The sequence below is a fragment of the Ceratotherium simum genome, chromosome 1 (genome assembly GCF_057802395.1).
Source record: "Ceratotherium simum simum isolate JZ-2026a chromosome 1, ASM5780239v1, whole genome shotgun sequence".
NCBI classification, from domain to species: Eukaryota; Metazoa; Chordata; class Mammalia; order Perissodactyla; family Rhinocerotidae; genus Ceratotherium; species Ceratotherium simum.
In genome coordinates, this window is record NC_141900.1 from 35,267,434 (window position 1) to 36,420,866 (window position 1,153,433).

At 38.5% G+C, this 1,153,433-nt stretch overlaps 8 protein-coding genes and 2 pseudogenes across 20 annotated transcripts; 8 read left to right on the forward strand and 2 right to left on the reverse strand.

Annotated features, from left to right (window-relative positions):
• The first annotated feature begins 56,773 nt into the window (after nt 1-56,773).
• On the forward strand, nt 56,774-67,200 carry STEAP1 (STEAP family member 1). Its single transcript, XM_004431322.3, has 5 exons — nt 56,774-56,880; nt 60,742-60,856; nt 63,312-63,824; nt 64,420-64,584; nt 66,839-67,200. The coding sequence occupies exons 2-5, from the start codon at nt 60,773-60,775 to the stop codon at nt 67,094-67,096; spliced, it is 1,020 nt and encodes a 339-aa protein (XP_004431379.1). The 5' UTR covers nt 56,774-56,880; nt 60,742-60,772; the 3' UTR covers nt 67,097-67,200.
• A 30,391-nt stretch (nt 67,201-97,591) lies between these two features.
• STEAP2 (STEAP2 metalloreductase) lies at nt 97,592-123,590 on the forward strand. 2 transcript variants are annotated; one of them, XM_004431324.3, is made up of 6 exons: nt 97,592-97,805; nt 109,430-109,553; nt 109,793-110,317; nt 112,829-113,356; nt 116,143-116,307; nt 118,535-123,590. In XM_004431324.3, exons 3-6 carry the CDS (start codon nt 109,826-109,828, stop codon nt 118,820-118,822), a joined length of 1,473 nt encoding a protein of 490 aa, XP_004431381.1. In that variant the 5' UTR covers nt 97,592-97,805; nt 109,430-109,553; nt 109,793-109,825; the 3' UTR covers nt 118,823-123,590. The 2 variants fall into 2 exon arrangements, with proteins under 2 accessions (XP_004431381.1, XP_087273105.1); XM_087416979.1 differs by lacking the exon at nt 97,592-97,805 and adding an exon at nt 97,838-98,212.
• Nucleotides 123,591-130,087: 6,497 nt separating this feature from the next.
• CFAP69 (cilia and flagella associated protein 69) lies at nt 130,088-181,637 on the forward strand. Of its 5 annotated transcripts, XM_087417120.1 has the most exons (24): nt 130,347-130,416; nt 131,432-131,556; nt 136,159-136,218; nt 137,815-137,880; nt 140,651-140,760; nt 143,515-143,591; nt 146,514-146,612; nt 148,755-148,904; nt 149,005-149,182; nt 150,961-151,084; nt 153,786-153,834; nt 153,932-154,053; nt 156,352-156,568; nt 158,990-159,154; nt 161,673-161,791; nt 163,387-163,505; nt 169,373-169,454; nt 172,635-172,827; nt 173,878-174,015; nt 174,614-174,690; nt 176,155-176,352; nt 178,357-178,443; nt 180,028-180,132; nt 180,681-181,637. In XM_087417120.1, exons 3-24 carry the CDS (start codon nt 136,174-136,176, stop codon nt 180,846-180,848), a joined length of 2,688 nt encoding a protein of 895 aa, XP_087273246.1. In that variant the 5' UTR covers nt 130,347-130,416; nt 131,432-131,556; nt 136,159-136,173; the 3' UTR covers nt 180,849-181,637. The 5 variants fall into 5 exon arrangements, with proteins under 5 accessions (XP_004431383.1, XP_087273246.1, XP_087273432.1 ...); XM_004431326.3 differs by lacking the exon at nt 131,432-131,556 and having other exon boundaries at nt 130,088-130,416; XM_087417258.1 differs by lacking the exons at nt 130,347-130,416; nt 131,432-131,556; nt 136,159-136,218; nt 137,815-137,880 and adding exons at nt 137,925-138,364; nt 138,486-138,532 and having other exon boundaries at nt 140,700-140,760; nt 180,681-181,636.
• A 5,706-nt stretch (nt 181,638-187,343) lies between these two features.
• On the reverse strand, nt 187,344-189,751 carry FAM237B (family with sequence similarity 237 member B). The gene is made up of 2 exons (XM_087434943.1): nt 188,125-189,751; nt 187,344-187,666 (listed from the first exon to the last, which is right to left on the reverse strand). The coding sequence occupies exons 1-2, from the start codon at nt 188,513-188,515 to the stop codon at nt 187,632-187,634; spliced, it is 426 nt and encodes a 141-aa protein (XP_087291069.1). The 5' UTR covers nt 188,516-189,751; the 3' UTR covers nt 187,344-187,631.
• A 21,239-nt stretch (nt 189,752-210,990) lies between these two features.
• GTPBP10 (GTP binding protein 10) lies at nt 210,991-233,386 on the forward strand. 3 transcript variants are annotated; one of them, XM_087417438.1, is made up of 11 exons: nt 210,991-211,116; nt 213,760-213,953; nt 217,503-217,594; nt 218,017-218,161; nt 222,665-222,738; nt 224,243-224,295; nt 225,811-225,918; nt 226,482-226,559; nt 228,596-228,719; nt 230,745-231,052; nt 232,760-233,386. In XM_087417438.1, the coding sequence occupies exons 1-10, from the start codon at nt 211,084-211,086 to the stop codon at nt 231,002-231,004; spliced, it is 1,161 nt and encodes a 386-aa protein (XP_087273564.1). In that variant the 5' UTR covers nt 210,991-211,083; the 3' UTR covers nt 231,005-231,052; nt 232,760-233,386. The 3 variants fall into 3 exon arrangements, with proteins under 3 accessions (XP_087273564.1, XP_004431478.1, XP_087273628.1); XM_004431421.3 differs by having other exon boundaries at nt 230,745-233,386; XM_087417502.1 differs by having other exon boundaries at nt 218,020-218,161; nt 230,745-233,386.
• A 6,531-nt stretch (nt 233,387-239,917) lies between these two features.
• Nucleotides 239,918-250,311, forward strand: CLDN12 (claudin 12). 3 transcript variants are annotated; one of them, XM_087417635.1, is made up of 4 exons: nt 239,924-240,012; nt 240,464-240,652; nt 241,704-241,793; nt 246,984-250,311. In XM_087417635.1, the coding sequence occupies exon 4, from the start codon at nt 247,017-247,019 to the stop codon at nt 247,749-247,751; it is 735 nt and encodes a 244-aa protein (XP_087273761.1). In that variant the 5' UTR covers nt 239,924-240,012; nt 240,464-240,652; nt 241,704-241,793; nt 246,984-247,016; the 3' UTR covers nt 247,752-250,311. The 3 variants fall into 3 exon arrangements, with proteins under 3 accessions (XP_004431385.1, XP_087273761.1, XP_087273810.1); XM_004431328.3 differs by lacking the exon at nt 240,464-240,652 and having other exon boundaries at nt 239,918-240,012; XM_087417684.1 differs by lacking the exons at nt 239,924-240,012; nt 240,464-240,652 and adding an exon at nt 240,039-240,154.
• A 142,482-nt stretch (nt 250,312-392,793) lies between these two features.
• Nucleotides 392,794-943,197, forward strand: CDK14 (cyclin dependent kinase 14). Of its 4 annotated transcripts, XM_014788156.2 has the most exons (15): nt 392,796-393,339; nt 400,263-400,294; nt 518,492-518,737; nt 532,689-532,783; nt 565,470-565,549; nt 626,086-626,180; nt 657,236-657,298; nt 672,605-672,728; nt 709,741-709,861; nt 734,694-734,787; nt 794,798-794,861; nt 826,903-826,951; nt 855,754-855,893; nt 861,333-861,476; nt 941,056-943,197. In XM_014788156.2, the coding sequence occupies exons 1-14, from the start codon at nt 393,249-393,251 to the stop codon at nt 861,446-861,448; spliced, it is 1,410 nt and encodes a 469-aa protein (XP_014643642.1). In that variant the 5' UTR covers nt 392,796-393,248; the 3' UTR covers nt 861,449-861,476; nt 941,056-943,197. The 4 variants fall into 4 exon arrangements, with proteins under 4 accessions (XP_087273989.1, XP_014643642.1, XP_087273938.1 ...); XM_087417812.1 differs by lacking the exon at nt 400,263-400,294 and having other exon boundaries at nt 392,797-393,339; XM_087417842.1 differs by lacking the exons at nt 392,796-393,339; nt 400,263-400,294 and adding an exon at nt 511,786-511,843.
• Nucleotides 846,064-851,443, forward strand: LOC147918176 (protein tyrosine phosphatase type IVA 1-like; annotated as a pseudogene).
• A 41,204-nt stretch (nt 943,198-984,401) lies between the features above and the next one.
• Nucleotides 984,402-989,382, forward strand: FZD1 (frizzled class receptor 1). The gene has a single exon (XM_004431331.3). The coding sequence runs from the start codon at nt 984,876-984,878 to the stop codon at nt 986,811-986,813; it is 1,938 nt and encodes a 645-aa protein (XP_004431388.1). The 5' UTR covers nt 984,402-984,875; the 3' UTR covers nt 986,814-989,382.
• Nucleotides 989,383-1,043,076: 53,694 nt separating this feature from the next.
• LOC101397932 (magnesium transporter NIPA2-like) lies at nt 1,043,077-1,044,138 on the reverse strand (annotated as a pseudogene).
• Between the last annotated feature and the right edge of the window lie 109,295 nt (nt 1,044,139-1,153,433).

Consider the following 1,153,433-nt stretch of genomic DNA (forward strand, 5'->3'; position numbering starts at 1 on the left):
GTATATCAAGATACTTATTATAAAGAATCAGCTTACAAAGTTATAGAGGCTGAGAAGTCCCATGATCTGCCAGTCGCAAGATGGAGACCCAGGAAAGCCGGTGATATAATTCCAGTCCAAGTTCAAAGGACTGACACCAAGAGCACTGGTGATAGAAGTCCCACTCCAAGGGCAGGAGAAGACCAGTGTTCCAGTTCAACAGTCAGCAGAGAGAGCAAATTCTCCCTCCCTCTGACTTTTTGTTCTATTCAGGCCTTCAACAGATTGGATGATGCTCACCTACACTGGGGAAGGCAATCTCCTTTATTCAGTCTACTGATTCCAATGCTAAGTTCATCTGGAAAGACCCTCACAGACACATCCAGAAATAAAGTTTAGCAAAGTATCTGTGCGCCGCATGACACAGTCAGGTTGACACATAAAGTTATCACACTAGTTTCTTCTGAGCAAGTTATTTTATGTATCTTTGGGACTACTAACCTTTGTAAAATTAGGGAGTGAGGGATAGATGATATTTGATAGACATAAAAACCAATTTCAAAGCTCTGTGTTTCTATGGTCATTTGCTCTGCTCCTGCCGAACATTAAGTCAAGTCAACAGAACACATATCTCTATACTTGAGAATCAAGCTCAGAAAATAAGCAATCTAGGCAACATAAAAAGCAAATAGAGAATAGAAATATTATGAAGAATCAGTCACCAAAACATGCCTGTACTTAGCAGTCTCCACGCTCCAAATGGAGAGCAGGACCTAAACCTGAAAGAAACTGTAGAGTTATTCTAAGTGTAGATCAAAGACTACTGACATGCATTATAAGATCAAACTAACATTCACTATGCAGTATCACACATTACAAATTTTGATCTACAACGGTTCTGTATATCCAAAGTGCAACTAAAAAGCAAGACTTTTGAATGTCAATGTCAATACAAAGCTTTTCTGTTTCAAGAGCAACACTTTAAATTCCACAGTCTCTGAACCTAGACAATATCTTATACTTCCCTAAAGTCAGGAGTTCTGAGAACTAAATGGCATTGCATTGGATTTAAAACTATAGTCAGCCCTCCGTATCCACAGGTTCTGTATCCTCGGATTCAACTAACCTCAGATAGAAAGACCTAGAATGGTTGAGTCTCCACTGAACACGTATAGATTTTTTTTTTCTTGTTATTATTGCCTAAACAATAAGTATAACAATTATTTACATAGCATTTACATTGTATTAGGTGTTATAAGTAATCTAGAGATGATTTAAAGTATACGGGATGGGGCCGGCCCTGTGGGTTGGTGGTTAAGTGCGCGCGCTGCTATGCTGGCGGCCCGGGTTCGGATCCCGGGTGCGCATCGAGGCACCACTTCTCCGTTCATCCTGAGGCCGAGTCCCACATACAGCAACTAGAAGGATGTGCAGCTACGACACACAACTATCCACTGGGGCTTTGGGGGGAAAAAAAAAAATAAAATAAAATAAAATAAAATAAATAAAATCTTTAAAGTATACGGGATGATGTGCATAGGTTATGTGCAAATACCATGCCATTTTAAATACAAGACTTGAGCATCAGTGGATTTTGGTATCCACAGGGGTCCTGGAATCAATCCCCCACAGATACTGAGGGACGACTATATCGAATTCCTGGTCTAGCTATTTACTCTGAGGAAGGAAGAATTGCATTACAGGTCTAACTAGCAGAGGGACCACGAGACAATTCTAACTAGAAAGTTGTATCTGAATACCCCAACTCCACCACTAAAAATGGGAAATTTTTATATTAAAAATTGAACCAATTTTCTACAATTTAGGTCATTTAGGCTATGTGTATACATACAAGCAAGTTTGCTTGAATTTATATTTTTTAAGCTGACATCAGCAAATAGCAAGAATGTTTCATGTCTCCCTAATATCAATAATTTGTTTAACTGAATTTTCATCCTTTTTAACCAGTTGTTTTGTCACTAGGCAGACACAATCAGGCAGAAGTTCAATTTTTGCTTGACATATTTCTTGTTGTATTTGGTTGCAGTGTTATATAAATGTTAGACTTGCCGTCAAATGACATTTATGTTACGTTGTTGTTAGGTCATTTACGTCTACCATAAGGCACCAGGAGTGGTCTCTATTGAAGATCTTCAAGGATACTTTGCAAGGAAATTTTTCTTTCCAATTTCATGGTTTAATATTTTATGAACTGAAGTCTGATCTTATGACCTAAAGCATAAAACTCTTAAGTCACTCACTTTACTACGTAACGTTATTGGTTATAAAAGTCTCCCAACCTCATTTTGAATCCAGCTGTTATAACTGACTTGATGACCTCCTGTGGTAATAAATTCCACAGACTGAATAAATGCAATCTGGGAAGTGCTTCAGTCTGCTCTACTACTTTTACTTACTAAGGCTGATGTGAGCAAAGGAGAGGATAATAGGGGCTCAAGTTTTCTAGAAAAGAAAATTGGACTACTTACTTCCCAGTGACTATAGCTAATAGATGTAGAACATCATATAAAGCATCACTCTTCTCTCTGTTTTTTTAATTGAGAAAATTCATTATTTATAAAAGGAGGCTATCCGTTCCTATTGTATGTTAATTACTTCCTTTCAAAAACACATCCTACAATTTATCAAGTGCACTTTAGTTTGCATTTTTACCTTGGAATATAATTTAGGTTGGGCATTGGTTTAGCATGCACTTATCTTTCAACTTGTCCAACTGTTTTGGCTTTTACCCTGGCAACACAAGCATCAGATGTGTAGCTCACAAAATTTTTTATTTTGTTCTTTACTATGAAATAGAGTTTTTTCCAGTGTTGTTTGCCCAAAATATTTAATCTTACACCTAAAAAGGGACCAAGGATTTGCTCTTGATTTAAAAAAAAAAAGTAAAATTGGGGGTGGAAAAGAGACATCATAAGAATAATTTAGATCCAAAATCCTTCTACTTAAGAACAAAACAATACTAGTCGGCCTCAGTTAATTTAATTTCCTGTCTGTATTGATAAAATTCACTAAAAAAATGATTGATTTCTGTTCTAATTGGCCTATGTAGACACAATTAAAAGCAGCTTTATTGTAAATCTCCCTCTTTTTACTCTCCTCTTTGATCTCCAGTGGGAAAAATTAAAATACCTTACATTTCTGCTGAATTTCTCTGCCATGTAACATAAGACATTTTGCAGTATCACCTCATTAATGCTAACCATATTACTTCAGGTAAATAATGGGAAAATATCACTATGTGCATTCATGGTCATGAGTTAAAGCACAGGAAAGTTAATTAACTTGCTGGAAGTCAGACGACTAGTCAGCCTGAACCACCTCCGTAGTCTTCTGTCTCCTAAGGCCTCGCTTTCCACCTTCTCTGCTTGGCCTCACCGCTCCCTGCCTCCACCTGCGGAACCAAAACCTGAGCAATTTTGTGGTTCAACTTTGCTTTTCATTTTATCATTGTGCTTTTTCTCTTAAGATTTATACTGCTAGGTGTTTGGGTTGGAGGTGATTTTTTTTAACTTTGAGCTGTGAGTTTTTTCACATCTAAACAAAGGTTTGCAACAGTACTTTCTCAATCCATCCATAAATGAAAAAGGTGTTTTGTTTTCTTCTATGTGTAGTTAAATCAATGCAAAACAGTATGGAATCCAGCCATCGGTTTAGAATGTCTCTTATAACTCCGAGATTCTGTTATCCTGTGGCTATTTCTTGAATAGGTACTACTTGCCTAGAATTACAGCAGGCATCAAATTTTGGAATATAATGAAGGAAGAAATTTCCTCTGACTCTTATTTTAGGCTCTAACTATATTAGGTGAGGGAATCAGAGGAGGCTATCTGGGAAGTACTGGGAAAGAGGTTTGAATAAATGGCAGAGGAGGGACAGGTTATGAAAGACCCTGACAATGAGTCAAAAAGTTTTAACTTGATTGGCAACTGAGGGCAAAAAGTTAACAAAATCCTTTTTCTTTCTGCATGAGATGGTAACCCTCAGTTACCTTCCTATTGCAATTCTCCTGATAACCTAATAAGGGTAGAATATTCACTGTATTGCTGCATAACATTGCTTATAGTAAAAGTGACCCCCAGACCAGGAAGGACTGTAAATGAACTATAATGAACAGATGTGGATGCCATACTTTGGGGTCCCTGAATGTGGTGACTCTTGTAACTGTTACATCCTTGCAAGGACCCTAGAAGCCATGTCTGTGCGGTTGTTACCAGAGCAATTTGCACCTGTAAGACATAAGACATCTAAACCAGACAGTCCCATTGCTCCTGAGCTGTTAGATTGCTACAGCTGCCTCTGAAGTGGGAGACCTGACGCTGCCCTGTGGCAATCTGTGTGTCTTGCTCCTTTTGAGTAGCCTGGTGTGAAGGCAGACTTTGATAGTCAAAGAGAGTGTGAATGTCTAGTTGAGCCTAAGAAGACCATGTAGGGTGTATTGTAATAACCAGTGCAGATGAACCATAGTTTCTTGTGTGGGAGGGTAACATGAAAGCACTTCAGCATGAGGTGGGTGTTGGAGGTGAAAGTGGTAGTAAGATTCATGAGAGATTAGAGAGAAGAGCATTAGGACCCATGGTTGATTAAAGATAAGAAATACTGGAGGCAGAAAATAAATTTAGGTGACTCCTAATATAATGAGGACCTAGATTAGGGTGATGGTTACACAAAAAGAACAAAAATGACAAATTTAAGAGACAACTTGAAGAAAAACTAATTTGATAACAGGTAAAATAAAAAGATAAGACCAGAAAGTATGAAAAAAGATTCCAACATTTCTAATCTGATAAATGAGCATAATGAAGAGGTTACTGACAGAGAAAGACAAGTAAGAAGGGAGAGTTACTTACGAAGAATCAATTGACTGAAGTTTCTGTGTTTGGTGAAGATAATGGCAGAGGCTTCAACTATAGCTACTGTATGGACAGCACTATGGTAGGTCTTGGCTACAGACATAGACATCTTTGTAAATGGTGCTAAAACCATAATAGTGGATGGGTGCTTCAAGACACTGACTGCATTAGAGAGAATAACCAAGGCTTAAGCATTTAATATTGGGGGAATACCCAGAATTAAGGGATGGAAAGAGAAAGCACTAGAAAAAAAATACAAGTATGAAAAGAGCAGAAATATACATGGAAACTAAAGGAGGGAAAGATTGGAGTTGTAGTGGTCAAAGTTATCAGAGAGGTCAAAAAAGATAGACAAAAAGAGATCAATAGGGGCATTTGAAAAAGAAAAGCCAATACTATAGGATAGAGGTAGCACATCAAGGAGTTAAGAGGTCATGGGAAGAAGAAAATCATTGAAACTACATATGCAGATCACGCACTCCTCAAGTTATTTGGCAGGGAAAGGGAGAGAGAAATAGGATGGTAGCTAGGAGAGGCAGCAGGACAAGACAAAGTTCAGTTAAGTATATGACAGAATCATGTTTGAAGGCTGATCCACGGAAATAAATGAACTATTCGTGAAGGATTGGGCAATCACCAATCAATTCAGCAATCAGAAAAAATATTTATTGGGGAATACTGTGAATCAAGCAATGTACTGGATGCTGGAGGTACACAAATATGGCATTATTACCTCCCCAAGTAGCTCACAGCTGGGTGAGAAGATAGACAATATATATAAATTAGACACAACGTGGCAAGTGCTATCCATGAAAGGGGAACCTAGACTAGAGGGCTGAGGCAAGGCTTTGCATAGCAAATGACATTAAAAGTGAGTTCATAAGGATAGGTAGGAGCTGGACAGACAAATAAGTGAAAGTGGGCTATGTAGGCAGAGAACACAGTGTGTACAAAAGAACAGGGGCATGGGAAAGCCGTAATTTTTAAAAACAGCAATAGTTTTTGTATGTGTGGCACATAGGATGGAAACTAGGAAGTCAAAAGAGATAAGATCCTGAATTAACAATTAAAGTCAAACGACAAAAGCCTTACAGTCAGATTACAGAGCCTGATTTTGTTCTGAAAGCACTGGGGATTCATTGGAGGATGCAGAGCAGAGAAATAATATGGCCTTTAAAAGAGGCTTTCAATGAATGAAAGCTGAAATGAAATGAAAACTGAAATGTATCAGTTTCCTGTGGCTGATGTGACAAATTACCTCAAACTTAATGGTTTACAGCAACACAAATCTATTATCTTCTAATTCTGGAGGTGAGATGTCCAAAATGGGCTAAAATCAAGGTGACAGCAGGGCTGTGTTCCTTTCTGAAGGCCTCGAGGGAGCATCTGTTTTTCTTGCCTTCCCCTAGAAAAGGGGTCTCCCACAGTCCTTGGCTTGTGGTCCCCTTCCATTTTCAAAGCCATCAATGTCCTGTTGAGTCTTTCTTGCATCTCATTACTCTGACACACTTCTATCTCCCTCCTTCACATTTAAAGACCCTTGGGATTATACTGGGCCCACCCCAGATAATCCATGATAATCGCCCATCTCAAAAATCCTTAATTTAATCACGTCTGCAAAGTCCTTTTTGCCTCATAAGGTAACATAGGATCAGGATGTGGACATCTTCGAGAGACCATTTTTTGGCCTATCACAAATGGCTTTGTTTTATATTTTTTATTCTCTTTAATATCAGGTTTAGCCAAAGGCAACTGGATTCTCATATCTGTTTCTGCATTCACTCTGCTGCAATATCCTACATCAAGCAGTCTCTGGAAAACTCCACTGTACTCCACTGAGAGAATAGGAGTGAAAAAGGTAAATAATATTTAAGTATTATAATAAAAATAATTTTGATCCCATCAACCACCTGAAAGGGTCTCAAGAACCCAGGGACCCCAAGCCACACTTTGGAAACTAGCTGTGCTAGCATTTTACAGGCTACGAGAATCTGAATATTACGTAAGTTAGCTGAGTAATTCACAGGATTGTCGCAGACGGGTGAAAGATCCTATTATTATCTCTTCTGAGAATGAGCTCTTTTCACTTTGAATATAAAGTTAAAATTACAAATATTTAACTGCCCATCATCATTGGCTGTTTATACTAAAAAATATATATATTCTTATGAAGTCTATTACAGGAATGTTTCATTTGTACCAATCAGGAAATACCTCCCTCCTAAATCCTGTATGTATTTCCTCAAGTCTTTTCAAAGCAATTTATGGAGAAAGGCTTTTGAGAAATGTACAGTTTGAAAACTAGGTTAAATGAGTGCACCATTGTATCAGAAAACAACTGAAATCTCGGCTATTCTTAAGGATTTCCTTGAATTACTTAATCCTGAAAATATGAGGGAAGCTCAGAAGGCAGAGTTCTGGATGAAGGAGAGAATGTAATAGAAGGCAGGGTGTCTCGATGGAATATGCATTTGCCAGTGATAATGGAAAAACAAAGGCCGTTATCATTTTTCCCAAATCTAATTTAAAGGACTAGCAAAAGAGAAAACAACAATTCCCAATCTCTCACAGTCCCAAAGACCTCTCTGCCCTAATGTATGAAATGATACAAGGATAGGATTCCCAAGAGACTATATATTAGCCAAAACATCACATTTGGAAAATAATTAAAGCATTATTTGCAAAAATAACTACTGGTGGTTCTAATTAAAATGGCACCTGGCTTTCATTCCATAATGCAATCTGTCCTCTTTTCTGACTATCTATTAGAAATACAAAACAAAAAAAAGATGAAAACCAACAAAAATTAAGACTGATAGTCAACTATTGCCAGAAACCAGGAGAACTTTTCCATAACTTTACCTTACCAATATCACTGATCAAACTTATTGAGAAACACAATTTATGACTCATGAATACTTTGCCAACTAGAAACAATAAACTGCTGTGGGCCCAGGGCAGGCCACCCCTAAATAACCCACAATAGGTTATTTTGAGTTAAAGTTACTAGAGAAGCAAAAAAGGGCATTCTGACCCTCCTGTCTCTGTTTCCCCTGAAAGCAGGACATAAATCTCCCCTGTGAAAGGTGCTCTCCCTGCATCCTTATCACCAGAGCTGGGGAATTCAGGGCTGAGAAGACTGCATAAACAAACCTGGCTAATTTACCACCTCTAGCCTAAACTTTGTTTAAAGTCTTCACTATTTATGTACCCCAAACCTAAGTTTCTTTGTCCTAACAATTCTTTACAAGTGTATTATTTCTTTGTGTAAAAGATATATACACTGCCTGCTTTGTTCACTCTCCAAGCACCATTTTCATGACTCTCTCCTGCACACGTAATTAAATTGGGTCTTTCCGCTGTGGGTCTGGTCTTGTGTCAATTTTATTATTAGCCCAGCCATAAGAACACAAGAAGGGTAGAAAGGGGATTTTCCCCCTCCCGATCAATGCCCATCGTATAGGGATTTAGGGAAGATACACCATCAGTCACTCACTCAAAAATGCAGGAGCTGTGCAAGCTAAGTAAAATGAACAGTCACCCCATAGTGAGTGGATATTGTATTTTGAAGCAGCCAGAGTTGTGTACCTTAGCTCTCCCTTCAGTTTATCTTTCTGTAGACAGAGACCAGATTCCAGTTCCAATTGCAATAAACAACAGCTCAGAAACAGAGAAGGAAGCCCCATCTTGTCAGATGCCGCTGGGGTAGTATAGACCCCACAGTAAAGTACTTTAGGCAGAAACAAATAAAGATAGAGCCCAGGTAGCTGTCCAGGTCTTCTACTGCTTCCTAGTGCTAAATTTTTTTAAGCAGAAATGGTAAGAGGGCCGGCCCGGTGGCTTAGCGGTTAAGTGCATGCGCTCTGCTACTGGCAGCCCGGGTTCAGATCCCAGGCGCGAACCGACGCACCGCTTCTCTGGCCATCCTGAGGCCGCGTCCCACATACAGCACCTAGAAGGATGTGCAACTATGACATACAACTATCTACTGGGGCTTTGGGGAAGAAAAAAGAAAAAGGAGGAGGATTGGCAATAGATGTTAGCTCAGAGCTGGTCTTCCTCAGCAAAAAGAGAAGGCTTAGCACGGATATTAGCTCAGGGCTGATCTCCCTCACAAAAAAAAAAAAGAAATGGTAAGAGAATAACCCACACTTCACTCAGTCCAGCAAAGATAGATGACTGCTGGATACTGGGAATTAGATTCATCACTACACAGCCATCTTGTTTCAGTGGGGAATTTATGTGGAATTCAACCAGCATCAAGTTGTCTAATTGTAATCCAAACACTTTGACTACTTATAAAAGAGCTTTCTTCATTCCAGAGATCATGGAGAAAACATGGTTTTTCAACCCACATGGACATGCGTTTTAATCCCAGTTTCTGTACCTAAGCCTCAGCTTCTTCATCTATTAAATGGAAATAATAATCATTAACGTATGGAAATACCCAACACAGTGTCTAAACTGGAGTCAGCACTCAATAAATGACAGCTATTATTACAAGAAAGAATAAAGGGAGGAAAATTAGAATGAGCTTAAGCAAAAATTCTGATGATCAAGTAAAAGAGTACAACATATTACAAGGAAAGCATACCTTTAAAAATGATTCACTACAGGAATTGGAGGAAAACGTTTAAATAAAATTTCACTTTCTCGAAAAAATTAAAAAGTCAAAACCTCTATCACAAAAAACAGAAATCCAAGGGGGCAACAAAATGAAGTTAAAAATAAAGATGGCCAAAAGGGATCTAAAGGATAAAATTAAAATGTGACTTTTTTAAAGGAATACTAAGAAAAAAAAAATAGAAATTATTCTTCAGGTTAGTTTATAGTCAAAAGCTCAGAGATTCAGAGATTATGGTTACAAAACAACCACCAAGAAAATGTCAAATAAGCCCCCTGTCTCCAGAGAGGTTTCTTCCAAGATTATATTTATCATAATGTTCCAGCATTACAGGCATTTTTAAGTTATATTTCCTTACCGCTCAAACAAATAAAGGAAATGGTTTAACATATTAGGCATAGTCAGATTTCCTGAGATGTTCTATCAGAGGTAAGATAAGTCTGTAAAAATCTAATTGCTTCTTTAAAAGCATTATAGTAAAATCACGATATATATGTTTTATAAGCAACATTTAAAGAAGTAAGCTACTTTATAGTATGACAGATGTAGTACAAAAATCCTTAAGACTTCATATAAAGCCATTTATTTTCCACTTACAATGTCCTATTTCCTTGCATCATCAGATATAAGCATTTATCACTAAAAGCAGTTTTAAGTCATTTTATGGTCAATTTATCCAAAGTATAAAGCAATATAATCATCTTTTAGGTGCATTTTGCAATAAAGTGAACCCTTTTTATGGTCTCCTAGAGATAAAAAGAAAACATTCACATTAAAACATTTTACCTGATTTATTATAATGGAAGATTATATAAACCAAAAAGCTAATTCGATAAATCAAATCCAGTTATGAAATTCTATAGAAATATGACACTATAGAGGAAAACCATTCATGCTGCTTCATGTGTTTTGAAGAACTACATTTCATCGCTTTGGGGGAAAAATACCTTTTGAGTTGTTAAATACTTGCCCAAAAAATGCAGTTGTTCATTTGCCTGTTCCTACCTACAACCTGGGTTTCTCTCTTTGGCAACTGAAATGATGTCACAGCAAAGAGAACAGCAGAGGTAGAGAATGTTAAGAAAAATTTCAATTGCACTGTAGTCCACCACTGGCACAGACCTTCCAACCCACTTACACACAAATATTTATAAGCAAATCTAAAGAAATGTTCTGTCCCCAGAATGCATCCCCATGGCATTCTCCGCTATAGCTACCAGTGCAATAGCAGAGAATTTCTCTAAGAACAATTAAAGAGGAGAAAAACATTCTAAAATCCGCTAATGATATACAATATCGTTTAACATACATTATAGCACAGTAGAAATAGCTGAGATGCTTTTAAAAAATACAGATTCCTAAACCCTATCCTAGACCTACCAAAAGAAAATTTCTGATATGGTTTCCATGTATTCGTATTCTTTAAAAAAGTTTTTTCACTTGTTCTGATGTGCAGCAGGTCTGGGAACCACTGGTATACAAGATCACTCCACACAAATCAACTCTCAAGAAACCCATCAAAGTATCAACTGACATTTACTTACAGTGTTCATTTTTTGTCATTTCATGGCTACTGTATATTTTAACTTGTGTAAAAACATTCCTATCTCCTTGACAGAGGCTGAAAAGTTAAAATCAAAATTTTTTGCTTCATTCTAATTCATTAGGTAAGCATTACTTCACAGCCAAAAATAAAAAGCAACAAAACCAAATTCAAAATGGAGTATTTGTATGTCTTTTTTGTATATTTTGAATTTGAAATATCACTTTAAAATAACATAAAGAGTCATTCACTTTGAATATGGTGGCATATTGTCAGAATTTTCCTTTCCCCCTCTTGGAAATCCCAAAATTAACAAGGAAATCAAGAATAAAAATGGAAATTCTTTCTTTAGCTATATCTAAAATACAATTAAAAAGAACTCAGATAAACGTAAATAAAATTCCCTTAAAGCAGATCAGAATAATGGAACATTTCCATTGTTAAACACATAATGCAAGAAAAAAAATGCAACAGTTCTGAATCCACACATCAAATGGCAGGCCATTCTCCAAGAAAATAAAAAAATAGACTCAAAACAATCAACATCAATTCATAGCTTTGTAAAGCTGTAAAAAATCAAAAATAAGGAAGGAATATATTGGGAACACAGAGGAGGAAAAGATCAAGTCATTCACTTGGAAAAAAGAAAATCAGTCTCAAATTTTTTTGAGATGGGCTCAAACATCTCCATAGTAACATTCAACATTTAACAAGGCAGTGGAACAATTACAAAAATTGTAACACAAGACATAAACACAGCCAAATGTTTGTCTGAACATAAAGGCAACATTCAACCAATTTGTAACATGGAGAGAAATTTCATTCCCCATCCCCAAATTCCTCCTATGTGGAGGGAGCTCCACTAGCATAACATTCCCCCGCAATCTCTCTGCCTCCTCTTTCTCTCCTAAGAAATGCCTTAGCTTATTATTAACGTGATGGAATTAGGATCTCAGCATCACACCCCAGCTCCTTCCTCTCTACCATTACTCTTGATAACTGCTTGAGTACAGAGAACATAAGATCTCAGTTACTCTAAGCATTCCTTAATGGGAGCATTTTTGACATTTTGAGAGGGATAATTCTACACGCATTACAGGACTTTAAACCCTGCTCCCCACCCACTAATTGCCAGAAGTACTTCCTAGCTCTTGGGACAACCAAAACTGCCTATTCGAACACAACTTATAGGGAGGAATACCTCCTCCCTCAGTTATTGGCTAGAAGAAAAGGCTCTTCCACAGAAAAGTTGTGTGACTCTCCAGCCTGCACTTGACCAGGAGTGATATATCTGCTAATTCTTGGGTTCAGTCTTAGTAAGCCCACCTCCTTCTGGATAATAATAAATAATAGCTAGCATGTGTTGAGTGTATACTACCCCAGACACAATCCCAAGCATTTTAAATGTCTATTAACATTGAATCCTCAAAAGTGATCTTGAAATTAAACACTACTATCTTCCCTATTGCATAGAAGAGGCACATAATGATCATGATCCTATCATCTAGTACATGGGCATGGAACGTTGAAGAAAAGAATCAGACTTGGGGAAGTCAAATATTACATGCACATTATGTCTTCTGATACAGCCAGGAAGTGGCTTTAAACCCAGGTAGTAGTGTACAAAGTACAGACCCAGAGAGTTTTTGACCTCTGCAAAACTAGTGCTATGGACTGAATGTTTGTGTCCCCACAAATTTCATGCGTTGAAGCCCTAAGCCCTAATGTGATGATATTAAGGGGTGGCGCCTTTGGGAGATAATTACAGTAGTCCCCCTTTCTCTGCGGTTTCACTTTCTGCTGCTTCAGTTACCTTTGGTCAACCACAGTTCAAAAATATTAAATGGAAAATTCCAGAAATAAACAACTCATAAATTTTAAACTGAATGCCATTCTAAGTAGCATGATGAAATCTCGAGCCATCCCGCTCTGTCCCACCCAAGACGTGAATCATCCCTTTGTTCAGTGTATCCTCAATGTATATGCTACTTGGCCGTTAGTCACTTAGCAGCCATCTTAGTTATCAGATCAACCGTCATGGTATTGCAGTGCTTGTGTTCAAACAACCCTTATTTTACTTAATATGGGCCCCAAAGCACAAGACTAGCAATGCTGGCAATTTGGAAACGCCAAAGAGAAGCTGTAAAGTGCTTCTTTAAGTGAAAAGGTGAAAGTTCTCTACTTAATAAGATAAAAAATTGTATGCTGAGGTTGCTAAGATCTACAGTAACTTTTATTACAGTTGTTACTTTTATTATAATTGTTCTATTTTATTATTAGTTATTGTTTTTAATCTCTTACTGTGCCTAATTTATAAATTAAACTTTATCAAAGGTATGAATGTATAGGAAAAAACATAGTATATATAAAGTTTGGTACTCTCCAAGGTTTCAGGCATCCACTGGGCATCTTGGAATGTATCCCCCATGGATAAGAAGGAGCCTACTCTATGTTAGGATGAGGTCATGATGGTGGACTCCTCATAATGGGATTAGTGCCCTTATATTTATGGGATATAGAGCCCCTCCCCCTCTCTCCTTCTCTCTCTCTCTTTCTCTCTCTGCCACGTGAGGATACTCAGCAAGAAGGCAGCTGCCTACAAATCAGGAAAAGGGCTCTCACCAGACACGAATCTATAGGCGTCTTGATCTTGGACTGACCAGCCTCCAGAACTATGAGAAATAAATGTTTGTTGTTTAAGCCACTTGTGTCTGTGGTATTTTGCTGTAGCAGCCAGAACTGACAAAGAAAACTAGCAAAGGAGCACAAGAAAGAAAAAATATGGAAGTCCTGGAGAGTATGGTGCCCTGGAGGCCACGTGAAGAAAGTTTTTTAAGGATGAGAGAAAAATCAACCATGTCAAAAGCTGCTTCTAAGTCAAGTAAAATGGAGACTGAGAATTAATGACCGGTGATATGGAGGTTACCTTCTCAATGACCTTGAGAAGACAGTTTCAGTGGAATGGCACGTGTGTGTGAAGGGGGCAAAAGTATGATTGCAGCGGGCTCATAAGACTATTGGGGAGAGTACAAACAACTTTTTTTCAGGAATTTTGCTGTAACAAAGAGCAGAAAAATGGGGCAGTAGTTGACAGCAGGAGTAGGGGCCAAGTGAGTTTTTTTTGAAGATGGAAGAAATAATAACATGGGTTTTTAATAGCATATTTTTATGCTGATGGTGGTGATCTGGTTGAGACAGAAAAAAATGATTATGGAGGAGAGAAAGGGAGGATAGCTGGAGACAAGTCCTTAAACAAGCAAGAGGTTCATAAAGGGAGCGGTTGGACTTAGATTGGAACACGGATTGTTCACCTGAAGGGAAAACAAAGTATACAAAACCAATGCTTGTAGGTAGGTAAGTCAGATAGGAGAGGCTAGCGAAAATTCTCCTCTGATTGCTTTTCTTTTCCCAGTGAAATATGAAGCAATTTATAACTAGAAGTGAGGCTAGGGAAAGAGGTAATCTAAGTTCAAAATGTCCAAAATTGAACTCCTCATTTTCCACCACTGTATTAGTTAGAGTTTGCCATATAACAAACTAAGCCAAAACACGCTGGCATAAGCACAATTTTTGTGCATTAAATTGTGTCCCTCAAAAAGATAAAGTTGAAGTCCTAACATCCAGTACCTATGAATGTGACTTTATTTGAAAATAAATCTCTGCAAATGATTTAGTGAAAATAAGATCAAATGTATTAGGATGGGCTCTAAATCCAACAACTGGTGTCCTTATCAGAAGGTCATGTGCAGAGAAGACACAGAGAGATATCCAAGGAAGAAGGCCATGTGATGATGGAGGCAGGTTTAGAGTGATGTTAGGACACGTCAAGGAATGACAAGAATTGCCAGCAGCCACCAGAAGCTAGGAAGAGTCAAGGAAGGATTCTTCCCTAGAGCCTTCAGAGGGAGCATAACCCTGCCTACTCCTGGATTTTGGACTTCTAGCCTTTAGAACTGTGACGGAATAAATTTCTGTTGTTTTAAGTCACCCAGTGACTTAAACTTATGAGTTAACTCATGATTCTGTGTGTCAGCTGTGTAGTTTTTCTAGTCTAGGCCAGCTTGCCTGATCTCTACTGAGCTTTCTCAGGCACCTGTCTGGATATCTGGCAGCTGGATGATCTCACGCATCTGTGGTCAGTTGGCCTCTCCCACATGTCTGGAGGTTGGCAGGCTGTCAGCCAGGAGGCCTCAGATCTCAAGGAAATTATCTAGAGGAAAGAGACTCTACCTGTTGATGCAATGTCATGTTGCAAAGGAGGTCATGCAAGGGGGAAAAGAACTTGTGACCATTTTTACAATCTATCATAACACCTAAATCTGATCTATCTGCAGCCTTCTTCCATCTCAATGAATGGCAACTCTATCCTTCTATGTATTCAGCCCAAAACCTTTTAGTCATCTTTGACTACTTTCTTTCTCTCACATGCAAAATTTAAACTATCAGCAAATCCTGTAGGCTCTACCTTTAAAATATATCCAGAATCTAGCATTTCTCATAACCTTCACCGCTAGCCTCTTAGTCTAAGCCAGCATCATCTCTCACCTGGATTACCAAAACAACTTCCCAGCAGGTCTCTCTGCTTCTACTTTCACCTTCCTACCATCTATTATTCTCAACACAGCATCCATAGTGATCATTTTAAAACATAAGTCAGATCACATCACCCTTCTGATTAAAACCCTGAAAGTTCCCCATTTTACTCAGAATAAAAGGCTACATTCTTGAGATGGTTCATGAGGCCTCACACAATCTGGCTGCTCTTTTCCTCTATGACCTTATCACCTCCTGTCTTAGTCTATTTGGGCTACCATAACAAAAATGCCATAGACTGGGTGGCTTATAAACAACATAAATGTGTTTCTCATCATTCTGAAGGCTGGAAAGCCCAAGATCAAGGTCCCAGAAGATTAAGTGTCTAGTGAGGGCCCAATTCCTGGTTCATAGATGGCCATCTTCTTACTATAACCTCACATGGTGGAAGTGGGAGAGGGATCTCTCTGAGGTCTCTTTTATAGGGGCTCTAATCCTATTCATGAGGACTCCATCTTCATGATCTAATTACCTCCCAAAGGCCCCACCTCCTAATACCATCACATTGGCTGTTAAGATTTAACATGAATTTTGGGGCAACACAAATACTCAGTCTATAGCATTCCAACCCCGGCCACCCAAAATTCAGGTCATTTTTACATGCAAATGTATTCATTCCATTCCAACAGCCCCAAAAGTCTTAACTCATTCTAGCATCAACTCAAAAGTCTAAAGTCCAAAGTTGCATCTAGATAGATATCATCTAAATCAGATGTGAGTGAGACTAAATCTATGATTCATCCTGAGACAAATTGCTCTCCAGTTGTGTACCTGTAAAATCAAACAAGTTACATACTTCTAAAATACAATGGTGAGAAAGGCATAAGATAGACATTCTCATTCCAAAAGGGAGGAATCAGAAGAAAGGAAAGACAGGTCCCAAGCAAGTCCAAAACCCATGAAGGCAAATCCCATTAGACTTTAAGGCTCAAGAATAATCTTTTTTGGTTCAATGATTTGCCTTCCAGGTCCACTGGGGTAGAGGTCCTGCCTTTCAGACACATTGAGCAGAAGGTCTTGCCTTCTGGACCCACTAGGGCGTTGGTCCTGATCCTACATCTTTGGATGGTCCTGCCCCTAGGCATTTCTCTGCCTGGGCTCCCCAGCTCTCAGGGGCTCTGCCAGGAGGCCCTGTCGTTTTAAATCTAAGTAGAGGCAGCCATGCCCCCATGGAGCCTGCCAGAGCAGCACTTGGAGCAGACAAGGAATCATAGCACCAAAGTGCAGGGAGTGGAGGCCTGAGATGTGAGGTGGTGCCAGGCCACATGCACCAAGGTTGGGCCCTTTAAACACAAGCACATCTTTTCTTGGCTTCTGTAGAGAATCTCGAGGGGCAACAGAAGCTTAACTTGGCTGATGGTTTCTCTAGGATTTTTGTTTCCTCTCTGCTGAATTTGTTTTGTTTTTGTTTCTACTTTGTACACAGTCAAGTTATTTCCCATTGGTGGCATCGATGATTGGGAATTTGGTTTATAGTCTAACCATTTTGTGAATTCTCTCAGTGGATGATGATGGTCTATTTTCTGTTTGGTGAGGGATAAGAGAGAATCTGATTTGTTGGTCTTTTTTGTTTACTTGTCTGTTTGTCTATTTGTGAGCACAAATCAATTAGGAATTCATACTCATTGAGAAAAAGAAAGCTCTTTGAGATCTGAACCAGAGAGTTTTAGTTTTCTTTGTTTATTTTTGATCAGTGGTTGAAGTTGTACAACTTAGGCTATGAACTATCCTTGTCTCTGAGTGTCTATACGTCTATAATTGAGAAAGGTCTTGACTTCTTGTTGTGTAAGTACAAAATGTTTTCCTATCTCCAAATAGCATTAATAATTTAGACGATAATGTCTCTTAAATTAAAGGAGTTTCATTCTAATTAGCTTACAGGATAGCTATCAAGATGGTCTAAGCAACCATCATCTCTAATATTCCCACAATTCACAAAACAATAAGGAAATTGAACTTCTAATAATTTAAATGTGCTGGACATTTAAGAAAAAAATTCCTGTTATGGAAACTGTTAGCTCAGAAGTCTTTTAAGAATCAAAGATCACATACTAAGGTTTAATTATATGGGTTTAAGGATTTGTTTTTTTAAAAAACAAGCTATGTCTTTTCTCTAATTTATCAGAGTTAAGTATAATACAAATGTACATTTTATTTTTTATAAGACTCAGGTTTTTCCTCATGAACAAACTTGTTAATATGAACTTCCTAACATTACTTCTATAAACTAATTTGAAATATTCTGACAAACTTTCTATATCAACAGTAACTATGATTTATAATGTTGTCAGCTTAAACGTGATTTCTAAGATCTTTAGGTAACTTAAACCCTTGAGTCAATATTAAATTGAGTTAATTAACAGACAATTCCCGGATACCTACATAATTTCTAAGTAAGATAAAATACTGAAACATTGGTTACTAACCATAATTTTAAGTTTACATACTATCAATTTTTATTTTTATATGCTATAGAGTGATTGTATCTTTATACCAGACTAATGAACGTGTTCACTGCGGGTACTTTAGCTTGTAAAGTTATGGTGTATGGCTAAAGCAAGTTGTGTTATGTGTGTTCATAGTCACAGTCTGCTAAAATGCTTGTATGTCACAGTTCTTAGTTACCTATCTCTCACCATTCTCTGTTCAAAAGAAGTAAAATACTTTGATTAAAAGTTAAAATAATATGAGTGGTTGAGACTATACTAGTCAATAGTGATAGAGAACTACAACTGAGTGTGTATTTCTATTTTTCAAGAGAAAAAAAAAAAAGAACAGTTTTGTCCTAAAGTAGAACATGAGTTTGTCCCAGAATATGAAAAAGGACAAGAGTTGAAGCAACTGAATTTTCTTTGCTTGGTTTATAACATCTGAGTTTGGAGGGAAAAAAATCTATAAAATGTATTAACTTTTAGCAAATTTTGCTCAGTTTTGATGAGTTTGTTTCATAGCACCTTCATCTATAATTTGAAAGATGATTCTTTATCTTTTATACATCTGTCTAGATAGCAGAGATTCTGTTTTTTATCAGAATAATTTTCTGTGCTTTATGTTGACACATATACTTGATTGATTAGAAAAAAACACTCAGAACAAAAGTTTTCTCACTTGAGAAAGAGCTAAGCTTCCTTACACTTGAGTTACTTTCTTTTATGTTTATATATTTTGTTTTCACTTTGATTAAACAGAAAATCAAGTATTGTTTCTCAGGAACCCTTTAAAAATGACAAAATTTCCTCTGACAACTCTTCAATTTGTGTTCCCAATATCATATCCTACATTTAGAAAAAAATAAATGAAATAAAACTTTCAGGATATCTTTTACAATTAAAGCTATCTTTGACATTTCCCAGAAGGCCCCTGGAAAATCACAAAGATTTTGTGATCTAATAAAAAGAGGGATGCTATTGACCAAGATGGCCTTAATGCTCCCCTCAGCTTAATTAAGCTTTAGATGGGCTTCTTCCTGACTTTCGGCCCCTAACCTGCATTTCGTAGAGCATTTACTTTAGAAAATTTGTAATTTTAAATTCTTTCTCTCCCTCTTTGAGATATAAATCTTTTTAAAAGACTCTTGCCACTTTTACAGCCCAGCACTGTCTTTTGCAAAGACGTAGCAGCCATCCCTTTGAAATGTGAAACCATCAAGAAAGATACCGCTCCTCTCTCTCATTCTCTATGGGAGAGCAGGAGCCTAACTTTGGTGCGTGCCTTGCTCCAAGCTGTAAAACTATCTCCTGTCATGAAGGTATGAGAAAGCTTACCTTTCCTCTGGGTAAGACCAATTAGCAAATACAGGTGGCCTACAATCCACCCATCCCCACTTTTAAAACTCTCCCATCCTTTCTTCCAACAGAGGTAAGACTTTAGTTCTGGCCTCTCTTCCCTATTGCAATAGCCTGGAATAAAGTCTTTCTTGCCTGTTTAACTTTGTCATGTGCAATTTTTGCTTTGATGCTATAAATACTTAGGTTTGTTTGATGTGTCCCATATGGAATTAGATCCAATAGAGGAAGAGCTTCATAGGAAGGACTGTCAAATCAAAGAGACACTCAACTTTCCTTAGATTAAGATAAAAATGCTACCAATATAAATATTTCAGAAATTTTACATTTTATGGAAAGGACTTGTAGATTTGTCAGTGCCCCCACTGTCCATAACTTGTTTCTAACCTCAGGATAAACATGAATCAAACTCTTATGAAATAATATGTACCACACCCCAATAAAGAATTTTATTCTCCTCCATTCCAGTATTATTGGTTATACTGGAATAAATTAATCACAGCTATTCAGTTTTTGGCATCTACAGATAGTTTGTTTTACTTTGGTGCTTGCCTGAAATCTTTGCTGTTAGGTCCTGGTCCGAGTTTGTGTCTTCAACAATGGACATTCTCATAAAGGGCTATACAAGGTTCTTTAAACTAGTGATACTTCAGAAAACAGGTTCTTGGGCACAGAATTCCAAAATGATATCACTTAGACAACTTTGAGAAAGTGCCAGTAGACTGAGTCAGGGTTTCCAGGACTCTTTTAGTCCGAAAGCAGGTGGTTTCATGAAAACATCTACTGACCCAAGTTCCAGAAGAATAAGAATTAATTACATAGGACTGAATGAACTAATGAGGGAAATTAATTATGGCTACTTATTTGGAATATTGTTAATATTATTTGGATTTTCTATATATGTACGAGGTAGCCTTTTCTCTTTTTCTTAAGCTATCTCTAACCCTCAATTTAGTAAATTCTGCTTTTGAAAACTGATACGAAGTATTTTTAAATGGAATCTCATTTTTACTGTACTCCCTTCCCCCAAATTTGCAATTACTTTAACTGAGCCTTCTTACTTTTTTTTTTTTTTTGGTGAGGAAGATTGGCCCTGAGCTAACATCTGCTGCCAATCCTCCCTTTTGTTTTTGCTTGAGGAAGATAGTCCCTGAGCCAACATCCATGCCAACCCTCCTCTACTCTGTATGTGGGACACTGCCACAGCATGGCTTGACCAGAGGTGTATAGGTCCACACCCAGGATCAGAACCCACGCATCTCCAGCCTCCAAAGTGGAGCATGCAAACTCAACCACCACGCAACTGGGCTGGCCCCTTACTTTTTATGGCAGCATAGTTATTTGCATAAGTTCAATAAAAATTTCTCCTCCTTTTTACCACAACGTAATTGGACAAATCAATGTTTTATCTGGAGTATCATATCTGAGAATGAGTCTCATTTAATCAGGCATGACAAGCCACTATTGAGAAACAAGTTTGACTTTATACATGGATCCAATGCCTACAAAGTCCTCCCAGGAAAACTAGCCACAGAGGGGGAAAGGAAGGTCACTTGCTGGCAGGCCAGGAACCTTAGCAAATTTTGGAGACCTCAGGAAGGAATTCACCCAAATTTATAGGTACTACAGGTGAAGTCTGATGGAGGGAGTTTCTTAGATTTAGTTTCCTTATCTTGGAAGTGAAGAACAAAGAGGCTTTTAAAAGTCCAATCCAAGATTTCCTATAAAAACTTCAAAATCAAAGTTAATTCTATGGCCTTTGCAGTTTCATATTATTGGCTGGCTCTGGATTTGCAAAGCAAACTCAAGGAGGCCTATATGGATAAGTAAGTGTCTTCCAGCACCCTTTGTTAATAATGAGGCAAAACCTAATGAGACTAGCCTTTTTTTGATTAAAGTAATATGGAGATTATTAACACCACAAGTAGGGCAGGGTGAGACTGTCAGAAAAATTGCCAAAGAATGGGGAAAATAGCAAAAGAGATTACTGGGTGTCCTTCCCGTGGAATGTTGGTCATCTGTCTGGAAGATTCTCCAGGGATATCAGATTCCATGGGGATGTGAACCTTTGATTGTCTTTGATTAACTAGACTATTTAACAAACTCTTTAGGGATGAAATTAACTTGTAGAAAACTGCATAGTAATACAAATGTTTTTAGCCTGCAGCAATTCAAATCATCCTTTTTCACAGAGACGCAAATAAATTTTGTCTGATAGAGAATATAAATCTCTGTAAATCAAATTCTTTTAAATCAGTTTTAACATCTCACGGGTTCTCATTAATTAAAGAGTTAATTTATCTTTGGCAGGTGTTTATTTTATATTTCTATGAGTCATGATTTCTTGATTTCAAAAAAGTAGCTTTTTGAAACTTATTTTGAAAATTATACTTTATCACCTGAACTTGGAATTTATGTGAATACAGGACAATAAGTGAGAAATATATTTTAATTGAACTGAATCATGTGCTAGAAATCATAATGATAGCTATTATTCATTAAAAGCCTAATGTGTGCCAAATGCTACGCTAATATCAATACTTTAGTTATCTTTCCACTGCATTATTACCATTCCCACTTTTCAGATGAGGAAACACGTTCAAAACAATTAAGTGAGTTGCCCGAGATCACAGAACTGGTAATTAAAATCCAGGACTCAAACCCAGGTCTGGATGATTTCAAATCTGTTTCCACTAGTAGTGCTACCAACCAATCTCTTCATTTCTCTGGATGTTAGTCTTTCACCTATTATCGAATGGCAACCTTTTAAGGTCCTGCATGTTTTTAAGTATAGTACATTTCCCATATACAAGCCTTAACCCACTCAAGTGATATCTTTTTCTGCACATGTATTCAGTATATCAAAAGGTACTTTTAATTTGAGGAGTCAAGAGATAAAAATAATACAACACAGCACTAATTAAAGTAATTGAGGAAAATCAGCTGAAGTAATTAATAAAGCATCCAGTTAAAACACCGATTTAGGCATCTCATTGTAAATGGGGCACATTTCAAATAGGAATTAAGTGTGAAGAGAGCCACAATAAAGGAAATTAATGAGCTCTTTTAACATTATAAGTGATAAACTGAAGCTCAAGAAAAATAGAAATGCAAATTAAATGTAAAGAGTGTTATGAGTTAGAAATTAAGGTGGTAAACAAAGTAAGCAAGAATGAACAGGTGGAAGAATCTGGAACCCAGAGAAGGCTGGCTGCAGGGGCAATGAGAGATGGCTTCTAGACGAAGGTCCCTAGACTGAATCTCCACAAAGTGATATGGAAGACAGAGGAAAACTACCCCAAAACCTTGGGTCCTCCAACCTGCTATCATATAACTGCCCAATTCATCACTTCATTGTGCCTACATAACACAGCCAGACATTATGACACACTGTTACTGTACCAAAGTGGGTCTGTGTCTTGGTGAGTTGAAATCAGAGCCTTCATCCAGAAGTAGTTGTCACACAAAGTAAAATTTCTTTGGGGCAAATAAGGAGACCATGGGGAACTCTTTCCAAAGCTGTGGCTCTCCAAGCAAGGGAAAGCAGATGTCTTTTATTTCAGGTGGGGAATGAATATTTAAAAGGGAAGTTTCATTATCACATGAAGAGGTGGGTATAAGCTCACATAGGTGCAGTTTGAAAACATGCTCTCACATTACACTGCATGTTATGCTACTAAGGCTTAGGCTCCTCCTGGGGCAGAGATTTTATATTAAAATGAAGCAAAGGGCAACTTCAGGTCACCTGGGCGTCTGCTCAGGAGCTGCCCTTGCAGTGGGGCTTGGTCTGGTTCAGGCCAGTTGACAATGGTATCTCTTCTTAACATAGCTCTGAAAAACAACCTTGAGGAAGTGTTAAGCACTTTTAAAACTTTCTTTGAACTGGTTAGGGCATACCCTGGTGACAACACTACAAGTGTCAGCTGCAGCTAAAAACATCAGAAGAGAAATACACAAGAAAAGGCATGGTACTCACATGCTTGATAGCTAGAAAATCCCCTGCAAACCTAAATTATCTAAGCTAGGTAAGCCAATAAAGCAAAAAGCAATACTTTCCTCAGTTGCTTTTTCTTTGGAAATATAGATATAACCTCAATCTGACTTGACTTTTTTTTTTTTTTTTTTGGTGAGGAAGATTGGCCCTGAGCTAACATCTGTGCAATCTTCCTCTATTTTGTATGTGGTATAACACCACAACACGGCTTAATGAACGCTGTGTAAGTCCACACTTGGGATCTGAACCTGTGAACCTGGGCCCCCAAAGTGGAGCACACAGAACTTAACCACTACGCCACGGGGCCAGCCCCCTGACTTTACTTTTTCTGAAGCTGATCCAATTTCAGATGATGTAAAGAAAGGGCTCCTCCATTTGCTTTACCCCTGAGGCCATGTGATAGAGCTTGGAACTTAAGTCAGAGATAACTGGGTTTAACTTGGTGTCACTTACCAGCTCTGTGACCTTGGACAAATTACTTAGGTACTCTAAATCCCAGTTAGGTGAAGTAAGAGCAAAATAATACCTATCTCATTAGGTTGTGGTGAGAACTAAACAACGTAATAACACATTGAGTATGTGGCATGTGCCTACCACGAAGCACTTGCTCTGCAAGTATTCTCATTCCTTTCTCTTCTCTTGTGAAGTGTCACTGTTTGGGGAATGATATTGGGATCCCTTGCCTCACTTGAAATATTCTACTCTAAAGACAAGTTATGCCTACTGAATTTTTTCCCAATAGAATTAAATCACTGAAAACCTTAAAGTTCTGTAGAATTGAGTGCACCCCCAACTTTTTCATGCCATGGCATATTTTGAAAGTAATAATATTTATATGGCACACTGAGATAAACAGACAAGACTGATGGCAGCCAGAGGCAACAGGCCTATGGCTCTGGCCTTTCTACAACCCACCTGCTACCCTAAAGATGAGGCAGTCCATATTTCAGCTCATGTGAAACCCATCTGAGGTGTACACACGAGTCACAGCCCACCTATTAGAACTCTAAAGTGGTTCTCCAAGTGTGGTCCCCAGACCAGCAGCAGGAGCCACCTGGGAACCTGTTAGAAATGCAGACTCTTCTCCATCGCACTCCTACTGAATCAGAAATTCTGGGATTGGAATTCAGCAATCTGTTTTAACAAACCCTGTAAGTGATTCTGATGCACACTTGAGTTTGGGAACTATTGCTCTGTATGGATCTCTGAAGTTCTCCAATAACAAAGAACCCTTTCCATTCTATCGAATGTACTGATTTTTTTTAAATATTGCCATTTTAGTGATACATGTGGCCCTGAGATAGGACCCACTCTCTGATGACCTTGAAAGGGAGCAGATTTTGTCACCCTAAAATATGCCACTTTGGCATAAGGATTATTTTAGGCTACTTATTTTTAACAAATAACAGACAAGAGAGAAGCTCTGAAAACCAAGCAGAAGTTACCCTTTTGTAAGAGCAAGTTACATTTATAAGGGAAATCGCCATTTGTAAGAGTGTCTCATTCTCTGGCCCAGGAAGACGAGGGTGACCAAATCTGTAGAAACCCTTATCGGTGGAGAAGGCAAAGACCTAAATCTGCATAATTAACAACGTTACCCTTGATTACTGTGTTTTTCCTGAAAACCTCACTCTCCTCTGCCCAACATCTTTGTTTTTGGCTGGAGATGGTATTTAAGGTGATAGCTTGGGCCATTTCCAGGAGTTACTCAGTTTCCCTGGGTATCTCCCATGTATACAGGAAGTGTATGTGTTATTAAACTTCTGTTTGTTTTTTTCCTGTTAATCTGTCTTTTATTATGGAGAGGGAGGGGGGTCTCAGCCAAGAACATAGAAGAGTAAAGGCAAAATTATTTCTCCTCCGCTACAACCTCTCCCCACAAATGCACGGTATGCTTCAAGACCAAATGGTAGAGTTCTGTCACCCCTACAGCCCAGCAGCAAAAGTGTCCCCTCATGGGCTGGAGGGTTAATATGTGCCAGGGAGAGGGATAAGAGAAATAAAAAAGAGAGTCAGAGTGGAAAATATTTAATTCTTGGAAAACCTTTCCAAAGGGCCTTAGGTCCTTTGCTGCCTCCTAGAACCTATTTCCTTGAGCACCTAGGTAACTTGATCTTTTGTTAAAGCCACTCTTGCCTAGAAGATGAATGAAATTTTCTACTTGGGTTTTAGGAGGTGAGCCCTTGACCTTTCCTACTCCATTTCATTATGAAAATTAAAGTTAAATAGCCTAATGGAGAAGAGGGGAATTTATTTCATATTTAATAAAGTCATCAAGATGATCAATTGAAACCATACAGTGTATTAGGGAGCAAATATGAAAAAGAATTGTTCTCCAGATTAAAGTGCCATCTTTATTATAAAGTAAGCATTGAAAAAAGGACTTTTACAATTCAAGTAGCATCTCTCTTATCCCCTTATGGCCACAAAAATAATAGACTTGTCCTTTTGTGGTGAATAATTTCCAAGTGAAAGAGTCACAGTAGGGGTGAGAATAGTACAGCTCCAAGAGATCTTAAAAGAGAAGATTGATTCGTCTTTTGACATTTTGGTTTCTTGTGTATTTATTAAAAATTATACCATTTTAGCAGAATACGTTTTAACAAATGTCAACCTCAAGCATTTTCACATCTTTAAAAAACCAATTCCACACGTCAGTTGGTTCCTTATTCACACCTCCAGGCCTGGTACAGCCTGAGGGAGTGAGCACTTAGGAGTCACTGGTCTCCACTGAACTTTCCTCACAGAGGATTTAATGTCTCCCAGCACTCCAGTTAGAGAGTTCTCTGCCTCCTTACACTACTTTATATCTTGTATGTTCTTTTGCTCTCACAAATGAATGTTACTCATTTCTATTTTTAATTTTGCTATTTTATACTTAATTAGATTTCTATAATATTCATTTCTGAAAAATGTCTTCTACATTTCATAATGTTCTCTAGCAATAGTCTTTAAATTAGCCACAATCACTAAACAATTTATTCTCCTAAATTTTTTGCAGGGTGTATTAAACTAAAAAGGGCTTTATTTAATCCAAATGTGAAACTGAGATTTTATGGTGTTTATATCTCTGTCATTCATACACAAAATGATATCAGTATTAATGGATCACAAAAGATATAATTTATTTATTTACGATTTTTAAAGCTACGTTTTTCCATTAGTTTCTTTTGTTTCTGTGTTTTCTGTTTGCTTGATTGATTGTTGTCCGCACATTAATTGCCATCTCTACCAAAAAAATGATTTTAAAATGCTGGATAGGAGTCTGCCATCCAGTTCATGGATTTTGTAGTTTATCAGAATAAACATAAAGAATGGTAGCCTTCCTTTGGTGATTTTACTGAGAAGTTCTAATTTGCATAGTAGCAAGCAATAAAATGTAGTGGTTTTGAAATCAGAGATCCCTGGGTTCTAATTCTAGCTCACCTCTTACACATGTTGAATGACAATGAGAAAAATGCTTAATTTCCAGTTCATGGCATGTAGCCAGTCTGATAGCCACTAAAAAACAGTGTGAGGCTGTTTGGCTGAGACATATCACCCATTGACCTGCAGAGTGATTCTGTTGCTCTGGCTGGTAGACGACTGTCCCATTTTTTCCTCACCACTCAGAAGCTGCATTCTAGGTTAAAACTGGAAAAATATATATATATTCTTCCCTGATTAGAAAGAATTATTTTTAAATCAAGAATATGAGTAGCCATGTTCCATTGTCAGAAGGATGGTAGTGTAAGAACTGAGATAATATAATTTCAACAATGGGGAATACTTTTTTCATCAGTATTTTTAGAATCAATGTCTTAAAGAGGTGCACAAAAGACTTGGTTTTTAAATTAACACAGAACTATGGTCACAATTTTAAAATCATAATTTAACTACAAATTTCTTGAAATGGAAAAAATTAAGAGGAAAAATTAAGAAAAGGGGAAAGGACTAAGGAAGAGAGGGAAGGAGCAAAAAGAAAGAAGGAAGGAACAAAGAGTTAGATGTCATTGATTAAAAGGAACCCAGATTAAAATTGGATATTTAAAACAAACTAAATCAATGTTTCCAAACACCTAAAACACCATAGCCAAGAACTCACATTGGAAGATTAACTCTGTATACTAGCATAGCAAAGGCATTGAAAAGGCTTGCAATAATGAACATTGTCGAGATTGTTTTAGCCCAGGATTTCCAAAACTTCTTATATCATGGAACCCTTTTTTCCTCAGAATACCTCTAAACACTATGCTGGAGTAGCTTTCTAAATAAGATAATTTGGAACTGCTGATCTAAGATAATCATTGGGTGTACCTGAAAACCTAGGGCCAAGTCTTTAAATATCTGAGTTCCCCAAGATCTATCACACTTGGGGCCTCATTATGCATCTTCATATGTTGTAACCCAAACAGACTATGCCCCTGACTGATTATGTTAGATATTTGCACATTCTTGTTTACATGGTTCCTATTCTATTCATCAAAATGCTAATCACCCTTGGGACCCAGCTAAAATACCTTACTTAATCCTCCTGGGTAAAATTAATTCCATTCTCTAGGGTCCCATAATACTGTCGAGTATTAACTCTATTACAGACTTATTTGACACCTGAAATTCTCTTTTCAGAATTAGATCATAAATATATATATTAAATAAAATAATATACCTCTTATGTCATACATCCTTGAATCATAATTACATATAATTTGCCTCTAAAACCAGGTTTAAAGTTCTCTTGAATCTTTAAGTATTCCATTTAATTCTACAGAATGCTTTACATAGAATAGATGCTCAAATATATTTCCCATTTGAATTAAATGATGACGCAGAATTGCAGCGGATTGTTTGAAGCTAGTTTAGAAAAGAGGAAATTGAGCTCATTTCCAATATTCCCTTCATCTCCCATCTAGACTCACATTTACTAGACTACACTTCTTAAGACAAGAAGATAAAACAACATATTTTACCCTCTGACATTAAAATATCATGGAGAAAGATCCATCTATAGTTAAATGATTTTGGAGAACTAGGTCACATGCATCTTACTACCACATAATGTGGGCATTTCAATACAGCCAGAGTGAATATTGTAGCGCAGCTAACAAACGCATTCTAATAAATGTAAAAAGTCAGTGTGCATAATTCAAATCCAAAATACATTAAGAGTGGGTTTTATTGGCCTGTATCATCAGGAGAATTTCCTCTCACTTAGTTTACTTGCATTGGCTCTGCTTTATGGTAATGAATGCACAGATAATGCTTTACTTTAAATCAAGTCATGGAGGGAATCCTATATTTCTCATTTACTTCCTTTATTATCTTAAGTTCCATTTCATAAGAAAAATATTTCCCAATAAACCGGAGTTAAAACTTTGCTGAGATGGGATCTAACCAAAGAGCTACTTAACCTCTACAGCCATCCAACAGGCACATAAATTCCAGGAACTGCAGAGCTCTCCTAACTTCTTGAAGAGCTTCAGTTTTTGACTCCCTTCCACTGTTGGCCACACTCCAGTCCATGGGGATTCCCTAATTTCCTTCTGTAGCTCCTAAAATTGTGGCACCTTCTTGCTTTAGTCTAAACATTTATTAGATATACCAGAATGAAGCCATATTTTACTCTCTTTTAGGTGCCAATTTTGCACTTTATACTTAAAGAATAACATAAACCTCAAAATTTCTTATGTGGGAGATTTTATCCCTACTTCCTTAAGCCTATATATTGGGTTCATTAACAAATAATTTATTAAGAATGAAGAGAAGTGTATATCCATATTGCCATCCTTAGTATCTTTTTCTACAGGCTCAGGGAAAATAATTTGAACAATACATTTATTGCTAACGGTAGTTAACATTTATTAAGCACTGTTCTAAGTACTTTATATGAATTAGTTCGTTTAATGCTCACAACAATATTATCAGGAGGGTACTATTATGATCCCCATTTTATAGATGAGGAAATTGAGGCACATAAGGTTTGTTAACTTGCCCCAGATTAATTAGTTAGTGAGTAACAGACATGGTATTTGAACCCAAGTAGTCTGGCTCCAGAATCCCTGTTTTTCAATTACTACAGTATACCACCTTTTTGAAAGCACGAGCAAGAAAGTAAATCATCCACAATGCTAGCATTGAGAGATGATACAACTAATATTTTAAGCATCCTTTCAAGTATGTCTTTAGAAATATTTTCACTTCCAAGATGGCTTCTTCACCCACACGGCTGGCACCTTGACCTCTCTCCACATGTCACCTAAATCCTTTAGGGCCTCAAGGCTGTCAGACTTCTTACATGGTGGCTCAGGGCTCCAAAAGGAAGTATTCCAAAAGCAGGAAGTAGAAGCTGCCACTCTCTTTAGGCCTAATCCTGGAAAGTGGTGGGGCTTCAATTCTGCTATATTCTGCTGGTCAAAGCAGTCAGAGCCTGTCCAGATCCAAGGGGAGGGTTCAGAGATGTCTACGGCGGATAGGAGGGGTGTCAAGAAATTCTTGGCCATTTTTATCTGCCACACCACAATTAATATATTTTAAGCATCCTTTCAAGCATGTCTTTAGACATATAGCATATATACATATATAGTAAATTTTAAATAAGTGGAATTATGTGACAAATGTTATTTTTGTGGACTCCTTTCTTTAAATGGTTTACTTTTATTTTACTTGCCTCCTCCCTCCACTCTACTCCTTCTCCTCCCAAATACATGTCTCCTTTCCAGCCAGGTAACCAATGTTAACAAACTCTTTCCAGCCAGGTAACCAATTTTAAAACCCTTTTCTGCAGTCATATAATATGTTTTACACATACACACACACACACACACACACCTTTATAGGCATTTAACAGTTGACAAAGACCCTTTCCTTGACCAAACTTTAGTTAGGCTGCTCTCAGCCCTCTTCTCAACTAGGCTTCAACATTAGGTTTCAGTGTCCGTCCTGTCAGACCTGCATCACCCAGTTCTAGCAAGAATCCTGCTAAGTCAGTTTAGACCAAATTCACACCCTTGTATCTAATCCCTGTAATATATGATCAAATTCCTCAATATCTGATCACCCCAGCCTGCCTTCAGCAAGAATCCTGTCAAGTCAGTTTAGTCAAAATACTACCGTTACCAGTAATGTTTCCTCTTAGTAATTTCCCATCAACTGACTCCCACTCTGCTCCTTGGCTATAAATTCCCACTTGTTCATGCTGTACTCGGAATTGAGCCTAGTTCTATACTGAGGTCTCTTTTCCCCTATTGCAATATTTCCTGAATAAAATCTGTCTTTACTGCTCTAATTGCTTTCCAGCTCTGGTTTTTCTTTAAAACCATACATTGGAAATCTCTCCAAGTTGCATGGAAAGGAGTTAACATTCTTTTTATTGGATTCATATCTATGCTATTAATATATCAAAATGTATTCAACCAACCCCTCTAAAGATGGAAAGTGATATCCAAGAAAATTATGAAAAAGAAAGTACTGATGGGAAAAAAGATGATGGATTAAACACGTGCATTTATTCCTACTCTTTCCTAAAGGCTTACTAAAATGAATTCACAGGGAATTTATTGTAAGTTACAAATCCACAGTGACAGAGAGAATGGACAAATGCATAATAGCAACAAAATTTTGGAAGCTAGAAAGCGGATTAATGGTTTGTAAATCATATATCAGACCTGAAAAAATGGAAATCCTGCCAATGTTGAGGAAAGCCAAGAACAAATCAATTTACACAGTAAAATCTCCAAAAGGATCAGAATCGGTGATAACACATATCTCTAGAAGAAGAGTTGAGTGGGAAACAAGAGTAAAGTGGATTGGTTGAGTCTATTTAAGAAACAGGGGAGGTGAAATCATCAAGATGGCAACATAGGTCGTTCCCAACTTCAGTCCCTCTCATGAGAAGACCCACTGCCAACTATCCATAGACAAGATTCCACTGTGAAAATCCCAGAACTGGGGTGAGGCTGAAGCATCCCCCTGGCCTCGGAGATCCAGAAGGACCACATTAGAAGGGTAAGAGGAGTGGTTTCTCTTCGACCACCTTGCCTCTACCCCAGGCCAGCACAGCACCACACCGCGAGGGCCTCTCTGGACCTACAATTTCTCCAGTGGGAAAGAGCCCAAGGTGGACAACCAGCTGCCCCAGCATTACAGGAGGTTCTCAGGAGGTCCACTGGGGTCTGCCTCACAGAGATCACTGGGAGAATCTGCAGGACTAGACCACTGGGATCAGATAAAGACAGAAGTGGGGCAGAGCTTACGGCAGCAGTGCTCAGATCTTAGAGGACTACATTCCTTCTTGCAGCTGCACCTGAGCAGAGATCCCAGCCAGCAGCCCTGCCCATCTTCAGACCCAAGCCAGTGGCCCTGTCTGGCCAGGGAGCTTGGTTGGCAATTCTGCCTCATTTGGAACCCCAGCCAGTGGGCAATACCTGCCATGGAGCACATTCCATGGCCCTGCCCAGGTAGGGAAGCAAATTCACAGCCCCGCCTAACTGCTAAGCAGCCGCCAGGCCCACCTGACCATGAAGCTTAGCCAGAGAACCTGGGCAGCCACAGAGCCAATCCTGCAGCCCCACTCAGGCAGGGAGCCAAGCCAGCAGCCCTGTCCAAATGTTGAGCATAGCCTCTGGTCCTGCATAAGCAGGGAGCCTGAACAGTGACACTGGGCAGCCTCAAAGCCCCACCTACAATGCCGCTTAGCAGTGGAGCCCAGCCTACAGCCCTGCCTGATTGCTGAACACAGCCTGCAGCCTCACCAGGCAGGGAGCACAAGCAGTGACCCCACCCAACCACAGAGAATAGTCTGCTGCCTCACCGACTGAACCGGACAGCAGCCCTACCCAACCAACACAGACCACAGTCTCCACCCCCACCCAACTGCAGGATACAGCTGGCGGCCCTGCCTGACCAGAGAGCCCAGCCAGTGAACTCATCCAACAACCGAGCACAGCTAGCAGCCTACTTGATCGCAAAGCCCAGCCTGCCATAACCAGCAATTCCACTTCTGTGTGTATATCTGAAGGAAATGAAATCACTATCTCGAAGAGACATCTGCACTCCCATGTACATTGCATCATTACTTACAATAGCCAAGACATGGAAACAACCTAAGTGTTCATGGATGGATGAGTGGATAAAGAAAATGTGGTGTATATATTACAATGGACTATTATTCAGCCATAAAAAAGAAGGAAATCCTGCCATTTGCAACAACATAGATGGACCTTGAGGGCATTATGCTAAGTGAGATAAGTCAGACAGAGAAAGACAAATACCGCATGACCTCACTTATACATGGACTCTAAAAAAACTAAATTCACAGAAACAGAGAATAGATTGTTGGTTCCCAGAGGCAGGGAGGGGTGGGAGAAATGGGTGAAGGTGATCACAGGGTACAAATTTCCAGTTATAAGAAGAACATGTTCTGGGGATATAATGGACAGCATGGTGACTATAGTTAACAATAATGTATTGGTTATTTGAAAGAAGCTAAGAAAGTAGATCTTAAAAGTTCTCATCACAAAAAAGTAACTATGTGAGGTGAGGGACATGCTAATTAACCTTATTGTGGTAATCATTTCATAATACATTCATATATCAAATCATCATCTTGTACACCTTAAACTTATAATAGACATATAACATCTCAATAAAGTTGGGGGGGAGGGCAGGGTAAGAAACAGATCTCTCCTCCAATCAGAACAGGCAGGAAACTGCCCTTCGTCCACCCGAGCAGAAGACCGGAGGTTTAGTCTCTAAAGAAAGTGAAAAGTGCCACATATTTTGTCACACAAAAAATGTGGCAGTTACCACTATGTGTTTACCAAAACCAGTTTCCTTTTCCTTCCAGGAACACAGCTAGACTACATTTGCCAGCCTCGCTCCCAATGAGGTGCGGCCATGTAACTGAATTCCAGCCGTTAGAATGCGGATGGGAGTGATGTGTTTCTCTCATCAAAACCTCCCACACATTTTTCCCCTTTTGGCCAACCAGATGCAATGGATCCAGCATAAATTTTGAGGCCATAAGATTGAAATAACCTGGCTCCCTAAAGTGAAATAAGTCAGACCAGAGAAAGACAAATACTCTATGATGGAATCTAAAAAAGCTGAACTCATAGATATAGACACTAGAGTGGTAGCTATCAGGGCTGGGGGGTGGGGTGGGGGTGGAGGAAATGGTGATAAGTTAATCAAAGAGGACAAACTTCCAGTTAAAAGATGAATAAGTTCTGGGGATCTAATGTACAGCATGGTGATTATAGTTAATGCTGTACTATATACTTGAAAGTTGCTAAGAGAGTAACTCTTATATGTTCTCACCATGAAAATGAAACGGTAATTATGTGACTTGATGGAGGTGTTAGCTAATCCTATGGTGGTAATCATTATGCAATATATAAGTGTATCAAATCAACACATTGTACACCTTACACTTATACAATGTTACATGTCAATTATATCTCAATAAAGCTGGGAAAAAAGAAATCTATAAAAGCTTCTTAAGTTCAAAAGGATCTTCATTAACTTCCCAGAACAAGTTTACCTGTCCAATAGAGCAGGTAGAACTGGTTTCAAATTATAAAAGAACCTATCATTAACTGTGCTATGTCCTCATGACAACATCACTCCATCACACAACTCCAGGGGACACTATTAGCTTGGATAATTGTGAATGACATCCTCTGGACTTGTGCAATGTGGCAGCCTGGATTCCTGCTGATCTACCTCTGTTTTTGAACAGCAATAATTTGCCTTAGACTTTTCTGCATTTAAAGTAAATGCAAGAGTTCTGAGAGGACAGTGCCATTTGGGCAGAGTTAGTGCTCCCACTTCGGCTCCTCCATGCTTTGTTCCCATCACTTTTATTGTCCTCACCACATGGTACTGCCATTTCTCTGTTTATAGGCCAGTTTCCCCCAACTCGACTCCTCAAAGGTAAGGAAGAGAAGATGACGATGTAGAAGGATGTCCCTTTGTTTTTCCACTTTAGGACACAGGCTGAATGGAAGAGTAGGGGGAAAGGTCAGGTTTTTCTCAAGTGGTTTTGTCTGAAGCACAAAGCTGTATCCATGTAGCTGTGTTAAATAGATAAATTTTGGCATAAATAAATAAATAACATGCTCCCTAAAGAATCATATAGAAAGCTACCTGCTGAACACCACATTAGACTTTGAGTGAGCAAGGTATAAACTTTCACTGTGTTAAGCCATTAGGATTTGGGAATTTGTTTATTACAACAGCCAATATTCTTTATCCTAACTTACGTAGAATCTATTACCCTGAAGTGGGGAGCTTTTACAACAAAACAAAACCACAAAAATTCCTAAAATATGGAGGGTTGACATGAGATTCAAGTATACAAACATAAGAGTCTAGAAGGCTAGAGACCCCTGTAATGCCAGGCAAAACATTTGATAAAACTCTTGTCTGTGATAAAGACAGGCCACTGCCTACGAGTCTGTAGCTCTAGGGGAAGTGATTGGAAAATGTTAGAGAATCATGTCTACTGGCTCCTACTGCCTGCCTTCAGCAAGGTATTACACGAAAGAAATGAACTCACACAAGAATTTGTCTGGTTTTCAAGCATTAAAGAAGGGAATAGAGTCCAAAGTTAAAATGCTTTATAGGGTTGGAAAATCTGTCTCTTCTTTCCCCAATATTAAGAGATAAGATTAGAAAACACCTTAAACAACCAAGTCCAATGAGACTTTTCAAAAAGTTAAGCAAAGAGACTCAGACATCCGCCACCCTTGTGGCAGACATCAGAATAAGGGTGCCACCTTCCCAACCAAGCCACAACTCCAAGTAGCCACTCTTAAGTTGAGAGATATGAGAGTGAAGAAATAAACAGGGAAAGTTTAAGAAAAAATCCATGTGAGTGGTAACCAGCATGCAGAACTTATTGAAGGTAAATAGATTGAAAACTATCGAAATTTTAGTGGAATTGCCAAAGAAATCATGAGGCTGGTTTAAAGAACCTAGTTTGGAAAAGTCTAATACAACTCTCAGGAAAGAAGGGACAATGGAAGCTACATACACTCCCAAAGAAGGCATACCCACCCAACTCTATGTCTGTTGTGAGCATAAAGAAAGAACCTCCCAGAAGGAGAGCCAGTGGCCATGAGGAACAACAATCAAAGTTCCTCCCCAAGAGCAGAATCAGGGCCAGGCAACGAATTTCTTCCACTCCCAGGTTAGGAAGCCTTTATAATGCTTGCTTAACAGAAGTTCAGACTCTATGGATCAGAAATTGCTGGATGTCTCTCATCCTTTTCTTTTCTGAGTAGGAGTTTTCTTTGCGTGTATCCTGTCCCTACTCCACCAACACTAAGGGGGTAGGGAGGTAGAAAACTTTTCTTCCTTGTTCACATGTCAATGTTTCACAAGTAGTCACATCCAGCTCTCATAGAAGGACTGCATATCACCCAGAAACCTCAAACTTGGAACTGGATACAGTGACCAGATGGGTTGTCTGCCTTGGGGAGTAATGGCAGTGGGGGCGTGGGGAGGGGATATGTTTTATGTGTAGGAGGAATGTGAGACCGATCCTAAGTGGCCAGCAGGGAAAACAGTCACAGAATTCTCTTTATGTTCACAAAACCCTCTTTTACTCCTCCTGGGCATATGCCAGACTACAATTTCCCAGTTTGCCTTACATTTAGGTGTAACTGTATATAACCGAGTTTGGCCAATAGGATGTGAATGTAATGATGTATACCAGTTTTAGGCCTGGCCCTTAAAAACCTCCCAAGGTGATCCACCCTCTCTTTTCCTATCTGCTGGACAGATTCAGAGATCCAGAGGAGGATTCCAAGGCCCTCAGAGACAGCAGAGCCACCAGATAAGACAAAAAAACAAACAAGAAAAAGCCTGAGTCCCTGTAGGACCATGAAAGGAGAGCAAGAAAAACAACAAAGATGATTAGAAAATTTTCCAGAATGAAAGGATATAAACTCTACCCAAGAAAAAAATGTACTGGATAAAGTTAAACAGGCAAGAAAGGCATTATTGAAGGCTATCACAATAGGGAAGAGAGGCCAGAACTAAGTCTAGCTCAATCCACTGAAACAATGGATGGGAGAGTGATATTGAACCTCTTAATCTCAAATTCATGTGCCTGATGTGCAATAAGCCAGTCATTGAGACACCAGTGCTTGGAGATGGAGAAAAGTTTATTCAAATTGGCCAAAATGACAAGGTGGGATGATAGGTTCTCTCAAATCCGCTGTAATGAAGGAAGAAAGCACGGGGTTTTATAGAGCTAAGGGGCTTGGGAGGAGGTGTTTTGGAGAAACAAAGGAGAAATCCATGTTCCTTTCATTCCAGATATGCCCTTGGGCAATCTGACTTCTGGGCGGCAACAGCGGCTGGGGAGTGGTTATCTGGTAATGGTAACTTCCTTGAAGGCATTCTATTTCTTCAGCAAAACAAGCTCATAAATCCTTGGGACCCTTGAGTCACCCCTCAGGTTAAATAAGAAAACAGCAAATTCACTTCTTTTTTTTTTTAACAGTTTTATTTATGTATTTTTTTGTGAGGAAGATCAGCCCGGAGCTAACATTCATGCTAATCCTCCTCTTTTTGCTGAGGAAGACCGGCTCTGAGCTAATATCTCTTGCCAATCCTCCTCCTTTTTCTCCCCAAAGCCCCAGTAGATAGTTGTATGTCATAGTTGCACATCCTTCTAGTTGCTGTATTGTGGGATGCGGCCTCAGCATGGCCGGAGAAGCAGTGCGTCGTGTGCGCCCGGGATCCAAAACCCGGGCCGCCAGTAGTGGAGCACGCGCACTTAACTGCTAAGCCACGGGGCCAGCCTGCAAATTAACTTCTTTTCATCTGTGTCTGTGTTGGGAACAAGGTTGAAGGGTAATCATGTTCTTATTGAATATTTACAGTAACCCTCAGGTACCCAGCTTCAAGAGGTTTTAAGGGCTAGGGTAGGGAGATCATAGGTCACTGTGTGTGCTACTTGGCCTTACCCAAGGGAAAAGTATATTTTCTTATATCTTTATTACAGGAGGTAGTTTTACAACTTAGAGCAAGCTGCCTATCAAAGTTAGGCTCCTATTCTCCCACAGAGAATGGGAGATAGGGGTAAGATCTTCCTTGGTGATTACATTTCAAAGGGATGGTTCCCAGGTCCTTGAGAAAGACAATCCTGGGGTATAAAACTGGCAAGAGGCTTTTTAAAAGATGTACATCTCAAAGGAGCAGTGAAATAATTTACAATTCTATTTTGTAAGTTGAATTCAATTTACATTCTACAGTAAATGTTCTAAGAAAAGGGAGATCAAAGGCCTGGAGTTAGAAAGAAGCCTGTCTAACTAAAGTTTGGTCAAGCTGAGGGGGGCAGTAAGGCCTTATTGGTCAGCTTCCATATTGCAAACATCTAACAACTTCTTAAGACACTGGATGAAAATAGGCCGACAAGAAGGCACATGGTAGAAGTAATCAAAGATCAAGACGTGTCTACAGAGAAAAAGCAGGTCACATACAAAATATAAGTAATTTGGATGACTTTGGACTTCTCAAAGCAACACTGGAAGCCAGAATACAATAGAGCAATGCCTTCAAAATTCAGAAGGAAAATAGTATCCAACCTAGAATTCTATGTACAGCCAAACTGTCAGTCAGGCACGAGGGTAAAATTAAGATTTTCGTACAATCAAAGTGTCAATTTGTTTCTCATGCCCTGTTTCTCAGGAATCTATTGAAGGGTATGTTTGACCTCAATGAAGTAGTTAACCAAGAAAGAAGAAACCTTGGGATGCAGGAAAGAGGAGATTAAACACAGGAGAGAGAAAGAAAACAAGAATCTCCAGGTGACGGTGAAAGGAGATCTCAGGAAAACACTATGCATCAGGCATAGGGCAACCAGGCCAGACTAGAGCAGTCAGAAATCATTTAGCTTCCTCCAAGATTAATAGAACAGCTGATGCATCAGAACGTTTTGGAAGGAGATTTAGACAATTGGTGCCAAGTTTGGAAGTGAATTAATGGTAAGTATATTAAGAACAGAGCTAGTAACAAAAATCAGATCACTATTAATCCCTGGGAAAATCAAAAGTTGTATAAGAAAGGAAAAATAATTATAGTATATTGAATACCTCAGCTGTGACTACAGTTATAGAGTTATAATAATATGATTAGTGAACATTTATCTAATCAAACTACAGTATACATCTACATTGAGGGGATGAGGGATAAGCAGGGTTCATGTCTGGTGGGGGTGGGGGACAAAAGAGAGCTAAATCCTCTTCTGCCATAATGGGATATCAATGTAAAATTCAACGTAAAATTGGAATCTATAGGTTATTTAATTATTGCCTCTGAAAGGAGCCAGAGGAGCCATAAGTACAGCTGGTTTTTGAAGAGGGAAAAAAAGCCTTATAAAATTATTTTACCTTTAAACTGTGTATATGTGTAGTTTGATAAAATCAAAATGAAAATAAATAAATAAAATAGAATAAAAGGAAAGTGAGAGAGGATTTTCCTTACCAGATATGAAAGCATGCAATTAAGCCATTGTACTCAAATCAATTTGTCATTGACATGGTAAAAGACAAATAGTGAAACAAAAAAACTAAACCAAATAGATCTCACTGTATATGGGGATTTAATTATGAAAAAGGTAATATTTAAGTTCTGTAGGGAAAGAATAGGCTGGGACAAATGATCACGCATCTAAAAGAAAATAAAATTATACCCCTATCTCCCACAATATATAAAAATAAATTCAAGATAGATTAAAGACTTAAATATACAAATAAGTGATTTAAAAAAACTTAGGAAAAATCTAAAAGACTATCTATACAACTATAAATAAGCTTTTTTAAAAAGGTAGATTTATTTGACTTGATGAAAACAAATTGTTACATGGTAAAATATACCCTAACAAAATCAGTAAAGAAACAATAAATAATCTATGAAGATATGCTCAAACTTTAGAGTAGTTAGAGAAAAAAAATTAAAGTAGTCATATTATCAGTTTATATATGTGTATATATAAATATCAGATTATGTATGATATGATGTATTATATATATATCAGATTAGCAATTTTCTTGTTTAGTAAAGCCTACTATTGGTGGGGCTGCCAGAAGAAGTCATTGCTAGCAGAAATGTATGTTATTAAGAGTGTTTTCAAGAAGCAATCTGCCATTATCAATTAAATTTAAAATTCATACAGCCTCAGACCCAGAAATCTCATGCTTAGAAATCACATAGTAATAAAAGAGCCAGTGAGTAAGAACGTCGGTGCAAGGATGTTTATTGTGGCATTGTTTGAAGAGGCAAAAACTGGCAACCTAGAGGGTTTTCTTAATGGCACCACCAATAAAAACAGCTGTTTCAGTAGGTTAAACCATAAAAACTGAACCAACACACTCAGTTCCATTTAAACATTATCCTTGACTTATCAAGAAAGCTAGTATTTTCCTTCCTCTTCCTTCTTTACCCCCTGTCTCTTGGGTTCACCCATCCGTACACTTGCAAATCTCTGAACCCCATGTCATCAAAATCCCTGGAACCCACTGAGACATTCATGTGGCCAAAGCTTTTCATCAGAAAGAAATTGCTCTATTTCTGATTTCTACAATCACCACTGTTTCCCATTAGTCCACATCTCTTTTTAATAAGATATTGCTTTGAGATTCTAGGAAATTGAATAATGATTATATGGCTAAAAACTAGCAGTATCTAGTGTAATCCTACTCACATGTAACAATATCTCATTCTCTGGAAAGGTATGTACCAAATTCTCCCAGGTTAACTCCCTTTGGTTGATGAAATTACCATTCATTCTTATTTTCTCTTTCTGTCTACAATTTCCACATTTCATTCAATAAACATGTACTTTTGTCATTGGAAGCCACAACAAATATAATGTTTCAAAATAGCATTATCACAGTTCCAATTTTTGTCTTCGCACATCTGATGTGTGTATATGAGAGTCGAAAGGAAGGAATAATCTTTTTTAAAAGATACTTATTTGAATAGTGAAATGAACAATCTCACTAGCAACATATAAAAATGAACCAAGAAAATGGTAGAGCTACTCTATGCCTGGGACTACAAACAAAATTTTTCAATGTAATTTTAAAGAAAATGATCCTTCCATTTTGTAGTCTCTAAAACTTGAGAAACCATTCCACGGACTACTCTTCACTTCCTTTTGTCCAGTAGCCATATATACAAAAGATAGATGCTAATATACCCACATAAGTAAGATTTTTCTCTAAGGAAGGCTCAGACAGCACAACTCTATTGAAAATATATTAGCCCATAAAATCAAATTACTGCTATTCATATTTGGGAGCTTACTGAGAAGTAAGTCTCTGTAAGGTTATATCATAAGTAAAGATAATAGAAAGCATCTTGAAGAGGTCACACACAAAAGAAGCCATAGTTCTCCCAAATGGGGAAAAATCACATTATATGTAGCCTTTCTAGGAAGAGATGTATTGAATTCACCATGAACTTGAGGATACCATGCCAAGGAGAACTAAGTCTCCATGGAAGTCGTCCTTTTGATTTAAAGTTATAACACCTTGCCTTCCCTCAATTCCCTATGGCATTATATTTCAGCAACTCAAGGCTCTAAAGTGAGTTGCTCATATAATACAGACAAGAACTATCTCAGTCCCAGGTTTGCAAATATCCTGATTAACATACAGCAATGTGAATAGAAGTAAAACAACACCAGAACAGTCAGGGATCCCGATTCTAGCCCTGAAGCTGCCACTAGCTGACCTTGAGTAAGTCCCACAACTCATTTTTGTTTCCTGTAACGTGGTTAAATTAGATGATCTCTAAGTCTCCTGCCAGAAATTCTATGATTCTGTGGCTGGTTGTAATCAGGACTGAGGAGCTAACAACTTCTCACCCTCTGGATGCAACTAAGGGCCTCCCCTCCTCTGGCCCTCAGTCCCTCAGTCAATCTGGTCTTCCTTCTTTTTCATTGCCCTTTCCTTTCTCCTTCTGCCAATTCCCTGCCTTCATTTAACACTACCATCCGTTATTCTACAGTAATAATAGTCACATTCACTGGATGCTTTCTATGTGCCATACACTCTACATTCATTATCTCATTTAATCCTGACAACTACCTTATGAAATAGGTTAAATTATTTTCTCATTTTATAGATCATGAGCCTGGGTCTTAGAAAGACATTTCTCCTTCACTCCACCTATGACTGCTATATTCCAGTGTATACAATAGAATAATCACTAAACACCTTGAATGAAGTCCTTGGCCGTGGTGACAAGAATACAAGGATCACATGAGTGATCTCACAATGTCTCAGCTCACTGCTGCTGTTCATGACTCTTAAGCAAATCCCTTAAGTAATGCCTGAGGTTTAAGTGGAGCTGTTAAAGCACTTGGAGAAGGGAGTGGTTTCTCCAGCTGCCTTCCGACGGTAACCTGCACAGGTCACAGTGGCGCTTCAGCAATAGTGGGAGTTAGGGTGTGATGTGTCCACTTTGACCAAGGACAAGATTCCCACACTCACGAAAACTAATCAGGTCAGGAACCAGAGACAAACATTTTGGTCACAGGGACTTTATTCCCTTCTAACCAAGTGACCATAAACTGCTCTTATTTGTCTCTTTTTAAACTCGCAAAGATGCTGTGCAAGTTGAAGGAACTATGAGAAGCATTATGTGTGGTTATAAAGAATAAAATGGCATTGTTTCCTTGAGCAGGTTATGTGTCCTCTCTAAGCCTCAATTCCCTTATCTGTAAAATGATAAAAGTACCTATTTTCAAGGGTTTCTATAAGGATTAAATAGGATAATTTATATCACATTACACCTGTTAGAATGGCTATTATCAAAAAGACAAGAAATAACAAGTGTTGGTAAGGATGTGGAGAAAAGTGAACCCTTGTGCACTGTTGGTGGGCTTGTAAATTGGCGCAGCCACTATGGAAAACAGTATGGAGGTTCCTCAAAAAATTAAAAATAGAACTATCATATGATTTAGCAATTCCACTTCTGGGTATTTATCTGAAGAAAACGAAAACACTAATTTGAAAAGATATATGCACTCCCACGTTCAATACAGCATTATTTACAATAGCCAAGATACGGAAACAACCTGAGTGTCCATCGATGGATGAATGGATAAACAAACTGTGGAATATATAGACAATGGAATATTATGTAGTTATAAAAAAGAATGAAACCTTGCCATTTTGCAACAATATGGATAGACCTTGAGGGCATTTTGCTAAGTGAAATAAGTCAGACAGAGAAAGACAAACATTGAATGATCTCATTTATATGTGGAATCTAAAAAACAAAACAAGTTCATAGATACAGAGAACAGATTGGTGGTTGCTAGAGGCAGGGGGGTAGGTGGTGGGCAAAATGGATGAAGGGAATCATAAGGTACAAACTTCCAGTTATAAAACAAATAAGCCATGGGGATGTAATGTATAGCATGGTGACTATAGATAATAATACTGTATTATATATTTAAAAGTTGCTAAGAGAGTAGATCTTAAAAGTTTCTCATCACAAGAAAAAAAATTTTTGTAACTATGCATGGTGACAGACATTACCTAGACTTATTGTGGTGATCATTTCACAATATATACAAACATCAAACCATTATGTTGTATACCTAAAACTAATATAATGTCGTATGTCAATTATACCTTAATAAAACAAGTAAGATAGGGGCCAGCCTGGTGGTGTAGTGGTTAAGGTCTTGGGCTCCACTTCAGCGACTCGGCATTCATGGGTCCGGATCCCAGGCGCAGACCTACACACCACTCATCAAGCCATGCTGTGGCAGCGTCCCAGATACGGAATAGGGGAAGATTGGCATGGATGTTAGCTCAGGGCTAATCTTCCTCACCAAAAAAAGAAAAAAAAAAGATAATTTATGTGAAATGGTAAGCCCTCAATAAATATTAGACACAGACATAAATATAGATAATAAAGGATATTATATAAAGATACACACACATATATACACATAAGCAAATGTAGATGATAGATGAACACACACAGAGTAGTGAGTCTGAATGTACAGAATCTTTCTCTCTTTCCATTGAGCTTGAGAAAGTCTGATAGAACAATACAAGCAGAAAGCAGCAGTGCCAGCAGCCCTTGAGATGATCATTTTTACTGCACAGGACTCTGGAGCCACCTCGTGGCCACAGAGCACAGCAGCCCGTCACTGAATCGAGCTCCACAGAAGCTGTGAAGTCTGAGCTTTCTAAAGGCCCCCTTCAATACTGAGAACATGAACAGTTTCCTTGATTGGAAGAACCTTACCCCTTCTCAGATGGAAACAGTGCATAAAACTCACTCTATTGTCCACAAACCTATCTCTGTGTTTTTTATTGAATTATCCCAACTAACCACTCTCTCTGTGAAGCTCGTGGTGGGTCCTTTAGGATTCTGCAGCCGCCAATGAATAGGAGAGATAGATATTTTATACAAGTGAGTAGAACATGATCAGAAAGAGCTATAATAGGGGTGTGTACAAATGAAGTAGACAGAAATGAGGGCTTTGGGGGAAGCTAACCTGAATACAAAAGCAGAACTAAGGACAGGCCTGCAGCAAGGGCTGAGTGGGAGAATTCAATTCACTTCATTTTTTTGAGCTTCAGCTACTATGAGTCATGCTTTCTGCTAAGGCCTAGAGATATGAAGAAGGCTAGCACCTTAGGAAGGTCACGTAGGAGGAATCTTTAGAAAATACTAAGGAATCACACCCAATATGCTGTGTTAGAAATTCTCTAGTTAGCCCACAAAAGCAGTAGGTCAGGGGAGGAACACTACCAAATTATAAAGCTAATTCCTGGACACAAACATGTGGCCAGAGCAAAGGAAAATTTAATCCATATATACCGCTTCTGGTTGGGGATAGAAAACAAAACCCTTCCCTTTCTTTCCCCAGTGAAAAATCTTTCACTCTTCTGAGGCCAAGTTATAAACAGCCACTCTTGCATTATATCTTCCCTAATTAACTAAATCCCAAATCATTGCCCCATCGCTTCTATGAATTTCAGGCACCCAGTCCTTATTTTTACCCAATACTTGGTTCTAAGTGACTTTGCATTTTTTTCCCCAACTAACTCAATTATTCATATATCTTGTCTCCACATTTCACCCAAATAAATGTTCTACACTTTGAAGGCAGGGAACAAGTCCTCAATTTTTGCAGTTTCAAAGTCCCTACCCTCCACCCACTTCAGCTGGTCTTGACACCCATCAAGCATGAGCTCACTCATTGTCCTTCACCTCTCCCCACAAGGCTGTATACATCTAAACTCACATTTCTCTTCTTTCTTCAAATCCCTGAGGAGGTGTCTCTGCTTCTGCTGAAAGATAATCTTCCCACAAGGTTCTGGTTTTCACCCCATTCACCTTGCTTCAGCACCTAACTCCATCAATTAGTCTCTCTGTTTCATATATCTTCAATCTCTCTCTTTACACAATTCCCCTCTTCTCAGCCTGTAAGAAGTATCTAATCTCTCTTACCCTTAAAAGGATGTTCTCCAGCTGCTGCCCCAACTCGCTCCTTCCTTTCTTATCCAACCTTATTGGAAGTCTATAGTCATTGTCTTTGCTCTCTCCTTCCCCAGTTCTTCCTTGATGCACTCAGTCTGGCTTCCACCCTCAATAATTGTTCTCATACAGTTAGCAAAGTCGTCTCAAATGTTGAATCCAATACTCTTTTTTCATTTCCTGTCTTATTTGACCTTTTTATAACACTTGACACTGTTGACCACTTGCTTTTCCTTAAATTCTCCTCAAGGTACTCTTCATTTAATAAGCACTGATCAGTTCCTCACTATATACTATGCTTCTTACTAAGCCTGAGGAGTCAAATGGAAAGAAATGGTCCCTGTCCCCCAACAGCTTACAGTCTATCAGAGAAGGTTGAGTACAAGGTGAGGAGAGTGCAGAGGAAGAAGTACCTGAGTCTCCTCATTCTCCTACTGAACCTTTCCATGTTCCCCTTTCTCTACAACAAAGGTCTCTCCAATTTTTGATCACACGTGGTATCCATGAATACATCCCCAATATACTTATAAATATATGCATCATCAGCTAATATCTCAAGATAATAAAGTGAGATTTGTTATGAGCTATGCTGGATATAAATCCACATTTCAAATAGTCTTCTGGATGGCTTTCAAAAAATTACGTCATAATGAAACTGATAAAGAGATTAAACTTGGAGTAAAAAAAAATTCCAGCTCGCGAGGATGTGAAGGAAAGGGAAAATTTAAACACTGTCGGTGGGAATGTAAATTGATACAGCAATTATGGAGAACAGTACGGAGATTCCTCAAAAAATTCAAAATAGAACTACCATATGATTCAGCAATGCCACTTCTGGCTATTTATCCAAAGGAAATGAAATCACCATCTCAAAGAGATATCTGCACTCCCATATTCACCACAGCATTATTCACAATAGCCAAGATATGGAAACAACCTAAGTGTCCCTTGATGGATGAATGGATAAAGAAAATGTGATGTAAAGAAAATGTGTGTATATACACAATGGAATATAATTCTGTCATAATAAAGGAGGAAATCCTGCCATTTGTGACAACGTGGATGAAACTTGAGGGCATTATGCTAAGTGAAATAAGTCAGAGAAAGAAAGACAAATACCATATTATCTCACTTATATGTGGAATCTAAAAAAGCTGAACTCATAGAAATAGAGAACAGAATGGTGGTTGCCAAGAGCCAGGGCAAGGTGGTGGTATGTGTTGAATACGTGAAGGGAGTCAAAGGGTACAAACTTCCAGTGAAAATATGAATAAGTCCTGGGGATATAACGGACAGCACAGTGACTATAGTTAACAACACTATATTGTAGATTTGAAAGTTGCTAAGAAAGTAAATCTAAAAGTTCTCACCACAAAAAAAGATTGTTAATGATGTGAGGTGATGGATTTGTTAACTAACCTTACTGTGGTAATCATTTTGCTATATACACATATACCAAATCATTACGCTGTACACCTTAAACTTACATGATGTTGTATGTCAATTTTATCTCAATAAAGCTGGAGAAAATAAAACAAAAACAGAAGTGCCAGCCCTTTCGCCATCTTTTTGTTTGCTTAGGCTTTCATTATGGATATTTATCTTCAAACTGCAATTTCTTTGCAAGAATCTTTTAACTGACTGTTTAAGTTGAACTTATCTTGGGGCCGGCCTGTGGCGTAGTGGTTAAGTGCGCGCGCTCGGCTGATGGCGGCCAGAGTTAGGACCCCGGACACGCACCGACGCACTGCTTGTCAGGCTATGCTGTGGCGGCGTCCCGTATAAAGTAGAGGAAGATGGGCATGGATGTTAGCTCAGGGCCCGTCTTCCTCAGAAAAAGAGGAGGATTGGCATGGATGTTAGCTCGGGGCTGATCTTCCTCAAAAAAAAAAAAAGTTGAACTTATAGGAGTCAGCACAATGCTATATATATACATATATAGCATACATATATATGTATATATATAGTGCACTTAATGAGTATTTATTAACAGATTGAAGTAATACACATTAGGGCTTTGGTATTTTCTGTGCTAAGAAAAGATGAAACATGTTTCAGGTCCTTAGGAATACTTTAGAAATCCAAGGTGCTGTGAGAAACTGGAAAAGCTGCTAAGAAGTGGTTCTGGATCACTGTGCACAAACGCTCCACTCTCAGGAATATAAATAACCCTGGACAGGCAGATGCATGGAACTGGACAGTTGCCACCTAAAGTAGAATAGATCCTGAAAGAGTAGGATTATCATGGGTAATTGGTCAAAAATAAGAGAAAACAAATATCGATTTGCTATCTTAATGTCCCTAGTATTGGTTTTCAGTTATGGCACCTGTCTATTTCTTTTTAATTTAAAAAAAAGAGTCAATTCTATGGTAGCAAGGAAATCCCCTGGTGGAACCAAGAGGTGTTCCCACTGAGTATTCCTCATGGCCAGGCATACCTGGAGGGCCAAAAGGAGGATCATATGAGAGAACCTCTACACAAGGATGCTCATGGTCAGGATACATAAGAGGATGCTTTGGTACTAATAGTCAGCCTCCAGTATAAGACTAAGCTGTGAGTAACAAGTTTACCCTGAACCTTCAGACAGGCTTCTGAATGAGGAAGGTATTCAGCCCGATGAAGGAAGAAATTGAAGTTCCCAAGTTTGGTATAAACATAAAGATCAGAGTTGGGGGTGAGAATGTGGTGGAGACTTTTAGTTGTTCACCAAAATTGCTATCCCTTCTTCCACGGTAACAGACCTTAAAAACTGGCCACCCAGCTAGAGACTACATTTCCTTACCTGCCTTGCTATATGAGTAAATTATTATCAATGGGATGTAAGAGGAAGTGACTGTGCAACTTCTGCCTCAATTCTTATAAGAAAGTAAATTGCTTTGGACTTGGACTCTTTCCCTTTCCTGTAAGCTAGATCACAGACGTACCCATGCTGCACTGTAATCAGGATGCCAAGGACAGTGCCCTAGGAGACAGTCGAGCAACAAGATGGAAGTAGCTGGGGTCTCTGAATGACCTCATGGAGCAGAACAACCCCACTAACTTGTAATACTCACTCAGGACTATTGCATGAGAGTGAAACTATCTATTTGAAACACCCTATTTTGGTCATCTTTGTTACGGTAGCTTAGCCAATACTGTAACTGATACTGAGGGAAAACTGAATGGATTATAAGATGGTTTTTATTAACTGTTACCCTCTTGAATCCCCCCAAACTGGTGTAGCCTGAGGAAATTTTGGCTGATTTTACATGGTCATAGAAGCAGTGTAGTAAAGTGGAAAAAGAATTGACATCAAGTAGACTTTGCTTGAAGTCCCAGCTTGACTTCTAAAAGCTATACAACTTTGATCTAGTTACTTAAATTTTCTAAGTTTCAGTTCACCTTTAAACAGAGGGTAATAACAAAATAGCAGGAATATTGAGAGAATTAAACACAGTCCTGGAAAAAAAGTAGACATTTCAGAAATGATAGTATCCTTCCTTTCATCCTTTCTTCTGGAAGCTCAAATCTAGGAATTGGTAGGCATGGTTCTTGATGCCGAGGATTTTATGAGGCAGAGCCCATTACTAAAAATTTTAGGTCCAATTCTACCAATCAGCCTTCTTGGACTATCTATTGAACTGGCTCTCTCTATCCAACACTCTCCAGTTTCCTATCCCCTACAACTCAAGACATCTAAGGCCTATAGCTTCTATGACAATGGCAACTCTGGACCCACATGTTCCTGGAGCAGAAAACAAGAAGGATACAGACTAAGGAAGGTGGGTAAGAGTGTGTGCCCTATAAAATGGATAACAAATGGATATGCACCCACAGTTTTGGTCTAAAGATCTAGACATTCACGGACTCCATATTTATGTGCCCTATACAACTTTACTGAGACCCAGGGCTAAAGTCACATTCCACAAACATTTACAACAAGTCTGTTCCATTAATTTCTAAGTTACAAAAGATACAAAGATAATAATGGCAAGCTCTCTGCTTTCTTAAAGCTTATAATTTAGTGAGGGTAACAGAAACACATATACAAATCTCCAATACAGGCAAACTCTAAAAAGTGATGTAATATAATAGGAAACAAGCTAGGGTATGGGTTAAGCTACTATAACAAAGAGGACCAAGAAAAGAGTGGTTTAAAAAGACAGGTTAAGAAATGAGCAATCTATCTGACAAAGAGTTCAAATAAAGAGTCATAAGGATGCTCACTGATCTTGGGAGAAGAATGGATGAACTCAGTGAGAATTTCAACTAAGAAATGGAAAATATAAAAAAGAACCAATCAGAAATGAAGAATACAATACTGGAAATGAAAAATTCACTAGAGGGACTCAAAAGCAGAGTAGATAACACAGAAGAATGGATCAGCGAGCTGGACAAAAGACTAGAGGAAATCACACAAGCTGAACAGATAAAAGAAAAGAGAATTAAAAAGAGTGAGGACAGTCTAAGAGACCTCTGGGACAGCATCAAGCACACTAACATTCATGTTATGGGTGTCCCAGAAGGAGAAGAGAGAGACAAGGGGGCAGAGAATCTATTTGAAGAAATAGTAGCTGAAAACTTCTCTAACCTAAGGGAGGAAACAGACATCCAGGTATAGGAAGCACAGAGAGCACCAAAAAAAAATAAACCCAAAGAGGCCCACACCAAGACATCATAACTAAAATGTCCAGAATTAAAGATAAAGAGAGAATCCTAAAAGCCACAAGAGAAAGGCAACAAGTTACATACAAAGGAAACCCCATAAGGCTATCAGCTGATTTCTCAGCAGAAACCTTTCAGGCTAGAAGAGAGTGACACAATATATTTAAAGTGCTAAAAGGAAAAAAATCTACAGCCAAGAATACTCTACCTGGCAAGCTTGTCATTCAGAATGGAAGGAGAGATAAAGAGTTTCACAGACAAACAAAAATAAAAGGAGTTTGTCACCCAGAAACCAGTACTACAAGAAATGCTAAAGGGACTTATTTAAGGGGGAAAGAGAAGACCACAAATAGGAAAAGATTATTGATTTCTATGATAAGAGGATAACGCATATGAACACACAAAAAAGAGGTTAGATATTATATCAAAAACATAAAGTGTAGGAGAAGGGAAGTAAAAAAGTAGAGCTTTTAGAAAGAGGTCAAACTAAAAAGACCATCAACTCAATACAGATTGCTATATATGTAGGTTATTATTCATGAACCTCACAGTAATCACAAACCAGAAACCTATAACAAATACACAAAAACTAAGAGAAAGGAACCCAAACATAATACTAAAGAAAGCCATCAAACCACAAAGGAAGTGAGTAAGAGAAGAAGAAAGGAACAGAGAAGAACTACTAAAACACCTAGAAAAAAAGTTAAAAAAAAGGCACTAAGTAGTTACTTATCAATAGCTACTTTAAATGTCAATGGACTAAACGCTCCAATCAAAAGGCACAGGGTAGCTGATTGGATAAAAAAACAAGACCCATATATATGCTGTATACAAGAGACACACCTCAGACCTAAAGACACTCACAAACTGAAAGTGAAGGGATGGAAAAAGATACTCCATGCAAATGGCAATGAAAATAAAGCTGGGGTAGCAATACTTATATCAGACAAAACAGACTTTAAAACAATAGCCATAACAAGAGAAAAAGTAAGGTACTACTTAATGATCAAGGGAACAAACCAACAAGAGGATATAACACTCGTAAATATCTCTGCACCCAAGATAGGAGCACCTAAACATATAAAGCAATTATTAACAGACGTAAAAGGAAAAATAGACAGTAACAGTAATAGTAGGGGACTTTAAAACTCCAGTTACACCAACGGATAATCATCCAAACAGAACATCAGTAAGGAAACACTGGCCTTAAACGACACACTAGACCAGACGGACTTAGTAGATATATTCAGAACATTCCATCCAAAAACCGAAGAATACACATTCTTTTCAAATGCACATGGGGGCTGGCCCCGTGGCTTGGCGGTTGGGTGCACGCACTCCACTGCTGGCTGCCCAGGTTCGGATCCCGGGAGCGCATGGACGCGCCGCTTCTCCGGCCATGCTGAGGCCGCGTCCCACGTGCAGCAACTAGAAGGATGTGCAGCTATGACAGACAACTATCTACTGGGGCTTTGGGGGAAAAATAAATAAATAAAATGTTTAAAAAAAAAATGCACATGGAACATTCTCCAGGATTGATCACATTTTAGGCCACAAAAAAAGTCTCAATAAATTTAACAAGATTGAAATAATAGCAAGCATCTTTTATGACTACAATGGTATGAAACTAGAAATCAACTATAGGAAGAAAATCAGAAAAGCCACAAATATGTGGAGATTAAACAAAATGCTACTAAACAATGATTGGGTCCATGAAGACATCAAAAAATACCTGGAGACAAATGAAAATGAACATATGACATGCCAGAATTTATGGGATACAGCAAAAGGGGTTCTAAGAGGGAAATTTATAGCAATACAGGCCTATCTCAACAAACAAGAAAAATCTCAAATAAACAATCTAACACTGCACCTAAAGGAACTGGAAGAAGAAGAACAAACAAAGCCCAAAATCAGTAGAAGAAGGGAAATAATAAAAATCAGAGCAGAAATAAATGAAATAGAGACTAAAACAATAATAGAAAAATCAATGAAACCAAGAGCTGGTTCTTTGAAAAGATAAACAAAATTGACAAACCTTTAGCTAAACTCACAAAGGAAAAAAGAGCAAAGGCTCAAATAAATAAAATCAGAAATGAAAGAGGAGAAATTACAACGGACAACTCAGAAATACAAAAGATTATAAGAGAATACTACGAAAAGCTATATGCCAACAAATTGGATAATCTAGAAGAAATGGATAAATTCTTAGAATCATACAACCTTCCAAAACTGAATCAAGAAGAAATAGAGAATTTGAATAGACCAATCACCAGTAAGGAGATAGAAACAGTAATCAAAAACCTCCCCAAAAATAAAAGTCCAGGACCAGATGGCTTCCCTGGTGAATTCTACCAAACACTCAAAGAAGATTTAATACCTACCTTTCTCAAACTCTTCCTAAAAATTGAAGAGGTGGGGAAGCTTCCTAACTCATTCTATGAAGCCAACATTACCCTGATAACAAAACCAGACAAGGACAATGCAAAAAAAGAAAATTATAGGCTAATATCACTGATAAACATCCATGCAAAAATCTTCAACAAAATACTAGCAAATCGAATATTTTCAAGTCCCCTGTCTGACCAGACAAGGGAAGCAATAGAAAAAAAAATAAACAAATGGGACTACATCAAACTAAAAAGCTTCTGCACAGCAAAGGAAACCATCAACAAAACGAAAAGACAACCTAACAATTGGGAGAAGATATTTGCAAACCATACATCTGATAAGGGGTTAACATCCAAAACATATAAAGAACTCATACATCTCAACAACAAAAAAGCTAACAACCCAATTAAAAAATGGGCAAAAGACCCGAATAGACATTTCTCCAAAGATATACAGATGGCCAACAGGCACATGAAAAGATGTTCAACATCATTAACTATCAGGGAAATGCAAATCAAAACTACAATGAGATATCACCTCACTTCCATCAGAATGGCTATAATTAATAAGACAGGAAACAACAAGTTTTGGAGAAGTTGTGGAGAGAAGGGAACTCTCATACACTGCTGGTGGGAGTGCAAACTGGTGCAGCCACTATGGAAAATAGTATGGAGATTCCTCAAAAAATTAAGAATAGAACTACCATACGATCCAGCTATTCCACTGTTGGGTATTTATCAAAAGAACATGAAAACACAAATGTGTAAAGATACATGCACCCCTATGTTCATTGCAGCATTATTCACAATAACCAAGGCTTGGAAGCAACTTAAGTGCCCATCAAGGGACGAATGGATAAAGAAGATGTGGGATATATACACAATGGAATACTACTCTGCCATAAGAAACGATGAAATTCAGCCATTTGTGACAACATGGATGGACCTTGAGGGCATTTTGCTAAGTGAAATAAGTCAGAGGGAGAAAGTCAAATATGGTATGATCTCACTCATAAGCAGAAGATAAAAACAACAACAAACAATCACATAGAAACAGAGATTGGATTGGTGGTTACCAGAGGGGAAGAGGGGTGGGGAACAAAAGGGACGACTAGGCACATGTGTGTGGTGATGGATTGTAATTAGTCTTTGGGAGGTGAACATGATGTAATCTATACAGAAATCGAAATATAATGATGTACACCTGAAATTTATATAATGTTATAACCCACTGTTACTGCAATAAAAAAGGAAAAAAATCAGCGCTAAAAAAATAAAAAGACAGTTTATTTCACTATCACGTACTGTTTGATATGGAGATATGGGAAAAGGAGATATTGCCTAGTTTAAGTAATATTTGAAGGTGGTGAAATCTGTCCTCTTTTTTTTAACCCCTTCACAACCTCCAAGTATAAGTCTTCAAAATCCTTATATTTCACTCTCTATGCCAGAAGATACTTTCAAAAAACTACTGAATTGTTCACTCATACTAGGATGTAAACAACTGGTGAGGCTTAATGTGGTACCATTTCCAGGCACTTTAGCCTTTTGACAGATCACAACAGATTTAAAGACGATAGAATATATTTTTTCATGGAATCTTGAGCATCATTAAGCAGTTTTGGGCAGAGATGGATCTGTGAGCCTCGAAATAAAACACCTATTCTTAAAACCCACGTAGAACAAATATTGACTGTTAACTGTGTTGGTGAACGAGCAATAAAGAGGTTGGGTTGGGGGAAAATATATGGAAGAATTTTTAAAACCTTCAATCTTAAGGTCCATCTTCTCCCTACCTCCAACCACTTTCACACACAGACACCAGGGACAAACTGACCACATACCGTGAGCATTCTCTACCAGTAGATCTTGAACTAGTGAAGAGAATTTATCATATGAGGCTAGTAGAATCAGAAAATTAGGCCAGGAGAGCTTTGCCAGGTCTAGGCTAAAGCAATCATTTTGACAAAATATTTCTCATGAACTTTAGGTAATTTTTGCCTTAAAATAAGTCTGATCAGGGCCGGCTCCGTGGCTTAGCGGTTAAGTGTGCGCGCTCTGATGCTGGCGGCCCGGGTTCGGATCCCGGGAGCGCCCCGAGGCACCACTTCTCCATCCAACGTGAGGCCGAGTCCCACGTACAGCAACTAGAAGGATGTGAACCTATGACATACAACTATCTACTGGGGCTTTGGGGGGAAAAAACTGAATAAATAAAATCTTTAAAAAAAAAAAAAAAAAAAAAGTCTGATCATTCTTACACCATAAGAGGTAGACTTGGAAATAGCGTTGATCATTATTTGAATTACTGTGCCGTTAGGAGTTAGTTTGATTTCCAAAGGAGAAAAACTAAATACAGTTCTTGTCATCCACTTACAATGTACTGTCTACTGCTCATTATCGTGGTTATCTTTAATAGTATGATCATTTTTATTTTATCTTTCACAACATTGTACTCCATTTACACCTTAAATGGCAGTCCCATTAAGTTCTAAGATTAGGTTGCTTATTGGTCAGGTAAAAGTACTCACAGACTCTAAATTATTATATTTTTCCTATGACATGTTAATGTGAAATCACTAGTTTTGTATCCGACTCCAAGTAACATTGGACTGTTTCGTTAATATGCTCCCTTACTATAGTTTAAGTTTATAACAAAATATTCTGAATGATCCAAATTCGATGATAACTCACAGTCGAATTCCTATTTTAAAATCCTTTAGTTCTTATGAGTCATAGCAAAACTAGCAATCTGCTTTTCAACATTTGTAATTATAACACTGTTTTCCACAAGCCATACTGGTTTTGAAAACCATGTGCTATAGAGGCTGACTCAGAACAGTTTCAGATGCTTTAGCTTTGTATTTCTCAAAAAACATCTTTTTCTTCATCTCATACCCCAATCACAGGTCATTTGTATGCAAAAATTTCATCTGTAATATTAACACCTGACGACTCAGTAAAAGTTCTTTAATACTATGTTTTTTAATCCAATATTGTGTTGCTTTTATAACATCTGCAAGTTAGCAAACAACCTCACTTGTTCATCATTTTATTTTGAAACATACTGTATTCATTTGCCACACAAATACTGAATAAAAAATCTTTAAGAACAACTGCAGAAATGAAATTGTTAGTCTAAATACAAAACAAAAAAACACGAGGCTTGATTTTAAATGTTTTAACTAGAAGAGGAAAAACAGTTTTAAGTGGAGCTTGCTATTATAATTAGCCAATTTATATTAGTATAATAATAACTTCCTTACCCTCTACATATGGAAAATAAATTATGAAAAAGAGAATGACCTTTGTTCTTCCTAATCTTAAAGAACAAAAGCATATTGCTTTGTTTGACCCTTTAACACTCATGATCATTTTAGAAATTCAACAATGCTTAGACACATTTAACAAATTGTCTTACGTCTTTGTAGTCTGTACTATAAACACACACACACAGATTTTTGTTGTTTTTTTTTTTTTGAGGAAGATCAACCCTGAGCTAACATCTGCTGCCAATTCTCCTCTTTTTTGCTAAGGAAGACTGGCCCTGGCTAACCTCCGTGCCCATCTTCCTCTCCGTTATATGGGACACCGCCACAGCATGGCTTGACAAGTGGTGTGCAGGTCTACACCAGGATTCCAACCCTGGGCCACGGAAGCAGAGCACGCAAACTCAACCACTACGTCACCAGGCCGGCCCCCTCACACCCAGATTTTTTTCTAAAACTTTTTTAAATGATTATTTTCTAGTTTCAATAGAAATAAGAAGTGTAAGATTCTATTTCTACCACAAGGCGTCAGTCCACAGTAATTTAATCTTCAAAGGGCTTTAAGATTACCCTGTGGAAAGTCAATGACGACAAAAAAAATACCATTAAAGCACAAACAGTCCTAAGCTCCCTAGCTCTGAGTAAAGGACAATCACTCATGGAAAATGTGGTTGAGCATTCATTTTCCTTTGCATTTTCTAATCAGACTAGTTCTGAGAATGTTGCACACCAAATTCCCAGATGTCGCAGTTCAGGTCTAGACTCCTACCCTGAAGCTGGTTTCAACTCAAAGGAGTAAATGTCCTGCTCACATTCTCACTTTCTCCATATTTTAAAAACAACCTAAAACTTTAAATATTGACGGTAACTTTGCTTTAGGTTTGGCGTCGATTGGGCTGGTGTATGGGAAGTTGCCATTAACATCTGAAGTGAGAAAGAAAAGGAGTAAAGTGGGGTGTAAGGGCTTATTCATAGTTGGAGGAGATGGTGTGTGTGGTTTAGGACACAAGATTTGGACAATTTAGGAGGCAAGTCACTCTCAGAGATTCAGATTCAGATTCCTCAGCTGTAAATAACAGCCACTTCACAGAGTTGCTGTGAAGTTTTCAATGAGCTAGTTAAACTTTAAAGCAGCCCATCTCAAAGTGTGATCTGAGACTGCTTCAGCATCATCTGGGAACTTGATAGAAACGCAGAAACTTAGGCCCCATCCCAGACGTGCTGAACCGGAAACTGTGTCAGCGGGCCCGAAATCGGTGTTTCAACAAGCTCTACAAGGTGATACACGTTGAAGTTTGAGAACCACTGCTCTAAAGAATTGCGCGAATGTTCCTTACCTGGGAGATTAAAGAAAGGGGAGGAGAGGGAGGGCGCGGCGCAGACCTCAGGCAGAGGACAGGACTATTTGAAGGGAACCCGGGAGCGGCCAGGTTGCAACGTGGGGAAATCCTTGGCTCGGCCGCTGGGACCTCCGGGGCTGTCCGTCCGAGGCAGGACCCGTGCGGACAGCAAGCACCGGCAGGTGGCGCTGGGCGGGGGGGGGGGGGGGGCGGTGATTGACAAGAAGGCGGGGTCTGCAGCGGGAGAGCGGGCTCAGCGCTCCGGAGGCCCGGGCGCCGCGTGGGACGGGCACCTCAGGGCAGACGCTGCGACCGCAACTAGCGGCCAGATCACACCGGGGACCAGGTGAGTTCCTTGAGTCGTTCCGGCTTGCCGCTTGCTCCCCGCCTCCACTTGTCCCTGCGAGGCTGGGCGCCGGCTCCCAGCCTCCGGGGGTGGGAAGGGGAGGGAAGTTGTAGCGGCTCGCGGGCCGGCCGGCTCCTGGGGCGGCGGCGCTCCGGAGCGAGCGCGGCTCAATTCGCCTCTTATGCGCGGCTCCAGGGCGCGCTGCCTTCCAGCCGAGCTCTCCGCAGAGCACACCGCTCCGTTGTGGCCTGGCCAGGGGCTGGGAGCCGGGGACGCACAAGGAAGCCTTTCCGCTGAGGGCTCAGGGGATATGATGGGTTATTAAGTTTGTCCTTAGGTTGGGTTCTGATGGCAAGTTTTCAACTTGTTTGCATCGCATTGATGAATGATTGGTACATAGTTCTTAAAATCGTACAACTTGTCTTTAGATTTCCTAGTAACAGGAGGTTTTCATTTTAAGTCCTTGGAACATTAGTCCTACTCTTTCAGGATCTGGGTTGGGGTTCAAGTTCCCTCCAAACAGTCAATCAAAGCTTTACATATGTCATGGGTAAAATCCACTGGAAGGAGTTTGTAGACACAAAATTTACGTAGGCTTCCAAATTCCTTACTCTGTTCTTTTTGTACAAAAAAAAATATTTCCCTCAACATCCTGACGTTTAATAAAAGGTCATTCATTTAGCACAGAATGTTAAGCACAGGGAGAAAGCAATGCTTAAAAAAACAGCCCAGTGAAGAAAAACATCTCCCCTTCACATCGTTAAAAATGGTAAAGCGAGTGTGCGCTTGAAAGTATAGAACGTTTGTAAATGCAGTGCAACCCACAATGTATCCTGGCCATTGAGTTTCTTCATATTCTAAACTCTTCAACATAAACATGAGCCGGTTAGGCTGTGTCAATATTTAGCAGGAACATCAGGTCAGCCATCCTGGTATGGCAAAACAGAACAGTCACATCAGAAATATGCTTTGCTTTATAATGAGGATGAAAGTTAGAGAACTTTGGGTCAAATTCTGGAGTTTCTAACATCTGAACACTGTGCTCTTTCCTGTTATTTATTTATTTTTTCATGAAAAGAATTTACCGTAGAACTTAAATTATATATTTGGTTAATGTCTGATGGAAACCAACATATTTTATTTGACTGATATTTTGTTTTCTTGGCTTGTGGGCACAAAGTTGACTGTGGGCCTCACAGTCAACAAGCTCCTTCACTGCCCTGGGCTTTTCCTTGGCATTGCTCCTCAGCATGGTCTCCCTACCATGCAGATGGATGGCTGGATACCTCTCCAGAGCCTTTCTGGCATTTCACCCAGATTCTGTACAAAGCGGCCCTCAATCAGCAAACACTGCCAACTTGTTAGATGCCCCAGGACCAGGTATAGAAGAGAGCCTTCACTCTTCCCGTGCCACCATCTGTCTATAAAACTTTGTCTTCTTTAGGATTCATTGCACTATCATGCAGTTAATTGTTGAAATGTCTACCTTCTTTCCTAGACTTTGAGGTTTTGGGGAGTGGAGGCTCCATCTCATTTAACTTTGTGTTCCAGACGTTGTTCACTGCCAGACATTGTTGTTCACAATACAGTTAATGAGTTAATATTGAATAAATGCAGATTTACATGTTAACATCTTTGCCATACCTGCAACTCACAGAGTTAAAACAGCTGCTAAACGTAGGGAATTATTTCTTCTGTTTGATTGCAGTAGATGAAATTTCTATTCCTAGACACACATGCACCACAAATTACTCTATTTATAATGTTGGTTAAATCATCATATGACTTGGAATAATGCTTCTTAGGGAAATAGACTATAAGCTCCTCCTTTGAACAGGGACAAATCTCATTTCTCTTTTTCCTCCTCAGTGCCCTCTCAACTCATCAGAGTTCAGTTCATAAATACTTTAGTGGCGTATGCTTTACTCAGAATTCTTTCAAATACCAATGATGAACACCAACTCAAACTAGTGTGAGCAAAAAAGGAATATGTTGGCTTATGTACCTGAGAAATTCAGGATGTGGTCTCAGGGATTCTAAATACTTAAAATATGCCACCAAGACTCTTCTGTGTCTTTCTCCATTTCTTGGTTGTGTTCTGTGTGTTGGCTTTCTTCTGTTCTATTTGTGTGTGTGTGTGTGTGTGTGTGTGAGGAAGATTGGCCCTGGGCTAACATCCGTGCCATCTTCCTCTACTTTATATGCGGGACACCTGCCACAGCATGGCTGGATAAGCAAGGCGTAGGTACGCGCGCATGTTCCAAACCCACGAACCCCAGGCTGCAGAAGCGGAGCGTGCGAATTTAACCACTATGCCACAGGGCGGGCCCCCTCTTCTATTCTGTTGAAGACATCTTCGTCTTTACAGCATGTAGAAAAATGCATGGTGGGCTTTTATCATTCCAACTTAAAATGTTAAAGACATCTCTGTATCTTCCACTTCTGTATATAAATATCAGAGAAGGATTGTAACTGGTTCAACCAAGGTAGTGTGCCATCCCTAAGCAAATCAATGTGATCAAGGGAATAGAGAACTGTAATTAGCCAAGACTGAGTCATATGCCCACTTCCATGGCCAAAGGAAGGGCATTTCTCCAAATAAAGGAAATGTTTTAGATCATAAAAAAACAAGAAAAGAATGTGGGCAGACCAAAACAACAAATATCCTCAGCATGAATATTGTGAAATTTTGAAATAGATAATATCTGGAAAATGTTCTCAGAGCACTTCAACAAAGGCAAATGTTGGCATTATGTAAAGACGGCTCCTCTTTATTCTTTGTGAAGATCAAACCTTTAGAAGTTGGAGAATGTATTAAATATTTTAAACTACTCCTGGACACAACTTTCCACTTAATAAAATAGTACAGGTGATCTAAAACTCAGAAACACTTGGAATGTTTTTTGAAAATCAAATTGTTGTATATCTCGTCTGTTTTTCTCACTGCATTTCAGAAAGTACAAATTGGTGATGTACTCCTCTGGAAATAAATTTAGAACTAATGAAAACAATGAATAATATTGTGACACCATATGTTTCTCTTCCCTAAAAAATGTTACACCAAGCCTGAATAAGGATCTGTGAAGGAGATTAAGGGAAAAATTCCTTTATCTGGTAGGAAGTTTGACAATATTAATTTCCACATGGTTGACCAGGAGAGTGGTCATATCAGTGATTGAGCACAGCTCAACAACCCCACTGGAAATACACTAGCAATGTATGTCTTACCAACAAAGACCAGCCCATTACTCTGATGGGAAAATGGCACTCTGAAAAATACAACCTTTTGGTCCTTTATGCCACTATCTGTTCACCTCACCAACAGTGTCTATTCTGTTCATTGTCTGAAACGCAGAGTACATTTCCCCATAAAATCATTTAATTATTATTTCAGATTCCAGTGTCAACCCCAAAAGTCTATTAAACACAACTTCTTGAAAAATAATCTTATATCAGCTAACTCTAACCTCCGTTGATAACATTGTGACTCTAAAAAAAATGCATTCCTAATTCTATTTACCTTTGAGGGGAGTTGGCTTTCATCTAAATGAGCATCTGGAGTTAAATTCTTCTAAAATAAAAGGCAACATCCATCCCTTTGAATTCCACAGACACCTAGGTCATTCATTGCACTGATAGTTGGACAAAGAAGAGCAGTTACACTGACACGGGGCACTGGTTTGAGATTCTTACAGATTGTAATGTGAAGTTAAATGTGTAAGTCAGTCACAATCTGCATTTTCATTGTACTTTATCTGCCACTCTAATCCTTGTATGAGTAAATTTTTCATACTGTCCCATCAAACATTAATATCATAAATAGCATTGACTTGAAGAAGATAATTATTTTTATTTTCCTAGGTAGCTGAAGCCATTCTATTTTATAGAATTAATGGAGAGCAGACAAGACATCACAAACCAAGAAGAACTTTGGAAAATGAAGCCCAGGAGGAATCTAGAAGAAGATGACTATTTGGTAAAATAATAATTAATTAATTAAAATCTATAAACATAATTCAAATGCTGTTCTATATTTCCTAGTGTTGTAAAGGTGATTTGCACCCTGGTCGGCTGATATCTTCACTCTGATTCCTGTCACTGAAATTGTGATGAGTGAAGGGCAGTGTGGTATATGAGAGAAATAGTACTTTGACTGACTGTCAAGGACTAGCTGAATAACCTAGAATAAGTCACTGAAAATCCTGGGTCTTGGTTTATCCATAAAGTTAGACAGTTGGGCCAGATCGTCTCCAAGGCCCTTCCAGTTTTTTCTAACATTCTATGGGTTTGTTTTTAAAAGAGTCATCAATGCCCATATAACAGGAGTTTGGGAAACACGGATTTTTTACAGGCAACATGGCAGCTTACCAGGAGATCAGTAAGCTGGTTTAACCAAATACATTCAATTTCAGAATAAGAATCACTTGTCCCACTTTTGCCCCACCTCAAGATTAAGTGTTTCTTTCTATATTATTTTATTTAGTTATTTATTTTTTGTGAGGAAGATCAGCCCTGAGCTAACATCCATGCTAATCCTCCTCTTTTTGCTGAGGAAGACCGGCTCTGAGCTAACATCTATTGCCAATCCTCCTCCTTTTTTTTCCCCAAAGCCCCAGTAGATAGTTGTATGTCATAGTTGCACATCCTTCTAGTTGCTGTATGTGGGACGCAGCCTCAGCATGGCCGGAGAAGCGGTGCATCAGTGTGCGCCCGGGATCCGAACCTGGGCTGCCAGTAGCGGAGCGCACGCACTTAACCGCTAAGCGATGGGGCCAGCCCTCTTTCTATATTATTTGACTGAAAAAGTAGTAGAAAATTTTGGTTCCAAACTCTTTTTACCTTTCTAAATGATCTCAACTGCAGTTTTAACAGAAATTATTTATTTTATCTTAATTATTTAATAGGAAAAATAAGATATTATAAGCACATAACTCTGTAAAATAACAGTATGCATAAAATAAAACTATTTTCATTTTCAATTTAGCTGTCTTACTTGCTGTTCCCTAATTCTTTACCCATAAACAGAACATTGATCTCAGTTGATTGTTTTAACACGCAGTGATGACAGAAGCTATATCATGCTCATCAACTCCCTTCTAAATGGAATAATTGGAAAAAACATCGGATGTAACAGTGATTTATTACTGAAAGTAAAAGTCAAATGGCAAGAGGTCATTTTTATTTATTTATTTATTTATTTATTTTTGGTGAGGAGATCAGCCCTGTGCTAACATCTGCCAATCCTCCTCTTTTTTTGCTGAGGAAGACTGGCCCTGGGCTAACATCTGTGCCCATCTTCCTCCACTTTATATGGGATGCCGCCACAGCATGGCTTGCCAAGCTGTGCATCAGTGCGCACCCGGGATCCAAACCGGCGAACCCTGGGCTGCCGCAGCGGAGCACGTGCATTTAACCGCTTGCGCCATTGGGCCGGCCCCAAGAGGTCATTTTTAAACACTAAAGTTATACAGAACCATGTGAATTAAAGTTACTCTGTATAAAATGAGTAAATAAACAAGATAATCATTAACATCATTTCAAGCATTAAAATGTGGTTCTACAGATAGAGCTATAAGAAATGAGGAATAACATATTGGATGAGAAAGTAAATTTGTTCATAAAGTAACACAATATGAAACACTCTGATATAATTTCTTATTTTGAGTTTTGGTTTTTTTCATTTGCTAGTATATCAGTCACTTGGGGAAATGACAAAATATTCAATGCAAACTTCTTTTGATGTTGGCTACTTAGAAATGCAACTGGATAAAGAAGTATAATTTTCTCAGGAAATAGATCATCCCTATGGGATTTAACTACTTATATAGCCTTTGTTCCTTTAATAGACTATTTGTCTATCAGTACTTACACAAATGAGATATTTTAGAAATAGACTACATGATAGAAATTACATATTTTTATCTAATAGTAATGACTATGTTATTCCTAATCCTTTGTACTTGAATTAATGAAGAATTCACTCTTCCGTTCTTTGCAGAGAGTTGTCCAGTAACCAAAAAAAATCATAAACAAGCACAACTTTTACAACTTACAAGTTTTATTATTGTTACCAAAGATTATTGGATTTTTTTTTAAGTTTTCCAATTTTAGTTTCCCAGTTGCATTATTCCATTCTTTCATGCCTTCAAGATAGAAATTCAATGGCCTAAGCTTTAGTGGAGATATCTGAAGCATGTATTTCTTTTGTCTTAAAGAAAAATGAATAACAGAATTAATGGAGACCCCCAACATATCTAAGTGCACCTTTGATCAGTGCTACACAGAGTATGCCATCTTCAGCTAAGCAGTATCCAAAAGCAAGGTTCTAAATGTTCTTTTCTACTGATAAGCACAATGAACAATAAATAATTAGATTGAGATATCCCATTGTTTTGTTGAATTTTAAGATGTTTGTTTTCTTTCCTTTATAGAATAAGGACTCAGGAGAGAACAGCGTACTGAAAAGATCTGTGCTTTTGCACTTGAACCAAACAACTCGTTTTGATGACTTTGATTGCCCCCCAGGGCTTCAGCACAAACTGGAACTCTTTCCAGAGTGGCGCTTGCCAATGAAAATTGCTGCAATCATATCATCTCTGACTTTTCTTTACACTCTTCTGAGGGAAATAATTCACCCTTTTGTAACTTCCCATCAACAGTATTTTTATAAAATTCCAATCCTGGTCATCAACAAAGTCTTGCCAATGGTTTCCATCACCCTCTTGACCCTGGTTTATTTGCCAGGTGTGATAGCAGCAGTGGTACAGCTTCGTAATGGAACCAAGTATAAGAAATTTCCACCTTGGTTGGATAGGTGGATGTTAGCAAGAAAGCAACTTGGGCTTCTCAGTTTCTTTTTTGCTGTACTGCATGCAATTTACAGTTTATCCTATCCAATGAGGCGGTCTTACAGATACAAGTTGCTAAACTGGGCATATCAACAGGTAGGATGATAATATTGACACTATCACTATAAACTAAAAAGTCTGAGTCACGTAACAAACTAACTCCTTATTTTAATATCAGTACTCCAAACCTCTATTGAAACCCTGTGTTGAAAAGTAACCTGCATTTTTAATGTTTTTATTATAATTCTTCATTGGGGCTTGGTTGTATAGTTTTACATTAAGGAATGTTTCTTTTTAAGCTGAAAATAGTAAACTACAATTTTAACAACACAACCAAGTATTTTGTTCATTGACAGGGCCACATTTCAATCTTCTGACACCCTCACAAGATTACTTTTTAATGTCAGTTGTTCTTCTTTTCTGCTTATTTACCACATGTGCATGCACATTGCAATTCTAACCTTCAAATAACTATATATAAATTAATAAAACAGATTATATAAGTGTTGCATTCAAGGAAAGAGATTGAAAGCTCTTATGTCATTTCTCTTAGAGGAATGCAAAAACAAAATTATAAATTAGTGGAGGCCTCTAGTTATCAGGCCCTCCCTAGTGGGAGGGTAGAAGGAGGTTCCTATGCCAGAAACAAGTGTTGTTTGCATTCCTTCCTCCCTCTTTCCACCCTCTGTAGGTCCAACAAAATAAAGAAGATGCCTGGATTGAGCATGATGTTTGGAGAATGGAAATTTATGTGTCTCTGGGAATTGTGGCACTTGCAATACTGGCTCTGTTGGCTGTGACATCTATTCCATCTGTGAGCGACTCGTTGACATGGAGAGAATTTCACTATATTCAGGTAAAGTATGTATAAAATAACTCTCGTCTCTCAGAGAGGTAAATCTTCTTTTTGTGCTTATAATATCATCAAGTATACTGACTTTACCCCATTAAAAATAACAAATGGTTTTCCAATAGCAAAGATCCCACACTTGTTCCAGTTAATAATGTGCTGTCCTATCACTTTTCTCTATTGCTGCTAAATAGAAGTGTTTTCTAGACATAAGTAAAAGGCATTACTCAAAGAAAAATATTATTTCTAACTTTTGAAACAGACAATTTGCTGTCCATCTAATAACTATAAATGTGATATTTTAGGAATTCAATATCCGTAGTTTGTTAGTTTCCCAAAAATAAAAATATTCTTTTGCCTATCCTCTGATTTTATTCATGCCTTTTAAGTTACACAGCTTTGTACTATCCATAAAAAAGCATTTGTCCTTGAAATGTGGAGTTTTATCTACCACAAGTATTCTAATATCTCATTTTAAAGGCTTCTTTTTCCAAGTTACATTTTATGTAGCTTATTCATTTGAAATTTCTCGATATTCTTGGAATTCAAAACTATTTCAGATTTACCGAGGTTAATCGCCTAGTGGTAGATTACACCCTAAAATGAGCAATGTGCCAGAATTCACAAGGGGGTCCACGTCTGACAAGATTCAAAGGACTAAATTTAATTCAGTCATAAGCACTGCCAAGATTTTTTAAATTATAGCTGTTACAGGTGGACGTCTTTAGAAAGTCCCACAAAGTCAAACATTCCCCACTATCCTTTCTACATGTCCATACGTATACTCTAACAGACATATTATCCGGGCATCTGATTAGGCTGCAAAGGATGTCTCCATCTGAATTATTCCAATGTGGCTTAGAGATTGTGCCGTATTTTTTAAGTGCAGTATTTGCTGATTTTATAGGTTCAACCTGAGAGCTATTGGAGTTTTCTGTTCCCCATTAGATTTAGATAAGTTTTTTTTATTGAGATCACGTTGGTTTATAAAATTATATAAATTTCAGGTGTACATCATTATATTTCGACTTCTGTATAGACTGCATTGTGTTCACCACCACAAGTCTAGTTGCCGTCTGTCACCGTACACATGTGCCACTTTATCCCTAAATAACTTTCTTCTTACATTGCTCTGCCTGTCACACTTATGCTGAGCAGCACTTTTCAGATTTAATGAGGAATTCAAGCGCTGCATTTTGACAACTGAGCACATTCCACTATGTGCACAACACCTAGCCCATAATAAGTATACAGTACACATTGGTGAAATTAATCTTCAACCAATCACATGTATTTTTCAATTAATAACCTAGAAACTTTTCATTTATAATCCAAGAACTGGTTACTCTACAATTTATCTTGGAGATTTATATCTGAAAATATAAACTTAGCTATCTGGTTGTATTCATTGGGACTGCAGAGTACTTACTGCTGAATAATTGTGAGTTGGATTTATTCTGGCAAGCTAATGACCATTTCCAGTAAAGTAAATAGAAGTCAAAAGTTATCTAGAAAGCTATTGTTAGAATGCCATAAAATTACATTGTTGAACAACTATTTTTGAGCAACTTTATCTGGATGGTACCAAGTATCCCAATGCAAGCTGAAATTTTTCTTCACATTTCCATATCTCTGTGTTTTGTTCAAACATTGAATAATTGTTGACATTTTCCATTTTATCAGAATGTTTGATTTTTTTTAGCATAGGCCAAGTTCATTCCCTCTGGTATCCATGTACCAAAATCAGAGTCGGTCACTTTAGTTGCTTTCACCACTAATAAAGATCACTGAAGTCAAATTGATTTTTGCACTAATCTTCAGTCAACCCAGCAATATTTATTGAGCACCTAAAATACGCAAATCATTCTGTTGATTCTGCAGGGATCCTGTGATGAGTAAGACAGAGTCCCTGGTTTCAGATGTCTCTTGATAGGCAGAATTAAGGCAAATGCACAAGAGACAAAGCACCATAAAATAAACTTCATAAGAGAGATGAACAAAGTGTGGAGAAAGGGAAGACGGTGTTATTGATTAGCTGAGACTGAAAGGAGAATGATTGTGAATTTTCTCAACTTAGCCTGGAGACAAAGACATTACCCAAAAGTAAGGGGGTGAGGTGGGGACATGTAAAAATGTAATAGGGAAACAATCACAGGTGAAGGAAAGAATTTCCAAGCAACAGAACATATCCAGATGAGGTAGGATGGAATAAACTCGTATTGAACCAATCTTCACCAAGATAATTTTTTTTCTTTTGCAGAGCAAGCTAGGAATTGTTTCTCTTCTACTGGGCACAGTACATGCATTGATTTTTGCCTGGAATAAATGGGTAGATATAAAACAATTTGTATGGTATACACCTCCAACTTTTATGATAGCTGTTTTACTTCCGATTGTTGTCCTGATATGCAAAGCCATTCTGTTCCTGCCATGCTTGAGGAAGAAGATACTGAAGATTAGACATGGTTGGGAAGATGTCAACAAAATTAATAAAACTGAGATGTCTTCCCAGTTGTAGAATTACTCTTTACACATATTTTTGTTCAATATTGGTATATTTTATCAGAAACATTTCAAATTTGTATTTGTTTAATAAAATGACCACTTGAAGATCTTAACGTATCTCTTTGTTTATGGGTGATGAGTTTGAAATATGTGTATTTCTTTGTACATTTAATTCAGAGAAAGAAAGAAAATGATCTTTAGCACATTCTCTATGTTCACTAAAGCTAAGCATAACAAAACAATCTTATCTGATTTGTCAGACTGCATAGCATTATAAATAATAAAAAGCCTTGAAGTACCAGTCCTTGATACTCATTAAAAGGTACCATGAGCCATGAAAAAATATACTATCTGAATCTACCACACAAGTATATCCAGTGTTTATGATTATTGTTAAAGAACTTTCATTTTCCTATAACTGGGTGCTATTCATGAAACACCTATCTCAAGAAACACATAGATTGTGTCTAAAGTAGTAAAGCAACAGACTAATATCAGATACACATCCAGGCAAAACAAAACACAGGCAATCTAGGAGAAAAAGTAGATTCCATTTTCTCCATCTGAATTATGTACAACTCAGTTGAACTTACCGTTAACACATTGATGAAAGCATACCATGAACCAGTTCCCCAAAGAGCAAACTATACATCTGCTATTGGGACTTGCTAACCCAACTGACTATACTTCAGAGGTTTTTCATAATTAGCAAAAGTAACTACAAACCTTATCGCTTATACAGGTAAACAATTTATTACAATTAAAAACAATAGAGATGGGCTGGCCCCGTGGCTTAGCGGTTAAGTCCGCGCGCTCCGCTGCTGGCAGCCCGGGTTTGGATCCCGGGCGCGTACCAACGCACCGTTTCTCCGGCCATGCTCAGGCCGTGTCCCACATACAGCAACTAGAAGGATGTGCAACTATGATGTACAACTATCTACTGGGGCTTTGGGGGAAAAAAATAAATAAATAAAAATAAATAAAATGATTTTTTAAAAAAACAATAGAGATAATGCTAATGGTACAAATTAGGAAAAACACTTAGCACACTGAGTGGAGTTCAGTTGTTTTCTTTTTTGTTCTATTACAAAAGATGATTATTCATTATTACAGGGGGGGTTAGGGGCCTTCTGGAGTATAAATTTGAATTCTCTGCACTACTGGAATTCAGACATATAGAGATGTGCCTGTAGATAGTGAAGAAAGGAGTTGAGAGTAGCACAATTGGAAACAGAGCAACAATAGTGACCTTGAGAAATAATTCACCATAAGAGAAAAAGGAATCTAGGGCTCTAGAATTGCAAACCAGATTCAGTGAGGTGACATAACTATGGGACCACTTTGCTAAGCATTGCACATGCCATACCGTAATCAACCAGCCCTGAGATGCAGCAGTCAAGTACCTGCACTCAACTGCATTGCAAGATGGTAAAGTGTTAGCATCTCTAGTACTGAGAGGGAGAAATCAAGTGTCAACTTTTCTGGTACCAAGACATCAGAGAAGCTGCAGCTTGAGAACAGGATTCCAACGTGAAGTGGCACTTAATGAAGCTGTCAAGGACAACAGCTGAGTTCTGTCTTGGTTATTGGATTCCTGTCTTGGTTAGCCATGAGCTAGATAATAACAATAAGCAAGAACAGGCCTATTCTGAAACACAGAACCTACCCTTTGGAGAATTCCCAGTGATAGGAGGAACGGAGTCTACAAGGGCCTTAGAAGTAACGCACAAAGACATCTAGATTCAATTCGTACTCATAGGCTGTTGAAAACTAGATGATTCACTCTTTGTATCTTTTCTAAATTTTTTACAATTGTTGAGTAGTACTGTTATAAACAGAAGAAAACAATAAAAGTTGTCTTAAAAAGAACAAATATTGTGTTCTTGTATAAGCTTGGATTTCCTTTTATTCACTCAATGAATATTTAAAGACCACCTCCCATATACCAGGCCCAGTTCTAGACAGAGGTTGTATCAAGATAGAAATGACCTAGTCTCTACTCACGGTCCCATAGGGAAGACAGATTTTAGTTCAGCAATGGATTCTAGGCTAACAGGTATCACTAAGGAGGATATGACCAATTCTCTTTAGAAGAGCAAAGTCAGGACAGTGTGAAGTTGATCCAAAAAAGAGGAACTATTTGAGCTGGGTATTAAAGTATAAGTAGGAGTCCTTCAGATAGAATGAGAAGATAGGTAGCATAGTGAGCATCATGGAGGTGTAAAATGATGGTATGGGAGGTGTTGGAAGGACTCAAGTCCTGGAATAGAGTATGAAGGAAATACCAGATTGGGTCAGGGCCCAGGCCAGATAGATCAACAATGTCATTGTATGACATGAAACTATGTTTGGACTTTGTCCTTCAGGGAGTGGGGAAGCCATTGAAAAAACTAAACAGGAGCTTAACATGATCAGATTTGCATTTTAGAAAGATCTATCTGTAGACTATCTAGGAGATGGATTTGATGGTGGGGGCCAAAGGGTGAAGGCAAATTGGAAGGCTGGAAGAATATCTAAGGAGACAACTGTAATGTCCCAGGACAGAAACAATGCATTCTATGAGGGAAGGTCATTACAGAGGGGGTGATAAAAGAGGGGAGCTAATGAAATATGATAGGAAGACAGACTTTCCAGGAATTCATGACCAAAAGAATCTAAAGAGTAAGGGAGAGGAAGACATTTAGGACGGGACTTCCGGGATTCTGTTAGCTTGGATGACTTAAAGAGTGACGTGATTAAACAGGATGGGGAATTCTACAGCAGAAGCAGATTTTTTTAACCAAAACAAAAACAGAGTGTGTGTTCTGTACATTGTATGCTGTTTACAATAATCTCAGTTGCTAAGGGATCCAGCGTAGTTTTTTAGTTTCAGCATACACAGTTGTAACTATGAAAGGCATACAGCTTGGAGCAGTGGGAAGAAAAAGGAAAGCATTTCCCTGCTCCTTTGATAAGGTGATTTTTTAATGAAACTTCTGATACAATTAACACCCTCATGGAGAATAGTCACTCAAGGTCTCCCTGGAGCACAAAGAACAGACCTAGAAAATCTGCTGGCTAGGAGCCCAGTGCCTTCCTTCTCCACACAGAGCTTCCTTTTCTACTCAAAATGAAGTCTGCCTAGGGTTTATTTTCTTTAAGCGTTTGTTCTATAGCGATTTTATAATTTTTGATTTTTTAAAAATACTGTTTAAATGATGTGTTTTACTATTTTAATAATGAGCTACATTTAATTTTGTTTAAAAACAATAAAAAAGAAATTTATGGTTCTGATCTGATTTTCAGACCATAGACCAAATGTCTGAGGAAGCCTGTGAGAAATTATGGCCTATTAAGCATGGGATCCATAAAATTAAACATACAACTTAACAACAAAAATGTGTAATTTTCATTGGTAACATTAACTCTAGAATTTTCTTCCAAGAAAATGAACAAGATGTAGTAGCCCTTTTTCTAACCTGTCTTCAAAGTAAGTGTTAGAAATTTTCCAGTTTGGATTTAATGTTAAGTTTTACTCAGTTAATTAGATGTCTTCTTTCTTCATGCCAATTTTTCTAGGTGTTCTCAAGTGGCTCCTTGAAGAGGTAATAAATTATTTGCTCTTTTATTTGTTGAAAATTATCCCAAGCATGAATAAATTAATAAATGACTGGCTAGTGACCATTACACATGACCTGAGGCTAACGTCCAGTACCTTCTTTTTCTCAGCTAATTCTACTTCTTCAGCTGGTCAGGGGTCCTTACATTAGTTGCTAATGAGTATGTGACATTCTCAGATTTATTAATGGATGCCCATTTGAACAGTGCCAAGAACAAGTTGCCAGTTCATGCAGCTGTAAAATTATTGAACTGGAAGAGACTGAGGAAATCACTTGAGTTCGCTAATCCCTTGCCCAGAGGCATTACCCCACTGAAGTGAGGCTCCCTCAGCAAAACGTTTGTATTTCTGAACAAAATTGAAGAGAGAGAAGAAAGGAAAGGAACATAGGTGCCAAAATCGTAATGGTGAGGAAGCTGTTGATCTTCTTAGAACCAATACTCCATCCTGCTCCTCAGCTGGACGGGGCGGTGACTGACTTTACAACATCTTCTAAGAGTCAGAGAACCAGGAAGCTAAGCTCAGGGGTTGTGATGACCATGCCATAATGATCGGCACGTGCTGGGAAATGATTTCAGACCCACCCTTGTCTTGTAACTTGAAGTTGTACTATCACAAAAGATCAATATGTATGGGTTTACATGGCGGAATTATACAGTGTAAGAGCTGGGAAAGTAGATTTTATCTTCATTTTTTTTAACAGAACCTTTTTAGAGCAAAATGCCTAACAAAAGCCCAGTATGTAATAGGGGTCAGAGTTGAAGTGGGCTGCGGGCCTCAGAGCCGTGCCTTTTTATTACTTCTTCCATCCTGCTCACAAGTCCCTGTGACAACATGGGATCCACGGTGCACAGTTTGAAAACCCCTCTTCATTTATACAGAGGAGGAAACTGATCTTTTTGTCAAGAATTGCTCTTTTGCAAAGCACAGAAACCTACTCAAAGTCCCTCAAGTAAAGGGGGAGATATACATAAAGGGGGATGCTGATATAACCCACAGGTAAGGTAGGTGACCTATCCTCCCAGTCCCTAGAGCTGGGATCCCACGAAACAGAACCTAAGTGCATCTGCTTGTTCTGTCTCTGCAGACAGATGTAACGATGCTATGAAGTTCAAAGTGAGTTCTTTCCTATTCTCTCAAATTTGGCAACCAGGCCCACAGCTGAGAACCAGAAGTGCTAAATAGTCCGCATGCTAATTTCAGAGCTTCAAAGCCCCAACCAGCTGTGGAGTCAGACAGGGTTTGCTGAGAGGTGCTTTTCAGCAGAACCAGCACTACAGTCACTCACCACCTCACTACCCATGCATGTAAAAGAGGACAGAGGGAGGGACAAAGGTCTCCTTTAGTCTGGGAAGTGTAGCATTTATAAAGAGAAATTGTGCCCACATCTTACCTCACTTCACCTGAGCACCGATTAAACTCTTCACCTACTCTACATCCTCGCTGAAGAAGATGGACTTGGCTGGGAAAAAACATGCAACTACCACACTGACTAGCCTCACTTTAAACTTATGATCCAAATACGTGAACCCTCAACACTGCCTAATCTTTGTATATTTCCATAGCCTTTTTTTTTCCTCTTGTTAAAACTGCTATTTCACACCTTCCCTCTGCTCAAACCAATAATAACCTCTCCTCCTACACTCAACTGGTACATTTTCCTTAGGAAATAGATGTAATCAGAAGAGACTTGTCTCATCCTCTCATCAACAAATCTATCTCCCAAGGTACATGCATCTGGACTCTTACTCTCTGCTTATTAAAACAAAAAAATTGTTCCTGTCCCTGAGGCCAACTCCTGTTTCAGCACTGAATCCCATCCCCTTTTCTACTCAAAGAGCTTTGCTCTTAAATTATACACATCTTTCCTGTGTCATCAATTTACTCATCTCTGCTGTATTATTCCCATTAGTACACAAGTATTAAATAAATAGTTTGAACCAACGTTTCCCTCTAGTTTTTGACCCATTTCTCTGCAAACCTATAAAACAAAATTCCTCAAAACATTTGTCTACATTGATATTAACGTATCTATTCAGCTTTCTTTTGGTTAGTATTTGCATGGCATATATTTTCCTATCCTATCACTTTCAATCTTTCTGTTTTCCTGTATTTTTAGGTATATCTTTTGAGAGCGACATGTAGTTGTTTTTTTAATTCCCTTTGGCAACCTTTGCCTTTAATGACAACATTTAGGCCTATTAAATGTAATTATTGACATATTTGGACTTTATTCTATTATTTTACTGTTTGCTTCCTATTTTCCCATAGTTCTACATTTTTTGTTTCTTTATTATATTGCCTTTTTCAAATTGATTGAGATTATTTATATAATAAATAATGTAATTTTCCCCCCATAACAGTTATACATTTTTTTATTATTTTTATAAGTTACTCTAGAGATTACATCATCATTGACATAGCAAAATCTAATATTAACTGGCACTTTTACCTCTCCTAGTACAATGTAAGAAACTTAGACCATTTTAACTTCATTTAACTCCCCCTTGACATTGTTTTCGTATATTTTATTACTGAATATATTTAGACCCAAGAGGAATTATAACTACTGTTTTATACAGTCATTTAGATTTATACACATTTACCATTTTAGTTGCTGTTTATTCTTTCCTTCATCTCCTAGCTTCCATCTGGTTTCATTTTCCCACTCCCTGGAAAAAAATCTTTAGTATTCTTTTCAGTGCATAATGCATGCCTGCTAGAAAAAAAATTTTTTTCACAAGTTTTTGGTCTGAAAATGTCTTTATTTCATCTTCATTATTGAAGGATACATTTTTAGATGTTTAGAAATCTTTATTGGCAGTTATTTACTTTCAGAACTTTTGGAAAGTTCCATTATTTCTGATGAAAGAAGAGAAATCTCATTCTAACTGTTGCTTTGTGAGGTTCCTATGGCTACTTTATGATTTTTTCTTTTCATCTTAGTTTTCAGCACTTTTGCTATAATTAGGCTAAGTGTGGTTGTCCTTTTAGCTATCTTAGTTGGGGTTTGCACTGCTTCTTGAATCTGTGGTTTGATATTCATCAACAGATTTGGAAAATTCTCATCCATTATCTTTTCGAATATTGCTTATGTCCCATTTTCTGTCTCCTCTTCTTCTTCCAGGGCTCCAATTACTCACACTAGATGTTCTCACTCTATCTCCTATTTTATAACCCTCTCTTTGTATTTTCCATTCCTTTTTTTCTCTATACTTCATTCTGGTAATTACTTTTACCTATCTCCTAGTTCATTAATTCTCTCTTCAACTGTGTCTAATTAGTTATTAAATCCATCCATTGGTTTTTACTTTCAGTTATCACGTAAATTCAGTTTTAGAATTTTAATTTTGTTTGTTTTCATAGCTTCCAATTTTTTGTCAAATTTCTTAATCTGTCCTTAATTTCCTTGAGCAGAGTAAGAATCTTAAAGCTAAGTCCATTACCTGATACTCCTGTCTGTTTCTATTGTTAGAGTTTTTTTCTTTTTCCCCTTGGTTTTCAGTCACGTCATTTATCTCCTAGTATGACTGGTTATTTTATTGAGTGCTGGACATTGTATACTAAGACATTGTAGAAATAATTTGAGGCCTTAAATAATGTTATTTTACTCTAGAGAGAATTTGGGTTTTCTTCTGGCAGGTGGTTAGGAACACTAGCAATGTGAGATTTTGTTAATTCAATTTTAAGGATTGAGTTTATTTGAAGCTAGGCTTTAGTCTCTGCCAGACTTGAACTACTTCTGGTTCACACTTATTCCTAGGAGTTAGTTTTTTGGGATTCTAACTCAAAGCCTGGTGGAGGGTGACTACATGGCTATTTCCTTTGGCATACTCTGCCTTACATACAGGCATACCTCATTTTATTGCACTTTGCTTTCTTACACTTTGCCAATTTTATGTTTTTTACAAACTGAAGGTTTGTGGCAACACTGCATCGAGCAAGTCTATCAATGCCATTTTTCCAATAGCAATTGCTCACTTTGTGTCTCTGTGTCACACTTTAGTAATTCTGACAATACTTCAAGCTTTTTTATTATTATTATATCTGCTATGGTGATCTATGATCAGCTATCTTTGATGCTACTATTATTGTTCTGCGGTGTCACAAACCACTCCCATATAAGACAGCAAACTTAATTGATAAATGTTGTGTGTGTTCTGACTGCTCCACCAACAGGCCATTCGTCCATCTCTCTCCCTCTCCTTGGGCCTCCCTATTCCCTGAGACACAACAATATTGAAATTAGGCCAATTAATAACCCTACAATGGCCCCTAAGTGTTCAAGTAAAAGAAAGAGTTGCACATCTCTCACTTTAAATCAAAAGCTAGATATAACTAAGTTTAGTGAGGAAAGCGTGTCGAAAGCCAAGGTAGGCCGAAAGTAGGACTTTTGCGTAAAAGAGCTAGCCAAGTTGTGACTGCAAAGGAAAAGTTCTTGAAGGAAATTAAAAATGCTACTCCAGTGAACACATGGAATGATAAGAAAGCAAAACAGCCTTATTGCTGATATGGAGAGTTTTAGTGGTCTGCATAGAAGATCAAACCAACCACAACATTCCCTTAAGCCAAAGCCTAGTTCAGAGCAAGGCCCTAACTCTCTTCAATTCTGTGAAGGCTGAGAGAGGTGAGGAAGCTGCAGAAGAAAAGTTTGAAGCTAGCAGAGGTTGGCTCATGAGGTTTAAGGAAAGAAGCCATCTCCGTAACATAAAAGTACAAGGGGAAGCAGCAAGTGCTGATGTAGAAGCTGCAGCAAATCCTCCAGAAGATCTAGCTAAGATAATTAATGAAGGCGGCTACACTAAACAACATATTTTTAATGTAGATGAAACAGCCTTCTACTGGGGGAAGATGCCATCTAGGACTTTCATAGCTGGAAAGAAGTCAATGCCTGGCTTCAAAGGACTGGCTGACTCTCTTGTTAGGGGCTAATGCAGCTGGGGACTTTAAGTTGAAGCCAATGTTCATTTGCCATTTTGAAAATCCTAGGGTCCTTAAGAATTATGCTAAATCTACTCTGCCTGTGCTCTATAAATGGAACAACAAAGCCTGAATGACAGCACATCTGTTTACAACACGGTTTACAGAATATTTTCAGCCCACTGTTGAGAACTACTGCTCAGAAAAAAAAAAGATTCCTTTCAAAATATTACTGCTCATTGACCTGGTCAATGCACTTGGTCACCCAAGGGCTCTGATGGAGATGTACAAGGAGATTAATGTTGTTTTCATGCCTGCTAACACAGCATCCATTCTGTAGCCCATGGATCAAGAAGTAATTTTAACTTTCAAGTCTTATTATTTAAGAAATACATTTCTTAAGCTTAGAGCTGCCATAGATAGTGATTCCTCTGATGGATCTGTGCAAAGTAAATGGAAAACTTTCTGGAGAGGATTCACCATTCTAGATGCTATTAAGAACATTCGTGATTCATGGGGAAAGGTCAAAATATCAACATTAACAGGAGTTTGGAAGAAGTTGATTCCAAACTTCATGGTTGACTTTGAGCGGTTTGAGATTTCAGGGGAGGAAGCATCTGTAGATGTGGTGGAAATAGCAACAGAACTAGAATTAGAAGTGGAGCCTAAAGATGGGACTGAATTGCTGCAATCTCATGATAAAACTTAGATGAGAAATTGCTTCTTCTTGATGAACAAAGAGAGTGGTTTCTTGAGGTGGAATCTACTCCTGGTGAAGATACTGTGAAGATTGTTGAAATGACAACAAAAGATTTAGAATATTACATAAATTTAGTTGATAAAGCAGCGGCAGAGTTTGAGAAGACTGACTACAATTGTGAAAGAAGTTCTACTGTGGGTAAAATGTTATCAAACAACATTACATGATACAGAGACATCGTTTGTGAAAGGAAGAGTCAATCAATGCAGCAAACTTCACTGTTGTCTTATTTTAAGAAATTGCCACAGCCACCCCAACCTTCAGCAACCACCACCCTGTCAGGCAGCGGCCATCAACATAGAGGCAGGAGCCTCCACCAGCAAAAAGATTAGGATTCACTGAAGGCTTAGATCATGCTTAGCATTTTTTAGCAATGAAGTATTTTTTAATTAAGGTATATACACTGTTATTTTAAACATAATGTTATTGCACACTTAATAGACTACGGTATAGTATAAACATAACTTTTATATGCACTGGGAAACCAAAAAATTTATATGATTCACTTTATTGTGATATTTGCTTTATTGCAGCGGTCTGGAACCAAACCAGCAATTTTTCCAAAATATCCTGTATTTTGTCCTATTAGTCTCTTGAGGTTGTTAAAAGTGCTGTTCAGTTTCTCAGTCTCTCAGCTAGTTTTCCTCCTAACGGAAAAGTAGACCACAGTGCTGGGTTTACCTTTCTGGGTTTCTATCTTCTTCCAAAACTTATTATTCTTCACAATTTTGTGAGCTATCCAATACCTTCAGGCAGAGAGTTTTTATGATCAGTCTTGTTTTTCTAGCTGTTCTCAGGATTGGTACATATAACTTATGCAAGCATTACCAGAAGCAGAAATCCCTAGAGAGAGTTGGCTATGTTCACTATTTCTATGGCCTCTTCTTCTCTTCTATTCTGAATAGCTTTATCCCTCACTGTTCCACTGCATCTTCTCTTGTCAAGATCACCAAGTGATCAATTCTCAGTTCTCATCTTTCTTGATAACCCAGTAACATTTGACAAGTTTGATAACTTTTTCTTTCTTGAAACATTTTATTTACTTGCCTTCTGGGAAACCATACTCTCCAACACGCATTCTCTGTTTCCTTTGCTGGATCCTCTTCCTTTTCCCATCATCTCAATGTCGGCAAGGTTAACTCCTTGGCCCCCTTCTCTTCTCTATCTACACTCACAATGTAGGTGATCTCCTTCAGTCTTATGGCCTTAGATATAAAACATCAAAAGTGTGTTGATGAGTCCCAAATTTATATTTTATCCCTAGTCTTGACCTTTCACCTGATCTCCAGCCTATAACATCTAACTGCCTTCTTGACAACTTCATTTGAATGTCTAAAAAGCATCTCAAACATAAAATTCTAAAGGTAAAATCATAATTTCCTTCCTATCTCCACCCAGTTGCTCAGGACAGACAAAGATAACTCAGGAGTTATCTTTGGTACTGCTCTTTACCTCACACTCCTCAACCAATTTATCAGCAAATTTTGTTGGTTCAACCATCAGAATATATTCTGTATCCCACTGTGTCTCATCACTAAAATCATCTTGGTCCAAGACCCTATAGTCTTTCTCCTAGAATTCTTGAAACTCCTCAACTGGTCTTTCTGCTCTCACTCTCATCCTCATCCCCTGCCACCACCACTCCCACAGAGTATATTCCACCCAGCAACCAATGTGACACTTCAAAACTGTAAATGCTATCATGTCACTCCTCTGCACAAAAACCTCCAATGTCTTCTCATGAAACTTAAAATAAAATGCAAACTCTTTCTCGTGGGCTACAAATCTCTAAAACATCTTCACCCTGCCTGCTTTTTCTGAACTCAACTCTTGCCACTTTTTACCTCACTCAAAGCATTCCCATTACACTGATCTCTTTGCTTTTCCTCAAATATAAACTCAGTCCTACCTTAGGGCCTTCCTACTTGCTATTTCCTCTGCCTGGAATGCTCAATCTTTCCCATAATTAGCTCTTTTACATCATTACATCTATGTTGAGATGTCCTCTATTCAAAGTGACCTTCTCTGACTATCCTGTCTAAAATAGTTCTCTTCCTATACGAGTCTCTACTTCTCCTTGGCTTTATTTATGTAGTTTGTATTACTATCCAATATTATATCTTTTATAGGTATACTTGTGTTTCTCTGGTTGTCTGGTTACCCCATTCATTAGAACAGAGAATTTATTCTTGTGACCTAGAACAAAGCCTGGCACACAGTAGAAGCTCAGTAAATAATTGTTGAAGGGTTGAACAAATGAACAAGGAACACAGTTGTATCATCAATGAATGATTGAGACAGTGGTGTTTAGGAAACAAAAATTATTTAGATGAGTGGTTCTCAAAGTATGGTGCACAGACCAGTAGTATCAGCATTATCTGGGAGCTTATTAAAAACCCAAATTCTGGGACCCACACCCCAGACCTACTGAGACAGATACTGGAGGTAAGGAGAGCAATCTGTCTTTTATCAAGCCCTTCCAGAGCTTCTGATGCAGGATAAGTTTGAGAACCGCTGGTTTCAAGGACAGACCAAACCTGGCCCACTGCCTGTTTTTGTAAGTAAAGTTTTATTGAAACACAGCCACTTCCATTCATTTGCATTTTATCTAGGCTGCTTTTGCACTAAAATGGCAGTGTTGGTTAGTTGCAACAGAGACCGTATAGCCCACAAAGCCTATAATATTTACTATCTGGCCCTTTGCAGAAAAAAATTTGATGACTCCTAGTTGAAATCAATACTTCACACTGTATAATTATGGCAGAATAAACACATATATCTATCTCCTTCCCACCCAAATGCCACTGAAATTAAAGAGAAGCTGTGGTTAAAGAAGGATCCATAACAGACTGAAAAACAGGAGAGGGTAGCATCTGTGGACCAGAAAATTTGAGGAATTTCCAGTACACAAAGAGCAGTTTGTGGGGGGAGCAGATGAGATCAGATTAACGGAGAAACAAGTTGGAGAACCTGTAACACGAGATCCAAATAGAAGCTATTGCAAAAGGAAGCAAAAGTTCCTAAGAAAACCCCGGATGAGTTTTATGCTCCAAGCTAACCAAAGCAAATTAGTCCTGGAGAAATCAAGTTATTGAAGGATCAGTCAGAAGATCTGGCCGGTGACTCTTTCACCCAAAGATCTAAACAGCTGGCTGCAGACTTCACTTACAAACAAAGCTAAAAGGCTTTAGGAAAGGCTCCTTGCTTCAGTTTTGGGGCCTGAGAAGCAGAGTCCAGCAAGACTTCTTCCGTGACAGCAGGGGACAGAAAGAAAAGGGCATTTTGACTTGAGCACTGGCCGCCAGGATAAACTGTCATGTCCAGGTCTCCAAAGTGGGAGTTCTGGAATCAGAGACTCCCAGAGTAGCTTCTGGGACCGCAGAAGCAGGACAATGTACAAGATAAGGATGGGAAGCCCATCTTTGCTTGGTCGGTGGACAAGTTACTCACCCATTGTTATACGTTAAATTGATATGTTAAAATCCTAACCCCCAGGATCTCAGAAAGTGACCTTATTTGGAAATAGGTCATTGCAGATGTAATTAGTTAAGATGAGGTTCTAATGGAGGATGGTAGGCCCTTAATCCAATATGACTGGTGTCCTTATAAGAGGAGGAGAGAGACATAGAGAGGAAAACACCATGTGAAAACACACAGACACAGAGAGATGACAACCACATGAAGCTAGAGCGAGAGGTTGGAGTTCAGCTGTCACAAGCCAAACAATGCCTGGGGCTACCAGAAGCCAGAAGAAACAAAGAAGGATCTTCCCCTAAGAGCTTCAAAGATTGAGTGGCCTTGCCCACACCTGAATTTTGGACTTTCAGCTGTGAGAGAATAAATTTCCATTGTTCAAAGTCACCCAGTTTGGGGTGCTTTGTTAGGTCAGCCTGAGGAAACTAATATCCAGCCCTCTGGGCAACACATTCCACCATGCTTCTCCTTTATCATCAAAAGTGGAACATGCAATTACAGACAAGTAAACAAGGCTTCTCATTTAGCTGAAGAAATAGACCTCACCAACAATAAGAACAGTCAATCATCACCAAATATTTGAAGAACATTAACACCAGTAGAAAGGATCATCTGATTCAAATAACAGAACAACTAAAATCTATAGAAAATTAATGGAGGCAACAGAAAAAGACCCTAAAATAAGTATAACTAATGTATCTGGAGACATTTGAGAAGATATTACCTTCATTAGCAAAAATATGACAGCTACAAAAAAGAAACAATTAAGAGTTTTTGAGAATTAAAATTATTATTACCAAAATTTTAAAAAACTATGCTGCATAGCATAATGTTGTATATTTATTAGGTTAGAAAGAAAGCATATACAGAAGACAACAAAATATCCTTTGGCGTGCAAAAATATATGCATATTTAACAACATACATCTAGTATCTTAAGTAGAAACAGTGGTGGGTAGAACAGGAATGCAAATCACGGACAAAGTTAGAAAACTGAGTGAATGAAACAAGACTCTTTAATGGACAAATGACAACATTGTGCTATGAACTAAGGTGTTATAATTAAGTCAACCCTTTACACTCAGGATTCAAAAAGGAAAAAAAAATTTAAATACTCAATGGAGGAACTGAATTCCAGAATGGATATAGCTGAAGATTGACTTAACAGAACTAAAAGAATAAACTGAGGAATTCTCACAGAATGCAGTGCAAAAGAAAAAATTTGTAAAATGAAAAATGTTAAAGAAAAGTTAAAGGACATGGAAAAGAGATTCAGATGATTTCAAATAACTCTCATGTAAGTTTCAGAAGGATGGAACAGAAGCAATCAAATGAGAAAAAAATAATAAAAGAAAATTCCCTGGAGCTAGAAAAAGACACTAGACTTCAGATCAAAGGGCTCTCTAAGATGAATTACGGTGTGGGAGAATATGAAAATCCACACCTATACAGTCTTGGTAAAATTTCCGGCCACCAAGCATAAGGGGGAAAATCCCAAAAACTTCCATAGAGAAAAAACAGACTATCTACTTTAGGGGAAAAAAGTATCTAGATTCCAAGCATTTGAGGAGAGAGTGGGTGGTTATGCACGTTTCTGAAATTTGGCTCTAGAAAAAAGCTAGGCAGTAGTTGGTATTGTTAGAAGGCATGTCATTAATAAAATCATCACTTGCCTCATAAAGTCTCATGTTCTGACAGGAATGAGGCAATTAAAATTCCCGTCCCTCCTATAAATGAACTGGTGCCAAAACGTCAACGCACCATCACCCAACTTTTCATGTAAAATCAGTCTAACATCCATTTTTCATAAGAAGCAGAGTTTATAAGGTCACATTCTTTTTTTTTTTTTTTTTTGTGAGGAAGATCAGCCCTGAGCTAACATCCATGCCAATCCCCTCTTTTTGCTGAGGATGACCGGCTCTGAGCTAACATCTATTGCCAATCCTCCTCCTTTCCCCCCACCCCAAAGCCCCAGTATATAGTTGTATGTCATAGTTGCACATCCTTCTAGTTGCTGTATGTGGGACACCACCCCAGCATGGCCGGACAAGTGGTGGGTCAGTGCGCGTCTGGGATCCGAACCTGGGCCGCCAGCAGCGGAGTGCGAGCACTTAATCGCTATGCATGGATCCAGCCCCTATAAGGTCACATTCTAATGTCTACATATCCATAATTCAAAATAATTTCTGTAAATCTAATTATGTAGCATAATTTCATATCTTAAATCCCCCCATGAAGTCTCATTTTACAGACAACACTGAGGCCAGGAAGAGGAGATTGTTCCAGAGTTACACTCTGTAGCTGGCAGAACAAGGTCTGAGACCCAAGGCTCATGACTTTGTAGGCACTGTGTCATGCTGAGAGCTCACCACTGATCCTTCTACACTCTTGTGTTTGGTCTCCTTTGTGATGAAAAATGTGCATTTGTGCCATTGGAAGGGTTGGTGAAGAGTTCAGAGACTCAAAACAGAGCAAATCTCCCAGTCCTTTGCAGAAATCCTCACTCCTGGCTTAACAAGCTCACCAGTCAGAGGCAGTAACTCTGAGGTTGCTTCAGGTTACTAGAGGGTGAGGGGCATAATAGTGCTGGGAAAACAGTCACTTGAAAACCCATGTTGAGACATTGTTCAATGACTACTAATAAATATTTTGCAGCAAAATTCTTCCATTTATTGAGACAGAAAGCCATGAATAGTCTGACACTCCCATTAGTCACCACCTAGATTTCCTGACCCATCTCAGTTGTCAGATCCCTGGATCTTGTAGACAAAATTTAAGCAATAACTCTAGCAATAGTTCCTCTTCAAAAGCAACCCCAGAATAATCATTGAAATCCCATGGACTAGCCAAGATAGTGAGGTAAGCTTTCAAATTAAGAGCCACACCATTTCTTCCTTTTAAAAAATTATTTTTAATCTACCAAAAAGCAAATCTAATTTGAAATTTATTGAATATTGTTTTAAAAGCTTGAAATTCAAATACAAAATAGCCTATTAATGCCTAAGCTTTCAATATCTGCTCGAGTTTCCTAAATCTATATTACACATGCTGTGGAACAAAATGTTGTCTTTATCTATGCAAGGCAAATCTAGTCTCTCTGAGTTATCTTTAAGGCCCGTTGTTTCAACAGAGAGAAGTATTTTACCTTCTTTTCATATCTCTATTAGTCACTCCCAAACCATGTTTCCTTCTTCATAATAGTCCTTTGACAAAAATCTATCTTTTTGTTCTTTTCAGAGAATAAGACAGAAACTGTGACTAATTCATTAAGAGAGATCAGTGAAAACGAAAATTATTTTAGGCTTTTATTACAATTATGCAATATCACTAATAGAGGAGGAATGGCTTTCTAGACAACTTTCTGGAAGGAAAATATGAGTGGGAAATACACCAAGCCTCTATAGTTAAACAATTCCAAAATAGAATTCTCTTTTCTCCTTGACAACTAAATGCTTGATTTTCATAATTCAACACAGTTTTAAACTAAGGCAACCAGATTTGCAACATGAAAACTGGAATTTTATTATTAAATTACTACACAAATCATACCAAAAGAAAGAGCAAAGTATTCTTATAACAATTTTGTTCATGATGGATGGCAATGAGACTTTGGGTGGTGAACAGGATGTAGTCTTCACAAAAACTGAAATATAATGATGTACACCTGAAATTTATATAATTTTATAAACCAGTGTTACCTCAATTAAAAGAAAATTTGTACAAAGAACGCTCAGAAATCTTCTCACTGAAGTAACTATAGAAAAAAGAACACTTTGTCCTCTGAGGGCTGAGCTAAATTTGTTCCATAAAAGCTGGTGAGATTTATTTCTCACTTCTAAGTGGATAAAGGAAGAAGAATGCACACTGTCTTTAAGCGAATCCAGAATGCTGCCAAAATTCTGCCTCCCACTTTGGCATTCTGCCTTTATCCTGAAAGATAATATCTTCTATATTATAGTAGCTCATAAGATGAACTGTCAACAAGAAGAGGGAGGCTGGAGTGAGGAGAGAGAAAAAGAACAGCACCATGAAAGGAAAATTATGAAGCCAACTGACCCGTGATACTCTCTTGGTTTGTATTTAGTTATGCAAACAGAATTAAAAAGTCAAATAACCCCTTTAGCCAGGTGCAGTGTAGTTAAAAGTGGCTGACTGGGAATTCCCCTGCTTTCATCAAACAATTGATGAGTGAACACTGCAGCAGCTTTTGGTCTTTTTGACGTTCCTAGATGGCGTAAGAATACCTTAATACATTAAGTGTATTTCCAATGATAAAAAACTCTGTTGTAGAAAATCACTAAAATTATCAATGCTTTTGCTAATCCTTTCACACTTGCCAAAAATAATATTTTCAAAGAAAGGTTCTATTTTTCATTAAAATATTTAACTGGATGCAGGGAAAGTAAATAGTAAATCTCCAGGGTAGGCATCTACCAAATCACGCAAACAGAAGAGATTTTTCTAGATTTAAAAGAAAAAAGTACTCAACGAATCCAAGTTGTGGGCAAAGGGAGGCAGGAGAATGAGGCAAGAATCCGGTGGACCTGTTTTCTTCACGTTGTCTCACTTCCTTGTTTGCTGTGTTACACAAACACTATTGAATATCAAGATTTGGCTTCTGATGAATAAGATACTTAATAGAGAAGCATCTCAGCTTTTTCAAACCCATAAATGTCTTTTAAATATTCACAGAATTTTACAACAATTTGATGAAAAAGCATTAAAGATCATAGTTTGTATAATTGTCTCATTAAAAATATTTTTAACTGTTACTAAAGGAGTTCAGTGATGCTGAATACAAAACACTTAGGATTTGCTATTTAAGTTTATGAGCTAAAAAGAATCTTAACAATTGTCTAGTCTAACTTCCTCCTTCTACATTTCTCTTTTATTTTTTTAAAGCAATACATTTTGTTTGTTTCAGGATTATGTTAAAGAAAAGGAGAAATTTTTTTGAAAACAAGGAATAGATGATAACTTTTTTAAAAAAGAAAAGAAAATTAAGGAAAAAGGGAATTTACGTGTATGGGGCAATATAGGAAAGATATTTACAGGGCATAAAATCATTTCTAAAAGAAAGAAGACGTGGATTTGTCAATTTGCTAGAGTACCTTTCGGTTTTCTCTGTTTTTCTAAGGGTTTTGTGAGATGGCCAGTTTTATACTGCATAGGATCAAGTGAGAGTGGAGCTGAAGTAATTTGCAAAGTTGAGAGACGGGTGTGACCACAAGATCCCTGATCCGGGTTCCAGCCTGTTTACTAAACTGAGTCTGCTCCAACAGAGATCATAATTCACCTGAGGCAATGTGTGAGAAACAAGGAGAAAACTGCTAAGAGCTCTATGGTAGGAGAAATTATGGCTATTGCCTCCATTTACTTTTAGTTTTCCATCTTTTGAGTGTGTGTGTGTGTGTGTGTGTGTGTGTGTGTGTAACAACCATTAGAAATCAAATCACTTACTTGGAAGCGATTTTAGATGCTTTATTATTATGATAAGTCCAGTCTCCAACCTCCTCAATAAGGAATCATACAGTGACAGGGAACTCACTGTTTTGTGAGACAGTCTACTTCGTTTTTGTAAACACCAGCCATTGTTCCTAATATTGCTATCCAGAGTCTCAGTCCGAAAATAAATTTCGTGTTCTCCTATGCATCTCCCTCAGCAGCAACAATAAATCCCATTTCCAGGCATCGTTACATCTGGTTAATGATATAACCATTTGGTCAAACTCAAAAATTTTGTGTTCTTTTACATCTAAAAATCCAACCAATCACCAAGTCTCATTGATTCCATTTTGGAATCTGTAGTTTCTCTCCCTACCCAGTTTCATTTATAACATACCATCATTTCTGCTATATACTCACTCATCATTTAAACTAACCCTAATACAATATGGAAGGAGATTATACAAGATCATGAATATCAGAAGGGAACATTGAGGACCCTCTTGGAGGATGGCTACCACACAATGTGACAGGAAAGATGACCACTGACAATTTTAGGATCCTTGAAAAAGAAGGTATCTTTCTGGATAGGTCTAGCAGAAAAAGTTCTCGAGATGACACTAATTGGCTCAGTTTAGATCATGTGCACAGCCGTGAACCCATACTTATGACTGGAGGAATGGACTCCCTTAGTTGAGCAAATCAGGGTCATGTGCCTACCTGTGGCTCTTGAGGGGGAATTGTGTCGTCTCCACCTGAACCACTGGTCAGAAAGGAGGGAATGCTGAACAGACGAATTACGTATGTCCTCTGTTCTACCCTGCACTTCAACTGCTTCATTAGTCTTCTAAACATCCTTCTATTACCCCGTCTCTTTGCCTTCCTTTTCAAATGGCACAGGGCTGACAAATTAATCTTCTTAAAACTCAAGTTGGATCAAGCTTTTTCTTTTATCAAAATCTTCCCCAAATAGCTCCTCACTCTTTACAAGATAAGTCCTTATGTCACTGACTAGTGCCCCGAGGAACTCAAGGGTGGGTCTGGAAACTTTTAACTGTTTTTCCAAGTTGTTTTTTCATGTTAAGGAGACACAACCAGCAACGACCTGAAGCTAACCAAGCCTCCCTACAAGAGCTACACCCATGACCTTGCCTTATTTTTAGTGCGAAAATCTCTTCGGGAGGAGATTAAGCCTTATGACCATAATCTGCAGTGTACCTGCCTCTCCCTTTTGAATATTCATTCCCCACCCAAAATAAAAGTTCCTGCTTCCCTTTGTTCAAGGATGCCACGGCTTTGGAAATGATAACTCGTGGCCTCCTGTTTGCTGCAAATACAGTTTACTTTGTGAGACAACTTCCACTGGTGTAGAGTCTCATTTAACTCACCAGGAGGCGAGCCAACTTGGTTCAGTATCACTTAGTCCTTAACCTGGTATTCACACTCTTCCACAGTCTGACCCCAAACTGCTTTTCTAGACTAATCTACAAATTTTCACCTCTCTGAAAAATCCATTTACTCACTCTCCTCCCAAAATGGCTTTGACTCCATGGCCTTGTTCATATTGTCCACACTCCTTACTCTCCAAGAATACATTTTTGTCTCTTCTTCTTTTATTCAAAGTCCGCCCACTCTTCAAGTATAACTCAGAGTTTACTTTCATGTGGCTTTCTGTAGTCATCCTAGCCCAAAGGAACTCCTCTCTCCTTCTCGCTCATGATACTATTTTTGTCGTATCATGCTTTGACAAATGTGATGTACTGCTTTATTCTATCATGATTTCATACTTCAATAAATAACACATATTATCTGCCTATATCTATCTATCCAGATTGCAAATTCCTTAAAGGCGAGGATTATGGCTTATTTTTTTTTCATCCCATGTAAGGCTTAGCTTGCAATAAATAAACATTTGTTTATTTGATTTTGATTGTACACCTCTAGGTATTTATAGATATGAGTATCTTTAATTCAGTTTAGGAATTCGACTTTCTGGTCAATGTACACATTAAGGAAAAATGTCAAGTTTCCACTGACTCTTTAGTCATTATACAATGACACATATATATTTTTTAATCCCTTCAACACACTAACCAAAATCCACACCAGAGGAAGGGCTGTTCAGTAATTAGAAAGGTACTCCAGTTCTAAAAAGATGTAGACTTTCTACTACGTATCTGCAGAAAATGAATTGTGACTTTCCAAAATGAATTGAATTGCTGAAGAAATAATCTAGATGATTTTAGCCAACAGTTAAATGCTACTACTCCAAGCTAGCTATCTAAAATGACTAGATTTACCACATACTGCTATATCACTTTTAAAGGAGGCTATTTGGATGGAAGCACAGTCAATGCAAATTGCTTCTAGGAAACCATTTCTGAAAGAATCTGGCAGTCTATATCTTTGGCCAGAATTGCTTGAATTTTGGCTTGTAGTCTCTATTTTGCTTTCCTGGTAGAAATGTGTACTTAATAGTACCCTGCCATCAAGAATGCCTCGCCAAAAGGAAACCCACACTACATGCTCATGAAAGGACAGGAACTCTCCCAAGTAGACTCATTGGCATGTGCTCTAAATGAAATGAACCCACCTATCATTACATCCTTACTAAGGATCTTCCAAGACACTGTTCTAGGTATTGGGGATAAACACTGTGCTAGGTGTTGCAGCTATACAGAATCATCCAAAGGTTACCCTAGAAAAGTTACCCTATTGTATTTTGTATTGCCTTCTCACTGAATGGCAAGTCCATTGCTCCTCTTGGTCACACCTAAAACCTTGGCATTATTCTTGACCCTCCTTTTTCAGACCCCACATCCAATCTGCCATTAAGTTCTGTTGGCTCTGTCTTTAGAATATACCAAGAATCCTACATTCCTCCCAACTAAACCCCTACCACCTTTGTCTATGCCACCATCCTCTCTCACCTGGAATATTACAACAGACCCAACTGGTTTTCCTGTGACAGTCATTGTGTCCCTTCAGTCTATTTTCAACACTATAGCCACAGCTAGTCTGTTAAAATGTAAATCTGATGCAGTCACTCCTATTTAAAATCTTCCAAGGTTTCTCATCTCACTCTTCATAATAACTCAATTTCTTACATTAGCCTATAAAGACCTAAACAATCTACGCCCACCCACATCCCCACATCCCCACATCCCAGCCTTTATTAGAAATCTCTGGGGCTGGCCTGGTGGCGCAAGCGGTTAAGGGCGTGCGCTCTGCTGCGGCAGCCCAGGGTTCGCCGCCGGTTCAGGTGCCGGGCGCGCACCGACGCACCACTTGTCAAAGCCATGCTGTGGCGGTGTCCCATATAAAGTAGAGGAAGATGGGCACGGAAGTTAGCCCACCGCCAGTCTTCCTCAGCAAAAAGAGGAGGATTGGCAGATGTTAGCTCAGGGCAGATCTTCCTCACGAAAGAAAAAAAGAGAGAGAAATCTCTGGCCTCACCTCCCACTGCTGGTCTCATTCGATCTACTCCAGCGGAGCTGCCCTGCTCTCTGGACGTGGCTCCTGTCAGGTCTCAGGATCTTTCCACTTGATTTCCTGCCTACCGGGACGCTTTTCCCTGGCTGTCTGCAAGGCTCACTGACTCATCTCTTTCACTTCTAAAATGTCACCTTGGAGGCCTTTCCAACCATACTCCTTATTTCCCTTTCTTACTTTATTTTTCCTATAGCACTTATTATCATCAGACATACTCTATATTTTTATTTATGTAGCTTGTTTATTGTCTATCTTCCCCCAGTGGAATTAGGGCCTCATCTTTGGCACTTTGGTGCAAATTAGAAAAAGACTCAGGCATGTGCGTATTTGCCTACACACACACACACACACACACACACACACACACACACACCCCCATCCTATCCCATGCACAGGGTTTGATTAGTAACCACCTTTGTGCAAAGAAAAAGGCATGGGTGCAAGCAGAGTGTTGGATGAATTTTACTCACCCCCGCCCCTCCAGGTTCCCTCCCCCATTCAATTCCTCAGCCAGGTGTCTTTGGGCAGTCTATTGTCATCACAGGATTGACAGCCCCAAGTAGAATGCATGCTTCCTGAAGGCAGGGATCTGTTTTACTTGGTGTTGTCCCCAGCCCCTTGGAGAGTGGCACACAAAGAACACTCAATAAATATTTGTAGAATAAATAGTTCGAAAAAACACAAAAAATAAAAGTTAGTTATTGTTTTAAACTAAAACATGGACCTTCTTAACTAAATGACATAATCCTGGAAAATATGGCTTCAAAACATTAATGATACTCATGAAATGGGTAAGTTTACTGCTGTAAAATAATCTATGAATTAATATAATAAGACCTAGAATATACATTGAATATTGCAAAGTCTGGGAATTACTTTATCACGTAATGGCATAATAAAAATAAGAACAAAAGAAATATAGTCCTTGGCAATTTAAGCCAATGGCTTACCTCCTAGTTTTTGACTTGACAAAGATGCATTGCAAATTTTAAAGAGGTCCTTTAAAATTTTGGTGATTTGCTTAGAGAGGCAAATACTCGATTGCTCAAAATTAATGAACAGGAAAAGAATAGAAAGATTATAGAAAACCTGTAGAGTATTTTTCCCTGTGTATCTGTTTATTAAACAGTTTTATTTTCTCTTTATTAAAATATTCATTCAATTCTTTTGCCCACTTATTGAAGCCTAAACTTTTGCTTCTCGTCTGAATTTGTGTGATCTATTTTAAATACTTAAAACTTAATCCTTTGTTAATGTTTGTTTGTTGACAGCAAACATTTTCCCTCAGTTTATGTTTTATAAAAAACATGTAGAACTTTAAACTTTATCTAGTCAAAATTATAAATCTTTATCTTTGGAATTGCTTCCACCTATTCAAACTTAAAAAGTCCTTTACCCACTAGAAATATGACAAATACTCATTTCTGTTTTTTCTAATTATCTTTATCATGTGACTTTTAAATTTTAACACTTTGATCTAAATAGAATTTTTTTTGGCATGCTGTAAATTAAGTATTATAAAGCACTTTGTTATTTATAAACACTGATCAATTCTTATAACTTTGCATAAAAATAAATGGCAATCTCTTTTCAGAGACAGTTGGATTTACAGTCATAAAATTCCAACATTTTAAAGGACATTTCAATTTTACTTAAATGTGTTTTAAAGTAAATGAACCGTTATATATAATTTTAAAAATAATAAAACAGATTAAAATAGACTCATTTAATATCTCTTCCATTTCTAATCTTCTCTGATCCTTTTACAGACATGAGGGTTAAACATTTATGTTTACAGAAATAGCAGTTGGGTTTTGTTTCATAAAGTTGGTTTCTTTTGTCGGGCATTAACAACAGGATTTATACTGCTGGAGATGACTCAATTATTCCTGGAAACTACATCTTAAACCAGGCATCCAAAAGATGATGAAATGGTATGAAACCATGAAATAATGTCTTTGTGATTTTTTTTAATTAACGAAACAAAGAAGGAAATAATCTTCTGGAAAAAAAATGTTTATGGCTGTACTTTTTTCTAAGCAGTTCATATGAGAGAGGTATAGGATATTGATCAAAAGAGAAAATGAATATTTTCCAGTCCTGTTTATCCATCACTACACAACAAATTGCCCCAATATTGACAGCTTATAACAACATCTTATTATCTTTCACAGTTCTATGAGTTGACTGACCTCTGCTTGGTGATTCTCACTTGGAGTCTTGCATGCTTTTGCCATCAGATGATAGCTGGGGCTGAAGTCATATGAAGGCTCATGTTGGACATCCAAGATGGCTTTTTCACTCACATGATTTACACCTCAACCAGGTAGGCTGGTCAGGCATCTATCTCTTCACATGGCCTCTCTATGAGGCTAGGTTTGGCTTCCTCACAGCATGGTGGTCTCAAGGTAAATTTCAAATGGCTATTTGCTTCCCTCAAATTAAGAGTTCCAAGAAATCAAGGATCTTGTGATCTGCAGACTTCTTATGATCTATCCTTAGAAGTCACAAGACATCACCACTACTACACTCTATTTGTTATATGGGGCCGGCCCAGATTCACTGTGGAGGGAGACTACACAAGGACATGAATACTGGAAAGTGTAATTCACCGGGAGACCATCTTTGGAGACCAGCTACAAGTGCTTTCTATAACATTTTATGTAGAGGCTGGTAAAGATGGTGCCCAAAATGACATCAAAAGAAAATGATGGGTTTGGGCCGGCCCCGTGGCTTAGTGGTTAAGTGAGCGCGCTCCACTGCTGGCGACCCGGGTTCGGATCCCGGGCTCGCACCGATGCGCTGCTTCTCTGGCCATGCTGAGGCCGCGTCCCACATACAGCAACTGGAGGGATGTGCAGCTATGACACACAACTATCTACTGGGGCTTTGGGGGAGAAATAAATAAATAAAATCTTTAAAAAAAAAAAAAAAAGAAAATGATGGGCTAAAAAAATGTGGGGAAAAATCAGGAATGATTAATACCATGCAGCCATGTGTGAATTTTCCAGTTAGTTTTTCAATCTTTTTTTTTTTTTTTTTTTTTAAAGATTTTATTTATTTATTTTTCCCCCAAAGCCCCAGTACATAGTTGTCTGTCATAACTGCACATCCTTCTAGTTGCTGTATGTGGGACGCGGCCTCAGCATGGCTGGAGGAGTGGTGCCTCGGTGCTCACCCGGGATCCGAACCCGGGCCGCCGGCAGCGGAGCGCATGCACTTAACCGCTAAGCCACGGGGCCGGCCCAATCTTTTAGATGATCCCTACATCTCCTACTTCTGACCACATTCCCTTCTGCCACTTTGGGGAATTTAACTGTGTATTCAAACTATACCAAAGAATGAAAAAAGGGCAGAACAAACACCCAGCAACTCTCAGGTGGATGATACCACATGAAAGTTTGGCCTTGAAAGGCACATTTCTCTATTAAGTACTAGGAGTGCATGACAACTTATCATAGTATTACAGTGGGTATACTAGAAATGTCACAGAATTTTAGACCCCGAAGAGTCTTGAAGATCAACTTTCATTTTAAGACACTATAAGGCCCAGTGGTTAAGCAACTTGCTAAAGGTTCACATAAGTCATTGAAGACATTCTAACTCCTGGTCCACAAATTTGTACTGCCTCACGCTGCCTTTTTCATTTACTCAGTAGTATTTCAACTAAAACTCTAAATTACTAACGAGGCAACCGGAGTCGAGTATGGTTGATCCTTATTAATTTTTAAGACTCAAAAGTGACAGCTCTGAGGTAGTGGAGAGTGTAGAATAGAGTACGGAGAGACAAAAAAGCCCAAGTTTGTTCCAGACCAGTGTTGCCCAAATTTGAGTAAAGTATGAACTCCTTTTAAAGAAAAAAGAAGAGGGAAAAAACCCTCAGTGGCCACATTGTTGACTTAAATTTTTTTATTAAAAATTGCATGTTCAAATATAAAACTTGCTATAAATTTCTTATGATTAAAGCATGTATACAATTATAAAACCAAAACAAATTTGTGAGTTTGTTAAATAACATCTAACATATATACTACTTAATAAGTCCTAGGCACTTTACATATATCACTTCATTTAATACTCACGACAACCCTATTAGGTGGACACTATTATTATATCCATTGAATAGATGAGGAAATCAAGACTGAGGAAAACTTGTCCAATGTCACATAACCAGTAAGGGGGAGAGCTGGGTTTCACAAAAATGTTGAAAGACAATTCAGCGAATGTAAAGAACGATATCGTTTGACAGAAATTAAATCGCTCCTTGTAATATGAGTATGGTACTGACTATAACTGTGTAGATCTTCTGGGTTTAACACATCTAAATTACAGTGAGCTAGGGCCGGCCCCGTGGCTTAGCGGTTGAGTGCGTGCGCTGCGATGCAGGCTGCCCGGGTTCGGATCCCGGGCGCACACAGACGCACTGCTTCTCCGGCCATGCTGAGGCCGCGTCCCACATACAACAACTAGAAGAATGTGCAACTATGACTTACAACTATCGCTTGGGGCTTTAGGGGAAAAATAAATAAATTAAAAAAAAAAAAAAAAAAAATTACAGTGAGCTGGACAGTAACTAATCTCTCCCATCACTTTTTTCTCTTCTGTCAATTGCTAAATATACATTGCTAGAGCACAAATTAATATCGTTTGGTCTTCAACTAAAGGGAATGCCTTGTTACAAATTAAGTCTACATCTGTTTACTCTTTGTTGTTTTTTTTCTTCAGACAATTCCTGATTACTATTTTTTCTTTATTATTGAGATATAGTTCACATACTATAAAGTTCACTCTTTTAAAGTGTACAATTCAGTGGTTTTTAGTATATTCACAAAGTTGTGCAACAATCACCACTATCTGACTCCAGAATATTTTCATCACACCAAAAAGAAACTTCTTACCTATTAGGCAGCCATTCCCCCATTCCCTTCCCTACCAGCCAGTAGGTTAGCGACTACTAATTTATTTTCTGTCTGTATGGATTTGCCTATTCTGGACATTTTACATAATGGAAGCATAACCTCTAGGGGCTTTTGTGTCTGGCACCTTCCACTTAGCATAATTTTTCAAGATTCATACATGTTGTAGTTTGTATCAGTACTCCATTCCTTTTTATAATAATATCTGAATAATATCCCATTGTATGGATATACTACATTTCATTTATACATTCATCAATTGATAGACATTTGGGTTGTTTCCACTTTTCAGCTATTATAAATAATACTTCAATGAACATTTGAATGTAAGTTTTTCCGCAGACACGTTTTCAATTCTCTTGGGTATATACCCAGGAATGCAATTATCAAACTGTTTTCCAAAGTAGCTGCGCCATTTCACATTCCCACCAGCAATGTATGAGAGTTCTAATTGCTCCACTTCCTCACCAACACTTGGTGTTGTGAAACCGACTTTCTGATTATAGCCATTCTGGTGGGTGTGAAGTTATATCTCGTGTGGTTTCGATTTGCATTTCTTTAAGGACTAATAGTCTCAAGCATCTTTCCATGTGCTTATGGGCTATTTGCATATCTTCTTTGGAGAAATGTGTATTCAAATCTTTTGACTATTTTATAATTGGATTGTCTTTTTATTATTCAACTGTAAAGAGTTCTCTCATTAAGGCTTAACAGGATGATACCGTGAGGCACCAACGCAATGATAAATGCAAAAAACATGGGCTCTGAAATTGCACGGTTGTACTCAGTTATAAGGTGGTCACCCATGAGAGCCAGAATCAAACCTGCTTATACTGAAATTTTTAAGATAATCATTTTTTTAAAAATACACATAAGTGTTTGATAGAGAACTGATATCAGAGTTTATTACCCCAAAGCGGTTAAAGCAGTGCTAATTATAATAGTATAAGAATCAGAAAATGTATTCTCCTAAAGCTTAGGGTTAAGAAAATTATTCTGTACCAATATTATGGACTAAATATCAATTAAGAATTATGAGTATCTGGACCATGTTGATATATGGAAATTTTCATGAAACAATGTTAACTACAAAATATGTTTTATACAAATGTACATTCATATACTCAAATAGATTTATAAATGTTTCTATGTCATTTGTCTTCAGACAAAATCTATAAAAATATATTTATTCTTATAAATCTATTAAAATATATGAATGTATTTACAAATATTTCTATATCATTTTCTCTTCAAACAAAATCTATTTCAAACAGATTATATGTATATTTATAAAACTATTAAAATACATGAATGTACATTGACAAATAAATGGAAGGTAACATTAATAGAATTTTATGTTTATTGGAGTCTTTGATTTCAAAAAAGCAGTGTTTCACAAAAAACGGTTCTATTTTATTAATAAGTATTGCTCACAAAGTTTCAGTGTTCAAAACAAATTTGGGAGTTTATCAGGAATAGGCTAAGTAAATATCTTTACTGTAGATATTTTCAAAGCCTTTAATCCATTAATATACATTGTGAATCTCTAAAATGAAGAGGTTCTTATTATTACTTATCTCTCTGTTATTTTCATCATGATTTACACTTATTTTACTTATATATACAAATTTGTGTAAATCTTATTTGTATTTGTTTACTAATTTATCTTCCCAACCAAATTATACATTCTATCAGGACTGGTAGCTATATCTGTGTTCTTCACTATTGTTCCTAGTGCCTCAGCAGGGGTATATAGCAGGAGCTCAATAAATATTTTTGCAGTACATGAATTACTGAAGGAGCATCTGGAGGGACCAGTGCTTGAAGTTACACACTTGGGGAACTACCACTCTAAAGTTATTCAATTGTATAATAACTTCAAAGAAAAAGTTGTGTTAAGGCGATCCATTTAATAAATTATTGTCGTGCTTCAGTGGAATCAATTACTACTTCAGGAAACCGAAGACATTTCTCAGAGAGCACGTCATGACCTGGAAAAATCTTGCGAAATCACTTTTACACTCTGAAACTCCAACTGAAAAACAGTAGTAAAATTTACAGTAACCATGGGATAATCTGTGAGGAATCATACTTTGCATGAACACCAACAATCTTTTGTAACACATTTGGCAACATGAGATTTTCCATCAAGGATGTTTGCTTATTTTAATAGTTCATGTATGAAAAGCAAATATTCCTTCTGGAAATTGCAAATTATTGACTCATTGATTCTCTTTTCAGATAAGTGATTTTACATATTATTTGTTTGGTTGGTTTTTCTTTTGGATTGTCAGAGCCTATATCTATATTAAGATAGCTTTTAAAAATGTTTAAAATATACGATTTACCTACATGTTTTATACAATAATTTATGGTGTTAGAATAGTTAGATAATGCCATATCTTTTAATAACCCTTTGCGAAAGTTATATAATGCTATTTTTCTTTTAAAGCTACATACTTTTCATTAACTGCTATGGTTCATGAATTTCCTCCACTTGTCCTCGAGTAGAAGTGCTAGAAAAAAACGTCAATTTCATTATTTGAGAGTAGTGAAGTCAAATAGTAAAAATTGATATAACATTTGATTCACATTTTTCCTGTTACCAAAATGGAAAGAATTTTACCAGCTTCCAATGCCCCCACCGCCTGACACATCACTAAAAGCTTAGTCTACGCCTAAACTTTAAACCTTAATAATATTAGCGGTGGGGGAAGGGGCACATGTCAAGTCAAACAAAGGATGTATTTCGAAAGCAGCATTTGCAAAGGTTAATCTGTGCATGGACTGCCGAGGGGAAAGTGCAGCGTCTAATGATCGACCCCAGACCCCCTTCTCGGTTTTCTTCCTGGTTAATAAACCACCGGGAGAGAGAATTTTTAAACTTAATTTGCTGAAATGGGAATTTAATAACGTATGAAAAAAAATTTTTCCCTGAATTTGAGAATTTTCAGTAAATTGATTTTACATCTGAGAATAAAGATTTCTTGCTGCTTCTACTGATACCTTCTACACAAAAGATAAAGGATACCTGACTACTTGGTAATCTGCAGGGAGAAAATTACAGAATCCCAGAGCCAAAGGTGCCCTTACAGCTCAGAGATCCCCTGAATACTCAAGGCCATTGCGGCCCCGGGAGTTACATGGCTTTCGCAGGAACACAGGTCTGCCTGACTCTCGGCCTACCTCTCTTTTCCCCAACGCCACGGCTTGCGCTGCACCAGCGAAGCAGTGAAGGTCAAAGTCAACAGACTGATCAACAGTCCGCCGGCTGAGAGGATCCTCCCATCCGAGGGAGTTTTAAAATGTGGTTCCTGAAAAGGGCATTTCTGAACATTTTACTCCAAGGACCAGTCCAGCCAAAAGATGGTTTGGGTGGGTAGAGGTGAGAGAAAGAACACGTACAGGAGAAAAACAGCAGTTTCTTGGAGACTTGTCAGGAGAGAAGGGACGAGGCAACAGTGGTAGGGGGGAGGGGGGGCTTAGAGTCTAGAGTGGAAAGACGACTACACAGCACAAAGGCAGTGGAGTAGAAAAGTGGGCTTGATTTTTCCAGAGCTGCTTCAAAAGGAATCCTGGGGGAGCCCTGCAGGTGGGCGCAGGCGAGGGGCGAATACTCAGCTGCTCCCAGTTGGGGCGGGGGGGCTCAAAACTGTGGAGCCGCGCAGCCGGGTCTCCCCGCTGCACTACTCGACCCCCTCGGCGCTCTTCGTCCTCCCCAAGTCTCCCCCACGCCCTCCCCTAAACCCCTCCGATCTCCCCAACTCCTCCCTGCGCCCCACTGCTCTCCCCGCTCGCCCGCCAGGCTCTCCAGCCGGCGTTCCCGGGGCCGGCTCGGCGCCCGGCGCGCTCCCTGCGCGCAGCCCCAAGCGGCGCGTGACGGCGAGGCCGGGCCCCGCGCGCGTCTCTCCCTCCTCCTCCTCCTCCTCTCCGCTCGACGCGATCCCGCTTGGGGAGGCGGGGAAGCCGCCAGAGCGCGACCGCCGCGGCAGCCACCTTGCAGCCGCGAGTCGGAGGCACAATCCCTAGGCCCTGGAGCCCGGGCGGGCCCCTGGGGAGTCGGCGCCCCACCCGGAGAGCTGCCAGGCCCGCCCCTGCCCGGCGCGGAGGGCGCGGAGGTGAGCGGGTCGGGGAAGAGCGCGAGAGGAGGTGGCAGCGGCGGAGTTGAGGGTCGCGATGCACGCGCCGCATCCGTCCTCCCCGGGTTCCGCGCCCTCTGCGGGCGTCCGCGCTGAGCTGGCGGGGTTCCTGCTCTCCTGGCGCCTCGAGCGGGGAGTGGGAAGGGTGGGTAGGTGTCTGTTCCACCGATTCCGCTCCCTACCGCTCTTGGTCTTCCCCGAGCTCCCAGAAAGTCCTGAGGTCGGGCCCGGGAGAAAGGAGGCCCGGAGAGACATCGTCCCAGGTAGAATGTGCCCCGAGGGGAATGGACGGGCAAGTTACCCTAGCCTCCCTGATAGTTTACCTACCAGTTTGGGTTCCTGCAGCGCGTTTCACTGAAGATCATGCAGCGCTGCTTTGCGAACAGGTAAGTCTTTCTGGTAGTAATTTTTTTATTACCCAATTATGTGACCGTAGTGTGTTTAGGCCATTATGTGTTAGGAAGTAATTGGCCTCTTCACTGAGTGTCCTGAACTATCTTTGAGCCCTGTGTTCAGTCTCAGCCAAAACTTGTTGAAAATTATGCCCTAAAAATCTTGCTCTTAAAATAGAGCAGAGAGATAAAGAGACTTTTTGTGGAGAGATTTCCATTTATTATCTTCCCCACCCCTTGGAGAAGGATTGGTGTCAGTTTTTAGTCCTCAGGCAGTTCATTTTTTAGATGGAAAAACTTGTTCCAGGCCGTGGTTAATTGTCATTCATCACTATGGGTGAAATTGGGAGAAACAGAATTCGAACTCCAGCTCCTATCCCTACCCTATGACTGATTAAATTCTAGTCCTGTTAACGGCCCCTCTTCTGGGAACCTTTTTAGTTCTATCCAAACCATCTCCCCCACCCGACCCCACACACACGTTCTACCTTTTATCATTTCTTGGTTGTGTAGATCTTTTCCGTTTATTTTTTCCTTCTCTAAGCCTATTTTTTTTTACTCTGCATCTCTCCCTCTGTTGTTTCAAAGCTTAAAAGCTATTTACAGAAGAAAAATACCCATCCTAGATATTTTGCAGGATATTTAGAGACATAATTGGAATGGCTGCAATTTCTTTCTCTTAGCTAGTCAGTCTTTTGAGGGGTAGGGAAATGAGACAATATCAATCATGATAAATTGAGCTAATTGTGTAGAAAGGAAATGAAAAGCTTTATCCAAGTCACTTTTAATTGTACTGGTAACATGGAAAATGTATTTGTAGTGAATGAGCTTAATTACATTTTAATATGGAAAAAGTAGCACAGATAAAGGCAAACAGATTTTTAAAGAAAGGATCATAAATGAGTTAGAAAGGTTAGAAAGAGGGTACACAAAAAGTTTGGAAAGACTAGGACTGCAATTTCGATAAAGGACGCAATCAGGACATCAGGAGATGCATTTATTCTGTGCTCAGCCAGTAACAGTGACATTGACATAACCATGACATTGACATATCACTCACCCCCTTTGGGCCCACATGTCTCCATCAGAAAGAAGAGGGGTCTTACCTAGAGACCTATTACATCTCTTTTGGTTCTGACTTTTTTGATGCATTCAATAACAAAGAATATTTATTGCATTCCTATTTACTATGTGCCAGGCATAGTGGAGGCAGTGATGGACAAGACAAACACGGTTCTGCCCTCAAGGAGCTTATTGTCTGGCGGGGGAAATAGTAATGAGTAAAGAAACAATTACATAAAATAATTAGAGAGGAAACTTAAGGGCTCAAAACAAAACAAAACTGGAGTGAATCATTCTACTGAAGAGACATAACAGCATGTGCAAAGTTCCAAGAGGGGGAAGTTACTGGTCTTTTCCACTTCTAGAAAAGAATGTTCTGGCTGGAAAGGATACTGTGGCTGGACCACAGGGAGTAACACTCATACAGGATGAGGTTGGAGAGGTGAGCAGGGGCTAGCTCATTCAGGGCCTTTAGTTCACGGTCAGGAAGGTGGCTGTGGTTCTAAGTGCAACAGGAAGCCATTGATTTTTTTTTTTTTTTTGTGAGGAAGATCAGCCCTGAGCTAACATCTATTGCCAATCCTCCTCCTTTTTTTTTTTTCCCCAAAGCCCCAGTAGATAGTTGTATGTCATAGCTGCACATCCTTCTAGTTGCTGTATGTGGGACGCCGCCTCAGCATAGCCAGAGAAGCGGTGCATCGGTGTGCGCCCGGGATCCGAACCCGGGCTGCCAGTAGCGGAGCGCATGCACTTAACCGCTAAGCCACGGAGCTGGCCCAGATTCCTAGATTTCTGACTTGAGCAACAGGTGGGTAATGGTACCCACCTGAGATGGGGAAATTAGGGTGAATGGGGCAGGTCACGGTAAAAAAAGAATTCTGTTTTGAACCTATTAAGTTTGAGATGTCGCTGGGGAGATCATAACCACATCCCCTTGGGAGGACAAAAGGGGTGGTCTCCAGGACAGAAGTGGACAGACTGGCCTTTGAGAGGTGAAGTTGGTGCTCATGAATTTAAGATGAAACTAATGAGCTCAGTCGTCTGATTTTTCTTCAGCGACCTTCACCAACTTGGATACAGATACAGTGAAAATGGATAGCAGGGTTCTTCTAGGACTAGAGTTTTGCCAGGTAAAAATGTTGGAGAGTAAGAGAGTTGCCCTAGTCCGTTCAAGCTGCTATAACAGAATACCCTAGACTGGGTGACTTAAACAGCAAATATTTATTTCTCTGGAGGCTAGGAAGTCCAAGATCAAGGCCCTGGAAGATTCAGTGTCTGGTGGGGACCCACTTCCTGGTTCATAAATGGCTATCTTCTTGCTGTGTCCTCACATGGTGGGAGGGGAGAGAGAGCTCTCTAGTGTCTATTTTATAAGGGCACTAATCCCATTCATGAGGGTTCTACCCTCATGACCTAATCACCTCCCAAAGGCAGAACATCCTAATACCTTCACATTGGGGGTTAGGATTTCAATATATGAATTTGGGGGAGACACAAACATTCAGTTCATAACAAGAGTCGAGGACCTTTTTGAGTGAGTGACCATAAATTTACACTATGGCATCTAGGATGGGTAAAGAGAAACAAGGAGGAGGTCGATGGAGAGAAAGTCATAGGGTCAGTGGATCAGATTTATTCTGCTATCTAGAATTATCAGTGTGAATGTTCGACTAAGATTATTGGAAGGCTAGGAGATAGTGCTTGGACATATCAGGAAGTGAGTCACCACTCCACAGGGGTGGAGGCAAAGATTCATTGCCTTTGATGAATAAGTTAAGGAAACAAGAGACCATGAGGTTCATCCACTTGAATGGTGAGGTACTGGAGAAGGATGACAGCTGTTGGGTTAGAGAGGAAGACTGTATGTACTGGGGGCCAAAGTCTCCAGTGATAGAGAATAAGCTAGAAATCAGTAGATGACAGCAGTGCGCATGGGGAGAGGGTATTATGAGGTACCATGAGCCTCAAAGGAGCTGAGTGTTTGCAGGAGAGAAGAAGAAGGATTCAGACTGGCCTTGCAAAGTCAAAAATATACCTACCTCACCTCATGGCCCTGGAAAATTACATTTTCTTGATAACCTATCCAACTCAGCAAGTTGTGAATGTCATCAAAACCCCTGAGGACAGCCCTTTCAGAGTTACTGTCATCCAATAACTAATGCCCTAGATGTTTATATGTGAAACAAATTAGGTTCTATTTTTCAAAATTAATATAGCACAATAGCTGCCATTCAGCCAGAGGAATGTCAAGGAAATCCTTCTAAACTGAAAAATCTTAGGAGGCCTGTAGCTGAGTATAATCAAATTCTCTTACTTTGATAATAATACATTAAATATTAGATGCATGCATCAAGTCAAATGTCCACTCAAGAAAACTGTGACTTTGAAATTTCAAGAAGCCCATGTGCTACTTAAGTCACACTTTTAGACTAAGCTCGTAAAGTTGAAGTATCACACTGTTAAAGATAAGGCACTGATATTACTATTATTATATAGCTTTAAGGCTTGGAAACAAACCAATTTTACTGTTGGAAAGGACCACAGGAGTCAAGTACAACCTCTTTGTTTTCCATTTAACAAAGGAAACAGACTCAGAACACATAGTGATTTCAGAAGCCTAGGCCTGTCCTTTCTCCTCAATACCACATCAACAAAATGTTCTATGAATGTCATTGTCGTCGCAATTATTTAGTCTGTATTACCTGTGAATAAAACCAAATGAAAAGATAGAGAGACTTTAGGACCTTGCTAGTCAAAGTGTGGCCCATGAACCAGGACCATGGGCATCACCTGGGAGCTTGGGAGAAATGCAGACTCGAGAGCCCCACTCCGGACCTAGAGAATTAGAATGTGCCTTTTAACAAGATCCCCAGGTGATCCTATTTGCGTTAAAGCTGGATAGATGCTATTCTAGAGCCAGTCAGTCCACTTGGAAGCTCTCGTCTGCTCAGGTCAGCAGAACCTGTGATTCCTGGAGAGGAGAGGAGCCCCTTGTCAGACAGAAAGAAGAGATACCATTGCTGGAACATTCTAATTTTGAATGTTATCAAACAGCAGGAACAAAGTGTGCTGTGTGGTGGGATGACACATTTTAAGGAATGACACTGCCCTTTCCAGAAAATGAAGAGAGGAAATTGCAAAATAGTGAGTGGACCTTCTGATCCTGCTCCTGCCTGAAGGGGAGAGGGGAGAGGACTGCATGCATATCCTTTCACTGCCTGCATTCAAGGGCAGCTGTTATTCTCTCACTAGTGTTATTTTTCATTATTACAAACAACAGTGTAAAAATGAGCATAATTGAGGATCAAAAATCCACATCGGTTATCTCCATATACCAAAATAAGTATTGGGTTGAAGCCTGAATCTTTTAGAGCTGTTTTAAATCTTGGCTGCATTTTAAGACACTTGCTGATCTCTAAAAGAAGTCCTGAGGCCCAGGCTGAACCCCAGACCAATTAAGTAAAAGTCTAGGTGGAGGGTGGTGGTGACTAGGCATCACTGTGTTTGAAAGCTCCTCAGGTCATTCTATGTGCAGCTCCAGTTGAGAACCACTTTTTTGTGTGTGTGTGTGAGAAAGATCAGCCCTGAGCTAACATCTGCCGGTCGTCCTCTTTTTGCTGAGGAAGCCTGGCCCTGGGCTAACATCCATGCCCATCTTCCTCCACTTTATATGGGGCGCCGCCACAGCATGGCTTGCCAAGTGGTGCGTCGGTGTGCGCCCGGGATCCGAACCGGCGAACCCTGGGCCGCCGCAGCAGAGCGCAATCACTTAACCGCTTGCGCCACCGGGCCGGCCCCTGAGAACACTTCTTTAGTAGGTCATTCCTCCTCATGAGAAGAGACAGCTCTGAGATTGCAATTCTGCCTGTCCACTTACCCTCGATGACTCCTGTCGCGCCAAGAAGAGTCAGCAAGACTCAGGTCACACTCTGCTGTATGCATGAAAGCCAGGCCAGTGGGGCTCTCAGAACATTGAGGGAGGTAGGAGTTTTTTACAGAGGCGTTTACTCTCAGCAGTTTTGTTAAAATTTGAATAATAACAGTTACTGCTGATAGAAATGTTCTAAAATTGGATTGTGGCGATGGTTGCGTAACTGTAAATTTCCTGAGAGTCATTATTCACTTAAAATGGGTAAATTTTATGATATGTAAATTCTACCTCAATAAAGCTTTTATTTTTTTAGTTGCTGTGTATACTTCAACATTCATAATTACATCATATTGATTAGATAACCAGGAAGCCAGTGCCTGTTTTGTGTTGTTGGAGTGTCAGCACATAGCTTAATGCCTGGTGGGTGGGGTTCAATAAGATATTGGATGGGGATGGATGGGTGGATGGATGGATGAGTATCATTATGATCTTGGGTTGTGGAATGGTTTCAAAATTGATGTCAATCACCAGAGATCTGTAAAGTTCATAGCACCCAGTGGGCATTGGTGCCGTTTGTAACCTAGTATATGGTATGGCATTGAAATTAGGGAAATGGGTTTGTGTAGAGGCTAGAATGCCAGGCTTTCGTAGAAGATTGTTTATTTACAAGTGAGTTACTGCAACACAGAAAAACTTGTATTTGCTAGCCAATAAATATAGGTATCCTTATCTCAAAGTACCATCTGAGGTCATCAGATGAGGAAATTATTTCAGCCATGCTATGACCTACTGCCAGCTTCGTTTTAGACATACCCGTGGTCATGTTAACTTATGAAAGTTCTGAAAGCCCAGGTATGCACAGGGCACATGGCTCTCTTGACATAGGCTACACTTATGAGGTGGATGGAGGGATGTGTATAGCATTCTTCTTTGTCCTATACACGGAAGAAAAATGGGTGGGGAAGTGTTGAGGGGTGTTGTTGCTTTAATTTATCGAAGAGGACCCTAAAATTTTATTAACTGAAGTCCTTGAGAAATAGATTTTTTTGATTGAATTTCTAGACTAACCTAAATTTAACCAGAAACCTTTCTTGTTGAAAATCTTGCTAACGTGAATTAGACTGCTTTCCTGCCCTAGTAATTGCACCATAATAAACATATGAAGTTTTATTTTGGTGACTTAGGACCTAGAGATTTCATAAAATCATGCCGATATAAAAGTATTTATTGAATACATACTGAGCCTAGGAAAAATCTTGGAAATTACTTGTTATTTTGAATTTGTCTTATTAAAATTCCGGTTATTTGAAGACTCTGGAAGGCTTGGAGTTGGTTGATTTAACTGTAATGCTATTATATTTCTTTTCTGCAAATTCTTTGGTTCGTTCTATAAAACAACACAAAAAGACACTCAGATCTGAGTATGAAATATTAATAAATCATTTGCAATTGCAGTAGTTTATAGACAGAATTTCAAAGAATAAATCTACATAGTTTTAATAAAATTGCTATTTCATACTTTTTGAAAAATGATTTTCAAATGAGGATGCATACCAATTACCCAAGAATTTCAATTGAGGGAAAGAATTTAATAATCTGACGTAAGTGGATGTTAATATTCAAACAGCAAATAGTGGTTGGACTGCATTATATTAGGGCAGTTATTCTCAAATTTTAATATGCATCAGAATCACCTGAGGGCTTTCTAAAACACAGATTGCTGGGGTCCACCCCCAGGAGTTCTGATTTAGGAGGTCTGGGGTAGGGCCTGAGAAGTTATCGTTCTAACAAGTTCCCAGGTGATGCTAATGCTGGGGGTGCAAGGACCACACTTGGACAACTGGTGCATTAAGAAATCGCATTCTATTTTTCAAGCAGAATCGCAGCTTTGCGTCTGGGGTTTTGTGAAGGGCTTAAGAACTTCTGAAAAATAAAAACCTAAAAATAGCCAACTCTTCCCTCAAAGAAATTTCTTATTGTCATAGATATAAATAAACAGTTGGGTTTTATTTGTTTGTCTAAATACCGAAAGAATTTAGGGATTATCTTTGTGCAATCCAAGGTCGTGATAGTAAAAATCACCATTTAATTACAGAAATTAGATTGGGATATTTGATATTTCATCTCCAGAATGTCTTCATCTGAGTATTAAGCAACCATTTCCAGCTGCAGGAAGCTTTGCTCCAGGATACTTTTCTCCCCTCTCCAGAAAGGTTTTCTCTCCAACAGGCTTAAGGAGCATTTTCATATAGAGAGCTTCCAAATGTCTGCTAACTCAGTGGGCGCCAGACTCGTAGATTTTACGGACCAGTAACATAAAAAGGAAGGAGGGGATCTATACAGGACAGCCAACTCAAACAACTGTTACCACTATTTTATGAAAGATGGACATTTTGACCCAGAAAAGTAGGAAAGACATACTCTCAGAATAAAGGACAATTTAAGTTGAATAATTTTATGAAAAACTCCCTGCTGTCTCTGTATACTTTTTAATTGCTGTAGACCAGTGACAACTTCCTGTTTGGGAACCAGTGCCCTCACACTCTGAAGGTAAGGTCACAGAAAGCCAAATTTAAATTTGGGTCCTAGAATGAACCTGTAGTGCACTGTCAACCTGGCTTGAAGAAGTTCTGTATAATTTAGAGATTATTTTGTAAGTACAATTTTATTTATTTGTTTATATGTATATATATATGAAAGAATGACTTGAGTTAAGAGAAAACCATGTGATATTTCCTCTCCCTAATTTTCTAGGGTAACTATGCTCTAATCATACAATCGCGTTCTTAATTATATGCTGATGTGAGGGTTTTTTCTGCTTTTTTTCCCAAGTACATCCTGTCTCTTCCTAACCAGAGTGTAAATTCCCTGAGTGTAAGTGTCATGCTTCTCTTGTTCTTTATCTCATGTGCAAAGCACACAGTGGCCTGGATAAATCCAGGCTGGGTCACAGCAGGGTAGATCTGCGTTTAGATTATAGTTGCATCATTCCTTGTCAATGGAAATGTACAATGTAAGGTGTTTAGTATATTTTTTTGTAAATAGGTAAACCTTCTTCAGATATTGACATTATTCACTTTTTATAGCCCCATTTTCTATGGATATCACAAGTGTTAGCTTCAGCTCAGCTATTAACCAAGTGATCCAAAATGGTAGCTTAGCAAATTATAAATTGATTGATGCGATTTTGCTCCAGTGTCTCAGCACCAGATAATAGTTACCCATAGCTTGTGGAGATGAGTTGCGCTTATGTCTGTGTATGGGAGAGTTCCATAGGATACAGACACACTTCTTGGCTTTTTCTTCTTCCTTCCCCCCTAAAAGCAATACACACCTTCATGGTGTCTGCAGAGTCCCCAAAAAACAAATGAGTTGCTATCTGGGGTTCTTCAAGAGTTACACAGCAACCAATCACGTTTTGTTTTGTAGTATTGATAAATTTAGGTCTTTGGTTGGTTTTAATCCAAAAATTGGAATTATTTCAATATTTTATCTGTTTTGTAGCTAGAATTCCTAAGCTTATAGCTTTGGATTTACCTAAAACTATCCTAAACTGAGATTCATATTTTAACCATTTAAAGTTAGTATTGCTTTTAGAGAATATAGTTACAGATGACATTTGGAGATCTAAACAGTTTTAAGATCCCCCATATAATGTTTACACTGCAGTTTTAGAATGAGCAGAGGTCAGAAGACTCTTACTTGGTTTTGTCACTACAAACTGCACTGTCTTAGGCAGATCACTAAAGTTCTCTGAGCCAGTGTTTCCTCATCTTAGAGATGGGCATAATGTGTACCCCACAGCCACTTGAGAATTAAATAATATATATGAAAACACTGTGAACTATGAAATAGCACATAAGCATATGGTATTATTATATGCTTTCAGCAATATGCAAATAATCCATTTCTCAGATCTATTTTTTTTCTGTCTCATGAATACTTTTATATTCCTTAAAACTATAATGAAAAGAGTCTCATTTATTAGGCCAGCTTATTTATTTATTTATTTATTTATTTATTTATTTTTGGTGCGGGAGATTAGTCCTGAGCCAACATCTGTTGCCAATCCTCCTCTTTTTGCTGAGGAAGATTGACCCTGGGCCAACATCCATGCCCATCTTCCTCTACCTTACATGTGGGACGCCTGCCACAGGATGGCTCGATGAGCGGTGTGTAGGTCTGCATCCAGGATCTGAACCTGTGAACCCTGGGCCACCAAAGCGGAGCACGAGAACTTGACCCCTATGCCACCAGGCCAGCCCCTAGGCCAGCTTCTATTTGTAGCCACAGTCATATGATTAAAGGGTTCGGTTAGAACTTGCCATTAGAAATGCAGTGTGATTAAGGCCCAAACATGTTACAGCAGAGTCACCCGTTAAAATGTATAAATTACATGGTATAATGAGGGGCCCATAGGTGATGTTATTAGGTCCTAATGTATTTTTATGTGTTCACATTCTGATTTACAAAAGAGATTTAAACTTGTTTTGTAAAATACAGATAACTGATAGTGTTTTGCCTTTGTTTCGTTTTTAGTTTGAAAGGGTATTGATCCTCCTGATTCTTAAAGATTTTGTAATTCTTATATTTTGAGAGATGCTACAGTCTCTACTCAGAAGAACTGGGTCTGGGATATAGAGACCTTGGGCTCCTGGGTGTGAGTCTAGTAACCCTTTTCACCCTTAGATAACATACACGGTTAGGGGTAAATTGGTCAGTTCACCTTGAATTGTTGAATGAAATGAGTGTTGATTTAAATGATTAAATCAATTACTTCTGGTTCCTTTTACTGCTCCTGATTCCCAAGACATTGATGGCTTTGTTCTACCCTGCTGCCTCTAACCCCGACCTGGCCTTCTGGGTGCATAGGATCACTCCAAGGGAAAGCACATATTACCACCACTTCTGTCTTGAAAAGTGTGAAATGAAACACGTGTAATAGATTCAAAAATAGTTTTCTCCTTTCCCAAGATCTAAGTTAGACATTAAGATCACTAGGTAATGCTGAAAAGCAATGATGTGGCCAAAGAAGAAGGAAGAATGTACTAATATGTGCACAACCATAACTCTTCTAACTTGCCCCCCCCCCTTCCCAAGAAAAAGCTCTTTCTTAAGTTTCTTACATGCACCCAAATGACACATGCCTTAACTAGACTGCCTGGGTTCTAATCCTGGCTCCCCCACTTTCTCTCTTACAACCTTGGACAAATTAATTATCTTCCTTATGTGTCAGTCTCCTCATCTGCAAAATGGGCCTGATAAAATTAGCACCTATCTCACTGGGTGGTTGTGGGGATTCAATCAGTTACTATGTAAAGCGCAGAGTTGGCATACAGTATGTGCTATATGAGTATTAGGTAGTATTATTATTGCCTTTCTAAAGATAGAAATCGAATGTTCTCCATTTCTAGGGTAATAAGTTGAATTTTCCTGACTCCAGTAATTTCAAATTTCCTTTAGTAAAAACCCCAAAAACATGTTTTTTGAAACATTCCACCTGCTCCTGTAAAATCTGTTAAATCCTCTGAGGTGATCGACATCTGCTGTCAGCATAAAAGAAATTGTGCAGTGGGGATGGGATGGAAGAGTGTTTTTCATTCAGATCTAACAGCGACACTGATTCACGGCAATCTGATTGGTGTTCTTGAACAAGTTATTACAAATATGAACATTTCAGACGTTAATCATTTAAATAAAAAATAATTTGACAATTTTTTCCAGGGAGAATAACTTCATTATATTCTCTGCAGCCAACGAATAACAGGGGAAGAAAAAGATTTCATAAGGATTGTGTAATTTAAGGCCATAAGCACATTACTAACTCCCTTTTCATAGGGAAGCTATCTTTCTCAATGATAAGGTACAGGATAGAGGGTGAATGATAGAAGTTAATGGTATTTAATTCATCCTTTGCTATATTTTGGTACTTATTTTTCTTAAAGTATTCTTTACTTTAAGGTTCATTCTTTATTAGCTGGTTTACCTTACTCTCATTTAATCAAGTCCCTCGCTAGTTGCTGAGGTGTACAGGATAGTTTGTAGATTCCACCCCAAATGATTCTAGACAGTTTTCGTTTAAACTGCTGTCTTTTATGATTTTTCTATCTTCTGTTGTCTTGTGTGCTCTCACGTCCTCACGGTCCTCTCTACCTCCAGCAGCACTTCTGACTTGCTGCCTCTGATCTGCTGAGAAAGTGGGTAGTCAGACTTGTTAGAACTGTCTTTTTAAAAAAGTTCTAGGTCAAAACGTCAATCTCTTTCCTTTTGTGCTGTAGTGCCTTGCTGCTCAAAGAAGGGTCTGCAGACCAGGAGCATCAGCCTCACTTATTAGAAATGCAGAATCTCGGGCCTCACTCCAGACCTGCTGAATCAGAATCTGCGTTTTAACGAGATTCTCAGGTGATTCATGTGCATATTCAAATTTGAGAAGCCCCACTTTAGCACATCAACTTTGTGACAGTTCATTTTCTATTTTGAGATCCTTTTATAGCTTACAAATTGTGTCTTGCTGCGTTCTGGGTTATAAAGCTTGCCAAAATGTTTTACCTCTAGAAATGAGGGACATTATTATGATGTCTAGAAGTGTATTAATGTTTGGTAATAGATCATTGATGAACATTTTATTTTCTGTCCCTTAGGATATCCCTGGTGATCTTGGAGGAGTCCGTATCATGGAATCGATCTCTATGATGGGAAGCCCTAAGAGCCTTAGCGAAACTTTTTTGCCTAATGGCATAAATGGTATCAAAGATGCAAGGAAGGTCACTGTAGGTGTAATTGGAAGTGGGGATTTTGCTAAATCTCTGACCATTCGACTTATTAGATGTGGCTATCATGTGGTCATAGGAAGTAGGAATCCTAAGTTTGCTTCTGAATTTTTTCCTCATGTGGTAGATGTCACTCATCATGAAGATGCTCTAACAAAAACAAATATAATATTTGTTGCTATACATAGAGAACATTACACCTCCCTGTGGGACCTAAGACATCTGCTTGTGGGTAAAATCCTGATTGATGTGAGCAATAACATGAGGATAAACCAATACCCAGAATCCAATGCTGAATATCTGGCTTCATTATTCCCGGATTCCTTGGTTGTCAAAGGCTTTAATGTTGTCTCAGCTTGGGCACTTCAGTTAGGACCTAAGGATGCCAGCCGGCAGGTATGTATTTTTAAATATTTTTCTTATTTATCTGGTATTTTGTACTTAATTAAACAAATGTCATATATTTAAAAACCAAATTCTGGCACTCTCCAATGATTATAATTTTAAAAACTATGTCTGAGCACCTGAAAATTCATGTTCTGACCTTGTAAGGGCATATTTCTATTCCCAAAATAATGTGGAAAGCTGAGAAAATAACTTGGACTTTCCTGTCATAACCAGCTAACTCAGAAAAAGACAAGGTTGGCTGATGAATAATGGGACACATTGCTTGAGTCTCTCCTTGCTTCCTCAAAAATAGAACACGTCTTTTTTCTTTCCCTCCCAACCTTCCTTCCTTTCTCCCTCCTTTTCTTCCTCCCTCGCAACTATTTAGTAACACAATGTTCCATCTCTGTATGAATACTATTTAGTATGATCCTCAAGAAGAATGCTTTAGAAGTACCTTTTTATTTTATGTAGATTATTCATAGAATTTAAAATAGTACAGTTTGTTTCATTTTAAGTGTAGATTTTAATCTGTGTGGGGAAGGTAGAGGCAGATTGGATTTCTTAGGTTCTCTTTTAGTCTACAAGTCTGTAGGTTCTATCTAGTTCAACTTGAGAATAAAGCAGATGGGGAGCCCCGTCAATGCCTTTGTGGAATGAGAGTTTTGTAAGTAAAGATATAAAATAGTGCATCTTAAAATCTTTTAAAGGTGTGGTTATGCGTTATAATTAAACATGATAATAAAATACTTTTGTTATTTTTGTCCATAGAGACACTTGATTAGATGCCTTAGAGAATAAATTTAAGTGTTGTATCACTGTATACTGCATATCAGAGTCATGATAACCATTCACTTTCAAGTCTTTAATTTAGAAGACTGGTAAAAGAATATATACTTTCCAACTTTCCTAGAGGCCATTTCTGAATCTTTTTTTTTTTTCTTTCGCATATCCACCAAAGTTTAGCAATGGATACAGACCAAACAGATTAGGATAAACCTGAATTTAATCCTTTGCCCATATTTGTGATAATTTTAATTCTTTAACAAAAAAAAATTGTAGAACAGTGATTACATTCAAAGTGAGCTACAGAAATAGTTTCATTTGTATTTCATAGTCTTCATGCCCTTATTATGAATATTTGATTTATACTCTTAGGTTTATTTTAAAATTTTTTAGTGTATAGAGTTTTTTTCCAATGAATAAAAAAAAGTTTAACTCACCATTGTCACAACTGTAATAAATTAACTTAGAATGCATTTCCTTATTTCTTTGGTACATAGGTATTCTTCCCCACTCCATTTTAGAAGTTAATGAACATTTGTATAATAGCATACACTTTGTCATTCATCTGGCTAATGTTAGGTAAAATCAATAATCCAGAGAGCCCTACCTTGTCAGCATAATGTAAATAGGTTTGGCATGCAAATATTTCAGTGTGGTCTGTTCCAGAGTCCTTATATAAACATCTTCAGGGATATATTTAGGAATTTGTTTTCCCCAAACATTACTCAGAGACTTATAGCAATATTTTCCTAGCCCTAAATGAGATGACCACCCGTAAATAACAGTGGCTCACTCCAGCAGTGAATTTGGTGCTCAACAAATATTTGTTGAATTCTCAACTACAGTACTGTAACTAAGAGGTTTTGGTAGTTTGAAAGCCCACCCTTACCCCCACCCATCACATCATTAGAGTTCCTGTAGAAGTAGCACCTTAGTCTTAGAAAATGGTAGTTGCTTTACTATTTAAATTAACTAACCCTCATAATACCATTTTTTCCCCCACCAGGTATATTATCATCATTTAAAGATGAAAGAATTTTATATTCTGACCACCTAAATAATATACTTGAGAATATCTATGGTTTTTCAGAGATACTTGCTGAATTGGTTTCTAAGCCAAAAGATAAATTTGATAAATAGTATAGCATCATGATATAATTTAGAAGTTTTAATTGCAAATTCAACTATCCAGAGTCCATGCCCATCATCTCTCTTGCTGCATATCTGTGAAGGGCACTGCTTGCAATCACTCTACTAGGCAGAATCACTATAGTCCCAGAACTAAATATTGTCCATAAAGCCTGGAGAGCCAGCCCCACCCTGTTCCTGCGGGAGTGAGAGAGCTGGAGTGGGGAGGGGCATGGCCAGCAGCTCAAACTCCACCTAGACCACTGGAGGGGAGGCCGGACCTTGCCACTGCTACTGAACTATGTGGTCGAGAAATCTCTTTCCTCCTGCTTTCCTTCCCCTGAGGACATCCCCATCCCAGGTTCTAGCTAGATTTTTTTGCATTTTATTTATGTCATCACAAGTAGCAAGGACTTTGTTGTTTCTATGACACTATTTTAACTGATTAGTAAATAGATTAATAAATTAATAAATTCTTTATCTCCTTAACTTTTTGCATCACTCAGGGTCATCACATGTGATGCTCCATAGATTAAATGGAGCCTGCTATCCGTACCATTTTTGTAAACAACAATAGTAACGATGAGTCTTTTGTTTTTGCCGCAGGTTTATATATGCAGCAACAACATTCAAGCTCGGCAACAGGTTATTGAACTTGCCCGTCAGTTGAATTTTGTTCCCGTTGACTTGGGATCATTATCATCAGCAAAGGAGATTGAAAATTTACCCTTGCGACTCTTTACTCTCTGGAGAGGGCCAGTGGTGGTCGCCATAAGCCTGGCCACGTTCTTTTTTCTTTATTCCTTTGTCAGAGATGTGATCCATCCGTATGCTAGAAACCAGCAGAGTGACTTTTACAAGATTCCTATTGAGATTGTGAATAAAACCTTGCCCATAGTTGCCATTACTTTGCTGTCCCTGGTATACCTAGCAGGTCTCCTGGCAGCTGCCTATCAGCTTTATTACAGCACCAAGTATAGGAGATTTCCACCTTGGCTGGAGACCTGGTTACAGTGTAGAAAACAGCTTGGATTACTAAGTTTTTTCTTCGCTTCGGTCCATGTTGCCTACAGCCTCTGCTTACCAATGAGAAGGTCAGAGAGATACTTGATTCTCAACATGGCTTATCAGCAGGTATGGAACGTGCTTGTTTATCTGATGCTAGTAAAATACTTTATTAGTATAATTTGTAAAACATCAGGTTTAAAATAGTGTAAAATTTTTGATACCTTGTAATAGAAATTGTGGTATACTTAGGGAGGGGAAAGAATTGTTCTTTAAACAATGTTTCTGCATAAGAATTATGTGGCTAATTCAAAATAATTTAGGGTAAAAGCTGCTACCATCCCTTTCTTTGCAGAATAATAGCAGAGAAATAAAGGATTGGGTTTTTTCTTTTTTTTTTCCTTTTCATATTACTATTACAGCGATTGCTCTCAGCATTGAACAGTTAATTCTTTTAATGTTTTATAATTGGCCATGTTCCACAAAGTGATAAGGCAACTCTCAGTAAACATATACAATAAAATTAGAACTAGTGAAAATATGAAACAGAATAGGAAGTCAAGATCAGGAGACATATGCTTATGAGGTTTTGTTGTCAGAAAGCAGGAAATACTAGTTCCTCAGGTGAAGCTTTTCTAGCACTTCGTTCTTCAAGAAAATCTCAGGGAGAGGTTCATGGAAGGAGCTTGATGATGGAGTAGACTGATTTTCCTCAGTGATTCCCATTCAGCAAATGTAATACAAAGGGTTTCATTGAAGCTATTTGATGTAGCATTTCTCAGTGAAAGCCAAGGACACTGCACCAAAACAAATGTGTAAAAGCTTTTGTATTTTATAAGTAACCAAGGCATCATGATCCAAGTATGTAGCATCTAGTACTTATGCCTGTTTCAACCATTTCACCCTAAAATAATTTGAAAAAAATTAATACACTGATGTTCTTTAAGCCATTCTCTTTCTAAAAACACCACTTCTCTTAACCGAATACTAAGGCTCTGATATCTGCTCAACTCACTCCCTCGCTGGTCGTTCAAGTCAATTGCTCAGATCTCACCTCTTCAATGAGGCCTACATTGGAAACTATTTTAAGTTCTGCTACCTGCTTCCGACTCAACCTTTGTACTCCCAGTCCCTCTTCCTCTGCTCTACCGCTTTCTCTGTTCAATAGCGTTTACCACCTTCTAACACACTTGATGTTTTCCTTGTTTATTATATTTACTGTTGTCTGCCTTCTCTCGTCAGAATGTAGGTTCATGAAAGGAGGGATCTTTGTCCGTATCGTTCACTGATACATGCCTAATGCCTAGAACTGTGCCTGGCACATAGTAGACACTCGAAAAGCATATTTGTGGGATGGGCAGGTAGACCCAGTTTGTAATCTCTGGGTATACTGAAGTATGTTGTTATTCTGTATTGTTGTATAGGCATCAAACAAGATAATAAGAGTCTTTTTCCACAGAGGAGCTTCGTGGATTTTTTCAGGATGTTGGTATGATTGCTCCAGAGACCGAATGGCTAAGAACTAGCTTTCCCTTTTTTTAATTTCAAGTATATTTGGTAAAATGGAACTGGACAAAGTTAAGCTGGTGTTAAGTTAGAACCTGTTTTCCATGAATAGATACTTATTTAAAATCAAAACTTTAGCCCAAGGAATCCAACCCTTGATTTATACTCTAATTATATTGTTTGCATGTAAATAGACAATTCTAAAAGTAGACCCTACTCAGAATACCACACATTCAGAGTTAATCACATCTGCCTTGATTATATATGCATTATCAATGTAAGGGAAAGGCATTTGGAAAAGAACTGTACTGGGATGAGCCAATTGGACAGTCAGCAAAGTATATTAATGAGGCAATTCAAGTGGATAAATATCTGTATTCGGTAGGGCTTTATCTTCAGGGAAATCTCAGTGTCCTGGGGAAAAGAAGATAAGAAGAAATAAATCAACATATAAATATTCCTCATGTGAGAGAAGATACAGATGTAGATTAGAAATTCCCTTCCTGCATTCTAAGTTGAACTAAGGTCAGAATGTACCCAAAATAGTCAACCAAGTATTAACAAAAAATATCTGGAATACAAGCATTTAGTTAGGAAGGCTTTATTGCTCACACAGTTGGAAACTGGGGAGACGTGGCCTTCAGCGGCAAACCAGAAGTACTCATGGGGAGAACAAAGAAAGGGGGCTGCCTTTATAGAAAAAGTTTCCACCCAGGTTCCCACTCAGGTCTGCTCTGCCAATAAAGGAGGCAAGCCAGGTTCGTCCTGATTGGTTGGTGCAAGTCCGGTGTTATTGGTAGGTCCAGGTGGCTGTTAGGGCCTTTTGTAAAATCAGGAACTTTGGTAGAGTCAAAGTTTAAGCGTGCTTTGGGTTTTTTGTGTGTGTGAGAACAGAGTATGCGACTGCATCCTGGTCCTGTCACGGCTGCTTGACTCTATTTTGTTTTTAGGTCCTGGTTAGCCACACAGAGTCCGTCTAGTTCTCAGGGGTCTTTTTGATTTCATTTTATTCCACACAAGTTTAAACCAACTTGTAAAAGTACCTCAAAAGTAAGTCTAACTGCCAACATTTCTTTGGTATTGTCCTGGAAGCAACCACTGGGCATTTCATGAGTTCCTGTAACCGTGATGTATTACAAATGTGGTGAGAAGTTCACCCACTCTTCTCACATGTATGCAAGAAAGGAGAAAAATCTGAGAAAAATTTTTTTGTTTAACTCTCCCTTTTCTTTCCGCCACAATGGAACAATACCATCCAGTAATATGTTCTCCATAACAGTTTGTTAAATTCAATTAATACAACTTAAATATGTCCACATATGACGTATTCTTAGTCTAACAGTGAACTCTTTGCTGAATCAGTTAATGTTCTACCAAACAAAGGAAATTCATATTTGCTTTCTTATTAGGTTCATGCGAATATTGAAAACTCTTGGAACGAAGAAGAAGTTTGGAGAATTGAAATGTACATCTCCTTTGGCATAATGAGTCTTGGCTTACTTTCCCTCCTGGCAGTCACCTCCATCCCTTCAGTGAGCAATGCTTTAAACTGGAGGGAATTCAGTTTTATTCAGGTATGTGGGGTTTTGTTTGGTGAGGGATTGGGCAGCATAGAATTTAAGTGTTAAGTACAGTTGAATTTTAAATATGCTTCTTATAAAAGAGTTCCTTTGGGGCTGTGTTAGGCATCTAGCTCAGTGAACACATATTGCTGGAGGCCACCTTGGACTGACCATTCTGGTTTAGTAAGTGAAAGACCAATACAGGATCCTACTGGAAGGCTTTGATAACACTGCCTACTATGTTATCAATAAAAGTTATTTTTTTCCCCAGTAATTTTATTGAGATCATAATGGTTTATAACATTGTGTAATTTGGGGTGTACATTATTATTTATCAATTCGTAGACTTCCTCGTGCTCACCACCAGAAGTCTAATTTTTTGTCCGTCACTGTACATATGTGCCCCTTTACCCTTTCACCCACCCCCCTACCCATTCCCCTCTGGTAACCACTAATCTGTTCTCTTTGGATAAAAGTTATTTTAAAAAGAAAAAGAATGAAAGCAGGGGATGAGTAAGCTTAGATCAAGTTTAACGCCAAAAGTCAATTTATTATTAGCCAAATGAATGAAGAATTATTTTATATTTAGAGTCATCTTGATTTCTCCAGAAAAATCTCATTAATTTAAATTTAAGTAGGGAGGTCAGTCTGAATATTTTAAAAGAAATGTGTGTGTATACACACACAAACACAAGCAGTGGCAAACTAGGTAATTATGTTAATGGATTATGACAAGCAACTAGCCTTATGAATCTTGTAAGTATATGTATTTAGTATATCAGTTGTATATATATGTATATGAGTGTCTATAAAGGAGTTTCAGAACAGCATGTGCTCTTTAATAAGTTAATTATCTTCTCTGTTAATAGCTATATTATATATATGTATATATAAAATAAATTTGCATATTTAAAAAATATATAACTCAAACATAGACCCTACCTATATTATTACAAAATCAGTATTGGTTATATCCAAGTGGTTTATAGCACAATAGGCAGATGAGTGTCGTTTGGTGGTACACTAAATTTTGGGGGGTTTTTTTGCCTATTGCTTGGGTTTTTTAGGTTTTTTTGTTTTTTTTTTAAGTCATCTAAAAGTCTCATTCAAATTAAGGACATATCCCTTGTCTAAATTCATTTTTCCCTTTGCAGGAAAAAAAATGTGAATACTTCCCCAACTGCTAGTTTAATCACACCTGAAAAGAAATAGAAAGCCCTCTGATAAAAGGTGCTAGACAGGTGCAATTTATCATTATAAATTTAGATGAGTAACTGCAAACAAAACAATTTTCTGCTAGAGAGTTGAGCCTTTCCCAATGAAGTTAGACATACATCATCATACTGGTAATATTATGTTTTGTGTAACATAGACCATTTCTCAAAGCAATCGAACATAATAATTTAGGGAACCTAGAATGCTGACCTTTTCAATTTTAACCTATAAACTACTTAACTGAAGTACTCTTAATAATCTCATTTAATATGGTCAATAAAGCCACATTTGAAATGCTACTTATATTACATATTAACACTATAAAATTTTTCATATTTACCTTCAACTAGTATATGTGTGTGTGTGTGTGTACCCATGAGAATGCTCTTCAGCATTTAATTTTATTATATATGTACATATATATATATGTGTGTGTACACACACATACATATTTTTTTTTTTACTATACACAACTGGTGGAAATGTGGATAACCTTTATAAAGGAGTTGTGCGGTTTTTATCAAACCCTTAAGGAAAAGCCAAATGTTTTGAGCCATAATCCCACTATTAGAAATCAGTTCTAAGGAAATAAACCAAAATATAGGCAAGGGCTTAAAGTGATATTATTTATGGTTGAGGAAAGTTGGAAACAAAGTAAATGATCAACAAAAAAGAATGGTTAAGTAAATTATAGCACATCCATTTAATAGAATATTATACATCATTAAAGTCATGTATTCATATTTAATGACATGAGGAAAAGGTTCTTGATCTAATAAATAAAATAATGAGAATATTAAACTGTATGTAATATGGCCTTATTTGTATAAAATAAAATGTGCATATAAATATATATGAAATATTAAAATTTTCTAGTTCGGTAGAGAACAAAAAGTAGCTCAATAATTTAAGACAAAATAGTTTCATCAAAATATAAACATGGTATAGCTGGATGGGTTAATTTATGAGTTTGAATAATTTGTTTCTTATTCTTTCTTTCTTTTTCTTCCACCCCTACCCCAAGTCTACACTAGGATATGTCGCTCTACTCATAAGTACTTTCCATGTTTTAATTTATGGATGGAAACGAGCTTTTGAAGAAGAGTACTACAGGTTTTATACACCACCAAACTTTGTTCTTGCTCTTGTGTTGCCCTCAATTGTAATTCTGGGTAAGATCATTTTACTCCTTCCATGTATAAGCCGGAAGCTAAAGAGAATTAAAAAAGGCTGGGAAAAGAGCCAATTTCTAGAAGAAGGTATTGGAGGAGGAGTTCCTCATCTCTCACCAGAGAGGGTTACAGTAATGTGATGATAAATGGTGCTCACTGATGCCATATGGAGTTCTACTCACACCATTATTTTTTTGAATTCCTTTATATTCAGTTGCAAGTGCAGTGTCAAATTGCTGTGGGCTGAAACCTGTTCACTGAGATCTCAACCGAATGAGTGGTAGAATTTTCTTCAAATTAATTTTCACAAATGTCATATATTTTGTCGATATAATTTTTGTAGTCAACTTGTTGAAATTTAGGTATGTTTTGTTTTGTACAACTGTAACACTATTGTTATTTTAACAAACTATATTCCATAATCAGGCAAAAATATTATAGTTAATAATATAGATAGAACATAATGTTAAAAAAACTTGGCAAACCAGCAGAATTTTAAGTTTTAATATAATTCAATGGATATATGTTTTTTCTGAAGCTTAAATAAGGTTTTAATATTTATCCAGCTTAAGAAATAGAAATGTATAATCATGCATTAGTTTTAAGAAAGGACACATTACATTAGCATCTAGGTAAGGGTGCATGGTAACATTCCTACATTTCTCTCATGATATAGGGTTTGAAGAGTGTAATTAATTGTATGAACCAGTGTGATCTGTGAACAAATGCAAATTAAAAAGACAAATTGAACCTGAAATTATACTTAGAATGCACTGGAGACATGAAATACAAACTGATGATGCGTACCTCATGAAAGATTTTATTCTTTATCTTGTTACAGAGCAGTTTCACTTGCTTATTTATATGTTGATCAGGGAGAAGACAGTAATATTTGGCCTCTAAAACTGATTTTTCTAATATAGTACCAATCCTGGGAATCTTATAATTGTTTCTAGTTAGAGGGGAAGTGTTAAGTTTACACACAAGTAGTTGTTTTTCAACTGCTCTTGTTGCACCTTCACCAGTTACCACTCTGTATGGTATAGGATTTTACTGCTGTTCATTGAGGGATTACAACATGCCAGGCACTGTTCTAAGCACTTTACTTATATTATCCCATTTCATACGTACTTACAACAGCCCCATGCCAAGGTGGTTATTATCCTCACTTTACATATGAGAAAACTGAAGGATAGAAGGACAGAAAAGTTAAGTAATTTGCCCAAGGTCACGCAGTTGGTAAGTGGCCAAGCCAGCATTCAAGTCCAGGCAGTCATATTTCAGAGGCTGTGGTTTTAACCACTAGGCTGTATGGCACATGCTCCATCCCCATGCATTACATTCATGATGCCAATCTAGATGCTTCCTCCTTTGCATAAAGGCTTTGACATTCTTTAGAGTGGCTTGTGGGTGTCAAAAGATGTATGAAAATATTACAATCATAAATTTATTATTGCTTGTGGGATAATTCACAGTTACTTTCCCTGGAGTAACTGGGACATGACCCTGGAGACCCACGACAGTCCATATGCCTCTCTTTGCAGTGAGGGACTCCAGCAGAGATAGCACCATAGCAGTTTTAATGAATGCTGAGGTCCTACAGAATGTTAAGAAGTCCCTGTAGAGTTGGTCATCTCTTTTTCTCTTCCTGAGAAGGCCTCCTGCCTGCTCAGTCATTCATTAGGGAGCAGTTTGCAATCTTGAAGGATTGTAGGATAAGTGGTTAGTTATAAATCAACTCTAAGACATATAATCATACAAATTATTCATAAAATTTTTCAGTGCTGACAGTCTGCATTAAAATTGCATTTTGTTCAACCTTTGGTTAGAATGCCCTACATTTTTTTTTCCATGTGCTCTTTCCTTATTAAAATAGGAAGTTGCAGACAAGATACAATTATGTGCATTCCTCTTCCAGAAATTATAACTTTTCTAAACTTACTGTTGTAAGGTACTACAATACCTTAGGTACTATTGAATCCAGCTGCCAAAAATGAAAGGAGTTGTACTTAGTGGAGGCTGCCTTTCCCACCAATGGCTCCTTTCCTACTCCATCATGTCAGTTTGGTAAATCACCCATGATTCTCTCATGTTCTATTCTTGGTGAATTTTAATATCTTGTACTTTTTAGTTGAGTTCTCCATTTTCTTTATTTTAATTATATTTTTCCCCTCTTGATAATTACTTACTTGTTAGTTCTTCATAGGAATTCATTGGGTGATAACTTTGAAAGGTACCTATAAACTATTGTAGTGGACTCATGAAATTAACAGCATATTTTCAATACTTTCTTGTTCCTTAAGTCTCACTCTCTTAAGACCATGCTTTCTACATTTAATGTGAAAATACAATGAAATATTTTTAAAACTAGATGACTACTGAAGTATATTGTTGCGTGTATAATATTAAGTAGCTGATAATATAAACAGAATTATCACTACAGATAAATGGGGCCTTTGAAAATATGAAAAACAAAGTTTATGAAAATGTATATAAAATGTAACTGCTGTTTCAAATGGTAATATCTCCTTTTTTCAGTACTACAAAGATGAAATAATTTTGAAGGTTTAGAATAAGTGTAATATATTCATTATAATTCTAAATGTTTAAAAGCCATTCTAAAAATGCAAAAATATTAATTGACTTTTAATTGCTTTATTTTACTGTTTCCTACCTGATTATTTTTCTTAAGCATTATTTCTCACAATTATTTTTTTTAAATCATTACTCTGGCCTCAAAAGTAGGACTGAGTTCTGCTCTTGGTAGATGTGAGAAAGTAGTGGGAAATTTAACGTAGCAAGGATTTGCTTCCTAATCTGTATTTAGAGAAGTGCCCCTGAGAAAATTACAAGAATGTAGAAAATATACCCAGTGTTAATCCTATGCAAAAAAGAAAAATCAAGTAATTCTCTCCTAAGAGGAAAATAATCATGGACTGAATCATGCTATTTAGCTTTTGCATGCAGATTTCATATGTCTCCTCTATTAAGAATATTTAAAACCATGTTTAAATACGAATATATTCATGCTAACCTATATTTTTCAAAGCATATATGGAAATTTAGCCCAGAATGTCTACATATAGAGATTTTTATTTAAATTTTAAAATATTTTAAAGTATGAATAAATTATATTTATAGGTATTTATCAGAGATAATTATTTTATGCTACATATGGGATTGGCTAATGAGCTCCATTATTAAACTACCTGATTAATTTCTTATAAATTAGCATAATCTTGACGTGATTAAGGAATTTTACTTTCAAAATTAATTTGATAATAGTAACTTCAGTATAGTTACTTATACTTACAGTCCAATTATGAAAATTATTTGTGTAAAAGGGCTTCAAGAATATATCTTATCCAACTTTTGTATTGTTTATCTCATGTAATCTGATAAAACCTTAATTCTTTTTAATTGCCTTTTGCCATTAAACTATTTCCTAAGAAATTCTATACAGAGTTTTCCCCCAAAAAAGAGGTTTATTTGTGAAATTTAACGTTTCTTCTGTGATATTTTAAATATGCTACCATAAATGTCATTCCTAAGTATGTCTTTAGGAATACAATAAATGCTGAATCTGTGTCAGTCTATAAAATCTCTGTTTTGAAATAAGTATTTAAACAGCCTGAAATGTCATTTTGAAATTATTCTGTAAATTCATGACTTAAAGCAGTGCTACAAATATTTGTGATGTGTCGTCATGAAAATGAGATGCTCCATCCTCAATTGTTCATAAGTCAGTAAAACAAATTCTGGTATATATTCAGTATACGTAATTGCTCTAAAGGAAACTGTAATAATTTTAGTAGAAATACAATCTGTTCATACCTTTGAACAGTGAATCTTACAGGAATGAATAAGTTCTTCAATTTTTTTTTAATGCAAGAAAATTATAAAGTGCTAATATTCAGAGATCCTGTCCATATGATAGCAAAAAATGTTTAGTTCAGTCTAACACACGTACATACTGAGATTTTTTTTTAACTTTCCAAATGATTGGATTTCCATTGTGCAATCATCCATAATTAGGGCAGACTGTATGGATTCTCCCAGTAGCTAGATGGGCTAAATTAAGTCACCAAAGCAGGTGCTTTTGCATGATTTACAACTTGCCAACTTCAAGGAAGTATTCTCTTAAGATTTTCCTGAAAGGTCTTTTCATAACTTTGCAGATATCCAGCCTGAACGGGACTGGAAGTTGTCTCCCTATGTCTAATTACCCTCCTTCTTTAAAAGCTGCTGCCCATCACGTTACTCAACTGCCCTTGCAGCTGAGTGTTCCTATGTGACTGAGGGTTGGCCAATGAGAGGTGGGAGCACAGATGAGTGACTTCCAGGAAGTCTCTTCAAAGAAAAGTAGCATGTGTTCTTTATCTTATCCCTCCATCCTGCTGCTGGAATTGTAGATATAACAGGAGCCCTGGCAAATATCCAAGAGGACCAAGGCCACATCGTAAGGAAGGCATGGTAGAGACTAAAAAGATCTTGACTACTTCACTACTTCGACTGCCTTTTCCTTTATTTAAGCCATTGTAAATTTGGGTTTCTTTATGAAGTGAAAACTAATCCATTCTGGCCTTCTGTTCTTTGTCATGGTATTGTTTAACACTGTTTGAATAAACTAGTTTGCAATAATCCTTACCTTTAAAAGTTTTTAAAGGATAATGTGCAATTCACATTAGAATTGATTTTCCATTGTTAATTGATTATACTCATTTTCTTGCCTTGGTCTTTCATTGGATATTTTGTATCTGCTTGGAAAATATTGTCTTCTTTGTAACGCTGTAATAGATATTTGCTAAAACTCTGTAGTCGCCTACTAAATATTGCTATCAAATTACCTGCCATGTTTTTATATCATTCTCATAGATCTGCCTTATAAACATCTAAATAAAAAGTACTATTTAATGTGTTTTAACTTCTTTTTTGAAATGTCATATACAAACAGATTTTTCTTACTGAATAATAATTCCCATATTTGATGAAGACCATCTAATATTTTTCTGACTTTCTTTTTAGAAACATCCAGAAAGCAATACATGTAATAGTTTTGGAGTTTTGTTTGTTTTTGCCAAAGTAGTCATTTAGAAAAACATCCATTTAATGAGGTGTGGTATTCTTAAAATTATTCCATTTCAATAGCATTCATTAAATATCTTTAAACCAGGACTCAACAGAATATTCAAGCTATATTCTATAAGCTCCCTGATAGCAGGAATGCTGTCTATTTATTACTACATTCCCAGTGTCTCGTGCAGTATGGTCCTACAGATCCTAAGGAGATTTTGTCATGAATGTTGACTCATTTTAATAGAAAATTATGTTATTGATCACCCCCCCCCATCCCTGCAGCCATGCCTGCATCCTCCTGCCCACATCCCTCTCCACCTCTCACCTTGCCTCTTGGCCAGTGGCCTGGAGGAGCTGCCCTGTGGTCCCAGAGTGGAGTTGCTGCTACTGCTGCCACTGCCACCATCACCACCACCACACTGCTGCGTTGAGGAGGAGAAACTGACATCGGTGCCTGTGCACAGGATCTGTGGAGGCTCTGGCTTCCCTCGAAGCCTGGAAATACATGGATGTTAATGTTCTGAGAGTAGGTTGCCAGGTAAAATACAGGACACTCAGTTAAATTTGAATTGCAGACAAACAACGAATAACTTTTTAGTGTAATTCTCTTACAAATATTGCATGGGACTTTTTTTTTTTTTTGCTAAATCTGGCAACCCTAGTTGAGGGGTGAACTTGGACCAAAGAGATGCAGCACAAGAGGGAGCTGGTGGATAAATTCTTCTGCCTTCATTTCCCCCAGATGGGCTGTTCCAAAGTGCAATAATTCATAAGGCCTTCATGAAGATATCCTAAAAGCCCAAGCAAATAACTGTACTTGTTCCACAGCTATGGCCAGCTCAGTAACACATGTTTTTGTGCTCCCTCCTCCACTGCCTGCCTCACTTCCATCTTTTCCTCACTTCTGCTTCCCAGAGATAGTGCCCCCCAATAAAGTGGCAGTAGGTGAGTGTTTGTTGTTTGTTTATGGCAGGCTCTAGGGAATGTAGGCTAGCTAGCACAGTAATTTTGGTAGTGGATTCTTCAAATGGAAAATGAGGGCCGGCCCCGTGGCTTAGCGGTTAAGTGCACGCGCTCCGCTACTGGTGGCCCGGGTTCGGATCCTGGGCGCACACCGACGCACCGCTTCTCCGGCCATGCTGAGGCCGCGTCCCACATACAGCAACTAGAAGGATGCACAACTATGACATACAACTATCTACTGGGGCTTTGGGGGAAAAAAAAGGAGGAGGATTGGCAATAGAGGTTAGCTCAGAGCCAGTCTTCCTCAGCAAAAAAGAGGAGGATTAGCATGGATGTTAGCTCAGGGCTGATCTTCACACACACACACAAAAAGAAACATGAAATAAATGATGATTTTGACAAAGTCAAGAACAGGGTCCTGCAGGCTCAAAATCCAGATTGGTTGAGAGCCCTGAAAGTGGATCCATCTCCCAGGAACAGATTCACATTGATCAAATGTAGTGATAGATTGTTAAATCAGAATAGTGATTTCTCACTACTGTGAGAAATATCAATGTCCTATGGGCAAGAATACCAATATTGCCTTAACTAAGCATATTCTTCTTGAATCTATTCTTTATAAGAATTCAAATTATAACCCAAAGGATGTTGGGATCTGTTATGTGCTGAATTGTATCCCCCTAAAATTCATATGTTGAAGTCCTAACTCCCAGCATCTCAGAATGACTATATTTGGAGATAGGGCCTTTAAAGAGGTAATTAAGGTAAGATCTTAAGGTCATATGGGTGGGCCCTAATCCAATATGACTGGGTGTCCTAATAAGAAGAGGAGATTAAAACGCAGAGGGAAGACCACATGATGACCAAGGGAGAAGACGGCCATCTATAAGACAAGGAGAGAGGCCTCAGAATGAAACCAATCTTAGATATCTTGATTTCGGACTTCTACCCTCCAGCCTATGAGGAAATAAAATTTCTGTTGCATAAGCTACCCAGACCGTGGTATTTGTTCCAGCTGTCCTAGCAAACTAATACATGGTCCATGGAGTCAGAATAAGTCAAGTTAGTTATAGAACTTGAATAATTAATGTCATTGGAATAAACTTGTCTGATTATATCCTGGGGTTACTTCACTATAACCTCCCACCATGTAAACACAATAGTTTTTAGTTCTAAAAGCTCAAGAACATTTTCATTTCATAGAAATATTCCTGTGTCTTGGAACTGAAGCTTTGATCAGGTAAAAGTCACTCTTTATAAATTTATTTCATTTATTATCCTTTAGTTTCTCCACTAAATATGAATAGCTCCTCCAGCTTCCTATTTAAAAATCACTTGCAATTTGAATTATTAGTACACCTTTTATTAGAATGGTTGACTTCAGGGGTGGGTGTTTTTTACTTTTGTTATCTGTTCCATGTACTTATTACTCCCTAATTTGCATTAATGATTCTGTTGGAAAGAGGTAATTACTTTTGTTTCCTTTTTAGGCTTTATTTCTGTAAAAATCAACCTGAAAGATTTTTTAAAACATTATAGTAGATTAAATTTCAGCTTTATATGTATTTCTTCTGTTACATAATTCCCCTACTAAAGCTAACCTAAGACTATACTCTAATTACATTTCATATGTGCTATGAAAATTCTCTGTTTAAAATAAATTATTCTGACTCGGAAAGGAATAACATTTGCTTGAACATTTAGAACATGGCATTAGTTTAGAGACCACCAAATTCAGATGTAATCTAAAATACTTATTAGAAACGTTCTTAGTTAATGCTAATGAATAATTATAATTTTACTAAACATTGCTAATTACGCAGTGTGCAAACAAATATCAGAAAAAAGTCAGAACAGTATTATTTTTTAATATTACATTTATTTATGTTAAAAATATATTTAGCTTTCTTTGTTAATTTTAAAAGTAAAAATTGTGCATAGGTCAACATATTATTAAAACTCATAGTTAATTTAAGTCTACAGCTGCTTTCAAGAAATTGCAATTTGTAACTTAACAGAGATGTTAAATTCTGCAGAACTCTTATCAGATTGAAGCATTTCTATTCTCTGTATAATTCATTTCTCTTATGTTTCTCTACTATTAATTTATCTTTTTGCTGAAATAATTTACAATTTCAATAGTTAGTCATTTTACCTTACATCCTTCTGTGTTTTTGGTGACATAAAAATGCCTCCTGTGCTCTTAACTTACAGTCTTCAAAAATCTATATTCAAGAAGGATCAGTGAATAATGATTAAACATAAATCCACTACCAAACTTAAACAGTTAAAGCTTTTAAAAAGCTTAAGCTTGGTACACTTAACAAGAAGAAAAACAAATAAATACAGCCAATACTATCATCAGGAAGAAAGCAAAGGATACGGAAAATTCACAAATGGAATACTTAGTGAAAGCCAGTTTTACGGAGACGGTTAAAACTACTCCAAAACAATACTAATGAAAATATACACACTAGAGCAGTGCTTCTCAAATTTTATGCATACTAATCACCTGAGACTCTTAAAACGGAGATACTGATTCAGTAGGTCCACTGTGGGGTCAGAACTCCTGCATTCCTAACAAGCCCCTAGGTAATGCCTATGTAGCTAGTTCAAGGACCCCATTTTGAGTAGCAAGGACTTAGTATTTACTTCACTCTGGGTAACTTATGAAGTGCTTTAATTTGGCTTCAAATCAAATAAAAAAGTAATTTATAATCCTTTAAATCTTTAATGAACATTTATTGAGTACCTAGTATGATCTAGACCAGGAGGTCCCAAAGTATGGTCACCAGACCAGAAGCATCATCATCTGAGAACTTGTTGTACATGCAAACCCTTAGACCCCACCCAGATTTACTGAAGCCGACTCCGGCGATGAGGCTCAGGAGTCTGTTTTAACTAGCTGTTCGGATGCTTCTGATGCTCACCAAGTTTTGAGAAACACTGCTCTAGATACTACGCTGAGCATGGAGTGCAAACCTGGGAAAGTGACTCTCCTTGCTTTCAAAAATCTCAGTCTAGTAGGAAGACTGGGCTGCTGAGCCAGTAAATACCATTAAGTATGTGGTGAGTACAAAAACAGAATGACAGACCAAGTGGCATCTAACACAGCAAAGGATGGCAAAAAGGTTTCCTAGAAAAATTCACATGAACTAAGTTTCATAGGGAGTTAGACATCTGAAGACAGTCGTATGTACAACATATGCAAAGGTAACACAGGAGGAAGCTTGGCACCTTCATAAAACTACAAGTAATTCACTCAAGATGGCTTGAGTGTGGGGTGTTTGAGGACTTCCATCCTGACTGCTTCTCACCTGTCAAAGAATAAAACAAATACCATTGGAGATTTTTAAAAAATTGCAAAGTTGGATCTATTAACTTCCCAGGTAAGGGAACCTATTCCATGAAGAAGTTCACTGACCGGGGAAAGTCAAGGGTTTTTAAGTACTAGAAAGGGGGAGTTCATGGGAGTTATGCTAACTAAGCACTGGAAACTGGTACTCTGGGTATAGAACAGAATGAACATATAGGTCTGTACACAATTGGTCAAAATAAAATAAAAATCCTGTTGTTCATTCATCAAGAAAATGTCTTTTGTTAAGTCCAGTGAGGAGAGTCTGACTTTCCAGGGTCACTGAGGTTTATGGACCCTTATCAGCTTCAGCCTGTTGTGCTGAAACACAATACTGTAGCCACTTGACATCTCCTAGGCAAGCTCTGCTTTAAGTGGAAAATTTTCCTTTGCAATCCCTCTTCGTCTCTCCTGATCCTGAGATGCCAGGATGAGCACACAGAGGATAAGCAAATCATCCCACTGTCAGCTCTCCACCACCATCCAGGTTTTGGGTTCCATTCTCACAGGAGTCCATTGTGTTTACCCAAGTGGTTTCAGTCTCCTTTTGATGTGGTGCACTTGGAATGTGCAATTAACGTCATGTTAATAATATACTTGACACACCCTTTGCACTGTCCTGGAGCGATAGCAACCTTAGAAGTAGTGAACCCACTTCTAGGTGAAAGGCCTGAGCGTCGCTCTAAAAATACCAATGAGTAGCTGTAAGGATAAAAGAAAAACAAGAAGGCGGCTGAAGCCCAGGCAAGAGAGTTTCAAGAAAGGGAGCGGGGTCAACAATGTAAAATACTACAGACAAGTACAGCAAGATGAAGACAGGAAACTGTCCACAGACTTTGACCACGAGTGTTGGTGAGCTCAGTCAGAGCAGTTTCAGAGGACTGGGGATGAAGAAAGTGGAAGAATGGATAGAAGTGAGGACATAGGGACTGCAAGTTCTCAGTACTCTTCCAAAGAAGCTTGGTTTCTTTGTCTGTGATTTACCTCCAGTGCTGCCAGGCCCAATCTAGTTTTTCATTTCTTTTTATTTGTAGGGCCAGAAATGTCATTCAGTGTTTAAACTGGTTAAGAAACCTTAGAAATCGTTGAGCAACCTACCTACAAATGAGAAGAGAAATCTTGAGATGTGAAGTGACATTTATTTTTCATGGAGTTTGTTATGTGTAATTTTTAAGTCCATAAATTTTATACAAGACATAAAAACTCACAGGTAAATCTTGAAGAATTTCTGGAGGTTAAAAGAAAAGATTAAAAGGTTTAAAGAATTTTTAATAAGTTTTCACAGCCATAGTGTTTGGAGTGATTAAGTTATACTAATGATTTTTCGGGAGAAGCTTCCCATTAAAGTCTTGACCCTTCTTGTATTATTACTCAGGATACAATGGATAGATAACACAGTAATAGTAAAGATAAAGATAATCTTGACCATCTACTGGGTGCTTACGTGCCAAGCACCACTTTACAAAATTATCATCTCACTCAATCCTCTTCCAGCAATCCTATTTTACAGATAAGAAAAGTGGGGCTTCCAGGGGTTAATTTGCTCTAGATTCAAGGATTTGACTCAAAAGCTTTCCAATGTTGTGCACAATGCCTTGTTCGTTTATTTAAATGTCCAGTAGGGCCACTAAAGTACAGAAAAGGTAAAAGGCTGGGGAATGTAGGTGACACTGGTCTCTTCTCTGAGATAAACTGCTCCGCTTCCAACACTATCCGTCCATCATCCATCCCCTCGTACCTCCACCCACTCATGCCTGTTTTAAGAAGGCCCAGCACAAACTACCAGGACTGAGACACATACGGCGCCAACGTAGCACTCCACTGCTACGAACCGAGTTCTTCTCCAGCCTCCCTCTGGCGAGCAAGCAAAGCCACCCACTTTGAGCGCGGAGGTGGAGATTAGGTTTGGGGTAGTTTGGCTTCCCGGGCTTCCGTAGGAGCCCGCACTTCTGTGGCCTCTGGCCCCGCCCCTAGCAACGCGCTGGCTTGTGTTAACAACCGGCCGGCAGGCAGGCGCCAAGGTCCGCGGGTGGGCTGTGGCGGCGAGATGAGGGTGGCGTCGTGGTGGCCGAGGCTACGGCCGGACCCCCGGGGCCTTTCGCGATTCTAGCGGCTCTCAGGCGGCCTTCACTTCTCGGTGGGGGGCCTCTTTGGGTCCCGCGGCTGTGGGCACAGTGTAGGACTGGAGGACCTCCCATCCCTCACTCCGCCGCCGCAGCTATGTCAACAGGGGAGGCCGCAGGCACGACCGAGGCCCAGGAACCAGGCAGCAGGATCAAATCCAGCAGCCCTCGCGTAATCCCGGTGGTCGGAGTGGTGACTGAGGACGAGGAGGCGCAAGTATGGGCCGCCTTCTGTGCTTTGGGGAGGGGGGAGGAGGCCTGGGGGCAGCAAGGGCGGAAATGGGGGCCCGAGTGGAAACGAGGGGAACCCACGGGACCGAGGTTCCAAGCGCAAAGCTCATCCCCCCGAGAACTGCGCCGCGTGGGAGGGGGATTGGCTGTCGTCATCCAGCCTGTCTGGAGACTCACGCCACGTGGTCCTCCCGGATCGTCCACTAAACTGAGTAGATGAGGCTTTGCTGCTCCTCTTCGAAAACGCGGACCACGACCGGCCTGGGAGGGAAGGAATTCTTAGGGAAAACATGTGTGTGATGACTACTTTGCGCTGAGCTTTTGTATGTAGATCCCCGTTATCAAGTGATGTTTTTTATGTAGGCGTAAATTCTCCCATGTTTAAATTTGCTGCTAAACTCTGCACCCAGAGGGAAGAAAAACGTTGAAATTAGAAATTAAGCATCGTTTGTATATGAAATTGGAAGCTGGTTTATGGGGTGGGTGGGAAAGAATTGGGAGAGAATGGAATTGGTTTATTTTATTGTCCTTTATTTTGGTTTACTTTTGTCATGAATACAAAGTTAATTCTTTCAAGTCAATCTGTTGAGAAATTTCAGTTCGGAACCCTCACTTGGATCTCCTTTCGTGGCAGGGGGTTTTAGAAACTCCAAGTCAGTTGTTTCATACTAGGCTTCCATCGCTCCTCTCCAGAGAGCCATGATCGTGCCCCAAAACGTGAATTCTCAGCTCTGCCTCCTCACACTAATGGTGTGGGGCCACTGTGGGAATTCCTCTTGAGGCTTCGCAAGTCTCAGGCTGCGTCAGGAGTCCTGTCTCCTGCGTCCACATCCTGGAGCCTTGGAGAGGTTCTTGGGAGTGACCAGTTGACTGGAGACCTCTTCTGCGGTGGGAATAGGGTTGAGCTCTCTGAGGACAGTCAGACATTTACACAGTAACCAGCAGAGCAACAGCACTTGTGCATGAGGAGGAGCAGGTGTTAGGGGAATTTACCTAATCAGTTTTGTGGAAGTGTTCCAACCCAGGCTGGGAGAAGAACTCTGAGGAACAGCAGCTCTCCACTCCCAAGGCTGCCAGCGCTCTCAACACTACCGCTCTTCTCCCAGCCACCGGGCAAAACTGAGAAGTAGGTGAATTTGGTATCTCATGGCTCTGGTTCTTCCTTTAGTTCATGTAAAAAAAAGGGAGGGGGGGGCAGGGTTAAATATGAATCAGGCAAGCATGGGTTAAAAAGAAAAAGAAAAAAGGGAGAACGCTTTTAACAGTTCATTGCCAAAATAGTCCACAACATATCAAGTAAAGCAAAACAATAATTACAGTTTATATATGTATGTATTTTCTCTTTTCCCTTTCTTTCTTTTCTTTCATTACTACCTCTCCTTCCAGGGCCTAGAATTCTCTTCCAGTTTGTATTAATTAAATAACTACTTCTAGGAGTGTTAACATTTTTTGAAGTACTGAAGAAAAAAGGCAGTTTCTACCAAATGAAATGAAATAGAATAGCAACTTTTTAGAGCTGGGAGAAATCTTAGTGATTGGTGAGCCTTCTTGTTTTGTTTGTCTTTACTCTTACAAATGAGGACCCTAAGGCCATAAAAAGTTGACTTACAGTTACTCAGTTTCTTTACTCACAGAGTGGGGACTGGTGCTCTTTGCTATAATTAAAGTGACAACCTTTTAGACCTCTATCTTAGGCCAGTAGATGAGAGACCCTTAGAACTCTAAATGTTTCCAATCCTTTCAAACTAGTCCATATTTGCAACCTCCTCCTCTGCCTACACTTGAGAGACAGTATATCCTAATGGCTATCAGTGAGAGTGTGGAGTCGACCTCAGTTCATTAAGCCAGCTCCATCATATGCTTGAAATCCCCAAGTACATTGTGTTGTCTTTATTTACTTCCTATTTATTTTAATGTTGTTCGTATCGTTCTAAAGAATGCGCAAGCCCTCTAGAGCAGTGCTTCTCAACTTTGATGTGCTTTTGGAGTACCTGGGGATCTTATTAAAATGCAGATTCTGCTTCTCTAGGTCTGGGGTGGAGCCCGGGACTCTGCTTTTCCAACAGGTTTCCAGGTGATGCCATTGCTACTGGTTAGAGGACCCCATTTCCCACTCTCAATAGCAGTGCTTAGTGTATTACAGCTGCAGTATGGTAGGAACAGTGCTACAGAGCAACTAACTCCTGGAAAGCTGTAGGAGGTAGTTTCATGTGGATTCAGATTATAAAACAAAATCAACAACAACAACTATAAAATTCCAACCCTCCCCCCACCAGGCCAGATGATGTGGTAAAAAAACAAGGGGCACCAAATGGGGCTTTAAAAGAACTGCTTGCTCTCATTTCCTGTCACCACAATGCCTCAGTTAGTCCTGGATTATTGTCACACCTTTCTAATCAGTCCTTCGGTTCACACTTCTCTTCCCAGTCTGTTTTCCGTAAACATCACTTTATCATCCTTCTTCCCCCTGGGACTCACCCCCTCTTTCTTTCAGGATTCCACTGCAGTTTCTTATTGCTTACTTCATCTAATATAATTACATTGACCAAATCACGTAACATTTCTAGGCCTGTTCTCTCATCTGCCACAGGCTTGTTTTATAGAAAACTGTTCCCCAAACCTAGGTGACTATCACACTCATCTGAGGAGCTTTTTAAAAAACTGTACATAGCTGGGCCCTACCCCAGATCTGCTCAATTGTAATCCCTGGTGTGGAGCCTAGGACTCTTAAGACGCTCCCTCAACTGATCTTTAGCCTCAGAATCATTGAACTAGATGATGTCCAAGGTCTCTGCCATCCCTAAATGGTCTCAGCTCCACTTCTCTGTCCTGTTTTCAAGGTTTTCTAATGCATAATCTGTACTTTATCCGTACCATCTGCTCTGCTTAGTGTTGCCTCCATGAGGGCAGAAACCTTATCTGTTGTTTTTCTGTAGCGTCCCCCCAGTAGCACCCAGCATAATACCTGGTACACAGGAGGTAATGTTATATATTTATTGAATGAGTGCCTTCCCCTCTTTTCTGAATTTAAATCTTACTCTACCTTCAGATCTTACCTCTCCAACGTAAGTACTCCCCCAATAGGAGACACTTCCCCTTCATTTTCACTCTCACAGATCTTCTCATGAATGGGTATAGTCCTAGGCTGAGTCACACCATTTCTCACCTAATTATCACTTGTTTTATGTTGGTCACTGTTACTTGTCTAAGTCTTGTCTCTTCCACTAGAATATGGATTCCTTAACTCTAGGAGATATATCTTAATACTTATGTGTCCTTCCCCTCCTCTACTCTGAGCTCAGAGTGTTACCAAACCCGAAGTGGGTTCGCTCACCCATTGCACAGCAAGCCAATCTCTGATACTGGGTGTAGTGGAAGAAAGTAGGAATTTTATTGCAAAGCACTGAGCAAGGAGAACAGGCAGCTAAGGAGTAATCCCGAACTCCCCAAAAAGCTACAAGCAAGGGTTTTAATTGGGAGTTTTAGGGGAAGGGGGAGCATGTGGCCTTGGAGGCTGAAGTTTTAAGAGTCCTCTGCACAGACGTGACTTTCATATTTCTTCATGGGTTGCACGTGCAAATTCGGGGGGGGTTCTATGTGTTGCATGCGGTGGACTTTGAGTCTGTGACGTCTAAAGCTTACAGTCGGTCATTTTAGCTTCTGAATGCTCCTGCGCGATGCTTAGTCAGGTGGGGGCCTGTCAGCAAGCTACTCTCTTCTCAGTGGTCCTCCTGCTATTCTGCAAAGCAAGCTCAGAAACTTTGGTTACTTTGTTTCCCATGTTAACCTTGTGGGTACAAGGCATGGTTTCACTCGAATACAGGAAAATTTTAACTCCTTGGTCCTTGGTTTCAAGAGTAGAAATTGGGGCCGGCCTGGTGGTGTAGTGGTTAAGTTTGTGCGCTCCACTTCAGCGGCCCGGGGTTCACAGGTTCGGATCCCTGGCGCAGACCTACACACCACTCCTCAAAGCCAGCTGTGGCGGCGTCCCACATACAAAATAGAGAAAGATTGGCAGAGATGTTAGCTCAGAGCTACTCTTCCTCAAGCAGAAAAGAGGAGAATTGGCGACAGGTGTTAGCTCAGGGCCAATCTTCCTCACACACAAAAAAACAGAGCAGAAATTTAGGTCCTTATACCTAGCTTACAAAGACATCTGTTTTTCAGCCATGCTGGCCTCCTGGCTTCTCCTCAACCATGCCAGGTGTACCCCTGCCCAGGGCCTTTCCCATTGTGTGAAAGTTTTCCGCTTGATATCCGTAGCGTGTTCCTTTACCTCCTTCAAGACTTTGCTGCAATGTTACCCTCTCTGTGAGTCTTTTGCTAACCACTAGTTGAGCATCCTAGCACTTCCTACTCCCTTTTCTCTAGAGCATTATCATCTTGTAGTATGCTATATTCCTTATGGATTTTATCTCCTCCAAGGCATACTAATTCTTCATGAAAACAGGAGATTTTGTGTGTTTTATTCAATACCATAACTTGGGCACCTAAAACAATGCCTGACACAGTGTGGGTACCCTGTAAATATTTGTAGAATAAATATATAATTGTGATTAGTTCACTTGCATAGGTATCATGGTCGAGCTTCCTTGCCCAAATTTGCTCTGCCTCTGAGAGCCTCTGAGAACCTCCACAATCTAGTTGATATCATATCCTGCCATTGTCTGTAATACTGCCATGGACTGTGTCCTTAAAATTGCCTACCCCTGTTTTGGAGTAATTACTAGAAATAAGCTCTGTGGTCAATTGAGGAGTCAGGCAGAGAACTAAGGTGCAAAGAACCAGCATTCCTGCATCAGACAGACCAACTAGCCCATTTACTAGCTATGTGACCTTAATAAGTTAGGTCTCGGGGCCCAGTGTCATCAACAGGGATAATAATGCTACCTTTATATGGTAGACTTGAGGATTAATTAGATATAAAGTGCCAGACACATAAAAGGACCACAATAAATGTTAGTTCCTTTCCCTATAACTAAGTATCAAATAAGCAGGATTTCTCCCCTCTGAAATGTCCCTTGGTAAGGTGGGAAAATAAGTTCATCCTATAACTTGAAGTAAGTGGAGGTCTAATTTTCTTCAAAGCAGTTTATTAAATTTTTTTATCTTAAAAGGTTTTGTTAAATGTTTTTATAATTTCTGCATAAACATCCTATGATGATAATAACAGCAATTATTTGATATTTACATGTGTATGTTCTCTTTTGCTCTATAGCTCTGCTTGTGTGATCTCATTTACCCAAACTCTTCCAATTATTATGTTAAGCCTATGATTTAGAAATCTTTGCCCCTAATTTAACTTATCTCCACCCTCAACACAAGCCTCTTCCTCCAGCATTCTCTGTCTCAGCAAATGGTGCCACTATGTGTATAATTCCTCAGGCTGAGGAGTCATCCTCACCTTGTTCCTCTTTTTCCCAGCCAATCAAATCACTCATTAGTTCCTGCTGATTCTACCTGCTTGATGTTTTTCATTCCATTCACTGTTGTCTATCTCAGTTGCCACTACCTTAGTCAAAGTCTGAAGTTACAGAATTGGTTTTTTTTTTTACTCCAAAATTTATTTACTCCTGTAAGTTCTCATCTGCTCTTCATTCTCCCCTCACTATCTTTTTGTCATAAGATATTTTTAAGTTCCAAGAAATAATATCATATAAAAATAGTGTATTTGATGTGATTTCTTGATTCTCATGATATAGAATACTAAGAGTTGTATGTTTTTTAGTGTACTTTCAAGCTTATGGACCTAAATCTTGTCATCAAACTGCTTGAAGAGACTGATAAAGTAAGTAAGCTTTGAAAGAAAATTTCTCTGCTATATCACTTATAACCTATTATTTCCCTGAAATTTGGGGTAACATGTGTTAGCCCAAATTAAGTCTCATTTCTCTCCTTTCATTGAAAACATTTCAAATAGTATATGTCTTATATTTGATGACTGTTTAAATTTGGTATGAATATATTTAACCTCATAGGGAGTTTGGAAGAGAAGAATAGATTTGGCTTTGTGGGATGGACAAATCCGTGGTGGATATAAACAGAAGGAATCCTAAGAGAAGAGAAAGAGTCATCTAGCCTCTGTTAATTGCTTGTTACCACATAGGATGTGGGGAGCAAGGGTAGAAAAAGTGTATCATGATGTACTACTTAAAATTTTCTGATATGAAATCAAGATATATATACACATTCATACATTCTCATAAGTAATTTATTTTGAGAGACATCTTATACAGAAAGTAATGAAAATAAAATTATTTCAGACACAAAACTCAAAATTGAGAGTTTAAGCATTGGGAAAAAGGATAATAAATGCATATGTACGCATGCCCACACACCACACTCTCTTAATGTTATCCAAGAATTGCCTGAATGTCTAAAAGCCCACACACACTGTAGAAGTATGTAGAATGAAGAAGAGTGTTTATTTTTAGTAAAGGGAAAATGGGTTGACCGTGGTAAAGCAATCAAAACAAACCAATGTCCTGTGATTAGTAAGCACAAAAATTTAGTCATTGTTTTAACACTTTTTTTAGTCTCTACGTTTTTACATAGAACAAAGAAAAAAACACAATAAAAATAAGGTCTCTATAAGAATAATTTATCTTTTGCTGGCTGTGTTTGTTGTGAAAGTTATTTTTTAATTGTGACTGTATCTGCATTTTTAAAAAAAGAGAACCCAACTACATAGAGCTCCTACTAGCTGGTAAATAAGTGTAGCCAAAAAAAAAAAAGTATAGAAAATGCCACAGTTTATCATGAACCATTTAAGAAGATGAAAAGAACAGAAGTGATTCAGTCATGAAAACACATCACTGTATGGAGTTCTGTTTTAATTGGCTGAAGATAGTTGGTTTGTACCAGTGTACTGTGCATATATTTAGAGCTTAAAAATACAATTTCTGGAGTCAGATTGCCAAATTTGACTCCTAACACCACCACTCATTAGCTGTGTGATTTTGGACAAATTATATAGTGTTTTGGCTTGAGTTTCCTATTCTGAAAAAGAGGGATAATAATAGTACCTTCCTAACAAGGTTGTTTTGAAGATTCATGAAATAATATGCATATATAGTACCTAAACGGTACATGGCATACAAAAATGCTCAACATATTTCAAGTATTGTTAATATTATTTCTGGAAACAGTAACTGCTTTTATATTAACCTAGTTTTGATTCTTAATTTCCTAATCAAATTTAAATAGTAGTTTATTTTTATCTTCACTGTTTTAGGAAACATTTTATAATACTTATTATAATATGGTAATTTAAGAATTACTTGATAATCTTAATGTCTCTACTTTCTTTTTATATTAAAGAAAATTTTAAAAATCTCGACAGATTTAATAGCACAAAAGAACTAAAATAGATCATTTGTTTTAGGATGATTTAGAAGAAAAACAAATTAACTCTGTCAAGAAGCTTGTGCAGTGTTATCAGAATGGACTTGTATCCTTTACATGTATATGTATGTTTGTTTCATTTATACTAAAATGGGAGAATTTTTATTAGAAAATGTATTAGTTTCCTATTGCTGCTGTAACAAATTACTACAAACTTAGTGCCTTAAAACAATATACATTTTTTGTCTTACAGTGGAGGTCAGAAGTCTAAAGTCAATTTCACTGGGCTAAAGGCAAGGTTTGGGCAGGGGTGGTTCCTTCTGAAGGCTCTAGGGGAGAATCTGTTTCCTTGCCTTTCTCAGCCTCTAGAGGCAGCCTGCATTCCTTGGCTCATGGCCACTTCCTTGACGTAGCATCACTCTCACCTCTGCTTCTGTCGTCACATTTCCTTCTCTGATCCTCTCCTTCCTCTCTCTTTCCCTTTTAAGGGCCCTGTGATTACACTGAGTCTGTCTGGATAATCTAGGATAACTGTCCAATCTCAAGAGTTTTAACTTAATCACATCTGAAAAGTCCCTTTGCTATGTAAGGTAACATATTTACAAATTCCGGGGATTAGGATGTGGACATCTTTGGGCAGGCCATTGTTCTGTCTACCAGAAAATATCTAACATTTTGTTTTTTTATAAAATTATATTTTTTGTTTATCAGAGATTATAAAATTGAAGAAACAGTATAATGCAATTCACTCTGTGCAGGTAATGTCATTTTCTATAGACTCAGAGAGACAGTAGATGTAGTTAGGAGGGCCAAGTCAAAGTCTCGTTTCTACCAATGTACTTGAGTATTTGCACTGTTGATAAGCTTTTTAACTTCTCCACCCTTATAAAATAGGGATAACAGCACCTCATGAGGTTGTTAGGGAGACTAGATGAGATAATGTACATGCAAGTATGTGATAATCTGCAAAATATTATATAAATATAAGATATTGTCCGCACTGAATATATCACCCTGATCAGAATATATGGAAACCAGTGTGTCTCAAAACTATCCATGCTTAAGAACCAGTTTGTTGTTGGGTTGTTGTTATTGTTTTTTTAACCTTTGCATATATATGCTATTGTAAAATGCAATAAAACTGTCACAGGAAACTGTCACTTTCTGTTAGTCATCTTGCCATACACAGACTAGTAACATACAATTCCAGAACTGGCAGTTGTGCATAGACCACACTTTCAGCAGTATTGATCTAAACTCTCTCCAACAGTTGTTCAGCCTGGTCTAAAGATGATATCATCTCTAGTATTAGCTTGTTCCAGTATTTCAAAACGTCTTAGGTCTCCCATTCAGGGAAATGTGTCTTATAATTTTATCTAACTCTTTTCTTACCTTATTTTAGCCTTGTTTTATATGGATTTGTTGGGTCAGTCAGTCACCTGAGGCTTGTGGATATCAAGCACTATTTACTGGTAGCCAAGAAAGTCTACTAGTAGCAAGTGATTCTTTTCCTATGTCAACCTGATACCTCAACACCTCCATCATTTTTTCTTCTTCAGGTTGGAGAGTTGGTGGCAAATGGCTCTATTTCTGAATGCCTTTAGTAGGCTGGCGGCTATAGAGGTTATAAAACGTAAAGCAAAGATAAGTTAAAGTATCATGGTCACTTCTCTAGGAAGTTAACAGAAGTTTGTACTTCTAATATATCTAGCTTACCTATCTTTTCATAAGAAGCTCCTAGAAAAAGACTAGAAGTGATCAGATTCAACCAAGAAGTGCAAGTCACAACTACCATGTTCCCTTAGCTGTAAAACAAAATCTGAAATTTGTTTATGTACCAATTTGGTTTTTTTAAATAGGTAAAATAAAAGGTGCTTTTACCTGAAGATCTAGAGAGGGTACATTTTGCCTTCATAACAGTTTTAAATGAAATAAAGTCTCAACCAATTTAAAACTTAAAAACAAGAAAATGCATCTGAGTAATGTTAATAAAGTAATTCAGAAAAGTAGGGTAGGTTTGGGTTGCTTATTACGAAGCAATGTACTTTTTCTGGGAGGGTGGGGGAGATGAAGGATATAGTTGAGCCATTAAGTTAATTTTTTTTTTCCCCTGAGGAAGAGTCTCCATGAGCTAACAACATTTTTCCCCTGAGGAAGAGTCTCCATGAGCTAACAACTGTTGCCAATCTTCCTCTATTTTGTATATGAGCAGCCACCGTAGCATGGCCACTGACAAGTGGTGTAGGGCCACGCATGGGAACCGAACCTGGGCCACTGAAATGGAGCGCACCAAACTTAACCACTAGGCCACCAGGGCTGGCCCTTAGTTTTTTTCAATGTGATATTGCTCATTCCCAATAATAAGTTATTGATCCACTGAATCTGTGGTGTAGTAGTTGGTAATCAGATTCTAAAGGTGTGAGGAGAGGAGAAAAAAATATTTTGAGTAAGAGATTACTAAGACAAAAATCAAATAATATTCCTAAAAAAATGTGGTTCTAAGTTTTCTTCTTTAGACTTCAAAATTAGTATAGTTAAAACAGTGTTGACCGCATTTAACAAAATAGATAGAATTCTATAGACTTTCTTGACAGAAGTGCTGTAAAGAATGTGTTAATAAAATATTAATCTTAGGGCTGGCCTGGTGGCATAGTGGTTAAGTTCATGCACTCCGCTTCAGCAGCCCGGGGTTCACGGGTTCCGATCTTGGACGCAGACCTACACACCGCTCATCGAGCCATGCCGTGGCAGCATCCCATATACAAAATAGGGGAAGATTGACATGGATATTAGCTCAGGGGCAATTTTCCTCACAAAAATAAATAAATAAATAAAATATTAATCTTAATTTTATTTCTTAACTAAAAATATTAAAGCCCCTAAGAGATTTAGCACAGATATTTAAAATTCTGAATTTGTGTGCAGGAAAAATTGAAAACCAGCCTCGTTTTATAGAATCTGCATATAATATCCTAAAATTATGTGGGTAAGTTATTTTTTTTAACTTTATTTTACATTAGCATGCAGTATTTTATTATGTTTTGTTTTGTGTTACAAAGATATTATGCATTATGGTGTAGCAAAGTGATAACAAAACTCAGAAAACTTTACTTGATCACTTGATTCCAGCAGTTGGTATTTCAAAGGTAGTCAGTTTTATTGTGGTCTGAGATTGCTGCTACAAGAGATTAGACTGTAAATATATTTAAATGTTTTCTCATAATAAGTTGCTCTCAAGTGAATGATAAATGTGAGATGAAACCAAGAAATCATAATATTTTAAGAGAATTCTTGAGAAAATTTATGGACGATACTTAATAGTTTCAGTCTAGTTTTTTTCTCTCTCTTTAGAAAATTTGACTCTCAAAGATATATTAGGTTCTATGTCATATTTTATTTTCCAAATTTGAATGAAGAATAAAATGTCACCAATTATTTTTGGTATGTATTTTCAGAAATGTAAATTAGAGGTCAGAACTATAAAATTGGTGTGTACCATCCTCTGTACTATTGTTTCTCCAGTCATTTTGGGGAACTGGGAATATCTTCTGCTTCCTTGCTGCCACATAGTGGCTAATCAGGATATATATTAAAATATCTGTTTTTAGTTTTTAATATAACATAGTAGAGGAGACTTCTTAAAGTAGGAATAAACATTTCCGACAATTTAACCTTCTAAACCTTTCTACCAATTAAACTTTTAAATAGTGTGTTTCTTTTAACGTACATAATAAGATTAGTAAGACTATGTATACATGGTATGTTTTAACTCTCACTTTTAGATTTAGCAGCAATAATAATTAATGTTTTATAATACATTTAATTTTTTGATATCTGAACAAAATAGTCAAAAATAATTTATTGAATATCTTTACCATGCCTTTTTAATACAGACATGAAAAATAAAGAAATAAATTGTTGCTCTGATGCTTTCAAGGAACTTTAATATACTAATTAGAAGTTATTATTAGATAGATGTGATATTACATTACATAGAACACTTTTAAGTTTTGAGGCTGTGCAAGTCCTAGAACACCTTGTTCATAAGCATTTCTTTCAACATCAGTGCTCCTACAGAGCTCCACCAAGAGCTGGTTCTCTATGAGAGCTGTGACTGAACGTTTCATTGTATAATATGACAAATCTTTTGAATTATACTCCTCACTTTCCCTCATATTTTATAATTATTCACATTATTTAATTCTTTTCTACTTTCCTAATTTCTGCTTTTGTCCTGCATTTCTCCACACCTCCCCCTCACTTGATTCCCTTTTCAAGACATTTTTGGGAGATAAAAACATTGAAAATAAAATCAAGCCTTTCTCTTTTGGCCTTTAAGTGTAGTATGTTTTTCTCATTGCATGAGAAGTATAATGCTTATTTTTTTTTTTTGTGAGGAAGATCGGCCCTGAGCTAACATCTGCCAATCCTCCTCTTTTTTTGCTGAGGAAGACTGGTCCTGGGCTAACATCCATGCCCATCTTCCTCTACTTTATATGAGACACCGCCACAGCATGGCTTGACAAGCAGTGTGTCCCTGCGCACCCAGGATCCGAACCGGCGAACCCCCGGCCGCCGCAGTGGAGCGCACACACTTAACCGCTTGCACCACCGGGCCAGCCCAATATAATGCTTATTTTTTCCATAAACTTTTTGGTGGAAAACTCTTCTGATGATTTACCTTTAGGTTGTTTCCTTTGGTAGAAAAGGAAAAAGTTTGAGGACAAGCAGTAGTTTTAGAGTTCTTCACTTTAGAGATGCAACAATGAGCTGCATAACAAGTAATAAGTTATTTGTTTCAAATGAAAAATTCTAACAAACACTAGAAGTAAACCTTTTCATAGCCTACCCTTGATATATCTTTCAATTCCTATTGACTTATATATACACTACATCCACTTGCAATAGTTCTAACTGCCATTTTTCAACCAGTTGGTTAATTTTTCTTGAAAAACATGAATTAACAGTCCTATATATAGCACAGGAAGTTCAAATTTTGAACTCATGAAATGCCAAAATAGTTTATATTTTGCATTTAAGAAATTACTTTCTCTCTCCTTTGACATTTAGACTAATGATCCTGGTTCAAGTGCCCTATCTTTTATGATTTGTAAATAAATTATTTTCAAATAACTTTGCTTATAGTAGCTGTGAAATACGACTCCAATATAATTAATATTTGTTAGCTTGAATTCATTGGTGTCTCAAAAAGTATATCTGTTATTTTGTGGATGGTAACTGATCCAGTTAATAAGGAGAAGGTGACTGACCTTTAAGAACAAACAGGCCATTGATCTATTAACTGAAATTTCAAAAACTTCAGAAAAAGCTCTTAAACAGCTTTTAAGTTATAGGTAAGCCTAGATCTCTGATTTTTATCAGATTATCCGATGTCTTCCTAATTTTGATAGAAGTACAGCTATGATCCATTATTATTTTGCCCTCAGAGAGAAAAAGGATTCTTAAGTTTCTTTATTTATTCAGTGTTGCAAGATGGCTTTCTTAACTCTTGCCTTTTATGTCTGTCTCTTCATTTTTATAAACCTATTTTATTTTCTTTTTGGTCAGTTAGTTAGAAACAGAAAATTTTTTTGGATAGTTGTAAATTCCCCAGGGCTGAAAAATAGGATATTATCCTCATTTTATTCTTTGGAAAGGAAATTTTCCCCTACTTTGCAAATGATGCTTCAATTAAGGACTTCATTAAGCATAACTCGTACATTCTTCATTCTTATTGAAGGTTGCCATTTTTGAAAAAGAAAGCATCGGATGAAATAACATATGCTGAAGATACTGCTAATTCAATTGCACTTCTGGGTAAGTTAAGATTTCCTTAGGATAGAGGGGTGTAACATATAACAGGCCCTTCTGCTAAAAAAGAAATATCTCCTTCACTAAGTTTCACTAAGGGTAGTGTTCCAAATCTAGGCTCTTTTCTTGTTTTCTGGTTAGAAATTAATCCTAGTATGCTTGGTGATAATTTTTGTATTGTTTTCCACTCAGGTGTCTCATGGTACCAACAAGATTCTGTGTTCCTTAAGTATAAGGACTGGCAGATACTTCTTTATACTTATTTGTCTTGTTGTTACTTAGTTTGATGAATTGTTTGTTAACTTTTTTGTAAATGAGAAGTGTGTGTCCCTCTCTTTCAGTAATCACAAAAATGTTTTCAACTTTGAACTCTAATAATTGCTAGAATCTAATTAATAGCTAGAATCATTGAGAGCCAAATTGTTGATTAAATAAAATCTAAAACTTTAAGTAAAATCATAAAATGGTGGAACATTAAAAACTTTAGCATAATATGCATAAAGATACAGGTGCCTGTATTTCATATACACAAATATGAAAAAGATATCAGAAAAGAGCAGATGTTTGTATTTGGGTTATTGCTCAATTTTCTAGAGAAAGAAAACAATCATTTCCTAGGAAATGAGATCAGTCAAACACTAGCTTCTTTAATAAGCCCTTGAGACATGACAGCGTGTTCCCAAAATAAATCCTAAATTAAACTTATTAATTTAGGTCTTTGTACAGGAGAAATAAAAGATACACAATTGGCCCAACAAGTAAAAATAAGTATTTACTGAATAGTTATGTTCCCACTGTTATACTCTATACTGAAAGATGTTAGAGACTCAATTGGTATAAATAAAAAGCATTTTAATTTTTAACATAGACACTAACTCTTTTATATCTAAATAAGTTTCATAGTCTTCAATTGTAGATACTTTGGGAGAAATTATTATGGCCTAGAGTAAGTGAAGGTATCAAGGAAATTAGAATAAACATGGGGAGTTAGATAAGATGACCTTAAGGTTAGAAACTAACAGGAAACTTTAATTCTGTGAGTCTCTGTCATCAGTGGAAATTTACAACGGGAAGCCAACCCAAAAGAGGACATGATAGTATTAAACAGATTAATTTAAACAGATTAAAAAGTGTAGGTTTGGTTGATAACATTAAAAAAATGCCTCTGTTGCCCTTATTATTTTTAAATGTTGCCTCCAAGAATATGGGCCGACGTTTGTGTGATAAATACACGGCCCACTTCTTACTGTGTCAGTCTGCTCTATGCTGCATGACTGCCGGTGTCCAGAACACACTGCTGTCGCACTTGAGGGCGATATGAACTCTTAGCTTTAAATGAGCTCCGTTCACTGATTGTTGACTGCAAGTACTGCTGCTCTGTCCCCTTTTTTTTTAATTGCTGGAAACATGAGTTTAAATTAAAATAATTGTATATAGTATAAAGTGTTGAACAAAGGCTATTCATTTTTACTAATAACTTCCAGTTTCTACTATATACTGGTAAATTATATTATTTTATAATATATTTCTAAATTATATTATTTAGAAAAAAATTATATTTTTATTCTAAATGATAGATATTTCTGACTAAGAACAGTATTCTAGAAACATGTGAAAGAAAAATTTGGTACTTTGCCTTGAGATTATAAATCGGGAAACTATGTGAAATGATCTAAATTTACAAGAACTAAAAGGGGGGAGAAGCAGATGAGAAGCCTTAGAATTTCCCATAAACTTGAAATCTTCAGTCAGTTTATTGGAAAAGTTGTTGGTCCTGTTGCCTAAATTTTTTCAAAACATGGTGAGTTTTCAACTTTAAAGGACGGGTCCAAAAAATTAAATTAAGAGAATAATCTTGAAACTGTCTTTTTTTTTTTAAGTGCTGTCTTTTGCAGATTCTCCCAAAGCAAGGATGAGGCTTTCCTATGTGCTCCCTCCTGCTATCCACTTGCGTCCCCACTCACTGACCACCCCTAGAGATGAACATTATACAAGGCCTAGTGCAAAACACTAGTCTTCAAGGAACACCTAATTACCTCTTTCCCTCAGGGAATCCACCCAGATCTGGTTCAGCCCTGAAGCTGATACTCCTGACTTCAGTTGTCCTCAGGCACCTAGAAGGCATGGATCATTTCCAGAATCCCACAGATCATTTTCAGATTCTCTTGAGGATCGTACTTGTAGGACTTCACCAGAGCAAATGCAATACAGTTTGAAGTATAGGCTGAAGCCAATTCAGAATAGTTTAAATAGGACTGAAAAGGAACCCTCCCTGTCATGCAGCCCCCAAGATAACTTGAACATAAAACTATTACCCGTAGGGCAAAGGCTGCCTAGAAACTCACTGCCTTCCAGTCTGTCAGCAAATTGAAGAGCAGAGCTCACTTGGAACTTCTCTGAGCAAAGGATGCATTGATAGAGGCAACAAATTATTGACTGTGTATTTAGGGAGGAAAATGCTAACCCATATCTTGCCAAAATAATAACAGTAACTGACTACATGCCAGACACTGTTCTCAGCCCTTTCCTCATATTAATTCATTTAATCCTCACAACAATCTTTAAGGGAGTAACTATTGTTATACCCATTTTATAGATGAGAAAACTAAGACACAAGTTTACACAGGTAGTAAGTGGGAGAGCCAAGATTTAATCTTGGGCAGTCTAGTTCCAGCATTTATGCTGTTAATCGCTGTTCTTTCCTTCTTGGAAAGGAGAGGCTGAGTTGATTGAGGGGCCAGACGTTATAAGGATAGGTCCAGGGTGTTTCCTGTGTGAGTATGTTTGTGTGTGTATAAAATTACATGATCCAATTTTAATCTCTGATGAGGATATTTTTAATAATCATATTACTAACACTTTATGCTTAAATTTTCAAATAAACTTATGACAGTATTATTAAATAACATTCGTTTATCTTTCTGGCAGGTGACTTAATGAAAATACCAAGTTCTGAATTGAGGATACAAATTTGTAAATGTATTGTTGACTTTTATCATGCAGAACCACCAAAGAAGCATATTACAGGTAAAGTTTTCAATAGTCTTTCAATAATAACTTATGTCTTTATAAAATAGAATATTCTGTCTTATTTCTCTTTGAACTTGGAAAGACATAGTGGGATCCATAAATGCAACACATCAAAAACAAAGCTTTTTTTTGTAGTCTAGAGCTCTTCAGTCATTTTAAACAAAAAATTTTATATATATTTTTTCAACTTTGTATTTACATATTTTTATTCTGATGCTAAATATTTGTGACACAAATTTTAAAGTCATACCCAAATTAGTTTAATTATAATTATTACTATTAGTTAATGTTATTTAATATTGTTGATAATATTATTTATTATTTTTCTAACATTTTATAATTATTCATAATATCTATCCCACGCAGTTAGATGTTAAATTCCTAATGCTAATAATATTCTCCATCATGTTTGGGAGAAAAGTTCTGCATGTTACAGCTAAGAGATCTCAGTATGCAATGATAAAATGAATCACACTGAAATGGGTGCTAGCAAAGCAGAGGGCACTTGCACTGTGGAGGATATAATGTTGTTTAGGACATACTTCCTACCTTCATAGTTTCTGTAATTTATAATCAATCTAGGAAGGGAGAGAAGATATAAGTAATATTTTTTAAAGTTATTTGTTCCTTGAGATAGGTGGAAATAAGACTCTGTGGTAGAAAAGAAAGATTAATTATGACTATGGAAAAATGGGAAGACATCTGAAGTAAAGAAATGAGTAAAGAGATTACTAAATGCCAAATTTGAGCTATTGATGAGATAGACAGGTGGAAGTGTTTAGTAGATAATGTTGGATACTATAAGCAGAGACCAGAAATACGGGTTTGGAATTCATCTAAATACAGATGAAAATTGAAGCCATCAGAATGGTTGAGTTTGCCAGGAGATAAAGCTTATAAACAGCAAGAGACCAAGAATGGCAACATGGAGAGTACGTGTATTGAGATCTGGAAAAAATGATCCAAAGAAATTGGCAGGGAACAGAGGTTCAAAGAGGAGGAAGAAAACCTAAAGACTGCCATGTCTGTGCACCAATGAGTGAAATGTTTGATGAAGGAAAAAGTGGTCTCAGTGTCAAGTACTGTAGAGGATTCTGTAATTGAGAAATCAAAAGGCCAAGTTAATGTGATATCTCTTTGGCAGATCTACTGCCATAAAGCAGTCAGGGCAGATAAAGGACTAAAGAATGAGAGGATTGTGAGAGTAGAGGCAGTAGGAGTGCGGGAGTAGAGGCAATGAATGCAGACATATTTTAAGATCAGATGGTGAAGAAAAGGAAGATGGAGAACAGCTCGGCGGGTAGCAAGATCAAAGAAAGATATTTAGGTTTTTTTGTTGTTTATTTGTTTTTAGGGTAGGGAAAAATGAAGTTTGTAGGTAGAGGAACAAGAAACTAGTAAGTGGAAAATGGGAGGGTGAAATTTCCAAAGAAAGCTTGAGAGGATGGAATTAAGAGCACAAGCTTAAGGTTAACCTCGGCAAGATACAGGCACCCTTCTTTAAGATAGAAAGAAAAGGAGACAAATGATGTATGAGATAAGACAGAGAAGTTAAGGTGCAGAGAAGTGAGGTTGACCTTAATTTGATCAGGCTTAATCTGAAAATTAAGAACCTTAGGCAGTGCTCTCACTAAATGTCACAATTGGTTTCAAGTGATGGGCACGGCTGGACATGTGAGACCACAGCTGAAAAGTCTTCAGTAGAGCAATTGTAAGAGACATAGCTCTAGAGACAGGAATCGCAATTTCGTCATTGTGCAAACATCATAGAGTGCACTTACACAAACCTAGATGGTATAGCCTACTACACCCAGAGGCTATATGGTACTAATCTTATGGGACCACCATCATATATATCGTCTGTCATTGACCAAAACATTGTTATGCGACGCATGACTGTATTTGAAACAGAAACCTTATAAGCTGCAAAGCCTAAAATACTTACTATCTGGCCCTTTATAGGAAAAGTTTGCCAATCCCTGTGGTATACCATTTTAAAATGCCATACATTTTTTTAAAGTTTTTGTTGTTGTTGATGTTGTTTAATGATAAATTATTCATTCCTTTGTCTTAACATAGATGACATAGATGATTACTATGTGAAATAACTGTACATATTTATTAAATAATTGTTGTTAGGTTATCAACAAGCTAGTTCTTCATACAAGATTCAAATGGCTGAAGTTGGAGGATTGGCAAAAAGGATGGTCCAGTCACTGGCCTTGCTGGAAAATCAACTAGTTGAGAAACTTTGGGTACTTAAAGTTCTGCAACATCTCTCAACTTCTGGTTTGTATATTATTAAATTTGAACACGTCAATCTCAGCTATTTTTGTTTCTATCTAACAATGTCAAGACTGTACAACATAATTTTAAAATTTATTTGCAGAGGTTAATTGTACTTTAATGATGAAAGCACAAGCAGCCAGTGGAATCTGTGCTCACCTCAATCACCCGGATCCCTCTGGACAGCTTCTATTTCGTTCCTCAGAAATACTTTGGAACTTATTGGAAAAAACTTCAAAAGAAGAAATCATACAACAGCTTAGTAACTTAGAATGTTTGCTGTAAGTACATGTGGTTAGATAGGAATGTTTTTTAACCTTAAAATGATAGGCAGTGACATAACTAACATCTTTGTTTGAATTTGTGTTCCTTTAGGCTTTTGGTGATGTAATGGCTATGTTTCAGGACATCTTTTTTGTGTCATGGTATAAAGGCATCTGCACAAGAACAAGCCATTTTTTCCTCTGTGCAAGGGTTTTTAAAGTAGCTTGTTAGCAAAACTAAATTATGTCTTTGAATATATTTAAAGTTAGACATGTAAAAGAACCATTTCATTTGTTCATTCCGTAAATCCATTTTTGAGTGCTTACTGTCTTCCAGATACTGCAGTAAGCATCAGCAATAAAATATGAGTAAGCCTTTAAGTTACTTTTATTCATCAAATAATTATTGTCTGCTCTGTGCCAAGTTCAGTACTAAGCCATAGCAATACAATTGAAAACAATACAGACATGGTCTCTGCTTTCATGGAATTTGCATTATGTTAGGAGAGATGGACAAGTAAATAAGCAACTAAAAGAGAGTGTACTAAATGTTATGAAAGAGATTTTCACAAGGTGCATTGTATTCTCCAGAAGAGGGTGAATCATATATATATGGTCTCTTTGCAAGTGACTGAACACCCAACCCGACTGATTTAAAGATTTTATTTATTTATTTCCCCCCGCCAAAGCCCCAGTAGATAGTTGTATGTCACAGCTGCACATCCTTCTAGTTGCTGTATGTGGGACGCGGCCTCAGCATGGCCGGAGAAGCGGTGCGTCGGTGCCCGCCCGGGATCTGAACCCGGGCCGCCAGCAGTGGAGCGCGCGCACTTAACCGCTAAGCCACGGGGCCGGCCCTGATTTAAACCTTATAGGAAATTTATGGGCTCATGTAACCAGAAAGTCAAGGATAAAACTGGTTTTATGTACAGCTGTAGTCAAGGCTTAGTAAATATCAGGACCTGGGCCCTCTTCATCTCTCTGTGCTTTCTTCCACTGTGTTGTCTTTATTCACTAGCTCCACATGGTGAGACCTAAGAAGGCTAGATTCACGTCATGACAACCCCGAATCAAGCAGAAGAGAAGACTTGCTATTCTGCAACCTCAAAGAAAATTCTTCGAATTGAGTCCCCAGTGGCCCTGAGTGGTCTGGGGTTTGCCATATGCCCATTCCAGAGTGAATTGCTAGTGACAGAGAGAAGGAATGCTCTGACTGGCTAAAAGGAAGCTGAAGGCAGCTTCACAAGAGCAAAAGTGGGGAAAGAGTGAATGCCTAAATAAAAATAAGGGTGCTGTTATTATAAGAAGGGAAGGTGGGTCCTAGGAGGCAAAGCGACCAATCCGCATTGTACAGGGAACCTGACCCAGACTTGGAGAGTTAATAAATGCTTCCTAAGGAACCCTAATCTGGTATCTGAATGATAAATACAAATTGGCAACACAGAAGAGTTTTGCATGCAGAGAGCATCCTAGACAGGGGAACAGAAGTGAAAATAGAATCGAGCAAAATCAAAAAACTGAAAGAAATTCTATATGGTAAGAGCAGGAAGTACAGGGTAGAATAGTGAGAGATGAAGCTAACAATGTTTGCAGGGACCATAACATGAAAGGCCTGTTAAGCTTTTCTAATGAGGTATATTCTTATCTGGTATACAGTGAATTAGAGGCAGATTTGGAAATGTAGAAAAGATTAGAAATACTTTGAATAGTATAATATAAAAAGGGAGATTTTGTTGATAGGCAAAAGTAGTATTTCCATAGAAATATAGTTTTAAAGATATGATTTTACTTTCTAGGGCTTTGAAGGAAGTATTTAAAAATTTGTTTATGAGAAGTTTTAGTCATTACGATCGTCAGCTTAGAAACGATATATTAGTGATCACTACCATTATAGCTCAAAATCCTGGAGCACCAATGATTGTAAGTATGAATCAAATTGTACTAACTTTAATTGTGCAAGTGGTGGGTGTTGGGGGAGGGATTCCTACACTATGTTATAATATTTATGTACATTGTTATAATGCCAAGTTATGTTGTAATGTCATGATGGTCCACCAGTATACTTGCACTCTGCCAAGTCTTCTTTGCATCCTTTTGGAAACTTGAGATCCTCCTCATATTTTTTAATTTACTCACATATTTACCATTTATGATGCGTTTCTTTCCTTCCTGGTGATATGAGTTTCTTTCTGATATCATTTCTCTTTTACCTGAAGAACTTCTTTTACCATTTCTTAAGATGCAGATCTGCTGGTTGCTGGCAACAAATTCTCTTAGTTTATTTTATCTGAAAATATCTTTAATTCACCTTAATTCCTAAAGTCTGTGTTCAGAGGATATAGACTTCTAGGTTGAAAGTTGTTCTCTTTTAGCCCTTGAAATACGTTGTTCACTGTCTTCTGGCCTCCATCGTTTCTGATAAGAAGTATTCATTTTTTTCAAATTGTTGTTTCCCTAGGTACAACGTATCATTTTGTTTTCTGGCTGTTTTTCAAGATTTTCACTATCTTTGGTTTTTCGTAGTTTTACTATGGTGTGCCAAGATGTGATTTTTTTGTATTTATCTTGCTTGAGGTTCATAGAGCTTCCTGAATATGTAAATTTAAGTCTTTCACTAAATTTGGAGAATTTGGGGCCTTCAAGTATTTTTTCAAGAAATTCTTCAAGTGTTTTTTCAGCCTCATTCTCTCTCTCCTCTCCTTCTGGAATTCTGATTACGTGCATATTTGACTTTTAAATATTGTCCCACAGGTTTGTGAGGCTCTGTCGCTTTTTCCAATCGTTTTTCTCTCTATTCTTCAGATTGGATAATTTGTATTGGTCTATATATTTAAATTCACTGACTCTTTTTTATGTTCCTATCATTTCCATTCTCCTATTAATCCTATCCAGTACATTTTTATTTCAGATGTTACATTTTTCAGTTTTAGAATTTCCCTTTGGTTCCTGTTGAGAGTTCCTGTCTTTCCATTCATTATGAGCATCTTTACTGTGGATTCTGGTGTACTCCTCTGAAAAGTATTTTTGTCTGTGTTAATAGGCATTTAGTTTGGCTAGACTCATCCCTATGGTAGATGGCAGCTCAAATCTCAGTTCATTTCTTTTAGGCTTACATGGGTTACTTGAGTATTCCCTGCCTTTGCGTGGTTTAGGCATCAGCCAGAGATTTGGGGAGTTCCCTTTCTCTGACTCTCTCCTTTATGGGATTTCTCCCTTCACTTTCCAGTAGCAGTGGCTGCCCTGTGATTGCCTCTGTCCTCTGATTCTTCAAACCACTAAGATTACAGGGTTACCCTGAGTTTTAGCATCCCCACAAGGTGCAGACTAGGGCCTGTCCTGTCTAAAAGCCATTAAAAAAAAGGGAAACTGATGCAGTGCCATTTCTTTCTTCCAAGTCCTGACTCCCCTCCAGTATACGCTTGGTTTTGGTCACAAGATAGTTGTTTTTATGTTTTGTTCAGAGTTTATAATTGTTACCTACAGGAGGGTTTCTTATAGGATCTCCTCAGCCATACCAGAAGCTGAGCTTCTCTATATTTTATAACGTAAAAATCATTGGATGATTGACATTCTAGAGTAGATATCTTTGGCAACAAAATTCACGTATCAGCTACGTACTTTCTAAGTTGTACTTAAAGGAAATTTGGCAGTGAAGGCCTCAACCCCATGTCAGTGGACATCAAGTGATCCCCACATAAGAGAACAGTCATGGAATTCATACTGTACAAATGGGGAAACAATCCTACTTAGCTTCCTAGTCATGGCTGCATTGTGTGAGTGGATCAATATATTTCTCTGGAAGCCCCTGATCAGTCAGTAAGTTCTCATTAGCATCCCTGCGAAGAGTCAGGTAAATTTCATGAATGTGAGTCAAAGGAATAACATGCTCACATTTTAAAGAAACCTTATGGGTCCTAAAGTAGTGGGAATATAAAGTTGCAAACTCAAAAGCCCAAGATTTGCCCCTGTAAATTCTCCCTAGTGTACAAAGTCCAACTAGGGTATCTCTGTCAGGAATGAGTTCACTCATGCTGAAATGTTTGCAGTTCTGGTCATTCTTCAGGGTTTTTCATGTTAAGTAGGAATAGTTTGGTTATCTCTTGACCAAACCTTTGACATAATGAGAGTGGTTGGGAGCAGGGTGGGGAGTGGGGGTGTTTAAGTAGGAATGGTTTGGTTATCTCTTGACCAAACCTTTGACATAATGAGAGTGGTTGGGAGCAGGGTGGGGAGTGGGGGTGTTTAAGAAGAAAAGCTGTTGAAAATATCTGTATTTTCCTCTCTTATTTTGTCACCTGAAAGTATAGATAATGAATTACATAAGTAACTTGTGGTCTTAATACATTTTGGATTCTTACCAAATTTCGAACAGCATCTTGTAAAATATTGATACAATAATGTAAAACATTTCTTAGAACCTACAGAAGTAAGTTTAATATTAAATAAATTACAAGTTAATCTGGCTATGTGCTTTTATTTCTTGCTTTCATCCCTTCCTATTATTATTATTGAATGACAAGGGGAATCTGATAAAGCTATTTAAATATTAGGTAAATATGGGCATCTGTAACTTAATGGCCATCTAATTAATTCATCCTTTTGTTTTGTGTATTTATATTAGGAATGTGGCTTTACCAGGGATTTGATACTATTTGCAACCTTTAGTGAAGGTAAAAACTATGAAACTTTCAACCTGTAGTTATCTTCTTGAGTCTTATACATCATTTTAGCTTTTATTTTACTTTTTCTTTTGTTTTCCCCTCACAGTTAAAAGTCAAAATCCTGTGGTAAAAGGTCTTAAGCTTTCTAATTCTTATGAAGATTTTGAGTTGAAGAAATTGCTATTCAATATAATCGTGATCTTAAGTAAAGATTTTCCTACTGTACAGGTAATGAGTAATCAAAACAAAAATTAAAATGGTCTTTGTAGTATAACTTTTCTAAAGTCATGACTGCAAATCTTTCATTCACCCATATGTCTACCATAGAAAGTAACAAGCTCTTATTGGCCAGAATTTCACCTTTTCAAAATTTCCTTTGCTTATCTGTTAATAAACAGTGCACTTACCTAAATTTAAACCACATAAACCAAAGAAAAGCAGGAGAACCTTAGAGATATATTTATATATTTAGATCTCCTAAATAAGAGAACGTAAAATGAAAGAAGATCCAAATAGGCCCATCCAGCCTAACAGTCTGTCTCTTAATGGTAGTAACCAGGGATGATTTAATGCTGGAGAAAATAGCTAACCTCTGTGCTGCCAGTCTCAAACCTTTATGAACCTGCTTTTTCTCCACACAAACCTAACATCTTTACATTTTGTTGTTGTTATCTGTGAATTTTTCTTAATACTTTATATCCTTATAACAGTATGATGTAACTTGAAGAACAGTGTAAGTGAATTTCACTTCTGTCTTATCACCTACTGGCTATATGGCCTTGGCAAAGTCACCTACACTTTCTGAGGCTCAGTTCCTCCTTCTGTACAAGGAGGGTTATAATACCTCTGCCCTCTCACAGGGCTGTTGTGGGATTGAGATGAAGGCTTTGTAAACTATAAAGTGATAGAAAAAATCTACTAACAATTCCATTAGTTTAGTTATTTGCTGATTTAAGGGAAATTTCATTTTAGTCCTAAAACTCTTTCACGCTCCAAGGGTTACCTTAGAAAAGAAGTGGGAATTCATTCTGTCAATATTGTTAACGCTAAAATAAAGGTGGTATAGTATAGTGGTGAAGGCTTTGGTCAGGTGGAATCCAGTGCTGTCTATGTGATCCAGTGCTTTCTAGCTATGTGATCTTGAATAGATTGTTTAGTTTCTCTAAATCCCAGGTATCTCAACTTCAAAATGGGGATAACGTCTGCCTCATGGAATTATTATGAGGATTAAAAGATCTCAGAATTTTCTTGGTACTGCTGCTTTGAGGAATATATATACTAAAAAATTCTCAGAAAAGAAAAATTGTCTTTACAGTTATAACATTATTTATATCAAAAATAGGTATTCTATAGAATCTAAATGTATTTTCTGAAATGGCAAATATAAAAATCGTTTAATAAAATGTAGTTTATTACTATAGTGGAGTATTATCTAACTATTAAAATGATAGATATAAAGATAAATAAAATTTAAACTATAGTTTATAAACCAGCTTTAGTTGACAACAGAGTCAAATGGTACAAAGACTATGATGAGCTTCTTAAAGCACTGTGTAGTGGAGTCAACTAAGTTTTTTTATGTCATATATTTGTGACCCAGGAATAGTAGTGATAGTGAATATGTGTACTATCGTTTGCAGTTCACAAGAGTATTTCAAAAACGTTATCCATGTAATCCTAACAGTAATGCTAGAATTAGTTGTTATTCCTATTCCTGTTTTCCAATTCTAAATCTTATGTTTTTTCCATGTGGCCTAGTAGAAAATTTAGAAAAATTCATAGATGTTATTGGGAAAAAGTCTTTATAGAAGAATGCCAAATGTAGAGAAAATTGAATAGGATATAGCACATAGTGTATTACTATCTGGTAAACCATAAATACCTGTATGTATCAATCAGCATCAGCTATAACATTGACTTGATTGTCAGATTATAATAGCTATGCATTTTTGTTTTGTTTTTATTGAAATCATGGATTCAATACAATTTTAAAATTCTAGGCATGTAGTTAAATATGGCTTGTGACCTGACTGGCATTCATCGGATAGAATATTTGTCTAAGTTCTGTTGTGTGTGCTTAAAACTTAGCCATAGTCATTACTTCACACAAAATTGATTTTTTGTAGTATACAATTAAGTCTGTGAAATGTTTCCTTTAAAACAAAAGGAAGGAAGAGAGAAATGCCAGCAGTTTATTTGCTCCAAATTTTCTACTCCAGTGGTTTTATCATAGGCAAGAACTAAAACAGCATAGACAAAAAAATTAATACTTATTTTGCATTATTGTCAGCTAGAGAGTACATATCCCAGAAAAGGGGATCATAGTCAGCTGTTGTTATTGAGTTTAGTATTTTTGTCGTTTTTTTTTATTTTTCTTGGTGTTTAACATAGGTTGAGATCTTTAGGAAAGAAATATTTTGACATGATCAATAAAACATCAAATTGGAAATCTTAATAATTTTCTTAGAGTAAATAAAATTATTTTAATTATGTTTCTAACAATGTACTTTTTTCCTTTTCTCATAGCTATTAATTGAAGGCAAAGTTGTTTTGGCTTTGTTTACTTTCGTTAAAAAGCCTGAGAAACACAAAATGATTGAATGGTCTGCAGCACAATATGAAGAATTACAACTGCATGCCATTGCCACTTTGTCATCAGTGGCTCCTTTATTAATAGAAGAGTATATGTCGTACCAGGGGAATGCTAGAGTCCTCGCATTTCTCGAATGGTGTGAGAGTGAAGGTGAGTGGCCCTTCAAGATCACTGTCAAAATTCTAATCTACATGTTTCAACTGAACTCTCAATATATGTATACTAAAAGAAATAAAATTAATTAAGCAAAGAGAAATAAAAATATAGATCTGGCTTCCGTGATTTTAATGTATTTACTTGTTTTAAGAAAAACACCTGAGATTTCATTTAAAGTCAGACATTGGTAAATGTCATAACTGTAGTTGATGCATACCACTCAGTTAAAGAAATCATTCGTGTAGGCTGATTTAAAGTTTTGTATTATTAGGCATATCCAACAATTATACTAAGTCCTGGAAATATTTTAATTATTCATTCAACAAATATTTATTGAATGCCTACTGGGTACCGGATATTGTTTTAGTTGCTAAAGATACATTTATGTTCAAAATTAAATAAAATCTCTACCTTCATGGAGCTTAAAAATCTAGACCTCTAGCCGGAAGTAATGACTCCACATGTAGTCTACCAAATTAGCAGAGCCTCAATTTGTACAAATATTTTATTTCAATTCTCATAATTCTTAGAAAGAAAATAAGAAATACATTCTTTTTAAAAAAAAAATTATAAGGAAGATACTGCATTCTTTTCTGGTGGTAATTTTACTTTGGAAATAATTTTGTATGGTGCATTTTCATTAGATCAAGAATATCACTCATTTATCCGTGAGAGAGGAAAAAATTATAGCTTTTTCGTTTTATTCTCTAGTTTCTAATATGCTGAGTTACTAATTTAGTCTTGTTAAATTATTGCACATTAAATAAAAGAATTCTTCTGTGTATTCATCATATCATTTATGTTTACAGACGACTATAAAGCAAAAGAGGAAATACTGCCTAGTGGGAGGAAGACTGATAGCTAATAGTTATCGAGTACCTACTAGGTGGTAGGCCTAAACACGTTACAAGTAATAACTCCTTAGTGCTCATAACAAATCTAGGAGTTATAGGTACTGTCATTATCCCTATTGGTCAGATGGGTAGAACTCAATCAGGGAAGTTAAATAACTTATTCCTGGCCACAGTAAGTGGCAGAGCCAGGATTTAATGCAGGCAGTGTAGCTCCAGAACTCACGTTTTTAACGTATACACAATACTCAGAACAGTATTTTGAACTTTTTTTAAGCTTTAAACATAAAGGTACTTCTAAAAGAATCTTTTAAAGAATGCGTATTGTAAAGAACAAAGGAGGACTTGCCTTGCTATTTATCAAGACTTACCATAAAGCTATGGTAATTAAAATTATATGGTACTAGACCAGAAATAGATGAATGGAATGGAATAAATGGGAAGCTGGCATTATCAGAGATGATATTGCCAATCCACGAGAGAAGGATGGTGCTATAGCAGTTGGCCCTCCATGTGAAAAAATAAAAATTATGTTCTTTCACCTTGTTAAAAACAATTGCAAAATGAATTAAAGCCCTGAATGTGAAAAGTTAAACTGTAAAAATCATAGAAGAAAACATGGAAAAATATCTTTATGATAACAGGGTAGGAAAAGATTTTTAAAAACCAAAAGAGCTTAAACAATACAGGAGAAAATTAATGCATTTAACTAGTGTAAAACTTAAAAATGTCTGTAAGACAAAATCTGAATAAAATAATCTACAAACTGAGAAGACATTTACTATCCCTGTGACTGATAAAGGATTAGAATTCAGGTTCACAAAGAACTCCTACATATCAAAAAAGAAAATAATTCAGTAGAGAAATAGACAAAGAATAGGGACTACCAAGTCACAAAATTTGAGAGAAAATCTCAGATTTTCAAAAAACATTAAAAGATGCTTAAATTAACCCCATTGGTAATCAGAGAAATGCAAATTAAGATAACAGTGAACTACCATTTCACATTTAACAGATTGGCAAAAATCTGTTCGTCTTATACATTGTATCCGTAAAACCACTTTGGGAAACAATTTGGCAACTTTAGTAAAATTCAGTGTGGGTATACCCTATATGATTCTGATGTCACATAAGGAAACTCTTCTCAGTGGGAATAAGAGGACAGGGATCAGAATGTTCATTGTAGCAATTTGTACTAGTGAATGGACAAAGTGTGATTTATTTATAAAATGAATACTGAAAGCAATTAAAATGAATGATCTACATCTACTTGTGACAATGTGTATAATTTTTAAAACATAATGTTGAGTAACAGAAGCAAGTCACAAAAGATATATACAATATGATATATTTGAGTAAAATTTTAAAGCACATATTTTTATTCTGCGAATAGAAGGAGAAGGGGGAGGGGGTAATATTTATTTTAAAGAAAACTAAAGCAAGAGTGACAAAATTTCAACATCTGTTTAAACTCAGATGTCTGATATATTTTGTTTTGTTTATTTGAAATGTTTTGTGTTTTAAATTTCTTGATGTAAAATAAATTATTAATATTTCTCCACAGATTCCTTCTTCAGTCATGGTAACAGTTTTCATGGTACAGGTGGCCGTGGCAATAAGTTTGCCCAGATGCGTTACAGTTTAAGACTCTTGAGAGCCGTGGTCTACCTTGAAGATGAGACTATAAACAAGGATCTTTGTGAAAAGGGAACGATTCAGCAACTGATAGGTAAGACACAGCATGTTTGTGTGCTGATGAAAGTAGGATATTTATAAATTAGAGGTATTATTTGAAATGTTTTTTTACTAATTTATTTTGTCTTTATAGCTGACAAACTCCTAAATATTTCCGTGATTTTTGTTTCATATTGTTGCTATAAATCAGTTTGTCTTTACTGAAACATCATGATCACTTATCCTTTAAACATTTATTTGCTCAATTCAGATACCATTACATTTAGGATTATCTTTGTCTTTTGTTTTTAATGGGCTATTGTCATGTTTCATTCTTCTAATAATATGATTATCACTTTTTGGCCAGACCTTCTGGAGTCATCTTAAAAGAGGATAACATTGTATTTTCCAGTGCATCTGATGTACCAGAACACTGGTACACTGGTATAACAGAAATGTACACAGGAGATTCTTTTCTGATATAAAATATCAGGATATCCTTCATTTTCAACTTAGAATTGACTACACTAAATCACCTTATCCCCAAAATACATATATGTGAGCTCAGTGTAAAATTTAGAACCCCTAAACCTGAAAGCAGATTTTATCACTTCTGTGCACATTCCATTGTACAGAACCCAGTCTCAAGGCCCCAGCCTAACTGAATAGAGTCTAGGAAACAGAATTTTCCATATGTCCAAGAAGAAGTCTTAATCTTACCTGGGGAGTAAGAGGGGTAGGGAAAAGGTAAAACAAATAGCAAGTGTTCTTTTCTTCTTAAGACCTTTCCCCTTTAACTTGAAAAGCACTGATCTTGATCACGTGAGTTCTTAGAGGCAGGGAGCTTCCTTACTGAATCTAACAGAGGGTTCTGTAGTAGTAATGTGCTCAACAAATAGTAATCTCATTGTAAATGTAAATGTTTATACACCTTTTGTGTAGGCACTGGGATCACAAATATGTACAGAGCAGGACACTGGGGCCCTTGCCCTTAATGAGAACAAAAGAAAAGACGAATATCATAGAAAGATAGCATGTGTTACCCTGCACCATCAGTAAGGCACCTAATGAGTAATACAGAGAATAGATAGCACAGAAACTAAGAGGTTTGGGTAGTTTTCAAGGCTGGGCAATCTTAAAGGAACATTTATTGAGTTGGGGTGTGAAGTAAGGCTAGTTTCAAGAGGAAAAAAAAAAAGAGATGGTCTTTCAAGCAAGGGGACAGCATGAGCAGAGACATGGTGCTACAATATGCATGATGGTGTGTTCAGAGTTAGCTTAAGTGAACTCAGAGTTATGAAGAGAAGTAATATAAGATAAGGTTAGTTGTCTAGTCAGAGCCCAAGCTAGAAAGAGTTTTGAAAGGTAGATAATAGAGTTTGCACTTTATCTTCTTCAGGCATGAAGAGCCATTAGTGGTTCTGATGAGGGAAATTATACGTATAATGCTATTTTAGGAAGAGGAAACTGGAAGAACTATATGGGATGATTTAGAATGGAACAAGGAGAAGGTAAAAGCAGAGAGTTAAAGGACACTCAAATATGATAGTTCAGTATTAACATAACATGTGTTACAGACAACAGGGAAAGTGACATTCCTGCACCTAGGTAGGAAGGGGAGTGAGATGAGAGAGGAAAAGCAGACCTGTGGATTGGATTCTTAGAAGATGCTCTGATAACGGAGCATAAGCCCCTCTGTCCCTGGCATGTCCCTGCGCTGGGCCTCCAGCATGCTCAACTAGCCCCCCTAGAGTCTGATCCCCCACCTGTAATTCATCCTAACAGGACCAAGAATCGTCTCCTCAGGGCCAGCTATGGAGATAGGCTGTGATTTTTATGGCCCTCTTACTTTGAAACGTAGCTCCACACCTTTCTGCTAATGCCAGTGACCCTTTTAACAGAGGAAAAATGACTTTTATTCCTCATTTAAAGCTTAAAGGAAAATTACTTTCTAATGCAAAATTTTATTGTGAATGTCATTCCATCAGTGTAAGTGGCTGTTTTCAAGTCTTTTCTAATTTTGATTAGAAGTGAGGGAGAGATTTTTAAAGGACATAAGAATACTGCTGCCCAAAGTTGTTGAAGATGCCTTCAAGTAGACATTAGGAAAGGATGCAGAAAGAAGTAACAGAAAACGTAGGGAGGTCTTCCACCTTTGCCTAAAATTGAGACTGTTAATTATGAGGAGAAGAAGAGATGAGGCAAGCTGTGAGCAGACATTTTGGTTGTATAGTTGCAAAGGCACTCATCTCTGCCTTATGTAACTCGGTATATTTTTAAACAGTTTTGTTTGCTGGGCAAGTTAGCAGGTTCTTAGGGCATCTTTTAATGATACTCCATTAATTCTGTACTAGAAATTCTATATAGATGTGGCTATTGATTGTATTGAAAACTCAAAGAATCAATTTATCATCTTCTGTCTACAGCTTCTAGGTAACTATGCAATGAACGTAGCCCCTTTAAAAATGTTTTCTCTAGCTGAAATTTTATAAGAAGGGATTTCAAACAGTAATTGATCAAAATAAAAATGCAGTGTCCAATAACTTTATATTCTTTAAATTTTTTCATACAAGGAATCTTTACAAATACAATAAGCAAGTCTAATGACAAGGAAGAAGCCATTGTTTTGGAAATTCAGTCTGATATATTACTTATATTATCTGGTCTTTGTGAACATGATATTCCTAGGAAGGTATGTATGCCTGTGAATCAAACCTTTGTTCAGATCTCCCAGTCACCTAACACTATGAACTTTTTCTTAGTAAGTATCCATAAATGTTGGTGTTTTTTAATCTTGTGAAGATTTAATTTAATATTCTTTTTTTATAATTACAGTATCATTATATATAGTAAATTGTATAGATCTTAAGTATATAATTCAGAAGGTTTTGATGAATGTATGTGCCCATTTAACTAATACCTCAATTAAAATATAGAATATTGTTATCTCTCTATAAAATTCTTTCAGGCCCCTTAGCAGGCCCCATCCCCCTACTTGCCTCTAGGCAACCACTACCATGACTTCTATCCCCATAAATTAGTTTTGCCAATTCTTTAACTTTATATGAATGGAATCACATAGTATTTACTCTCTTATATCTGGTTTCTGTCATCCAGAATTATATTTCTGAAATATATGCATGTTGTTATATATATCAGTAGTTCATTCCTTTTTATTGTGAATAGTATTTCATTATATGAATATACCAAAATTTATTTCTCCATTCTTCTATTGATAAACACTTAGGTTGTTTCCATTTGGGACTATTATGTATAAAGCTTCAATGAACATTCTTGTACTAGTCTTTTTGTGGACATAATGCTTTCATTTCTCTTGAATAAATACCCAGGAGTGCAATTGATGGATCGTAAAGTAGATGTATGTTTTTAAGAAACTGGCAGTTTTCCAAAGTGGGCTGTACCATTATAGATGCTATTTTGGGTTTGAATTGGGTTCATACTTAAAATTAAAAGTTAGAAAAGGAGCTTAATTCCATTTGATCTTTTTTAACTCTGTAGCACACTCTCAGTCTCAGAAATTGATAACTTAAATAGCAAGAGACAGAATTGGAAAGGTAAAAATAAAAAATTGTGAAGGTTTCAGTAGAGGGATTTTAGGGAGAGGCAACAGGAACAGTAAATGCATACTTCGCTCTAAGCTTTGATGCAACTTCTCCTTATATTCTACCACCCTGTGCCTGTGCTCTTCTGGAAAAATACTCATAATCTTGCTTACTGGGAACCAGAACTGAGCAACAAGGCAATGAGAAAGGTAATTGGTGAGGGACAAATATTAACTGGTAATAACTTCATATAAATTATTAAGGGCTTTATCTACCATTTATATATTTATTTCTCCTTGGGAACATTAGAAAATCTTCCATGATAGAATTTTAGCCTCTTAAATTATTTGTTGCTAGCTAGTATTCATCTGACATGATGTTAGACTATATTCATTATAACGTGGAAGAAAATCATGGGACAAGTCTTATGCTTTATTTTTTTTAAAGAGAGATAAAGGGAAAAAAAACAAAACATATGAAAGGACGTTAAGCTGGCGTATTGATTGATACCCTCTCTTAAAATGATTAGCTTTACAATAATTTGTCTTAAATTCCTAAGAACAAGTGAGTACAAATTTGAAAACAAAAAAAAATTGTATTAAAAGTACTGTTTTCCTAACAATGTTGTTGTATTTTTCTGGTAGAAAAAGTTTTAGGGGACAGGATGAAATGAGAAAGGAAGGGATTATTAATTTCAAGAAATAATTTTAAACAAATCTCTTAGGAAATTTTTGGAACTGAAGGAGTGGATATAATTCTTCATGTAATGAAAACAGACCCCAAGAAGTTACAGAGTGGATTAGGCTATAATGTACTTCTTTTTAGTACATTGGACAGCATTTGGTAAGTATTACTGTACCCGAGTTAGATAGAATCACAGTACAAGAAAATTACCTCTATAGCTATGTATGCCAATTTTCTTCCCTCAAAACCACACCAGAAAGGTAACTCTCTCAATGCCGTTTTCTTTTCAGTAGTCCAGAAATGACACTTACCAATGTCCTTGGAAATGTGATCTTGTCCATCACTCAAACATAAAACCATTCTTGTATCTAAACTGAAGTCCTTGTTTTTGTGACTTGAACCCATTCCATTTTGACCTGGTTGGGAAAACGTAAGCATCTAGTATACCTCATACAGTATTCTTATATTTGAAGACTGTTGAATTCCTCATTCATCTTCTCTTCAAGGAGTTGAAAACCAGTTCCCAAACTTTTTAGCATTCCTAACGGCAAAAAATATTGCTTTTCTGAACACTAATTTACGAAATTTTGTCTTAGAGAAAATTATTCGAGTTTCACATATCATTAACCCTTAATGCATTTCTTTTGTTCTGTTTGGGTAGAATTCATGAGAGCCACACTGGAACACATTTGTAAGAAAACTCTGATGACTATAGACCAAATGGACCTAACAGACATATACAGGACATTCCAACCAATAGCAGCAGAATACACATTCTTTTCAAGCACTGTGATAATGTGATTTATAATAAGAAATATGTATTTGGTCCATTCCTAGAACAGAGCTCCTAACACTCTTATAATTTCCTAATCAGTAAGAGCAATGGGAACATCTATATTTGGTCTTTTATTCTCAGTTCCTATAATAGTTCCAGAGTAATAAAGATGAAAGTAGTGTCTTTTGTTATTCATAACAAGCCTCTTTCAACCACATTTGAGTTTATGTTAATGAGGTGATTTCTGGAAAGTCCTTAGCCAACAACAGTATGGGGGGCTGGTTGCCAGGGGAACCAACCGTAAGATGGATTAGAGAGTTGGAGCTTTCACCCCCACCCTCAACCTCCAGGGAAGGGAAAGAGCCTGGAGATGGAGTTTAATCACCAATGGCCAGTGATTTAATCAATCACGCCTACATAATGAAGCCTCTATAAAAATCCTAATGTAGGAGATGGAGAGAGCTTCCAGGGTGGTGAACACATGGAGATGCTGAGAGAGGGTGTGGAAGCTCCATGCCCTGTCCCCTGTACCTTGCCCTGTGCATCTCTTCCACCTGGCTGTTCTCAAGCTGTATGCTTTTTATAATAAACCAGTAATCTAGTAAATAAACTATTTTCCTGAGTTCTCTGAGCTGCTCTAACAAATTTTCCATCCCAAGGAGGGGTGGAACCTCTGATTTATAGCTGGTTGGTCAGAAGCACAGGTGACAACCTGGACTGGAGTCTAAGGTGAGGGGAGGGAGGCAGCGCGTTCTTGTGGGACTGAGCCCTTCACCTGTGAGATCTGATGCTAACTTCAGATAGATGGTGTCAGAATTGAATTGTAGGACACCTAGTTGGCGTCCTCAGAGAACTGGAGAATTGGTTGGTGTGGGGAAAAAAACTAGACGTTTGGTGGCTAGAAGTGAAGTGTTGAGAGTAGAGTGTTGAGAGGAAACAATTTTTTTTACAAGCGCACATGGAACGTTCTCTAGAATAGATCACATGTAAGGTCACAAATTTAATAAATTTAAGAAGATGGAAGGGCCAGCCTGGTGGCACAGCAGTTAAGTGCGTGTGCTCCGCTTCGGCAGCCCGGGGTTCACAGGTTTGGATCCCAGGCGCGCACTGACGCACCGCTTGTCAAGCCATGCTGTGGCAGCATTCCATATAAAGTAGGGAAGATGGACACGGATGTTAGCCCAGGGCCAATCTTCCTCGGCAAAAAGAGGAGGATTGGCATCAGATGTTAGCTCAGGGCTGATCTTCCTTACCAAAAAACAAAAAGAAGGAAATCATTCCAAATATCTTTTCTGACCACAATGGAATAAAACTAGAAATCAATAACAAAAGGAAATCAGGAAAACTCACAAATCCATGGAAATTAAGTAACACTCTTGAACAACCATTGGATCAAAGACAAAAACACAGGGAAATTAGAAAATTTCTCAAGACAAACTAAAATGAAAACACAACATACCAAAACTTATGTGATATACCAAAAGTACTAAGAGGGAAGTTTATAGTGATAAATGCCTGCATTAAAAAAGAAGAAAGACTCAAATAAACAACCTAACTTTACACCCCCGAGGAACTAGAAAATGAAGAACAAACTAAGCCCAAAGTTAGCAGAAGAAAAGAAATAATAAAGATTAGAGCAGATAAATGAATTAGAGAATAGAAAAATATCAACAAAACTAAGAGTTGGTTTTTTGAAAAGATAAAATCGACAACCTTTAGCTAGACTAAGAACAAAGGGGAGAAGAATCAAATAAAATCATAAAGAGAAGACATCACAACAGATGCCACAGAAATAAAAAAAGATTATAAGGGATTTATGAACAACTATATGCCAACAAACTGGACAACATAGAAGAAAGGGATAAATTCCTAGAAACATACAACCTACCAAGACTGAATCAAGAAGAAATAGGAAGCCTGAACAGACCAATAACAATGAGATTGAATCAGTAATAAAAAAAACCTCCCAACAAAAAAAGTCCAGGACCAGGTAGCTTCACAGGTGAATTTTACCAAACAGTTAAAGAAGAATTAATACTAATCCTTCTTAAACTCTTCCAAAAAATAGAAGAGGGAACACTTCCAAATTCGTTTTATGACAACAGCATCACCATGATACCAAAGCCAGACAAAGACACCATAAGAAAATTACAGACCAATATCCCTGATGAACATGGATGCAAAAATCCTCTAGAAAATATTAACAAGCCAAATTCAACGGCACATTAAAAGGTTCATACACCATAACCAAATGGGATTTATCCCTGGGGATGCAAGAATGTTTCCGTATATACAAATCAGTCAGTGCGATACACCACGTTAATGGAATGAAGGACAAAAATCACATAATCATCTCAATAGAAGCATTTGACAAAATTCAACATCTTTTCATGATAAAAACTCTCAGCAAATTAGATAGAGAAGGAACTTACTTCAACACAATAAAGGCCATATATGAAAAGGCCACAGCTAACATCACACTCGATGGCGAAAAACTGAAAGCTTTTCCTCTAAGATCTGTAACAAGGCAAGGATGCCCACTCTCACCACTTCTATTCAACATAATACTACAAGTCCTAGCATAAAAGGCATCCATGAGAAAAGAAGAAGTAAAATTATCTCTGTTTGCAGATGACATGATCTTATATGTAGAAAACCCTAAAGACTCCACCAAAAAAAACTTCTAGAACTAATAAATGAATTCAGTAAAGTTGTGGGATACAAAGTCACCATACAAAAATCAGTTGCATTTCTGTACACCAATAATGAACTATCCAAAAAGGAAATCAAGAAAACAGTCACATTTGCAATAGCACCAAAAAGAATAAAATACTAAAGAATAAACATAACCAAGGAAGTGAAAGACTTATACTCTGAAAAAGTAAAACACTGATGAAAGAAATTAAAGCAGACACAAATAAATGGAAAGACTTCCCATGTTCGTGTATTGGAAGAATTAATATTGTTTAAATGTCAGTGCTACCTAAAGTGACCTACAGATTCAATGTAATCCCTATAAAAATCCTAAAGATATTTTTTGCAGAAATAGAAAACACAATCCTGAAACTTATGTGGAAACTTATATGGATACACATAGGCAGCAGGGCTAATCAGATCTCTAGTTTGTTTTTTACTGTAGAGAAGAGAGGGATGTAGTGATAACATGATAACCTGATCATAAGTTTCAACAGCAAATTCTTATTGACCAAAGCACTGTATTAAGCAAAGTAAAAAATTCAGAGATGAGTATTGATGAATACCACTCTTACTATCTACTGGTATATTGGGATTCAGAGGTTACTGCAGCAAATGTCTTGATGTTTTACCCTTCTTTGTTTAATGTATCACAATTACGCTAAGATAAAAATTAACAGGTAAATGGTTTTATTTATCTGTATCATTTATTATAACACAACTTCAAATCCTTTTGGATAAGAGATAAGGCAGAGATAATAGTAATGAATAAGTTCAGTGTGTAATTGGTGATGCCAGGCGTCTATTCTTTTTCCTTTTTTCAAGAACTTAAACTGGGGGAAGTTCTAGTATCTAGTTTATGTTGACCTCATAAAACAAATTAGGAAGTATTCCTTCTTTTTATCTTCTCTGGAAAGAATTTGTGTAAGATTGTTATCTTTCTTAAATAATTAGTGGAATTCACCAATTAAGTCATCTGTGCCTGGAGTTTACTTTGTAGAAAGCTTCTGAAATATAGATTTCATTTCTTTAATATATATACATGTCTATTAAGATTTTCTGTTTCTTCTTGTTCAGGTTCTGATAAGATGTATTTTTCTAGGAATTCGTTTGTTTTGTCTAACTTCAAATTTACTGTCATGCAGTTGTTTGAATCTTTAATGTCTGTAGGATATAAAGTGATGCCTTCTTTTTCTTTCCTGTTATTACTCATTCCTGCCTTCTCTCTTTTTTTTCCTTAATGGTTTTCACAAGGAATTAATCCATATTATTAGTCTTTTCAAAGAATCAATTTGTGTGCTTTATTGATTCTATTTTATTTTATTTTATATTTCATTAATTTCTTTCTTTTCTTTCATTCAATTTTACCTTTTCTATTTCTTGAGATGGGTGCCAGGATCATAGATTTTCAACCTTTCTTCTGCTCTAACGTATTTATCTAAGGCTGTAAATTCTCCTCTAATCATGGTTTCAGCTCCAGCTCATGAGTTTCAATATGTTCTATTTTTGTTATCATTAAATTCAAATTATTTTCTAATCTTCATTGTGATTTTCTTTTTGACCTTTGGGAGATTTAGAAGTATATTGTTTAATTTCTGAACAAATAAGGATGTTCTGTTTTTTCTATTACTGAAATTGCTATGAATTAAAGAGGTAAAAGGCAGCCCATGATAGGCATCAGAGAGTACTACCTCAAAAGTGGGAATAGAATAAACGTAATTCATACCCAGAGGTGGTAAAAACTGGAACCAGCTGAGTGGGAGGGGCCAAGCTGATGGCCTGTATGCACCAACCACCACCACCACCACTACACACAACCACCATCACAAAACAGGCAGCAGAAACAAGAGGAAGCCACATTAAATAATTACCATATTGTTACTGAACCATAATTAAGTAATAGCCGTGCTAAATGAGAAAGGGACGTAGGAAGTTGACTTCTGCAGGGTTGCAGTGCCTGGAAGAAATAGAGGAGATTAGCCTCTGTTACTATTTAGCACCACCGCCACCAGCAGCAGCAACAGCTTGTTCAGCCCATATCTATCCGCTGCCCAGGGAAACAGTGAAAGTAGCCCTGGCACCAACTTCAATCCCGCACTCCGTGTGGGCTGCATAGTCCTAAACAGCAGGCAGTTTAGCAAATAATCTCAACTGCAAAGATAAGATGTAATTAAACATCAAATGTTTGAGGCACGCCAGCACTGTCAAAGAGAGACAATAAATGGATAAACCTTGAAAAAACAGTTATTAGAGCAACCAGAGGAAAGATCTTCTCTACAAATAATATCATGAAAGCAAAGGAAGATATTGCATCTATAGAAAAGAAATAGGCAGTAATGAAGAAGAATTAATTGATGTTGGTTTAAAAATAGTTGAAATTAAACTACACTGGCAAAGTCTCTTCAAAGTTCAATGTTTTAAGTAAAAAAATTTAACTATTTGATTTAGAGGAATGAAGAAAAAATATTCTTTGAAAAATTTTTTTGATAGAAATAAACTCACAAATTGAATTTAACAATAAATCCTTGTTAAATGAATAACTTCCTTTATATTTAAGGTGCTGCATTTTGGGATGTTATCCCTCAGAGGATTACTTTCTTGAAAAGGAAGGCATTTTTCTCCTTTTGGATTTATTAGCAGTAAGTATGATTTTAACAATTGTAAAACAAAAAATAAATATGTCTTTATTAACCCTTTCCAGACTGAGTACCACAGAACACTATTCTGTGATTAAATGTGCCCCCAAATCACGTTCAAATATTTGTTTTACACAAAATCCCTCCTAGAGATTCATAATATGCATTGGCATATTAAAGACTCTGAAAATTCCTCCAGTGAAGAAATCGGTTTACGTAGGTCAGTGGTCCCAAACACGTGACAGCAGAGAATTTGTTTTATGGGATCTTTTCCACCAACTTTTAAAGGAACAGTTTGTGAAGTGCTAGACTATATCAAAACCCACAATCACTTATGAATAACTTCTAGCTGCTTCTCTTAGTATTAAAAGATAAGGGCCACATTAGACAGGAGTGAAGATCAGCAATTTAAGAACTGTGTATAGTTTGAGGTAAAGTGAGGAATCTAGTGTGTCATCGACAGTTTTACAGAATGAGCAAGAGTGAGCATACTAAGCCTTCCAGGAAAGACAGTTGCCATCTAGCAGCTGTGAAGAATGGCAAAGACTCTCGTTTATCCTCAAAGTAACCCCCTACTAGCCTCAATCCTAAGTGGGGCCATAGTCAAGTAACCCCCTACTAGCCTCAATCCTAAGTGGGGCCATAGTCAAGATGATGTGCAAGGAAAAATGTAATTTTGTTTCAATAAAACTTTGGGAGATATTCTCACACAAAGTTCTAGCTATGTCACTGCTTGTGATTGCCACCATTCTTGATTTTATTAACAGAATAACAAACCTAGTTTTATCAAGGGTACTAAAGTTATTTGTGTCTTTTCATCTCTTTGAAAGAAAATTAGTTGATAATAGAGATGAGAGCAAACTCATTAGATATAAAACACTACCAACAAAAAAATAAGTAAATAATGATAATGATAATAAAAATAACCCAGGGGGCCGGCCCCGTGGCTTAGCGGTTAAGTGCGTGCGCTCCGCTGCCGGCGGCCCGGGTTCGGATCCCGGGTGCGCACCGAGGCACCACTCCTCCAGCCATGCTGAGGCCGCATCCCACATACAGCAACTAGAAGGATGTGCAGCTATGACAGACAACTATGTACTGGGGCTTTGGGGGAAAAATAAATAAATAAAAATTTAAAAAAAAAAATAAAAAAATAAAAATAACCCACCTTGATAAACAGGAATGAGTCGTAACCAGAAACCCTTGGAAAGTTCAGAAAATTGAACATGATACAGAAGTATGTAAGTGTAGCTCTATTAATGTAGTCCTAAATGATGTACAGCTCACTGTTTCTCTGAGTAGAGTCCAAGTATGTCCAGAGGCATGATGTGTGAGGGATTCTCAAAGTCACAAAATCAATTTGGCCCATCTTCCTGGAATCTTGGTTTTCCTTAGAGATTTGGAAGTAAGGAGTTATATTAAACATGTATATATTAAATAATTAAATTTTATATTAATATTTAAGATTATATAGAAGACTTCAAAGACATTTCTCACTTGTGTTCACTCTCCTTCTCCATTAGGGTTTCTTTGATGGAAAGGCATGAAGACTGGTAGGAGAAGCCATATAGCGTAGTGGTTATGAGCATAGGCTGGAATCAGTCTGACTGAGGCCTCCAGTTCTTGTTAGCTGTGTAACTTGGACAAGTTATTTAACATCTCTGTTATCAATTTCTTCATCTGTAAAAAAGAGATAACAACAGTATCTACCTTATGCACTGTTGAGAGGATCATATGAGTGATTGTGTGTGCGCACACATCTGCACATGTATATATATATGAATATGTACACACATACACTTACATGCATTAGTTAGAATAGTTTCTGACGTTTTTGCTGTTTTCTATTATTATGAATATAATTATTAGATTGTGCTTAATGTGGATTGAACCAATCAAGTTAATTACAAATTACAAGTATTCTTTAATGAAGTTTTTATATCAACTTTGACGCTTGACGTTTTCCTCTGTCTCTTGAAAGTGAACTATAGGAATAAAAAACTCATTTGACTGAGAGTTCTGCTTAATACAATCTGCTAAAATATTTATTCAGTGCACAATGATAATAATTCCTAATAATGGTTAAATATTATTGAGAGCTTACTATCTGACAGGCAGTCTCATAGAACTCATCATAATAACTCTCTAAAGCAGGTAAGATTATCCTTCATTTAATAAAAGAGGAAACTGTTAATGTTTGCAATTCAAACAACAGATTACCTGTTTCCTTTGCTATCTTCTGTTAGCAGTATACTCTAAGTGATAATCAACAAAAAATATTTCACACAGAAACCGTTAGTATGTGGAGGCCATTGCTCTGGATGGGCTTTTCTATACCTAAATTTTGGTTTGCTGAAAATTAGTTGTAGCAAAACAAAGGAAATATGCTTGGTAAGATAATTTTTCTTAAATGCTTAAATACTCTTGTGGATGCTGATTTTTTTTTTAATTTTATTTATTTATTTTTCCCCCAAAGCCCCAGTAGATAGTTGTATGTCATAGTTGCACATCCTTCTAGTTGCTGCATGTGGGATGCGGCCTCAGCATGGCCAGACAAGCGGTGTGTCGGTGCGCACCCGGGATCCAAACCTGGGCCACCAGCAGCGGAGCGCGCGCACTTAACCGCTAAGCCATGGGGCCGGCCCGGATGCTGATTTTTGAAATACAAAATTACGCCTCATTTTGATTTATTTTCAAATATGACTGCCACTTGCAGTTAATATCAGTTATTCTCTTAATAACAATGAGGTTATGGGTAGTTTAAGTCTTTGTAAACCTTAATAAAGCATGTAAATTGGAAAGATCCTATCATTGCAGTGACCATGTATAGCACTATTGACCTTGCTCCACTCAAAATGAACATCGTCATTGATTTTTACAATCTCCCTTTTTCCTACTCAACCAAATCAACTACGTTTTTGGTCATGATATATATTTATGACTACATCAGAATTTTATTGAATCTTTTTCTTTTTATCCTTTTCAATTCCTAATGTTTGAAAATGTACTCATTACAATGGGTATCTTTTAACAGGAGATTGTCACAAGTCATACTTAGAGTCTGAATTTTATAAGACTGTCATTTAGAAGAAACCTGCTGATTAGTACAAATGTTTCTCCTTTTTTTTAGGCAATAAGTCTTAATATTTATTGCAACTTTTTTCTTTTTCTGTTTTCTTGCATAAGTTGAACCAAAAAAAATTCTATAATCTAATACTTGGAATAATGGTTGAATTTTGTGATAATCCCAAAACTACGGCTCATGTTAATGCTTGGCGAGGGAAGAAAGACCAGACAGCTGCTAGTCTTTTAATTAAATTGTGGAGAAAGGAAGAAAAAGAACTAGGAGTAAAACGTGATAAACATGGGAAGATCATTGGTAAGTGTATTTAGTAGAAGCAATTAGATGCATATTTTTAAAAAGAGATCTTCAAAAGATATTAGGAAGGTATGAGCACTTTCACCCCTTTGTTTGAAGTTCTTTTCATGGAGTTTTCAGAACTTGCTATCGTAAATTCTGAATGATTGGAAGAAAGCTAAGTAAATTAGTAGCAGGTTTATATTTTTATAGGCTATTTTCAGGAAATGGTATTTGATTATATTCTTTAACTTGAAACAAACCAACAGTACTTCCTAAAGAAGTACTTCTTTGGGTTACCTGCTTTTACAAATAGATTCAGTAATATTTCATTTACCAATAAAATTTGAGATTTAAACAGAATGCTTGAAAACAATTTTAATAGTATTTTGTACAGTTCTGTTGATTCATATTTGTACAATTTACTTTTTATATGAAAGAAGAAACTTCTAAATAAAAAATCAAATATTCGTACATTTTAATTACTAGATTCTAAATTAAGGACGTTTACAGTATAGAATTTATAGTTCATTTATCTATTCTACAATGCTACATTACATTTTCTAAACCCCCTAAGATTCTTCTTATGGTTTCATCTAAACTGTTAGTATTGTTTATTTTTGAATGAAAATACTTCTTTAACTTCTGACAATTTCTATCTTCAGTCTGTTTTTATTATTTGAGTTTTGATCTGTAACATCATAAAATAGCTTTTATATTTATAGCATAATATGCAGAAACCAAAAGCAAAGATTACATCATTGTTAAACTGACATTGTTCAATTTCTGGATCTCAAAATTACAAAAGTTATTTATATAAAAATTTCACTTTTAAAAAATTCTCACATTTTACATAAATAATAAAAATGAAAGCTTTAAGTTTTGCCTCAGAATGGGGAAGAAATTACTGATTACTTATGCTTACAAAAGAGTAACTAGGTACAAGGCAGTATTTTACTCTGTTACAATATTTTTATATATTTTATGATGTCTAAAATCTCAAAATGAAGTATTGATTTACTGTGCTTTTTATCTGTCCCTTCTTGTGTTTTCATGATCTCCAATGATTAGATACAAAGAAACCTCTATTTACTAGTTTTCAAGAAGAGCAAAAAGTCATGCCACTGCCTGCTAACTGCCCAACCATTGCAGTTATGGATGTTGCCGAGAATATCAGAGCAAAAATTTATGCTGTGTTGGGCAAACTAGGTAAGAAGCTACTCATCAGATTCGCAAGAGCCTCTCTATTTTTCTGAGTGTGCAAGTTGATTTTGCTCTGGAGTCCACTTTTCAAACATGATGAACAAAAGTCCCTTTATACAGATAAATGCATGTTCCATTATTATTCCAAATGCCCAGGCTACAGCCCTGATCAATTAAATCAGAATCTTTGGGTGTGGGGTCCAGGCATCAGTATTTTTTAAAGCTCCAGTGTACAATTCCAGTGTGCAGCCAGGATTAAAGGCAGTGTATTTTGGAGGATTAGGTTTACACACTACAATTCTGAATAACCTGAGTTTTTTTAAATACTTGCTTTTTATTAAGGAAAAAGTCCTCCTCTTCCAATTCTGAAAGTACAATATCATGGTCTGACCATAGTACGAAAGTGTTCCTCTCCTGGTGACTAGACAAGGATGACCTGGCAGAGGTTTGCTATAGGAGGAAGCCAGAAGCTCACAGAAGTAACTTTTTCATAAATCAAGATGAAATCAAAAGTAACTGTTTGCATTTGTTTTTATGATAGATGTATGCCTTTTGGAATCACTTGCTCTGTTAAAGTAATTCTCTCTTTATAAACTTTGTTTAGATTTTGAAAATTTACCTGGCCTATCTGCTGAAGATTTTGTCACCCTTTGTATCATACATAGATATCTTGATTTTAAAGTGAGTATACCTTCTTAACCTTTTTATAAAATCTAGTATGGCAAAAAATCAATTGCGAAATACAAGGTCTATTTGCCGTTGTGAGCAGTCATCCACTTACTGTGTAGGTTTTTGAGGGGTTTTTTTTTGGTGAGGAAGATTGGCCCTGAGCTAACATCTGTTTCCAATCTTCCTCTTTTTGCTTGAGGAAGATTGTCCCTGAGCCAACATCTGTGCCAATCTTTGTTATTTTGTATGTGGGACACCACTACAGTTTAGCTTGATGAGCAGTGTGTAGGTCTGTGCCTGGGATCTGAACCCACAAGCCCCAGGCCATCAAAGCAGAATGCACGAACTTAACTACTACGCCACCAGGCTGGCCCCCATATGTGTAGTTTTTATCTTCCATTTTGCATCTGATACTGATCCATAAACATATAATTAATTGACTGGGTATTTTCCATGGGGTAAGATTTCATCCAACTATTAGTTTATAAAAGAAAATGGATGTTACTGTCGTAGAGCTGTTTAGAAGTCTAACAGAATTTTTAAAATATAATTTCTTCTCTTTAGGGAGCATTAGGTGCTAGAATTAAATGAATTATTACTTATTAAAATAAATTATTAATACTTATTAAAGTATTATTTTATCATTACTTTATATGATGATCAAGTATCAATTAAAGGATATTATGTTGCTTGCCTTGCTGGTTATATTTTTGTTGGTAAATAAATGCTTTTGAAGTTTCAGGAAAGTCTTTGCAAGTAAACATTCTCTTCTGCTAATATTAGTACTATGTATTTGAATGTTGTAAATGAATAAACATCTATTTTCAAATGAAAACAAGACTGAATTTTATCCCTATTCTGGATTTATAAACTTTTGTCTAAATTTAGACATACTCAAGCACGTTAATTTCCAGACAACCCAGAATGTGAGATGGAGCTATCAGTATGATGGAACCATGGAGTTAAGAGCTTGAGATTCAATCATTGCCTTAGCTAGAAGGTGAGGGACAGGACCTTACTTCTCACGGTGCCTGGGTTCTAGGGTTCCAGGAATCAACGTGTTCATTGTCCTCCAAATTCAGCTTGACCCAGCCTTCAGTACAGGGCTTTAAGATAGAAAGCATCAGTAGTTTAGGAGGATGAGACTAAAGCAGCAGTTTCTGCAGCTGTGAAAACAGAGTGACTTAAACCAGAGGGCAGTGGTGATGGCAATGAATTAGACTTAGGTAGTGGAGCCGCATCCATGAATACGTTATCATAGAAAAACATTTGGTAAATTACTTCTGAATACTCATATTGTAACTGGTGCCCTAAATCATTCCCAACGCACTTAACTTGTTCCCAAGGAGTAAGTTAGGAAAAGCTGGTTAAGTAAGTGTTAACTTTGGAATGATCACCAAATAAAGGATTATCTAAAATTATATCATTTATTTTTGGTTAAGTTAACTTTTTTGAACTTAAACTTTTTTATAACAGATTGGAGAAATATGGAATGAAATATATGAAGAAATAAAATTAGAAAAGTTAAGACCAGTCTCTACAGATAAAAAAGTTTTGGAAACTATTACAGCGGCATCAGAAAACATTGGAAAGATGGTTGCTTCTCTACAAAGTGAGATGATTGAAAGCCAAGCACGCCAAGATGTGCAAAATGAACAAAAATTTTATGCAAAAGTAAGCCACAGACACCGTTGAGGCACAAGATAATAATTTCAATGTATAAACTAGTTGAAGTTATCAATAGGATATATTTCCCTTACTTGTGAATGTTTCATCACTTAGAGTTTGTTTTCTCTATAGTTACTTTCAGTGTCTTTGTACAGTTTTTAAAGAAACCATGGAGTTAAGAGCTCGAGATTCAATTACTATATTCAATGCTGTTTTGTGGCATTATAATTTGATTTCTGCAGGCTTACAGTTTAAAAGGTAGACAGCTGAGATACTTCCATTTTTGAAATGTCATACAGAGTTCCAAAAATTGTGGTCTACTTAAATGTATACAATTAGCAAATTCTGACAAACAGTGTATCTCTGTGACTATATGTATAACTTCATCGAGAAAGTTGGCCCTCATCCCCTCCCCTTGTGCCAGGCTCTTCCTGATTCGCCAACCATAGGCATATTGATAAGCTTCATCCTCATCTCAGTGCCAAAACACTTACTATGAGCATTCTATAAATCCAGAGATAAACTGGTCTGTAACTTGAGCTAATCAGAAAAAGCCTGTCGAGAAAATATAAGCCATTTTCCTAAAGCTTTACACAGGTTGGAAATTGAACACATCAGAAGTTTTTGAGCAAATAGGTTAATATTTAAATTAACTTGTCCACAGTTACATGTAGATTTGTAAATGTAGATTTCCCACTTCTGCTTGGTGATCCTTTATGGCTACGGTTAAATATTTAAAATTCTTTAAGGTGATTTCCAAAGTGTTTTCTATTGCCTGTTCTTTTCACATGGACTATTAAACATTTATGTCTTCAGCCTAGTGGGACTCTGCGTCTGCCTATGAATTCTGCTCCATCTTAGACACCTCCTTGCTTGAAAGTTTGTTAAGAGTTTTTATTGCATGGATGCTGCCTTTTAACCCACTTATTTGCTGTTAAGTGGGGTAGCCCTATTGGAAGTTCTGCTGCCTCAGGAGCTCTGTTAAATGGCAGAGTGTCTGCTGGGTGCACAAGCTGTTGTTGATTTGTTGGTTACTGTTGAGTTGTTATGATGTCTCTGAGCCCACTTATTTTTTAGCAGTTTAATTAAATACTCTTAGGTTCATAATTTAAACTTAATAGTATATTCTACGCCAATCCAGGGCATGGGTCCTCTGATGATATAATTAGTGGATAGCCTGGGGCAAACTGTAGTCCCTGCAGTTTGCTAGTAGTTACCTCCCTAGACTGCATCAACACCACAAACTCAGCACTCACAAAATTGCCTGTCTTGCTGCAGCCATAAATCAGAAGTAGGTTTACCAATATAATCTTGCCTAAACTATTATCAATGGCAGCAGGAATCTCTTTCTTTTCTCCTGTGAATTTGCTGTTGGGTCATTTATATAGCTTGTTCTGGATTATAATCTGTCTTCACAAGTGATAATCATGTAAAACAATCAGTCTTGCTGAGAATGATTATTGTTATTTTTATATTTTTACTTTATTTATTTATTTATTTATTTTGTGAGGAAGATCAGCCCTGAGCTAACATCCAATGCCAATCCTCCTCTTTTTGCTGAGGAAGATTTGCCCTGAGCTAACATTGTGCCCATCTTCCTCTACTTTATATGGGGCGCTGCCACAGCATGGCTTGACAAGCGGTGAGTCTGTGCACGCCTGGGATCCGAACCTGCGAACCCCTGGCCACCGCAGCGGAGCTCGGGCACTTAACCCCTTGCGCCACTGGGTGGGCCCCGTATTTTACATTTTTATAACAACAGTTTTGTATTGCATTTCATGGAAAGCAGTTCAAACCTTAGCCACATAATGAGGGAAGGATTTTTTTTTTTTCCCATTTTAAGATTTTTGTTTTTTAAATTGTTGAACTCTATGAATACTCTAATCGTTTTGCTAGTTGGCTTTAAAACTTACCTTTGCAAAACCAGTTCTTCCTTCAAAATGAGAGCTTTCAAGCCCTTTGGTATCCTTTCATAGAAACTAAAACTCTTAATTATCTTTCTCATTTCAGATACAAGCCACACACAAGCAAAGAGAATTGGCTAATAAATCATGGGAAAATTTCTTGGCTAGAACATCAAATGCTAAAACTTTAAAGGTAGGACTTTTAAAATACTGTCATACCCACAACAAATAGCCAACTCGGACACAGACTTTTTCAGGAATAAATATTCATTCAGTTTTTTTTTCTGTTGATCTTTATGTAGAATGCCAACACTCTTAGATCCTCATATGCAATTTAGGATGATAACTGAAACTATGCATTTTCTTAGTTACGGAAGATGCCACTCTGAGTTTCATTTGGTTTAGCAGTGAGAAGCAAGGGTGGTGTTCCTGGCTTGCATAAAGAAGATAACAGTTAGCCAGGAATAAACAGGAGAAATATGCTCCTACTTTCCATTCTGAGCCTTCTTATTCATTGATCTTTTCTGTAAGAAGCAGAGTGAAGGACAGAAAAAACAACTGTCTGTATTACCCTTTCCTCAAGGTTGTTTCCCCTCCATCGCCACCAAAAGAAACATTATATTAAAGCTTAAATGGGAATTTGGGATAAACACCCCTTTGGAAAAATGTGATAAGCTGCTGTATCTGTAAGCTATATCTAACAAGTTTATAATGCTAATTGTTCGCTTGAAATATGTAAGAAACACCATGGATTTCCAAAATCTCATTACTTTTTTCCAACTTTTCTATTAATACTTTGAATACACTTTTACATAATGTTACAATTCTTCCTCTAAATATGAAATTGTTAAATTTTATGTTAGTCCATAAAAATAGTGGAACCATATTAATATAGCAAAACCAAAGTTAAGAACAAGCTTATTCAAGATACTGTGTCTCCCCTTTCTCACTAAAAGTTCTTCCCAACTTTACCTACAACATATCCTCATAAATACGTGTACTTTTAAGGAATAGTTAATGAAAATCATTTGTTACCTCAAATTTCACCTGTTCTAGTGCCGCAACTATTTTTTGTTTGTGTGTGTGTGAGGAAGATCAGCCCTGAGGTAGCACCCATGCCACTCCTCCTCTTTCTGAGGAAGACTGGCCCTGGGCTAACATCTGTGCCCATCTTCCTCCACTTTATGTGGGATGCCACCACAGCATGGCTTGACAAGCGGTGCATCGGTGCGCGCCCGGGGTCCAAACCCGGGCCACCAACAGCGGAGCGCGCACACTTAACTGCTACACCACGGGGCCAGTCCCCACTGTGCCTCAACTATTGAGCTTGATATAACTGCAACAAGTTATATAATTTATATTATTCTGAATGTTTGAAACATTTAAGTGTACTGAATTAGTATTTAATTTATGCAAAATATTTTGAAAACATGCATGACCTGATGTAGATTTAGTAGTTTACTAAATTATGTGCTAAAAATTGAACCTGATCTCCTTAGGATCTGCTTTATTCCTCAGTCATATATGACCCGTACCTCTGGAAATCTCAGTAACATTTTCCAATGACTGGTGTCTTCTGCAATGTACAAAAGATATAACTTGCTAATAACTATCTTCTTACCCTAAATGAGTATGTAAATGCAGGTTGCAGGCTACCTAATAAACAAAGTATAAGCCAGAAACAATTAAATGTACTTTGTATACTGCATTTTAAGTACCATAGTTAATGCTTTAATAGCAGTTAATATTATTCTCTTTTTAATTTAAAAATCTTCAGAAAGCAAAAAGACTTCAGGAAAAAGCTGTAGAATCCTCTAGATACCCTGAGCGACCACCAAATGCAATATTTCACCGGACAGATATTAAAGGCCTTAACACAACGGTAAGATTTTTTTCTTCATAACTCTTCTCAGTAGGCGTTGAATTTAGTCCCCAAAGAATGTTATTTCCATGGAGTTTTGTCTCATATTTTTTCTTTTCACTACTGAAATTTCACATAGTTAAGACATATTTATTGCCACGGTACCTTCACCCTTGCCCAGTGCTGGTTTGGACCAGACCCCGCCCTCCAAGATTCCCAAGAAGCTGCTACAAACACTAGTCAGCATATATCTCTACATCTCTTTGACAGAAAATGTGCAGTGCCTCCTTCGCCTGGCAAATAGAACCGTGCCACATTCCAGTGTTCCTGGTGTCCTCTTCTGGACATAATTTGCCCCTGGTTGCAAAACTGATAAGCAGTAGAAGATGAATTCAAACCCACTTTTCCTGATTCCAAAGCCCTTATCTATCCATTATGCCATGCTGCCTCCTAATTACTTATATGTACGTTTTGTGTCTTTCCAAAGTAAGCTGAAGGATGGATGGGTTTTTCTCTTACTGAAAAATTTTGTAAGTGGACTCTTGGATGTTTACCTTTTTCTTTTTCAGGTGCCCTCTGGTCGAGTAGTAACAGTGGAAAGCACTCCTGCCCGATTAGTGGGGGGACCCCTGGCTGATACAGATATTGCTCTTAAAAAATTGCCTATTCGAGGAGGAGCCTTACAGAGGGTGAAAGCAGTAAAGACTGTGAATGAGCCAAAGAGTATTCCTACATAAAATACTCGAGACTATCTGAAATAAATTCTGCTTATAATTTTTTAGTTAAATATATCTTTATATACAAATGTAAAGCAAATATTTTAGAATAAATATTTTAGTAAAGTACTATAAAAAATAAAAGTAAGCACATATAATTTATTTTTATTGAAAATGTCAACATATAGCATCAGAAGAATTGTCATCAATTTCTTTGGAAAGATTACTAATTCTCTTCAGTGAAATTGTAAAACATATTGTATCAGTTAAGACTCTTTTGGTTGCTTGTGAACTACTCCAACTGGTTTAAACCAAAAAAAAAGAAAAAACTTTTACAGGCTTGGTAGCTATCAAATCTAGGAATAATTAAGACTACAGGCATTGTTGGATGTAGGGACTGAAACTCTGTGATAGGATCTTCTCCTTTCCCAGCAGCTTCTGGATTATGTTCTCCCAGGTTGATATTCAGTAGAGAAGAGTGCACACCTATCTCTCAACAGTCTCCGCAACTGCCTCTGCATCTTGGGACTCCTGATTGGCCACATGCCACTCCTGAGCCATTCACCATGACTTTGGCCAGATCTGAGTACTGCCTCCTCCTGGAGCCAGAAGCAGGCCAACCCCCTCCAAAGCATATGAATGAAGTGGGGAATCAGGATGTTGTTATCATAAGTATATATAAATACTGGGCAGCGAAAACATTGGCAAGAAATATGTTGGTCAAAGCAAAGTAAGTTATCTCTGTAATAAAAAACAAATGTTAGTCATGAGCTTAACAATAAAAATTAAAAAAATACCCATGGTTTTACTCTTAATATCTAAATATGCAAAGCAAACTCTTATGCTACTTCCCTTCTTTAATGAGAAAGGGAAAAGAGAGTGGGGAAAGTGTTTTCCCTCCTTTGGTGGTGGAGGTATCTTGCCAAAGAATAAGAGGTAGATGCCTTAATGCTGGATGTAGAGCAAAGTGTCTGTGTCCCTGTGTGCCGTTATGAGGTTTCCATAGCCTGTCTCCATCCCCATCAACCCCTTCCTCCACCCAGGAAGCCGCAAAGTTGAGTTCATGTCCAGGGCTGGTGGAGACAAAAATCTGTTTTCTTAGACAGGAAAATATACTGGAATTTGAGTCTAGATCCTAGGCCTATAGGGTGCACTCAGCAGTGTACTGGTAAATGTACAACAACTGGCTCTTCAAGGGGAAAAAGCCCTCATTTGTAGTGTTTGCCAATTTGCGTGGTGTAAATACTCCCACTATGACCAGTTTCAAGCTACCAACATGATGCTGCTGAATGCAGCATTGGGAAGAGATGCATAGAATCCACTTTCATTATCAAACAAGAGAGGGTTCCATCACTCCACTGGGCCCACCTTCTTCTCCTTCCTCTTCTTCCTCCTCCTCCCCCAACTCACATTCCTCCAGGAATTTTCCGTTATCCCATCTGTGAGGATGTAGCATCTGCAATGAGGGAAGTAATTGCAGCTGTTGTTATTGTTCTAATTAGAATGAATTGCCTTTTCACTTCTGGCCAGCGGCCTCTCACCCTGGCCCAGTTGCCCATTCTCCTTGTGGCCCACAGTAGATAATATGCATCAGTTTATCAGTGAGCTTTGTTCTCTCCTGCATCCCTTTCTCTATTACTACCACCCCCAACGTGATATTAGAAGACATAATTTGTTCCTCTTCTTCACAGCCCTAAGCACAAAGATTCCATGTAAAGGGGAGTTACTGAGACACAAGAATGGATGTGGGTAGGAACATGCAACAATGAGATGCCTATACAAAAAGTACCAGATACACCTCAGGTATTTCTCAGATACACGTGGAATGAAGATGAAGTGTCTGTGGCTAAGAACAATGAATCTTTGCCCCGTTTTGTAGACTATAAGATCCTTCCTCAGACTCTAGCTCCCTAAGGACAAGGTAGAAACCATATCTCATTATTGTAACCAACACCTTAGTAAATAAATTATTGAATAAGTATGATGGTGGCCTCAGCTCCTGGCAGCCTTTCCCTTGAGCTCTGCAAATGCAGCAAAGTCCTGAGCTCAAAGGGAAGATTCAGCCAACAAAATACTATAGAGGTAATGTTCAACACGGACATGGTAACGTAGTTCAAATGTATTTACTTCATAACAGTGATAGACTCTCCAAAAAGCTGAGGCATAAACATGATTATATTAATATAACCAATGTGTAGAAATAGAATTGATGTTACTTGGTGGAATATCATTTTTTGTATGTAGTACAACCTGATATCTCCAGACTGATTAGGACTGACCACAATCAAAATAATATGTGATGTCTGTGGACCTCGCCCCTGCCATGTAAATCTTACCCGAGGAAAGGTAAAATAGGGCAGCTTATTACCTAGCAGCCATTTAATAGCCAAAGAAATGTAGGTGGATGGAAGGTAGTCATGTTGCTTAATCCAGACACTTGTGCTTGGTAGACAGACTGCACCCAAGTTTGCATTACAATTCCAGCCACCCCGCACTGAGCAAGTGAATGAGTCTACCTGTCTAACAATGTCACTAACTCTAATAAATCTCTCTGTCTCTCCTTACATCCTGTGCTCCCACACCACCCCTGAGGGCCCAAGGGGATGTACTGCCTAGCCTATATAGCCTGACTGAAAGGTGGACACTATATTTCCTTCCATGAGTCAGTTGAGACAAAATTCCAAGCTCTCAAACTGAAACTTTTGCTAATAAACTAAATGAAAAGGAAGTCAAAAGAATAAAAATGGTAGAGTTGAGTGAGCACAGGTGCAAGTGGCTTCAACACTCTTCAATAATGAGATTTTTACCACATGAAGGAGCTCATTCCATGGTTAAACTCTTGTTACCCAGGGCTTATATTGGATGAAAAACAGTGAATAATTAGGTGAATAACTTTCATTTATCTGGTCCTCGGTCTGCCTTCTGAAGCACAAGGTACATTTCACATCACAGGAGAAAGCTATGATGTTCACTCTAAGTCTTTTCAGGTCAAATATCCAGTTTCCTTAATCATTTTTATTTAACTATTGCAGACTTTATGAATCTGGCCAGCGCCTTCTGAAGTGCTTGTTATTTGTTAATATTCCTGTATACTGTGACCAGCCAAACTGAAAAAAGATTTCCTGGTGTAGTTTTATACCCTTCTTCTCATTTTTACATACTTTCTGCCAACACAGCCTAAGCTTACATTAGTGTCATGAGCAAGCGTGTTTCATAATTGCTTGTATTTAGTTTACAGTCAAGGATGCTTTCTGAGAAAGAGAAACTGGCTTGGTACTCTCAGGTCAAAAGTCTATAGACACCCCCAGTGCCCAGATCTTGGTTTCTAATAACATTCTCCAATAAAAGCAACCAGGGCTCCTTGGAGAAATGGCTGGTTCTACAGATAGGGCAGAAATATACAAGATGAGTCTAGAGCATCCTATAGAGCTCCCAATGGCCAACGCTGGAACAATTTGTGCAACAAAATAAATAATGTAGTATTGGATTATAACCCAAAGTGTAAATAAATGTCCGTAAGTCCATATTGATATAAATGATAAAAGAAAAGGAAGGGAGGGAGGAAGGGGAGACAAATTTCCCATACAAAGAATTCCAGATAATTTATGTAGACATTCCTTCCTCAAGGAGATGGAACATAACTCTGCATTCCCTTAAGTGTGGGTTATGCTCAGTGACTTGCTTCCAAAAAAAACAGTATAGAAAGAGAGGGAGAAACAGTGGAGAAACCTGGCAAACACTACCTTAGTCAAGGTTAAACATCATCAGTGATGTCATGTTGATAGCATTACACTTGATAGGAAGCGTTGAGAATTATAATTCACTTCTGTGGTCTTCATCCAAAAAACCTATTATCCTAGTCTAACCATGAGAAAAACATCAGGCAAACCCAAATCAAGGCACACTCTGTGATATAACTGACCAGTACTCAAAGTTGTCAAGGTCATCAAAAACCTCTTAGAGCCTAAGGAGATACAATAACTCAGTGTAATGTGTCCTGGATGGGACCCTGGAACAGAAAAAGGACATTAGGGGAAAACTAGTGAAATCCAAATAAAATATGAAATTTAGTTAACAATGTGTCACTACTGGTGCATTAGTTATGACAAATGTACCATACATGTTATTGTTAACATCTTACATGTTAACAATAGGAAAAAATGGGTGAAGAGTATACAAGAACTCTCTGCACTATCCTTGCAACTTTTCTGCAAACCTAAAACTACTTTAAGGTTTATTTAGACTAAAAAAAAAAAAAATTCTATAGGAAGAGCAGAGAAATTTGAGGCATAGATACTCTAATTATTGTCCCTTGTATCACCTTATGAAGAAATATTTTGGGAGGAATATTAGATGCTTTTTCCGCCTTTTTCCCTCCTCAGCCTTAAGCTCTCAGGAAAATAACTGGTTATGAGTTAAGCTATATGATCTCAGCATAAACCCAAAGCTGTGAAACTGATTTGAGTCTTTACCATAATACCACTGCAAGAATTGGTAGGTTGTTTTTTTTTAATGATCTCTTGCATGATCTAGTCAAATGATTTTGAATAGGGCAAAAGAGAAATACATACTGTCTCCCCACGGTTTTGGCCATCATTTTTTTTTAAACATATTTTGATATCATAAAACTGCTTTTGAATTAGTTATATTTCCTACTGCATCTTCATCCCACAGCAATGACAGCTCTGTGAGTCAAGGATTGTGTCTGGATTGTTCAGCAATGTACCTCCAAGCTCAACGAATTTTTGTTGAATGAATAAATGATGGAAAAAAAAGAATAAATTTTCGTATATACAGATGACATGATTTGTGCCAAAAACTGGGGAAATTTTAACAGGACATGATATCTAAGTACCACCAAAAAGGCTTAAGATGAACTGCTCTAAAACCAGAATGCCACTTTGGCAAATGTCTTTAATATTTTTAATAATCCACGGTAGCATGTAAATTCAATTAGGAGAACTAGGAAATCATTTGCAATTAACCAATTTTGGAAGGCTAAAAATTAGTTTTATTCATTAACACTAAAAAGTTCATCATTCCTGCAATAACATTTTTATGACAACTCTGATGACAACTGGTTGAACCATTTTTTAGGCTAAAATTACTTGGTCTTGCTTTATGGCATTGAACTTTTGAGCTTCAATCATTTGCCCACAGTTGTAAAAAAGCTGTTTTCTAAGGAAAATCACGACCCTGTGCCTCTACCTGCAGGAAATGAATTAGGCATCTTCTTGAGTATCTGGTCATTTTTATAAGAGAACATAAGCCCTACCCTCCAGCCAGTTGATTTTCTGAACTTAGAGATCCATCCTTAATTAGCAAGATAAAATATTTTCAACCTAGAAATTTATTAGACTTATAATCTCATGCTATCTGCAACTGGTTATTATACAAAACTCGGTTATATGAAATAATATGTATAAAAGAACACCTGAGAGCTCTGCAGTCCATTCATTCCTTAATATTGGAGATTCTTAACCTGGGGTTCAGGGACCCCCTGAAATTATACACAAAATAATGAGTGTGTGTATATAAAGCCCCTAGTAAAAGGTCTATAGCTTCATCAGAATTTCAGTGTTCCATAAACTCAAAGAATGTCAGGGCCTCCTCTAATTCAAAGTTTATTCTCAGATCAAGTCAAACCATCAGACAGTTGCATACTTGTTTAGTATTACTTTTGCTGCTTTTAAAACTGTTTATATTTAGTTGAGTTTGGGTGTACTGGCATCAGCTTGCCTTGAAGGAAATCTGTCATTGTCGGGACACTTGAAAACACAGTGCTGTACACCATGGTAACCATTATGAAAACCTATGGGACAGATTTCTATTGGTTTAGTCCTAGGAAAGGCTGGGCTTCTCCCAAACATGTTTGGTTTTTCTTATCAGCATTGTGAATCTTGAAATTGCCCATGAGTCCCTCTTCACCTTGAAAAGTAAAACTCAGACCAAATTTACAGCTACCCTTTATCAAAGGTATAGTCTTCTATGACACACATTTAAAAGTATTAATCTAAACTATAACTGCATATTATTAGTTTCCTGTCTTCATTTCCCATCATCCCAATTTCCTCATCTACTTCATATTATCCTTTATTTGGTATATTTCTTTTAAAGCTTCATATCCTTTTTGGAATAAGATGAGAGATCTAAATAGGAAATGTGTATAAAAAACAACTGAGCTAACACCTAAAGACAACAATTCTACCAAAGTGCACTTTTACTACAATGAAGTTTCTTACTGCCTTTCTCTTTGTTATTCCTTTTTTAAAATGAAGACAATAAAAACAACATAAAAAAATGCATAGAAAAATACTTTAATATTTAAGATGACTCAGCGATGAAATGCACATTTCAGAAGCCACACAGTACACTACATCAAGATTAAATATTACTTTTTAGGACAATACTGGTATTAGTTTTGGCACAGTTTTAAAGTCAATGTTATGTATAAGATACCTTATAAATTGCTTATAATTTTACTCCATTGACTGTTGTATTAAAAAATATATTGCATTTGCATTTGCAGTGTTTTCTTTAAAATAAAGATGCTTTACAAAGATCCCTTCTAAATAAATATTATTGACAAATTACCTGAAAAGATGCATATGATAATTCAATAGCCATAAAACAATTACACATTAACAAAAATACAACCTTCAGCAATATTAAAGAATTAGAAATCACAATTTTGATAAATACTACAGAAAATATTTGGCTGAAAATATTTGCTCATATATACTGATAGAATTTAACTTTCAGGTTGGTGTCATCTTGCTTGAGGTATTTTCTGTGTTCTCTCTCTTAAATGTAAAACTCACGTTTTGTAAAATCCAGTCCTGTAAAGTTAGAGAGGAGAAATTAATATTTATTCTAATATGACTCTTAAGAGTCCCTCCTTTTAAACAACCCTGTTGAAAAAATTAATTTCAAAAGCCTAAATACATGTCCAATGTTTAAAAATTTCTGCAACAAATGTAATAATGCAATAAATGACTAATTACAGTGTTAAATTCCTTTCTTATGAACTATTCATGGGGAAAAAGTAACATGATAATTTTAATGATCTACCAAAGCGTATTTTATATTCCAAGATCATTTAGAATCAAGTGTTTGTACACCAGAGCTCCTGTGGTTTCTAAATAATATAAAATCAGCGAAAATGAACATCAAAGCTGATCATATTAGGGAAAAATATGGCAAATTTGCTAACTTGTTGGATAAACTTGAAAAATCAGAAAGATTAAATATTGAATTTTTAAGAAAACTAAACTGCTATTAAGCACATTTAAATTACCTCCTGTTATCTTCTGTGGAAAATTATACTTGGGAGGCATCACCTGTCTTCTGCCCATTCCATGAGATCTTGAAAGCAAGCAGTCTACATACATGTTCCAGAAATCCTGAGCTATGCTTAAGAAGACATTATAACGTCTAGGCCGCTGGGATTTTTGCAAGAACAACATGAAATTCCAGAAAGCATCCACATTGTGCTCTATCTTGAGTTCCTTGAGATTTATCAATGTCAAAGAGCAAGCGTTCCAGCACTGGAGATCAACGTCTTCCACGATCCCTGTGCTGACACTGGCAAGTACCCCCTTTTGAAATTCAAAATCAGCATTAATCAGATTGATCAGCATCATGCAGCCCAGTGATAGGTAGAACCATCTTCTTGTGGCAAAACCCATATCCTATACAGAAGAAAAATGAGGGCATGTATTTTTAACTTAAAAATAAAATTATTCAATTACTCAATGATCTGTTTAAGCCTAAAAAATTAGAAATACATATGTATTTATTTTTGATCAAGCCAAATTTGCCTACTGTGTATTTGTTGGTTTTCCTCTAAGTTGCCTCGACCTTCCTTTGAAAGGCTATTACAATTACAACTCATTTTTCCAACATTCTGATAAAGTCTTCCGAAGCCATTGAAATGCAACACACGTTATGAAGATGCGATAGACTCATTTCATTATAGACCTTTAGAGCTGGAAGTGTCCTTAAAAAGCATGTACTCCAACCTTCTCCCTTCACAGATTAGAAAAATTCTCAGTGATATGGCTCAGCAAGTTCTCAGGTTCCAGTCTCCCTATCCAATACTCCTATCACAATACATTCAACCACCGGGATCAAAATGCAGGCCATTCTACGTTTAACCACGAGAAAAAGGTTTTTGTTTTTTGTTTTTATTGAGATGGTACCAATCTATTAACCCAAATGGTATTGGACGCTCAAGCACCGTTTTAAGTTTCAAAGTTGGGCTTCCATTTTTATTCACTGAAAAAGATCTGTTATGCACTGCTGTCTGGTGGATCCCCGGCTTCTCTCAGGTTGCTCAGGAGCTGGTTGGAGAAGATTAACATACATACATGAGGAGCACGAAGACAATAAACATGACATAAGCTAACATGACATGCGCAGGGCCAATGGCATTCAGCAAAATCTTGGCTATTTCTAACGGTTCTTTAAACAAGTTTCCCTGCCAGGTGATCACTCAGTAAATCGGCCTAAAGCACATAGGTAGAAGTCAAGGACTAAATTGGCTTTGAATTGCCACAGAGCTACTATTCCAGGCTGGCATTGGAAATGTTCCTGACACAAGCTTGACAGCCAGGGCGGAGGAGTGGAGTGGGGAGGACAGATCCGGAAGAGAGGACTCATCTCCTTCCCCATATACAGCCACCTCCCCCAAATAGGCTAGGATAAAGAGACAAATCAAACGAAACAAATTTAAACTTAGGATATTCAGGTCGTTTCACATTGGCCAAAATTGTGCGGATTCCCCTAACTGAGCTGACAGCGGCCAGTTTTTGATACGAGTTCTGAAAAAGAGGGTCTGGGTGGGACCGAAGAATTTTCTTTCCCAAGAATTTCAGGTTAGTTCCCAGACTAGTGCCCTCCTTCCGGGCGGATCACCTGGACGCAGAGTACCTCTCTGCGGAGTGGAGTACCTCTCGTCGGCGGCCGAGGCGCGCGTCCCGGCGCGGGGTCCTGCGTGCGCCGCGCTCGCTCGGGGGACGCGGGCGGCTCCTGCCTGGGAGGGACAAAAGGAGTCAACCCCGGCTTGGGACGACCCCCGGCCTCTGCAGTTCCCACTCGCTGCCCAGCCGAACCCACTCCTGGAGGAAGACGAAATGCGGGAAGCAGCGCTCTGCGACCCGCCGCGAGCGCTCACCGGGCGCCCTGATCGCGCTGCTGCACGGTCTCCGCCGCCCCGCGCTCCGGGGCTGCGGGGCTCTGGCTCGCCGAGGGCGGCGCCGACGGCTCTGCTGCGGCCGCGGGGGGCTCCGGAGTCAGCCCGGCAGCCGGAGCTCCGCTCCTTGTCTAGAGGCAGAGTGAGGGGGCGCAGAGTGGGTGGCCGCGCTCCCGAGGCCCCGCCCTCACCTTGCCCACCTTCCGAGCCCCGAGACCCGCGGGGCCCGCTGCGCCCTGCACTCCTGCCTCGGCCGCTGCTCCCGCCTCTCTTGCCCTCCTCCGAGTTTCTTGAAACTACAGCGGCTTGGGGTCTTCCTTGCTCTCCCTCTCTTCTTACTTTCTTCTTGCCTTCTCTACTTGAGATCTATCATGGTAGTTGTCAGTCTACATACCACCTCCTATCATGATAGGATGAAGAATGTATTGCTGCTGGTGAAGATGATTTTAATAAAAATAATGCATGGCACGGAAAACATATTTGCTTATTAGGATAGGGTTTGTTTTGGATATAATGATAAATTAGATGGATTAGATAACTTGGTTTTACAAATAACCAGCTGTTAAATCTAAACTTCTACATGACTTTGTCATGGCTATTTTAAAATATATTGTGTGCTTTTAAGTTTCACCACTGCGCCTTCTTTTTGCCAAATGAAAAATCTTATTTCAAGAGCAATTCTCCTCACCCTTTCTAAAGTGTCTGACCTACAGCAGTCTTCTGATTCTTCAACTATATCCTCTGTCTTAGTCTGTTCCTGCTGAACCATCCTATAATGATCATCCTGTTCTCAGCATATTCCCATTGTCCCCAGACTGAATCTCTGAGTTATATATGGTAGAGCATCTCTCCCTTCCTCTCTGTCACTTTAGGCCCTGACCCCATTTCAAAGTGCCTTCCACTAAATTCAGCCTTACTTGTGCAATTAGGTGTTCACTTTTACTACATTACTTGGCATCTGTTTGTATTTGTATTTGGCGTCTATTACTACATGTTTGTCTTTTTTCCTTGAGAACATGTAATCTTCCCTAGTAGTTTATAAAAATACCACATTTCAGATTTTTCTAGTGATTGGCATATAATACAATGGCCATGCAATACATATTTTTAGCTGATTTCTACTTCTTATCTCCAATATTCTCTTCACTTAGGAATTTTTGTCAGCTTTCCACAAGGCACACCCAAGTCCTTCAGAACTTGTTGATCTGAAGATTTCATGGTTTAGTCAGGCCAGTAGCCTATTCATTTGCCCCGGTGCTTCCTACCTTCCAATCACTTAGCTGCAGTTCTGTCACACTTGTGTTTATGCTGTTTGTCTTTGTACAGCATGCTTCTCCAGGAAATACTGCCATCACACCCCACGGAATTCAAAAGAGTACTCCACACAGCAGGGACATATTGACTGACTAATGCTGAATACCTACAAATAGAATAATTTTTCAGTTCATTGACTTCCTGACTCATTATAATGAAAGACATTAATTTGAAACATCTACGATTGTGATTGCCTCTAGTAAACCTTAATAACAATGTATTTATCAAAGTATGATTCAATGACCTTGGGGAGAAAGAGAGCAGGAAATGAAGTTGAAACAAATAAGTACCCTGCAGAGAAAACAAGCACTGTTGACTACTGACTAATTGAGGGGAAAGAAGGCATTATTTTTTTTCAGGAACACAGGAGACAAAGATGAACAAAATACTGTCTCTGAGACAGGAGAAAAAGAAAAAGTTCAGAAGAGAAGTTGAAAAAAGATTATTAATCCTTACCCCTGCCAAAAAAGACCATTAGTAGAAAATATTTTGTTGTCATTGTTTAAGAACAAAAATAAAAGCTTATCTTATGTTTAGTTTACCTTTGGTTTACTGAGACATAGAAAGTATGTAAATATCATGTATTCTAAAAGCCTCATTTTACCTCTTTGCATTATTTTTTAGTGGTTGCTTTAAGAATCACAATATATATCCTTACCTTTTCATTCACTACTTAGGGTTAATATTGAATCAATTCATGTACAATGTAGAAATCTTGCAAGGTATGTGTCCGTTAATTCACCCTTGCATCCTTTTTGCTAAAGTTGTCAAATGTATTTCATCTACATACATTGTAAACCCCATGATACAATGTTATAATTTCTAATACTCTTCATCCTCCCCTCCCCCCCTTCAGGATCACCCTCCAGGATCTGAATTTCCATCTGTTTTCATTTCTCTTGAGCCTAAAGAACTTCTTAGTATTTCTTGTAGTGCATGCCCACTGTAAACACATTTGTTTATTCTTCTTTATCTGCAAATGTATTTTATTTCACCTTCATTCTTGGAAGCTCATTTTCACTGGAGTAAAATTCTGAGATGATATGGTTTTGATGCCCCTTCCCCTCCCACACTTTAAAGATGTTCCTCTGTCTTCTGGTCTCCATTATTTCTCTGATGAGGAGCCGTCCACCATTCAAATAGTTTGCTTGTACACAACATGTCATTGTTCTCTGCTTTCAAAATATCTATAGTTTTCTGAAATTTGATGGTAATGTGCCTAGCTGTGTGCAATGCAATTCTGATGCTAACCACCCAGAATTAGTTCAAATTTCACAAGTTACGGGCGCAATCCTCCCCTCAATTCAGAAACCAGCTGCAAGCTCCAGCATTCCCAGGCAACCCCTGCTTCTGATCAACTGGCTACAAATTCAGGGGTTCCTACTACCCCTAAGGTTATATAATTAGCTAGAATGACTCACAGAACTCAGGAAAGCACTATATTTATAATTATAGTTTTATTATAAAGGATGTAAATCAGGAGTAGCCAAGTGAAGAGACCTATAGAGTGAGGTCTGGGAGGGTCCCAAACGTAAAGCTTTTGTGTCCTCAGAACACCTCACCTGCCAGGCACACTGATGTGTAATTACCAATCAGGGAAGCTCTCCTCAGTGCCCAGACTTTTTACTGGAGTTTTATTACATAGACATGTTTGATTGACTCATTGGCCACATTTTTTAACTCAATCTCCAGCCCATCTCGCCCTTTTCAGAGGTTGGGCTCATATCACCTAACTCGAAGCCCCACCCCTGTGATTGTACGGTTGGTCTTTCTAGTGTGGCCAGTCCCCATCCTGAGTTATCTCATTAGCATAAACTCAGGTATGGCAGGGGTCCAACATGAATAACAAAGACATTCCTATTACACCAAGAAATTCCAAAGATTTAGAGATTATCTCCTAGGAACTAGGGACAAAGGCCAGCCAAATTCTTTATTATACAATAGTGTGGTTTTCTTTGTATTTATCCCATTTATGGTTTGCTGAGCTTCTTGAATGTGTAAATGTATATCTTTTACCAAATTTGGAAAATGTCCATCCATGTTTTCCTTAGTGTTTCTGCCCATTCTTCCTGTGTCTCATCTCCTTCTGTGACTCTAATTACACATATCTTAGCCCTTTCGATATGCTCCCTGAGGCTTTCTTCATTTTTATTTTGATATTCTGTCTCTGTTTTCCTCAGGTTAGATCATTTCTATTGATTTATCTTCAAGTTTGCTGACTCTTTTGTTATCTGCATTCTGCTGTTAAGTCCATCTGGTGAATTTTTATTTCAGGTATTACATTTTTAGTTCTGGAATTCCCATTTGTTTCTTTTTTATAATTTCTATTTCTCTGTTAGATTTCCTGTATTTCATTCATGATGCACATATTTTCTTTTATGTCCTTGAATATTTTTACAGTAACTGCTTTAAATCTTGGTCTGCTAATTCCAATATCTGGGGCATCTCCAGGTTGATCTCCATTGATTGTCTTTTCTCTCAAAATGAGTCACATTTTCATGTTTCTTGGTTATTAAGTAATTTTAGGTTGTATGCTTGATATTATAAATGTTATTTTCCAAAGACCCTGGATTCTATAATACTCTCCCAAAGAATGTTAGGATTTTTGTTTGTTGGTTTGGTTTGGTTTAGCATGCAACTGACTCGATTGGGCTATGTCTTTTGGGCAGCAGCTCAAATAACAGGTCAGTTCTTTTAGACTGGACTTGGCTGCTTGAAGTTTGTCCTGTGCAGGCACAGTTCTGGGGTCAACAAGAGATTTATAAAAATTTGAGGATTCCCTTCTCTGGGTCCCTCCTTCCTTGGATTTTTCCCTTACTTTCCAGCAACTGTACTTATCCCAAACTCAGTCCTCTCACTCTTCAAGCCAGAAAACCTGGTGTTTTGTATCAGAATTTTAGCCAACCTGGAGGAAGCAGACTGAGGCCTGCCCTTATGCTAGAAACTGTGAAAATGGGAGCCCGAGTGCCTCCCTTCTGACAAATGTCAACTGCCCTCCAGAATCTGCTTACTTTTGGTCATTCTCCAATGCCTTCAGGTATTTGTTCTTTATCTTTCACTTAGAATTTATCCTTGTTATATGTAGGAGGCAAAAGCAACTCAGCCAGACTTCCTCTATGGCCCTTATTTTGTAGGTTAAGAAAACTGAGGCCTACAGAGGTGTTTCCTTGTTCATGAAGAATTTATTGGAATTGGGGTTTGCCATCATCAGAGTTGAGTTGTGGTAGTAAGATAGAGGTTATTGGGCAATTTCCTTAAATGTAGTAAACGTCACTAGTCTGAATTTATTGGAGTGACATCCAATCAGTGTTAGTCAAATTCTATATTATAAATATTATAAAAGAAATGTTATGACTTTTCATTACTTTTTAAGGACTGTATTAGTAAAGTGCTGAAAATAGGAGTTCCTAGGAGATATGTTTTATTGAGTATCTAAAAATTGTTTGAAATTAGCATACACACATATGAAAACAGATAATCTAACATGAACGTTTATTTCAAAAGTTAAAATAATATACACAAAAACAAACAATAATTACTTCTCTGGATGATAGAATTTAGGGTTTTTATTTTCTTTTGTTTGTAATATTTTGAGCCTGTGTTGCTTTACAATAAGAAAAAGAGTGACTTAAAAATAAAATAAATTCTCAAAACATTTCATTTCATTTTAAAATTTTTTCCATGCTTTTCTGATATCTTGTGTATTTAATGCTCCATCCAAATCACTAGAAATTCTAAATTATTATGAGCTCCACTGAAAATACTGCTAAAATAAAAGCAAACATCTGAGCTATTTACGATTAATTTTCTTTTAAGCTTATGTCCTTATACTATAAAGTCTTTAAACAGTGAAAGGATTAAAATGCTTAATTTTTTAAGGAAAAAAGGTTATATATATATAAAAAAATTCAGAATAATGTAAAAGTAAATAAGCAGATATTTTGAAAGCAAAGATCTACATTAGTAAACTTTTAACCTTCTAATTCTACTCAGAAGTTAGCAATAATTTCTAGACTTTGAAGAAAAATTTAGCCTTTACATTTATTTCCAACTAGTAGAACAGTTTTTGAGCTTTAAGGATCCTTGTCACAGGTTGGGTTCTCCAGGAAGCAGGTACTGGGATAGCATTTTGGGACAGGATGTTTATTAGGGAATGCTCTTGGGATCAATACATGCAGAATGGAGGGAGAGGAAGCAGGATTGTACAGAGGGAGAAGTTGAACTGTGATGCATTCCCAATGAAGTCCTCAGTGAACCCCATGGGGAGGGCTGAAGCTGAAATGGTCATCAGAGTTGCCCACATTGGGTCAAACTGATCAGCCCTTATATCCTCTCCTCTGTTAGTCATTGGAAGACCACTCTCGGATGGTTGCGACTGTGGGCAAAATGGCTTCTTAGAACTGAAACAATCCTTCTACAGGCCTATAGCTAAAGTCTGTTTGTTAACATCACTCCCAGCAGGTGAGCCAACAAGTCCTTCTCGAACGGGGGGTCTTGGTGCTCCATCTCCACATTTACCATAATCACGAAATTTGCTTTCTACTGGAAAATTCAACTCAGTGCAAAGATCAGTATGAAACAAGTAAATCTTTATGCCCATTTTTAAGGAAGATTGGAAATTTGGATTCTCTACCGGCATGAAGGAGTATAGAATTCAGGGTAGTAAAGGGCCCATTTATGAAATGTAGTTGAAACATAATTATTTTAATTAAAAAGGAGAAAGCTAACAAGAAGTAGATAGGATTATCTGGGAAAATGTCTAAGAAAGTACAAATATTGTATGAGAATAAAATAATATTCTAGAGCCACACTTTGCTGCTAAATCTCTTTAGAACTGTAAGGGTTGAGAATAGAATGCACCAACAAGTACTCTGGGAAGTGAAGCCTCTGTACTCTGAGGGATGCGGCTCCCTTTGTGCACCCTCTGTGTAGGTCCACGGTGCAGGAGCAAGAAACGGCTGTTCACCAGGAATCACAGAGAGAAGGAAGAAGAATACAAAATACTAAAGAACAAAGTCCAGCAACAGAAAAATACGCCAGGCATAATGAAGGACTGTTCTGCAAAGTCAAAAGGCAAACTAGCATAACACGAATACAACCTTTATCATGGCTGGATTAGGTCATCCGGTATACCGCATGACCCAGACTGGAGACACATTCAATGACCAAAAAGTAATTAGAAGTATTCTAGATCTTCTCTCTGACAAGAAATGCCAAATGGAGAGGGGAGAGTGCTTTCTTAATAAACAGCGAATCTTTCAAATCTTCTCAGCCCATCATAATTCCTCTTAATATTCTGAAACACCATAGCTATTCCCAGAAACTCTTCTCCACTCTGAGCTCCCTGCCTCCCAAAACTTCTCTGACAGCTTGCCCATATGCCTTTTCTCTCTACCTTCTCTCCTTCTTTTGTAGCTTCTTACGTAGCTCCACATCACCCTTCTGGTTTCATTTGTTTTTGTTTATTTGTTTAGACCTATACTTGAATTTTGGAGACCAGATGATAGCCTCAAGGGGCCAAAAAGAAAGAATTCTTTCTCCTAAGTATAGGCGGATGTTCAAAAAGAAAGAATTCTTGGGCCGGCCCCGTGGCTTGGTGGTTGAGTGCGCGCGCTCTGATGCTGGTGGCCCGGGTTCGGATCCCGGGCGCGCGCCGAGGCATCGCTTCTCCGTCCATCCTGAGGCCGAGTCCCACATACAGCAACTAGAAGGATGTGCAGCTATGACATACAACTATCTACTGGGGCTTTGGGGGGAAAAAATAAATAAATAAAATCTTTAAAAAACAAAAAAGAAAGAATTCTTTCTCCTAAGTGTAGGTAGAAGAGAGAAGCTATGAATGTTCATGAAAGTATGACTTTCTTACACAATTAATTCATAATTTTATCTCTATTACACTAATAGTAATAGTGTGCTTTATCTTGTAGTTTCCTTATTAGATGTAAGGGATTTGTTAGGGGTGATTGGGCTCTAGATCCACCTGCGAATTCTGAAATAATAGATATAGAGAAGCTTTCTGGAACTGTCTTGTAGACTATAATTATTGGATTCCTCTAAACTCTGCTGGGTACAGAGATAGAGGACAAGTTGATGTTTAGTCCTTTTGAGATTAGAGGGAATATGCTTTTAAACCTATATCTTATTGTTAATTTTTAGCTAGAATCACAGGGTAACAGAGCACATTCGGCCTCCTACATCTAGTTTTGGCGGGAGGGGTTACCTATACCACTTAGGAGACCCAAGGTGGGCTGGGCATCATCAAAAACACGGCCAGTAAAAATAAAGTATGACTAGTTGGAGATTACTGTGGGCCAAGCAACATCATGGTGAATTTAAGGATAGAGAAGCCAAAGGAAAGTTTTAGGGTCCAGGGATTTAGATGTTTACCATACTGATGGACCAGCTTCCTGAAGGGGATGATCATGGAAAGAATGGTATGCTGATACAGCAGGCATTTAGAGAGCAACTGGAAGAGAATTATGGATTATTGTTATTTCTAAACACTGTGATCCTAAACAATCCCAATTCACACTAAAATCCAGGCAGGCAATATAAGTCTTCACAGTAAATGTTTCTATAAGCATATAATATGTTATAAAAATTTGAAATATAATTGTGTTGACAACGTCAACTAATTTCATAATTTTTTATAAAGGAAAACCATCATATATTTCATTCAACAAATATTTGATGAACACTTACTTCTTTGACAGGTGCTGAGCTAGGTTTTGGAGTTGTAGTGGTAAACAAGCAGACAAGGCCCTAGAGGAGGGAGACAGACAATAAACAAGTAAACAAATATATAAATAAAAGGGATTGTTGGGGCCGGCCCCGTGGCGTAGCGGTTAAATGTGCACGCTCTGCTGCTGGTGGCCCAGGTTCAGATCCCGGGCGCGCACCCACGCACCGCTTGTCAGGCCAAGCTGTGGCCGCGTCCCGTATAAAGTGGAAGAAGATTGGCACAGATGCTAGCTCAGGGCCAGTCTTCTTCAGCAAAAAAAAAGAGGAGGATTGGCATGGATGCTAGCTCAGGGCTGATCTTTCTCACCAAAAAAAAAAAAGGGATTGTTGCAGATAGTGGCAAGTGTTATGAAGATAATAAAATAGAAGGTGATTGGGAAGTGGATGCTATTTTAGACATGGTGGTTCTGCAAGTAGACGCGGTGGTTCCAGAAGATATCTCTGAAGAGACGACATTTTAGTTGGGACTAAAACGATAAGAAAGAGCTGGCCAAGAAGATAAGAAGAGCTGGATGTGTTAGAACATGCCAACCAGAGGTAACAGCTAGCAAAACGGCCTTAATTGGGGTACATGTTTAGTGTGTTTTAGAGAGCATCATAAACAAACTGTCAGGGGTCAAGTTACATGGGACCTTAAAACTTTGGATTTTATTCTAATTGCAATAGGCAGATATTGGAGAATTTTAAGCTAGAAAAGAAATTGATCTGATTTATGTTTTTGAGGGATCCCATAGGCTACTCTATGGAGAATGGACCAAAAGGGTCTAGGGTGGAAGCTGGGATATCAATTAGGAGGCTTTTGCTACAGTCCAGACAGAAGATAAATAAGGGTATGAGTGAAGATGGTGAGAGGGTATTGGAATCGGGAAATATTTGGGAGGTTTGGTCAACTGGATTCACTGAGGGTTTGATTTGAGCAGCCAGGAAGAATGGAATCAAGGTTGATTCTGAGGTTTTTGGCATTATCAGTTAGTTATGTGAGTGATGATGCTAATAAATAAGATGGGGATGACTGGGGAAAAACGATGTTATGGAAGTGGTGGGAAGGGAGTCCATAAACTCCCTATGCTTACATGATGGGCTTTGCAGGATCCTTGAATGCCCTTAAAGAGAATGAAAATTTTGTGTATATATTCACATGGACTTTGAGTGGGGAGTATGTACAAGTTTCACCAAATTCTTAAGAGATTTTGAAAAGTTAATTCTGGAAAGTAAAGTTGGCGCTTCCTAACATCTTGCCTTCTGGTTTTTCTTTTTCTTTTCTTTTGTGTTTACAATTATGTAAAAGCAGAGAAGAGAGTAGAGATTGAATTGTTATTAAAGAATTTAAAATACATGTTAAAAAAAGGACAGATTTTAAGAGTTATTGCTCTTTTTAATTTTACTTCATTGGGAATATAAATGTATACTGGGTAGACTTGAAAAGACTTCTGGATTCCTTTTTAACTTCCTTGCTATATTCAAGATCCTTTGGCATTCCTTGGTATAGACTATCCTGCAGTCTTCCTGGCCTCTCCTGGCAGGCTAAACACACATCTTCTCCTTCTTTGCCATATCCAAGGGACATCTTTTACCTTGGGTCTTTTGAGCTCTCCCACTGAGATGTAACTAAGGGTAACCCTTGTAATCCTTTATATAAATAGGCTTTATATCAGATAGGGTTCAATCAGTGAAACAGAATATTATGAATAGTTTGGAATAAGGGTTTTATTATAGGTATTAGAACTTACTTACAAAATTGTGAGAGAAGCTGAGGAAATACAAGTCTGAATGTGAATAGTTGGAGGATTAGAGCAAAGTCACGAACAAGGGACCACAAATGGAGCTGTCCGTAGCAGAAGAAGTCCGTAGCAGACTGTTGCCTTTGTGTCTGGTGGTGGGCCTCAAGTCATTGCAAGTCAGCAGGTCAGAGAGTCAGGAAGAAAAGCTGGACAGATAGTGGGGTAAAGCAAGGAAACGTTTTTATTCCATAAGGACAACCTGGAACCTATGTTGGTCACTCATTATGTCAAACTCCAAGGATGCAGGCCACCTGCAGAAAAAGTTGGTGCCTTCGACCATCTTGCTACACATGCTACTGGCCCAAGAACTGGAAAAATTGAAGAAGGAGATCTCACGAGAGCTAGAGAGCTGTGGGCCTGGGTGCTGCTCCATGTGAACAAGGTAAGCTAGAATGTCAGAAACCACACACACACACACACACACACACACACAGACGTGCACTCATGTATGAGAGTGACACGAGCATGTTTTGAGCAATGCCTGGAGCCCTGCATCAACCTTTAGAGCATAATGGTGGCTGCTTCTCCCTTCCAAATCTCACACAAACTTCTCTAATGACCAACTCTAAATTGAAACTACTAAAGGGAAGGAAATTCTGGGAACCACAGTTACAGCTGTATTGACACAGTACAAAATTACCACAGTCATGCTTTTCACCAAACACACCATGAGAAAGAAGACCATGAATCACCTCGACCTCAATCATGGCCCTATTTAAAAAGACGTGAAGTGAGGTTGGATGTATTTAAACCAACAGAATGTGATGGGACAAAATAACTCAATGAATTCAACTTTCTGGTTCCAACCTCCCAACAATTTCACCTGAAATTCTCAGACATTATGACTAGCACTAGCACAGCAGTTTTATGAATTTGGATTACTGTTGTTAGTAAAATGTGGGGCTGGCTAGATCATAGCTTTGACTCAGCGGTAATTCCTACATGCCTATATAAATAAAATGGGTCAAGATTACTCAATTTTATATCCTATCTAATTCTGCTACAGTTTTTTATATCTAGTCTCACAGTAATGTTTTTTAAGTAATCTTTGTTTGCTTTCTTGTTGCAACACTTTAATACCTTAGAAGGAAGTAATATGAAATTGATGTAGTTATTGGTCTTTCTCTTCTGTGAACTGTAAGTAATTTCCATACATCAGAGATCTCCTCTTTCTTTTAACAAAAAAAGTGTCCACCAGCTAATTAGACACCATTTTTCCTTGATAAAAAGAAAGAAAATACTTTTCATTTATAAGAGAATTTTCTGTCAGAAGCCTTATATGGCAAGATTGACAATAATGACATTTTTCCTAAGATAACATTTCATGTGAGAGATGATTTCCTTAATGAAGAGATGCAATCATTCCTACCTGTTGGAGAGACAATTTACACAGTATGTAAAGAGAAATCCAAATTTGAAATTAATGGCATACAGAGAGCATTCTCACAGTCCAAGATCAGCCAATTGAGGTTTAGATTATTATTTCCTTTACATTTCAGAACAGAGAAAAGAGGATAAAAGAGGTGGGAAATATCATCCCCCAAATGAAAATGTTATTATAATAGAAAAGTTATAAAAGAAAAAATTCATATTCACACCTTCTCCAGCTCCCCATAACTAAATTATTAATTAGCTAAGAAGAGAAATGGCAAGAGTTTTGGATCATGCAGAGAAGGAAGAAAGAATAGAAAACAATGTGTTCGTGTTTTAGTCAAATTCAATTCCAGCCCCAAATTTCATATTTCCCAAAAAGGGAATATCTCAGGACATCAAATGACAAGTTATAGCTGACACATCAAGATGAAGTAGATACTTCATATCAAAGTAAGGTGCCAGACCCAAATTCAGATTTTTAAAGGAAATGATCACAAAATTCTTGGACCTCACAGGTCCTCCATCCCCAATGGGCAGGGAGTAGGGGATGCCTGATTCCTCTCCTCACATTCATGTAAATGTTCAGGAGCCTCCAAGAAGCCTACCAAGAGGGCCTACTCTCTTACCTCTGCAGTGGTGAGGCATAATGACTGTAGTTTGACTCCTGTCCAGAGAAATTAAGAAGTCAAGAGATTGGCCTACCAATTGCTTTGATGGTAAAGGAAGAGCATTTCCACATTTGAAGACAGGCCTGCACTCTCAAATTTGCCCAGGTAAAGTCTACAAGAGGGTTTCCCATGGCTTGGAGGTAGGTCATGCATGAAGAAGAGCTCACCTTGGGTTCAGTCCAATAGGGCTACCAAAAGGGATCAAGAGGCCCGAACCACAGGGATAGGATCTAGGTGGACCACAGATTTCTAGCGGTAGCAAGGGAGAGTCTAAAGCCAGCAGTCAAACAGAGATTTATCTACTAGGGAATCAGAAGTGAGTGGCCCCACTGATAGGACTTTTCCAAGCACCCACAAAAGCAGCCTTCAGAGAGTCAGTCCTAAATATCTGCCAATCCCAGGAACCCAAATCTAGCCCACCAAAGACAAGTTCAAGTAAGAATATTCTTATTATCTTTTTCTTCCTTCCTCCCATGCTCCAGATCTAGAAGCTTACCCTGAAGCCAGGGTAAGCAAGATGGCACCTAAAATCAGCACTAGCTGAGAGAGGGAAAAAGATGTAACTTTAAGTTAAATGAAGAGTTTTTATTATTATACAGGAACCAATACTCAAATTTCTGAATCCAGACAGTGTTCTGGGCCTTAAAATGTCTTTAAGGAATGCTTCATCTAAGAGTGAGTAGAAAATCTTGGAACTCTAATTTAATAGTGGGGGAAAGCTTCCACCATGGAAAAGATGTAAAGAGATAATGGGAAGCCCAAAAAACACGTGTTTTATTAGCTCTTATGCTCAGGGCTTGTTCAACATAAAAGTAATAAAAAAAAATCACTCACACATAAACCTTATACCAACTCCACCCCATATGGCTCCCTAGAGTTAAACAACTTATTCTTTACTCTCTGTAGATATAGACTCATTCTCTCCTTTGTTCAATTACTGCCACCTCCTTTTGACTCATCAGAAACTTTCTTAGAATTCTGTTAGGTCGGGGGGGGTGATGCTTAGGTATAATTGCAAAACTTTGTGGGTTTTTTTGTCTCTCAGTTTTGTTACACACTGGGGTTTGAGCCTAATTTTTCTTACTAAGAATTATACAAAATCAAAAAGTGTGAGGATTATATTAACTTTTTTTTAAACATTTTTTTTCTTTGATGAAGAAGATTGTCCATGAGCTAACATCTATGCCAATCTTTTTCTATTTTTTGTATGTGGGATGCCACCACAGCATGGCCCGATGAGCAGCGTGCATGTCACCACCCAGGATCCGAACCCGAGAACCCTAGGCCGCCCAACGGGAGTGCGCGAACTCAACCACTACGCCACCAGGCAGCCCCTGGATTATATTACCTTTAGATATCTTCAGTTTTTTCTCTTCTGTCTGTTAGCATTCAGTTTGGTCAACAAAAATGGGGGCATATCCCATAACTCTAATTGCCTCACTAATAGATATTTCAGGTCAAATAAAATATGGATTGAGAAAAGAACTTAGCGAGTGCAATTTTAGTGTAATAGTAAGAACAGAAATAAAGCTCTAGCAGGTTGAAGAGTGAATGGGAGATAACGAAATAGATACAAGAAATGAATACCAAAATTTCTGGGAGTTCTGCAGTAGCCAAATGAGATATTTAGTGATGTTGCAAGGGTTAGACTGAATCAATAAATGAATTTAAAGGCCAAATAGAGTTACTATGGATCTAATTTTGAAAAATTATATCTCTTAAGTGCATATGACCCTTAAGAAATATTTAAAAAACTATACATTTTTTATTTTCTATATAACTCGTGAACAAAATAAGTTCTCGATGAACTTCATTTCTGTTCACACAACCATGTTCTCTAATAAGTTATGTGTTCTGCACCCTTTCAGAGTATACTCTCTGCCATGTGTCCTATCTAGCTATATAACGGGTCCAATTTGCATAAATGCTATTCTATTCCAAAGCCATAGCTTACCATGAATGAAGTGATAGTCTAATGAACATGCATAGGACAATGACGTACCTATTCTTACAATACTTCCTTCTAGAGGAGAATATTCTAGCTGACTAATTTATGACATGGTAGTAATAAAGACAATACATGAATATGCTAGTGTAAACATTCATTTCCTTATTTTGAATTACTATTCAAATTATCTAAGAATTCTATTTTACTGTAAGTGGTTATTGCTTTATGAAATATCAGTAACAAGCAGCAAAGAAAAATGGGTTAGGTAAATGAAAATCCTGAATACATTACGGACTTCCCTGTTGTATGAGTACTCTTGCTTTGAACAAGCAGGAAGCGTCTTACCAAAGGCCCTTCGATAATTCCACTGCCATTCTTATATCTGCAGACGATTAAAAGAAAGTATAAAAAAAGAGAGCAGTCAATGACTCATAGTATAGTAGAAGCCCCTTAAAATATATTTATTCCTATAGTATAAGTGGTTGACAATGGGGGGGTCTTAAAAACATGATTCAACTAATTCTTAGGATTTCTATAAATATTTTTTTTTCCTATAATTATTTCTAAGAAAAAAATCTTTTGATGATATCCTTCAAATTAAAAACGGGTGCACTAAGAGCAAAGCAAAATCATGTTCAATAGGAATGAGTTTTCTCAGCTCACTACGAATTCAGGTATCAGAAATATTAAAATTTACCTCTTTCTTTCAGTAACACAACTACTCTGCTTAATTATTTTTGCTTAGTTATTCCAGTAACCATGGCAGTGTCCCAGCACATAGCTGAGTGTGTGGGACAAATTAGGAACTCACTAATTGTTATGCAGATGAAGGAATGAACAAACTGTAAATCCTCAGAAAGAAAGGCAGTAGGATAAATCTACCTTTTTTTTTTCTTCACGTAGGTTTGTTTCAGGACAATAATTACATGGTCTGTGGTCCTCACTTTGACATGCTACATTTTAATTTAGAGAGATGAAGAGTTTAGCTGATATGTGGCTCTCATTGTTCAATCCATTTACCATTATCATCTAGGAAAACTTGATTTAATCATAGAGTGTTAAGACCCCAACTTACAATGGTTCTCAGAAAAACAGCATTTTTTTTTTTTTTTTGGAGAGGAAGATTTGCCCTGAGCTAACATCTGTTGCTAATCTTCTTCTATTTTTTTTTGCTTGAGGAAGACTAGCCCTGAGCTAACACCTATGCCAGTCTTCCTCTGTTTTGTATGTGGGTCGCCGCCACAGCATGGCTGACAAGTGGCGTAGGTCTGCACCCAGGATCCAAACCCACGAACTTGGGCCACCAAAGCAGAGCACACTGAACTTAACCACTACCCCAGGGGGCCAGCCCCAGAATGACAGTATTTTGAATAGCATGAAACTAAAAGAATATTTGATGTTACTTTAGGGGATTATAAGGCTAACAACTGAGAATAACTCTATGCCCCACTTCGGGTGATTCATATGTTATAGGAGTTAGCAATCTAGCCATTGAGTTTTTTAAGAATAAATTAATTGGGCCGGCCCTGTGGCTTGGTGGTTAAGTGCGCGCGCTGCGATGCTGGTGGCCCGGGTTCGGATCCCGGGTGCGCATCGAGGCACCACTTCTCCGTTCATCCTGAGGCCGAGTCCCGCATACAGCAACTAGAAGGATGTGCAGCTACGACATACAAATATCCACTGGGGCTTTGGGGGGAAAAAATAAAATAAATAAAATCTTTAAAAAAAAAAAAAAAAAAAAAGAATAAATTAATTAACTAACAAATGTTCAGAGAGTATATACTGGAGGCCAAGGCCTGACCCAGATGGACCCTGTTAGTAAACATAAAAAAGGATAAGATGTAGACATTTAAATAGTTGGAGATGGCAATGTATCCAGCTTTAAAAATGAAAAAAAGATCTTTTCAAGATCGAGGTGGCATGGCAATGAGATATAAGGATGCAACTTCCAAGAAAGCAACTTTATAAACATTCCCACCTGGGATATGGGTATGATGGCTAGAACTACAGCTGTCATGCTGAGACCATAGGGGATCTGAAATACAGTGGTATGATCAGATGTGTATGTTTAAGAAGGAAAAAAACACCTCTGGAAATCATATGGATAAAGGATTACAGTGAACAAGACCTGTGGGCTATATTATTTTCTTTGTATATGAAAACTGCTGAAGCCTGATAACAATTGGGTTATAGAATCAATAAAATAGTTAAGGTTAGAATGCATTTTATAGAAGCAATGTTAGCTTCCACCTTCTGTTATACTAAGGACACCAAGAAGCCTCTTCTGCTTCCAAATATTTCCCCCACTGGAGGATCTCCCACACTAAAGCATGAAATTCTTCTTAGTAGAAGCTAGGGCCTTTTATTCATTCCACGATTAGAGACAAGAACTAAAAGTAAATGCCCTGAGAGAATTAACACACTGACTTAAAATCGTGTCAGGTTGTAAAATGCAGGTATCATGTCCATGCCTGAGATCCAGTTCTGATGGGCACTGTGAGAGGAAGGCAGAAGGGTACTTAGTACCTGTAGCAAGAAGAATTATAAGAGAGGGGGTTTGGGGAATGCACAAATGGGAGGTTAAGAACACCAAAAACAAACTATTATTCCAAAGTTTTGCCTTTAGGGTGGCTCTGGAAGAGGAAATGCAGAGATGAAACATTTGTTAATAAGTACTAGTAAATTCAATTTAATGATTAAACTTCTTGCTAACCTATGATGCTCATAACAAAAATTGTAGATGCTGAAGAGTATCAGAAAGTTAATCTCATAGCAAATGCTGAGATAAACTATTTTCCTCCTGAGTATATTAATAGAGAGAAGTGGGATGAATAGCAAAACAATAAAAACATGTTTATGGTTCTAAATGTAGTGCTGTACTTTCAATTATATGTTGTTTATGAAACTTCCTGGGAATTTGAGTATAGTTATTATCTCGTAAAAAGAAACAGACACTCATGTATACAGCCTTATTTATTTACACACTTAACCTCCTTCTTTCCCACCTGGTTCCAACTCCATCCTGGTTTAGGCCTATGGTCAATATCACAGGAAATATCTGCCCTAAGCAGATGTGAAACACCTGCCTATCCACCAAAAATCTCTTCCACTCACTTGCCATGGTACCTGAAAAGTCCTGCAATAGAGGTATTTCTCCTCAATGAAGCAACCAAAAGCCATTTAGTAGGCAATTATTTTCACTAGAAGTAGCTTTATGCCGATTCCACCTAGGACCATCTTGACACAATTAATTTGTCAGAATGGCTGGCCTGTCCTTGGTAATGTCCTCCGGAAATAAGGTACGAGCTGGGTAAGTTTTGACACAAAAGAAAAGAAAAAGGGAACTAAAGATGTCTGCTGAGGGAGAAAAGGCCACATTAGGCATTCCTTTATGGGTCCTGGGAAATTAGTTTTTGGTGTGAAGGAGAAGGAGGTGGCACTTCCAGGAAGTTAGTGAATACCAGAGGGAGTGGTGTGAAATTGATGACAGGCTCTACCTTTGCAGTTTCACATACGGGCCCTCTAACCCGGTTATGTTGACTCCTCCTGGACGGCAGAACCAAAAGCATGATAGACAAAAGGTAGGAATCTAATTAAGAGAAGATGAGAAGATAAAAGATCAATTCAGATAATCTACAAAGCAGAGAACCAAGTTAGACAATTTTCATTTTAGTCTGCTGACAAAATTAAACAGTACAACATCATAAAATGTTAGATTTGTTAATTATATATTTGTTCATTTTATGCTTAAAATAATAGCTACACTAAAATGTTTATTAGATTAAATGTAATATGGTGTCCAGGATTGGATCCTGGAACAGAAAAAGGTTGTAGTTGAAAGACTAGTGAGATCAAATAAAGTCTGCAGTGTAGTTAATAGCATTACACCAACATTAATCTCATAGTCTGACAAATGGTTACATAAAACGTTAACATTAGAGCAAGCTGAGTAAAGGGTATATGGGAACTCTTTGGGCTCTCTTTGTAACTTTTCTATAAATTTAAATTTATCCCAAAATAAAATGCTTATTAAAATTTTTTTTGATTAGAATAATTCTAGTTTATATTAAAATTTTTTTGAAATCAAATTGTGAGTTATGCCAATGGCTCATTTGGGACTTTCATGCCTATTATGCAAAATTCTCTAGTGCCTCTGAACTTAATGCTTTGCCTATACTTTAATCTTCTGAGCAGCCATGGGTAAGACATTCTGTCCTCTCAGTGGCAGAAGTAGTGATATTTTCTTCCAATAAAGACTTCTACATCAGGTCTGGATAATACCTTGGGTCATTTCACCTCATGTTCATTTTAGCTGTGTTACCAATTTCACCTCACTCTGGTGAGACTCTGACCCACACTTGGAGGAGCTCTGAGGAGGGGCCCACAGGTGGGCTTCATACCCACAATCCATCCCTTCCTCGGAGTGTTCTTTCCTGTTTGGTGTCACAGATTTGAATTGAAACCAAAGCTGAGCGTTCAACAGCACAAGCTTTATTCAATGGCCAAAGAATGGAGAAGTGGGAACTAAGTTCACAAATCAACTTCTCAGCTCTTGGGGCAATCAAGCAGTTGTTATAAGGAGTCTAGGTAATGAAGGGGAGGAATATTTGGGGAAATGGGCAGGCTTTTCTGGAAAACAAGGGTGCCACCTCTTCTCTTTTCTTATTTGGTTATCCTACCATTGCCATGGCAGTTGTAAATCGGTGGGTGTGTTCAATAAAATGGTAATATATTACAATGAGTGTATAATGAGCTTCGGGGTCTATGTCAGGTCAAATTGGACCACCATGTTACCTTCAACCAGTTTAGGCTGATCTTGACCACATGTCTCAGCCATTTGCTCCTTCGTCTCACTGTGGTTTCCTGTAAACTGCAGATAACATATTAGGCTTATTCTGAGCAGGGTTGTGGTTAATGTCTTATGGGGTCGGTGGGCCAGGTAACAAATCCCCCCTTTCCTAGGTACTGCTCCTCATTCTTAAGGGGCACTGAGGGACAGAGGTCAGATTTCCGTAAATGCTTCCTGCTGAAAGCAAGCATCGTCTTGGGGGCCCAGGAGAAGAGCAGTATATATAGGTTCCCAGAACCTTACCCTAACTAGTCATAAGCATGTCTGGTTGTCACCAGGCTTTAGGCCCAGTTGTTCACACCCTTGCAATATAACCTTTTGTGGTTTAATAGCCTCTGGCTGTTTGCTGATGGAAGAGGTTATTAGATTGAGATGCAGGAACCGAATAGCAGGAGGAGGAAAACAGCTACAAGAGGGCCAAGGAGTGCAAGAAACCAAGCCACTCCAGGGAGGAGCTTCAGAACTCCTTCCCAGATCTGTTCTGTCCATTTACGTTGGGTTAGGTCCTCCAAATCATTAGTTGCCAACCTCACCCTTTCTAAGCTCAGATTGAGATATCTAGAGTTGTTAATGTAGAAGCAGCAGGAGGTATTCGTTAGGTCACAAATTCCCCCTTCTTTAGCTAGGAGGTAGTCCAGGGCTACGTGATGACCTAAACCCTTTTCGGCCAAGGAGTAGTAAGTGGTTGTACTCACACAGGTTAGGACAAGGTAGACTCTTAACACTGGAATAGGCTTGGGAGACAGCAGGGTTAGGCTTACAGTGAGCATATCTAGTTGAGGGGACTATGTCAGGTCCAAGTGGACCACCATGTTGCCTTCAACTGGTTTAGGCTGGTCTCAACTGCATGTCTCAGCTCTCTGCTCCTTCTTCTCGCTGTGGTTTCCCATAAACTGAAGATAACATGTTAGGCTTGTTCTGAGCAGGGTTGTGGCTAATGTCTTATTAAGGGGGTCTGTGGGCCAGGTAACAGCTGCACATTTTAAAGGGGACAATTTCCAGTTTCATGTTTCTTTTACTATCTGGTAACCAGAGCTGTAATCAATACCTTAGGCTCTGACCACATTTTGTTCAAGGAAAAGTATATTCTCCTTTGTTTATAGTACATAATGTGCCTCAGTATTTTGGGATGTTTTTATATCAATTTTTCATTTATTTTTTATTTGCTATCATTTTCCCATGTATATAGCACGCGAAAGAAAACAGTTTGGGCTTGTGTTCACTAATAGAAAATAAACCTTAGAAAATAAATAAATAGATGGGTCTCAACATCATTCTGACATAATAGAAAGATCTAGTAAAGACAGTAATCCAAATGGCAGCAAATATTATTAAGGTTAAACTAAATATCTACACAGTAACAACCTAATCATCACAAGTTAAATGACAATTACAGCTTTATCGATTGGTGGGGAAGAGAGAGGTTCAGTAGCAGCAAAGGAATCAAGACAAAGAGGGACAGTTTTCACATCTTGTTATTTCCAAATAATCATTGTCATTAAGCGAGGGGTAGAAATGTGAAAGGGATTCTAGAAACTAACAGTCTTAGTGGTTAAGAAAGAATCTAAGACTGGCAGTGTAGTGCAGGGCCGCCTAGTAGGGCTGCGGGCATTTTTTCACTGCATGAGGGCCTGAGAAGGGGAGTGGGGCGGGCTGAGATCCAGCCACCCTCTGCTGGTCCTGCCCAGGCTGAGGAAAGGTAATCTCTTTCTCATCCTCACAAAGGCGCGTCTCAACGAGAGGTGCATAGACTCTTGCCTACCCGACTCCAAGAAGCTACTCGCTGACAAACAGTTGAAGACAATTTTCCTTCCCCACCGAACAAAACGAGCGTCTTACAGACCTCAGGTCCTGACATTTGTGTCACAAGTTTTAAATTCATTGGCTCCTGGGAGCTTTTACTAGAGACTAGTCAACTGTCCATGAATGAACAGCTTTTTGGGGTCTTCTTTCCCAGTTGAATTTCCGTGTTTTTTGCGCCTTTGGTTTTATTGTCTGTTGGAGGTTTTTTTTTTTTTACTCCTCAATTAGCGTTAAAAATTCCTACAAGGCAGGTCAGTCGCCAGTGCCATCCTATTCAAAATGTTATTTCCTGATGTACCCACTCTGCACCCGACTGTCCCCTGCCACAGCGCCTCTCAACATTTTCTCAGTGTTTTACGCAGCTGTGCCCCTCAACAGTGACCACCTTGCTCCACCTCCGCGTAGGGCGCGCCGCACAGCGCCTGCGCCTGTCCCCGTGGGCGTGCACCATACGGCGCATGCGGCTGTCTCCACTGGAGCGTGCAGAGGGAAAAGAGCGAGCGCGACCCGCGGTGACGTGGAAGTGCAGCGCGGCTCTTCAGTCCCTACACCTTGCGCGGGAGTGGATGCCGGCCCGTCGCAATCATGGTGCACTGCAGTTGTGTGTTGTTCAGAAAGGTCCGTGACTGGTGCCCCTCAGCCTGAGCCCGGGAGTCTGGTGCTTCTAGCCCCATCTGAGGCTCTGCTTCTGCTTCGCTTCCCTTCCTCCTCTTTTTCTTTCTGGGGCCTCTTTCCTCCTTGGTTCTACTATAGTCCTCTCCACTCCAACCCTTCGGGAGTCAGGCTCGGCCGGGGAGGGGTGAGAAGCGTGTGTCTCTCTGGCGCGGTGAGGACAGTTTGGGGAGGGCAGGGTTTGAGGTTCTTCAGGGGAATTGTGTGACTTGGGATGAGGACCTGGGGACCTGCCTGCCATTTAGATACACAATATGGCATATGTGGACTGCAGGGTTGACTTTGTCTTTTGGCTCAAATAGTTTTTTTTTCTTCTTCTTTTAAGTAATATCGATAGCCTGTTTAAGAGCTTTCTAAAGACGACTTTTCATCAGTAAACGAAAATATGTAATTGGCTTGCCTTGTTGCAAGAAATTTAGGCCACTTTTTGTGCAGTGCTGGTTTTAGAATCGTTTCTGTGAAAATTTACAGTTGCTTCAAATTTAAAAACCTCTTTAAGAGCCTTACTAGTAACGTTTCTTTGAAACCTGCCGACATCATAGTTTGGCCATTACCTTATTGCAGACGAGGAGAGTGAGATATTCCTTTTAAGTTTGGTTTCTAAACCTCTGAATCTGACGAATGTAGAGCGGTAAAAAATGTGTCAAACTTTGAACAGAACTTTAAAAACAGGAGTTTTCTTCTTCTTGGAGGAAGAGGCGCGGTCAGTAGTATTTCCAAGTGAAATTGTACTTTATCTAACCTTCTATTTTCCAGAAAATAGCTAGTCAAAAGAGACTCGTGAAGGGTTGTACTTGTATGAGATAACTAATTCTTCAACTAAAAAAGAAACTACTACATTTTTTTGTCGGTAGGTTATTAAGGGCTGCTTGTGTAGCCTTATTGCCAAGAACAGTTACTTCCTATTGATGTCATTTTGCGGGAGGAATCAGCTCACTTGTATGTGATGCGTTTCTGATCTAGCCTCGCAGGTTCAAAGCATAAGTTCTTCACCCTCAGAGAAAAATACTCTGGCTAGTCCTCAAGTTCATCTTTTCCCTTACAACATTCTATTTCGTGGCTATATTTGCATACTCAACTGAAAACCTACACTTTGAATCTTCGCTGTGCTCCCATCCACCACAATCTCAGATCTAGACTGTGTCAGAATCAGTAGGGGAACTTGGACTAAATATGCTGGTTCAAAACCAACCCTCATCCCCTCCTCTAGAGCGTATCAGAATGGTCAGTGGACTATATGTATTTTGAAAAAAGTTCCCAGATGTTTTTGATACTTAGAACTATCTTAAATGACTAAAGATGAGAAGATTATGAATTTAAGAAATTAGTCTGTAAGGAATTTTGATAGTCTGGGAGGTTAATACATAGGATCTTTACCTGCAAGAAGTTCTTGATTTAGTGAGGGAAACAGAAGTAAACACTAAATGCAGTATAAGATTCCAAAAGTGTAATAGTGGAGGTATAATACAGTTGCTTTGAGAGCCCAGCAAAGATAGTGGTAAGTGTTGATTAGAGAAATTAAGACATCAGAAAATGTGACATTCAGGTGGGTTTGTGACAGAATAGAACAAATGACATTGTGAGTAGAGGAAAAGCACAAGCTGAGTGGCATGGAGACATGACAGTCTATCATGTAGTAAAAACAGGAAGGGGAGATGGGAGGGATTGAATGAATGAAAATGAAACGAAGGGTAGGTTAAGAGCTTTGAATATAGTACTGAGAAACTTAGACTTTATTTCATAAAAAGCAAAAAACAATGAATATTTTTTGAGTAGGGAGAAACATGATTAGAGATCAGATCCATTTTCAGAAAAATAGCTCTGAAAATATTTCAGAAAAATAGACCGCGAGATGAAGGATGTGTTGAGGAGGGAATGACTAGACACTGAAAGACCAGTTAGGAGCTAATGTTATGGTCAAGATACTAGGGCAGTTGTACCAGAAAGGAGAGATATACAGTCAGTAGGGCTTTGGGAAAAGAAGCAGGTATAGTCAAAGATTCCCATACAGTCTCAATGAGTAGATAAACTGTGGTTCCGTTATTTGAGAGAACATCGGAGTAACAGAATTTACCTGGGGAAAAGTTTGGTTTTGTCGTGTTAACATGTTGTATTTGAGGGGACTTATCCTTTTAACTAATACCTAAGAACAAATTACATATTTGAGAAATTTCAGGTATAAATTAAATAGAGATCTTGCTCTCAGTTGCTTTAGACTATTAAGCTTACATCCTGGTGGAGATGTTCAACAGACTGGACATAGAGAATATCTCACCTACGTGATAGTTACTGGTACAGGGTGGGATCACCCAGGGGAGAAGGTTTAGACTGAAAAGTGGGCTAATGTCAGAGACCTTGAGGGTAGGTGGGACAACAGTGGGTAATTGAAGGATCTTAAGAGAGTTAATCAAATGGGAAAGGGAGGTCAGGCAGGAGGTGAGCTGAGAAAAGACTATGGATTTGGCATATAGAAAGCCATTATTGATTTTTTTATTTTAGGAGTTTTAGTGGCAACAAAGTACTAGAAAGGAGTTCTAAGTTGCTAAGTACATTTGGTATACAAATGTTCTCTTTCTCTCTTTCTCCAAGTATGGAAACTTCATCGATAACCTCAGACTCTTCACCAAAGGAGGAAGTGGTGGAATGGGTTACCCTCGTTTAGGTGGAGAAGGTGGAAAAGGTGGTGACGTTTGGGTTGTAGCCCGTAACAGAATGACTTTAAAACAACTTAAAGACAAATATCCTCAGAAACGGTTCGTTGCTGGAGAAGGAGCAAATAGTCGGTAAGTATTTACTGAATGACTGATTTTATAAAATTAACCCCTCCTGGAAGGAAAAAAAAATTGAGCTAAATATTTAATTAGTAATTTGAAGGAAATTATATCCTTGTATTTGTAACTGAGCAAAAGTTGACAATATTTGTCTCAATTCTAGTAAAGATAAAAGGTACTAAGGAATGTTTTGGAGCATTTAAATGTTGTATCCTTTTCTTCTCCCAATGTCTGTTTTATATTCTTTTGCACTTCCTCTGTAGAAACAGAAAATGGTCTGAATCCCCACTGTTTTCTTCTTAAATTATCTTTGACAATCTTTAGTAATCCTTTCTCAAATCTCAACTGTGCTACTCCACCCCACCACCACCAATAGTTTTGCCAGCGTCTCATAGGCAGTGCTTAAAATTTAGAGCCTGTTTCACGGGTACATCTCTTGTATGTTTTCCTTTTGTTTCTGTTTCGGTCTTCTCTCTATGACGGAAAAACCTTCCCTTTATTTTATGTTAATGTTTGTTGTTTTCTGTGGAACATATTATGTTGGCCTCAAAAGATGAGATGAATTTTTTCTTTCTTTATAAAGAAAATGAAAAAATTCTTAAAGCTTCCATCAAAATGCAGGCTATAATTCCTCAGGCCTCTCTCATTCTACTGTTATTTCTTAGGAGGTGTTGGTATAAAGTTTAGACATTATGTCCCTTTTTTCTTTCCCCTTCCCAAGAAGGTGTCTAGGTATATTTATTTGTCACAATACAAGAGGGTGGAATGTGGCACTTACTTAGGGGATGGGTGTGAGCAAAGGATAGGGGCTGGGATGCTAAACACTCTGTAATGCAGAGTGAGGAATACTCCCAACAACAACAAATTATCCTGCCCAAAATATCCAGTAGCATCCCCTGCTGGTAAAGGAATCCTTGGAGAAACCCCTTAAATTTCTTTTGAGCATTTTTGTTTTATGAATAGTCTAACTGGAACTGTTTTATAGGGCAAAGTTTGAGAGCCCTATATTTGTTAGAATTACCATTTTATAATTTCTTTTGAAAAGTCAGGTTGCTCTAATTCTAACTTTATTCTGTGTTCAGATCAGTGGTATACTAAAGATGCTATATAATGTTTAAATGTTAAGAAAGATTTAAATAGAACATTTCTCTCACTGGGATTGTGTGTTGCAATTTTTAGAATGTAGAGACTTAAATGTAAAGGATTAAAAGAAGCGAGCTGGGTGAAGGGGAGGAAAAAGCATTATAGGAAAGATAACGACATGAACAATGAAGGCCCAGTGATAGAAGACAAATACCAGTATATAAGACACTAAAAGAAGGCCAGTGTGGCTGGAATGCAGAAAACATAGAATGTAGAGGAACGTGAGACTAGAAAGATAGGTACAGGCTAGGGTTTCATTCAGACCTTCATTGTTTCTGAAATATTGCAGTGTTCTCCAAATTGGTCTCCTGTCTCCAGTCTCAGTCATTGCCTCCAATCCATTCTTTATCCAATTATCCCTAGAGTGATTTTTCTAAAACACCAGTTTATTAATGTCACTTGCCTATTTAAAATCCTTAAATGTTCCTCATCACTCTAAGATAATATTCAAACTCTTTAATATAGCGTATCAGGCTCTTCGTGATCTGGACTGCAGTGTCTTTATCTCACAGCACACCACCCCACTTGTACCAGGATTATGCTAGAAATAACTGTTTATTATTTCACCACACAGCTTGTTTCTTCCTAATCCAGTGCATGTATGTGTGTATATATATTCACTTTGCCAACACATCCTTTCCTGCCTTGATTGTCTGGCAAAGTCCTATTCCCCTTTCAAGACTTGGTTCAAGCACCACTTCCAAAATATAGGTAACTGAGTAAAATTTTAATTTCAGGTAATTTAATAATGTCTGCTAAAAATTAGACTGCTTTTGTTCATCATGATATCATCTCCCAGTAAATTGGTTTATGCTTAGTTAACTATGAAAATTATCAGATACCATTTCAATTATTTAAAAAGCTGTTTTCAAAGTTCTTTTGAAATTTGTGATAAATTTTTAATAAAATAATATTTTAATAGAAAGTTCACTAGCAATAACAAATAAGAATGAAATTAAGTCTTACCTCTACATTCTAAAAATTGCAACACACAATCCCAGTAAGAGAAGTGTTTTATCTAAATTTTCTTTAATATATTTTGAGTTCATCCATTTCTGTCAATCCAGTTCATTCATTCAACTAATGTTAATTGGGTATCTACTATATGCCAATCACTGTACAAGATGTCTGAGATAAAATGATGATCTAAACTGATATATTCCCTGCCTTCGTGGAACTTACAGTTGTCTAGCAGGAGAGCAGACATTAATCAAATATGTGAAAAATGGAAAATTATAACTGTGAAAAATCTTATGAATGAGATCTGACGTGTGGGTGGGTATGGGAATTTTAACCTAATCAGGGAGAAGAGGAATAAAAGGATTAAAGAAAAGGTCAACCACCTATAATTCTACTTGGAGATAACCGCTATTAACCTTTTCTTGACTTTTCTAAGACTTTTCTGTATGTTAATGCAAATGTAACTATGTGTATGTATATAAAATTTGGGGATACAAAAACGAGAGCACCATATTTTGCAACCTCCTCTTTTCACTTAACTTTTTTTTCCATGCCAGAAAATTGTTCAGAATGGCTGCATAGTTTTGTAATGTTGGAAATAACATAAGTTATTTTGTCATTCATCTATTTAGATAATTATTGATTTTTTTTTTTTTTTTTACTGTTGAGGTCACAATGCAACACACATCCTTGTGTGTATAGTAGATTACATGGTTGGTCAATTTTTTTTTTTTTAGGATAAATTCCCAGAAGTGGAATTACTAGTTAAAAGTTTATATCAATTTATTCTCTCATGAGCAGTTTGAGAGTAGCCAGATGAGCCTCATATAATTAAAGTACTTTCCTTTGAGGTCAGTTTTTTTTTTTTTTTAATTTTTTTTTATTTGTTTATTTATTTTCCCCCCAAAGCCCCAGTAGATAGTTGTAGGTCATAGCTGCACATCTTTCTAGTTGCTGTATGTGGGACGCGGCCTCAGCATGGCCGGAGAAGCAGTGCGTTGGTGCGCGCCCGGGATCCGAACCCGGGCCGCCAGTAATGGAGCGCCTGCACTTAACCGCTAAGCCACGGGGCCGGCCCCTGAGGTCAGTTTTTTAAGAGCTTTGTTATTCAATGGATTTTCCTTTTTTTCTAGTTTATTTGTGTTGCAGCAATGATCTCTTCATTTCAGGTGTACAATATCTTAGTTCATTATGAGTTGAAATGACTTTTGGTGGCTAGCTTGGTAACTTAAATCATTACTTAATATTATTTTTGTTGGGATATGGTAGTCTAAAATGCAAATAAATAATTAGGGATAATTTTATTTTTTTCCTCTAATATTTGGCCATTTAACATCTGCATTAGAAGAGTTGGTTGCTAGTCTTCTTGGTAAACTATTATATTTGCTTGAAGCATAAACCATTTAATTTAGTGGGTTTTCCTTATTTTAACTTAGGTTTTTTTTTTTTTTCTTGTAGAGTTAGTGCACTGAAAGGCTCCAAAGGAAAGGACTGTGAAATTCCTGTACCTGTGGGTATTTCAGTAACTGATGAAAATGGTAAAATCATAGGTAAGTGTACGTAGATTCCTAGGTTTTGAAAAATGTGCACATTTTCTAAAATTGTTTGGGAGCTGTGGGAAATAGCTCAATACCTCTTGAGGTTCAGAATTTTTTTTAAACATTATTTCAGCTGCTGATTTATAAAAGAGCTTTTTAAAACTTAAAAGTTGTTCAAAATTAACTGCTAGATTTAATATTATTTTGAAGATATGAGTATTTACTTGCTTTTAAAACATGTAATTGGTCTCTTCAACTGCTTACAAAAATGTTTTTCCAGGGCCAAAATTTTAATAGAAACTTAATCCTATTGTTTAGCCCTTTAGATTTTTAAATTGGAATTTCCTGGCATCTGTTTATGAAAGAAAAATGTCATTAGTGATTAGCTCCACTTACTAATTTTTGCTCTAAGTATCTTTATCTCTTTTTCTAAGGAGAACTCAATAACGAGAAAGACAGAATTTTGGTAGCTGAAGGAGGTCTTGGTGGTAAATTACTTACAAATTTCTTACCATTGAAAGGCCAGAAACGAGTTATTCACCTTGATCTAAAACTTATAGCTGATATAGGCCTAGTGGGGTAAGTATCATTCATATTTTTATCTTTATACTTTTTTAAATACTTTCAGAGAGATAGTTCATGAATAGGAGATAAATATAAATGGTAATTTGGGGCCAGCATTATTTCTAGTTTATGGAATTTGTGAACTTTGAGAATATGCTGCTAAATGTAATTATTTTCATATTGCCAGCCTAGAGTTGCATAGTTACTATTCATTTGTCAAAGCTCATAGCAATTGAGTAGGCCAGTGGAAATGTTAGAAAATGAATAAAGAAAGAAAAATCAATCAAACGCAGTAGTATAAGAAGGTAAAAGAATGTTACCAGATATTAAGGAATAAAATTACAAATCCAAACAAACCACATTTTGAAAAGTGTATAGAATAAAACAAAAAGAAGTGGAAAAAGTGATTACAATATTCTTACAAATCTTAATAGAGGTATTGAGGGTATCATTAATGAGATGGCTAAAGGCCAGTACAGACAATCTCAGTCATCAGACTTACCTGCTATTGGCACCAAGTTGGATCTTGCTATGACTGTTTCCCTTTCCTTCATACTCTGCTAAGAAGTGTCCGTTTTCAGTACTGTAGACCTTACAATTTTGTCCTCTTCCACCAGCCTCCATTCTTTCTTCAAACAATGCTGTTTAGCTGTAGGGTTTGCAGTGCTGGTTCCTGACTGGAGGGAGGGAGATAGCAAGATAGAGAGTAAATAAAGGAAGGGAAAACTTCAGCTTTGCATTTCTCCCCTTCTTCTCTCTCTTCCTCTCCCTGGCCCCACTACAGCGTTACACAGTGGTCAGATGAAGGCCTAAGGAAAAGGTAGAGAAAACTGCTGCCCTACTCCAAACTGCCAGTTCCATTCCTTTCCTTCCCATAGTTTCTAAGCTCTTTCATCTTCCTCTCCACTTCTCTCACTGCTTCTCTACCAGACTCTTCAGTCCAAATCCCTCACCTCTCTCTATGCCTGTCTAGGTCTTACCAGTAGTGGCTTACGGTTCACAGAGGCCCCTTTCTTGCTGAAGTTGTAACAGGGAAAGATGTGATCATGGCATTCACGCTTGCCATTCGCATTTATTTTTTTTCAATAAAACATAGTTATGAGGGTTATGCATCATAGGTTTTGTAACACTATGTATTTTTCAGGAATATTATGGGTTTAATAGGGTTTTAGATAAGACTGAGAATCCAGCCATTCACTTTCTTATCTGGTAGAAAAATGTGTTTCAGGTTCCACAGAGACAACTTTACAGACTAAGAAGAGCCTAGCAAGTCTGAGTAGTAAAGGTGGGATGGGGATGGGGGACTCAAGTGAGACTGTTTGGGTTAGAATCTCAAATCCTCTGGAGGCTGGCTGGCTGGTCTTAGACAACTTGTACAGTCTCTCTAAACCTTTGTTTTCTCATCTTCAATAGTGAATGGAGATAATTCTCACCTTAAAATGTTGTTGATGAGTAAGATATTGCATTTGCAGCACAACACATGCTCTGGATTTGTGAATGCTCAATGAATGAATGGTAGCTGCTGTCGTCATCATCGTTGTATTGCCAATTTATTGGAGACTATGTATAGTGAAATACTAAGCTTTACAGAAGTGGACTTGAAATTACAGTCAATAATTAAAGCATCACGATTCTTAAGCACAATGTTTAACATGTATTCTATTGCTTTTAAATTAGGCAGCTGTTCTTAAAAAGTTACTAATGGGAGTACCAGCATAAGTGGATATCCTTTTAGCTGGTTTAAGGAATGAACTGAACCTTAGAAGAAAGGTATCACATAAGTAATACACTTGTACTGCTGTTGTCACATCTGATCTTTGTGTCGGTTGGATTTCAGCCTCTAAAATTTTCATTAGGTACTTTTCAAGAAAAATTTCAAGTATCTGTTCTTCATCCATTAGCACCCTTTTTCTTCTTGTACTTTGATCTCTTTGGAAATAGTTGCTTGCATTTTTCTGTGCTTATTCACTGTTCTGAACATATGAGGATATTGGAAAGAAATAAGCAAGTCCAACTAGTGATAATCATGGACAAAAGTGGCTACAATTTGCTTTTGAAAAAGTTACAAGAGCTTGGGTATAACAGGATGTAAGAAAATACTGTACTTCGAGGGGAAACGAGTAATTAAGGAATCTCACATAATTTTATTCTAAATTCATTATAGAAACATTTTTTAATGAGAAAACTTGTTAAAAGAGCTCTATTAAGAGCTTATAAATTTGTATAGAATTCTAAACTAATATTTTTGAAATATTACACCATTATTCCAAATGAAAGTTTGGCAGAGTTTTGAAAGAAGAGCTTTCTCAAATTTCAATGAAACATCTGAAGGCAGGGATCACATTTGTCTCATTGGTTGCTATATTTCTGGTGCCTAGAATATTGACTGATATACATCTATGCTCAGTAAATATTTGTTGGGTAAATTTTTTTTCTTGAGATATAATTGACATATATTAATTTCAAGTGTTTAGCATAATTATTCAATATTTGTATATATTGTGAAATGATTACCATAATAAGTCTAGTTAACATCCATCACACATACTTACAATCTGTTTTTTTGTGTGATGAGAACTTTAATTTACTCTGTTAGCAGCTTTCAAATATACAGTACAATATTATTAACTATAACCACCATGCTATATATTATACCCCCATGACTTACTTATTTTATAACTGGAAGTTTGTACATTTTGACCCCCTTCACCCATTTCACCCACCCACCCACCCCCAGCTCCCACCTCTGGCAACCACCAATCGTTCTCTATATCTATGAGTTCGATTTTTTGTTTTTTTGATTTTTTTTAGATTCCACATGTAAGTGAGATCGTACTCATTTGTCTTTCATTGTCTGACTTATTTCACTTAGGACAGTGCCCTCAGGGTCTGTCCATATTGTCGCAAGTGGCAAGACTTCCTTCTTTTTTATGGCTGAATAGTATTCCATTGTGTATATATATGCTACATTTTCTTTATCCATTCATCCATCGATGGACACTTAGGTTGCTTCCATGTCTTGGCTATTGTAAATAATGCCACAGTGCATATTGCATATGCATGAGGGTTCGTATATTTTTTTGAGTTAGTGTTTTTATTTTCTTCATTTATATACCCAGAAATGGAATTGCTGGATCATATGGTATTTTTATTTTTAATTTTTTGAGGAAGCTCCATACTGTTTTCGATAGTGGCTGCACCAGTTTACATTCCCATTTGTTGGATAAATTTAATGAAACTATCTGCATGAAATTTAGGAAATCATCTCTTAAGTGACCCCCATTCCTAGTACTTTCTTTCATGCGTGATAGGCCTTTCTTGAGGGAAATTTACCAATAAAATCAAAGCCTTTAAAATGAGCATGTATTTTAATCCAGTATTTCCTCATCTAGAAATTTATATCGAGAAAGAGATTAAAGATCTATGTAAAGGTTCAAGGAGAGAGTCATTTCAGTGTTTAAAGTTTTTAGAAAAAAAAGTTAGACAAATAATAAATGCTCATTTGTAGAAAGAAAAAAATAGTTATCTTTTAATCCCGCCACTCAGAGATGACTGTTAGCGTTGGTGTATGTCTTTCTAGCTGTACGCATATTTTTTACAATATTATTTATAATATTAAAAAATTGGGGACAACCTAAATGCCTAACAATAGGAAATTAGTTAAGTGAATTACAAAGCACCTTTGAAAGGTATTCACCTTATATAATTCAGCTTAAAAAGGAGGCCAATCAACTATGAATAGTCTTTCAGAAAAAATAAAATAAAAACTGCATCTTATCTAGGCTTTATATCTAATTACCAGTTTATGGAAAATCCAGGGCAAAGGAGCGTGTTAAATGATATCATGGGGGACTGTCAGCATAAAAATCCAGACTGTGGGAAAGAAACGCGCTAGAACAAATGACCCAGTTTCTTTAAAAATAAAATTGCAAAGGGGAAACAAGATGGAAGGGGAAGCCTTTACCAAAAGAAATTTAAGAGACGTATCAACCAATGGTAACATACGGACTTTATTTGGGTCCTATTCAAACAAACCAGCTTTAAAAAAAGTATCTTGAGAGTATATTGGGATTTGTTGAAGCTAGGTGATGGCTAAATGGGATTCATAACTCCTCTCTACTTTTGTATATATTTGAAAATGTCCGTATAAAATTTAAAAAATCAATAAAACAATAAGTAATATTTTGTTAGTGTTTGGCTAGGGATAGTGGATTGCAGATGTTTTTATTTCTTTTTATTTTTCTATGATGTACAAGTTTTGTTGTTGTTGTTGTTTTCGTAATTTGAATTATCCACTCTCAATACTGAAACATCTTCGGTGTCCAGCATGGATTTATCTTTACCTTTTTCATAAGTATATTTTGTTCCTCAAGTTTTTCAAGATTATTTTAAATTATATTCTGTTCTTAATTCAGAAATATTCAAGAAATCTGCTTCCTGAAATGTTAGTAATTCAGAGATAAGCAAGTATAAATACTGATATTTGTTGTAGTGTATAACTTCATTTTCTCATTTCAGATTCCCAAATGCTGGAAAATCTTCTTTGTTAAGTCAGATATCTCACGCAAAGCCTGCAATTGCAGATTATGCATGTAAGTATAATTTGTATGTATTTTAATGTGTAGAGGTAAATTTGCAAAGAGTGATCTTTCTTTGAGTAATTATGAATAAAATGACAACTCTGAGGGTAGCCTTAGTTGGAAAACTCTTGGCAGATAGAATACGGGCATTTCCCATTGATCTTTGAAACCTTTATAGCCCTCCGCAAAGTTCCTAGTACTTGTTAGACGCTTTGTTACATTTGTTTCTCTGTTATATAATCATTTATTTGGTTTAGTTATGATTTTGTGAGCACCTACCCTTTGTCAAGAACTGTGATAAATATTAAGGAGGGAAAGATGAATTCTGTCATTCATTTAGCAAGTATTTATTTCTGGGAACTGCAGTAGGTTCTGGGGTTACAACGAATGGTAAGCAGAAACGGATACTGTTCTGACTTTTATTGAGCTTACAGACTATTACATATCTCAGTAATGAATATAAGGAAATATGATATGGTTCTATGAAAGAGTTAGGTGACTGCTTTATTCTTTGAGGAAGTGTGATGCTGGGGCTGAGATACGAAGAATAAATATGAGTTAATCAGTGACAGACAGTGAAGGTGAAGGGTCTTTCATTCAGAGGAAATAGCATGTACAGAAAGGCTCTGTGGTGGCAGGGAGTAAATTTGTGTGTCTAGAGAACATGTGGAAGGGAAAGAGGGAATCATGAGGCTGGAGATGTGGGTGGAGACTATATCATATAGATCACATAGGCTGTATTTGATCTTTATATCTTAAGAGCAGTTGATAGCCTTTTAAGCAAGGGATAAAATGATTAGATTTGCTTTTCAGAAGATCTTTCTCCATCTAATACAGAAAATGGATTGGTGTGGGACATAAATGGATCTAGGAAGAACACTTAGTAGGCTTTTGCAGTAGCTAGATGAGACATGGAAGCTAAAACTAAGAGTAGTGAATGAATATGATAGGATCTCTGCCATTGTTGAACACAAAGGCACAGAATGACATTAACCTGGAAAATAAAGTTAAGCCTTTCTAAAATTAATGTCTGAAAAAAGTAGAGTTAATTTTGCACTAACTGCTATAAATTACATGGCCAATATTGTTGTAATACGGGGGACTCTTGAGAAGGAAAGAGGAAGAAAAGCAAAAAGTCATAGGAAAGAGGCTAGTGCGGGATTGATGAGACTTGGGGATAACTGAATGAGAAAGGACTAGACAAATTTTACCCACAGACCTAAATTCTGTCCCCTACCCCAACACCTTTACTGTGCTCTTTAGAGTGTGACAGAGGAACTTTGAGGCCCACTAATTAGATTAGATTTATGCTTATGCAGATTATAAAAATCTATATTTGTCCTCTTCCAGGTATATCATAAATAACAGAGATAATTGTACCGTCCATTTCAACAGATGAGAACATAATCTGAATTAAATTGTTCACAGAAAAGAAGTCTTTTATACATAAAGCTAAGACAATTTTGAGAGTACCAGCCTTTATCTAGCTTTAATTTATTGTTGTTTTTTCTTTTAGTTACAACATTAAAGCCTGAACTTGGAAAGATTATGTATAATGATTTCAAACAGGTGGGTGTTTTTAAAGTAAAACACTTGGTTAGAAGTGAAAGTACTTGTTTTTGGTACTTGGACTTTATAATATTTGACCCTTTCTGTGGTGTTATGGGAAAAAAAAGTAGCAGGATTTTGTTTTTGATCATTGAAGCCATGATCAAATCAATTCTGCTGAGCACTATCAGTAAAATACTGTATAAGAATTTAACTTCTTATTCTTTCAAAGTTTAGGTCCAGTTTGTCAAAAAGATCAGTGGTTGCCAAGGATTAGGGGGAAGGAAGCGATGAGTAGGCAGAGCACAGAGGATTTTTAGGGCAATCAAAATATTCTATACGATACTATAATGGTGATACATTTGTCATATATATTTGTCAAATATATATATTTGTCAAAACCCATAGACTGTACAACACCAACAGTGAACTCTAATGTAACTTAAGGTGATGCTGTATCAATGTTGTTTTATATAATCCACTGATATAATTCAAAAGACATAGAAGATTTATATTCATTTATAATAGTGATATAACAGTAAAAAATTTTAAAAACTTCAGCAATTATATAGAATATTAAACAATAAGTAAAATTATAAATACAAGATAAAAAGAATATAGCAAACAGTGTTTAGAGGAAAAGAGAACATTGTTTGTAATTTTTAAGGGAAATCAGTAGAGAACTTCCAAAAAAAATTTCAGGACATGAGATCTCTGTTGTGTACACTGCTTTGTGGCACAGCCACAACTTCCTTTAAAACCCTGAAATCCTTATCCACACTGGCTGTGTGTGTAGAGCAGTTCTTCTCATTCCTCACTGCACATCAGAATTATCTAGATGGCTTAAGAACACGATGATAAATGAAGCCTGGGACCCAGAGATTTGAAACCGTATCCCTTGGAGGTAGGGCCTGGACATCTGTAGTTTATAAAAGTTCATAGATGATTATGATACGCAGTAAGGTTTGAAAACCAAAAGTGTAGAATAATGGTTAATAACTCTTATTACCTCCAAAAAGAGTTTAGGAACACTATATCCTTTACTTTTTAAGAATGGTTAATAGTCCTCCTGGTAGAGTGTGAACAGAAAAGGAACAGGGGTGCCAAGTAATGAATTACATATAGAATTTAAAACTTAAAACTACAGAACTATACTAAGTAAATGTCTGCTGAATTAATATCCTTGTATACTTTTAAGAATTCAGAAAGTTGAAATTCTGTGAAAAGTTCATATTGAACAATATAATTTATGGAATTCTAAAGAGAATTTATGAGATTAATAAATGTTAAACTAATCCCTAAAATTCCTAGATTGTTAGATTAATAAGTAAAAATGGGACTCTAATTTCTGATAACAAAGGATTTGATTTGTAATACGTTTATTTTGTTATAAAGATATCTTGGCTTTATAAAGATGCAGTGGTAATCACAAATTAGGAACTGTCTATAATTGAAATATGAAAATTTTTTAATGTAATAGTATGTGTGGTTTTCATGTATTTTTCTTTTTTATCAAACCGTTTAACTTTGTATTAGATATCAGTAGCTGATCTTCCTGGTTTAATAGAAGGAGCTCATATGAACAAAGGAATGGGCCACAAATTCCTCAAGCATGTAGAAAGAACTAAACAACTACTTTTTATTGTAAGTCAAATGCATATCAGTGTAATGTTCAAATGAATGTGAAAATTAATGAATTTAGTTTTCCTAGAAATTTTTTATATTAATAAGATTTAAAGATGAAGTAGTAGCATATGTTACTCCACTAAGTCTGTGTAGATGGGGTTCAAATACAGTAAGTAGTCTGTTTATAATATGGGGATGGAAATGGCATTGTTTACTATATCACATGTAAATTTGGCCATATTTATCAAGGTTTAATTCCTTAAGATTTTCCGCATACTTCTATATTACATAGTATCTCTTTGCTACTTCTTTGATGGTGCTAGAGTTATATATGAGATTGCCTATATTAGTATAAATTGTCTTATCTATACTAGTTTCTTATTTTAATACTGTCATTTTATCAGAATAATTATAGTTATCTTAACACCTCAATTTCTCTTACTTATTTTGAATTACTAAATTATCAATAGAGTATAGCTTAAGAAATTATTTTTAGCTTGAGAGAGTAAAACACTTCAAAACATAAAATGTATAGCTGTTGTTCTTATGTTCAAGGCCGTCTCTTTCCCTTTTTTTTTAAGGTTGATATTTCTGGATTTCAGCTTTCTTCCCAAACTCAATACAGAACTGCCTTTGAAACCATAATACTGCTTACAAAAGTAGGTCTTCTGTTTCACTGTGTTTTGTATCTGGTTTAGCATGTAGGCACATAGGACTGTACGAAATAACGTGTAATAATTAGAATAAATATATACTCTGCCTGTACTTTTTAAAACTTTGATGTCAGTGTCTAAACTGCTATCTCCAGTTCCTCAATATTCACCTGCTCCTCAAACTATCATAATTGATAAAACCTTCCTTGATTCCAAATTCCTCTTACATATTTCTCAGATTATCTCTTGCTTGAACTTTTATTCTTAGTTCTTAGACTACTTGTCAGTCTACCTTTTAGGCTCTTTTCTGTTCGTTCTTTAAGTAGCATTCATTTATCGTTAATATACTGATGACTGCCAAATCTGTATCTGTACCCAGATCTTTTGGTTGTGCTTCAGACCAGCTGCCTATTGGACATGTTTGATCGGATGTCCCATTAACTTCTCAAACTTAATATGTATAAAACTGAACTTTTTTTTTTTTTAAACTCTCCAGCCTCCCCCAGAACTTTACTTAGAGTACATAAGCCAGAAACCTGGGTGGTGGTCTTGATTCTATCTTTCTCACAGCCTACATCAAGCTCTGTCAGTTTTATATCCTAAATCTCTCTGAAATTCATCTACTTGTCTTCATCCACGCTGTGTAATCATCAGCCCCTCTCACTTAAATGTTCTAAGTCTCTCCTATCTGGTCTCCGTGGTTCCAATCTCACTTCTCTCCAGTCCATTTTTTTTATGGCAGCTAGAGTGATCTTTGTAAAAGAGCCAAGCTGATGTTTGTTCCCTGCTTAAAACCCTTTGATGGTCCCTCATTGCTGTTAGGCTAAAGGCTAACCTGAACATGGTTTATGAGGTCTGGCAAGGTTTATGAGGTCTGGATTCCTACCTAGCAGTCTGTCTCTGTCTCCCGCCACCCCTTACATTCTGTATCCAGCCATATGCTCTCTCTAACACAGCATGATGTTGTTTACCTCCAGGACTTTGTTTTTATCCTATTTCTTTTGCCCCTTTTTGCCTATTATAATAATGCTGCTGTGAACGTTTGTGTACAGGTTTTTATGTGGACATGTGTTCATTTCTTTTGGGTATATACCTAGGAGTGGAATTGCTGGATAATGTAGTAACTCTGTGTTTAACATTTTGAGGAACTGCCAAACTGTTTTCCAGAGTGGCTGCAGCATTGCACCATTTTACAATCCCATTAGCATTGTGTGAGGGTTCCAATTTTTCCACACTAATGTCAACACTTGTTATTGCCTGTCTTTTTTATTTTAGCCATCCTAGTAGGGGTGAAGTGGTACTTCATAATAGTTTTGATTTGTATTTCTCTAGTGACTAATGATGTTGAGCATCTTTTCATGTGCTTATTAGCCATTTGTATGTCTTTGGGGAAATGTCTATTCAGATTCTTTACCCATTTTTAAATTGGGTTGTCTTTTTATTATTGAGTTGTAAGAGTTCTTTACGTTTTGGATATAAGTCCCTTATCAGATAATATGATTTGCAAATTTTTTCTCTCATTCTATCAGTTGTCTTTTCACTTTCTTTAGGATATCTTTTGAAGCATAGAATTTTAAATTTTAACGAAGTCTCCTTTTCCTGTTTTTTCTTTTGCTTGTGCTTTTGCTGTCGTACCTAAGAAACCATTGTCTAATCTGTGGTCACAAAGATTTACTCCTAAGCACACTTACTTTTTCTGGGAATAATACAGGCATAGCATTAAATTGTCATTACTTACTTCTGAATTTTATCTGTGTACTTAATAGAAGTCCAAATATCTGGACTCTAGGCACAAAATCACAACTGTCTGTAGGATGTCATGTGAGCTAGAATATATTAACACATGACCTAACCAGTAAGCATTTTTTGAATTTCTTTTGTTAATTAGTTGGGACTGTGGTTGTTGGGATTTACTGCATTTCAGAGATGTGAATGGGCTCTAGATTACCCAGGCCCTATAAAGTAAAGAAAGACATTATTAAATAGGTAATTTATATAGATATTTTAATAAAATTACTTGGTTTTTCTCTTTTGATTTAAAGGAGTTGGAGTTGTACAAAGAGGAACTTCAGACAAAACCTGCACTCCTGGCAGTTAATAAAATGGACTTGCCAAATGCCCAAGATAAATTCCGTGTACTGATGAACCAACTCCAGAATCCTAAAGGTAAACCCATTCATTCATTTAATGCCAATTTAATGAATACCTAGTATGTGCAGAGAGTGCTAAGAGCTATAATCAGTGGAAAAGAAAACTGACAGTTGCTACTCTTAAAAAAAGTATGTTTGGGCCGGCCCCGTGGCTTAGTGGTTAAGTGCGTGTGCTCCGCTGCTGGCGGCCCGGGTTCGGATCCCGGGCGCGCACCGACGCACCGCTTGTCGGGCCATGCTGAGGCCGCGTCCCACATACAGCAACTAGAAGGATGTGCAACTATGACATACAACTATCCACTGGGGCTTTGGGGGAAAAAATAAATAAATAAAATTAAAAAAAAAAAAGTATGTTTGGAGAAAGAACACACACCATATGACACATTTAAATAGCATTGTAAGAAAATTATTATCAAGTTTCAGAATATGTGATATGGACAGTAAGTAGAGACGAAAGAAGAGAAAGATTAATTTGAGCTGAACAAGTAAAACTTAAACTGGGCCAACTCTTAAAGAGTTCGTGGGATTTAGATCAGAAGAGGAAAATGTCAGCATCTACCTGTAAAGTCTTTCATTTTAGTAACATATTTAACAAGTTCTAGAACTTCCTTTCCCTAGTACACCATGAATTTAAAAACAGAGCTGATAGTTCTAAAGATATGTGTATCTTTGCACTGCCAGCTCTGTAGGTCTCTGAAGAATACTAATCTTCTAAAAAGAAGCTGAGTACCTATGTATGTGTGACACAGAATAATAGATGCTGTTATTCCAAAAGGATTTATTTGTTTGAAATTTGTTCCTAAATGGACCACTTTGTGTAAAGGAACTGTAAGGGACTCTCCATAGTTCTGAATATTGACCTTTGCGGAACACTCTATCCTACAGTGATGATGCCTTCATTTTTCTGAATTTAGTAGAGAACCTCTTGCACAAATGAGGAAAAAGTATGGAGGATGGCAAATAGCTAATATGTTTTCAAATATTACTAATTTCTCTGTTTTTACCTTTGGGATAAAAATTGAGGAAAATAAATTATAGTGTACTAAGACTAGCAGATAGCATCAAAAGATCCTTTCTCCCCTCTAAAAATCTCTCCCCTGTGTAATTTACATATCGGAGCTGTGCCTGAATTAGTAAGTTACTTTTGGGATATAAATATTCCCTGGAATTAGTAAAGTGAATAGTCTTTATTCTTTAATGTCATTTGCTTTATGAGGTCATTAGATCTGTTTGCTAGTTGGCCTTGCAGGAAAGAGAATTTTCAGAGGAGGCACCAGGATGGAGAGTAACTCAAGAGTTTGTGGCTATTTTGGACCATTGTAAAACAAAATAGAGACTGAGGGCAGTGATAATTCCTGAGTTAGCTTCTCTGGACTTCCTTGGAGGCATATGAATCTCAGAAACTAAGCTCCATGTTGGCTTGTCCAGTCTCTTTCAGTCCAGCCTTTCCAGTTCGTATCAGTGTTAACCCATTCCATGAGTATGCTATCCTCTCTCCCATTGCCTTGGTGGCAGGGAAGAGGCAAAAGTAATGTTACAGCTGTTGGCCCCTGTGGGGTGATAGTTTGGATGCATCTGAAATGATCTCCTCTTGAGCTCTGCCTGCACCTTTTCAATTTTAGCATGGCTCCTAGCATCAGTGACGATAAGCCTACACTTTAGGGCAGTTAAAGGCCACCTGTGTGCTGAGGCAAGCTAGAATATCCCAAATCAGGAATCACTTTATTGAACCCCCCCAAAACAAAATTTATTGCTTCTTTAAGTAAATCATCTTTTGTCATTCATCTTTTTTTGTGCTTAATTTGGTTTAAAATATATTAATCTGACAAATATTTACTAAGTACCTATTACATGCCAAGAATCTTACCATTGTCACTAGTAAAAACCAAAGGTTCTGAGAGCTTATTAGAGAAAGAAGGAAAAAAGGAATTAAAAATGCTAAGTTTTGGGTTCCTTGGTTCACAAATTAAACCTCTAACATAGTTTTGATTTACTTTCAAAGACAATGAAAATCAGCTTAGTTTTGTGTTCTTTGTTTCAGATTTTCTGCATTTATTTGAAAAGAACATGATTCCAGAGAGGACTATAGAGTTCCAACACATCATCCCCATCTCTGCATTTACCGGAGAAGGAATTGACGAACTAAAGAACTGTATAAGAAAATCTCTAGATGAACATGCCAACCGGGAAAATGATGCATATCATAAGAAACAGTTGCTTAATTTACAGATTTCCAATACAATATCTTATAGTGAGCCACCATCAAAGAATGCTGGTACAAGTCCCAGAATGGATAATTGAAATTCTGTTCATTTGAAAGCTTTTCCACAGACACGTATTTTTTAGAAGGTCAGTTATTATTAACTTTCTGGTATATACACCATCATTCAAGAATCATACCTTTTTTTTGTGAGGAAGATTGGACCTGAGCTAACATCTGCCAATCCTCCCCTTTTTGCTGAGGAAGACTGGCCCTGGGCTATCATCCATGCCCATCTTCCTCTACTCTATGTGGGATGCCGCCACAGCATGTCTTGACAAGCGGTGCGTCAGTGCGCGCCTGGGATCCGAACCGGCGAACCCCGGGCCGCTGCAATGGAGCGTGCGCACTTAACCGCTTGTGCCACCTGGCCGGCCCCAGAATCATACCTTTTAAATTGTTGTTTTGTAATTGTGTATCACCAGTAAAAACAGTAACTGAGAGCTAAAAATGACAATTTATAATTTTATGGACAGTCCACCTATAATAAAATCTTCTGATATTCTTATATTTATATCTCTACTGAGATCATTTTTTTTATTGATGTTTTAATAGTTTATAACATTGTGAAATTTTGGCTTGTACATTTTTGTTTGTCCATCACCATATATATGTCTCCCTTCACCCCTTGTGCCCACCACCCCTGCCCCCATTGCCCCTGGTAACCACAATACAGTTTTCTCTGTCCATGTGTTGGTTTATATTCCACATATGAGAGAGGTCATACAGTGTTTGTCTTTCTCTTTCTGGCTTATTTCACTTAACATAATACCCTCCAGGCCCATCCATGTTGTTGCAAATGGGACAATTTTGTCTTTTTTTATGGCTGAGTAGTAGTCCATTGTATATATATACCACATCTTCTTGATGAGATCATTTTTTTTTTAATTATATAAAGGGTTGCCTATAGTATTATTAGAATGAGCAACTAGGTTTTGTTTGTTTATTTGCTTTTGAGTCTGTCATGTACCTGGTTCCACTAAATATATAATAGTTCCCTTTTTTGGAAAACCTGAAAACCCTAAATGTAAACATATTCAGTGATAATAAAGATCACTGATAATATTTAACAGAAATCAACAGATAAATGTTTGTGATTTCAGCTTTTGGAAATTTTCTTTCTTAAGTATATTTTTTTGTGCTTTGGTAAGTAAAGATGGAATAAGTAGGAAGTGCAAACTTTAACCGGTATTATCAATCATCAATATATTCTTAAGATTATAATTTCTAAATTTCTGCCTGAATTTCAAAAATACTTAGAAATTAGACATTTTCTCCTAATGAGTTTTATTATAAAATATACTTGTCCCTTGAAAAACAAAGTTTTAAACAGTGCAAAAGCATATAAAGTGAAAAAGAAAAGTTCCCGTCTTTCTGCATTAGGCCCTCCAGTCCTTCCCAGAGAAAACCGCTGTTAATAGTTTCTTATGTTCTTGCAGAAGATTTTATGCATATATCTTTTTACCCAAATGAGTTCATTATACAAACCTTTTCCAAGTTTTTTTTACAAAATAGCAAGTTAATAAGCCTTTTAAAAATTATTCTTCAATGCTGCTTTTAAATTATTAGGAACTGTTTTGGAATTTAAGGCTTAGTGAAGCCCTTATATGTGGCTGTAAGTATTAAAGAAAAATGATGTCAGTATTGTTCTACTTAAATTTCTTTCAATATGGCAATGTGAGTGACTTCTTACAACCGTTATTTCACTTTCACTTGTTCTGTTTTCTGTTCCCCACTCCCATCCTAGTCCCCAGATCACTGGCTTTTCTTGTATTTCTTTTTTCTTCATTGCACAGGTCTTTATTGAGTGTCACCCCTGTGCCAGGCACTGTGCAGGGTGCTGCATGTACAGTGCTGAAGAAAACAGACGGGACCTGCTGCCCTCATGCATCTCACATTTGATAGCAGAAACTGCAAGGGGTTAGAATAGCCTGGTTCCACTTTAAAGCAAAGGAATGAGAGTGAGGAAGGCATTTGGAATTTGAACATCTGTATTGATGATAATGACCATGTTTCATATTGGGTATGTTTTACATTTATGACTTGAGTGTCATTTCTTTTCTCTTTTTTACTTCTGTTACTTCCTGAATATAAACAAGTAGCAATGTGAGGACAGTTTCATCAGGTGAATTTCTGAAACTCTGACATCATAATCTTATTTTCTGCTGTGGCAAAGGATAGTAGATGTGTGTTGAAGATTAAGAGGAATTGTGTCTTACTTGCTCTGTCGGTAATGCCCAGGTTACTACTCCACGACTGAAACATTTTATGTAACTCACTAAAATGTTCAATTATATGTATTTTCTAGTTACTAAAAGTGTACTCTATGTCCCTCTTTCTGATGATTAATTTTTATTCTAAACAAAAGGAGAAAATCTGGATTCCTTTTTTATTTTATGAAAAATAAATTTTAAGAACTTAAAGATTTATTTTGAAATAAATCTTTTAACATCATCTCAGATACCATTTATTTTGTCCTTAAGCAAGACTTTTTTATTTCTACCTTTCAAAATATATGCTTTTTGGAATACTTAATTGTTATATTACTGAATAGCCAAGATATCAGTACACTATGTGTACATATTTTTACTGAGTCCCAGTAGTTCTTACAGAGCTGGTATCTTGATTCATTTACCATCGTGAACTGCAAGTTTATACTGCCAGACACTGTCAAGTATTAAGTATATCCTACTATGAAGTTGGACCCGTGCTCTGAAGATTTCACATGAATAAAAAAATTCCAGAAATTACTATATTGTTCTTTTTGTGATATATATCCATATTGTTCTTATTTATCACAGTAAGATGAACTTTATGTAAATTTAATGTTTTCTTTTAAGTGGTAAATGTATTATTTATATAATTGGGAAAAAGTCTACTTTCGTAATGGGAAAAAGCAGGTTGAGAGTATTTTGTATCAGGTTTTATCCAATTAGTTTCCTTGTAAAGTTATGTGTTTTCTTTTAGCTCAGTGCTCATTTGCTTTGGGAGGGTGGAGGTCAGAGATTCCTTTGAGAAAGTTAATGAAGGCTACAGATTTTTTTCTTGTCAGAAATGCATATAAACACATGGAGCATTTTCCAAGCAATTTCATAGGGTTTGCAAAGTTCAGATAAAAAACTCAGTTAACAAAGGTAGGTTCCATCTAGAAATTAGTAATATCATTAAGGTACATTAAAAATGTTTCAAAGCAACAGCATAAGTATAGTTACAAACTATAGCTTAAAAAATGAGATGAAAATTAACAATAATATAAATTGTAAACTTTACACAAAAGACACCTTATTTTAAAAATATGACAAATATTTTGTTTGAGGACCAAATTGTGAGCTGAGTTTAATGTATATTTATTTTTATTTTCTTTGCTGAGGAAGATTCGCCATCAGCTAATATCTGTGCCAGTCTTCCTCTATTTTGTATGTGGGTCACTGCCACAGTGTGGCTGCCCACAAGTGGTGTAGGTGCGTGCCTGGGAACCAAACCCGGGCCACTGAAGCGGAGCGTGCCAAACTTAACCACTAGGCCATGGGACCGGCCCCTTAATGTGTATTTTTAAACCCTTGAGAGTATCTCAAATTTGGTTTAAATCTCCCTCTCCTTATCAAATAGATAAGTGAAACAAAGCCAGAAAATGTGTTTGAGTACATGGTCTGTGCTGATAATCATAATATCCAACCTGGTAATGTTTCCATATGCTGGGCACTGTGCTGAGTGTTTCACATATATCTCTTTTAAACACTACACTATATTGCCTCCTGGTCATTTATTATTTTTTAAGTTGGATGGTAGGTATGTGAGTGTTTTGAGTTTTTTTTAACCTTTTGAGAGTCTCAAATATTTTACAATTTAAAACAAAAGGCTTTGCCTAACAAAAGTTTATACCTTGGAAATTAAGCCATTTATTTAGATAGACATAGTTGACAAATGTTGGCAGACAACATGCTATAATTTTTACTGCAAAGTTAAAAATAAACATCTATTTTTTTTCTTAAAGAGATATTTCAGAGAAGCATTTTGTTTTCTGTTTTGAGATTGGAGCTTGGCAAGTAGAGGGGAAGTATCAGAGAAATCTCTTTAGCATTGAGTGGGTGTCACAAGCCAGCTGAAGGAAAAGAAAAATTAAATAGGTAATAGAAATGAGAAAAGGAGAGAGAAGAGAAAAGAAAGAAAAGTTTGTGTGTTGGAAAGTTGCAGGATTTCCCTGTGGATAACTCAGGAGTAACAGGTGGGGTTATTGCCTCAGTTGGCTATCACAAGGATGAAAAAGCCAGGAGCAGTTTCAACTACCATTTCTGACCGTAACCAACCACTAACTTTAGGCAGTTAAAATTTTTATGTTTCTCATTATATGATAGTTGCTTAATTAATAGTTGTTGGGTACTTGGAAGACTTCAGAGGAAGTAATCAGCTTTGTATATATTATTAATGTGTTCATAATAGAAATTAAATCCAGGTACGAAGCTATGTGAAGCATTGCTATTATCTGAATCAAATCCTTTGAAATACTTGGAATTTGAAGAACAGGATATGCAGTTTATATTATAACTAATTTTGGAGCAATTTATGGAAAGATAGTTTTTTTTCCTATTTATTTTGTAAACTCTGAGTGCACTGAAAGTTGAAAGCGAAGGACAAAAGCTTCCTTGTTCACGGCATGTATTTCAATTTAGTTTTCTGAAATTGTCAGTATCTTCTGACCAGTGCCTTCATGTTCTTATTTGTTATCAAACATTATGGTTGGTATTATTTCTATATAAAAGGTTTTAAGAAGACCATGTTTAATTTTCTTACATTAAGAAAAAGAATATGATTATAGAGCTAAAATATACCTTCAGTTTTGTTTGTATTTGTTTGCTACAAATTGAGGGAGATTGAAAATATTTTAAATCAAGAGCAGACATTGAATAAAGCTTATGGATTTGAAACATGATTAAATGGCAGAGTAAATAAAAGCCCCTGGTCAACTGAATCCTGATGGAGGGAAATAAGTATTATATAATAATTGAGCCTCGGTTTCAAAAACAAATCTTTCCATGAACTAGTACTACTTCAGGGTCAAGAGAAACTGTAAGAACAATATAATGAGCATACATGGCCTTCCCTATAAAAATATGAAGCAGAAAAACTCACCTGCTTTAAAGAACCATTCATGTCATAATGCCAAATTTTTAACATTCATCAAAAGTTTAATTTACAGGTTTCTCTTTAAAAACTGTCTTAAAAATAGTGGTGGGGGGTGCAGGGGGTAATAGGCATGGTGAAAGACAAAGATTTAAAACGCCTGAATGTGATTCAGGAAAAAACCTTCAATTATCCTACTTTAAGCCAATTGTTTTGTACAATCTTCCTTCCCTCCTTTCTTGGCTAGTAACTTGATTAAAGAAGATTAGAAAACATGTGCTGTCATCCTGCCTATTTTATAGTAGACTACAACTTCCTAACAGTTTCTTGAGATATAATTGACATATAACATTAATTTCAGGTGTACAACATAATGATTCGATATTTGTATACTTTGCTAAATGATCATCACAATAAGTCTAGTTAATATCTGTCACCATATATAGTTAAAAACTTTTCTTCTTGTGTTGAAGACTTTAAAGATCTACTCTCAGCAACTTTCCAACATGCAATACAGTATTATTAACTATAGTCGCATTACATCCTCATGACTTACTTATTTTGTGACTGGAAGTTTGTACCTTTTGACCCCGTTCACCCATTTTGCCACCCCACCCCCACCTCTGGCAACCAGCAATTTGTTCTATGTATCTATGAGCTTGGTTGTTTTGTTTTTTTAGATTCCACATATAAGTGAGATCATATGGTATTTGTCTTTCTCGTCTGACTTATTTCACTTAGCGTAATGCCCTCAAGGACCATCCATGTTATCGCAAATGGTGGGATTGCCTAACAGTTTTTAAAGTGACATCTCACTGCTTGATTTATCCAGAACCTTCTTCCCTTATTTCCCATATTAGTTTGCTAAGGCTACTATAACAAAGTACCACAAACTGACTTAAACAACAGAAATTTATTGTCTCACAGTTCTGGAAGCTGGAAGTTGGAGATCAAGGTGCCAACAGGGTTGATTCCTTCTCAGGGCTATGAGAGAGAATCTGTTCCATGCCACTTGCCTAGCTTCTAGTGGTTTGCTGGCAATCTTTGGCATTCCTTGGCTTATAGAAGCATCACCCCAATTTCTATCTTTGTCATCATATGGCATTCTCTGTGTGTGTGTGATTGTCTCCAAATTTCCCCTTTTTATAAGGAAACCAGTCATATTGGATTAAGGCTTACCCTAATGACCTCTTTTTAACTTGATAACCTCTGCAAAGACCCTATTTCCAAATAAGGTTACATCCTAAGGTCTGTTGAGGGGGTTAGGACTTCAACATATGAATTTTTGAGGGACACATTCAACCCATAACTCTTCCCTACTTTTCTCTCTACACTTCCCAACTAATAGTAATAATACACTTCCCAACTTCCCAATTAATAGATAAATTATTATTTTTTATTTTATAGGCTCCTCTAAAAAATGGTATATGGGGAGTTATTTTATTAATCTGTATTTGTTGAATTTCAGTCTTGGACTTGGAAATACTATGGTGAGATAAGACTAACACATAACAAGAAACAATATGTGCAAGTTAGTTTATAATTTGGGGTTGATGTCTGTAGTTGAGAGAAGATTCAGAGCACAAGCCACTGAGTTTGTGGTAATCTGTTACAGCAGTAATAGGAAGCTAATATAGTAACCAAATGGGAATCTTTGTAGAATTTTGGTGCTGGTATATTGCAGTGAGTTTATTTTAAGATTGGACTTAGCCCTTAAAGAGTCTTTGTTGAGAAAAACTGGAAAGCCAGGATTGTTCATTGCTCATCTCAGGTCTTACCTAAAGTACTTCTGAGGATGATAATCCAATATTCTAGTCTCACTAGGGCACATAAGTATTTTGCTCCATCTTTGATATGACAAAGGCAGGCTAACTATAGACCTGAATTTGATCAATAAGTCTAGAAATAGAGTTGTCTTCCCTTCCTTTTGGGACTGTCATTTTTTTATTATAATCAACTACATATAGATCTGTGATTGAGAAATAAGTTATAAAATGATTTTGTACACAGTTATTTGATTCAATTCAGTTTTATAGATGAGAGAATGGAAGATCAGAGCAAAGAAGTGAGTTAAACTGTGTCATATTGTCATCATCCATCTGCCATTGCCAGAGCTGGTCTGAAGCCCAGAGCTCGTCTGTGCCTGGAGATCCTTTTACCACCCTGTGCTATCTCTCTTTCTCATTATTACATTTCTAGGTCTGGCTTTGGGATCAGATTGCTTCTGGCCTTAAATAATCTTATCCATCCTCTGAAGCAATATGGCAGGTGAGAAGGTGGTAGCAGTGGACAGCTGATAGGCGTTTCCCCTTTTTCCATCACTAACAAATAGTCCCATTGTTACTAGAGCAACGCAAAATGGAAGATGATAATAGCAAACATGTATAGTCCTTGTGTGTCAGACATTTGTAAACTTATCTATGAATAGTAACTTGTTAAATCCTCATCATAATTTTTTTTTTTTTGGTGAGGAAGATTAGCCCTGAGCTAACATCCGTTGCCAATCCTCCCCTTTTTGCTGAGGAAGATGGGCACTGGGCTAACATCTGTGCCCATCTTCCTCTACTTTATATGGGACACTACCACAGCATGGCTTGACAAGTGGTGTGCTGGTCCATGCCCAGGATCCCAGTCTGTGAACCCCGGGCCACCGAATTGGAGCAGGCGAACTTAACCGCTAAGCCACGGGGCTGGCCCCTCACCATAATTTTTTTATGTAGTTACATTATTACAGATGAGATCCTGAGGCATATAGAGGTTACTTAACTTGCCCAGAGTCATACAGGGGAGAGTGGGATAGGGATGGATGCCATCCTTTACTTTTGTTTAAAACTATGATGCTTTGTCTCAAATTTTTTATTTTGAAAAATTTCAGAGTTACAGAGAATTTGAATGTACGGTACAATGAACACCAATATATTTATTCCCTCTAGAGTCAACAGTTATCAACAATTGCTACATCTGTTTTATCTCCCTTTATGTGTGTGTGTGTGTGATCATTTGAAAGTAGTACGCATCATGACACTTCAGCATCCTTTATTAAAAAAAATTTTTTTATGTGTTTTACTGCCTAAGGGACTTAACAGAGGCAGTGCCGAGCACATAACTAGCTATTAGATATTTGAACTAATTTTACTCTCCTGCACAATTTCAACTATCCTGTCTCTTTCTTTGTGGCTTCTCCTAAATGTGAAGCCCTGTATTAGTGAATATCTGAATTAAAATAAGAATTCAGAAGTCTTACTGATCTGATATATTTTTTAAATAAAGGATGCTGAAGTGTCATGATGCGTACTACTTTCAAATGATCACACACACATAAATGGAGATAAAGTAGATGTAGCAAATGTTGATCATTGTTGACTCGAGAGAGAATAAGTATATGGGTGTACATTGTACTATTCAAATTCTCTGTACCTTTGAAAATTTTCAAAATAAATTCTAGAGTTTGAGTTTTTTCCCTTTTGTGCCTCAATAAGTACTTTGTGGAGAAAAAGTATTTAAGGATTTTTGCTAACAAACCTTATTAGGGGCAAATCACATTTAGTAGGGAATATTTACTTGGTTACCCAACTCCAAACTATTTTTAATTTGGTTTCGTTTAACTTTTTATTTTTTTTTTTTGGACCTATAACCCAAACCTTGACGGAACTGAAGGTGCAAGAGAAATGGGGGAGGTAGGGGGCGGGGAGAAAGGTGGGAGGTGGTCACAGGATGTTGCCTACGACGGCGGCCCGGTGGAGTCTGGGAATTGTAGTCTCCCGGTCATCCGGGGCATTCCTGTTTAGAGCCTTGGGAGAACCTGATGATACTCCCAGAAGCCTCCGGTGCGGCTCGCTGGGAACGCACTTCCTGGAACGCTGAGAGGGAGACGCTCCAAGAGGCTCGTCAGTGTGGGCGAGTAAAATGACTTGCATGTGAGAAACAGGTAGGTGTGGTCAAGGATATTCTGATTTCTGGGTCTTTTGCGTAAGTAGTTGAGGATTTTGTGTAAAATAGGTATATCGAGGGGAATCAGGGACATTCAAAAATGCTGACCACGTCGGTGGACGTGAAAATTGAGTGAAGAGGTATATTTTATAAAGCTTTAAAAAACTATTTTGTACACAGGAGTATGGAAATGTCGAGGTGTCTTGCCGGAGCAGCCAGGGGCTGGGGGCTTGACCGGCCTGGTGTGCGGTGTGGAGCTGCGAGTTGCTATTTTTGAATCACCAGCTGCTGCTGGTTGTGTAATGACGACCTGCTCGCGGTTCGAACCCACTTAGTGTTGCAGGGATGGGCTTGTTCTGAGGGCGTTAACAGTTACTGTTGCGGTCTCTTCCCATTGGCTCTAACCAGGAGAGCCTTTTTCTTTTTTCTCTGTTTTTTCTCTCTGCCAGCTCTGGTGCTCCTGAGGACGCAGCTCGAAGGGAGAGGAGAGGAGGGGGATTGCGGGTTGCTCTGGAACCTTGGTTTGCTTTCCTCTGAAGCCCAAGTTTTGTGCTACAGACCTTGGAAGGGGTACATCACCACGTTAGAGAAAGGCCACACTTGGTGACTCCACGTCAGATGATTGCTTAGGGATCCTGGTGTGTGTTTTTGATTGTAAAACGATTGCCCTTAACTTGGGAGTGAGCAGTTATGCTGGTTACCGACTCAAGAAACGTACATTTAGAAAAGAACCATTTGAAATCTCTTCTGTGCAGACTGCTGCGGACATCATTCTACATAATGACCATAATAGGGCTAGTGATAAATGCCTTTATCCAGGAAGTTCTCAGGCGTTTACAAGTTTTCATCCTACCTATTGAGATAAATAGTATTTGGAGAGGAAGTTGCTGATGCTTAAAAAAGATATTTGGAAACATTTAAATGGCAGGTTGAGCCATTGGTGGAATTGTAAACTCAGAAAAGCATTCTAGTTGCAAATTTTAGGATGCACAGTGAAGATCAACTTTGCCTAGTTTTGTTGTCAGTATTCTTTTAAAAAGTATAAAAGAAACATCATGAATTTCTTTTACTTGCAAGACAACTAACTACACAATTGTTTCCTCCGCCCTCCTTATTCTTTCACTATTGTCATGAAAAGGATCTAAAAAATTCATTAAATATTGATAATTTATTTCCAAGACATTAAAGTGATTTTTACCCTTATTTCCTATCTTCTCAAATCATAAAATGAGTTTTTTCTTCTGTATCTTACATATAAATCATGTGTGAATTTAAGAATAAACTACCTTTTTTGTTTTGGTTTTGGTGAGGAAGATTGGCCCTGAGCTAACATCTGTTGCCAATCTTCCTCTTTTTGCTGAGGAAAATTGTCCCTGAGCTAACACCTGTGCCAATCTTTCTCTATTTTGTATGTGGGAGGCCGCCACAGCATGGCTTGATGAGCGGTGTGTAACTCTGTGCTTGGGATCTGAACCCTTGAACCCTGGGCCGCTGCACAAACTTAACCACTACACCACCGGCCGGGCCCTAAACTGCCATTTTTTTTTTAAAAACTTGCCTATCTTGTTTGGTATAACATTTCTTTGGATTTAGATAATTGCTAACTATTTTTCCTAATTCCGTGCGAATTCAAATTGCATTTTTAAAGAAGTATTATATTAATTTGGGGTATTTTTCCTATTTCTTTAGGCCCAGATTATCTCTCCTGTCTGTTGAGATGTGCACATATTTCTTTTAAGTTGATTAAAGTTCTTTTAGAACCATCAGGTACCTCAAAGAGTAAGTACATCCTTTGATTATATCTTATTTCTCTTCCCTTTGCTACCATATATCAGATGACACATTTTTCTCCTGTTCAGCAAAATAAAGTTATAGGACAGACCTCCCTTGTAAGTTCAATGAGCGATGACCTGCAATTTCTAAGAAAACCCAAATTACAGATAGAAGGGACTGCTGGTGTTCCATCAAGAATTAATAGCTGTTACACATGTGTTTTCATTTAACTGTTCCTCAGAATTGTCCCTGAAAAAATAGATAGTGATGGGTCTGTGAATTCCTAAAGCCCTTAGCCACTATTCCTACTCCAGACTTCTTTGAACTCTGTTCAAAACCACAGAACAGATATCCTTTTGAAAATATTTTTATTTGAAATGATATCTTGGATAACCTTTGATAAAAATTGTGTACCAAATTTTATCCATCTACTTCTCTGAAAGTCACAGTGGAACAGATAGTCAAATGACAAATGTGAATTGGTTGTTTTGAAACAGAGTTCTTATTTGATTTGGTCATAACTACTCCAAAAAGAATGCTCTACCATTATTATATGGCTGTAATCATCTGTGGTTGTTTGCTGAGAGTCCAGAGGAAAGATGTTCCTAGCTAAAGAAAGTAAAAAAGCCTACTCATAGTCATTACAGACTAAAATTTCTGACTATATTCTGTTTTACAAAGGGCATTACTATTCATGATCTCACAGCTATCTTGGAGGACGTTTTACAAATGAGATAGTTGAGGTTCAGAGGACATAGGTGACTTGTCCAGTTTGTAAATGGTAGGTTATGTCTGGCATTTGGGTATTCGGTCACCTGGACTACAATACCAAGCTGCCTCTCAGATGGAAACAACAAGCACACACATCTGTATGTATGACCCAGCTCAAGGCTGTTGCCCAGCTAGTGTTCATGTGTGCTTCTCAGATTTAACATGTTAAAGTATGTTCTTAGCCTTGCATATTTTCCACAGTCCCTAATAAGGGGTTTTCATATGGTAAAAAGATGTTTATTTTTTTCCCCCATTGCTATTTTAAAAAGAAAATATAAATACAAATATAATAAATTGTTTAGCTTTGATAAGCAAACATTAATTTGATATATGAACCACTCTTAATGAAGAGGAGTATATCCAATATGTAACATACCTATTAAGTTGAAAACACAAGTATCAACACAGTCATAATTGATTGACTCCCTACCCACTGTGAAAGTTAACCAGTGTTGCCAAACTTACATATGTATTTGTAGAAGCATAGTCTGTATGTAAATGCCTGGGAATGGCCTCATCTTTCTTGGGAGGTTCCTGGGGGAAGAAAATGAACTTTGTTTTGAAAAATGGGAGTGACTTTGGCCAATAAAGAGTGGAAAAGGGGCACAGTCTAGAAGCAGCTTGGAGGCTTCAGAACACAGGATATGAATGAATGAAATGAATGCAACTGATACTAGAGCAAATGTGTAACTCTCTCCCTGTATCCTGACCATACTCATATGGACCTTTTGTTTTGTTTGTTCATTCATTTAACAAATAATCAAGTGCCTTCTATGTGCCAGTGTTGGACACAGTGAATAAAACAGAGGGCTCTCTGTCCTCCAGGAATTCACAGGCTGGTGGGAAAGATAAACACTGAACAAGGAATTATAAGCATAATCACTGCTACTGGAGGACAAGTACAGAGGTGCTACCAGAGCAGATAACCAGAAAGATGAATACTTGTTGGCTTAGCAAAGAATAGGATGGGATTAAGATAGTTCTCAGAGGAAGAATAGCATAAGGAAAAGCCCTTAGCCAAAATAAAAAGTGGAAAATTTGAGAAGTTAAAAGCAGTATGGCTGCATAGGCTGTAGTGTGTAAGATGGGAGAGTGACACATAAGGAGATTGAGAATTTGGCAGGAAGCAGTTGGTGAGATTTTAAACTTTGGAGACCCTGAGAAGGATTTGAAACTTTAGAAACTTTATTCTGAAGGAAATGAGAAGCCGTTGAATGTTAAGAAATGTAGTGAAATGATCAGATTTGCATTTGAAAAAAATTATTCTCGCTTCAAAATTAATTTGCATAGCATGAAAGTAGAGGTCTTTGCCCTCTCAGTATGGACAGATCCTAACCCGAGAGTCAGCATTATCTTTCAGTTTTAAATCACTCAACATATTACTTCTCCCAGCTATCCCTATAAAATGTTGCTTCGTCCCTCTAGTGGGATATATGACTTATTATCAAATCATAGGTATGTGGAGTTAAGAAGACATAAAAAGTAAAGCAGCTGAAGAAAGTTACAAAGAGCAAGGATGTTAATTCCAGCACCGAGGTTGAAATTTAGCTGAAGAATTGAGGCTGCTATAGTATTTCTCTTCTGAAAAATGCCGTGGTGTCCTTGTTGGCTCTGTAAATAGGACTTTTAGTCAATCTCGGGAATCTGAGCTAAGAACGCTTCAGCAAAAGCAAGTTCGGGGGACTGATACAACACTTGCATTGATTTAATTGAACACACTTGATACTTAAATATTGACCCACCTCTGTTCATTAGTGTTGTTTGATAGTCTATAGGCTAAGAACTAGAGGAATTAATTAATTAATTATTATTTATTAATATTAAAGTTGTTTATCCTGATCTTGTTGGTTCTCTTTGCATAATTCTAACAACAATCACTTGATATGTAGTAGTCATGCAACTGACTTGCTGTCAGCATTATGAGTTCTCATAAAACAGCATATACTTTCCCCCAGTATGACTGTTAACACATTGGGACAAGGTCCAGATCTTAGTGGCCTCAGTATCCCTCTAGGGCCTAACAAGAGTGTTTTGCATGTGCTCGATACTCAGTAAATACCTATTGAATGAATGATTTCTTAGTAATGGCTACTGCCTTCTCCACTTGTACATTATCAATAGCCTGCCTTTGTGAGTTACTTTGGTCTTGGAACAGGGCCCAGTACTCATTTATTCAAATATTCTTAGAATGACTTGTGTGCCAGGCACTGTGCAAGTTGCTCACAGTGTGTGAGGGAGAGAGATGAATGAGCAAAAACCAACAGGAAGCTGAATTCTGGAGATTGACATCGTTAGTAGCCTTTTTCAGTATCAACACCCTCAAACCTGCACCAGAATTTTCATTGCTGGACCAAGGTGATTGGTTGCTAAAATTAAGCAAGACGGTTTTTTCCCCCAATTTGCACAAAAAAATAAATTAGGACTATAATTCCTTTGTTTTGTTTTCATCCATAACATTTTCTTAAACAATTGCTACTTCTGGTAATACTGACAGAAGACAATATGATAAACAAATAGTAAACTTATGTTAATGGAGAAACTTAGAACCAATTATGCTTAACCCAAAGACTTTAAAAAATAGTCACTTGTGCTTAAACTCTGATTTTATATTATACTGTATATATGTGTGTATTATATTGTACCGTATATATATATACTGCTAGTATATATTTACTAGGTATATACTATACAATATACTAAATATACTAATATAGTGTATTACTATACTACACGTATATCTATGTGTGTGTATATTTTCTGCTAGTAAATATATACTAGCAGTATATATATTCTGCTAGTAAAATTTTTCCTACTTCATATCATTAGATTAAATATACAAATACATTGTTTTCTAAAGAACATTGTACCCTCCTATTTGAACACATTAGATCAAGTCCTAACCCAGTTTTCCAGCATTTTGGCATTCTTTCTGACCCCTGAACTCCTGGGAATGCTACTCCACCATCCCAGCAGATAATATTTGACTCTGCAAAGGAAGGTGGATTCTCCAAACAGGTACTCTATCCAGAAATAAGAATATTCTCAACCATACCCCTTCGTCGTGATCTGACTAAAAGAAGTAAATGTGCTACCTTATTAGTTCTTTCTGTTGCCTCATAGAGGGCATGATAGAAGGCAGAGAAGATACATTTGAGTGGTGTTTGAAAAGTGAGTTTCAAACTCTTGAAGAAATTAAAGCTGAATAAAATACTGATTTTTATAGTTTGTCATCTACAGAAAAAGAACACAGCCTTTTAATGGGATGAGAGAAAGGCCTGGCTACTTGTTTGTTTTCCTTTTAATAGCATTGATAGAGATAGGTTGCCATTACTTCAGAAATCTTTGCATTCATCTTATATGATCAGTAATAGTATAATAACCTGAAAAGCACACAAGTTATATTGAATAAGCCAGGAAGCAGTTGAGCAGAATGATTTCAGGGACCTTTGTTCCCTTTTTTTCATTTGACTAACTCATTGGAGAGGAGTCTATTTATGTTTTGTAATTTTCCAGTGTGCCTAGTATATAGGAATGAGATGTTTGCTTTTCTTATTTAACATTTCTTCAGCAAATGCTCTTTGAAGTGCTCCAGTATGCCAAGGACTGAGCTGATCACTGAGTGCTAAGATGTCATTAACACTTGCATTGCACTTAGAACGTGCCAGACGTGTTGTAAGCACTTCACATTATATTAACTCATTGAATACCTAGAACAACCCTGTGAGGTAGGCACTGTTATTTTTGCCATTTTACAGATGGGAAAATGAGAGACAGAGAAGTTCTGTCACTGACCCAGAGTCACTCAGCTAGCAAGTGAGGAGATGGGCATTAGAACCCAAGCAGTCTGGCTAAGTCTGCCCTCAACCACTCCGCTGTCCTATAGTGCTGCTTTCCCTACACCTTTGTCTTTGATGAGCTGCCTTCCCATCTGCTGTGTGCTAGTCTCATTTTACATTTGCATGAGCATTTGAGGCTGAACTGGTGTTGTTTATAGTTGATAGTTGATGAGTGCTCTGACCCTATTTATTTTGAGTGCCTGACACATGAAAGTGCTTGATATATGTGCATTGAAAGAGTGATTATTGACAACTGAGAGAATTTCAAATGTGATATTAAGAGAATTTGAAATTATTATCATTGTTCCTCTGATTCACTGTGAAGAAAAATACTCAAGTCTAAAGACTTTAGTTGCTACCTGGCCCAGTCGGTAGTAAACTAACCTGTGTGTGTGCATCTCTGCTCTGAGGTCATGTGCATATGTGTTTATATACATTGATATTGTACATAGAGAGGAAACAAGGGACAGAATTTCCCTCTTCCTCTTTGCATTGACATCATTAGTTGTGTTGCCAATCAGCACCACCCTTCCTGCTCTGCTCTCCTATTGTCCCCTCATGATTTGTCCTCTTGTGTGTCACCCCTTAGTCTGGCTGACAGTACTGCGCAAGCCTGCCTGCCATGGGCTGTCGGGATGTCCATGCAGCCACAGTCCTCTCCGTCCTGTGTGGAATTGCCTCGGTAGCAGGCCTGTTTGCAGGGACTCTGCTTCCCAACTGGAGAAAATTACGATTGATCACGTTCAACAGAAATGAGAAGAACCTGACCGTTTACACAGGCCTGTGGGTGAAGTGTGCCCGATACGACGGTAGCAGTGACTGCCTCATGTACGACGCTACTTGGTACTCATCAGTTGACCAGCTGGACCTGCGGGTCCTCCAGTTTGCCCTGCCCCTCAGCATCCTGATCGCAATGGGTGGCCTGCTGCTCTGCCTGATTGGAATGTGTAACACGGCCTTCAGGTCTTCAGTGCCCAACATCAAACTGGCCAAGTGTCTGGTCAATAGTGCAGGCTGCCACTTGGTGGCCGGGCTGCTGTTTTTCCTGGCAGGAACTGTGAGCCTCTCCCCATCCATCTGGGTCATCTTTTATAACATCCATCTGAACAAGAAGTTCGAGCCAGTCTTCACGTTTGACTATGCAGTTTATGTCACTATCGCTAGTGCTGGGGGTCTGTTTATGACTTCCCTTCTGCTCTTTATTTGGTATTGTGCATGCAAGTCTTTGCCTTCTCCTTTCTGGCAACCACTGTACTCCCATCCTCCCAGTATGCATACTTACTCACAGCCCTATTCAGCACGCTCCCGCCTTTCTGCCATTGAAATTGACATTCCAGTAGTTTCACACACCACCTAATGAGGAGGTAGTTAGTTGTTAAGAAAACTTGTAACCTCACATTTCCCTTGTGCAAGGAGCTGTTTTGGACCTGTATACATTTTCCTTTGTTTCTGGCCAGTCAACGAAGCCAAATTTGTATATCCTAGTAGAATGAAGTGCTGCTAGTTTTTACGAAAAGTACATTATTTTAAATGTGAATCATTCCTTTTATCTTGCTTCTTATGCTAGAAGGATTTTTAACCTCCATATTGATATTGATCACTTATTCAAGTGCAAATGACCTGTATCTCAATCGAGGTGATTTAGGGCAACATGGTAAAGTAAAAAATGATGGCTAAGAGAAGCTGTTGTATATGATCTTTATGAATATTTTAGAATGTTTATTGTCCTTTTTCCATAATACCTTAAACTGGGAAAAGGGGGCAATTTCAAATATAAGAAATTTCTTTCAGGTAAGGGTAATATTTTAACAGTAGTCAGTCTACCAGCTTAAGGCTGTAACTTTTCCTACTTCTCTCTCGGGGTTGATTGTATTGAATAGAGTTTGGTATTTTGAAGATTACTTTCTTTTGTGAGTTCCTTATCTTCTACCTCATGCCAGTGTTTAAAAATAAAATGCATTATAAGTGATGTCAGAGAGAATAAGCCTAACATTTTAAATGTCTGTTAGTATGGATAACATTTAACATAATTTTAAAAGTTAATGATTCTATAAATTGTATTATTGGAGTTGAAAATGTGCCATGTGATGGATTGGTGCTTCCTCTGAGGCAGAAAAACCTTTATTCCAGATGTCATCCACCAAGTGGTACTCATGCCCATATATAATCTCTTAGTAACTAAGAGAAAGAAAGAAAGAGGCCCAAGTGGTTTGTTCTCCTTTAGACAGTGGTAGGGAACAAACGTGTTCTTTGTTGACAGTGTCAGAGATTCACTCTGGTGACTGCCTTTTGAGTGATGGCTTCCCCATGACCACATTCACCCTTGATTCAGTTCCTGCCCCCATCACTGATTATTTCCTTGAGCATGTGTCTTTGCCCAACACTTTAGTAGGTGCTATAGAGGATATGTGCAAAATATGAGATCTGGTCCCATCCACTAAGAAATTTTAATTTATAGAGAAAGTCAAACTGTTATCTGACAATTAGGGAACCGTCTGACTTCATTGGCAGCTAGTCTTAACTTCTCAATCATTGATCCAGGAATATATTTCAGCCAGAGATACTGCCTTCTGGCAGACAGGCTTATTATACAATACCAGTGATATTCGGGCACCTAGAAATTCAATTCATTGGATCCTTTAGAGCACCTGTGTTAGCCTAGACACTGTAATAACACTATATCAGATTCATGAGAATGGGTGAAAGTGGTAGAGAAATTGAATTGTTCCCTTTTCACCTCTGAAAGTATGATGTGTTGAAGAGGGAGGAGTATTTAAAATCTCTCTTCTAATGGGGTAGCATTTAGATGAAACTGTGTTAACAATGATATGAATGCTTAGAAATTCAGGGATATTGGGTCTTTACCCTTATGAATTTGAGCTGCTTACTTAATTGTTGTCAGTTGCTACACATTACTACTATGTTCATAAGGATTTTGTTCTATTAACCAGTGTAAATTTCACAAACAGCTAGTTGCATGATAAACAGATTATTATGCCTCTTTACAGATCTGAGTATGATTCTGATACTTCTGTGGATATAAGTGGTACTTTTTTTTAATAATTCTAACACTAGTTTATATATATAGCAAATAAATCCAGTTATGTAATTTTTAAATGCCATGAGTAGAAAGCATGCAAGACTATGGTTTTTTAGTTATAGCTTCTAATTTCCTTCAGTTCCATTCTTTTTAACTCTTCTTGGATGTAGCTGAATCCTGATCATTCCAAAACAGTGGCAGGTAGAAATTTCAGATTAATGTTAATTTCCCCCTTTGTCAATTAATTTCATTTCCCTCTCTCACTAAATTTGTCCAGAAGTGTCAAGAATTCCACCATCGCCTTGTTCTTTATATAAAAAATGTTGAAGAAAAGTAGACTCAGCCATTAATATACCAGACAGTTTTTAGTCCATGAGATCATAAATACAAATGTTAAGCTTTTCCTACCAGAATCTTTTGGGTTTTTTTCATAATTTGTAGCCTCAAATTAGTATTTATTATGGATTCACTAGACAAGAGAAACAGCTGTTTCCATTATTGTCTTTAATATTTCATATTTGCTCTCAGTAGCTATTCTTCAAAAGCATCAAAGGAAACCAAGTATTTACATATCTTTTTAGTAACTTTCTGAGTGCTCATCAGGCTCATTGTGATGGGGGATATCTTTTTTTGTTGTTATGAGCTGTTAATGTTAAGGGCCCTTTATAGAGCCAGCTTGGAAAACAAGCCTAAATGTGGTATGACGCACCAGATATGGTTTATCCAGCCATGGGAGAAAAAAAACCCTGAGTTTACTTGTAAATATACACTATAATAGATAATATGTTTGCTGTAAACTGCAATGTAAAACCTCGATAAAAGTGCACTGTATTTCTTGATGTTTATTAAAAGATGTATTTTTACAAGTTTGTTTCTATCATCGTTTTCCTTAATGTTTTAGGGTGAAATATTTTGCAAAATGTTTCCCAAATATATGTAAATTGGAAAAGACACAGCCCCATTTAAAACCTTATAGAATAGCAATTAGAAAGGAATTGGAAAATGTGTAGTATTCCAGAAGCATCAAGACTCTTCATGCATTTCTAAGAGTGGTCCTTGGAGTTCACTGGACTGTTTTAACATCCGCAAACAAGCTCTGAATGAAGTCAGTGTGCCAGATTTGCCTCATCAATGGAGTTTTCTGATGGTCTGTAGTCTTTGGAGATTGCGAGTTCTCAAATGGTTAGGTAGGAGGACTTTTCCTTACTCTTCAGAACTTGAATTGCCAGGAGCAGTTGTCCTGACAGGTAAGTCACCTTAAAATTTCTGAAACCTGGGATGAGCTGTTAGTTTTTTGGATTAAGTCCTCCTGGGGATAGTTCTAACGTGCACTCCTCACTGAATCCATGGCTCTATGATGGTACCTTAGAGGGAAGAGCCATGTGTTGCACTGGAAATCCAGAGCTGCTTCAGGCTGGGCATCCCCATCTGATTACACTAAAGCACCACAATCCAGAGTCTGCCCCTCAGTTGGGCAGCTTCACTGAGGGTGACTAAATGCAAGGGAATCCCTTTGGGCTAACCAAATTCATGAGACTAAATTACCAAGCAGAAATGGGAAATACAGATTATTTGCAACCATTATCGAAGACTAGTTCTAAAAATACACACTACACAGAGCTCCTTGGAGAAAAGACTGATTCCTGTGCTGGGGTAGAGAAGTACAAGATGAGCCCAGCACTTCTTGCTCTTTAAGAAGGTAAGGAAATGCTCAAAGAAGGAGGGAGGCTTATCAAATTACACAGGAGCCAGCTTGAAGAGGTTCCCACTGGCCAGATCTGGGACAATCTGAGCATCAAAGTAAATAATAGTAGTGGGTTATAACCCATTGAATAAAGCAAAAATCTGGGTGTCCATACTGATATAAATAAGTGGGGGGGGGGCTATTTCTTACAGTAAAAACCAAGTAATAATAGAAAAAAAGATGGAATTAGCAAAACATCAATGGAATTAAAGCTAGTTGGTGAAAGTTTAATGAGAAACAGGATGTTTACTTAGTCTGAAAGTACTACTCCACAAATTATTTACTAATCTCACAGGGACAAGTAGTAACTTGAGTGGATAAACTTGTCAGAGCTTAACTGAGTGATCAAATTTATCACCAATAATGAGACACACCAGCAGCATGCACCTCCTGATATGATGCAATGAGGAGGCCACACACCATTGCTTTTGTGGTATTTCCATTAAAAATACATAGCTTGAGTCTAATCTTGAGGAAACATGTAGCTTGTCAATTCTGTTTTTGCTTTTTTTTTGCATGAGGAAGATTGGCCCTGAGCTAACGTCCCTGCCCACCTTCCTCTATTTTGTATGTGGAATGCTGCCACAGCATGGCTTGATGAGTGGTGTGTAGGTCCACTCCCAGGATCTGAACCTGTGTGCCCTGGGCCGCCAAAGTGGAGCGCGCGAACTCAACCACTATGCCACCGGGCCAGCCCCTGTTTTTGCTTTTTGCTTCCTTGTTTATTTCTCCTGATCTCATGTCTCTTCATTTTTATAAAACATAAACACAGTCTAAGTTGTCTCCAAAGTATTTTATAAAATAGCTCTTTTAGGAGGGGTTTTGAAGAGCTTGTGTCAGGTCTTCTGTCTTGAAAAACAAAAGGAAAGGTCCCTGCGGAAGAGATGTAAATCAAAGTCACAGAACCACAGGACTGATGGGATGTTAACTAGCTGTCCCGTTTCCATTGACTAGCAATATCTTCAATCTTAAAGTGTACTGACAGGTTAGCCTAGGGGCTCTCTCTCCCCTTGCTTCTCCTCCCCCTCATTGGAGGAACCTTTTGAGGAGAAGGTCATTTTCCATGTACCTGCGGGGTGTCTCACCACCCTCCAGCCCAGGAAGAATCTGTGTCAGTGCCATAGTATGCCAGAGCCCGTTAAACCTCGCTGCAGGACTGGAGACCTTGGGGAGAAAAACAACTATAGCCTGCCTAGTATTCATATCTAAATCTGCTATTAATGGGGGATTTGAGTTTGTTGTATTTTGTTTGGAAATACGTCAACTGTCCTGACTCTTCTATAAAACAAATTCTTCAGCAAATTTTGAGGAAGAAAGTGAGATGGTGGATGAGGAGGAAAGGAGAGAAAATTTTCCTTATTTCGTATGAAAAACCCAGTGTGACTGGGTCTTGTTAGCAGGAGACTAGTGATCATGATTTTGCGTGGTCCCTGTTGACTGAAATCATCTGTAGAAAGAAAGAATATGTATTCCTGTCTCCAGGTTTTGCTTTTTAGAAAAAGGCAACAGCTTCTCATTAAGAGAAAAGACGTTATTGATACTTTAACTGGATTATGTCTAGTGGCCTCACTCCAAGATTCACTCTCAACAGTTTGAACGGATACTTTTAGTAAATAAATCAAGACTTAGATTTTTAAATAATTTTTGCCTCTCTCCCCATGTCCCTTTTCTTGCCCTCACTCTTAGAGGCTAATCCTTTGGTCTGGAAGGTCCAAGTGGAGATTTTGAGCACCAAGAGGCCGCTGTAGGTAGTGGGGACCCTCAGGTCCTAACATCTCCCCTCTGGGGTGAGCAGGTTCCTAGAGAGCCATCTTCCCCCTTGCTGGCCATGTGCACAAGGGCTTTGGCTCAGCTGGGGGTGCCTCGTTTCCTGACCTGCTAACCTGCTCCTGGCTGCTTCTGTTTTAAGAGCTCAAAGGTAGTGGAGGACGCTGGAGCTAGGTGGCACTGGCCAATTGTGCACATCCCTTCTCATTTCCCCATCCAGTGACAGCATATTGGTAGCTTGAAATTGGCTATGGTGAAAGTATTTATGCCACAGAAATTGGCAAATGGTACAAGTCAGGGTTTCTCTCTCTCTTTCTCCTTTTATTTTTTTATTTTTTTTTTAATTTTATTTATTTTTCCCCCCCCCAAAGCCCCAGTAGATAGTTGTATGTTATAGCTGCACATCCTTCTAGTTGGTGTACGTGGGACCCGGCCTCAGCATGGCTGGAGAAGCGATGTGTCGGTGCGCGCCCGGGATCCAAACCCGGGCCGCCAGTAGCGGAGCGCGCACACTTAACCGCTAAGCCACGGGGCCGGCCCATCTTTCTCCTTTTTTAAATTGTTTGTTAAACATTTACCACCATTGCTCGAGCAAGATTAATTTGCTGAGCTTCAGGTTTGCTGATGAGGAAATCAGGAATCATAGCGAGTGCTGAGAGCTGTAAAACATTTATCTGTGATAAAGGTACTCTCTATCTCCAGTATTGCTCTATGTGCCTCCCTACCACCAATCCATCCTGTACACAGGCAACAGAATGAACCTAATAAAATGCAAATATGACCTAGTTTCTCCCTACTTAAAATAATTCAGCAACTTCCTCTCAGAACAGAGTCTAAGCTCTTGCTTTAAGTCTTACTGGAAGGTCTTATGCAGTAGTACACACAGGCGTACATCAGAGAATATAGAGCCAGGAAAAGCAAACTGCCTGGCATAGCACAGCAGCACAGAGTTATCTAGAAGGAGATTTTTTTTTCTCACTGCCTGTAGCTGATCAGACTTCTAGCAATTATTGGCACTAACAATATTTCACAAGTCTAATGTGTAACAAAGAATGCAAATTCAATAATAATAAGGAATATCCCTTTTCACGGACCACTAGATTGGTCACATTCATTATTCAAAGAATTTCTATTTCCTGTATGATGGAAAGTGTGGCATGATGAATGTGATAGCTAGCCTTTAAGATGGCCCCTAAGGCCAGCCTGGTGGCATAGTGGTTAAGTTCACACGCTCTGCTTTGGCGGCCCGGCGTTTGCAGGTTCGAATCCAAGACGTGGACCTATGCACCACTCCTCAAGCCATGCTGTGGCGGCATCCCATATATACAAAATAGAGGAAGATGGGCATGGATGTTAGCTTGGGCTAATCTTCCTCACCAAAAAAAAAAAAAAAAAAAGATGGCCCCCAATGATCCTTGCCTCTTGGTATTCATACCCTTGTGTGGTCCCATCCCACAATGAGCAGGGCTGACTTAAGTGTTACCAATAAGATTTTGCAGATGTGATAGTGTGTGACTTCTAAGGTTATAGGTTATAAAAGACATCATAGCTTCTGCCTGTCTCTCTTGGATCACTTGCTCTGGGGGAAGACAGCTGCTATGTTGTGAAGACATGCACAGCCCTATGGTAAATATAGGAGGAACTGAGGCCTCCTGCCAATAGCCAGTATCAACTTGCCAGCCATATAAGAGGAACATGTCGGAAGCAGATTTCCTCAACCCCAGTCAAGCCTTCAGATGACTGCAGCCCTGGCCAACATCTTGACTGTAACCTAATTGAGAGACCCCTAAGCCAGAATCATCCAGCTAAGCTGCCCCCAACTTCTTGACCCACACAGACTGTGTGAAATAATGCTTATTGTTGTTTTAAGATGCTAAGTTTGGGAGTGGTCTGTTATACAGCAATAGATGACTAATACAAAGAGCATAAAGCAAATGCAGGGGACTAATCTTGAGGAATATTTATTTTTATGCTATAAAGAGGTGTTGTGAGCTTTCCTTTTTCCATATCAGAAAAAATCTCTCTCATGATCTCAGGTTCCCTTGGAAAGTGCTGAATATTTATTGCTGAAATGTGGTAAAACAGCCTAATCTGAAGTGTGTATGTTGGGAGTGGGAGGTGAGAAAGATCTGAGCTTAGACTGGGAGCAGAGTTCTCTCTAATTTTTGTTAGGTTGTGAGTGACTGCTTTTGTTACCAGAGAAATAAACTGAAGAATAAACATACATGGAGTTTGGAATAGAAGTTAAATACATTTACATTCAAATTAATCTGATACACATAGTGGTTATGTTGTTATATGGTTATCAGGAACAAATAAACCGAACCTATAAAAAAAATACATTATTTGTTTTTATCTAACCATCCGATTATTTCTGGGGTCAGCCCTTCAGGAAGAAAATAAAACTGATGGTTTCCAAGGTAGGAGAGGAAATAGTTGATTCTAAGATGCGTTAGGCAGTTGAGTTGACAAGCAATACCTCCCTTTAGTAGAACAAATAGCAGGATAAAAGCCTCTGGCAGCAGTTGTGAGATAAGGGTTGGGAGAAGGAAGCTGGATTGTATTGACGTTTTAGTACAGTGAATTTAATCTGATTGTTTTCCTAACACTTGGCCTGGAAAGGGGACAAACTAGGTGGCTTAGGACTTCCAGAGGGGAGCAGCCTAAATACACTGAGCTCCTTGGTTGGGGAATAAAAGAGATTCATAGAAGAAAATGTGACCCAAGTGGAGGATGGCTCAGCAATGAAAAGCATCAAAAGCCAAGTTTCCTACTCTTTTTAGGCTGCTTTTCTCCCCACCCAGCCTGTACAGCTTGTCAGGCACTAAGATGCAGAAAGTCATAAATGCTAAAGTGGAATAGAGAGAGACTAGTAAATTTTCCCCAGGTCAGTGGGGGAATGCTAGTGGAATTAAGCTACCTTTGACAGGGAACAGAGCAGGAATTAAGGAAGTCCTAACACCTTGTGGTGAATGAGAATGATCTATCGTTCAGCTCCAGTCAAGTGAAATTCTGTGCCCTTAGAAGAGATATGATGAAAGAATGATGAGCAAAAATTCAGTTTATTCAGAGAACAAAAATATGTGTGTTAAGGTAGTAAAGGAATCAAACTTTTAAGATGCTCCAAAGAGAAAAATGGCAAAGAAGAAAGAAAATCATCTTACTCTTATGTTTTACTTAAAAACCCTGCTATTGTCAGTCATATAACAAGAGACTGGCAGCCTGTCTTTCTGTATTTATATATTTGTTTTTGTTTCTGCAGATGCCTCTGAATTTTTGTTAGAAGCAAAGTCACTCAGACTGCCAAGAGAAATTAGCAGTGCTTCAACAGTGGCACAGACATGAATCATACTGAGGACAGATAAGAAGCACCCCCATCCCCTCCCCCAGCTCCCGCTGGATCTGTGCTTTTGGAAAGCATCGTTGACATGAGGGCAGGACTGGCTTCATGGGCATGAGACCTGTGCAGTCACACAAGGCCCCGTGCTCAGAAGGGCCCTGCCCTTGGTTTAATATTCTGTGGTCACTGGCTTGAAATTCTTAATTTTTGAACAAGGGGCCCTGTGTTTTCATTTTGCAATGGGACCCATGAATTATGTAGTTGGTTCTGCATGAGGGCACTCTGGGAAATGCAATATCCCAGCTTTGGAGGCAGGCAGACTTGGGATTCTATCCAAATTTCCTCTTACTTGCTATGCAGTGGGAAGATTACTTATCCTCTGAACCTCAGATTTCCATCAGCAACAAGGACAGAGCCATCTACCCGCTCAGGCTGTTACCGTGAGGATTAGACATTGTTGTGAAGGAATGCAGATAAAGCTCCTGGTACAGTATGCCTGGCTTCCCTACAACTATTATTCATAAAAGCCAAGTCCAGATATCAGATCCCAAGTGATGTTAGTGCTTGTCGTAAAAATAAGTTTCTTCATACAAACAGAGCTCTGCTTTTGCTTTACATTTTACAGACAGCTATGGATTGACATCGCCACTGCCGTCACTTTTGCCAGGATCCTCATGACTTCTTATTACTTCAGTTGGAGCCATTAGCAGAGACTAAGAAAATTAACAATCCTCTTAAGTATTAGCTACTTCATGTAGAGGAGCTATGTTCTTCATGATTCCACTCCAGAAACAAGGAAATCAGGGAGTTTCCCTGATTTTTCAACAAGATATGAAGGTGACTAGAATATACAATTAAAAAATACATATTATGGTGCCCTTTCTGATAGCCTGGGACAAAGGATTTTTCCACTGTTCTCGCTATCAAAGCAGCAGTCCCCTTCTCTGGTTGGAGGGAATATAAATTTGAAACTTTATGAAGTGACCAAACAAATTGCTTCATCTTTTAAGCCAGCCCCAAAATAACGGCAGACAGGGAAACATACTTCCTTGTTCATTACTTTGAAAGAAAGAATGATATTGGAGCACCAATTGACCAAACCCAAACCAAACCTTAAGTACTACCTTGATGAGCTCAAGTGGTCCCCACTGTGGGGAGAGAACAGGGAGCCAAGACATGTCCTGACATTACACAGGATTGAGATGATGTACTTCAAACCAACACATGTGAGATTGTGCCTAAATACAGTTGATTCTCCTTATTCACAGTGGTTAGGTTCTACAAGGTCACTGTGAACACTGAATTAGTGAATACTGAACCATTGCTCCTGGGAGAAATACAGACGTAGGTTCCTGGAAACCTCTGGGCACAACATTTTCATCAATTGATCAATACATAACCTTATTTTATGTGTGTTTCTGTTTAAGGATACCTTATTTGATATCTATTGTTAATTCATTAACATTGAACTCATAGCCAACAGCACTATAACTCATGCCTGAACAAACTTATCTCACACACGTGTTTTCTCCATAAGGCACATCACAGCTTTCTTGCACTTAGGAACACTAGACAGCATTTCAGGACTACACTTGAAGGCCCTTTTAAACAGAGCAATTACCAACAAAAAGTTAAAAATGTAAAAAACGTGGCGCTAAATAGATCATGAAAAGGACTCTTGTTTACAGTATGAGAGCTGAAACAAGAAGGCAGACTATTGCCTTGTTTGACTTCAGCTGGGAACAGGCAAGTCAAACCATTCAAATTTTTTGCTGCTTTGCGCCCATGTGTCCGTGAGTGACCACAAAAGCCCATGAGTACTGATTTTGGATTTACAAATAAATTTTAGTGAGCAGGCAAATTTACAGATACTGAATCCACCAATAATGAGAATCAATTGTATAGAAGTTGAGAGGGAGCAATTCCACTACCATAGTGGACTTGAAGAGAAAACAAATCCAGAGAGTTGGTGGAGAGATGCACACAGATGTGAGATCCAGCCATCTCTCTCATCCCCTTTTGGAGCAGGACACAGCAGAGAGCACACTGGACATGGAATTGGGAGAACTGAAATTTGTATAGTTCCAGGTCTTGTTTTACTAGCTGGGCAAGCTTGGGTAGACATCTGAAACTCCCTGTTCCTGTTGCTCAGTTTCCACATCTGTACATTGAGACCAATACCATCTGCTTTATTTCTTTTAAAGGGTGGTTGTGAGGGCCGGCCCCGTGGCTTGGCGGTTAAGTGCGCGCACTGTGCTGCCGGCGGCCCGGGTTCGGATCCCGGGTGCGCACCGACGCACTGCTCCTCTGGCCATGCTGAGGCCGCGTCCCACATACGGCAACTAGAAGGATGTGCAGCTATGACAGACAACTATCTGCTGGGGCTTTGGGGGAAAAATAAATAAATAAAGTCTTTAAAAAAAAAATAAAGGGTGGTTGTGAGGGTGCAATGGATTTTTCTTTAAGTTCTGCTTACTGTTACCCAATGTTGGGTCTGAGATTGAAGAAGGTGAAACAGGTGTCACATTGTGTATCAGAATCTTCCTTTGGAGAAGATTTGTCTCCCCAGAAAAAAACAAAAGCCAAGTCCATGCTAATTTTTGGATTTGGATAATAAGTATATTTCCATTCAAAAAGCATTACAAATCCAAGGGAACACAATATAACTATAAACATTTTCTGGTTAAACTAGCCTTCCTAGATAGGATAAAGTAATTGAGCCAATAGTTTTAAGACCTACCCCTCACTTCTACTAGGATTTTAGTGGGAAATATGGGAATGAGAAATAACACTAAACTTCTGATGTTACAGCATTGGGGGAGGGGACCCAGTGAAAAGTTGGCTTCACTCTGATGGACAGGAATTGGGGTAGGTAGAGGAGGCATCACCCAGTCCTTGGTGATGGTTGCACAACATTAGGAATGTATTCAATACCACTGAACCGTACACTTAAAAATGGTTAAGATGGTAAATTTTATGTTATACGTATTTTACCACAATAAAAACAATTAGAAAAAACAAAAAATGAAAAACAAGTGGTGAGCTGGACTTGGCTTGGCTGGAGTTTGCTGACCCCTGCCTTAGTGGATCATCATATGTGCATCCCACTAGGAGACACGTGGTCTGTAAGAGAGAAGGGTCTGTATTTGCACAGTTCTCCAATGATATGACATAGCAGAAAAATTAAAAATTAAAAAAAAAAAAAAAAAGAAGGACCCAGCCCTTGCCCAATTTAGAGCCACTACATTGTTGTTCCATCATGTTAGGATAAAGACCCAGCCCCAGCCCTTTATTTCTAGGGCAGGAAATATGGGACATGCCATCATGGTCCAGGTAGAGGCATTCCTATTTCATTAGTTATAAGACATGTCCATCCGAAGGAGACGTGTGCCAGAACTGTGAGTGGGTTCTGCTCTGAGGCCAGGCTGGGAAGGGGGCGAGGGACAGCACTGGGCACTAATGTCATTTCTAGCTTTTTAAAATTTACCCAAACTCAATAGGTGAACTTTCTTCTTTTTGAAGTACCTAAGGGTAAAGATATTTAATTTAGTTGAACCTATAGATAGGCTAGAGAAAATTGATAATAGGCTGTTAGTATTTTTTATATGGATGCAAAAAAAGTAATTCTTCAGGAGAAAATAAAATAAAATAAGGTACGTAAACCTGCTTTGAAAATTGTAGAAGGCCCCATGAACAGAAAGTATTAGGAATTGACTGGTATCTATAGCTAAATATACTCACAAATATCATTTTGTGAACATAATTCCTTTCAAATAAAAGATATGTAAGAAGCAGCTGTGTCTTCAGGTTTGGTATTCCACGTTTTGTTTTGTCAAGATGAGATCTTCTCAGCCCTTTTCATTATTATTTTATTTTATACTTGATAGAAAACTAAATTAATGAGCAGATATATCTAAAAATTATCACCTAACAGTATTGATTCACTTTCCTGTTTAATTTGCATCTCCTGCTGCTTTCTTTGGTGAAGAAATTCTTATTTTAAGACTAAACATTGAGTTAGCCCTATGTCTACGTGAAATTCTTATATTTGCAAATCTTTAGTCAGAAATTAAACATGGATTTGGTTTCAATATTTGCCTTAACAATTAGTTTATAGTATAGAAACAAACGAGTGATATCTGTTTCCTAATGTATTTGTGCTTGTTTATTTTAGATCAACATAAAGTGTGCAGCTTGATATAAGAGCTCTAGGAAATACCTGTGACAATATGGATTTTGGTAAGCTGAATGTTGTCTGAGGTCTTAGGTCTCCCCATGTATTCACATTTCTCAGTAGTAAGATCACACAGAATTGTGACGTATTTAGCTTAAAGGACAATAGAGTGGGCGTGGGGAGCCCAGGCTAAGAGCCACTCTTTCTAGAGTGCTATCACCCCCACCCCATCTCTTTTCCGAGGCAAAACCCAATGAATCTTTAAAACTACTCAGCATTAGCGCTTGAAGGGTCATTCCATCAAGGGGTATTTTACTGCTAATATGCCACTCCTAAAGACTGGAAACTCTTCAATTCCTCAAAATTAATCTTCAATGGTGGAATTTTAGGTATTATGCATATTGGAGGTGAGATTCTTTGAAGCCTGAGTTCCTCCTGAAAACTCCCAAATCATAACATATAAGCCTCCCCAATTTTAGTGCATTTTAGGCTAAAGCCTTGTAAAAGCAGATGAATACCCGTTGAGACTTCTTTATAAGAATATTTTTTAAAAGATAATTTGCAGATCACTTTGTGAAATGCTGTTTTGCAAAGTACTTTGTGATATGGAAAATTGTCCTTGTTTTAGAGTTGCACTGGGTGTCATGTATAAGTACCAATTATTTTAAAGTGAAAGACTGTATATGGAAAGTTCTTTCTAACCTTCAAATTCGATTATCTACCTGGCTATGGCTTTATTTTTGTGGAACAATTGTGGCATCTAGTGGTTAACATAAGTAATTCCAAGGAATGATTTCACATGCTATATTCCTTCCTTAAATTTATTTAAATATGAGAACTTACTATTCAAATGATACTGTAACAAATATCCTTGTACATATCTCTTTACATACTTAATTATATGAAATAAAGACCAAGTAGTGGAATTCCTGAGTGAAAGGATATGTGTATTTAGAATGTTGATATTGCCAATTCACCCTCCGAAGAAGGTTGCACCAATTTGTACTTCCACTGTGATTGAGAACAGTTCTTCACATCATCCCAATAATGAATATTACCAAACACATTCATTTTTGTTTTAATTTTAATTTCCTTATGAATGAGGCAGTTCATCTTCTTATGGCTTTTTTTCCTTTCTTTTGTTTCTTATTTTGTTTGGCCACTTGTATTTCTTTATCGGTGAGATCTTTATCCCATTTAAAAATATTTACTTGTTCTTGAGCATCTTTTTTTATTTGTAAAAGATTTTTGCATATTGAGGAAATTAGACATTTTCTGTCATTTGCATTGAAAATATCTTTCCCAGTTTGTCATTTATTGTTTATACTTTGTGATTGCTTTTTGCTTTGCAAAGATTTAATTTTTTTGTAGTCAGGTATATCAGATTTTCCTTTATAATTTTAGTTTTATGTCTTATTTAAAATGGCCATCTCCTCTCCCAGAGGATAAAAATTAAAAATCGTGTATGCTTATTTATGTAGCATAATCATGTATGTTATTTGTAGTTTTATTTTTTGTATTTAAGTGTTTGATCAATCTGGTATTTTAGTACAGTGGGTAAGGTAGGGATCCAGCTTTATTTTCACCCTAACAATGTAAATAAGATTGGTAAATCTAAGTATATCCATTAAAAAGAAGGAGGTAAGTATTTATACTGGTAAGAAAAGATGTCAAAAATATGCAAAGAGTAGAACAATATTGATAATATGATTCCATTTATATTGAAAAATTATTTCCCTGCAAAGGCACAGAAAATATCTGAAAGGATACACACACACGTGTACACACACAACTGTTAACTGTGGACACTTCTAGGAGTGCATATGGGATATTGGTGAGATAAGCGGGATTTGACTTTTGTCTCTATACAATTCTCTATTATTTGAATGTATTACTATGAATATGTATTACTTATGTTATAAAAATTATTTTAAAGGAATATTTAATAACATGGGAAGATATTTAGGATCTATAATTAACTGAAAAAGCAAGTTATAAAACAATGAGTAAAATATGATCTCACTTTAGAAAATAAAAGAATTATCTATGCAGAGAAAAAAAGACTTGATAGATATACACCAAAATGTTCACAATGATCTCAGAGTTGAAGGATTTGGGTAATTTTTATTGTTTTCTTTTGTATTAATCTTTATTTTCTAAACACTTTACAATGGACATATATTACTTTTGTGATTATAAAAAGTAAAAAAAAATTACATCAGAATTAATTAATTTCTGTGTATAGATCTCTGTAAGATACTCTAACTGTAATTTCAAGTAGCTTATGTTTTACTTACCCAAAGGCCAGCACAACCCTTTTCTCTCTTCTCCACTCCAAGGACCTATTTCATTCTTAAAAGTTTGATTCATCAGGCATTTCTTATAAATTAAGATGATATACTTCATTAATACTGTTAAAAGGAGAAATTTCTGGTTCATGGAGCCAGAAGATAATTGGATATAAAAATATCTGACATGAAGGTTATTTCTTCCAACAAATTTCAGTCACGCAAGACCTCTTAATCCTTGGATTTCTCCTCCATACTTGACTGATTTCATCTATATTTTATGTGGAATAAGTAGCAAATACTTCTGACGTTCTTTGAATTCTTTTAAAATTATTTATGTAATTTACTCAGCCTTGTTCCAGAAAGGATTTAAAGTATTTAGTTAAAACATACAAAGTTCAAAAATAAATAAGCCAGATAAAGTAAAATGTAAAATAAGTCAGTGAAGAAATTAGGATAAAGAAAATGTGAGAGAAGGAGAGAGAAAATGAAATAAGAAGATGAAATCTATCCCCTAGGGGCAGCACTCTTCTTGCGGGAGATCTAACTCTTCTAAGCAGCCCCCTCACCCCTCAAGACGGAGACCAGAGTTGAGGAGGGTCAAACCGTCCTGAGCTTGAGGCCGGAGGGAAATTACTCCAGTGTGTGAGGTTTCTGTGTGACAGTGACAAGGAGAGCAGCGTCCACTGAGGCTTCCAATGGGTCAGGAACAAGGCTAAGCTCTTTAAGTCACTGTTTTATATAACTTCACAATAACCCCATTGTTAGTGGGGAACATTTATTCCTGTCTCCCATGTTTCCGCTTGACTGCTTACGAGGGAAACATGGGAGTAACACTTTGGGTGTCTCAAACCTGCCTCTTTGCGCAACTTGTTCCTCCTCAGGACGAGTTTGGGAGGATTGGTGAGATTGAGAGAAGAGCGGCTGGAGCTCCTTCCCCCAGGAGGCTTGTTCCCCAACCCCGGGGGATTCTCTGCCCCTCCGTGCACTGAGCTTGCTCTGGAAAGCTCTGCCCCTGCACTTCTGGGATTCTAATGTATTCCTCAGTTCAGCTTCATCAGCAATAAACCTAACACTGTCCACAATCCCTTACCTGAAACTCCTGAGACAGGTGGGGTTCAATCTTCAGAAGTTTTCAGACTTTAGGAAGGTTATATGGTTCATTTACAGGTTCTGGGACAACTCTCCATCATCAAACACATTGTTACTTCTGCAATAAAAGGTATAAATATTCACACTGAGTGGGATAAATTAAGACTATATCACATAGGGGCCGGCCCTGTGGCTTAGCGGTTAAGTGTGCACGCTCCGCTGCTGGCAGCCTGGGTTCGGATCCCGGGCGCACACCGACGCACTGCTTCTCCGGCCATGCTGAGGCCGCGTCCCACATACAGCAACTAGAAGGACGTGCAGCTGTGACATACAACTATCTACTGGGGCTTTGGGGAAAAAATAAATAAATAAAATTAAAAAAAAAAAAGACTATCACATCAATTCAGATCAGATTTTACTGTCAAATGAGTTCAGATGATATTGAATTTTGCTGCCAAATGAGTTACAGAAACAATTTAGGTTTTTAGAACTTTTCAGATTTTGAATTGTAGATAAGGGATTGTTTAGCTACATTTTGATCTCCAACCGTGTGACTCCTGTGTCTGCTTTCTCTGTGTCTCTCTCTTTCTGGCTTGGATTGTAGAGGAAGGCAGCAGTAGATGTACCATGAAGGTAGTAAAGCTGAAGCTTCAGGGCCCCTTCTATGGCCTTATAACTTATTTTGTATTTATAATTTTATATTCTTTCTCTTCAAGAGACCCCTCAAAAATATAAGCTTCAGGCCCCACAAAACCTAGGTCAACTCCTGGAGAGAGGTATGATTGCCTTCCCTGAAACTCCGGTAGCCTAAAGGTGGGTACCGTTATCATCCGCATCTTACTTAGGAAGAGACTGAGGCAAAGAGAGGTTAAGGAACGGTATCAGTTACAAGTGGCCAAGTCTGGGTTCAAACCTAGACAGTGGAACTACTGAGTTTGTGCTTTTAACCACTGCATTCCTACATCAGTGGATAAAAATAAGAACATAGTTGACATTCTCTTTCCAGTTAAAGTAAATCCCAGAGGATAGCCATTATCCCAACAAAAATAACCTAAGGCATCTTAGTTTCTATCAAACATCTCAGTCTGATAAGAGAAGAATGAAATTCTTCAAATGACGTCCTCTAGTAACTCAGGAAAAAAGCACTAAAATAACACCTCTGTACACTTTCTTCTAAAGGGAATCCTTGGGATTAAATCCTGTTTACACATTAGCATTCTCCTGATATCGAGCCTAATAAAGTTTACTCTTTTTCACCAAAAAGTGATTGTCTTTGCACTCCCTGACATCTTAACTATGTTTGGCTTTTCATGAAACTCAATCTGAAAATCAGTGAAAACTCTGTACACAGAATCCTCTAACATTTCTGTAATAGTAAACAGTCTCGCATTTATATTACCTCGTTTACTCTGTACAACAAACCCATGAGAAAGGGAAACAGTGAACACCCACATTTTACAAGTAAAGAAACTGAGGACAAGAGAAAGTAACTTCTCCAAGGTCACCAAGTAGAGGTAAAATTGGCACCAAGACTCAGGACACTTTTCCCCTTAGTCCAAGGCCACTGTAACCACCTCTGATATATAAAAGCTTGAGGGATAAGTTTCTCCATAAGGAGCAACGTAGAAGGTTGTTTATCTAAAGAGCATCAACTCTGGTCATGTAGGTTCCAGCTTGTTTCATGCATAACTTCACCTGCTGGCTAAACTGCTGGTATAGTTTCCCAAGCAAAAAAAACATTCACATATTCAGACTGATTCTTATTACATTCTCAGATTCTCCACTTGGCATAAGAGAACAATAAGGCAAATTTTTGTCTTATTCCTCACAATTACAACAGTATTTTAAAACATTTTATTATGAAATATAAATAAAGTTGTAGAGAATAATGATGATCCCTTGAAGAAAATAATAATAATATTCACCACCCAGCTATCTTAATGTTTTGCCATATGTTTTCTTCAGAATTTTTATTAATGTTTCCCCAGTCAATGTTTCCCCAATCCCATTCTTTTCTTGCACTGCCCAGAGGTAACCAGCAATCTAAATTTTATGTGTTAATCCATAAATGTTTAAATAGTACTTTAGCATTTAAAAAATTTTAAATATAAGATGTTTTAGTATTTATATAAAAGATAAATTTATCATGTATATAAATATCTTGTATCTACCATTGTGCAATTTGTTTTTTACACTCAATGTTATTTTGGAATTTATGTTGATATTTAAAGCTAATAGACCTATACCTTTAGCTTTTGTTATATTGTGGATGAAATCTTCATTTCAATTACATTTTCCGATTGGTTATGACTAGTATATTAGAATACGATAGATTTGGAATCAAGAAAACTTTTTGAACTCACTTATTAGTTCTAATAGCTTGGATTTTCCATGTGGGCAATCATCTGAAAATAAGAACAGGCGAGCGTTTTTAGAATGATCATATTTCTCAGTGTGACCTGTTTTACAGAATAAAAAGCTCCCAGGATATCTGATTTCTAAAAGAAAATCACTCTCCAATATCTACAAGCATATATTCCAATGCAGATATTCATGAAGTGCCTTCTAGTCCCCATCCTGAATGTTTTTCAAGAGGTATAGTTACGGCCATGTTTTTTGTTGCTCTGTCACCCAAAGACTTTATTACTTGGTGTGACTTCAAATGGAGCACCAAAGTACTGGAAGCAAATGGGTGACTTCTACTTCAAGAAGGGCATAGTATCCCTCTTAAGAATACCTGTGATTTTATACAATGGTGGACTTTTTGGAGACATAGTCTTTAGATTTAGGAAGCTCCTAATCACACTTCTCTGTAAATAGAATGAAACAAAGGTGTTCTATTTTTGTTTGTCAATAAAAACAAGTTGGAGAAGAGCTGAGAATTCAACATCATCTGTTCCCATTGAGAAGAAAAGTGAAGAGTCACATAATGAAAATCAAGGTCAAAGACCTATTATCTTTGCGGCCATTTATTCTGACCACCTATCAGTGCTGGGCAAAAAGACCACATGTCTTAATAAGGGAAGAGTCTCCTGGGAGAGCATAGTCTGGTTGCCATGTGAACTGGAAGTGAGAGCTTTAACTAGATGTCCTTTCTCATTATTGTGAACTGACATCGTTAAAGGACATTTTCCCCAAACTCTGCTCAATAGAAGACATTATCAAATAAACTCTGTGTGTCAATTAGCGTTCTTTGAATACAAATGATAGGAACTGACTAACTGACTTAAGCAAAACATTTACTGGAAATATTCTCGGTAGCTCAGAGAGTCAAAGGAAATGTTGAACAATTAGGCCTCCGGAAGGAAAGAGATGAAGGCAGCTCTGGGGATCTAGGTAACAGGAATGCATGGATAGTCTCTGCCGAGAACTGCCACGTGTCAGCTCTACACATATTCGTATCTGTGTCACTCCACTCAAGATCCAGACTCCTGGAAGAGAGACTGATCTGCCTGACTGGTGCCAGGTTGCCCTCCTTGGTATTTGTGTTGGTGGGCTGAAGGAAGGCAGCAGAGAGGGCACCTTCATTTCCATGTCCTTCCAGGACTATATGTGCTAGGGAAGGGGAAGTTCCCAAGGGAAACCAGGGTTTTCTTACCCAAGAAAGGGGAGGAATTGCTGTATAGGAGGACACAACAGATATTTCATTCCTCCTTAGTCTGCTTTTTACCAAAGCTTAATACAGCAGTCTCCTGGCAGAACGTCCTGGAAGTAGCACCAAAGGGATCTAGGACCCCAGAATAAGATGATTCCTATGAAAGTGGGAATTCTGGGAAGGGGGCCTCCATCAAGTCCACTGGGGACATCAGGCTGCCAGCATGGCCTGAGTCCTCTTGAAGAAAGTAGCCTTATCACACACGTGAATAGTGGGTCTGAGCCTTTTAAACCTGAGAAGAGTCTGTTTGGTGGGCTCTTCTGGGTAGGCTGACCTAGAAGGCTTCTAGGAAAGAAGAAAGGTCCCCTAAAGGGACTTTTTTTTTTTTTTTTAACTTCAGACTGTTGTTAGAGCAGTTAGCTCCCCCAGGGGTCTTCTGCTGTGCCCATCTCCTGTTTTGACACCTCGGCTTGACTACGTAGCCAAGGTTTCTTTGTACTACATAGCCAGGATGTTCTAAAACATCTCTCCCACCCTCCTTCTGCTGCTGCTCCTGTTGCTTTTGCCTGTAGAGCAGGTGAATGTGCAGACTCCAGAGTGGACTGCTTGGGTTCAAATCCTGACTCTCCTGTCTACTTTCTGGGTGACCCTCTATGCCCCTATCCGGCTACTAATATGAGTGACTGATGCTGCTTTACCACTTACAGTTCTCTAATCTTCCCTCCTTCTGTATAAGATTTATTGTTACCCAATCATACAATTACCCTCATTCCCTGATAGCATCCAATCTAGAGAAAAGTCCTGCTTCCTTAAGCCCTTCCCAAAATCACCTAACATAAGACCAAATTCTTTCAGAAGTCCTTTCAAACATCGTCTTACTGAGACACGCCACATTTCCCCATGCTGCACATCCTCTTTCGCTGTCATGAGAAATAAACCCAACTTGTTCAACTAGAGGTGTGTTCCTGGTGGTCTTTACCTGGAGAGTATTGACACAATTATGGGTTTTGAAATTTCAGTGACCTGGTTTGGCATCCTGGCTCCACCACTTACCGGCTATATAACCTCACAAGTATCTTAACCTCTCTATGCCTCAGTTTCCTCATTTGTAAAATGAACATAATTATAGCACCTTTTCATGAAACTGTTATGAGTATTAACATATAAAGAGCTTAGCACAGTGCCTAACACATAATAAGATATCAATAAATATTTGCTGTTATTATCGGCTCAGTAATAGTATCATTTTCTTCATCTAACGGACGTACTAATTCTAAGATTTGCATTTGATTTTGCCTTTAAAGATTGGAATTATCCTTGATTTTATTCCATGGTTCTTGCCAAATTACATAAACTGGAATTCCAATGTATATGTGCAAATGTGCACATGCACACATTGATGAGAGGATAAGAGGAGGACCTAACATTTATAAACATTACATACCAGACACTTTGCTGGGGTTGTTTATTTTGTAATGAACAAAAGCTAAGGAGATTTTTCTGAAAAATTTTTTGAGGCTAGATGCAAAATTTTCCAGCATAACTGCAAACAATTCTGCTGAAAAAAGGGGCCCTTCAGCCACCCTCCTGAGAAATTTGAGCCGGATTTAAGTCTGAAGCAAGGATTTAGATTTAATTTTCTTGCTAAGGGTAAGTAAATTCTCTGCCAAAGACATGACCTTCAAATTTTTATTTTCCAAGAAATGTCTTTTAGAGCCTGCAAAAAAAAATTCAATTCACATGAGAATGTAAATCAAGTTAGGATATGAAAGCACATATGCTACTTACTGGCTCCATAGAAGTTTGACAGCAGAGTTTAGGTTACAATGAGCTTCAAGCTACTAGACAAGACCTTTCATTTCAGCATCTGAAATGATTAAATGATTAAAATTGCTCCTTAATAATTAAACGTGCCATCTGTATAAGGCAGAGTGTGACCTTTCACCCAGGGTCTCTCAGGCTGTTCTAGAATTTCTGCAGTTGGCACATATGGTATCAGAAATCCATTGCTGTTCTTCCTTTGAAATATTAGAGGAGCAGACTTAGAGCAGCTGTTTTTGTGCTGCCAGATTTCATTGAAATGTGGGTTTTAAAAGCCCTTGGCTTGTCATTTTGAGTTAGCTTACCTTCATCACAAATTTCACCATAATATAATTCAACTGATGCCTGAAACTCAATATAGCAGAACATTTGCTGAACAATGCACTTAACAGCAATAACCAACCAGAATGTACATTTTTCATTGAAATGTCCTTTTCATGATATATGTGCCCTCAAAAATGTCTAATAGATTATAAACATTCCTTTTTCTATAACAACAAAATACCAAGAAAACAATCTCCACCATGCTGTCTTTCCCCTGGTTGGGCACGTGAAAGGGAATATGACATTTGGAGAACTATCTGCTCCACTACTGTAGTCCTACTGAAAAATTGATGCATCTCTGTCATTAAGCCAACTGTAGTAATTAGACAGCAGGTGAAGAGTACACTTGCATGTTTGTCTTAAATGTCATATCAGACACTTCCATAGCTCAGAGATCGACAGGTACAATGGTCAGAAAAAAGGAATATCAGTCACCATAAACATAATTTCTCTGTGTGTTTGGGGAAAGGGGGCAGAGACCCTGGCTTTAACAGTACTCAGTAATTAATCTGTACTATCCTGGAGACCTTTCATCTGCTTGCCTTCAACAGGCTGTTAAGATATTAAAATTCAGCTGTTAGACTATATTCGAATGCTCTAAATGTTGACTTTAGTGCTTCTTTTGGAGATAAACTTGATTCTTCACTTCCACATAAAAGTGTGGACTTTTAAAGCCAGCAGCAAAGATAAGTGAGCTAGTTTTATTTTTTAAATATACTGCAAATTTTATTTTTAAAAGTCTAACCATGGGGGAAACTCTGTTAGGATCTGCTATTTGAATTTGTTTCTCATATAAACTTATAACCAAAAATCAGGAAAAATTATCCCATTGGCTTTATTGATGTCTTTGTTGTATTCAGAAGCCAGATGGAATTCACCCGGCATTAAGACATATCGTAAAATAGGGCACATTTGCCCTTTTTTCCCCCAGCAAGATGTTAAGTCATGAGGACAAATAATGAGTATTCACTCATTCATGTATTTATTCAAAAACTATTTATTTATGAGTTTCTTCTATAATGGGTACTGGAATACTTACCACCATGAATGAGACATGTAAGAACTCAATCTTGGATTAATATAGGGAGCCAAACACATAAAATAAATATCCACAATACAAGGTGATTATTCATATATATAGGTATATTTATACATATATACATACAAATTTTTAAATCAGGAGAGGGCAATTCATTTTGTGAAGGAATGGTATCCTGGTTATTCACCAGCTAACCCTCAACATCCATTCTTCACCCTTCTCTGCCCTGCTCTGACCTCTACAGATTGTATTACCTGAGTTCCTTTGCCCCTCTGGCTTTGGGCGGATAGATAGTAGAAGAGAGAAGTCAGGGTATTTATTCTCCCGACTCCCTCAACCAAACTATATTTCCTCTACCTTATGACCACAGCTCTTCTCAGGCAGCCCCTCTCCATTCTCTCTGGATTTCAGCCTCTCTGCTCCCACTTTGCCCCTTTAGTTCCTGGGCTGGTAATAGCTTCCCTCGGTTCTTAGTTCCTGGGTGCTTTACCATCCTTTGTTCTTATTTCTCCTGTCCACACCTCTGTATTTAGTCTCTTCACTGAATTCTCTTCACTTAACCCTCCTGTTGGGCCCTTGACTGACACAAAGAGGAACATGCAGGTCAAGAAAGATAATATGAAGCTTCCTTTATCTTCAAATGTTCATCATATACACTTTGATAGGTCTGAGCAAAGCTACGATTCAGACTAAGAACATGTCATTTCTGTTGCCACCAACAAAGGGCATTAGCAGTCATGTCATAATTTAGGGCTGTTTCTTGTTATTTTCTTGAGTCCGTTGGCTATTGTGATATTGTGATTTATAATAAGAAATATATGTTTGATCCAAAAACCGAAGAATACACGTTCTTTTCAAATGCACATGGAACATTCTCCAGGATTGATCACATATGAGGCCACAAAACAAGTTTCCATAAATTTAAGAAGATTGAAATAATGCCAATCATCTTTTCTGACCACAACGGTATGAAACAAGAAATCAACTATAGGAAGAAAATCAGAAAAGCCACAAATACGTGGAGATTAAACAAAATGCTACTGAACAACGATTGGGTCATCGAAGAAATCAAAGAAGAAATCAAAAAATACCTGGAGACAAATGAAAATGAAAATATGACATGCCAGAATTTATGGGATACAGCAAAAGCGGTTCTAAGAGGGAAGTTTATAGCAATACAGGCCTATCTCAACAAACAAGAAAAATTTCAAATAAACAATCTAACAATGCACCTAAAGGAACTGGAAAAAGAAGAACAAACAAAGCCCAAAATCAGTAGAATGAGGGAAATAATAAAAATGAGAGCAGAAATAAATGAAATAGAGACTAAAAAAACAATAGAAAAAATTAATAAAACCAAGAGCTGGTTCTTTGAAAAGATAAACAAAATTGACAAACTTTTAGCTAGACTCACCAAGAAAAAAACAGAGAAGGCACAAATAAGTAAAATCAGAAATGAAAGAGGAGAAATTACAACAGACACCTCAGAAATACAAAAGATTATAAGAGAATACTATGAAAAGCTATATGCCAACAAATTCGACAATCTGGAAGAAATGGATAAATTCTTAGAATCATACAACCTTCCAAAACTGGATCAAGAAGAAATAGAGAATTTGAAAAGACCAATCACCAGTAAGGAGATCGAAACAGTAATCAAAAACCTCCCCAAAAATAAAAGTCCAGGACCAGACGGCTTCCCTGGTGAATTCTACCAAACATTCAAAGAAGACTTAATACCTATCCTTCTCAAACTCTTCCAAAAAATTGAGGAGGGGGGGAAGCTCCCTAACTCATTCTACGAAGCTGACATTACCCTGATACCAAAACCAGACAAGGACGACACAAAAAAAGAAAATTGCAGGCCAATATCACTGATGAACATCGATGCAAAAATTCTCAACAAAATACAAGCAAATCGCATACAACAATACATTAGAAAGATTATACACCATGATCAAGTGGGATTTATTCCAGGTATGCAGGGATGGTTCAACATTTGCAAATCAATCAATGTAATACACCACATTAATAAAATGAAGAATAAAAATCACATAATCATCTCAATATATGCAGAGAAAGCATTTGACAAGATACAGCATCCATTTATGATAAAAACTCTGAATAAAATGGGTATAGAAGGAAAGTACCTCAACATAATAAAGGCCATATATGACAAACCCACAGCTAATATCATCCTCAATGGTGAAAAACTGAAAGCTATCCCTCTAAGAACAGGAGCCAGACAAGGATACCCACTCTCACCACTCCTATTTAACATAGTACTGGAAGTCCTAGCCAGAGCAATCAGGCAAGAGAAAGAAATAAAAGGGATCCAAATTGGAAAGGAAGAAGTGAAACTCTCCCTATGTGCAGATGACATGATTTTATATATAGAAAACCCTAAAGAATCCACTAAAAAACTTTTAGAAGTAATAAACTAATACAGTAAAGTTGCAGGATACAAAATCAACATACAAAAATCATTTGCATTTCTATACACTAACAATGAAGTATCAGGAAGACAAATTAAGAATACAATCCCATTTACAATTGCAACAAAAAGAATAAAATACCTAGGAATAAACTTAACCAAAGAGGTGAAAGATCTGTACACCGAAAACTGTAAAACATTGCTGAAAGAAATAGAAGAGGACACACAGAAATGGAAAGATATTCCATGCTCTTGGATTGGAAGAACTAACATAGTTAAGATGTCCATACTTCCTAAAGCAATCTATAGATTCAGTGTAATCCCTATCAAAGTTCCAACAACATTTTTCACAGAAATAGAACAAAGAATCCTAAAATTTATATGGAACAACAAAAGACCCCAAATAGGTAAAGGAATCCTGAGAAAAAGGAACAAAGATGGAGGTATCACTCTCCCTGATTTCAAAATATACTACAAAGCTATAGTAACCAAAACAGCATGGTACTGGCACAAAAACAGACACACAGATCAATGGAATGGAATCGAAAGCCCAGAAATAAAACCACACATCTATGGACAGCTAATCTTTGACAAAGGAGCCAAGAATATACAATGGAGAAAAGAAAGTCTCTTCACAAATGGTGTTGGGAAAACTGGATAGCCACATGCAAAAAAATGAAAGTAGACCCTTACCTTACACCATACGCAAAAATTAACTCCAAATGGATTAAAGACTTGAATGTAAGACCTGAAACTTCTAGAAGAAAACATAGGCAGTACGCTCTTTGACATTGGTCTTAGCAACATATTTTCAAGCACCATGTCTGACTGGGCAAGAGAAACAATATAAAAAATAAACAAATGAGACTACATCAAACTAAAAAGCTTCTGCACAGCAAAGGAAACCATCAACAAAACGAAAAGATAACCTAACAATTGGGAGAAGATATTTGCAAACCATACATCTGATAAGGGGTTAATCTCCAAAATATATAAAGAACACATGCATCTCAACAACAAAAAAACTAACAACCCAATAAAAAAATGGGCAAAGGACCTGAACAGACATTTCTCCAAAGAAGATGTACAGATGGCCAACAGACACATGAAAAGATGTTCAAAATCATTAACTATCAGGGAAATGCAAATCAAAACTATAACGAGATATCACCTCACGCCCGTCAGAATGGCTAAATAACAAGACAGGAAACAACAAGTGTTGGAGAGAATGTGGAGAGAAGGGAACTCTCATACACTGCTGGTGGGAGTGCAAACTGGTGCAGTCACTATGGAAAACAGAATGGAGATTCCTCAAAAAATTAAGGATAGAACTACCATACGATCCAGCTATTCCACTGCTTGGTATTTATCCAAAGAACTTGAAAACACCAATGTGTAAAGATACATGCACCCCTGTGTTCATTGCAGTGTTATTCACAATAGCCAAGACTTGGAAGCAACCTAAGTGCCCATCAAGGGACGAATGGATAAAGAAGATGTGGTATATACACACAATGGAATACTACTCAGCCATAAGAAATGATGAAATCCAGCCATTTGTGACAACATGGATGGACATTGAGGGTATTAAGCAAAGTGAAATAAGTCAGAGGGAGAAGGTCAAATACCATATGATTTCCTTCATTAAGTAGTAGATAATAACAGCAAACACATAGAGACAGAGATTGGATTGGTGGTTACCAGAGGGGAAGGGGGGAGGGAGGAGGGCTAAAGGGATAATTAGGCACATGTGTGTGGTGATGGTTGTAATTAGTATTTGGGTGGTGAACATGATGTAATCTATGCGGAAATGGAAGTATAATGATGTACACCTGAAATTTATACAATGTTACAAACCAATGTTACCGCAATAAACAAAAAATTAAAAACAAACAAACAAAAATTTCAGAAACAAACAAAAAAAGAAATATATGTTTGGTCTTCATCCTCATTTCTGGCACAGAGCTCCTAAAAGGAATTTCCTAAGTGAGGAGAGCTGTAAAGGTGTCTTTTGTTATGTTAATGAGGTGACTTACCCCTTAAGAATGGGGACCGTTTGCTGGGAGAACCAACCAGGTGATTAGAAGGTTGGAACTTTTAGTCCCACCCCTCGACCTTCAGGGAGGGAAGAGGGGCTGAAAATCAAATCAATTGCCTATGGCCAATGATTTAATCAAGCATGCCTATGTAATAAAGCCTCCATAAAAACCCAAAAGGACTGGGTTCAGAGAGCTTCTGGGTTGGTGAACACATGGAGATTCATGAAGAGTGGTGCACCTGGAGAGGGCATGGAAGCTCCGCCCTTTCCCCTGTACCTTGCCCTATGCATCTCTTCCATCTGGCTGTTCCTGAGTTATATCCTTTTATAATAAACTAGTGACCTAGTAAGTAAAATATTTTTCTGAGTTCTGTGAGCTGCTCTAGCAAATTAATTGAACCCCAGGAGGGGGTCTTGGAAACCTCTAATTTATAGCCAGTTGGTCAGAAGCACAGATGATAACCTGGGCTTCTGACTGGTGTCTGAAGTAGGGTGGAGGGCAGTCTCGTAGGGACTGAACCCTTAACCTATGGGATCTGATGCTATCTCTGGGTAGGTAGTGTCGGAATTGAGTTGAATTATCGGACCATTGTTTGTTATGTGGGGGAGAATCCCCCCACACATGTTGAAATTGGTGACCAAAATCTAAAAGAGCTACTTTTTTTCTGTATTTTAAAGGTTTCACAAACATTAACTCTATTCACCTGATAAACACAAAAGCAGTGAAAGTGTTGAAAACACTATTTTAACAGGCACACATTTTCTTTTGATGGAGGCAAGAGTAAAGATGATTTGGAAAAAATGCAAAATAGAGAAGAACAAAGTTTCCATGTGTGACAAGGAATGAATTTTTTTTAAACAATTTATTTTATTTTTTTATTTATTTGTTTTTTCCCCCAAAGCCCCAGTAGATAGTTGTATGTCATAGTTGCACATCCTTCTAGTTGCTGGTATGTGGGACGTGGCCTCAGCATGGCCGGAGAAGTGGTGCGTCGCTATGCACCCGGGATCCAAACCCGGGCCACCAGCAGCGGAGCGCGTGCACTTAACCACTAAGTCACGGGGCCAGCCCCAATGAATTTTTTTAAATAGGAATAATTCTGAAGGACAAAGAGTGAATCACGCAATAAGGGAAAAGCACTGTGCCTGACTATTAGGAACTGAATTGTGTCCTCCCAAATTCATATATTGTAGCTCTAAACCTAATGTGACTGTATATGGAGATAGGGCCTTTGAGGGAGTAATTTAGGTTAAATGAGGTCATAAGAGTGGGGCCCTAATCCATTAGGACTCATGTCCTTATGGGAAGAGGAAGAGACACCAGGAGTGTGCACACACAGAGGACAGGCCATGTGAGGACACAGCAAGAAGGTGGCTGTCTACAAGCCAAGGAGAGGAGCCTCAGGAGAAACCAACCCTTGAGCTTGGACTTCTAGCCTCCAGAACAGTAAGAAATAAACTTCTGTTAAGGCAACAGTCCGTGGTATTTTGTTATGGCAGCCCAAGCAGACTTATGCACTAACCAATGGACAATAATCCACAAGAGACTAGGGCAAGTGACTGAGGCAATGAAAACAATGTGTGTGTGTGTGGCTAAAGGATCGTAATTAATATAATTAATGCCTGTTAGCATTAGGAAAAGGGTAGGGATTTTTTCCAAAACTTAAAATGAGGAATGTCTCTGAGGCTTCTCTTTTAGGTGACTTGATGGATATTGGTGCTATGAATCAAATTAGGAAAACAGGAGGAAGAACGAATTTGATGGGGAAGATAAGTCTCATTTGGGCCATACTGAGTTTGAGGTGTCTGAAGGACATTCAAGTAGAGATTCCTAGAAAGAACTCGGAATATAAGACCAGAACTAAGGAGATAAATGATTTGGGGAATATAGATTCAATTAAAATATATATATTTATTGAGCATCTACTGTTTGCTAGGCACTGTTCTTTTTTTTTTTTTTTTGTGAGGAGATCAGCCCTGTGCTAACATCTGCCAATCCTCCTCTTTTTTGCTGAGGAAGACTGGCCCTGGGCTAACATCCATGCCCATCTTCCTCCACTTTATATGGGAGGCCGCCACAGCATGGCCTGCCAAGCGGTGGGTCAGTCCACACCCGGGATCCAGGCCGACGAACCCTGGGCTGCTGCAGCGGAGCCTGAGCACCTAACCGCTTGCGCCACCGGACCGGCCCCAGGTAGGCACTGTTCTAATGCTTGGGTTACATCAGTAAACGAAAGAGACAAAAATCTCTACTATGTGAGCTTATATTCTAGTGGACAGGAGAAAGGAAAAAAGCAACAACATAACAAGTAAATTATACAGTACTTTAGAAGGCAATACAATGCCTAGGAAGAACAGAGCTCCCAAGGGGATTGAGAGTGCTGATATGAGGGGGTGCGGGTTGCAATATTCTCTGAGGTGGTTCAGGTTAAGCCTCATTGAGAAGATACCATTTAAGCCAAGACTTGAAGGAGCTGAGGGAGTTAACCAAGGGGCAATCTGAAGGAAGTATGTTCCAGGTAAAGGAAACAGCCACTGTAAAGGCCCTGAGGTGACAGCATGCCCGGTGCATTTGAGAAACAGCAAAGATGCCAGCATGGCTGTAGCCTAATCACACAAGAGGAACGTAATAGCTGATGATGCCAGAGAGGCAAGGTGGGGAAGTGTCAGATCACATAGGCGTCAGCTTTTTGTAAAGGGCTTGGGTTATTACTCTGAGAGAGATGCAAGGCTCTGAGTAGAGGTGTTACCTGGTCTGACTTTTATTTTAAAAGAATTACTAGCTGCAGGGCAGGGCAAGGGTGGGAGCAGAGAGACCAGTTGGGGGACTATTGCAGTTACAAAAGAGGAGGTAGAGGTTTGCTAACTTGAAGGTAGAGGTGATTTGCTAATGAATCGGATGTGGAGTTTCAGAGGACAAAAGGAGTCAATGATGACTCTAAGTTTTGAGGACTGAAAAACTAGAAGAATAGGAAAATGGTTGGAAGATAAGTTTTGAACATGTAGAGGTGAGATGTTTGTTTGCCATCATTTGAAGATATTGAGCCGGCATTTTGCTATACTTGACTAGAATTTAGGAGAGAAGTCGAAGCTGGAGATATAGATTTAGGAGTCACAAACACATGGATGATATTTAAAGCTGTATCACTGGATGATGTTACCAACAGAATAAATGTACCTAGAAAAGAAAACCAAGGACTCAGTCTGGACCACTCCAACATTAACAGATCTTGGAGAAAAGTAGCATTCAAAAAAGAAGACTCAGCAGGAACAACCTGAGAGGTAGGAGGACGTTCAAGATGTGATGCACGGTGCACGGTGAATGCATCCTGAACTGGAAGCCAAGCAAAAAAAGGATATCAAGGGACATGGCGTGATCATCAGTGCCAAATGTTGGTAATAAGTCAAGGAAGATGAGAGCTGAGATTTGATCATTGAATTTAGCACATGGAGGTCATTAGTATCCTTGACAAGAGCCATTTTGGTGGAGTAGGGGTCGAGGAGTCTGATTAGAGAGAGTTTGAGACAATTGGGTGAAAATTGAAGTCAATCAGTATAGACTACTCTTGGGAAATTTTCTGCTGAGGGGACACTGAGGTGATAGCTAGTTAAGGAAGTGGGGTTAGAACAAGTTTTGTATGTGTTTTTAAAGACAGGATCAATAACAGCATGTTGATATACTATTGAGAATGATCCAATAAAGACTGAAAAACAAATGAAGATGAAGAAGAACAAGAGGAAAGTTACTGGAGCAATGTTGTTGGAGAGATGAGGAGGGTGAGATCTAGTGTCCTTGGGGCAGGTTTGGCTTTGAATAGGGGCACGAATAATTCCTCTGTAGTAACAGGCAGGAAAGTAGAGGATGTGTGTGAGGCTCTGAGGTAAGTGTGGAGGTAGAAGCTAGGTAAATTTCCCTCTGACTGGTACCATTTTCTCTGTAAGGTAGTAAACAAGGTCATCAGCTAAGAGTGGTTTGGGAGGGTGATGAATAAGTTGCAAATGTTATTCTGGAGTGTATGAGATTGCTCGTTCCAAGTCAGCCAGAGTTGGGGCTACCTCTCTGGGCAGGATGTTACATTTGATGAGGCAATGAAACTTCACTCATAAAGCACCAAGAGACTGAGGTCAGTCCAAGAGTTTTGGGCATCCTGGATGGTAACATCACTTTCTCAACCCTCTACTTGAGGTGGGATGTTGCAATTATCTGAACAGGTTCAGGGACTCAGAGCTGGTGAGGTACACATTTGGGCCAGGGGAGGCATCGGTGGTCACAGCAGAGTGATGCTCTGAGGGAGCATCCTGACTAACCTCTTGTACTCTTCTGCCCTGATATTAAGGGTCTCCTGTAACAGACCACAGTCACAATCTTCTGTTCTTAATTTGGGACAATATCAAAAAAATTTTCCCTTTATCTTATATTTGGATAGATAGATAATTTTTGTTTATTTTGTGTATGTGCGTGTGTATATGTATACACATAAGTATACGGAAATGTATGTATAGATAGAAAGAGCAAGAAAGCAAGCTTGATTTATGAACAAAAGGAGGTTTATACATGGGATTTGTAAACTTACGTATTCCCCTTCCTCATTGCAGGTATTCAGATCAGCTCTAGGAAGGAACACAGGGACCTTGCTTAACAATAATTACAAATCTGTTATCACCATTTTTCCTTCCTATGAGGAGTCTTGATATGTTGCTGTCAAGAAATAGAAAACATAACTCAAACTGGCTTAAGCAAACGGGGAATTATTGACTCAGATAATAAAACAATTTGACTCCAGGGACTGTCTGATCCAGTGTTCAGATGGATCAGCAGGAACCTGTGTCTTCTTCTGAAATGACTCCATTCTCATGCTGGCTGTTCCCTAATGAGGTGGAGTCCTCTGAGAAGCAGATGCCAGGACAGGATTAGACAGGGTGGTGATTTGGTTCTCCATGTATCCATGTCAACTCAGGCCCTGTGTCCAAAAGTCCTCAAAATGTCTGGTATTCCTCTTTTCCCAGTGTACAATCACCCTAGTAAATGGTTGTATGTCCCTTTGGGGAAGGACCAGGAGAATCATTACAGTATATTTTTGATGCAGTGTTGTGTAGTCCCTTCTAGAACGTGGACACCTCTTTAGTCAATGGGTTGTGGATCTGAAAATGGCTCAAGTTTGGGAACTGAGCAAAGGATCATGACTCTTTATTGGAGCTGTTGCTCTCAGCCTCCTGCTCCTCCATTCTTGCCCTTTTCTGGTTGTGGATGTTAAGCAGCGTCCTTGCTGACTGCCCCTCTAGGGAGTCATGCCCCTAAGGATGCCATGCTCTATTAACCATCTCCATAACCCCCTATAGATCAACCCCCATTGGCTGCCCCTCTGACTTCGGCAGGTGTTGTGGTAATTGTTGCCTTCTGGCTTCTTGCATTTAAGCACTACCACTTCACCATAATTACTTCAGGGGCTCCATCATTCCCATTGGCTATTAGCAAGCACAGCTCCGCGACTGCTTCTACCGTCAGTTTTGGCTGAGCCATCACTGAACTTCTTAGTGGCGCTGGTGCCCTTCTTACCAGCATATTCCTGTTGGCCTTGGTGAACGGCATTTTCTCTGGACCCTCTCCTGGATCATAATCATCTGGTGGTTTTTTCTGGCCTCACATAGTCTATCTACTTCAGTAAGCCTAATTCTCTCAGCCTTTTTATTTCTTCCTCTTCTTCCTGCCAGGGCAACTCAGGCATTTCCACTTTCCTCAGTGTCGGCCATCACTTTCTTCAGGCTTCTAACAGCCACCCTAACAATGAGTTTGCCCATCCCCTGGAGTCTTGCCAGGGTATTAAATCTCATGTCTTATGAAGGTACCCCCAAGTCAATGAAATCTTGCTTATCCAGTTTAACATTCCAGTCCCTTGATGAAGCACCCTTAACATTCACTATCAGTGGTACTCATTGGCTCCTGCCAATACAAGCTAATTATGCTTTGGAACATAATTTCTTTCCTCTCTTATCAGGCTCAGCATGTCCCCAGCTGAATTCTATTGGGATTTAACTTTAGTTATTGGCTCATCATCTAGGAAAAGAGGAAGTGGGGAGCTCCTGTGGGGGCACCTATTGGGACACCCTTATTTTCTAGCACATGCGGAGGCCACCTCTGTAAGCTCTGAGATTTCAGGGGGACCTGCAGAGTCAACATCACATTCTTAGGAGCATCCTTCCATACACCAAGGCCATCAAGAATGTGCTGGTAAAAGGGCACCAGCATCACTAAGAAGTTAATTATCTCTCCTCCACAGGCCAAAACTGACAGTAGAGGCAGTCACAGAGCAGGGCTCATTAATACCCATGGGGATAATGGGGTTCCCAAAGTAATAGAGGCCAGGTGGCAGCACTTAAACACAGAAGCCATGTTTCAGGGTCCCAAGTTTTCCCAGCCAGAGCTCTGGCCTTAGCATGAGACCTGCCTGGCTGGGCCCGTAAATGTCTCTGTAGCTCTGTAAGTATCAGGTCCTCAGTCTGCTGCTTAGATGTGTCCACTCTTCTACTACAGTGGATAAGGGCTACCAAAGGGGTCCTCTGGCTTTCACACTTAGTCTTTAACTGCTAGTCAGTGGCCCTTTGTTTCTCATTATCCCTCTGCAGGGCATCAGTACAACTCTATAACCAACCAATTCTGCTATCCTTGTAGGCACTCCTCTCCTATATCTTGTAAATGATTGAATTATTACACCTACCAGAGCATTCTCCTCCACCAGTTCATTTTCCTAGGTGGAAAACATTTCACTACCAGTGAAATTGTTAGCAATTCAGCTGTCATCTCTTTCAGGGACTATCCATATGCCACATACTGCTGAGGGTGGCATCTTCTTTACTCATTGGATAGTAAGTGAACCAGTCTCAAAGCTTTATCTTACCACTTGTTTTCTCAGAACACTTCCAGTAGCATTTATGTTAGTTTGTGTCTTTCAAGAATCAGCTGCCAAGATGGGATTAGAAGTGCAAGAAGTTTATTAGGGAAACAGTTGGGAAAGATAAAGGGGAGGGAGCTAGTGAAGATGAGGAAAACCTTCCAACAGCGATACAGGTATGACACCTATAAAGGAGAGAGGAAGGAAGGAAGATTTATTTGGTAGAGTTTCAGAGTACCGCCTAGTTTTAAGACAGTTTCAACCAGATTGATGGGGAGTCCTCAAGCCAAAATCTTCCACTGGAGGCATTCTGCATTAGTACTCACACCATGTTTAGTCTTGGCCAGGAGCAGCCTGTCAGAAGCACGATCTTGGCACAAATATGATGAGGGAACCTGAGGGGCGACAACTGAGGACATCAGTCAATTATGCTCTGAGTGCGGCATTTTCATGGCCATACTCTGCACAGTTTTAATATGGCTTTTAGCAGCTATGGGGATTAAATCCTTCCAAGTTTGAATGCAGAGAAAGATAAGCATCTTTGTCCCAGCATTCCTAACAAAAGCCCTGAGATTGACTTGGATTGGACCAGCTTAGGTCATGTGCCCACCCCTGAGCCAGAGAAATGCCATGTTCTGATTTGTTCAGATCTAGTTTTCATGCTCTACTTCCAGGGTTCTCTACCATGAGAACTGAGAAACAGTGAGGGGCAGATTTCCAAACAAGAACATGCACATAAAGAACATATGTATTTTCAATTTTAATGACTATTGCCAGGTTGCTTTCCAAAGACACTATAACAATTCACAGTTCCACCAAAAGGTATAATAGTACTTTTCGCCACATCTTTGCTAGTAATATATCTTAGCTTTTTTTTAAATTTTTTGCCAACTTGATAGATACAAAGAGCTAGCTCATTATTACTTTAATTTACTATTTCCTAGTACTAGCATATTTTAAAATATTTTTCTTCACACATTCATTGGCTACTTGGATTTGCTTTTCTATAGATGGACTCTTCATATCCCTTGTCCATTTTCCTTTTGTTTTGTCCTTGTCAGTCTACAAGAGCACTTTTCATATTATAGCTAATAACCCTTGGTCTGTCCTCTGCATTGCAAATAGGCATGGAAAGAGCAGTCTGGAACTCTGCACGTGTCTGCCCCCACTTCATCTTTATAAACCGCACTAGATCCATAGTCCTCAGGATGCAGTCTACACTAACATGCCAGGAATGCCGTGGCACAACTCCATCATTCATTTTTGAAAAATGAAACAAGATAGGCCCTGGTCAAGGTCAAATTTCCATGCCTGGTCCCTAAGCCCTCCCTGCCACACACATTGGGGCAATATTGCTCAAATGTCAGTCATCTGGAACCACCTTCACAATTTTGCCATATCCTTTAAATTGTGTACTACTATTTATATTTTTGAAACTTAACATTTTTACATAGATTTATCTTAAAAGAAAGTTTATATTGTTGCCATTATATCATTATAACTACCAGTTATATTTTTCTGATACACATTAAAAATAAATTCATAACTATGGAAATAAAATATGTTCATTTGCATACCACTTAAAATATACCACACTATGGGAAACTACATTATAGCATGCTAAAGAGCCACAGACTAGTCAAGGACAAGATCGAGGATTTACAGGGCTGTGAGTTCCAAGACTTCACCACTCAATCGCACAACAGCCCTCATGGGTGGGATGAATGGTGGGTTCATTCAGACCTGAGGAAAGCAGCACAGAAAGGTGCAACTGCGTTACATGTACTGAGTGGTGGAAATTAGAATGCAGGCCTTTCTCCAAAAACAACAGCATAGCAGGGACCTATCAAGTCCAGGGGAAGGACTGTACCCAGTAATCAGGATCCTAGGAAGCCCTAGCCCAGGGAGAACCAGGATTGCATCACGAACATTCTGCATTCTGGCCAGAACATTAGGAGTTCTAAGGTTCTGTGAATTATGCTGGGGTCCAGGGCTGGAAAGGGGCTGTGACTAGCACAGGTCACAGTCCCTGAGTGGGGTCTGCCAGTCCAACCCTGTACCTGGTGCCCGCCACGGTCCCACTGGCCTGGAACCAGTGGAACCCAGGCCCGAGGAGCGATGTGTTGGCTGCGGGCGTGGGGCCAAATCCTCCTGCCGGTTTTCCTCTCCCTCTTTCTCATCCAACTGCTTCTCAGCTTCTCAGAGAATGGTTTTTCCCAAATCTCCAGCTACAGGGCCCAGGAGAGAACAAAATCTGCAGATGATGGTGAGCCATCCTGAGCCCAGAGGCTGGGGCCCGACACGCGCCACCACTGGCCATGTTCCCTTTTGCTTGTGCCTCCCCAGCAGGCTGAGATTTTCATCTCTAAAGTTGATGTTTGGTGTTGGCAGGAAGACATTTTTAAGGCTCTTGAAATTTTTGGTGAAATCCATTTAAATTGGACTCGAATTAATTTGCTTTATCTGGTATGTGAAAAGTGGATTAAAACAGTTCTAAATTTGGGAAAGCATGTTCCGCCCCTGACTTTTTGCATGACCTATAGCATAAAAGCTTTATGCTGTGAATAAGCTGTTGGGTTTGTTCCAACCAGACTCCACCAAATGGCCAGAGCTAGCCTTTTTAGTGTTTTAAGGTCTTAGTTAATAAATTGCTTAATTTGGGTCTTAAGAAATAATTACTTTGGTTTGGAGACTTCCTTTGGTTCCCCTCCCCAACTGAAGAAATTTTGAAACATTAAAATTCATGTACCTACAAATAAGATTTTTAGTATCATAAATTGGAATTGTATAGATAGAATAAGGACAGGATTTGAATTACTTGGAAAATGCCCTGTAAAGCCAAGATATCCATTTTTATGAAGACTATAAGACAGAATAATGACTGCTGTCTGGTTTCCAGAGTCTAAAAGAATGTTAATATCTGTAAGTGAATCAATCTTCCTTTCTAAAACCAAGCCCAAATCTCTCAGCTTTGCCCTGAAATGAGACTCTCCTTTGAGAGGGTGGGGGTGGGAAAAGGCTGAATCAAAAGGCCCAGCTTATTTCCTTTGGTTTCATCTTTCCCATAGATTTCTCTCTCTCTTAACCTCTTGGTCATTCCCATACATAATCCAAGAGGAACAGTCTTCTAGTACCATCCCCACCCTGTTCTCCCCACAAACGGTGCCTAAAAACAGGCCAGGCATAGAAACAAATCCTTCTCTTTGTTCCCTAGCAAATTGGAGTCATACTGGAATTTTTCAAAAGACTTCATTAAAGTGCTGAGGAAGAACAAAAAGGGGGTAAACAAAAACAAATTAAGAATCATGGATAACATACTCTGGTCTCCAAAGACTGAAGTTTCTGATTCTAGCCCGCTCAGTTCTAGGGCTGACCAACCCTAGTCAGTATTTCAGAGGAAACAGCTTCCGTTTGTAAGGTAAAGCCTGGTGCAGCCTGTCCTGGGCCTCCCCTGAGTGTTTGCTTGCTAGCCTGGGGCAGTTTCCCCTTTGTGCTTGTATTTAGTCTTCCCATCAAACAAGGATACAGTTTCTTTCTTTTTTTAAATTATTTCATTGAGGTCACATTGGTTTATAACGTTGTGTAAATTTAAGGTGTACATTATTGTATTTCAGCTTTTGTATGGACTGTATCACGTTCACCACCAAAAGTCTGGTTTCCATCTGTCACTGCACATGTGCTCCTTTACTCCTTTCGCCCTCCCTCCTCCTCCTCCCCCTCTGAGAACGACCAATCTCTTCTCCTTATCTATGTGTTTGTTTATTTATCTTCCACATATGAGTGAAATCATACAGTATTTGTCTTTCTCTGTCTGACTTATCTCCCTTAACGTAATACCCTCAAGGTCCATACATGTTGTCACAAATGGCAAGATTTTGTCTTTTTTATGGCTGAGTAATATTCCATTGTATATATATACCACATCTTCTTTAGCCATTCATCTGTTGACGGGCACTTGGGTTGCTTCCTAGTCTTGGCTATTGTGAATAATGCTGCAATGAACAGATGGTGCATATATCCTTTTGAATTAGTGTTTTCATGTTGTTTGGATGAATACCCAGAAGTGGAATAGCTGGATCATATGGTATTTCTATTTTACTTTTTTGAGGAATCTCCATACTGTTTTCCATAGTGGCTGCACCAGTTTGTATTCCTACCAGCAGTGTATGGGGGTTCCCTTTTCTCCACACCCTCTCCAACACTTGTTATTTCTTGTCTTTTTAATAATAGCCATTTTGATGAGCATGAGGTGATAGCTCATTGTAGTTTTGATTTGCATTTCCCTAATAATTAGTGATGTTGAACATATTTTCATGTGTCTGTTGGCCATGTGTATATGATCTTTGGAATCCTGAGAAAAAAGAACAAAGCTGGAGGTATCACACTCCCTGATTTCAAAATATACTACCAAGTTATAATAATCAAAACAGCATGATACTGCCACAAAAGCAGACACACAGACCAGTGAAACAGACTTGAGAGTACAGAAATAAACCCATACATCTATGGACAGCTAATCTTTGAGAAAGAAGCCAAGAACATGCAATGGAGAAAGGAATGTCTCTTCAGTAAATGGTATTGGGAAAACTGGACAGCTACATGCAAAAGAATGAAAGTAGACCATTATCTTACACCATACTCAAAAATTAACTCAAAATGGATTAAATACTTTAATGTAAGACCTGAAACCATAAGACTCCTGGAAGAAAACACAGGTAGTAAATTCTGTGACATTAGTCTTAGCAATATCTTTTTGAATACCAGGTCTCTTTAGGCAAGGGAAACAAAGGAAAAAATAAACAAATGGGACTATATCAAACTAAAAAGCTTCTGCATGGCAAGGAAACCATCAACAAAGTGAAAAGACAACCCACCAACTGGAAGAAGATATTTGCAAATCATATATCCGACAAGGGGTTAATTTCCAAAATCTATAAAGAACTCATACAACTCAACAACAAAAAAACGAATAACTGGATCAAAAAATGGGCAAAAGATATGAACAGGATATGATTTCTTAAATATCATGATTCCTTCACTTCCAAAACTGAGAGAGGGATTCTAACCCCTCTCTGAGATCACACCTACATTCCTGCTAGGGTTCTGAGTGATAGGCCTTTCCCACAGGCAACCCACAGGACTTTGTGAATATTCCCATATCAAGTGCGACCTCCCCCAAAGCAGGTTGCTTTGATCTCCAGGGCTTTTAATCCTGATGTTCATTTACATTTGAGAGTTTAGTAAGCAATATCCCAAGAAGTTACAGTTTGCACTTGGAACTTTGGGTTGAGAAACTTCTTCCCCAAGATCTAATGAATGAATTAAAAAACATACTAAAATATAGAGAATTTCTTTCACCAGGAGCAACCACACAACAATGGGTTGTAATCTCTAAAATGCAAGTGGCAACCAGGGAAAGAAATTGAAGATTCTGGAACAGAATAGAATAGCACAGCATGGCAAGGCTCAAAATGCTACCATTACCCCTCAGAAATAACTAGTGAGTCACTAAATTCCAAGAATTTTCATTAATACTCCCAGATCTAGAGAGATGCAAATTGAGCTGGTGGCCTATTCTTTACCCTGTTCTGAAGATCAACCAAGGAAATGGTTACAGAGGAGAAACGAGAGAAACTGAACAGTGGGCCTGACTCTGATGGAAACACAATTTCCTGGGCTACAAACTGGAGTTGGGGGCAGAGCTACAATCCAAAGATAGCCCATTTATGGAAATGGAAAACACCTTCAATTAGCTAGAGTGAACCCTGGCAGTGGAAAATGACAAAACCTCAGAAGATAGTGTAGGGCCCAGATATTCTAACAAAGTCTGGCACAGCCTCCTCGGAGTTTTATGCTTTTGTCAAATGCTGAGAGCAATCAAGTGAATAGAACATAAAATACCGTAAAACTGTAATTTCTCAGAAAAAATATCTCAAGGACAGTGGTAAGGTGGTCAAGATGTCACCTACACTATGTCAGCACAAATAGAAGGTCTGAACAGAGCTATCCAAGCACTAGTAAGATGAAAATAGACAATATAGCAACTGTGCAAGCACTGCATAGTCAACAAAATAAATAATGAAATTAAGGAGTATATTATAGCATGCAGAAAACAAATAATCTACCCTAGAAGAAAACATAACTCAAGGAACAGATGAAAATTTCCCCACAAGTGCTTTGAGCTAGAGAACTACTAAATAAGAAACAGATTCAGTGAAACAAGTCTCAAAGTCAAGATAAGATATCATAAGGGGATGAAAAGGCAGATTTCTCCAGGGAAATAAATTGAAGGCTAAATAATTTGAATATGATGCAAGGCTTCCAGCTTTTTCTTTATTTCTATAAGTACCCATTTGTTTATTTCCGCTAATGGTGAACACACCAAGAGTATTTGTCATGCATACTCTAAGTATACTTATTGTATTGGGCTCTGGTAGCTGCCTCCTTCCTCTGTCCTCTAGCTTAGGGAGTGCTGCTATCTGGGAGGAGGTGGAGTTTTACTGTCTTTCTCCTGGTAGACTTATCAGTCTTCCATCACCTGCATACCCAATTCCCAGTACTAAGTTCCCTGTGTTATATATACAGACAGTCCCCAACTTATGATTTTTCAACTTTACAGTGGTGCAAAAGAGATACGCATTCAGTAGAAACCATACTTTGAATTTTGAATTTTGATCTTTTCACGGGGTAGCAATATGCAGCATGATACTCTCTCTTGATACTGGGCAGCGGCAGCGAGCCACAGCTCCCAGCCAGCCATGTGATCACAAAGGTGAACAGTTGACACACTTACAACATTCTATACTCAGACAACCCCTCTGTCTTTCATTTTCAGTACAGTATTCAATAAATTACTTGAGATATTCAACACTTACTATAAAATAGGCTTTGTGTTAGATGATTTTGCCCAACTGTAGGCTAATGTAAGTGTTCTGAGCATGTTTAAAGCAGGCTAGGATAAGCTATGCTGTTTGGTAGGTTAGATGTATTAAATGCATTTTTGATTGATATTTTCAACTTACAGTGGGTTTGTTGGGACGTAACTCCACCTAAATTGAGGAATATCCGTATTCAAAGTGATTGCTATCTTTCACAGATAGGATCTTATATATATATAAATTCAGCAAAATGAAAGTGAACTAAGGGGAAAAAACTCAAAGATGTTTTTAAAGTATGATGTTTTAAGTATAAGTGATATTTCCTATTCGCTTTTCCCTACTATTTTTTGGAAGTTATTTTTTAGAACTTACTTGGCTAATGAAAGTTGGATGATGCCATTTCATTTTTTTAGAGTAAAAGGAGAAAATAAGAGTTAGGATTCAAATAGTACCAACGGGGAAAGTGTATAGATATATGAAAATAATGAAATAAAGCACTGGGGTTTGGATGAATATGCCATGAAACAGAAATGACTAAATGAAATGCACTTTTATATAAAATTGAGCAATAAATGGACTTTGTATTTACATTTTTATGTTTTAATTTTCTTTCTTGTAGCATGTACTGTAAGGAAAAATTGTCAAAAGTGCACAGAAGATAAGAAAGTAAGTTAACTTTCATATGAGGAAATTGTCTTAGGAATGTTATAAAGGGACACAATCTATAGTTTTCATCTAAAAAAAATGCTAAACTTTGTTTTATGCAATTTTTTTTACAACAGGAATGACTAATGTAGTTATTTCTGCATTTCAAACCATTCTTTGAGGATCTAGAAATAAACAATGGAATAATTTAGTACAAACACATAGTTCCTTCTAGAAAATTATACTTCAAAAACAAAACAATTTTTTGCTTGAAAAAAATTATACTGACTTTTGGAAGAATTTTTTGTAAGTCAAGGAAAAGGTAAGCCCTTTGAGATGCAGTGAAAATTTCCTTGCTACTCTATTCCTTAAAGACTAGAAAGGACGACACACTGCTTCTTAACCACAATGTAGCTCAGGTCCCCTTGTATGCTGATTAGACGTCTGACATCATTATTCTTCACTTCAGATTTGGAAGAAAGCAGAAATGCCACAATTAATGAGGGAAGTAGTAATACAGAGAGCTTTTCAGCAACCCTCCCAAAACCATTCTACTCTAACCAGTTTTGGAGAACTGACAACACCAAACACAGAGACAGGAAATCACTAATTAGAAAAAGGGACACTCTAGTAATTGGTCTCCGCCATAGTGAGTGATCTGGATGTACCACGCTGTGCCCCTTCTTATCTTCATCTAGGCCACTCCTCCACTTTAATGAGGCCCTGGGCTCCTGGCTCATGGACTTCTCCACCCAATTCCTACCATCGCCTTATGTGATTTCCATCCTGGGTGATGGCGCAGACACACTTGGTCTGCAGTGTCTTGACTTCCTCAACTCTGTGCATTAAAAAGTCACTTCCGGAGCCAGCCCAGGATTCGCTGGTTCGGATCGTGGGTGAGGACCTAGGCACCACTCATCAAGCCATTCTGAGGCGATGTCCCGCATAGAGCAGCTAGAAGGATGTACAACTATGACATACAACTATCTACTGGGGCTTTGGGGAGGAAAAAGGAAAAAACAAAAGTCACTTCCATGGCCACATTCTGAACCCTGCACGATCTACAATGGCTTTTACATTCTCATTCCCTTACACTGTACCTACTTTTTGGCCTCAACAAAACAAGAGCGTCCTCTAGTCCTTTAATCTCTAGTTTTTCCCTCAGCTTATTGGCCCCCTCCTATGGATTCCCTTCCTTTCTGTGAATTCTCATGGCTGTTCACTTGAATGGAATATTCTTCCACCTTTCTTTGTTTGTTACAATGGAAATTTTCAAACATGAGAAAACAGAACAATAACTTTGTACCCCTAGATCCATCTTTGCCAATCTTATTTCATATATGACCTTTCCCTCCAAAATGGATTATTTTGAAGCAAATAATGATATGGATACCACATTGTTTTATTTATAAATATTTATGTGTGTATATACATGTATATATAAAACACTTTGCTTTAAAATATTGAAAGTCCATTATCATACCTAAAAATTTACAATAACTTCTTAATAACATCAGGCATCCAGGAAATAATCACATATCTCTTGTTGTTTCATAATTTTTTAAGTTAATTTGAATCAAGTCCATACATTGAAATTGGCTGATATGTCCCTTAAGTCTCTTCTTACCTATATGTTCCTTCTCCCTTTCCTTTCTTCTTTATTGCAACTTATTTGTTGCAGAAACTGAATTGTTTGTCTTATTGGGTTTCCCACAGTCTGGATTTTGCTGTCACATCCCCATGATGTGCCTTATCACGTTCCTCTTTTCCCTGTTCTTCTATTTCTGTAAACTGGTAATTAGATATGGAGGCTTGATCAGATTCAGTTTAATTTTTTTGACAGGAATTCTTCATGCTAAGACTTTCATTAGGAGGCACATAAGGTCTGTTGTCTAGCATTTTGTGATGTTAGCAGCCTTGATGATCTTTGCCTAGACCCATTATTTTGTTGAAGGTTGAAAAAACCACCACTACTTTAATGCTCTTGCCCTCTTATCTTCAACTGTGCTAGATCTACATTCCTTGATTCCTTTGGTCTATCTTTTCATTTGCTATGTATTATTAGCCTATTGCATCCAAGTCTGCATAGTGCAACTACAAATTCACAATTTCTTTGGTTAGCGACATTTCCTCAAATTCCCCACAGCAGTAATTCTAAAACTTTGCTACCATCCTTAAAGTTCCAATATTATCCTGCACTCACTCATTCTCAACAGATGACTTTGTCTCTGATTTTATAGATAAAAATAGAGAGTCTAGGTGTAAACTTCATTCCTCAAACTGACAAAATTTCTGTCATTCTTACTCATCCTTATCCGTTCTTACCCTTCCTCCTAAAGAAAGAAGAGTACTTCCTCCAATTCCCCTATATCTCTGTTTTGAATCTTGAACATGTACATTTTTGAATTGTAACTCATATAAATTGTTTGCATGTTCATTCTCCCCCCATTCTCAGTTCTCTGAGGACAGAGTGCATGTTTTATTCATCTTTGCATCTCTAACACCTGGCACATTTCCCAGCACATGACAGTGTTCAATGACTATTGAATTGAATTAACACTTGAGCCATTAGAAGGTTAAATTACATTTAATATACCTATAATGTAACAAGGTAGAAAATTTTATCTCAGAAAATTTATAAACACAAGCCATTATGGCAATTCTGGGGATATGTATATTTGAGTGTAATTTTTAATATATTCCCAGTACCACATAGAAATGAACTAAGGGATAATTCCACATAGTCAACACAGAATTAGGGTATCATCTTTTGGAAAAAGTTACCCTCCTCTCCCAGGAATTGGAAGGACACCAGGCTTTCAGTAACAGTGTCTGCCACCTCCCATACTCCCAGAGAGAGTGCCAGAATTTAGAGATGGCAATTCACGAAGCAACCAAGAACATTTGAGTTCTTGGACGATAAGAAAGATGAATAGATGTCCTGGTATGTCTAGGACTGTCCTACTTTGTGGTGGTGTTCACCACCATTGACTTGATGATATTATTATACTGACTCCTTTTCATTCCCCCAAATATTTCACTTTGAATAATAAATTATATGCTTATCCTTCCTAACTTTAAGAGAATCTTCATCAGATTCTGTCTGAAACATTTTCCTTGTGACTCAATAGTGTATGACTAACCTTCCTAGAGTTAGAAAACATTCTTACCAAAAACAAATCCATAAAAAGCAACTTATTTATAATACTACCCCTCAACACACAACTCATAAACACAGCATATGAAAAACATCATATTTTTGTTGATATCTTCTCTTCCACTAGGCATAAAATTTCAAAAACCATGCTAACTAAAAAACTAAGTGCAAACTTGCACTGCTGTTCAGAATCGTGATGTTTCATTGTTGAATCCTTGGCATGATAGTTTTCAATCATGGTGTCACAATGATGAGACTTGTGATAAATAAATTTTTTTTGCTAATTACAGTTAAAAGAAGACTGAGTTTTGCAATGGACTTAAAAATAAATCTGAGTAGATTCTAAGTTTTTTCCATAATCACATCTTTCTCATTCATTGCATCTTGATATGGATTATTGGTTGAGACAGAAAGGAAAGAAGTTACAGCAAGTCCAATGGGCTTTTTTGAATCTCCCACAGCCTACCTCATCTATTGTACAATTCACAGGAAATGACCATTACTCACATGCTTGTAAAATGCATTTAGAAACACCATACCCCACACCCCATGAAGATGCCCACTTTGATATTTATTTTTCTGAAAAATTGTATCGGAGAGTGTGTGTGTGTATTAGGGTATGGAGTTAGCAGGGGTGCACAGGGTCATGGATCCAAATCTGTATATGCTTGTGAACATGTAGATATCACCTGTCAAGAATCTCTTAGCTGAAAAAAAAATGTGGAGAACACAGTTTCATGGATTACTCTCCAGGGCAGCTATTTCAACACCTTACCTGCTCTTGGCATAACCATCCTTCTGGAGCTTGATTTCCTTGAGAAGTTTAAGACCATCTGTCAGGTTCAAGTTTCCTCATTTTTTTCCTGAACCACTTCAGTGTCTTTTCTCTTACACTCTTTTTCCCCTTAAGAATTCAATTCTCAGTTCCAAGGCTAATCCCTTAGTCTTTGCCTCAATGCGTGCATCATACTCAGAAACACATGCACATTCACAAACTCAGAACCTTTCTCATTTCCGTGTTCTCTCATGACAAATTCATTCTATTTCTCTGCATTGGCTCCTTCCTTTCTGAGTTCAGACAAAATAGAAAAAACAAAACCAAACCTTCTTGTTGTTTCTAGCAGCTAGAGTCTTTATTATTCTACCTTTGCTTCCTTATCACGCTGTCTAATTTAATCCTTAGCAAACCGATTTAGAGGCCACAAAAGACTCTCCATAACCAAATGCAGTGACTTTTCAAATTAGTAACTCGGTTTGGAAACTTGCTCCTTCTGTGGTGATCAGGATTTTTGACTTTACTCTGCCCTGCTTCTTCCCGCACCTCTGTTTCCTTTACCAAGTCCTCTTCCTCGTCCTTCCTCATACTCCTAAGCATTTTTTAGTACTGTGTTCTCACCTTGTGCTACCTCACCTACTGCCATGGCCTCTGCTAGTACTTGTGCATAAAGAAATCCCAGATTCATTTCCTTAGACCTAATAGCCCCCTGGGCCTCGGGATCACACTCACAGTTGCTTGACTGACATTTCTTCCTGGAGTTTTTCATCACTTCAAACTCAAATTTATCATTTCCCTTCCCCAGAGAAGCTCATTTTATTTACTTCTTTTTGTGTGTGTGTGTGAGGAAGATCAGCCCTGAGCTAACATACATGCCAATCCTCCTCTTTTTGCTGAGGGAGACTGGCCCTGAGCTAACATCCGTGCCCATCTTCCTCCACTTTATGTGGGACGCCGCCACAGCATGGTCTGACAATCCAGGCCGCCAGCAGCGGAGCGTGCGCACTTAACCGTTATGCCACGGGGCCAGACCCTTATTTACTTCTTTATTTATTTCTGGTAACATTCTCCCAGACCCATAATTTTAGAAATCTTTGGCTTCTTTCTTTTCTTTTTTCTCTATCTGCAGTTCACAAAGTCCTATAAATCTTTCCATTCCTTTCTTTCAACTGGAACAATCCTAGACCTCCAACTCCTTGGTCCCTCCAGTCCCTCCTGATGCCTTATTTATTACCGTAAATTAGCACTTTCATCACATCACCTTTTAGCGCAAAAATAATTCCGTTGAATCCCTATTGTTAAAATAAACACAAACTCCTTAGTCTGGCATTCAAAACCTATCACAATCTAAAAGAAGTTTACCTTTCCAAATTAGTCCACAAACTTCCACCTCGACAGATTTTCACTCCTGCCACAGTGGATACCTATCTTTTCATTCTGCCCTAGCTTCTATGTCTAAGGTCCTACTCTTTCTTGTACAGATTTTACCTATTCCTCAAGGTTCAGACCAGATTCTGCCTATTCCCTGAAAGAAATCTTATCTAGTCATTCCAATCAGAAATGAGTACTTTCTCTTCTGAAGGCCTATTACATTTTAAATCTGTTTCACTCCTTTTGAAATTATAATATTCTTCTATTTAGAGATTTTGTTTTTTGCAAAGTGTACATAATGTACCTGCCAATTAAATTGTCACTCTCTAGAAAGCAAAACAGTGCTTTATATATCTGTGTAACCTCGGCTGCATTTGCCTATAAATAACTAGTAAATGCTCTTTTGATCCTGTCAGCATCTATTACTTTAAAATCCTCCTTTGCACAATAACATTTATTATTTTTTGCCTGTGTAATATTAAACCATTTGCTTGGTACAATGTTAACAAACCACTAAACATTATTATGTACCTTCCCACTTTCTGCATTTTTTCATTTTAATGATAGTTGCTTATAAAAATATCAATTTTGTTGTCCATATAAGCTTATTAAAACAGAGTTCTACCCTAAAATGAATACTCTAGTTTTCCCATGGAGCAATATTAACCATCATTCTAAAATCTTTTAGCTGACATCTCAGTTGTCATTCTCTTAAGAGTCTGAGGTTGGCGTGGCTTCACATTTATATGGGTCATCTTTGTTAGCTATAAGAAAAAAATCCATGTAATTTGCTTAAATTATGCATTACCAATTTAGGGATGTTGAATGTATTATATTCTTCCTCTGGGTAATGTGAAGTTCTTCTCTTTGAAACCTTTTTAGACTTAGCTAAGGTATTAGTCAAATCTTTTTTTAGGAAGTTACAGAAACTCAACTCAAACTAATTTAATAAAAAGGAGAACTTATTGACTCACAAAATTGGGAAGTCTAGAGGTGGCCTTGGTTTCATCCACAGCTGAATTTTAAAGGATGTTATTTTCATTTCCTCTCTTTTCATCTCCCAGCTCTGCCTCCCTCTGTGTATTGACCTCATTTTCTCCTGTGGCAAATGGACATTCTCCATAAAGCTGAGGAAGAGGCTTGCGCCGAGCAGATCTCTCCCAATGTCTGTATGCATCTCCAAAGAAGATTCCGATTGGCCCTATGTGGGTCTTATGTCCAGTCCAGCACTAGTTACTGGGCCAGAGGGATGGACTACCCTGAGTGCCACTGCCTGGGTCAGACGATTCCAGTAGTAGGAAAGTGGCAGGGCAATGCTGATTGACAACTGCAGAACCACATAGAGGTGGAAGAGTAGGTCCACAAGGAAAGAGGGTGTGGTTACCAGAAGAAGAAGGATGGTGACATAACCTGGGAAAAAGAGTTAATAAAATAAACTACCTTAGTCTACTGTATTCTACCTTTTGACCTTTCAGGATGTGCACATTCTATTTTCTCCATCCCTACATTTTAAAAAATGCTCCTGGCAAAATAATGCAACTAACTCTCAACTAAAGTTGTACTTACCCAAAGCCATTGTCAGCTATTGCCCTCCAGCTCTAAGTCTGGAATCTCAGAGAGACGTGCATGATGTGCAGATGTTCTGTTGAGTTTCCCTGGCCAAGCGGTGAGTTATTGGTCACCAGTCTGGCTGCCGCAGGCTCAACCTTGAGCTCATTGAGCTCAAGAGCTCAATGAAGGAGCTCCTTTTCCATTGTTCTCTGAGCCCGCATCAGAGAGAGGCATGGGGAGAATGTCTCTTCTGGGGACTGTACTGCTGTAGGAGCTCATCTACTGTGGACTTGGTTACTGGGGCCTGGGAATCAGCTTAGTGCTGAGTAACCACAAGCTCCTCTCTGACAGGTTCAGGTTTTTTTCTGGCAATTCATCTCCCTTAAAACCCTGCTAGATGACATGACTTGATTCCTAGAAATTCTGAGAACTAAAAAGCAAGGCCAGAATTCTCTGGGTTGTAATCCTTGAATCTAGTCTTGACTTTGCAGTTCTAGCCTTTAAGCAACAGTCCAAGAGGACAGGACTCATTCAGCCAAAGTGGCTTCAATCTTAGATTTGCCTAAATGACTTCATTTGACCTTTGGCCTTGGTTAATGTGAAACAAAAGCTGGCCTGTGATATACCTCCTGCCCTCAGGCAGTGTCTAAGAGGTGGTTCTCTACATTGGAATGAATCATTACCTCTGCCTGTCTCAGGATGCACAGCAAGATATGATTGGGAAGGATCTAGGATCAGTCTTATAGGATTGGTTACCAGCACAGAACCAGACTGATTAGGTTAGTCAAGCTTCTCTATTTACTAGGGCATGACCTCATGTAAGTCATTTGACTGCTCTGTGCCTTATTGTCCTCATTTATAAAGTGGACATAATATTACTTAGCTCACAGGATGGTCATGAGGATGAAATTAGTTAATATAAATGAAGGGCTTAGAATGGTGCCTGTCACATGGTGGGCTCTATGTAAGTGACAGCCATTTTTACCACTCTGTCCTCCTTTTTATCTATAAAATCAGAGACAAAGTCGTCTGTTGAGAATGAGTGAGTGCAGGATAATATTGGAACTTTAAGGATGGTAGCAATGAGGTCCCTATCCTTTTCCAGGTTCTAGTCCTATCTCCCACGGTTGTTTCCCTATTTATACCTTGTTTTTGCTTACTTTAACAAGAGACTTATAATTCAGCTTTCCTATTCTGCATGATTATCTGACCACCAATGAGCAGAGAGGGGGGTGAGGTGAGGCTGGTTGACAACACCACCAGGCCCACATGTAACAGAGGAGGAATCGCTAGAGGAAAGAGAGTGCTGCAGACAAGGGGAACAGGAAAGAGTATTGGAGATAAAAGAACAAAAAACAAAACCTATCTACTGAAGCCCTTATTACTACTTTGTGAGATAATGTCTCAGGTTTACTTCCCTAAACATAGAACCTGAGAAAGGGATTCAGGTACATGTGATTTCTTGAGTGACTGCTCTTCAGCAAAATTCTATGAAGGAGTAAGGGACTCAGGGCAAGTGAGGGACAAGAGCCAAGCAAAGATGTGGTCTCAGCTAAGGTCTAGACTTGACCTGAACCCTGAGTAGCCCTGGGGCAAAACATCACACAGCAGAGATATCCTTGCCTTGAGGAAAGGACGCCCACTGTTTGGAACCCCAAATATCAGTCAATTACTGGCAGAGGGGAAAGTAACCTTAAGGAAGGGTGGTCCCTATCCACCAAGGACAATTCAAGAAGCACAGCTTGAGCCATTGGCAGCCAACACTCACTGAAGCTGGGGTTGGGTGCATGGGTCTGGTAAAGGGGGTCTGGGCAGACCACCAACTGTATCTACTACAAATAATAATAATAAAATAATGATGATGATTATAATGGCTGTTATTTATTGAATACTTATTGAAATAGTACTAAAAACTTACTGGGATTGTAGTTGTTATACTTGGACACTGATTTTAGTTTTTTCTTTCCAAATATAGTGTTTTTGGTGCAATGAAGATAAGGCTTGTAAAAAATTTTGTTTTCCATATTTCGGGTGTCGACTCACTTCTGCATATTGGTTAAACTGTAGAGGTGAGTTGTCCTTATTTGAATTTTTATTTACTTTAAAAAATATATTTTATTGATGTCATAATGTTTTATAACATTATGAAATTTCAGGTGTACATTATTATTTATCAGGTTCTGTATAGACTGCATCATGCTCACCACCAATAGTCTAATTTTTATCTGTCACCTTTATATATGTGCCCTTTTACCCCTTTCACCCACCCCCCAACCTCCTTCCCTTCTGGTAACCGCTAATCTGTTCTCTTTGTCTGTGTGTTTGCTCATCTTCCACACATGAGTGAAATCATTTGGTTTTTGTCTTTCTCTGTCTGGCTTATTTCACTTAACATAATACCCTCAAGGTTCATCCATGTTGTTGCAAATGGGACCATCATATCTTTTTTTATGGCTGAGTAGTATTCCATTGTATATATATACCACATCTTCTTTATCCATGCATCAGTTGATGGGCACTTGGGTTGCTTCCACATCTTGGCTATTGTGAATGATGCTGCAATGAGCAGAGGAGTGCATAAGTCTCTTTGAATTGTTGATTTCAAGTTCTTTGGATAAATACCCAGTAGTGGGAGAGCTGGATTGTATGGATTTTCTATTTTTAATTTTTTGAGAAATCTCCATACTGTTTTCCATAGTGGTTGCACCAGTTTGCATTCCCACCAGCAGTGTAAGAGGGTCCCCTTTTCTTCACATCCTCTCCAACATTTGTTATTTTTTGTGTTGGTAATTATAGCCATTCTAACAGGTGTAAGGTGACATCATATTATAGTTTTGATTAGTATTTCTCTAATTATTAGTGATGTTGTATATCTTTTCATGTGTCTGTTGGCCATCCATATAACTTCTGGGGAAAAATGTCTGTTCATATCCTCTGCCCTTTTTTTTTTTTTTTTTTGGTGAGGAAGATTAGCCCTGAGCTAACATCTGTTGCCAATCCTCCTCTTTTTGCTGAGGAAGATTGGCCCTGGCTAACATCCGTGCCTATCTTCCTCTACTTTATATGTGGGATGCCTGCCACAACATGGCTTGATAAGCGGTGCGTAGGTCCGCGCCCACGATCTGAACCTGGGAAACCCTGAGCCACCAAAGCAGAGCACACGAACTTAACCACTATGCCACCAGGCTGGCCCTGGGTTGTTTGTGTTTTTGATGTTGAGTTGTATGAGTTCTTCATATATTTTGAAGATTAACCCCTTTTCAGATATATGATTTGCAAATATTTTCTCCCAGTGAGGGGGTTGTCTTTTCATTTTGTTCCTGGTTTCCTTTGCCTTGCAGAAGCTCTTTAGTCTGATGTACTCCCATTTGTTAAGTTTTTCTTTTGTTTCCCATGCCTGCATAGACATGGTGTTCGAAAAGATGCTGCTAAGACTGATGTCAAAGAATGTATTGCCTATGTTTTCTTCTAGGAGTTTTATGGTTTCAGGTCTTATCTTCAAGTCTTTAATGCATTTTGAGTTAATTTTTGTGTATGGTGTAAGATAATGGTCTACTTTCATTTTTTTGCAAGTGGCTGTCTAGTTTTCCCAACACCGTTTATTGAGGAGACTTTCCTTTCCTTTCTCCATTGAATGTTCTTGGCTCCTTTGTTGAAGATTAGCTGTCTGTAGATGTGTGGTTTTATTTCTGGGCTTTCAATTCTGTTCCATTGATCTGTGTGTCTGTTTTTGTGCCAGTACCATGCTATTTTGATTACTATAGATTTGTAGTATATTTGAAGTCAGGGATTGTGATGTCTCCAGCTTTGTTCTTTTTTCTCAGGATCGCTTTGGCTATTTGAGGTCTTTTGTTGTTCCATATAAATTTTAAGATTCTTTGTTCTATTTCCATGAAGAATGTCATTGGGATTCTGATTGGCATTGCATTGGATCTGTAAATTGCTTTAGGTAATATGGACATTTTAACTATGTTTATTCTTATAATCCATGTGCATGGAATGTCTTTCCATTTCTTTCTGTCATCTTTGATTTCTTTCAATAATATCTTATAATTTTCAGTGTATAGGTCTTTCACCTCTTTCGTTAAATTTATTCCTAGATATTTTATTGTTGTTGTTGCGATTGTAAATGGGATAGTATTCTTGAGTTTTCTTCCTGCTAATTTTTATTAGAGTCTAGAAATGCAACTGATTTTTGTAAGTTGATTTTGTACCCTGCAACTTTGCTGTAGTTGTTGATTATTTCTGATAGTCTTCTGTTGGGTTCTTTAGCGTTTTCTGTATATAGAATCGTGTCATCTGCAAACAGCAAGAGTTTCACTTCTTCCTTTCCAATTTGGATCCCTTTTATTTCTTTCTCTTGACTAATTAGTCTGGCCAAAACCTCCAGTATAGTTAAACAAGAGTGATGAGAGTGGGCACCCTTGTCTTGTTCCTGTTCTCAAAGGGATGGTTTTCAGTTTTTCTCTGTTGAGTATGATGTTGGCTGGGGGTTTGTCATACATGGCCTTTACTATGTTGAGGTACTTTCCTTCTATACCCATTTTATTGAGAATTTTTTATCATAAATGGATGTTGGATCTTGTCAAATGCTTTCTCTGCATCTATGGAGATGATCATGTGATTTTTATTCATCATTTTGTTAATGTGGTGTCTCTCATTGATTGTCTTGCAGATGTTGAACCATCTCTGCGTCCCTGGTATAAATCCCACTTGATCATGTTGTATGATCCTTTTGATGTATTGCTGTACTTGGTTTGCCAATATTTTGTTGATGACTTTTGCATCTATGTTCATCAGTGATATTGGCCTGTAATTTTCCTTCTTTGTGTTGTCCTTGTCTGGTTTTGGGATTGGGGTGATGTTGGCCTCATAGAATGAGTTAGGAAGCACTCCATCTTCTTCAGTTTTTTGGAATAGTTTGAGAATGATAGCTATTGTGTCTTCTTTGAATGTTTGGTAGAATTCTCCAGAGAAGCCATCTGGTCCTGGACTTTTGTTTTTTGGAAGGTTTTTGATTACTGTTTCAATCTCTTTACTTGTGATTGGTCTATTTGAATTCTCTATTTCTTCTTGATTCAGTTTTGGGAAGTTGTGTGAGCCTAAGAATTTATCCATTTCTTCTAGGTTATCCAATTTGTTGGCATATAGTTTTTCATAGTATTCTCTTATAATCCTTTGTATTTCTGTGGTATCCATTGTAATTTCTCCTCTTTCTTTTCTAATTTTATTTATTTGAGACTTCTCTCTTTTTTTCTTAGTGAGTCTGGCTAAAGGATTGTCAATTTTGTTTATCTTCTCAAAGAACCAGCTCTTAGTTTCATTGATCCTTTCTACTATTTTTTTTGTTTCTATTTCATTTATTTCTGCTCTGATTTTTATTATTTCCCTCCTTCTGCTGACTTTGGGCTTTGTCTGTTCTTCTTTTTTCTAACTCTGTTAGGTATAGTTTAAGATTACTTATTTGAAATTTTTCTTGTTTCTTAAGGCAGACCTGGATTGCTATGAATTTCCCTCTTAGCACTGTTTTTGCTGCATGCCATAAGAGTTGGTATGATGTATTTTCATTTTCATTTCTCCCCAGATATTTTTTGATTTCTCCTTTGATTTCTTCATTGATCCAATGGTTGCTCAGTAGCAAGTTTTGTCTCCACATATTTGTGACTTTCCCAGATTTTTTTCTTGTAGTTGATTTCTAGTTTCATATGGTCAGAAAAGATGCTTGATATGATTTAAATTTTCTTAAATTTATTGAGGCTTGCCTTATTTCCCAACATATAGTCTATCTTTGAGAATGTTCCACTTGAGAAGAATGTGTATTCTCCTGTTTTTGGATGGAATGTTGTATATATATCTATTAAGTCCATCTGGTCTAGTTTTTCATTAATTCCACTATTTCCTTGTTGACTTTCTGTCTGGATTATCTATCCATTGATGTAAGTGGGGTGTTAAGGTCCCCTACTATTATTGTGTTGCTATTTATTTCTTCCTTTAGGTCTGTTAATAGTTACTTTAGGTACTTTGGTGCTCCTGTGTTAGGTGCATATATATTCATAAGTGTTATGTCCTCTTGGTGGAATGTCCCCTTTATCATTATATAGTGCCCCTCTTTGTGTCTCCGTGCCTTTTTTATCTTGAAGTCTGCTTTGTCTGACATAAGTATAGCAACATCTGCTTTCTTTTGCTTACCATTAGCTTGGAGTATCATATTCCATCCCTTCACTCTGAGCCTGTGTTTGTCTTTAGAGCTGAGATGTGTTTCCTGGAGGAAGCATATTGTTGGGTCTTGATTTTTACCCCATCCAGCCATTCTGTGTCTTTCAATTGGAGAATTCAATCCGTTTACATTTAGAATGATTATTGATATGTGAGGGCTTAATACTGCCATTTTATCTCTTGTTTTCCAATTGTTCTATATTTCCCTTGTTTCTCTTCCCACGTATTTCTGACTGCCATTTCAGTTTGGTGATATTCTCTGATTGTTTTCTCGGTTTTCTCTTTATTTATCATTTGTTTCTCTGTTCTGATTTTTTTGTTTAGTGGTTACCGTGAGGTTTATATAAAAGATCTCATACATGATAGTCCATTCTCTGATAGTCTCTTATCTCCATTAGCCTAATCAGGTTCCATCCCTTTCCTCTTCCCCCTCTAAGTTATTTTTGTCACAAATTATTCCATTTTGTGTTGTGAGTTTGTGATTAAAATGAAGTGCTGATAGTTGTTTTTGATGCTTTCCTTCCCTATATGTTTAATGTTATATTTAAGTGTTTGCTAACCTGTTCAGAGAGAAAGCTGCAGTTTTCTGATTTTGTCTGGTTATTTTTCTCCTTGCTCAAGGCTTTGTAAACCTTTTCCTTTTTGTTTCAGGTGTGAGGGCATTCTTGATCATTTCTTGTAGGGAGGTCTTGTGGCATTGAACTCCCTCAGCTGTTGTTTATCTGGGAAAGTTTTTATTTCTCTGTTGTACCTGAAGGATAGTTTTGCTGGATAGAGTATTTTTGGCTGAAAGTTTTTGTTTTTCAGTATTTTGAATATATTATTCCACTCTCTCCTAGCCTGTAAATGAGAAGTCCGCTGAAAGCCTGATAGGGATTCCTTTGTAAGTTATTTTCTTCTGCCTTGTTGCCTTTAATATTTTTTCTTCATCATTGATTTTTGCCAGTTTTACTAATATATGCCTTGGAGAAGGTCTTTTTGCATTGATGTAATTAGGAGTTGCATTGGCTTCATGTACTAGTAAGTCCAGTTCCTTCCCCATGTTTGGGAAGTTCTCAACTAGTATTTCTTTGAACAAGCTCTCTGCTCCTTTCTCCCTCTGGAATACCTATAATCATTATGTTGCATTTCTTAATTGAGTTGGATATTTCTCAGAGAACTTCTTCATTTTTTTTTAAGTCTCAGTTCTCTCCCCTTCTCCATTTGAAGCATTTCTGTATTTCTGTCCTCTAAATTACTAATTCTGTCCTCCATAATATCAACTCTGTTTTTCTAAGTTTTCTAGATCCCTTTTTGTCTCATTCATTGTGTTCTTCATCTCCAGCATTTCTTTTTTGCATTTATTTGATGAAGGTTTTTTTTTTTAGAGTTTCAATCTGTTTTGTGAAGAATTCCTTCTGCTCATTGATTTTATTCTGAGTTCATTCAACTATCTTTCTGAGTTTTCTTGTAACTTGTTGAGTTTCTTTATGATAACTATTTTGAATTCTCTGTCATTTACATTGCAAATTTCTATGACTTCCGGATTGGTGTCTGTTCTGGAGTGTTAATGTATTTCTTCATGGTATTTGATGAAGTGGACATTTGCCAGCACATAGTGGTAATATCTGGTTGCAGATTCCACCTGCTACCACCATCAGGGCAGGAGCTGTGTTTTCTGAATCTGCTGCATCCACTGGAAGTTGTGCCTGCCTGCTGGAAGTTGTGCCAATAGAGCTTGTCTGCATCTGCCCGCTGGCCACTGCTGTTTGGTGGGTCACACCTGTAGGCTCAGGTGCTGTTGTGTGGATCAACTGCCCTGGCCAACTGGCTGAGCTGGTGTGCTGGGTGGGAGGGGAGGGGTGCTTTCTTTCATGCATGCAAGCCTGCTCTGCACTCATTGGTGGCCCGCCTGGGATGCTGGGCTTTGTTAGGGTGCCCACGTGGTGGCTGAGCTGCCTCAGTGTTCCTGCAGGCTGGGATGCAACTCTGAAAGTGAAAGCATTCATGCAGAGGCCTGCCTGTTCCCCCACCTCCTCTTAGAGTCACGGACTGGCCGCTGCATGTGTACCTGTTACCTAGATCACTGCCACTGGGGAAGGGGAGGAGATCCATTCACCTCCTTCCACTGCTTCCAGGGGATCCAGTACCCCCACCTTCAGATGTTTGGCTGCATGGGTCTCTCAGACGTCCTCTTCTGCTATATGGGTGTCCTCTCTTAACGAATCCTCTGGGTTAATGAATGTCCTTTTGGTTATATCTTAGAGGGGAGAGACTAAGGGAACAGCTCACTCTACCGTGATGCTGACATCACTTTCTTATGTACTTTTTTATCATTGACTTGCAAATACTAGTTATTTGCCACATTTGAATGTTATAAATTATTATACTTGCTTTATTAAAATGTAGGAAGTCTGTTTATTGGTATTTCTCTTTGATACAGGCTTACTGGTTATTTCCAGCCAGTGTTGGTTGAAACTAGGTCAACATTCATTCTGATTGGTGGTGGGTGCCTTACCATATCAGTTGTTAAATACTTTAAATTTTATCTCTAAAATTCTCTGATGTACAATAACCATAACCCAGTGAAGGCAGGTTTGTGTTCTCATGTTGTTTTAGGAACTCCAGAAGTTTCTTATAAGCTAGTCATGGGACAGGGACATAATGAGCCCAGTAGCAGTACTGTAACTTGTATCTCCTTGGCTAATGTGTTCTATACTCAGAATTGCCATTCAGAAGTATGACTCCCTAGGACTGAACACATCTCAATCATCAAAGAATCTTTAAATTATATCTGTAATGCTGTATTTTTGGTTTGTTACATGATGTTTACCAAGGCAGGGAACTGCGCTAGAACGTTTTAAGAAGTTTTAAAAAAAACGTTGAAACAAAAGGTTTTCCAGGTGAACCCTAACTATATGAGAAAATCCTATCTAGAATGACCAGTTGCCTATGGTTTTTTCCTTAATTGAAGTGAAAAAACATGAATTTTAGTCTCAAGCCCCTGTTTTCTTCAGGTATTATCAGGTATATTTACATCATAATTGTTTGTAGCAAAGAGCTTATGAACAAGTAACGTTTCATATATTTAGTATAAACAGGAACCCTAGTGCCCTATTTCATGTTCTGCCCGTCTAGTTTCATTTTAAGGTACATCAGACTGACAAGTTACATAGTGCTGAGGGGGCAAATTTTACAAGTGCTAGAAATCTTCTTTCCCAGCAAGCATTGGTTATCTCTTTGATAAGGACCTGCTAAAACTCAAACAACAAGTGATCCCTGCTATCTATGTGTATTTTCATAGAAACAGCAACCTGAGGGATCTGCTATTTTATCTGTTGAGATATTTCCTGGAATGAGTTTAGAGATAAAGAAAAAATAAGTCAGTGGCCTAATAGTTTACCAATTTGGAGATAAAAGACATTAAATACTACCTCCTTTTAGCAACCCAGATTATTTTCAAATGTTAGTGATAGTTGTGTTGATGGTAGTTTTATTGGAGTATGTGATGTATGTTATTAAATCATTTTCAATAACAACTTGTGAATTTGTAGTATTTAAGAATCAGACTGCATGATACTAGAAAAGGTGAAAATATAAGAAATTATTAATCTTCTGCTAACTTAAAATATATTTCTTTTCATATATTTCAGTTGACCTGTTTGGATTCCTGATGCTTCTACTCATTGCAATATTAATTATAGCACTCATTTGGAGTTGCTGCATCTATCACTATTACCTGCAGGAGTATGTTCATTTTATCCTTAGTACGAATGCACTTTGGGATAATATCACTGAAGAACATGCTAAGCTTGTCATCAGGAAATATTTTGCCTTTTTTTATGTAACAAAAATAATATATCCATATGATAAGGAAAAAAAGTTCAAAAATATATAAAATTGTAAAATGAAAAGATTAAATTTCACACCCTTCCCTCCACCTCTGACACCTCCTCCCCAGAAGTAATCCTTTTAGTATGATTCTATTTGTAGTTCTTCTTTTGGTTACCTTCATATATTTGAACAATATGGTTATATCTCCTTTTCATGATTTATTAACTTCAGGTGTTATCCACTGACTCCCTATCACAAAAGCTGAAAACTTATCTTACACTATCCATTTTTTTTTGTTATTTTGTTGTTAGTGGATATTATCATCTTGTTATTTTTTAATTATAACTATGATTTTTCATTATTGGTTCTTAAGATTATTAATACTTCTTCTGTTGGTTAACTTTTTGGCTTTGAGTAATCTATTTAGTCTTCTGTTTCTATATCCATCAATACTTCTCTGATTATTTAAGATAAGAAAATTTGGAACCCGATACTTCCTTTTATCTATCCTCTCCTCCCTCTGTCTCCTAAACGCTATAAGCTTTCTCACTCATTTGACCTTGTCAAGTGTATAATATTTATATTCTGTATTTATATTTAACTATATTTATATCTTGAAAGGCTTACTCTATAGTTTGAATCTAAAATTTTTAAACTAATAAAAATAATAAGACATATTATGGTTAGATAAAGGAACTAAAGCAGATATAGGAAATGTAATTCTATGTCACTAACTTATATTGCTTGAAAGAGAATTATCTGGTGGCAAGATCAAATAGATTCTCTTTCCTTACTCTCCCTTTCTCAAAATTGTACTACATTTCAGCTTGTTTTATGTTTACATTGTGACTTTTCTGTGCAGCTTTTGTATTTTCTAGTTTTTAATTACCTTCATTATTTCATCACTGTGATCATTCATCTTGGTATTTGGTAAAATATCTTCATTTTCTTCCTATAGACATTTTTCTAAAAGTCCTCTGACTTCCTGTTCTAATTTACAAAGACATTTCTTTTCACTGCTCTACTGAGTTAGAAGAATTTTTTGGATTTCATATCTTCCTTTTTTTAGGATTCCCTTTTTTTATTTTTTCCTTTTGCTGGAGTATATCCTCAAGTAACTTTTTTAAAAGGAGTTCACAGAAAGTACGGAAAGTGTTTCCATAGTCTACACATGTCAAGAAATTTATTTTTCTCCATTCTCCTTTATCCCAGCATGGTATTATTTTCTTTCTTCAGATTGTACACCTTTCCAAGAAGGACACATAGACAAGGTAGGCAGACCCATAGATAAGATAGGTGCACACTAGTGAGCCCATCTGTAAGCAAAATGTGCCTATCAAAAGATAAGCATTGGCCAAATGTTCTGTTTGCTTACTTAAGACCTCTACTTTATCTAAGACTTTGTGTTTTTCTGGCTTCAAGACTATATATCCCTTCCTTATTAACACACAAGGATAAAATGGAGGGTAAGATGGAGGATAATTCCTTATTCTTTGCCTCTAGAACAAAAATATGTCCAAAAAAAAAAGAACCAATAGAGTACACTACATGTGTAGCAAGAGGTTGTGGCAAACATGTTATTTTTTCTTTTTTATGTTTTCTTCCCAGGATCCTGGTGTCCTATAAGTATCATCACTTTTTTGTATAGTGCTTATGATTAATGTGGCAAATTATACCCATAAGAAAGTAGGGGCCTGAGCAAATATTCATCACTGAAGCTTCTTTTATCTGCAGTTTAAAAGGAAAACTCTGAAGTCTCTCTGCAAATATGTTCCAACGATTGTACTCAGTTCTGGTTTAGCTCTGCTATTCATCCACCTTCTCTTCTTTTGCAATTTCTGCTAGAGATCTCCTAGACCTTGTTAATTCAATGAGCACTGTATTCTGTTAGAGGAATTTGTCTTATTAAGGACTTATTCTCTTCATAATCCAAAGATCCTGGTTGGGTTCCAGAAACATCAGTCTTTCATTTAAAAAATACCCTTGAATGACTAATAAGCATCAAAATGTTGATTACTACATCTGATCTAATATTCTTGTTGTTCAGCGGATATGATTTAAAAGTTAAAGCACTTTTGAGGGCCGGCCCTGTGGCTTGGTGGTTAAGTGCACGTGCTGCAATGCTGGTGGCCCGGGTTCGGATCCCGGGTGCGCATCGAGGCACCACTTCTCCGGCCATCCTGAGGCCGAGTCCCACATACAGCAACTAGAAGGATGTGCAGCTATGACATACAACTATCTACTGGGGCTTTGGGGGGAAAAAATAAAATAAATAAAATCTTTAAAAAAAAAAAAAAAAAGCACTTTTGAAAGTTCCAAATGTTAGAGAATATAAATGCTTACCTGCTTACATATTCAGTGCCTCATTGACTCTCATCTATTTCAGCAAATATTTATTGAGTATTTATTATGCCTTCGGCAGTGTTGTTTTCACTAAGGATATAATCACAAACAACAAAGATCAAATCCTTGCCTTCATGGAGCTTACATCCTACTAAGAGCACACAGACACGTAAACAAGCAATTGTTAGTTTTACTGCTAACTTATTGATATTTTAAATGATATTCCATTTATTTTAATTATGTTGTTCTTAATCAAACACTTTAATTCTCCTGGTGGATAAATAAAAGAAGAATTTAAAGTAATAAAGCAATAGCAATAAAAACTTGCATAAATGTGGTCTATCTAATGAAATAAAATAATTCAATTATAACCTTGACTATTCTGAAAATAAACCTAACTGATTCTAAATTTACTATCATTTTGAACAGAGCTCGAGTCTGTATTGCTGAAAGAACACGTATAATTTGTGTTCACCGTGGGAATACTCCTGGCAAGTGTTTTAATTTATTTAACCGGATTTCCTGGGCTCTTTCAGAAACTCACAGCTGGAAGTCTTTTCCCTTACTTATTCCAGGCATCTAAATTAGAGTATGAGTAGGAAACATGACAGCATATTTCATTGTTCTCATTTCTCAGACACACTCCTGTAACCTCAACAGCTGGTCTAGGATGGGTAAAACCACAATATTGATAGAGAAAAGTTAAACATTTCCAACCTAAATTGGATATCAATCGCTTTCCCAGTTCCCCCAACTCCTGGTCCACAAAAGCAACTCAACAAAAAATGACCTTTGCCTTAAGGAATCCTTACAGGCTTTTCCCAAATTAATTCACTTCATCTTACCTAGTTGGCTGACCCTCTATCCACTCTTCTCAACTTGATTCTTTAAACTTTCCCTTACTTACAAGACTCCCCCTTACTCAGGACTCAAATCTTGGCTTCCTTCAGCTCATCATGCATAGCTCCTGGGCAAGTCTTCCAACTCCTCACCCAGGCCTGGATCCTGGAACCCCAACTGAAGTCAGAACCATGGTCTCTCTGTTCCCCTGGGTAGTTGGACCATAAAAAATTTTAGATCAGAATATGACTGAGGAAAGGGTTCTGAAAAGTCCTTTATCATTAGCATTAACAACAACTTTGGCGGACACACAGACTATTGTGCTGTGGCCTCTGGAACATAATACTAAATCTGAATGAGAAGTAGGGTGAACCTCATCGGGGCAAGGATGAAACGTTAAGCACATACGCACTTCATTGCCAACTCCTAGATCTTGTTATGTAGAAATTGTTTTGGTGGCAACAGGATCATGAACTGTTCCGAAAAGCTATTGGAGGAGGGCAGCTGAAGTGCGAGGTGATTGCTGCATCCTGGGGTTGAAATCAAACTGGAGGACTGCAGAGAACGATTCTGGGTTTCAGTTTTCCTCCCTCCATTTTAAATTCCACAGCAAACTGGGCCAGGAGAAATGCTTTGAAAAAAGCACAAGGTTGGGTATTTATTTATTTTATGTAGAAACAGTTATCTCTTCATAGATTGAGAACAATTAGTTACACTAGATTCATTGTAGGGAATAAAATATAATCAAATTCACAAGGCGAGATTATTTTCCGTCAGGAGAATAATCTCCAAGCTCAAGGGGAATGTCTATATTAAAGGGTTGAGTAAAGGAAACAGGATTCTTTGAAAGGAATTAAGAAGATGGAAAAGTGGGAGACAGTGGTGTTATAGAGATCAAGAAAGGAGGGTCTGAATATGGAGGGAAAGAGATTCATAAATGTTCTTTGAACTTAGAGGTTGGGAGGTTACTGGTAACCTATTTGCATTTGGTAGTCTTATGAATATTTATTCGAGACAGAACCAACAGACTTCCGACTTGTGAGATAGGAAAATATGGAACCTGAAAAATGGTACATACTGTGTATTTGCCCACAATGCTGTTCACTCACAGATTTATTTTCCGGGAGTGGTGGTAATATCACCCTCTTGGTCTTTGGTCCAAACTTCTCTAGAAAATGAATTCAGAAGATGATTTGCTGGGATTACAGTTTCATTGAGCATTCACAGGTTTTCTGTCACTGCAGACAACTAGTCTTGTGGTCACCAGCAAATATTTGACCTTTCCCTCTTTGTCAAATTCGTACTCAAGTTTGTAATACCTTAAGTAACTTGAGCCCTAAATATTAAAATAGCAGTAATATTAAAATCTCAGAATAGAAGTCATATAATTATTGATAAATATTTTGTGTTTAGCATTTTAAAACAGTAAGTCATCATTGACTTTTCTTAGAAAGACTGTGAAAAGGTAAACTGATTTTCTTTTCTCATAGCATATGATGAATAGATAACTGAAAAGATAAATTTTCCAGAGAGAGAAGAGGGAAGTTTCTTCAATGGTAAGGTTTCAAATTATATTGCATGAATTTTCTGCATGCCTTTCCCCCACTCCTATTAAGCAACTTTTCCAGAAATGTAATCAGAATTATTAAAAAAGTAAATGGAAATCAAATCTGTAAAATGTAAACAGATTTTCAATGCCTGAAAACATGTAATAGAAGGCAGCAGAAAATGGAGATATAACAGCTCCTCAGTCAGGCTGCCTTACTGGGCTTGAAATCTGGGCTTCATTTACTAAGTGTGTCATATTAGACAACTGACAACGTGTCTGTGCCTTAGTTTACTCAGTTGTTAATATTATCTAATAATAATGCTGAATCATTGGGTAGGTTTGAGAACAAAATGAGATTTTACAGGTAAAATTTTTAGAATTGTCCCTGACAGTAAATCCTCAATAAGTGTCCATTGTTACTACCATAGTCACAGAATCTCAGCCCAACCCCTCATCCAGTGCTAGCACCCTCTTAACATCTCCAGCATCTTGGGTGATAAATAGCTAGAGACTGTCACTTGGATTAAAAGTTACTAATTTGGCTTGGTGTTTATGTGGGTGCAGTTGCCTGTGCTTGACTTTCAACAAGGTAAACACACAGGCATCCTTTTGTTACCACCTCCTAAGTCCACCTGCACAGAAAGCAAGTCCCTAGCTACAGGCAGCTCTATAATTCTATGGCTCCTGAAGTGGTCAGTGCAAGTTAATAGGGAGGGAGGGGACGGAGAAAGCAGGTACCTCCCAGAAGCTTACAGGCCCCCAGAGGCTAGAATTATCTCCAGGGAAGAGATAATAACACAAATCAGTTTAACAGATCATTGACACTAGGGTGGCCATATATCATCCAAACTGGGACCATTTTGAGAGAGAAAGGGGATACTGTTAATAACTACGCTGGGAGAACAGGTGTAGACCAGGACCACCTTGGGCAGACAAGAATGTATAGTCGTGCTGGTTAACACCCACTGTTGTGAGGGAAATGAGCACATTTATTTGTTGTTGGAGGGATTGGGTACCTATACAAACTTTTTAGAAGGCAATCTGACAGTATCTATTAAAATTTTATTTTGGGGGTGCTTTTTGACTTGGTAGTTCTGTTATCAGAGATTTTTTTCCCCCTATAGAAATACTTTGTGAGTCACCAAAATTATGTGTATTAGTTGAACCGTGTGCAATTTCTGGATTTGTCCACTTGTAACAGTCTAAAAGGGCATTTCATATGGTTCAAACTAATGAAATAGTCAGGAATTGACCTAGGTTTTATGGGTCCTGAAGCTTATGGAATTTTGGGACCCTCTTAAAAATTTTTTTTTAATCTTCCTTTTGTTAATTTTGCAAAAATATTTGACTCTGATAACACATATTCCCAGGGCCTTGAAAGGGCTAGGGCAAGTGAGGGGTCCTAAAGCTTAAGTTATACCACACACGGATATACTCTTAAATAATTTTAGAATGAGAACACACACATTCTTGACTAGACTTGAATAAGAATGGAACTGTCATGTACTACATTTGGAGATGTAAATTAGAACAAGAATTCTAAAAATCAATTTGCCAATAGGAGTCAAGAGCCTTAACTTGTTTTCACTCTTTATCCCAATGATGTCACTCTTGGAATTTTATCCTATGGAAATAATCTGAAATAGTTTCATTTTTTAACATTTAGCTCTTTGATCAATTTGGAATTAATTATGGTATATGGTGTGAGAGTCAGTTCCAATTTTATCTTTTTCCAAATGGCTATACAGATGTCCCAACACAATTTATTTTAAAAGCCCATCTTTATGCCAGTGATGTGAGATGGAATCTTTTTTTTTGTTATTGAGGTAACATTGGTTTATCACATTATATAAATTTCAGGTGTACATCATTATATTTTGACTTCTGTATGGACTACATCGTGTTCACCATCAAGTCTAGTTTCCATCCATCACTGTACAAATGTCCCCCTTTACCCATTTTGCCCTCCTTTCACCCTCATTCCCCTCTGGTAACCACCACTCTATCTTCTGTATCTATGTGTTTGTTTATCTTCCACATATGAGTGAAATCATACAGTATTTGCCTTTCTCCATCTGACTTATTTTGCTTAGCATGGTACCCATAACGTCCATCCATATTGTCACAAATGGCAAGATTTCATCTTTTTTATGGCTGAGTGGTATTCCATTGTGTATATATGCCACATCTTCTTTAGCCATTCATCCATCGATGGCCACCTAGGTTGTTTCCAAGACTTGGCTATTGTGAATAATGCTATTTCTTAGATTAAATTTCCATACTCATTTGACTATATTTTTGTATATTCTATTCACTACCATTGGTTTGTCTGGCTAATCATTCCCTAGGACCATGATTGTTTAATTATGGAGGATATATAAATCATTTTAAAATCTGGAAGTGATATTAAACTCCTCCCCACCTCACATTACTCTTTTTGTTTTCATTTTTTCTTAATTTTAAGTTCAAGCAGACTAAAGATGAGTTGTTTATTCTAACGTGTGCCAATGCTGGAAATGTCACAAAATTAAACATTCGGTCTCTGGAAAAAATAATCATTCTAGAACTTCAGAGGTACTATATGCAAAATAATACATGAAGTTACAATGATTTCCTCTTGATCTGTTTCAACTTGGTTTTCTCCTCCTCTCCTCCCCTCCCTCCCCTCCCTTTCCCTCTTCTGGCTTTCTTCAGCTTCTCTCTCTCCTTTTGTCTTCCTTCTCTTTTTCTTCTTTCCCCTTCCTTCCTGCCTTCCTGCCTTCCTGCCTTCTTTCCTTTCAGAAGCAGACTTACCAAAGAAGAACTTGGTGATATTAGGAATTTAGAAAAATTGTTTTTATGTCTTCTCGTGCTGCCTTCTTGTCCAACTTTTGTCCCAGAGCACTTCATGTTGAATCAAAATGCTATTGCGGGGGAAAATGCTATTGCAGAAGAGTTTTCACTATAAGTTCCCCATATAATAATCATATAAAGACTTTTAAATGCATAAAGTAAAAGACAATTTTAAATGCTTTTTGGTTACATATTCTGTTAAAAATAAAACAGTGAAACATTTAAACAATTAGACCTGATATTCCAGTCCAAAACTGTCTTCCTAAGGCAGTATTTTGAAATCTTAGAATAAGACATTAAAACATATTAGCACAAATTATAGAACTAGTTATGGATTCCTTTTCATATCGAATTAGTAAACTTAAAGAAAAGATTGTGAACTCTATTAAGAGGAAAGAAATTGACCCAGGATTGTGAGGAAACAGGACTGTGAGGAAAAATAAAGAGCTAGAAAGACTGAGATTAGGAGAAGCTTCTGTTCGAGTGATGAGAATGGGATGAGAGAAAGAAGTTTGAAGAGAGCCGTGGTCTTAAATTGGGTTCCCTGGAAAATAGGCTCCAAGGAAGAGATTTGCCTGCAGGAGTTTATTGGGGAAGTTCTTAGGAATAATGCAGGTAAGGGAGAGAGAGAAGCAGACTTGGGCTGGGGGAATAGTTGAATTGTCATATAGTCATGACAGAGGCCTCAGCCAATGTTATGGGGAGCTCTGGAACCTGGATGGCCTCCTTAATTGAGGCAAAGGGGCCCCAACTCCCATATCAACCAGCATTAGATGTGGGATGCTCTCCAAAAGGATGCTTAATTTTGAGTGAGGCGGCTCCCTTTGGCTGAGGGCTGTTCCCAAAGACAGCCTAGCAGCTGGAGGAATGAGTGCCTTGTTCCTGAAAGGGAGGTCCGGGCAGTACACCATGGCATCTACCATAGCAGATATTTTTGATTTGGGGGAATATTGAGAATAGTGATGCTGGGAAGATAGGATTTTGAAATGTTCTACTACTCATTAAGAGCACACCTCTACATAAGCCTACTTCTACTTTATAGCCTAAGTAAATGTTTAAATTTCTTTCAATTATATCTTTCTATTGTTATTAAATTGATTTTTTTTTAATTGACCCAATGCAGAGATTGGAACACATATGACCAGCCTTATTTTCAGGTTAAATAAATTTTGGAGTGGAATTAATTGTGATGGTGACTAAGAAGGGAAAGATATATAACAGAAGAGGGTAGATTTGTTACCAGTGCCCTGGGTTCTTGTCGCCCAGGATAGAAATCAAGAGAGACAACAAGCAGGAGTGAGCAGTTAGAAAATTTATTAGCTTGTACACAAGGGAGCCAATCACGAAAAAGGGAAGAAAGGAGAGAGAGAGGCGCGAGTGGCTCCCCGAATAGCCACACTGTGGGGGGTTTTATCAGACTGGGGCAGGGGAAGTGTCTTCCATCATGGTGTGTAGAGGTGGGGTTGTGTTTTCGCCTGCGCTGTCTCGCAGGATGTTACTACCTGTGGCGCATGTATCACTAGCTTGCTAGCTCTCCACCTTGGGTGTGATTTTTACTGTGGTAATGAGGCAAAAGGTCACTTTCAGCCAACTCCTGGGTGCTAGGGGCATACTTTAGCCCAGGAAAGTCCTGAGGCTGGGAATGTGGATCTTGGTGGTCTCTATCTGATTTTTGCAGCTTGCCAATTGGTTAGGGGCCTTATCTTGTTAGACCAGGGGCCTTGCAGCTACAACGGCGGACAACCCAATCTCGTTAGGCTGGTCCCTGTCTCAGATTTACTAGAAAAAGAAGGTAAATGAAAAATGGGATGTCTTGGAGGAGTAGAAAAAACCAGATCTATTGGGACAGAGAGGGAGAGAGTAGAAGGTTGTGGCCAGAGAGTATAATTTCCACCTAGAATACTAAAAGATGGAACAGTTTAGATTGGGGATTGACAAACTTTTTCTATAAAGGGCCAGATAGTAAATATTTTAGGCTTTTAAGTCCTTATGGTCTACTCAACTTTGCTGTTGTTGTGCAAAATCAGCCATAGACAATACATAAATGAATGTAGATGGCTGTGTTCTAACAAAATTTTATTTACAAAAACATGCAGAGAGCCAGATTTGATCTTTGAGCTACAGTTTGTGGACCTCTGGTTTAGATGATGAAAAAGACCACTGAATGGCTAACCAGTGTTTGCCTAACTCCTTACACTGACTTGTAGCAAATTTTTAAAGATATCAAATAAAATAGCCAAGAGAAGATACAAAGGGAAAGCTAGAATGAAGTAGCCATTATGTAACTCATCTCATCACTTTTGTCACTTTATTGATCATGTATCATAGCGTTTTGTTTCATGATTTATTGATTTTTTTCATGCTTCGCATTTATATTCTTACTTCAGAAATACTCAGTTTTTTGAGATAGAAGCAATGTTTAATCCAATCAAGGTATGCCACCCTGATAAATCCAAATGGGTTTTGACAAACACGTCATAAGAAGCAGCTAATCTCATGATAAGAAATGTAACAGTATCCCAAAAGGAATAAATTAGACTTTTGAAATACTCATTTGACAGGGAAAGGGGTCTTTCCAGTTAATTTGTCTGATTCTTGACAAATCTTTTAACCTCTATACTTCATTATGCAGCTATCTAATAAAAGCACATTTAATACTTTTCCAGAGTTTTGAAATCTACATAACAAATTTTAAACTCATTTGAAAAGGATGTTCAATGCTTCTTTTGGAATAAGGTAATATTTTCCACATCCAAGCTGCTGCCTGGCCAAATCCGTGAACAGGAATGTTATTAAGGAAAGCCTTCATTGGACTGTAGGTGAGATGAGATGACTGTAACCATCATGCTTGTACAACCAATAGAAATTTACTCCAAAATTTCATTTACTCTTATAATTTGGGTGCCCAAATAATTAAAAAGGGAGAATTGGGCTGGCCTAGTGGCGTAGCGGTTAAGAGCGCGTGCTCTGCTGCAGTGCCCCGGGTTCAGATCCTGGGCGCACACCAACGCACCGCTTATCAAGCCATGCTGTGGCGGTGTCCCATATGAAGTAGTAGGGCTAACACATGTTAGCCCAGAGCCAGTCTTCCTCAGCAAAAAGGGAAGGATTGGCGACAGATGTTAGCTCAGGGCTAATCTGCCTCACCAAAAAAATAAAAATAAAATAAATAAATTAAAAAGGAAGAATTAACAGAAGCCTTTATGTGTCTTAACTATCTTTTGGTAAACATATGCTGTTGACTTATATGGTGAGCATGCCAGAGCCTAATGAGCAAATTGTGACTGAAAATTGTGAAGAAAGACTTAAACTTCTGTTTTCTTCTGGTAGAGGACAGCTGATAGTTAAAAGGCCGAGGGTGTGTGGCAGAATGACAATAGCTTTGTTAACCTGATGCTGTGGGTTAGATAATCATTGCCCGAAATGCCAGCTTCTGGTTGGCTGTAAGAAAATGCCTTTTTCTCATTTCACCCACCAGCTTTTCTCTCTCCATTTAAATGGTAATTACACATTTATAATGCATTGCAAGTGTGTCTAGTTTTACTCAGAATCCTCTCGGAGCTCTAGGAACTAGTATTTTCATAATGAGGATTACTCTTTTGGAGTTATTTTTTTGCTTGGGAAGATTTTGGTTCTGTTAATTTTTTTCTACTTTAACTTCCACTTTTTTCTTTCTCAAAATCAATAGGATTTTTCTAATCACATAGTGAGCATTGGCAAAATTGAATAATGATATTCAAGTCATATAACTTTAAATAATATCTGTATTTTAAGTATCTTTTAATTACCTTCGTAGTTGCTGCATATGTATTAATTTGGTATTGAGTATTGTTTTCTCATAATAAGTCAGACTAATTTCCAGGAAAATCTCCCCCCAATTTTTCCCTTTTCAAAATTATATTCTTATATTCTTTTAAAATCTAATGGTTGATTCTGATCCCACATTTTCCCTTTTGGCCCTCTTCTCTCTGTGTGTGGCATTTAGTTCAAGATGCATCTGGTATTCGTATCAGTGCCTACTTGTTTCTTTGGGTGTAGTATTTTATCTTGACCTTCCAAATAACTTGAATGCAATAGAAGTACCATGCAAACCTAATGATCTGGTGAAATTAATAATGACGAGTACTAAATATGAATCCCTCAACCTATTCCTGACCTAGTGATTAATAAGCAATCATTTTATATCACTAACTTTTATCTTTCTGATATCAAGATCATTTTTATGTAAAACTCCATCGGATTTTTGGGAGAACAACCATTTTTTGGGGGTCAAGTTATTGATAATAAGTAGGATTTAGTCAATATATAAAGACAAAAGTTGACAAAATGTAATGCAATAAATACATTTTTTCTTCCTGTCAACAGGGTATCTAAATGAAATAGAATCACATAAATGAGACCCTGTGAGTAATAGTAATATAATAATAATAATAGTAAAAGCAATCACATTTTTCTCAAAAGACTCCTCCTAAAATGTGAGAAAGTGCTTTTTTAGGGGGGCTGGAGGAGTTCTGTGGTCAGGTTTAAAAGTTGCATCTAGAATTTATAGCTGTGAGATCTAAGGTAAATTGCTTAACATCTCTGAGCCTTGATTTCCTCATGCATACAGGAATAAAAATAACCATTTTGCAAAGAAGCTTAGAAATAATGTAGGGAAAGCTCCTGGAATATAATATATAATCAATAAATGGTAGCTCCTGGGCAGAGGAGGAGCCAGGCAAGATACTACCATGAAGTAGAAAGAGCCCAGTCGCTGAACCAGTAAGATCCTGAGTTCTAATCTCTGCCCACCAGTTTTTAGCTGTTTAATACTATGCAAATTATTTAAATACGAAGTCTCCCTATATAAAAAGGAAATAATAATACTCTAAAAGTTGTGTGAGAAGTAATTTAAATACTGTGTGTAAAACACTTTTTATAGTACCTGGCACACAGTAGGTACTCAATAGATGGTTCTATTATTGCCTATTATGTCACTGGAGGTCTGTGGCACTGTGGGAACATATAGAGGAACCTTACAGGGTACCTTAAGACACTTAAAATCTTTCAAAGAGGATAAGGCCTTGAGATAAGTTTAAGTTTAGACAGTACAAAATATACTATAGTAAATTCTACAATAGGGGTCCACAGGGGCCTGAGAGTTGAGTCAAAGTCTAGAGAGCTCATGATCATGGAGATCAAGTAAGACTTCTTGCAGAGGATCATGGCAGCTCAGCTGAGTTTGAAGAGTGGGTGGGATATCAACAGGCAGAGATTGAAGCTGCTAGAGGAGGGAATTGGGAGAGGAAGCAGAATGAGCAATGAAAGCCAGGAAGGTGAAAAAGCACAGATTACACGTAAGTAAAATAGTAAATATATTCTACTATTTATTTAAAGTATAAAGAACAAGGAGGTATGCGATTAACAGCTAACATTTTCTGGGCACTTATTATGTGCCTGACACTGTTCTAAGGGCTTTACCCATATTAATTTATTGAATCCTCACAACATCCCCTTGAGATAAGTCTTAGTATTAGCCCCACTTCTTAAATAAGGAAACAGAGCCCTTATATTGCCTATATGTGAAATAGAAAATGGTGCCACTTCCTCTGCGCCTGTAGCAGCCCTGTGCTGAGACAGCTGGGTGAGCGGTGCGTGGAACTCTTCTACTCCCCTCACTTCACCCCTCACCCCTCAGCCAGATGCCTCACTCAGGACCCCTCAGCCTACACTAGTGTGTGCAGCAGTCCTGCTTAATGTCACAGAGCTGGGCAATCTGGCTCCAGAGTCGGAGCTTTTAATCACGACACCATGTGATGAGAAAGGCACCTGGTCCTTATTTGTGGAGAACCTTGAAAGCCACACTTAGGAATTTAAACTTTATTTTAAAGGTAATGGGAGACATTGACTTTATTCTGAAGGAATGTAGAGGCACTTTTTAGCAGAGGTGGGGAATAATATCACATTTGTAAGGAAACATACTTTGATGCTTTTATTGGGGGGCAGGGATATGAGAGGGGTGGGTGGTTTAGAGAGGAGATTCAGGCAGGAAGACCAGTTAGGAGGAGAGTGCCAGGCACTAAAGTGGGCACAGGTGAAAGCCTAAACCAGGGCAGAGGCACTGGAAATTGGGAGGAGGGGATAGACTTGAATGACATTTCAGGTTAGAATTGGCAAGCCAGTTAACAGTAGAGAGTGAAAGATCATTTAGAAGTAGAGAGTGAAAAAGAGGAGCTAAAGGAGACCCCTAAGGCTTCCAGCTTGGGCGATTGGAAGATAATGATGCTGTTAATATAAAGAAGGAGAACAGGAGGAAGGGCAAGGAGGTTTTGGTGAGAAGGATGAAGTTTTCATGTTGAATTTATGGTAGTAGCAAGACATGCATGTAGAAACTCCAACCAAGAGTTGGGATTGTGGGTCTGGAGCTGGGGAAATTTGAGCTGGAGACCTAAATGAGGAAACGGTCTACCTGAAGCTGTGGGCATGGGTGAGAGTGATTGTGGAATGTGTTGAGAGAAGAACAGAAGGGCAAGAGTGGATCCTTCAGGACGGTCTTAATCTAGGGTGTGGAAAGAAGTCATGGTTTCCCCCAAGAAGATGGAGGAGCGACTCACAGAGTAATGGAGCCAGGACACAGCGTGCTGAGGTGTAGGATAAGGGTGGTTAGTAGCATCAAAGGCAGGGCACAGGCAAAAGGTGCTCATACACGTGGTCTACTTTGTAAACTACAGTAATGCTTTGAAACTGTTAGTGTGTTTCAGGATGCTAAGGAGCACTTTGCTAAATATTAGATACTATGGTAGCTGAAAATAGATTGTAGCTTTCCAAAGTGCCTTGAATCGCAGGATACGTTTTCCGTCCTCTGAGAAGGGTCATGTTTTATCTTACAGAATAGAGGTTGCCTGGAGCATCATGTAGAGAAGGAATCTGAGCAATGCCCAGGCTCAGTGGGAAAGGGCACTGGGATCTATTAGCAATATCTGCCCTCTGTGGAGGGAGTGGGGAATGCTGTGTCTAAGTTGGTCTTCCCTTGATTAGATGCTTTCTAAGGTATTGTTCAAACCCTGAATTTCTATAATCATCAGAATCTAGTTTATCATACACATCAACTTAAAAAAAAAAAAAAAAAAGAGCCTAATGACTACTCATGATTTTGTAGTAGTTTTCCAGTGCAGGACTTATAAAATGAAGCTGAGGGCCCGGCCCAGTGGTGTAGCAGTTAAGTTCGCGTGCTCTGCTTCGGGGGTCCGGGGTTCACGGGTTTGGATCCCAGGCGTAGATCTACACACTGCTCATTAAGCCATGCTATGGTGGCGTCCCATGTACAAAATAGAGGAATATTGGCACAGATGTTAGCTCAGAGACAATCTTCCTCAAGCAAAAAGAGGAAGATTGGCAACGACTGTTATCTCAGGACCAATCTTCCTCACCAAAAAAAAAAAAAGAAGAAGAAGCAGCAGCTAAATGTCAGGTTCTCCAGAGTGAATGAATGAAAAAAAATTATGTGTATTCAATAGGATAAATAAAGGAGAATCACCATGCACCTTCAAGTCACCTGTTTCCTAATACAAGTGTCAGTTGTGTGTGTGTGTGGTGCGTGTGTGTATTCAGTTGTTTGGGTCGTTAGATAAATGTTCTAATGAGAGTATGGTGGGAATATGTGAAGGGAGTTGAAAGTAATTGCTTTTTGGTGAAAGAAGAAAAAAAATTAGTTAAATTTCTCCAGTCAAGAACTTTGATCATATTGGGCCGGCCCTGTGGCTTAGCAGTTAAGTGCGCGCTCTCCGCTGCCGGCGGCCCGGGTTCCAATCCTGGGCGGGCACCAACGCACTGCTTCTCCGGCCATGCTGAGGCCATGTCCCACATACAGCAACTAGAAGGATGTGCAACTATGACATACAACTATCTACTGGGGCTTTGGGGGAAAAATAAATAAATAAAAATTAAAAAAAAAAAAGAACTTTGATTATAGAAAGCCAAAGTCAGGGCCCATAAAAAGCAAATGCTAAGTTGTATTCACTGAAGAGAGTTCATGGCAACCACATTAATAAGTTTTTAGATGAGACTCTCACTGTTCTATGTAAATAACTGTTGCAGAGAAGCTTTTATTTTATAAGTACTCATTATCAAAGAAATTTACTGTTCTTAGTCTTGACAAAGTTGTGCATAAACACTTTTGTAAAATGCCATTATAACTTAAATACCTATTGGAATTACTTTTATTTATTTATTTATTTTAATTTACCATCTTAACCATTTCTTTTTTTTTTTCCAATAATTTTATTTATTTATTTTTCCCCCAAAGCCCCAGTAGATAGATGTCTGTCATAGCTGCACATCCTTCCGGCTGCTGCATGTGGGTCGCGGCCCCAGCATGGCCGGAGAAGCGGTGTGTCGGTGCGTGCCCGGGATCCGAACCCCGGCCGCCAGCAGCGGAGCGCGAGCACTTAACCGCTAAGCCACGGGGCCGGCCCCTGGAATCACTTTTAAAGTAATTTTGCTTTGCAGAATTCTAGAGCTGTAGGTCTTTGTATTTCTTCTAACATATTTATTGTATCGTAAGAATTTACGCTGATTGTTTCGTATCTGTGTCAGAATATAAGCCCCTTGAGGGCAGGGCAGAATTTCATCACTGAACCATTACCATTGCTATGTGTAGGGCCTCTCCTCTCTCTAGTCTCCTCTGACTTTTTTTCTTCTTGTCCACTGACATTTTCAAGAGTCAGCTTTCATAACTCCTCTGCTGAAAGTGTAAGACATGGTGTCTGTTATTAAAAATCTTAAAAATCCCGTTGCTGAGAGAATAGCCATCAGAAATAGATAACAAACAAGGGAGGTTACTAGTAACTTAGAGAATAGATCCACAATGATTACTATTTTAAAACCTTGATTGTGTTTACAATTCCTTTCTCAGCCACAGATAAATTCTCAGTGATATAAGCAAGGACTTTCACTATTTGGGCTCTAGAGGTGGGACAACAAGTAATAACTCTACTATGGCTATTTCCTATTCACACTTAGTATCTCTTTTCCCTGTATTTTTGTTCTCACTATTTTCTTTCTGATAAGGGCCTCTTACACCAATTCCTGGTATTCATTTCTCAAGACCCTAACTTTCTTTCAAATCTCATCTTAAAAGCCACTTTCAAATAAATTGGTTCAGTCTCTCATAAGCAAACCAATAATTCAAATTCCCTTTGAATTTCCAGCTCGCTTTCCTTTCCCCTCTCTCCTGGTACTTAGCGTAAGGTGGAAATTGTGTTTTATTCAATAGAGTGCAGAATCTCAGCTCTACTATTTACTGTTTGTGATATCTTGGGCACGTTATTAACCTCTCTCTGTCTCAGTTTCCTCATCTTTAAAATAGTGATGAAAATAGCTGCTCATTTACATGGTTGTGGTGATACAATGAAATAACATATGTGAAGTACTTATAACAGTGCCTAGGGCATAATAAACATTCATTAAATGATAGCTGTTATAGCAGCACTTCACAGTTCCTGGCATATGCTAAGTATATTTGTTGACTTGAATAATAATGATAAAATTAAGTAAATGATGAGTTCATTTTGCTCTGATTCCAATAAGAACAAAGGGAATTAGAAAAAGATATATCAGGGTAGGATGGATTCGATTGAATAAGCATTTATTGCACTTTTGCTTTGTACCAGGCATTGGGGATACAATGTGAACAAGACAGACAATAACAGGGGAAAATGGGAGATGTTGGTCAAAAGGTACAAACTTCCAGTTACAAGGTGAATAAGTTCTGAGGATCTAATGTACACCATGGTGATTATAGCTAATAATACTGTATTAGATACTTGAAAATTGCTAAGAGAGTAGATCTGATATGTTCTTACCACAAAAAGAAATGGTAATTATGTGATGTATTGGAGGTGTTAGCTAATGCTACAATGGTAATCATTTTGCAATATATAAGTGCATCAGATCAACACATTGTACACAATGTGCACAATTAAACTTACACAATATGTCAATTATGTCTCAGTAAAGCTGGGGGAAAAAAGACAAAAAAAAAGCCAGGCAGTGATCCCAGAGTGGATACAAAAAAAGTGAGAAGCAAAGGAAAATAATTAAAAATTGTGACACTGCTGGGAAGAAAAGAAGGGACTGAAATTGGGGAAAATAAAGGTGAATCTAGTTCAGATAAATAGGAAAGGACTCCTTGAGGGAGTGAGGTTTAAGCAAAGACCAAAATATGATAAGGAGTCAGTGAGGTGTGGAGTGAGAGGCAGGAACATACTGGGTGGAGCCTCCAAAGTGATACAGAGCTTAGGGTGTTGGAGAAACTGAAGTTCATTGTGGTTGGAGTGAGCAAGGGGATGAGCTGGAGACATCGGCACGGGTCAGATTATCTAGGGATTTATAGGCCGTTAGAAGGAGTTTGGGTTCCACTAGACTTGACTGAGATGGTATGATTTTCAGGTGGGCTTATGTAAAATGTAGAGAAATATGTGGGAATAGGCATCTGAGATGGGAAGGCAAAGCTATGGAGTTGTGACTAAGAATGGTGTCTGAGGAGACAAGAAATGGTCTGTGAAGTGGAGGAGTTGCATTGGGCCATATGAGAAACTGTTCTCTTTTGGAGGCTTTCATTCTACAGACCAGCTGCTGCCTTACAGTAATGGGCTTTGACAGGATTTTTCTCATAGCAGACGAAAAGTCAAGCCGATGTGGTGACCTTTTGGAATAGATGGTTTCTTTTCTGCCACGTTGAACCTTTTCTGGGAAAATTTGTGCTTAGTGAGCTCTCTGACCTTAGTTCAGGGCGGGTAAATGCTATCCTTCACAAACATTCAACTCTTCCTTTCATGTCAGCAGAAGGAAATAAATCATTTATGTTAGTTTGGGTAATTGAAGAAGCTTTTCATTCTCTATTTATCCCGATGTGTGTGACTAATTGAAGTTGATAAGTATTATTACCCACGTACAGCTTTTCAAGGGATGAACCATGAGTTGGAAAACATTACATTTCTATAAAAATTGGTGTAATGCCCTTGAACTTAAGCTTTCTAGTCTAAACATGAAACCTGAGAGTTAACATTGTATTACATTTCCAATAATGACCGTGTCCTTTTCCTTTCAGGCTTCCTTCAGGATTTTAATCATCCTTACAGCCTCTTTCAGAATGATTGAACTTCCAAATTCCCTTAAGTTAAAATTTTAAATTCTATTGAACATCTTTGTAGAGTATTTCATTACTTTTACATTATGACTTGTGCAGTAATTTGAGATCATAAGGGTCAAAAAAGCTCTTGAAACAAGATTTTATGGTTACTTTAACAAAAATTTTTAATTTTTGAACAGTCTCCTTCCTAGCTAGTTTTACAATCTTAATATTCTTCCCTTTGAACATAAAGTGGTATAAATATAGAATGTTCAAGGACCTGACATGTAAATTTATATATGGCATAAGGATTAGAGGCTATACCCTATGATTATGTCTGACGTTGCTATTTTCTCATCAGTGTTACCAGACAATAAATAAATACTCTAATCCTAATCTTGTTTGCATTTATTATTACAAAAAAATGCTCCACTATTCAAAATCTTCCCCATAATAGTAAATTTGAGATAATGATCGATATTATTGGAATCTGTGTTGATGAAATTTTGAGTGGATCAATGATAATACATTTTTAATGCTGTAGCTACTTTCAAATGAAAGAGGTGAAGACTCTTAACAATTTAAGAAAAATACTAGAGGATTTTTTAATAGAACAAAATTATGCCAGGCTTGTTTCAATACCAAATAGTTTCTTCATTAAAATTCAGTAATCTTCTGATACATTCATTAATAAGTGTGTTTCACCAAGTTTTTTTAAAAACTTCTATCTGTTATGCAAAATTTGGAAAAAGAAGGCATAAACATATTTGATATTTTTGCTACTTGCAGTACTTTGATATAAAACTAATATGGCTTTAGTTGAACTTGGGAGGGGCATGTGATACCAAAAATGGTGAAGAAAATGATCCATTGTCATAAGGGGGGTGAATAAAGCTTGATTCTATGTATATTTAAAAGTTTTCTCCCCAAGATATTGAGGCTGGAATTACTTGACTAGGAAAAACAAATTTGTTTAGGTTGAAGTGGCTGTAACTCCAGCAAGACAGATCTTGCCCCAGATCAAAGATTGATTTCTATGCTAGGCAGAAAATTTGACTTTGGTCAAAGAATTGAAGCAGCAGTGCAGAAATAAGTCATCTCTTTTGTTCCACCCAAATCCAAGAACTTCCTCTGCCTTTTTCCTCACGAAACAACAGAGTCAAGGGAGGCTCTCTCATCTCTGTCTCAAGCTATCTCCACTTCAGCTCATTTCCTGGAGCTTATCCTTACTTTATTTTCCCCCCAGGGTTACTGAGGTATAATTGACAAATAAAATTGTGTATATTTAAAGCGTACAACATGATGATTTGCTATATGTATACATTGTGAAATCATTACCACAATCAGGTTAATGAATACATCCATCACCTCTCATAGTTACCTTCATGTGTGTGGTGAGAATGCTTAAGACTACTCTCAGCAAATTTCAAGTCTAAAATACAGTAGTATTAACTATAGTCACTGTGCTGTACATTATATCCCAAAAAATCATTCTTTAATTACACAATCTGAGTCTGGCTCTTGATTTATAATCATCTGAAAAAGAGCTTCTATAAATAAACATCAAAAGAAATAAAATATTTAGCCATATTTTATTTATTTTATTGTAATTACGATATAATTTTTTCCATTAATTTCCTCATTACTGACCCTAATTAATTCATTTTAGAATCTACCATAGTTCTATATTGACAAAAATCATTTACTGACTGTTTTTTTTTTCAATTTTTGTCTCAATCACTTATTTTAGATAGCCAGATTGAATCATTACCAATATGTCATAATTCCAAAATGCACAATACTATATTCAAAGGAGTAGTGATTTTGGAGTTGTTTGGTGTTAAATGAAATTATGAATAACCTTGTCCTCTATTCTCTGTTTGACTTTTTTCTTTCATCACCTATCATGGAATCTAAAAAGGTAAAGTGCAACTCAGCTGGCTGTCTTTGAAGAATAACAATTTGAAATGAGAGTAAGTTGATAGTGTAGTAATAAGGTCTGGTGATAGCTTTCCCAGGAGATATTTTATGCAAAAATGATGGAGGTCTGCCCATCATTGCACACAGAATGCTGACATTCTTGACTTTAATAGGAAAGCATTTATCTTTTGCACCTGCTCCAGTATATGAATAGCTGTCATGTACTCCAACAAAAGAGAGGAAAAACTGTCACTATGATTTAAGAAATATGCATTGGCATAAGGAAAAGCAAAATATTTGAGCACTTAGAATTTATTTTTCTTGCTCTATTATGCCTGGTTTGTACAGTGAATTATTTAAGTTATGTTTAATGGTATTAGAATTTTCCTATTGAGTTCATCAGTATGACTTCATCATTATAGAAAGCTCTTTGAATTATTAAAGATAGCCTATGTGCATGCTTTAGGAGTAAGAGGTTGTGCATTTATGATTACTGAATTTTCAATGGTCTTTAACAAAATGAAACACCTAGATAAAATGTAAATGCAGTCTTTACAAGTATATCAATGAGACATAAAATTTAAAGTTGATGAAGTTAAAACTTATTCCTAAAATTCCACTAATTAAAACAAAACAAGTAAAATAATGGAATAAAATGCATATTGAAGATGATTATTAGAGAAACAAAAGGTTCTCATAGGTTTTTAGATTTCCGACAGTTTGACTATGAAGCCATAGCCTTTAAATGTGTTAAAAAATATTGAAATTTTATTGCTTTTTCACAACATTTTTATTCTTAACTCTTACTACTTTCCCAGGTAAAATGATGAAGTGAGCCTGTCAGATCTCTTTTGCGTTTATGTTCTCTCAGCAGCCATTTTCTCTCATGGCCTTTTACATGCTGATTTTTCTTCTGCTGCTGTCTTTCAATTTTAACTTTCCATTTAAAAATATGCAAGAGATTTTAAGATTATACACACATGTGCCCATAGTGTGTATACACATATAATAAGTATAGCAAAAAAATTAATCAGACTCATCTTTTAACAAACACTAAAATTAAGTACCGAAATTAATTTTCTTGCTTAAGAGTATTCACTGTTAGAAATTATTCACTTATTTCAGTGCTGCTGCTATTACTTAAAATGCCTTGGACTCTTCATTTGAAATGTCCTTAAAAACCTGCAAAACATTTGAAACACTTCTCCAATGGTGGCAGGTCATCATTCTTTGTGGAAGGTTGAGATATGGGAACAAAGAATTTGTTTTTGAAATAGCAGAGAGACATTCAGAGCCATAAGTGATGAGAGGTAGCTTTAGATGATCCATTTTTGGTCAAAGTCAGGGATAGGCTATAAAGAACTTGTCTGCATGGGAGAGGAAAAATGAAAAAGCAGGGAGGAAAAGAAGGGGCCCAAACTGACTATAACACTTTGAAAAGAAAAATCTAAAATGGTTTCAACAGTTTGAGTTTTCCATGGTGACTATTTTGAAAGAATGCAATCATGTGGAAGTACTGGCAGCCCATGAAGCACTGAGATTTTATATGATTTTTATTTATACTTCTGAGCTCATTATATCCATATTGGGATTTAAAGTGAACAGCGTATAAATTAAAACTGAATCTGATTAAATCTTCCTAAAGCTCTTACGCACCTAGCGCCAGTCTGGCCAAAACCTTACTCTCCACCTTATGCCATCCTGTTTGATTCTTATTGGGGAGACATTGTCTGAGCTTTGTTGAGGTTCTGAAAACTCTTGAGTTGCACAGATATTGCTGAATCAAGATGGCTCCAGGAAATGTAGGCTTTGGACAGAGGGAGCAAAGTTAATTTAGAAAAGAGGGACAGGTGCCTAGATTCAGAGAGAGCCACCATTCTAACTGGAACTTTGGGTGGTTTCCACATTAGGAAGCTACAATCTGGAGAGACAGAAAAAATCACCAATTTAATACTGGCTGCTAGCTGAAATTTCATACTAACTATCCAAGCTTCTTTATGTCTTACCTCGTGAGATTGAGTGGTATGTTTAGAAGAGGAGATCAAGTTTTAGACTTAGGAGACCTAGTCCTAACTCACCTCTGACCCTAAATTATTTGTGATTGTGACAAATTACTTCAAGAAAATGGTGGTTTTCTCATTTTCTAAATGAATCATTTGAGATAATCAGGTTCTAGTGCCTTATTGTGTAGATAAGGAATTTGAAAAACAAGCTAGCCATGGTAAAATGAATTGCCCAAGATCATCTGGTTTTAAGAAATTGAGCTAGGCTTGGAAGGACACAGCTTTGTCTTATAGGAAGATGCTTCACTGTAATATTACAGCTTAAAATTTTCCTTTAAATTTGTCTAAAATCATGCAAAAAAGAGATCATAGTGCTAGAAAAAAAATCTTCCCTGTCAGTGAAACTGAACAATTCTGGCAGAAAATGCTTTCTCAACTGTACAACAGTAAACCAGAAAAATCCATGCTTGGTTATAAAGTTAAGGATAGGTTTACTTTGTATTACCCTTTTATTTGGTTCAAACACTTCCAGTGATTTCCAGCTCAGATGTTTACTTTGTTCATCACTCTGTGAAAATCCCAGAGCACATAAGATTATGTTAAAGGCAGTCTTCTAGTCATCTGGAAATCAAATACTTAAACTATAGGGAATCAGGTTGCATATTTAGGAATGGTTTTGTGTCTAATGTTTAATCCTAACTAACAATATTTGAGACCCTACTGTGTACAAAGCATTCTAGGTTGTTCAGAATAATTGCCATTACAACACTGCGTGTAAAGATGTGACATAATGCCCCTGGACATCATGCACCGTAGATACAGATTCTAACTAATGGGATATTTTCATCTCCTCTTGCATAAACTTACTGCTCTAGCCTATAGACAGATGTTATTTCATTTGAAAAAAATTACAACAGAAAAAAATCAATGGAGTCTTCGTAAACATCTGCAATTGCCAGTATGTTTTGTTTTGTTTTGTTTTTGTATTTTAGAAGAGGGCAGAAGAACAAAACATCCGTGGTTCAAAGTGCTGGATCAAATGTCTCTCATTCTGTCTAATTGTCTCCTTGAAGATGCCTGGCAAAATTTCTGCAAAAGATCCCACAGCATTCTATAATCATATATATTCTGATTTGTTGCACTAAGGGAAAAAGAAAGGCTAGAATTGCTTTAGGAGAAAGAACCATTTACCATGTTCTATAAAATTGGGCCATATTAAGTAGAATATTCTGAGACAGTTACTATATTGTACTACTTAGTATATACCTTTTGACATGTTATAATATATACCATTTGATATACATGTATAAATTTTAAACATAGCATTTTTCTAACTTTTGTAAAAATATTGACCCTTAGATTCATTAAACAAGAATGTAACTTTGCCATATTTTTCCTTTGGGAAAAAAATAATCAATTTGAATTATTATTGTTAGCTTACATAATAACAAGAATAATTTTATGTAACTTTAAGTTAACAAAGCACTGTCACAACCTTCTAACCCAATGAGAGGCTTTTTTCTTCTTTCCCCATATCCCTCTCCCTTTACGTTCTTCATTATTCTTTTTTTCTCCCAGTTTTGTAGAGATATAATTGATATAAAACATTGTACATTTAGTATCAGTATTAGTGTATAATATAATAATTTGATATATATATTTGTGAAATGACAACAATAAGTTAATATCCATCACCGTGCATAGTTACAAAAGTTTTTTTCTTGTGATGAGGACTTTTAAGATCTACGCTCTTAGCAACTTTCAAATATACAATATAGTATTGCTAACTATAGTCACCAGGCTGTACATCACATCCCCAGAACTTACTTATTTTATAACTGGAAGTTTGTACCTTTTGACCCCCTTCACCCATTTCACCCACTTCCCACCCCCCACCTCTGGCAACCACCAATCTGTTCTCTGTATCTGTGAGTTTGTTTTTTCTTAGATTCCACATATAAGTGAGATCATAAAGTATTTGTTTTTCTCTGACTTATTTCACTTAACATGATGCCCTCAAGGACCATCCATGTTGTTGCATGACAAGATTTCCTTCTTTTTTTGTGGCTAATATTCCATCGTGTATATATACCACATTTTCTTTACCTAATCGTCTGTCCATGGACACTTAGGTTGCTTCCATATGTCTTAGCTATTGTAAATAATGCTGCAATGAACATGGAGGGGCAGATATATATTTTGAGAGAGTGAATAAATACCCAGGAGTAGACTTGCTGGATTATATGGTAATTCTATTTTGATTTTTTGAGGAATCTCCATACTGTTTTCCATAGTGGCTGCGCCAATTTACATTCCCACCAACAGTGCACAAGTGTTCCCTTTTCTCCACATCCTTGCCAACACTGGTTATCTCTTATCTTTTTTGTGTGTGTGTGAGGAAGATTGGTCCTAAGCTAACATCTGTTGCGTGTCTTCCTCTTTTTGCTTGAGGAAGATTATCCCTGAGCTAACATCTGTGCCAATCTTCCTCTATTTTATGCGTGGGATGCTGCCATAGCATGGCTTGATGAGCGATATGTAGGGATGAGCAGTGTGAAGGTCCACGCCCAGGATCCAATCCTGCAGACCCTGGGCGGTCAAAGTGTAGTGCATGAACCTAACCACTGTGCCACTGTGCCAGGCCCTCTCTTATCTTTTTGATAATAGCCATTGTAACAGGTGTGAGGTGATATCTCATTGTGGTTTTGATTTGTATTTCCCTGATGATTAATGATGTTGAGCACCTTTCCATGTACGTGTTGGCCATCTGTATGTCTTCTTTGGAAAAATGTCTATTCAGTTCCTCTGCCCATTTTTAATCAGATTGTTTGTATTTTGCTATTAAGTTGTATGTGTTCTTTATATATTTTAGACATTAACCTCTTATCAGATATACGATTTGCAAATACTTTCTCCCATTCAGTAGGTTGCCTTCATTTTGTTAATGGTTTCCTTTTCTATGCAGAAGATTTTTAGTTTGATGTGGTCCCACATGTTTATTTTTGCTTTTGTTGCCTTTGCTTTTGGTTTCAAATCCAAAAAATCATCACCAAAATCAACGTCAAGGACCTTACCCTCTATGTTTACTTCTAGGAGTTTTATGGTTTCAGATCTTACGTGCTAATCTTTAATCCATTTTGAGTTGATTTTTGTGTACGATAGGGGTCCAGTTTCATTCTTTTGCATGTGGCTGTCAGTTTTTCCCTACATCTTTTATTGAAGAAACTATCGTCTCCATTGTATATTCCTGGCTCCTTGGTCATAAATTAATCGACCATATATGTGTGGATTTATTTCTGGGCTCTCTATTCTGTTCCATTGATCTATGTGTCTGTTTTTATGCCAATACCATAGTGTTTTGATTACTATAGCTTTGTAATACAGTTTGAAATCAGGAAGCATGATGCCTCCAGCTTCCTTCATTCTCAAGATTGCTTTGGCTATTCAGAGTCTTCTGTGGTTCCATACAAGTTTTAGGATTGTTTGTTCTATTTCTGTGAAAAATGCCATTGGAATTTTGACAGGGATTGCATTGCATCTGAAGGTTGCTTGGGTAGTATGAACATTTTAACAACGTTAATTCTTCCAATCCATGAATACTGAGTATCTTTTCATTTATTTGTGATGCCTTCAATTTCTTTCATCAATATCTTATAGTTTTCAGTGTACAGCTTTTTCACCTTGTTGGTTAAATTCATTCTTAAATATTTCATTCTTTTCAGTGCAGTTGTAAATAGGATTGTTTTCTTAATTTCTCTTTTTGATAGTTTGTTATTAGCGTATAAAAACACAACTGATTTTTGTATATAGATTTTGTATCCTGCAATCTTACCTTGAACTCATTTACTAGTTCTAACAGTATTTGGTGGAGGCTTTAGGGTTTCTATATATAATATCATGTCACCTGCAAATAGAAACAGTTTACTTTTTCCTTTTCAGTTTGGATGACTTTTATCTCTTTTTCTTGCCTGATTGCTCTGGCTAAGACTTCCAGTTCTGTATTGAATAAAAGTGGTGAGAGTAGGTATCCCTTTCTTGCTCTTGATCTTAGAGGAAAAGCTTCCAGCTTTTCACCATGGAACACGATGTTAGCTGTGGGTTTGTCATATATGGCCTTTATTATGTTGAAGTACATTCCCTCTATACCCAGTTTGTTGAGAATTTTTATCATAAATGGATGTCGAATTTTGTCAAATGCTTTTTCTACCTCTATTGAGATGATCATATGATTTTTATCCTTCATTTTTTGTTAATGTGCTGTGTATCCCATACACTATGATCAAGTGGGATTTATTCCATGGATGCAAAGATGTTTCATCCACAAACCAACCCTTCATTTATCTTTGTTTAGGTCACCACATATCCCTATTTGCCCAAGACATTCCTACTTTATGCCTGTTGTCTTGGTGCAATTAAAAATAGAGCCCCTTCAAATAAGCACATGAAAACATGTTCACCATCATTAGTCATTAGGAAAATGCAAATTAAAACCAAAATGAGATACCACTACACACTCACTAGAATAGCTAAAATTATCAACAACTGACCATACCAATTGTTGGTGAGGATGTAGAGAAACTATACTTCTAAAACATTTCTATAAAGAATGTAAAATGGTGCAACCACTTTGGAAAATTATTTGACAATTTCTTAAAAATGTAATTGCACCTACCACACCACCCAACCATTCTACACCTAGATGTTTACATAAAAAAAAAATGAATACATATGTCTATACCAAAACTTTTAGAGGAATGTGATAGAAGCTTTATTTGTAATAACTCCAAACTGGAAACCCAAGTGTTCAATAGGAGAATGGAGAAACAAATTATGGTGTAGCCATACAATGCAATACTACTCAGAAATAAACAGGAAGAAAGTATTGATACACACAACATGAAAGAATCTCTACGCGAAAGAAGTCAAACAAAAAAGGACATAGTATATGAGTCTCTTTATATAAAATTCTATAAGAGCAAACTTAAGACAGAAACCAGATGAGTGGTTGCCTGGGGAGAGGAAAGTGAGATGAAAGGAGAGATTACAAAGAAACAAAAGGAAGCTTTTCGGATGGTGCATATGTTTATTATCTTGACTGTGGCAATAGTTTCACAGGTATATGTCAAAACTCATTAAACTGTAAATTTAAATATGCATAGTTTATTATATATCAAACCTCAACTGGCTGTTAAAAAATAATGCTACCTTTCGCTCTCAGAATCAAACATTTCAGTTTGAATGTTGGTAATATTCTATTTCTTAATCTGGGTGCTGATTTCATGGATTTTTAATTTGGGTGTTGGTTTAGTAGATTTATTCAGTTAGTGAAAATCTACTTACAATATGTGCACTTTTTTGTTTATGTTATACTTCAACCAAAATTTTCCCCCCAAAAAGCCTGAAAGAATCCCTGAGGGAAACATGCAGAAAGTGTCCCAGTTGGACAATAAATTATAGGATGATATAATTATAACTTATAAAATTTTTTTTAGAGAAAAGAAAGCTAAGATTTAGAAACAACTTGCAAAAAAACCCACAAAAATAGTAAATATTTCAGTGGAGACTTCAGCTAGCTTTTTCTTTCCTGAAAAAATCTATGTGCTTTCCTGTGCTTTTCAGGCCAGTGAAAGAACTGAGCTGCGTTTAATGAAGATTTGCTCTGTTAAAAAATAATCAGCCTTATTTATGGTCGTCCCTTATACATTCATATCATAATTCATGATGATTCACATTAGATTCCTTCAGAGCTGAAGAATAATACTCATTTCAATATTCATAGCAAGTTTTGGGACACAAAGCAACTGACCCTTGTCAAATTGGTGCAATGGTACCAGCATGGTCTTTGGGACAAGGAACTGTAATACAAAAGGATTTTAAGGAAACAAAGACCTCCCACTGGTGGAGAATATAATTCTGATCATAGAATTAAATGACCAGTAGAAGAAAATAATATGTTCATCAGCATTTTGAGATACAATGAACACTTAGGAAGAAAAAATGCATACATTGATGTGGACTTTTATGTATTTTGGTGGCAACACCTCAGTGGAAATCTTTTCTATATGGAAGATTTTTGATTACCAGAGTAAAAAGAAAAAAAACAGACAAATCTTTGATATTAAATAGCAATTTAGTTTAGAAACTGATTAACATTATAAAATAATAAACTGACTTGTAAGTAATACAGCTTATAGCATTTTAATAAACACTCCCCAAAGGTTAAGTTATATTAATATGATCTTTTGCATATAGTAGGCCCTCAAAGTGGTGTAGACTAATTTGAGTTCATAGCCAGTTTAGGGGAAAGAGAGGGAGGAAGAAGATGGTAAGGCAGACAGGGAAGAAGAAGAAAAAGATAGGCACAGTAGAGCAAGAGACAGCAGAGAAATGCGCTGTATGTTTCTAAAATAAATCATTTCCACTGATCTTCAGCTGTTACTTGAGGCTTTGGGCTCCTTATAGAGTGTAGAAGATTCTATTGGTTACCTACTCAATATCTATTTCCATACACACATGTGCTGAAATGACTCTGATTTTGTTCAAACAGCCACCCTTCTCCATGTGGCCATGTACTAGAGAGAGGCAACCCGATTCCCAGCCCCAGAGGGTAGATCCTAATTGGTCTACGCCATTCTCATTTTACTTGCCAGTAATTGTTTTAGAAAGGACACATGACCCAATTCTGACCAATCATCAATGAGAAATCTGCTGGAAGCTCCTCGGAAAGGCTTTCTCACGCTTAAATAAGACATAAGAAGGACACCTTCTTCTTTTTCAGTTGGTTAATATTCTATCTAGATGTGGATTCTCAGAGCTACTTTAGCTCTGAGAATAGCTGACATTAGCAGCTGTCATAAGATTAGCAAGTTTGTGAAAAAAGTTGATGCCTTGAGAGGGCAGAACGGAAAATTGAAAAGAACTGAGGTCCTCGATGGTGACAATGAGCCACTAAATTATCCAACATTGAGGTTGCTACTAACACATCAAGTAATCTTGAAGATTTACCTGGGCCTTAGTTTCCTCAACTATAAAATGAGGAAGATGAATTTTTGACTTGATCCATCTGGACGCTTCAGCTCTATCATCATTCTGTGATTCTCACAATCCATAAACAATTTCACTGAAGATACTGAACACTTCTTGCTGGTGAAAATATATAACCCATAGAATGTAAACATCAGTGAGCTCTAACATGATTTTTCAGTGTAATTTCTAGGAATGTGAGTTTTAAAAGTTGCCTAGGGCCAAGCTATTAAAAGGCTTTCAGGCATTCCAAATATCAAAAGCTGATATGTGCCCAGGGTTGATATAATGTGAGAAATAATTGGAAGGAAGCTCTAGTGAGTGCCACGTAGCAGAATCTAGGCTGGAACTCCCAACATCCCTGTTGTTATATTGATCACAATATGAAAGAAGAGATAGGATATGCCAGGCAATCTCACCTCACCGATTTTTCCTTGGAACATTATACCTTCATATTAAGGTATTTTGTAATTTGGTGATTTTCACACTACTCTGACTTTACAGTTTTGAAATTTCAGCTTAAATGAGATGAAATGGAATTGTGTTTTGCGCCAGGAGGTCACAGGGACTATTCTATCTCTTTTGCTTTCTGTGATGTTGCTGCCACTACCTAACAATTAACTTACGTCCAATGTTTCAAAGCCACTTTCTCTTGGTATGGGTTTGTCAATGATGTTTCAGAATTGCTTGGCCTTTTAATAACTTACTGTTATTTTCAAGGCAAGAGAAGAAAAAAGGGTTCTTGCATCAAATGGGGTTTTAAGCTAAAGGATCTCCAAGGCCTTATCCCACTCTTGAGAATCCCTGAGAAGTAAACATTTTCCCACATGGAATTTTTTCTATTTTCAAAAACAGCTATTAATATTTCCAAGTTGTTGCTAGAAAAAGAAGTTGTTTAGTCTTGATCCATCTACAGCCAGCCTCGTGTGTAGGCAAAGCAGCAGTGATTTTCAGGTGTCCTGGGATGTTCCCATTAGCCCAGCACCTGTGTTTGAAATGCCTGCATAAGGCAGTTAACTGTGGTCTGAGAATTCTCTTCTGTCAAGAAGAGAAAAGATGGACAATAATGTTCTATGAATATTTTTTCGGGTTCAAATTTCTATGAATCAATATGATATGAATTAGGAAATTAGTTAAGGCTATTTTACTTTCTTCTATAGAAATCAAATATTTGATGAGTCCCTATAATATACAAGGTACTCTGCTTTTATTTCATGCAAAAACTAAAGTGTTATAGCCAGAAAATTAAGCCAATAAAAATGTAAACATCACCTTTGAAACCCTGGACAAAGAAAGCAAGTGATAGAGATAGGGGAGGGAAGGGGTGGGAAGTAAATCCTGCAGTTCGTGGCTAAAATTAAGTCGTACCTCAGTTCTTCATCTATAGAATGATAGTAAATTGAATGCTTTTGACTATTAATAAAAGCCACCTGTTTTTAAAGGGCTTAGAATTTTATGAATTATAGCAGAGCAAATATAAACATGATATGGGGATCTTAAAACTAACAATATTCTCACCTAATGCTTTTTAAAAAGTGTACAAACTCTCTTTTGGTCTTAATGGTTCTAACATTGCAAATATCACAGTCAAGAGACCAGCTTTTTGGGGCCAGCCTGGTGGCGCATCGGTTGGGTTCACGCACTCCACTTCCGTGGCCCAGTGTTTGCCAGTTGGGATCCCGGGCGCGGACCTATTCACTGCTCTTGAAGCCATGCTGAAGCGGCGTCCCACATAGAAGAACTAGAAGGACCTACAACTAGGATATACAACTATGTACTGGGGCTTTGGGGAGAAAAAAGAAAAAAAAAAGAGTAAGATGGGCAACAGATGTTAACTCAGAGCCAATCTTCCTCAAAAAAAAAAAAAGAGAGAGACCAGCTTTTCTCCGAACAGAGAGTCTTCTCTTTAGAAGTAATGTTAGGGAAAGCCAGCAGGAAAGCCATCCCCCTGCCTCACCGCCTCTCCTTTGTCTTTTGCGTGGATGCCCTCTACTCACATGCACAGTTCCACCTTCATTTCTGTCCTATTGTATGTTCCTCAGACTATTTGCAAGCTTTTCAGAATGAACTCATCATACCAGACCTGGATCCCTGGGCTGTTTCCTCAAGCTTCTGTTTCTGACAAGGCTGGAATCTCTGATACGCCTCGGAGGCCTCTGCACTCCCGAGCTAGAGCATTCTTTCTCCTTTCCCCCTTCCCCCCGATGGGCTTGTCCATGGATACAGCATCTGCCTCAGTTGTCCTGTCTACCTTCTCACCTTCCTTGCCTAATAGTGATGCCCCTCCTCCTGGGATCAACCAGGTCTTGCCAGGCCATCCTGTAAAACAAGCCGTCAATATCTTAGATGTGAGAGCCAGATAAAATGTCCCAGTATTAGAGCTGGCCTCCCAGCCTAAGCACCCATTCCTCCTTTCTAGCAACAGTTCCAACTTTCGCTTAGGATCCAGAATTCCCCGATTTAGTCTGAGTAGACTAGGTGGGCCTCTGTTCTAAGCACTTGGGATGGAGTTTGGGACCCAAGATATCCTATTCCCACAGTAATTGCTTCAGAGGTGGGAATGTGACCTAAAATGACCCAAGCAGAGAAAATGTCAGGACTTCCCCTGGAAGTTGTAGGATAGTTGCTCCCTCTTCTTTGGTTAAATTTAAACCTGAAAGGTTATAACTTAAGCAGGTTTAACTCTAATATGCACAGGTCACAGAGCAAGAGAACAAATGGAGGCCTATGTTCTAAACATAGAACCATATGCTTAAATACGTAAAAAATTATAAAACCAAGCACAATGTTAAATACAAATTGTTCTTTTCTCCTACCTGGACAAATATACTTTCATAATGACCTAGAAGTTCAGGTTTAAATTCTCAGACTCCTCAGATTTCTGCTGTAGAACATGGCTGGATGCAAAGATCACACACACTTTCGCCCAACTCCTTCTCTTCTCCCTCCTCCTCAATTCTGTACCAGAAGAGGACTCATAAGCCATGTGTGAACAACCCCGCCTGCTCATCCAAATTCCATACACATCATCTGCAAACAACTAACTCTTGGACCCAAAGGTATGCGAATGGGCAGTTTAGTCCACCCACAGGGGGTTGGACTCAAAGAAGAGGTCCACTCAGGGGAGATTTTTGGCAGGGAATCCTTGCATCTGTGGTACCCAGAGTGTGATCTAGAGGGAGTGAGAAAGTTCCAGGGGAGTATGTGCCTCTGGCTCCAGAGGCTCTTTGCCCCATGGGGAGGGGCATGGCTGGAGGAGAGCCAGAGAAGAGCTCTGTATGGTATAGGGTCCAGGGAAGGGGCCCTTTCACGTGGATCTAAGGATGACACAGCTACAGGCAACTATCTCACAACCATGAGGGTAGGACCTGTCTTAGAACAAATCCAACACACCGGAGAGGAACTGAGCCAAACCAAGAGGTGGAGAGAACAGGGTTATGATTACATCATGTAAGTCTCCACACAAGCCACCTCTAAAACCAACCCTCTCCTGGGACTGTCCAGTTTTATGAGCTAATTTATTTGGTTTTTGTTCAAGCCAATTTGGGGTAAGGTTTCCGTCACTTGCCGACTGGAAGTAAATCATGTCTGATAGGCTTCTTGATGGTGTTGTGTGAATGACTCATGTCTGGACTGCTCTGCTTCCTAAGACTGTGGATTAACCTTGATCTAACCAATCTCTGCAAATGAGAGAGCTCCCCCATCCCCCTTCCCTGCACCCTGGTGAGGATGGGGTTCTCTATTTAGCCCCATTTTGCCTAGGTCCTAGCCTGCCTCATATCTACACCCTCTTTGTTTATAAGGAGAAGGAGCTATAAACTGCCAAACGATAATCCGCTCATGAAGGTATTGCTATATTTATAACATTCAAAAGTTGGGCCAGGGCCGGCCCTGTGGCTTAGCGGTTAAATGCGCGCGTTCCACTGCCGGCGGCCCAGGTTCGGATCCCGGGCACGCACCAACTCACCGCTTCTCTGGCCATGCTGAGGCCGCGTCCCACATACAGCAACTAGAGGGATGTGCAGCTATGACATACAACTATCCACTGGGGCTTTGGGGGAAAAAATAAATAAATAAAAATTAAAAAAAAAAAAAAGTTGGGCCAATTGAAAATATGCTACGATGTGATAAGCATCAAAGAAAAGACTCAAACAACTTAATGAACTTTACAGTCTTAAAAGCATCAATTCTTCATCATCAGCTTCTTCAGTGAGGGCAGTCCAAATATGTGGGAAGGAACTAAATACTGCTATTTCGAAAACTGGTTCTTCTATTTATTGACAGCTTGTGTTCCAAATTTAAGAAGTATATATGTGTACAAACAGCTTTGTTTCTTATTCCCCATCCCCAATGGCCTGTCTGATTTTAGTACCAGTTAATAAAGGTTCAGCTAAGAATTCTGGTGCCCAAGCAGAGACTCTAAACCCCAGAAATTAACTTCTGGAGGTCAAATGGACTACTATATGATGATAAAGGGAAAATCATATAATACTTTATCAATTTTAATTGACGTATCACTATGTTCCCTATGAAATTATGCCCTAATGAATTGTGTGATTTTTTTAAATCAAGAAAAACATTGAGGATGAGAAATCACACACATGGATTCTTTTTTTTTTTTTAAAGATTTTATTTATTTTATTTTTCCCCCCAAAGCCCCAGTGGATAGTTGTATGTCGTAGCTGCACATCCCTCCAGTTGCTGTATGCGGGACTCGGCCTCAGGATGAACGGAGAAGTGGTGCCTTGATGCGCACCCGGGATCCGAACCTGGGCCACCAGCATCGCAGCGCGCGCACTTAACCACCAAGCCACAGGGCCGGCCCCCACACATGGATTTTTTAAAGTGAATATCATAACATAAACCTTTCAGGGTATTAGCCCAATCACAATTCATCCCCAGTTCTCTAAGAAACAGCTTCCCCTGCTCCTGTAGATGGAGGGTCAGTCTGCTCTATTTATACAACAAGCCTCCCCACCTTGCCTTTCACCTTTGACCACAGAGAGGAAGAGAAAAGGAAGGAGGAGGGAGTAGGAATAAAGCTGAATAAAACAGAGTTGAGAGACCAGGAGGGCCGAGAGAGAGACTCACACACACAAAGTAAGAGTGATGGCCGGGATCTTGACAGCCTTCCAGTTCCTGGTTCCACTCTTACCTGAGGCCACCTTGAGTTTCTACCTGTTGGTTCTAAGAAACTCCCATAGCTTTCCAATAATATGTTTTTTATTTCTCTTTAGGCTAGCTCAAATAGGTTTTTGCTACTTTAAATGGAAATTCTTAAACATATTCTTTATAAAAGTTTGTCTTCTAACTTGTGTACAGTCATGGATTTTCAGCTCATTAAACTTTAAAGAAAATCTTAAGAGTGCCATTTTTGGTCTGAGCATATCCTGAAATTCTGCAATTACTGTCACTTGAACAAGAATTTGCTCTTATGCTACATAAGCAAGTTCTATTTAAAGCAGTCATCTTTACTGTGGATAATGTGAGTGGTGCAATTTGCAATGTTCTTGGGATTTTAAAACAAAGAAAGAGCTTTCCCCTGAATTTCTCAGCAATAATTAGATTTTTAATCAATTCCTAAAGTCCGTAGTGAGTCAAATCACCAGCAAACTCGAAAATATGGAACTTTATCTCTTGGTTTTAATGGTTTCTATTTACTCTATATTTAAGTGATTCTAACACACATTAAAGTTGTCATTGAGTAAAAGAAAAGAAACATTTTCTATCTGCTTATTTTTTTCTAACCTTGATTAATCTCCCAGCCCTTCTTTTATTGAAAACAAAACAAGGGGCCGGCCCGGTGGCTTAGCGGTTAAGTGCATGCGCTCCACTGCTGGCGGCTTGGGTTCGGATCCCTGGCGCGCACCGACGCACCGCTTCTCCAGCCATGCTGAGGCCATGTCCCACATACAGCAACTAGAAGGATGTGCAACTATGACATACAACTATCTACTGGGGCTTTGGGGAGAAAATAAATAAATAAATAAATAAAAATTAAAAAAAAAGAAAACAAAACAAAACTTCCATAAAAACATCCCTATCATTTAAACGTTTGTATTAGTTTGCTAGGGCTGCCATAACAAAGTACCACAGACTGTGTAGCTTAAACAATGGAAATTTATTTTCTCACAATTCTGGAGGCTGGAAGTCTGAAATCAAGGTGTCGACAAGGTTGGTTTCTTCTGAGGCCTCTCTCCTTGACTTGCAGATGGCTGTGTTCTCCCTATGTCTTCACGTGTTGTTTCCTTTGTGTGTGTCAGTGTCCAGATTTCCTCTTCTTATAAGGACTCCAGTCATATTGGATTAGGGCCCACCCTAATGACATCATTTGACCTTAATTACCTTTTAAAGACCCTATCTTCCAACAGCTACATTCTGAGGTACTTGAGGGTTAGGACTTCAACATACTAATTTTAGGGGGACACAGTTCAGCCCATAACATTTAACCACTATTTTTTGAGTGCCTAATATGAGCTGTTCTAAAGATTGGGGACAACTATGAAAAAGAAAAGTCCTCTTACCCACCGTTAGAAGGTTTCCTTTTTTTTTTTTTTTGAGTATCAAATAAGAACTTTTTTTTTAAATTTTTTTGTTTATTGCAGTAACATTGGTATATAACATTGTATAAATTTCAGGTGTACATCATTATACTTCTATTTCAGCATAGATTACATCATGTTCACCACCCAAATACTAATTACAACCCATCACCATACACATGTGCCGAATTATCCCTTTTGCCCTCCTCCCTCCCCCCTTCCCCTCTGGTAACCACCAATCCAATCTCTGTCTCTGTGTTTGTTTATTGTTGTTATTATCTACTACTTAATGAAGGAAATCATACGGTATTTGACCTTCTCCCTCTGACTTATTTCACTTTGCATAATACCCTCAATGTCCATCCATGTTGTCACAAATGGCTGGATTTCATCGTTTCTTATAGCTGAGTAGTATTCCATTGTGTTTATATACCACATCTTCTTTATCCATTCGTCCCTTGATGGGCACTTAGGTTGCTTCCAAGTCTTGGCTATTGTGAATAACGCTGCAATGAACACAGGGGTGCATGTATCTTTATGCATTGGTGTTTTCAAGTTCTTTGGATAAATACCAAGCAGTGGAATAGCTGGATCATACGGTGGTTCTATCCTTGATTTTTTGAGGAATCTCCATACTGTTTTCCATAGTGGCTGCATCAGTTTGTACTCCCACCAGCAGTGTATGAGAGTTCCCTTCTCTCCACATCCTCTCCAACACATGTTGTTTCCTGTCTTGTTAATTATAGCCATTCTGACGGGCGTGAGGTGATATCCCGTTATAGTTTTGATTTGCATTTCCCTGATAGTTAATGATTTTGAACATCTTTTCATGTGTCTGTTGGCCATCTGTATATCTTCTTTGGAGAAATGTCTGTTCAGGTCTTTTGCCCATTTTTTAATTGGGTTGTTGGTTTTTTTGTTGTTGAGATGCATGAGTTCTTTATATATTTTTGAGATTAACCCCTTATCAGATGGATGGTTTGCAAATATATTCTCCCAATTGTTAGGTTGTCTTTTCGTTTTGTTGATGGTTTCCTTTGCTGTGCAGAAGCTTTTTAGTTTGATGTAGTCCCATTTGTTTATTTTTTCTATTGTTTCTCTTGCCGGGTCAGACATGGTGCTTGAAAATATGTTGCTAAGACCGATGTCGAAGAGCGTACTGCCTATGTTTTCTTCTAGAAGTTTCATAGTTTCAGGTCTCACATTCAAGTCTTTAATCCATTTGGAGTTAATTTTTGTGTATGGTGTAAGGCAAGGGTCTACTTTCATTTTTTTTGCATGTGGCTATCCAGTTTTCCCAACACCATTTGTTGAAGAGACTTTCTTTTCTCCATTGTATGTTCTTGGCTCCTTTGTCAAAGATTAGCTGTCCATAGATGTGTGGGTTTATTTCTGGGCTTTCGATTCCATTCCACTGATCTGTGTGTCTGTTTTTGTGCCAGTACCATGCTGTTTTGGTTACTATAGCTTTGTAGTATATTTTGAAATCAGGGAGTGTGATACCTCCAGCTTTGCTCCTTTTTCTCAGGATTCCTTTAGCTATTTGGGGTCTTTTGTTCCATATAAATTTTAGGATTCTTTGTTCTATTTCTGTGAAAAATGTTGTTGGAACTTTGATAAGGATTGCATTGAATCTATAGATTGCTTTAGGAAGTATGGACATCTTAACAATGTTAATTCTTCCAATCCAAGAGCATGGAATATCTTTCCATTTCTTTGTGTCTTCTTCAATTTCTTTCAGCAATGTTTTATAGTTTTCGGTGTACAGATCTTTCACCTCTTTGGTTAAGTTTATTCCTAGGTATTTTATTCTTTTTGTTGCAATTGTAAACGGGATTGTATTCTTAATTTCTCTTTCTGCTACTTCATTGTTAGTGTATAGAAATGCAACTGATTTTTGTATGTTGTAAAATCCTGCAACTTTACCATATTCTTTTATTACTTCTAAAAGTTTTCTGGTGGATTCTTTAGGGTTTTCTATATATAAAATCATGTCGTCTGCAAATAGTGAGAGTTTCACTTCTTCCTTTCCCATTTGGATCCCTTTTATTTCTTTCTCTTGCCTGATTGCTCTGGCTGGGACTTCCAGTACTATGTTAAATAGGAGTGGTGAGAGTGGGCATCCTTGTCTGCTTCCTGTTCTTAGAGAGATAGCTTTCAGTTTTTCACCATTGAGGATGATATTAGCTGTGGGTTTGTCATATATGGCCTTTATTATGTTGAGGTACTTTCCTTCTATACCTATTTTATTCAGAGTTTTTATCATAAATGGATGCTGTATCTTGTCAAATGTTTTCTCTGCATCTATTGAGATGATCATGTGATTTTTATTCTTCATTTTATTAATGTGGTATATTACGTTGATTGATTTGCAAATGATGAACCATCCCTGCATACCTGGAATAAATTCCACTTGATCATGGTGTATAATCTTTTTAATGTATTGTTGTATGCAATTTGCTAGTATTTTGTTGAGGATTTTTGCATCGATGTTCATCAGTGATATTGGCCTGTAATTTTCTTTTTTTTGTGTTGTCCTTGTCTGGTTTTGGTATCAGGGTAATGTCAGCTTCATAGAATGAGTTAGGGAGCTTCCCCCCCTCCTCAATTTTTTGGAAGAGTTTGAGAAGGATAAGTATTAAGTCTTCTTTGAATGTTTGGTAGAATTCACCAGGGAAGCCCTCTGGTCCTGGACTTTTATTTTTGGGGAGGTTTTTGATTACTGTTTCAATTTCCTTACTGGTGATTGGTCTACTCAAATTCTCTATTTCTTCTTGATCCAGTTTTGGAAGGTTGTATGATTCTAAGAATTTACCCTTTTCTTCCAGATTGTCAAATTGGTTGGCATATAGCCTTTCATAGTATTCTCTTATAGTCTTTTGTATTTCTGAGGTGTCTGTTGTAACCTCTCCTCTTTCATTTCTGATTTTACTTATTTGAGCCTTCTCTCTTTTTTTCTTGGTAAGTCTAGCTAAAGGTTTGTCAATTTTGTTGATCTTTTCAAAGAACCAGCTCTTGGTTTTATTAATTTTTTCTATTTTTTTTTAGTCTCTATTTCATTTATTTCTGCTCTGATTTTTATTATTTCCCTTCTTCTACTGATTTTGGGCTTTGTTTGTTCTTCTTTTTCTGGTTCCTTTAGGTACGTTGTTAGATTGTTTATTTGAGATCTTTCTTGTTTGTTGAGATAGGCCTGTATTGCTATAAACTTCCCTCTTAGAACCGCTTTTGCTGTATCCCATAAATTCTGGCATGTCGTATTTTCATTTTCATTTGTCTCCAGGTATTTTTTGATTTCTTCTTTGATTTCTTCATTGACCCAGTCATTGTTCAGTAGCATTTTGTTTAATCTCCACATATTTGTGGCTTTTCTGATTTTCTTCCTATAGTTGATTTCTAGTTTCATACCGTTGTAGTCAGAAAAGATGCTTGGTATTATTTCAATCTTCTTAAATTTATGGAGACTTGTTTTGTGGCCTAATATGTGATTAATCCTGGAGAATGTTCCATGTGCATTTGAAAAGAACGTGTATTCTTCGGTTTTTGGATGGAATGCTCTGTATATATCTACTAGGTCCATCTGTTCTAGTGTGTCAATTAAGGCCAATGTTTCCTTATTGATCTTCTGTTTGGATGATCTATCCGATGGTGTAAGTGGAGTGTTAAAGTCCCCTACTATTGTTGTGTTACTGTCTATTTCTCTTTTTATGTCTGTTAATAATTGCTTTATATATTTAGGTGCACCTACATTGGGTGCGTAGATATTTACAAGTGTTATATCCTCTTGTTGTTCCCTTGATCATTATGTAATGCCCTTCTTTGTCTCTTAGTTTTTGTTTTAAAGTCTATTTTGTCTGATATGAGTACTGCTACTCCAGCTTTCTTTTCATTGCCATTTGTGTGGAGTATCTTTTTCCATCCCTTCACTTTCAGTTTGTGAGTGTCTTTAGGTCTGAAGTGTGTCTCTTGTATGCAGCCTATATATGGGTCTTGTTTTATCCAATCAGCCACCCTATGCCTTTTAATTGGAGCATTTAGTCCATTGACGTTTAAAGTAACTATTGATAAGTATGTACTTACTGCCATTTTTTAACTTTTTTTTTTTCTCAGTGTTTTAGTAGTCCTTCTCTGTTCCTTTCTCCTTCTATACAGAATTGATGGTCTCTTTAGTTTGACCTCTGTCTGAAAGCTCTACTCTTTAACTCCCCTCCTCCCTCATTTTATGTTTTTGATATCATATCTAACCTCTTTTTTGTGCATTTGTATCCATTACCCTATTATCATGGAAATAGATAATTTTTCCTATTTGTGGTCTTCTCTTTTCCCCTTAAATCAGTCCCTTTAGCATTTCTTGTAGCACTGGTTTCTTGGTGACAAACCTCTTTAATTTTTGCTTATCTGGGAAATTTTTGATCTCTCCTTCCATTTTGAATGATAACCTTGCTGGGTAGAGTATTCTTGGCTGTAAGTTTTTTCCTTTTAGCACTTTAAATATATCATGCCACTCTCTTCTAGCCTGTAAGGTTTCTGCTGAGAAGTCAGCTGATAGCCTTATGGGGTTTCCTTTGTATGTAACTTGACTTTCTCTTGCAGCTTTTAGGATTCTCTCTTTATCTTTAATTCTGGACATGTTTATTATGATGTGTCTTGGTGTGGGCCTCTTTGGGTTTATCTTGTTTGGGGCTCTGTGCTTCCTGTAAGTGGATGTCTGTTTCTTTCCTTAGGTTAGGGAAGTTTTCATCTATTATTTCTTGAAATAGATTCTCTGCCCCTTTGTCTCGCTCTTCTCCTTCCGGGACACCTGTAACACGGATGTTAGTGCGCTTGATGTTGTCCCAGAGGTCTAAGGTTTCAAATCTTGAAGGACGTATTTTATTTAGAATGCTGTTTATGCCTCTATGACAAAGAGACCCCAGAGTAGAATAGATGGAAATTTCTCTCCCACATTAGAGCCTGAGGTGTCAGCCCAGGCCCACAGCATGGTTGTGCCGTCTTAGCTCCTGCTTCCTCTCTGGGCACAGGGTAACTTCTCTGGCTCTCAACATCTCCTCCACATCACAACCAGCAGGAAGGTGGAAAGGGAAATGCACACTCCTTTTAAGGGCATGACCTGGAATTTTCACTTATTATTTCTGTTGGAAAGAGAGTCATAAATCCACAGGTGGCTGCAAGGAAGGTTGAAAAATGTGGTGTATATCTAAGTAGTCATGGGCCTATCTAAAACACGATTTACCATGGATAAAAGGGCAAATGGATATTAGGGGACAATTAATGGGAACAGAGAGCCCATAAACAGGCAGTGACTTTAGATAGTGTAGTAAGTGAGAAAGGGGTGCTACGTATAGAAGCAGCAAAGGCTGGCATAAAGAAAGAGATGAAAAAAACATGGGGAAGCCCAGAAAAGTGGGAACCAGAGGCCAAAGACCAGAGAGAGGGCAAATGAGAAAGAAGTAGCCTGGGTTCCCAGAGCTTTTTAGGTCCTGATTCTAATTCTTCGTGTTATGGGAGCACTTTCTTGTTCCTTCTTTTTTTAGTTGTAAATTGCTTATAAATTCAGGTTTTAGTTTCTTTTCAAAGTCACTTTCTTACTTACAATGCCCACTTACCTGCTGAACAAGTACTCGCTTTCAACCAACAATTCAGAAAACTGGTCTTATTACTTATTCTTACTGGAAAGTAATTGCCATTATAGCAAGTGGGAAAGCAGTCAGCTTGACGGTTGCTTGCTAATATACACTGATATTTTAACTATGTAATCTCAAAATTTTTTATTTTATGTATAAGAAAAAAGGAGGTACATATAAAAGATGCTGAAAGTTATTGGTGGGGCTTGCTGTTAACCTGTTAAACCCTTCTATTTTTTAGTAAAACATCTTTTTAAAGAAATAGTTCTCATTGAAAAGTTTTCACACATATTAGAAATTGCTACGATTGTATAGTTATTTAGCAAAAAGGCTTTCCTATGTAGTATGATAAATACATGCAAAATATCTCAATCAAAATTCTACTAGTGGTTGTTGAAAGCCATAGAACTACTAGTGGTTGTTGAAAGCCAGAGAACTCAGCTAATCTTTTAAAAGTTTAAAAGGGAAATTCACTTATTTCATATATTTCCTAGATAGATTTATAAATGATGGTTTATAAAATACTTGTAGTTAAAAAGAAATATGAGATTCCAAAATGTGTTCACTCTGTAATCAATGTCAATGAAAAGTCACCTGAGACTGTTAGATTTTGCTTATGGATATTTGGACTTTGGCCACGCAACATTGCAGAAGAACTGGGGTGCTTCCTAACAGCACTACAGTTTCCCTTGGGATATTACTCCTGTTTTGGAAATACTTTTGGTAAAATGGTAAATTCAGGTGGCTTCCCACCCACTATGGATGAGAAAAGGGCCTTTGGAGGCTCTTTCCACCAGATCCTTTCGTTCAACGACCAGATGAAGCTGGGGGCAAGCACTTGTTGTAAGCTAGGTCAATTTAAAGCTCACTCCTGGGAATTTAAATATTGAACAGAGTGAAAATGAAACTGACATTGGTAGGATTTGCTCACTTCTGCACTGGCACTCTGCTTATTGAACCTAGGCCTAGCTCTCCAAAGATTTGCATAAATTTCGTGAGTTCCCATATCATTCCATTTTCCTTAAATTCAGCAGATTTGATTTCCATTGTTTTCAATCCAAAAGCCCTGATTCATGTTCTATCTACTGATTTATAAGTTGACCATGTTGAACTGTGATATCAAGACTAAAAAACGCACACAAACACAATAACAACCTTACAACCTATGAAGTAACTTAGGCAGGAACTGCCAACAAATGAAAAGACGGACAAAAAGGGAGAAGTGTGAATAAAGTTGCTACACAGTTTTCTTGAATTTTAAAAAAATCTTTACAAACAGAGTAATTGTCCCCAATAACAAAGAAAAGGGAAAGTATCAAACTATCACAGAAAAAAAAAGTTCAACTTCATCAGTAATCAAAGAAAAATAAATTAAAACTAGATACAAACTTTTTCCCATAAAATTGAAAGTGATTTAAAACATCAATACTGTTGAGAAGGTGGTGAGATAAGCATTTTCATAAACTTCTGGTGGGTGTGTATAAAGGGTTAGGAGTTTTCAGAAAAACAATCTGGTAATGTTACAAGAACCATCAAAATACTCACGTATTGTACTAGTCAGGCAAGCAGAACCACTATGAGTGTTACGGAGTGCGGGATTTATTACATAAATAGATCTTACACAATTGTGGGTAAAGCTGGGGAAGTGAAAGCCCAGATGGGATTTGAGAATCAGAGAAAGAGTCACTAACCAGTCCTGAAGCACTGAGGCGGGTGGACAAGGCAGAGCAAATCTGAGACACTCATGTGAATAAGCAAAGGAGGACTCAGATTCATGAGAAGGTCTCTGGGAGGCCATTGCCTCTGGGGATCCACAGCCAGGCAGCTGGTGGCCCATCTAGGGCCACTGTCCATCAGCATGGCCCGCAGTCAAGAAGAGCTGGGTGCCAAGAGAAGAGTGAGGACACCCTGGAACCCACGAGGCAGCTCAGCTTCCGACAACAAAGGCCTTCATAGAGTAAGGGAAGCTGCTGCCTCGCTTCTGCTGCCCAAACTTCACAGGAGTTTCTCTTTTGGCCAGCTCTACCTCTAAGCGTGCAGGGAAAGGAATTCTGGGCAACATAGTTCCCAGCTTAACCAAGTTGATAACAGAACGATCCAGCACCCATATCTTTTGATTCTGTGGTCCCATTCCACGTATAGAAATGGATCCTAATGAGGTAGAAATGTGGCCAAAGATTAAATAAAAATAAAACTATAGCTGCTATAGCTAAACAGGCAAAATCAGAAATAAGTTAATTGCCCAACAATAGGGGAATGTGAAATGGATTAAGGCAAGATACAGCCAAGACTTTCACGCATTCATTTAAAAAATTATTTCAAATGACTTTTAATGACATGGTTATGTTCATGATAGAGAATGAAAAAAGTAGAGCCAAAGCTGTACTTGCATTACAATTACGATTTTGGAAACATATTCATGGATTTGATTTTCTTTTTATACTTGCTTTTACCTTTCCCTCTTTATTCTTCACAAAGCAGCCAAAGTCATCTTTTTAAAATGTGGACCAAATCATGGGTCTCCCTTGCCTAAAATCCCAACACAGCTTTCCATTGCACCTAGAACAAAATGCAAACCATTCCCACCGTCTTGCAAGGTCCTTCATGGTCCTGTCTTTGCCAGCTGCTCTAACTGCATCTCCAGCAGCTCTTTGGTTGCCTCCAACTCCCGTCCCACTGGGCTTTGGTCAGTTCCTAGCCTACGCTAACATCTCTCCCACCCTAAGTGCTTGACAATTACTACTTTCACTTTACATGCCCTTCCAGATCCTGACTGACCCCTTCTCATCATTCAGATCTCAACTCAACTTCACCTCCTCTAAGAGGCCTTCCTCTGAGCACCCCATCTACTGTGTCTCCATTCCCCACCACACTCAGCAGTCATTCTCCATCTCATTACCCTGCTGATTTTTTTCTTAACTAAAGTATTATAATTTTTACTTAGCAGTCTCCCTCACTAGAAATCAGGGCCCATGAATGGCAGGGACCTTATCTGTCATATTCATTATATCCCTGTGACTCCAACAAAGCCACTAAAGGCTCTCTATATGTTCACTGAATGAATGGGTAAATGGATGGATCAATTTTCTGAGTTTTCTAGAGTGAGCGTTTTCCCTTTTACAGTAAAGAAAAGATATTTGGAAGGCATATGTTGTTCGAAGGGCAATCTTGTATTGGGAAGGATTTTCACCTGTTATATAAATTAAGCTCTCTCAATTGTCATACCTATCGATTATCCAGGCCTATTTTGGTGGCTCACTTCCTCTTACATGATCCAGGTAGGAGTCTCCACTCTATAGAGGGTGAATTAAATGTCTATAAAAGCACAGGGATCTGGAAAGCATTCTCCCATATAATCATGTCATGCATAGCGGTTAGTGGACAAAACCCATTTTACCATAACAGTCTGTAAACCTCCCAGAGATCATGAATTCAAAGCCCATTTTAGGGTTTCAACTGCCTCCTCTTCTAGCTCAGTGGTTCAGTCATTCTCAGCACCTCTGATTTGCCTTATCAATACCACCCACCCAGCGACAATTCTACTCTTCTCATCTCTCAGCCTCTCCTGCCTCCATGTCCTACCTATCAAAACCAGTGTGTCAACCATTCTTACTGGTTAATCCTAAACTTCCTTGTTTCTCTGTCCTTCAGACTCTCCTATCTGAGAAAATCTCAACTATAGAGAAATCCAACTACCTATCTTCTCCACGTTTGTGTCTTGGCTTTAAGCTGTCTGTAGAGTAGCCAAATTTTATCTCCTTTTGCCTTAGATTGCCTTTTTACATTCCAATCTTTGGATGTCCCCTATTTACTAGGTACTTGAATATAAAGATAGAAGTGAGGCAAGGCTGAGTGAAGTCAGACAATGGAGGCTGAATATTTTCACCTTCTCGATCCAATAACACATACACACGAGGGTGGGAGACAGTACTCTATATGTTAGTTTTTGTCAGAGCCTTCCCTCCGCTGTAATGACCAAGTAGCTCTGAGCAGTAGAGTAAGATCCAGGCAACTGACACAGGATTAGCTCACTTGGCAGAGAGCCAAGAGGAAAAGGGTGATACCTACTCTCTGTAACTAGTCAGGCTTCCAGTCTGGGGAAGTTGTCTCGTTCTTCTTGGGATAAGCCTAAGTTTTATATATAAAGAACTAAAAGCATCAGAGTAGAGCTTTAATTAGGTTTTATTCAGAAGGTGGAGTAAACAGGTGAACATATTTCTCAAAAATCCATTTTGGGGATTTTTCATAAGACAATCTTTTCCAAAATACTCAATGAAAAACTTCTAATGCTCTCCTGTGGTTGATGGGTTTAACTATCTTTAGCAAGCATGAATTCCAGTAAAGGCAGATAAATAGACAACTTTATGGCATGTAACTTAGCAGCTGGCCTATTTTGTGCTAACCTGACTCTCTGTGGATTTTGTGGCAAATGAAACTCCGTGTGACAGGTTCCTTTTTTAGACTCTGAAACGGGCAGCTATTTTGTTCAATTTTATGGTTATATAAATTTTAGTATCAGCCATAGCAATTTTTCATGTTTTCCATGTCTCCCTCAGGGAAAGTGGGCAATCATCAGAAAGTAGCTATGGAGAACTTCCTCTTGCCTACTAGGAAGTGCCGCTGGAGAAAAATCACCCTATTGGGAAGATTGATTTCACTATAAATTTATGGATACCCACTTCAGTGGGCCCGCAACATTCCCAGTCAATTCTCTGTCTCCCAATTCATTTCTTTCTCTTATTCTCAACAATGATTATTTCAAAACTTCTCTGCTATCAAAATTCCAATTCTCTCTTCACTGTCAGAAAAAGACTGTATGTCTTACTTGGCATAGAAAATAGAAGCCATCTGAAAAGGCCTCTCTCCATTCCTACTCCAATTATACCAACTAATCTAGGTCTGACTCTTCCCCCCTCCTTTCTATTACCATAGGAGAAGTCTCATTCTGTTTAAAGTTTATCACTCTGTGGCAGGCAGTCTGCAAGATGGCTCCCAAGGATCATCACTTATTGATATTCATATTCACACCCTCACGTGATCCCCTCCCCTTGAATGAAGGTTGGACATAGGTGCCTTGCCCCCAACATATAGAATACAGCAAAAGTGATAGAATGTCACTTCTGTGGTTAGGTTAACAAAAAGATTATACTTCTGTCTTGGGTACTTTCTAGCTCTCTCTGCCTCTCTCACTTACTGACCCTGAAGGAAGCCAGCTGCTGTGTTGTGAGCTGCCCTATGGAGAGGTTCACATGCCAAGGGAGGCCTCTGGCTGACAGCTAGCAGGGAACTGAGGCTCTTAGTCCAACAGCTTATGAGGAGCTAAATGCTGACAATAACCATGTAAGTTTAGAAGCAGATCCTTTCCCTTCTCCCCACTGTTGAGTCATCAGATGAGACCATAACCCAAGCAAATAGCCTGACAGCAAGTTCACGAGAGACCTTGAACCAGATGCACCCAGTTAAGCTGTGCCCTGGTTTCTGACCCACAGAAGCAGTGGGATAATAAATATTTACTGTTTTGTGCTACCAAATTTTGGGGTAACTTATGGAATAGATAACTAATACAACCTTCATCTGTACTCTGAATCCTTCTTACCTGCTTCTCTTTTCCACGTATTCAAATCTTCTCTCTCTACCCACTCCTTCTAATTAGCAATTACACACGGAAAAAAATTATTTAAGAGAAAGAAAACTCAATTCCAATTTCCTTTTCAGTTACAGGTACATTTCTCGCCTCCTCTTTAGAGCCAAATTTCTCCAGTTATCTATACTTACTCAATTTCCCTTCCCTTCATTTCCCTTCCATTCCGGTCACCTCCTATTCATTCCACTGCAGTGTAGTCTTTAGCCCCATGAACTCCACAGAAACTTCTCTCACCAATGAATCCAATGGGAATTTTCAGACCTTATTTTACTTGACATTTTTGTATCATTCAGTACACCTCTCAAAGATGTTTTCCTTTCTTCATATAAATTATACTGGATTCCTTGGTTTTCCTCCTGTTTTTTGGAACATTCCAGTTCAGCCTCTTTTGCAGGCTCTTTCTTTTGTTTGTTTTTAGAGGGTTTTTTTTTTTGTGAGAAAGATCAGCCCTGAGATAACATCCATGCGAATCCTCCTCTTTTTGCTGAGGAGGGCTTACGTCTGTGCCCATCTTCCTCCACTTTATATGGGACACCTCCACAGCATGGCCTGACAAGCGGTGCCTTGGTGCCCACCCAGGATCCGAACCCCGGGCCGCCAGCAGCGAAGCGCGCACACTTAACCACTACGCCATGGGGCCGGCCCCTGCAGTCTCTTTTTACTCCGCCCTAAAAGCCTGTATTCCTCAGGGCTCAGCCCCAAGTTGTCTGCACTTCTCACTCCATACACTCTACCTGGGCGATCTCACTTCCTAATGGATCTCAAGTTGATTTCCCCAGCTCCTTTCTGAACTCCAGACACATATCCAGCAGTTCCTTTCAGCAAATATAGAACTAAACTTATTAACTACTACCCACCCATTCTCCTTTTCTTCCTGTCATAGCAAATGACATTACTACCTGGCCATTTTTGCCCAAGCTAGAAAAGTAGTCAACTTGATTTCCATCTGTTCTCTTTTCTTAATAGTTTACAATTCTGTCCACTTCTCTCCATTCACAATGCCACAACTATGGCCCAGAACACCATCATCTCTTGCCTGGATAACTGTAACAGCCTTCTAACTGGTCTTCAATTCATTGTTCTCTCTGAAACCTAAGAGATTATTTCAAAACACTTTAAAAATGTCAATTCCCTGTTTAAAATTCTTGAATATCTTCCCATTGCCCTTAAGATGAAGTCGAAATTTTATGTCAGAGCGTATAGGTAATGTGACCATTTAATTTACCGTCCAATGGGGCACTTTGGAGAGTGACAGGGAGTGCTGTTAATAAGTAAGAAACAGACGTGTAAAATGAGGCTGTCTGGGAAAATGAGATATAAGGTCACCTTGTTTATAAAGCCCTGTGAGATCTGGTCCCTGACAACCTCTGCAGCCCATCCCCTGTGCTACCATACACTCCAGCCATTCTGAACTTCATTCAAATCCTTGAACTTAACATAATCTTTCTTACTTTTGAGCTTTTGGACATATTGTTCCATTAGCCTAGGAAACTTCCCACCCCTCCTATATTTCTGAAAAATTCCTCTTTGTCCTTCTGGTCTCAACTTAAGTGTCTCTTTCCCGGGGAGATCTTTCCTGACCACTGGATTCCTCTGCTGTGGGTTCCTAAAGCACATAGCACACCTCACACCATACCTCTTGCTTCTCTGTATTATTGATAATTACTTATTTGAGAACTGACTTCCCAGCTGGACTATAAACTCCTCGAAGGAAGATACTGTCTCTGTTTTGTTCATCCCTGTATCACAGGAAGGAAGTAGTTTATGTATTCTAATGGGAAGCCAAGATGGAAAGTAGTACTGCAGAGGAGCACGGTCCAACAGAATTTCTTGCGATGATGGAAATGTTCTGTGTCCTCTCTGTCCAATAGGGTAGCCATTAACCCCATGTGGCTATTGAGTATTTGAAATGTGGCTAATGCTACTCAAGAAGTGAATTTTTACTTTTATTTAATTTTATACATTTTAAAGTTGTACATGTGACTAGTGGACATCCACAGTGCAGCTCTAGCATAGTGGCTGTTAAACTTGAGTGTGTGTCAAACTCACCTGGAGGGCTTGTTATGTCATAGACGGCTGGGCCCACCTCTAGAGTTTGCAATACAGTAGGTCTGCAGTGGGGTCAGAGAATTTTCATTCTAACCAGTTCCCAAGCAGTACTGATGCTGCTGGTCTGGGGACCACAATTTGAGAACCACTGCCTTAGACTTGTTAAAGATACAGACTCTTAGGTCCCATCCTACTTCTACTGAATCAGAATCTAGATTTTAACAAAATCCTCAGACTATTTGTATTAAAGTTTTTTTTATTGAGGTATAATTGACGTATTGCATTATATTAGTTTCACTATGAACATTCAAGTTTGAGAAACCCTCATTTAGATGATCTTGTGTAAGTCAGACAATTCCAAGTTCACCCCATGAATATGGCTTTTTGTTGCAGAATTACTGTCATACCTTTCTTGAGCTTTCACCTTTCAAACTGGTCTTTAAAAAAAAGACTCAAGTCATGTTATAACCCCACTCTTTACATTACTAATTAATCCTTCTCTAGATCTGAATTTCCTTCTTGAAAACAGAAATCCTAACAATAAATACAGAGCACTTGACATAAGTTGGAAAATGTTACATCTAAACCAAACTCTTGGTATTCTCTCTGTGGTTTGTATTCCCCTTGCAAAGTTTTTCAGTGTATTCTTTAGGCTTTTCACAGGTTGTCTTTTTAAGGCTGCTGCCCCTTACCCGTTCAATTTCACTACAAGCTGAAACATAGCCCCTCTCTTAACATCCCAAAGGAAGACCCAGCTATAATTTTACCAAAGACTGGGGAGTCTATGGAAGGGAGGCACATGCAGAGAACCAGCCACTGGGAACGAGTGCTTCAGGTGTTCATAGCTACACCTTTCCCGAGGGGTATTTATTCCCTGACGTATTGCTAAGATGGAGTTCACCTGCCCCACCCTAAACCCCTGCCTTCTACCCCAAGTTTATGCCTTCTCCAAGTTACTGCCTACCCAGAACACAAACCCCCATCTCATCCGAAGATCAAAGACACACAAAAATCTCGTTTTCCTCTCTTGTCCTAGTGTAAAGCCTGCCCCAGCCCCGTGTGTGCCATCATTTGGCAAGTCCAGCTCCTTGGAGCCCTTAAAACTCTCCCATCCAGAAGAGATTTTGGCTTTATCTTTCATCTAGTCAAAAGGCTTTATCTCTTATCTAGTTAAAAGGTCCACTGAAGGTTTCCAATCACCAAGCCCCCCAAAAAATATTTAGCTGCCTTCAGAGTCACTAAGTGGAATAGAAAAATGCTGCAAGGCGTCAAACAGTTAGAATTCTGCGGCAGATAGAGCACCCTTTCTATATAAAGGAGTTTTGTTAGTTCATCCAGGTAAGAAATGTAGCTGTCAGGAGCTCATATGTTTGATGTCTGTACTTTTTTAAAATATTAAGGGTCATTTGTGCATGCTTGCTGTGTGAGTCAAACAATGACTCAAGTATGAGTCAAGGGCCCCTTTTTACTCCTAATTTCCTTTTATCAGTAATCTTTCAAAAGTTTCCTGTTTCTTGACATAATTTCAGTGAAATTAAACTTGAACAAAGTCATTTCATCAGGTAGTGCTAGAACAGCTAGATATTCATGTGGGGAAAAATGAACTCAACTCACCATACACAAAAATTAACTCCAGATGGATTATAGACCTAAACATAAAATCTAAAACTATGAAGCTTCTAGAAAAAAAAAATACAAAAATATCTTTGCAATCTTGGGGTAGGCAAAGATTTCTTGAGGAAAACACAGAAAGCACTAACCACAAAAGGAAAAAAAAATAGTAAATTGGACTTCATCAAAATTAAACACTTTCAAAAGACACCTTAAGGGAATGAATAGACAAGCCACAGACTGGGAGAATATGTTTGCAACACATGTATCTGACCAAAGACTGGCACTCAAAATATATAAAGAATACCTACAACTTAATAAGAATTTTGAAAACCCAATCTTAAAAATAGGCGAAAAGACTTTAACAGACACTTCACAAAAAAGTACATAAATGGCTAATAGACATTTGAAAAATGCTCAACGTCATTAAGTTCTCATAAAAATATAATTTTAAACCACAATGAGATACTACATACTCACTAAAATGACTAAAATTAAAGAAGATAGAAACTCCAAACTCTCACGTATTGCTAGTGGAAGTAAAAAATGATATAACCTCTTTGGGAAATTGTTTGGCCGTTTCTTATAAAGCTAAAATACACTTACCATACAATTCAGCAATCCCACTTCTAAATATATACCCAAGTGAAATGAAAAGATGACTACGTAAAGACCTATATGCAAATGTTTATAGCAGCTTTATTCCTAGTAGCCCTGAATTGGAACCAGCCTAGGTATCCATAAACAGAACAGGTAAACAAACTGTGTTATATTCATACCGTGGAATGAATGTTCAACTCAGCAATAAAAAGTAACTAACTACTAATACAGCAACAAGGATAATCTCACAAACATTCCGCTTCAGTAAAAGAAGCCAGACTCAAAAGATACATACATACTGTATGATTTCACTAACAATGATGTTCAAGAACAGGCAAAACTAATCTGTGGTTGCAGAAATCAGAACGCTTGTTGCTTGAGGGTGGAGGTGGTGAGGAATGACTGGGAATGGGCTCAGAGAACTTGCTGCCATGGTAGAACATTCTATATCTTGATAAGAGTGCGAATTTCACAGGTGTCAGAACTGAAACCTGGGTGTCAGTTTTGTCAAAATTGATTAAATTGTACACATAAGATCTGTGCATTTTCCTCTATTTAAATGATATCTCAATTTTTTAAAACTTGAACAGCTTAAAATAATATAATAATTGCATTTAGCTCTGTTATAACCATTGATCCTACTAAATCTACTAAAATGATTAATTAATTACTCAATTGTGGTGATGAACAGCAATTTATATGTGTTTTCTAATTAGGTAAAACTATTGTTGCTGTGAATCTTCTGAATTTTGCTAAACATAGCTGCAGATTTATGTTAACTTCTGTATTCAACTATAATGCTGTAGATTTATTTTAGAAAATGACTGGTTTTTAACTCAATTCCCTCCTGCAGTGCTTTTCACCAGCATATGATCCTGCTATATGTTTTTGTTTATCTTTATTTTCTGATCTGGAAAGTTTTCAACATTATATTCCTTGCCACCAAAATCTCATCAATCCATCACAACCCACTTCAAGTGCCATTTTCTCTGTGAAGCTTTTATTCCCCCTTGCAGCTAACATAGCTCAATTCTTTCCTGACCTATTGAAGCGCTTTTTCTCTCAAGTACTAACTCCCACAATGATGCAACAGCTTAAAATATATTTGGAACTTCTTTTCTGGAATGACCTTCTTTTCTAGAATGCAGGCCACACAGGGTTAGGCACATGGAAGGTACTCAAATTCTTAAATAAATATTTGAACTCAAAAAATATGTTTTTTTATTGTTGTTGTGAGGAAGATCAGCCCTGAGCTAACATCCATGCCAATCCTCCTCTTTTTTTTTTTTTTTTTTTTTTTACTGAGGAAGACTGGCCTTGGGCTAACATCCGTGCCCCTCTTCCTCCACTTTATATGGGACACTGCCACAGCATGGCCTGACAAGCGGTGTATTGGTGCATGCCCGGGACCCGAACCTGGGCCGCCAGCAGCGGAGCATGTGCACTTAACCGCTACGCCACGGGGCCGGCTCTCAAAAAATGTTTAATCTCCTACAGTGTGGATCTTCCTCTGAACTCAGAGCACCCATGTAAGAAGATAAATAATTTAAATGTGTCCAAATAGATCTTGCCTTATCTAAAAAGAATAATGATAAGAAAATTTGAATGATACACTAACTTTTAAACTCTTATGGTTAAAATATATTGTTGTTATAACCACAGCCATTTTATACATTGCAATCATCATAATGGAGAAAGCTTAACAAAAGAAAACAAAAGTGATTGACAATTTCCATCTTATTATCAAAAGACAAGAGACTGGTTTGATTAGAAGTATCTGTTTTAGATAAGGACAGAGATTGGATTGGTGGTTGCCGGGGGGTGGGGGGGTGGGGGGGTGGCGGGGGTGAAGGGGATGGTTCAGTACATGTGTGTGGTGATGGGTTGTAGTTGGTGTTTTGGTGGTGAACGTGATGTAATCTGTGCAGAAGTGGAGGTGTAGTGATGTACACCTTAAATTTTTACAATGTTGTAAACCAATTTTACTGCAATAAACAAAAAATTAAAAAAAAAAAAGAAGTATCTGTTTTCAGCAGGCATACCATAGCTGTCTTTGGCAGGAAGTTAAAAGACAGTTCTATATTTCAAATTATGTGGGGCAATGCAAACATTTAGCCAATTCATTAATGAGAATACTTTGGATTTCATTGCAAAGGTTAATTGTATTGTGTGATGTGAGAGCCTTTAATATGAATTAGGGATCATAAGTAAATAAATACATTTTAGTTTTGGAGTGGTTTTGGTTGTTATATTCTATACTTTATGACTGAGGCTCATATCAGTCAATCCTGTATTATAATGACAATAAAAAATTGCTAATAAGTGATAATTCATTATACTGGACATACAAACTCTGCTTCATGAATTTGCTTATTGTTTTTCCCTGTTCTGGACATTAGCCAGCATCCATTCTTATTAAATGAATATTCAAAGGCCCTTCCAAATAAGTACATATAGAAAGCAGGAATTAATATGATATTAAACAACAAACATGATATTAAACAATTAATATGATATTAAACAATTAATATGCTATTAAACAATATATTAAACATAATATGCTATTAAACAATATGATATTAAATTAATATGATATTAAACTACAATACTATAAATATACTACACATCAGATACTAAGGTAGGTAGTTAAAGATATTTGCTAAATTAAAAGCCACCAGAGGGCAGCTTAATACAAGAGTGATGGAATGCTTAAAGGAGTATGGTAGTATTTTAGAAGTAATTCCAATAAGCTAGATATTATAGTTATAGAGGCAAGAGAATGAAAAGAGACACATTTAATAAAATATTTTAAAATTTCAATCATAGTAAGTGTTTCTGAGTTTGGCATATTTACATTATATTTCATATTCAGTGCGCTTTTTTAGTTAATCTTCAAATACAAGTGTGAATTAAAATTATCACCCCACCCATGCTTTTTTTTTGGTAGCAGCAAAATTGGACAGGAGGTCAAGACACTTGGCCAATATTAAAATTTTAACAATGTGATCTTAGGTTTCCCCATCTCTGTGGTGGCCACTGCTCCTCCTATAAGAAGGAATTGGCGCCATAACTTGCTTCTTCCTAATTTAATGGAATTAAAAATGAAAATTAAGGTGATAATGATAATTCTCTTTAAAACCACTTTTCGTAATTTTAATAATTGATGTATTAATTTGTTTGCTCTTTGTCTTTTCCTCCAGTTTGAATGCTCCATGAGGTCAAGGACATGTACTTCAGGGATCTTGCCAAACACAGTGGCTAGCAGTTGGATTTCAGTAATTATCTCTTGACTCAGTTAAGTAATAAACTATAAATTCTTAAGGGACTAACATTTCTAGACTAGTCCATGTTTTCATGTAGTCAACAGCAATGCCTTTTGTCCACCCATCCAGCCACCTATCCACCCATCCATCCGTCCGTGCATCCATCTGTCCATCTGTCCATCCATCCATCTGCCCAGCCAGCTAGCCAGCCATCCCCACAGGCATCTAACCCTCAAAGATAATCTTCAGAAAGGGTTCCTGTCTCTTTGGTAATTGAAAAAGTTTCTTTTTCAGTGATGACTTCCCAATTCCAAGACCTTCCTTCTAGAATACATCAAGTTGCTTGAGTAGTCTTTACAATAGGGGCAGCCTCATTTTAAAAAGAGTGGTGGCCTTCTTCAACTCGTCCTGTTGGCCAATGCCGTGGTGAAAGAGTACAGAAAGGGCTCATTGTGCTCTGTTTCCCTCTCTAAAGCCCTGCCTGCTTGCTGGTTAGGAACTACTTTTTGCTAAAGTGAAAGGTGAAGCCTTTCCTCTTTCACAGGATTTATGTTATTTATCTGGTAATACGCCACCAGAGTTTTTGAAGAAAATTCATTGCCACTCTTGTCGCTTTTTAATAATAAAATACGAGCCCTAGGACTCTGCCTTTGACCAGGATCTCTTCTCATTCATAAGCCCCTCGGCTTTAACCATCACCTCTATGCTGATGCCTCCCAAATTGGTACCTTGAGCCCTGACTGCTTCCCAAAACTTCATACTTTTGTACCCACCTGGATGACCCAGAGCCACCTCCTATCCATAGTGGGAAGAGAAGGAAAGGAAAGAAAAAAGAAAGAAAAGGAGAAAAGAGGAGAGAGAATACAAAGATTTGGTGTTTTTGTAGAGTTTACTTTCCACCTCTCCTCCTCCTTAAAAACTGTGAGGAGAATAAAGACTTCTAGAAAATTTTTGGCATCCATGAGTGGCAGAAGCTTGTCCTCCTTCCATCAAGAATTCTGGAGGAAGATGCCATTCAGAGAGCCTGAAGAGAGCATGAGGCTGCCTAGGTGGAGTAAAACTGTCAGTGTCTCGTTTTTAGGCAGAAGAGAGGCTGGAGAAGATACTCCACCCCCAAGTTCCTCAAAACCTACATGAGGCAGAGAGACAATACAAAGGTTCCATATCCTGAGGTTTGGGAATGCTGAGGATTGAGCCAGCAGTTTGCCAGGAGTCACTGAGAGGGGATCACCTAGAACTGGGAGCTAGGTGGCAGAGGGACATCAACCTCCCCAAGAAGGCTGAGGTAAGGCAAGTCAAGGGCATGGTGGAGTGAGGGGGTAGGGAAGGAGGGTCAGGGATTGGGGATAGAAAGGACAACCATGTGCCCTTAACAGTGTTTGCGAAGAGAAGAGACCGGAAGTCACACTACCTAGGCACTCGAAGAGCACATGCGGTGAAGATGGGCCAACAAGACACTCCTCACCTATGGTCAGGGGGAGTCAGCGAGGAAGCACCAGGAGCCAGAGTCCTATCCCCAGTGCCATTATGTTCCGAAAATTACCCTGTTCCCCAGAGATCCTGAGAAGGGAGGGAATGGAAGAAAGAAAACTTGTGTAATGAGGACAGAGTTCAAACTTGGAAATGATAGAATAGTAAGCCGACTCTAACTGTATATTTGCTAAATGGGACTCAATTTTATGCTGAAAGTAACTAGGCTACCTATAATTGGCAAGATAAAGCGTTTTCACTGTCATTGGAAATGGGATCTCACAGCAAGCTGAGCTCAGTTGAGAGTAATAAAGTAACATTTTTATATAACAGAGTTGTGATTGAATTTTGTAGCACCTACACGAAATTTATCTCAAGTTCTCTCACCTACAGATGAATTTTATAAGTTTTTTGACTATCTTTTCTGCCACTTTTCTATGCATAACACCAAATTTTTATAATGTTGGGTTAATATTTAATATTTTCTAACCATTTATTTCCACTTAGCCTAGAATCACGAACATTTTCCTAAGTACTAAATATTTTCTCTCAATACAATTTTTTTAAAGACAATTTTTTTATAGTAATTTTAGGTTCACAGCAAAACTGAGAGGAAGGTGCAGAGATTTCCCATATCCTCCCCTGCCCCCACACATGCATAGCCTAACCCATTATCAACATCCCCTACCAGAGTGGTACATTTGTTGTAATTGATGAACCTCTGTTGATGCCTCATAATCACCAAAGTCACTCTTGGTGTTGTGCGTTCTGTGGGTTTGGACAAGTGTATAATGGCATGTATCCATCGTTATAGTGTTGTACAGAATATTTTCACTGCCTTGAAAATCCTCTGTGCTCCACCTATCCATCCCTGCCCCCATCCCAACCCCTGATCTTTTTACTGTCTCTATAGTTTTGCCTTTTCCAGAATGTCATGTAATTGGAATTATACAGTATGTAGCCTTTTCAGATTGGCTTCTATAACTTGGTAATATGCATTTAAGGTTCTTCCATGTCTTTTCACAGCTTGATAACTCAATTCTTTTTAGCACTGGATAATATTCCATTGTCTGGATGTACCACAGTTCATTTATCCATTCACCTACTAAAAGACATCTTGGTTGCTTCCAAATTTGGGCAATTATGAATAAAGCTGCAATAAACATTCATAAACAGATTTTTGTATGGACATATGTTTTCAACTCCTTTGCGTAAGTACCAAGATGCTGGATGGTATGGTAAGAATAGGTTTAGTTTTCTAAGAAACCGCTCAACTATCTTCAAAAGTGGCTGTACCATTTTGCATTCCCACCAGCAATGAATGAGAGTTCCTGTTGCTCCACATCCTTGCCAGCATTTGGTGGCTTTGGTGTTCTAGATTGTGGCCATTCTAATAGATGTGCAGTGGTATCTTATTGTTGTTTTAATTTTCGTTTCCCTGATGACATATGATGTGAAGCATCTTTTCATATGCTTATTTGCCACCCGTATGTCTTTCTTTGGTGAGATGTCTGTTAAATTCTTTGGCCTATTTTTCAATTGGGTTATGTGTTTTCTTATTATTGTGTTTTAAGAGTTCTTTGTGGGGTCCGGCCTGGTGGCATAGTGGTTAAGTTCCCGTGCTCTGCTTTGGCGGCCCAGGGTTCATAGGTTTGGATCCTGGGCACGGACCTATGCCCCACTTATCAAGCTATGCTGTGGCAGGCATCCCACATATAAAGTGGAGGAGGATGGGCATGGATGTTAGCCCAGGGCCAATCTTCCTCAGCAAAAAGAGGAGGATTGGCAACGGATGTTAGCTCAGGGCTAATCTTCCTCAGCAAAAAAAAAAAAAAAAAAGAGTTCTTTGTATATTTTGGATAACAGTCCTTTATCAGATGTGTCTTTTGTAAATATTTTCTCCCTGTCTGTGGCTTGTTTTCTCATTCTCTCTTTTTTTTTTTTTTCTTTTGTGAGGAAGATCAGCCCTGAGCTAACATCCGTGCTAATCCTCCTCTTTTTGCTTAGGAAGACCGGCTCTGAGCTAACATCTATTGCCAATCCTCCTCCCTTTTTTTTTTTCCCATAGCCCTAGTAGATAGTTGTATGTCATAGTTGCACATCCTTCTAGTTGCTGTATGTGGGATGTGGCCTCAACATGGCCGGACAAGCGGTGCGTCGGTTCACGCCCGGGATCCGAACCCGGGCCGCCAGTAGCGGAGCACGTGCACTTAACCGCTAAGCCACGGGGCCGGCCGGCCCTATCTTCTCATTCTCTTGACATCATTTTTCACAGAGCAGAAGTTTTTAATTTTAATGAAATCAAGCTTACCAGTTATTTCATTCATGGATTTGCCTTTGGTGTTGCATCTAAAAAGTTATTACCATACCCAAGGTCATCTAGGTTTTCTCCAATGTTATCTTCTATGAGTTTTATAATTTTGCATTTTACATTTAGGTCTATGATCCATTTTGAGCTAATTTTTGTGAAGAGCGTAAAGTCTGTGTCTTGATTTTTTGCATATGGACGTCTAGTTGTTTCAGCACGATTTGCTGAAGAGACTGTCTTTGCTCTATTGTATTGCCTTTGCTCCTTTGTCAAAGATTAGTTGACTATATTTATGTGGGTCTATTTCTGGACTCTCTATTCTGTTCCATTGATCTATTTACCTATTCTTTTGCCAATTTCACACTGTCTTAATTACTGTAGCTTTATAGTAAGTCTTGAAGTTGGGTAGTGTTAGTCCTCCAACTTTGTTCTCCTTCAATATTGTGTTGGCTATTCTGGGTCTTTTCCCTCTGCATATAAACTTTAGAATCGGTTTGTCAGTATCCACAAAATAACCTGTTGGGATTTTGATTGGGACTGCATTGAACCTATAAATCAAGTTAGGAAAAACTGACATCTTGACAATATTGAGTCTTCCATCCATGAACACGAAATATCTCTCCATTTATTTAGTTCTTCTTTGATTTCATTTATCAGAATTTTATAATTTTCCTCATATAGATCTTGTACATATTTTCTTAGATTTATGCCTAAGTATTCAATTTTTAGAGGTGCTAATATAAGTGGTACTATGTTTTTAACTTCAAATTCCACTGTTCATTGCTGGTCCTCAGTATAATTTTTAACAGAAGCATGGTAATTGATCATATGGCTGTTTGGTAAGTCAATTAACCTCTTTCTTTGAAACAATATTTAGATTGTTCCCTGTTTTCTGCTATTTTAAATACCCAACAGATAATGAACAACCCTATACACATATCTTTAAGGGTTCCTAAGATAATTTCTTTAGAATAAGTTCCTTAAAGTGGAATTTCTGGATCAAAAAGTACACATTTTAAATGTTTTTGATACATCTGGCCAAATTGGCCTTGAGACATGTTATACCCCTTTAAATTCTTTTTTTTATTTTATTTTTTATTTTTTATTTATTTATTTTTTTGTGAGGAAGATCAGCCCTGAGCTAACATCCATGCTAATCCTCCTCTTTTTGCTGAGGAAGACCGGCTCTGAGCTAACATCTATTGCCAATCCTCCTCCGTTTTTTTTTCCCCAAAGCCCCAGTAGATAGTTGTATGTCATAGTTGCACATCCTTCTAGTTGCTGTATGTGGGACGTGGCCTCAGCATGGCCGGAGAAGTGGTGCGTCGGTGCGCACCCGGGATCCGATCCCCGGCCGCCAGTAGCAGAGCACGCGCACTTAACCACTAAGCCACGGAGCCGGTCTCAACCCCTTTAAATTCTGACAGTGTATGAGAGTGCCTCTTTCCTTACATCCTCAGCAATACTGGGTATTACAGTGTTTAAATTCTCTTTTGAAAAAAATATTTTTGATTGAAAAAAATGGTCTTGTTTTAGTTTGTAATTATATGATCACTAGGGAGATGGTACAGTTCTTATTGATGAGTAAATCTCTCTACTGAGGATACTAGTAATTTGCCATATGCTGCTAGTGTTTTCCCCACTTTGCTATTTTAACAGGTAAAGAGCGCATCTGTGAGTCTGGGAAAGTGGCTTGGAGGTGTGAAAATGTCAGTGATGACAAGAGCAATAGGTGTGTGCGGGTGTGTGGGCATGCGCATGTGTCACCAAATGATTTACACTTCAAAGAAGTGGTTAATGGACAATGGTATAAGAATCTTCTTTTACTTAACCTCAAAAAGTTAAACATAGTCCAGGACAGAAAAATCCACAGGGACAGAGAGTACATTAGTAGTTGCCAGAGGCTAGGAGGAGGGGAGAATGGGGAGTGACTGCTAATGGGTACAGGCTTTCTTTCTGGCATGATGAAAATGTTCTGGAATTAGACGGTGGTGATGATTGCACAACTTTGTGAATGTACTAAAAACCACTAAGTTGTACACTTTAAATGGATGAATTTTACGGTAGGTGAACTATATCTCAATAAACCCATTATTTTAAAAAGTCAATGTACTTATCTTTCAAATACACAGATGACATTTCAATTTGAATAAAAAGGGCAATGTGTTTTAAATCATTTTCCCAAGGCAAAAGGAAGAGCAGAGGATCCCAGGCTCACTGATCCAACATTAATCCAGGGATAATGGTGACAGGGTTTCTATTTGCGGTGCTGAAATTTTCTAGAATTAAATGTTGATGATGGTTGCATACCCTTGCGAATATACTAAAACCCAGTAAAATGTACACTTTAAAATGGTGAATTTTATGGTATGTGAATTATATCTCACTTTTCAAAAAGTTTTTTAAAAAGTTGGCAGAGTTACCATATGACCCAACCATTCCATTCCTAGGTATATACCCAACAGAAATAGAAACATATGTCCACACAAAAACTTGTGCACAAATGTTCATAGTGGCATGATTCACAACAGCCCCAAGGTGAAAACAACCCAAATGTCTATCAGCTGATGAAACGATAAATAAAATGGGGTATATCCATGCAAGGGAACGTTACTCAGCAATAAAAAGAAATGAAATACTGATACATGCTGCAATAGGATGAACCTTGAAAATATTATGCCAAGTGAAAGAAGCCAGTCACTGAGACCACATATTGTGTGGTGAAATTTATGTGAAATGATCAGAATAGGCAAACTTATAGAGGTAAGAAGGTAAATTAATGGTTGTCCTGGGGGAGGAGGAGAATGGGGAGTGACTGCTAATAGGTAGGGGATTCTTTTAGGGGTGATGAAAATGTTCTGGAGTTAAATGGTGGTAATGGTTGCACAATCTTGTGAATATGCTAAAAACCACTTGTACACTTTAAATGGATGAATTATGTGGTATGTGGTATGAATTGTATCTCAATAGAGCTGTTTAAAAAAAGAAAAAAATGCTAACAAGTAGTTACAAAATGTTGAGACCAATGTTAAAGAAAGACAGATGGTAGAAGATAGTCTCTGCTAATATGATGTAAAAAAAAAAAACAGCCCAAAGAATTCTCTTTTCCTTTCCCAACCTTCTTCATGAATTATAGCCAGCGTTTGCCAATATCTTGACTCTATAATGACTCCTTTAACCCCTATCTAGGTCTTGAGTGTATAAGTTAAGATTATTTCTACGTTCTTCCCCTCAGGGATTCACTGTTCTATGCTTGTGCACATTGCAAATGTCCTACTTACTCACCAAGTTTATGAAGTCCACGTGCATTTTTTTGCACAGTGTTATGCTGTAACATATTACAATGAAGAGTTTAGTGCCATCTTCAAACTTTTACTTTTACTTTGCACTCTTTTCTTAATAGAAATGCTAAAGAATGTTGGTTACGCATTCATACCAGACAGTCATCACAATGGTCGATTTTGCCAGGAGAAGAGCATTTACCACTAGGCTCTGGTTCTTGTCATTATTCAATTCTCTTCCCATGAAAATTATGTCTCCCTAGTAACTAGGTTGTTTTAGCCATTGTTTTGACTTTTAACAGCCTTGGGAGTGGAATCTTGTAAAATGTTTTGCATTATAACACTTCCGAAATCATTCAAAAAACATTTATTGAGTACCTGTTATTGGACAGGCACGATTTATTTCTAACGAACATTAAAGAGCTCCAGTTGATTAATCGAGTGTGATTTTTCTCTTACAATACTGGTAAGAGGACTCCAAAGATGTGAATGGGATTATTCAGGGCTATCGCTCCTGATAGGTAAGCCAGTCTACCTGCTGTTGAGTGACATGCAAAAAAGAAATTTGGTAAGGAGAAGGTTATTTGGGTAAATTCTTTTTGCATTTGTAGAGTGCTTTTGTTTTTCAGATTTTTTTTTTTTTAATTTTTTTATTAATCCTCACAAGAACCTTGAGAATGAGGCTGGGCAACGTTTTCCCTGTGATTCCTCTGTGGATGAGGATGTGGAGGTCAGGGAGGTTTTGTGATATGCTTGCTCAGAGATGCACAGAAATCTGACTCTTACTATTTTATTTCAATTTGACCGCTAGAAGCAAACAAGACTGATGACCAAGCCTCCCTAACATTTTCTAAACTATTTTACTCAAACTTGATTCTAGTCTAAAGTTGCCTTTAATTAGGAAAGAGCCCCATCCATCTATTTGCTCAATGGGGTCTGGTATTTCATCTAATCTCCATATATAAGTATGTAAATTGACCAAAGTTAAAAAGAAAACAAAATCTTTCCTCAATATTCAGGGATGGCAGAGTAGGACAATTTATCTGCAAGGTACAAAAGGGTAAAGTATACCTCCGCTTTTTGGTGAGAAAAGTTTAGAAATGACTGTGTTTTATTAATGAAAACTTCAGAATACTTATCTGGCTAGAAATTAAACATGAAAAAATTCATCCATTCAAAATGATAATTTTTGTAAAGTTATACATAGTAAAAACAAATGGATGAGATTCTTCATCTGTTGCAGAAATTTTGCAGCTTAAAATATTGTCCAAATATGATCAAATGCTATATTTGGAGCCATTTTCATAATAATACTATCTCACTTTTATCGAGCACCAATTGTATACCATGTAGGAAAACCTACACTATTCCTCCTGTGTAACTGTCTTACTCTCACACTACTACCATGCTCACAACACTTCTGACACCAGATTTGTGGGGGTTTTTCCCACAGCAAGCAATTCTGTGACACCAGGTAGGTGTCCTACAATTTAACTCAATTCTGACACTATCTACCTGGTTAGGGCTCCAGGTTAAGGGCTCAGCCCCACAAGACTGCCCTCCCCAGCTTCAGATGCCAATAGCAAGTAGTAGGTTCCTAGGTTACCCACAACTTCTGTCTGACTTGGCTACAAATTGGAGGTTCCCATGACCTCCTCTCCCTTGCATTCGATTATTTGCTGGAACAGCTCACAGAACTCAGGGAAACACTTACATTAACCAGTTTACTCAAGGATATGATAAAGGATACAGACGAACATTCAAATGGAAGAGATACTTAGGACAAGGTATGTGGGAAGGAGTGAAGAACTTCCATGCTTTCTCCCAGGGCTCTACTCTCCCAGTACCTCCATGTGTGCACTAACCTAGAAGCTCTCTGAACCCCATACTTTTGGGATTTTTATGGAAGCTTCATCATGTAGGTCTGATGGATCATTTCTCCATTTCTAGCCCCTCTCCCCTCTCTAGAGAATGGGAGGTAGGCTGAAAATTCCAAGCTTCTAATCATGGCTTGGTCTTTCTGGTGACCAGCCCTCATCCAGGATCTCACTAAGAGTCACCTCATTAGAACAAAAGGCACTGCTATCACCCAAGAAATTCCAAGGGATTTAGGAGCCCTCTGTCAGGAACTGGGGTCAAATACCAAATATTAGAACAAAAGATGTTCCTAGTGCTCTTATCCCTTAGGAAATTCCAAGGGTTTTAGGAGCTCTGTGCCAGGAACCAGAGGCAGAGACAAATATATGTTTTTTCTATTATTTGATATGTACTAAGAACTATTATAAGTGGTTTATAAGTACTAACATCTAATTCTCACACAACACTATGAAGTGAGCTCCATATAACATAACGTGATGTGATGTGACATAACATAATGTAATGTGATATAATATGCCCTCATCTTATAGGTGAGGGAACTGAGGCACAGAGAGAATGAATTTCTTTACCAAAATCACATAGCTTTTAAGGAATAAGGTTATGATTTGAACCTAGGCACTTAACCATTAGCCTCTTCTATCTTATTTAGATCAAAAGCTCTCGTGTTAAGTACAAGTTCTCAGTTCAGATATCAGCAGCTTCCCCCATACTTATCAAAAGCAGAGTGAGTTCACCAATGCCAGGGCCTTAGCGAAGTTTGCAATCTTTCTTCAGCATTTTCCATTTCCCTACATATACCTGTGATCCCCTTCTGTGGTCCTCCTCTGCCCTTTTCCCTCTTCCCATGGGCTCCTGCTCAGCCTCCAGGGCCCCTAAGCCCGGACCCTGGAACCCCATCCTGGGCAGCCCTTCCATGTAACTCAACTGTTTCTTCTTTTTTCTGAATCTAAATGGCCCCCAGTGCTGCCTCAGCTATGATGAGGAAAGCCCAGTAGTATTTTATGCCCACAGAAGAACCTGTTAATTAGGCCAGAGCACAAAGTCTGGTCAGAATTTGAAGGTGATTGGGAACAATGTTGTTTTCCCATTGGCTTATTCCAACTCAGCCAAGAAGGAGCTCAAGGGATAGACAAGAAAGCAGAGATGCAAAGGAGTGGACGTGACTACTCACTACCTCCTCAGTTCCCTACATAGGGTACCTGAAATGCAGTGGAATTTCCTGACTACAGTGAAAAAGCAGTAGGTCAGAGGAACCCAACATGCCTTTGGCATAATGTCCGGAGGGGGTCACATCATGGCGCAGGGGCCTACCATACTCCCCTGCTAGGAAATGCTCGCTGCTCCACAGTCACTTAATTCTATGTTCTAAGTGCTGGGGCCTACAGAGGAATTTACCATAAAGCTAATGAAGTTTAAGCTCCAGGACTCGTCACTCCCCCAGGCCCCTGCGAGTAGTGGGAGGTACTTGGAGTTGTAGAGTGTGCTAGGTGTGGGGGTGAAGCCAGGGTGAGATCAGGAAGCACGTCTGTGGAGGCTTTTCTGGTGTATTTCCTAGAGACCTCAGAGGAAAGGGACCTGAATCTCCCAAGCTCCATTTACTGTGATTTCTTTTCTCATTCAAAATAAATAGCCAGAGCCGGCCCTGTGGCTTAGCGGTTAAGTGCGTGCGCTCCGCTGCTGGCGGCCCCGGTTCAGATCCCGGGCGCGCACGGATGCACTGCTTCTCCGGCCATGCTGAGGCTGCGTCCCACATACAGCAACTAGAAGGATATGCAGCTATGACATACAACTATCTACTGGGGCTTTGGGGGAAAAAAAGGGGGAGGATTGGCAATAGATGTTAGCGCAGAGCAGGTCTTCCTCGGCATAAAGAGGAGGATTAGCATGGATGTTAGCTCAGGGCTGATCTTCCTCACAAAAAAAATAAATAAAACATTAAAAAAATATATTTATACAAAATAAATAGCCGATTTTGTACTTAATTTATATTTGTAATTTTGTTTGATTGATTGATTTTTGTAGAGGGCTCACAAAATTGCATCAGCATCAGGCCCCACAAAAATCTGGAGCCACGCCTGGGGCCTGTCTGGTCCTTGTTATATTAGCTGAATAAGGAACTGAATTTGTTGGAAAGAGATTTGGGAGCTAACAGCCTGTGCTGGATATTCTGTTTGCCCTTCCAGACCCACTCTCCACCCTTCTCTCCCCTAGTGTGCAGCTCGGGAGACTACTCTCTTTGAATGTGTTTCTGGCTCCTTTGCCATCTAGGCAGGTCCACCATTTGGGGCACCTGCAGGAGATGGAAAGACTGTGGGGAAGAGCATTGATTCCCCTGGCTCCTTCCTTGCCTGGTCATGGGTTGGCAGCAGGGCAGGTTTCATGGGGGTGTGACCTGTGCGGTCCACAGGGCCCCATGCTCAGAAGGGCCCGTTGGTTTAACGCTTTGCTGTCACCATCTTGAAATTCTTAATTTTATCTTTGAACATGTGTTTTGTTAGTGAGGTCTGAGATGTGAACGGAGGAAATACACACAATATGTGTCTGCCATTTCTGGTTGCCCCATTTACGTATAGCATTTCCAATGCCTCATGATCACAGAATTTCTGTGCATCCATGATGCTTGTGAGTTCAGTGAGACTCAAAGCAAGTATAGGATAAGCCTGTCACATCTTTGACAAATGCCTTTCTTTCCATTCGAACCAAAACTTGCTTCAAATTCAGGAGAAAAGGCAATGGTATTTTAAGAAACATGAACAACCGAGGAACTGGATCATATCCTTTCTTATTCATGTTACATCCCTACATTAGCCAGCTACTTACACTAAAAGGGATGCCACAGAAGGGAAGGGAAAGGTAGGGCAATCCACAGTTCCTTTTCCTTTCAGTCTTCCTTACTCATCAGTGAGCCAAAGGTAGAGAGGGTTGGTGCAATGCGTGTGTAGAAAGAAATGAAATAAAGCAGCTAAGTTAGTTTTGTGCAGTGTTTTCCCTGTTCTGGTAAGAAAAAAATGCATATGTATGTACAAACTATGAAATACGAATTGTATAATTTTGGTTATTTTGCATATGTGTTAAATGCTCTTATATTGCATTTAAAACTGACATTGCACAATGTAAAAGGTAAAATTCATCCTAATAATTTAAACTTTTGATTTTTTCTTTATTTATAATGGTGTTAAATAGAAAAATTTAAAAACATGACCAGTCGAGAGAGAGAGAGAGAGAGAGAGAGAGAGACTGTGGAAGAAAGCTAAAGCTTTATATTTAAGGACCTTTAACCCTATTTTTTTCTTGCCTTTCTCCATTTGCTCTGGGCTTCACAAACAATGCAGTGGCTGCCTTCCTCCACTCAAGGTCACAATTCTCGATGGGGGGCCTTTCCTACCCAGCTCCAGGTCTCCCTGGGTCCTAGGAGTTGGTCACTGTCCCTCGTGCCTTCAAGCCTGCTGCTGGCAGCACTTCCTGCTGTCGCCAGTCCAGGGTGGGTGGGGGTGTGGAGGGGAAAGAGGGCGACTTCACCTTCCCTTGTGTTCCTTTACCCTGCCCACACCTTTGTTAGTCACTTTATTATTCTCTCTTTTATGCTCCTCTGTTTGTTTTTATATATTTTACTACAGACAATTTCAAATACAGACAGAGAGAGACTAGTATAATGGACGCCCACGTACCCATTCTGCAGCGTCAACAATACTTCTTTCACTCCTTTGGTGTGCCATTTGTTTCCTGCTGGGATCCTGGCTGACAGAGGGCCTTCCTGTGACTCTTCATGGTCACTACACCCCTCTCCTGACCAGAGAACAGCAACAGGGCAGCCTATTTCTGAAAAGAAGCGAATGGACATTATCCCACAGATTAAAATGAAGGAAGTGGCTTTAGACACATTTCCTGCCTGTTGAGTGAAACTTAGTTCCCTAACTCCCTCCCGGGCATCCTAGCTCATCTTGAACTAGGCTTTGTTTTGCACACAAAGCTGCAAAGAGAGGGCATACTTGGTGCCACAGTCTAAAATAAATGAATCATGTTAACAAGAGCATTTATTCCCACAGATTAATAAGTGCTTTATCTTTCACTCATAAGAGAAAAGGGAACACTTGGGAAGAATTTTTTCTTTGTAGGGAGGTCCTCTTTGTGAGAGGATTGACTACATGGTCATAGATCAGCAACGTATTTGTCTTCCACAATTTCGTGAAAATAATTTTGTCATTAATGAGATTTGCTAGGAAAGCAGAAAGGTCATATCCACAGGGATAGAGTCCTTTATAATATGAGACCCTGATCTCTTTTCTCAGCAAGAAAAATAATCATTTCTGATTTAGTCTTTTTATTAGTGGATACAATAAAAGTAATATACTATTCTATAAATAGGTATTTAGAATTAGACTCATTTTCATCATGTCCCATCAGGGGTACCATAGAATTGTCTAAATCAATAGGAAAGGAGAGAAGGAAGGGGTGGAGAAAGAACTAATATTTACTGAATATCTTCTTTGTGGTATAAGTGCTCTCAAGTTTATTATCAATTTAATCCTCATAGTAATCTTAGGAGCTGGTTGTCATTATTCCTGTGTTATAGAGGAGGAAAGTGAAGCTGAAGGAGGATAAATTGCTCCAAGGCCCACAGCTACATAATTACAATAGCCACTATATGTATTGCCACGCTTGACTCTGTGCAAAGCACTTTATATGCACTGTGAAATTTAACCCAGTGCAGTAAATCACATTACGCCCATAATACAGATGAGGTGGGTTAAATATCCTGCCCATGGTCACACAGATAAAAACTGGCAGAGTCAGAAATCTAAATCAATCCTGGCTGATTCAAATCCTTGCTATTCTCACTACCCTCTGTTGGTTCTCAAGGGAGATGGGTACACTGTTGCAATTTCTTTTTCCATCTTAAGCTTCTCTTCCCCTTTACCACTGTCCATTCAATCCTTCTTAGTTAGATCTTTCTCTTTGATAAAGGACACAAGAGCAAATGTGGGTAGACAGGTCCTTTGTCATCATATTTCATTGCTCAATCAGTCTCAACAGTAGGTCTGTTCTTTCCTTGATCATTTTCTTGTCTAACATAATTTTCTCCTTTCATTGTCTCCAGGCATTTTCACTCGAGTACTCCTAAAATATTTTAAGAAGCAATACATTCCTTACCACATTTTTAAGTTAATGCCTAAAATGTTTTATCATGTTAAGAGTTGCAAATATATATATGAATTCCAACACATTATAAATAACGACATTTAAAAATAAACTTTCACAGGCCGGCCCGTGGCTTAGCGGTTAATGGCGTGCGCTCTGCTACTGGTGGCCCGGGTTTGGATCCCGGGCGCACACTGATGCACCGCTTCTCTGGCCATGCTGAGGCGGCGTCCCACATACAGCAACTAGAAGGATGTGCAACTGTGACATACAACTATCTACTGGGGCTTTGGGGCAAAAAGAGGAGAAGGATTGGCAATAGATGTTAGCTCAGAGCAGGTCTTCCTCAGCAAAAAGAGGAGGATTGGCATGGATGTTAGCTCAGGGCTGATCTTCCTCACCAAAAATATAAATAAATAAAATAAAAATAAAAATAAACTGTCACATCACAATTTGATATCTATCCAGTAGAATCTAAATAATATAGCAACTCGTTCCCCCATCATGCTTTTTAAGTATACATAAATAAATTCTTCTTTACCTGTAGGAAATTTTCTTTTGTTCATCTTTCTTCTTGAACTTATATTTTAATTCCACTTCCTATTTTTATACTTTAAAGTATTTCATGAATACCACATTTCTATGCAACAAAAATATGGAAATAATTTTAAATTTTCTGTGACCATAAGATTCTAAATGTTAGAAAAGTCTACATAATTTCTCAAAACAGCATAAATATATTACAAATATTAATGAATAATTACTAAACATGAAATGTAAAAATATATTAGAATTGCAGTTCTTAATGAGATGGGTAAAGCCTTTCTCCCCCATGTATCCAGGGATAAATATAATAGGGTTCAGCATCAATGTTGTATGTGTGATTTGGTAGATACAGGCGCTAAGAAACTCTTCACCTAAATAAGTAAATAGGCATGATGGAGTTTTGTTAGAGCAATGGGGCTCAATTCTTTGAATTCTTCTCAGTTTTATACCATAGATTACATGGTAATCTATCGTCAAGATTATTTTTAGTGATCTCTCATCTCTCATCATGGCTTAATTAGATGTCCTTCCCTTTTGTGGAAAGCAGAGAATTGGAGTTCATCTGACTTGCAGAAGGATTAATCATCCTATCCTTAGAGTCGTTCATTTCTCCTTTCTTGAGCACTCTCAAAGTTTTTATACCCCAGGCAGTGCCTTACTTAGTAGGTTTGGGATAAGTGTGAGGTATGCCTTTCTACTATCAAGTGATAAAGGAAAGGTGATTGCACAGAGGAGATAGGAAAGGAGAAACAGCCTGGTGCCTTGACCACAGGGAGCTTTCTTGGGTTGATCCATTTTAGGAAAGCTTATCTGAAAACAGGTTCCCTTGAAATAATCCACGCCCACTTACTGCTTGGTAAGACTTCACATACCTCTCCTCCCCTACTGAATACCCTGGTCTCTAGCATTTGTTTTTCCAAGACTTAGCTCATAAGGAGTTAGCACCCTGGCACTGCTGATAAACACTGTGGCTAGTCTTTCATATTTGTCCTGTGAAATGGGCCTTTTTTCTCCCCATCTTTAGTACCTATTTTCTTAAACTTTAAGCTCCTCTGAAAGCTCCCTTATGGCCTTGTAAATAAAACAACTATATGGACACAGATGTTTAACTATCCTGGCCAATCCAATTGAAAGAAAGAGAAAAAGAGAGGAGGGAGGGAAGGAAGGAGAGGGAAAAGGAGAGAGGGAGGAAGATCATAAATACTCTAGAAGATAGGGAGGGCATTTTAAATTATAAGAGGTTGCTTCTGTATAGAGGGGCTATGCATTAGGCTGCAGTTATTCAGGCCTTTTAGGCTTACAGAGACATTAATGGGTTGCCTCCATTCAACATCTATGCCTGGCTTCCCCCAGCAAGGGTACTCCCAGCTCATTCTCAATCTTGTGTCTTTGATACAGGCCTAAAGCAAGATTGACATGAGTGAAGTCATATTGTAACTTAGAATAACCTCTAACCAACCCACCCAGCTGTATATGCTTCACTTACAAGTAGCCTAGGCGATATATAGCTACCCTCCAGGAGATATGCACCTCTGTAGATTCATAATCCAGGCTGATGCATGGTGATAGAAGGCAACTTTGTTCTGTTGAGTTTCTTAGGAATATGACGACCTCCTCAGAGAAGAACATCTATGCTGGCATCCATCACTGATGACAACTGAAAGGCCTGCTGTGGCACCTCCAGTCACGGATGCCAGATAGTCAACATACCTGAACCCCTCCTTCATAGCCGGCTAGTCCTATATAACTGCTTGAACTTTTGTGCTTGTTGAAGATGGTCTTTGGGACATGAGTCCACTATTGTATGATTTTGCTGGCTAATTGAATAAACTCCTTTCTTAACCACCAACTCATCTTGTAATCGATTGGCTTCAGGGTTGCCTCGAGCAGAACGAGCTCTTTCTTGGTTACAGCTTTGGTGATTGATCCCATCTCAGCTCTACAGGTAAGACCTGGTTGTTGGCCTAGGCCAGTATATCCCATATTCCTGGCTATAGGAATTGACTGGTTCAAGATAGCACATAATTCAATCCAAGAGATTTTGCCATGCTTCTAGGGAGAAAGAAAGCATATAAAAAATTTAAATATATGTTTCAGCAGATGCTGCTGGCAGAGATGCTTTCTTTGCTGCTGGACATGAGTGAAGAGAACTAGTCTTAGGAGTCTCTGTAGCCATCTTGCAACCATGAGGGCAGAGGTCTCTTAAAAAGAGATCTAACACTATTTATTTGGAGTACAATTTCTTTTTCTATCTTGAGCTTCTCAGAGCTCTTTTCAGAGCCAAGAAATGGAAAGACAGAAACTGGGAACTGGTCATAGTCATTTGATCTAGGATCAGCCTCTCCCTGATGCGGATAAGTTCCCAAATATTCTGTTATGTGAACCAATGAATTTTTCTTATCGTTTGTTAATTTGATTTCAGTTTCCTGTTGCTTGCTACATAAAAAGTAGTAATTAATATAATCACTACTGTAATCAGAACATCTCTGTATTTATTTTGTTAGTTTTTTTTTTTTTTTTTCAGATATTGGGACTAATATATACATGGTTTAAAGAAAGGATACCATTGCTTAAGAAGATTGAAAAGCCACAGACCTAGATTTTCATTAATTTCAGGAAAGAGATATTGGTGTTTATAGGGGTCAATATATAGCACCTCTCTTTTCTCTATCTGATCTCCAAATGCATTGAGATGCAAATCAAAATGTCAGCATTCTTACCGATGGAGCTGCTGTGGTCATGGTTTAGCTGTATCATCGCAGTGGGCTTCCTAATACTTCAGGCCTGACCTGGCGTTCACAGGCAGCCACAGGCAGTGCTGAACCAGCACAGGCCTGTTTTTGTGAAACTCCTGACAAGGGCATGCAGACATACACAGTCAGTAGACAAGCTGGCTTCCAAGAGAAGAGAGAAAGGAGGGCCATAGTTTCAGCACCCAGCGTCTAATCTCAACTGGTATGTCAATCCTCTTACCTGGAATGAGATAAGTGAGGGGCAAGGGCTGAGAGTTAAGAAAGCAGATATACAAAAATACGTAATTAGAATTGTGGCAAATACTAGGAAGGAAACAAATAAAGCCTTGTGAAAAAAAATAAATGGGTGAAGTTGCTTTAAAAGGGGTAAACTGGCAAGGCTCTATGAGATGACATTTAAATTGAGACTTGAAGGATGAAAATAAGCCTGTCATTCAAATGAGGGGAGGAGGTTGGAATCAGGGAGCATTCCAGGTAGGTAGAAAGATCAGCAAGCACAAAGGCCCCAAGGTGGGGAAGAGTGGGGATGATGGGGAGGGGTGGCACAGGATGAAGCTGGAGATTTAGGCAAGGGCCAAACCATGAGGAGCGGTAAGTGATGGTCAGTAGTCTGGATTTTACTCCAAGTGCAATGGGATGTTGTCAAACCATTGAACAGTTTAAACAGGAGAGTGACATCAACTGCTTTATGGTTTAAAAAGATCCCTTTGGCTGTTCTGGAAATGAACTGGGCAGGTACAAGGGCAGAGACAGGGAGGTCATTTGGAAGGATATAGCAGTAGTCTAGGTGAGAGATGATGAGGCCCTGATCTAGAGTAGTAGCAATGGAAATTAATAGACGATGAAGAGTTTGAGGCGTATTTTGGAGCTAGGCTAGACACTTTGCTGATGGATTAAATATGATTAAATATGGGAAGTAAGGGACAACTTGATTTTTGCTTAGAGCAAAAACTTTCTTTCTTCCTTCCTTCTTTCCCCTTTCCTTCTCCTTCTTCTCTTCTTCTTTGTCTTCTTCTTCTTATTATTATTCCTTTTAGTATGGGAAGAATACATCAATATTTCATTTGTAGACATGTTAATTTGAGATACCTAGTTGAGATTCAACTACATGGATATATGAATCTGGAATTTACATTTGGCATATCCATTTGGGAATTATCAGCAATTAGATGGAATTTAAAGCCATGGGAATGATTGAGAGCACCTGGGGAGAGAGTAGATGAAGAGAAAAGGCCAAGGAATCAGAGGGTCCCCAACATTTAGAGGTCTGATAAAAACAAAGGAGCTAGAGGGGAGATTGAGAATGAGTAGCCAATTGGATAGGTGGAAAATTGGAGTATAGCATCATGGAAGTCAAGAGAAGAATATTTCAAGGAAGCAGTGGCCAACTGCAAGAGCAGTGTTAAGATGAGGATGGAGAGGTCTTCTGCATTTGGTCCCGTGGAGGTCTCACCTTGCCCTTGACAAGAGCAATTTTACTGGGGGAGGAAAATCCAATTGTAGTGTGTTGAAGAATGAATTGGGGGTGAAGAAATGGAAACAGAGTTATAGGCAACCCTTTTGAAAGATTTTGCTGTGAAGGGGAGTAGAAAAGCTATAACGGGAAGGAAATGTGGGGCCAAGGGAGATTTTCTGTGTGTGTGTGTGTGTGTTTAAAGATGGGAGATTTTAAAGCTGTTTGCTGATAGAGATGACCCAGTACGGTAGGAGATGGTGACATGCAGGAGGGAAGGGTTAAGGAAAGCAAGGAGTTCCTTGAGAAGGAAACCTAATCCAGAGCTCAAGGGTAGAGACTGAAAATTGAGAGTAAAGGTCTGTCATGTACCTAACAGAAGAGAAAAAGGAGGTGGGAGCAGAGGTGAGCAGGCAAAGATGAGAGGGGTTCCATCTCACGCTTCTGTTTTCTTACTGATATTCAAGGCCTAGGATAGAGTAATATAGTTATATAATCCCCAATAATTCCCATGTCTCATAACAATACTTTTCATGCCATTATATGTAAATCAAAATATGACTTAATTTATAACATTGTGAAACTTTCCATAGATATAAATCCACAAAGAAAAACAAATTTCATGGTCAAAGCATGTGTGCAAATGTTTTCACTACAAGTATATTCTAATCGACCATATTTAGAATTAAATATAAAAGAACCAAAAGGATTCTATAATTATGATTGTAGATATAATTACTAACATTTGGGATCTGCTTGCTTGAGTAGACCAGATAATTAGAACGTCCTGTTAAATAAGCTGGGGTTTAAACCTATACAGGACCGAATGCTTTGCACAGAGAAAAATTTCCATAGCCAGAGAACTGCATTCTTAACCTGGCCAGGTATTTCAAAAACATGCTGTTTTGGTCATAAGGGAACACAGGGAGTGGGTGGAACGGGTGTGGAGAGAAACATTATGGATGACTTTGTGCAAACTCATCACCACTGTTAGACAAACAACACAAAACCACGGCCACGTCAGTAACATTACCTTTGGCCTATAAAGAACAGTACATTTTTTGCCTATCATCCTCAATAATTTATCTTATTGTTACATAATGTGTTTCCTTAAGAAAACTCAAAGAGCCCTACTCAAGTTATTTCATTTGTCTTCATAGCATTCTGAAGCCAAGAGTAGAAGGGAAGTTGTCTAGACCAGTACTGTCCAATAGGAATATAACACGAGCCACATATGTAATTTAAAATTTTTTCTAGCAGCTACATTTCTTAAAAAAGTAAAAAGAAATAGGTAAAGTTAATTTGAATACTATGTTTTATTTAACCCAATATATCTAAAATATTATCATTTCAACCTGTAATGAATATAAAAAAATTGTTCATGACATCTTTTCTGTTCTTTTGTTGGTACTATGTCTTTGAAATCTGGTGTGCATTTAACACTTAGAGCACATCTCAGTTTGGACTGGCCACATTTCAAGTGCTCACAGTAGCCACATGGCATCTCAGTTCTAGAGAATAGTGGAAAGGGCGATGGTCACAGAATCCAAAGTCCAGGCTCTGTTTCAAGCAAATATAATGTGAGTCAGAGTTTGTCATTGTCCTGTTCAAAATCCTCCCAAGACTTCTCATCACTCCTAGAACAGCTAAACTCTTACCTATAATGCTGAACATGATGCAGCCCTGCTTCCCTTACCAACCTTATGGCCTACCAATTTCCCTTTCGCTCATTCTGCACCCACCCCTGCCCCCGCCCTACCTCCAGACTGTGGCCCTTTCTCTTCCTTCTGCCTGGAATGCATCTTCTCGTGACCAGTCCCTAAATTCACTCAGGTTTTTGCTGAAATGTCATCTCAGGAAGGCCTATGATCTAAAATAGCTCTCCTCTCTAGTCACTCTCCAGCTACTTATCCTGCTTTCTTAGTGCTCATTACACTAAGTACTGAAAGCGTATGTGCACTTTTAAATTTGTTTACTGTCTATCTCCCCCACTGGAAAGTAAGTTCCATGAGGTCAAGGGCGTTGCTTTGTGCACTGGTGGATCACCAGCACCTGGAATAATGCCTGGCACACAGCAGGTTTTTTAAATGGATGTGTGAATAGCGTTATTTTTGGCAGATCATTTAGAGGGTATAGTGCGGTGTTTAAAAGTGTACACTCTGGAGTCAGACTACTTGAGATCAAATTCCAACCTGTCTGCTTACTATCTCTAGTCCTTTGAATAATTGCTTAACTTCTTTAAACTTCAGTTTCCTCATCTGAGAAAGGTGGATGTTAACAATAGCGTCTATTTCATGGAGATGATGTTTTGAGGATTAAGTGAGACAAAGAAGGTAAGGTACCTAATTTAGTATCTGGCCCATAATAAGCATTCAAGAAAATTTCCTACTGCTATCTGTTAAACAGAGATTAAAATGAGTGCCTTGGCTCACATATACTCCTCAAACTACCTCATCGCTCCACAAACACGGCTCTTGTCGAGGTTACTAACACCCCCTCCTCTTTGCCTCTCCAGTGCACATGCTCCCACCCTATCTCAGTCACCCTTTCAGCTCCATTGGATTAAGTTGGCCATTCTCTTCACTGACTTTCATGTACGCAGGCGCTCCTACTGCCTCTCTGCCTGCTCCCTCTCACTCCTTTGCTGACTCCTCTTCCTCCTCCTTTGTTTATATTGCTTCAGGCTCTGCCTTTGATGTTGGTTACTCTATGCTCACTCCTTGAGCAATCTCACCCACTCCTAGGACTTCAATTGCCATTTTTATGCTGCTAATTCCAAATCTACGTCTCCAGCCTGACTTTCTCTCCTGAGCTCCATGTCCCTATCTGCAATCGCCTTAGAGTCATTCCCCTTGGATATCCGATACTGAAATCATTCCACTTCCTCCAAACCTACTCCTCTTCTGGATTTCCCATCTTAATGAATGGCACCCCACCCACCCATTGTCCAAACCGGAAAATGAAGTATCAGTTTTGAGTCCTTCCTCTTCCATCCCACAATCCAATCAATCACAATGTACTCACAAATCTGTTTTCTTCTAACCTTCCTCTGTCACCAGACCTGAGTCCAGGCTGACACCACTTCCTGTCTAGATTCCAGGCCAGACTAACTAAGCTTCCTAATAGACACCTTCGTATCCATTCTTTCCTCCCTCTAATTCTTCTCCACTAATTAACTACAGTAATCTTCTTAAAACGCAAATCTGATCTCACTAGCATGCTCAGAGCCTCACTGCATAGAGCTCCAAGGTGATGGGTAGCTCGCCATTGCCTTTAGGAGAAAGTCAAATTTTGGGGGTAATTTAATTATATATGTTTGAAAAGTTATACATGCACACTTGTTACACATAAACAAAACAGCAGTCCTTCGACACACCCTCTCCCACATCACTGTCCATCACTGCTTATGCTTCAGCTCCTGCTCCCCAGCGGCAACCGCCATCAACTATTTAACTTGATTCCTTTGAAATTATCTCCATATCTCTGAAAAACATGTTTACATTGCTATTTAAAAAAAAATTTCAGTGATTTCCAGTTCTAGAAGATGAAGATTTAGCTTATTTTCACCAAACCCTATGACAGCCATCACATGAACACTTCCCATTCCTCATCTCAACATGGCCACAGCGGGATCCTATTGCATTCAGTACTTGCACTTGTATTACTTTGTAAACGTTATTCACATCTGAGCCACAGAATGCTATGAATACTTTTCCTTTCCTGTACAACTTTTTGTTTTTTCTTGAGTTAATAACTGTCTTTTCCCCCTTGTACTTGGTTTTTGGAATAAAAAGGCTTGACCCCATTTTTGATGTTCGTTGACAGCTTTCAATCTCCACCCCTCTCTCCTATCTCCCTCACATCTGGGCAACCAAGAGAAGAAGACCCGTGTAGGGCCGGCCCCGTGGCTTAGTGGTTAAGTGCACGCAATCCACTATTGGCAGGCTGGGTTTGGATCCCAGGCGAGCACCAACGCACCACTTCTCCGGCCATGCTGAGGCCGCGTCCCACATACAGCAACTAGGAGGATGTGCAACTATAACATACAACTATCTACTGGGGCTTTGGGGGGAAAAAAAAAGGAGGAGGATTGGCAATAGATGTTAGCTCAGAGCCGGTCTTCCTCAGCAAAAAGAGGAAGATTAGCATGGATGTTAGCTCAGGGTTGATCTTCCTCACAAAAAGAAAAAAAAAAAAAAAAAGACCTGTGTAGGCCTTTACGTCTAAGAGCTGATGGGAATTTCAAATAGCACAGACTCTAGCCCATGCTAGGGGAATTCCCCACTGTGCTGACTATCCTTTAACCACAGTAAAAGCCCCAAACCACCCCTAGCCTTTATTCATTTTCTCATCAGACCCCTGCACGAGCCCTTTCCCTGCTGGGAACCCCCAGCTTAGTGTTAGTACTAAATATACCTTATTTATATTCACTCGTGGGTGCATTGTGTCATGTGTCTGGACATCCAAATAAATTCCTGAGTGGGCAATCATACTCACCTTTGGGCAGACTGATCTATATACTTTTTATATACTTATCATTAATACATCCCCAAACTGCCAAGACCCCCAGTTTTGTAATCTTCCCTCAACGTGCTTTAAATGCCATTCTTTTATCCATGCCATTTTCTTGATGCTCTTTCTCCCAGGGCCAGTCCACCAGGTTGGTTGATCTTTAAGCTTCCTTCAGAGCTATGGTCCCCAATTTTCCCTTCACCATCATCCTGCCTTCTCATGTATCTGAACATCATTTCTTGGATTCCATTTTCTCTTTTCTTATTTTTGTTGAACAAATCCTCTGATAGCTTCCTGAAAAATGGAAGTACCTTGCCTCTCAGAAACATTACTGTGAAGTAATGTTTTTGACTTTTCACGTCTAAAAAATCTACATTCTATCTTCCCCCTGAGTTAATAATTTGGCCAAGGAACTCTACATTAGAAATCCTTTTCTTCTACCATTTTCTAGCGTCCAGTGTGGCTGTTCAGAGGTTTGAACTATTCTGATACTTGATTCTTTTTAGAAGCCTGTTTTTCTTTTCTGAACGTCATTAGAATATTCTCTTTGTCCACAGGGTTCTGCAGTTTCATAATGGTGTGTCTCAGTGTAGGTTTATTTTCATCTACTGTCTTGGGAGCTCAATAGGCTCTTACAGTTTGGAAAGTCATGTCTTTTCATTCCAGGAAATTTTCTTGAATTGTTTCTTTGATAATTCCCCCCTCTCCATTTCCTCTGTTCTCTCTTTCTGGAACTCTCGTTATTCAAATATTGAACTTCCTGGACTAGTCTGTACTTTTATCCTCTTTTTATCTCTTCTTCTCTTTCCTTCCTTTTGTTTTTCTTCCTGGAAGATTTCCTCAACTTTATATTTTAAACTTTCACTTGAAGTTTGCTTTTATACCATGACACTTTTAATATCCAAGAGTTCATTTTTGTACTATGGCTGCTACTTTGAAGAACATTTATAGCATCCAGTTCTTGTTTAATGACTGCAACGTCTTATACTATTTCACAATTCTGTGAAGATATTAATAATAGTTTTTTTTTTCCTGCATAGTCTTTATTTATTCCTAGTTGCTTTTCTATGTTAGTTTGTTTTGGCCTCTATCTTTCTTATTAGAGTATTCCATCACCTGTCTGGAGGTGCTTGGCTGTCTGTCCATATCTAGGAGAGAGGCACTGAAATGTTTCGGGCAAAGCTCAGTTGACATGGTTGGGCCTGTCAACTGTGTTTCACTGTCAGGCAACCTGTTGGTCAAAACCATGGGAGGAAAGTGGGGAAAGAAGGCTAGGTATTTTGACATTCAGTTTTACACTTGCAGTAGGTTGCTTCTCAACCTTACCAACTGCTGGCTTAGGATTCAGCTTTCTTGGGACTGACAAGTCAGTTACTACTCAACTATAGTTTTTCCAGCTTCCAAAATTGTGTTGGTGCTGTTTCTTCTTTCATTAACTATGTGCTTTTGGACTTGTGCTTTTGGACTTATGCTTTTAAAAAATCTGATCACTATAGTTTTCGTGGGTTTTCAGGAGGAACAGAAACTACCAGTAGTGTTGTCTGACTTTTCGAATAGGAATTAAAGCATACACAGCCCTTACTGTGTGATTATTAAAGCGTCCAGCTTTTGGCCCTTGATGAATTCACCAGTCTTATCTCATGTCCATTCTATACTCAGACCACCTTTCAGTTTCTTTTTCTTTTTTTTTTCTGGTGAGGAAGATTAGCCCTGAGCTAACATCTGTTGCCAGTCCTCTTCTTTTTGCTGAAGAAGATTGGCCCTGGGCTAACATCTGTGCCCATCTTCCTCTACTTTATATGTGGGATGCCTGCCACAGCATGGCTTGATAAGCAGTGCATAGGTCTGCGCCTGGGATCCGAACCTGCGAACACTGGGCCGCCAAAGCTAAGTGTGTGAACTTAACCGCTGGATTGGTGATACTATACAGGTCATGAGAGAAGATTCTAGAACTGAGAATTAATGTCTTGTGACTCCTAACCCTGTTTTCTTTTTTACTGTTTGAAACACGCCTAGGATGTACCCTCTTCAACCCTACAATCTTTTATACTCCCTGAGTATTGCTACATTGTCCTCTGTATCTGACTTTCATCAAATAACTACCATCATGTTGCTGTTTAAGGGACTAAATCAGTGATTCTCATGTGGTGGGCGTTGTACAGGAATCATCTTGGAGGCTTTTTCAATCTATATGTGCCCCTTCCTCCTCCTGCCCCTCTAGTCCCTGCCTAGGATGGTCTAGAGTAGCCCTTTGAAGATGTTCCCCAAGTGCTATAGACAGAGTATTTGTGCCCCCCCACCCCAAAATCTGTACATTGAAACCTAATCCCCAATGTGATGGTATTTGGAAGGTCTTTCGGAGATGATTAGGTTATCAGCGTGAAGGTCTCACGAATGGGATTAGTGCCCTTATAAAAGATGCTCCAGGGAGCTCCCTTACTCCTTCTGCCATGTGAGGACAGGGAGAAAAGTGGACAATCTCCAACCCAGAAGAGGATTCTCACCAGAACTCACCCACCCTGGCACCCTGATCTCGAACTTTCAGCTTCCAGAACTGTAAGAAATAAATTTCTGTTATTTACAAGCCACCCAGTCTATGGTATTCTGTTATAGCAGCCCAAACAGACTAATCCACCAAGTAATGTTGATATGACTCATCCTCATAGGTAAGGAATATTGGATTAAATATTAGTTATGACAAAACTGCATTTTATTAATCCCTTACTGATGCATGCTGCAATGGTTCAACAATTGATAGTTTTAGAATGTTCAGTTCATTTACAAACACCAATTAAAGTAAAAAAGAGCCTCTTTTTCAAAGTCAACTGTACACCTTTCAATACCACACTTTTAATTTCTTCCCATAAGGTAGGAAACAGCAAAATACAGCATTGGAATTTAGGAGTTTTGATTAATCCATTAACCTCTTTGGGTTTGGCCAGTTCCTTGAACTCTCTCTGCTTCAGAATAGTTCCTTTCCATACAATAAGGACAATGATAATTATACCCAAAGTATATCAAAAGAAAAAGAAAATGTCACACTTTATGCTACAAAAATGCTTTATAAAAGAAAAGATTTTGGTAACAAAAGTGTGTCTCGATCTAAAACTGGAACCTGTGTGATGATCTTGGAGTCTCTTGGCATCTCTAGGCCTATTTCCTTGTGTAACCTTGTGATAATGATAATGTCTCTCGGAGTAGTATGGGTTAAAATAAGATGAGCTCATCAATATATAGCCTATTATAAAACCATAAGTTATTTTAGTTACATTTTAAAATTATAAATAGTAAGTCATTTTAGCTAAGGAATGTGATATGTCTGATGACACCATCAGTATAATTATCCTATGGATACTTTTTCAGCTTATAAGCACTTGATTAAAATAGGCATATGAATGCAGATGAACTGTCAAGAGCCTTGGGAAGAAAGACTAGGATGTTTTTGATAGACGAGCTGCATTCCTGAAGTTAATTGCTCCTAACAGGACTTGTATGGACTGACCAGAAGGCATAAGGTTTTAGTTCACTAAAGTATTAGCTTCTGACCACCTTCACAACCACACTCGGAGTTCAATTATAAGATTGGCCCTTGAAGTTTAATACAATGCATTGAAATTGATGACAATCATTAATGAGGACCCTTTCTTAATGACACATCTGTACCACACACACAATTAACACCAAAGGGTATAATTAAGTGAATTGTATCTTAGTTAGAAATGGTAGTAGATATTTTCTTATATAAACTTCTATTGTACAAATTATATAAAAACGAAAAACAGGAATGAGATGCTATTATAATATTTAAGCATGGTTTAATAGGAGAGGAGAATTTACCAGTATTTCAATGCAAACTTTGACCCTGGTAGTTTATTTTCTTCAAAACTATTCTGAGCTCATTTATGCTGGACATCATTTGGATGTTTTCACAACTTCTTTGTTCTTCCTACAGTCATTTGCAAGTAGATCAATTTACTTAGGTCTCTTGAAATATATGTTGAAAACATAAGAAATTACCTATAAAACAATCAGAAAAATATAGGTCTTTTTCCTGAACAAGACCTGGAGGTTTATATCAGTGGGGAGTGATTTCTGTAAATGTGAAAAGGATTTGAATTAGGAGTGACTAGGCAATGGACGGCTGATAGAACAGGGAGGGGAGAGATGGGGGAGCCTCCATTCACCTGAGTTTATTTATTTATTTATTTATTTAATTTTATTTTTTTTACCCCCAAAGCCCCAGTAGATAGTTGTATGTCATAGCTGCACGTCCTTCTAGTTGCTGTATGTGGGACACGGCCTCAGCATGGCCGGAGAAGCAGTGAACCGGTGCGCGCCCGGGATCCAAACCTGGGCTGCCAGCAGCGGAGCGCGTGCACTTAACCGCTAAGCCATGGGGCCGGCCCTCACCTGAGTTTAAATACACTGGTTTTTGCAACCTTTCATTTCCCTTTCCTTTTTAATTTTAATTTGCTCTTTGTGAAAAAAAAAAAAAAGACAAAAAAAGGAACTCTTAAGACTAGACATTATCCAACAGTTGAAACCTAAAAGGTCGGTGACAAGAGTTTTGGATTCCAAGTACCAGTTTCACTGATGACTCACAGGGAACTTGGTATAAGTCACTTAACCTTGTGCTACTTCAGTTCCTGGATGTGTTCAAAAAAGGAGGATAATGTTTGATCCTAAAAATAATTAACTAGGGTGCTGTTTAGAGTTCTAAGAGGATACTTAATTATGTAAGTTTCCACCACTTTAATAATTACACACTGACTATATGTCTCAATCTTCATCGACACTGTGGCTAAATTCTAAAATTTTACATTAATGAGAATGTATTTTCTCTCTTTAACTTCACTTTCCAACTCTATTCTCCACATCCTTGGCATCCTGGGTTCATGGATTTCTTTTCTCTGATAATATCTTTTCCTACGTTTTCAGGTCAGCAAATCTGCTTCTGCTTTTGCTGGTACTCCAGATTCTAATCAAATCCTCTATACTTCATCTTATTTGGATTAGGATCCATCTCCTTAAAATTTACTGCCAGCATATGAGCCTGCTGTTTTTCTTATATGGACAAGATCCATTTATAATAAAAGCATAATTTATGTATAACATGACTAGAAATTATGTGTCTTAAATTTCACATAATTTTTGTCACTTTATCTATCTTATTTGTATGTTAATTACTCTTTTTAAATGTATCTACCTTTTAGTATATAAGGTAGGAGAGGAGAAATTTCACCATTCAACTTAGAATCAGAATTTTGCGGCTATGAATGACACAGAGGTCACCTAGTTCAAGCCCCTTATTTTATGAATAAGGAAATGAGTATGTCACTTACTTCTCTTAAGGCCACACAACACTTAGTGATAGAATAGGGACTAGAACCCATGAGTCCTGGGTATCCAGCCACTGCTGCTACCACTTCAGGTCTAATTAATACACATGCATGCTTTAATTAATGAATTTGATTAAGGTCAACCCATGCTGGGTGCAGCCCCTGGGTAAGCTTATCTCTTTGTAGTCAGATGTTGCACCTTTAATTCAGGCCAGCCAAAACTATAACCTTATGAACCAGAATTTCAGATGGAGAACTGGCACAGATCCATCCTCCACTGAAAATACACATGCCTCACTGATGCTGGATAGTCATCTTTGTTTCTGAGGACAACACATCTCTTCTCAGTAGCAGCAGTACATTCTACACTCCTTTTGACAAACATTTAATTTCCGTCCACAATGAAACAGGCATTGTACTTTTTATATTGTAGGGTCCTTGCCCTCAGGGAACTTATAATCTAAGATGAAGGCAAACATGAAACAAATAACTGTATAAAGAGTTGAATCCTATAAGTGTACATATCTTTAAACCATCCAGTTAAAAATTTCCTTCTTTGTATCACAGTTTCTTTCAAAATTAGCTGTTTTAATATACAACCAACAAAGGAAGCATATAATGGAAAATAGGTTATTCATAATTGCCAAGGTTTATTTGGTCCACTACCAACAACTGTTTCTCCTGCCAGGTATACTATTGTAATTAGGTGAAGTTTTTTGGAGGTGGGAGAGCTGAAGTTATGAAGTGGAGTAAGTTAAATGAAATAAATATTTTTTTTATATTTTAAATTAGTATTTTTATGATAAAAGTAGTGCATTCTTTGAGTAAAACTTAAAGGTATAAAGTGCGAAAGAAATGTTTTCTCTATTCTGAGTACACACTTTAATAGTTTTTTGTTCTTTTTCCCAGAAATTTTCTATGCATATAGAAATATATTTTCCCACAAATGGGTTAATGGTAAATATGTTTTTTTCACTTACCCTAGACATATTTATACATCAATAAATATTGATATATCTCATTTTTAAATATATTTACCTACTATACCTTTGTATGCTTATACCATAATTTATTCAAGCAGAAGCTGACCTTTTAAAAAGCCAGAAATACTAAATACTAGGGAGGTAAAACAGAGATTTTATATATATATATAAAATATAAATATATTTGAAACAGCCATTGTCAGAGTGAATAAGAGGACGGCCACAGACATATAAGAGTCAAAGTTTATTAAATTAATGACTACTTATTTCTTCATCATGGTGACCAGTAGATAGAACCCATCAGTATTTTGATTGGTTGCTTTTGTCTTTTTATTCATAGCTGCTGATAACTTTCTCCCTAACTAACCTGAGGAAGTGGTAAAAGTCAAACTCTTTCCTGTCTGAGGCCACACTTGTTGCTGTCTGTAATAACTAGATATGGACCCCACATCTGTGCATTTTAACTCATACCGACTTTCTCAACGAATTCTCCACCCTCCTCTGCTCCCCACTTGGCTGCAATTCCTGTCTTTTCTCAGCTGCAATCTATCAAGACCCTATCATGTGCTCAGCGCAGAGCAGAACAAATCCAAGCGTTCTACCTCACAATCTAAGGAAGGCAGGGGGCTAGTTTTTGTTTTAAGATAAAAATCTTTTAACAAAACACAAACTCCCCAAAACTTCCTTTAAACTAAAGAGCATTGTCACACGCTCACAAGCTCTTATTACTTACACAGCCAGATGACTCAAGATTACTAAATTTCTATTCATAAGGAGTTTTCTGGCCTCAAATCAACTCATTCAGGCCCTCCCCCATCTTCCTTCTTTCTCCCCTGGGAGAGTGACGTTCGGAGCGTTCGCTGTACCAAGTTTTAGTAGAATGAAGACGATGTATCTTTGCTTCCTGAACTGTTTGTTCTGGGATTTTATAAAGCCACTCCCACCCCCCCCTCCTCTTAAAGTTCATTTTTTGCGGTGGGGGAAAGAGGAGGTCAGAATCTTTTTGGCCTCTAAGTCTTCCAATTTAGAAATATATTCTAAAATTGAGAAATAGACTAAGCACTTCTGTTTGCTATTTACTATAGAACTGGGTATTCATATCAGAAATCAGCTCATCTACATTCCCATCTGTCACTTGGTGTCAGACATAGGGATGAAGGAAATAGAGCATTAGCCCTGCCTTGGGGAAGGGGGGTTACAGTTGAAGCTTCTGCTTTTGCACTTGACTCTCCTAAAAAACGGGCCCACCTTTCCCTTTGGATCGTTCACTTCACAGCTTCCTTGGCAAAACTGGAAAAAAAACACAAAAGTCACGGTCAAACCTGAGTGCATCCTCGAGGCCTTCCCACTCCCCCGACCCGGAGGCAGTGGTGGCGGCCTCCTCCCAGCCCCCAGCTCCGCGCTCTTGTCCCACACGTTCGCGGCAGGGAGAAAACCACTCAGATAAACGATCTAGACTCAGCCCCTTTCCTTTCGGCGGCCTCGCCACAGCCCGAGACGGGGTCCCCCAGCCGCGGCCCGCTCCCAGCTCCGCCGGTTCGCGGCCCTCCGCGGGCCCGGGTCCTCGCGCGCGGGCGGGGCGGGGCGGGGAGGGCACGGCCGGGGGAGGAGCGCGGGGGCGGCCGGGAGGGGGCGCCGCGGGGAGGGCCGCCGAGGACGCGGGCTCCGAGCGGGGGGCCGAGGTCGCGCCGGGGTCCCGCGCCCGGGGGCCTTCGCCGAGGGGGAGGCGGGGCGGCGGCGGCGGGAGGGGCGGTGAGGGCGGGGCGGGTGGCGGTTCCGCGCCGCTGCTCTTTCTTCCGAGCGTCCGAAAGTCGGGGCTGACAACTCCCCGCCGCGCCCCGCGCGCTCGGAGACCCCCGGCTCCCGCACCTTGTCCCCGGCCCGCCCCCGCCCCGCCCCCGGCCGCGCCGCCCCCACTGCCGGCCGCCGGCCGCGCTCCTCTCGGTTACAAAGGAGGGAAAATGAGCCGGGCGGCGGCGGTGCAGCGCGGGGCCCCCACGGCAGCGGCGATCGCGGCCGCCCCCGGCACCACGTAGAACGCCCCCGCCCGCCCAGCCGCGGCCCAGGCCCGCGCGCAGCCTGCCGCTCGCCGCTCGCCTCCCGAGCCCTGCGCGTCGCCTCCCGGCCGGAGGAGGAGGTGGAGGAGGAGGAGGCGGCGCCGCCTTCCCCGCGCCGCGCGCCCTCGCCGTTGTCTTCTCTCCGCTCTGGACCAGTTTGGGGAAGTTGCCGGGGCCCCGTGTCGCCCAGATGTGCGACCTCATTGAGCCCCAGCCGGCCGAGAAGATCGGCAAGATGAAGAAGTTGCGGAGAACTTTGTCGGAGAGTTTCAGCCGCATTGGTGAGTGGCGCGCTGCCCCGGGCACCCGGCCCGGCGCCCCGGCGCCCGCTCCCTCGCCCCGCGCTTCTGGCGCTAGCCAGGCGGCGGCCACCCGGGGCTGGCGTGGGGGGCGCGGCGCGGCGCTGCGCGCGGAGGGTGGAGGGAACAGTGCCGGGACCTGGGGGAGGGCGGCGACGGAAACGAGAGACACCCCTCTCCCTCAGATTCGGGAGATTCATTTATGGATGATCTTAAGCCAACAGTTTGGGTCCCCTTGCCTCGCCACTAGCGCTCGGGCTCTCGCGCCCGCGGGGGACAGGCGAGGGAACGCCCCGGCCCCCGCTGCGCGCGGGGCTGCGCGGCCGCCTGGGTCACTTGTTATTTTTTGCGCGCAGGCTTTGGTATTGGGTGTGTAGTCAATAATTTAGCGTTTGAAATTGGTGAAACGTTGAGTTGTGCCTTGGTATTGTTTAACACATCCAACCTAAGGAGAAGTGGGACAGATACCATGGGACCTTTTGTTCGGTACTTCGAGTCCTCGAAAGCGAGCTTTGGGTGTTCTGCCCCGAGGTCTCTGAATCTTTCCATTGCTGCAGAGAAATGCGCGCTGTGAACTTGGAACATTTAGGAATGTCTTCCGAACTTCTTCCATTTACTAGAGCTCCTGCTATTGTCTTCAAACCGACCAACCGACCAACAAATAAAAACCGACCGAGAAATGTTTTTAGGACATTTAAGAATAAATTCATGTCACAGACTATAACAGGGTGACAACAGTATCACATGGAATGGGTTTGTTAGATTTCTAGGGTTGGCCATAGAAAAACCTCTTTGAACCTTACTTAAGACGGTAGCAGCCTCCTCTAACATCATAATTTTCATTTATACCGGTAACTGCTTTCAGCAAGAAAATCGCACAAGCGCTAAGAATAACCCCTCAGAGTCCCTAAGAAGCCTTCTAGCCTTTGTTTCCCTTGTTTAACGTGTCATCCACGTTAATGAAGGTGTTAAGGGAAATTAAGCATAAGGTGCTTAATTCCTTAAAATAAACCCCTGGAGCGCATATGAGTATTGTAGCCATCCTTCCATCCATTTATTTAAAAATCATTATATAAGTGCATTGTAAAGTATGTAAACTTTCTTCAAGTAAGAGAAAATATGGATCAAAATTTAGCCTAGCTTTCTTTGTTGTCTTTTAACTTAAAATTTCATAGAGGTATCCAAAAGCTTTCCCAAGGTGACTGTCAAGTTATGGTGTGAATCCAATATGTGTTCCTGGTTTTATTTATTAAATGTATTGGATATTTGAATTTCACTCTGACAAGTTAGAGTTGCATACGAAGAGTCCCTACATTCAAATGAAGTTTGAAGCCAAGAAGAGTGCGAGACAGCAAGGTGTTGAGTCCTGTTCCTTGTTAAGGAGGATGTTTCAGCCCCCCACCCGGGCCATCACACAGGCGGATTCTGGAGTCCATTAAGCCCTGTTCTAAAACACATTAACTGTATATTTACTAATGCTAATGACTCTGTTGGAGCCCTTCCAGTTTTATGTTAAATAATTCATTGCAATTGAGTCTCAGTAAGAAACCAAGGAAATTAATATAAAAAATTCCTTATGTTTAAATAATTTCAAGGTTTTGATCGACAATCAGTGAGATTTGGATTAACTACAGTCCTGGCAAATGGGGTATTATAGTTAATTGGATTTTCTAGCTTACTGAGATTTAGTGATGTGAAACTCCTTTTGATTCCAACTCTTGTTAAAATGTCTTCTAAGATCTAGTAGATTTTATTCCCCCCCTTTCAGAAACAGTACAGTGCAGTGAACATAACTGATTATTTCTTGTATTGATGGAGGATCGTGATTCTGAATGGCAAATCTCATTCTGGAATACTGTAAAAGGAGATAAGGAGGTTTTAAGTGGTTATGATTGTATACCAAGCCCGAGACATTCATTAGAAGTAACATTACAGAAAAATAAATCTTTCTTATCTATGTATTTTCTTGATATTTTATTTGCAAAATCAAAAAGCAAGGAGATCAATCTGATTATTTAAGGATTTTTAAGGTACTGGAGGATGTTGAATTGAGGCTTTACTATGGGATTATATAGTGCATACATTAAGGATGTGGGCTGTGTGTCAGATTGACTGGGGATTTCTGGTGTTGCCACTTGTAGCTGAGTGACCTTGGACAGGTCCTTCAACTTCTGAGCTTCAGTTTTTCATGTACAACTCAGTTTTGTTATTAGCACTTAATGAAATAATGCATATGGTGACCTGTGTGGTGAGTAATAAAGACTCGGTAGCTGCTTGTGATATGTTATCATTATTAATGATTGTATCATGCTGACATAATTGATCTTCTAGTGGAAAGCAAGAGAAGTAAGGGAAGAAGTGGCCACTGACTTTACAGTTTAGCTAACCTGGAAACAGGATAGGGTTTGGAGTTAGGCTGGTCTGGGTTCGAACCCCATTTTCCCTGCTTGCTGTGTGTCTTGGTCAGCTAGCAGAATTTCCCTAAACCCCAGAGTCCTCATCTGTAAATTTTCTTAAGGTTGTTGTGAAGATTAAATCGGATAAAATACATAAAATATCTAGTGCAATATCTGTCACATGGTGAAGATCAATACTGGAGGCTGTTATTATTCCTTCTGATTTCTCTGTTTATCCCCTGTCTTCCTCCTTTCTCCATTGGTACTTCAGGAGGGGATCAAAGAGTGAATGGTTTATTCCTATTGAATAACCCAACATCTCACTATATTCACTCCCTTTAACCATTCTATGATGGCTTTTGATACAAACATACTGACTTTATTTTGCTTTTTTAGTATAATTCAGAAGTGTAGCTTGTTCTATGGTAAAATATGCAGTATCATTGTTTAGCCATAAGAAATTAGTGATCATTTGTAGAAAATGAGGACAATTTTTGAAAGCATGTGATATCCAATCATGTTTATTAGTAATAATTCTGACTATATAAAACTGAATAAAAGCAGCAATGCTAATGTTTAATTTATTCACACGTGAAAAATCATGCCAACTTTGTTACTGCCTACGCCAAAATACAGCTGATCTGAGATTACTGTATTATAAAAGGTCTAATAAAACACATTGGCTTTCAAGCCATAGCACTCTAATTTGTGACATCTGCCAGGGAGTGACTATAATACAGTTATGGTTCTTTTATAAGATGGATGCAATTGAATTTCAAAGTCATCCATTGATTTTAGTAGTGAGTATTTAGAGTTTTCTGCTAAATAGTGTCAGTGTGTTCGATTACTTAGGAATTACTTTGGTTGTCTCCTGTTTTTTGTTTTTTTTTTTTAATTTAGGTTAGTATAAACAGAGACAAATTGGAACTTTATGGTTAAAAAGTTTACATTAAAATCCATTTTCTCTTTTCTTTCCTTGTTTCTTTTTTATTGTGAGTGACAGCCTAGGAGGAGAAAGGCTTTCTGTAATATCTGGTGTAAGATTAGGTCAAGCTGACATTTGTTCATAATCATTTGAATGCATTTCTTCACACTTATTTGGATTATCTCTTAGAGAAAGGAAGTTTATACTCTGCGATATTTGAGATGAACCCCATGTATACTATTTCTTTAAAAGATGTAGTTTGTGAGAGAACTGAATAGAAGGAAGAGGCTGTGGTTACACTGCATTTTTGGGTTTGTTACCTTGTGCTGTAAGTGTGTAATTGTAGAGTCCAGCTGTCATTTGATGAATCCGTTCTGTCAGAAAAGAGAAATGTGAGGTTAAAGGTTCAGACACAAATTTTAACTATTGTACCGTATCCTCTCCCAATGTAGTTTCAAAAGATGTTAATTTGAAAACTGTGAAATGGAGTTTATATCTATAATCCTTTCATGAGAGAGAATAGTGTATGGTTTTCATATGCCAAAACTTTAGTGTGTCTCAAAATATAAGATGGTATCCTTTTACCATTGAGGTAGAACTCATTAATTCAACAGATAATTATCAGGTACCTCCTGTGTGCTAGATATTGTGCTGGCATTCAGATTTGGTGACCGTTGTTACTAGTCCTGGTCCTTAAGGACTTTAAGAGAGACAGGCCAATGAATGGGCGTTGACAATACAGAGTGACAAATTCTACCATAAAGATGAGCATAATTTGCTATTGGAGCGCATAGGAGGGCCACCACTTTAGTCTTGGTGAGATCATGGAAAACTTTCTCGAGGAAGCAATGTCTGAGCAGAGGAGTGAATAGAATATGCGATTATCTTAAATTGGTTAATATATGCCCCTTTGTTAACCAAGAAAAGTGTAATATGCCTGTTATCCCATGATATCCTTGACAACAGTTCTGGGTTTACATTTACATGAATAATTAATAACAATCAGGGAATGTAATCAATAACGAGATGTTGTGTGCTTGTTTAGGTCAGAGCTTATTCATCAATGACCTGATAAATATTTGGCATAGACACCTTTCATTGGCCTTTGTTGTTACTTTTAACTGCTGTTCAGGGCAAGGATTCAATATTTAGAAGAAACTGGTAAGGTGTTGTTCTAGCAATGAAGGGTTTCAGTTAAGACTTCTTGGTCTTAAGATGTTTTCCCATATGGTATCCTGGGCTTGAGAGTAGTGTGCAGGGCGGAGAATCTGGCTTCCTGCTCCTTATATCTTAGAAAATACACCTGCAATTCCCTCTTCTATTTCCTCCTTTTCTTTCTACCTACAGACCCCACCCCTTTATCCAGAATTGTAGGGGAATTGAGAGGACTTGGGGGCAGCAAGAAAATAGTTTAGTCTGGGTGTCAAAGACATTCTAGTTTTCTGTTTTCTTCAACTCTCAACTTGAGAGTCTTCATTTCATGTTTGCAATTCCCTAAGGGATTGTATCAACTGTAGTTCTTATTGGCTGCTTTGCTTAAGAAAACCCATGGCTAAGTTTCCAGAACTTTTGTCATGTCCAAAGTAAATATATTTAAAAGTTTGTACTGTGAATTATAAGCTAGCTGCTGTAGCTTTGCATCTTGCATGGCAGCCACATAATGTGTTTTCCATTAATCTTTGTTAAATGAGCTAGTATGAGGCTGTACGATAATTGACTTTGTATTTGAAATCAATGAGCTAATCATTTCTTATTCCAAAAAAATTATTTATTTAGATGGAGCAATTTGTCTGTATTTACATAGGTCACTAATATTTTGAAAAGGAATCACTAGTCAAGTATGTTAATTAAAGGACGTGCCTTGGGTTGAAGGAGTGAGGGGTATAGTCTAGGAACATTGTTGACTGATATTTAAAGAAAGACTTCTAGATTAGAAGTTTTACATTCCAAGTTAAAAGGTAGCCATTAAGAATCATGTAGGATCTTATATCTTTCTATCAAAATAGGTTATTTTAGATTTAATGTAACAAGTCAAATACATAATAAAATATGTGTGAGAAATTGAATGCGAGATAAGCCTTTTGAGACTGGGACAAAGCCTGTCTTTTTGTTTTCCATTCAGAAGAAATTGTTCTCTAATAAAGGAAGTAGAGAAATCTATTACAGATCAGTTTCTTTTTTTTTTTTTTTTAAAGATTTTATTTATTTATTTTTTCCCCCAAAGCCCCAGCAGATAGTTGTATGTCATAGCTGCACATCCTTCTAGTTGCTGTATGTGGGACACGGCCTCAGCATGGCCGGAGAAGCGGTGCGTCGGTGCACGCCCAGGATCCGAACCCGGGCCGCCAGCAGCGGAGCGCGTGCACTTAACCGCTAAGCCACCGGGCCGGCCCGCAGATCAGTTTCTTAGGCAAAAGGGGAAGACTAAGAATTAAACTTTCAGAAACATTTTATCTCCCTCAACCTACCCTCATCCCCCTTAACTCACCACCACAACTACATAGTTGTTGATGTTTTAAAAAGACAAATTTGTAGTATGAAACAGAGAAAACCTTTTCAAGATTGCTAGACTGTATAATATAAGCTTTGATATGATAGCTTCATTTTAGGCACACGACCTCTCTGAGCTTAATTGCCAAAATAATTTGCTTTTCATTGCTTCTATCAGAACATAGCTTTCCAAGTAAGAGCTACCAAATGCTTCTATCCAGAATAGAACTATCCAGTATAGACAGTAAACACCTATGCACAATTCTATAAATTTGAAACACTTCTCCAGCTAGTGGTTTCAGCTAAATTAGCTACTATGTTTCAGCTAAATTAGCTACTTTGTGCATTTACCTTAATATGAAACAATCTAAGTAATTTTAGAATTTAAGGAATTAGGTGTTTTCCAACTATGCATGAAATACTTCTCTTTCTCTTTAGAGGGATAAAATTCCAGTTCTGAAGCCACGTATACTTAAAATAAATTTTGAGTATTTTCTAGTTCTTATAAAATATTCTGAATGTATCATTTCCTTTGGTGATACCTTGTTATAAAATTTATCATGTGGAAATGTTTGGATGTCTCTGTAGTGCTTATTTTACATGCTTGGTTTTTTTCGTCACGGTACTTAAACTTCTCTAGGATGAAGATCTCATTCAGGGCACTGTGCAAAGTGTGTCATCCTAACAATTGGTTTGGGAGCTCCATACACCAGGTGTAATGATATATGCTCAAAAACCAGAAGTTTAAGGGGAAATTTCTTTAAGATTACTTTTTGATTCTTTCATTAAAATATTTTCCTACTAAAGAAGTGATAGGGGAAAGATATGCATACTTCTTTTCTATCCTTGGGAGGATAGATCAATTTACATATTTATGAAAGTATTTCACAAAAAGGCACGCTGTGCAATTTTCTCTGTCATTTGCAGTTTTTGTATTTGTATCATAACTGTTATTCAGGATGGGGTACGATTTTACTTTCTGAAATGAAAACACCATACTGCTTTGTTTTTTTTTCTGTTTTCTAGAACTTAGATACTTGGTCTCTTTGAGATGTTTCACAATAACTGTTTCCTTTCCCCTTTTTATTTTATAGCTTTGAAGAAAGATGACACCACCTTTGATGAGGTAGGTTAAATTTCTTTATCTAGTGTTAGATGTATTTAATTACTGCCAGGTAAAGTCAATAGGTGCCAACTTCACACTTAGAAGCAGAAAAAAAAATACTTTTAAAAAAACAAGAGATGACATTTCTTTATTTAGTTACAGTATATTATTTTTCAATTTTAAATAATCATTCAAATGAATTTTGGTGGCAATCAAGAGAAATATGTCTTTTTAAGTTAATAGACAAAAGACACCCACAGACTTTTGTCTTGTTGCCTTCTTGATGGTGGTAGTGCCAGTGAAACCCAACGTTGTGTGTGTGCTTAGGGCAAGTCTGGCGCTGTTGGAGAGCTGGGCTCCTTTGTAGCCCTCCTCTGAATCAGGGTGTGATGCGACAGTGACGCCACATATTGTCTGTCAGACTCCCAAAGGAGGAGCTGACTTTTCCTGTTCTAGTTTTCCTATTCTTTGTGTATCAGATCTGTCTTTATCTACTTGCTACAAAGTAGCAAAAAAGCCTGTTTAAATAAGGCAGAGGGTCCATATGTAATTAATAGTGTTCAGAATGTGATTTTTTTCAATTGGACTCAAGTTTTTTTGTAGTATCAGTGGGAATCACCAGAGAAATAATGTGTTTACAAAATGTTCCCAAGAGTGCTATAGAGTGAAGTGTTTCATTGTTGCCATCCAAAGCCACAGTAATTGATCTGTCTTGTAAACTGGGCTGTGTGTGTATATATATATTTTGCATGTTTATATATGAACACAGATGTATCTACTCGATGTGCTTATCCTGCAGTGTAATGAAAGCATGGATTAGTTTGATTGTGGTTGCTTGATTTGTTTTAACAGTTGCAGATTCCGTGAAATATGCTACCTGTCCTCCCTCTGCTGCACTTCTTCAGAGAGGAAAGGACATATGTGCTCATGGAAAGTCCCCTTAGCCATGTGGCTGGCTGTGGTGCAGGGCAGGACCACTCAGGGAGAACCTGCTCCAGACCGGGATTTCTGGATGGGGCCAGTGACATTTGGCTCTCACGGTCTGCTGCTTCATCTGCTGCACCTGTTCTTTCTTTCCCTGGGTCCAGCTCTACGAAGCTGTGTGTCCCTGGACCCCAGAGCAATTTCCCCTTTCAGCCTCCCTGAAACATCCTGTAAAGCTTAGTTATTCTAGACCTGAAGAACAGAGGTATCTTTTCTTCCCCATCTGTAGTAGGTAATAATGATGTTCTCCTCTAAACCTGTATTTCTGGAATTTCTGTAGTGTTACTGAGATGTTTTTAGGAGAATATTTTCTTTCTTCTCAGAAGAAATCAATGTCAGAATATTGGGCACCTGTTCTCTCTCTATAAGGAACAGTCTCCCCTCTAATTATAGAAGTAATTTAAGCTTACATAAAAAACAAAATAAGGAAAAGGAGAAAGAAAAATCTCCCAAATCCTATTATTCAGCTACAACCACTGTTGAATGTTCTTCTTGCTTCTTCCCCCATGTTAAGAAAAACAACAACAACAAAAAGCAAACAGCTCATGTATCATACCCTGCTTTTTTTCTTTTAACCTATAGCATCATATTTTCCCCTGTTTTTATGGATGACTCCTAATCATCATTAGGAATTTAAAAAACCTCTTGTCTTGTTTAAACACGATTGTTAATGATTGTATGTTATTCTGTCATGTGGTTGTGACATTAGCTTTCAAAAAAGTCTGAGGTTGGAGCCTAGATGAAAGTTAAGGATGTAAATGTCACACCTGTACACCTACCCTCCCTTACCCCCAAACCTCTGCACAAAGGTCTGGATTTTGTAATTTGGGGCAAAATTATCCTAGCTTTTACAAAGTGTTTTCTTTCCTCTGTTAAAGGAAAGAGATTGGTTAAATACCTCAAATCAGTAAAGCACAGAATGCTACACCTGGAAGAGACACTGGACAATCATGTGGCCCACTTCACCATTTCACAGGTGAAGAAATTGAGGTCCAGAGGGGCCAGGTAATTTTCAGCTAATCAGGGGAAGACCCAGGGCCAGAAGCCTGGGAGACAGTATTAGTAAAGGCATGCTTGAGTGTAAACCCTAACTCACCCACCCTCTCAAGGGCAATCAACTTACTCTTCTCATGCCTTTTTTTTGGTGAGGAAGATTAGCTCTGAGCTAACCTCTCTTACTAATCCTCCTCTTTTTGCTCAGGAAGATTGGCCCTGGGCTAACATCCGTGCCCATCTTCCTCCACTTTATATGTGAGATGCCTGCCACAGCATGGCTTGATAAGCTGTGCATAGGTCTGCACCCGGAATCTGAACCTGTGAACCCTGGGCCACTGAAGCGGAGCATGAAAACTCAACCACTACGTGACTGGGCAGGCCCCTTCCCATACCTTTTAAAAAATAGAGATATAGTAGTATCTCCCTCCTGAGGTTGTTGTGAGGATTAAATAAACTAAGTATGTGAAGGTTCCAGCATAGTGACTGGCACATAGTAAATGTCTTATTATTGGTATTATCATCGTCCTTGTCTTCATCACCATCATCATCAATGCTCTCATCATGACATCCACCTTCTGTAGTTGAAGGGCTACAAGGGAGATAGAAAGATTCAGTTTGAAATTAAGTATTAGGCCCATGAGGAGAATTACTTTCAGATACTCCTCTAAAATTCCATGTAAGGCTTCATGTGGTGATTTGCATATAAAAACTGAAAAAATTGTCTAAAACCCACCATTTTTTAGATTTCTTGAGGGAATGACTGCATTCAGCTTCGTAATCCCTCAGATGTCTTACACATGGTTAAAATTCAATAAATACTAGTGAATATGAGTAAATATTTGCTGTAGATGAGGAGAGAGAGTGTTGATCCGAGTATCAAACAATGTGGATCCTCACTTGCCACTTCCTAGCTGTTTGAGCAGGTCATTTGATTTACCCAGGGCTCAATTTTCTCAGTTGTAAAACCAATCAGGTAGACCATGATCTTCAAGTTGCTTTCTATCTTTAAGTGTAGGATAGAATCCTACATAACAGTCAACATAAAATTATAATTTTACCAAGATCAGCAAAGAGCACCAGACCTGTGATTATATAAACAGGAAGTCACTGAGTTCTGATCATCTTCAGATAATAGTGTTAGAGGTTTTCTTGAACTCATTTCGTGGCCTTCCGCTTTTCTTCTCGGAGTTGGGGGACTCTGCAGTCCATTGGAATTCAATTAGGATTTCAGTCTTGCAACGTGGTAGCTAGATCAGCTTCTTGGATATGCACCGAGGTGTGGCAACTCTCTCCTTACTCAGTATTTATGAGCTGGAGGGCTCCTTATCTGGAGGAGTGGCTCCTCCAGAGTGCCTGGAGCTGGAGCTTAGCTGCTGCTCCCAGATTCATGTAGAGGGTTTCTCTAGGGTGTGTGTAAATGTTTGACCTTGGACAGAGGAGAAAAAGAAATATGGACCTATTTGAAAGATTTGTTTACTTGTTCTTAAATAGGCTGAAATACCATGACTGCTGATTTTCGTAACCAGCCTGGAATTATATTCAGGAACTGTGTGCTAATGCTTGTGGTAGAGAGAACAAGGCACTTCAGGAGTTAAGTATTGAGGGCTTCAGATATTTACCAATGCAAGGTGATTTTGTTGGAATAGGGAATTTTGTTGACGCCCATCATATTCAGAGAGAGGACATTCTAAGAATGATCATTTTGTCCTTCCTTCTTGTGTTTTTGGGCCTTGATAAGACAAGAAGCATTTTATGTTCTGTGGGTTAATCCACACATTTAATGTGGCTAGGCTAATTATTTATAAGGATAGCCCAAATAAAATTTTATTGGTTTTGGTTTGTTGTTTTATTTCTTCCCCCACAGAACTTCTTGATCTTTGGAGCCCCAGGGTTTGGCACAGTACATGGTCAAAATGAAGGGGCTAAATAAATAATTGTTGGAGAAATAACTGGTTAAGCCAGATTGAAAGATGAAAGAAGATGGCTATTTTGTGTCATAGTTTTAAGTGGACACATTGTTTTTGGTGACATTGTGATGAGAGCCTCCAGTAAGTGTGAATTTCATATCTATGACACTATTGCAGAACTTTCCATATTTCTTTCTCACCTTTTTGTCTCCAATAAATGCCCAGGCCGTGTCCACTGAGTGGCCCCATTGTTCCCGGGGCAGCGAACAATAGCTACACTATGTCTTCAGGTGAATTTTTGAATCTTATTTTTGATTTAATGATTTGTTTTAAAATAATAACGATACCTAAAATATAAAAGGTCAGAAAATACAGTTAATCTCCCTCAGTGTAAAATTACCACACATAAAACCTTTTGAACTTTGGGAGCAAAAATCTCCAATTAAGTGTAAATATATGTGTACAGGAAGAGTTGGAAATGGCTAAAGCTGTAACAATTCATGAATTGTTCTTGTGCATAAATTGACAAGTTAAATTGTGTAGTTTTAGTTCTGCTTCATGCCTCTGTTATTTTAGCTCAGATGAGTTGCCAAAACAAAGTGTTGACTATGCTTGGCTCTTCAGTGAGAAATACAAAAATTTTAGCAATTGAAATAAACCTTTGAAATGCAAGGAGTTTCATTTTTTTATGGTATATAAGCATCTATTTGTTTGAAGAGAAAAATGGGTGATCATTTGTGAGTTTTCTAATTATTCTCTGCTCTGGTCAGTTATTTCGTGTTTGTGAAGTAGAGGGGCTACCAACACTTGTTTTGTCATTTTCCAGCTATTTTATTTTTTGTATCCTAAGAAAATGTGTACAAAGCATAAAAAATATCTTAACATTTTTACATATGATCTGCAGCTGCTTCAAGTACATTCTTAACTTGCTTCCTGTCTGCTTAATATAATCATTTTGTAAGATAGATGGGGGCAGTGTACATTGATCTCAGCTTCTAATCCATGTCTCTCTTTATTATTTTGTGTAAAGATATAATACCCGAGATGATAAATGTGGCAGTGATTTTTATGAGAATCAGAGTCTAGGGGTTAGGTACAAATATGGTTTGGGGATAGTCCTGATCATTCTTTTCCATACATTGAGGGTGGGTCTTTTCTCACACTGTCATTATCATCATCATCATCATCATCATCATCATCATCATCATCAGAGGCCTCAGTGCCTCTATGAATGACGTATACATTGTATACAACGGTGTAGCTTCAGACTTCCTTGACTCCCTCATCTAAAATATTGAATCCCAGTAACAGTCTTTCCTTAGCTCTTCCGCTCCTGCTGCGCTCCCTCTCTCTCTTCTTTGCTGGCTTCCAGTTTCTGGATGACCTCTGCTCCACCTGCCCTAGCCCATTCTCCCAGCCTACAACCCACCCCCGTGCTTTGTTTCCTTCTCTGTTCCCTCATGGTCCATCACTCCTTTGCCAGGATCCTCAAAGGCCTTACCACCTTGTACTTTGCTTGTAATCTACTCTGCCAGCCCTTGATTTTGACCTGGCATCTTTTCCTCTTTTACTCAGTGGCTGCCAAGAGCTGCTTGAGGAAATCATTCTGTAAATAAATTTATCATCTCCAGCCTTAGCTGGAACCTGAGGCAACTGTGCACAGCCTTGCACTGTGTGGCTGGCTTGTTTCCTGCTGAAACCTTTCCACTCCCTCAAACCTTCTAGCTACCCTCCTCCACCCCTCCTTCCTTTAGTAGATGACTTTCCCTCTGTATTAGTTTGCTAGAGTTGCTGTAGAAAAGTACCACAAGCTGGGTAGCTTAAACAGCAGAAATTTCTTGTCTCACACTTCTGGAGACCAGAAGCTGGAAATCGAAGTGTCGTCAGGGTTGGTTTCTTCTGAGGGCTGTGAGGGAAGGATCTATTCCAGGCCGTTTTCCTTAGCTTGGAGATCCCCGTCTGACTTCCCATGGTCTTCCCTCAGTGAGTGTCTGAGATTTCCCCTTTTTATAAAGGGCATCAATCATACTGAATTAGGGACCCATCCTACTCCAGTATGACCTCGTCTTAATTTAACTAATTACATCTGCAATCACCCTATTTCCAAAAAAGATCACATTTGGAGTTACTGGGAGTTTTGACTTCAACATAGGAATTTTTGGTGGACACAATTCAACTCATCACACCCTCCAACTTCCTAGAACACTTAGTACTGGTGGACATCAGCCCCTTGCCCTCATGTGTACCTTCATTTGTCCCGGTCTTCCTTCCTTTTGTCTGATCTCAGAGGAGAATGTTTTTTTCCTTCTGTTCTAGGCTGGTTCCTCCTCCTATCCTCTTGATTCCTTTCCCTCCTTTCCACTCCAGAAGCTTGTGTAATTGATTCTTCCCTTTTATATCTATGTTTCCTGTCTGTTCCTTTTTACAGGTGTTTCACCATAGGCTCTGAGCATAGTTAAGTCTTCCCCATCTCTTCCATCATAATGGAAACCCTCTGTCCTCTGTGATTATTTTTTCCTGCTCTTGAGTGGTTTGTCTGTCCCTTGCTTTTGACTACTCCATTATTACACTCACATCGTTGTGGCTGACTCAGCTTTCTGTTCTGAATTCCACAGTCAGATATCCAGCTGCCCCTCAGATGTTTCTGTCTCTATATCTCATAGTTACCTCGATCTCAGTACATACAAAAGATTACTAATTCCTATATTCCCCAAACTCGCACCTTTTCTCTTTCCTATCTCAGTGATTGGCTTTAACAGCCACACGATTTTTCCAAGGCAAAAACCTGACACCATCTTACGCTTTTCCTCCAAGCCCCACATCTGGGCATTGGCTTGGTTCTTGTTCCCTCCTGTCACCTCCGTTCCCACTGCTGAGGTGCACATTCAACCTCATCCTCTCTTGCCTGGACCTGCGGTAGTCTTTTAACTGGCTTCTCTGCCTACATCATGCCTCCTATTCCAACAGAATGACGGATCTAAAGTGCAAATCATGCTGTTCTCTTGCTTAGTACTTTAAAAGCTACCTGTCAGCTGCACGTTCAAGTCCAAACTCCTAGCTTGGCTTTCAAGGCCTTTCATGATCCAGCTCTTGCCTATCTTTCCACCCTTATCAAACAGTCATCTCTTATTTTAATGCCTTCATTATCATTCCAGCTGCCACCCCCTCAGTTCAGGACTTTATCACTTTTACCAATTTTATCCCAACAACCTCTTATTTGGTCTCCCTGTTCCATTTCTCACTCCACTCCAGCCTTCCCAAAACGTCTTTTTTTGTCGTACTTCCCTATTCAATTTGTGCATCAAATCTTTATTCATGTCTGTTTTATGTCAGGCTCTGGATAAGCTTTGAACCTGACTCTCAATCTAGTCAGTCTTACAGGATTTAATCTCACTGGCATTTACAGGTTGACCAGCTCCTGCCATCTTGCAGTGTTGGGCCTGGGCACATATTCAACTTCACTTTTATAGTAAGATTTTATATTGCTTTATATCCTATTTTATTTTCACCATGGTCATGTCTGCCTGGATGCTCTGACCCTATCCCATGCACGAAGTCTGGAAGTTTACAGACTGTTGTCTGATTTTGCCAGTAATCCAGTAAGTCATTGTATTTCAAATTCAACATGTTGGATGGCTGAAAAAGAACCTCACTTCCTCCTTAATTCTCTCATCGGAAATTTAGTTGAAATTTTCAGATGCTTAAAACTTTCTGTGTTTCAGTTTTTCCTTTCTATAAAAGTTTGATCGCATTTACCATCTCCCTAATTATGGTAGACATAATTACCATTATTATGTGTAGTCCCAGACAGTGGCTAGAATGTCTGGGTAGTGCTGTAAAGATTCAGAGAGGAAGTACATGTCACAAAATTCAAAATGAATGACACTTAGGAGAATTAGTCACTTTCATATTCTTAATTCCTGAAAGACAGAATGTTACAGAAGTTGAAAGCACGAGTGGTGTCCTGTTTCTCTTCATGAGCACCACACAGGCTAACGGCAGGCCCTTAGCCTGTAGGAAGCCTCTTCTGTAAGGGTGGTTGGTGTTACCTTCCTGGCAGTGCTTTGATTTGCATGTTTGAATTCATTTGCAGAAAGCTAACCTTTGGTGTAGGAACTCTATACAGCTTAAGTACTTATGATTTTCTTCAACAAGTGCAAAATGGGCTCAGCTACAGTAGTACATTATACCCATTTTCTTGCTGGCTGAAATGTGAGCCACCGATTTATAATCTACAAATCCTTAAATTGCTTGGTTGTGTTTGAGATGGCCTCTTATTCTAGGAGACATAATGGTCATTGAAATCAGCTAAGCCAGGGGGTCAGGGTTCTCTGAGGACTGGAATCGTGGTCACACTTGGTCTGGAGTGTGCTGACCTTTTGGGTCATTGTGACAGATGTACGTTTCTAAATGATCCTTCTCTGAGGGATACATTTATGAAATGTTTTTTATAGCCCAAAACACATTTAACTCTTCTTATTCTCTGTGTCATAAAATTTACAAAAGACACAATTACAAAAAATTGGAACCAGAAAATTGCTGCCAGTTTTGCAAGGTTGATTTCTTCAGGATACATCAATGTCAGGTTGCTTGAAGGAACTCTTGCACCACGTAAAGACAATAATTGAAGGAATACTCAATTTTTCCTTCTGAATCTATTTTATTTTCGATATACAAAGTTGGTTTTCATTATTCTTTTTTTTTTTTTTTTTAAGATTTTATTTATTTTTATTTTTTCCCCCCAAAGCCCCAGTGGATAGTTGTGTGTCGTAGCTGCACATTCTTCCAGTTGCTGTATGTGGGACTCGGCCTCTGGATGGACGGAGAAGTGGTGCCTCGGTGCGCGCCCGGGATCCGAACCCAGGCCACCAGCATCGGAGCGCGCGCACTTAACCACCAAGCCACGGGGCCGGCCCTCATTATTCTTTCAATTTATTTAGTTTTAAAATTTTCTTTTTTTCTTCTTTCTGCCTTCTTGTCCTCCCCATCCCCTTTCTCTCTCACTTTCTTTTCTTTTCTTTGTTTTAAGCATATGAGCCTGGGGATTTTCTAAAAAAATTTTTTTTAATGATCTGAAAATATGGTGGTACTCTTTACTATAGTGTGTTACAGTGCAACAGTACGTGCTTAATTTTTTTAATAAGGAGATTGATAGTTTTTTGTAAGTCTTTTTAAATAGCTACTGTAAATTCTAAATTTCATCGTGTTAAATCTCATATGCATGGGTAAGGAATGTGTGGAAAGAATTTTTTTAAGGCTTTTATGACCAGTTAAAATAAAGTAAAGAAAATGATTTCAACATGTAATTGTATACTCAGCCGAAATGGTGTCAGGTAGAGTACTTATTTGCCTTTCACTGATATTTTTTTTTCCAGCATGACAAATCAGACTTATAAGTATTGAAAGACACTTAGAACTGGACAGAGAACCTGGGGAGTCTTGGATTCACCAATTCCATGTGCTTGTTTGTGTTTTCTCAATCTGTGGATGCTCTCATGTGAGATGTCTGCAAAGTGTGATGTCTAGAAGGTATCTTCGTGTTCAGTGTATGCGAGTTACCAGTCTAGTCTAGCTGACCTCAAACACGTTGTTACAACTCTGTGTTTTGTTTTCTTTTTTTTGCGAGGAGGACTAGCCCTGAGCTAACATCTGATGCCAATCCTTCCCTTTTTTCTTGAGGAAGATTGGCCCTGGGCTAACATCCATGCCCGTCTTCCTCTACTTTTATATAGGACGCTGCCACAGCATGGCTTAGCAAGCGGTGCGTCGGTACGCGCCTGGGATCCGAACCTGTGAACCCCGGGCCGCCGCAGCGGAGTGCTCGCACTTAACCGCTGTGCCACCGGGCCGGCCCCACAACTCTGTGTTTTGATCAACTGAAATATTGAAGTATGCAAATAATTTCCTTTTAAAAAAATGTAGAGCAGATTGATGTCAGTCTCTCAGTTGTGTTTTGATATATTTTCTTGAGTGGGAAAGAAAGGGGCTGAGTTGCAGTTAGAGTACCAGGAATTTGGCATATTCCAGAGTTTACCCGTGGGAATGTGCCAAGTATGAAATTATCACCCATGACATATGTCTTGGAAACAAACTGAAATGTTCCTCTAGTCTGTTCCTTGCCTTAAGGCTGGGCTATGACTATAACTTAGTTACCTCAGAGTATTATTTGTTCTATATTAAAAGATTTTCAGAAAAGGAGATTGCACTAGCTCTGTAAAACAGTGATGGGTGTGGAGGGTGAGAGCTTTCTAAATGCTCCTTGAAGATTTTCGTTCAAGATTCTTCATTTCTCCCTACCAAAAATCACACACCTTGAGAATACTGCTGCTGTAGTTTGCCAGGGTTATTTTTTGTGTGTCATATCCCACAAGTGTGTTCAGATGATAAAGATGCTTGAGAGCCACTCTTGTAAAATGCCTATTACTGAACTATTAGGAATTGAAGATGGGTATTGGTAGTCACACAGAGTCTGGATTTTTTGAACAGCTCTTGATTTCAGATCATGCATCCTGATTTTAGGTTCAGAAAGTATAGTCCTAGTTCTACAATTGTATATTTCTTAAAGTCACATTAATTTTCCAGATATTTTAGCCAAAAGAAAAACTATGACAGTGATAAAGAAATTTTTAACAAAGAGGAGGCTAAGTAAACATTATTCTACAACAGATAAAAATGATAAGGATAACTTATGGTTATTTTTTTCAATTTTAATGAAGATTTTATTAATTTAAAAAATTGTAGAGAAGAAATAAGATTGGTGAGATAAAATTATATGTTAGTAGGTCATTTAAGGCATGAATTACAACTTTTGTGTTATAGATGCTCATTTATTTTAAATCTTCTTCAGCTGTATAGCTCTCTTTAGATTGTCTTCAAGTGAATATGATGGAGAATGTTCTGCAGTGCTTGATTCTCTTCTTTTAAAAGGCAGACTATTTAATTTTATAAATCAACATCCTTGGGTCATTAGATATTGGGGTTCAGGTGTGCAAAAGGCTTGGTAACATATGGCCTGTCCCCAGATGCCCTAATTGAGCTCCAAACTTTCCCCAGGAGGTTTGCATTACTCTATCTAAATGATGTGTTACATGTGCAACAAAAAGGTGCTTTAGTCATAAAAGGAAAAAATAAATATGGACTTTGCAGGATACACTTGTCTGCCTTTACGTTAATTTCTCTATAGTTATTGGAAGATAAAAATCTTAAAACCCATATGAATGACGTTAATTGGATGACCACAATTTTGGATGATTCACTTTAGTACCAACAGTATTCCCTTTATTTCTCTCATTATATTGTTTTATATATACATTTCCTTCCATTTGATTGTATTTTTCAGCCAACATAGGCATCTTGAACTCACCTTGGACTTTTTTCAGCTTCAGAATTTTTTCTAATCACAATTACATATTTTTCACTGACTAATTTTAATATTTGGTATTAAGAAAAGTAATTATACTCATTGCAGAAAACATAAAATATTAAAAAGCAGAAAATAAAAATTACAATGTTAAGTGAAAACAACTATTGCGTATAGAGTATGATCTCAGCTTTGTAAAACATACATGTCCTCAGCATGGAGGGAACATCTGAAAAAAGGAAATGCAACAAAAGATTAATATGGAAATTGAGGTTCACTGAAGTTGTGACTGCTCGAAGCACCTCAACTAGAAAGTGGTTTAATCCGAGATTCCAACCTAGTCTCTCTGACTCCAGTGTGTGCTTAGCATTTTACTAGGCTGCTTGCCAGGAGAAGGGAGAGCAACACTCAGGTACCATGGGTGTGGTGTGTGGTGTATAGATGGGGCAAGGACCTAAAGTTCTTACAAAGATGCAACTGATGATGTTTGGTAGTAATTCTAATAGACGATCGGTTTTCCTAATAAGGCATGAGAGTAAGTGAACCTAAAAGATTCCTGCAGTAGATCTATGTCATTTTCCAGCCAAGTTACACCCATTTTACAGAGAGGAGACAGGTCCAAGGAGATTAAATAAATTGCTGAAGAGAACATGGTGGTTTAGTGTGAGATCAAGAAGGTCTCTTCTAAATTACTCTTTACTTTTACATTTTAATTTCAAGGTTATGTTAAAACTGTGCTTGTATTGCTATTTTTATCTGGATTTGGGTGAGGATTGGGTGGAATTGTTTGAAATATAAGCTTGATCCTTCTAGTAGTAATAGTTTAATACAGATTTCCAGCTAGAGATTAGAGCTGTGCAGACAGGGAAGGTTGTGGAAGGTTGACGGTTGATTGAGATACCATGGATCACCAGCCTGCCTGCTGATCAGTTTGAACTGGGAGTCATTACGAGAGCGATGCTGGTATGTGTTTTTACTGGCATGTTCAGAAAACAGTGACAGAAGATCTTTCAATGTGTGTAAATTGCCTCCCTTGAACAAGGCAGATAGTTAATATTGAGCAAAAAATTTCAGATAATAAATTCATTTTTTCTTCAAATCCTGACTGTATTATATATACACTTGAATTATTAGCTTGTGCATGTGAAGTGACTATAGCTTCACTTTTATTTCACCTTGTGACAACTGAAATCTTTGTAAAGTTTACAAATATAGAAGAAACAGGCAGATCTTTTTAATATTTACATCTTAGTGAGAAAAAAGAAAGACTTTATGTGGGCATGGACAGAGACATTGAATACTTTGTATTGCTTTTTATTGGTAAGGTGGATGCTGAGAAAAGGAACAGACCATTTTCTCTTTCTTTTCTTTTTTCTTTTCTTTTTTCTTTTCTTTTTTCTTTTCTTTTTTCTTTTCTTTTCTTTTCTTTCTCTCTCTCTCTCTCTTTCTTTCTTTCTTTTCTTTCTCTCTTTCTCTCTCTCTCTCTCTTTCTTTCTCTCCCTCCTTCTCCTCTCTCTCTCCCTCCCTCCCTTCCTCTCTTTCTCTCTCCCTCTCTCTTTCTCTCTCTCTCTCTCTCTTTCTCTCTCTCTCTCTTTCTCTCTCTCTTTCTTCTCTCTCTTCTCTTCCCTCTGCTTCCAATATCATTGAGTTTTCTTCTTTTTTCCTGAAACTGCTTGGTCTTGGTGGGGATAGTCAGTTCAGTCTTGTCTGTAGCAAATGGTTCAGCCTCCGGCCACCATGCTTCCTTTGCCCTGAGCCCTTTCAGCCCAGGCCGTGGGTTCAGTCAGTTTATGACCCTTTGGCTGCTTGTACCATCCATCCGCTGTGACAGACATAACTCTTTTCTGGTGCGTGACTGGTACAGGCAAGGGAAGAAGAGCAAAGTAGCAGGCAGGAGATGCTGGTGTTTATGATTGGCCCCTGTTCTGCAGTTAGCAGACTTATAACCCCTAAAAAATGAGTTTAGCTTCCTTATGCTCCCCCCTGCATTTCATGCACTAGGTCTGGCATGCATGTATCATTTGATTGACTTTGTCTTCTGTTTGTACCACAGTTGAGTTGGGAAGATCTGAGGACCTAAACATGAAGAGTGATTTTTTTAGATTCTTCTCTGGTACCAGTTGGGCTGGGAAGTAGGAGAATTTGTGCCTTCTTAGTGATTTTTCTTTTTGATGAGAAGGAGCAGGGAAGTGAAAATCTCAAGAGAGCAGAATCAGCTTTCCAGTCACCAAGCTCATTAAGTTAATATTTACTTTTAAAATGAATGTACTTGCCAGCCCTTCCTGCTGTTTGTTTGGGGAGCATTTAACTCACATGTGGGAGCCTCTAACTAGTTTCCACTTCCATTTGGGTATTTTACCTCTGAGGCCAGTGACTAGTGTGAGATGCTCATCTTGGTTCTAACACCTATTTTTTTTTACTTCACATTACATTTATCTTAGAGTAAAGGAAGGAAAAGAAATGAAGCTGTCAGTTTTTACCTGTTTCTCTGTGTTTACTGCTCAATCTTGTTAAACCTATTTCTAATAACTGCAGTTGACATATATTCAGGGGCTTAAGAAAACTGGAAATTTGATTAAAATACAGCCTCGAAACTCAAAGATTACGTTTGAAAACTTTTGTTAATTTTATTGTTATTAATTCTAATACTGTTACAGTTTTACAATTTAAAATGACACCTGGTCATTAGTGAAAAGATAAAAAAATACAGATTATATAGAAAAAATGGAAATTAAAAAAAATAAAATTTTATATTTAGTAAAAGCTTTTCCTTCAGTACTTTTAAAAGAATATCTTTTTCAGTTTACAGTGTTTTTTTTTTTTCTTTTTCCTTGCAGGAACATGGTATGGTATGTCCCAATATTGTTCAAGTCTTTTTTTTTTTTAATGAAGTTCTCTTCATAAAGTATTGTATTTTTCTTAATCTTTGTCACTTACTTTTTTCATTTGTAATTAATGTTATTTTAAGACATCTTTAAAAAAATAATTGCTAATTAAAAATGAGAATCAATTTTTATTGTTTCTGCTCCTATTATATATTTATTTTGTATTTTGCTGTTTTACTAAACTCTTTTGGTTCCAGTATCTTTCAGAGATTTCCTTTGGGTTTTCTAGGTATATAATCATGTCATCTGTAAATGATTTTATCTCTTCCTTTCCTGTATTTATGTTGTTTTTCAGTTTGATGCTTGTAACTTTCTAAATGAAAACTCTTATTTTTCTTTCAGTCTCAGATGAGTATTTTTTCAATATAAGAAATTTTAATGAACATAAAATATTGATTATTTCAACTTCTCTAGATATAATAACAAAAGGGTCCTCAGATACATTTTATAGCAAGTTTTGTTGGTGAGTTTTTAAAGCATTCTGTGTTAGAGAACTGCCAATTATTTTTAATTATTTGAAGGCTGTTTTGCGGAATTTTAAATTTATTTTTTTTAAAAAAAGAGATATATCCTTCTTTATTTGTCATCTTTTTGACATTCCTTTGCTCTTAAAAGTCTGTATATTAAATGTTTCTGTAATAAAACCCATAAGTGTGCTGCAAGATATTGCAATTAGTGCATAGTGTTTTTGTCTAGTCAGAAACCTGAAAAACATTGATGAACTTTTAGTGGGACATCTACCACTATTTCAGGGGTCTTGGAGGATCAGCCTTTTGGGGATGAGTCACAGGAATTATTGATTCAGTTGTTGATGGACTGGGTACCTTTCTTTGAGATTTCTTTTATTTTTGAGGGATCGACTGATGGGTGCTGGCTGTCTTTGGTTGTGACTGTGTATTCTCCAGGGCTGTGGAGCCACTCACCTCCACCCTGAGCTCCCTCTGAAGCAGGGTGATGAGCAGAAGTCACAGGAACAGGAGCTTTGGGATTTCGCTCCTCCTGTCTTCCAGCTGGGTCCTCCTCAGACAATCTATGTGCGCTTTCTTTTTCTTATCTGTACGACAAGGATCATAATCTCCACCTGGCAAAGTTATTGTGAAGATTAATCAGATAATGCTTGTAAATCCTTTAACAGGTCTTGGCACATAGCAGACACTCTACTTTGTAGGGCTTAATTGTGCCACTCGTAGCATCCTTCATGCTCAGTGACATTTGTGTCATACTTCTTATCCCTATGTTAGCCCTCACATCTATGGGGCACAAACTGAGGGTCACATGGCGACGGCCTAGCTTTATCATGGGACACCAGTGATCTAATTTTAGGAACTTCCTCGTGTTAAAGATGGGGAAACTGAGGCCATGAAGTCCAAACTTACGCTTCCTCCTGCCACTGCCACCTTCCTCCCACATCACTGGGGCCTTGCCATGACCATGTGCTGACTGGATCTGGCAGAAAGGAATATCCACTGGTGGGTTTGTCAGCTGGGTGGGTTTTGGTGAATGGGATTTTGTATCCTAGAAGACAATCAGGAGCTCTGCATTTGTGAGCATTCTTAACCAATGCTTTAGTAGGAAACAGCACTCACATATATCACATCTATCGTGTGCACCTGGTGACAGGAATTTCCAGAAAGATCTAGAGTGATTACCCCAGATATAGAGGGAGAAAAATCTTCCAGGGTTTTCCTGCTTCTGCGTCCGTGCCTCCCCGGAAGGGTCTCCTGATGATGTCTACTTAGTTCTCTTTCTTGGTTAACAACATTTTTACTGGAACCTATTCATCGTCTTGGCAGGGGTAGCCCCCTTGTCCCTGTTCTACGTGTCCTGTTTCCATGTGTTGAGGAACTGGAGGATTTTCTCCATCAGGATGTTCTCCCCTCATAGGCACTTATTATCAAGATCCTGGGAATATCTGTTGCGATGATTTTAAGGATGTGAATATCTTGTCTGAGCAGATATTTGCATCCTTAAAATCCTCTCTTATTTCCCCTACAGTAGTCCGTGGTTCCTGGGGTAGAGGTGCATTTCTACCTCTCTTTCTTTCATTTGTTCAGCATAGTGCTTTGCACATAGTCTGTGCTGAATAAATGTTGCTTGAAAGAATAAGCAGACAACACTTTTAGGGGTCTTTTTGGTGAGTTTATTTCCGTAATTCAATCATAAGGTTTCTTTTTCTTTTCATTTTTTTAGAATGCCGTAGAAATTCACCAATCATTTATTGATGAGACTGAAAAAACCTTAACTTATTTTTCTTTATGTACATTATTTAATCTTCCCAATAATATTGGCATTATTATTTCTACTTTTACAGATGGGGAAACTGAGGTTTAGAGAAGGTAAGCAACCAGCGCAGGGTCACAGGGCTAGTGAAGTGGTGGAACTGGGGGTGACTTAGCCCCCTCGCCGAGCTGCCCGTCAACCGTGACAGTAGGGGCTGGGTGGGACCTGCTAGATTGTTGGCCTTTTAAAAGGAACGTTGAGGGCCGGCCCTGTGGCTTGGTGGTTAAGTGCGCGCGCTGCAATGCTGGTGGCCTGGGTTCGGATCCCGGGTGCGCATCGAGGCACCACTTCTCCGTCCATCCTGAGGCCGAGTCCCACATACAACAACTAGAAGGATGTGCAGCTATGACATACAACTATCTACTGGGGCTTTGGGGGAAAAAAATAAAATAAATAATAAAAATCTTTATAAAAAAAAAAAATAATAAAAATAAAAGGAACGTTGAAAGTTCCTTGCATTTAAATAATGCCTGAGTTACATTTACTATTGAATTGTGTGACTTTTAAGTTGCAAATGAATGCTAAGAGTGTATTAGGGTAGCCCTTGGCTGTGGGGCTAATTGAGAAACAAAATGGAAGGGCTGCAAACAAATTGATTTCCTACTCAGAGTAGGTGTTTACTCTAGTTCCATCAATCCTGTGGCATTTGCCTTCAGGATTCTTTCTTATCTAATTAAAAAGTACAGGCCAGATGTTGTGTGTTGTCAATAATTTAGTACCCATGACTTTTTGCCCCTGTTGTTAGCTTGGAAACAATTTGGAATAACCAGTGCACGTTTTAAAAAACCATATAATGACTGTCCTTTTTTGTGGTAGTGTTTTTGCTCATCTAGAGCTTATGAGTTTTCTGTATTTATCTTGAAACCATCTTCTAGAGAAACTGTAGATGCAGTGTGGTGACCTTTTCCAGAAGTCTCTAACTTGTAATGGGAGGAAAAGCAAGTTGTGATCCATGAGCACATGTTTTGGGGTTAATTCTATTTGTATCTTTGTTTTTTCCTCCTCATTCCCAAGATGTATAAAAATGGAGCATTTGAGATTGCACATTAGTGTATTGGATTTCTATCTGGGGTTGTCCCTTCTCTAAGTGGGGAGTGAGGGTTGGGGGTGGGGGACAATACTGTTAAACTTATTAATGATTTGGGAGATGTATTATTCTTAGCCCAAACGTCCTAAGCCAAGTCTACCCTGACTGTGTTTTTGCTGAAAGCTCTTCCTGTCATTCTGGGTAGTTTATACTGTTTGTTTATTTACCTTTGCGTAAGGAAATTCCTTCTTTACTGTCCTATCTTATCTTAGATCAAAGTTTCCGCTCAGGGACCCTTACTTAAATAGTATTGTCTGAGGTATGTGTTTTCTTTCTTTCATTCTTTTCTTTTTCTTTTTTTTCTTTTGAAAGCTGAGTTTTTGCCCCATCTGCACTCTTTGGTTTTCCTTCATTCTATTTATGACTATTGTGTAATGAATATTCATAGTTTCCATTATTAATATAGTAGCATGCCATTTGTCAGGTTACTGGCTTCCTTGTACTATAATTATTTTTTTAAAAAATTGTTTCTTTCTTTTTAAATTTTTGTCGTCTTTCTTTGTCTTTACATTTTTTTCTTTCTCGAGTTTGTAATCATGTGAATTTTTCCTCCTATAACCAAGACATATGTGCAGGTCTAAAACTGCACAGTGCAGGATGTCAAATGGCTTAAAAGGATTTCTGTGGAGGACTGAAAGAGTGGCTCTGTGCCTTCTGAGGGTCTAGTCTGACCACATGAATACCAATAATTAGACATCTTTTATTTTAAGAGAGGGGCAGCTGTTACTGTAGTTGAATTTGAAGATCCTTAGTTATTTTGCTCCTCGCTTTAAAGGGCTGTTCTCCATTTATGCATCACTTTGGCAGAGTTGATAGCACACTCGGATACTGGCATGTTGATAGTGTGAAACAAGGAGGGGAAAATTTTTTTCTGAAAAGGATTTTCTGAAAAGGAAACTCTGTAGTGTTCTGAATGTTAGGCTTTGAAGTATTAGGTTTGTTTTCTAAGTATTTTTTCAGTTTATTAAAAAAAATTAAAACACCTAAGCATTGTGCATGTCAATTCATCTTTAAGTGATTTTAAGGTAAAATTTCCACCATCTCGCACTTGATCAGAAGGTCCAGCAATGAAAGCCCCCCCAGAGCATCCTCAGCCGTCCCTCGGAGACTGGATTTGGAGGGTAGTTGTACTGGTGCTTGTGCCTTCCTGGAGTTCTCAAGACTTTTATTTAAATCAGCGCTTATTATCTCTCACTGTTGTTTAAGAACATAGCTCCTGAACCGTAAAATCCAGGGATGACTTCATTTGGAGTGTTGAGTTATTGAGTATGTGGGATTAGAGGAACAGAGCACTGTCCCCCTCTTTGGCGTCATCAGAGGTCCTGAAACCCCTTTTCAGGCTGGCTAATAAAGTGTCACTGTGAATTTGTAGCCGATTTTATAGGGCTTCAGAGTTTACAAAACAATTTCACATGTTATTTCAGTAGATTCTTGCAACAAGTCTGTGAAGCAGTGGATAAATATTTTCATCCTTGTTTTGTAGAGGAGGAAATTGCATTCTGAGAAGGTGAGTGCTGTGCCTCAGGCCACAATTTTCTGTTCTTACGGTGGAGCTGGGTCTGGAACCCAGGTTTCCTGCCCTTCTGCCCTCACCTCATTATTCTGCTTCACCTGAGAAAGTCAGGATTTAAGGACATTGTGTTCAGGATCACATTAGGGGAGGTGTGTGCCCTAAAAGCCCTAGTAATGTGGATTGCAAAATGATAGTTACTTTCTTAATATTATAACATTAATGACAAATAATATGAGTCATCCACTAATTTGTCCATTCAGACAAATGCATTTTATTTTCCATATTCCATGACAAATTTATAGTCCTGAATACTTAATTTTACAAAGCTGTGAAGAACATAAATCCTATTTTGTATTCTTCAGATGTCTCGAGCCAACAACTCAAACTGTAGTAGGAATATTGGCAATTCGGCTCAGAGGAAAGAAGGGAGAAGTGGCTAGCAACCATCTCCTTGAGAATAAGGAGAAAATAAGATACTTTTGACAGCATTACTAACTGGGGCAGGGTTTGGTGAAAACAGGAAGCTGCTTTTGAGAAGAATTGTTAGATATGGATTTGAGTCTGCACTCCACCATTCAGGAACTTTGTTATAATGAGCAGTCTCTTAATCCCTTTAAGCCTCAGGATCCTCCTCCGAGAGGGAAGATTCATACATTGGGCGAGACGTCAGGGTGCCGGAGCCGAGCTGCCAGGTGTCATAAACCTGTAGTCATGTCCGGGCTCTCACACGTGTCAGCTTTGTGATCCTTAGCCTCTTCATGCAGCTTGAACAGGGGGATAATAACAATACCTACTTCGTGGGGTTGTTAGGATCCCATGAGTTTTGGTACATATACATGTAAACCCCTCAGAATAGTGAATGGCTCACAGTAAATTCCCTACTGAAAGTTAGTTATTTTTAAGTGAGATAAGGTAGGAAAGTACCTGGCGCCTGTATTAAGCTCTCAATATGTTAGTTTCTCTTTCTCCTGTATAGATTTGTTGGGGTTAAGCCTAATGAAAGGAATTTAAAAACTCCTGGAATATAATGTTTTAATATTTGCATCAGTTTTCATTCATGTACTTATTGGCCTCTTATACTTTGGACATTTATTTTTTAAATGTGATATTTTTGTACTATTAATCACTTAAAATATTGTGTTATATCATGTCTAGGAAATTCATTGTAAGCCTTTCGAAGAGAGAAGGCTTTGTGATAAAAGCCAGCTGCCCAGACATTTCCACCCTCCTCACCCATCCCCCAGCAGACTGCAGAAGCAGTGTATTGGCAGCAATCCAGATTTCCTAAGTGATGGGATTGTTCCCCGGGCCAGGAATGAGAAGAATCTGCCCAGATTGGAGATGGCTTCGGCTACTTTGCTTGCTTCATTTTCGTAGTCTCATTCCCGAACTAACTGACCCATTACCATTTTCCAATATTGGGGATGCTGTTTTAATATTGGTATGTGTGGAAGTCTTGCTATTAAAAAAATGATATTTGAATCTACTTTTTAATCCCATGGAAGTGTCTCTGTTTTTCTTCATACTGTGGAAGAAGAACTGTGAGTTCATTTTAATTTCTAGTTACATCTCAACAGTCAACGTGGTCAGCCTCTGGCTGTGCTCTCCACGTAGAGCACCTTTCTTAATCTGACACAAGTATTGAGTTGTGGTTTTACCTTCCTCGTTTTACTTAGGGGTGGGAAGGGTTAGTTAATTGAATGGCTCAGGCCAGGAAATTATTGGCTATTGTCAGTGGAATTTGTTTATCTTTTCCACTCCTCTACATTCCTAGACTCTGAGAGAACTAACTCATCATCACTGTGGTTGCGCGTCAGTTTGTATCAACTCCTCCACTTGCTCTATTTTTAATAAATACTTGATGTTTCTCTCTTCTTTGGATGTAAATTCAAGGACCCCACGCAGACATTTCAGAAAGGGCTCTCTTACCCAGCAGTTGTTAAAATAAAAAGATCTTCTGTGAGCACCTCCTGTCCCCTTTTTAATTTGGCTACTTCCTTAATACACACTTTCTGCAGTTCTTCTCTAGAATTTAGGATTTATCCATCTACATAGTTTTTTTAAACTTAAAGTTGATGCATGTATAATTCTAATGAGCTTTTAGACCAGCACTGTCCAGTAGAACTGTAATGCACACCACATTAAAATTTACTAGAAAATTAAAATTTTTCTAGTAGTCACATTAAAAATGTAAAAGAAATAGGAGACTTTAATTTTAGCATGTGTTATTTAACCCAATATATCAAAATATTATAATTTGGATGTGTAATCAATATAAAATTATTATTGAGAGATTTAACTTTTTTTTGTACTAAGTTTTCATAATCTGCTTGTATATTTTATAATTACAGCACATCTCAGTTTGGACTAGCCATATCTCAGGCGGTCAGTAGCCATATGTGGCTAGTGGTTACCTTGTTGGTCAGCACAGATCTATACTGTAACTTTTCTTCTGTCTCAAAAAGGCATTGCACTGTACTGGCAATTATTTTCCTGTCAAAGTGGCTTAGAAAAGAGGCATGAGTCTGTGCCTCATGTCTTTGCCCATAATTAACACGTATCTAGAGATTTCTTTTGTTAGGAAAACCAATTGTGGGATAAAATATCCTAAAACATGAATTAAAACGTAGCATGTGTCAAGTCACCTAAACAGTTGGCTGACTTATTGACTGCTAGTGATAAAAATTGCTTTGTCTTCTGGCAAGACTTAGCAGTCAGAACAAGACTCAGCATTTAGCACAGTCCCTAGATGCATTCTTTCGCATAGAAGCTGTGGAACTGTTTTATGCTACTGAAATCTACTGCAAAGCTGTGAATGTTGTTTGTGATTGACACTTCATTGTTTTTTTCCCCCAATTACTTTTCAAGGTCATGAGGTTTAAAAGGTGAAAGATGATTGATGTTTAGGGTGCTTGCTCATCTGCTTTATGTTTCATCTTTTGTCCTGATTTTTCCGGGACCCCTCAATTACCTTCTTTGAGAAAATGGTTATCAAGTGTTAAAGATCATTTTTGAGTCTTAAATGTAGGTGGTTGTGGCTGAATTTCAGCCACTGGAGAGTCAGTATGATCTATTCTAGGACAGGGGATCTTGTTAAAATGAGATTTTGATGCAGCAGGTGTGAGATGGGACCTGAGATTTTGCATTTCTCAAAAATTCTCAGATGGTGCTGATGCGGCTGGTTCCCAGACCACACTTGGAGGAGGAGTAAGGATCTTGTGCTGTGGTAACAAAATGCCAACCTCTGCTAAGTGTTTATCAGCCTGCAGCAAAAAGAAAGAAATAAGAATTATGTTGTGAGGTTTTCCACCAAGCTGAAAGTACTCTTTTTGTTTCATCTATTTTTTAAAATTCAGAAATAATTTCTTTCCTGCCTTCTTGTTACCATGACAGTTGTAAACGGTAGTTATTATTATTTTTTAACTGACTGTTAATGGCAAAATTAAAAAGCTGACAACCCTATTTATGTCTCCAAGTTTATAAAAGAAAATAATTTTACTGGTCCACAAACTCCTAAAGTCTGTTGTCACCCACCATCTAAATTAGCAGTTTATAGTTTTTTTTATTAGCATTTATAATATTTTGTACTGATATAATTTCTTGGGTCGTTGTTTAGTATCACTTTTTCCACTGTGCTCTAAGCTCCATTGTTTTCACCACTTTGTCCCTAGTGCCTAGCACTGGGTCTGGTGTCTGTTAGTCTCCAATTAATACTTTTAGGACAGCTTTATTCAGTGGGTCTCAGTGGGAGTGGTACTTACTGTCCCCTCAGAGAGCATCTTGGAAATTGATAGTACTAACTTTGTTGTCCCAAAGAATGGGGTGTGCTACAGAGGTGCTAGACATTCTGCAGTATACAGAATAGACAACCAAGTGAAGAATTATTCTGTGCATTCTGCAAAATCTTTGAATGTCCCTATTGGAGATACAGTTGGTGAAAAACCTATCTATAATTACCTGAGCCAAAAACCTAACTCCATTTAACATATAAAGACAAAAATTTTTTTGGCCCAGTTTTAACACATTCTGAAATTTTCAGGAATGTAACTGCTGAGTACTTCAGAAGTTGTACTTTGATTTACTGATGAATTTACAAAGGCATGCCCACCATTTTGGCAAATCCCGTCACAAGTAGCACTCCTCTTTGAAGTAATCAAATTGCACCAGTACACGTTTGGGGAAATATGATGATTATGAAAATATGTATATGTACACACACACACAAACACACATACACTTAGCTGTTATTTCAAAATATCAAATAAAAAGTGTTGAAAATATTCAGGTGAATGTCTTTTATTTCTTTTAAATCCAAATTTACTCATTAAAAATAGTTGCAAGCATCTTACTATATCATTAAATCATTTAGTGTAGTCACGCCTGTTTACGTCTTAAAATGTATATATGCATAAATTACACCTATGAAAGACAGTAAAAATTACTCCCCTTTGTTTTGCCTTTATATTACAGTTTCTTCTCTCTTTCTGTGTGTGTGCAGTATACACTATCTTTGTGGATTCCAAACATTTTTTTTTTTTTTTTGTGAGGAAGATCAGCCCTGAGCTAACATCCGTGTTAATCCTCCTCTTTTTGCTGAGGAGGACCGGCTCTGAGCTAACATCTCTTGCCAGTCCTTCTCCTTTTTTTTTTCCCTTTTTCTCCCCAAAGCCCCAGTAGATAGTTGTATGTCATAGCTGCACATCCTTCTAGTTGCTGTATGTGGGATGTGGCCTCAGCATGGCTGGACAAGCAGTGCGTCAGTGCACGCCCAGGATCCAAACCCGGGCCGCCAGCAGCAGAGCGCGCGCACTTAACCGCTAAGCCACGGGCCCGGCCCCAAACAGTTGCTATCAAAAAGGTGGTGCTGGTCTGATAGAGTTGAGAACCCCTGTTCTTATGGAATCATCATGGAATCAAGGATTCCTGTATTCTGGCCTTGGCTTATTTCTCTAAGCTGCTGGTTTAATGTCTCTGAATTTACTAGATGATCTACATCATACAAGTTATAGTTAATGTTTCGTGAATGACTGAACATGTGATAAAATGCCTAGCTTACTTGGTGACTCCTTGCCTGGAGCTCCTCAGAAAGGCAGACTGCTCACCTGATGCCCACTGTTGTGCTTCCCTTGCATTTTCAGTTGGGGAAGACACACCGTCTTGGAGGAAGGGATTTGCCAAATGCTGAGGTGTGGGGGGTGTGGGGAATGGTGGTATTGGTGGTGGGGCAGTTTTAATGAGTTCAAGTTCAAGTTTGTCAAGGGAATAAAAGTAGAGTGTGTTTTAGCTTTCAAGGAAGAATTTCAGATCCTTAGACCAGGGGTCACTGTTGTAAGAATTTTTTGACAGTTCCATGTTTGTCTATCCCAGAGTGATTAACCACAGAATCAGTTAAGACTCATGGACTGGGGGGCCGGCCCCGTGGCTTAGCGGTTAAGTGTGTGCGCTCTGCTGCTGGCGACCCGGGTTTGGATCCCGGGCGTGCACCGACGCACTGCTTGTCCGGCCATGTTGAGGCCGCGTCCCACATACAGCAACTAGAAGGATGTGCTGCCATGACATACAACTATCTACTGGGGCTTTGGTGGAAAAATAAATAAATAAATAAAATTAAAAAAAAAAAAAAGACTCATGGACTGGGGAGACTTGTGTGTCTCACTCAGCAGTTGGCCTGGGTGGGCCACCAGGCTGAAAGGTCAAAGGGGGGTGCACATGGTATACACCTGGTGCTGGGAAAGGCTCCTGGGACTGAGTTGGGGGAAAATGGCAGCAGATTCCACAGCAGAAAGCCCTTTCGAGCACAAATAATTCCAGTGGCTCTAGATCTGGTCAGAATGTTGCTCATTAATTGGAACTAGAAAGATATAGGAGACTCAAGGGCGCTTGGCACTGGAAAAAAAAGTCACTGAAGGTGAATACATTTAAAATGAAGATCAACATTTCATGGTTAACATGCAAATAAGGTTTAATTGGGATTTGATCTTTTAGAACACAAACTGATAATCATTAAAATAAAGTTTGTTCTAGTTTTTATTTGTAACTATGTGCTAATTCTTAGAAAAAAAGAAGTGAGTTAAGGTTTTTTGGAATAATTATTTCTGACAGCTATATGGTAACACAATATGCTGTCCTTCATTTAAGCATAACCATAAAGAGGATCCCATTTACTTATTTTTATTTTTCTAAGGGATTTTTAAAAAATTTTTAGTGATCATTCTCTTTTAGAGCATCTATACAATTGTTGATTTTTCTCATCTTTAATTGTTAATTTTAACGAGGATCCTGAGATCCTTGTTTTCTGTGGTCTTGTATGTGATAAGTGGTTTTCCAAAACCACTTTCATTAGTCTCATGAAATATTGTCTATTTTGCAAGATTTGTAGTTGATTTGTTTGTATTTTCATGCCACTGGCAGGAAGGGCAGATAGGAATATTTAAGTGTGGAACTGATTTTATGTCGTCAGTACTCTAGAGAATATTTTTGAGTTAAGACAGCCTGAATTTGGGGATATTTATTTGGATCACAAATCCCCTTATAACCTTCAGATTCTTTGTGTATTTTGTGATGCCAGTTTAGTGATAGAATCAAGGGCTGATGTGTGTTTGTCCTCCAAATTTCTGTCACAGAGTCTTCTGCAAGGTAAGATTTTAATAAATGCTTGTTGAATGTCACGAATTTATATTCTTCCATGATTTTATATTTGCACAGTTTCTCTGAGTTGCCCAAGGTTGCCATGATAAAATTTAGCCTAACATGTTTTTTTGTTATACTTTATAAGGTAACATTTTCATCTAAAATTTGATCATGACTGTTGAATGTTTGCTTCAAAGAGAACACTTTGTTCTGTGAAATTAATAATAATTAAAAAAAAAAAACCACACACACTGGATAGCATCTGTGCAGGGAACTTTCCCCTCAATATTATGAGCAATTATGAATCATGACCAAAGAAAGGCCTTGTAAATTATGAATATTCTGAAAACAATAAGGCATATTCTCCTGCTACAAAGATAACACTGGAGTTAATGGAAGTTCCATATGCCTAGGGGGAGATGTCATCAAGACAAACATGTAGTTTGTCAAAGTGACATATAGACAAGTGTAAGCAATATTAATCCAGTCATAAGCTCTTGTCAAGTGTTAAGTCTGATTTTAAAAGTAGCTATTTTAGGCTTATTTGTATATCACTGTCTAGTATAGCAAGTGATTTGAAGCCATCAAACTTTTAAGGTAAAAGATAGAAAATTACATGAAATTAATCAGCATTTGGATCTCTTCTTACCAACTGCTTAACTCAAACCTTCTTAATTGTTTGAATTGTCTTGATTGCTTTGACCCATCCTATTTTATTATGAAATATTGGAGAAAGTAAGTTGCTTTCTCTACCGAAGGTACCACTTCTGTCCTGTATAGAAAGAGGTTTAGCAAAGAGAGACTCTGTGTAATATAAGAAATATTCATTATACATGATCATCCAAGGGAGCATAAGGCCCTCTAATGCAGCTGTCTCCCAGCTGGGGAGCATGTACACTTAAGAGACTGCAAAGAGACTTTCTAAGTAGTGTGTAGGCCTGGATGGTTTTAAGAGAACATCTTTCCAGATCCCTAACTTCTGATGTATTCTTTCTGAAAATTTATCTCCTTGAAAACATGCCCACGGTCTGGGCATCATGTAGAATCTTCTTTCCCACCTGTCCTTCTACCATAGCCTTCTTCTATTTTATAAAAAAAACACTCTCCTCCATCCATAATCTTACTATGGCATATTAACCCAAGGTTTTCAAAGCCCTGATCATCAAACGAAGGACCAGTTCAGGTTTTGATGTCAGGCAAATCTTAAGGCCTATTAACCATCCCCTACCCTATCCATCTTATTAAGCAATGCATTACCAATAAAATTTATTCCTTATGTTTAATAACTATCACAGTAAACGTTATGCTTATTGTGTTCTATTAACAGTTATAATATAATTATAAGTAATTATAGTAAAAATATAAAAATAAAAAATATAAAAATAATTATAATAACTGAATCCAGAAGAAAAATATTAAAGCTTAGAGTTCTGTAGTCACAGGAAATCAAAGGCATTTAAAAATTTTAAAGTATGTACAAAATTTTTTGTTGGAGAGAAGTATGGTAGTGTATTCCTAAATCAGTAAAAGACTTTCAAGCATAACTATTTTAGGATGGAATTCAGAGGGAAAAGAGGAGTGAAATATAGTTTTGGGGAGAAAAGAGCATGATGTAAATTTTCCTAGTTGTTGTTCATGTATTTTTTTTATGTATTATGGTGGGAATGAAATATCCATGATATTTAGGCTTCTCTGGACACATTTAAAAGAATAATGTTAAGAAAGTGAAAAAGCCCACAGAATGGGAGAAAATTTTTGCACATCATATATCTGATAAGGGACTAGTATCTAGAATATATAAAGAACTGTTACAATTCAATAATAAAAAGACAAATAATCCAATTAAAAAATTGGCAAAGGGTCTGAATAGACATTTCTCCCAAGAAGATATACAAATGGCCAATAAACATATGAAAAGATGCTCAACATCATTGGCCATCAGAGAATTGCAAGTCAAAACCACAATGAGATACCACCTCACAACTACTAGGATGACTATAGTAAAAAAGAGATAATTATGAGTGTTGGCAAGGATGTGTGTGGTTCAGCTGCTTTGGAAAACAGTCAGTGGTTCCTCAAATGGTTAAACATAGAGTTACAATACGATCCAGTAATTCCACTCCTAGTTATATACCCAAAAGAAATGAAAACATGTCTGCACAAAAAGTTCAATACAAATGTTCATAGCAGCGTTGTTTATGGTAGCCAAAAAGTGAAAACAATCCAAATGTCCATCAACGGATGAATGGATAAATAAAAGGTAGTATATCTATACAATGGAATGTTATTAGTTAATAAAAAGAAATGAAGTATTGATAGATGTTAAAACATGAATGAACTTTGATAATATTATGCTAAAAGAAAGAAGGTGGTCCAAAGGACTACATAGTGTATGACTCCACTTATATAAAATGTCCAAAACAGGTAAATTTGTAGAGTCAGGAAGTAGATTAATGGTTGCCTAGGGTTGGGTGGGAGGATGATGAGATTCAGGATTGATAGCTAAGGAGTGTGGGGTTTCTTTTTGAGGTGATGAAAATGTCCTAAAATTGATTGTGTTGATGTTTGCACAACTTTGTGAATATAGTAAAAGGCAATGGTATACTTTATTTTTATTTATTTATTCATTTATTTTTGTGAGGAAGATCAGCCCTGAGCTAACATCCGTGCTAATCCTCCTCTTTTTGCTGAGGAAGACCGGCTCTGAGCTAACATCTATTGCCAATCCTTCTCCTCGCCCCCCCCCACCAAAGCCCCAGTAGATAGTTGTTATGTCGTAGTTGCACATCCTTCTAGTTGCTGTATGTGGGACGTGGCCTCAGCATGGCTGCAGAAGCGGTGCCTTGGTGCGCGCCTGGGATCCAAACCCGGGCTGCCAGTAGCAGAGCGCGTGCACTTAACTGCTAAGCCACGGGGCCGGCCCCCAATTGTATACTCTGAATGGGTAAATTGTATGGTATGTGAATTATACCTCAATAGAGCTGTTTAAAAATTAATGTAATAGATTTATTTTTAAAATGTCAATATTTGCAATATGCCAGAAACGACATACTTTGTGTCCTTTAAATAAACTTTTGATGAACTGTTCCAGATGTAACCTTAAAAATTGAAAAAGAAATACACCCTATCTCTTCAATCTTAAATTATCAGTTTTTTGGTTGCATAATATTTCATTGAGTTGATGCAGGATACTTTGCTCATCCTCTTATATAAAGATTTTCTCATATTTTGATATTTCAAATAATGAAAATTTCTATACACTTAGTTGTTTTTTTTTGTTTTGGCTGTTTCCTTGGATATAATTCTAGCTGACTCTCAGGAATGACTAGATTCCTGAGATTTTTAATAGCTATTGCCATGTTACTTTACTGAAGGATTGAACCAATTTTTATCATTTAAAATAAAATTTTACTGTTTTGTTAAGTATATAGTGTTCCTATCATAGTAAAAGTTGCTTTAAATTGTGTTTCTTTGACTAAGTAAATTGTTTTTGAACCTGTGTTTGTTTCCTATTAGTACCTGATGAGTGATGAGCATTTTTATTTATTCAATGAGCTTTTACTGAATAGCCACTCTGTGTCAGGACTTGTGCCAGATACTGGAGATACAAAGATGAGAACGACTTGCTTAGCCTGTGCACTCAAAAAAATTCCACATCTCATGGGGAAATAATTAATGATAGTAGGTAAAATGGGGGCTTCAATCAAAGTATAAAAAGATGTTTGAGGAGGAACCTGGGGGATGTGGCCAGTATGGGAGGAGAGGTGATATGTATGTACAGCTTGAAAGATGAACTGGTCTTTGCCTAGAGGAAAGATGAGGGACAAAGAGAGGGCCTTCTGGGTAGAGTGTATGTTATAGACATGGTCACCAGATACCATAAGGTGGGCAAGCAGTTCCCAGAGCTTCCCTCTGGCTGAACAGTTGGCGGCTCTTTGCGTTTCCTATTTATTCGTTAGTACATGCAGTTGTTGTTTTTAATATGCTTCCATTCTTTGTATTCCATTCAAATATGAATATTAATGTTAGTTTTTGCCTCGTTTAAGACAAACATCTTATTTTAGTCTGTTCTTTGACTTTTACTTTTAGTTACTTTTCATCTTTTACATTCTTGTCACATAGGATCATGATTACTTGTTTTGATGTGCACCATATGGAAATTTCTTAATTCATAAAATTATCGATTTGACTGATCCAACAGTAGCAAATCTTGTTTCTGAAAGTGGTTTTCCCACTAAGTGATGAGAAAAGTTGTAAAATGTATGTGGAGCCCATATTTCCCGCAACCAAGCTCTTTCCATGTCTGACCCCTTTATGATAACACAGTCTGATATTTTCCTGATGGCTGAGTCAGGAAGCCAGAGGACAGTTTCCTTTACTTGCCCATCTTCTCAGGTAGAGTGGCTTAATTTATTTGACCTGAAGAGCCAAACCAACAACCTTACTCTGTGAATCTGTGGCAGCAGTAAAGGGACAAACTTGTTCACATCTCAACAGCCTGAGATTTTTATTCTTTCAGCAGTATAGCAGACACTAAGGAGTGAGAGAATGGAAATCAAATGGAAGGGGAATTGCTATGGGCTGAATTGTATCCCTCTCAAATTCCTGTGCTGAAGCCTTAACCCCCAATGTGACTGTGTTTGGAGATAGGGCCTTTTACGGATGGAATTAAGGTTAAATGAGGGCGGAAGGGTAGGCCCCGCTCAATAGGATTAGTGTCCTTATAAGAAGATACACCAGAGAGCTCTCTCTCTCTCCACTGTGTGAGGACAGAGAGAGAAGGTGGTCGTCTGCAAGCCAAGAAGGGAAAGTGAACCCTGCCAGATCTTGGTCTTGGACTTTCCAGGCTTGAGACAATAAATTTCTGTGTTGAAGCCACCCAGTCTATGGTATTTTGTTATGGCAGCCCGAGCAGTCTAAGACAGGAATAATGATAATAATCGAGACAATTATTGATTGCTTAATATATGTCAGTTTTGGATTTCCTTACAGCAAAGTATGAGTTAAGTCATACCTTTGTCTCCGTTTCACAGATGAGGAATCCGGTGATTAAGTAACTCGTCTCAGGTCTCAGTGCTGGGAAGGGACTCTGTGGATCCCTGTTGAGCTTGTGTCCAATTTGAAGAAACAGCTCTATCTAGTTCATTTACATATTTTAGGGGAAAAAAGACCCAACAATAACCAGGCATAGATTACAAAGAGTTTCCTGTTTAAATAAGCTTAGGAAACTTACATTCTCTTCTTGGTGGATGCACATTTAATATTCAAGTCTGAGAAATCCTTCAGTGAAGAACCTGTTTAACTTTACCCTCATGTTTCTCAGATCACTTCCTGGGAGCATCCCCAGGGATTGGCTGTGGAGCAACATTTCAGGGACACTCATTTGGGCAGTGCAGCCCAGAGTGGTCATCAGATTCCTGCACTGGCCACCAAAAGCCTATTTAATTTATAATGTACCTAAATGTTTGATGAATATGGATGCTTACTACAATTTATTGAATTTAAAAATGTAATGAGACTGTATGTTCATATTACTTCAAAAAATTCAGTTGAATTTAGCTTTTATTTTTGCATAAAGATTAGGCAAAAACCACAAGGCAGATAGTTATGAACTTACCTCCAAGAGAAGAAAGTAGATACCTTTATAAAAATGAGCTTCTTTGGGGGGCCGGCCCGGTGGCGCCAGCGGTTAAGTGTGCGCGCTCCACTTCGGTGGCCCGGGGTTCGCTGGTTTGGATCCCAGGCGCGCACCAACACACTGCTTGTCAAGCCATGCTGTGGTGGCGTCCCATATAAAGTGGAGGAAGATGGGCATGGATGTTAGCCCAGGGCCAGTCTTCCTCAGCAAAAAGAGGAGGATTGACAGGTGTTAGCTCAGGGCTGATCTTCCTCACACACAAAAAATAAATAAATAAAAAATAAATAAAAATGAGCTCCTTTAATGTCAGTGAGCACTTGCCATGTGGCAGGCATTTTGTAGGGAACGATGAGGGTCCTGATCTCATGGAATTTACATTGTACAGAGATGTGGAGATTAGGGGTTACAGGCGTCCCTTTCAACATGTATATACACACCTACAAATTATTACATTTGGAAAGTTTTCTGCACATTATGAATTTGGGCACTTGGCCTTTTCTTAATAAATGAGTCCTCAGTTTTTTCAGGCATTAGTGTTTTGATTATGGAAACTAACTTTGGTTCTGTGTTTGGTTTACCATGTACCAGTCTACAAATAAATCTTATTTCTAATTATTAAAAGAAAGATTTACCTTTAAACAACCTTAAAATGATTTAAAATCTCTAAAGAGGCTGGTTAAAATTGGTTCAGCAGGTTTTTTTTCCTTTTTCTCTAACTTAAAAAGAGTTTTAAAATTCTAGACATTTTCCAGGTTTGAATTGAAAAAGAATCTGAACATCTGGGTGAGGTATTGGAAAAGTTGTTTGGGGGTTTTCTATTTAGTCTCATGACAGCATTGCTTAAATGATTTATTAGGAATATTCTGGGTATTTTCCTCTCTCGCTCGCTCTCTTTTTTTTTTTTTTTTGGTGAGGAAGATTAGCCCTGAGCTCACATCTGTCGCCAATCCTCCTCTTTTTTTTTTTGCTGAGGAAGATTGGCCCTGGGCTAACATCCATGCCCATCTTCCTCTGCTTTATATTTGGGATGCCTGCCACAGCATGGCTTGATAAGCAGTGTGTAGCTCTGCGCCTGGGATCTGAACACATGAACCCCGGGCTGCCGAAGCGCAGTGCGCAAACTTAATTACGCCACTAGGCTGGCCCCTTTCCTCTCTTTTTTTATAGGTCATAATACATATTTGATAACACTTAAATGAATGTTTTTAGATGGCTATAATTTATTTATAGTTAGATGAACAAAAGATCTACCCGTTAGCAGATACAAACCCATTTTAAGACCTAAAGGTCTCATCTTTAATATATTGGCCAAAAGGGAAAAAGAATGTTCTTTTTGAAAGCATATTGTCCTACTTTAATTTTCCTTCTGTGTGACACACTGAGGCTAATTAGCAGCCACTTACTAGACTTCTTTTAAGCAGATCACTGATCGGGGACGTGCTCACATAGTCTCAGAAAGGGCTTGGTCAATGGAGAGGAAAATCACAGCTGACAGTCATAGGCAGGAGCGGCCAGTCTTCTGACAGCAGTGTGTGCTCTGGATGACTCTCACAGTTTGCAAATGAATGCTGACTTCTTTTTATTTCTTTAACCTTGCTACTCTTTGCCGAAACGTTCAAAGAAAGGCGATTCTATCATGTTTCATGATTCACAAAGCTTAGGGCAGGAAGATGTTCATCTCATGGGCGCCTCCAGTCGCTGACTTAGTGGTTTCCATTAAGATGGCGAAAAAGCTCTCATTCCCTAATTAGTGAGAGGCTCGCTGACAGAGTGAAGGACCTTTTTTTCCTCCTAGAGAAGATTTTTAACGGTTGAATGTGCATGTGAGTGTCTTAAGCCCAAAGCCAGACCCTGGCTACTTTGATGGACTGCATTATAAATTTGTTGAAAAGTAGCTATAACTTAAGCCTTTATTTTTTTCTTTTGATTTTGTTTCTGCATCAAACTCTTCCCCAATATAATATATGCATGCAATACAAAAGAGCTTATGTAAAAAGTCTTCCTCTTGTTCCCAAGTCCCTAGTACCCCTCCCTAGCGGCAACTATGAACAGCATTTTTAAAACCCCTTCCAGACATTTTCTATGCTTGTAGTTCCTCCCCTCCTCCTTTTTGTGCTAACAGGACATACCTTGTTTTTCTCCCTAACAGTATATCTTGAGGGTGTTTCTTATCAGCCTGTATATGGATCCGACTCATTGTGTTTACAGGTTGTATGCTACTCATTGTATAGTTGTACTGCAGTGTATTTACCCATTTTTAAAATTGGTGAAGATTTAGGTCATTTATAGGGTTTTGTCCTTACAAACGGAGGTGGAATGGACAGTTTTGTGGACAACTGGAAGTGCTGAGTCACACAGGCTATGTACAGTTAAAATGGTAATATATGTTGCCTAAATTGCCTTTCAAAGACGTGCAGTGGTTCACACTCCCACCCACAATGTCTGTTTCTTCCCCCTTTGCCCTGATATGTTTTCTGAAACTTGCAGATTTTTCCAATCTGGCATATGAAAATTAATGCTTTGTTGTTTTAAATTTGTGTTAACTATTAGTTAGGCTGAGCGTCTTTGCTTTTTAAGTTTATAAGCCATTTTAATTCCTTTTTTTGCCTGTGAACTCTAGGCTGCTTTCAGTAGTTAGTTATACGTGATGAGAATTACTGCACCATTTGGGGGGGAGGACACCCAGAGACTTGTGTCTTAGAACCTTCTTAGTGTTATTAGAAACCTTGGAGGTCATCTAGTCCCACCTTCCAATTGGTGTAAGAAATATTTTATAACCTTTGCTGATCTGCTTGAATGCTTCCAGTATTGGGGGCCTAAAACCTCATGAGCATCTAATTCCTCTCTTGGCTTTAGTTGACGGAAAGTTCAAGATATGTTAAAAGAGTAGTGGAATAGATAGAGAGGGTGGGAGCAGCTGGAATCTTTAAATAAACCACATTAATGACGCTAGAAGATTCTTCAGGCCCAATCAGGGGACCAGGAGCAGTGCATGTTAAGTGCATCTTGTCCATTTGACTAAGGAATGAAAGAACATAACCAAGGAGGGCTCTTTGAGGATATGTTAGTTATCTATTGCTCCATAATAAGTTATCCCTAAACTTAGTGCCTTAAAACAACAGTAAACATCTCCTATCTCACAGAGTTTCTGTGGGGCAGGAATTTGGGAGCAACCCAGCTGGGTGGTTCTGGCTCTGGGTGTGTCAGAGGTTGTAGTCAAGATGTTGGTTGGAGCTGCAGTTATCTGAAGGCTGGACCAGGCCTGGAGAATGGCTCACCCACATGGCGGTTGGCAGAAGGCCTCGGTTCCTTGCCACATGAATATCTCTGTAGATCTATAGAGAATGTCCTCACATTCTGGTGGCTGGCTTCTCCCCGAGTGAGTAATCCAAGAGAAAGATGGAAGCTGCAGTGTCTTTATGACCTCAGAAGTCACATATGGTCATTTCTGCAATATCCTATTAGTTACCCAGGTCAGCCCTACTCAGTATGGGAGAGGACTACACAAGAGTATGAATACTAGGAGGCAGGGATCATAGGAAGTTCTTAGAGAATGACTACCCACTGGTCCCCACAGATTCATCTCTCTCTTACCTGTACAGAAAAATACACTCATTCCTCTCAGGGCCCCCAAATCTCATCCCAATACAGAGGCCAACCCTTTGTGTAGGAGAATTAGAAAATATTTAAACAGATTTTGGAAATGCTGCAAATTTCTTCTGCTAGAAGAAATTGTTGTATTTGGGTGTATAATCAATTATAAAAGTATTTCCTTGTACTCTATCCTATCCAATTGCTTTTTATTTTATTTATTTATTTATTTATTCCCCCCAAAGCCCCAGTAGATAGTTGTATGTCATAGCTGCACATCCTTCTAGTTGCTGTATGTGGGACGCAGCCTCAGCATGGCTGGAGAAGCGGTGCGTCAGTGCGCGCCCGGGATCCGAACTCGGGCCGCCAGTAGCGGAGCGCACGCACTTAACCGCCAAGCCACGAGGCCGGCTCCTATCCTATCCAATTTCTGGCCCAAATAAATAGGAAGTAGATTTATAATTCTGACAGAGAAAAGGAGTTCTAGTGAAATTTTCCAACTTATGTTTAGTCTGAAGATCTTCGTGACATTGACTAATTCTCAAAAATGAGGGTTAGGTTCCTGGAAAACCCATATTGGAGAGTTCCCAGTCAAGGAACTTGAGACCTAATAGGGAAAATATGGATATCAAATTGTGCTGGCTATTTACTTGTGGTTTCAGCTTCAAGCCCACCATTTTATATTTTGTTTTGTGAGGCTGGGGCTGGAGCTCTGCGAAATACATTTCCCAGATTCCCTTGCCAGTTGGATTCCTGTTGGTTTCTGGCAGTGGGAGACACTGGCAGAAGATTAAATTGTTGGAGGAAGGAGGAGAAAGGAGTTTGCTGTTTTCAGCTCCTGTCAGCATTTCTCTAATGGCCAGCTATAGCTCTAGTCTGTAGTTTCTTTCAGCGTCAACTTTGCCATGGCCCCTAACCAAAGTCCAAGTATCTATCATGCTGTGTGTGTCCTGTCCCTCCACCCTACTTAGAGTCCCATTACCAGTCCCTCTTTTGAGCAACCAGGTTCTGGTAACCCCACATCTTCCCTTTTGTTTCTTCAGCCCTAAGGGTGTAGCTGCTTCTAGCAGTTTCTAGTGTCGGGATTATCTCTGTGTCCACTTTTTACTTTTTCAGTCTCCCAATGCCTATGTAATCAATTTCTTTTATTCCATCTCTGCTATTTAAAGTGCCTAACATCTGAGGTTTCTGCATTCCCACTGACTGAAACAGTTACTAAGGTTTCTTGATACGCCATCCCTCACCTTTAGTATGACCTGTTTGTAGTTATGTTTTCTTTTTTGCAAGGTCATAGCAAGAGGCCACTGTTCTTATTCGTCCGGTTCTTTGTCCAGATGTTAAGTGCTTTTGTGATTTTTAGTGCTCGTAGTCGTTGACTTCATTTGGTGGATCTGTACTCATGAGCAGGCCTCTGGGATCCTACTCTCTTATTTCCATAGTGGTCTTAGAGATGCAGGTTACCCGGCATGCCTGAGCAGTTTCATGTCACCTGTTTAACCCCACTATTTTGCTCATTCATCCCCAATACGATGGAGTATATGCTGGACGTTCTTGGCTCCAGCAGGTCCTGCCTGAGCACCTGCTGTTTGAGCCTCTTCTGTACGCTTCTTAGTGGCCTCCATCCTCATAGACACTGCCCACTAGTGGGCCATTGCAGGACCTGCACTTATTTCCCTCATCGTCCTTTATCTTTCCCAAGACTCTTACTCCTGCTCTACCATCTGCTTTATTTCCCTTTCCTATTCCCAACTCCAATTCCCTCTTTTCCTTATTATCCCCAATTGGAATGATTCATAGTTAGTTTACATTAAAATTTGAAGCCCTTGCTGAAAAGGTGTGTTGGCTGAATTATTTGAATTTTAAGTAAGGAGAACTCTTGCATGAGGAAGCATCATTATATTAGCTTATGAACCAAGTGAGCATTTTATAGAACAGAGGAAAACAGCTAGTGATTTCATTAATAATACTTCTGTTCTGCAGGTTAATAAATTAATTAAGCCTTTTTACTTTTATTAGAGGGGTTTCTGTGTTTCTTGAGTAAACATTTATCTTCTTGCCTTGTGTACACAGCACTGTATCAGGTAGGTGCATTGGGGGAGAGCAAAGGAGGAAAATGACCCAGCTCTTGCTGGTCTTGAAAGACTTTACTGTATACCTGGGGAGACAGAACACGTACATTCAACAGCTAAGGGACCAAAATAAGTGTTAGATGATGTGATAGAAACTGTACTCAAGTGTGTATTGTGGGGCATATAATAATGGTGCTTCTTGTACACAGGCACTAAGCACTTTATGTTGTCTCATTTAATCCTTACAACTCTCAAGCAGTTCCTCTAGTTAGTCCTGTTTTGCAGGTGGTTAAATCACTTGCTCAGGATACACATCTACAAAGTGACAGAAGTTAGGATTTGAAGCCTGGGTTGGTCAGCGTCTAAAGACTGTAATAGGTAGAAGTGAAGGTCATATGCACTTGTGTTGTGCTTGCGTGTGTGTGTTTTGAGATGTGCTGGATATCTTCTCTTTACTCCCCTGGATCTCTTCTCCACCTTCTCCGTCCTGCTCTGTGCCCTGGGTGGCTGACCTGAGTGAGTTACACCAGTGAACGCCCTTGCCTTTCGGCTTCCAGAGAGATGCGACTAATGGGAAGAACTCAGGAGATCTGAGGGCAGAGCGAGAGTGATGTTGGGTGTATATTCCTGCACTTCTTCTCTACGGGACCCCTGCGTGTTGGCTTCATAGCTCTCCTTCCCTCTCTCCCTTCCTCCCCCTGCCCCCTTTCTCTCTTTGAATTCCAGGAATCACTCTCACCCCTTGACCCTTCCAGCACGGAGGGAGTAATGCTTCCTTTTGTTAGTAGCACTAACTCTGCCCCTGGCTTTAAAAGTTGTCTCTTGATCAAACTCTATTTGAATGTATTATACCCAATTTGAGTGTGTCATGTGTTTCCTGTTGAGACTGGTATGGGGAAATACTTGTAAGGCATTGCTTGTTTCTTCCTTTCTCCCTCCCTTTCCCTCTTTGGTCCTTTCTCAGTATGTCCAGCGTTTGTTAGCCATGGAATTGATTCCGACTCCTAGCAGCCCTGTATACAGCTCGTGTCTTTCTGCATCATCCTCTCACCTTCCGGCTCTATATCAGACAATGCTCCACTGCTGTTCATAGGGTTTTCATGGCCAGTTTTTTCGGAAGTGGATGACCAGGTCCTTCTTCCTAGTCTTTCTTAGTCTGGAAGCTCCACTGAAAACTGTCCACCATGGGTGACTCTGCTGGTACTTGAAATACCGGTGGCATAGCTTCCAGCATCACAGCAACATGCAGCCACCACAGTATGACAACCAACAGACGGGTGGTGTGGTTCCCTGGCGGGAAAGGAACTTGGTCTGCAGTAGTGAGAGCACTGAATCTTAACCACTAGACCACCAGGGCTGGCTTATAGTATAGGTTAAAATTTGATTAATAATACTGGAAATGAAAACTTGTCATGAGTTTGAGAAGCAGAGTGACTAAGAGAACCTAGCACATGAAATGAGTTGATTACTCAACGTGAAATGTAGCCAGCAGTTCATAAACTGGTTGCCTATTCTTCCTGCCTCTACGTTAGCTTTGTCCTCTGAAAAACTCATCCTTATTTAGCTTAATAAATTCTGAATTTTGAAACACTTATCTTTATTTAGTTTAATAAAACAACATCAAGGAGGGTATAAAGTCTTTTTTAAAAAGCAAGTAACTAGAAGTTTGATTTTTAGAACTTATCATTCACTGAAAAGGTAAGTTCACTGTAAGAGCTGTCAATCCAATAAAATTCCCTACTTGTGTCCCTGTATTTAAGATGCATATGAAGTTTGGGAAGGTCTATCAGTTTTTTAATAAATAGACTTTTTGGGGGACCAATTTTAGGTTTGCAGAAAAGTTGAGCAGAAAAGAGTTCTCATCTCACCTTTCACCTTCCTCTCCACTTCCCAACCCTCCACCAATTTCCCCTATTATTAACATCTTGCATTAGTGTGGTACATTTGTTATAATTGATGAGCCAATATTAGTTCATTATTATTAACTAAAGTCCCTAGTTTACATTAGAGTTCACTGTTTCTGTTGTGCACTTTTAGGGTTTTGAGAAATGTATAATGATATGTACCTGCTGTTACAGCATCATACAGAATAGTTTCACTGCCCTAAAAATCCTCTGTGCTCCACCTGTTCATCCCTTCTCCCCTTCCCCTGAACGCTTGGCAATCATTGATCTTTTTACTGTCTCCATAGTTTTGCGTTTTCCAGAATGTCATATAGTTGGAACTATATAGTATGTAGCTTTTCCAGATTAGCTTCTTTCACTTAGCAATATGCATTTAGGCTTCCTCTATGTATTTTCATGGCTTGATAGGTTGTTTCTTCTTATTGCTGAATAATATTCCATTGTCTGGATGTACCACAGTTTGTTTAACCATTTACCTATTGACGGGCATCTTGAGTGCTTCCAAATTTTGGCAAATATGAATAAAACTGCTATAAACATTTGTGTGTAGGTTTTTGTGTGCATGTAAGTTTTGGACTGGTGTCCCAAGATTAAGATGTAAGTGGAGTTCAGGAAGGTCTGGCAGGTTTTTTTTAACAGTTAGGAAAAATTTAGTTTTTGTCTCTGCCAGTGTTCGGTTCTACCCTGTTATAATGGCCTGGCTGATTAGACAAGCACTAAAATCAAAAGATAACACAGGAAGAGGAGGCGTTTCTGGAGTAAACTACCCATTCTCAGACGGAAAGTCCAGTCTCTAATCCTGAGAAGGAGTTTCTTTGAACTAGTCAGAGCCAAGAGCAGATAGTGGTTTCCTTGCCAGACACACTGAGGCTTAATTATTCACTTAATTAATCATCACACACTTATGTATGACCTGAGGATTAGAGTTTAAATACTAAGAGAATATATGACGTAATAAATCAAGTATAAAATACTTATCTGTCTTATAATTTTATATGAGCAATTTACCTGATGACTTATATTTCAAATTGAGGAAAGTAAACACATTACAAATGCATATCGAGTGTATGAACACATCTTTGGGATGTTAATGTGGCTCTCCCTTGCTTTTGATTAAGCAAAGAGCCATTCTTCCAAGACTTCCTGTGGCCACGAATAATTCTGCCAAGGGGTCTGACATCCTGGGAATTTGCCAGCCTTTCTTCAGAGACTTTAACTCATGCTGAAACACCCTTAGAGTTTCTAGCGGTCTGTTTAAATCTTCTGGTTCAGTGTATGTGAGTGCTGAGCCAGAACATATAAATTCTCACCTCGAATCACCTAACTCTCAGTGGTGTAACATCAGGAAAATCACTTCAACTTTCTTGTGTTTTAGAGAGTACCAAGCCTCTCTCTGCTGCCTGGGGATATTATAAAGGTGGATTAGCGCATGTTTTTAAAGCACTTAAAGCTCTCCAGGGGAAAGTGCCTTGCAACTTCCAGGCATAATTACTGGGTATATTCCAGCTGGAATAAGGCGAGCAAAGTGCACTCACTTTAAAGCCAAAAGCTCACCCTTTTCTTCTGAGGACTCCGTTTAGCTCCTTCATAGGGGTAATATATCTTGAATGTGAAAGCATTTGAGTTGCAGTGGGAAATGTTTTAATTATTACTCGGTATTCCATCATAAGTTTGGACTTATTATCATTTTGGTATGTGAACCTAAAGGCATGATACACAGTGGCCCAGAATCTTCCTTAACCTAAATGAAAGTGGACAGGTGCTTCTCTTTCTTGTTTCTGAAGAGCACTTACACTAAGCTTCTTGATCTGGTTTTCCCTGTTTCGTGGAACTGTTCCAGTCTGCAATATTCTCCATGTAGTTCACAGCATCTAGTGTGATAATAAGTAAGTGAGAATCATTGAGGAATGACTTTCCGATTTCCTACAGTTATTAATAAAAATCATAAACAAGGAGACTTTTTTAGATTTATAAAACATTTTTTTCTGTTTCACAGAAAATGATTGACTGAAATACGACACAACATCTCACTGCTCTTGGAGATTTAAGCCTCCTTCTGTTGACACCAACAGATAAAGTGTGAACTGGAAATAACTGAAGAGAAATAGATATTTAAAAGTATTTTCTAAAATATATAATTTATGGGTGAGAAACTGGTGTCACAAACATTTGGTTGATTTCAGAGATGGCTGTTGCTCATTTACTTAATTCCTTCTCCTTTTCATTTTGTGGTAATAGGAGACTGTCCTAGTTTTACACTTTGGAGGTACTAATTTAATGGCCCAGACCATTCACTGTGATAAGGACTTTGGTTGCAGTTTGGATTTGTTTTTGTTTCTTCTTGTTTGAAATATATTTTGCAAATATTTTCCGTGAACATTCATCAACTGAAAGTTTTCTCCCTCTTTTACTGTCTTGACAGAGCTTGCAGTAGTTGATGCTAAGAGTTTCTTAAACTGGATGTAAAAGCTTAAAGCTGGATGCAAAGTTTATTTTTGAGTAAAGATGCTATTTGAGTATCTTTAGGTCTCTAGTGCAGTCATGGTAAAAATGTTCTGGATCTACAGAAATTCATCTTTTGGTATTTTTATGGATCTGTGCTGTCCAGTACTGTAGCCACTAGACACTTGTGACTATTAAGCAGAAGAAGTGTGAGTCGTGGGACTGAGGAAATAAATTTTTAATTTTAATTAATTGAAATTTAGATAAGGCAGGTGGCTGGTGGCTTTTGTATCGGACAGCACAGCTCAAGTGAGTCATTCGGTTAATAAAGGCTTGTCTTAAATTTTATCTTAACATCCTAGCAGACTTAACAACAACAACAAAAATAACAGTTTACTGAGCATCTGTTTACTTTCTGCTACAGATGTCACTGGATATTTAATTTTTATTATTTACGACAACCCTGGGAGCTCCTGTTTTCCTGTGAAGAAACCAAGGCCCAGGGAGCATAAGGAACTTGACTGAGGTCATAGAGAGAGGCCACATGCTTGCTCTTTCTGTTTTGTCACGGGATCTAATTTCGCTTCCAACTGTGGCATCAATTATTTTGGAGAATGCCTCTCAATTTGGGTTTGTCTGATTTTTTCTTACGATGCGATTCAAGTTTTATAATATTTTCGTCACCCTAAAATCAAACCCCATACCCACCAGCAGTCACTGCCCGTTGCCTCCCCCGCCCCCAGCACGTAGCAGCCACAAATCTACTTACTTTCTCTATATGCTTTCACATAAATGGAATCATACACTCGTGGTCTTCGTGACTGGCTTCTTTCATTTAACATAATGTTTTCAAGGGTCGTCCTTGTTGAAGTATGTATCAGTACTTCGTTCCTCTTTACGGTTGAATAATATTCTATTACATGGATATGCCACATTTTGTTTATTCATTCCTCAGTTGGTAGAGATTTGGGTTGTTACCACTTTTTGATTATTATGAATAAAGCTGCTATAGACATTCATGTGCAAGTTTTTGTGGGGACATATGGTTTCATTGTGCTTGGGTGTTTTCCTAGGAGTGGAATTGCTGAGTCATATGGTAACTCTGTGTTTAGCATTTCTGAGGCAGGAGTAGTTTCTTTGTGATAAATGTACTTGGTTCTTCATTCTTCCTTGTGGTTTCTGTCCGCTAGTGAATTAGGGTTACAGTGGAGTGTAGATTCAAGACAATGATAATAGCATACTGGTACTCTCCTTTAGTGCCAGGTAAAACATTTTTAAAAATAATCAATACTTGTTTTCATATTTCTGCACATACATTTGGGATTTTTAAAAATATGCGTGATAGTCTTCTTTCCTGTCTTTCGTCATACTTTAAAAATATATATATATGTATATAGGTTGGTATTTCTCTAAGTGGTATTCCCAATGTAATGTGGATGGCAGGAGTCTGCAGATTGTTGGTAGAAAATCAGTTGAAATAAGAATTGGCACTTTTGAGTAAGTATTAAAGATAGCTGGGGGGAAAATTTATGAACCGAAAGCAGGACAATAATCTTTATTGGTTTATGGCATTTTTCTAGGCTTTATTATGTTCAGAGCCTAAAGGGTTGGACTTCATGCCTGCCCGCTGATCTGTCTGCAAGAAACAGCAGAATTTTAAGGCAATATAACATCCTTTTGTTCAATAAATAGACATTTCCTGCTGAGAAAACAGCAGTCTGAAACTACTTTTTAAAAATACACTTAGTTTAACTCTGTGAATGTTGCCAGAAATGATCTTATTAAAATAAGGTTATGATGTAATTTGGCCTGGAAGAATATTATCCTGAATTATATATCTTTAAAAAGGAAAAAGACGTCCTTGGATGAAAATCTCCACCCTTGTGATATTTTCCTGATTTCCCCTGTTTCATCCAAATATTTTCTATTGTATATTTTCTATGGTATGTCCTAAGGAGATTACAAAAATATACGTGTTGTTCTTGTCTTCAGGGAGCTCATGCAAATAGTGATATAAGGCAGAAACGAAGCAAAGGCTCCAAGAATGATACAGAGGGCTGTGGGAAAGTTTCAAGTAGTTTAGAAAGAACTCAATAGTCTGGGGTCCTTGGAGGGGTGGAATCCTGGAGCTGGGGAGTGTGTATGTGTGTGCGTGAATATTTTGGGTTGACTCTAAAAAGAGACTTTTTTATTTAGAGCACTTTACAATAAAATTGAGAGGAAGGTACAGAGATTTCCCACATACTCCCTGCCCCTACACATGCACAGCCTCTCCCATTATCATCGTCACTCACCAGAATGGTACAATTTTTTTTTAATAACCAAGGATGAACTTTGGATTGACTCTTTATATTAAAAATACAACTTTATTAATTTGGGCTCTATCTCGATTACTTTGGACTAATGAAGAAATTTTGGTGAAATGAGTATTTGGCTTAAATAGTATTTTCTAAGAAATTAATGGCATCAATGATATAAAGTAAATGTTTGACTTAGTTAGGAAAAGATAGTGGTTTAAAGTACTTCTGTAATGAAGGACCCATGCATAAACATCCAGCAACATTTACTGAGTATGTAGAATGTTGAGAAAGAATAGTGTGATGCTGAGAGCATAGATTCTAGCATCAGACTCCCTGGATTCAGATACTGGCTCTACTATTTACTAGCTCTGTGGCTTGGGCAAGTTACTTAACTCCTCTGAGCCTCAGTTTCTTCTTCTGTAAGACGAGAATAATAATCTTGCCTACCTCAGAGCATTGCTATTAGGGTTGAATGTATTAATACACATAAAATACTTAGATTCATGCTTGGTACCAAACAAGCACTCAGTAAGTGGTAACTGTTATTAATGTGTTCCTAGCACTGTGCTGAGTATGGTGGGGAGATACAAGAGAATTTCCAGTGTCAAAAATCTTATAGGCTATGGGCCGGCCCCGTGGCTTAGAGGTTAAGTGCGCGCGCTCCGCTGCTGGCGGCCCGGGTTCGAATCCCGGGCATGCACCGATGCACCGCTTTTCTGGCCATGCTGAGGCCACGTCCCACATACAGCAACTAGAAGGATGTGCAACTATGACATACAACTATCTACTGGGGCTTTGGGGGAAAAATAAATAAATAAAATTATAAAAAAAAAAAATCTTATAGGCTAGCAGGTAAAATAACATGTATTGATATATAATATACTTGCATCTTCAGTATAATATGGTACAGATAGGCATGTATTTTCTTTCTAGTTTGCGATTTAAAAACTGTAGTCAATTTAATGGACTTTCAAAAATCTAGTTTGAATCTCTTCAGATAACAGAAAAGTAATAGCTTTCATATAACAAGCTCTGTGGTTTAGACTTTCTCATAAGTTCTGATTGACCTTCTAGTTGGATTGATGTAGTGAAATTTGTTTGGCCCACTTGGAAAATGCCACTCACCTTTAACCCCACGTCTTTGTTGAATGTAACAATTGGGAGGAAATGCTCCTGTTTCTGAAATATTTTCTTACAGCCTAGCTGCATAACAGTGGTTCCTGAGTCTAAGGAGGTGGAAGCTGGCAGAACCATGGAGTGAAGCCACTGCGGGGGATGCCCTGAGCCATACCACTTGGCACCTAGAGACAGAACAGACGTTGATCATTGGGTCATTTGCCAGTGATTCTGAAACCTTTCCTGACAAAATATTGAGATACAGGTGAATTGAATTCTGTGTCTGCTATAGGATTCCTGTGAAAACTTTTGAGAGGCTGAGATTTGCCTATTGATGTCTACTCAAACTGAAATTAAAAACCAATATATTTTGCAAAATGTCTGTTGGCAAAAGGTACTCATGTCTACTGTTGCCCTTTTTCTAGCTTTGTTGCTATTTTAGAAGTGTGCTGAGTAGGGCCACTGCAGTGCACAACTCCAGGGGACAATACTCCTAGATAGTTTATGTAAAGTGCACCCTGCCCTGGAATTGTGCAGTGCATGGCCTGCACAGCTGCACATGGAGGTCCTAGTGCTGAATTTGGCTCTTAGTCTTGTTCTTAGAACCTGTTGTGACAAGTTCTTTGGAATGTGTGCCGGTCTTATGGATGAAATTGGGCCTTTAACAGGGCAAGGTCTTGAACTCCAAATACTCAGATAATGCTGTATTTAACCACGTGCCTTCTGTGTCTAGTGGCCTTAACCCAAACTCTCACTGTTATCACCCAGGTTATTATAATGTGGCTTATCACTGTAAGTCGTCTGGTGACTGGTTTAAAGGATTTCTAACTCTTGTGTGGTGGGACTTCACTAAGCATTCTTCACTCTTAAGCCTGATTCATGTTACTACAGCCGCTGTTGCTGGGACTGATCCTTCTGTTGTCACTTGAAGATCTGGGAGGGTATAAATGTATTGATGCTTGTGTGCAAGAGGCTGCTCTATCTGGCTGGCCGGGCTTCCAGTTGCTCCAGGCGGGGTCTGAGCAACTGCGGCAGCTGCCCTAGGAGCTGTCAAAGCACTCTCCCGTATTACAAAAGGATTAAATATGCTATTTGCTAGAGCTGTGTCTGGCAAGAGTCTTAGAACACTTCCAGGAAAGAAAAACAAAATTGTATTTCAACAAAAGAGTAAGAAAAGTTGGCACTTACCTCTATGAGATCACTTTGCTTGGGACAAAAAGTTGGTGTGTTCCTTATTTTAACCAATTTTGTAGGCACTTTGAGGGATATTTTAAGTTTGTGATTTTAACTTAGAAAAATTAGAAAAATAACTCTATTAACTTTGGGGTAATTGGAAGTAGGATGATATATTTTGCTCATTTAGGTTATGAATTTATATTTACTCGTCAACACATTAGAACACTGTTCATCAACAGAATTCTTTTTTTTCACATGCTGGTACTTAGAAATGTTGGTATAAAGCAAGTCTGTCGATTTAAACCACAGACGCTTAGAACTGGAGACTGACATCATTTATCACAGCTCCTGTTTTACAGGTGTCAAAGCCAAGAGCCGGAGAAGCTAAGTAACTTGTTCGAAGTGACAGAACCGATGGGGGGTAGAATCTGAACCAGCACCCAGGCCATGCTGTGCCAGTGAAGCTCAAGTCCTGCTGGATTCTCTCCTCGGGCAGGTGCCTGTGGAAAAGCCAGAGGCCCGCCTAGGGCATTTAAAGAACCCCTCTATGCAACTGGGGTGATTCTCATTTGAACACTTTATTGGAATGGTGTGGAATACAGCTTATAAAAGGCCCTGTCACTTACTAGAAGAATGACCTTGGGCGGTTAGTTAACCTCTCTGTGCTTCAGTTTCCTGATCTGTAAAATCACATCTACTTCCTCATACAAATGCAAGGATGCTATGAGCTGATACCTGTACAGCACTTACAACAGTGTTTGGCACAGAGTAGTTGCTACGCAGCCATGAGCTGTTAGGATTATGTGTTGAAAGTTACCTTCTAATTTTTTAAACTTCTTGTATAAGAGAAGAAGCATCTATAGAGAGATTTAAACAGTCATCATCTTGTGACTTTGCTCATATAGAGTTTTAAAAAGGGGAGGGCCCTAACCCTGTGGCCTAGTGGTTAAGTTCAGTGCGCTCCACTTTGGTGGCCCAGGTTTGGTTCCCGGGTGCGGACCTACACCACTCATCAGCGGCCATGCTGTGGGGTGACCCACATACAGAATAGAGGAAGATTGGCACAGATGTTAGCTCAGGGTGAATCTTCCTCAGCAGAAAAAAAAAACAAAAAACAAACCTCAGAAAAACAGGGAGACTTTGCCATCAGATAATCATAGGTTTGAATCTGGGCTCCTCTACTTTCTAGCTGTGTGAACTGATTCAGCTCATGCCACCTGTTCAGTTTGCACATCTGCTAAGTGGAGATGTGAATGTACATTTATATATTCATTAGGTTGTGAAGGTTAGAGGAAATGGATATGAAACTCAGCCTTAGCACACAGGTGGGAGGTGCTTTTTGTTCCCTTTGCATTGAGTGGAATGTCTACACATACACACACACACACACACAACCCGCCTTGGAGTTCTGTGAAGCCCTCCTTCCCCCATTGCTCTCCAACTTTTCATAAATCTCTCTCCATTTAGATTATAACACATCTGCATCACGCTCCTGCACTTCATGTATAGTGTCTTGAATTATTTAAAATGGTTTGTTGTGTTTTCGCTTTATCTCTCTGAAATTGAGGGCTTCTTGACAAAAAGTGTTAAGACTTGTACTTATCTTGGATCATCTCTCTTCAGTACTGAGGGTGTCCTAGGTGCTCAGTAAGGAACTGTTGCTGTCGATGGAACAGTCCATCGAGGTAACCAAGGAGTGGGTCTTCTGCCAGCATGTTTAGAACCTACCTTGTTCAGCTTTCTTTTTCTCCCTGTTTTTAATCCCAGTATCTGTGTGTGTGCTTTCTGCTTTGGATCTCTGAGGAGAAGCCATTGTTCCTATGTCTCTGTTGTTCTAGTGCAAGAAACTAGAGATATTCCTAGTCATTGAATTGTTATTAGTAAGATTTCTGCTTAAGATTTTTAGTCATACTCTTCTATTCAGAATGTCTCTCTAAAAATTCATTGCAACCTTTAGTTACCTTTAATGAAACAAAAACAAATTTCCATCATTTTCATGGTTCAAGAGCTCTTGGTAATGCTTACATTTTATAGTACCTTTCCTCTGCAGAATAGAAATTGCTTTCTAAAAGTTGTTGAGTTTTTACTGTTATGGAGTCTGAAACCAGTGGAAATTGGTTACATTATCGATCTGGAGAGTTTTTAAATGTATTATTTTTTAATATGTTTTTTGTAACAAACTTTTACATCTTACTTCTCACATTTTGCTTAAAAACTTTCTAAATGGATTTTTTTCTCTGAATCTTGCTTAAAATTATGTTATTGTTAGTATTTAAGGAGCATTCATTCATTGAGTATTTATTGTGCACTCAATGGCAAGTGCTGTGCTAGGTTCTGGGAACATAGCGGTGAAGGACACAAAGTTGGTTTTAGCCCTTGTGAAATTTGCAATCTGATGTAAAGTAGGAAAAATAAATAGCCTTCAAACGAAGTAATGGGAAAGGAAGGGTTCAAGTTAGCAGAAGTTGCTCAATTGTGCTAGTACTGAAACTAATGAATGTTTTTTAAAAAACGATTCAAGAATGTGAATGTGAAAATAGGTCAAGATGAATGCATTTTTTCCCCATGATTGTGTACTTTTGCGAGGACTGTAATAATTTATTTCTTCAAACTTTGTGTGGCACAGAACTCAAAGGATCTTAGACATTTTCCTGCAGCCGTATGACATCTATGACAAATTTAAACCCTTGGAGCAGAGTGTTTGAGCTTCAGTGTGCAGCCAATCCAGGGAAAGGAAGAAGGACCTTTCTATGAAACTTAAGACCACAAGTAGAGATAAGGTGACCTTTCCGGTCTGTTTCCATCAGAAAATGGACAACCCCACATTTTGATGAAATTTTGGATGTCTTTACTCTGTGCTAGATATTTATCTGATAATGATAATGTTGGATTACCACATTTGGACAGCCACCCTTCTGATGGCAAAAAAGCACAGCAAATAATCTCTTCAAGTGTCCCTTTTTTCTCCACTGCCTGATGATATTGTGAAAGCTGTATGCACATCCAGGGTAAAGTGTTTTCTTTTCCCTTTTTGAAATAGGTAGGGAGGATTGACTGTTAAGATTAAAGTAGCTAAAGGAAGAGCCAACAGAACTTAATGCGTTTAATAAAGTTTATCAATCATAAATGATTTGTGGTCTTTATCTTTGATTAGACATTACCTATATGGATGAGATTGATAACCCATAGCAAAATCACAGTGATATGGAGTCTGCTCTGTGCTTGAGAGACATTGTAGGTCTGAAGAGTAAAGCTAGTTGAAAGAATTCTACCATTAGGGGGAAATTCTTTTTTTTTTCAAATCTACCATTTACTATTAAAGAAATAATATCATTCCTCCCCAATGGGTTAACAGTCGCTGGGGTGCAGATTTCAGGGAGTTGGAGGGGGTGGTTCCCTCCCTCTGGGGCTTTAGGGGAAACCAGGGAAAGTTTTAGGATGTCCTCCTTCACTCAGGGTGGGAAGAGCTGGCCCAGTGCACCCCGAGGGCACCAGTGTCCCTGCTGGTCAGGAGGAGCTGCACTTGTGGTCTCCAGAGTGTGACGGCTCATCGCCAAGGGCGTGGTGGTCCGCCCTAAACTGGAGGATGTCCGGTTCCTCTTTCTCTTGAAGAGCCGCATTTTGCTTGCCTTCTGGTGTGCGGACTCCAGCTAGCAGGAGACCCAGTAGCTCTCATGGGCACTGATGGGCTCCATGGCCTGGAACCAGGCCCCAAATCGCTCTTCGGGCTCCAGGTCACACGCATTTGCATTCTGCTGGAGCAGCTGGATCCTCCTGATGACTTTTAATTTCTCATACCATTTCTGGAAGTTGACCCGATTTCCCTCAGGATCCTGCTCCTTGGTCCCACCTCCAGGCTCACTCAGGGGGAAATCGCGGTTGATGATCAGCTCAGCCCTATCTTTTTCACTCGAACTTTAAAATTTTTACTCCAGGAAAAATAACTTGAAATCACGTTTTACTTAGACAAGGTCAGGATTCAATGCAGTAATTAATTACTGCATTTTACATAATTACATCCACCGGATGCCTGGAAAATCTATTTGCTTGTTCCTTTTAATTGGTGGGTGTTGTTTTTGTTGTTAATTATCCTATGTTATGTATTTAATTTGATAAACTGCTTAAATTTTTTTGGATGAAATTTAGATCAGTATAATCCTCATTTAGTAAAAAATAGAAACAGACATCACAATCCACATTGCATGAATGTAAATGTGTAAAGTGTAGGGTAGAGTGCTTGGTGTATTTGCAAGGCTCATCTAAGGGGAGTGCCGTTCTTTTTATCTCTAGCTGATTGTATGCTGAAAAAATCCAATGTCAGATCTTTAAAAATACCAAGGAACTCAAGAAATCTAGACTTTACTTTAAATCACTAGATCTTTAAATGCTCTTAACTAATTAATTTTTTTTTTGAGAGTACAATGGATGGCAAACAACCCAGTTAAAAAGCAAATCCCCAGCCAGGCAGCAAGAGGACAATTTTTAACCTCAGCTACGGTCAGGGTCGATAATTGAAAGTGCAACACGGGAAATGACTGTAGAGTAGCTTTCAAGTAATAAGGGGAAATTCTTTCAAGTGGCAGCATATCCTGGAACCTTTCTCTTCTTTCTAGAAATCCAAGCATCAGAGAAAAAAAAGATTTTGGAGAGGGATTTTCCATGTATGCAATACAGGAGAATTGCACATTTAAAAATTTCTGCATTTGCAGCCAATAGTAGGATGAGTTGGAATAGTAATAGTGTTGCCTGAGTATTGAATTATACCTAGGCTGAAGTTTGAATAATTATAAATGTGGACTAGGAAGTTCTAATGTGGACATGTGACTGAACAGGGCAAATCATCATGCTTCAGGGTAGATGCATATTTGGGTACAACAAAAGGAATTGCAGGTTTGACCACATCACTCCTCTGTTCAGCCCTTCAGTGGCTTTCCACTGCTCACATGTCAAACTCGGTAGCCCAGCGAAGTCTTTCTCTGCCTGGCCCCTGCCTGCCTCTTCAGCCTCACCTTTCTGCCAGCTCTCCTGCCCTCGTGTATTCTTGTTTCCCAGTAATAGGGGGCCCGGTAATCAGTTCCCAAATGCTTCATGAGTCGCTTTGCTTTCGTAGCCCTGTACCTGTTATTCCCTTTCCCTTGAATACAACATTGCCTGGTTAGCTGCTGCTCTGATTTCCAGACTCAGCTCGATTGTCATTTCTTAAGCAAAAATTTTCTTATCTCTGAACCAGCATTTCATAAACTCTGGTTCAGGCTAGATCTTAAAAAACAAAAATTGTATTTATATCAGACTCTAGAAGTGATTCTGATTCTCTGCCAGAGTTGCAAGAGAAGTATCTCATGAACTTACTAGGTATGCTGTATAAATAAGTGGATTTACATTAGTTTCTTTAATTAGGCATATTATAGCTCCTTTTGGGTGACTCACAGTGCATGTGAGCATATTAACGACTTTGAGAATTAGAATAGCAAATACTTACTTTGTTTGGCCCAGTGTTTCTCAAACTTGTTTGACAATGGAATACCTGTTTTTTCTTTTGAGGAAGATTGGCCCTGTGCTAACATCTGTTGCCAATTTTCCTCTTTTTTCTTTTTTCTCCCCAAAGCCCCTGTACATAGTTGTATATCATAGTTGTAGAGTTGTAGCTCTTCTATATGGGACACCGCCTCTGCATGGCTTGATGAGCAGTGAGTAGGTCCTAGCCCAGGATCTGAACTGGTGCACCCTGGGCCATGGACTCAGAACATGTGAACTTAACCGCTATGCCACTGGGCTGGCCCCCGGAACACTTTTTTTTGAGAACATCTGTTAATGTCATGAGGAATGTCTGGTTTGGTAACATAGTTTGAGAAATATTGCCTTAAAACATGGTTTTGGTTAATAGGAGGAAATATCTTACGAAGGAATGTCTTAGAAGTAATGGAAACACCAGACAGATTTTGTCCATTTCTTTGAATGGACTTCACAACTTGGTTTCACTATTTCAATATTTACATCATTATCGGTGGAGATCCTTTAAAGCTGTGATTGGACTAATTGCCACATAGTCCAACCACAAGAAATGCAAATTTTATCATAATCTTTTATTTATTCGTGTATTTATTATTTATTTTTGTCAGGAAGATTAGCCCTGAGTTAACATCTATTGCCAATCCTCTTTTTTTTTTTTTCCTGAGGAAGATTGGCCCTGGGCTAACATCTGTGCCCATCTTCCTCTACTTTATATGGGATGCCGCCACAGTGTGGCTTGGTAAGCAGTGCGTCGCTCCACGCCCTGGATCCAAACCCGCGAACCCTGGGCTGCCAGAGTGGAGCGTGTGAACTTAAACCGCTACGCCACCAGGCCGGTGCCATTGTATCATAATCTTTTCTTTTTTTTTTTGTTAAAAAAAAAGTCTTCTTTAGCATTTAGCTACATGTTCCTTTCCCACTTCTTCTCCAATAAGGCAGCCAGAAGCTGACGGGCAGGCTTGCTGAGTTTTCTAACCAATGCCTGCTACAATTTGGCCCCAATTTCTACTCCCAATCTAATTTCCCACAACTCTAACCCTAAAAGTCAAACTGAACTGCACTTTTCTTTCCACAAATGCCCATTTTCATGGTCTTCAAAACTCTGACAGCATTCCCTTTCTCTAACTTTCTTTTTTACCATCAGGAAATGGTAGAAATGGTTTTCTTTAAATCCGAGATCATCCATGTTCTCCAGAGACCATCCCCTTCCACCTTTTTGTTTTTTCCTATTTTAATTTATTTTTTAACTGCAGCAACATTGGTTTGTAACATTGTATACATTTCAGGCATACATCGTTATACTTCTGTTTCTGCATTGGTCACATCATGTTCACCACCCAAATACTAGTTACAATCCATCACCACACACATGTGCCTAATCATCTGTTTCGCCCTCCTCCCTCCCCTCCTCCCCTCTGGTAACCACCAATCCAATCTCTGTCTCTGTGTGTTTGTTTGTTGTTGTTTTTATCTTCTACTTATGAGTGAGATCATATAGTATTTGACCTTTCCCTCTGACTTATTTCGCTTAGCACAATACCCTCAATGTCCATCCATGTTGTCACAAATGACTGGATTTCATCATTTCTTATGGCTGAGTAGTATTCCATTGTGTATATATACCACATCTTCTTCATCCATTTGTCCCTTGATGGATACTTAGGTTGTTTCCAAGTCTTGGCTATTATGAATAATGCTGCAATGAACACAGGGGTGCATGTATCTTTACGCATTGGTGTTTTCACGTTCTTTGGATAAATACCCAGCAGTGGAATAGCTGGATCATATGGTAGTTCTATCTTTAATTTTTTGAGGAATCTCCATACTGTTTTCCATCGTGGCTGCACAGTTTGCACTCCCACCAGCAGTGTATGAGAGTTCCCTTCTCTCCATATCCTCTCCAACACTTGTTGTTTCCTGTCTTGTTCATTATAGCCATTCTCACGGGCGTGAGGTGATATCTCATTGTAGTTTTGATTTGCATTTCCCTGATAGTTAATGATGTTGAGCATCTTTTCATGTGCCTGTTGGCCATCTGTATATCTTCTTTGGAGAAATGTCTGTTCAGGTCTTTTGCCCATTTTTAATTAGGTTGTTAGTTTTTTTGTTGTTGAGATGTATGAGTTCTTTATATATTTTGGAGATTAACCCCTTGTTGGATATATGGTTTGCAAATATCTTCTCCCAATTGTTAGGTTGTCATTTTGTTTTGTTTTGTTGATGGTTTCCTTTGCTGTGCAGAAGCTTTTCAGTTTGATGTAGTCCCATTTGTTTATTTTTTCTATTGTTTCTCTTGCCTGGTCTGACATGGTGCTTGAAAATATGTTGCTGACACCAATATTGAAGAGCGTACTTCGTATGTTTTCTTCTAGAAGTTTGATGGTTTCAGGTCTTACATTCAAGTCTTTAATCCATTTTGAGTTAATTTTTGTGTATGGTGTAAGATAATGGTCTACTTTCATTTTTTCACATGTGGCTGTCCAGTTTTCCCAAAACCATTTGTTGAAGAGACTTTCCTTTCTCCAATGTATGTTCTTGGCTCCTTTGTCGAAAATTAGCTGTCCGTAGATGTGTGGGGTGTATCATAATTTTTTAAAATAATTTTTTATTTGAAAAATTTCAAGCACACAGAAAAGTAGAGAGGAAGTTATGTTGAACCCACATATACCTGTTACCCAGATTCAACAGTTAAGATTTTGCTACATTTTTTCTTTATCATCTACCCTCTTTTTTTGGTGAACTATTCTAAAGCATATCCAAGACATCACGTCATTTCGTTCTTACACTCTTCAGTGTGCATCTTCACGGAAGGGGGCATTGCCTTATATTACCTCAATAATATTGTTGCACTTATCAAAATTAGAATAATTTCTTGTTAATATCTAATACCCAGTCCATGTTCAAATTTGAAAAATATTGATATATAATTCACATACCATGAAATTCACTCTCTTAATGTACAATTCAGTGGTTTTTAGGATAGTCACAAAGTAATGCAACCATCACCGCTATCTAATTCCAGAACATTTTTATCACCCCCAAAAGAAACCCACACTCATTATCAGTCACTCCCTATTTTCTCCTCCCCCCACTAATCCAATTTTTGTCCCTAGATTTCGCCTATTCTGGGCCCCATGTTGTCTTTTGTGACTGGCTTCGTTCATTTAGCTTAATGTTTTCAAAGTTCATCCATGTTGTATCATGTATTGGTACTTTATTCCTTTTTATGCCTGAGTAATATCACATTTTGTTTATCCATTCATTGGTTGGTGGACATTTGGGATGTTTCCACTTTTTGGTTATTTCAAAACATGCTGTAATGAACATTCATGTACAAGTTTTTGTATTGACATATGTTTTCACTTCTCTTGTGTATATCCCTAAGATTGGAATTGCTGGGTCATACGGTAACTCAACGTGTAACTTTTTGAGGAACTGCCAAACTGTTTTCCATTGTGACGGCAACATTTTGCATGCCCATCAGTAATTTGTGAGGGTTGCAATTTCTCCACATTCTCACCAATACCTGTTATTGTCTATCTGTTCGATTGTAGACATCTTAGTGGCTGTGAAGTGGCATCTCATTATGGTTTTGATTTGTATTTCCCTAATGACTAAGGATGTTAAGCACCTTTTCATTTGGGTATTGGCCATTTTTTATATCTTCTTTGGAGAAATATCTATTCAAATCCTTGCCTAGTTTTTAAGTGGGTTGTCTTTTTATTATTGAGTTGCAAGAGTTCTTTATATATTCTGAATATTAGTCCCTTGTCAGATATATTAGTTGCCAATAATATTTTATCCCATTCTTGGGTTGTTTTTTCACTTTCTTGGTGATGTCCTTTGAAGCACAAATGTTTTAAATTTTGATCAAGTCTGGTTTATATATTTTTTCTTTTGTTGCTTGTGGTTTTGGTGTCATACCTAAGAAACCATTGTCTAATCCAAGGTCGTGTAGATTTATACCTATGTTTTTTTCTGAGAGTTTTATGATTTTAGCTCTTGCACTTAGGTCTTTGATATGTTTCAAGTTAATTTTTGTATATGGTGTAAGGAAGAGGCCACACTCATAAAAGTAAAATTTTAGCTTTAGCTTTCAAGGTGACCTAGAAAGATAGCTATTTTCCCTTTACTTACTTCCTCTTGTGCACCCCATCCTCCATCCCCACTTCTCCATCTTTAACTAATCATGACATAATTTATTAGACTCTATTTGTGTAGTAGGGAGTAGGACAGAGTCTATGAGAGGACAAATCTCTATTACAAATAGGATTACGTTTAATTAAGCGAACAACCAAGTTGTAATGGACATCTGCTGTTTTTGCCTTCCTTGCTTACTCTTTTTATTTTTCTGCAAATGAGACTTGAGTTGTTCTTTGTGGAGTCCCCTTCTCACAATTTTTGTCTATAGGCTGACCTTCCAACATATATTCCTGCTCAAGGAGTGGGCAAATTGTGCTGACTTGGCCAATGAGGATTGTATCTCTAGAGCCATAGTAATTGGTCCAGAGATGGACACAGATCCAAAAAGGGTCATGAGAGACATACTTGTAATTAATGGGAAAGAGAACTGGTATAGCCTGCAAATACTGCTGTCATACCAGCAGAAAGGGGTGTCTATTTATAAAACCAACATGAGGAAAGGGGAGCTGAGAGATGGATTCTTTTTTTAAAAAATTTTTATTAAGGTAACATTGGTTTATCACATTATATAAATTTCAGGTGTAGATCATTATATTTGGATTTCTGTGTAGACTACATCATCTTCACCACCCAAACTCTAATTGCCATCCATCACTGTACACATGTGCACGTTGAACAGCTGAATCTACCTTTGCCTGGAGCTTAGACTGTTTCTGGATTTTTCAGATAGAAGAGTCTGTATATTCCTTTTTAGATTTGCAGCTGAAAGAGTTGTGATTGTTACACAGATAGAGTGCTAGAAGAAGCTGAAGATACAGGATATATAAGATACTTTCTGCCTTCATGGGCTTGCCAACCTGGAAGGGATACAGAGAGAAATAAAAAATAATGGCAAATGAAAGAGTAGACATCTGTATGAAATAGAAGGATAGCACAACTATTGGGGAGGGGTTAGGGAACTGGAAAAAGTCCTCAAAAAGATATTCCTGATTTGGGGTTGAAAGATGAATCAGCATTCACTAAGTTTTTATGTAAACAACAAAACTGATTTTTCCACTGCAGCCTGAGAAGTCATTTCCATTATTTTATCGAAGACGGATGTCTTGTTACACTCTACCACTGGTATGGCACTGACCATCAAATGGGCCATACCATGGCACTTTTCTCTTCTAATAGCCATGAAGAGAAGGTGGGAAGTAACTGTAGCAGGTTTGGGAAGTGGCATTAAGATTTTTAGAACCTTGTCTTATTTTATTTAGTGTACTTTTGAGATAAAGGCCCAGTGTAGTATTGTGCTTTAGGTTGATCTAACCCTGTAGACTTGGAATTGTTTAGTCCAGCTCATTCATTTCACAGAGAAAGATAAGTATAGCCCATATAGGCTATAGAATATGGCCAGAGTCACCCAGTGGGGCTGGAACTGTAATCTTGGTTTCCTTATTCTTGGTGTAGTCTTTCTGCTATTTCATATCTTCTCCTATTGAGAATCCCTTTCCTAAGAACAAAAGCTGGTGCTGCTTGCAGTAAAATCTTGAGGAAAAAAGAAAGAATAGGGAGGATTTTATGTGGATGAGCCTTTTGTTTAGCGAATTGCCAGCTGGATGTTTTCATCATTCTGAGTTTGGTACCCAGACTCCGCTGGAATGGCTGGATGGCTGCCATTTTTCATCCAGATGGTGTTCCCTGTGTCTGTTAAATCAGGCGGGAAGTTGTGGTCCTCGTACAGATTGTCGGCACACCTATTTCCAGCATTCAGGATTTTCAGCATACGGATTTGAGATCAAGCAATTATTAGAAGTCACAGATTCTTTTTTCCTAACTTTCTGGAGATTATTTTTTTGATCTTCTTTACTGAGCCACCATCTTCTCCCGTCTGCAACCTCCATAATAAGAAGGTTATACAGACTCACTGTAGCTTTGAATAAGATTATCAGAAGTAAGTATGAAAATGTCATGATGTAAGCAAACAAAATAAAGTTAAAAAATTTTTTTTTTCCTTAAGAAAAACATGATGCTAATGTTTGTTTCTTTCCAGTGGCAGGTGCTCAAAATCTTTTTTTTTTTTTTTAAAGATTTTATTTATTTATTTTTTCCCCCCAAATCCCCAGTAGATAGTTGTATGTCATAGCTGCACATTCTTCTAGTTGCTGTATGTGGTACGCGGCCTCAGCGTGGCCGGAGAAGCGGTGTGTCAGTGCGCGCCCGGGATCCGAACCCGGGCTGCCAGCAGCAGAGCGCACGCACTTAACCACTAAGCCACGGGGCCGGCCCATCAAAATCTTTATATAGAGTAGACTCAGTAGGGGAGATCTGTGTGGCAATGAAGATGACTTGTCTTGGAGTTTCATTTGGATAGCAAGCCCATATTTTCTTATTTTGTATGTTATTTGGGTGGCTGAATAGGGGGCAGTTGATGGCATTGTGTAGTGTGTAATGCTCCTCCCCTCACCCCCCAGCAAACTTTGGTATATACCACCACTGGTTATTTCTTCATATCTTTCCTGATGCTCCGTGGAATTGTTTCTGATGCATTTGCTCCTGTTGTGGTTATGAAACTTGCCTAACAAATAAGAAGTTCCTTCAGCACGTTTACTAGTGGTATGTAAAAACAAAAACTAAGTTGACGTGACATACGCCCACTAAAAGTTTGCTGTCTAAAACTGAGGATGACACAAAAAGACAACTGCGTTTAAGCCCAGCTGCAAATTATTCTGTTCCCTTTGGTGTCCAGGAGCCATTTGCCAGAGCTTTGGGAATAGAATAACCTGTCAGTTATCCTCATGTCAAACGTGGTTTGTTTTGGGGGATAATTGAAGTGGAGGAAATATAACTTTTGGAATTACTTGAACCTAGTGTGGAAAGGTGCCTGGAAGAGATGTAATCTGAGGAAAGCTAGGAAAGACAAATATAGAAGAATATAGGAATATAGAATATAAGAATATAGAAGATCTTATATATATATATTCTTTTTTAGTAATAGCTTTCTTGAGATGTAATTCACATATCACACAATTCACCCATTTAAAGTGTCTGGTTTCTTTCACTTAACATAATGTTTACAAGATTCCTCCATGTTCTAGCATGCGTCAGTACTTCATTCCTTCTTATGGCCGAATAATATTTCATTGTATAGATATACCATGTTTTGTTTGTCTGTTCATCAGTTGATGCAGGATAGGGTCACAAGAGACAATCTGTAGAGTGGGACCTCTGTCTGGTGGAAGTGGCTGGCAGTCACTTGGTGGGATTGTCAGAGTTTGGACTGTAAGTTTCAGTCTGAACAAATCATATCAATGTAGAGAGAGCATAGCCATAGCTAGAGAAAGACGATCAGTTGGGAAAGATGGGACCACACATTCCTCTAGAAGAATATGAAAGATGAATTTCTGCAGATGTAGACATGCTCAAGATAAGAAGAGAAACAAGCTATATACTAACTTAGCAGCTTAGTTTGCTTCCATAATTATACTTGGAAATGGGAAGGTAAAAAAATTTTAAACTTTTAGATTTAGATGTTTTAGAGATGATTTTCTTCTCAGAGAGCTAAAAAATATCATAAAATGCATAATTATGGTTTGTGCAAGCATCTTTTTCTAAAACATTTTGTCTAGACACTTTTACAAATGGTAACTAGAAACCACAAAGACACACTTGCCTCCCCCCAGGAAGCACTGCCCCCTCACACCCTGCACACTGGCAGCTCCAGAACTCCTGGGACAGGCCAAGAGCCCTTCCCAGCACTCCCAGTCTGGCTGTGTGACCAAGCCAGGCACTTGTCTTATGTCTCCTTCTCTGCCTGGAGGGAGCACTCCAGCCCATTCTGAAGGTTGACCCAGCCCTGTCCATCTCAGATTTATTTTGACATATGGTGTAGAAGATTTAAATAGGTAACCTCCCCTAGTCAATTTTAGAAGCCCCATTTATTGAGTATAGTTCATTCTCATTATGTGGGGTTTGGCCATGGTGGGGGAATTCGTACTGGCTTATTGACAACATGGATCTCATTAGTACTGAGATGGTTTGGGATAGGGGACGGTTTTGAGGACCAGAAAGCCTGGAATCCTGCCCATTCAACCTTCCTTTTCCATATATTAACCTTTTATATATAGTGATTTTTTTTCTTGAGATATTATTTTCCATTTTTCTGCATATATATTCTTGTGCCCAAACTGTGCTGTTTTATTTGTTGTAGGCGTATAACACATTCTAATACTTGGTGTGGTTAGTCTGATCTTTAATTCCTTCTGTTTTCAAATTTCTTTTAACTATTCTCATCTGGTTGAATGCTTTTCTTTTTAAGGTCTGACTATAGACTCCCCCCGCCCCTAAATGAATGTTGCCATAGATTATTTACAGCTTTTTTCTTGAAATATAAATTTGGCCATTGCTAGCGAAGTATCAGTAGTTAATTTCGGGAATCATGAAGTTGATAGTAAAGCATGTGCTCTATAAAATAACCAGCCAACTGTAACTCTGTTAAAGGGTTTATATTCTTAACTTTTAAACAGCACCTTCTTGCATTACACTCAGAAATAGAATCTATTCAAATGCACCAATGTAATTTATTCTCTTTTATATATATGCAAACATACACAAATCGGCTGTTTTCTACATCAGTTAAGTATTAGCCGCCTCTCCATCATGAGTTATAATGTGATTCAAAGATGGCAAAAACATGCAAAACTGAGAGAAAACCTTTCATGGCAACCATGCTCTTGCTTCTGCTTGTTGAGTTCTTTACATCCTGCTTACTTTCACAGACAATTTCAAATTGCTTACGATAAGAACTCCATTTTTAATAAGACTTAAAACAATGAATACAGGAAGGAAGAAGAAAACTAGAGGAAGAGAGGATGGAAGGTGCGGCTGTGTGTCAAGAGCTTCTGTCTAAGCAAAGGTCCTGAGAGGTAGAGTCAGCCGATGGCAGCTCATCAAGGAGGCAGGCTGGGAGACCAGTCTAAGAACTGTCGTGGTGTAGATGCGTTCATTTAGTCAGGAGATATTTATTGAGCACCTACTGTATGCCTGGCACTCTTTCAGGCACTGAAATACAGCAGTGAGCAAACCAGACATGAATTTCTGCCCTCACAGAGCTTACATTTTAGTGGAGGAGTGACAATAAACAAAATATACAATCTATGTGGTATGTTAGTAATAACTGTTAAGGAGAAATAAAATAAAGCATGGAAAGGAGATAAGAGGTGTTGGGAGGGGGGCTTACATTTTTGATGGAGTGGTGAGAAGGAGGGCCTACCTGAGAAAGTGACTTGGGAAAAATCCCCAGAAGGGCATGAGAGAACTGTAGGGGTGTCAGGAGAAGAGAGGTACTAGCAGAAGGAACAGCTAGTGCAAAGGCCCTGGTGTGTTTGTAGGAGGGGTGAGGGAGAAGGGGCTGGGTAGACTGAGTGAGGGGAGAGTGGTAGGAGGTGGCACCTGCAACTCCAGACCTGTCCTAGATGTTTCAAGGTTCTTCAGATAAGAAAGGGCAGGGCCACACCACAAAACCAAAGAAACGAGCCTTGCGGTACTTTCTAATTTTTATTCCATTATATATCAGGTTTTTTATGTGCTCAGAGTTTCCAGTGCCTTGAAGAATGAAGAGAAGTAATAGTATATACAGTTTCAAGTTTACAGTTTCTTTTCTGTTTACTTGGATATTGACCGTTTAGAAATTTTAGCACACATTTTAGGATGTGCTTCTAAATTTGGTATATCACTTTATTTTGGAAGCAAATAAGAGAAGACTTCTCTGGATCCACTTGGCATTATGAATACTTAGATAAATACCCACTAAGAGAGTATTTGCTATAAGTTGGTGAACTCTGTGGTTTGTAATCTTGTTCAAGCAGGGGAGTTGCAAATAATGAACCCTGAAATATAATTTCCTGTCACTCACCTACCTGCCAATTTCCCCTTAAATTTATGGCTTCCTATAAAACTTACCGTGAAACTCGAGATGCTTGTAATAGTCAATTTCAGACTAATTTTATACTGTTTTCCAGACAAAGGTGTCTTAAAATTATACCACTGAAGTCCTGTAGTCATTTTCACATTGTCTAATTGTGTTGTTGGCTGTTTGTTATCTGCTTATTTAAAGCAAATAGAAGGATGTTTTTAAAATAATGGTTTCAGTTTTGTTCCATAAATCTAACTGGGTAGTCGTTTTACTGAGGTCTCCTCTATGTATTCACTAAAGGGGAAAACACCAAATCACTTTGCTTTTTCGAGGTGATGGGGAAGAATACATAATATATTTTCTTGGAAGCTCTTCTTTCTTCTTGTGACTAGGAGGAGGAAGGTCTACCGTCTGCACCCTGATGCATGTATAATCAAGCCTGTTTCCTCTGTTGATATTTGGTGCCTAAGATGACTTGATTTTTCCATTTTAGTGACATTTGTGATTTTTATCCCTTTGTTTATGTAAAGAGGAGATGGGGGGTTTGTTATGAATGTCAGATCTCTGTAGTTGTGCATTAGTGCCCCACTCCAGGGCATGTTGTTTCTTTAGGCTGTCAGGGGAATGGGTTAGGAAGATGCCCAGCAGTGCCAGCTGTGTGGCTGGCAAGCAGCTGGACCACATAGGCGCCTCTCTGGCAGAGTCAACAGTTGAGTCAGAAAGCCTGTGACTCAGCGATGAGAGTAAACATTTGTTTAGTTTGATTAGGGGCAGAGCTCCTGGTCTCCGGTTATTAGCTGATTATCGGAGTGAAGTAGAGGAAAGCATCAGCCTTTGTTGGAGAACAGTGCTGGTAGAAACATATCGTAGAGGGACTTTAAGGCAGGCCACTTACATTCGGAATATCAAGTGAATCTATGGCACTGGAGGACAGGTGCTTGGTGGGTTCTACAAGCTGAGCAGAGGGACTAGCAGAGGGGAGAGAGTGGAAGTGGTCAGCCTGGCTCCCTTGGCTGATACTTGGGGTAAAATCAAGGTGTTGGTTTTTGAGACCCTTCACAGTCACATCAGTTGGTACATGAGCGAATAAATGTGACCCACAGCTTTCGAGGAGAAGAGAAGCAGGCCCAAGGAAGAATTATTGCCTGTATTATTAATTTGTTTATGTTTTTGTCTCCCCCACTAGACAGTAGATGCCCTGAGGGTGATGTTCGTGCTTATTCCTTTTATATCACCAATGTTTACTGAAATGAACTGAAAGGTGGGATGAATTTCACTTTTTAATGACATATTTTTAACCTCTTCTGTTTGAGGGTAACTTGTTATTCAGATATAATCTGAGGAGCCCACAGTGTGTAACATTACTTTTCTTCCTTTTAAATGTATGTGATTTAATGAAGAAGGATTACACAAGAACAGAAGGCAAGGTCATCTTCATATAGATCCAGAAGTAATCACTGGTTCATTGTTCATCAATTCATTCATTCATTCCTTCATCGACATGCACTGAGCACTACCTATAATGTGCCAGGTGCTGGGGATGCGAAACACAACATAACCAGGGGCTTAAGCTCACAGACTTCTGTATTTGAAATAAAAAGAACAAGAGGATAATTATCCGCCTAAATTATTTCCAAAGGAATTGTATTAGGAAGGGTTGCAAAGAGAGTTGAGAATAGTTCTTAAGATACGTAGCTCAGAGATGATATTGCATGATCAGCTTAAAATGTATTAACTGAGGGCCGGCCCCGTGGCTTAGCGGTTAAGTGCGCGCGCTCCGCTGCTGGCGGCCCGGGTTCGGATCCCGGGCGCGCACTGACGCACCGCTTCTCCGGCCATGCTGAGGCCGCGTCCCACATACAGCAACTAGAAGGATGTGCAGTGATGACATACAACTATCTACTGGGGCTTTGGGGGAAAAAATAAATAACTAAAATTAAAAAAAAATTTTTTTAAATGTATTAACTGATAGCAACTTGAATTAAAATTTCGGTTACATATTCAGACATACATTTTAAAGCTGGTTACTTAAGATAAATTTTTCTGATAATGTACTCAAAGTATGTTTATTTGTGTACTAATGTTTTATTAGGGGAGATGATATATTGTCTCTTTAATGCCTGTAATGGAAATTATTCCAAACTGAATAAATGAATATTTTGCCAAATTGTTTATCAAATCTATTCCTTCCAAGGACCTCTAGAAATACCAGTCCCCAAAGCAGTTTATTTTGAAAGAGAGTTACAGGTCATATTGCCAAGAATGGAGAAATATCAAACTAGTATAATTTTTTTAGCCTCTTAAAATACTTTGTACATTGTCAATGTGCAAGAAATGCTCCTAAGGGATCTCAGTAGTTTTATTGAGTTGGAGGAGGTAGTTTTGTTTTTTACAAATCAGTCCACTTTTGTTGGCCCAGTACAGCTTCGTTATGTGATTTGCTGTATAAATCATTGAATCTCTCATTTTTAAGAATGAATTTTTTTAATGATCTTTTGCTGTATGGATTCATAGTCACCGTAGGCTATTGAAGAGGCTGCCTCAGAGTGTGGAGGATGGATGCCTACAATTCAGAAATGTTCTGTGGCTCTCAGAGGTCATTATCTTCATTATCTTTCTCCTAGTGCTTTAGATGTGATAAAAAACGATTCTGTATAATTGAGTATAAGGGGTTTATAAGCATTAATATCCCCTTTTAATTTATATATATATGTTTATATATATTTGTGTATATATATTTGTATACATATTTGTTTATATATATTTTACATTTATATATTTTGTATATGTATACGTGTATATACATACACATATATGATAATTTGAGGACTAAATAAGAAAATATCTACATTAAGATAGGAGTCTCATGTAGCAGCTGAATTTCTTTATATTGTAAAATGTTAGCTCAACTAATGACATTAGAAGGACATCAGTTTATATCTGCCTTGGATTTTATGACAACCTCCTTGAGGTGAACTCGAATTTTGTTGCATCATTAGACATATTTTCTAATGTTCGTTAAAAAATACCCAGGTTATTTTCTTATCTTAGGTGGTCAAATATTATTTAACATAATTAAATTTCTTCATCCATGAAACAATGTGGGTAGAAGAGCACCAGTTCTTTATTGATTGGAGAAATAAAATATAGCATGGATAATAAATTTAAAACCACGATGTAGAAGAAGCCAGATGAGACCCTGGGGTCAGACAGAATCAGTTTCTATTTGTCTTGCTCTCAAAAACACTGTTATGTGTTGGAAATCTATCGGGCAAATTAATCAAATTCCCTCTGTAGGCTCTTCGTAACAAGGCAGTGCATTAAGTTGCATGTATCGTTGTCATCACGTATCAGATGTGCATAATATGTAGTGATTCAGATCAGCTGCTGGAGTGTTTGGACAGTTTTGTTCCTTCTAGTCCTTGAGGGTGGAGAAGAGGTGGGTGTGATAGAAGTTAGCTTCACTTACACTGATCGTTATTATTTTATTGGCACATATTTCTAATGGAGACACAATATGATCACAAATTAGAAGACCAAATAACTCGTTTTTAATGGTTTAAAACTTTGTGGGGCAAACCAGATTTCATCCATGCCTGGGTGCACTTTAGAATATGACTCGGTACACAGTTAACAGATTTTCCAAAAACTCTGTTGGAAAATTAAAGTCCCTTTTATGGATTCTGCGAAGAGACAAATTCCTCCATTTGGGAGTAGTGTACAGGTTTGAAAGTATGGATGCTTGGATTTATTTTATAAGAGAGCATCAAAGTCAGAGTTTTAACTCCCCTCGTGTCCTATATTCTTGTCTCTTTTGATTTATATATTTGTTTTTCATGAAATACCTGAAGACTTGACTATTTGGGCATGAATTTCAAACTACTATATATTATCTAGCGCCAGACATTTCTGCTGTCTCATATTGCTGGTCTATAAGAAAACACAGAGGTTCTTAAACTGAGCCCACTTGCCTGTAAACTTGATCAAATGTCACTTTAATCTCTGTGCACTTCTGGCAAACTAAGAGCTATTCATGAAGTGCTTAGTTTACTTGTTTGAGACAAATATTTTCATTATGTACTAGGTAGAGGTGACTCCATTTGGGTATCTACCAGACACTCTCATAACCGATCTCCACTTAATAGACTCATGGGATTAACAGGTGCTCTCCACTCCCTCTGAGAACATATCAACTGGCAAAGCTCAACTACTCTCTAGGATGCCCATACACTGCTGTTCTCCTTGGTCAAGCTGCATATTTTTGCTAATTGTACTTGTGTTTGTAATAATATAATATAATTAAATAACAAGAAACTGGTAAAATATAAGTGCATAAAGAAGGAATGTGGTAGTTTCTATGAAAAGTAAGTTAAATGTGTTGGAAATATGATACAGCCATGTTCTAAACTTTTTTTTTCTGTTGGCTCAGATGTAGGAGAGACAGCTCTAAATATTGTACAGATTTAGAAAACTTTAGCCCAAGTGTCTTTAAATCTTCCCCTTATGAAACTCAATACTGGAATTTGTAGATGATACTTTATGGTTATGGTTAATGTGGGGAAAAAAAGACTGAATTCCTGGATCATCTTCAAAGAAAAATCCTTTATTTCAAAAAATACTTGAATGAATGTCTATTTATAAGAATTAAGTGAAATATTTAAGGCATATATTGTACTTTTTTTTTCGTGAATCCCTACTTGAAATAACATTTTTGCTTTATTCACTTAGCAGTGGCATCCACTAGTGGTAGATTATTATTTTACATTCAACATTAATTTACCTGTATCTGTTTATTCAGTGAGGTTATACTTGGGCCTCATTCCTTTGTTATTTTTAATAATTCAGATAGAGTCCCCAAATAGTAAGGTTTATATTTTCACTACCTGGTAAGAAAATATCTAGAAAACAGTAATAACCTAAAAATGTGTAAATACCTAAAAGAAGGCTTTTCTTGTATGTGTACAAGCAAGCTATATAGATTCTAAAAGTTTTTATTCGGAAATAATTTAAACACAGAAAAGTTGTAAGAATAGTACAAAGAACATTAAAATATCCTTTATCTTTTGCTTTGTTATTTGTTCTATCTGCCTGCCTGCCTGCCTGCCTACCTATCATCTATCTAATCTATCTATCATCTATCTATCTATCTCTATCTATCTATCTGTCTGTCTGTCTGTCTGTCTATCTCTATCTATCTATCTATCTATCTATCTATCTATCTATCTATCTATCTGTCTGTCTGTCTGTCTGTCTGTCTGTCTATCTATCTATCTATCTGTCATCTGTCTAATGTGTGTGTGTATAAATAGATAGATATAGATACATACACATAGTCTCTCTCTCTCTCTCTCTCTCTCTCACACACACACGCACACACAATCTTTTGCTGAACTATTTGAGAGTAAGTTGCATGTAAGATAGTATATATATATTTCCTAAGAATAAAGATATTGTCTTCCATTATCCTAGTGCAGTTATCAACTTCAATATATTTAACATTGATACAATACTCTTTATCTACTCTATGGTCTCTTTTCTAATTTTGTAAATTGGTCTAATAACATCTTTTTTATGACATTTTTTTTCTCTCCAGTGCGAAACCAGGTGTAGAATCACACGTTGCATTTAATTGTCATGTCTTTTTCGTCTCCTTTAATCTGGAACAGTACTTCAGACTTCTATATTTTATGACATTGAAATTTTTAAATATAGGTTTTTTTTTTTTAAGTGGAATATCTCTCATATTATGTCTGTGTGGTGTTTTCTCTTGTTTAGATTCAGGTTATGTGTTCCCTGCCGGAATATTTCGTAACTGATGTTATATTCTCAGGGTCTCACGTCTGGAGGCATGTAATTCCATCTGCTCCTCAGTTTTGATGTTAATTTTGATCATCCAGGCAAGGTGTTAGCTGATTTCTCTATACTATTTTTCCCTTCTTACTAATAGGCTATATGTGGGGAGACATTTTATTTTCCTGGAACTGTCTTGTTCCTCATCAAAATATTTCCCCCTAAATTTAGTGTCCATCGATCATTCTTTACTGTGGTGGTGGCAAAATGATGATTTTTCCCTCCACATTGATCCATCAGTGCTTGGCCCTCTCTTATGAGCAAGAGCCCTCTTCTTTTCCTCTTTTATTTTTTTATCCATTTATTATTAGTGTGAACTCATAGATTCCCATTTTTCCCCAGTGGTTTATAATTCATTCCTGTTTTTAAAATTATTCTGGTGCTCAAATTGTCTGAATCAGCAATGGGAGCTTTCAAATTGCTTTTCAGTTGTCTCAATAGTGTTTATTGAATAATCCATCTTTTCCCCACTGCTTTGAAGTGCCACCATTACCATAAATTAATTTTCAATGTATACTTGGGCCTATATCTCAGTGATGATATTGCATTGATTTGTCTTTCTTTTCCTATGTCAGTACCACTCCTTTAATTACTGAAGCATGATAATACATTTATTATAGATTTAGTCTTCCAATAAACATTAGAATATATTTTTCAAAATTAAAAACATTTCCTTTTGAGATTTGATTAGTATGGCATTGAATTTAGAAATTAATTTAGGAAGAATTGATATCTTTAGAATTTGAAGTCTTTCTGTTCAAAAACAAGTTCTTTCTCCAATTATTTGTTTTCTTCTCTGTTTCTTATTTGCGTTTTCTAGTTTTCCTCATAAAAGTACTGTGGATTTCTTATTAATATTTATTCCCTGATAGTCTATGCTTCCTTTTCTTGATATTTTGATTGTACTTTTTATTCAACTATATTTTCTGTTTGTTTTAATACTGGTGCATAAGAAAGCTGTTTTAGTCTACATATTAATTTTAAGAAACTGTATAGCATAGTGTGTGTCTTTGGGCAAATTACTTGCTCTAACTTTCTCGTCTTTAAGATAAGATAATAGTTGTAACAGCCTCATAGGGATTGTTTAAAGTTTAAATGAGATGATATTTTAAAGGAATTAGCACATAGTTCTCAACAAATGTTATGTGCTGTTATTATGATTATTTTCAGTTTTTCACAGGTTTCTCTACTGCATTTCTTTATTGTTTCCAGTAGTTTTTTTCAGTTTATTTTTCTGTAGTTCTCAAATATTCAGTCATTCACCTCTAAATAAATATTTTGCCTTCTCTTTCCAATTAGGTAAGATTTCAAAGTGCCTTTCTGCAAAGCAGTTTAATTCAGGGAAAAGGTGGATCATTATCATTTTCAACTGCCTTTGACTTATTGATCAAAATGTCAACCATTTCCTAATGTGAATGAATTTGGGGAATTAACTTGTGAAAATTGAATTATATAATATGGTTTTGTTTATTTCTTTGAGAAGCTTCTGAAAGACATAGTCTGTAAGAAAGGTGTGTTGTCCAGAATGGCCTTCTTAAAAACTGAAGGCAGCATTATCTTATTAAAAGGGAAGGACTCTGTCTTTTTCCTCATTGTATCCCATCTCCCTGCATAAGTACTGGTAAATATTGTCAACTAAATAGATTGACCAAAAATTATTATATGGAATGCATAAGATGATATAAAATTATTTCTGTTATTATTTTCTAAAAGTAAGATGTTGTGAGGAAAATGATAAATTCAAATTGCTGCTAGTGGCCATCGGTCCTGAGATAGAGCTTAGTTGAAGGAGTCAGTGGAATATTATTTTGTCTCCAATTAAAATCTTCCATGTGTTAAACATTCTGTTGTGCTTAAAGTGAATTTTAAGTGAGTAATGCAGTTCCATTATATTGTATGAACAAAAGAAAATGAAAAACTCTAACCAAATACCAAACTGTTTGTGAGCTAAAGACCAGGGAGGAAGAAGGACTTAAAAACACATTCATCATGGCCGCCTCTGGTGACTGAAAGCATGATCTAATCGTGAATGAATTTTTTTTTAAGCAGCAGCTGTGATTTATGCAATGTACAAATGTTAAGTTTCAACTGGATTAAACCATCCACATCAGAGCAGAAGGGATAATTTATTCAAAAAGGGATTTCAGTATTTCCTAATCCATGATCTGGGTGGGCTGCAAACTCCATGTAAACCTGAGAAGTAGGAAGATTTAAGGGATGGCTAGAGTAGTGAAATGTGTTCCTTTTTTTTTTCTTTAAACCTAAGAAATCATCTTTAACATGAGTCTTTTACATTAATCAGCCAGTTTTAAGGGTTTGTTTAGGGTTGGTCTGAAAGTCAGGCTGGGTAAGAAATAGCTCTGGGCTCTTGGACTTCTGGGTTGAGGGAGGCTAATTAAAACAAGAACTGTGAGAAAAAAAGGCTTTGCTTGGGAGGTGGGATTTAAATTGGTTTTTGAAGTGTGAACGGGGTTTGGGTAGAAGGTGGAAAAGGAGGGCTTTTGAGGGCAGGGGGAAAAGGTGGGAGCAGTGGTACCGAAAGTAGAAATAATAATGGGGTCTGAGGCCAAGAACTGATCTAGATAGAAGCATAATAATGACTAAATGAGTAATGAGATCGGGAAATGGGGAAGCGATGTGCTGGGTTTTTGGAGTGTCTTGACAGCTAGGCAGGTTTTTTGCCTGTGGTACTTTGGTAACAGTCCCCGTACCCGCACCCCCCAAAGAAGGATCTAGGCAGTTATTTAAAACGTAGCATTTTACCTTTAAAACCTAATTAACTTTTTCCAAAGGAATTTGAAAGAGAAAGACATTATTAGTCACGAAGAAACTTAACTTGGATTAAAAAAGCAATTTCTGAGATACTCTGATAAATGAAAATGTGAAATGGTGGCATCTTTTGCTGATGATCTGAAACAAATAGGAACAGTTGCGGCGGCTGAAAGCAATAACTGCCGAAGGACGGAAAAGACAGCTAGTAGATACTTGATTTAAGTCACCAGATTTGACAACTGAGAAATGTGACTTAGAATTATGATTTCTTTTCTCTCAATGTCACCTAGATCAATACCAACAATATTAGAATGACAGAGTATAAAGTTAAAAAGCTCAGGCCACAGGAAAGTATTAGAAGGGAAGTTCATGCTATCCAGGTTGGAGTGTGGTAATCACAGAGCAGTCAGAACCCACATGCACGCCACACTCCTCTGACCCTTTCCTGCATCCAAAATGGGCTGAATAAAATTATTGCTTCACAGATTTCCTGTGGACACCCAATATCTGGTTTTGACACCTGGGATCAGTCATAGACCATTAAATACAGATCTCTGATGGAAGTCAGTAATGATACCTAAGAAAATAAATAAGAAATAGAAATATAAATGGAAATAGCATGTCATCTTATGATCATATTAAAAACCTAACAACCTGAAGACTTAATCTTTTTCACTTAGGTCATAATTAGCCTTCCCTATATGTCACTACTATTAAATTACTTGACAAAACAGAATTTCTGTTTTATAAAAAATTGTTTATATAGCACATGAAAATGGCATAATAATCGTGCATGTAGAAGCACCAAGGCAGTAATTCATGGGCAATGACAGTAATAGCTATTAACAAAAAACCCACTGCTAACGGATTATTGCAAAAGTAAACTGGAGAACAGACTACACTGCAAGTAAACATGATATATTGAAAATGTTTTATTGTAATGTAATAAAAACTGTCACACACAGTGACCTAGTGAGAGAGTGTCGTAATACGGGATTTCTAAGACAGCAGGCATTAAAATCTACATTGGTGTAATCAGTGCTGACTTCAGAGACGGTTCGGAATAGCATTCACGTGTAGAAACCATGTTTACAATGTGATTATATTACTCCACCAACCCATATGCCACAATGAATTTGTAACCTCCTTCCCTCTGTCCTCCTCTCGCTCCTTCCCTCTTTCCTTTCCTCCATCCCTCTCTCCTTTCCTTTGTCCTACCCACCAAAATGACTGTGCTCCTAAAATCCAGCAGACGTTGTGTTCAGGGTCTCAGCCATAAATAAACAAGGAGGAGAAGTCCCTTGCCCTCCCGTGGTGTTCCCCTTCGTGGAGCTTGACTCTGCTCTGGCATGTCCTTCCACCTTCAGTGCCCCCAGTTTTCAGACAAGCAGGCAGTTACAACACAGTGCTAATATGAATATTGGAGTCATTTATATAATTATCTTGGATTCTGGTGCTCCAGGAGAAGCAAAATGTGGCTAAATGTGATTGAAAAGGTGGAAAGAGACCTGTGGAGTTCTTAAAGGGACTTGTGGTTACTTTCAGGAACCATAGAAGATGGTGGTGCTGGTTTTAATGACTAATTTAACCTCAAATTTATGGTTTAAAAAAAATCTGGTACTGGTGCGGATTAACCACTACCTTTATTTTTATCTGTTATCATCTGGATCATTTGTTGTTTTATATATGGACTGAAGGGCTGTTCAGGGAGGCTGAGTGTGGGTAGAGAATCTTTTAAATTGTTGAGCAAGAAATGACAGAGAATGGAGGAAAGGGATTAAAGAGGGAGGGTATGCAGGAATGAAAATAAAAATGTTTAATTACGTGAGCTGTGGTCTGTGAGTCCTGAGACCCACTGAAGGCATTTTTACAATTCAGATTTTCCCATTGTGGCCCCCAGAGGGAACTGTTGACCCGGAGTAGTTCAGTTACTGACCAGAAGTCTGTTCCTTGGGGAAGGGTAGCAAATTCATGGTTGTTGGGGACAGACTCCTTCTGTATATTCACTGTTAATAAACTGAGTTTCCATAACTTAGGGTATTTTTTCCTCAAAATAATATTTGAAAGTCTATGGAATTTGCTCCAATTACTTTGAAGATGTGAAATACATCTTACCTATTTTTGGATCCCTAGGTAGGTTTTAGGCACTTAATCATTGTTTGCTGAATGGGTGGAAGAATTTGAAAGTTGCTGATAAATTACAGATTACTTGGCAATCATTCTTTGATGATCCAATAAGAAGAGAAACTTTTGATTTTCTTTGAGAAAGTTTTTATAGAATTTCAGAATTCATGATTGATGTAAGAGACTTAGTATGTAGTCTAACTGCTCTAGTGATGCTTGAACCTACCTTTTTAGTTTTTATTTAAAATTTCTAATGTTAATGTACTTTTTTATAGATAAATATGAAAAAACTGCTTTAGAAGAATCTGATCATTTGTTCTGAGCATCTTAATTTTTAATAGAATGATGTACCATCAAAATTGAGGGCCTGCATCTTTAGACTGTAAACCCTCTAAGGCAGATCTCAACCTATTTTTAATGCTCTGAAAGCCATGCAAGGTGGGTTTGCTTGGCATTTGCTGTCTTAGGAGAGGCAGATAGTGTTAACACGTTAGTGTGTGAGCTCTGGAGCCAGACCACCTGGCTTCAGATATGGTGTGCTCCAATTTGTTCTAGTTCTCCTAGGATTCCTATTAAGTGGCTTGTTCTTTCAGTGCTCTAGTTTCCTCATCTGTAAAGTGGGAATAACAATAATTCCTACCTACCTCAAAGGATAGTGGTACAGCTTAAATATGGCAATTCATATAAAATGCTTAGAACTACCTAGTATTGTTGTTATTAATATTATTAACTTCTTTCACTAAGTCAGTGTAATTTTTATTTAGAAAGTGTTTATTAAATGAATTAAATAAAATACCACAACTTAATTTCATCTTAGAAGGAAATTCCCTTAGAAACACTAATTACTGCATTTATCACAGTATTCAATATAATAGTGTGGTTTCTCTCACATTGAGCCAGATGGCGTTCTCTAGCTACAGAATACAGAGTCCTTTAGCTGTGTGTCATTTTAGGAGCAATCAGATATATTGCTTTGAAATGAAATTAACATGGAATTAAAAAATTGATATATGGCAACTGTATAGAATTTTCTACTCGGTTGTAAGAGAATTATTTTTGTGTCTAGGTATTTTAAGAGCATCAAAAAGATACATTAAAATAATTACACTTGTAAGGTCTTGTTTTAACAAAGATTACTTTAGAAAGTAAGCAAATAAAAGCAAAAACAGAAAAATCCTATAAGTTTAATTCTAAATGTGACCACGATTCTCTTGATGTTCAGCTGAGATTTAAGTTCTCAATGTACTCTGTATTGTGATTTTTCTATTTTATTTTTATTTATGATAATAATTACTTGAAAATATTTTTTGAGATCTCTAAAATGTACTTCCTATTTGGCCACATGAAATTTAGTGGTTTGCAGATAGAAATCATTTCATTCACAGATACTTATTGAACATGTAGTATGTGTTTATCTCAATTCTGGACCATAAGGATGGAGCAGAAAGAGAACAAACAGAAATCCCTGCCATCGGGGAACTTAGTTGTGAAGGGAGGCAGGTAATAAACACATGGGTAAACTCTGTCTGATGGTGTAAGTACTAAGGCAAAAAATAAAGCAAGAGGGTATATAGGGAAGTTTGTAATTTTAAATAGGATGGTCAGAGACCACACAGAAAATGTGACTTTTGAGCATAGACTTGGAGACCATGAGGTAGTGAGCCATGTAGATGCATGGGGGAACAGTATTGCAGGTAGAGGGAACAGTATTGCAGGTAGAGGGAACAGCAAGGAGGTCATTGTGGGTAGAAGAGTCAGCAAAGGGGAGAGTAGTAGGAATGAGATCTGAAGCATAAGCAACATTGTATAGGGCCTTGCTTGTAGGCCACTGTAAAATTGACTTTTACTTTTAATACAGTGGGAAACCATTGGAAGTTTTGGAGCAGAGTGAAGTGATTTAGCTTCCATTTTAAAAGACTCACTTCATCAGCTGTTCTGAGAAAAGATGGTAAGGGAGCAGCAGGAGACCAGTTGGGAGGCTCCTGCAATGATCTGTGAGATGAGGACGGGTCAGATCACCATCTAAGTGGCTGCTCTGGAGATAGTGAGAAGTGGTTGGAGTCCAGATTTACTTCGAAGGTAGAGTCACCAGGATTTGCTCACAGATTGGATATCAAATTAGAGTCATCAAGGCTTTGGGTCTGAATAACTTAAATGATGAAATTACCATTAACTGACCTTTGGGGAGACTATTGGAGGAGTCTGTTTCAGGATTGTTGTGGGGCAAGAGATCAGCACTTGTTTCAGATGTGTTGAGTTTGAGGGGAAAGGTGCAGGTTTCTACTACAATCTCATAGCACATGTGTGTTATAAAAATAAAGGAAAGGGGCTGCCCTGGTGGTATAGTGGTTAGGTTTGCGCTCTCTGCTTCGGTGGCCCGGGGTGTGCAGGTTTGGATCCTGCGTGTGGACCTACACACCACTCGTCAAGCCATGCTGTGGCGGCATCCCGTATACAAAGTAGAGGAAGATTGGCAACAGATGTTAGCTCAGGGCTAATCTTCCTCATCAAAGAAAAAAAAAAGAAAATGAGATATGGAATGCTAAAATTTGAGAAATATATGCATTTTACGTTTGGAATTATTTTAAAGATTTACTCGATTGCAAATATTTAGGAACCCATATTTCTGGCTTGCTTCCTTATGTCATTGTTATGTCTAACACTTGCTTTTCTGTAAGCCAAGAGTGTATCTTTTTGTTTGCTTGTTTTATTGGTTTGGTTTTAGACAAATATACCCAAACATTCCATTACATATCTATCTTTCAGGGACTTATCTTTCAAGTGTTATCAACATTGGATAGCGATGTATTTATCCCAAAATGATGCCACAATTGCTCAGATATTTTTGGAATTCTGTTTTTATATTAATTCAAAACTAGCATATAAGCCACTCAGGAAAACTAGCCTTGAAGGGGTTTTCAGTTTTTAGACATTGACTTTCATTCAGCCTCTGCTTTGGCACATTGCACATTGATTCTCCTTAAGAGCCAACAACTTCTCATGTGCCAAGTTTAGTCTTTCACCCATCAGTAGACTAATGAGACTAATGATGTGGACTAATGAGAGTGCATGAGGGCTCTGCCTGCAGGAGACTCTGCTGGGGGAAGGGGCTGGGCCCTTCCTATCCTCTGCCTCCTGCCCCGGGATTGCCTGGCACCATGAATATTCTCACATCCCGGGCCACAGGAGGTGGGGGTCTGCAGGAACTGTTATTAGGCGTTTAATACCTTTTTATTTCTCTGAAATAGATATTATATATAGAAATCTATTTACTCCCAATAGATACTTTTAAAGTAAATGAGACATATTGCTGTATTTACTAAAAAGGGATATTCTTTAATTATATAGTATCATCTTAGGGGAATCCTTGACACAAATTTTCCTTGTTTCCCATATCAAGATTAGTTACAATTCTCTTGCAGATAATGGCTTTATGGCTTTATTTTAAAAATCTCTATGGACACTGAATCATGTCACTTATCATGGCTACTAAAAAGCTTATAGTCAAGTTTGTTGTCTGGCAAATGTGAAACACTTTTCCCTTTGACTTAATTTTCTCATGCACTTATTATTTTATTTTATTTTGTTTTTTAATTGTGGTAAAAAACACATAACAAAATTTATCATCTTAACTGTTTTTAAATGTATAGTCCCATTGTATTAACTATATTCACATTGTTGTGCAGCAGATCTCTAGAACTTTTTCATCTTGCAAAATAGAAACTCTATATCTGTTGAATAACAATTCCCCATTTTCCTCTCCCTCTCATCCACTTATTTTTAAGGATGAATTTAAAAAAAATTTAACACACATACACAAAGCATTAAAATGTCAAATCATACTAAATGGATGATTGTGAAAAAAACCAGCATTTTCTTATTTTTCATATATACTTAACAGTTTTCTGTTTCCCTCTACTAGTCCTAATCTATTAGACAGTGATATTCAATTCTTTTTTTACTGTTTCTCGAGTATTTTTAGGTTGTATCACCGTTCTTATTTAAGTATGTAGTGTATATATATATTTTTTTTATAATTTTTTTTATTTATTTATTTCCCCCAAAGCCCCAGTAGATAGTTGTATGTCATAGTTGCACATCCTTCTAGTTGCTGTATGTGGGACGCGGCCTCAGCATGGCTGGAGAAGTGGTGCGTCGGTGCACGCCCGGGATCCGAACCCGGGCCGCCAGCAGCAGAGCGCGCGCACTTAACCGCTAAGCCACGGGGCCGGCCCTGTAGTGTATATTTTGACTATGAAGACTACGTCAGTATTCACTATCCAGTGAAATGGTATATTATAAAATGTTACCATTCTTCTACAACTTTCTGTTTCAATTTGAGTTAATAATTAACACTTGTTGCTCATCTGCTTACTTTCCTAAAAGGTTTAGAATGTTTCTCCCCCCAAATGTGCTGACAATCTTTTAAATGATTAAATGCTTTTGAGGACCTCTGTCTCACAGCTCTCACTTTTCCAGCTCCAGGCTAGATGACTTTATCCTTAGGCCTAAAGACTCTCCATTATTCTGGGACTTCCTTCAGTGCTCTGTCTTGTTGGATTTCCTGAATCAAAATTCCGTACCTTGTGCTTTCCTGTTTGGTAGAACACTCAATCAGTGGCTTCCTAAGGAAAGGAATATGAGAGGCTAAGTTTTTGTTCCTTTCATGGCTTAAAGCTGCCTTTATTTCTATTCTTAGACTTGAATGATAGTTTGGCTGGGTATAGAATTCTATGTTGAAAATAAATTTTTCCTATAGAATTTAAAAATCATTGCTCTGTATTGTCTTCTAGATTCCATTTTTACTTTGAAGAACTCTTTGCCATTTCAATTGCTAATTAGATATGTGTATATGTGTCTTAAAATTTTTTTCTTTGGAAGCTCTTGGGATCTTTTGTATACAGTCGTGAGTCACTTAACAACAGGGATACGTTCTGAGAAATGTGTTGTTAGGCAATTTCGTCAATGTGCAAACATCATAGAGTGTGCTTACACAAACCTAGATGGTATAGCCTACTACACACCTAGGCTATATGGTACTAATTTTATGGAACCACCATCATATATGTGATCTGTTGTTGACTGAAATGTTATGCAGTGCATGACTGTATTATTTCTGGTATGGTATAATTTCATAATAATTTGCCTTATAATAGATTTCTTTTTTTCATTCATTGAGCTGGGAACTTGATGGGCTTTTTGAATCTGAAGACTTTAAACCTTTGGTTCTGGGATGAATCTGGAGACTTTTGTGTTTTTGTTCTGGGAAATTTTCTGGTTTTATTGCTTTGCTAATCACTTCTTTTCAATTTTCCCTATACTTTCTGGAACTCCTGTTAGTTAGATTTTGGATCAACTGGATTATGGGATTGGTATTCTAATAGTTATTTTTCACTTGCATTTCCAACATCCTTTGATGTTTTCTAGGAGATTTCCTTGACTTAGTTTTCCAACTCCTTGCTTTAAATCTTTGTTAATTATATATATATATGTGTGTGTGTGTGTGTGAGGAAGATTAGCCCTGAACTAACATCTGATGCCAATCCTCCTCTTTTTTTGCTGAGGAAGATTGGCCCTGGGCTAACATCTGTGCCCATCTTCCTCTACTCTATATGGGATGCCACCACAGCATGGCTTGACAAGTGGTGCATTGATCTGTGCCCAGGATCCGAAGTCGCAAACCCCAGGCTGCTGAAGCGGAGCATGCAAACTTCACTGCTATACCGGCTGGCTGGCCCCTGTTAATTATGTTTTTAATGTCAGAGATCTCTTTCTTGGTCACTAGTGATTTCTTTTACATTGCATTTTGTTTTTATTTTGCATATGTGATATCTTATTTCTCTGAAAATATTAGTTATTGAGGCTATTTGTTTTGTCTGTGTTTAAATTATTATTCTTTAGGGAATATTAAATATTGTTTTTTGTTTTAGTGAGGAAGATCAGTCCTGAGCTAACATCCGTTGCCAATCCTCCTCTTTTTGCTGAGGAGGATTGGCCCTGAGCTAACATCTGTGTCCATCTTCCTCTATTTTGTATATGAGATGCTGCCACAGCATGGCTTGATGAGTGGTGTGTAGGTCTGCACCCGGGATCCAAACCCATGAATCCCAGGCCACCGAAGCAGAGTATGCGACCTTAACCACTATGCCGCCAAGCCGGCCCCATAAATATAGTTTTTTAAAAAAAATAAAGTTTCTCTTTACTTTAAAAATATTCTTCTGTTCTGTGCAATGTATTTGTTACATCCAGCCCCTTTCTTTTCCTGTTTATTTTTGTATGTTGATCTTATATGTTGGAGGTAGTTCTTAAATGTATGGTTATCATTCTCTATCAAGTATTTCTTAAGAGTGGGTCCTGACATGCTGATTATCACCTCTCTCTGTGTGTACAGCTTATTGTCAGGTCATTTTGGCTGTATGGTGATGAAGTGGCAAGCAAGCTGCTTCATCAGGAGACTCATGAATGTCAATATGTGAAGCCTTTTTTCTTAGAGAGGTTTAATTTTTCCAGAGGAGACTCTTTTAACCTCTTGGTGGGCAAATTGGGCACCAGGTGTGGGAGCAGATCAAGGGAGTAGATCTGAGTGTCGTAGTGATTTTCAGTTTGCATGTTTTCACTCAGTCCCTCTGTGTTCAGTCGTGATTCTCAATCCGCTTTCCCTTGATGATAGCTCTGATCCTCAGGCCTCTAAAGGTCAGATTCTCCAGAGAATAACCTGGCTGCATTGAGTAAGGGTGGAGGCCTGGAGTTTCAGTTGCTCCATAGGGAGCCTTCACCCAGCTCTCCTGTTTACAGTTCTGCCCCTCACTCTCTCTGCCCTTAGTTTACCTGGCCTATCTGAGTTTTGTGCATGAATTGGCTCCCATCTCATTGGTATCCCCCTGACAGGCACTTGACCATCAGCTTTCTCTCCTGTGTCAAACCAGTAATTGCTCCTCCAGCATTGTTGAAATGTTTCTAACTTTCTCCTTGTCCTGGTGGGTTTACATCCTTTTTATTCCTTCACTGGCTTGTGTTTTGAGAGGGAGAGGAGATAAAAGGTCTAAGGGGTTAATCTGCCATGCTTAACCAGATGTCCCATTCAGCTCTCTGAATTTTTATTTTATCTTGCTATATTGTAAGTATTTCACTATCCACCTTAAAAATTATTTTTGGGGTAAGACTGGGTATAAAATGTTTTAAAAGCTCCTTTTGAAGGATGGTGCTGTATGTGGGTATGAATATGCAGCAGAACACAGAATTGAAAGTTCAAGGAAACCTCAATGTAGTGATATATAGTGAATAGAATTTAGGGTGCTTAAAGACAACCTTTGCATTTCTAGTTGTCTGAAGTATGTAATCACCATTCCTTCTACTCAGATTATGTTCCAAAATAAATAAATGAAAGAAAGGAAAAAATGCCAAAGAATAATGCAGTACACCCTTGGGCACATTTTGTTTCCATTACTAACTCTCTTTCACTGCTTTATGAGTACTTTAGAGATGTGGGCATCTTGAAAAATAGCTATGTGAGGCTCGCTGACCACCATAATTTTTTTATAGATTCTATTACTAAAATAGACTTTAAAATAAAAAGAATTCAGATTTTATAGTTTCTGGGTTTGATCTGTATGTATTTTTCTGTCTGACAGAACTATTCCATGAAAGTTCACAGTGATGAATTATTACCCTGTTAATTTTCAAATAACTTTGATCTTTAGTGGTCATGTGACTTAAATTTAGGTAGGCAAATGAAAATGTACAAGAACTATTTTATATGTGTGTTTGCTCAAGTAGGGTAACTGAGGTTATCTACTTATTTGGAGTTTAATCAAAAATAGACCAACTCTTCTTCCTATTTTTTTCCTGTACATTATATAAATTTAGCACATTGTTGTATACATCTCCTAAACAGGGAATAATGCATTTATATAAAAGCAGTTACTGTGCTGGAGTATATTTCTTATACTGATATATAGATGTAAAACATTTTATTTGAAGGTTAATTAGCTTTTGAGCACATGGTAATTGATTTTTGCATCTCACTGCCTAGTGCATTGGCAAAAGTTCAGTATTTGGCCAGAATTATTTTTATTTTCTGGAATAAACACACATATAGTGTTTACTATGTGAAAGGCACTGTTCTGAGTCCTTTACAAAGATTAACTAATTTAATTCTCACAATAATCATCTGAGATTCTTACTTTTATTGTCCCTATTTTCTGGTGAGGAAACCTCAGAGAGGTGAAGGAACTTGCTGCAAGTCACACAGCTGGTAAACAGTAGAGTCATAATGTGAACCCAGGCAGTCTAGCTCCTGAGTCCGTGATCTTGACCACTATGACTTAAAATAGGAACTCATACCAGAATGGTCACTCTGTGTCAACATAAAGCTCTTACATCTCCCCTTCAGTCTGTATCTCAAGCACGATATTCATTAAAGGGATATTCATTACTTGTGGAGTAACCAGAAGATTCCAAATAAAGTAAAAGTCTCCAAAAAAAAATGAAAAAAACAAACCAACAAAACCTGTTGACTGTCTTGGTGCTAGTACAGTAAAAATGGCAAATTAAGAGCCTTGTCAAATTTTTACATTTAATGATTCTGAAAAAAGAAAACGTGACTCTGTCTAAACTGTTTATATATATAACCTCTCGGAAGTTAGAGGTATAAAGCAGACCATACCCAGCAGTTCTACTGTGACTTCAGCTAGCACTTGTGGAGACTGGACTCCCTCTTGCATTATTGGGGCTCTTTGGATATCTTAAAAGCAGACAAAGACCAATCTGGTTTGGTAGTAACCTAGGAGATTTTATTATGCCCCCGTAGCCAACGAACCACCTGGAAGGCAGGAGGTATAACACCTTAAATGTCACAAAGGTATGTATTATTGACCGAAACCTAATGGATTCCTCCAGACAGTGTTACACTCTGCTCTTTCTATAACCATCCACATTGTATGACTGAGGAGGATGGATTGGAGGGCACATTTTCAGAAGTGGTAAAATAAATTTGCATTTCTTCTACTTGGAATATCTATATTTTCTGTTTGTGAGGTCCTAATATGTGCACATAGGCATTAGACTTTGATAGCATGATGTTGGGTCCTTCCCACATTGTAGGTCAACAGATAAATATCAGAATTACCCAGATCTTGTATAAACTTAGGGAAAAATGAAAAGCCTTTTAGGCATCGAAGGAGTGCAGATTATCTGGTTCTTGTGTTAGAAGATAAGAGTGTGCTGGATTGAGGACTCTACACAATTTAATTCCAGAGCAGCTACAGCTACAAGTCCACAGAGCTCAGACTATTCCTATTTGTGTCTTGAAGCCAGCATGGTGCTCACCATGTGCTGTGTTAGGAGAGACTAACATGAATGTGAAAGATTACACCATCAAGATACACATAGAAACCGGAATATGAAAAATAGTATGGAATTCAATAATAAAAAACTGGTACTGTTAGGTAAATAATGATTTCTGGTTGCCCACAAATTCAGAATCTGGGGAGGTTTGGAGTCTATGAAACTATTTGAACTGAAGGCTTTGGCATCAGCAGACTCAGGCTTGAATCCTGGTGCCACCACTTATGTGACGTTGGACATGCTGCTTGACCTCTTTAAGCTTCATTTTTCTCGAAAGTAACATGGGGAGAATAATAGTACCCACCTCCTAGGATAGTCAGTAGGATTAAGTGAGATAATATGAAAAAGCATTTAGTACAATGACTAGCACGTTGAAATATAGTACATTTTAGTGATAATAGTATTAGTTGCAATCATTATAATCATCAGCAGCAGCATATCCCTCTCCTTCATGTACTTGTCCTGTTGATTTCAGGTGCTAAGTGTTTCTCAAATTTCTTTTATACTCCTGTCACCTCAGTTTTAGTTTCTGTCTCTCACCTGTACTACTACAGTAGTGTCCTGTTTGCCTTCAGTGACTCATTGTGTACCTTTAAAATCCATCCTCAAAATTCTTGCTAGTGATCTTTTAAAGACTCAAATGTGACCATACCCCTCACTGCTAAATCCCTTTCAATGTTCCTCATAGCTTTCAGGATAAAGGTGATCCTTCTCATAGTTGCAAGAAGCGATTCTCTCCTTAGGTTTAAGCCTTAGGTGGTTATTTTCAGCTCTTACAGGCTACCATTCACAGTCGTAGAGAAAAGGACAAAGGCTTATGCTTTCTTGCTGTATTCTAGATGATAAGGTCAACCACTGAGCACACCTCATTCCTACAGTGGCCAATTTTATGAAGGAAAGATAATGATCTTGAGACCCCCCCTACCCATGATCATACAACTCTTTAGTTAAGTCAGTAAGTATGTATGGAATACCGTCCATGAACTTAGCAAATTAGACTAGACTGGTTCTTTCTAAATCTGTCTGATGCCCTTTTCATTTAAATAATTTCTGAATTTACTGGGGGTTGGAAATTTCATTGGAATGTAATAGCTAGTAGAGTCTATGTACTAGTTATTTTTATCTTATTTTGATTCCACCAGCATTTCTGTATATCTGTTTTGACAATATAGGAAATTTGGGAGAAGAAGGCTGGCCATCAGAATTGGCTTCCCAGTAGTACGTGGGGCTCCCTTGGGAGATGTCACTATCAGGAGGGGTTCCTACATGCATAGGGTTATTTCATATTTTCTTTGTTTCAATTGTGTGAACTTTTTGTTTCAATTGTGTGATCTAACGTCAGAGATCCAATATCTTTGTAGGCACAAACCCAAGTTTCATTTTCTACCTTATCGCATTGACTTGCAGTTTTCATTATATTTTGCATAGAGGTCACTGCACTGTTATGATGAGAAAAAAAGACTGCTTTAAATTCAAGGCATTTCTTCTACCAAGTTAAAAAAAATTCTCCCCAGAGAGAAGCATTTTGCCAGCAGGGTTCTGTAGCTTGTAGGGTGTACTAGGAAAAAGTGCATAAAAATGTGAAGCACATGAACCAAAGAATAGTTCTTTTAGCCTGTGTGTGAAAAGCCAGATTTCTTTTTCATGCTGTTATAGGAAGTATTTCAGATTTTGTACATATTTGCTTTTTTCCATTTTGAAATGGTTGCTCTGCGTATTCTTCCCAAAGGTATTTAAAATGTGATGACTTCTGTGGAATGTAAATATTAAGGTTGATGTCTAAAGGTCGTTTTTAAAATTTAAAACATCTGCACTTCTTCAGGCTTAAATATTTATTGAACAGAAGTTGTATAAGTTACGTAAGCTGGTAGTGAGTTCTAGAATAGACGCTTGTCTGTGATGCCCACACAAATTTGGAGGATGGGGGCCAAGATTAGCACCCATTCTGTAAGTGTTCCCAGTTGGGGACAGACGTCTTCAGGGGTTTCCCCATTCTCCTGTAACTTGAGTCTTTGTCACGAAGAGCTTGTACAGATACCTTTCCTTTTTGCTTTCCCTATAACACCATACACTCATGGTTGTGTTCTTGGGAACTTCCAGGAAAGGCTCATCAGAGAAGTGGATCGAGGGGGCAGAAATTGAACTAGGTTGTGCTACAACGGAGCTGTGCTGCCTCTTTGTCCCTAGAGTCAATTCAGTGGATGTCCCAGGCACACGGAGTCCCAGTGGGATAACATCCACTTGGTGGTTGACTTTGCGTCCTCTGCCTTTGTTCATTCTTCTTAATGGTTCCCTTTCCATATTCTCTCTGGCTCGGTATTAGTCATAATCCTGTTTACTGAGCAGAAAGAAGTTAAGCTGGTTCTGATATCATACATTGTTCATTTATCTGAGTCATTCTGCTTCTTTTAAAAATGGACTTATAGTGGAAGGATGTAAAAAAGATCATTGAGGAAGAACAATTAAGTTATTTGCATTAGGAGATAAAAGCAGATGTAGATGGGTCATATAAATTAAAGGGATAGTCCATGCCCTTGAGGAAGCCCAAGGGGTGGAAAGGGAGGAAGAACGGATTGCAGTCATCAGTATCTACTTTGGGGGGAGTCTTATCTTTTCATTTTTGTACCTTAGTGCTTGGCACTGTGCCATACACATAGTAGGTGTTCAGTATATGTTTTTTGAAGTAGTCAAAGATGGAGTAACTGCCAAATGAGATGTTGGGAGTGAGCTCTAAGGTAAGAAGGGAAAGTAATGATTACTTTATAAATACTAAGGACACAGGGAAAGCCAAGAGGAAGAGAAGGCAAACAATGATTTAGAAAAACAATTAAACGCATTTAATATTAATTGAAAGGCATTTGATTAAAAAAGAAACTTAGTAGACTGACAATATGCCTTCTATATTAAGCTTCTTTGTATAAGTAAATATTAAATATTAAAATCAAGCCTACTGTTTTAACCTTAAAAATACAGGCCTTTTTTTGTGCCTCTTGTATAGACCAACTGAACTCTCTTTTACTTTAATTTAAAGTTCGTATTGGATAAGCCTTAGACTATTTTGATATCTGAATGATCAGATGCCAGTTTTTTACTAATTAAAAAAACCATAATTGAATTTTCTTGTTGAATATTTTACTACCCAATTTAGTATTAACATTTAATATTATAAGTAAGTTAACTGATTCACTGTGCATACACGAGAATCTGTGTACATTCATTAAAGACTGTCATGTAAGTGTTCTTGAATTGAAGAGCTAATTGATTAAAAGTTGAAAATATTCGAATAGAAACATGCTGAGAAAATGTTTCGTTGGGAAAATTAGTTTGTGAGCAAGAAACTACGAATACCTTTTAGATATGAATGATAAGAGGTTAAATAATAATTTAAGACCTATAAGGCATGTCTTATTTCTATGCAGACCTTAAGAAGCTAAGTTGCTACTTAACTAAGAACAGACATGATTATGTGGGTTATGTAGTCTTATGTGACCTGAGTAATTTTTCCCAAATGAAATTCCTGATTGCCGTTTCTCTGCTTATGACTCCCTCTTGCCTATATGATAACACTGGGATCCTGGGCAGGGACATAGGCACCGCTCACCAAGCTGTGCTGTGGCAGCATCCCACATACAAAATAGAGGAAGATTGGCACAGAAGTTAGCTCAGCGACAGTCTTCTTCAAGCAAGAAGAGGAAGATTGGCAACAGATGTTTGCTCAGGGCTAATCTACCTCACCAAAAAAAAAAAGAAAAAAAAGGGAGTTTTTACTTTTGTTGCCTTTACTTTTGGTGTCAAAAAATCATTGCCAAGACCAACGTGTGGCAATCATTTCACAATATATACATATATTGAATGATCATGTTGTAAACCTAAAACTAATACAATGTTATATGTCAATTATAGTTCAGTTAAAGCTCCGTCCACCAAGAATGAAAGCAAGGAGAGGCAGTGGAGCCAACTGGCATTAACTACTCTTTTTGAGGAATTTTGGTATAAAGAGGAACAGAGAAATGAAGCTGTAGCTGGGAGGGTTTGAGGGATCAAGGGAGATTTAACGAAGAAAACTTTGGAAATAAAGACAGTTTCATCCCCTCCCCTTTTTTGTTCAAGAAGAAGACATGCTGTAGCTGAAACAATCCTTCGCTCTAATATTTACATCCCCTATAAACTTGAGAACACTGTCCTTGAAAGAGAGCTTGTTACATTTTCTACGGTGTTAAAAATCCTTTTATAGGGTATCAGATTTCAGTGCAGTTACGATGTGCTTTCTTCTTTTTAACTTTTCAGATGTGAGGTGGTGTCTTTGAACTGATGTAAAGCTGAACTGCCCTGTGTGAGATTTTTCTATAAACCTAGAAGTAATTTCAGAATAAAAATTTTAGAGAGGAGTTCTGTCTGAAGCAAAATTGGTGACAGTTACAGTATTCTAATTTTTTTAGAATACTGAAATGGAGTTAAAAGACTCAAACATTTTCCCAATAAAAAGAGTGTTGCATGGGAATGCCAATTGTTAAAAAAAAAATTAAAAAGTATTTAAATACTGGAAGAAAGTTAGCTGATACGTGCTTCTTGATGTTGTCTGATAGGTAGGGTTAGTTTTAGTTAAAATTAATTGTCCACACAATTATGTGACTACCTTACATTTTCAGTGTGTGTGTGGAATATCTTGGAAAAGGTTCTCCTTCAGAGTCCTGTGGCGACGGTATTTTCAGCTGGGCTTGTATGTACTGTTCTAACACTAATTACTTCTTATTAGTGTTTGTATTCTCGTTTTAATTTCATGCTAATTGCAATGACGCACAATAATGAATTCTACCTATAAATTATCTTACCTACTCTTTTTTTTTTTTGAGGAAGATCAGCCCTGAGCTAACATCCATGCTAATCCTCCTCTTTTTGTTGAGGAAGACCGGCCCTGAGCTAACTATTGCCAATCCTCCTCCTTTTTTTTTTTTCCCCCTTTTTCTCCCCAAAGCCCCAGTAGATAGTTGTATGTCATAGTTGCACATCCTTCTAGTTGCTGTATGTGGGACGCGGCCTCAGCATGGTGGGATAAGCGGTGGGTTGGTGTGCGCCTGGATTCTGAACCCAGGCCACCAATAGCGGATCCCGCGCACTTAACTGCTAAGCCACGGGGCCGGCCCCTTACCTACTCCATGCTGAGGCAGGCGTCCCACATACAGGAGCTGGAAGGATGTGCAGCTGTGACATACAGCTATCTACTGGGGCTTTGGGGGAAAAATAAATAAATAAAATCTTTAAAAAAAAATACAATTTCTTAGTTTTACTGCCTTATGCTACTTGCACATAGAGGTAAAATACTTTTGTAGATGAGAGAGAGCAGAATCGTGGTGGGTTCTTCTGATTGCGATGTAGCGCCTGTGGGTGGACTCTGCTTCTCCATAGATGTCATCACGGATGATTCACCAGATTTTAATAAGAAAGCCAATTATTTGTGTATCTTTTGAAAGCCGATGCCTCAGAATTTTATTCCTTCTTTGATCAGATAGAACATTTTGTTTAGTGCAGTCTCAGAAGACAAAGTCCTGCTTCTTGAATGGCATCAGTTATCTTAAAACACCCCCCAGTTTTTTGGAAATGTGTGCCTGCCAACTTAGAACTATTTATTTGAAAAGTTACTTCATTGTTACTGGCAAAATTGATTCTTGATGCGTTTTTGTTTTTGTTTTTTTAATCTTCTTTTGTCCACGGTTTTGAGTGGCAGCCAGGTATAAATACATTACGTGGCTGATTTTTCTCTTGGTAAATGTAAAGTTCACTTCTTCTAGCAATTGCTACTCAATAAATTTCTCTTGTGTGTCCTGATGGTGGTCAAATCTCTTGTTATTATTCTAATCTGTTCAATAAACCTTATCTTTAAAGTTTCACTATGCAACCAGGGGTTCTCGGTTCTGACTTGACTCTTAAGCTGCAGCTTTGTAGTTAAAATGGAGAAATACAATGGATAGTGAGAAAAGGAAGCAAGTCCAGAGAAAGAGAGAGAGTGAGATAGAAGAAGCGGGAGAATGAGAGCGAGCTAAGCTTTCTCATTAAAACTCATAGAGAACCATAAATAGCTCCTTCCGCCTTTAGCCAAAGGAAATATCAAGAAGAAAGGCTATCAGGTAGCGCCTATAGCCGTTAAGAAAGTGGTTGAATTTCATGGAATGGTGCAAAAGCCAAGTGCAATGGCAATAGAAATAGAAGTAGAAATATAGATACTGGAGAAGAATCATTAGGAACTGATGGACATACAGAATGACCGAGAAAATGAGCCTGACAGCCCACGGCTGATACAGAAGGAAGTGCCCAGGGTGATCTGAAGCCGGAGAACCAAGGCCAGCACCAGGCCTCATGCAGAAGTACAAGCCCCAGGATAAAAGAGGTGTCTGTGGTGCCTAAAGGCTTAGTGCCCAGTCACCCCTAAATATACATTGTGCTTATCACTGGGTTGTGAAAGCCTTTGATTTACTGAACGCCGTTCAATGCAGTTTGTACACCATTTAGCCTCTTAACAACCCTCTAAAGTACATGAACTATTATTATTATTATTCTCATAAGTTAGGTATCTTGCCCAAGGCCTGGATTGGGAGCCCAGGTTTGTCTGATTCTTGAGCTCCCGTTCTTCCTCCATCTAGCTGTTCTGTATCTGAACTTATGTTGAAGTCAGTGCTTCAGTGTACCTGTTTCTATGATTTCATCCATGATATTGTCTCTTTTCTCCTTATCAAACCTGTTTTATCCCTTAGAGTTCTAAATTAAAGAACCTTGATGGGTGCAAGAGGAAAATCTAAACCAAGGTAGATCTGCGCTGCGTTGTGGTTCCTTGAAGTCAGGTTCCTGCCGGGGCTGTAGTTACCACATGCCAATAGCAGGAACAGGTGTGGTGGGGTCAGTCAGGAAGTATGAACTGAATCCTCCTTTAATGATTAGGAGAAACAACGACTGTTGAAGGAATCGGGTGCTTCAGGGGAGGATTGATAACACTAAGTTCATCACTTTGGCTTCTGTACTGTGATAAGTAAAACCCCACCTTCCCTAAACTAGAATTGATATTGGGAGAGGAGGAATGAGAGTAAAGATGGTCTCCAAGTTACCCCTGACTAGCTGCTGCAACAATTCCTAAAGCTCAGTTTTCCTTAAGGAAAAAGAATTTGGTTGTCTGTGTCCAGGGCAACTAGGGAAAAACACATCTTTGAACCATATGGGCAGGCAGTGTACTTGGAGACCCTGGAGTCCGTCCAAATAATCTTCCACCAGAAGGGAGAAAAGAACTATTGTTCATCAGGGTTCAAATCACAGAAATTGTTCAACTCTTCTAGGCTGTGCTCCTATGATATTCCTTTGTTAAATCATCAAATTACATCCAGATATAGATAACAGTTCTTATGCTAAGAGTGATCATTGCTAGTCTTTGGATATACATTTTTTTCCCTCAGCATCTTACCTATTGAGTTCTTTGTAACTCTAGTATTCAGAATTTGATTACCTAAAGTGAAAATCTGCCAATTACGCTTGATCCATCATCCTGAGGCCTCTCTCATTCTGGACTCCCATAGTATTTTCTTTTACTTTTTCTATGGCAATTATTTCTTGTATTATATTTATTTGTATAAGGATCTGTGAGAGCAGCAATTGTGTCTCATTCATCTTTATACCCCCTATAGTGTTTAATGCAAAGCTCAATAGATGGTTGGTAAATGAATAGAACATGAAAAAACATTTTTTAACCAACAATTTATAAATGGTATCTGCAAGGGCAAGTCAGTTTATTTCCCTTTAGGTACTATGCCTAAAATTTGAATACGTGCTGTGACAGCAGTTTGGATGCCTGGTTAAACTAATTGGTCCAAGCATTCAGGCTTCCTACAGGTGCAGATAACTGATTAATGGGTAATGCTCCATGACTTATGACAGTTATAGTTTCCCCTGTAAATTATAAGAATAAATAAAAAATTTTAATATATATAATTTAGTACAAATTTATAGAAATATTATTGTGGATAGTAGATGTGTGAAGTAGTTTTATAAAAACCTTTGGGTGCTATTAAACCCATCCTTTCCTACCATCATATAAATCAACATTAAGCTTAAATCTCCTTTTCCTGGAGTTTAAAGTAGCACATCCCTTAAGTTACTTAGCTGTAGCTCTGGTGTTAATACTTCACAAGAGCTCTGCATCCTCTTGTACATGTATTTCCATGTGTACTAACATTCTTGGTTACAAGGAACTGAAAATCAGCTTGAAGTAGCTAAAGAAAAAAATGGGATTAATTGAGAGGAGGATGGTATGGCAGCATAGAAACAAGGCCTGAACCACCCTGCTTCAGAAAGTCAGGGGACCAGGCAGTGCTGGGACCTCAGCGGCTGGGACCGGGGATTCCATGTTATCAGTGCTGCCTGTCTCTTACCCTCATCTCTACTCTTATGTGCTTGGTGGTGTTGGGATTTCTGTCCAGCCTCTCTGCAGGGCTAGAGACACTGACACTGGTGGCTTCTAACCTGATGCTTTCTCCGCTTTGCCACCATCAGGGGTGGAGGGGTGGGGTGCTGTTCAGCTCTAGGTGGAAAAGTCCCAGGCCTGAGTTGGATCCCTCTTCTGGTCCTAGACAGAGCGCCGCCCTCCCTAGACTGCAGTGGATGGCGTCGGGGGAGGAGCTGTTCCAGGAACCTATCTTATTTTAATAACCACTCAAGAAAAACATTCCACAAGGAGTGGCAGAAAGGATTCAACCAATATTTGAGTGCTGCTGCTGTCACAGTTTTACTGGATACAAAAGAAGTGTAGGAGTAAGTTAAAGCATTTCAGAGTTGTGAAATACCCTTGCTACTTGCACATTTTTGCAGTGAAACTTCTTTTCTATGACACCAGTGAGAGTGGATTGGTTATGTGATTATATGATGATTCTTCCTGAGATAAAAGATTACTTTGGTTTGCTTTCTGTTCTTTGAGGGTGATATATATGTGGTTTCAGACTGATGTAAATTATATCAGTATTAGCTGCAAAATGCAAATACTAAGATGTTGGGCACAGGAAAGTTAATTAAATCACACAGCCCATATTTTACTTTCAGTTCTAAGTTCTTCAGTTATCTTTTCGTTGTCATGACTGTTTATTGTTGAATGTACAGCATTGTTATCCATTCTTCACCATGGTCCTGCTTCCTATTTTATTTTATTTCTTATGTGTATAGAGTGAGACAAAGGAAGCAAATTATTTAATGAATACTTTTTATTTTAATATTTTAAAGTACATACTAGATCAGTGGCAGGGAATTTCTGGATTTTAAAATGTCAAATGTAGTTGAAAATTATTTCTGTATGTCTGTTTGGCAGGCTCTTTTAAGAAAGCTTTTTTCCTTTTGGGATTTTCCAACTCAGTGAAATTTTAGAAAGCTAGGATAAAGTCCCTAAAAGCAATAAAGCTGACTTAGAACCCTGAACTAGAAAACTATTTCTCCCCTTTTCATAGTTAACTCAGAAACTTAGGTAAGTTTTTAAAACACGAGACTTAGCTCCTTAAGACGCTTTTTGATAGTCATGGATTTTGTAGCCTCTCTCCTTACTGGCATCCTGACATCAGGAAGAGAGAAAATCCTCACATCTTTTCTCAACGCCATTTGCCTTTCTTGCGGCTACCTGAGGATTTTGTGTCTGCCACTGAAGTCTTATAATTTAATTCACGTTTCTCAGATCATATTGGTGCTACATATTTTGAACTCTGTGATACTGTTCTTTTGTGAATGTTGTCCTAATAAAATCACTTTTACATCTGGGTCTTCTGCTCCATTTCACACAGTTGGGGCATGGCATCACATCAAAAATCTAGTTGTCTTTTTGCTAGGGGGTGAATAAGAAAAACTGTTCTAGACCAGATAACTGCCCATGCATTTTGTATACTATCTGAGTAAATAATAAATACACAATCGTGTATGTATATGTATGTAGAAACCATGTAATATATGTTTTAATGCAAATACAAGTCTTATGTGACAAGGATTAGAAATTTAACTGAGGAGAAGCAAAGACTGAGATGCAGACGAGTTGTTGCCCGAGGTAACTGAGGCCACACAATAGGAAACACAACAGACAGGAAGGAGGAAAATTGTTCCCTAAAAAGGAGTAGGCTGAAACCTTGGGTAGCATCAGAACTGTCATCAGACATCAGATTTTTGAAATACAGGCAAAATAAGGCCTGTCTTTTTATTATTGTAATCTGCACCTACCTGTTTCTGTTATTAGATTCATGATTCTCAACCTTCCACACTGCTTTTTGACAAACATAATCTAAAGTTCCTTTACTATAGCTCTCTCTTTGGACTTTTAATTTCCAACCTAGGTGAAGTTCAAAACTGAACTTTTTCACCTGGACATATTTCCTGCAGTTCTCAGTGACCAGCGCAGTATTTATCTCTAACCATCAACATTTATAGAGCTTCTATCGTATGCAAGACCCAGTATCAGCCCTGTTGGGAAGGCAGAGATGAGGAAGATATGGCCTGTTGTGGGTAGGTTTGTTAGGATCGTTTTGTTTTTATTAGTGCTCTGGATGTGTGGGTTTTGAATGGTCTGCCCTCAATCTTATTTTCCCCATAAGCCCTCTTATTTTTAGGATGCAGTTTAACAGAATGCAACTTTTTTTCAGGAACAAATTTATTGGGTTGTGATAGAATTACCTGTATTTACTGATAAAAGTAGTTCATTTTTTTTCTCCTCCAGAATCCAGAAAACACTTAAAGTTGTGTAATATTAAGAAGAAAATCTTAAAGTTTCCCTGAAATGCCATGAATGACATGTGGATATTTTTGGTATTGTGGTTAAGAAGTGGCTTTTAAACATTCAAACCAAACTCCTCCAGACTTTCACAGTGTCTTGAGAAAGTATTTTAAGTAAATAACATTTCTCTGAATATATGGGAATGTAAGTAATGACTGGCATGGGTGGAGAAGAATTAAGTCATAAAAGTTTTAGGGTTTACTAAAAAATTAGTTTTGGTTTGCTAAAACATCATGAACATTTTTAAATCAATCATAACATGAACATTTCACTGTAAAAGTTTATGATATAAAGAAATTGCTATGGAATTATAATTTGAAATCCAACCTCTTTTTGGGAAATCTGTATCTTTTCTGTATCACTTTTCAAAATAAAATAAAATCTTTCCTTTTCCTCATTTAGACTTAAAGATTTCATGAAATTAATTTGTAAAGAAGGTGACATTATATTAGATTCACATGCGTAAAGTAGCCTTTTCTCTTACCCATTTCCTAATCTTTAAAAAGTTTTCTTATTTGATGTTTCTTTTTGCTTTTTGAGTTAAAAAAAACCAACAAACCTCTATCCCTTTTTAAAATTTCTTCTTTTCTCCAGGTTCAGTTTTTTTTGGCCTTATCTGTCTATAAGACCCTACTTATGTGAAGGTCAGACATCTGGCAGCCTCATATGTCTGAGATGGCTCCACGTAGGTTGATGTGAAACAAGAGTTTCTGCACAGATGAGAAGTACCACAAAGCCTACAGGGTACAGCCTAAGGTCTGTGGGAGCCTAGGCTAATATTTCTTCATTCAGGAGAAAGTTCCTAGTCCTGCTTTGAACCCACCTATTGACTCAAACCTCTGTTCACTTTTTTTTTTTTTTTTGGTGAGGAAGATTGGCCCTGAGCTAACATCTGTTACCATTCTTCCTCTTATTGCTGAGGAAGATTGGCGTTGAGCTAACATCTGTGCCCATCGTCCTCCATTTTGTATGTGAGATGCCGCCATAGCATGGCTTGATGAGCGGTGCATCCATCTGCTCCCCAGATTTGAACCTGTGAACCCTGGGCTGCAGAAGTGGAGCACGCGAACTTAACTGCTACCGAACTTAACCACTCCACCACCGTGCTGGCTCCCACACAGTCTTTTAATAAGCCTGTTTATGTAGTTCACAGGACAGGGATGGTTGAAGAAGCTTGTGGCAAGACTGGGAAGAATGTGGTGGTGTTGGAAGGAGGTGGCACATTTAGAACCATAAGAAGGAAAGCCTGATGGCAAAGAGACAATGAACCATAAAAATGAAGCAGAGAAACCCGTAGATGTCAGTTATTGGGATTTGGAGCCAATGGCCCTGTACACCTGCTGTTTAAACCTGGATGGCTGTCACTAATGTTCATAATTGACCCCATCAGCAATTGAAGATTAGATTTTATTATAATCCATTTAAAATATCAGGGAAGGGCATAATACTTTTTAGAATTTTTAAAAATCACATATAAAGGCAGACGTTTCAAGGGATCAATTTTTGTTTTCTTGTAAAAATGTCCCAAGTTGATATCAGTATCTGATTTTTTTTTGGGTGGGTTTTTTCTTTTCCTATCTTTTCCTCTGTATTCTTTTCCTATCTTTTCCTCTGTATCCCCTGAGATGATTTTTTTTTTTTTTGAGGAAGATTAGCCCTGAGCTAACATCCGATGCCAATCTTCCTCTTTTTGCTGAGGAAGATTGGTCCTGGGCTAACATCCGTACCCATCTTCCTTTACTTTATATGGGACGCTGGGCTAACATCCGTACCCATCTTCCTTTACTTTATATGGGACGCTGCCACAGCATGGCTTCCCAAGCGGTGCGTTGGTGCACGCCCAGGATCCGAACCTGCAAACCTCGGGCCACTGCAGCAAAGTGTGTGCACTTAACCGCTATGCCACCGGGCCGGCCCCAGATGATGTTTTTAAAAAAGACTTTTTGTCTCTTTTCTTTGAAGATAGACCCTTTATTTTAACCTCTACTATTGTTCTTCTACAGTATGGTTTCACATACATCTCAATGTTCCCTAATATAGATATTCTTAATCGCAGTAGATTGTACATCCTGTATGACATGAATATAATGATTAATTTCTTGCAGCTTTGCCCCCTAGCCTCTATTTTTACTTCTGCTTAGTGGCCAAACTTGTATCATTGTATACATTTGTTGACACTATTTTTTCCCCACACATTCCCCATCTATTTCCACTCTGCAGGAGTCCACAGAATTTGTTTGAACTACTGTCATCAGCAGCTCCTTCTAATATTTATTTATTCAACAAGTACTGAGTGCTGTTCTAGGGGCTGGGGAGACACAGAGAGCAAATGAGTAAAAGTCAATACTCTTGAGCCATTTACCTTCTAGTAGGGAAGGAAGACAAACAAATAAATAGAGTAAATTAGTGGAGCAAAAACAGTGCAACATGATGGGGAAGGAGGAGCAGCCAGAGAAGTGGGAAGCCCTGGGAAGGACTCCGAGGGGGAGATTCCTGAGATCTAACTGAGTAATGAGAATGAGTCAGCCAAGCGATATCTGGGAAAAAACATTCTAGGCACAGAAAGCAGCAAAGACAGCGATTCCAGAGCTAGGGATAGCTTTGAGAAAAAGAAAAGTTGCCCATTGTAGCTGAGGCGTGGTGTGGCGAGTGCTGAGGGTGCCCTGCTCAGATCTGCTTGGTTGGTGGGTGCCCAGGCTAAACAGAAGCCCTTCTTCTTCAGGCCTCGGTCAACGATGACCGGTCCAGGGGTCACAAGGCCGGCCCTCTTGCTTCAGGTGGGACTAATGTTGGGTGCGGATGTTTCATCTGAGGTCATTCTTCCTTGCTTTTCCCCATCTTCCCTGTCCTGCCTCCTCACTCCTTTTTTCTGAGAGCATGTCCTCAATAAATTAGGTGAACAAGAATTAGGGGAACAGCTCTATTTCTAGGAAACCTGATCTAAGACACATAAGTGAACTTTTGACCGTTTTCCTGGATTCCAAACCCTTATATAGATGCCTACTCAACATGTCCACTTGGATATTCCAAAGATACCTAAAACTGAACATGTAAAAAATTGAATTCATGATAATTTCCCCCTCCTCCTCAAGCTTTTGTTCTTCCTCTGTCCGTTCCTTTAGTTTATGACCCCACCTTTCACCTAATTATACTAAGAATTCAGAGTCGTGCTTGGATTTTCCCTTTCCGTTAGCCCGCCTGTCTAGTCACTCAACAAGTAACTCATGCTGAATGTCTCTCACCTCTTTTGTCCTTCCATTTCCATTTTTATTTCTTTAGTTCAGGGCCTTGACTGAACTATTCTCTTAGCCTCCCAACTGGCCTCCCCATCTCCCTTCCTTCACTCCAATCCATTTCTACACCGTTACCCTGTTGTAAAATGAAAAATCCCATCCAGTCATCTTCTCCTTATAGTCCTTCAGTATCTTCCTATTGAATTAAATGGCAGCTTCCTGTAGGGTAAAATACTTAACTTCTTAAAATTCCTAACAGGGCCTGTTATGCTCTGGCGTTGGGTCCTTTTTCCCTCAGCCTTCAAAACTGCCACCACTGTTTACTGCTCGGTGGTTTCCTCAGACAGCTTCCAGTTTCAGGCCTCTGATCCTTTAGTCCTGTCCTGCTGTTCCTCAAATGCCCATCCCCTCGTGGCCAGTGCCTGGAAGCCTCAGTTTTTGCTGCCTTCTCAGTGAAGTCTTCTGTGAGCCACTCAAGGAACATTATTTATATCCAACTAAGTGCTCTCAAAACACTCATTTCAGTGTATTGTAATCACTTGCTTTATTTTCATCCACTCGTTGGGCTACTTGCATGCAGCGAACATGGCTGTTCACATTGCTGGGCACATCATACATGTTTATTGAGTGAATAGATGAAAGAATAAAGGAGAAACCGTATTGTGTTAACTTTGTGTTAACTTTGTGGCTTTTTTTACAGGATAGCTTAGTGAACACAAGCACTGTACATGCCCTTATCCACCGACTCTAGAAAAAAAGATATAGAAACTACTGAGATGAAATGACTAAAGATAACATGGATTTTTTTTTAGGGAACATTGAATGGTAGGGGAGGGGAGATTATCTAAGCCCTAAAATATGGAGTTGGAAAATTCTTTTGAATATTTAATGTTTGCCAGATGCCTAGCATTGTGTTATGTGCTATGGGGGAATAAAAAAAGATGCAGTTGATATGGTTCATTCTTCAAGGGCCTTAAAATGCGGAAAATGCCAATAATACAAGAGAATTTTATGAGGCAACATATGATTAAGTCCTAAATGATTCGAGTAAGTAGTGCTGTTGGTTCTGAAGAAGAAGAGTCTTTGTGGGCCAGAGGGTTGAGCAACAGCAAACAAAACCTCAGATTTTTGAAAGACTTGTGGAAATGAAGTCTACTCCTCAGAAATGGTGTTCATATAACTCAATAGTTATCAGATATTAAGGAGATAGCTTTCTCTCTTGGCTTTGGTGAAGGAAGTACATAATATTTGTATTTGAAGAAGAACTTTTTGTAAGATTTTTGAATGAGCTTTTGTGTTGCAGAAAAAAAAGTTCGATATCTTCACAGAGTCATTCAAAAGGATGAAGGTGAAGATGGTTTGCACATGGGGGGTGGCAGAGATGATTCCTTTAAAACAATTAGGATGTGGAGGGAAAATGCTTTTCCCTGAGCTTTCTGATTATAAGTGTGCACCCAGTCTTGGGAGCTATGGGAATGATGGCCACTCACCATTGACACAGTAGTTACTTCCTCTTGTACTTGAATTTCTTAATTAAGTGAATATCTATGGGATCGGATTTCATGCCTGACTTTTTTTATTTCTTGCCTAACAGATTTTTCAGTTGTATCCTTGTGTCTTAATCTAATTTATGCTCTTTTGTGGTTCTGTTTTCTGAGGATAGGAGACTGAGCAAGGATGAATTGTAGATCAACCACTCTCCTGTAGGGGTCGCTATGAGAGTAGCAGTTTGGCATCCTTCCTTGCCACCCAGCACTGTGTGGTATGACTTGACACAATTAGCCTAAAGAGTGTGAGATCTGGTTTGTGTTGGTATTTTACTTATGAGGGTGGTCTGAGCTCTAACCCCACCAAGAATTCTGCAGGCTCATAAGTATGTATTTTATCACTTTAGTTCTGTAACTGCTACACCTGTGCATTTTTTTTACCTCATGTACTTGGTGCATAGTTATTTTAGAGTTCTCATTATACCGCATTTGCGTATCATAAATAGATGCACATAGACACATTAAACCATTTCAGTGGCTTTTGCAGCGTGAATAATGGTAGCCTACACTTGGCCTTCTGTAGGACCTCAGATTATTATTTAATGGGGTTGTCATTCAAGACACTGGCTTTCTCCAGTGCTTTTAAAAAATTGAATTGAGCATGATGAGGTGCATTCCCTTGATTAAATGCTCTTCCTCCTATGCAGTCACCATTAGCTGTTTGGCTCCTGTTCTGTATTCTTTTGAAGCAGCCCCGCATTGCAAATCAATATCTCTCTGAAGAGACCAAGTGTTGTGAATTGCCTGGACAGCATATGCACGGTTACTTTGGCTGCAATGCTGCTGCAGAGCCCGTTTACTCTGCCTTCCTGGGAACTCCACAGGCAAGTCCATCGTGTTTGGAGAAAAAATAATTAGATTTTGGGGGGAAAAAATCTGTACTGTTCAAGCTATTGATACTGAATGTTAGCATGTCCTTTGTATTCTTCCGAACCATTTTTGGTCCTATTCCACTGAGATTAGCTTCTCTTAGGTGATATCTGGGTTTTTTTCTTTTTTTTTTTTCCCTGCTTCTGCTTCCCCCTTTCTTGGTTGTAGTACGGCCGTACCATTTCAGCTTGCTAGTGCAGAAAGATGTGAATTCAGTTGCTGTATGAGCCTGGCCTGGCGCAAACACATTGCCAGAGACATGTTAAAGAGTTCCAGGTGAATCGAGCCTGAGAGAGACAACAGCAAAACGGTAAGACAGAGCATGCTTAAAATTAGAGCAAGGGTTTTAATTTGGAGCATCTCGGCAAGTCTGAATCCTGACTCACTCATTTACAACTTGAAAAGGATTCGTTTTATGCACGTCTTTTTACTCACCCTCTTCTGTTTAACTGACAAACATCACAAATTGATCAAGGGGGCATTTACATCAGGGATCTGACAGAGGTTACTCATGGGAGAGTCTCTTGAGGCTCCCGAGGCTGCTGCTTCTAGTTTGTAAACACCAGTAGCCGTGATAAGATGAGGAAAAGATTTAGCAACGGTGCTTCTTTGCCATAGCTGAGTCTTATTTCTTCTGAAACTTGTCTTGTTTATTATAGCTGAAAGAGATCTTACAGATTGTTTTGCCTGGCTATGCTTGGCTGAATGCCCTCTGAGTCAAGCGAGTGAAGGACGGGAGACCACTTTTTTCATTTGGGTAAACTGATGTCCATGAATTTGCTGGATTGGATCTGAGTGGAATGAGCATGCCTAATATATTAGGGATCCGAGGCTTCCTCCCTGCTTATCCCACCCCCTATCCTTCTGGAGCATAGAAATGCACCTGCTTTAAGCGTGTGCTGCCTGGCAGAGGTCAGTGTGCTGGTATTTTGCATCATTATACCTGTAGTGGTTATGCTTTCATGTACGGAAGTGATAATCCTTCATGCAGTTCCTGCTTGAAGTACTGGCTCTCAGAGTGGACTGTTAGCATTTTGGATACTAATGGAGAACCCTTGCATGCATGAAGGACCGGGGCAGCAAACAGCCTACTCCAAAATGATGCTTACCTGCTCGTGAAGAAGATAACAGTTGAGAGACAGAAATGTAAACCTTGATATCTACAGAGGTTGAATTCCTATTTCCTTTGTTATTTGGCACACAGTATTGGGGGTGGGGGCAGATGAAGTTGAAGGACATGTTTTAATGTTGTTCAAAGTGAGACCACTACGTTACACGGTCCTGGTGAGTTTATAAGGATCCATCTATTATATGGGTGCTGAATGTTAAGGATGTCAGCATTTGATTTTTTGCTTTAAAAATATTCTACTTATGTGTACTTTAACTCAGTAATTCACAAAAAATATAAATGATGTAGGTGGTGAATATCAGTTGAGAAAATCATCAGTAACTTGTAGCATGTTGGGCATGTCACTTGTGTATAATTTTGTGACATAAGTATTTTTAAGAAAAACACCTGATTACTTGATAGACTAATCGAGAGAAATATTGATAATATATTAGGGTTCTTGAGAACTTTTTGGGGGGAGGAGCCTTAAATATGCTCCTTTATTCACTCAATTATTTACTGTAAACGTTGGACGTTGATTTTTGGGAATGAATATTTGGATTTTATTCAAAAGAGAGTTCAAATTTTCTTTTATTTTGACCATTTATTATTTCCTAAAAAGTCAGGATGGACTATAAGCTATTCTTTTCCACACTTTAGTTGTTCTTTTTTTAAAACTCTTTTTCCATTCACAAGATGATGTGCCCTGTGTTTGCTGTTTCTTTTTCTGAGAGTGATGTTTTCTAGCTATTTATATTTTTACCTTCACTTTGTGTAAACCGTGAGGTTTATTTTTTGACCCTGTGACAGAAGGAATTGTACATTTGCAAAAAGTAAGTAGTTTTTGAAAAGGGGAATAGTAGAGCAGTAATATGGCATTGATTTTACAATTACACAATTTTTTCTTTTTCTTTTTTTTTTTTTTACTGTGGAAGATTTGCCCTGAGTTAACATCTGTTGCCAATCCTCCTCTTTTTTTGCTTGAGGAAGATTAGCCCTGAGCTAACATCTGTGCCAATCTTCCTCCGTTTTTTTTTTGTATATGGGACAACACCACAGCATGGCTGTTGAGTGGAGTAGATCTGTGCCTGGGATCTGAACCCATGAACCTGGGTAGCTGAAGTGGAACACGCGGGACTTTAACCACTCGGCCTCGGGGCTGGGTCCACAATTACACAATTTTTTATTCCCTATTCTGCAAACATTTATTAGCCATCTACTATGTGTAAGATATGCTGTGACAGAAGTGCAGATGAAATAGATGTACACCCTTCCTTGAAGGAGCTTAGATATAATAGCATTGGTATTTTTCTCTGGAATATGCTCCATTATACTTTCTCATGAATAAATAAATCTGATGCTTTTTAAATATTATATTTCCTACTTAGGAGAATCATTCCTCTATTTTCTTTTAATCACTTATTTATTAAACAAACATTTATGGAGAGTCTACTGTTTAACAGTGTAACAACTGTGTAACAGTAAGTAAAACAGATCTGGTCCCTGTCCTCATGGAACTTACAATCTACTTCTTTTAAAAATATTTTACAGAGAAATTTGAGAGCAAGTTTTTTTTTCATTTTGGGCAGTTATGAAATACTCTATGCTTTGATTTTTTTCATGTTTTTATTGTGGTATAAAATACACAGAACAAAATTTACGATTTTAACCATTTTTAAGTATACAATTTATGGGCAGTAAGTAAATTCACAGTGTTTTATCATCACCACTATCCATTTGCAGAACTTCTTCATCATCCCAAACAGAAATTTTGTACCCATTAAACAATAACTTCCTATTCTCCCTCCCCCTAGCAGCTGGTAATCTCTAGTCTACTTTCTTTGCCTATGAATTGGCCTATTCTAGGTACCTGATATCACATCAAGTGGAATCATACAGTATTTGTCCTTTTGTATTTGGTTCATTTCACTTAGCATGTTTTCAAGGTTTGACCATGTCCAAGGTTTGTCCAACCATTTCAAGGTTGTCCAAGGTTTTAGCATGTATCAGAATTTCATTCTGATGAAATTTATATGGAAAAGACAGCAATTTTCCCCCATTGCATGATTTCACTAAATCACATTTCCACTTGGACACCATAATTGATAATTTGGAGGTACTAAAAATAAAAGCCTGTGGGGAGGGACAAGGAATGAGGAATAGAGGTGCACTGAAGGAATGATCTATGGGTATATTACATTTGGATTCTTTACATGGCCTGGTAATTGAGCATGGTAATTGGGCTACTTATATTTTCATGTCACTTCTTTGCTGAGAGAGAGCAACAATCAACTGATATTCATTGGGAGGCTAGACTGTGGCTTTTGTCATGATTAACATTTGAATTTCACCCGCTCTGCTTCTACTCCCTTAGTCTATCTAACTTTATAAGCAAAGACTGATCGTGTTAGGGTCCTCTTACAGATCGGAGACTCTTAGAACTGACAGGTACTTCAGCAATTGTGTTACCTAATTGGCTCATCATCATTCACTCAGCCAGTGGGAGAGTGAGACTTCGTCTCCTGATGCCCACGGCAAGCCTTCTTTCACTCCCCAGTGCTGTTTTCGGTGGACACTCAATCCCAAAGCCCCAGGTATCCTCTGAGTTAGACAGAAAGGAATGAGAGAGGGTGTAAGCTTGAAGCCATATTAAGCAGTTTTCCACTGGATGAGGTGAGCTTGGCTTCATCAATATAGCATTCTGTTTCTCAGATTTCTTCCTGATACTGCTTCTCTTAAATCCAGATTGCTTTTTCTGATGGAGGATCCTTTTTAGAATCCTCCTTGGCTTTTTAGAAAGCCAAGTGAAGGCCTCCAAAGCTGTCCATTTATCTGCCATGGACCGATTGGATGATTCTTAGACTAGGTCAGTCAGCAGTTTATATCCATGCCTTTAACATGCTATTCAGGAAAGAGACATATGTGGAGGAGGAAGATTCAACATACCAGAGTCCTTCTATCTTCCCCATCAGCCTGTCCTTCTTCATGAATCTTGTTACTTTTTGTCCTCCTAACTACTTTGCTTTTCAGGCCTGACTTTTGATATCAGGCTGATTCAGAATCAGATCAGTAAAAAGCATGTTAAATTTGGGTGGTGAAAGTAGGAGAGAGGAGAAGAGGGTGGGTCAGAAAACCTTAAACTGTAGAGCAGTTATTTTGCTCAGCTTTAAAAGTGCTTTTCTTTTGCATCAGGGGAAGAGAGAATGAGAGAAGTATTGCAGACCAGGTCTGTCCTTTGCCTGTTTCTCTCGGGATCTGAGTCCCAGGGAACATGTTGGGAACACAGCCTGGTGGGCAAGAGCTTGGGCTTTGTAGTCAGGGTCCTGGAACAAATCGCGTTTCCTCTGCTTACTCTCTGTGTGACCTTGGACATGTTACTTAGTTCTTATGTGTCTCAATTTAGTCATCTCTAAGATCGGGATAATAATAATACCTCATGAGACTGTTGTAGAGATTAATTGAGAAACTACTTGTAAAGCATTATTTTCGTGGTAACTGTTATATAATAAGAGCTCAATAATAGCCCTCATCATCATTGTCATCATCATCTAGAAATCTTTAATTTCCATCTCTCTTTTCTATGAACTTGCATTATATCTTGCCCAAGATCCTTCTCCAGTTTGCTTGGTTATTGAGCATATATGACAGTTTCTTAGTGTTATTGGGTTTGAGTGGGTAAAAGGAGGGTGTGAAAGAATGCTCCAGTCTTCTGTTTATCATCTGGCAGGTTTTGGAAGGGTATATAATTCTATAGACTTCCTCTGCTGCCCAACTGATACAAGCTTGCCCCAGCAGCTTATTCCTCAGCTAAATGAGATCTCGCTAAAAATACAAAGATGACAGTGAAATGCTTCTGGAAGCTCTGGGGTTTGTTTTCAGGTGGCAGACAAGCAGCAGGATGTGTGTATCCCGCTTCTCTGCTCTATTCACCTTGGATATCTCAGTTAGGATTCACTATTGACTTTTTTCAGTCGTAGGAAAGGCTTACAGAACGAGTCCCCATGAAATCAGTTAGGACTTTATTATTAACGGATTGCTGTCAGATTTATTATTGCTGAAATTTTCGCTCTTTGCAATAGATGGACCAATTGTTAAAGGTGCATTGAGAGATACTTCCATTTTCTCCCCAAAGGTTCATTGCTCCTGTGTTTCTCTTCATAAGCGCTGTGTGGTTAGTGACCCATATATGATTCTCTGAAAATTTTAAGAGCTTCAAAAGTCAATCCTATATTGAGCGATGCCCTGTATTTTTCTGAATCCTTTGGTGGGTGTGCATCTAGATTTATTTTATTAGAATAAAAACGTTAAATTTTTAAACTTTGTAACATCACTCTTGACATTAATCACTATTATCAAAGCATTAATAATGCATTTAAATTTTATTAAAAAGATAGTAATTGCAGGTGAGGGGATATAAGTTGTATTCATTTATACAGCCATCTGTTTCAGAGTAAGAAGATAGTACACAATTTTATTTCTCTTTCAGGGAAGGAATTTAAAAATATTTATAACTTTTATTTTTAAATGCTGTTCATATGGTTACCAGGGGAAAGAAATTCAGGTCCTAATGGATCAGTCAGTACCTCCATAGTGTTTTCTTTTCAGTTTTCATTTTTAATGTTATTGTGCCTTCTGGATGCTTTACCTTACATGAGGGACAGAATAGCGAGCTACAGATATTTGAAAGGTATAAACGTGAAGGGAGAACTAGCCTGGTTTAGTACAAAGAAGCTATGAGTGGTGCAGTGAAACTCAGAAGAGAAACAAAATGGAATTCAGAAGACACCTGAGACTGTTGTTTGCACAGCCTTTGAGACAAATGACGGCTTCTCCAGTCCTCAAGATGTTAAAAAAAAACAATCCTCAAACAGTAAGCATATGTGTACAGGTAGAAAGCATCCTGGACCATGTTGTTGATTTCACACATCTATGAATCTGAGTTCAGCCTGGTCTGTTTATTGGTTATTAGTGCTTCTGACATGGTAGGTGTTTTAAAATTGCTGTAGTTAATATTAGTCAGTCCCCCTTGCCAGGTTATTTCATACCTCTGCACTGTGTGGGGTCCTTTGAAAACACACTCTGGTTTCTCCTTCTCAGGTAGAAACCAAGACAAAACCTAATAAAAAGAAAAGCCATATTTAAACCTGTAAATTCTATGAGAGATGGGAAAAAAGTCCCTATGTGCAGGAACAGACTTTTTCTTTTCTAGAATAAGAGCTTTAAAGGAAGTGTCTTGATGAAGAAACTAATTAGCCATGCAGTGTGTGCCACTTTGTGTAGCTTGATTCTTCTGTTTTGTCAAGAATGGGTATTCTACTTCCCCACTGCAGCTGTAGGAATTTTGTAGGTTGGAATAGGCTTTTGCTTTGTGGGATCTCAACAAAGCCACTCCCTTGCTCTGCATGAGGATTCTCATTTCTTGTGCCCCATTTTATGTGCCTCCGGCTATAAATGGGAGGAGGAGGCAATATGGATGCCAATTCTAATATTTCTCCTCCCAACACTATGTATTCACTTGGCCGTATGATATGAACACTACACTCCTGACTCTGTCTTTTTTCCATGATGGAATTTTAACCAGTATATAATTATGGATGTCAAATGGAAGTTAGTAAGTTTTTAGTGGAAACAATGACCAAAATACACCCAGACTTGCACAGAATTGCTATGTGCTTCTGTTTGGGTATAGGGGTTCATGTCTTTTCTCCAATGTGGGGTGGGAAGTATTCAGTAGTTATGCTGTGTAAGCAAAGGGCTTTTGTTTCCCCTGCCAGTGGAGAACTTGTTTTAGGATACATGGTACTCTTCACAAATGTAAGTTCCTCTTAAAATTTCATTTCTGGATCTTGAAGTGACTTCCTTCTAATTTTTTTTTTTTCAAAGCTACCAAATAAACTGTGGTAAATAAAGAGCAAAGCAAGATTCTGAGTTCAGTTCTCCTTAGAATAATTTTGTGGTAATATTTTTCATAGATATGGTGGCCAATGGCTAAACAATGCTTCTGTGTTAGAAACACATAAATCCGTAAATTTCTATGCAGGAAGTAATGTTACATATGCTGTTATAACCCATGTGTATTTTTCTTTCTCTACTCCTCACTCATTTCAATCCCATTGCTTTTGTAAAATTCATAAATATATTGGGAGTACCCAATGTAAATATGTTGGATGTATCTTACTAGAATATTTTATTTCATAGTTCGAGATTATATTAACGAATTATCTGAAATTATCATGATCTTTTGTGGGAAGTTTGAGAAAAAAGTTACCCAAGGATTATCGCTCATATCTTACCTAGATAGACTGAAACAAATTTTGCCTGTCAAAGACTTGACCTCTCTCACAATGTCAATCTCTTATTTGACCATAGCAGTAGACTCTATCATTATGTGGTTTAGAGCACTGGGCCTCAAACTTGAACATGCACACAAATCCCCTGGGGATCTTGTTCAAATGCAGGTGCTGACTCAGTGGGACTATTGGGTGGGGCGAGGTGGAGACCCCAGGTGATGCCAGTGCTGCTGGTCTGCAAGCAGCAAGGGGTTAGAGAATATTCCAGATGAAATCTTGATCCCCAAAGATAACTACATTCCAAAAAACTTATACAGGCCACAACTAACAATAGAGATGATATTTCTGCCTTTACTATGAATGTTCGTTAAACTTTATGTTAAATTTATCATTATGATTTGGACGAAATAAAGAACCTAGAGGTCAGTCAAGGAATATATGCATCTATCTATGCCAGCCTGTAAGCAAAACGGTACTTCTTATATCTAAATCAAGTGTATAATTATAACAGAAGGGACAGCAACTAAATAAAATCATTTTAGAAATATATATTACAGTCTAAGATGCTGGGAAGTCCACCTAAATATTTCTTAATAGAATTAGCAAAACAATGATCAAGCCTCTTGGTAGTAAGCCTTGCAGCTTGTAACTGCAAGGGTTGTAACAAAACTACAGTCACTGAAGCGGCATAAAGGAATGTAAGGTCCTCAAGAGTTCTCCATTCAGCTGTGTCCATTAGCCGATGGATTCAAGATTTAGATGAAATTAGGTCAGATCCCAAAGAAACCAGTCAGTAGAAAAACAAGCATTTTTAAATTAAATCACAATAATAGACATTGAGTTCTGGTGAGTTGGAACAGCTGGGGAAAGGCTCTTCGTTGAGTGGAAAAAATCTCACTCAGAAGGTGCCTCGTTGTTATACAGTTTCTTTGGACTAATTTTTTTAATGGCCTGTGTTTGGTTAAAGGGGAAGACTTATAATAAGGAAAACAATCTGTCTTTGAGTAAATATTAACAGAACACCCACTGCATGCTGTCTTTTGGGCTTTGGGAACATTAAAGAAATGGAAGATATGGTTTCTGTGCTCAGGGTGTTTACAGTCTGGTCATAGAAATATAATGAACACATGAGAAACAGAGCAAAATGAAGACCTTCTAGCGCCCCAGTAAAATAAACCAAACACGTGAAAGCAAATCCCATAGTCAGTTATGTGAAAATATGTAAGACAGCATATGTTTAAGTGACAAATTCTGAGGTACAACTAAAAATGACGTAGTTCTTAGTGAGGGCATTTTGGTTACAACAGTGAGAGTGACGTAGGGGCACCACCAGCGTTTAGTAGACAGAACCAGGGTTGCCAAACTTCCTACACTCTGGCTGCTGTAGCATGCTGCTCACAAATCATTCCTCAGCCAAAAGGCCCCGGATGCCATCACTGAGAAACAATGCCAGGGTTGAGTTAGGGAAGATAGACTGGAGCTATCCACAGGAGGGTTCATGGTGTGAAACCTGTCTGTCTCCTTTCTAAACCCTAAAATCCTAAGGGAAATGGAACGGAAGAGGAAGCACAAAGAAGTGAATGTGTGTGTCTGGCTTTATCTAGTTCAGCTATTTAAAATCATTTACCAGCTGTAAGCTGCCGTCTAGAGTTTGTAATAGAACAGTCAAGCTGTGCAAGACCTTAAGAGCTGTTGACTCCAGCTGTATCATTTTACAGATGAGAAGACTGAGACCCAGAGAGTTTAGTGACTTGTTCTAAGTCACTTAGTTCTGACTTGTGTGGGCAGCAGGCTTGCCTGTATATTAGCTAATGTTCTGAAGGTGATTTTAGGCAAGATCTTGGTTCTGACAAAACATAGCTATAAGTGAAAATACTCATGCGTATATCCTCTATATACATATAGATAACATATCTCATATCTTTGCTTCATGTAGCCATTCACACTGCCACCTCTGCACACGCACACACACGCAGGTGAGAAAAGGGAAGACTACAAGCAAAGAGAAGACAGCATACTTTTAGATCTTGCAGGTTTAGGTTAGATATGAAGGCAGCTGTCATGGGTTATGATCCCAGTGGCATTAGAAATTTCTCCTACACTCTCCCCCCATTTCCCCTCCCCACCTTAATGCCTTACCCACCTATCCCCTGATAGCTGAAATTCCTTTTTTTACAAGGGATGAGGCTTTTTATTTTCTATAATGCTTAAAGTTCAAATAATTCTGGGAGAGGTAATATTCTGATTTCAAAGTGTTCAAAAATTGTAAATGACTGATGATGCTTTTTTTACTGCGAACAGATTTTTGAGAGAAGGTATTGAGTAGGAGAAAGCCGTGGGGCCCTCACGGGGTAACGGACAAGGGGAAAAACAAACGTAAGAGGTTGTTTCAGCGTCAAGATTTTTGTTTATTTCAGTTTTGCATTGGGCCTGTCATGAATATGCCACTCATGAATGTCAAAAGACCATGACTTAGTTTACTGACTCATGCATGTCGCATATCTGCTGTGGGTCTACTTGAAGTCTTTTAAATGAATTCTTTTGCTAGTGTCTGCCTTCATGAAGAGTGTAGAGGGAAGAAGTAGAGATCACACTCTGAACTCGGTAAAATGCCGATCACCAGAAAATAGTTGATTCAAAGGGACAATTTTCAGCCCGAATGAATTCACTTGAAATGAATGCCAACCTTAACTGAATTAAGTTGTGCTCTTTCAGATCCACTGCTGTGAGTTTGGTAGACAGTTGTCTGGATTTTACATAGCTCGAAGCTAAAATTGTAGGTCAAACTGTGACTTTTGGAGCCTCCAACACTGTTCGAATTTCTAACAATTTTTACTGAGTTCTGAGTCTGCCAGCTAATGTACAGACCCCCTGCTAATGATGAGTGGACGGAAATAATTGATTCAGATGAACACCCAGATGTGTGGGTGCATCTCTAACTTTTTTGGAAATTCTAGGTTCTGTTGAATTTACTGGAAAAAATAAAAGAACTGAAGTTTATTTTGGTATTTGGGATGATTTCTTTTTTTTATCTGTTTTCAAGTACCATGAGACATCCCAGCTTATGTGAGTTTTGTCACTTCAGCTTCTAAATGGAACAAGGAAGTGTGGAAAAATGCAGTCATAAAGAAAACATATCCTTAATTCTCGGTGATATTGGAATGTCTGTTGTTTTCAGGCGGTACTGAGAACACAGCTGTCTACTGAGGTTGGCCTTGGGCAGAGATACCAAAGTGTTTTTTTCTGGCCCTATGAGTTGAGAAAGCTACTTTTAACCTATGGAAGCCCCTTACTTTCCATGAGTTATCCAAAACCCATACTAGACCCTTCAAGTAGAGCTTTGAAGGAAAAGGTACTCCTGATGGCTATAACATGAGTAGAAAACACAGTCTTTGCCCTTAGAGGAAGACATTCAGGTTGTTGAGGTTAAATATCACAAAAAGAATAATTACAATCCAGGGTACGCAAAATATTGGAGCAGATTAATGCACAATCACTAGGGTGAATTCTTAATAAAGGATTGGTCTGAGTGGGTGGGATTTAATCAACAAGGGCTTCTGAGCAAAGGTAATTTGAGATGAGTCTTGCAGAATATGGTGGGTCCATGCTTGGTGTGGGAGGAAGTCTACGGCTTGGTGTGTCCAGTGCTGAGGGCACTAACAAAGTATGTGTAGGGCCGGCCCCGTGGCTTGGCGGTTAAGTGCGTGCGCTCCGCTGCTGGCGGCCCGGGTTCGGATCCCGCACACCGACGCATCGCTTCTCCGGCCATGCTGAGGCCGCATCCCACATATAGCAACTAGAAGGATGTGCAGCTATGACATGCAACTATCTACTGGGGCTTTGGGGGAAAAATAAATAAATAAATATTTTAAAAAACAAAACAAAACAAAAATAAAGTATGTGTAAAGGACGATGAAAGCTGATGGTGTATGGAATGTCCAAGGGTCTTCTGTGCCTGGAACATCCACAGCTAGTGGCCTTTGTACTTGGCCAAGTGCCCACGTCCTTAAAAATATATATAGCTAATAAATGTAATGTTGAAAACTATTTGTTTCAATCTATTTAAACATTACTGACTTAATCAAATTGCCTTAACTTCAAATACTAATTATTTTAACATATTTCAGATACCTTAAACAAAGAAAACATGCACAATTATGATTATTGCAGTTTATATTACTACACACATTCATCCTATTTTAAAACACCAATGCTGTGGGTTTAATTAATTTCATTATTATTTCTATATTTCTTTTCATACTTTCCTAGGGTTATAGATCTACTTTATTGGATTCCTTCCAGGGGTTTCGGTAATAATATTTTTTGAATCTTCTTGGGGTTGTGTAATCAGTACAAATCCGTAAGTAAAACAAATGCCTTCTCGGAATAGCCGGGGTTACGGAATCTGAGTTGTTGACTGTTGGGGTCTTGGTTGCTTCTTCCTAAGTGATTCAGATCTGAGTCACTGGTTTGCAGTCAAGTTGAGTTTTCTTTTTAAGGGTTAAATTTCACTTAGTTATTAAAATTTAACTTATTTTCAAAAAATGGCTTCCACATTGGTTTCACTTAAGTTTTCAATCTGGTGTCTTTCCACCAGATGCTTTCTTTGTCAAGTGTTGCTTAGGCAACACCACATACCCTTTAGTCTATTATAGTGTTATAGTGACCTGGTCTGTCATTGGAACATCCCGTGCTGCTGCTCTTTCTACACTTGTGCTGCTTAGACCCTCTCTCCACAGCCCCTGATCAATCATTCCTTTTCTTGCTACAGTTCCTACTTTTTCTAGCACTGTTTGACTTACAGTTCCATGTGTTGAAACCAACCAGATCCTATTATATCCATCCTTCTTTTATATTATAACTGCCATTTGCGCTTTATATTACCTTTTTGTCTTGAAATCATAATGAACTCATGGTCTTTCGGTAACTCAACTTGTTCCATTTAACGGTAATTTGATTTTCCTTTTGATGCTCTAATACATAATCACAGTTTGGCCAGTAGGAATGCCTATAGGCAGATTCCTTTTTCCTTCTAGCATTGTCCTTGACATTTTTGAAAGGATCCTAGTTTTGTGGTAACAGCTGGATATTTCACAGCTGTTTTGTGCTTCCTGCCTGTGAACTGGAATCAGGTTACCTTCCAAGGATTTCTCTTTTTTCAAAGTGGAGAATTGGAACATAGACCAAAATCTGGGCACTAGTGGTGCACATGAAAGTTAGTAGTGGATCAAAGGGCTACTATTTGGTGGTTGGAAAAAGCTGCCTTTTTGAGGTTATGGGTTCCCATTGATTTTTTTCCAATTTGACATATCGTATTTCAGTCTCCTAGTTTTGTTATAGTCTGAGGTTAAATCTGTCATCAAGACTTCCTACTGCACTGACCGTAAGCATTTTGTTGTGAGAAGAAAGACAGATTCTGTTTGGGGAGGGGAAATGTTTATTTAAATTGCTGACAGGTAGATAGAAGGATTCAAATGAAGACTTGGGCATTGGGGAGTAGCACCAGTGTATAATCTGGTTTCTGGACCCCTCTTTTAGTGCTAGGCCCTAGGTCTGTTCACTCTTCTCTTCACATACCCTGGGTACTTCAATAATTTTATTCCAAGAGCTGCCAGACATTGCAGTTTTCTAGGGGGAATGAGCATGATTCTTACTTCACCTTGCCTGCAGCCTTCTCTAGACCGAACCCCGCCCTCTTCTTTTCAGGGTTTGCTGGGTGAGTTGCCTCACAAGTTCCTGAGGTCAACAAGGCTGATTTCCCCCTATCTTTATGGCCTGGATTCTGCTTTGCTCGTGGTTAACGGAGATGGCCAGATCACATTTAGGTTGTTTGTCCTAAATATTGGAAACTTGAAACTTTTCCAGACAGTCACTTTGCCCTATGTGGAAAACTCAAGTATAGATTACTTTCCTGGATGAAGATGCATGCACAAAGCAGGTGCTGATACTGATTATTCGCACAAACCCTGGGCAAAGTGGAGACCAGCATAACTGTGTATAAACTTAATTATGTGGAGAACTTATTCATGGGCTTTATAGTGCTGATGGAGTCACATCATATAGAAAACTCTCAATATATGGTCATTTATTGATAGTAGTCATAAGCATCATCACTTATTTTCTCCTAGATCTGATACAGTATATCAAATTTGGAAAGTGGTATCTGCAACATGTTCCTAAGAATATTCTGCTCAAACATCAAAGTGCTGCAAGCAATTTCAGTAAAGTGAGTGTATTAGTTTTCTATTGCTGTGTAACGCATTACCCCAAACTTACTAACTGACCTTGCAGTTTCTGTAGGTTAGAAGTCCAGGCATAGTGTAGCTGGCTTCTCTGCCCTAAGTCTCACTGGGCTGAAATCAAGGTGTTGGCCACAGTTGTGATTCTCACCCGGGACTCAGGATCGTCTTACAAGCTCACTAGTTGTTGGCAGAACTCATTTTCTTGTGGTTGTAGGGCAGTGGTCCCCATTTTCCTTATAGCTGTTAGCCAGTGACCACTCTCAGCTCTCAGAGGCTGCCCTACAGTTCTGTGCCATTTGGCCCCCATAAGCAGTTCACAGCATGAAATGTTTGCTTTCTTCCAGGCTAGCCAGATCACATCTCCCTGACTTGCTCTTCTGCGATTAGCTGGAGAAAACACTCTGCTTTTAAAAGGCTCACCTGATTAGGTCAGGCCCACCCAAGGTTGTCTCCCATTAGCCATATCACATAACATAATCATGGGAGTGATAGCTCATCATATTCACATTCAAAGGGGAGGAGATTATTCAAAGGTGAGGGACATTGAATGTCATTTTAGAATTCTGCCTATCACAGTGAGCTTGTAGTTGAAAAGAGAAATCTTTTGTTGATAGCATTTTGCATGTTGTGTGTGTTTATTATTTTTGTGTCATGCTGCTTTTTTGAGAATAGCTTTTGGATAATAAATGTTCCAAAGCATCAGCCTTTTCAGCAAGAGAGCAGGAAGACTACTTATTTGAATGAACCTTCTGAAATCTGATTTATTAATTTGATGGAACCTTATTTAGCTTTACTATGGACCAGGCACTGAGCAAGACACTGTAGGAAAAAGTTGCAGCAATATAGACAACATCTTTGCCTGCGTGTAACTGGATAAGAAGATACTGAGTCTCAAATGTGTTCTGCTGATAGGGTGCCTGGAAAACACTCTACTCTGCAAACCACTGTGGGAGGAACTAACTAACAAGAGATATGTTCGTGAATGTAGTAAATAAAATCATAACCGTAGGCAAGTTTCCATACAAATGTACTGTTTCTGAGAAACTTGTTTTTTGTTAATGATTGTTTTCTACTTGTATTTTGTCGTTTGCTAGTTGATGACAAAAATGATAAACTTGAAATGTTTCAGAATGATTGTGGGAAATATCTTAAGTTTAGAGATTTTGTTGAAATACTTTTTCCCTCTTAAAAATTAGGAGAAGGCTGCCCCTCTTCCGTCTCAATGGTAGAATACTTTAGAGAAGCTGGTTTCCCACAGGTACATAGTTTACAGTGATTTTTACAATTATCAAGTGTGTCATAGTCAGATTTATTATATGAGAGGCTATCTGACTGAAAACATATTAATGTAGGACCCTGAATATGAGGCATGAGGAAGGAGATAAGACTTTACTTCACTTCAATTCTGTAACAATTTCTCTTGCTTAAATTGTATAGATTTAGAGAGTTATCAAAATTTCCAATTGGAGTACCTCTGTCTCCTGAAGTTAACAGATACAGATTATATCTTGTGAGTCTTAGTTTTGCCAGAATTGGTAGCATGAAGGGCAGCAAAGAAAGGTTTTTATGAGTTTCTATGATTTTGTGAACTAGTTAAGCATTAAGTTCAGTCTTTTCGCTTTGATAGTGTCCTTACAGCTCTTCTTTTGTCTGGTGACATGTTGAAATGACATTTGTCGGTTAGGCCTGGCTAATGGTTTTTCCTGTGCCTGTGTTGGTGTACATGTGCTGCAAAGTTATACTTCATTGTAAATTTTTCCCCATATATTTAGAAAAAATTTTCCCCATGTATTTCCCCATAAATGAAGTTTTCTATCTGGTAAAGTCTAATTCACTAAGATAGTTCAAAGACTTTGAATAAAAAACAGAATGTAGGGTTAGCTCCATATTCTCTGTGGCAAAACTAAGAGATATTTCTATGGAGTTTATGCTTCCTCATGCTGCGTTCAAGGAAAGGGTTGGTGTCCAAACATGGTCACCATTTTCCCTTTATCTACGTATCAATTCAATCCCCACTTACAGCTTTTCATATTATCATTTTATACACGTTTTTACCTCACTTGATTTATATGTGTATATGTAAATCTCCTTTTAAGTTAAGAAAGAAATTATTACTATTTTATGGCCAAAACATAAGGATTAGCTTCTTCCTGAAAGTGTCATTGTAAATTTAAAGACCCACGAATTGGTTCCTCTGTTTTGGTTTTTCCCTTTAGTTTTTGCTTCTCTCAGCCATATTTTGTAGTTTCTGTGTACAGATCTTGCACATATTTTGTCAGATTAATCACTAAATATTTTATATTGTTTGAAGCTATTTACATTGTGTTTTTTTAAATTTTAAATTTCTAGTATCGTTTGTTTGTTGCTAGTATCTAGAAATACAAATGATTTTTGTATGTTGATCTTGTATCTTGCACCCTGGATAAACTTACTTAGTTATCTATTGCTGCATAACAAATTACCCCAGAACTTAGACTCTTGAAACAACAAACATTTTTTTTTTTTATGTCACAGTTTCTGGGGTCTAGAATGTAGGTGCTCCTTAGCTGGTGCCTCTGGCTCGGGGTCTCTCAGGAAGTTCTAGTCAGGCAGTACGCCAGGGCTGTGGTCACACTTGAAAATGCAGCTCATGTGGTTGTTTGCAGTCCTCAGTCCATCCGCACATGTGCCTCCCCACGGGGCTGCCTTGTGACGTGGCAGCTGGCTTTGCCCAGGGCTAGTGATTTAAGAGAGAGAGAAAATACCAAGGCAGAAGCCGTGGTCTTTTTATAATCCTTTCTCAGAAGTGATATCCCATGATTTTTGCCATATTCTGTTTACTGGATATGAGTCAACCCAATGCAGTCTACACTCAAGATCTGGGGACTAAAAACAGCGTGAATACCTGGAAGCAGTAATCACTGGAGGTCATTTTGGAGACTTCGTACCATTGTATATTAAAATGATGAATTATAAAAAATTAAGCCAACTTTGTCTCCCTGGGATTAATACTACTTTTTCATGATTTATTATTCTTTTTATATATTATTGGATTCAATTTGTTAAAATTTTTTGCATCTAGGGCCGGCCCCGTGGCTTAGCGGTTAAGTGTGCGCACTCTGCTACTGGCGGCCCCGGGTTCGGATCCCGGGCATGCAGCGATGCACTGCTTCTCCGGCCATTCTGAGGCCACGTCCCACATACAGCAACTAGAAGGATGTGCAGCTATGACATACAACTATCTACTGGGGCTTTGGGGAAAAAAAAGGAGAAGGATTGGCAGTAGATGTTAGCTCAGAGCTGGTCTTCCTCAGCAAAAAGAGGGGGATTAGCCTGGATGTTAGCTCAGAGCTGATCTTCCTCACCAAAAAAAAAACAAAATAAATAAAAAAATTTGCATCTATATTTATGAAAGACCTTGATCTGTAATTTTCTTGTACTATTTTTGTTTGGTTTTGATGTTGGAATGATGTTAACTTAATATATGAGTTGGGAAGTGGTCCCTCCTCTTCAATTTCTTGGAAGAGTTTCTGTAGAATTGGTATTTTTTTCCCTTAAATAATGCCTTTACTTCACCACTGGTGCTATCTGGCCCTGGAATTTTCTTTGTGATAAAGTTTTTGGCTACAAATTTAATTTCTTTAACAGACATAGGCCTATTCAGGTCATCTACTTCTTCTTCTTCTTTTTTTTTCTTTTGGTGAGGAAGATTGGCCCTGAGCTAAAGTCTATTGTAAATCTTCCACTTTTTGCTTGAGGAGGATTGTCCCTCAGCTAACATCCGTGCTAGTCTTCCTCTGTTTTGTATGTGGGGCCCCTGTCACAGCACAGCCGACGAGTGATGTGTAGGTCCATCCGGGATCCGAACTGGTGAACCCCAGGCTGCCGAAGCGGAGTGTGCAGACTTAACCACTACCCCACCAGGCTCGCTCCACATCTCCTTCTTTTTAAGTGAGCTTTGGTAGTTTTTGTCTTTCAAGGAATTTGTTTCATCTAAGTTGTTGAATTTATTGGCATAAAGTTGATCATAGTAACTGTAGACCCTGTAGCGATTTCACTTCTCTCGTTTCTGATATTGGCAATGTATGTTTTTTACCCTTTTGTCCTTATCAGTCTGGCTAGGTGCTTGTCACTTTTTTTTGATCTCTAAAAACCAGCTTTTGGTTTCATTGATTTTCTTTGTCATTTTCATTTTCTGTTTCAGTTATTTCCACTCTGATATTTATTCATTATTTTTATTCTTCTGCCTATTTTGGGTTTCAATTGTTCTTGTTTTTCTAGTATTTTAAAGTGTAATCTCATTGCTTTGAGACCTTTCTTTTTTCCTACCATGTGCGTTTAGTACTATAAATTTTTCTACAGCAAAAATACTACTTTAGCTGCATCCTGCCATTTTGATATTTTGTGTTATTATTTTCATGTAGTTCAAGATACTTTCTGATTCCTCTTTTGCATTATCTAGTTTCCAAATATTTGCTGTCATACTTATCTTTTAAAGTGCTTCTTTTTCTCTGGCTTCTTTTTAAGATATTCTCTTTATCACTGTTTTTTTTTTTTTTAAATGTTTTTTCACACTACCTTTTTAAAAAAAATTTTTTTTGAGGAGAATTGGCTCTGAGCCAACACCTGTTGCTAATCTTCCTTCTTTTTTCCTTTTTTCTCCCCAAAGCCCCCGTAGATAGTTTTATGTCATAGTTGTACATCCTTCTAATTGCTCTATGTGGGACGCTGCCTCAGCATGGCTTGATGAGTGGTGTGTAGGTCCGTGCCCAGGATCTGAACTGGCAAACCCCGGGCTGCCGAAGCGGAGTGCACAAACTTAACTGCTTTGCCACCGGGCCGGCCCGCTTTGTCCCTGGTTTTAAGCAGTTTGATTTCAACATGCCTTTGTGTCATTTTCTTTGTATTTCTAGTGCTTGGGATTCGTTGACTTTTCAGGCCCATGTGTTTATTATCTTTATAATTCAATTGCTTCAGTGGTGGGGATGGTTTCACATTCACATCACATCTATTGCCTGTTGCGTTCACATCCTTAAGAGGAACACATAAATCTTGAAAAATATTGAGTGCATCTAATCTAATTGTGATAAATTGTTAGTTTTTGATCATGAGTAGAGAACTCTACCTTGAGTCTTTTAAAGACATTTTCAGCAATTTTGTGGTGATAAAAAAGCATGATGATATCTTTCTTATTTGACTTGATTATAATTCAGCCTGTACTTAGTAGCTGCGACACACTCTTAGGACAGAGCTGATGCTTAATGCTTAATTAAATTGTTTTTGTTTCAAAAACTTGAGAGAGTTTAACTTAATTGTATGTACTTTCTTATTCTAGTGGCTTTTAAAAATTACGTTGTTAGATGTGTTTATTATACAATTCAAACAATACAGGGGTATATAAAAAATTAGTAATCTTACCCTTTACACATTCAATTCCACATGTCTGGAGGTATCTGAGGTTAACAGTTTAATGTGTTTCCACCTGTACCTTTCACTGTGCTGATATATACACATACAAATATCTATATCTATTTCTGTGTCTGTCTGTCTGTATCTATGTATATCTATCCATACACATAGATACATTTATTCCCCATATGGAATCATCCTGTACATATTACTTAGACACTTTATATTTTTACTTGAACAATATGGGATTTTCTTAACTATCTTCTGTTTTCCTGCTTTTTTAAATAGAGATGTGGAAACTTTTTACAAGAAGAAAAAACTTTAAAAGCAATTTCAGAGTTATCTTTTCTCTAGAGAGAATCATAAAGTTACCTAGCTTTACAGACAAGCTAGAGACTGTAAAGTTATTTAATGAGAACAACAAAGTCTCCAGAGTATAGGGAGAACTAAAAGGTTAGAACATAAAGTGGAAACCAAGGAGCAAAAGTCGGAGAGACTAAAATGCAATGAGAGAGTGGTGTGGGTTGTGCAGGGAGAGAAGGAGTGGAGAAGTTGGGAAGGAAATAGGGATCCAGTGGAGTAACGTAAATAAAATTTTGAATTGAGTGGTATTCACTGTTTTCCTTTTACAGTATTATTCCTTTCCATCCATTAGTTTCAGTATTAGAAAAAACAGTGTTTTCGATTTTTCCATATCTCTAACCGTTAGCCTTTTGTGTGCTCCATTCCAGTTTGGAGATGAAATCAAGATGGGGACAGATTGTAAACATATATGTTCAAGCATAAAATGTTTGAAGAACGTAATGATCTTTCTCTCGAGCCGTGTCAGCTGCTTCCATGGTGACCCATCAGTTAAAATGCCCATCTGATTTAGCTCCACTGATTTTTTTTTTATTAAGGCAAGTTATCCAACTTTTTAATGATTCAGGAATAATCCCACTTTCAGTCATTTGGTAAGACTTGTGGTAGAGTTCAAGAACTACCTGAGGGCACTTGCAGTCTAAGCCTAGAGCTTCCTGTTTTGAGGACCACATTTTCAGTGTCAGCCCTAAGTGAGTACAAGCAGAATGATTATGAGGAATTGTACATATTGCGATTTAAGCTGTGGTATAGCTTTTAGGATGTGGCCTTTTTGGGTATTTCCTGAAATTTGAATTGGCATGCGTTGTAGAATTATAAATCAGCATGTTTAGTGTTATCAAAGTTTCAGTGGATGTTACTTCTTTCTTTTTTTTTTTTTCCAGATATGTGTCACAAAGATGTCCACACGGAACTGCCAGGGAATGGACTCAGTGATCAAACCCCTGGACACAATTCCTGAGGATAAAAAAGTCAGGGTTCAGAGGACACAGAGCACTTTTGACCCATTTGAGAAGCCAGCTAATCAAGTGAAGAGGGTGCATTCCGAGAACAATGCTTGCATTAACTTTAAGACCTCCTCCACCGGCAAAGAGTCGCCAAAAGTCAGGCGGCACTCCAGCCCCAGCTCGGTGAGTGCAGTCTCCTCACTACTCTGTGGATAAACAGGAGGATCCCTCTCCTAAGAGCAGCACGCTGTGCTGGAAGACAGCAGGTGGCTTTATCAGCGCATTATTATGCATTCTTTCCCAGGGTGGTTTGATGTTTTGGAAGAGAGCGAGAGAGAGCAAACTATATAGACTCTCTTTATTCGTAAGCGCCCAGCAAGCAAATGAGACATGATTCAACTTATTTTTGGAAAAATCATTTTTTTCTGGTTGTTTCCTGTTAGAAGGATTTGTAATTAAAAGTCCTTTGGTATTTCAAACCCTTGGAGAGGATATTGAACTTTACTGTGTTTGTGGACAGTAAGGATAGCTTTGAATTTGGCAAATTCACAAAGAAGTTCATTTCAGAATACATGTTGAAATTTGTTCACTTGTCTCATTCCAGTTTGTTTTCAGTGTAAATATTTTAAAGTTTAAGAGCTAGACATTGAAGTCATTCTTCTTAAGGAGAAATGCTATTCATCACAATGAAATTTTCTAAACTCAAACTATATCAAGGCAAGTCTTGCCATTTGACCTAAGGAGATATAAAGTTCTGAGCTGACTGCTGGTTTTTGACTGTAAAATTTTTACTGAAACTCATATTTCTAAGACTGGCCTGCATTTAACATTGTAAAAAAAACCCTTATCTTTTGAAATTAAGTAATTTTCAGATTTAACCTACACTTAAGAACTTTTTGACATAGATGCTCTAAAAATTTAAAAAGTAAAGGGTGAGGGGCTGGCCCAGTAGCGCAAGCAGTTAAGTGCACGCACTCCGCTTCGGCAGCCCAGGGTTCGCCAGTTCGGATCCCGGGTGTGCACTGATGCACTGCTTGTCAAGCCATGCTGTGGCGGCATCCCATATAAAGTTAGAGGTAGATGGGCACGGGTGTTAGCTTAGGGCCAATTTTCCTCGGCAAAAAAGAGGAGGATTGACATCAGATGTTAGCTCAGGGCTGATCTTCCTCACATACACACACACACACAAAAAGTAAAAGGAGAATGCTAGGAGAATTTTGATTCTGTCATCTTGCTAAGAAACACAGTCCATTTCACAAATTTTAAATATTAAGTTCCATGAGGGCCAAAACAGAACAAGAAATGTCAACTGCTAGAGGAATATTGACACTTCAGTTTAATTAAAGTGTGTGATAGTGCACAAATCTTGTGTACTCATTTTGTATATATGAAGCTGAAATAAATAGTATTAATGCAACATTTGTGAGGAGAATTGATTATCTGGTTTTCCCCAACTTGGCCTCCATCGTCTTGTCTTTGATTGCAAGATAACGTCCATTTAGCTCACAGATACATCACTAACTCCTGGGAGAACTTGTAGATTTAGTATCATTTAGAAGAAATGAAAGGAATTGTGGAGAATGATTAAGTCTATTGTTATAGAAAGAGAATTATATTTTTTTACTATATAATTATCTTACTGTTATTATATGTCAACTATGTATGATATATAGGAATCGGCATTTCAGATATTGCAACGAGGCATAATTACAGTAAAAAATTATCCGCTGTTGGGCCGGCCTGGTGGTGTAGTGGTTAAGTTTGCACGCTCTGCTTTGGTGGCCTGGGGTTCGCAGGTTTGGCTCCCGAGCGCAGACTGACGTACTGCTTGTCAAGCCATGTTGCGGCGGCATTCCGTATAAAGTAGAGGAAGTTGGGCACGCATGTTAGCCTAGGGACAATCTTCCTCAGCAAAAAAAAAAGAGGAGGATTGGCAGTGGATGTTAGCTCAGGGCTGATCTTCTTCACACACAAAAAAGAATTATTCACTTTATCTGAAATTCAAATTTAACTTGTCATCCTGTATTTTATCTGCAATCCTCGTTATTATCCACAGGTGCATTATTTCTTTTGTTGCTCAAATTGTTCCTGCTTTGGCCACTGGGAGCTCTTTTAGGTTGGCTTCTATGTCCTTTTGGGATGTCTTCGTCCCCCCCTTTTTTTTGCTGAGGAAGATTAGCCCTGAGCTAACATCCACTGCCTATCCTCTTTTTGCTGAGGAAGATTGGCCCTGGGCTAACATTCGTGCCCATCTTCCTCTACTTTATATGGGATGCTGCCACAGCATGGCTTGACAAGCGGTATGTAGGTCTGCACTGGGGATCTGAACCTTCAAACCCCGGGCTGCCAAAGCAGAGTGTGTGAACTTAACAACCATTGGGCCGGCCCCACCCCTTTGTTTTTTGAGCACTTCCTTATTTCCTGGTCCTACAAGATGCTCTTGGTTTACATTGTGTTTTCCCAGCCCCGGACCTAGAATCAGCTATTTCCCCATAGATCCCTGGTTCTTTTTATTGGAAAATGGTCATTAGAAACCAAGATTGGGTGCTGGGTGTGCTTGTTGCTACTGCGGGTCATGTAATTTTAAAAGTCAGTGTGTACATCATAGTATGATGATAACAATGGGATTTTGACATTTATTTTTAATAAGGAATTAATTACAATCCTTATCAAGGAAAGTTGAGGCTTGTCTGTCTGATACACTCTTCTTTCTCTCTCTTTAAAGTTAAGTTTGATTTTTATTAAAGTAATGCTTGAACATAGCTAGAAAAAATCAACTAAGAAAGGATTCTGGGAGGAGGGCAGTGGCATAGGTTTTGAAATCCCTCATATAATTAGAGCAAATAGTATAGTAAAACCAAAACCAATGGATGACATTGGCAACAATTGTAGGTGATAAGGTATCTTCGTGAACCTCAAAACAGGAGTGAGAGGAACAAACCATGAACAGTTTTAGAACTGTGTGGTATCAGAAAGTGTGGGGAAGGAAACTTAGCTAAGGCAAGGGGATTAGTGGCTACTCTCAGAGCCAGGAAACCCCCAAATTACTGTCGGGTATATACTAGGGGCTCATCTGGCCATTCTTAGGACGACAGCAACTGGGAGGGGACTTTGATGGCTCCTATGAGTGGATTAGGCAAGGAGACCATGGGATGGTCTACTGATATTAGAGTGATCTGTTGGTCTTGCTCCTGTGACTTCTCTAGAATGTCAGATTGAAGCAGCTTTCCAGGATAAAGCCCTCTACTGAAGAGAAAGTGCTGGAGTAGACTTGTGTGCAGGGCAGGATCAGTAGGGGCAAAGGCAAGAGAAGGTCCAGTAAGAAGTATTGGAGTGAAACAGATGGGGAACCTCAGCGTGTGCGAGATTGTCATTCTTTTCACTTCATGAAAACAGAGAAAAGAACTTTATTCCATAAAGCTAGAAAAGCTATCTTAGCCGTACCCCTCTGAAACTACTGAAAAATTCATGTTACCTAAAAATAACCAATAGAAAAATTATTGGTTGAATCCTATACAAAACTATGGAAAAAAGAGAGCAGGGAATAGAACAACAACACCTCTACAGATAAGGAAAGAGGCTAGTAGGAGGTAAATTTATCGTTATTTGCAAATTTATGATGATATATCTGGAAAATGGAAAAGAACCAAGGGAAATACTACAAACAATGAGAGAAGTTAGCCAAATTGTTAGAAGTTAGCAGGTTGTAAAATTAACATGCAAAACCCAATAGAAACCCTTATAAAAACAAACAGGGGGCTGGCCCCCTGGCTTGGCGGGTAAGTGCGCTCACTCCACTACTGGTGGCCCGGGTTCGGATCCCAGGCGCGCACCGACACACCGCTTGTCTGGCCGTGCTGAGGCCGCGTGCCACATACAGCGACTAGAAGGATGTGCAACTGTGACATACAACTATCTACTGGGGCGTTGGGGGCAAAAAAAAAAAAGGAGGATTGGCGATAGATGTTAGCTCAGAGCCGGTCTTCCTCAGCAAAAAGAGGAGGATTAGCACGGATGTTAGCTCAGGGCTGATCTTCCTCACAAAAAACAAACAAACAGGAATCAGTGTTGAAAACTGATAAATAAAGCAAATGACTAAGCATTTATTTTCTGTGATTCCTATATGAAATTTACCTCATGGTAATCTAGTCGTTGATGAGGGGAAAATTCTCTTTTAAAAGTAATCCCACTAATAAATCAAGAAAGAATAATAGATTTAGGAATCACCATTTGGCAACCCCTGATGTATTAATACATCTAGGCAATGATTATCAATACCTGCTAGCATCACCAAAAGAGAGAGAGCCAGACATGATGACGTCCTGATGGAAATGTACGAAAATCGCCAACAGAAGTAAGCCTGAATCTGAGCAAGCCTCTAGATAGAACTACCGATTTACAGCGTACAAAGGAACACATCAAGAAAGGATTTTCTCTGTTATATTCCTATCCTCAAATACATGTCCCCTACTTTTTGGCTTTAATTAATATACAGTATTTACAATCTTATGATGATGTAAATACTGTTCATAGTGAGGCCACATAGTGTACTGTGGTTAAATTTCTTTCCTTGCATGACTTTTTGATTTTCCTAGTCATAATTGCCTGCCCTTTTCACTAGTTCATAATTAATGTAATTAATTAATAGAATTTTAGTCACAAATTGAGGCCTCAAACTATTTGATAAAACTCCTCTGAAGCAAATCAGAATCAGGTGATCTATTAGTTTTTCTTCCCCCTGAGATTGTCCTTGTGGTTCTCCATTGTCCTAATCCATTCTGAACTGGTTGATCTCCAAATTGTGGTCATTCGTCCAAAGCAAAATTACCAATCTATTTTTTAGGATATGTAAGCCTAGCTGCTATTGTTCTGAGATGATTAAGAAGGGGCCAGGGCCTCCTAGTTCTCTATTCACAGTTTCTTGTGCTTTGTTTTCTTTTTTTTTTTTTTTTTTTAAAGATTTTATTTATTTTATTTTTTCCCCCCAAAGCCCCAGTGGATAGTTGTGTGTCGTAGCTGCACATCCTTCTAGTTGCTGCATGTGGGACTCGGCCTCAGGATGAACGGAGAAGTGGTGCCTCGATGCGCACCCGGGATCCGAACCCGGGCCGCCAGCATCGCAGCGCGCGCACTTAACCACCAAGCCACAGGGCCGGCCCCATCTTGTGCTTTGTTTTCAATCTGACTCTTCACCCTGATTTCCGCTGTGCTCAGTGTCCCAGTTCTGAGCCTCTCTGGTTCCACCTCTTCAGAGAATAAACCTCTGCCAGGATCAGGGTGGTGCAGACACCTGACTGGGAGAGTCTAGGGGAAGCTACCTGGTCCTTAAATCCAACTAATCATTTTGATTTTAGCCCATCCTTGAAGTTCAGCCTCCAATTCTTGAGTGTTTCTGGGATTCTGAAGCATAAATTGACATTTCTTATTGGTTTACGCCTTTGGTCATCGTCCTAGTCAGTGACCTCCCATCCACTTGTCTCTCATCTCCAAATTTTTGTTTGTATCTTGTCTGCAATATTCTCCTTATTCATTCTATTTACCCTTGTGAGTTATAACTTTATTATCATTTTAGTATGGATTGGTGAGAGGGAGAGATAAATACTTGCGTTAAAGCTACCGTGTTTAACTGGAAATTTCCACTGTTTCTCTCCTATTATATTGTTAACTTCTTTTAGATCTTCTTTCCTAAGTTTCTTATTGGGTTTACCCTTCCCTGGTCCACCCTGGAGTGTCTTTCTTATATATCAGTGCTCTTGTATTACTTTGTGTGGAAACTGCTTTGATTTCTTTTCATTTTAGGAGTTTTTGCTTCCATTCAGTGTGCCCTGGAAAATGTCTTTTTGCTCTTTTCTTCTTAAGCTGAAAACAGTTTCTTTTTCTCTTTTAGCACGATGCTACACTATTGTGTTTTATTCTTAGTCGTTTCTGCCTACTGCCTTTTTGTTCTCTCCCCTATTGTGATGGGAAGGGGTATGTTTTTATACTCTTTTTCGTGGAAAGACTACTTTCCTTTGTAGTCTTTGGGTTCCTCATTGGGCAGAAAATGGAGGTGGTAACACTTCTTGTGTAGCACCATTTTACATCCTGTCCAACAGTGTATGGGTTTGATCATTTCATACCCACTGGCATGGGAGTTTTATGAACATAGGTTTTGTTATTCTTAAAGATTTTTAAATGCTTACCAGCATCAAAGGAGTCCCTTTACGTAAGGGCCACCAGGATTAATGTCATATCTTTATTTTATTGTTTCTTTGGAAGTATTAGTTATCTGGAATAGGCTCCAAGAGTACAGTTGAGAAGGAGGGAGAAAGTGAGTAGAAGTGTGCCATTGAAGCACCTATTTTAGTGAGGAAAGCCATTCTTCTTTCTTGAAAGTACTGTGGTAGAAACTATTATACAATATCATGCCTTCCCAACTGAGTATATGCCTCTGTGCTGCTCACAGACTGGTTGTTGTCCATGTTAGGGGTCATGACTGAAATCAAGGAACCAAGAGTGCCTTGACCTCAGGGACCATCACACTCATCTATACCTCCTGAATTTGTCCAGATAGTGGCACTTTAAAATTCAGGCAGAGTGTGAAGAATGTGATTTTATTTAAATTGATGTATTTCAAGAGATATTTGGCAGATTTTGTTTCAGATTTTTTTTTTTGGTGAGGAAGATTAGCCCTGAGCCAGCATCTGTTGCCAGTGCTCCTCTTTTTGCTGAGGAAATCGGCCCTGCTAACATCCATTACCATCTTGCTCTACTTTATATGTGGGACACCTGCCACAGCATGGCTTGATAAGTGGTGTGTAGGTCCATGCCTGGGATCCGAACCTGTGAAACCCTGGGCCGTCGAAGCGGAGCGCACAAACTTAACCACTACACCACAGGGCTGGCCCCTGTTTCAGATACTTTTTGAGTGCCTTCTCTTCCCGGGTCTAGTCTCTGGGTAGTGTTTAATACTGTCACTGATAGGACAAACTTTCACTCCTCTTTTCCTACCACCTCCTCCAATCCAGCTGGGCTCTTCAATAGCTAGAACTATTGGGAGTACTATAGGAGACTGCCTGTCTTGCTGGCTCAATTTAGAAGGGATTTCATTGAGCTGTGCTATCGTAAACTGAGCTTAGAGAGAACATATTTTCAGGAATTCATATTTAGATTAAGTTCCCCTGTATATTCCACAAATTCCTCCAAATTTACCTCCTTCCCTTACCAAAAAAACTCTACATCCCTGACAGGCAGGCCCAGTCCGGAGAGAGGGGAGGAAGTTGCAGACTTGAAAATGAGAGTTCCACTTCAGTTCTCAGATGCTCATTCTTGAGGATCTCAACTTGGCATTGCCTCCTTCTTGTGGGGACTAGGAAATTCCCACCTCCTTCTTGTGGGGACTAGGAAATTCCCAGGTAGAACCAAGCCCCCTTGTCAGGTTGTTACCGCTTTTGGTGCTTGGGTCCATTCCTCTATCTAGCATCTAAATCTATTTTGTAACCAAATTACCCGTCAACTATGGATTACCTTAGTGTGGCTATGTTTAGTAGGGCTAGAAATGCGGGTGATAGTGTCTGATCTGGAGATCAAAGGCAGAGCAAAAATTAGCCAAGACAGGTTTCACTTGAAATCCTTGTTTAATGAGGTCGTGTAACTTTGTTTGAATCCTTCCCACCTTGCCCTCATACCTGCTCTCACAATTATAGTATAATGTAGTAGAGCACTGATTCTTGCTTGTGGTTTTCCTGCAGTTCAGGGGTCATCAGCAATCTTAAGTAAGGGGTTATGTATGAAGGTTAAAATCAATTTTCAATGAATTCAGTATGAAACTGTGGACATTCTTATGGCCATATGTTGGAATCATTGCAGTGAACGTTGAGGTATACTCATGCAGTTTATAAAAATGCAGTTCCCCGTCCTTGTTTCTAGGAATGGGGTTTCCGTGAATGACAGACTTAAGCATAATTTACTGTCTCCTCCATTTGGGTGGGAAAGATCCATGGGAAGATTCCGCCAATGTAGTAGTGGTAAAGAAAATAGGGTCCTGATTCCAGTCAACTTGGTGTGAATTCTAGCTCTGTCATTAGCCAAAGGATCTTAGATGAGTTACTTTATTTCTCAAGTCTTTAAATTCTTTTTTTTTTTTTTTTTAAAGATTTTATTTATTTTATTTTTTCCCCCCAAAGCCCCAGCAGATAGTTGTATGTCATAGCTGCACATCCTTCTAGTTGCGGCATGTGGGACTCGGCCTCAGGATGGACGGAGAAGTGGCGCCTCGATGCGCACCCGGGATCCGAACCCGGGCCGCCAGCATTGCAGCGCGCGCACTTAACCACCAAGCCACAGGGCCGGCCCTCAAGTCTTTAAATTCTTCATGTTAAAATAGGGATACTAATAGAACCAACCTTGGGGTGGTGTTATAGGGATGAAATTTAGGTAATTTCATAAGTGATAGCTTAAAGCATGGCACATAGTCAACACTTGATATTAGCTAGTTTTTGTTGATCGCGCAAACAATGAACCAGAGCTAGCAAGGGCCAGGAGCATCTCTTTCATGGCAGGGGGGCACACACTGTTCAGCTGGAATATTATCTTCACTTTTTCATTATCCATGCCAATGTTCCCCTCCACTGGTCCAGACAATTGATGAATCTCTGTACCTTTATTCTGTTAAAAAAAAAATGCTTTAACATTATCTCATCAAATTCTACATCTCTGGGCAGTTAGTGTCTGTTAGTCATTGCTGATTAGCCCTCTGTATTTCCATTTCTCCTAAGTGCTATCTCAAGCCTGCACTCTAAGTAGGGAAATGATAAGCAGAGAATAGTTGCCCAATAGAGCTGTTTCCCATCCATCCAGGCACCTGACATCAAAGAGCCAAGGGTAATGTTTAGGGTTGACTACATATTGGTTTGAGCTAGCATCTTATTTAAATGCGATGATTTAATAAAGTTGCAAGAAAAAAAAAGGCAAACCAAAAGCCTGAACTTTAAATAATTATCAAACAAAATAGGACCTCTCCTGAATTATTCTTAGGTTGCTCATTTGATAGGAAGGATTTTATTATTGGCCTCTTTAAACAGTTTAAACATTTGGCCACTTTAAACTCTTTAAACAGTTTAAACACTAGACATTAAAATAATTCAAATACATTTCAAAACTATTTGCAAAAATACTTTTTCCTATATTTTCCCCTTACTCCTTTATTTTCAGATTTACTCTTTTGTTTTAATTTTGTCTCTTCTCTGTAGCATATTGCTAGATTTTCTTTTTCTTTCCAAACTGAGAAACTTGATGTGCATAGTAGTTACAGATTGGAACATTTCTGCATGCTTAAAGTAGGAGACCAACTTTACAAGAATCTAACTCTTAAAGCCCAGACTACCTCATAGATATGGCTGATTCTATAGGCCCGTTCTTTTGTAGACTAGAACAACTTTAGAGAGGCTTTACATGTGTGTGATTCTTCCTACAGAGCTAGCATGATTGATCTGTAAATTACAGTTTATTTCCACAATGTATACGTATCGGTTTCACAGGGCAAAAACATTGATTGTTTTACCACTACATGTGGCAAAATATTAATTTTATGCCATCACAGTGTTAATAGAATAACGATGGCAGTTAATGCACCCAAATCCATTTAATTGCATAAATAGACCTCTTTGGGCCATTAGCATCTTCTCTTACTTGATTTTTCTTCTGGATAAATGGGATGTGTTTTTTAAAAAAGATTCTCCTTGTTTTTCTAATTTTCTCAATTCAGTTTCTTGGAGTAGTAAGTTTAATATGGTCTGTGTCTTAAAACGATTGCATCAACCCTATTATATAAAAGGCAGTTTATGAAGAGTGAAATATATCATTTTTAGAAAATTATTTGTGCCTTTCCAGGAGGAGAAAATATTAGCTTCCTATTCTATTACCGATTTTGTGTGACTGTGCCTTGTACTTGCTCTAAGTACACATTAGCAGTTTATCTCCTGATAGGAGTAAAGAGGTAATTTTCTGCTGCTGCTTTTTTCTTTAACTTAGATTAGATTTATTCTTAAAGGAGTGCAAAAGCAAACATACAGACTTCTCATTCTGATTTTAAATAATTTAGAGTGGAACTGTGAACACAATATTTTCCCCATTGAAGATCATTTTATACTGAAGTTTAATATAGGTTTTAAAATTTCCATTTAAAACTTGGGCTCAGGAGGGTGATGGTAAAGTGCGACGTTCACAAGCTGTTTCCCAGTGATGAAAAATTCATGAGAACATAACCCACACAGGACTAGTCAGGCGATTTTGAATGTAATTTTCCATTAAGTTTTACTTGATTCAACATAACACATGGTTTGTACTTAACAAGTTTCTTGAAGAAAGGAGTAGGTGGTCTATTTTCTTTATTAATCCCTTTCTACTGTGTCCTTTGTTTTTCCTTGGCTAGCTACAGTTAAATGTCTAAATCATATTACTTTCAACCTTTCTTCTTTTCTAGTATGTACATATATATTTAAATTTTCTTTTATGTATTGATTTTGCTGCATCCCATGGGTCTTAAAATGTCATCTCCTCATTGTCACATATTTATTTATGAATTTTCAATTTTTATTTTCAATTTAACCCATGTGGCTAAGCTATTTAGTTTTCCTTTTATTCTTAATTTCTAATTTATTGCATCATATTCAGAAAATAATTTGAAATGATTCTGCAGTTTTGAATATTGAGATTTTCTTTGTGGCCTAATCTATGGTCATTTTTGTGAATGTTAAATGTGTACTTGAAAAGAATATATGTTAATATGTATATTAAACTAAGATGTTAATTCTAATATTCAAGCCCATATATACATTACTTATTAGTTGTCTTATTGTTTTGTTGATGTCTGAGCAATGTATGTTTGTCTCCCATCATCACTGTGGATTTGATAGTTTCTCATTTTATTGCTACCAGCAGTTGTTTTATACATTTCAAAACTCTTTGCAAAAATATTTTTTTTGCTATCTTTTCCCCTTATTCCTTTATTTTCAGATTTCCTCTTTTGTTTTAATTTTGTCTCTTCTCAACAGCATATTGCTAGATTTTCTTTTTTTTTTCCAAACTGAGAACTTTCTATTAATAGAGGAAGTTTGTTCATTTATGTTTATTGTAATCATTGATATGTTTGGACTTAACTGCCTTCTTATTTCATGATTTTTTACTTAACGTGCTTTCTTATTGAGTACCCCCTCATCCTCTAACCTCTCACTCCTTACCTTCTTTCCCCTTCTTCCTTGCAATTTTTTTCTTCCATTCCCTTCCCCCCTAATTTATTTGGGATTTGTACATGTTATTTATGTTATTCTAGTTGATTACCTTTTAAGAGTTAAGAAACATACTAAAACTTATGCATTTGGAGTTCATCGGTATCTGCAGTCTGTCCTGATCAATCCAGTAAATCTCAGCATGCTTTTGTTTCTCTGTTCCTCCTGTTCCTCACCCTCCTGCGTTTCCCCATCACTTCAACTGTGTCTTGTATTGAGATAATATCTAATTTTATATCTGGATATTTTTCTGTGGGTGGTAAAATTGCAGCTTTTCTATCTCACTTGAGGAACTATCTTGAGTACAGTGTTAGTGATTCAAAATCATTTTCCCTTTTCATTCTGAAAATATTGCTTGTTTTTTATCAGCCATTGTTGTCTATAAAAATATTATGCTTGTTGGATAATTTTTTTGTTTAGGTGTAATCTCTCCCCAACGTTTTCTGGGAGAATTCTTTTCAAACATTGAACTTATTACTTTTTCACCTGTGTCCTTTCTTTTATTCACTGCCCACTAAATGTTTGATTTCACTGATTAAATATTTAATTTCTAATTGTTTCTTTTTAAAGGATGTAATATCTTTCCAAATCTCTCTGAAGATACTAGTTATTTTTATTCAAACTTCTTCTTACCTTTGCAATGTCGACTCTCTTATCAGGGTTTTAGTTTATCTGCCCATTGAATTTTATGCTTCTCTTTCAAGGTATTGATTTTCCTGAAATGATTTGTGATTTTTGGTTGTATACTCATTTTTTTTTTTTTTTTTGTGAGGAAGATCAGCCCTGAGCTAACATCCATGCTAATCCTCCTCTTTTTGCTGAGGAAGACCGGCTCTGAGCTAACATCTATTGCCAATCCTCCTCCTTTTTTTCCCCAAAGCCCCAGTAGATAGTTGTATGTCATCGTTGCACATCCTGCCAGTTGCTGTATGTGGGACGCGGCCTCAGCATGGCCGGACAAGTGGTGCGTCGGTGCGCGCCCGGGATCCGAACCTGGGCCACCAGTAGCGGAGCGCACGCACTTAACCACTAAGCCACGGGGCCAGCCCTGTATACTCATTTTATATTTTAGAATTGCTGTCAGCTTATTCTGTTTTCTGTAAATTGCCTCTAGTGATTGTATGAGAGAGGCAGGTATTACAGCTTGGGGATGGGGGGATGTTATTCTTTCTCTGGGTATTGGCTTCTTCAGTCTTTGCTCTGCTCCCCTAGACTGAATACCCACCTTCTCAACTGTCTCCTCTGTGCAAATGTCCCTGCAGTTTGCTTGGGGGGACACCACATGCTCAGCTGTGTTGATCAGTCTCATATTTACTTAGAGGCTCCTGCTTCTGTTATCTGTAATAGTCTACTCCTACATATTGGGCTTTAGGTCCCCCCGGTCTTTTCTCTGAAGTTTTGGTCCTGATTACTTTCTGTCTTTCAGAATTCCTCAAAATTTCTGATTATATATCGGCACTCTTTTTAATTTCTCATTCCTGTTCCTGATTTATTAGTTTTTGAAAAATATCTTTTCAGTTACTACGTGCAATTTTGGGTGGGAAGGAGGTAAGAAGCATGTGCTTAACTTGCCACATAGAATCTTTATAAACAATGGGAGTCAGATTCATTGCTGGTATGTTGTGTTTTAGCATATGCTCAAGAATAGTGTTCTATAAACTTTTTGCAGGAAGTTCTTTCCCTAAGTAACTTCTAAAGTTGATTACTTAACAAAGTACACATTCATTAGCAACTTTTTATCAATTATATATGTACTTACAACTGTGATCAGATAAATCTCTTCAAGATGCTTTTAATTCCTTGTGTAATTATCATTTTCTAATATGTTTTAGTATTACCCTTTTAGAGTGACATTGAAATAATAGATAATTTGTCCCCTTGGAGGACAATGCCCCCCTTTTCTTGCTCTCTGGTGAAAGTTAGGGTGGGAGTTGAGCACAGCAAGAGTGATAAGGTCTCTCTTAACACTTTTGTGGTCATGATAGGATATACCATTTTTTAAGGAAGAGTTATTTTGTTGCAGCTAAACCTTAAGGATTGGTTTATGTAGATGTAAGGGAGTTCCTTTTGTATTAATTAGTGATATCTGAATGATACATCTTTGAAAATCTGTTTGCTTTATCACTAAAAGGTATTGAAGGAGTACCTTTATATGACTGAACTTTATACAGTCATAGTTTATTTACAACAGGGGTTGGATAGTAAATATTTTCAGTTTTGTTGGCCATATGATTTCTGTTGCAACTACAACTCTGTTGTAGCTTAGAAGTTATAAGACAATATGTAAATGAATGAGTGGGACTGTGTTCCAGTAAACTTTATGGACCCTAAACTTTGACTTTCATATAATTTTCACATGGTATGAAATTTTTTTCTTTTGACACCCCCCCCATTAAAAAAAAGTAAAAATCTGTCTAAGCTAATGGGATGTACAAAAACAGGTAGGAGACTCAATTTGCCAGCCCCTAATTTAGAAGATATATAATTACATGGAAAATATTCATAATATATTGAGTGTGAACAAAAGCAGGCTATACAACATTATGTATAATGTAATCCCATTCATGTAAAAAAACCAATCATCAGCATACATATAGCACTGGAGGAAGAGATATCAAAATATTAATGGTGGTTCCCTCCTTATGGTTAGATTATGGGTAAATTTACACTTCTACACTGTGTTCATTTGCATTTGAGTTTTATACGCTTAATATTTATAATATTGTTTTTTAAAATAAACATTCTTATATCAGGAAAGTGTTATTTAAAAAGTGACAGAGAATCTGTACATTTTCAGCAAAATCAGGTTATTTATTGTTCATTAGTTTGATACAAACTGTTTTGTTTACCCTCTGCTCCATTTTTAGCCAACAAGTCCCAAATTTGGAAAAGCTGACTCATATGAAAAACTGGAAAAACTAGGGGAAGGATCTTATGCTACAGTATACAAAGGGAAAAGCAAGTAAGTTCGTTAATTTTTGAATATTTCACGTGGAAAATGTACCTGCTCTCTTAATAGTAAGTAATGGTATATTTAAATAATTCTCATTTAATATGCAATAGATATCCCCGCTTAGGTTTTTTGTTGTTGTTGTTGTTTTTTGACAGGTGTAAAATTCAGTGGAATTAGTTTCCCTGCTAGAAAACAGTTTTGCAGACTTATCGAATTTATCTTTTGTGTCCTACCCCTCCTCCCAACTTTGTTTTCCCTTTCTCTCATTGGAGTTGGGACCCTCGAACTTGTTTCCATGTGAATAACGTGATTAATTTCTCAATGGAAGCTTAGTGTTTGCTTAAGAATAAGAGTACTGATTTGACAAAGCCAAATATGTTGGCCATTCTTGACGTCTTTCTTTTTGGTGAGCAAGATTTGCCCTGAGCTAACATCCATGCCAGTCTTCCTCTATCTTTTAGTATGTGGGCCGCCAGCACAGCATGGCCGCTAACAGAGCTGTGTTGGTCTGCTTCTGGGAACTGGACCTGGGCCGCCAAAGCAGAGCACGCTGAACTTAACCACTAGGCCACTGGGGCTGGCCCTCTTGACGTCTTTTTAAATTGAGCTTTTACTCCATCTTTCAGAAGTCACTTAATTTGAAAACAGCAAACTCTTTCTTTCTTCCTACCCATTTGCTTTGGCATCATGCTGCATATATTTCCACATAGAGAAACAACTCCTTCCCCCATTTTCCTCTTCCCCCCATGCTGTCTGGGGATCAGGGCACAGATTTGGATTCTTAAAAAGCTTGACCCCATATGTTTCTGATAGACCTCTTCCCTCTCCCTTATTAAGAGAACAGAGTTACTGTATTCGGTGACATGTAGCTTGTAGAAAACTTAATGCTATTTCTGAAATAACTTCAGGAGACACAAGCCTTGTTTTACCTTAATAACATTAGTAAATAATGTTGAAAAATAATTTTCTACCCTATCCCTGTTTTTGTCTCTTTTTTAAGTCATTATAAAAAATAGGAAATTCCAAGCTAAGTAATTTAATAAAAAGATATAGAAGAAAATTCTCTGAAGGATCATTCTAAACACATAATTAGAAATTTTGACTATGTGCTAATTTAGGTAATCTTTGGCTTTTCTGGAATGTAGTCTTATACCTTTGTTCATGGTTTTTAAGTTAAGAAGATGAAGGAATTTTCCTGATGCAGAAAGATATTTAAGTAAGGAAATGCAGAGATGCTATAAGCCAAAGTAGTAGTATTAATTTTGAGATCTTAGATATTTTAAAAAAAAAGTCTTTTTTCAAAATTCGAATGAAAAATAAAAATGATGAATAAAAAGCAAAACAAATCTAGAGCACTGTTAATGACTTTACTATGTTGCTTGAGCATTATGAAATGTCATGGTAATGATCTAAGTAGTTGAGTTAATTTCAATAAGGATTGTGTCTGAAGTTTTTATATTCTTTCCTAAAGAAAAATCATTAGTACTCTACTGTATAAAAATTACTTGTACCTCTAATGTTAGTAATATGAAGATAACTACACAGGATTAAGCACTTATTTTATATAAAATATGGTATATCCATTGTGTCATTTACTCCTCACATACCCTATAAGAAGATCCTATTATTATCCTCTCAGACCAAGAATCCTGGTGCTTAGAGAGATTTGGCCACTTGTCCAAGTTCATGCAAATGGTTAGTGGCAAAGCTTGTTTTGGCTCATGTGTATCTGGTTTGAAGCCATTCTTTTCCTAACCATTACACTATATTGCTTCCACAGAATAAGGCCTTCTTTGGAAAGACTTGATCTTCATTGAATATTCCAGATGGTTCTCACATATGCTCTGACTTGTTTTAATTGTGAATCAAACAGAAGCAAACATACTATTTCATTATAAGGAAACAAACCAATCACTTTGAAGTGCCTTGCCACAAAAGATTTGCTCAGCTGATTTCCAAATGCAAGTTAATAACTCTATTAAATGCTTAACTTCAAGATTTATGTCAAAATCTTGGAGATAGTTGAAAAATTCTTCATTTATTATATTATGCCTGAATAAAAGAAAGACTGCCTTTTTAAGTACCTGCACTCTTTGAAAAGGATAGTTCTGGACAGTTAATACTTTTCACTCCAGCAGGTCTAAATGTATCTTGTCAACATTTCTCAAGCATTTTCAAGCCTGCTGGTCACATGTAGTATTTAATTTCCTCCAGCTGGAGATGAAAGCCATTGACCACTTACCTGCTTCAAGAGATGACAGGCTGCCTGTGCTTGCTTGCTTGCTTTACGGTGGCAAGGTCAGGCCAGACAACAACAGTTGTGTGCCATCTAGCAACACTTGAGAGCTGAGTTTGTCTGGTGGGTCCCCTGATGTGCTACATAATTTAAAGAGCCAGCTAAATATTGGGATCCCCATTCCATTATTCCTCACCACGCTCCCGTAGATGTCTGCGTCTCTGCCTCTATCTTTAAACACTATCTCTAGCTTCTTCCCCAAGAGCAGCTATGATTATCTTGCAGTAAAGCTACCTGGCATTTGTAGAGATCTCACTGATTTTCGATTGGTAAGCATTTTATGTATATGTGTTGATTTACGGGTGTCAAGTTTGGATTTTGCCATGAACCTCATTGTATTATTTTGCTAGGGCTGCCGAAACAAAATGCTACAGACTGGGTGGCTTAAACAACAGAAGTTTATTGTCTCGCAGTTCTGGAGGCTAGATCTAAGATCAAGGTGTTGGCAGAGTTGGTTCCTTCTGAGGGTTGGTTCTGTAAGGAGGGATCCATTCCATGCCTCTCTCCTGGCTTCTGTGGTGTGCTGGCAGTCGTTGGCACTCCTGGCTTGTAGACGCGTCGCCCTGATCTCTGCCTTCATGTTCACATGGTGTTCTCCCGGTGTGTCTGTCTCTATGTTTAAATTTCCCCTTTTTATAAGGACACTAGTCATATTGGATTAGGGCCCACCCTAATGACCTCATTTTAACTTGATTACTTCTGTAAAAACCCTATTGCCAAATAAGGTCACATTCTATGGTCTTAGGGGTTAGAATTTCAATGTATCTTTTTGAAGGACACAATTCAACCCATAATCCTTATTAATTTCGGGCCTCACTAATTTGGCATTGTGTTTATGACAATGTTTTTCTTTTCCTACTCATGGGTATGTAAGCCATTTTTTATTTCATTGTTCTTCTTTAAGTAATATAAGCAAAGGATATTCCCCCATATCAAGAGGTTTGTGTAATTGTTGATTTTGGTATAGTTGCTGTTAGCCATGGTTTAGAAACTTGAGAAGGAATAGAAAGGCTTTTTATTGTCTTGAATTCTCTTGAGTTTCTTAATCCCATAGGGACACACAGGTTGGGGAGAAGTTAACTGAGATTCCTAGACCACTGTGTAGCCTCCTTGGTAATGAGCTTGATTCTAAAGAGTATGATGGTTAACTGCAACCACATCAACGTACAACACTCACAAATAAGTTTTTTTATTTTTTTTTTTAAATGCTTGGAACTTCCCACATTTTCATATTTGAGTACGGAGTTTTTTTTAAACCAATGTTCTCTAGCTTCTTAGTACTTTCTTTGTGCTAGTGTGTGTGTTTGTGTTTGGAAAGGGAGGCATTTTACCATCACTCTGACTACTAATCTCTATCCTGTTTTGGTTTCCTGATTATGTTCTCTCTTCTAAATCCCTGTAGCATTTAATATAGGATTTTAAAAAACCATGCATTGTATAATACTTTGCATTTTAAAACGTGGTATTTTTAAATCTCTTTAATTCAGCACCTTGAAATCATCTTTTTACTTCTCAGTTTCCCAGGGACTTTTGTACATTGAGACTTATTAACATTTTTTGAGCTTAGTCAACTAATGATGAGTATTTATTATGTTGTTTTTATGCCCTTTCTATGCTTTAGGTGAAAAAGAGGTAACTCAGATGTAGATCCTGCCCTCAGGAAACTTAACAATCTTGAAGGGAGATGGTCCGTATACATACGTAACTATATAAGTTAGAATGTAATATGTTCTATATAAGCTAGAACACAGTAAGAAAGGCCTGGATAAAATGGTGTGGAATTTCAAAACGAAAGAAGAGAGGATGGTGTTGACTAAAGTATTTTAAATATGTTCTCTCCAGTGGTGACTGATTGAATTCACAGCCTCGTGTGCTTTTAAATCAAGCCTGCCTCATCACTGTGTGTATTAGGACTTCTTGGGACAGTTCCCTTTTGGAGCTTGGTCCTCCAAGCAAATATAGTAAAATTTTCACCCTTTGTTACTAGACTGTCCACTAAATTTGTTAAAGCCCGAGGGCCTTAAAGTAAAAGCAAATTGATTCATTTTGATTATTGTGCAAATTTTGACTAAGCAAATGTGTTATGTTTGAGTGTTAAAGTGGAACTGGCTTTGAGCAATATAATTTGGAAGGGTTGGTGGGTTGTTTATGGGTGAGCACCCATGAATGCCTGGCTGTGAGAGCTATGACCACCAGCCACCTGAACTTCCAAACTTAAGATGTGGTGGGACCCCTGTGCTCCTCGGTGCGCTGGGATCGGCTGGTGGAGCACACCCAAGTCCCTCCCCGATGCCCGAATTCCCGCAGGTTTCGGCACCCCAGTGGTGAGAAGCTATGAACCTTTGCTCTTGCCTGGGACAGAGTCCTCTTTTCCTTCCTACTTTATCTAGGGGGGATGTGAGGCTATAGCTGCTTGCTTTTGGTTTTCTCTTACTTCTAGCGTGATTTAGAGAAAGAAAAACCTTGCTCTTTGTTCTACCTCTGGAATGAGAGTGTTGGACTTACTCAGACTAAGTCGTTCCACAGATGTTCCTGATTTCTGGTCATTCTTTTCTGCTTCACTTCAGTTTCTGTTGAGGTGAAGGTGCCAAAGCCTTACTCCTGCGGGAGCTTGCTGAACAGAGAAGCCTGCCCACACTGGTCTGTGCCAGCCATAAATTGTTATCTCAGAGGTCAGTGAGAACAATGGAAGAGTTTGCTCACTTTGTGTAACGTGAGATTTATGTGATGGAAAGTGCCAATCTTCTTTTAGCATTTCATTCTGCCAATTTGTGCTGAATAATTGAACTTGAATTAAACGACCTCATAAATTGAGAGACTATGCCAAACCAAGACTGAAATATACTAAATACATTTCAAAGAGCTCTTCAAAGCCTCGGGAGAAATGGGGAGAAGAAATGCTGTTAATTAAAACAAGCAGCAGTGAGAAGAATGGCAGTGGCAGTTAACCAGCTTTTCAGAATCTGTGAGATTAAAGAGGTGGCTCTTATTGCTTGTCCTCGAGGTCATCTCCATTGAAACACTATCAAGAGGAGTTCGAAGAATCCTAAAAGTCAGAAATCCCCAGATGGGAAACACTGGACTCCTGGCTCACTGAAGTTTCAATCTTAAGTGTTGACACCTGGACTATCATGCTGACTTCCAGTGTCCTGAGAGGTTCCTTACCCACAAATGGGAACTCTGTACAAAACAGAGGCAAATCTGATTACATTTTATAAGCTCTGCTGCAGGATGCTCCCGAGGCTCAGTCTCTGTTTCTCATTAGGTCTGCTCTGATTTCTTTTAGACTTTGGGTCCATGGGCCAAAGCTTATTATCACAGCTCACTTCAAAGATCAAGCCTGTAACCACACTATTAGTCACAGGGTATGAAAATGGCATCATAGTATGATAATATAATCAGTGTTAGCTTTGTAATTTAATACACAAAGTATAGCATTACAACGTACAATGAGAGAAACTGGATTTTTTAAAAAAGCCAATGGAGTAAATGGAGGTTGCTCCATGTGGTTTTTGGATCTGGTGCTTCTTGAGAATAGATGAAAGTTGAAAAAGTAGACTTCTTATCCTTACCTAGTCCAAGGAGGATAATAGCCCACCCACTAACATCTGCTAATTTTATTTTTAAAAACTCTAAAGTCTATTGAAATTGCAGATTCAGCCTCGACTTCCTTTAGAGGAAGAATGCAAGGCATTTGAGTCTGGTTCATTGGTACAGCTGGTTTCATTTAGCTTGCAGCAGATAAACAAACAATGCCTAATCTTTTTGACAAAAGTGACAATGAGGATATTGTTTGGGAAAGAAGCATGATTTCAATTATTAGACTAAACTGTACAGGAATAACTTTCCTATTAGACAATGTTTAAATGTATGGGCCTCTGTTAGCCATTTTTATTATCAGGGTTCTTTGATCATTTGATTAGGAGACTCTCAAAACAATCAGTGATATTTGCTGTCTTCAGAATTATGGTCATATATCAGTTATGTCCAGCTGGTGAAAATGGAGGCATTCTTTGGGTAGTAGAGGAAGTTTTTGAAAGAGTTAGTGTGGAAAATTCCAGTTATCATAAAGTCAGGACTCCTAGAATCTCTCTCCTGTAGTTAAGTTTAAGTGGTTTTTGAGGTGGACTAGGGCAAGGATATGATGATAAGATTGGTTTCAGTTTAAAGTATATCCACATTCCTGAGTTGCTTCATTATTATTGTCATCCTTCTAGTTTAAACCAGGATATTAGGGAAGTAGCATTTTTCTAGTCTAAACCAGTGGTTTTTAACTGGGTCTCAGTTTTGCTCCCCAGGATACATTTGATGATATCTGGAGACATTTTTGGTTTTTGCAACTTGGGAAGCAGTAGTGGTCTTACTGGCATGCAGAGGCCAGGGATGCTGTGAAATATCCTACAGATGAACAAGATAGTCTCCCGTAACAAAGAATTATCTGGCCCAAAGTGTCAATGGTGCCAAGGGTGGGAAACCCTGGTCTAAACAAGGAATGCTTGGAGGCAGTACCTATTTAAACAAGCTCCTTCCTTTAGAGATATTTATTAAGCCCCTACTATGTTCTGTATGCTGGGGCAGGCAATGGCTGTGTAATGGTGAACTAAACTGAGTTCCTCTTTTTATGGAGCCTGTCATTTAGCGGGGAGGCAAAAATTCATCAAGTCAGCAGACACATCTGTAGTTTTAAATTACATAAAGGAAAAGAGAGCTATGAGAATGAATTAACATAGAGAGTAATGGGTTATGTATATTTGAGTGAGAGAGAGGGTGGACACTACGTATACTTTAGATGGATGGACAATGGAAACCTTGCCGAGGAGGGGACATTTATGCTTAGATCTAAGGAGGAGATGTGACCAACTAGGTAAAGAGTAGGGACAAGAGTGTTTCAGGCCAGACCCTGAGAAGAGCTTGGGGTGTTTTATGGAGTCAGAGAGCACATGTGACTGGGGACATGGGATGTGTTCAGGGGAGACTGGTATGAATTGAGTTTTGAGAAGTTGGCAAGGCCCTGAGGATCATCTTAGGAATGTTCTGCTTATATATTACTGCAATATGGACCAGCCCAAAACATAAAGACTTAAAACAACAACTGCCATTTATTTTGCCCATGAATCTGCAATTGGGAAAGGTCTGGGCAGGAAAAGTTTGTTTCTGCACCATGTGGTATCATTTTGTACGGCTTGGCGGGGACATAAGTGATCCATTGCCAACGTGGTTTACTCACATGGCTGGCAAGTTGGTGCTGGCTCTTCACATGGCTTGGGCTTGCTAATAGCAAGGTGACAGGGTTCTCAGAGTGAACCTCCTAAGACATAGGAAGTGAGACTTCTGGTTTTAGCTCCAACATGTAAAGAGTTTGGAAGTTGTTGCTCCCACTTTACAAAGAGAAAAAGCTAGGCAAACGGAAAATCAACAACTTTTCTTCAATTCATCAGAGAATGGAGGTCACAAGGCAAGGTCACCACTATACTAAACTCTGGAGAAGCAGACATGTCCAGGCAGACATAGCCAAAATCTCTTTACCTGGAGCACAAGCTACTGGAGCCATAAGCTGGTAGGGACACTTCAATGGTAATTTTGATGAATTACTAGAGCCTGAGTGTGGACTAGTATGAGAGTGAAAACTCCTGGGGACCACAGTCTTAGGGAGGCCCCTGCACTCTCTTGAGCTTTGCCTTTAGGAATCCCACAAGGTTCTCACAGTGATGATCATGGAAAGATCCCTTTGTGGCTCTGGCAGGTGGAAGGGAAGAGTAATCCTTGTGAAATAAACCAGAGCATTCTTTATCACAAAAGCTTTCTCTGCAGGGAAAAGTCTTTGCTAGAGGCTTATCCCAGCTGGTGGAAAGGACTTTCTCCTACTCAGGCTCTTTCCAGCCTTTCTGTCTCACCTGAGTGGGGAAAACCATAGTCAACAATGGTCAGGGCCTCTCAGAAATAGATTGGGAACACTGCAGTCAGGGAAGGAAGTAGAAGGTTGAAAGAAAAAAAGCTATATCACTAGAGAAACACTAGTGAGAGTCACATCCCAAGATGCAGGCCCATTAAAAGAACTCAGATTTACTCAGAAGATTTTAGAACACTAGAAGAATTTGAAGCTTCTGGTACCTATAGCTACAGCAAACAGTAAACTACACAACTCAGACAGATTAATGCAAATCCTTACATTTGGCTTTCAACAGAAAATTACAAAGCATTCCAAAAGGTAAGAAAAAAATACTGCCTGAAAATACAAAGCAGTCATCACAGCCAGACTCAGATATGACACAGATGTTGGAATTACTAGAGACGGAATTTAAAATAACTATGATTAATATGTTAAGGGTTCTAATAGAAAGAGTAGACAACATGCAAGAAAAGATGAGTAATGTAAACAGAGAAATGAAAACTCTATGAAAGAATCAAAAGAAAATGCTAGAAATTAAAAATACTATAACAGAAATGAAAGATGCCTTTGATGTGCTCATTAGTCGACTCAACACAGCTGAGGAAAGAATGAGCTTGGATACAGGTGAGTAAAAATTTCCCAAATTGAAATGCAAAGGAGGAAAAAAAACCAAACAAAACAGAACATCTGAGAACTGGGGGACAATATCAAAAAGTGTAACGTATGCATAATTGGAATACCAGCAGAAGGAAGAGAGAACGGAGCAGAAGTATTGGAAGTAATAATGAGAGAAAACTTTCCAAAATTCATGACAGACACCAAACCACAGGTCCACAAAGCTCAGAGCACACCAAGTAGGCTAAATATATATATTTAAACAAAACCCGAAAAACACAAATAAAAAACCCCACACCTAGGCATATTCATATTCAAACTGCAGAAAAAACAGAGACAGAGAAACTCTCCAATGAAAGCTAGGGAACAAATACTTTACCCATGGAGGAACAAGGATAAGAATTACATCAGACTTCTTATCAGAAACCATGCAAGCAAGAAGAGAGTGGAGTGAAATACTTACAGAGAATACTTAAAAAAATCACCAACCTAGAATTCTCTATCCAGTAAATATCCTTCAGAAATGAAGGAGAAATAAAAACTTTCTCAGACAAATGAAAACCGAGGGAATTCATTGCCGGTAGACTTGTCCTAGAAGAAATGTTTAAAGAAGTTCTTCAGGCAAAAGGAAAATGATATAGGTTAGAAATTTGGATCTATATAAAGAAAAGAAGAGTGTCAGAGAATTAATAAATGAAAGATATTTATGTAAGATAAAATCTTTTATTTTTCTTCTTAGTTGATCTAAAAGCAAACTGCTAATTTAAGGCAATAATAACTATTGGGTCAATTATAGTGTATAGATAAGTGGAATGAGTGACAGCAGTATCACAAGGGATGGGTGGTTGGAATTGAGAATACTCTGTTATAAGGTATCTATATGCTACACATGAAGTGATATAGTATTACTTGAAAGTGGACTTAGATTAGTTAGAAATCCACTACAAAAATTTCAAAAAGTATGATTGATACACTAAGAGGATATAAAATGGAATCGTATAAAATGCTCAAAGTCAGAGGAGATAGAAAAAGAAGGGAGAAAAAAAGGACAAATACAACTAATAGAAGACAGTTCCAAACAGGGTAGATATGAATATACCTATATCAAAATCACTTAGAATGTAATTGGTCTAAATATACCAATTAAAAGACAGAGATTGTCAGAGTAGATAAAAAACAAGACCAATGATATGTTGTTTACAAGAAACCCCCCTTAAAGATAAAGACTCAGGTTAAAAGTAACGGGGTAGAGAAAAATATACCATGCTAATACTAATTAAAAGGAAGCTGGAGTAGCTATACTAATTTCAGACTAAGCAGACACTTTTGATGGTTCAGAAGACCATCGGGGTAAACAAGGGCATTACACAAAGATAGAGTTGTGAATTACCCAGGAAGGCATAACAATTCTTAATATGTATGCACCTAACAACAGGGTATCAAAATACATAAGGAAAAAATTGATACAACTGAAAGGAGAAATGGACAAATCCACTATTGTAGTTGGAGACTTCAGCACCCCTCGGTCAGAACTGATAGATCAATCCAGCAGAAAGATCAGTAAGAACAGATGACCTGGACAGTGCTAACAACATACAGTGAGCGGAAGCTGCCAATATTTTAAGGCCTGTGCCCAGAAGTGGCAGTGTCACTTTCTCCTGCTTTATCGATCAAATGTTCAAAGAGACCAGATTCAAGGGTAGGGTACATAGAGTGTACCTCTCAATGAAGAATGTCAGAGAATTTGGGGGCCCTGTTTTAAAACCTCACAACACAGTTTGGATTTCACCTTAGTCTAGAATTAAATCTTGCTCTCACCTTTGCACAGAATTCTTTCACTTATCTCATCTGACCACTTGTATCCATCGATGCCTGTTTAGATTAACTTCACTAAGTGTTAGATAACTTTCTTGAGAAGGACAGGGATCCGGTTTGGTATAAGGTGCTTTGTGTGGAGGGGGACCTTACGTCCTGGTTTGTCTGGAACAACCCTGGTCTATGCTTGTTGTCTTTGTGTAATTATTAATAGTACTTCATTTTACTAATTCAGTGTTTTTACAGTTCAGTGTCCCCATTTGGATGATAAAATATATGATCACCTTATTTATATATATTTATATATATTTATATTTTTTTGGTAAGGAAGATTAGCCCTAAGCTAACATCTTTTGCCAATCCTCCTCTTTTTCCTGAGGAAGATTGGCCCTGAGCTAACAGCTATACCTATCTCCCTCTATTTTAAATGTGGGACGCCTGCCACAGCATGGCTTGATATGCGGTGTGTAGGTCTATACCCGGGATCCGAACCTGCGAAAGCCAGGCTGCCGAAGTGGAGTGTGCGAACCTAACCGCTACACCATGGGGGCGGCCCCCTATATAGTGTTTTATTCCTCTAGAAACTTGATAAAACATTTTACCAAAAAAAAAAAATTTGATTAAAGTATTTTATTGTGGAATCCAACCGAGTATTTAGAAGCATTAATTTCAGTGAACCTTTGGGAGCTTTTTTGAATTGTTTGTGATTGGCATTGAATCTCTAATGCAGATTTGTCAATTAATTTAAAAAGTTTAATGGCCAGTTAATAAGATTTAGGTACAGTGCATGCTCTTGGATAGCAAGGTACGGAAGCTAGACTTGATGATTTTTGTGAAACAGCAACTGATCAGTCTAAAATTCAGATGACCTACCCAGATTCCTTACTACTCATAGTATGAATGATAGGCTCAGAGTAATTCAAGATAGTGGAAATGCTGGAAATTTGAAACAGGAATTAATGAGTAACATGGGGCTTGGGTGAAATCAGGTGCTATTAGAACTCAAAGCTAATAGTTGTAGCATCATTGAGTTTTAGTCAAATACTTATAGTCTGTTTAGCACTGATGCATACAAAGAGAGTGTACTATGCCATTAGGAGCAATTGTAATAATGGAGAGATGGCACGTACCTGAAAAATCTAGGACTACAAATTTCGTAGAGTAATCAAGTACAAGATTGGATTTAGACACTGCTGATTTGTGGTGATTTTTGAGGAATACAGGATCTGGTAGGCCAGGATCAACAAGGAAGGCTTTGATCTGATTCTTGATCTGATCAAAGGGCTTCATCTGATTCTTTCCCTACGTATGCTTGGATTGCCCAGGAAGTTCAACTTCAGGCTCTTGTATGTAGCCTCATCATAATGAACTAGAGTGATATCTACCTTTGTCAGTAGAAACTGAAAAAGGAAAAGATAATACAAGCTTAGTGGCTTTTATGCAGAAAAATATCTGAGCTCAAAAAAATCTCCAACAGAAAGAAGATTATTTTAAAGATCTCAAGCATGAGACATTTTTCATGCTTCATGGTTGATTCTCAAGCAAATATGTGATATGCTCCTTTCTAGGGTTCAAGGAAACAGATACATATTTCCCTGTATAAACACATTCTTTGAAAATTTAAAAGATAATTCTGTCTCTAGTTCAAAATGGTTGCTGTGTTTTTAACTGTCTGTTGTTTTCAGGAATTTAAATCAATGATCTTATAGATCCACCAGCATTGTCTGAGCTGAGGGAGAATTGTGAACACTGGGAATTTTGGTTAATAGTTGAAAGCCCTGTTGCAACTCAACAGAGAATAGGATAGAAGTCATTCCTAATTGGCCTGATGGGTGAGACAAGAGAGTGAATTCTGAAGCAACTTAGCAGCCAGCACAGGTACTGACAGACAAAAAAGCCTCTGAGGAAGCAGAAAGGGAACCAAAGGCTTTTGTTGTGTGTCTGATCAAACCTCTTAGGAGAAAGAAGAGGGAAATGGAGAGATGGAGAAACCAAATAAATGTTACAAACGAGGCCTATTGGGGATCCCAAAGGAAGCCGAATTCCCAATGAGAAGGCAATGGATTCAGTTAAACAGAGTGACACTTTCTTTTTTACCTCGTGTTCCTGGGAAAGTTTCAAAATTAAGCTCTGGAGAGTTGAGGGCACCTGGGACTGTGCCCAAAGTAAAGCATGGAGGATTATTAAATTAAAATAGAAGAAATCCCATCTCTGACTGAAATAAAAGAGATGAAAAATAGAATGCCAAATTGGAGTAGGACAAGGAAGCACCAAGTAATATGAGAAGGATTGCCTAGAGAGATAGCAAGAAAATCAGCCGAGTAAGAAGGAAGGAAGGGAGTTACAGAAGAGTGTGAATGATGATGTCAAATATTCAGCAAGGTCAAATCAGTGAGTCCTGAAAAGTCCCATTAAATTTGCAGTTAGAAAGGCTTTTCCTAAGTATGTGTAGGGAACTGGTGGGGATGGAGACCTAACTACTTTGGACTGAAGAGGGAAAGGGAGAAAAATGAAGGCTGAAATGCAAGCTATTCTTTTGAGGAGTGAGGCAGGGAAGGAAAGGAGAAGAAGAAAGGACAGAAGAATTTTTTGTTGTTTTAGTTTTAAACTAAATGGGAAAGAATTGAGTATGTATATGGATTATAACAAAAGAGTCAGTAAAAAGGGAAAGTGAAAATGATTAAGGAAATACTTGAAGTATATTTTTCATGAAGAAATTTGGGGAGCTCTATTTTCTCTGTCACTTGAAATTTATTCCATATGTCACTGAAAATTGGTCTCCTCGTTTCTTGTTCTAGTAATATATACATATGAAATAGCTGGGGGTTTTTTTGGTGAGGAAGATTAGCCCTGAGCTAACATCCGTTGCCAATCTTCCTCTTTTTGCTGAGGAAGATTGGCTCTGGGCTAACATCCATGCTCATCTTCTTCTACTTTACCTGGGACGCTGCCACAGCATGGCTTGACAAGCAGTGTGTCGGTGCGCGCCCGGGATACGAACCTGCAACTCTGGGCCGCCGAAGCGGAGCATGCAAATTTAACTGCTACGCCACCAGGCCAGCCCCTGAAATAGCAGTTTTTATTGCCAGTGTCATCTCATTTAGGACTTAGACCTATAAGAACATTATCCTTCTTAAATATCTCTTCTCTTTTTATTAGTATTCTTTAAAAATTCAAATACATCGTTGAACTCTCTGTAGCACATTGATTTCTCTTCTTGGCCCCTTTTTCTTCATTGATACTGTTGTGATTTTTTAAGAACAGTTTCTTCTTTATGTATTTTTTTTAAGATTTTTTAATTACATTACCACTTTCTTTTTGTGTGTGTGTGTGAGGAAGATTGTCCCTGAGCTAACATCCACGCCAATCTTCCTCTACTTTTGTATATGGGACGCCACCATAGCATGGCTTAATGAGTAGTTTGTAGGTCCATGCCCAGGATCCAAACCCACGAACCCTGGGCTGTCAGAGCGGAGCAGGTGAACTTAACTACTATGCCACCGGGCTGGCCCCAAGAACAATATCTATTTTTGTGAATCTTCTGTCTCACTTGGTGCTACCTTTCTCTTTGTAATTTAGGGTCATAAAATAAAGCTGATATTTATTGAACACTGGGTTAAGCTTCATTTTCTCACCTATGAAAACAGGGCTAATAGAATTGATTTCATACAGCCTTGAAGAATATATATGAATGAAAACATTTGGAGTGTTTAGAACATTTTCTCACATATAGTACATGTTAAATGAATGTCAGCCATTAACATTTTTCTTTGTTTCTTGTAGCAATCCTAGAAAAGCTTTAAAATAAGACTATTTCTCCCATTTTACAGATATAGAAACTCAGGCCTATAGAGTTTGAGTAACTTGCCTACAATCACACAGCTGAGTGGCAGAGCCAGGATTCAGACTCACTCGGTCCAACTCCAGAGCTGAGTTCTTGACTTTTATCTCCTTTTATTTTTTTTTGAAAAACATTGAAATCTGCTTTCTTAAAATCTATGCTTACCCTACCCTTTTGTTAATAATTAACTCTGGGGTACATAGCCAGTTTCTCCCATGATTCTTGTATCTTCCCTCTGTAAGCATTGTAATTTCTCTTTAGTCGTTTATCATTTGTATTCTCCACTGGTCTAGGCAACTCCACAGTGACATCATAGCTATTTTTCACCCTTATTTCACCGAAGTGATTTGTGGCTTTCCATATTGTAGGTGCCTGCATGAAATAGAACACTCACTGCTCCCCTTTCCCTTTCAATTGGACAAATTTATTTTGGACAAGGTTTTCCATTCCATTGCTGCCTTCTTATTGTGGACCTCAGCCCAAGATTTGATGGCACCCATTTCTCTTACTACCTTTTTATTCTACTCATATGGAAAACATAACTTCTGTTCTGCCAGCACCTTTACAACCCTTTTATCCTTCTCATAAATAATGGAGGAACTTATATTATAGTAAGAACTGTACCTTAGAAAAATAAAATTCTTTCAAATAGGTTTTTGAGTACATCAGAGACTCAGCACCCTCGAGCCCCCACCTGGAGTATAATCCCAACACTAACTGTGAATGTAGTTAAGCATTCAGAATGTTAGGAGGAGAAAATGATTCTACCTGTTGTGTCCTTTGAAAGTCTTGCCAAATTTTCATGTTCTTTGTTCTTATTTTTAGTCACTTCTTTATGTATTTGTATCTAAGTAGGTACATTTATATTGTTTGTATTTATTTATTCACACAAACCTTCATATGACTTGATTAAATTATATATCATTTTTGTGATGATTGATGTGACCTGAGCTAATTTACCACTGACTCATCTGTTAAAAAAAGGGCTTCTTTAATTAATAAGACCTGGAAAGAACGACTGTATTTAGGGTTATTTTGTCTAATAAATATGGTTATGTGGATGATGCTTTATCACAAATGCAATTGTTGAAGCTGACGTGGCCAGATCTCTATGTAGAGATAATATTATTAGCCGCTTAATGATCAACTTGTGTAGTTATATTTCCCTTTCTACTCTTCAAAAACTTTCCCTTGTATTATATGTATTCATATAATATGTGAATATACGTATATTCATATATGTAATATGTGAATATACGTATATTCATATATGTATGTATATATGAAAAAGAAAATGCAGAGAGGCAGCAGAGATTGTCTTTGAAAGTTGGGGAAAGCAGAGTTGACAGGTTGAACGTCTGGTGTAAGTTTATACCCCTGAGTAGTAACGTTGCTGCACTGAAAACTTCTCATCTGTCGCTCTTACTGTGCTTCAGAGTTGGAGCCATTCCATCGATCTGAAATGAGTAAATCACCCTGTTTTTTCAAATATCCTATGTAATTTAGTCATACTTTCTCCTTAGTCACTCAAAATGAGTGAGTTTTTATAGCATAGTGATTGGATGCTTATCTGACACATGATTAATTATGTTCTCTCACTTTCTGAAATTCATAATCTGAGTCCAGTTGACTAATTAGTGGTCTGGATTTTTAAGATCATGGTAAAATGAAGAAAATAAGAGATATATTTTCTTTAAATATTTGTGTTTTTAAAAACAAAGAAACAAGGAGGGTAGTGCTATGCATTATAACCAAAGTTGTTTAGATACCATGGACACAGGACATTAGTTTTATAGTGTCCATTTTTTATAGTAATTTTTAAATAGCTGCATTCCATTTTTTTCAGCGAGTATAAATAAATCTTAGAAAAGAGGAAAATGATAGACAATTCCTAAGTGACTAAACATCTTATCTGCAGATATTTGACATAGAAAGATTTAGATATATGTATCCAATTTATCTAATTTACAGATATATTACTCATTTATTTTTTTTTTTGCTCATTATAAAGTAACATATTACACTAGCTAAAGTCTCATTTATTTCCTGGGCTAAGATTTGTATATAAGGTGCTGTTGTGGAAGAATTCCTCGGTTGAAATGACTACTGTTGATTTTCCGTCTGCTTCGGTTGGAGAAGAATTGTGCCAGTTGTATTCATTCCTCATTTTAGGTGAAAACTGAGCAAATATCTAATTGCTTTTGTGTATATGTTGCCCCTGAAGTCAGGGACTTTACTCCTCTAACACTCATTCTGAACTTAAATGAAAATCATATCAGAAAGCTTTCTGTTAATGACTGAGAAGAATAACACACACAAGGGAGAGACATTTAGCAAAGCAGACTTTTGTGATTTCTTAGTTATAGAAATTGTTCTATCAAGGAAAGCTGATGTCTTCTGTCCTATCTGTTGCTGTTTACTGGTTCAGTCTGTGTTGGAGATAGTTGACTTCATTCATCCATGCATGCAGTATTTATTGAAGCCAGACACCACGAAAGCCATTTAGTACAGGGAAAAGCCATACAACATGGTTTCCCCCGAAAGCAGCTAAATAATGTCGTTTCTCTGAATGGAAATTAGATTTCTTATTAGAAGCTAGATTTGGTGACTGAGGCTTAACATTACTGAATAGCTTTTTGTTTATGATCTTGTCACTTTTCCTTACTTTGTAGCACCAAATCCAGCAAAACAGATTACTCTGTAGAAAAGGGATGCTGGTGTCCTGTTTGATGGTGATAAACACACACATTATTGCTTCGAAAGCCCTGAAAGTAGCATGGGTGGATTTAATAAATTGTTTATTTGGCTTTCTTTGTTGTTACAATAAAGATTTGCCGCCAAATATTTTATAGTATATATACATAACTACAGTATTTAAAACCTGGGAATTTATTAACTTTTAGTGTGTTTTAATTCATATTTATAAATATATTAATTTTATAGTCTGTTTTAATCTATATTTATCATGATGTATATTTGTTAGACTTATAAGCTCAGTTAATTTTTCTTTATTGGTTAGGAATAGAAATGTATATATAACTTCTTCAGATAAACATTGTTGATATGTTAGCTTTTACTTCATTCAAATCTCTACCCTAAAAAAAGCGTAGCAGGTAATAAAAACATTGATGTCCAGCAAGGTCAAATTATTAATTACTTTACTGGATCAATTTTATTGTGGACCCGGCGCCCAAATCCCTCTTGAGTTTGCCTTTCTTTCTATGTCCCACTGCTTCCCTAGTTTCTACTCTCCATACTTTAAACATGCCTCCCTCCTCCCCTTCTGTGTCTTTGTTTATGGTAGATCCCTCTGTGGAAGTGGCCTCTCTCTCCTTTTCACATGTTCACATCCTATCCCATCTCTAAGCCCCGACTTAAGTCCCGTCATTCTATGAAACTTTCCTGGCTTCTGATAAGACACTCTCCTTGACTAAACTTTAGTTATGTTCTTCTATGCCACCTTCTTGACTAGGCCTTGACTTTGCCACAGCTTCCTCCCACACATATACCCTGTCCTTGCCAGGCGTACAGAGCCCAATTTTAGCATGAATCCTGCTAAGTCAGTTTAGAGAAGATCTCCCCACCCTTGATATCTGAACTGCTCTGGCCTGCCCTCAGCAAGAATACTGTTAGGTCAGTTTAGCAAGAATTCTTCCTCCCCTTAAAATTTCCTCTTAGTAATTTTTCATCCACCAATGGCCCCCTAAGCTGCTCCTTGGCTGTAAATCCCCAGTTGTTTACGTTGTATTCAGGGTTGCGCCCCATCTCTCTCTCCCCTGTTGCGATAGTCCTGAATAAAGCCTTACTGTTTTAACAAATATCAGAATAATTGTTTCTTCTTTTTCATGATTCAGTTACTGCTTTGCTTGGTATCTCCTTTACTTCCTATATCTCCTTTACTTTATCTCCTTTACTACATATATATGTATGTAATAATTACATACATACATAAATAATTACATACATATATATGTAACTTATTCTCATATGTGTATAAATTGCCCTTATATGTATATAACTTATTCTTTAGCACCTGTCACCATGCTATTAATAGATGCTCAACTAATAAACATTAACTGTGTAATGACTGGGGAAGGGAAAATGTTTAGGAATGCTTTAATCAGGCTCTTTAAGTGTTATGAGAAGAGGCTTTGACAGATGGCTCTTGGGAATGGAGATTTGTAGTCAGGACATAGGAAGTTCTTTCTTCAACCACACATTTGATTACTATGGGTCTCAGTTCTTCCAAATCTAAGATCATGTTTCTGGGTTCATAGAGTAAAATCTGCTAACATATCTATCCTGGAGGTGATTTGATTGGTTGTTTTCTGTCACTGGATATGGAGCACTCCCATTAGACTGAATTCCAGCCAGGCCAACTCGAAGGAACTGTGCCCCATAGGTCCCGCCCCCATGTGGCTGTCAGGCCCATATACACCTTTCTCAGTCAAGCAGGTTGCTTTCACTAGTAAATCAAAATGCAAGAGTCATGGAATTTTATGAAAGAAGTACTGAAGCCATTTTCCTCAAAAGCAAACTGTGAGCTTGTTTGAACTTGAGGCTTCCTGGGTTCTTATTTCAGCCCATCCAGTAAATGGATATATTATTAAACCACAACAAAAAAGGAGATGGCCAAATATATAAGTAGGATGCCATTTAAAAAAATCTACACATTGAAAAGAAATCTAGACGATGCACACACATGTTGAAGAATTTCTCTCTGTGTAGTGGGATTATTGTTGACATAAAATTTTTCTGTATTTTCCAACTATTCTGCCATAAACATGTGTTACTTTTTTAATTAGGATAAGACTTACTAATGCCATTCTAAAATATATTTATTTATTTATTTTGAGGCTTGTAAAAAATTATTAGAAAACACAAAGAATTATGACATTGCTTTGACAATAAATAATTTGATGACGTGTTGGAAAAAAAAAATAGACTTGTGTAAGCAGAGTGCCCCTGTTGAATGAAGTAGTATGAGGGTGTGGGGCACCCCCCTTTCTTCTGTAGACACACTTTAATTATTGCTCCCCCACAGAGAATTTATGAGTATGGGCTCTGAAGTCTGACCTAGGTCCAAATTGTGGACCTGCCACTTTCAGTTGTGTGATTTAGACCTGTGCCTCAGTTTATTTATAAGTGGAGATTATAATAGTATCTATCACACAGATGTGTTGTAAGGATTAAATGAGACAGTGTAAATAAAGTCCTTGGCCCAGGGCCTGCCGCACTGTAGGGACTTTAACAATAAGGATGTTCAACACGAGTGCTGCTTTTAAAAAATCAAGATAGCTGTCTTTAAAATCAAGACAGCTATCTTGATTTTAAACTTATTGGCTGTGTATAAAACCAAATCAGGCTAACTAATTTGTACTCTGGCTCTGTTGCTAGGTTGTGGAAGTAATACTAGCATAGATCTTATCATATCAATTATATATAATTTTTATAAAGATCTTTCTTTATCTAATCAGCTCTTTAGTAATATATGAATCAGTATATACTCTGATCTTCAACATGTGGAGGTAGATCATTTTCAACCTTTATATTTATATTTAATTGAATCGTTTTTTACTTTGACACCCTGCTTGCCTATAAAGCAGTCCATTTTAGTGTCACTTTTATTTTTAGGAGAACAGTCTTTTAGGTTTAGGTAATTCACGATGCCACAGCGTTGTTCTCTAATCCCTTTTGTCATTTAAACTAGAATTTAAATTTAAAAATTTAAACTAGATAAATTTGGCTTTGCTTGATATTGTTTTTTAATTTCATTTTAAAGATATTTAACAATAACATTTTCTATAATTATGAAAGTAATACATTTTAGTTGGAGAAAATAAAAATCACTCATAATCCCCTTGACTTTAAATAAGTCTTCTAGTCCTTTAACCAAGCTACTGTGTATTTATAATAATTTTCTTTGCTGGTTCTCCATGGGCCTTTGCAGCCAAACCATAAAAAGAATATACTAGCTTGCTATCCTGGTAGTAACATAAACTCTAGAGGTGGTGTGTGTGTGTGTGCATGTGTGTCTTCATTAGAATGAGTTGAGAGTAGTCTGAACTCTGAATACCCCTGCCTTAATGGCTCTCCAGGGCTGCTTAAATTGTTTTATCCTGCTGTTCCAAACTTAGCTTAATTTCATATGGCTATGTTTGAGTGGAAAATGCAAGATCTCCGTGGTTAACACTTCTTGGCAATGAGTATTTGGGGACTTCTCAAAGCCTCGTGGTGAACCAGTGATGTGCTTTTTGGTGCATCTCATCTATCTCCTTTGGAGATGCCTTTCCTGAGAGTGGAAGCTTGACTTCTCTCTTATGACACTGAACATGTATGCCTCTACTAGAGAAAGGGGGACATTTATGACTCTACTGGAGAAATGGGACTATGATACTTTAAACATATCTTTGAACCAGGAAGCTTGAAATGCTTTAAGGTTGAGCATCAGACTTTATCCTCTTTTCTTTAATGCCAGCTCATGTAATGATGCACTCTGATGCTGTAGTTAGAGATTTTAAAAAGAAAATTATGAATGAGTGGATTTGATTTTTATTTTTAGATATAGTATGAGATTAGTATGTAAGAATTAGCCAGAAAACAATAAGTAATCCAAGATAGAGAAAAAATGATAATATCATCAAGAAGTATATCCATTTTTTTTCTGCTTTTTTGAAGCATTTTCTATGGGAAAAAGCTACCAAAGATAAAAATCGATTTAAATTGGCAACTTGACCTAAGAAGGAGAAAATTTGATTTCTCTAGAAATGTAAAATGCAGCCTTTTCAAAGACCTCAGTAATGTGTTTCTCCAGACAAGTGCGCTTGAAGTGGGACTGGGGAAACACAAAAAAACCCGACTTCTACTTCTTCATTCTCTTTACCTTTACTCCATCCCTTCATTTTTAGTTTTCAGTGCATATGAGTCCATATGGGTGTTGTATGTTTAGGGATATAAATTGTATGTTACCAATAAAAACTTATATAGAACTAATTAGCACAGTGAGTTTCAAATCTCACTATGTATGAGAAAAGAATCTCTAAAACTCCTTATCATAAACTACATTTTACTTATTTTTTAATGAAACCCCCCCATCTCATCAAATAAACACCGCCCTTCCCTAGTAATTTCAGGAGTATGTGTAACCAGTTACTTTTCCATCTGTGGGAGTCCTGGGCATCTTTTCTCTGCTTTGTGCTTTCTCTTGGTATGTTAACAAATCTTCCATTTCTTGTCTTTGATAACTTTGCCTTACCTTTTTTTTGAAACCTACCTTTGTTTGTCATGCATTTTAGTTGCTTGATACTGTCATTTCTTTTTGGGCTGGTAATCTCCCTAAGGGCTGTATGCATATGACTTTTTGCTCTACTCACAATGGTTCCTTGCATCTGGAGGTATTATGGAAGAATGCCGAGAAGCGTACAGTCCATTGCCCTAAACTCCCGAAGGTTAATGTATCAAAATGGATGATAAAAGTCTCTCAAAACCAAACAAACATCAGACTAGATAACCACAATACAGTTCAGCTCAATGAGGGAAGGAGATGAAGCATTGGAAATTCAGGAAAAGCTCAGGTTTGAAGTTTATACACAAAAGCTGCTACTGGGAAGGAACACGATAGAGAACAAATGCAATCACTCACCTTCTGTTTTGCTTACGTCATTGCTACCAAGGAGAGTTAGCGTCAGGCACCAAAGTGCAGAACAAATAGACGAGTGAATGAAATGATCAAATGTCTTAGGAAGTCTGATAGTACTGTGGTTCTTTAAGGAGTTCTGATTTAAGGCCCGAGATGACTGTTTCACAGAATTTTAAAGAAATTGGGAGTTGAGATTTTCCCATCACTGTCAGTCGTCTTTGAGGAACTATGAAAAATTAGAGAGGCATTAGCAGCCTGAGATGTCCAGATATTCACAGAAGAAGATGGATTCTGTGAACCAGAGCCAGGGGAAACGGTGTGACCTTCTCCCTGCATCTCCTTCTCATTCCCCCTCCTCCAATGGAAAATTTTAGGACAGATTATCTTTCAGATGATTTCTGAGTAGTTAGAAAGTAAAGTAGTGATCTAGGAGTTCATAAAAAATTATGTTTTACCTAAATAACCTTAATTCCTTTTTCTGATCAGATTGTTAAGCTAGTGGACTAGCAGAACACTGTAGATACTGTACCTCTGCTTGTTTTTCCAATATGGGTAAATGTTCCCGATTATGTTCTGATAGGTAAGAGAATGATAGGCAGTTGAGTGATATGCTGTTGCTGGTGGTGGAGTTAAAATGGGCTGATTAACTGTACCTAAGAGTGGTAGGGTTTCTAGTACCTCTTTTACATGGTAAGGAGTTCACTCATTCCTTCACCACTGAGCCCTAGCTGTGTGCCAGATGCTGATTTTCCACCACAGTCCAATGGTACAGGTAGAAGGTCAGTGCAGTGGTCTGGGACAGAAGGGCCGTGGAGAGGAAGGATGGGACTGGAGAGTTTGAAAATGAAAAGAGAAAGAGAGAGGGGAGAGAGAGAGAGAAAGAGAAGACAGTTAATGAAGCCAGGTCCCCCCAAAGGTGGATGGTTAGGAGTCAAGAGTGTGGTGTCAAAGAGCACTGCCCTGGACCTCATCCTGTTCAGTGTTTTCATTCCTACCTCAGGTGAGGACACACAGAAGGATGGGCAGCCAATGCCTGTCAAAAACTGGGTTAGAATTTAAAGCAAACGTGAGAAGTGTGAGCAGTTGGTTGCTGCTGACAAGTTGGAATTTTATTAGGGATAAATCAAGCTCCTGAAATCATGTTTTAAAAAAGTGAATTATTAGGCATAGGGCAAGTTAGAGATGGTGCAGGGGGATTGCAGGGCCTATGAAGAAATCTCAGAGGTTTTAGTTGTTGGCAAGATCAATATGAGTTTATAGTATTTTGTGACTATCACAGTCTAATATATGCTTAGGCTGAATTAGTACAAGTTCAGTTTCTGGAATGGGGCCGAGTACTGTCGCAGTCCACTCAACACTTAGACCACATCTGGTAGTGTGTACACCCTGACAACCACATTTCCAAAGGGGTTAATCAGCTGAGACTTACCAAAACCTTGCAACTAAGACTGTGAGGGCACTCGAAATAGTTGAAAAAATTTTGAATATTTATTGTAAAAAAGGAGACTTCAATGTTGGAGAGACCAGACAAAGGAAGAGAGGCATGAGAAGTTGATTTAGGAACTTGAAGCCTTAACACAGTGGTTCTCAACTCTGCATGTTAGAAAAACCTGTGGTGTTTTAAAAAATGCGGATGCTAGGACCCCACCCCACACCAGTTAAATCAGGGTTGAGGCCAGGCATTGTTACGTTTTAAAGCTCCCCAGTTGATTCACGTATGTAGCCAGGGTTGAGAACCTCGACTGTAATCTTTCACGCAGCTGCAAGCTCCAGCCCTCTCCACACTTTGCCTAATGCACACAGCGGCAGCGCCACTGAGCAGCAGCCAAAACAGCAGCCCCTGTTTCACCTGCTTTAAGAGACCGTCAGGATGGAATCTCCTCTGCATCACACATAGTAAATCACATCACTGTTTACCATGGTAGCTACCACTACTCAAGGGCGAAAACTCCCTCATCATCCGCTGTCTCTTAGACCTCACTCCATGTATCTCCCTATATCTCCTATGCTGTCCTTTTCCCCTGTCCTTCAGGCTCTCTCCATGTCTTCTAGATCTAGAACATCATTCTCTGATCAGCAAACTCTTGCATATTCTCTGCCTCTTTCTGAGTGTTTTCTTTACTCCTGCTTTAACAGAAAACTGCCTCTTTGTTGATGTTATTACTTCGCTTGAAGTCCTCCAAATGACTCACAAATTTTTATGTCTAGACTAGATTTTTTTACTGAGATCCAGACCCATAAATATCAATGCTTTCCTTATGTCTCCACTTGGACGCTTCCAGACTAAGATCCTCCCAAACAGAACTCTTGGTACTCTCTGTCTACACCTCCTCTTTGTTAGTTTCCCTCGACTCAGTAATCGTTACCCCATCCACCCCGACACTGAAGTCAGGGCATTTGGAGTGATCCTTTCTGCCTTTCCCTATGCCCAATCCAGTTGATCCTGCCAGCCTGTTGATTCTGTCCTCAGGACACCATTTTTGTTTTTCCCATTTCTCTTACCAATACCCTAGTTCTTTGTGGCCTCCATCCTTCCCCTGGACCACTGCAACAGCTTCCTGACCTCCCTTCCTGCTCTCACGGTTGTGCTCCTTCAGGCTGTTCTCCACACCATAGTGAATGAACTGCAGACACATAATTTAATCATATCATTCCCTTTCTTGAGATCCCCCAGGGTTTTTTTAATCAATCTTTTCTGTGGCCCTTCAGGACGTCCATGACCTGGCTCTCCTGTCCCTCTCTCCAGGTGCCCCCCCACCTCCGGCCAACAAGCTCCAACCACTCTTTCTTTCTTATATTTTTGTTTATCACAGCTGTTTTCTGCCTCTGGGCTTTTGTACAGGTTGTTCCATCTACTTGGCATGTTCTTTGCTTACTCTCTTATATTTCTTGTTTCAGCTTAAATGTCATATTTTCAGAGAATCTTCTTGTAACTGTCTGATCTAAAATAGGTTCTTTATCTTGTTTAAAGCATGTTGTGATTTTCCCTCATCATGTTTATCCCAATTCGTATTGGGTGTGTTTTGTAATTTTTAAAGAACTTATTATGGAAAATTAGTAGAGACCATAGTTATGATAAACCCCCATGAGCCCATCACCCAATTTCAAACATTGATAACCTATATCTAATCTTGTTTCTACTATATTCAGTCTTCCTAATTAATTTGAAACAAACCCCAAACATCATATTATTTCATAGTATCTATATTCTTTGAAAGATAAGGACTCTACGGGGCTGTTCTGGTGGCATAGTGGTTAAGTTCACACACTCCCCTTCAGTGGCCTGGGGTTCACAGGTTTGAATCCCAGGCGCGGATCGACACACCACTCATCAAGCAATGCTGTGGTGGTGTCCCACATATTAAAAAAAAATGGAGGAAGGTGGGCACAGATGTTAGCTCAGAACCAATCTTCCTAAGCCAAAAGAGGAAGATTGGCAACAGGTGTGAGCCCAGGGCAACTCTTCCTCACAAAACAAAACAAAACAAAACACAACAAAACAAAACAAAACAAGGATAAAGAGTCTATTTTAAAACCCATAACCACAATACCATTATCACATGTAAAAAATTTAACAGTTCCTTTATATCGTCAAATATATAGTCAGTGCTATGCTTTGTTAGAATCAAGATAAAATCGGGTCCATACATTGTAATTAATTGCAGTTAGTTGATATCTCCCTTTAATCTGTGGGTTCCCCTCTCTTTTTTTCCTTGAAATTTATTTGTTGAAGAAACGGGTTTATTTTTCCTACACAGTTTCTTATAGTTTGGATTTTTCTGATTGTATCTCAATGGTGTTATTTAACTTGTTCCTTTATATCCTTAAAATAAGTAGTTATATTAGACTTTGTCAGATTCAGGTTGGATTTATCCCATGGAGGGGGATGAGTGCTTTGCTCAAGAGGCATGTAATGTCTGGTGGCCTTCTTTTGTGATTTTAGCAACTGTTAATAATCCATTAACTGATTATGATTAGCAATGGTGATATTCAAATTCTATCATTCCTTCTTCATTTGTTACATGCAATGTGTCTATAAAGAGAAATGTCCGCATATCAACTATCTGGTTACACTGAGGTATGAAAGTTTGTGAAAGTATATGAAAAGAGAAAGTAAATGCTTGATATATTCTCTTTATTTGATAGTTTTTAAACTAATGAGGGTATTAATAGTACCCTCCAAATATGACTCATGAGTTTTTTTTGTCTCATTATAAACTTTTTGTTTTAGACATATTTGATACCTTTCAATTGCAGGTATTAGTTTAGTGATGCTTAAATTGGCCCGTCTTTGACAGGCGAGGGCCTCCTCCCCCTGCTTTGATGTGTCTCAGCCATCTTTGTAGTTATGTGTTTTATGTCTGTCTCCTCAGTGAGGCGTCAGTGCAGGGACCATGTCGGTGTTGTTCACCCTTTATCCCAAGCACAGAATCATAGTCTCTCAATTAGTATTTGTCGAATAAGGGGCAGGGTGTTAAAACTTAATTAAGTGAAGGACTGTCTTGTAGAAGAACAGTTAGTTTAGTTTTTGTGGATTCAGAACTTGAATCAGAGAGTAGAAGTTACAGGAAGCAGATTTTAGCTCAGTATAAGGAAGAACTAAGTAATTTAGGGTATTGTAGGAGAGTTGAGTTCCATCAAAGTCTTTTGAGGGACTGCTTCATTCCAGGGAGTGAGAGGACAAAGATAGACAATCCAGCCAGTGAGGATCTTTTTGTCTGCTCAGGAACCTGAATGATCGCTGAGGTTACTTCTACTTGCAAGATAATAAGACTCTCAGATCCTTTGTTGACAGATTTTATTTCTGGAAAGGTGCAAAGTTGGCTGGTTTAAAATTGTTGAAATGTAATTATTCTGTTTTCTCCCATGAACAATATATGTCACTCTAATTTTATGTTTCAAAGTATTATGAGTTTGCACATTTGATGAAACATTGATAATGATGAATTATGCTTTAGTAGCAGTGATTTCTTTTATAAGTAGTAATTGTTGATTGAACATGCCCTTTTCTCATTGCGTTAAATCTTCAGACTTTTTGCATTGTTAGTTGAATCCTAATAAATAGCCATTACACTATTCTCTTATTAATCTTTGGATTTAATTAAGAAAAGAGGTTAATTTAACAGAAATACGGTTAGTCTTCTTCCTCTTCTCTCTATATTATTTTGATAAAGATTAGAACAAGGTGTCGTTACTGACAACTTACCTTGAAATTCTAATGTATTTTTCCAGAGTAAAGTATAGTAGATAACACTTTTAGGATATTTCAGAACTGCAAGGTTAAATAATATTGAGGTGATTTCTCATTTATACCTGAATAAAAATTGAATTTATATGGGGATAGCAAGACCATCAATACTTAGTTAAGTTTTTAATTTTTGAAGTGTGTATTTAGTACAGTATAGTCAGCATTTTAACTAGTGTCTTAAGAGGAAATTAATAAAAGAAGCACTATTAGTAAAGTCTTTAAAATGTTTTTAATGACTTTGCCAAAAATTTGTAAATTCAGCCCAAAATATTGTCTGTGATATACTCCAGCTTGCCATTGTCACTCCCTCGGTAGTACCCACATTTCCTTCTATTGCTTCTAAACCAATACAATAAGGAAACAAAAGCATTATATCTGCCTGCACTCGGTATTATTTTCCTTAGCAGTTTCTCTTGAGACAAAAAGATAATGGGAGAGAGAGGCAGAATATATTAAATTTCCCAGAGTATATTGAATTTGTTTTAGGTACGTTGCCTTAATTTCCTTTATATCCTCTAGACATAATTTCTTCTAGGTGTTAGCACATGGACACTATTTTCAAAGATAACCTAGATAATATTTGTAGTTTTGTTTTATTGTACTAAGTTCTCCTATGAATTTGAGGTAACTAATGGAATAGAAAGCCTTTAGGCTTTCCTTTGAGAATTGTTTGTCTCTAAGGAAATTCTCTTTGTGAATCATCTTTTGAACCAGGAAAATTTACCCTGAGTGGGGAGTTTTCCTTTATAGTTTCACAAAATGTTGAATGAACAAATGAACAAATGCGTCAAAAAGTGAATAGGCTGTAGTCCTTATTCAAAGCTTTTAGGTCCTGATTTACTCTCACTAGAGAATTTTATGATTTACACACTTAGGGCACACAGACCTGTGAACAGAGTTGCTGAAGTTGGCAGAGATTTGGATTGTGGTTAGAGCCACTTTGAAAGCTGAAGCTGCTTCTACATGGCTCTGCCAGGACACCCAGTACCCCATGTCTCTGTGCATGGAGAGCTCCTCGCTTGGGCATTCCGCAGGCTCTTCCTTGTACTGCCCTTGACAGCTCTTCCAGTGTGACTGGCAGACTGAAGCAGTGAGTCAGTCATCCTTGGGCCTGAAGTGGGCTTCACCATGAGGCCAAGCTGGGAATGGCAGTTGGAAGAAATAGAGAAAAGTAAAGAGTCTCTGAAATTGAAATGGCCTCCTATGTAGCTAAGAACAACTAGACGCAAACCTGGCAATATCTCCAATAGAACATTCTGTGGTAATATTAACACAATTTAAAGCATTTTTTTAAACCATTATTTACCTGAATTAATGTCTTCATTGCCAATCAAGCATTGATTTCCTTCTATTTATTAGCCTTTGATTTAATTAATAAGACTTGTTAAAGAGGAATCTTCACTGTTTTCCTGTAAACAGCTTAATTTAATGATTTAATTTGAATTTTGTAATTAATCTAAAGAACTTAAATCAATGTTTGAAGTATATGTTTTGAAAATTTAATAAAGTAGTTTACACCACACAAGGTAATGATTAGATACTGTGTTCATTTTTATTTTCATAGAATAACAGACATCTTCTTTGGATATCTTTAAAAAATGACATTTTGTTAGTTAGTAACTTAGAATTTCAAGTATTTCAATCCATACTAAAGTTTAAAAAGATATCTGGGGCCAGCCCTGTGGCTTAGCGGTTAAGTGTGCGCGCTCCGCTGCTGGCGGCCTGGGTTTGGATCCCAGGCACACACCGACACACCGCTTGTCCAGCCATGCTGAGGCCGCATCCCACATACAGCAACTAGAAGGATGTGCAGCTATGACATACAACTATCTACTGGGGCTTCGGGGCGGGGGGTGGAATTAAAAATTAAAAAAAAAAAAAAAAAGATATCTGTACCAAAGGTAGAACATTAGAAAATTTGTAATGTTATTTTTTCCAAAGGTGCCTTTTCCAAAAATGGAGCCCGTGAATTAATACTTTTGCTAGACTTTAGAATGGAGGGATTCAGTAGTTGGTGAGTGTCTAGACATGTGGAGAAAAACTAATTAAGAAAAGAGAAAGTCACAGTGACTCTTAGGTTAAAGAGCAATTTGATAATCAATATGATTCTTAATGGGAAACCAAGGCAGCAGTTGGAAAGGAGGGAGATACTGATTAGTGGTCTGGGTTCAGATTATTAAAGGACAGTGAGGGTTTTAAAACATGTCTGTTTGGGTGCAAAAAGGTTAATTAACAAAGTATTCTATAAATTCTAAGACTTAAGGAAATGGAAACTTTCCATATCTGCACGCATCAAAAACAAAGAGACTACACCTTCAATTTCAAAAAAGAAAATAAATATTTAAACCAAATATGAAAGATGTTGAAAACTTTATAAAAATTTGAGATTTCTGAAATTTTTGAAAGCAATAATTTTTATTCTTTCTTCTTGAGTTATCCTGTGTGTATAAGGAAGGAAATATCAGTATATTAACATTATTAATATTCATTCAATAAAATATTTTGAGAGCCTGCTCTATGCCAGGTAGTTTTAGGCATTAGTATATATAACAATTAACCAAAGAGAAAAAGTTCCTTCGCTCCTGGAGCTAATAGTCTAGTATAAATTTTAAGGAAATTTTTAGTTTCGTATGATGTAATACGTAAAATCTCATTGTCTTTAACTATTGTGATTATTATAAGTATAAGAAATTAATACTTGGAGGTTCAATTCATGGAGAATTATGCTTCAGAATCAGAATTCCATTAACCTGGATCTTGTTTTTTTATGCAGTTATCATAGTAAATATGTTCAAAATTTTTTTCACCACAAAAGTAACGCACGTTAGTCTATGAGATTACTTAAGGTGTTCCATCTTTAGTTGCATTTAAAGAGTAAGTGTTGGTTCAATTGAAAGTTCGTCTCCTTTCAGTGTATTTCAAGGGAATCATAGCTTCATGGTCTAAGAGTGTGTTTTGAGTACATAACTTTCAAAAACATGAATTCCCTGTATTCCAGAATTTAGTTCGTGGTTCGTATAAGTTAACGATCTCAAGGGAAGTAGAAAAGCTTTGTGGGAAGAAGGTTGTGTGTGTTTTCTATGAGCGAGGGGAAAATATCTGTAAATGAGAGGAAAATTCCAGCCGGTTCCTGGAATCAGTTACTGCCTCCTTGGGGAGCCAGTGATGAGCTCAACTGGGCTGAGAAAAATCCCTGCAGATGTCAGTGCTGACTGCATCCCAGCCTCAAGCCCTGCCAGAGGCCTCTCGTAGTTGGAAAGGACGAAGTGAAGAGCACAAGGTACAGTCTCCAGTTGAACCCCATGTGCATATTAATTTTTTGCCTGCACCTGGGTACCTAAAGCACAATCGGATTAGAAGAATCAAGGTAATGTACTCAGGGGAGGAGAGTTGCAGAGCAGAAAAGCAGCAGGCCTGTCCTCCGAGCCGAAGCACAAGGAAAAATAAACACAACTCCTAATCTTGAGGAGATGGAACATTGTGGAGCCTTATAATCAGATGTTTTTATTCAATTCCTGTAATCAATAATGTATTTCAACAATCAGTTCAATGAGAAATGCCACCAGGAGGGTTGGACTGTGATAAATTCCTTGGCCTTTTGAGTTTTGTGTCTGTGGCAGTTTTTTGAGCAAAAACAGACCAATTGGATGCAGTTCTTAAGAAAGAGACATTCAAATTCTTTATTTCAGACTCAGGCACTGGATTCTCTGGGCCACATGAATTCTCCTTTGCTGCTTCCATAACCTCTAAAGAAATTTGGTTGTAATTTAAATGGCAACAAGAAACCATTTTTTATCTATCAGATTGGTAAAATCAATGGTTCATAGCGTAGTACAGGTGAAGGGGAAACAGGAGCTCTTATCATTTGCTGTAGGAAGTTGATACAACTTCTATGTAGGATAATTTCCTAATATTCATCAGAATTAGAATTTAGAAATACACATACATTTTGATCTTGCAATTTCACTTTTAGGAGTTTATCCTACAGACATATTTTTACGTGAATGATATTACATGTTCAAGAATATTTATTGCATCATTGTTTTAGTACCAAAAAATTGGGTACACGCTAAATGCCTATCCATAGAGGACTGGAGATTAAATTAAGTATGCTACACTCCTACAAAGGAATACCTGTGGTCTTTCAAAAGCAAGAAAGAGTTTTCTATGAATTTATGAGGAAGTCACCAAAATATATTAAGTGATGAAAAAAACAATATACCATGTACTCTGTATGGCATACTACCGTTTGTGTATGTATGTGTGTATCTATATATGTGTATCTATATATATGTGTATCTATATATATGTGTATATGTATATGTGTGTGTGTGTGTGTGTGTGTGTATAAGTATAAATGAACAATGGTAAGTTGTGACCTCAGAGGACAGAAGCTGGGTGGCTGAGGGAGGGTGTGGCAGGGAGACTTACTTTTCATTAAATGCCTTCTTGCACATGTTACATATTTAGTGTGTGCTTGTTTCACCTTTTTTAATTAATCAAGTATGCTGCTAGGCCTAGTAAAAGGAGAAAGTAGCGCATACAACTAGAAAACCAATATAGATAGTCATGTCTTTGTTAGCAGAATTGACTGGATAAAAATTTATCTGCCTAGTGCAATCATACTTTTAATTAGAGCCAATACACATTTAGAATGCATCTGGTAGAACCATCTGTTTTGGATAGGTCTTGTGTAATCTTGTAATAGTAAAATATTCATAACTTTTATTTTGATGATATACTATATTATAAAACACAATCAGACCAAATATAATTTTAGGAGGCGCTAGTAAAAACATAGCAAAACAGGGAGGAATGCGTGATGTTGAGAGAGAGAGGGAGAGAAGAGGGAAGAGAGAAGAGAGAAGAGAGAAGAGAGAAGGCTGAGTGTCATGTTTCTGTCCTTGGGGATTGAATAACCTCAATTTAAGATCAAAGGTGAAGACATATCAGCAAAAGAAACAAAGGAGCTACTGAAGAAACAAAGGGAGGGAGTTATTTTGCCCACTTGATTTTTAATTATTCTGAGAATGATTGATCAAGCATGGTGATTTTGTTAAGCACTAGTTTCTTTCTGGAAGGAACATAGAGTGAATCACAGAAAACTTCAGTTAAATCTTGGACTACGCAAGTGTGAATATTTAAAATGTGAATATTTAAAGTGTGAATATTTATGATGATGATATAGAATTCCAAGCCTTACTGAAATTAATCTTGTTGTGGCAGCGTAATTGAGCCGCTAACATTTTCAGTGCAAAAATGCATAAAATGTAAATTGTAAGGAAGACAGAACCATAACGGGAACGTGTTTTCACGGATTTGCTTCTCATATTTTCTTTCATTTCTCTCAGGGTAAATGGGAAGTTGGTAGCCCTGAAGGTGATCAGGCTGCAAGAAGAAGAAGGTACACCTTTTACAGCTATAAGGGAAGGTAGGCGTTTCCTCTTGTTATTTTTGCTTTTGTGTTTGCATGATGCCCGTAGCTGTTTAAATATTATACAACTCCGAATATGCTGAGTTCTTTTTTTTTTTTTTCTTTGCTGAGGAATTTTCTCCCTGAGCTAACATCTGTTGCCAATTTTCCTCTTTTTGCTTGAGAAAGATTTGCCATGAGCTAATATCCGTGCCACTCTTCCTCTATTTTGTGTGTGGGTCACTGCCACAGTCGATGAGTGGTGTAGGTCCATGCCTGGGAACTGAACCCGGGCCACTGAAGTGGAACATGCTGAACTTAACCACTAGGCCATGGGGCTGCCCCTGAATATGCTGAGTTTCTAAACTGTATGGTTATGTCTCTCATTGGAATTTGTAAACTGAAATTTAAAAATCAGCATCTTTTGCAATCTTTTCAAGTCATATTAAATAAAATAAGACCATACTGCTGTATTCTGAAGTGTGGGGAAAAAAACTGCCCTGGATTGATGGTGAGACTGTCACTGATTGAGGAATTTTATATGTCTGATTTTCTTGGCAGAGTTCCTAAGCTACATATTAATCTAACATTATTGTATATTCATGGCTTTTAAGGAAAGTCCTTAAAAATGGGGGAATCATCCTATCTTGTTAGTCATTTGTATTTCTTCTTTCTTGATTTCTTTGTTCCTATCCTTTACTATATTTTCTATTGGTTTTTCTTATTGACTTTTAGATATTCTTTATATATTAGCATCATTTCTGTTGTAATATTTTCTTTCATTCTGTCCTTTTTCTAAAAATTCCTTTTACAGTGTAGTTATTTGTTACATATAAGTTTTTAACTGTTATGAAATAAAATTGCCCTGTCTTTTGCTTTATTACTTCCTGCATAGTTTCTTTACTCCAAGAGAATAAAATATCTTCTTTTATTAGTGGGAACTTTTCAGTTCAGTTTCAGAACTTTTAGTATTAATAGCTTTACCTCTACTACATTTTTAAAAGTGCAAATTTTCTTGACATAAGACTTTAGTATATTTTTGCAGTGAGGGAATCACAGATACTTCTTCCGCTGATCCGCAACAAGGTAAATATCAGTGATTTACTGCAATAATATTATTAAGGTATTGATGAACTAAATGTAGCCTGTTGCTGGTCTGATTTGTTTCCCATGACAGTCTTGATTTATATTTATTTCTGAGAAGTCTCCTTTCAGTTTTCATTCTCACCTCTCGTTCTGATTTCCATACCACTGCAGTTTGGTTTCCATCATTCCTGTCAGCTGAAAATGTTCTTGTAATGTTTGTTAATGACTTCCTTATTGCCAAATTAAATATACTCCTCTCTGTCTTATTTTACCCAACCTGTTAGCAGATTGTACATGGTTGAAATATTCTTTTCTGTAACACCAGATTTTCCAAGTAGCTAATCTTTTCTTTTTCTCTTGTGCCAGCTCCTTCTCTAAATATTGGGGAGTTTTAGGACAGGGAAGGGGCCTTCTCTTCTCTAAGCAGCACTCTTTCCCATGTGATTTTATTCATTTCATGAGTTTAAATAGCAACTGTAAGCTGATGACCCACACATGCCTCTCTTTAGCTAAGACCTGTCTTTGTCTCCATTCTCATATATCCATCTGCCTACCTGGCATTTCCTCTTGAATCCAGTAATACAGTCATGTGTCACTTAACAACAGGACACATTCTTAGAAATGTGTCATTAGGCAATTTCATCCTTGTGTAAATATCATAGAGTGTACTTATACAAACCTAGATGATGTAGCCTACTACACACTTAGGCTATATGGTGCTAATCTTATGGACCACCGTTGTATATGCAGGCTGTCATTGACCAAAACATTGTTATGCAGTGCATGACTATTTATAAAAAGGGTAATATATCACTACCAAGTGAGGTTTATTCCAGGAATGCAAGGCTGGTTCAACCTTCAAAAATCAATCATTATATAATAGTCATCTGAAACTTAACAAATCCAAATGAAACTCATGGTCCCCGCCATCATAACTCAAACCATTTTCTGCCCATATTAGTAATGGCAGCACCCAGTGATCCTCCTCTCCAAATCTAGCCCATGAATAAATTCTGTAAGTTATTTTTCTAAAGGATATCTCAATTCTGTCCACTTTCTCTCTCTTTACTGCCACCCCCAGTCCAGGGTATCATCAGTTCTTGCTTGAGCTTCTGTAATAGCTTCTTAATTGTACTATCCACTTCTTCTCTTACCTTCCTACTATCCCTTCCCTACTCTGTAACCAGTAAAATCTTTTTAAAAACCTAAATCATATTATGTCACTCCTTATTTAAAAGCCTCAGTTTTAAGTACTGTATGACCAGTTTTTCCTCAAACATGCCACAAGATTTCCTATGTCAGGGATTTTACAGGTGCTATTCCCTATGGCTGGAATGCTCTTCCCTGGCTCTTTTCATATGCCAGGTGTCAATTTGAATGTCTTCTTTTTAGAAAAGTTTCCTTTGACTGTCGTATCTAAAATAGCAGCTGACCATCATCTTACCCTTCTTTACTAACCTGTATATTTCCTTTATTGTTCTTATTGGAATTTGAAATTTATTATTTTCACTCCTCTCTACTGGCATATAATCTTAGTGAGATCAGAAACCTTGTCTGATTATTCACTGCTATATCCTCAACATCTAGCTTGGTAATCATAATATTTATTGAGCAACTTAAGGAAAATCACCGAACTGGAGTCTATAAATATGGCAGAGTACTAGACATACTTTCTGCCCTCAAGGAATCTGTCTCCCAGGTGGGAGACAGAACATATAGATAATAAGTTGAGGAATAATATGAGGTGGCATATCAATGCCAAATCATTTCTAAAAGATTGTAAGTTCTAAAGAAATTCCTCCATTAGTCCAAAGTATCAGCTGGGTCTTGAACTGGGCATAAGAGAGATAAACAGTGAGGAGTAGATTGAGGAGAAGTTGCATTCCAGACAGGTAGAGAAAAGGAGCTGAGACCAAAAAGCTCAAAGCCTTTGCCAAGTACAGTGAATAGGAATATATAGCTTAGGAGTTCTCATTTGGTGCATGTGGGAGGGTGGGGTGATTATTGCTCCAAAGGAGGTGCTCTTGTCATCACAATAATTGGATAGTGCAACTGGCATTTAGTGGACAGGAGCTGGACATCCTGAAATGCGTGGAACACTCAAATATAGAAGCTGGCAAACTACAGTCCAAGGCTGACTGCTAGTTTTTGTAAATAAAGTTTTATTTGAACACAGCACTCCCATTTATTTGTGTCTTTTTTTTTTTTTTTTTTTTTAAAGATTTTATTTATTCATTTTTTTCCCCCCAAAGCCCCAGTAGACAGTTGTATGTCATAGGTTCACATCCCTCTAGTTGCTGTACATGGGACTCGGCCTCGCGTTGGACGGAGAAGTGGTGCCTTGGGGCGTGCCCGGGATCCGAACCCGGGCCGCCAGCATCAGAGCGCGCGCACTTAACCGCTAAGCCACGGAGCCGGCCCTATTTGTGTCTTGTCTATGCTTTCTTAGAATCAAGTGGTTGTGACAGAGTGTATGGTCCACAAAACCTAGAGCTTATACTGTCTGGCTCTTTATAAAGTTTGTCAACCCCTGCTTTGGTACAGTGAACTTGTCTTATGTCTCATAAGCCTTTTGAATGTCTTCTTGGGCATTCATGCAGCTGGAAACCTATTTATATTTGTCTTAGGCTATAACTCAACTACTTCACATATAAACACAAAGTGTGCTCTGCACGCATTTAATACATATCAAATTTTCCAGGAATACAAGTACAGTGTAAATCAAAGGAAAATTGTATTTTGTTTTGTTTAAAACTTTACTGCAATTGTTCACCATTTTGGAAGATTACATAACTAATGGCAGTATTGCTTGTACTATTTAAGTTGCTAATGTAACACTCTTGATCAGTCTGCATTTCTAGTGGTTGTGTTCATGATGATTCTATATATAGATGTGAGCACCACTCTTCATTATGTTTTCCAGTGTAGTTGTAGCTGACTATTTATATATTTAAGTACATTATTTTATTATATATTACTTTTTATTTCTATTTTGTATTTCGGTTACATATAGATATATATTTGAAATTCTATATATAAATATTTGAAATTATATGTGTACACAGATCCTATTATCTGTGAATTTCATTTCATAGTAGTAAAGGCATCTTTATAAAATATTTGTTATATAAAGAGGGTATTAGGTCTACTGCGATTGGAAACCATTGGCTGAGATGGAGGAGTGGGTTTCCGTTGAGCTGTGGAGGGAGGCAAGGTTAAGAGTCCTATTGAATTTCATTATGGTAGATGCTGAAGGTTAGGGAGTAGGAGAGGGCAAAGAGACACTGGGCAAGAGAAAAGCAAGAGGAAAATGAAACTTGCAGCAGACATGGTCCCTAGCATGTGGTGTGTGCACTGGAATTAACCAACCTAACTTTGCTGTTGGTCTCTGCCCAGGTTCAAGGTTGAGAAAGTTCATAATGATATTAGAGGATCCAGTTGTGACAGATAGGCCCAAGAGTGGGAAGTTCAAGGGAAGAAGCAAGTAGGGTCCAATTGAAGTTGTTGATGATCTATCTGTTCATATTGGCTGGGGATGAGGCAAGGCTCATGGGCATATGGTCAGCCTTAAGATAAGCTTAGGAACTGGCCTTAGGATGCAGCTGTGTCATAGAATGCAGGGCTCTGTAGCTGGGACTTTGTTCTGTGGGTTGGAGAGCCTCTGAAGACTCTTGAGCTGAGTATGTTAGGAAGATAAATCTGACATTAAGATGTGATATAGATTAGATAAGGAGGAACCTGGAAGCTGATAAATCATGCATTCAAAGTAGTACAGATTTGAAATTAGGAGGACCTGGGTTTATTAGAAAGCAGTGACAAAAAAATGATGTAGTAGAGAAAGAAATTCCAGAGTTTGGTGAATTATTGATTATAGATGATTGGAGAGGGAAATGTCAATGATTTTGAGTTTGAATGAGTACAGGTATGGTGCCAGAAAGAGAAATAGTTTGTGATTGCATGGAGAATTGCTTGTAACACTTTATAGTTTGAAAAGGCTGTTATCCAATTTAATCTTCACATTAGCCCTTTGAAGGTTTTTTTTTTTTTGTGAGGAAGATCAGCCCTGAGCTAATATCCATGCCAATCCTTCTCTTTTTGCTGAGGAAGACCACCCCTGGGCTAACATCTGTGCCCATCTTCCTCCACTTTATATGGGACGCCGCCACAGCATGGCCTGACAGGCGATGCCTCGGTGCGTGCCCAGGATCTGAACCCAGGCCGCCAACAGGGAGCACGAGCACTTAACCGCTACACCACAGGGCCGGCCCCCTGAAGGTTTTTTTTTGTCTAGAATTTATATTGTTCACCGAATCTGTATTGTAAATATGGAATTGGACTCAGAGAGGTTAGATGACTTGTTCAAGGAGTTGCATCTTGTACTTAGACCTTCTTAGATTCTGAAACAGTGTCATGCTAACTTTGTGGAGTAGTTGATTTGGATTTTAGACATTTTGAGTTCATGAGACATCTATGAAAATGTCTTCTTGGTGATGTAGGAATGTAGCTCATAAGAGTTCAGCATAAACAGTATATATTTAGCATGGTCCTTAACAAGTTGAAGAAGTGTAAGATTTTTGTAGGAGAGAACTTGGAGTGAAAACATGGAGTTAAGTTGCAAGGCAGTGTAGTGAAGTGGCAAGCCCCATGGATATGAGAATCTGGAAAGCTGGGTTTTGATCTGACTTTGTTTTTCATTACTGTACAAGATAAGGCAAGTCACCTGTGTTGGTTTGCTAGGACCGCCATGACAAAGTACCACAGACTGAGTGGCTTAAACAACAGAAATTTATTGTCTCATGGTTCTGGAGGCTAGAAGTCTGAGGTCAAGGTGTCAGGGCCCTTCTTCTGAGGACCATAAGCGAAGAATTTGTTTCAAGCCTCTCTCCTTGGCTTATAGATGGCTGTCTTCTCCCTGTGTCTTCATGTCATCTTTCCTCTGTACCTGTCTGTGTCCAAATTTCATTTTCTTATAAGGACACCAGTCGTATTGGATTAAGGCCCCCTCTAATGACCTCAATTTAACTTAATTACCTCTGAAAAAACCCTATCTTCAAATACAATCACATTCTGAGGTGTTGGGGTTAGGACTTCAACATATGAATTTTGGGGAACACAGTTCAGTCCATGACATCTAACCTAACGTCTCTGGGCCCTACTAACCCTACTTGCCGAACATAGGAGTTGGTTTGTGCCATCTCTTAGGAACCATCTCCCTGTGCATTGTGGTTTTGATTTCCCAAGGAGTCTTTATATCCACAGTTTTGAATGCTCTGGAGATCAGGGAATGATACAAGAATTGTTGAGACCTGGAGGAACTGATCACAAAATGACATTGTATTTTCCTTCGAATAAAATAATTTGAGGTTTTCCTAATAAAATCTGACTTCTGAGTGATTTTATTTATTTATTTATTTATTTATTTATTTATTTATTTATTGTGAGAAAGATTGGCCCTGAGCTAACATCTGTGGCCAATCTTCCTATTTCTGCTTGAGAAAGAGTGTCCCTGAGCTAACGTTAATCTGTGCCATTCTTCCTCTCTTCTGTATGTGGGACTCCAGCACAGCATGGCTCATTGAATGGCGTGTAGGTCCGTGATCCAAACCCGTGAACCCTGGGCTGCCAAAGCAGAGCATGCAAACTTAATCACTATGCCACTGGGCTGGACCCCTGAGTGATTTTTAATGGAGATAAATGACCCTGTAGTAAGAAGAAGAATTAAACGCTAAGACAATTTTGGTTATTTTTCCCTCTCTTGCCTTCTCATTCTTCCCTTTTGTAATCTTATTTTTCTGCTATTTTTATGTGGAAGCAAAAGCTATCATTACTGCTTACTACCTTTTGCTATTAATACTTCTAGAAATCCATGCACAATAACTCCTCTGTGTATGTAGTGGTAGAGCTTGAAATATTTAGGACGAGGGTGGGAGATGCTTGGGATATGTTCATTTTTACATTTTTACATTGATGAGGAGGTAACATGGCTTGTTCAATTGAGATGAAGCACTTTAATTTGAGTTTGCCTCTTTTCTGCTGTTTTGGTCAATTTCTTCATTCACAAAATGTCAACAGCAGGAAGATTTCGAAGTAGGAAAGCACCAAGCACAGTAAAGTAGTTTTCAAGTGGCTGCTTGCCACTTATAAGCTTACCTGGGAATTTAGATTTTAACACATAATTTACACCTAACGTGGAAATACTTGTAAGCAACCCTAATCTTACCTAGATTTATGTCCCATGTTGGACTTCGAATTTTATCTCAAAGAGCTAGCATGCTTAATGGCTTAATTCAGGTTCAGGTGCTTTGAAACTCATTCTATCTTTGATGGCAGCTTAGAGAAATTAAGTAGCAGTGCTGAGAGCCAGCTTTTCTATTTTAATTTAAAATCCTTACATGATATTGTCATGGTTTTTGATGGTACTGATAAAGAGTCAGGAGAATAGAGGAAAAGTTTGAAAGGGAGTAGATGAAATGTCTTAATATCCCCTCTTTATTTTTTTATTTTTTGTGAAGAAGATCAGCCCTGAGCTAACATCCATGCTAATCCTCCTCTTTTTGCTGAGGAGGACCGGCTCTGAGCTAACATCTATTGCCAATCCTCCTCCTTTTTTTTCCCCCAAAGCTCCAGTACACACTTGTATGTCATAGTTGCACATCCTTCTAGTTGCTGTATGTGGGACACGGCCTCAGCATGGCCGGAGAAGCGGTGCATTGTTGCGCGCCCAGGATCTGAACCCCGGGCCGCCAGTAGTGGAGCTCGCACACTTAACCGCTAAGCTACGGGGCCGGCCCCTTTAATATCCCATCTTTAAAACTTCAGACTGTGTATATTTTTACTCTGTGATATTGTATTCTAGATGTCCAGACACTTTTTTGACTAAGATTTTCCCAGACAAGGAATGAAACCAATTGTCTCCTTTTGTGGATTCTTGAACTCTAACGGTTTTCTTAGCAAGGCAAGAGTCATGCTTAATGAGAAATTGACACTCTAATACAGAACAATTTAAAATTATAAGAGTAATAACAGCAACGGGCAATATTTATGTGTGCTGATGCACCGTCCATATACAGCTAGGGCCTAATATCACTTAATTCACATGAAACCTTTTAAGGTGTGCATTTTCGTTATTTCTGTTTTAAAGTGAAGAAAGTTAGGCATGGAGAGGTTAAGTCACTCGCCAAGGTCACGGCTAGTGTGTGGTAACGCTGAAGTTGAACCTGGGCAGTCACACTCCAGAGCCCACACTTAATGGTATGATTAGAGAGATTTTAGGTAGAACATTTGAACTTATGCTGCATTTTTGTTTCATGCAAAGGTTTGCATCATTGCCATTAAGTTAAGGTAACCAAAAAAGATAGATGTTTTTGGGGGAAAAAATTTAGGGATAAACCTTATTTATAAAAGTAGAGGCATATTATTCAATAAAGATGGGGGGCAGCATCCATGTAGGACAAAGGAGAGTCAGAAACAGGAAAGGAAAAATAGGCTCAGCAGTGTACTAAAGGAAGGAAGGAAGGAAATGCAGAAGGCAAAGAACTCTGTAAGGTAAACCGTATAGTATGGGACTTATCTGAATATATTCTTGTTAATACATGTCTCAAGAGTCCCATATGTTTTACTCCGCTTTTCTTTCTCTTTCTCTCTCGTTCTTCAGAAAGAGAATCTTTTCTTTGGTTTATTCCTCAGTTGATTTTTTTTCCCCATTATTCATTCTGTTAGAATTCTAGAGAAACATTTTAGATTTCAAATAAAAATTGAGGTACCCAGGAAGACAGAGGTAGATAGAAATTGAAGATGGGGGCCGGCTCCGTGGCTTAGTGGTTGAGTGCGCGCGCTCTGATGCTGGCGGCCCGGGTTCGGATCCCGGGCGCGCCCCGAGGCACCACTTCTCCGTCCAACGCGAGGCCGAGTCCCACGTACAGCAACTAGAAGGATGTGAACCTATGACATACAACTATCTACTGGGGCTTTGGGGGGAAAAAAATGAATAAATAAAATCTTTAAAAAAAAAAAAAAAGAAATTGAAGATGGGATTAAGAAAGAAAGACAACCCCTTTTATTTGGAAACAAATTGCTAGTAAAATGAATAATTTGATCCTTTGATTGTTAATTGTATAGTTGTAATTTAATTATAATTAAAATATTTTTAATAGTACAGTAAGTTTGGTATATAAATTATCTGTTATTGATACTATTTTTATAAATTTGGTAAAGTTATGAAATAGAAAATAAGACTGATTTTAATTGAGCCATTAAAAATTTTGGTATTTGTCTACTGTTTGATTTTATCACATCTATCTTACATCACAGTATCTTTATATTTTTTGTTTCTTTTTTAACTACACAATTTTTTTTCCTTCTAGCTGTCTGATATAATTGCTTGTGAAGATCGAATATCAGGTTTGATATCTGAGTTGTAATTCAACCAATCTGAGTTGGTAATTAACCAATCTGAGTTTCATTTTTTGCATTTCATGTTTGGGGTGTTGTATTACTTTCCCAGGGCTGCTGTAATACATTACCACAAACTTGGTGGCTTAAAAGAACAGAAATTTAGGGACCGGCCCCGTGGCATAGTGGTTAAGTGCGTGCGCTCCACTGCTGGCTGCCTGGGTTCGGAACCCCGCGTGCCCACCGACGCACTGCTTGTCAGGCTATGCTGTGGCAGTGTCCCATATAAAGTAGAGGAAGATGGGCAGGGATGTAAGCTCAGGTCCAGTCTTCCTCCGCAAAAAGAGGAGGATTGGCACGGATGTTAGCTCAGGGCTGATCTTCCTCATACACACAAAGCAAGAACAGAAATTTATTCTCTCATAGTTCTGGAGGCTGGAAGTCCAAAATCAAGGTATTAGCAGGGTATGCTCCCTCTGAAGGCTCAAGGGGAGAATCCTTTCTTGCCTCTTCCTAGCTTCTGGTGGCTTCTAGCAATCCTTGGTGTTCTTTGGCTTGTTGCTGCGTCATTTGAATCTCTGCCTCTGTCTTCATATGGCCTTAATCCTTCTTTGTTTTCTCCTCTTCTTATAGGGACACTAGTTGTTGTATTTAGGGCCCGCCTTAATACAGTATAACTTCATCTTAACTTAGCTAATTACATCTGCAAAAACCCTGTTTGCAAATAAGGTCACATTCTGAGGTTCTGGGTTGACGTGAATTTTTGGGAGACACTATTCAATCCACTACAGGTGTTTATTCCTGTAAATCTCTATTTAACAGAGAGATTTGTAGGTAATTGTTGACTGGGACCTGCATTGCACCTTGGAAAGCTTAGGAGAAAAAGGTACAATATAGTGGTTTTGATCACACTCTTGGTTGTTTTCTTTTTACTAAGTTTATATATATTAGACGAATGAATGCATTAACTTTCTTCAAGGTGATTTCTTCTTGCTTTTTTCTAAATAGGCTCTTTTTTTGTTGTTGTGAATTATTGTTTTTTTTAGGAAAAGTATCACTCTTCCTGGATGATTGAATGACTCGTGAACTGTAGCTTGTGTGGAGAGAGATTATGTCTGTCAGGGCAGTGAAGGTGATTGAGGCATTGCTAGTTAGTCTGGGGTTGGAAGCAGGGAGAACTGATACAGTGGAGATCCCTAAGGCTACTAAGTAGATGTGAAATGACAGAGGTCTACTTCCACAATTCTGTATATTGATTGTTGGGAGTTCAGACACACTTACTCAGAGACAAAATGTGAATCTTGTTTGGGATCCTATGCTGTTCCACAAGAGTCTCTTTTTTATCCAGATATGCAGTGAAACAATTATATGGCACTTACAATCAAATAGAACCTAAATATCGCTTGTAATATCATTTCTTGACAAGATTTCTGAATTCTAAATGTCTGTATTTGGCCGGCCCTGTGGCTTGGTGGTTAAGTGCGCGCGCTGCGATGCTGGCGGCCCGGGTTCGGATCCCGGGTGCGCATCGAGGCACCACTTCTCTGTCCATCCTGAGGCCGAGTCCCACATGCAGCAACTAGAAGGGTGTGCAGCTGTGACATACAACTATCTACTGGGGCTTTGGGGGCAAAAAATAAATAAAAAATCTTAATAAAAAAAAAAAAATAAAAAAATAAATGTCTGTATGCCAAGACACATCTTACCCCAATCACCTTCCTGGTGAGAGGGGGAATCTGCCAAAGAGAACTCAGGCCTTCCATTCCCTCCTTCTTCCCTGACCTGGAATTTTTTTGCTTGGGGTCCTGGAAGCTGAACTGAGAGAGGGGGCACAGATGGGAAGAGGGGCTCCTGGGGCATAAGCTCTTTCTGTAATAGAACCAGATGAGGGTGTGGGGGATGGGGAGAGAGGGCAGCCATTTGTTTCCTGTTTGTATTTTGTCAATGTCGGTGTTTTGAGTTGTTCATCATCTTGTAGTGATTTCTAAGTCAACAAGTAGATTATAATCACAATTCTTAGTGAGACTTTCTCCTGTGCTAATGCAATATCTGACCCTATGCAGTGGGTGACAGGTTAAATTAGGTGTCTTTTGAGGGTCTTAATAACTCTTATGATTCAGTAATTCTGTGCTCAGCTTAGATATTTCTGAATTCAGCTGTTTTATTGGCAAATGTTTTTTAAGGCACTATTGTTCCATCATTGGATTGGATGAGGTGTATTAATCCTATATGAGCTAATTTGGGAGCTAGGTCAGATTTTAGCTAGGTCAGATTTTAGAGATGACCTTGTCCAGGGGTTTCTCAGTTGCATACTGGTGGTGCTCTGGCTGCACATTTGGCTCTGACAGTAGATTTTAACAAATTGGATGAATGACCAACAAGAGTCAGTTTCACCTTGTGGTTAAGAGCCTGGGCTGTGAAGCCCAATTGCCTGGACTCAAATTTGGCCTTTGTTCCTGACTAAATGTGTGATTTTGAGTAAGCCTCTTAAACTTTCTGTGCCTCAAGTTTCCTCATTTGTAAAAGGAGGATAAAAATACTACTAACCTCATAGGATTGTTGGGATACTGCATCCATTAAATATAAACATGAGGCCGTAAAATAGAAACAATCAAGGAATAATGAAAATTTCTTGGAATTAAAAATGCATTAACAAGAATTAAAAATTTAGGAGAAGATTTGAGTGGTAGACTCAAGGAAAACTCCCAAAAGAAGATCAAGAAGGGTTATCCTCTCTTATCTCTTTGACGATAAGTGATATAGTTCCTTTGAATTTTCTTATGAAATGTCTCTGTCTCATTTTTTTTTGATTGTCTATTTTCTTCTCCTTCTCATTGTCAGCATCCTTCAGCTCCCCAGAGCTCTTGATTGCCAAGTCATATTTAAGAGTGAGACACTAATATGCTGACTGGAAGCTTTGGATGCTTGGGTAGGGAATGTTGGTTGGTGGGCTTCATTATAGGGTGGTGGGAGGGGGTTAAGCAGTTTTTTTCTAACAGCCCCTCAAATGCCAGTATGTGGGGATCTTTTCTTAGGAAGAGGCTTAAGAGTCTACAGGAAAGGATTATTTAATCTCCTGCCTAGAGGATTGAAGTTTACTGCCCACATTATGGGGATTGAGTAAAAGACAGGTTGCAGGGTGATCTCACCCTTCAACGTGCAGATTTTCATTGGATCTCCCTATTTTCAGTTCAGGTTATGCAGCTAGTTTAGAGACACTAAAAGGTATCAAAGTACTTAAGGCAAAAAATCATGAGGGCCTATAAAAAGGCTTTAGTAGTAGGGATCGAGAAGAGATGAATGTGTTTGGGAGGGACTTAAGAGGGACACCTGGTAGGGCTTGGTATTTGCCTGGACATGGGGCTTGATGGAGATGGAGGTACTCAGAATTTTTTCCAGGATTTTGGCTTGAATAGTTATTGGGTAGATTGTGGAGCCAATGATAAGAAAAGAACTACGGGATGGGGGTGGTTATAGGAAGGGAAAGGTAATAAGTTCAATCTTGACACGTTACGTTTGGGGTCTGGCATTCATGTGGCAGTTGTTTATATGGTGGTGCAATTTAGATAACAAGTCAGTTGTAGCTAAATTGGGGACCTTACTTGTCACTTCCAAGTACATGATCTCATTTAATCTTTTAACATCGTGAGGAATGTTGATGTTATCTTCATTTTAGTTGCTTTATAAGAAGCTGGGATCTAAAGAGATTTTTGTCCAGTCACACAAATAATGAAGTGGCAGATACAGAGTTCAACCTGGGTCTTCTACCTGGTGCCCAGGGCAGTGCCTGACACATGATAGCCACTCAATACATGTTGAATGAGTGAGTGAATGAGTGAGTGAGTGACTGAATAAACTCCATATCCTTGCTTTTCATTCTACTATACTGCATTACAGTTGAGTCAGAAACCTATATGATCAAAATTGTATATAGATTCTTTTCAGGCTACTAAGAAGCAGAGAGGTGAAGTTGGGAAAGCACCATACAGCAAGTTGGAAAATTTTGAGTCTTGGTAGAGACTGTGCCACTAGCTATGTGATCGTGAGTGAGTCACTTAGCATATTTTGTCTTCAGTTTCTTCATCTTGGAAATGAAAGATTTGGGACTATGTGATCTTAGAGCTTCATGATTAAAATAATAGTATCAGTATGAAGCTTTACTTGGAAAAAGGATCTATAATTGTATCAGTACTCTTCATACATACATACTGTAATGTGATGCTTATTTATTGTTTAAAATATTTCTTTTAAACCCTCTAATAATAACCCTTTTTGTCTGTCACTGAAAAAATTAACATGAATTGCTTCAGAGCATTTGACAATTGACAGACAAAATTTTTTTAAATGCAAGATAAAAATCCATGAGTCTAGACTTTGATTCTAAGTAAGCTTATGTAAATTGCCAAAATTGTTATTCTTTGTAAATCTGAGTAATATGATGGGTATCTGCCAATTGATGTCAACAAAAAATTTGCAAGCTGTTAGATCATGTGACTTTAAAAACTATGAAAATCATGTTTTCTTTTTCATGTCTTTAAAGGATAAAGTTTTTTTTAATGAAATGTTATTTCTTGTCTGCTTTAAATTTGTAAAAATGTTATATTACATTTTATCATATTTTATTTGGAAATATAGATTTCAAGTTATATCTGGAAATATAAATAAAAATATTGTATTTGAAATATAAATTGAGCTATGATACATGTATATTTAAAACATTTTTGGAAGGATTATGTAACTACTTCTCATCTGAAGGCATTTATAACTGGCTAAAAATCTCCATGGACTTTTTCAGTACCTACCATGCTAATCTTTTAAAAATGCTACCTCATTTAATTCCCGCAATAATCCTGTGTTATATATAGGTATCAATATCTCCATACTACAGATGAGGTAATTGAGGTCTAGAGATAAATAAATTGCCATGTGTCACACAATTTACTAGTAAATAGGTAAGTTAAGATTTTAACAGGGGTCTTTTAACTGAAGTGTGTGGTTCAAAGATGATACTTTCTTCTCTTTAAAATTTCTTGGCTAATTTAAAAAAGTGATGGGAATCCATAATCTACATATAAACTACTGTCATGATAATAATTATCATAGCTACTGCAAGTTGCTTAATAAAAATGAAATCCATTGGTATAGTTTTGTTACTTCTCAATATTTGAGGAGCTTTTAGATTGTTTTGCTATGTACTATCTAGTAACATAGAAATAGTCAAAAGATGACAAGCTATGAACAGTAATTAATTCATGACAAATGTCATGATCACTGACAGGATTTATTTTCATTTATCTTCAAGCTTTTGATTAAGGTAAATTTCCTTGAATGTTTAAGAACACTCAAGAACAAGAGTAAACAAGGAGATTTTTTAATAAAAAAATAGATACATCATGTATATTGGAAAGGAATTTGATAGTCCCAGAAAGAGAGGACAGAGAGAGAAAGGGGCAAAAACATATTTAAAGAAGCAATTGCCAAAAACTTACTAAATATATTGAAAAATATGATTGATCTCCAAGGAGATAAATGAACCAAAATTAGGAGAAACATAAAGAGACCCAAACCTGGATCCATCATAGTCTAACTGTTGAAAGACAAAGAGAAAATCTTGAAAACAAGAGAAGTAAAGCAAGTCATTACATGCAGGAAAAAAAAAATATGTTTAAAATCTAAACTCTCATCTAAACCAGTGGAGGCAAGAAGGCAATGTAATGACATATTCAAAATGCTTAAAAACAAAACAACTTTTAAACCAAATATTCCACTATCCTTCAAAAATGAAGACTAAAGACATTTTCAGATCAGTCACACATTGAGAAAAAATATTTCCAAATAATATATCTGATAAAGAATTTATGCCCAAAATATGTAAAATATATAAAACTCAATAATTAGAAGACCTCCCCAAATTTTTAAATAGGCAAACAATTTGAATAGATGTTTCACCAAAGAAGACATATGAATGACTAATAAGCCCATGAAATGATGCTCGAAGTCATTAGTCATAAAGGAAATGAAAAATAAAACCACAGTGAGATATGACTGTACACTCAGTACAATGACTATAATTGAGAAAACCAACAATAACAAGTGTTGACAAGGATATGGAGTAACTGGAACTCGCATACATTGCTGGTGGGAATATCAAATGGTACAGCCACTTTGGAAAACATTTTGACAGTTTTTTAAAAAGTTGAATATTAAATTACCATATGATCCAGCATTTCCACTCCTGGCTATTATCTACCCAGTAAAAAGGAAAACATACTTCCACACAAAGACACGTACATGAATGTTCTTAACCTTACCATGCAGAATTGCCAAAATCAGGAAAAATCTAAATGTCCATCAACTGTTAAGCTGATAAACTGTTGAATATCCATACAGCAATGAAAAGGAGCTAACTACTGATAACATGCTTCGACATGTTTGAACTGTGAAAACATTATGCTTAGCTATATAGGCCTGGTTGTATATACATAACATGTCCAGAAAAGGCAGATCAATAAAGACAGAAAGCAGATCAGTGGTTGCCTGTAATTGGAGTTGGGAGTGGGGATTGGCTGTAAACTGTTGCCACTCTCTGGTGAAATGAAATTATTCTGGTGCTGGATTATTCTTATGGTTGGGCAAATCTAAGTTATAGTAATGGCTGCAGATCTATAGATTTACTAAAAATCATTGAATTTTATACTCAGTCCTGCCTGTGATGTGAATCATCCCTTTATCCAGAGTATCCATGCTGTATATGCTACCTGCCCATCGGTCACTTAGTAGCCCTCTCAAGTTATCAGGTTGACTGTCGAAATATCATAGTGCTTGTGTTTAAGTAACTCTTATTTTACTTAATAATGACCCCAAAGTGCGAGAGATGCTGGCAATTCAGACACGACAAAGAGAAACCATCAAGTGCCTTCTTTAAATGAGTAGCTGAGGTTGCTGTATCTACAGTAATTTTATTGCAGTATATTGTTATAATTGTTCTATTTTATTATTAGCTATTGTTGTTAATCTCTTACGGTGCCTAATTTATAAATTAAACTTTATTGTATGTATGTATAGGAAAAAAACATAGCATATACAGAGTTCGGTACTATCTGTGGTTTCAGGCATCCACTGGGGGTCTTGGAACATATCCCCTGTGGATAAGGGGGGGACTACTGTATAAAAACCGCTATCTCCTATTCTCAAAGATCTTAAAATTTATTAGTGGAGAAAGACGAACATGTTATCAGTTGAATTATAGGGCTGTAATTACAAAAATCTATTGAGGAGAAAGAGCGAGAAGGGTTCTGTTGGTGTCACAGAGCCTTTAAACTAATAAGGGAAGAGGTGGCATCTGAGCAATGTTGGGGTCAACTAGTCAGAAGGAAGCTTTTGAGGGTCTCCTGTTGGTGCTACCCCTTCTCTTGTCATTACAAGAAACATGGGCCACAGTTTACATTGGAATGTTAAAAAAAAATTATTATTCCAGTCACTTGTCAGAAATTGTCTTCTAGTTAACAGTGTTGACGTCAGTGATGTTTATAGCCTTCATCATTCCAGGAAGGCAGAGAACAGGGAGTAGGAGCAGACTCTGTGCTGAACTGACCTGCCCTGACCACTTGGAAGAAGGAAAAGAGACATCTTCTAAGATTGCACTGAAGAACGTTTTGAAGCTGTATGTCATTGCTGTCAGTTTTTGACAAACAGCTTTAATTACAACATACTATTTGTTCAGTGAGATAAAAATAACCCAACGCAAGCAAAACATCACTGTGTAACTTGTGCAGCCAAGAAGCTGATTGTAAATGGCAAGTGACAGCTTGAACTTTTATGACTCCATAGTGGAGAAGCAGCCAGAGAAGCTGTATCTCAGAGGAAAGAATGTCCCTTGCCTTTCTCAAGCCTGAGTCCTCCCAACCCCTTCCCAACTCTGCTATCACCATTTTTTAAGACCTTGTTAAAGTGCCATATCTTCCTTGAAACCTTTCTGGCTTCACAGACAGAATCTTTTTCTCCTTTTGCTTGCTTGTTTTGTTGTTGTTTTCTGCTTATACACTTATCTTTTAGCACTTCTACATTATACTTTATGACATGGTCACTTGTGTTCAATTGTAAACTATTGATAACCTCTTGTGCCTTTATATTCTGAGGGTTGTGGTGTGAAGCAAACATTGACTAGTCCACAGCTCTTTCCCTACTGCTACCAAAATAGAACTAAACCAGAGTTCATTTAGTGTATTAATGGAATTTAAGCAATAGTGAAAAAGTCCTAGTAGTTTTTGAATTAAAAGGGAACGAGATCTCTGGTGTGGTCATGTAAGAGATGGGATTTGGGCTGATCTTAAATGATAGTCTTAGTCCGTTCGGGCTGCTATAACAAAATACCAGAGACTTGGTAGCTTATAAACAAGCAGAAATGTATTGCTCACAGTTCTGGAGGCTCCTAAGTCCAAGATCAGGGTGCCAGGATGGTTGAGGGAAGGCCCTCTTCCAGGTCACAGACGTCTTATTTCCTCCCATGGTGGGAGAGGCTAGATAACTCTGTGGAATCTCTTTTTTAAGAGCATTAATCCCATTCGTGAGGGCAACACCCTCATGACCTAACCACCTCCCAAAGCCTCCACCTACTAATACCAGCACCTTTGGGAGTTAGGATTACAACATATGACTTTGTAGGAGAGGTGGAGCACAAATACTCAGACCATACCAGATAGATAAGATTCATAGAAGGAGTAATGAACAAAGAAAGGCCTGCCACTAGAGTAGCTGGCTAAGGTAGGAAATACCATTTCCTCCCCCACTCAACCCTAGCACCAGCTTGACTGGCATAGAGGAAGTTAAATCTCTTGGCAGTGGGGTGTGTGGGTTGCTCCTACATGTTTTCTGATGAAAACTCTAGCTGTTCTTGTGTTCATTGTTATTCTACTAAAAAGATAATCTGGTATCGTTCTGTGCAAAGTCTTAGTTTCTAAGTCTTCTGTTCCTTTTATTTTTGTTACTCTTGCATTTGTTACCGTAGCATGTGTTTCATTGTTGATGCTGGATTGTTAATATGGCCAGGACCTCTGGGATAATTAGTGAGGAAAAAACCAAGAAACCTGGGATCTGTAAGAGAATGTCACGAAGCCTGGGGAAGAGGATATAGAACAAGACACTGAAAAGGAAGAATGTGTCTAGTTGAGGGGGATTCATAAAGAGCTGGGAATGATTTGAGTGTCTTATGCAAGGGTGAGTTTGAGGTTGATTTTCGAGAACCATTTACAGAAACAGGAAACCAGAAGTGGCAGCAGTTTTAGGGTCAAAGTGATTGATTAGATGTTACATATGCTGAACTTGAGGTGGTTGCCACTTATCCAGTAGAAATCACCAAAGCACAGAATTTTAGAGCTGAAAAGAACAGTAGTGATTATATATATAATCTGGTTCCTTTATTTTACAAAAGAACAAACTGAGTCCTAGAGAGTTCAGTAGATAGTTTGAACTGCCAAGACCAGAGGAGTCCAGACCTGGCGTGAAAGTCACATGAGTCATCACTATAGAGAAGATGGTTAGAGACTTGGCGGTGAATCACATCTTTGAAATGCAGCTCTCACCACAGATTATATCTGTTCTTAGTGGGAAGTGCCAAAAAGATACGTCATTTAGGTTTCTCTGTATTTCTCATTTTCTTCTGAGATTTTGGAATGTGGTGGAACTCTTCAAAAGACCATCAAATAAATCCTATTTTAATTTTTAAAAAAGCGAATTAATACCATATGTGGAGGAATTGTACCGTATAGTTTACTGTGGGAGAAGTTTAGAAGTAAGAAAGTTAAAGGGAATTTTACTGTAGGACATTTATATTTTTTGGACACCTGCCATCTCAGTCAAGTCCCTGAGTATACTCATAAGAATTGGATTGATAATAGCGCTTTTTTTAAAGCCCTAACAATTTGAACAGGGCCCAAGAAAAAGAATTAAAGGAAACAATAAGCAAGAACTTGGCAGTGGTTCTGTCGTCTGTCTGTGAGCTGATACTCCTTCCTTCTGTCCTTAAGTTTAGGGCTAGTGTGGGCAGGAACCAGCAACAGGGGTCAGTTTTAATGATGACAACTTGGTTTCATGGAGGTACTTATGATTATAAAATTTTCTTGATGAAGAGCAGGATTGATTTTTCTGTAGGGATATCTTTTTTTTTTTTTTTTTTTGCCAGAGATTTGAGGCAGTTTCCATGGTGAGCAGCAGATTGGTTGGGTTTGTTTATTTAAGATGACCTGGGTAATATTTTTTTAAAAATCCTAAATGCATAGTAGTCATTTAATAAATAGTTGTCTGTGATGTTGCTTTCTAAATGCCTTTATATTATAAAGATTGTCAGCCTTGTGGGAAGCAGTTAAACATTTCTACTCTCTCGGGGACTTCCAGGGTTGATTTGGATCTGGAATAGGTCTTTCCCTCTGCCTCTCTTATGTTAATACATTTGGAATGTTGCAGACGGTTGATGGCAAAGGGAACTGGGAACTACCACCAGCTACCCATTCTAACCAGCAGATTGTGAACCCACAGGATTGATTACTAGATGGACTCAAACCTAGGTCCATCTGCCTCTACAGCTCTTTTTTTTTTATTTTTTTTTTTGTGAGGAAGATCAGCCCTGAGCTAATATCCATGCCAATCCTCCTCTTTTTTTTGCTGAGGAAGACCGGCTCTGAGCTAACATCTATTGCCAATCCTCCTCCTTTTTTTTTCCCCCCAAAGCCCCAGTAGATAGTTGTACGTCATAGTTACACATCCTTCTAGTTGCTGTATGTGGGACGTGGCCTCAGCATGGCTGGAGAAGCGGTGCGTCGGTGCACGCCCGGGATCCAAACCCGGGCCGCCAGTAGCAGAGCGCGCGCACTTAACCGCTAAGCCACGGGGCTGGCCCTGTCTCTACAGCTCCTAACACTAGGATGTGCTACTTCCCAGAGGCAGGATCATAGACGTTAAGACTTAACCCTTAAGTGATTTGCTAGTTGATTGGCCCAGAACTGCATTCTGGTATCCCAACTCCTGCTACGGATTTCCTTTCTTAGCCTAACATATGCAATCCTCTCCAGCAGAATCATGAATGTGTTAGAAAACAATCAAAACTTGCCCAGCAGGGATTCACCCATAACCGATTAAATTTTAGAAACGTAAATTAACCAAATAGTAGACATCCTACTGTTTTGTAAGATGATTAATACGTATAGCAGAACCTATTGATACTGCACATGGTGAAATAATTAGTGCAAACAAAAATATTTTTTTTAATTGATGTTTTAATAGTTTTTTTAACACTGTGAAATTTTGGGTTGTACATTTTTGTTTGTCCATCACCGTATATATGACTCCCTTCACTCCTTGTGCCCACCACCCACCCCCATTGCCCCTGGTAACCACAATACAGTTTTCTCTGTCCATGTGTTGGTTTATATTCCACATATGAGTGAGATCATACAGTGTTTGTCTTTCTCCTTCTGGCTTACTTCACTTAACATAATACCCTCCAGGCCCATCCATGTTGTTGCAAATGGGACGATTTTGTCTTTTTTTATGGCTGAGTAGTATTCCATTGTATATATATACCACATTTTCTTAATCCAATCGTCAGTCGAGGGACACTTAGGTTGCTTCCACTTCTTGGCTATGGTGAATAATGCTGCAATGAACATAGGGGTGCATAAGCCTCTTTGGATTGTTGATTTCAGGTTTGTTGGATAGAGTCCCAGTAGTGGGATGGCTGGGTCATAGGGCATCTCTATTTTTAATTCTTTGAGGAATCTCCATACCGTTTTCCATAGAGGCTGCACCAGTTTGCATTCCCACCAGCTGTGTAGGAGGGTTCCTGTTTCTCCACATCCTCTCCAACACTTGTTGTTTTTTGTCTTGGTGATTATAGCCATTCTAACGGGCGTGAGGTGATATCTTAGTGTTGCTTTGATTTGCATTTCCCTGATGATTAGTGATGTTGAACATCTTTTCATGTGCCTATTGGCCATCTGTATATCTGCTTTGGAGAACTGTCTGTTCATTTCCTCTTCCCATTTTTTGATCGGGTTGTTTATTTTTTTGTTGTTCAGTTGTATGAGTTCTTTATATATTATGGAGATCAACCCCTTGTCAGATGTATGTTTTGCAAATATTCTCTCCCAGCTGGTGGGTTGTCTGTTCATCTTGATTCTGGTTTCATTTGTCTTATAGAAGGTCTTTAATCTGATAAAGTCCCACTTGTTTATTTTTTCTTTAGTTTCCCTAGTCTGGGTAGGCGTGTCATCTGAAAAGATTCCTTTATGACCAATCAAACGAAAATATTTTTGAAGTATTGCTGTATCAGGGGAGCTAAATCAAACTGAGAATGGAAAAACATGAAAGTACGGCTGCTTATCTCACAATTTTGTTTCCAATTGCATGCTTGAAAGTTTTCAGAATTGGAGATCTCTAGTAGCTTAGCTACTGCTTGAAAAATAATACTTCTAGATACTTCTTATATTTCCAGAAGATTTTTACCTTGGTAGTAGATTGTGGAAAATACTTGGCCAACAATCCTATGCTATTATAATTTCAGATTTACCTAAACCATGAAAAATAAAGTCATAAAAATATTCTGAGCAAACAAGTGATAGTAAACTTGGGTAGGAGTATTTTCCCTCAACTTTGAATTTTATGTGTGAGATGGAAAAATTACTTGGATTAAATTTGCAGTGTTTAACAGGAAGTCCTGCCTTCAAGTAAAACTTTCATCAATCTAAAATGTTTTGATAGAAATAAAATCTTAAAACCCACAAAGAACAAATGGCCAATATTTTTTGTATATATATATTATTTGTAACCCAAACTTTTCATTTGCTGCCATATTATAATACATATTGCTGTACTTGGAGCAAAAATATGACCAGAGAAATGTATGGGCATATTATTTCAATGATTTGATAAACGTAGGTATTGCTTTTGGGCTTCATAAAGCATCTAGGCAAATCCCTAAGTACGGTGATATATTGCTTTGGTCTGTGCATGGAGTTAGTGGAAGCTTTATATGTCATTGGAGGGCAGTATATGGCCTTTTATATTTTGGAGATGAAGTATAATGCAAAAGTAAATTTGAGATGACAGTCAAGAGCTGAGATTTTCAAACCTATAGACTTTTCTTATGAAGGATGTTTATTTTTCTTTGTTTACAAGGAAGTAACTGAAATGATTTGCTATGCATATTTGACTCAGAGGATATCTAGCAAGCTTTCTTTAACGCTAAGACTTCCAGGATACAGTCTTTTCTGTATACATGCACATGAATATATAGATTGACACATCCCTGCAAATTAAAAGCTTATAACTCATGTTTAATAAGTGCAATTTATGTTTTTCATTTCCCTGGTGAGTGTGATTTTTTAAAAATTTCATAGAAATAAACCTGTGGGAAACTGCCTTCTTTTTAATTGCTGTGGGCCCCCTGTGTTCATGGAATCACTCTAAGCAATTTGTAGCCTTTAGAGAAGAGAGAGAAGACATTTCTTTAAGGTTTTAAATGGTCATTTATAATGCATATATTAATGTAGAAAACTGGTCTTTGAGAGCTTCTAGCTTTTTGAGGAGTATTAACCTTCCCCCAGTAGGAAGAGGAGTTCTAATGCTCAACATTTGCCCTTTCTCTGGAGGGGTAATGAAGTTCCCCCCTTTGAGTCAATTTGGTAAAAGAACAATTTAATCAGAAATCAAATTAAGAAAGCACACACAGTAATTCAAACATAGGAATCAATTATTCTTTTATAGAATTTCTCAAATAAAAACTAGAATGATTTTCCTTAAAGGTTACCAGTGACTTCCACTTAGCAAAAACTCATAACCTTTTCAAATTTTTGGTCATCCTTAACACCGTTTTGTAATTTGACACTGCTGCTACCACTGAAGAATTGTATGACCCTTGTAGTATTTAACTGGGCATCCTGTATTGTATTTTTATTTGCTAAGTCTGGCATCTTAAAGTCCCCTCTCGTCTCTGTGGAGGCTTTCTCCTCTTTCTGCTTCCTGTGGGCATCTCGCAGACCCACAGACTTGACTCTCCTGATGTCCTCACAAGAGTTCATCTACCCTGTGGTACCAGCTGTCACCTCTCTGTGCTGATTTCCCAATCCATATCTCCAGCCTTGACTGCTTCAGCCCCCAAATTCAGACAGTCTAACATAACATTTGTTGAGTATACTGCTACTATCTCCAACTCAACATGACCAAACCAAAGTCTATTTTGAATGCCCTGGACCACTTATCCCATTGCTTTCAGGGTTAACATTGTTTTCGTTGACTGAGAGAAAATCAGGTTGTTGTACCAGGGTCATGTTATGTAAGACTCCTTTCTCTCCTCATAAGTAATCTGTCACCATGTTTGTAGAGTTTTCATCAAAATGGCTACTGCTTTCTTCCCCGTCCTTTTCATCTTCATTGCTGTTATCCTATCTTGATATAAAGTAGTGATGGTCCTTGAAATAATTTCCTTTCTGGGCCTCTCTGATTCATGTGTCCCTCCTTTCAATCTCTCCTACATTCTGTCACTGGATTCATCCTCTTTAAGCACAGTCTTAGGTGGGGTCCCTGAAAACAGACGTGGAGGCAGAGTTGCATGCTGGTTTATGGGGGAGTGCTTCAGGAGATAAACCTGCAAGGAAGTGAGGAAGGGCAGGGTTGGGCAGAGAGAGAAGTTGACCTGCAATGAAGTTGTACCTGAAGCCTCAGCTGATCCTAGAGAGTGGCTCAGAGCTGTTGAAAATTAAGGCAGAGGGCCAGACCCTCATACCCCCTTAGCTTTCCCAAGAGACCCCTGATGTGACCCATTTCAAAGGCCCTCTGATTTCATCTCCTGTATGGCTGTCCTTTGGTCTGTAACCACCATTTTAGTCTCTTCCTTTTTGCCTCCTCAAATGCCTGATTTGAGCAAGTCTTTCCCTGAGAGGAGGCATGAACTCAGGGGAAGCTTTTTCTGCGGCCAAGGACTCAGCCCAACAAAGGACACAGCTGTGAAGGAGCAGCTGAGGGATGAGTGTGTTGACGCTGAACAGGGCTGTGAGCTGAGCCCCCCGGGATCTGCTACAGTCACGCTCAACATTTCACTTCCCTGTTGAGGAACTTGAAGTGCTTCCCTACTGTCTGCTTCATCAAGGTAAATGTCTCTGCCTGACTTCAAGGGTCCCTCCATTGTCTGGCCCCACCTTACCTGTTACTGAACTCAGTTTCTCACCATCTTCTCTGCCTACCCTCCAGTCCAGTGAGAGTTTTCCTCAGTGTTGCCCCACTGGTAAAGTCTGCTCTGTAGCCTCCTTGAGATCCCTGCCCACCCAGTGCCTGCTCTGCACCTTCATTCAGGCCTGCAGGCCTTTGCTTCTGCTGTCCTCCCTCCTGCGATGTCCCCTCTCCTCTGAGTCTTCTATTCTTCTTTCATTTATTTTCAATTTATGAGTCCTGCTTATACTTAGTACTTTACAGTTCTATACTTCATTGTATATTTTATATTTCTTCATTAGCTTCGTGTGTGCTAGTCTTGTCTTTAACATTATATTATTTTGCAAGGTGAGACATATTTAATTTCTTTGGTATTCTTGACAAAATCTAGCAGAATGCTAGTCTCATAGTAGAGGATCAGAGAGTAGCTGTTTTATTTCCTGAGTGTTTTTGTAAGTGGCACAGCCAAAAAAATTAATACTGAGAATGATGAGATATGATGAAGTTTTCTAGAAAGATTGTATTTGCTTAAGGGATGAAATTTTCTGGAAGAATTTCAAGGTTACGTGTTTCTAAGGGTTTACGTGGCCTCTCTGTGGATGACCTGAAGTAAAATTATGAATTAATAGCAGTTTCCTTATCCCCTTGTCTTAGTTCACTGTTTCACACCGTGCTGGAGCCAGTGCAGCCTAGAGTTCCTTTCTTGTGATTCCAATCCCCCTTTAGGAATTTTCTTCCTGTCTCGATATCCAGTACTTGCTCCCCTCCACTGCTTCCTTCCTCAGCAGCCCAGTAACCTCCTCCTTTACCCACAGAGCAGCCTCCCTGAGCAACACCTCTGAACAGCCTTCTGGCCAACTCTCCCCTTCAAAACTTACCTGTATCAGTGAAGGAACTACATTTATATACAACAAAACATAGTGTTGGTTGAAAGAAGACAGACACAAAAGAGCACATAATAATTGTTACAAAAATGAGCAAAACTCATCTGTGGTGGTATAATCGGGATAGTGGTAACTCTTGGGAGAGATAGTATTTAGAAGGGCACACAAGAGGAATCTTTCGTTTCTTGATTTTGTGCTGATTACGTGGATGTGACTATATACTTATGATTGGCACTTCTTTTATATGTATGTTATACTCCAATAAAAAGTTTCTAAAAACTATCTCTCTGCTTGGCAAGCTAATCACTTTAGGAGCTCTTCTGTGAACAGGGGCATACATTGCTCTTCCCAGAAGTACTAATTTAGAGATAATAGAAAGGGGTCATAGACTTGGCCCACTTTGTTCACCCTCATCATGGTGGTTCTGGAGAAGAGTGAGAGGTCATTGAATCCATCCATCTGCTACTGGACATTATTATACATTAATAATCAAAAACTCATGTTCAAAGTCTTGAGTTTTTCTTCCAATAGAGCCTAGTTATCAGATTGTTTTTCCTTATGTCTTATTAATTCCTCCAACTCCAAAAGAAATGTCTTTACTCTTGTTTTATCTTCAGAAAACATTAGAGAACAGTTAACCATAGTTTTCCTTAGGTGTTTTAGATAGAACAATAATTAACCTGTTTTCAAAAAAATCTACCATTGAATACTTCAAAATATCTGGGAAAGGAAGGTTGAAGTAGAGGGAACAATCATTATTTATTCTCTTTGGCTACATCATTCAAGTTGGTTGTGCTTTTTCATGGTACAAAGGCTTCCAGCAACAGAGAGAAGAGACTTTTTGAACTTTTTCACTTTTACTTGGGCAGTGTAAATTAATGTAATCAGTTGGGAAATGCAGAAGAAACAGGAGAAGTTCAGGTAGCAAGACATAATGGGAAAGAGAGTAGGTTTGGCTGATCCAAACCCAGTCAGGGTTCTGGTGCTTAGTAAGTATGGGAGCTTGGGTGGATTGTTTACCCTTTTTCTAAAGGGCAGTAACTGTGCTCTCTTGATGTGCAAGAATCTAGTGAGGACGAGACATAATGACGGTAAAGCTCCAGATCCAGAAAGTGCTCAGTTAAAGACTGTGATGGTTATTGTTGTGGTGACATGGGCCTGGAACAGAGAGGACGCACATTTTCAGATTGTTATTTTGAATGCACAGTATTTCAATACAGGTATCACATAGTAAGCACTTCGCATATGTTTTGGAAATAAAAATAAATAGAAGGAAGGAATCCTTTCTCTTCAAACAATAACAAGATTTTGTGAAAGAACTAAACCACAATTTTATGGCCATATATTAGCAAGTGGTACAAAAATCTTTCATAAATACAAAGGGAATCCAAAGTAAGTGAGGATTCTTGTGAGATGGAGTTTGTCAGGGAAGGCTTATGTTAACAGAGGTAGGTACCTAGAGCTGAGTTTTGGAAAATCAGTCACAGTGACGATGGACAACATTGATTCTGCATGGACTCTGCTGGGCACTGGACTTCCTGCTTTATATGTATTATCTCATCTAATTCATACAACTACCCCGTGAGATGTGGCTGCTGGCAGTATTTCCATTTTATAGGTGAGAAAAACAAAAGCTCCTGGGAAGGGATGCACCCTGCTCAGAGCTGCACAGTTAGTGAAGGAGTGGGACCAGTGTCCGAAGCCTTTGTAGCCGTCTGCATCATCCAAAGAGTGAACGCACTGTTTGTAGGGGAGAGTACCAAAATTGTTCTGGAAACAGTTGCTCTCAGGGGAGCTGTGAGTCAATTGGGGAATCAATAATTCTACTTCTGTTCTCTTAAATCCCAACGGCACAGTAACTAATAAAAGGTAGCATGGTGTAGCAGAAAGAATGTGGATGTAGAATGAGAACTGGTTTTGAGCCCTTGTCACTGGTTAGATGCTGTGCAGCTGTGGACAAGTTACTCAGCAAAGCTGGACATCTGTTTCTTTAAAAAGTATCTTTAAAGAGGGTCAAGAAATAATGTACTTTGCCATTTTGCTCTATGGAGGTATTGTAACCATTTCCTGGGTTTATGAAATTGGCAAGTGCTACAAAATAAGTTATTTTTGTTAAGTTTTAGTCATAGACTTGTGGTGATGGTAATAATATGGTGATGATGATATAATAATAATAATTTAAAATCGTAGTAAAAATAGATGGTAATAGCTTTGCGTCAGATGGCCACAGGATTGAACTGCCCTTTGCTGGCAATATTTCAAATATTTGCTGATTAAGTTGTTTTGGTGGATTTGCAGTTTATGCCCTTCTTGGCTCAAACAAGCAATTAAATTCTCCTCAGGAAATCATGAAAGGTTACCTTTAGTTGTACAGCCTACACTGCTGAAATTTTGGCTTCAGTTCAGGATTCATGGCCAAATTAATATCTGAATCGCTTGAGGCCTATTCATAAAGAATAGGATTATGTACATAACTGAAGTTTATGTGCTTAGCTAAAGTGACTGGAGTTTCTCAATGTAGCCAGGAGAAGGAGGCTGTACTCAGTCGAGCCACAGACTGAAACGTAGCCATCTATGGGTGTGTGATTATTTGCATGTGAGCATCTGACTTGGGCCAGAGCTTGCTAGTTTAATGGAGGATGCCTCCAGTTTAGCAACTGAGATTTGTAAAGGGCCCCTAGGGCCCTCCAGGGAGATTTTTGTATAAATGAGAGATAATGGCAACATTGTAGTCATTTGCAAATCACGTCTTGAAGTAAAATGCCTTATGAGAACCACCAGAACCATAGCATAATATTTCCCAAATTAAATTCAAGTACTCTTAGAGGGACTTCTTCAGGGCTGAAAACATTTATTTCACATTTATATAGTTGTTGCCTTTGTCTTTCTTGCTGTGGTATAAGTGGTGGAGACGTGTATACAAACTGATATCTTGGAAGTTGATTATTTTGAGATAAAAGTTTTTTGGATAACTTTTTTTTTAAAGATATCTGGATATGCAAATTATAGCAAATATAGTTCTTACTATCAGAATTTTTCAAATAGTATGAAATACTATTTAATATTAGGGACTTGGGAAATAAGCTGTTTTGCTAATAGGATTAATTCTGTTTGACAAAATTTCTGTATCATAAATTTGTTTATTGTTGTTTAGAAATTTTATTACTTGTGTTTTGGAAAGGATCTTTTGAGGGTAGATTAACATAAACATGACCACACAGAATGTGTTTCTTATGCTTCTGTTAGTCAAAACTCCTAGTAGTTTTATTTTTTAAATTAAAGACTTGATTAGTCATCTGGATAAAAATTTCAAGAAATTGCTTTTGCAATTATAGTTATCTTAGAAGAATTGCTTCCAGAGAAATTGAGCAAGGATGCCAATTAATTCCAGCTGTTGGAGTGAATTTTATGTAAATGTCTGAGTTCAGCCTCCAGTAACTGAGGGGGAAGTTCTTAAGTGCTATAATTTAGCAACCAAAAAGCTTTGTAGGCCATTAGTCCACTCATTTGACTGAAGTCTTGAATGAAGCATTGATTTCTTCATTTCCTTTTTCACCAGCTCAGTATCCCTGGCACTGTTGGCCATCTCTGTGGAGATGCTAGTTCTTGTAGGAAAGCAAGGTTAGGGGAGGTACAAAAAAAAAAAATGGCTTACTTTCTAATTTTTATTGTTTTTTAATTATTTAAAAAAATTTTTTTTCTCTAAATTTGAATACTCAGTTGAATATGTGTGGGTTTTTAAAAAACAATTAATGCACTTTGTTTTTTTAGAACAGTTTTAGTTCTACAGAAACATTGAGCAGACAACACAGAGAGTTCTCATATATCCCTTTTCCCCTGGCATGAAATTTGTTACAATTGATGAATGAATATTGATACATTATTATTAACTAAAGTCCATAGCTTACATTAGGGTTCACTTTGTGTTGTACAGTTCTATGGGTTTTGACAAATGCATAATGACATGCATCCACCATTACAGTCTCACACAGAGTAGTTTTACTGCCTTAAAAATCACCTGTGCTCTGCCTAGTCATCCCCCCAACCTCTTCAGTCCCTGTCCCAGCTCCTGGCAATGACTGATCTTTTACTGCCTCCATAGTTTTGTCTTTTCCGGAATGTTGTCTTTTCCGGAATGTCGTAGAGCTGGAACCATAGAGTATGTAGCTTCTTCTGATTGGCTTGTTTCACTTGCTAATATGCATTTAGGGTTCCTCTGTGTCTTTTCAGGGCTTGACAGCTCATTTCTTTTTAGTGCTGAATAATATTCCACTGTGTGGATGTAACTCAGTTTAGTTATCCAGTCACCTACTGAAGGACATCTTATTTGCTTCCAACTTTTGGCAACTATGAATAAAGCTACTATAAACATTCTTTTGGAGGATTTTGTCCAGACATAAGTTTTCAACTCCTTTGGGTACTTAATTTCTTTTTACCTAGAGAGCAGGTAGACACTGAGTATATAGATGAGAGTCAAGATAAACACAATATTCCTATGGGGGTTTTGCGAGGGGGCAAGATTGACTATTCAGAGTTTAAAGTATGAGTCCAGCAAAAGTTTGCAAATGCTAGCCTGTCTCCTGCCAGTGGGTAAGTGAACCATGGGGAGAAGCTGGAAGAATGTTTTCCTGCTTGGTTACAGTTCAAAACAATCAAGAGGAGTACCAGTAAACAGCCTTAATCAGTCCCATTTACAGGCCTAGTTAATTAAATTCCCATAAACACTTTTAAACTGCATTTATAAATTTAATATGTTTGGTTCTTTTTAAGCATTCAGATGTCTTGATCTAATAACCAGAACTTCTCTAAGTACTTAAACTATTCTTGTAAACCCAGAAAAACAGAATTTACAATTATAGTTCATCTTAAGAATTCCAATGCTGGTGAGAACCTAGTAAAACTCTCTTATACCTTTCAATTTAAAATCACAAATTTAAGGGGGCTGGCCCAGTGGCGTAGCGGTTAAGTGTGTGCGCTCTGCTGCTGGCGGCCCGGGGTTCAGATCCCGGGTGCGCACCAATGCACCTCTTGTCAGGCCATGCTGTGGCGGTGTCCCATATAGAGTGGAGGAAGATGGGCACAGATGTGAGCCCAGGGCCAGTCTTCCTCAGCAAAAAGGGGAGGATTGGCAGGGATGTTAGCTTGGGGCTGATCTTCCTCACAAAAAATAAATAAATCAATCAATAAAATAAAATCACAAATTTAAAATAAATTAAATTGAAATTACAAGCATAGTCTGTTAATATATCAAACTCTCTTAAACATAATAAACACTTTATCAACTAAATATTGAAACTTGTTCAAATGCTTATACGTTGATTCCTAAACTTAACATTGGAGTTAAGTATTAAACATTTATTAACATCAAACTGTGGGTTTGATTTGATCATTATGTGTCTATTTAAAACTAAACATTCCCAGAGTTCTTGTCAGGCAGCATGATTTAGAGTTATCATCCCAGGGCCGGCTCCGTGGCTTAGCGGTTAAGTGCGCGCGCTCTGATGCTGGCGGCCCGGGTTCGGATCCCGGGAGCGCCCTGAGGCGCCACTTCTCCGTCCAACGTGAGGCCGAGTCCCACGTGCAGCAACTGGAAGGATGTGAACCTATGACATACAACTATCTACTGGGGCTTTGGGGGGAAAAAACTGAATAAATAAAATCTTTAGAGTTATCATCCCAGGAAGAGCAGGCTTGTTAGATAGAGTGAGTTAGGTAACTTACCAGTCAGAGACCTGGTGGGCTGTCGTGGATGTCCAGGGGCATTCTCCCCCAGAGAATTTTGTATAGTGACTATCACAACCAGAGGATCTCAAGTCTCTACTCTTAAGTAATTCTTTTATTTCTTTTGAATCTGGAATCCTCCAAATCAGGAGACAATTGACTTCTTTCAACTATCTCTTCACCTTCTCGTTGAATTCGATATTCTTTTCATCTTTTTCCTGTCTGGCTAGGTCAGAACTCTTAAAGCTATTTTAATTTAATGCTCCTGAATTCTTGTGTCTCTCACACCTCTGCCTGTCTCTAGCCACAACACCAAAGTCCTGCTCATGACAGCTGTGCTGCCTGACTTTCCAGCTATGTCTGACTGAGATACTCATCTGCTTGTCGAGTGACTCACTGACAGAACGGTGACCATGAATCATACTTATTAAGAAAAGGTAAAGAAGTAGTGTCCTTTTAGGATTCAGACATTTGAGGTCTTGTGTGACATTTATATTGTATACAAATGTGTCCTGTAAGTGGCAGAGTGAGTTTCAGATACAACTAAAGGCTTTTCACAAAAGAATCATCATGAAGCACAGTTTTAGGTTAGGTTCTTAGGACTGACTTGCCTCTTTCTCTCAGCCCCCACATCTTGTCCCTCCATACATTCTCTTGGCTCCACCTGCAGAATAGATCTGGAATCTAGCAGCTTCTCACCACATCCTTGGCTGCTGTTATCTCTACTGTTAAATATCCTCTTTATGGATTTTTTTTCTTCCACACTTGCCCCCTTCCCCCCCATAGTCTGTCTTTGACACAGCAGTTGGCATGATTTTGAAACATAAATCACATAGTTATTCTACCACTGTCAACCTCCAATGGCTTTAATCATGATAGACTGAAATCTAGATTCTTTACCTATATTTTCTAAATCCTGGCTTCTCTCCAATCTCACATTCGATCAGTGTCCTTAGACAGACTGGCCTCCTTGTTGTGCCTTGGCCATAGAACACGCGTGAGGTCTCACCTCAGGACCTTTGGACCTACTGTGCCTCTTCCTGCCACTCTGCCCTGGAATATTAGCATGCCCCTCTCCCTCACATCAAGGATTACCTCCTCAGAGACATATTCAGGGAGTACATCTGATCACCCTTTCTGATTTAAACTCCCTCTTTGCCTTCACACCCATTCTACCCTAGTCCTCATGACTCTGTGGTCTCTTACTGATTAATTTTTATTCGTAGTCCTTATCAATAGCTAACATTGTCCTGTATGTTGATTTGTTTATCGTTACAAGTTCATTACTATATCCCCAGGACCTAGAATAGTTCCTGGCACTAGTAAGCGTTCAGTTACACTTGTAACACAACATACTTGCTGAATGAGTGAATGAATGAATGGCTTTCTTGTTAGAATGAAAGCCCAATCAAAGCAAGGGCTTTGCCTGTCTGGTTTATAGCTGTATTCCCAGTGCTTGACACATAGCCAGTACCCAGTAAATGTTTACTGAATGAACGATAGACTGATTTGGGTTCAAGTCTCTGTGAGGCATTTCAATTCATGGTCTTGGATTCCGTCCACTATGTCTTACTTATGGACAATAACTGTTCCTCCCCACCACCCTTGCTGCTTGCAGCACCCCCCCAGTGATGAAGTGGCCAAAGGGAGTCTTCTGTAAGTTACACATAAGAGACTCTAATTAAAACACTTGTCAATGAGCCCTTAGCTGATTGACTTCGTTTTCCTCATGTCCTGATCTTTATGTTATGTAAAACCAGAAGTAAACTTAGTGGTGTAAGCACAAAGTTGAGAACAAAATGAAATACTTGAAACTATTTGCAGACTTCAGGTTGCTAAAGTAACTCGCCATCTTTAGCATGGAATGTACATTAGACATTGCCATTTACAGTTTTTTTAAAAAGCCACTTTACATACAGAGTAATTTACAGTAAAATACCTAGTATTTAAAAGAAGGTAAGAGTGCTTAAAAATATACCTGAAAATCCCTTAAGTAAGTTTTAATTTTTAAAATATCATCCAGAAGGAAATCAAAATAAATGTGTTGCTAAATATTGAAGTATCATCGAGGACAGAATAAGCCCCTCTGTTTGAACAGCGCCATACAGTAGGAGGCAGCTGCCCCTGCTTTATCTTAAGTGGATGTGGGTCTGAGATCAGGTTTGATAAAAATACTTTAGCTTCAGAAATGTAGGTCATGAAGAGGAGCTTATACAAAAGGCTTTGAAGAACTTCTTTTATAGGAATGCACTCAGAGGAGTGGGTTATATCCCTAGGGTGGATTAATGGAGATGAGAAAGGTCATACGGGTAAGGACTTGGTGAACGTTTCTAGAGTTGTCAATAGCGTCTGCAGAATCTCTTCTTAAGGCTAGTAGCCTTCTGCTTCCTACACCTCCAGCCCTCACCTTGTCATCTACCATGTCAGCGCTTAGCTCTTGACTCTGCCCTTCTCTTTTCTCCAGAGAAGTAGCAGAGTAGTGAGACTGTGGCATTCAGAATCACCAGGCCTGGGTAGAGCTTCAGGTCTGCCACTTATTGTTTCAGGGCTTACTTGGCTTCGTATCTCATTCACGTTCTATAAAGATGGGGATGCTTCCAACTATTGGTTGATTGATATTGGAAACCACCTCGTTTCTAAAATTTGTGAAACCAGTAGTCAAACAATGGCTGTAATACAAACACCATGTAAGGGCCCTGTGACCGGGTTGGGGAGATGGGGAGCATGATTCCACACAGATTCCAGGGCACACCCCAGGTAGGCCGAATTGGAATCTGTGAGGCTGAGGTACAGGGACTTCATTTTTTAAGTCCCTGAGATTTTGATGTGTTTTCATGTTTGAAACTACTATTTTGGGGACAGAACAAGAATTATAAGGCTTAGTTTCTGCCTTTAAGATGCTTGTGTCGGGCCGGCCCGTGGCTTGGCGGTTGGGTGCGCGCGCTCCGCTGCTGGCGGCCAGGGTTCGGATCCCGGGCTCGCACCGATGCGCCGCTTCTCCGGCCATGCTGACGCCGTGTCCCACATGCAGCAACTGGAAGGATGTGCAGCTATGACATACAACTATCTACCTGGGCTTTGGGGGAAAAAATAAATGAATAAATAAAATTAAAAAAAAAAAAAGATGCTTGTGTCTAGTTAGAAAATGAAAATGAACATGAATGGCACAACTGGACAATGTAATAGAATTGATTTTTTGTTCATTTGGTTGATGTTAATGGAGGGGAGTGTCTAGATAAGACAGCGTGGGGTCGAGTGTCCTTGGTTTATTCCTGGGTTAGAGAGCTTGGGTAGAAAAGTACAGATAGTCTGACTAGGACAGCAAGATTTATGTTAGTTTATCAGTCATTAGTATGGCTTCAAAGAGTATGTAATGTTAAGTAGCCTTTTAAGTATTACTATCCCCCTCTCTCCTCCCAAAGCTGGTAAGATTTTTTCAAGAAGGACCTAAGAATAGACCCAGCCATTTTGGTTAAATTTGTTTTTGTTGTGAAAATAAACAAAAACCCCTACACCTTTTATCAATTTGAGCTGCATGTCCTTTCAAAATCCTTTAAGAATGTGACCTTTGGATATTGCATAAGAGTTCTCATGATCTTAATAACAATTTAAAATGGTTTAGACCAGTTTACCCAACTGCCTTATTATGAAACTGTTCGGGCTGTGACTAAAAGACCCCCTGGTGGTGATGAAATCACTTACTAGCTGTTGATGTTTGTCCACTTAGAGTCTTACGGTCAAAAAGATCAGTGGCTTTCTGAAACTTGATTGTAAGGACTTTTGTAAGTAAATGATCTGAAACTGAGGTGGAATCAATTAGAGGTTAGTATATTTCTACTTTGTAGCTCTCATTTAGCATATAGAATTAATATATCTTCCTAGAAAGTACTTCGAAAAAGATATTAGTCAACAATGCTCATAGGTGTTCTATGAGAACAAAGCCTTGATTATCACATAGATTCAGTTTGTTAAAACAATGGGACTATATCTGACATATAGATTGACTTGTTTGAAGATGAGTTAAAAGCAAATGAGGCTGGACGCTGAAGTGTAGAGACTGAGGTGGGAGGAATGGTCAGGTAAAGTAGGACCTTGTTTTTAAAAAGTAGTGATTTTATTATGAGTGCAGTGGGGAGCCACTGGAGTAATTGGGAAGAAATTGAAGTGTTGGTTTATTGGTTTGTTTGCGAGGGAAGGTATAACCTGATTTAAGTTTTAGAAGACTTCTTTTTTTTTTTTTTTTTTTTTTAAAGATTTTATTTATTTTTTTATTTTTTCCCCCCAAAGCCCTAGTAGATAGTTGTGTGTCATAGCTGCACATCCTTCTAGTTGCTGTATGTGGGACTCGGCCTCAGGATGGACGGAGAAGTGGTGCCTCGATGCGCACCCGGAATCCGAACCCGGGCCACCAGCATTGCAGCGCGCGCACTTAACCACCAAGCCACAGGGCCGGCCCTTTAGAAGACTTCTTTGCATTTCGATTTTAGTAGACCAAGAAGAAAGATGTTGGTAGTTAACTAGGGTTATAGTATGGAGACGGGGAAAAGTGAGTGGAGTCTGGATATATTTTTGGTGGTATCACTAATGGAACTTACTGCTGGATTGATCCAAGGGGTAAGAGAAAAGTAGGAATCAAGGCCATCTCCTAGGTTTTTATTTTCTAGCATTTACTGAAGTGTGGTACATTGTAGGAATAGTGGGTTTGGGAGCAGATCTGGGGGAAATAAAGGATTCATCAGTCGTTCAATTCAAGGTGTTTAGTTGGCAGCCCAATGTATAAGGCTGGTGCTGAAGAAGACGGCCAGATTAGAGAGAAAAACTGGAGATTTATCAGTTCATAGATGATCTCTAAAGCCACAGAAATAGATGAGATCATCTATGGAATGAATTTAAACAGAGAAGGACAGAGTCCAATGTTTAGACATCAGTCAGATGAGGAAGAGGAGGTGGAGAAGGAAGAAGCAGGGTGACGGAAGAGAGTTAGGGGACAATATAAACAAGAGAATAAACACATTGAAGGAGAGAGTACAGTCATGTGTCTCTTCACAATGGGGATACATTCTGAGAAATGTGTCATTAGACAATTTCATCGTCATGCGAACATCATGGAGTGCACTTACACAAACCTAGATGGTATAGCCCACTACACATCTAGGCTATGTGGTGCTATTCTTATGGGACCAGCATCACGTATGCGGTCTGTCCTTGACTGAAACATCATTATGAAGTGCATGACTGTAGTCAAATTTGTCAGTTGTTTTTTTAAGAGACAAAATTAACTAGAAATAATGAAAGAGATGGATGCCATTTAGAGTAGGTTGTGGACCAAGTAGGAGATGATCAGCAAGGATTGGCATCTCTTTGAAGAGTACGAAGAAATGATTGTTAAGGTTGTTAAGAGTGGCAGGTGGGGGATGGAGAACTTGAAGTCAAGGAAGAACTTTTTAAGATGACGCTAGGGTATGTTTGATGGGAATGATCTAGTAGAAAGAGAGGGATTGTAGTTGTAAGAGAGAACAGGTAATTACTGGAAGGAAGTTGAAGGAGAGGTGATTGAGCTTGCCCTCAACAGGAGCAGTGGATGGCAGAGAATCTATACACAAGACTCTGTACAAGACAAGGATAATGAAAGTCAAAGTTTTTTGTTAACACTAGAGTGCTGTATAAATATGAGATGATCCTATCATTCTATAAGCAATTGCACTATTACTGCTTGCTTTTGTTATCTCCTCCTCCTCCCTCTTCCTCACCTCCTACCGAGTCATGTACAGTAATATAGTACTAGTACACTGTGTGTGTGTGTGTGTGTGTGTGTGTGTGTAGTGTTTCTCCAACCATGAGCAGCAAGTAGAATGTTCATCTCTTTTGGATTACATACTCTTGAAATCTGATGTAAGCAATCAACCCTCCCCTATCAGGAAAATACAAAATCATAAAAATTAGCACACATTTCAGAGGCTATTTGGACACCTGGTGCAGTCCCATGGTCCCCAGATTAAGACTCACTTCTTGAATTTAATGAAATAACTGAAGCCATTTTTCCTCAGTCCTACGGACTATAAAGCAATGATTATTCCTGGACTCTGTGATCGATGACAAGGTTTATGTGAGAGAAAGTCTCCATGCCGTGAATAATTTGTTTTTAGATATGCTACACTTCTGCAAAAATATTTTTTTAGTAATATTTACAAATGAAATAAAATTCTAGACTGCAGAATGATAAGCTTCGTATGTTAGAATATGATCTCAGAGTCATTACAGATGACACAGAGGGAGTTAGAGGTGAGCCAGCTGCCACTCTCCCATAAAGGCCCCTGTCTCTTTGTTGCCCTCTGATTTTATAGTCAGAGTTGGATGTGTCATCTCTGTAGGGGAGAGAGTCATGTTGGGCCCAGAGGAGCATGACCAGAGTATCAGAAATGGATTTAGAAGCCCAAAGATACTGTCCTTCTTTGACTTTTGCTACTGGATTCTGCCTTTTTGGTTCTCGCTTGTCCAGGTCAGGGTAGTTGGGCAGACAGATTCGGAGGGATGTGTGGACACCACCTGGTGTGAATGTGTGGCTGGGTTTTGTAGGATGAGCCTTAGATTTACAGATTCTCAAAACATTAGTGTCAGGAAGCATATTGAACATCTTTTACACTGACATCTTTTAGTGGAGTGATTTTCAAGTATGGAGTGAGTCGCATATCAGAAAGTGGTAGGGAGGGGAAAGCATGTGTTTGAAAAAACAAGTATAGTATGTCTGTTGTTTACATAACACAAATTACCGAGCATACACTGATCAAAATTCCCTTGGCTGTGGTAGATATGCTGGTGGTCAAGTAGAAAGTTTTGTAGAAAGTTTGGGTGAAAAAATCTTGAGATCTCATCCTACTGATTCATTTAGGAAGTAAGGAAATAAATCAAGTCCCGGAGGTTAATTGACTTACCCAAGGTTGCATAGCTAATAGTGTAGAATGGAGACTATAACTTGGTCTCCAGAGTTCTAACCCTGTGCTTTTCCCCACTATGCTTATGCCCCTTGCCTCCCTACAAAGAAGTTCATTAGCCACATGAATAGTCGTGCTGTTCCAGTGTGGTGGAATCCACAGCAAGATAGCTTTCTAGTGACAAAGGTTGTAAGCAGGGAAGCTGATTTGCTTATTTCCTCCCACCCCATCTGTTCTTTTCCCTAGAATACAGTACTTTAATGATCTCTGCTTGCTGTGATGTGTTTCTCAGGATTTAGAAATGAATGGCAAATTTGTGCCTCAGGAGTCACAAAGGTCTTGTAGAAACCACATATTACATGTGAAAAACAAATAGTTGTATTTTCTGGTGATCTTTCAGACTTCTTCCAAATAGCATCACTGAATGCTGTGTTTACTTTCACTTATCTAGTATAAGCCGTTGGTTTTACTGAAATGTAATTTATTATAGACAATAGAGTTTTATGCATGGTTTTCATTCAGAATCAAAGGGGAATGTGTTATCCAATGCTTGTAAATAGTGATTTTTTTCCCTTTTTGAAATTGTTTCTTAGCATTAGGGTGATTCTTCATTTCTCACTTCTGTACTGACACACAGGTTTGCTTGCTGGGACATTCAGTTCAACGCAGCCTACCTTTATTGTATGCCTCCTGTGTAGACATCTGGAAAGATATAAAAAGAATGAAGGGTGAGAGTCAAGCTGACTGTCGTTCAAACTTTGGGATAGATGGATGAGAGGCTGGAAGTAACTTGCTTCAGAGGACAGACTACATCTATTTTGTTTCTAAGAAAGACTGGCTGTCTTGTTACCTTGTCGCTGTTGCTGGAAGCTGTCAGCCTTTCAATCCAAGATGTTCTTTTCTCCTATCTTCTCTAGTCTAGCAACTCCCTATCTTCCTTTCAAAACTCCATTTTATTTTAAGTGAGTGAAAAAGATAGTGGTGTAGTTATCCCCATTGGGGAGTTAGGCAGAGGGATTTTCAAGAACCAGGGGATGACCGGAGCTCAAGTGTTACTTGTCGTCTGAACTATAAAGTTGGGAAAGTTCATGATCCTTAAAAATAAAAATATAGGAAGGCTTTTGGTTTTCTTTAAAGCCTTGTGATTTGCCAGAAGTATCCAACAGAACAACCAGAAGAGGGCATTCTCCTAAAATTAATTATAAATCCCCTTTTGATATATTAAGACTTAGGTAGGCAGGGAGAACAGGAATTAAAATAATTCCTTGCTTTGCTGGGGTAGGGCTGCTGGATGGGGAATTGGAAACAAAAGGGAAACTTGTGGCCTGAGTTCACGTTAGAACAATGCAGAAGCTCTGAAGAGTTGTATGAATTCAAACTGTCAGACCACTTTACAGATGGATTCTCATGTACTGAAGAGCTACAACTGGTCTCCATCAAGAAGTTTAACTAATACTACATTTGTAGAAATTCTGAGGGATTTTTCTTTACCTTTTCATTGACACTATATGTATTTAAATTAAAATGCAAATGAATAAAGAAAAGATACAAGAGAACACACACACACACGTAACTACGCACATATATGGTAGCAAACATATAGAAAAAAAAGGAGGAAATGCACCAAATTGTGGTTATCTACCAGTTGGGATTAAAACGGATCTTTTTACTTTTTACCATTCAAAATTGTTAAAAATTTTTTTTGCAGCAACTATATTTTACTTTCATGATCGGAGTAAAACACATTCCTATTTAGAAACAAAAGTCACAGGGGATTTTTAGGGTAGTGAAACTATTCTATGTGATACTGTAATGCTGGATGCATTTGTCGATACCCAAAGAATGTACAACACAAAAAGTGAACATGATCTATGGACTTTAATTAATAATAATGATCAGTAGTAGTTCATCAGTTGTGTTACAAATGTAGCACACTAGTGCAAGACATTAATAATAGAAACTGTGGGGGGAGGAGAAGAAAGGTTATATGGGAACCCTCTGAATTTTCTGCTCAATTTTTCTGTAAACCTAAAACTGCTCTAAAAAATAAAGTCTATTATTTAAAAATAAAAGTAATATAGAGTATTGTTAAATTTTTGGTGGTAACTGAATGTGTTGCTTAGTTGCCTCTGTTATGGAAATTTACCTCCAGTAGCACTTACGTGTGAGGTTTCTGGTGGAGTAATTGCGTTTTCATTGTACACACTCAGCTATCGGCTTTCCCAGTGGAACAAAGGGAGCTGGGAGGATTACTAGAAGGATTGTGGTTAATAGAGGGTACTTCTTATATCCTGGTAGTTACAGACAACTGCTCACGGAAAGGAGGAAACTAATTTTATGGAGTGCCCACTTTGTGCTGGGCACTATCCCAGATGTTCACATGTCCTCAGGCGCCTTTGTAGTGTCCTCGTGAGGTAGATATTATTATCCTCATGTTATGGATGAGGAAGAACCTGAGCGAGCCAGCAGAGACCAGGGCCTAAAATTCAGATCTACCCGACTCGATGTTCTTTTGACGTGTTATAGTAATCATTCTTATTATGTTATGTAATAGCCAAATGTAGCACCTTATTTTATGTGTTTTCCCACAAGATGCCATTTTGATCCAATGAAACTATCATTTAACATTTTGGCAAGAATGTTAGGCATCTGACCTCATTTTCTTTGTTCTTGTCTAACCATCCCCACAAGTATTTAGGGCTATGTGTGACTCGTGGGAAGGCTTTGTGAAGGATTTGAAAGAAGCCAGCTTAAGGCAGGAAATGTTCACTTAATAGTGGCCTGTGTGAAAGAAGGCAGTGAGAGTGTGCGCCAGAAAATAATTTGGTGATACAACTTAGGAAAATGAAGGCAGAAATGAAGGGCGTTAGAAACAAGTGGCACAGGTTGGAGAAAGCAGTAGCTGCTAGAAAAGACTTCTGAAACAAAAATACATCTTTTTTTCACAAGGACCAGAGTGTGTTAGGCACAACCTGGCAGTTAAAGCACACACATCTATGTGTGTCTGTTCATGCACACACATACACTTATACACACAATTGGCACTCTTTGTTGCACAAGTTGGTATCACAGTTAACGAGTGGCTAGTACTGAGCACTCTTCTAACCACAAGATAATGGTTACAACCTGGAATCCTACTTTGTAAAGCTCATTAATCCCTGTTAGTGTCTGAGTTGGATGAGTGTCTGAGAGAAGTGTCATGGCATTTGCTGAGTTGCAATGGAGATCTTTCCTGGGAATACCAAACAGCCTTACTGCTAATGTTGCTTTTATTGGAGAGATTTGCACAGCAATGGTAATTTTCCCACTTGGTTTTATTGGGACCAGGGCATTATTATTGTACTGTAGGGAGTGTTCTGTTGTTAATTATTTAGTTTGCTTGTTTTAAGTAGACCAGAGAAATTGTAGTAGCTCCTTAAATTCACATCTTCACTAAGAATGGGAGCTACTATGTTTGGTTAGAGGTCATATGAATTTGATATAAACCAAAAATCGGCACCAAATGGTGCTATTTCTCTTTCAGCCCTAATATTTCAGCTCACTAATCGTTGGTCTCAGTACTTTTTCCCTTCAAAAAGTACATACTTGTAGTTTAATGTAAGTCATATATACTTGTCAAACACAGAGAGATGCAAATTTCAATTTTAAAAGTAGTGATTTATCTCGATATTTTTAGATTAATTTTGTAGCTTTATCAGAAAACTGATTAATGACTTGATTATTTAATTCATTAAAGTTAATCGAAGGTGATACAGTATCCTGAAGCCCCTGGGCGTTAACTATCTCCAGCTCGGTAGGTTGAACTTGTATATATGAGAGAGATTTGTACAGCTCTGAATTTTAAGCATAATGTTTGTTAGGACACAACATATCTAATCATATTCTTGACTGAAAATCATCCTGGATATGAAAGTGCCTGAAGCTCTGGCCTCCTTAGTGCTAGGATGGTGGCAGGGGACCCTTTTGGACTTAGCTGTGTGGCGGGGCTGCCTGAAGCAGAGGCCCAGTTCCCTGGAAGTGAGGAGAGTTCCCCTGTGCATGAGAGAGCCAGGAGCAGCCTCTCGGGAACTTTCCACTCTGGAATTCAAAGCCCACTTCCTGAATAGAGGGAAGAAAATCGTTGTAAAGGCATGGTATAGGGGGATCCAGTAGCCTGGAATGGATCTGGATGGCTCCTGTGTAATTTCTGCCTCAAGTAATGAAGTTTTTGACTATGGCGTATATAGGATAGTGTAATTTTTACTGAACTATATCCCATCGCCAATCTTCTATTGATATGGCATCTTGAAAACTTTTACTAAGGAAAAGGTAGGAGTTTCCATCCTGTTTTCACAGAGCTACCAAATTATGATTTTTGTTTTGTAGTTTAAAATGTAATGGATTTTTCAAAAAAAATTCCCCTTGCGCCTTGGAGTGCCCTTAGCAACAGTCATAGAGCAACAGACCAATAACAGACTCTGCAAGGTGAGCCAGAAAGATTTTGAAAAATTAGAAAAGCACTTTAATTGCTAATTGCATAAGCAATTAATCCTGGGGCCTGGAGTGAGTTGGCCTGAGGAAGTGTAGTTAGGATTGGGTATTAGGAGAGGTGAGTTTCAAATCTGCTTTTGATAAACCCTGACCTTGGCCAAGGGATTTAACTTCCTAGGATCTCAAGTTATGATCTACAAAATGAGGGGTTTGGTCTAAATGATTGGGAAGCTTCTTTTCAGCTAACATTGTGTTCATCTAGAACAGATGGTGAGAAGAGCACTGGTCCTAGAGTTAGGAGGCGATGATTCTAAATTCCTGTGCTGGGTTTTGGTCTCCTCTAAAATGAAAGATGAAGCTAAATTACCTTCTCAGAACTTCTAGATAGAAAATTTTCTATTTTCTGGCTTATGTTCATATTCCATCTGCACAAATTTTCAAAGAGATGGTAGGAATGATGATCAGATTTCATTTCTAAGCTCCAGATCTTTGGTTCACGTGGTCTTAACCCTCTCTGAAGTCAACAAATGACGGATAAGAAAGTCTCAGTGCCATTTAGGTGCCAGGATGTTATCAGCTGCAGGTCACAGACGACCTTCACTCAAATGGTTTAAATGAAAAGGAAACGTATTATCTCACAAATGAGAAGTCCAGAGGAAAGGTGGGGCTCCACATGCTGTGTGATAACCATCTCCCCCTCTGCCATCTCTGTGCAGCTCTCTCGTTAGTGTTGGCTTCATTCCAAAATGGCAAGTCTTAGGTCAGTCACAGATGGCAGCCTATGGCTAAATGCTCCCATGTTCGTGTCCAACAGGCAAGACAGAGAAACCTCAAGCATGGGACTCCTTTATTTTTCTCCTTAGTGCTTATAACACTCCAACAAACTACGTATTGTACACCTTCCCTTTTTTTCTTTTCTTTTCTTTTTTTGATTATCTCTCCCCACCAGAATATAAGTATCATGAGGGTAGGATTTTTGCTTCTTTTTGTCTTTTGTTTTCTGCTGTGTCTCCAGCACCTAGCACAGTGCCTCTCACATAGTAGTCACTCACTAAACATTTATTGAATGAATGAATGTGTTCTCTTAACATTTTATAAGCAAGTATTGCACTGCATATATCTGAGCTTTAAAGCCACATCTAGGGCCAGCTCCATGGCCTAGTGGTTAAGTTTGGTGCACTCTGTTTCAGTGGCCCGGGTTCAGTTCCTGGGCACAGACCTGCACCACTTGTTGGTGGCCATGCTGTGGTGGTGACCCACATACAAAAAATAGAGGAAAATTGGCACAGATGTTAGCTCAGGATGAATCTTCCTCAAGCAAAAAGAGGAAGATTGGCAACAGATGTTAGCTCAGGGTGAATCTTCCTCAGCAACAAAACAAAAATAACCCCCAAAATACATCTATATTTTTGAAGATATTTAAATGATAGAAATCACATTTTGTAAATCTAGTTAAACATTTTTGAACATCAGTGTTTTTATCCCGCTTGTTTTAAATTTTCATTTTACTCTTCATCTTTTAAAATCACTAAATGGAAACATTATTTTCTAGGGGAAATTTCCATCAGAAAATTCAGTAAGCTACTTATTTGAATCCCTTTTGTAATCCATTTTTCTTCAAGATGAAGTGGTAATTTAAAACTAGCAGAAAATAAAATGTCCAATTTCAAATGTCCAATGTGTAGACAAGCAGAGATTATTTTGCTGGCTCTCTTTTCTGGTGCCATTCATGTGAATACATTCCCAACAAACCTTCTCATAAGACTCGTTGTAGTAAATTATATTATTTATATGACAAGTAACAGGCACCACTCAACGCTAACCTTTTATTAGACATGTACGTTTTCATTTCAGTTAATATAATACCAATATGAATTTTTCTTAAAAAGCAAATTGAGAAATGTTTTTTCCCCCTTGGTGACACTATTATGTCACTGAGCAAGGATGGCAGTTAGTAATCTGGTTTCTATCCGTTAATAGCTATTCTGTCAAGTTGTCACTAGACTAATACATTCAGGTAGGTAGTTTTATGTGAAGGGACTCCTTCTTTTCGGACAGCAGTCCATTCTATCTGTTAGTGCTGGGTGAATCTTCTAGAAGGGCAGGTCCTGTTTAATCTTCCCCTCTTTTTTGTATATAATAATAATTAAACTCCATAAGAACCTGAGCAATGGGGACCCAAACTTTTGTCTCTAACTTTGTCCCCATTACTTCCCTTCAGACATTTTGCTTTTTATCCAAAATAAACTACATAATATTTCCTCATTTCTGACTCTTGTTCTTCCCTCCACTCAAGTTCCTTGAGCTTAGAATGTTCCATCTCATTACAGCACATCCAGAGCTTCTTCTGGAGTAACTTGTCTGACACCCGTGTTGTAAGATTCCGTACTTTGCTCCAGTCGGGAGTTCTCTCTCCTCCCTCTTCATTCTCTTACTATTTCAGTTGTCCAGTTGTTGCTCTCTCATGGCACTTGTATCAATCTGTGGTAGTAAAGTTATTTGTGTGTCTCTTCTCATCCACTTGAGTGTGGAAGTTTTGCTTAAAGTAAGGATCCAGGTAAGCTTCTTGTTTGAGGTACCGCAGTCGGTGTTGTTGCTGATCATCCTCTAGACTAGTTCCAGGAATGTCTGCAGGCGGCCGTCTCAGTTTGCCAAAGGTAGCTCACCTGCACGTTTCCTTCAAACTGAGCAGTACCTGAGGTGCTAAAAGAGGGCAAAGAAATCTTTTTATTTATCAAAGTAGCAGGAGAAGAGGAAAAAGATACAAACACATCAGTCGTCCAGGCCCCCACGCTGGGGTAGGTTAGGATGGTGATCTGGGCAAAGAATAGGTGTGGCCAGCTGTGGGTGTGATCAATCAGCACCTGGTTGTGGGCCCATCGCTTGCCTTGCTTCTTCACTGGGAAAGAAATAAGAATCACTTGCCTAGGTGATTCGTTGGGAAAGAAATAAGCATCACCTGAAAAACCAAAATGGCACCTGGCAGTCTCACGTTGGGGCTCAGCCTCTCTGTAGACTCCTGCCCTGCCATTTGCCCCTCTTCCCTCTCCTTACCCTTTTCAGGAGCAGTTCGCTTTCTGGCTGGTCCATTTTCCCAAGGCTGTTATATACGAATGGAGGAGGGGCAAGCAGAACCTGATTTCTCATTACCTTCTTTCCCTCCAAGACTCTATTAGAAGATTTTTTGTGGGGGTCAGGGAGAAGGTAGCAAGGATACTTGTTTATTTTTGGTTCAACTGCTTTATCCTACTTAGGGAAGAAGGGCTGGTAATTGTACTTATCAAAACATTTCTCTAGGCAGGGAGTCATACCAAGCAATATGGAGCTATTCTTGGATGCTTATCTACTCCATAGCTAGCCTACACATAGTGTGATTTTTGCTTGTACTGCTAGAGGAGTAGAATCTTAAAAGTCTTGCAGCACTTGCTGTGCCTTTCCACATCTTCCTAGGTTAACTAATCACAAACAGATCGCAGGTATTCAATAAATGTTAGGTGAATGTTCGTTAAACAGATACCTGCCTAAGAAGAGAGTAGAGTTCAAAGGGATTTTGAAAATATTTTTTCATTATAGTTTTTTAGGTACATTTATGATACAAAATAATAGATGATCTAGGTAAAAAACATTAAACTAAATAATGAGTATAAGATAAGAAGTAAACTACCACTCCACCCACACTTCATCCCCTGAGCCCAGTGTCATTCCTCACAGGTTACCACTGTTCATAGCTTCTGGAGTATGTCCACCCCCTCCCACTTCCCTTTTAAATACATACTGCTTTCAACTCGATGTTTTTTTCCCACTAAATATATCTTAGACATGTTTTGGTATTAGTACATGTAGTAGAACTACTGCATTCTTCTTAATGGCTACATAATTTTTTTGTTATATGAATGTGCCATGTTTTATTTAACCAGAACACAGTGAATGGGCAGTTTAGATTATTTCAAATTTTTCACTATTTATAAAGAACGTTGAAGAGAATATTCTTATTAATGTGTCTTTGCTTATTTCTATGCCTATAAACTCCCAGGAGACATGTTGGTTCAAGGGCTATGACAAACATTTTAATTTTTGATAGATGTTAACCAATCTCCCCTCCCATGTCAATAACATCTGGCATCAAACAGTGTGTGAGTGTATTTATTTCTTTACGTCCTTGTCAATATTATATATTATTTGGATTAATTTGCTCTGAGTTTCATGCTTTAGGTTTTCTCTCAGATGATTGTCCTCCCCATTCAGTTCTTCTGTTGTGTGTTGTGGGGTAGGATCTGTCAGGCCATCATAAGCATTGCCTATAGTTTTCTGACTTAAAACTCTGCAGTTACAGTAGAAGGATGGCGTAACGGTTTGGGAATCAGAGTCCTGGCTCTTGGCCCAGCTTGGCCATTGGCTCTCTGTTGCTACCTTGAATAAGTTAATTTTGTTCCTTTATTTCTCATTTCCCTAGGGTGTAAATATCAGACATTTAATGTCTGCCTGACATTTTTTCTAAGTCTCTGAGAATGAATTGGAGAAACAGGGCTAGAGAGAGAAAGCGACGTATCAAATTGTATGACTTTTGACAATCTCTCTGGGCCACGTATTCTTATCTGAAAAAGTGCATCAGTTGGACTAAATGCTCTCCAAGGTCTGTTTAGATCTGTCAGTCAATGAATCTATATTCAGAGTGACATGGGAAAAAAACTCCTGTGCTAGTTACCCTAAGGGGTTCCTGTTTTACCTAGTGTGTCTCACTGGGGCTTTGAGATAAACAATTTGAAATGGTTGTAATTTAATTTCTCTTTATTTTTCTTTGGTAGGAATTGTGATCTTCCCTGTTCTTCTTCTAGTCCCCTTTCCTACTCTTGTTTGTCGGTTTGTGGGGCTCAGAACCCTTGGCTACTTCCAGTTTCCCCATAATTGTTACTTTAGCTTATACAATCAAAGTGATGTTGGACTTGAAACATGACACTGAAGTATTAATTCAGAGATCACAAACTTAGAGGTCCATCCAATAACAGGCTCTACTAGCCTCTGCCACTCTGGGAGATGAGGAGGGTGAGGAACCGTAGCAGTGATGTCTTGTAAAAGGGGCCGGTTGTGTAGCTCCACCCACACAACTTTTACCCACATCTGGTTTTTCTAGAAAAGCCAAAGTTGTGTATCTTATGTGAAATCCTATGATTTTTAAATACGTAATAAAATTTCTGAAACATTGCACAGACCAAACAAACCAAGTCTGTGGGTTGGATTTGACTCTGCTGTAAACCCATGTATGAGTTAGAACATCTTCTTGCTTTTCTCATTGATACTGCATTATTGTTTATGAGCTTGTCTCATCCTGGGTAAAACGTTAGGATGTAATTTTCATTTCTAACATGAGCTTTTAGAAATAAATTATAGTTTCAGACAAATCTTTTCCCATCTTTCCATAATCTGAAATATGAATGGAAATAAAATAATGCCTTTTTAGTTATTATGTTAGTATATAGCATTTCACTTGCCTATGATAGGAAAACTCCTAATGACATCCTATAGGATGTTTCTTTGCTTCTTTTTAAAATTTAGTGAGATATATGGCTTCAATGTGTCAGTTATTACAAAAATGAGAATGGACTTATTTTGATCAACATATCCAAGCTGAACAAAACACATTGTAATAAGATAGCTAATCTATAGCAGAATGTAATACTAGGGACTGTGCTGCTTGTGGTGATTGACAGAAGATCATTTAAGGATTTTATTTTTCCTATTCATGCGTGCATTATTCAACCAGTACTTAATAGGCATCTTCTATAAGCTTAGCACTGAATTGAGTGCTATGAGCATAGCAGGGGTAAGAGCAAATAATGAGTAAGTGGGGGATATAGACAGGTGGGGATAGGTCATCAGGTCATTATAACACCAGAACAGGACAACTCAAAGTGCTTGAGGGACTGATAGAAAATGCTCCTAACTTGAGCCTTGGGGGCCAGCAGAGACTTCCAAAGAAAATGATATCTACATTAAGATCTGAAGAGATGGTAGGAATTGGTGGGGCTCAGAGGCTAGGGGAGAAGGAACAGAAGGGACACCATCCCAGAGGTCTGAGAGGACATGGTGAGTTGGAGATCTGTAAGAAGCTCCCTATGGCTGAAGATCAGAGTGTGGGAGCTGAGGGAATAGCTCCATCAAAAGCGCTATGTGCAGATCCTTGTAAGTCCTGTTAAGCAGCTGTTGAAAGATTTTAAGAAGAGAAGTGACTTGATCAGATAAAGGCAATTTTAAAAAGCCGATTTGAACAGCAGTTTCGCCTTTAGCTCTCTTCTTTACTCATTATTATTTTTTAAACCTCTTTAGTCCAGATGGTGATGCTGCAAGTGAACAGTTGCACAGATATATCTGATATATCTGATGTCCTTCTAGTCTTCTTAGCTTCAGGTTTTTCTGCCCTCAACACCTGGAAAGATAGGAAGATAAAGGGAAAGCATGATCACAGCAAAACACTAGGAATGAAGACAAGAAAACCAAGACAAAGAGAGAAGCACACAATGCTTATTTTGATGACAGAAACAGAATTGTACTGTATCAGGAGTCAGGAGGCCAGGGTTTGAGACCTATGGCCAAACTTCTGTATATTTTCGTTTCCTCAATTGTCAAATGAAGGGTTGGATGAGATGTTCTTGGAGGTGACTCTCAGCTTTACAGTTCTATGAGGACTGTTTCAGCTGTGCATGATGAGTCAATCACCCTTTGTATAAGTCAAATCATAGATGCATTTAATGCACTAAGATTTTATATATATATGTATGTGTGTGTGTGTATAATGTATATAAAACAAGATGAAATTTTATTAGGAAAGGAAATGTGGGTCAGTGGGAGGTAGAATACATTTGAGAAAATGGTGGTAATGCTCATAACAGGTGGATGTTTGCCGTAGTTCTCATGAGCTGCCTTCTTACGTGGAAAGGCAGGTTGTATGAGCAGGAGCTGTTGTCAGTACCAGTCACAAGTGTACCTTGCAGAGACACTAAGAAAAGCCCCTCCACGGTCACAATGTTTGAGGCTCAAAGTGTTAGGAGTCAAACAGTTTCCTACCTAGATGAATGTGATCAAATTAACCTTCCCCCAATTTCCCTGGTTGGCAGTAGTGGACATAGAGGTGCAAAATTTCTGGAAAATTTGAGACCATAGTAGAGAAACTTATTTTTTCCCCTATTGTCATTTTCTTGAATGGCTATTTTTTGTCGTTGTTTGTTTTTTAAACTACCATAACAATCTGAAGGTGCTTTTCTGATTTAGAAACATAAAATATATAATATACAGCTTGTTTTTTACTTTACTCATAGAGTTATCATAGTAGATAAATATTTTGTCTGAAGCAATTGTATAACATGCATGAAATCTAGCACTTCTAAGGTGTTACCAGTTTCTGACAAGTAGACGATGACTTTAAAAAAGATAATAAGAGACTCTAATAAAAATTGTAAAAGTTATTGTTACTATATTTGTATTGAAGTGGCTTCTCTAGTGTCGAGGAGATTTACGAAGTCCTTATTTTCAGAAAAGGTTGGGAGGAGCCTCTCCCCAAACTCATTAAATAACATTTTGCCCATGTAACCTTACATGAACAAGTTTACTTTTTATCCTCATAGACTTCTGAACACTGAAAAGCGGAGATAAGTCACTCTGCCCTTTATAGGTATATTTGTTTTCCTACCTTGCTTTTGTGTATTTCCAAGAATAGAATGGTCTCCTTCAAATGCAGTAGCTGGAAGAATGTGAAGCAGAACAGAAATGAGAGCACTTGGAGACTGGGGCTTGCCAGTCCTGCCACCGCACGGTTGGAAGGCAATCTCTGACTGAATCCTTAATTGCTTTTCTTAGATTAAATATCTTATAAAACTCCTGAACATTTGAGTGGTGCTAGAGTGGGCCAATGATTGTGTCATTAGCAATTGAGCATCACCGGACACTGAGAGGAAGAAAGAACACTGGTGGGAGAGGAGCAAATTGGGACGCAGTATATTAGTGACCTTCCCAGAAGTGACAGAGCTCACTCAGGGCTGGGATTAACTTGAGTTCCTACCAGGGCCCTCACTGATTAGAGACAGCATGAAGGATCTCAAGGCCTTGTCCAGGCTTCTGGACAGTTTATTGAGTTTTGTCATGGGGAGATAGGACTCAAGGTGATTGACTGCCTGAAGGGTGGCTGGTGCTGTGAGAAACACAGGGCTCCGGGACTGTGCACTTTCCACTGAACTATGCTGTACTTTGTCATTTTTATAGCTTTGATTTTGTTATTCAGTTAAATGAAGTAGTGGTATGTTAGAAACTTTAATTCAGGGGATTTTCAAGGGTGAGAATTAACCCTGACCAAAATTTGTATTCGTTTTTCATAGTCATTCACTTCTCTTCCTTCTGTGCTCCTAATCTGACTACAGTATCTCCAGACCTACTGCTTATATCTGTTTACCAAAGCACTGGTTCTGATACGGTGCTTATTGCAAATGTTTTACATAAAACCTTACTCTTTCACAGATTTTAGAAATTGTTATGAGGTTGAAAAGGCCATGTAATCATGATCTTATCAACATTTTATTCATATTGAAAAACTTTTTGAGCTGACATTTTTTGGGTTTTTGAACTGAACAGAAAAAAACCACACACATCAAAATACCATCAGATTTTCAGAGTAAAGAATTCTCTCTGCCTTCTAGCCTAAGACTTTACATCTTTCAGTGGAATCTGTCTCAATGGCTGTGTGTGTGTCTGTGTGTGGGTGTATGAGAGAGAGAGACAGATACTTGAGATAGATGAACTAAGTGATTGACTTGCTGTTTCTATTGATTTGCTTGTGAAGCAGTAAGTAGAAATGTAAGTTCATAAACACACACACACAGACTTAACATAATACCCATTCCTCCATATCAAAACCATAAAAGTGATTTTCAAACTTTAGGATGCATACGTGTTGAATAGAAAGCTAAGTCGAAATGTAGAATATAAGCTTCAAGGGGACAAGAGTTTTGTCTGCGTTTCCCCTACTCCTAGTGATTGGCATATAATAGACGTTAAATAAATATTTGTTGGCTGATTCTTGGGTCTCATCCCCATTGATTTGGATTTGGTAGGTTTGGGATAGGACCTAATGAATTTGCATTGATTTCAGGCACACCAGTTGCCCTAGATGTCAGTGGCTGAAGGATCGCACTCTGAGAAGCACCTCATGGTGGGCTGTGGCTGTGATGACGTGAAGAGCCTACTTCCTGACAATGGGGAGTGGAGTCTCCTGTGTCTGGAAATACGCTGCAAAATTACCTTGCCTTGTGGAGGAATTTGACAGTACTCCACCACTTGACTGGCTTTTTGCCAAGTTGTATGTCCTATATGCAGGCCCCTAGGCGCTGAGACTTGTAGCCATGGCAAAAAAAATATTTTCTGGCTTTAGATTTATCTTTATTTTTGTAAAAAAATACAATTGTAGTTATTCATATACTTTCATGTAAGGAGAGATTGATTTAAGTGTAGTCAAACAGCGATAGCTATTATGGTATACGTGTTTATTCTTCTTAACCAGAAGACATAAAGGGCTTGGTGCCAAACCACATCTTTTTTTTATTGCATACTTTGGAGTATTCTTACTGACTGGACATATAACCCACATGTAATAAGGTGCAGAATAGTTCAAACGAAGCACACTGCCTAACAGCTTTTAAACCTAGTTTTTATAGCAAGACAAAAAACAAGATTTGTTATCAAATCTTTCAATGATCCTCAGCCGCTAAGTTGTCTCTTTTCTGCCTCAAGACAGTACATGGAGCATAACTACCACTATCCCACCCCTGTTGCTTAGCAAGATTTATTTCTGCAGAAGTTACTAGCAAGATATTTATATTTGAGAAGAACCACGTGTCTAACATTCAGGTACTACCTGCATATGCATGGCTCTTTCCAGGGACAAATAACAAGATTAGCTAGAGCATGGAAAGGCAGCTGGTGGGTCATTTACAGGTTCAATCGGGAGTATATCAGAGACAATAAAGCTAGGAATCTTTCATAGTGAGTAAATTAATCTTACTACAGGGAAGTAGTAGATTTAGGAAGTAGTAGATTTCTTATTTAAACAAGAAACAGTTTCAACATTTTGTATTAACATGTGATATGAGAGCAAATTAGAGGCTGATACAGGGCCTGCAGTGTTCCAGGATAGGAAAAGAGACCCTTATAATGCAAGGATTTGCCCCAATACCCTAGCAAGGAAGGATTAGCGTGAAGAACACAGTGCAGTTATAATGATTCATTATTGTTAGTTGTACTGTAGTTCTATATTAATTGTGTAGTTAAATAACTGTATGCCTTTTATTTTGTAGTGGTATTTCAGTTCTCTTTAGCCAATCCGTTTGTAATAAAGAACTTCTCCAGATATCTCTTTTTTATTATAAAAGTAATATATCTTTATCATAAACAATTCAAATGATATAGGAAGGTATATGTAGAAAATTAAATTGTTTCTCTATTCCTCTCCTCAGCCATAACCATAGTTTGATGAATAGATTCTTCCTAACTTTTTTTTTCTATGCAGAGCCAGTTCTTGGATATTTGGCAGCAGATTAACTGGTTTGAATATTAACAGTGGTAGGAGTAACAATGCATTTGTGAAAAAGTTAAAACTGCTTTGAACCAGGTAAACTCTATTAGGTTGAACCATGGGAAGTTACTGTGTTAGTAGGTCAAAAATGTCAAATATTGGCAGTTTCATGTGGTTAAGCTACACTCTTAGAGGAATTTGTTCTTTGAAGTGATTTAATACACAGTCGATGTGGTCATGTGAGACTCCACTGTGGAAATAGCTCCCAGCTGACTGCTCTTTGCCAGTGGTCAAGTGGTGAATAAACAGGTATTGATGGCAAGGGACAGTGGTTGAGGCTGTAATTTCCAATAACACATTTACAGTCTGTGACATTGGGGGAAAAAAAAAGGAGAGGAGCAGAGCAGGAGGAATATCCAATGGGACTGAATTTTTTGACTTTTTGATGGGTAGAAAACCATTTATATCATATTTATAATTTCTACCCTGTTGTATTATCTTTCCACATTTGGACAACATCTGGTGAGCAACAAACATCACACATTTCTAAATCCTGAATGTGATTTTAGCTAAATTAAATTTACATGACATCACGTTTGTTTTAACCTTGTGTTTTCAGTTAACTATGACCTCTTTTACAATAACATAGAGTTCACTCTTTGTATGTATGTGTATATAAAACATAAAAAGCAAAAGTAGAGTCAGAGATGCAATTTCATTTTTTAACCACATTCTTTCACTTTTTCATTTATTAGTTTATGATTGTGTGTGTGTGTGTGTGTATCATATTAGATGTCATTAAGGGGAAGGTCCAGAACTAAGCAGAACCGCAGCATTTCTCCTAGTATGTAGCTGAAGTAGGTGACACGCCTTACAGAACGGTGCACAGGTTAACCCGGAGTTGTCTGCCAGGTCTCAGGGTACACGCATGTTCTTTTCTCTGTCTAGACCATCTACTCATCACAGACACAGTTAAACAAGCAATCTTGTCTTTTCTCTACATGTATTTTTTTTTGTTGTTCCCCCTCAAGATTTTCCAATTCAGAATATTTTAGCTATGAAAATATTCAGAACCCACTGGCAAGTAAACGAGATAGAACCTCTCATTGAAAGTAAGTCATTTTACCATTTCCAGTATAAAGTGAATTTCAGCAGCCTTAGAGCTGTCTAGCTGTGGACTGGAGGAAAAAGTTCTTGTCGGTTGTGGTTGTAGCTTGAGATATGGTTGGCTCCTTGAGTTTAATGGGTAGTAATTTTTGTCATTTAGAAAAGTCAGATAGCAGCCCCCGCCAGTCCACCCCACTGAAAAAGAACGCATAAAAAGATGAGAGGAAAATGTGAATGCACTGTTTCTTTCCAGAGGCTAAAGGGGGAGTGAGCAAGGATGGGTTGTGTTTTTTTGTGATCTCTCCTTTCCTGGTAGGATGTCAAATAATGACCTAGAAAACTATCTCAAATATTAAAGAAGGATTTTTTTTGTCTTTCTTTTTTAACATTGCTTTTTAAAATAACCACTACAGTTGGAATCTGATAAAATGAACATACTTTGAATTTTTCTGTTAACTCAAAATTTATTTTAATCATGATGAGATTGGAGTGTAGGTGAAATTTATCTCTTCCAAGTCAGAGTGGAAACTTAAGATGTTTACTCTTAAAATGGGAGGTCAAGGTTTCAATATGGCCAATGAGTGGATATCTGAATCCTGCTACCAAACTAAGGGGCAACTCTCTGTGTCCTTCTGTCCTACTAGGACTTTGTCAGAGGCACAGTTGTCTTTATAAACAACAATGTTTTCCTGTTTTTGTATTGTTTCCGCATCATAGCCCCAAAACTATTAGAATTTTCACCCTCAACCCTAATTACAAGGGTAATTTACATCATGTACAATTGTACCTTTTCAAATCTCACTGGTGAAATAAATTTAAAATGTTGCCATATGTTTACTTAAAATTTGTGGGGAAACCAAGCGTGCTGGAATTACTAATGCTAGTGTTACAGGATTTGTTTAGTGTGTAAACGCTGAGAAAATAACATGGTATATTTGTGATGTTATTAGGATTACATGGAGTATTATTTTGACAGTGTTTGTCTTGAAAAGCGAGACATACTGGCTCTAGAACCTGTAGGTGTTAATCACTGGACTGACTTGGCAGCCCAGGAGCCTCGCTTGCCTTGATAACGGCAGGAATTACAGTATCTGGCACCTTGCTGGGAGCAGTGGCTGCTGCGTTGGCAGCCTCCGAGATAGTCAGGTCTGTCACCTACCCTGTTGTTGGTAGATATCATAGATGGTTTTTTGCTCTTCAGTGCCATTTTTCTGTTATCAGCTTTGAAATTAGTGGCTCTATCTTTTTCCAAATACGAATTCATTATGTTAATCTCAAAAGAAAGAGGGCTTGCATTCAGATACAGTTATTGGTACTTATTTAACTGGTAGTGTGTTTTTAAAGTGTGTATAAATGTATTTAGAAATCTAAAATCTGTAATAATTGAGACATATTAGAATGAAATGTGGAGGCTTTGAGTCTTCATGTAGAAATGGTCAAAATATATAAAAAATGACGTGGTTTTTTCTATAATATTAGTCACCATCAACAAAAAATATTTTTTCCCAAGATGAATGATGGCAGAGATTTGATTTTACTGAAATTGTAGGGAAAATGCAAGGGGAAATGATGGGTGTGAAGAGATTACTTTGAGAAATGAGAAACAATTTAGGTGTAGGTGGTGAGAGAAGAAAGACGGCAATGGGAAAAAGTGAAAAAAAAAAAAAATTCCAAGGCAAAGGATCCTCAGGGAAGGAGATTCTCTGTGAAGTGTAAACTTTGGTACCTTTTTGGAGTTGTTACTGATAAGGATGGATCATCACTGAATTGACAAACTGAGGGGATAACTTGAAAAATGAAATTGGACAAAATTACAAATGATATTATGTAATGTATTTCCAAAGCTTGCCTCACGAAGCCAGGCTCCTATCATACAACATGATATTCATTAGGTCCTTACTTCATTCACCTACACACGTTCGTGCATGGGCTAGGTGTGAAGTACCATACCTGCCACCATTTTCAAACACCCTGTCGTGGTTTGAAATACTGATCTCTGTGTCCTTTTTAAAATGAGCAAATGTGAAGTCGGTCTTCAGATTAATATCTGAGAGCTAGCTATTTAATAAAGCTTTAATTGTTTAAGGCTGCTGGGCTAGTTGAATAATTAAAATAAGGAAGATTGTAAATTATTGGAATTAACAATACTAATCTCTACCATAAGTCTATGTAGTGGTTGTTTCTTCAAAGTTCATGTGCTGTGATTTTGTTGTAATTCTTGTCATTATTTTCTCATGTGTGCTAATTTACAAAGCTCAGGCAAAATAAATCTGCAGATATTATTGCTCTAAGGTTCTTAGCGTATAAAACTAACTTGCCCATGGCAGACACATTGTGAGGCGAAAGAGAAGGCCTCCCCACAGTAGTTAGCTTAGTCTTCTCTGGCCTTGCTGATTCAGTTTAGAGGGAACACACTTCTTGTTGTCTTCTGGTGTTGGAACCAACCACACCAAGTAATCTTCAGTCTGAATGGCCTTATTTAGACCAATTATGTGTTTATTAAAGTTTATCTTGGGATTAAGGATTTAGTATATTGTCCTGAAACAGATTTGCCTGGGAAAGACAATGGAGATTCATAGCAATAAAAATAACTCTAATAACAGGAGCTCATATTCACTGAGGTCATACCAGAACTTAACAGTCTACATGCTTTATCTCTGCCTTCTCTGGGAACTGGCCAGTACAGCCTCTTTTGCATGGTGATTGTGTATCTAAAATACCGTTTTGAGTGAAATATTAAATAATCTAGATTTGCTTTTTCTTTTAGTGTGCTAAAACATGGTTGTATCTCTTAATTTTAATTTTTTTTAAATAGACTATTTTTTAAAGCAGTTTTAGGTTCACCGGAAAATGGAGTGGCAAGTACAGAGTTCTCGTATACTCCCTGCCCTCTACTCCCCAAGCCTCTCCCACTATCAACATCTCTCACCAGAGTGGCACATTTGTTACAGCTGATGAACCTACACTGACACATCATTATCACCCAAATTCCATAGTTTACTTAGGGTTTACACTTGGTGTTGTAAAATCTCTTTTTAAAGATGTGGTCTTGCAGTATAATTATCAAGGCTTCAGGGTTTGTCCAGGGCCACTCGTGCCAGTAACTAGGTTCTGAATAAATACTTGATGAATAAATGAATGGTTACAAGTTCTTAACAGAACTCATGCAAAACATTTTTCTTTTTTCTCTTTAGCTTGTATACCAAAACCAAAATTGAAAACACAGTGTTACTAAAATAAATAATAATGACAGTAGAAGATTCTGTTCTTTAAGTATTCTATCTGAATAGTGATTGATGTAGGGGGAAATAATTCTATTTATTTCTGGTCTCACTGACAGAGGAAGAAGAGTTTATCCTTAAATTAATGCTTGTGCTTATAGTATATAAAATGCTCATGTGTTTATTTTGATTATTTGATAAAATGGGTTAATTGTATGGTACATTATTTCTTACATATTTTTTCCATTTTTCATGGTTCTTTTATTCTTACACAAAGTTAGAAAGATGTAAGATTAAATCTACTTATTATTTAATTAATAAGTAATATCTTGTAAATATGTTCATGTCTTTTTACCCTGCGATTCCATTTTTCACAATTTATTATAGGGAGATAATCCTGAAGAAATATTTTTTAAAAAGCCCAGTTATGTCCTTTATGATATTATTTATAAAAAGTGAAATCTTAAACAATCTCATTTTTTTTTTTTTTTGAGATGAGCAGTGTCACAATGAGTCTGATTATGGTGGGTGGGGTTGTCTCATTCTTTTTTTAACTGAAGGACAGAAGCCTTGTATGGGTAGGAAATGGAATTTAAGAGGTAGAACCAGCTGTTCCTCGCCCAGATCTTGAAATTGCCAACATTGTTAGCTGGTCTTCTCTGGGTTTTTGGAGGGGTAGATATCAAGGGGCCCTGTGTTGAAAATGAGTGTCATCTGTCACCAGACTGAGATCTGGGGCTAGTGCTGGTCTCATAATAAAAGGAAGATAGATCAAACTTAAGAAGAGTGCCAGGTGACAGCAGGCCCTTTTCTGAGCAGGAAATCAGTATATGTATACATATTTCCCCCTGCTGAAGAGGGAGGAAACTCCCCTCTGAGGAGTTGAGGAAACTCAATGAATGCCGTTCAATAAATTTATTGAGTTGCTACTGTGTATCAGGCCTTGATATAGGACAAGAGGTTTGAAGGATAATGAATGGTGGCTGCCTGATCTTGAATCTTCCCACTCACACTCCTCCAAAAGTCATAAATCCAGCAGAGAGAGCAAATAAAACACACGTGACCCATATCTTTGAGAGCATTAGGAGACAGCAACAAGCCTGTGGTTACAGAGAGTGGCACAGGGGAAGCTTAAGAGAGGTTTAAGAGGCTATGAAAGAGAGTAGAGGGGCATGGAGGACTTAGACAAAGCACAGACAAAATCACTCCAGAAGGAGAAAGCTGGGACGCCATGTAGTTCACAGCACTGACTGCAGGAAAGGAGATGAGAAGTGAGTGGGGCTGGAACTGGCAGCTGTTGGAAAGCATTGCTTCTGGGAGAGATTCAGATATCTAGGGAAAGGATGGTACCCCTTGAAGACGTGACAATGAAAGTAAAGAAGTCAAGAAAAGGGAGAAATTAAGGATCCTATAGAAGTGAAAAAGAAACAAGACACCCCAATCCCTCTCCCTTTTTCATAACAGCACTATCCATAAAAACTGTACAGAAAAGGGAAGAACTGATAGAAGAGAGGACTCTCAAAATAAGAACCCAGTTTATTGAATGAATAGGAATAGAATAAAGTAGCCCACATCTATACAAAACTGCTGTAAAAAATCAGAAAATATGAATCAATGCATTTCAGCTGATAAAAACGCTTTTCAAAAAAATCAACCATAAAATTAAAGAAAACTGTACACAACACTATAATCTAAATTTAATTTTCTCATTCAGACTCTTGAGTATATGAAACAAAAACAACCACCTTGAGTGGAAATACAAAAAGCTAAGAAGAGAAATGGACAAAAACCAAAATGAAATGAAATGAGAGTTAATTGAACTCCTGAGAAATATAGAAGAAAAGATAAAATCAAATCAGAAATGACTAAATTACAAGGTGCCCAAGGGAAAATAGATTCAAATGACAGATGACCCAATATATTAATATTTACATTAAATGTAAATGGTCTAAATATCAGTTAAAAGTGAGAGATTGGGAGAATGGATTAAAGAAACATATGACCCATTGATATGCTGTCTATAAGAAGCTCACTTCAAATGTAATGATATTGGTAGGCTAAAAGAAAAAAGAGGTAAAAAGATACACCATGTAAATACTAATCAAAAGCAGGCTGGAGTGGCTATATTAATATCAGACAAAACAAACTGTAGATCAAAGAAAATTACCAGGGACAAAGGGAGACATTATATATTGATAAAAGGGGCCAGCTCACAAAGACAACATAGCAATCCGTAAGTGTATATACAGTCGTGCACTGTATTATGATGTTTTGGTCAACAACGGTGGTCCCATACTACACACCATATAACCTACGTGTGTAGTAGGCTATGCCATGTAGGTTTGTATAGGTACACTCTATGATGTTTGCACAATGACAAAATCGCCTAATGACGCATTTCTCAGAATGTATCCCAGTCGTTAAGCAACTCGTAACTGTACAGTAAACAACAGGGCTTCAAAATACACAAAGCAAAAACTGACAGAATTCAAATGAGAAATTGACAAATTCCCAATTACAGCTGGGGATGTCAACACCTCTCTTTTAGTCGTTGATAAAACCATTATTCCGAAAATCAGCAAGTGTGTAGAAGAACTCAAGGACACCATCAACCAACAAGATCTAATTAACATTTATAGAACTCTTCATTCAACATCAGCAGAATATATATTACATACATATGGCACATCTACCAAGATAAACCATATCCTAGGTAATAAAACAAACCTTAACAAATGTAAAAGAATTGAAATCATATGAGTATGTTCTCTGACCATAATAAGTAGAGATTAATAACAATTAACAGGTGAAATAATTGGGGATAGCGTAATCTAAATGAAAACTTTGCTCCTCTGCCCTTGATGCTGAATTATTATTGGCTTGGAAAATAGATATATTTCATCAGACAATGTGTCAAAAAATGATAATGAAACATATCAGTTGGTTGTTACTCATGATAAATTGTCTCTTTGTCCACTTTATTATACAGCTTCTCTGTTAAAAGGACTAAAACATGCTAACATAGTGCTGCTTCATGACATCATCCACACCAAGGAGACCCTGACACTTGTCTTTGAATATGTGGTGAGTAAAATAAGAATTCAGATTTTATAAATATGAATAAATTCTTATAGTATTATCATAGCGTTTCATTTTTAGGTTGTTATACTGAAGTGAGTATTTTGTGTGAGAACATGGACTTATAATTTTGTATGATATCTATCTTAAAGAAAAATCTAGAAAAATGTTAAGTTGAATATTCATCAGATATATTATCTATTTATAACCTATTTGTTACTAGGGTACACTGTAATTTTTAGGTTTATCAAGTAGGATTAAATAGCATGATGGTGATTACTCCATCAAAGGAAGTTCACAGACAATAAAAAATGTTTTTTTCTTTGGACTTGTAACTTGGTTTCTCAAAAGCATCCTTATTTTAGGCTATTTTTTGTGGAAGAAAGCCTGATACTTACAATTTAGACTTCAGAGTTTTTCCCCTTGGTTGATGTTTCAGCTATTAATTAAAACTTCCAATTTGCATAGCACACAATAAAGTGATCTTATTGTGTTGAGAGTATTATTGCTACAAGACTTGGACTTGAACTCATAATTAATCTTTCTCCATTTCTCTTAGAAAAACATATGGTATTTGTGTAGCACCACTTCAGCATTTAACTGTGGAATCATGAAATGTAACTATGATAATTAACATCCCAATTTTCACAGATGGATCTGAGAACATGTAATTTATAAGATACAAATGACATTGGTGGAGACTTATTGAGAAGAATAGCTGTAGGTATTGTGAATGTATTAAGATCCCATTTTGTAATTACCAGACTACTTTTTAAAAAATATGAAATAGTTTCCATTTTTCCTTAAAAATATATAATAGAATGAATATTTGCAACATTTTTATCTCGCTAATGTCTGCCTGTGTCTGTCATTTGGAAATTGTTGTCTTATGAAGAAGCCATTCATCTTGTCTATTTACATATAAATGATAGATACATTTTAATAATATGGTAATGTGGCTACAAGGACAGCTAGAGCTGAGCAGTTGAATATATTATGTGCTACCAAGAATGGACGCAGATTCACACATCAATGCAAATATAATTTCTTTTCTTTAACCGATGATTTTGGAGTCAATAACGTATTCAGCTGATTTAGAATTGGAATTTTTGTTTCATATTTTCCAGTGTCTCTAGTTGGAATATGTCAATTAAATCTAGATTTTTCTTAGTAGACTTGACTAACTTTTGTAATGTTTTGTGGAAAAGAGATTTCAAAAATGTACTTGTTCCCTCCCCCCAAAATTGAATAATTAAATTAAAAGGAAGAAAAATAGTTTGGCCGCTAAAGTCAGTAACATTGATAGAGAAACTAACAAAATAATGTGAAAATAGGTCATTCAAATCCTAAAAGAGAATTAAATGTATTTCTGAGGGTAAAAATGTGCATATCGAATCAGATGTCATTTGATGAGTTTTATATTCTGTGGAAGTTGCCACATAAAAGGGAAGAAACTGACTGTCCTGCAATATTTGCTGACTAATTAAGACTGATTTTTAGACAATTATTCTTCTTTGTGTGAGTGAAATTTTCCCCAGTCTCAGTTCTTGTGGAGACATCCCAGGTCCTTTAAATCAACCATATAATAGCATGGACGTATGCAGTACTCTCCAGGCAACATTTCATTCCTAACTTCTCTAGCAGAGTTAAGACATAGATTAACCTGTTCTCTTTTCGAGACTGAGGCAAACTGTGTCATTCATGGCTAGTGATTGCCCTGCCTTTCCTCTTCGTTCAGTTCTCTGCTCCACCTTTATTTCCTTACTTTCCCATTGTTTCTTTGCCTTCGTCTTTTCCATCTTTCTTTGTCTTTTTCTGTTCTTTTCATCTCCTGTCCTTTTGGTCTCTCTGGTGACGCACTGTTTGTTGCTACAATTGGTTTGTTGAGTTTTTAAGTAAAACGTTTCAATGAATCTCTGAAATCAGAGTTGGGGAGGGTGGGGAGAAGAGCTCCAGGCTGTGGTATATCTCACAAGAGTCTTCCCAGTTAGAGTAGGGAAGGTGTGACTCTTCGGCAGCATTAGCCTGACTATGTGGCAATTGCCCAGTACAAAAATAACTTCCTAAATATTTCCTAAAGTTTTTATTTTCTTACACTGCTTTTTCATTGCTTGTTTGTACGTATGCCGATATCGCGAGGAAAATTAAGGTTCTTACATACTTGAATGGATTAGTTTAATCAGATTGCTGTCCTCCCAGTATCTGGCAGACATAATCTAGCCCTACTCTTTTCTTGCATGTTTCGTAGCAGTGGAAAGGCGATAGTAATTTCAAAGCATGAAATGCCTTGAGAATTAGAGCAGATCTAGGTGAGGGGCATAGGGTAGGAAACGGGGACACTGTGGGCTCGGGATGATGAATGAGGGATCAGAAAGGGAGGTGAAAGAGTGTTTAAGACAAGTATGAGCACAATACTAAAAACCAACGACTCAAATTTATTGAGCTTTATGCTGGGCACTGTGCTGGGGACTTCACATTCATTATTGCTTTTGATGTTCTCAGCAGCATTGTGGAGCTATGAATATCACCACTTTACAAAGGAGAAACCTAAGGGTTAGGGAAATTAAGTGCGTTTCTAGAGTCTTGTACCGTGTAAGATGGACTCAGACCCATCTTACTCTGTATCCTAATTGCAGTGTTGTATCTCCTGTTTATTTTTCCAACTTAGGTTGAGCCTTTGGTCAGAAAAGGGAAAGGAAACTTTCTGCTTTCTTTCCACAACTCTCTCCTATTCTGCACTTAAGATCCTGAGTGCAGTTAAATCCTAAATACAGTTAAACTGCTTTATAGTTTCAGTAAGTTTTGTAAACTGGTCCAAAACTTAGTCATTTAAAATTTTACTTTATGAAATGTTTTAAATTTCCATAAAGCAAACTTATAAGTTACAGTATTGACCCATGTATTTTCACTGGAATCTACTTAAAGGTACACACAGACACACACAGACACACACAGACATACACACACACACACAGGACCTTGTTATTTAGCAAGCCCTAAAATCAATATCAAACACTTGAATCTACAATTTCCTAAGCTTAATGATGATATTGCCATATTTTGAAATTGTTAACATCAAAGTTATTTTCTAAAAAATGTTGATTTTGTAGTTGCATGTAGTTAATAGGACCGTTTTTTGAAGGAAGGGAATGAGTTAAGTTAAACAGTGTAAGAAAAATCAATACATTATGCCCATTAAAACCATACCTCATGCCCATTAAAACCCTAGATGTGAAGGCAAGGTGATAATTTAAGATTCATTAGGTACTATTGGATTTTTCCTTTGGACTTTAGAATTAATTAAGTGTTCAAGGGTTTTAGGAGGTACCTATATAATTTTAGTTCCACAAAGTGCAAGATTCTTATTTATGATAATGTATACATTGCATAAATATATTTCTGTTCTCTGCTTTAAAAGAAAACTCTAAGCCTAGCTGCTTTATATTATTCCCACAAATGACGTTTTAGGTTACATAAAAGCCTTCTGAGGACCAGAATGATGAAATAAGGGATGAGAAGTTAGTGACGTGAAAGAATATTCGAGGAAATGACTTTGGAGGTCATTATTAAAGTGATTCGGTGGATAATAGGGTATTGTTAGTATAAGCTGTCTCTTAAGTACCGTGAAAAGCTCCTAAAACATCTGAAATTTAGATTCTCATATACTTTCAAAGCATGTGGATATAATGATCTGCAAGTTGCAAGGTTGGGAGCACCCTGGGAAATGGGCTGCCCAGGATGCTCACATCTCAGTCACGTAACATGTGGGCCCCTGTGATGCATGCGATTTTTGAGTACTGCCTTCTTCCACTTGTCAAACGCAAAGGAGCATCTTTAACCAAGGAGTGCCTCAATTAGCTTGAAAAGCTATCTGGTTTCATAATGGTCTAAAATACTGTCACAGCTATCTTTCTTCCTGCATGAGCTTGAGACTTGGAAGAGAAATATAAAAAATATTGAAAGTGCGGGGCCAGCCCCGTGGCTTAGCGGTTAAGTGCGCGCGCTCCGCTGCTGGCAGCCTGGGTTCGGATCCCCGGCGCGCACCGATGCACCGCTTCTCCGGCCATGCTGAGGCCGAGTCCCACATACAGCAAGTAGAAGGATGTGCAACTATGACATACAACTACCTACTGGGGTTTTGGGGGGGAAAAATAAATAAATAAAGTTAAAAAAAAGTTAAAAAAAAAAACCACCAGAAAATGTTCAAGCCATTCTATTAAAAAAATTTTATTTTTTTTATTTTTTGCCAAAGACAAATAAGTGCCACATTACCCTATTTAATGCCATGCTGAAAAATTTAAAGCAGGTTCCATAAGTGGAAATAAGAACATTAATAGTAAACATAATTATGTAAATATGTATTACCATTAGTTAAAGTACACAACTATTCTGTTCTATTTTAAATTACATGAGAGCAAAGTATATATAGCAGCACTTTTCATTACACATTCAATAATTATGTATAAGAAGAGAAGCAACAAACTTATAGCTAATCATGATATTCATTGGAGCAATCATTTTATTTCTTCTACTGTTCTGTAAACTAGTGAAATATTGCAAACTAATGTGCAGCATTATGTAAAACAAAAATCTGTATTCCACGTGAAACAAAACTCTCACCAAAAATTATATAAAGTGATTTATGTCACCAAAATTCCCATAAGTTATTTTTATAGTGCTTAACATTCTACAAAGCACTAAATGTGATTCCATTAGATTTTATCTTTAGCCCTTTGAAGTACATAAGGCATGTATTATTGTTACTCAATTTTTTATTGATGAGGAAAAATAACGCTTAGAGAATTTAAAACAGATTTACTAAAATCACTCAGATAAGTTAAAAGGGTAAAGATAAGACTTTGGTTCAAGTCTTCTATGCCTAAAGATCCTTGTTATTCCATTTCACCCTTCAGTCTACTGGTGTGAACTGTCTTTATAGCTTTATATCCTGGTCTGAGGTATGTGTGATGTTAGGATGTGGGACTGGCAGTTGAAAGTTATGTTCTGTCTTTTCACCTTGCCACACAATTTACCTAATGATTTGGTTTCTCTGCCTCATATGTTTTGATTTCTAAATCTATGAAGAATGCTTTAATTTGCATGATTTTATACCACATCTGTTCACAAAAACTGTAGCCCTCCATCAGTATTCTGGTTTCCAGATTAAACTATCCTGGGGCAATTGAACATTTTTCTGCTTTCCTATGAGGTAAAATAAATGTGCACATGTGCATGCACTTACAACTTTAAAGTGGTCAGGGAGGTCCTTGCTGAGAAGGTGAGAGGTATTTAGGTGAAAATCTGAAGGGAGAGGGTGAAGGAGGAAGACAGATATTTGAGGCAAGAGCGTCCCAGACAGAAGGTTCACGCGAGGAGCAGCAGGGCTCCTGTGGCTGGAATGGAGGAGGCAAGGGTGACAGTAGGATGAGACCAAGTCTAAGACATGGAGGGTCCAGATTGTGTGGGGCCTTGTAAGATTTTGTTTTAATGAATTTTGCTTTTACTTAGAATGAGATGGGAAGCCACTAAAGGGTGCTGAGTGGAGAAACGATCTGATCAGACATATTTTAATTGAATCTCTGGCTGCTTTCTTAAGAATAGAATGAAAGTGGGCAAGTTCTGAAACAGGGAGACTCATTAGGAGGCTATTAGAGTCATCTAATCATGAGATGATGTCAGCAGTGGAGGTGAGAAGTGGTTGGATTCTGGATATATTTTCAAGGTTGAGCTGATGGCATTTGATATGCGATTTGAGAGACGAAGAGGAGTCAAGGATGACCCCAATGATTTTGGCTTGAGCAACTGCAATAGTGGAGCTGCTATGAGGAGAGCGGGGGCAGACTGCAGAAGGAGCAGTGTGAGGAAGATGCAACTCAGTTTTAAATGGGTTAAGGTTGAGATGCCAATTACATATGAAAGTGGAGATGTCACAAGGCAGTTGGATACATGAGTCTGGAATTTAGGAGAGAGGTCTAAGATAGAGACTTAGAAGTTGTCTGGGTCATAGATATTATTAAACAAGGGGATTGGATGAGATCACTAAATGTAGTAATTGTTACATTGGTGGCCCTAAATGACCCATGCCTTCTGAAACTCACACCCTTGTGTAGTCCCTGCCCCTTAATCTAGGCTGGGCTTGTGACCTGCTCTCATCAATAAAGCAACATGGTAGAAGTGCCACTATGCCAGTTGTGGTCCTGACAGCCTCTGTTTTGCACTCTTGACCATCCTGACCAGCCATGTTTAAATTCCATTTGTCCTGCAGGAGAGACCATGTGGAGAGGCCACGTGGAGAGGGAGAGGCCCTAGACTACGTGGAGGAGAAGTGAGAACCCAGAAGACAGTGTGAAGTTAGGCTCTAGACATAAGACCCCAGCCAAGCCATGCCCAGCCAGCCTAGCTAAGTGCCAGACATCTGACTGAAGAAGGCATCTTGGGTGGGGTAGGGAGTGCATTCCAGGCTCACAGATATCACATGGAGCCAAGATGAGTTGTCCCTGCTATGCCTTTTCTGAATTTGCAACCCAAGAATCATGTGAAATAATATAATGGTGGTTGTTTTAAGCCACTAAGTTTTGGGTTAGTTTGTTTTGCAGCAGACAATAACTGAAACACTATATGAGCAAATAAACACAGAAAATGGAAGAGAGTTTCATGGACTGAACACTAGGGCACTTCAACATTAAGGGTCAAAGTGGTGAGGAACAAGTAAAAAAAGGAGATTATTCATGAACTCAGATAAAACTGTTTCATCTGAGACTCTGAGCTAGAGAGACTTGGGTTTCACAAGAGCAGGGGCTGTTTCTCTAGTGCCTCGCAGAGTGTCTGGCACATAGTAGGTGCGTAGCTAATACTTTTTATATGAATGAATGATTGACTTTTGAAACAGGAGGAACAAGAGACTATAATAGTTTTATTACTTAAGGTGAACAACCAAAAGAAAGCAGAACTACTTTATTCATATTTTTAAATTTTGTCTTTATTTTTCTGTTTATCTGTATTCTGTCTTTAGTTTCTATCTATAGTGTTTATTTTTTTTCTCAAAGCAAATATTCTTCCAAGCAGAAGATTTAGAACAAATCTGATGCTGTAGAAATTAGGGCAGGCCTCAGACAATGGGATAGTCAGAAACCACCTAGTTGTGTCAAAGTAATTAAAGTGCCTGGCTGCTCTGAATAAATGTACCAGTCACAGTTCTCTACTGCAAGCAACAGAAATTCTCTTTGGCTGAATTAATCAGAAAAGTTTATTGAGAGGATATTGTGTAGCTGATAGACCTGCTGGGAAGACTTTAAAAATGGGCAGGAACGGTGTGAAGCTGGATGGTCAGAACCAGAGCCAAAATCAGGCCATGGAGCTGTCAACTGGGCACCTGCTGCTGCCGGGAGTGTTGGCTCCAGGCGTTGTCTCTTACTTCGCTGGCCTGGCTGCCCTGGGTGACTGGCTGCTATCACCTCTGCTGAGGATGCCAAAATGGCGTCTACAGTCTCCCTGCTTCTTTGGGTTGTTAGCTCCTAAAGCTAAGTTAGAGCTGGCTGTTTGGTTAGCTGACATGAGGTCACGTGCCCATGTTTTGACTGCACAGGCCCCTGAGAAAGTGAGTGTCTGGCCTTTTGGCTTTTGTAATGGTAGGTGGGTCTTGCCTCCCATCAAAATTCATAAAGCAGGGGATTTTCCCAACGTAGGGAATACATTCAGATACAGGACACACTTCCCTCAGTTCCCTGCTCTTCTCAACTTCCCTTCCCCCCTAAAAACTCCTCATAAACACCCACTAGAATAAATTCATTATGCCGTCCCAGATAAATTACATCTAGAAGGTGAAAAGAATTGCAGATGGTGTATTCATAAAACCATTGTGTGTAATCTTTGATAAACCATCAAGAATGAAGGTGAGCAAAAGTAATGCTGGTTTTTAAAAGGTGGTGGGGAACGAACCTCTGAGTCTATAGACATATAAGCTTACTATGAAACATTAGTGAAATTCAAAAGTAGATTTTTACACATTATAGTCTAATAATCTTCATTCCCTTTTAGTAAGAAACAGTGTTATTTCTTTATTTCAGCAAAGCTTGCTACAGGGACTCTCATGAGATCCTTATAAACAGAATAAAATTGAAATCCAGTTGTTAGAAGGTTATTATTCTTTCAGTTTGTTGCTGGTTGAACAACTTCATCGAAAGCCTATTGATTAATGGATTGACATCGGGGTGGAGAGAAGTCTGTCGGGGTGTGCTGGGGGGCATGTCCTTGACCGTGTCCTGTTTGATATTTTATTAATGATTTGGATGAAGACATGGTGATCATGTGCTTGACCTATTTGTGTGTGTGTTGTGGCTGGGAGCCATAATTAACACTTGGGGTGATGGAATCAGGGGTCCAAAAAAATCTGATAAAATGATGAGCTGAACCTACAAGGCGAATTGCTATAGGAATAAGTAAAAAAGTGTATTTGGTTAAAAAAAAAAAGTTCAACCTAATTGTGAAAAACAGGATGGAGGAAAGTTAACTTAAAAACAGTTCACCTGAAAAAGACTAGTAAACTTTCCAGCTCAAAGAACTGAGGCAAACAGGAGTGTGCACCCAGGAGGGTCAATATACTGTGGGTTGTTTACAACTTGGAACCAGTAAAGGTGCCGGGTGGACTTATTCAGGAGAATTAAAGACATAGTGGAGAGTAGAGAAAAGAGAACGTACGTTACATATTCCAGACAGGATAAGAAAGCCAAGTGTGAGAGTTCTGGGGAGGCTAGTTTTGGCTTAATCCTGGGAAGATTGTTCAAATGTTTATGTTACTTGTAAATTAAATTCAGTGCTCTGAAGTATAATATGAGTACCTTATCACTAAAAGTATTCAAGTAGAGGATAAATGGATCCGCACCAGAAATATTGTAGGGAGGGTTCCTAACCTGTACTCCATGCAAGGGATTGAACTATTTAATTTGGATATGTTATTTTATGTAGTTTCAACTGAAACCATGAAGTAGGTATAAGGTCCCTCCATTTTGCAGATGAGGAAATTCAGGCTAAGATGTCAAATACTCCACGCATGCTCTTTCCAATGGCTGCACCATATCATCCATCTCCTTTGTCAAGTATGAATCCAGGTAACTCCAAGTTTACATAGCAAAAGATTGCCCAAGCTTTTGTAGCTGTTATGTAAATTCATCCCATTCAGCATAATTTTTGGAAGCAGAAACGCAACTTATTATGGTCATTCACTTAATTGATTTGTTCAGTCATTCATTCATTTTTTTCCTCTGACATATATGGACTGTCTTCTCTGTGCCAGGGACTATCCTTAAACTGTAGAGATACAAATATATAGCTCTTGCTTTTAAAGAGGTTGAAATCCTGTGGAGGACTGTGATCTTAGACTAGCTAATCTCCATGTGCCATTTGAGTTTTAAGTTGTTGTCGCAGATCTTCATGTGTCTTGAGACTAGAACATATTTGCGTTTTAATGAAAACAATAGGAAAACTGGATTTGACTCATAGACTTTTCTTTATGGAAGAGTTTCAAGGATGTTTTAGTTTCACATTTGGAGAACTAGTTCTGCAGTATAATACTATGACCTGTATTCTGAAGCCAGCCCTGGTGGTCTAGTGGTTCAGATTCAGTGTTCTCACCTCTGAGGCAAGTTTGTTTCCCGGTCAGGGAACCATACCAACTGTCTGTCGATTGTCATACTGTGGTGGCTGCGTGTTGCTGTGATGCTGAAAGCTATGCCACTGGTATTTCAGATACCAGAAGAGTCACCCATGGAAGACAGGTTTCAGTGGAGCTTCCAGACTAGACAGAGTAGGAAGAAGAACCTGGCCACCCACTTCTGAAAAAATTGGCTGTGAAAACCATATAAATAGCAGTGGAGCATTGTCTGATATGGTGTCAGAAGGTGAGAGGGTGGTGCAAAATGACCAGGCAGGGTTCCGCTCTGCTGTACACCGGGTCACTAGGAGTCAGAATCGACTCCACGGTGCTAACAACATATTTTGAAGGGGTGGGTTGTCATTTAGAACCAAGTACTGAATGTGAACAGATGTAAACATTGTGGATGACTAAATGTGCATGCAGCATAAGATAGAAGAATTCTGAACCATAAGGAGAAATTAAAGAAATGAAAAGGAAACAAGCTAACTTTGAATCAGTGCTCTGTTAGGAACTTCTCATTTTCTCTAATTGGTAGGATAAAGTCAATTAACTTCTTTTCTGTCCCTTTTCCCTAATGGCTTTTTCTCATCTGATAAGGAAGCATGGTCTCTTTTAGTCAGTTTCAACTATGTTTGTTCACTATCATGTTGGGTGCTGAGATTTTAGTTTATTTTTTTCTGTTTTCATTGTAACTATCTTCTCTATGTTCTAGTTTTATTTCATATGGTTGCCATCCTTATTAGGAACTCCTAATCATAGTTCAGTAATATAAGTCACATGATTTAAGATGGAAGTGTGTCTGGTCCTATAGTAAATGCCTGATTATCCACAAAAACACAGCTATGAGTACATTTCACTATAGATGAAACTGTTTTTATGAAAATACATTATGCCTCTATGTTTTTTAAAATTTTAATTATTTTTCTTACTTTAATTTGGAATTTCATCATTTAAACTACAGACATTTAATGGGGAAGCTGGGGTAATATGTGATATTTGAAGAGAATAGACTGAAAAAAGACTTTATTGGTAGAGGGAAATCATAGGGAAGATAAGAACAGTAATAGAGAATTCCTTTAGAAAGAAAAGAACATTTTGCATATTAATCATTTGTTTTTTTCTCACAGGAATTATTTCCTTATTTCTTAAGTTAAGAAAACAATAATCTTGAAAAAACTGTGCATGTTTCAGGGATCGGGGGGAGGCAGGAGAGTGATGTATTAAATGTAATGAGATCGACAATAATGAGCAGCTTGGAGAAACGTTCCAGCTAAGGTACTAAAGTTGCCATCTGATGAAAGTACTCAAGATCAGGATGAGGGTGATCAATAATTCCAGTTACCTTCGTGTTATGTTTGAATAGGCCATTAAGTAATTGGAGAAAAAATCATTAGCAAATTTATCTCTAAGTGAGAAAGTATGCATTATTATATATCATACAAAATGGGGTATCTGCAACTTCTCGCCAATTTTCAGAATCAATAATTTGGTAAATGCATATCATTATAATAACCATTTAGGATTTTCTTTCACTTTATTATTATTATTATAATTATTTCTTGCATTTCAAGAATATTTAGATAACACCACATAGTGTTTTAGTTTAATACACGTTTTATGCTTTGGTAAAGGGGTATTAAACCCATTCCAGGTTTAAATCATATGTGTTTTTGATGTGATTGTTATTTTTATGAAAGTTATGTATCACATGCGTTTAGTCAGTTCTAAGATTTGTTATAAAAAACAGCAGTTTTTAGTTTCAACTCTTTTAGCTGATTCTTTCGGATTTTCCTCTGAATATCTAATAAGGCTTTCTTTTATTATCACTTCTTGATTATTCACCTTTTGACATCATCCGGTGATTCCTACAGTGAAAAATGGGAATTACCTTTTTTTTTTTTCATTCTTCCACTTTCAAACAAATGAACCCATTCTGTTCTGCCATCCCCTCAACCTCCCATCCTCTCAATATAGGTATATTATAATTATTTTTAGATCAGAAATTCAATATGTACATTATTATGTCAATATAAATCTTGTTTATAGCTGAGGCATGTAGTATACTGTGATTACTTTTCCCCTTCAGTTCAACTTTTGGTTTCCTTGAACTTAATTTCCCATCTACATTTCTACCATTAATTCAAGCCCCCCCCCCCCCAAGCCTCTGCCTGGTGCATCTCCTTCACTGGTTTCCTGGGATGCCCTTCTCCTCTCCTGGGCTAGAGCTCTTTTTTTCCTCCATCTCATGTTGTTTTGTTTTGGGGGGAGCACAATTTCTAGTAGTTTCCAGGGAAAGAATGTGTAGAAGATTTTTTTTTTTTGAGACATTGGCATTTCTGAAAATATCTTTATCCTGCACTCATGCTTGATTGACATTTTGGCTAGATATAGAATTCTCAGTTGAAAATAATTTCATTTGAATTTCAATGGAGGGGCCAGCCCCCGTAGCATAGCGATTAAGTGCTTGCGCTCTGCTGCTGGCGGCCTGGGTTCGGATCCTGGGCGCGCACTGACACACCGCTTGTCAAGCCATGCTATGGCGGTATCCCACATAAAGTAGAGGAAGATGGGCATGGATGTTAGCTCAGGGCCAGTCTTCCTCAGCAAAAAGAGGAGGATTGGCATGGATGTTAGCTCAGGGCTGATCTTCCTCACAACAATAACAAAAAAGAATTTCAATGGTATTGCTCCATTGTTGTCTAGTTTCCATTGTTTCTGTTAAAATATTGCTCTTTATTTCCAGTGTTCTGAAATTTCATGATGAAGCGAAAAACAGACCAAGGTGCAGCTTTATTTCCATCGGGTGCACCTTTTCAGTCTGGAAACGCATGTTTTTCCACTCTTTTCTTTTTTTTTAAACAAACAGTTTTATTGAGATATAATTCATATGTATATGTGTATAATTCAGTAGTTTTTATTATATGCACAGAGTTTTGGAACCATCACTACTATCTAATTTTAGAAAGTTTCATCACCCTAGATAGAAGCCCCATCCCATTAGCAGTCACACTCTGAATTCTCTACCCTTCCAACCCTAGCAGCCACTAATCTAGTTTATGTCTCCATAGATTTGCCTGGACATTTCATATAAATGGAGTCATTAATATGTGACTTTTTGTGACAGGCTTCTTTCACTTAGCATAATGTTTTTGAAGTTCACCCATGTTTTTGCATGTGTCAGCACTTCATTCTTTTTTATGGCGGAATAATATTCCATGGTATGGATATACAACTTTTTGTTTACCCATTCATCAGTTGATGTACATTTGCCTTGTTTTCACATTTTGGCTATTGTGAATAGTGTGCTATGAACATTTGTGTACAAACATTTATTTGAGTACCTGTTTTCAATTCTTTTGAGTATATGCCTAGGAGTGGAAGTGCTGAGTCATCTGATAACTCTATCTTTAAGTTTTTGAGGGGCTATCAAACTATTTTCCAAAGTGGATGCATCGTTTTACAATCTGACCAGCAGTGTGTGGGGGTTCCAATTTTTCCACACCCTCACCAGTACTTGTTATTGTCTGTCTTTTTGATTACAGTGGGTGTTTAGTGGTTTCTCATTGTCATTTTGTTTTGCATTTCGGTCATGACTAACGATGTTGAGCATCTTTTAATGTGCATATGTCCTTCTGTTCCAAGAAATTGTCCTAAGTTATTTTGTTATGGTTTCCTCCCTTCATTTTCTCTTTTCTCTTTGGGTCTTTTAATATTTAAATGTTGAACCTCCTGGATTGCCCTTCTCATTTTCTTGTCTTTTCTCTCCTATTTTCTAATTATTTTTTCTTTTAGCTCAGTGTTAAGGGACATTTTTTCAACTTGGTGTTTCACCTATTCTATAGAAGTTTTTAAATTTTAACATTATTAATTTCTTTTCTTTTCTTTTTTTTTTTTAGCCCTGAGCTAACATCCATGCCAATCCTCCTCTTTTTGCTAGGGAAGACTGGCCCTGGGCTAACATCTGTGCCCATCTTCCTGCACTTTATATGGGACACCACCATAGCATGGCCTGACAAGTGGTGCATCTGGTGCACGCCCAGGATCCGAACCCAGGCCGCCAGCAGCACACTTAACCGCTACACCCTGGGGCAGATCCCATTAACATTGTTAATTTCTAAGATACCTTTTTGTTCTCAGAATATTCCAATTTATAATATCCTTTTCTTGTTTCAAGGTTGCAATATTTTTTCTTACCTCACTGAAAATGTTAGTAATAGTCTTTTTGAAGCTTTTATAACAGTATTTTCTCTGTTTCTACCAAGTTATTATTAATTATTCTTTTAGTTTGTTTTGGTCTCTGTCTTTAATATTAGAGGCTATGGTTTGATAGCTAGTGATTCTTGGCTGTCTGGTCTTACTTAAAGGCGGTACCGTAACACCCTGATTGAGAGCTCCGAGTATGTGCATGGCTGGTTCACCATGAATTTCACTGTAGGAAGTGACTAAGCCATTTTGTTGAGAAACCCTTGATGTCTGTATCCATCTTTCCTGCAGTGCTGTAAGATGCCCAGTGAAGTTTCTTCTAAACTCCTGCCTGGAGGATAGAGGCCTCGCTGCTCGTTTTCTGGAAGCAGAGTGGAGGATAGGACCCCGCTTAATCCTCCTGTTTCAGGATGGTATCCCTGTCCCTAATTGGTTGGTTTCCCCAGTTCAGACGCTCTGTTTTATCTTCTCCAGTTTAGGGAGAGACAGTTATCTACTTAAGCAGAGTGGGAAAAGGGATCTAAGGATTAAACAGCTGCTGAAAAGACTTTCAACTAATCTTTCATATTCTGCACCTCCATGTGTAGACCCTCTGTTCATTCCCACTTCCTGGTGCCACCAACCCCTGAGGCTGTCAGTTGTTCTGATATACAAATAGGGCTGCTACTAGGGTTTCCCGCTGCCAGTTTAATAGTCCATTTGTTTGTTTGTTTATATTCTGCTGTGCTAAACTTGCTACCATATGTTTTGGAGCTTATAAAATTTGGTGAGTGGAGATTCAGGAGAGTACAACATAGGTGCATATGTTCAGTTTGCCATCTTTACTCTGGAATCTCATCCATTCTTAATAAATTCAAATATGAACAAATGCTCGCGCTTGTCATTGTGTAAACCACTGGGTAATTAGATACTTTTTTTCACATTAATGGTGGTGAAGCATATAAACCTTTGCTATTTATCAGTTGTCAGAATTTATCAAATGTGACAGGGCTAGTGGGAGTGAAGATATTCAAATTAACTGTTATTAGATTATTGCCCCACCAATAAAATTTTAGACACATGAGCAGTATCTAAAGTGCAAGTGGGCCTTTTTTAGGATGTCCTGTCTTAATGGAAAATACGTATTCTTGTTAATTGGTCAGTTAGTTGTTATTTTCTTTGTTTTTTATTTTCATTTGTTATGATGATTGTGAGATGTTGATGCACTGTATTAACACACACTCATACATATGATATTTTATTTTTACAATGTAAGAGTATGTATGAGAAAATAAACAATGGTGAAGGATTCTGATTTTGAAACTTAATTATTAAGAATATGTAGATTGTTCATTTTGCGGGTTCACTATCTTTTTGATTGCTCTGTATGATTAGACACCTCCTTTTTAGACAATGAACTTTTGTGTCCTGAGTTAACATCCAACTTCAAGTGAGTAATTTACTCCTTTCTCACTAGCAGATACAAGTCCAGTTATAAATCCCCAACAGATGCTCAAGCCTCATTTCTATTTCATAATTCAGGAACTGAAAAACTAATTTGTCATGGCAGCTATTTGCTAAGTAAGAATTTTCCATCTTCTGGGTTTTTCTTTTTTTCCTGAATATGTGATCTTTGTTTTAAAGGTTTGAGTCTTAATTGTTAGCTTTCCTTTCAGCTATCGTCAAGGACATTTGGAAGATTGAATTGGTTCTCTTTTCTCTTCCTTCTGTTTCTCTAGCCTTTTTCCTTGGATAAGGAAGTTAGATGCAGCAAGGAAAGGTAAATGTTGAGCATTCTGGCTAGAATTTCAGGAAATATATTGAGGAAAGATATCTAATTCTAACAACAAGATAAAAAGTAAAAATGCTAGAGGAAAGAGTTATGGGGAGAGATGATTAGTAACAGAATATTTATTAGAAGAAAAGAAAAGACTAAGGATTTTTTTTTTGTAATCATATTTTACTTGAGTAAAATATAAACTGCGGGGTATCTTGTAAAGAGTGGAAAGGGCAACGTGATCATTCTTGTCTGTCATTGTGACATCTGTGTGAGATGAATGAGCAGCTAGTCTCCCTGAGGGCAGGGTCTGGTTTCTCATTTGATGTATCTCGTAGTACAATTACAGTGGGGACTCTATAAATCTTTGCCAAATTAATGTGGTTATTTCCATAGAATAGATACATCAGACACAATTGTGTGTGTGAGAGAGACAGAAATGTAGAGTCATTTTTCAAGGTGTTCATTAAAATACCCTTACAGATTGTGACAGATACAGAAATATGGGGTCCATAGCCTCCTTTAAAGAAGGACTTGCTGCGTAGCTGTAGAAAATATGGTCACCGAATGCCTCCCTCTGTCAGCAACTCCAGGATCTGTCCCAGCTGCAGAGACCCATCTTGAATGAGGTCACTCCTTTCCCCAGGCATCCTGTATCTGGTGACTGTGTGAGGTGGGGATATCAAGGCCTGGTCAGTTCTGCCCAGTGCAGGACAACTCTTATGCTAGGTTGGCCAAGGCTTTCTTGGCCTGCACTGCACTTTGACATTTTTTTTGTCCATTCCTGCTTCCTTCTCTTTCCTTTTCATCTAATAAACGTTTTTATACCTTTTACATTATAAGCATGTTGCACCTCCAAACTCCATCTGAAAAACCCAACCTGTGACATAGAGTTATAATGATTAATTTAAAATACAACTTAACCCTTTAATTTAACAGAGGTTTGTTTACTTTTAGGGAAGTTACTGTTAGAATACGGGGTTCTGACTTAAGTATTCAAGTATACCAGACATGTTTCTAGAAAATCAAAAGATTTTTAGAGTTTAGAGGGAAAAATAATAACATGGTATAGCAAGAATTTCTAGAAAAGTTAACTTTGCATGAGAAATAATTGAGTGACTTCATAAAATTGTAACATCCTTTTCAGTTACTAAACCCTTGACAAAAGGTTCATTTAAAAATCAGTGCAAATATATACATATATGTGTGTATTTCATATTCTTACTGTATTATCAGTAAGAAAAAATTGAGTATGATTTGCATCATGCAGAAGACTGCTATTATTCTCTGGTATTTGGATCCCAATCCCTGTAGGAAGGTTATACCCTCTTTCCCTATTGAATTTAGGCATGGCCGTGTGGCTTGCTTTGGCCAATAAATTGTGAGCAAAAGTTATTTGTTATCGCAGCATAACCTGGCCTATCCTGACTAATATATCTGAAATTACTTACAATCCAGCCACCTCAGAGAAAGCCAGTGCAACCGCGTGTTATCTTTGAAGACTTCTTTTATGATTTATACTCACACGAGTGTTGTATGTGTGTACATATGCATGTTTATTTATATGTATACTATGCTCATATACTACATATGCTGTTTTTTATCCTTTTAAAAAACTCACTGAAGTTAATGCCGCTGTTGTTCCAAATCAATAAATGTAGTTATATATCAATGTTTATCCACATTTTAAAATTCATGCACCCTTTGTATTAATATAAAAATCCCATGCTTTTTTTGATACCCTTTTAAATCTTGGATAAATTTAAAATTCTTAATAAAACAAATTCAAATAATGATTTTAAACGATTTTATTCAACGCTTGATTCTGGCTTTTTAACATTTAAAAACCAGACGTTTTATCAATGAGGGCACCAAATAGGTTGCTTGCTTACCACGAGCTTTTGTATCATAGGTAGTGTCAAGGGTCAAACACAAATGTGGTCACCTTCCATGTCAAGTATCGTTTCTGCTATGTTAGTTTTGATAGAAATTATTAAAACCAGCTTCATATGTTGATTAGGATAATTACATGCCAGGCCTACTAATTTATTTTAAAGTAACTATTGAGATATTTTGCCCAAAACTCTTCAGTATGATTTTCTGAAATTTTTTTGGTAATTAATTCAAATTTGAGATCCAATAACTTTTTTTTTTTTTTTGAGGAAGATCAGCCCTGAGCTAACATCTGTTGCCAATCCTCCTCTTTTTGCTGAGGAAGATTGGCCCTGAGCTAACGTCCGTGCCCATCTTCCTCTACTTTATGTGGGACGCCGCCACAGCATGGCTTGACAGGCGGTGCATCGGTGTGTGCTCGGGATCTGAACCTGCGAACCCCGGGCCGCCGAAGCGGAGTGTGCACACTTAACCGCTTGTGCCACCGGGCCGGCCCACCAATAACTTTTTAAACATTTCTAAGACTGACTTTCAGATGGTGTTTTCAACCACAGCATCAGGAAGGCACTGCCTGAGTTCATCCTGGACAGAGTTGCTGAGATTTTCTTCTTTCTCTTGAAATTTTTTCCAGTAGCCTTTTTATGGCAAATTGCACTAAGTCAAGAGAATGAAAAGATATTTTCAGCTCTGATTTGCTGAATACATAACTAGGTTTTGGCATAAAAGTTTAAAAACCTATCATGAGGAGCAATAATGTTGGTCTTAGCTTCTTGAAGTTTCAGGATTCATATTCAAAACATCAACTATGTCTGCCAAATATGTCAGGCTCCCGGGAAAGTTTACTATCTTGGCAAGTTTGCAAGTGTCTAGTGATTGAGAAAAAAATAAAACAGTTCTTTTTCAAGGTATCTTTAATTTCATACTCATGCAGAGCAAGGAATTAAGCACATTTTCTTCGTCCGTGGATTGAGCAAAAGTGAGTAGCCAAAAAAAAAAGAAAAGATAAAGAATGATAATTTAATTTTTTTAATCTCAAGTAAGTCAACAATTTGACTTATGGCTATAGATCCTGGAAAAGATACTTTGGAATTTCTACTCTGTTTTTAACTTTTGGCAATACTCAGAATACAAGAATTCATGAGGTTTCTTTTTCCCTCCTCTGTGATCTGAGGTCTTTTTATTCTTTGCTATTAAAAGAGCCACATCAAACAAAACATTTACAATTTTTGTGGATTCTTGACAGTATGTTTCACTACTCCTCAATTTCTCATGCTTCAGAGCATCATACCCTGTAGATAAAAACTTACATTTTAAAAAATAACATTAGTGTGATCCCTTTACTCATTTAGTTTGAGAAACCTAAATTACTTTTTCCCTTTTATGTACTATATTGAAATAATTAAAATTAATACTTTTTTAAAAAGCTGTGATCTTACCTAAATGTACTTATGCTTCAGGTGTGCCGCAGGAATAGCAATATAAATTGCCTCTTTCATCATGTATAACAAACATTTCATATACTTGACTGCTTGCCAGGACTTTCTCTGAAATCTTTGTCTTTCTATATTCTGTATATTCCCACCAGCCAGGAAGATTTAAGTGAGCTGTACATTTGTATTATAAATTTATTTTGAGAACTATTTCTCCAATTTAAGAGATGTTGATTTGTCCCATTTTGGAGTCTATAGCCCACAACCCTTGCTCCGTAAATAATCTAAATAATCAGATATTTGTAACCATGTTTAAGAACTCTAAAGTGTTTTGCATTGTAACATCTTAGTAACGTTGCTTCTAATACATCCCTCTGTATTTCCTTGGCGGGGAGAAAAAACCTAAAATTGTTACTACTCAGTCAAATGATATGAACAAGGCAATAAATGATGTTTCCTTTTAGGAAGAAGAGAAAAAGTATTATTGATTTGATTGTCTTTCTTATTTTCCCCATAATCATCAGTAAGCTCCTAAATAGTGAATACTTTCTGTTCATCTTATACATTTTACAATACTTCACCCGTTATAAGAGTTTGAAAATATATTTTGAGTATCAGTTGGTATGCCAAAAAAAGACAAGGTGACAAAATTAACAAATTATAATTGTTTAATATTTTCCTTGTGATTATGCCTTCCAGAATTACTATTTTTAAAATTAAAAATAACATGTAGGCCGGCCCCGTGGCTTGGTGGTTAGGTGCGTGCGCTCCGATGCTGGTGGCCCGGGTTCGGATCCCGGGCACGCACCGAGGCACCACTTCTCCGTCCATCCTGAGGCCGAGTCCCACATACAGCAACTAGAAGGATGTGCAGCTATGACATACAACTATCTACTGGGGCTTTGGGGGGAAAAAATAAATAAATAAAATCTTTAAAAAAAAAAAAAATAACATGTACCTGAAGCTCGTTACAGTATAATTCATAGAGTTTTCTGAACCACACATCTGGTGTGATCATTCCCTGTGTGGGGGTTACTCTTACTCCTTAGAACTGAGATTATAAAAAAGACTCCTCTATTCTCCTTTGGAGCCAACAAAAGTTATTCCGGAATGGCCGCCTGTGAGTCCTCAGTCTTCTCCCCCACTCTTTATCTCTCCTGCTCTTCTCTCTTCCACTTTAGTTCTCTATTTCTAACTCTTTTTGCTCATGTTGCTTTTGCCCTATAATTTCAAGATCTTCCATATTTCTAGCAGGGCAGCTCCAGGTGTTTTCAGACTTAAGATATTCCTGAGATTTCAGTTCCTTTTTATCTTCCATCTCACGCTTTGACTTCAAAAAATTTTACATGGCCACTTTAACCTTTTTTCTTTTTTCAAATTCTTGAGGGTGTTGGATGATCAGAACATTCCATTCTTTATATCCATTGGCTTTTAATTTTTCCTTTTAAAAATCAGCGTGGCTTCAAAGTAGCATGAATATCTTTTTAAAGTGACTATTTGACTCTGTTAAAATGTATTATATGGTTTAGGCTTGTGAATGGTTTGCCAGAGGGCGTATAAGCCATACCGGGTAGCTCTTTCCTTCACTGTTTCAAGAAAGCACATTTTACACATTCTTCTAATGTGGTAACAGCATATGGTTCGGTAGAACCACAATGTTCCACTTCTAGAAGATTACTCCAAGTTTCTTGAAACTTCCCAACTCTATACTTTGAATTTATTTAATTTAAAAAAGGAAAATCATTTATACCTCCTAGAAGTTTTATAGAGTAAATAAATTATATAGATATAGATATGGATGTAGATATGTGTTCAGTTTATGAATTAGCCTCTACAATACTGAAACTGCTTCAGACACTGGAACTATTGGAGCATGAATGTCTGCACTCTTTTTATCAGAGAAGAATGGTTCACAACAGTCTTACTGCCTGGGTAGAGCTATACAATCTGTCTACCCTTGGTGTCATTGCCAGAAGCCAAATAGTAACTTTTTTGTTTTAATGGAAAAGATCTTTCAGGTTGCTGGTTTTACATGATGGGAATGTGGTTGGAAGTGCTTCCTGTTCCAGTCACCAGCCCCAGGCTGCCCATGCATTATGGATTCAGAAATGACAGCTGAAACCAATTAGGCAGAATTATGGGATAGCTAAGTCACATATAGGTTTTTTATGACCAAAAGGGAGAAGGAGAATATATTATATAATGAAAAAAAGAAATGGCTAATTTAATTAGGAATAAACCACAGCACTTTGATTGCTATGGGAGGATTTTTATGTAGTATAGACTATTGTGTACGTTAACCACCCTCCCTGCGTTCCCAGGGATTATGTGTGTGGTTTACTGGTAGAATTTCAACATTTCCTAAGCGGCTTACAACCAGGTAAAAATAAAATAACTCAGAAACAGGCTTTGTAATATGTAAAATAAGTCGGTGTAGGAACAGTGGAATATTTGAGAATATTTCATATGAGAACATATCTTTGGGTGATGATGGAATAGATTGGAAGACGATGTTGTTTCTATTGTCATACCATGTCCTATGATGCAATTTGAGGCACAATAATCTAGTTGTAATTAGAATTTCTACTTCAGAGGGAAGAGATAGCACTTTTGTACTTGTTCATAAATGTCTTGTTTTTGTCATTAAAGGGATGTCAGTGCATTAGCATAAAGTCTAAATAACAGTTGATAGAATACTTAACAAAGTTTTATTTTTTAACCACTGTTTAAAAATGGGCCACTTTGATATACAGTGGGTACAAACTTCTTTTATAAAGCATCTTGAATGGCTGTAATTTTGTTTTAAAGGAAAAGTTGATTAATGTTTCTTTTCATTTCCTTTTTTCTCACTAATGAATGATGCTCATGTATTGGAACTCACATCATTAAAATTTCATTAATTATGATTTAGAAATGAAATAGAGGAGTACTATAAAGCTTAAGAGAAAAAAATACAATTTCAAAGTCAATTTAAACCTGTGGACTTCATATAAAAGCTGTTTGAAACTAACTGCTCAATAATTTGATGTATTAATTCTTACAGCAGTGTAGGCTGATTAAAACAGAGATTATAGCTAGAGGAAAATGGCATTGATTGCTGTAGAAGAAAGGAGGGCTCAACTTCTGTAAGTTTTCTTCACTTGCCTCCAGCAGCAACTATTCCCCAGTGAATTACGTGACTTGAATAAGCTACAGGTGAAATAGATTAAAAACTAAAATGATAGTGAGTTCTACCAAAGTTCATAACTACCCTTCAAGTGTGGTTTTAGTTAGAATGTGTGTGATGTGTACCAGACATTGGACAATGGTGAAGAAAGTGACAGTAGCCAGTAGTGGAGCAAGCATCACAGGTAAGCATCTGCCGCACTTGCTGCCTTGGTCGCGCTAGCAGTTACCATCGTTGCCATTAATTTTGAGACCACATGTGGTCCTACTGAAGAGTGGAAATAATTGCTCTTGTCCTTTAGAAATTTGCAAATTTCTTGAGCTGATCTCTTACCAGTCAGAATGCTATTTAAAGGTTCTTCATAATGAGTCACTTACCTGGAGGAGATTGGAGTGTCTAGAATCCAACTGGGATGAGGACTAGGGAGCTTCTTAAATAATCAAAAATTAGTCAGGGAGAAGAGGGCTCTATATTTTTATGCTTCCAATTTGCACATGTTATCAACTAGTTCTTAACCATCTTTTTAAAAATCATGTTTCCACTTAATTTTTTTGTTTTGTAAATCAAATTTTTATTAATTTCAAAATAAAAGTAAAACTGAACCTTGATACTTAAACATAAACCAATCCCTTAAGAACTGAAGAAAGTCAGAATTAGTTTATTATCTTCTGGAATCTTTCCATATTCTTGTGAAGCAGTTGTTTTTTTTTAATGTTATAAAAATTACATCAAGCTTGAGTATACTGTCTCTTCTCTTACTGTCAAAATGGAAAACTAAATGAAAGAGAAGTAAAGGATGTGGAGGCTGTGTTTAACATAACTTCAAACTAAGGATTTCTGTTGGTTATCCCTGTGGAAAGACTTCCTTATTTTTAGCCTAGACACTAAAAATAAGACTGCGCTATTTTCAATGTCGTATTTTGGCAGTGCTTCTGAAGAACATCAAAATTAGCTGACGAATATTGTGTATACCAGTCTTAACATTATAGGAGAATGGAAATAAATGCATGGGTTTGGGAAGAGGCTTTATTTGGATTCCTGCTTAATGAGAAAAGTCCGGTCTGAAAGCCAGTGCTAATACAAAAGTATAATTTCTCTGAGGATCTTGATATCTTTTGGAGGTTTGATCATTCGAAGGGGCCAACAATTGGAAAACTTCAGTTATCACTTCGTGGATAATACATTGATTAAAAAGAAACAAGCACATACTGAACGGTGAAGCCTACTTAACAATTGACTTACACGTGTTTCTAACCTGGAACGTGGGTGAAATTTCATGTTCAAGAGGTGGTCTGAGACTCTGGTTTTCAGAGACCCTTTTTACCAGTGGCTTTCAGTGGAGGGATATTGCTTCTTTCCCTGATGCAAAGTCAGTTTCATAAAGAGTAAGTGTTGGAGAGTGGGATATGCAGAGGTGAATGTCCCAGGCCAGCTTCTGTCTCGTCTGTTTCTTTGGCTGGCCTCTCTTTCCTGGTCCTCTTTTAATGGGCTGTTCTCCATTCAGGCCTGTTTTGAAATTGTCATTATATTCATAATTTATCTTTGTAGCTGTCTTTCATGTCTTTCCCTGTAAGTCTCATGGCTGTGTGCTGTTAGTCACGCAGTTCTCTGGTCTTCATATGATTGAAATTAACTGAGACTCTACTGTGTGAAAGTGCTTATGAGTAAAAAGTCTTTTCAGTTTTCTGTGGTCTTTCTACATCCCGGCTTTTTACGAAGGGAGATTTCTCTCCTGCCTTCTAAACTGATCTAGCCACAGAGTAATCAGATCAGTATGAGGAAACCCAAATTGTAAATGTGGCAAACTCCTTCACAGAGAACAGTTATGTTCAGGGTGTTATGATTTCAGATACGTTCCTCAAATTCCTTCCCCTAGAAACACTCCTGCTCCTATGTAACTGACCATATAAATGCTACCTGATGGGTAATCAACAGTGAGGAAAGAGGAACCTGATTTTGAAAGAAATATATGCCAGTGTGAGGATTGAGCCTTTGGAGCTCCTTTCTGCTCTCACTCTGTCTTCTGCTTAGTCTGTAAGTCTAGCCACACTTGAAAGCTTCATTTAAAACCACCACTCCATGGAAGATTGATGAGGTGTTCTAAGGCATTCAGGTTTAAACCTGTCAGACACAAGTCTTCTAAAGGCATTACCCTCAAGAACAGCAGCAGTGATGGAGTGAATGAGAGGGAGGTGTAGGAAGATGAGGTGAGGTGTAATGTGGTGAGGGAAAGAGGAGATATTAGCCAGGAGCAAGGATAGAGATTGAAGGGCAAAGAGTGGTTGTGCTTGATCTGCAGTTACCAGGCACCTAGTCTACAAGTGCTACTTTTAGTATTAGAATAAGAATAGCCAGAGGTCAAGCCAGATGGATCTGAGATTATCCGTGTCTCATCAAAGGGTAATGATTTGTTGGCCATGTGCCATAGGGGCCTTCTGTTCAGAACTTTTATACTTGGGATGACTTTAAAAAAAGGAATGACAAAGAAGTACCTTCTAGCATTATTGTTAAGTTTATTCTGTATTTCCGGACCAGTGCAAAACGTAAGGGTCGCATAATCCAATGAATTGAACTAAAGAGAGAAGTTAAAAACAAAGAAGAAATATAATGAAATTTGTAATTTAGGCACATCTAATGCAGTTCTAGGTGTAGTACTGGGTCTTAACAAAGAGAGAGGGAAAAGAAATAGTTTTTAATGCAGGTAGAACAGAAGTTTGCTAGGGTGCAAAATGGGACTGTGTTCTACCTCTTGCCTCTTCTTCCATCTGAGATTCTCCAAATTCTTGCCCCTAATCACCCAGAGCAATCTGAGGTTAATGGTGTATTTGCTAGATGCAGTCTTAGTGGTTGTATACGGAGAGCAGCAAAGTGTGTATGAGAATGTCTCGGGGCGCAGACAGGAAGAACGCATATATGAGGATGAAATGTTACCCCTAGGAGTTCCAGTTTTCATTCCATTTTTAATTGCACTCCTCCCAAATATCCCTCCCTACTCTAAACACACCACAGAAAATCATCATCATCCTCATCCTCAGCCTTATCATCACCATCATCATCTATAGCATCTACCATGTGCTGGGCAATATTCTGAAACCATTCTAGATATTTACTCAGTAATTTTCACAACATCCATATGAGGTAGGTGTCCTAGAATTATCCTCATTACATAGATGAAGATACTGGTATGCAGAGGTTATGTGATCTGCTCAAGGTCACACAGCTAGTGACAGCCATATGTGTATGTGTGTGATGTGTATGTACACACACACACATTTTCATGCTATACATTTAAGGAAATATGAATTTTGAAATCTAAAAGATTTGGAAAAATCTTATTAAATTTCTCAAGATCTCATTTCTGGAGAAGCCTCCTTCCTGCAATTCATGATGCTAATGTCATTGGGCATATACTCAGAAGGACATCGTGTGTAACTTGATGATCAGGAATATTTTTTCCCCCACTCCTGATATTTTTCCTTCCTCATAGTTTTTTTGTTTTGTTTTGTTTTGTTTTGTGAGGAGGACCAGCCCTGAGCTAACATCCAATGCCAATCCTCCTCTTTTTTGCTGAGGAAGACTGGCCCTGGGCTAACATCCATGCCCATCTTCCTCTACTTTATATGGGACGCCGCCACAGCATGGCTTAACAAGTGGTGCGTCGGTGTGCACCCGGGATCCGAACCGGCGAACCCCGGGCCACCGCAGCGGAACGTGCGCACTTAACCGCCTGCGCCACCGGGCTGGCCCCTTTTTTTTGTGTTTTAAACAAAAAGCTTGAATACTGTATTCTTGGAAAAAATTACAGTAATTCACAAGTATGTAAAATCCACAGATGTAAGCTTTATGAGAGCAGAGACTTTGTCTTATTTATGCAGAATCAGCATTTAATAAATATATGTCAAATATATAATATCATGAAAGCAGTTTTGTACCCAACACCATTCCATGTCTTTGTTAATTTTAGAGGGTCACATTAATAGATATTATGATGTTGAACTATTTCTTCATTTCTAGGTTTAACCTTGTTTAATATTGATGTGTTAGTCTTTTAATATAATATTGAATTCTAGGATCTACTATCTTTAGAATTTACACATCTATGATTATAAAGAGGTTGGTTTAGTTCTCTCCAACTCTCCCTTCATTTTGCTTGCTTTGACATTGTAACCTTAAAGAAGCAGTGGGAAACATTTAATCTTTTTCTTTGCTCTGGAGTAATTTATATCTGTGATGCAAAAGTTTGGAAGATTTTCCGTTAAAATCATCTGACCTTTGTAGCTTTTTTAGATATAGCTCTTTAATTCCTATCTCTTATAGAATCAAATTTAATAATTTATGTTTTTTAAAAAGACATAAGGAGACCGGCCCGGTGGCGTACAGTTAAGTTTGTGTGCTCTGCTTCAGCGGCCAAGGGTTCGTGGGTTTGGATCCCGAGGGTGGACCGTTGCACCGCTTGTCAAGCCATGCTGTGGTGGCGTCCATATAAAGTAGATGAAGATGGGAATGGATGTTAGCCCAGGGCCAGTCTTCCTCAGCAAAGAGAGGAGGATTGACAACTGATGTTAGCTCAGGGCTAATCTTCCTCACACACACACACACACACACACACACACACACACACAGACAACATAGTTTTATCTGGATATCAAATGTATTGGTTTAAAGATGTTTATAATTCTCTGCTTACTTTAGTTTATAATACTATATGTTTATAGTATATTTTTAAATCTCCACATTTTTAGTTGTGTCACTTTTCTCATTCTTACTGTTGATTACGGCTTGGCAAAACCCATCACTTTAAAAAGAAATTAGCCTTGCAAAAGGTTTGCTTTATTGGACTTTTCAAAGAAGTGAGTTTTGTTTAATTGTTCAAACCTGTTATTTTCTAGTTTTTCTGTGTAATTATTTTCTGCTATTAACTACATTTAATCCCTTCTATTTTCTTTAGATCTCTTTCTTGTTTGGTATTCCCTAGCTTGAGTTTATTGGTTATCTATTTTCAGTCAGTCTTACGTTAAAATTAATGTATTTAAAGGTCTAAATTTTCCTGTCAATAATGCTCTGACCACTTTTCATTGCTTTGAAATGTATCTAGTATCTTATCATTCATTTTTTTTTTTTTTTTTTTTTTTAGATTTTATTTATTTTATTTTTCCCCCCAAAGCCCCAGTGGATAGTTGTGTGTCGTAGCTGCACATCCTTCTAGTTGCTGTATGTGGGACTCGGCCTCAGGATGAACGGAGAAGTGGTGCCTCGATGCGCACCCGGGATCCGAACCCGGGCCACCAGCATCGCAGCACGCGCACTTAACCACCAAGCCACAGGGCCGGCCCTTATCATTCATTTTTAAATGATTTAAACGTTTTAGATTTTTAAATTTTTTTTTAAATTTCCAAGATTTCCAAATAAATTTTCTTTTTTTGCCTCTCCCTTTCTCATTCCCTTTCCTTAACTGCTTTTCTTCCTTCCTTATTTTCTTTCTGCTGCCATTGGACTTAAACCCCATTGACTAGAAGAAACATTACTTTTTTTTTTTCTAAGAAAGAAAAAAATGCACTCAATCTATGACTGAGTGCTTTCTTATCATTCAGAATTTTTATTTTAAATTTATTGAAAGAGACTTGCACATTTTAATTCTGACACTTTTCATAAAATCTTATCTGAAATTTTCAATAAATGGTTTCCAGGTAACAATTGCATCTTATCTTTCCATCTTTGTTCCTCAGATGGTCCTTAAGTTGTTTGTTGATGATACATGGCATCAGAGTAATGACTCTGCAAGTAAAGCCAAATAAAAAGTTACCTCAAATGCAGACAATGACAACTACATTCCAATAACTGCCTGGGAAACAGCAAATTAATGCTATGATTCCAGTGTCAGAGATAAAAAGAATTGTATGTCTTAGAGTTGATGAAGTATAATATACTATGTTGTTAATTTTATTTAGTTGTAGGGAGAGGATGTAATATGACTTCTGCTTTATGGAAACTTTTGAGACTTTCTCTGTGTCTAATGTATTGCCTATTTTTGTGAGTATGCAATTTGTGTTTAAAAAGCATGTGTAAAGCGAGTTTATTAGGCACAACGTAAACATACTGTTTAATTGTGTTATTCATATCCTTTATAACTTTTCTTTTTTTAGTTGTCAATTCCGTTTGTTGGTTTTTGAGGAAGTAAGTTAAACCCTTCAAGATTTTGTGAATTTTTCAGTTTCTTCTTTTATTTTTATCAATTTTTGCTTTATATTGATGTGCCAAGTTGCTAAGTGCATAAATGTTTAATACATTTTCCTTGAATTCTGTTATGTCTAATATTTATATTGATATACTGATTCCTTTTTATTGATATTTACCAGTATAAATTATATAAAATATAAATAATATATAAATATATAAAATATATTATTTCTTTATTTTCAGATTTTCTCTTATTTTTTGTTGTCTAATTGTATCTAGTTTGTATCTTAGTGTGAATTTTATTTTCTTTGTTTTGTAAACTGAGAATTTACATTTTTAATAAGAATTTAACATGTTGTGATATGTAAGTATTGATATGATGGGATGTACTTTCTGTTTACGATTTTATTTGTTGTGTGTGAGCAATGAGCAAATTAGATACAGTTCTTCCTTTTGTGGATCTTATTGTATAATAGGCAATATCTTAAATAATACCTTATTTTTGTATATCATGCTACAGGTAAAAAGTACTTTCTAATGTACAGTCATGTGCCATATAACAACATTTAGATCAATGAGGACCACATATATGATAGTGGTCCCATAAGAATAGTACCATATAGCTTAGGTTATACTATCTAGGTTTGCATAAGTACACTCTGTGATGTTTGCATGATGAAATCACTTAATGATGCATTTCTCAGAATGTATCCCCATCAAGTGATGCATGACTGTGCTATTTTATATGTTCTTCAAAAATCTTCTCCAAGGGAGGTGTTAGCCTTATTTGGAAGCACAGAGAACTTAATAACATGGAGTTTTGAAATGGCAGATTGGAGTCCAGAATTCATTGCTCAGTTTGTTGAAATGCATGAAATAAAACTTTTATATAGTCAGGGAAAACTCCATGGAACCCGTTATAATTATATTTTAGGGTTATTTTTATTTATTTATTTTTTGCTGAAGAAGATTCACCCTGAGCTAACATCTGTTGCCAATCTTTCTCTTTTTTTTTTTTTGCTTGAGGAATATTAGCCCTGAGCTAACATCTGTGCCAGTCTTCTTTTATTTTGTATGTGGGATGTAACCATGGCATGGCTGATGAATGGAGTAGGTCTGCACCTGGGATCCGAACCTGCGAACCTGGGCCACAGAAGCGGAGCACATGGAACTTTAACCACTCCACCATGGGGGCTGGCCCCTGGGGTTATTTTTAATGAGCTATACTATGTGTAAAACTGTTTCCATCTGTATTTATTTAGTTCTTCTTCTCTGTATCTGTCATTTTGCCTGGACCAGAGAGATAATTTCCAAATCAAATGTAGTTTCTGTCCTCATGGGGTTTGACTTTGATTTGGAAGCTAAACACTTTGAGTATGGTCCAAGATAAAGGCAACATTGTCTCAGAACATATCTAAGAGCATTTCTTCAGTCCCATTTTCTTTCCCTTTGCCCCCTTCAGTTGGCTAACTCCTTTCCTTCTCTATTCATGTCTTACTTAAAAGTAACTTCTTCCAGAGACCTTTCTGAAATTTTTAGGCCACAATAGCTTCCCCCTGCTATGGCCTCAAGCATTATCGAATGCCGTTCTTAAAATGATACACAACATACCCTACTGTAATTACTGACATGTCCGTTTTTTTCCGTGTGCATCTATTTCATTAAATTTTGTGTCTTTAGTGACTAGTGCAGTGCCTGGAACACAATAAGGGTTCAAGAAATACATGATGAATAATGAGTGAGTGCTAAATTCTGCTCTGTATCCTCAGCAGTTACCACCTGGCATGCGATAAAACTCCTTAAAGGAATCTCAACTGTTGTCACCATGGCTACCGCAAGGTTCTTGAATGTGTCAAAAGTTGTAATTCCTCAATAATTGAAGTCTGATAATGGCGCACAAATACTCATGTTCAGTGGCTTTTACAGAATGATTAAATGTTTCAGTGTTAGAAATCTTACAGTATTCCCCCAATAAGAGAAGAAAAATCTGAATAGCAACTCTACATGTTTTTTCAAAATTCTGTGCAGTTCATAATATAAAAAGCATTAAAGCTTTAAATGAGAAAAAGCATTAAAAAGAAAATATACAGTTATGGGCAAATTGAGCCTGGAATGTTTGAAAAAATAGCAGCATAAGTTACCTAGGGATATCCCTTTTAAGTTATATCTGGATGTATTTGTCTTAATTTATAATTTTGAAAGTATTTGTATTAATTTATAAAGTATATTTTGTCAAATGTAGTCAGGAGTTCTGGACCTGAAAATTATTTTTTAATGAATATAGTTATGAAAAAATTTAAATGAATCCAATGATTAATTTTACTAGAATGACAAATAGTATTTTCATCTCACATAAAACAAATAATCATAACCTGCATTTGCATTTGGAAAATACAAGATAATTGAAATTGTAATTGAATTGGTTAATTGTGTCTGTCAGTTTTTTTTTAGTTAAATTATATGTTTTTAGTTAAGTTTTCTTTTTTAGGTTGAAATTTAAATTCAATGAGGAGGAAATTAGGCATTTAATAAATTATGGACATGAATTCCTTCTAAGACATAGATATGTTTAACATAGAACAGAGCCTAGAGGTAAAAATAATGGTTCAATTGTGGTTAAAGATGAGGGGTGGAGGAGTATGCGACCACATACACTAAAAAATCCGCCCACTTGTCCTATGTTTGCTTTGTTCAGAAGGTAATGGTGACTTTGAAGTAGAAATAGATTGATTCATCATGTTATAGCCGGAGGGATGTTAATACATTTTCCCTTTTTTCTTCCAGCACACTGATTTATGTCAGTACATGGACAAGCACCCTGGGGGGCTGCATCCAGATAATGTGAAGGTAGGAAAAGATCTTTTTAAGCTAAGGGGTAGCATTCTTCACGTGCAGTTTTTGAGCCAAAATGTAATCTCTACCATAACTTTTTTTTTTTGGGGGGGTGAAGACAAGTAATATTGAAGTGAACCATAGTCACTGCTTCATTTAGTGGTTGGTGACCATGTGTTAACATGAACTATTTTCACTAGAGTATTATTATTTAGATCTTATTCTATTTTTTCTTCCTGGAGAAACATTTGCTGATGAGGAGTGAGATCCAGTGGAATCCTATTGTAACACTGTTTTCAGTAGAGGGGAATCTCAGGTAGCTCTGTCTTGGAACCCTATGCTAAGTACCAGTTGGTTTCAATATAAAGTATTTTTATGATCCAAAACAGTGTTATGGTGTGTTCACAGTAAATATTTTTTCATGTGTTTGTACAAATAGATAAAAATGGCTCTTCCTACTACTCTCTTTCATTTTTTTCTTTAACTACAAATTAGATTACTAGGTGTCAAAAAAACTAAGTTTTTCTAAGGTTTGGCCTAGCAACCATCTTGGGAAATTGTCCCAAAATTTCAAGCTTGAAACAGTAGACTCTTTCTTGGCATATGTTAGGGAGTTAGAAGATACCAAAGTCATATCTGAAGGCTTAATGACGTGCTCACATTTTATTGTTTAAATGACCACATTTCATGATCCTGAGAACCAATTGAGTACTATGGATATATCTGAAGTAAAATTATTTGTCTCCATTTCTTCCCATTCATTATCTACACCACTCTTTGCAACATGGCGTGGTTTTTCTTTTGTACTTTTCCCTTTGCTTGTAGAGGTATATATGCACATACGATGTTTTGTGTGTTTATTGCTTTTCTCTTTATAAAAATAATATATATTATTGTATAAGTTTTTTTCACTTAAAATATATCATGGATGTCCTTTAACATCAGTACATGACTATGTAGTTTAGTGTTTCTAATAACTGCATATTATTCCATAGTATGAATAAACCATAATTTTCAACTATTCCTTATTCGTGGATCTTTGAATTGTTTCCAAAATGTCACTATTATAAATGATTCTAGAGTAAATATTAATATAAAACCTTTTCACCCCTATTCTTTTGGATATCTAGTTAATGGGTTTTCTTTTTTAAGTCAGAGACCTGATTTCAGTTTTAATGAATTTGACTGGAACATTTGCTCACAAGGTTGTAAATTACAGGAGGACTGTTTTTCTCTACTCTCTCTAGGATTGACTGTAACCAGTCATTTTAATTTTTGCCATTCTGATCTGTAAAAATGGAGTGTCTCTTGCATTGGCATTTTCTTGACTGCTAGTGACATTGAGCATCTTTTTGCATGTTTCTTGACCATTTGTAATTCTGCTATTATAAGTTTCCTGTTCTTATATATTCTCCATTTCTCTATTGGGCCATTTTTTTTCCTTAATAAGTTGCAGGTGCTTTTTAATATTTGTGATGTTAATAATGAGAGTTTTTATGGTGGTGAGTTATGTTGTACAATTTTAAAATGTAAGAACGTATAGGAACTCTGAAAAAATATTGTTTTTTAAATAAATAATAGGTTCAACACAATACTTATAGTATTTGTTGATTTTTTCATATATCTCCTTTTTTGTTGTTGTAATTTTTTGTTTTATTTAGATTTCTTGTAAATTTTTTGACTATTCATTTTTCTCAAAGGTCTGTAGCCATTGACATAGATAGTTTTCTAGTAGTTAGACTGGGCAGGAAATTTTAGCAGATGAAGAGACTTGTTTTACTAATCTTGCCTGTGTTCAAGTCCAACTTTAAATATTAGTATTATAACATGAACATAATTTTATTCTTTCTTTTACATTAAAAAATCTCAAATTGTCTCATTTATACATTAAGTGTTCTCTTCTTAGGGTTGATTGGGTTTAAAATCAATAGTATGATACACCCTTACTCCTGTTTCCTGCTTTAACCCTGGGAATCTATAGAGCCCAGCTAGTGAGAACTTTGGCTCTGGGGAGCCCAGGTGCCTGCCAGCCTCAGTGGAAATCAGCAGCTACTCTGAGCTAACTTTGACTTCCTGACTTTCAAATTCCCTGACAGGATTGAGATGAAAGAGCTGCCTGAACCTTGTCAAAGAACCATGGCATCACTGGACTTCTATTATCCTTGTTTGGTTGTCTCACCAGCTCTCTGTGTGTCATTAGTTATGGGCTAAGTTTTCTTGATGAAACAAAGAAAGAAAGCTCATTCCATAAAGCATTGCCATGTTCACTGTCCTCAGGCCAATGTCACTGGTGGTTTTTGTAGCATTTTTACTGTAAGTTCTGCTTCTTCCATTACATTTTATTTTTCCTTTGTCTCCTAATGATCCTGGAGAGACTGATCTCTAGGTTGCTGTTTTTCAGTAACTAGGCTGCACTCTTTGAAATTATGTTTCAGCAGCTCTTATCCAAGTTTCACAAGCTTTTCTTTTACCCCATAGTCATTAATCATATTTCAGATACTTGGTGTTTGATCCTTTGAGAAGTCCAGGTTGTACTGTGGTAGTAAGCAAGGTTTACTACTGCTAGAGTTCTCAGGTATGGCAAGAAACTTTTTTTTTTTTTTTTTTAAAGATTTTATTTATTTATTTTTCCCCCAAAGCCCCAGTACATAGTTGTCTGTCATAACTGCACATCCTTCTAGTTGCTGTATGTGGGACGCGGCCTCAGCATGGCTGGAGGAGTGGTGCCTCGGTGCTCACCCGGGATCCGAACCCGGGCCGCCGGCAGCGGAGCGCATGCACTTAACCGCTAAGCCACGGGGCCGGCCCAAGGAGTTATTCCCAGTCAAAAGTTGTTGAACATGGTCACAGATTGATGCCCTACTACATTTTTGCCTCTAAAAAAATATGATATGATTTACCTCTTCTTAAACCTTTTTGAATAACTGAAAGGCAGAAAAATACATTGATATATAGGTATCCCTTTCCCCATAGGGATTGAAATCTTGGCTCCTTGAGGATTTGCCAGATGTACTGGACAGTCTCAGTTCTTGGAATATCTAAGGATACAAGAAACTTCAGTAATCATCTAAGAGGTCTTCAAACTTGGCTCCATGGCCGAATCACGTGCAAAGCTTTAAAAAAAAATACATACACACACACACACACACACACACACACATGTATGTACATATTTTCCCCCATCTCTTCTCATCTCCCAGAATCAGAATCAAATTAAAAAAGTCGCTTTAAGCAGGGAAAGGTGGGCATTTGCTCAGACGCAGGATATTTGCTGAGAGCCCAGGCTGCCTCTCATGCCCCACAGCACCCCTGCTCTCCCTGTGGCCCTGCATGGCTTTATCCCCCAGCCTGGAGGACACGTATGCTTCCTAGCAATCCTGGCCTGTTGGTCTCTCACAGCCTTCCAGCCTGCCTGCCTCCACTGCTCCTCCCTCTGCCAGTGAGGCAGTCATGTCCCGGAGTATGGAAGAGGCTGGGCGGGTGGGAAGGGATAGAGGAGAACGTGAGAGACAGGGCTCAGCCTGTGGTGCTTCAAAAAAACAGATGTCCGACCCATGCCTCAGGGTAAAAAATTATAAGCGTCTTTTGTGGAGAATCTGATCAGTCCAAGAGAACAGATCTAAACAATCAAGGCGACTCTATAGTGAAGACCCCAGCTGACAAATAGGTAACTTAGAGGAAGCAAAGTTGCTTGCATCGATGAGACAGAGAAAGATAAGAAAGAAAACTTCAAAAAAAATTATCATTAATATTCTCAAAGAGGTAAAAGAAAAAAGTACATCTATAAAACAGGAATGATATGTTGTTTTTGAAAAGGAGAACTTAGTGAACATAAAGTAGCTTTGGAAATTAAAAATATGATGACAGAAATTAAAAACAACAACAATAAAAAAGGATGGAAGATAAAGTTGAAGAAGTTTATTAGAAAATAGAGCATAAAATACAAATCTAATAAATGAGAAAGTATCAAAAAATTAGAGGTCCAGTCCAGGGGATCCAACATCTGAATAACTAGAGAAAATAAAGAGGAGGGAATCATTAAAGTAATAATCATTAAACTATACTTTTCCAGATGTGAAGGATGTGAATTTCAAGATTAAGAGGGTTCATTAAATGCCCAGAACACTTAATGAAAATAGACTGACAATAACATTCATTATTGCAAAATTTCAGAACATTGGTTTCAAAGAAAAATCCTACATAAAGGACACAAGTTGACTCCAAAGGGAAGAATTACAGTGGCATTAGACTTTTCAACAGCAACACTGGGAGATGGCACTGGGGCAATGGCTTGAAAATTCTGATGCAAAATTATTTCCGACCTAGTATTCTATACAAACTGTCAGTGAAGTGCAAGGGTAAAGTAATTATTTTTGGGTATTCAAGGAGTTGAAAATTTTGCCTACCTTGCATCCTAGGAGGCTTCTCAAGGATGTACTCTGCTAGAACTCAGGGAATAAACCAAGGCTGAGAAGACAAAGAAACCAGGTAACAGAGGCCACCACAGGAGAGAGATGAAGGAGAGCCTCAGAATGATGATGAAAAGAATCCTAGGATGACAACTGTGTTTCAGGCTGGGAGAGTACCCACCAGTCCTATTGGAGCAGATCAGAAGTATCCGGGAAGGTTTCCAAGAAGAGAAAATTGTTAGGTGGAATACGTAATGTGTTTGAGCAGATATACAAGGTGGGAGAAGAGTTTCGTGTTGAATTAGTGATAACTATAAAGAAAACTAAACAAAGGAAAACAAACCAACAACAGATCGTTGAGATTAAGAACTTGTCAAAGGACTTTTTGTCCAATGTTCTTTTCCCTACGCCACATGATTAATACATTAAATTACTGTGATTAGGTTATTATTTGTGACTTTATATGCACTCAGTCACATAGATTTATCATTTTCATATTGAAGATTATAGTTATACCTTCTCTGAGGGTATGGGAGATTAAAAAATAGAATGCAGCTTGTTAATGCCTGTGTTTTGGCATCTGAATTGCAGTGCATGGAAGCAGACGGCCCTTATTACCTTGTTGGTTTCCATGGGAGGCCATTCACCTAATTATGCACTGGCTTTTCTTCACTGTTTGTCTGCTTAGAGACAATGCACTCTTCCAGGGTTACATTTGGGATCTGCACTGCAGGTGAAATTATTCTCAAAGAAGGCTGACTATGACATGGTGACAGATGTCTCACAGGTATTTCAGTTTGATATATTAACATTTTTTTTCATGTGGTGATATTTATTGCCAGTTAAATCTATGAATGCAAAATGAAGAACATAAGAATAATATTTACTAACTTAACAGCTGTTCATAATGCTATGCTAGATGTTAATTAAAAAAAAACAGTTGAGCTAAAATAAGACCTTATAATGGTACTGTAAATGTGTGGGATGCCATGCACCTAAGAATTGAGGGGATTGCTCTTTAGTGTGAATCAGGTAGAATTTCAAGCATTACAAAGGTGATATATCATTGAAGAAGGAAGAGAGGGGGAAGATCAACTGGAACAGCACAAACCTGTGATTTCATATTGAAGCATGGAATATTCTACAGTAATTGTGTACTAATTCCCAGCAAAACGTCTGTTAAAGTTTTCTCTTTCTTTTTGTATATTCCTCGTAAGCACTGGAATAAACTCATAAGAAATATTGTCAATGTTAACTAAATTTCTAGAATCACTTTGTTACTCTAATTGCTTACAAAATGTCTGTTCTCGATATGGCATTCTCAAATAAATATTCACTATTAACTAATGGCTTGTTTCTTAGCATAATATCAATTTTAGACAAATGGGTAATTTTAGCAGTTAATTACTTAGAGGGCAATTTAAAACCTGAATCAAAAGCCTGAGGACATTGGCCTTGCTATAAATATTTATGATGAATAAACAAATAGCAACCAATTGCTAGAACATGATAATTGGTATGTAGGAAACTGGTTAGATTTTTGGGGGAGGGTAGTTCATTTTTTCTGCCTTTACAAACCATTCACTATGAATTTTGTTGGGTTTTGGCTATCATAGTTGAGTTGAATGCAGAACTTGTATTAGTTCTTCGTTTTACAATTCTCAGTGATTTACAGATTGATTGTTGAGTTAAAAAAAAAATGACCATACCAGTCTAAATTTAATCCTTCATTCAGTTTTTCATATGTTCTTTAAAAATTGATAAGCATGAAGGACTGAAAATTAAGGTTCATGAAAAAAATAAAAGAAAGATTAATTGATGTTGTCTCTGGCTGATATCCAGAAATGTGGGATACTTGCATCTTATTACATAATGACATTGGATCATTCAGTGTCTATATGTAATGTACCTCCATTTCCATGTTATCTTAATGACTTTTCTAGGAGAGTCCTTGCAGAAACACATTTGCCTTTTTTTTCAGAACTGTTCTGGAATAATCCAAAATAACCATAGTAATTGTGAATTTTCTGCCTTATTCTCTTAAGTAGCTGAAATCCTATTGGCATAAAGCTGAGTTTTATTTTTTATTGCAGTATCTATATTAATTAAAAAGATATGAGGATTATAATGGTTGAAAAATTGCTATTCTTCTTTCATAGTCCAGAGAACAAGCAGGTGTATAACAGAGAGAATAATGTTGTGCCAAATTAAGATTGTCTTATGCAGATGGCACTGAGAATTGATCCCTAAATGAGACTTTCTAATATTCAGATAGAAAATCAGATAACACTTGATTTTCTCCATATTCTGCACTAGAGCTCTCATTTAGCTGGTAATGATTTCCTATTCTGCATTACTGTGAATATTATAGAGCCCGTCCTCATTCTGCATTTTGGGAAATATGATTATTTCATGAAGCCATTAAAGAGTGCTTTAAAAATTTGACACCTAGTCTCAGCACCTGTTCAGCTCTCTTTTGGCTTTTCATCCTATTTTTTGTTATAACAAAATAATCTTCCATATTTATTTATTTATTTATTTATTTTTTTTTAAATTTTAGTTATTTATTTTTCCTCCAAAGCCCCAGTAGATAGTTTGTATGTCATAGTTGCACATTCTTCTAGTTGCTGTATGCGGGACGCGGCCTCAGCGTGGCCGGAGAAGCGGTGCGTCTGTGCGCACCCGGGATCCGAACCCGGGCCACCTGCATCGGAGCGCACGCACTTAACCGCTAAGCCACGGGGCCGGCCCAATAATCTTCCATATTTAGAAAGTGAAGGATTAACAACAAAAGAAAGTGAAATTCTGTGTGTGAATTCATATCAGGTTGGACATCCATAGGGGACTAAGTAGTGAATTTCTGGTTGAGATGTGAGGCCTGTATTCTGTTGTTTAGAACATGTCTCTTGCATCCTTGGCATCATCTGCTGATTTGCTTGTAATGATTTGGATCAGACAAAGGAATCAAGGCAGCTAATTAAACAACAGACTCTTTCCTAGAGGTGCTTTAAAACCCAGATTGAAAGGAAATCATCCCGAGATTGATGAAATACAGGCAGTCATTAGAAGTATGCAGTGTGATATTTTAATTGTATGATGGAATTATCCAGTTTGGGAAGTACCCAGTGGGAACAGGGAGAATACCCTCCTGGGTTTCAAGCTTCAAGCCATTCACTTTGCCTCTCTCCTGTTTAAGATGGATCCTGTACTCCATCCCTTTGTTTGTCTGTTTTCCAAGACAAACATGAGGACCCAGGAGGGAAATCAGCCTGAGTAATAGAGTATGCACACACCACCAGGATTTTTCACATTGTCTCAGACAGATACAGCCTTTATGAGACTAGCCAGTACCTATCCTAGATATTTTCTCATTAATATATAAATTCCTATTACTCGAGACCTCTCTGAGAGGATATAGAGAGAGGTTTGTTGATCATATGTATCCAAATTCAAAGTCTTTACTGCATTCCATTTGAAATTCATCTTTGGTACAGCTTGCGGATGTGAGCTTTCTCTAAGACGCTCAGACTCAAGATTCATCATTTTTGTCAGTTTTTCAGTTTTGCGTCTCTCTTTTTTTGAGAAGTTACATTAGCCTTATCAATTGATATTAAGACAATCCATGTTGATTTAGTGTCTAAGATGTTGCTTTAGGCAGTAAAACCATTTTAAACTCTATTTATTCCTTTTCATTGTGTATAAAGAAGAACGGCCCTGTGATTGGGGGAGAGTAGCATACATTCACAAATGAAGTTGCGTAAAAATTTGTATTTCATGCCATTTCTTTTTGGTTTTAAAAAGTGCATATCAGTAAGGTCAGTTGTATAATTCTGAACTATATTGACAAACAGAAACTTGTCTTAAGAAGATTATATTATTTGAATTCCTTGAAACAACTGTTTTAGTTTTTCTCTTGGAAAATTATGTTGGGTAACTATTAAAGCCGGTAGCTTAAATTTGATCAGCTTGTTTCTAGTCAGCTAGGGAATATTTCTAATACTAATTTTATTCTGCTGACCACCATTATTAAAGGGAAGATTCTCATCCTCAGCCATCCCCATTTTCTTCATCATATGTACAAACCCTAATAACTTAGAAATGGGCTTACTAAATTAGAGCTTCTTTCAAGGAACTTGGCAAAACAGAGATCAGTCTTATAATCCCCATGTGGCTCCTTGTAAGTATCCTACCTTTGGTTCCCGTGCCTTCAATCTGCCTGCTCACTGTGGGCTACTTGATGCCTGGAACAGCACCTTGCTTTATATCCAGCATTGCATTGAGGCAGGACGAGAGCGCAGAATGGGAGGCCAACTTACCTGGTATGCTCAAGGGTCACAGAAAGTGTGCAAGATCTTTCCCCCAAGAGTTTTCCCAAGTGCCTGAAATTCTTATTTTTTGAGTTATTCCTCTCCAGAAAGTTATCATCCTTAGGAATCGGATATTAATGTTCACAAAGCTTAGATAATGTAATTTAAATTGTTGTTACATTTTCTAGAGGTGAGGAAACATGTTACATATCTCGGGATCTCTAGGGAGTGGAACAAAGAAGCAGAAAGTTGAGTGGAAGAACTCAAAAAGGGCAAAAAGTGGCAATAGAAACTGTCCCTGCTACTTAGATTTTCCAGGAGCTGGACATACGTCTGTAGTACATGGCAAAAAAGGACACACCTATGACCTGATGCCCTGGCATGAATATTTGTGTCTTACACCATCCCAGTAGCACATTTAATACTGTCAGATATGTCTAAAGTGACACATAAATTGTACCATAATGTTGAGTATCTAGGGTTTTATTTCTGTCTCTCCTGTATCTCTGTATAAGCTTCTAAGTATTCTTTTTTAAAAACTCAACACATAGAGTTGCAATGAAGCTTTGTAAAATAGAAACTATTTGAGTGTGTATTATGTGCATTGTATTGCAAATTAGGATTTGATATTTGCATTAGGTATTTGCAAATCTGAAACTCAAAGCTAAATGGAATGAATCATAATGAATCATTCTGTGTCTTTTAAAAATTGAAGAAGACTTAAAATTGCAATAAAACCATTATTGATGCTTATTACAAAATATTTTCACATTCATTAGACATTTGGGGACTCCACGTTTCTAATTATTTTTCTTCTCTAGAAAGTTGGAGCTGTGGGTAATTTAATGTTTGTGTGCCCTGCGGATTTTGAAACGATACAGTGTTAAACATAGAGCATAGTATTTGAAGTATTTATTACCCATGTACAACTTTGGTTTATTTGCCAGTGTCACGATTTCTAGCCTTGGGTTCAGACAGTGTGTAGCAACTCTAATCAAATAGTACACATACTTTTTAATAGCAGTACTCTTAATTGTGAGTGTCAGAGCAGAACACGACAGAAATGGGTTCAAATATCAGTACTACCTCTTACTTGCTATGTGTCCCTTTGGCCAATTCACTTAACTTCTGTGAGCCTTTATTTCTTTATCTGTGAAACAGGGATAATAATATCTGCCTGGAAGAAGTGTTGGGAGGATTAAACTAACTAACGACTATAAAACATTTAGCACAATGTCTATCATAGTGTGCACTTAGTAAATGGCAGTTGTTATAGTTGCTTGATTTGTAGAGTCCCTTCTATTTCTGTTATTCATAAAATTATGAAATGATACAATTTTACAACATGAATAAATATTAAAGGTGTCTAAGACAATCAGTCATTTTCAAGATGAGAAACCTAAGATACAGATATTTTAAGCTTGGTCCCCAAGTGACAGAAAAGTAGCTTAGCTGTCTTTGTAAGTATTGGTGGTGTGCCATAAGGCATAGAGTCAATTGCTAATCTGGGCATTCCTTAAAGGAAGTTGACCCATGCCTTGAAAATCTGGAAGATGTTCACAGTGCTTAGTCTCATATTAAGTGGAACCACATATATAAAATAATGCATGTATTTCAGACTATTCGTGGAACCTAATGACTAGAAACATTGAGACAGAGCATCTGACCACACATCTTTAGACTTTGAAGGAGTAGGGGAATATAAAATTTGTTGCTCATTGCAGGTGCCAATAATTCTTTTGAGTAGTAAATACAACATATTGAGTCCAATTATGTGTACTTTTTACCAACTTACTCTAGATGTTTTGATAAAAGTCTTTATCTTGATATTTTTTTTACCTACTTAAAGTCTAAAGAGTTTCAGAAGGGAATAGAAGTATTAAAGGATATTCCCAAGAAGTATATGCCATGGCACTGAGAATACGAGCTGCTTCTTGTTGGGGATGACAAGACAAATGGGCTATAGATAGATCTGCTGCTGGCAAAGTGTCCCTGTTCCTCACGTCATTGCTATTTAAGGCATTTTTCCCTTTGGGGTATTTATTGCAGTAAGTGAGCATATTCAAACTAGAATATAAATCTTCAGTGATTATACTGAAGAATTTGGAGGAATCTCCTTTTGTAAAGTTGAATAGACTATCCTGAGGTGACAAAGTATTCTGAGGAAGACTTTATGGGTACTCCAGTAGAAAGATAGGAAGAGAATCTCAAATATGTTAATTTATCAGCTTCAGTACATAAAGCTGTCTTCTGCCGTGTTATTTATTTCCAAGAGGATTTTAAATAGCTAAAACAGAAATTCAAGAATCACATGCTTGTTACATAATATGCTAATTGAGACTTTTACAAACTTGGGTTCACTTAATAAAAGCACTGATTATATTGGATGTATAATTGCATTCATCCATGCATTTATTAAGCATCAACCTCATTTAAGATAATGAAGTATAGTGGGAAGTTCACAAGTGTGATGGTTGGATGACTTTGAGTAAGTTTCTTGTGCTTTTAAGGCTTTAGTTTTCTTATTTGTTTCAAAGAAAAGGAAAAATACAGGATTATAGATGGAAAGGATTAAATGATATGTGTACAAGTGCTTGAAACAGCCTTTAAATTAGCGTAAGCCTTCAGTTAGTGTTGGTCTCTCTTCTTTTCACTCTGTACATGAGAGTGCATTGATGTTCACCAACTGTTAGCAAGTAGCAAAGCTGAATTTTACTCTTTCTCTGCAAGTGGTCCATCTTTGGTGGTCCTTCTTGTTCTCCCAGTGCCCTCTGGTTTTCACAAAAATCAAGCATAGCTTGTTGTGTGGTGGTTTATACAACAACCAAGTGAAGTGGCTTTCTCAAAAATTTACATGGGAAAGTTAGGTACTTGCCTGCTTGTCTAAAGGAAGAGATCCCCAAGACTTGAGTTCTCCAGACATTCTCAAAGAATATTCCGTGGGACACATTCTGTTTAACTCGGCATGGCCACTGCTTCCTTATATCCTTCCCACCACTAGCTAGCAGTGCATATTCTATTAAACACATTAAAATGTTATTTCTTTTTTTTTTTTTTAAAGATTTTATTTATTCAGTTTTTCCCCCCAAAGCCCCAGTAGATAGTTGTACGTCATAGGTTCACATCCTTCCAGTTGCTGTACGTGGGACTCGGCCTCGCGTTGATTTGAGAAGCGGCGCCTCGGGCGCCTCGATCCAACCCGGGCCGCCAGCATCAGAGCGCGCGCACCTAACCGCCAAGCCACGGGGCCGGCCCTAAAATGTTATTTCTAAAGCACCAAGTTTTCTAATTGTTTCAGTGAATATTGTTGTCCCCTTGTCACCATGGGTGAGTTGGCAGTTTTACAGTTTTAATATATTATCTTCTTTTCATTTATTTGTTTAAGCTTCTCTTCTTAATTTATCTAGTGATCTGCTTGCTTGGTCTCCTCAGTTTTTCTCCTCAAAATAGCAAGAGATTGGCGTATAACATTATTTCAACTTGTGCGTCTGGTAAATGCTCAACTCGTTTTCCTATTAAAATTTTGTGTGGAATGAATTCTGTTTTCAGAGTGACAGGTTTCCTATGACTCATTCCCTTGCACAGGCTAGTCTCCGTATAATGGTAGGATCATTCTACATTTTTGTTATTGTTGTTAGATCCTCCCTTTTCTGTCCCTTCAGTACACTCAGCTTGCTGTTACAGTGCAGAATTTTTTAAGTGGTAGTTATCTGTTTATGTGTCTCTCATACCCAATGGGCTGTGAGTTCCTGGAGCCAAGGGACACCATCTTATATTCTATTCATCTTTGCATCCCACTTGCATGACAGCACCTGGCGCATGGTTGGCACTTAATAAATCCTGAGTGAATTTCTTCTATGGGGATTTGTTCTGACTTAACTTCGTACATTGCTCAACTATCTAAAAATTTGTTTGGGGCTATAACTTAACATTTGGGGCTCTACTTGTCGTGTTTGGGGCTTAGTTTGTCATGTATTCAATTGTAATTGGAGTGTGTAGTTGCATCCTTTCCTAACACTGATTTTCTTAATCTCATTTAATATAATATCCTATTTGAATAGCTTCTGTATTAGCATGAGGATTATATATTTTCACTAATTAGTGAAAGTATTAAAAGAAGAGCCCTTTGGGACTGTTGGTCTACCGACTTCTACCCTTAGCTTCTAGAGAATCTCATTCCAGTGTTTCCTATCTGTTAGTTTTATATCTGCTCTAAATTCAGTTCAGTAATCATGTTACTCATCTAGGAGTGTCAGCTATGTACCCGGGTTAGGAAGATAGGTAAGGCATCCAGTCTGTGTGAGGTAGGACAACACCATACTGCGCTAGACCTGCAGAGGCAACCCTGGGAGCACAGAGAGCAGCACCTCACACAGACCTGTAGAGGGAGTGAAGGCCTGAGGGAGTGGTCAGGGAAGGCTCCAGGGAGGAGTGATTCTTGAGGACTTAAGAAATACCTGGAGATTAGCAGGCAAGGGGAGAGAGGGCTTTTTTGTCAGAGAAGAGACAAGAGCAAAGATAAAGGACTGAAGAGCGGTATGCTGTGAGCCTGGAGCTGGGCGGGATTGCTTGGAGTCAGGGAATGTAGAGTGATGACGCCTGAGCAGCCAGCTGGAATCAGGGCTCAGCTCGGTGACCTTGAAAGCCATGGTATTAGATACCCAGACTTTATCCTGTCAGTTGGAGGAAGCGGCTTCTATATCAACACTTTGCTTACTTGTGTTGGTTTCTGGCCCAGATTCCTATAGCGTGGTGGTTAAGGGCATGGACTTTTGAGTCAAACTGCCTGGGTTTGAGTCCTGGCTCTGCCACTTAATTGCTGTGTGACTTTGAGAAACTATGCTAGGTTTCCTCATCACTAATACAGAGATAATAGTAGTACCTTCTTCATCAAAATGGTTACAGAAATTAACTGAGGTCATATTCTATGATGCATAGAATGGTGGCTGGCACTAGATGCCATTATATAGACAATCACATTCTGATTAGTCTCTGCCAGACCCCAAAGATCAGTTAGCACCTTGCAGAATGCAAACTTTATTTTCAAAATCAGTTTATTTTTGAAATTAAGTTTGTTATGTGGTCTGCCTTTGTTTTATTTTTTATTTTTTTAAAAAAAGCTTTTGAAAACACAAGGTGACTTTACTTACTCATTCTTACTCCCTTCTGAACTGAAGGGATATGGATTTTCTTAGAAATTGCAAGTGTTAGGCTTCAGGGGGTATTAGAAGTGAGGAGTGAGGCTGGAAGCTGTTGGTGATAGTGTTAAGTCTTTCCATCTGCTACACAAGAATGATCGAGAGGAAGAGTCTAGAGAGACTCTCCTGGGGTTCTTGAGGCAGTAATTTAATCTAGGTCAACACAGTACAGGCTTTTGGTTTCTGATACTTAGATCTGGAAATAATGATCTTAGTCCTTCACTGCTGCACAGCGTATTATTACGTACAGAGATTTTGAAGTGAATTTATCTTACTGTTATTTCAAGGTATCCACCCTATAAAAAATTTACTTGGCTTTTATAGCCTCTAGTTAGTTGAAAAATATTCTAGAAATACTGGCTTCTAGGGCCCTCAAGGAGTTTCTAATCTTTTCCAGTTGAATATTCTGGAATCTTTATACCATCAATCTTTGACAACTAACTCATTTAAAATTTGCCTGAAATTGCATTTTGTTGCTGAGTATAGACTAGAATACTGATGGTACTTAAAATGTTTGTTTTAGGAGATTTATTTTTAAAAACTATGTCAATTAGGATTATTTTGGCAAGTAAATTGTTTAAAAATATTTTCTTTTTCATAAACAAAATATTGGAAAGCCTAGCAAATCACATTTTTTAATCAAAATAGAACCATTTGATATGATCCAATATGAAACTAAACAGAGAAGGCCATCAGTCACTTCTTAAAATTATTTCTTATGAAAGTATTGCCCCTGGATTCTTGATTTCTCTGTTTTCTTTCTCTTTAGGGTGGGTCTGCTCTGTAATTAGTGAAGGTACATGTCTGTCTTTAGGCAATAGCCTAATCTCTAAGGCCATATGTGCAAAAGCAATATAATTACAACATAGTATTAATTGGACCATGTGACTGTTTTTGTTTTAATTATTTGAAATCATCTTATCTTTCCATTCCTTAAAGCATGTTAATGGGTGAATCTTGGGTACCATGTTTATGTCATTTCTATGGAATTAAATATGCGCATATTTATGTAAGCTTGGTAAAAAATTCTGCTTCTTTTTATAATATTATGGATAGATTTTTTTTTTTCTGTCTCAAACATCAATTTAGGCCTGAGGAAATAAAATATTATAAACAATTGCTTCTTTACATTTTGCTTAATTTATAGAACACAGATTGGATTATAGGTATCTCTGGCTGAGGAGGTATCATTCTGAGTTGACATAATAGATTATTAGAAATTTTCAGATTTACTTCTTAATGAGTTAGGGATTTCCATACCTTTATGCACATTCTGTTTAGATAATTTGGTGGGGAATTTAGTGATGGGTGCCCATTTTCACTAAATGCAAGTACTTGGCAGACTGTATGTAGAAACTGGCATTTATCTGTGTTCAGATTTTAACTTTTGTCTCCCTATTTTTTCAGTTGTTTTTATTTCAGTTGCTGCGAGGGCTGTCTTACATCCACCAGCGTTATATTTTGCACAGAGACCTGAAACCACAGAACCTTCTGATCAGTGACACGGGGGAGTTAAAGCTGGCAGATTTCGGTAGGAAAGCAGTTAATTACCAGTCTATTTTGTCACACTGTGAGAATGCCAGGCAGGTGGTGACACTGCATTTGTTTAGGTGCACTTCTTCTATCATTATAGATCACGGTAAAATCTCTTCAGGAGTCAAGAAATTTTTTTTTTTAATGATCAACATCATGCTTGGCGGATTTTTAAAAAATTCAAACTGCTTGTTAGCGTCTTAAATAATTATAAGCATAAATCAGATCTCATATATTTCCAAAGGAAAGGTTAGTAAAATTTTGAACATAAAATATGTTGAAAGAAATCTAATTTTTCTTCATTTTTTATTATGAAAATGTCAAGCACATTCAAAAGTAGAAGGAGAGTATCCATCTATCCATTATCCATCACCCAGCTTCAGCAATTATCAATAGGTTGTCAAACTTGAACAAACCTCACTTTAAGCTTCTGGACTTTTTCAGGGCATCACAAAATATATTCAATTGTATATGTTGCCCTAAGATTTTAATAATTTACGAATCTAGGGGCAGTGTTAACGTTTCAGGAAGTGACTATTGTTTCAACAATTCTCAATAACTTTACAAAAATAGATACTTATTCTGATTTAAAAGTTGAGGTCCTAGCCTGGACCCATTGTAAGTGATCCCTTCCTTAAAAGTTTTAAAGTTGACCTCTTCTAGTGTAGAAGCTTCCCTCCAAACACTGTTTTGAGCTCCCAAAGAAGAGCAAAACTGTTGTATCGTCCGTGCTAGCTCCCCTCTCTTCATCGGGTCTGACATTTCTGCACTGCCCTGGCTCTCTGTCACAGCAGAGACTGTGCTGAGTTGATTCCCAGCACCAAGGAATGCTGATGGCAGCACGATGTGTTGACATTGCATTGCCTTAATTATTTTTGAATACATATTCTGATTAGAAATTTGTCCCATTAAGAGTGGAATGGAAATATTACCTTTGGGGCATAAAGACGCCTGAGGTTGAGATATGATTATCTTTTTCCACCCCACCTCCCAATAAATAAAAGAGAGCAGGAAATGTTTATTTATTTCAAGCGTAGTAGACTGTTCAGTACCTTTGGCATGAATCTACTCTGTTGAGTTTTGTCTATTTTTTTCTTCTAAAATTGAAATAAAACACAAGTTAGCATGACTAGTGATATGTTGCAACACTTTGTCATTTGTTCTCATCTAGTTTGTTAAAAATGATGAAACTGTGTGTGTATGTGTGTGTATGTGTATGTGTGTGTTGTTTATTGCCAGATTTTAGCATCAGAATAATACTAGGTGGCTAGATGTAAAGTCTTTCTATTACAGAGTAGAAAATAATGGGAGAGTAGGTGGGTGGAGGATCGAAGATTTGCAATTCCTCAAGTTTAAGGTTATTGGGTTTGCTGTGAACTTATTTTGTAGTTTGTTAGTATCAGTAAATTAATGAGAATTTATAGTGATTTTCTTCTGGTGTGTTAATACTATATAAAGATACATGTTGGAATAAATTATTGTATTGAACATTTAATTTTCTTGAACATAGTTTTCTTGTATATTTATAAAATACATTTTTACAAAGTTGATTTTGTCTGTATAACCAAGGGCATAATAGGATTATATGTAAGTGCTTACTGAGGATTATTTTTTAATTTTATGATGATGTTTTTATTATAATAGGTAAGTTCATCTTAAAAGATTCTTCTGAATCTTTAAAACTGACATTTTATAATATCAGATTCAGAAATAAATTGAAATTTAATTTTAAAGAACTTAGAAAGTTGTTTAAACAATTAGAATATTTAGAAAGCGTAAACAACTCAGAGATAACAATTGTTAACATTTTTGTTGTATATTTTCTCAGTACCTTTACCTCCTTCTCCTCTCTTTTCTTGCTTCTTCCACCTATTACAGATCCTGAAAAAAAGAAACATTATTTTGTAAACAGTTTGCAGTTAAGAATGTGTCATGAACATTTTCTGATGTTATTAAATATGAAAAAATCATTTGAAACAGCTTAGATTTTTCCTTCAGTGGCCAAAATCTAGTCTCTTTAATCAATCTCTTATCAATTAAAATTTTAGTTCTTTCTAATTATTCACTGTTACACACAGTCCTGTACTGAACGTCCTTGTGGAGAAAGCTGTATATGCTGCAATTGCGATGTTGTGTGTTTTAAAGCATTTGAGTCTTCAGACAAGACTGCTCTGCAGAAAGCTTGTGCTGTGTACCTCCCCTCAGTGTCACGGACTGAGTCTCCTTGCCTGGAACACACACTTGGCCTGCATCCTGTGCACAAAGTGTAATGAGCGAGACTCATTCACCAACTGACGATTTCCCCCAGTTAATTGTGCATTATTTTTGTCTTTTAATTTAAGACATGCAATTAACTGTAAATTACTGCACTTGGGCATGTGTTTGTGTCTGAGATGAAGGGAACGTAGTAGAAGCTGGGGAGAAGCTAGACAGTCAGGATGGGATGGTTCCAGGCGGCAGAGCAATCAGAAACACTAGGACTTAATTCCAACTGTGATATATAAAGAGCTTTAGAAACAGTTCCTTTGTCCTTTTTCTCTTAAGAAAAAAAGACCAGAAAATTTTGATTAAAGGAGACAAATGAAATCTGTATGATTATTGATTATTGTTCCCATATTTTGAATGCTACTATCTTTATTAGAAAAATATATGAAGGAGGAGGGAGAAACAGTAAAATTTACTGAGTTTATTCTATGTGCCAGACATTTAGATGTTTTTGTTTCATTGTCTTTTCAACCTAGTAACATATAGTAGCCTCTAGTTTTGAGAGAGACATGAGGTTCAGAGAGGGTTAGTAACTTGCCCAGGTGTGATCACACAGGGAGCTGGTTACAAAGCTACAGTTCAGATGCTTGATCCATATCCTTCCATCTCAGGTGGCCTGGGGTCTTTACATTTATACACATAGATATTTTACCTTACAATGCTGCCTAATCTTCTAGTAAATTATTGATCATTTTATATATATGTATATAAAATAGAAAATAGATTGCACTAATACCAAAAAGAGCACATCATATTATTTAAAGAAAATTTCATTATTTGACTAATTCAATAGTAATGAGTGAGTTCAACCTCAGCCCTCTGGAGATTTTACCTGCTGGACAGGGTAAACCAGATGATAATGTATTTGTAGACCTGTTCAAATGGAGTGCAGTTCTGAATTCCAGGTGGTCAAAATACTGTAACTTTTATTTTTTCTTGTAAGCAAAGTCATATTTAAGCACTTACTTGAGCCTTATTTTCTATATGCATTTTGCATAAGTAAACTACACATGATTTAGAATCACTATGGCTTTCCTAATGCAGAAGTTTGTCCTGCCTGTATATAAAGAAATAATAAAATTGTGTAGAGGCATTCAGACTCATTTCTGAAAAAGGGTTCATCTTTACGTTATCTTTGGGGAAAAAAACATTTCAAATCCCTTATCCAGCCTAGGTCTTCCCCACCTTGCTTGTCTTTGCCCACTGTGGTACAACCACACCCCAAACTTGTTCCCACATCTGAGCCTCTTAGTCTTTCATTTGCCTGGAATACTCCTCCTCCTGCCTCTCACCTGGCTGCCTCTTTCTTGTCATACAGATCGTAGATTATATGTTACCTGTTCAAAGAGGCCCCCTTTCCAGAAATAGAACCTTTTCCCTTACTATCATCCAGTTTAACTTCTTAAATAGCACGTATCGTGCACTGAAATTATTTTGTTCATTGGTTTATCTGTTTATTTTTTGCTTCTGCTACTTGGTTGTGAGTTGTGTGAGGGCAGCGACGTGGCCTGTCTTGCTCACTCGTGTCTGTGCTGTGTCTAGAACCATGCTTAGCACATGGTAGGTGCTCAGTAAATGTTGATTGAATGAATAAAAAATATACATGACTAAACTGAGAATTAGTGTAAGGACTCACACCCACCTGAATTTACTAATTTCTGCTTGATTCCCCCAGTTTACAAATTAATTTTCTCTTCATTGGTGCTGTCCTGGCTGAGCACAGTCAGGAGTACAGATGCAATTGAATGACTTTAGATAGTATTGGAGCCTCTGAATTGTTTTGAGGCTCTTACACATTGGCCCTCCATACCTGCTTGGTATGTTTGTACCAATGTTTGTAACCTCAGGCTGCAGAAATAAACAGCGCTGAGTGTGTGTAAACTTGCACCAAAGATGTATAAGATTTGAGACCTTAAATGATTCTCTAGTTGTACTATTGTGGAGAGAAAAGTGCATTCAGCATTGAATTAGGAGACCTGGCTCTGTCAATAACTAACTCGTGACTTTCATGAACTCATTTATGCCCTCGTAACCTTCGGCTCCTCAACTGAAGAATAAGAGCATTGAACAGATACTTTCTAAGATCCTTTTCTTTTCTTTTTTTTTTTTTTTTTGTAAGGAAGATCAGCCCTGAGCTAACATCCATGCTAATCCTCCTCTTTTTGCTGAGGAAGAACAGCTCTGAGCTAACATCTATCGCCAATCCTCCCCCTTTTTTTCCCCCCAAAGCCCAAGTAGATAGTTGTATGTCATAGTTGCACATCCTTTTAGTTGCTGTATGTGGGACGCGGCCCCAGCATGGCCGGAGAAGCGGTGCGTTGGTGCGCGCCCAGGATCCAAACCCGGGCCGCCAGTAGCGGAGCACGCGCACTTAACCGCTAAGCCACCGGGCTGGCCCTCTAAGATCCTTTTCAAAGCTGATTTCTTATGTTGTACATTTCTAAAATTACAGGCATACCTTGTTTTATTGTGCTAACTTCATTGTGCTTCACAGATATTGTGATTTTTACAAATTGAATGTTTGTGGCAACCCTGTGTTGTGCAAGTCTATCAGTGCCATTTTTTCCAACAGCATTTGCTCACTTTGTGTCTCTGGGTTACATGTTGGTAATTCTCACAATATTTCAAACTTTTTCATCATTATTATATTTTTCATGGTGATCAGTGATCTTCGATGTTACTATTGTAATTGTTTTTGTCCACCACAAACCACGCCCATATAAGACAGTGAACTTGATAAATGTGTGTGTTCTGACTGCTCCAACGACCAGCTGTTCCCCTGTCTCTCCCTCTCCTCGGGCCTCCCTATCCCCTGAGAGACAACAATATTGAAATTATGCCAATTAATAACCCTACAATGGCCTCTAAGTGTTCAAGTAAAAGGAAGAGTTGCTTGTCTCTCACTTTAAATCAAAAGCTAGAAATGATTAAGCTTAGTGAGGAAGGCATGTCGAAAGCCGAGATAGGTGGAAAAGTGGGCCTCTTGCACCAAACAGCCAAGTTATGAAGGAAAAGTTCTTGAAGGAAATTAAAAGTGCTATTCCAGTGAACACATGAATCATAAAACAGCAAAACACCCTTACTGCTGATGTGGAGAAAGTTTTAGTGGTCTGGCTAGAAGATCAAACCAGCTACAACATTTCCTTAAGAAAAAGCCTAATCCAGAGCAAGGCTCCAACTCTCTTCAATTCCATGAAGGCTCAGAGAGGTGAGGAAGCTACAGAAGAAAAGTTTAAAGCTGGCAGAGATTGGTTCATGAGATTTAAGAAAAGAAATTGTCTCCATAACATAAAAGTACAAGATGAAGCAGCAAGTACTGATGTAGAAGCTGCAGCAAGTTCTCCAGAAGACCTAGCTAAGATAGTTAATGAAGGTGGCTGCACTAAGCAACAGATTTTCAATGTAGATGAAACAGCCTTGTATTGGAAGAAGATGCCCTCCTGGACTTCCATAGCTATAGAGGAGAAGTCAATGCCTGGCTTCAAAGATTTAAAGGACAGCTTGTTAAGGGCTAATGCAGCTGGTGACTTTAAGTCGAAGCTAATGCTCATTGACCTTTCTGAAAATTCTAGGGCCCTTAAGAATTATGCTAAATCTACTCTGCCTGTGCTCTATAAATGGAATAACAGAGCCTGGATGCCATCACATCTGTTTGCAACATGGTTTACAGAATATTTTCAGCCCACTGTTGAGACCTACTGCTCAGAAAAAAGATTCCTTTTAAAATATTACTGCTTATTGACAATGTGTCTTGTCACCCAAGAGCTCTGATGGAAATGTACAAGGAGATGAATGTTGTGTTCACGCCTGCTAACACAACATCCATTATGCAGCATCAAGGAGTAATTTCAAGTCTTATTATTTAAGAAATACATTTCGTAAGCCTAGAGCTCCATAGATAGTGATTCTTCTGATGTATCTGGGCAAAGTAAATTGAAAACCTTCTAGAAAGGATTCACCATTCTATATGCATTTGAGAACATTCATGATTCATGGGAAGAGGTCAAAATATCAACATTAACAGGAGTTTGGAAGAAGTTGATTCCAACCCTCATAGATGACTTTGAGGGGTTCAAGATTTCAGTGGATGAAATAACTGCAGATGTGGTGGAAATAGCAGGAGAAGTAGAATTTGAAGTGGAGCCTGAAGATGGGACTGAATTGCTTTAATGTCATGATAAAACTTGAACAGATGAAGAGCTCCTTCTTATGGATGAGCGAAGAAAATGATTTCTTGAGATGGAATCTGCTCCTGGTGAAGATGCCATGAAGACTGTTGAAATGAGAACAAAAGATTTAGAATGTCACACAAACTTAGTTGATAAAGCAGCAGTAGAGTTTGAGAGGATTGACTCTGATTTTGAAAGAAGTTCTACTGTGGGTAAAATGCTATCAAACAGCATCGCATGCTACAGAGAAATCGTTCATGAAAGGAAAAGTCAATTGATGTGGCAAACTTCATTGTTGTCTTATTTTAAGAAATTGCTTCAGCCACCCTAACCTTCAGCAACCACCACCTTGATCAGTCAGCAGCCATCAACATCGAGGCAAGACCCTCTACCAGCAAAAAGATTAGGACTTGCTTAAGTTCCAGATGATGGTTAGCATTTTATTTTTTTTGCTGAGGAAGATTGGCCGTGGGCCAACATCCATGCCCATCTTCCTCTACTTTATATGGGATGCCACCACAGCATGGCTTGATAAGCGATGTGTAGGTCTGCGCCCAGGATCCAAACCTGTGAACCCTGGGCCGCTGAAGCAGAGTGCACAAACTTAACCGCTATGCCACTGGGCTGGCCCCTGATGGTTAGCATTATTTAACTATAAAGTTTTTTTAAATTAAGATATATATATTGTCTTTTTAGATATAATGCTATTGCACACTTGATGACAGTATAGTGTAAACATAACTTTTATATGCACTGGGAAACCAAAAAGTTCGTGTGACTTGCTTTATTGCATTATTCACTGTATCATGGTGGTCTGGAACTGAACCTGCAGTATCTCCGAGGTATGACTGTATTAACTTATTTTCTAATAATCAGATATTCGCTAGTAGGTAAAAATCAGTCTATTGAATCTGGAATCAATGCTATGCCATCCCTCCCTAGAATAATTTTTTATCCTAGCTTCTGGAAATTCAAATAGATGAGAGCCACACTATTGTGAGTTGCATTGAGATCATATAAAAGAAAATTATCGAAGTATGTCAAGTAAATGAATAAATAAATTCACCAAGAAATTAATGTTCATTTGCAGTATAATAGTGTGAAAACTTAAAGGTATTTTTCCACGTAAATGTGATTGCAACAAAATAGATGAGTCTGTAGAATTGCAGCTTTCTGCAATTCCTGCAAGATGATGATGGTGGTCATCCATATTTCCCAGCCATTCTTCCGCTATTGTTAAGGGTCATCACCTAGCTATATGAAAGACAGCTGGGCTAAATTTGCCCCTGAACAAAAGAGACAGTGAGAACTCTGTGATATAAGCATTTAAGGTCTCAGCTTATTTCACTGACTTTCCTAATGCAGGAACCAAGTTAAACAGCTCTGTGGTTTTGATCAAGTAAAATTACCCAGGTCTCTTTCCCACCAGAGAGCTAAAATATTACCTTTCTAATGTTGGTAGTTTCCTCCTCCAGGCTGTTCCTTTTCTCAATCTGAGAAAGGAAATGATTGTAAATCACATTTTAGATTAATTTGTGGAACACACCAGAGATGTAACTCTGCAGAGGCCATGGTGTGTGCAGGGTTTGTTTGTAATGTGCCTTTCAGAATTTGCGTAGGGAATAGTAGAAAACAGAAGGAAATCACGGCTTTCAGATGCGGAGGAGAGTCTGTCAGTTTGATAAATATAAAGTCTGTGAATAAAAGCCTATTGGTCCCAAAAGTATAGACATTTTACTATTTTTTTTTATCATTAAGTATATAAAATTCACCATTGAAGACATAGCAATAAATTCAAGGTTAGATATAACTTAGCCCATTTGTTATGGTCTGTAGGATTCAATTTTACTGTATCTTTGTTTTAGAATATATTTTCTATTAGCAAAAATATCTGTATTATCCAAGGAGGTATCACTCCATTTTTGTAAGGCCCTTTGAGCAGTTTAACACATAAGCAGTTTTAATGCAAAGTTCAGGCAGTTGTTTTCATATAGATCTGAAAACTGAAGATATTTTTAGAATAAATCGATGCTACAATATGAAGAAAAGGGATGTTTTTTCTCTAATTTTTCTAGACTTCATTAAAACATCAAATCAAAACGTACATATCTTAAAATCTATCAAATAGATTATCAAGGTTACGTGTTAGAAATAATTTTGATTGACATGTGAACTAGACAGTTATTTCCTCCGACTCATTATTTGAAAGATGTGGTAACCCTTTTGCAAAAGAACGTTGATACTTAAAATTGTCTTGTCTCTGATCATGAAATCATCACTTAGCTTCATGATTTAAATCGTGTTTAATATCCCACTCATCCCCTCAAAACTTTTCTTGCATCCAAGAGGGATGATGATGACTATGAAGATGACATTTAATTATACCATTTTTCTGTTCTGTGTTATCTCAATGTAACTTTTTCTGGGTATGTTAACATGCTGCATATATGAGGCTTTTTTCTCCTTTTAAATAGACTTTATTTTTTAGAGCAGTTTTGGATTCACAGTAAAATTGGGCAGAAAGTACAGAGTTCCCATATATCCTCTGCCCCCACACATGCATGGCCTCCCCCATTATCAACATCCTCACCAGAGTGGTACATTTGTTACAATTGATGAACTTACATTGACAGCTCAATATCATCCAAAGTCCATAGTTTACATTAGCATCACTCTTGGTAATGTACATTCTGTGGGTTTTGACAAATTATAATGACATGTATTTGCCATTATAGTATCATACGGAAGAGTTTCACTGCCCTAAAAATCCTCTAAAAAACTCATCTATATGGATTTTTTAAAAGCTATAAATGGGAACTAGAAGGAAATATATGAACTGCAACTAATATGCATATTCTACTCTATGAGAAATCTCTCTGTTCAGTCACCATAAAGCAGATTGCAGTAATGTGGATAGGAGTTGATTGCTAAGAATGGCAGCTTCAGACTCCATGGAAATGAGGAAATTCAAGAGTGTTAGTCCATTTTTAGCCAAATCCTGCATGTGAGGTAACAAGATATCTTCCAATTCAGAACAGACTGCTACAAATAGGGCTGATCATCTTATTCTGTACTGTCGATGAAAACCTTCTGGGCAAGGGGATTTCAATATGCAAAAATATTATGTTTTTTTTCCTATACGATATGCGGGCAAAATTGTTGGCAGTAAATCAGCTAAGTGATGCAGGCTATGAGTTGAAATATACCAATGTATCCTTAGAAAAAGCTGCATATGGGATGACTGGAACCCTAAGTAATGACTGGAGTGGAAAAATTATAGGTGATGTTAGCAAGAGTAGCACTGAAATGAACCTTAGAATTATGTAACACTCACATGCTATTCAAGACAACAATGATTACACTTGAACATGAGTTTTGTTAACCTATAAGTGAGTGTAAATGGTTGCTCAGAGTTAGCAATTCACTCATGTCCCTTATTTATGGATCTTCCTCTGTCTTCCACTCTTTACTTTCCAAGAAGCCACATTTTAAAATGCAGCCAAAACCAGACTCCACTGATACGTACATCGATACGCCTGATTTGTGCTAGAATCTTGGATGATAGTGAGGTATTGTAGTCTAAAGCACATGTTTTCTAAAATTTTACATGAAGCAAGAAAAGCTGGCTGGCTGCTATGGGAAGTCTGAGATATGCTGTAAATTCTGAAAGTTAGACACACTTGAAACGTCTGTAATTTTGATACTTTTTCTTCTCACTTTAATACTATCAGTTCAGTATTACCTTGCTTTCCTCTTTGGTTCTCTTGGTTTTTTTTTTTAATGCCATATATATTGGTTTATTTACTTTGGAAATAGTGCGTGTTTATATTAATACCAAAAAATTTTCTTTTCATCTTGAATGATTTTTTTCTGTTGTACTAGATAAACATAGGAAGCTAGGAGTTTTATTTTTTCATTTTAATGAAAGAAGAAAGTGCTGGAAAATTAAAAAATAAAAAACAATTGAGAACTAATGATCTGTGCTGTTTAAGAATGTTAGATACATGTCTGAAAAACAGTCTATTTTTATTTCGTCACATACTATAAAAATAACCTTGATGTGCATAATCAAGCTTACAGACCTAAAATAATACAACTTTTTGAAAAAATTCAAACTTTAGAAATGGAACATCTCTATTGAATATCTGTCAAATTGTTTGACATTCTAATTTTTAATCTAGAAGGATACTGATATAAAATGCAGATTGAAGTGTTTATTCCAGTTTTAGAGAAGAGTTGTCAGCTAAAGCAATCTATTGTATGAGACAACGACCAGCTAATATTAGATGTGGAGACTGTGCTTAGAACCAGCCTGGAAGTCATAGAATGGGGAGCAGTGGGTGAAAGGGGTAATGAGTTGGCTAAATTGAGTGCCCTCAGCATGAGAATGGGACAACAGAGGCATAAAGAGAAGCATAAGAAAAGTTGGAAGATTTCAGGATTATATGGTTATGGTGGTTTCTGAAAAGTTACCGGTAAGCTCTCAACCTACTTAAAATAAGTTGGGAGCATCTAATAAGTATCACTAATATTACACAATACAAAATAGATACGATATGCAAGTATTTTGCTTAAAGAATTGGAAACAGAATGTGATCTTATTGTTGAAGTCATTGTCCAGTTGTTGATAGAGTCATATCATTGGGAACATTTTGTTGTTTTGTTTTTCAGCATAGGCAGCAAATCTATGAGGGGAAAGTTGAAATAAATCTGTTATAATTATAGAGAAAGGTCAAACCTGTTACATTCACATTTTCAGAATTTTTTTAGATTTTCTCTAGATTTTGAAGAAACCTTAGAGATTATCTAATTCAAACCCCTCATCTTAAAAATGTATATACCTTGGGCCACAGATGGAAAACAAGTTGACATTGTTACTTGTTAAGTAATATGTTAAATTATTATTAATATTATTATTATCAATGTTTCTAGATCCCTAGTGTAGTACCCAGCAGACTATTGATAACTTATTTAACACATGCATCGGTGTAATTCCCCAAACGTGTGAGAAGGTAGAAGTGCTAACCAGATGTCCAGGTCAAAATAACCTCTGCTGGTCCGACAACGTCTGTCAGCTGAACGTGAGTCCTTGTCAGGAAGGTGGGATCCAGAATACTAGCTATTACTCTGTCCTAAACACTGGGACAAAAATGTGTGTCTTAAGGAAACTGCAAGAAACAATAGAAAGAATGTTTCTCCCAGTAGACCTGTAGGAAGCCTCATTGGAAATATAAGTTGGAATGGAGCCTCAGTGATTTCTGAATTAGAAAGACCCACCTTCTTTAGTTATATTCCTGGGAGAAATTTAAGTATGGAGAAGCCCTCTTGGCAGATTAAGGCTGAATTGGCTTGAACAGTGTTCTCCTTACAACCCAGCAGTGCTGGGCAGTAGCTGAAAAATACCCTGCATGCGTCCCAGTGGGAGGAATCTTCGGTACAAATCTTACCTTTGCCACAGGATGGGAGTGAACAGTACACAACTCCAGGGCGGGTAGCACTGTGACAGAAGTACTAAGTAAAAACATTTAAGTCTGAAAGAGAAAATGGTTAACATGGAAACAAATGTGCCCACGTGAAAAGACAAGATAACGTAAAATATCGCAGAATGGTTAGGGTGCAGATTCTGGAGCCAGATAACCTAAGTTCGAATCTTGCTGCTTTTGTTTACAAATCGGGTGTTCTTGGGTAAGTTACTGAAATTTTCTGTGCCTTAATTTACCTGCTTGAAAATGAGGATGATGATAGTAATACTGGGCACCTCACACAATTGTTAGAATTAAATAAGTTAATACTTACAAATCATTTAAGGACAGTGCCTGGCTTATAGACAGTCCATATAAATATCGTGCTTATTATTAACCCTTTAGGGTTTAGGATTTAAGTGTTCAAAATGTTATTTATTTTTAATGTGATTTTTTCCCTAAAATGTATCACATACTTTCTTGCTTTCTTGAACAAGGATATTCCATAGTTCACTCAGCAGAATTTTACTGACTACTATGTACCTGGCACTGTGCTTGTGTCTGAGTATACAGTAGAAAATCAAGGTGACACGGTTCTTGCAATCCTGCTCTAAGCTTTCCTTACAGTCTTGCAATTACCGTTTTGACTATCAGTTATTGTTTTATACAGAGATGCCCTGGGGGCCAATGAACTTTTTTAAATGGTCTGATTTTTAAATCATTGTCTTGTATATTTTATGGAAATTGTCATTTGTTTATTTTAAAGTATAATTACTGTGCAGGGTAAGATTTTAAAAATAATTATCTACAAATCAGTGTTAAAAACTTTTCTGAGCCAGCCCTGATGGTCTAGTGGTTAAAGTTTGGCACTTTCACCGCCTCGGTGGCCCAGGTTTGTTTCCCGGTCACGGAACCACACCAGCTGTCTGTCAGTGGCCATGCTGTGGTAGCGGCTCACATGGAAGAACTAGAGGGACTTACAACTAGGATATACAACTATGCACTGGGGCTTTGGGGGGGAAATACCCTTTCTGTTGTTTGTAGTTCAAATTTTAAAATATCTCCATCACAGTGCCATTCAGTTTAGCTTCCCTGGTAAAGGGACTAAGGATAATATAATGAAAGGGAATCGTTCTTGTGATAAAAATTTTTCCGATAGATTTGTAGCACTAGTGTCGTTCTTAGAGAATAAAATTATACTTCATGTTAATTCTTCTAAGAGGCAGAACCCTGTTTAACTAACCAAGAATCCACCGGTATTATACATTTTCCCCTCATAAACAACAACTGAGTGTTTCTGCCAAATGTTTCATTAAGAGAGACCTGTGAGATAAGAAAATTTTGTGAACCACAAGAAAAATCAATCTTTTTTTTTTTTTTTTTTTTTTGTGAGGAGGCTCATCCCCGTGCTGACATCTGCCAATCCTCCTCATTTTTTGCTGAGGAAGACTGGCTCTGGGCTAACATCCATGCCCACCTTCCTCCACTTTATATGGGACGCCCCTATAGCATGGCTTGCCAAGCGGTGCATTGGTGCGCACCCAGGATCCGAACTGGCGAACCCTCGGCCGCCGCAGCGGAGCGTGCGCACCTACCCGCTTGCGCCACTGGGCTGGCCCCAGAAAAATCAATCTTTTTTTTTTTTTTTTTTTAAAGATTTTATTTATTTTATTTTTTTCCCCCCAAAGCCCCAGTGGATAGTTGTATGTCGTAGCTGCACATCCTTCTAGTTGCTGTATGCGGGACTCGGCCTCAGGATGAACGGAGAAGTGGTGCCTCAATGCGCACCCGGGATCCGAACCCGGGCCACCAGCATCGCGCGCACTTAACCACCAAGCCACAGGGCCGGCCCAGAAAAATCAATCTTAATGAAAAATATAATTGCACCTTAACATGCACTTTAATAAAGAAATGAGTAAACCTTTGAACACTACAAGAATGAACACTGCTTCTGTCTAGTGTCAGTGTTTGTAGTTTCTCAGGAGTAGATCTTGCTGCAGGAATTACTTTTACATTGTCAGATAATGCAGAAATCTAAATGAAAAATGGCATATTGATTTTTAAGAGTCTTCAGAGGTTGTTGCTCTGTAAAACAGTGAAATTAGTTTATAAGAAAACAATGTAGGACCATTATAACTTGTTTTCTAAGACTTTTATGGCAGTTTCTTTGAAATTAAATTTAATGTCAAAGTTCATTTGACCAGTCTTTAAAATCTCAAGAGGAAAAATACACAATTAGAAATATGCGTAATTAAGGAATGCACTTGTAATCTTCAAAAAAAAGGTATGCGTAGATTTTCAAAATCAATGATTTAAGATAATGGTAGATTGTAGATTCCTTAGCAAATTTGTAAATCAAGCACTTTGTAGCATGTATGCCTCATTCCAGTAGAAATATCAGTACCCTACATTTTGTCAGCTTTGTCTATGACAGCAAACTTAGTCACTTCTTAAATTTTAGGAATTGCTTATTTTACCTTCTTTGTGAGTGACATGTCTGTGATCTGCTTGGATATGGGCATCTGTGCTATACAGTGTTGAAACAAAGAATGAGCATTTTGCCTAGTACAAAATGTAGAAGTCATTCTAGACTCCAGTGTCTGAAAGCATCCTTATTTTTGAATATTGAATTCAACATCTGAAAGCATTCTAGTAGTTGAATCATTGAAGCATTTTATCTGAAGCACTTGATATTCGATTGCTTTTAGGAAATGGAATTGATTCAAACCTCTGTCATTTCTAATAATAATAATAGCAGCCCTTTATAGTTTATGAAGTGATTTCGTAGCTCTTATTTTATTTTATTCTTGTAACCCTGTGAAGTAGACAGTACAGGTCTCATTACCCCCTTTTTAATATGAGAACATTGATTTGTGCTTGTAATATTAGCTCAACTTGGGCATCAGATTAACCAATATTTTAACATTGGCATTTCTGTCAAGTCTGTAGGCTTGAAAATAATTCATCTTGAAATCATCTTAAAAGATCATTGACTTCTTTTATACCTTTTAAATAACAACATGAAGAGTGTTCAAGTAGTTCTGATTTTTATTATGATCAGTGATCTTTTAAATATGAAAATTATAGATAAATGCGTTTTGCTATCCAGCACTTTATCAATGGGAATAGCTATAAATGAGCTCTTTGATCTCCTTCCAGTAAGCAGAGAAATTTTGATGCAAATTTGAAATTGTCTTTGAATCACTAAGTGAAAGCCAAAATAGGATCACTCTTGCCCACCATCTCTAAAGGGTTATTTATAAATTGAACGCACACATATTGAAGGTAATAAAATATTTAAGTATGTGCCAACTTGCCCTTCATTGCCAAAGATAAAATTTATGAAAATCAGGAAGACATTAAAAAGCAAAAACTCAAAACCTTTTCTAGCATGACATGTGTGATCCCAAACAAGGTGCTCATTAAACGTGACTCTCCTGCTTCCCTTCCTCTCTCCAAGCTGCCCATCCCACCTGCCCCCTCACTGACAGTCACTGTGGATGCTGATCAATATCACTGCTATGGTGGGGGAGTGAAGGGGTAAGGAAGAAGGAGAACTACTGTTTTGTCTTCTTCAGAGCTGTCAGTTGTTTTGTTGAGAAACACAAGTGTGTCATTTGTTTTGCTCATAAAAATATCGTGCTTGATATGTTTAGAGAGATAATGACTATTGAAATATAGGAAGTGAAATGTTTTCACCTTTGTATCATTTTTAGGAGGAGCCAGACAGCTCCCCCCAGTTAGTTGGATGGCTATTGTCCCCTATACACACTTATCCTGCCTTCTGCTTGCTGAGGCATTCAGAGCCTGCTTTTGATTGCTCTTTCTTTTACTGCTTCAGTAAATCTGAAAAGGCATTTCTAAAACTGTGGTCCATACATTAATGAAAAAGTAATTTTTAAAACTGAAAAATTCTCCTTGGTCACGTCAATGTAGGGTGAGCTGCATGTGTGTGTGTCTTCCCCACTTCCCCCCGCCCAGTGGAATCACAGTGTTCAGTAGCTGGTGATTAAAGGCCCTTGACCTTTCTGCAGTTAAAATAAAATCTGACATTGCATCTTCCAGATTTATTTGATTAAGGACAAATTTTTGACTCTGTGGAACATAAGTTGGGGAAATGTTGGTGTATGAGTTATCTATTGCTGTGTAACAAATTAACCACAAACTAAGATGCTTAAAACAATAAGCGTTTATTATCTTGTAGTTTCTGTGGGTTAGGAATCTGGATGTGCCTCAGCATGGTGCCTCTGCTTCTAGGTCTCTCACAAGGCTGCAGTCCAGGTGTCATCTGAAGGTTCTACCAGCAAAGAATCTGCTTCCAAGCTTACGTGGTTGTTGGCAGAATTTAATTCCTTGCAATCTGTTGGACTGAGGGCCTCCGTTTCAAGCTGGCTGTTGGCCAGAGGCCGCCTTCAGTTCCTTGCCACATGAAACTCTCCAACATGGCTACTTGCTTCATCAAAGTATGCAAACCAAGAAGGCAATAAAGTGAGTCTGCAACAAGACAGAAGTTATATTCTTTGCCATATTCTATTTTTCAGAAACAAGTATCAGGTCCCACCCATACTGAAGGGGAGGGGATTCCACAAAAGCATGAATACCAGGAGGCAGGAGGGTCAGGGGAACCGCTTTAGAGTCTGCCAACCACTGCTGGTATAAAAAGTACTGTCCACTTATGTCATGGTGATTACACTGTGTGATATGATTTTCCATAAAGAATAACAGTTAACGTGAAGCCTTATGCTAGAGTGTAAAGATGTATGAAGGATATTAGTAATGATGCTGCTGATGGTAAATAGTGATGATAAGTAAGCCTTATTGACTGGTACTTGTGTCAGACACTGGGGTGAGCACTCTGCCTCTAATATCTTATGTAATCTTCACATAAGCCTCCTTTCCCAGATAACAAAATGGAAGGTTGAGAAGTCAAGTAAGTAAATCTGTAGGTTGTTCTTAAGCAGATCACTGAGAAAATAGACAATTTATGCCACTAATTATAATGTTTTCCCACAGGTGACTTCTCTATACAGAGTGGGAGCCCAGAAAAAGGCGCCACACTTTTTGCTTGGGAGGCTTAGAAGGGACAACCTAAAGAAGTCTTTCCAGAGGATGAGGAGGATTTTATGAGGTTTCTGAGACAAGGACAGGGACGGGGTCCAGAATAAGCAGGGGTAGATAGGTTTACATAATGGTGATATTTACAGTCCCTCTACAATGACATGACAAAGGATAGAGCTTTTAGTGTTAAGCCACAGGCAGAGACATTGGTGGACATGTGGGCAGCAAAGCCAGAGAAGAGATTAAATGTCAATCAGGTGGTGGCAACAGCAGCAGATGGCAACTATTTGGTTATAGGATTTATTATTTATTTATCCTCGGCCTCTTTCCAAAATGGCCCTGAAACAGCTGCTGTTCTGATGGTCTGCTTGCTTTATTCTTGTTTAGCCTGCAGGCTGTTCTAGGCCGACTGGTTTCCATCCACCACTTGCCCCCTGTCTGGTATCGGCCTCCAAGTTCCACCTTCAGTCATGTGTATCTGGAAAGGCAATGGGGCCTGTGCTGGGGGAGCCTCGGGGCTGGAGGCTGCAGCACAAGAGGGTTTTAGCACTGGTTTCTCTGGCTCCTATCAGCTAGAACCTGCTGCCTATCAGGCGGGACCTGGGCCAGGCCTGCAGATAGGCCCGTGGGGCTGAGGCAAGAGTGCTGAGCCAGGGGCCTGCAACATACAGTTTGCCTTGCAGAGCCCGTGGACAGATCTGGGGAGGCCAATGTAAGTAACTGGTCCGGTTTACCAATTCTTGGGGCTACAAATGTGACAGCCAAGGCTAACGGCAAAGACTAGGCGTGAAAATCTAGGAAACCCGTGTCTTCTCTGGAAGCCCTTCCCTTGGGCAGAGATGGCAGCAGAAAGGCAGGCTCATTTAGCAATGAAATTTAATAAAAAGGGCATGGTGGGAGGAGTGAGAAGTCCAAGCTCCTGTTCTAACGTTTTCACTAATTAGCTGTTAGACCTTGGACTAATCACTTAGATGAGCAGTTTTGTTTTTTGTAAATTAAAAGAATAAGACTGGATTTAAAGACCTTTAACCTTTAAATTCCAGGTTTTATATTTTTAAATGTCCCTTAAAAACTATTCTCCTAAGTAAGTTTACTCTATTCTCTACTGTATGTTTATACAGTTTGTGGTCATTTCCTTAAAATACCTTTGCTGACTTCAAAGTAAACTTCTGCTTTGTCCATGAAAAATAAAGAAACCCAACAAATATGGAGTTATGTGACTGCCAGCCGTATCTGGAAGGGAAGTTTATTATCTTTCTTCGTATAAACATTCCAATAACTATAACTAGGTAATAAGGAAAAAGAATGGTGAAGAAATTTTTTTTTTGGTGAGGAAGATTAGCCCTGAGCTAACATCTGTGCCCATCTTCCTCTACTTTATATGTGGGATGCCGCCACAGCATGGCTTGATAAGTGGTGCATAGGTCCACACCTGGGATCCGCGCCTGAGAACCCCAGGCTGCCGAAGAGGAGCGCATGAACTTAACTGCTACATCACCGGGCTGGCCTCTGACTTGCTTTATTTATTTATTTATTTATTTATTTATTTTTTTTAAAAGATTTTATTTATTTATTTTTTCCCCCCAAATCCCCAGTAGATAGTTGTATGTCATAGCTGCACATTCTTCTAGTTGCTGTATGTGGGACACGGCCTCAGCGTGGCCGGAGAAGCGGTGTGTCAGTGCGCGCCCGGGATCCGAACCCGGGCTGCCAGCAGCAGAGCGCACGCACTTAACCACTAAGCCACGGGGCCGGCCCTGACTTGCTTTATTTTTTTAACAGCTCATACATTACTTTTTAAGGCCCTATGATCTTATTAATTTGGTGAATTTTCTCACCAAGCAACCACCAGTTTATTAGTTGTCCCATACAAGGTTCATGCTAAAGTGGAGAATTAGGTGACATACCAGAAATGCAGTAGAAAATGGACAGATGTTTTTCCATAAAATAGTCACAAATATAAATTGAAATCCAGTAATATTGTATTCCAACATGAATAGATTCTTTGTTTTAGCTGAATATACATAAAACATACTACTCAGATTTTTAATGAAGAGAAAACTTTTGTGCAGAAAACCTGGATGGTCTCCTATATTAATGCTATTTCTCTCTTTTTTTCCTTTAAACTCACTAGAGTTATTAGATCTCTTAGTACATAATAGATTTGTTCAAGCTTGTTAAATGGCATTATTTTAATTTTTAGTTTATATCTAAAGCTGAATAATTCTTTAAACCCATCGATTCTGAAACTTCGGCTTGGGTGCCCTCAGGAAGAGAATAGTCTGCGTCACAAAATAATTCCTGCTCTCTGATCTACCTCGCGGCACAGGAGGAACACACATGTTGAGTCTGGCATCTAAAAGTATTTTTCGTAATCCAAGTGTCAGGCGTTATAAATAGTAGTTAAGAATTATTTTTCATAATTCTCCATTGTTATGTGTTTTATAATTCGTATCGTAAACGGTGGAAACATTCCTCTCAGAAATCACATAGATCAAATCATTAGCTGATTTTCCTTATTAGGATCTTCTGATGCTTTTCAGCTTTAATAATCTATTATCCAGCAATAACAATGAGGTGAATTTATCTTAAAATATTATCTTTTAGTGTTTTTGTTGCATTATATTTTATATAAAATGAAGTTGAGGGCCAGCCCGGTGGCTTACCGGTTAAGTGCATGCACTCCGCTACTGGTGGCCCGGGTTCGGGTCCCGGCCGCGCACCGACGCACTGCTTCTCCGGCCATGCTGAGGCCACGTTCCACATACAGCAACTAGAAGGATGTGCAACTATGACGTACAACTATCTACTGGGACTTTGGGGAAGAAAAAAAAAGGAGGAGGATTGGCAATAGATGTTAGCTCAGAGCCGGTCTTCCTCAGCAAAAAGAGGAGGATTAGCATGGATGTTAGCTCAGGGCTGATCTCCCTCACAAAAAAAAAAAAAAAATGAAGTTTACCAATTACAATTTGATGAGTTTGAAAAATGTACATAGTGGTAAAACCACCTCCACAATCAAGTTTTAGAACATTTTCATCACCTCAGGAAGTCCCCTTGTTCCCTATAGCAGTCAAAGAAATGTTGTTTTTCTTACTATTATTTTTTATTTTTTCAGACCTTAGTCAATCCGAGAGTAGGACCCCAAAGAATAAAACACTGCTTGGAAAACAAAATCTCTGTCTTATGAGATATTCTAGACCGGAATTGACAAACTTTTTCTGTAAAGGGCCAGATAATAGATATTTTTGGCCGTGAAGTCTCTGTCGCAGCTACATAGAGCTGTTGTTTTAGAGAAAAAGCAGCTAGACACTGTTTCAATGAATCGATGTGGCCAGATTTGGTCTGTGAGGCATAATTTACCAACCCCTGTTCCAGACGTTTGAAATTCAGTTTTTCTTAGTAATAGCCAATGAGCTGTTCATAAAACATTTGGTTCAGTGAGCTTTTCAAAGGAATACATTATGTGATTAAATAATTTGTAGCATTTTAATTTAGTACACTTGTCTTTTGAAAATTATTATTTCTGGAGGTGTTCAATATATGTGGTATTCCAAAAACCTGCAAAGTGTAATTAGAATAATTGAATGTTGTCCACTTTTTTTGTAGTAGCAAAGAGATAATAATTTGAAAAAAAGAGTAGATTGGAATTTTCATTTGTATTGAAAAGTAAAATGCAAATTGTAGATTCTAAATCATACCACTAATCTATAAAAGTTTTACAAATTGTTGATGTCTGTCACACTGTATTTTCTTTTCATGTAATATAACCTCACTAAATGGCATCATTGTTTGTTTTTTTTTTTTAATGAATAGTCTACCTTTGTTTTGTGAGTGTTTCATAACCATTTGAAGAGTCTCACTAAATCCCGAGGGTTCAAGAGCTTGTTGTGGAAGAAGAATGTCCCCCCTTGGGTTGATTGTGCATGCCTACAGACTCGGCTGTGGTGGGAGCACTTTTACAAACTGGAGTTTTACCCTCCGAGCATGTGGCCTTTGTCATATGTATCTTTTCTCTCCTCAGAAGTCCAACTTGATAATGTTATGTTGTCTTTACCAAACCGGTTTTAGGTTAAAACCTAGTAATCTCATAAAAACTCAGCCCAAATTTACTAATTCACACATTGACAAAGAATGGGCTTATAATAGGAGCTACGTAAAGTCAATAATTTGTAATAGAAAACAGTCATTTGTGACGTCATGATAAAAATATTGCAAAAAATGATGTTAGCATAGAAAAAGTATTTTTAGAAACAAATATTATATAAAGTGGCTTACTTTTGACTTAAAAGTGAGTTATGTGGGGCCGGCCCTGTGGCTTGGTGGTTAAGTGCGCGCGCTGCGATGCTGGTGGCTCGGGGTCGGATCCCGGGTGCGCATCGAGGCACCGCTTCTCCGTTCATCCTGAGGCCGAGTCCCGCATACAGCGGCTAGAGGGATGTGCAGCTACGGCGTACAGCTGTCCGCTGGGGCTTTGGGGGGAAATAATAAAATAAATGGAATCTTTAAAAAAAAAAAAAAAAAAGTGAGTTATGTGTAAAGTTGCCATTTTTTAAGACAAAAAGGTTTATAGAAAGTGATTGATAGTGCAAAGGATATCTTTTTTAAAAAATTTGTGAGCATTTTGTTTTGTTTTGTTTTGAAGATTAATTCCCTTGAAATTTATTTTTGGAAATATATACTGCATTCAAATGTTCACAACATTTGAAATAGTGTCATCTTTAATGCCATGTAATAGATTTCAAGTAATTTAGGGCCCTATGAGGTATTATTTTGTACTTTTGGATTTTAATATACAATCATGATTTCAAAGATTAATCAGTCCACATATACTAAATTTTACTAAAACTTCCAGATGTATATTTCAATATTCTTGAAACTATACGTTTCTCCTTTGTGCTCCTTTAATGAAATATTTAATGAAGGCAACAGTGAGATCAATGAAAGAATGGATAGCAAAATAGAGAGCACTTTATGATTCTGGAGCTCAAATTTGGTTTGAAGAAAGTTTTTAAATTTAAAATATCTTCAGCTACATTGCAAGATTTCAAATAAAGCTTTATTGGTGAAGATAAATGCTTTGAAGGACAAGTTATTTGGACTGACAAGATGGGAATATTTAAAGTATATTTAACCAATTCTAAAAAGAACGTGTGCTTCAGATGTTAGGTTTCTGCCTTTCATTCTTAAAGGATAAGACAGTTGTCTAGTATAGCACAAGATGAGTTCACGTTTCGTTGCTGACAGCTCTTTTCAAACCATGGCGGTCTTCTGGGAACACTCTTGGTCGTCTCAAACTTAGCAACTGTGATATTTGCTGACACGTGAGGATAAATAGATTGTCAGGTTGCTGATTCTGAATTTGAACTTCTCCAAATCTCCCCAACTATATTCTTACATCCGTTAGTTCTTAGTTATTTAGAGCAGCATGCCTTCATGTGGTTAAATGGGATGTAGAAATGGAACCTTCATTGTATGAATAGTAAAAATTAAAAAAAATCTTAGCTGCTTGAGCAGTTCTGACACTTTCATCTTAGGGAAATCTATTATAAGTATTATACTTGCAGGAGAATTTCCCTTCAAGGAAGATTTTTTTTTTTAACTTCAAAATTGCCTGATGATTCAAATTGCTCTTGCAATCTTATCCTAGGTCTTAGTAGCTAAACTGGCTATTATGTAGACAAGCCTGAGCTTTAGAAGGCAACTTGGTTGCAGTGGTGAGAATATTTAAATAATGGTTTATTTCAGCTTGTTCCACCCAGTCATTAACTCACTGCTGCCAGCCGTCAGTTTCCCTGCCACACCAGGAAAGCCTGTCATTTACAACCGAGGACTATTTTAGGACCCACACTATAAAGTATAAAGAAATATGCTGGAATCATAGGGTGGAAGCTGGGGAGGGGGTTGCTAAGACTGCACAGGGCTGGATGATGACTCATTTAACCCTTTTTCTTTCTCTCTTTGAAAAACAAGTATTTTTTTTTTTTTCAGTAGGTAATATACACACACAGTAGTAGACATTTCAAAGAGGACAAAATGGGAGTATAGTGAAAGTTAAGTTTTCTTCTCTCTTCTTTTTCCTTGTTCCTTTCCCCATAGGCCTTTACTGTCTCTTTCCAGAGATATAATATGCATGTATAAGCACATACTCTTTTTTTAGGCAAATAGTACACAACATGCCCACTGTTCTTTATTTTGTCTTTTCCTTTAACAATATATTTTGTGTGTTCCATATTAGTACATATAGATTTATGGGCCTCATTGGCTGCATTTTGTAGCTGTACCATAATTTATTTAGCTAGTTTCCTCCTGGAATTTGAGGTTATTTTTAGTTTCTTGCTATAAACAGTGTCACAATGAATATCCGTACGCATAAGTCTTTGTGTGTATAAATATAAGATAAACATCTAGAATAAATGTGCCATTGATCACTCTCTGTAACTTCTGAAAGATACCCAGTGACTTCCAAGTTCAGTTCAACCAGTCAACTCAGTGAACACGTTACTCATTGTAGGCCCTGTGCTGGTCCTGGGACTTGCAAGAATCAGACAGGGGCTCTGCCTTAGGTAGGTTAGAGTCACTCTCCAGTGACTGTGATGCTTCAAGGTAAAGTACTGGGTGACGAATCAGAGGCACAGCTGAATCTTGTGGAAGTGCACAACAGGAGGCATGACTTCTGACCTTGGGGATCAGGGAAGAATTTGAGGATGAGTTGGAGTTAGAATTAGATGTGAGAAGTGGCAGGGAAAGGCATGTGGCGAGAGTACGGGAAGCATGGGTGCACCAAAGCGCAAGTTGAGTGCACTGCCCTCCACCACATGGGCCTCCTCACCATACCTGTGACATGCCAGGCCCGCTCCTGCCTCAGAACATTGGCCCTTGCTATTCTCTCTGCCTAGAATGCTTCCCTTAGATTTCTTTATGACTTGCTTGCTTTACAGTGGTGCCTACAGGCCACTGGGGCTCCTCAGCATGCGCCCTGGTTATTTGCCCGAGTGTTCCAGGTGTTGTCCTGTTGTGTCAGAAACAGGTGCCTCATGTCCTGCATTCTGCTTTTCCTCTTGATACCACCATAAAAGTGCCTCTAATGATGGTCTTATGGCAGAGCTGGCTCCTCCCCAGTGCCTTGCACTGCCATGGCCATTCTGGCCTTTTTTGCCATCTGCCCAAGGGCAACACAGGCCCTTCCTTTAGGCTATTCCAATGCAGCCCACGACAGGCTATCATTTCCAACCAGATTTTGTGAAGGTTGAGCATTTGGGGAAGGGCAGGGCAAGGCAGCTTAGAGGTACCGCTCGCTTCTGTTCAAAGTGCTCTGCTCAGAACCTAGAGGTCCCTCCTCAGTGTGAGGGGAAGGGTCCTCTCTGTTTATCTCCTGTGCTTCTCTCTCTTACTGGGGCTGACTTTTCTCTCCCTAAAGTGAGTGTACCCCAGTGATGCTACTTGGAATTCAGGCCTCAAGCCTCCAGAAAGAGGAAGTTCCTTCCTCGCAAGAATCTAAGGCCCCTGGGAGGTCTAATTTCAGATCTTGGGGTCTACCTTCCATCCCCTAGCCACAACTGCAGCCCCGATAAACAATCATAGCACTTAATAATTATGCCAAAACACAATCAACAGTGCAGTATCAGTACTCTTGGTGGGATTTAAACTTAAATGTTCCTACAGGACAATGTTATTGGTCCTGTCCTTTGTAGGGTGAAGAATAGCTCTTGCTACATACCCTTTCCTCAGTCTTCTGGGTTGCTGAAAACTCCTGACCAAGAACTGGGGGAAGCATTGGTGTTTGTCTCTGCATTCCTCGAGACAGCAAACATCTTCCCTCAAAGAAACCACAGAGCCTCAGAAACCTATTATCTCTGCCAAAACGTGCACCCAGTTTACATTAAGCCTTTCGCTCTGTTTGAAACATCAAGATGCAGGTTAATTTTACAGCTTGCCCCAGAACAGTGGGTAGGGACTTGCTTTACATTTATATAACAGAAATTGCCATTATGTTGATTTTTCTAGAACAAAGGAACAGTCAGCCTCAAAGGTAAATTCAAGTCTCTTGCTTCAGTAAAACTGAACAGCTGGAAGCTTTGAAATGAGTGTTTTTGTACTTCTGCTCATCAAGGTTTTCAAAAAAACTCTCAAGTCTGGGCACACCTCTTTCTATGCTTAAGTTAACTCTTTGAGAGGCAGCTAAGGTGCCATGCAGAACCAGATACCTGATGTTGTTATAATTGGGATCTAAGCTGGTTTAAAACATCTGAGTACTGAAGTTCATAGGCTGGGATCCTAGGAAGCAGAGGCAAACTGATCCCCTATCTGAATGTGCTTTAGACAGACTTAGTCTTGTCTAAGGACTACATTTTACAGAAGACTCAGCGTTGTGTGGGGATGCAGAAGGGGTGGGGAGGGGTGGTAAGAAATGAGGCAATCATAAGAAATGATCCTTGCTCATCAGGAGCTTATAATATGGCTGCAGAGATAAATGTAGAGATAAAAAGATGAATAAAACAGTTTTATATGCTTACAGCCATGTGGGCTGAATAGAGAATGAGATGTAATATAAATATTTGGAGGAGAGATTAATTAATTCTTAAAGTTTTATATATCTAAATTTTAAATATCATATTAGATAAAGTTTGAGAAATCATGGAATTTTTTAGGAAAATACGTCCATCACTTACATTGTTAAGAACAAGTAGCTTGAATATTATAGCCTTATGGTATGATATATTTTTGTATTTTTATTTAACATATATGGGAGCATCATAAAGGGATTAAAATATTTTATGTATGTCTTGGGTTTACTTCTTACCAAAAAAAGAAAGGGGGGATGTCATGAGCCTTTATGCCATTTAATTTTATCCCCATTAGGTTTTTAAATATTTTAAAATCCAGGGACAGATTTTTTATTGAAATGTGACACAAAGTCCCAAGGTGTAAAACAGGTGACAGCAGAGGTGCTCTGGCTGAGTGGGTTGGTTTATTCTCCCTGTTGGCCAGGACGACATACACATGCCACCTGCTATGGGAACACTGTCTCGGGGATTCATGATACGTGGCTGTTGTCGATATATATGTCAGTCCAGTAATAGACTCACTGTGAGCCAGACACCATGCCAAGAGCTGGGACTACAAAGGAAAATGAACTGTGGTCCTACTGTTGCCAAACCAAAGTGGGTTAGCTTCCTGGCGTGTTAAAATCAGACTCTCCACCAGAAGCAGTTGTCACACAAAGCACAGCTTATTTGCAGCAAATAGGAGACCATGTGTTATTATTTCCAAATTGTGGCTGTCCATGAGCAAGGACAGCAGGGGCCTGTAATTTTGGATGGGGAATGAATATTCAAAAGGGAGAGGTAGGTATTCACTTGTGCAGGCTCAGTTCTCTCATCTGTGCAGGCACTGCTCTTGCAGTGGGGCTTGGTCTGGTTCAGGGTAGTTGGTGATTGCATCTCTTTTTTTTGTTTTATTTTTATTTTATTTTATTTGGATTTTTTTTTTTAATTTATTTTTTGTTTATTGCAGTAACATTGGTTTGTAACATTGTATAAATTTCAGGCATACGTCATTATACTTCTATTTCTGCATTGATTACATCATGCTCACCACCCAAATACTAATTACAGTCCATCACCACACACATGTGCCTAATCATCCCTTTCACCCTCTTCCCCCCGCTCTTCCCCTCTGGTAACCACCAATCCAATCTCTGTCTCTATGTGTTTATATGTTGTTGTTTTTATCTTCTACTTATGAGTGAAATCATAGGGTATTTGACCTTCTCCCTGTGACTTATTTCGCTTAGCATAATACCCTCAATGTCTATCCATGTTGTCACAAATGGCTGGATTTCATCGTTTCTCATGGCTGAGTAGTATTCCATTGTGCATCTCTTAACATAACAACAACAACAATATTTGGAGAAACAGTTAAATGCTTCTGAAACCTCCCTTGAGTTCCTTGGGGCAATTAGTTGGTGACACTACTTTCAGGAAAACTGCGGTCTTGTGCTGGGGCAGTTCATGCTGACATGTAAATGAATGACTAGTTAGGGCTGACATGTAAATGAATGACTTGGGATATCCATGCAAGCTCAGGGCTGCAGTGAATTGGAGAACAGAGGAAGACTCATTACCTGGACCAGGGAGGGAAGTGCAAGTCAGGGAAGCTTCTGGAGGAGTTGGCCTGAGTATTGTTTTGAAGGACATGTAGGAGTTCATCAGCTGAGTAAGGCATTCCAGGATATGAGACCATGTGCCAAGAAACTGACATGAGAGTAGATAATTACAGGTAATTTGGTAGACTGCTAACTGTTGGCTAAAAACAAGTTGGAAGAAATAAGGCTGGAGTAATAGTAGGGGCTTTCATTCCTTGGAGTTTGGACTTTCAGGGTAAAGCCCCAGAGGATCTATTAAACTCTTTAGCAGAGGAGTGACCTGATCAGATAGTGTTTTAGTTAGTGGAAATAGCCAGTATGTATTGAGTGATACTGTAGGCCAAGTGTGCAGTTAAGCAATTTCCATGCATTTCTCATTTAATTTGCACAAATAGTCTATGAGGCAGGTGTGGTTATTATATCAGGGATCCTAGCAGGAAGCAAAGGGCAACTCAAATGGGCTGATTGAGGTGAGTTTGATGAAGGGACTATTTATGAAACTGTGGGCAGGGTTATAGATGTGAAACCCTTCTAGGCTAACAATAATGGGGAGCCTTTATCACTCCCTCACTGCAAGATTAAGAGAGAACTTGGTTCTGGAACCCACAGAGCAAGAGCTGTAGCCTTCCAAAGGAGGACTTAGCCACTGCCATTGTCCTGTCCAACTGAGAAGGAGCCAGGGGAACAAACACACTGGCCTCACTTTTCTCTTTCCTACTGATCTTTGGTCAGTGTGCCTCCCACTGACCAAATCCAACTTGAGGCCAGGGGGCCAAGGACTCTGTAATGACACGCCCGTTAAGGTCAGCCTCTGGGGAGCATAGAATGAGAGGAGGAAGAGTCAAGAATGCACCAGGAGGGGCAAATGGAGAATATCCAGCAGAGTTACTACATACATTTCACAGATGAAGCAACTGAAATTCAGCTAGGTTAAGTCACTTGCCCTGAATCACACAACTTGTAAATGGTGGTCCCACCTGACCCCACAGAGGAAACTCTTACACACTACATGGAACTCTCTCTTCATCAGACTATGGAAAAGGAATAGGAAGGGCAAACATGGCAGCTGGGAGATCTCAGTTAGGAGATCTCACTAAGGTTCGAGACCCAGAAGAATAAGTTTGAGAGCAAGAATAAGTTTAAAGTGACAGTGGCAGTGTGGACAGAAAGAAGGAATGGATAGACAAAACTGTGGACCTGAATTTCCTTCTCATTTAAAAAGAAATGATAATATTATAGAAAATACAGACTGTCTTAGATCCTTTGCAGCATGAAAGCTCTGTGACTCATGTCTGCAGTGATTGTGATAGATATTTATTTCATGGAATTAATGTATCTTTGAAAATACTCCCCAGATGCTCAATATACCTCCTTTTGGAGATTTGAAGTTTATATATTTTATTTATTTACTATATTAGTGATACCCAGCCCCGATTTCAGGACAGCCAAGATTGTCACCAGGTGTCCCAAAACATGTTTTAAAATCATCAAAATAAAGTAAACATAAGCATGTCTTTTAGTAGACATTGTGTTCTAATTATAATATCTGGAATCCTGTACTGAGTACAATGTTAAGACCCCAAAATTTTACTTGGCCTCTGCTCAAATAGTATGATAAGAGAAAAGAAAAACTAAAAGCGTAGGAGAAAATAATTCATAAAAATTGGACAGCAACAAGAAAATAAGAAAATATTATAAGAATTCAATATGACTCAAACTTTTTTTTCCTTGAACTGGCTCAATAATTGCCTCCTTAATTTGAACTGATTCAGTTGGATATTTACTGTTGTAAAAACATAAAAGCCTCTTAGTTCAAGTTTGAAAGTAATTGCCTGTTTTCATCTCGTGGAACATTTAAAAATTCTCTTCAGTAAGGATATCTCAAAGAGCTTTTTCTTTAGCTCTATGTCATTGTTACACATCCTTGAGGTCAGCTTTAACTATACACAGGTTTGGGGTTTCTGAAAAGAAAATGGGCCCTCAGGGTCCTGTAAGATAAATGGGCCTCCCCCAGACCCCCAATTTGAATTTCTAGCTGTTACTCTCCACCTTATCTAGCTAACTGCTCCATTTCTGGGGCGGCTGCCTTCTGCCAGTTTCCACTTTAAAAGAAACAAACAAATAAACAAAGCAGCCCATAAGAATGGTTCTCATTTCAGCAACCAGACCCTCACTTGAAGGTTCCTGAGGTGCTTTTTTATCAAATTTCTCTTTTCCTTGAGGGCTTTTTGTCTGATTGTTCTCTGAGGTTCTCTAGACAACATCAGTCATTCTCTCGAGTTTGCTCATATATCTGGAACCACCTTCCAGTAAAACCAGCTCGTGTTTGCTCGGCACTTCTCTTTCCTGTCTCCCCTGCCTTCCTATCCTCTCCCCATCCCTCTCCCTCACTCACCAGACTGGCCTGTCACCATTCTGGACTTTGGACCCACTCAGTCTGTAACATGTTTGTTCCCAGGGTCCCAGTCTTCCTGGGAAGGCGGTGACACTGGCTGTGTTCAGATTCTGGCATGGCCACTTATTACTGTGTGATGTGGGGTAAATTAGTTTCCTTGCTGTTAAATTGGGATACTAATAATTGTACTACATTCTAGGTTGTTGTAATGATTAAATGCTATGCTACATTTAAACCCTTAGAGTACCTAACAGATTGTAACTGCTCAATAAAGTCACATCAGTTTTGCCTCTGTATTATAAGCACTAGCACATCCGCTAATTTCCATGTTTTAGTATTATCTTTGGTAAGACGTGGTAAGGATGTCTCCACCTTTTTAAAAAAAATTTGGGTGGTTTAGGAAGGAAATGGAAATGATTTTCTCATAAGCCTCCCAGAGGAACACTTACTCTAATTTCTTATTTCTCTTAAAAGCTAAAAAAATTAATAAAGAGAGCATATATTGTCATTTCAGATAGTATGTATGTAGGATAATTTCATCTTTATAAATTGCCTCTTTTCCAGTCAAGTTCAAAGTGTACATCTGGCTTGATGTCATAATTATTCTTACCTTATTTGACCTAATTATGGTTGTCATTATTCAATAAACTCTCTTTAACACTTACAGGTGCATACTCGTATAATGCTTTGGGTATATATTAATACATATTTATAAACAAATGACCTAAAAGTTTTGAGTATTATGTCTTGATTTAAAACTTAGATTCTTATGATGAATTTAGTATTTTCATCTTTAGTTTTTAAAAATTGGAAGCAAATCAGCATGATATGAAAATTCATCAAAATTGCCAATTTAGTCAAGTTATGAAATTCATTTTCTATATTGTGTTGTCATCTAGCATTGGAATAATAACTTTGAGTTTCATTAACTGAGAAGCAGAAACTAGAAAACGAAATGTAAACCAGTGAACTGTGAAAATGATATATTCACATATACTCTACTGAAAATGATTTTGCATTCTCTGCTAATGCATATGTGATATGATGGGATCATTGAGGTGGAATTACTTAAAGGGCTTTTTAAGAACTTGAGCACATATGATCTTCATACATTTAATGAACAAGGTTTTTAGTAATATTTTGTTGGGATCATTGAATTTTAGTACTTGGATGGACCTTAAAGTTTCCTTAATCTGGCTCAGGAGTCAGCAAACTTTTTCTTGAATACCCAGATATTAATATTGTATGGGTCATACTCTCACTGTCAGCTACTCTGCTGTTTAGTACAAAAGCAGCCGTCGACAATATGTGAACGAATGGGCGTAGCTGTGCTCCAGCAAAATTGATTTGCAAAGACAGGTAGTCGGCTTACAGGCCATAGATTGCCGACTCTTATCTCAGCCCCTTATTTTACACATAACAGAATCAAAGTAAGAGAGCTTAAGTGACTTAATCAAAGATACACACCTCACTAGTTAGTGTCAGAACCACTATCAGGCATTTAGTTTTTTCATATCACAAGTCTTCTAATATGCTGACTAATGCTCTGACAACAAAAGCGGGTTTCTTATATGGTAGTGAGCCAAAGAATTCTGACTAATTGGTCTTACGACCGTGTGTATTAATTTTATTTAAGCAGTATTTCCCAGAGAAGTATATTATTTTTATCTCTTGTACGAAAGAGAAAATAAAATCTTCCTATCTATGAAATTTAATTATTTGAATATTTCCTTTCTTATTTAGAATGTCTATATTAAAGTGCTATGATCATTTCTATTATTTAAAATGAAAGATATATAAAATCTGTGCGCTTTAGGATAGACAGAAATTAGGCATAATTTATTAACTTTAAAAATTCAAAAATAAATAAAATCAGAGCAAAATAAAATATTGTCTTAACAGGTTTAAATGTCTTCTGGACTTAATTTCCTTTTATTAGGATTTATTTTCAAAGATTATTCTTATTCAGTTGAAAGACTCTGACAAATGCCAATCAAACATTTTTAAGGGATTTTGGTGTCCTGTAAAGAGTAGCTTCTGTTAAAGTAGAAGTCTGGACAGAAACAAAAACAAAGATGTTTCATTCAAAGGAAAGAAAAGAATATTATAATTATAATCTCAAAACTTTTTTCCACTTTAAACTGCACCATGTGATATTAAATATATAAAAAAGCGTAGACCTATCTCCCAAATGCCCACATTTCCCCCTTCCTATGATGGCAAATATAGAACAAGGGGACTGGAGAATGTTCAGCGTTCATAGTGCTTCTAGAGGACGATTGGGTGTTTTACGTTTTTTATTATTATTCACATTGAAGAGTGTTCCAATTAAACTTTAATTTTCAATAAAATTAATTTCATTAAATGTAGATCATTTATTGTCTAGAATGTATTTTGAAATTGATAACCCTTTGCCATGGGCAGACTTGAGGCTAGTGTAACAATCCAGCAAGAGACGAGGTGGGAGATCTAAGGAGGGGGGAGAAAAGAGAGAAATTGAATTTTGTAATTTTGTGAGTAGAAGGAGCCTACAGTGAAATAAGACTTGCAGCTTTGGCATTTGGATGGAAGTGATGTCCAGTGGTGAGTTATAGAACACCAGAGGGGCTAGTATTGATTGGAGAATTGGAGACAGGAGAAGTGTTTAAGATTGAGATAGCTGTGGAAGATCTAAGTGGATATTTTTTACAGAGAAATCTAAAGTTTTAGGGGAAGATTGATACTCGAAATATGTATTTGGGATCGACAGCATATATAGTAAATGAAGCCATGCAATTCAATAAGATCATCCAGGGAAAACTTGTCAAGTGCAGAGGGAAGAGGTTAAAGGCCAGAACTCTGGAGAACACCAGAAGAAAATATTTTTTGTTTTGTTTTGTTTAATGATTGTTTACTGATACATTCTAAGAGCAGCAATAAAGAATTTTCAAACAGCTTTAGCATATCATAGGATACTTAATATAAATCCTCTAGGAGGGAGAGGACTCCATTAAAAATTTATATGAAAAAAGAAATTCCTGGCCTATTCTTAGGACTGTGGAATGGGAAAGAAAAAGCCTTCCTCTACCCTTACTCCATGGACTGGCTCATGGAATAGAGAAGTATTTCCCTTTCTAGCTTAACTGCCAGATGGTGAAATATTACCCAGGTGTTTCATGTCTGTTTGGAATCAAGTTGTGAAGAAAGGAGTCCCTCTCCTAGAAATATTGATTTTCTGATTAATTAAGAGGAGACATTCTTTTTCTGATTGTTTAGTTTGGGGAATGAGGTATGTTGAGGGAAAGGCGTGGGAGTTGCTCTAATATAAAATTGAAACCACTGACAAACACAAAACAGTGACGCATCTTTTGGAAAGACAAATGGTGAAAGATACTCCTTTGTATTGTATTTTGGTTGACTTCCACAACTTCATCTAGCTTTTGCCATTATTCCACTTAATTAGAAAGAAACAAGTCGGTATTGCCAGTTCTTTCTCAATTTCTTAGTCAGAACAGAGACATGGGAATTATCATTCCTGAACCTCTATCCAAGGTTCAGCAATTTTCTCCATAGAGTTAGAGAGTACTCAAGTCCCCAAACAATTTTACCACCTGCAAAAAAGGATGCATTGGAATTTTAAAGAATAGTTAGATGTGCATGGAATATAAAATCTAATGTATATCTGTGTACAGCTAAAAGAACTTTTACTGTTTTTGTGAACCTAAAACAGCTTACTAGTAAAATGCATCTGCTGCTGGACTCATGGCATATTCCCTGTATTAACGATGCAGATAGCTGTAGAGACGGATGGCTGGTTCATGCTGAGTGCCTGTAGGACATCCTCATACCAGTCTAGTGAGGAATTGGATAGACCCAGATCTGAAGCCCACAGACAAGTATGAGCTGGAGATACAATCTTGTGAGAAATCACCTACAGATGACAGTTAAAACATGGCATTAGCCACACTTACCTACAGGGTGTGTATACATTTGAGAAAGCACTGGTTTGAATATATAACCCTAGATAAAACCAGCAGTTAAGGGGCAGATGGGGAAGATCCCAGAAGGAGACCAAGTCATTCCTGTTAACTCTTCTAGATCAGAGAAGTCAAAGGAGTAAATTTAAAAGAAGAGGAGTGGTCAACAGTGTCCACGGCAACTAAGAGAGCTATTAAGATAAGGCCTGAAGAATCTCCATTGGTTGATGCTGATTTGCCTGCTTAGGGCAAATGTTGGAAGCTCTGTCATGTGGTTTATTCTGTATCCCTGCCAGAGGGAAGAACCAGGCTCAGGATGGCAGCAGGTGTTGGATAACCATCTTACAGAGATATGAAAAGGAATTCTTTCACTGGGTAATAGGTTAACTATACAGCTTCTTAACTCTTCTGGAAATATCAGATTCTGCTACGCTAGCTAGTACCAAGGTTGCCCAACTTGGAATAATTGGCAACCGGGCTTTAATAGGATTTTTTTGCTCTACTCTAGGGTCTTTTATTAGTTAGAAATGGTAACATCTTAAAGTTGGATACTCTGAATTGTTACACAAGCTAGTTTAGGTGCCCACAGGAACACGCACCCTTTCACGTGCACACGCTCAGCCAAAGCAGCAGCGTGCAGATAACCTGTACTCATCTGGTTAGCATTTCACTTTGCTTTTGACTTTTAATTCAAACTAAACATTAATATAAGAAGTTTTGATAATAACCCATGAACTTCATCCTTTTTAAAAGGTAGTGTAGCTCTCTTCCTGTAGTGTAACCATAGCAACTGACAAGGAACAGAGAAAGCAAGCTTTCACACATGCTGTGCTAATTAATCCTGTCCTACAGTTTTCCTTCAGCTGGAGGATGCAGTTTAATAAATTTTGCATGAGTAAGCGTGTTTTGATGCATGAACTGTATAAATACAAGCAATATCTTTACCAAAAATATTTATTAAAAATGTGGTTATATATTCCTACTTCAAGGTATACTTTTTTTTTTTTTCTTTTTGAGTCATTGTTTTAATAATTTGCTCCCTCCCTGAAAAGTTTTGAGATTTATTTATCTTAACTGAACAGAAATATTTTTAGGGTTAAAACCTTCTGTTTATCAATATACAGGACACTTTCCACAAGAAAATGTTTTGATTGACTATATTCAAGTTGAGATAATGGAAGAGTTTTTCTCAAGCGATGCAGAAGACTGTATCTTAAAAATATAACATTCTTCGATATGGCACATTTACATGCAAACCATCTTAAGAAACTGTCTTAACACGTTGAAAGCTCATCTTCACTGTTGATTTGGGAAGTTATGTGGCCCAAGTGAGTGGAGTTTGAGCCGTCCTTTATCTAAACATGTGGGAAGGAGAAAAATAATGTAGACAAAGAGCTTTTCTTTATTTATATTTTCCAGAAATATTTAACCAGTTTTACAAACTTATATTCAGAGTGAACATAACTGACTTGAAATCACATGTAATTATTTAGATTTATACTCTTTCTAGGTTATTTTGAGGTCTTGTTCTCCCTTTAAAACTGGGAATATCACAATTTTTTGTAACTAGCCTTGGAGTCTGAGCTATCAAAGAAAATCTCAGATTTTTTTCATTGTCTTATCCCTCTGGCCTAGCTTTCTGTCAGCAGGGCCTCAGGAAAACCAAGGGACTCCAGCTTGAATGTTTTTGGCATCCTATTTGACTTGACAACAGCATACGGAACGAGTCAGAAACTGTTTCAGGACTTGGGCTTAGCTCTTTGGTCTATATAGAAGCATAGTCATTTGAAGAACTAAACCTTTTGATGGGATTACTAAATTCTGGAGATACTTTACCATCTTGACTCTCCTGTCTGTTCAATTTTGCCTGAATTGAGGCAGGATAAAAGCTTACAGAGAAAAGAAGTAGAGGTTATTATGGAAATCTGTTATCAAAAATATTCTATTCATGTGCAGAAAAGCTGGGAACCATGTATGTATATGTATGTGTGTGTGTGTATAAACTATGCATTTTAATATGGAATACTTATAAACATTAACCAATTTATAATATGCCATTGTATTTTTATAAAAACTGCATTGTAGAAGAAATTGTTACTGTAACCGTAGTTGAATTAATTAGAAATTCTTTGTCTCATCAGCTGTCCTATTAATTTTAACATTTACATATAATACAGTAAAGGGAATACCAAGTGTTTAATAAATAGGAAAAAAGTCATGTTCCTAAGTACTACATAAAAATATAAATAATTAGAACATTAAAACGAATATGTTATGGTAGATTCACCATAAAAATGTTATATGTGCTTTGAGTATCACAGTGATAAATAATACTTTACACTTGTCATTAATGAATATACCCAGATAGAAAGCTATCATACAAGTTTCTTTTTTCTTTTAAAAAATAACATCCATAGATTTTGTGATTTATTTTTTTGCTGAGGAAGAGTCGCTCTGAGCTAACATCTGTGCCAATCTTCCTCTATTTTTTTTTTTTTTTTTTGTATGTGGGTCACCGCCACATCATGGCTTCCAAATGGTGTAGGTCTGCGCCTGGGATCCAAACCCGCAAACCTAGGCCGCTGAAGTGGAGTGTATGGAACTTTAACCAGTAGACCACAGGGCTGGCCCCAGATATTCTAATTTTAAAAGGAATTATTTATTCATTGTAGAAAACTTGAAAAAAACTCAGAAAAACGTATTAAATTAAAAAAAACTGATAATCCCATATTCCAGAGCTAACCACTGTAGACATTCAAATATTTTTTCTGCCATTCTTTTTTCTATGCATAAGTATTTATGGTTGTGAAGTCAAACTGCATGTCACTTATCACTTAGCATATTATTTTGACCATTTTCCCAGTTTTTAAAAATTCTTAGAAAACATTTTATTATACACTATCTCATCATCTTTATGTACTAATCATATTTAACTATTCCTTTATAATTACTTATTTAGATGGTTTTTACATGAGCTTCCTGAATAAAGATTTCCTAGTGGGTGTTTGATAGAACACTGAAACCACAAGAAATGTTGGAACAACCCTTTGAGAAAAATTTTCTACTCTTCTTTTAGAGTCGCAATATACATTAGAAAAATTAACGGCACTGAGAAGTCTTGTAGTAGGGAGGGACATCTGTTTAACTTTTTAAACCATTTTTTCTCAAAGTTATTTAATCTTGGAACTCTTTCTCATAACACTTTAAATAACTTTAACTCTCAGAACTAGAGTTCCACGAAACATTCTTTGGAAAGTCTAGATTTCTAAGCTTCTGTGCAATATCTAATAGTTTATGAATCATTTGTTTACTCTCCTGGGATTTTATTAGATTCATGATGCTTTATTAGGAAATATATATGATTTATTGGTTATGAGCATGTTTTTGAAATGGGTAGACCACAATATGCTTTCCACAACCTTTCTAGTAATCTTGACATTGCATTTGTGATTCTGTATTATAATATCATGTTTGACCTTTTAAAACTGTGAACATTCAAATTTAAATTCCCTTGTTATATTAATGCCTATTAAACTTCTTTATGTTTCATGTAACCCACAGGTCTTGCAAGAGCAAAATCTGTCCCTAGCCACACATACTCCAATGAAGTGGTTACCTTGTGGTATAGACCTCCAGATGTCCTCCTGGGCTCGACAGAATATTCCACCTGCCTTGACATGTGGTGAGAAATGGAAACTTTATTCTAGCTAATCTATCCGTAGTGCTTGGTCTGGGTCAAGCCTAGACAAACATCCTAACAGTTTGAATGAAGATTAATGATACAGGAGTGTTTTCTTGTGTGTGGCAATACTGCTGGATTTTTTAAAAACGTGATTGGGAGTGTTCCCTAATCAGAGACTCCCTTGCAGATGGTGTCTGGTAATGGTTCCTGATGAACAAGGGCAGAGAGATTTTTCAAACTGTCGGTACGGTGATTTTTCTCCCTAAGGGTCTTAATTTGTGGCTTTGTTTTATAACAAGGAAGTATATATCTCCAAATAGCAGTGTGGGTTGGAAGTAATAGGAGCATGTTTAAATTTACAACAAAGCTCAGATAAGCGGTCTGAAAATTTTGGTATAACTGTTAGGCACTAAATTTGGTGCAGTATACCCCTAAAAACTGTTGGTACCAATTATTTAAAATGAAATAAGACACTTACTTTTTTTTTTTTTTTTTTGTGAGGAAGATCAGCCCTGAGCTAACATCCATGCTAATTTTCCCCTTTTTGCTGAGGAAGACTGGCCCTGGGCTAACATCTGTGCCCATCTTCCTCCACTTTATATGGGATGCCGCCACAGCATGGCTTGACAAGCTGTGCCTCAGTGCGCGCCCGGGGTCAGAACCTGGGCCACCAGCAACGGAGCACTCACACTTAACCGCTACGCCACGGGGCCAGCCCCCCAAGACACTTACTTTTTAAAAATATCACAATAAGTTTAATTTCAATAGAGTCTTAGTTTCACACAATGGTTTAGCAAAACTTAAAAATCTGTCTTAGGAGGCCCCAAGACTGGTGAGATTTAATGCATAATTATTATTAATGATAAACTACAATGAGTTCCCAGTCCAGGGTGATCTAAATCAAATATTCAAATAAGGGAATAATCTTATTTTTAGCACTCAAGAAAGACTCACTAGTGACTGTTGTGAGTGTCCTTTATTAATAGAAAAATCCCTTTTCTAGACTCACAATTGTGGCCAAAGTAAAACAATTCATGTAGCACGTGGCTATTTTATGCAGGAATTGTCTCCCATGAATGATTATGCCCCGTATACAGAATTCAGCTACATGGTCACATAACGTTTATGACCTTAATAAAGCTTCAGCCTGTGTTGTTTATCTTACTGCCAGTACTTACTTCACTGCTCTGCCCTCAGTAATCTTGGCTTTGAGTAAATTAGGCTGCGATGAGGCCTGGCTTCTTCTCTGATGTTTTTAATTCAAGCATTTTATGGTGAGAAAACAAGTTCCTTGTGATGTAGAGCACAGTGTAGATTTTCTTAATTTAGGCTCCAGCAGCCCCCCTAGGAATGGGATTTCAGAATCTGTGAAACCACTGAAAATATATGCAATGTTTTGTGTACCCGTGAATATATTTATTTTTATGGGGTGTAAATCTATACCTCTCAATAGAGCTATAAAAGAATCTGGGTACAGCCTAAGAGCTACTGTCATAAATTTTGTAATGCCTTATTATAAATCTAATACCATTGTAATGCATGTTCCAAAACACTGAGAATAAAGATGACTGTCATTGAGGAGCTGAGCTAATCCATTTTTTCATCACACTTCCTAACTTTTTTTAAGACAAGTTTTACACAATTAGGCAGGGGCTTGGGCAAAATAGATATTTTGGTCATTAGTTGTAATGGAGAAAACGTTTGGAAGTAAAGGTCAATGAATGCATGAGGATATCAGTTACTAACTTTTTCCTAACATTCTCTTCCTCCTTCCTGCCTTATACTTGAGAGTTGGCTACGCAAATAATCATTTCTTAATATTCTTGAGTTGTAGAGTGTTTTTCTCTATTTTTTGAGTATGGAAATTCTAGGTTGTCTTTCAGTGAGGTCAGTTAAGGACTCTGCTAATAGAACATAATTTGGAAATATTTGTGGCTTGGAGCCAGTTTTGTCCTAGTGCTTGGCAGTTCAGTTAAGACTCTACGCTCATAATCGGGAGAAGCTGTTTTTTATACACTAGTGGCTAATTTTTCCCAAATCTTTAAAATTGCTCTTTAAAGTACAGAGAACCACATGGATTGTGACTTGCTAATATGTCTGTTTCTGGTATGTAGTATTTGATTTCCGGTCTGTGCCTCCCTGCTCTCCTTTTTTCTTTCACGTGTATGTGCATGTGTATGTTCGTTCTCTTAAGGAGAAAGGCTTGGGCGCTTTTGCTTTAAACAGAGACATAATGAAGCATAAGAAGAAGACTGTTATTTAAGTGGGAGGGAGAAAAACAGTTACAAAATAGTAGACCCCAAATGCCCTTTTCTCTGCATGCCAAGATTATTCATTGCCAAAAACAAATAGTAAATGTGTTATGTATAAGCAGTTTCCCATACTTATTGGCTCTTCATTTCCAAGCTCTAAAATCTGAGTTATGTCTGTGCTATGCCTGTCATTCTGCATCTGATTTCATTCCAAAACATTTTCTAAAAGCCATTTTGTTATTATCCTATAAGTCAAGTAAAATGTATGTATTTTTCCAGTTAGAGAGAGTTCACAGGACACTGATTTTTGCATAATCAATGGCATCGATGCTGGGTATTCAAAGACCTAGATTTAGGATTATAACTGAGTCATGGCACCAAAGAGAAGTACAAATATTAACCCATGGACAATAGCAGGGAGGCAGGTGGCAGTGGTTTCAGGCTATTTTTACAGTTCATTTACCATCCTGGGGCAGCAGGGTAGTAACTAAAAACTAATGATCCTACACAGTGTTACATTTTCCAGTTTTCTGTTTAAATAGCCACAGGCAATAAAAATATTAATGAAGACACATATGCATTAACATTGGCAGCAAGTGATGGAAATTGGAACTCACTGTGTTATAATTCACTGCTCTAGGTCTCCAGCACCGTGGCAATGTGTGAATATACTGTGTGATTTGAGAACTCATCAAGAAAGAGAGTTTTTGGTACCTTTGTCTCCCTCCATGAAGGAGGATTTAAGCAGAGAAATCAAATTGGACATTGTCTCGTGTATAAACTTCTCTTAATTCTTGGATTCTGTAACTCTTTGAAAGTCAAAGCATAAGAAGTCATCTTTAAGCTTCTAAACCAAAAAGGGCTTACCACATTAAGAGAAGTGCAGATGTGAAAAGCAGCCTATCTGTGTAGTCCCCCCTGTCAGGGAGTTCTGCTCTAGCTGTCGTGGTCCGTGGTCTAAATAAGCTTTATATTCCTTTGTAGAAGCTCATAAATATGTTTAGAGAGGCATTTGTTTTCTAAAGCAGAAGGTCACTTGGGATTATTTTAAGGGATTAATTTTTAACATAAGATGACTAAGTTATCTGTAGCTAGTAAGTAATCATCTCATCATGGTGCTTTTGAGGGGCCACAGTATTAGTAGCATTACCTTGTGGTATCAATTACTGTGCTCCCCAACATAGTGTGTGAGGAATGATAGCACGTCAGTCTCTTCCTTTCATCATCTTTTTAAAAGCAAATTAACATATTAACTATGGTTGTCAAAATGTGGGGCGAATCATTTATAAATAAGCCTGTCAAATGTAATGAGATTGCATATTAAATCACTCTTTTCTCTATTACATCTCTGATTTAAGATTAAGATTAATTTGTTTAACATTGTAGCAGCTGGGTGGTTAGAAAAAAATTTCCATATCAGTCTTGGTATATAGAAGAATGTCTGCATCAAAATTAATTTTGCATATATCAGAAAAGAAATTGCCTATTTATTGAGTATTATAAGGCCATTTAGCATTGCTTTTTATTAAATAGCCTAATCACCATACATATTGGCAATATACAGAGTTCTGCCATCATCCTTAGTGATGTCTCTTGAACCAAGGAAATTTATGTAATAAAATAAGATTTCCTAGGACTCAGGTTTATTTACCAGTATTTTAAAAGAGAAAATCATAAATGAATTGTACTATAGCCCCTGAAAATAAATTTGTTCTATATGAGGTCCTGTTTTGAGTAATTGTAATAGTAATAATAATAATTGAGTCTTAAAAGTAATAGTAACAATAGTAGATACTTTTATTGAACGCAAGCTATAGTCTAAGCCCTCATGCATTTCAGTTACTTATCTACTGTACCATGATACAGTAGAAGAAATAGAAACTCAGAGAGACTGAATAGGATAGTAAAGGTCATACAGTTAGTAAATGGAGCCAAGCTTCAAACTTGGGGCTAACCCACTCCAAAGCCCTTTCTCTTTACAGCATATTACATAATCTCTTAAGATGATTTATAAGAAATTAGTTTTTATTTTACTAGTAAAGTGATTCCAAAACACAAATTCAGTAAAATTCCTATTTTATAATTTAGGTTGTGCTCTGAGTCATGTTGGATCCTTTGCATACTTCAAATACAGTGGGTGGCTTTCACTCTCGTTCAACAGCCTTGTGGACGGCCTTTCTCCCCTCACATCAATATTCTGTATTATATAGTTTTATTCAAGGAGGAGTTTCTTTGAAATAAACTTAAGACATGAATCATTGGACTAAATACATTTTCATATGACCAACATCTGTGCTGGCATTTGTTGTCCCAACTCCTAACCATTACTCATTTATCACTTATGCTAAAATGAATGAGTCCATTTAAAAAATAATGCTAGTAAGAATGAGAATTTGAGTTCATGAGCTACGTAAAGTCATCTGTCTGTCAACACTATTTATGCATTTTCTAATTAATCAGGTCATAAGACCAAGGAGGATTCGAATTAGTCACTGTCAAGAGTAACAACTCTTTAAGAGCTGCTCAAATAATATGTGATCCAAGTGACTTGCTGGTATATTCAGTGATGATGCAATGGAACATAACAAAAGAACAAGGGACAATCAGACGGGCTTCTAGGTAGTTGAAAGCTGAGCTCATGGTGGTAGCCATGGTTTCTGAGCCCACTCCCAATACTGAAGTCCCTTAAAATTAGGATGACCTTTTAGTAGAGTATCCATACCAGGATATCTTGGACAGTTCCAGTAATTCTGCCAGGACAATAGGTATAAAACAGAGATTTAACTGTGACGTGGTCGTCTTTCTCATAAAGCACTAGAGTACTAATTGGTTAAATACTAGTAGTCAGAAGAGACAATGCATTTGAGTCCTTAATTCACACCTAAGGACTGCTGGCTACAAGCTCAAATTCCTTGAGGAAAACTTCTGTTATGTTGCTTAATAACGAATTATCTCAAAAAGCACAACTCTGTAATTAGATTATTATGGAATTGTAGAGTGGTTGCCAAAGTGCTGAATTTAGCTATGGCTTTGGAGCGCTGAAGGGAACTAGTTCTATTTTTCTGTCAAAAGTGGTTATCATTTTTACATTCCACGTTATTTATCAATGTGTGTTTGTGAGAGAGAGTATGTTTTCAATGGATGGGTTTGGTTGTTTATTAGTGATAAATTAGCTAAATAATAATATATAAAATGAGGCATTGTATGTAGTCTTCATCAGTAAATGTTTTAAAAATAAATAAAAATTTCCTTATTTTTATCAAGGTTGGCAAAGGAATTGGCTACCCACAAACTGGTTTTTGGATGATTTTAAAATAGCCAATCACAATGACTAAGTTTCATCATATTAAGATAGCCCTTGGTATATACTCAGCAGCCTCACTGGTTTGTGAGAAGAGCAAGAGATGGTTAAATGTGAAATTCTTTAAGTAAAATAAGACTTTACAAATGTTGAGGATAGTGTTCTTATCAGCTCTTAGTATATCAATCAGCCAAGCTAAATATATTGCATTTCTATTGGAGTATAGCATCCAGGAGTGCTATAGGATATATCAAAGAAATGGAAGCTGTTATATTTTGGTTTTAGGGAGATTAACATACCTCTGTGTCTAGAGAGTTAGAGAGAAATTTGTCCCAGGATGTTCACATCTTGCTTTTATGTGTGTGTTTGTGTGCATGTGTGTTTAATTTGGAAATATATAAATTAGTGCTCATAGTTTAGAGAACATTGGATGCACACTAGTGCCTTTTATGTTTTAAGCTGTGTATTCATGTAGAAATCAATTCTCTGATCAAGTAACTAGCAATGGTTTGCTGTGTAAAGAAGAGGCAATGTTGTAATAGCAAACACAATGAAAGCCTAAATTAGGTTCTGTCTCTGCCACTCCTTCCTTGTGTGACCTTGGTTGACCAAATTCCTTAACTAGCCTTATCTTCAGTTTCAGAATCAGAAAACTATGATAATAAAACCTATTTTAGGTGTAACCAATAATTAATAGCTGCCACAACAGTAACAATAGCAAAAATAGTAACCTCCTGCCTCACCCATACTCACCCTTTAATACTATTTCTCAGAAGCAACTACGTTTGACTCTTTTAGTATCTACTTCCATATGTCTTAAATAATTGTTTATATTGCTATTTATTGATTTATTATTTTAGACATTATCTACTGAGTGGGTATTATGGTAGATGAGGATTTAACTTTCTTCCATCAACCTTCACGCACTCCACCCTCAGCTCATTCTCCCATATAGAATCTACCTCTGTTTTGAAACATTAATATGTAAATATTATTCATGGTTAAGTCAAGTATTCATTATTATGTATCCTTTCCTGTATGACCTTTTGGTTTTCCTGGACTTTATAATGTCTCTGATTTTTATTAGTTTAGTTGTCTTTGTTCCTATTGCTAATTATTTATAGATGTAAAAGATTTGTCAGTTATGTATGAAAAAAAAAATTTCCCAAATGCTCGAACACATCAGCAAATCTGTCAATACTGATGTCTCCCTCCCTCAACCTTTCCTTGAAACTTTTGTCTCTCAGCTCTCTGATTTTTTGCCTTAGCACAGCTGAACATCTGTCATCTTGAGACTTCCAATTACCCCTCTCCTGTTGTTGTAGATTCTAAGCTGGTTATTTTCTGTTTCCCTCCAAATCTGTTCTTTACCCTCTTCTGCCCTGCCCTATGTTCTGGATAGCTGACCCGTAGGGAATATGTCCTCCAAGCTGCCTTGGCTGCTGGTTTCCAGTTGGGTTCAGGCAAGTGGAAGAAGAGAGAGATTGAATATTCTTCCCTGTTTTAGCTCATATTTCTATATGGTTGACTGCAACTTTTATGGGGAAGTCTCTCTTCCATGGCTCGAGCTGTCAGTAGATCTCATTAATGCTTGACCTTTTTAATTCTAGGGGGAATAATGGCTTTTGGTTCTAAGGCAGGTAATGGCTTCCTGCTGTTGCTAGCCTCTCAGTGTTTCAACACGTCTTATTGGTTTCCTTACACCGCTGCAAGTAGTCCCTTCATTAAAGTCTGTTCTGGGTTGGATTCATTTTCCTTTTGGACCCTTACTGATTACAGATTCCCTAGTTCCTGGATTCCATGTCTTCCTCCTTTAGCATCCTAAGAAAGAGTGTGTTAGAGATACAGTTTTCAAATTCTTAGTTTTCTAAAAACGTCTTTATTCTACTCCCACACATGATTGATAAAGTTTGGCTGAGTATGTAATTAGGGTTTTTTTTCCCCTCAGAATTTTGAATGCATTGCTTAATTTCTTTAGAGCTTCTAGTATTGCTACTAAGAAGTCTGATTCCATTCTGATTCACAATCATTTGTGTGACCCCTCATACTTTCTCTCTGGAAAGTATTAGGCTCTGCTTGCTCTCCCTGGTATTTGGAAATTTCATGATAGTGTGCTTTTGTTATGTCTTTTTTTACTGGCACTGGGTAGGTTGCCTCCAATATAAAGATGTATGTTTCAGTTCTTAGAATGGTTCTTGAATTTCCTTTTTTTTTTTTTTAATGATTTATTTCCTTCTGTTTTCTCTGTCTTTACTTTCAGGAAAATTTGTAGTAGTTTAATATTGGAGCTTCTATCTTAATCTTCTATTTTTAAAATTTTTTTCTTTTTTATTTTACAACTTTTTAGCATTCAAACCTTCCATTCTTTTAAAAAAAATTCAGTTGCCATGTATATAACCACCTACTTTGTTTTTCTCTGGTTTCTAATGGAAGCTTTCCTCAAATATGGGGGTGGGAGGCATCCTTTGCTGTCCATTTACTTTTATAAATGAGACACTATGAATCTGTACACTTTGGGGCACTCATTGACTGGTCAGTTCATTATATATTGTTCAGACAAAAAGCTGAACTTTTCTTTGGGAGATTCTCAAATGTCAGTGTCTGAAGGCCTATCCTTTGTTCTTCCTCAGATGCTGATTCCTGGCAGCTGACATCCTCAAAGCAGGATGGGAGAGGCAAGCTGATGGTCACACAGACCAATAAACACTTTTTACTTAATTCCCCATTTTTCAGCCCTATGCCTCAGCCTGCTCTCACTTTTTCCCCTCAATTTGAGTCCTTTTGGATTTAATTTCTCCAGAGAATAAACACTTAGTGTCCTCCTGGTGGATTGGGGTGGAAGATGGTCCTAGAAGACCTAGGAGTCAATTGCTTTGTACAAACTTTCAATCCTCCACCCTATTTCCAGTTGTCAGATTCACCTTCATGCTTTAGAACATGTGTCTCCAAATCCTGAGCCTTTTCTGAGTTGCAGGTAAATACTCTGACTATAACTTGAAGTTGTAACTGTGTATGGTCTGTCTAGATTGCCACACGTTCATCCGCATCTTCTGCAAAAAAACTTCTCTCTCTTCCACTTGTGTCTCCTCATCTATTTATTTTATCCTTTTTTAGAATTTTATTCCTTAACTGACACTTGTGGTCACTTTAGAGAGGGTCGGGGAGTCTAGGCACATTTTACCGCATTTCCTACTCTTGTTGATAATTTAGTATTTGTGGCTTTAACTATGAACAATTGGCTGCTAAGGTCCTTGCCCTGTAGAAACTAGTGATTTCACTTGGACACAGATTGAATAGCAGGTGCTGATGGGGACGAGCCATCAAACAGCATAGTGCAGGCAGGAGCCTCTTGACTGCCGACATCTTAGTGTGGTGGAAATTTGTAATCTTTACCATTTAACTGTTAGTGAAATAATGACAACTTCATTTATGAAAACAAACTTGAAAAGAAAGCCATATGCTTTTTGATGTACTACTGATGAAAGGGAATAGAATATGAAGTGATAGTTCTTAAAAAGCTAAAAATTTTACATGAATTTAAAGAATTGATTGTAGAAAGAAGTCGTTTGGATCAGTGACGTGTGAATCCAACATAAGCTTGCTATTAAAACGAGCAAAAACAATTAACAAATGTTCCAGTTACTATAACATTTCTAATCCAATGAAGGTGAAAAGGTGAACTGTTAACTTATGTGCACAGGAAAGATATGATTGAATGGAAATGTGATTGGAGAGAAGCTGGGAGCTTGTGTAAATATCGTTGTGTGACTATAGTTAGTAAAGGGATTTGGGTGTCTACTTCATACTGTTCATTGAAGGATGGAAGTGGGGACTTCTGTGCTATTGTGACATTTGTGAATTAATTCCTCAAGACACTGCATTATTTGGAATGTACTTTAAGAATCACATTTTCATTTACTGGCATTCTGCTGTATGAATTAATATAACTTAAATGTACTAGTAGCTTTCATGATTTTAGATGCTATATTATGTAATTGATAAACTTTAGATATTTGTATTTTTTTTTCAGTTTTGCTCTTCAAATGTAGTGTCCTTAGATTCCTATAGTTAAAAGATGTCATTAAGGGAAATAGAAGAAATAATACAATAATTGAAAAAGAATTAGAGTCAAACTTAACAAAAAATAACCTATTAGTGGCCAAGAAAGAACCTGCTAAATTCCATTAAAAAATAAAACAAAACTTAATCATAGTCTTTGACAGACACTTAGTAATTACCAAGGACAGAATCTGAGTAGCTTCCTATTTTCCTGTACATATGTGGGTTGTTCATCTTTTGCTATGGCATTTTTTAGTTCTCTGTATTTCCATGTGAGACAGTAGATTCCAAGAATGAGATGTTTACATAATTGCATTTTCCATGAAGCTTGGCAAGCCTTTTCTATTCTTTCTCATTGATAATTCAATGGTTCTTCCTTGATTGCTAGCTTTTACCATGTTTGCTTCTGAAAACAGAATATATTCATAGCTTAACGTAAACTCAAGAAATTAAAAAACTTTTATTATATCAACTACATAAATTTTTGTCTGTTTGTCATATTTAATCCTAACAGGTTTATTTAAAAACTATTTCTGAGTTTTAGCAACCCAGTGAAATCAATTCATAATTTTGTTTTATTGTTGTTTTGTGGCCGTTTTATACCCCTACCCCCCAAATCTGAAGGTGCTTGATTATGTTGCCCACACTAACTGGTTAGTGGTAGCACAGAAAAAAAACACCTCCAGAATCCTAGGGCAGCCTCCTTCTCACAAAGATCTCCCTTACACAGTATGAATATCTTCATTCATTCATTCAACAAAAGCTTACAGAACGTCCAGAGGTTCGAGACTGAATAAGGCCTAGCCCCTGCTCTCAAGCAGCACCCACTAGCACTACTGCATTGCACAACTCCAGGGGGTATCGTTCACATGGTAGCCTATGTACAGTGTCTAGTCTACACAGCCGCATTCCGGGGCAAGTCTTTGAGAATATTCCAAGAAGCCCACAAACTTCACCAAAAAATGAACAATGACGGTTTACAGTGGCCGGTTTTTGCCTTTCAATCCTCCATATATTATCTAAGGTATCAGATGGTTGTCCAATATTTTACTGTCAGATATCATCCATCCAGTCATATATCTTAGCAGTGCCCATTCCAGCGTTCTTAACCGTAGTCCATCAAAGTCCAGCTATGTCGTTTGATGATTGGACCTAAATATATCAACTTAACACTCTGTAAATTGAAGTTCAGACCTTTTCTTATAGGGGAGTAATTTACATGAAGATTTTTAGCAGTGATTTCTCTTCATGATATGTCAGATATGATTTCCCTAAAAAGATTGCTTGAATGTGTCATTTGCTTTGATCTTGAAGATAATTACCCATGAACTTTTTTTTCCCTAATTGCCCACATTATTGCAGGAAGATTAATAAATTTGTAGGGAGAAATCTTATGACTTCCTTGTTCTGCATCAGCTGTCATATAAACAGAAATTAAAGATGTGCGAGGCTTATTAATTCGTTTTTTCTTGTCCTGCCTGGTCACCAATTATTCCTTAGAGAAGGGCTTTCACTGGTAGCATTTTAAATGACTAATCAAATGGGACTTCTCTCTCCTTTTATGGTTCCATAATACAAGAAATAACATTTCTTTGCTATTCAATGCAATATTTTGAGTTTTACATTTTTTTCCTATGGTAGTCCTCAGTAAGGGCCTTTCTTATTTACATTTTTGTATTAATTATGACTGGTTTCTGGATGTTCCTAGTCTGAATATTCCCAGTTATCTATATAACCTGTGGTTGTTATTTTAAGACTTTATCTCTGAGGTCCTCATTATTTATGGGACTCTGTTTTGAACTTTTCAAACATTTTTAAACATTGACAGCCATCTTATTTTCAGTACACGAGCAATGGTGATAGACTTCAGTTTTTAAGGATAGTTTTATTATTTTCTCTACCCAAAACTTAATTTTGAAGACTCAGTTTCGGTTTTGTCTTTATCCTGTTAGTGTTTGTGTCACTAGGAAGGAGAACAAATTTGCCATCTCTATTTCTTCTTTTTAAAAAATTTTATTTTTGTAAAAACACTTAACATGAGATCTATCCTCTTAACAAATTTTAAGTGCACATTATTGTTGACTGTAGGTACAATGTTGTACAATAGATCTTTGGAGCTTATTCATCTCACTTAACTGAAACTTCATGCCAGTTGATTAATAAAATTAACCATCACAATGTACATTGCCCCTACCAGACTATAAGCTTTCCAAGGCCAATGAATATTTCTTTCTTGTTCCCAGACGTAGTCCCAGAACCTGGCATGATGATCCGTCATCAAGAAGATATTACATAAATATCTGTTGAATGAATGAGGCATGCCCCAGGAAGTTTCTTCATTGACACTGCCAAGTCCCCTGTGAGCACCAGATTAAGCTTATCTGAGTGTGAAATAACACTCGTGCCGTGAACTGCCTCTTAAATTTCAAGGTCCAAAGCAGATGACATACCCAGTCCCACCGGTAACAGTGATGTCAAATGAAGAAGCAGAAGCCAAAAATATAGTAAAGGCATTTAGGGATGTGGATGAATCTGAAGTAATCCAATAGAAATATAATGTGAATTGTGGGTATGTTCAATTTTCTAGTAGCCACAATTAAAAAAAAAAGTAAGAAGCAGCAAGTGAAATTAATTTTAATAATATATTTTCTGTTATTATAAATTTAAATTATAATTTTTGAATTTAATGTTTCACCTAGTATGTTCAAAATATTTCAACATATAATCTATACAAAAATTATTAATGAGATAGTCTACCTTCTATGCCTTTTTTTTTTTTAATTTTTTGTTTATTGCAGTAACATTGGTTTATAACATTGTAAAAATTTCAGGTGTACATCATTGTACTTCTATTTCTGCATAGATTACATCATGTTCACCACCAAAATACTAATTATAACCCATCACCACACACGTACCGAATTATCCCTTTCACCCTCCTCCCTCCCTATGCCTTCTTTTTTAATCTGACCAGACTGACCAAACAAAGATACGTTCTTCTACTTGGGGAGGCGGCATGGCATAATGAATGGATCACTGGCCCAGGATTTAGAGTCACGGTTTCAGATTCTGGGACTGAAACTAAGACGTTTAAACATGTAATACAGTTTCCTTATGTGGAAAAATCAAAACATCGTGTTAGATATTCTGTCTCTAAATTTTAGATTTAGATCTCTATCTCTAAATTTTAGCATTTGAGTAAATTGTACTGCTGAACCAGAGGTTTCCATGGAGACTACTGGAATTCCATGGAGACTACTGGAATTCCTTCAGAGTGACTTATAAATGAAGTTAGGGTTTAGATATTTTGGTGAAATTACAGAACTGATTCTTTTTGGTGTTTAATTTTATGTGATAATATTAGTTCTAAATCAAGTTCCTTTTTCTTCTGCAGTTTCTTGTTTGTACTTTTCAGCCTAGTTTATGCAAATCATTCATTCATTCATTTATTCATTTTAAAGATATTTATTGAACACCTGTTTTGTACCAGGCACTGAGTCAGGTCCTGGGCTTATAGAGTTGAGAAAGATCCACCCATGCCTTCCTTCAAGGTCAAAGGGGAAGACAGTGTGATAAGCTATAACACAGGTGTACAGTTAGTACAGTGGCAGCTCAAAGGTGAAGGTGATTGATTTATCCTCAGTGGATGGTTGAGGAGAGGTAGGGGGTCAGGAAGGGTGTCACCAAGTGGTGATTACTTGTCCTGACTTGTCAAAGCCATCTTTCAAAGTTGACAAAGCTAGAGTTGAAGGACACATAGGCTATGCCATGGGTGCAAGTATCCCACAAGTGGTGAAACAGCTGCTGTTTGTGGGTAGGGAAGAAGGACAGGGTCTATGAAGCAGGTATAGAAAAAGGGATGAATGGAGGGAGGGAGAAAGTGGTTGGAGACCAGATGGAGGAATATTTAGGAATAGTTAGGATATGAGAACTTGATGACTGAATGAGAGGAGTAAGAGGGCCAGCCGCGGTGGCCTAGTGGTTAAGTTCAGTGCACTCTGCTTTGGCGGCCCGGGTCCGGTTCCTGGGCATGGACCTACAGTACTCTGTTAGCGGCCATGCTGTGCTGGCAGCCCACATAGTAAAAAACAGAGGAAGATTGGCATGGAAGTTAGCTCAGGGTGAATCTTCCTCAGCAAAAAAAAAAAAAAAAAAAAAAAAAAAAGAATGAGAGGAGTAAGGGAGAGGCAAGGGTTTCAGATGATTCCTGGGTTTCTAGCTCAGGTAACTCAACCAGAAAGCAAAAATACAGCTTTGCTATGTGAATAAAAAAAAAAAATATATATATATATATATACACACACTCATGCACACACAAATATATATGTACTAAGATATATGTGTACTGAAATATATATAATCTTTACTTTTGTTTAATTTTTATTTTGATATGCTTAATTTGTAAGTACAACTTCTTAGAGATATAATTTTGTTTCATAGTTTTAAAAATAAATCTTAAAGTTTCCCCTTATATAGAAAGTCTATTGTTTTGAATTGAATGTTTTCTGAGATGGGCTCTTACCCACAATCTAGGATTTGGTTTGGTTTTGTTTTCATTCCTTAAGAGCTAAGTACTCCACAGAAGTATTTGACTAAGATATATTGTGCCTATCTGTGCCTAATGAAGCACTAACCACAGTAAATGATGAGTGACAGTTTAATCAATTCAATTCCTTCAATAGTCGCCAAGGGCCTGTGGAATGTAATTTTTTAATCTTTCACTTTTCAAATACTGCAAATGTCAACATGAGAAGATGACGTCTGTTATGTGTTATAAATTTTCTTACAAATTATAGTGAAAGAAATTTTTTTTTTTTTTAATTTTGATCTTTTAGGAGCTAGCCTCCTAAGGAACAAAACTCTTTAGTCTATTTTACAAATACAATCATGCATCGTTTAAAGATGGGGACATGTTCTGAGAAATGCATCGTTAGGCTATTTCATTGTTGTGCAAACATCATAGATGCACTTACACAAACCTAGATGGTATCGCCTACTACACACCTAGGCTATACGGTACTAATCTTATGGGACCTCTATCGTATATGCGGTCCGTCATTGACCAAAATGTTGTTTTGCGGCTTATGACCTTATATACATTCCAACATAGAAAAGTGCGATAAATAAGTGGCCGCCTTGGTGCATCAAATCTCACTAGCTTTAATTGCGTAATGGTGTATTTCAGTGAACCATGGCTAAATAAAATTACCTATTAGGTTAATTAATGCAGAACCTTTCGAGTTAGTATTGCATCTCTGTGTGTTAAATTCAGATTGTGTTTAGTGCTTAATCTAATTTATTTCACTAGTCTACTGTTTATTTGTTGTTTCTTTGGCTGGAGCCTGAATACATATTCAGAGAATTAATCTGAGTTATAAAATTCCCTTCAAGAGAGAATTACCTAGATTCCTTTAGATTCTTGCTCTTCAGTGTCTGGTCTTGTGAACAGCAGCATCGGCATTGCTTAGAAACTTGTTAGAAATGCAAGATCTCAGGCCTCAACCCAGACCTAGTCAATCAGAATCCTCATCCTAACAAATCCCCACGTGATTGGCATCCACATTAAAGGGTGAGAAGCACTGCTTCAGATGCTTTGTTTCCAATGGACACATAGGCTTTGAGGAAATTTCTGGTGCCAGCATAATGTTGAATGAGAGAAAGACCAAACGTGCAGTGAGTTATGGTTCTGTTTATCTGCTGTCCTCCTGTCAGAAGCAGCTTGACACTGTCTTCATCTACAGCCCTCTTTCCAAATGTTTTGACAATGCAGATGGTTCTGAGTGGCTCTAAATGATTCTCTGAACTTGAGTGGAAGCCTCGTAACTTTCAATTAGGGAAGTCTGTATGACAAGGGGCAGGTCTTCCCTCACTGTGATAATAAGAGCTGAGTGAGTCACTGTCCTCTCTGCATATACTCAAATGCACAGGCTGTGCTGTGGCATGATCCCTTCCAGGCTCTGTGGTTAAGCCTTGCCACTTGAGAGTGAAACTGTCACTCTCTGCTGAAAGCTCACTATCCTAAGGAATCTTTAGCTTTTGCTAATAAATGGATGAAATTAGAAGCTAAAATCTAGAGATTTTTTGAGATTTTAATTGTACCATATTTTAAAATAGTAAAGTCTTTCTACACTGTCTACTAAGATTGAACCAAACTATTGCCCTGAGAATTAGGAAAGAAGGAGAATAATGTTTTACTTATTTATTTATTTTTTTAAATTTTTAAATTTTTGTATTTTTATTGAATACTTGAGGGTATTAAGCTAAACAAAATAAGTCAGATGGAAAAATACTATATGATTTCACTCATATGTGGAAGATAAACACATAAATACAGAGAACAGAATGTTTTATTTTATTTATTTATTTATTTTTTGCTGAGGAAGATTCACCCTGAACTAACATCTGTGCCCATCTTCCCCTATTTTGTATGTGGGTCGCTGCCGCAGCATGGCTGCCAAGTGGTGTAGGTCTATGCCCGGGAACCGAACCTGGGCCACCAAAGCAGAGCACGCCAAACTTAACTGCTAAGCCACAGGACCAGCCCCAGAATGTTTTATTTTTTGATGACCAAAATAAGATTAATGTCAAGTAGATAAATAATAATCTCTAAGTCCTATTTTATACTTCTTCATGTGTAATAATTGTTTATTGTTTAATTAACATCTTGTAACATTAATATCTTTATGAGAAAATTGAGTACACTCCACTTAAAATGTCTTCTGTCAAATGCAGATATTATCTGAATATAGGAGTTGGTGGATAAAGTTATCCTGCACCCTAACATCCCAACAGTACTTTAATCAACAGGCACATTACAGTGCATCCTAACTGGTGACTGTAGTGACCAAACCCGATTTCATTCAGGTCTAGGAGAGTTGGTATGTTGCCATAATCCCTTTGACTCATTTGAATTATATTTTTAAAAGTAAAAGACCAAGTCCTCATTCTGAGAAAGGTGATAGTGGCTAATACATTTACAAGTACGATTACAGTTGCAGGAAGTAACTTGAGAAGCATGAGGTTAGGAGACCTAACGGTCTGAGAGATCAGGAAGCCTTCCCAGAGAAGTCACATTGAACTCTCTGTTCCCTGCTCTGATGGAGAAAAGTTCTTGCCCCTTCCCTGGGAATTCTGTTTTTTCCTCTGCATTCCATACTCTCTCCATTGCCCCAAATTTAGTAGTTTGGATAAATTTTTTCATCTTGAATTCTTTTGCCATAGAGTGTGTATATCAGTTTTCAAATACCTTCTAATCAGGGCCGGCCCCGTGGCTTAGCGGTTAAGTGCGCACGCTCGGCTGCTGGCGGCCCGGGTTCGGATCCCAGGCGTGCACTGACGCACCGCTTCTCGGGCCATGCTGAGGCCGCGTCCCACATACAGCAACTAGAAGGATGTGCAGCTATGACATACGACAATCTACTGGAGCTTTGGGGGGAAAATAAATAAAATCTTTTAAAAAAAAAAACAAAACCTTCTAATCAAACTTAATTAATTTTTAATTAGTTGGTGGCCCAAATTATTTAAGGTTGAACCTGAACTGACATTTCACATTCTAGCCTGCAGTTCTAGTGGCTCACGTTGCTTCCAAGAAAAAGTTCATCAAAATACACAGAGGTTCTTTTTTTCTCACATAGGGAAAACACAAAATGCCATGGCTCTTCTGCTTAAAATGACTAATTCTCTATATGGTCCCAAGGAGATACTGTCCTTCTTCATTTTGCCTTTTTTAAAAATAAACTTTTAATTTTAGAATAGTTTTAGATTTATACAAAACTTGTAAAGACTATAGAGAGTTCCTATATCCTCCTCACCTGGTTTCCCCTACTGTTAACATCTGACGTTCCTGTGGTACCTTTGTCACAACCAAGGAACCCACAGTGGTACGTTACTATTAACTAAAGAACTTTATTTTGATTTCACTAGTTTTTCTCTAATTTCCTTTTCTGTTTTAGGATCCCATCCGAGATATCACATTACGTGTAGTTGTCAAGTGTCCTTAGCCTTCTCTGGGTTATGACAGTTTCTCAGACTTTCCTTGTTTTTCATGACCTTGACAGTTTTGAGGAGTACTAGTCAGGTATTTTCTAGAATGTCCCTCAATTTGGATTCGTCTAATGTTTTGGGGAGGAAGGCCACAGAGGTGAAGTGACGTTCTCATCACATCGTATCAAGGGTCCATGATATCAACATGACTTATCACTGATGCCGTTAACCTTGATCCCATGGTGAAGGTACTAGTTGCCAGTTTTCTCCACTGTAGTTACTGTCCACCCCACACCCCCACCTCCATACTCTACTCTTCAGAAACAAGTCGCTAAGCTCAGCTCTCACTTGGTAGTGGAGAGGAGGGGAGGGAAGGGAGGGTTGCATTGCTTTTGATTCATTCATTCAACAGATATTTTTGAGCCCTTACTATGTACCTGACACTCTGCTGTGTCCTGGGAACAAGATGATTGTCACAACTTTGTCCCTGGTCTTGTAGGTCTTCCATCTAGAGGAGACACACCCCAAAAAAGAAGAGAGAAGTTAACATCCTTTGAGTGTTATGAAAGAAACAAACTAGGGAAAGGAGAATGAGACGGGGCCTGGGCAGTAAGGAGGAACCTGCCTTACGTAAGGTGGCTGGGAAAGACATTTCTAGTTGGAGCCATTTGAGTTGACCCCTGAATAACAAGAAGCAATTATCCACGCATGGAGTGAGGGGAAATGCGTTCTGGGCAAAGGGAACAACAACTCATGCACAGATCCTGAAATGAGAAAGAGCGTGGCATGTTTTAGGAACAGACAGCAGAGCAGCATGACTGGAGCAGAGGAAATCTCGTGGATAGTGGTGTGACGTGAAATTGGAGAGCATGTGGGGCCTTTACTCTCTCCAGTCTCCATCCCTGGTTTTAGGGAGGAAAAAGCTCAAGATATAATTTTAAAAATCTGATTCCTCTCCTTTTATCAACACAGAGATATTGACATTGGATGTGGATAGAGGGAGGGCAGATGGAAAGAAAAGAACCTGAAATCATTTCAGAACACTGTAACTTTATATTTATAGAATTTCCTTTATCAGATAAAATTTCCTCATGTTTCTAAAAATAAAAGATAGTGCTTCCAAGCAATGAAATTTTGCTGCCCTATCTTCTTTTTTTTTTTATTTTGTGAGGAAGATCAGCCCTGAGCTAACATTCCTGCTAATCCTTCTCTTTTTTTTTGCTGAGGGAGACCAGCTCTGAGCTAACATCTATTGCCAATCCTCCTCCTTTTTTTACCCCCAAAGCCCCAGTAGATAGTTGTAGGTCATAGTTGCACATCCTTCTAGTTGCTGTATGTGGGACGTGGCCACAGCATGGCCGGAGAAGCGGTGCATCAGTGTGCGCCCGGGATCCGAACCTGGGCCACCAGTAGTGGAGCGCACGCTCTTAACCACTAAGCCATGGGGCCGGCCCGCTCCCCCATCTTCTAAACACAAAATAAAATCATCTAAAAAAAAGTTCATAAAAGTAAACTCTCTTTCATTCCAACTGTTATTCAAATCAACTCATCAAATCCTCTGTTTTGAGAAGAAATCCTTATAGAAATGGTTGTAGAAGCACTGTTATTAAAAATCACCCTATATATTTTCTCCCAATTTATTTCTGTAAAAAATACTTTAAAGATTAAAATATCCATCTTTGATCAAGTTTTAATAATTTACTAATTTTTGGCAAAATGCATGAAAACTTTTAAAGCATGTCTATCACAGGAAGACTGCTGAGGAAAATAGTGAAAAACCAGGTCGTATTTGAGAGCCCATTTCTGTTACTAATTATTCACAAATAATCATAATATGTAATTTCTTTTAATTTTTACTCCATAACTGATGAAGATGATTTCTTCTATTTACAAATATGGTTTTTTGTTTTTGTTTTGGTGAGGAAGATTGGCCCTGAGCTAACATCTGTTGCTAATCTTCCTCTTTTTGCTTGAGGAATATTGTCCCTGAGCTAACATTTATGCCAGTCTTCCTCTATTTTATATGTGGAACACCACCACAGCATGGCTTGATGAGCAGTGTGTATGTCCACACCCAGGATCTGAACCTGCGAACCCCGGGCCACTGAAGTGGAACATACAAACTTAACCACTATGCCATCAGGCCGGTCCCAACAAATATGTTTTTATGCAAGTAGAGCATAACATAGATCAAGGTTTGGCAAACTTTGTCTGTAAAGGACTAGATAGTAAATATTTTAGTCTTTTCAGAGCATATGATCTCTGTAGCAAGTATTCAACTCTGCCGTGATGATGAGAAAACAGCATAGACAACACATAAATGAATGAATGGGACTATGTTCCAATAAAACCTTATTTATGAACACTGAAATTGGAATTTCACATTATGTTCATATATCACCAAATTTCTTTTTTTGATTTTGTTCAACTGTATAAAAATGTAGAAACCATTCTTAGCTCATAGGCCCTTACAAAAACGGGCACTGGGCGGGATTTTGCCCGTGGTCTGTAGTTTGTAGACCCCTATGCATTATTGTGTGCTGTGTCCCTGCCCCCCATTAGAGACAGAGCTTATACTATTGTTAGTCTTATTCATTTGCTGCCACGGGTGGGAAAGAATGAGGTGGCTTTTACAACTAGTGCTTGTAGTTGCTTCTGTCCTTAAGGCTGTTTTATCTCCTAATCTGCCTGTGATCTAGGTTCTCCACCTGTATGTCCAACTAGTTAGCTTCATCCACCATGAGTACTGGGATGCAGAAAAAAATCAAGACCTTCTAGCCTAGGAATAAAACACAAAATTCTTAGCATAGAATATGGACTTCTGCTCTCTTGTTAACTTTTCCTTCCATTTTCCACACTGAGCCATAACAACAACATTTGGCTCTCTCAAGATTCCTCACTGGTGGATCCTGTTTTTCCTACCTGGAGTGTGCCATTCCCACTCTAGTGCCATCACCCCATAATCCACCAGGTTCCACTTTTCTAGTCCTTTAAGACTTCAGGAGTTAAGTCCCTCCTCACTCTCCACATTGAGCTGAGTTGTCCTCTCATGCTCCTTTGGTATCTTATCATGGGAATTGTGTAGAATGTTTTAGAATTGCTGTGTTTATAATATACGGACATACTTGAAAGAAACTTGATAGAAGTTTTCCTAAAATTGATAACAGTCCTAAAAGTTTACATGACTATACCAATAATTAGAAAGCTGAAAGAAAAAAAAAACTTTTCTATACTATCAGAAAAGAAAGTCTATGCTAGAGGAAAGATTGTTATCCCTGTATTCTCTTTATAGAGAATGATATTATAGAATTGTCATGGAAGAGGTAATTGAAGATTATGCAGCCAAAATTGTAGAAATAAAAGTATTAGAGAGGTGTGTCAGACAGTTAATAAATATGTTACCTTGTTTTTTCTGAATTTTATATTATTTGTCATATTTGTTAGCTTTTTAAAATTTATGATTTGTTTTGACTTATTTTCTCATTTTAAATTTACTTTTCTACCCAATTTTTTATTCATAATTTTGTATTATTTTTTGAAATAAGAACTTCCAAATTGTATGACCTTCAGGTCTAAGAAATTGTCCATCTCTGCTCATAATTACCAAGAATTGTCAATTCTGCTTAAAATCTTGTTTTGAGTTGTGATTAAAAAAAACCATTTACAAATCTGTGGCATAAATTAAATTTTGAAATTTTGAGTTCAAAAGAATTGAAAGAAGTGTGAGCACGGGTGGGTGTTTTATATATTACCTCACCAGGTAACTAATCGTACAATAACAGTTTGAACACACTGCACCCTATGACAACTTTAATTGTAAGCTTTTGTGACCAGTTCTTATTCTTGAAAAATTTAGAATAAGTGGGTGATAATTACATAATTATTCAAGTTGTCAAAAGAAGCAACAAATTAAAGGAGATATTTCCTGAAATAAGATTATATATCATAAGTAGAGAACTTAAGTGGATGAATATTTTCTCAGTAAACCGTTCAGAGCAGTCAACTTTATCGAGAGAGGGAGCACAGAGCTAATGGAGGATAGCAAGGGAAAAAAAAAAAGAAAACAAGCAACAGTTTTTCATATTAAATTGAAGGGCTTTTATTGCTGTTTGGCAATAAGGCAGCTCCAGTAAAGAAAGTATTCTGCTATGTTAATATGTTGATAGGTTTTATACTTTTATGATTTTATTTTATTGTGCTTTCTATCTCTTTTTATAAACCCTTTAAGTAGAATTCTCTTAGCTTCATTAGTATACTCTCAAGCATCTTTGAAAAATGATGTCATAGGTAACATCCATTAGAAATGAGAGTCCAGGGCCGGCCCCGTGGCTTGGTGGTTAAGTGCGTGCGCTCTGCTGCTGGCGGCCCGGGTTCGGATCCCGGGCGCACACCAACGCACCGCTTCTCCGGCCACGCTGAGGCCGCGTCCCACATACAGCAACTAGAAGAATGTGCAGCTATGACATACAACTATCTACTGGGGCTTTGGGGGGAAAAAATAAATAAATAAAATCTTTAAAAAAAAAAAAAAAAGAAATGAGAGTCCGAGTCCTGTAGCCAGCTAAGCAGATAAGAGCCTGGAGAAATGCTGTATCGTCACATTCCAACTGAGTAGAATTGCATCGTAGATCTATCTTTTAATTGTTCTAAGTATCATATTATAGAGATGATATAGACCAACCACATCAGTGGTAAAAGAATTTCTGTAAGTAGTTCTGACAGTGTAGTTGGTACCTCACCAGCCGCCTTAGTTGGGTGCACAGTGGGGGTGGCTGTGGCTTCTGTTGAGGGTCTTCACACTCAGAGTTGTGGCTTCTGATGGGAAAAAGACTAAGGCCAAAAGGTGGTGACTAGAGAGTATATTTTGAATGTAAAAAAAAGGAAGGTGCAGGAAGCTATTTAAGATTCAGGATATTTTATGTAAACAAATAGAAGACAATAGAAATGTAGGTCAGTAGTCTTAGAAAAGAATTATTGGCATAAAAATTTGGAAAACCACCAAATTGAAGTTCCAGACCTCATCAGACATCTGAAGCTCCGTATTTATAAGAATATCATTGTGTTTTAATATGCTAATAAAATAATTCTTGATACCTATGTTGTCTCTCAAATCTTAAACAATAACTTGTATTAAAACCCGTCTGATTTTGAAATTAATTCTTTACTACTTAATTGAATTATTATTATTATTATTATTTTTTGGTGAGGAAGATCAGCCCTGAGCTAACATCTATTGCCAATCCTCCTCTTTTTGCTGAGGAAGACCGGCCCTGAGCTAATGTCCGTGCCCGTCTTCCTCCATTTTGTACGTAGGCTGCCGCCACAGCATGGCTTGATGAGTGGTGCATAGCTCTGCGCCCAGGATCTGAACCCGCAAACCCCAGGCTGCTGGGGTTCGTGCCCACTCTGCTCCGAAGCGGAGTGCACAAACTTAACCACTATGCCACCAGGCTAGCCCCTGGAATTATTTTTTATGATGTAAAGTAGCATTTGTTTGTTTTTAGTCATTTTGACTCTATATAGTATTGGTGTTTAATTTGGATAGAAATTGTGTGGTATAATAGAGAAGAGATTTCTGCAAATGTTTTACTTTTTTAAATTTTTATTTATTTTTTTCCCCCAGAGCCCCAGTAGATAGTTGTATGTCATAGCTGCACATCCTTCTAGTTGCTGTATGTGGGATGCGGCCTCAGTGTGGCTGAGGAAGCGGTGCGTCAGTGTGTACCCGGGATCCGAACCCGGGCCGCCAGCAGCGGAGCGCGCACACTTAACCGCTAAGCCACGGGGCCGGCTCAATGTTTTACTTTTTTAATTCAACATATTGTTTTATATACAACCATGATAACACCAGGGCAGCTATAGAGACATAGGTCCCTGTCCTTAACCTCTAGAGGACCTGAAGTAAGTTAAAGGGTTTGCTTTTAGGATTTGCTCACCCTAAATTGAATACGAGTGCAGCAATTGAAGAAGTGTCCCAGTGTGTTCATGATTTTATTAGAATACTTTCAGGAAACATAAACCCATTCAAGGTAAGGCCATTTAAAAAAAAAATTCCTAGAGAGTTGCTAGAAGGTAGCGAGATCTAGCAAAAACACTGTATTATCTGAGCATCCAGGCCTTAGGAAGGCAGGAACCAAGTCAATTCAGGGGACTTCACCTACAGGAAGACAGCCATTCTTGCTAATTCTCTGCCATTAATGTGACTTATCCCATCTATATATGCTAGTTTCTTTCCATCCTGCTCCCAAGTGACTTGTTCTCCAAAGTCCCAACAGAAGTATCTGATTGGCTCTCTGCCTATACTATGGATTGGTTGTTCCTCTTGAGTTAGATGCAGGCTGCTGTGGTGTGGGAGGCAAGGGCACCTGATATGCTGGAAGGCCTTGCTAGATAGGAACTGTGAGCATGGCAGGCTAAGCTAGGAGAGGAAGTTGACCATAGTAGAAGGCTGGTATATTGAATAAGAACCTACCAAATAAACTCATAAAGGTGCTATCCTGTCTGCTGGAATGTTCATGGAAGGCTTAATGGAATTTAAATTAGATTAGAGAGTTTGGGTTGGATTTGCGTATCAAGAGCAAATGGGTGAAGAAGGAGGGAGTTCCAGATAGCGGAGCAATTTGAGCCAAGTTCTATAGATTTATGCTTGGCCCTTGCGCAGATCACTCTGGCTGAGTGATCCTCAGTGTAGCTGCCCTGAATCACCTTAGCAGCCCAAGTCAATGCCTGGGCTCCAACCTAGACTGATTGAAACAGAGTCTCTGAGGTTTGTGTTCAGATCATTTGCAGTTTTTAAAAGTTCCCCAGATGATTTTGATGCAAAGAGAGGTTTGAGATCCTGTGGACAGCTAGAGAGGACAATATATTATGAATTTGTGAAATAGGATTGGAAAAGGATGTTAGAACGAGACTGTGGAGGCTTTCTATATCAGGCTAAGGAGTTTCGTGACTGTATCCTGTATACAAAGTGGAGCCTCTGAGGTTTATATTTTATTGGTTTCCACTATTTTCTGAGCCCAGTATAGTTGCATCTATTTAGAGTCCTTTCAGGGCAGTAGGCAGAGAGGGGAAAGGAAAGTTACGGGATCGAGGTATATGTGACACAGCCCTTGGTACTCATTAGGAAAGTAATTTATTCATTGTTTCTCCTCTGTAGGAGTAGATGTTCTAATTCCAGATTTACTTTTCTAAGCAGACTATATTGAAGTTTTTGTACAATTCTTTCTTCTCTCTTTAGGGGAGTCGGCTGCATCTTTGTTGAAATGATCCAGGGAGTTGCTGCTTTTCCAGGAATGAAAGACATTCAGGATCAACTTGAACGAATATTTCTGGTAAGTTCTTTACAGAATGTCTCTGAGAAAAATTGGTTTATAATTCATCCTTTAGTGAAAAATTCTACAGTGGTCGTGGAAAATAATTTTAAACAAATTTATTGGTTGTCATGTTTAATTCTGACATGTATTTGGATCTTTGATAAAGCAGGAAATTAGTTAAGGATTGTGTTTTTAAATTACTGCACATGTATAATATGCCTAAATGGTAAGAAAGGATAGGATGTCAGTGGCAATATAGAACAGTGGGTTAAAAATGAGGGATCTGACAGAATTCCAAGCAATTTATGTAGATATTCCCTCTACAAGTAGGTGGAGCTTAACTCCCTCCCATCCCCACTCACCTTAAACGTGGGCTTTGGTAACTTTTTTCCATAAAGTAGAGCATAGAAAGAGGGGAGGGAGGGGAAGATAATAACTTTAAAATGGGGAAATCAGGCAAACAGTACCTCAGCCAGGTCTTCAAGACCAGCATCATCAAAGAGAAGTCACGTTGGTAGCATGTACCTTTGATATAATGTATTGAGAATGGCACTTCACCTCTGTGGTCTTCCTCCCAAAACCATAATCCCAGTCTAATCATGAAAAACACATCACACAAACCCAAACTGATGGACTTTCTACACAATACCTGACTGCTACTCCTCAAAACTGTCAAGGTCATCGAAAACAAGGGAAGTCTGAGAAACTGTCACAGCCCAGAGGAGGCTAGGGAGACCTGACCGCTCAGTGTAATGTGCTATCCTGGATGGAATCCTGGAAGAGAAAAAGAACATTAGGGAAAAACTAGTGAAATCCAAATAGAATGTACAGTTTAGTTAATATCAGCATACCAATATGTGTTCCTTTGTTGTGACAAATGTACCATATAATGTAAGATTTTTAACAATAGGGGAGGCTGGTGAGGAGTATACAGGAACTCTCTGTACTATTTTTTACAACTTTTCTATAAATCTAAAACTATTCTAAAATTTAAAACGTGTAAATTTTTAAAAATCAGCAAAAATAATAAAATGTGTTCTGGAGCTGGCAATCTGGGTTTCTCCTGGGGCAGGGACTTAGGTCTGTGAGCCTTGGTTTTCCTATGGGGGAAATGAGGGATAGTAGCAGCACCTGCCTCATAGGGTGTTTTCAGGAATAATTGACTTTCTACACATATATACACATTTCTATACTTTATAAAGTGTTTTTAGGACTATGCCTGACACATAGTTAATACCCCATAAATACAAGATGTTATTATTATTATTTTTGGTGAGGAAGACTGGCCCTGAGCTAACATCTGTGTCAGTCTTCCTCTATTTTGTATGTGGGACGCTGCCATAGCATGGCTGAATGAGGGATGTCTATGTCTGTGCCCAGGATACGAACCTGCGAACCCTGGGCCGCCAAAGCAGAGCGTGTGAACTTAACCACTATGCCATGAGGCCGGCCCCAAGATGTTATTGTTTTTATCAAATCATTTTTTTTTTTTCCTGAGGAAGATTAGCCCTGAGCTGTGTATGTGGGCTGCCAGCACAGTATGGCTGCTAACAGAGAGATGTAGGTCTATGCCCAGGAACTGAACCCAGGCCGCTGAAGCACAGCACACTGAAATTAACCATTAGGCCACCGGGGCTGGCCCTGTCACATCATGTTTATACCAAATATTTTTTTCAACAGAACTTCCACGTTAGCTAATATTCATATAAAGCTGTTATTTAAAACATGGATTCAAAGCAAGGCAAATTAAGGTTTGCGTTAAAAAGATTCAAACAATGTACATTGTAGCAGTTAACTACCTTATCATACTTTTCCCTTCTTTAGTAAAACTACCATATGAAATCACTGAGGCAGATTTTAGTACGGACCATGTCAAGAGATGTACTTTTTGGATTATCATTCATTTTAGATATCTAAGTGCAGCATTGAAGTATAGCTTTCGTATTAAGTATAAGGACTGCAGTAGAGTGTAGAGATATGAATTGAGACTCCATCATCAGTAAAATGATAAGAAGAAGAGAGTGGAAACTAGGAATCAAAGCCCACGTGATTCCTCCGTGCAGTGCCCTATATCCCAGGCGTCCCTGCACACTCACAGCAGATGGACAGACAGCAGAGTCCCTAACATTATAAAAGCCTTCTTCAAAGTGTTGTCCTGTTAGTTTCTTTTCCCAGAAGCTGTCTGTATCCACTTCCTTTCAATTTTACTTAATTATTATTTGTTATCCATAAATTCCCACACGATGTTAAATAATGTCTTATGATTATAAAAATAATACATCTTTATAAGGGAAAATTCCTACAATGTCGAAAAGTATAAAACAGCTGAAAAATCACCCTTTGTCCACATGTAGTATTTTGATATATATCCTCCATTTCTACGCACGTTAGAAAAATTGAATCATATCTTATATACTGTTTTGTAACTCGCTTTTATCACTTAACAATATGGAATTAACACCTTTCATTGAACAATAAATCCAGAAACTTATTATCATTCTTAATGATAGGAGAGTGTTTCATTGTATGGACGAGACATCATTTGCTTGATCAGCCACATATTAATAGCTTGTTCACAGTTTTTAACTGTTATAAAGTGCTACTGGAAACATCCTTTGCACAGTTATCTTATTAGTTAAGAATAATTATTAGAATTTGGGGCCAGCCTGGTGGCATAGTGGTTAAGTTTGCACACTCTGCTTCAATGGCCTGGGGTTTGTGAGTTCAAATGCTGGGCGCGGACCTACACACCAGTGTGTTCATCAAGCTATGCTGTGGCAGCATCCCACATACAAAGTAGTGGAAGATTGGCATGGGTGTTAGCTCAGGAACAATGTTCCTCAAGCAAAAAAAGGAGGAAGATTGGCAACAGATGTTAGCTCATGGCCAATCTTCCTTACCAAAAAAAAAAAAAAAAAAGAAAAGAAAGAAAAAAAATTAAGCAAATGAATAAAAGAATAATTATTAGAATTGAAAATCCTTAATTCAATAACATTTTATTTTTGTAAATTTATTGACTATTCTTACACATCGGTCCCTTCATCTAAAGTCATGAAACACTTCCTTCTCCCTATTCATGAGAAAATCTCTTACTGATTTCATTGAGATTCTATTGAGCCTATAGATTATATTGGGAAGAAAATATATAAAATTGAGCTTTCCCATCCAAGAATAAATTATCTATCTTTGTTCATATTTTACAGCCCTTGCATAAAAGTATAGTTTTTATAGACATATTTCCTTTTCCTTTTTTCTATTCAAGCTTTTATTTTCATTCAATTATTTTAAATAACTTTTCCACAACTATTTTCTTAAGAATATAATAAACTTTTTCATATATTGTATCACTGAAAAAAATGGCAGGAGAGGGAATTTTAATGGGTTGTAATTTGCATTATCTATATTTTATGCCAAAACGTATCTTCAAATATTTAGCCTTTTAATTTATTTAAAGCTCAAGAATAATAATAATAATACCACTGAGAATAACTTCCTAAACTTTAGATTCCACTTAGTCGTTCACTCTCTGATAGCTATTGAACAATAATTATATAGTCTTGTCAAATTACTGATTTTTATACGCTAAGCTCATTAATTTACTATATTTGAAATCAGAAAACTTCAAAAGAGAATCATGTAGAAAGAAATATCTTCACTTATACATTATTTCAGGATGAATTTAAAAGAAAAGAAAATGATTATATAAATGAGGTGTATTCTATAGCAATAGAACCAAAAAATGTTTCATGAATGCATAGTTTATTAATATACCTTAGTCGAAGTTTCATTTGAAATATTATTTGTATACTATAAGTAATTTCCAATAGGTACTATCTTTTGGGATTGCTTCCTGTATGGAGATTTTGCTATTATTTCTTAATTTTATGACAATAGTTTCCTAATTTTATGGGTATTCAGAGACCTTTGAGCTATGACTAGGCTTTTAGTAAATCAAAGAAATAAATCACTGTAAATTCCCCATGGGAATATTGGTACACTAAACTACAGTTTGCTCTTGTGTTAGAGCACAGAGACCCTTAAATGCAGATAAGCATCGTAATTGATGGTAGTAACTCTTTCACTTACTGTAGTTATTTTACATGTGTAATGCTTTTTACAAATAAAATGTCCTTTGGTAATTAGGAAATAAAGGTCATCATCTGTATAAAATTGCAACTTTAGAATTAAATAATGTTATATTTTGTCTTGAAGAATTAGACGTACCAAAAAAAGAGAAATCTACAAACTTCTCTTGACAGTAAATGTTACCATCTTAAATATTTTATTTCCTCCACTGAATTGTTTAAATTTGCAAATGCTAGCTATATGTCACATTAAACAAGCAGATTCTCTCAGGAATTGTGCAGTCATTGGAAGAAGAGATTTTACTAACCCAATATGGTTGACTCATTTTGGAAAAAAATGTTTTTCCTTGGTGACCTTTTATGTCTGGTCTGAAGAGGAATGACTACACAAGTGTGATTAAGTGCACTTCACAGGCTTCTCATATCAGCTGCCAGGGTCTCTTTGCTAAAGGAGCAGTTGTGTATCTAGCCTCTGGTAAAGCATTGCCAAGGAGATAATCAACTTTGAAAAGTCATAAAACATGGGATTATTTGGTTTGTTTTGTGTTTTAACACAGGGATTAAGTCCATTCATTTGCCTGTGAACTGTGTATAGAAAGGTGGTTAATAACTTTGAAGCACAAAATTAATAGCTTTTTACCCAAGATACCTAATATAATTAACTCCCACACCCTGAGTCTTTATAACAAATGTGAATGGCAACAAAGATCAGTCAGTAAAGTCTTTATGTTTTTCTTTTGAAGGTTTTCTTTTCCTTTTTCCCTTTTCCCTCCTTTGGCAGAAAGGAGCCGTTCACATTTTTAACAAGTCCAATGAATTCATTTCTGCAACATAATAACTGTGTTGATATATGTAAGGTGAGCTGGCTTTGCTGCAATCTTAGATTTCACCATTAAATCATTTTTCTTGAACTTGTGATGCTTATATCCCAGAAAGGAAAGAAAGTGATGGAATTTTGACAAATTATATTCAAGACATTTTGAATTGCCGGGTGAATAGGCACCTACTTTTCTAAGCAGTAACTCTGCTCTTAGGTGAAAAGAGTGATTTATTTTCATTTCTTCAGCATTACCCATTTTTTAAGGTGGCATGATGTATTCTGTTCACCTCTGCTAGTTGCAAAATAAGCAGTAGATGTATTCATTCCAGGTAAATATATATTCAGAGTGACAAAATCAGAACTAATAAAAAAATTTATATTCGAATCACATTGTTCTGAATTGAAAAAGAAATCTACTTGGTGGGACCCTGGGAATATGTGTCTCTCTCACTTGACAACAGCTGAACAAATGGCAGAGAGTGCTTGCACAGCTGTCTGAGACCTTTGGCAGATGCTTCTGGGTTTGTGTGGCTCATGGCCCAATGTACAGCAACCCTGACAGAGGGGCTGGTGTGATTCTGTTTGGGGGGCCTGTCCTTGTTCTCTCTTCCTTTGAATGTTGATAACCCCGAGGGTCTCACCTTTCCCTGTCTCCTGGGTTTTCTGGCTTGCAATGGAATTTCATCCGCCCAGTTGTTTGTTAACCTATTGTATATTATTTGATTGGTACAGTTGTTAAAATGTTCCTCTTCCTCACATATATGTCATTCAGAAATTAAAAGTTGTGCGTGTGTGTGTGTGTGTGTGTGTGTGTGTGAAAAAGCCACTTGCAACTTTGAAAGCTGCTACTCAGCCTGGCTTTTGAGTGGACTGTGTTTTGCAGTGGACTGACCATAGAGATGTAGTCTGCAGACCCAGTCCCAGTCCTTGTTTCCCCATCCTGGCTCTGTTTCCAGGATCTTCACTGGAACCATAACCTGAGATTTCGTGATTGTCTAGGATAGCCATATAGAATATAAGAGAAAGCTGACACCGCCTCCTTTGATGGTCATTACCATCCAATTGGATGTAGTAGCCGCATTGTTAAGATGAAATATTGGTATCACAGATTTGTATCATCACTACCATTATTGGATTTGCATTTCTGCCCTACTTTCCAGCACTCACTCTGCAGCACTAGGTACAATGGAGATGTAAAGGAATTGTGTGCCACAGTGTCTGCCCTGGAGAAAATGACAGCAATCAAGGTGGGCAGGCAGGACATACGTTTAAGAATGGAGTCATGAATAATTACTGAGCAATTGATCAGCAGATGGGAGACCCAGTAATAGTAGTAGATCCTATATTAGTTAAAATACTGAACTCTAAGAGTTAAATATTGAGTTCTAATCCAAGGTTGTTTTTTTCCCTGAACAAGTCACATTTTCTAATTGGATTGTAGTTTCTGCATTAGTGAAGGGAAGAGTTGAACTAAATGATTTCAGTAAAGTCTTGCAGCTCTAACCTTTTTTAATTCTAAAAATACGTGGTGTTACAGGATTATGCATAAGGGCTGTGGGTGTTTAAAGAGAAAATTGCTAAGAAAATTTTTGTTAAGCATTGAAGAAAGTATAAGATTTGAAGTGGAGTAAGGGAGACAGAGGACGGGAGTGGAGCGTGGGTGGTAGGAGTCTGTGCTGTAGGGGCGGAAGGGGAGATTGGGTGTTCAAACTGGACTTTGATAGATTGAGGACTTTTTATCTTTTTTATCTATAAAGTAATAAGGAGACAGTACAATTTTTTAATGAGAGTAACAATGTTAAAAGGGCATTTCAGCAAAATTAATATAGTACAATATAATGATAAATTCAGCTATATAAAGACTGACATAAGTAGAAACCAAGCAATACATGTTGGAGTGAAGGATATTGAAAATATTAAACAACAATTTTTAAAGTCAATTTTAGAAAAACAAAGTGGGAGAGACAGGTTATCCTACCCTGCAACAAATGCCTCTTTTAATTTGTATATGTTTCTTTTAAGACTTTTCAAAAGGCATAGTTATTTACATGGTGGGAGATCTTTTTCAGATTGTTAACTTTATAAAAAATAAATCAGTTAGAAAAATTAAAGAAATATGAAAATAAATAAAAATCATTATTCAGATATAACCAGTGTTAAGCATTTTTTGTATTTTCATTTCTAGGTTTTCACAATTGGGTTAATAATAAATTTATGGTTTTTGTATCCAGCTTCTCTTTATTTTCACATTAAATAGAGAGCAACTTCGAAGCCATTAATAAATACTTGAAAATATTATCTTAATTATACTATAACATCTTATAAATGTGCCCAAATGTACTAACACATTGCCCTATTACTAGGTAATTTGCTTGTGGTTTTTATGCTACAGTAAGCATCGCATATTTTCATCCCATTCAATTATTCTTTCAGCAGGGATGATTAGGCATCTATTCTGTGCCAGGCACTGTGCCTGCAAGCAGTGGTAAACCAATAGACACAGTCCCTGCTTGCCTCAAAAGTCCTGTCAACTGGGCTACATTTGAATAGCTTCCAGAAAGTCAGATCAGAAGGATGTTGTTGCAAAACTGTTGTGATACGTCTTGGATATAAATGATACAGAGGAGAAAGGAGTCGAAGCTAACTTCAGAGTTTCAAGCTTGGGGAACTAAGTGATTAGTGAGGTCATTGGAAATAATGGGAACATCGAAAAGGAGTGCCAGTGGAGGGAGAGGAAGAAGAGAGCTCAAGTGACTGGACTTTATGTGATAGCAGGTGGCCGCAGGGGGAGATGTCCAGTACACGAATCATATAGAACAGAATCAGGAGAAAAATGAGGATCAATGGATCATTCACCCAAAGCAGACAATGTTGGGTCCCAAACCATACTAGTTCTTGAATAATGAGAAGGTGGAGGGAGAAATGCAGTGGAGCACTGCCTAAAACTTAGGGATGCTCATGGTTTGTGGGGGGGCGGTGGGGGTGGGGAGCTAGACCAGGAGAGAGTCAGTACGCTGACCCAAAAGTCAAGGTAAGGGTGAGCAGCAGAGAAGTGAAGGAGAAGAAAAGAGGGAAAAAAATCACTGCCTCGAGAGAAATTATAGATCAACTCAGGTCTGTTTAGCTGGTGAGTGGAGAGTTATGAGGCCAGAGCCCTTCCTTTGTGTGGTCCCTCAGCGTGTCCTTCACACTGCCTGTGTAGTACATGGCGCACTGTATTTGTTCAGTAAGTTCTTTTAGCCCAGAGGAGGCTAAGGGCTTCCTGCTGAAGAAATGGAAGAGTCAACACAGAAAATACGTCTGAGTTTAATTAGCAAAGTTTAGACTGTCCTTGGTTTTCAAAAGAGACTTATGATTCTCCTCAGTGTCTCGGGGATGCTGGAGTGAAGATGGGTGTAGCCTCAAGGGAGGCACAGTTCCAGCCCCTCCACTCCTGGCTCTGCTTTCATTAAGATTTTGTGTATGAAGTAGATCCCACTGCGGAAAGAAAGTTTCAAAACACCTGGACTAAAGAAGACTTAATGTCCTCCGAGGTCAAGACTTCTATTAAAAAAACAATGTGGAAGAAAAATGTTGAAGAGAGATCCAGTGAAAATGAAGATGTTAGAGAAATAAAAGTTGAGTGATTCATATATGGAGATATTAGATAGATATTCTAATAAAGTTCTGTATTCATAATAAGCTAATAGAAATTTTGGTAGCAAACTTCAGTAGGGTCATTTGTTTTAAGAAAAATCAAGGACAGTGAGATATCCCACTATAGAATAGCTAGTCACATTACTTTTTGCAAAGAAACTTCTATTTGAAGATTAGCTGGCTGTTATGAAGAGATCTGAATTAGCTCACATGGTGAAAAAAATATTTTTAACCCGAGTATTCTTGCATTTACGTTATAGTGTTACAAACTTTCTGTAAATAGAAAATGAGAACATTTTCATTAAATCATTCACTTTCTCATTAAGTTATTCATTTCTTAAATAAATATTGATTATGTGGTTACTATGGGCTAAATACCCTTCCACGTTCTGGGGAGACAGCAGTGCACAAAACAAAGTCCTGGCTCTCATGGAACCTGTATTCCTGTGAGTGGAGATGGACAAGAGGCAAATAAATATACAATGTGTCTCATAAGTGTTACATGAGAGATGCTAGTTAACATATGGCATTCTGGGGAAATCTTTCCAGAAAGTGCTACTTGTGCATTGAGCAAAGGTAGTGAAGGCATAAGATGTGCAGATACTAGAGGTCAGAGCATTTAGCTGCAGGGAGTAGCAACTTGTGTGTGCTCAATAATAACAGTATTAAAATCAGAATTCTCAAGCCTGAATTTGGTGAATTAAGGATCTTTCTTCCTAGTGCATTGAGGTGATTTCTAATACTCTTGTTACTTTGACCTCCTTTATAGAAATCAATTTCTTATATGAGAAGTCCTTGCTTAGTGTGAAGCATTAAATTCCTGTATCTGTGACTATTCAGACATCAGATTGAGCAAATCAACAAAGAGAGTTTGAAGCACACCCGTGCACATGTTTCAAATTGGGATTATGCTGGGACTAGAGATTTGGGCTTCCTGATTTAGTTCACCAGAAATGTTGGTGTAGATAGAAGAAAGTGGGAAATGTTTCTGTTTTAAAGAATAGTCAGGGCCGGCTCCGTGGCTTGGCGGTTAAGTGCGCGCGCTCTGATACTGGCGGCCCGGGTTCGGATCCCGGGAGCGCCCCGGGGCACCACTTCTCCGTCCAACGTGAGGCCGAGTCCCACGTACAGCAACTAGAAGGATGTGAACCTATGACATACAACTATCTACTGGGGCTTTGGGGGGAAAAAACTGAATAAATAAAATCTTAAAAAAAAAAAAAAAAAAAAAGAATAGTCAATGGTTTAGAGGAGAGAACAGAGAAAGAATATCTAGAGGATGAAGAGAACCAGAGAGCATTTATTTTTGAAAGTCAAATGTAGAAGAATTTCAAGAAGGAAAGATTTATCAACTGCATCACATATTACAGTGAGATAGTGGGGATGGTGCTGAGAAAAGGCCACTGGTTGGTAACTTCTGAGGGAATAGTTCCAATAGTGTTGGATATTTAAAGTCAGGTTACAATGGGTTTAAAGATTAAGTGGGTGGTGAAAAATTGGAAACATTGCGTAGAGACAACTGCTTTAAGAATTGGCTGAGTGAAGAGGATTGGGTGTCACTTTAAGGGTGTTTTAAAAGTAAAGATTTATAAACCTTATGTCATAAATATTTAAAAAATAATGAATACTAGGATGCTTGTAAGTAAAGGGTACCAAAGATATAAGAAGGCATATTTGATGGATCAAGGTGTTGGAGCAGGCAAGAGCAGACGGGTGGAGGAGATGGTGCCTTGGGTGGAGGAGGTGGTGCCTTGAAAATGTGGATGAGAAGTTTTTCTGAAAGATAAGACAGAAGAAAGGAAAGGAAGGAGAGGGAGATTTGAATAAATATTTGTAGAGGAGAAAAAAGGAATTTGAAGGTATCATGATCTGCATGATTCTTAAATGAATGGGAGGGGGTGTGGCTAACAGTGATGTGCATATGTGGGGGCAGATGTTGAGGGCAATGGATGTATTTGCTGGCGTAATACCACGTGGTTGATACCTGTGATATGACAAGAGAAAGTAATAGTTGCTGACCACATTTGTTAATTAATTGTTGATTGGAATTATAGAAATAGAAATGCTATATTTTCAATTTCTATGATTTGTAGTAGTTGACTTTTCTATTAACATAAGATTGCTTTTAGGCATATCCATCCTACCCATAAATATTTCCCAATCGTAGTAGTTTTTACCAAAGATTTTCTAGAGACAGTAGTTCACGTCTCTGGTAGAACAGTCTTAAATGTTTTGAAAATGTTTTAACCTAATATATCTGTGTTTTATATTACCGTCTTATTTATACGTGACTTTACTGTCAGTATATGACTACTTACTGGCTGTTCCAGTTATCTGTTGTCATGTAACCACCTCAAAACTCTGGGTTAAATCAACAACAGTCATTTTTTAAAATTATCTGTCATAATTTTAGGGTCAGGAATTCAGTAAATGGTAGGCCGAGCAATTCTGGACCTGGGGCCTGTCAAATGGTTGCAGACATATGGTTACAGACAGATGGTGGCTGAAGCAGAAACAATCAAAAGCTGGAGCAGTTGGGGACTGGCCAAATACCTCTCTCTTCATAGAACCTTGAGGCCCTACATGGGTTCTCTCCACGTGGGCTAGTTTGAGCCCACGTGGTATGGTGTCTGGGTATGGTATGGTGCCTGGGTTCCAAAAGTGGGTGTCCTAAAAGAACTGGATGGAAACTGCATAGTTTCCCTTAGCCTCAGAAGTTATACAATGACGGTCTAAGCAGTAACAAACCCTCACCTAGAGTCAAGAGGAGGGACATAGACCCCAGTTCTAAATGGGAAGAGTGTCAAGATGCTGGGGCCATGTTTTAAAACTTTCACACTGATCACATAAATTTCCATTAGGGCATATCACCAAATTGAAGTGATAAACAATTTTGTAGAAAAAAACAATCTGGGAAACAATTTTATCAGGCTTCTAAATTTTTTGTTGTTTTTCCCATCTCCTTAAAGCCATTACAATACTGCTTCCCATGACAAATATGCAAGTGTGAATTGTCACAGAGTTACTTGGTGGGTCATGAGGTCCCTCATTTGCTCATCCTTCTTTTCTTCCTTTTTTGACTAGCAAGTTCACGGATGTGTCAGACTGAAAAAGATGGTGAAATACTGTCATAGCGTGACACATCTGAGGAGAGTGAGGAAATGGTGACACTTCTTCGCAAATTCCCAGAACGTTATCCATAAAGTAGATTTTCATAACTCAAAATCTGCCTTAAAAATTTCTTTCATTTGCAGCTTCCACATAGAAGTCTTTTACTCCTCAGAACATCACATATGTTATCTCTTGTGGTAGGCAGCATATAAGATGGCTCTCAATGACATCCCCTTGCTGATATTTATTCTCTTCTGTAATCCCCTCCCCTTGAGTGTGGGCTGGACCTAGAAACTTGCTTATAACGTATAGACCATGGCAAAAATGATGGGATATTACTTCTGAGACTAAGTTGCAAAAACATTGCTCCTTTCTTGCTGACCCTCTCTTCCTGGCTCACTCTGAGGAAAACCAGCTGCCATGTTGTAAGTTGCTCTGTGGAAGGACCCTCATGTCAAGGAACTGATGTTTACAGCCAGCAGCCAGTGAAGACCTGCAGCTTGGCAGAAGCCCTGTGAGTGAGCTTGGAAAAGGATCCTCCCCCAGTTGAGCTTTCATGTGAGACCACAGCCATAGTTAATACTTTAATTGCTACCTTGCAAGAGACCCTGAGCCAGCAGCACCCAGCTAAGGTGCTCCTGGATTTCTGACCAACAGACTGTGAGATAATAAATGTTTGTTACTTAAAGCCACTAAGTTTTGGAGTAACTTGTTCCACAGCAACAGATAACTAATACATTTCCTTTGATCCCATGACCAAGAAAGGCTAGCTACTATTACCATTGTTTTATAGCTGAGGAGACCAACTTCAGAGACAATATGAATTTACCTAAGAAAACGTGTTCAATAAGTGCCAGAACTGAAACTCAACCCTAAATCTCCTGACTCTTGCAATAAAATACTCTTTTGTTTTGTAGTTGGTTGGTTGGTTGCTTTGCTCTGATTTGTAACCAGGAGCATGCATGAGAATAACCTGGGAATCATTTCCTGAATGCACATTCTTAGGCCCCATTAGGGGCCTTCTGAATCAGAGTCTCAGGGGGTGGGACTCTATGCATTCAAACAAATGATCAGGCCCTGGTTCATGGGTCCTCCTGGTTAAGAAACTCCACTCTAAAAGATACATGGCATACTTCAAAACATTATGTGTGTTTTAAATTTTCTGGCCTGATGTGGCAACCTAAAAACCTAGATAGTGCAGACTTACTATCCAGAATATAGAAATCATTATTTAGTCAGACTAAGTCCTGTGTTTCTTACAGGGATACTTTTGATATGACCCTCAAGGGGCATGCCCTTACAGTGAATATATTTGAGGTTTCTTTCACATAACTTTGTGTTAATAATATTACATGACTATTATTGGAATTGTGTACACAAGCAAACAAAGATCTGTAATAATCATATCCCAGCACTATAACTTCTTATCTGGCCTGATCACTTGATTAACATTCTGGTTCTCTCCCTCGTTTTGCAAGCTACCTTTTCTTACACCTCAGAAGACTTTACCCACAGGGATAAATCTGTCCAAGCTGTTAGTCTTTTTGTGAGGCATGAGTTCATTTAAAATCTGACCTTGTATCATCTCCTGCCCAACCCCCTGCAAGAATAAAAAAGCCTCCTCAAAACATTCTATCCTAAATTGATCTCTCATGTCTCATTATTATATATCTTGATGGAAAGCTATGGCTGTTTGATTAAAATTTATCATATAAAATAATCTACCCAAGTCAGTGGAGTGTGTCCCCTAAAGAACAGTTCTATCCTAAGTCAAGTTAACAGATTATCTGACCTTGGAGCTGAATTTGTCCTCTATCTCACTCATCTCTTTTGAAAATGACAAGCATATGTTTTCCAGGTAATGTGTATGCTATGGCATTTTTGTATTCTTCCTGAAATCTCTTTATCTGTGAGTTTAGTTATACTAGGAAAGTGTTGAGAGCTGTCTATTTTATTTTATTTTTTAGTTTTAAAATTTTTTTACATCCCCAACTTACTTATTTTATAACTGGAAGTTTGTACCTTTGGATCTCCTTCACCCATTTTGCCCACCCCCTACCTCTGGCAACCACCAATCTGTTCTCTGTATTTATGAGCTTGTTTTTTTTTTTTAGATGCACATATAAGTGAGATCATATGATATTTGTCTTTGTCTGACTTTTTTCACTTAGCATAATATCCTCAACGTCCATCCATGTTATCACAAATGGCAAGATTTCATTCTTTTTTGTGGCTGAATAATATTCAATTGTATATTACTGAATAAAAATTCCATGGTATATATATACACATCGTATATACATTATATAATATTCCACTATGTGTGTGTGTATCACATTTTCTTGAGAACTATTTTAAATGTACCATTCAATGAATTTTGTTTTTAGTGTTGTGTCTAATATAAACTCAGGCTTCTATTAGTTTTGAATAACTCTACATATTAAAATTGTCAGTGAACTTGAGTCTTGTCATACTTTGCCTTTCATGTTGGCCGGTCCCTGGGAAAGATGCAAGAACCGGTTTAGGGACACATCCTGTGTTACAAACTTCTGTGCCTTCACACCTGCCAGGAATTCCACTTCCTCTATCTCTAATGTCTAAATATGACCCATCCTTTTAAATATTAGAAATGTTTCCCCCCTAGTGACTTTTTCTCTGATTTCCCAGTTACAAACTCTTTCTCCTTCTTCTGAACCTCTTGATTTCTTACCTCAACCTCTCTGCTGTCTCCTTCAATTTTGACCTTGCTGTCAGATGTTTTTGCTCTTATTCCCCTGATACATGTTAGGATTTGGGGGTAGGGATGAGGAAGAGAGGAGCACTTTGTGTGAATCAAGCATTAGTGTGTACCCTGACGCTGCAGAGACACTGACCCGTGATGATAGAATTATTGCATTTCTTAAGCTTCACCGTGTTCTTTTTAAAATACGTCTTTTGGGGGAAATCTGTGGGGATGACATTAAGAACCACTTTAAAAATTGAAGACAATTTTCTTTCTTTCATTTGTTTATTTGCTTAAAAATAGATGTGAGTTCATGTTTTCCTTTAGTTTCTCCATTTACAGTTCTTTATTCTAATAATATGTAAATCACTAACAGCAGATAACATTTAACATTCAGATGCAGAGTTCATGTTATTGAAGCTCAGTAGAACAAATTACTATCAATTTGCTCTAAGTAAAATTCATTATTAAAAATGTTTCATGTTTGCCAAGTGAAAAGTAAATAGCTGAAAGGTGTTAATAAAACCTTTTCTGGAGAATAATATTAGGCTCATTTCTTAGATTCCCATCTTATTCCCAATAAAATGAAATATTGTTTATCTTTCACACAGAATAGTGATGTATGCACATTTTAATCTGATTAATGACTCTTGGGATGTGATTCAATTCATTCAGCAGTTGTGAGTACCTGTGATACGCCTGGCAGTGGGCTTCAGTGAATTTCTATTTTGAAGAAGTTTGGCAAAGTTTTCATTGAGTTTTCTTTTTAATACTTAGTACTGGAAGTGCCACTCTGAGGAAATCAGGAAGCTAAAATCATAAGGGAACTAAATTTGATTGCCAATTCCTTATTAATTTTCTTCCTTATAGTGCAAATCGTTTTTAGACATAAATAATCAGGTAGTGTGTAGAGTGGCTCGTCTCATAACTGTGATCTTCCTGATATACCGTGATGTCAAATTGGATCTGAAGGGAAAGGCATTAACTTTAGTGAAATTATAACCCTCTATCTAGAAAATAATTTTAAAAGAATATAATATAGTGTTTATTTATCTTTCCAAATATTAAGCTCAACTTTTGCTTATTATTATTTTTTTTGACTGATATATAGGCAATCGCTGTACCTCCCACTCAATTTTGCTATGAACCTGAAACCACTCTATAAAATAAAGTCTATTAAGAAAAAAATAAAAGATGCTGTAGATGAATCAAAGCAGAATACTGTCCACAAAATCCATTCTCCTCTTCTGAGTCAGTAGTAGGATTCTCCTTTCAGGAATTATATCTTCTTTCTGTCAGTGAGCCACTATGTGGAAGGGAATAGACACTTAGGCAATGAAAATATTTATTGCCTGGCAATTTAGTGGAAGCTGTGCTAGCGGGTGCAGGGAGGTGCAAAGATAAGTAAATATCTTTGTGCCTAGCAGTATAGTAACGAGGTCAAGTTGAGTCATTAAAAACCTGTAATCGGTACTTTGAGAGTAGGGAGTAGGGTTGAGGGGCATTGCTGATGATCATTCTTCCTGTGTATTTAAGTTGGTATGAATTGTTTACAGTGGGAGCATTCGCTTATTTGAACAGACCTGTATCAACATTACTTCAGAAAAAGTAAGAGGTGCTACATCATATTCTCCATCACACAAAGTTCTGTGACTTTAATAGAAATTAATGAACATTTTACCTTTGAGTTTTAAGATAAAGAGTGGCCTATTTGTTAAAACAAATATTTTCTGACTTACAAATATTTAATTATTATTTACTAGTAAACTATTCTGTCTAAGCCACCACTTTATTATTTCTTTAATACCAAATTGGAAAAAAAAAATGACTCAGGCATATGATGAAATGATTTCATTTTCTCGACTGATGTGTTTTTCTTCTCGTTTCCAAAGTAATGATTTTATTCATGAAAATGCTAGAAGAAGTAAGCTAGGGTTTTTTAAATAAGCCAACTGCTTGCTATTCCTTTGCTCAGAAAGTTAGAAAGCTGAATGAAACACAACAGAACCCTTATTTCCTCTTGCCTTTGGACTTACCATCCACTGGTAGGCCTGCAGCCCAAGAAGTGAGTTTGACAAATGCCAGGAATCTAGCCTATAATTTGACTCTAGTGTTCAAACCCCTATATTAAAGTAAAAAGAACTACAAGTATGTCTACTATAGGCTTCTTCCATTTCACTGCTCAATATTTTACTGTCTCTTCTCATGTGATCATGCCCCCAAAACAGCTGTGCTTTACTTCTCGCTGACGTGCACACTCATTCCAGATTGTTTCCACTGATGTCAGCTGGGCCTGACAAGCCAAGCCTATGTTTATAGCACTGGAACAGGATCCAAGAAAGTATTAGAAGGACATGGCCACTCCTGCAGGTACAGAAAAACATGCTGAGTTTCCTATCAGTATAAGTAGTTCATTAAGGTGTTGCTCCAATGACAGAGACGAGTACTTGGACTTTTTTCCTCCCACATACCCCAGGCTGCTCTTTGATAATTTTTTATGCTTCAGGGCTGCCTTTGACAATATTGAAGACAAGTTTTAGAAAGTAGAAAAAGACAAAGATAAGAATTTGTTTTAAGAGAATCTTTCCCAAACCCTTAAAAAAGGGGATATTCTAAGTGAGGTCTTCACATAGTGACAACCTCAAAAGAGCAGCTTGTAAAGGGAATGATTCAGAGTGCTTCCGTGTGCTTCCGGAAGCTGCGCCAAGAGATCGACATATTAATTAAGAGGATTACACATTTTGAAAATCAATGCATTTCTAAATCTTTATTTATGTTTGTTTGGTCTTCACTGGAATAAAGCTTATGGGAGCAGGGTAGTTATATGGCAGATCATTTTCAGAAATATGTAACTAAATGAAGAAATAACAAGTACAAATCAGCAGGCAAAAATATTGCTTTTTGTTTATTGTTGTTATCGGTTTTGATTTTTACTGTTTGAATTTCTGAAGATTCAATATTTACCTTTATGCTCTTCAGCAGCTTTTAGTTAGAAAAGCTTCCTTCTTTTTTTTTTTTTTTTTGTTCAAGTTCATCTATTTATGATAAAATTTTATCCCAATGAAATAGGCTTTTAAATATTATGAAGAAGCAGTACACTGTCTGGATGACAGATTAATTACCTTCTTTTCTCCTTAAGGGAGCCTAGTAAGAATGTGAAGACATATCGGTGCTGATACACACCCTAAGGTCTGTGTATTCTACCAAAAATAATGAAAAAAGGAAATTCAGTCCTGCTACTGACTCTCAGGATACACAGCTTTGATAATACCAGTCTGTCATTTCAAATGATAAGATAAAAAATTCACTCAGAAAAGACAGAAGAAAGCAAATGAAGAGATTTTATCCACAGTGTGTTGCAGCATAACCTGCTGGAGAAATAATACAGCAAAAATGAAAACCTAACATGAAGGCACCTTCCCTAGCAGCTCTGCTTTTTATTTTTCCCTTTCTTGGAAAAGGCAATACTTTTTTCAAATGTGAATATAAAAATTCTTTTTATCCTATCACTCTGTCCTTTACTTCTGATTAGTATTTAATTCATTCGACTGAAACCCCAAGGGGGAAAATTAGGATATGATGCAGTAATTTGTATATTCACCTTCTAGCAATGTTCGAGGAACAAAGTTGGTTGATCTGAACGCTCTATACTGCCTCCATTAAAATAACTCACACGTAAACCTTTCCTGTAACTATAGCCAGCAGAGCTTAAACCCAATCATTGTCTTCAAAGCTCTTTCTCTTTGCATTACACTGTGTTTAAGCCCAGTATAAGTGATACAACATAACCATCTATAATAAATTTATGGAACTTATAACTCCAAGAGGTGATAGATCATAAATATAAAAGTGTGTCAAAGATTTTTTTTCATAGATTCTGGAATGAAAGCTCACAGTCTCTGGACTGGTTGTTGGGAAGACCCGACTTCTAATCTTGTCTCTGTTTGTAGTTGGACATGCTTAGCGGGATTCAGTTTCTTCACCTATGGAATGAGGCTAGAGTATCCATAGCTTTCAAAAAAGTTATTTTAGTAATGTAATTTTTTTTTAAAATGAAATCTCACCTATAATCCTGAGACTCCAAATTCCACCTGCTTGAACCCTCCCCCCTCCACACACAATAGACCTGGAGCCTCAAAAAAGTTACAAAAAAGCTCCTGGAAAAACCAATATACAAAGATCAGTTGTACATGCTAGCAACAAACAATTTGAAATTTAAAAATTTCATTTATAATAGCATTAAAATAATGAAATACCTAGGGATATACATCCCATAAAATATGTTCATTATTTGTATTCTCCAAATTATAAAATACTAATGAATGAAATTTAAAAAGATTTACATAAATGGAGGGCTATACCGTGTTCATCAACTGGAAGACTCACTATTGTTTTGAAGTCTCCCAAATTGATCTCCAGATATAATCTGCTGAGGGAAAGAAAAGATAAAGCAATAACTGTAAGGAAGGTACTGACTGATAAAATCTAGAATAACGAACAAGCATGTTATGTATCAAGTTTGGGGTGATACTGGTGAGGGGCAATTCTGACTTATTCTTTTATTTATTTTTTTTTTTATTTTTTTTATTTATTTTTTTTTTCATCTAAAGAAAAGCTGACTTTTTTTTTTTTTTATTGCAGTAACATTGGTTTATAACATTGCAAAAATTTCAGGTGTACATCATTGTACTTCTATTTGTGCATGGAGTGCATCATGTTCACCACCAAAATACTAATTACAACCCATCACCACACACATGTACCGAATTATCCCTTTCACCCTCCACCCTCCCCTCCCCCTTCCCTCTGGTAACCACCAATCCAATCCTCTGTCCCTATGTGTTTGTTTATTGTTGTTATTATCTACTACTTAATGAAGGAAATCATACGGTATTTGGCCTTCTCCCTCTGACTTATTTCACTTTGCATTATACTACTCAATGTCCATCCATGTTGTCACAAATGGCTGGATTTAGTAGCTTCTTATGGCTGAGTAGTATTCCATTGTGTATATATACCACAGCTTCTTTATCCATTCGTCCCTTGATGGGCACTTAGGTTGCTTCAAGTCTTGGCTATTGTGAATAAGGCTGCAATGAACACAGGGCGCATGTACCTTTGCAAATTGGTGTTTTCAAGTTCTTTGGATAAATACCCAACAGTGGAATAGCTGGATCATATGGTAGTTCTATCGCTGATTTTTTGAGGAATCTCCATACTGTTTTCCATAGTGGCTGCACCAGTTTGCACTCCCACCAGCAGTGTATGAGAGTTCCCTTCTCTCCACATCCTCTCCAACACATGTTGTTTCCTGTCTTGTTAATTATAGCCATTCTGACAGGCGTGAGGTGATATCTCATTGTAGTTTTGATTTGCATTTCCCTGATAGTTAGTGATTTTGAACATCTTTTCATGTGTCTGTTGGCCATCTGTATATCTTCTTTGGAGAAATGTCTGTTCAGGTCTTTTTGCCCATTTTTAATTGGGTGGTAGTTTTTTTGTTGTTGAGATGCATGAGTTCTTTATATATTTTGGAGATTAAGCCCTTATCAGATGTATGGTTTGCAAATATCTTCTCTCCCAATTGTTAGGTTGTCTTTTCGTTTTGTTGATGGTTTCCTTTGCTGTGCAGAAGCTTTTTAGTTTGATGTAGTCCCATTTGTTTATTTTTTCTATTGTTTCTCTTGCCCGGTCAGATGTGGTGTTTGAAAAGATGTTGCTAAGACCGATGTCGAAGAGCGTACTGCCTATGTTTTCTTCTAGAACTTTCACAGTTTCAGGTCTTACATTCAAGTCTTTAATCCATTTGGAGTTAATTTTTGTGTATGGTGTAAGGTAAGGATCTACTTTCATTTTTTTGCATATGGCTATCCATACCAAAACCAGACAAGGACAACACAAAAAAAGAAAATTACAGGCCAATATCACTGATGAACATCGATGCGAAAATCCTCAACAAAATACTAGCAAATCGCATACAACAATACGTTAAAAAGATTATACACCATGATCAAGTGGGATTTATTCCAGGGATGCAGGGATGGTTTAACATTCGCAAATCAATCAACGTAATACACCACATTAATAAAATGAAGAACAAAAATCACATGATCATCTCAATAGATGCAGAGAAAGCATTTGACAAGATCCAGCATCCATTTATGATAAAAACTCTGAATAAAATGGGTATAGAAGGAAAGTACCTCAACATAATAAAGACCATATATGAGAAACCCACAGCTAATATCATCCTCAATGGTGAAAAACTGAAAGCTATCCCTCTAAGAACAGGAACCAGACAAGGATGCCCACTGTCACCACTCCTATTTAACATAGTATTGGAAGTCCTAGCCAGAGCAATCAGGCAAGAGAAAGAAATAAAAGGGATCCAAATTGGAAAGGAAGAAGTGAAACTGTCACTATTTGCAGATGACATGATTTTATATATAGAAAACCCTAAAGAATCCACCAGAAAACTTTTAGAAGTAATAAACGAATATGGTAAAGTTGCAGGATACAAAATCAACATACAAAAATCAGTTTGCATTTCTGTACACTAACAACGAAGTAGCAGAAAGAGAAATTAAGAATACCATCCCATTTACAATTGCAACAAAAAGAATAAAATACCTAGGAATAAATTTAACCAAAGAGGTGAAAGATCTGTACACGAAAACTATAAAACATTTCTGAAAAGAAATTGAAGAAGACACAAAGAAATGGAAAGATATTCAAGTGCTCTTGGATTGGAAGAATTAACATAGTTAAGATGTCCATACTTCCTAAAGCCATCTATAGATTCAATGCAATCCCTATCAAAGTTCCAACAACATTTTTCACAGAAATAGAACAAAGAATCCTAAAATTCATATGGAACAACAAAAGACCCCGATTAGCTAAAGGAATCCTGAGAAAAAAGAACAAAGCTGGAGGTATCACACTCCCTGATATCAAAATATACTACAAAGCTATAGTAACCAAAACAGCATGGTACTGGCACAAAAACAGACACACAGATCAATGGAATAGAATCGAAAGCCCAGAAATAAACCCACACATCTATGGACAGCTAATCTTTGACAAAGGAGCCAAGAACATACAATGGGGAAAAGAAAGTCTCTTCAACAAATGGTGTTGACTTATTCTTTTAATCTGAGAAGATGTGAGCAAGATCAATAGGAGGACAGTACAGGGATTAAAGAATCTGGGTTTTGAAAGAAGCTCCTACTTTCCCTTAAAGAATATCAGTTGATATCTTCTGGTAGTAAGTTGTTGGTAAGTTGGAAGAATTGGAACCTAAAAGACACAAGAGAAGGTCTGAAATAACCTGGTAATCAATGTGCCAGACTGACTGAGAAATGAATGATGAAATTAATGAACAGCATTAAGAGCCGACTTGAGATTTAAAGTTACTACCTTCTTCAATGGATGTTTGTCAATCAAGGTCTAGTCTAGAGTCAGAAACCACACTGTAATTTGAACAGGGACCGTTTAATATAGAGTTATTAACTATTTACAAGGGATTTGCTATTAAGAGGGTATAAAAGAGAGTTCTGAAGAATATCCTAAGGTTGAAGGAGAGAACCCAAGAAAGAAACAAACTTGGAAAGGGTCTCCTTCCCCAAGTTTGGGGTTCAGATCTCACTGGTAAAGATGTAGTTGCAGCCCACTGGATGACAGAGAAGCTCACTGGTATGCCCCAGGCCAGAGCTGGTCCACTGCTATGGGACAGAGGCTGGTTGCATGGAACTGCCAGCCAAGACTAACTAGCTGGGAGCCTCCCTCTGGGGTTCCACTGGGCTTGGCTGGTGGGCAGGGCATTGCAAGCAGTAAATCGCTTCCTGGGTTCTGGCAGGCAGTCAGGAACTTCTGGCTCAGGCTGGAAAGCTGGAAGGTGGGCGCCGCTGGGTGGCATGGAGGGTGCATTGCTGGGGGTCACATGCCACTAGATCAAGCTAAGATCTTTCCTCCTCCAAGGTCCCTCCAGCACCATCTACTGACAAAACTTAACATTGCACCAGCTGTCAAGAGAATCCAATATCACAAGCAGGCAATGGAAGGTACATTTGGAGCAGAGTGGCATTACAATGACCAAGGAAACAGCTCTTAACTTCTGATCTGAGTTCTTATTAACAATTTCAGAGATTTTATTTCCTTTTAAGTCACATGTGAATACTTATGCTAATTTTATTATTAAATGGTAGTTTTATTAAATAAAAGAGAAAAATATCTTACACACTGAGTCAAAGGAAGAGCAAGATGACGACTCCAGTCCACTTAGAACTCATGGCCAGGCAGCCTTGGAACATAAGCAATTTAAAACTGAGTTTGCTACACTTGGATAAAACGACACATTTTAGCAGAATTTTACGGTTTACACTTTCACATTCCAGGCTGCAGCCGCTGTACCATTCCCACACAGAATTAGCATCTCTAATTAATGTTATGTAAAACAGAGGCTGTGAGGCAGAGCCCTAGGAGACGGTTCCTTGTAAGGCAAATAGTATTTTTAGGACCAAACCGGATTTTTCTTTTAGGGTCCACATGGCAGTAAACAGATGGTGGTGTGGGCGGCTATGGTTTAAGATCTGAAGCAGTTCATAAAGACACCCAGTCTTGTCCTCGTCCCACCCTAGGCAGTGATGGCTACAGGCTGGTCCAGGCGACTCTGGGACAAGATGGTGTCAGCCGTCCCTGTAGGCGGACACCGGCTGGACCCCGCAGGCTGACAGCCCCCTAGACTAGACTGCAGGGCAGCTGGGAACTCAGCCTGCTGGCAACGTTAAGAATTAGCATAACCAGGCCTATTTAATCTGAAAAGGAACTTGGAACTCCCCCCATCCCACCAGCTCTCTTTAATTCTTAAAGGCATAACTTAATGTTGAAACTCCCCTTCCTCAAAGGTCTACCCCTTTTTTTCTTGTTCTTTACTATTCCATTCTGTCTGCTGCCTATGCTACGTTTATCCAGAAACTTGGATCTGGCTAGTTAATGGGGGTAGGGAGGAGAGAACGTCATTTAACATGTGCTCATTTTTTTCTTTTCAGAAAAACATTATACATTCTCCTCGATAGAAATTCCTTACTACCAACACCTGTATTACCAAATTCATTTTCTTAATTTTATCACATCCCATTGTTCTTACCATTTGTTCTCCATATCAATATCCTGTTTCATTTATTTTAAATTCATTTGATCATGTTGTCTTTTTGCTTAATTAAATTAAAAAGCACTCCGGGGGCCCGGCCTGGTGGCGCAGCAGTTAAGTGCACGGGCTCTGCTTCGGTGGCCCAGGGTTCACAGGTTCGGATCCCGGGTGCACGCTGATGCACCGCTTGTCAAGCCATGCTGTGGCAGTGCCCCATATAAAGTAGAGGAAGATGGGCACGGATGCTAGCCCAGGGCCAATCTTCCTCAGCAAAGAAGAGGAGGATTGGCATCGAATGTTATCTCAGGGCTGATCTTCCTCACCAAAAAAAAAAAAAAAAAAGCACTCCAAATTCCATTATGGAAGTATGTAAATATAAAAGTTAAAATTCTCTCCAGCATCACCATAATCCCCTCCCTGGTAACAAAATTAAAAATTTTGTGTGTATTCTTTCTTCTATGTCTGTGCAGTCATTCAAGTAAATAGTATGTATTAATGAGTAATGAGTATTTCACCAAAAAATGTTACAAACATTGTTTTTGACTAGCTCCCTTTTGTTTTAATTACTGCATGAAGGTCTGTTCTGTGGCTGATACATGTTTATTCCACCTAGTCCTGAAAATTTAGGTTGTTCCCAGTTTTTTACTATCATGGAAGGAAGAACAACGTGCTGCAGTAGCATCCTGGTTTATACCCAGAGCTTTATGCACTCATACATTATCTCTGCAGAAATGATTCCTGGAAGAAGACTTCTGGGTACACCTTGAATATTTTTGTAGATTTTGACAAATCTTCCTCCAAAAATATCGAACCAGTTTACACTCCCATCAGCAACGAGGCGTGTGCCCTCTTGTCCTATTTTGATGCCAATATTACCCATTCCCCCCTAGAAGCTGCCCTCCCCTCCGCCAGGACTGGCTGGCACTAGAGTGAGCATCATTGTTCAGCCCATGATTTTCATTCCTGAGATAGAATTGTGGAAGAGGAAAAATAATTTTCCCTCCACCCTTCTGAGTTCTTAGCAGAGACCCCTGGAATAAAAGGCAGATTAACAAGAGAAAAACACACAAAAGTTTATTAACATGTATACGTCATGTATATGTGGGAGATATCAGGGAAAAATGACTAACTCCCCAATGTGGCTTTGAATTCAGACTTAAATACCTACTTAATAGAGAAAGGGGAGGGGAGATGGAGGCCTCTTCTGGGAGAGTAAATGATTTTTAGGAAAGATGAATGGACCCTTAGAAGAATAGATGGGAGGTATGATATAGTTTGTGACAATGTTTGCTGTGTGTAGGGTCTACTTCTAGTCTCCTCTCCTAAGATGAGTCATTCTTCCCTGGTTGATGAAACTTCCATTCAGGGAGGGGATTTACGACAATTGAGTTCCTCTTGGAGGATCTGTCTTTAGGCAGATAAGGGGAGTTCAGAGAGAGCGTCTCCGTGCATTTGCTGTTTATCAGGTGCCTACAGCTCAAAATAATCAGTCTGTCAAAGCGGCATGTTTTGGAGTGGCACGTTCTGCTACCCTTCAGAAGAAACCCACGAAGGGTTGTTTCCTATCTCAGATAATTTGCCATAGTAGCATCATTCCCTGGAGACAGTATTCTGACCAGACCTTCTTGGGAGTTTTTATAACATCCTCTGTGCCTGTAGTGAGGTGTGGGCCGTATCGCTAAATTAACCACAGTCGGTTTTCTTCATCCCGTGGAATGGAAGATAAAATTATGAGAGTTTTTTTCTGAACTGTATACATTTCGAGATAGAACACTGCTAGACGCATTTATAAAATGTATAACAATTGGATAACTGTTACCAGTAATTGGCAGTCAAACAAATCTATCACAGCTACAACCACCCACCACAGGAGCAAAATAAATTTGTTATTTTTCTTTTTTCCCAGATGAATAGAACCCTCAGATTCATTTCAGCTGATAGAATGAAAAAGCCTTCAAGCTAGCAGCTACCAATAAACTTTTGGTTTTTTTTCCCCTATGAAGACAATATAACACCAATAAAGATAGTGAAAACAGGAGGGAGGGGAAAAAAACCCTAACAACTACTTTATTTTCATTTTTACACATGTCCTGATTTTTATCCATCTGTCAGTATTTTTTGTGGTTGATATCCTTTTATGAATACAATTTTACATTCTGATTTTTTTTTTCACTTTAAACACACGACATTTTGTTAGATATTCCAATAGTTGCAGCCTTTGGGGTCATTGTGTGTTGGTGCAGGTAAGGATGGTGGTGGCATCCCCAGAAAAGACCTACATCTCTTGGAACTTCCTACCGCTGGACTAGAAGTGCTCATTCTGGGCACAAGGGAACCTTCCAGAGTCTGGGAATGTGAGCCAGGGGAGAAAGAAGGCCAGGAAACAGGGATGGTGGAGGTGGCGTTAATTGCAGTAATTCCACTCGGGAATTTGTTGTCTGACTTCACAAAGCTCTGCTGACTCAAGGCAAAACCAGCTAGCAACCTGAAATTGTGAATTTAGTGTGGCTGGAGGGGTCGTCCGAGTAATCAAGGGTGGGAGAAAGACAGACATGTGAGGAAAAATGAGCCAACAGCTACCTACACAAGCATTGTGGCTTTTGACTCAGGTTTAGAATAAAGGCAAAAACCAAACTTTCTTAAATGCAGACTACATTTGAGATCATCCTTTGAAGTTTCTTGTGTGTTTGTTGTTAGTTTTGTGTCAGTTTCTTGTGTTAGTTCGTTGTTAATTTTGCTCCTTCCTTTCTTCCTCCCTTGTATTCACATTATATTTTCCAATGCCTGTTGGCAGTAATTTTTTTCTAAAAATCATTAAAATCATAATGTCAAGGGGGTTGGAGCATATCAAAGTGAGTGAAGGAGAATTTGCAGTTTGAAAAGGCATTTTCAGTTGCCTTTTTTTGTACTGTGAGAATGCTTAATTATTCTGAAATTTTAAATAACATTTATGGAAAGCATGAGGATTTTATGTTCAAAAGAGGATAATGCGTTAACTACAGTTTTAGAAACACTACCCTAAGACAAGGGTGCCAAGTTTCATTTTATGCTTAATTTTCACCTTTTCAGGCTGACTTTGTCTCTTTTTAAAACACTTTAATTGTTTTTGAGGTATAATTGACATACTGTTTATAGTGTAGCATATAATAAGTTTTGCCACGTGTATACATCCATGAAACCATTGCCACAATCAAGATAGCGAATATATCCATCATCTCCGAAAGTTTCTTTGTACCTCCTTGTGATTCCCACATCCTTTCCTTCTTTCTCTGTCCATCTCCAGGCGACTACTGATCTGCTTTCTGTCACTAGAGATTAGTTTGCATTTTCTTAAATTTTGTGTAAATGGAAATATAGAGTATGCACGCTTTTTCTGTGTGTGTGGTCTGGTTTTTGTCAGTGAGCGTAACTATTTCTAGATTCTTCTATGTTGTTGTTAGTGTCAGTAGTTCATTCTTTTTTATTGCTGAATGATATTCCATTGTATGGATATACTATGGTTTGTTTATCCATCCACCTGTTAGCATTTCGGTTGTTTCCAGTTTTGTTGTTTCTGGTTGTTACAAGTAAATCTGCTATGAATAAATCTTTGTATGCACACGTGTTATCTTTTCCTTGGGTAAATACCTAGGAGTGGAAAGGGTGGATCATACGCTGGGTGTATGTTTAACTTTTAAAAAACTGCGAATCTGTTTTCCAAAGTTGTCGTACCATTTTACATCGCCACCAGCAGTGTATGAGAATTCCAGCTCCGCATCTTTAATTTTAGACATTTTAATAGGTGTGTACTGATATCTCATAGTGGTTTTAATTTGCATTTCCCTAATGGCTGATAATATTGAAGATCTTTTCATGTACTTATTTGCCATCCGTGTGTCTTCTTTGGGAAAGTGTCTGTTCAAATCTTTTGCTCATTTTTTATTGGGTTATTTTTTTTCTCTGATCATTGAATTTTGAGAGTTCTTTATGTATTCTGGATAGAGAACTTTATCAGATATATGATTTACAGAAAACATGATTTATTTTCTTCCAGTCTCTGTCTTGTCTTTTCATTCTCTTAACAGTTTCTTTTGAAGAGCAGAAGTCATAATTTTGATGAAGTCTAAAGAAATCTTGGCTTATCCTGTGGTCACAAAGATTTTTCTTCTGTCTTTTCTTCTAGAAGTTATAGCTTTAGGTTTTATGTTTAGGTCTCTGATGATTTTTAGTTAATTTTTGTATGTGGTGCCAGGAATAGATCAAAGTTCTTTATATTGCTATCCAGTTGTTCCAGCACCATTTGTGGAAAAGACTGTTCTTTCTCCACTGAATTGCCTTTGCAACTTTATTGGAAATCAGTTGACCATGTATGTGTAAGTACAGTCATGTGCCGCGTGATGACATTTTGGTCAACGATGGACCACATATGCAACAGTGGTCCCATATGATTAGTACCATATAGCCTAGGTGTGTAGTAAGCAATACCATCAAGGTTTGTGTAGATACACTTTATGATGTTTCAACAATGATGAAAGTGCCTAATGATGCACTTCTCAGAGCGTATCCCTGTCACTAAGCAATGCATGACTGTATTACTAGACTATTCCGTCTTGATGCCACTACCACACTGTCTTAATTACTTTATAATAAGTCTTAAAGTCAGGTTATGTAAGTACTTCAACTTTGTTCTTTTCCAAAGTTGATTGGTCCTTTGCATTTCCCTAAGAATTTTAGAATCTGCTGCTCAGTTTCCACAAAAAGCTTGCTGCGTATTTGAATGACATTATGTTGAATTTGTAGATCACTTTGGAGATAATTGGCATTTTAGTAATCTTGAGTTTTCCAATCTCTGAACATAGTATATATTTCCATTTATTTAGAGCTTCTTCAAGTTCTCTCAGCAATATTTCATAGTTTTCAGTATACAAGTCTTGCACATCCTTTGGCAGATTTATAACTATTTAATATTTTTATGCTATTGTAAATGGTATTTTTTATTTAAAATTCCAATTGTTTGTTGCTAGTATATAAAAATACAATTGACTTTTGTATATTGATCTTGTATCTTGCAACCTTTTTTCGTAGATTCCATAGATTTTCTATGTAAATGATCATGTCATCCATGAATAGATCGTTTTTCTTCTTCCTTTCCAACATGTAGTCCTTTTTTTCTTTCTCTTTCCCTATTGCACCAGCTAGAACTTCCAGTATCATATTGAATAGAAGTGGTGAGAGTGACATCTTTCTCTTGTTCTTGATCTTAAGGAGAAGGCATGCAGTCTTGGACTATTAAGGATGATGCCCACTTTAGGTTTTTTTGCAGACGTCCTTTGTCAGGCTGAGGCAGTCTCTTTCTATTTCTAGTTTGTTGAGAGTTTTTATTAGGAATGGATGTTGGATCTTGTCAAATGTTTTTTCTCCTCTATTGAGATGATCATATCATCTTGCATCATCTTGGACAAAAAATATGCTGTTAGCCTTATTTGTGTTCCTCTGCATGTATTGTGTCTTTTTTCTCTGGCTGCTTTTAAGATATTCTCTTCATCACTAGTTTTAAGTAATGATTATGATGTGTTTTGGTGTACTTTTCATGTACACCATTCTTTTGTGCTTAGAGTTCATTAAACTTCTTATATGTTAATTTATAATTTTCACCAAATTAGGAAAAATTTTGGTCATTGGTTTTAAACGTATTTCATCCTATCTCCCTCTCTCGTTCCTCTCCTTCAGGGATTACAATTACATGTCTATTTGGACACTTGATTCGCTGATTGTCACATAACTCGCTGATATTCTGTTCCCTTTTTTCTGTCTTTTTTCCCCCAATGTTTCAGTTTGGAGCATTTCTGTTGCTATGCCTTCAAGTTTACTCATCTTTTCTTCTTCATTGTCTAATTAGTTCTTAATCTCATCCAGTGCATTTTTCATCTCGCATATTGTGGGTCTTATCTCTAGAAGTTTGCTTTTATCTCTTCCATATCTTTACTTAACATGAGCAGGCTTTCCTCTAGTATTTTGAACACCCATGTAGTAATGGAGTACCTGTGTAATAATTTCCTTTTCTACAAATTCTGCCATCTTTGTCATTTCTAAATCAGTTTGATTTTTTTAATTGATTTTTCTTCTTGTTGTAGGTTGTATTTTCCTCCTTTGTATACCTGATAATTTTTAATTCAATGCCATTCATTTTAAAGTTTGTCTTGCCTGGTTCTGTATATTTTTGTATTCCAAAAAAACTTTCTTCAGCTCATTCTGTGACATGATCAAGTTACTTGAAACAGTTTTATCCTTTCAGGTCTTGCTTCTACGCTTTGATGAGGCAGGACTCATGCTGCATTTAGCCTAGGGTGAATTTTTCTTCAGTACCAAAGTAAGATCCTTCTTACTACTCTGAACAGTGCCTTATGAATTATGAGGTTTTTACTCTGGCTATTGGGAATATGCACTATCACTCACATATGCACTATCCCAGCCCTGTGTGAGCTCTGGGCACTGTTAACCTCTCATCATTTGGGTGTTTCTTTCCCTAGCATTGGGTAGTTTCCTTAACTTTATGCACTGATCAATACTTAACTGATTCATCTGTAAAGATCTTCAGAATTTCCTCTCATAACAAATTTCTTCTCTTTGAGAGTCTGCTCTGCAAATTCTAGCAGCCTTTGCCTCCCTGGACTCGCAGCTATGTATTTTAAACATATTTTAAAAGAGAGGTTACAAAGCTCTCCCTGGTGTTCTCCTCTCTGCATTGTGACCTGGAGATTTTCTCCAGGCAGTAAATTAGAGCAATCATAGATTTCACCCTGTTTGTTTGCAGTCTCTCAGGAATCACTGTCCTTCATTGCTTGATATTTAAATACTTGAGATCCATTATTTCATATATTTTCTTTGGTGTTTTAGTTGTTTCAGGTATGAGGGTAAGTTCAGTCTTTATTATTTGATCTTGGCTGGAAGTTGTGACTGTTTCTTCATGCTCTCTAGCATTCAGCCTGCTGCTAGATATAGAATAAATATTCCTCAAAAAGTAAATGTAAAGCATCACTTACGTAGATCCACAAATAAATGGATAGTGTGTAAATGAAAGAAAAATATGTAACTTGTTGAAAGGGTGTGACAGTAAGTAAAGAAAGTCAGACAACAGAGCATTTCCGAGCAGGGCTTTCTTGGGATTTCGTGGATTGCTCTCTGCCCTGGCCAGTCACTCAGGGGACAAGTGCATCTGAATTTTACCTTCTTCTGGCACTACTGAATGGCAGAAATAACATGGGTATGAAACCACTTAATTTGTTGTCTAACCTGATTGATCAGCGCTATCAGGAGAGAAGTATCAAGTCATCACAATACCCCAGAAGTTCCCGAAAACAGGCTCGGATTTACATAGTCAACAAAACTCAAATTCCCTTCTTCCTTTGTTCCCGTCCTTTGCTCTTCCCAGGTGCCTGCCCAGTGCTTCTCTCAGGGAGGTCTTACCAGGGCTTCTGTTTGTTCCTCTTTGAGAGACAGATGCCCCCACATCAGCTGTTGTTGAACTAGCCTATTTTTCACTGTCTTCCTACTTTGAGCTCTGCTTTCTGGCAGTGCATTGTTCTTTGCTTATGTCCCCTTGCTTCTACTGATAATTAGAACTTCTTTGTAATTTATTTTATTACCTATGCCTCTCAGAATTTTATAAGTTCAGAAACCGAGTCAAGATTTAAAGACAGACATACTAGAAATCATCAAAGGAATTTGCCAGGTTATTTTCCACATGGACTGTTTTTCTTTTTCTTTTAAAAATGTCTCTCTGTCGTTGGCAATATTTGAGCTTCTGTTCTTCATAAATAACTCCAATCTGGTTGAAACCTAGGTTCCCATCCTATCAGTTTACCAGTGTTTTTGAGGAAAGGTCTCTTCGTAGACCACACAGTCTCATGATCCTTGTGGTTTTTATTCCTGATTCTTCTCCTTGGTTTACCTTGAGGTAAGAAAAGGCGGTTCTGAGTTAGGAAAGTCTTAGTGTCTGACTATAGTAATTACAAACTTTATATAACAGGATTAATTTGAGGTAACATGTAATTAAGACTCCGTCTAAAGGCTAGCTCTGCACAGGAGAGAATGTGAGAATGTTTCCAGCCCTGCATGAATCTGTGTGACTGGTGAAATAGCTGTTCAAAATTGGAAAATTGGACATTAAATGACATGTCTTGTAGTTCTGCTGGTTCCAACACCAAACTTCTCCTTCAGTTTATTATAATCCAACGCTGATTTTTGAAGTCACACATTAGGTGAACCAAAGTTGTAGTACTTACAATCCTGGTACAAGGAGAGTTGTGGGTTGGGGTAGAAGGGAATATAATTTAATTGCAAACAAACTTCCTTTTGTTTACATTAAGCTATCTGCTATTTGTCTCCCCTTGCTTCCTCAAATTAGTTTATATTTCAGGGGTTTTCTCTTTTGTAACTCGACACTTTGTTATAGACATGGGAAAACTGAAATACAAAGGTAATCCGGAACAGAAGTAAAAATTACTTTGTGAATTCCTCATTCTTTTCTTGGAGTCAAAACATGAAATCATATTTAGAATGATGGGCTAGCCCATGTTCTTTTTTTCAAGATTTTTTTTAAATGTTACCAACTCTACAGCATGAAATATGCCATCGCATACAATGATGATGATTTTTTCCTTCCTCTTTATTAGAAGACCATATATTGTCACCAGGCTAAATGTAATGTAGAGGGGGCAAGAGTACTACCCAAGCATATGAATTTTTTGAGCACAAAACAAACTAATATTTTAAACAAATTTGCCATGGGTTAATTGTCATTAAACTAGGGTAGCTGCCAATAAAAGTTAGTTGTCATTATTGTTACTAACAGACACTCGTTTGAGTTGAGATGTAAGTATTACATTCCACTGTGGTGTATGCCCCAGAATGTGTGAGGGCGCAGCCTGGCTCAGGGTCCCGTGCCTGAGTGCCCGCCCACTTGCCTAGCTGTATGGAACAACCTTTCATAAAGATTAAAGATTCACTTTTGACTGGGACAATTGGGAAAGCCCCTTTCAGTTCTCAAAGTCTTTGATTTGTTTCTTATATCAAAACACGTTATCCTTGAAACTAAGTCCTCTCCACTGTCACTAATGTTTATTAATATACTTAGTGTATTTGCCTTCTGGCGTGCTGGTCTCCATCTAACAGAGGGTGTTCTGTGTAATGTGTCGTTTGACTTTGCCTTAGTCTTTTTGTGCTTTTGCTTGTTGTCCTTCTGCATTAGGTGAAATCCAAACACCTTAATCCCTTCTTATCTCACTCAAACTCACTCGTGCATTGTTCCTTTATTTCAAATCTGGTTGGTCTCCTTACTTAACGCCCTTATTTACCAAGCTCCTTCTTATCTCTTTTTTTTCCTCAGGCCATCACCCCTTCCTCAAAGTACCTCTTGCTTTCACTCTCTTATCCACCTTCTATCCCTTCTTCACCACTATGGGGTCTGCAGCCTCAGGATCTCTTCCATTACTGATCCCTCATTACTCACAATTCAGATCACACAGGTTGTACTTACCCTGTATGCCGTCTACACCCAGCATTGCTCACAATAATTACAGATACATCCAGCAGCATTCCTCTTCCCAGTAAACAGATTTTTTTCCAATAGAACATGTACTGGTTTTTCATACTCTACATTGTGGAATATAGATAAGACTCGGTTCTATGTTTATATACAAAAAGTATATGAACATCCACAAAACCTTTGTTTGCTTTTATAGGAAGTATCCTAAAATGATAATTGATGACATATATTAGTAGATTCTTATGTTTTTATTACATTTTGGGAAATTGATTGGGGGTTTGGGGTTGACATGTAGCATGTCAAAATTTCTCCCACTTAAAGTAATGGAAAATAGGCTCTTAATTAGCATTTTTATGCAGAACTTTGGCTTTTCAGAAGTGGATTGCTAACCTCAAGTGAGCAATGCCTATACTAACCGTCACTAAATAATAGATCCCTACTACTGTCACTTTGGAGGATGCTGTGTGGAGCTGCGGAGAGCCGCCTATGGGAAAAGCAGCCCTCCAGCCAGTCTCCACCTGCAGAACTATGCCTGCAGGTTAGCGCTTCTGCCCTTGTGGATTTTGATTTGGGAATATTTGAAATTTGACATATTTTATCTGCAAAAACATAATACTCTAACATGTTTCTACTAGGTACCCTTTCTACAAGCATCTTATTTTACTGTGATTCCTGGTGGTCCTTTGGGCCTCAAGAACTTAATTTTATGTATTCCTCAATTTTAAGGAGGACTATTCCAAACATGCTTTCCAGCATGAATGAAAATCCATCAAGCCATTATCATAGGTGGTGCAGTCAACTAGATGGATACTTACATTTATTAATTTATATTCTTTAAAGATTATACTCTCTCTAATGTTTAATGTGTGCCACATGGCTCCACATGGACTGTCAACCTCTGTTAAATGTGAGCTGTGCATTTTTACCACTCTTCCCCAGCCCACCCAACCCAGTCTCCAGTTGTATCAGATATTCGGTAAGTACTTCCTGAGAGGTTTGCAGTCCGGGTCAGAACAGAATTGCAGAGTGTGTTTGAAACCTAAACAAGGTATGATTTATCTCAGGCCTTACTGTGATAAATCCAATGCTACTATATGCCAGATGCCTTTTATATTCGCCATTTACAAGTTTTAAGATTTTGGAAACCAGATTCTATAGGAGGGGTGGGGTGGGGTGGGAGGATGTGTGAATGACTTTTTATTCGTTTGTCAAACTTTCAAACAAAACTAAACAAAGCATTGTCTACAGTAACTTCATATGTACAGTACTGTAGAGGCACAGAAAGTAACCTAGAAGGGACTTTTGTTCAAGCCTCCCACAAACATCAATGTGCCTATTGTTCCTATTAAGAAAAAGTGGAAAAGGAAATAAGAAACAAAATCTTTGTATCAAGGAAGAAGGCAGTCTAAATCCCAATGGGACTCTTGTTTGTCTGTTCTTGGGTCCCCAGTGATATTCCCTTTCTTCATTTTTCTGCTGGAATCCGTTTGTAATGAGCAAAAATGGTTTAAGGACACAGGTCTATTTTCTCTGAAGTTAATACTTCTTAGTGAGATACATTCCACTTTTCAAAAGAGATTGACCTAAGACTTTATTCCCTACTGTTTTCTCCAATATGGAAAGATTTTCAAGATATGTAAAAGAAAAAAGGCAAAGTACAAAATAGGTCTAAGTGCCCATTAGTGGAAGGAAGAGAAAATGTTCTGCTGAACATATAGATGGGGTGTGATGTCCAGGGAGTGCATGAGCATTTCCAGATGGTGGTTCCCACAAGGTTCAGGACTCGGCCTGTGCTAACAGACTCACTTTTTATTGAATACTCTTTTTGGGGAGGGAGGAAGATTAGCCCTGAGCTAACACCCAATGCCGATCCTCCTCTTTTTGCTGAGGAAGACTGGCCCTGGGCTAACATCCATGCCCATCTTCCTCCACTTTATATAGGATGCCGCCACAGCGTGGTTTGACAAGTGGTGGGTCGGTGGGTGCCCAGGATCCGAACCTGCGAAGCAGAGTGCGCAAACTTAGCCGCTATGTCACTGGGGCAGCCCGTATTGAATACTCTTATATGCTGTTAATTATTGTTATTATTTTGCTATTAGCATATGATATTTTCATAATAGTTTTTTTAAAGTTGAAAGTTAAAACAAAGTTTTTAGAGAGGAGAGCCCTTTTAAAACAAGACATCTCCTGGTCAGCTGTCATATAAACTTTCAGCTCAGCAGTAGGCTGGATGCTTGGTGATGCTCCCTCGAATGCTGGACTTTTGGTCTGTGTATTGCTTTTATTGATTACTTCAGCTGCCTGAATAGGTGTTTGTGCTTGACATAAACAGGGCAAATGGGCAATGCTTTATGATGGATGAGTGTCAGAGCTTCTGGAAGGGCTCTGCATTCAAAGAGCTCTATTAGGAAGGGCCAACACCAGTGTATTCTGTTATTACTCGGGTTTGGTGAGTAGGTGAATCTGTGCACAGAGATAACAGAGCATTTTGAATTACAGGACCACCAGGGTGCAAAAGCTAGCCAGCCTTCCAGATTATTTCCGTAACTAAAGAATGTTGCTACTAACCAGCTTCATTCAATTTCAGAGCTGGGATGAAACCAAATTAGATTGACTTTACATCAGCCAGAGGTTGTGCTGGCAAGCAAGAGACAAATAAATGTGGTGTTGTTTCCTAAACAGAGACATGGGGACAATGGTATTTCTGAGTGAATTTATTATATAATTCATGACATTAATGATGAGTAATTACAAACTGGATTAATTTGAAATCCTCAGTAGAAAAGACGCAAGAAGAAACAGAAAGAAAAGGAAGCCATCTTTGTTCAGAGACCTGAGGAGCATTTTGATGTTGCAGGAAGCATCTAGACCTTGGAGTCAGAACTCTCTATGCTTTTCCCTGATCCTCCATTTACTAATTGTTTGTCTTCATACAACAGACTTCACTTTCTGAACTTTGTCTGTATCATGAACACAAGAGTAACTAACTTGTTAACATCATTGTGATGACTGAAGATAATATAGATAGAGAGAGTCTAGCATATAGTGGGCCACAATAGTAAGAGTAACAGTACTGTTCTTACTGAAAGAGATATAGCAGCCTCTGTGCTAAGCTTGCTTCCGCTCGCATTGTCTGCATCAGCCCCCATGGACTGGCGCAGCTCTATGAATGGACAGCTCCATCCAACTAATAGCATCATGGGACTTGTTTCATGTCTGTGATATTAAGCTTTGACACTCCTTCTGCACCCTTATCCGGGGAAAATTACACCAAATAGACCCAGCTTTGATCTATTTTCAATTTTGACTGAATTATGGGCTATGATACTGTATTTTAAAGTATAGCCAGAGACTCCAGGCTACAAAAATTCAAACCCTTTTTAGTCTTTTCAGACCTTGGAAGTAGATGATGAGCCATTGTCAGCTCTACATTGACTTGGGCTTTCTTAGTTATTGAACTCCTGGCTTCAATTCACACCTCCATTCTCCCTTTAATCCTGTATAATTTTTTTGTAATGCCTTAATTTCAGAAGTGCATTTATGTATTGGTTTTGTTATTTTAGCAGAATTATGATCGTTGGTATGTTCTATCCTAAAAGCTGCTTTTAGTATAATGGTTACAAAGTATCCTATAGCCAACAAAAGGACTATTAAAACATTGATTATATCTTCCTTTGCTGCTTAGGGCTTTCTTCCCCAGCACACCAGTGCTGTGAAATTCCACGTCACTAAGACCTCAGGTAGACTACAAGTGCAAAGAACTCTTCCTGTTTCATGATGATGCTGCATAACAAACCAGCTCAAAATTCAGTGGCTTAAAATTATTACGATTATTTATTCTTATTTAAATGCTCATGAGTTAGTTGGCGTTGGCTGATCCAAGCTCAGCTCATCAACTACAGGTTGAGTCCTGGTTTGCTTCCCATATTTTTCATCCTCCTTGGACAGGTGGGCTAATCAGGGGATGCTTTTCTCTGGTGATGGCAGAAGGGCAAGAAGGGTGAATGGAAACGTGTTACCTCCTAAGTCCTAAGTTTGTAACTGCTCCTTTCGCTTCAAACTCCATTCCATTGGCCAAACAAGTCAAAGCGCCATGGAAGAACTGCAAAGTCATATGGCAGAGGGTGCAGTTACAAGAAGGGGTGAGGAATCAAGATCAATAATACAATCAACTACATCTGGCCTTGCCACTAGCCATCAAGGGACTTTGAGCAAGTCTCCAAGCCTCAGTTTATCAATGATTGCATTCATTCATGGCATTCATCAAATAGTTTTACCGTCTGCTCGGTGCCAGGCATTCTTCTAGGTGATGGAAACACAGCAGTGAACAAAATGGTCAGAAATCCTTGCCCACGTAGATCTCATATTCCAGTCAGAGAGACAGATAATAAATAAATAACGTGTATGTGTATACATGCATTCATGAGTGTGTAATATGTCAGAAAGTAAAAAGTACCATGAAGAAAAACTAAATAGGAGTAAAATAATTCACTTCTGCCTACTCCAGAGATTGCCACTGTTAACGGTTTGGTATTTGCAGTTAAGAGGATGGATAGTGGAGCCTGACCACTGGGGTTTGAATCCCTGCTCTTTCTTTTACTTGCTTTGTGATCTTGGTCATGGCTATTATTTGTCCATTGCTGCATAACAAATTCTCACAAACTTAGTTCCTTAAAGCAATATACATTTATTACCTCATGGTTTGTGTAGGTTGGGAGTCCAGGCATAGTATAGCTGGCTGGACTGCCTTCCTTTTCTGGAGTTTGGGATCTTCTTTCAATCTCCTGTGGTGGTTGGCAGAATTCAGTTCCTTATGGTTGTAGGAATGATGTCCTTATTTTCTTACTGTCAGCCATGGGCTGCTGTCAGCCCCTAGAGGCCCCCATAGTTCCTTGCCGTGTGGCTGTCTTATAGTACCTCTCACAACACGGCAGCTTGCCTCTTCAAGGCCAGTGGGAGAATCTCTCTCCAGTCTACTAAGTCTACTAAGACAGGGTCTTACATAACATAACATAACCATGAGAGAGACTCTCCCATCACTATTGCCATATACTATTGACTAGAAGCAAGTCACAGCTTCTGCCTGCATTCTGTGGGAGGGGTTTATACAAGTGCATGACTATTCAAAGGTCAGCTTAGAATTCTGCCTGCCACAACATGTTACTTAACTTCTCTGTGTCTCAGTTTCCTCATCAGTAAAATGGGGGTGATGATAATAACATCTACCTCATCAGGTGGTTTTGAGGATTAAAGGAATTAGTAGAAGTCAATCACTTAGACAATGCTGACAACAGAGAAATACCTATGTGTTAGCTGTTTTTATTATCTGTGAAATATGAGGGTTTTGTTAGATGATTTTTAAGATTCCTTCCAGCTCCAACATTATATGGTTTTGTTACAATACTCTGTAATGCAAAAATGAACAAAGATAGGAAATCTACTGATAAAAAAAACAAGAGAAAGCACAATAAAGGGACAAGTTGAAATTAACCTAAATAGACTGTATGTTTCAAAGAGGCAACAGTCATTTCTCCTTTATGTTGCCATCAGTGGAACCTCTGTAAGTCCTTCTTGATTTGAAGTTCTGTGGATTGGCTTGTCAAAGGGTCTTTTGGGGGACCAGAGGCCCTCTAAACAAATAGTGCTTTGTATGAAACTTCCCTAATTTTGGTCACCATACTGTTCTCTAAATTAATTGAAGCTTGTGGATTTCAAATAGAGCATTGGATAATGCCACTGGATTATAAATAACAGTTTGAGTATAGGTGCTAGTGCTGTGTTTGAGATGTAAAAGTGTGAATGGCTTTTAACCTAACTTGTTTAAACAAGAATAACTGGAGCAGTACAGCCCCTAAATGCTCTCTTCCACCCACATAGGGCCATGAAGAAAGGGCTTTATGGTCATCTCTCCAAGATGCCTTGAGGCAACAGGAAGGGTCCAGATCTTGCTGTTACTGCTTCCCCTTCTGACAGCCACTGAAAAGCGATTCCTTCTGAAAGTGATTCCTCCTCAACTAGGCAGGAAACTGCTTATTGCAATCTATAGAATCAACTCCATTCCCTGTCTCCCTGGGTGATGTATTCTGTCTGGAGTAGTGAGGAGCCAAAAGGCAGCTGCAGTAGTTGTTTATATCATTCATACTCTGTGTGTTTATGTTCTCTATGTAAAGGTCCATCATTTAGAGCAGGATTTCTCAACAGCAACACTATTGACCTTTTGAGCTGGATATTCTTTGTCATAGGGGGCTGTCCTGTGCATTGTAGGATGTTTAACAGCAGACATAGTCTCTATCCACTAAATGCCAATGGCAATCCCTACCCTAGTTGTGACACCAAAAATGTCTACAGGTGTTTCCAAATGTCCCAGTACATTTTATATATTTATTTGAATAGTAATGAATTTTTTAAAAAATAATTAAAACATGCATGATTTTTAAAAATTCAAACTGTACAAAATGGTCAACAGTGAAAAATATGTCTCTGGCCCCAGTCCCCCAACACCAGGTTTGCCCCTCCAGAGGCAAACATGTTACCATTATTTAAGTCACAAGAGATCTCCAGAGATTGCATTCAAATTTGTATAAATGCAGATATGGGTATCTGTTAAGATGCACAGGCGTGTGTATTATATTTTTATTAGAAACTTTTTTTTTGTATTTGTGCTTAAGATGAAAAGAACATGACTGGAATGAATCTTCTTTAGTTTGTTTCCGTTGTATTTTTTAAAAAGCTTTTCAGCTCTTTTTGGACTGATATATGGTCTCTTAAGAAGAATTATTTCCTGCACAGTAAGAAGCTGCATCCCCTTAACTTATTACCTTGGCCTCTGGAGCCTCTCACCATGATCTCTTTTAAGACTGATGCCGTGTAGCGCTAAGGGAGAACTCTTTGGGGCATCAATATTTTAAGCCCTGGAAATAGACATTATTCATCTAATGAAACAACTGAATCCTTCAAAAGTACTAACACCTGTTTTTTTGTTGGGAGTATGTGAACTGTGGTTTTTATTGATTTCCTTGTCCTATTGAGGACACAGCGTACTTCATGAGGTTGTATTTTTTGCATCACAGCACTACCTTCTCGCACAGTGGAATACGATGCTCTTATCAAGGCTTCTTCATTTATCAGTGTGCATGATTTACCGTTTTCGTAATAAATGCATTGCTGTTCCTGCTACTCCATAAATCTGTTTTCTATATTATAGTAACATAAATTTAAGTTTGATTTTTGTTGGTCTTAGTGGTGGTGGTGATGGTCATCTTCACATCAAGTTGACTTCCATGGCTTCAGCAAGATATATAATCATTCAGGGAAGGTTTTTCAAAATGACTGTTCCTACTCTTGGCAAGATGAAATAAGTACTCTCATACTCCTGATGGCATTATAAATTAACACAATTATTCTATAGAATAAATTAGAAAAAAATTAAAATATTCATATCATTTGGCTTTGAAACTAGACTTCTCAGAGTTGCTAAATAGTCACAAGGACACAAAGATTTCTAAATAAAAAGTCCAACAATGGGGAAATAGATTATTTTTATTATTACTACTACTACTATTACTATTAGCTAACAAAGTACCATACTAAGCATTTTTTATGCGTTATCTTACTAACTCTAACAATGTTGTGAAATAGGTGTTGTTATTATCCCATTACAAGAAAGAAAAGGAAAGTGTGTCTTAAAGAAGCTAAGCAACCCATCCAAATGGTAATGATAATGATGATGAGGATGGTGGTGATACTGATGGCAACTACCATTCACTGACTGCCACTGTGTGTCCATGGTATTTTAAGTACTTTACACGTATTAGTTTATTTAATCTTCTTACCAAGAATCCAATGACGTTGGTACTCTTTGTCATCCCCATTTTACCAAAGAGGAAATTGAGGCACAAGGAAGTTAACTAACTAGAATAAAAGAGGTTAAGTCACAGCATTCCAAATATTTAAGTTGGGATTTGAGTGCAGATAGATTGATTTCGGAGGCCACACTCTTATCATAATGCCTATCGAGCTCATGTGGTTGGTAGGTAAATGGCAGACCAAGACCCAAACTCAGATCTCATAGACAGTCTCTTAATCAGTGAGCAGTATAGCTAATTAGTTAAGCTAATTCCATTTGATGGATTGTCTTGTAGTATGTGATGTGATTATTTACTTTCTTTAGAGCTAAATGGAGTAGATAGAAAACACAGAGAGGTTATCAAGGATAAGATGAAATGAGTTCATTCATCATGTTAGGATCCTACCCCTAGCCCCCTCATTTCCCCTGGCTGCCTCCAGGATATGATGGTGACTTCCCAACCGGAAAAACGACAAGGTGGGGGTTGACAGCTTCATCCCAGAAAGAAGGATACAGAACCTAGAAGCAGTATTATATTAAGTAAGGAGTGTGGACTTCGGAGTCAGACATTCCTTTCAAATCCTGCCTCTTCTGCTTGCTTAGTGAGGCCTTAGTCAAGTCCCTTAACATCTCTAAGCCTCAGTTTCCTCATCTGTAACGTGGAGGAATATGACCCACTCAGAGGCATTGTTGGAGGATTAAATGAGATGATGTATCAACATGTCCTGCACAAAGGGAGCACTTGGTAGTGTGGCAGAGACCCTCCTTTCTCTCAGCCGGCACTCTCCAAACACCTCTTCCTAGGTTAGTAGCAACCCTTGAGTACCTAATGCTCTCATCTTACATCCGTGCCCCTCTGGAGTCTACAACTGTGAATATCCCTTGTACTCAACCAACTAAGAGTTTTCTACCCTCCCCTCACTCCAAACCCAGTCCAGCCTGGCCTCAAATGCAAATAATGTTGAATAATTTTAAAGTAATTTAAGAATTGGGGATACATGTCTTGAGGTGTTTTGTTTGCTCACCTGCATCACCATTGACACCATCTAAATAAGTGAGGTCTTCTTGGTCAGGGGTCGGAGGGTCTGTATATTTTCAAAGTGTTCGTTTCTTTTTTTTTTAATTGAAGTAACATTGGTTTATAACATTATATAAATTTCAGGTGTACATCATATTTCGACTTCTGTATAGACTATATCATGTTCACCACTGAAAGTCTAGTTGCCATCCATTACCATACACTTGTACCCCTTTACCCCTTTCGCCCTCACCCATCCCCTTCCACCCTGGTAAGCAGCAATCTGTTCTTGGTATCCATGTGCTTGTTTGTTGTTTATCTTCCACATATGAATGAAACCATACAATAATTTTCTTTCTCTGACTTATTTTGCTTAATGTCATACCCTCAAGGTCCATCCATGTTGTTGCAAATGGCAAGATTTCATCTTTTTTATAGCTGAGTAGTATTCCATTGAATATACATACTACATCTTTATCTCTTCATCCGTTGATGGGCACTTAGGTTGCTTGCAAGTCTTGGCTATTGTGAATAATGCTGCAATGAACATAGGGGTGCATATATATTTTCAAGTTAGTGTTTTCATGTTCTTTGGATAAATACCCAGAAGTGGAATAGCTGGATCACATGGTCGTTTTATTTTTAATTTGTTGAGGAATCTCCATACTGTTTTCCACACAAGCTGCACCAATTCACATCCCCATCAGCAGGGTACGAGGATTACCTCTTCTCTACATCTTCTCCAACACTTTTTATTTCTTGTCTTTTTAATAATAGCCATTCTGATGGGTGTGGGATGATATCTCATTGTGGTTTTGATTTGCATTTCCCTAATAATTAGTGATGTTGAACATCTTTTCATGTGCCGGTTGGCCATCTGTATATCTTCTTTGGAAAAACGTCTGTTCAGATCCTCTGCCCATGTTTTGATCAAGTTGTTTTCTTTGTTGTTGTTGAGTTGTATGGGTTCTTTATATATTTTGGATGTCAACCCCTTATCAGATATATGATTTGTAAATATCTTCTCTCAATTAGCAGCTTGTCTTTTTGTTTTGTTGACAGTTTCCTTTGCCATGCAGAGGCTTTTTAATTTGATGTAAACCCATTTCTAATCAAGTAACAGAACTTTCCATAGTACATGTTATTAAGAGAATCAAATTCTGTTTTACATTACGAACACGCCATAACAAAATGAATTGCCGTGTACTGTACTACAGTTGTACCTGCCACTTTAGTTGGATCTCTTAATTCTGAAGTCAGCAACAGAAGAGCCTATTAAGGAAGAAATGAGTTTCTACCATTTCTACCTGTCAAAAGATAGAAAGATACACTTTCAAAGGCCTCTTGGGGAAACCTAGCCCATCAGTTCAAGTAGGCAGTGGTTTAAGGCTTCCTCAGTGAATCATTTAGTAGAGGACAGTGAGTTTTATGACTTATGTCTCATTAAATTGCACTGATGCAAGCATGGTACATGGAATGAGAGAGTGCTGGAAATGATGGTGATTATTCTTGGACTCAAGTCTGGTACTTTAAGGGACTGTGGATGACCTTGATCATATGGTTGCTGCCACATTTTGACAAGGCTAGTAGGAGAAAGAAAAACACAAATGGATCTGTTTGTAAATTACAGTGTAGTCTGAAAATGCTTCTACCGAGGACAATCTTTTACAAGTAAGACTGTGAGCCAACTGCATGTGCACTGCCTCTAAAGCAATATAGCAAAATAAGAGCGGTAGTGAGCATTTTGTTCCTTTTTGAATTTCACATATACTAAAAGAATGATTCCCCCAGACTCTTAGGCAGCAGCACCATTGGACCAAATCCTAATTTTTTATCTTTCAAAAATGCCTATTCACCCTCAACCTCTGTTCCTCAACTTGTTGCACTGTGAGCCTGTTTTAATCATCAGAAACAATAAGGCAGAGGTGGCTGAATATTAAAAAAATCTAGGCGAGCTCTTTGAAAAGACTAAGTTACCTAACTTTTTTGTGAATGTGATCATTAGAAGACTTTGCCCCTTGGTTGGACTGGCCCTTTGCTCCTGTCTGTTGGCAGCAGTCTTGTAAGCCTGTCCTCTGTCCCTGGTAACCTGTCAGCAGGAGAGTGGGGGCACAGCAGAGAGGGAATGATGAGATGCTGCCTTTTTGAGAGATCAGAGGAGGAGCAGCTGCTGACAGCTTCAACTGTGTAGAAGGCCACACCATGTCAACGTCTAGATACCTAACTTTCAGGAAACTTTATCCTTTACTGAAAATAATAAACCATCCTGGCAATGTTTTGTGATGTGTTGATAATCCAGAGTGAAAACAACTTCTCAAGAAATAACAAAACAGGACGGTCTTATAGAAGTGTGATGGAGAATAGGAAGAAATACCTCTTGTTGGCCCAACCCCTGATTTGTCTGAGCGTCTTTAATCTCCATTTTGTCCTTCACATGAGGACAGAATTTGTGGTCAAAGGTCATCATATGTGTTTAAATTATTTTTTACAGTATAATCTAATGGGAGCCCGTTAGATCTCCAGAGTCCGGAGACCATCCCTTCTCCCCTCCCCCTGCCAGTCACCATTAGCTGTGTGACCCCTGCAAGTCACTCAACCTGTTCCAGACACCATTCGTATATCTCTGTATAAATCAGGGTTTATTATTCATTGTATCACATTTCATATTCATCTATGCTGAAGCCCCCTCCCCCTAACTGCTCTGAACATTGTAAACTCTCTGTCCAAACTATCGTGATGCAGGATAAATTAGAGTTTGTGTGTTTCTCACCTGGAGCTCATCTTTTTTTTTTCCTTGGCAACTTAGGCAGGCAAAAGATCTCTTGGTACCAACCGTACCCTTTCCTGTTCAACTGTGGAGATAACAGTAAGTATCAGTGTCTCAGTCAGTACTGGCTGCTGTAACAGAATACCATAGACTGAGTGGCTTAAACAACATTTATTCCTCACAGTTCTAGAGGCTGGAAGCCCAGGATTAGCTGCCAGCTGGTCAGATCCTTGGTGAGGTCCCTTTTCCTGATTATGTCTTTACATGGCTTTCCTTGGAGTGTGCATGACCAGAGATCCTGTGTCTCCTCCTCTTTCTACAAGGACTTTAATCCCATCATGAGGGCTCCACCCTCCTGACCTCATCTAATCCTAATTATCTCCCAAGACCTCACCTCCAAATACTATCACATTGGGGGATAGAGTTTCGACATATTAGTTTTGGGGGGACACAAACGTTTAAGTCCATAGCAGTAAGTGTTTGGAAAAACACTTAAGGGATGAGGAAGAATTAGGTATATATCTGCTTTAAAATTAATCTCTTAGTTGATTCATATATAACCCACAATGCATAACTGTCATAATTTCTAGTTATTGGCAAATAATTGGCCAAATATGCCTTTGATGCAGAAATGCGTTAAAATATAATGTGTAGTTAACCAGATAGCTCACAATAATCTAAGCTGGTGCTGATAAGGCTAAATTAACACCACTTTAGAATTTAAAATCAAGAATAACAGCAATTGGGGGCTGGCTCAGTGGCATAGTGGTTGAGTTCACGTGCTCTGCATCAGCAGCCCGGGGTTCGCTTGTTCGACCCGGGCGTGAACCTAAGCACTGCTCATCAAGCCAAGCTGTGGTGGCGTCCCACTTATAAAATAGAGGAAGATTGGCACAGATGTTAGCTCAGGGCCAATCTCCCTCACCAAAAAAAAAAACAACAGCAGCAATTGAAAGTTACGGCCAACTCTTTGTGCCACCAATGATGAGCCCATAGCTCAGTGTTGTCCAGGGAACTGCAAAACTCCAACCTCTTGATGTGCCGGGGTTTGTCAGGAGCGTCCAAAGTTGTCAAGATTTGCGTGGCAGCCATACCTCCTGAGAGATTACCTCATTTTCAACTCTGAGTAATTTACTAATTTTAGATTTTGAATACCAGATTTTAGCATTGGTATTCTCAATACCAGTTCTTGACCCACTGAATCTGTTAGGAGTAAGTCCCATTTGTAGGTGAAAGTCTGTGGTGGTGTATGTCAATTGCCAAGAGAGTGTTGCATTGGGAGGGGAAGTCTATTCTCCACCAGGAGTAGGCCTGTGGGGCCTGGTGGACCTAGGGCTCATGATGAAGGTCACCATTTATCAGGGACTGTCTTTTACATAGTTGTATCCTAGCTTCTAGCACAGCCCTTAGGAATAACAGGTTCACGATAACTTTTTATAAATAAATATGTAATAATATACACATATATTGAAATTGTAATAGTATGTATTTATATGTTGCAAAAACTATAATAAAATATTGGAAATGTAGGACATTCTATAGAACTATCTTGACCTAAATTTTTTAACATTCCTTCTGCCAATAAACTTACCAGAGGTTTAGTTGTAACCCACACATTCCTGCACATCCCATTCAAAGCTCTAACTATAACAGCATCTTTTTTTAGAACAGGGAAATGTATGGATTTCCTTTTGATAGGCAGGCCCTGACCTACATACCTCCAATAGAGGCACTGCTGTTACTCCCAGCACAGCACGGGAGGGAGGCTCTGTTCTGCTCTCCCTCCCCCCACCCCGACACAACAGCACAGGGGAAGGGGCACTTCCTGTCAGTACTCTTCACTGCTTCCAGGAACCCCCTGTTCTGCCTCTCCAGTGCCCCGTACTAAGTACAAGTAGATGCTTCCCTGAAAGAAGAGGTAAAATAGTTGTGAAGAGGAGAAAGAAAATACAAGCCTGTCACCTGGTAGAGCCACCCTTTGTTCAGCCTCCTGACCCCGCCTTGCCGTTGCTCCCCCTTAACCAGGGCTAAAAATACAGAGAAAATGATTCATACTTTGACCACCCTTTACCCCTTCTGAGAGAGCTCCTGTCGCTTCTCCCAGCTCACAGCTCCCTTTCTATTCTTGGCCTCAGTCTCCATCCTGGCATCCCCTGGGCTTGGCAGCCTCAGGCCAGCATGTTCGTCCTCTGGGCTGGAGGTGGTGCCCCAGACTAGAGCTTGGTGAGTCTTGGGGACAGGATCCTGTCCTGCTCCCTGGCCGCCTCCATAGGAAGAGTGTTGTGATTTCCACAGTGGCTGCATTTTTATCAGAAACGCTATTGTACAGAGTGGTTTGGCTCTATAGTGCTTTTGGGTTTGTTATGAATTTAACAGACTTTCGTGTATCAGCCAGGGGACTAACCACCATGTAGAAAATTGTTTCTTTGGGAAAATGTATTGTGAGTCCCAAACAGCTGTTGGAACACAACTCCATTTTTGGTGCCAATGTTTTATTTTTGCACTATGGAATTTTATAGCAGTAAGGGGATAATAAGATCTCTACTGAGCTGTCAACCTGCCATTTTTACATGATGCAATTTTCCTTCCTGAATCCTGGGCAGAAACTTATAAACAACACAAATGCCCATCAATAAGAGAGTGGATGAATAATATTGCATTCAACATAATAGTCACACAAGAGTTTGGGTGAATCTTAGCAGTATAATGTTAAGTGAAAAAAAATAATTCCCAAAGATTAGCTATAGCATTATATCCTGTATATAAAATTTAAAATAATTTAAATTAAAATATTTTATGATCTTTATAAGGACAATAAAGATATATAAAAAGGAAAAGTAGGGGCTGGCCTGGTGGCGTAGTGGTGAAGTTCAGTGCACTCTGCTTCGGCGGCCCGGGTTTGCGGGTTTGGATCCCTGGTACAGACCTACACTGCTCATCAAGCCATGCTGTGGCGGCGACCCACATACAAAATAGAGGAAGATTGGCACAGATGTTAGGCCAAGGCAAATCTTCCTCAAGCAAAAAGAGGAAGATTGGCAACATATGTTAGCTCAGGGCTAATCTTCCTCACCAAAAAAAAAAAAAAAAAAGGAGAAGTAGAGAATAATGGAATAGCGAATATGATTCAGGATGGAGCTCACTTCCAGTGGGGGAGGCTTGCACGGGGCCTGAGCCATAGGATTAGATATGGTTGTTGTTAAATAACCTTGTTCTTTCTGGGGGTCCAAAGAAAGGAAAACTAATAAATGCATTGTTTTCTCTTTGGTTTGAGGGATAAACAGTTCTGTTACTTTTGTCAAGATCGAATAAAAGTGACAAAATTGGTTTTCTTAGTAAATAGCTGTATGGGAGTGTCACTACTTGACTTTGAAACCAATCTAAGCATGTCCAGTAGGTCAGCGGAAGCATGGCAGCACCTGCTAGGGGGAAAACAGTCACTTGGCTGGTGAGGTCGCCTGGCTGACCACTCAGCTTCAGTCTGTCAATCTTTGCTGGTCTTGCATACATAAGATGCTTTAGGAGTCAACCGAGACGAGTTAACATTTATTAATGTTAATAATGTTGCTCCAGCATCTGAGTGATAAGGTGGGAAAGGCACCAGCCATAAGGTTGTGTCCTGGTTCTGTTCTCTCTTTCCAGGACCTCGACAGGTGCCCCTCTTTGCAGTATAGTTTTCTCGTCTGCAAAGTAGCCAATATTGTCCTGTTTTAACGAGTTGATCACAACTCATAAGAAATAATAGGTGTAAAATTGCGAACAGTAAAGCATGTAAAGTTATTATTGCTGCAAGTAGACATATTTCCACTTTTTCTGTTCATTTCATATTTTACATGTATAAAATGTCCATTTTGAGTGTCATTTATAAATAATACTTTGTAAATGGTCATTTTACTCTGCAGTAGGCTGAAGAACAAACATCCAAAGATATTAGACCCTAATCCCTGGACCTATAATTTTACCTTATTTGGAAAATGGTTTTTTCTGATGGGATTACGTTAAGGATCTTGAAATGGGAAGATTATCCTGTATTATCCAGGTGGGCCCTAAATGCAGTCATCAGCGTTCTTATAAGAGAGAGGCAGAAGGAGATTTGATACAGAAGAGAAGGCAGTGTGAAGACGGAGGCAGAAATTGGAGTGTTATGGCCACACACCAAGGAATGCTCTTAGCCACCAGAAGCTGGAAGAGGCAAGATGCGAATTCTCCCCTAGAGCCCCTGGGGGGAGAGTGACCCTGCTGACATCTTGGTTTCTGCCCATTGAAACTGATTTCCAACTTCTGACTCCAGAACTTTGAAAGGATTAAATTTCTGTTGTTTTAAGCCAACAAGTTTGCGGTTATTTGTTATAGCACCCACAGGAAACTAATACATTCATATTAACATGTTTTTGAAGTTAATATAATTTCCTAAAACACACTTGAGGATGTCAGAGTTTCATAGTGTTATGAATCAGTTTAATAGCTTTGTCATTTTTAATTTTAATGTAATAAAAATGAATATTTAAAATACTACATTTCTGAGTGCATAAGTTATAGTTATGCATTTTTGCATCTACCAATAATCAGCACACTGGCTTGCACACAGTCGATGCTCAGTAAATAGGAAAACTACTTTCATTCAAGAAAAAAGAAGATGGTGATCAATTTGGGCATGTGTTATATGTCATACGTGACACATATATGTTCATAGAATTTTAATTGGCCTCAAATTTGCAGCTGAAGTGAAGAGCATCAATGGATGAACTGAGAAGTTTATTAGTATTATTATTGTTATTCACATCCTGCCAGTTTCCAGAAATGATTTGAATGAAGCCTCTTGCTGTAGGAGACACCTAGGGTATAAGACTGTTAAAATAAGTACAGGAAAACAGGTGCTGGTGGATGACCTCTGGCTTACAGAATGTGAGCTCGTCCTCCATGCAGTCATTCTCACCTGTTGTAGTTCCTAAGATGAGGTGCCCACACCCCTGAACTTGAAATTGCCCACAACCTCACCTTTCTAAATGCCATTTGAACAAATAAGCTTACGTAGGTACTCTAGATGAAGGTGTACCTATGACCATAACTTCCTCTCTACTGCTTATGCTTTTTAGGGTGAAAAATCTAGTTAGAATGAATTGTTTAAAGCAGCGCTTCTCAAACTTCAGTGTGCATGTGAATCACCAGGGTTCACGTTGAATTCTGGGTTGTGTTCGTCAGGTCGGGAGTGGGGCCTGAGCTGCTTTCTGCCGGTGATGCTGATGCTGCTAGTTCATGGACCACACTTTGAGCAGCAGGCTCTAGCATCTAGTGCTCCTGCCTCCAGGTCCCTCTCCCTGGGTTCATTTTTCCCCATTTCGTGCCATTGCCTCAGGCAGTCAGCCTGGTTCTGCTGCATTTGCTTGGCAACATTGCACCCCTCCAGCTTCTGCAGCCTCCACCCTCGGGCTCCTGAACTGACATTTCCATCACTGTGGCTCCCACAGTGCACAGTTGGGGACTGACAGTCTGAAGCCATGTCACAATAACATCACTCAGTGAAAAGAAGAGAAAAGGCATTGAGCTGAGAGTGAAATCGATGAGGGAGTCAGAGTCAGAGGGAGATAGGGAATAGAAACAGTAGGAGAAAAGGGAGAGGGAAAAGAATGAAAAAAATGTAGTTGGAGGAAAATGTGTTTTAAATGAGCTGCTTTCACTGTGGAAGTTTCCAGTTAAGAGCATTTGCTAGAGTAGTTTCAAATTTATTTTTTAGTGATCCTCTGATTTCTCTAACCCAACTGCTTGTTTTGTTCATTCATCTACTGAAAATCTTCTGTGGCCCTCTGGATCCAGGCCGAAGATTTAAAGAAAAATAAGATCTCTAAACCATCTAACTAAAGTGAGCACCTCCAAGAGATTGCCTAGTTGGTTGGGCAAGTCAATGGTCCCAACGTTGCTGCCATTAGAATCACTGGGGAGGTTTAGAAAATTCCACGGACCTCGGCTGCAGCTCAATTAAATCAGAGTCTTTGGGGTGGATCCCAGTCTTTAGTATTTTTTTTTCATCTTTTTAAATTTTATTTTAATACTTCTCACATGATTCCTGTGTGCAGCCAACCACCACCAAGCCAGACTTTCTAGCAGGTGAATTGAACTCACTTTAAATAAAATTCTAAGAGCTGTCCTTTACTTATTTGGATTCCTTCTCATCTAAACTTTTGCCGTGTTGAAAACTCTGCACAATATTTTGGAAACACCATCTCTTTTAATCCAGCATCTTCAGTTGAGCAGCTGATTAAATATTCAAACAGCTGTCTGAAGCCCTGGCAGCTTTTCATTTTCTCAGTCCAGTGGCTCCCCCTGCTTGCCCTTCTCCGGCAAAGCTCCCTGCTCAGCCGACTCGCACTACAGTTTCTGCTGCTCTGTGAAACACAACCCCAAATCACAGCATTTTAAAGCAGCCTTTCTAGTCCCACATCCAACCTGTAGCCACTGGCCGTTGCCAAAAATGAACAGTCAGAACACTCTAACCACTTATCTAGTGGTACTTTAGCTCAGGCCTAGGGAATGATGGAAGAGAGGAACTATATAGATGTGTATGTATACACACACACAATATACAGGTACATTTACACACCACATACGTACACACACATGTTTTTCTTATCTTGCTGCTAGAAAATATTCTGATATCAGCCATTCATTGTGCTGGTTCCCTTCAAAATAATTAACACTGATACTTACCTTGGATAGAAAGTGGAGAAGGGAAGCTTTCACCCGTACCTTCTCTACCCTCCTTCATTTACTCATACCCTTTTCCTTATCCACTCACTTCTCCTCATCCACGACATAAGTTATAATTACAACCAGATGAAAACAAAGGTGGATGTAAATGTATGACCTCATCTTATCGCCCAAACTCTTTGTTGTAGTATTACATCAGAATTTTACTGCATATGACCCTTGTGTCTGTGGAGGCAGAATTTGATCTTATATCTGAATGCAAAATGTGGTGCAGTCCAACCCTTAGCTCTGATTAACCTCGTGTGGCTGTCTATTCCATTTTACACAGCCTTTGTCATCAGAATGCCCTTCTTTGTTGTATACTAATGTCTTACCCCATTGGCCTTGTTTTCCATCTGACTCAGCTCAGCATCGGTCAGTCCCCCATCGACATTGCAGGACTTGATCAGCCTATTCGAGGTGGTGTCCCAAGCCATTCTTTCTCGTTGAGGATAGACATTTGCAGTGCACCTCCTGGGACATGGGCCCACCACCCGTTGACCTTCCTGGGTCCATCCCATAGAAGACTGCCTTATTGGTCTTTGTCCTTCACAGGCAGCACTTGGTACTGGTGCAGCAATGCAGATAGTCTCTGCCTAGTATATAGTATGATTCAGTGATTAAATCTGTATTAGTTGTTTATTGATGCATAGCAATACTACCTCAAACTTAGCAACAATGCACATTTATCATCTCACAGTTCCTGAGGGTCAGGCGTCCAGCATGGCCTAGCTGGGTGCTCTGCTTCAGGGTCTTACAAGCCTGCAATCAAGGTGGCAGCTGGGCCTGCAATCCTAGGTGAGGGTCCCCTGGGAGAGATCTGCTTCCAAGCTCGTGTGGTTGTTGACAACATTCACTTTCTTCAGGCAGTTGGACTGAGGGCCTCAGGTTCTCGCTGGCTGTTGGCTGAGGCCACCTTCAGTTCCTGGTCTCGTGGCCTTCCTAACAGGACTGCTTGCTTCCTCAAAGCCAGCGAGGGAGAGAGTCTCGTAGCAAAATGGGAGTTAGCCTCTTATACAATATAATCACAGAAGTGACATCTCGTCACTTTTGCTGTGTTCTGTTGGTTAGAAGCAAGTCCCTGGTCCCACCCACACTCAAGGGAAAGAGTGTAAACACCGGGAAGCTGGGATTATAGGACCACCTTAAAGTCAGCCCACCCCAATCTCCTTTGATTTCTACTAGGTGGTCTCAGAGAATTTGTAGTCGGCTAAAAGTCATGAGTCTTTTTTACACAAATTGTTGCCCTCCAGGTCTTCCCATCTTGAACAATTAATTAACAGAACCTAAGTACTGGACTTCATGTTTACTGCTGTTAGGTTTCCCTGTTTCAGCCCGTTATTCCTACCTGATGAAATATTTTGTAGTCCTGACTCAGCCATCGGAATATTACACATCTCTTCTATTTTGTGTCACCTGAGAATGTAAGACATTTTTCTACGTCTTCCTTTAAGTCACTGAAGATATTGATACCTGGTACCTTTTATATATATATATGGGGGTGTGTGTGTGTGTGTCGGACTGGAGGGAGAGAGAGAATGAAAAAAGCCTTGTTTCTAATACTCAAAACCAGACTCCTTCTAGAGTCTGGTCAGTTGGCTGTGAATCATTTAACACCATCAGAGCCACTTTTCTCTGTCTGATCGTCCTGGGAACGAGATAATACAGCTCTTAAGAGCAGAATCTTTCTTGTCAAACGAACCTGATTTTGAATTTCAGCTCTACCCACTTGGTAATTATTTTTCTAGATAGTGAGCACACAAGCAGGTTAAGAGTTAGGAAGTTCTGCTTTCTCTCTGGCTCGTCTTTGAACTTTATCCCATCTGTTCCAGAGTGGAGTGTGTAATATCCAAGCTGAGTTCTGCTGAGCATCTTCACAAGTTTCATTTAGGATGTCTCACTGAGTAACCAGAAAAAAATCTTCCAGAACCTGAAGTAGTACAGCTATGAAGCAATCATTATTTTAGAGATGTTGTATGTGTGGGCTTTAAGAGTTTCTGTTTAAAAACCATAAAAGTTACTTGGTTGTTCTCTATTTCCTTTGATTCATTGCTAAGTTGGTTTGAAATCACCAGCACTGCTGTAGAGTGCGCATCTCATAAAATGGAAAACCCTCGTGTGGGAACCCAGCAGGTTCCACATCACATCATTAATACATCTCATGGGAGCTAGTTTTATCTGCATTTGATGGGCCAGATTTCCTCTGTGCTGGAGACTCTTGTCAGAGACTCCTCGACCCAGGAAAACCATTAGTAATCCTTGTTCTGCTTGAACCACGGGCATTCTTCAGGGAAAGCCCATGGAATCATTTTTAGCAGGCCTAGGCCCTGTGCTAAAGCAAAAACTAGGGGAAAAATGTGAGAATTAGTGGAATTATTAATAATTGGAAGAGTAAGTAAATATTTCTGACAAACACTAGTTCTTGAACTCCGAGCTCTGGTGCTTTAGATTCGCTTTTTCTCTGTTTGCAAAGTAGATGTTTCAGCAGAGAGGCCCTCTTTATCTTAGTGTCCTCCTCTGCCCGTCGCAGAGGCTTTCCTGATGGTTGGGATCTGTGCCAGCCCTGTCAGCCCATAGGTAAGTCTGAAAGAGTAAGTCTGAGGTCATAAACCCTAGTTCATCAGGGTCAGGCAGGGTAAACCTCTACTGATAAGGTGAGATAGTCCCTTGTTTTTCTTAACATATGCTAGAAGTCCAGGAAATCACAGACGTCCCCTTCTGGGACTGTATATGTGTAAATATGAGGAAGTAAGACTATTCCGTATCTCCTATTTTGGCATTTGTTTTCTGCTACCATGTCTATAACTAAAGAGTTCCAAATGTTTTCGCCCAATCTTAAATCCATCTCCCAAGATCTGTATCTGCATTTCCAGCTGCCCTTTACACATCCCCTATCTTGACCTGCAGGCATTTCTAACATTTAATAACCTTTAGTCCAGAACTAAACTCATTGCCCTCAGCCCCCACACTTGCTTTATCACGTGCATTCATGATTTCAGCTAATAGCTTCTAGTTCCCTGTAGAATGGCTCTTAAACAGTAAGAAGTGGATTTTACATCATGACTCACAATGCACACACGCACACACACACACACACAGGTATATCTTGAACAAAAGTTTCATAAAACAGTATGTATCTTTACCATGTGTGTTACTCTCTGATATCTTCTCTTTATTTCATCTTTTCAAAAATGCTGAGGTTACCACTCTAAATGAAATTTACAATCCCCCAATGGATCATGCAACTTGCAGTTTGAGAAAACTGAAACAGACTTAAAATGCACTCTTATGGGATTCAGTATCTGGCTCTAGCCTCCCATCCCTAGTCTCCAATAACCTAGTCTCCAATCCAGTCACGCCGAACTTCATGCTGTTAACGCAGGCAGACTCTTCAGTCAGTCAGTCATTCAGTCAGTCAGTCAGTCGACATTCCTTGAGTGCGTATTTGGTGCCAGGCACATGGTAGGCACTAGGGATCCAAAGATGACCATCATAGACTCCATTCTGAGGTCCACAGTCCAGGGGGGAGACAGATGAGTAATCTAACAATGATGAGGCAGTGGGTAGGTCCTAGAATAGAATTCTGCACAAAGCCCTAGGAGATCACAAAGATCTTGGACCAGAGAGTCCAGAAGGTCTTTCAGGAAAAGGTGACCTGTGAGCTGAAGCTAGAAACAGAGATAGGAGTTAACCTGGCTAATCGGGAGCAGGACATTCCAGAAGAAGAAACCACCATGAGAATGCATGGGTCATGAGCAGCATGAGAATGTGGAAAGTATTTTGACATAAGCCTTTCATTATAACCAGAATAATCTGCTGTCACTCCCACTCTTTCTTTTCTTTTTTAAAAAATTATTTTATTGAGGTCATAATAGTTTATAACATTGTGTAATTCCAGGTGTACATTTTTATTTATCGGTTTCTATATAGACTACCCCATGCTAACCACCAGTAGTCTAATTTTTATTTGTCACCATACATATGTGCCCCTTTACCCCTTTCACCCACCCCACAACCCCCTTCCCCTCTGGTAACCACTAATCTGTTCTCTTTATCCATGTGTTTGTTTATCTTCCACACAAGTGAAATCATGCAGTATTTGTCTTTCTCTGTCTGGCTTATTTTGCTTAACCTCATACCCTCAAGGTCCTTCCATGTTGTTGCAAATGGGATGATTTTGTCTTTTTTATGGCTGAGTAGTATTCCATTGTACATACATGCCACATCTTCTTTATCCATTCATCTGTAGAAGGGCACTTGGGTTGCTTCCATGGCTTGGTATGTGAATAATGCTACAATGAACATAGGAGTGCATAAATCTCTGAATTGTTGATTTCAAGTTCTTTGGATAAATACCCAGTAGTGGGATAGCTGGATCATATGGTACTTCTATTTTTAATTTTTTGAGAAATTTCCATACTGTTTTCCACAGTGGCTGCACCAGTTTGCATTCCCACCAGCAGTGTATGAGGGTTCCCTTTTCTCCACATCCTCTCCAACATTTGTTATTTTTTGTCTTGGTAATTATAGCCATTCTGACATGTGTAAGGTGATATCTCATTGTAGTTTTGATTTGCATTTCCCTAATAATTAGTGATGTTAAACATCGTTTCATGTATCTGTTGGCCATCTGTATATCTTCGGAAAAGCGTCTGTTCATATCTTCTGCCCATTTTTTGATTGGGTTGTTTTTTTGTTATTAGGTTGTATGAGTTCTTTATATATTTCAGATATATGATTTGCAAATATTTTCTCCCAATTGGTGGGGTGTCTTTTACTTTTGTTCATGGTTTCCTTTGCCTTGCAGAAGCTTTTTAGTCTGATGTAGTCCCATTTGTTAATTTTTTCCTTTCCCTTGCCCGAGTAAACATGGTAATCGGAAAGATGCTGCTAAGACTGATGTCAAAGAGTGTACTGCCTATATTTTCTTCTAGGAATTTTATAGTTTCAGGTCTTACATTCAAGTCTTTAATCCATTTTCAGTTAATTTTTGTGTATGCTGCAAGATAATGGTCTACCTTCATTCTTTTGCATGTGGCTGTCCAGTTTTCCCAACAGCATTTATTGAAGACACTTTCCTTTCTCCATTGGATGTTTTTGGCTCCTTTGTCGAAGATTAACTGTCCATAGATGTGTGGTTTTATTTCTGGGATTTCAGTTCTGTTCCGTTGATCTGCATGTCTGTTTTTGTGCCAGTACCATGCTGGATTTTTTTTTTTCCTGAGGAAGATTCACCCTGATCTAACATCCATTGCCAATCTTTTTTTGCTTGAGGAAGATTAGCCCTGAACTAACATCTGTGCCAATCTTCCTCTATTTTTTTGTATGTGGGACACCACCACAACATGACTGGTAGTGGAGTAGGTTTGCACCCCAGATCCAAGACTGCGAACCCGGGCCACCAAAGTGGAGCACGTGGAACCTTAACCACTTGCCCATGGAGCCGGGCTCAGTACCATGCTGTTTTGATTACTATAGCTTTGTAGTATATTTTGAAGTCAGGGACTGTGATGCCTCCAGCTTTGTTCTTTTTTCTCAGGATTGCTTTGGCTACTCGAGGTCTTTTGTTGTTCCACATAAATTTTAGGATTCTTTGTTCTATTGCCGTGAAGAATGTGATTGGGATTCTGATTGGGATTGCCTTGAATCTATAGATTGCTTTAGGTAACATGGACATTTTAACTATGTTTATGGCCAACCATTACTCAACGTTCACTCTCCCATTAAATGATCCTCTCCCATGTAGCTTTTCTCCACCTCACGCCCAGGTAGACTCAAGCACACCTCCCTCTGAGCTCTTGCCTTCCTCTCCCCACACCTCTGAGAAAACACTTTTTATGTTGAAGGCAGCTCATCACTGCCCTGTTCATCTGCCTCATCAGAGGAGGAGCACCTCAAGGCAGAGCCCCATCTCATCCTTCTGTCTCCTGTGAAGAACAGTAAATGTTAGCCCAGTGAAGAGATGGAGCAATAAAGGAACAGACATACAAGCCAGGGCACAGGTTTGAGGAGAAGCTGCTTAAAGGAATACGTAGACGACTTTTTAGCATCATAGCATGTCATTTAAGACTGAAAGGGACCTCTGATGTTATAAACCTGCTTATTTCCAGATGTGGGGACCACATTTTAAATGCTGATGGCATCCCAGATGTAATTTTCTTTTGCACTCTTTTATTTGCAAAAGATTGTTTTTGGGCTTTTAGAGAATACTTCTTTTTCCTTCTAACTTAAAAGTATCTTGGTAGTGGAATTTCTTAGTTAGTTAATATAAATGAAAATCCGACCTCAGAGACAGCACACACCCACTTTCCCAAGTGCACAAGTAGCCTATCATCTCCAACCATATATTTAACCCGAATTGCCTTTCCCAAAAAGGCTTTTACAGGAAGCAAAATTAATTTTTAATTCTTCTTCGCCTTCACCACTTTCTGCCCACTTTGTATTTCCTGTGCAAATGGCCCAGGAGTTGTAGGCAGGAGAAGAATTTGAGGTCTGGAATCTCATCAGTCAATGCTGTAAAAACTCAAAAAAAGTCTTATGTATTTTCTTTTTGGAGGTAATTTTTATGAGATGGCCATAATATTTGGTAATCATTTTGAAACAGAACACTGGATATGGATGAGGAGAGTGCCTATGAAAAAGTTTTGCTAGCACAAACGTTGTGGAAACAGGTAGTCAGGGCAACAATCATACTTTTATTAGGAGTGAGAGAATAAGGTTCAAGTTCTGGCTGGACTTTCCATTGTTTATGAACCTTCAGAGGGTCTATTTCACGTGTGATGGATTGGTTGTGATCGGATCATGATTTTGGGCTGAAAGCCCCTCCCTTTCGTTGCTAAAGTCCTTCATGTCCTTCGTGCAGAATTCAGTGTGAGCTCGAAGTGGAGCGTTCCCCAGGTGAGCTGTGAGCGCTGCCCGCAAACCTGGTTGTCCCCATCTCTTGAAATATGGTCGGAATTAGTGAAAAGAAAGGGGGACATGCCTTTTGCAGGGATCCTGTTAGTGTAGTTGTTCACGTCGGACACAATGTCTTTGTCTCTTTTCCTGTCTTACGGCTCTTCCAGGCCTCTCGCCTGTCTCCTTCCCCGCCCACCTAGCCCGTCGTTGTGTGGCCTGGTTTGTGTAGATCTGCCTATTAATGTTAGTATTAATCAGTGCTTGCAAAATTAACCAGTTACAATTTAAAAGAATTGTATTATCTGATCTCCTGAACCCAGATTCAGTGTGTCACGGAGGAACATAATGCATGTTTAACCCTGACTCACCAGAGTAGGAGGCAGTGAGTGAGGCACTTGCTGTGTGCCACCCTTTGACATCCCAGCCCTGTCCCCCTCAGTAAATAACCGCATAAATAATCAGAGTTCTGTATTTCCTTGTTGCCTAGTAGTACCTGCTAATCCTCAGAGAGGACGTGAACATGCTTCATTTCCTCCCGTGATATCTGCCCTTCGTCTTTTGCCAGCTCTGGCTTTACGTTTCGTCCTGTCTAACCTGTTTGACTATCCGTGTTGGTCCATCATAGTTTGAGTTACAGGGAGTCACTGTGGAAATAGCGGGCAGGCTAGATTCTCCCACATGGCCAGAGCATCCCTGACCTGACCCCGTGTTCTGTGGGTGCTTTGAATAACATCTAAGCCTTACAGAGTGCTTACTACCTGCCGGGTGGTGTTCTTGCCACAGGTGAGGCAGGTGCTGTTATCCTCTCCAGTTTCTGAGTGAGGGAATTGAAGCTCAGTGAGGTGGTTTCTTGCCCAAGGTCACATGGTTAATAAGCAGGGGAGCAAGGATTTGAACTCAAGCAGTCTGTCCCCAGGGCCTGGTCTCTTAACCCTTCAAGTCCTCTGTTCTCAGTCGGTGATTTACCATGATCATTGAGTGTAACAGCGATAGACAGTGGGACTGAAAATTCAAATGGAGTGTGTGCCCAGTTACATGTGAGCTGGAAGTGCCCTTTAATTCCTTCGACCAGATCAAACATTGTGGTGATAGACAAGTAAATGGGGAAAGAAGGTGGACGTGTGGATAGAGAAAGGAAAAAGTGTAGGGAGAGCAGTATTTTGGGACACGGACACTATAAGTCACATAATTAAAGATGTTAACTGTAATGAGCAGCACGGCCAGTAGAGAATGTGAGCCTCCCAAGCTGTTTGTTCTGCTTCTTTGAAAACTTATGATGCTCGGATGAGGATGTGGGGGAAGAAATGACAGAATTCTTAGAACTGTTAAATGGTGAGACGTCTGATACTGGAGTGAAGGACAAAAGCTCATGAAAGAATCATGAGGGACACATACATGCTTTATCCAGTTCCATGAAGATGACAACTTATCGTTTTAGTCCATAGCCTACTTATTAAGTTTGGAGTTGATAAAATGCAGCAGATTTAACTTGTCTTACCGCATTCAGCTGCATTTGTTAAAACACAGACGTTCATCTTGGGTGGCGCTTTAGCTGGGTTTGTTTTTACTGAAATAAAATTGCTGGCACACGATAATGGAAAAAAAATCCAGAGTTTCATCATATGCAGTGTACTGTTTTCTACACTGGAGAATTTTGAGTGCTTTGGAAATAATAAGTCTGTTTCCACAATTTCCTGCTCTCCACTAGGTTCTGGGAACGCCAAATGAAGACACGTGGCCTGGAGTGCATTCTTTACCACATTTTAAGCCAGGTATGTTTCATTAATTACACATGACTATGCTTCCTATATGCAAAGGGTGAATATGTAAATGTTTCTCTTCAAGTTAATGTGTTACCTTGAAAAATTCTGGTTCCTTTTGTCATTGTGTATTCTGCCTATTAGTGGAGTTGTCCCTTTGTTTTCACAATTCATTTGTCTATAAAGATAGAATTAACGACATCCCTCATGAGAGATGTTCACCATGTGTACATTGTTTGATTTGACTGGCTAATCTTGAAGTAACCATTCATTTCATCATCAGTTAGGCTAGCATTCATGTCTATAAAGGCAAAATTTAAATGAGGGTGCTACAATCCGTCTGTGTGACTTGTTGTAGTAATACAAGAAAAGTATTAAATCATAAAAAGGAAAACATCACATTCTGATTTATTTTTAAAAAACTAGTAGTCTATGGTCAATTAATTTGAGTTTAAATATATAAAATGTTCTGAATGTCCTATTGTACAGCATTCAATCTTTTTAAATGTAAAATATTTAAACACCTAAACTGGAAAATCTGAGAGAAAATGCAGAACTTTTAAATAAGTTGTCACTTTTTTTTTCCAACAGTAGGTGGCAGTCAAGAAACTTTCAGTTTTAATGATAACACTTAACAGAGGAAGAATCTCAAACATAGTTTATTTAATTTTTATAGGAGGGATGAAAGGTTTGGAATTGGAAATTTAATAACAATCAGTGGAATGAATTATTTTAAAATGGTTCTCTTGTTAGTTGTTTTTTTTTTCTTTTCTTGGTTACAAAACACGGATTATAAAATGCAGACCCACCATAAAATTACTGAAAGGGATTTTATGGAAGATCTAATAGTCCATTATTTTATGAGAGAAAAGAACTATGAATATTTTCTCTTATGGGATCCAAGTATATTCTTTTTCTCCTCTTCCCCTCTGTTGGGGAACCATCAGGAATAAATTATCAATCCCAAAGAATGACTGAGCTGGGAAACTATTTTTATTCTTAATATTTTTCTTCTGAAAGTGTACAGTGTACTGAGAATTCTTTTATCTTCTTCAGCTGCCTCAAGAACTTTTTGTACTTTTACTGAAATTTTTAAATAACTTCTGTGTTCTAAAAGACTATAGAAACTTAACAACTTAAGATGGGTTTTTTCCTTCTTTTTTTAACCAAGCAAGAAGCAGCCACTAACCGCTCCTGTTGTTCCTAATGGAGTATAAGTGAGACACAGCTCTTTATAAATGCCCCGGGTGTGGCCTCATACAGAAGGTTAGCTTCCCCATGTTAGTATCTAACGTCTTAAGTCCTAGGGAAGTAAAACAGAGGAGACGCTGAAGAGATTTTAAATGAATAAAGTTAGATGCAGACAGGAACAGTTAAGACAGCCATTTGGCCTGCCAAGTTTCTGCACTAGAAAACATGGAGTCATTTGTTTACTTTGGTGTGAATAGAATTTATCTTCACCAACAACATACAAAAGCATTTATTAAATATGTTCTGGAAAGTACTATGATGTAGTGCAAATTAAGCTAACAGATTGGGAACTTCATGACATCAAGGACTATGCATAGTACATATTTTGGGGTTCAGTTAATGTTTGTTGCCTTGAATTATATTGAATGTTTAAAACAGACATTATTTATGTGACTCTTCTGGTAGACATATATAAATTAGAATGTATGTGTTTAAGTTATTAATATCATATACAAGTGCCACTACAGACACACAATACATAGAAGGTAATGGGGGTCTAGAAGAATACCATGTTTAGATGGTGTAAGGCATGGGTGCTGACAAGCAAGAAAGATAATCCGGGCAAAACTTGGGGCTTGTGGATAAGAGTAGATGTGATGAATGCTTCCTGAGTTGGCTTGAGAAGAGTCAAGGGGAGAAAAGATCATAGACTGAGGCAAAGGAAGCAAATCTATGCGTCTCTTCATGCACCACTTACCCAGACCATCAGGGAGTCCTGCTCTCTGACCTCCTGGACCTCATACTCCAGGGGAAGAAGGTGCACGTTCCCAGAGGCGAAAAATATCAGTGCTAGAGTCCACTTGCCCCACCCCCACTCTCCACCTCCTTATTCTACCCCCAAAGGGTGCCTTAGAAAGTCTGAGGGAAAACAGAAACGTCTGAGCCATGAGGACATGCTTCGTTTTGTTTTGTTTAATAGATTTTATTTTTTAGAGCAGTTTTAGATTCATAGCAAAATTGAGCAGAAGGTACAGAGATTTCCCATATACTCCCTGGCCCCACACAAGCACAGCCTCCCCATTATCAACATCATCCACTATTCTGGTACATTTGTTAAAATTAATGGACCTCTGTTAACACATCATTATCACCCAAAGTCCATAGTTTACATTAGGATTCATTCTTGGTGTTGTACATCCCACAGGTTTGGACAAATGTACAATGAACGACATGTATCCACCATTATAGTGTCATACAGAGTAGTTTCGCTGCCCTAAAAAATCCTCTGTGCTCTACCTATTCATCCCTCCCTCCTCCCCAACTCGTGGCACACTGATCTTTTTACTGTCTCTACAGTTTTGCCTTTTCCAGAATGTCGTGTAGTTGGAATCATATAAGATGTTTGCCTTTTCAAATGGGCTTCTTTTACTTAGTAATATGCATTTAAGTTTCCTCATGGCTTGATAGCTGATTTCTTTTTAGCAATGAATATTCCATTGTCTGGATGTACCACAGTTTATTTATCCATTCACCTACTGAAGGACATCTTGATTGTTCCAAGTCTTTGCACTTGTGAATAAAGCTGCTATAAATATCTGTGTGCAGGTTTTTGTGTGGACATAAGTTTTAAACTCCTTTGAGTAAATACCAAGGAGTGAGATTGCTAGATCAGACGTACGTTGCTTAATTTTTGAAGATTATAAATTTAAGCAATTCAAAATATCCAACAATATAAAATAGCAGCATAGTGCGAAGCCTCCCCTCCCCTGTCTGTCGTCTGCCCACTTCCCCAGAACCGCTGCCCCCACCGCAGTCCCGCGTTTTATTAGTTTCTTATGTTTCTTTTCTTTATGTGAATGTAAGACATTGCGAATATATAGTTTTATATTTCCCATATTAAACACAATTCGGGGTCTTGCTTTTCTCGTTAATGTATCCTGTCAGTCTTCTCATGTCACTATAGAGAGGAGCCAGTGAGGCGTCCCTCTTCCCTTACAGCTGCATCATTTTCCATTGTATGAATGTCACCTGTTCGCTACTTAAGGATATTTGGGTTGTTCCCAGTGCTTTGCTATGATGTATATTATAACCCTGTACTTATACACATTGCATGTATGCAAGAATGTGTGGAGGATAAATTACTAGAAGTAGGATTAAGAATCAGTAAGTATATATAATTATAATTTTAAACAATTCTGTCAAATTACTGTCCAAAAGGGATGGTACCAGTTGGCTTTGTTACCAGCAATGCAGGAGAATGCTGCTTCTCTACTCCACAGGCCAAACTCTTAGATCTCTTCAATCTGCTAGGTGACAAAAGGAATCTCAATATAATTTTAATTTGCATGCTCCTTTTTATGATGAGGTTGAGCTTCTTTTCATATGTTTCAGGATCACTTGCATTTCCTTTTTCGTGAACAGTTAATATCTTTTGCCCAATTTATACTTGTGTGTCATTTTCATATCAATTTCTAGGGGTTCTTTATATATTTGAGAAAGTATCCCTTTGTCTATGAAGAGCTTTTGCTACTCTGGAATGTTAAAATCTGATCCTTTCCAATTTTTTAGCAATTTTGAAAATAATCTTCACTCTGAAATCTTGCTTGACTCACCTAAGTGAATGAATTCTGCCTTGAGAGAAAAAAAGCCATGGTGGTTTAGAATGGTGGAGTCATTATATATTTTTAAAAATTAATTGCTGTTATAGGTATATGTATAAATTTATATATGTACCTTTGTAGGAAAAACCAATTTATGTTTTCAAATCGATTATTTTAAGGCTTTGATCTAGGTCAGGAATAAAACTAAAAAGATGAGTCTCTTGGTTTCAACATATTCTAATCTAATTACCTAGTAGGTCTTTTTTTTTTTTTTTAAATTAACTTATTCTTATAGTTAATTTCTATAGAATAAGTTAAATTCATTTATTAATTCAACAATATGTATTGAGCACCATTTGTATGGCCAGGGAGTGGGGATATTGCAGTGAACAAAACACACAAGATCCCTAATAGGTAGGAGAGACATATAATCAGTAAAATATGTAGTATATCAGGTGGTGATGAGTACTATGGAGGAAAATAGAGCAAGAAATGGGTTCAGGAAGTGCCGGGGAAGGGGGTGGTTTACAAATGTATCGAGAAAGGGCTCACTGAAAAGATGACATTTGACTGAAGGACATGAGGGAGAAAGCCATGAAGATATTTCAGGAAAGAACTTTCCAGACAGAGAACAGAAAGTACACAGGCCCTGAAGTAGGAAGGAGAGGGGGTAGGAAATGTGGTCAGAGGGAACAGGGGCTGCGGCAGGTCATGGAGGACCTGGAGGGCTGCGAGGAGTCCTTCACCATTTACTCTGAAGGAGACAGAAAGTGCTGGAAGGTTTTGAGCAAGGCAGCGTTCCATTTTAGTAAGATCACCCTGGCTCTTCTGCTGAGCAAGGGGGGCCAGGGCAGAAGCAGGGAGACCAGTGAGGAGACTGTGACAGGAGCCTAGCGGAGAGATGAATAAAATTATCTTACCTTCTCAACTTCTCCATTGTAGCTCAGAACTTAACATCGTTTTCCCTTGGAAAGTATAGCAAAACTGGAGAAACATTTTAAGAACAATTGTTAAAATAGTAAAAGAACAATTAAGTAACAACTAAGTTTTATTCTTTAGTATTTAGCCTGTATATATCCCCTTCTGCTCTTACATTTATGCTAACACAAAATTTCTTAACCTCAGCTCATTCCCATAGCAACCAGGCAGCTGGGACAGGCCACAGCTGCATAAAATCAATAAATAAATATGTGGTACACACGTGCACACACACGTGTGTGTGTATTGCATATAATAAGGAGTCTAACCTTGGAAGCCACTGCTTTCCAACATTTACTTCTGTTTAATTTTCTCTTGGAAGAAATGGGAAGTGAGTCTGTTTCTTTGAACCTGATTGCCTTCCCATTTCTTTTCCCTAACCTTCAGGGTTCTGTGGTTTATGGTCTCAAAAGTAGGAGTCTCTCCCTCCCCCCCCAACCCCGGACCCAGTCTCTCCCCCTCCCACCCCACCCCCCCATACCAGAGTGACTGCTTTTATCACTATCCTCAGGATGCTTGCTGTGGTCCAGCCTCGGAGGTGAGAGGTTGCACTGTGGTATTCTCAGCACTTCAGTAATTCTGTCACCTTTGATTAGATTCATCACAAGCAAAAATCTATTCTCTAACAAGAAGTAAGAGCCCATTGCAAAATTAAGACACATTTCCTTTCACTCATTTCATAGTTGCTCATTAACGGAATGCTTTTGGGTAATGCTCTCTGCCTCAGTTTCCCTCTGGGGTAGTCAAAGCCTTCCCCGTGTGAATCCCAAGATCACTTTCTTCCGCCTGCTTTGTCCCCTGCTACTTTATATCGACGGAGGCAACGTGGCTCTTGTACCTCTGGTGAAGTGATGCTTGAAATTCTTTGTTATAGGACAGATTTAGCATTGATCTTTTCAAAAAACACATCTTGTGTACATATTTGAGGGGTTGTTTGCTTTGTGGAATTGTGGTCACCCTAGATCAGGGCAGAACATAGGTGGTCATTTGAGGTTCTCCAGACTGGTAGAATCACCACAAGGGACTGAGAATTCTGAGAAGACTTTGGAATTTCCTGCTGTCAAGGAAACCCCAGAGCTGCTTGAGCTGGGAGTAGGGTGGTGTTTAGGTTGTGCCATAACTATTTAAGCAAATTGAACATTAGAGCTGGAAGAAGCTCCTGGGGGCATCTAGCCCTGCTCTCTCCTTTGTAAGGTTAGGAACCTGAGATCAGAGATGTTAAAGGACTTCCCTAAAGTCTGTGTCAGAGGTGGAAGTAGATCCCATGTCTTCCTGGATTTCAGTTCAGTGCTCTTTTTCCGTGAAAGATCATGCTACTGGATCTGTATCACGATTTCTCATTGACCTTCTTCTAATGAACATTTTATTGGCAATTAGTCTATAAAGAAAATATCAGAAAAGTAGAGAGGATCTGATCTCTGTATTTGGCAAAATACATAGAACCACAAATATCACTTTGTATAAAATAGTTGGGCCCCAAAATAACATGTAGACTCCATGTTTGATACTTTTATTCATATTTTAAATGCTTCCCACAAAAGGGGCATTCAATTGCTGTTTAATGACAAATTATTATTCAGGAGTTTAAAAAAGGAAGTCATTGTAAAATTCAGGGAGGAAAAAATGCTGCTAGACCAGAAGCAATTAAAAGTAATGAAATTTACACTAAATAATTCTGTTTTCCCAAATCAAGCAAGAGAACAGAGCATTTCTAAAGTGATTATATTATTCCTAAGAGAAAGCTATCTAATACAAAAGGCTGCTTGATTAAGCAAGTTTGATAAAGATAGAATTTCTTTCAATGAATGAAATAGGATAAAAACAGAAGAATTTGCCATTGGAGGCAAATTGCAGAATGGTAGTATTTTAAACATTCTACCCAAAACTAAGCCTACAGATACATTGACCTGGAAGACAACATTTAAATATGGACTTAGTTGTCCGAGGGCTTTGTAATGAGGTGAAAAATTTCTCAAGTCCTGCCCATTCACAGGCTTGAATGGGGCCCCAAACCCGAATAGATCCAGACTTCTTAATTCCAAAAAAAGGTGTAAATTAGTTCAGAAATAAAATTCCATGGTGCTAACACCTTACATTTTATGTTTTATTTTATTATTTACAAAACATTTTAATATATTACTTCAATTGATATTTAGAATAACTCTGAGTTATTATAATGTTATTGTCCTAATACTGTTATCCCATTTTACAGACAAGGAAACTGGGAAACTGAGGCTCAGAGAGATCATGTGGCTTCCCCAAGGCCACATCTTCAGTATGTAGCAGAGCCAAAACCCCAGCACAGGTCTTTCAGTTCCCAGCCTGGGATTCTCACTGATGTCTGTGCCTCTCTTTAAGCGAGCTTCCCTGACTGCAGGCACAAAAGTAGGAGGGAGAATTGTCAGGCTCTTCTCAGCCTTGCCTTGTGTGTCTTAGAAAAGATCTATATCTTCTTGTAGATACCAGAACCCACCCTCCACCTGCTAAGTATGGGCATGTTCTTAAGCCCTTTAAACCTGTGCTTCCAGTAAACTGTCAACTCCAGAATGCCCTCTGTGGATGTTTAGTTTCATATGTGCCATCCTTAGTACATATTATGAGAACTTCCCGGGTTCATGATTTGCAGACCTGAGAAAGTTTGAACTCTTAGCCTTTATTCACATACTTGGCTTTCCCCTGGTCTTGAAGAAAGTGATGAAAAAGCTGTGGAAGCAGCAGAAATGGTTGGGTGGGATATTCAGGGCAGGAAGCTTGAGAGGAGAGCATCTTCATGCCGTGGCGTTTGTTGCCCTGCGCAGACCACACCTGCAGTGAGGGGACACCTGTGGGTGTGCAGAGATGTCTTCCTTACTCTTCCAGAAGACTCATGTCTGCTCCATCCAGCTCACGGAATTCCTATGGAAATCAAATGTGATCATCTATTTTTACATTCTCTTTATTACTTTTTATTTACTTATACTCTACTTATTTTTAAGAGAATTTGAGCCAGCTGTATAATTGATAAAAGTGCTTTTAAACTGTTAAGGTCACGTAACTACAAAATAATATTTTGTACCATTTATACAGTGTCCTCTGCTGGTACTTCCTTTCCCATTTGCCCTTAATGCTTTACCTCAAGAATCTCTTTTTATGTCTGTTTTTTTGATTGATTGATTGATATAAACTGTAATGTTTATGGGTTACATCTGAATGTACAAGAGTATAACTATGTGATGGTTGTAAAAATGGACTTTAAAAATTATTAGGCAAATATCTGGCTCTTATCTCAGTTTTTATTGCTAAAAACCCTGTGGGTCTGCCTGACTCAGGGCTTAGGATATTTCGAGCTCTCTCCACCCACCATCAACCACCACCTTCTTCAACTTTGCGGTTCCTCCTCCTACCAATAAATGCCACTCCAGTCACATAATGAAAAAGCCAGTTAGTTAGTAAATTTATGAAATAAGAGAACTTTATAGAGCAGAAGTAGTAAAAAAAAAAAAAAAGTTAAACATGACAGGAAGGGCAGACTGCCTTTACTTTCCTGCTGTCTGATTGTGGCGGTAATGCTGGGAGGTCACTGGTGGCTGCAAGCTGGGAAGAGAATGCCAACGTTGAGAGGCCACCTTTCAAGCAATGGTAACTGTGCTTCGGATATTCTCATGAGCAGGAGACAGTTCAGAGGGGCAGGTCCTGGAAGGCAAGGTGAGGAGTTAGGATTTTATTTGAAGTGTGAGAGGAATCATTGGAAGGTTTTTGAGCAGGGAAGGAAATTGATTTTTTATCTTTTCAAAAGGACCTACTGACTACCAAATTCATGGAGCTGTTGCAGAGATGGAAAGAGGCTTCTTCTCAAGTGTGAACTCCTCTTGATTGGCAGTTTCTGCCTACAGCTCTGGGTCGAGAAGGTTCTATAACGGCAAGTCCTGGCTTGGGGGAAATGGTTCTCACACCAGTTAGCAGTGATACTATAGACGTGGGGGACAGTTTTTCCCCACAGGTCCATAGCTGGCCAAGGATTTGATATGAAATGTCATAGATATATCCAATGCTATAAGATAAAAATAAGAAACAGCCAAAAATCGTGATAATCACTCAAAAATGTAAAATAACAATTCATTTCCTCCCCAGTAGGCAGACCTGTGAGGGGAAATATCTTTATGAATTGTGAAACCCATTTCAGTGCAAAGCAGGGACTGTCTGTGCTAACTTTTTCTGTGATATCTGCTTGAAGAATTTCCCATTTATTTTCACTAGAGGGAATCAGTAATGATGGAGACTAGCAGAGTGTCTAGGAAATGCCAGAGAAAATGTAATAAGATTAAATTTTCAAGGAGAAATGAAGTTTTTCTGATTGCAGCCTTGTAAAAAAAAATCCTCAGTTAGACTGGTTTCATTACTCCTACTCTTGGAATTTTGTAAAATTCAGTTTGGGAGTTATCCATACCTCATCTCACCAAAGTTGACATGGAATGCCAATCATCAAATAAAAACTTCTCTATCTCTACAATAATCCTACTCCTCCGCCATCCAAAGAGGATTAAAATCCTTGACGCTGTCCAATTTGTGTGATTTGATTAAAATTATGTCTAAGAGAAGAATTAAAATTTTAGCCTAAGAGTAGAGATCAGAATTAAATGAAGACACTGATAATTTTCAAGGTACTGAAAGAATTGTCATCTCCTTAAAAATAGAACATTTGAGTTGTTATATACCGTTGGCATTACCCTAAGTCAACTGTACACTTTTTATTGCTTTCCCTAATTTGTAACTTGATGTTTTATATTTATCCTGCTCACAATAAATGCCAGCAAATACATAACTACAAATCTGTGCATTGCAAAAAGTTCTCTATACCTCCTGACCCTAAACATCTTTCCAAAACCTTTAAAAATCAAGGTCTTAGGAAGGGGGACAAGGGGATTGGAAGTTTAGATCTAAAACAAGAAAAGTTGATTCCTATGTTGAAGTTGGGTCTTGACCACAGTACTTTGAGTATGAAACTATGTCTCCAGGGAAGGAGTGGGACTCCACAAGGCCTAAGCCTTGCACAATTGACCATCTTGAGCATGATTCCACACCAGTATGAGAGAGTTCACGACTAAGTGGTTGAACCGAGCAGAGGGTGAAAGAATGATTTTCTCTCCTCTGTCCCTGGGACATTGGAAACACAGAGAGCAGTATGGTGTTTGCAATTGGAGAATTTGTGTAAAATTTTCAGCATTTGAGACTTCTTAAAAACACAGAATAATGGCAAAAAATTTAAGTGCTAGTGAGTTGGTGATGCTGTTTGCGTTGTACAGTTTTTTACTGTTTGCCAAATGCTTTCATGTGCATTATTTCATGAGGTCCTCGTAACAGGGCAGGTAGACAGGAATATGGATGAAGCTGCAGCTTGGTGAGGAAAGCCCTGCCTCATGGTACAAGGTAGCACTGGGCCAGAACCAGATGTAGCAATCAGTTCCACCGTGACAGTGTCGAAACAAACCACCCCACAGTCACTGCCATACACCGATAAGTATTTGTTAATTGCTCATGCCAAGTATTTGTTAAACTAGCTCATGTGGTGAGGTGGTTTCAGCTGATCTTTGGGTTCTGGAGGGCTTGCCTCCAAGCTGCAGTTTGGATTCAGGTCTTTCCACACATCACTCATCCTCCTTGGAATGGCAGCTACAAAATAATGCTCTTTCTGTGACGAGACAGGAGTACAAGAGCACAGGCCCAATGCCACAGGCACGTTTCAAGCCTCTGCTTGTGTTAATACCACTAACATCCCATTGTTCACACAAAATACTATCAGTGGGGCAGAGAAGGTGGGAAGAGCGGAGAGAGGAAATATTTGCTGAATAATCCTCTAATCTCCCATACTAGGTCTTATGACTTCTAGGCTTGTCAGCTATTCCTGGCTAAAATAAGTAAATCAAATTCATTGATTTGTTTAAAGTGATATTGATTTAAAAAACCTCGTTAGGCCATTATCATAGGGCTCCTGCAAGACAAATACCTGACTATGGAATAATAACTCTTGCTAATATAGCAGTGAAAGGAAAAATCTTGGTTTCTTTTATTTAAGTTGCGAGTAATATTTTATCCACCAAATATTCAAGTAAGACATAATAACCTGACTACCAAAAATTAGCTCAGTTTTAAGACCCAATGAAGTTTCCTTCACTTACACCTGTCCTTGGCACAGTGCTGTCTGAGCGCCTTTGTGGCTAACAGACAATAAATACTATTTGCAATGGAAATTATTAAGAAAGGACATAAGTGTGTATGTACACAGTGCTTTTGCCTTTAGAGCCAGCTTTGTAAATCCAACTAATAATCTCTTGACTGTAAAGAAGGACAATTGATATCCTCTCGGAATGCCAATCCTTGCTCTCCACTAGTGCATTAAAATCACAGAACCACATATAAGGAGTTAGAATAGCATCATCATGTCTGTGATTTTTATTCATTTCATTAACTGTTACCTCAAGAGGGATAATTTAGGACAGCTTAACTATTTACCCTCTCTGGAGTTAGTATACCGTATGTCTGCCTTGTGTATGTATAACATAACCCTACAAGATGGTTGGTTTTTCAAGCGTATTGTTAACAATAGTTGTGGTCGGAGTAGTAATCGCTGGCAGGTGTTGAATGTTTATTATGAGTTAGACACTCTTATTAGCTCCTGAGATGCCTTTTCTTAATGAGCATTCACGGTAACTCTGTGAGGTATATACTCCTATTACTCCATCTGTGATATGGGGAAACTGAGGCACTGAAAGATTTTTTTTTTTTAAGTAATAGGCCAAGGTCACTAGAACTTGGAAGACATTCATTTGGCATTTCCTATGAACACAAGGCAAATCTGTTGTCTTAGACTTAAAGGGTAAGACACAGCATGTAGAAAGGGAGTTGGAACTGAGGAGAGTATTGTTTATGTGCACGTTGGGTTTTTTTTTTTAATAGACTTTATTTTTTCGAGTGGTTTTAGATTCACAGCACAACTGAGCAGAAAGTACAGAGATTTCCCATATGCCCCCTGTCCCCACACATGCACAGCCTCCCCCATTATCAATATTTCCCACCAGAACAGTACGTTTGTTACAATTGATGAACTTACATTAAAAAATCATTATAACCCAGAGTCCGTAGTTTATGTTAGGGTTCACTCGTGGTATTGTACATTCTATGGGTTTGGACAAATGTATAATGACATGTATCCACCATTATAGTATCATATAGAGTAGTCTCACAGACCTAAAAAATCCTCTGTGCTCTGCCTATTTATCCCTTCCTCTCTCCTAACCCCAGGCAACTACTGGTCTTTTTCTGTCTCCATAGTTTTGCTGTTTCCAGAATGTCATATAGTTGGAAGTATGCATGTTTTTTTTTTGCTGGTTAAAGGAGCTTTGATCTGTTTGTGCTGCTGCTGGCTTTGTGTATTGTAGGGGTCAAACTTCAAGTCTCTCCCAACAGAGACACAGAGAGATGTGTCATGGTATAGTGGCTAAGAGCATGGACTCCACATCCAGACTGTCTGGGTTCAAATCCCAGCTCTGCCACTTACCAGCTGTGTAACACCGACAAAGTGCCCAGTGTCTGGGTACCTCAGTTTCTCTTTGTGTAAAATGGAGATAACCATATTTCCTCGCCTCCATGGTGTTGTTATGAGGACTAAAATGAGTACATATTTGCAAACCACATAGGACACAGGAAATGTTTGCTCAATGTCAAATAGGAGGCTTGGGTCTCCCAGCTCTTTGGTAACAAATGGTAGATTGGGAGCAGAGTCTTGGTTAAGTCTCTGCCACTAGCCTGCATCATGGCCTCAGGCAATTCAGTCTTTCTAACCTCAGTTTACTGATTTGTAAAATGAAGTGGTTAGACTACCTGATTGCTCACACTTCCCTTAGAAGGTGCTACGTGCCCTCTTCCTGATCTCTTTCTCCCTTTGGAGAGTTTGGGTGGAGGGATGGGTGGGGATGCATGGAGAATGAGAATCAAAATCTTTCTTCTCCTTTTCTGGGAGCTATAAAGACTTGTTCTTATTTGTGAGTAGTACACTTTAGACTTATAAATTCCTAACTGATTAACCTTCACTTCTCTAGAGAAAAATGTCTTATGGAAAGAGAAGTGTTCCATGACTTTTAGGTTGAGAAAAGTGTGGATAGTTTGAAGACCTCATCCGGGATATGCACTCACAAACCCACATTTGTGTGTATGTTAGAAAAACCAAATGCCATCAGAAGTAAGAATGTTTAGTGAATATAGTAGAACGTTTGTTTCTAGAAGTTGCTCTGAGATTACTCATTTTAAAACGCACACTGTTGGTAACTGAAGGATGATCTGCTGTAGCCAGGGCAGGTCAGGGTGCTGTAGTCTCTCTTCAGGACTGAAGATGGCTACTCAGCATTTCATGGTAGCCCCTCTGAGTTACAGCGACAGAGCAGTGAAAGTCTGTTCAGCATTAATATGTCACATCAAAGCCTCTTGCTGACAACACTGGAGCTGTGTCAAATCTCAGCCATTACATATTTTGGGATATCAAGTGTTGTAAAGCTGTGAATTGCAGTTGTGCAGACATGCATATTAATTCTGAAACGCCTGTTTGGATCACTATGCTCTTTTGGTGTTGAGATGTCTAAAATTCCCATATTTTGGAACAAGTTCAACCCTCTCTATTTGGGGTAAATTCTCTTCTACTGTACATGAATTCTGCTTTACTTCTGTTCTAAGGTCTATAGGTGGTTTAAATCCAGCTTTTCTGTATCTTGATCAGACTGTCAACTGAAATGTTCACTGCTCGCGTGGTCTTCCTAATAAATATAAGAAAGTAAAGTTTGCATAAAAATTCTTGTGAATACTGTGAATGTAGTTTTCTTCTGTTGAAATCCCCTTAGTATTAGTTCCCATGATGTACTGTAGGCCACTCTGACCTCGTGTGTTTTGTGCATTGCCATATCCACAGCGCCTAGAACAGTGCTTGGCAAACAGCAGGAACACAACAAATATTTGTAGACTGAATGAAAGAATGAATGAATATTCATGCCTTCTATCCTAAAGGATTTCGGAATATTATCTGTTACGTAAACAAGTAATTAGATGATCGTTTGAAATGTCACCAGAGTGATTCATGAGCAGGTTCGTTATACACCCTTATGAAAGTCTGGAGCCTTTGCTCCACAGAAGCAATCCTGAGAAAGGCTTTCAGGCTCAACCCCTCTGCCAGATGATGGGATGCCCTTTAGCATGGCCACAGCTCTTTGCTTAAATCGGTACTATTTTCTTACAGGCTCAGTAAGAAAGAGTAAATGCATTTGTTAAAATGCAAAATAATCCTAAAGAACTTAAATTGTGAATAGTTGAATATACCGTTTAGAGGAGTTAACTATAAAGTACCTCTAACATTGTCTATGGCATTTTGGACATACTCATTTTTATATTGACTTATAAATACTTATTCTATGGTATTATTTACATTGGATATTAAATCCATTTGCAAAAGATATACTGAAGTTTGAGACTTTTTATGATCTTGTCTCTATTGCCACCCCTCCTCGCCCTCCCCGAAAAAGAAAGGTGTTAGCTTACAAATCCTGGTTTAGCCTTTCAAGTTCTTTGAATATACTTGGGGTTTTTAATGGGTTGGTTCTTTTAACTATTTACTCATATGCGTTCTTGTTACTGAAGTTAAAAAGACAGCAGGGCCGGCCCCGTGGCTCAGCGGTTAAGTGCGTGCGCTCCGCTGCTGGCGGCCCGGGTTCGCATCCCGGGCGTGCACCGACGCACCGCTTCTCCGACCATGCTGAGGCCGCGTCCCACATACAGCAACTAGAAGGATGTGCAACTACGACATACAACTATCTACTGGGGCTTTGAGGGAAAAATAAATAAATAAATATAAATTAAAGAAAAAGACAGCAGAATCTTATAAGATACAGAAAACATTGGTGAGAAGGGAGTGAAGAGAATAAAAATTAAAATTACTCTCCTAGAGTACACAGTACATACCTACAAGCAAATGAGTGGATTCCAATTTAGGCTTTATCTTCATGTGAATTAAAGTCTGCTTTTATAGTGCCTGAAGCCATTTCCAGTTTAGCTCTCTTAAGCTGGAAAACTTTAGAATATACAGCATTGTTCTCCAGTTTGTTTTCCTGTGGAATTTCAACAAATTGCAGTGCGTAAGCATGACAGTTTGAGGGAAAACCTTTCCAGCCTTCTGTCCGCCCACCCGCATCATGTTGCATAACAAGTGATTTATTCTTCTCCTCTGCCGCTCCTCCCTGGCCTCCCGCTGTGTGTGATCATCCTCTGCAGTGTCCCTGCAATAAGAGGAGAAGGTGAAAAGCAGCCCACGGGTGTAAATTAATTGCACTCCTCAGTTATGCTGTGAGTTAGCCAGTGCTTTACATCACGACGTTCTAAACTTCTAGTTTAAACATAATTGGAAAGACAAAGCTGACATTAAAATAGTTAAGTGACAGAGTAAACTGAATTGAAGGAGAACAGTGTAAAATATTCACATGCAAATACTTGAATAATCTGACCAAATTATTCATAAGCAGTTGAATATCTATTTTATTAAATATAACTGTTTACTGATTTGGGGCACTAATGTAAACACCTTTTTGTTTTGAAAACTTACGTGGCTAATTATGTTGCTTTCAATCTAATGAAACATTACTTTTATTCATGATGGAAATAGTTTTTAAAATATAATATTTTAGTCTAATTGTAAACATAATGCCTGCTCATTGCAGAAAATGTTGGAAATGGCTCCGTTTGAAATTGTGTGCTTTGGCATTGAATATCTGGAAGCTGTTGGATACAAGCGATCAGGTTCTGTGTGTCGCCGGAGCTGGCTTCAGATATTTTTTATCTCGTCTTCATTTGGAAAAGAAACAGATGCAGTTAGTGGCTCTGCCTCTGGGCTCCCAGGGGACGGTGTCCATATCCACACTGTAGCCCTTTCACCCTGTATTTGTAATTCGGTGTTTACATTTCTGTGCCACGGAACTGTCACCAGGACTAATTCATTTTTGTGTGCCCAGTGCCCAGTGCAGCACCTGGCACACAGGTCAGTGCCCAGGTGACATTTGCTGAAAGAATTAAGAGTTTATGTGAATAGTGATAGAAGGTGAACGTAGGAAGACTTCGTTCTAGCTTTATTTTTTCCTACTTTCAAATGGCATGTTTCACTATCAATTTTGGCTCTTTTATGCACAGCTAAAACTGATATATTGTATTTCTGAAAAAAAATTTCTATTAGCATATCCTGTCAAGCTCTAAATAGAGGCAATTCTTAGAACTAATATTTATGTGCAGTCATTAATTGCTAAGAATAATAATTTACTTGTAAATGCAAGATTGTATTAATTTTATCTGTAATGGAATTCTTGTTCCTCCCGAAATCATAGCAAATTATTAAAATTGCTTTGTGGGAGTACAAAGTTAAGGAGATCAAATTTGTTTTGCAAGGACATTTGATGTAATTAATTTTTAAAATATGTCTTGCTTTTTTAATACCAGACTTCAGAGAATAATAATTTTTTTAAAACCTTTATAAAAAGAACTATTCTTTCCATTTCTCCTTTCTTTATTAGTTAATCCTCAAACCTAAAATATGCCTAAAATATTTCTGCTCTACACCGACTGGTTGAATTAGGTTACGTCTTATATAATGCAGTCTAGTAGAGAATAAACTCAGACATTAGACATTCTTTTGAAACAAATAAACATAAGTGTTGGTGAGCACTTTTGCCTGTAGCTTTAGAACAATGGGTATTTGTAATCAGGCCTGATCATTGGTGAACGCGCACTAGTATAGCATGATGGTTAGTTTCTATACTGATTGGTCAATGCTCGTGCCTTGCAGGTTATTAAACATGTTGACAATTACCCCTGCTTGAATGATGACTCTGAAACTCCTTGAGACCTTTAAATACCTTCTGAATTGTCATGGAATGATTAATGTATTCTCACGGTAATATTTGAATAGAATTATGAAATTTCAAATCACTGAAACCTGGAAATTGGAGATCAGTAAATGCTCTGTTAGTCATCCTAACTCCTACCTGTCTGTCATACCCTATATCTAATTCATCAGTAAATCTTACTGGCTCTACTTTCCAAAAAATTTCAGACTGACCTCTTCTCACACTGCATTTCCTCTGTTACCATAGCCTAAGTCATATCATCTCTCTCCTGGACAGTCGTAATAGCCGTTTATTGGTCTCCCTGCTTCCAGCCTTGCCTCTGGTAATGTATTCTCCAAACAGAAGCGAGAGTGATCCTTAAAAAAAAGCCTAGGGCCAGCCCGGTGGCGCAAGCGGTTAAGTGCGCACGTTCCGCTGCGGAGGCCCGGGGTTCGCCGGTTCGGATCCCGGGTGCGCACCGACGCACCGCTTGTTAAGCCATGCTGTGGCGGCGTCCCATATAAAGTAGAGGAAGATGGCCATGGATGTTAGCCCAGGGCCAGTCTTCCTCAGCAAAAAAGGGGAGGATTGGCATTGGATGTTAGCTCAGGGCTGGTCCTCCTCACAAAAAAAAAAAAAAAAAAAAAAAGTCTAAATCATATCTTAAAGTCCACAAAGACTCTGAGCTGGTCTTCTGTCCTTCTACCCCGTCTCTGTCTCAGCCTCCATTCATCTCTCCTGGGCTCTCTGTCTTCTCCAGCCACCCCATCCTCCAGGCTCACTCCGGCCTTGCATGTCCCCTACTGGACTGTGAGCTCTCTGCAGGCAGGAAGTTTTTTTCTTTGGTTCTCTCCTGTGTCTTCAGCCCCAAGAAGTATACCTGGCACACAGTAGTTGCTCAGTAAATGGTAGTTGAATGAATGAATCATTGCACAGTATTTCCAGTCATTCCTTTTGAATAAACTCTGTGTTTAAATATAGGAAGCATAGTGTGTTCTTTAATTTCCTTTTGTTCTTCTTATCTAATGATATTCTTATACGGGGAACATACCATAACAAAAGCAATATAAATCATTTTGATTCTCTGTTTTAAAAGCTTATAATTAAAAGCAGACAACACTGACAAAAAAACACCAACCAATATTAAGCAAAAGTAAGCCTTTTAAGTATTAAATTATTAAAAAGAAACAAGATCAATATGAAAAGGAAACCATTTAATTTTACTGGAGGATGTACATACAAATCCTATATAAATGGAAACATGCACCATATTGTTATGTACAAATTTTATATCATCCTTTTCAGATAAATAAATATATTAATCAAACTCCAGCCAGATTTCTGATGGGAACTTTATTTTGTTGATTGACTGTTTTGTATGAAACTCATCTTCCCTCATAACCAAACCTAAGATGTCCCTTTCAGTCTACATCATTCTACATCATATCTCCATGTTTTACTTTGCTAGAACACTGTCTTTTTTTCCCCAGCTTTATTGTGATATAATTGACATATAACATTGTGTAAGTTTAAGGTGTACAACATAGTAGTGATCTTATATATGTATTAATCACAAAGTGAGTACCACAATAAGTTTAGTTAATATATCCATCACTTCACATAGTTATAATTTTTTTTGTGGTGAGAACTTTTAAAGTCTACTCTCTTAGCCACTTTCAAATATACAACACAGTATTGTTAACTATAATCACCATACTTTGCATTACATCCCCAGAACTTATTCATCTTGCAACTGGAAAGATGTACCCTTTGGCTACTTTCACCCATTTCCCCACCTCCTCCAGCCCCCACTCCTGGCAACTGCTAGTCTGTTTTCTGCTTTTATGAGTTCAGGGTTTTTTTAGATTCCACATATAAGTGAGATCATACAGTATTTGTCTTTCTCTGTCTGACTTATTTCACTTAGCAAAAAGCCCTCAAGGTCCATCTATGTTGTCATAAATGGCAGTATCTCTTTCTTTCTCATGGCTGAATAATATTCCATTATATATATATATACACACACCACATTTTCTTTATCCTTTCATCCATTGATGGACGCTTAGATTGTTTCCATATTTTGTCCATTACAAGTAATGCTTTAATGAACATAGGGATGCAGAAGTCTCTTTGAAATAGTGATTTTGTTACCTTCAGATCAGAGTGGAATTGCTGGATCATATGGTAGTTCTATTTGTAATTTTTTAATGAACCTACATACTATTTTCCATAGGGGTTATACCAATTTACATTTCCACCAACAGTGCACAAGGGTTCTCTTTTCTCTGCATCCTTGCCAGCATTTATCGCTTGTATTTTTGATAATAGCCATTCTAACAGGTGTGAGGTGATAGCTCATTGTGGTTTTGATTTGCATTTCCCTGATGATTAGTGATGTTGAGCACCTTTTCATGTACTTGTTGGCTATTTGAATATCTACCTTGGAAAAATGTCTGTTCAAGTCCTTTGCCCATTTTTAAATTGGCTGCAAGCTTACCTCATTTTATTGTGCTTCAGTTTACTGCACTTCACAGATATTGCATTTTTTACAAATTGAAGGTTTGTGGCAACCCTTCCTGGAGTAAGTCTACTGGTGCCATTTTTCCAACAGCATTTGCTCACGTCATGTCTCTGTGTCACATTTTGGTAATTCTCACAATATTTCAAACTTTTTCATTATTGTTATATTTGTTATGGTGATCTGTGATCAGTGATCTTTGATGTTACTATTATAATTGTTTTAGGGCATGCCCATGAACCACACCCATATAAGACAGTGAACTTAATCAATAAATGTGTGTTCTTACTTCTCCACCAACTAGCCGTTCCCCCATCTCTCTCCCTCTCCTTGGGCCTCCCAATTCCCTGAGACACAACAATATTGAAATCAGGCCAATTAATAACCCTACAACGGCCTCAAAGTGTTCAAGTGACTCACAGGTCTCTCACTTTAAATCAAAAGCTAGAAATGATTAAGCTTAGTGAGGAAAGCATGTCGAAAGCCAAGATAGGTCAAACAGTTAGCCAAGTTGTGAACGCAAAGGAAAAGTTCTTGAAGGAAATTAAAAGTGCTGCTCCAGTAAACATACAAATCATAAGAAAGTGGAACAGAGTCAGCCCTGATGGCCTAGTGGTTAAAGTTCAACACACTCCACTTCAGCGGCCCAGGTTTGGTTCCTGGGTGTGGAACCACACTACTTGTCTGTCAGTAGCCATGCTGTGGCGGCGGCTCACATAGAGAAACCGGAAGAACTTACACCTGTACACAACTATGTACTGAGGCTTTGGGGGGGACAAAGGAAGAAAAAAGGAGGAAGATTGGCAACAGATGTTAGCTTAGGGCAAATCTTCCCCTGCAAGAAAACAACAACAGAAAAAAGAGTAAGGGTGATTAAAATTACTTAGTAATTAAAAAAGAAAGAAAGTGAAACAGCGTTATTGCTGATATGGAGAAAGCTTTAAGGGCTGGCTAGAAGATCAAACCAGCCACAACATTCCCTTAAACCAAAGCCTAATTCAGATCAAGGCCCTAACTCTCTTCCAGTCTATAAAGGCTGAGAGAGGTGAGGAAGCTGCAGAAAAAGGTTTGAAGCTAGCAGAGGTTGGTTCATGAAGTTTAAGAAAAGAAGGCATCTCCATAACATAAAAGTCTAAGTGAAGCAACTGCTGATGTAGAAGCTGCAGCAAGTTATCCAGGAGCTCTAACTAAGATAATTAATAGAGGTGGCCACACCAAACAACAGATTTTCAGTGCAGACAGAACAGCCTTCTATTGGAAGAAGATACCATCTAAGACTTTCATAGCTAGAAAGCAGAAGTCAATGCCTGGCTTCAAAGCTTCAAAGGACAGGCTGACTCTGTTGTTAGGGGCTAATGCAGCTGGTGACTTTAAGTTGAAGCCAGTGCTCATTTACCATCCTGAAAATCCTAGGCTCCTTAGGAATTATGCTAAATCTACTCTGCCTGTGCTCTATAAATGGAACCAGAAAGCTTGGATGACAGCACATCTGTTTACAACATGATTTACAGAATATTTTAAGCCCACTGTTGAGACCTACTGCTCAGAAAAAAAAGATTCCTTTCAAAATGATACTGCTCATTGACAATGCACCTGGTCACCCAAAAGCTCTGATGAAGATGTGCATTGAGATTAGTGTTGTGTTCATGTCTGCTAACACACCATCCATTCTGCAGCCCATGGATCAGGGAGTAATTTTTTTCAAGTCTTATTATTTAAGAAATGCTTTTTCTGGGGCCAGCTCGGTGGCGTAGTGGTTAAGTCAGCAAGCTCTGCTTTAGCAGCCCGGGTTTGTGGGTTCGGATCCTGGGCATGGACCTACACCACTCCTCAAGCCACACTGTAGTGGCGTCCCACATACAAAATAGAGGAAGAAAGGCACAGATGTTAGCTCAGGGCCACTCTTCCTCAAGCAAAAAGAGAAAATTTGGCAACAGGTGTTAGCCCAGGGCCAATCTTCCTCACCAAAAAGAACCACAAAAAAACAAGAAATGCATTTTGTAAAGCTGTAGCTGCCATAGATAAATGATTCCTCTGATGGATCTGGACGAAATAAATTAAAAACCTCTGGAAAGGATTCACCATTCTAGATGCCATTAAGAACATTCATGATTCATGGGAAGAGGTAAAAATATCAACAATAACAGGAGTTTGGAAGAAGTTGATTCCAGCCCTCATGGATGACTTCGAGGGGTTCAAGACTTAAATGGAGGAAGTAACTGCAGGTGTGGTGGAAATAGCGAGAGAACTAGAATTGGAAGTGGCGCCTGAAGATGGGACTGAATTGCTTTAATCTCATGATAAAACTTGAACAGATGAGGAGTTGTTTCTTATGGATGAGCAAAGAAAGTGGTTTCCTGAGATGGAATCTACTCCTGGTAGAGTCTCTGTGAAGATTGTTGAAACAACAACAAAGGATTTAGAATATTACATAAACTTAGTGGATGAAGCAGCAGCAGAGTTTGAGAGAGTTGCCTCCAATTTTGGAAGAAGTTATACTGTGGGTAAATGCTATCAAACAGCTTTGCATGCTACAGAGAAATCATTCGTGAAAGGAAGGGTCAATCGATTCAGCAAACTTCATTGTTGCCTTATTTTAAGAAATTGCCTCAGACACCCTAACCGTCAGCAACCACCACCCTCATCAGTCAGCAGCCATCAACATCAAGGCAAGACCCTCCACCACCAAAAAGATTACGACTCACTGACAGCTCAGATAATAGTTAGCATTTTAGCAATAAAGTATTCTTAAATTGAGGGATGTACATTGTTTTTTAGATATAATGCTATTATTGCACACTTAATAGACTACAGTGTGGTGTAAACATCTTTTATAAGCACTGGGATACCAAAATTTTGTGACTCACTTTATTGAGAGATTCACTTTTCTTATGGTGCTCTAGAACCAAACCCACCATATCTCCAAGATATGCCTGTGTTTACTTTTTTGCTGTTGAGTTCCTTATATATTTTGGGTATTAACCTCTTATCAGATATGTGGTTTGCAAATATTTTCTCCTGTTCCATAGGTTGCCTTATCTCGCTGATTGCTTTTTTGCTCTGCTTTTAAGCAGAAGCTTTTAGTTTGATTCAGTCTCACTTGTTTATTTTTGCTTTTTGAGTGTTGTATACATAAAATCATTGCCAAGACAAATATCAAGGAGCTTTTCCCCTACATTCTCTTCTATGCTTTCAGGTCTTACATTTATGTATTTAATTCTTTTCGAGTTAATTTTTGTGAGTGGTGCAAGATAGGGGTTCAGTTTCATTTTTTTGCGTGTGAGTATCCATTTTTCCCAGCACTATTAATTGAAGAGACCATCTTTTCTCCATTGAGTATTTTGACTTCCTTGTCGAATATTAGTTAACCATATATGCATGAGTTTACTTCTGGGCTCTCAATTCTGTTCCATTAGTCTATGTGTTTGTTTGTTTTTTTTTTTGTTTTTTTTTTTTTTTAAATTTTTTGTTTATTGCAGTAACATTGGTTTATAACATTGTAAAAATTTCAGGTGTACATCATTGTACTTCTATTTCTGCATAGATTACATCATGTTCACCACCAAAATACTAATTACAACCCATCACCACACACATGTACCCAATTATCCCTTTCACCCTCCTCCCTCCCCCCTTCCCCTCTGGTAACCACCAATCCAATCTCTGTCCCTATGTGTTTGTTTATTGTTGTTATTATCTACTACTTAATGAAGGAAATCATACGGTATTTGACCTTCTCCCTCTGACTTATTTCACTTTGCATCATGCCCTCAATGTCCATCCATGTTGTCACAAATGGCTGGATTTCATCGTTTCTTATGGCTGAGTAGTATTCCATTGTGTATATATACCACAGCTTTTTTATCCATTCGTCCCTTGATGGGCACTTAGGTTGCTTCCAAGTCTTGGCTATCGTGAATAAGGCTGCAATGAACACAGGGGTGCATGTACCTTTGCAAATTGGTGTTTTCAAGTTCTTTGGATAAATACCCAACAGTGGAATAGCTGGATCATATGGTAGTTGTATCCTTGATTTTTTGAGGAATCTCCATACTGTTTTCCATAGTGGCTGCACCAGTTTGCACTCCCACCAGCAGTGTATGAGAGTTCCCTTCTCTCCACAACCTCTCCAACACATGTTGTTTCCTGTCTTGTTAATTATAGCCATTCTGACGGGCGTGAGGTGATATCTCATTGTAGTTTTGATTTGCATTTCCCTGATAGTTAGTGATTTTGAACATGTTTTCATGTGTCTGTTGGCCATCTGTATATCTTCTTTGGAGAAATGTCTGTTCAGGTCTTTTGCCCATTTTTTAATTGGGTTGGTAGTTTTGTTGTTGAGATGCATGAGTTCTTTATATATTTTGGAGATTAAGCCCTTATCAGATGTATGGTTTGCAAATATCTTCTCCCAATTGTTAGGTTGTCTTTTCGTTTTGTTGATGGTTTCCTTTGCTGTGCAGAAGCTTTTAGTTTGATGTAGTCCCATTTGTTTACTTTTTCTATTGTTTCTCTTGCCCGGTCAGATGTGGTGTTTGAAAAGATGTTGCTAAGACTGATGTCGAAGAGCGTACTGCCTATGTTTTCTTCTAGAACTTTCACAGTTTCAGGTCTTACATTCAAGTCTTTAATCCATTTCGAGTTAATTTTTGTGTATGGTGTAAGGTAAGAGTCTACTTTCATTTTTGCATATGGCTATCCAGTTTTCCCAACACCATTTGTTGAAGAGACTTTCTTTTCCCCATTGTATGTTCTTGGCTCCTTTGTCAAAGATTAGCTGTCCATAGATGTGTGGGTTTATTTCTGGGCTTTCGATTCTATTCCATTGATCTGTGTGTCTGTTTTTGTGCCAGTACCATGCTGTTTTGGTTACTATAGCTTTGTAGTATATTTTGAAATCAGGGAGTGTGATACCTCCAGCTTTGTTCTTTTTCTCAGGATTCCTTTAGCTATTCGGGGTCTTTTGTTGTTCCATATAAATTTTAGGATTCTTTGTTCTATTTCTGTGAAAAATGTTGTTGGAACTTTGATAGGGATTGCATTGAATCTATAGATGGCTTTAGGAAGTATGGACATCTTAACTATGTTAATTCTTCCAATCCAAGAGCACGGGATATCTTTCCATTTCTTTGTGTCTTCTTCAATTTCTTTCAGAAATGTTTTATAGTTTTCGGTGTACAGATCTTTCACCTCTTTGGTTAAGTTTATTCCTAGGTATTTTATTCTTTTTTTTGCAATTGTAAATGGGATGGTATTCTTAATTTCTCTTTCTGCTACTTCGTTGTTAGTGTACAGAAATGCAACTGATTTTTGTATGTTGATTTTGTATCCTGCAACTTTACCATATTGGTTTATTACTTCTAAAAGTTTTCTGGTGGATTCTTTAGGGTTTTCTATATATAAAATCATGTCATCTGCAAATAGTGACAGTTTCACTTCTTCCTTTCCAATTTGGATCCCTTTTATTTCTTTCTCTTGCCTGATTGCTCTGGCTAGGACTTCCAATACTATGTTAAACAGGAGTGGTGACAGTAGGCATCCTTGTCTGGTTCCTGTTCTTAGAGGGATAGCTTTCAGTTTTTCACCATTGAGGATGATATTAGCTGTGGGTTTCTCATATATGGTCTTTATTATGTTGAGGTACTTTCCTTCTATACCCATTTTATTCAGAGTTTTTATCATAAATGAATGCTGGATCTTGTCAAATGCTTTCTCTGCATCTATTGAGATGATCATGTGATTTTTGTTCTTCATTTTATTAATGTGGTGTATTACGTTGATTGATTTGCGAATGTTAAACCATCCCTGCATACCTGGAATAAATCCCACTTGATCATGGTGTATAATCTTTTTAACGTATTGTTGTATGCGATTTGCTAGTATTTTGTTGAGGATTTTCGCATCGATGTTCATCAGTGATATTGGCCTGTAATTTTCTTTTTTGTGTTGTCCTTGTCTGGTTTTGGTATCAGGGTAATGTCAGCTTCGTAGAATGAGTTAGGAGCTTCCCCCTCCTCAATGTTTTGGAAGAGTTTGAGAAGGATAGGTATTAAGTCTTCTTTGAATGTTTGGTAGAATTCACCAGGGAAGCCGTCTGGTCCTGGACTTTTATTTTTGGGGAGGTTTTTGATTACTGTTTCGATCTCCTTACTGGTGATTGGTCTATTCAAATTCTCTACTTCTTCTTGATCCAGTTTTGGAAGGTTGTATGATTCTAAGAATTTATCCATTTCTTCCAGATTGTCGAATTGGTTGGCATATAGTTTTTCATAGTATTCTCTTATAATCTTTTGTATTTCTGAGGTGTCTGTTGTAACCTCTCCTCTTTCATTTCTGATTTTACTTATTTGTGCCTTCTCTCTTTTTTTTCTTGGTGAGTCTAGCTAAAGGTTTGTCTATTTTGTTGATCTTTTCAAAGAACCAGCTCTTGGTTTTATTAATTTTTTCTATTTTTTTTTGGTCTCTATTTCATTTATTTCTGCTCTGATTTTTATTATTTCCCTTCTTCTACTGATTTTGGGCTTTGTTTGTTCTTCTTTTTCCAGTTCCTTTAGGTGCATTGTTAGATTGTTTATTTGAGATTTTTCTTGTTTGTTGAGATAGGCCTGTATTGCTATAAACTTCCCTCTTAGAACCGCTTTTGCTGTATCCCATAAATTCTGGCATGTCGTATTTTCATTTTCGTTTGTCTCCAGGTAATTTTTGATTTCTTCTTTGATTTCTTCATTAACCCAGTCGTTGTTCAGTAGCATTTTGTTTAATCTCCATGTATTTGTGGCTTTTCTGATTTTCTTCCTATAGTTGATTTCTAGTTTCATACCTTTGTGGTCAGAAAAGATGCTTGGTATTATTTCAATCTTCTTAAATTTATGGAGACTTGTTTTGTGGCCTAATATGTGATCAATCCTGGAGAACGTTCCATGTGCATTTGAAAAGAACGTGTATTCTTCGGTTTTTGGATGGAATGCTCTGTATATATCTACTAGGTCCATCTGTTCTAGTGTGTCGTTTAAGGCCAATGTTTCCTTATTGATCTTCTGTTTGGATGATCTATCCGTTGGTGTAAGTGGAGTGTTAAAGTCCCCTACTATTATTGTGTTACTGTCTATTTCTGTTTTTATGTCTGTTAATAATTGCTTTATATATTTAGGTGCACCTACATTGGAGTGCGTAGATATTTACAAGTGTTATATCCTCTTGTTGGATTGTTCCCTTGATCATTATGTAATGCCCTTCTTTGTCTCGTTTTACAGTTTTTGTTTTAAAGTCTATTTTGTCTGATATGAGTACTGCTACCCCAGCTTTCTTTTCATTGCCATTTGCGTGGAGTATCTTTTTCCATCCCTTCACTTTCAGTTTGTGAGTGTCTTTAGGTCTGAAGTGTGTCTCTTGTATGCAGCATATATATGGGTCTTGTTTTTTTATCCAGTCAGCCACCCTATGCCTTTTAATTGGAGCATTTAGTCCATTGACGTTTAAAGTAGCTATTGATAAGTATGTACTTACTGCCATTTTTTAACTTTTTTTTTTTCCTCAGTGTTTTAGTAGTCCTTCTCTGTTCCTTACTTCTTCTATACAGAATTGATGGTCACTTTAGTTTGACCTCTGTCTGAAAGCTGTACTCTTTAACTACCCTCCTCCCTCCTTTTATGTTTTTGATATCATATCCAACCTCTTTTTTGTGCATTTGTATCCATTACAAATCGTGGAAATAGATAATTTTTCCTATTTGTGGTCTTCTCTTTTCCCCTTAAATCAGTCCCTTTAACATTTCTTGTAACACTGGTTTCTTGGTGACAATCTCCTTTAATTTTTGCTTATCTGGGAAAATTTTGATCTCTCCTTCCATTTTGAACGATAACCTTGCTGGGTAGAGTATTCTTGGCTGTAAGTTTTTTCCTTTTAGCACTTTAAATATATCATGCCATTCTCTTCTAGCCTGTAAGGTTTCTGCTGAGAAGTCAGCTGATAGCCTTATGGGGTTTCCTTTGTATGTAACTTGACATTCTCTTGCGGCTTTTAGGATTCTCTCTTTATCTTTAATTCTGGACATTTTGATTATGATGTGTCTTGGTGTGGGCCTCTTTGGGTTTATCTTGTTTGGGGCTCTCTGTGCCTCCTGTACCTGGATGTCTGTTTCCTTCCTTAGGTTAGGGAAGTTTTCATCTATTATTTCTTGAAATAGATTCTCTGCCCCCTTGTCTCGCTCTTCTCCTTCCGGGACACCTATAACACGGATGTTAGTGCGCTTGATGTTGTCCCAGAGGTCCCTTAGACTGTCCTCACTCTTTTTAATTCTTTTCTCTTTTACCTGTTCACCTTGGGTAATTTCTTCTAGTCTTTCTTCCAGCTCACAGATCCGTTCTTCTGTATCCTCTACTCTGCTTTTGAGTCCCTCTAATGAGTTTTTCATTTCCAGTATTGTATTCTTCATTTCTCATTTGTTCTTTTTATATCTTCCATTTCTTTGTTGACATTCTCACTGAGTCCATCTATTCTTCTCCCCAGATCAGTGAGCATCCTTAACACTCTTAGTTTGAACTCTCTGTCGGGTAGGTTGCTCATTTCTGTTTCACTAAGTTCCTTTTCTGGGGTTTTGTCCTGTTCCCTTACTTGGAATGTATTCTTTTGCCTCTTCATTTTGCCTCTTTCCCTGTGCTTGTGTCTACGTATTAGGTAGGTCAGCTACGTCTCCTGCTCTTGGATAGGTGACCTTATGTAAGTGATGGCTTAGGAGGCTTCCAGTGTGCTTCCCTCAGTTCTCAATGTTCCAGGGGTGACCCCTATGTGGGCTACGTGTATCCTTCTGCTGTGGCCTGTTTGCTCTCCCTGTAGGCGCCCAGGGAGGCCGAGTTATGCTCCTGGCCAGCTGTTGTAATGCTCAGCTGCTTGTAGTTGTTGTGGCCCCTTCAGTCTCTTTATCAGGTGTGGGGAGCCCCAGCACAGTTGGCTGCAAGTTCTAATAGCACATTTGTGTTGCAGTATTTCTTTTAAGTGAGTAGGCCCCCACCCTGGCAGGTTGTTAGGCTCAGGGCCTTACAATTGCTGTAAGCCTCTAGCCTATTAGGTCTCTTGTCAGCTCTCTAAGGATTGCAGCTGGGTGGGGCTGGCCTCAGGCACAGGAGCACCCAATTGTTTCAGGTTTTGGAAGGTGGAGCAAATCTCCTATGTGGGTCTTTGAGAAGTACAAGTCTTCTGTGGCTGAGAAGCCCTGCCGCCCACAGGTCCACACACACAGTCAACACAGTCCTGCCCCGTGTGAGCGCCCCGACCTCCCCAAGTGGACCCAGTCTCTCCACGGCGGGAGCCCCACACACTCTGCCACCGCCCCACACTCTCCACCCGCTCCTTGTGCACACCCTGCCCCGCTCAAGTCAGCTCAGTTGCCAGGCTGCAGAGAATCCAGTCACCAATCTATGCAGGCCCACACGTTGCCTGAGGGCTTGTTGTTGGGTGGGGCTAGTCTCTAGGGTGGGCTGCCTGCCCTGGCTGAGCTGGATTAATCGGGTGGCCTAGCGGGTGGAGCAGACCCTGGGCTAGCAGGTGTCAGGGGGAACTCCAATGGCGTCTGTGTCAGCACGCTCACACCAGGCCACAACAATGGCCGCCGCCAATGTCCCAGTCCCTGGAGAGGTCTCACCTCTCACCGAGAGGCACTCAGGGCCTATTAGGTGAGTCTCTTGTCACCCAACCACTGTGCACCTTTCTTTCTGGTGATTTTAGGATGCTTTCTGGAACGGGTGAGTTTGTGCACGGGCCCTTTAAGAGCCAGTTTTAGTTTCTTTGTGAACCGGGTTTTCTGGGGGTGCTACCCAATGCTTTAGTAGCAGGCAAAGTCAGATATTATGCTGCTGGTCTCAATTGTGCTGGGTCCACAAAATGCCCACAGCGGGGGCGCTCCCCGGCTCAGGGCCCCTCGCCTCCAGGGAGGCTGCGTACCTGTGAGCTGCTCCCGGCGGCCGTGAAGCTGGCGGCTTGTGAAGGCAGCGTTTTTCCTCTCCGGAAGGGAGTCTCTGCCTCTTCTACCCCAGTTAGGATTGTCCGTTGTTGCAGGAGTTCCTCTTATCCAGTTTTCAGTTCTGTCTCAGGGGTAATTTTTCCACGAGTAGTTGTACATTGGCTGTGTCCACGGGAGGAGGTGAGTTCAGAGTCTGCCTACGCCGCCATCTTGACTCCCCTATGTGTTTGTTTTTATGCCAGTACCATACTGTTTTGATTACTATAGCTTTGTAATATAGTTTGAAATCAGGGAATGTGATGCCTCCAGCTTAGTTCTTCTTTCTCAAGATTGCTTTGGCTATTTAGGGTCTTTTGTGGTTCCATATGAATTTTGGGTTTGTTTTTTTCTACTTCTGTTAAAAAAAATGGCATTGGAATCTTGATGCTCCAGTCATCAGCATGGAATATATTTCCATTTATTTTTGTCTTTTTCAATTTCTTTCATCAATGTCTTACAGTTTTCAGTGTACAGATCTTTCACCTCCTTGTTTAAATTTTTTCCTAGGTATTTTATTGTTTTTGATGCTATTGTAAGTGGGATTGTTTTCTTTATTTCTTTTTTCAGATAATTCATTGTTAGTGTATAGAAATGCAGTTGATTTTTGTATATTAATTTTGTGTCCTGCAACTTTACTGAATTTGTTTATTAGTTCTAATAGTTTTTTGGTGAAGAAATAGTTTTTCTTCCTTCCTTCCTTCCTTCCTTCCTTCCTTCCTTCCTTCCTTCCTCCCTCCCTCCCTCCCTCCCTCCTTCCCTCCCTCCCTCCCTCCCTTCCTCCCTCCCTCTCTTTTCTTTCTTTTTTTCCCCCAATTTCTCTGGCTAGGACTTCTAGTACTGAATTGAATAAGAGTGGTGAGAGTGGGCACCCTTGTCTTCTTCCTGATCTTAGAGGAAAAGCTTTCAACATTTGCACCATTGAGTATGATATTAGCTGTGGGCTTGTCATATATGGACTTTATTGTGTTGAGGTATGTTCCTTCTACACCCAATTTGTTGGGAGTTTTTATCATGAATGGATTTTGCATTTGTCAAATGCTTTTTCTGCATCTATTGAGATGACCATGTGATTTTTATCTTTCATTCTATGAATGTGGTGTATCACATTTGTTGATTTGCATATGTTGAACCATCCTTGCATCTCAGGGATGCATAATATAAAAAAGACATTTTTTTTTTTATTGCTGATGGGAAAATGAAAAGTAATCTGTCAGCATCTATTAAAATGTAAAATGTGGGGGCCAGCCCCATGGTGTAGCAGTTAAGTGTGTGCACTCTGCTGCTGGCAGCCCGGGTTCAGATCTCAGGCATGCACCGATGCACCGCTTGTCAAGCCATGCTGTGGTGGCGTCCCATATAAAGTGGAGGAAGAAGGGAACAGATGTTAACCCAGGGTCAGTCTTCCTCAGCAAAAAAGAGGAGGATTGGCATAGATGTTAGCTCAGGGCTGATCTTCCTCACACACACACACAAAAATGTAAAATGTGTATACCATTTGCCAAGGAGTTCTATATTGGCGACTCTATCCGACAGAAATGAAAGCATCAGTATATACAGATAGATGTGCAAGGATATTTATTGAGACATTGTTTTTAAGAGAAAAGGAACTGGAAATTACCTAAATTTTCATCAATAGGAGAATGGTCAAATAACTTATGGTACTTCTATCCTATGGAATATTATACAGTTTTAGATCATTTGTTACATCTATTTTCCTTGATTTGAAGAACTATCCACTATATATTATTAAAAGATTATCTGCTATATATTATTGAATTCCTAAACAAATTTCAGAGAATGTTTACTGTATAATCCATTTAAAAAATTTAAATAGTATATATATTTGTATATATGGATGGGTTTGTGTTTATAAACATAAAGAAATATGTGAAAAGTGACATATGAAGCCATTAACAATTGCTATATCATCAGGAGTGAAAAATGGGGAGTGGGATAGGAGATTATTAATATCTATTCTATGCCACTTTATTGTTTAACTTGGTAAAACAAGCATGTTGACGTTTTAATTTTAAAAATATAAAGATTTTTTTATGATAAATGTAAATACACATTATAGGACATTGATAGTTTGGCTTTGAGCGTGTGTAAATACCATATAGTGTAAGAAAGGAGAGCTAGCGTTACTGTGTTTGGTCAGCGAAGTCTTCATAGAGAAAACAACAGGTCTCACTTGACCAATGTGTCAATATTCTTCTGTAAACCTACTTACAGTTCATAGGTTTGGAATTTGCCTTTCTTTTTTCAACCCAATTAAAACTTAGTTATTCCAAGACTACTAGGAAACCAGATTATGGAATAAATCATCCTAGACAAAAGAAAACAATGCTTCAGGGCCGGCCCCGTAGCTTAGCGGTTAAGTGCGTGCGCTCCGCTACTGGCGGCCCGGGTTCGGATCCCGGGCACGCACCGACGCACCGCTTCTCTGGCCATGCTGAGGCCGCGTCCCACATATGTCAACGAGAAGGATGTGCAACTATGACATACAACTATCTACTGGGGCTTTGGGGCGAGGAGGATTGGCAATAGATGTTAGCTCAGAGCTGGTCTTCCTCAGCAAAAAGAGGAGGATTAGCATGGATGTTAGCTCAGGGCTGATCTTCCTAAAAACAAAAACAAAACAAAACAAAAACTAAAAAAAAGAAAAGAAAAGAAAACAATGCTTCATTGTTTAAAATATTAAGATCTTCCTGTTTTACTCTTTATAACTGCTGGATCTAAAGGTGAAAACCTGCTATGACTAGCATAACTATGGCTAAATTGAACACTATCTTTTTAAAAGTTGAGGTTTTTTTTTTTTTTTAACATGCTTGCAATATATACATTTGAAACAAAGATTGTTTATCATTTTTCTTTTTTATTTCAGAACGCTTTACCCTGTACAGCTCTAAAAACCTTAGACAAGCATGGAATAAGTAAGTCTTTGTACAGACTGTGTTCATTCTCTCTCTCTCTCTCTTTTAATTTTCAACACTCTCCTGATATGTTTGTCATGACATTTTTTCTTTTGTTCATCCAATTATCTATTCATCCATTCATTGAACCAATAAACAGTTATTAGGTCCTAACCATGTGCCAGCTGTATTCAACCTGAGCCAGCAGTATTGTATGAGTTTGGGTTCCTAGAGCAATGTGGCATTGCTTCAGAGCTGTAAATCCAAAAATTCATTGTGGTCAATCTTCTTGTTAACTAGATTGAAGAAACATTTTAGCATCAGAAACATAGCATTTATTAAGTATAATATAATGACTGACTTTCTAATCTAAATAATGTTGGTGACAACCTTCGAGCTAGATAAAATTTATTTTCAGATTTTTCCAGTTTACCCATTTCCCTCCTAAGCCTTATTGGGAAACTAAGTACATGTATCACTTGAAGTATACATACTCCATTTATTTAATTTCTATTCTCTCATCTGAACTTGTTGAAATGGTTTTATTTATGGATTTTGAAATTTGATGAAATATGAAGATCTGGGTTTCTCAAGTTATTCAGAGGTCTTTTATTGCAAGCCAACATGTTAGTAAATCATTGAAAGTTGGAAAGCAGAGTAATTGAGTCACTCCTGTTTATTTGTGGGTATCACATTTCAAGCATTATGCTGGGGAAAGGGTAACTGGAACTGCTTTGATAAAATAAACTAAAATTTGTCATAAGATTTTGTCAGTGGAGAATTTAGTGTTATTGTCTCACTTTTTACTGTTATGACATGTTAAATTTTAGATGCCATCAGTTATGAAAATAAAAAAACAAGAAAAAACCTTTTTATAATAAAAATACCTTTAATCAATGTTGTCAGTAGATACAGTGGACAGCTTATTGTAAGGAACTCATGGAATGAATACCTTAAATTCTGCAGTGGTTTATTTGAAAGATTTGGCAATTTATTTTGATTAAATTTGTACTTAGAGGAACACACTGGTATAAGTATTTTTGTCTAACACAGAGTTTTGTATTTGCCATTTGAAGAGTCGGTTCTTCGTATCTAGAGTCTCCCCTGGGAGGCACACCCTCTGCTGGGAGCACTGTGTGTGTGTTCTTCACCCTTTTACCCTCCCCCGCACTTCACTGATCAGTGGTCTAACATATTTTAATTACGTGCTTTCATACACCAGGTAATACATGCAGTATATAGTTCCTACTTTAATTAAATGATCAAACACATTCTGCTCTCATAATTGTTCAAAAAGTTTGGCCAACCAGGTAACCTCTTTATGAAAGTGGTTCTTGATAAAGCAGTTGAATCTCTAACCCTATCTTTGAAGTAACAGGAAAATCTGGCAAATCTACACATAGAAGCATTTGTGGAGAAAATCCTCCAGTTTAGGTAACTCTCCATTTCCTTTTTTCTAAGGGACAGAGCTAGAATGACCTCCAAATCGCCCAGGAAAATAAATGACAATTCTTATCCACTTAGAATAGTCTACAGAAGACACAGGGGAGGTCTGTAGACGATGCTGAGTGGTATTTCTTCCGCTGGCCTCTGGTGGGTATGACCCCACACCATTTACACCTGACCCCCTCCAGTTGTTCACTTTTGCGGCTTGTATTCAGCACCACCATCATAGGCATTCTCATATACATGCCCAGGTGAATGGCCTTTCTTGTTCAACTATTCCATAGTGACCAGTGAGATGCCTCTCAGAGAAGATACTTTTGTGCATTTACATTAATCTACCCCAGGAGAAACTAGGTTATTTCATGTCTTTCAAAAAGGAAAATAAAGTTGACGTAGTATTCAGGCTTTGCATTGCTTCACTTCATTCTGACCACCTAAGACCTGGTGCTTTCCTTTCTCCGAGAGGTATCATTCATGTCACAACAAAAGTAGTTAATTCCATTGATAAAAATCAGGATGTGCAATCTTCTGGTATTGCTGCTTTAGAAATTTTAAAAACTATGTGCGTTGTCCTCAATCTCTAAATTTTTCTTAAAAGATGCTAGATATCAGTAAATATTCTTTTACTTTTGAGGGCAAATAAGAATTCTTCAGAGTATGATTTTTCACAAAATAAGAACACAGTTTCTCTTTGAGATATCACTTCAGAGACATTTATTATTTGCATTTTCCATAAACATAGGATTTATAATTTTTCTAGGAAAAGAAGTTCTAACATACTGAAGGAAGTATTACATTTTCATGTAAAGTCTGTTTAATCAGTTGGTAGAATTGTAGTTCATCTCTTTCTTTTAATCTCTATATCACATATGCTTTTTTAAAAAAATTAGAATTAATTCAAAGTCATTTAATAAATTGAGTTGTACCCTCAGATTACTTTTAAAACATTTTAGGAAAAATATTAAAAACTGGGCTTGATTTTAAAATTATAAACATGACTTGTTCAGAACCATGCTATTTTTAAGTCCCCATAAGTCTTATTTTTTGTTGACTTAAGGATTTGTTTTAGAAAACATTATGTAATAAAATCATCACTAAAAATATTATAAAAATATTACTTTCTGGTATCCCAGTGTTATGTACTGAATCCTTAGAGCCAAGCTATAGCCTCTAACCAATTCAAACCCAATGCAATTTAGAGAGAACTGAGAATTCAGAGACATTACTTATGTTATTGATTCTTTCTTCAAATGGACTTGTGACCTTGCAACCATCATCGACATTTCAACATCTCTTACTTCAGAGTGAGGTCTAGATTCAGAAGAACTGAATTTAAAGGCTATGAAGCAAGTTCTGGCTTTCTCTGTTGCTAACTAATTTGCTTGTCTACAGCACAATTACGAAACTAAAGCAATTGGTAAATTCTCTTGTACAGCAGTAATAGGTTCAAAGTAAAGTGAACTAATTTGCAAGAACTAATTTGAATTCCATTTAGATGAGTTAATATAAGATGGGTAGGTTAATATAGAAAAAGTAAGTCACCGTTCAAAATTAAGTAACAAACGTGCATTAATTCACCTATTAAAGTTAGTGGATATGTTAACCTGCCCAAGATAGTTAAGAATTTCTAGAGAAATGAATCCTCTCTTTGAAAGGCTATAACAAGTGACCCAGTTTATTTTGGGTCCAAGTCTGCCCTAGGTAACCCCCGTGTAATTCCCTGCTGACTTCATTTATACCAGTAACCATCGGCATGATTTTATCCTTTGAAGGATTTTTTAGTATTCTGGGGAAACAAAGCAGTGATGGGAGAAAAATATCAAACAATCCAGCAGATATCTAAACTCAAAAGGATAATACGAAGAAGAAATCTTAATTATAGGATTGAGAATAATAAATACATATTAATAAAGGAAAGAAAGTCCTTTTATTCCCTCATCCTGGAAGTGCATCCTGCTTACAGGGGATATGGGATTAAAGGGAGACAAATCTTAATTTTATAAATACATGTACTGTTTTCTGACTGCCTTCAAAACATTCCATTTTATTTCATTGGAGTTATAAAGACTTTCCCTATTTTTCTTCCAAATCTCTCTATTTATAGTTGTCTGACATTGGCATGTATGTGCAATCAACCAAGAATTTCGACCACTTAAAAGATCTTTTATTATTTTGGCTGGAGAAGAAGCCTTAGTATATGCTCTCCAGCGCAGTTAAGGGTAGGATTCCAGGAACACATTTGCTTGTTTTGGAACTTTTTAACAGCTGAACAATTCTGGAGGTTTGAAAGTAGCAGAGAGAGAACTAAGGATAAACCCCCAAAGTCACAAAAGACAGATTCGGAAAACATAGCTCTGGCTGATGAAGTAAAGCACATCCACAGACTTGAATACATGTATGCCAACCTTGTCCTGCTAGCTCCACCCACATGCTCTAGTTCTGCTTATAATCCTTCTAGTTAAAGCTCAACTGGATTTCTGCTAAGAATTTAAAAAATTGATACTTTAAAATGTGTAATAAATATAAGAGATATTGTAATGAAGCTACCTTTATGGAAATACAAAAATAGAGAAGAAGGAGACATTTACCTGCATGTATTTAGTGTACCAGCAAAGTCACAAACCCTAATTTAGATGCAGAAGTGTTTCCCAACTTTGTGTTCTTGAACTTTCTTTGAATATTTTATCTAATTTGATAATTAACTTCCAAAACATATTTTAAAAATTGCTAGATAGTTGTGTTACACATGTGCATAAAACCTAATGTGTTTAAAATAATATTTAGAGGGATAACATAAATTTTACTCTGTATGTTTATGTTGGTGGTTCTCTATTGTATTTTTCTTGTTGTCATATCTGATTGCATTCCATTAAAATTTAAATCATTGCCTTCTCAAGAAACCAAAAGGCCCTGTTTTCTACTCTGCCTTATTGTTACTAAAATTTTCTAAAATAATAGTATATGGCAAAGTCAGTTAGAACTTTCAATTTCTTTGCCAGTTGTTTAGAAATGTGAGAGGACGTAAGAGCAGTTATCGACGCTAGGAGGAGCAGTTGAGTTGAGCCAGATCTTTGAATCATCTTTCTCCACTTTTACATTTTTTCATTGTTGATGATTTTTTTATAATTCTATTTACTTCAAAGTAACAGTTTTAATTTATTTAGTGCTTGGAGATTTCTTCTCACAATATTTTCAAAGAAATTATTCCTTCCATCATCAATGCACTTTTTTTAGGGATGGGTTTATTGGGGTGAAAAGACACTAAAGCAGACATTTTGGAATTCCAGCATCTTAACTCAAAGGATGAGCAGGACCTGCAGTAGTCAACTGCCCAGTGCTGGATTCATTATATTCATCATATTCATTACATTCATTATGTCCAGCATTGGATGGCTACATGGGGTGTAGCTCCTCACCACATTCCACACCCTTGAAAATACAGTTCTCAACACATGGACAATCAGATCCAAGGAGGTCTCCTGTCCTGACCTTGGACAACCACACGTGGTATTGTTTGGAAGCCCCAAAGTCTCACCTGCCTGCTTGAAAGTCGCAGTTCAGAGCAATTTCTGGGGACTTTCATTTTCATAAGAATGAATCATAATTTCAGTTCCTGAAAAGGATTATGTGGGTATGATGTTTATCGCGTCTATTAAACCCCTTGCTACATTAACAGAGAGCAGTTCTTCTAGAAAATTGCAGAGTGGATTCTTGAAAGGAAAAAGGGGAGGTCCTGAAACAGGAGATGCTTTCCAGGCTCTGGTTGGAGTCCTAGAGAGTCTCAAAGAAGACAGCATAAAAGTCCATCCAAAGGCACTGGTTGGGGACAGGTGCCAGGAGGACAAAGAGGGAGCTATCCAAGAGAAAGTTGGCAGATTTGCCAAAGGCCTAGGCATGATCCCTTATAGTAGCAACAGCATAAATGTGATAACATGTGAAATGTACCTAGTCAAAGGCGTAACATAGGCTCATTGCTCCATAGTCATAGCTGTGATGGGGGTAGTAAGGGTAATTAACATTTGGACAGCATTTTGCAGTATAGGATTTGCTTTCATGTATGTTGTCACATCGTCATATCCTTACAGCAATCTTGAGAGGTAGTGAGGGCTGATATTATCATCTCTATTTGATAGCTTGAAATAAAAAACATGCTCAATGAAGTCTAATGATCAGTGCTATTCAAAATTACAACTTGGAACATATGCCCCAGTGAATCTTGTGACAGAAATATTATCAGTTTAAAAACCCTGATATTCAAGTGTTTATCAGTATCTGATTTTATTTTGTTCTCACTACAACTTTGGGTAGTGAAGTCTCTCCTGGGAACTGATGTCGTTCATTCCCAGTCTAGGTTTTAGACCTCAGGAGAGCTGGGACAGAGTGGAAACCTGACTTTCTCTATCCTGGGGAAATAGTGTTTGCTGCGTTGTTGACGATGCAGTGACCACTCGCATCGTCAGCTCAGGCCTCTCCTGTGCCACTGCTGGTAATGCACCATTGGGATAAAGACAGGTTTATGACATTCTAGGTGCTAGAGATGACAGGCCTGCCGGCCACCCACTCAGGCCCTACTGGTGAGATTTTTCTCCTATTCCATACAGCTCCCACTGCCCCCAGTGAGATTATTCTCAATCATTTTGTGTCATTGCCAGATTTCTTGTCCATGTCTTTCTTTTTTTAGCAAAGAATTCACTGTCATTAATAACCCCTGGTGATGGCCCAGGGCAGGCCCCATGCTGTTAGTTATCTGTCAGGCACGAGTTTTTTGTTCCCCTTCTGATAGAAAATATCCATCTTCTCTTACTAATTGGCAGTACACGCCAGGCTTGGGAGTTGGCAACAGCCATTGTTTTTCATCCTTTCAGATTATGTCTTGGATTCATCATCCAAAAGTACACACTTATGATGCAGCTAATACCTTCCTTCTGCCGTGCAGCTCGTTAAGGAAGAAAACCCAAGCATGCTTCCGAAGCGGCACAGAGCTTCCAGGAGCAGCTGGGCTGCTCGTGTCCCTGCAAAGAGGATGATAGATTTAGGCTTTCTCCAACTGTTCCCCAAAACAGGTTCTACAAATGTGAACTGAAGAAGTTCTTCTGCTTCTCCAAAATAAAAAATGGTGTATTTGTATTCTGTGACTACTGTAACAAATTACCATAAGTTTATTGGTGTAAAACACCACAAATGTATTATTCACAGTTCTGTCTGGCAGAAGTCTGGATGGGCTCAACTGGTTTCTCTGATCTGGGTCTCACAAGGCTGAAATCAAGGTGTTGGTAGGCCTGGCCTCTCTCTGGAGGCTCTAGGGGAGGATTTGCTTCCAGGACCATTTAGACTGTTGGCAGAATTCATTTTCTTGTGGTCATTGGGCCGAGGCCCTGTTTCCTTGCTGATTGTCAGCTGGGAGCCTCACTCAGCTCCCGAAGGCCACCTGTATTACGCATCATGCTGCCCCCTCCTTCAAACCAGTAGCAGTGCAACGAATCTTTCTCTTACTTCAGATCTCTCCCGCTTCCCCTTTTGCCCATGTCTTCTGCCTCCAGTGGGAGAAAGTTCTAAAGTCCACCTGTATAATCCAGGTTAATCTCCCTATTTTAAGGTCTCTAACCTTAGTTACATCCACAGAGTCCCTTTTGCCATGGAAAGTAACATATTCAGAGGCTTCAGGGATTAGCAAGTGGACGTCTTTGGGGTCTTTCTGCTTTCCACAAGTGGGTACTGGGTGCTGGGGTTTCCTATTGAGTGATGAGTCATGAGGTGAGGCAGAGCAGGGGGACAATCCCAGGCCTCACCAGGTCAGACACTGTCTGTTTTGCCTGATCTCTGGCCAATCAGGTGACAAGCATAGGCCCCTGACTCTGCTGGTGCCACATTGCCTGGTTCACATTAGGTATCCTCAAAATTATGTATAAGGAAGAAGTCATTTTCCATCCCTAGTATAGAGTTATAGAAATTTTAAATTTATGATTTAATGATTTAAATTAAATGATTTAAATTTAACCATTTAAATGTAAATAGCCACATGTAGCTACCGTATTGGGCAGCACAGCTGCAGATCAACATATAAACTATTCATTTATTTTAAAGATTTTATTTATTCAGTTTTTCCCCCCAAAGCCCCAGTAGATAGTTGTATGTCATAGGTTCACATCCTTCTAGTTGCTGTATGTGGGACTCGGCCTCACGTTGGACGGAGAAGTGGTGCCTCGGGGCGCGCCCGGGATCCGAACCCGGGCCGCCAGCATCAGAGCGTGCGCACTTAACCGCTAAGCCACGGAGCCGGCCCTATTCATTTATTTTAAGTGCCCACCACTGTAAAACCAGCGTGGCTATCTGATGCTTTGGAAATGACACTGAAGAGTCCTTCCATTTTGCACTCAAGTGTCCAGAGATCTTTCTTTACATTTTTACTTCTCAGTCCTGTCTTTTATTTGTAAACACTCGGAGGAGACAATAGCTCTGGAGGACCCCATAAGTGTAATAAATCTGCAGAGAGAATACTGGAAGTATCAAAGAACATCAAGCAGACGTTCCTTCCCCCCCTCCACCCCTCTAGGAGCCACGCTGTTCCCTCCTGAGGGGCACTGCCTGTTGCAAGCATCTCTATTCCTTTCTCCTTCTTATGTTCTCTCTCTCTCTCTTCTGTTGGGAACTGCTAGGGGTTAGACACACAGCTCTCTACCCTGTTTGAACTCCCTTAAGATTTCACCTCTCTGCTGTTGTTCTCGGCCCCCTTGATCTCCCCTAACTCTACTCAGAAAATATCGTACAGGCTCAGCTTCCTCTTCACCACGTGTGAGATGCTGTTGAGAGGGGCTCCATTTTCTAAATGAGCCTCCCCAATCGAGAGCCAGGTCTTCTTCACTGGGTCCCTGTGGCTACATATGTTAATTCTTCAGCTTCAGAACATTGAAAATTGCCACATGTTAAAAAATGAAGCGTGAACAGAAATGCAGAAGTTTTTACTGCTCTTTATTAAAAAAAAAAAAAAAACAAAAACACTGGATATGAGATCCCTTTCCTCAACACTTGTTTATATCATTTTCTTTTGATTAAGAAATGTTTATGAATTTAGTGAATTGTCAGCGTCAAAATTAAGATGAACACAGGAAGTCACTGGAGTAAGAGATGATTTTAAAAACAACGTCATCTTTTGTATACACTGTCACCCACGCCACACTTTACCTTGGTTGATTATCATGAAAATTAGGATTGGACAGGGGCCCAATCATTTGTGGAGACAAGGGGTTCCCCTCATCACTTGGGGAGACTTTATATACAGCTGGGGCTCAACTTCCACTCATTGTGAAGATACTGTTAATAGACTATTCATGTTGATGTGTGCATTCAACATCTGCTGTGTAGAGAGTGGTCCTACTGACCTTGTAAGAATACACAGTCAATAAATATTGTTGATATGAACCAAGAAAGAATAGAGAAGAGGAAGGAAGGCTGCCAAAGCTCCTTATTGGCACAAATGGCAAGAAAATGCCTAAAGCCAACATAATCTTTGGTATTAGGGCCCAAGTTCCAATCGTAGATACACTGCTCAATCATATAATATTTAGGAAGCTCACTAACCAATCTGAACCCTAGTTTTCAATCTTTAAAACCCTTGGCAGGATTATCGTGGGGATTGAATAAGATGAGTGTGTAAATGACAGAGCACTTGCAGCAAACGGTAGCTTAGCCCCTTTCTGTTTTTCAGGACACCCTGCCTTCCCTTGCCAGTCAGAGCATTTCAAATAAGCAATTGTCCTTGAACATGAATACCACTGTTATACAGGGTCCCCAGACATCTTCTAGAATATTCCTTCTACCTTTCTAGGGGCACACGCTAAACTACTTGGTCTCCAAATCATTTTTAAAAAGTACTTCCTGTGTAGAAATAAGATTCCTTCTTCCCCAGCAGTTCCTTCCTAAGAGTGATATGTTAACAAATAGCATTGTACATAATTAATGTAAAACTGTGATTTATCCTAAATCTTGAAACACATCTATTAGACAGTTTTCCTAATTAGATTGAAAGAAACCCATAGACAAACACTGTTACCAAGTTCAGAACATCTGTTAGACCTTTTCTGTGATGCTCTCTGTAAATGAACTGATGGGTAAGCCTAAACCAGGTGTGTAGGCCTGGGTGTCCACTTGACCCAGGGAGTTCCAGTGGTGAGACTAAAAGTAATTATTCTTGCTGTTTACGGCCTTTAAATGGAGAGGGTAGATGACTTATCTCTAGGAACACAATGAATAAAGGCTGGGAGCGTGGCCTTGGTTAAGTACACCTGTCATCACTGGGGAGTCGGAGGGTAGGGGACTCCAAACGTAACGAGCCTTTTTCTTTCAGACACTGTGCCAAGTCCATACCCTAAGGCATACATCCCATGTTACCTTGTTATATCCATCATGGGAGTGACTTCAACGTTAGGTTTCATTGTGTCTTTAACAACATCAACAAAGATACATTAAAATGCCTTAAACACACACACATACAACCCCAAATCAATAATTTTATGTCTTGTCTAAAAGAGCATTTTTAGATCATTTTGACATTTTGAGGATCTCAGAAAAATCTAGTGGTGATTTACAGCTCAAGTCATATGATGAGTGTATATGTGTGTGGATGTTATTAATCAGACTATAAATGAGATATAAATGAATAGAAATATTAACACGAAGGGATCAATATTCTAGCCCTCGTTGCGTTGTTATACAGCATATCTTTGTGTCTCTATGTGTGAATTCTCTGCTGGGCCTCAGCTGTATTTAATCCCTCAAGACTTGATATACAAACATAATGCCAAATAGAGAACTTCCCTTAAATTATTCAGATCTCCCCATAAGTGATTTCCCACTCTTCCTGCAATGGAAAACATTTGATCATAAATTCAATTAAATCAGCCATCATCTTTGTGATGCTTGTCCAGCTAAATCCTTTAGTGACTAAACCAATAAACATACCAGCTGTATGTGTGCGCGTGTGTGTGTGTGTGAGAGAGAAAGTATGTGTGTTTATGGCACAACTGTTGTGGATGAATCGATTTGAAGTAAAGATGAAGGGTAGTTCTCATTTCTTAGGCCAGATTTTGACCACTTCACTGCAGCCAAGATTTAAAAGATTAAACCCTCAGCAGGGATAAAATCATATATATTCCTTTAAGTGCGTTGGCTTTTATTTCCCAACTCAGAGCCTAGTTTTAATATATTGAGTTTTAGATCAAAGCTGATATACTGTGGAGATGTTAGTAAAAGCTGTCAAACCATATCAACCATTCTTCTTCCTCTTTCTTCCACGCCCCCTCCTCCCTAGTTAAAACAAAGGAAAAATGACTGTCGACATACTTTTAAGTTTCTCTGGGAAAATAGCATGATAGGACTATAGTACTGTTTATGATTTCTCATATGTATGTCAGCTGAAGAGGTAAGGTTTATTACAGGCTTAGGGATGCTGATTGGTTCTCACCTGGTTGCTAAAGCTTTTCAGATAACAGATACAACCAACTACCTCCCCTCCCTCTCATCATATCTTGACTACTGATCCTATTAATTTGTGTATAACTGAACCCTTATTTGTGTATATCTTTACAGATGTGTATATCCGTGTAGCCTGTAGAGGGCAGCATGTTCTGGAAAAAAAAAGGTTATGGAACAGCTACTTATCTCCATAAAATATGTGAGATAAGCAATTGATTTTTTTTTTCCCCTTCAGCAAAACAGGTAAAATCTCTCTGGTAGAGAAGCCGGAGCTGGCCCATGCTTTGATGGTCTGCCCCAGTGTGCCACTTTAGGTATCTGCTTGGATGGCGAACATCTTTATGAATTGGCTCATTTACCTTGGAGGCTACTTAATTGAGGATTACACCAGGTTCCGTGCCTTTGCCTCCAAATGGAACTAAGCACATCGTCTTCTTTATAAAGATGAATACAAATGGAATTTTCCGTTTGTTTCTCGTGTCTTGTCACTTTTGACTGAAGTTTAGAATTTGAGTCAAATTGTACCTACAGTTCTAGTTTATTTGGTAGTCAAATGAGGCTTGACTCTTCTATCTTAGAATTATGCTCTCTCACATCCCTTACTTTTAGGTTGTGACCCTTGAAAGAATTCTAATGTCTCTTATTTTTGTCAAGGAAGTGAAAAACATTTCCACGGGGATATCTTCCATCCATCGTGAGTTTTGGCTCCTTCCCTTATTGGCCAGCATATCTTTGGAGTAATCCCTGACCCTGCCCTCTCTATATAGCAACATTCGCTGATTTTCTCAACCCAATCTCTACTCTTCATCTAAAGAACCAAATCCTCCCAATGTATATGCTACACAATTCTTTTTTTTTAATTTTAGAAATTTCTGGAAGCTGCAGCAGATCTTTGAAGGCTATAGAGCAGCACTGTCCAATAGTTCTTTACATTGATGGAAATGTTCTATATCTGTACTGTCCAATATAGTAGCTACTAGCCACCGTGGAGCTATTGAGTAACGTAAAATGTGGTTAGTGCAATTGAGGAGCTGAATTTTTATCTTACTTAATTTTAATAAATTTAAATTTAAATAGTCACATGTGGCCTGTGGCTACCAAATTGGACATTGCAGAATAGAGCATGACTTCTGATCAGTTTATAACAAATGTTTTACCAGAATATTTGTGAGGTGGATTAGAGTTTGCAGCTAAAAACCTACTGCCCAGGCTTTTATTCTCTTGCTTATTTCTTTCTCATATAGCTGTAAGCTTAAATCCAAATCCTCTGACTCTGCCCCGGGATTTTCTCTCTCTCAGAACATCTGAGAGATTTTCAATTTTCAAATTCTTCGATTTTGTTGAATATTGAACGTCTCTCTCTTGGGTATCCAGAATAGTTTCAAAGCATAGCATTTCAGCAGCATTGATTCTGTGGGCACCGGCCATTTCACCGTCTAAGCTCGATCACCTCTTTATATCTAGTTTTTCCTAGATAAAGAAATAAGACTTAGAAATGTGCTAACATATGTCAAGCTGCATATAAGCTTGACACAAGTTAGCATGTTTCCTAACTTGGAGTGTGCCCTCCCCCCCATAAATGTGAAACAACTATTTACATTGACTACAAATAAAGCATATGCTTGTTCCATCCATTCTAAAGTGACCTCAGTATTCTTTTGAAAATTTTCTCATAAGTTCCCAAGTAATCATTTTTTAAAATGCTTCCATATTTTTACACATGATCTGCAAATGCATCTCTTCCGTTTTCTACATTATGTTGATATTGTTGGTTTTAAAACATAAGCAGACCTTTTTGTTAATGGTTTGTGTCATGCCACTAGCTTCTGCCTCATGTTAGAGACATGCCTGAAAACATCCTTACCTACATATACTTGACTATTATAAGTAGTTGGACCCCAGATGATGATAAATATGCAGCTTTTTAATTCTATTCATTTATCTTTCTTTTATTTCAGAGATAGAATTAGTGCCCAAGAAGATAAACAGCTCTAGCAATTATGCCAATTTGGGGTTTCTTTAAACCATGGATATGGAATGGCACCCTTCCATTATAAATCATTTTGTGTAAGGAGCCAAATGTAGAGTTAAAGGCAGGAATAAAGGAATGTGCAACTCAAAGGTTGTGCTCACTTTTAGTAAAGATAGCCTCAGCCTATTCTATGCTTACCATCAAACTACCCTTTATAGCACCCATGCCCCCAGATCCACAACCTCCTCCACACGATGAGAGGGAAAGCAGGGCTGGTTGGTCACATTATTCTTTAAGAGATCAGTCTCTTGGAAAAGCCTAGGCACCCCTATCCCACAAGGCACGACAGAGCAACATAGGGAGGGATCATGATGTTCTTGTCAATGCTTTATTAGTAGTGGGCCGTAGGAGTGTGCTTCCATGCACAAAGCCGGTTCCCTGCCATTCTAAGACTGGTAGGCTTTCTGTTCATGGACATGTGAGTTATCTGCAGAGAGATCATTAGACTGAAGTCTCTATAATGTAGCAACTATTTCTGTGTTGGAAACAGCCATTTGCAAACTATAGAAGCAATAGCGATGCTATCCTATGCAGGTTCATATAGGTATAGGGAGAGAAAATGAAAGGTCAGAGGCAAGGACTTGGAACTAGGAGAAAAATGTAAGATACCAGTTCTTAACTCTTCTGGAGCTGGAATACACCCTGCAGATTCATTGCTAAAAATTAGTCCTTAAATTACACATTCTAATGTAGGAGGAAATGGTGTCTTTTGATGGAAATATATGAAATATATTTTTCTAAAAATTTCTCCTCTGATGGGTTCTCATATTTGTAGCATACATTAAATCACAGAGTAGAATAAATTATTTTCCAGGCCTTGAACCACAAAGCCAAAACAAACATAATACAAAATGTTTTTTCCATATCAACTTTAGCATCAGCCCTGGCCACATAAGAAATTACAGTAATCCCTCTCCAAACACACGTTGCAGTTGCTCAGAATTCTAGTAGATGTCGGTTTGATATTCTACAGCTCTGAGGTCCCTGGTTCAGATGTTTGTGAGTCTCTACTGGGGACCATTTGAACAGAAGGGTTGGGAGAAGAAAGGAGGATTGAGAATGGCCAAGTAGAAGACATGCATTCGCGCTGTTGTCGTGATCAGTCTGGACTTGAGGTCAGCGCCCTACTGCCTGCTAGGCAGGAGGAAATCAAGACATATGAGGTGGGCCAGGGAAACAGAAACCAATCATGGTGAGCCACAAAATGAGGAAGACACTGGACATTTAGAAAGAGAACAAACATAGAATAAAGGGGAGATTGGCAAAGAGGGGCATATACCTTGGTATGTAACACAGCAAAACACAGTTGCAAAATCTTCTTAAAATTAAGAGGCAGATCCTGAAGCATATCTATCAGGAAAATGTTTCTATCTTAAGGTATGTAAAATAATATTGAAAATATTTTTACTTAATTGTTTTATTTTAGTGAGCATTTAAAAATTATGAAAACTTTTTTTTGTATAAATTTAATCATGACCTCAGTCCTCCTAGTTTTTTCATTAGTTGTAAATCTCCCAATGAGGTGTTTCCTACCAAACGATTTTCAGGGATATACCCGGATTTGGGAACGAATATTATAGTCTTAAAAGACTCCTTTTACTTATGTAGTAGGGTCAGTTTAATTTTTCACATGTATGGAAGTGGTGGAGAAGTAGCAGTAATGTGTGTTATTAAATACCAATTGCTGCATTTGTTCATGGGACATATGGATGTGCCTACAGCATCCAAATGCTTTGTCTGCATTATCTCATTTAATCCTGAAAATAACTCTCAAATAGTATTCCATTGTTTTTCCAATAGGAATATTTAAGCTTATTTTAGAAAGATAATTTCCCTATCTTCAATTATATTGTAGTCTCAAGAGCAGATCTATAACTATATCCTTCATTTGCCATTTTATACCTGGCAAGGCTGAGACTAGGGTGAGGCAAGTAAGGCACTCACCTTGGGTTCAGCATTTAAGGTTATGCCAAAAAAATTTAGATAAATAGCATTTTATTGCAATGTTTTAAAAAAATCAAAAGATAGCTTCAGTGTTTTCTATCCTCTCCATCAAACAATCCTTCATTAGCACCCATTCCCCCAGATCCATAACCTCCTCCTTCTTAAATGCCAGTGCTGATGAGGTTGTAGAGAAATGGGTCCATTTATTTACTGCTGATGGCTCTGTAAACTGGTAAACAATGTGGAAAATGTTATGGAAATGTGTTAAAAGCTGTAGGGATGTTCATTCATGGCTCCTTCAAGAAATTTGATTTAGCATCATCTAAATGTTCTGAGTGCTTGGTGAGGTTTCTGTCCTCATAGAGCTCACCTTCTAGAGTATCGAGGACAATAAACAAGTAATAAAGTAATTTCAGAGAGTGATATGTACATGAAGACAATAAAACGGGGCAATGTGATAACAGGGAATAGTGTTGGCAAGCTGTAAGCCATATGAAGGCTGGGATTTTTGACTGTTTTGTTTACTTCTCTGTCCTTCGTACCTATAACAGAGCCCGTCACATAGTAGGCACTCAAGAAATACGTGTTCAAGAATGAAGGTGCTCAGTGGTAAGAGTATGAGAGTGTGAGGAGAGTGAGAGGAGCTGAGGTATGAGACCGGAGGCAGATGCCGGGTGAAGGAACAGCCTTGTAGGCTACAGTTGGAATTTTACTTTCCGTCCAACAGGAAGCCTGGGGAATTATGTTTTGACCTAGTAATTTGACTCTTTGGTGTTTCTCCCAAGGAAATAAATCAAGGGAGTAAAAATGTAGTTGCCCAAAGAGTCTCCTTACTGTGTTGTATATTAAATTTTTGAAAAAGACTTGGTACCAGTTCAACCAAGATTAAGGGAATGGGGAAAGATTTAATAAGTCATGATTCATGAACCCAGTGGAATATTACACAACAATGTTAGAATGGTATTCTGAAGACTCTGGAAACATAAGGAATGCTTTATATATTTTCTGAAGAAAGCAGAATAAAAAATTATATGCATATAATTATATCTGTGAACTGTGAGTGAAATGTAATACGCAAGATGAAAATAGTGTGTTAGGGTAGTAGAATTTTGGGTGATTGCTTTTCTACTTTCCAAAAATTATCTTTAATATTATTGTCACATTATTTTAATAAGAAAAATATGTTGTTTAATTAGTACAGAGTTTCCGTTTGGGGTGATGAAAGGGTTTTGAAATAGATATTGGTGATACTTGAGTGATATTGTGAATGTAATTAATATTACTTAGCTGTACATTTAGAAATGGTACAAATGGCAAGTTTTAGGTTATATATATTTTACCACAATTAAAAAAAAAAGACATATCTTTTATAATCATCAGCATGGTTCGGCAGCCTCCCAAGATGGCCCCCCATGATTCCTGTCTTCTGGTCTTTACACCCTTGGGTAGTCCCTCCCACATCACAGCAGGGTTGTCTTGGTGACTACTAGCATAAGGCAGAAGTGTTGGCACATTACTTCTGAGGTTAGGTTATGAAAGATTGTGGCTCCTGTGTTAGCTCCTTCTCTGTCTGGTCACTGGCTCTGGGGAAGCCAGCTGCCCTGTCATGTGAACAGCCCTATGGAGAAGCCCAAGTGGTGAGGCCTCCTGCCAACAGCCAAGTGAGTAAGCCACCTTGGGAGTGGATTCACCAGCCCCAGTCAAGCTTCAGAGGACAGTAGCCTTGGACATCAACTTGACTGCAACCTGTGAGAGAACTTGAGCCAGAACGACCCAGTTAAGCTGCTCCAGGATTCCTGACTCTCAGAAACTGTGTGATAATAAATATTGTTGTTTTTAAAAAAGAAAAGAAAATATAAATATTTTCATCTAACTTCCACTACAGCTGTCCTCATGCATATGCAATAAATACCAACTGTTTTTCTCCTATCCTTGAAGTCATTTTCTCCTCTTTTAACGGAAGTTCTTGGTGCAGCAAAATTTATGAATACAAGTATGTTAAAAGTAAAGCTGTATAATAAAATGAAAAAAATTTTTTCATTGTGGCTCTCCACAGCGTAATAGTCACAAAGCCAAGTGCATCGTTAGGACTTGGCCTAATGTAAAATGCCAATAGTCGTGTTTTTGCAGATGGAGGAGATTTGGTAAAACTAACTACACTATTAAGGGAATATTGAGAGGCAAAGTGAGAATCAAAGTAAATACCACAAGTGAAAAAAAAAGGGCACACTCTCAACAGGATACAGTATTTATGGGTGTCTGAATTTGTTGGTTGTAAAAAATGTTTTTGTTCACTAGAGGGAAAACAAAAAGCTAAAATGACCTCAATATGGACTTGAGTCTGACTTTCAAGTGTTTAAAGAGAGCTTTTAAAATTCATGTTTTGAAAGGAAATTTTATCATGTGAAAAAAATGTATGTGGTGATAAAAATTACAAAGAAATAAAGTGATATATTTGCTCAGACCTATACACACAGGAGTAAACATATCAAATTGATTAAAAAATCATTATCTCTGCATTACAGACTTAGGAGATGTTTTTATTTTCTTTTGTATCTTTTAAGATTTCTTAAAATTCTCTAGGGTGATGGTGTCTTACTTTTACAGTGAGAAAAAAATATGATATAAAGAGAGTCTTTAGTGGGATGATGTAGAGAAGAGAGCACCAGCATTTGAGGCACATACATATACCGTGCCCTGCCCCTCACTTGCTGTGTGATCCCAGCTGTCTTGCTCCTCCTCGCTGAGCCTCAGTTCCCTTGTCTGTATGGAGAGATAATGAAGCTCATCTTATAGCTGGGCATGTAGAATAGGGTGATAACATGGGAAAAGTCTCTAGCACATAGTAAATGTGCAATGAATGCTTCATCTCCTTTGTGTACCTTCCCACAGGAGTGAGAACAAGGGTGTCATTTGCTGATGTCATTTGTTCATGTCTTTTGTGATAACCAGAGAAGATCAGATAGTTCACAGAGAAGATCAGATAGTTCAACAGGTTGTTGGTTCAGTGTGCAGTCTAGAAGACACTGTGCAACAGGGAAGGCAGGCAGGAGGCCCCTTGTAGGAGCAATAAGCATTAAAAGGTATTTTGACTTTCTTGCCACAGATCATCGGGCCCTTGTAGAGGACACTCAACTATTCAACAGTCTTAATCCAATTCTTGTTTTATTATTATTTTTCTTTTTGGTGAAGAAGATTGGCCCTAAGTTAACATCTGTGCCAGTTTTCCTCTATTTTGTATGTGGGATACTGCCACAGCGTGGCTTGATGAGTGGTGTGTAGGGCCGCGCCCAGGATCCGAACCCACGAACCCTGGCTGCTAAAACGGAGCACATGAACCTAACCACTACGCCACTGGGCCGGCCCAATCCAATTCTTGTTTTAGACCAGTCCTTCTTTACATCATAATGAAATCTTACATTTTCAAATTACAGATACAACTTCATAAGGTAAAAAAGCTGAAATTAAAGTCCCCAGTGGATATATTCTTCATTTGCCTCAAAGTAAACTTCAATAACCCATGAGCTCTGACCTAGCTGAATTTTCTTTCATATTGATTTAAATGGGAGAACTGTTTTTGGTGATTTCGCCAATCCTAACCATTTAATAACTTTAATCTACGAGGTAACAATTGTCTTTTTTTAAGGGGTAGGGAAACGTTATCTCTTCTGTATCAGCATAGGGTGCTAAACTGTATATCTTTTGCCTTAAAAAAAAACTTTCTTTTTTATATTTTCTTATTATCTTGGATCATGTCCTGTCTCTAAGGAAATAAACATGTGAAGAAAGAGTTCTGTGGAATGTTAACTGCACTGGTATTTTTCTTCCTTTTATCATGCCCCAAGATTTGGCAAAGTTGATATAAATTCACCATGCCTTCTTTAAAAAGCGTAGTAGCAAGGCGTTCTTCCTGTAGGAGTCAGACTATAAAAGGTGATTTCCTTTTACTCCATTTGGTTTAAGCCTATAAAAAGCATTAAGTGAAAAATCTGATATATTTGTTAGGGCATTTATTGCATTACTAAGTTATATTTTCAGTTCTCAGTGAAAGGTTTATTGAGAACATAAACTTTGAAGAGGTTTTGTTCAGGATGAAAGATATATTTTTTTCTTCTCTTTTGGTGAAATAATATCACACAAAATGATGCCTTTCAGGAGCTATTTTTAGCACTGTTTACAGATGGAGGACCACTGTTCTATTCTGGTGAGGCAGCTATCAGCCTCCAAACAGTCTTTGATGATGAGATTTGTAACTTCTGTAGGTTTTTCAGAGGAATGAAAAGCTGTGAAGTTACCATTTTTCATTAACTCAGTTTACCATAATACAGATGCACCAATAAGTTAAACTGTTTTGCAGGAGCCTTTTATAATGAACATATTTTTCACACTGTCCATGTAATTTGAACTAAATATTTATAACTGATCCATCTGAAATGTAAAACATAAGCCGCTGCTAAAGTTTAATATGTATTGATTTTTTTTTTGGATAAATGAAGATTTGAATTTGAACTCCTGATTCAATCTTTTATCATCAAAAATGAGAATTGTCTTTTCCAGAAGAAAAACTGCTGTAATCAGCCACTTTGAATTCAGGAAAATTGGATAATCTTTATTCTCTAAGTAGCATAGATATCAAAAACATCACAGGGGTAGAACATTCACTACAATTTGCTTTGCTTCACTCTTGATTTCCTAAAAATGTTTTGAAAACTTGCAAAATAGGTGAAATAATAAGCTGCCTATAATCGATTTAAGCAAGTTATAGTAAGAAAAGGTCAATCTTTACAGCAGTCCTGTGAAGTTGGAGAGGGCTGTTAATTTTATCCTGATCTATATCCAGAAGTCAAAAAGGTTACGCTCTGCCTGATGTCCTTCAGGCAACAATGGAATTCCAGATGGGGGTAGGTCATGTGGTTATGAAGGTCTAGTTTATGATTGGATATAATTGTAAACAACTGGGAAGTTGGAAATCAATTCTGTTGAATGCACATCCTTTGAGTTTTGAAGATATTCTATTCCATTCTTATTTATTCTGTCAGTTTTATCCTTCTGATTACAAGGGTTAGTTATTATTAATGTATTTTTGTTTCCTTGACTGAAGTAAACTGTATCCTCTTCTATCCTGTCCTTCAGTCAGATGATTGAAAAGTAACTATTTGTGCCTCTTCTGCTATTAACCACATTATTAAAGTAAAACAGTGAACAAAAATTATAGACTCACGTAATCACTAGTCCATTAAATCTATGAATCTTTTCTTAAACATAACTGAGGTACAAGTATAATTCCTGACAGGTTTGTACTATCCTATATAAGAAAAAGGTCAGTATTTCACAAGCTCTAATAAATCTTAGAGTAATCTTTAAAAATTATATTGTTTAGGCATGTAGACTTAAAAGTTAATTGCATATGGGTTATAGTATTTTATATAAACTATTAAAAAATAAAATTTTGTAACTCAAAATGTCACTGCCACTAAGCACTGGAGAAGAATTGGAGAGGAAATTAAGGTGGAATCTGCAAAAACAATGCAGTGTAGTTGTTAACTGGTTCTTTCCTATAAGCAGGTTGAATGGAAGCATGATCTACCTTTGTGGTCGTTAAATAAAAATAAGTTTAAATACACAGGGGCTTTTGTTGAAAAGAATATAGCATGAAATTCAGTTGTATTAACCTTCTCCATGAATATTTTATGGTAATATCTGCATTAGTGGATTTAAGAAATATAAAAATGAAAATCTATAACTTCACATTACCACGTGGGAAAGGCTAGTATAATTATGTCATAAGTTAACCAATTTTTTAAGGCGAGACCACTCTTTATTTGATTTCATAGAAAAATTAAACATTCAAAGACTTCTCTTTTTCCAGGGAAGGTAGAAAATAGTAATAAATAAAATCAAAGCTAGAGAATTTGGGGGTAATATTATCTAGCTAAGCTCTGAAATCCAAAGCAAGAATTTATTATTTTCCTTTTTCTGGCTCACTTTTTGGCAGTTTATAATACTCTTAAGAGTGTCGGTGCTAGCATTTTCAAAAATTTGATTCATTCACATCCTGCTGAGGGCTCTTCAGCACTTTCTGTACTTTTCCACCAGATAGAGTTTACTGCAAGGGCAACTATGTGTTGAGTAAGGGCTGGATCTGAAGGAAACACCCAGCAGTGCGGATTAGTATGACGGGCTTTGGAGATTATTCATCTTGTCCATGTTAAGGCTGGACTCTCCCTGTTGTCTTTATTTGATATAGGGCAGTGGGGGTGTTAACAAGAATATAGAAAGAATAGTCTCTATAGCAATAGAGTTCAGAATTAAGGGAAGAGAAAGAAACATAGAAAAATGTAAAGTATCCTTAAGGAAAACTTTAAAATATCTCAATAACCTTTACCAACTGGGTAACATACAGCTTGGTGTATATATAAGCAATAAATCTTTGGCATGACATGTCATAGACACTAAGAGTTAAGAGTCAGAAATATGGACACTCTCCATTTTGTAAGTATGACCCTTTGATTATCTGGATCAAATAAAATAACACATGTGAAAGCACTTTGTAAACTGTAAAGCTCCTTACAAATAGCATTATCATTATATAGCATTCTGACAGTCAAGAGGGCTGACCACTATGGGAATGAGTGTCTGCCAGGGAGATTGTGTCATTAAACAGTTTCACTAGAATAAATGAATGAGAATTGTACAATTTTCTGTGCACAACAAAACACAACCTATTTATGGAAACTAATATAAAATGTTGTCTGTTTACCTTGAGAGGAGGAATCTCATTAGTTTTTTTTATAGCAGTGCATTGACAAAGTCTCAGTGTTAAACAATTCTGTGTCCTCATTGTTCATGTAACTGAGAGTCTTACCTCTCGTTTCATTACACAGCCCAACACCTGGAGTTGAGAAGTTCATGGCACAGGCCTGAATCTTTCCTTATATTAGTTTTTATTTTCCCCAAGAATCCAATGTCAGGGATTCCCCTTATATTCTGCTTGACTAGTTACTGACCCCTCTTTGCAAATGCATAAATTTGAGCCTATTTTCTAAAAATCAGTCACTTCTTGAAAAATTAGGGCAGTTTTATGACTGCGTTCCTCCCTCTAAGGCAAAAGCTTTGATAAGAAGGAGATTAAATGAGCTTTTGCTTTTGATGTGTAGGCAAGAGAGAGTGCGGTATCTGACAATTCTGTTCAGTATAGTTGAGGAAACAGTCAGGCTTGTCTTTTTGGGTGGGTGGCCTTCTTTTCTATCATTTTCAAGAGATCAGATGTTGTATAATCTGGTGACCAGTGCCCAAGTTGGCATCTTTGCCACAGAGACAATATGTGCACTGTCAAATGAAAGGATTCAGGCCCTCTGTCTTTGCTCTGTGGAGAATGCGGCGGTGAGTGAACCGTGAATATAGATACCCTCCACATCACTCACTCCAGGTCGCTCTATTTCCAACTACGTGAGATAAAGCACACTATTATACTCCAGACATAGGCCCACAATGTATGTAGTTCTATCCCATCATAGAATGCAAGTGAGGAATATTCTAGAACTTCTTGTTCCCTTTTATTTCTTTTTACGCTTTTATATGGAATTCAGTATCTCCATTGAAAGCTCTAATAAGTAAATTGAACCTACTACTCTACTTGTTATATCCAGCTTTCATGAGCTAAAACATTAATAAATCCCAGTGAAGATTTTTATAGAGATATTTAGAAGTCAACTCTTGGGAATAAAATCTTGCTTGTCTTAGTTGTTCTACAAGTAGAGGTATCATCAGTTTTAGAGGAAGTCTTTTGGATCTACATTATAAAAAACAAAAAACTTGCAGCCCCAGTTTATAAGACGACTTTAAAAAGACAAGGACCGATTTCCTTCCCACTTCCGAAAAAACAAAGAAAATGACATCTTCTGGGGGATGTATACTTTGAAAGTGTTCCTTAAGGACCAGGACTTGACTTTAAGATATTTTGCTTGAAAACAATTGTTTACTTTTTAAAGTCATGTTTCTCAGGTAAAGTAAAACCTCTGTAGGTGTAGCCATTGATATACTCAGTCCTCAAGCAAACACTCAGTCATTCAACAAATGATGTCCCCACACTGTGCCAGAAACCATGCCTTCTAGGAAGTAGCCCTTTTCACCTTGCCATAACCCTGTTCTTCCTCTTTTTCTGCACCATCATTTTCATTCTCCACTTTCAATTTTATCTTCTTACTTCATGGAAAGAACTTCAAAGTTTGTATTTCAGTTACAAAAAAATAGTCTGAGAAAGAATGTCTAAAACATAAGAAGAAAGGTGATTAAATAAATGATAAGTATGGGTAAATCTAAATAATAATAACAATAAGTGTTTAATATGTGTCCTTAAAAAGAAATATGTATATTTTCTATATTTCTATAGAAAATAGAAATAAAATATTAGATAATAACATGAGAGATGGGACTAGTGTCATCAGAATTAAGATGTTCTAATATTCTCATATTGTTTGGCATGGGGATAGAGAAGAAGTTTAACTCTAAACTTTAAATACGTAAATATTAAAAAGTTAAGAAGCCATCTACTTGGAGAACTGAAGGTGAAGGTATAAAGTGTGGAAGTTTCTTCTGATATCCTCGATGGTAAAAAAATACTAAACCAACTTACCCCCAAAGAGGACACCACTAGCCACAGATTGGGCAGTTCTGTGGTGTTCTTGGTCGCGTATTTATTAAGTTTCTGAAGGGCAGTGGAGATTATTGCCTGAAACACAGCATGACCTCTATACAGACAAGTGAGCTATATAGAAATTCATTAATATTCCACCAAGAAGCTCCATAAGAGGGGTTAAGTAGGACACAGGAGGCTTGAATTGAGATCAGGAAAGCATTTTACAAGAGTTCTGACCTAGATGGGCTAAACCAGGGGGAACTTCCTTTCTGTTGCCTCATTACAGGATTAAAGAATCACTGCTGCTTGCTAGGAGGTTCATTTCACTTCCCGTTACTCTCAATCTCATACTCAAAGCACTGACAATTCCAAGTGTAGTATATTGCAGTAGACTTCGGTTTCTTTATATCATTCTTTACATCACTTCTGGATTCTGTATTCAAATTTTTTAATTCTTTCATAATCCTATTCAGTGTTTTTTTAACTAAATTAACGTGGCTCAAATGAACCGACCAGCTCTTGTGAAGTCTTACACAGGACAGTCCAACCAGTGCAACCTTAAACAGATTAAGAGGAACTTAGAAAGTGTGGCATTACCACAATAGTAAGAATGTGTGAAGCAACTTGAAACACTGCTCTTGTGAAGAAAGGTGTCCTGGTTCTGGGTCGGCCATTTGATGGTGGCAACTGCCATCCAACCAGACTGTTGATGACTGGTTATGTCTTGTGAAAATGAAGTTTCTTGAAGAATCTGGCGTTGTATCACTGTCATCATGTTGCAGGACTTAGGAGAGCTCTATTGCTTGTTGCCCTAGCATTAATTGAAGGTGGATTGAAATATGAAGATACAGCAAAGTTCATAAGACAAAAGTGGAGTGGAGCTTTTAAAAGCAAGCAACTTTTGTATTTGGAGTATTGTCCTAAAATCCAGCTGTGCTTCATAGATACCAGTAGTCACAGAAACTACTGTTGCAGTCAGTAAAACTGGGCTGCCTGATGCTGTTGCCTTGGAAATGGAACTTAAGACAGAAGCCAATTTATTGTACATATTAGCCAACATGTGGGCTTGGTGAATGATAAGTCTAATGAATCTTTCATAGGAGTATTGATAAGCAGTTTTATCAGGCCTCAAGCTTGGCAGAATTGCAGCCTCTGTGTTTGGATTATGATCAGCCTGTTTGGAAACTTAGCAAAAGATTCTTACTGTTCAGCGTTTAAAACATGCTTATCATTTTTATCAGTTGACCTTTCCTGAAACCATTCAGTATTGAGTTATAAGTCTTCTTCAAATCTATTCCTGTGACAGAATCTTATCAATATATAAGAAATTTAGACAGATTGGGTGCCAAAATACCCAGCACAATATTTGTATATTTTTAATATCGTACAGAATTAAAATCCTAGGAACTATCCCAATCTAGATTTTCTGTGGCTTATCCCTTCAGTCATTTCGAGCATGGATAGTAGACCCTATATGGCTATTTGCCTGCTACTTCATGTTTATATTTCCCGTATTTAAAACAGTATACATCAGGTTTGTGTGACCACTGATTTTGTTGGCTTTTCACCAAGTCTTATAATGATTTTTTAATGTCTTTCTATAAATCTCATTTTGTGCTGTTATGAAAACCTCCATTTTGAAAATCACAAACCTCTGGTTGAAAGTTCATGTAGAGTCCACGTCGTACAGAAGCACATATCTTTAATGTTTCCAGACAAACACGTCTCAAAATTAATTTAATGTTTGCACTTTGGAGTGCAACTTAAAAGAGAAGGCCTGAAAAAAGAATGAGAGTGAGTCATTAAGTATTTTTAGCAAAATGGTGTGCTTGTCTTGTGTAGGATATATGGAATATGCCCTTTAGTTTAGTTAATATTTTTTAAAGGTAGATTATGCTGTGTTGTTGTAGCTAAATTAATTCTTAATTGTAAAATTTCGGAAAATCCTGTGATTTTTCCCATTTTTATTGGAAGTTCTTTGCCAACTATTGCTGTGTGAATTTTTTCCTTTTCTCTCAATCTTTCTTGCAAAAGGAGAAGTTAGTTTCTGCTACTGAATCCAGCAGACATATTTGATATTCCTGTTGAGCTGTGTAACTTAATATTTGTATACTTAATAATTTGTCTTATTATGTAATTGGTAAAATGATGCTGTGTATTAATGTTAATTCAATCATATATATATATATATATATACACACACACACACACACACACACAGTCTGGAATGTATGATTGTAGTTCTTTGGGAGAAATAATTTGTCAGTGTCCACTAGCTTATAAAAACAGTGCAACAGTTTAAACATCCAAATAAATATTGAAATGCAAAAAAAGGGAAAAAGTAAAAGTTAAGAGTAATCACTAAACACAGGGAAAAAGAATGTACAGTTTCTAAAACAGAAGATGGAAAATGTTGAATTTTAAAACTCAATCCAAATGAAGGCAGGAAAAGGAAAAAAAAGATAAAGCAAGACAAAAGAATGCAAGATTAAGATGGTAGCAGAAATTCCAAATATATCAGTAATCACAAAATGTAAGTGGACTAAATTTTCTCCTTAGAAGATGGGGATTCAATTGGATAAACATTAAACCCAGGTATATAATATTTGTGAAAAAGATACCTTAAAAAAAGATACCTTAAAAATTTGTGAAAAAGATATGAAACATTAAAAGTAAGAGGGCAATAAAAGGTATGCCAGGCAAATATTGAACAAAAGAAAGCTGAGGTCATTAAATTAATATAAGGAAGAAAATGAACTTTAGCCCAGAAAGCTTTATTAAAGATAAAAAGGGTCACTACAGAAGGATTAAAGACTTAATTTACTAGGAAGAGATAACAGTGCTAGACTGTTATGCATTTAATTACCCAGCTTTAGAATGTATAAAACAAAAATTGATGGAATTACAAGGAAAGATTTAAAAATCTACCGTCACAATGGGAGGTTGCAAACAACAATCACAATCATTCTAACATTCTGATAAGGTATACTTATGGCTTGAGATAAAACTTCCAAATAAGATATCCTGGAAGTGTCATATCTCAGACAACTCAGACAACTTAGGTGGACTCAAAAAGTGGTTCAGGTAATGACAAAGACTCTGATGTTGAAAATGCTTGTGGAGAGTTGGATTAAAAGTGGTTCTTGAAATGCAAGTGAGGAAATAGCAAACTTTCTGAATTAAAATTTTATATATCATTTGAATATTTGTGTACAAACTGAATATCACAAATAAGTATTTGATTATTTCATCAACATTATTAAAGTTAGTCAATTTGGGAGATGGGAAATGAGATCGTCTTATATTGATGAATTCCTTATATTTAGGTTTTTAAGTAATTTAAATGTGATCAACAATCTATTGCAAAAACAAAAATACAGCTATAAATATTTATAAGTCTTCAAAATAGTAAGAGCTTGCCTTAAGTATGCTTTCTGGCTTGTTGGAGGTGGAGGGACTGTAGACATCATGTGGTTCATCACTCTTAGGACAGAGTCAGGACTAAAAGAGTCAGATGTAGTCTCAACCTGGCACTGTTGTTCCGTTTTATCAAAGCTATATAAAATTGATACCAATGTGTTTTTCACTGTGATTACATATAAACTGTACATTCAATATAAGTGCAGTTTTTACCATAAAGTCTACCTATCTCAAACTTTGCATTTGATATTTTTAAAAAATATTAATGAAAAGTTTATAATAGTGAGAGAGTCTTAGAAAGAGGGAGGAATTATTTGGATGGCCCTAGCCCCTCTTAAAGGAAAGAAAAAAAAACTGTAGAGAATTTTGAAAATGCCTCCTCTTCCTGCAGACTAATTTCTCTTTGCCACGTAGAGACATTTAAAACCAATCCATTGATCCGTTTTTTAAAAACAGCCATTGTAGCAGCCAAGCACCAAACGGAAGTTAGAGAGAAGCTCTCTTAGGTTGGATCTTTGGAGTCATATTTTTCTTTGCTCTTCTCCTTTTCTCTTCCTCTACCCAAGTTCATTACGTCCTTTTCTCTTCCTCACTCCTAATCCTACCCACCCCCATAACAATTTTAAATCAGTACTAAAGAGCTCTGGAGGAGGGGAAGGGGGTGAATTGATGGTCGTTGAGGAAGATGTTTGTTGGCTAATTGCATGTTTTGTAGCTTTAAGGCTTTTGAAAAAATACCCACTGGCAAATGCAGCTTTCCTTCACAGTCTTCTGGCTGCCTCTGAGAGTCACTGCACTTATTGCACCTTGTTGCAGAAACTCAGGAATCCAGGGGTAAAAGCCTTTAGAAATGATCTGAGAGCATCACAAATACAAACCACTTTAGAGTTATAATTCTGGATGAGTTTGAATCTGCTCAACCTACTAATTGAGCCATCCGTTAGCTTCTCCACCTCCCACGTAGCTTCCACTGCTGTTAGATGGGAACAGAATTACCTTATTGGACTATAATAAATAGAGAGAGTGTGAGAAGTGTCTAGGAAAGTGCTGGACACATGTTCAACTATCCATAAATGGCAGCCACAATTAGGAGTACTTTTGTTATTATTATGTTAGTTATCTGGCTTGATTGCACTGAGCAGTGAAATAGAGATTCTATGAAAAGCAAAGCTGGGCTGGACTGTGTGGTCTGCTACCTATTTAAAAGTTGTGCCGCATGGAAGACTTTACTTCTCTGCTTTTTTGGTAATCTTGAGACATATTTGCTATCTACTGTTGTTTTAAAGGTCGTCTTGAAATGATTCAGCCTCATATGGTTTAAGCATATCCCCTTTGTTAACCTGCATGTTAATATTTTGCTTGTTGATATTTGACAGTGTACTTATGCCAATAATTTTATATTCAATGTAAGAAAGTGTAAATTCTTAGAGGAAAAGTAACTTTAGTAACTAGAGAATTTAATATCAGTTTTATTCTAGTTATCCTAGTTATTTTGTATTAATTTTCCCATAAATGTATCCAGATGTGTATGCAGTCCATAGATTCTATGAACAAATTCTGGCAACTATTTGATAAATTGTCGTCTGAAATTTTCTACCTCTGGACCTAGTTCTATCCTTAAAGTATCAACTCTTTGCTTACAGTAGAAGTATTTTAAATCAATGAGACTAGGATATCAAGAGTAAAAGCCACTTTAGAGTAACAGATACTCTAGGAACCAATGTGAATTCTGCTTCTGTTTATTTTCCACAGGGAATTTAACTTGTTTTCTTGGCCAGGAATAAAGTCCAGAAAAATTAGGTGAGCCTTATGCTTTATTTAGTAGATTTTCTTGTTTGGTCTGATTTCTCTCTTTTTTGCTTGTGTTTTTAGGCTCAGCTATGTGAATCATGCAGAGGATCTGGCCTCCAAGCTCCTACAGTGTTCTCCAAAGAACAGACTATCGGCACAGGCCGCCTTGAACCATGAGTATTTTAGTGACCTTCCCCCTCGGCTATGGGAACTGACCGACAGTGAGTATGACAAATCCACAAAATCCAATCAAAGCAAGGACATCATTTTAATGTCTATGTGTAACATACATATAGAGAGATTTATATGTGCATTTGTAAGAGTATGTACGTTTGTGTATGCATTACATGTATACATATATTTGTGTGTGTCTATGTATATATATAGAGAGAGAGGGAGAGAACAGGGGAAGGGGGATTGTGTGTGTGTATATTTAGTGGAATCCTGCCATTCAATTGCTAGCTTACCAGACACAGGAAGAAAATGGATTCCTTTTTTGCTATCTCTGCTCTGCAGTCTGCAGCTGCATGTCTTTGTATTTGATTATGTGTGTGTCCAAAAAAATGATCTGAGAAGTCGTAAAGGAAAAGGAAAATATGATTTACATATTTAGTGCTTTATGCATACAGTAATTTTTAACTGGCTACAGTACACAGAAGAGAAATGATTTATTTCTGTTTGATTCTCAGAGACCATCTTGGTTGTAACAATAACCTTAAAAAGGGCTGCCATGCAGTGAACTGATGAACAGAGTTGGCAATTGGCTAATGCATTGAATTGACATGTAAGAACTGAAGACATGTAATTCATTTTAACTACAAATGCTCTTGGTACTCATACAGACAGCTCTTCTCTGGATCTTTTAAAACAAAACACATTCCTGGGTGGGTTTTTGTTTTGTTTTTACAAAAGTGTTCATATTTACACAGCCTTTTTCAATTACATTTTAAATATTTGCGGGAGGATTTATGGCTGGGAGGATCTCATCTTTCTTCCAAAGTGTGAAACAGAATTCTTGTGAAATTTTTCAAAATGCTATTACAGTAAGAACATCTTTGTTCAATGGTGATACATCTTTCCAAATGCAAATTAGAGATATTTCTTCTCATACTCTTTTCTGATTGCCTTAAAAATTAGTATCTGCATATATGCATAGATACTTACAATATGCTAATCCTTGGGTATATATTACTTACCATAGGTATGCATAAAGTTATTTCTTTAATCTCTTAGACTTTAGATTTTTCCCCACATTGTAGTATTGGATTCTCCTTGACAACAATAGCCGTTTATTTTGGAACTAAGAAACAGCTCTTCTTGGGTATTCCTAACCTAAATCTTTTTTGATATCCCACATTTAAATTCTAATTACTTTTTTTTACCCTAGCTACATTAATATAATCTAATATAGTAGATATATTAATCTACTACTATTAATATGTTAATATAGGTATATTAATCTGCTCCTCCTCCTATGCTTAGTAAATCTTCTTTAACATTTCGTATATTTCCAGTCCATGTTTATTCTGTATTCTTCCTTACTTCCTTTCTAAAAAATCTACCCATTGACCATTACAATAGCTAACCTCATTTAAAAAAAAAAAAGATGAAATCCCTATGGAAAAATATTGAATTGGTGACACATCTTCCCATACTGAAAAAAAAAAATGATGCAAATACGCTCCTTTGTTTATGGCTCATCAAACTCAAATATATGGTTTGTTTTCCCATTTAGTATAACTTGTAACTTGGTATCACTCCTCCTTGGTGACATCTCAATCCCATCTGACTCAATGATTGAGTTTAAGCCAGGATTTTGATGGTCTATGAATTCTAAATTCTGTAGTAGTACTTTTCTGTTAATATGGACTTATTACCCACTTGCCGCTTAGTTTATCAGCCAGTGGTTAAATCCAGTTTCTATCAGTAAGTAAATGCCTACACATTATCACTCGGCAGCAGGCTGCCAGCAGAGACAGCCTTGTCCCCATCATTAACAAGCACAATGTATGCAGAACACCAGAGGGGAATTAAAACCACAAAAAATACCTCAGGGTGGTATTTTTAATATGAGAATTTAATTTGTAATTTCACAGATTAAGAATTTTGGCTGCATTAATCCCTTTATCAGCTCACAGCAGGCTATTTGCAGAAGCATAACCATAAGGCGATATTCATTGGCAGAAACACGTCTTTGCATAACGTTAAACATCAGGAGCAGTGAAACCTTTTGAAGGGGGGAGAATAAAGATGAAAAATCATTATATTTTTAAAGCAAGATTCTGCTAAATGCCTCCGGTAACAATTTTGAGTTACAGAAATGCTATTTCTGTGTCTAGTAGATAATCATTATGAAGCATAAATCCAGTTGCAAGAAAGGACAATCGCAGTATTAAATACTACAGTAATTTCCATTTAGAACAACGTGGTAGTCCTTGTAAACATGTTTACAAAACAAAGAATTTCTAGACTTTGGAGGTTTGGGGAACTAGTTCTTTTAGGTGAAGTGACTGGTTTGGGTGACTCTGTTATCTATGTTAATATTCTGCAAACTCTATTTAGAAATTCTTAAAATTAAATTTTACTGAAGTCTTATAAAAGTTCACCACCTGGCAAATGGCAGCAGCAGCAGCAGCAGCAATACCCTCATGTGCTCCCTTTCCGAGGGGATTTGGAGGGAGGTCCAGAAGTGTTGGGAAGTAGTGTTGCAGAACCAATAAATGGATTGTCTTAGCAACCAGATTGTGGTTTTGAGTCATCAATTCCAGGAAGCTCACTGTATTAGTCTGCCAGGCTGCTATTACAAAATACCATAGACTGGAGAGGCTTAAACAACTAACATTTCTCATGGTTCTGGAGGCTGGGATGTCCAAGATCAAGGTGCTGGCAGATTTGGTTCCGGGTGAGAGCCTCTTCCTGGTTTACAGACAGCCATCTTGCTGTATCTTCATATGGCAGAAAGAGTGTGATTTCTTTCTCTCTTCTTCTTATAAAGCCACTAATCTCATCATGAGAACCCCACCCTCATGAGCTCATCTAACCCTAATTCCTACCCAAAGGCCCCATCTTCAAATACCATCTCATTGGAGGTTAAGGCTTCAACGTATGAATTTGGGAGGGACACAATTCAATCCATAGCACTCTCATTCTTAAAGATAGCTCATATCCTTTTTTAAAAAGAATGCCCACAAAAGGAAAACACTTTGGCCAAAAGCAGAACCGGGTTAAAAGGAGAAGATTGGAACACAAATAAGTTCAAAGTGGGCTGGAGCCTTCTTGACCTACTTTAGTATATCAGATTTTGCGAGAAGAGCATCAAGTGTTGTCAGAGCCTTGGTTACACAGAGTACTGTAGTCATTCCATGGATTAGTATAAATATGAAATTCTGTGCTTATGCCAGACTCTTCTTTGCTTTGGAAGAACATATAACAATATAATGTCTTTATTTATTGTACTATTCTTTAAAACCTCACCAATTTACATAGTACCAAAATTTAGAAGTAACGTATTAATGTGTCACCAAAGCAGGAATTATAAATTCATCAAGCAAGAATAATGGTACAGTTACTTGGGGATCTGGCAGTTAAAGCTGGCTAATTCTGGTAGCACCCAGCCATTCTTCCTCTATCCCAAAACCCCAACAGCCTTGCCCCACTTCTTCACAAAGATTTAATTGCAGGGAAGTAAATGGAGGGCTGATTTAGAAGAAATTCATTACTTTTCCCAAATACACCACAGGGCATTCTCCTGTGTATACTATCAAGTTACGTAAATTATTGAAGCTGAACTACCCTTGTCAAAGTAAATGAACAAAATACACTTCATAGCGCAGAGTCCTTGATTTTATTAAATTCATTTGCTAATTCACAAAACTCAGATCTACAGTAAAAGAAGGCCAACAAATTGGTGCAGTGTGAAGAGCACTGAACTGGGAATCAGACCACCTGGATTCTAGCTTCAGCTCCGCTGTTAACTAGCTGGCCAACTTGGAACAAGTGCCTCAGTCTCTGTGGGCCTCTGATTTCTCAGTTAGGGACACAGTGATCCCTAAGGACCTTTCCAGCTCTAATGTTTGTAGCTTTTCCTACTTATTCCTAAATATGTTCTATATGTTATCCTAAAACAACATTATGCCGTTAATGTAGCTCCCATGCCATGTTTTTAAAAATAAAACAAACACACCCAGTTCAAATTTATTTACTGCTTCTAGTTCCTAGACTTCCATTCTCTTGTGGATCCTTTTGAACCAGTCTTTTGTGCCCAAGACTGATGTTTTCCAAGTCTCTATCCACTGGTCTTTTCTCAGCCTCATCTTGATTCATCAGCAGAATTCAACACAATTGACCACCATCTCCTCCTAGTAACATTCCCTTCACTTGGATTCCAGGACAGAACTCTCTCATAGCTTTCCTTTAGCCTCCCTAAACTCGCGTTTTCAGATTCCTTTGAGGATTCCTCCTCATCCTTCAGACGTCTGGCTGTGAGAGTGCCCTGGGGCTTCATCCTCAGATCTTTCTATCTGCATACACTCCCTAGAGCCTGGATGATCTCATCCAGTCTCATGACTTAAATATCATCTATACACTGACAGCTTCCAAATTTCTATCTTCAGTCCCATCTTCCCTGACTCCAGACTTGCATAGCCAACAGACTACTCAGCATCTCTGTTTGGCTGTCTAGTAGGGATCTCAAACTTAGTATTGCCAAAACTGAATTCCTGATCTTTTCCACCAGACTTGCTCCTTCTGTAGTCTTCCACTGTCAATATCATTCTTCCAGTTGATGGAAGTTATCCTTGACTCCTCTTCTTTTGTCACACCCAAACCCAATTTTTCCACAGACCCTGTCGGCGCTACCCTTAAAATACACCAAGAATCACACCACTCCTCCCCTCTCCACTGCTGTCACCCTGCCCCACGTCACTCACAAGTTCCTTTCACCTGTATTTTTACAATATCCTCCTAACTGTTTTGCCTGCTTCTCTTCTTGCTCCTTAGAGTCAAGCTCTTGCTGTTTCCTCTTTCTACGGTTTGTACTTGCTCTTCCTCTAGGTATATGCGTGGCCTGCCCTCTCACCTCCTTTGGGTCTTTGCTCAAATGTAGAGAAGTGAAGGGAAGCCTTCACTGGCCTATTTCCGCCCCAGCACTTCCAATTTCTTTTCCTTGCTTTGTTTTTCTTCATAACTCTGACTACTAGTTGATATATTTATTTGATTGTTTATCATCTGTCTCCCCCAAATAGAATCTACAAGAACAGGTTCTTGTAGGTTTTCTGATTTATTGTTCTGATTTCTTGTTCTGATTTATATACTGCAGGATTCTGAAAGCCTAGAACAGCATGGGGCTCAATAAATATTTCTCCACTGAATGAATGAAAGAATGGCATGAAGAAAGGGCAAAATATGTTGTTTCCAAATCCAATTTAGTTGTTCTAGATCCAAGAAATGTGAGAGATAAACTGAGCTGTGGTTCTGAGAGGAAGGCAGATTATCCTGTCATATGTGTGTATAAATCTGGGTGTGGCTATGACCATCAACACATACCATGATGTTCCGTGTGCTGCACATCCAGAATTGCATCTCAGTCTCCATTTTTAAAAAGAAAAGATTATAAATACATCTATAAATATATAAATGAAAACTTTTCATTCTATCCACAGTGTCTTCTATTTTTGCTGTCCCAAATGTAAGACTGCAACCAGAAGCTGGAGAAGGCGTGCGGGCCTTTGGGAAAAACAACAGTTATGGCAAAAGTCTATCAAATAGCAAACACTGATGAGCACAGCGTTCTCAAGAGAGCACAGGTAAGATGACCTACTTTACTTGGAAAGTAATATTGAATAGATCTTTTAAATGAAATATTACAGATAAAATTTTTTTGTATCTTATGAACCTCTTGTGTTCATTATGGCAGTCATCACAGATTCTGCTGAGGCAGAGTACAGTCAGTCATTTCCACATTTTCAGGCATCTACTGGATTCTAACGAAAATTGTATTTTATTTATATAGTCATAAGCAAACCGCTTTAGTCATAAGCAAATCATTTTAACTACTCACACATTCTTCATTGAGGTTAGAAAAAGGTTAACCTTGGGTGTATCTAAGCCACAGACCTGCTTTGTTTGGCCCACACAATTTTTTTAATTAGTTGCTCTCATTTTAAAATGGGGAGATATTAAACAAAGTCTGGATTTCTGGCTTTTCTTGAAAAATCAGCAACTCTGGCAATACTGCGCTCACATTCCTGCCAGAAGTTTGTGTGGGTAGCTGAATTGTGGCTGCCTCCCTTGGAATGGATGTGTGCCCCCTAGTTTAGCTCAGCTGCCACGTGGGCCTCTTCACCCATTTCTGATTCCTGCCTGCCCCTAGTACAGACCTTATCATGGTGAAGCTTTTCTTTTTTTCCTATTCGATTCCTTGACCTGTACTATTCTGCAGATAGGAAGCATAATCTAAACAAGGCAATCTCTAGGCATGTCAGCCCATCCCACTCATCACACATGCTTAATAGAAACAAGCATAAGACGGCAACTTCTGAAAAGGCTGTGTCTTTATTGCCAGATGGAATTGTCTGGGTTTTTGGGAATTTTGTACCTATATATATATCTTTTCATTTAATGTAATGTAACTCTGAAGCAGATAGAGAGCAAACCTTGTGTGGAGAAGGCTTTTTATTTGCTAGCCCATATTTGCTCCTTGCTCATGTGGATGTTCAATAATTAAATGTTCAAGTGAATCCGAGCAGTGTGGGAGCTCCTCTTGCTCTCTCTCTCTCTTAATTTGAAGTATGTTAACAGGCTGAATTGTCAGCACGGTGAAGAGAGCAAATTAAACTGTCCACATTGTCTCGTGATTTGCCAATAGTCTGAGGTATTTTTGGACTTAGTTTCTGCATACACTCAATGTGGGGGCCAGTTTTGGCCTCTCCAGAGTATGGTGGTGATTTATGAATGATTTGGAGACAAAAGATTCCCAGCTAAAAGATGGTGTGTAAATGCCAGTCAGGAAATATTAATCATAGACTTGCCACACCATATGTGAGAGTAAGAGTCTTCGTTCTTCAGGTTATTTCTCCCTATTGGATAAAAAGTTACCTGGAAGCACAACCTCACTCACCCAGTAGCGTTTGTATTCCCATTCTGAATTTCAGTTGGTCAGACAAAGAGTGGGGCTGAGTTTCTGACCAGTTACCTCTTGTTCTGAGAATGGTTTTAATTCATGAAGGTTGCAGCATATGTTTTTAGAAGTATTTAACCTGCATTACCATAATGAGGGCCCCTGGCTTTATAAATCCCTTAGCCAATTCAGTAGAACGAAACAAAAAGTGGATTTTATTTGTGCTGCTCCCTCATACACGCATGCACACAACCAAGTCTGAATTTCAATCACAGGACTATGTCCTTTCTTCTCGGCTCTTTGACCTGTGCCTGGCCAGTCAAAGCAGCTAGAACATGTTTCAGGGCAGCTTCTCCTTGTAAAATCAAATCAAGCTTACTGGACAGAAGCAATACCCATAAGGTCTCAAATATTGCTAATTGAAAAGCGATTTTTAAAAGGCTCTCAGAATTGCAATCATCAGTATTTGAAAGCCTTTACAAAAATGTATTTTCTTTTCAGGATATTTTTTAAACTAATTTAAGGCTATATCTGCACGATGGAAGCACTTCCTCGAGAATTATTTGATAATAATACAAATATTTTCTCTATGAGGTTTGTATTTTTCACATCAACTCTTTTTTTTTGCTGAGGAAGATTCGCCCTGAGCTAACATCTATTGCCAATATTCCTCTTTTTACTTGAGGAAGATTGTCCCTGAGCTAACATCTGTGCCAATCTTCCTCTATTTTGTATGTGGGACGCTGCCATAGCATGGCTTGATGAGCGTTGTGTAGGTCCACACCCAGTATCCGAACCTGTGAACCCCGGGCCGCCAAAGCGGCATATGCAAACTTAACCACTATGCCACCGGGCTGGCCCCTCACATCAACTTTTAAAGCTTTAATATTATTATTGTTTTTGTTGTTTTCTTCCAAATCCAAATACTTCAGCTTGATTCAACACTATATTGAGGAAACATCTAAATTTTTCTTTTCGCAGGATAGCTGCAGGAAAGCTGAATTCTAAAAGTTTTCTGTCAGCATAAAAAGCAATAGTTTTAATTTCTCTCCTTTGTGGGATTTTAGTTTTAATCAAATGGGACTATCTTAGAGATCAAATAATATAGCCTATATATTGGCCTACTTCATCCTGTGCAGTGGCCTTTTTCTGACCAGTAGCTGAATATCAAATTATAGACATAGAGCAAAAAATCTACATAAATAAGAGTATTCATAGAGAAAAGCATGTAATTCCCTGGATTTCGATTTTGTCGTTGATGAATTAATTAGCTGTTTAAAGAAGGCTGTGGCGTCTTAAATTTTCCTCCTATGTCCCAATTCTTTGTAAAGCCCAAAGAGATTGAGAAGGGGAGGGAGGGGGAAGAGGATGGGGGCGCAAAGAGGCTGGGACTGTAATCTAGCACTTCAGCCACCTCTCTTTGGGGATTACACAGACGTAAATGTGGAAAATGCATTGTATCACCGCTGTTTTTGAAATGATGGAGGACAGAGTAGACAGGAGTGTTTCAAGTCCTAATGTTTCTCTCATACCTCAATGCCAAATTGTTTCCACACTTGCATTCTAAGGTCACTTCATTGTTTAGTTAAAATACTGGATTTGCGGGGCCGGCCCAGTGGCGCAAGCGGTTAAGTGTGCACGTTCTGCTGCGGCAGCCCAGGGTTCGCCGGTTCGGATCCCGGGTGCGCACCGACGCACCGCTTGTTAAGCCATGCTGTGGCGGCGTCCCATATAAAATAGAGGAAGATGGGCATGGATGTTAGCCCAGGGCCAGTCTTCCTCAGCAAAAAAGAGGAGGATTGGCATTGGATGTTAGCTCAGGGCTGGTCCTCCTCACAAAAAAAAAAAAAAATACTGGATTTGCATAAACTGGCCTTAGTGGAAAAGCTAATGAGAAGCACTTTTCTTTCAGAGTCCAGTAACAAAATTAAATGAAAAGAAAACCACACCCACCTAAGTTAAAAATGGGGTAGGTGCCACTGAATGATCAAAATACCTTGCTGCCTACATTTTGTTACCCTCTAAGGAAAGTAATAGACAAAGGTTTCATAGATTGTCCCCACTCTTTTTATCAGCATTGAAGGGTAAGACCCTCTTAAAATCTGAGAGAACCTTAAATGGGCACAGAAATTCTCCCCAAGGAAAAGACCAGAAGCTGTATTGAATACACGTCCATTAGCATCACTTAAATTTATGCGCAGTGATCCAAACACATTACTATGTTGGGCTTAATTTTTCAGTCATTCTAAACTGAGACAGGAAGTGTCTCAGTCTCCTTCAGACCTTATTCGGTCTCCTCCTTTTACTGAACATGAGGGATAAGAATGGCCTCTAATCTTTTAGACAGATGTTTTATAATTTTTCTGAAATGGTATGTGCTCATTATAGAATATCTCTTTTCAATGAATCAGGTGGTCTTCAGACCCTATTAAATTTATAATAAATATCCAAGTATGTGTCTACTACATGAAAAACATTTTATTTTGTTCAAGCACAGAAGTTAACCACATGCATATTTTGGTGACCCTCTCCTTGCCTTTCAGCATGTTATCTTTGCTAATCAACATTACTTAAGTGTTATAAGACGACAGAAATGTGTTAGACTCTCTCCACTTGGCTCAGTCATCAAGCAATAATTTCCTGAACGTAGGCTGCCAGATAAACAGAGTAGAATGCATAAATTGCTCAAGAAATTTTAACTAAATAAGATAAAGATTTTTTAAAAACCCAACTGCAGATGGAATACACTGCATTTGTGCTTAATGCTGTGTGGCATCACCATCTGCACATTCCGTAGAGCATGTTCTCTCACCCTGGGGTGCCAAAACCCCTGGGGAGTTTTTAAAAATCCAGGTTCCTGGGGCCCATGAATCTGCATTTTTAAGAACCTCAGAGGATGTTGGTACAAGTGGCCTTTTAACCATCTGTAATGAAGTCTTCAGTAAATATTCAAGAATTGTATATTTATGAAGTAAAATAATCCACTGATTTGAGTGAGGACTGGATAAAGACAAACTAGAAAACTCAATCCCTCCCCTTTGTTTTTTTGAGAAAGATTGGCCCTGTGCTAACATCTGTTGCCAATCTTCCTCTTTTTTCTTTTTTCTCCCCAAAGCCTCAGTACATAGTTGTGTATCTTAGTTGTAGAGTTGTAGCTCTTCTATGTGGGACGCCGCCTCACAATGGCTGGATAAGCGGTGTGCAAGTCCGCGCCCGGGATCCGAACTGGCGAACCCTGGGCCGCCGAAGTGGAACACATGAACTTAACCGCTACGCCACCAGGCAGGCCGCATTCCTTCCCTTTTTTTTTAACAAAGCGTAGTGTAGAGCTGTACTGTCCGGCACAGTAACCACTAGCCACATGTGCCTACTTTAATTTTAATTAATTTAATTAAATTACGCTATTGTTTCCTCGGTAGCAGTACCACGTTTCAAATACTTGATAGCCACACACGGCTCATGGCCACCGTATTGGACAGGGCAGATATAGAACATTTCCAGCGTCACAGAACATTCTACAGGACAGCACTGGTGAAGAGCATTTCCCTACCTGCCTTTTGAAAGAGCACTCAGGAAAATTAAACTGCATTCAATCAGTAAAAATATGTTCCAGTTCTAGATTAGCCACTTAAGAGAAGCTCAAAATGTGTGAGGAAAAGAAATGCCCCAGTGAGGAAAGAGGCATGTTGCAAAGTGAGCGGAACAGAGACGGATCACTGAGAATGACAGAAAGAGCTGTGCCCACAGGAATAGGAGAGACCAGGAGAAAGCGGGTGTTGGGATCTTTCAGGGGAAGACACGGTCAGGTTTCCTCAGTTAACGGTGGTGGTCTCTGTTGAGATTGCTCCTCAGGGAAGTGAGGAAGAACAGGTTGACAGTCCAGGTAGCTGCACAGGCAGGCCTCACAAAGACTGAGCGTCCGTCAGAATCCAACAGGAGCCTTAGTTTGTCTGCCATCTCAATTGCCACCTCAACTCTGGTAACCGCTCCTGGAGAAACAGCCACCTCTTGCTCTCCTCCATGCTGTGACATTATGGCAGCTCACTTTTTCTGTCTGCATCAACTAACATTGCTTTCATTTTCTCTCCATCTTGTAACTTCTGCTAACTTGTTTCTGCTTATTCATGAATACTGCTTATTGTCATGTCTCTTTGTGCCTCTATTTCTGAGGCAGTCTATTGCTGAGCACTTTTTCTAGATTCAAACCCTCCTCTCAAGCAGCTCTGATTGGTGTAACCATCACTGTGAAGTAAAGAGCAAGGCTTTGAGCAAAGCTGTTGAGTCAGTCACCCCCATATAAATTGCTGGCTGACGGTGGACTGCCCTAGGTCGGGTCATGAGCCCTGATCCAGTCAGCTGAGCTGTGAACTGGGTGGCCAACCCTTTCTTAAGGAACCCCTGAATAGAGGGCTCTAGGCTTAGCAGTCTCTGAAGAAGCTTCTACGAAGTGAGCAGTATAGCTGGAAGGCACTTTGCCTGGCCTGTACACCCCCAAGGAAAAAAGTCAGACAAGTACAGAGGGAAACTCCAGTTTTAATGGAGTAACCACATCCTCGTTGTGTGATATTTTTGGCTGTTGACTAAAGGTCTTTTTAAGACGTTGCATTTTCTCAGCTATAGACACAAAAGGAGATAATACCTGTTAGTACTTAGCAAATATAAGAAACTCAAGTGTTGGGTCTTTCTTTCAGTAGCAGGAAGGTTTCTGATTTTTTCCTACAAGAGCTGTTATTTTCTGCATGATACTGCAAATTTGTTTCCTATCAAACAACTGCAGCTTTATTATCTCTTTTGTCTCATGTAGTTGACAACAATAGTTGTGGAAATAACAGGTAGAGGGAGAAACAAACCCTAGTGTTCCTTGCAGTTTTTATCTGAAAGAATCCCTGGTTTTTGTCATTACCCCTGCATTGCTGCAGTTTTAAAAATACATCTTATTTGGGAAATTGACAGTGCTTCAAACCACAGATGCATAATGCATATTATGAACACCTGATTGAGAAGGGGCTGGACCGTTGTTTCATTTCCCCACCCCACCTCCACCCCCGTTTCCTTTGCTTTCTCCCTACCCTGGAAAGTCTATTATCTCCTTTCAACTCTCATGCAAAAGAGTAGGCTAGGGAAGTTTGTCTCTTCTGTCCCCCCTCTCCCTTCTCTGCCTTTCCATCCCTCTCTTTCTTTGGGTCACCTCTGATCTGTACCCTGCACCACCACTACCAACCCTGTGAATGGGTTAGCAAAGGACTCCAAGGCCTTTACTCTCTAGTCTGCTTAATCATGTAGTGGGATTGTTACAAAGCAGAATGAAAATAAAATTAAATATATCATGCTTCATCCAGAGTGCATTTTTTAAGTATTTATTTAATTTTTTATGGTGACATAACTTCAGCTTTACAGAAAAGTTGTGAGAATAGTGCAAAGAATTCCTGATGCCCTTCACCCACTTTCCCCAAATGTTAGCATTTTACTGCATATGCTTTATCATATTCATTCTCTCTCTCTCTCTTCCTCTCTCTCTCTCTGTCACACAAATGTATGCACATACGCATTGTTTTTACTCATACAATGCTGCATTACGTTTAAATATTTCAGTGTGTTTTTCTGGAAAACAAAAAATTCAGAGTGATATTTTTTTTAATTAAAAATAATAGTTTTTTGCCCTTGCTTTTCCTTTACCCTTATCTGACTGAAAGTTTTTGAAAGCAAAATGACTAAAAGAGAAGGAACTGGTTTGATGCTCCACAAATTGGTTCATCAGCCCAAGGAAGCTCGAAAATTGGCTATATTTTTGTGATTCAGTGTTTTCAGGTCAGTTGAGCTTTCAAATTAGGGGGTGGCGGGGATAGCACCGCAACTTGCATCTTCTGTCTTTTTAAAACCCAAATTAATTTCTTAGGGACTATTTAGCCAGCAGCATAATATGAGTGCAGCTTTCTTATAAATAGTGGGCATAAGATGTGATGTGGCTAGTAAGCAAGATATCTATTAGAATGCTTGGCCAAACTATTATGAAGTTAGCAGTCACATCTAACAAGTAGCTATAATCAGTTCAGGTGCTCTATTTTGCCTTTTCATTTAATGTTGATTCTTATGAATTTGGGATACAGAGGGAATCGTCTATGCCCTAAGTGCACTGTATTGTATTATTAATACCAGGGTAGCAGCTGAGTCCCACTAGACAGTCTTTGTGGTCTGCGGATACTCTAAGAAGTGTCTGAGCATAAAAGGAGGCTGTTTGAGTTGAAGTGGGCTGATGGTCTGAGATGACATTTGAATGCATGGAGGACAATGTCTAAATGACAGTGTCGAGAAGGGAAGGCAAAAAGAAGCTCGAAACTATTCCCATTGTCCCTCGGATGCTCATCACTCCTCTTGAGATATTCCTCACATGGGAGCTTTGTCTGGGTGGAAACAGGCAGTGGGATCAGGGAGGGATTGACGCGGGGGGCCCTGGGACAAAAGCCAGGGATTCAGGTCCTCAGACACATTAAAATTCTAGACAGATAGCAAATGTAATGAAAACCACAACCCAAATGTATTTCAAGTCTAACAAAGTTAAACATTTTAGCTAAATTGTTACAAATATATTTAACAAAATGTTTGCAATACTCTGAGATGCTTCTATGAATAAAGCTTTTAAGAACATCAAATTGGTTGTGCAAATGAATAATTTACCAAGTCTCCTTTGGAATTTAGGATAGCTGCTTCCTCTACCAGCCTACACACACACACACACACGCACACGCACATACACACTCTGTACATTCACACAGCCAAATAGAATAATTTTTCAACACTCCTAGAGTTGTTGGGATAACATCATAGAGCAGTCAAACGATTACTTTTCCACCTAAGGAAATAATGCACAAGGCCTAGAACAAAAACAATACAAAAGCTAGAGAAATTGATGGAAATTTATCTCATAATAAATATCACCATGTATGCCAACTCTGGAATCAAATACTGTACTGTTAACTTCCATACTTGGGTGAATTTTTTCACTTTAAATTATCACCATGTTTTTAATGTAGTTTGCATTATGTATAGTGCCCTTGGATTTTTAATTGCTCTGGATTATCATTTTCAATGTAATTAGTAAAATGCCCTCAATTACGTATAATAATTACTGTAAATGGGGCTATTGGCCTAATTACTATAAATGGGGAAAGATGTGTGATTATCATGTGCAATTAAATCATGTACAGTATTTATTTTACATTATTACATACAGTGGTATAATGATAACACATAATTACGTTCTATCCTTCCTTGGTCAACAAATCTACTTCATATTAAGATACCTAGAGTTGTGATCCATTGCCAAAGATCCATGTACTGGATCTTTCTAAAGTAATTGGGTTATTCTGAGGGCTGGGAACCCACTAAATAAACTGTGCACAAGCAAGGAAAATCTGGAAGGAAAAAAATTATTTACCTCCATTAATTAAGAACGCCCAGATTATCCTTTGTTGTCAGTGTTAAATCCTCCCTAAGCCCAATGCCAGCCTCCACCATACCTGTTTGTTTTTATGTAAATGTGTAAAAATCAACACTCCGAAATGGTGGCAACATTTAAAATATGCTGGGGAAAAAAAAGAGGTTCTTTCTTCGCTGTGGCAAACATGATAATCGTCCCTAGTTTACAAATGCACACTTAACAAGCTTATAGCACATAATTAATTCTGCAAAGGATGCTGTTTGACAGAGTGGGATTATGAGAATTGCATATTGATAGTGGCAAGAGAAATAAATCTATTTTCTCTACGTAAGGTAGGCTGTTCTTGTATTCTTTAGAAACTGGTGCATCTCAGAGGTGTTGCTCTCAAAATGATCTCGGGATGGAAAGAAATCAGTGATTATAGAGCCAGGCATTCAGTTGCGTCCTAATTTTCCCACCAGTTTTTCAGTGTTTCAGCTGCCTCCGAGACTTCAAGTATTCTCATTAGGTGGCTGCAGAGGCAGCCGCTTGCCTACTCCCTCATTCTCTCACTGCATTTCCTTTTTTTTTCCTCTTCATTCCTGCCTTGGGAGTGACTCTGAAGATCATTTGCTGGAATGATTGGCAGGTTAGAGGATTCGATCAGATGAGTTCCTCTTAGTGCAGGTCAAAAAGGCTAGTTAGCAGGAGCTGTCGAAAAATGCCAGCAGCATTCAAAATGGGAAATGTCACGACTTCGAGGCAGGGGGTGCCACCTGGAACAGAAAGCCCCCAGCTCATTAGCAAGTTACAGGATGCGGGCTTAACTGGAGGGAGCAGAGAAGGAAAGATAATACCCAATAGGGAAAATGATTGTGAAGTGGAATTGATTTCATGTATAATTTGTTTATCACTAGAGGGGACAAATGCTGTCCTTCTGACATGAGCAGAGGAGTGTGGACTATGAATGAAGCAACTTAGCATAATCTCCAGGTTGAGCTTTGGATTTAAAGAATGCAAACTTCTTTATTCCTAACTGTGGAAATGATCAGGTCATGTTACATTAATTAAAGCTGACATACTCTCAAATGTTTTATCTGGGCAATTGTGGCAATTCAACAGAAATGGACAGAGATGGGCAACTTTAGAAAATAAGAGGAATTTTTTTTTCCTCTGCTGTGTGTGGAAGACTAGCTCAGTGGCATACTGAATTATAACAGGGCTGGTGTTTATCTTCAGTGGTTAGCTAGGCTGCACAAATCAACCCGGGCTTCCCAATTCTCATGCAATCTCATTTATAGAGGAGAGTCTTTGCCCTTTGGGAGACTTAAATGTAATCCATGTTAAAATATATATATGTATATAAAATACATATATATATGTATTTTAGAATATGACTGTATCATATTTTAGTACAATGTTGAAATTTTAGTCTTTTTTTTAAAGGGGAAGCTCTCTAATTTCATTATTGCCTAGTTCTCAGTTCATCTAGAATATGATATTTTACCATAAAGTCAACAACTTACAGCAGCCATATTTACAAACAAAATTAAACTAAAAAGATGTCCTTATAGGAAAAATTAATCTGCAATTTGTAAAACAGAGTGTAGCGGCAAAACAGAAAATAATATTGCCTAGCAAGTACTCATACTAAACTCCAAATTTAGAGCTTCCAGTATTTTTACAATGTATTAAACGGGCTTTAGTGTAAAGCCTTTTCCTACATAAATTCCATCAGAAAATGTATTTTCTTTTGATAAGAAACTTTTACGATATCATTTATCTTTGACATGGAGATCTTCATCTTGTTGTTTTAAGTCACAAATGCCACAGCTGCAAGTCTTTCTGGCTGAACACTAAAAGATGTTTACTTAGCATCTAGATTTTGGTTAAAGCATATATTTTCAAAATGTCTTTGCCTTGAGTTTCTCTTTTCTCTTCAATATTGAGACATTTTATGAAGCAGTTATGAAACAGCCAATGCTTGTTTTATCAAGCAGTCTCAGACTGCTGTCTTAAGTGAATAGGAATCTTAAAACCTCCTAGTCAAAACACTGGTGGAAAATTCATTCTGTTCTGTAGTCAGCGTAGAAAGCTTAGCATTAAGCTACTGAATATAGCTGTCAAGATATTCTGCATTAGTTTTGTGAAATCTAAAAATTTAAACGTCTATGTGAAGCCACTCATCCCCTCATTTGGGAGTTTTATTGTGTGGTCCAGAAGCTAGCCTTTAAAAAAAAAATTTATGAAATACTATTTGAAATGGTTCATCTAAAGTTAAGATTTTTTATTCTTCCACAGTAACTCAGTTTGTTAATAACTGACAGATTTATTAGAAAAATGAATAAATCAACTATTTTCAGAGAAAGCATTGTCAAAAAAACTTTTTTTTAGTAAGAGAAGTGGGTCTAGTTGTGTACAAGTGGATTTCCCAGTCTTCTGATTAGCTTTACGTAAGATGTCTTTACCTCTCAAGACGGGCAAGCCAAAGGTGCCTGGCTGTGCAGAGCTGGAGGTGAAGGGCAGCATTTGTGCACATCTGGTCTCATTGCCCACCCTTTCTCTGTTCCCTGCCCTCAGCTTGGCCTTCCAAAGTCAGCTCTGCATTCACAGACTTCATAGACTCTCCACTATTTGGCATTCTTCTCAATTAATCTCCTCTCCTTTAAATAAAATAATCTTTGGTACAAATTGACATTCTTATATTTATCATTCTCTTTGTTGAATCTTTCCACAACTCTATAGATTGAGTGACCCTGTTGTCACCTTCAGATTTGTGGGTTCTCTACCAATATGGTTCCTAGGTTCCAAGGAAAAGAAATGACATCCTTATAATTGTCCTCTATATCAGCAGCTCTCAAAGTGTGGTCCATACACCCTGGGGATCCCCGAGAGGCTCCATGGGTTCAAAAGTGTTTTCATGATAACACTAAGATGTTCTTTGCCTTTTGCACTGTGTTGACATTTGCACTAATGGTGCAAAAGCAATGGTAAGTAAAACTGCTGGCCTTAGAATGAATCAAGGCAGTGGCACCAAACTGTATTCCTAGGCACTGTTTTCTTCACCACCACACAATGGTAATTGTTTTTAAAAGCCCGTTTCCCTTAATAATGTTTTTGATGAAGAAATAAAAATTAATAATTTTAGTAAACCTCTCCCCGTGAGTAAATGTCTTTGTAATATTTTGTGTGACTAATGGGAAGTTTGCATAAATCATCTACGCTATATACCTAATGCCTGTGGTTGTCTCAAGGAAAAGCTCTGGTGTAGATGTTTGAGTTGCAAGCTGAACTAGCTGCTCTTTTCCTGAAACGTGATTTTTACCTTAAAGAATGACTGACTGACAGAGAAACTATAGCTATTCACACTTGGATATTTGGCAGACATTTTCTCAAAAATGAACAAAAAATGAGTCTGTCACCTAAAGAAAACAACTAATAGTATTTGCTGCTGATGATAAAATTAAAGCTTGTAGTAGAAAATTAGAATTGGGGGAAACTATAAAACACTTTATTTGCCACTGTGAGCTTGACAGTTTCCCAAACATTTATCAAGTGAGATGGGTGGTTATATAAGCAAATGTGATTTTTTTGATATTGTGTAGTGAAATGTGTCAACATTTGAAAAATCTGCATAACTCATTGAATCAGTATTTTCCAAATGATCAATGCATACTTTTAGAAACTCATTGCATGGATTAAATAGTCACTGAAAGTGTAAAATAAACCAATAGATCTTAAAGTAACAGAATACAAAGAATTCATTGATACGGTTTGCGATTTCCCAGTGCAACTAACCTTTAAAACACTACCACTTGTTGAGTTTTGTTGTAATATAAAAGAAGAATATATATCCACAATCATCTGAAAGGGCTATTGAGATACTTCTTTCTTTCCAACCACATATCTGTGAGAGGCTATAGTTTCTTTTGTTGTTTCAACCAAAGCGATGTATGGGAGAGCAGATTGAATGCAGAGGCAGATATGAGAATCCAGCCTTTTTCTCTTCAGCCCAAAATTAAAAATATTTGCATAATTGTAAAGCAATGCCACCCCTCCTGCTAATTCTATTTGGAAAATATAGTTATTTTTATTAAAATAATGTTTTTGTTTTTGTTTTTTTAGCTGAGGAAGATTCTCCCTGAGTTAATCTGTTGCCAGTCTTCCTCTTTTTGCCTAAGATTGTCACTGAGCCAACATCTATGCCAATCTTCCTCCATTTTATATGTGGGTTGCCACCACAGCATGGCCGCTGACGAGTGGTGTAGGTCCACACCCAGGAATTGAACCTGGGCCGCCATAGTGGAGCACGCCGAGCTTAACCACTAGGCCATGGGGCCAGCCCCTAAAATAATGTTTTTATGTTAACATGTAATGGTTTTTTATTTTAAGGAATTAATAAACATTTTAAATTATCAATTTTAACTTCAAATGTGGTAAATTTCAATAGCTATAATCCATATAAACAAAAACTCTTTAGGGATCCTCTATAATTTTTGAGTACAAGGGGTCCTTAAGACCAAAAAGCGTGAGAGCCACTGCTCTGTATCAGTAGTGCTATGCCTAAACCCTAACATAATAATTATGTTGGCAACATTTTTTCCCCTTGCATAAATTACTGTTCACTGCAGTTTTGTTTTGTTCTTTTTTGCTATATAAAATTATTCCAGTTCTATCCATCTAATTGAATATCTCAGTTTTTCTGGGGTGTAATGGATAAAATCCCTATTCTTGTGTTCACACAGATGCCATCTGAAAATTATAGTAGAGTGCCATTTACTATGCCCTTGATGATTAGTAGACAAATTCTTAAAAGACTTTTGTTATATATTAGTTTGGGGAATGTGACTTTCCCTTTTTTATATGCATTAGGTTTGACCTTGCTTGGAGAGGTTCTAACCATGTGACACTAAATCATCAGGCCATTTTACATAGCTTGTTCATAAGACTCAGGAGGACTTTCAGTAGTACAGCACCCTGATCAGACTCAGTGTAAATTCTCTTTCAGGAGATGAGACTCAAGTCTTTCCCTGCCCAGCTACTGTGTGGTAGCTCATGGAAATCTAGGTGCATTTGGGGGTTCGGAATCGAAAGTAACTACTCAGCATGATTAGCAGTCAAATTAGGGTTATATTTTTTTAACTCTTTATTTTGAAATACACTTAGACTTACAGAAGAGTTGTAAAGCTGGTACAGAGAGCTAAACCCTTCACCTAGCTTCTACTATTAGCAACCTTTATAACTGTGGTACATTTATCTTTCTAAGAAATTAACATAGGTACCATACTATTAATTAAACTACAACTTTATTTGTAGTTCACCTATTTTCACACTCATGTCCATCTGATCCAGGAGCTCATCCAGGATACCGCATTGCAGTTAATCATCATGTCTCCCTGTTCTTCTCTGGTCTGTGCGAGTTTCTCCATCTTCCTCAGTTTTTCATGACCTTGATGCTTTTGAAGAGTACTGTTCAGGTCTTTTGTAGAATGTCTCTCATGATGTTTACTCATGATTAGACTGGGGTTATAAGTTTTAGGGGAGAATACCACCAAGGTGAAGGGCTCTTCTCATCACGTCATGTCAGGAAGTACATGATATCCACATGACTTGTCCCCGGTCACACTGACCTTGATCACTAGGTTAAGGCAGGTGAGGTTTTGAAGTCAACGTGATCTCCAGAAAGTAAAGCGAGAGAAGCAAGAAGTCCGGGACAGGTTCTCAATTAAATGGAAGGAATTCGAGACAAGTTACTGAACTGAGGACAGGGCTACCTGATGTCAGAATCAGAAGAGAGAGAGAGAAATTACTTTCAAGGCTGAGACCTAACTGAAAATGTGTAGAAATGGAGGAGAGGAATCACCAACAGAGAGGACAGTGTCCACGTTAGGAATCCTGAAATGTTCCAGCCTCTGATGCAGTATTAGAGATAGAATTTATCAAGATGTCTGACGGTGTGAAATACATTTTGTGAAAGTGAATAAATGTATGGCTACTTGACACATATTGGGAACAAAGCCAGAGTTTCAGCTCCTCTGTATTGAAGTCCCCTATTATTTGTCTATCTTCCCCACTAGAATCTAAATTTCAAAATACAAGAATTTGGTTACTGTTTTATTCTCATTTTACTTTTTGTATCTCCATCTCCTGGTGTGGCATATAACTTATGCCCATTAAATATTTTTACAATGTTGACTGAATTGGTGAATATCCAGCTAACTCACTACACCATAATTTTCTGTTCTTTCAGCAAACATTTTTTGAGTAGTCATTATATTGGTGCTGTTCTAGGCAGTAGTAAATAAGACAGTTTCTAGCCTCAAGAGACTCACAATTTAGAGACACAGAAGTGAACATGTAAATTTCCGGATGATCAAGTCTACCGAAGAAGTTTGTGTGCAGCTGCGTGGGAGGACAAATGAGGTAAAAATTAGTTCTGCTAGAGAGGCTTGAGAAGGTTTCGCAAAGGAAGAGATTTGGAGCAAAAGGAGGAATTAGATTTTCCATGGGTGTGAAGGAGGAAAAGAAGGATATTTTCAAGCAGAGGAAACACTGAGAGCAAAGCTGTCACAAAGTGTAGCATCTTAGGGGATGGGGTGGTAAAGCTAAGGGCAGGGGGGTGGGGGAGTGAGGAGTGATGGGGCTGAAAAGGTGATTTGAAGCTAGATTGTGAAGGGTGTGGAACGACATACTGAGGAGTTTGGATTTTCATGTGATTGCCCCTGGGGAAATATATATGCCTTCTTGGTCAGACATAGGAGAATCAAAACATCTTAAAGCTGGAAGATCCTTTAGGGATCATATAACAACCTTGAAAGAAGATGTGGTATTTTTTCTTTTCTTTAGACCACTCATTATGGTAGATCATGTCTTGAAAATAAGTAAAGAAGACACATAAAATTCCATTCACACTTACATCTAACATAATATTAGAATATTAAAAATCACACCAACAACTTACCCTTCTCTTTGGCTGAGAACCTATTCATCCTCCAGCCCTGAAATTTTGTGACTCTATTATGGGTATGGTTTATTATACATTTTTCAACGTGTGTAACACGCTTCCTGAAAAGTTATGCATAAATTCTTTATTTTAGTTGAAAGAATATGCTTTCTTTGTACATATATCTTTTTGTCAAATGAATAAAGACCCCTTAATTTAACTTTTGGGAATATGTAGAATTTCATATAGTAAGATACATTGACACCATTTAGGGGAAATGCAAAGACTAAAAAGTGAGATAACTTTTCCAGGGATAAAAATTTAAGACAATTTTTGAAGTTGAAAGAAATGTTTAAGAATTTAGTATTTTCGTGGTCTTACTTGGAATGTGCTTAGCATTCAGTAGGTGTGCAAAAGTCTTTTCATGAATAAATTTCTACTGATGTTTATGAACTTTGAGTTCTTATAAGAGTTAACTCTAGTTTTCATGCCCATTTTTGCCTAAATCCAAATAAACTGTTAAGTATTTAAAGATCTTAAAGTGTGTCTAACCAACCTCTTAAAACCACTTGATATTTACTAACTCAATAGTTTTTTTGATGATGATGATGATGATGAAGTAAAAATGTTAAAACAGCTAACGTAAGACAAATTAAACAAATTATTTTTAATAGATCACTTAAATATGTTTTAAAAGGAATTCTTAAGTATACTAACAAACTAGATGAAATTTTATACGGTCTTAAAAATTATAGTCATGAAGGCAGAAAACATGGGGAAATACATTTGATCATGTGAAAAAAGTAGAATATTCTTCATGTACATGTAAAATTTATATGTAAGGAAATATGGTAAAGGAAACACATTAAACATATGGTATATTCCTGGTTTAGCAGAGAAAAATGGTTTTACATATTTTATTGTATAATAAAGAAACTTAGTTAATTGACAGTTTTATAGCTATGGTAGGTTCTAGCTATAATTCCAACCTCAGAGCCCCCTTGGATGGGTCCAAGTTCTTTGATGCTGCCTCATTACTAGACTTTCCTCTGTAGGTAGTGGTGTATGATGAAGAATCAGATACAAAGCCAGCTAAACTCATTTAAACCACAGAGCGTTTCATAATTGAACGTTTAAAATACTTAAAATATTTTCTATTACTCCTAAGAAATGCTGGTAAATTAGGAATAACAGTGTCCAGATGATTAAAGAACAGCATGGAAACATAATTTAGCCAATAGCAAATGGAAACTAATCACATCAGACTAAGAATTTGGGACCCCAGATTTTTCACTTACTGCTTATCTCAATAAATTTTTCAAAATTTTGAGTCTTTTTTGTTTTTTTAGTGAGGAAGATTTGCTCTGAGCCAACATCTGTTGCCAATCTTCCTCTTTCTTTGTTTGAGGAAGATTAACCCTGTGCTAACATCTGTGCCAGTCTTCCTCTATTTTGTATGTGGGTCGCTGCCAGAGCACGGCTTAACGAGTGGTGTAGGTCCATGCCTGGGATCCAAGCCCGTGAACCTGGGCTGCCAAAGCAGAGCATGCCAGACTTAACCACTACACCACGGGGCCAGCTCCCTTGAGTCTTTTTTAATGGAACATTATCTCCTTTCCTATGCCAAGACTAATTGGTAACATTGTTTTGTGGTTGAAAGGATGGACATTGCAAGAAAGCCATGACTGATTTCTGGTTTGATCCATTTAACTATAGCTCAACAGCTCATGGCTGATGGAAAGTCTTCGAGGTAAATAATTTATCACCTCACTTCATCCCCAAGATATCTCCTGATTATGGTAGTGTTGGTCTACCTGCAAGAGCATAATACAATCTTACCTGGTCCACTGCCCATTTGCCAGGACCTGAAATGTTTGCAAGAGGTCAGAAATTAAGATTTTTGATCTTATCTCTGTCTTATCTGCAGTTTAAAGATAAGGAAGAGAAGTTGGTGAGATAAAATCACTACCGTTTATTTATAACACAAGGTGAAAATAAACTTTGAGAGGAAAATATTTATGTGAAAAAATGAATTTGTAGAATTTTTATATTGTGTATATACACAAACATATTTTGGACCCAGCTTATTATGTGGCCATTTTACATAAATAATACTCATATATATATTTATATACTTGTGTCAACAAAGACAATTCATTTCAGTTTTAATTCTTTCATTTTCTTTGTGACTTTCCATGCAATACGTCACCATTCAATAAACTTTGCTTTTTAAACTGTCTGTTTTCCTGTAGTTTCCAATTTCCATGTTCATTCCATCTCTTTACTTGAAATGTTACCAGGGAGGAGCCAAAAAAAAAAAAAAAAGTGTGTGTGTGTGGTGGGGGGGGTGGCTGTGTGAGGTGAAAAGAAGGCAGAGGGAGGAAGACTGCTGAGGGAAAGAAGAGATTTAAATGAGAACTAGAATGAATGCTTCACTTGTTGGCTTTTAGCACAATTACCATACCTTAGGAAATATGTAGGGAATAGTTAATTACGACTAAATGAGACCCTTTTAGAGGCAGTAGCAGGCCTAGGGAGCTGACTGTCAGAGCTGTGAAAGATCTTGAATTGGAAGGCTGGTCTCCATGTCAGGCAGTAGATGGTCTGCCTCGTGAGCCAGACGGAGAAAAGATAGCAGGGTGAGAATAGCCTCAGACAAGGGAGCCACGTCTAGCATTTGCATACTTTTCCTGCAAAGGGGGTTTAATCCAAAGAAAGAAGGAGATTTCAGTATTGTCAGGCAGGCTTTGTTTGGGGTGAAGAGCAGAAGGGAATCTGCTGAAGGGGCCTTTCTCAAAGCCTTGGTCTCAGCCTTGAGGTTGTTCTGGTAAAGTTATGTTCTTGAGAGTTGTTTGCACACTATTGTCTGTTTGAAGCTCTTCTAAACCCAAAGGGCTCAAAGTATCCCCCATTGCCAGCACAAAAGAAAGGAATTTGTGTGGTAAAAATGACTCGTGTTACACACTGAACCCAAGCACCCTTTGTTCTTGCACAAAATACTCTGAAGTTCCAAGGAGGTCTTTTCGAGCCAGACTGAGTCATACCATAAAAGTGTTTGCAGGCTGAAAAAATAAGGTAAAACCAACCCACACTTGTGTCTTTCTTTGCCAGCTCAAAGGAGGCCTTAATGTAACTCCCAAAAAAGATGGCTCCAAAAAATCAGGTAAAAGACAATTCTTGATTGACATGGATCATTTTTGCCCTATTTCCTTACAAAATTTTCTGAAATTGAAGTGTTTAGGCTGAAAGTTGAGGCAGATTATTTGGACCACTAAGCAGTGCAAGTTTTCTCACCACCCGACCAGCCTTATCATTTATCTGGCAATGTGAGCTTATGATTGTGGTCTTGTCCAATTTTCAAAACTCTGCCTTCTTTTCTAAACTTTGATGTACTATGTAGTATGTGATGGTCTACTCTTCGCCATAAGGTTTTCTAATGATCTACACACTTATAGTGAGGAGTGTGTATCTGCGATACCTGCTTATATAATAAACCATCATGATATTTATTGGTCAGAAATCAAGACTTGTTTCAACTTTGCTAGATGGTTTGAGCGCAAGTGCCCATAATCCTTATAGTTCAGGAAAATATGTACTAAAAACACAGAATCTGAGTTTTAAAACTAGCTGTGTGCTTATTTATAAGGATAATCTGGGCAGTTGTGAGTGCCTTTTAAATTTAATGATCTTCCACATGAGCTTAATGCTTCAAGAAATGTGGTGTCTTAACACATTATATATATAATTCAAAACATACAAACTAGATGTTGCTTGTAGCTGATTAAGCAGGACATATAATAAAACTTGACCTTGGAGGTTAGAAAAAATGTATATATTTAAACATAGCAACTAATTTAGCTTGAGATTTTTTTTATTAAGGATATCTCTTTATCACTTTTTTCTTTTATTGTTGTTGATCCTTTTGCTGGCTTTTTGGCTCATTTGGAGACCTGCATAGAGGACCCTATACAAATTCAAAATAAAGAAAGTAATGAAAAATCTGTTTGTCGAAGGGTTTAAAAGACAAGAAATGTCCATCTGAGTTTCAAAGTAAAGGCAAAACCTGTAACATGTAATAAGAAAGAGAAAGCTTACTTTGAAATTAGCACGTGCCAGCTTCTGAGAGAAAGGTTGTGCCCTCTTCATTGGTGGAGTAGTTAGGAAACTTTATCAGGATCATCATATTTTTGGGTTTCCATTGATGTTAGAGTGCTGGTGAGTGTGGATCACAGGTGAGGTTGGAAGCTAAGGTATTGACAATGGCCGGACAAGAGCTCTCTAAAGTTATAAATGAGTGGATAAAATGGTGCTTGTTGCTTTCCTAAATACGTTATTTTTTGTTATGGTTGAGATGCTTGTCTTTATCTAAGTAAACTCTGCTTTACTGGAAGTGGTGCGTTTCTTTCTCCTGTTTTGCATTTTTCCCTGTGAGAAGCGTGTCTGAATTGGGGGGACCTGAATATACCTCTTTGTTGCTGAGCTTGTCAAGCACACCACTGTGTTCTCTTTCCCACCAGGAAGGTCAGGCCGCTGGGGGCCAATCTGTTTTCTGAAATGAACCCTCCTGTCTGTCCCTGGTGTCTGACAGATTGAAACAGTTGTCTGCCTTACTGCACTTTCAATGCTTTTTAAATGCCTTGTTTTCCAGGAAAAACGTTAATATGTGTAGGCTACACGGAAAAGAGAATTTTTAGAAAGGACTGGACTTTGAATGTTAATATTTATCTAAAAGGCAAATTTAATTAACTTACTAAGAACATATTTACAGATTCAGGAAGTTAACTGTATGCACTCTGTGCGCGCACACACACACACCCTCACACCAAGATAAGCCTTCACTTATGAGTTCTACTCCTAAACATTTATATTGTAGGGTTCTTTTTAGTTGGAGTAATAAAATTATGAAGTATGGAACTGTGTCAATAATAGAATTGTAGGAGCAAGAGTCTTGTGTTCACTTAGATTTCAGTTGCGTGTATTTTGATCAGAGGTATGCATAAAGCCTGAAGAAATTTGCACTGTGCTGAGCCTCCCTTCAATACTCTCCAGATAATTGAGCTAATTAAATCTTTACCAACATTAACACAACTCCGGCATTCCTTGGACAGTGGATAATTATTGCATGAACATGGCAAGCTTAAACTAAACAGATGAAAATAGAGTTCTGTGGAATGGGTATTGAGTTTATTCTTTATTCATCTTTTGATAAGGTTTAATTAAAACTGCCTCTCTCCATTGTGGTGAGAATGAATGTGCTTGTTTTCTTAGTGAAAAGCAAATTATTCACTTCAGCCATGGTTCAGTAATCAAAGCCTTTGCAAAGTTTTGGGTTATAGTGTAGCTGTGGGGATATAATTGCTGCAATTCTTTATGAAGGCTTTATCTTTTTTTATTACTTTCTCTTATTTATTTTTGTAGAAGGAAATTTACAAAAGCCCATTTTGTGATTTGCTGTGGAAGTACGTATGTTTGAAGCCTTGTTATAGGTTTACCATGGCTAGATTTTTTTTTTTAAAGGTATATTTCTTACAGCCTCTTGCTAAAATGAAAGGTGAAAAGAGACATACATTTAAATAGATGGCATTTGAGATGGAGCTTTTAGGTTAGTGAAGAAAGTTCAATAAAACCTTTAAATCCTGTGTCTGCCACTGGATTGGCATAGTGAGTCAATGATCCTGAGGCTGAAAAAGTAGTAGACATTGGGAATTCTTTCCTCAAATATATATTTGCGTTCTCTTTCGCTTTCTTTAAATCCACCAGAAATATTTTCTGTGTAGTTCTTTTAAAGGGATGGGGTTATTTTTTTTTTTTTATGTTGATGATAATTTTGTAGCATGAATAGATTTTATGTGTGTTAATGACAACTTATTTTCAAACTTACTGTCATGGCTGTGCTGTGATTTCTTTTCCTTTCTGTCTTCTTTTTTTTAATAAAGTGGGAGATTACAAGGATACAGGATGTCTTATGGAACCAAGGACAAAAATAAAACTGGGCCTTGGGCATAAACTGGAAGCAGAGACTCAAGCACAGAGGAGCTCTCTCTCCTTCTCCATCTTTTTGTTGCCTTGACTCTGACTTTCCCTGCTTCTCTGGTCCATGTGGTGGAAAATAAGTTGACTTGTCCCATGATTTGTCATAAGAAAACAGACCAGACATCACTCTAGGTCAGCATTCCCAATTCCCTGCAGAGGGAATCTGCCCTTCATAGATCATGTGGATCAGCCCTACATCCAAATTTTAGGGCCTCCACTTACCACTTCTTACTGCACTTTTTCCTCGTCAGTTTCTTAGAGAGGCGGGAGTAAATGCACACATGAGCAAAAGTTTCTTCACCTCTAGAATTATTTTGAGGATTAAGTCATTGAATGCAGCGTTTTTCAACTCCCCTAATGGGTAATGATATCAGTCTAGTGGACTGGAAATGGGTGGAATAGACTAGATGCGAGAGGAAAATGTCAGAGATGATCACAGGTCGTAAGAATAAATATTATTTCATGAAATTTTTGTTTCAGCGATGTGTGTGTGTTTGTGTGTGTGCAAGTGCACCTCTACGAGGCACCTAATAAAATGTGTCTTTACAGTGAGTGGTCGCCAAAACAAGTTTGAAAGCCAGTGACTGCTCCTGGGATCCCCCTCAAGGTTTCTCTTGGGAGGCAGGGGGAGGGAGGGAAACACTGGGCAGGGCTCCAAGCCCATCACTCTCCCCATCCAAGTAGCTCCACTTTAATCTGCTTTATACTTTATGTTTCCACCTATCTTTTAAACAAAGGATGCAGTGGCCAAAAGTTTAAATAAATGATTTCCCAGGTCCTTTCTTGGGATTTTTAGAGCTAAGTACAGTAGCCGCAGGGACCAGCTCAGCATTATTTTGGTTTTCTGTACTAGGGAGGGCTTGGGAAACCATCCAACCCTCAGTTGTTGGGGTTTTTTTTCTTTCTTTCTGAAGTTGAAATGCAGTTTCCCTACTTAATCCCATAGAAGACTCTGAGACTAACCATATAACCAGGATAACACTAAATCTAAATGGACTTTAAACAGCCTTACAATTTAAAAAAGGGAAAAACAGCGAGTCCTTCCCTGCCCTTTTTCCTGTTCACTTCTTTAGGAAGGGATGAAAGGCAGAAGTGAGCAATGGTGACGGGAGTGAGAAGATCTGGGCAGCCTCCTCACATGCCCATGTCAGGTCCTTGGAGAACTGAGGATCATAGGGAGAGACAACCTCTTTAATAGGAGTAAATAGTAAAGAACAAAGACTAAGAAAACAAGCTGGCTTCCCTCAGAGTGCGTTTTATATGACTTCCTTTGGAAAGTTGGAATAGGTTTAACAGTCACTTTTTCTGCCCTGGATATTGTTGAGGGGATCTCCGTGACACAGACTATCCCGAAAGCTGGGATCTAATGTTGAGCTCTTTTGTCTAATTATGAGATCTGTTGCACTTATTTGCAAAAACTGTGAAGCTGTTATGGGCTTTCTTTATTTTCACCTTAGTTAGTGAACCTTTTATTAGTCATTCATTGCATTAACATCAGTCCTGTTAGCAGGAGACTGTACTCAGTACGGGAAGTTCTTTAACTTGGGGAAGTCATGTAGGGTAGGGATTAAGATCTTTGGCTTGGACCAGCAGCCTGGCTTTTGAGACTTTGCTGCACTACTTACTAGTTCTGTGACCTGGGCTAAATCTTAACCTTTCTAAGCCTCAGTTTTCTCATATATAAATCAGGACTAGGAATAGTGCCTATCTTTTCGACTCGTTGTGAAGATTAAATGAGATGATAACTGTCAAGTATTTAGCACAGTGGCTTGCTTGGTTCATAACAAGTTCTTGGTAACTGTTATGGATCCCAAATTTCATGATGTCTGTGGTAAATGAAAGAGATTTATTTGAACTCTTTTATGATAACTATTTTTTTCATTTGTCTTTCCATTTCCTTTACCTAAAATGAAAAAAAAAGCTAGACATTCTTACAATGCAACATATTGCTTGGTAAGAATCATACATAATCATGACAGAAGGAACAGAAAATTGGGGCTTGGTTTGGCATGAGTTTTAAAGAGGGTAAGGAAAGGGATTGGTGGAAATTGGTAAAAAACATTTAAGAGATTTTTTTTTTTTTAAGCAACAAAAAGGGACAAAAGTAGAACTGGACCTGTTGCCTGCAGGAGATGGCAAGAATTTACTTGAGCAAAGCAAGGAAGGTAATAAAGTGGAAACAGACTTTGAGGGAGATGATTTAAGTTTCATGGCCCTCAATAGGGGGTTGTTGAAAACCATTCCAAAGAAGCCACTAATGTGATGTAGTTATGTGGTTGGAGTGGGGGGAGATAGACAAAAGAAGAATTAAAATTAACTCCCACATTGTGAAACAAAAGAATCGGCCAGGTGGCACCGTCACTGGTGGCCTGAAGTTCTTACTCAGAATGGCTAAGCAGTAGGTGAGGATGACTAGGCTACATCTGGAGATAGAGTAGGAGTCTCTTTCAGTTTAAGTTGGTGTATCAATAGACAGAGAGTGAGAAACTAAAAGCAGAACTCAAGATTTGGATGCCTCCAGCATGATAGCACTGTGATGAGATCAACATAAAGGTTCAAAAGCTGGATCATTGATACTGAGGTGTGGGTAAAGATCAGCACAAACAACAGAGAAAGATGAGAAGAAAGACAGAAATAAGTTGTAGGTGTGTCCCAGTTACCATCTTCTCCGTGCCACCAAGCTAGCACATTCCAAACTACAATTGTGTTGTCTTTCTCCAGTTTTCCAAAACCCTTGTGGAGGCTGTAACCAGGAAGCCTTTAACAGATACTTCCCCATACACATTTTATTTGCCTAAAACAGTGTTTTTAAATCTTTAAAATAAGAGCCAACATTTGAAACTATGTAGATCTTACATAAAAATCCAGATTTGTATGCATCTTATTAAAAAAAAAAAAGGACGGTTGAGCCATTTGGACCATTCTCTAACAGCACTGGTTGGCTAGAGCTGAGTGGTGGCTGCCTTCTTTAGAAAAGAGTGTACTCTGACTTTTGCCACAATCCGTGCTATTCCCAACTTCTCCTCCTGCCACTGAGGCTGAGAAGCAGTTGCTGCTTACCTTCACCTTTGGGCTGTTGTTTATCTTATGGTACATATTTCTTGTAACTGTGTCTTGGTCCTAAATGACAAATGTAAAAATAGCCCAAAGGATCCTTTTATTGCAAGAAGAATTGGCAAGAGCATATTTCTATGTATAAATAATATAGCCCACTTCACTCCCTTATCTTCTTGGCCCTTATTGGGTCTGTCTTAGAATTTTTTCTAATTGTTTGGCATTAATCACATTTATTATTGTGTGTGTTTACCTTCCACTCCCATGGGGGCCATAAAGTTTCTTGAGATAAAGTTGATCTATGCCATAGCATCTAGCATAATTTTGTACACAAAGTGAAATATTGGCGTATAGTTTCTGGGAAACCAGGTGCAAACCAAAAAGAGTGTAACAAGTTTCCAGGGAAGAAAGATATTCGTGGAAATAAATGGGCCAGATAAATGAGAACTAGAAGACAATTGGCAAACATTTATTAAGTGCCAGCAAATCACATAGATAGACTTGTGAGCGATATCAAGACATGGTTGTATTAGCCAGTTCGGACTGCCATAGCAAAATACCATAGACTGGGTGGTTTAAACAACAGGCATTTATTTCTCACTGTTCTGGAAGCTGGGAAGTCCAAGATCAAGGTGCTAGCTGATTTGGTTCCTGGTGAGATCTCTCTTCCTGGCTTACAGACAGGCGCCTTCTCACTGTGTCCTCACATGGCAAAGAGCTGTGGTCTCTATTTCTCTTCTTATGAGGATACCAACCCCATCACAGGGCCCCACTCTTATGAAATCATATAAAGCTGATCACCTCCCAAAAGCCCCAACTCCAAATACCATCACATTGGGGGTTAGGGCTTCAACATATGGATTTTGAGGGGACACAAACATTTAGTCCATAACAATGGTCCCTACTGTCAAGCAGTTTACAATGCAGTAAATGACGTAAGATACAGATAATTAGCTCAAGGTAAAATGTGAAAAGGACTATTATACAAGTGTAAATAAAATGTAATGTTTTGAAAACAGAGCAGGGGCAGACCTCACTGAGTTAGGGAATGCTTCATGAAGAAGATAGCATCTGAGCTAAAGCTTAAAGACTTGGTGGGATATTTATAGTCAGGGACGGGGTTCCAGAGAGGGGGATCAAAAGGCACAGAAAGACTGGAAAGTCCAGGGTGTGTTGGAAGCTGGACAAGACATGTAATGGCCTCAACAGCAGGGTATGTGAGTGGGTACCTGGGTGCCTGGGGAAGGGCAGGAAAGGAAATCTGACCAAAGACCATTCACTATAATGTCTGAACAAGCATGAGATCTGCTTCTTTTCCTTAACTTTTTCTCCTTGCCTTCTATTTCTAGAGAATTCTGTTATGCCATAAAGCACAACAATCAGGATTATGGTAATAGTAGTGACAATATCTCACTTATTTGAGTGCTTACTGTGTGCCAGGCATTGTGTTGAGCACTATACATGAATACTGTCATGTAGTTCTCACAACAGTCCTCTAAGGTAAGTGTTCTTATTCCCATTTTGCAGAGGAGGAGACTGAGACATGAGCTGTTCATTCGAGTCCTCAACATCCCACAGCTGAGTGGTGGAGCTGCGTTCATAGCCCACTTCAACCATGTGCTAGAAACGTAAACCAGCAATGTGTCATCTCCTTGTACTCATCGCTGGTCTTCTTATTCTGACTTCTGACAAGCCTGCTTTATTTTAGACATTTCAATCACAATCAGTCTAAGCCCATGCAATTATTTAGTTGCTAATGTCTAGAGGAACTTTGACTACCTCTGGAGATAAAATTAGAGATGCGAGAACTCCAGTGCCCCCAAAACCCTGTCCAAATTGAGTTAATTAATCTGTAACTTGAACACCCTAAAGGCCTTATTTAAATACAATTTCGCTGTTCGTGAGAAGCTCCAGGAACCTTGATTAAAACTGAATGCAGTCAGAAATAAAAAGTATAAATGTGTCTTTAATCTAAAATTCTCAAAATGAAAATGTGGCGTGTTTCATATTGTTTCATTTGGCTCTTAAAATACATATCACAGTTATTAATAAAATGATAATGTTCTATATAAATTTCATGAAGGCACAATTGGTCTGAAAACATATGAGATTTCTACATAAGCACTTGTTTTTTAAAACATACTTAAGATACTATCGTTATGGGCCATATTCAGATGATATTGTCATTTCATAAATATTTCTTTCAGAATTAAAAATGCAGTAGGTATGGCAGAATTCAACTGCAGCTTTTGTCTCTGACCAGTCTTCATAGATTCAGGCAGCTTTGCCTTATTTATGTCAATATAAGGGAGAAGTGACACAGATAATCCAGAAATCACTGAGTTTGAGGATGCATTGTCTGGACTACATCTGCTGTCATAGTAGTTTTTGGCATAGCCTAACGGTAGAATTAGTTCGTACCTCTTAAAATACTAATCATTTAGGAGTAGGAATTCCAGAATGTCCTGATGCCTGGAGCAAGTCCGCAAAAGGGATAAGCCATTGACATATATTTGAGGGCTTTTAAAACGTGTATATGAAAAGCAAACAAAGTGCAGAATCAAAGATAAGGAAACATGCAAGAGAGAGATGATTGAGAGGAAAAACATAAGCTGTTTCTAGCTTTTCATTTCCACTGTCAGACTTTTAGGTTATATCCTTGTAGTTAGCTGGGTGTTGGGGACATAGGGTGAGGAAATGAGAAAGAAGGGAACAGACATTTCTTCCTACAGGAGATTTGAACATTGAGATGGTGTTACTCTCCTTTCGCTTTCACCTTTTTTATTCTTACTTAACTAATTGCTGAAGCTTGCGTGAGGAAAGCCATAGGTATTTGCTGCTCAGATATCAAATACTCTTAAAAACAAAAAGGAATGGTACTCCAGGTTCCTAAGAAAAACACTAACTGTGAATGAGACAGGAGGGGTGACCTATTCTCTTCAATGTTTTAAGACTTCCTATTGATGTTGATAACCAATATATGCGAGGACCTGTTCTGATCGAGCAATCTCACTACGATCCATATAGTGCCTTATTTCTTTAGACACACCTTTTTAGAGGGCTGAAATTTAAATTAATAAATCAGCCAAGGCCGCATGCCGACATGACTTGAAAGTTAGCTGGAATTTATTGATCTGCAGCCTACAAGCTGTTCTATGCCGCACCGCACATAAGAAAGCTAGTCTTTAAAGTCGCCCCCAATTTTTTTTAATTACCTCAAAAAAGATCTTTTACATGTTTAGACAGTACTGTCGTTTGACTGGAACCTTCTCCCCTCTACCCCTCCTCTCCCCAAATTGGGTCACTAGTGACTAGTGCTGACAACAGTGATAGCTAATGCAACATTCATAATCCACGCTCAATTTTTTGCGTTAATGGAGGGGAATGGGAGCAATGGTTTGCCAGGCCAGCCGGCAACTCTTCAGCCCCTGTCTGTGAAGGGTTGGGGGGAAGGGAAGTTCAAAAGATGGGGTTGCAATTAGAAGGTCTTCATTTCCTTTATTAACCTGTTAAGAATCTGGCCTCCCTGAGTGTCCCAAACTTCTTAAGCCTATTTCAATTTTTCACTAGACACTTTCTCTTGAAGAACCACCTGTTGTGTAAATCTAAGCCCTTCCTATCAGGTGTCCTAAAAGAGCCTTTTAAACTTCAAAGGGGTTTTACCTGGCTTTACTGTTCAGACAGTGAGTAGAACGGACACCCCCACTTGTGTCCTTTGTGATTTTATAAACTTTTCCAGTCTAGCCTCTCAACTTTTATTTTTCCATACTGAACAACCTCCATTTTCTATCTTCTTCTGTCTGCCTCTATTTTTCTTTGATCACACACACACACACACACACACACACACACATATCAATGAGGTTTTTTCCTCTATTTTTTAAAATAATACTAAGAATATTTTATTTCCTCAGTTTCATGGACTTTTCTGATCAAATATCTTGCAGGACATAGTAATCAAACTTGTACATATTGAGTGAGTGTAGGTAAGCCAGTTTGGTACAATGGTAAGAGCATCATCTGATTATTATTTTTTAGGTCCCGTAAGAGCTTCATCTCTACCAGCACCTAAATCTCCTCTCTGTATCTCTCTGTCTCTGTCTCTCTGTCTCTATCTCTCCCTCTTTCTCTCTCTCTCACACACACACACGCACAGATGTTCCCATGGTTTAGGTATTTTATCACCTGAAAGAGGCAGATGGATCCTGCATTTTTGCTTTTTGTTTCCTTTTGGAGTGTATTCTCTCTCTCCAAGTTAATTTTTAATATTAAAAAGAAATTCCAGCTAATACTGGCTACTAGTTACTTTTGACACTTCTCTGATGGAAAATATTTGTTCTACTCATTATTTCCCATCTTTAATCAAGTCCTCTCTCCATGAGAAAACACTCTCCCCAATCTCATGTTAACTCTGTTTTTATAAACTGTCTTTGATGTGGATCCTTGTCAAAGGGTTTTGAGAGTTTAAACAAATTATGTGCCCTGCTTATTTACCCTCTCAAATGACTCAAAATGATTGGAGAGACATGCCCTCTCTCTATACAAACCATGTTGCCTTTCCCCTAACAGATTGTGTTTGCATATATAATAAATATCTTACACTTTATTGTAGATGTTACCAACTTGCCATATCTTATGTGAGGCTATGAGTCCCAGGATCCAAATCAAACTCTTTTTTTTCCCATAAAAATCTGGACAGGTGCATATATAATCCAGGATAACAACCAACTCTCAAATTATTTCTCTTTTGGTATGATAAAACTTCATAGCTTTTATTCTTCTAACCTATGTTTCTAATTATCTTTAACCTTAAAATGAGCATGTTTAGGGGCCGGCCCAGTGGTGCAAGCGGTTAAGTGCGCGCGCTCCGCTGCAGTGGCCCGGGGTTCGCCGGTTCGGATCCCGGGCGCGCACCGACACACTGCTTGGCAAGCCATGCTGTGGCGGTGTCCCATATAAAGTGGAGGAAGATGGGCACGGATGTTAGCCCAGGGCCAGTCTTCCTCAGCAAAAAAAAATTAAAAACAGAGGAGGATTGGCAGATGTTAGCGCAGGGCTGATCTCCTCACAAAAAAAAACAAAAAAATGAGCATGTTTAACATTAAAATCACCATCAAGGAATCAGTCAAGAAATGAAAAGAGACTTAGGGTTAAAAGTTTATATATCTATATCTCTTTCTATAGCTGTCATCTGTCTACCCATACATATAAGTATACACACATGTACGTATGTAGTCGATAACTATCTCCTCATTCTGAATAACATGCGAATAACAACATTAAGCTGTACCATACAGAGTAAGAATTTATTTTAAAAGAGAATTTTCAAATCAGATAATGATGTGCACATAATTGCATTTTACTCCTATAAGAATTCTCCATTTCCAGTCCTTTTAACAACATATGAAGGTGGCTTCTTTGGTGGATCTGTAGTATGGATGGTAATAATTAGCTTTGGTGCCTTAGGGTACAAAGTGAAGCACCCTCTTTAAGTACAGCCCTGTTCTGGATGTTTAGGCTACAAAGTCAAGTAAGGCTTCATGCCCATCCTTAGGGATATCACAGTCTTGTGGTGAAGACAGACAACAACCAGTGAGTGTTACCAGAGTAACAAGGACTATGCTCGGGTATGCCCAGGAGTCCCATCAGAGCACTCAAGAGGGATGTGTAAACAAGGCTACTGGTGGGACACCTTGCTTAGAAGTATTGTTTTATGTTTCCCATTTCCTTCATATCAATACAAGTCAACAAATGTTTATTCAGTTCTTGCTATTTGCCAGACATTGTGGGAGACAAGATATAGCTGCTGTCTGTGAGGGGCCTGCAGACTAATAGCAAAAGCTGTTGAATATAAAAACATAATATGCCATATGTGAAAATTTATAAATAAGGAAGTTGTGCCCTGTATTAGAGGCCTTAATGATTTTCGAGCACTCTGGATGGACCAATAGCCCCAGTTCATTTTTAATAATAATATGCATTCAACACTCTAATTTTTGCATAAAACAATTTTGCCTGGTTGAAAAAGAATCATTATAGAGTATAAGTGAAAGGGCCATTTCAGGATACCGAGTAAATAGCCCTGCAACTAGGGAAGCAGTGCTAGATATGAGATGTTATTTAGATGGGATGAAATGTTGAAGAGAGCTTTATTTCAAAACAGTATTCCTTCCCTCTCCTGAAACCCTCTTCTGAACACGCCCTTCACATTGGGAGCTTCTTCAAGAAAAAAGTTAGCACCCATTCAGCACGTGTTATAGCCTATTCTTCGTGTTCTTTCTTTCTTGACTTTCCTTTCCTTCCTGCTGCCTTCCTTGCCTCCTCCATCCTCTGCCGCGAGCACATACGGGATTCCAAGCGTGGAGGAGAACTGCTGATGTACTGCAAATGACAGTCTAATGGTTTTTAGTGGTTCAAGCTCTCTGTGTTAGCAATGTATCTAATGCAAAAAATGTTAATACTCCTTAAAAAGAACATGTGTTACAATCTCAGTACCTTGTCAAGCACACTCTAATCTGTTAGCAATTTTAGACCTGACAAAAGCTCGTTCTTGGCTGCATCTCTGTCTCTGATAGTTTTCTCCATTATATATCCTGTGCAAGTTCAAAGCCTGGTGATGACATTAAAGAGCACATGTCTTGGTTTTGTTAGTTAGCGCTAACTGTTTTCTATGAGTGCACTAACTAATTTCACTCTATGGAATTAAATATGCCATTTGGATGTGTTCCCTATGCCCTGATACATTCATTTTATTCCACTCCATTTTCCCCCCTCTCTGTATTGACCCAATGCATCCAGATCTATAATGGGAAAAAAAAAATTGATTGACTCAGAGACTAGGGGATTGCAATGTAGTGATTTCACGCTCAGTTGTTGGCTAACAAGGCACCATAGTTTTTATTTAGTGAGGCCCGGTGGCAGGAGAGGAAGAATTGTGTGAGGCCCAGCTGCCACGGTTACAGAGCAAGCAGCTTAAAGGGCTGCAGGGTTCCCAGTGTGAGGGGAATTGTCTCTTCCCAGCAGGTAAGGGATAGATCTAGACAGAGTCTGTTGTGTTCAAGATGCTGACTGGCTTGGCCAATTCATAAATCCAAAACATTACAACATCCTCTAGTTGGGAGGAAGTAGAAGAGACATTTAGTGGTGCACTTAACCCTTCTGATGACAGGGATGTAAGACCTTGCGCTTGCTGGTTGTTTACAAGGGGACATTTTGTGTTTAAAGCATTTTTTAAAATGTAATTCCCCTTTCCAAGTCTTCTTTTAGATTAAAATATATTAGATTAGCTAATTAATTATCTATTTAGGTGAAATTTAGTCAGTCCATCCGTTTACTTTTGCTGCTCTGAGGCAAAATAATGTAATATATTTACATTATTTTTCAGACAATTGGTGATTTTTTTATGTGTTGATCTAAAAGAACTAGAAAGGCCTAAGGTTTATGTGCTGGTTGTGTGTGTACTGGTTATGGGTGTGTCCATGTGTGTGTGTGTGCATGTATGCACACACACACACACGTATGGGGTCACTACTAAATTTATATAACTTTTTAAACATTTAAACTTTAGTATATAATAATTTTTGGTAAGTCAAATGGCCTGGTGAATTTGGCCTTTCCTCCATCTATGAAAAGTGGTTTGCTAAGTCAATAAAAGTTCTGAAGAGGAACGCAAAGGACAGTGTTTATCCTATTAAGAAAACTGTTTTCAAGCACGTGAAAATTGCTGTTAATATGCTAAGTCCCAGTGAGCCCCTGAAGGATGTCTACTTGATAAAATTAGCCCTTTTTGGTGCCGGCCCGGTGGCGTGGTGGTTAACTTCTCGTACTCCGCTTCAGCGGCCTGGGGTTCACAGGTTTGGATCCTGGGTGTGGACCTACACACCGCTCATCAAGCCATGCTGTGATGCATCCCATATACAAAATAGAAGAAGATGGACATGGATGTTAGCCCAGGGCCAGTCTTCCTCAGCAAAAAGAGGAAAGATTGGCAACAGATGTTAGCTCAGGGCTGACCTTCCTCACCAAAAAACAAAAAAACATTAGCCCTCTTCTAGCTTCTGTGTATACTTAAAGATAATACAATTGTCTCTTTAAAGAGTGTTAGAATTTAGATTTTGATTCAGATATGTCTTTCAAGCCATTAATCAAAATTAGGTTTTACTATAACAAACACAAGATTCATATTTCTTGATTTTTTTTTTGCCTCATTAATGCATGAAGTATTTTTAAATTTTGTTTATATGGAGAAATCTCTGCTAAAGGGCACAGATGTCATTATTAATATTTCCTATTTAACGCCTGCAGTGTCCCAAGGATTGTATATCCCACAAAGGAGGAATGATTTCTTCTTAAAACTGGAGGTCCCTTATGGAGACTACTCCATTTGCTTCTGCTTTAGTGTTCAGCCCTTGCTTTCACCGTCCTCCTGCCCACACCCTAGTCTTCAGGCTGTCTCACCATTTGGGACAGAGAACTCAAATTCCCAGTTCTAAAGTGAGTCTGATTTGCTAACAGTTACAGGTCCAGTGGGAGCATCCTCATCCCGGAATCCATTCGTTTCAGATCATATCCTTGGTACAGAATGGGCCTATTCATAGTGGCTCCTTGTTATTCAAATCCAGATACTTAACAATGGATCTCATCATGCTCTCATTCATGCAAAATGTAACTTTACCTGTTAAAAGCCTGAGAGACTGTGGTTAGCTTATAAAGTGGGGGACTGGACTTGAGTTTCTCTAACTCTGGAGTTATGATGGGTTCCATTTAAAACTATGACTCTTTTATTTCCTGATTTTTCTTGATTTCTTAGCTATTCTATTTTAAATAATGTTTGTAATGCTTTTACAACAATCTAAATAAAACTGGTTTGAATGGCTTCCTTCTTGGAGTTCCCCCATTTGATTCCAAAAGGATACTTTTGTTCTTTATCCCATAGAAGAAGAAGATGAAAAATGCTCCCCTTTTCTCCCTTTGATCCAGGTTGATGGCAGAATCCACTGGTAGCTAAATATCTCCATTTCATGATCGCTAAGATGGAAAGAGGAGTCTCAGTTTTGCCCACTTATGATGTACGTTATGGCCCACGGAGCTCAAAGAGAGAAGTGTAGTAATCTAGAGAAATGGAAACTAGGGCCAACATGAGATGGAAAATCCTTGCAGTATGCAAACTCAGTTGGAGTCATACCCACGCATTATGTAAAACCAAGCCGGTGTGTTAGGGATTATGATATTCTTAAATGCAACCAACGGCTTGATTGGCTATACTAACCAGTCAGACTTTCCTCGTGTGGTTACAGCTTCTCCAAAGTCCCGCAGAAAAATTATAGCTCCCCACATAGACCACTTATTCACACACTGTTGTGTCTTGTGAATTGTGGTATGATCTTTGGCTCTCCACAGAATCCTAGCAACTTAAGAGTAATTTAGAATATAGTGGGAAAAAGTTGTAACTGGAATTACCATTTGGGAATTTTCACAACCAGTCAAAAATCTTTTTTCCTCCCCCTCCTCCTCTCACACATTTTATCACTAAATCTCTATAAAGGAACAATCTTGTATATAAGAAGTCAATATGATGGGTAAGGCTGATGTTGCGTTTTCAGGTTAACTTTTGTGCATCTCTTAGATATCTGGCAAAGCCAAGTGGACATAGGGCATATTTTTTAGCTTTAACAGTTTCACTCATGGAGATTTTAATATTTCTGGTGTTGGTGGTTTATTCCAGTCGTAATTCATGTGAAATCTTCACACAAATTATATCTATTTTAGATACAGATTCACCCATTTCCTCTAATCTGTAATTCATTCAACAGATATTTATGGAGTAACTACTGTGTGCTATGTGCTAGGGCTATAAAGCTTAATTAGATATTATTACTGCACTCAAGGAACTGACAGTTGAGCAAGAGAGACATACATGTAAATATATCAGTTTAATTTAGGTGAGAAGTGCTGTAGCCCAAGTGTGAAAAATGTGACATAGGAGACAGAGTATAGCAACTAAAGCCAGCATGTAAATAATAAAACCGTGGCACATGAATGTGAGAAATGTTGTTAATACCACTTGCCTGGCCTGTGTATGGTAATGATGACTTTTTGTAATAACTGTATGGCCCACAGGTTGAGTGCCATTTTCCACACATGGTAAAACTAGAAAGGAGTACCAAATATTTATAAGTAAATCCTAATTATACTCTCAGAGTCCGATGGAGGAATTAATGCATCTGTATCAGCAAGATGTGAGTGATGGAGTGGGGCCCTGGCTGGGCTTTGACTAACTGCAAAGCTGGTGGGGGATGGGTAAAGGAAGCATAATGAAGAGACCAATCTGGCTGGGGTCAAACATTTTCCTGGAAAGATGTAGAGATTGAGATTGAAGAACCAACAAGAAGCCCTAGACAAAGGGACTTGAATTGTAGGTAGAGAAACTTTCAACCTAATGTAACAGACAATAAGTATTTATTGTCATGTCCTTGAACAGGGAAATGACACCCTAGAAATAGTGGGATTTTAATGTTATTTTTAAATAACATTTATCATGGGAGGAGCTCTGATTACACTGTATCATATTTTCATTGTTAAATTTTGGAAAAGCATGAAAATAAATCCCTTAGAGTTCCAATACCTCAGAAACAATTTAGGTTAACATTTTGGTATATTTGAGGAGGTTTTTTGGTTTTGTTTTTGCTTTGTTTATTATTACAAAATTGGATTCATATTACTCTATATAACTTTTATAATCTGCTTTTTTTTCCACTTAGTAAATCTTGAACATTTTCCCATGTCATCAAATACTCTTCTGCAATGTCACCGTGGTGTATATTCCCTTGTATGATTGTGCCACAGTTCTGTTTAGTCAACATTGAATTTTAAAGTTGTTTCCAGTTTTTAAACTATTATAAATCATGTTGCAATGAAGATCCCTGTATATAAATATTTCCATACATTACTAATTATTTCCTTAGGATAAATTTCAAGAAATTTTAGCTCATACTTTGAGCCAGCAGGTATGGATAATTGAGGTTGCTAATACATATTGCCACATTTAAAACACTATTTTAGAAAAATAATGTGGTTGTATTGTGCAGCATGGCTGGGATGAGAGATTCTGTGAGAAGCAGTTCAGTCTAGTGCTGAAGAACTCTAGGATCAGATAGCTTTGGTTCAAATCCTGGTTCTGCTTGCTGGGTGACCTCAGTCAGATAAATTCATGTCTGTGCCTTGGTTTCTTCCTGTGTAATGAGATAATTCATATGAAGCAATTAGAGCAGTGCATGGCACATAATAGCTGACATTATTGAGTTGTCTTTAGTATTATTATGGCAATAATTTAGGTTTGAAATGATGAGAGCCCAGATTCAGTAAAGGAGAGGAAAAATACAGAGAGAAATCTTTGACAAGTCTGTAGGACTCAGCAACTGATTGGCTATATTGGCCAAGGGAGAGAAAAAAGTAAAAAAAAATGACTCGAAGTTTTTAAGCCTGGAGGAGTGGATCTGTCAGAGATGGAGGTGGCTCTGACCATACTGAAATTGTTGCGGTGGGAGAGGGACATGGGCTGGTGTCTGTAGGTTACAGGGTGGAGATGAAGGACATGTCGATTTGGGAATAATCAGAAGTGACCTGTTGACATAGAAGTGGGTGGACTCCCAGGAGAGAGCAAAGCTTAGGATCCTCGACTAAGGACTTAGGATTCTGGAGTTAAGTGGAGATAGAACTGCAAGAAGGAAGACAGACCAGCCAAGGAGACTGAGAAGATGCCATTGCAGAGGTGGGCAGAGAATCAAATTGTGGGTACCACGGAAGGATAAATGTCACAACAGAGAGGGTACGCAGAGAGTTCAGAGATGATAGGAAATAAAAACCATCACTAATTCTAGTTAATAAATTGAAGGTAAGCGAGTTTGAATTTTCTTTGTATATTCTATGATGGTTCTTTTTGTTGATCTTTCTTCTAGCTTCTTAAAACTGTGAATTTTAATCACTTTGTTTTCTTGGTCATTTTCAAACACTACTTAGAAATTGTTTTTTACTCGGTAAGTTACATTTTAAGAAAACTTGCAAAGCAGTTAGTCTTCCAACTTGCCCTCTGACAGATCTCTGTTTCTCACTCATATCATCTTCAGCACAGTTGCCTAAGCGTTTGGTTCATGTAACCATTAAAAACGCATGAACAAAAATGCTGTAAAATAAACAAGACTGCAATATTTTATGCAGTAATCACTTGCCAAGTCTCCCCTTTGAAACTGAAGCCATTTTTGTATCATTGAAGTATAGTAGAATGATCCATAAACAAGATTTCTGTTGGGTTTATATATTAAAACAGATGAAATCATTTTAAGTAAAACGTTAAAAGCATTTACTTCCTAATTCAGACCAAGCTTGATCCAAAAAATATTTGTTGTTCATCCAAAATTTTAAAAAACACAGCAAAGCTGAGTTTTGATCCTCAATTCATTTGCTGTATAAACCTGGAAAGACTTTTTCAGATACAAAAATTCCATCACTAATGTAAATCATTTCTTATTTCATTCCACTCTGTGCAAGTTGTTTTCCCAAGATCATTCCACTCTTCTTACATTTTAAGGCTTGGTTTATTGTCACCCACTTATCACCTTCTAACTTTGTATGTGACTCTTACTAGAATTGGCTACCAGACTGCTCATTACTAATTACTGCCTATTGGTGTTTCCCATCACCTTTAGAGTCCACTCTGTTTTGTTTTGGTTTTGAATTTAATTTGAAGTGTAATTTTCCTTTCGTCCTGGTCTACCTGACTTTGCATTAAATCATTCTGAGGTTGCTTTTTCCCAAAACATGTGTTTGGGTAATTTTTAAATCTCTTTGTTAGATTCAGCTTAAACTGTTTTTTCTTCTGTTTTCTATTATTTCTTGGGTGCCCAGCACAACACTGAGCCCAGATGGATTCTTTATAACGGCTGTTTGACAACGATTTGAAGGAGGGAATGAGGAGATCCTTTTTTTTTTTTCCTCTTGCCTACAGCTGCTCTCAATATGGCTCATCATGACTGAAAGGAAATGAATAAAGATGAGTTATCTGAACTGAAAATCAGCCACAGAGCAGAAACAATTCATACTCCACAACCTGTCCGCGAATCCAGTAGAGAAGAGGAAGTCATTGCCATCGTTTATTTATTCATGTATTTTTAATGGTGGCTGGATTATTTTTTAAATCTTGTACCTTTGAGTAGTGGCCATTTGGAGCATTTGTGAAAGGCCATATGGTTTCAAATGAGATTCCCATCACATTCTGTGCATTTGAAATCATTTTTACTGTGAGCCTTTTGGCACGGCCAGCACTTGGAGCATGAGCAGACCCATGAAAATGCTGTAGACAAAACTAGAGAACATGCAAATAGCATTTAAGGATACGTTAGTGGTTTGACATGCCATTTTTGGATTGGCCTTCATTTGGATGATACAACCTATATTTTATTTTAAGCAGCTATCATTTCCATATTTTGTGCATTACATGTCTCCAGCAATTAATTTCTACCCTTGTGGCTTAGGTATCTTAAGTGCTCTAAAACATTTCAAACAGGGAAACATGTGGAAAGAGAGTTTTGAATTGGGGTCCACATTAGGACAGAGGATAATGTTCATCAGAGAAGTTGCTGAATCACACATTTCATGTTTTCTCTGTAAGAAGAAAAGATGTGTGTAAATATCAAAGGCAATTTCTAACTAAAATGATCTCATATCTCCTGAGATTTTGGGATATGGGCACCTAAACTCTGGCCACAATCAGCTTTTATCAATGACAAGCAAGAGGTTCACTGTGGCTTGTTCTTCAGAAGCCACATAGTGCTTCTGCTGTACTTCAGATTCATACAGACCTGGGTTCAAATCCCACTAACATCATTTCTTGTTAACTGCGTGTCCATGGGCAAGTTCCTAAATCTCTCAGAGGCTCGTTTTCTTCATTTCCAAGTATGGATAGTAACACTGATCTTACAAAGCTGTTGGAGAATTAATGGAGAGAGGAGGGATGTCAAGTGCCTCGTTTTACCTAAGAGGCATCAAGGCATTGTGGCACGGCCATTAGGAGTTCCAGTTTCAGAGTTGACTATTGGGGTTCTGACATTTACTAACTCTGTGTCCTTGAGAACATAGCCCCCATTTACTCATCTAGACAGTGATAATAATTATATTCATATCTCATAGGCTTGTGATGAGAAGTGCCTGAGATGATCCATGTAAGGCACTTAGACTGGTACTTGCCTGGTGCATGGAACGTGCTCAATGCTCTCATATGCTGACCTCACAGGGTGGTAGGGCAGATGGGCGTTAATGTCTGTGATTCCTGGCACATCATGAATAAACAAGTGGTGGCTGCTGTCCTTGTCATCTGAACATAATCCAATGTGGAGTCCCATCTTACGATGAGCACTCTTGATTAGACACCCATGGCAGATCACTCTGGAGTTTATCATGGCCACAGAAGTGTGTGGTCTGGCACTCACCATCTGTGATGCTACTGTCCTTCTCCAAAGCCAAGATGAGTTTTGCAGCTCCCAAGAAACTTGCGTTTTCTCTCACCATAGCCATTTGCCAGAAGATTTTGACATTCGGTTAGGCATGGCACTTCCAGACTTGTTACATTGGAAATGTGGAATTGGTCACAACTTACATATTAATGGAGTACGAAACAGTCTCTAATTCCTGAGCAGTGTTCTCCACAAAGTAATGTGTCCTTTCCAAGATAAGTTACATTATATTGAAAATTACTGTAGCAAAGGAGGACTATGAGAGGCCATTTCAGGGCAGGTATATATAGTGAATGATCCTTCTGCCCTGACAGAGGTAAAGAACTGATGGGCAAAGGGTTGACATCTTTCTTCAGCTTAAATACAGTCTAGTTGTGAGGTGAGGGGGGAGGTATTTAATGTGCTGGCTATCTTGAAGCAACTCAGAAAAATTACGTCCTAAAACAAAAGAGCGTGGAAATTACATTGCATTTTCAATGACGGGCCTTTCCCAGGAGGATAAAAACTTTTAATATCTGTGAACACTTTCTTTAATATCCAACAAATGTGATATGCTGCTTATAGAAGAAAAGCCTATTTCAATTTTGTGCTTCACGGTAATAGAACAATACAGAGTTGATATTGCAGTAACTAGCCTCTAAAATTACCCTTCTAATAAAAAACAGTACTGTTTGGGCAAATATTTTCTGGCATCTTTATATTTCCTTTAACTGGAAACAGAGAAAATGCTGGCTTAGTGTCATGACTACGGGATACTGTGTTTTCTAACTAAAAACAAATTGTGGAGACAGTTTTCCCAAGAGAAATGAAGGTGATTAGATGAGATGGGATGGTGCTCATATCTAACAGCATCATGGCCATAGGTTGATTTACTAACTAAAGGACTCAGCATGGTAACGCTATTGTCTGCTGTTATTTCCTGAGATATAGTCACTTGTCCTCCTTTCTGCCTGTTGCCTCAATGGTGAAAAAGAGAGCATTCTGTTGAGAAGAATAACTTAGCATCATGAGAATCTTGAACGCTTGGAAATTTGGAAATGATATCTGGAATCTAAAGTGGATCTGATTATCCATCACCCATAGACCAGTTATTCAAATTCCATAGTATCTGAAGGGCTGTCCCAAGCTTGCTTTCTGCACAGATGTGAGCAGAGGCTGTGCTGAGAGCAAGGGGAAGTGAAACTGGCCCATGGGTTGAAGAGCATGATGGCCTCAGGAGACAGGAAAGGAAACAAAATTGAACATCATTCTGAGTTGTGCATCACAACCAAGAGTCCAGCGGAAAAAAAGGAAGAATCCAGAACACAATGGGACCAAAATTAGAGGTTCCCAATGAACTTCATGGTGGATCTGGAATATGCCTATGGTGGTGTTTACAGGACACCTGCAACTTCAGTCATGGATGATGAGGGAGCTGTAGGGGTAGAGCAGTAGGTTAGGTGAGTTCCTGGTTTTCCTTTAGTTTCCAGTTTTTTGACCCTATACTACTTTTTTTTTTTTTTATAGTGAGTCAATAAACAGTCCTCCGTCATGATTTCAGTGTCTCTCCATCATTCCTGCCACAGCTCTATTTTTTTTTTTTTTTGCAGGGGAAGATTCACCCTAAGCTAACATCTGTTGCCAGTCTTCCTCCTTTTTTCTTCCTCCCCGACCCCCCAAAGCCCCAGCACATAGCTGTGTATAGTTGTAAGTTCTTCTGGTTCTTCCATGTGAGCCACTGCCACAGCGTGACTATTGACAGACGAGTGGTGTGGTTCCACGCCTGGGAACTGAACCCGGGCTGCCAAAGTGGAGTGCACCGAACTTTAACTGCTAGGCCATCAGGACTGACTCTATACTACTTTTTTAATGCGTGAGTGTAGTGGGAAAACATTTTTACAGTGTTTAACAACTGAGATCAGAATTAGTCTCAGGAAGGACACTACTTTTGCCTGAAGAAATGTTGATTAGAGATTACATTTAGAAATGAGGTCCACCCAAATTGGAAGAATGAGATGGTGCCAAGGTTTCCTCTAGAAAATTTGAATTACTTTATCCAGGATGGAGAGAATGAAAAGGAAAAAAAGCAGAAGATAATAGGGAGAAAGGAGCCATCTGGGTGGTATAAGACCATGTACTCCTGGCTCTGCCTTCCCCGATCTTCAGCATATTCCGCTAACAGCATCTGCTGTGAGCTGAATTTCATGTACATTTCAGTGTGCAGGTCCCAGCAGGTGGGGTCAGCGCCAGAGCCCACGGCCTGAGAGCATAAGTATCACCCCCCATCCCTGGAATTTACAGAAATCTCGGGGACTGTGAACTCACAAGGGCTGAGGAATTGGCAAGGTCCCTGCCTGTTGTACGCAGACTTAAAGCGCAGAAAAGTCCCCAGCCACCATCTGGGTAATATACATATAACGGTTGTGTTATGACAGTTGCTCAAATAAGCAACTTGTGGCCTATAAATATTTGTATGGAAATGTTTAGTTCAACAGATGATTGAAACCTATAGCCAACAGTTAGTTTCTAGTTATCTATTGATTTTACTTGTCCAAGCTGACGGATAATCACATGTTCACTATGTACTGTATCTATTTTTAAAGATTTTCTTTGTCTATTCAAATTCCTTTTACTATATTCCATACTTGCTATTTCCTTTTTTCATTTCCTTTCCTATAATATATTTATCAATCCCACTAATGTACATGGATGCTACAGGTTTTACAGAGTACAAGGTATCACTACACAGTAATGCAATTGCTCTGATAGGCCACACATAATAAATGCACACTTCACTTCACGGTCCTATCATAAACGTTGTGTATTTATGCCACCGTGCATTTGTCATGTGATTGAGGGCAGCTCACACATTCGTATATAATACAAAAGATAAATTATCAACTGTCTCCAGAGGCCCTGACCTCCAGGAGTACACAGTCTAGTTGGGGAGGGAGATGTGGAGACCCACATAAACCTTGGAAAGACAAGTCCTAAGAGAAACAATGTGAAGACAGACAGACATTCAGGTGTATCCTGAATGCGGAGACACTGCTTGTGGCTTGGAAGACTCATAGCGGAGGTGGAATTTGAAGTGGATTGGGATGAGTTCGTAGGATTATGGATATTGTGGGTTAGAAGTGGGTGGGTGGACAGAGCGGATTTAGGCGGGAGCTGCCCCAGCACAGATTGAGTGGTGGGACAGCCAGGGTGTGCTTTGAGGGCAGCACAGGCAGATGGCTAGAGCGTAGATTTCTTGAAAGAGTGAAAGGTAAAGCTGAAAAACTGAACGCACTTCTTTTAGAAATCAAAACATTCGCTGTCTAATTTACAGTATATCCTGAGAAAAGCCTGACTGGTGAGGTTCCTGAAATGCAAGGTTTATTGAAAAAAGCAGTGCGTTTTTCTGCAATACCAGAGCAGAGTGAGAAACAACTTTGTATTTTGATTCAAGGTAACAGCACGAGCTGTTTCTGTGATAGGCTACTAAGATGGCTGTGAAGTGAACGTACCAACATCAAGCTTTTACAATTGAATCAGTCAACCCCTCCGTTATTTTAATGTACTCTCTTGTTAGTAAATCCTTACCTTTACGGTTTCAAAACAGTTTGAGGCAGACAAGTTCTATTTAATAAATAAACCAAATAAGCCTAAATTGGCTTTTAAAATCTAAGATACAATTGCAAAATAAATAGTTAAACCAAATATTAAAACAACAAGGCTATAGATACTGCTACGTTCTTCTTGGCATTCAACACATGGCTAGAACATAATAAATAAAATATTAGTCTTAGTTTTTCCCTCAATTTGTGAGTCAATAATTTCTATTAACAGTTCATAAAATGGCGCGTCAACATGAAATGTAAGTACATTTTTTATATAATGCTAAAGTAATAAATTCTCCACAGAAGTCGAGAGAGCAAATTAGCTATTCTGCCTTCTTCAAGCTTGATACTTAAGAAAGATTAACTTTTCTCTTGGTATCTCAAATGTTTGTTGTTTTTTAAAAACTCGTGAAAGAGAGGCACATAAAAGAGAACAGTCCTTGCCTTCTTGGGCAGACGAGTGGCATTAGCGTGGACAGACTCATTGGAAAACCCTCAATGAAGGACTTTATAACATGTGGAAACATTAGATTATATATATTCTGACAAAATGGTCTTTCTTTCAGAAGAGCATCTTCTTAAAGCCATCCAACAAAAACATCCAAGTTTAAGTTTTCAAAAACCTCTCTTCAAATTCCACAGTCCCAAGCTGACTTCATTCATTCAGTCACTCAATATGTATTTATTAATTGCCTCTTGTATGTACAAGAAATTGCACTGGTGCAATGGTCTCTTTAAGCACTGATTTCTCTAAAAAATATATATTTGTATTAATGAGCACTTTTTCTTTTTTTATATTAAATATTTTGTCTCCATGTCTCCTAGTAGTCATTGAAGCCTTGTGTTGAAGGGAAGTGATTTTTGTTGTTGTTGTTTCAGTGATCCTGTACATTCCTTTCACTCAGGAAGCCTTCTTGGAGCAGATAGAAAGACTTTGGGAGAGGAAGGGGGAGGTAGAAGGCAGGAGGCCAGGGAGTCCAAGCTTGGGGAGTGGTCCTGTGAAGGTACCAGCCGAGGAGCAAATGAGAGGAATGAATGAAATGAGGTTGCTGTGAACTGGGCTGGGAGGGCAGAGGACAAGGGAGCCAGGACTAAGGACACCTACAGGCAGAGGTAGTGACGAAGAGCAGAGGCCCCAGGGTCAGACTGCCAGGGTCAAATCCCAGCCTTACCACTTACTGACTCTATAACCTGGAGAAATTATTACCCTCTCTACACCTCTGGTTCCTCAGGTATATAATGGAGAAAATAATAGTAATAATAATTGTGTCTACCTCATAGTTTTGTTATGAGGAGTAAATGGAGTTAATACGTATAAAGTACTTAGAATAGCGTCAGATACATGTAAGTGATGGGTAAATTGTAGCCATTGTTATGGTTATAGGTCCTCATAGAGAAGGCACGTGTAGTCAGAGAGGACAGGCTCAGCTTGGATGTGTGGTGTTGCCAAAGCCATTCCAGACTCTTTTCTCTGGGAAATGTGTGCATACAATAATACAAATTGTGCATTTAGTATACTTACATAATTGCTCCTCAATTATCATCTCTGTCTTCAAAAAAACAAATGTATCCCTGTGTTCCTAAAACTAGCACCTGTGTGATTCATTCACACTGCTCCCAGTAGTGATGACAGGAATTTCCCCCCTGACCAGCAAAGTATTTAGTCAGATTTTATTAAATGTGGTGTACAAGCCTGTAGCAGGTGAAAGCAGCAAAGATCTTTCTGGAATGTAATCGTATTGTCTCCTTGGGCCCCTGCAATTGCTCTCCGTGTTCACTCTGTGTCTTGCTGGTCCAGGCAGTCTGGAATGAATTGGTGCAAGGCAGTATTCAGGTCCTTTAGAAGCCAGAGCAAGGTTTTGTGAAGCTGCGGGTGGTTTTGCAATGTAAACATTTCTAATAATAGGTCAAGGTTTTTAAATTGAGAAGTTTGGGCCCAAGGGGAAAAGAACACTGGGGTTATTCTGAATTATTGAAGAAGGAGATGGCCCATATAAGAAACATTTTAGATAAATGGAGTTTGCAATTTTAGGTGCACAGACTAGTTGTTATTGTAACCATTTTGGATAAGAAGATGGGTAGGGAATTGATTAAGGCTTTGAGATCTGAAAGCATGGGTTTGAGTCTCGCATATAACACTCAACTAGTTGTGTGATCATATTGTATTTATACTGTCTATCTTAGTTTCATCTCTTGAGAATTGGCAATATTAAGAGCATCCACCTCATAGGGAAGTTATATATAAGGATATGTCTCTAGAAGTGGCAGATAGCGTACGGCGTTATCTACATAGCAGAACATTGGAAACACACTGCAGTCATGTGCCATGTAACATTTCAGTCAATGATGGACTGCATGTACGATGGTAATCTCATAAGATCAGTACCATATAACCTAGGTGTGAGGTAGGCTATACCGACTAGGTTTATGTGAGCACACTCTATGATGTTCACACAATGACAAAATCGTTTAATGACACATTTTTCAGAATGTATCCCCATCATTAAGTGATGCATGACTGTAAATGTCTAATAATAGGTGAATGGTTGAATCAATTATGATATGACCATATGATGTTCATTAGCTTAACAAGCCATTCCTTCACTGATGTAAAAGTAATTACAGCCAGCTGAGATGCAAAACTATGAGAAAGTCTTAACTCTGTGGAGTGGAAACAATAATTATAATAACTAATATTTATATAGTGCTTACATGACAGGTCCTATATAAGTCTTGCACTTATAACTACTCATTAAATCCTCAGAACAATCCTAAGAGAGAGCTACTTTTATTGTCTCTACCCATTTTACACATTATGCTACAGGGGCAAAGTAAGGTCAAGAAACATGTCTGGCTAGTAAGTGGCCAGCCAGAGTCAGGGTAAAGGATTTGGGGGGTTTGCGGGCAGTTAGGACCTAGAGTGGACAATGGATGGCTCCTCCAAGTCTCACCTAGCTCTGTGATTTCCTAGACAAGTGTAGAAAGACTTGGCTATGTTGCAGATGAATAAAACACACCGTTATTGCAATGTTAGCATATTAGCAGCTGGCCTGAAATACAGATGGAGACTGCCACACTCAGAGTGGAAAGCCCTTCAAGTATCAGGATTGGCGGCCGATGACTCTGCAAGCTCAATATCCAATTGCAGACCATTTTCTGCCTGCCTCTCTGCACTGCCTGCCTTTATGGAACACAAACCGTGACGTACTGAAGGAATCCAAGACACATTTGTAACACGTCGTGTCAGGCCCTTTCTAGTCCTAGTATCCCCTGGTGATCCAACGTTGGGGTCTGAAAAATAGAACAAAACAGAGAAGAGGAAGCAACACCAACTTGCCACAGACACATGTAGAGTGAAGGAGATATTTTTGTTTAAAAGACAGACAACTAAGAAACAGTTATTTGATCCCTGCTGCTTGAGGGAAAGAAAGGTATTTTTGTGATCACTCTTCAGCGTTCCCTATGCGGCTTGGTTCATACCATCACAACAAAAACCCAAGCTCTAATAATACATTGCAACCGACCACAGGTATGTTGCGAGCATTATGCACATTATGTAACTAACATTCAGCTTCCTTTTGATTACTTCCAGGCCTGTGACATTTAGATTGCTGCACATTTCTTCCAACCTCAGAGAACTCACAGAGTCAACAGCATACATCTAATAATCACGTGCTGACATAGACACTGTGAGGAATTGGTGTCATTTATCTGTCTTTCATCACATTTAGGTTGATAGAGTGAATGAGCACCATATTAGGAGTCCCAAAGACGTGGGTTTTGGACTAAATCTAACCTTGTCACCAACTAGCTGTGACCTTGAGCGTGTCACTTAATCTCTACGAGGCCTCTGGTTCTCTTTCTGTAAAATATAGAGAGAGCTTTGGGTTTCCAGAAGCCTTTCAACTCTAATATTCTGTGCTAAGTCATCGGTGAGTTCTAGTTAATAGTTTCAGAAGGGAGCAGTGTTCATCATTCCACTGAGTAAAATTGGAGAGCAGGAAGACCGAGAAAGTGGACATCCCTGATGCTTGTAATGCTTCCCCATCAACTGGGGCTGGCTCAAACAGTTTTCCAAGTAAGCCATGCATCGCCTTTTCTAAAAGGAGAAATGAGAATGTTAATGTGCATTTGAACATCTTAAATGTCAAATACCTCCGCATTGTTTTTGTTTTTAAAGTTCTGTCTACGGCATCATCATTATCAAAGTTAGTCGTTATAGCATTATTGGGAAATATAAACATGAATGTTTTTTATCTCACTTAAGTCTTTACTAAATTTTATTCTATTACAACATACTTGAAAATTTGTGGTTTGTAGGTTTGGTCAGTGAATGCATACTGTTTGAGCAAACTAAGGTAATGTGAAAGAGCAGTTTTCAGTGTTTCCTTCTACTTGTATTTGTGGGTGTCCTTCCCTGTTAATTCTACCAAGCCCCACAAACCATCACAAATGGACTGTTTGCCAAATGCTTGTTTCCCTAAGAAGGAGGCAACTTGTTACTGACAGCCTTATGTGTAGAAGGCCTCATGTAGAGAGACTCATGAAATGTGTATCTGAATTTCCATATAGATTTTTTTTTTCCACAAAAGCCTAACAAATTCATGTAGTCAAATCTTAGGAAAGGAAGTGTGTGTTCGGTAGGTTGAGCCTGATGCTCGTACAGGCTCTGTGTGTGTCTGTTGTGAAAGACCAAATATCATCCCAGCGGACCTGACCTAGTGGAACATAAATACTCCATTGAGGAGCGACTGGCTTCAGAATTAATAAAATTTATAAATAAATAAGATGGCCTTGCAAAGAGGCTAAACTTGAAGTTTCTCTTAATTAATTTTTTAAAGCAATGCAGCAGACTATAGCTGCCCTGCTGATGACAAAAATCTATGAAATTAAATTGTTTTGTAGAAGGCAGTCAGATTGTTCACATTTTGCAAGATTAGAAAATGAATTTAATCCATAATAGGATCATAATACAGAGCCTTATATTTTTTTGGTAAGATACTGATTCAGCCTAGAAGCTGATGGTGGGGGCTGGTTTTACTATCTAAGTAATTTGGCATTTTTGCTTTTTATTTATAAGGTCTCGGAGTAAGTGTGAAAATGTTTGTAAATGCATCTCAGTTTCAGTTTTTCTTATTCATAGAGTATGCTCACTGGTTTCTCTGATCTCTCCCAATAACACAGCTCAATCTGCATCTGAATTGATCACTTATTAAAATCTAGATTGCTGGGCAGCCTCTGTGCTCCTGGACCTGCTGGTGCAGCTCCATAAAGAATCAGTCACCAGTGAGGGCTTCCATCCACAGGGCTGGAAAGGAATCACCCCGATGCTCACTTCGCTTGAGAATAGTATCCAGAAAAGAGGAATATTTTTTAGTTCTTGCTCAGCTAAGCTGAATTTCAAGAAGTAACCATAAAAGATGAGGCTGAGAATTATAATTGGGTCTTGGTATAGACAAATCGTACGGTGTCTTTTGATTTTTGATTTTAAATTCCCCCTAAAAGGTCACTGGATACAAAGACAGTCTCTGAATTTATTGAAGGGAAAGCTACAAAACTGTTATATGCAGCTCTGTATATGCCTATTTGTATTTCACACTCTCTTTTGTCACCCAGTAACAAACAGAAAAAATGGAATTCAATCTAAGAATTTTAGTGTCTTTTAACGATTTTCTTCAAGGACTTATTTCCAAACAGTGAGGAAAAATATTTCTAATTTAAAAAAAAGAAAAGACAATGGCCCCCACATTTGCCTTATTATGTGATATCTTTTCTGCATCCAGTATGGTGAATGTTAGAAGTACATTTTAAGTTGCAGTTCGTCCAGATGAATGTAGCCTTAAGGCCATAAGGTATCTTTTCAGCTCCCTCACCTGTGAGGTGCATTTTTGACATGTGCCCATTGCTGCATTCACACCAACACAACCAACTACCCAGCTGATTGCTATAATGTAGACAAGGCCATGGCTCCAATGTGAAGCCAGTCTCAACGCCACGTTGCATTTTGTGCTGTTTTCTGGGTGACTAAATAGGTCGCAACTTGGTGTCTCAGTTTTAGATTCCAAATCGGCCAAGTGGACATCATGACGTTGTCCCCAGGTAACAGCGGCTTTGAGCTCCTGTGATGCAAAGAGAGGCAGTACAGTGTGGTAAGATCCAGACTGCTGGCTGTGAATCCTGTGTATGCCACTTGGTTACTGTGCAGATCACTTAACTTCTTGGGGCATAATATTCTCTTCTAAAAAAATGTGGAAAAAGCAGTGTCTACTTCATAGGGTATGAAATGAAATTGTTTTGTAGAAGGTAGTTGGCTTGTTCACATTTTACAAGATTAGAAAACGTATGTAACCCGAAAGGAGATCATAATGCAGAGCCTGATATCTTTTGTAAGATGGTGATCAAGCCTGAAAGTTGATAATTGGGTTTATATTTAAAATATATGGTTATGGTTATGTGAATTAAATAAACTAACTTTTGTAAAGTGGTTAGAACAGTGCCTGGCACAGAGTAGACGTTTTGGTCGTGTTAGCTATGGTTAGTAATATAAATTCGAGTGTAAGCTTATGACAGTCAAGGAGCCCCTTGCAGAAGTCATAATTGAGAAATAAAATATTAAACAAAATGTTTCAGCTTTTTAAAATTTCACTTTACTTGTGAGACATGGTGCCATTCACCTTATATCCATTATCTTGTTAAAAACTACATGATTCCTTGGGGGATGTGTTTCTTACTCTGTTAAAAAGAAATTAAACAATAAGTATTGAAGGAGTGGATATATTCTATTTTTTGTATATAGACCAAATATCCATTGATACAAGTTACATTTCATTTCTTTACTATTTCTTTTTTTTTAATTTTTTTTTATTTTTTTTATTTTTTAAAGATTTTATTTATTTATTTTTTCCCCCCAAAGCCCCAGTAGATAGTTGTATGTCATAGCTGCACATCCTTCTAGTTGCTGTATGTGGGACTCGGCCTCAGGATGGACGGAGAAGTGGTGCCTGGGTGCACGCCCGGGATCCGAACCCGGGCCACCAGCATTGGAGCGCGAGCACTTAACCACCAAGCCATGGGGCCGGCCCATCATTTCTTTACTATTTCTTAAATATCACACATTATACCATCATGCTGCATTCCTTTCAACTTTTTAAAAAATCCTTCTCATTTAGCAATTCATTTTTCTCTTGCCCATTTTGGGAGACAGACAGAACAGGTATTACTGTTTACAATTTACAAATGAAGACGCTGAAGTTTTGTGAATCCGAGGTGAAGCGACCATCCAAGATGGTAAAGCAGGTCCGTCATCGAGGACCACAGCCGTAATCCAGCTCTTGGGATGCGGGGCCTCGATTACAGCCCCTTGACTGGGCCAGGCCATGGATTCTTCTGCTTCATCACGCATCTGCCGAACAGTCTCTTCCAAAACTGAATAAAACCACCAGCTTTGCATGATTTCCAAAGCCATTGATTGTCCCCCTATTCTTCGTTCATCTTGTGGATAATAAATCCATCCATTTAAAGACAAGGAGGATTCAGTGTTCAGCTGTGGTCTGCTACACACATGTCCACTTTCCTTACATTTTCTTTGAACAGAACACAGTAAAATCTATTGTACAGCTCACCGGCGTGATATCGCTTTGATAGACACTGAGTGACCTAATATACACACTCCAGTGTACTCTAATCTGTGGTCTCCCAGCTCCCACTCGGCAGGAATTCTGAGATGTTGATGGAACCCCGTGATTTAACAGAGCAGCCGGGCTGCCCTTTCACCCCTCACACTGGTTCTGACAGCTGCCTGCCATGTGTAGAGAAAACCTCACAGGCTGAAATCCTGTCGCAGAGTAAAGGTCCTTGAATAAACATACAAGCATGATCATGCTACTGCTCTAAAATTAAATTGTTTTTTTAAACTGACTTTGCAGTAGGGAAATTTTACAGCTGAGGATCTGAAGCACCCCAAAGTGTACCAAGTACCTTCTCCGTTTAAAACAAAATGATACACACAGTAAGCCTGGTCTTGTCCACACTTATTTGAGTTACCTGTCTTTTTCAAGTGGATTAAGCCAGTTTACCAATGCCCAGATTTTTCTATTCTGAAACAGTAACTGTTACAGTAACAGTAACAAGCCTGCCAGAAATGATGTGCGGCATCTCCTGGGTTAGTTAGGAAACTCCATTTGTGTTTAAGCTATCAGTTTAATCCACACTGCCTTTTTACTTTTATCAGGGTATTCTTCAGGTAGAAAAGAATGGAAGGAGGCTTTAGGCATGACTACTGTCCTAAATATAAAGTTGGTTAAAAAAAAAAAATCCCTACTCGGCCCAAATAGCATTGTGCTTTATAATTCATTCTTTTCACATACAGTACCCTGCGTTATCATGGCTAATGTTTTCCTGCTGAGCTGCCATCATCTTTTGTCAAGCTGTCAGAGTATTAAATTGATATACCTTCCACATTTGGATAGAGGTCATTATCCTGTTGCCTGGTTGCATTGCCTCTGCTGAGCAGGTTAACTGCTTGAGGTCTTTCATCTAGATAAATGTTTTGCCAACACTTTTGCTCTGTGATGACATGAGCTGTTCCTTAGAGGTCAAATAGTGCTATGATAAGTTGTTCCCTGTGTGTTCACAGATACGGAAAAGACTAGAGTCCAAACTTCATCATAGGCCCAAAAAAGAAACATAAATGCTCATTTTAGCGTGTTTCTCCTCAAAATACTGGATTTGGGGCTCTTTAAAAAATATGTATTATATATTAATTTTATATACAGAGAAAATTTTTGCTTTTAAATATTTCATTGTTTCAGTGTCGTGAATAATTCCACTAAGTATATCAGAATCTACCCCTTAGTTTTGATGATGGCAGAAATAAATGACTGTATGTGTTTGTGCATGCATGTGTAATAGATAATATGCATTGTAAATTTGCAGGTTTTCTAACATTAAAATAATATTTATAGTAGTTTAAAGACCACAATATTAGACACCTTGGTATTGTTCACATAGGAAGACAGTTTTTAAGTGGAGAGATACAATTAAGTCATTTCACTTAAGTGAAAATTGATTTGTTAATTAAAAATAACTTTAGTTTGCTTGTATTTGGTTTTTATAATGTAGAATATACTGAATAAAAAGGAAAAATGACTTTGTGATTATATTATAACCAAATAACTTTTATGAACATTTTTTGGTTTTCAATCCAATTTTTTTTATTGTGGTAAAATACACATAACATAAAATTTACTTTCTTAATCATTTTTAAGGTCAGTGGTATTAAATATATTTTCAATGTTGTACAACCATCACCACTATCTGTCTCCAGAACTCTTTTTTTTAAGTGGTTTTCCAATTGAAGCAGGCATTATCTCCATATCTACCATGACTGGTGTTGTTATACAAGTTAAAAATGCTTTTTTGAGTAAATAGAGTAAATTTTTTAAAAATCTTTTGAAAAATGCCACGTTAAACTATAGGCTCTTTTAAAATGTATACACATAATGACACATGGGTTAACTTTCTTGACAATGTATAATTTTAGACTGAACTGCTTAATTTTAATCTTTGACTACTTCATTTCCAATTGGATGATATATTTAGTCTTTTAAAAATATATTTAGTTTTTTTAAAATGCATACTATTATCTTAACAATTGGACTAGGTTTTAGATTGTTGTTTTGTTATTAAGGATCAGTTATGTGTGGTCTACAAATTTTATTATAAATCAAAATATAAATCCTGCCTAGAAGTACCATCCTGTTATTGAACTTGGAGTCAGTGAGGTCCAAGGCACTGACATCTGTTAAGTGGTGTAGAAACAAACATGAGCAAGACAGTGAGAACTACTTTCAATGGAAGATTCTTTATTCCTTTTCCTGTCTATTAATTATGTCACCATCAACATAGTTGTCTAAACGAGAAAGCTCCGCATTCTCCATGATGTGCCCTGTCTCTTAACCAGACACTGAGTGAGCCACCAAGGCCTGTCAGTCCCTTCTAAATATTATGTTAATATCCATTTTCTCTTCTACACTCCCCCTTGTCTTCTAGTCTTAGTTGAGGCCCTCTTTATCCCTCTAATGCTTCCTAAATTGTTTCTCTGCCTCTAGTTACTCCTACTACTCCTGTCCCTCACTACCGTCTATCTTCCTCACTGCTAGGAGAATTTTCTCTCCAAAACACCAGTCTGAGCAGTCACTACCTGCTCAGAGATGTTCCAGTGGTCCCACTGGCTAGAGGGTGAAGTAAAGATATAGAACCCTACATGATCTGGCCCTGACTGATCTTTCCACCTAACCCTCCACCTGTTCCTCCAAACCTACTCAGTGCTCCATGGAGATGCTAAACGCACCTCACTCTCCCACTCCCTCAGTCTAGTTCCCTTATGCATGGAAATGCCTCCTTCCTTTTTTTCTGTGACTTACTCTTCTAAGAAGCCTTTTTTTACTTCTTCAGGAAGAGGTCATTGTTCTTCCTCTTTGACTTTGTGTGTTACTGTTGTGCTCACATCAAATTTTATTTTTGTCACTTTATATGTCTCCCCCATCAAATCATGAATTCCTATAAAGCATGGATCACATCCTATTCCTGTAGTTTTCAAACTAGGATGAATGTACCCCTCAACACCCAGAATCTTTCCTAACTTCCTATTCTGTTCTAAAATTCATCGTCTTGAGAACACCTGCTGCTTCTCCTTTCCCAATGGCCCTTCTTCCCCTTTACAAAGAAAGCATCCTCTCATCCATCCCACCCTTACCATGTAGAATTGTCTTGAGCTGTAGAAACTTCTAGGTAACAAACAAAGGGATGGATCCACTTATAGGAGCCCAGAAAGCCTCCTCTGATCAAAGCACCCATACTTATTCTAATAATAAATACTCTTCTTCTAGGGATGCATCCACTATCTTGGGTGAGAGGTCACCCTCATCTACCTCGTTAAGAGATGCATAGAGATGCATTTCCAATAAACATTTAGTTTTATGTTTAATAATTACTTTCTATTTTGTAATATTTTGTGACTTCGATCAATTATGTACCAATAATAATTGTAATGACAATTCAATCCAGAAGAAATGTTTTAATATTTGGAATCTTATTGCCTAGGGAAATTTTTTAAATTACATTTAAATTCCTGTATATATTTTTGCTATAGAATATGATAGAGTGATCAATAAAGACATTCCATGATAAGAATATATTATATTAGGATAAAATTCTATTAGGGAAGAGCAATAGAAGTACTAGTTACAGAAGAACATGTATGATGTGAAATTTCCAACTTTTATATAATAATTTATTCATATACTTTTTAAAATGGAGGATGGTGGATCAAATATACTTACATTCCACTGGACCCATTTTAAAGAATGATGTAAAATCTTTATTTTAAAATGTCAATATTTTCAGTAAGCCAAACATTATACCATTTGCTGCTACTTAAATTTATGATAAAAAATATCCTATTTCGGGCCCGGCCCAGTTGTGTAATGGTTAAGTTCGCACGCTCCACTTCAGCGCCTGGGGTTCGCAGGTTCGGATCCTGGGCACGGACATACGAACTGCTTATCAAGCAATGCTGTGGCGGTGTCCCACATATATCGTAGAGGAAGATGGGCACGGATGTTAGCCCAGGGCTGATCTTCCTCAGCAAAAAAGGAGGATTGGCAACAGATGTTAGCCCAGGGCTCATCTTCCTCACACACACAAAAGAAATCCTATTTCAACTTCAAAATGTGCAAAGAGGGACATAGTTTAACAGAAATATTTATGAAGTAGTCAAGCAAAAAAGGATGAAAACTATTAAAATGATCAGATACCAATTCTAGAAATGCTGAGCAAATGTATGAAATGTTTATCCCCTCTACCTTTAAAAGGGTTATTATTACTGTTATTTTATTTTGGTGTTATAAATGGATAATTAGGCAAAAATCACTTTCCTCCCAATTATGCCAAACAATAAATATTATCCAAAGGTTAATCAGTGGCAACCCAGGACACAAGACTTCTGCAAATCCCTGTAGCTGGGCCTAAGCCAAAGAGCCTTGCTAATCTCCAGTGGGCACAGAATTTACTGGATTTCTTATATGAGCACATGACTACTCTTCCCAACTTTCTTAATTCCTGTCCTTGCTGCTTATCTGGCATGAAAGAAGCTGGGGCAAGAATTTGGTGTTCTTACTTGGATTTGGAATTATATAGTTGAGAAGTCAATGACATCCAACGTTGTCATTAAATGTACAACTTTCTACCCTTGAATTTTTTATTGCACTCAAATACCAGGAGCTCAGGGACATCGGGTTAAACATGCAGTAAGATCATTTGTAATAGATTCACAGTTTTCAGATTGCCCTTGCCAGCTGAGGTAGCAAAGTACAATCACCGATTAGCTCAATCAGAGGTTCCCTCTTGAATAAAGATCAACGTTTATCATGACACATGCTTTGCCAGATGCTTGGGATGCAAATTACATTGCAAATTCACATCACTCCTGCCTTCAAGGAGTTTACTTTCTGGTTTTGAAGAAAAGTTTAAATAATAATGCAGTTCATGCTGTGGCTATTAAAGAGTCATTAAAGTAATATTTAATGACATACTGCAATGTGCTCTATGCCTATCATTAAGTGAAAGAAGCAGGTTGCAAAATAGTTATGGATATACAACCCCACTTCAATAACTAAAATATACTCGTATATGCAAAGAAAGAAGTCAGAAAAATATAAGCAAAATGTTAACGATGTTTCTTTCTTGATCAAGTAGAATTATGGATTAATTGAACTGCTTTTTTGCTCATTTGTAACTTCTACCCTTTGGTAATAAAGCTGTGGTCATTGGGCCTGGGGATGACTCTAGGTTTTAGGTATGAGGCTATGGGCTGTGAACAAGAGAAGAGATTAAGATAAACAGGAGAACCTTCTTACCTTAAGATCATTTTTGGAGCTCAGGGTAATCTTACCTGTAGAGCTGGGTCGGGCACCCAGCTGCTCACCTATATCGGCCCAGATTCAGGTCTGTATTCTCTGGCAACAAATTCTATTCTTGTTGGGAAGCCAAGGAGGATTGGAGACAGAAGGAAACCACCTGCCGTGAAGTTCTCATGTGGCACACACTGAGCCTTGGCCTCTGTAGCCTACAGGAGTGAGTACCTGAAGGAGGGTGGGTTAGGGTCTACCCATACTGCCCTAGTGCCCCAGTTTCTGTGGCCTCTGTCCCAGATTTCTCTCAACTTTTCCCATCGCTGAAAAATATCTTGACACTTTTGCCCTCAAGAGTTTCGGGGGGCGGGAGCTTGGTAGAGCGGAGAAAACTTTGTCTTGCCATTGAGACCTGGCTCCAGCTCTTACAAGCCAGATCATCCAGGAAGTTCTTTAATGTCTCAGTTTATGTCAGGAAATATCTTTCACATGAGGATTGTACCACCTGCCATGCCTCCTTTAAGGAGAATTTGAGAGAACAAAAGGAAAAAATATAGATGGAAATCACTTTATTTTTTATGAAAAGACTTTTACAAATAGAAAAGATTTATATTAAAAAGCTAACTTTACATTGAGAGATTATCCACAGACTCAGTTTTCGTTAACATTTTATCCAGATCCTATTTCCTTGAGAATGTTGAGGAATGAATTTTGCACCAGAGAGGGAAGGCATGTGCTCCTTACCCCACCTGAAATGTAGCCTTCCAAGGCACATCTGTTTACATGCAGTGAGTAAACAGCAGCTCTGAGATTCACGCTGCAAACCTCGAATGCTTAGTTGACTTCTAAGGGATTTAATCAAGCTGCAGGATATAGGATTCAAAGGACAACAACAACAAAAAAGTAATTAAGAAAAATCCCTTCCATGGCAAGGAAAAAGCAGATTGTTTCCATTAATTTTATGAGTAATTTTGTTTTTATTGGCTGAAAACTAAACCCGGGGTGGGGGTGGTGCACAGTGGGAGGGAGGACTTATTGGAACAGTGCAGGGTTTGTTTCACAGACATGCCTTACTACACAGTCACATAAGCACACGTGTGCACACAGGCCAGCCACCCCAACTCAGATATTCAAAGCTGGGTTCTTCTCCCCTTACAAGTTGGCTTCCCCTCCAGTTTTTCTCTCCTCATCCTTGGTCCCACTCTGCTCTCAGTGGCTCTAGCTCGCTCTCCTTTCATCTGCATTTACTATCATCCTCCCAGACCTACCCATCTTTGCTTTTAATCAGTCTCTTGAATTTCTGTACTTTTCTTCATTCTCTCATCTCATACCTGTATTTCTGTAAGTTTCTCCAGGTTCAACCAATCAAACATTTACTGAGTGCTCGCTGTGGTTACGGGCTCTCCCTTGTTCCCCTCCACCCTGAACGGTGACACATAATAAGTCTTCCAAAATGTTGTTGCATCATGTCATTTACCTTCTCAGAGATCTGAAGTGACTCCTTACTTCTTTCCACCACAGTCTAACCTCTTCTGTTTTAATTTCAAGGCCTTTCACAGTCTGACTCCATCCTAACAGAATATATCCCCAAAGTCCCATTTTCTCTACCAAGACCAGGTTCTGTCTCCATGTTCCATTTATTCATTTTCTCCATACTAATTCATTGAACACCTGCTATATGCCAGCAACAGTGCTGAGCACTGAAGAATAAGACACAGTTCCTTCCATTAGAAACTCCAAAAGTCTAAAGGTGGAAATATGTAAGGAAACAACATAATATGATATGATCAAGGTTTTGTAAAGGTTTGTTCAATGTGCTGGGTAGGTTTGGAGAGAAAAGTGGCTGCTGGTTCCACCTGAGGAGGGCTAAGGCGGTGGGGTGATGATTTCATCCCAAGGGGCCAGGGAAATTGTCCAAAGGGGGCTAAGGCCCCTTAAGGAAAGGAAAGCTGAGAGTCAAAAGCTGGCATGCCTGCCTCATACTAAAATCCAGATTTAAATCCCATGAACAGGAATAGAACTTCAAATGAGGAAGAAATCAAGAGTCAGGTGGAAGGAGAGTCAGAAAGGGAGCAGGCGAGGACAAGAGGGTGGGTCTGGGACAATCACCGAGAGCAATGTTAGGATGTCGAGGGCTCATCTTCATTAAATGCTAAGTGTTTGGCTTCAAAGCCCTGAATTGGTAGGATGAAGGTAATAGTGGGAGCCAACACATGGAAGCATAGGATTACTATGGCTTAAGCACAGAATAGGGGTTGGAAATGGTTATGATGGGCCAGGAAAGTTGGAGTCAGATTGAGAAGGGCCTTGACTGCCAGCCTCAGGAGCAAGGACTTTCTCCTGTATGCAGTTGGAGGTGGGGCCATCAGAAGAGAGGTTGACCAGACAGCAGGGTTAGGGCAGGTCATGGGTGTGATTGACTCTCCCAGACACAAGTCCTAGAGAGAAGCTGCATCAACTTAAGAGAAGGGGACACCTTTTTCTAATTTGCATAAAGGCACACATATGTTGCAAGTGGTTGCCCCAGTTGTTATCTGTATTTTAGGAGAAGGATTCTAGCAACAGATATTCTTTCATGGATTCAGTTAATGTTTATTGAGCACCTCCTATGTCTCAGACATCATTCTAGACCCTAGGAACTCAGTGGTAAATGAGACAGATGCATCTCCACCCTCAGAGCCCAGAGAATGTAAGTGATAATGGTAGAAATGAAAGAATTATTTAGAAAGCTGTTGCCCTTCCCTTAGCCTTTCTCTATCCAATTCTACTCACCCTACCATGCCCAGCTCAATTCCAACCACCTTCCCCCACTATAGCCCCTATTGATCTCCTTCCCCAGAGCTTCTACTTTAAAAACTTTTTTTTAAGAACTCTGATACTTAACCTTTTTTCTAATTACAGAAACAACATATGTTCAATATACAAATTCAAAAACAAGTACTTAATATAAAGAGAACATACCCCATAATCTCATTCACTAAATACAACCACTTTCCATTAGTACATAATTCTCTAATATTTTACTTCCCTACAGCCACCCAGTATATCATTGTCAACATCATCTTCATCTTTATCATCTTTATAAGATTGGCAAATTACTTTCAGAATTATGGTTTTGGACTTTATGTCTAGAGAAAGCATAGAGTTCACTTATTTTTACAACTTTATTGAGATATATTTCACACACCATAAAATTCACCCAAAGTGTGCAGTTCAGTAGTTTTTAGTATATTCACAGAATTGTGCAAACATCACCACAATCTAATTCCAGAACATTTTCATCACCCTAAAAAGAAACCACATACCTATTAGCAGTCACTCCCCACTCCCACTTCCCTACAATCCCAGACAACCACTAATCTATTTTCTATTTCTCTGGATTTACTGATTCTGGACATTTCACATAAAAAGAATCATAAAAAATGTGGCCTTTTGTGACTGGCTTCTTTAACTTAATGTAGTGTTTTCAAGGTTCATCCATGTTGCAGCATGCATCAGTATTGTATTTCTTTCTTTTCTTCCAAATAATATTCCATTCGATGGATATATCACGTTTTATTTATCCATTCTTCAGCTGACAGACATTTGGATTGTTTCCACTTTTTGCCTATTATGAATAATGCTGCTATGAACATTCAAGTGGCTATGCTATTTTACATCCCCACCAGCAATGTGTGAGGATTCCAATTCTCCACATTCTCACGGGGTTCCTCTGAAGGAAGGAGCTGCCTCCACTCTGGAGTAGCAGGCTCTGAGGTGGGCAGGATGACTGCTAATGATCCAGTCGTTGAATATATGCAAATTACAAAAGTAATTTGTAAACAAGTAATCCAAGTTAACAGCAAAGTCTGAAAAGCTGGTTTTGAGTGAGTCCTTCTTGTTGGGAAAAATTTTTATATGGGTTAATGTTCTTCAACAAGGGGACAGATTTGACTATGGGCTTTCTCTTTCAGCAATCACATGAATCCAAAAGGTGGGGGTTTTTTTGTTCATTTGTTTGTTTTTTCTTTAAATTCTAAGGCAGAGAAAGAGCCTGAATTTAGATATCAGGAGTTCTGGACTATTGCTGACCCCATAGAATCTGTGATAATCAAAAGATTCCCTTCGAGGGTTAGTTAGTTATACTCTTTATGGGAAAAAATATGCACATGAGATTTTATACTTGGTAACACTCCTGAAAAATAACAGAGCTACAATAGATCTACAGGAGGAAATACCTCCAAAAACAGGTTAAAGGTTAAATATTAGCTCAATTAAAGCAAGAGAATAGGATCAGGATTAAATAAAGCAGTGATAGAGAACAGTTAATTTATTAAAAACAGCACGTAATTATGTCTATATCATCACATCTCTTTAAAACTCCCTCTAATTCATTTAAACATGATAATTACTCTTTGCCCTTGTAATAAGTTATTCTATTTTTATTAAAATATAGTTAAACACTGTGAAGTACTCCTCTGGTAAGCTCTTTGCCACATGCCAGGACTAAGACATCCCTCTCTTTTTCATAATGCAGTCAAGACACACGAGAATCATGAAACAGCTACTTCAATGTTAGCTTTAAACCCAAAGTTTAGTGAGGGCGAATATCACGGGGAGTATGTGGAAATCTCTTAAGAGAGATGGTCAGCAGCTTCCTCCAAACATACTTCTGAACATGGTATTGTTCCTTTCACCACTAATCCCATAGTTCTCCTCCTTTTTATTGTGAAGTATTACTTTTATTTGTTAAGGATTTTAACAGTTTTCAGGTTGGGAAGAGTAAGGGGACCAACGTCTATGGAGTGATCCCTGAGTGCTAAAATTTACTGTGATTCATTGTTTTTTTTTTTTTTTTTTGCTGAGGAGGATTCTCCCTGAGCTAACGTCCGTTGCCAATCTTCCTCTTCTTTTGCTCGAGGAAGATTAGCCTGAGCTAACATCTGTGCCAGTCTTCCTCTATTTTATATGTGGGTCACTGCCACAACATGGCTGACATGCCTGGGATCCAAACCTGCCAACTGGGGCCTCTGAAGCGGAGCACACCAAACTTAACCACTACGCCATGGGGCCAGCCCCTTATTGTAATTTTTTAAAGAGAAATTTGATTTACAATAATCAAATGAAGATTTTAAAGAGTGTCACTTAAACATTCCTCATGTATTTTAACTCATACTCTTTATTATTGATGATGAACAGTGTAACAAAATGGAAGTGTTAATCAACCCTGGATGGAATTGAGAGGAAAAAAGTAGTAGAGAGAATCTAGTGTTTATCTCCTCCCAAACTGAGCAACTAAAAGTAATATCCAAACAAAACAGAGCCATCAATGTTAGTGGAATTCCCTAGAGTTGTACTCAGTTGTCACTTTCTTCCCCTGGATCCTAAGTTCACCAGCTAAGAGCTAGAAGGTCAGGACCAGGGTATAGTATGTGTGTAGATAGATAGATAGGTAGCTTAGATACAGATATAGATAGATAGATAGATAGATAGATAGATAGATAGATAGATAGATAGATAGATAGATAGATAGATAATCATAAGAAACATGCCACTATTACGTTTAGAGTAAGAATTTCAGAATCTCTAGTTAAAGTTTTAAATAAAAGTTATGAAGTCCAAATCTTTTCTCTCAGTGCTCATTATAGAATATTGTTATAGAGAAACTAGTCATGGATAAAGATGATAATCATTGCCTTATTGCCAACATTATATCATACCTCAAAATAAGGTGTGACAGTGGAACAATAGTATATCAATATGTTATATAATGGTTGATCAATTTAGAAAGAGGAGATTCTAACTTAGTTTCCTTTCTGTAAATAAGAGGATAAAATAAAAGCATGTTCAATTTGAAGGGTTCATCTTTAATTTAGTAATGACCAAAGTGCCTAAAAGTATGTAGTTATTTTTCTTTCTTCATACGTGTGTCTTATATGTTTGTAGTTAAAGAGGTTGAGCAACATCTGACATTCATGATTATTATCTATTTAGATATCATATCTCTCTTTTTCCTCTTTATCATTTCAGTTCACCACTAATGTCTTGAATAGATATCACTACCAAAAAAAATCACAACATAATTCAATTTGGGTATACAACTTGCAGCATTAAACATATTTTACTTCTTCCTTCCTTTTCTGAGCAATTTTCTCTTAAACATAAGGATATTTAGCAAAGCTCTAAACAATGCTCATCAACTAAGCCAAGTGCCCAACAGGCCTAGTTTCTCTTTGCAATTGCCAGATATTACCGTCTCACCAACCACAGTTATGGGGTCAGCAGTTATTCATCACATTTTGTGTGTGTGTTAATTACACAAATAATTACCAAATGCATTCTTACTGGAAAGTATCCAAATAACATGTAAGAATAGCTAGTAAAACTTTAAAGTTTCCACCCTACAGAAAATCTTGATCTCTTTCCCAGAGGTAGCCACTGTTAACAGTTGGTATGTATCTTTCCAGATCCTTTTTGATGTACAAGACATTTCATGCTTATAATTTCAAAGAATATTATTATTGAATTTTACTCAGATTCCAAAACCAATTACCTCACTAGGATTATTTTGAAAGTAGATAGTTGTATTTTTTGCCCAAGGACTTATGATCCAAATTAGACATGATAGGCATTGTATCATTCAGGATGGGCTGGGTTTTGCTATGGCTTGATATAACAAATGTTTATTTCTTGCTCACACTGTATGTCTAATATATGTCATCAGGGGTCTCTGCTCAGGGACACAGGCTAACAGAGTCTGCATTTCCATACGTGCTTCCTCAATCACCTTGGCAGGGGGAAGAGATGTGGCAAGATGAATACTGGCCCTTAAAGGAGCCACATGGATGTGCACATTTCATTGGTCAGAGCAGGTCGAATGGCCATGCCTAACTTCCAAGGGAGTTGGAAAGGGCATTCCACCTAGGGTCCAGAAGGCAAAGAGCTGGAAATTGGTAAATAGCTCTGAAGACTACCACAGAAACGTTAGCAAACATTAGAGCGAATGTAAAGCATTTCTGGAACAGGGTGAAAAGACACCCCTTATTATTTTCTATGATCCCAGAGATATTCAAGAAAGATTTCCAAAGGAGGAAAACAAGTCTGGGGACAAAAATGGGAGCCTTGTATGGGTGTCAGGCATGGAAAGGAACGTAGATCGAGGACTTCAATAATAAAAGAAAGAAAGTGAGGGAAAGGATGGCATCAAAGTGAAATGAGCTGGTTTCATGCGTCTAGAGATCAAGCCCCATGCTTCTGGGTCTGAAGAGGGTTGCAAACTGCAGCCCAAGTGAACTCCTCACTCCCCTCTATACGTCATCAGATGTAGGATGTCTGCCCCACACGATGACCTCAGAGCCGCTTGACTCCACCTTTGTGCTCAGTTCCTGGTAGTGCCTCTGGTGTCTGGTCTCATTGTCAGCTTTTTTTTGCTTTTGGCCGTTGTACAGCTCCTGGTGCTTCTTTATCGTGGAAGATCATTTACTGATCCAGGGTCAGCAACGCCATGGCCACCAGGCTCCACAAGCCACTAAAACAGTCACAGCAAGGTTTTCTATCCCTCTATCCCCTCAGGACCTCTAAAGAACATCTTATTTGCTTGGTGCTTGAAAGTAAAGGAAGTGAGCCTCCCTTATTATTTAAAAGGAAGACAAGTCAAATAAAAAAAGTTTATAGATTTCATTATTCCAAGTCCAGGTTTTCCTTAAACTTCCTCTTAGTTGGCTTAATTGTAGAAGAATCCCAATTCTGCAAGATGCTCAGGGTCCCATATCTATATGTTTAGCATTTCTCTTTGGAATAGTCCTTCAAAAATATCACCAACTGACATTCAAATGGTGTGGGTGTGTGCATGTTTGTGTGTATGTGAGTGCATTGAAGGAAAGGCAAATAAAGGAAGAGAAAATGGGAAGCTTCAAGAAGGAGAAATGAGGAATGGTCTTGTTGCGTGAGATCAGCTGGAAAACTGTGGTCAAAAAACTTATGTATATTTTGAGTTTGAAACTCTCAGTCTCTTCTTTATTTAATACTCAAGGGAAGAAATGGTATCAAAGTAAGCTGTATAAAAGTAAAATTATGTGGATCAGAGAACTGAAGCTATTCTGTGCAAATTCCCTTGAACACCCAAACCAGCGAGCAGATCAGTGGGAGGAGCAAGGTAGAGGGACACATAGATGTGGTTGCTATGGCAACCTTGTGCTGACTGGAATAAGACTGAGGAATCATGATTCATCCCTGACTCCACATTTTCCTTTATCCTTCTTAACTGGCTCCTGAGGATTTACAGTCCTTGGAGTCTCAGTGCTACCAAGTCAGGTCACAGAGAGGCACCATGTAACAAGAGGTGGCTGTCTCCTAGCAAGAAAGGCACAAGTAATTCATGTGCCTGGGATGAACAGAATACAAGTATAGATTTAAAGTTTAATCAAGGAGATGAAAGTGAGCCAGAATCATCAGAATGCCAAGCTTCCAGGCCAAGTTCTGGTATACCACAACTCTGAAATGACAGAACCAAAGTAAGGCCATAGAATCCAGATCGGTCTGTGAAGAGCAGATACAGAAGACCATGAGTTGGTCTTCTGATGATGAGAGAAACACTGTTGTTGAGAAGAGAAACAAAGCTTTGTCCAGAAAGTAGGAATGGTTAGTACTTCTCTAACAGCTTCAGCTTTCTCAACCGTAAAATAAAATACCTGCCCTGAAGGTTGCTGTGGGGACCAAAGGCACAATAAATCCTCTCCAACTGCTCAGATGAGTTGTCTGCGACCCTTTCTGAGAGGGTAAATATGGGGGGCCATATTAAAGATAATTGCAAATTCTTGGCTGATAATTGTTTTTACCTTAAAAGGGAAAATAAGAGTTCAGGGTCATTGGCAAAGCTATGAAAAGCCCTTATAATAATTCTTACCTTCGCAACAATAAAATGATAAAAGCATATGAAATAAAATGATTATTAATGGTATTTAATATAATTAGTAAGAATGGGTACTGTGGAATTCATTTCCATTTATCTTTAATCCCACATTAATGTTGTACATCATTGAAAATGACTTTAATAGAGAAGAAAAGAGAGGGAAGAGTGAAGGATTGTGTTTGAGGAAAAGAGTCTTTGACTCAGCTCCTCCTACCCTGAGGATCATGTATTTAGATCCTTCTTAGGGATTCACAATGCCCATTTACACCTCCTCTGTTGGTAGTTGCCTTCATCAAATAGAATGGTCTAGGTTCCATCTCTCTTGAAGGAAACATGATGCGTAGACTGGATGAGATTTTTGTTTTGTTTTTGTTTGGTTGGTCGTATTTTTATCATGTAGGGAGAGTATAGGAAATCACATAAGCCTCTCCCCCCTTAACAGGAGTGTCCCTAGGCTGTGCCCCTTCTTCACAAAGAATTACCTTCAAGTACTTAACTTTCATGAAAGGTATTTCCTCTGCAATATGCTCTAAAATTATGGCTAGATGGTGGAAATGCTGCTTGATGATTCCACATTCTGACACTCTAATCCCAAGGTTCTTGACCTGGGGTCCATGGGTCTGTTAATGGAATTCAGAAAGTCTGTGAACCGACTGAAACTGTATGAGAAAATCTGCATGTAGTTATATAGATGCAGTTTTCTGGAGAGAATTCCTTGGTGTTCATATGGTTCTCAAGTTTGGCAGTGACACAGAAAGGTTAAGGATTATCACAATCTGAGTATTCAGTGCCTGTTCTCTTATTGGCAGTTGTATTTATCAGTGTTTTGCCCACTGAGGAGTTGGTGAGAGTAGGAAAGAGGAGCAACAGTAAAGAAGAGTTTTGTTTGGTAAAAAAACCATATACTCACATTCTTAATTAAAAATAATCTCTCCTATTACATAGCAATGTGATATTCCCTGTGTAATACCATTAAAAACTCATCAAATGATGCACTTAAAATGTGAGCGTTTTATTATAAGTAAAATTTACCTAAAAAGCATAAATATATATTGGGTTCTAATTAATGACATGCACATTTAGGGGTGAAGTGTACTAATATCTGCAACTTACTTTGAAATGCATCAAAATAATTGGATGGATTAGTGGATGGATAGAGGCATAGGCAGATGAACAGATATGTTACAAAACAAACATGTCAAAATGTTAACTGTAGAATCTATGTAGTGAGTATATAGATATTCACTGTATAATTCTTTCGTTTTTCTATATGTTTGAAAAAGTTAATGAAATGTAGGAAAAATATATGATCATAATATTTAGAGTACACCCAACCGTGTATGGCACAGCAGACAGAACAGGGGTAGAAGAAGTGAATGGAAGTTGATTTTATAATTTAGATCTCTATTGATTCAATTTGGAGGCAATTCTTTAGTACATAGAAGTAAATCTACATATGTTCGAATTTCAAGTACAAAGAATTTACGGTCAAGAGAGATTACTGTGATGTATGTGTAGTGCTTAGCAAGATTGCCCTCCAAACGGTGACCATGATTGCATATTTGTTCCAGATTTGGTAGTGTTTGCACAGTTTTATTTGGAGGTTGTTCTTATGTAAAGTTCTTCTTGCCATTAATTGTTTTCTAGTCTCTCTAAATATTTCTTTGCTTGATTTCACACCATTAATCTTAGTAATTTCCCTCTACCCTATCTGCTTCAGATATGTCTTATCTTATCTGAATCACCCATCTCTAGTGTGTAGACTGTCTTTACCACACTACATCCCAGAGAGCTAAAGAAAGAGTTGCCATGTTCTTCTTTACATTTTACCAAGCATACATCAGTCCCTAAAAATCAACCTGTTAGAATTTTTCTTAATGAGGAAGTACTGAGAGAGACGAGATTTAACTTTACCATGTTAATCCAAGCATGAGTAGTTTTATATCCTGCTTGGACCAAAGTACTCAATAATTGATTATGAGAACTGTATAAACTCTAGCACTAAAACTCGGGGAGGTTAGTAATTAAAAAACAAAAGAGCTTTTCCATTTTAGCGTCTCAGGCCCTGGCTCATTGTGCGTGACATCTCATGCAGAGCCACTGAATCTAAGGATTGCAAAAGGAACAAAACCAAAGCAGCTTATTGCTGCTGATGGGGCTCTTTTGTTGTTGTTTTTTCACATTTATATACTTCATACAATATACATTTTATTTATTACATTTAAAATGGAACTGTGGTGATTTTTCCCTCATAATAACATGAAGCAACTAAGTCACCAGGTCTGTTTTTTCCTTCCGAATGACCCCAGTGTTCAAAGTCAAAACTTTTGAAAAGGACTTAACAGAGCATCATGACATGTGATAGGTGCTTAGGGTGCAATTTTAATGCCAACAGACTGGAAAACAAACAGCATAACCCAGACAAGACATGACTTTGTTCTTTAGCATCTGTGTGAAGAGGAAATAAGATCTTTCTGGGATGTGCTCCTGCTCACAGGTGTGGAGGAGATGTCACATTCCTGACTTACCACATTGTCCGTGGGATTCTGGTTTGGGGCAAGGCGAAAAGGTATTGCGTTGTCTTTCACAATAAGAGCTCAACTCACTTAACTCCATTGGTGCTTTTGTTTCAGTCTGTCACAAGTAGACACTAAAAAAGCATGAAGCCTCCCTTAATCCCATGAGCCTGGTGTGTGCCGGCTACTGTCGCTGCATTCTCCAGCTCTGTTGCCAATGGAAGTGAGAGATTGACCCCAGGCTGCAATCACTGTTCTTTGCTCTGCCACTACACCACTGAGCTGTTGGCACTTTAATTGTTTTACACCAGGAGGCAGCCAATTGTGTTGATGTGAATGTCTTATTCATCAGACATTATAGGCTTCACATTTTTAATGAGCTGAAACTCCTAGTCCACGACGTGCAGCCACAGTGAGTCAAGACAAGAGTGTAGTGATGACGTTTTCTAATTTATTGCAGTTGCTCTTGAAAAGGTTTGACAGTATTTCAGAACTCCAAATGCTGCAATTTGAAAGTCTGTCTGAGATTGTGTGCTAATCAAAAACAGTAAATCATGTTTGAGTTATAAAGCACAACGGAGTAGTAAAGCTAGGAGTTAGTGAGTTTTTTTTTCCTTTTCCTTTTAAATGTGTAGACAAGTATAAAGACACAAGTGAACAAACTATGTGTTGAGTACCTGAGGCATCTTTCAGGTGCATGAAAATGTCCCAATTATCGCCGTGGGCCACGTTTTGAAAATTGTAGTCCTTGGTAAGAGGCTTAGTTTCATCGTTAGTCCAGGTCACCCTGCATATTTCTCACAGACAGAGGAAGACTTTTCAACAGTAAATGTTACAAAACCTGGTACTTGGTGAGCAGGCGCAGCAGTCGTTTGAAGAACTGGCTGCGTTATCTGATTCAATGGCATCCTGAAGACGACAACTATTTACCCACAGACTCCACAGAAGGTACTGAGCTTCCATCCATGTGAAAAGTACTCGACTGCCCTCGGGTTGGAACCTGGGGACTCCCTACTCAAAAACCTCTAAGGAACCTCTTCACTACATACAGAATAAAACCCAAACTCCTGAGCAGGGCGTGTGAGGCCCTCCACTCCAGCACCCTCACCAACCCTGTCAGCTTCCCTTGCCTCCGTTTCCTGACATCCAAATGTGTGCTGCCCCGTGGGCCGTTCGCTACCTCCCAGAGCCCTTGGCTATTCGACAATGCCCTCCTTCTTCCCTTCCTACACGTTAAGGCTCTTTCAAAGCCCAGTTCTTCCTCACTACGTTGGTACCTTTAGGATAGCACTTACATTTTCCATTTTGACTTAGCAATTGTTGTTTTTCTGGCCATCATCCCCTTTCAAACTCTTGAGGCTTCTGAGGACCCAGTGGTGTGCTGGTAAATGTTTAGCAGCCGACTCCCGAGAAAGAAAACAGAAAAGCCTTAATTGATCATGTTTGTCTATATCCCATGGTGTAATCCCTCCTTCCATTGCCGATTTCAAGGGTAGCTGTATTTAACAACTAGTCTGCAAAATTTCTGAAACACTGGCTTGCAAAATTCTGGATAATTTTAACATTCAGCTCTTGTGAGCCAGTTCACGCTAGCTCCAGACCCCCCCGGGACCTTGCTTTAGTAGTAGTATTCTCCTCTTCCTCCCTAAATGCTGTGCTTTGCTTAAAAATAGATGCTCAGTAAATGTTTCCTGAATTGAAATAGACAGGCCAATTGATGGTTTGGCTCTGCCACTGCTCATTGAGCAGGGGTCATTTGCCGCAGAGATTCAGGCAATAATTGTACCTCTTGTCATTTGGGAGTGGTGGCCTTAGTCATCTCCTCCATGTCACACTGCACAGGCATGTGTGAATTTAAATAGATGGATTTATTGAAAGTGCAACTGAGAATTGTGGTGAAGAACAAGTTGATGGTTTTGAATTCAACAACCTCATTAGAGTGGAGTGTAATTCACCATGGCTTCAGTAAAAAACTTAGAGAGCAAAGTCTAAAACACAGAGTCAAGGAGATAGGTGACAAATCCCTGGGAGGGTGGTGAGGAGAGAAGGCCGCAGGCTCAGTTTCCACTTTCTTTTCAACATATCTTTTGCTACGCTCAGTGTTTAGCATTTGTAATACTTTTGTGACGCACATTTTGAGATTGGAGTGTCAGCAAGTTTTAGTTCATGTAGTAAAGTGCCAAGCTTGCTGGCTTTGTTTTCGTAATAAACTTGGAAATAACAACGTATCAATCCTGTTGTTTCTGTTAGGATGACCAACTCCTTCTAGTTTGCCGCAGTTTTAAAACTGAAAGTCCTACATCCTGGAAACCCTGTCAGTCCTGGCAAATGGGGACAGTTGGTCACCCTCGCTCCTGTAAAGGTTGTGGTTCCTGTAGTGAATGCTGTGAGTATTTAAACCTGGAACATACCTCCTGCTGCCAATATGCCAGAAGACATTGAACCAGTGACTGAAAGGATTAGAACTTTTTAAAAAGTCCAGTTTTAAAATCTCTTCTCTTAAGGTCATAGTCCTATTTTTCAGGCAATTTCATTAAATCAGAGAATAAGTGGAAATGTACTTTGGATAGGAGAAAATATTACATGAGCACAAAATGCTGGTATTTATTTCTTGTAATGATACACATGTTCCGTAATCATATCTATCAGAACTCATTTAGGCATTATAGAAGTATAGCAACATATTATGGTGAGATAACCAGTATCAAAATGCTTTAAAATAGCCAATTATAACTTTGTGGAGAGTGCATATCGGATGACTTTACATGTAGATAAAGTCTTAGCTTCCATGAGTCAACACTCAGTGATTTGTCCTTCTTCGAGAAGTTGTTTATTGGCACTGTTCATATTGTGAAGCAGCTGCAGAGGAAAGAGTTGGTGGGGAGCTTGGCTGGCTATCTGGTTTCGGCCTCCCTCAGCATGACCTTGCTGGACCCTCCTCACTGTCAGCAGACATATCTTGGTGGAAATAATGTGCTATGGTAGTGTCCATGGTGTGTCGCCTTGTGACGGTATCAGAATGTGCCCCACAAGAATAGATGTTTCTGCTATAATATGATATCTGTGTTCCTACCTGTGTTCAGCCAAATACCACAGTTAAACTTTTACAGCTTATGGGAAAAAGTAGACTAAGGAGCAGACCACTCAAAATGTATTCAACTTGGTAACCATGGTGTCTTAGTCTATTCGGGCTGCTATAACAGAATACCATAGACTGAGTGGCTTATAAAAAATAGAAATTTATTTCTTACAGTTCTGGAGGCTGAGAAGTCCAAGATCAAGGCACTTGCATATTCAGTGTCTGGTGAGAACCCTCTTCCTCTTCTTGCTGTGTCCTCACATGACGGAAGGGCAAGAAAGTTCTCTGGGGTCTCTTTCTTTTTTTTTTGCTGAGGAAGATTAACCCTGAGCTAACACCTGTGCCAGTCGTCCTCTACTTTATACGTGGGTCGCTGCCACAGTGTGGCTGACAAATGGTGTAGGTCCACACCTAGGATCCCAACCTGGACTGCCGGAGCGGAACACACTGAACTGAACCACTACACGACAGGGCCAGCTTCTGGGGTCTCTTTTATAAAGGCACTTATCTCATTCATGTGGTCTCCACTCTCATAATCTCATCTCCTCCCAAAGGCTCTACCTTGAAATACCATCACATTGGGGTTTAGGTTTCAACCTCTGGATTTAGGGGGGACACAAACACAAGCACACAGCACTCACAAAAGCATTAAAAACATTAGTTAAAAAACTAGCACAGTTTACAGGTGAAAGAAGCTTGATGGAGGGGTTGAGGATTCCGAACTTTGAATGAAAGGGCAAAATGTGCAGAGATCTAGGAGAATTGTACAATAAACAATTCCAAGACAGAGCATGTGGCCAGACCAAACCAAGAGGAAGCATGTGGGATAAATGGACAGCACGTACAGTACTGTGCACTTCCTCAGCTGGCACACAACTCTATTTATGTCTCTTGCACTTGGCTGCTGTGACTTGGTGGCTCAAAACTTCAACATTGGAAAGAAATGTCTCACGTGAAACGACATGATTTCTGGTTTATGCTAACACCATTCTCTATTTACCAATCTTAGGTGATCTAATTTGTGCTACAAAAATGTGTGTTTTAGCTTTGCAGATTTCTGCTGGACAAGATGGTTCACGAGACAGATTCAAATTGTAGGTCATCATATATGTTGAATTCAAAACCATTAGCATGAACACTTCCTGTGCTTCAACACTTTGGACGATAATACTAGACAAGGTTTAATTTGAAAGAAAAAAGTCCACCCAAAATGAAGTCACATCTCCTCTCCTCTCAGATCTTTTAATTAAAGTCAGACATAAACCTTTGTCTTTCTCTGACTGCTAAATACTTAGAAGTGGTTTTATGAGATTTGTGTGTGTGTTTTAAGTTGTAAAAAATGCACAGGACTGCTGGATTACATGACTTTGTATTTGGTTTATTTAAATATAGTTTAGTAGGACTTTAATATATAAGTAAGCTTAAATGGTCGGAATCCTATTTAATTAACTTATACCCACTTGGGAGCCAGTCGATTGTAAAAGTATGCTGAGCAAATAAAGCTTCAAATATGAAATCCCTGAAAGAATAAGCCACAATTGGTGAAGACTTTTCTATTCTTAACTTTGTCATTAAAACTTTTTCAATGAGCTACTTCATATCTTACAGTCTGTGGATATATGTATGTGTGTGTATGATTTTATATATACATATGATATATATACATATACACATATATGATTTTAGAAAAAGATTGTGTCTTGGTAGTTCTTAGAAGACCTAGATCAGCACTTTCCTGCACTCCTTTTGGTCTTCCCTGAGACAGGACATACTGCCAGAACTGCCAGCCTTTAGTCCACATGTGTCTAAAAGATGACCAGTGTTTTACATTTACATAAATCTGATTTACCAAACAGTCACACCATTAAATAGAGCTGTCTTTTCAATCATGGCTAATTACACATCATATAATGCCTGGTCTTTAATGAGGATTTCAATAAATATTCGTTAATAATGATGATTATTGAAATGATATGTCAGTCTCTTTGTGTGAGAAATGCTTTGTTTTGAAAGTTAGACTTATAGCTTTGCCTAAAAAATTTTAATTAAAATCACCACTTGGGCATGAAGCTTAAAATGTGCAAAGTTGCTGCAATTAGTGCATTGTGCATCCATGTGGATGTTACCAGACAGCTTTCAACTTAAAGGATTTGAGCTATTTTGAATGATGGACCTTCTGTCAAGCTTAAAACAAAGCCCATCTATCTCTGCATTCATTGTAATTAATATTCTCTTGCTAGTCTCAAAGATGTGTTCTCTTCTGGGGGGAAGAAGATGATTATCATAAATCAGAAATAAGTTACAGAAGTAGGTTTGACTAATTTTCTACTTCTTTCTTTTCATCCCATTTCTCCCCAACCCACAAGGAGCTTCAATGCAATGTCAGAGTGACTGAAAAACACTGATTTCAGATGTTCTAAAAGAAAAGCTATATTTTTAGCCAAATCGTAACATAATTAAACTCACTCAAAAAATGAAGAAATTAAGCTATCCCCAGATTTTTTGAAATCAGTATGAGGTTTGAAACTTACAATTTTGAGTCCAACAGTCACGTAAAATCTATGGGATAAAATTTGAGTATATGTGTTACACACATACAAATGAGTGTATGTGTCATATATGTGTGTATTTGTATACATACATGATATTTTTACTTCAGAGAGATTTGTACTGGCCTAAGTGCTTAGGGTTTAGCAATCTTATTTGTGAACTTAATTTTCTACATTAGCGAGCTCTACTTGAAGATGAATTAGCTACAAAAGATCAATTTGGTTGTTTTTCTTAGTATTTTGAGCAAAATCAAACTCAAAGTGGCACAGTTAAAATGATCCAAAAAATCTTCATTGGATTCTTAAGAATAAGATAAATGTGAAAATTACAATAAGCAGAACTGAAATTTACAGAACACATGGGTAGAATAATTCATCCAACATGTGAGTGCAAAGGCATCAATCAGTAAGTCCGCTCTAGAACACCACCATAGCAGGTCCTGTTGGTTTTTTTTTTTTTTTCTTTTATTCCAGCGTCATGGAAATTCATTCCCCCTACCCACTAGATTTGTTACAAAGATACCCTAATTTTCCATATTGTCTGGATTTTTAACTTTTATTTTCTTTTTATTAAAGCATGTAATTAATTACATACCTATGTTTAAATGCCTCCTTATATACCAGTGTTTTGGATTCTCCATTTAAAAAGAAGATTGGAGGGGCCGGCCCACTGGCACAAGTGGTTAAGTGTGCGCCCTCCGCTGCGGCAGCCCAGGGTTCACCGGTTCGGATCCCCGGCGCGCACCGATGCACTGCTTGGCAAGCCATGCTGTGGCGGCGTCCCATATAAAGTGGAGGAAGATGGGCGTGGATGTTAGCCCACGGCCAATCTTCCTCAGCAAAAAGAGGAGGATTTGCAGATGTTAGCTCAGGGCCGATCTTCCTCACAAAAAACAAAAAGAAGGTTGGAATTAGTTTTATTCTAGGTTTGAAAAAGATAAAAGCTAGACTCTATCAAATGATATACATTGTTTTTCTTGAAGAGAACTTAATCATTTTATAATTCTATACTGTGTTTGCTATCGTGAAGTAGCTTTCTTTCTGTCAAGTTGTAATAGTTCTTTCCTTTCTGTTAGTCATCTTTGTAAAGGAGTCTCTCAAATAGTAATGAGTGGATTACCCTACAGCTTCACGTGCATCCTGGTGAGCATCCTGTTCACAATTTAGGCAATGAAAGGAAAACCTACAATTGTTTTAATTTGGAACCAAAATCATCACTTCTCTCCAGTGAGGTTTAGAGGGGAAAAAAAATGGTCCAGAGTCTTCCCTGTAGAAAGAATACTTCGTGGAGGGACAATGCAGCAGGAAAAAAAAAAAAAAAAAACAATAAAACAAACATAAGACCTTAGAGTGGGTAAACAGGCTAGCGAAAGAGAGACCATCTGATCACATGGAAGCACCCTGAGCCAGGGTCCTCGTCTGTGTCGCCCCGCCGGCGTGTAAACTGCATGTGTGTGTGTGTATGTACACACAGAGATTTAACAGGGAGCACAGAGGGAATTAGAAAGAGCCTGGCTCATTTTTAATTTGGATCTGTTTGCTTGCTTTTAGCACTTAAGGGCTTCTACATTCAGTTTGCTCAAAAGAGTGATGAAGCACTCCTTGCTTATGCCTCAAATCAGAAATGCATGAAGTGCAGCTGCAGAGATAATACATTTTCCCCAAAGGCTTTGGCTGAGCAAATTAGGTGTCAATGGGGTGCCTGCGCAGGCAGTACTCTCTCTAATTAGTCTCTTGAGCCTAGTTGGTGGCGGGTATGAGATGATCTAATCAATTGGTCTGTGTCTGATGGTTCGTGTAGAAATCCTACCAGGCAGGCTCTCTCCCACAGGTCACCCACCTGCACAGCGGGACTGCTCATTTTCATTTTTCATCTCCTCCATCACATGATGCTGACAGTTGGTTTTAAGAAAATTGAATCCAAAAAATATCTAGTTCATAGGGCACATGGGTCAGAACAAAGTTGCATTATGGGTACCAGCAAGCCAATTAATTAATATTTATAGCTGAGAAGCCCTATGTAGATATTTCGGAATAAGGATTTTATCAATAAAATCCAATTTCTTGTTTAAAACATTCATTTCTAGAGAAAGAACATTGTAAAAGCAGAAAGCAAGATAAAAATGGCATCCATTGATCTTATGATTTATATACCTATGAGTTGATGTGCACATAGTTGAGCTTATAATTCATAGTCACTGTTCGTTTGTATTGTGTATGCAGTCTATTTTAATAATCAATTAAACGTAAGGGAAGGATTTACTATTTACCACTGCTGTTATATTTTGCTTCCCTATGAATGTCGTATACTCTCTCTCCTACCACCTGCATCCCCACCCATCAAATGTATAATTATATTTAGATTTTAAAGAATTTTTCTAGCAGTAAACTGACCTACCTTAAATGTGTTTCTTGAAAACTGATACTGATGCTGATGCTGCCCAAGGAAGGAGAAGGGACATCCCATGAGTTGGTGAACAATATTAGGCAGAGTAGTTGGCACAGTTTGGGCTGTAGAATCATCACACAGAGATGGGAAAGAGTCTAACTCTCATTGGCACCTCCCTTCTTTTTTTTTATTATTGGCTCCTTCCATTAAATGTCTGAACCCAAACCTAAGTAATGGACTTATCCATAATCACTGTGTTCACCATTTATTATCCAATTACTGTTATATGTATTATCCTTTCTTATCCAATTCTGCTTATGCCCTGGGTTAGGTACATGAAATTCTCCTAGAAAACCAGGACAAAGGCAAGAATAAACACCATCGATGGCTTAAAAAATGTCTTAAATCAACCCAGTAACATGCCGTGGACTATGGTAACAACATAGTTTATTGCTACGTGAAGTCAGATATACTGAAAATCAAATCATTGCTTTCAAATAGAATGTCCTGGAGTAAAAAAAAAGTTTGGCCTATAGGAAGGTGTTGATCCTACTCACCTTTCTCAGCCTGTGGGTATCTGTGGATGGCCTGCTCAGTACATGGCACTGTGCTCCTTCAGCAAGAGCCAGGCACGGCATTTGCCCTCTATCAGTGTGCCCTGAGGGAATGCTACATCTGAGAACAGATTCCACTTTCAAGTTTTCTGATTCTGCCTTTCCCCTCCTGTTCACTCAACAACGGTTTACTGAGTACCTGAGCCAGGTCTAGGGACACAATGGTCCCTAAGCTATGCTCTAGGAACACACTGGTCAACAAAACCAAGCTTAATCAAGAGCATCATGATTCCCCCTACTTGCTCCCTCACAGGAAGTGTCTCCACACCTCAGGAGGGACTGAATGAAGTCTCTAGTTCAGGAGGTCAGCTCAGGCACCAGGAGTCCATTCTGTTGATTAAAGTGATGGGGTGGAGGAGAGCCAGGCAATGACTCTCATTCGGGTGTGGTTGTAGGAACTCCATGCCTAGGCAAACAGATGTCAGGACAAACCCACAGTTCCCATTGGCCTTGGTGGGCAGGCTTCCTGGAGGAGATGGAATCTCAGCTACTGTTTAAGCTACATGAAAGAAAGAGGGCATTTTTGTCATCTGCTTAATAAAAATGTCAAGGTTTGTAGTGGGGTTGGGGACTGGATGAAGAGGCCTGTGGACAGGTGTGGTTGAAATATTTTGGGGACAAGTGCTGTCTCTCCTTAATGTTGTGGGCCTCAGAAAAGATGTCGGTGCCTAAATCAGAATGCATGATTACGTGGAAGCAACACGTAGAGCAAAAGGTGAATTTTCTTCATTTCCCTGGAAGAACAAGGGTGGGATGGGGGCTAAGGCGGTCATTCCCATGTAAGTGTTTTTCCTAGGGTGGTGACTTCTTTAAAAAGAGGTTTAATAAAGGCATATCTGGGCAACACGGCAGGGGTGAGGGATGGCCAAGTGAGCCACATAGAGAACTGTCCTACAGGCAGCAACTATTTGCAGTAACAACTGAGGGGTTTGGACTTAGTGGTACCAAAGAACCTATTTGTGGTATCCATCCACAACCAGGCCTCTCCCTCCACCCCTAGGCCTCTCCCTCCACTCCCAGGACTCTCCCTCTACCCCTAAGCTTCTCCCAGAAACTTAAGGTAAGGCTGTTGTTTACATTTGACTCAGTCACTGAGGACAGAGAACTCGCAAAAAAGGAAGTTTACCTCTGCCTCACATCATAAACAAAAATTAACTCAAAATGGATTGTAGATCTAAATGTAAGGACTAAAACTATAAAACTCTTAGAAGAAAACATACAGGTAAATCTTCATAACCTTAGATTTGGCAATGGATTTTTAGCAATGACACCAAAACTACAAGCAACAAAAGAAAAAATTGGAAAAAATAGATAAATTAGACTTCATCAAAATTAAAATTTTTGTGCATCAAAAGACACTATCAACAGAGTGAAAAGGCAACCCACAGAATGAGAGTAAATATTTGCAAATCAAGGGATTAATATCCAAAATATATAAAGAACTCCTACGATTCAACAACAAAAAGACCAACAACCCAATGTAAAAATGGGCAAAGGACTTGAAAAGATATTTCTCCAAAGAAAATATACAAATGGCTAACAAGCACATGAAAAGGTGTTCAACGTCACTAATCATTAGGGAAATACAAATCAAAATCACAATGAGACACCCCTTAGGATGTCTATAATCAAGAAAAAACAAAAACAAAAAAACAAGAAGTAACAAATGTTGGCAAGAGTGTGAGAAATTAGAGCCTTTGTGTATTGCTGGTAGGAATATAAAATGGTGCAGCCACTGTGAAAAATAGTTTTCCAGTTCCTCAGAAAGGTAAACATAGAATTGCCATATGACCCAGAAATTGAACTCCTACATGTTTACCCAAAAGAATTGAAAACAGGTACTCAAACAAATACTTGAACACAAATGTTCATAGCAGCGCGATAGCCAAGAGAGGGAAACAACCCAAATGTACATCAACTCATGAATGGATAAACAAAATGTGGTATATCCATACAAATCAACCATAAAAAAGAATGAAGTGCTGATACATGATACAACATGGATGAACTTTAAAAACATTATGTTAAGTGAAAGAAGCCAGACACAACAGGTCACATTTTGTATGCTTCCATTTATATGAAATATCCAGAATAGGTAAATACATAGAGACAGAAAGCAAGTTAGTGGTTGTCAGGGGCTGGGGCAGGAGGACAATGGAAGCGACTGCTTAAAAAATATAGGATCTCCTTTGTGTGTGACAAAAATGTTTTGGAACTGGATAGAGGTAATGGTAACACAACATTGTGAATGTACTAACTGCCACTAAATTATATGCTTTAAAATGGTTAATTTTATGTCATGTGAATTTCACCTCAATTTAAAAAAAAGATGGAAGTTTAACCTTGCAAAAAATCATTATAGTAAGCGGAGGAAATGAGCAGAGGTTGGGGATGAGGCTATTTTAATGGATCTTAATTGTCAGATTGGAACTTTTCCTCTCTTGGTCAAGGTAGTGCCATGCAGGGGTGAAGTCCTTGGTCCTGCAGCCTGCATGGGCAGCAGTAGGGCAGTTGTACCGTGAGGTCTCAACTAAAGGCTAGGTTCCCTCTCTGCCTGGGAAGATGATAGTATGGCACTGTAGAAGGGGACAAGCAGACCTGGTCAGGCCTCAGTGACCTTGAGCTTAAACCAAGATGAGTTGGTTCTGGGACTTACGGGAACTAGTGGGTCAAATCTCTGGGCTGTGTGACTTGACCCTCTGAGTGTTGTTTTTCTTCACTCTTCCTGGCAAGACATTCTTTTCCCATCCTAGAGACTCAGTGAAAGTGCTTAAGGACCAGAAAGAAATGTGGACAGGAGCAGAGTGAACATTCCTTCTTTCTTCTTGAACTGTTCACATGGAAGTAGTTACCGAGTTTTAAGCAGGCGTCATTGGAAACGCAGTCACATGCAGGATGTTGGGAAGATGCTGGCAATTCAGGTCATGCTGGCCAATTTTCATTCTGCTGAAACTAGGTCTGATAATAGGCAACCGAGGAATTATATGCAGCTGGATTTTTTTAAAAGCATGTATGTGATCCATTTTTCTATTTCATGTTCATAAAAATGAACATGATGATATGTCTTTTTAATGGTCTGTATAATGCTACAGGCACTCAATTAAGACCAGTATTACTACTAATGATTTGGGGAAGGAAATTTGCTGAATTTCTTTTTCTCTAAATAATCCAGGAGGAGGTTAGACCATTTAAATTCATGGTGTTAAATTATTTTAAGGGAAGAAAATGCAGTGAGAACATTTGTTTATCATATTATAAGAACTGTTTTGGGGCCGGCCCCGTGGCTTAGTGGTTAAGTGCGTGCACTCCACTACTGGCGGCCGGGGTTCGGATCCCAGGCGCGCACCGAGGCACCGCTTCTCCGGCCATGTTGAGGCCGCGGCCCACATACAGCAACTAGAAGGATGTACAGCTATGACATACAACTATCTACTGGGGCTTTGGGAAAAAAAAAAAAGGAGGAGGATTGGCAATAGATGCTAGCTCAGAGCCGGTCTTCCTCAGCAAAAAAAGAGGAGGATTGGCATGGATGTTAGCTCAGGGCTGATCTTCCTCACAAAAAAATAAATAAATAAATAAACTTCCCAAAAAAAAAAAAAGAACTGTTTTGGTTAAGGAGACTACTCTGCCTCAGAGATCTGTGCCTGGGGTGGCTGTGGGGAAAACGGATAGGCTCACTTTGACCAGTTTTGATGTCTCGTGTAATTTAGGAAAAATGAATGAGGTGAGTTTTTTTTTTTTTCTTTTTTTACATATAACAATTTTCTCTTTTCCTTTTTCCAGGATTAAGTTGTCATCATTCTGGGAAGAAAAAAACATTAATGAAGTGGCCAATAATACGAAGGGAATCTTGGGTCAGTTTCCTTTCACTCCCCGTGGTAGATTTCATTTACAAGAAAATTGAAGCTGGCAAGACCTTGTTTTCTCTGCAATTTATTTAAAACCTTGCACGCATTTGGATACCTTGTGATTTCCGAGAACTATGTGAAGATTAAGCTTTGCTTACTGATACGTGGCATGTATTCTTTTCAGTCTTTTGTGTTTGATTTTGTTTGATTTCCCTCTGCAGCGCAGCGTCTCTGGAAAGGTTTTTATGCTTTCACCAGCCATGTCTTAAATACATTAAGACAACACATTTGGTGTTCACACTTCTTCAGTAATGTCTGTACTTGAAAGCCACATAGTGGCATAAAACAATGTGTGTTTTCTTTGAGAGCAGTGCACAGTTTGCAACCACTAGGAAGGAAATTTTTAGCTGAAGTAAACCCATGTTTTCTGACTGACTTGACAACTTGGTCCCTGGCTGTGGGGCTCCCTTTGTCCTTCCCTTTTGAGGACATTTGCAAATGTGGTTTTTTTCTCGGAAATAACTGCACATTTACATAGGATATTGGAATCTGCTTAGCATTCTCTAGCCACATAGCATGACTGTTTTTTGTGTAGGTTGGAAGTGAAGAAACAAATACCAAGCATTAAGAACAAAGGCAGGGATAAATTGCTTACTTTTCAACCTCTGGAAATTGAGATAACTTTTTACATGTTTTCTGGGTCTTGTCAACATCTTATTTTCTCCATCTACTCTGTTACACTTTGTGAGTATTTTCTAAATGGAGAAAAGAGTGAGGAACAGAATGTTTAAAACTTGGATGCAAAAGAATTGTGTCCGCTGGATGAGCTGTGAAAGCCATCTTTGTTAGTTAACATTTAAATAGTAAATTACGAAGTTATCCAGAGTTAAAAATTTGCTCATTTACATCAAAGCACCTTCAAATTACATTTTTTAAAACATTCCAAGCTGATTGGAAGACATCATTGGGTACCTTAACTTTAAACCGTCTCCTAGAAAAACTATTGGAATGCAGGTTTCAGAAACAATGAAGGAGTCTTGCTTTAAAGACTGAAAAGGGAAAAAGAAAGGCCCAGCTTCCCTTGTGTAAGGAGTTGAGGGACCTTGGAGGATGAAGGCGAGTATGTGACACGGAGGAAAAAGTGGATTGGGCATGCGTTGTGCTTTGATCTGGAGGGAGCGCTGCCTGATGTAGGCTGTCTCCCAGTGGGGCAGGCCTCGCTGCAGAATCCCAAATAATACTGAGGCCAAGGAGGCAGTTAGGAAATTCATCTAAAGCATGAAACCTAGCTCCGCAGGACACAAATTCCTATGGAAATACCTTTGTGTACGTTGTTTTACATTTTCCTATTGGTCAGAAAGAAGGAGAGACTAAGAGCTTTGAAATGTGTCGCACTTTAGGATCAAGACTAGGAATTATGAGCCAGTTTGATGAAGACTTTCTCTGAGAATCAGTGTGAGGGAAAAGCTTTTCTACAGTGAAACCCAGTATATAGGAAATTGGACCCAGAATTCCTACACATTAAAATGGTACCTTCCCTGGAGTGAGGTGGGAGTGTATATGTCAAGGTCACAATCCATCTTCTCCAGAAGTAGCACTCATTGTAAGCTTCTAAGTGCTAAGCAGGGAATTATTTACTGATTGATTTTAAAGAGAGCAAGAGTTACCCGAGGCTAGAATGTTTACTATTTGTACCTAGAAATCCTTCCCATTCCTCTTTCATACATTCCAACTAGTTGGAAGTCTTTAGAGGTATTTTGATTTAATGTGTACTTAAATTAGGATTTCTTAAAAACACAAGGAGAAAACTTTACACGCAATCAAAAACGGCGTTTCCTGTGATATGTTTTGAATTACTCATTTGGGGGAGAGGCGTAACTTTTGTATTTTACAAAGTTTAAATCGAGAGCAACTGATGATGAAATCTTGCTGTTTAATACACTTTCTAATTTGAAAATTTGAAAATATTTAATGTTAAAAGACTTCAATTAGAAAGGTTAGAGTCATTCAGAGAGATATGGCCCTTTCATAGGCAGCTTCTCTTGGGAAATGGAACATAATACTACTCAGTGGGAGGGTGGGGAGGGCGGCGTGGATCTGTTTTATTACAGACACAGACATACATGGCAGAAGGTCTCATTTAGGAGGTTTTTAGTTCCCCATCCTCGTCATCGGTACAGGGCATCCGAAGTTTGGTTTGTCTCTCTCTCCTTTCCTCTCCCATTTGCCATTACATTCTCCCTCTCCTTTTCCCACCTTCTCTCAATGAGGGCAGCCATGAAAATCATTACAGACTGTGTTCATTAGCAGATTTATTATTCTATTGAGAAAGCACTGGAATGTTTTGTGAGATTATTTTTATATGAAGGAGTAGCTTGATTTCAAACAGCTGGAATAGTTAGAACACATTAGCATGGGGATTATATCAATGCAACATCATTGCACACACAGTATTCTGAAAGGAAATTTGGGGCTTAATTTCCATTTTCTTAAAGGAACAGTTTGGTTGACTTAAAAATACAAGATACATAGGACATGAAAACAGTGTTTGCAGTGTTCAGAATAAAACAGGATGCATAAGGCAGGGGTGGCTGTCCATCCACTGACACAAGGGTGAGAAGCTATTTCTACCTCCCAAGAGTGATGAGAAAAGTTTCCAGGGGAGCCTCCAGGCTTACAGAGAAAGCAAGGCCTCTTGGTATTCTTTCCTCAGTGTGTACCTAACAGCCAGTGTAATCAATACCCCAGGTAATGTGTCTACATAAGATACTCATCTGTGAATATTACTGGTTTTGTAATCTTTGTTATATAAGAGGATGTTTAGGCTGTACATACTGGGGTAGATTATTGCCTGCCCTTTATACATAGGAATATGCTGCATAATTGCGCATAACTTTCATCTCCCTTACTGGCTTGTAGGCAGAAGAAACCATATATGTTACCGCCTTGCAATTTTCTCATACACCAAAAACAAAAAAACAGACAAAAAAAATCTCACATAAAATAAGTAATCTCCTATTCTCCTCCCCTTCCCACAGCAGCATATTTTAGAGGCACATACAAAATTTACATTCTCTAGTTGGGAGTGGATTTTTTATTTTTCTTTTATCATTTTTTTGTATGATACACTGAGATGTGTACTTTCTAACAGGGGGTTGGTAACTAAGAAATGTGCTAGCATAATTCAGAAAACTATTATACTTCAAAATGACACATAGTAAGGAGAATGGAATAATACGTGTTGCATATTTGTTACCGATTGTAATTTGTCTATATTATGAAAGATGTAATGGTTTGTCAGCTGTCACTGTTGTTTTCTTGTAACATGATATGGAATAAAGTATAGCAGACTCTCTGTATGTTTTCTTGGTACATATTCTTGGTGGGTGCCAAATAGCACCATATACTGTGTCAAAGAAACATTGTCTTAAAAGCTCTTAGTCACAACCATTCTTAAAGAGTGAAATAAGAGAGCAAATACACAGTGCTCTTGGATGTGGGAAGGAGTGAGTTAGCTGGAATGTTCCAAGAGTGTGTTAAAGCCTCCATTGCCTTGATTTGCTATGACAAATTTAGGTAAAGGAGTAGAGGCTGTGCAAAACAAATCTGTGAGCTTCAGGATCCTCACAATTCCCCCAGCTCCTTACTGACATTCACCACATGTTCCGTGCATCTGGGGCCGATCTGGTTTTGTTTAATGACAATCCTCTTTATCTTTTATTGCCTCTTTCTCGATTTTTTTGCACACATCCTAAGATGAGGTGAGTAGGTTACCGTCCACTGAATACAGATCAAAGCTTCAGCATGCCGACATTCTGCCAGAAGCATTACTGTTCTTGAGCTGAGCGCACTTCTCTCAACACCACCTAGTGGGTGTCTCCACCTGAATGGGCGGGGCACTGTGGGGAGCCTGCACTTGGATTGACTATGCCACCTTGGGAGGCCAGGCTCATTTCTATCCTCACCTCCTTCTTGTCGGATCTGTCAGTTTCATAACTCCAAACAAACCCCCATGATTTGATAAATTGCTAATAATGTTTGTGCCAGATACAGTCATCAATTTATAGATATGAGATTTGGTGGTTTAAAAATCACCAAATCACCAAAAAATTATAGATATGAGATTTGGTGATTTTTACCCCTGAAAGTAAAAATCAAAGTTCAAGTCAAAATCAAGTCTCAATGTAAGAGCACCCAGGACCCCTGGCTTTCCCCTGGGCAGACCCTCAGCCACCAGTAGCAGCTACCTCAGGTTTTCCTTCTCTGCTCCTCTCCTAGAACTGTGATTTCATAGTTCGTAAGCCCTTCACAAACTAACATTCTGACAAAACCTAATGTAAGCATTCTCAGCTGATGCATATTCCATTCCAGAAAAGTTCAAGAGAGCCAACACATCTTCAGCCCCCCAACTGCTCCTGCTGTTTCCCCTAAAGCAGCAAGTCATCTACGCCAAAGGCACATGCATTTTCACACCGTCTTGCCACCACCAGTGGATTCTGAGACAGGAGATTGCATAGATGCAGACTTCGTGGTAGAGATAATAGGCCAATTTCTTAGTTAAATGGGAGCTGTATATTACCCTGGAAACTGATTAAAATTATCGAAGTGTCAAAAGAATAACTTGTTTCTCAGAGTTGTTTCAAGGCAGCCAAATGTATGCCACTGTCCCACTTCAACAGCTACAGAAGTGCATGTGCCCATTGCTGAAGTCATTCCCAGCAGCCTCAGTGCTGGGTTCACAATTTAGAGCTTGATTGTGTGCCTGGGTTGATTTACTCCCACAAGTTCTTAATAAAAGAAAGACAGAGGTGGAGGGCTGGTATCTACAAGAGACTAAAGAAATAGCTTTGAGAAATATTTTTAACTCTTTAAATGTGGCAGTAGAGATGACAGTCATCTCTCAGCTCCATAATTGCCCAATGTGCCCTTCTTTTTCAGCAGGGACTATTCCATCTCTGTCAGGTTGGAGGATATGATGTGTGCTCTCTGAGACAAGCAGTTTTTGAGTCAGGAGGGCGGCACTCCTAGACTTGCTGTTGGCCCCCAGAGTATAGAGAAACCAGAGGGGAAGGTGTTGGAGCAACCCTGTGCCACTAGGTTAACATGTACAGTTGCTGAATAATGGCGGGCATTGTAAATCTCTGCAATGAGAACCCCACAGTGGCCCAGCAGCCTGCTGCTACCAGTGGGTGGTGGCGTTATGGGCATTAGCTTTGAGAGCTTATACAGCAGAGGGGCTAGGATAAAGGACACAAATCAGGGGAAAACTGACAAGATTAAAAAAAATCCAAGGCCTCATATTTACTGTTCATCCCCCATGCTCTCCGTGTGCTATATTGTCTGCGTTGAGTCATGCTGAGAGAGAGCCAGGCACAATAATAGCTTGGAGCAGCCTTGTAGCCCCGGAGCCAGCCTCTGCCAATGGTGCTGACTGTGCTGGTGGAGAATGGGATTCTGATAGAGTTGTCTTTTTATTCCTTCCCTGCAAGACCACCAATAATTATGGAGGGCACGCTGCAAACATGAGGTAAGGGTTCCCTGTTGGAGTGTATCCTGAGAAGTGACCCAGCAGGGGTCTCCGTGAAGGTATGTGCTACAACAGCCCAAGGTGTGCCTGCCTGACAGATGCAGACAATGCCGGGGACGTCCAGGGACACGTGTTTGAACCAGCGGTTCAAGGATTTAGAGAGGTTCAAATGAAACTTAGCTCTATACATCATGCTACAGTGTGAAACAGTGACTTCTCCCTCTCTCCATCTTCAACCAAATCAGGTAACTGGGTACCTTGCATCCTAAAGAAAGGTGTAATCCACTCAGATCCTTAGAGTAAGCAGGCACAAGTCCTGCAACTTTATTCTGCCTAACATTTGGGAAACCCAGACCCTTGCGGCTCAGTGGCTCACAGCCCTAGCACTCATTAGACTCATGAGGAAGTTTTAAAAACACCCACACCCCAGACCAATTCATTCTAGAAACATTGAGGGTGGGACCCTGGCATTGGTCTGCTCTGGGAGCTTAGCAGGTGATTCTGTTGTGCAGCCCGCATGAGAACTGCTGGACTCCTCCCTTCCTCCTGCCTGTCTGCTACTCTAGAGAGAGGGTTGGCAAACCTTCTCTGTAAGAGCCGGATCATAAATAGAGTCAGCTTTCCAGGCTGTGTCGCAACTGCTTCCCTGCTGTCACAGGGTGAAAGCAGCCCTGCACAACACACAAATGAGTGAGCGTGGCTGTGTTCCAGTAAAACAATTTACGGGCACTGAACTTTGAATTTCGTACAATTTTCACACGTCATGAAATATTTTTCTTTTGATTTTTAAAAACTATTTAAAAACGTAAAACCCATTCTTAGCTCACAGCCTGTGTAAAAACATGTAGTGAGTAGGAATTTGCCTGGGGGCAGTAGCTTGCTTACCTTGGCTTAGAATTCAGCCCCGCTAATAGGGTAGGCGAGGACCACCCTTACCATTTCCCAGGCCCAGGGTAGAGTCAAAATGGAGGCTACATAGCATATATCTAAATATTTAAAAATATAAATCCAATTAACAAAACGTTAAATATATTCAATTCTCTTACCTTGACAAGTGTGTCTTCATAATGATCTAGAAGGCCAGGGTTGCCCTTAGAATTTTTGGACTTCTCAAAGTTCACCAAAACTTGGTGGCATGCAGAGAGTTGGCCTGGTTCAGGACCTACCCCCTTCTTTTCACTTTCCACTCCTAGCTTTAGTGTGAGGAGCCACATGTGCAAGTGTGTCAACACCCCAGCCCCCACATCCATACTGTGTCCATACCCTTGGCAAACAGCCCCTCCTTGGCCAGCCCTTGGGGATCAGGTGCACGTTCTCAAGGAGGGTGGTTTCAAGGAAGACTCCATTTGCCGAGGGAATTATAGGGTCCTGGACATCTGGAGATTATGGAATAGAAGTCTGAGAGGTAGGTTCCTGTTGGGCACAGCAACATGAATTCCTCATTCTGTGGGAGACGATCAGAGCCAGGTCCTTTAAACCTGGAAACCAAAACAGGGACCCCTCTTGTCTGGCTTTAAGAGCATTACTGGTGGGTGATAGGAGCCCGAAAATTAGCTCCCATGAGTTTTCAGGTCCCTTGTGCATTTCATTGGCACCCCCTACTCCAAACCCATGGAAGCAAACCTTAGAGCATGAAGCACAACCCTTCTGAGGAAAGGGCAAAAAATTGTTTCAGCACATCTTTTGGATTAAAGGATCTGGCCTCCTGTCAGTCATGTACTGGAACTAGCTGGTACCAGTTCACAAGAACCAATTGTCCAGTACTTAGGAATTTTGTAAGCCAGTTCATAAATTATTGATAACTTGAAATCAGATGGGAGTATTTACACCACAGACATGGGCAAACTCTACAAATCAGATTTTTTAATTTTGCTATTTTGTTGTTGTTGTTGAGAGCCAGTTTTCCAGCACACCACTGCCTCTTGACCCCTGTCTTTCCAGACTCATCTCCCATCTCTCCATGCGCACATCCTCCACCTGCGCCATGCTGAACTCCCCATTGATCCCTGGATATTCCAGACCTCCTCATGCCCCTGTACTTTTGCACACACTATTCCCTCTGATTAGAATGCCCTTTCCCATTCTTATAGCAGGCAAGTCCCTCTTAATCCTTTTAAGAACCAGTTGCCAAACTAGCTCTGTTGCAAAACATTCCAGAACTCCCCTCAAAACAGTTGGTCCTTCCAAGTCCCCACATCACTTTTGAAAATCATAACATACGGGTCTTTTTTCAATCTCTATATCCTCATGCCTGAAAATGGTGACTGAGGGACAGTAGATCTTTAGCATTTTTTTAAAAAAATGAATCAATTATTAAAGGATAGTACAAATTAAACAAGAATGAAATAGAATATAGTTTACCTTCCTAAGAAATGGTTTAGAAGCCTGCAAACAAAGTGAATCTACTATATGTCTACCATATGCTACGAAATGCAATTATACGCAAGGAACTGCCCGGATCTATGGGAGAAAAAGAAACCAAAGGGAAAGGCTCTCTGTTTGTCCTCAAGGAGCTGACAGAGACAGTGGTTCCTGCACTGGGCTGACTACCAAAATCACCCGGGGAGCTTTCTAAACATTCCTACTGAATAACAGTCTCCAGGGTGGCAGCCCAGGTTTGCGTGCATTTTAAAATCTCCTAAAGTGACTCCAATGGTCAGCCATGACGTGAACCACCCTGCAAGAAAGTTTAAATGCACAACTTCCTAAACAGTTTGCCTCCCTCTCAATTCTCCCCTCCATCCTCTCCACCTGAAGACTCTATTCAAATTGCAAATCATTTGCGAGGCACTCCTGCTTCTAACCTTTCATTGGCTCCTCTCCAGAGTGGAGTCCAAGCTCTGTAGAGTAGCATCAAGGCCCCCACGCCCTATGTTCGCCTCTTCCTTCCTCTTTGTTTTCGTCTCCTCTCCTCACCTCTCACTTTGTCTTCCAGTGTCAGGGAAAGCTGGCTAGCATCCCCCATTTTTCCTCGCTCTACCTAGGATTCCATCTCCCACGTCCTCAAGCAGCTACATCCTTTAAGATTCACCTTTTGCATCACCTCCTCCATGAAGCCTTCCCTGACAAGGTCCCTTCCCCTGCTTAGTTGACCCTTTCTCTTCATTCCTCCCTCCCTTCATTCACACAGTGTGGGAGAGGCTTGCTAAGTGTTTTTCTCCTGGACTAGACAAGCCAGGCCACATTTCACAGCCCCCGTTATGGGGTCTGACCAATGCAGTATGAACAGAAGTGATTGCACCACTTCCAGGCCTGGCCCATTAAAGCATCCTCTATACAATTCTCATGCTCTTTCCCTTTCTTACCATCTTCATGCAGATAAGCATGGCCAATTGGAAGTCACTTGTTTTAGAAGATGAGACCACAGTGTGGAAGAATTACTGCTTGGAATGGAGCCATGTGACAGTCAAGAAGGTCTTTTGGGGACTTTACATGAGCAAAACATTAACTTCCATTGTGGATTAACTTTAAAAAAAAAGTTATCCTACTTCAATTCAACAAATAATTATTGAGTAGTTACCATGTGTCTGGAGTATTCTGGGTGCTGTAGATATGGTGGTGAATAACCCTTTTCTCATAGTGAGAGAGATAATTTTAAAAATACAGAACATAATTTCGAGTCATGATAAGTGCAGTGAAAAAACTCTGAACATCTCTACCATTGCACTTTTCCATTTTATTATAACTACCATTTTTTATTCATCATTTTATTCCCAGTTACTAATACATTAATTTTCAACTTTTCTTATAGCTACCTTTTTAATGTTTCTACCTACTAGACTCTGAGTTTTTGAGGGTAAGTACTGGATCTTTTTCATCTTTCTATCTCTAGTTCTTAGAACAGAGCTTGGCCCAGTGTAAGTTGTCAATAAATGTTGGTTAAATGAATGAACTCACAAGGCATAATGTGACAGGGGTGATGAAACATAGTGCAAGGGGAGCAAAAATGAAAAGGAGGACATCGCTTCCAGCTGAAAGTAACTGGAAAGGCTTCATGGAGGAGGTGGCATCTAAGCTGAGCTTTGGACATTGATTACCATTTCAGCACACACAAAACTGAAGTAGGGCAGAAAGCCACACGTAAATAATGGAAGAAAATGAATAAAGACATAAATGAGAGAAATGCAGGGTGTTTGGGGAAACTCAAGGAGCTCTGCTTAGGCTGGAACATAAGGTATGTGAGGGGGACTAGTGAGGAATAAAACTGGGCCGTGCAGACCTTGGGGTGCCAGACTCCAAAAGGTTTGAACTTTATCCTGGGTTATCATACAAAGAAATGGCGTGATCTGGACTCTGCTTTGGGAGCAACCACTTTGACACAAGTTGCTTTACCATTTTTCATTTCACCAAACATCTGTTCAATGCTAACATGTGCCAGACATATTGCTGGGCACTGCAGGTCCATGACCAGGAAGATGCTGCGCTTCACTCACAGTCCAATTGGGGGAAACAACTATTCAGACATCATTTTAATGCAGCAAAAGATGTGAGAATTACAGAAGTAGTACGGAGAGGTACGATATTTTGCTTTGGTTCCAGGACAGGAGGTGGGGGTGGGGAGGTGGGGAGGTGTCTTGGGAAAGCCACACGGGAGTTTTCCAGGGGACCTGCACAGGCTGTCCTGAGCAAAGACGAACACATGGAGGGATGAAACAGCATGAACTCCCCTTATGTTAATTCAGCCCCGATTCCAAGATTCCATAGCAAAAACATCAGGGTTTCCTAATTTTCTCTAGCAAAGCTAGGAGGTATAATTCAAGGTTTCTCTTAACCCTTAAAATAACAACCCCAGGAAATTCTGCACACTCCTTCCTCAGAGGTCAAACCTCTTCCCCACCTCCCACCCCTCATGGGCAGTACTTGTTTGAACTCACTGGGGACCCTGAGCTCCCTAAGAGTGAACACCCGGTCTTACTCGTTTCTGTATCTTGTGCCCGGCACAATTCAGGTGCTCTCCCAGATATCTGAGGTACAGAAAGAGAGATTCACTTTAAGCATGTAGTGGGGAGCCCATTGGCAAGTTATTTCCCGTGTCTCCACAAAGCAAAACAAAAACGGAAATTCCAAATTCTTTCCCATGTTCTGTGAAGTCGTCAGAGCAACTCAATGTACGAACCTCTGATATGGATGCCTGAGTTACAACATGTGTTCTGATATGCTAGTCTTGTTGACTCCAGAAGAGAGCCACACCCTGGGGGAAGGGGCTGAATTACCCTTCAGTCTCTGTGTCAATTATCTGCCAAGTGTACCAGAGAATTCACAGTAGGCTGAAGAAAGTAATATTTTTTTCTGCTGTTGGTCGTTAACATCCAGGTGCTTTCAATTGCTACCAAAATGGAGAACCCAACATAATGCTCTGTAACCGTCATTTAAGGAACCCATTACTGCTCATCCTATGTCATTTCGTGCTCAAGTTTGTTTGTAAGTTTATTATCAGAATCATGGTATTTTTGCTCATCTCATTTTGTGGGCCAGTAAAGAGACCCTGAGAGTCCAGGTGCATCTTGACTAAAATGTTGCCGTCTTTCCATAGGGGTCATCCACTGCTGGCTGCGGTCCTGACTATCATTAGCAGCTTGGTTGGGTGGAGGGTTCAACTGGGAAGCCTGGAGGCGTGCTCCACCTTTTAAGCCCACACTGAGGAATAGACAAGGGGCAGCTGTTCGCATGGGGTGGAAATGGAACTTGCATATGTGTGTCTCCCAGAGCCCCACAATGCAGAGAGGATCTGGGGATGGGAAAAGAAGGGGCCTCCACTGGCTATCTTGTCAGGTACAGGTGTGCTAAAGTAGACATCAAGGCAGTATTAAGGGAAATCCTAGGGTGAACTAGACTAAAGTGACCAAAAGAGAGTAGCAAAGCCAGGGCACTACGTTATTAGGGACCAGCCTTGAAGCTTAGTGTTAAATGAAATTAAAACATAGAGTCAAATGGAAGTAGAAAACCAGGGAAGAGGAGAGAAAAAGCAAGAAACAGGATAATCTGGACACAGCCTGAAGAGTTGATCAACACTTACAACTGGGTTTGCACAAACTTCTATGACACCATCTTGCTGGAGAACTCCAGGAACTCCCTTTCACACAGAATAAAATGTGACTGGTGCCTCCTTGTTCTGATTATCTATTGCTGTATAACAATCACCCCAAAATTTAGTGTCTTAAAATAACAATCATTTATTCTCTCTCATAATTTCTATGGGTCAGAAGTTCTGGGGCAATTCGGCTGGGTGGTTCTGGCTTGAGATTTCTCGTGAGGCTGCAGTCAGATGGTGGCTTAGCTGGGGTCATCTTTAAAGCTTCATCACTCACATATCTGGTGCCAGAGCTGGGAAGACTCAAAGAGCTGGGAGCTGAAACAGCTAGAACAGAGCACCTCTAACTTAATGTGGTTTCTCCACAAAGTCTCTTAAGCATGACGGCTCTTGTTAGCTGGACATTTTATATGGTGGCTCAGGGCTCCAAAGCACACACGCCAAGAGAACGAGAGAACCAGGTGGAAGGTGTATTGGCTTTTATGACCTAGCATTCTATTTGTTAGAAGACAGTCACTAAGGCCAGCCTATATTTAAGGGCAGGGGAATTAGATTCCATCTTTTGATGGAAAGAATGTGGGCATGTTTTAAAACCATAACAGTTTGCCTTCCAGCCACAAGTTATTTATATTGATCCCACATGCAAAATACACTCACCCTCTCTTAAGACCCCCAAATATCTCATCTGGATGGCATCCGTCTTAGGCTCGAGGTCCAGTATCCCATCATCCAAATCAGGTTCAGGTGCTGCAGATGAGGCTCCATGAGTGCAGACCCTCAATTACAGCTTCTTGAGTACTGTTCTTGATCTGAAGATCTGTGAACTAAAGTGACAAGTGATTTGCTTCCCCCCCCAACATACTTTGGTTGGATAGGCATAGGATAGCCACTATAGACATTTCAATAGTCTGTAGCAATTCTGAAATTCAGCCAGGCACATGTTGCCAGTTCCTTAATTAGAAATCAGCATTATTCCCTGGGAATGATTCTCCATGGCTCTTAGCTCCATTCTCTGGGCTCTTTGTTCCTCCCCCTGAATTATCCTTAATGTTCTATAAAATGTACCTCGTTTTTATAGCTGAGTATATTTCTCAGCCTGCTTCTTTCCCATAGAATTTTGGGAGTCCAAAAGCCTCTTTTCATTTTATACTACGTCTGTCCCTTTTAGTCTGAGCTGGCAATGTTTTCAGTAGTACAAGCCTCTTTAAAATTTTGTTTTCCATCCATCTTGTTGGGATTCACTCCATTAGACAAAAACCACATCCACAAATCTCATTGACATAAGCTTTTCTCTACTTTAGACTCCCTCTAAGGCGACTGCGGCACTGTGCCCTTAAGATTTTTAGAAGAATTTCTACTTAATGGAGACATCTGAAAGGCATGCCTTAAGATCTTTAGAGGGTCTTTTGACTGTTTGATAAAACCTGTGCGGCGCTACTTTAAATCTGAGGTCTTATCAAAGGGTTCTGGAGTCACATTGTTGCCTTCATCTTTGGATGGAAATTACATATTTTAATTTTAGGCTCATTTGCCATCTGGTGAGGATGAAACTGAGAAACAGTTTTATCTTTGAACCCCAAAAGTCTTGGCTTTTTTGGATTTACAATTCTTTCTTTAGCTCATCTCTCTCCTCTCGTATTTTACTATGGGCAGCTAAAGAATGAGGCAGCATCTTCAACACTCTGCCTGGAAATCTTACTGGATCATGAGTTCATTGATGATCTAGGTTCAATGGGTAGATTTCCTATGTCCCATGTTACCACTGGTGTAAACATTGCTAGACTTTCCAACACTTCATAACAAGGGTCTCCTTTCCTCCAGCTTCCAATACATTTTCCTCTCTTCCCTTTAATTCCTCACTAACAGCCTCTTCAAAGCTCTTCCACCCTCCACCCAGGCCCAGAACCACTGCCACATGTTTTAAGTTTTGTCATGGCAATGCCTCACTTCTAGGTACCAAAAAATTTCCAGTTATCTATTGTGAAATAAATCACCCCAAAAATTAACGGCCTAAAACCAGCATTTATTTGTTTTAGCTTTCGTGGTTTCTGTGGATCCAACAGTCTGGATCATCTTGTTTAGGTGGTTCTGGCTCAAGATCTCTTGCAGTCAGATGTTGCTGAGGTTGGGGCCCACTCAAAGGCTTCATCGCTCACATATCTGGCACGTGGGCTGGGAAGACTTGAACGTCTGGGGCTGGAACTGCTGGGTCTCTGTAGGCATCTTCCTGTTTGTCTACGTGGTCTCTCTCTGCAGTTTCTCTAACATGGTGGTTTCCATGCTCCAAAGGAATATATCTCAAGGGAGAGAACCAGGCAGAAGCTGTATCACCTATGAACTAGCCTTGAAAGCTACACTTCTGCTACCTATTCTTCATTAGATACAACTCACTAAGGCCAGCCCAATATTTAAGGAGGGGAAATAGACTTCACCTCTTGATGGGAGGTGTTTCAAATCACTTGCAGACTTGTGTTAAAACCAAGCACCTCTGGAGTTGAACAATATAGAGACCCAGTCCAAGTATGTGTTTGCTCACTGATCAGGATGAGTTTGGTAAACTGGGAGAAAATCCAAGACTGTGATTTTCTTGGAATTCTGGGAGTTAGGGCTCTGTTTTTAAAATTATCTGCAACTGAATGTTATCCCCCATAAGCACTTGGGAAATCTTTGCCTACCCCATTGCTTTCAAGTCTGGAGGTGATAACTGCCTGGAGGACCACTTGCCTCACAGGAAACCGTGTGTTATACAGAGCAGTTTTGTTCTCTGTCCCTCATTAGCTTCCTGCTTCCCAAACTAAGCAGCCCCTGTCCCAAAGGAAAAGGAATCCTCCTCAAATAGCCAACAAGCAGCACTCTCTCCATCTCTACTCTCTAAGACTTGCTAATGCTTGGATTTGACTTAGCCCGGGTAAGTAGCTTTTTAATACTAATTTTTAAAAACCCTGCTGTGCCAAAGAATTAAATAAGCAATCGTCCAGGTTTAAGTGCGTCATAGGGGACTAAAATAACACATTCTGGGACAGACATGTTTCAACCCCACCTCATCCAAGGCAACAAAATCTCTTTTCTACAAAGTTTTGACTCTGTGGAATGCAAGTTTTGTGGCCACAGCTAGGATAGTGTGCAGTCAATTTTCCAGGTGTAAAGAAATTCTAGGGGTGCAGAGATTTTCCTTTGCAGGTTGACAAATGAAAGTACATATATGAGTGTGTGGGGGGGCGTGGGGGGACTGATATCCAACCCTCAGAGATGACTGGAATCTTCTTTTCTATATTTAGACTATGTCTTGCAATTCATGAAAATGAATTGCTTATTCTTTTCCCCCTTAAACCATTCTCCCTCCTCCCCTAGGCTTTATCTATTTATTTTTAAAAATAACTGAGTCACATGTGATTCATTCCTAAAGCATAAGACTTATTTTTAACAACGTGCTCAAACACAAATTCCATTATTCACCTCCTTAGGGAAAGTGAGTTACTCCACAGGGAAAAAAGTAGAGATTTTTGCATACATTTTTGATTCAGTGAATAATTTATATTAAAATAAATTGTGCAGAAAATGTGAAAGATCTTTGAGTCATCCAAAGATGACTATATTGGGACCAGAAGAGAAATGATTGAAATCCACAAAGCTGTGGAGGGAGCTGTGAGGGGGAATTTTCATTCAGAGTTTTTTGGTTAATGGCATCCTCTATTGTTGTTTTGGATGCTGAGGTTCTCTCCTCCCCACTGTTAGAGTGTTGTTTGGAGCTTAGGAAGTTTTGATAGATACTTAGCTAAGGTAAACCTCAGCGATCATTGATTTAGTGTACACCAGATGAGTGGGAAAAAAAAGTCAGCAGGGAAGTGGAAAGAGAGAGAGAGAAGCAGTAGGCTATGATGACAAAATATCATATTGAATCAGATCAACTTCTAGCTCTTAGTCTCTTAATTTTAATCATATTTTTCCTTCTGGGTGTCAACAATATTATGCTGCCAAAACCCTACAGCTATGGGTGACATACACATTTAAATCTACCAGAGACAGATGGCAACATAAATCTCCATTGTTGCTTTCTTAGAGGCCTCTTGGTGCTGCTGCTGCCTGCTGTGAATGGGACATTAGAGGTGACTATTTCCCACAAGGGCGCTTTTTAGGTTTACCTTCAGGAAGTCAAGATGCTTCTTTGTTTTCAGGAATTTTGTTGGCTAAGATTGTGGGAATTACAATGGCAATAGAAAGTTAATGCTGGAATAAAAGTTGTCGATTAGCAACTCCACAACTTCCTTTCTGCTCAGCCTTCCAGGATAGCAGATAAGGTTGTTACAGCTGGCCACCACTATCCAAAAAGTTTGTTCATGACCATACAGAGTGGCCAGGCTAACAGATTGCCTTAATTATAGCAAGGGAAGGCCCCATGGTTGAGCCCTGCTTTTGATCAAAGAATCTCAAAGAACATATTTGAATCTATGATCATGCACTTAACCAGAATATGGCCTTCTGTTGAGTTGTTTCAATTTTTTAATGTCCCATTTTTCTGTTCTGTGACAGCCTTTGGTTGATTGATATTCACTAAGCACATTATAACATTAACACTTTTTTAGATCTACCTCAAATTTAGTCTGTTCTATTTAAAAACACTTTTTGTGGTTGAGTTAAGAAATCCAAATCAGCATATCTTCTATAATTATTGATAGCTTTCACTGTATTTGATATGTCAAGAGGGGTTACCGAGCTATGGCATTACTCTGAACAGGCTCCATGATATATTCCCCGGTACCTGGATGTTTGCATTTGTTTTCAGTGCCAGTAGGGAGCAAAATTGACCCATGTCTGTCTTAGGAAAGAGAACAGAGGAAATGTGAGGCAGTCAATCTAAGAATCATATTGCAAACATTAAGAACCAGAATAGAGATTCCTGACGCTATTTAAGGAGACATATGGGACTGAGAAACAGATCTAGATTTAGAAGAGAAGATGGAGTTCCATAATCTTTCACTAAAATCTCTTCTTCCATGAACAGAAATGTTAGAACAAGCAACTTCTAATGCCAAGGAACCCCAACTGAATTATCATATATCTAAAGAGGGGTTTTACGGAGGGAACCTAGCACAAACAGGCACCTGGCATGCAGAATCTTTTGTGTAGAAAGATAATTGAGGCTTTCCAAAGATTTAAACCAATTAAATCAAAAAGCCTGTGTCTCACAGAATACCTAGAGTAATTGATAATTCTCAGAGTTCACTCAGCCCTAAACTTCATTGGACTTGAGCATCAGTATTTCCACTGCTTCTGTGAGATTCACGCTCTCAATATTTCCACCCAAAACAACTTTAAATGCTCTTCCTGCCGCCTATTCATCCCCTTCCAAACCGTCCTCCATGATGGAGCCAAAGGAATCTTTGGGAGCCTTCTTCTACCACATACTCTCCACTGGTTTCTCTTGCATTCTGTGTCCAGTCCATGTCGGCCATCAGAGCACTTCCTGATGGCACTCACTTCCTCTCGTCTTACTCCTCAGCCTGGAATCCTTCGCCCCTGCCTGCCTGAACCACTAGCCTGTTCTTGGTCTCTCTCACATTCAGGCCTTTGCTGTGTATTCTCAGAGCATTTTACTACAGCATAATAAATACCCCCACTTTACTATAATTATCCCCTCTGATGACTCCAGGCTCTGCTCCGCTCCACATGAGCCCTGGGTCTGGCACATAGTGGGCCCTTCACGAACACATGTTGAGTGAGGGAGTGGGTGAGTGCCATCCTGCAAGGCTGCCCAGGAAGCTGCCCCGACCTGCCTCTGCTCTGCTTCCCCAGCTCTCCATGTATAACCTTTCATTTATTTTATTTCATCTACTTACATTAGGTTATAAGTACTTATATTACTTATCTACTTACATATTTGCTATTTCTGTAGGTCAAAAGGGCCAAATATCAGCAATTTCCTATGGTTCAACCTAATAGAAAAGCAGGGGCATGGAGGGTGTACATCAGACAGACGTAGGTTGAATGCTGGCTCTGTCACTTCACATGTTGTGTGTCCTCGTCAGGCTCCTTAGCTTCTCTATGCCTCAGTTTCCTTGGGTGTAAAATGGAAATAATAATAGCAACCACATCACAGTGGTGGTATGAGGATTAAATGAGGCAGTGCATGTCAACAACAGAACGCAGGGGTTGGCTCATATAATAAATGTTAGCTACACCTAGTCAATAGATAAATATTTACTGAGACTCCACTATCTGCCAAGGATAGTGCTAGTTGATAGAGGTACAAAGATGGATAAAATAAGAGCAGGCTTGCCTTCGTGGAGCTCAGAGCCATTGGAAGTGTGTTAATGAGTCTGATCAGTGCTACAAATGAGGAAGTACCAAGTGCTAAAGGAGCCTGTTTCCCAACTCGCCTGCTAGGGTGGAATCACCTTTTTTTTTTTTTTTGGTGAGCTAACATCTGTGCCAATCTTCCTCTATTTTTTTGTATGTGGGATGCCACCATAGCACAGCTTGATGAGCAATGTGTAGGTCTGTGCCTGGGATCTGGGCCTGTGAACCCCAGGCCACTGAAGTGGAGCATGTGAACTTAACCACCATGCCACTGGGCCGGCCTTGGAATCACCATTTTGCAGATCTAGTTTCCCAAGTTAACTGTGAGAGGCTTTGACTATCTTTTTCCCTGGTGTATGGTGGATATCATAGTCCAGTAACTAGTATATGGTGGATACTCGATAAATATGTGTTGAATGAATCAATGAATGAGTCGACTAATCAATGAATAAGTGAACTGTACTTCCAGCTCTAAGGATATGTGAGACAGAAGCTTCTCAGGTCAGCATTCACAGCCAAGGCAGCCAAGAGCTCTTTCTTAGAAAATTGAAATCATCCAGTGTTTTACTACAGAGGTTTATGGGCCAGAATCCATCTTTGATGGAAATGGCAAAGAGGTGTCACTCAGCTAGATCCTGGGTTTTTGACTGGTTATTATTTATTTTTTAATGATCTTTTCTCAACATTACAGCACATACAAAAAATGAGTTTTTGAACATCACCGTTTATGTAAAGTATAATCATGTCAGCAAACAAAGAAGAAGAAAATGAAGGATGATTTTTCCTAGTTCACCATTCATTCTTTCATTCATTTCATTCATTCCACAAGCATTCTATGTCCAGGGCACTTTGAACATAGCAAACGTTTGGGAAAGAAACAACCACCCCCCAGCCATACTGTTTAATGGCCCTCTACTTCCAGACCTTTTTCTCTTACCTTCTGACTGATTTAATTGTGTACATTTATTCATTTATTTAAGACGTATTTGCCAAAGGCCAACTCTATACCACGCCCTGTGTTGGGCATTGAGCTCTTGGTGATGAGCAAAGGCTGCCTTGGCCTCTGCTTCGATTAAACTTGGAGTCTAGTGGAGAGGACAGCAGTATCAAACAGTCATGTAAATATATAATCAAACTGCAGTTACTGCAGCAAAGGAAAATGAGAGTGAAATGAGAAGATATACCAGGGGCCTGACCTGGGGCACCAGGAAAAGTTTCCTTGGGGAAGTGATTTTTGAACTGAGACCTGAAAGTTGAGAGGAGGAAACAGGAAAATGAAGTCAATGTCAGGAGTGGAGTGGGCTAGGGCACGGAGATGAATGTGGAGTGTTGGACGGGGGCCATGGAAATTCAAGTCATATTTCAAATTTTCAAGAATGTTAAGGAAAGGTGATCTGCTCAGATTTACATTTTTCACTGTTTACCATCAACTAGATTGTGGGTTCTTTGAATTATGAGGCCATGTCACACTCACTTTTACATCTCTGACCGCATCCAGCAGAGGGCTTTATACGCAGATGGTGCTCAATTGATGCTGATCAAATATGGAAAAGGATGTCAGTGACATGACCATGCACTAAAATGTTAATAATGATCTAGTTCAGTGGATACTTGTATCTCCAAATCAAGAGATGCCCCCAGAATCCCCAGTGGTTTCCCCTAGGCCATGCAGTTAAGAGATGAAGGGGGCATGGCACTCTGTTTTTCACAAGAAATGTTTGTATTTATATTATTTCTCTATGAGAGAAAGAGTTCTTAGCTATCCCCTTGCCCAGAGTCTCATTAGGAGAATTGCCAATTGGCCACGATCTCAACCGCAAAGCTCACTGAGCCTCATTTGGATGATCAGGGAGTGGATGGGGGTGGGAGTGAGGAGTGGATTCTCTCTCCTTAGTCTCTTCTAGCTCTTGTCTTTCACTCAAAGTCTAATCAGCAACACAGGGTTCCACATCCCCTGACTTCACACTTTCATATTTTTAAGGGCTTTGCCACCCTCAGGCAGGTCAGCGTGATTATGGGTGTCCTTTGGGGATTGTGACTTCTGTGGCATCGACTTCTCTTATATATGGGGACTGACGCTCAGCAACTATGGTAAATGCTCCCAAGCTCTGCTGGAGAAAATGTTGCCTTGGAGGTCATTAACAATACATTTGCCGTTTCCATCTTTAGAACTAAGGGAAATGGGCCGGCCCCACGGCTTGGTGGTTAAGTGCGCGCTCTCCGCTGCTGGCAGCCCGGGGTTCGGATCCCGGGCGCGTACCGACGCACCGCTTCTCCGGCCATGCTGAGGCCGCGTCCCACATACAGCAACTAGAAGAGTGTGCAGCTATGACATACAACTATCTACTGGGGCTTTGGGGAAAAAAAGGAGGAGGATTGGCAATAGACGTTAGCTCAGAGCCGGTCTTCCTCAGCAAAAAGAGGAGGATTAGCATGGATGTTAGCTCAGGGCTGATCTTCCTCACAAAAAAAAAAAAAGAAGAACTAAGGGGAAGGCATTTTGGAACAGGGACAACAGATAGAGATAAATTTCAGAGGTCCTTTTCACACGATGATGATTACCTCAAAATGGAACCAGATTTCAGGGATCTTTGTCCCGTCCAGAGAGGCTTTTCTTCCCAGTGTGTGGATAGTATGTAAGTATGATTATATAAACGCAGTGGGAAGACGTGCTCCTGATCTTTAAATCATTTGATACTGGCAATGATCTCATTTTTAAAGCCACAAGAAACCATGGATGATGGCAAAATTACCAATGTATTCTTAAACAGCTTCCATATTTATCTGTTTGGCTGTTTTCATCCCTTCTTCTTTCTCGTGCCATTCTGTGATATCGCCTCAGCCTCAGAGATTCAGCGCGGCCTCTGCTGAACACATGAATACTAAAGAATTGGTTTCCTTAGTAACAATAACCATGAAGCACCTCTCAGAACTTCCTGCCTTTCTGTCTGTCTAGCTTTCTGTTTGTTTTCTGTTGGTCACGCCCAAACCAGGCCTGCCCATAAAAGATGCACATAAATTTCATGACCCATAAGGAGGAAGGGAGGCTTGTCTCTGCTGATGTCACATTCCTTTTCTCAACCTGCTTCCCTGTTCTGTGTGGTTCCGGCTAAGCCAGAGCACCTGCAAAGGTTCATGACCATTTCAGAACTCTTTTTCTTTCTTCAAGGCAAAATCTGGAACCACAAAACTGTAATGCAGGACACACAACCAAAATGTGGTGACCATTTTTCTCTGTGGGTGACCAATGTGGACCTTTCCAAAAAAGAAGACATCATTTCTCTCTACAGTATTTCTAATTATAAAAAGAAAATGTTAATTGAGTAGAGAAAGCTTTGCTGATTTTCCAGGATTTCTTTTCTTGGTGCCTATTTGTTGTGAGAACTTGCCCTGTTTCCCGCCCTTCTTCCCAACTCTAGTCAGGGTGAACCCAAGGGGCCTCCCTCCCCAAAGGGAGCAGAGGAAGATGTGCCTCAAGAAGCTTTGGGGTCACCGTCCCACCCACGGCTCCTGAGCCTGCTCTAGACTCTTTTGATGCATTCTGCCATCTTATCTCCTGAGCACATATAGGGGTGCCTGACCCACTGTTGCTCCATCTCGTGGCCTAGATTCCTGGCTGTGGCTATGGAAGCACCCTCTGTATGGCAGAGCCCTTGCCTGCTCCTTCTTGCCTCAGCTGTCTTCTAGGGCTGTATCCACTCAATGTACAAACACAAACGGATCACCGCTTGGTGCTAGGCATGATGCCAGACACTTTGGATCTAGGAATGACTACAAAGACACAGTCCCTGCCCTCATGAGGTTTATAGTCTGAAACCATAATTTGGATGCAAGACAATAACTATAGCACATTTCAATAGGAGCTATACTCAGGGTAATGAGGACCACTTAAGAGGAATGTCTAAGCCTGTGAAATTGGAGGCAGAACAGGGAAAAGTTCTTAGAGAAGATTAAGCTTGAACTAAGTCTTACAAAACAAACAAACAAAGATAGTATGAATAGGTAGAATATGTTGAACGCTTACTATAGACTAGGCACTTGACATGTGTTGTAGATTCATTATTTAATTTAATTCCTGTAACAGTGTCCTATGAAGCAGATTCTATTATCACCCCCCACTTTACAAACTGAGGCTCACAAGTCAAATTCCTCACACACCGTCAAGCAGCCAGGAAGTGGCAGAGCCCATAGTCAGGCCCAGGGCTGTGTGACCGCAAAGTTCAGGATCTTAAGCATAGGCTGAGTAGAAGGGGGATCCCAAGTGCTCCAGTGTGATAGGTACAAAGTGGTTGCTTTTGTCAGAACATGAGTGTGGGTGAAGCGTGGAGAGAGGCAGGCAGGGCCAGCTCATGGAGGCCTGGCTGATGAGCTTGGCCATGGTCCTCAAGGTGAAGGCGAGCCGCTGAAGGGCTTTAACTCATGTTGGGAAATGGCCTGGTTTGTGTTTTGGAAAGACCATTCTGGCAATAGTGAGGAGGATGGATTTGAGCGAATAGAACCGGGAGCAGAGAGATCAGTTAGAAGCCCCTTGCAGTCAATAGTCCTGGTAAGAAGTGATATTGGCCTGAATTTGGGCATCGGCAACAGGGAAGGATAGGAAGGGACCACCCACTGCTTTCCCCACGAAGCTCCATCTGCTGGATGCCTGCTTCCTACATTGCACCTACAGCTCCAGCCCCAGGGTTCCTTTTGATTTCGTATCTTCAAATCTATCTGGGGTTACCTTCCCCTCCTACACCCTACACTGCATCTCATTGTGCTTTCAACTCCCAGAGCCTAGTACAGTGGTAGGCACTTAGCAAAGGAGTGTTGAATGGAAGAATGAATGAATTGGAATAGTTTCCATTTTCAATCCTGTTTAAGAAAACCATGATCTTGACCATTGTAGTCCTGTTGCTATCCTCATTCCAAGGTGGTATGAAAACTGGATGGATGTTCTGATCAAGCATGAGGTATGAGCTATTTGGTTATCACAATGCAGATGCTCCTTGATTGATATGTAGTATCACTTCCTCTGTCTTGGATTTTATACTAAGTGACAGCTGTCAAACAACATGTACCTCAGACCTTTTAGCTAGAAGGGAAAGAAGTGGAACTCAAGAGGTTAATTCTGTGCAATTTCCTATTAACTTACATATAGAACCAAGGATGGGCCTGCTCGTCACAATTTTCCCAATTAAAAATTAAGCCAAAGTCTGGTGGAATGATGACAGGTTGAATTGGTCATACATACAAAGAGATAGCTGAGACATTGCAATCAATGGAGGACCTATGGTGCAGCACTATGAAAGCAACACAATTCATGGCCAACAATTTGGATAGCTTCTCCCACCTGGCGGTCTTAATTTGTCCTTGTCCTAGAAAAAGTAAAAATTAAAAAACACACACACACACAACATACACATGGGTATTTATAGCAGCTTTATTCATAAGTGCCAAAACTTGGAAGCAACCAAGGTGTCCTTCAGTAGGTGAATGGATAAATAAACTGTGATACATCCAGACAATGGAATATTTATTCAGTGCTAAAAAGAATTGAGCTGTTGGGGCCGGCCCAGTGGTACAAGCGGTTAAGTGTGCGAGCTCCGCTGCGGTGGCCCGGGGTTCACGGGTTTGGATCCTGGGCACGCACCGACGTACTGCTTGTCGAGTCATGCTGTGATGGCGTCCCGTATAAAGTAGAGGAAGATGGGCACAGATGTTAGCTCAGGGCCAGTCTTCCTCAGAAAAAAGAGGAGGATTGGCATCAGATGTTAGCTCATGCCTGATCTTCCTCACACACAAAAGAATTAAGCTGTCAAGCTACGAAAAGTCATGGAGGAACCTTAAATGCATATTACTAAGTAAAAGAAGCCAATCTGCAAAGGCTACATACTATATGATTCCAACTATATATGACATCCTGGAAAAGGCAAAACCATGGAGACAGTTAGAAAATCAGTGGTTGCCGGGGAAGGTGGGGGACTAGGGGAGGATGAATAGGCAGAGCACAGAGGACTTTTAGGGCAGTGAAAATATTCTGTATGATATTATAATGATGGATACATGTCGTTATACATTTGTCCAACCCATAGAGTGAACTGTAACAGAAACTGTGGACTTTGGGTGATTATAATGCAGAAATGTAGGTTCACGCTTGTTAAAAAATGTACCATTCTGGTGAGTGATGTTGATAATGGGGGAGACTAGGCATGTGTGGGGGCAAGGGGTATATGAGAAGACATCTCTGAACTTTCCTCTCAATTTTTTTTGTAAACCTAAATGGCTCTAAAAAAACAAAGTCTTAATTTTTAAAAAAAAGGAAAGAAAACACAAAATCAGAACAAACAGTTGTGGAGTCAACTTAATGACATCGGCTGCCATGGAGTGAAGTGCTCACAATATTCTATGGCCCAGCTTTTTAACAAATAACTCAAGGCTTTCTACTTTTTGTGTATGTTTCCCAAAAAAAGAATTTTGAAAAATTATGTACATCCCCTGCACATTTTTAGATAGCTTTAGAAGAGCAGGACGGAGATGGACAAAGGATTCAGGGACCCAACTTGTGTGCAACGCTGTCCACTTTTGTACGGCAAGATGTATTCCTGCTAAAGAAATGAAAATCTGCAAATAAGTCCGAAGAGGGGAATTAATGTCGTTCTCATATTCTGTGGTAAGGAAGAGACTTGTGGCTTCTGACTCACTGGCCAAAGGCAACGAATCAGCAACAACTCAGAGACACAGGAAAATACAACTAGTCCTTCAAAAACTCCACAATGGCAATTACCATATTTTAGCATATGGTTCCACACTGAATTATTTCACAGTTATAATTAGGTTGCTAATGCAGTGCAGAATTGGACGATACACTAATTTGGCATACACGTTATCTAATCTGATGGAAATGCAACATTTAGAGGGCCTGACTCTTTTTTTCACAAGCAATTAAAAAGGACTTCCTCAACTTAACTTTAATATTTATTTTTTTTTATTGTGTTAGGCTTTGTGGTGTGTGTGTGTGTGTATGTGTGTGTGTGGTGGGTGGGTGAGAGAGAGATTCCATCCCAATTATAGGCACAAACCATACACTTTCGTCTCTGATTTGTTTCCAGCATTCATCACGTAAGAGTCTTTTCTTGCTTGCTTGCTTCTTTTTTGCCTTTGGTGAATTAAAACTGAGTTTTCTTCTCCAGGACAATTTTCTGTTCCAGCCATAGTAAATACCAATTTCATTTCTATCCTATTATTTTTCTAATTAAGCATTTGTCATGCAAAAGGAGATCTGAGGTGACTTGCTTCCCATTATGTAAAATATTCGGTTATGGTAATAGCTTTGGGATGGCATCTTGAAGGTGTTATGGAAAGAAATCAAGGAAGAAGTAAAAATAAAATAAACTGTATTTTACCTTGGACTATTGCCTGTTTATTTTCTCTCTGACTTGCCACGATTGCTAATATTGACAATGTCCCATTAACTATGAAAGATGTACACATAATTAGCATTTTTTAATAAGGAGAATTCTATTAAATCTCTATCTAAATTTTTTAAAGATTAAAAATGTAACCCTGCATCTCATTTTTTTCTGCTATTCACACTTAGCAAAACCTGTAACTTCTATACTTGATGAGATGTGCTTCTGAGCTCAAATTGTTTCAGAATAAAGTAGGAATATGCCAGAAGGACAACCTAATATTTCTTAGAAATTCTTTCTTCCTTCTTATGACAAATCCCAAGGGGCTAGGCTTTAGTGAAGGAGAATTTACTTTCTAAACCTTTTGAACACAAAGCTTTTCCATTTTCTGTGGCAAGAAACACTTTTTGTTTGTTTCCAGACTAACATTAATAATCACATCTTATAGCTGTATTTATGTCCATATATATTCTATATATGTGTATATGTATATATATTTCTATATGTATATATTTTTATCTATTGATTTATAAAATCTTAGGCTTTGTCAAAGTTTTCACAGAATAAGGTGTGAAACAGGATTTTATAAAGGTGGAATTATTCTTCCCAATTTCTCAAAATGTAGACTGAGAACTTTCTGGTTTTGGAAGGAACCCTGGTGTACTTTCTGAAATTGCCACCTCCTAAAACACACTGTGTATGGTGTGTGTGTGTGTGTGTGTGTGCGCGTGTGCGTGTGTGTGTATGCACTACCTGGGTAGAAAGTGTTGTTAGTTGAGTCTCACTGTGAATAACTGCATGGTCAGTATTTTTGAAGTATTTTGAAGATGCTCTTGTGGTCCCCTCCCAGACCCCATTTACGGGGCTGGTGCAGCTCTCCCAGCTGCTCTGAGTGTCAGCTGCTGAAGGCTCACAGATGACCCCACTTCCAAGAAAGTTGTCCTGGGCTAAAAGAGGAGCCATCTCACCCAGGAAGTTGATGGGGGGAGGCCACAGTCAATGACTGATTGATAAGGGGTACAAAAGGCCAGCACCCTGGCCCCTGTGGTGTGGTTCATGCTCCAAAGCCCTCCCTCGTGGTCCAGGCCATGGTGGACTTTAACTGAGACCACATCCCTCCCCTTCCCTCTCTTACTCACTCCTTCCCTCACAGGATTTTCCTGAAGAGCACTTGCACCCAAATCCGTGTCTCAGGGTCTGTTTCTAAGAAAATTCTTTCAATTTTAGACATTCAATTTCCTAATCAATAGAATGTGGGTAATAATTCCTGCCTAGTCTATTTCTCAAAGTTGTGGTGTGTAGGGCAAATTATGTAGAATAATTTTTTAAATAACCAAAGCAGTAAAAATATTTTGCAGGCAACATGATATAGTATTTATTTTAATAATTAACCTTAGGTTCTATGAAGATATGGTTGATTTCTCCCCACTTCTGTTTTTTACACGTTAGGCTAATGTCCACCATGCTCATTTCATCACTCCGTGGTGAGAGGTGACTTGTCTGCATCGCTCCCTGCACCTGGGCTCTCCAAGGCAAGTGAGGGAAAGAGATGTGAGTCCAGCAAAGGACCGTGTCAGCCTGGAGAGCACACAGACCCCATCAAAGGCCACCTAAGCAGGAACCCAAGACCTGGTCTGGCCAGATCTTCACGTGGTTTTAAGCAAAGCCAGGCACCAGATCTTTATGTGAAATCTTGATTCTTAAATACTAAAAGCACATTTTTAAAAAGGTTTAACACCCTCCTATTCAAGCAAAACGTGACTGGAAGCCTAACTGGGCTAGCAATGTGTTACCTCTGTCCAGATTTAGGCCCCTGGGTAAGAGACCAGGTGACCCCCATGAGGCCTCAGCTCCCAGGACAGTGCTCAGCAGGCACATGGTAGATGAAAGACCCTGGATAAATAGGACCACTATTAGCAATGCGGGTTTCCAAGGAGTTAAATGAATGACAGCTAGTTTTAGTAAATACTTTTCTACTTTGTAAAAACCGCTTAGCATACGATTCTTTTCCCTGAACAGTATTGCAACATATGCAGATTTTTATTCACTTGCCAGCTTGCTATTGCACAACTTTTCAAGGACACTTAGTCTGTTTCCTCATCTATTAAACAGAAAAAATTTTGCCTGATCTGAAAATAAGCAAAAGCATGTAAAAAGGCTTCACACACAGTGGCGATCAATCCAGATGTAAGAAATCACTGTTCTCTCAATTCTGCCCTGGGATCTAAATCCTATACTCAGAAATTTGAAATTTGAAAGGAACAGAGAGTTTCTTATCTTTCTTCTAAGATGCTATTTCCTTAACTTTAGTCATGATTTTTGCTATGAAAACTGCATTATTATTTTCTATTACTATTAATTACCTAATCTTTTTCTTTAAGCCAAACACATTTTTTTCCTTACTATGAATTATATTTTTCAACTACCAACTTTATCTTTGTCCAAAGCAATAATATCCATGAATGCACAGGTTTCGTGTCCTAACATTTAACTTTTATACACACACACACACACACACGTATATGTAAACATGTGTGTACGTATACGTCTATATGTGTGTGTGTATATATATAATATTCATCTATGTACCACCAAAATCACCTTGCTTATCACCAATTATATGTGTCTGCCATTTTGGAATATTCTGCCTCCTAAGAATAGTAGAATTTCACAGGAAGATTTTTCTTCCTCTCGTGTTAATTCACTCATTGAGCATTTGTCACCCACTGTCTATCTCATGTAAACCTGGAACAGGCAGAAGAAGATTAACATCATTGGTTCCACAAAATTTTAAACCACTCTAAAAAGCTTTGTGAGCCCATGTAGCTAATGAATTTCAGGTAGGAAACTCATGCTCCAAATCTCCTTGTTCCAGATTCCTGTGGACTTAATAACACTCACAAATCATAGAGGGTAACCCCGAGAGAGCCATATTGGCAAAGTGCGTAAGCTTTCCTCCTATAGTCTGCCCCAGGAGAATCCGGGTGTACTAGTGAGTTTTAACACAGCAAAGTCCAGTGGCACCTTCTCAACAGCTTTCATGCAGGGAGCTGTCTGGTGTGATGTTCCTAACTATCTAAGCCCCCCAACATTGTAATTCCTAAGACTAGTTTTAGTCATTTAATAAGATAATGGCATTCAAACCAGTCTCCGTTAGGATACAAGATGACATTAATCATTACAATCTGTGTTTAGGTGGCACTTCTCCCAGCAAGCACTAAGAGTTTTACAAACCTTATCTCATCTTCATCTTCCTGACACTCTTGTGAAGTGAGCATTTTTTTATTGCATCACTACAGAGAGCAGCTGAGGTGTGAAGAGGTTAAATTCATCGCCCAATCTGAGAGCAGATCTGAGACCAGAGATCTCAGACCTGGTTGATGTTGTCTAAACAAAGTATCTTGCTTTATGGGTTTCACACTAAACGCGAGGAATGTCTTTGAAAATATTTACATTTAGGTCTGTAAACTCTTAGGCTCTTTAAACTTTGCATTGTGTGTGGAATCAATGATAACGTGCCTCCTCTAATTAGCAAACAAACATAGAAGTCTAATGCCGGAGTCTGACATACTAAGTATCATCTGCCACATGACTTATTTAATAAATCTTTATGTAGTACTTGCATATGCCAGGCACTGTTCCAAGTGCTTTGTAAATATTAACCCATTGAATTCTCATAATGACCCTATGAGGGGTGCTATTATATTCTTCATTGTAGGGAAGGAAACTAAGAGTTAGACAACTTGCCTAAGATCCCACAGCTGGTAAGTGGCAGAGCTTAGATTCAAATCCACACAATCTGGTTCCTGAGTTCATGCTTTTAAACCGGAACATTCTGCAGCCATCAAACTTTTATTAGTTATTTGTTTGAAAATGTACTATTTCTCTATTTCTCATGCCAGTCGAAGGTTTTTTCCTATGTCAGTGGTTATCCTCTTAACCCCATTCGAGGCAGAATCTTTCCGTGTCGCTAACAATTCTGCCCCCACCCCGTTGAGCTTATATTCTAGATGGATGACTAGCCAGTATTCTAGCAGAATGACTAGAAAAGAGGGGTCCAGAAGCTCAGCAAATCATTAGTCCATTCCATTCAGAGTCCAACAAGGCACCTCCCAAATGTATAGAAGAAAGGAAATCCTTCTTCATTTGTGCTTTGGAAAAGAAAGAAGAGTGACATTCTCCCACTAGTTTGCCCCAGGATTGGGATGAATTTTTACAGTAAGCAAAGATATTTTTCACAAGTGACTTATGTAATATACCTTACAATTGGAGGGTGTTTTCAAAGTGTTAAATATATTCATTATCTCATTTGATCCTTACCCAACAGCCCAGTGAGATAATCAGGGAAGCTGTTTTTATAACTGCCATTTCACACATGAGAAAACTGAGGCTCAGCGTTGTTAGATAAGCTTGTCCAAAGTCACCCAGCTAATGAGCTACAGGAGCAGAGTATGTCCAGTGTCATATGTTAATAAGCCCTATAAATTACCTCATCTCATATTAAGCTTAATAGCTTCTGGTGATATCATTGCTAAAATCAGACATTTAAACAAAGTCAGAGCAATTTCTCCTCAGGGTTACAGACAGGATACTTGGGAACATTTAATGATTTCCATGTTTGGCTCTCTTCTCCTGTTTGAGAGAACATGAAATAGACTTTCCAGGGTCATCGAAAAGAGAAGAACTCCCGTGTGGCCACTTCTACCAAACTTGGCACCTGTCCTTGTTTTCTTGTCCAGACGTTGCCCATTGCCTGTGCGAACGAACCTCTAGGTCTGAAGAAGAGCCACCTCCTTTGTTTGAGGAATGTATCCCTTTTCCTCTGGTTATAGACACTGTGTGCTGGAGAATTAGTTCCACTAAAAAAGGAATGAAAAGGCAATTTACCTGGATGAGCAATGCAGGGCTGGGCATTGGGTGGTCCTCCACTGGGAGGTCAAATCTGCCAACTTTTACTTTCTTTATTAAATGTTTTCTATAGAAAATTGGTTATTTTTCTTTTCAATTGCTGGAACAATTGCAGTGAATTACCACTTGTGGTTTAAGATTTTTTATACTTAGTCTGCCTATTTATTATTATTGTTATTTATAATTGGTATTTCTCCAAACAGGTCATTATTGCAAGCACTGGATCTTTACCTCCACTTGACTGGGACCCAATTGTCTGATGTGAACTTCTTCCTTTTTCTTCCCTGCTACCTCAGAATTTTCTGGATTTTCTTCCCCAGCCTCTCTTTCATGGGAAGAGGTAGTCTCCTCTCGTCCAAGTCATAATAAACCTCTACTTCTGCTAGAAACCCCTCCCTTACCATCTCCTTGAGAACTTCACTCCATCCATCACAAACATCTCCCCTTGACACTTGCATCCCACTGTGTGCCTCAACCTTTCTCTCTTTACTGGAGCATTTCCCTTTATCCACCAAAGGCTTAAGTCTTTTCAATTCCTCTAAGCCTTTTCGTTCTTCATGGCACCCTCTCTTTGCTGGCTTTTATGATATTAAAGTCTGGCTTTTGTCTGTTTTCAGTTTCTGTTTCATTTACTCACACTCCTTTCCCTACCCCAAAACATAGGTATTCTTCAAAATCTGGTCCTCAGCATTTTCTCTATTCTCTAGAATTTCCCTTTGGGTGGTTTATCCATCACATTGCTATTACTCTTGTATCTGATGGAATATTTTCTTTGTCAAGTTTCCTTTGAAATAACAGATCAGTTTCATTTATAAATAAAAATACAATTCCCTAAATAAAAATTTTAGTAAATAGAAAGCAGCAAAAAAATGTCAAGACTAATACACCATGACCAAGTGTATAGGGCTTACTCTAAGAACGGAAGAATAGCTCAGTATTAGGAAATTTATTAATATAATCCACCATATTCATAGATTGAAGGAGACAAAACTCATATGATTACTGCATTGATGTTGAAATTTGATAAAATTTAACTTCCTTTCTAATAACAACTCTCAATATTGGAAACATGGGTACTGTTTCTTTAACATGATAAAATAAATATCTCTCATCTCAAGTGTCAACTTTATCTTTAATGGGAAAACAATAGAAGTATTCTCATTAGACCAAGAGTAGGACAGTTATGCTTAATATCACCAGTATCATTTAATATTATTCTAAAAGTACTTGCCAATACAATCAGACGAAAGAAATAAAACATGAAATAGCCAAGGGGAAGATTTAAAATTATGACTCTCAGAAAATCTTAGAGAATCAACTGTAAAACTATAACAAATAATAGAGGAATTTTGTCTAGACATGTTAGACAATGTGTACTGATACAGGCTTTCTCACCTTTGCTGATGATGTACAAAATGTTATAGATACAGGATATTTACTGCAGCTTTATTTGTAATACATGATTAGAAGCAAACACCCATGAATAGGAGACTGGTTAAATAAATTATGGTAAGTGATGCAGTACATTATGTAGTCATTAAAAAGGAGGAGGCAGTTTTATGTGTGCTAGGAATGGAACTACCTCCAAAATACATTGGTAAGTGATGAGAGGAAGGTGTAAAACCATATGTATACCATCTGCATGTAAAAAGAAAAGAAATGAACAAAAGGCAATATATATGTTTGTGCTTACATTTAAATATCTAAGGAACTGCCAAAAGTGGTTGCCTCTGGGAATGGAGCTGGGTGACTAAGAGAAAGGGGTAAGAAGAAGATTTGCTTTTTCCTAATACCTTTTTGGTATTAATAGTTAGTAAAACAATAGAAAAGTATTCATGAAACAAAAATGCTAAAAAAATGCAAAACAGACAAAAAAAACAACAATAACAAAAAATCCCCTGCCTCCTAAAGAAATAGACAAGAAATCCACATGGAATCTCTTCAGTGGCTATTGCTGTGTAACAAACCACCCCAAAGCTGAATGACTTAAAACAACAAAAATTTATTATGTCTTACGATTCTGTGGGTTGACTGGGCTTGGCTGGGCAGTTCTTCTGCTCACAAAGGATAATGGAGCTCACTCAGGAGCTGCACTCAGTTGGGAGCATGGCTGGTGCTGGAATGCACAAGTTGGCGCCTCAAGCTCCAAGACCTTTCTGTGTTTCCTCTCATCATTCAGTAGTCCTGGAGCTTCTTTACAGAATGGCAGCGGGCTTCCAAGAGCACAAAAACAGAAACTGCCTGCCTTTTGAAGGCTTAGGCCTGCAACTAACACAGTGTCACTTCCTCTTCATTGTACTACTGGTCAAAGTAAGTCTCAAGGCCAACCCAAATTCAAGGGGAGGGGAAATAGACTCCATCTTTTAGCGGGAGGAATGGCAAGGAATTTGTGATTATCTTTAATCCACCACAGACTCCACATTTGCTCAGCTCAAACCACTGTAGTTATTGTAATAGCTACTTGGAATTATTCCTTAAAGTATTAATAAGTCTGGGTTGGATCATCTTACGTAACTCTTAATAGTTACTGTTTCTCCAAAAGAACAAAATAGCTCAATTTCTGGCCTTAGGTTAATAGAAAAGTAATTTTATAGACTCTTATAATTCAAGAGCCGCTTAAAAACTATTTAAAATTCAGCTAGAATTTATATAGGTCTTTTTTTATAAATACAAAGATCAGGTCCCTTATCTATAAAATCTAGAGAAAGTAGGTGAAGTGAATTTTAATCAATCTTTTTTTCAAAAAGAAAAGTCACTATATTTCTGTAAATGAGATGAGTATTTCTGGAAACGAAAACAACCATAAATCAGAGGTGTCAACTAGCTCTATTGCTAACAGTAGAGAAGAGCCTGCTGTGGATGCCCTGCCCAGGAACTCAGCAGTCCCCTTGCTGGACACCAGGTATCCCACTTGCTTCCTGGGAGGGCTGATGAAAGGGATGTGGGGCTCAAAATAAGACCTCCAGGCCACCAGAGTTAAGATATGCTGTTGGCTATAATCCAGCCTTCTCATGGGTTCTCATATGTGTTTTACTCCTTCTTACCTCTGAGTTTTTGCAGACACCGTTCCTATTTATCATGATGCTCCACTCTCTCTCCTTCCCACACTTTTCCTTTTGGCTTAGCTAACTCATCTTCATCCTTTAGGTGATGAGATTATATTTCTCATCCATAGTGAAATTTTCTTTGAGCCCATCCCCTTCCCAAAATTAGGTCAGATGCTCTTGGGGCAATTCCTACTTCTGTCATATAAACAATTTTGCAGAGGTTGCCTCACCTCGTCTCTGGGGCCTTAACCCATTATTCAGAGGTGACACTCCAACAACCATGTCTGTACACTAAGACCAGCTTCCCTAGCTCTGATCAATTGGTCCAGGGGCAGACACTATGCTCAAGATGGACCAAAGACATTCTCTTCTAAACTGAAAGACTTGGAGGTTTGATAACTAAGTTACATTAATGAAGCACACCAGAAGGAAGGTCCATAAACTCCTGCCAAATAGGTAGAGTTAATTTGATTCTTCACTTGTTTACCTCCTCCTTGTATCCTGTTAGATACCTCTATGACTTTCCCATGCATTCCTTTCTTTGACGAAGCTATCCAGAGTTGTCTATGATTCCCAGCCAAAGACTTAATACAATTTATACCAGCTGGAATGAACTCATGTATGCATGTATAATGAATGGCATAAGTATTCGTCCTCTGTCCTTTCTCAGTGCTAGAATGAAGGCTCTGCGAAGACAAGGAAGATGTCTGCCTGTGTTGTATCTTGAGCACCAGGCAGAGTGCTTGGCACATCATAGGTGCTCCATAAATATTTATTGAATGAATGAATGAATGAAGGGAATTACAAGACAGATGCAGCTCTTTGGGAAGTGCCTGGGGAAGAATGAGACTTTGACTATGGCTAGGCAGGAGGGTTAAGGGACCACTGTGGGTTTAGATTCCATGTTGTTGAGAAATGTTTTGAATGGAAACCCTTGATTGAAGATAGTCACAGAGCTCAACTTTTGGAAAACATCCTATATTATCAGATGCCAGAAAGAGTATAGTACAAAGACCCTGTTTCCCTTTGATACCAAGATTAGCTGAAAGAGCTTTCTTACCATAGATGGAAAATCCCTCTAAACTTGGGCAGTGCAGGAGAGCAGGGTGGTAGCTCTGTGAAGCAGTGGACCTGCAGAGCTGTGTGGCCCATTATAGACTGACTGGCAAGAGGGGCAGCTGTGCAGCAGGAACAATGCTGAAAGTCTCCAGTGGTCAGTGTGTGAGGACAGCAGCTGTGACAGGCATGCAGCAGGGAGAGTGGTAGGGTAGATGGAAATGAGAGGCGAGAGGAGATCCCATTTCCTGTCTACTGCAGTTCCCTGGAAACAGCTGGCAGAGTTGAAATTTCAGTATCCATATTGGTTCTAAAGCCAGTATTCTGAGGTTGCCCCCTACTCCCCAAGCTCTTAGCATTTCTAGGCTGGTATCACAAGAGTTACACTATCTCAGCTGCATGCTAAGGTATTCTAGTAAGAAGCAGGGCTCCTACAGGACACAGGCTTTTAGTTCATCACTGAAGTGTGTCTCTTTGTAATTTTATATTTTTTGGAGGTCACAAACCTGCTAAATAACTTGGTCTGATGTGTGAAAATTGAGTTCAAAATATGGGAGCTTTGTATATCTGTACTTAAGCTGTCTACTTTCTAATCGCCCTGAAAGATGAAACAGATTTGCATTAGAATATGTCTTGATAACAGCTGAATTCTGGATGCCAAACCATCTCTGAACTTTGGAATGATATCCAACTAAGAGTCAAAGACAAACGCCTGATTTCCCGGCAGTCACAATACAGTAACCCTCAAGTCTCATGACTCACCTCGTTCTTCTTGGGGAAGGTTCCAGCTCTACCAGTTCAAGCTTGTCCAATCCTGTCAGGAAAATACTCTGCCAACGTACAGGTGTCTATGTAGAGGTGAGACACTTTGCTCAATTGCTATGGGTTCGAGACCACCAAATCTGTTTTAGTAACAATTTTATCCAAAACATTTTTTAATTTTTGGTGAGGACCCATAGCTTTAAAATTTTTAACAGTTCTTAAAAACTTTTCTTTAGTTGGCTAAGGAGGAATTATATAGCCCAATGGTTAAGCTCCTATAGTCTATAGCCAGACAATGTTGGTTCAAATCTCTGTTCTCCTATTTGTTAGGGTGTGACCAGCTCCTTATCCTCTCTAAGCCTCATTTTCCTTTTCTGTGAAATGAAGATAACAATAGGACATCCCTCATAGAACGAATGTGAGAATTAACTAGCACATAGTAAGCACTTAGTAAATGTTATTATTATGGCTATCTTTAATCCTATAATATAAAATAAAATTATTTTATAAATTCAGTTATCTTAGTGTGGTGGTTTTTAAAAATTGCTACAAATTCTTTGACACTGCTCCCATTGAAGCAGTGTCTATCTTTTCCTCCACTTGAATCTGGTCAGGCTTGTGACCGCTTTGACCTTAGGATATGTTGGAAGTGACACTACATGACTTCCAAAGCTAGTTCATGAAAGAACATGCATGAAACAACATGGCGTTGTTTCCTGGAACATTGAGCTGCCATGTACAAAGTCTGACTACCCTAAGACTTCCATGCTGAAGAGGCCACTTGTAAGCACTCTGGCTGACAGTCCCATCAAGAGTCTAGCCATCCCTGCCTAGGGACCAGACATTTTGGAAGTAGAGCCTCCAGCCCCAACTGTTCCAGCCCTCAACTGCCTGAGTCACTGTTTAGCTGTTGGAGTCTCCAGCTGAGTTTCCAGACTTTGTGCGGTATAGACAAGTCTTTCCTTCTGTCCATGTCCAAATTCCTGATTCAACGAATCGTAAGTTTAATAGAATGGCTATTATTTTATGCCACTAAATTTGAGGTGGTTTGTTACATAGCAATAGGTATATGTAACATTTAGAAAATAATGGATTTGGGGGTAATAATGGGGAAAAAGGGAAAATTAGCCATATAAAAACCATCAGATCTTATCTTGATTTGTGTCCATATTTTTCAAATATATATCAGTTTTAATAATGTCAAAGTTTCCTTTATTCTTTCTAAGCTAAAAGTCCTCTGTTAATCTGAAGGGGCTGCTGTAAACAGAATGCCATATAAACTCCACAGACTGCAACGCCCCAAGGGGAAGCACACTAGTCCTGTAGACAGAGACTTCTCTTACTTCTGTTCTTGAGAGAACTGAAGGGAAACGAAAGCTGAAAAGAAAAGCCCTTGGTTTAAATGGACCCCAGTTGCATTCCAACCTCTCAGATCAATAATACAGAGGTTCCTAAAATCACTGTGCTGAGGCAGTTTTATTCAATGCGCTTGTCTATTGATTAATATTCTGACTTTTAAATGTAAACACGCAAACTTCTTTGTTGTGATCAGAATTGCTTATATTAAAGCCAGCAAGATATACAATACCCATTAGATTATCACTCTGCTTTAATAAATGAGGAAACTGAGGCTTGGGAAAGCAAGAAAACTCACCATGATAAAAGAAACGACAGTGCCTTTTGCCCAGCAAACAAGTAATACGCCAACCTCCAGGCCTTTCTTCTCACACAGAATAAATGTAAGAATGGAGAATACATCCTCTAAAGGTCTACTCCTGGATCAGATCAGATCACAAGAAAGCTAGATTGAGTCTGTTTTTTTGCCTCCTTACGGAAACACCTTCCCCCATCTAAGATGCACCATTACATCTTGGTTTTTACCTTGGATGGTTATAAAGAATGGCCATCTGACATTGCCCTATGGTGTTTGATATCCTTTATACTAAAACATCCAAGTAAGTGTCTTAGAGCTAGGTACTTGGCAAAATTTTGTATTTCCTAATGAACTTTCCTTAACTGGGTTATAAAAGCTATGGAATCTATCTGGTTTCCCTTGGCATGCTGCTATGGTAATGCATGCAGTAACTGCATTTGAATTCTGGTTCCCTCACTGACAGGCTGTGTGAGCAAGTCAACTTCTTAACCTCCATTTCTGCATATTAACTGAGGGTCATCCTCTTGCCACCTGCATCAGCATTGTTGTGAAGGTTAAGTCAGGTACCATGATATGATGACAACTTTCACGGGAAAAAGAAAGTTTCTTTTTTACTTTTTTTCAAGTAGTAGGATCTCTTCAGCCTTAGATGTCTAATAAAGTGCAAATCACCCAGTACTTTTTTTTACCCAGGCCAAAGAAATGTTGTCAGATCTGAAATGAATATGCCTGGTTGCATGTTCCGTTTGTTCTTAATCATAATCCCAAAGATGTTATTTTAAGAAGAATTTGTACTAATACTCTAAGAAACCATGGATTGACTTCCACGTTACCTTTAGCCAGAGGATTTCAGGTTATAGCAAGAAACAAATAAACAAAAAGAAAACAATTTGATCAGACTATTATTTTAAAAGATGTATAACATTATTTCCCCCATGCACAAAAAGTGTCAAGTCCTCCAGAAGGGAGAGCAGAAATGCTCACTTACAGAGGCATACATTTCACTTGTTCTCTTAAAAACTTCCTTCTGCACCAAAATGAGTCCAAACTCTGCTCCCCACGTCTTAGCCAATCAGAGAGGCCTCTTTAAGCTCATGAAACATAAGGTTTTAATTTTCAAGGGATCATCTATATTTCTTTCCCAGGGCCTCTACATTCTAAAATGTAGAAGGACTACATTTTAAATCCAATACAAACGCCTATACGTTTTGCAAAAGTTTTCCCAAATAGTATACACTATTTCCAATTGCATAATGACAACAAAACTAATTAAAGCAGAGTCATGAGATAGCTCTTTGCATCTGGTCTTTTTGAGAAACCGAGATTTAAGTAATTTATTTAGCAAGATCTTCTTTTATAGTTTAATCTTAGAATTACAGGAAAATTTTGGGTAATAACTATCCTACCTTGTTGATGATAATTCAGTAATGGTGATTTCTTTTTCCTTTCATACTTCTATTTTTTTAAAAATGTGTTTTGTGAGATTTTGTGCAAGTAATCCATGATTCATTTTTAGACCCATTGAACACATCCATATACATTAAATCTTTGAGTCTTACCATGTTTAAAATGTAAATTGTAACAAATTATGGCTGACTCTCAAAAGATAAGTTAGTTTAGGATCTTAATATGAATCAGCTGTAAATGCCCTGTAAGATAAAAGTCAAAATAATCAAATCGACAATCTCTTTTGATAAGTGGTTTCAGGAAAAGCAATATTTTTTTTAAAAGACGGACCTTTCAAAGAGAGTCTATAAATTGAGGTTCTGTGTGTAAATGAATCCAAGAACCATCTCACCAATGTCAAGCACAGGTTTGTGTAAGAATGAAGAAAAATATGAAGAGAGAAAAGACATTTAGTTTCAGAATTGCTGCAAAAGACTACAGATGTTTTGGAAGATAAGAATTAGCTTTTGCTAATTCTAGGTTGGAAATTCAAGAAGAAATGAGGTGGAGATCTATGGTGAAATCTTACGCAGAGTTACACTTAAAGTGTCTCTTCATAGACAATATAATAGACTCCTAGGTGATACCTCCGAGGAAGGAAGAAATAGCATAGTCTGAGCTTTCTCTGTCATCAGCTGCCTAACCATACCAAAGTGATACAGGGGTGATACTCCAACCCTATAAAGTTTAGTTTCAAAATATATTAGGTCTAATCCAGTATTTTTCAAACTGTATTATACATAGAGTGTCAAGCAAAATATTTATACAATATGTGTGTGTGTGTATTCCAAGTGTGTATGTATATATGTATGTTCCAAATGTGGGAAATGCTAGGTAAGACAAAGTTTAAAAAGGGTTCTTTACCTCAGGACTCCTCAGAGGTTTTATTAGGCTAACATTAATCTCCAGCAAGGACATAGAGTGTGGCCTTTTATCAAACTTATTTGAACAAATTTATTTCACAGAATCCCTTTGGGGAAGATACTGTATTTCACAGAACACAATTTGGAAAATGCTGATCTAACTCATCAGTAGGTCCCAGCATTGATACCCCTACCACCTGTATCTGGCATAGAAAACTATGTTAAATACTGAGGAATCATCATGGTCTACACCCAGAAACCACATCTACAATTTTTAGGAGTGGACATGTTCACGCGGTGTTACTCAATAAAAGTCCATGGACTTGGTCAGACACAAGGCCTCCTCTGGCACTCGCTGGCCATGGGACCTTGCACAAATAACTGCTTTGAGCCTTAGATTCTTTGTATATTAAAAGGAGATAATAATTAGTACCTACCTAAAAGGGTTGTAAAGTTTAAGCGACACATGATGTACACGTGGTATACATTAAGAAAAATACCAAATACATATGGAAGGTGGTCGAAAATATAGTCTTAACCTGTATTATAATCTCCGGTACTCAACAAAGACAATTCAAGCCTGCTACTCACAAGCCAGCAAAAAAACAACTCACCTAGAAGCTCAAGGTCTGCCAGGTTGCACTTGGAGCATTGACCTAACTGCTATCATGTCGGTGGGCACTCAACTGTATGTAATTGAAACTGGATCTCTAGCCCTGGTAATTATCCACATTCAGCCTGACATAAGCAGTCTGGAGGAACTTCAGACGATTTGGGAAAGGCCTGATAAAACAAGATCTTTGATATAGGAAAACTTGACTGAGTCTGATGCTTGAAGAACTAGTATTAAGGAGGAATTTGGTATGTTTGTAGTTTTGACCTAACTGAAATATTTGTATTATGAAGTTCATAATAGTTCATACTTTTTAGTAATTTTTATCTGTGGATCTCAAACTTTTCCACATCCTGAGAAAATAATATTTTTCAGACTAAAGTAAAAATATGCTGCTCATATTTCTCTCCTGATATTTTATTACCTGCTGTCATCATCACCTCCCCAAAAGACTTCTCTAACACTAATTGTTCTTGGTTACAACTCTGAACTGTTTCTGATTTTAACAGCTTCCTCTGTATCACATTGATTTAATCAATAGAATACTGTATTGGTTTAAAAAATAAATAGAAAATCTAGGTTTTTTTTTTTTTTTAACTTTGAAAGAAAACTCTCAGGAAATGATTTTTTTAATTTTTTACTTTACAAGGTCTTTTTTACACAATCCATTGGGGGAGAACCTCTACAGAAAACTGATTTTTTTAAAAAACAACTAAAAAGAATGATAGCTATTCGAAAGAACATAGAAAGGGTTAAAATAGGCATCTAATGAAATTCAAGCCAAAGCCATTTCACCTGCAGTGCATCCCTTAACATTTCTGGGCCTAGTATTCTTAACTGTAAACTGGAGAAAATTAACTAGTTCCTAGATGATGGATTTGGTTCCTTTTAGTTCCATGATCCGGTAAGAATGACTTTTTTTTTTTTAAACTCCGACTGTACTTCAGAGACTCCTCCCTGGTAAATTTCCCTGTAGAGTAGAAGATAAAACAAGCTCAAGCATTTCAATAGGATAACTCTTGATGCGGGAAAGTGTCACCTACTCTGAGGAACAGAGTTGAGCCCTGTGCCATATTCTGTGTGACCTACCCTAGAAGGGGAAGGGTTTGGGTGATGGTGTGCTGGATGCTTAACGCATGTGATGCTTCTTGGTAATTAATACATTAGAATAAATTCACTTTTCACCCTGCCCAGTCATCTAGAACAACCTTGAGAGAATGCAACACAGGACAGATAAGTCTTTACAAGAGAGGAGTGGTAGAAGGAAGACGGGCTTGGTCAAGTTTCTAAGCCTGGGATACTCTCAGCAGAGGAATGAGCATCAGGGTGGAAGGCTAGAGAATAAGTGTCCCCGGGAGACTGTGGCCAGGATGCTGGAGGGTAAAATGAAGAGTTATGGACTATGAGTGCTCAAGGAACCTCAGAGAGCACTTGTGCTTCCCAACCTCCTTTTCAATATCAACATCTTTCATAAATGACTGCCAACACAAACATACACACACTGGCACACTCACGTTCACGTATGATACCTGTTGTACATTTAGTACCTGTAGCTTTTTCTTTTCCTAGGAATACTAGGGATCCAGAAATACTTAAAAACAATATATATTTTATGCATTTTATGAATTTATGGATATAGAGCCATGAGTATTTGAAAAACGATAATATATGTATCTGAGACACACAGATACCATTTCATTTTAACAGGTAAAGATATGACTGCACATTCTTTAGAGACACCAACATGCACTGTGATGGAATTCAGTGCCTTCTTAGTATGTAATACAAGTAACACACATCTTAAATAGTGACATTCATGTCTAGACTAATATTTAAACTTCCCAGTGACAGTGCACCCCGGGTTCCCTCTTTCAGAGGCATCCTGAAGCCACCTTCTGCTTTTGTGGGAAAGAGTGACCCTCAATAGCTCCCTATTGTCTATATAATTCGGCCTAAACTTTTTAGCTTGGACTAAAAGTTTCTCCTGCCTTCCCCGTAATATCTTAGCCACACTCACTCCCATCCCCTTCAGCAACTTAAGTACTTCAGAGCTCCTCGCTTTTGCACCTTCCATCCACTTCTCCATCAGAACCCTCCCCACCCTGTCTGGTTGCTTCTCCTGTGCTCCTTCAGCTTTGAGATGGTTGTTATGCTAACTGATCTACATTTCTGTGTCCCACTGTACTATGCCCTCCTGTAAGGCTGGGCCATGTCTTGTTCATCTTTGTATTCTACTACTTAACAGTGCTTACAGCATATTAGGTGTTTGGTAAGTATTTATTAAACAAATGAAAGGAAAACAAAAGATCGAAAATAATTGTAGGAAAGTATCCCAAGATTGGACAAATACTGTAATACAGTTAAAACATTATTTAGAAGACACTAGGCTAAGTAGGAATTGACAGACTTTTAAATTATATTACATTATTATCCTCATTTTTTCTAGCTTTATTGAGGTATAATTGATAAAATTGTAAGATATTTACAGTGTAAAAAAAAAAGGTATCCTGGGAGAGAGTCTAGTCATAGATAGAATTAATAATACAATGGCAGTTTATTGATAAAACTGACTCACTAGTTAAACCATTATTCTAAAACATCTTACACAGAAAACGACAACAATGAGAATGTAAGGCTGCTGAGATGGGTTGTGTGGTTTAGGAATTAGGAAGGGAATATGCAGTTTGCTTTTTGCGTTCAGACTTCGTTGTTTTGTTTGTTTTTTAAACTAGCATCCCCTCTCTGTCTATGGGTGGAAGATCGCGCTGCAGCCCAGCTTGTGACGCATAACCTGCCCAGGTCAGACATTCAGAAGTTCCCCAGAGCCGTGGGTGGCCCCGGGCTTTGGAAGGGCCCAGGCTGCCCTCAAGCAGGGTCTCGGGCAGCGAGCACTCTCCCGAAGAGAGGTCGTGGGGTTCTCAAGTTTTTCTCTCTAAATATTTAATGGATAGTTTCCCTTTGCTTCTGTTTCCGATTTGATTAAAGAGGAGAAAAAGGAGTTTGACTACAAGAAGGATAATAGTAGCAGACGGCACATCTGGCTTTACTTTTTAAATTCCATCAAAGTTTGTGTTTGTGCTTTGTTGTTGTTTTTCTTCATTTGACAGCGATCCCGTGAACTTCTCCTTGAGGGAAATGGCGCGTCCAAAGCCCGCCAAGCCCAGCCGAGAGCTCTAGGATTTATTAGAGTAATATTTTAAACAAAACTTAGACAGACATAAACTCAAAGGAAGCCGTGCGCTCCTTAAGTCAAAGGCATCTGTTCTGATCGCAGCGCTCGCTTTGCTGTTTGTAACCGGCGTTAAGAGTAGGATTTTTAAACATGAAAATGGATAAAAGAAAAGAAAAGCTAAGTCCCGCGGTCTGCCGACTCCTATTCATTATCTCCAGCAGCATATGGGACCATTCTCCTACTTGTCCTCGCCCTTCCTTCAGCAAAAGCAAAAGCAATCAAGCCTGTCCCGCTTCATAGCAAACCCACTCTTTGTGCCCGAGCGGTGCCTCTACCACCACTACTACTTCCTCCACCTCCCGCCTCCTCCTCCTCCCGCCCGCCGCCGACTTTCTTTGGGGGAAGAAGGCGGCTGGCTCCCTTTGCGCCGGGAAGCCAGTGCCGCGATTGGGCGACGGTCCCTGAGCCTCCAGTTCCGCGTCGGTTTCAAGGCTCCTCCCTCCTGGTGAAAGACAGACTGCGGGGCGCCTGGAAACCGGTCCGAGGGCGCGCGAGGGAGAGGAGAGCTAGCGAGTTGAGGGATTGACACAAATGGTCAGGCGGCGGCGGCGGAGAAGGAGGTGGAGGCGCAGGGGGGAGCCGAGGCCGCTGGGCTGCGGACAGTTGCGCGCTCTTCGGGGCCGCGGCCACTAGCGCGGCGTCGCCAGCCGGGAGCCACCGAGCCGAGGGCCAAGAAGGCGGGACGCGACCCCGGAGCGCCCGAGCCACCGGGGCTCTCCCCGCCGCCCGCGCTTCATGAATCGCAAGTTTCCGCGGCGGCGGCGGCTGCGGGACGCGGAGCGGGAGCCGGAGCAGCGGGCCGAGCGCGGCTCGGGCTCGACGGAGGGCACCGGCGCAGAGGAGATTTCCCCGGCCGCAGGAGGAGCCGCCGCCGGCCGCGCCACCGCCAGCCCCAGCCCAGCGGCGCCAAGAAAAGAGCCGAGAAAGTATGGCTGAGGAGGAGGCGCTTAAGAAGTCCCGGGCCGCCGGCGGCGGCGCGAGCTGGGAACTTTGTGCCGGGGCGCTCCGGGCCGGGCCGGTGGCGGAGGGGATCCGGGACGCGGGCAGCCGCCGCCGCCCCCCGGCTGACTCTTGGCGCTTGGCGCGCCGGCTGCTGCTGCTGCTTTGGCTTCTGGAGGCTCCGCTGCTGCTGGGGGTCCGGGCGCAGGCGGCGGGCCAGGGGCCCGGGCCGGGGCAGCAGCCCCCACCGCCGCCGCCTCAGCAGCAGCAGAGCGGGCAGCAGTACAACGGCGAGCGGGGCATCTCCATCCCGGACCACGGCTACTGCCAGCCCATCTCCATCCCGCTGTGCACGGACATCGCGTACAACCAGACCATCATGCCCAACCTGCTGGGCCACACGAACCAGGAGGATGCGGGCCTTGAGGTGCACCAGTTCTACCCGCTGGTGAAGGTGCAGTGCTCGGCCGAGCTCAAGTTCTTCCTGTGCTCCATGTACGCGCCCGTGTGCACCGTGCTGGAGCAGGCTCTGCCGCCCTGCCGCTCCCTATGCGAGCGCGCGCGCCAGGGCTGCGAGGCGCTCATGAACAAGTTCGGCTTCCAGTGGCCTGACACGCTCAAGTGCGAGAAGTTCCCGGTGCACGGCGCCGGCGAGCTGTGTGTGGGCCAGAACACGTCGGACAAGGGCACCCCGACGCCCTCGCTGCTGCCGGAGTTCTGGACCAGCAACCCCCAGCACGGCGGCGGGGGGCACCGCGGCGGCGGCTTCCCGGGAGGCGCCGGCGCGTCGGAGCGAGGCAAGTTCTCGTGCCCGCGCGCCCTCAAGGTGCCCTCCTACCTCAACTACCACTTTCTGGGGGAGAAGGACTGCGGCGCTCCCTGTGAGCCGACCAAGGTGTACGGGCTCATGTACTTTGGACCCGAGGAGCTACGCTTCTCGCGCACCTGGATCGGCATCTGGTCAGTGCTGTGCTGCGCCTCCACGCTCTTCACGGTGCTCACGTACTTGGTGGATATGCGGCGCTTCAGCTACCCGGAGCGGCCCATCATCTTCTTGTCAGGCTGCTACACGGCAGTGGCCGTGGCCTACATCGCCGGCTTCCTGCTGGAGGACCGCGTGGTGTGTAACGACAAGTTCGCCGAGGATGGGGCGCGCACAGTGGCACAGGGCACCAAGAAGGAGGGCTGCACCATCCTCTTCATGATGCTCTACTTCTTCAGCATGGCCAGCTCCATCTGGTGGGTGATCCTGTCGCTCACCTGGTTCCTGGCAGCCGGCATGAAGTGGGGCCACGAAGCCATCGAGGCTAACTCGCAGTATTTTCACCTGGCCGCCTGGGCCGTGCCGGCCATCAAGACCATCACCATCCTGGCGCTGGGCCAGGTGGACGGAGACGTGCTGAGTGGGGTGTGCTTCGTGGGGCTCAACAACGTGGACGCGCTGCGTGGCTTCGTGCTGGCGCCGCTCTTCGTGTACCTGTTCATCGGCACGTCTTTCCTGCTGGCCGGCTTCGTGTCGCTCTTCCGCATTCGCACCATCATGAAGCACGATGGCACCAAGACCGAGAAGCTGGAGAAGCTCATGGTGCGCATCGGCGTCTTCAGCGTGCTTTACACGGTGCCAGCCACTATCGTCATCGCCTGCTACTTCTACGAGCAGGCCTTCCGGGACCAGTGGGAGCGCAGCTGGGTGGCCCAGAGCTGCAAGAGCTACGCCATCCCCTGCCCGCATCTCCAGGCAGGCGGAGGCGCCCCGCCGCACCCGCCCATGAGCCCTGACTTCACAGTCTTCATGATCAAGTACCTTATGACGCTGATCGTGGGCATCACGTCAGGCTTCTGGATCTGGTCCGGCAAGACCCTCAACTCCTGGAGGAAGTTCTACACCAGGCTCACCAACAGCAAACAGGGGGAGACCACCGTCTGAGACCTGGGGGCTCAGCCCATTCCCAGCCCTCGGGCCTGTCCCAGCCAGCCCCAAAAGCTGGTCCCTTGGAATGCTTGCCAAGCCTGGTTACTCGAGGCTTCCTCGCCAGACACGTTCGCAGGCTCGTTTTAACAACACAGCTCCTGCAAAAGCTTCCGTCCCTGGGGGCAGACGGACTCGAGGGCTCAACTGCTAGAGGGGGACTGGACAGACCTCTCTGCGCTCACACTCTGGTACCAGGACTGTACGCTTTTGTGATTGTAAATAGCCTGTGTAAGATTTTTGTAAGTATATTTGTATTTAAGTGACGGCCGATCACGCGTTTTTCTCTTACTTTCCTCTTTGTTTCTTTTTTGTTTAAAATTTAATTATTTAGGGCGGTTTAACCATTTGAGGCTCTTTCTTCTTGTCCTTCTCGGAGTACTGCAGAGATAAAACCGGAGCGGCGCACCGCCGGGCGCTCCTGCTCGTCCTCGCGCGCCCCTCCCTGCCGCGGGTGGAGTGCATCTGGGGCTGTACGGCCCGGCTCACTTCCCGCCTCCTCTTTCTGCTCCCTCCCTTCCCTTCCTTGCTTGGGGTCCCGGCTCTTTAGGTACTGAACTCCCCAAAGCTTCCAAATCCGAAGGTGGGCCCCCACCCATCCCAAGTCTGCCCTTGTCGGGGCCAGATGGCGAAGGCTGGTTCCTTTGATTTCCCGAAGCTGAATTTTTTCACTATCCAGAACCTTCCCCCTAGCTTCAAGAAGGCCCACAGATGTGGGCGCTGGCAGTCCCAGCCTGCCTCCGCACTGGCTTCCAACGCCCAGACACTCCCTCCTTCCGTCTAAGTTGGTTAGAGGGTGAGCGGGATAACTAATGCCAAACTTTTTTAAGTCTAATTTTTGGTGGATGAGCTCATTTCATTCTCTAGTGTCTAAAACCTGGTATGGGTTTGGCCGGCGTCATGGAAAGATGTGGTTACTGAGATTTGGGAAGCGCCATGAAGCTTTGTGTGGGTTGGGAGAGACTGAAGATGGGGGTTATAAAATGTTAGTTCTAATTGCATACTGATGCCTGGCAACCTGCCTCTGGACTGAGACAGCCGCGTTTAGATTTTACCGTTCTGTAAAATGGAAACGTTGAGATCACCTGGAAAGCTTTGTTAGGGAGTTGATCTTTGCTTTCCTTAACAGGACAACAGAACGTAAACTGAGTATGAAAACTTGAAGGAGATTTCAGTGTAATGGACTTCCTCAAAATGAAGTGCTACTTTCTTATTTTTAATCAAATAATAATTAGACATTTATCAGAAACTTTAAAATGTAAAAGTTGTACACTTTCAATATATTATTATGATTGTTATTCAGCAACACGTTCTGAGGGAGAAACAATCCACATCACTAGTAATAACCTGGTAAGATTCCAGGAGATAAAGGAGCTAAAATAATTGATGGGATTAGCTCCTGAAATAAACAAAATATGGGCATGCATGCTAAAGGGAAAAATGTGTGCAGGTCTATTGCATTAAATCCTGTGTGCTCCTTTTTGGATTTACAGAAATGTATCAAATGTAAATCTTTCAAAGCCATTTAAAAATATTCACTTTAGTTCTCTGTGAAAAAGATGAGAAAAGCAATCTTCCTGATTGTATTGTTTTAAACTTTAAGAGTTTATCAAAATGCCGGTACTTAGGACTTAAATTTATCCATGTCTGTCATACCCTTAAATGACAATGGTCTTTGAATTTGGTATGCATTTATTCTGTTCACTATCACAAAGTCATCTATATTTATAGAGGAATAGAAGTTTATATATATATAATACCATATTTTTAATTTCGCAAATAAAAAAATCAAAGTTTTGTACAAAATTATATGGGTTTTGTGCCTGAAAATAATAGAGCTGGAACTGTCTGAACTATGAACTATCTTTACATTTTATGGAGTCTCATAGCCAATCCCACAGTATATAAATTCAGGAATTCAATGAAAAAGCCTATCTTTAAACCTTCAGACCAGTCCTTCCAAAGAATGGTCCTACTTGCGTTGTTGTGATTGACATTGTGAAGTCCCTAGAAAAGATCTGCTTTTATGACAGTAACAATATAAAATAGAAGTTTGCAAATTATTTCTTTACTCAAAAGGATTATTAAAAATAGAACTCTAATTTTAATATTAAAGCTTTTTTTCTTTCAAGGGGTAAATTTACATGACTTTTTATAGTATGGAGGTTTATTTTTAAATCATCAGCCATCCCTTCCGTCACAATTTTTATGAGGTATTGTCTTATATTTTCTATAATCTTGGATATTCCAAAACCATAACTAGGCAATCAATAAATGGATAACTGACTGTGTGTTTATAAGCATTTTAAACAGCAGTTGGGTGTATAAGGCTGTTTTGTTGTTTGCTTCTGAAGACCACATTTTTATATTGTCCCAGGAACCTTCTCCAGAGGAATTATCTAGATGGTCTACTCTTAGTCAGAATTTATATATATGTAGAGTGTATATATAGGTATTTACAGATATATCTATATTATATCTATATATACATATACACAGAAGTGTGCACACACTAATTTGTATAAAATAGAGATGCAGAGTTTATTTATACATTTCACAATATGGAAATAAGGTTATGAGAAATGGAAAATGCCAGATAGAAAACCTCAAATACCTTTGGAAAACAAGTCTTTTATTCCTTTACAAACTAAAAGTATCTTTATTAAATTTTCTCATGAAAACATTCTGTGGCAAGAGGCTAAAATGAAGACCATTGATACGATAGAGTTACTTTCATGGTTATAAGGCAATTGTCTTATAAGTCATCATCATTATTTATTTTAGGGCAAATGAAAAAATTAAATCTAATTGAAAATATAGCATTCAATTTTAAGAAGCAAGATGCAATTTTATGTTCTTTTTTCTTTGTTACATTAATATAGTAGATATCTGAAGTTTTATTGTATAGACACAAAAATAGGAATTCTTAGGCCAAATTAAAATGTCTCCTCACTAGGTAATTTAATCAGATAATTTCTGGAAAAATTTTTTTAAAGGTTATTAGTCTCTATCCAAGGAATAAATATAAAGCATTCTTATTGTGGGTGTCCTTAAAATGAAGTAACTATAAATTTGATGCAGAAAGGTTTTATAATGCTGGATTTAAATAGCTTTAGAAGACATTTTTGTCACCACCAGGGTTTGTTTTGAGAAAACAATTTATTTTAAATTATGTAGCATATAGAAGACCAGTGTATTCTTTTGTGTCTTTCAATACTGATGGCAAAATAAGACTTGCCTGGAAAACCATAAAGCTACTGGGAATATAGTCCCATTAACATGCTGTTTCCATGACGAACTCTATTTTCAGATGGTTTGGTTTGCCTATTTTATTTTTTTAAACCAGCTATCAATTGGAGTCATTTTTTCCCCTCGCAGTGTGCTTGATTCAGCTTTTGTAGTAAATGTATATATTGTATGAAAGCTTTCTGATGCTCTTTAAAAAAAAAATGCCAATTTCACTTAAACTTTGTGAGAGCAGAAAGTCATATTTTAAATCTCAAAGCCAGCCAGTGTCAAACATATGCAAAATAGCGGGACCAGATTTTTCAGTTTGAGGTGGTCACTTGTCAGCCTGAGTTTACTGTCCCAGTCCTTTCGTCTCCACCAGGCCCTGAAGCCTTCTGCTGTAGTCACATCATTCCTAAAGTCCAGCATTTAACTCGGAAAGGAGACTACAGTGAAGAGTTGGTGGCCAATTAAGAAAAAAATTGCCTAAACCACAAACCACTTCAGCACTTGGGTGGTTTCAGATCACTTTCCCTGGTATCATATTTCAATCTTGGTACACATTTGGTTTTTAAAGCTGCCCTGTTTTCAGTTGTGTGTGTTTGTGTTCAACTTCAGCTACTCTTGCTTTTATTGCTTTCTAATCCATCTATTGGCAATAGGCCACATTTTATGTAATGTACATGCAATTAATGGAAACCGGTGGTATGACACTGAGAATCTCTGAGACATTTCTGATTATGATATTCTGTGTAACTGGGGCCAGAGAGATAAGAATCAAAATGTGGTCTTTACATGTGTCTTGAGGTGGGCACCAGTGATATTGTCATTGAATACTTCACAGAATATACTAATATCAAAATCTTGCAGGATTACCCTGTAAGAACCAAAATAAGATGTGAGCTACATATAAGAACTCTCCAGTTACATTACTAAAAAGGAATTGCAATACTACCTGAAATTCAAGGCTTTTATTTTAAGGCCCTTACGTTTGAAATGGAGTCCTACGAGGAAAGTACCATACAAGGTAAAGTTTATTTTGGTGATTCCTAAGATTTATGTCTATATTTTGAGCTATGAGCAGATGCCAATAGCCGTAAGAATTTGAAAAACAGTACTTGAATTTCAATCATGACTCAGAATTCCCTTGAAGTTTTGGACTTAAATATTTCTATCCACTTTGGTCATACCCTTTGCCAGTGGATGTGTTGAACCATAACAAGTATAGTGACAGATCAGCTTACTTGGAATCTGGTAATTAAAAGACAGATACAGTCTCTAGACTAATTTTCCAGTTTTATCATGGTCTGTGGTGACAAGTGTCTACTGCATTACAGAATCCAGTTCCTGTTTAAATATAATGACACTTCCTTTGAGGATTATTGTTTATAAGTTGGTTGGGACCCTAATAACAGGTCAAATAAAAGGATTTGTCACAGAAATCTTTCCCATGTAGTGGATAGGCTCAAGTACAATCTATAAGTACATCCTACAGTGAACATATAATAAATATTCAGAGGGTTGTCATCAGTTTTATAAGTCAGGCAGATCCTTAAATTGCTTGAAAAAATAAGATACCATTTTCCAATTGAGATTTCTCTAAATAAATCCTTTTATTTTAAGATCGCAAAATTCTAAAGAGGTATATTTGTGAACGGTAAAATTCAAATAATACTGCATTTTCTAACAGAATAATTAATACACTAGTTGAATGACATATTTGTATAACTAATAATTGTAAAAGCAAAGTATTCAAATAGCATTGACTTGCACATTTTACCCATGCATGCTATTCTTTAAAAATAAAATTGTCTTGCTTGAAGACAATAATTTTTAAGTTTTAAAATTTATAATATGCATATTTCTTATAAAGAAGATCTCAAGAAATTTCATTCACAGTATAGACTTTCAAAACATGTTCATAGCAATACAGTGATTTACATGAAAAGGAACCACTATTGCTGCTTTGAGATAGTTTGCTGTGGCCTGGATTTCTTTTCTTTCCTTTTTAAAAACCAAGTATCCTCTAATTTGTGGATATCTCCATGTTTCAGATCTCAATACCTGTTTGAATTAAATTTGCAAGGGAATAACTACAGGATCCCCCCATAGACAAAGTGTGGCCTTTATTTCCTTTCAAGTTGGCAGCGTGTCCTTGCTTAAATGAAGCACTCTGAGACAGATTGTTCTCTTGCCCTTGGAAATGCTCGTCTTCACAAATGCAGCAGCAAATACCTGGAAGTCATACTGGCTAGTTAGATGTATATTCCAAATGCCAAGTGCTACTTGATTGTTAAAAGGATTTTTTTTTTCTTAAAAGGTAGATTTAGAGACTATTCTTGATCTTATCTTTCCAACTCTTGGAAAACATTTTTTAGAAGTTAACTTCAATAAATACTCTGTCAAACACTCAGAACTTAGATAGGGTGACCCACTGTCCTGGTTTGCCCAGTACTGAGGGGTTTCTTGGGATGTGGGACTTACAGTGGTAAAACCAGGAAAGTCCTGGGCAAACGAGGATGGTGGGTCACTCTATTCCATGAATTAAATTGTGCTCCCAAGAAAGAGTAAAAGTGTCTATTTTGGTCACTGGTCCAGCCTTAAAAGTATTCCACTGTAGCTTTAGCTTTTTTCATTACGAAATGAAAAGCCAATGAACACAGCCCTTTGTAACTGATCTCACAGTGAGTACCAATCATCAGAAGCTGAGTGGAAGATGAAGGAAAAGTGGAATAAACCACACTGATATCTTGGCCATTTTGCCTTCGGCCTTCTGTCTTCTGAAGAAATGGGGCAGAGATATAGGAACATAACTGGCCACTGAGGCTTGTTCTTGCTACTCATGAAATCAGGTTGAGTAGCTATTTTTATAAAAGACTCTCAAAAGTAGTCCCTTCGAATGAATAGAATTGGGTTTTTTTTAATCGATGTTAAAGTTTATCAGTTTGTGAGGAACTGTTAGGTTTTTGTATATGTTTATTTATTTTATTTTCCTGTATAGTTATGCAGTCTGCTGGAATGAGATTACAAACTCAAGCAAGGATTACCCAAAACAGCGATATATCAACACTTGATTTACTTGATTACACTTGATTACTTCTCATACTTCTTCTCAGACGTGAGTAGGTTTAGCAGCCATACTTCTCCCGAAATCAAAGTTATATCTATAGGAAGGAAAAAGAAGGAGATAAACTTAAAATTCTATGTCATTATTGGGAATTGTAGAATGCTGAGTGTGGACCATGTGATCCATGGCCTTCATACTTCTATTCACATGAAACTCTTCAATCAGAATTGGTGCACCCCTTTTTATATTGAGTTCATTCTTCTTGTCATCCTTATCCATCCATTCCTGTCATCCTTGTAAATGCACATAAAATTTTACTGCCTTTGTTGTTGAAATCCAAACATTATTTTTTCTATCTGTTAGCTAAACTCAATGTAAAAACATAAAAAAGATAGGCAGATAATGTAATTATTTCAGGAGGTACCTATACACTAGGCTCTAGAGCTGTGATTCTCAACAGGAGGCAGTTTTGCTCCCCAGGAGACATCTGGAAATATTTGGACACATTTTTGATTGTCTTGACTGGGGGATGGGGTTACTGTGGGCATTTAGTGAATAGAGGCCAGAGAGGCTGCTGAGCATTTTATAATGCACAGGACAGCCCGTGATGACAAAGAATTATCTGATCCAAAGTGCCAATGTTGGGAAACTCTGCTCTAGAGGAAAGCTTAAAAGTGAAATATACATTTTGAAATAGTGAAATATATTAAATTTATAAAATATAATTTAGAAAAACATGGATTTACTGTGCATCCAGCATGGGCTTTACTTTTGACTTGCAAATTTTGTTTTAAAGTGATGAATAGCCTGATGATATTGCGTAGTAGTCAGTGTCTTAGTCTGCTCAGGCTGCTACAACAAAATATCATGGATGGGATGGCTTAAACAACAGATATTTATTTCTCACAGTTCTAGGGTCTGGGAAGTCCAAGATCAAGGTGCCAGCAGATTTGGTTTCTGCTGAGTACCTGCTTCCTAGCTTGTAGACAGCTGCGTTCTTGCTATGTGCTCCCATGGCCGTTCCTAGGTGTGTGAGGGTGGAGAGAGAAATCTCTCTGTCTTCCTCTTCTCCTAAGGGCACTAATCCCATCATGAGGGTCCCATACTCAGGACCTAATATAAGCCTCATTGTCTCCCCAAGGCCCTACCTCCAAATACCATCACATTGGAGTTGGGCTTCAACATATGAATTTGGGGCTAAGCAAACATTCAGCCCGTAGCAATCAATAAAATAAATCTGCTTTTATTGTTTAAATCTAGGTAAGAATATACAGTATCATAATTTCAGTGGAAAAAATCTGTAAATAACATTAAACAGCAAGTTTACTGAAAAATGTCTTAAAGGTGTCTGTTAGTACTATTGCTATTATACTTCATATTCTACATTTCCATTTCCTCTTACAATTTCCTAGTATCATTGAAGGTGTTATGGTACAGAGGAAGAACACTGGCCTGGGAGCCAGAAAACCTAGATTCTAATATTGATCAGTTAAGGGACCTTGGGTGAGTCTGATTCATAGGATCTCATAGTCAAATGGAGATACTGATGAAATAATGGATGTGAAAGCCCTTTTATAAACAGTGAAGCTCTATACAAATGTGAGGAGTTTTCATTATCATTCACATTAAGCTAATTAAGGAGGAGATTAAGACATCTGAAGGCTTCTTCTCAGTCTTGACCGCCCCCCAGCCTCCACCTCATTTTAGAAAAGGATGTTCCAGTCAGTGAAGGGACCCAGGTGACTGGGGGCCTTTCTGCATTTTTCCTGGCTACTCGTCCTCTAACTTTATCTCTATACTTGTGTTCTCCTGGACACATGTAGGATTTTTCCCAGTTTTTATGAGACTCTGGTTAAATTTAATATGAATCAATCTGCCATGCAGCTACTGTGCCGTTTGAGTGGGGTTGGGTCCTAATTAGGAGAAAGAAGGCCCTTATTTGAAAGGGCTGGTTTGGGGCAAGAATTATGCTACAGGAGTGTTTTAAAGTTGGGCAAGGGGAGGGAGAGCTAAGAATATGTTCTAGGTCCAAATGTGGCAAATTCACAGGCAGATGTTCTAGTTTGAGAGGACTCACGGAGTAGCACAGGTGCCCCAGGAGCTGTGTTTGTTCGTTTACAAGTTGGGGTAGATAGAGAAGCAGCTTGGTGGGGAGGGCGGGGAGTGGCAGGGGAGGTACTCTATGTCCTGGAGGCAGACAGGTTGGGGTCACTTGGCATTGGAAAGAGTGAAAAAGGAAGGAGTATAATGAAAACCAAAGTCAACTACTCTTTCCAAGGGCTATCTCTCCTGGGAGTGAGTAGAGGAGTTGAATGGAAATATGTCTCGAATAGGGCCGTAACCCTGGATTGGAAATATGACCTCCTTTCCTCTTCCTCTTTTTCAAAAAAAAAAATCAATTTCAAGATAATAGGGAACTGGACACAAAGAAGTTGAATGTCGTCTTGGGAAGAATGTTGGTTTGCAAGACCTGGCTTGAGTCCCATCTAGCTCTTAGGTTCAGATGCATTTACCTAAAATGGTAATAATAACAATTTTTTTTAATTCATATGGCTGTTGGGAAGATCCAAGAAATAAAGTATATGATGGTATTTTTAGCACTAGAGAGTCATCTACAAATCATAGTCTTCCTCTCTCCCCTCCATATTTCTTTTCTCTCCTCTTCTACCTATTCTTCTCCACCACTCCCCCTCCTCTCCTCTCTCGTCTCCCATCATTCCCTCTCCTTTCTTGTCTTCCTTCGACAGCTCACCATTATTGCTGATGGAAATTGAAAAGGCATGATGCAAACTAATGCCATGTTTTTCCTGCATCCTCTTTTCAGGCTAAGCATGTTTTACAAGAATTATTCAGATAAAAGATTAAGTTAATGGGCAACCTTAAGGTTTAAATCACAAAAATAATGTACTGTATACTAATCAACTAGTGATATTGCTCTTAAAGCTTACGTGCATTTCTCCGCATTCACGCCCGCTTTGGGATACACCATTTCAAATTCAATGTGTTTACAGCTGCTAACAATTCTAACCTAATTGGTAGGTTGGGTAACACGGCAACAGCCTTTCGAGGACACTGTAAATCATGACTAGGAAGAGAATCATACTTTCCTTTTAGAAATATGCTCCTCTACCAGATTGATAACTAATTGAAAAATTGCAGGAATCCTTTGTTCGTCCTTGTTGACTATATTGCCAAAGGGAGCTTGTTCAATAGCAGTTAGGAAAATGTTCCTTTGATGCTACTGAAACATACTGAATATATTTGATGCATGAAGTTGAGCAGAGTTGAGGGCTTATATCAAAGCAGTTGGTTGGTCATTTAATTATTTCATCATATAGAAAAAGCAGCTAGCCATTTTGGTGACTTGGTCACCCCCATAGTCTAGTATATTGATTTTCCATTGCTGCTGTAACAAATTAGCACAAACTTGAAAAACACAAATTTATTATTTTACAGGTCTATAGGTCTGAGGTCTAACATTGGTCTCAGTGGGCTAAAATCAAGGTGTTGCTTGGCTGTGTTTCCTTCTGGAAGTTCTAGGAAAGAATCTGTTTCCTTGCCTTTTCCACCTTCTAGAGGCCACCCTCATGGCTCATGGCCTTCTTCCCCCATCTTCAAAGCTAGCAACATTGGGTTAAGTCATTTCTCTCACTGTCTGATTCTCTCCAGCTGGGAGTGGGCCCCTGCTTTTAAGGATTCATATGATTAGATCAATACAGGATAAGGTTCCAAGCGTGGACCTTATTCTTTGGGGGACCATTATTCTACCTGACATATCTATGTTTAGCTGTTGGAAATAGCCAGAGGATCTTTCTTTTAGAAGTGCTCCCACCACATTCTTATTCTTTACAATTCTGTTTTTTTTTTTAAATTGCTTCTTGAATTTCTTCCGTTCTCTATTTCGTTCTCTCAAAGTATGTTTCTGTCAATGGTCAATTCCTCACTGATTTCCCCTCTCCCTTTATCCCATTTCTGTTAAGCAGTCTGCAGATCAGTCCTAATCCTCTAACTCTACAGATTTATTTATATTCCAGATGTCATCTTTCTTCCTCTCTTGCTTCATATCCTCTCCTTTGCTGTACTCTTTTTGTTACCCTATATGTCGTTTCAGTACATATCCCTCTAGATTCATGTTTTATGTCTGTCCCAGAAATAGGTCAGAAAAAAAGAAGGTGATTGACTGATGTCAACCATCTTCTCTCAAGTGAACACATATAATCCCACTATTTTTTACTACAGGTGACATAACTGCATGGTTTTCATAGGAAACACATCTGTCAAAATGATGGCATTTTGCCCTTTGGTGAAGGGCTGGATATAGTTCTGGATACTGGACGTAGCTCATCTCATCTCTGATTAATCCGATCTGTATTTCTAGCTGTGATTATAGATTTTAATTCTTTATGAAGTTACCATCATGTTCCAGAGGAAAATTTTTTCTCATGATCTTTAATTTAAATTTTTTGTCAAAAAAGAAAAGAAATTTCAATTGCCTGGTTGCATTTTATACAAATTCAGGTAGAGAATACGCCCTGCCCTAGTTTAAAATGTTATGTTGACATTTTTGGAGACAAAATTTTTCTAGCATTACAAATGCGTCCTTAAAAATGTTCTCTAAAATGTAATTTTTAGTCTATGCTAGAAACCAACTGCAAGATATTTTTTTCTATCTAGACTGTTACGGCTAAAAGTACATATTTTCCTCCCATATACATATAAAGCTGTTAAAAAAAATATATCCTTTTCAGCAATTATTTAAGAAGGATTTCAAATGATCATAGTTACACCCAAATATGCATTATTTGCAAGCATCTGAATTTGTGGGGATTATATAGAGATATAGTAGAATTTCTAGAAATCAGTAATGAGTTAACATATACAAAGTTATTGTCCAATACGGCTATCATTTATCTTCTTTTAAAATTTTACACCATTTATCCTCTCTATAGCTTTTTTCTCAAGTAGAGATAATTCAGTAACAGACCAGAGGTCATGTGAATGCAGTAATGGCTCTATAAATAAAGAAAATGTGTTCTAATAATACAGCTTTATTAGAGCCAAGTTAAATTAATGTAGGAGGTATAGGGTGTGTTTGAAGGTCTCAGATAAGGCAAGTTAAAATGAAACCTCATTCAATGCTACCTAAAATAAAACCAGATGATCCTCAAAATACACAATATTTATCAGAGGTGGCAGTGGGTTACTAGGAATTCTTAAAATTGACTGTGCATAAGAATCATTCAAGGAGCTTATTAAATATGAGGATTTCTGGCCTCATTTTCAGAGACTATGATTTTGTTGGCCAGGGCAGGGGTTCAGGAAGCTCCATTCTAGTGGTTCTGACACTGGAGGCTCTTGAGGCGCTTTTTGAAAGACTAGGTTAGGTAAAGTCAAGGAAATAGGAAAAGGACCAATAGCGCACACTTGAGGAAGAAAGATGGCTTAGAGAAGGAACACACTAGCAGACCCAAGTAGGGGCAGGGTGATCTTGGATGAAATTGGTGACAAGATACATAGGAGTGGTAGTGCCAGTAGGACCCTCTGCTCCACGAGCCTCTCCTCCAGTTTTTGATAGGGACAACTGATGTTTCCTAAGCTTGTTTGAAGTGTTTAGCAAACACAAATGCAAGACAAGCCCCTAGCCATGCGTCCCACCTGCAAACCTCCTCTTATAAAGACATTGTGGAAACTTCACTGGACTCAGGGCCTGAAAACTGTGAGAACTAGCTTTTTGTTTTTACTTTTTAAATTTATTTATTTATTTTATTGAGGTCACATTGGTTTACAACACTATATAAATTTCAGGTGTACGTCATTATATTTTGACTTCGGTATAGACTGCATCGTGTTTACCACCAAATGTCTAGCTGCCATGGTCACTGTATATATGTGCCCCTTTACCCATTTCACCCTCCCTCTGCCCCCTTTCCCTCTGGTAAACGCCAATCTGTTCTCCATATCTATGTGTTTGTTTGTTTTCCACATGTGTGTGAAGTAATAGGGTAATTGTCTTTCTCTATCTGACTTATTTCACTTAGTATAATATCCTCAAGTTCCATCCATGTTGTTGCAAATGGCACAGTTTCATCTTTTTTTTGGCTGAGTAGTATTCCGTTGTATATGTATACCACATCTTCTTTAGCCATTTGTCAGTTAATGGGCACTTGGGTTGCTTCTACATCTCGGCTATTGTGACTAATGCTGCAGTGAACATAGGGGTGCATGTATCTTTTCAAATTAGTGTTTTCATGTTCTTTGGATAAATATCCAGAAGAGGAATAGCTGGATCATATGGTATTTCTATTTTTAATTTTTTGCGGAATCTCCACACTGTTTTCCATAGTGGCTGCACCAGTTTACACTCCCATCAGCAGTGTATGAGGGTTCCTTTTTCTCCACATTCTCTCCAACACTTGTTATTTCTTGTCTTTCTAATAACAGCCATTCTGAAGGTATGAGGTAATATCTCATTGTAATTTTGATTTGCATTTTCCTAACAATTAGTGATGTTGAACATCTTTTCCTGTGCCTGTTGGCCATCTGTATATATCTTCTTTGGAAAAATGTTCATATCCTCTGCCTATTTTTTGAATAAATTGTTCGTTTTTTTGTTGTTGAGTTGTATGAGTTCTTTATATATATTGGATATTAACCCCTTATCGGATATATAATTTGCAAATATTTTCTCCCAGTTGGTAGATTGGTTTTTCGTTTTACTGATGGTTTCCTTTGGAGTGCAGAAGCTTTTTAGTCTGATGCAGTCCCATTTGTTTATTTTTTTTTTGTTTCCCTTGCCTAAGGAGACAAGATGTTCAAAAAGATACTGCTAAAATCGATGTCAAAGAACATACTGCCTATGTTTTCTTCGAGGTGTTTCATGGTTTCAGGTTTTACATTCAAGTCTTTAATCCATTTTGAATTAAATTTTATGTATGGTGTAAGATAATGGTCTACTTTCATTCTTTTGCATGTGGCTGTCCAGTTTTCCCAACACCATTTATTGAGAGACTTTCCTTTCTCCATTATATGTTCTTAGCTCCTTGTTGAAAATTAGCTGTTCCTAAATGTGTGGGTTTATTTCTGGGCTCTCAGTTCTGTTCCATTGATCTGTGTGTCTGTTTTTGTGCCAGTACTCTGCTTTTTGATTACTATAGCTTTGGAGTATATTTTGAAATCAAGGATTGTGATGCTTCCAGCTTTGTTCTTTTTTCTCAGGATTGCTTTGGCTATTCGGGAGTCTTTTGTTGTTCCATATAAATTTTAGGATTCTTTGTTCTATTTCCATGAACAATGTCATTGGGATTCTGATTGGGATTGCATTGAATCTGTAGATTTCTTTAGGTAATATGGACATTTTAACTACGTTAATTCTTCCAGTCCATGAGCATAAAAAATCTTTCCATTTCTTTATGTCATCTTCAATTTCTTTCAATAATGTCTTATAGTTTTCAGTGTTTAGGTCTTTCACCTCTTTGTCTAAATTTATTCTTAGGTATTTTATTCTTTTTCTTGTGGTTGTAAATGGCATTGTATTCTTGATTTCTCTTTCTGCTAAGAGAACTAGCTTTGTGGAACTCTCAGTAAGGAGCAGACCTGTCCTGCCTGCACTGTCTTTGTACCTAAATATCAAAATCAGGAGCAGCCAGGTGCCAACCTGGTATGCTCACCAGGACTCTCTCCAAGACCACTGTGGTTTGCCCAGGTCTAAAATTCTTTCAACTTTAATTTTTTTAAAAAGGAGAAGGCTTTAACTGCATAACTAGAGATTAACTTAGAGTTATCCCTTTAGTTAGAAGATTTTCGGAGTAGAATCAGTATGTATCACTAGGTAGGGAAGAAGAAGGATATGGATTCTCTCTTGCTTAGACACAGCTTCTGACAGCAGCACAGAGAGGGAGACAGTGCAGCAGATGGCAGCTTGATCGGCAGGCAGAGGAGGGACTTCCAAAGGCTTCCAGTTTCCCTCCAGTTGGACCTGTTGCTTGCAGTGGGGCAGCCATTGGCGGAGGCTGTGCATGGAGGCTTCTCAGGCAGCTCAGCTGCCCATCATTTCTGATTTTGTTCGTTTAGGTTTTTAATACAACTGGCTTCTTAGAAGACCCTTCCTTCCCAGGGAATTCACTAATCAAGGTAGTACTCTATTTATTTCCCTAAACAAAGCCTATGAAAGAGCAATTCCTTCATTAACTAAGAGATGTGATCATTTCCACTGTTGTACCCAAGTACTTCAAAGCACCATTGTTGTTCACATCAATTAATCCAGGTAACTGGGAAATGTGAGTAAGAAAGGACTAAAATATATCCCAAATGATTTTACAAGGTAAAAAAATTTAAAAACTCAAACCTGAGATATCTAAACTCATGTTGTGTTAAGCATGTTAAGAACTTGCTTCATAGGAAACAATAATCACAGTACAAAAGAGAGGGCGGTCACGTCTTTTTAGAATGAAGTAATTTTATTCCATAGAACTTACTGGAGCTTGGAAAGTTTCAAGCAGCCTCTTCCTTTGTGCTGAGAATATATTAGGAAGAAATACCTCCTTCAGGTATGGTGAATGCCATGTAAGCATCTAGCTAGGGAATATGGAAAACAATTTTTGATAATTTTTTATTATTAAAATGTTTTTATGATCTAAGTAAAGATAGATATTGAATTTTAAAAATAAATGTTTATTAGATATAATTAATTACCTATATGTAGTCTTAATACTTTATTCAAAGAACAGTTCATGACTAATAAGAAAAAAAAAGCAGCCATTCCTTCCAAAGAACAAATTGTATAAATTTCAAGGCTAAGGAAAGCAAAAATTCTAATGAAGTTTTTAAAAAAATTACCTGAACTAAGTAGAGATGATTGAAGTGATAATCAAGTAAAGTCTTTTGCAGGAAAATAAAATTGATCTGTCTCCCACACATTCCACCTGCCGCAGCTAATTCTTTCAATAATTTTTATTGAGATATAATTCACATACTATAAAATTCACCCTTTTAAGAAGTATAAAGTTCAGTGGTTTTTGATATTTCAGAAAGTTATACAACCTCACAACTACCTAATTTCAGAATATTTTATCACACCAAAAAGAATCTCTGACTCATTAGCAGACACTCCTCATTCCTCCCTCCCCCCGACTCCTCTGGCCACTACTAATCTACTTTCTGTCAGTATGGATTTGCTTATTCTGGATATCTCATATAAATAGAGTCATATGTGTGACTTTTGTATCTGGTTTCTTTCACCTAGCATAATGACTTCTAGGTTCATCCACGTTTTAGCATGTATCAGTACTTCATTCCTTACGGCTGAATAATATTCCACTATATGGATACACCACATTTTGCTTATCTATTCATTAGTTAATGAATACTTGGGTTGTTTCTACTTTAGGTTATTATGAGTAATGCTGCTATGAACATTTGTGTACAAGTTTTTGTGTGAACATATGTTTTCAGTTCTCCTGTGTATTCACTTAGAAGTGGTGCTGGGTCATATGGTAATTCTATGTTTAATTTTTTGAGGAGCTACTAAACTGTTTTCCAAACTGGCTTTGCCATTTTACATCCCCACCAACAATGTTTGAGGGTTCCAATTTCTCCATGTCCTCACCAACACTTGTGGCCTTTTTATTATAGCCATTTTAATGAGTGTGAAATGTTATCTTGCTGTGGTTTTGATTTGCATTTCGCTTCTTTCGATATTTTGAAATTGATTCAATAGTGAAAAAGGAAGGAAGTTCATGTTGGTTTTTCTACCTCTGAGTAAACTGTAAAAGGAAAGTGACTCTAGGATTAGTTCATAGCTTACCTATTTATTTGTATATATCATTCTCTTAATAAAAAAGATGCATATAGCTTATCAAAATGTATAGCATAACAAAAGTAGAAAAATATAAAATATTACTATACCGTAATAGAACTTACTGTATTAAGTAGAACACAGGTTAGGGAACTTGTAATATTCAATGGGTGTATTATAAGGCTTTGTGCACTCGCTAGAGGTGGGTTAAAATTTTGTCTCTGAGATTCCTAGGAGCCAAAGAAAAGTGACAAGTTGTAAAATCCATAATGCTCATAAGATGAAAAACAAGTTACAATCTTTTACTGACTATCGTGGAGTCGTTATCTATTCTCTGTGTGGTCCCTCCAGTATCAAGGAGATCTTGAATCCTGATGCAGTCCTTTCCATTGCTGACCATTCCAGATGATAGAAGAGCTAAAATCGGCTTCTAACTTCCTTCTGCCCATCAAGTCCTTATCTACACTCCTCCTCTACGCCCTGTCTGCCTTTACCACTGAGGAGATTCGAACTCCAGTCAGGCCAAATTCATACGTTATTTTTTTCTTGGTAGGTCCTTAATACCCCCAGACAGAATTAGTTTTCCTTTCTCTGTGTTCCCATGGCACTTTTTAAGCAGCCGTTGTATAGAATTGATCATCTTGATTCGTTCATGTGTCAGTCTTCCTAGGGCACGGTGATGGGTTCCACAGGAGGGAAGTGTCTTCATTTTCACATCCTCAGTGCCTGGCACAAAGCGCTGCTCAACAGAGGGTGGTCGTGTCAAATGGAGTCTGTCAATCACTCCTGACTTCTTACCCTCTCGTGAATGCACGTCAGCCTGTTACTGTCCCTCTTTAAAAGTGACCCCCAGAAAGAAAAAACGTTTTTCAGATTTTAGCTCATCAGTGTGCAAAGTGCCCATCTGCTCTGGAAATCAGGTTTTCTTCAGTTTCCACTTTCTAATCTAAATGTAAGCCTTTATTTGTATCCCTGATAAATGTAATCTTGTTTCCTGTGGGAAAAGATAACTTCGTCTTGCCAGACTAAAACGAGAAATTTCAGTTTCACCTCTGTCGTCTGTCATAACAACTCTATCAACCAGTTTGATGTCATCTGCATATGGGAGGATAATGTGAAATATGTGCATTTGCTTTTTTAATGTAATTATGTATTTAGTGCCAAAGGAAAAAAATATCCAATATGCCTAATTATTTATTGGGAAAGTTTTGTTGTTCTTCTAATTCAAAATTCTAAAATATCACATTCCTCTTCCCCCGCCCCCCACCAAAGCTTTAGATAGCTTTGGAAAAATATGGCATCATTTAATACATGTGTCCTCTCCCTAATATATCTACTTGAGCCCCACAGACCTGCTTGTGTGTCCCCACTATGCACTCTGGCAGCATCCTGTACCTGCGTTGTCAGAGAGCTTCCACATTTTATGTAATAGTTTGAATAATTGTGTCTCTCCCTTACCAGTCTACAGTCTCTGTTTTACTCACTATCTCAGGAGCTTAGCACATTGCCTGGCTAAAATTTTGAGTCAAATCTACTTCAGATCAATTATGTAAGATGTATAAATATTATATTGTTTTGTGTGGTTCTACCACTGGATCAGTAACTAAAAAGAGGGGGTATGCCAGCTCAAAGTAGCCAGAGACGTTATGTCAGGGAAGGTTAAGGCAGTCAACAGATCAAATTATTTCTCTGATAGCACCATTTCAGGTTTACTGTAAACTAATCAAATAATGACTTATATTCAGAAAATTTAAAACCTCCTAAAATATAGAAAAGAATAACTTGTCAATAAACAAAATGTTAATTTGGAAATTAATTATTTCAAGGTTTATTTTTATTTGTTGCCCTGAAACTTCTATATAACTCTAGGCTGCAGTGCTGAATCAGTTGGGGCATCTTAGGCGCTATTTATCCATCTGTTGGTTGTTACACTGCGGGGGCTGCATGTTGCTGTGATGCTGGAAGCTATGCTACTGGTATTTCAAATACCAGTGGGGTCACCCATGGTGGACAGGTTTCAGTGGAGCTTCCAGAGTAAGCCAGACTAGAAAGAACGACCTGGTTAGCCACTTCTGAAAAATTGGCCATGAAAACCCTATGAATAGCAGTGGAGCATTGTCTGATATAGTACCAGAAGGTGAGAGGATGGCACAAAAAGACCAGGCAGAATTCTGCTCTGCTGTACACAGAGTCGCTAGGAGTCAGAATTGACTCGATGGTACTAATAACAACAAGGCACTATTCAAGGGGTTTTATTCCTGAAGCATTAAAAGAATCTTATTAGAAGCCATCACACCCAAAGGAGGTCCCACAGCAGGAAGTCTAAGGAGAGTGTTATAGTGAAAACTCAATGTAATTTGGGTTTTAAACATTCAACTCTGCAAGACATCCCCATGATATAAATATTCCTAATTAGCACAGAATTTCAGTTCCTTCATACAAAATGTTGCAGAGCGATTTAAGACTGCTTAAAATTATCTTAACTTGTCCCATTTGGCAAGCTAAGCCAGGGTCTTAGGAAATGTAGAGCCGTAGTGTGCAGGAATGTGGGCAGGCTCTGCGAGCTCCCTCCAGATCTGAGAGAGCCTTTTTGTTGACCTTACACTGAATTCTTATGTTTGAATATATCATCAGAACGCAACAGCCAGCTACTGGCTAACTGACAAGAGAAACTTCTGGAACTCCAAGGCAGAAAAATGTAAGAAGTGGAAAACTACCAAAACTGAAGTTTTTCAGATATGGTTTGCTTCTTAACATACATTCATATAAGCAGCCCTAATGAAAAGTAGCTTTTCTGTTAGCAGATGCTGAAGAGACAAAAATACTGTTCCTGTCTGCTTTCTTTCTCTTTGGTAGCTATCACATGCCATGAAAAAGAAAATACATCTATATTTCCTGAACCTACCCAATATTTTTAATATCTTGACATCTATATTTATGTTCTATCAAAAAGTTAATAATATGAAGGATTTATTATAAATCCTGAACTTTATTTTTTGAATCAGAACAGAAATTACTAAGGATTCACATACACTTGGCCTTGAGTCTGTGCTATGACATGGTCCTGTTCTCTAGAAATTTACAGTTGAAAAGAGATGTCATTCGACAAGAAAGATTTTTTCCCCTGCTCTCTTCCACCATCATAAAAAATAATAAAATAAAGTACAAGAATTAAGTAAATGGGCAAATGTTACACTAATAAAAAACCACAGGGCTTGGAAAACTGTCAAGAATATGTGGAAGAGGGAAGAAAGCCAATTAGGCAAAAGGTAAAGAGAAAGGGGACCAAGGATATAAATAGATTAAGAAATGATTGCATGTGGCAAATAAGATCACACTAATGATTCAAAGGCACCTGCACAGCCAGAGCACCATCAGAATTGTGTTTTAATGAGGACCCAGGCACCTCCCAGGAAACCACCCACCTTAGGCTGAAAGTCAGCTTGGTGGAAGGCTAGTGCCAAAGTATTGGGAGTGGGATGCCCAAATATACCACCCTTAGGTGGAACCCATGGAATGGTACCTAGAGCCTACCGAGAAGGCCGCCGGAGAATGAACACTAAAAGTGCTGTTTTCATTGAAATCTGTAGAAAACACTAGTAATACTCTTTCCCACTGCATTGACAAAGCACACCATGAAGGGAGTGCCCTACTTCATCGGAGAGTTCATTGTGACTGTGGAGCTGAAAGGGTGGGCTCATTGGCAGCCTTGGCAATTTGGGTGCATTTGGTTCACTTCGAGCTGTCATGCTACAGCATCATCAAAGCCAGTGGAACTGACTGGCTTTGACATTCAACGGAAGTGGCCCAGTGCCAATGGGGGTCAGCAGAGGGGTTGCAGGAGGCCCTTCATAGAAGCTCCATAGATGCTGCAAGCTAGAGAAGCATATTTCGGGAAGAGGAAAAGGGTAGGCATCATACAATATCGTGAGGACTATGTTCTTAAGGTGAAACACCTTTCAGAGCTCTTGAAATTAGTAGGTGAGAGTGAATTTTGAAAATGGACTGAAAAAGTTAACTATAGTTACGTCTGGAGTGTGGGTTAATAGGATAGTGTAATTTGTCATCCAAACAGGGATGACCTTGAGAATGAAGGGTGTGCTACTAATAATCATGCCAAGACAGCAGATGTAAAATGAGACCATCTTGGACAAATTGGAATGTATAATCACATTATAAGGAACTGTCACTTTCAACTCTGTTAGTTTTGTAATGTTTGCAGTTTTTCCTAAGCATGTATTTTTTTTAATTGGAAAAATATATAAAATTATTTAACTTACACATCTAAATGAAGCAATGGGAGTAAGGTCTCACAAGAGTGACAGGGCAAAGATAGAAGCATAAAGTTTGCATTGTTATGTTGACCCTAGTACCCCTCCTTCCTGACCCCACATTATAGTCTAGAAAATTATGTCTGTAAAATTATTATGTCTGTCAGTTATTCATGACCCACTGGCAACCCCAAAGCAGCTTACCTTGCTTAGCATGGCCACACTGTCCCAGCAGCTGTGGTACGCCCCACTTTAGTTATTTGATTTTACTCTCTGCTTTGTCTTCTCTCTGAGATAGTAGTCTTTCACGGTCCAAAGGGATATTTTTTCTTAAAAGCCTGGGGGTCAACTTTAGAAGCACAATTCTTCTCATCAAAGCTGGCCATAGCAGTCTTGTCAAGATACTAATGGTAGAAAATTTCTTTATAAATAGAGCACCCATGAGATCAAGATCCTAATTTACTTTGTTCCTAATTCACAAAGAGAAGTTGACTTCTTTTTTTAAACTAAGTTGAGGTTTTGCCTTTAGTGAATTCTAGCATGTAGCTAGAAGTTTCCATTGCAAAGTACACTTGTTCAGCAGTCTTCTGCCGTTGTCCCAGCCCACTCCCCTGAACAAATGCCTCTATGAGAGAGATGAGGTTTGACGACTTAGCACCCCAGTGTCCACAGAGGAGCAAATAAAGCTGGAGTTGATGTCCTGTATGAGAGCAGATGGGCTGTCAGTCCACGGACCATAAGTCTGATAGCTCTACAAAAGGTGAGAAGCAGCTATCTACTGCAAAAGGCAGGGCCGGCCGTCAGGGGAGGGAGCTGACTACTTGGTCTGATTTAAGATCTCTGCCAAAAGTCTTTCTAAAAATTCTCTTTATTAACCTTCCCAGTAATCTAAGATCTATGAGGCCATGGATTTTTGTGTTTTGTTCACAGGAGTACCCCTGAGTCCTATAATGGTGCCTGGCATATAATAGAAGCTCAAAAATAGTTGTTTAATAAAAGAATATTTGTCTTTGAAACAGGGATATTAATAGTACCTGTATCCAGGATTGATATTCAACTGGCTTCCATTCTGGTATATAATTTCAATGTCACAGGGTTGTTGTGAGGATTGCATGAGTTAAAACATGTACAGCACTTACAATAGAAGCTGGCACATAGCAAGTGGTCAATAAATGTTAGCTGCCATCAGTTGGAAGACAGGGAGGTTGACATTCAGGAAGATTGGGGAACAATGCAGGAGCCCATTAGTGGGAACCCGGGAGTCTGAGGAGCAATAGCAGTGGTTCATGCTGAATCGGGCAAGTTCTGGGCAAATTGGTAACAGTAGAGGCAAGGGCAATGAGGTGAGAGCTAAAGTCAGATGCACACCACTCTTCCCCACCTGCCAGGAGCTTGTTTACAATTCAACCATTAGTTCGTTATTCTTTTGACTTAATACAGTGTATATTCAGGGATCTAGTCTCTGTTAAAATGCAAATACCCTCACAGTGGGAAGTCATACATTAGCCTATCATCAGTAAATGACATTTATATCATCTACCCAGGGCTACTGTTCTCTTGGTGAGGAGATAGCAAAGTTTTGAGAGAATGGGCCATAGGACAGGTAAGTTTGATAATGGGGCACAGAGATCATCAGAGCATGGGACAGTCCCCAAGAAGGGGTAGCCCCATCCTGCCAGAGAGGAGCACTGTACATGGATAGCTGCTAGGTAGCTAAGGTTGAGGGATGGAGGGAGCAAGATGTGAGCAGAACAGGTAGGAGGGCTCTGTCACCAAAATATCTATTGTCTACCTGTGAATAAATTGTGTTACAAAGGTGAGAAACTCAACATTATTATCAGAAGATTTTCAACTTAATTACTCTGTTCTTTTTCCTAATAGAAGCTTTGTCCACTTAGGAGACAGTACATGGTATTCTTTGGCTAGGTTACATGCATGTAAGAATCAGGTCAGTTGTAGAGGGTTGAGTTGGGTTGGAACTTATACTATTTGTAGTTTGTAAAAGAATAATTCTTATACTTCACTCTATATGCAATATATATATAGTCTATATATTATATATATAATATATATAATCTATTTGCTCACAATAACTCTGCGAGGTATTTAGGGCATGTAATATTAACTTTATTTAATACATGAAGAAACTAAAGCACAAAGAATTAAGATGCAAGGATAGTGGTAGAAGCCCTTGGGGATGGGAATTTAAACCATGGTTTTTCTGACTTCAGATTCAAGGATTTTTTTTTTTTTTTTTAACCATACTTGGCTGCCTCTCAACCACAAATTAATTGGTAGCATCTGGCAAGCTGAAAAACAAAATGGCTTTGAGTATTTTATTTTTTTTGTCATTAAATAGAAAAACCTTCTGGGTTCCACCAGTTTGCTCTCTATTAAATATACTAATTGAAGAGTAAACTAGTTCTATTCTCTAAACCAGCAGTACTAGAGGATATACAAGATGATCCATTGGGGTAGGAGAAGAAAATATTAGGATTTTTAGTTTTATATTTTTGGATGTGTTCAAATGAACATAATATATCACTGCAGACTACAGTATACCTTAATGTATACGTACATATACGTACACACACATATATGTAGCAATAAATGTGTTTAATTTATAAGTGAGTGTATTTACAAATATTGAGATGCCTGCTTTTTTTTTTTGAAACACAGTGTTACAGGCTCAAAAAAGCTTGGAAACCATTGTTTTAACTGGTAACTGCTTTCCCTAAAATGTCTACATTGTTTTTAGCCAAGCACACTTCTTTCATTTCACTTTATGCTTAGTGTAACAGAGTGTGACAAAAGGCTGCTGTACCCAGAATAAGAGAAGCTTTGATGGAGAAGGACCTGGAGGGATCAATTCGCCTAACCCCTTCATTCGACAGAGGAAGAAACTGAGGCTTATAGGGGTTAAGGGATTTGCCCAAGCTGACAAGTTAAGGTTGAGCCCAACAATATGGGAAACGGATGGAAAATCCAGTTAATGCTTAGCCAGCCATGGTAATGTGTCATGGGGCTGGCTTGCAGAAATTAAATCCGTTAGTAATCCCCAAACCTTATTTTAGCCAGAAGTTTTAAATGCCTCACCTATCAAACCTTTTGCTAAAGATGATAATGTAATGGCTTTGTTTCTCTGAGTGCCCAAGAAAGTCTGCATTAGGCAAAAATGTCACGTATTTACTGCTCGCTGGGTATCTGGTTATGCACAAATACAAATGTGGGGAATTCATACAGCTATTTAAGTATATACACCAACTGGCAAAAACAATTGTATTGAAACAAATATGCCCCTCGCCCCTGACTGTTGTGAAGAATGAAGCCAAATTATAATATTCCCCAACAGGCAAGTAATTACTCAAAATTCACTGAATTTTGAAATAATATAAGTCTACCTCCAAAGGAACTGTCATCTCCTTGGAATTTAAGACCAGATCAATGCTGGACTATTATCATACGCTAAATTCCAGTGAGTATTTGCTTCTATTTCTGGACTCTCAATTCTCTTCTGTTGACCTGGCTATGTATTTAATTACCAGTGCATAAGGCTTTTATTTACTAAAATATTATGCAGATAAGACTAGTCCCTCTTCATTACTTTCTAATTTTATAAAAATGTCCAGGCTATTATTGAATGACTTCCTCCCTCCTATGAACTTTAGAATCATTTTGACTATTCAAAAGCAAAACAAAACAAAACAACCAAAAACTACTGTCACCAACAAAAAACCTGCTAGTATATTTATTGGGAAATACATGAAACTTATAGATTGTTCAAGGAGAATTGACTTCCTTATATTGTTGAATCATGTTTTCCTCAAATAGGCTATTTAAATTTTTTTCAATTAGGATATATCTTTTCATTTATTCAATCATTTTATGTTCCCTTGGCAAATGGGATTTTTTTCATTCTATATTTTCTAACTGCACATTATATGTAAGAAAGCTGTGAACATTTTTTACAAATCTTGTATTCTGTCATTTTACTGAATTTTCTTATTATTTATAGTTGTTTCTTACTTCATTCTCTTGGGGTTTTCCACATGGCCGTCCATCTCATATGTCTCCTTCTTTCCATTTTCTGTGCTTCTTATTTTTTTCCCTTATATAACTCTGTCAGCTACTACTTCTAGAGCAATTATTTAACTATGCTTCCATTATTGATCGTTTACAATTTTTTCCCATTATAATAATCCTGCAGAGAATATTTGCATAGAGTTTGAGTAGTTTGGGTCATTTCCTTAGGACAGATTCCTAAAAGTATAATTTGTTGGATCAAAAGGTATGATAATTTTAAAGGCTTTTAATATATTTGTCATACTATTTTCCCCAAAGGTTCTATCAGTGACTCTGACCGCCTTTCCACCTCTGTCTGAAATCTGAAGGCTCCCAGCACAGATGCCCTCTTCCCACCTCTTTCTCTGTGAGCCTTCCCTTTGCTGCCCACTCAGGGGGCACCTGGGAAATTTCAAGTCAAACCTCCCCAAATCAAATAAAAATCAAACACAGGAACATTAAATTGCTACTAAGTAACCCAATAAATCAATTTGGAGATGAAACAAATAATTTAGAGAATATTTGCTCACTCTACATGCAAATCATCATAAACTCCTCCTTTCCCTCATTCCTCACATTCTAAAAGCCACTAAGTCCAATAGATTCCACCACCTTAACTTCTTCCTATCCATTCTTTATTCTCCATCCATACTGTTTCTGCCCTAGTTCAGGAACTCACCCTCTCTCATCTGGACCACGATAATACCATCTAACTGATCTTATAACCTCTGTGCAATCCTTTCTCCACCCCTACTCAAAACACTTCAATGGCAGGAAAACTCCTTAGGATGGCCACCATCTATCTGTCCAGTTTGTTATTTTAACCTTCCACTTCTGTACTACCTTCTAGCCATAGCAGACTATTAGGAGTTCCCTGACAACTTGCAATCCCAAGTCTCTGTGTTTTTGCATGCGCCATTCCAACTGCAGGAATGCCCTCCTTAGCACCCCATGCCCTCAACTTCATTCACCCAGAAAAATCCTTTTTATCCTTTAAGATCCCACTCAGGGGGCTCCTCTCTGGTGAAACATTTCCCATTCCATCCCTCGCCCCACACTCTAGAATTATTGTAGGAAGGGCTATCCATTGGTGGAGTATGGTAATATTTCTCGAGGTTACTTTTGTGTCCAGATACCAGGATTCTTATATAAGTGAAACAAAGATTGATGAAAATTGGTAGGGACTGGCTTTTCCCGTCTTTTTGGTGAATAATATTTGTTTAATGTGACTACAAGGCAATTGAATACAAATCTATTTCCACCATCAGTATAAACACAAGAATTGGCATTGCAGAGGGGGCCTCCATTGTGAGGAGGGATGCTTAAAAAGTTGAGTGACTCTGCACCTCCCCGCTTTCTTGTGCCCCAGGGCATGTGCCTTGCTGACTGTTAATGATCACCTTCCGTCCTGAAGCACAATGATGAGAGATGCCCAGTGACTGTTGCAACTTCACACAAAGCTTTTGGTTTCCCCCTTTTTTGGTAGAGGAGAGATTCAGAAATCCTGTGAGCTAGTTTGATAGAAAGGTAAAATCTTAGAGCTGGAAAGGAGGGCGGTCAGCACGTTATCTAATTCAGCTTTTTGCTTCCAGAAAGACCCGAGGTACTAACCAATACCTCCTGTTTCTAAAGGGCTGTGAGAATGAAAAATCCTTTGTTCATCCAAGCTAGCACTTGTCAGCCCTCACTGGCAAGGAATTCCTGGGTCTCACTTACTATCCTGCCTGCCCATCTCCTTATTCCTCTAACTCCATTTCCCACCTCTAGGTGACTGGTCTACTGGGACTGCTAGGGAGCGAGAGTCTTCCCTGAATAATGCCAGTAACATGCTTCCAACTTATGCCAGAAGAGCCTCCTCTGATTCGTGTTCTGCAGAAGTGGGTGAGTTGGGCAGTGGGGGGAGCCTCACATGTCAACACAGCACTCACAATTTGTTGAGGAAACAGAAGAGGTGCTCCCATCACACACCTGGGGGATGACTTTTGCTTTGCACAGCACAGCTGCCCTTCTGCAAACTGTTCCACAGCAGGCCAATTTATTCCAAATTCCACCGCAAGTGTCTGTTAATATCCAGTGAGATGTTCAAAGCAAGTTAACCATCTACGAGTTACGGGGGTGCTCTTTTTTGTGGATTCATTGAGAAACACAGACAAAACTGCTAACATATGTTTCTGTTGCTGGGCCTTAGTCTTATCACAGTCCGAAATTGTAGAAAATCAATTACGTGTTTTGAATTACTCCCTTCCCTGGCACAAAAGCATTTCTTTATTCTTTCGGGATAGTGAACACTTCCCAACATCTACCACTAACAGCCTGTTAGGGTTCTCTGCTAAATTAATGTAGGACAAATAAACCAAACAGAAGGCCGGTGGAATGCTAAACATCCCTCTCTCTCCTCTGTTGCAGCCTCCTTGCAGCTTGGGACCTTTCTGCCTTGCTGCTGCAACATCTGGACAGCATTCGGGGTTGTTTCTCAAGGACACAAGCGTGTACCTCCGGTGAATTTCAACTTTCAACATCTCTCTGGCTCTAATCTATATTTAATGTTTCATGACTGGTAGTCAAAGAAGCTTCAGCTAAATATCAGGCTGGAATGAAAATGATCCTTGGGAGAACATTTGCTTCCAGCGTGCGCCAGCAAAGTGTCTGTGACAGAGGCTTTCCCCAGAGATTTGTTGCCCATTCTCTTGCAGTAATAATAATTACGCCTTATGATTGCTGTGCCCACATAATCAAAGATCGCTTCATCAAATGTGATCCCAAGGGGAAGCTGCCTCTGCTCCTAACTGGATGTCAGTCATAGAGAGCAGCACCCCTAGGGATCCCCAATCGTTCCTTTGCCCTTTTCCGTACTGTGCTGTTAGCATTGTGTTTCTTCATATTCTTCTCAATGCAAATGATGTGTAAATCATGCCCTCCAGAAGGCACATGTGGTGAGGGGGAGAGGCTGGGGAGGGAGATGGAGCTGGTGTATTCTTCTCCCCAGCCCCTCCTCCCCAACCTACCACCGGGATTTCTCACATGGAACATAATTACATCTGTGCCATATGGGCTCATTTATATTCTATTACAGGTTAAGCTAATACGACTCAGAAATATGCTAAAAATACCTCAAAGTATTCTGGAGCTGTCAAAACACTTGTCATTTCTTGCTCACCCGTTTGATTGCTAGTGTTTTTGTTTTTGTTGGGAGATTCAGAGAGCTAAGAAAGCATGCTGGCGTGCTGGTGTCCAGTCTATAAATACAGTTTAATTTCCTGTATTATTGCAATCTTTGGGCTTGCAAAGAAAAGATCTTTCTTTATAAACCTGGAATGGCCCCAAGACGTGGGCACTGAAGCCCCTATACTTGTAGATTTTAATTTCCCAAGAGGTAGAAAATACAGATTTCAGATGTGTGGTTTTGTCAGTGTTAGAATATTTTTTGTCTTTGTTTGATGTAATTATTCATTGTGATTGAGAAACACCTGCAGTGGGCTGACACACCAGAGAAACGTGCTGCTCGAGCTAGGAGAGTCGATCTGGATGTCAGGCAAATCTTGTCAGGATTTTACATGTGGCATGATAATGAGAAGTACAATCTGTAATGAGTAATGAGTTCAACAATGATTTACAAGGGCATGTTGGGCTGTTTTTATGCAATGGTTAAAGTCCATCAACCCATTAATTTCTTCTATCAGTTTGGAAAATTGGTAGGTCATGCTTGTGTAGGCTCTTAACCTAATGATTTGATTATGTAATTAATTTTTTCATTATTACTATCTTAACATGTTAGTGGAATTTTAAAAAATTAGTCTTGGGAACAGAAGAGTAAGCACAAATATTTTACTTTTTTTATGCTTGACAAGTGTATTGGTGCTAGTCACAGTATCAACCATCAGTTAACATTTCCAGAGCATATATGGTGCTAGTCACAGTATCAACCATCAGTTAAATACACAGACTGTTTAATGGAGAGCTGAATTCACACAAAAGCATACTTTTCTCATTTGCTAATAACTGTTCTGTGCTATCTGGTCGAAGGAGTACTTAAGACTGCCTGGTTCCAGTCTCAACTCTGCTACTTGCTAGCTTATTATCTTGGCAAATTCCATATTTTTTCCAGGTCCCCCATGGATAAAATAAGCATAAGAACAGTAGCTTTCCCCCATGGGATTGTGGGAAGTATTAAATGAGACAACATATGTAAAATACTAGGTGCAGTGTTTGGCACATAATAATCACTTAGTAAATATTTGTTACGATTATTATTGTTTTCAGTTTTAACATGAACAGCTTCTTTATATATAATTATATGGCTCTTTTAATTTAAAAATTATGTTTTCACCAAAATCATGTTAGTTACAAAAACTTCCGTTTATCTTAGATCATGCAGGCCAGAGGTTCTTGGCACTTTTGGATTGCACACTCAAGTTCTTACTCCATTTAGAATCAATAGAAATTTCATGAACTGGCATAGGAAGAAATAGAAAAATTCCACATTAACATACAAAAGACGTTTTTCTACTTAACATATAATTTTGAAATATTCATACGTTTAGGATTGTTCAGAAGAAAAAGTGTCTGAGCTTGTGCAATTGAAATGCTGTATTTAAATACATTTAAAGTTTTTTAAATAAAAATAAATAAATAAGAAGGAATTCCAGTTTATATGGGCAACGGTTGAGCCAGTAACTGTAACCAAGATTTTAGTTTTTGCTTCTTTAAATCCTTACTATAGAGCTATTTGAAGACTTTGAAGGAGTGAGTGTGTGTGTGTGTGTGTGTGTGTGTGTGTGTATGAAGAAAAGAATCTATACTATAGATACACGTGCACAAGAGAACTTAATTTTGGGGTCTTCATTTAAGTGTTCCTATTCAGCCTCATGACCTTGGGTACGTCATGTGCTTTCCTAGTCTGCAAAATTGGCTCTAGATTCTCTCTCAGGTCTTTCTTCCTTCTTTCAAGCTGCTTATACTACTATAAGAGTGGAATTATTATGAGAAGGACTGTAAGCTGCCTGCATACTTCAAACTTACATTTTTGAGTGGAAGGTTGAACATATATTTGATGTGGAAATAGGAGTTTTCTTTTCCACTTGCCTTGGCTTTGTGGTTAGGGATAGAAGCAATGGTAAAATGAGATACAAGTAGCCTTTTACAGATGAGCGTCCCATCTCCTTCCCTGGCCAGGCTGTAGGCACTAGGTTTTTGGACAAGAGTGCCAAAGATTTAAAAGTTTTGGTAGCCAGGGAAATAACAATGCAATTCTAGACCTTCATGACTTATGAAATTCCAAGTTTAAAAGTGCTATTTTTCAGCTTTCAGAGAATGTTTTTTTCCTCCCAAAATTACCCCCAGAGACTTTTCTGCAGAGAAGATTAGATGCACAAACTTTTGATGGTTAAATTTCAATCATCTTTTCTTTTTAGTTTTCTCTTCTCAACTGTAAATCGCTTTAAAGTAAAAATAAAAATTTTTCTCTTTAACTTTACATATTAAAAAATAAATAAATCTTTAAAATGGTAAATGAGATTTGTTTCTCAGGCTGAGTCAGTATGAAATTAATGTTTCCCAAAATGTCATACAGTTTGACCCTAAATCTTCTCTTATAATATCTTCCCCAACCCATTCCTCTATTGTCAACATGAGATGACAGAGGATGTCAGAGATAAGGACAGGGAGAAATCTATTCAACTGAGTGTCAGAAGGAGGTCTTTTTCTTTTCCCCTGTAGTTTCCGTTAATAGGTCAGGAAAAAAATTCTTTGGGAAAAGCTGGAAGTAAAAGTGAAACAACGTAAGACAACCACTAAGTTCATAAATACAGTTGTTTGTCCTTAGGGGGAGAAAAGTGTGCGTGTATTGGCTTTTACTTTCAACCAGACTTAATTACGGATTTAAAATTAACTGCATTCTCTTTAAGAATGCCCAGCCACAATGTGCCTTACTAAAGGACAAAGACTCCTCCATGAGAAGCCTTGTTCTGCTGACAGTCAGCGCCTTGAATGGCAGCCGCTCTACAGAAGTAACTAAGTTATAACCAGCCTGGCTCTCCATGCCAGATCTAGATACTTAAAGCTGTAGAAATATAGCTACTTGTGTTCCAATATGTTCTGTAAAAGACATTTGTTCTATTTAGAAGGAAAGATCATTTCAAATTTAAACATCCATTTATAGAGCTTTTGGACAGAAAAGCAAATTGCTAGAGTCCCAATTGACTGAAAAAAAGAATCTATTATACAAAAACAAAAAATCTTCTGGACATGAAAGAAAATTCAAACTTTAGTCACAAAATTGTGTCATATATTTCACATAACCTATGTAATCTATTATCTAGAAGACGGTGGGACTATCTGGGAGCCGCGACTAATTTTTTGTTTTTAATTTTAAAAAATGCTCTTAGGAAATTTAATAGACTAGTATCATAATGTTTACTCTCTTTTGTTGCTTTTTGTTAATATAATTTTTTGTAGGAAATTTAGAAAATCACAAAAGATACAAACAAAAAAATAAATTTCACATAGAGATAAACACCACTGACATTTTGTTTTATTTCCTTCTAGTCTTTTCTCTATGCATAAAGATATATTTTAAAGTAATGAGATTGTACTGCATATAAAATTGTATATCTTGGATTTCCCCCCTTAGCATTCTTTCATGTCTTTAAATGTTTTTCCAAAATTCTATTTTTAATGACTGCATAATATTTCATCGCACAATTGTACCATAATTTTGTTTACCTTAACTTGCCATTTGGGATTTTACCTTCTTGTTGATTTCAATATGCAGTGACTGATCCCTCCAAAGTTTTGAGTTCTCAGATCCCTGACCTCTTTTCCTAGTGGTGGTGTCCTCCCTTTCTGCCATCACCCACTCTCATGTTCAGACCCTGTTAGACCGTGTCATTCCCACTCTCTCAATGTCATGTATCCCACTCTGACCAACATCTCCTATCTTTCTGGATCTCCCCCTCTAGTATTCTGACTATAATTTTTTGACCCCAATGGGACCTCCAATTCTACCACCTTTGCCCTATCTCTTACTCTCTGCGTATCCTGGCTCCCTTCTACCCAGCTGAATTCCATCCACAACAATCACTCTTAATTGTGCACATCTTCAATTTCTTTGCCCCTTTCCTCCTTTGTCATGTTTGTGTGGCGAAACCACAATGCTGCTTAAATCCAGCTCTTTGCCTACTCTGTACCCGCACCTGGGTAATTTGTCATGGCTGGAGAAGAACACAACCATGCTGATTGGTCTCACTTTAAATTCATAAGCACAAACTCAATGAACCCTTAGTGCTCACAGTAACCATTTTGTACCTCTTGAGTCCACTCGCTTGCCCATTCACCGACTATTTGATACCTTCTTCTTTCTCTTCAAACTTCCAGTTTCTCCTCCCCCCATCTTTATCATCTTAGCTGATGATATTGCATCCTACTTTCCTAAGAAAACTGAAGTAACTAGAAGAAAACTTTCACCGACTCTTACAATCACATCTCCACACTCACATCTGCCCCTGTCCCACCCGCTATCAAAGATGAGGTATCCATGCTCCTAACTAAAGCCAGCCCCTTCACCTCTCACTAGATCTCATCCTTTCTCACCTACTGGCTTTAGCAATTATCCTTTCTCTTTCCTATATTATCAAAATGTTTATTCTCTGCTGGCTCATTTTCAGTAGCATACAAACATGCTGTTATTCTCTTATCTTTCCCTACAAGCTATCACTCCATTTCTTTCGGTTCTTTGCAGCAGAATTTGTTGAAAGGGATGTCTCGACGTGCCATTTCTGATTCTTCCCCTGCCCTCTCTCCTGAATCCTCTTCAATCAGATTTTTGCCTCCTTCCACTACTTCACCGAAACTGCTCTTGTCAAGATCGTGAATGACCTCCCTGTTGCTAAACCCAGTGGTCAGTTCTCACTTCTCGTTTTACTTGACTTTTCTTCATTTGGCTTCAGGATACCACTGTCTCTTGGATTTCCTCCTGCCTTACTAGTTCAGTTACTGGTTTTTCCTTTCCTGTGTGGTCTCTTAATGTTGGAGATCCCCGGTGTCTCAGTTCTTGGTCCTTTCTTCTCTACCTTTACTTACTTCCTTGGTGATTTCATCTGACCCCATGACTTTCAATACCACTTAAATGCCTAAGACTCCTAGATTTATCTCTTCACCCCAGAGCTCTCTCCTGATCACCAGGCTCACGTATAGTTATCTACCATATCTTCATTTGCTTGACTCGAATTGAACATGTCAGAACTGAACTCCTGATACGGCCCCTGCACTTGTATCTCCTACAGCTGTCCCCATCTCTGTGGATGGCAGCACCATCTCCCTGGGGCTCAGGCTACAACTTTGGCGTTGTCCTTGACTTCTTTTTCTTAGACCCTATATCCAATTCATCAGGAAATTTCTTACTCTACCTTCTCTGTATATCCAGAACTTGACCATTTCTCAATACCACCTCTGCTACCACCTTGGTCTGCATCACCATTACCAGCTTCCTAACCTGTTTCCCTGTTTCCATCCTTGTCTTTCCCGCTGTCTAGTCTCAGCACAGCAGCCAGAGTGACCCTTTTAAATCTAAATCTGATCGAATTACGTCTCTGCTCAGAATCTTCTGATGGCTTCCCAGTTCACTCAGAGTGAAAGCCAAAGTCCTTACAGTGGTCTCCTAGGCCCTATGTGTTCTGACCCCAGTTCCCTGTCTGAGCCTTCTCCTGCTCCTCTACCCCAAATTCACTCCACTCCAGCCACATTGGTCTCCTTGCTGTTCCTCAAACACACCAGGCAAACTCCCACCTCAGGGCTTTGGCAGCAACTGTTACTTTAGCCTGAAAAGCTCTTCTACTTTTTATGTGGATGTTACCTTCTCAAAAAAGCCTGCCCTGGTCACCCTATTTTATGTTGCACCCCAATACATCCTGGTCTCCTGATCCTCCTTACTAGTTTTTCTCATTGTTCTTTTTTCCCCAAATCATATGGGAAAGCTTCCTGTGTCACATGGGAAGCTTCTAAAAAGCTGTGTAATTGACTTATTTATTATGTTGTGTCTGGTATCAGCATTCTTATCTGAAATATAAGCTTTCACAGTGTCAAGGTCTTCATTTTGTTCACTGAGACATACTAAGTGCTGAGAAAAAATGTCTGCAAAATAGTAGGTGTTCAATAAATATTCATTTAGAAACTTTAATAAATAACCCTATTCATATAGAAAAGGCAAACATTTTAAAGCATGTTAATCTTTTTACTTCAGTCAATATTTGTTTGGAAAAACTTGCTTTCTGAATTCAGGTGTAATTTGTAACTTTGGTTTAGAACACTTTACTTGAAGCTTCACCTTTCCATTCTTTAGAGACGATGGTTTTCGAAAATGTTTTGATGATGGATAAAATGAGGAAGAATAGCCAGGCACGCTGAAAAGTAAAGTGAAGAATTATGACAACCATCTGGATATTTCAGCTACATGAACTGCAGCGGTGAACCCCTGTCATCCGGTGGAATATATAACTCCCAGCAGAAACACTTCAATTTGTGAATTGGAGCATGGAGGGTGGTGGGTTAGAATGGGCATGGTGGGGGGGTTGGCTGTGAAAAGGAAGTGAAAAGTAAAATGGGAGGAAAATAGACATGCTAGAAAAAGCATTGAGGACCTAATCCTTTTAAATGGCCATGCCTATAGTTACATGTTGGACATGCCCGTGTTTTTCTGAGAAAATTGTGATGTGCACTTGCTACACAACATACAAAGGGTGACATTTCTCTTTTACTCAGATCTGAAATATTTTGTTTGTTTTTAACTTACATTGAGAACCGAACTGTAAGAAGTTTGCTTAAACTTCTCCCCTACCCCAAGTTCCAGACCCTGAACTCATGCTACTTCTAATCTGTTGGGAAAAACAGATTGGAAAGGATTTAAAGAGATCCTTTTCAAGTATGAAAGCATTCTAATCCAGTCAGGGAGACAGGAGGGGCACACTAAATAAACACCTGCATTAGTCGAGGAGCTCTCGGAAATAGGGCTCGACCCACCTGGGGAGGATTGTGCTAAGGAAAGCCAGTTCCCACAGAGGAGGGAAGCAAACTGCCTCACAGGAAACCAGCCGTGTGTGTGCACACTGCTCTGCAGCCATTTAAAATCATTTTCTCCTGATCTGCTTTAATCAGAGTTTCCTATTAGTTTTTTTCCCAGTTGATTTCCAGTGTTGATAAAAATTACTTTATCATTAAGTGGTGAGGGTGGGGGTAGGATGGGGCGGGAATGGGGGATGGGGGAACTGAGCGGAGTAACCACTCTCAGTCCTTAATATTGCTATGTTTTACTTGTTTGGGGGAAATAAAGGAAAGTAAAAGAAGTATTTTACTAAGGCCCCAACAAAGATGCTCAGGCCTCAGAAGAGCAGTAGGCAGCCAGGGGAGCAGAGTACAGGGAAAACTGACAGGGAGCAAAGGGAGGTAGAGAATATTAGGATGTGTGTATGTTGAGGGAAACACTGCAATTTTCAACATAATGGTCAGAAAATGCTTTATCGAGAGGGTAACGTTTAAGCAAAGACTTCAAAGGAGTGAGGCCTCAAGTCGTGGGAAGGAAGAGCATTCTAAGCAGAGGGAACAGCAAAGACCCTGGAATGGAAACATGCACAGTGGGTTTGAAGAACATCGTGGATGTTGTGTGGCTGGAGCTGAGTGACCTTGCTTTATTTCTCCCTATAACACTCATCACCATCTGACATGTCATATATTTTCTTATTGATTTGCTTATTGTTCATATTCCCAGCATTTAGAATAGTGCCTGGCACATGGTAGGTACTGTGGTAGGTGCTGTGTTTTGCCACCCAGATTCCCCTTCAGGAGTGAAGACTACTGGGAGTGCTGCCAAACAACAGCTCTCACCTATCAGCCCTCAGTGGAAAGTGCCTATAGCCAAGAAAATTGCACAAGGTCACTCCTCCTTCTCGTTTGCAAAGACTAATCAATACAGAGATATAAAGGCCTGGATGCCATGCCCCAACTTGGGACAACTCTGAAGGGACACCCAAGTTCCAGAACTTTCCATGATTTGGCTGAAGCCTTCCTTGAGACTATATCAGAGCTCAACTTTTCCTTCTGCTTAATTCTGCTTCTTTCCCCTTCTTTCCCCAAGTTTTTATTTCAAGAGCATCCGCTAGCTAACACGCTGCATGCTAAGCTCTGTCTCATAGTCTAGAATCCCGCCTGAGATGGTGTCAGGAGGGGCACTGAAAAAATGGAAGCTTGAATGGGATTTTGGAGAACCACCTGCCAACTGACAGGCAATGAGGACTCCGACACTGCTGGCATGTGGTATGTCCCCCACACTAAGTAGCAAGGCAATTGTTTAAACTTTTGTTGGTGGTAAACCAGAATGGTATCCTAGTGAAAATAAATGCATTAGTTGGTACATTGTATAGGCATTTGAGGAGTATGGGAGCAATCGTACCTATAGGGACTTTGGAATTGAGTAGTGACTATTGCTAAACTCAATTAACACTCTGGAAAAATATTTTTTTAAAAAATGCTAAGAGTGATTACTCAGCAATTAAAAGTCAAGTTTGAAAGCCAAGGGGACTCCTTTGTAGCATAAAAAGAATCTCCCATTTTCTGCAGTGGAAAGGCATAAAAATCTGAAGAACAGGACTAAGACTTAAGTGTAAAAGAAGACAAGCTCCAAAGAATATGAACTCCCAACAAAGGGTAGTCTTCTATCCCAAGATCAGAGCCTTTGTTGTTACAGAATGGACCCTGACACATGGGATGGGACTTCTAGGTTAATGCACCTGAAAATCTTGAATCCCTAGCTACAGTGTGTTCTGGTAAATGTCTAACAACTGGCTCTCCAGTATATTTATTGGCACACTTTTAAGTATATTTAACATTATTATTATTTTCTCCATCACTTTCTTTGTATGTACAATCAAGAAAACAATAAAGTAAGCCCTGATTCGTAGTGTTCTCTAGTTTCCATGAGGTAAATACTCTCACCATGGCCAATTTCAATGTGACATCACCGAACATGGAGATGGGAAAAGCTGCTCAATAGCACTCTGTCATATGTATTTCCTCCATACAGAAAAAATAACCTTAAGAGCATAAATAATAGTAAAATATAGTAAAATCATGAGGAAATGATGAGTTTTGAGTATTTATTACCTCTGTTTTATTTTTAATTTAGTTGTAAGTTTATATAATTTTATTTATAATAATGGATGCTTTTACAACTGGTTCCCAAAATTCCTGAAAATTGAACAATCAGCTTTTGAGAGCAGGAGCAAACTGGTATAGAATTCTAATTTAATTGTATTGCAATGAGAAGATCTGGTGTGAAATCAAGTCTTCAAAACTTACTAGAACCTAACACATTAAGATTATGTATTTTCTTTACATCATCAATGAATCTATCGATGAGAATGGTAGATTATAAATTGATGAATCCCTCAGACTACCATTTTGCCAACTTCGGTCTGGAAATAACTGAGTTTTAAACTGTACATAACATTTTTTAGAATCTGTCATCTTTTTACATATGCAAGAGTCAGTTCAATTCCCTTAAACAAAAGAACACAACCATTATTCTCCTTTCACCTAAATTTTGCCAAAAATGCCTTCTCGGCAACAGAATCCTTGCAGTTAGTTAGGGATTATTTTACAATGTGACAAAAGATTGCAATATAAAACTTGTTCCAATTAACATTCTTAAAACGTTTGCCTGCTGGAGGAAAAACTTTTTTGTTCCTTTTCTTTAAAGTGCTATGGATTTTCTTTTAACATATTTTAGTTTAAAACTTCTGTTTTAGCTTAATGGAGTTGGCCCTAAATAGAGTGAGATGAGCCAGGAAATTTGGTATAAGACAGAAACTAACATGGCCATGCCCTAGGGTTGCAAAAATAAATCTTAAACAATGAAAACACTGGGGTTATTTATTATTGTCCCATGTTTTATTTAAACATTTCTTCACTGACCTATAGAATTATGTAGTCACTTATTCATTCATTGCTTTAACAAATATTTGTAGAATGCCTATTTTGTGCAAGGTACTATGCTATAGATACAAAAACAGTTTAAAATCAGTTATCTAGTGTCAACCTAAATAAAGAGGTAAACTGAGGCAAGCTCGAATTACCAGAAATCGAGCTTATTTGGGAACAGCAGAGGAATTGCAATATGGGAAATGCAAATTGTAGCAAGCTACAGACACCAGTTAAAGGTTTGGAGCCGGCTGTATTTATGGGCAAACAATGCAAAGAGGAGGGAAGTCCAGCCAGAGTCCAAGCAGAAGGTTCATCGGACTGAGGATGGGGAGAGATTCTTGGCGGATGTTCATTGGCAGGAGATAAGTACCGTTTTCTGTAAATCAGGCATTTACACGAAATTGGTCTCTCACTTCTAAAGTATCATTTTCCTATGGGCACATGCGTGAGATTCTCCATTTCGTATCCCCTGTTCCACTTTAGATTGAAATCCTAGAAATTTCACACTAGAAATATGGTGTCTGCTTCATGGCCTCATAGTGCGGATCTTTCAGCTCTCACCAACAGGGCCAGGGCAAAAAACTACTCAGCGGTAGACCATTTTCCGTTTTGTAAGGGAGATGAATGCCTCCACTCCTGGTTGCAGCTCTTCTAGCCCCGAGTAGTCCTATAGGAGCTGGAGGAGGAGATTTGGCATTCATCCCCACCACTGGGCCAAGTTAGCATTTCCAAAGAATTTCTTTACCTTCCCCTGCTACCTTCTTCCCAGCACTGGGAGTCTTCAGAAAGGTGCTCTGAAAAGCAAGTTTAGAGAAAGAAAGTGAAGGAGGGAAGGTTCTGCTGGGGCTGTTTTTCCCGAGTAAGGAGATGATTTTGTCTAGCTCAAGTGTGAGGAGAAAAACTGTGAAGGAAAAGGGCAAACCAGATGGGATAGTTGGACAGCTTCCCCATTTTTTCAGAGTTGACACTTCATGTTGCAGTGTTATTCTTTAAAAGGATTTTTTTTATTGAGGTATAATTGACATGTAACATTGTATTAGTTTCAGACGTACAACATAATGATTCAATATTTGTGTACATTGCAAAATGACGACCACAATAAGTCTAGGTAACATCCATCACCATATATGCTTACAAATTTTTTTTCTTGTGATGAGAACTTTTAAGATTTACTCTCTTAGCAACTTTAAAATATGCAATACAGTATTATTAACTATAGTCACTATGCTATACATTACTTCCCCAAGACTTATTTATTTTTATAACTGGAAATTTATATCCTTTGACTACTTTCACCCATTTCCCCAACCCTCCATCTCCCACCCCCAGCAACCACCAATCTGTTCTCTGTATCTATGAGTTCAGGTTTTCTTTTTAGATTCTACATATAAGTGAGATCATACGGTATTTGTCTTTCTCTGTCTGACTTATTTCACTTAGCCTAATGTCCTCAAGATCCATCCACATTGTCACAAATGGCAAGATTTCATTCCTTTTTATGGCAGAATAATAGTCCATGTGAATATACATATCACATTTTCTTTATCCATTCATCCATCCGTGGACACTTAGGTTGTTTCCATATCTTGGCTACTGTAAATGATGCTGCAATGAACATAGGTGTGCATATATCTTTTTGTATTAGTGTTTTGTTTTCTTTGGATAAATACCCAGAAGTGGAATTGTTGGATAATATGGTAGTTCTATTTTTAATTTTTTGAGGAATCTCCGTACTGTTTTCCATAGTGGCTTCACCAATTTACATCCTCACCAACGGTGCACGAGGGTTCCCTTTTCTCCACATCCTTACCAACACTTGTTATTTCTTGTCTTTTTGAGAATAGCCATTCTAACAGGGGTGAGGTGGTATTTCATTGTGGGTTAGATTTGCATTTCACCGATGAACAGTGATATTGAGCATCTTTTCATGTACTTGTTGGCCATTTGAATGTCTTTGGAAAAATGTCTATTCAGATCTTCTGCCTGCTTTTAAATCAGATTGGGTTTTTTTGCTATTGAGTTGTATGAGTTATTTATATATTTTGGACTTTTTTTAATGTATTGAATTTACAAAATGTCAGACAGTCTTTTTCTAATTTCTACAAAATCTACTACAAATCTAAAAATACTAATAAATACAATGAGTCTTGGACTAGTAGAGTCATTGACTCTCTCCATTATTATGAGTGATTAAAAACTGATTTTATTAAACTAAGCAAGAAGTAGAAGGAAAGAAATGGAAAGAGCTAATATTTCCTATTGCCATTGTCATACCTACGTAAGACTCTTTGTAGTTGCTATTCCTTCTGCCTGTAGTGCACTTGTTCCAGATCATCTTTGCACAATTAGCTCTACTTAGGTCACAATTCAAATGCTACCGCTTCAGAGAGGCCTTCTTTGACAACCTGATAGACAGTAGCTCTCCCCATCATGGTCTATCATAGCACCCTTCTTTAATTTCTTTGTAGCAATTAGGTTTTTCTAAAATGTGTTGGTTCATTTTATTTGCTTGCTTGCTAATTTTTGTGTCTCCTCCCTCAACCAACCAGGAGGAAAGCAGAGATCTTGTCTACTTTGTTCACTGCTACTTCTTCCTGCATGTCTGGCACATAGTAAGAGCCCTGTGATTAGTTTTTAGACAAATATGCAAGTTTTTGGACCAAAAATATGGGTCTATTTCATTGCTTTGGGTTTCTGTTGTATATTCTTCACTGGGAGTCCCATGATGGATTCCAACATTTAGATGATATATGCATGGCTTATGTACTTAATGTTCTGAGTGCCAAGACAGCTACTTACTGAGTGCCATGGTCCATTTAAAAACATTAAGGGATTTCTTACTATGATCAGGTTTGTTTTAGACTTTCATAGGTCAAGACATTAGTTGAATAGTGCCTCTGTCTCTTCAAAACATTTATAGACTTTGCATCTTCTGTCTTACGGCGTTATCACCTTATTTGGACTGATAATTTGAAATTAGAAACTTTGTCTTACATAGGTGTTTATCTTGTGTATAGCATGGGTTTCATATTTATGGACTGAGTAAATGATAAGAGATACAAGTAATCATGAGATGTGTGACTTAAGCCCACAGGGAAATGTTACTTTTGTGTTCAAACAAGTGAGTTTGGGTTAAGAGGTCCAGGAAGTGACTAAAACTTGGTCTAATCTAAAACACACAAGTTATAATTAGTAATATCACTGGTAAAGCTGCTTAAATTAGGCAAACCCTAATTATGTCCTGCTTCACAGTTATTACTCAACTGTGATATCTCAAAGAGCAGACTCTATGTATCCCTATTAATATAAAGTCTAGTGTTCTCTAGTGTTGCCCACCCAGAATATTTCTAAAAATCCTGGAGGAAAACTCATGTTTCCCACAATCCTTGTTGCTTATCTTCTTGTCCAGGCATCTTATTGTAGGTGAAGACTATAATCATTCCAAAAATAGATTGCCTATCCATGTTCCTGACTTTGCTTTGCTCATGGGTTTGTCTTAACTTCCCCAAATCCAGCTAATATTAAGCAGGAACACTTAAACTCTACCAAGGAACTTGGGTATAACAAAATGGCCATCGCCAACTCTCCCGTTAGTTCCCACCCATTCCTACATTGTGAGGATTATTTAACTTCTGCTGTAGGCCTGTCTTTTCTACATCTCTCAAATTTCTCCTTTCTCTGGTCCACCAAGAGGAACTCCAAACCCCAAATCCCTCTCTCAGCTTCAAAAACATTTCAATCAATGTCTTTATGGAGATGTCTGGTAGATTGAATTATTGGACCCAATTCTTCATCACTTCATGTATCTATACCCTTTGCCTTATAGTTTTGCATTCTCTCCTACTAAAGGCAGAGTACTGCCCTGCCTCTTGACTTGGGACTTGGCCGTGTGTTTTGCTTTGGCTAATAGAACGTTAGCAGCTATGATACAAAAATCAGCTTGAAAAGTGCTTATGTGGTCGAGCTTGCCCCATGATGTGCCTTTGCCATCACCATGAGAAGAATGTGTCCTGAATATCCCACTGGGAACAAGGAAGATGAAAGACGTGTGGGAAAGACCCAGATCTGCAGACCTGCAACGTGAAGCAAAGCCAGCCCAGCTGACTCAGAGATCTGTGAAAATACAATATTTTTTTTTCTGTCATTGCATTTTGAGGTTGTTTGTTATGCACCATTATTGTGGCAAAAGCTAATTTATTCAAGATGTAACTCTTTCCATGGTAAAGTCATATATTTACGTCTTTATGCAAAGCAGTTTGGCTACTTATTATCCTGAGGGTATCCATTCCAGAGTAGCATTTTGGCTTTACCTTTGCGTAATCAAAATGCACGTTAGAATGCTTTCTCAAAATAAAAAGAGAAGTCTTCCTATAAAGGCAAAATTTTCCTCTAACTGTAGAGACAAAAAAACAAAAACTACTTTTAAGTGATCACCTTTCCATCTCTGAAAAAAAAAAAAAATTAAAAGCCTGGCTGAGTGTTATGTTTCAGGTGAAAACTCATATTTATCAAAAAGACAAATTAATGAGTGATTTGTTTTCTTTCTGATGAAATATTTCTCTATAAATTTGCCCTTCAGTTTACAAAAATATTCCTTGGAATGATGATTCTTTTAGTATGTCTGTCTCTTGCTACTGGACTCTACGTTCCCTAAGAGGAGGGCAGGGACTGTGTCTTGTTCATCTTTATGTCTCCAGCACCAACTCCAGTGCCTGGCTCAATGTAATTGGTCAATAGTTGCTTGTTGAATTTCTTTATAATTAAATGCAGATCCTATAGTAATTACAATGAGTGGGAAAAAGCTGAGGACTGGGATGACTTTAGAGAAAGTTCAGAGAAGAAGTGGTGTTGGTGGTCATTCTGAAATATTGGATAGGATTTGAGTTGACAGAGAAGATATGGGGAAATATTTTAAGTAGGGACTGAGATGAACAAAATGTGATAATTAGAATGTGCAAAGCTCATTCAGAACCAATTAAAACATAATTTACAAATAGTTTTTACATATAATTTTAAAGAAACTTTGGTTGTAAAAAATTAAAGTAATCTATTATTGAACTCAAAGACCAATCAATGCTAATGGAATTTCTTTAGGTTATTGAAGAATGTACAAGTACAGTGGATATTTGCAAGAAAGGCTATTTTCTTTTCATTAGTATGTTGAAAACTGGTTAAGTTGACACATTTCAACTGCAATTCTATTTCTACCTTAATCCTATTGGCCCCAATTCCCCCTCAAAATTCCACTAAAATTTGCTTTGATCTGCATCAGCATTCTGTATGTCATTATTCCTCGTTTCTCAGACTTATCTTGAAACACATGTGAATCAAATGGGTTCAATATATTCCATCTACCATTTGTCTTTAGGCCCTAGTACATTGGTTTGCATCTAGTAGGTACTCACAATAGTTGCTGTCATTATTTTTTATTAATGTTTATATTATGAGCTTATCACATTAAATCATTATCTCAGTTGCTCTGTGAGGGGAGTACTAAATTTAAGTCTATTTCTCAGTTGAGGAAACTGAGGCATACAGAGGTTAAATAATTAAGAAATGAAGTACCTAGTCACACCGGGAGTAAAGGGCAGTACCATGACTCAAATTCAGATCTGCCTAACACCAACACCATGCTATTTTGGATTGAACTGATACACGTGGTTTGGAAGACCATATAGAAACTACTATATTTCAGCCATACTTCCCACTTTAGTCCATGGCCAAATATCATTGCAATACAAAGAGATGTGTTATACATTATATAAATTTGTGTGTGTGTGAATGTGTATATACAGGGTGATTTGCCTTTCTCACTTCCTGATGATAAAACTTGAAGAATAATTGTTTCTGTGACACATGTATTGCACATATATGTTTTCATTTCGCAGACCCTGGAATGCTCATTTACCCCTCTTCAGCTTGGGAGTTACAACGTGCTCATAGTTAGCAAGAGCGAGCCTGCTGCTGCTGCCTTGAAGTCAGTGCTTAAAGAATCTCATAAAAAACTGAAATTCCCACCTTTATCCAAGCTTGTCAGGAAATCTCCCCATAGCCCCCTACATCTGAAAATGCATTATAGCTTGTTTAAAGCACTGCAGGAAACAGTTTTACATTTTTTCAGTTGTGCGTAAAATCACCTTATGAGCTGCCAAATGGAAACTGGGAAAACTCAGTGAATAGGAGTGCTTCCTTCAAAACCTCCTATGTGAAATGGAGCTGACATGTTCCCTGCTTAAATAGCTAAGCTGGTTACTTTATCTCTTCATTTCATTCCTAAATAGAAATTAGGAATTCTTTAGGATATGCTCATTAGTTAAAGTGAGATATAACCAGTGCTCACTAGTAGAAATGAGACAATAAATGTACCCCAAAGGCTGTTCTGACATAGGAAGGGTTGAAAGCTGAAATGGAGTTGTATTAAAGTTTTTGTGTGCTATTAAAATTAAGTTGGTATTAATCCAAATTAGATTAAGTTAAAATGTTAATTGTAATCCCCAGGGCAACCACTAAGAAAACAACTCCAAAAATATAGTAAAATAAACAACAATGGTACACTAGAAAATATCTATTTAGCACAAAAGAAGGCAGTAATAGATGAATCAAGGAATAAAAAAGACAAGACATAGAAAACAAATGGAAAATGGCAGCCATAAATCCTATCTTATCAGTAATTACATTAAATATAATGGATTAAACACTCCAATTAAAAGCCAGAGATGGGCAGAATAGATTAAAAAATGATCACCTACTTCCTGTCTACAAAAGATACACTTTATATTCAGGGATACAAATATATTGAAAGCAAAAAGGATGGAAAAAATATACCATGCAAGCAATAACAAATAGAGAGCTGGAGTGACTATACTAGTATCAGAAAAAATAGACTTTAAGACAAAAATTGTTTCTAGAGACAAAGAAGATCATTTTATATTGATAAAAGGGTCAATCTACGGTGAATCTATCAGGAAGACATAGCAGTTATAAACATATATGCAACTCAAAACAGAACCCCAAAGTACATGAAGCAAAAACTGACAATTGAAGAGAGAACTAGACAATTCAGCAATCATAGTTAGAGACTTCAACATCTCACTTTCAGTAAAGGATAGAATAGGCAGAAGATCAATATGGAAATAGAAAACTTGACCAACGCTGTAAAACCAACTAGATCTACCAGACATCTATAGAACACTCCAATCAACAACAGTGAAATACACATTCTTTTCAAATTTACATGGAACAATCTTCAGGATAGACCATATGTTAGCCATAAAACAAGTCTCAATACATTTAAGAGGACTGAAATCATACAAAGTATATTCTCTGACCATAATGGAATTAAATTAGAAAAATAATATATCAGAGGAAATTTGGGAAATTCACAAATATGTGGAAATTAAAAAAACATACTTCTAAATAATATGTCAAAGAAGAAATCACAAGGGAAAGTAGGAAGTACTTTGAGAAAGTATACCTCATATTGAAAACTATGGGACAGCTAAATGAGGGCTTAGAAAGAAATTTATAGCTCTAAAGACCTATATTTAAAAAGAAAGATCTCAAATCAATAACTAATCTTCATCCTTAAGAAATTAAAAAAACAATAGTAAACCCAAAGCAAGCAGAAAGAAGAAAGAAAGAGAGATAATTCTCCAACTATTAAGAGAATTAGTGATTCTTCTATAGACTCTTAGTGAAAAATTTCATTTGGAAAGCTTATTGTAATCTGTAAATACAGAGACCACTTTAAATTTTACTTTATGATTATAAAAGTAATGTTAGGTCACTGTAAAAAGATTGGAAATTCCCTTAAAACATTTAAAAAATCAGAGTTAACCATCATCAACATTTTGATACGTTCCCTTTCAGTCTTTATTCTAGGCCTATATGCATAAAACCTACGTAGAGGACAGGAAATATATATCTCTTTATATGTATTTCTTTACTCAATATTTTATTATAAATTTTCTTGTGTTATTAATGGCTGTATAATATTTTGAGATATTTTCAATGGCTGTATAATAATGACCACTGCATATATAGCTTAATTTATTGAACCACTTCTCTATTTTTGAACATTTAGATTGCTTCCAATTTTTTTCTTAGATAAAGTTCTAGGTGTGGGATTATTAGGTTAAAGATTAAACTGCTTTTACAGCTTTCATCTGCTGCAATTTGCTTTTTAGAAAGGTCATACCAATTTACATTACCATCAGCAGTGTATTAGAATGCCTATGGAGATAAGATTTTCTGAATCCAAATTGAGTCATACAACTTGACAAGTACTAATGTATTTTTACCATATCAAAAATTAAAACTATTTAAAGTCAAGACCATTCCAGAAAATTTAGGACATGATTTTAAAAATCAATAAAGAAATTACTGTTTCCCTTTTCAAAAATGACCAAAATTCTACTAGGTTGAGTTAAATATTTTTGCTGCATTTATTCATAAAACCTAGAGCTGGAATTTAGAGTCGTGTGTCTATCTCCTTAATTTTACGGACTAGTTAACTCAAGCCTAGAGGGATAAAGTGAGTAGCTCAAGTCACAGAGCCATGTCCATAACTTGGAGTCCAGTGCACTTTTTTTAAGCAACTTAATATTTTAAAAATACAGGTAATATGTGAATATACTCCTGTAAAAATTCAAATATTACAGATATATATATATAGAGAGAGAGAGAAAGAGGAAAAAGTGACTTATCTCCTCCACCCCGATCTTCAATTCCATTCTACTTCTCAAAGATTCAGTGGGGAAGGATCCAGACATTTTCCAAATTCTTAAATTATAAATTTAAGTTTAAAATTTTATTTTAACATATTTTACATATCTTCAACTTGGTTTTTCTTTTCTTTTTTTCACTTAACCATATGTTCTGGAGATCTTCTCATATTTGCACATAGAGATCTGCCTGTATTTTTAACTGCTACCTAAAACATAATATGGGCATATCATAATTGACTCAAACATCTTTTTTGAAGGGTATTTAATTTGTTTTCATCTCTCGCTGTCACAAATGATGCTGCAATGAACATCTTTGAACATCCATCTTTGTGCACATGTGTGTTTCTGTGGGATAGATATCCAAATATCAATGTGCTGGTCAATGGGAATGCATATACTGCCCAACTGCCCTCCAAACAGGCTATACTATCACCACTAGTATAATAGGCAGACTATGCCCCCTTCAAAGATGTCCACGTCCTAATTCTGAGAACCTGTGAGTATGTTATCTTACCTGGCAAAGGGACTTTGTAGAGGTGATTAAGGTTAAGAACATTGAGATTGTCCTGGATTATCCAATTGGGCCCAATCTAATTACATGGATCCTTAAAAGCAGAGAATCCTTCCCAGCTGTGGTCAGAGAGGGAGATATGACCACAGAAGAATGATCAGAGAAATGCAACATTGCTGGCTTAAAAGATGGATGAAGGAGGCCAGGTAGCTGGTGTCCTCTACAAGCTGGAAAAGGCAAGGAAATGGATTCCCCCCAGAACCCCCAGAAAGGAGTGTAGCCTGGTGCCACACTCAGACCAAAGAGACTCGTGTTGGACTTAGGACCTACTGAACTATAAGATAATACATTTGTGTTGTTTTAAGCAACTAAGTGTGCAGCAATTTGTGACTGCAGCAATAGAAAATGAATATTTAAGAGAATACCCATTTCTTGAAATTCTTAACATGTTTATCTATCTTTTAAGTTTTGCAAATCTGATAGGCAAAAATGGTGGGCCACTGTTGCTTTCATTTGAACTTCCCTGATTCCTGCTGAGACTCAGCTTCTTTTCCTATGTTCTTGACCCTTTGAATTTCTTTTGGGAGTTGACAGAGAATAACCTAAGTTCATTCTTCTGTTGGAGTGTTAGACATTTCTGATTGATTTGTAGAGTCTCTTATATTTTTACATTCTGATGTAGTACTTTATAGCCTTTGCTCGTTACACGTGTGCCAAATATTTCTTCCCAATTTGTCACTTGTCATTTTACTTTCTTGCCATTCTATTTTATCAGAGTTGCTCCGTCTGCCTCATGATTTCCTAGCCCATCACTCAATGCTGTCAGTGGGTAGACACCGCCTGTGTGCCATATACTAAGATGTTGTTGAAATGGGAACCACCTATGCTAGTGGGCTCCTCCAAGCTTGACTAGATCAAAATACTGCCTGACTCTATGGAGGAGAAGAGTTTTGTTTGTTTATTTTTTAATCGAAAGGCACAAGATAGTAGGGAAGGTTGCTTTCTTAAGAAAAGCGTTCACAGATCCCATAAAATCAATGAACTAAGAAGTTAACAGATTGATTCAGAATGATAGATTTTTTTTCCCTCAAATGCTACACGACCTGTGGTACTGAACAAAGGAGTGTTCAGTTGAGCACTTGGCCGCCGTGGCTTTAGGGCCAGCCCTATTCTCTTCTCACCCTATTCTGTTCTCACTAAACCAAAATTTTAAAAAGAAAATGTCTTGGGAACCTAGGAAAGTCAGGTATATTTAAAACACGATATGTGACTAAAAAAATTAAAAGCTAAGATTTGTTGATGGATTACTATGTGCCAAGCTTCCCACTGTATCCTCACAGCAATTCCATAAGTGGGTATTGTTATCCCATTATACAGATGATAAAACAGCCTCAGAGATGCAAGTGACTTGCCCAAGATGGCATTAAATGATAGAACCTGAACTTGAACCAGACCTGACTCGGAAGTCTTAACTACTATAACTATGCCACATATCACATCTGAAAACTAGTCTTAGCCATCCCACTATAAAAACTCTCTGGTAATTTGAATTAGTAAAACATTCTGAATTATACCTTGTTTAATTACTTTTGAGAATGTATACAGTAACTAGGAACCAAGCTACAGAGTGTCCAGTAGAAGAGGATTTAAAAAAAAAAATCTTGATTGAATAGACAGCAGTGATTTATAATTAGTCATTGATTTATCAGTTGATTACCTGTTGATGGATGCTTCTGTGAAATAGTGAAGGGTGCTTGAAAGGTAGCTTTTCCCATTCCTCTGCAATCTTATTTACCCTAGAATTTTCAAAACAACTCTTTTAGTCAGAGATAATAAATACAGGAACTTCATTATAGCTCCTATCTGATTTATCTCAAATGTTAGATTTGTGGAATCTAAACTAAGGAGTTTAACTGTTAGGTCTCGCATTCCTGGTTTCTCTTTGACATGCCTACACAGGGAAAGAAGACAGTTGGCTGCAAGTGCGACAGAGAGGGTGCACTGACTGCTTCCTGCAGAGGAAAATATATTCTTCGGATATTTACAGCCCATTCAGAAGCTGCCGGAAGACTGGAGCTGCAGCAGAGCCACGAGGCTGGCCCTGCTCTTGAGTCTTCCTACCCCGAGGGGGGCTCCAGGACAGGCTTCCACAGAGCCATCTCAGCACTAACCCAGGCCTGTGCATTCCCTTCACTTATCTCACAAAATCTACGAGTCTCTGCTCACGGAAAATGTTGATCAGCCTCTTCAATAAAAATTCCTTTGCCAGTATCTTTCCACAAGAAATTAACTCCTTTGTTGCCAAGAAAGACATAGGACATACTTTGACCAAATAAAGGAAAAGTGTGTGTGTGTTTCTGTGTGTGCGCTCTTTGTCCTTTTAAATCTTGAAAGGGGCACTTGATCAGAGGTGGGGTAGGACTCCTGGTTTGCTGTTTTGTTTTGTTTTTTAATCCCATTTTCTGCAGTCCTAAACTTTGCATTTTTCAATTACAAAAGTAAACCACTCCCTAAAGTTATCATTATTAAAGATGTGCAGTGTGTAGTAGACACACATTGTTTACCAGAATTCCTTCCTGGGGGGAACACCAGCCCCAGGCTATGCTCCCACTACTCCCAGATATGGAATCAGGAGCCTCTCCTGCTGTTAAGAAGGGGCCCTGGCCCCTGTCATTGTTTCAAGGAAGGGCTTGATCCCTAAATGACTTGGGACCAAACTGTCAGAGTCCTTACCTGGGGTTCCTGCTAGAGCTAGCAGGAAATTCCAGCTCTTACTCTTGCAGGTTATTCTATTAGAAAGATCTGAAGTTAGCTTACCAATAAGTTAGCTTACTGAGGGAGGCAGCCTTCTGGGATGAAAAAGAATAAGGACAAACATAGAGGGAGGCAGAATCAGTGGAGAGATCCGAGGACATTGCCTCGGATCCAGCTACCTCTTGGGCCAGCTCCACCTGTGGATTCCAGTGATGTGAGCAAAACCATCCCTTTTGGCTTACACCAATTTCTGCTCAGGCTGTCACTTTAAACTAAGGATCCGGGGTAAAACTTTCTTCCACGTACATTCAAACACCTATTGCCTCCCTCCTCGCTTTTACAAAATAAGATCGTTCTACACATATTGCTTTGCAACTTGCTTTCTCACTTAATGTGACATTGGCGCTTTTCCAAGTAGTACATTAGAGCAACCTCATTCTATTTTTTTAACTTTATTTATTTATTTTTTCCCCCAAGGCCCCAGTAGATAGTTGTATGCCATAGCTGCACATCCTTTCTAGTTGCTGTATGTGGGACGCGGCCTCAGCATGGCCGGAGAAGCGGTGCGTCGGTGCGCGCCCGGGATCCGAACCCTGGGCCACCATCAGCGGATTGCGCGCACTTAACCGCTAAGCCACGGGCCGGCCCTCAACCTTATTCTTTTTAACGTAGCAGAGCATGCCATGTGAACGCATCGTACCTCTATTTTTAAACTATTCATTGATGAGTGGACATTTTGTTGATTTCCCAGTTTTTGATATTACAACCCAGCCTGCAATGTACATCTTTGTAAAAATATCTTTAGGCACTTGGGTAAGTATTTTTATAAGATAAATTCATGACAATGGCTTTTCTGGGCAAACAATTTCACAGAAATTTCATAGAGGGGCCGGCCCAGTGGCTTAGCGGTTAAGTGCGCGAGCTCCACTGCTGGCATCCTGGATTCAGATCCCTGGCCCCCACCGATGCACCGCTTCTCCGGCCATGCTGAGGCCGCGTCCCACATACAGCAACTAGAAGGATGTGCAGCTATAACATACAACTATCTACTGGGGCTTTGGGGGAAAAATAAATAAATTAAAAAAAAAAAATTTCATAGAAATTGCCAAATTGTCCTTCAGGAAAGTTGTGTCAATGCTAGGCTCACAGCAACGGCATTTACAAATGGACTCCTTTTTCTATACCGTAACCAAGGTGTAGGATACTATTATTCTTTTTAATCTTTGGCAATCTCTGAGGTAAATATATATTTCGTTGTTTTAAGATATGACTCTGTAAATATTCGTGGGTCAGGACTTTTTCCTTCTGCTACCTGATTATGTGTGGTTCTTTATCTGGTACATACTTGTACATACCCGTGCCTCTTTTCTGATGGGGTCTTCATATTTTTCCGGATCATTCGTAACAGTTCATTATATATTAAGTATATCAATCCACTGCCTGTTATATAGCCTGTCATTTTTCTCTAATTTGTCTCAATTTTTAAAATTCTTATTTATGATGTCTTCTGCCAGACTGAAATTTTAATTTTCACATCGCCAAATATATAAATATTTTTCTCTTTTTATTCATTTTAAAAAACTCAATAATGTTGTGAATCTACTCCTAACATTTACTCTCAAATATTTTAATAGCCACCTATAAAGAATTTAATTTGGGGAGCTGGCCTGGTGGCAGCAGTTAAGTGCACACAGCTCTGCTGCAGCGGCCCGGGTTTGGATCCCGGGCATGCACCCACGCACAGCTTGTCAAGCCATGCTGTGGCGGCGTCCCACATAAAGTAGTGGAAGATGGGCATGGATGTTAGCCCAGGACCAGTCTTCCTCAGCAAAAAGAGGAGGATTGGCAACAGACGTTAGCTCAGGGTTAATCACCCTTATGAAAAAAATAAAAAATTTAATTTTGGGCCAGCCACGGTGGCCTAGTGGTTAAGTTCAGCATGCTCTGCTTTGGCTGCCCGGGTTCGGTTCCTGGGTGTGGCTCTACACCACTTGTCTGTCAGTGGCCACGCTGTGGTGGAGGCTCACATACAAAAAGAGGAAGATTGGCAACAGATGATAGCTCAGGGCAAAACTTCCTCAGGAAAAAAGAAAAAAAGAATTTAATTTTGTTAGCTTGAAGATTGTGTGCTAACTCTTTTAGGCTACTAGATGTAATTAGTAATAATTTTGTGAGGAAATTACTATATGTCTCTTTAAAAACTGTTCCATTTCAATATATGTGGTGATTTTGACTCTGGAAAAGTTGCTTGTAGCCCACCCTTCAATTCAGTAATGACTGGCAAGAGTTGAGATGAGGGTTGAGGGGTTGGTTTCTAGCCCATCTCCACCACCATCTTGGTGAATGATCTTGGGTGAATCATGTAAGCCCTCTGGGTTTTATTTTCTCATCTTGAAAGGAGAGGGTTGGATGAAATAAGCTCTGAAAACCTTTCTAGCACCAAACTTTAAAGAGTCTATGAATTCTTTGCTCATATTTTTATTTATTTATATCTTGTACTAAGTGATAAATCATTTTCTAATACACAGGAAATAGTATTTCATCATTTTTTAAAGAGTTTTTTTTTGAGGGGGGGCTCAAGGGAATTATATTCATTAAGTGCCAACCAGGTTCCAGGCACTGTGCATATATTGTTTTATTTAGTTTCCACAACAAACTTTTGAGATGGAAAATGTAACCCCACTTGACGGATGTGGAAACTACAGTTCACTGAGGTTAAGCGACACTTCTGGGGTCACATAACTAGGATGAGGTGGAGCTGGGATATCATCTGATCTTCCTAATTGTTTGGTGTAGGTATTATTATCTTTATTAGTTATTGTTGTTGGTAAACTAAATTTATTACTGGTTTCTTAAATATGTTTTTGAATAGGTAAATTACTTCTATGTTTAAAAATTAAAAAGTATAAAAAGATATACAGTGAGAAATCTCTCTCTGACCCCAGTTCTCCATCCTCAGTTAAGTATTGTTGTTAGTTTCTTGTGTATCCTTCCAGAGACTTTCTATGCATATACATGAAAACATGATTTATTTCCCTCTTTCTTACTCTAAAGCTAGCATATTTATACGTTATTGAGTACATTGTTTTTTCATTTAATATTACGTCTTGGAGAGTTTTACAGATTATTGTGGAGACAGCTTCTTTGTTCTTTTCACAGGGCCATAGTATTCCATTGTGTGGATGTACTATAACTCATTTAATTAGTTCTCTATTGATTGACATTTACAATATTTCAAACTTTTTGGTGTCACAAACAATGCTGTGATAAAAAAAACTTTGTACATATATCATTTCATACATGCCTAAGTGTATCTGTAGCATGAATTCCAAGAATTTCCATATGTAATTTTGATAGACATTACCAAATTGCCTCCATGGGGTTTGTGCCAATTTATACTTTTATCAGCATTGCACAATGGTGTTTATTTCCCCATAGCCTTGCCAACCAAGTTTGCTATCACAATTTTTAATTTTTGCCAAGCTGATATGTGAATAATGGATTCTCAGGATGGTTTTAATTTGCATTTCTCTTATTGTCAGTGAGGTTGAGAACTATTCCTTTATGTTTAGGTGCCATTTGTATTTCATTTTCTGTGACCTATCTATTCATATCCCTTGTCCATTTTTCTATTAGGCCATTGATCTTTTTCTGTTTCTAAGAGCTCTTTATATATTGTAAAAAGTTTAGTACAAGATTTAAATAAGTAAAAATATGAGCAAAGTGATAAGCACTTTGAAATTGCAAGTATTTTTTTCCTATTTGTTATTTGCATTTTGACTTTGCTTGTAGTGGTTTTTTCCATACAGGGTTGGGTAGAAAGGAAAATGAAGCCAGCAGGGAGATGATAGAGGGCAGAATTGGGAGGCATCCAGTACTAATTAGAATGAAGAGCACGTTCAGAGGAAGGGATGGGGGAATGTGTGTTGCAGAGGCTCTGGTTGCCTCCCCATCATCCATTTTCTACTTTGTTCTTGGTAATAGAACTTCCAGTCCTAACCAGGGCTTGCGGCTACCTGAAATAAAGACTACATTTCCCAAATTCCCTTGCCAATGCTTGTGGCCCTATGGCTAAGTTTGGACAAATAGTATATATGCAGAAGTGGGTTTTTTTGATACTCCATTTTTTAAAAATAGACTTTATTTTTTAGAGCAGTTTAAGGTTCACAGCAATATTGGACAAAACGGATGCAGAAGTATTGTGTAACAGTTTCCAGTATACCTTCTTTAAAAGACAGCTAGCATATTCCTTTTGCTTTTTCTTCCTCTTTCCTTTCTCCTATTGTCCAGAAGATGGATGTGATGGCTGGAACTCTAGCTTCCATATTAGACAATGAGGATGAAACTATTACCTTAAGAATGGCAGAGCAGTGAGCTGGAAGGAAGCTGGGTCTCTGATAATCATGGAATCACCAAATCAGCCCTGGGTTGCCTACCTTCAGACTTCATTTATAGGCAAGAGAAATTATCTTCTCTCTCGTTTAAGCCATTGTTACTTTAGCATTTCTGTCACATGCAGAGAATCTAATCCTAAGTGATGTAAGTATGGATGGGCAAGAAACTATGGTCAGATGGATAGGTTTCAGAATTTTAGAAATCAGAAGTGGAAGTTTCAGATGATCATATGATATGGTCTAGAGTGTAGTTTCACTTAAAGTGGAGTGAAGTGAAGTCATTTTGCTTGAAAAGATTAAAGAACTATGAGGCCAAGGCATTAGAAAGATCATCATCATAAATACTTTAAGGCCAGTTACACGATGGAAAAGGGGGAGAGCCTGGGATCTTGGCAATGAAATTCTCTATGAAGGGAGAACACTGTTCTGGGATTTGGTAGCCCCTGTAAGAATGGAGGGAAGAGGTCACTATTAACGAATAACGTGGACCTCAGACAAGGGAGGTTGCTAGAGACAGATAGGAGGGCAAGCATCTGGGAGCAGCAACAAACTCTACTAACGATTATCATGCCACCATTAACTTAGGAGGGGAAGGTGAGCTCCCCACGGAGATGGTGTTAAGGGGCCTGATGTCAGAGAAGGCTCGGTTTCGGGTAATGTGAAATGGTGAAAGGACTTTGCATGGAAAAGTTTGAGCAATTTGTTTCAGCGACTGGCACATAGTAGGCAGGCACTGCGTATTTGTTGATTAAATCACCATAAAATGGAGGTTCTGAAGGCACTGGAGAGAAAAGAATAAAGAATAAAAATAGATAGGGATATCTGGAATAAACTGGAAAAAATAGAATTATCTGTAGTAAAAGGTAATAAAATACAAATACACACAATAACGTGGATGAATTTCAAAAAAATTATGCTAAGTGAAAAAAGCCAGACAAAAAAAGGTAGTGTATGATTCCATTTATATAAAATCCTATATTAACAGAATCTATAGTGACAGAAAGCAAATTAGTGTGTGTCTGGGGAGGGAGGAATTACAAAGGGGCACGAGGACACTTTGGGAGTGATGGGGGTGTTCATTATACTGATTGTGGTGATGATTTCATGGATGTTTACATATGACAAAACTTATTAAATTGTACACTTAAATATATGCAGCTTATTTTAGGTCCATTTTACCCCCATAAAGTTGTAAAAATCAGTGTATTCAGACAGAATTTCTTTTGATGTACGTTAACAGATAAATGAAGACAACTAACATCAACTTCCTTCAAATCAAAGATTTTGTCAAGCTTCCAGGCTTTTCTTTTTTTTAAGTTTTTCAAGGAAAGCTCAGAAACTTATGTATAAAGAAAACGCTTCTTAATCGCAGCGTATATATACAGTGTTCCCATATCATATATCCCTTGTGTTAAAATTTCTGATTAACCCCAGCATGACTTTGCTGATACAGCCCAAAGTTGTGAGAAATTAATCTCTTAGGCATAGAGAGGAATGTGGATGTGGGTGTGTGGAATTTTTTGTTAAGCCTAGAAAATAAAAAGCACTTAAGATTCTTTGCCCAAGATGTGATCTTAGAATAATTTCACTCTAGTCTTGTTCGCAAAAAAAAGAATGTTTTTATTTTCTTAAAAAATAAAACCTCTCACCTTTGATAATCAAATATTTTAAACATCAGATATTTTAAACATGACCTCACTCATCCTGTTCTTAAACTGATGGTTTGTAAGTAAACATCTCGTAATCTTTAAGTTCAAATGAGAGCCGCCTCCAAGGCAGTCATGCATGAGGACACACGTGTTGTATCTTTTGCTATTACTGCCCTTTCTCCAAACATTTTCAAAATTTCTCTTTGGTAGAATCATCTCTGAGCCAAAAGGAAAATTGGTCTCTTCATTATAGTTACAGATCACTCAAAATGTTACTACAAATTTGATAATCACTCTATCCATCAGAAGTAGTTCAGCATCATTTCAGACTATTTTCAAAAATATCCCCAAATTAATTCCCCTAAACAAACAAAAATTTGCAACAATGTTTTGAAAGAAATTCTATTCTCATTTGACTAAGTTGCTTGACCAATACCTGGTGTCGGGATATGTCTTTTTATTTTTGACAAGAAGGAAATAAAGCATTTTATCTTTTACATTTAAAATTGTCATTAATACATTAGTTCTTCCTGGAGGAATCAAGACTTAAAATACCTATACAACAATACAGTGTTAATAGAAATAGAATCCAGCCACACATGAGGGTCATTTTAATTAACTACCGTAGTTTAAATATAAGAAAATTAATTTTTCTTGATCCAAATTTGAGTGAAATCTTAAAAATGTTTGTCTCTAGAGAATGTTATTTAATGAGGACTATGTCATTTTCAGATGTGTTTTGAAATTCAAACTCATTTTGTAGCAGAATTACAGAATAATGTTTTAATTAAATTTGTTTCTCAAAAAACTGTCCAATTTCCATTTCTTTGCAAGATACTTTCACCACTTTGCTGGTTCAATTCCACAGGCTAAACTTCATTCATTACTACTAAGATTAGAGATATTAAGAATATTAGAGAAATTGCATTCATTGCTTTTTCATCTTATCAAAAAGACAAGGGCAGTCTTGCTAGACTAAACAGACATCTTTAAATGTATGCAATCATGACATCCGCAAATGATTTTAAGGAAGCCACTCAAAGTACCAACAATGTCATCAGCAGGCATATCTTGCTTCTCCTTATAAATAAGAGATGAGCAAGTTAAGACTGATGCTACAATGAATACATAATACATTGGGGTTACTATATAGAAGCGTTCAATATGTCTAGGGCCCTGGTTAGATAATTAATCTGTGTACTTACACAGACTGTGAGGCTTAGCAGCAGAATCTAGGCCAATGGATGTCTCAGCTGAGGCTTTCCAGCGGAAAGTTCTTTAAAGCAATGCCCAGGCCTTTGACATAGCTGACTGAAAATGCTCCCTTTACAGAGCAGATGGTTATGTTAACAAGAAGGTTTGTTTGTCCTGGTGAGCTCCTAACACGAAGATTAATATCAAGACTACAGTGACCACAAGCACTGCAAAAACCACAAAATGTGGATCACCTCACTTGTAAGACATTTTATTTAACGTCTCTTATGTCCTTTTCTTTGGAGCACAAATGACTGTAACTAGATCTTAACAAGCACAATAAGAGCTCCTAACGAGGCGCTAAGGTGACTGGTCCAAATGCAGAAGCGGCAAAGTTGGCAACCTCGCCAGCTCCCACTGAGAGCAGTCCAGCCCACCACAACCATTCGTTAAGATTTGCATGACCACTTTGACCTGCTCTCATGGATTCTATTCTGGTAAGCTGCAAGAGTTCTTGTTTTTGTTGGTTTTATTTCAGAATGCATTTTTTTCCCAATAAAAATGCTGGAGCTCATAGACAATCCCAGACCACCATAAAAGTCATATAATTCATGCTTCCGGATGAAGCATTGGCTCCTGAAGAAGTTCCTATGAAACACTTTGACCATGGAAAAAGAGCAACTGTTGGTTTTGGATACAGTGTGATTTAGTCTTCAAATCTCAGACTTTCACATTCCCATACAGGCTTCAGGGACTACCACAGCACTCTCATGTCCCCTCATGTCCAGTGGGAAGTGGGCACTGCCAGGGCTGCAGCTGAGCTCCTCTCTATGGGGAAGTGCCAAGCTGTACCTCCCCATGATGATCCCTGGCCACCTTTGCTGCCACTACTAGAATGAGATCATGCCTTAGTGGCACCTAGTTCTCTGGGCCACGTAGTAATAGATGTCAATAAATATATATTTTGTGGTTAAAATGAATGTACCATTAACTGTGAAGCTCATTTTAAAAGGAGAAGGATTCTCATCAAGCATGTAGCCTCTCAAAGTGATTACTTAAAAAGTGGTCTGAATTTGTCTATGTGTGTGTATAATTCAGTGGGACAAGTGAGGTCTGATTTTAGTATGCTTAGGCCAGAAAATCCCAGCACAGGAGACAGTAAAGGGAGAACCATCATAGAATGCCACCTTCTTCAGAACACTATTCCTTCAGAGTTGTTAATTTCCAATTGTGAGTAAAGGGAATAAGGGCCATCTGTCATTTTTCTTGAGTTCCTATGTTATGATAAATGGCTAGACATGTTTGTCAGTCTGTTTTTTTTTAGTTGTATAAGTTTCGGGTGTACAGCTTTATAATTTGATATCTGTATACACTGCAAAGTGATCACCACCACAAGTCTAGTTACCATCCATCACCATACTGTTGACCCCTTCACCAATTTTGCCCACCTTCAACCCCTTTCGCCTCTAGTAACCACTAATCTGTTTTCTGTATCTATGAGCTTGTTTTTATTTTATTTTGTTTGTTCATTTGTTGTTTTTTTTTTTTATATTCCACATATAAGGGACATCGTACGGTATTCGACTTTCTCTGTCCGACTTACTTCACTTAGCATAATGCCCTTGAGGTCCATCCATGTTGTCACCAATGGCAAGATTTCATTCTTTTTTTATGGCTGAATAGTATTCCAGTGTGTGTGTGTACGCCACATTTGCTTTATCCATTCACCCATCAGTGGACACTTAGGTTATTTCCATATCTTGGCTATTGTAAATAATGTTGCAATAAACGTAGATGTGCATATAACTTTTTGAATTAGTGTTTTTGTTTTCTGTGGTTATATACCTAAAAGTGGAATTGTTGGGTCATATGGTAGTTGTGTTTTTCACTTTTTAAGGAACCTCCATACTGTTTTCCATAGTGGCTTCACCAATTTACATTTCCACCAGTCCTGAAGAGTTCCCTTTTCTTCACATCCTTGCGAACACTTGTTACCTTTTCTCTTTTTGATGATAGCCATTCTGATAGGTGTGAGGTGATATCTCACTGTGGTTTTGATTTGCATTTCCCCGATGATTAGTCATGTTGAACATTTTTTCATGTGCCTATTGGCCATCTGTGTGTTTTCTTTGGAAAAATGTCTATTCAAGTCCTCTGCTCATTTTTTAATTGGATTGTTTGGTTTTTTGTTGTTGAGTTGTATGAGTTCTTTATATACTTTGAATATTAAACCTTTATCAGATATATCATTTGCAAATATCTTCTCCCATTCAGTAGGTTGTCTTTTCGTTTTGTTGGACGTTTCCTTTACTGTGAAAAAGCTTTTTAGTTTGATGTACTCCCGTTTGTTTATTTTTTCTTTTGTTGCCCTTGCCTGAGGAGGCAGATCCAAAAAAAAATATCACTAAGACCGACGTCAAAGAGATAGACCATCCAGACAGAAAATCAATAAAGAAACATCAGCTTTAAACCACATATTAGACCAGATGGACTTAATAGATATGTACAGAACATTCCATCCAAAAGCAGCAGAATACACATTCTTTCAAGTGCACATGGAACATTCTCCAGGATAGACCACATGTTAGGCCACAAAACAAGTCTCAATAAATTCAAGAAGACTGAAATCATATCAAGCATCTTTTTCAACCACAGTGGTATGAAACTAGAAATCAATTACAATAAAAAACAAAACAGGAAAAACCACAAAAACATGGAGTTTAAACAACATGCTACTGAACAACCAATGGGTCATCGAAGAAGTCACAGGAGAAATAAAAAATACCTAGAGACAAATGTCAATCTTTTCCTCCCTAATTTTCTCAGGTTACATTGGGTGCCACCACATAAAAGAAAGTTGTCTCTGAGAGGACACACAAAATATTTTCATGAGGTGCTCCTCCACCTAGGAACACTTTCAAGCAGAATTTAAGGAGATCATTTATTTCTGCTTATTTTTCTGGCGACTTATCTGCTTCTTCTTCTTTTTTTTTTTTTTTGTGGTCAGCTTAAGCCCTCGTATGATTCATAGAGCCTTGCTTCACTCTCAGATGCAGCCTGAAAGGACAACGTCTCTGAAGGATGGGACAAGTCAGTGTCCACACTCCTGAACCCTGGCCTTTTCTTGTCAGGGATGTGGCAGGGAAAAGCTTTTGGTCGTGTACCTGCATAGAAAATGGAGGTGCCTTTTGCTGACACTGCTCTCTTGCAGCTTGCAACTGCAAAATGAAACTTGCTGTGTTCCTAATCCAGAAAGGCAGCTGGCATTTTCATCTATCTGCTGTCAAATGCACTGTTAATGTCATACTGGATTATATGATAATAGCGGGATAAATCCTTTAATGAGTTATCTCAACCACACTGTGGATAGTAGAGTGAAGCAAAGTGGACGAGGTAACAATCCAGAGAGAAGCCAGAGGACTGAGCTCATGAGCCACATTCAGTGAAAGGACTGTGTTTGTTTGCTCTCTAGTTCACCATGTGGTCCCTACCAAGGGACTGTGTGGAGTATGAACAAAGCTTATTCCACCCATTAGGATTGACTTCATCCATTTATTTATTTGTTTTCCATATAAAACATACCCATAAGGAAATAACCTTCATTACTTGCCATCACTAAGAGGAGCTCTCCCCAAAATTGTTCTTTTCCCCAGTGTCATTCACAGGAGTGAGTGGGGGGATTGAGAAGGCAATATTTTTCTTATACTTTGCCTCTCCCAAAGAACCTAGGAAAGAGACCTGAGCACACTGGCTGTTCACTTACTGGTGACCTATGGTGTGTCACTCTTTACCTGGCAGAGCTAACCTGGGTCATCACTCTCAAACGGGAATTGGCAAGAAGGAAACACTGCTGAGCTTGTGGATGGAAATCCTGGGTTCAAATCCAGGCTCTGAATTCACCAACTTTGGGAACTCTCTGGGCTTCACGTCCTCATTCATAAACTGCCAGATGTTACCCCCTCAGAGAGTAAGAATCAAGTAAGCTAATAGGTATGAAAACACTTCAAATGTAGGAAAAGAGATGTAAAAACATAAGGCTTGACTATCCCCCACTGGACCAAGGGTCTCCAATTTGGCTGATCATCGGAGGTATCTGGGAAGCTTATTAAAAATATAGAATTCTGGGCCTCTACTTAGACCTACTGAATTAGAATCTCTGGAGGTGAGGCTTGGTAATCTGTACTTTTAGAGCTTCCTGAGCAATTCTGATGATCACTCAGGCTTGAGATTCACAGCACAGGGGTTTGAATTTCTTGAAGACGGGACCTGTGTATCTTGGTATTTTGAAACATCTATGCCTAACACATAGTATTTATGTAGCCAAATAGTGACCAAATACTCATTGTATAAATATTTATTGAGGGCATACTCTGTGCCAGGCACCATGCCAGCCACTGGGAGACACACAGCACAATCCTAGCCTGTACAGAACTTCCACTCTAATTGTTGGTGATGTGGGTGTTTACAACGCAGGTAGAATAGTTTCAATGGAACATGTTGACTACTGGAAGAGAGCTTGAGCCCTTTAAGTGTTGTAAGCAGTCCTTTGAAATGATCTGATGTTGTTAAAATTGTCAGTCTTGCCTTTGTGTTTGATGCCCAAGAACATTCTGTTTTCAATGCCTTGTTACAGGCAATATTTTCCTGCAGAAAATATCAGAAGCTTTAATGAAAACATTTTGTGGATTTTCCCATCAGTCAGATTTCTTGTATATTCCTGGTCAGTTTCTTTGAACACATGCAGTAAGTTCATTTTTACACAAACAACATGTTGGGGGCAAATGCTAGTGGAAATATGAAGTCTAAATACCACAGGTGCAGAACAGGAGCTACCAAAGGACCTGCCATGAAAGGGGAGAATGAGAAATAGATCCTCTGGGAAGTCTCACTCCAACATGAAATGACCTTTCAAAACATAAAGAGGCTGCAAGAAGGAAAGTTAAAATTCCAATATCTGTCTTGGGATGTGAAGAACAGCAAGTGTTCTTGGTTCAACCCAAACATGGCCAGCTGACCTCAATGTCTGGCTGACCCTAACACAGCTGGCTGACCCAAGATTTGCCCATCCCTTGAACCAAACTTGAACCCTATGTAATCCCTGAAGTCATTTGAAAATATTTTCTTCTCTTTGTCTCCTGCTTTGGTCTGAGAACCCTCTGTGGAGAGCTGTGTGGAGCCACAGGGGAGTGAGCTCAATTTTTTTATGTTTATACATGCTTTCATGACCATCTCCCTGCAAGCGCTGGCCAAGGAAGGAATGACAAGCATTGAGAGACCCCTTGATTTGTGCAGGGTGGTGTGAGCAAACGCAGTTTCCCATTGAGGCAACGTGGTAGGAGAGGAAGCACTGGATTCAAACCTAGAAGCCATCATTCTGGTGTCTTGCTCTAAGTAGCTGTTCAAAGCATGCTGCTGAATGAAGGAGTGAACAAATGAAGGAATGGCTCCTAGGCCTGATTAAGACATTTCATCCCATGTGAGACTAAACTACAGCAACCATGGATCAGGAGGTTACCACTTTGGGGGTGAAAATGTATCCCCTAAGCAAGAAGCAGAGACTTAAGATTTGGCCCCTGCCAGGTGTTCATAATCTAAGAAGCACTGAGAGAGAAACTTCCAATTCCATAGGTGATTCATAGAAGGAGAGGTCTGGTATTGAATTCTGCATAAAGGAGAAGTCAGGACTCTAGCTAAGGCTTGAAGGGTGAAGAGGGTTTGGATAGGCAGAAGAGAGGGGAAGAATGCATCTTAAGTAACAGGCTAAGAAAAAGCACAGAAGTGGTTTAAATCATGATGAGAACATTTGTGAGACAGTGAGCTGACCAAGATGACTGAAGGAGGTCCTGGGGAGTGGTCGGAGTGGGTTGGCCTTGAAGTAAGCAAGGGAACAGGGACTTGGGGTTGTAGGAGCATGAAGAGGAACAAGGCACCGATAGAGGGTCTTGAATTGAAAAGGAATGTCCTGGGTGACCGATCTGGCAGAGTGGGCACCTCCACACCCACCTCCTGGCCGACTCTTGTTCTTTGCACAGCCGCTGAGCTTGGATGGAAATCCAGCGACTATTTCTGTTGCTCTCCCAGGTGAACAGATCTGCAGATGTGTGGGCCAGGCCCCCTTGCACGTTCTCTTGTCAGAAAATTAACCAACATGATGGATACTAGATCACACGCTTTATAAACAAACCAGGGACCTCTTCCCTCTAATATGATTTGCCAGATGACAGATGATCCCAATCCCTGTAATTATTTAGATACTTTAATTGACTTTCAGTGGCGGTAATAAGTAACTGGAGTTCAGGCTTGTAGAATTTCCTTCCTAATTGTCGCTGTTAAACTACTCATTATAGGGATAAATAACATACCACTTTATTTAAACCATTTCCTCTGTGCATTTAAATTCCAGCGGAAGTGTCCCAGCACTTGCAGGCCCCTAGGAGAGCTGTGTGGGGGCGAGGGGCTTGGTGGCGCACCGCTTGCAGAGCTGCTCAAGCTGGTTGGCTGTTTCCTTTGAATTTTCAAGCCACAAGTTTCCAACACCGACGCACTTCCTAGTGCTTCGGATTTAAAAGGCTGCGGAAAGGATAATTGACCACAGTTTGTCAGCGCGAGAGATTTACTGTCATTAGTGCAAACTCAGATGAATTACTTTAATATCACGGAATATAAAAACCGGCCAGAGGTTTCCTTTCTCAGTAAGTTTAGAGTACTTAACTTTTCACACTTCACTTCTGCCTTTGGGTGTAAAGGAGGGAGGAAGTCGTAAAGGGCCTGTAAGTGGGAGTGGAAGGGAGAGGTGGGATTACCTTGGCAGAGGTTGGAAGAGGTACAATTCAAATTCTGAAATCAAATCCAAATGAACAGACCTCTTCAGGGTTGTGTGTTTTCAGGGTGGTGTAAAAGCTCAATAGACATTAATTTTTTAAAAAGTTCTTGATATGGATTTCTGTTTTCCAGGGTAGTATTAATTCAGAAAATTCTACTGCAACTTCAGTTCTCTGTGTTTTGACTCAATTGTAGAGAAAGAACTAGAAATATTGCAAGGTAGATTCCAAAGCCTTTATTACACCATAGACACCTGTTTGGGACATCTGAATTGTTTCATTCAGAGCCATGCAAATATGGCCCCTCAACATGTTCTATTTTGTTTTGTTTTTGAACCATCCATTCTTCTGAGGATTTTTTTACTCATTTTTTCATTATTATTTTATTGAGGTCATATTGGTTTATAACATTGTGTAATTTCAGGTGTACATTATTATATATCAGTTTCTGTATAGACTGCATCGTGCTTACCACCAATAGTCTAGTTTTTATCCATCACCATACATATGTGGCCCTTTACACCTTTTGACCATCCCCCAACCCCCTTTCTCTCTGGTAACCACTAATCTGTTCTCTTTATCCATATGTTTGCTTATCTTACACATATGAGGGAAATCATATGGTGTTTGTCTTTGGCTTATTTCGCTTAACATCGTACCCTCAAGGTCCATCCATGTTGTTGCAAATGGGACAATTTTGTCTTTTTTAATGGCTGAGTAGTATTCCATAGTATATATATATCACATCTTCCTTATCCATTCATCAGTTGATGGGAACTTGGGTTGCTTCCATGTCTTAGCTATTGTGAATAATGCTGCAATGAACAGAAGGGTGCATAAGTCTCTTTGAATTGTTGATTTCATGTTCTTTGGATAAATACCCAGTAGTGGGATAGCTGGAGTGTATGGTATTTCTATTTTTAATTTTTTGAGAAATTTCCATACTGTTTTCGACAGTGGCTGCACTAGTTTGCATTCCCACCAGCAGTGTAAGAGGGTTCCCTTTTCTCCACATCCTCTCCAACATTTGTTACTTTTTGTCTTGGTAATTATAGCCATTCTGACAAGTGTAAGGTGATATCTCATTGTACTTTTGATTTGCATTTCCCTAATGATTAGTGATGTTGAACATCTTTTCATGTGTCTGTTGGCCATCTGTATATATTCTTTGGAAAAATGTCTGTTCATATCCTCTGCCCATTTTTTGATTGCGTTGTTTTTTTTGTTGTTGTTGAGTTGTTTGAGTTCTTTACATATTTTGGAGATTAACCCCTTGTCGGATATATGATTTGCAAATTTTTTCTCCCAGTGAGTGGGTTGTCTTTTCATTTTGTTCCTGGTTTCTTTTGCCTTACAGAAGCTCTTTAGTCTAATGTAGTCCCATTTGCTTATTTTATCTTTTGTTTCCCATACCTGAGTAGACATGGTATTCAAAAAGATGCTGCTAAGACTGATGTCAAAGAGTGTACTGCCTAAATTTTCTTCTAGGAGTTTTATGGTTTCAGGTCTTACCTTCAAGTCTTTAATCTACTTTGAGTTCATTTTTGTGTATGGTGTGTGATAATGATCTACTTTCATTTTTTTGCACGTGGCTGTCCAGTTTTCCCAACACCATTTCTTGAGGATAATTTTCATTCTCCGTTGTATGTTCTTGGCTCCTTTGTTGAAAATTAGCTCTCTGTAGATGTGTGGTTTTAGTTCTGGGCTTTCGATTCTGTTCCATTGATCTGTGGGTCTGTTTTTGTGCCAGTACCATGCTGTTTTGATTACTATAGCTTTGTAGTATATTTTGAAGTCAGGGTTTGCAATGCCTCCAGCTTTGTTCTCTTTTCTCACGATTGCTTTCGCTATTCGGGGTCTTTGTTGTTCCATATATATTTTAGGATTCTTTGTTCTATTTCCATGAAGAATGTCACTGGGATTCTGACTGGGATTGCATTGAATCTATAGATTGCTGTAGGTAATATGGACATTTTTAGTTATGTTTATTCTTCCAATCCATGAACATGGAATATCTTTCCATTTCTTTATGTCATCTTCAATTTCTTTCAATAATGTCTTCGAGTTTTCGGTGTATAGGTCTTTCACCTCCTTGGTTAAGTTTATTCCTAGATATTTTATTCTTTTTGTTGCAATAACAAATGGGATTGTATTCTTGACTTCTCTTTCTGATAGTTCATTATTAGTGTATAGAAATGTAACTGATTTTTGTAAGTTGATTTTGTACCCTGAAACTTTGCTGCAGTTGTTGATTATTTCTAATAGTTTTTTGGTGGATTCTTTAGAGTTTTCTATATAGAGAATCATGTCATCCGCAAACAGCAAGGGTTTTACTTCTTCCTTTTCAATTTGGATACCTTTTATTTCTTTTTATTGCCTAATTGCTCTGGCCAAAACCTCCAGTGCAGTTAAATAAGTGTGGCGAGAGTGGGAACCCTTATTTTGTTCCTGCTCTCAGAGAGATGGCTTTTAGTTTTTCACCATTAAGTATGACGTTGGCTGTGGTTTTGTCATAGATGGCCTTTATTATGTTGAGGTACTTTCCTTCCATACCCATTTTCTTGAGGGTTGTTATCATAAATGGATGTTGGATCTTGTCAAATGCTTTCTCAGCATCTATTGAGATGATCATGTGATTTTCATTCCTCATTTTGTTAATGTGGTGTATCACATTGATTGATTTGAAGATGTTGAACCATCCCTGCGTCCCTGGAATAAATCCCACTTGATCATGGTGTATGATGCTTTTAATGTATTGCTGTACTCGATTTGCCAATATTTTGTTGAGGATTTTTGCATCTATGTTCATCAGCGATATTGGCCTGGAATTTTCCTTCTTTGTGTTGTCCCTGTCTGGTTTTGGTATCAGAGTAATGCTGGCCTCATAGAATGAGTTAGGAAGCATTCCATCTTCTTCAATTTTTTGGAATAGTTTGAGAAGGATAGGTATTAAATCTTCTTTGAATGTTTGGTAGAATTCTCCAGAGAAGTCATCTGGCCCTGGACTTTTGTTTTTTGGGAGGTTTTTGGTTACTGTTTCAGTCTCTTTACTTGTGATTGATCTATTCAGAGTCTCTATTTCTTCTTGATTCAGTTTTGGTAGGTTGTAGGAGTCTAAGAATTTATCTATTCTAGGTTGTCCGATTTGTTGGCATTTAGTTTTTCATAGTATTCTCTTATAATCATTTGTATTTCTGTGGTATCTGTTGTAATTTCTCCTCTTTCATTTTTAATTTTATTTATTTGAGCCTTCTCTCTTTTTTTCTTAGTGAGTCTGGCTAAAGGTTTGTCAATTTTGTTTATCTTTTCAAAGAACCATCTCTTAGATTCATTGATCCTTTCTCTTGTTTTTCAGTCTCTATTTCATTTATTTCTGCTCTAATTTTTCTTATTTCCCTCCTTCTGCTGACTTTGGGCTTTGTTTATTCTTCTTTTTATAGTTCTGTTAGGTGTAGTTTAAGATTACTTATTTGAGATTTTTCTTGTTTGTTGATGTAGGGCTGTATTGCTATAAATTTCCCTCTTAGCACTGCTTTTGCTGCATCCCATACGAGTTGGTATGTTGTGTTTCATTTTCATTTGTCTTGAGGTATTTTTTGATTTCTCCTTTGCTTTCTTCATTGATCCAATGGTTTTTCAGTAGCATGTTGTTTAGTCTCCATGTATTTGTCACTTTCCCAGCCTTTTTCTTGTAGTCGATTTCTAGTTTCATAACACTGTGGTCAGAAAAGATGCTTGATATGATTTCAACCTTCTTAAATTTATTTAGGCTTGCCTTGTTTCCCAACATATGGTCTATCTTTGAGAATGTTCCATGTGCATTGAGAAGAATGTGTATTCTGCTATTTTTGGATGGAATATTCTATATATACCTATTAAGTCCATCTGGTCTAGTATTTTATTTAAGGCCACTATTCCTTGTTGACTTTCTGTCTGGATGATCTATCCATTGATGTAAGTGAGATGTTGAGGTCTCCTACTATTTTGTGTTGCTATCAATTTCTCCCTTTGGGTCTGTTAATAGTTGCTTTATATACTTTGATGCTCCTGTGTTAGGGGCATATTTGTTAATAAGTGTTATGTCTTCTTAGTGGAAAGTCCCTTTTATCATTATATAATGCCCCTCTTTGTCTCTCATTGTCTTTTTTATCTTGAAGTCTGCTTTGTCTGGTATAAGTATGGCAATACCTGCTTTCTTTTGTTTGCCATTTGCTTGGAGTATCGTCTTCCATCCCTTCACTCTGAACCTATGTTTATCTTTGAAGCTGAGATGTGTTTCCTGGAGGCATCATATTGTTGGGTCTTATTTTTTAATCCATCCAGCCACTCTGTGTCTTTTGATTGGAGAATTCAATCCATTTACATTTAGAGTGATATGTTTTTCGATATATGAGGGCTTAATACTGTCATTTTATCTCTTGCTTTCCAGTTGTTCTGTATTTCCATTGTTTCTGTTCCCTCATATTTCTGACTGCCATTTCAGTTTGGTGGTCTTCTGTGATGGTTTTCTCATTATTTATGACTTGTGGCTCTGCTCTGATTTTTTGTTTAGTGGTTAATATGAGGTTTGTATAAAAGACCTCGTAGATGAAATAGTATATTTTCTGATAACCTCTTATCTCCATTAGCCTCAGCAAGTTCCATCACTGTCCTCTTCCCCTTCTGAGTTATTGTTGTCACAAATTGTTCTTTTCTGTGTTTTGAGTTTGTGACTAAATTGAAGTGTGTATAGTTATTTTTGATGCTTTCCTTCCTTTTGTCTTTTATGTTATAATTAAGTGTTTACAAACCTATTCTGATATAGAGCTGCAATTTTCTGATTCTGTCTGTTTAGCTCCTTGCTCAAGGTATTGTAAACCTTTTGGTTTCAGATGGGAGGGCTCCTTTCAATGTTTCTTGTAAGCAGGCCTAGTGGCAAAGAACTCCTTCAGTTTTTGTTTATCTGGGAAAGCTTATATTTCTCCATCGTATCTGAAGGATAGTTTTGCTGGATAAAGTATTCTTGGCTGAAAAGTTTTGTCTTCCAGTATTTTGAATATATCATTCCAGTCTCTCCTAGCCTGTAAGATTTCTGCTGAGAAATCCACTGAAAGCCTGGTAGGGGCTCCCTTGTAAGTTATTTTCTCTTCCCTTGCTGCCCATATTTTTTCTTTGTCATTGACTTTTGCCAGTTTTAATAGTATATGCCTTTGAGAAGGTCTTTTTGCACTGATGTAATTATGAGTTCTATTGGCTTCATGTAATTGTAAGTTCAGTTTCTTCCCCACGTTTGGGAAGTTCTCAGCTATTATTTCTTTGAACAAGCTCTCCACTCCTTTCTCTCTCTATTCTCTCTCTGGAATACCTATAATCCTTGTTGGTTTTCCTAATTGAGTCAGATATTTCATGAAGATTTTCTTCATTTTTATTTTAAATCTTAGTTCTTTCTCCTCCTCCACCTGAAGTAGTTCTATATTTCCATACTCTAAATCACTAATTTTATCCTCTGTAACATCAGATCTATTTTTTATGGATTCTAGATTTTTTTTAATCTCATTAATTGTGTGCTTCATTTCCAGAATTTCTGTTTGGTTTTTTTTTAGAGTTTCAATCTCTTTGGTGAAGTATTCCTTCTGCTCATTAATTTTATTCCTGAGCTCATTGAACTGGCTTTCTGAGTTTTCTTGTAACTCATTGAGTTTCTTTATGACAACTATTTTGAATTCTCTGACATTTAGATTGTAAATTTCTGTGACTTCAGGATTGGTTTCTGGAGACTTGTCATTTTCTTTCTGCTCTGAAGTGTTAATGTAGTTCTTCATGGTGTTTGATGAATTGATCATTTGCTGGTGCATTTGTGATAGTATCAGGTCACAGATTCCACCTGCCATCACTGGGTGGGGAGCAGGAGATGTGTTTTCTGATCCCACCCTGTCTGCTGGAAGTAGTGCCAGTAGGGCTCCTCTGCATTGGTGCACTGGCCACAGCTGCTTGGCAGGTGATGCACACACTTGCAGGAAGGGCCTCCGTGATCCACCAGCGGGTCACTCTTGTGCAGGACCACTGCGTTCGGCAGAGAACTGGCCGAGCTGGTGCACTAGGCAGGAGGGGGAAAGTGCTTTCTTTCCTGTGTGGGCCAGCTCTGCACTTACAGGTGGCTCAGCTGAGCTGCTGCACTTGGTGGGGGCTCCTTCGCAGGGGGCTGAGCCTTGCCACTTGGTGGGGAGCATTCCCATGGGCAAGGCCACCACAGCACAATGGGTGCTCTCGTGTGCACTCTGAAAGTGTTCACATGCAGGCCAGGCTGCCCCTGCCTCTTCTTACAGTCATGCCAGCCACTGTGTGAGGACACACGACATAGATTGCTGCCACCAGGGAAGGGGAGGGGTCCACTCGCCTAGTTCCACTGCTTCCTGGGGATCCAGTCCCCCCACCTTCAGATGTATGGATGCATGGATCTCTCAGACATACTATTGTGCTGTGTAGGGAATCCTCTGTTGGTTAATGAATGTCCATTTAGTTGTAACTTAGAGGGGAAAGACAAAGGGAACAACTCACTCCACCATGATGCTGACATCACTCCTTACTCATTTTTTTCTCATACTTCTCTGGGTAAAAGAAAGCCAGTGCCCAGCCGCAATGAATGCCTAGAACTGGAGCAATTTATTTTCATTTTGCTTCACCATGGTTCTTTTTGCAAAAATATCTGCCTCCTGACTCTTAGAACCCAGGGAAAGCTGCCACTGGCAAATAATTTCATTTTGATTTTTGGGAGGAGGGCTTCATTCCTGTATGATCATTGAATCTAGCCTTGATATGCAATCTGTCCCCTACTTCCACTAAGATACAAACTTGTGGGCCTGGTTCCTGTTGTTATTGTAACTGAAATGGAACTAATCTCACTCATTTCTGTGTGGATCAGCACTGCAGGTTAATATCTGTGAATGTTGTTGCCAAATTACTATTGCTCAATTCCACCTTTTTATTTCTCAAACACGTTGTAACGTACCTGAGAGGTGAAAGTAATAGAAATTCCCTAGCGAAAGGAGGGGATAAAGTCTATAAAATCCAACAGCTGTGTAGTTACTAAACATTTGATTGTTTACCTCTCACAGCTGAGTGTCATGAAAATAACATAGCAGGATATGAACATTTCATAAAATAATCTCATTAGTAGCTATGTTGTTAAAAACACGTATACAACAGCAACAAAAAACTTAACAGCACTATGAGCCCTAGTCTCTCTTTGCACTGGCCATCACATTCCAGGTCTGAAGGTGAGTGGCTGTATCAGTGAGTGGTGGAAATTCCAGAGACTTGGGGGTGCAGGGTCTTTGTGTGACTTCTGGTTTCTAACATTTTGAGTGAGTTGTTACTACACCCACATCCCATTTATCTGGTGATGGCTTGCATCCAAATTGCTTTAAAAGAGTGATAGTTTGAGTTTCCTAATTCCATTTTCAAAATTCAAAATAGAGCAGAGCCTCCAACCTCCTGGCTATTTGTCCAGACTTTGTGTGTTTGTGCATCACAAAAAAAGACATGATGTTTATTTTTAAAGAAAAAACGTCACGTAAAGAGGACAGAATTAGGGAGGAGAGAGATTTAAGGAATTAGCTTGAAAATTGTCGAAATCTAGCTATAAAATACTTGCTCTTCCATCACTACAAGACAGGTAGTAACGGAACTACCTTTATCATTGCAAAATGTGTGTGAAATGATGGCAACCTTCATATAAGAAAAAGAAAATGGCAAGAAATAGCAGTGTACCCGACTAGGTTACATGAGCGTATAATGATTTGCTGTTGTAGCCAGGGGTCCTTTCATGTTCTCCAACCTAGATTGGATCCAGGCCTGACCAGGATGACAACATATCCTCTTGCATGGATAGCCATGTGTCCTTTTAAATAAAATGTACATCCTTTCTCTCTGCTTGGGGTGCAGCTTTTACTGGCCCATCATGTGCCTGGTGGAGTTCCAAGGCAGGTTAGAAATAAGGAAGCACATCAGTGGAGATGCTTGCAGAAGGATTGGGAAGCACAGACTGGATGCTGGTCACACCTGTGGCCAACAGTGTGCAAAGTGGATTTACTCCATTTCCAGGGCCAGAATCAGGGGAAAAGGTAACTTTGAAATTTAAACATAACAACCTGCCACTCAGAAAGTCTTAGCATCTCTCCCCAGGGATGGCTTGGCTCATGGCAGGTTATAAGGCTCAGTTGAAATTTTCCAAAGAGAGAGAGAAAGGACCAAACAAAGAAAGAGAGGGGGAAAAAAAGGTTATATTTAGTTTCTGTGCCTGTCTCATTTCTTGCAACGGAATGCTAAATGACCTATATTGAATGTTTCACCTGGTTGTTTTCTAGTGAGTAAATGCATTTCTGGATGTGGTAGGCATGTGGTACATGGGCAGGCTCTCCTGGATGTCATCTGCCTTGTGGAACATGCCCATCTTCACTTTTACCTCCACTCCCCTGACAGCTCAGCTCATCTTTCTGGCAATAGAGAGACCATCAATAGCCAGCAGCCTGCCCATGAGTATTTGGGAAGGCGAGGGGAAGTGGCAAATATTAAATCACCAATGAGACAAGGCTGTGTGTGGAGTACCAGTGGAGAAGCTCCAGGCCATTTCTACAGTCATGATTTCCCCTGGTCCTCACCAAGTCACTGAGCTTGGGTGAGCACAGATGGACTTCCAATAACTACACCAGGCCTTGGAGATTCTGTGGTATAGATTTTGTTGGTTGACTTTAACATATTTCAATTTGGCGTTAATATTTGTATATCCCCTGTTGTTATGTGTTTCCCCCCAAATTTAAATAGTTTTACTTTTATTCTCTTTCAAAGTAGTTTATACAATACAAAGAGTATAAAGCAGTAAGTGAAAATAACCTCAAATCTTACCACCCAGTGATAACCCACTTCATACTTTTGTAAATACCTCTCTAGGTACTTTTTCCATGCACACATACACACAAACACACACAAACGTAAACTAATATACATGTTCTTTTGAAAACCTCCTTTTCTCATTTAGAAACATATCATGGCCAAATTCTCATGCCCATAACTATGCTTTACATCATTCTCTCAAATGACTTCTTAATTAATTATATGATTTCTTTCTTCACTATTATAAAGTACTTGTGGATACGTCTTTACAAACTTTATGACATCTTTAGGATAAATTTCTAGAAGTCGACTTGATTTGAAAATTATGAACAGTTGACATTTGGATATGTGTTCTCATATTGTCTTCTAGAAAGTCATAATAATGGTAAGTATCATGGATTCATCCACGGTACGATTTTTTTAAAAGTAATGTTTGTTTATTTCCTGCCTTTCCGTGGTATAGAAAAAATATCTAATTCCTATGTAAGACTCTTCTAGAAGGAAAAGTCATGCTACAGTCAGTCATGCAAACTAATTGTCCTTTTACATTTTCTGGATTTTAGTTATTATTTGCTGTTAAAAAGTAAAATTGTGAATGGTCATCTCTTTAAGTTTCTTTGTGATATTCAGTTACAATTTTGTGATTTCAAGCTAATTATGCTGTATGGGCATGGTGACTTTTGGGTAGTTTGTAGGCAGGCATATGTGTTGTATTTGCTTTGGAGTTTAAATTATTAAACAGCTAGATGATCCCTATGGACAGTGTAATGTGATTGCAAGACAGAGACCCAGGGCAGCTCATCTCCATTTAGTCTGAAAATGGTACCCCACTCCTTGACCAGCAGCAGACAGCATATATATTCAGGCCTGTGTACATGAGAAGGCATATGCCATGAAGACGCATGCAAGTATAGATTCACAGGTTCTTAGCCCATTGCCAAAGAAACCTGTCCATAGTCTTATGAATAAACAGAAGACAGCTGACCCAAGAGTGTCATGTGTAGATGAGGGAAGAGGTGAAGAAAGAGCTATTGTGACTGAAGCGTATGGGACACCTTGGGGTAGGGTGGAGAAAATTAGGGAGAGTAGCTGCTTTTCCCAGAAACCACGGTATCTAGGCTTTTTAGACATCAGCAAAATAATCAGATTAAGGCAAAGAATGTAGTCCCAGTGGCAAAACTGAAACTCAGACACAGAATAAACAGTTGTATAAATTCAACCAGATTGGTTTTAAATGATTTCAGTGCTTGTGTGTGTGTATGGCTATGAGTTTGCATAGAGTTCATTGTTCAGTAGCAGGCAGACATACATCACAGAGCCTGATATATTGTATCGTGAAGCTCAGTTCTTTAAACATGAAATCATAGCCAACCCCTCAGAGTGCAAACATGAGGCGTGAGAACTAGCCCAGCTCCGCCCCCCACCATCATCCAATATCTGGGCCCTTCAGTAATATTTATGGAGCCCATAGATTAGGCATAGACCCCTCCATAATTCAGTGAACCAACATTGTACTCTGAAAATAGTTTAATCTTGGCTTTTCATGTAAAAGCAAAATTTTAAAAATGTTAGCAAATTCAAAAAAAATGTGCCTTAAGATAGGCTACCTGGCTTTAAAAAAATCATTTTTCCTGAATTGAGAACCCATGTCCTGTTCTAAAATAATCCTGCAGACAGTTTTGGCTCCTCTCCATATCTGAATGGTCCTTTTTAAACTGCATCCCGGGGGGATAATTTTCCTTGTCTCTCCTGTCTTGTTTTCTTATGCAGAAGGAAATAAGAGCCTGGTGTTCCTAGGACAGTTTATGGGACTTTAAATAAGTAACTTAACCTCTCAGAGCCTCAGTTTTACCTCTTAATTAAGGACAATAACACCCACCTCTCAAGGTGTTATGAGAATAAAATTAAATATTGTATGAGAGAAAGGTAAAACCATGTACCACACAGCTGTGATTTCAGATAAAGAAATTGAGACACAGGGAAGTTAAGTGGGCATGTAGAAGGGTGGTCATTTCACTGCAGTGACTAGATCTCTTCACAGCCGTGATCTATGAAACTCAATGTGGGTTTTCTAAGTCTGTAAGCATTACCAAGCTGACACAATGCTTTTAATGAAAATGGCAAAATCTTTTTGCATGCCCTATGTTCTCATGTTCTCTGAATTTTTAACGTTTCTTGCTTTAAAGTAGCTGAAGCCATTGAACCCTGACTGTCACTCTTAGTTTTTGCAGTAAAGGCTTAGGGTGGATTTTACCTAGTAGTTCACAAACTGTCTTGGGGGGTAGTGTGCCTTGGCATCTCAGCATCTCTTGAAAGCCCTTGTGGTTGTTTCTGGAGTGAGTCCCAGTGCTTACCTCACACAGATATGTTAATACTCCAGCCTCCTTGACTTACCGTTTCCCTTTCTCTCTGTCGCCAGTTAAAGATGACCACCTACTTGTAGACTCATTTTGAGGAATTGGGCAACAAAGTATGATGATTTCCTTTAATGTTTTGCCCTTTTACACATCAACCTAGTCTTCTTCTCTTGCTCTGATGCAGATTTACCCTTTCTCTTCCTCAAGCCATTGCCTGTTTGACATGATGTGTGTTCTTCAGTAAGTGGCTTGATTTCATCAAGGCGGGGGACACCCAAGACGCCAATAAAAAGGCTTAATTACAAGAATAGGAAAGTTATCACATACTCAGAATGACTTTTTAATAAAAACTCACTGACAGCAATTAATTTTTTCCTGATGATTTTATTTTCTGCCTGAACAAGACTCATGTTTTGATTGTGTTTACAAAGCTCCTGCTGCTGGCCACAGCTGCTGGAATTGGTCGCTGATGGTTGGAACTTCCACACTAGAGCCCTGGTTTTGATTATCTAAGAGTGAGGAGAATTACTTCTCAAATCTCCATTTGTCCATTACAGCCTCCTTTCCATGCTGCTCTGCTGCCTTTCCCGTCAGGATGACAATAACAAAAACAGCAATAATAATAGCTAACGTTTTCGTTAGTGCTTGCTATGTGCATGGAGCTTTCCTAAGCATCACACCTGTATTAACTCATTTAATGCCTACACACAACCTACTTTATAATCTCAAGGAATCTTGGGACAGGAACTGCTGATCAAAGCTGTGATAGAGGCCACTGTTAGGCTGAGGGGACTTTTAGTACCAAACAATGGTTCTCAATGCGGGGGTGGGGGGGACTTTGACAATGTCTGGTAATATTTTTGATTATCTCAACTGGGGAGGTGCTACTGGTATCTGGTAGGCAGAGGCAAGTGATGCTGCTAAACATCCTACACTGCACAGGCCAACCGCCCATAACAAAGAGTTATCCAGCCCAGAGTGTCACTAGTGCAGAGGTTGAGAAACCCTGGTCCCACATGATTTAAGTACTCTGCCCAGATTGCCTAAATTCCAATCCTGCTTCTGCAACTTATTAGCTGTGGATCTTGGGCAAGTTGCTTAACCTCTTTATGCCTCAGTTTCTCATCTTTAAAATGAGAGTGACAATGGTAATATGACATCATGGGGTTGATGTTTTGATTAAGTGTATTAACATGTAAAATACTTAGCTCAGTGTCTGGCATGTAGTAAATGCTCCATATGTTAGCTGCTATTTTAATTATGTAGCATCCTTCTGGCCTTGGGGAGATAAAGTGGGCTTCTCTTTAGTCTTGAGGGGATGCCTTCAGTTTGTGCCATACAAGGGAATGGTTTTTCTCCACCTTAATCCTAAAAAGAATGTCCTATGCTAGCCCACTAGGAAGTTTGGGAAAAGTTATCTTTGATTTGTTTCAATGGAATATCTCTATCTCACCTTTTTTTCTGCAGCTTGTTTTACAAAAGAAAGCCAGGGTTTTCTGTCCTGCACTTGCACTTTGTTGCTTTGCTGTTTCCATGCCTACCTTCCAAGGACTAGGCTGTCCACCTGTTCCCCCTGCATCACCATGCCATGTGCTATGCTTAGTGAGAAGGGAGCCTGTATGGCTTCATTCAAGTCTATGTTCCCTCTCCAGGATGGGTGTTCTTAGCAGACAAAGAAGGAAAACCCATGTTTACTCAATCATCAGGCAGAATTATGAGCTGATATCACTGAAACCATCTAGGAACTGAGGCTGAGAGAGGTTCACTAACTTACCTGAGTTATCCAAAAAGTCAGTGAGTGAGTAAGGAATACATCCAGCCTCTGGCTTCCCACTTTCATGTTCTTGCATTCCCCTCTAGGGGAATATCAGTGAACGATGCCTACATTTCAGGTCTTCAGAGTCTCATGCAATTATTTACTAAGTTTTTGTGGTGGGAGACCACTTTGAACCTAAGTTGGTACATGACTACAATTCAGACTGGCTGGGCATTTCTGAACTGGTGGAGTAGGCCTTCTAGAAGATTCTACCAGAAGAAGGAAAGCCTCTACTGAATGGGATAGGAAGCTTAAAAAGTGTTACCCAGTATTAAAACTTCAGGATTATGGGGATAGGGAATTGTTCTGAGGTGTCTGTCACTTAGTGTCCATGAAGATGAGTCCTTTCTGAGCCCAATGAGTTTACTTGTGAGTCCTGTGCTAAGCAAGGAAGCAGTGAGTAAATTTGAAAGATATGTCTCAGGAAAACGTTACAAAATTTTGTGCCCAAGGAGCACAGCTACGGGTACCTAACAGAATGTGAAATGAAACAGAACACTGAATGGTCTGGATTGTGGAGAGATCTGATGCCTCAGCTGAGGGGAAAACATCTGTTCTGGGAAGTTATGGCAGTACCGTCAGATGCCTGGGGAAAGATGGCAGAGAAGTGGGAGCACCCGTTAGAGTGGACATGAGACCCTTAGTGGGGACTCACTAGACATTCCTTGGAAGTATTTCTGCAGATAAAAGCTCTTAAATTCTGATTTGTAATGTTACTGCATTGATATGTAAAGGCCTGAGGAAATGGATGGTGTTTGAAATTTCACAAAGATTTTGATATCTCAAAATGCTAACAAATGTGGTGGTTTGTTACCTTTTTCTTTCACTTTCAAATTGGCATTTCCCCCTGGCATGCAGTGTAGACTATTACTTTCAAAAGCTGGCAATACATTGCTAGAAATAATATACTTACAGAACAGCCTGAAACCCTGGAAGAATGGTCCCATCATGTCGTTTGTGAATTACCTCAGTATCAGACAAGGCATTCACAACAATCAAAACACATTAATTTTAAACAACGTTCTGTGTTTTAGACCCCAACTACTATATGCATATTGAAGTAGTTTAAATGTAAATGAGGTCCACAGAAATGTCAGACAAAATACAACTACCGAAATTATAAGATCATTGGCAAATGTCTGAATGGCAGCCCAGGGCCAGGCCTTAAAACATTGGGAAGGAACTTCCAAAAAGAAATTCAAACTGTGAGCAAAGATGCATTTTGGAATTCCATCCGCTTGGAATTCCTTTATTCAATATGTTGACTGCCTATGTGTACTTGGCATAGACTAAATAGTAGAGGTGATGGGGGTGTTGTGAAGCTACCAGGAGGGGATTGGTGAAGAGAGTTAATGTCTTAGTTATCTGTTATTGCTTAACAAATCATTCCAAAACTTAGGAGCTTAAAACAACAATTTTATTGTTTCTTATAGTTTGTGAGTTGACTGGGGTCAATTGGGCGGTTCTTCTCTTGGAGTCTCTCACATGTTGAGAGAAGGTGGCTTGAACTGGATCATCCAAGATGATTCCACTTGTCTCAAGTTTGGCAGGTTTGGCTGGAAGGCTGAGACATCTTTCTTTCTATCTCCATATGGTCTCATTATGGTGCTAACTTGAGCTTCTTTAAATGGGCTTCTTAAGTCTGAATCTCAAGAGTGCAAAAGCAAAAGCTGCCAGGTCTTCTGAAGGCTGAGACCCACCCTGGCACAGTGCCACTGCAATCATGTTCTATTGGTTAAAGCGAGTCACAAGGCCAGCCCAGATTCAAAAGATGGGGCCACACAAAGCCATGAGTCCTGGGAGGTGTGGTTCACTGGGGGCCATCTTTGGAGACTGTCTACCATAGACAGGCAAGATAATACCAATGACAAAAAGATACCGAAAGTGAGCTCTGAGCTTAGGTAGACAAAAAGAGCTCATTCATAAATAGATTAAAGCATGTTAGCTAGCATATAAAGCATCAGTTACCCACAAAGTACAGAAAGTTATACCATGCATGAATAGGGATTTTTTTTCTAATCCTGAAAAACATATTGCATGACAAAGAATTGGATGAGAGTGACCTTAGATTTCTCATCCTGAAAATGTACTGCAGGTAAGTATGGCATTATGTTATTATATGAAAAGAGAAACAGAGCCTTATTCATTTGGAAGTTAAGAGGTAGAAGTTAGAGGTTGTTGTTATGTGCCATCAAGTCAGCTCTGACTCCTGACAACTCTGTGAATGAGTGATGTCCATGGTATCCTGTCCTCAACAGCCCTACTCAGCTCCTGTAGACTCATGCCTATGGCATCCTTTGTGGAGTCAATCCATCTCATATTTGGTCTTCCTCTTTTCCTGTGGCCTTCTGCTTTTCCCAGCGTTACTGTCTTTTCCAAAGGATCCTGCCTTCTCACGCAGTGCCCAAAGTAGGACAGCCTCAGTTTTGTCATTTTTGCCTCCAACGATAGTTCAGGCTTAGTTTGCTCTAGGACCCACTTGTTCATCTTCCTGGCAGTCCAGGGTATCTGTAGAGCTCTCCTCCAACACCATATTTCAAATGAATCAATTTTTTTCCTGTCAGCCTTCTTCTCTGTCCAGATTTTGCACCTGTGCATAGTAATTGAGAATACGAGGGTGGGGATAATCTTGGTCTTGGTCTCTAATGACGCTTCCTTACACTTGATGATCCTTCCTAATTCTTTTATTGCTGCCCTTCCAAGTCTCAGCCTTCTCTTGATTTCTGGGCTGCAGTCTCCATTTAAACTGATGACTGAACGAAGGTAAACAAAATCTTTAACAATTTCAATGTCTTCATTGTCTACATTAAAGTTGTTTAGTTCTTCTATAGTGATTTTTGTCTTCTTGATGTTCAAATGCAGTCTTCCTTTAGCACTTTCTTCTTTCCCTTTCGTCAGAAGTTGTTTCACGTCATTGCTGCTTTCTGCCAGTAAGATGGTGTCATCTGCATATCTTAGATTGTTGATATTTCTTCCACCAATTTTCACTCCTCCTTCACCTGAGTTTAGCCCAGTTTTTGTAGGATATGTTCTGCATACAGATTAAACACATAGGGAGATAAAATAAACCCTTATCTGACACCTTTGCCTAGGTGTCAGAATAGGACACGAAATAGGAAACTATTCTATCTCTCCATATCCTGTCCTGACAGTGGCTTCCTATCTACAATACGGGATACACATCAGAACAATTAAGTGCTGAGGCACACCCATTTCTCATGTGTCTCTCTCTTTTTGAAACCCAGCTTGGACATCAGGCATGTCTTGCTCCGTATAAGGTAAAAGCCTTTGTTGCAGTGCCTTGAGCATTACTTTACTTGCCTGGGAAATCAGAGCAATGGTCCTGTAGTCACTGCACTCCCTGCCATCTCCTTTTTTGGGGATTGGGATATATACTGAGCGTTTCCAGTGTGTAGGCCATTGTTTTGTTTTCCATATCTGTTGGCATATTCTTGTTAGGATTTTGACAGATTTAGTCTCTGTGGCTTGAAATAATTCGATCAATATCCCATCTACCCCTGGTGACTTATTTCTTATTAGAAGTTAGAGGAGAGGGAAACATTTTAAAGTAAAGAAAAGCTTGAAAAAGAGGCTGTGGAATTCTTACTGTATGCCCTTCATTTTCTTGACGTAGTTAGAAGAATGATTGTTTACTCAGGGTTGAGAAGGGCAGAGTTAAGTTTGGCATATGCTGTGGAAAATGGGAAATAGTTCCAAATAAAGGGACATGGTATGCTGAGAAGCACTGGGCCCAGCTGATGTTGGCCTCGTAAATGTGTAGTGTGGCCCATTGGCAGAGCCATATGGTTTTCTTCTACAGCACACTGGCAACCTGGGAGAGAAACAAATCAATACTAGGTCTTCATAAAGGAACAGGTTGTAAGTGTTGGAAGTATGTTCCTCTTTCTTTTCTTCAGGGAAGACTATGTGGAGACAGCTTGAGGATCTTGAAGGCATCACCTTTCACGACCCTCCCACCGTCTGCTGCCTTCAAGGGAGGCATTCTTGCCTGGCTGGCACAGCTTCCTCCCCACAGGTACGTCGTCCCAATAAACTCTACATGCAAAACAAGGCCTATAGGATTCATTCTAGTTGAGTTCAAGATGGAAAGGATTCTTTATAAGAAATTTATTTCTGCAATATTTCTGTATCAATAATTTACAATTTTTAAAAAATTTCCTTACATACGTAATGCATGCTCATTATAGAAAATTAGAAAGTATAGATGAGCAAAAAGAAAAAAACAAAATTTCCCTAATTCCACATCTCAGAAATAACAGTGTCAATAATTTAATATATCCATTTTTTTCTTATGTATATACAGAGTTGTTATATGTAAGTATAGGGCAGTGATTACACTCAGGACCAGCTACATAATTTGGGGGGCCCAGTGTAAAATTAAAATGTGGGGCTCCTTGTTCAAATGTTAAGAATTTCAAGATGGTGACAAAAGAGAATTAAACCAATTGTGGGGCCCTTCTAAATGTGAGGTCTTGTGCAACTGTACAGGTTGCACACTCATGAAGTTGGCCTTGCTTATCCCCTAATCTCAATCATAAACAGTTACCAGAACTGCAACGTACTGCTGCAGGACTTTCTCCTCCTCCTTTCTCTTCTCCTAGCCTCAAGGGCAGATCTGGGTCTGCCAGAGTGTTTGTAGCTGCAGATGTGGCTGAAACCAGTCCAAGGGACCCTCTTCAGGTTTCATCCTCAGGAACGTGTAAAAATGAGTAGTTTGTTTTCAGATATTTTTCATTTTCTCCTTTCATTAAGTGCTAACCTCCCTTCAGCCTCATCTCCAAGGGAGCTAGGCCCTCCTACAATTTCCTGAGGGTTGGGGTTCTCCTGGCCATCCAGTCCAAGAGACAAAGCATCGAGCCACAGAAGATTATGCTTAGTCCTTGAAACCTAATGGAATTTGCCCTGCTGGGTTTCAGGCTTGTTTGGGATCTATGACCCCTTTTATCCTCTCAATTTCTACCTTTTGGAGTGAGAATGCCTATCATTTGCCTATCCCACCATTGTGTTTTTGGAAGCAGAAAACTTGTTTTCTAAGTTTCACAGGTCCACAGATGGAGAGGAATTTTGCTACAGTATGGACATGCCCAGAGTCTCACCCATACCTGATTTAGATGATTTAGGAGACGAGATTGGGACTTTTTGAGTTGACTATATTTAGATGAGATTTTTAGACTTAATGTTGGAATACATGAAAACTTTTAAGGATTTGGGGAGGAGGTGTATATATATTTTGCCCATGGGACAGATATGAGTCTTGGGGAGGCCAGAGGGTATATTGTACTGAGTTGAATTGTGTCTCCCCAGAAGGTATACTCAAGTCTTAACCCCTGGCACCTGTGTATGTGACCTTATTTGGAAATAGGGTCTTTGCAAATGTAATGAAGTTAAGATGAGGTCATACAGGTTTAGGTGGGCCCTAATCCAATGACTGGTATCCATATAAGAGAGAGATTTGGACACAGAGACACATAGGAAGAGAAGTCCATGTGATGAAGGATGAAGAGACTGGAGCAATGAACCTACAAACTAAGGAACACCAAGGATTGGTGGCATCTTCCAGAAGTGAAGACAGAGATATTAAACAGATTCTCCCTCAGAGTTTCGAGAAGGAACCAACCCTAGAACACCTTGATTTTGGAATTCTCGCCTTCAGAACAGTGAGAAAATAAATTTAAGCAGGTAGGGGCACAGTCCCACTTATGATCATTTGAAAATGATCACTATAGCTAAGCATGGAAAAAGGATTTTAAGGGAGTAGGAGTGTCAGTAGAGAGACAAGTCATTCGCCTGTGACTTCTCCATTCCTCCGGGTAGGAGATGCTGGTGGCTCAGAAGAGAGTGGTAGTGACAGAAATAGTGACAACTAGTTGGACCCAAATACATTTTGAAGATAAGAGCTGATAGGACTTGCTGGTGGATTGGAGCAGGGGGTGAGGGAAGAGAGAAACCAAGAATGGCTCCAGGGTTCCCGGTGGAGCCGTGAGTGGGTGTTGGTTATCATTTGCTGAGTGAGGATACTGGGAGAAGAGCTGGTCGGAGATGCTCAGGAGTTCCCAAGATTAAGCCCCTCATCAGAGATCATGTGGAAGTGTCAAGCAGTAAAGTCCTTACCTCGGCTAGTCCAGGGAGCAGCTGGGCGTCCAGAAACCTCAACAGCCTCCCCGTGAGAGTCACCGTGTGAAAGAGTCTGCCTGAGAATGAAGTCTAGAGAGACAGAGGACAATCTAATGACATTCTGTGAACTCCTGGATTCAGCCCATGCCTAAAGTCTCTTTAAGTTTTCATTACCTGAGTCAACAACTTCTCCCTTTTTTTATTGCTTAAATTTAAGTTAGGTTTCTGTCATTTGTCTCCAAAAGAGGCCTGAGTACAATAAGAACTATAACTCAGCAAATAGTATAACAGAAATGATGACATAACAAGGTACTTTATATATTGATAAAGTTTCTTAAAACAAAGCTTATAATCTATTTCCACCATTTCCAAGGAGAGGGAGGAGGAATTTGAGGTTGTTTAAGGGGATATGACATTAAAATATTATTTCTTAAGCAAAATTTTTTAACAACTCAGTTACTTCTTTATAAAAAATGAAACCAAGGTAAGTTGTTGCTCTGCTCTGCCTCCTTACCCAAACTTTCCCCATGACACTGCATAGCTCCATCCTCTCCCGTGGTCCCAGGGGAGCAGTGGATGTCCCTAGGTAACTGCCTCTCTCTTTAAAGCCGACTCTCCCATCAGTTGCAAAGCTCTGAGCCTTCAGAGTTAGGTCCCATCTGCCCATAGCTGGCTCGTGCTTCACACCCCAGATCCTGCTAGCCACATCCTTGAGGCTTGCAGCCTTTCTCTGCACAGGAAGAGCCGTGTGGCTCTTGCTTCTGAGGCACTGCTGGAAAGGAAGAGTAGGGCCAGGTTGGGAGTATTGTTAGCTTCGCCTTATTAATAAAATAGGGTTAATGATTTATTCATAGCTGGGACAATGCTGCTCTGCTCTGGAGGACAGCGCAGAACTGTTACATTAGAGATGAACAGCTGCTGTGGAAGAGATGTGAGCCTTCCGAGAAATGGTCTCGGGCTGTTTCTAGGAGGCAGTGAGCAGATTTATCTGACCAAGTCAGGGCTCGGAGGCAATTATTTGTGCACCGTGGATGCTGTAGGATAAATGCTGGCGATAGAGGTCCCTGGAAAGTTGCCTCCTTGCTTTTCCATTTCTCCTCTAATGAGTGTTTGCTCACCTTCTTGCTTTATCCTCTCCTCCTCAGTACCTGGAAGGTGCCTGAGTTTGTAATTCAAGATGTGTTATCTGGGGAATATCAGTATAATATACATCTGAACGTGATCCCCATCAAAGGGAGCTCATCCCAGGAAGCAGAAGAGAGAAATGGTATTTGGGCTTTTCTGGTGCTAGCCTAAGCAGACACTATTTTTAAAGATTAAATCCTTGAAAATCATATCTCTTGTTTCCCAGAAGGACTGCAGAATTTTTTTTTATAAATAATTAGGAAAGAGGTTTAATTCACTGCAGAATCCTGATAAATAACTGGGAGAGATAATTTTTTTGAAAAATGCCAATTACTGTTACCCTTGCTAAGGACAGGGTAGATTTCTGTTAGTTCAACGGTTTGTTAGGTGATTAGTTGGTGGATGGGGTTCAGAGGGCAAGGTGAGGCAGGATTTGATAATTTCCAGAAAAAGAAAATCAAGAGCATTCACTTCCCAGCAACCCAAATCAGCCGTGGCTGGAATGGACAAAAATCAGATTTATTTACCACCGTGTTGCTGTTTTTGCTATTGCCCCCCATCTGAGCCTCCATGTCCTCCCCTGAGACATCAGGAGATTTAGATCAAATGTCAGAGAAGAGAGCGGGATTTTTTTCCTCTTTGGTGCCTGACTAGAGGGGAAAAATCAAGGCCAGAGAGGTATTGAAGAAAATCTCATTGTTGGTGTATATGCTTCCTCACAGTAAGGCTTCCTGAGGGACTCCCCTCCCCTCTGCTCAGCTTCCTTGAGAAGAGATCAAATGTTTCAAAGCATTTCCACCTTTACTAATTTTTAATGCCTCTACCAGACTGAGACTTGCCCACTGGAAGAAAAAAAAGAAATCTATGCTCATTGAAACAGCCAAAAATAAAAGTGATCCTCTAACAGTAGCACATTTAACTTCCTCAAGACTACCAGCAGGAGCCAAGGAATATAGCTTTTGCCCAATATATTAAGCCTTAAAAATGTCTTGGGGAAATGATCACACTGGAAATCAGAATATGTTTAAATATAAGTCACAACATTCAGAGTCTCCTTACAGAAGAATCAAAGAGGCTATCACCCAGATGCTTCCCTGTAACTTCTCCAGCTCCAGGCCCCACCCTGCCCATTCCTTTCCTTTGCTCATTTGCCCAGTTTCCCCCCCAAAAGCCACCCACGAGGGTCCATGCAGGAGCCAGGAATGTAACTCTAGGATTTGGTTTCCCAGGCCATCAGGAGATAACACTGCCTATCAGCCAAAAAATAAAGCTTCCTGACGGCAGTTGCAGAAATTACAGCTAATTATATGCTCCATGCTTCCTGCAAAAGATATATATTTTAAGCTGCTGGGCTGACTTTCTCCCTTGGCTGTATTTAAAGGTTGGTTTCTGACCTGCTTCCTGGTTTAATGGAATAGTTTAAATATTACAAATCATTACTTGATTCTAATGAATTATATCTCCCTTGGCACCTCACAAAATCCTTATCATGCCAGAGGAAATAGTTGGAAGGAACAGGGCAGTCTCCATGATAATAAACAGCATCACATGCCATAGGGTTGTAGAATTTACGATCCTCGGCTTCTTGGGTGGTTGAAAGCATTTGGCCCTCAACCTCACACTTGCCTGAGCACCTGAGGCATGTGGCTAAGCAGCATGAACTCCCACTCCCCCGCCTCGCATGATTGTTCACTCGGCTTAATTGTCAGCTCCTGCTAAGAACATGTAACATCTCATTTTCCCAGAGATCGTGGAAGTGTTGAGCTTCGCTGCTGGCCAAGTTGGTTAGCTGAACGTGCAGCATTTCCTTCCTTGATGAGTGAATGCTGGGGATAGTCTGAAGCCACCTCTGCACGTAGAGACCTTTTACTGAATTCCAGTTTCCAATTCTAGTGAAGATCTGGACCCAGTTTTTCTTTATGTGTAATTATGTGGGCAGACAGTCTCATTCAACTTGGTCTATTTACATATAATGGCAATCTTATTAAATAGAAGAAAGTAACCAAAACACATGTATGTGACAACAAAAGTGATATTCACGGCATGGAAGAAAAGAGCCCATGAAAAACCTTTCTCTCTCCCCAGGAGCCAGAGGGAAGAGATTCAAGTCTCTTGATTCCAGAAAAGCAAAGAGCAGCAAGACAAGACTGGAGAGGTCTATCAGCCTTGATGACTGAACTGTGAATTTCCACGTCTTCAGCTATTTGACTAAAATGCCCATGTGGAAAGTGAAACATCCAACTGCGTGTACGAGTGGTTTGTTTGTGTGGCACCAAATGTCCTGAGTTCTCCTCTGGTGACAGCAGATTTGAAAACAAGGTGAGTATCCATTGAAGTATGGACCATGCAACACATCTCTCATTACATGGACTCCTCTCATAGGATATTGAACTATAAATAATGGAAGCTCTGAAATAGTTGACAATCCATAATTATTTTTACAAAGGATAAGACTTGTGAATGTATGGGTTTAAGTTGCTGAGTTGATATGACTCAAAGGTCTACCTTATTCCATCATCTATTAAGAAATCCTTTACACTGCCCTGTGCGGGTAATTCCACCTCGGAAACTAATTTGTTTTCTCCTCAGAGGGTTCCCCATTAAAATTCAAAAGTCCCTGGAAGAGGTAATTCACCTTAGGAAGGGTAAATTTATTGGATTGTTTTCTAAGATGTTGGGTAAGGCGAGGGTCTTTGTGAAATGGACTCACGTATCTATGCCTTGCAGAGAGGAGATGGTAAATGTAGAAATGTCCAACAGGAGCTGAAAGAGTGCCAGAGCAAGACCAGCCATTTCTGCGGCATGCAGTGTCAGGAGCAGGTCTCTCATAGGCCCTTAGCAAAAAGGAGAAACAACCTCCCGCTGGACAGATATTGATCACTCCCAAATGGAGAGGTGATACCCAAACGGAAAATCAAAGTTCTTTTTTTGTGTGTGTGTATGATACTATAAACTAGTAAAATTAATATTTGGAGCCTTTCATTTTTAAAGTTTTCATTTCTGACAGAGAGAGAGAAAGATCCACAATGGAAAAACAGGGCCCTTGGAGTCACTTTCTCTGAGGAAAGTTAAGTGAAACCAGGGATAGATTGGAGGGTAGATACAATAAAAGCAAAAGCCAATGTACAAGGAAGACCACATCTAAAAAGATGAATGTCATGAAACTTGCTTTTTTGTTTTGTCCAGAGCACAGGAGAGCACAGGGAACCAGAGAAACCTCAGCTGATTTTTCAGTGAGGGAAAATAAAATATCTCACAAATTCCAATTTGCTTTAAAAGGAGACACATCTGATGGATGTTTCAGCAGCTTTATGGGTACTGTAGAAGCAAGGTTTAACATAATATCTCCTTCAGCAAGATAGTTTATCACACTCAACAGATACGACAGGAGAAGGAAAAAAAGGATGGGAAACCATTCTGGGGTGAGCAAAGGGTGACAACAGGATGGGAAAACCCAGCTTCACCAAATATTTATTCATGCTTATATAAACCTCAATTAGCCATCTTCAAATGCAAAGTCTCTGCTGAAGAAAAGGAGCATTTCGAAATGCGACTTGGAAGTTGGTTGGTGTCAGTTATTTTGCTGCATTGTTGATTAATGTAATTGAAGTATATATTACAGAAACAGAAAAGGAAATGTGACTTCTTCAGGGACCCATTAATTTCTTAAGGATAAAGTGTTTGAAGGTTCAAAGGCTTTGTTGAAGCTTATTTTAAATTTAAAATTTCCATTGCCAAGGGATTGATTACCATTCTTATATTAGCTTTGTCAAACACCAAGTTGATCTTAGTTCTTTCAAAGTTTTGTGGCACTTAACTGTTTTCACAGCATTTTTTTTTTTAAAGAGAAGGCTGTCTTACAAGTTCTCCCAAGGACAGACTTGCTTTCCCTTTACAAGAACAGAAAGAGGAAAATTTCTAAAACCTTAAAAAGAGCAATTCCCACTCTCCCCATCTCTGGGATCTTGAAAGTCATTTCTGCAAGTCAGGTATAGTACCTCCTCCCTCAAACACTTTCCCATATTAGTTTCTGTTTGGTTTTCCTTGGACTTTAAAACATCAACTTATTTAAGTGTCTTTGTGCGTTTGAAGCTTTAATAATGTTGTTTAGGGACTCCTCAGTAAAATTATTTAAGCTTTTTCCATCTCTCCACCCCAAATAACTATACATAGTTCTTTTTATAGCTCTCTGCTGTCTTTGATCACTGTTTAAGGCGCTCTCATAAACAACACCCTTCAAATGTGAGCCAAGATGTCCCAAGCACTAGTCTTTTTTCAGGCTGTCCCAATAGTGAACTTGTTAGTTCAAGAAGTCAGACAGCAGCATTTCCGGCTCCTTGGAAACTCGGCCAAAAAGAAAACGGCCACTTCACACAAGAGCAAGAACAGGAAATGTGCCATTAGGAAATCAGGGTTAAGATGGCACTGCCATCCACCTGGATGAAGGTGGTGTATGAGGACCATGAGAGCGCATTAGAAATGAAAGCATTGTGACCCAAGGCTTTGCCACAGGAAATCAGTAATGAAATTGCTAACACTCTAAGAGCAGTTGAACAGAAAATCTTTTTTCTTACAAGGAAAAAGGTGTTTTTTCCTCCTCAATTTTTCTCCACTCCTGCTCCTCCCTACCTTTCCTGTCCTGATGCTACTGCATGGTGTTGGGAGTGTGAAGTCCAGCCAGCAGGGGTGCCCTGCTGGACCGTGCTGCCTTCATGGCTGTCTCCAAGGACACTGGGAAGTGTGGATGGACAGCTGGGCTCAGACCTTGACACCTGTCCCTCCATAGCCGCACCCAAGCCTCAATTCCATGCTGCCCTGAGAACTGTTTGGCCTCGGCTAACAGGAACACACATTCTTCCTTCTGGTGTGGGAGATTTTGCCTCAAGAAATGCTGTCACTCACAATGACTTTATTTTCAATATCTTGTCTATTTGAGCTCAGTTTTGGGGAAGACTATCTGGATCCCACTGCAAATATCTCAAAGGCAGCAGCAGGCTGGGTCTGGATAAAAGAAGCGTGACTCTGAAGACACTTTTCTTCCCCTCATCATCTCACAGAGTATGCTAGGTGTGCTCCTGGTTCCAGATCTTTGTCTCAGCCTTCCTCTTTCCAACCCAACCCCCAGGCATAAATATATTCCAAAGAATTTGACTTTTGACTCCCCCAACCCCAAAGAATTGGCAGGAGAATCTGGACTGAAATGGCTTTAATGTGCTCCCAATCTTTATTAACATTTGCATATTAACTAGCTCTCTACCCTTTGGCTGAAAATAGAGAATTGTAAGTGTGGTATGTATGTGTGTGTGTGTAACTGGTAAAATCAGTGGTGAGGACACTTGGGGACTGTGTGGGGAACAGTTACCTATCATGTTAGAGCAGGAGTGGAGCTGATCCACTGTTGTACACAGATAGCCAAATGCCCATACACGGGCCCTTAATAAAGGCAACGAATGATGATGATGATGTGGACGGGAGAGGAAGGGAGAATGGGAGATGGAAGCACAAAACTAGAGGCTACAGTTTCATTGGTGCTAAAAAAAAAAAAAATCCCAGCGGATAGCTGGTAGGCAGCATGGAGAAACACTTAAGGGGGCTGGGCTTTACCATCACAGTCAAGCTAGACGGCCCCTCCTGGGGATCATATTCTAGTCTGATGAGCACAGGAGGGAGGCTGGCTCTCCCATGCAGAATTCAGAGATGCTGAGTTTTGCACCATTTTTAAATTTTGCAGTCCAGTTTCCTCTATACCTAAGAGTGTGGGGACACCCTCAGCATTCTCCACTCAAGGAGCCTTCCTCTATGAGGAGCTGCCTCTATAGGGCTGGTGAGGGGCCTCTGCTCTGCATTTTTGATTAACAGTAAGAGGGCAGATGCATTGGCAGGGACCTATCCACCCCCCCCCCCAATTTCTTCAACTTCAGCAAACACAGACTTACATCCTCATCCCGGGGTCAGGCACTGTCCTAGGCATTCAGGATACACAGGAGTAAGTGGTCCCTGCCAGCAGCTGGAGATGTAGGTTGTGTTATCACCATTCGGCAGATGGCAAAACAGGGTTGCAGAAGTTAAGCAGCTCAGAACCAGGGTATCCTAAAGGATTTCACTGATAGGTAATTTGAGAACTCGAAGGCTAGAAGAAACCTTTATGGTTTTCACAGTCATTTCTCCTTTAAGGGAGGCTACATAGAAACAAACCTATGATACTACTCTCCCCCACCGTTATCTCCATATCTCCATCAAATGGATGGAGAATCTGAGCTGGATTGGTTGTGACTGGGCTACCAGTGCCGTGTTAGTGCCATGTCTCTACCAGTTTGTTCAACCCCAGGCACCTTCCAGACAGGCCTAGTTCTATCCTTCAATACCATTTTAGACTACCGAATGACCATGACGGTAAATAAGAGCATGACTACAGCAATAACAACTACTACTACAGTTACTGCCGAGTCTGCTGATACTGGTGTCATCTAGGTGTCACTTTTGCTACAGAACTATACGAATATCAGCCCTGCAGGTGTCATGTTTACCACTGCAGTGTAATAGTTGAGAGCATAAGCTTGTGAGTCAAACAGGGCTGGATGTGAAACACTATTATCATCCTTACAAATGAGGAAATTGAAATGCAGAGAGTTTGTTTCTCGACGGAGATCACATAGCTTGTAAGCAGAAAAATTGTGTTAAAATGTGACCCGTCCCTGTCTTACTCCAGGACCCACACTTATTCCCCTATGGGATGCTATCTACCCACATTAATCCCAGCATTTACTGAAAATAGGAACTATTTGTTAGGCACTTCCCATGTGCCAGGAACTGTACAAAGCCCTATGCATACATTGTCTCATTGATTATCTTCAATTATTCTTTATAATTACCTCCATTCTGTGGAAGAGGAAAGGAGGCCTCGAGAGATTTAATAACTTGCCCACGTTTCACAGCAAGGAAAGAGTAGATCTCAAACTGTGTCCCCGGAGTGTCTGACTCTGAAGCCCATTTTCTTAACCACCCTGTATGCTATTTAGACAAGAGATCCGGAAAGGACTAATGGATTGGTGTCATATTCACAATTTCCTTTCATCACTGGGTAGAAGTTTCCATCGCTGCCTGGATTACCTAGAATGCGTTTTTTCTGAAATTTGATTTACTTAAAAGAGCAAAGATACCCAATATCAGATTTGGATTGTTAATACTGATAAACGAGGTGCTATTTTTAATGAGCCTTGACTTCCACACCATGTAGGTTAACTGTGAGTAGTAGGATTAATGGATTGTTTTTACTGTGCTTTTCTGTATTTCTGAGTTTTCTATGCTTTTTTATATATAATCACCCCACAATTAGAAAAAAATGCTATTTTTAAAGAGAAATGAACAAATGAGATTTCATAGTGTTAAATGGTGAAGTGGAAACAGAACAGGCCTCAAAGTTAAGCAAACCTGGCTATTGAATCCCTGATCTGTTCCTTCTGATCTGTGCGGCTTTGGGCTCTTCTTAACCTTGCTGAACCTCGGACTCCATGTGTCAATGGATGATTCCACCTACCTTCCAAGACGGTGTGAGGATTAAATGAGATATTGGTGTAAATCGCTTATTAAATCTCCTCTCTTCCTTTCCGTTTTGTTCCTTTCACCAGTTTAAAATACAACTTCCAGGGGGTGGGGGCAGCTGGTTGGGGGGGAATGTTATATAGACTTTCCTAGAAGCGTTTGGCAAATGATGAATTACAAAGTCCTAAGGTTCTTCCTACAGTGTCTTGGGGATAGCAGTTAATGAACTCATAGACATAAAGCAGATAAAAAGAAAATTGGACAAGAAGAAGGAGGAGGTAGCTGAGATACAGTAAGAAAACATTTCAAGAGTACAGCATTGTAATTTAAATTCTCATCTGCATCTCATTATCTTAATAATCCAAAACAACAGCCCTTCAAGATGTCTTACACAGAAGGAGGATGGGAAATAATTTCCTTGGACAGGGTCCCTGGCCTCTCTATCACATTAGATATTATTTCCAAATGTTGAGTGTCAAGGGAGTGTTTCACATTCTCCTAACCGTTAAACAGTTGGGATCCCTTTGGGGAAGGGATGAGTTTAGCAACCCACAGAGCAGCCTCCTGGAAGAGACTTCTCTGGAATTCCAAAGCACCAGCAGGAATAGTGCTGCATATAGAGCCTCCATACAAAGCACTTTATCCAAATCTGCATCCTCCTTTTGGAGTCTACACACAAAACTCAGTTTAATGGGCCATGTAGGATTTATATCATTTTTTTTTCCTGGGAAATTTAATGTTTTTAAAACCTGTTGATTTTGAAATATTTCAAACTTACAAAGGAGTTGCAATAATAGTACAAAGGATCTTATAGGCCCTTCACACAAATTCCTCAAATGTTAACATTTTAGCACAATTGCTTTAATTATTATCTCTCTAATTACACATAATTATTATCATTACTATTTTATAAAACCATTTGAGAACAAGTTGCAGATATGATGTGTTTTTGCCATAAATACTTCACTGTATTTCCTGAAAACAAGGGCATTTTCTTACATTAATACAGTACAATTATTATAATCACAAAATTAACACTGCTACAACACTATCATCTAATCCTCAGGTCTTATTCAAATTTCACCGTTGTCCCAATGGTAGACTTTATGACAAAAAGATCCAATCCAGCATCGCCTTCAGTCTTTTTTTTTTTTTAATTTTATTTATTTCCCCAAAGCCCCAGTAGATAGTTGTATGTCAGAGCTGCACATCCTTCTAGTTGCTGTATGTGGGACGCGGCCTCAGCATGGCCGGAGAAGTGGTGCGTCGGTGCACGCCCGGGATCCGAACCCGGGCCGCCAGCAGCGGAGCAGGTGCACTTAACCGCTAAGCCACGGGGCCGGCCCTGCCTTCGGTCTCTTTAGTCTCCTTTAATCTCGAACTCTTCCTGAATCCTTCTTGGTCTTTCAGGATCTTGACATTTTTGAAGCGTGTAGGCCATTGATTTTGTAGAATGCCCCTTAATTTAGATTTATCTGATGTTTCCTCATAACTATTTTCAGGTTATGCATAATTGGCAGGAATATCATAGAAGATATGTTGGCTGTCTCTCGATGCATCATACCAGGAAGCACCGGACATCCATTTGTCCTATTACACCATCCTAATCATGATGTTAGTGTTCTCTTTGTAATTGATAAAAATCTTGTCGGGAAATACTTTGAGGCTATTTAAATATTGTGTTTCTCCTCAAACTTTTACCCACTAGTTTTATCTTTTAAAATATTTTAGAACTTGACCCTTTTTGTAACTTTTGGCTAAAAATAACAAAGGGATACTATTAATTAAAGTTCATCTCCCCAGAAAGCTGTGTATCAGAAGCATGCACTTTGAGGCACATGAAGCAGCCCCAAGACAAAGCCCAGATGCCTGAAGACCAGACTTGTTCTCTCTGGGTGTCTCTGAAGCTCGTTTTGTCTTTAACAATTCCTCCCACTCCCACTGGGAAAGAACTCTTTCAGACAGTCCCCCAAGCTGGCATTGGGACAAGCTGGCCCCCTGCCAGTCTCCGGAGAATCTCCCATGCCCACCTTACTCCCACCCCTGAGACTGCAGTCTAGTGCTTTGTTTTGGGGGCTTTTTGCAGAGCTTTTGTTTCTTCATGTCTGCGAATCTCTTTAGGATAACTTCTTATTGGTCACATGGGAAATTGTTAACTTTTGCCTCTACCGGGGGCTTAAGCTCTGAGCCTCGTGTCTGAGCTGGTAGACTAGAGTGACTACCAGTTGGGGTTCCCTCAGAAGGGCAGGAGAAGGCCCCGCCACCATGTGAGAGCTCAGCCGCTTTATTCCTCAAAACACCCTATGAAAATGCAAACAGCTTGGGAGTTGTACCATATGCAGCAGACACCTCTCCTCAGGAGTGACCCCTGCCCTGTTTTGGTGTCTTCCCACCATGGTCCCATGGGTGCTCACCCTGTCCTTTCCCCTCCTAGTCCCACCCTGTGGGAGAGCCCACCGTTGTGTCTGACGAAACACACCCTTGGGGTTGGCCTTTTCCTTTCAAATCCTGCTTTCTTATTTACAAACAAAGGGGCAAAATTAAAAAGAAAGAAATTGGCATTCTTGTCTGTCTGCCTAGGTTCTGGTGGGAATTTTAGGCTGCCAAAGTCTGCGGTACCTGCCATGGTCTCTTAGGTGGCCAGTGCTGGAACCGCTGGGGTCAGCCTTGGCGCCACAGCCACACTCCATTCCAGAGAGGCCAGATGCATTCCTTTCTCTCTTTCTCAATTTGTCTTTCTTTCTAGAAACCCATGCTATGAATTGAAACACAAGGAGTAGTTTTTTTTTCAAATAACAGTTTTATTGAGATATAGTTCACATACCATACTATTTGCCCAACTAAAGCGTACAATTTGGTGGTATTAGTATATTTACAGAGTTGAGCAACCATCACCACAATGTTTTAGAACATTTACATCACCCAAAAAGAAACCGCATATCCATTAGTAGTGACTCCCATGGGGTAGTTTTAAAAACGCCAGACACTGTTTCTTGAGCAATAATTGCCCATCATTTGTCCTTTTCCTGGACTGAACTATTCAGTTGCTCTCTTCCAGACAAGCTGTGCCTGCAGTGGGCTTTCTGAGAAGACTTAATTAATTGATGGCAGCTATGCAATTGGGTTTCCTTCCCTAGGGAGCACTAACCTGAACTTGTGCTTAGTAAATTTTGATTTATAATTTCTTCTGACTTGTCCCATGGAGAATCATGAATGAGTTATTTTTTGGAAATGACAGGATTATGGGAAGCGTCTTTTCTGGGATTAACAGTTTTATTAGCGCGTTCCTATACTCGATGTTATTTTATTCTCCAAAACAACAGTTAGAAGTAAAAATCACAATTGAATTCACTTACAAAGTGCTTCTTCTGTGCCTGGCAGTTCCAAGTAGTTCCCAGACATGCATTAACTCATCTAATCTTCAACCACCAGATGAGACAGGGCTCTGTTAAAATTAGCCAGAAATGCAGAGAGGTTAGATGATGAGAACCCCAAGGTCGTTGAGCTAGTAAGGGCAGAGCTGAGGCGTGAGCATATGCAGTTTTATTCCAATCTGAACTCGAAGCACCACTCTCATTACCGCTAGTCTTCCCGTTTTAGAAGCAAGGACTGAGGCTTTGAGAGGTTACACATTATGAGAGGAACTAGTTAGAACTTGAATACAAGTATTTGGACTCCAAGCCCAATGCTGTAATGAGGCAACATACCTCCATCAATGACTTAGTTTAATATCTTGCCAGGTACACAGAATCAAGGTCTTTGATTAAGACAAACAAACAAAAGGAATAGAAAATATTCCCTATTGCAGCTTCATATCATCAAATCATTATGACATTATAAGGTGGGCTATAGTTTTTGTGGGCCAGAAGTATTTTTCAAACCCATCTCCAAGGTCAGTTTTCCCTTTTTTACAACCTCTCCTTTCCCCTGCCTTTCCAACCTCTCTTGATTTCTCTTTCTCAATGTGTCCTGTTCACAAACAGGGAATGAGGCACATGGATTTAATAACCATGGCAGTGATTCATGTATACTTTCATCTAATCAGAAAGAGCAGTGGCAGGCCCAAGAACTCATTTTGGTTGTATATAATTTTAAAAGAGTTGACATACATGTTCTTTAGAGAGAAAATAATAAAATTTAAAAAGCAAAAGTCAGCTCGGACCTGCCAGCTGCGATGATCGGTTACACAGAAGAGATCCATGGACTTCTGAAGCCATTGGGTTTTGTTATGCTTGCTGAAACAGCACCAACTCTGATCTCTACCATTTTAAACGAATTAATGACTTTTGGATAAGCCTTCAGAGTTAAATGGTTAAATCACCAAATGCTCCATAAAATAATTATGCACACAATTTCCTGGCTAATTATCTAACATGAACAGAGGCACACAGCTGCTAAGATATATAATTGCTGTTTCTTCAGGGCTGGCTATTGTATTTACATAATTCCTTTACTGATCTCAGTGTGGTTTGGTGGGAGGCCACTAACATAATATCTCACGAAATGAACAAGTTAAAGTCCCAGCTCTGGTCCCAGCTAGTGGCTCACTTTGATTTTTTTTCCCCAAGGGAATGGATTAGGGCCTTCAAATCCATCCATAATGGACATGCACATAACTAGTATGTACATTTGTGTGGTATATCTAAGTCTTGAACATGTATATTTAAATTGTCCAGTGGGGGTAAAGATAAATGTTTTAACTTATTGGATATATAACGTATGCATAGAAAAGTACATATATCATAATTGTCCAGTTTACAAATGAGCACTCTCATGTAACCAGCACCCAAAGCAATAGAACATCACCAGGACTCCAGTAACCTCCCTTATCGCCCTTCCAATTTCTACTCCCTCCAAGGGTAGCTACTATCCTCACTTCTATCAACAGATATTAATTGTACCTGTTTTGTACTAAATTTGAATGAAACCATACAACGTATGCCCTTTTGTGCCTAGCTGCTTTCATATAATACCATGTTTATAAAATTCATCTATATTGTTATAATTTATTCATTCTAATAGTTGTATAGTATCCCATGGTGTGAACTGCCATTTATTTATCATTCTACTGCTAATAGGTCTTTGGATAGTTTCTAGTTTGGGAGGAAAAGCTGCTTTAAATATTGTGCACATCTCTAGGTAAATATATGCGTACATTTCACTTGGGTCTATACCCAGGAGTGGAATTGCTGGGTTGTAGGGTGTGTAGGTTGTAGGGTCTTGAGCTTTAGTAGATACTGTTAAACAGTTTCCCTGAACTGTTGTACCAGTTTGCACTCCCACCAGCACTAGAGGAAAGTTAAGATGAATGTTTTGAAGAATGCTAACTGACGCATGCTAAATTTTACAGGGCAGTGCAGAGTAAGGAAGAAGGGTGAACAGTAGGTCTAATGGAAAGGACTCCAGCAGTATGGCCTCGTGAGGAAAGGACAGGGCCAGAGAAAGAAGCCTGCTGGAGGCAGCAGTCACAATGCAAGGTCATTTCGTAGGTAGGAGAAGTCTCTATGGATGTTTATCCCCCACTCTGTCTTCTTTTATACACAACATGGTCGTAGAGATTCATCCCAGGCCTTTCTCCCTTTTCTTTTTAGGCCGTGTGGCACATGCTCAAGGGCTGCTCAAGTCTGAAGCCAAACTCTGGAGGCTTGGGGATGCCCTCCCTGTTGATATGGCTGTCCTTGCTGAGGTATATATATACTTAACGCTGTTGTCTGGCCCCTGGGAGGCAAGGGAAGTGAAGAGCAGGCAAAGAGAAATCAGAGAGAACAGAATGGTAATCTGAGTTGAGTCCTATCTGGTTGGGTAACTTTAAGCAAATCACTCAAATTCTCTCATTGCTTTGGTTTCCTCAGCTGCAAAAACTGAAGGCAACAATTCTTAATTCACTAGACTTACTTGATGATCAGCTGAATTAAAAGAATATACGTGGAGGGGCCGGCCCAGTGGCGCAAGCGATTAAGAGCACGCGCTCTGCTGTGGCGGCCCGGGGTTCGCCGGTTTGGATCCTGGGCGCGCACCGACACACCGCTTGTTAAGCCATGCTGTGGTGGCGTCCCATATAAAGTAGAGGAAGATGGGCACGGATGCTAACCCAGGGCCAGTCTTCCTCAGCAAAAAAGAGGAGGATTGGCATTGGATGTTAGCTCAGGGCTGGTCTTCCTCACACACACACAAAAAGAATATATGTGGAAATGCTTTGGAAACTTTAAAAAGCAGACATCGGCTATCTTTTTATAGGGTATTATTATTAATAATCCAATTGTCACTTTAAAGTAGAAATGTATCTCTAAGAAGTGATATTTGTTCCATTTTTCTATTCAAATTATATTATTCACGTTAACAGATTAAGAAATAATCTTACTCACTAATGTTAACAGGAGTAACAGATAGGAATGTTTCAAATAATGGCATTTACCCAGGAGTACCCGGGATTTATTGCTTCACTCATCCAGACTTGCATCTGTTAATTAATCAGTTTAACAAACACTTTTCACTGAGTACTCTTTTAGAGCAGTTTTTGGCAGAGATTTGCAACAGGCTTCAGAGATAGACTTCAAGGGGTCTCTGCAACTCTTGATCTTGTAGGGAGGGCAATGTGGGGGTGACTTCTGCCATCAGATTCTCACAGAACTCTATAAACTCCCCTCTCCAAAAAAAAAAAAAAAAAAAAAGGTTAAGAAGCACTCTTTTAGGGATATGTGGAATAAAGGAATATGAAAACTTTATAAAATAATATGTGATTATCTAAATAGGAACTGTAAATTAAGCTGACAGCAGACTCCCCATTAGCAACAACAGATACCATAGAATAACAGAATAATATCTTCAAAATGCTGAGGGAAAATAAACATTAACTTAGAATAATATACCAAGCTTGATTGTTATTCAAGTGTGGGATGAAATAAAGAAAGGCATTTTCAGAGAAACAAAGATTGAGAGAGTTTACCAACTTTAGATCCTTGCCAAAATAACTATTAATGAATATACTTTAGGAAACAGGAATTTTAAGCCCAAAGTAAAAAAGCAAGAAGGAATGATGAGCAAGGAAATTTGTAAATATGTTAGTAAACCTAAAGAATGACTGTTTAAAAAAATAGAAAGATTAACTAGGGAGTTATTCAAATAAAAAGAAACTAAAATGCTAGATGACAAGAACATGGACCAAGGGAGTGTGAAAGGCTGAAATTATAAACTCCAAGTTCATTGTATTAATCAGGAGGAAGATAGAGGTAGGTTGATTTTAGACTTTAAGCAAGTATGCCCTTTAAAATTTAAGAGTAATGCTCAAAGAATAGGAAAAAAAAAAAAGACGTATAATTTCCAAACAAGTACACATAAAAGGAAGGATTAAAGAACACTAGAGTGATCTAATAAGAAGCAGGAAGGAGAAAAAAATAAGCTCAAAAAAGACATAATAAATAGAAAAAATAAAATATAGTAGAAAAAGTCTAGATATATTAGTAACCTCAATAAATATAGACAGATTAAACTAATTTGTTCAAAGGTAGAGATCAGATTGTTTTTAAGAAACACCGTCTATGTATGTGCTGTTTACAAGAGAGATACCTAAAACATGATGATGCTTAAAGACTGAAACGGATGGGCAAACATAAAACAAGTAAAGACTAATATTGCTAGAGAAGTTATATTAAAGCAAAAAGCATCATTTGGAAGAAAGAAGATCATGATTTAACAGCTAAAGAGCAATTCACAGGGAAGTGATAGCAATGGTGAATCTGTATGTTCCAAACAAAGCAGGCTCTTAACTTATAAAATAAATGTGACAAATCTATCTTAATGGGAAATATTTTGCAAGCGGTAAAAATTGATAAAGATACAGACATTTTGAATAACACAAATAATAGGCCAGCTTAAAGGAGACCTGTATACAAGCCTGTATTCCTCAAGTAGAGAATTCACATTCTTTTCACATACACATTGAAAACACTGACCACAAAAGAAGTCCTAAGGAATATCAAAGAACCGATAACACAGACCACATTCTCTTTCTACAATGCAATAATACTAAACATCAACAACAACAAAAAAGAGCCAAAAAGACCCCCCCCCATATATTTGGAAATGAAAATAATCTTGTAAATATTCATGAATCAGAGGATAAATAAAAATAGAACTTATGAAATATTTAGAACTGAATGACCACAAAACACTACCTAGAAAAACTTGTGGGATGCTGACATGGCCTTAAATTTGCATTTATTAAGACAATGTGGTAACTGCCATGATAAAGCTAGGCAAGGTTATTGTGGAGGAGAAGGGGATCAGGGAAGTTTCTAAAGGAGGAATGTCTGATCTGAGAATTAAAAGATAGGAAAGGAGAAGTAGAGGACGACCCCGGAGGAGAACATTTTGAAAAAAAGTCAGTGGTAATTATACTAGGAAAGAGCTATTGTGCCTAAAAATAATTACACTGGGTTTGTTGGAACTTTGTTTTAGACACACCCTCTGAGTTTTGTTATACAACATATTCCTTTAAAATAAAAAGAGAGGAGCCGGCCCGGTGGCGCAGGTGGTTAAGTGCGCACGCTCCGCTGCGGCGGCCTGGGGTTCGCCGTTTGGGATCCCCGGAGCACATCCTGGGTGCGCACCGATGCGCCGCTTGTCAAGCCATGCTGTGGCGGTGTCCCGTATAAAGTAGAGGATGATGGGCACAGATGTTAGCCCAGGCCCAGTCTTCCTCAGCAAAAAAAGAGGAGGATTGGCAGATGTTAGCTCAGGGCCGATCTTCCTCACAAAAAATAAAATAAATAAATAAATAAATAAAAAGAGAAAATGATTAAAGTGATAAACCTGTACTTGGATTGGCTGTTTATAGCACAAAATAATTGGTTTGAAAGTTACAAGGAGTTTGGAGCAATTTCATACAGCATGAGGAGGGAATCCCTGAACCAGGGCTAGGAAATAACCCCTAGAAAAAGATACTGTGAAGGAATTAAGATAATTGACATTAAAACTGCATATTGGGGTCCCAATTCCTGCAAGGAAAGAATAGCTTTCATTGGACTAACGCTCCTACAGACACTGGATGAAATATAAAAAAGGACTGTTGGAAGGCACGGGACAGTGATCAAAAGTAGACAGAAACAGGGGAGCATTTGACCCATGAAAGAAGGGAGTTCATCCTTTAAGGAGATTCCTAGGCTGCCCGCTATATAGAGTGCTAGAACTCAAGCCAAAAAACTCAGTCTTTTTGGCCCAAAGTGACAGAGAACAGAATGTAGGATAGACAGATGGCTGGAAATTGAGGGTTGGGATCCCAGAACAGAGGAAGCCATGGTGAGGAGGAGGCTAAATTCTGCACATAAACTCCCTTCAAATCCTTAACGGACTTCTGAGCAGTGCAGGAGGGAGTGGGATACCAAATATCCTAAGAAGATGACATCTAGGAGGCTGAAAGAGCTGAGCAAAGACTGCAGCTGCTGGAACAACAAGGAAACAGATTGTAGTTTGAGTCTTGACAAGTTAGAAGAGCTTGGTAAACTCTGCACTTTCCAACGAAACACCAGAGAGACCTGAAGAGTAAAAACCGTATAACAGAACTAATGGGTTCACCCTGGAACTAAGGGAAAATGAAAATAGATCCAGTAAAGCATAAAACCAAACCTCCAGAAGTTAATGGTGATCTGTTAGCAATTTGACTGCTTGCTTGAACAAAATTTGCCACTCTTCGGCATAAGATGACTGAATACAGAGCCCCTACAAGGTATCATTTCAATAATTAAAAATTACTAGACACGCAAAATAAGTTTTTTATTGTGACACTCAGTCAAGAGAAAAATCAAACAGAAACAGACTGACAAGTGACCCAGATATTGGAACTATGAGATGAGAATTTCAGGAGAGATTTAAAGACTGAAAAGGAAAAAAATGGAAACCCTAAAACTGACAAATACAGTAGCTGACATTTTAAAAAATCATTAAATAAAATTAACAGCCTTTAATGAAAACAGAAAAAAGTATCAGAGGCAGATCAATAGAAATCATCCAAACTGAAATGCAGAGAGAAAAAAGATTGGGAAAAAAATGAACAGAGTCTTGGGCCGGCCCTGTGGCTTAGCGGTTAAGTGCGCGTGCTCTGCTGCTGGCGGCCCGGTTCGGATCCCGGGCGCGCACCGACGCACTGCTTCTCTGGCCATGCTGAGGCCGCGTCCCACATGCAGCAACTAGGAGGATGTGCAGCTATGATACACAACTATCTACTGGGGCTTTGGGGGAAAAAAGTAAATAAATTAAAAAAAAAAATGAACAGAGTCTCAATGACATGTGGTCAGTATCAGGTGACTTCATATCGGTGTAAATTGATTTCCAGAAGGAGAAGAGAGAAGGAATAGAGAGAGAAAAAATAGTTTAAAAAATAATGGTTCAATATTTTTAAAGTTGATCAAAAAAGAAACCCAGCATCCTATGGATCGAGGATGTTGAGGGAACCCCAGCGGATAAATATTAAGATAACCACATCGAAGAACATCATTGACAAACTGCTGAAAAACAGAGATAAAGAAAGAAATCTTAACACAGTCATAGAAGAAAGACATTAAGTATAGAGGACAATGATTACAATAACTGCTGACTTCGGAAACGATGGGAGCCAGAAGACAATGCAATGACATCTTCTAAAACTCATCATCTAGAATTTTATGTCTAGTGAAATATTTTTAAAAATTAAAGTGAAATAAAGACATTTTTAGATAGATAAAAGCTGAGCACGTTTCCAGCAGAACTGACCACAAAAAATGCTAAGTTTCTAAATATCTAAAATTTTTTTAAAAATTAATCTAAAAATGCTAAAAGTTCTTCCAAGAGAAAATGATATAAGTTGGAAATTCAGATTCACGGGAAGAAAGGAGGAGTACTAGTAATGGTAAATGAGTAATTATAAAATACTATTTTTCCTTTTAAAACAATCTTTGTAAGTCAACTGATAGTTAAGCAAACAATTTATTGGAAAGGGTTAGAACATATGTAGCAGTAAAACATATGACAACAATAAAGGCCCAGAGTATGAAAGGAATTCTACTGTTGCAAGGTACTTACATTTACCCATGAAGTAGTACAATATTAATTCAACATAGACTGTGATAATTTAAGGATATATATGATAATTCCTAGGAAAAGCTATAAAGAGGTGTAGATAAAAAGCCAGAGGAGAAGATGAAATAAAATGCTAAAAATTACTTGATTACCACAAAAAATAACACAAGACAGCAGAAACAGAAGAACAAAAGGGGCAAATAAAAAATAAATAGAAAGATGGTAGACTTAAACCCAACTACATCAATAATTAGATGAAGTGTGAATGGATTAAACACTCCAATTAAGAGGCAGAAATTGTCAGACTTGGGGTGGAGGGACAAGTAAGACCCAATTATATGCTATTTACAGGAGAGGTACTTTTTATATAAAGATACAGGTTGTAAGTTAAAGGATGGAGAAAGATATACCATGTGCACACTAAGTAGAAGAAAAGTGGTATAGCCACATCAGTATCAGACAAAGTTGACTTCAAGACAGAGTATTACCACAGGTAAAGAAGGTCATTTCATAATGATAAAAAGAACGAATTCATCCAGAGACCCAACTACAGTAAATGTGCATGCATCTACTATTTAACTGCATATAAAATTGAGTTAGTGGCAAAGTTGTCCCCAATTTTTTTGTGGGAGAGCTCCTATCCTTTCTGTGGCTGTTGTATACCCAGGAATGATGTGAGGATAGAGATGGTTTAAATAATGTTTACAGAGAATGTAATTGTATATGCAATGTAGCTAAATGGTATGTTTCTTCCTGCCGTGAAACTGTATTTGGATTTCAGGTAGTAGTTGTTTGTTTTTTTTTTAACTTGAAAATAAAAAATGTTACTGTTTTTATGGAGGTAGCCCCAAGTTCACAAACTACAGGGACCTCCTTTGCAGATTTCTCTAGGCAAGACTTGTGACTGAAAATAAGCCAGGACAGCAGCCCAAGGTAGTCTGTCATGGCCACAATGTCGCTTGTGGTGAGGCCATTCCTTTGGTGTTTCCTTCTGGATGTTAGGCTACAGCTGGTTCCACAGATTGCTGAAATCCTGGCATTAAAGCAGAGATAGCAATCGGTATGCAGTCTTGATGCTCTACCATAATAATATTCACACGCATGACAACACCTTGAGTCATCCCACTAATCAACATTGCCCAAAGTTTCGTTTGCCATGGGGTTGTTTAGAATGCAGAATTAATTGCAAATTATAGGAAGACGCTCACATCAACCCAACAAAATGGAGACAAAATAGGAAACCTTTAGGAAAGGGAGAATCAGAGATCCGTTGAATTGAAAAGGATTCCTGTGAGTCATCTCAACTAGCAATTTCCAAATTTAATGAATATAAAAATCACCTGCCGAGGTTGTTAAAGTGCAGATTCCCAGGTCCTGTCCCCAGAAATTCAAATTTGTGGTCTGTAATGAGACTCAAGATTTTAAACTTTTAACAACTTCTCTATGCAAGTAGACCTCAGACTAAACTTTAGGAAACACTGATCTAGTTTCAACAGATCATACATGACAAGTGGCTTCCAGCATCTGCTTGAACTTCTCCAGCCAGGGTGGGTTCAACATCTCACAAAGCAGCCTGTTCCGTGTTAGCAAGCTCCCCCTTGTTCCAAGCCCAAGGCCGCCTCTGCCTCCTGTATCTTCAGGCTCTTCCCTCTGAAGCTACTCAGAATAAGTCAACTCTCTCTCCTATTATGACAGCCCTTTATATTTTTTAATATAGTTGTTGGATCTCCTTAATAAACCTTTTTCTCTTGCAGGTTAAATACTACCAGTTACTTCAACAGTTTCTAAAATGGTATGTTATTTAAACATATCGCCCACCTTTATGTTTGCAGTGTGTGTGTTAAAATGCAATATCAGAGCTGAAGAACGTATTTCAATTTATTCTCACAATCTCTAACGGGTAGTGTAATTCATCCAACATTGCCCTTTAAGATGTTTTCGCTTTTCAATGTCCATATAAATTCATAACCAGCTTCTCAAGTTGTCCAAAAGAGCCTGCTGGAATTTCATTTTGGATTGCATTGAATCTATACATAAATTTATGTAAAAATGACATTTTAACAATATTGATTTCTATAATTCATGAACATAGCATCTCTCTCCATTTATTTAGGTCATCTTCAGTTTCTTTCTGCTATGTTTTGTGAAGTTGATCCCTAAGTATTTTCATATTTTCATGTTATTAAAAATGTTAAAATTAAAGTCCCAATTGTCTGTTGCTAATATATTGACTTACAATTAATTCTTATATATCGTATCTTGTAACTGTACTAAACTCACTTATTGTAGTTTTTTTGGTAGATTCCATAGAATTTTCCATTTAGATTATAATGTCATCTGTATAAAGTAAAGACAGTTTTACGTCTTCCTTTCCAATCTGGGTGCCTTTAATTTTTTTTTCTTGCCTTATTTAACTGACAAGAACTTGGGGCACAATGCTGAATAGAAGCAGAGAGTGGACTTCCATGCCCATTTTCTGCTTTTAGAGGGAAAACATTCAGACTTTCACCATTAGGTATGATGTTAGTGGTAGGTTTTTTTGTAGATGTACTTTATAAGGTTGAGGAAGCTCCCATCTAGTCCTACTTGCTGAGAATTTTTTAGTTTTGTTTTGTTTCAAATCAGAAACAGAGCAGAAATCAACATTCTTTCTCTATACAGGGACAAACAACAAATATTTTAGGCTGTCTGAGACATATATTGTCTCTGTCACATATTCTTCTTTGTTTTTTGTCCAAGCCTTTAAAAATATAAAAAACATTCTTAGCTTGTGGGCCACGGACCCTAGTTTTGTTGATCCCTGGAGGTTTGTTATGCCTACAATTCTCACAACTCACACTAGGGGGCAGTGGTACCAAATTGCCAAGCCTCCACATCCCCAGTTTTGAGGTACCAGAGAAAATGGAATGAATTGACAACACAATTTTAGTCTTTAAATATATTACTTTTCATTCAAGTATTCCCATGAAAAGACAGTAATCTCTATTTGCCTTTATTGGCTTAATAGTATTGAGAGAGAAGACTAATGAAAAAGGATATAAATATTATAATAAGTAATTGAAAATTAGAATATCTTCACTTTTTGCTCATCTACAAAATTTCCAGTCACTAAAGAGTAACACATTCTGTTTTCTGTTGGTCTAAGGGCCAGCCACTAACACACTTAATTCTTTCAGCCTCTTTACATTTGCAAATCTGAACATTACAACACTCATCTGTACTCACAAACCAGCTAAAGAAATTTGAGGGTTTTCTGAGTTCTCTTGAGCTCCTATTTTCTCTATCTATTGTGTTTCACACAGGACACTTGCTTCTCTATATCCATTTTCTGCATAATTAGAACAGAAAAATCCCACAGAACATAAAATTTATATTTTCCCATATGTTTTTATATTTGAAAAAATATTTTGAGCAGAACTAGTTTGACCTCTGAAAATATTATTACCAGAACAGGAAAGTTTTAAAATATAGTTTTCCACTGCTGTTTCTTTTTTTATTAGTATTATTTTTTAAATTATCATACAGTAAGTTTGACTTTCTTTCCTTTTGGTGTGCAGTTCTATGAATTTTAACCCATGTATAGACTTATGTAACCACCAGCATAAACATCATACAGAACAGTTCCATCACTCCCTAAAAGCTCCCCACGCTATCCTTTTATAGCCACATTTTCCTTCTACTCTTAACCGCTGCTCTGTTCCCATCACTGTAGTTTTATCTTTTCAAGAATGTCATATAAATGGAATCATACAGTATATAACCTTTTGAGATAGTTTCTCTTAGCATGCTGTCTTTGAAATTCATCCAACTTGTTGCATGTATCAGTAGTTTATTCCTTTTTATTTCTAAGTAGTATTCCATTATGGACTTATTACAATTTGTTTAAGCACTCTTCTGTTGAAACAGAACATTTGAGTGGTTTTCAGGCTTTGGCTGTTACTAGTAAAGCTGCTATGAGCTTTTGTATGAAGTTTTTTGTGTGGATATAAGTTTTCATTTCTCTAGGGTAAGCACTCAGGTGTAAGGGAGCTGGATCACATGTTAACTTTATAAAAAACTGTCAAGCCACTTTTTGGAGTGGTTGTATCATTTTGCATTTCCACCAGCAATGTATGAGAGTCCCAGCTGCTCTGCATCGTTGTCAGCACTTGGTATTGTCAGTGTTCTTATTTTAACCATTCTAATAGGTATGCAGCAGTATTGAATCATGGTTTGAATTTGCATTTCCCTAATGGGTAATAATGTTGAATATTTTTTCATGTGCTTATTTACCATCCCTATATCCTCTTTGGTGAAGTGTGTTTTCAAGTCCTTTACCCATTTTAATTTGGGTTTTTGTTGTTTTATTATTGAATTTTGAGAGTTCTTTATATATTCTGGATGCAAGTCCTTTGTCAGATATATGATTAGTGAATATTTTCTCCCAGTCTGCAGCTTGTCTTTTTATGCTCTTGACAGTGTCTTTGACACAGCAAAGTTTTCAATTTTGATGAAGACGAATTTATCAAACTTTAATTTTATGGATGGTATTTTTGATGTCATTTCTGAGAATTCATCATCTAACTCCAGGTCATGAACATTTTCTCTTGTAATTTCTGCTTAAAGTTTTGTAGTTTTATGTTTCACATTTAGATCTATAATCCATTGGGTTAATTTTTGCATAAGGTGTGAGGCTTAGGTCAAGTTCATGTTTTTATATATGAAAGGCCAATTGTTCTAAAACCATTTGTTGAAAAGACTATCCTTTCTCCATTGAATCGCTTTTGTCAGACATCAAATATTCATACTTGTATAAGTCTATTTCTGGACTCTATGTTGTTCCATTGATCCATGTGTCTATCTCCTCACCAATTCCAAACTGTCTTCATTAGTAGCTTCATAATAAGTCCTAAAAATCTTGCACCAAAGAGCTCCAACTTTATTCTTTTTTTCAAAATTATTTTAGCTCTTATAATTTCTTTTCTCTTCCACATAAATTTTAGAATCAGCTAGTCTGTATCTACAAAAAATTCTGCTGGGATTTTGATTGATGTTGTTTAAATCTATAGCTCACTTGGGGAGAATTAACATCTTTACTATGTTGAGTCTTCCAAACCATGAACACACTATGTCTTTTCGTTTATTCGGATCTTCTTGGATTTCTTTCATCAGCATTTTATAGTTGAACATGTAACAACTACATCACGTGAGTGACAGTCGTTAGATTTATAATTAAGTATTTCAGTTTGTGGAGCTATTATAAATCGTATATATTTTTAAAATTTTATTATTTTCTAATTTTTCGTTGTTTATATATAGAAATACAATTGATATTTGTGTTGAACTTTTTTTTTCTTTTTTTGTGAGGAAGATCAGCCCTGAGCTAACATCTGATGCCAATCCTCCTCTTTTTTGCTGAGGAAGATTGGCCCCGAGCTAACGTCCGTGCCCGTCTTCCTCTCCTTTATACGGGACGCCGCCACAGCATGGCTCTACAAGCAGTGCGCTGGTGCGCGCCCGGGGTCTGAACTGGCGAACCCCGGGCCGCCGCAGCGGAGCGCGTGCACTTAGCTGCTTGCGCCACTGCGCCGGCCCTCTGTGCGTTGACCTTTTATCTTCACTGATTCCTCGCAGAGTCCACTGGCAAATATGGAATAGTTTCTCATAATATTTGGCTCTCGTTGGAGAGAGCAGAGCACTAGACCTTCGAGGCTAAGACACAGCATGGAAGCAGGATGGGAGGGAAGCATGGTGCGCGTGAAATAACCCAGGCTGAGGTAAAATGAGGCATTCTGTCTTCTCCACTGCTTCTCAAATGTGTGACCTTGGGCCATCCCTTTGGATAGGCCTGGCACGGCGTAGATTCTCAGCAAGTATTAGCTTTCCTTGAAGAGAAGAAAAGATGGAAAAGTCTATACCCATCATTTGCAGATATTTTTTCCTTTTTAAGCATTGGAGCTCTTTCTTCAAACAATAGCCTATACGTCAAACCCATAAAAATGAAACTGCATAGCAGAGTGGTACACTATCCTAGCCATATTTGTCGAGTCTATTTCTGGACCCTACCCCCATCCCCACAGCAAGGCCGCTATTCTTTAGAATTTCAGGAAGCACTGTTTGAGAAAAAAATTGTCTGCAGCATGGATGTAGGAAATCCCGTGAAGGTAGCCAGACTCCATAGGGTCAGAGCAGAGAAATATGCATGGCCATGCTTCTCAAAGTGTAGTCCCTGGACCAGCAGCATCACCTGAATCCCAGGCTCCATCCAGACGTGCTGAATCAGATCTGCATTTTGACAAGACGCCTGCTGATCTGTGTGCATGTTAGAGTTTGAGAAACCCTAGTACCATGTGAGGAGAGGGAGAGAAGGCACACAATAGAGCCATCACAAAATGTGAGGCATTCCAAAAGAGTTTCTAAATTTTGCCCAAGCTGCATTCCATTAATCCTCTTTAGAAATTTAATAATTTGTGTAATATTATTAGCATTTTTCAGATTTCTTCAGGGAGGATGAGTTTATTAAGAAGATAATACAGTCTACTTATCTTTTCTCTTTGACCCTTCAGACCCATTTTTGGATTTCTAAATTATCTTTTGATTATGCCAGCAACCTTCCATGGGGATTAGTGGGTTGTAATTATTTTGTTTAAAAAAAAAAAACTTTCCAGCCACAAACAGAAATTCATAATTACCTGACTCTATAATGTGAGTTGTTAAGGGAATATTAGCTGTTTGAGTGAAAAACTACTGCACACAAATAATTAAACAAGAGAGAGAACACACAGGCAAGAATCTCTACTTCTTTTCCACAGTAGTGGCTCCACGGCTCTCCACCTAGATGCTGGCATTCTTTTTGTAAATGATTGATTTTTCCTCATCTGAATACTGATAAATCTATAACAAGCTCTGATGTTAAAGTTGTGCCAGGATGAAAAACAGAATAATAATGACACGGCAGGGGTTACAACATTGAAAGAGAAACTGAGAATTTAGCATATTGAAAGGGGATTTATTATCTATTTCTTTTGTGATCTGACCTGGAGTCCAGAAATCACAGTGTCCTTCTAGTTCATTCATCTATGAAGTTTGGATTAGTTAGTGATTTTCAGACTATTTTATAGCTATGGATCTCTTTGTGCAAAGGAAATGGTATATACAGCCCTATATGTGAAAGAAATTTAAAAAGGGACAGCTTGGGGGAAATCTGAGTTGGAGAGCCAGGTTTCAAACTCCTGGGCAAGTTGCTTTCTAAAGTGTTGCCTAGCTCTGAGAACGGGGCAGCACGATAAGCAGTGCCTGAAAATCAATGGGTTGAAGCCAACTTCTATTTATCTAAATAATTTTATATTTATTCTTGATAAAAAAAAAACAATTGACAAATTACATTTCTGAGGAGAATCTCTGTTAAAGTAAATGGGTCATGGCATTTACCGGGTTGACATCAAGTATATCAGATTCCATCCACTCTTTCTGAGCAATATATTTCCCATTCATTCTCTCATTGCAGTTCTTATGGCCACTATCCTAGCTCAGGCAAACCTTAACTCCTCCCCGGACAAAGAGCCTCCCTTCACCTCCAACCCCTTGGGGGAAAAGCCAAGGTTTAGACCTACCAAACAAGCAAGAGATGCTACAATTTGCTCCTGGCTTTGTTACAAAGCCTGGCTGCCATGGAGGGCAGAGTCCAAAATCTTTTGCCTAGAATGAAGAGATCCCCTCTGTGTGGCCTCTAATGACTTTATATTTCTCATGTTCCCCTTGGTGAGCCCCACAATCAAGTCAACAGGAGCTACTCTCTCTTTCTGATTTGCACCCCACCCAGTGCCTTTCTCTCATCACTCCCTTTGCCTATCACATCTTATCCATTTATATATCTAAATGATACCCACCCTTCAAAGACTCAGCTCAAATGCTACCTCCTCCCTGAAGTCCTTCCTGAGTCTCTCTGTCCTTCCCAAAGTCCTACCCATTCCTGCTCCCCAAACTAGTAATCACCTTGTTACTTAACATAGGTATGGACCTCACTCTGAGCACTTACCCCGTTCCACTTTGAGTTATAGCTCTGTACATTTAGCTTATTATTTTATTATTGGCTTTCCATCGTCTCTCCTATTGGCTATTTAGAGCATAAACCGTGTCTTGCTCAATTCTGAATCCCTTGTGGTGTCTAACACATGCCTGATACATAGCAGATATTTGATGAACAAAATATGGTCTGTCTTCTGTAATATGATTATTGTCTCCCTGAGAAAACCTGCATTACAAAAACAATCATTTCAATAGGAAAAGGGGGTTATGGCTATTAAATTTAAGACCATAACAAAATTATTTTTTCTACATGGATTTCAAGAATAAGGCTTTTTAGTAGCTCTAAGTATATTTTGTTACCACCAATGGACATAATATATTGAGTAAGCATAACTCACTAAAATAACTTAAATGCTTCTTCACTTCCCTTTAACCCACCCATTAGAAGTTTCTTGATCTTTATCACCCTTGCTTCTGAACTTGCACTTTTCCTTACAATACAGTTCCCAACTAATCGCAGTGAACCAAATCTAAGGAGAGTGATTGAAAGATCAGGATGCAACAGAGAAGTCATTCACCCAAATTAATTATGAGCCTCTTTGTTTTGAATGGGGAGATATAAATTATGATGCTACTGTCCCCTGTAGGAGATGTTGAGTTTATTCCCCACCCTACCCCCTATACTGGCAATCTGACCTCTCTTCCCTTAGGGATTGTTGAGGACCTTTCTTCACTCGTCTAATTCCCTCCTCTCCACTGGAGGAAGAAGGAACTGATTGGTCAGAGCCCATGTCATTCATGGGCTGTGGTTTTAGCAGTGGGCAGAGTCTCTTGGCAATGCAACCCTTGAGCTCCTTTCTGCTCTCAGGTCCACAGCTGATTGGGTAAGGATTTGGAGCCTGCTCTGAAGACTGAGTCAACTGGTCAGATAAATCCTATGACCTGGATTCAGGAGAGTATTAGAAAGATTCCGTGTTGGCCTCAGGTCCCAACTGTGTTTTCTAATCCCGATATTACCAGCCCCTGCATTTCGAGGAATGTTGGGTATTTTCTCTGCCAGTTGCAAAGTCTAAACTTGCTTCTCTTTGGCTTGTTATCTTTACACCTATTCTCCATCAGTCAGAACATAGAAAAGGGGGGAGGTGTGTCTTGGGCTTTCTGGCCTCTGACACAAAAACTCTCTTGCATTTGTAAAATATTTTATAATTTATGAGGCATGTTTACTTCTAGTAGCTCACTTGATGCCCACAACCCTGAGAGATACATTAAGATCTTTCCAGCCTTGCCCGTGATCTTTTCAGTGGCAGAGGATCCAAGTCTTCTGACACCAGAAAGGTGTTCTCTCTACTCCATATTGAAATTGGTCCTTGGCAGTGACTTGAATAAAATTCCTTCTATTCTGTTTCCTGTGAGCTAGGGCTAGGAATTCTCTTCAGCAACACTTTCAAGCAGAGTTCTCTATGAATTGGGGGACAGAGTGCATAAATAGAAGAAGCTGTCTGTGAAATGAACTTGAGAGGAAGTGACAAAAAAGAAATGTAATTTGTAAGTGATTAGCTTGGAAATCCAGCAGCTGTGGCAGAAATGCCAGAGAAGAAAGAGGATTTGGAAGAGCAAGTCTTCATTCCCTTAGTCCCCTGACTTCCAGGTGACCAGGAGAGTCTAGTTGTGAAATCTGTAATAAACTATATACTCTGGTAGCGAGGAGGAGTTGAGGTACCTGGAGAACTGGGAGACCATTTGAAGAAGATGATGACACTTACTGATACTGGAAAGCTGTTAACTATCATTAATGACCCTTAATTTGAATAGGAACAAAAGTATATCTTATTCCCTTGATCTTTTCCCAAGCTAATGCATACTGCTAGGGTTATCTAAGACAGACAGAGATGGAAATGCTGCTTAAGCCAGTTTCCCACTTATTCTCCAAAGGCAAAGAGGCCCTTTCTGAAATTGCTGCTTGAGCACCTGAATTTAAACTTTAACCATTGGGTGCCACTCATGCAATCTGTAGACAGGACTCCAAATAGAAGTACGTCAGTGGCTCTCAAGCTCTGGCCCCTGCCTTCCTGGTGGGTACCACTTGGCATGTTTGCCCTGGATTTTGCCAGTCCAGCATTTACCTACATGGTTTTGTTGCGTTGCTTCAGTGTGGATTTCTCATACAACAGCTTAAGGAAGAGAAAAAGGAAAGGGAAATTTATTGAGCATATATCATTTTTCAGGCAGAATGCCAGGTAATTTACAAAAGTTATCACATTTACCATCACCCCTTACAGGAAGCCAAGGCATGGCATCTTACATTTATAGAATAGTCCACAGTTTACAATGCATATAAATCATCTCATTTAATCTTAAACAATGGTCCTATTGTGAGAGCATATGATCACCATTTTAGAAATGGAAAAGAGGTTGACTAATATGCCCAGACCACAGGGAGAGTTTTGGGAGAGCTAACACTTGTACCCAGATTAGTCTTCATCCCACCAAGACCTGAAAGTCCTGACATCCATGTATGACCTGTTCTGAAGGCATGGAAAGAATGTAGGCTTCAAAATTATCCAGATGCGGGTTCAAATCCTGGCTGTGGAACATCCTAGCTCTGGGTCCTTGATCAAATCTCCTAACCTCACAGAGCTCCAGTTTCTTCATCTAAAATAGGGAAAATAATGCCTATTTCATAAAATTGCTAAACAATTTAAATGACATCAGTCATACTACATGCTTGCTATCGGTTTTTAACAAATGCTCTTTTCCTCTCCTATTAATCTAGATCAGGTAATCACCAACGAAGTGGTAGGTAAGAGAAGCCTAGGATCAGAATCTGAGGGTATATGTTCAGAAATGTGAGTACATGTTTATCAAAAGGAAGAATACCCTTTAAAAGTTGAAAGCCACTATTCTAGAATATATTAATTTCAAAATGTGTGATCAAACATTTTATTGTGTACTTTCTTCATGAAAGGCACCATATTGGGTGCGGAAGGAATATAAAGACGTGGTCCTGCCTTCAGAGAGTGAGCTTTGGTCTGCTGTGAACATCTATTCTCCCTCCAAGGACCACTGTGGAATGAGATGCAGACTCTCAGATTCTAGGTTACCTCCGTGTCCCTAGGCAGTCCTTCCATTCTTGTGTGGTTTCTTAAGGAGTTTTCCTGCACCTACAGGGTCAAAACAATAAAGGATACAGCTTAAAATTACAAAAAGTCTTTAAAATCTTCCACCAATAGTACCCCTGGCAATCCCTTAGAACATACTTGGACTAGGTTTGCTGGGTCTTGCTCAGCTCTTGTCTTATGGTCTTGGAAGTCAGCCACGCCTAATTGCTCTAACATAGTTTTCTCATTAGTGGGTCATGAAGCCAATGTAGTAGATCTTGACCATCATTTTTTAAATAAAAATGACCTTACCAGATTAGAAAATATCAAAATGCATCGTATTTATAAAAATCCTTAGTATTTTTTTCCATGAATCATTAGCCTGTGTGAGATATGTTTTAGGGTGGATAGCCATAAAAAATGTTTAAAAAACATGTTATAAAAAAACAAGGTCTTAGATTATAAGAGCCAACAGTGCTCATGGAATAAGTGACAATGGTTAGACTTCAGGTTTAAGTCTAGCACTTTAAAGGTTATTTTCTTCTAGACAGTTTCACTAAAATATATGTAGCTGCCATTAGATAAATGGTCTTCCCTTCTGTTATGGCTGCATGAACCAATCAGCTAGATTTTCCACTGATGCCATATTCATCCCTACCACCACCACCTCCTCCTCCTCCTCCTTCTCCTGTTTCCATAGGAGAATCTCTTTGAGAGAGCCCCAGATCTAGTCCCTTACAGATTGGAGTATCCCTGCTGCTGCTCTCTACGTCTCCTGAAAATTGGTATATGATCAGTCTACTACCAGAAATAACCCACTCTTACTCATAGCTGCCCAGAAATCCATATAGAGTCCAAATGATGAGGCAGATTTTTGTTGTTGTCATTATTGTTGTTCTCCTCAAGCCACCTTCTACTGGGTTGTCTCTGCCTTGTATGGATGCCAGGGAACATCCTGTCTCTTGAGATTCCTTCCCCCATCCTTTTCTACCCATTTTTTCTTGGGGAGCTCAGCTTCATTCTGCCAGCACTCCCTATACTGAAACCAGCTAGTCCCACTTCAAGCTGTCACCGCTCAGATCTAAATTGGCATGTTCTTTTCACCCGGACTTTACCATTCTTCAGAGTGGAGTTCTCTTAAGACCAAAACCTTTCTCTGGCTGATACCACTCACTCCTCAAGACATAACTCTAAGGCATTGTTATGATTGAAAGGGACAAAAACAGGAAGGGACAAAGGGAACAAAGTGGACAGAATATCCTCTCCTGCCATACTGGTTTTTATCTCGTTAGATTGAGTCTCTGTTCTCTGCCCCATAGGAGGTCTCCACATTAGACAGTCTGTGAGCTCCATTGAGATTTCTAAAGAACCTATGCTTTTATCCCACTGAATAATGTTTGAATCAAAGGATATTTAAAATATAGATACACATTAGTCCCTTCCCTGTGTTCTATAGTTCTATAATAGTTCAGAGAGGAAGTGTTGTTGAGGACTAGAATGATGACAGAAGGCTTTGTGGAACAGATGAGGCTTGAACTGAACCCAGAAGGTGGGCAGAATTTGAAGAAGTGGAGCAATGTAAATAGGACTTTGTAGACAAATAGGACAAACAAACATAGCAGAAAGAAACCAGGAGATTATGTATGAGTGAGTGGACCAGGCTGGTGGGCTGGAGATTTGGATTGGAACTCTATTGTAATGTAGAATTAAAACGTGGATTATACCAGACCCTAATGGAAATAATTTAGTGCCAGGAACAGACAGTAAATCTTAAAGGTTTTTGTGCAAATGAAAATAGTGTTTTAGGGAGATTAATATTCTAGTTTGTGGAACAGGATTTGGTGCAAAGAGATATCTCACAGAAGTAGATCACAAGAGGAACTACTGCAGTAATCCAGCCTTGAGGCAACCAGGTCTCAACTAGAGTGATGCAGTGGGAACTGAGACGGAAGCAGAGATAGGAGGGCTTCTACAAGACAGTGTGCCATTGACTTAGAGCAATCTAATCAGCAACATTTTATTTATGCACTCACTCTTGAACCAGTTAATTTGCCCTTCAGATGTATCTTTCCTGAATATGTAAACTCTCTCATTAAGATACAAGCCATATGCCTGCTTTGAAGCTATGCCAGACCCCACCTAATGCTGGCCTTTACCTCTTTTTTCTCATTGGTAATCAGCTCACTGAAGCAGATGTTACTTCCTGACTCCAGAGATGCCAACAGCCTCAGAAAGAAATGGATTATAGAATTGAGGTCTGCACTCAGCATGATCCAAATATGGAAATCAAACTGAGGCCTTCTTAGGCTCCATGCTTGGCAAGGAGAATGAAAAAAGGCTTAATGTTGGGCCTCAAAAGACATCGTGGTTACCAGAGCCATAGTGGGCCCGTTTACTTGCCTAAAGAAGGTCTTGCCAGTAGTAACAATTAACACTAATGATGTACTTTCAATTTACCTTCATAGATTAATTTGACAAATATTTATTGGCTAGGTACCAGGCATTAAACAAGGCTTTGGGGATAAAAAGATGCAAAGGGTATAGTTCTTGCTTTTGATAAAGTTTCTAACTGAGTAGGAAAGATAAACTTATAAACAAGTAAATAGCATTACAGTGGAGTGTTCTGCTCTCTGCTTGTCCTCTCTGTACCTCTGTGTAATGATCTGATGCTGTAGAGATAGATAATTTGGGATTAAAGTCTTCCCATGGCATACTTTTAAATAATCACTTGGAAGGTCAAGAAGCCACATATAAACCTAACATATAAACACTAAACCTTTTATTTGAATAAAAGCAAAAAAGAAAACTAAAATCAACAAGTCCCCAGTAAAACCTGGGAGTTTTCCCCAGAATTATTTTGCCTTTTCCCCTGGGCCTTTATTTAACTGGTTTTGGTTATACTGTCTGACCTTCTTTTACAGAAGCCTTGAACTTCACATTGTGGAGGCCCTTATTCTCAGTCCCTGGAGTAACTCTTACTGCAGATGCTTAGCAGTGGAGAATTCCAACCAACAGCAATAGGAACGGTAGGAACTGGAAGGAAGACAGCCCAAGCTCTTCGTGAAATCCATCTGTAGGAGTTGCAGAAGTAGAGTCTAATGAGGTTTTGGTCTAGGAAGCTTAGGACAGAATGAAATGCTTGTTGGTGACTATTTAATCTTCTCTGTAAATTATAATCATTCCTTCACAGACAGAATGCTCTCCCTCAATAGATATTGCTTCCTGGGGAAAACAATAGAAATTATCTTAGGAAAAGTTCAGCCCAGGATCACCAAATGAAGAACGGGTTTTGTTGTTAGTCATATAATTTATATTCTTCTGTAATAAACTGTCGGTCTTTGCTAAAAATTAGAACCATATATGATTATAAGTCTTTGCTTTTGTTTTTGTTTTATAGTAATTATTTTTTTAGTTTAAATGAGGTGGTTTCTAGTGGAGGGGGATACACAAGTTTGAGGCTGGAGAAGGCTGAGAAAAGAGATGTTGACTGGAAATAAATGCTGTAATTATATTGGCTTTAAGGATTATTTCAAACCTTAAGAAGAGAAGGTATTGAGAACTCTTTTTTTAAGTAGAAATTGTAGATACCTTGTCTCTAAATAGTTTCATGCTAGTTTCTTTGGAAAATATACTGTGTCCTCCCCCACTCTGCCCCATATCCTTGTTAGGTTTAGCTTAATAATAATGTGACAGGTCAAAAGAGTTTTTAAAGGTGATTTCCTTTGGTTTGTAATTCCTGGCCAGGAACCGGAAGACCGATTGGCCATGCCCTCTGCAGTCTCTTGGCTATTTGCAAAAGTATAAAATGAAAAAAGTGCACATGCCCACTCACACACACACACAGCCCAGTGTGAGACAGCACCACAGAAAAAAATGTTCTCATTAACTTAATTTCAGTAAAACTGGAAGTGGTCAGAGGAACAATAAATCCCATTAATAGATTGTTTTCTTGTTTTCCAAGGAGGTACCTGATGATCAATAGAACTTCCCAGAGAGTTAAGTCATAGATGGCATTTGGGCCGGGTGGAGACAAGATCAGCATCTCCTGTTGGTGGGGGACAAGCCATAGACTGTTCATGGAGGCTGGAAATGTTGAGTGAAATCACAGAGCTTTTGTGTTCTGTGCTTTTCAATAAACACAAATAATTCAACAAATGTGTTTTACTCCACTGGAGTCCCCCAAATACCCACCCACCCCAAAAGTCACTTGGAGGGGTACACAACAAAGTAATTAGTGAGTTATTCAGCTCAGCTGTGTAGCCAGGTGCCAGAAGTGGTCTTCTGCAGATTTCAAGTGATTACTTAACATATTGAGCAAGGTAAAATTCCATAGTTCCTCTTCTTACTGATTTATGACTTTTTCTCCTGTTAATCAAAAGATCCTAGAAAGTTGTATGAATCACAAAGTTACTGAAAAATATCAGTACAACACATATTGAGCAAAAGTTTCCCAATGTCTAAATTATTCTCTGGTAATGATGTTTCTACATAGTTTAACATTTTAAAGCATAAGTTATCAGCCTTCCAGTAAGACTAACTTGGCTCTCCCTGCAAGAAAGAGAGCCATTCCCTTTATTCAAATTAAAACACAAAGGGCATGATTTCCCATCCATCAGGAGGAGAATGGACTTTCGACATTCCTTGGAGTTATACCCAAGGCAACCAAAGAGAAGGTGAAAGAGTCATTCATTCAGAAAATATTGTTTGAGTACCTACAAAATTTCAGAAATTTCTAGCTGCTGGTGAAACAAACCACACAGCCCTTGCCCTCATAAAGCTTTTACTCTAGACTTTCCCCATATCTGGGATGTTCACCCAGTAGAAGGACTAAATTCAAATTATGCACAAGGGATTGCAACAAAATGGGGTGTGCACTAAAAAAGGTGACCAAGGACGTAAAAGGTCTGGGAATTATATGATATGAAGGGCAATTGAAAGAAATTGGAAAGTTTAGGGACTTTGTGGGTATTATTCTCTGTGGCTCTAGAGAGAACACCCTAAACCAATGGGTGGTAGATTTCAGTTCAATATAAAAAGGGTATAATGCTTAAAACCATCTCAGAATAGAAGAGCTGCTTTGGAAGGTGGTAGGAACCCTACCCCTATGTGTTGAAGTAGCCACCATCTTAGACACCACTGCTCAGTGGTCTTGTGGAGGCATTTTTGCATCAGGCAAAGGTTTGCACCAGATGACTTCTAATGAGCCTTCCAATGCTGAGGTTCTATATTCTATAAACCTAATGACCAGTGAACACGGAAGCTACCAGCTCCATTTAGCAATTCATTCTTCAGCCTGCAGATATTAAGTCCAGTTAAGCAGAGTACTGGGAGAGACTCTGTCTCCCTTTGTTCCAGGGAGACAACACAATATAGCAATAGAAACTGCTCCTTCCTCTTACCGCAGACTCGTCCCTAATCATCTCCCTAGAGAGATGGTCACTGACCAACGGTTTTATAGAAGGGGCCTTCAAAATCATGTAGTGATTTGTTCAAAGATACATAGTTCATTGATGGCAGAGCCCAGACAATAAACACTGCTGTTTGAGTTCAGTTCATTTTCTATGATGTGCAGATCATAAACAGTGGATTTTGAATCATGTTCTGAAGAACAAGAGGATGGGAATATTTGACTATGGCTGATCACATGCTGAGCCTAGGACATGGATTCATTCAGTCCAACTCTTCCAGTATTTATTTAATTCTATAATGTGCCAGCTCCAGTCTCTGGAGTTGCCTAGCTATAACATTCTGACCAGAAAAATCCTAAACTTCTTTCCCTCCATTTGCAATTCTTCTTCTTTTCCTTTCTTCCAACTCAAACTTTGAGTTTCTATGACTGTTTATATAATCAGACACTTTGTTTCAGAAACAGCACAACTAATGTCTTTGTGAGGAAATGCCCTGCAAATGCTCAAAACCTCAAAAAAATGTTCAAATCTCTATTTTCTTTTTTTAAAAATGGAAAGAACAATTAAGGAGATTTTAGCAGAAGGGTCTGGCATACAACACCCTCAACCAACCACCTTTCAGGGTATTTTCTTTGGAGGATGTGATTACAGCTGTTCAAACTTAAAATTATTTACATTGAACAAAAACCTTGATTTTAAAAAGTCATATGACTATGTATAAACTAAAACATGGCAAAGAATCAAAACTTGGCATTTTATGTGGACATGTATATATTTCCCACCGGCTATGGCTTCTGAAGGGTGCTTTTCGGGGCCTTGGGTTGGTGGGAAATGATAAACGAAGACTGAAGAATGAGAATTTTGCCTAGTGAGTCATATTGGGTTGCAGCTGAATTTGAAAACAGCAGGTAGTCATCAGAAAGGTTTATGTGAAATCTAATGAATCAGAAAGAGAAAGCAAGGGGAAATAGTTTCTTTTCATCCAGGGCCAGATTCTCAGCTGATGTAAGTCTTGGAGAATTAGCAGACATATGGAAACTATCCCAAGGTGGTTATATGGGATAGCAGTATGAGGAATTGTTAAAGGAACGGGAATATTTAGCTTTGTCAAGAAAAGATCTGTGTGGGACAGATAGCTCTTTTCGAATATTTGGAAGGTCAGCATGTGGAGAAAGGAGTACTGTTTGTTGCTCCCAAAGGCAAAACAGAGTCGATGGCTAGACATTGGAGAGACAGGCTGTGGTTTAATATTCTCTTGTCTCCCACTAGGGCAGCAGAGCATGGCTATTTCCTCACAGCAAAATAGGCTCATGTGAGTGGACAGGAAGATGTTTCTGGAGCCATCCCTTAGGAATCGGGCTGGGAACCGAGGAGACTGACCCAGCTCTGGGACTGACAGCAAAGTTTCAGCCTACCAGGCATGGCCTGACTCCAAATACAATATCCATATGCAGTCCAGGCAAACAGGCAGCAAGGAGGAATGGGCGGCACCCGGACTTGGGAGTCAGGAAGGTCTAGGTTGAAACTCTGGCCGTATCATTTATTGTCTTTGTAACCTTGGGAGAGTTGCTTGGCTTCTCTGAATTGCAGTTTCCTGATCTGTACAATGGGGATAACATTACCAGTGCTAATGGGCAGCTGCTCTTTATATCCACTCAGAATTCCCTCTCCCTGTTCTAGTAAAAGCACCTTGATTTCCCCCAAGTCAAGTAGACTGGTGTTAATCAAGGTGGCCTTCCTACCCCTGGACAATCAAACTTTGCCTCCCCGGAATTTTACTCCTGACAGGGGTGACCCAAGGATGGAAAATGGTTGGAGCTGAGTCCTTCTGAGGATGCCACCATGAAGGGACTGTCCATCAGTTCCTGCTGCCCCAATTTTCTGAGCCACCAGGTTGCTGAACTTCTTGGGGCCTGGTTGTTCAGCTTCTTCAATTCTGTGAGCTATCAATAGATTGTGTTTTTGCATAAGTTAGCTGAATCAGTTTCTGTGGTTTGCAAACACAAAGAACTATATCTGTATACCTACGTTAATGGGGTTACTGGGAGGATTAAATGAGGAAATATACATAAAGTCCCTGACACTGTCCTAGCTTCTGGGACATAATAGGCGTTCAACAAACGGTAGCTATTGTGACTATCAGGTACTGCGGGCCCAAGAAGAAGTGGAAAACAATTCCAACAGGTGGGGAGGGCCACATTCTGAGGTTAAGGTAGGCACACAAATCAGGGGTATCTATTCTCAAATATCAGGCCCCAGCTACTGTCTGTGTAAACAAGAACTTGTTAACTACTAAAGTTGCTTGGCCGTGAGATTTGGTGAGACTCCTTCACTCTGGAAGTGACCAAGCTTAGACTGAAAGCCCTCAATCAGAAGGCCATAGAAAGGTTCCCACATTGGGAGGAAGGCTGGACTTGAGGGTCTCCAAGGTCTCCCCCAACTCTATGCAATTCCTTGCAATTGATGCTCCAACTGCCATAGGCTTGTGTGCAGGGCCAAGAGCCTCAGCGCCTCCTAGGAGCCAGGGAATGTTTTCAGCCTTGCTCTTACCCGACCCTGTGCCATTTGACACTGTTAATCCTCTCCCCTTCCTAGCTTTCCTGTGCTACCCCTCCTTCCTGATTTTCCTCCTACCTCTCTGGCAGTGCCTTTGCATGCACTGTTCCCTCTGCCCTTAATGCCCTTCTTTACTTCAGCCTTCAGGCTGACTACTATTTGTCTTTCAAGATTCAGTTGGGTCAGGTCTACCCCAAAGCCTTCCATCCCATCCTCATCACCCCAGCCCTTCCTCCCTTCCTTCCCCAGTGTGCCTCAGCACCTCTGTTCCAGCAGTCAGCACACTGGGTTTTCGTAGCTGAACTGTCACCCTCTCTCCACTGCGAGGTCAAGGCAGAGGCCAGACCTTGTTTGCTGTACAACCCTAGTGCCCAGCACAACACCCAGAACAGAGCAAGCATTCAAAAAACACTTGAGGAAGGAAGCGAGGGAGGGAGACAAGGAGGGAGGGAGATGTACCAAAAGAAAAAGACCCTACACTACAATTTTGAGTTTTATTTGTTGTGAGTGTGTGTGTTGGAGGTCATTTGTTGGCATTTGTTCTTATAGTTGGAGACGCAATTTGTGCAAATGTGTCCAAAAGGGGCAGGTGGGAAACCTTTTAACTATTCATAACTTACCTGGTTTTGCTGCCAAGGAACACAGCTGGGACCCAGAGAGGGATCCAACCTGAGAGGCTGGTGAGAAGACACGGGGAGAATCAGATTGACTGACTATTACAAGGCAACACTTTAATTTCCTGCTCTAGATAGCTCCCGCTCTAGATAATTCTCAACATGTTTCCCCCAGGATCAATGATTACAGGATAGTTCATGTAAAGTACACTTGAATATGCCTATCATAGTCTTACACAAACCATCCTAAATCAAAACGTTTACCACATGAGCCCAAAGAGAACAGAACATGCTATCTAATTATTTCTCCTTCATTAGTTAAGGAATGGAGTTGCTGACATGTTAGCTGCTTTAATCTCCATAGGCCATAATTCTATGACTAAAACAAAATGACAAACAAAATCCCCACTAGGCTGGCTTTACTCAGTCCTGGTTTGTTTCCTCTAGCTGTCTTTATGAACATCTCCAGTGATTAAGAACATGATGGTCCCTCACCATGAGATGCACCATTCCCAGAAGCATTTAGATGACTTGTAATTATTCTTACTAATTCAATTAAACTTTGATCTTACATTAGAGAAAAACATGCTTCTCCATATACTTTGAATTATGAGTGCCTAAGGTAGAGGCCATGGTGTAACAAGAAGTTGAGGCATTAGTGTTACTATCTTCAGTCATCACCCCAAGCATCATTCTTGCCCATGCATTACAGAGGGAGCAGGAGTGAAGCGTGCACTGGCCTGCCTCCCAGAGCACATTCAGATGGTGGGAAAGAAGGTTTCCCTGCCTGGATACACACCCTGAGTGCCCGCCCTCAGCAGCAGCACTGGGCATGGGCTCATTAAGTGTAAAGGAGAGGAGGTGTGGAATGCTCACATTTCTTCCATAAAACAGGCCTGCTCTGGGAGTCATAGGATTTCATCTCTTTGCTGGAAGGAAGCAAGACTGCTTAGCTAGGAGGAGAGAAGACTTGGGGATGACTTATAAGATTAGGGAGACATGTGAGAGTCATCTTCAAGAGAGATTAGGCTTGAGCCAACTCTGATGGTCTAGTGGTTACAGTTTGGTGCTCTCACTGCTTCGGCAGGCCGGGTTCACTTCCCAGTCACAGAACACCACCACCCGTCTGTCAGTTGCCATGCTGTGGCAGCAGCTCACATATAAGAACTAGAATGACTTACAACTAGGATATACAACCCTGCACTGGGGCTTTGGGGAGGAAAAAAAACAAGAGGAAGATTGGCAACAGATGTTAGCTCAGGGCAAATCCTTCCCTGCGAAAAAAAAAGGTTCACAAAGGAACCTGGAATTCCATTCTGTTCCTTAATCTGTCACTTAGAACAGGGTGAGTTCTTTAAAAAAAGAGAGAGATTAGGCTTATTCTCCATGGTCACATGAGGCAGAACTGCAGGGTGATCCTATTTCAACTCAATGTGGTAGAGCCCTTTCTATCAGACAGCCGTTCTAAGAGAGGAAAGGCTGCCTTAGCCATGTCCCTGAAAGGCTTCAACCAGAGACTGGGAGCCCACCTCATGGAGAAGTTGGTGAGGGACTTCAGAAACCCAGTGGGTGACTGGGCTAGAGGCCATAGAGATTCCTTTCTTCCTCAAAAAAGTAAGAAACCACAACTTAAAAGAATCTGAGAGCATGTCAGAGAGCAAGAAGGATTAATTCTCTCTTGCTTAAAATAGGTTTTCTGGGGTCTTCATGAGTGTACCAGAAAGCATCAGAGTGATTTTTATCATTAACCAAAAAAAGTCCCCTAAACAAAAAACATAGACATTGCCAGAGTAAGCTGGCACGGGTCTGGAGGTACAATCCCCAATCACAGAACAGTTAACACACACTGGACAGCACCTAGAACTATTTTTATTCGTCGTTCTGAATTGCCTGCTATACACAGAGCACTGTTATAGGTATTGGGAGAGTTACAAGATGTTTATGGCACAACGAAAGTGTAATATATGTGTAGAAAGACATTTTTACTAACCAAAAACTCAAGATCAACATTGGGAAAATTTTGAAAATATTCAAATATGAGTGAAAAGGGAGCAATTGAAGAGGAGTCCAGCTGTAACTCAGAAGGCTGGTCCCTGTCATACCTGTGTTTAAGTGTTCCACGGGTGTGGGTCTGTACTGTGACAATCCATATCCCCTTCTCATCATACCTCAGTCCTGTCAGGGCTTCAGGTGGGGTGGAAGGAGGAAGAACTCTGCTCTTGGTAGAGGCTTTTTCTTTTACTCAACAATTTTCTGGTTGGTGGAAACAACTCATGCAAACTCTTGGTTTTGCTTTCCTGATCTCTTTTTCTTTTTCTGTATTTCCATGCTGCTTTATTGATGCTTTGCTGCCACCTCCCCACAGACTAAAGGAGAGAGCAACCATGAGACAGGCAGGGAGGTTGAATGGAGGAAGACAGAAGAAGGGAAAACAGCTTCTGCTTTCCCCCTTTTGGCTGTACCACTAAGTCTCACTGTCCAAGTGATGGTAAGCCTCATAATACCAAATGAAGCCTGGGGAAGTGCCCACATGATGCCAGCATCCCCAGCTGCCTCCAGGACCAATGGGCTTTGAGCTGATTGTGTTAAACACATGCACATCTGTTGTGGGCACATGTGCATACACACACACACACACACACACACACACATTTTGCATTCAGGTTTGGGAGAAATAATGATTTCATTCTCATTTGGACCAAATACTAGAGGACATATTTCCAATTTGAAAATTACTACTTAATTTTGTAGACTTTTAGATCAGACATAGAAAAACACCCCAAAATACCAAAGTCTGCAGGGGCTTATATACCAGAGAAGGGCATGAGAAGGAAGGACGGTGTAAGCCAGGAGAAACTCTTGACAAATGATTTCAGTGGAGCTTTATATTTTCAAAGCAGTTTTAAATCATGAAGTAGCCCACCCAATCATCCCAAGAAAGTAGGTCAGCACAATATTTTCACAGGTGAGGGAACTGAGACGCAGTGTTCGGTGGCTCACCGTACACGTATGACTAGGGTAGGAACACAAACTTCCGGATTTCCATCTGGACACTCAGTCAACTAGGCTGCCTTCTTGCCAGAAAGAGAAAATAGAAGCATTTAGCAACTTTTATTTTATATTTTTATATGTTAACTAGGCTAAAACACAGCTGCTCTAGACCAAGAACTCTTGAGGTGATAACACACCAAAAGGTAGAGTCTGAAGCTTGTGATTATTACCCAGCCTGGCCTACAGTGCAGAGGCTCTGTTCTGGGGACATGATGGCCAAAGCGGTTGCTGGAGAATCAGGAGGGCTGGATTCTAGGATTAGGCTGCATGACTTTGCAAAAGTCATTTAAAATCTCTGAGCTTTGCTTTTTCATCTTCAAACTGAAGATAACATTTTTTAAAGTTTTTCATTTGAAAAATGCAGAAAAGCACAAAATAGTTGTTACCCATAATTTCACTGTACTTTGTGAAGTATATACAAAAATAAGTGACAGTGTCCCTTCTCTACCCCTCCAATACCATCCTAGAGCTTGATATATATTTTTCTAGGCTCATGCAAATACATAATATATATTTATTTGTGTACCTATGCAAAATTTATATTTATGGTTTTTAAATAGAAAGTGGAATAATGCTGCACAAGTTGCTCTGCAACTTCTTTTACTTAATATGGCATCATTCTACTTCACACTGATCCTGTTTTAATAGTTGCAAAATGTTCCATTGCATGGATGTTACATAATTTATTTAGCAATTCCTTTTTCAATGGTCTTTTGTAAGGTTCCATAATACATGAAAAAGTGCTTTGTAAACTATAAGGCATGGTTTAAATATAATTCATTATTTTGATTATTGACCAAATATACATGACATAACTATATTAGTTTTAGCTTCTAAGCTCTAAACGTATTTAAGAGTACGTAGCTGTACAGAGAGAAATAATATGCTCCCTGGAATGCAGAATCACCATCCTTGTTTGAAAATTGTTTATTGCAAGGATTTAGAAAGAACTGTTGATAATTGAATGTACAATGCAACATCTAATGGGTTCTCCCAAAGGGAAAAATCCATTTTTATCCAATTAGTAGCTTTATTTATTCAGCTGATAACTTGTGTTCTAAAATAAAATTTTTAAATCCCACACCTTACTTTTGTAAGTAAAACAGAATTCAAGGTTAAAAACTATAAAGTGAAGTGTGTGAAAGAAAGATGTATTGATGTCATGATATCATCTGATACGTAGAATAAAGACAAATATTTCGTTTGTTTTGTTTGTGTGTCCGTTTGTTTTATTTTGTTTTAAATTGCCCCTGAACTAAAAGTGGAGCATTAGCAGGTCTTTTGTCAGGGAACAGAAATTGGACTTTTATTAAGAAAATGGAAACTGAATTTTCTATCTCTGATATACTACCTACAAATTGAAAGTAAAACGGAGCAATAAAGTTCTCACCTGTGTATTAGGGCCAGCAAACCTGCTTTTAAGGGAAATATGTGAGTTTTGGCCTTAGTTTTCTAAGTTCCTCATATGCAGTAATTGACATTGATTAATTGGACCATTCTCCACTTCATTTTGTGCAGACATAAGAGGTGGTATACAGCAGAATTTGCCTTACTCCAATGACTTCAGGAAAGTGGTGATACCTAATTGGACTCTCTCCTAAAGACAGGGTTGGGATACATGGTCTGAAATCTCCCACAAAGCATTGTAGTTCTTTTTCTTGTTTAAAGGCTAGAAGACAGAAGTTCAAGGGTAAGTGGCCTCTGCTATAACCCACCACTCTGGTAAAAATACAAAAGCACAGGCTGCTTATTAGATCTCTGAGGTCATGCCCTCAAGCGTGTTGTCAGCTCTGCAGCAGAGCCTAAACCACCCCCAGTGGACTGTGGGTGTTTGGCGGCCATCTGCTAATGGTGACTGTCATTCTCAACCTTTATTCCTCCATATCATGCATGGTGGATACTGTTCACGAGCGTAGTTGACAGTCACAGACATACACAGGCTATGGGAAGTGGCACTTTCACTTTGTCTCCCCGTCAAGAAAACACATCAGAATGGAAGTGAGGGAAAGTGACGTTAACGTAGGGATAATCTTTAATCCATTCTGCTGTGCAAAACTTTTGACATTTTTCTGTGGCCGGTGCAACAGCTCAGGACCGCTGGACAAGGTTAACTATTCAGGTCTCCTTTTCACATCTGAATTCTCTGACTCTATGAAAGATATAAAGATCCCAGCCACAACCAGCCAGCAATTCCTCACAGCATTTTGATCAACTAGAGTGATTTTGTAGAGAAATATCCAGAGGGCTGGCTCAGAACCTGGCTTTCTCTCACATGTGAGATACCGCATTTCCTAACATGTGGCCTGGAGAAAATTTCCCTCTGTTCCCCCACCACTTGAACAAACTCCAAAAGACTTATTTTTGCCTAAAGCTGCATTTGTATGAGATGGTCACAGACAATGGGTAAAAATCCAGTTCTATATCACGTAATCCAGGGCAAGGTTCACAGAGGACAGGACCCAAGGAAGCCAACAAGGCCAAATAGCAAATATTTGAATATCAAATTTCCCCATCCTGATCGCTCTCCCCTTTTTTTGGTTCTAGGTCACTGATTGAAGGTTTTTCACGATTAGCTTCTTCTCTCTATTTAAACTCACCCACAGACAGTGCCAAGAGGGTGCCTCTGAAAGTTCTCAGTACTGCCCTCACCCTGGGAGACAGGAAGAGTGAAGCTCTTTGCACTGAACTCCCCCCTCTCCTAACATATCTTTTCATGATCGGTAAACATTTGCACCTCTCCTGTTGAACACTGATGTCACATGCACTCAGGTGTTCATAGGTGCAAGAGAAAAGTCACTAAACGCTGCTGCCTGCGGAGCTCTTGGTTTGCAGAATAGGAGCACTGCGGTAATGGTCCACTGAGCTCATCTTCACAGAAAAGATTACACTCAAGTCGCTCTCACTCTGGAAAGGAGCTCTGTGTTCAGCCTCATGTTTATGAAACATGAAGGCACATGTCATAAAAATGTTCTGCATATAAATGAAATAATGCAAAGCAATTATTATTCTTGTTAAGAATGCAACAATATGATTATGAAATGTAAAGTGTTAATAACAAATAAAATATGTTTTAACTTGTTCAAAATGATTCGCCTCTTTCTTCAATGCAATGTATGCAACTAAAACAAGGAAAGATGCCACATTGAAGGAGTGTGTAAAAGCCAGAAACCTAAATACAACAGAGACAAAAGCCAAAAAGCAAAAAGTCAAGTTCAATATGTTATCTATGCAGACTGGCTGTCAATATTCTTCCAATTAGTAGGTTAATTGTCAAATCTCCAGTTTACTTCAGGCTGTGTAGATGGAGTTTGTGTGTCAAAATTAGATGCTTCATAAATGGCTCTTTTGATGTTATCTTCAAATTCATCTCCTTTCCTAAGTAGAGCTATTAAAGTAGCTTCTACAGTGGCAGCAATCTTTCCAACCAAAAGAAAATAGCTTAAATGCTTAATGGGCCCAATTCTCTGCAGAAGCGCCTGAGGCAACGATGCTGTGAGTAAGTATTTAGCAAGCTCTGTCACGACAGGAACCTCGGGTGGAGTGGGGCAGGAGATTGGTGGGGGAGTAGTTGGAGCGTCTCCCCCTCCACCTTCAGGGCGCTCAGTACTAATGGTTATGGAAACTGTGAATAATCAATTTCGTTCCCGACCATAGAGCTCTCAACCTGTCAGTTCAACGCAAGTTCTTCCTCTTTTCCTATCACCATTCTCTTCAACCTCCAACCCATCCCCCCTGCCCACACACCCCTCCCTCTCAGCCCCTGTCTTTCTAACCTATTCATAGAGAAACATCAAATATGCCACCCAGGAACGCTTCCCTTTTCCCCTAATGGCTTATAAACCATTGCCCATCCACACGCATCCCCTTTTCCTTCTATAGTTTAGGGCAAACCCCTCCACCTGGGCTTTGGATCTCATCCCTGAATGATTCTTTATACCACTCTGCAGTACAGCCTCCCTTCTCTCTTTTGTATTCAACTGATCCCTTCTAAATAGAGAGTTCCTACAGACGATAAACATTTAAAATGTCATCTTACCAGAGTGGGCTTGCCAGTTTAAACACGTGATAAACAACAAATAATATGTCCCAAATATTGCATGGGACATACTTATACTGAAAAAGTATTTGTGGTTTACCTGAAATTCAAATTTAACTGAGCATCTTGTATCTTTATTTGCTAAATCTGGCAACTATACACCAGAGAGGTCTTTCTTGATCACCCACTGTATAAAATAGTACTCCTCCTTCAAACAGTTTCTATCACCTTTCTTTACTTTATTTGCCTTCATACATTATCACCACTGGGCATATTATATATTTATATATATAATATATACAGACAGATATATTATATATATAATATATACAGACAGATATATATATAACACAGACAATAGTCTGTGTTCCTCCGCCTCCTCACTAGAATATAGATTCCATAGGAACGGGGAATTTTAAATTCTTTGCTGCATCCCCATTGCCTAAAACAGGATTTAGCACAGGGCGGGTGTCCAATAAATATTTGTTGAACAAATACATGCTTGAGTCTCTCTCCTTTTAAAATAATTGTCGCTCAACTCCACAACCTCCCTAGATCTACTCCTCCATCTCTCTCTGCTGCTTCAGAACCAGAGTTTGTAAGAGGTCTTCACACTCATTGTTCCTGTGACTTCACCTCCCAGTTCCTCCTCTTCTCACTCCAGTCTGGCTCCCTCTTATCATTCCACCAAAACAGCTCTGGCTAAGGTCACCAATTACTTCCATGTTGTTAAAACACATGGACATTTTTTGCCTCCATCTAATTTCTCAACAAGATTTGATGCTATTGACGACTCCCTGCTTCGTGAAATAAGCCCCTTGTTTCACTGGCACAGTACCCTCCTGGTTTCCCTCCTACCTCCCTAATCACTCCTTCTAAGCATCCATTGCCAATTTATCCTTCTCTACCTGGCCATCAAAATTCGGAGTTAGTCCTAGGTCCTGTGTATTCTCACTCTGTGTTCTCTCCCCCAAGTAACCTCATCTATGCCCACAGCTTCAATGACCATTTATTTGCTGATGACTCCAAAATTTGTACATCCAGCCCAAAACTCCCCTCTTAGTTCCAGGCCTATATATCCAATTGCCTATTTGGCATCCCCATCCCAAAGTTATCTCAAAGTTGGCTGTCTAAGATGGAATTTAAGTCATCCTCTGCTTGCTCTAATGCTGGTCTTCTTCTGTTGTTCCACATCTTGGTGAACGACACCTCCATGCTTCTAATGGCACAAGCCAGAAAACTAAGTCATCCTTGACTCCTGTATATCTCATCTCCCAAATAGCTCTTGAATCCATTCATTTTTCTTTTTCTTCATAGTCACCTAGCACAAAGGAATATTACCTCTTGCTAGACCACTGCAACAGCTTCTTAACCAAAAGAGCTACATTTACTGACTCAGACTTCCTCCTAATCTATTCTCCACATTTACAGCTCAAGCGATTTTTCCACCTATCGAAAATTCTTCATTGGTTTCTTGGGAGGCCTCAACCTCTCTTCCCGTCTTATGCCGCTCTCTTCCTCATTCTCTCAACTGCAGCAACGCTGCCAGGAATCGTTTTCTTCAACACAACTATATATTCAGAGGCTAGATGAGAAACTGATTACAAAAAACAGAAATTTTAAACGTGAAGTGGTAAGAAATAATGTTTCATATGAAAATCTGCCATCAGCTATCTGCCATCTGCTAAAAACATCATATAAAATTTAGGACTGAAAGGTCCTTCACACATCATCTAGTTCTACTTCTCTTCCTCCAAATAAGGAAATGAGGTCCAGAGAGGAGAAGAGAATGACCAAAGTCACACAGCTATTTAATGGCAGAGCTAAGAGTGCCTGCATCCAAAGTCACACTTCTTGCCCCAACTGAAGAGAGAAAAACTAAGGAGAAAGAAAATGACCTGAGAATTACTGTAGTTCTAAAGGCATGGAGGAGGGCCGGCTCTGTGGCTTAGCGGTTAAGTGAGTGCGCTCTGATGCTGGCGGCCCGGGTTCAGATCCTGGGCACGCCCCAAGGCACCACTTCTCCGTCCAACCTGAGGCCAAGTCCCACGTACAGCAACTAGAAGGATGTGAACCTATGACATACAACTGTCTACTGGGGCTTTGGGGGGAAAAAAATGAATAAATAAAATCTCTTAAAGGCATGGAGGAGTCAATCAGATAAAGGGAGCTAAAACCAGTCCACCAATCAACCAGCAAACATGCCCACAAGAGAACTAGTGAGGCTTCAGATACAAGAATCAGGAACGTTGTCAATGAACTTTCAACCAGGGTGAAAAGGCCTGCTATAGACAGGTTCTAGCAAAATAGTCAATGGATGTGGATGGGGTCAGGGTTGGGGGTTTGGCAGACCAGCTGCTCAGTATAGAAGGAAATAAGTGGGTCCTGACCAAACTGTCAATTGAAAGCCCACCTTCCTTGAGTCTGCCACATAAGCCACCTGCTACCACCTGGGATTTTCACAAGGAAACTGTTCCCTCTTCCATGAGTCCTTGAAAAAACTAAAGATAATCAACTTGGTGTCCACTAAAAGTTACAAAGTGAGGACAATAGATTCAAGGTACCACTATTTCCTGACCGTTAGACAAAGGTATCATCTGAGAGATCCTAGTCCATTTCCTTTCAAAGGAAATCCCAAGCTACTGGGCACAATTCATACTTTGAAACTAAAGTTGTCATTCAATAGCCAAGGGAAGCTTTCTGGAGGACTCTACTATTGAGACCAAGGGAGGCTGAGTAAACACCCTGTGTGTGCTTATCACTACGGGCACTGAAGTGTAAATGAGTGTGAAAGTTGCCTTTTGGTGTCAAAAAATCTGACAAGATTCTTTTCCAAATGGGGTTGGAAATATTAGTAAATTTGTTGAGCTAAGAGGCACTCTTTATCAGCTGTAAGTATTTTTAATTGGTTTCCAGGGAACACCTGTGCTAGGGTTATAAGCATCAAAGGTGATAAACAAGTTAATTATCTTTCCGAACCATTAGGAAAAAGTATCACTGTTGGTGAGCTTTCTTTGATGACTTGTTTTGAAATGCCATCCTCCTACTATTGTGGGGCTATTTGTAGCTTATTTCCCAGAGCTTTGATGCTCCCTTCACAAATAGAAAAGGCAGTTAGAAGTAGAATAATGAAATTAATAACACTTGCACTGGTCAAGTATACCTTAGGTTACTGTTGGGCATAGCTTTTCCTTGGAGAAGCAGCAAGTTAGAGAGAATCAGAAAACCTTGAGAGAATTTTAAGGAGATAGAAAGGCCTGGGTATAGCACCCATTTCTTTATCATGATGGTTTCCGAGAAACAGGAGTTGCCAAGCAGGAGGCTGTTACAGGAATGAAGGGAAGACTTTTGCATTTTGTTTATTTCCAATTACCATCTTTAAATTTTATTCATGAACACAAGTTGAGACATGAAGGCAGAGTGTGGTGGCCTATGCGGTTGTTGGTAGGCCAGTCTTTCTGCTCAAAGTACCTTTCTTTTCTAAGATTCCACCTTTGGATCGTGAAGATTTTTTCACTTTCTAAACTCTATTTGAATACAATGTCCCTGGGAGGGGTTTTTAAAAAATCACTACTAAAACAGAAAATGATAACCTTTCTGTAGAAAACAAGGAACAATCAGAGAGTGGGATTTGAGTAGAGGCCAAAAATGGGCTGTCCTGAATTAGGTTTTGCCTAGGACTAACACGGAGTTACTTAGCATTTTGGTCTTGTCTCTTTCTCTTATTTCCCTGTCACATGGAAAAATTTTCTGGTTCTCTTTCACTCTTTGAACTGAGGTTACAGGGTTAGCCTCGCCTGTCTTTTACCTGACAGAAATGAATAAGATACTATGTTTTGGGCCCCTCACCAAGTGGTGCTACAGGGATTCAGAGGAATACGCTACAATCACTTTTAAACACTTCAAGTTTTAAAAATGTTAACTGGGATAAAAATCAGAGTTGGAAAGGGATCTCAGGGAAGCTATTCCTGTATCATTTTACAAATGAGGAAACTGAGGCCCATCTGGAAAAAAGCTATGAGCCCAGGGATCCTGGAGAATTACACCACAGTCTTCCCACTTGATTCTGCTGAGAGAAATCTTGCACCATGGTTGAGACTAGAATCATGTTAAATAACTGTCTCCACATGATTATCTTTTGTACTGGATAGAATTAAAGGGAAGCACAGTGGCCCATCCTTTCAGCCCTGCCCCAAATCAACAATCTACCAAGTAGGGCAAACATAAATTTCCCGAAACCACTTTGAGGAATGGAATGTTTTATCACAATAAAAATGTCAGTTGGACATTAAAAATAAGAGCTTTAAAAGGGGGGGGGGGCGGGATATTTCAAAGACCTGGCTTAATTGCTTTAGATTTAAACTGAGAATGGAGCAACTGAGTAGTCTCTTGGTCTGACTTGATTCAAAAGAGGTGGGACTTTCTTTTAACACTAGTGGGTCTATTAACCTGGGGGTCTACACTGTGAGCTGATAGGAGAGCTTGTCTCCTTTCACATTTATCTATACCACCAGCCACTTCCCCTTGTCCTTTTCCCTTGCCCAACTGGTCAGCATTAAATTCTTTCTGAATGTTGGTGGGACTTGTTTGTGCCCACAAAGAAAAGATCCAGCTATATCCATTTACATAATACAAGCTTTAAAAAGAGAGTGTGTGTGTGTTCCAATCTTATGATTCCATATTTGATATGTGGTATATTTTGGCTCCAGAAAGGCATTTAAAAAATCCTGGTTATCTCAAACTAAATTGCCTCAGTCTGCAGACAAAGAGTCGAGAAGAATTTCCATGCACTGTGCAGACCCCAACACCTCTGCTCTGTTTCCTCCCTATTTCCGCCACAGCCCTATTTCTGAGGTCTTTCTAGAAGAGGCAGATTAGAGAAATCCTTTCTCCAGAGCTCTAGTTTCACACCAGAGCAAGACAGGCATCTTCCTGCTCTGGGTTCTATTATCATCAACAGGGGAAGGGCAAAGACCATGACTTTTATAATATTTAATTGGCAACCAATCCATGGCCAGCCATATTTGACTCTCTAGCAAATTCTGTCAGCTGGTGTTGATGGGGTCATCGACGAAGTCACGGGATCATGAGAGTATGGCACCCACAACTCTTTTGGTTTTGAGTAGAAACGATAGTGTAGAAAACATGATGGTTTAAAAGAATAAAACCCTGTTTAAGATTCCTGCGTCTCCAAAACATCTCCCAAGTTTTCTTCAAGCTCTTTTCCTAGCCTAACTACCACAGAGTAACTGTGGCTCTCTGTGACGGCGACTTTGCAGATCCCCTTAAGGGGGACTCTGTACCCTTAGAATATTTACCATGATTTATTTGTGAAATTGTTTTATAGAACAATCCTATCTACTATTACTAAAACTACTGGAATTAATAGAAAGGCAGTTATTATCTGAGCACCTTTCTTCTTCCCAGCCAGACTCCAACTACGGCTTCAGATTGAAACTCTATACTTGTAGAAGGCAAAGCTGCAGCCCAGGTGATTTCTGTCTATGGAGACTTTTCATCTTCATACCTTATTTCTCGAGTATCCCCTTATCATTTTTGCCTCTGAATGGCCAATAGCTTCTGATCTGTGTCTGACCTCTCTAAACAGTTCCTCCCACTAACGTCACCCCACCTCCTTTCTATCTTACCAGATCATCTATCTTAGCAAAACTTTAGTATCCTGTGTTCCTTTTCCTCAAGCTCTTGTAGATACCCAGTAAGAGATTTAACATACCAGCGCATGATAAGGTTACCTGGGCAACATAATATACCTTAAGAGTATGTGCTTTCATTTCTATATGTGGATGAACCATAATTTATTTAACCATCTCCTTATTGCGGGACATTTAAGTTGTCTCTAATTTTTTGTTAAACTGTGAAGAACATCTTTATAGAAATTTTTTTTTCATTTTTGTGGTTACTTCCTATAATTAAATTTTCTGGTCACGGGAAAAAAAAAAAGAGTGCTTTAAAGTCAAACCATGATACCTGAAACATTGTATTGTAAATAGTAATGGCCCAATCAAGAAAAACTATTATTATTGTATTCTTATTCATCAGCAGGAGCAGTGGCAGCTATTAATAGTATGTTGATCACCCTCCCCGGGTATTACAATTTTTCTACAGGCTTTCAATGACTTTACCCATTAAGTGAGGAATGTGAAAATTTCCATCTTCTAGCTGGCCAATCCTTCCAATCCTTCTCCTGTCCCGCACTGAAGGCATCCAGCCCTGTTCAGTCACAGCTGTAGGCAGGGCTGGCGCAGCACACAGGATAGAAAGGACTGGCCAGATGGGGTGGGCTGGAGTGGAGCTGCTTCACGTCCCCTCACTTCCCCTCCTCTCAGGAGCCATATGGGCAGTGTGCCCTGAACTTCTCAAGTTCTGCAAGTGAGATTCATGAAGTATGTTTAAGCACAGTGTAGGATGCACAGATAAGAAGACAAGGATTTTCCTTCCTTTAATTTAAGTCCAGCTGTCTTAATATTCCACATGACAGGGTTTAAGTTAAATGAAGAATCCCTTTTAATACGTGTGGAAGAACTAGGCACGTGCACACCCTCTCCCAATTCCCAAGAACGGCACAGGAATTAGCACCTCCTGAACCATTTATAAGTAAAACTAGCAGAGTGGTGATAACATTCCAGAGGGAGTCATTGTGCCCTGCGGGTTTGGATTGATTGTGGGGCCTTTCCCATTTCTTGTGCAGTAACTGCAGACTTGTCGTCTGCCTGCAAGGATGCTAACTAACACTGAGCACGCGCCAAGCACTAATGCTTTCCCGATTTTGGCTACTACGTTATGCTGGCTCTAAAATAGAACATATTTCTCAAGTGAGTTAATGCCTACTTACCACTTTGCTGTAATGTGTAATTATCATAAATAACACTTAATTGTTTAATTACTAGACCAAAGAGTAGATAAGAACTTGCTGCAAGCAAAATATAAGACCAAGCCTCTCTCTATATAAAAAGGCATATATATTATATATGCATATGTACCATACATGTATATACATATCTAGAAGTATATTATGTGAGTGTTGATGTATAAATCTATACTTGCATATTCTTTAGACATACCAAATTGTCACGGATCTGATTCAGTGGTCATATATGTGACTGCAGGAGAGATGCAGCCCGAAGAAAGAAATGGTTTGGTTGGCTCAAAAGTTGAACTCCCTTTACACAGGCTGCTTTAGTAACTGTTCCTAAGGACTATTAATAAAGGTTACTCTGCTGAGCAATGTTGAAGCTGTTGTCTTGTTGCTTTCCTCTTTGAGAAAATAATTCACACTGCAGTGTGAGCCTATAGTGATTGGATTGCACATGGTGCCAATTCAAGATGAAGAGAGGGCGAGCCAATCTGAATAAGGTTTCTTAGCTGAAGTCCAGTACTTGCCCAAAAGAAGGACTGATCCTTTGAGGAATATGAAGAAAGGAATATTCCTTTAAATCCCCTCTGTGATTTGTGCTGAACAGTACTACAGGTCTTAAAGGAATGTTGACCTCCCTTTTCACAAGAGGAAAGATATGAGACCTGAAAAATTCAAAGCAATTCTAGGAATGCACTCTTCTCACAACCAGATGTTTTCAGAGAAGCTGTTCCTCATGGAACATTTCTCACCTGCAGTCTCTGAAGGCAGTGGGAAGTGATTCCAGCTTACAGGGGCTAACAGTAATGGCTCCTGTTAGTTGAGCACTTACTATGTGCACTTACTCTGAGCTAAGTGTAGGTGCATCCTACTTCTATCTGCATTTTATAAATAAGGAAACTAAAGCTTGAGAGGGTATGTAACGAGCCCATTGTCACACAGCCAGTAAGTGGCAGAAGCAGAATTTGAACCCAGGCAGTCAGGCTCCAGATCCCACCAACCTATACCAGTACACCTTGCCTTGGTTTGGGACAAGTACTGAAGGTTTCAAAAACTCAGAATAAATTAGGAAAAACAGATGGATTCCCACCAATTTTGAGTGTTCTCCTTTGCTAATGGGAAGTCTTGGAAAATATCCACCAAGAAAATGAAGCCAACAACAGCAGCAGAGGTTCTGGTGAAACCAGTGTCTCATTATGACTCAACTCTTAGCAACAAGTCAAGACTCCCGTTTTCCCCTGCTTGGCACTGACTACTACAGGAGAGGCAGGAGGCACAGTGGGGTTAACTGTTGGGTAAATGTGTTTAGCAGCTCCCACTCCCAGGGTTCATTAACCACGAAGGAGATGGACATCACAGAAATGGTTGTAAGTCAGTGAGGGAAGAACTGGTTAATGACACTAGTCTCATGTTCCCAAGCCCAGAGGTAAATTACACATTCCCTTCAGAGGACACTTTTAGTGCTGCCACAAAACTATTAGGGCTGTTAGAAAAAAAGACAGTAGAATCTTTATCTTTTTCTTAGCTGCCTAGTACCATCGTGTGTGTACTCCATATTTTGAAAAGAGGCTTTATCTGTCATGAAACCACAGGAAGATTTTATAATAATCCTCTTGTACAAAGTCCTCCCTACTTGTCTTCATAATGTCTGAGGTGAGTCTACCCATTCGAAAATTGCTTCATTTAGCAAAAGGACATTTTATAAAATATAGGGTCTGCACAGCTAGCTTACCGCTGAGGGGGGAGGGGAGGATGCTTTCTCATGTGTCTGGGAGGGACTTTTCACGTATTCCTTCAACAAAGTTATACAGAGCAGCTGCTGTGTCTGGGTAACTACCTAGAGGCTGAGGAAAACAGGGCTAGACGGCATGGTCCTTTTCTTGAAGAAGACTTTGGAGTGATGTCTGCAATGATCAGAAGGGATGAGGTGAATACAAATAGCAGAACAGGACTTGCTGTCCTATGGACATGGTCAATGTGTTGCCGCCATTTTTATGGACGATCCTCATTTGTTACCTCCATTCAAGTCTCTTCTACCCTGGAAACAAACAAGTAAACACAAACAAACTGAGGAAGATAAAACTGAAGATAAAATACTACAGAAAATGTTTTAAAGCTCAATTTATTTTAGAGCTCTAGCTTCCAGACCTGTTTTGATGTATGAATAAGTCTTACACTACATGTTTACAAAGGTAAAAGTCACGAGAAAGAGAATTTTTGGAGGGAGAGAAAAGATGAATTGGCTACGTGGTGCATGAAACAGAAAGCACTTTCTGGGTAAATAGATGACATATGGCTCCAGATCTGCCACTTACTTGCTCTATTAACTCTATAATGCACAGCCTCTGAGCTTTAGTTTTCTCATATAGTACTAACAGTACTTGCCCTGATATGAGAATAAAATGACACGTAACTATAACATACTCCATAACCAGATTCTTTTCGGAGGGAAAACTGAGTGAGCCCATAGGTCTTTAACCTTTAATTACTTCTTCTTTAGCTGTTTTCTCTGTTGGTTTGAGGTGACATAGAAATAGGGAGTATGCTTCTGTAAAGCTAAGTGATTTCTTACCTCAGGAAGCTGGAAACACCCTTGTATCAGACACCTGACGTGCACCACTTCCAGTTCTGTCTGTCTTACCTGTCTCTAACTCGAGCCACTGCTGAGGTGACTAGTTCTGCATGGCTTCTGATAAATTCACCCAGGCTCAACCTGACAGTGATGCACTCTATGCCCTGACTTTGCACCTTCTGCCACAGGATCCCCATGTTAATACAGAAGTTTAGAATGCCCTAGGACCCTGCTAAGCACTCATGAAAATACAACCTGGAAATGCAATGGAGTTAGCACCCAGGGGATGAAAAGGTGACAGGAGCCCATGAATTGATTTATTTCCTCTTTCTTCCCCTAGAGAGACTGTCCTGATAAGCAGTTATATGGCTTCTCAGAATAGTCTTGCAACATCAAGCCATAAGTTAAACTTAGCAGCAGCTGACTTGATCATCATTCTTGTATTTTCTTCCATCCTTCTTTGCTTCATACTCCATATTTCTCATTCTGGATTATACTACCTAATAAATTAGTATGATAGAAGACTTTGGTTTAAGCTCTGCTTTCTGGGGAACCAAGGCTAAGACAATCGATACCAGAGTGGCTCCAGAAACCAGACCTTCAGGAGGGTATTTTGGATCTGGGTTAGAAAGACCCTGTTGCAAGCAGAAGGTATGGTTAGGATATGTAGTGGCATTATAATAACTAATACTTTCACCTTTGGGTAACTGGGCTGAGAAGCAGGTGACAAATGAGGAGGCCATGGTAGTTAAAAGCATGGATAAAATGATAATAATAGAAATTGTGGAATAGAGATGACTGTTATTAACTATAATGGAAGTCTTAGAAAGTAAAAGATAGACTCACGGAAGCCAACTGTCAACTCAAGCCAAGCTGAGAAAGCCAGAAAAATTCTATAGCAGCTCCAATGGAAACCGTCATCTCCTGGAAGTATAAGGAAAACCACGCTGAAAATCAAGCTCAGGATCTAATTGTAAAGGCGGCAGAACCACAAAGGAGAGTGGATATGCAGCCTCAAAAAGTCTCCAATATCAAAGTCAGAACCTTGGCAGGAAGAGAGTGGAAGGGACTATTGGATGAACCAGCCTGAGAATCTCGAGCTCCCATTGAATCCTCCAGGACCCTTCCCAGAGGACAGAAGTGGCTGCTTGCCTGGAGATTATTCAAGGACTTCCCCTAAGGCAGGTGCCTCATAAAATGATAATTTTTCTCCTTGAGATATGCCCCCCAGCATCCTTCATTACCTCTGAACTGTTGACCAAGGTGAAGTCTCAGCCCAGCCCAAGCACTACTCCTGGAGGAAACAGCTTACATACCAAAAGAATTATAGAAATTTGCTAATATGGTTTGGTAAGAATAAGGGCTACATAAGTGAGAGTGGAGCTTGAGGGTCTCGAACTGGAGTGAAGAGGTCAGAATATGAGGCTGAATAGAGGAAAATTTACTGCCATGGGGCACCCATCCATGATTGGGATTTAATATCCTACAAAGAACCCCTGGAGCCAATTCTAATAGTCTGTTGAGATGTGCCTTGAAGCTTGGTGAAGAGAATACTAACATCAACTACCATGATAGGAAATCACAGCCCATCACTCAGTGTCTAGATCTAAATCAGTTCATAGACCCAGAGTCCAAAGATTGATGGAGAGGCCAGGATCCCTTGAGGAAGGACCCTTCCATGTCACCACAAGTGTATACAGGTAATATTCCTCTGATTCCTCTCCCAAATGTACCTGTGGCACTTATTAGAGTGACTGTGCACTGTTAACAGGGGAAAATCCAGGCCTTTTAAAGTCTGTTAGATAAAGAGTCAGGTATGAAATGATACCAAGGGGCCTGAACTGCCATCAAGGACCTCCAGTTAGAGTGGAAGTTCTCCCGAGCACTGTGATAATGGAGTTTTGGCCCAAGGTTGTCTCACAGTGAGTCCAAAGTATTCACAGATCCATCTTGAGGTTATTTCTCATACTCTGAGTGTATCATTGGGATGAATATATTTCTCAACTGATAGAACCCTCACACTGGTTCCCATATGTGGTTTAAGGGCTATTATGGTAGGAAGGGCTAAGTAGAAGCCCCTCAAACCACCTCTATCCCTGGTCAAGACCATAAATCAAAAGCTATGTTGCATCCTAGGAGGAACTGCAGAGCTTGGTGCCACTATCAGACTCGAAGGATATAAATGTGATGGTCTCCATCATACCCCTGATTCAATTTACCTCTCTTGCCCTAAAAAATCCTGAAGGAGCATGATGGATGATGTAGAAGTATCATATATTTAACCAACCAATCACATCTGCTATTACAGATGTGTTATCTTTACTGTGAGTGGATTAAAGGGGCCTCAGGTACTAGGTATGAGACAATTAATCAGTGAATGTGTTCTTCTCAATGCCCTTGAGGAGGAAGGATCAGAGGCAGTTTACGTTCACATTGTAGGGACACTTGTGATATTTGTACTTTCTGTCCCCACAAACTTAAGATCCTTGTTTCTAGTGTGGGGTGAAGGGGAACGGGCAGTTCTACTAGGAGTACAGAAAGGGTTCCACTGAACTTGAACATTTAACTGCATTGTGGACTCTTCGTTCCAGTGGACCAGCAGGCAAAGAAGGGAATTATTGTATAGGCAATAGTAATCAACCCTGATTACCATGTGGAGCTAGGGCTGCTGCTACAGAATACAGCCAGGGAGGAATAAGTCTAGTATCAGGAAGATCACCTTAGCGGCAGCTCTCTGGATTAGGTATACTCATATTGGCTCTCCCTCCTTTCCTGCCTCACTCCCTTTGCCCCACACTCCAGCTCCCTGGGAACTGGGAAAGTAGTAGTATAGAATCCTTTGCCTCAGGCTCCCCTTTCAGGAGAACCCAAACTCAGGCTGCAGTCCCACTGGTAGGTTCAAATGTACTTACTTGCTGGGAGAGAATGTATATTTACATATACATTACATATTTACAAGTACTTTACATATGTCATGTTACTTAATCATCATAATGGTCTTGAGAGGTAGAATAATTGTTTCTATTTTCCACATGAGGAGATACGTTCAGCTAGGACAAGGATCTTGCCAAAGGACACACAGCTTGTGAGAGCAGAGCCAGGTTTTGACCCAGGAGATGTCTTGCTCTAAAGTTCAAGCTCTTTCCTCTACTCCTTAATGCCTAGATCAGTGATGATAAAAATGAGTACTAGAAAGAAGACAATTCTTTCTCTTCTATCACTCTGAAATGATAGAAGTGGTCAGTTTTCACTTTAAGGTTTAGTTTTTCTTTCTATATGTAATTTAGTATGCAGAGCACTTCTATACAGGTAGTTATTGTAGGAATGTTAAAGGGAATGGCAGGGTTCCACCATTCTGAAATCTGCAATGGAGGAAATCAGAGAGTGTTCTTTTAGCAAATCAAGATCTAAGAAGTAAAGATAGAGACAAAGTAAAAAGTCAACTCATTAAAATTTTTTCTCCTTCAGGAAATAATTTGTTTCTAAATAAATTCAGCACAATCAAAAAATGAGAGAAGAAGAAAAATGTGAAACCCTATCATATTATTTTAAGTTTGATTATGTCACCGAATAAACTAAATGGCAGTAGAGTGGAAAGAAATATAATCCATAAAGGAAGTGAGAAAGGTTAAAGAAGCCAACAGTAATTAAATGGTGACTGAAGCTGAATGGAAATTGACCTGTCTTAGCTGAAGGCCATTCCTGTCATTTAGAATGTTATGCATCAGTAAAGAGAGAAAAGAAAGGTTTCTGCTATTTCGATGTAAAAATACGTCATTTCTGAGCCAAGGTCGCTAATTCAAGACAGCAGTGCATTCCCAGCACACACATTCTAATATTCCACACCTGCTGGCAGGTATTGAAATAGCTACGATTCTTTAGTAAGGCTGTGTGGGGCTATGAATCCTAAGAGCTTTGTTGGTTTGCTGGCTGTTTACTCTCGTGGAAGCTGCAAGCGGATTGACCCAACCCAGTGCAAATACAGGTGACCCTGCAGCTTGAGCTTTTAGCTGATATGGCCTCTGATGGATGGTCATCTGTCTCCAGGGCTATATCTGTTCAACAGGGACTCAGATGACAGCAGGTGGCTGGAAAAACTTGTGCTCTACTTAGGATTCTGTTATGGTATTGCCTCTGGATGTTAGGCTTTCTTATTAACACATCTAATAGGAAATAAAACTGCATGATGTTTATAATTTTTATTATGAATGCTAACATTATAAACAATCAATCATTATTGTTGATGATGATGACAGTGACTGCCATTTATTTAGTGCCCACTATATTCCGGTTCTTTTATATATAAATTGCTGTACTTACAACTCTGGAAGGTAGGTGTTATTATTCTCACTTTCTACAAGAGGAAACTGAGGTTCAGAGAGGATAAATAACTTGCTTAAAATGAAGGCTGAGACAGTAAATCAAGCTGGGCTCCTCTCTGCTCTTCCCATTTTACAACGTGGCTGCTAATTCACTCCCAGGAGTCTAGATAAGCAACGGCAGACTTTAATAAAATCCTTCATGCTATCAGAAGGTATGTTGTGGAGTAGAATTAATGTACATTTTGAAGTGGTGAGTAAATATGATCAAGGCCACTGCCAAAAAGCATGGTTGAATCAATAACAACAACAAAAATAGAGTTGATTCACTATGATATTTGGGCCGCAATCTCTATCAAGTGATGTGAAAGATGCATAGTCAACCCATTCTTCCATAGAACACACGTGTTGAGTGAGTTCTAGGTGCTAGAGTTGTACTAGATGCTAGAGCTGAGAAAAATAAGAAAAAATTAATACAGGGATAAATGGCATAGCTAGAAGGAGTTCTCACGCTTTCATAGTATTTATCAAATCAGAATGGCATTAAGCTTATGGTAATTCCTCTAGTTTTTAGCAGTCTAATACAAATGGTCATATGGGGCAGGTATTTCAATGTGAATAAAATTTATAGATCTACATTTTGATTCTCAAGGTAATTTTCAGTTCAAAACACCTGGAAGTCAAGGTTGTCTCTATAGATTATCTGGTAATACCACAAAAGAGACTGCCAGTTTATCACCAAGCCTATTTTTCCTTCTTCCTGAGTGTGTAGTTAGTTAGTTACTACATAGTTAAATTACATTTCCCAGCATCCCTTGCAATTGGCTATGGCTATGTGACTGAGTTTTAGCCAATGGAAAGTAAGTGGGGATGATGGGCATCAATTCCTCTCCTTGTCCATAGACATCTCCCAGGAGCTTTTCTCCATGCTTCTTCCCCTTTCTCCATCTCAATGCAGATGAGCCTAGTGCCCCTAAAGCCACATGTTAAAGATAGCAGAGCCATAAAATGAAAAGAACTTGTAATCCTGGATAACTACACAGAAGGCCACTCTCCCACGAATCCCACATTGTACTATTATATGAGCAAGAAATAAAGTTAAGACATTAACATTTGAGAGTTTGTTTATTACAACAACTAGTACTACTCTAATGCAAATACTAACATATGCATTCAACAGATATTTACTTGAGTAGAGTACCATTACATATTTAATTCTCTTTTATTATCTGCTTCAACTAGCAGATAGTATGATTGCATTATTACAAAAATAATAATCAGTAATTCAATAATAATTCAATAATCAGTAATGCATGAGATATTTTTCATCATATTCCTGAGCTTTTCTCTCACTTCAGATTTTTGTTTAGACATTTGTTTTGTCCTCCACTAGGATTTGCTAGCAAGCAAGTCAAGTGATAAAATTTTTTTTTAAATGTGAGAGAAAAAAGTAAAGTTGTGAACTTAAAGTTGATGGCCAATGAAAGAGAAATTCTGTGCCGGGGAAAAGACTGCCAGTATTTTATTTTGGCTACCTCAAACTAACTACTGGAAGGAACATCAGTATCCTGGAGAATCGTAGTAAAGACCGGCCTGAAGGAGCATAGTGTGAGATTCCCTGACTGGATTCCGAGCATTTCAGAGGAAATGGCATCATTCTGTCCATTCATGCAGATTGGACACAAAGAAAGCTGAGCTGAATCACTGAATGAAAAGCAAGCCTATGCCTGACTTCCTGGCCCCTAGCAATTTGGGGGCAGCCAGGGGTGACAGAAGGGGCATAGACTTGGGTATCAAACCCTAGTTTGAATCCTCACTCTTCCACTTGCTGCAGGTGCTTTTAAACCACTTTGAATTTCAGGTTTCTCACCAGTAAACAGGGAGCGGTCATATCCACCTCTCAAAAACACTGTGAGGCTCAGAGGCAACATTGTCAAAGTGCTAACAAAGTCCCTCAATATATGGTAGTATTATTAGATTTATTATGAATTGTGCTTCCGATGTTTGTAAAGAGCATGCAAAGAAAGCGTGGACCATTTTCATCAAGGTATAATAGACAACTAAATGTTTGGGCTACTGATGTTGTGGTTTCCTTTCTCATTTCCGCAACAGCAAAATTAAGTTCATTTTATTCCGTATCAAGTTCATTTTATTCCGTACCATTCAATTATTAAGGCAAAATCATGGCAATCATTTCTAGTAATCTCTTGGAAATGTAATTCAATAAAAAACTTCTCAAGTGATTTTAATACGCACACATATTGTTGGTTTCTAAATACGCCGAATCTTGCATTTTATTTGGCCCTCAGTGATTATTTATAACCTTCTGTTGTCACCAAGATAAGAATTACCTTATCTCAGAAGAACTGAGACCTTTTTTGTTTTAAAGAACTATTTCAAGGACCATTGAGAGATAAAGGTGTTTGTTTCATCACCGCTAAAATTTTATTCAACTCTCAGTATCCCACAGTAAGTAAATGAACCTCTTATAAAAGATTTAGAAGCAATGAGTGGACGTTAACTTACATCATGTGTATATTTAATGCTCTGGAATTGTACAACAACACTAAACAAATTGGTGAAAGAAGGGGCAAAGAATAAAGAAGGCTCTTTCTTTTTATTCCCCACATGTCATCCGGTGAATAGATTTGAATATTCCCATGACTTGGAGCTTACCACAGACAGGGAGGACAGTGTGTTTGGTTTGGGCGTGGTGTAACTTTAGAGTGTAAGCTTTCTCGAGGCTGGGATCGTGCAGTCTTGTGGATGCTTTAAGCTCTTATTAATCAAGGCTTATTCCTGGGCTGGCTCCGTGGCTTAGCGGTTAAGTGTGCGCGCTCTGATGCTGGCGGCCCGGGTTCGGATCCCGGGAGCGCCCCGAGGCACCACTTCTCCGTCCAACGTGAGGCCGAGTCCCACGTACAGCAACTAGAAGGATGTGAACCTATGACATACAACTATCTACTGGGGCTTTGGGGGGAAAAAACTGAATAAATAAAATCTTTAAAAAAAAAAAAAAAAAGGCTTATTCCTTTATCACCTCCAACACTTGTGCCACACCAAACTCATGGTGAGCTGTCCACTATGATTACTATTCCTTGCTATTATTGAGGGGACTAGGCATCCTTACCTCCCCCACTTGGCTGGATCCCACCCCTGACTGGTTGAAGAAGAACAATGAAGGTATGAGACTCTTGTAGGCAGATTTGTAATGCACAGGCAATAAATCACATTAGCAATAACAGAAGTGCACTGGTTTCCCCTCCCCCCACAAACTCCTCTGGAAAGGCAATTCTGCTGTACAACTCTTTGGAGAGCAGTAGTGATCTGAAGAAATGCTTCCTCTTGAAAGAACCCTTTTTATTCACAGTGGAATACCCTTGAATTTTGCAGATCGTCAAACACACACAAAAAGTTTTTTTTTTAATAGTTGAGGAAATAAGCCTAAAGAAAATGTGTACTTAATCCTATTAGCTGACTTAATATAGAATTATTAAAAGCCTTGATATACAGGATTTAACACAATCTTTCTAGCAGGGTGTGATGTAATCTGTTTTTGTTCCTCAGCTAGCAGATGGCTTACCTTTAAGTAATTTCCAATATGTTAAGAGATCAAAAGCCATCCTCTCGCCACTGAGGCAGTAATCGTTCTTCTCTGCTGGGGGTTGCTTGGTACTGTGGTAGGGATATGCAAAGGCTCCTGGCATTTCCAAAGATAGAAAGGCGACATTTCTTCAGACTTTGAAATTAATAATCCTTCAGAAGTTAAAAAACGGAGGGATTTTTCAAAACCCTTTTAATGTTCTATATGCCATGTGCGAAAGTAAATATCTGTAGGAAATCACCAAGGGCTGGTGTAAAGCTTGGAGGAGCGCTCTGCAGTCTCCCACGTCATGGACTGGCGCAATCGCTCACTGCTCAGGGTGTGAATATGTTGTGCTTCCATCAAGTAGCGCTCTTTGGAGGATGTGATTTCTGCATTGAATGTTTTGGGAATGATACTAGAAATAAGTGTGAAATCCGTTGCCTATGCTGTCATTGATGAGCCCAAGCAGCGGCATGATGACAGGCCCATCCCTGCCGTCAACACATGACTCTTCCAAAGGCTGGGATGCTTTCAACTGCTTCCTTACGCATTTGTCTAGTTGTTGGAAATGATCTCTCTGTGAAGAGATGGGGTAAATTTGCATTGGGGATTCTGTTTGATCTTTACTACTAGAGAGAAAAATGTTTTGTATCTCAACAGTTTAATATGCTCCGAATGGACCCAGAGCCCACAGTCGTTTTTTGTAAAATCCAATTCAGAGTTTCGTGACATGCTGAGTGATAGAACCCTGCTGAATCTTGAGTTCAGACAACCCTAAGTGTCTCAGAGTTTGTTACCACCTTTGCTTAAGGCTCTTGCTTTTGATGTAGAGATATTTCATTTTATTCCTTGGACCAGTTATTTTCAGGCTACTTAAGAGAAAAGTCTCAGTAGGAAAATATATTCCTAGGCATACAGGAGACTTAAGATTGGATCTTCCCCTGGGAGATAAAACGGATTATTTTAACTTGAATGGCAGGCCCCTCTACTATCACCCCCTCCTCCTTTTCACCATTTTGGTTTATGCATTCGATGACTGGAACGTTGGCAGGCAGTGGATGAATAATCGAGCCCCTAGCAGTCATCAAGAGAGACAGAAGGAGAAAACATGAAATAGAATTCCAGAAGCATACGCAAGAAGCCTGCAGGCACCAAGTTTCATTTGGAAAGAAGGTATGGGCAAATGGCCTTGGACAAGAAAAATTATGAGATGGGAACTTGAAATGCCATAATATCATTTTACTCCAACACAGAAAATCGTGCACGAAGAGAGAGTACCTATTTTCCCAAGACAGACTCACCAAACTGTTTGGAGCTATAAGTAATATCTGCTCTCTGTTTCAACCCACAGCCAAGAAGGAGCAATATTATTCCTCAAAGTCTTCAAAAGATCTTACCCCAACTATTCTACAAGGTATTCTCCTTTCGAGAATTTTCTGTTATTTTAAGTACCCTGAAATAACTGATCCAAGGAGTAAAATGAAACCTTTCCATATCAAAAGCAAGAGCTGGTAAGAGTTAGGTGAATGATTTATAATGACTCTTACACAAACCTCCCCAGTTGTGCACTGAGCTTATTCTTTCTTTCTAGAATGATTTCAATACAACTACTCCCTATAGTTTCTGAAATCTCTTTTTTTGTCCTTAAAAACCATTATTATCTCTCTACTTTCTTCTCTTCAGGATTAAAGGACCCATAGTTTCTTTAACCTAGCTTTATTTAAGGCCTCTTGCTTCCTCATGGGTCTTCCCTAAATTTGCTACACTCTATGTTGTGAATGAGAGAACAGGATATGGTAATTCAAGTAGAAGGCTGAGACTGTGGCAAAACACTGGTTTGTTTGTTCTTCACTCGCGTATCTAAAGATAGTCTGACTTTGAATGGAATGTCTAAAACCTAATCATAAAAGGCTAAGGAATCTGGGAAAAGGTGAAATTTGGAAAGTCAGTGATTCTGTCTGAATTTTGGTCCATCAGATTGGATATAATTGCCCATCCTACAAGATGAGAGAGGTAAAGTAGTCAACTCTCATTGGACTGGGTTAGTGAGATTGGGTAGGAGTGGGAAGGTAGTCATGGAAAACAAAAAATTAAGCATAAAAATGAAACGAGTTATTGCTCAATTATTAGCATTATCATAAGTGTCGGTAAGGAACAGCACAACCTACAACTTGCTCACCCCTGAAAATTGCTTAACACTTAAGGAATGATTCCTTAGTTCTTCTCCTACTCCCTCCCAAAAAAGAGGATTCAAGGCTTGAAGTTTCTGAACGCCCTGTTGGGAGAAAGAAATGAGTAAGAGGCTGCGTGGGAGGACTCTGTCCATTTTGCTTCTAATCCTTGAAACCAGAACTGCTCTGCTACCCCCCTCTGTCCATCTTTGAGGAAGTTACAATTAACAGTAATTAGCCAGTGCCTAATTATTCAGGTCCCCTCTCCCATGGGTGTGTCCTCCACATCCCTGCTGCATCTGAACCACAGTTAATCCATGAATCCATAAATTGACACTGGATAATGTCAAATTGATTGTATAAGATATTTGTTGGATAACTAGGCATCTAGTTTTGAGACATGAGAGAATTTAGATCATGCACCAATGTGACATTCAGCTCACCGGAAAACTGTGATAATTCTCAAGAGTTCTGGTTCCTTGAAAGGAAAATACTGCATACATCACAAGGCTAGCTCTCTTCTTGGCTCCTCAAGGCATAACAATATTCTGTCACAAGCTGGGGTGAAGAGACATAACCTCTCCAAGTGATATTATCCTGCAGAGCATGGACAATCACCAACCTCCTTCCCCATCTTCCCATATCACAGGCTAGGGAATGGGTTAATCTCTATACTCTGGACTCAGACTCTGGATTCCTATTCTTGTTCCTTTGTTAAAATTACAGGAAAAAACCGTACCTGCAGTGAATGCAGAATCACAATGCCAAGAAGGATTTTTGGAGGTCAATAAATTCATCTCTCTGACTTTCCGTAGGACTGTGCCCCTTGCCATCCGGTCGAGAGCTCCTGGGATTCTGAGGCAGTGTAGAATGAATGCAGGATATCTGTGACTCAAGCACACAGTCAAAAACTCAGCCCAGCGGTGAATGCACAGCACTTTCTGTCTTCCTACTGTGCCCTGAGTAAAGACTTTTTGCTTCATACATCATTCACAACTTGCTACAGGGATTTCACAAAGCCAGTACATACCCTTTACACAAAGAAAAGAAGAAAAAGAACTGATCTAGGAGAAAAAAACAAAAACCAAAGGTGTGTCGGCCAAGTGCAGCATTATCAACAGGGAAATTAACAAGGCACAATGTAGCCGGGGACGTTAATCAATTAAACAAATGAAATTTCTCATTCTGTTCACACATTCGAAGAAATCTAGAGAATTTCAGAGTCAAACATGGTTAGGTGATGTCATTTTCTCTCTGAGCTCTGGTGCCATGAGGAACAAGGCAAAATAAGATGGAAATTGGTAGCTACTTTTCCCCTAGAGATATCTGGTAAACAGATGCTGAGTTAGTCCCACCACCTGGCTCACAAAATCCCAGGGCCCCAGAGGAGGGTGCCACCTGGAGGTGCTGGAGACACTGTCGGTACTGGTTGTGCTGCCCCCAGTGACTGAGGAGAAAAGGCTCATAGCGCACAAGAGGAAGGGATGCCTTCACTTGAGTCCTTGAATGTCCCAAGCCACCCCCCCAATTCTGTATTATATTGTATTTATTATATCATATCATATCATATCATATATCATATCATACCATACCATACCATATCATATCATACCATACCATACCATATCAATTATATTATATTATACTATACTATACTATGTTATATTATATTATATTATATTATATTATATTATATTATATTATATTATATTATATTCTGGTTGGGCTTTATAGTAGCTTGACAGGCAGATTTGCGTGGAAAAAAATTGAGCCATAGAGAATGAGTCAAAAGAATTAATTAGAGACAGAGTCATTAGTTTCCAAATAGTGAATTAATTTAGGAAAGCCACTAGATAGGTCATTTTCATTGTCTTTTCCTCTTGAGAAATAAAAAATATTGACTTTTGATGCTTGCTGGAAAAGATTTGGAGCTGTAAGCCTGTGCTTTGCTATCAGGGAGTCATCTGAGGCACCAATAGCTCATTCCATTCTTCTCTCCACTTACACTCACCCCATGTCTTTGTCCCTAAGCCTTCATGAAGAAACGAGGGACAGGTTGTATTCTATGTCTTGGTCCTAGACCTAGGAGCCCATCAAGTCCATATCCACTGACCTATAGACAGAGCTCGGGCTCACCGTTCAAGTTACTAAAAACCAGGTGCTGAGTATACAAGGTCCCAGGACATGTTACCTCTCTGCCCTGTCCTTAGCCTGCCAGGCCTGGGAGCCTCTCCTACATCCTCTCCTGACCCTGGGTTTGGGGCATCTATTCTGATTTCTCTTTCTGGATTACTAGGAAGTAATCCACAGGCTCCCCTACCCCAACTCTGAGCTTGGCCCACTCCTCTGACTTTGGGATTCCCACAGTTCTGAGCAGAGCTCCCTCTATCAGACCAGACCTTTGGGATCCCGTTGGCTCTGATCCCATTTGGTCAGAAAGGGAGTTAGGGTTTTCTGGCTTTCACTGAACGGCTAGGGAAGTAGATATGAAACCTCTCAGAGAGCTCTGAATTCAGGTTTTATTCCTCACACAAGAAGTCACTCCTGTAAGAGCAAACTGAAGACTAGGACATCTTTGGGGGAGAATCAGACTCACTGTGTCATTCATTCATTCAGTCACTCTTTAATTCAATAACCATTTAAGTTTCCACTATATGCCAGGCATTGTGCTAGATTTAAGATGTTGCTAGGTTCCTCATGTTTGTGCTGCTCAAGAGGATATGGTTAATGCCTATCCCATATGAGCAGGCTTGGAATAAAGTCACTGCAGAGTGTTACAATTTTATTTGGCCAACCAACAGTCAAAGTGCCTGATTGTTGCTGTGACCCAGATGTCAACAATATGTTGCTCAAAAGGTCACAATGATAGACTGCTTATAGAAAATGTTATGTGTAAACCTTGGTCAGAATGGATGACATCAGGACAATGTCCAATTCCATTATCTATCCCTGTAGTTACTTCTAATGATTATCCTGGGATCTGCCTGCTTCATGAGACATCTCTATATGAGCCCAGCAGGGCTGACTCATCTCTTTATAATCATTCAGCTTGTGGATTCTAATATTCACCATATGTTTGATTGGCTTATCTGCCTCTTGCCTGGAAACTTAGTCAAGAGGAAATCCAAGATCACAAGATGATGGAACAGATATTTCAATCTCTTAGTACAAGTGGCTGGCTTTGTTTTCCTTTATTTTACAGAAAAGAAAAGCAAGACACAGTTGCAACTTGGTAGTGTAGTCTATAATAGGACCCACATATTTGGGATCTCTGCACTGAGTTTCCCTAAGAAGACACGGAAGCATCACAGTAAGGAATAAAAATCCATGACAAGAGGAGAGTAATAGAGTATGCTCACATAAAAACGGGTTTTGAGTATCTCTGTCTGGTAGCTTGGAAAGAGGACAAATAGTGTGAGGCCTTGAAATGAATAGGATTCTAATGATTTCACCGTGGAAACACTACAATGGTTTATTTTCAATGGTACTGCAGGTAGAGACCAACTTAATGGCACTTGTTCATAAAAGCAACGTGGATTGCATAGTTTGGAAACTGAAGAGAGAAATCCTTTAAATAAAAATCTTATAGGGTTTTTATTGGTAGCTTCATTCAACCAGCCATTATTCCCTCAGAAATCTTTAATAACTCTTTGGTACCTTTAATGAAAGCTTTCCTTAACAAAGATATTGTTACTTTAAAAAGATAACTTTTTAATATAGCCTGAAAGATGCAGAGAAGCTATTGAAAATCAATTGAAGGATCATAGGTATGTTGTCTTACTGTGATTGCTAGAGATTTGGAAGAATTTCTGCCCAATTGTGTTACATTTGTAAAGATTTCCATAATAGGGTTTGGATTCAGACCAGCTTTTGTTCAAATGACTGAAACAGCATAAGAGGGTTATGCAGTAGAAGGACTTGATTAGGACAGTAGTTTTTTAACTTTGAGAGCAGTGTGGTTCCCCAGAGAGTCGCTGATGACATTTTCCGCCACATATATTACTGGGGGAAATGCTGGATTGTTGGAAGGTGAACAGAAGGCTGCCCAATTTCCTGCGATATAAAACGAGGGAAATACCACTGAAACCCAGCAATCTCCATTAATGCTCCCATCGCTGCCCCCAAGCTAGACTGACAGGAGCAAGTGTTTGTAATGTGGGCCATGTGCTGTCATTTGACTTAAAAGGAACACATCCATTGCTGGTGGGAATGTAAATTGGTTCAACCACTTTGGAAATCTGTTTGGCAGTGTCTACTAATATGATACTGAATGCATGTACACCTTATCACCCAGACATTCCATGCCTAGGTATATATATGCCCAATAGAAATGCATACATATATTCACACATACAAAAATGTTCATAGCAGCCCTATTTGAAATAGCCTCAAACTAGAAAATATTCAAATGTCTGTCAATGGTAAAATGGACAAATTGTGGTAAATTCACAAAACAGAATGCTATACATACAGCACTTAGTACTATAACTACTTGCAACAATATAAATGAATCTTTTGAATGCTATGCTGAATGCAAGAAGTCAGATACAAGAGTTCATACTGAATGAGTTCATTTATTTGAGTTCTAAATAGGAAAAATTATTTTATGATGTTAGAAGTCAAGATAGTAGTTACTCTTAGAGGGTATAAGTGACAAAAAGGAGGCTTTTGTTTCTGATCAAGGGGTTGGTTAATGGGGTGAGTTGAGTTTGTGAAAATTTACTCAGCTATCCACTTATGTTTTGAGCATTTTTCTATGTGTGTGTATTCATCCATTTGGGCTGCTATAACAAAATACCATAGACTAGGTGGCTTATAAACCACAAAAATTTATTTCTCACAATTTGGAGGCTGGGAAGTCAAAGATCAAGGCACCAGCAGATTTAGTGTCTGGTGAGAGCCTGCTTTCTGGTTCATTACAGCCATCTTTTCACTGTGTCTACACATTGCAGAAGGGACAAGGGAACTCTCTGGGGTTTCTTTTATAGGGTCACTAATCCCACTCATGAGGACTCTGCCCTCATGATCTAGTCACCTCCCAAAGGTTCCACCTCAAAATACCATCACATTAGGGATTAGGTTTCAACATATGAATTTGGGGAGGACACAAACATTCAGTCTGTAGCAGTATGTTTTTCTTCAATGAACTCCCTCCCAAAAGATTGATGCAATAAAAATCAATAACTTTCCTATTGTCTTGACTTGAGTTCAGCCATGTTTGGCCATTCCATTAACCTACAGCCACCAGCACACAAAGAAATATAAAACTGCTTTCTGTGTGGTGGGAACTCACCTTTATCCTGGGAACTGGCCTTTCTCCCACGGAGATAGTTGCCATTTGTAAGAATTTCAAGGTCCTTTGGGCATCATGGCCTGGGGCAGACTGGCCATCTGTGCCTGGCTGGGATGATAACCAGGGAAAACAATGTATGTACACAATTGCCAGGCTGGGACAATAGCCAGGAGGCTCAGTGCACGTATGCCACTGATAACCATTTGTGCATGGGAACACTGAATGCTTGCTCTGTAAACTCTGTAACTCCTCATATAAACTCCTGGAAACCGAGGCCTGGTGAGAGTCTCACCTGTGGAAGGGATGCCTTGCCCAGGACGTATCAATTGAAGGGACTCTCCCGGCAGTGGGGCGTGGATGTTGTGAGTAACCGATCTGATGTGTTCTCTTTTCAGTCAACCTAGTGTTTCTCTTTCTGGTTGATTTGTGTCATTTCCCTTCAGTCAATGTGGATGTTTTCCCTTTCCAGTTGATCTGATGTTTTTCCCTCTCATTATGTGATCTATTAGAATCTGCTGCTATCTCAGTCGATGTGGATGTTTTCCCTTTCCAGTCGAGCTGATGTTTTTCCCTCTTAATATTTGATCTATTCGGATTTGTTTGCAGACTATTGCCTTTACTCTCCTCTATATAATAAATATACCTTCAGTCCATTTGTTTGGAGTGGAAAGTTTCTTTTACATCTCCAATCAAATCCCCCGAACCTCTCATAACACCTATACAGCAGAAATAATAAATATGTAATAGAAGAAAAGATCTTGGTTACAATATAACAAAAAGTAGAAAACAGCTAATAACATACCTACAAGAAATTTTCAAGACATCTCTGGAAACAAGAATTTTTGAGTAAATGAAGATATAGACAATGTTCATAGATGAGAAAACTCCCTGTAGTTTAATAGTTCAGGTACGCCTGCAAAGACTTAGCTGCAAGTGTGAATCACCCTTCTGTGGTCTACCCCATCATGGGGGAGCAATACCACCTCTGGGGCTCAGAATAGGTCAGATTCAGACTATAGAATAATCTCACATTCAGCAGAGTTTGAGGCAGAATTAGTAAAATATGGGTATTACCTGGCATTCTACTTAATAAGACATAAAGGGAAAGTGAAATTCTCTCATCAGTCTGTGTCTTAATGTTGTATAATTTCCACCTTATTATATTTTTAAAAAGAATCAAAATGCAGTATTGTCCAGAAAAGGAAAATGGCTCTAATTTTAGCAAAACCTGAGATAAACATCATGTCATACTAGATAGTAGACAGTCATAAAATTCTAGTGGTTAAAAAAGTGTGGAATCATCACAGGAATAGACAGATCAATGGAAAACAGTGAAGAGTTAAGAAATAAATTCACTTAAATGAGGAGATTGCATCTAACACTTGTGTTGGCAGACCATTCATTTATTTATTTTACCATCAGTTTAACTATATCTAATAAGATAGGCACAAATTATAAGGTGTCAGGCATACTATTTCTATTCTTGTTTTATCCCCAAATTATAGGGTTGGGATAATGAGTTCAGTTGAAAGAGAAATACACTGATTGCCACGCTGCCTTATTTAATCTAATGTTCACTCTGGTGTCAACAAAATATCTATATTTTTCTTTTCTCTGTTTGCTATTTTTTTTCTATTGGTTTGCTTTATCTATAAAAATTAGGTTTAATTAACATTATATATGATTCCTAAAAAAGACAATAGAAGTTAATCTTGTAACACTACTCCCACCAAATTGGCAAAAATTAAGTCTCATATATAGGTGACGATATGAAGCAATGACAACTCTCATATGTTCCCTGTGGGAGTGTAGATTGATGCAATTACTTTGACGTTATCTAGTTACATGAAATATATGCCTAATCTGTGATCCAGCAATCGCACCCCTAAGTATACACTCTTTTGCACAGGTGCACCAGGAAACATATACAAGAATGTCTATAACAACATTATTTCCAAAATGTAGAAACTACCTACATTCCCATCCACAGCCGAAGGGATAAATAAATTGCAGTATAGCGTATAAAGGAGTATCATGCAGCAATGAAAATAAATGAATCTCAGCCACACGCAGCTGCGTGATGTCAAGTGATAGAAGTCAGATGCAAAAGAATACATGCAGTACACGTCCATTTATATAAAATTCAAAAACAAGCATTACTACACTTGACCGTTTACAGACGTAATTAGGTGACAAAAGTATTAAGAAAAGCAAAGGAGCCATAACCAGACAAGTCAGGAAAGTGGTGACCTTTGAGGGAAGGAAGGGCTTTGGGATTGGGAAGGAACACATGGAAGTTCCTAGGGTATTGGTAATGGTTGATTTCTTGATCTGGTTCATGGTCACACAGACGACACTTCACTTATTAAACGCATCTTTAGATTTTATTACTTTTCTACATGTGTTATATTTCACAATTCTTTAAATATTTAAAAAATAAGCCAAACATTTTGGGTACTTTTTCTTGGGGGGCCAAGGATATATGTCTCTGGACCATGACTCTCCTTTCCCTGTGGTTGGCCTTCCCCAGAGGCCCAGAACTCCTCACAATTCCGGCTCACTGCATGTAGCACTCCATGCTAGGAAACAAATAACTCTTGGTCCTGAGACACTTCGCATTTCACATGAAGCTGAGCTAGCTCAGCATTCTCTATTTTAGAAATTTGGATTTATTTCTCCTCGTGGGATTATGAGTCTGTAATTGACTTTTTTTTTTAACTATACTTTTAAAATGAATCCAGGCTGTTTTGAAGTGTATTTGTGATTTAATGAAATATGGAGCGCTATCGATTAGATATTCTGAATGTCATCTGTTTGTTATCATTTAGTAATGTGATATGCCTTGTATGTCCACATTAGGGGCTTTTTTTATTTCTGTATTCACCACTATTGCAAAATAAATCAAATGCAAGCAAAAGCAACGGCAACTTGAATGACCCAAAACTGAGATTTGAGCTGCCAAAACAAGCAGTAAAACAATTTTTACCAGCTCTAGTGATTGTCAGAAAGATAACAGTTATAAACTTTATTTCAAGTAAGTTTCTGAAATATCTGGAAATGTGATTATCAGAATGCAGATTGTACGGAACTTTATGTCCCCCGATTATTCACAGATGCAAATTATGATGCAATTGGAAGCATACTAAGACATTGCAAAGATGTTCTGACATTAGTAATATGCTGCCATTATTATTTTATGGTCAGTTTGCTCCTTCTTTCCAAAGGAGAGCCTTACAGTTTGTATTCTTCCACAGATGGGAAATGATCAGGTAAGAATTACTCAAACACATCCAACCTGTTAACCACATCCCTCCAGAGATGGAATTTTTGTAGGGAGACAGGCAAAAAGCAGTCACTTTTTTCTTTATATAGTTTGGAATTGTTTGATTTTGACTAAAAGAGTATTTCATAATTGTATTGCACTTCATATTTAAATTTCATACTAAAATCAAGATTAAAAAATGAAATTGTTCAGCTATCCCCACTGCATCTCCTTTGCATGGCTGGCTCCATTTTACTCTTCACATGTCAGTTTAAAAGCCATCTCTCTCTGAAGTAGGTTCTTCTTGTTATTCTCCTTCAGGTTACCTTTTTCTTCCACTTTGTAACACTTATCAGATTTTTAATCACATGTTTATTTGATTATTTATTTTGTTGCCTATATGCCCCATTGACTCGAATCTCCACCAGGGCAGCTACAGTGCCTATTTTATTTACCACTCTATAGCCCATGCCTAGCAGAGTGCCAGGCATGTAGTCATTCAAATATTTGGTGAATGATGAATGAATGAATGAATGAATGAATAAATGAAAGAAAATTCAGATTGAAACTACCAGATGAAAATTACCATCTTATCCTCTTGCACAAACTATGATGTAATTCCAGGTATGAATTCATCCTTGCATTATTCTGCTAGGCACTTGCTTATAGTATTAAAGGAAGCTCAATGCTGGGAACCAGCATTACCAGCCAGACTCCACCTGGCTGTCGAACAAACCCGCTGAGTTAAAGCAGATTTCACCTTAGGTCAAATATGCCTTTCTCCTCTCCTAACCCCATCATCTACACAGTAACACTCACCGCCCCCCTCCCCCCAAAAGCAACATAATGAAGATAAATAGGCATTTTACAGACAGGTAATCTCATGATAACAGATGCAAAGCCATTTCCACGGTGTCAGGACTTGCCTGCGCCCACCAGGGTCGGATTCTGCCAGTCCGTGATCTGTAAAGGCGTAGGGTTCATTAGGGCTTTGAGAACAGCTGTCCATGACTGCTGGGGATCAGATTACAGGATCTCATTAACTCACTCTCCTGCACTCCTCGCCTGCTTCAAGCCTTTTGTTAGAACCAAGACCTATTATTTCAACTTGCCTGGAATCGAGGGCCAGAGGCTGAGTTGTGTTTTACCTACTTCTGGTCAGTATCACTTTAAAGTGTATGCAGAGGAAAAGCAATAACAATAACGTTTATTGCAAATGTTGCTATAAAATATAGAATTGTTTCATATCTCTGAGCAACTAGTTCTTGTTTGAAACTTCCTAGTTTTCGAGATAAGAATGACACAGTTTAAATCTTGGTTAATCTGCAACAGAGTGTTAAATATGCAGAAATCAATAAAACTCTTAGAAAGTTTTATTGTTTTATGTTGCTTTATTTTTTTTTAAGTTTGGTTTGATAATTTATCTGAGGAATGAAAATGGCCTGAGTGTTATTGAAGGCATGTGTGTCTACTTGGGGTTCACTCAGCACAACAGGCTTAGCTCAAAGAGTGGGCCAGCATTTTAGTTCTTCGAAGTATGAATTGTGAGGACGTACTGGTCTTCTGTAAGAGTCTGCTGTGGACAAGTGAAAGGTGATTGGAGAATGTTCCAGGGGCAAATGGGGGAAATGTGTGTCAAGGCCTTCAAGAAGAGAGAACATGGGGGGATCGAGAAATAAGAAGAATGCCATGTGCAGAAGAATAAAGTACAGAGGGAAGAGTGGAGCTAGAAGAGGGGCAGGGTAGGTAGAGGCCAGATTATGCACGGCTTTATAGAGTGTGTTAAGGATATTGCTCTTTAACCCAAAAGCAAAAGAAGGGCCTTTGAATGGCTTGAACCATGCATGAAGGTAGGAAGGTAGGAATGTGCTTAGATTTGTTTTTTGAAAAGATACATAGATTAGATATGGCAGACTAGTAAAAGTGAGGTTGGGATGCTATTACAGTGATCCATAATGAGAAAGCATGGTAGTTTGACTGTGGGATGTTGACTCTGAAGATAAAGGAGAACAGAAAGGAAAGGATTTAGGACACATTTAAGACATAAAGATCTATATTACTTGTTAATGAATTGAGAATATGGTACAAGGAAGGAGGAAGGGTCACGAATGGCTTCCATATAGCTTTTTAGCAACTGGGTATGCCATTCACTGGAGAGAACACACTGGAGAAAACCTCATGTGAAAGAAAAGACAATGAATTCAGGCTTACACACACTGAGTTTGAGGTCCTTATATCCAAGAGAAGATGTTGCATAAGCAGTTAAATATCAGCCTAGGGCTCGGAGGAGAGGTCTGTCATCAACTCTGCTAATTCAAGTCAGGGGAATGAATGGGACGGCCTGGCAAGAGAGTATAATGTGAAAAAAGAAGCCCTGGAACTGAGCTCTAACAAACTCCAATATTTAGTGGTTGGAGGAGAAGAACTGGCAAAGAAGCTGAATAAGAGCAGCCAGAGGGCTAGAAGGAATATATGAAGAGTGGAGAAGGAAAGGAGGGGAATAGAAGCCAAAGGAAGAGGTGTTTCATGTTGGAGGGAGTGATCAATGGTGGAAGGGTGGGGGTTAATGCTGCTGAGCATCAAATAAGAGGAGAACTGGAAATTATCTGCTGGAATTAGTAATAAGATGGTCACAGGTAACTCCAGAAAGATCCATTTTGTTAGAGTGAAGGAAGAAAGGCCAAAATGAAATGGGTCTTTAGAGGACTTAGTGGAATGTGAAGAAATAGAGAAAGTGGTTATAGAGTTTTGACAAATTTCATTGTGAAGAGAAAAGAGAGGGCTGATAAATGAAAGGGAAAGCAGCATTAAACAGGGCTTCTTTTCTTGTTATTAAACAGGAGAGACCAGAGGATATTTAAATATTGATGGGAATAGTCCAGTTGAGAGAGAGATTGAAGAAACAGGAAAGAAAAGAGTTTATTGGCTAGACTGTCTAAAGATGCATATTGCTACTGGTATCATCCTGTGCTAATTCCAGGCTCCCCTTGTACCTTGGGTATTCTTGGCTATCAGCAGACACTACAGAAAAGAATCCCCCTATCTGCCAAGCATTGCCTCCAAGTTCAGCCTCCTGAACCAGCAACCTCCACTTTGGTGAAGCCTCTTGCTAATCCCCCAAACTTTAGTGGGCTCTTGTTCCCTGAGATCACTCCAGTCCAGCCCTTCAAATTTACTTTTGCTTTGCTCCAAAACCACAGCCATAATCAATGCCTGAGCCACAGATCTTGACCTCATCCTAGGTCAGAGCCCCAGGCTCCTTACTTGCCTAGGATAGGAAGTAAAAGGAATAAACATTAAACTCATAAAATATTTTCAATGGCTGAAAATATTTGCCCCATATCATAGGAAGGGCCTATAACCAATCTCTTACTCTATCTTAAAGAACACCCAACTTCGAGGACAACATACAATTATAAGCCAGATGTTTTACACTCTTGAGATTCCATCCCAAGCCAGGGCCCTCTCTGTGTATGCTTCATGGGTTTTCACCTCAGCCCTCCTTCTAGCTATGTTTCCATTAAACTCAGTATGGCTATCGCTCCCCACAAAAATCTAGTCCCATCTGTTTTACGTTTCTTTCTGTACCTTTTAATGTCCTAACTTACTTCTTTGGAGAAAATATTGAAAGCCAAAAGTAGTAGATAAAGATTTGTGTTCAGGAAACAAGCTGTCAGCACAGATGTATGGAATAATTTTTACCAAAAGTTCAATATTACCTTAATGTGTATTCAGGGAAAAAGCTATAAATATAATGTTCACTCTAAATGGGATCATAAAACAATAGAATATTTTCATAGCTTTTTACCCAGACGTTGGTTTGAGGCAGTTTTACACTCCATTATTTCTGATTCTTTTGTGATTACTATTGGGGTTTCGTAATGAAAGAAAGGAAGACAGGAAGAAAGGAAGGAAGGGAGGTAGAGTGAAGGGTTCTGCTTTAGTTTTTCCCCTAACAAGCTAATAAGCACATGAGCGTCTGGTTTAACAGAGCAGAATCCTGTGATATTTCCTTTGGTTCCATCTCTGCTCACCTCATGCTAAGAGGTAGTACAATACAGTGATAAGATCATGGATTTTGGAGACAGACCTGGGCTCAAATACCAGCTTCATTATTTACTATCTATGAGATGGTGGGCAATTTTCTAACTCTCCAAGCCTCAGTTTCTTCATGAAATGTTTAATAATATGAATCTTGCTGGGTCACTGTGAGGATTACATAGGATTAAGTGTGCAAAGTGAATTACATATCAATAAATGGCAGCTACTGTTGCAAAATGAACTGAAACCTAACACATGCATGCCAGTCTATTTCTTTCATGACAGAAGAATCTAATTGGAGTAAGAGCCACCTGTTGCAGATGGAGCCATTCACAATAAATGGAGTCATTCACACTCAAGTTGTGACTCTCATAATGGAGGGGGCCAAATGATTGTTAGCGTGATGATGTCAGCATTTTGGTTTCCCAAGAAATATGCTTTCTTCATATGAGACTAGACTGTGAGGTCTTTCGGGTGGAGCTGGGGGCATGTGGGGTACATGAAAATGAATGCTTCCTTTGACAAATATGCTGGCTTCTTAGGGCCAGAGGAAATCAGCCACAATTCTTGCTGGTAGGGAAATTGAATGAAGGCACTTTCTCTCTCTTCAATGCATAAATCCAGAGCATATTTCTTCCCCTTCAGAGTCTGCAAAGGCTGAGAAGCTTGAATTCATGACACCAGAAAGAACATAGGAGAGGAAACTCCAGTGAGGAGTGATGGAGACTCCTGAAGTGTGGGTGTGGACACTGGACTGGGGGTCTAGAAGAAGGACCTATAAAACGACAGGAGAAAAAATTGCATTAGAAAAGAAAGAGGGTTAGAAAAGAAGGATAATCCATGCGGAGAACACCTTCCTTCCGAAGCTCTGAGTTTGGAAATGCCCCCACAACCTTTTGTGATAGGAGGCAAACAGAAAACCTGATGTTCCCAGGTGATACTGCTCAGTGACACCTTCATGACCTTTTGTAAAAGGAATGTGTATACCTTCTTCAAATTCAGGTGTTTATGTTTGGTCTGAGGAAGACTAGCCAGGTAAGGAGTGCTTGGGAAAGGATGGGTCATGGTTTCCCAATCACCCGATAGGAGGTTCTCTGGCCACCCCACAAAACACCCACATTCCCACCTTGTTGATCACCACAGAGGGACCATGAGGCAACTGTGGCTGAGACTACTTACCAAGCAAAAAGGAATTTCCAGATTTCCTCCCACAACCCACTATGAGAGAGAAAACGATGGGACTCTATCAGTCCAGGGTTATACGTTGTGAGTTCTTCCTTGATGTGCTTTGTGAACCTTTCTGTCCAATAAAGCCTAAAATCACAGCTCTGCTGTTTGGCATGACCATCCTCCCCCCTGCCCACCTTCACTGCCCGCTCCCAGCAGCCTTCCTTCTGTAATCTCAAACCTTGATGAGTCTTCTCATTTCCACACAAAATTCCTACTTTCTCCAGGTACCATTAGCCAGGTATCTGATCTGAATTTAGTTATTACACTTCAGCTAACCACACACATACCTAATACACACCTATTTCCTCTCATCCTTCCACTGGAGAGATTTTAGGATCAGTAATGATTTGTGGCATGTGTGTGTGTGCTTATCTTGGAATATATATATATATATTTCCTGTAGAAATTGAGACCAGAGTAACAGGGAGTAGACTGCAGCAGTGGGTATTGAGAAAGTGTGAGAGAGGGAGAGAGAGAGATGTGCTGATACAGAAGCTTTGGAGTGATGGATGGGCAAAAAGAAATTTTAAGTTATTGTGCCGTGTGATACACTCATTAAACCCCATGCCACTCATTCAATAACGCCTTCAGAAGTCATCCACATAACTGTTCTAAGTCTCCTAGAATTGTATTGAGGTTTTTATTTGGTTGTATTGATAGCAGAATCAGACCTCAAGGGGGTTCTTCCACATTTGGGTTAAAATTAGGTATAGATCAGGATAGCTGAGTCAGAGGTCATATTAATTCAGGGCCAAAGCCAGGAAAAGAGCAATTTAAGAGGACATGGAACCCTCAGATGGCCATGCCACATATGGGTTAAAGACCCTGACTAATAAGTGGGAGAAAGCATGGGGCCTGACAGCACCTATAGAGCTACAGCTTGCTAGAAATTCCTCAAATTGTTATCACCAATCCTAGATTTATTTTAATAATCCATCTTCTGGGTCAGAAACATCACCAGAACTGAGCCTACATCATAATCAGGAGTGTGAGGCCAATATTTTCAGCTTCCTTTCCACTTGGTGGCCTTTCTCAGACTCAGCGTATCCAGCACTGAACCCGGCATCTTCACTCTCCAAATTCCCTGTAGTTTTATTTAGGTTCTCAATCACCCAGGTAACCAGGAAAGAAACATTGATTCCTCCTCTCCCTCACTCTCTGCATCCATTTGAACAATCAATTCAGTTGTTTCTGCTTCCTAAAGCTCGCAGTATATTACCTTTTCCTCTTGACCTTATCCTCCCATTTCAGATCTTTATCACTAGATTCCTAACTAGTTTCCCAACTCTCATCTCCTTCATCATCTATTTCACCACCTACACTGTCAGCAGAATGATCTTTCTAAAACACTTCAACGACTCCTCTTTGTCCACAGGATTCAGTCTAAACTTGTTAGCAAGTTTCATAATTTACTTTATAGACTACACTGACCTTCCCTCTGACCTCATGTCCTACCACCTCTCCTCAGTGTTCCTATTGGGGTAACATGGCCACCTCATCCTCCATGTTCTTTCACATCTCCAAGCTGTGACCTCTGCCCAGAACGTCCTTTGCTCATCTAGCCTGCCAGCAAAATTTGGCTCAAATATTACTTTCTCTGCATCCTTCCTTGATGCCTCTATACTAAAGTCAGTTTCTTTCTTCTCAATAATCCCACAGTGTTTTGACTGTGACTTGGTACAGGACCAGGACCGTGTCTTATTTTTCTTTGGATCTCACACATAAAATAGTATCTACCACATAGAAGTTACTATTTACTGAATGATTAAATTTGATACTATATTTAAGACACCATGGACTTGTTTCTACGTGATAATCAATAACTATTAAGGTAATTAAAAACTAAACAAAGAGCAAGCTAGGAATAGAAAGATGCTTTTTTAATCTAACAGACTAAAACTTAAAAAACCTATAACTAGCATTATACTTACTGGTAAAATATTGAATGCTTTCCCCCTGAGGTCTAGAATAAGACAAGGATATACACTATCACCGTTTCTCTTCAACAGCTTATTTGGAGGTCTAGTCAGTGCAATAGGGAAAGAAAAAGAAATAATAATATATGTAAAAATACCTTAAGCTATATGTTAGAGATTAGTGTACTTGACGTACTTACTACATATATTTTTTTTTTACCAAATATACATATAGTCATGCACTGCATAACAACATTTCAGTCAATGACGGAGCACGTATCCAACAGTGCTCCCATAAGATTAGTACCATAGAGCCTAGGTGTGCAGCAGGCTATGCCATTTGGTTTGTGTAAGTGCACTGTATGATGCTCACAGACCAACAAAATAGCCTAACAACACATTTCTCAGAATATATCCCCGTCATTTTATCTTCAAATATTACCTTTATTATTCTTCTTGAACTGGGCCTGTATCCATAGTTTAACGTCTAGTCAGGCATTTTTACTCCCTGTTCTCAGGATTGCCAACCATAGCCTAGAGTCTAGTGCGTGGTGGAGTGCCAGGAACGGGGCAGCTGGGCGGACTCCTCCTGGAGAGAGCTTATTTAACTGTGACGGAGCTGCTTTTTTTCCTTCATGTGATTTCCTGCAAAGACAAGTGAATTTTTCCCTCTATTTTTTCAATTGAAATATAATTCACATAAGGTTCACCCTTTTAAAGTGTACAATAAAGTAGTTTTAAATGTATTCACACGGTTTGAAACTATTACCACTCTCTAATCCCAGAACATTTTAGCACCTCAAAAAGAAACACTGTATCCATTAGCAGTCTCTCCCTGTCCTCCACTCACCCACCCAGCCCCTGGAAAGCACTAAACTATTTTCTGTGTCTATGGATTTGCCTCTTCCAAATATCTCATATAAATGAAATCATACAATTTGTGGCCTTTTGTGAAAGACAACTTATTTTAAAGAAAAATTAATAACATTGTCAAGTGCAGTTTATAACAGACATAGAAGTAAAAGGAATGACAATAGTAGCATAAATATCTAGGGTGGGAGGTGTGGTAAGCAGAATATGGTCCCACAAAGTGTCCACATCCTAATCTCTGGGACCTGTGAATTTATTACATTACATGTCAAAAGGGAATTAAGGTTGCAGATGGAATTAAGGTAAATAATTGAAATAGGGAGATTATCCTGGATCATTTGAATACACTCAATCTAACTGTATGAACTTAAAAGTAGAAGAGTGAGGCAGAAGAGTGGGTCAGAGAAATGTGACACGAAAAGGACTGACTCACTGGTGGTTGCTGGCTTTGAAGACAGAGGAAGATGGCTACAAGCCAAGGAATGTAGTGACCTCTGCAAACAGAATAGTCCTGTTTCCAGCCAACAGGAAAATGAGAATCTTTATCCTGCAACCTCAGGTAACTGAATTCTGCCAACACCTCGAGTGAGTGGGAAATGGGTTCTCCCCAGGGCCTTCTGAAAGGAACACAGCCCTGCCAACACTTTGGTTTTAGCCCAGTGAGATCCGTGTCAGAATTCTGGCTTACAGAACTACAAGGTAATAAATTTGCATTGTTTTTGTCTCTAAACTTGTGGTAATTTGTTACGGCAGCAGTAGGAAACTAATACCAAGTGATGGTGAGAATGTGCAGGAACTAGAAGTCTCATAGATTCTAGTGGGAGTGTAAAATGGTACAACCATTTTAGAAAACAATGTGACAATTTCTTATATAGTTAAATATAAACTTATCACGTGACTTAGCAAATCTACTCCTAGGCATTTACCCAGAAAAGAAAACATATGTCCACAGAAAGACTTTTATATGAATGTTCATAGCAGTTTTAGTCATAATAATCCCAAACTTAAAACAACTTAAATATCCATCAACAGGTAAGGAGGTATTTATCCATTTTGTTATGCTCATACAATGAAATATTACTTAACAATAAAAAGGAAGAATGACTGATACAAGCAACAATATGGATGAATCTCAAAAACATTTAGCTGAGCAAAAGAAGCCAGACAAAATAGTACATACTAGGTTGGGTTTTTTTTTTTTCCATTTATATGAAGATATAGAACAAGTAAAACTAATCTGTAGTGATAGAAATTAAATTAGTGGTTGTCTGGGGCGGGCAGTGGAGGGATACTGACTGCAAAGCGGCATGAGGACACTTTGTTGGGTGATGGAAATGTTC

Bases quoted from the DNA above. Each gene is read 5' to 3' on its own strand.
- STEAP1 (XM_004431322.3), top strand. From the start codon at position 60,773: ATGGAGAGCAGACAAGACATCACAAACCAAGAAGAACTTTGGAAAATG. The intron at 63,825-64,419 runs GTAGGATGATAA...CACCCTCTGTAG, and splicing joins TAAACTGGGCATATCAACAG to GTCCAACAAAATAAAGAAGA. The intron at 64,585-66,838 runs GTAAAGTATGTA...TTTCTTTTGCAG, and splicing joins GAGAATTTCACTATATTCAG to AGCAAGCTAGGAATTGTTTC.
- STEAP2 (XM_004431324.3), top strand. From the start codon at position 109,826: ATGGAATCGATCTCTATGATGGGAAGCCCTAAGAGCCTTAGCGAAACT. The intron at 113,357-116,142 runs GTATGGAACGTG...CTTTCTTATTAG, and splicing joins TCAACATGGCTTATCAGCAG to GTTCATGCGAATATTGAAAA. The intron at 116,308-118,534 runs GTATGTGGGGTT...CCCTACCCCAAG, and splicing joins GGGAATTCAGTTTTATTCAG to TCTACACTAGGATATGTCGC.
- CFAP69 (XM_004431326.3), top strand. From the start codon at position 130,297: ATGTCAACAGGGGAGGCCGCAGGCACGACCGAGGCCCAGGAACCAGGC. The intron at 130,417-136,158 runs GTATGGGCCGCC...TATGTTTTTTAG, and splicing joins CTGAGGACGAGGAGGCGCAA to TGTACTTTCAAGCTTATGGA. The intron at 148,905-149,004 runs GTTTGTATATTA...ATTTATTTGCAG, and splicing joins GCAACATCTCTCAACTTCTG to AGGTTAATTGTACTTTAATG.
- FAM237B (XM_087434943.1), bottom strand. From the start codon at position 188,515: ATGGGTTTTGCCACAAGAAGATGGTTCTACCTATCACTGGGCTGCATG. The intron at 187,667-188,124 runs GTAATTTAAATG...CTAACTTTACAG, and splicing joins TCCACAGAAGATAACAGGAG to GACTGGATTTTACAAAACGT.
- GTPBP10 (XM_004431421.3), top strand. From the start codon at position 211,084: ATGGTGCACTGCAGTTGTGTGTTGTTCAGAAAG. The intron at 222,739-224,242 runs GTAAGTATAATT...TTTTTCTTTTAG, and splicing joins TGCAATTGCAGATTATGCAT to TTACAACATTAAAGCCTGAA. The intron at 226,560-228,595 runs GTAGGTCTTCTG...TTTGATTTAAAG, and splicing joins CCATAATACTGCTTACAAAA to GAGTTGGAGTTGTACAAAGA.
- CLDN12 (XM_004431328.3), top strand. From the start codon at position 247,017: ATGGGCTGTCGGGATGTCCATGCAGCCACAGTCCTCTCCGTCCTGTGT.
- CDK14 (XM_014788156.2), top strand. From the start codon at position 393,249: ATGTGCGACCTCATTGAGCCCCAGCCGGCCGAGAAGATCGGCAAGATG. The intron at 393,340-400,262 runs GTGAGTGGCGCG...TTTATTTTATAG, and splicing joins GGAGAGTTTCAGCCGCATTG to CTTTGAAGAAAGATGACACC. The intron at 826,952-855,753 runs GTAAGTCTTTGT...TTGTGTTTTTAG, and splicing joins CTTAGACAAGCATGGAATAA to GCTCAGCTATGTGAATCATG.
- FZD1 (XM_004431331.3), top strand. From the start codon at position 984,876: ATGGCTGAGGAGGAGGCGCTTAAGAAGTCCCGGGCCGCCGGCGGCGGC.